The sequence below is a fragment of the Oryctolagus cuniculus genome, chromosome 1 (genome assembly GCF_051225735.1).
Source record: "Oryctolagus cuniculus isolate XC-2025 breed Fujian yellow rabbit chromosome 1, ASM5122573v1, whole genome shotgun sequence".
NCBI classification, from domain to species: domain Eukaryota; kingdom Metazoa; phylum Chordata; class Mammalia; order Lagomorpha; family Leporidae; genus Oryctolagus; species Oryctolagus cuniculus.
The window spans coordinates 39,470,395-40,562,005 of record NC_142867.1 but is presented as its reverse complement, the minus strand read 5'-3'; the positions used below and the strand labels follow the sequence as shown (position 1 = coordinate 40,562,005).

The 1,091,611-nt window shown below is 37.4% G+C and overlaps 3 protein-coding genes, 1 long non-coding RNA gene and 4 pseudogenes across 10 annotated transcripts; 2 read left to right on the top strand and 6 right to left on the bottom strand.

Moving 5' to 3' along the window:
* Positions 1–132,893: 132,893 nt before the first annotated feature.
* Positions 132,894–133,719, bottom strand: LOC149128364 (integral membrane protein 2A pseudogene; annotated as a pseudogene). The gene has a single exon (XR_016218177.1). The product of XR_016218177.1 is annotated as an integral membrane protein 2A pseudogene (transcript).
* Positions 133,720–345,104: 211,385 nt separating this feature from the next.
* Positions 345,105–378,207, bottom strand: LOC100343953 (ran-specific GTPase-activating protein pseudogene; annotated as a pseudogene).
* Positions 378,208–383,809: 5,602 nt separating this feature from the next.
* Positions 383,810–803,630, top strand: ANO3 (anoctamin 3). Of its 4 annotated transcripts, none has more exons than XM_051825159.3 (27): positions 383,810–384,079; positions 605,778–605,972; positions 606,835–606,906; positions 613,131–613,249; positions 642,923–643,081; positions 655,765–655,865; positions 664,240–664,284; positions 675,656–675,787; positions 678,761–678,867; positions 681,024–681,079; positions 690,698–690,819; positions 696,513–696,647; positions 706,112–706,208; positions 712,778–712,838; positions 748,095–748,177; positions 748,581–748,721; positions 750,107–750,271; positions 762,523–762,559; positions 766,876–766,987; positions 767,711–767,768; positions 773,952–774,049; positions 777,270–777,403; positions 778,797–778,949; positions 781,031–781,178; positions 790,086–790,166; positions 790,347–790,452; positions 800,823–803,630. In XM_051825159.3, the coding sequence occupies exons 1-27, from the start codon at positions 383,926–383,928 to the stop codon at positions 801,003–801,005; spliced, it is 3,054 nt and encodes a 1,017-aa protein (XP_051681119.3). In that variant the 5' UTR covers positions 383,810–383,925; the 3' UTR covers positions 801,006–803,630. The 4 variants fall into 4 exon arrangements, with proteins under 4 accessions (XP_051681119.3, XP_069928428.1, XP_089166552.1 ...); XM_070072327.2 differs by lacking the exon at positions 383,810–384,079 and adding an exon at positions 515,370–515,552; XM_089310426.1 differs by lacking the exon at positions 383,810–384,079 and adding an exon at positions 546,174–546,228.
* MUC15 (mucin 15, cell surface associated) lies at positions 711,048–724,827 on the bottom strand. 2 transcript variants are annotated; one of them, XM_008268996.5, is made up of 4 exons: positions 724,607–724,827; positions 717,571–718,301; positions 716,182–716,331; positions 711,048–714,235 (listed from the first exon to the last, which is right to left on the bottom strand). In XM_008268996.5, exons 2-4 carry the CDS (start codon positions 718,262–718,264, stop codon positions 714,069–714,071), a joined length of 1,011 nt encoding a protein of 336 aa, XP_008267218.3. In that variant the 5' UTR covers positions 718,265–718,301; positions 724,607–724,827; the 3' UTR covers positions 711,048–714,068. The 2 variants fall into 2 exon arrangements, with proteins under 2 accessions (XP_008267218.3, XP_017201099.3); XM_017345610.4 differs by having other exon boundaries at positions 713,908–714,235; positions 716,099–716,331.
* A 9,086-nt stretch (positions 803,631–812,716) lies between the features above and the next one.
* SLC5A12 (solute carrier family 5 member 12) lies at positions 812,717–876,187 on the bottom strand. The gene is made up of 15 exons (XM_002709020.6): positions 875,494–876,187; positions 864,999–865,064; positions 853,589–853,640; positions 852,637–852,704; positions 847,169–847,323; positions 846,909–847,049; positions 841,475–841,604; positions 840,624–840,712; positions 835,384–835,496; positions 829,702–829,769; positions 824,854–824,940; positions 821,954–822,120; positions 820,272–820,375; positions 815,629–815,756; positions 812,717–813,404 (listed from the first exon to the last, which is right to left on the bottom strand). Exons 1-15 carry the CDS (start codon positions 875,830–875,832, stop codon positions 813,252–813,254), a joined length of 1,860 nt encoding a protein of 619 aa, XP_002709066.1. The 5' UTR covers positions 875,833–876,187; the 3' UTR covers positions 812,717–813,251.
* A 149,076-nt stretch (positions 876,188–1,025,263) lies between these two features.
* LOC149128363 (uncharacterized) lies at positions 1,025,264–1,034,743 on the top strand. 2 transcript variants are annotated; one of them, XR_016218166.1, is made up of 4 exons: positions 1,025,264–1,025,543; positions 1,026,200–1,026,232; positions 1,028,266–1,028,357; positions 1,032,310–1,034,743. It is a non-coding gene; the product is annotated as an uncharacterized LOC149128363 (long non-coding RNA). The 2 variants fall into 2 exon arrangements; XR_016218167.1 differs by having other exon boundaries at positions 1,032,211–1,032,567.
* LOC138847014 (proteasome subunit beta type-5 pseudogene) lies at positions 1,029,207–1,030,562 on the bottom strand (annotated as a pseudogene).
* A 24,280-nt stretch (positions 1,034,744–1,059,023) lies between the features above and the next one.
* LOC100355680 (26S proteasome regulatory subunit 4 pseudogene) lies at positions 1,059,024–1,060,575 on the bottom strand (annotated as a pseudogene).
* Between the last annotated feature and the right edge of the window lie 31,036 nt (positions 1,060,576–1,091,611).

Below are 1,091,611 nucleotides of genomic sequence, written 5' to 3'. Positions count from 1 at the left end.
CTGCATGGCTAGGTGCATAGTAAAGGATGCCAAATTTTTTTTTCAAGTCCCAAGAGCAAGATCTATCCACCCCTTTATTCCATGATTAGAGCAGCCAAGCTACAACAGATTCAAAGGTCCTATGCCTAAATTTTGAACCCAGATCTTCTAGTTCTTCTTGAGTATATGGGTGGAACTGTGAATGATCTACCACTCTCTGGGGGAGTAGGGGCTGCAGCCATCCCTAAAAAATCTTCTGTTGCTGAGTCTTTATCTCTTTGGTGACTCTTGGATGGTCTTTGACCAGTACTGGAGGTTCAGCATTGGATTCAATCACTACAACTATCATCAGAAGAATCAATTACCACAACCATCAGTGTATTTCTGGTGTAGCTTTGAGGATGGTGATCTTAGTTTCTAGGGTACAAATAGTATTTTCACCCATCTTTTGATTTTCTTATTCTTCCTCCTCTGTATACCGGCAGTCTCATTCTTGGGCTACTTCCCATAGCCTTCTTATACAGCTCATAATGCAGCAAGAAAGACACCCCACATCCTATGCAACTCGGTACCCTTACTCTCAAAAGTCTTTCTGATACATACAAATACCTTTTCTATACTAACGAATCATCCACTTTGGTCCACTGCTGGGGCCATAGCCACTGACTACCACATACTTATGACCAGCCATCCCTGAATATCACCTTCCAGTGGCTCCATACTGGCCTGAATTGAGTCTTACTGACATTAGTTAGGGAGATAGGATTAGGCTCATGAGCTGGAGGCCACACCCTTTTGCCCCTTCATGATCTCACCTGTATCCATCTACCTGTCAATCAGATGCTGTAACCACTCCTGTTAGGAAGTGAATAACAGGCTGGAGAGCACAGAGATGAACTGGTGTTTTGACTTCTTGTGCCTGCTCTCCTGTGTTTCACTTGCCTGCAGTCTTTCCACTCTACTGTTCATGCACCCTCTTGCTTGCAGCCTCTGGCCTTCTCCCTGGAAAAGCCTGGTATGGAACTCCCTGTTTACTTTCTGACCCACTCTCCCTTAATAATGCCTTCATGTTCCTGCACATTTCTCTCTCTAAATAAATAAATCTTAAACCTTACTATGTTGCATGTCTCATTTGAGTGGGTGCTTGGAATTCCTATCTAAGTAAATGGAAAGAACCTGAAATATTAAATTTTGGCTTATGTAAACCCATTACATGAATGGCGACTACAAAGAGACTAGATAATCTGTTTAAAAATGGCAATATGGTAAGTAGCTTTCAAAGTGTTTCACAAGGCTTCCACGTCCTGAGAATTTTTCTGTTTCCCAGCCTCTCTTGTCTCAGCTTTTTTGATTAAATGTGCTTTAGTAAGCAGGTGGTTTAATCTCTCCCTCAGGAAAGGTACCTGAGCAAATGTGTAAGGTCTTTGTCTCAGGCAGTTTCAGTTCCTGAAGCAGCAGAGCTCAGATGTGCAGGGTCTTAGTCCACCCGAACAAGGATGGACTGGGTCCGAGGAAAGGTAAGTGCGCCGCTCGCCCGTTCCCCAGCCTCCTTTGATCCCAGAAACAATCAGACACAGCGGGGAGTCAAGTCAGGCAAGAACTCATCTACTGCATGCATAGCAAAGCCTTTTAAAGCACGAAATGACAGGACTGTTGGGGCAGGGCATAAGGACCAACCAATTACTTAAAAGGTCATTTTAAGGGGCGATTTTTTACATTACCAACCATTTGTCTATACACTTGTCATTAGTTGTTGTCACTTCCCCTGATGTTGCATGGCCAATTAGCTTTGGTGGTAAACAACTTTGGGTTCCACCCACCTTACTTCCTTTGGGCACCGTCTTTGAATTGCCTTGTGTGCCTATTTCCCCGCACAGGTGGTTTTCGGTTTTCTCTCAGTGCTTGCAGTTTGGGAAGAGACTGTAAAGATGCAAGGGATAATTATTTTGTGTTTCCAGTGTTGGTGGTTGTTACAATACAAAATGTTAGTGGTAATGGAATTAGGGAGAAAAGTGGGAGAAAGAGAGGCCAGTTCATGAGAGTTTGATATATAGAAGTTTCCAAGTTGATTGTGATTTTTTTTAAGATTTATTTGACAGTCAAAGCTATCTGCACACATGTTTATATACACCCAGAGAGAGAAAGAGGAGAGAGAGAGAGAGAAGGAGAGGTAGAGGGAGAGGATTAATAGCCAAGCCTTTGTATGGAGCTTTAAAAGGCCCTGACATGGATCCACTTTGCTGAACAGGGGAGCTACAGAAGGCATTTCAAAGAATTCAAGAACTTTTAATGGAAGCTCCAGCATTAGGAATCCCTAACCTGAGTAAGCTATTCACTCTGTTTATAGCAGAGAAACAGGGGGTTGCTCTAGGTGTACTGACTCAGAAATTGTGTCCACATCCATGACCAGTGACCCACTTTTCTAAACAGCTAGATTCAATGGCTACAGGTGAGCTGCATGCTTAAGGGCTGTTGCTGCCACAGCCCTCTTGATTGGGGAAGCTACCAAACTGACTTTAGGTCAGCCACTTGAAGTTCAAACTCCACACCAGGTGCAAGGGGACTTGGAAATTGAAGGATATTAATGTCTAACAGGAAGGCATCTCACAAAATACCAGGCTCTATTGTTAGACCACCCTGAAATAACTCTTAAATTGTGCCAGGTCCTCTACCCAGCAACTCTGTTGCCACCTGAGGATACTGAAGAGTTAACTCATTCTTGTGTAGAAAGTTTGGAACAGGTGCATTCTATTAGACCTGACCTATGAGATGAGCCACTGAAGAATCCAGATGTTGAGTGGTTTACTGATAGCAGTAGCTACATGAAGGACAGGATTAGAAAGGCAGGTTATGCTATAGTAGATCTTACCCAGGTAATAGAAGCTCAAGCATTGCCAAGCAATACTTCAGGTCAAAAGGCTGAACTTATTGCCTTAACAAGAACCTTACAATTAGGAAAATGTCAATGAGTTAATATATATTTAGACTCCAAATATGCTTTCCTTGTGTTACATGCACATACAGCAATTTGGAAAGAGAGAGACTTATCGACTAAGAAGAATTCCCCTGTTAAATGTGGAAAGGTGATATTAGCTCAACCCCAGACAGTATTGGACACTTCAGAATTAGCTGTCATTTACTGTAAGGGACATCAGAAAGAAGACAATTATGTCTCAAGGGAAGACAATTATGTTTCAAGCAGATAAGGCAACAAAAAAGCCGCTGTACAAGAATTTCTGAAAATGGCTGATACTTCAACCTCTAGCAATGACTAAAGAGCCTCACTATACCAAGTCTGAGATTGAATGGGCCCAACAACAAAGTTATATTAAAGATGATGATGAATGTTGAACTTTAGATATAAAATTATGTTCCCAATAATCTCTTACGGAAAATTATTAAGGAAATGCATGACTCTACCCATCTGGCAAGAGAAGTTTTAATGCAAATAGTCTCTCAAGTGTTTGGAGGGAAAGACTGCTGTCATAAGGAAAGTAACTCATTTCTGCCCACTTTGTAAAGCTGCCTCCCTTGCTGACTCCTATGCAGAGGTGTGGATCGAACCCATATGAAGGTTGGTAGATTGACTTCACTAATATGCCTCCAACAAATAATTACAAATATCTTCTAGTTTTTATTGGTACTTTCACAAGATGGATAGAAGTCTTCCCAACTCAGAGAAGGCACAGTAGGCATCTAAAGCCTTGCTGAAGAGTGCTGCATCACACTTTGGACTCCCATGGTCACTTCAGGGTGATATTGGGCCTTCATTTTTATCTAAAATAACTCAACATGAAGCTGCAGCTCTAAGAGTTTCTAACCATCCCCAGGCCTAATGGAAGCCTCAGTCACTGGGTTAAGTTGAAAAGGATAAATATAGTCTTAAGAAAATTCTAGCTAAGCTTAGCAGGAGACCTTCGAAACGTGGCTTAAACTATTGCCTTTTGTTCTTCTCAGGATGAGAATAGCAACCAACACTGCCTTAAAGTTTAGTCCATATAAGAAGCTATATGGAAGGCCCTTCCTCACCTCTGTTATCCTCTTTGATTCAGAGATTCAAGATTAGATAAAGTATATTATCAATTTAAACTAGGTACAGAAGGCCCTGAATAGGTGTGGCAATAAAGTTCCCACAGTGCCAGATCCTAAGATTCATGAGCAGTATGTTTCCTCAGATTTAGTTTTGTTAAAAATTTGAAAGGAAGGAGCCCCTTCATACCCATTACAGCCTAAATGGAAGGGACCTTACCAGGTACTACTGAGAATAATACCTCAGCAAAATTACAGGACATCCTACGCTGACTACATTTATCAAGAATTAAACTTCCAACTCTTGAGTCTTTGCAAGTGAACTTGAAAGATATGTCTGCATATTCTTGTGAACTGATAGAAGGTCTTAAATACCTCTTTAAAAAGCTGAAAGATAAGTAAAGGTTTTTCTTTCATCACATCAAGAATTCTGCATCTTAAGGCAGACATGTTGTACCTACCTTTTCTTTAGATTCTTTCCGGGAGCTGTTATTGGCAGAAAAACTCTTAGTGGGTTCTTCTATTATAGTACTAGAGTATCCTGGTGAGCCACATGAAGCTGATTTTAAAAATCTAATCAATCTGCATAAGGATAGCCTATCACCACTCATTATCTGGGAGTCTCTAAATATGTTCTTTCCACCTTAAAGAGCACTCCACCTACAATTTGTTTTGTTCCAGGTATGTTCATGTTGATTGATAAACTTATGTGTTTCAGAATTCAACAACTTCTGAGAGTAATGAATACCATGCAGGGAATGCAGCCATTGCCAATGACTGTATTTCTCCAGCTCATCAAGTAAATTCATTAGATGAGTTAGGAAGAGGTTTTCAATCCTAGGATAAGCAGGGCATGCATCCCTGATCAACAGGAAGTAGATATAGAAGATATAATGAGTCTATGTATTTCAAAAAGTATTGTAGGATCAGGGTCCTGCCATGTAATTAGTTGATTAAGCCACTGCCTGTGGTGCTGGCATCCGACATGGATAAATTCCCAGCTGTTACACTTGGGATCCAGCTCCCTGCTAATGTGCCTGGAGAAGCAGCAGAAGATGGCCCAAGTGCTTGAGTTACTGCACCAAAATGGGAATATTAGAAGAAGATTCTGGCTCCTGGCTTCACTCTGGCACAGCTCTGGCCTTTGCAGCCATTTGGGGAGTGAATCAGCCTAAGCAAAATCTTCCTGTCTCTCTTTCTCTCTCTCTCTGACTCTGCCTTTCAAATAAAATAAATAAATCTTTAATAAACGTTTAGTAGAACTATGACATGTTTTCAGAACAATATGTAAAATGTTAAGAATCAGACAACACGGGTTCTAATTTTGTGTGCAATTCTTTCTCTGTATGTGACTTTGGACAAATTAGATTTTCAGAGTCTCATTTTCAATACCCATCATATTCCAAGCTGTTAGTCATTATAAACATAATGAAGTGGCTAACTTCTAAAGGTCCTAAAAGCATAAAAGGTAAATTTGATCTTTGTCATTTTCTACTTGCAGCATTCCCAATTTCATTTAGGAGCTATGACCATGAAGGAGACCCAGATGAAATAACTATGTTAGTCATGTGCAGAAAACTGATTGAGTGATAGTTATTTATTAATATTGATTGCATTTAATCCCCCATAAATCTAATAGTGTAGGTTTTATTAGTCTTCTCTTTTAGATGGAAAAATTGATTTTTAAATGAAATAATTTAAAAATGATTAACTACATCAGCTTATTTAACTTCCAAAATTCCCTGGGACATTTACAAACTCTGTACATATTTCTATTTGAGTCAGTCAATATGTCATTAGGTTCACCAGTTGTATAGCACTGAGTCATAAAAGGGAATGATCAGGAGTTCTATCCTGTAGTGAGTTAAAATATTAGAGTTTCCTTTACATAAGGAGTTGAAAATATAGATTATAAATTGTTGAAATTATTGTCGCTAAAGTCAATATTATCTATATGAAATTTAATTAAAAAACAATTACCACCAGTAAAAGAAAGACCTTTTCATAGGCTAGATATTGAGGATCAGTAATAAATGTGATCCTCGGTTACAATTTTCTGTATACTAGTGAAACACGTTACTTACAGTGTTATAAAATATTGCCTGAAAGGAAAGGCCACAACAAAACACACCAAACACCAGAGTAAAGGAAAAGGTTTATTGCGGGTGGGTGAAACCTGACAGGCTGCCTCTCCATGGCCAGAGAGAATGACAACCTGTACTGGGTAAACATGTCTAACATAGCTTTGCAGAGGTAAAGAAGTGGGTATTGCAAATCCCATTTGGGTGGGGGTGGAGCTGATGCTTTTGATTGGGCCATTTGGTCATGTGACTTCAGGTAAGCCAGGCTGGGCTTAGAATGAAGCTTATTATACAAAATAGCTACGGGGCCAGAGCCTGAGATGGCACCATAGGTAAGACCATACTATTTTACTAACATTGCCTAAGTAGTTTGGGAAAGCATAAATGTTCACTATCAAAAAGATTAGCTTTAGGGGGAGAGACTTTTATTACTTCACGTTGATGGGACTTTTCATAATGAGTCATTTTAAGCTCTCAGTTCTCTATTCTCACTCATTCAAACATAGCCTGAACACAGAATGTTAAAATGATACAGATAGGGTAGAGTGAAAGGAAATGAAATTCTGTATGAAATATATATCCTATTCCACCTTTTATTACCCATGCTCAAACCCACCTCCCTCCAAAATAGCCAAAGTTCACATCATTTTATTGCTGACTATTGCAACTTCTTTTGCTGTTTCATTACATGACAATGGCCCCAAGAAAAAAAGCAGTGGTTAATTAAGTTATAAAGGACTTTTAAAATGCGTCTGAGCTCTTCAATTTGAAAAGTAAAAGCAATGAGTTTGTAAAGAAATGTGGGGAAATCAGAGTCTTCTCTCACAATGAGCAGGATAAATGCTGGCTGAGATATTAAATCACAAGGAATACCCAGAATCTTTAATAGCAGGAATATGAGCACCCGATTTCAAAATTTAAAAAAAAAATGAAGGGCCTGTGTTGTGAAGCAGGGGATTAAACTGCCCCCTGTGATTGTTGCACCACCTATGGGTGCAGGTTTCTATCCTGACTGCTCCTCTTCTTATCCAGCTTCTGCTAAAGCACCTGGGAAAACAGTGGAATATAGTGAAAGTGCTTGGATCTCCTCCACTCATGTGGGAGAGCCAGGTGGAGTTCCTCCTGGCTCTAGTCTGCCCCAGCTCTGGCTGTGGTGGCCATTTGGGATTGAACTAGTAAATGGAAGATCTCTCTCACTCTATTTCAAACAAGTAAATCTTAAAAACGAAGAAGAGAGAAGGAGGGGTGGGTTCAGAAAGCAAATATTCCTGCAATACAGATCTATTTCATTTTTTTAAGAAATTATTTATTGATTGATTCTTCCTTCTTTTTAAATAAAGAGCAACAGAGAGAGAGAGAGAGAGAGAGAGAGAGAGAGAGAGAGAGATGGGGGGGTAGGGAGGAAAGACAAAGAGATACCTTTGATTCACTAATTTACTACCTAAATGGTATGAGCAGGTATGGGCCAGGTTGAAACCAGGAGCCAAGAACTCCATCCTCGGTGGCAGGGACCCATCTTCTTTATTTGCAGGAACTTCAGCAGGGATCAGGACGTAAAGCAGAGCAGTTGGGATTCCAACTAGTGTTCTGACATGGAATGTTGACATGTCAAGCGGTAACTTAACTCACTGTACCATGACAGTGACCCAAAAACTATTCTGATTTAGGTACTCAACAGAAGCAATGACTCAGACCAGAAAAATTAGGATCATTTTCAACAAACCCAAGCTTTGTGCCTCCAGTTTGCACCAGCACTTTACTTCGATTCAAGTAAGTCCAACACTGAGCAGTCCTCCTCTGCTTGATAGTACTGCATGAGCAGTGACAACTATTATGAGAGCACAACCATTTCCAGGTGAAGGCTGAAATATAATATTGCTGAGGGAGGGGGTGGGAAACCTGCAATGCAAAAGTATCAATGAAGGCTATAATAATAATGACAGTTCAAGATATGTTGTGAAAGATATAATAAAATACTCTGGATTTTGTTCTCATAGCAATCAATCTTATTTGTAATCAACTGAGTGAAATGATATTATTTATACTTATTTTAATGTGTTTTAAAAGTTTGTATTTATTTAAGTGGTGGACAGAGACAGAGAGACAGATTGAGACAAAGATAGAGACAGAGAGTGAACTCGCATAAGCTGGTTCACTCTTCAAATGTTTGCAATGAACACAGCCAGGCCAAGCCTAAAACCAAGAGCCATGAACTCAAACCAATTCTTCCACATGAGAGAGAGGAACCCAATTACTTGAATCATCATTACTGCTTTCCAGGGCAACTAAGGTCAAGAGCCAGAGCCAGGAATCTTACCCAGAAACTCCAATATGGAATGGGCACCTTAACTGGCATCTGAACTGCTAGATTAAATGTATATCACTATATATATATTTGATTTTGATTTTTAAGGTGTATTATACATTGAAAGAGACAACAGCAAAATGGACAACAGTTAGGAGTAAATTATTCGAAATTCCTAAGAAAGTTATAAGTGATTTGAAAGAGGAAAGGTATTTTTTTTAATTAAGAATGCAGAAGGCCGGTGCCGCAGCTCACTAGGCTAATCCTCCACCTGCAGTGCCAGCACACCGGGTTCTAGTCCTGATCAGGGCACCGGATTCTGTCCCAGTTGCTCCTCTTCCAGTCCAGCTCTCTGCTGTGGCCCAGGAAGGCAGTGGAGGAGGGCCCAAGTCCTTGGGCCCTGCACCCGCATGGGAGACCAGGAGCAAGGACCTGGCTCTTGGCTTCAGATCCGTGCAGCGTGCTGGCCGTAGTAGCCATTTGGGGGGTGAACCAACGGAAGGAAGACCTTTCTCTCTCTCTCTCTCACTGTCTAACTCTGCCTGTCAAAAAAAAGAATGCAGAATAAAAATCAATAAGATTATTATTTTAGGAGAGTAATAGGAAAATGTAAATCATATTAAGAATCGGTTATAGGTACTGCTATTGTGGCATAGCAGGTAAAGCTACTGGTTGCAATGCTAGCATCTCATGGGTGCAGGTTCATATCCAACTATCCAATTTTCAGTCCAGCTCCCTGCAAATGGCCTGAGAAAAGCAGTAGAGGATGGCCCAAGTAGCTGGGCCCCTGCTACACATGTGGGAGACCTGAAGAAACTCCTGGTTCCTGGCTTAAGCCTGGTCCAGCCCTGGCCATTGTGGCCATCTGGGCAGTGAAGTAGTAGATGGAAGATATCACTCCCTCTGTCTTTCCCTCTCTAACTCTGAGTTTCAAATAAATATATAATTAAATACATCTGAAAAATAATCAGTTATAAAACCATTTACATGAATTCACAAAGGTAGGAATATACTGAGACAAGACAGCAGGTAAAAGTGTGGAATGAATCATATGAGAATAGTGGCTTTTCTAATGGGCAAGTTTGAATAAACAAGTTTTGGTAAGCAGAAAAATAACTTTCTCAAACTCAAAGAAGAACAGAAGAAGAACAGAAGACAGATGAAGGAAGGTAAGTATAGACAGGTATATCTAGTTGGCTATTTTTGTCATATTCAGAGCCATAGCTTAGGGAGAATAATCACTGGCCATTTTTAAGACAATTGGGGACAGAAGAAAATGACAGTAGGTACACCATTTAGGAGGCCATGCATATGGTTCAGTAAGAATATCAGCGGGGGCATTGCTGCAATGTAGCAGTAAAGCCACTGCCTGCAGTGCCAGCATCCCATATGGACACTGATTCAAGTCCCAACTGCTCCAGTTCTGGTCTAACCCTCTGCTAATGTGCCTGGGAAAGTAGCAGCAGGATGGGCTAAGTCCTTGGCTCCTACACCCAGATGGGAGACCCTGAAAAAGCTCTAGGACCTGGGATTCTGATTGGCCCAGCTTTGGCCTTTGCAGCCATTTGGGGAGTTAACCAGTGGACGAAAGACTATCTCTCCGCCTCTGCCTCTCTGTTAACTCTTTCTTTCAAATAAATAAATATTTTTAAATGATATAGGCCTGAAACAGTCAGTATAGTAAAGGAAACAGGTGAATTTAAAATTTCAGAAGTTGATCCTAAATAATTTGATAATTAATTTGAGTAAGGGTAAAGGATAGAACAATTACAAAGAGACTATTAAGGAGTACTATTTTCAGAAGAACCTCGTTTGGTTACTTAACTCTACAAATGCTAGTTGTATGAAGTTGAATACATGTGCCTTTCAAACTTGCTTTCCTTGTTAATAAAGAAGCAGTTAAATACTCAATTGCTAGGTTTGGTATGATATTTAAATGTATTTCGGGGCCAGCGCCATGGCACAGTGGGTTAAAGCCCTGGCCTGAAGTGCCGGCTTCTCATATGGGCACCGGTTCTAGCCCCGCTGCTCCTCTTCTGATCCAGCTCTCTGCTGTGGCCTGGGATAGCAGTGGAAGATGGCCCAAGTCCTTGGGCCCCTGCACCCACGTGGGAGACCCAGAGTGGCTCCTACCTTCAGATCAGCACAGCTCTGGTTGTTGCAGCCGTCTGGAGAGGGAACCAGCGGATGGAAGACCTCTGTCTCTGACTCTACCTCTCTCTCTAACTCTGTCTTTCAAATAAATAAATCTTTAAAAAAATGTATTTCACAGTTTATTGCATTTTGCAGCTACCTTATTATGCCTGAGAATTAGATTTTTGATAAACAGCCAAAGCAAAAGTAATGCTTTGGGGACTTTCCCCTGCTTTTCAATGTATATTTCGTGCCTGTAGAAGAGATATGGTCCTCAATTATTGAGCCACCAGCTAATTTAATAAGTAAATAGTGAATTATGGGCCGGCGCCGTGGCTCACTAGGCTAATCCTCCGCCTAGCGGCGCCGGCACACCGGGTTCTAGTCCCGGTCGGGGCGCCGGATTCTGTCCCGGTTGCCCCTCTTCCAGGCCAGCCCTCTGCTGTGGCCAGGGAGTGCAGTGGAGGATGGCCCAGGTGCTTGGGCCCTGCACCCCATGGGAGACCAGGAAAAGCACCTGGCTCCTGGCTCCTGCCATCGGATCAGCGCGGTACGCCGGCCGCAGCGCGCCGACCGCGGCGGCCATTGGAGGGTGAACCAACGGCAAAGGAAGACCTTTCTCTCTGTCTCTCTCTCTCACTGTCCACTCTGCCTGTCAAAAAAAAAAAAAAAATAGTGAATTATGGATACAAGCTATGAAAATTCAGACCTATTCATAAATGAACAAGGACAACTACAGGCTGGTGTGGGGCCCCATGGGCTGGCAAGCCATGGGGTCCCCATGTCAGGGTTTGGTCTGATAGCTGTCGTTGTGTCTTTATTGCAAGGCGGATGTTGTTAGTTTCAGTTAGGGCAATGCTTTCCAGCAGTCGGGACTTTCCAGAGAAGTTGAGCCTGTCTCGTAAACAAGATGGCGCCGAGGACTATGCAGTCAGCCTGTCTGCTGCGTGACACTTCATCTGATTTGCCCGAGGACGCGTGCACACTGCGTGAACAAGCAGCGGATTGGAGTGTTCCGTGCATGGACTAGAGCCCGCTTGTGATTGGTTGAATTTCATATATAAGCTGTGTGCCCAGGACCGAGGGGGCTTTTTTCTCTCTCCTCTCTTCCTCCTTTCATTCTTTCTCTGTCGCTGTTATTTTCTCAATAAAAGTCTACAGAAGACCGATCAGCTGCGAGTATCGTCGTTCCTTTGCGGGCAAGGGAACAGCAGGCTGGCCTCTGCCTAGCAGAATGTGCTTGAATAAGATAGTCATTTCTGTTCAATGTGAATGTGACATGTATGTAGTTTGAGAATAAAAGTCTTTGTTGTATATACAAACTTGGCATACATTCTCATAATGAATACTATTAAACATGTCATCTTTTCTGAATAAATTATATGAAACAAGTAATTTTTCATAGAGCTTTACTTTGCAGAAGATGCTATACCATATGGGAGACAAAGCATAATTTCATGTCATTTACTGAGTCCTCTTTCCATTTCCCTTGTAACCAAATGTCTTCAACAACTATATAGGTTATAATACAAATCCAATATTTAACTTTCATTAACACAAAATATTGAAGACTGATAATTACCAAGTATTTAATGTTCAGTATAGGACCTTTTTAAAAAATATTCATCTATATGTTATGGAATGACTTGGGATATAAATGGAACAATAATGTAAGAAAGCTAATAATTTGAAGTAGATACATGTATATGGAGGATCACCATAACTCTTTGTTTAATTTTTGTTCTAATAATTTTCAGTCAGTAAAGCTATAGATCAATGGCAAGAATTTTTTTTTTTTTTTTTTTTTTTTGGTAGAGTTACACAGTGAGAGAGAGAGACAGACAGACAGAGAGAAAGGTCTTCCTTTCGTTGGTTCACCCCCGAAATGGCTGCTACAGCCGGCGCGCTGCGCCAATCCGAAGCCAGGAGCCAGGTGCTTCCTCCTGGTCTCCCATGCGGGTGCAGGGCCCAAGGACTTGGGCCATCCTCCACTGCCTTCTTGGGCCACAGCAGAGAGCTGGACTGGAAGAGGAGCAACTGGGACAGAATCCGGCGCCCCGACCGGGACTAGAACCTGGAGTGCTGGCGCCGCAGGCGGAGGATTAGCCTAGTGAGCCGCGGTGCCGGCCCAAATACGTAACTTTTAAAACAGAAAAATGTTATCTGTTAACTTTAATTATTTTTTCTTAGCAAGCATATTATTAATTCATTTCACTATATGGGGATAAATATAATTTATTTTAATAAACATTGAGTTTTATGCATTAATCTTATCTTACTGAGATTAATAAAGATTAATTAGTGTGATTAATGCATTGTTTTGCATTAAGCTTTAAAAGTTATCAACTTTAAATGTAATTATAAAATTCCTTCATATTTTGTAATCACTATAAATACATGTTATTAATCAGTTTATTTTAATGCCATAACTAAAAGCAAAATTGAGGCTAATTTTATGCTAGAAAATAAATTCCATGCACATTTTAATAGCAGAATTCAGTATGGAAAAAATAAAATATTTTATTACACATGTAAGATGTTTCAAATTTGCCCTAATAAAATAATAGTAAAATCATGATTTATAAAAGAGTTACTATATAGCAACTAGCGATATATGTCATCTAAATTTATCCATAATAGTTCTATGAAGGAGATATTCTATTATCTTGATTTATATGTGAAAGAAGAGACACACAGAGAACAAATAATTTTTACCTATGTCACATAGTTAGTAAATGAAGCAGCCTGGCATCTTTAAAAACAAAGTTTATGCTTACAGGCATCCTGTTGTCTCTTAGCTAAGGTTTCAAACAAAAAAAATGAGATCATTTACAAATTCATATAGTTTAAAGACATTTTTCTAGTGAAAATTTCTACCTTTGCTTTGTGGCAGGAATGATTTAACTTTCATTATATTATTGGTTGGCCTTACTATTAAGAAAGCAGTTTAAATAAACTGCATCCGCATATACCTTGGGTAAAAGGACAAAACCTGCATAATGAAACATTTTTACACAGATACTGTGACTCTAATAATATTCTCACTTCTGTACCCACCCTACAAAGGATAAAGAGGGTACCTAAACTTCTGAGAGTAGAGAGAAGAAAGACAGGCATGTGAAGTTCTATTGAGTCCCATAGGTGTTAGGGACAAAACTCCCTTTGTAGGTTTTTGAATGTCTCTCTTATAGTTCTATTTTTCATGATCTGTATTAATGGAGAGTCCAAAGAGGAACAAGGCTGATGAAGAAACACTCTGCAGAAATAACTGTTCTGTCAGTGGAGGCACCATAATATTGATAGCATTGGCAGGTAACAATTGAAATATAAATATTGAACTATCAGAGATTTTAATTAAATATTGTGCAAAATTCACTAGAAAGAAAAAAAAATTCACCAGAATGAACTAGTTCAACAACTTAATCTCAGTGTATTTGAGTTAATCTAGTCATATATTTTACATAAAGGAAGACATTTAAGCACACGCATACACAGGCCAAGGGAGAAGAAACAAAAGAAACTCTACCTTTTAAATGTGGTGAGGTTTTGAAATCACTGCCTTGTCCCTTCTCCTTAGGAAATTGGTGAGTTACTGAGGTGGATGAGGCTAAGGAAAACAGCAGGGCCTATCACACCCTTACTATGTCCTTCTAAGTTTCCAAACTACAAGTCATTCTTAGTCTCTTTATTCTGACACAATTTTGCATTGAAATGTTTACATATTTTACTGTGTCTTTTATGTTAATTAGAAATAAATTTCCATATATTGCCTGAGTAGGTCAAATATGTTCTTAATCTACTGTTAATATTGATCTACTGATTGTCCTTTAGGTGCAACATTGATTTGTAGGAAGTTTAAACTTAGCTTGATATAGTCATGTTAGATACCATTACTTCCAAGTGTAGCTTACATCTAGCACACTGTAAGGCTCTAACAAGGTGTGCTGGCAAGAACTGGGAAAACAGTCATATGGAAGTGGTATCAGAGAACGCTGTAATACAGTGAAGTATAACTTTGAACAGAGTTTATTAATATGTAAGCAAAATTATAGACTATAAGAATCAATACCTTAACAAATACTAGGGGACCATATCGGTGTGATGCTATGGTGGCCCATAAAAAAATGTAGGAAAAACAATGATCTGTACAATTGAGAAAAAATTCCAGATTGCCATGATTAGTGGTAAAAGAAAAGATTAACAGGTTCAGAGAAATGCATATATTATGCAAAAATGTCAGATGAACATATTGCATGTGATGACTGAAGGAATATTCCACAGATCAATAATTGAGATATGGTTAGAGAAACATCAGTCAACTAGGATTTCAGTGCTGGCTCTTCTTTGGAGACTAAGGGTAGTTGTAGGAAAAGTTATTGTAGTACTGTTTAAACAGCACTGGGGATAATAAGTATTTGAAAACCTGGGGCCAGCGCCGCGGCTCAATAGGCTAATCCTCCGCCTGCAGTGCCAGCACACCGGGTTCTAGTCCCTATCGGGGCACCGGATTCTGTCCCAGTTGCTCCTCTTCCAGTCCAGCTCTCTGCTGTGGCCCAGGAAGGCAGTGGAGGATGGCCCAAGTCCTTGGGCCCTGCACCCTCATGGGAGACCAGGAGAATCACCTGGCTCCTGGCTTTGGATCAGCGCAGCGCACCGGCCACAGTGGCATTGGAGGGTGAACCAACAGTAAAGGAAGACCTTTCTCTCTGTCTCTCTCTCTCACTGTCAACTCTGCCTCTCAAAAAATAAAAAGAAAAAAAAAAAAGAAAAAGAAAAAGAAAGCCTGGGAACTACAGTCAACTTTAGATCATCAGAGACCAGTGGAGTGCAATGAACACAATCTATGATAAAGTGAGAATGGGAGTCCAGGGTACATGGCACAGAAATATAGTGTTGATAAATAGAAAATACCATCTGTAGGAGCAGAATATTTAAGGTGATAACAAAAAAAGACAATTCAGTTTATACATTTAAAATAAATGTAGGAAAGAGAATTAGTCACCCCCAAAAGAAGCCATGATTTTTTTTGTCTGCTTTCCATATGTGCACCAGTTTTCAAACGTGGAAGGACTTTGCAACATCATGGAGAGTGTACACAACAGTTAACCCTCCAGTTTTATCTGTTAAAAGAACCAACTTCCATTTAGTTGGTTGTCTGTACAATGACAAGAAGACCATCCACACATACTGCAGACTGTTGGATATGGTGACCAAATTGGCACTGATATCCAGGGCCTAAGGTGGCACAATGACTATTCTGTTAGAGTGGGAGCATTTTGTGGTCAGCCGATACAGGGTATCCACAGTGAGGACTGGCTTACTTACAATGGAACTTCAGGGATCTCTGGACTCCCTGGCAATAACTTCCCTAGTCTTTAAATGTTTCATTGATATTGACCATCTGCCCATTGGGCTCTTGGCTGGATGACAAAGTGCTATTTGTAAGACCAAATAAAATTTTCTTTCTTTCCTTTCTTTCCTTTCTTTTCTTTCTTTCTTTCTTTCTTTCTTTCTTTCTTTCTTTGACAGGCAGAGTGGACAGTGAGAAAGAGAGACAGAGAGAAAGGTCTTCCTTTGCCATTGGTTCACCATCCAACGGCCGCCGCGGCTGGCGAACCGCGCCTATCCAAAGGCAGGAGCCAGGTGCTTCTCCTGGTCTCCCATGGGGTGCAGGGCCCAAGCACCTGGGCCATCCTCCACTGCACTCCCAGGCCATAGCAGAGAGCTGGCCTGGAAGGGGGGCAACCGGGACAGAATCCGGTGCCCCAACCGGGACTAGAACCCGGTGTGCTGGAACCGCAAGGCGGAGGATTAGCCTATTGAGCCACGGCACCGGCCCCAAATAAAATTTTCTGAACGTGTGCTCCTCTTCTCAAAAGCACCCTGTACCAAATACAGTAAGTGCCAAAGAATAAAGGGTATGATGTATATATTTAAGCATCCCCATGTCATTCACATATATATTATTTTCCTCCAAAGAAAACTTTTATTTAAGGAATACAAACTTCATGCATCTCATAAGTACAATTTTAGGAATACAGTGATTCTTTCCCCCTTACCCACCCTCTAACCCACACTCCCACCCCTCCGTCTCCTCCCTCTCCCATTCCCAGTCTCATTCTCCACTAAGATCCTCCATTTTTGATTAACTTTATACATAGAAGACCAACTACATACTAAGTAAAGAACTCAACAATTTGCATGAAAAAAAACCTGTTCCTCAACAGTAGAGACAAGGTTCAAAGTCATCGCATCTTCAAGTTAATTTCACCTCTTTTTTTTTTTTTTTAGAAACTTAATTAACTTTAAAGAAGCACTCAAGAGTGATACATCTTTTGCAAGCACTTAGACATAATTATAATACAACTCTTTGAGGACAGAAGTCCTGCATGGGAAGTTAGTGCACAGTGACTCCTATTGTTCATTTAACAATTCACATTCTTATGCATGACATCAGTGATCACCAGAGGCTCTTGACATGAGCTGCCTAGCATATGGAAGCCTTTTGAATCCACACATTCCATCGATATTTACATAAGGCCATAAGCAGAGTGGAAGTTCTCTCTTCCCTTCAAAGAAAAGTACTTATTTATTTTCCTCTAGGGTCTCACCCACAGAAGTCCTTCATGTAGGACATTTTTGGCACAGTGTCTTGGTTTTACATGCCTGAAATGCTCTCGGGAGCATTTCAACCAGACCAGAATGCCTTGAGGCCTGATTCTGAGGTCAGAGTGCTACTTAATGTGATTGTCATTCCATGAGTCTACTGTGTGGACTGTTTCCCATGTTAAATCATTCACTTCTTTTTAATTCTATCTGTTATTATTACCAGACAATCTTATCCATATGATCACTTTAACACTTAATACGGTATTTTTATCACTGAGCTTAAGAGGACTTGGGCTTCCATGGCAAGTTTTTAAACTGTACCCTTAAAAGTCAGTTCATAGGAATGTATGCAGAACTATACAGCTTTACAATTACAAATTCATGCACTTCATAATTACAATTTGAGGAACATGGTGGTTCTTCCAACCATGCTCACCTTCCCACCTATACTCTCACCCCTCTTCCTCCTCTCTCTCTTGTTTAAACATCCTCATGTCATTCATATATATATTAATTATTAACATTTATATATCTACAATATGTTACATATTAATAAATTATCAATGATGTTTATAATTTTAATATTAATATATTAATTCACACATATATAATAATTTAGTTCACTACTGTGACATCTGAAAACTCAAATGAAGCCTGAAGCATGACAGTAGACTCCTGCAAACCCATTCAAGTAGTATCACTATTTGCAGCTGCTCTGCCAGAGTAGTATATCTGCTAGGGGAGATTAGCATGCTCATAGGTATGTGATATAAGGCTACAGTTTTGTAAAATTATTTTCTAGTTTAGTCAGAAAGGGATATCAGATAGGACTTGTGTACAAGAAAGTATATATTTTTCCCAAAGACTACATCAACTCACCTTCTTTCTGTCATAATGTAGTCCCAAGATAACTGAACTATCTAGATATCCTGCAAAATAGAACACTGATTCATTATTTTTATTCTATTGTACTAAATATATCAGATAAACAAAGCTGTCTAGAATACTATAGAATGTGGTCAGAGCCTTATAATGTAGTAGCTAGAAAATAAACATTATAAATATTCAGTGTCCTGTCATATACATAAAAGAAATTAGGGATCTAGTATTCAGGAACACATTAGAACAATTCCTCCATTCTGAGACTATTATTAAATCTTACATTTTTCAGGAGGACAAAGGAGTGATATTAATTATGAAATCATGTTATACAGCACCAGCTCATGATCTAAGTCACCCTAAAAGCTGTCATCCTGTGTCAGACCCCAAGCAGAAAAAGCCTCTATGACACACCTACATTGTGCTATAAGCAGTCCTTTCAATTGAGCCATAGAATCTAGAAGATTTTATGTAGTCAAAGGCTCTGGTGCTGGGGAAAATGTCGGAGCTACCACTAGCCAGCACTGCATGTGGTGACTTTATCTGCTATGCCAGTGCCAGTTCCCTTTTTCTTTTTACTTTTATGAAAGGTGGGGTGAGGGAGCGAGAGATGGCACCTTCTGGTTCATTCCCCAAGTGTCCACAACATCTGGGGACTAAGCCTCACTGAAGTCAAGAGTTCAGAACTCAATTTGAGATGCTCATTGGTACTTGAAGGATCCCTGCTGCCTCCCAGCATGACCATTATCAGGAAGCTGGAATTGGAACTCGAGCCAGTAGTGAAAACTAGACTTTCTAATATGGGATGTGGGCATTTCCAAGCAGGCTGTTAACAGCTTCTCCAAATGCTTGACCTTGTGTTCTGTTTAATGAGACTATCTTGGCATTATACTTCATTGCTTCTGTCAATTAAATTATCTGAGGTCACGTTACTTGGACAGATTATTTAAAAGTCTCTATAGGTAGTGTTTTACATCACTACTTTGCTTTTGAAAGTTCTTATCTCAATTTACATTGTCACAATTACCTTCAATGTAACTTTGCTTGCAGAAGATATTACAAGTATAATTCTTGATTATTGAGTTAAATAAAAATATTGCATTGGGTGTGTTTTCAAATATAGCTTTTGATTCTTCAAACTGGTGAACATGTGCATGGAGATATTTACTATTTTTTTTTCTGTTTTATCAGTTGCCTCTCATATATATAACTGTTCAAAATTCAACATCAAATGAAGAATTATGGAATAATCTCTGGTGTTGTTCAATTACTTTCAATAATAGAAGGAAAATAATTTGTTTTTAAATTTACACTGGAAAGGTATTACATCCATTAAGATAAATGATACTTCATGATGTAACAATATGATCAATGATAGACTATTGAGAATGTTGAAGAAATTCTCTGGAGCATGTTTAGGATTTATTTATGCCAGATGCTCTTTGGCTAAGGCCATTTGTTTGACTGTGTTTAAATGACTAAAGGGTGAAATCAAATTTGAAGGAACATTATGATAAAGTAGTATTTGAAAGTCAAAGCAATGGAATGGAACAATTTATAAGTTGAACTAGACTTTAAAAAATTTACTATAACTTTCCCAAAGTTCATAATGCAAATAAAAACAGTTTTAAAGTATAATTGATTGTATTCAGGAAAACACAAGTAAAGAGAACAAAGTAAGGGAGAAAAACAGGAAAACGGTTTGAGAAAGATAGTTTATCAGGAAAATGTTGAGGAAAAATATTGAGTCATTACAAAAATTATTAAAATTATTCATTGTTTTCTAAAGTCAATGATGTCTACAGTCATGGATCACTAGCCTGAGACTGACAAAGCATACCTATTACTCTTCCTTCCACCTGTGCTCACTTTTCCTGAAGCAAATTATCCTTTACGAGTTTATCCAGCACCTAAGGCACACTCCTGACTTAGGTTCAAGGCTTTAGAAGCTCTTCCTGGGAAGTTCTTCACAGGGCTATCTCCTTGGCTAATTACCTCTCTTTTTGAAAGTCTTGGCTCAAATCTTATTATCTCAATGATGCTTACTTGGATTATTTGGTAAATACAATAACTTTAGTTTCCTTCTTCTTTTTGTGTTTGTTGATTTAGTTTGTTGTGTGTTATCTTTTCCCCATAATCATGTTCAACTGGTAAAAAAAATTCATTTGAAAGATAGACATATACAAAGAGAGAAAGAGAGAGAGAGAGAGAGAGAGAGAGAGAGAAAGAGGGAGAGAGAGAGATCTTTCATCTGCTATTTTACTCATTACTTACCTTGTAAGAGCCAAGGCTAGGCCAGGCCCAAACCAGGAACCTGGAATTCCAACCAGATCTCTTGTGTGGATGGCAGAGACCCAGGTACTTGAGTCATCATCAGCTTCCTCCCAAGGTACACATAGCAGGAAGCTGGATGGGAAATAGAATAGCCTGGAGTCAAACATGGCATTCCAATACAGGATGTGGTATTAGGCACCCTGGCAAGTGCCATCCCCCATATTCAGCTTTTATGGCAAAAAAAGGTCTAATATATTTATTTAATAGAACATAAGCTCCAAGATGTGAGAGATTTTCATACTTTTTTCTTTATTTAATTATTCCACAAAAGAGCTGTGTGTCCTGACATTTCATGAATGAAAATATAGTTAAATTTTTGTCCCTCCCTCATGACTCAAGAATTTTTCCTTCATATTCTGAACCTTTTTCTCTGCTTTTATTACCTATGTTCAGATCTTATCTTAATTGTCCATAAAATTATATCTCCCCATTCTCCGACTCTCTTAGGACCATGATGGTCCCCAGATAAGTCATTAGGACCTAGAATTCTGTTTCAGTGCTCTTCTCTCTATAAACTTACTTAGTCCTTAGGGGAAGCCTTTTTCTCCTGGTATTTATTTTTTAAGCAGAATTTATACTTCAATATTTCTGGATTTTCTATTGTTTCTTCTCAAGAAATAATATGCTGGAATGAATATGTGGCCTTGCATTTAATATGACCCTAGGGACACCAACATCTAATATCTGGGGACGATTTTAATTCTCAGCTTTGCCTCCAATTCCAACTTCATTCTAATGTGCACTTATGCACCTTGGGAGGCAGCAGGTGATGGTTCAAGTCTTGGGTCTCTGACATCCATCTGGGAGACATGATTAAGTTCCTGGATCTGGTTTCAGCCTGGCCCAGCCCTGGCTGTTGCAGCAATTTGAGAAGTGAACTAGAAGATGAGAAATCTCTGTATGTTTCCGTTACTCTTTTTCTCTGCCTGTCTCTATCTGTCTTTAAAATCGATGAAAATAAATAAATAGTAAAATAAATAATTTATTTATTAAAACAGGGGTAGGCTAAAACAAGATCATGGAGTATAAGCCTTTGGTTTCGTGATCAGGAAAGTGATCAGATATGTGCATTACAGTTGGGAGAACACTAGATGCCACAACATTTACCTATATTATGAGCATTAAAATGAATCAATAAGGAAAAAGCATTCTTGGTTATAGCATGGGAGGAGGGAAATCAACAAGGAAAAGGGAGAGGTAGAAATAATGAGGATATCTAGTCACAGCATAATTTCCTTTCAGAAACCCCATTAATTATTCAGAGTTCACCTCATAGAATGTTTCTCTTAAGAAGATGAGCCATCATTGGTTTATATTTAGTCTCCTACTCTGGACTTCCCATGATTATTTTAATACTCCTATTTTCTGTCTGCCTCTTGACGTAAGCTCAACAAAGGTTAAAACACAGAGGGCTAACCTTGAAAGCACATTTTGATCCTGTCCTCTCAACATATTTGGTGATATGTCATTGAGCACATTAAAATAGATTGCCAAGTACAGACTGGGTGGAAAGACACTTTAAGACACCGAGTCACAGAATATTCAGCATTGGTCTGTTTAAGCCTCAAATTTTTATTTTGCTATCTCAGTTAATCATCAGTAATTATTTTTTTCATAAAATTCCTATCCATCTCTCCTCAGATATCTGAGATCTAGGATGTAAATAGTTGTGCATTGGACAACATGCTTAGTAAAGAATGTGAAGACTAGACAGTGCTGAAAACTACTTTGAACTTTAACCCCAAAGTTACTTTCACCCCACCTCTAAAAAAGTTAAGGACAGATCATATTTTTGTCATACTTCTTATCAGAAACTACTCAACTTTGACTTGCCCCAAATTGAAGCAAGCAATTGACATTCTAAACCTCTTAGGTCCAGGGCTCTGGGGTATTAGTTTCCACATCCACCTGTGGCATTGGTATCCCAAATGGGTGTCAATTCAAGTCCTAGCTGCTCCATTTCTGATCCAGCTCCCTGCTGATCTCCTGGGAAAGCAGTGGAAAATCGCCCAAGTGCTTGGACCCCTGCACCCACATGGGGGACCTGGAAGAAGCTCCTGGTTCTTGGCTTCAGATTGACCCAGCTCTGGTCGTTGAGGCCATTTGGAGAGTGAACTAGAGGATGGAAAACCTTTCTCTCTGTCTCTCCCTATCTGCATCTGTAGCTCTGCCTTTTGAGTAAACAAAGAGTGTTAAAAAAAAAAAAAACACTCTTAAAGGTGCTTTTTAGGAACTGGATGACCAACATGATAAACATTTCCTATCATATTACCTTGATCATGCTGTCTTCTCACCCCAACCTGTCTACTATTCCCTCAAAATTTCCTGTTAGTCCTGCTTATGCCACCTTATAAAAGTCTTATTTTTTATTTAATTTTAAGAATGTTTCAGATCCTGAAATCATTGTGTTCCTCTTAGTGCAACAGTCTTTTCAAATAGTTTCCACATCTAAACTTGAATTTATTTTTATTTGACCAAGCTAAGTGGAGACATTGTTGAAAATATCCTTGGCAGGTTCTGTCCCAATAACAGTGGAATTCAGAAATCTGAACTCAAAGCTGTGCTGTTATAGGTAAGCCCAGATAATCCAACTTAAAATGCAGTTTGATGAACACACAAATATTTTACAGTTTCTGCAAGGTTTAGGATCATTCAAGTTTCAAATATAAATGAGAAGGCAGACTTGCAGTTATGAGCTGTTTTCTTTTTAACTCACTATGTTTTGCTTCTGAAGAAATATTGTTGGATCTAGAAAAGTCATTAAACTCTGATACTTGAGGGTACTGTTCCCAAATTGGATAAATATATTCTCAGGTTCAGAAACTATTCACATTATTTCCTTTTTGCTTTTGTATTTGAAATTTGCAATGCAGTTTCAGGATATGTCTCAATATTATTTCTGGCTATGAAAATGTGCTTTCCATTTAGATTATATCAGAGGACTGTTGGTTTTGGAATATTGGGAAAAGGACAACTTTCAATGCTTAATTAAATTTGCCCTTAGCCAAAAATGCCTCTAGCTTCCAATATCAGAACTTGTAAATCAAATATAAGTTATATTATTAATTGGCTGGAGAAATTCAGTTGAAATATAAATTAAAATATCATCTATTGTTCAAATGATTTAAAGTGCCAGTTTGGGTTGTATTTGAGGAGACATTTGCATTTCAGAAAAAATAGGTTTTCCTTTTAAAAGTATGTGCATCAATGCATAATCTATATATTTTCATCTATGTTTCTATCATCTATCTATATTTGTATCTCCATCTAATTAAATTTGTTGTAGTCCCTTCTAAAGAGTAATCCTTGGCACTAAGGAACAGTACCATGTAGCATACTTGTTCTGAACTTTGCAATAAATATCTACTTTCTTCCTTCTCCCTGAAGTCAGTTACTGGCTCTCTACACATTTTGTGAGCAGACCCAATTTGGGGGTACTACAGCAATGCCTCCAACCAGTTTTGGATGTTGTTTGGCAATGACAGAGAGGGAGGGAGAGAGGGATGGAGGGAGAGAGGGACAGGGAAAAAGAGAGACAGAGAGAGACAGAGAGAGAAAGGTATATAGAATTAAGATATTTATTAAGAATGGGAGTCAGATAGAAAAAGCCACCATACAGTTCTTTCCTTTCCATTCTCTAACAATGTTTGGTCAAAGGGACATCTTTTGTATATACTCTTCCTGGGTACAAAAAGTTAAACCAGGTGACAATCATCATTTTTTTTAACTTTTATTTAATAAATATAAATATCCAAAGTACAGCTTTTGGATTACAGTAGCTTTTTCCCCTCCATAACTTCCCTCCCACCCACAACCCCCCCCATCTCCTACTCCCTTTCCCATTCCATTCTTCATCAAGATTCATTTTCAATTATCTTTATATTCAGAAGATCAATTTAGTATATACTAAGAAAATATTTCAACAGTTTGCACCCACACAGAAACACAAAGTGTAAAGTACTGTTTGAATACTAGTTATAGCATTAATTCACATTGTACAGCACATTAAGGACAGAGATCCTTCATGGGGAGTAAGTGCACAGTGACTCCTGTTGTTGACTTAACAATTGACATTCTTGTTTATGGCGTCAGTAATCTCCCTAGGCTCTTGTCATGAGTTGCCAAGGCTATGGAAGCCTTTTGAGTTTGCCAACTCCGATCTTATTTAGACAAGGTCATAGTCAAAGTGGAAGTTCTCTCCTCCCTTCAGAGAAAGGTACCTCCTTCTTTGATGGCCCATTCCTTCCACTGGGATCTCACTCGTGGAGATCTTTCATTTAGGTCTTTTTTTTAAAGGTGACAATCATCTTAGTAGCAGTCAAGACATGCTAAGGACACAGATGAGAGCTAGCTGAGCATAGGTAGATGTGTCTACTCTCACTTGTCAACCTCTTCCTCACAGTGGGTTCCTGATGTGATGCTCCCATAGCCCAGGGCAGAAAACACTTTTCAAACAAGTAAAAGGTGCCCAAAGTGGGCTGCTGGAACACTGTAAATTCTTTGGACTCTCAGACCTTCATCTAAAGATCAACCCTGGGAGAGATCTGGAAATTTCTCTCCAGAATGTTAAAATGACTATCTTAACTCTAAACTGAGTCTCTGACCTTTGTAGTTCCAGACAGCAGGATTATAATTCTCTACCTCTTTGTTCCATGAGGCTTTCTAACTGTTACAAATAATGGTTTCATATACTGATATCATGTGCTAACCCTTTTAATCAAGGTGTTTCTGTGTTTTATAATTGGATTTTATGCATCTTTGGGGAGGATCTTGTATGTTTTTCTGTTGTCATTACTGGGTCTTGATTGTTTGAGAAAACTGATTCTTACGAGACGTTGCATTTCCTGCCTGTTTAAAAAAAAATTAATTACTGCAACTTTGATTTGATCTGCTCCATAGCTTTGGTTAAAATACTCAGGTTGAATGGATAACTCTTGAAAGGGTCTAAGATCTTATTTTGATGTTTTTTTGGGAAACTGATTCTTCTAAAGGATCCTCTATTATGATATACAGTTTGATTCTGAGACCTTATAAAAAGAATAACTAGCCTTTTCCTGTAATAATCCTGGCCACATATAAAAGACCAAATGACATGCCAAAAATGCGAGTTTAAAGTATGATATTACTTTACAGCTAGATTTATTCTGCTGTGGGCACAGTAAGTGAGCCAAGCTTCCATTTTCAAACCAGACTAAGGGAGAGATGAAAGTTTTATTCATGACCTCAACATTTATAGACAGGTTATATAAGGTGGCCACCAAGTTTTGTAAGGATAAGTGACAGGCAAACCAATACCTATTTTCCATGGTGTACTGACATCAAAGAGACCCAACAAGTTCATTCCTCCCCCCAAAATAGCATCTGTTTTTGATGTAGAAAGTCAGGAAATTGGCCAAACAGCTGTCTTGGCAGAAGTCAGCTCCTGAAGAGTCGTGCCAGCTTTGCCAAGAGCTGGGCCATTGGAAATGCAACTGTCTTGGGATCAAAGGATTCCTAGGTCACAGCTGAATACCCTGCTGGCGCTCTCTAAGCTGAAAAAACCCTTCACTCTGCCCAGCTTCCAAAGTAACCATCAGTATTGAGGGGACAGCTTAGAGGCAGTGATGTTACAGGCAGGACCATAAATTTCCTTTTAGAGGTGCCACCTATTCTATACTAACCTTCTATTCTGGCCAGCTCTCCTCCCAGCCCAGCCAGGCAGTGGGAATCAACAGGGTGTCTTCCCTAAGTAGGTTCACACTTCCCTTGTAATAGCTCTTCCAGTACCCCATGCAAAATTATAGGTCCAGTCTCACATATATCACTCAGCTTATTATTATCAAGCCCCTTCTGTTAATTTCTATTTGCCTCTAAAAGCATTTAACACACAGGGCATAAAGCAATAGGTAATCTGGACAGTGTGGACAGAAGGATTTACAGACAGTGCTGCTCTGATTTGGGCATGCTCTCATAGAACTTAATTAACCTGTTTATTGACTAGGTAGAAAAAAATACAATATGTAGATGATATGCTCATCTGTCCCTGAGCTTGAGACTCCGGGGTTAACACCCTTATCTTCCTAGCAGAACAAAATTAAAACTGGTCTGACAGGAAGTAAATTATTTATTGCTCATCTCATCCCCTGGGTGGGGGGAGAAAAAACTGGTCTTGGGGGAATATTAGGGCCCCTGTTGCTAAACTCAGTCCTCCAAAGCAGACAGACAGACATGCTAACTGCTGCCCAAGTAGGTGTCTATGCCATGCATCAGAAATGTTTTAGGGTCAAAATAGACAAGTACCAAACCACTTTCTTGGACAAGACCAGATAACTTCAGGACCAGATTGAACAAGACTAGGATTTTGGCCTAATATCTGGTCATAGAAATTTTGACTATTGCACATTATTGGCCCTATAGCTCCCATATTCTTACTGCCTATAGTTACACCATGTGTCTTTTATGCCCTCATTCATTTTGTCTAACAGAATAAAAATCACCTAATTTCCGGTGGTTGTGGTACAGCTCTTCCAGCCTATCTTGCTAGATGAAGTGACCATTCCTGTATATTACAAGACAATCTTTTCTAAGGCCACCCTCAAACACCGTAGGACAAATGGCAAGATAATAATATCCATAAAACACCTCTACATCTATATGTCATCTTGAAAAAGGTACAGAAAATGAGTTCATTCCCATGCCCCCATAAGATTATGGGTTACTTATCTTGATGGTGGAACATTAAGGTAGCTAGGTATACATTAGCCTATGTGTGTAAGAGAAGCCAAATAAAATGAGAAGTTTTAAAGAAAAAAGAATTTATATGCAAAGAAGTGAGGAACCAAGTCTTTAAAGCAGGACACAGCCTCTTCTCTGTCTTCCCTAGCCCAAGTTGCCCTTCCTTGTCCTTTATAAAAATGAATTCACTGAATTGAGGGAATGATACAAGTGGCAATACTGGACTGAAAAAGTCATCTGCAGGGGCCGGCGCTCTGGCGCAGCAGGTTAAAGCCCCAGCCTGTGGTGCTGGCAACCCATACGGGCTCCAGTTTGAGTCTTGGCTGCTTCACTTCCAATCCTGCTATGGCCTGGGAAAGCAGTAGAAGATGGAACAAGTCCCAGACCCCTGCATCCATGTGGGAGACCTGGAAGAAGTTCCTTTCTCCAGTTTCAGATCAGCTCAGTCCATTGCAGTTATCTGGGGAATGAACCAGCAAATGGAAACCTCTCTCTTTCTCTTTCTTTCTCTCTCTCTCTCTCTCTCTCTCTCTCTGGCTCTGCATCTCTCTCTGGCTCTGTCTTTCAAATAAAATAAGTCATTTGCTTCTCCAATAGAGAAGAATCCTGATTGCCAAATTTTCAAGAGAGTTTTATTTAGGGGAAATACCCCAACCAGACTTTCTCATAAGAGGGAAGTGGGGAGTAAAAATGGGGAAACGCATACTCATATCTATAAAAACCTCAGTCTGAATGCAGACTGGGCTCTCAGACTGAGATGCATTCCTGGTATATCATGTGTAGCCATTTCTGTCTTACTCTTTACAATAAACTATGAAAAAATCATTTTCTGTCTTTGGCCCTAAGCTAGTTATCCCATATCATAAGGAGGAGGAATGTATTTTTTCCTATGTAAATTGAACTTTTAAGATAAAAATGCTACTTAATTAACTAAGATGAAAGTATACTTCTTGTTAAAGTAAAGAAGACTATACCTACATTCTCACTTGAAGTATCAAAAAAGAAAAAAAATAAGTGAAACAAAATTCCAAGTCATTAGATTTTGTATGAAAATAGTGATACTTCACTGATGGGGAGTGAATGATTGAATCTTATAAATTGCTCCCTTTTTGTGTATTTGTGTTATTGGACAAGTATCAGGCTCTAGGTTCTTATCATTGGATAGCCAATTAATCAGAAGTAAGAGCCAATAAGAAGAAAAGGTTTGTTTCAAGTAGCCAGCAGTCTTGAGAAAAAAATGATCCATTGATCCCAAATGTTCTCTTCCTGCCCAACAAGTCAGTGAAAAGAATTTTTAAAGGAAAAAAGGTTTCCAAAGAGGGTAGTTTGAAAAAAAAAAAAGAGTCCAGAGATTCCAAGATGGCAGAATAGGGAAAGGGTATGTATACTGCTTTGGCTAAGGGAATATAGAAAAAAAAAAAAAAAAAGCAGGGAAAGTACTTTCTCACAGGAGAGTCAGAGAGAAAACTGTAGTGGAAATAACATAGGAGGAAGAGGGATGCTGTGGATTTGTGTGGAAAGTGCAACCACACAGCAACAAGCCCATATACGACACATGACTGCAGCAGCTGAGAACTGGAGATAGTGCCAGCTTTGCACAGAGAGGTGAGATCAGACTGCAGCACCCTGTGCCTATGGTGATAGGCATTCAATCATTCACTTCCCATCAGATATAGCCAGAGGAAGAATTTGGCAGACTACACTGTATTTAAATCAGGGCTAAAACCATAGGGTGTCAGGGTACACATTTAACCAAGCCAAAAAGGGGGAGGGCATATTTCTTTCTCCCCAAACTCTCCACAATGGCCCCTGCAAGTAGCTGATAGACGGCAGGTGCCATTAACAAACTGATTAATAAAAATCATATGATCATCTCAATAGATGCAGAGGAAGCATTTGATTAAAATATAACATCCTTTCATGATGAAAACCTTAAGAAAATTGGTTATAGAAGGAACACTCCTCAACACAATCGATGCAATTTATGACAAACCCAAAGCCAGCATCATAATGAACAGGGAAAAGTTGGAAGCATTCCCATTAAAATACAAAACCAGACAAGGGTACCCACTTTCACCATTACTCTTCAATATATACCTGTAAGTTTTAGCCAGAGCCATTAGAAAGTAGAAAGGTCAATTGGATACAAATTGGAAAGGAAGAATTCAAAACATCCCTACTATACATAGCAGACTCATAGAATGGCAGTTGTCCCAAACAGCACTCTGGCCTCAGAATCAGCCCTAAAGGGTATTCAGGCATGAAAAACCAAGACACTCTGGCAAAAAAAAAAAATGACCTAAATGAAAGATCTCTGTGAATGAGATCCCAGCAGAAAGAACAGGCCATCAAAGAAGGAGGTACCTTTCTCTGAAGGGAGGAGAGAACTTCCACTTTGACTATGACCTTGTCTAAATAAGATCAGAGTTGGCAAACTCAAGAGGCTTCCATAGCCTTGGCAGCTCATGACAAGAGCCTAGGGAGATTACTGATGTCATAAATAAGAGTGCCAATTATTAAATCAACAACAGGAGTCACTGTGCACTTACTCCCCATGTAGGATCTCTATCCTTAATGTGTTGTACTATGTGAAGTAATGGTATAACTACTACTCAAACAGTACTTAAACTTTGTGCTTCTGTGTGGGTGCAAACTGTTGAAATATTTACTTAGTATATACTAAATTGATCTTCTGAATATAAAGATAATTGAAAATGAATCTTGATTAAGAATGGGATGGGAGAGGGAGTGGGAGATGGGATGGTTGGGGGTGGGTGGGAGATTATGGGGGGAAAGCTGATATAATCCAAAAGTTGTACTTTGGAAATTTATATTTATTAAATAAAAGTTAAAAAAATAAATAAAATAAAAACTTGAGTTACAATCCAAGAAAAAAAAATCCCTATTTGCAGATGACATGATTCTATATGTAGGGGGACCAAAACACTCCACCAAGAGAACTTAAAGAAGAGTTTGGTAAAGTGGCAGGAAATAAAATTAACATGCAAAAATCAATAGCTTTTTTATACACAGACAATGCCCTAGTTGAGAAAGAACTTTTAAGATCAATGCCATTCACAATATCTACAAAAAATATTTTGGAATAAAGTTAACCAAGAATGTTAAATATTTCTACAATGAAAATTACAAAACATTTAAGAAAGAAATAGAAGAAGACAAAAAAATGGAAAAATATTTCATGCTGGTATATTGGAAGAATTAATATCATCAAGAAGTTCATACTACCAAAAACAGTTTACAGATTCAATGCAGTCCAAACAAAATACCAATGACATTCTTCTCAGATCTAGAAAAATAGTTCTAAAATTCATATGGAAACACAAGAGACTCCGAATAGATAAAGCTATCTTATACCACAAAAACAAAGTCAGAGGCATTACAATGCCAGATTTCAAGACATACTACAGGGAAGGTATAATAAAAAAAAAAAAAGCCTGATACTGGTAAAAAAAAAATAAAGCTGTAGACAGATGGAACATAATAGAAACTCCAGCAATCAATCCATGCATCTACAACCAACTTATCTTTGACAAAGGAGCTAAGATCAATCCTCAGAATGACATTCTCTTCAACAAATGGTACTGTAAAACTAGATCTCTGCATGCAGAAGTATGAAGCAAGAGCCTTCCCTTATACCTTGTACAAAAAAATCCTCTCAAAATGGATCAAGGACCTAAGGCTATGGCCCGATACAATCAAATTGCAAGAAAACATTGGTGAAACTCTGCAAGACATTGGCACTGGCAAATATTTCTTGGAAAAGATCCCAGAAGCACAAGCAATCAAAGCCAAAAGTGACAAATGTGATTATATCAAGCTGAGGAGCTTCTGCACTGCAAAAGAAATACTCAGGAAAGTATTACAAGGAAGAAATACTCAGCAAATTACAAGGAAGAAATATACTTACAGGGAGAGTCTTTTGGTTCTATGTCAAGGCTAAAGGAACTTCTGTTCTCAGGCATCTCTGTTTGCTTTCTAAATATCTACCAGCATTTTCATTCTAAGGAAACAGTTCAAAATGGTGAAACAGAAAATTTTTTTTGTTAATTTTTATCTTTAGAGAGAGGGAGAGAGAGAGAGAGAAAGATCTTCCTTCCATTGGTTCACCCCCCATTGGCCGCTATGGCTGGCAGGCTGCGCTGATCCAAAGCCAGGAACCAGGTGCTTCCTCCCGGTCTCCCATGCAGGTGCAGGGCCCAAGCACTTGAGCCATCCTCCACTGCCTTCCTGGGCTACAGCAGAGAGCTAGAATGGAAGAGGAGCAACTGGGACAGAATCCAGTGCCCCAACAGGGACTAGAACCTGGAGTGCCGGTGCCGCAGGTGGAGGATTAGCCATGAGTGCCGCGGTGCCAGCCGAAACAGAAACTCTTAAGAGAATTGTAAGCATTGTTTGTAAAAATCTGAAATTTAATGCCACTTAGCTTCTTCAGTGTCCTGGGACTGTTCTCAGCTGTTTGTCCATATACTTGCCTGTCTCAATCAATACTCTGTTAAGTACAGCACGTTTGTAGCACTCAGCCATGAAATGTTATGTCTAGTTTTTCAATCCTGTTTCTTTATAGGACAAGAGGCCCCTATAAATTGTTACTGTTAGGTAGGAAGTCAGAAATTGAGCCTATGTGTGTATGAGAAAGGCCTGAAGACCAGCACCTACTGCAGAAGCTCCAGAAACCCAGCATCTTGCACTTCAAAGTCCCACCCGGATCCTGATGACCTTTCAGTGAGCCCTACCCCTTCTATCCAATAACCTTCCAGGTGCAGCCTAGTATCTGCACTTCAAAGCCCCGCCTGGATCCTGATGACTTTCCAGGGGGTCCTTCCCCTTCTACCTGGCTTAATAAACATCCTTCCTCTAAAGTGAGGCAATGCCAGTAAAGCTTCCCTTGTCTAATAACTTTGAGGGAAGAACTTAGGAATTTTTCGTATTTACATCCAACAAGTCCTTTGTTCAAGAGGAGAAGAAGGAGAAGGGGAAGGAAGGCAAGATCCAACCCCTTAAAAACCCCAGCCTAAACGTGAATTGCACACTCTCTCTCAGGTCCTCTCTGGAGAGGTGCCCATCCGTACTTACAGATGTCCCTACCCTAATAAACCTTGCTCCTTTGCTCTCCACTGCTCTCTGTCTCATGCCTGAATTCTTTCTTTTGTGAAGACAAGGACCCTTTGCTTCTCCGGTAACATTACTAGAATGCTATAGCCAATAAATCTATTTAATCAATTTAATAATAGTGAGTAAAATCTGATATGTCTGCTAATAAACTTAAAGAAAATTGGTTTCCACCATAACTAGTATATCAGTTGGATTCTCCTACTGGTTTTTAGTAGAGTTTGGTTGAGGAATTTTTGGAACCATTGAATGCATTGCTGACTTTTTGCATTGCTCCATGTCACTCACAATTTAAAGCAGTCATTTGTCCAAGCTGTTTAGATCAGTTCTCAGAAGGTAGGGAATTTATTGCTGAGTCAGCTTAGTGAGTTTTGCAAAAATCCATCCTTGCCTCTGTGAGAAATGCATCATTGGTTTTACATAATTGAGAAAGTTATGAAGGCTTCTAATATCTTGACTGCAAGGTACATTCTAAACACAATAAATGTCAAAAATTACCATAATAATAGTGGTGTTACATTCAGTGAGTTAACTTATTGTCAATTGAAAACTTAAAGTTATTGATTTATTACTGATTTTATTTTCAAAGATTTTGGAGAGAATTTGTCATAAAAGACATGTGAAGTAGTAATGCAATGATGGACATGAAATGATCTAGAGAATGTATGAATGTCATAATAACAAAATTTGCTGGACTGATATGATACTAATAACTATAATTTGGCATTGCATTTACCTTTTCTAAATTTCTTAGTGGTCAAGTATACACAGACAAATACCTACATAGACAGATCAGATTTATAATATGGATAGATAGATAGATAGATAGATAGAGTTTTATTTTCTGATTTTACTCATAGGAGCTGATGTTTAATGTTTTCTGGACATTGTGAGAAATGATCCTCTCATTTAATTCTTACAAAAGCATGTGAGATATGTACTATTACTTTTTCTGGACAGATAATACAATAGATATTTGGAATGTATTCAAGGTCATCATCTATAAATGTCAAAAGCAGGATACAAATTCAGAACATGTTATTTTCCTAATATTTGAGATTAATATTTTTGGGAGTGATTTACAAGATGTGTATTCTCTATAAGAACATTGAAATTTATACCATGGACAAGGTTTAGCAGTCTATTTCTATTGTTCTCTTTTTCAGGTGAAGATTCATAAAAAGCTATTAGGAAATAATTGAATTTCCTCATCTTTGTTTTATCTATTTCATCTTACCACAAACTCAAACAAATCAGTGTTCCTTAAAGCAACCTTGTCTTCAATTCAATCAAAACCAATTTTCACTGTCTCTAGTACATCATCTGTGTTTTCTTATTGGCTTAACTGAATGTATTTAAGGGACTCTTGCCATCATTGAATGTATTGCTGGCTTTATAAAAATCAATCTATATACAAAATTATATCTATTTATGGGGTATCATTTTATATCTCAATACATACATTTTTGTGTGGTGTTCTGCTAATGGTAAACATGTCTGTCTTCTCAATCATTTATTATCTTTCTATGATGAAAACATTCAGGATCCTTTCTTCTTGTTTTGAAAAAGATATGCAGTATCATTTTTTTATTCACTCTACTGTGCAATATAACACTAGTATTTCCTTCTCCTATCTATTATAACATAATACTCATTAATTAAACTTTTTCCATCCTTCCTTGGATGATCTCGGCCATCTTTGTCTAAGCCATCAAGTCATATATAGCTTTGAGATAATGCCAGGATTCTAGAGTGCTTCACCTGGGGAAACTTCTTAGAGAAAACATGACATTATGAACTATGCAAATATTAAAAAGATGTTTGTTGTAACAATATTCAAAGTGGTTTACCTGAATTATAAAGCTTATATTTTTATAAAGATTTCAACATAAACCAGTTAGAAAGATAGATTATAAAGATATTTTATGATTTGTTCAGGATAGCAGGATGAATATTTAATTCCCAGTGATCCAAATCTTTATATAACATCTTCCTTTAAGAACAGAAGACATCTCAGAACATGAGCAAGTATCAGTCTCATGATTATATTATTTTGAGTGGTAAATGAAATTCTTCATATGGAACTAAGTTTCCTAATTAGTTGACTTAATCAAATAGGAAGTTAGCCAGTGACTCCTCCCCACCCCAAATCTAGTTAGCTGAGATCCCAAATGCGGTACAAAGGTCACCAAGACTTCCCCCTACTTTACTTGAAGACGAAATTCTCCATGGATTCTATAACTGCAAGGAAATGGATTATTCTAACACTACATCACCTTGGAACAGGACCTTGAGTCTGAGATATGAACTTTTCCTTGACTGATACCTTAATTTCAGCTTTGTGAGAACTGAGCAGAGACCTATGCCATGCTTTAACTTCTGACATTGAAAATCTGAGATAATAAATGAGTACTAATTTAAACTTTTATTTTTATGGTGATTGTTGTACAACATAAAATATACCCAGATTACAAAAATGATCGTGTAGTCTGGGAATTATATATAGTTTACCCTAACTTCAAAGTCTGACTAAATAAACTAAATGAAACAGAGATGGTGATTTTCAATTTGATGCTCATGGAAGAGAGACAGAGTAAAAGGATGGGAAACAAAAGAGGGAGGGAGATGGCAGGCAGGAAGGAGGGGCTGGTGCTGTGTTGTAGGAGGCAGAGCCTCTACCTTCCACACTGGCATCCCATATGGGAGTAGGTTCATGTCCTGACTTCCTGACTGTTCCAATTCAGATCCAGCTCTCTGTTAAGGCCTAGGTAAGCTGTGGAAGATGCCCCAAGTGCTTGGACCCCTGCACCCATGTGGGAGATCTGGAAGAAACTCCTGGCTCCAGGTTTTGGTTGGCACAGCTCCAACCATTGTGGCCTGCTGGGGAGTGAATCAGCAATCAGCGGATGGAGGACCTCTCTCTTTTTATCTCATTCTCTCTGCTTGTAACTCTGCCTCTCAAGCAAGTAAACAAAATCTTTAAAAAAGAAGGTAGGAAGGAGAGGAGAAAGGAAAAAAGTCTCAATCATGCAAAATTTTTCTAGAAGGTGATTCATTCCTCAAATAGTTCCAGTAATCTTAAAAGAGCCTACATTTATACATCATATATTGTGCTCACAAATTATTTCTATCATTTGTAGATATACAAAATAAACAAATTTTAAAAAGTACATTCTTTCAGAGGGGAACTACTAAATTTCTATTTCAAGGAAAGGGAGAGAAAATAATACTGTATTCAACCTGAAAATCTCTCTTCCTTTTTCATACACTCCACCTCAAATTTAATAAGATTGTGTGTGGGTACATACCACAAAATATAATGATTGCCTTGGTCTGAAGGGCTAGAGTTACCGATGATTACATGTTTTAATGTGTCCTATATGCTCCCCAGCAAAATTTATATAGCATTATTGTTAAGATGCAGTGGAGATACCTTAGAACATCATACTGACACTTCAAAATCTGAAACTTCGTTTTTATGGAGGGTACTGTAGTTGTGTCTGTGATTGTTCATGAATAACATTCATTCTTGCTTTTTTTCTTTCAACACATGTCCTCCTATTCTGACCTATGTAAATATAGGCAATAATTGACACAATGCTGCAAATCTGACAGAGTGGAGGGAAAGAAGGAAGAAAGGAAGAAAGGAAGAAAGGAAGAAAGGAAGAAAGGAAGGAAGGAAGGAAGGAAGGAAGGAAGGAAGGAAGGAAGGAAGGAAGGAAGGAAGGAACTTCAATTAGAAGTATGGGTTTTGGAATTACTATCTTTGTTTTAAATCCAAACATTAACTAACCAACTATTTTATCTTGGACAAAGTTCTATTTTCTCGGTTTAGATTTCTTCATTATAAGATTATTTTAAAGATAAAATTATTATGTACCTAATGTTTAATCACAGCTTACGAAACTGCTAGTCTATATTGTATCTATATGTGAATGAGACATTGTCTCTTCTTCCTCAATACACTTTACTGACATATGCTTCACAAATGGTCCCTCTTGGAATTGTATTGTATATAGTCTATCACCTTGAAACATCTGGTACTAAATAATTGCTCAACACATGGTTATGATAATAATATCCCTTTTAAAGTTCTTTGAAAATGGGGGAAATTGTGATTTAGAATTTCAGACCAATCTGTAAAGACAAACTGGATTGTACTCCACATCCTTTATGTTAAGCTTAACTCTGTCCTAATAAGTTTTCTGCTTTTCTGTATCCAGAATTACTCAGCTACACATTATACATTAAGAAGTACATGCAATTGGCTACAATTCTACCTGCTTTATTTCTGTTTGTAGGATATTGTCAAGTAGGTTTCCTGTGTCAGATTGTGTTCAGACACTTCCCCTGGGAAAACGAATTAGCCACATATCTGACCCTCATGACTCTTCAACCCCATTCCAACAAAATCTGGAGAATCATTAATGGCCTTATTTTTCATTTTTTACCCTATCAGATTCTTTTAATTATTTTCATTTACAGAAAATAGAGTACAAGTCCTAAATACATATAATTATAATTACACATTATATTTGAAATGGAAAATTGATTTAGTTTTCCATTTTCCAGGATTGCTATGTAAAGGAACATTTTATGAATTGTGAGGTTATATGAATAACAATTTGATACTAAGATCAAAATGTTTTCTTATTTTTTCCTGTAATATAGTTGCTCTTATTTTCTTAAATTGGGAGTCACAGTGGCAGAAATGGTTTCCATTAAATTTCATAATGCATTTAACTTTGTATCGGCTTAATATTTTCACATCTGTGTTTTGAAATCACATTTTTTCCCATAGTGGTTTTGCCTCCAGCACACAGGTGTTGTGAAAACCACCACTAGGGGCCGGTGCTGTGGTGCAGTGGGTTAATGCCCTGGACTGAAGCACCAGCATCTCATATGGGCACTGGTTCGAGACCCGGTTGCTCCATTTCCGATCCAGTTCTCTGCAATGGCCTGAGAAAGCAGTAGAAGATGGCCCAAGTCCTTGGACCCCTGCAGCCATGTGGGGGACCTGGAAGAAGCCCCTGGATCCTGGCTTCAGATTAGCACAGCTCTGGTTGTTGCACAGCCAATTGGGGAGTGAACCATCAGACAGAAGACCTCTCTCTCTCTCTCTCTCTCTCTCTCTCTTTCTGCCTCTCCTCTCTCTGTGTAACTGTGACTTTCAAATAAATAAATAAATCTTAAAAAAAAAACACCACTAAATCAAAGGCAAAATGGAAATGCAATTGGAGACCATTATGTTTAGTGAAATAAGTCAGTCCCCAAAAGACAAATATCATGTTTTCCCTGATTTGTGGTGACTAATATACAATGTACCAAAAGTAGTGTCTCTGTCCTTAATGTGCTGTACATTGAGACTTAATGCTATAATGAGTACTCAAACAGTATATTTCGCTTTGTGTTTCTATGGGGGTGCAAACTGTTGAAATCTTTACTTAATGTATACTAAATGGATCTTCTGTTAAAAAAAAAAAAAAAAAAAAAAAAAAAGAAGAAGAAATTATCAATTCCCAACTTGACTCTCACTGGGATTAAACATGACAATAGGTCTGATCTGATTTCATCATCATTTAAAAAATCATCTATTATTTTTCACTTTATGTTTGTGTGGGAGCAAACTGTTGAAATCTTTACTTAATGTATGCTAAACTGATCTTCTGTATATAAAGAGAATCGAAAATGAATCTTGATGTGAATGGAAGGGGAGAGGGAGTGGGAAAGGGGAGGGATGCGGGTGGGAGAGACAATATGGGGGAGAAGCCATTGTAATCCATAAGCTGTACTTTGGAAATTTATATTCATTAAATAAAAGTTAAAAAAAAGTAGTGTATATGAATAAAATTGAAATGTTAAGAGTTGATTATTTTTAATAACCATTGTCTATATTCTTGAAGAACAGTGGTTTTGTACTTACTACTTGTAGAATTTTGTGTTAGTGGAGGGTTGACTTTTGATTATAAAGAAAATTGAAAGTATGTCACTGTAAAAATTAAAAGAAAAGAAAGAAAAAATTTATGGTGGGTTTGAACAAGTGAGGGAGGGAGGTAAGTGTGGGAAGGGTCATAATGCTCTTAAATTGTCTATATGAAATGCATGAATTTTGTTTCCTTTTTATAAATAAGACATTTAAAATACTACATTTTTCAAAGATTTATTTTTTATTTATTTGAAAGGCAGAGTACAGAGAGACAGTGGCAGATACAGAGAGGTCTTCCATCTGCTGGTTCACTCCCCAGATGGCCGCAACTGCAGAGCTGCACCGATCTGAAGTCAGGAGCCAGGAGCATCTTCCAGGTCTCCCAAGCAGGTGCAAGGGCCCAAGGACTTTGGCCATCTTCTACTGCTTTCCCAGACCATATCAGGGAACTGGATTGGTAGTGGAGCAGGCAGGACCCAAACCAGCACCTATATGGGATGTTGGCACTGCAAGAAGTGGCTTTAATCGCTGTGTCACAGCACCAGCCTCAAAAACACCAATGAAAACATACCATGAAATAAAGAATGTAAACATCTATATTGAAGTATTAATATTTACAATATATTTGGTTAAAGAAAAAAAGAATATTAAAGTCTGGTATATTTTAGTAGTCAGTCTTCCTAAGTGTTAATCTCAGTCTACGACATATAATTGGTCTTGTCTGGACTACCTACTTGAATTCTACAGTCAGTTCAATTTGATAGAAACTAGCCACATGTAGCTATTTCAATGCAAATTATCTACAACTAACTTAAATTAAAAATTTAATGTCTGTTAGGCAAACTATATTCCAAATGTTGAAAAGTCACAGGTACATACTAGTTTCAATACTGGATAACAAAGATATAGTACATTTCCATCATCTTAGAATGTTGTACTGGGCAGCAATGTCTAAGGAAATTTGTTTCACCTAATATGACCATAAAATTAACTGAAGTAGTCATAATATTGTTGCATCAGCCTCAAGAATATTTTTATGCAAGGTCTGCCTGGAGTCCTCATGATATTGAGAACTAAGCCTTTATGGATGTTTAAAAAACAAGATGCATTGTATGTGTATGTGTGTGTGTGTGTGTTCCATTCGTACTAATTAAAGTTTATTTTGGAACAGGATCCAAGTTGAAACGAATTCATTTAAGCATACCACCTTCAAGAAGGTAGTATGAATGATTACTGATAAGAATACTGAAAGAGAGAGAGAGGGAGGGAGGGAGTCACACACACACACACAAGGGCACAAGGGGAGAGAGAGAGAGAGAGAGAGAGAGATAAATCCTCTGGTGTACTCCCCAGATGACCACAATGGCCAGGGTCTGATGGAAGCCAGGGACCCTGAGCTTCTTCCATACCTCCCACTTGGGCGGCAGGTGTTCAAGGACTTGTGCCATATTCCGTGGCTTATCTCAGGCCTTTTATCAGGAAGCTGGATCAGAAGAGGAGAAGTTATTACTGGAACCAGTGCCCATATAGAGTGTCAACATCATGAGTGGCTGCTTTATCTGGTACTCCACAATGCTGGCTCCATTATCTGAATCTTTTGAATCAAGTTATCTCCCGAGTTTATAAGAAGGGTGTTGATTAAAATCATTTGGAAGCATGACTAATAGAGGATCTGCTCCAAAGCTCAAGAGGTTTTAGTGAGGTCTTTGGTCTATCCTGGTTCTTGGGTGAAGACATCAATTTCTTGTCACACGAGCCTCTCGATAAGGCAACTGACTACATATGTAGCATTCAAATATGCAAATAAATAGAATAATAAAATGAGGATGGTTAACAGGTATCCAATAAAGTAAGTCAGAAATAACCAATTCTAGTGTTTCATAGCACAGCAGGGCAAATATAGTTCCTAATAATGTATTATAAACTATAAAAAGATGGAAGAGAGAAGCTGGTAGGCTCCAAATACATAGAAAAGATAAGGAAATGGAAAGATTAGTTGCTTGGATTGATTGGTTTATGCTATGTATATGTGCTTCATAACAATGTAAAAATATAGCATTTTAATCAAAACTTTAAAAATAAAATAATCAAGAGAAAGAGAACAAACAAGATGGAAATAATGGTAACTTCCAAAAAGGACTTGATTTCCAGATCCAAATTTCAAAAGTGACATTTCAGAACTATTGCTGTATTTTAATAGAAATGAATCATTGTGTACAAACCACTCCAAAGAACAGGGTTGCATAAAGGCATGGATGTCCAGAAGTAGGGATCACTGAAACTGTTTTTCAGATTGTCCACTACATCTACCAAATATAGCACACAGTGATGAAGTTCAAGCTGGCACTTGTCAGTTTGAAAGAAAAATTATAGATAGCATCTATAGAATACTTACTCTGAAATAGTAACTTCCATGATCCCATCTCATCTTTTCAACAAAATTATGACAAATAACATTTTATTATTCTGAAAGGGAAAATAGTTCGCAAATATGCATATACAATTGCAATAACTTTCTAATTGTAATTTTACTTTACGATTTCATATCCTTACATCATGAATAATTTTCTGTCATGGTTATCTTTAATCTTTACCATTACTGTAATTTAATAGATGTAGGATGCCATTTGTTAATGCATTTTACTGTTGTATTTTTCAATTTTTATAGTAGAGTTTTCTTTTTAATAATTAATGATGTTAGTAAATATTTCTGTGCATGCAACATTACACTTTTTTGAGTTATAGTTGTTGAACAAATTCCTTAGGTATCAATTATGAAGTAATTTTTTTATTTTATCTTATTTTTCAAAATGTCTACTTTCAAGTATAAAGTGATATAGTCGTGTTCCAAATGTGTTATATCTCACTAGTAATATATACTACATTTGTAATCTTTTGTTTTATGTTATTATAAAGAACAGTGTCTCAATAAACCTTTATACATATTAATTTGGTCTCAAATGTGTATTTACATACATAGTTATTGCTCTGGAAATGAGCATTTTACTTTTTTTATATTTTGTGTTTTTGTGTATGTGTGTGTAAAATGTAACTCAAATTTTATTTTGATGAAAACATTTTTGAAATCCATGAGAAAGTTTTTTTGTTAGTGGGCACTTTTTAAAGTTAAAAAATTGATAGACATAAAAGTATTGTACATCTTTGTGCATGGTGTTGTAATATTTTTATAACATTATATATTTGTTATGAAAGTATATATAGTGCAATAAGGGTAAATATATCTTTCTCAAATAATTAATATTTCTTAATGATAAAATATTCAAAATCCTATCATGTTTCCCCCTTTTTTAAGGATATATGCAGTATATTAACATTATCTATAGTCACCTTAATGTGCAATAGAACCCCAGATCTTACAACTCCTGGATTTCTAAAACTTAGTACCATTAATCCATCTTTGCTTGTCTTCTCTCTCTACCTCTCTCACCTCTGTTGATCATCATTATGGTTTTAACTTCTATGAGGTCACCTTGTTTTCTTTTTCTTTTTTTCTTTCTTTCTTTTTTTTTTTTTTTGACAGGCAGAGTGGACAGTGAGAGAGAGAGAGAGAGAGAGAAAGGTCTTCCTTTGCCGTTGGTTCACCCTCCAGTGGCTGCTGCAGCCAGTGCGCTGTGGCTGGTGCACCACGCTGATCTGATGGCAGGAGCCAGGTACTTATCCTGGTCTCCCGTGGGGTGCAGGGCCCAAGCACTTGGGCCATCCTCCACTGCACTCCCGGGCCACAGCAGAGAGCTGGCCTGGAAGAGGGGCAACCGGGACAGAGTCCAGTGCCCCGACCGGGACTAGAACCCGGTGTGCAGGCGCCGCAAGGTGGAGGAATAGCCTAGTGAGCCGCGGCGCCGGCAAGGTCACCTTGTTTTCATATGTTGCATACACATAAGATCAGGTTTTATTTAATAAAATGACTGCCATTTCCACCTATGTTGTCAATGGCAAGACTTCATTCTTTCTTAAAGCTGAGTGATGTTACATTGTATACATTTACTACATTTTCCTTATCCATTCATTAGTGGATGGGTTCTGTTTATTTACTTCTCGAATATAGTAGACAATTCTGCAATAAATACGTGAATACAGATATCTCTTTGACATACTGATATCTTTCCTCTTGTATACACACCAAGTAGTGGAACTGATGGAACATATGGCAGTTCTATTTTTAACTTTTTTAAGAACTTCTATACATATTTCACAACTCTTCTAATTTACATTCCCATCAACTTTGTGCAAGTGTTCCTTTTTTCTCCAGATGCTTGCCCACATCTGATATATTTTTTTTCTGTTGATAATAACCTCTCTAGCAGGACTGAGATGATATCTTGTTGTAGTTTTGATTGGCACTCCCCTGCTGATTAGTCACCTGTGACCTGTGCCTTTTTTATGTGCACTTTCACCATGTGTTTGTCTTCTTTGAGAAGTGTCTATTTAAATCTACTGCCCAGTTTTTATTGGATTATTTTGTTTTGTTTGTTGTTGAGACTGCATCCCCATAATGTAAAAGAAGGTTCTGGCTTCTCATCTGTCTCTTTCACTCCAAAGTGTCTTTGTCTGTCTTTTATCAAAAGGAATTTACTGAACTGAGGGAGTTATACAGCTGTACCAACAAGGTTGTAATCATCAGACTCAAGTCATTTGTTGTTTAGGTGAATTCAAGGTCAAGGCAGGGAGATTACAGGTCTGGGGTAGAAGGTAACTACCACTTAAATGTAAACACTCTCCCCTCGGACCAAATGAAACCTACCTAAACATTATACATGCTCCAAAGAACATAGCATTGCTGATCAATCAGACGAAGGTAATGAACACCACTGGCTAAGCAGGAACTTGGACAGGAGGTGATCACACATCTCTGACCCTCAATTCCGGTCTATAAGAACCTTCACTGCTAACTCCCCAGAGAGCCTTGAGATAAGCAATAACTGCCCAGCTGCTTGCTCTGTGCTTTTGATAAATTGCTACCTACTTCCACCACCCAAAGGTCAGTGGCTGAAATTTTTTCAGAAAAACATAAATTAAGAACAAAATAAGACAATTTAAAAACATAGAGAATGGAAGGAATTTGGGCAGGAAAGAAATGGAGATATAGAGACTTACTTCCTTTAAATTATTCCATTTTCTGATTAGTTGCAGTATCTACAGATATAAACAACATAAATGAGTGAAAAAATTTCCACATATTAACTAACTCAATGTAATTTTATATTGTAATAACTAAGCATTTTCTCATTTGCAATCTAAAGCAGAAGGTGAGAGCTGGAGAAAAACTCTGAATGAGCACATATCCTTCTTAAGGGTTTTGTTTCATACTCTAGCTGAAGATCCAAATCCTTCACATTGTTATTCCTCCACTGGGTCAGACACACACTCCTAGAAATGTGGAATGGATAAAGACAGGTTTTGTTTGAATAAATGTATGTCCTGAAAATTTGAGATTTTCTTTTGAGGCAGAATATAAACTGGTAGAATGGGATTTTGAATTATTCTATAGATTTTCGGTGGACCAGAGAGGTCCATGTTACCATCCTAACTTTACCATGTTTGATAACACAGTTCTTAATGGTTTTCCCTCTAAATATGAATACATGTGGATTTCAAAATTACCTTTCATCAATACAAACATATTTTAATTCTATTTTTACCATTTTTTAAGCTTTATCAAGAGCAAAACAAATAATATACTAGAAGAGATATTGACAGGGTTAAAGTCGGTTTTGTCATTGGGTCTCCTTTTGAAAAAGCGGCTCTAAGAAGACAAAAAGATGCTGTCAAATACAATGTTTTCTTTCACTTCATTTATGTTTAAAGGATGTTACTGGGGAATGAAGTGGCAATAAAGCTCAAGTAAAGCATTCTCAGACCTGTTCCCTCTGACTGAATCATCTAACGTTATCTAGAATCCTTCCCTCAGTGTGAGACCCACGAGAGGAAGAGCAGCAAGTCATGCAGATCAACCCTCTCTCAACATAGAAAAAAAAAGTGAGTACCTAGAAAGAGGAGGAACTTAACAGGGATATGCGCACAGAACACATTAGAAAGAAGACCAAGTTTAATTGTGATTCCCAAGGTGTGCATTCATGTATTTTTAATTTTTTTTTATTTGACAGAGTTATAGACAGAGAAAGAAAGACAGAAAGAAACGTCTTCCTTCCATTGGTTCACTCCCCAAATGGCTGCTACAGCCGGCGCTGCGCTGATCTGAAGCCAGGAGCCAGGTGCTTCTTCCTGGTCTCCCACGCAGGTGCGGGGGCCCAATAGAACCCGGAGCCCATATGGGATGCTGGCAACGCAGGCAGAGTTTTAACGGAGTGAGCCGTTGCACCGGCCCCTCATTTTTTTAAAAAGATTTATTTAATTTATTGGGAAAGGAGAGAGAGATAAAATGAATCATCCAACCACTGATTCTCTCTTTGAATGATCAAATAGCTACATTAGCCAGGGTGGGGCCATACTGAAGCCAAGAGCCTAGAACTCTTTCCATATCTTCTGCATGGATGGCAGGGGCCAAAGCGCTTCGGTCATCTTTCCTGTCGCTCCCCCTCTTCGTGGAGGAACGACACAGGACCCTGCGCTGTTCTTTTGTCTGCTCGGCCCTCCCCGGGTTTGCTGCTGGTTCTTCCCGGGTTGGCTACCGACCCTTCCACCTCCGTGGAAGGGCGGTTCCCCCTGCCACATTCCCCACTTCCGCAGGGGAGCGGCACACCGCCGGCCGGCTCTCTCGGGGACTGCACAGGTGTTCCTTCAGATAGATGTTCCTGGTGCATATTGTCTCTCTCCTCCTTTATAGTTCTCTTCCACCAATCCCAACTCTGCTACCCACACGCCGAGTATGCTGCTCTCCTCCAATCAGGAGCAAGATCAGCTCCTGCAGCTCAGTCAATCAAATTGGCGAGAGGCAGCTGCGTAGAAGTTGTTACTCCCTTCTCAGCGCCATATTGTGGGAGAGCAGATGCATAGAATAAGTCTTAATTCCAGTAACTTAGTCTAGTCCGAGTTGCTCCCCACACTTTCCCTTTTCTCTAGGCCCATTAGCAGGGAGCTGGATCTGAAATGGAGAAGGTAGAACTCAACCTAGCATTCTGATAAGGGATACTGGTGTTTCAAGTGGTGTTTTTGACCCTGAACCATAATCCTGACCACTGCACGCATACTTTTTACTGTAACTATTCCTCTGTGTGCCTTGGATAACTGTATAACTGCTTATTCCATTTAGATTATGGTAATATACCTATTTTGGAACAGTTGTATAATCCATGTAAAGTATTTTTAGAACAATGCATCAGTCACCTGCAAGTTAAAGATAACAAAATGCAGAAATAAAGATGAAAACAAAAGGCAAATTTCCTCACTGCTGATTAATCCAAGAATCTTAGGTGGAACTTAAATAAAATATGTAAATGTCTCTTTTCCTCATGTTCAACTTAATAAAATTATTTTACTTGACATTTTATCTTTCTTCCTTCTGTTTTTTTTAAAAAATGGAAATACTAATATGTCCATGTTCAATATGTGCTGTTGTAACCATCATAAGATTTCAATTAAACAATAAAGCTAGGTACGGACTCTACAAAACTCTTTTCACATTACTCAGAGAAGAAAGTGCCTTGTGAAGTTTTTAGTTGTACTGTAAATTGAAACAATGTATGTGGAAGAAAAAATTCACTTTATAGGACTAAAATTCATTGAAATAAATGTACCCTTCAAATACATTTCCAGATAGACACCAAAACAGGAGGAAGAATTTTACTATGATATTCTTTTCTTCAATAACTAATTGAAGAGAAGCAACATGTCCATCATCAGGGAAAAGATTAAATCAGGTATGCTATGTTCTTGCAGTGGAATAGGGGTAATAAGATTGTGAAAGGGACAATCAATTTTGTGCAAAAAAGCATAGGATGTGTATGGGTGCACATGTATATTTTATAGAAATCTGAATGCTTTAAATGTAATAAAAGGTAACTGATTGGGGGTGTTTACTTACTTTTCTAAGTGTATTTTTTAAAGTTTCTTCATATATTCACATTACCCACAACCTAAATTTTTCTGGGAGACGGGATTGTAATCCTATTTTGTCATTTGTTTATATTGCATTTCTAAATTAAAATATACACAGAGATAAAGAATTAGAATTATTGATAGTTGTTCTTGCTAAAATCAACTATTGTGACTAAAATTGTAACATGCATAAATTCATTCTCAAAACCTTTATTTGAAGCACCAACACCTAAAATACCTAAATTAGCGATTTTCAGTGAGGATGTGAAAAGAAACTGGAAGCTTCTCATACTTTGATTTTAGAAATGTAAGATAGTGCAGGTGTTTAGTAAAAATTCTGACACATCTTCAGATGATTCAACACCAATACACTATATGGCCCAGTAATGCATAGGTATGTGTCCACCTTAAATGAAACCATATATCCACACAAATACACAACCACCTGGCCAGGCTTTGTGGTACAGTGGATTAAGCCACTCTGTGATGCTGGCGTCACATGTGGAGCATCCCAGCTGCTCTTCTCCCAATCCAGCCCAGTGCTACTGCACCTGGTAAGGCAGCAGATAATGGCCCAAGCACTTGGGCTCTTAACACACATGTGAGAAACCCAGATGGAGTTCCAGGCTGCTGGCTTCAGCCTGGCCCAGGCCCAGCCATTGCAGCCATTTGGAGAATGAATCAGGAGTTAGAAAATTTCTCTGTGTGTGTGTGTGTCTGTCTGTCTGTCTCCCCTTCCCATAACTCTGCCTTTCAAAAATATAAACACATTTTTAAAAATCCAATATCCAGGCCGGCGCTGCTGCTCAATAGGCTAATCCTCCACCTGCGGCGCCAGCACACCAGGTTCTAGTCCCAGTCAGGGCGCCGGATTCTGTCTTGGTTGCTCCTCTTCCAGTCCAGCTCTCTGCTGTGGCCCGGGAGTGCAGTGGAGGATGGCCCAAGTCCTTGGGCCCTGCACCCTCATGGAAGACCAGGAGAAGCACCTGGCTCCTGGCTTCGGATCCGTGCGGTACGCTGGCTGCAGCACGCTGGCTGCAGCAGCCATTGCGGGGTGAACCAACGGAAAAAAGGAAGACCTTTCTCTCTGTCTCTCTCTCTCAATGTCCACTCTGCCTGTCAAAAAAAAAAAAAAATCCAATATCCAAATGTTCAGAACAGCATTATTCATAGCAATCAAAGGGTAGGAAAAAGTCAAATGCCCGTCAGTTGGTAAACTGATCAATAAAATGTGGTATTATCGTGTAATGCCAGAAGTATTTTATATTAGGAAGGAAAGAAGCACAGATACATACTCAAAAAAGACAAACCCAGAATTTGCTGAATTACATGTTGAACTTGCCATTTAATTCCTAGAGAACAATATTCTTTCCATCTCTTAAAATAGGGGAGAATTACATTGTTATAGTTCAAAGAACTGGGCCTAAAATATTCTGTTTATTGTTGTTTTTGTTAAATTGTATTATTAAGAAATTTTTCAAAAATTCAGTTGTTGTGGTAATTATATCACACTGACAAGGTAGGGATAACTACACTTCAGACTCTTTTAGCAGTATCTCAGGGAAGTCATTGGTCTAATGCTTCACTTCTAGCCCAAGTTTTGATTGAGAATTGATCATAAAACTTTCACCAATACTCAGTCAACTCTGTTGAATTTATGTACTGTAGAAGATTTCACCCAAACATAAAATGTGTTGACCTTTAAAAGCCTTTCCTGCATCTTGAAATTTATGCTCTGTCACTTCGCTTTTTATGAATTGGAAAGTCCAATAATGCTAAAAGTGAGGATAGAGTGAGAAGGTGAACACCTTCAAAATTAATGGAAGTTGAATGCTATATATGTTCATAAGATAAAAATTGTCAGGAGCTTGAAAACACAGTCTGTAGTCTTCTACTTTCAAACCAGATATAAAAGGCCTTTCAGTCTTTTCCCATAGCTTTCCTGTTGCTGGCTCTATAGTAACTGTTTCTCAGGCTAAAATAAATTACTGGTAAATAGATTAAACCAATTCACATTTTGTGTTAACAGCTTAGTATTTTATTTGAGTGTCATGTGAAAATAAAATTGATGCTTTTATAGTTAAGTGCCGTATGGAATGGGTGAAGCAAATATGATATGGGCCAATTCTTTGGACTCAAATCAGGGGAGAAGTAAAGTCCATACTACCAGCTCATGCCAAAATTGGTACAGTCTAAAGTATGGGTCACTTAGGAAAGAAGCAGATGCGGAATCAGACTTCATATTTCTAGGAGGGCAGTGCTGGTGTCTAGCACATTTCTGTAGTCTGAGTAACTGAGCCTAGTTTTTGCACCGGGCTGGTAGAACTTTAAATTGAAGAACTATAAAAGAGAGTTTAGAAGTCCTCGATCTCACTGGGAACAGTTATAACACGAAGCGTAAAAACCAAAGAAACTGTAGTCAATACAGTACATATGGAGAAAGAGGCAAACATAAACAGAATCAGAATTTAATATGAAAATGCAAAACACAAAAAATATTCAGAGAATACCTTTTGAAATGTTAATTGTTGTTTTGAAGTAAAGCATTTTTTTTCTTTAACTTCTTTTATTTTTCTTTCTTTTCCATTCTGTTTGTTAAGTTTTAACTATTTTATAGAGTAGTTTCAGATTTAAAACGAACTGATAATAATATTACAAGTATACTCTCTAACGTTGGTTATGCACTGTAAATCTCTTAACAGTGTCATGAGAAATATGTTGAAAGAAATATCATTGTTCATGTGAGGACACAAAGATTAGAGGTATTATTCAACTTGCCAAATTTACATAGTTGGTGACAGATGAAGTCAAGGTTTTCATCCGGATCTGTCTGCCTCCAGAGCCAACTCTTTAAATCACATACAATAGTTAGGTACTAAAATGACCAGAGATATCATCCCAGGAAAGCAGAAAATGATTAGGTCTATAAATATGCTAAGATTTCAATTTGTTGAAAGGAAAAGAAGCAAAAATAGCAATTTTGTAAATAATATTAAATTTATGACCTCTATATTACAACTTTCCATGTGTAAATAATTTTAGGAGACAGTACAGTAAGTCATTTGAAAATTTAGATATCAATAAATATCTCTATTTCAATCTTTATTGCTGCTCATCATGGATTAATGAGAACATAAGGAATTTGACAGAGATTAGGCATTTCAGGGTTATGCAAATGCAACAAGAGTCACTGAGATATCAGAAAAATTGAGGGAAAAATCACCAGCTTTGGTGAGACAAGATTGTGATATCAGAAATGACCCCCTAAATGTATATGAAAATGTGGCCCTTAAAATTCCCCAGAACCACCATCTGGGATGTCACCTATGTTACCGGAATTTGGGATGCCATACGATATCACCATATGCTTATTAATAAATCCCAAATATTAATAAGTCTGAGCAGGTTCTTGCCTAGTATTTAGAGAATTCTAAATACCAGCATAAATAAATAAGGCAGCATGGTACATTTTAGGCTTTTATTTAGTGAGAAAGATACGTAGGAGAGTGAGAGCTTTATCTAAGAAAGAGAGGCAAATCTGGGTTCATACCAAGCACCAGGAACCAGCCACGTGGAGGAGCATCCAGTCCAGGAAGCCTAGGGTGGGTGACCCGAAGGCCACGCACCTTGGGGGCACAAAGCTACAGCAAGCCACCTTCTGGCAAGAGGCCAGGGCAAAGAAGAGAGAGTGGATACACCATGTCCTAGGCTTTTAACCCACTTCCAAAGGGGAGTGGTTAATTAACCTGATTGGCTGGTGGGCACCCAGGTGTGGCCAGGTAGGGGCATGAGTCGCCCAGGGGCATGGCAAAGGCGTGGTCTTCCCGCTCACAAACCTAATCAATTTTAACCTGTAAGCCTGCCTACTTCAATTGGACTGCAGTGGTCTGTGCCACTGGAGATATAGACAACCTGGAGCTCTGAGGAGGATAGGATACCAACTAACCCAGTGGGGAAAAAAGGAAGCATATTTCATTTTCCACATCCTTCCCACAAGGGTGCCCAGCAACTGGCTGAGAGAGGGTAGGCACCATTTTGGGAATAAGCAGCAATTGTGGAAGTGTTTATGCATGTGCCTAGCAACTAGCCATCTCGTCAGCAGTAACAGTGGCAGAAGCTCAGGCACATGCACCTTGCAACCAGTGGGAAGAAGGCAACATTTGGCTGGCAGCTCTTGTGCACACCTGTAACTCAGAGATTTTCCCAGAGGAAAGAATCCACATTTCCCACTGACTTTGAGTCTAGCTGGAAGGATTGACAGGAGACTGAGCACACACATACATAGATGAGGTGCCCCCAGCCTCTCAAGACATCACAGGCTCCAGGGCTCAAATGGCCTAGGTGAAGCTCCCAGAAGCAGCTGGCTCTAGGAACATCTCTGCCTCTCTGTGAGTTCACAGGTAGTTGGGTGGAGGGATGCTCTTCATCATATGACTATAAGAGCCTTGTGTGCTGAGACTGTGGGAACATTGTGAATGTACAAGCAAGAACAGTTTGTAGCTGAAGCTCTTTGCAATCAGTGTGAGCTGTTCTGCATGTTCACAGCTCCCTATTTGCCTGGGGTGGATAATTGCAATGGGATTGTGCATGAACAGAAGACTTCACAGATCCATTGTTCTGTTCAGAAAGCAGTGTAGATGAGTATCGCACCCACTGTGGGCAAATACCCAGAAATGATCACCTGGGTTAGAATGACATTATGCCAACAAAGGTGATCAGACTCTCCCTTCTACTAAAAAGGGATCTACCATGTCCAACTTGGGTGTTACCTTTGATACTTGTCCCACACTGGAGCACTGACCAGAGCTCCCTGGCCATACTCAGCACACATCTCTGAGTATTCACTGAAAGAGCAGATACCCCACTAAGTCACAGAGGCATAGTTCAAAGATAAAAGGCATTAGAGGAGCAAAATTAACAAGTATTTTATTTTAACAAAGCCCCTAAAAATAAATGCAAAAATTCAAGAAACAAGAATAAAGTAGACAACATGACGCCTCAAAGGAACACAATATCACTTCAACATTAGAATGTGAAGATGAAGAGATTGATGAAATTCTTGCGATGAAATGTAAAAGATTAATCATAAGATTATTTAGAGGCAATGGGAAGCAAATTCATGAATTAAAGAAACCCACACACAACATGATTGAAAATTTTTTCCTTGAAATTGAGACTTTGAAAAAGAAACTAAATTGAAATATTTGAAATAAAGAATTCAATATTGCAAATAAAAAATACAGTGGAATGCCTTAACAATTGACTTGGTGAGACAGAAGAAAGCATATCTGAAGTAGCTAAAGGACAAATCATTGGAAATTTTTCAATCAGACCAAAAGAAAGAAGGAATTAGAAAAAGTAAAAGAGTGTTGGAAAACCAACATACTAGTCTTAGGAGTTCCTGAAGGTATGGAAACAGACAGTGGATTAGAAGGCCTATTCAATGAACTAATCACAGAAAACTCCCCTAATTTGGAGAAACAAAGGGACATCCAAGAAGATGAGACACATAGTGCTCCTTATAGACAGGACCAGAAAAGACCTTCACCACAGCACATTGTAGTCAAATTTTCAACAGTAAAACTTAAAGACAAGATTCTAAAATGTGCACAAGAGAAACATCAGCTTACTCTCAGAGGATCTCCATTTAGACTGACAGTTGACTTCTCATCAGAAACCCTACACTCCAGAGAGAAAGGGGAAACATAGTGCAAGATTTCAGAAAAAAACAACTGTCAACCTTGAATACTGTATCCCACAAAGTTCTCTTTTATGAATGAAGATGAAATAAGGACCTCCCATAACAAACAGAAATTGAAAGAATTTGTTACCACTTGTCCAGCCTTACAAAAGATGCTTAAGGATGCATTATATGCAGAATAGGGCAGATATTCATCATTATGAAAGAATGTGAAGGCAAATAATCTCCCAGTAAATGTACAAAGGAAATACAAAAAGAACAGGTATATTTACAGCAAAATGGCAGAGCCAAGTTGTTACTTATCAATAGTAACCTTGCATGTAAAAGGTCTAAACTCTCCAATTAAAAGAAACACCCTGGTTGAATGGATTAAAAAACAAGAACATCTATTTGCTGCCTGTAAAAAACACATCTCAGAAACAAAGATAACTAAAGACTGAAAGTAAAAGCCTGGAAAAAAGATATTCTATGCTACTGTAAAGTAGAAATGAGTTGCTGTACCCATCCTAATATCAGAAAGAATAGATCTTAACATAAAAACTGTTAAAAGAGACAAAGAAAGGCACTATGCAGTGATTAAGAGATTAATTCAAAAGAATATGTGGCTGTAATAAATGTATATGCACCCAATCCAAGGGAAATTGGCTATTTAATACAAACAGTAGTGGACTTAAAGGAGACACAGATTTCAATACAGTATTAATGGGGAATTTTAATACCCCATTTTCATCAATGGACCGATTAACTAGATAGAAAATAAATACACAACAGAGCTAATCTAAACTATGTGCCAAACGGACCTAACTGATATCTACAGAACTTTTCATCCCACAGTTGCAGAATATACATTATTTTAATCATTGCATGGAATATTCTCTAGGATAGACTATATGTTAGGCCATAAATCATATCTCACCAAATTCATAAAACTGAAATCATACCATGCCATCTTCTCTGACCACAATGGAATGAAGCTGGAGATTAAAAATCTCAGGAATCTTGAGAACATATGAAAATACATGGAGACTGGACAAAATACTCCTAATGAATAGGTCATAAAAGAAATCAAAAGGGAAATCAAAAAGTTTCTAGAGAAAATGAAGTCAACAATACAACATAACAAAACATGTGATACAATAAAAGCAGTGTTACGCGGAATTGGAGCCTACACAAAGAAATTGGAAAGGCACCAAATAAAATTGCTATCAATGCATCTCAAGGACCTAGAAACACAGCAACAAATCAAACCTAAATTAATAGAAGGAAAGAAATAATTAGAATTAGAGAAGAAATAAAGAAAATTTGAAACCAAAAAAGCATTACAAAAGATAAGTAAAATGAAGAACTGGCTTTTTGAAAAAGTAAAAAAAAAAAATGGTACACCATTGGCTTAACTAATCAAAAAAATTAAAAAATGAGGGAGAAGATTCAAACCAATAAAATCAGAGATGCAAAAGGAAATGTAGCAAAGGATACCAGAAAAATAAAAAGAATCATCAGGAATTTCTACAAAAAAGTATATCTAACAAATTGGAAAATCTAGAAGAAATGGATAGATTCCAGAACACATACAACCTACCAAAATTGAGTCATGAAGACATAGAAAACCTAAACAAACCAATAACCAAGACAGAAATTGGATCAGTAATAAAGACTCTCCCAACAAAGAAAAGCCCAGAACTAGACAGCTTCACTACTAAATTCTACCAGACATGTAAAGAAGAAATAATTCCAATTCATTTCAATCTATTCAAAATAATTGAAATGGAGAGAATCCTCCCAAACTCCTTCCATGAGGCCTGCATCACAGTAATTCCAAAACCAGAAAAAATACAACAAATAAAGTGAACTATAATCCAATAGCCCTGATGAATGTACATGCAAATATCCTCAACAAAATGTTAGCTAATTGAAGCCAACAACACATCAGAAAGCTCATTCTCCTGGATCAATTGGGATTTATATCTGGTGTGCTATTATGGGTCAATATTTGCAAATCCATCAATGTGATATATCACATTAACAAACTGAAGAATAAAATCGATTTGATTATTTCAATAGATGCAGAGAAAACATTTGATAAAATATGACTTCCTTTTGTGATGAAAACCTTAAGCAACTGGGTATAAAAAGAAAACTTATTCGCCCAATGAGGCAATCTATGACAATGCCACAGCTAACGTCTTATTGAAAGGGGAAAAGTTGGAAGCATTCCTAGTAAGAACCAAAACCAGACAATGATACCCGCTCTCAGCACTGGTATTCAATATAGTTCTGGAAGTTTTAGCCTGAGCCATTTTAGACAAGGAAAACAAATTAATGGGATACAAACTGGAAAGGAGGAATTCAAATTATCCCTATCTGCAGATGACATGGTTCTATATATAAAAGAAAAAAATAGAATCACTGAGATTATTAGAACTCGTAAAAGAGTTTGGTAAAAAAAAATAGTTTGTTGTATACACAATGACATGGCTTAGAAAGAACTTCTAAGAACAATCCCATTCATAATAGCCACAAAACAATGAACTATTTTTGAATAAATTTAATGAAGAAAGTCAAAATCTCCACAATAAAAATTACTAAACATTAAACAAAGAGATAAAAGAACACACACACAAAAATGGAAACATTTTCCATGTTCATGAAAGAACTATTATCTAAATGTCAATACTACCAAAAGCAATTTACAGATTCAATGTGATCCCAATCAAAATGCCAATGATATTCTGTGATCTAGAGACAACAATGTTAAAATGCATATGGAAACAAAGAGACTGCATAGCTAAAGCATTCTTATACAACCAAACAAAGCAGGAGGCATCACAATACCAGATTTCAAGACATGCTACAGGGCATTTATAAGCAAAACAGCTGGTACTGGCAAAGAAAAAAAAAAAAAGGACATGCAGACAAATAGAGAAGAATAGGAACTCCAGGTATCAATGCAGACATCTACAATAAAGCTATCTTTGACAAAGGAGCTACAGTCAATCCGTGGAGTAAGAACACAATTCATCATGCACACATACACACACAGCCCTCTTAAAATTCCTCCAAAACATCAAATGTCTCTGGTAATTATAACGGTAGCCCCACTACTCAAGCACACTGGTGTTCAATACCAGGAAATAAATTGGAATGTTTCCTTCTGAGAAATGTAAACTTCATACCAAAATTTTGAGTGGTAATCTAGATTAAAAATCTGAGTTTCCAACACACAGAAAAAAAATGAGAGAAGCTATAATTTTACCCTCTTAAGTCAAGTTGATTAGTTTAGCACGAATAGCTTTACTGTTATTATATTTTCATTAAATACTATCTTTGAACATAAGGAATGTCTTCTTGGTGGCTATAATACAGATATCATTCTACTTATGCAGTTAAACATTTTTACCAGTGTTGTCTTCAACAATCAAGGATTTATTTGAGTTCATCAAAATGTAATGCAATTCAGTTGGTTTTCTGTAAAATTGGGAAACAGAAACATCTAGTTTCCATAGCATCCTTGAAATGACCCTGACTTTGGTCCAACAGTGTAATTAGAAGGTAAATAAAGTAAAGCACCATTACAAAAGCACAGAGCTTTTCCAAATACTGCCTTTGATAAAACTAAGGAAGTCTTTCTAAATTACTTTGTTTTTTTTTTTTTATATACCTTTTATGGTAGATTGTTCTCTTTATATAATACAGTTTCAAAAACATTGAGGATCAATGGAAATAATAGAAATACAATAGAAGAAAATACACAGGTAACAAGGGATTGGAATACATGTAGATAACAGTGATATACACCAATGAAATGGTTAATTTTAGGTGTCAGTTTGACTAGATTAAGGGATCACCTATGTAGCTTATAAAGCATTATTTCTCTCTAATAAGCTGGGGCCCATGTATAACAAAATGGCAGAAGACAGGTGAATTAGTGCTTTCTCCTGGAGCTGTGTTGCTTCTCTCCTACTCTTAGAAATCGGGCTCCATGGCCTTGGGATCCAGATCTTTCTCACGTGGCCTGTTAAAATCTCTGGTCTACATCCTCAGACTGAAGATTTCTTTGAATCTGAGGTTTTTGGACTTTGATGGATCCACTCTTCTACTGTCCTTTATTCTCCTGCTTCTAGATGGTTTATCTTGTGACTTCTCAGCCTGCATAATCACATGAGCTATTTCCTCTAATAAATTTATTTTATTGTTGTGTATATGTCTATCTAGTGTAATCTAGCCTAATGTGATTATCTAATCTAATCTCCTAGTGGTTTTGTCTCTCTGAAGAAGCCTAATGCAGTTAGGAAACAATGAAGTAAAACGAATTTAACTGAATCACATGGAAACACATTGGTATTGAATTTCTAACTTGAATGCATGAATTATCTAGAATCTTCCAAACTGAAAAATGGAACTAGTGGGATACTGAGAAAGATTATAAGAAACAAGAAATTCAAGGCAGATGGTGCAGTTCTCTTACAGTCCCACTGTTCCTAGTACTGAACATTTTGTAGTGCACTGCAAATTCTAGAATGGAGAAAAGTATCCATTTCCCTTCATTGTCTGACTAAATAAAATAATCATATTAATTTAACATTTATTATGCAGTTAAATGTGCTTGGGGGCTCCAATATCAATTTATCCCATATGGCTACTCAAGGGTTGAAAAACACTCTACAGATAAACTACGATAGGGATAAAAAACAAATAAATCTTCTGCAATTAAAAAAATTGAAATGCATTTGAGTTAGTGAAAAAATGACCAAAAGAAAAAGATATCAAGTGACTCTTACAGAAAATATTAATTATGAATATTTTCTAAAGTCCCTCCTACTAAAAATGCTTCAGATATTTTTCATGGTATACTAAAAATGTGTTCTGACAAATATTTCATGGGCAAAAACTGATTGAGAAAACACTGAAGAAGTGATCATCAAAGAAGGAGGTATTTTTCTCTGAAGAGAAGAGAGAACTTCCACTCTGCTTATGGTCTTGTCTAAATATTGGCGGAGTTTGTGAATTCCAAAGGCTTCCATAGCCTGGAGAAGCTCATGTCAAGAGCCTTGGATGATCACTGAGGTCATACATTAGAGTGTTAATTGTTAAATTAATAACAGGGGTCACTGTGCACTAACTTCCCATTCAGGACCTCTGTCCTCAAGGAGTTGTATTATAATTATGTCTAAGTGCTCAAAAAAGATGTATCATTCTTGGGTGCTTCTTTAAAGTTATAATTATGTTTCAAAAAAAAATAAGTGAAATTAACTTCAAGATGCAATGACTTTGAACAGCCCTTGTCTGGAATGTTGAGGAGCAGTTTTATTTATTTATTTATTTAGTGCAAATTGTTGAACTCTACTTGGTATAGAGTTGGTCTTCTGTGTATAAAGTTAATCAAAAATGGATCTTAGTGGAGAATGGGACTGTGAATGGGAGAAGGAGGAGGAGAAAAGGTGAGAGGGAGGGTACAGTGGAAAGAATCACAATATTACTAAAGTTGTACTTAGGAAATTCATGAACTTTGTATTCCTTAAATAAAAGGTTTCTTTGGGAAAAAATAAGCTGAGAGATGGAAAATCTAAAAAATAAAAAAGTGACCTTGAAAATGCAGAATTGAAAAAAAGAAAACATTAGGAAGATTTTTGTTTGTGGTTTTGGCTTTTTATACCACCTATAACTTTTAATTTGCTAACAAACTGTGACACTCTAAGAGGAAAAAAATGGCATATGGTATTTTCCAATTAACCTGCCTACTCCTATAAAAAACAGATATTGTATGGACTGTGTTTAGAGGAACACAATTTGGGAAACACTAGATAAATTACTATGTTGAGAAATAATACACCCTAGAAGTCATAGCTTATCTTCGAAAAAAAAAAGTCCATTTCCAGGTACAGGTCTAGGCAAAAAGGACAATTTCTAGAAAAGAAAGAGAACTTAGACCCAATCATGTGAATAAGGAATATGAAAAGGAAGTGATTAGTACTGGAGCAAAACACCTCGTCCTGTGGAGAAAATGCTGCCCCTACAAGTTAAGGAGAATTGTTTTCTAGAAGAGGGAGAACCTGCTGAAGCAAGATGCTATTACTTGTAATGCTGAGATATAAATACTGAGAAACCTCTGCAGTGAGAGCCTTAAAGTGAAGATAATATAATAGTCAAGATTATTCCAGACACATCGACTCAGATGTGAATTGAACTAGAATTAATTATATCTCCATAGCTGTTAAAGAAGTACCAATTCCTCTGTATTATGGTGTGTTTCTTTTTATGGTATTGGTGATGGCTTCAGTTGAATGTGTTTGGAAATCATAGTCTATATTTGTCTTAAAACAAAAGGTGAATTCAAATGTTACTAATTATTTGAGCAATTTTAGGCAAGTTAAAGTTAAACACCCTCTAGATATTCTCATAATATATAGATGCTGAGCTGTGCTATTCTTCCATGGTAAATTTTCAATTGTATGCTTAATAATAAGAAAACTCATAAAAAACGTTGACATACAGATAAATCACAAAAATTTCTGCTTTGCAGTTAATAAGCCTACCTTGAGAGGCCACCTTTGAAGCAGCAGGTTAAATGGCCATCTGTGATGCCAGCATCCTTGCTAAGGAAACTGGGAAAGCAACAGAAGATGACCTAAGTACTTTGGTCCCTGCCACCCATGTGAGAGAGTGAGATGGAGGTCTGGGATCCTGGCTTTGGCCTGCCAGGAGCTTGGGAAGTGAACCAGCAGATAAAAAATCTATCTTTCTCTCCGACTCTCTCTCTGGCATTCTGCTTTTCAAATAAGTAAAATATTTTTTTTTCAAACAAGCCTATTTTAAATATTGTCATGTGCACATGTTTATTAATCTTGGAAAAATTCCAGAGTTTAATGGGGAAAAAGTATTTGCTTAAAAAGAAACTACTCTTCACTAAGCTATTTAAGCTTAGTTAATTTCAGGTAAACAATATAAATTTAGTGTGTTTCCTCTCGTAAAAATAGTGAGTCTGTAAAGAATGACTAGTAAATTGTCCACAATCATTATATAAAGGAAGGTTTCTCAAATGCAAAATTCAACACTCCTTGAGTCTTAACAAATTGGTGAGCTCCAGAGCTATCCATTCAAAATGCATAATGGTAGAAGAGAAAGATCATGATATTTCAGGCAGTTACTGAATTAGCAAGTCTCACACTTGAAACTACCTTAGAGATCATTAATCTCAATAAGTCACTTGAATTCTGTCTGTCAGAGCCTTGAAAAATAAGTCACTGGAACTCTGTCAAATATTAGACTTGAGTGTTAAATACTATTTAAATACCTGTAACTCTTTCATTGAGCTTTACTTGACTCAGATTTAACTCCAAATAAAAATTCTATGAGGAAGTCACATTTGTGCTTATGCCACAAATTATGTAACTGGAGGAGAGCAAAGTAAATTTCGTCACCTACCACAATTTTCATGGATGAAAATGGCATAATAAAAGACAGATTATGGGCCAGCATTTTGGTATACTGAGTTAAGCTTCAGTTTGCAAAAACACTTGTATTCCATCTTGGAATAGAATTCAGGCTGTTTTTGCTTCTGATCCAGCTTCCTGGTGATGTGCCTGGGAAGACATTGGAAGATAGTCCAAGTGCTTCGGCCCCTGCCACCCATGTGGAAGACCAGGATGGAGATCCTGGCTCCTGGATGCTGATCTGCTGGTTCACTATTCATATGACCCCAGCTAGGGCTGGGCTAAGCCGAAGTCAGAACTTGGGTTGAAATCCATTCAAGTCTCCCACATGGGTGACAAGGGCCCAAGTACTTGGGCCATCTTCTACTATTCCCAAGGTTGTTTATGAGGGAGATAGATCAAAGGAAGCAGCAGAGACTTGAACCAGTGCTCTGATATAGGATACTGGTATCACAAGTGGTGCTTAACCTGCTGCATTATGATGAAACCCCATTTACTAAGTTATACATGACTTCATATGAAATCATGAACCACAGAAACAAGGAAATGTGTGTCTATGCAGAGTTGTGCAGAAGGATGAGTGGAGGACAAAAAGCTATGACTAAATGGTAAAGAAAAGGGACGGGGGAACTGGTAAGTCATATTTGTTCATATTTATAATGTCTCTATGTGACATTCTTCCTTGGGATATTAGCAGGATCTTGTCACATGTGGGTCTTCAAGTGGTAATGAAAGGAGAAAGTCAGAGAGTGACTTTCCTAGGTAGTATGCTCAGCATCAGGGAAAACAGGAAAAGAGTCACTGGGAGTGTGTTCCAGCTTCTCCTGCCATCTCAGAAGACAGGTTGTCCTATATTGGAGTAGTATGTCCTGAACGCCAACATAATCACATGGGAAATTACCCTCTTGGCTCCTAGCTTCAGAATGGCCCAGCTCTGGCAGTGCAGCCATCTGGGGAGTGAACTGGAGGATAGACCTCTCTCTTTCTTTGACTCTTTGTCCATCTGTAAACTCTGCCTTTCAAATAAACAAACAAACCTTTAAAAAAAATTTCACACTTTAATTCATTTATGTCCTCTCTTAAACAAAGGAATATATTTTCTAGGTTACTAAACAGTACTTTAATAGTTTGCATTGTAATTTTACTATATATAAGGGATTTTGTGCAAAAAATTTTACAAAGTTCAAGGAAATTCAGTTACATGTACTTTTAATTTAAAAATCAACATGAGCAATAGAGCTAAAGAATAATTAGCAAATTATTGGAGAAGAGATATTCACACTTGTTATACATATAGACACATGGTCACAATGCAATGATGAAAAAATTCAGAAATAATATGCCTTAATGACATTTGGCAGGGAACTTAGAAAGAAGCTAAAGAACAAATCATTGCATGGCAATTAATTTTGTAAAAAGTGTTAAGGATTCAAGTAGTGAAATAGACAACTAATTTGGAAATTCACTCCTGATTTAAAAATTAAGGAATTAGTCACAAACTCTTGCTGCATTATAGGCTGTTTCCAATAATATACAGCTAACTATATAAAGCTTTTTATCATAAATAATCAATCATCAGTAAAATACAAACATACAAAAATTTTCATGGCCAGAAAAATAGCACAAAAGGATATGGCAGCTCAAATTCTTTCACCTTTCAGAGATAGGTGGTATATAGAGAAACGAATACTTGAAAGACTATTTCATTTTTATGTATTGGGTATATGACAACATTACTGCAAGAAAAATTGACATCAAACAGCCTTCTTCAAGAAATGAGATATAATTAAACCCATAATTATTTAATTCAGTGGAGGTTATTTGAAACTTTACAATCTCAGTTGTGAAATGTTCTACTTTTATCCTGCAATATTGGTTGTCTGCTTTGGGTATCAGGTAAAATATTAATTACCTCCAGAACTTGTATTTCTAGCAGCTGATTAAAAAGATAAAAAGAGGAAGAGGCATTTAATATCAAATGTTCCAAAGGTATGCTCTGGGATAACAATTCAAGGAGTAATTCACAGCAATTTAAAATTAGATGAACTGGATAGATTAATCTGACTTTTTCCGGTTTGTCTGTTTCACAGAGTCCTATTAGTTAAGAACTCAGTAAGAAAAGAATGACTTTATCTTTAAACTCCTTTTCCAAACTACAGTTAACATATTTCTCATATGCATGACTCTGTTTTCCTTTTATGTTGAGACATAAATTGCCATATCTGGCAAGAAAACAGGTCCAATAGAAAAACATGGTCTCTAAAATGCAAATAATTGTTATACTCATCTACTAATTAAACTCAAAAAATGGCATTTCTCTTTTTTAACAATATACCAATGAAATTTTAAAATGTTAATTTTATCTAATTAAGAAGCAGGAAATAAATGTGCTACAATACCAGTAGTATTGCATTATTTTTCCTTTTTCAGATTTTGAATTAGACAGTATTTGTTTTATGTCAAATGATCTACTTTTATCATTTACAGTATTATTTATTTAATGGGGCATATGACTCACTTTATTCAATGTATTAGGATAACTAGTTAGTAAGTTAACAGGAAAATTTAGTTGCAAGAACCATTACACATAATACAAATGTGCTATGCAGTTTTTAACTTAAAATATTTTTTGTGGTGCTTATTTAATTCAGATGGGGATTTTCTTTGTATGGATTAACAAAAAGGAGGTGTCTATCAGCTTTTCTTACAAAACTATATATGCACATATATACACATATATATGTATATATATATGTGTGTATAAATACATATATATTATATATATGATGCAACAAAATTTCCTTTTTATGAGGCAAAAAATTAAAAAACAAGGAACAATCTGGGGTGAGTAATTTACACACTGGTGAACATGTTACTTAGGATGCCGGCATCCTATGTTGGAGAGCCTGAGTTCAGTTTCTAGCTTCTCTTATGATTCCAGCTTCCTATAATATGCACCCTGGGAAGCAGCAGGTGAAGGATCTAGTGTCTGGGTTCCTGTCACACACACGGGAGACCAAAACCGAGTTCCTGGAACCTAGCTCCAGTTTCACACATCTGTGGATGTTGTAGGCATTTGTGGAGTGAACCAGTGAGTGGAAGAAAGAAAAGAAGGGATAGAGGGAGGGAAGAAGGAAAGGAAAAGAGAAGCAAGATGAGTGGTGTGCTTCCCCTCTCAACGTTTTAAATTTCCCTCCACAACAAATCAGACACAAATAGATGAGTGATTTTCTTTCTCCATGTAGTCTTCACAAAAAAAAACTTTTATTATAATCATGCACACAATTAAATATTTTTACTTATGTATTGATTTAGTGGAGTTACATAATCATATGGACAAGTGACATAAATATCTTCAGAAAGAGTTTCACCAACATGCATGGAAACTCATAGATGTGCAAGACTATAGAATACTAGCCTAGAATGTTCAATATATGCTGGTTTAGGTATTTGGCTTAGAGATAGAAGCAAACTCATTGGCAAATATCATATATCATTAAAGTTCAAGTCAGCTGAAAGAGTTTGAATTTTGTCTTTCCTACTCTTTGTGTTTAAAAAAAATAAGTAGTATCTTAAAACTTGAAGGAAAGATGTGTGTTTATAATACATCCTCAATACCAGATCATTTAGCAACTTACTGAAACAAATAAGTAGAATACAGCTTTACCGTATGTTGCCTTACTGTGTACCCCTAAATCTAATATATTTAGTGAAGAAACACGCTCATTTCATCAAATTTGTGTGCAACGTAGCAAAATTTGCATCAGAATTACGTCAGCAAAAAACAGAAATTATTAACAGCCTACTGTTTGGCACCATCCTAGATTTACTAACGAATAATATATAACATTAACTAATAGATAATATTAAATTCCATTAATTTGACATGTACTTTTCCAATAATTAAATTCAGCTAATTCTGTTTTGTGTTCAAATTTGAGTTCTACATTGTTAAAGAAGTAGTTTTAGAAATCATATGATTCCTAAAACTAGTATCTAATCACAGGTGTGTTCCAGATTCAGACTTCATCTGTATAATCAGGTGCTTTATACTTCTACACTTTTAGTCCAAATGCCCCATTGAAATACAAGTAGTTAATTTAGGACACAAAGGTATGGGAGAGTAAGAATTTACAGATATGTTTTATCACTGTCTTGTCCCCAACAAAAGCAAATAAAATTCTACAGGATGGTTCAGTTCATTTAGGCCTCGCCATGAACTGCTTTCAGGCTTGTAAAATAATTTATTGTCCTTCCTCCATCCTTTAAATTTATTATCTTTCCTGCTTCCTTTAAAGCTTGGTTGAAACTATGATCCTCACTTACATAATTCTATGTTTGTTTAGTTTTCTTGATATGATCCCAAGTGACATTATGTGAACTTCTACTGCAATAAATACTATTTTATGTCAAATTTTATGTCAAAATCATTTCTGCAATCAATTTTATTACCCTGGAATAGAAATCAACTTTGATACTAGCAAAGATACTGGCATATATTGAGTGACCAAGAAACATTTTTTTTAACCATACAAGGATGTTTGGTCACAAACAAGTATCAGCTTTTGAAATCATTTCTGAGCTTAATTAAAAGTTGCATTTCCTAATAAGGAGATTATTTTAACTCATCTTTAGTTACTTCTCTGCCTTTTCTGAACTACCACATGTGCCTTTAAGTTGTCCAAGACTAGTAGAACCCTTTGGGGAAAATATAGATGGTGATAAGAAGCAGTGAAGCATTGGTCATATATGCCCATATTCAAAAATCACAAACATAAGAAATTTCCAAAATTTTAAAGGACTAATTTAACAATGGCCCATCAAAGGCAAAAATCTATATAAAAAAGTATTAAATGACAAGAAACAAAAATTATTAAACAGTTTTTTTATTTGTCCCATGAAAACAGAAACCTCTCAAATCTCAGCCATATTTAATCCAAGTTAAGCAATGTGTGAAAACTTAGGAATAAAATTAATTTCATCACAACACTTGGTAGCTTCCTTTCTCAGCTCTTAACAAATGATTCAGGGACTCTCTTTTGAGAAATAGCCTGTGTTTTGTTCTTAATTCCCATTGCTGTTTTAACCAAACCTATGATCCCATGGGATCCCATGCCTCAGATTTTTAGAATTTTGCATTTTCTTTATAAATTAAATCAACGGGCTATCTACTTAGTAAGAGACAGGGTCTCTTACTTGAAGTAATCATGGTTGGGAACATCAGGTTTTGTCAGTCAGGTATTCTGCATCCACCAAAACATCAGATACAAGCTCTTTGGAGCCTGTGTTTTATTAGCTCATTAGAGTCAGAGCTGGCAGTAATAGATTATTGGTTAAAGCAGTGATTGCAGAGAATAAATGAGGTCGTAGTCACTGAGGACTAGGGTTGGGTGGCCTAATCAAGCTCAAGGATGACAGAGAGCAGTATGGAAAGTAATAACAAAAAATGAGCCTCAAGTTCCAGGGACACAAAAAGAATGTCTAAGAATATAAGCAACATTTCTGTACCTTACTACTTTCTTCTTATAATGTCAACACATTTTATACATTCAAAACCCTTTGAGTTATGTTGCAATTATATAACTTAAATTTCTTTTAACAGATGAGGAATATTTGACAAAAAGCAAGTAACATCTCCCAAAATAATGGTTAATGAATGCTGCAGGTGCAACAGGGGCAGAATCTGTGCAGTTCTTCATTATACTGTATCATAAATGATCTAAATAGCACATATCTATTCTTATCTGTTCCACCTATATTAGACACTATATGATTGGTTTTAAGTCCCTATTGGAATATAAATATTGCCTATTGCAAAAAAAAAAAAAAAAAAAAAAAAAAGAGGAGGGGCCAACATTGAGGCATAGCAGGGAAAACTGATAGCTGCTATCTGCAGATCATATGGGCTCCAGTTCAGGTCCACCTGCTGGTGGCATGAGAAGAGCAAGGATAGATCAAGTGTCTGGGTCCCTGACACTCACATAAAAGACCTGAATGAGGTTCTTGGCTCCTGGCTCCTGGCTTCAGCCAAGCCCATCACTGGCCACTGAGGCCACCTGGTGAGTGAACCAGCATCTCCCTGTAATTCCGATTTTCAAATAGAAAAATACATCTTCAAAAAAAAGAGTTTGGGAGATAATGAAATTCGACAGAATGGTTCTCGAAACCCAGTGGATGGATTAAACCAAAAATAATGCATGATTGAATCTCTTGTTTAATAGGTTTATTTCAGAAAACCGGACACAATTTATCAGCTTACAGACCTGGTATAAAGTCAAAGACTTTTCAGTTTCTGTGCAAAGTAATAATTTTGAAATTCACTTTTTTTGAAGATATTATTTGTTTATTTGAAAGACAGAGTTATAGAAAGAGAGGAAGAGACAAAGAACAAGCTTCAGTCTCCTTGTTCACTCCCCAAATGACCACAACAGCTGGGTTAGTACAGGCTGAAGCCAAGATCCCAGAACTCCATCTAGGTCTTCTACTGGGTGGCAGGGGCTCAGATATTTGGGCCATCTTCTGCTGTTTTCTCAAGAGCACTGTCAGGGGGCTGGATCAGACATGAAATGGCTGGGACCAGAACTGGTGCTCATATGGGATGCCAGGTCTGTAGGCTGTGACTTAACTCAGTGTGCCACAATACCAGTTTCCATTATTCACTTTCTTAATTTTCAAAGGATAATATTCCCACCATTTAGAATAAGGTAAATACCTTTAGAATTCATTCAAAACACCTGAAAAATTCATTTTTCTACAAAATAATTTTGCTTCTCTCTTCAGTTTGTTTGTCATTGCAATAGTTCCTTGAGATGAACTAATAAACTATCTTAATAAGAACTCAAATTTTCATTAATATTCAAATATGCTAATCTAGAAGTCAGGTGTGGTTTGTAAATGTTGATCAAATCTCCTAAGTATCACATTTCCAAATTTAGGGGACAGGTGAATGCATTTTATGTGATTGCTAATTTACCCTAAAAAACAGACAAAAGTGATTATTATGCAAGTTATTCAGTTACAAAATACAACTTGGACCTAAAACAAATCTTTAAGTCATACTTAATACAGATTTAGAATATTGAAACCCAGAGAACAGTTGATTTATTGAATATCTTACAGCTGGCTATCATTAGAGGCAGAATTTGACTCTGGCTTATGGCAAAGTGTACAGGCGAAGAAAAGATCTTTCAAGTAAAACTAATAACATCAGAAAGATAAGAGTAATTATACACAAAGAGACAAAGAAGTATAAACAAAGCTAACTTTGCCCATTTGCTTCAAGGTGAAAAGTCTTAATATTTGTTTTTATCACAAATATTATATGATTCTGAGTCAGTTTACATAGAGCAATTATAATAGATCACAGTATGTATATTAACTTCAAATGCATCAAAGGTTAAGGAAAATGAAGACTTTTTTTTAAAATGCTCATTACATTTTCAAAGGATTTATTTATTTATTTATTTGAAAGGCAAAGTTACAGAGAGACAAAGAGAGAGAGGCAGAGACAGGGAGAGAGGTCTTCCATCCATTGGTTAACTCCCTAAAAAGCCGCAATGGCTAGAAGTAGTCCAATCTGAAGCCAGAAGCAAGGAGATACTTCTGGGTCTCCTACATGGATGCAGGTGCCCAAGGACTTGGACCATCTTTCCCCGCCTTCCCAAGAGTATTAGCAGTCAACTGGGTTGGAAATGGAGCAGCTTGGTGAACCAGCACACATTTGGGAAGCTGATGCTGCAGGCAGTGGCTTTATGTCCTAAGCCACAGTGTTGGCCCCAGCAAAATGAAGTTTTATACTTAGATATGTACTCACATTACTTTTAAGCACAGGTAGAGAAAAAAGAGGATGATGGAAGGAGAAAAAGAATAAATTTTTTCATGATGTGTTTGTGAAGTGGGAGTAGATAATTTATTTCTCTGAATACTTCACGTTTTCAGAAATTCAGTAGGTCTTCCATATGACTCAGTAATCTCACTCCTGGGAATTTACCCCATGGAAATGAAATCAGCATATGAAAGAGTTTTCTGTATCCCCATGTTCATTGCATCTCAGTTCACAATAGCTAAGATATGGAGTCAACCCAGATGTCCATCAACTGATGACTGAATAAAGGAATTATGGCATATATACATTATGGGATACTACTCAGTGGTTAAAAAATATGAAATATTGTCATTCGCAACAAACTGGATGCAATGGGAAACCATTATGTTTAGTGAAATAAGCCAGTCCCCAAAAGACAAATATGATATGTTTTCCCTGATCTGTAGTAATTTTAGAGTAATGTAATGTAATGGCATAATAAAATGGCATAATGTAATGTAATGGCATAATAAAATGTAATGTATAGGCATGAAGTTCTCATGTTGAGATGTGATGATTGTTTATAGCCCTTGTCTATACTGTTGAGGAACAGTTTCTTTTTTTTCTCATACTATTTGTTGAACTGTTTACTTAGTGTAGGGTTAATATTATGAGTATGAAATAAACTGAAAATAGATCTTTGTAAAAATTAAGAGTGAGAATAGGAGAGAGAGGAGGTAGAAGGGTGGACAGGAGGGGAGGGTGGAAAGAAATCACTATATTCCTAAATCTGTGAAATTTCATGAAATACATGAAATTTGCATACTTTAAATAAATAAAAAAATTAAAAAGTTTGCATTTGTCCATGAGTGCCATGGTGCAAAAAGTTCCATAGCTAAGAGACCAAAACCCTTTCCAGGAGAGTTGCCTCTGTTGTACTTCTGTATCCAGTTTAAAATCACCTGTTTCACGTGTACATTCAAACACTACATAAGCTTACCTAATGAAACACAATTGGTATACCTACAGTCCAGTTTGCCTAAACATGGGAGCCATCAAAGAATTTGTAGATAATATACAATATGGAACATATTTCTTTTGATTGTGAAATTTGGAATATTAACCATTTACATCATAGATAACCTATTTAATTTCCAAAACAATCAAGTTAGGCTCAGACTCTGAAACTGTCCAGAAAATCGCCAGAGTACAAAGAAATAGAGCACTGATTTGAAGACAGAAGGCAAAAGAAGTATTTTTCTGAGCACTTATTGTACCCCATGGGAGACCAGGAGAAGCACCTGGCTCCTGCCTTCGGATAAGCATGGTGTGCCGGCTGCAGTGCGTCGGCCGCGGCGGCCATTGGAGGGTGAACCAACGGCAACGGAAGACCTTTCTCTCTGTCTCTCTCTCTCACTGTCCACTCTGCCTGTCAAAAATAAAAAAAATAAAATTTTTTAAAAATGACAGTTTCAGTCCATAAAAATTTAAAGTCTTGGTTTCTATTTTATACTAATAAACTTAGATTTTTAATTAAGAAATTCACCCTCTGTTTTCTTTAAACACTTGATATTCCATTTCTATAAAGAAGGGAATATTTTGCTTGCTTCAATCTCAGCAATATCCCCACCAAAGAACCAGAGAATTTTTCCATCTTTAAAACACAAAGCTCTTTATAATATGTACTTTATCATTAAAGGGGACTTGTGGAGTATGCAGATCAAATCTACCTTAAAATCTAGAAATATAGCACAATTATGATTTATTCCTTTATCATTTAGAAATAAGTTATCCTAGGGCTAGTAATTGACGTAGGTGTTAAGAGGCCAGTTAATTAGTTGTTGCTCAGTTAGTTGTGACAACTAACTGAGCACCAAAAAGGAAACCTGTTAAAGTGAAATGAACACTAAGAAACGGTGACTTGATCAGCCCTCACCCTGAATATTGATGAGCAACTTAATATGTTATCCCTCTTAGTATTTTTTGTTTGTTTGTTCTACTTAATACTTTTGGTTGAATACTGTAATGAATACACAATTCTTCTTAAGTGCTGAAACCTAACTGAAAAGTGATCACTGTTAAATATAAGAGTGGGAATAAGAGAGGGAAGAGATGTGCAATTCGGGACATGCTCAAGCTGACTTACCTCAAACAGTAGAGTTAGAAACATACCAGGGGATTCCAATTCAATCCCATCAAGGTGGCATGTACCAATGCCATCTCACTAGTCCCAGGGATCAATTTCTGTTCACAATTGATCATAATGATAGGACTAAGAACCAAAGGGATCACATAAACAAGACTAGTGTCTGAAAAATACTAGCTGATAGAAGAAAAAAGGGAGAGAATGATCCAACATGGGAAGTGAGATACACAGCAGACCCATAGAATGGCAGATGTCCTGGACAGCACTCTGGCCTCAGAATTAGCCCTTAAGGCATGCGGATCCAGCTGAAAAGCCCATGAGAGTATTTCAGGCATGGAAAGCCAAGAAAGACACTCTGGGGGAAAAAAAAAAAAAAAAAAAAAAAAAAAAAAAAAAAAAAAAACTAAATGAAAGATCTCTGTGAGTGAGATCCCAGTGGAAAGAACGGGTCATCAAACAAGGAGGTACCTTTCTCTGAAGGGAGGAGAGAACTTCCACTTTGACCATGGCCTTGTCTAAATATGATCAGAGTCGGTGAATTCAGGGGGCTTCCATAGCCTTGGCAGCTCATGACAAGAGCCTAGGGTGATTACTGATGCCATAAACAAGAGTGTCAATTTGTTAAGTCAACAACAGGAGTCACTGTGCACTTACTCCTCATGTAGGATCTTTGTCCTTAGTGTGCTGTACATTGAGATTTAATGCTATAACTAGTACTCAAACAGTATTTGTCACTTTATGTTTCTGTGTGGGAGCAAACTGTTGAAATCTTTACTTAATGTATGCTAAACTGATCTTCAGTATATAAAGAGAATCGAAAATGAATCATGATGTGAATGGAAGGGGAGAGGGAGTGTGAAAGGGGAGGGTTGCGAGTGGGAGGGACCATATTGGGGGAAGCCATTGTAATTTATAAGCTGTACTTTGGAAATTTATATTCATTAAATAAAAGTTTAAAAAAAAGGCCACTTAAGATGCCTGAATTTCATATCTGAGTGCTTGGGTTGCAGTGAAAAGGTTATTATCCTGACTCTAGTGTCAATTCTGGCTTCCTGATGGTGCACACCCAAGGTGGCAAAACATAATGGCTAGAGAGGTTAGGTCCCTGCCATGCATGTGAGAGACCCAGGTTTTAGTTCCCAGTCCATGGTTTTGACCTGGTCCAACTCTGGCTTCTCTTGGCATTAGGGGAGGGAACCAATGTATGCAAGAGTTCTTTGTCCTCTCTCCTTATTTTTTTTGTTTCTCTCTAGGTCTTTCAAATAAATACAATAAAGAAATAAAAAAAATTTCAAAACAAGAGGCAAGTGCTCTCAATTTTTCATCACTGATATAGTATGAGTAAATCCTCTGAAATCCTAATATTTTAATAAAACATACAAATTTGCTTGTTGAAAAAGCAGAGGCCAGGAACGTAATTAATGATATGGAAAGCATCCAATTAGGACATTTTTTTTCTGTTAAAGGAGGACCAGATACACTCTTGATAAGGAAAATTAGTTAAGGAGAATTATTCTATCAACACCTTCATATTTTTAATAATTAACAAGGGTTTTGGTGGAGAAACAACTACTTGCCATTAAGATCTCTATGAATTACAAAATACTAAAGAAAGAAATAGAAGAAGAAATTTAAAAAATGGAAAAATCTTCCATGTACATAGATTGAAAGAATCATCATCAAATTGTCCATACTACCAAAAGCAATTTACAGATCCAATGTGATCCCAATCAAAATGTCAGTGACATTCCTCACAGATCTAAGAGAAAATGATGTTAAAATTCTTATGGAAACATGAGACCCCAAATAGCTAGAGCAACCTTATACAATAAAGACAGTGTTTTTTTTTCTTCATAACTTTTATTGACCTCTCTTAGTGTAGAATTAAGTATACAATCATTAAGTAAACTGAAAATAGATCTCTGTAAACATTAAGAGTAGAAATGTGGGGGGGGGTGAAGAATAGTTAGAGCACGGTTGGGAGAGAGTGGGGGGAAGTATCACTATGATCCTAAAACTGTATATACGAAATACATGAATCTTGTATAATTTAAATGAAATTAAAAAGAATGTTTGAACAATGTCTTCCCATTTCATTCAATATTGGCTGATTATATTTCAATAAACTGATTTAAAAATTACTGAGACAAAAGAAAAGAATAAGTTGAGTTGATTGAATAGGAATACTATTTCAGAGCATAGAAAGGATCTTATATGCTGTTAATGTTACAGACACAGATATTGAGAAGCAGGGAGACAAGATATTTGTCAATATTGGTTATAGTAATGTTAATCTGTCATATCCCATGCAGTGACAATTTTTCTAGGAATGCTAATGTTTTTCTACCAGCTTTGGTGTGCCCACTGCCACATTTCTTCAGTGCATATTTAATTTGTGGACCTTGGATAAGAAGTTTGAATAAAAAGGTACAAAATCTTACCTACATTTTTATTGAATTATGCAAGTAGTTAATCCTTCAATTATCTATCAAATACAGGCTGAAAATATTCTGGAGAGGAATTTTTCTCTCAATGTCTTTTTCTCCCCAGTAACATTAATTTTTATAGCTTCCAGTTAAAAAAGAATACTGTCAAATATATATGATGTTCTCAGCTGCTATTTCCAAAAAAAGAGATTCCATAAGAATCATTCCAAAAATGAAGAACATGTTTCTTACAAATCAGCCTATGTGTAGTTTTAAAAATATTATATTGAATGAGTACCTGTTGGTTTATTGGCTCATATTTAGAGTGACATTTATAGCACCCTCTACTTATTAAAATTTCAAGCTCTTGCAATTTCAGGCTCTTCTGTGTGAAATTGCAGTGATTAATGGCTTCATTTTGCCTTGACCCTCAATCACAATGGAATACAGGTCATTAGCCAAAGGATTGCAATTTATATTTTCACATTAGTGTGGAAATAGACCTAAACTATCTTCCAAGCAAACTTTACCCAAATGTGTGAAGTTTTTTTCTCTGCAAATAATAGTGTAATATCAATCAATACTATGGCTAAGCCACTTTCCTCTGTATTAAGAAACTCAGTATTTGGCATAAGAAATTCTTCTGATCACATTTCGCAAATTTATAATGCTTTCACCTTGTACAATTCCTCTGTTGATTATACAGTTTTCTTTACAAAAAATAAGGATATCAACATTATATGCTATATAAATAAGTGAGATTTAATGAAAAATAAATATCCTAAAACTATACGATCTGCCTCACAAATAAAAGCTGCACAGTAAAGCCCCATTAAGAAGTAAAATTCATAATATATATAAAACTACTCATTGATGAACATCTAAAACACTATTTATTCCTAGAGAACTATCCTATAAAAATGCTTAATAAATAATATTTTATGAACTACAAATAAAATACCTCAAATAATACCATACCAGTATTTCAAATAGCCACTTAGAAATAGTTATAGGGAGAAACAGATGTCGTTGAGAAAAAGTGAGAATAAAATAACACAGGAGGAGGGGTAACTAAAAAGTAGATATTTCCATTTTAACAATAACAAGCAAATAGAAGCATAAATTAATGTCTCCTATCATTTAAAGTATATCTTAGATTATTAGGCAGAAGAAATTTACTTTTATGTGACCAAAAGCTAATGCCAATTTAAAGCAATGAGGTAAATACTGATTGGCTCTCACATGATAGTACCATCAAGAGTGAGAAGGCTATTCTGTATGATGTGGATTAAAATGAGTTTTTGTTAAAAAAGATTATTTATGTATTTGAAAGGTAGAATTAGAGGGAGGGAAAGGAGGGACCCCGCTTCTCTCCACCGGTTCATTTTCCAGATAAACACAGCTATCAAGTCAGATCTAGGCTGAATGCAGGGTCCAGAAACTTCATGCAAGTCTTCCACATTGGGTGGCAGGAGCCAAAGTATTTGGATCATCATGCACTGCCTCCTAGACACATAAGCAGGAAGCTGGATCAGCAGTGCCACAGAGGCCAGCGCTGTGGCAAAGTGGGTAAAGCCATTACCTGCGATGCCTGCATTCCATATGGGCACCAGTTTGAGACCCGGCTGCTTCATTTCCAATCCAGCTCTCTGCTATGGCCTGGGAAAGCAGTGGAAGATGGCCATGACCTAAGTCCTTGGGCCCCTGCACCCATGTGGAAAAACCCAGAAGAAGTTCCTGGCTCCTGGCTTCAGATTGGTGCAGCTCCGACTGTTGTGGCCAACTAGGGAGTGAACCAGTGAATGGAGGACCTCTCTTTCTCTCTCTTTGACTCTCCTTCTCTCTCTGTGTTACTCTTTCAAACAAATAAATAAATCTTTAAAAAAAAAAAAGAAGTGCCACATAGCTGGTATTCAAATAAAGCAGTGCAATATGGAATGCTGGCATCGAAAGTAGGAGTTTGACCCACTGAACCACAATGACTCCCTGAAATCAGATATTTTTTTGGTTGCTAAAGCGACCATTAATCTAGATTTGAACAAATGAGATACTAGATTTATTGTGCAAAATCATTCACTTTGTCCTTTTAACTTTATATGCTCACCAATGTGAGTATTTGTGGTTAAATTGTTATCTTAATTTTTTTTCACTCAGAAACTTATTTAAGGTATACAAACTTCATGACTTTCATAAATACCACTTTAGGAACACAGTGATTCTTCCCACCCTACCCACCCTCCTCTTCCTTCTCCACCTCTTCCTCCTTTTCCTCCTCCCCATACTCCCACCCTTCTTCCTCTTCCCTCTCCTATTCCCATTTTTATTTTTTACTAGGATCTATTTTCAATTAATGTTATAAGATTAAATATTTATTTACTAAATATGTACTAAATACTAAATAAATAGCTCAACAAATAGTATGAAAGAAAATGTTCCTCAACAGTTGAGACAAGGACTGTTCAAAGTCATTGCATTTCAAAGTGTCAATTTCACTTCTATAAATTACCTTTTAGGTTCTCTATTAGTTATTACAGATCAGGGAGAACATATAGTACTTGTCCTTATTTCCCTAAGTATAATGTTTTCCAGTTACATCCATTTTGTTGCAAATGGCAGGATATTGTTTTTGTTACTACTGTGTATTATCCCATGGTATACAATTTTATGTAGCAATAATGTTCATGTTGGTTCAAATTTCCAGGAGTATTTAATGAATCATTCATGGTATCCCTTATTTCCATGTCTAGATAGTCCTTATATTCTAGTAAAGTTAGTCAAAATTGAATAGTGTCTCTCCAAAATTCATAGCCTTCCAAAAACTGTGACTATGACCATATGTAGGAATAGGGCCTTTATAGATGTTATCAAGTTAAGACAATATCATACTGATTAGGGTAGACTCTAGTCCAGTGACAGATATCCTTACAAGAAGGAAAATTTTGGAAACATACAAATATTAGAAAAAGCTATGTGAAGGTAGAAGCAAAGATTTTGTCTATAAGCCAAAGAATATCAAGGCTTGGTGCTATTAAAAGACAAACTTAGATTTAAATGCAGTAAGCAATCAGTGATTCATGAAAGGGGCACCTTAATTACCCATGAGTCAAAAAAAGCATAACACAAAATTAAACCTCTAAATGCAGACTGCTGGGGCAGGTGTTTTGCACATTGGTTAAAACGCAACTTGGGGTGAATCTGCAGGCCCAAACATCCTACATAGGACTAAAATAACTTCAGTATTTAAAAAAGACAGAAGATAGAAATGTAGGAAAGACGATTTTAAGATGATTTCATTCTTGAACACTGATGCAAATATCCTAAGAGAAATGTTTGCATAAGAGATTATATAATGAAGACATACTTTTGATCAGGTTAAAATTATCTCAGGAATGTAATCGTTGCTTTATTTTGTAGAAATCCACAATTGTAATTTGCAGTGTAAGACGCATGAAAGGAATATTAATAATAATAATATGTCTTGTGTAATAATAATAAATGTGATAGGATTAATAATCCCATTCACACAGTAGATCTCACTGGATTTTTTTCACATATTCACCAAGTTTTTTTTTTCTGGTGATAAAATGCCCAGCTTTTATTTTCTGAGGTGGGTGAGAGAATATTTATTAGACATGCCCAGGGTGAGGAAAAGAATGCTGAACTAGGCTGTGTTCAAGCATTGTGTGAAAACCCATTTACTTACAATAGCAAGAGAGAATAAACAAAAATCAAAATGTTAGTTTCGTGAAGCTAACTCCAATATTAAAGTGTGAAGAAAAGTTCATAGTAAGAAGAGACTGAAGGATAAGAGATGTAATCGTTTTTATTGAAGACAGAATATCTTCAATAAATGAAGTCATACAATTTGGTGTGCTGCCTAGAGAGTTTGCCCTGGAAATTTGGGGGTGTTGTGGAATAGTAGTGAGCCAATAAAGAATATCACCACTCCTCTGTATACATAAATAAAGACTTCAAGTCATATGGCCAGAGTAGAAACCTATAAAATATTTATGCAGAAACATCTATAACTCTGTAGGTTGGGAAACTATATACTTATTTAGATTATTATACAGAGGTATGCACCATTCTGGGAATGGAATTTGACCTAGTGAGTACCACTACATAATAATGAGAAGCTAGGGAAAGCATATAATTCCTAATCCCTAATAAAGCTTTTTCTTTAGCCAGTTCTCACCAAGTTTTTTATCATAAGAAGTAATATTGTTTGAAAAATAATTGAAATTTATAAACTACACCAAATATATTCACATAAAACACCATATTCAAGTAGAAGGAAGAAAGTTGCTGTTGGTGTTGTGGCATAATGTGTGAGGCTGCCACCTGTAATGCCAACAACCCATATGAGCAATGGTTCAAGTTCGAGGTACTTCACTTCTAATGCAGCTGAGAAAACAGCAGAAAATGGCACAAGTGCTTGGTCCCCTGCACCTACGTGGGAACCCAGAGGAAGCTCCTGGCTCCTGGCTTTATATCTGTCCAGTTCTGGTTGCTGTGACCATTTAGGGAGTGAACCAGTAAATGGAAGATCTCTCTCTCTCTCTCTCCCTCTCTTTGTATTCTCCCCTCTGTCTCTCCATCTTTGAAATAAATAAAAATAAATGTTAAAAACAATTTAAAAACTTACAAGAATCCATCAACAATTCCCATGGAGAAACAATAATCTCCAGACAAGAGATATTTCTTTTTTTTAACTTTTATTTAATGAATATAAATTTCCAAAGTACAGCTTCCCCCCCATAACGTCCCTCCAACCTGCAACCCTCCCCTTATCCACACCCTCTCCCCTTCCATTCACATCAAGATTCATTTTCGATTCTCTTTATATACTGAAGATCAGTTTAGCATACATTAAGTAAAGATTTCAATAGTTTGCTCCCACACAGAAACATAAAGTGAAAAATACTGTTTGAGTACTAGTTATAGCATTAAATCACAGTGTACAGCACACTAAGGACAGAGATCCTACATGAGGAGTAAGTGCACAGTGACTCCTGTTGTTGACTTAACAAATTGACACTCTTGTTTATGGCATCAGTAATCACCCTAGGCTCTTGTCATGAGCTGCCAAGGCTATGGAAGCCCCCTGAGTTCACCGACTCTGATCATATTTAGACAAGGCCATGGTCAAAGTGGAAGTTCTCTCCTCCCTTCAGAGAAAGGTACCTCCTTCTTTGATGACCCGTTCTTTCCACTGGGATCTCACTCGCGGAGATCTTTCATTTAGGTTTTTTTTTTTTTTTTTTTTTTTTTTTTTTTTTCTTTCCCCAGAGTGTCTTGGCTTTCCATGGCTGAAATACTCTCATGGGCATTTCAGCCAGATCCGCATGCCTTAAGGGCTGATTCTGAGGTCAGAGTGCTGTTTAGGACATTTGCCATTCTATGGGTCTGCTGTGAATCTCACTTCCCATGTTGGATCATTCTCTCCCTTTTTGATTCTATCAGCTAGTATTTGCAGACACTATTCTTGTTTATGTGATCCCTTTGGTTCTTAGTCCTATCATTATGATCAATTGTGAACAGAAATTGATCACTGGGACTAGTGAGATGGCATTGGTACATGCCACCTCGATGGGATTGAATTGGAATCCCCTGGTATGTTTCTAAGTCTACCGTTTGAGGTAAGTCAGCTTGAGCATGTCCCGAATTGTACATCTCTTCCCTCTCTTATTCCCACTCTTATATTTAACAGCGATCATTTTTCAGTTATGTTTCAGCACTTAAGAAGAATTGTGTATTCATTACAGTATTCAACCAAAAGTATTAAGTAGAACAAACAAACAAAAAACACTAAGAGGGATAACATATTAAGTTGCTCATCAACAGTTTGGGTGAGGGCTGATCAAGTCACCGTTTCTCATAGTGTTCATTTCACTTTAGCAGGTTTCTTAAAAACATAGCAATACAAACATAACTATATAACATGAATCAAAAAGAAGAAGTCAATTTTGTCTTGAAGCCTGGTTAGAAGATAAAAAAAAATTTGTCCCAGGTGGAGTATTTTTGTGGAGAGAATAATAGATCATCTGAGATTTCCGAAGCTGTATATGGACCAGAAGCATGAGTTAGGATGCATCTTCCATAGATGCAAACAGTCTGTTGCTGCTTGCCAATTTTTCCCATTGTGCCTTTGCAGAGACACGATATGAGCATGTCAAAGACTGTTGCAGTCCAGGACGATGCAATAAACACTTAAAGGATTCAGAGGGATACTGTACAACGCTGAGACAAATAAGAGTCTGGAGGGGTTCTCTGTGAAGCAGAAGACCAGGTGTGGGGCAGGAAAGCATAAAACTGTGGAGCACTCCAAAATTGCTATCTGCATTGTTAAGATTTCAAATTCTAAAATGAGGCTGGTTCTCAAGATTCGCTGTAGTTGAACTGGAATTAAAGTAAACTCACAGCAAAGTCCAGACACAGCTCACATTCAAGTAATTCAAACAAATACCTAATATGTAATTGTACACAAATATTATAATTAAGTTTAGGGATTAGTGTTCAAATAGTGGCATATTATCTATCAATAAAAATGGACAAACTGTGAATATATACTCATCATAGATGTATTTCACAGGTATTATAGAATATGAAAGAAATCAAAGCAAAATAATTCACTTAGTATTATCCCATTTATAAAGATCCATAGTGGCTTTACCAGTTTGCATTCCCAACAACAGTGGGTTAGTGTCCCTTTTTCCCCACATCCTCGCCAGCACCTGTTGTTGGTAGATTTCTGCATGTGAGCCATATTAACCAGGGTGAGGTGAAATCTCGTTGTGGTTTTGATTTGCATTTCCCTGATTGCTAGTTATCCTGAATATTTTTTCATGTGTCTGATGGCCATTTGGATTTCCTCTTTTGAAAAATGTCTATTGAGGTCCTTGGCCCATCTCTTAAGTGGGTTGTTTGTTTTGTTGTTGTGGAGTTTCCTGATCTCTTTGTAGATTCTGGTTACCAATCCTTTATCAGTTGCATAATTTGCAAATATTTTTTTCCCATTCTGTCGGTTGTCTCTTCACTTTCCTGACTGTTTCTTTTGCAATACAGAAACTTCTCAATATGATGTAATCCCAATTGTTAATTTTGGCTTTGACTGCCTGTGCCTCTGGGGTCATTACCAAGAAGTCTTTGCCTGTGCCTATATCTTGCAGGGTTTCTCCAATATTCTCTAATAACTTGATGCTGTCGAGTCATTGATTTAGATCTTTAATCCGTGTTGAGTGGATTTTTGTGTAAGGTGTAAGGTAGGGGTCTTGCTTCATGCTTCTGCACGTGGAAATCCAGTTTTCCCAGCACCATTTGTTGAACAGACTGTCCTTGCTCCAGGAATTGGTTTTAGATCCTTGATCAAATATAAGTTGGCCATACATGTTTGGATTGATTTCTGGTGTTTCTATTTTGTTCCTTTGGTCTATCCATCTGCTTCTGTATCAGAACCATGCCGATTTGATTATAACCACCTCGTAATATGTCTTGAAATCTGGTATTGTGATGCCTCCAGCTTTGTTTTTGTTGTGCAAGATTGCTTTAGCTATTTGAGGTCTCCTGTGCCTCCATATGAATTTCCTCATCATTTTTTCCAGATATGAGAAGACTGTCTGGTATTTTGATTGGTATTGCATTGAATCTGTAAATTGCTTTTGGGAGAATGGACATTTTGATGATATCAATTCTTCCAATCCATGAGCATGGAAGATTTTTCCATTTTTTGGTATCCTCTTCTATTTCTTTCTTTAAGATTTTTAATTCTCATTGTAGAGATCTTTGACATCCTTGGTTAAGTTTATTCCAAGGTAATTGATTGTTTTGTAGCTATTGTGAATGGGATTGATCTTAGAAGTTCTTCCTCAGCCGTGGCATTGCCTTTGTATACAAAGGCTGTTGACTTTTGTGCATTGATTTTATACCCTGCTACTTTGCCAAAATCTTCTATGAGTTCCAATAGTCTCTTAATAGAGCTCTATGGATCCCCTAAATAAAGAATCATATCATCTGCAAAGAAGGATAGTTTGAGTTCTTCCTTCCCAATTTGTATCCCTTTAATTTCTTTTTCTTGCATAATGGCTCTGGCTAAAACTTCCAGAACTATATTGAATAGCAATGGTGAGAGTTGGCATCCCTGTCTGGTACCAGATCTCAGTGGAAATGTTTCCAACATTTTCTCATTCATTAGGATGTTGGCCATGGGTTTTTCATAAATTGCTTTGATTGTATTGAGGAATGTTCCTTCTATACCCAATTTGCTTAGAGTTTTCAACATGAAAGGGTGTTGTATTTTATCAAATGCTTTCTCTGCGTCTATTGAGATAATCACATGGTTTTTCTTCTGCAGTTTGTTAATGTGGTGTATTGCATTGATTGATTCGTGAATTTTGAACTATCCTGGCATACCAGGGATAAATCCCAATTGGTCTAGGTGGATGATCTTTGTTCTACTTACTACCATTGATTGAACTCTTTAATTAACACACAATTATTCTTAGGTGTTTAAATTTAACTGAAAAGTGATTCCTGTTAAATATAAGGGTGGGAATAAGAGAGGGAGGAGATGTACAGTTCAGCACATGCCACTCTGACTTACTCCTAATGGTAGAGCTAGAAACATTCCAGGGGATTCCAATTCAATCCCATCAAGGTGGCATATACCAATACCATCTTACTAATCAAAGTGATCAGTTTCAGTTCATAATTGATCATAATGATTGGATTAAGTGTCAAAGGGATTACATAAACTAAACTAGTGTCTGCTAATACTAACTGACAGAAATAAAAAGGAAAGAATGATCCTACAGGGGACGCAGGATACAAAGCAGACTCATAAATTGGAAAATGCCCTAAACAGCACTCTGGCCTCAAAATCAGTCCTTAAGGCATTCGGATCTGGCTAAAAGGCCCACGAGAGTTCCACCGGCATGGAAAGCCAAGACGCTTGGCAAAAAAAAAAAAAAAAAAAAAAAAAAAAAAAAAAAAAAAAACCTAAATGAAAGATCTCTGTGAGTGAGATCCCAGTGGAAAAGGACGGACCATCAAAGAAGGAGGAACCTTTCTCTGAAGGGAGGAGAGAACTTCCAATTTGACTATGACCTTGTCAAAATAAGATTGGAGTTGTTGAACTCAAGAGGCTTCCATAGTCTTGGAAGCGCACGACAAGAGCCTCCGGTGATTACGGACGTCATAGATAAGAGTTTCAATTGTTAAATCAACAGCGGGAGTCACTGTGCACCTGCTCCCCTTGTAGGACCTCTGTCCTTAATGTGTTGTACCATGAGAATTAATGGTAAAACTAAATCTCAAACAGTACTTTATACTTTGTGTGTCTGTGTAGGTGCAGTCTGTTGAAATCTTTACTTAGTATATACTAAGTTGATCTTCTGTATATAAAGATAATTGAAAATGAATCTTGATGAAGAATGGGATGGGAGAGGGAGTCAGATGGGATGTTTGCTGGTGGAAGGGAGGTCATGGGGGGAAAGCCGCTATAATTCAAAAGTTGTATTTTGAAAATTTATATTTATGAAATAAAAGGTAAAAAAAAGTCTAATTACTTTTTCAAAGTGCTAGCCCTCATAATTATATAATGGTATTTTCTAAGAGGAGAACATGTATCCATATAGCTGTATAAACAGGATGTTTTTGATTACATTTATATGTTAGGAAAAAATGAGATACTCAGATTTATGGAGTAAAGTATTCTTGAAAACATTGTACAAAGTAGGTGACCACCTGAGAAATAAAATGGAGATGAATCATAAACCAAATGTTGCCAATGTATTTCATTAATAAAAATCTGTGCCATAGAAGATGCAGCAGTACCTGAATAATGTCCCTGGCTATGCCAGATCCGTCCATGGAGAATCTGTGTCTCTTGATTGCTTACATCCATGGAATCACTAGGAAATCACTAACACAACATAATTTATCTGATTTGACAATCTCACCTTGAATGTTAGTTCATCCCATAACTCTTTTCCATTCTGTATATTCCTGCTCTTTTTGGCAGAGCAGTGAGCTCTACGGAGTGCAGCTATATCTTTCAGATGCTCCATAGATGACTCCCAGGATTTTAGATCGTGGGGTTGAAGAAAAACAGATATTGACACTTGTCAATACAACTGCTGTATCTTTTCTATCTTATAATAAGACTACTTATAATAAGACTATCTTATAATAGGACTAGAACCTGGGGTGCCGGTGCCATAGTCAGAAGATTAGCAAAGTGAGCCGCGGCACCGGCCTTGTTGTTTGTTTTCAAATAACTAACTACAGCTACCCATAAGAAATTTTAATGAAATTATAAAGAACTCAAAAGTAATAGTGAACCTAGTGTTCAAGAATCTGTAAACAACAAAGTTATTAGAGCCTAATCATTCCTTTTCCTCCTTAAGCAGTTTATTTGTGTTTTTTACTTTAAGCTCTTATACCATTTCTTAAAAGCTTCCTTGAGTTGCTTCAATTTTTCTAGCTCACAAACTCACAGATTGCTGTAACTGGAAGGGGCCTTAGAGATAATCCTGTCAGTTCTTTCAGTTGGCATACAAGGAAATTGAGATCAAAGGTTAAGAAGTAACTTGCTTCAAATCCAACAGCTCATGAGCAAGAAAGCAAGGTCTGGATCCCTTTCACTCAAGATGTCATTGATATTAATGGCATGAAAGTCATGTGAATTCCTGCCCATAAATTGCTCCATGCATAAAATCATTGTGACTGGCTTATGGGCACTTGTCTTCATTATGGAATAGCAAATATAAAGTGCAGAGAAGTATACTTGACGTGGTAAAAGATTAAATGATTCTGGTTGACGTTATAACACTCAAATCCCTTGACAAAGAGAGCATGACGCTTGCACAAATTATAAATTGCTTGACTTTGAAATATAGTCATTAAAAATGGTTCTGGGCATGTGTAAAAGATAAAAGAGATAATCTTGGATCTCAAAAACATTGCTGTATTGTAGTAGTATATTTATGTTTGAACTCTATAGCAGAATCCTAAATAATCTGTATAGTCTACCTAAGTAATTGGTATAACAGAAAAGAAGAACAGTAAATTTTGTGATGAGACCAGGGAATATCTGATATAAAAGATGGGGCCCATGTTTTATAGTGGATTAAGCTGCTGCTTACGTGACAGCATCGCATGTGGAGTGAAGTTAGAGTTTCAGCTGCTCTGCTTTTGATCCTGCTCCCTACTAATGCGGCTGGGTTAGCAGCAGACAAGGGACCAAGTGTTTGGTCTCTGTCACTCACATTCCAGGCTCTTTGCTTCAGCTTGTGGTTTGGTCCAGACCTCCTGTATGTCATTCTACATTTGAATAAAAAATAAATCTTTAAAAAATAAAAAGAAATTGGGAAGCTGTAGAGGAGGAAAACAGACATGTGAGGGAAACAGAAGATCATCAGCAAGGCAACAATTCACCCATTACTTTACCCATCCATCCATATATACATGCATTCTGTTCTAGGTTAAGAAAATATATCAGTGAAGAAAATTAAAACTCTGCCTTCCTGGACATATTTTATATTTGGAGGACATAGTCAACAAATAAGTATGTTCTTAACAATTGAATTAAAATAGAATAAAGTATCAGAAAATATCTGGGAAATATCAGATATTTAAAAACTAAAAAAATCTTTCTGAATACATATATGTCAAGTAAGATATCATAATAGGAATTAGACAAGTTTCCAATAAATGAAAGTATAAAGAAAACCTTTCTAAATTTGCTGAATGCATCTTAAAGTGTGCTCAAAGGGAAGTTTATAGTATTAAGTAGGAATTAAAGCTTTTCAGGCTAAAAAAATTAATTTCACAAATAGAAAAATTAAATGTGTAATGAATAATGTATGCTTGAAAAGACATGTCTTTCAAGCTCATGGTTCTGAAATACCAACAGTATATACAAATGGATTAAGTGCTAGTTCAGCACCATTTTAGAACTTTTTACATATCAGAAACTTAGCAATAGTAGAATAGAAAAATGAAATCCTACAATGGAATAAGAGTGCCTGATTAAGGCAATGGCTGTATTCTGGTTGACAAAGCTAATGGGTACAATTATTATACGATAGTTAGTTTTTCAAAATTGATATTCTCTAAGTAACCACATGTCTGGACATGTCACATTCACTCCTTGAAGCTTAATATCTTCATCTATAAAGCAAAGTTGTTAAATTGATTCAAATACAGAGTCCCACATCTGTCCAAAATCATATAAGTTTATTTGATATGTATTGTTGAGTTCCTACTAACATGGATTTTAAGAGGTACTTATCTCTTGCAAACGCAAAAGTGATTTATGATACAGGCAAAAATGTAAGGATAAACCAAGTATTATGTGGATCACAAAGGAATGAGCTCATATTGTGGTTGGAGGTCAGGTCACATAATCGCAGAAAGATGATTTGTTGATTTGTTACCTCTGTAGCTAGTATAGCTTTCCTTTGTGTTCTCCAATGTACAACCTGACCCTGATCTTTCTTTAGATGTCTGAAAGATCTATGGTAATATTATCATATTCTTTAAGGCCAGATATTATAGAGGATAACAATTTAACAGGGAAAGGAGCCAATTGGTCTGAAGAACGCGGAAACTATTTACCATGCCTGAAATATCTACAGTCACAACTGCTTCTTTTTGAAAAATACCATAATAAAAAGAAAGTTTTGTATGAACCCTAAGGCATCAGAGTGTTTGATGTTGTGCAGCCAGAGTGATGTTTTTGGATGTGAGTTCTTTGCTTCAAATTGCAGGATACTACAACTGACCTAGAAAAAATATCAATCAAGCTTATGTCAAAAACATATCAAAGCCTGCAAATGTCACACATGTGCTAAGTACTGGGAATAAGGACAAGTGAGGGCTTCACAAATCCCTGAAAAAAATCACTTTTAACTTGAAAATGCTGGCACAATTTCCTGTCCTTCGCTCCAATGCTTAGTTTCTACATATTTCCTTCTCTTATTGTCCCTGGACTACAACTTGCTGTTGAATAACTCTCCCTGGTAAGCTATGAGAACATAGCAGCAAAAATTGAACCAGGCACTTTGGGGCTTGCCATTTCTGCTTCCTATTCCCTAAACTCATTAAGAAAAATTGAATATTGCTATATTAAGGAGTATAAAACATTGGAAAGCATACTTATATTGAACATTAAATCTTAATCCCTACGTGAAAATTAAAGTGTCTAATTTCTCTAATTCTTGATTTGATATTAAATAAAATGAGATCTGGCCTCAAGCTGAATCTCTCAAGAAAAATGGGACAAAGTAGGTACGTTCTTTGTTTTCTCCATGTGACTCCAATATTATTATTATTCATTAATAAAAGCTGCTGACAATAACTACTCACTTTAAAGTAATTTAAAATACCTTCAACTGACAATTCAATATGCTTTTGATGTATCATGTAAATCGTTTCCTAATCTATTAAAAATAAAACTACCAACATACATAATAAAAATATTCAGAGAGGATGCGAACTACCACAGACACATAATTATAATGTGAATGTTGGTTGTAAAAGGAAGGGTCCCAGAATTTAATATGACTCACCTCAGACCTCATGTTAGTATCTAGTATTTAAAAGCAACTTCAATGAAAACACTTCTGAGACTAGGAGACATTTTATGACTTTCTGAAAAGCCTTTCCAAAAACTCAAAAAATTTTGTCAATATCTCAATTTATGCCAAAGTTTGATGTTTTTAAAGATTTATTTTAGATATTTGAAAGGCAAAGTTAGAGAGTGAGAGACTGAGAGAGAGAAAGAGGGAGAGAGAGAGAGGTATGGATCTTCCATCCCCTGCTTCACTCCCAAAATGGACACAATGGCCCAGGGTTGGGCTAAGGCCAAACCAGGACTTTCATCTGGGTTTCCTACATGGGTGGTAGAGGCCAAAGCACCTGGGACATCCTTTGCTGCTCACCCAAGTGCATTACTAAAGAGCTGGATGAATGTCAAGCGGCCAAGTCTTGAACCAACACCCACTGGGGATGCTGGCATTGAAGGTGGTGGCTTATCCTGTTATTCCACAATGACAGCTCCACCATTTGATATTTCAGTATCATGTATAGAATTTTTTTCTTTGGAAGAAAACTCACACATATTTTTTAAAAAGATTTATATTATTTATTTGAAAGGTAGAGTTACATACAGTGAGAAGGAGAGACAGACAGAAAGGTCTTCTTTCCATTGTTCCACTCCCCAAATGGCCACAATGGCCGGAGCTGTGCCAATTCAAATCCAGGAGCCAGGTCTTCCTGCTGGTGCCACAGGTGGAGGATTAATCTACTGTGCCACAGTGCCAGCCCCAAATAATATGTTTTAAAAAGGTAAAAGGTTTTTTTATTATTATTATTATTGTTCTTATCACTGCCTCTCTGCATTCTACCACTGGACACACACAAATTTCATAGTAAATTACAAAGTCAAGGAAATAAAATTTTATCTAGTAATCATAAACACTGCTATAAAAATGATAATAGAAATTAACTATAAATTTATCAAGTACATTCCACTTGACAAATAAATATTTCACATAACTTTTTGAATTTTTAGCTGGAAAGGCAGTATCCTCTTAAATACAATGAAAGAGATGCTGTTTTCCTAGAGTGAGATGAGAGGACCTAGGAAAATGAGGATAAAGAAAATCAAAAGTTAGTAAAAGGAAAAAAAATAATAACAATTAGAGAAGAAATAAACAAGATTGAAATTTAAAAAATACAAAAGATTAGTAAATTGAAGAGATGATCTTTGGAAAAAATAAACAAATAAAATCTTATCTTTTGGGGAAACAATGGATGCAACTGGAGACCACTATGCTTACTGAAATAAGCCAGACCCCAAAAGACAATTATCATATGTTTTCTTTGTTCTGTGGCAGCTAATATAAATACAAAAAAGTTTATGAGTAAAATCATTATCTTGTGATTCAATAATTATTCATAGCCCTTGTCTATATTCCTGCAGATCAATGATTTTTCTGCTTTTTACCTGTTAAATTCTTTATTTAGTGGAGGGTTAAATCTGTGATTATAAAGTAAATTAAAAATTTTATTGTAGGGCTTAAAAGATAAGAAGAAAGAAAGAGGAAAGTGAGGAAGAAAGGGAGGGAAGTATCATTATGTTCTTAGAGTTTTATCTATGGAATACATGAAGTCTTTCTCTTTATTTTTTCTTTAAGATTTATTTATTTATTTGAAAGTCTGAGTTACACAGAGAGAGAGGAGAGGCAGGGAGAGAGAGAAGTCTTCCATCCACTGGTTCACTCCCCAATTGGCCACAACAGCCAGAGATGAGCCAATCCAAAGCCAGGAGCCAGGAGCTTCTTCTGGGTCTCCTGTATGGGTGCAGGGGCCCAAGGACTTAGGCCATCTTCTACTGCTTTCCCAGACCTTAGCAGAGAGCTGGATCGGAAGTGGAGCAGCCGGACTTGAACCGGTGCTCATATGGAATGCCGGAGCTTCAGGCCAGGGCATTAACCCACTGCACCACAGCACTGGCCCCTCTCTTTATATTAATAAAGAAAATCTATTTAAAATATATAAAATAATTATTATGGTAATGAGGCTTGGACATCTAACTAAGATGCAGTATTTGAATCTAGGTTTATCTGACTGTGAGCCCATTAACTTTTACTACACCGTTTTGTGATGTGTTGGGTGAGAATTAAAAGAGAGAATAAATTTCCAATAGAAAACCAAGCTTAAGTTAATTTACAATTTCCATACAATTAATCATCCTATGGTACAGCCCCAAACTTTCTATGGTGCTAGAGCCTTTAAAAATGTATCATTGGTTCTAATTTATTTATTTATCTGGAAAGATTTTATTTGAGAGTAGTTATTTATTTATTTTGAGAGTTCTAATTTATTTATTTATTTGGAAAGATTTTATTTGAGAGTAGTTATTTATTTATTTGAGAGTAGTTACAGACAGTGAGAGGGAGAGACAGAGAAAGGTCTTCCATCTACTGGTTCACTCCCCAAATGGCTGCAATGCCTGGAACTGAGCCAATCTGAAGCCAGGAGCCAAGAATTTCTTCTGGGTCTCTCACATGGGCACAGGGCCCAGGTGATTGGTTCATCTTCTACTGCTTTACCTGGTCATAGCAGAGAGCTGGATGGGAAGAGGAACGGCAGGGACTACTACCAGCACCCACAGAGGCTGCTGGCACTGCAGGCGGAGGATTAACCCATTGTGCCACAGTGGGAGCCCCCTAATTTATTTAATGAATAGAGGTAGGCTTGTGTGTGTGTGTGTATAGACATATGTGTATACATGTTTGTTTATACCCACAAATGCATTGGTATATGCATATGCATATACATTCATATATTCACATACAGAAACATGAATGAGCAATAATCTGAGAGCAAGTATATATTTTAATGCTGAACATTCATCCTTATGTGGATGTCTCATAATTTTTGTCAACTGAAGTTCTTTCATTATTTATTTTGTTAAATTTTATTTGAAAGGCAGAGTTACAGAGAGACAGAAAGAGTAAGAGACACAGAGAGTGAGCGAGCAAGAGAGAGATCTTTCTGCTGGTTCACTCCCCAAATGGTCACAGCTGCCATAGCTGGTCCAATCTGAAGCCAGGAGACAAGAGCTTCTTCCAGGTCTCCCACCTGAGTGCAGAAGCCCAAGCACTTGGACCAACTTCTGCTGTTTTCCCAGGCCATAGCAGAGAGCTGGATCAGAAATGGAGCAGCCAGGACTCAAACTAGTACCCATATGGGATGCCAGTGCTATAGGCGGTAGCTTTATCTGTTCATCCACAGAGCTGGCCCCTCATTGCTATAGTTCTCTTACAAGGCTGATGGAAACATTATTCTCTAATGTTTACTTGTTAATAACTATGTGTGTGACTTCACATTTTATTGTCCTATGTATTTTAGCTGTTCTTTTTAAAGAAAATTTTGCAATGCCTTTTAAATGGAATCACTTTCTAGTTGTGAAGATATTAAGAGAGCTCCAAGCACTCTTCACAAACTTGCTCCATTGTTTATGTCCTCCATCATCATGGTATATTTGACAAAACTAAGAAATCAACACTTATACATTTCTATAAATGAAAATTTGTATTTCAGTAACTGTGTTATTAGTTACTCTTTCTGTTCTAGAATTCAATACGAGACTACATATTACATTTAATTATGATGTTTCCTTATACTCCTCTAATCTATGGTTCTCAAACTCTCCTTGTTTCTGATGAGGAGGAATACTGGTCAACTATTTTGTAGAGTGTACCTCAGCTGCAATTTGTCTGATGTATTGTTTCATGATTAGATCTGGTTACATGGTTTTGAAAGGAAGCCCACCAAGGTTAAATCCTAACTAGAACAAATAAAAGAAAAATCTGCTCTAAGCTTATTCAAATAGTTAGCAGAATTCATTTCTTCGTGGTTGGAGGACCAAAATCCTGCAGCTGCATATGGTGTCTTCCCACAGAACCCTGTTCTTATGAAGATTACATCATGACTTTGCAAAGCCAGCCGGAGAATGTTTCTCTCCAGTAGGGTAAAACATAGTCTTATGCAATATAATGTCATCATGAAAATAATATCTGGGGTCAGCGCTGTGGCATAGAGGGTAAAGCTGCAGTCTGCAGTGCCGGCATCCATATGGGCATCAGTTCGAGTACTGTCTGCTCAACTTTCTATCCAGCTCTCTTCTATGGCCTGAGAAAGCATTAGACAATGGCCCAAGTCCATGAGTCCCTGCACGCTTGTGGGAGACCCAAAGGTGGCTCCTGGCTCCTGACTTCTGATCGGCACAGCTCTGGCTGTTGAGGCCAATTGAGGACTGAACCAGCAGATGGAAGACTTCTCTCTCTCTCTACCTCTCCTTCTCTCTCTGTGTAACTCAGACTTTCAAATAAGTAAAATAAATCTTTTTTAAAAAAAGAAAATGATATCCAACCACCTTTGGCATATATACTTTTGTCATATCAACTTGTTAAAAGCAAGACATAGGTTTCATCTATACCCAAGGGGAAAGAATTACACAGGTATAGTAGTAGGGGATGGAAATAATGGTAACTATTTTAAAATTCTGCCTACCATGTTGTCCATCACCATCTAAAAGGATGAATCCTAATATTTTTATAAGAAAAATATGTCAGGGGGATATAAGCTTGTGGTGATAACTAATAACTCCCCAAAAAAACTGAGAATCCATATCCTTTATCTTTTAGTTCAGGCTTTGGAAAAAATATTCTTTTTCTGTAAAAGACCACTTAATAAATCCCCCAGCCTTATCAGACTGTGTGGTCTGTTACAGCTTCTCAACTCTGCCATTAAGGGGATGAATCAGCCCAAGATATTAATGAGATTGAATGGGAGTGGCTATGTTCATGAAACCACCCCCTCAAAACAGAGAACAGACAGATTTACCTTACAAACTGTGCTGTATCAGCTCTTGTCCTGATTCAATGATATTTACTTTCAACAACATGTATTGTTGTGTTAGTGTCTTTGCAGATCTTAGCAACTTTCACTCATTTATGGTCAATCTCATTCAACAAACAGAAATAATTCAACTAGCCTTTCTCTTACCTTGGCTTTCCTAGACAACGTCTCAATAACTACAATATCTGCCTTGAGCATCCTTGGTCCACCTACAACCTGACTTGAGAGCAACTAATTTAGACATGCTTCCTAACAAGTACTGGCCATTTCTCAGGGCTGCTGTATCTGTCTAGGGTTACATACCTAGTAAACAGTAGACCCAAGACAATATGCAATCCTATTTGACTCTGAAACTTACTACTTTAACAACATTTTTCTCATAGTACAATAGAAATGGAGATGCTATTAGTACACAGTCAAAAGTATGCTCTGAAGATTGAAATATTACTGATAAAGGTCTGCCTCACTCATCCTTTCCACTGGAATCTGTTCTGTACTCCCTAAATGAGAAATATCACAGGACTGTCAGGTGCTATCTTCCCCTTTTGAGAGTGTTGGGAAAATGAAGTCAGTCAGGCTCCCTTGCCTTCAAGCTGATAGAATTCTGCAAGTCAATGGGCCAAAAAATTGATACAATTCTGCTATGAAACTATTTTGCTGCCTCACACTATTGTACACAAGATGCAGGAAACATAGTTGAGTGGGGATCTCCAGAAGCACAAACTCTGTGTGATCTTGCACCACTCACTGCAAATGTAGAGGTGGGTAGCTTCCCTGCATGCTCACCTGTCACTACAAGGGTGAAGAGGTGTGAATCTGCAGCGAGCTCCACAGTTGTTCTTTGGCCTGTTCAAATCTGAACTTGATTTCCTGGGAGCTGAGCTCCTTTGTTACATTTGGTATAATCTTCAGAATTCAGGCCAAAATAGAATCTTCTGCTTCTCCAAGGGTTGGGATTCAGGAGTGGCCAGCATTACTATGTGGGACTCAGTGGCTAAGTCTTTTTCTGTGTGGGCACTCCTCCAGGAGGTGGCCAAAGTAGAAGGCTCACCGAATAATATAAAGACACAAGGCAGCAGGGACCATGGGGTGGGTCTTTCTAACTGCCTTACTAGCAGAAAAAACTGCTAGGTTACAGGGAGACACCCAAGAATAAGACTTACAGTAGACCCTAGAGGAGTAGAGAGAGAATCAAAAAGTAAGGGAAGATAATATTTCAGCCCTTGAAACAGGTTGCTACCCTCTGAGCTATACCCAATCCTAGAGATAACTTGGCAGTGGCAGTGGTTAAATCTTTTGATGATGGGGATGATGTTGAGCCTCTGGTACTGTCCAGGATCCATCCAGTAGTCATCCAAAAAGATTCTGAAATAGAAAGTTTCTCAGGGGCAGTCACAGCCTCCCCCTGGGTGGTAGAACATTCAGTGTTCAGTCATATACTCAGGGAGAATGAGATGGTCTCAGATGGGATGTAGAGGTGGAAGAGATCTTGCTTTTTGAGTACTTGCAGGATCCAGAGATCTGGGCTCATGAAGAGTGGCATGGTGGCCGCTGTGTCTCAGCCAGGCGTCCCTCTCAGCAGGGCATGTGGCACTGCTGGGTGCACTATCTCCCTCAGCACCACACTCCCTGTCTCACTGCTGGTGACCAGGAAACCCCAGCTCAGGTTTTGTAGAATTTCAGCGAAGTTCTGAGCATGCTGGTCATTTTGTTCCACTATATTGACTGTGTTATCCTAACCTGAGACTCTCTTGCATATTTGGAATCAGCTATACTCACTTTACTGACACTTAAAGTCATGTGACATGGCAGTCAATGCTTTTAGGGACTAGGACTTTATGTTGGGTCCTTGGCAGTTTTCTGTTCCCATAAGCTAGGAGTCATTCCTGAGGCAATTACAGATGGAATTGTTCCTTTCCCACCCCAGGTATTATGAAACAGATACAAGAGTTTGTAGGAATTGTGGGATTCTGGAGAACACTTATCTTTCATCTAATACAAATCTTGATCCATTGTACTGCTTTGTAAAGAAGACCATCAGGTGGAAATGGGATGAGAAAGAAAAAGCAGTCTCCAGCTTGACATATATGTCACTGTAGAAGGATTTGTTTGGTGCCATTGGCAGTGGCATCAAGAGCTAAAAAAGATCATCAGGTTTTTTTCCCAGTGGTTGAAATGAGAGGACCAGGAGGGCCCGGACACATACCAAAGCTGTACTCACTGTTCCCAGAAGCATCCCCATTGAGTGCCAGTGGCTATTGGAAGAGAGATGTGGGAGCAGGTACCCCTTGAAAGATGGCAAATAGACTTTGTCAGACATTTGCCCCAACCTAATAGGTTCAAGTATAATGTTACCTGTGTAGACAATGCTATGGAAGTGCTTTTTTCCATTCCTGTTAGGTGGCAAGACCAGTCAGCAATCCTGCCTGCCTTGGAAAGATTATGTGCCATGTATGGTATACCACAGGTTATTCATTTTATGGCCTTAGGAATGCAAAATTGGGCTATCCATCTTGGCACTGACTAGAAATCACATGTATCATACTGCTCCCAAGTAGCCAAAATGACTGAGGAACATAGATATCTACTGAACCAAGATTTCAGAATGAAATCTGGTGGGATGAACCATGAGATGGTGAATCACACTACATTTATTGAATAAATCACTCTGGGATGGAGCACTAGCCCCATGGAGACTTGCTGTGTTATTAGGAGTACTCATTCAGCTTCTTCGTGCAAACCACTAACATCCTATTGAAGCCAGGTTTTGGAAGATGAAACAATTTGTTGTTAGCTGCTCCCACAGTCCTTGGGCCAGGGGAATGTACCACATGGCAGCAGTCATAGGAAATATGGAAAGCCAGCATGCCTGGTTTGCCTTGCTGTTGCTATGGGAAACAGACATAAACATGACCTGGAGGTGACAACCGTGGATAATGGCCACTTGGTCACCAGTGATCAAAGAACAAATCACTACCTTTGTCAAGGGCACATTTAACTTTTTGGCCAATGCTAGCCTCTCTAGTATCCCTACATTGTAAAAGAGTACCTAATAAAATCCATGCCCCAGCAAGTCTGATATAAGAGGTAACAATACCTGAACCCATGTGAAGACCCTAATCCAGGAACAGTAGAATAGAAGGTGGCTGAGGTTGAGATATGCTGTGTAAGATGGTGTGGGATGGTGTAAGATACCCAGGGTTGGGGCCGGTGCCGTGGCACAGTAGGCTAATTATCTGCCTGCGGCACTGACGCCCCATATGGGCACCGGTTCTAATCCCTGTTGCTTCTCTTTCAATCCAGCTCTCTGCTATGGCCTGGGAGAGCAGCAGATGTCCCAAGTCCTTGGGCCCCTACACCCACGTGGGAGACCGGGAAGAAGTACCTGGCTCCTGGCTTCGGATCAGCACAGTTCCGGCCGTTGTGGCCATTTGGAGAGTGAACCAATGGAAGGAAGACCTTTCTCTCTGTCTCTCCCTCTCACTGTCTGTAACTCTACCTCTCAAAAACATCTTAAAAAAAAAAGAAGAAGAAAGATACCCAGGGTTGGCTTTCAGTGCATGCTCACTCATAGTTGGTTGTTGTAGCTTATATTGTTGTATAATTTTGATACAATTTTCCATACTTCTCACATTTCTTATACAGGAATTCTCCTGGAAGATAGCAGATGCATAAATTATGAAGTAACTATAAAGGGATGCAGTGCTGGAAAACTGAAGTCACTTTGACTATCTCACCTTCGAACTGACTGAATTCTGCAAGTCAGAAGGCTCAGAAGCTGAAACCACTTTTTTTGGTTTTGTTTTTTTTGTTTGTTTGTTTGTTTGTTTGTTTGTTTTGGACAGGCAGAGTTAGAGAGAGAGAGAGAGAGAAAGAGATCTTCCTTTTTCCATTGGTTCACCCCCAAAATGGCCACTACAGCCAGCACGCTGCACTGATAAGAAGCCAGGAGCCAGGTGCTTCCTCCTGGTCTCCCATGTGGGTGATTTTTTTCATAGCTTAGTTTTTAAAGTTTGCTTATATATTTTTTAAATTTTTTGACAGGCAGAGTGGACAGTGAGAGAGAGAGAGACAGAGAGAAAGGTCTTCCTTTACCATTGGTTCACCCTCCAATGGCTGCTGCGGCCAATGCGCTGCAGCCGGTGCACTGCCCTGATCCGAAGCCAGGAGCCAGGTGCTTCCTCTGGTCTCCCATGCGGGTGCAGGACCCAGGCACTTGAGGCATCCTCCACTGCACTCCCTGGCCACAACAGAGAGCTTGACCGCAAGAGGGGCAACCGGGACAGAATCTAGAGCCCCGACCAGGACTAGAACCCGGGGTGCCGGTGCCACAAGCGGAGGATTAGCTTATTGAGCTGCAGCACCAGCCTATATTTTTTTTAAAAAATCAATTGATAATTTGGAAAAGGAAATATCCCATGTTAAGAAAGCAGGGTTTGAGGCATTGTTGTATAGCAGATAAAGCCACTATTTGAGATGCTGACCATCCCATATGGGCATCAGCTCAAGACCCAGCTGCTCCAGTTCTGATCCAACTCCTTGCTAATGAGCCTGGGAAAGCAGCAGAAAATGGCCCAAGTGTTTGAACCCCTGCAGCCATTAGGGAGACTTGGATGAAGCTCCTGTCTCCTGGCTTCAGATTAGCCTAGGTCCGGCCGCTACTGTCATTTAGGGAGTGAACCAGGAGATGGAATACCTCTCTCTGTGTGTAACTCCGCCTTTCAAATACATAAATCTAAAAAAAAAACATAGAATGATTGCAGGGTTTGTGGACAGTGCTGCAAGTACATTTGAAGTTAAATATTATGGATTTACTGAGATAATTTATCAGGATGAAGAACTTTTATGTAGTGATATTTGGCCATGCCAGTGAGGTGAGAATGGGCAGAAGGTTGATTTTGGTACTTTCTAACACTGGACCATGGGAATTAAGTTAGAACAAGTCATGAGATATGAGCTCACAGATTATGATTGGATTCTACTTTATGCTAGATGCATAGCCTTGGAAAACTTAGTCTCTTCAATATTCTATTTTCTTAGTTCCAAAAAAATCACAAGAAGAATCTTTCTTCACTAGAGTTGTACTTTCTGTGCAAGTACTTTAAAATGACAAAACTTAGGAAATGATGAATTCCACTTAAGTAAATGGGATATATATTTGAATTGGTGCATGCAAAAGAATGTTGATGGTAACCTTCCTCAGAAATGACCAAATAGGGAACTCAGAGACCAGAGACAACATAGCACCTACAATTCCACTACCTGCCCCTTCCTCTATGTCTGTGGGTTGCCTCACATGTACTCAGAAAGGGTACAATTCACTTCTTCAGGCATTTCGCTGCTCTTATAATCAAAAGTTCAGTTTGTGGATGTGGCTAGTTTCAGGTTCCCTCAGGATAAGTTCTTACAAGGGTCTGTCTAATCTCCCAGAAACAGCCAAAATTGGCCCATCACTATAGTTTAGAAAGGCACATTTTAATTTTTCTTTTTTTTTTCAGGCAGAGTTAGACAGTGAGAGAGAGAGACAGAGAGAAAGGTCTTCCTTCCATTGGTTCACCCCCTAAATGGCCGCTGCGGCCAGCGTGCTGCGCTGATCCGAAGCCAGGGAGCCAGGTGCTTCTCCTGGTCTCCCATGCGGGTGCAGGGCCCAAGCACTTGGACCATCCTCCACTCCTTCCCGGGCCACAGCAGAGAGCTGGCCTGGAAGAGGAGCAACCGGGACAGAATCCAGCACCCCAACCAGGACTAGAACCCAGGGTGCCGGAGCCGCAGGTGGAGGATTAGCCTAGTGAGCCGTGGTGTCGTCCTAATTTATTTTTTAAATGTCTGTTGTATTTTATTTGAGAAGCAGAGTAGCAGGGTGTGTTTGTGTGTGTGTTGTTAGGGGGAGAGATCTTCCATCTGCTTGTTCTCTGCCTAAATAATCAGGCGTAACCCACGAAGAAGGCAGGAGCCAGAAACTATATTCAGATTCTCAGGTGGGTGGCAGGAACCTGAGTACTTGATCCATGATCTCTGCCTCCCAAACACAGTAACGGGAAGCTGAATTGACACAGGGTAGCTGGGATTTGAAGTAGGCACTATAATATGGGAGATATGGGTTGCAGATTTCCCAAGTCGTGGCTTAACTTACTGTGCTACAATGCACATCCCAAAAGATGCATTTTGAAAGTGATAAGCAACAGGGGCCAGTGCTGTGCTTAGTGGGTAAAGCTACCACCTGCAGTGCTGGCATCCCATATGGGCTCCAGTTCAATTCCTGGATGCTCCACTTCCCATCCAGCTTTCTGCTATGGTCTGGGAAAGCAGTAGAGGATGGCCCAAGTGCTTGGGGCCCTGCAGCCTCTTGGGAGACCAGGAAGAAGCTCCTGGCTCCCAGCTTCAAATTGGCAAAGCTCCGGCCGTCGCAGCCAATTGGGGAGTGAACCAGCAGATGGGAGACCTCTCTCTCTCTCTCTCTGTCTCTTCTTCTCTCTGTGCAACTCTGACTTTCAAATAAATAAATAGATCTTAAAGAAAAGTGATAACAAAAATGGAAAGTCACTCGGTTAAAAAATAAATGTTCACTACACATCATAGCTAAATTACAAACTATGCATTTCAGTACCTCAATAACTGCCACCCCAAATATGCACATATCCTAATCTCCAATATTATTGAATAGATCTTGAAGTGTAAAAAAAAAAATCTGGTATATGCATTTAAATTGAGCATCCTGAGGTGAAAGATTATCCCATTTTATCTGAGTGGACCCAATGTAAATACAGTGTCCTTAAACAGGTTTGCTATATTGCCTTCAGAAGGGACCCATTGTGACAAAACTTTAAATTAGCCCAGTGATAATTGTTTTGGACTTGCGACTACCAAAGCCATAAGAGTGCAATTTTAAGGTACTAAGTTTGGAACAATTTTACACAATCAATAGGACATCAACGCATGTACACAGTGTGCCTGGTTTCAAGTTTCCCTTGCAGCTACACCGTTCTGGGCACAGCAGTTTGTCAGTAGGTCACTCCAGTTTTGACAACTGTTTGTCTTCTCTGGAATTCAGAGTAGATTACAGAACAAATATTTTACCATTCTATGCCCCCCGTTTCATGGTCTTGCTTTGAAAGTACACTGCAATGTCCCAGTTTTACCCCATTGACTAACTGTCTAACATCTGTTTCCAGTAGACAGAAATAGGGTCTTTTATTTTTCTATTTTATGCAGTAAGAACTTCAAACATAACACAGCCTCAGAGCTGTCCTGATCTCAGTTCTCCACCAATTTATGGTATCCCACTCAAATTTCTCTGGCCAATTTCCCCTCCTTTCATTTTTGCAGATGCTACTTTAAAATTTTTCTTTGCTCCAATTTCCATTTCCAATACCATTTCCCCCATTGTTTTATCTTACTTGTTTAAAAACATTCCTATCCCTGTCCTTTAAGTAAGCCTTACTTGACATTTCCATGCCCCTCAGCTATTGCTGAATTTTGCCTTTCATTATTAATCAAGGTTTCCAGATGTATTGTCTGCATAGATCATTTCTATTTCCTCTCTGTTTACTCCTAATTAAATTGTAGGCAACCTGCTTTGTAGTCCTGCACTTCACCTATGTTCCTTGCTCCTGTCACTCAAACTGAACAATCTGAAAAAAACTCTGCATCTTTCATTCTCCTTGAGCTACTGTAAACCTCATTCTCTCTTCAGAAAGAATGGGTGCAGACTAACAACAGCATGGACACTAGAGGTGTAAAGACCTGTACTGGAATTCTAACTTCAGTCAACCACAATATGTACGATGTTCAGCCTTGTTATTTACTTATGGGCACTTTTAATTATTTCACAGAGTTGCTATGAGACTTAACCAAGATGTGCATACCCAGCACTCAATATTCATACAATGCAAGTAAAGGGTTCAATTTGCTTTTTCTTATCCTGACATTTCCTTTGAAACCTTCTCCTACTTGGGTTTCATTGGCATTGTTGTACATTTGTATTTCTACTAGACCCTCTGACATGTTTGATTCCTACAATTCTTTCTAGCATTTTCTAACATTATCACTTGCCCACTTTCTATAAATAAGTATTTCCATGTGAAGTTTTCATTTGTGGATTTGTGTGGTCCCACAGTTACCCTATGATTCAGATATTTTTATAGTTCTCATTTCATGAATGGAGATATCAAGGAAGGGTTATTGATTAGATTGTGCAAGAACATCCATCTAGATTTTGCTATAGCCAGTATCCAATCCTAGATCACCACTTCCTCTTTATTTATTTATTTCTATAACTAAAATGAGTCTTTTAAAAACTTTTTTTAATTATGTAAAGGAGCAACTTTCATATATTTCTTGTATACAGTTTTAAGAGCTTAATGATACTTCTCACTGCACTCTCCACTCCTTTCCTTTAAAACTCTGAATATTACTGGAGCTCCTTCTTTCAGTCTTCTTTTAGAAACTATCTGCTTCCCTTTCCTTAACGCATCTACTCACAGATTCTTCTCTAAGTAGGCAGAGAAAAGTCTCTGTACCAGTGATATACTCACTGTCCCCATGACTTTAGTCTCCATCTCACAATCAACTCTTAGTTGACTGAGAATCACAAAGACAATTATGTCAATTTCCTAGCTTTAGAAGGTTGGTTGTTAATATTAACCATTGTGGGGTTCAGAAACAGTGTATCTGTTTCTATACACAGCTTTCAGGCCATGAGTTTGATAACTTTAGATTAGGGATGTGTAGCTAGAGTGGGAGGGGAAAGATCTTGAGAAAAAAGAAAGTCATGATGATAACAGCAAATAGGATCTATTTATTTAATTACTTAGTAAATATATATTATGTGCCTACTATTAGTCAGACATCATGAGTTGGCATGAAGAAGTGGAAAAATATTACACAAATTTCTTATTGTCTAGAAGGTTTGTTCTAGTGGGCAACAAAATAGAATAAAAATAAGAACATCAATATCAACAAAATTGTAGTTCTGTCATATAGTGATCAATGACATGAAGTTGAAGTTATGTAAGAAGAATATAGAATTATAAGTAGATAATATCCACATGTATGTAGTAGTAACTGTACTGGGCAATACATTTTCATTATTTCATAAAGTTTCATTGATGGTTTAAAGGACAAATAATGGTTCTAATGACATTGAAGCATAACGAGTTAGGTGGAATATGGTAGATCATGAGGTCAGAGAAAAAAATAAGTGATGGTCATTTTGTGGGTCATTGTTAACACTTTATATTTTGTGGAGATTCACAGTTTATGATCTGGTAGCCCCATTGGTTTAGGTGTGTAATGAGGCTGGAGGATGGTGGATAAATGAACACACAGTGAATCAGAAAGCAAAGAGGAAAAGAGAGCAGGCTCTTCATCTACTCTCTGTGTGATCTGTCCTTAGAATGCCATCATGGATTCAATCATGGGGCTCCCTCATAACAATCTGAACCAATCTAGTAATTTACAAAATGTTCCACCTTCATACACCATAGTTGGATCAAGCCTTGACCCTAATCCATCAACCATTAATCATTAATCCAGTAACCATTGACCTAAGACTTTGTCATTTAAAGGAATGCATAAGTTTGGGAAGCCAAATCCTATTCAAATCCTAATACTGCACAACTGGTTCTCCAAAATCTATGTTCTTCTCAAATACAACATATAATCATTCCATACTTAAAATTCCAACAAACATTAGCTCAGAAGAACAAAGAAATAAATTTGATTAAATTTATTCTTAGATATTTTAATGGTAGCTATTGGAAATGGACTTTCATTTTATTTCATTTTTAGATAAGATACATATTACATTATTTTATTCATATATGTGGTTTTCTTAAAAGATGATTTCATAGAAGTGATTGAGAGAGGCTGAGGAAGGAAGTAGAGGAGGTAGGGGAAAGGTTGACTATTGGGTACTAAATTACACTTAGAAGTCAAGCTGTGTAGTTCTATTACACAATAGAGAGACTATAAATAATGAAAACATACTGTATGTTTCCCTATAAAACTTTTTTTAGAACTAGAAGATAAGATTTTGGCTATTTTCACTATAAACAAATTAAATGTGTCAGTTGGTGGCTATAGTTACCATGATTGAACATTATGAAATGTACAGAATTATTGAAACATCACACAGTATTCCATAAATACAAACTATTTTAAGTGTCTGCTAAAATTTCTTTGAACTAAAAAGTACCAACATGCACACACACACTTGGTTTTAACCAAGTTATATAGTTCCAAGATGCATTATAAAAGGGGAAGAAAGGGATATTGAATTAATCAATTAATCAGGCCCAGGCAAGACTGGAAACCAGCAGGACAAACTTTACATTCAGAAGCTTCACATATGATTTCCTAGGCTCCTCTGCTGGGTCCCGAGCTCCCGACAGCTGAGGCAGCCATGTCGTTGCAGCTTTATGTGTCATAGCCCATGCTGAAGTTCTCACAGGTTTAAGTTTCCGCTCTGTAGCTCCTCTAGGCATTGTACTAGTAGAGAATCTGCACTGATTAACCTTTGTGAATGATCTCTGTCTGAGCACCCAATTTTTCCAAAATAGCCTGTGAAGTCTATCTAGAGATCTCTATGTCTCCATAGATCAGTTGACCTGTGCCGGCATAACTACACTGTGGCGGCACAATGATATCTGCAGCTTTCCTAAGCTCGCCTGGCTTGCTGCTTGAAGCTTTGTTTGGCTTTGTGGAATCTCACATTGTAGATACATCTATTTTTCTGGGATCTTCTCTGTGGCTCCACTTTCACAGCTTCGTTATGCATTTCTCCACATGAGGCATAGCTCTCCACCAGTCCCCAGGCATTTGTTTGAAATCTTTGTGGAAGCTGCTATAACCTTGTAAGTCCTTCACTTTGCACACTGGTAAAATAGGCATTGCGTGTACACTGATGCCAATGTTTGCCACCAGCAGGAGCTATGCCTACATCTACTTAAATTAGGACTACAGTGATCTCAGAGACCTTCACAGACAAGCTAGAATTTGGAGTTGTCCCTGAGTGAGTAAAAAACCCTTGGTATCTTTCTGGAAAGGATTTTGATCTGTAAGATGTTTGCAACAAATTTTCACTTTTAGCCCTCTGATGGATCTTTGACAGGAAATTCTGAAATGCCTGTTGGATCTTTCTTTGATTACCTTGTCCTTGTACCTGAAATAATCTTTTTAGCAAGCATTTTCCTACACGTTCCCTTGCCCTATATACACACTCTCTCTTCATTCTTCCTCTTTTCAGGCTGCAGATTTCCCAAATCTTTCTGCTCTGTTCCTTTTGGCTACATTATTCTAACTGTAAAACACTACAAGCAGCCAATAACACCCATATTGCAGCCCAATGTTTTGTTCTTTTGAAATCTCTGCCAAACTTGCCCACCATCTTTAAGGTCAGTCTCGGACAAAACCTCAGAACAAGGACACAATAAGACAGATGCTTTGCCTCAATGTAAGATGAATAGAATTTATTCCAATTCCCAATAGAATTCTCATTTCCATTGGAGACGTCATCAGCATTGCCTGTTCAATTTTCTACCATCAGGATCATCCATAATGCTTTGCTAATATCCTAAAATTTCTGTAGCCTTGTTTACCAAACTATCCCCACCTCTTCCAGTAAACAAATTCCAAAGATTCCTCCACATATTCAACTATAGTTAATAGTAATAACCCCACTTCTCTGGTACCAATTTTCTGTTATTATTCAATTATTCATTACTTTAACAAAAATAATGAAGTGGAACTACTTAAGAAGGAAGATTTCTTTTTTTAAAAGATTTATTTATTTTACTTGAAAATCACATTTACATAGAAAGAGGAGAAGAAGAGAGGGAGAGAGAGGTCCTCCATCCACTGGCTCACTCCCCAGATAGCCGCAAGGGCCGGAGCTGGCCAATCCAAAGCCGGGAACCAGGAATTTCTTCCAAGTCTCCCACGTGGGTGCAGGGGCCCAAAGATTTAGGCCATCTTCTACAGCATTTCCAGGCCACAGCATAGAGCTAGATCAAGAAGTAGAGCAGCCGGGTCTTGAACTGACATCCATATGGGATGCCAGCACCACAGGTGGCGGCTCTACCTGCTGCGACACAGTGCTGGCCCCAGGAAGATTTATTTTCACTTATGCTTTTGGAAATTCACAGTCCATGATTCACTAGTCTCAAGAGTCTTGCATCTGATGAGGGCATCTGATGAGGGTAATAAGTGTAGGGAAACATGTACATGGAGGATCACTTGTTGAGCCAGGATACAGAGAGACTTTCCACCCTAGCAAACTAATCCAATCCAATCCAATCAGCTTATAAAGACTACATATTCAGACACTATAATTTGATCAAGCCTTCACCTTAATTCATTAATCATTGATTTTAATTAATTAGCCATTAGCACAAAGACTGAATTTTTAAGCATCTCTATGAGTCTGGGGAACAAAATGCTGTTAACACTATAACAGTATTTAAAATTAAAAATGATCGCATTAACTCATTCTTTAGATTTGGTATATGAAGGAAATATATAAGCCAAGAGAAACCCTAAGATTTTCGGTTTCAGCAATGGGAAAAGCTCAAATTCCATATCTGAAGGACACAGTGGATAAAAAATGACAATAGTGTCCAGTGTTTCAGTGTAGCAACTAAAGCCACCATCCGCAAGGCCGACATCCATGTGGGTGCTGGTTCATGTCTCAGCTGCTCCACTTCCAATCCAGCTCTATGCTAATAGCCTGGAAAAGACAGCAGAAGATGGATCTAGTGAATGGGTCTCTGTACCCTTGTGGGAAGATCTTGATTAATCTCCTGACTCTTGGCTTTAGCCTGGCTCAGCCCTGATTGTAATGGCCATTTGGGGAGTAAACCAGCAGCTGGAAGATCTGTCTCTTCCTCTCTCTATAATGCTGACTTTCAAATAAAAAAATAATAAATCTTAAAAAATTACAGAGGATATGTGTTTCTGATACTGTTTAGTTATTGTATTGGGAGTTTAGGCACCTGTGAATTTGGTTTTGGATATGTGAAGTTTAAAGTACATGTAAGGCATTCCAGTGAACAGGTCAAGTAGTAGAGGGAATGTCACTAAGATTATAGGAGTTTTCAATTCTCTTCCTCTCCCATTCCCAAGGAAACACCAATTTTGGCAGCCACTCATGAATAAGGGGAGCTGAGTAATTTTAGGGAGCTGAGTTATCCAATGGAGAGATACCAGCATAAAGTTGGATCAAAAAGTCTTAGAATATATACAGAGAAGAAGGTAAGAATAACTTCACTTTATTGACATCTCTCTTTCCCTAAGGCAGAGAGTCCCGCTGGCCCTTGATTTCCTCCATGATAGAACATGGGAATGTAGTCAGTATTGGCCTCTTGACAGTAGAGGACACTGTCCTTTTATTTTTCATTCCATCCAGAAAAATTATGGGATGTACATTGCTGAATAGTCTGTACCCAGATAAGAATAGGAAGAAGGCTCAAGAGCACACAGCAAAGAAAAGGTCTGAGAGACCCACCAATTCCCTAGAAAGACTTAATTGTCTTAAACTCAGTCACTTTGGCATTAAGAATACATTAGATAGATAGATAGATAGATAGATAGATAGATAGACAAACAGATAGATAGATGATAGATGTAAAATCAATAAGGGAACAGTGGACTTGAAAATCACCGTTGGAGAGTAGAGTACTAACACTTACATCTTTTCACACATTATTTAAATTGAAAGTTAAAATGTATCATCTAAGTCATTCAAGTTAAAAAATCAGTGTTGTGAATAAACTGGGAAGGTCTTATTTTCAGTGTGGTTCAAGTAATGACAACTGCACATGCCTTCCTGTTTTATTAACACTATAAAAGATGTGTATTTTTAATGATCCATTGGTGGGACTTGTGAAGCCTGGGCAGATAGGCTGTTAAAGAAATGAAAGTTTATGGAGCATAGGAATGATATTATATTTATAAAGAATGGCTCAGCTGGGGAGTTTAATGTCCCTAACTGGGTATTCAGTTGTCTAATGGTTGCAGTAAATTTAGGCATGATTGTAAATTACAGGGGAGAGATGGAAAGAAGAGTGTTGTCTTAGGAGGTTTGTTCTGCTGTAACAAAGTGCCAGAGACCAGATAGCTTACAAGCAGTAGAAGTTTATCTCCATAGTTCTGGAAGTTAAAAGTCTGTGAGCAAGGTTCTGACATGGTCATTTTTTGGTGAAGGCCCTCTTGTCCTGCAGCCTATTAATGTATTGCATAGTCACATGACAGAGAGAGAACAACAGATTCTCCAGCTCCTTCCATATGGGCACTAATCCTACTATCAGGGCTCCCCAATTACTATCTAGTTATTTCCTGAAAGACCCACTTCCTAATATCATAACATGGAATATTAGCATGTAACTGGATGAGTTTTGGAGGACACATTCAGTTCATTTCAAATGTTTAATCACATAGATAAAACATGATATTAGACGTACTACATAATAGTGGACAACAGTGAGCATTGCTTTCATTCAAGCTTCGGACAATGCCCTGGATTTATGGAGATAGAGGAAAGAAGATATTCCATTTTCCTAAGGGCAGGGGTCTAGAAATGATTTAGGCAAGATGTTTTAAGTGCTTAGGCAACAGAGTGCCATGAAAACAAAGGTTCTAATACTAAAAATGGTAAGGAAAATGCTTGGTCCTAGAGATTGTCCCCATAATGGTAGAGATGGCAAGTGGGAAAACTGTAGGATAATTCTGCTTTTTTTTTTTTTTTGACAGGCAGAGTGGATAGTGAGAGAGAGAGACAGAGAGAAAGGTCTTCCTTTGCCGTTGGTTCACCCTCCAATGGCCGCCACAGCCAGCGCGCTGCGGCCGGCACACCGCGCTGATCCGATGGCAGGAGCCAGGTGCTTCTCCTGGTCTCCCATGGGTTGCAGGGCCCAAGTACTTGGGCCATCCTCCACTGCACTCCCTGACCACAGCAGAGGGCTGGCCTGGAAGAGGGGCAACCGGGACAGAATCCGGTGCCCCGACCGGGACTAGAACCCCGTGTGCCGGCGCCACGAGGCGGAGGATTAGCCTAGTGAGCCGCGGCGCCGGCCCAATTCTGCTTTTTATGACTAACTTAAACTCACAGAGCATTTCCCAGGAATGTAGGTCTTTTGACAAAACCACACAGGAAGTGGGGAAAGGACCCTTGATATGTAAGGAAATACAAATGCACAAAATTAAATGATGCATTTTTAGTGAAGGATAAAAGCTACTTACAAATTATGGAGTTCTATCTTAATTGTTTGGTAATCGTGCAGATTTTAATTTGCTACACAATAGTTAGATGCCCCAAATTTAAGGTTGTCAGAGCAAGAGCTGTTAATTATTAGGCAAGGGGTAAGTCACAGTGAATGATTTAGATTTACTCTGAATTTTATTGCTAGTACTACAAGGGGAATTTCAAAAATCGCCAGCTCTAATTTTCTATGCTAAGGGTAACAAAAATGCCATTTAATGCAGCTGGCCAAAGGCCCCACTGGTTCATAAACAAGAGAAGAGGAATAAAAAATGGTAACAGTACCCCCCAAAAAACAACCATGCGTACACACACAGAGAGATGCACACACATGTTCACAGATTTTATAATGTGCACATGCTTGAAAAAGAATTTTTTTTCAATTCTTCTTAATATGTTTTACTATAAAATTTTGTAGTATTATATACTTTTGTTTGTCTTTAAACTTCAAGGAAACCTCTGTTGAAGGTTCACTTAATACAAGGCACTAAATTAGATAATGAGTATTTGACAGAAACTGTGACTGCACACAATTGTGTGAAAAGAGGAAATGATTTACTTGTTTAGACAAGGTCATAGTCAAAGTGGAGGTTCTCTCCTCCCTTCAGAGAAAGGTACCTCCTTCTTTGAAGACCTGTTCTTTCCACTGGGATCTCACTCGCAGAGATCTTTTGCCAGAGTGTCTTGGCTTTCCATGCCTGAAATACTCTCATGAGCTTTTCAGCCAGCTCTGAATGCCTTTAGGGCTGATTCTGAGGCCAGAGTGCTATTTAGGACATCTGCCATTCTATGAGTCTGCTGAGTATCTCACTTCCCATGTTGGATCACTCTCCCCTTTATTTACTCCATCGGTTAGCGTTAGCAGGTACTAGACTTGTCTATGTGCTCCCTTTGACTCCCAGTCCCTCCACCATGACCAACTGTGAACTGAAATTGATCACCTGGAACAGTGAGATGGCATTGGTACATGCCACCTCGATGGGATTGAATTGGAATCCCCTAGTATGCTTCCAACTCCACCACTTGGGGCAAGTCAGCCTGAGCATGTCCCAAATTATACATCTCTTCCCTCTCCCATTCCCACTCCCATGTTCAACAGGGATCACATTTCAGTTGATTTTCAACACTTAAGAATAACTGTGCATCAATTACAGAACTAAACCAGTCATATTAAGTAGAACAGATAAAAAAACTACTAAGAGGGATAATGTATTAAGTTGTTCATTAACAGTCAGGGCTATGCTGATCAAGCCACCATTTCCCATAGTGTCCACCTCACTCCAACAGGTTTCCCTCTTGGTGTTCAGTCAGTCGTCACCGATCAGGGAGAACATATGGTATTTGTCCCTTTGGGACTGGCTTATTTCACTCAGCATGATGTGTTCCAGATTCCTCCATTTTGTTGCAAATGACTGGATTTCGTTGTTTCTTACTGCAGTATAGTATTCTAAAGAGTACATATCCCATAATTTCTTTATCCAGTCTATCGTTGATGGGCATTTAGGTTGGTTCCAGGTCTTAGCTATTGTGAATTGTGCTGCAATAAACATTAGGGTGCAGACCTCTTTTTTGTTTGCCAATTTAAATTCCTTTGGGTAAATTCCAAGGAGTGGGATGGCTGGGCCGAACGGTAGGGTTATCTTCAGGTTTCTGAGGAATCTCCAGACTGACTTCCATAGTGGTTTGACCAGTTTGCATTCCCACCAACAGTGGGTTAGTGTCCCTTTTTCCCCACATCCTCGCCAGCATCTGTTGTTGGTAGATTTCTGCATGTGAGCCATTCTAACCGGGGTGAGGTGAAACCTCATTGTGGTTTTGATTTGCATTTCCCTGATTGCTAATGACCTTGAACATTTTTTCATGTGCCTGTTGGCCATTTGGATTTCCTCTTTTGAAAAATGTCTATTGAGGTCCTTGGCCCATCTCTTAAGTGGGTTGTTGGTTTTGTTTTTGTGGAGTTTCTTGATCTCTTTGTAGATTCTGGTTATTAACCCTTTATCTGTTGCATAGTTTGCAAATATTTTTTCCCATTCTGAGGGCTTCCATAGCCTTGGAAACTCATGACTGGAGCATAGGGAGATTACTGATGCCATAGACAGGAGTGTCAATTGGTAAAGTCAACAACAGGAGTCACTGTGCACTTACTCCTCATGTAGGATCTCTATCCTTAATGTGCTGTACATTGAGATTTAATGCTATAACGAGTACTCAAACAATATATTTCATTTTGTGTTTCTGTGTGGGAGCAAACTGTTGAAATCCTTACTTAATGCATACTAAACTGATCCTCTGTAAAAAAAAAAAAAAAAAAAAGAAATTATCAATTCCCAACTTGACTCTCACTGGGATTAAACATGACAATAGGTCTGCTCTGATTTCATCATCATTTAAAAAAAAATCATCTATTATTTTTCACTTTATGTTTCTGTGTGGAAGCAAACTGTTGAAATCCATACTTAATGTATACTAAGCTGATCTTCTGTATATTAAGATAATCGAAAATGAATCTTGATGTGAATGGAAGGGGAGAGGGAGTGGGAAAGGGGAGGGTTGTGGGTGGGAAGGACGGTATGGGGGGGAAGCCATTGTAATCCATAAGTCATACTTTGGAAATTTATATTCATTAAATAAAAGTTAAAAAAAAAAGAGGAAATGATTTAGATAACGAGCTGAAGTCAATGCTAGTTTACCAAATTTTTCAGCTCAGAAGTTTATCAGTGAATGGGATAGGGTCAGTTGATGTCTGGTTGCAGTGGTAAAGAGGCTTATGTTGGTGGTCACAGTGATGCTACCCCAGGAGTCCTGTTTCCTGGCTCCTTGTGGTCATGACTGGGCTCTAGTACACGCAGAGGCTCCTCTTTTGCTTCTTGTGCTTGAGCTGGATGGATGACATTTGCTAAGATCTCAGTAGAGTATGAGCTAAAGTCTTGATGGTTGTGATACATTACATTGACAAACTTTCAGCTCAGGTCTGCCAATTCCCCTTTGGTGAAAGTGAGGGCTCCAGGGAACCTGCTCTTGTTTACCAGGGTCTATCCCGATGTTTTAGGATTGGGACCCTACACTCTGCCTCACCGGGGTCATTCTGGAGCAGTTTCTTCTTCAGTTTTTCGCATCTTAATGTTATTAATTTCTTATCCTGTTGCAGCTAGCTCTGGATTATCTAGCTGATTCCAGTGCCTCCTTGCAGGCTGGGAAAGTACATTGGGATGGTACACACATTAGCCTCAGTTGAAGTATGGGGTGATTCATTGCCCACTTGTAATGTGTTCCTGGATCCAGCACAAGCTGTCGTATGCATGTCATAATTTTAACATGCACAATGATTTATATGTAAAATATGTATTTCATTTTCAACAAAAGAAACTGGTACTAGTATGGGAAACTTCAGTGTCCAGTAGTCTCCCTGAGTTGAAACGCAGTAGATCAGTGTTCAAATGCGATGTACTATTAAGAATTGTCCAGAGATATCTGGGGAGAAACTGTGTCACTGATAAAGTATGGGGACCAGCAAGAATAAAGTTATTCTCTACATGCACAGGCTAAGCGATTGTTGTAGTTCACACGTGGTGGGGAAATATTCTAGCTTGGACAGTCAGAACAGAGAGTGGTTGGAGAGCTTCATTGATGTCTTCTGGGACTCCCAGACCATGCTTCTCTTATGTGAACAATCTGTCCCTGGGTAAGTTCTCCCTGAACACAATTTGGGAATCATTAAAAAAAAAAAAAAAAAAAAAAAAAAAAAAAAAAAAAAAAAAAACAACTCTGGGGCGGGTGTGTGGGGTGTGTGGCCTGAAAGCACAACTCCTGTTAGGATGTCCGTATCCTCTATCATATTGCTTAGGTACAATCCCTGGTTCTGAGCCCTGGTTCTAACTTCCAGATTTGGCCTGATCCTACCATGGCTAACTGGCTGTTTCAGGCATTTGGAGCATGCCTGCCCTTCCAAGAAGTAAATAAAGAACATTTTTTTTAAGAATCAAATGGATGCAACTGGAGGCCATTGCGCTTAGTGAAATAAGCCTGTCCCCAAAAGAGAAATATTATGTTTTCTCTGAATTGTGGCAGTTAATACAGAACATACAACAACAAAAGTTTAAGAATGTAACTGACATTTGTTTTTAAATTTATTAAGGTATACAGATTTCATTTATTTCCTATATACAGATTCATCACATACTGATATTTTCTACCCTACTCTCCCTCCCACCCATTCTCCCAGCCTTCTTACTCCTCCCTTTTCTATTATTAATATTATTTTTACAAAGATGTATTTTCAGCCAACTTTATACTCATAAGATTAATATTACAGTAAGTAAAGAGTTCAACATATAGTATGAAGAAAATCTTATGATTTGATTATTGTTTGAAGTCCTTGTCTATATTACTGGAACAGAGGTTTTTCTATTTTTCACTTGTTAAACACTATGGCTGGTGGTACATTCAGCCTGTGAGTATACAGTGAATTGAAAGTATGTTTTTGCAAAAATGAAAGAAAAAAAAGAAGGAGGAGGGATAAAGGGAAGTAAGGGGGAAGTATCCTTATCATTTAGAATTATATTTATGAAATACATGAAATCTGTTCTCTTTATGATAATAAAAATTTTAAAATTTTCCAGTTAAGAAACAATATAATGAAATAATATCTCTGACTTTAAATTGTGTGAATGATATTGAACATTTCAACCTCAAACAATCTTGTGACTCCAGGCTCTGTACTGATTCCAGGATGAAAAAAAAAAATGACTAGTTTAGCAACCAATAAAATTGTGAGAAACAATAAATGCTTGTGGTTTAAATGACTGTTATGGGTAATTTTTTTCTACAAATCAGTACAGAAGAGATCAGAAAGCCAAACAAGAAATGAAGTGCTACCATGACTAAAACATGAGATAATCACTTTTGGATGGAGTGGTAAGGCGAGGCTAGAAGGGAGGCGAAACTTAATGGATCCTTGAAGAACCATGACAAATTTGATATTAGAAGCTATTGTAACTTGTAAGAAATAAGATATTACCAATTGTGTTTGCTGGTGCACTAAGACAATTTCGAGGCAGAGTTACAAGTTTCAATTGGCAAGGTCCAGCTGCATGTAATGCATTATAGCAAGAGAAAGACAAATTAAAGAGGAAGCAATTCAGTTTCACCCAGTATTTAGAGTAAATAAAGAAGATCCAGGAAATTTTCTACAGCCAGTAAAGATTGTTAAAGTAAGAACTAGTCTGAGGGTAACCAAGTGAGTTTCAAGAACCCTCCTAAAATAAATGACAAAATTAATACAGTTCTTTGTGGATTTTTCAATTTAGAAAATGCATGTGTTAAGAACATGAAAAGCAATGTCCCACAGCTGTCTTACACATGGCCCAACATAGAGAGAACAAATTCAGAATACATAAACCCAGCTTTTCATAACTTCTCTGACCAGAACATACTTATGACTTCAAATGTGAAAACTTAAAAAAAAGCTTCTGAAATTCTTCAAATTATTTCAAAACCATTTAAGACAAGGTTGCTTATCTTGAAAGAAGCATCCTATCAAATCCAGAAATTCCCTTTCTGGACAAACTTTAAATTGAAATGGAATTTGCTGTTTGTTGCAGACACAGTGCTCAATAATTTTTGTATAAAACTCTGACAGAGCACACACACATTAAAAGAAAATTGCCAATAGTGAGAAATTTTCTACCAAAATTGAAGTTGTGAAACTCCCTGAAGTGCAGGTCAATTGCATTCAGATAAATAGAGATGTCATAATAAATTGCAATATTGCTGACTTTAGCTATATGTGTTTAGCAACTTGAAGTTATCCACTTCTGTAAAGAAATCAGAAAATAAATATTTACATTCCCACCAACAGTGTGTAAATGTTCCTTCTCCACTACCTCAGCAACACCTATTACATGCTTTTTGATAATAGCCAATTTTACTGAAGTGCTGTGATATCTCATTATGTTTTTGATTTGCATTTCTCTGATGATTGGCAATATTGAGCATTGTTTCATGTGCCTGCTGGCCATTTGTATGTCTTTCTTTGGGAAATGTCTGTTTCCATTTGCTGCCCATTTTTAAGCTGTATTATTTGCTTGCTATTGAATTAAGTTATTTATATATCCTGGCTATTAACTTATGTTCAGATACATAGTTAACAAATACTTTTACTCATTCTGTAGGTTGTCTCCTCACCTCATTGTTTCTTTCACTATGAAAAACTCCTTTGTTTGATGAAATCCAATCATCTATTTTTGCTTTTGTTTCCTCTAATTTGTGGTCAGATCCAGAAAAAATTTGCCAATTCCAATGTCCTTAAACATTTCCCGCGTATTTCTTCTAATAGTTTTAAAGTTTCAGATATAAGTTTTTAAGTCTTTAATCCATTTTGAGTTGATTTTTGAACATAGTGAGAGATAGAGATCTAAATTCATTCATGTGGATATTCAATTTTCCTATTATCATATATTAAAATGACTATCATTTTTCAATGCATGTTCTTTGCATCTTTTGTCACAAATCAGCTGGCAGTAAATGTGCAAGTTTGCTTCTAGAGTATCTATTCTGTTTCATTGGCCTATGGATTTTTTTTTTAATGCTAATACCATGCTGTCATAATGACAGTACCTTTGTAATATATTTTGAAGTCAGGTAGTATAATGGATTCTGGTTTGCTCTTTTTGCTCAAAGATTGCTTTGATTCTTTGGAGTCCTTTATGTTTCCAAATAAATTTTAATAGTGTTTTTTCTATGCCCGTGAAAAATGTCATTTGGATTTTGGTAGGGATTTTATTGAATTTGTAAATTGCTCTGTGAAGTATGAACATTTTGCTGATATTTATTGTTACAACTCATGAACTCATGCTTTATATTTTGTGTGTGCTCTTTAATTTCTTTCATCAATGATTTATAGTTCTTATTGTAGATATTTCACCTCTTTCATTAAATCTGTTCCTAAGTATTTTGTATTTTTCTAACTATTGGAAATGGAATTGCTGTCTTGGTTTCTTTTTTCGATGAATCTTTATTGGTATTATACCAATTATACCAATTTTAACACTTGTTGATGGGATCATTGTAGTTTCTCCCATATATAATATTATGTCATCCGTAAACAGTAACAGTTTGAATTCCTCCTTTCCAATTTAGATGACCTTTATTTCTTTTTTCTTGCCTAATGGTCCTACTTAGGATTTCATAGATAGAATTATATTGAGTACAGAAAAAAAAAAGCTGAATGTGTGGGAGTGAAATAGACATCCTTTGATTTGTTTGTTTATACTCTTGTTAATAGTCCTGTGGAAAAATGGTCTTTCTATATTTTACTTGTTGAACACTATATTTGGTTGAGCATTAATCTTATGACTATAAAATGAATTAAAAGCATGCTATCTAAAATATTTTTTAAAAAAGTGACGTGAGTCTTGTTCCAGATGTTAGAAAGACTTCAGCTTGTCTGTATTCAAAATGATGTTAACTATTGGCAATACACACACACACACACACACACACATAGCCTTCATTATGTTTAGATATGTTCCTCCTACACATGATTTGATCAGAGTTTTGATCATGAAGAGAAAAAAAAAGGACTCACCTTTTCTGAGTCCACTGAAATGAACAAATTATTTTGTCTTTTATTCCCTTGCTGTGCTGTTTTACATCTCTTGATTTGCATATGTTAAAACATTCTTGTATCTTTGAGATGAGCTCTACTTGATCATGGCAGATAATCTTTTTGATGGGCTATTTTGTTTTACAGGATTTTCACATTTATGTTCTTTAAAGAATATTGATCCATAGCTTTTTTTGTAATTATGCCTTGTCTAGTTTTGGCATTAAGATAATGCTGAAATTAATTCATTATCATTAATATAATGAATTGTGAACAATTTCCCTCCTCTTTGTTCTGAAAAATTTAAGAAGAATTGATGTTAATTCTTTAAATGTTTGGTAGAATTCAGCAGTGAAGCCATCTGGTCTGGGGTTTAATTTATATTATTACTGATTCAACTGAACTTTTAGATATTCTCTTTCCTTATTATTCAATCTTGGTTAAGTATACATGTTCAAGAATTTTTCCATTTCCTCCAGGTTATCAAATTTTTTGCCATATAGTTATTCACAGTATCTAACCATCCTTTTTATTTCCTTGGTGTCAGAGGTAATGTCTCCATTTTCATCTGTTATTTATGAATTTGAATTTTCCCTCTGTTGTTTTTATCAGTCTAGCTAAGAGTTTACCAGTTTTGTTTATCCAGTCATAATGTGAATGTTTCATGCTCAATTTGATTTGTATCTGAGTGTTAACTTTGAATATCTTGATGTCCAAATTACAATCAGACAAAATTTCAGTTCTTTAATAAAGGTTGCCTTTTCTTAATCACTTTATTGAAGTGTGTTACTGACATACAAATTCTGAATGTATTAAATTTAGACATGTTGGTGATTTGGGAGAAGTTTATACCCATAGAACCATCACTAAATCAATATCCAAAAAAATATCATGTCCAGTAGTTACTTTCACACCTCATGAATATTTTTTGTGATGATAACACACAACATATGTTATATCCACTTAATAAATTTTTCATTGTCTGATAGAGTGCTTTTTACCATAGACATGATGCTTACCATACATCTGTAAGACTTATTCATCCTACATAACTGAAAATTTGTGCCTTTTAAAAATATTTCCTTGTTTCAACATTCCCAAAACTTCTTGGGAACCATTAATCTATTTCTGTGGGTTTGACTATGTTAGATTCATTATAAAAGTGAGATTTTGTAGATTTATTCTTCTGTGTCTTATTTCACTTTACATAAGTTTTCCGTGTTCATCCATGTAACAAATGTCAGCATCTCCTGCTTTCTTGAGAACAAATAATTTTCCCTACATCACATGCTTCCCTTATTCAGTCATCTGTCTGTTGCAATTTAAATCTTTTCCATTTCTTAGCTGTTCTAAGTAAGGAACCTTTGAACATGGCAAGCATATATCTTCTGAAAGTCCTGATTTCAGTTTATTGGCTGTGTAAACCAGAAACGGATTTGGGGGATTGCATGTTAATGTTATTTCTTTTTTGTTGAGGAACTTACATAGTGCATTTGTAATTAACATTCCCACCAACAATGCACAAGGATTCTCTTCTCTCAACATCTTCATAACTGCTCACCTTGTTTCCTGGTGTTACTGTTTTTATAATAGACAACCTAACAGATGGGAGGTGATATTTACTTGTGCTTTGGACTAGCATTTTCATAATGATTAGTGATGTTGATAAGGGCCAGTGCTGTGGCCTAGCTGGTAAAATGGCCGCCTGCAGAACTGGCTTCCCATATGGGTGCCAATTCAAGTCCCGACTGCTCCCTCCACTTCTGATCCAGCTCTCTGCTATGGCCTGGGAAAGCAGTGGAAGATGGCCCAAGTCCTTGGGCCCCTGCACCTGGAAGAAGGTCCTTTCTCCTGGCTTCAGGTCAGCGCAGCTCTGGGCATTGTAGCCAACAGGGGAGTGAACCAGTGGATGGAAGATTCTTTCTCTCTGTTTCTCTCTCTTTCTCTCTCTCTCTCTCTCTCTCTCTCTCTCTCTCTGTCCCTCTCCCTCTGTCCCACTCCTTCTCTCTCTGGGTAACTCTGACATTCAAATAAATAAATAGATCTTAAGAAAAGAAGGAAAAACAAATACCATTGCACTGAAGATACATGCCAAGCACTCACTTAGCCAGGTGGTGAATGTTAGCATCATCAGTGATAAGCATGTTATGAGAACAGGATTTCACCTTGGTGGGCTTCCTATCAAAACCAGATAACATGATCTAATTGAAATTGGAGATGACCCCCTAAAATTTGTACAAAATGTGGCCCCTTAAGGTTCCCCAGAAGTGCTATCTGGGGTGCCACATGTGCCACCGGAATTTGGGGTGCCATACGATTTCACCATATGCTTATTAATAAATCCCTAATATTAATAAGCCCCAGAGGGTTCATGCCTAATATTTAGAGAAGAATTGTAAATACCAGCACAAATAAATGCGGCAGTATAGTACATTTTAAGCCTTTATTTAGTGAGAAAGTTACACACGAGAGTGAGAGTTTTATTAAGGGAAAGAGGCAAATCTGGGTTCATACCGAGCACCAGGAAGCAGCCATGTGGAGGAGCATCTAGGCCTGGGAGCCTAGAGTGGGTGGCTTGAAGCCACGCACCCTGGAAGTGCAGGGCTGCAGCAAGCCCCCTCCTGGCAAGAGGCCAGGGAAGAAGAGAAGGGCGGGACACACCATGTCCCAGGCTTTTAACCCACTTCCAAAGGGGAGTGGTTAATTAACCTGATTGGCTAGTGGGCACCCAGGTGTGGCCAGGTAGGGGCATGAGGTCACACAGGGACGTGGCAAAGGCGTGGTCTTCCAGCTCACAAACCTAATCGATTTTAACCTGTATGCCTGCCTACTTCATAATCATGAATAAATACATCAGACAATTTGCCATGGAGGTACTCTCTACAAAATTGAAGCCAACTGGGGAGTGAACCAGCAGATGGAAGTTGTCTCTCCCTCTCTCCTTCCCCCTTTCTCCCTCTCTCTCTACTTCTGCCTCTCTGTAGCTCTGCCTTTCAAATAAAAAAATAAATCTTTTTAAAAAAATGTGTTGATCATTTGTATGTCTTATTTACAAAAAAAATGGTCTCTTTGTCACTCTTTTTTTAAAAAGATTTATTTGAAAGGCAGAGTTTTACAGAAAGAGAGAGGGAGAGGGAGAGAGCACCAGCTTCCAAACTTGGATGAAGAAGAATGCAGAGGGTAGGTGCTTTGCTTTATTTTGTTTTAAGATTTATCTCTTCGTTTGAAAGGCAGAGTTATAGAGAGGCAGAGGGAGAGAGAGAGAGGTCTCTGGCTGCAGGTTCACTCCAAAAATGGTGCAATGGTCAGGACAGGGATGATCTAAAACAAAGAGCTGGGGGCCTGGAGCCTCCTCCAGGTCTCCAATGCATGTACAGGGGCCCAAGAACTTAGGCCATCTTCTTCTGTTTTCCTAGGTGCATTAACAGGAAGCTGGATCAGAAGTGCAGCAGTGGGGACTCAAACTGGTGTGAATATGGTATGCTGGCACTGCAGGCGGTGGCTCTACCCTCTATGCCACAGTGCTGGCCTCTATTTTTAGTGTTTTGAGGGAATCTCCTTACCATTTTCTATAATGATTGTAGTAATTTGCATTCCCATCAACAGTACACAAGAGCTCCCTATTTTTCTCCACGTCCTTAGTAACACTTGGAATCTTTTGCCTTTTTGATAATGGTCAATCTAATTAAAGGGAGATGGTATTTCATTGCCATTTTTATTTAATTTCCCTGATTGTTAATGATATTGAACATTTTTTCATGTACCTATTGTACATATGTTGTACATGTATGTGTCTTTTGAGGAATGTCTGTTTAGATCTAATGGTCTTTTTAAAGTTGGACTTGGTGATTGTTTTGTTTTTGCTATAGAATTACCTCAGCTACATATATACTATGGTTATCCACCCCTAATCATGTAAAGCTTACAAATATTTTCAGCCATTCTGTCAGTTGTATTTTCACTCTATTGATTGATTTCTTTGCTGTGTAGAAGCTCTTTAGTTCTGTGATAACCCGTTTGCCTGCTTATGCTTTTGTTCCTGTGCTTTTGAGGTCTGATCCAAACAATCTTTACCCATACCAATGTCCTAAAACTTTTCCATTACATTAAATTCTATTAGTTTCAAATAATCATGGTTTACATTTTGGTTTTTAGTTCGGTTGAAACTTGTACATGGTGAAAGATATACATTTAGCTTAATTCTTGAATTGCAAGCATTGATTTCTTTCTTTTCTTTTTTTTTTTCTTTTTTTTTTGTTTTTAAGACTGATTTATTTGCTTGAAAGGCAGAATTACAGAGAGGGAGAGGGAGAGATACTTTCTATCTGCTGGCTCACTCCCCACATGGCTGCAATGGCCAAGGTTGGTCTAAGTCAAACCCAGTAATTTCTTACAGGTCTCCTACATGAGTGGCTGGGGCTCAAGCACTTGGGCCATCCTCTTCTGCTTTCCCAGGCATATTTTGCTGGGAGCTGGATCAGAAGTGGAAAAATGGGACACAAACTGGTGCTTATATTGGATGCTAGCGGCACAGGCAGTGGCTTGACCTGCTGCACCACAACACCATCCAAGGCATTGATTTCTTTTCTTTTCATTTTATTTTAAAGATTGTTTATTTATTTATTTATTTGAGGGGTAGAGTTACAGACAGTGAGAGGGAGAGACAGAAAGTAAGGTGTTCCATCTGCTAGTTCTCTCTTCAACTGGCTACAACTGCCTGAGCTGCAGGGATTTGGAGCAAGGAGCCAGGAGCTTCTTACAGGTCTCCCACATAGGTGCAGGGGCACAAGCACATGGGTCATCCTCTACTGACCTCCCAGGCCACAGCAGAGAGCTGGACTGTAAGAGGAGCAGCCGAGACGAGAATAGGCACCCAAATGGGATGCTGGCACTGCAGGTGGAGGACTAACCTGCGCCACAGCATTGGCCCCCCCAGTCATTGATTTTTATAAACTTTCCTCTTACTACTGCTTTTGCCATATCCAAAGCTCTTATATATTGTATTTCCATTTTTACATATTTCCAAAATTTAAAAAAAAGTATCATCTTAGTTTGTTCATTGATTCTGTCATTTATTCCTTAATTAGTTGTTCTGGAGTAAGTTATTTTAATTTCTTTGTATTCATACAGTTTCTGAAGTTTTTCTGTTCATTGAATTTTAATTTTATTGTACTGTGGTCAGGGAAGATACTCAATATATTTCATATTTAAAAAAAAATTGTTGTGGGGTCTGTGCTGTGGTGTAGTTGGCTAAACCTCTGCCTGCAGTGCTAACATCCCATATGGGTGCCAGTTCATGTTCCTGCTGCTCCTCTTCCCATTCAGCTCTCTACTTTGGCTGGAAAAGGAGTGAAAGATGGCCCAAGTGCTTGGGCCCCTGCACCTGCTTAGGAGACCTGAAAGAAGCTCCTGGCCCCTGGCTTCAGATCAATTCATTGTGGCCACTTTGGGGCTAAACCAGCAAATGGAAGACCTTTCTGTCTCTCTATGTCTGTAAATCTACCTCTCAAATAAATAAAATATTTTTTAATAAATTGTTGTGATATTTTGTGACCTACCATATAATCCAACTTGGAGAATTTTTCATGTTCTCATGTGCTGTTAAGAAGTGTGTATATATGTGTGTATATGCATATATATACACACACACATATATGTATATATATATATTCATTCTGTAACTGCTTGTTGGAAACTTCTATAGATGCCTGTAAATTCTAATTGAGTTAGGATGCAATTTAACTCAACTATTTCTTCATTGATATTCTGTCTGGATGATTTACCCACTTCTGAAGGGGGGTGTTAATGTTTCCTATTACTTTTAAAATCTGCAGCTCCCTTTAGTTCTATTGTTATTTGCGGTATATATTTGGATGCTCCAATATTAGTTCCACATATGAAGAAAACCATTATTTCTTCTTAAACCTTATGTCATGACCTTCCTTTCAATTTTTACTTCTTTTATTTTGAAATGCACTTTATTTTGTGTGAGTGTATCTATCCTTGCTCTCCTTTGGGGTCCATTCGTGTGGAATATTTTGCTTCATTCTTTCATTTTCAGTCTGTATGTGTCCTCACGGGTGAAGTGAGTTTCTTATAAACAGTATATAGTTGAGTCTTCTAAAAATCTATTCTCTCTCTATTCCCTTTAATTGGAGCTGTATCCTCCAAATCTGTGTGCTCAAAAAAAAAAAAATAAATAAATAAATAAATAAATAAAAGAGAGAACTATTTTAATAGCTAGCAGTCGACTTTTAATACATTGTTTTGTATCCTCCTGACTCATATTCTTGTTTACTAACATATAAGTATTCAAAAACAGTCTATCTCTAAAGCTGAAAACTTGAACATTTATTTTTAAAATATAAATTGAAAATTTTTTTTCACATCATAACTTTTATTACCACATTGATTCTTCTAGTTAAATAGAATGTTCTATAATGTTTGGTTCCTAATTTAACTTTCTTATTGCTCACCTTTCAGTGTATTTATTTATCTGTAGATATATCTACTTCTCTATATATTTGCTACTGAGCCAAGGTGTAAAAATATGTCTGTGAAAAATATCTCTGTGTATATATAAAGAATTACTTAAGAGATATGCCTAGAGGTTCACCTAATGATTCTGACAGCATATGCAACTATAGTTTCAATTTTAATTTAATTTTAGTTTTCCCCTATGAAAGTATTATAAACTCAAAAGTTTATAATATTATAGTATTATAAAATTATAATATAATATATAATATAATATTATAAAATTATAATATTACACACTCAAAAGTTTGAAAGTCTTTTTGTTCTTGCAAAAGAACAAAATGAAGAGGGAACTGATAGTACTCAAGTTTCTCATACAGGTATAAATACATTACAAATATTAACTCCTTCAATTATCCTCATATATTTACTTGGTCCTGTATTATTATTTATATTTTTTGAAAAAGAAAACTGAGTGTAAGAAATAAATAGCATGCCAAAGTCAAAAAAATTAAGAACTGAAACAGGCATTCAAATTTGTAAGTATGTAAGTAGTCATAATACATTTCATCTTTTAATTAAATAATGACAATAATTGTTTATTAATAACATCAGGTCCTTTTTATTTTACAGTAACCGCATATTTTATTTGTAAATTTTTTTCTAAAGATTTATTTATGTGGTCAGCATTGTTGTGTAGTAGGCTAAGCCTTCACCTGCATCCCATATGGGCACTAGTTCGTGTCCTGGTGGTCCCTCTTCTGATCCAGCTCTCTGCCTATGTCATTGGAAAGCAGTGGAAGATAACCCAAGTGCTTGGGCTCCTGCACCCATGTGGGAAACCTGAAAGAAGCTCCTGGATCCTGATTTTGGAATAATCCTGCTCCAGTTGTAGCCATCTGGGGAGTGAACCAGCAGATGGAAGATTTCTCTCTGTCTCTATGTCTCTGTCTCTCCCCCCACCCTCTCTGTAGCTCTGTTTCTTTTCTTTTTTCTTTTATTTTTGGACAGGCAGAATTAGACAGTGAGAGACAGAGAGACAGAGAGAAAGGTCTTCCTTTTTCTGTTGGTTCATCCACTAAGCGCCCGCTACAGCCGGCATGTTGAGGCCAGCATGCTGCGCTGATCTGAAGCCAGGAGCCAGGTGTTTCCTCCTGATCTCCCATGCAGGTGCAGGGCCCAAGTACTTGGGCCATCCTCCACTGCCTTCCCGGGCCACAACTGAGAGCTGGACTGGAAGAGGAGCAACCGGGACAGAATCCAGCGCCCCAACCGCGAGTAGAACCCGGGGTGCTGGCGCCGCAGGCGGAGGATTAGCCTAGTGAGCCATGGCGCCAGCTCTGTTTCTTTAAAAAAAAAAAAGATTTTATTTGCTTACTTATCTTAAAGACAGAGTTACAGAGAGAAAAACAGAGAGAGATATTTGCTTTCCAAACTCTGCCTTTCAAATAAATAAATTAAATCTTCTTTTTGAAAGATTGTATTTATTTATTTGAAAGTTCAAGCTACAGACACAGAGAGAGGTAGAGAGAGAGAAAAAGACCTTCCATCTGCTGGTTCACTGTGTAAATGGCAACAATGGCCAGAGCTGAGCTGATCCAAAGCCAGGAACCAGGAGCTTCTTCTGAATCTTTCACATGGGTGCAGAGGCCCAAGCACTTGAGCCATCTTCTGCTGCTTTCCCAGTTACCTAATTTACATTAGCACAGAGCTGGATTAGAAGTGGAGCAGCCTGGACTCAAACAGGAGCTCAAATAGGCACTGGGATCACAGGTGGAAGTTTTACACACTATGCCACTGTGCTGGCTCCTGTTTGTTAAATTTGTTTTCCCACACTGCGGAACTATAAAATCAATATTTTTCTCTAATATGTTTTCATAATGTAAAACTATCACATGTGCTAAACAATACTCAGGACAGGCTTTCAAAAAGAATGTGTTGTGACTTAACACACACTTAACATGTCTGCCTAGATACTTCTGTTTGGAGCAATTTATGTTGACAGTCTCTTCATCACTGGTCAGCAACTAGAGACACATCACTACTACAAAAAAATCATATCAATGGGAAAGGCAAGATACTTTTAAATACATAATGTTTTCCCAAGAAAATTGTTTGCATGAGATAAAATTGAGAGTTTGCATGTCAAACTGATGTGGGAAAAGTCAGGGAGATTGGGTGTTCATGAGCTCGAGGCCACACCTTCCCCACCCCCATGGATCCTATCCACGCTCCTGTCAATCAGATGTACCTCTTACCTGGAACCTGGGGGCAGTACTTTGTAACCACTCCCCTATTCGAAGCTGATGAGAAGCTTGATGAAGTGGAGGGAGCTCTCTTTTTTTCTCCACCTCGTGGACCCAGGATGAGCATAGCAGGAATACACTCACCCTAAATGAAGCCCTCATGTACCTGTGTATTCTTTCACTTTGTAAATAAACCTTATCACGCTGCATGCCATGTTTGTGCCTGTACTTAGAATTCGTGTCTAAGCAAAAGGTAAGAGCCTGGGATATTAGTTTAGGCCTATGCTAGCCCACAACAAAATGATAGGGAAACCACGTGCAATCACCACATTCTTTGCCTGAGAGACTACTAACCTCTTACAATACTTCTCCTAGGTTACACATGTCCTGGAATTCCTTTCAAAACCACTCCAAAGAGTGTGTTAATCAGAGAATCAGGGTGGATAATTATCTATCATGCATGGAGCAGCTCTTCTTGCAGGTATCTTTCAATCCATACAAGGATTTTGTGAATACATGTTGGAATTCTAACTTGTATAGAAATGTTCAGAAGATAATTATGATGTTCTCCTTATTAATATGAATCTGTGGAGAAATTCTTCAAAGTTAAAATTTTCAGAATACCTAAATATCTAGAAAGTGGTCAGAACTGTACTCAGAAACAATGAAAATATAAAATATATTTTAAATTTATCTTCTGCTTTTTTAATATCCTAAAAATGTTATAGGATGAAAGTTTGTTTTCCTGTCCTATAGTTTAGGAGATGCAACATAATAAAGATTTCCAAAGTAGGAGTAAATAGTCATTGTATTCCTGTATTCAGAATCACACCAGAAAGATGTGGACACAGAATAGCTATGCCTATCTGCAGGGGGCTCCAATCGAAAAAGAAACAAGGCCGCTAAGCCTTTGCTCCAGTTTGCCGCACTGCCGCATCCTAGTGACTCAGCGTTTCCAACAATCCAAGATGGCCCCCGGGGGAGGTACCTAGCCTGACAAGAGACTTCCCTATTCGTGAATAATGTGTGTCCTCTGCTATGATAGGCCTTTGAGGGTGTGCCCGGCTGGTGTCCTGCCTTACCTTTCAGCTGGTTGGCTCAGTTCCCTTGTGCCCTGGACAGCCCCCTTTCTGTGTCTATAAAAGCTCTTCCCCTCCCAATAAAGAGAACCTGGCTGCGTCCCGGCTCTGGTGTGGTTCCTTTGCCGCAGACACTCATCATCCCTCTCGGGCCTTGAGCTCCCCAGGCTGGTCCTGAGGAGCTCTATCAGACCTGCTGCCCCGTGGCGAGCAGCAGCTATCCTTGTCTACAACATATGCTGTTTCAGATAAATCCACACCATCTTCATCTCAGAGTAGATTCAATTGCTTTAGTCTGAAACTTCCAACATTCTCATCACTATTTGGGAGACTGTTTACTACTTGACTTTCCCTTCCAATCACCTATGTTAAATGGCTTGGAAGCAAAATAGTTTAAATCAAAAGCACAATCTAATTTTCTTTACAGAAATAATATTTATGTATTTATTTGAAAGTCTGAATTATACACACACACGCACACACACAGAAAGAGAGAGAGATCTTCTATTCACCACTTCACTCCCCAGATGGGTGCAATGGCCAGGGCTGGGTCAGGACAAAGGCAGGAGCCAGGAGCTTCACCCAGGTTTCCAGTGTGAGTGCCAGAGGCCAAAACACTTGGGCCATCTGCTGCTGCTTTTCCCTGCCATTAGCAGGGAGCTAAATCAGAAGAGGAACAGCCAGGACATGAACTGGCTCCCATCTGGGATGCTGACCTCACCGGAGGCAGCTTTACTCGCTATTACACAAGCCTGGTCCCTAAAATCTAATCTTCAAGTTAGAAAAATGTGTAGATTATTAACTGGGGGAGAAGTTTAGTGTTTAAAATTTGACATTGTTTCCAAGGGAAGCAAGTGAGTTTGTAAATTTTATAGAATGTTCTCCCATAACCATTTGTTAAAGAATCTTTAAACAAAGATCAGAGTTACCCAAAGCTGCTATTAGAGAACTCTGTCTCCCCTTATTGAATGAAAAAAATCAAATAAAGTACATAGAACTGTGGTGAGAAACAAACGAATTCCTCATTGTTTAGTGAAAACAAAGGGCACAGTTTTTACAAGCACAAAATAAGATTAGATTATACAGCCTGAAAGTAAGAATTCTGGGTCAGATGAGTCAGAGTCACTGTTACTGTCCCATTTTCTCTTGTTTGTAATAGATTTGAGAGATTTGGGCCTGTCAAGAAAGCCATCAGTCCTTTCATGTAGAATCTATATTCTTCATGTGAAAATAATTTATTTTATGTTTAGTAATATTTTTTTACAGGCAGAGCTAGAGAGAGAGAGAGAGAGAGAGAGAGAGAGAGAAAAACTCTTCCTTTCCATTGGTTCACCCCCCAAATGGCCGCTACAGCAGGCACGCGCTATGCTGATCTGAAGCCAGGAGCCAGGTGCTTCCTCCTGGTCTCCCATGCAGGTGCAGGGCCCAAGCACTTGGGCCATCCTCCACTGCCCTCCCGGGCCACAGCAGAGAGCTGGCCTGGAAGAGGAGCAACCGGGACAGAATTCGGCACCCCAACTGGGACTAGAACCCAGGGTACTGGCGCTACAGGCGGAGGATTAGCCTAGTGAGCCGTGGCGCCGGCATTGTTTAGCAAGTATTTAAATATATGCTTAGGGGCCAACATTGTGGTACAGCTGGTTAAACCAACTTCTGTGACACTGGTTTCCCATACAGGAATGGAAGTTCAACTCCCTGCTCTTCTGCTACTTAAACAACTTCCCATGAATGCACCTAGAGAGGAGCAGATAATTGTCTAAATACTTGAGCCCCTGCAGCCCATGTGGGAGACCAGAGTGGATTTCCTGGCTCCTGGCTTCAGTCTGATGGAGACATGGCTGTTTGAAGTCATTTGTGGACTGAAGCAGCAGGTGGAAGATTTTTTTTCTCTCTCTTCCTTCTAAATATTCATAAACTACTGTTATATTACTAAAAGTACTAATACAGGCATTATCGTACAGGAACTCAAAAAAGTGAAGGTGCACATGGACTTCCTATGGGATTGCATATCATGATGTTTTTCACAGAACAACTTAAATTTTCCTTTTCAATATCAAACAAAAGCAATAGAAAAGAAAAATGGCATTTAATTTTGTCAGTTTCCCTTCTGTGTTTCTTTTATGTTTTAAAATAAGATCTCCCCCCTTGTTAATGTCAAGCAGCCAGCTTGAAAATAGGTTTATTTTCTGAGCACAGGCAGAAGTCATTTATCCTTTGCTACTAAACAGACCTGAAGCTGATGTTGCTGGTTTTCCTCCTGGGAGACCCATCTGGACAACCTTCTCCTTTTTATTTCTAATGAAACAAATCTTGCCTTACTAAATGCCAAGGTTTGGATTCCAAAGCTTTATCACTTCTAGTCGTTCACAAGCTGTTTTATTACATATGTCTTGACACTTATTGCAGTAGTATTTTGTGAACAGTCACTATACTGATCAGTAATCTCAGTTGTTTGTAGGCTTTGCCATGAACATTTCTGTCTACATTGGGTAGGTTTAGAACCAAGTGTGAAAACGCACCTGTTCTGACAGAATGATGAATCTGTTACTGCCTGAAGTGAGGCCCCCTGTATTTCACTGGACTGGAAAAGAGTATTTTTTCCTTTTACTTTCATTCAATCAGAAGTAGAGACAGGACTGTTCCGCAGATTCTTTCAATTCCCCTAAGGTGTTTCAGATCTGTTCAGGATTGTTGTGAAGAGCCCAATATCCTTCAAATCCATTCTGCCTCTGTTTCAAATCTAGATTAGAAACAGTGAATAAATATTAAGCAATTATTTATAGTCCAGTCTTTCTCTTATATCCTTCACCAGTGTCTGAATATTGGCCAAAGGAACACTGCTAAGATGCAGAAGCAATATATTTATCTTTAAAACTGGGTTAGACTTGGTATTTCTTCATGTCCCTTTTTCTTTCCATCAGTCTAAATCTTAAATGACTCTGAAGATCATCTCACATTCTACTTCTGCCAAGGTAGCTTCCAGCAGAAGCAATGTTATTTAAGAACTATTTCTAATTTTCCTCTGATGTTATTAAAGAAATCACCATCAAGAATCACACAGAATTGGATGAAAACTTTGACTTTATCCATTCTTAACAGTATGGCTTGAGGCAATTTAACCTCTCATTTAAATTCCTCATCTGAATAATTAATTAACTGATCATTTATGACAAGGCCAACATGAAATTTTCATGTAAAGCATATAATATAGAATATATCATAATTTTAATGTTCAATCATCATGGCTATTAACTGTATTCCTCAATACTGCTTCTTTTATTATTTCTGTTACACTTTTGTCTTTTCTTGTAATTTTTAAAAGGATTTATTTATTTGAAAGGCAGAGATATAGAGAGATGGGGAGACTGACAGACAGTGAGTGAGACAGAGAGAGAGACCATCCGCCTGCTTGTTTACTCCCCAAATGACTAAGGTTGGGCCAAGCCGAAGCCAGGACCACAGAGTTCTTAAACGTCAAAAACTCCTCTTTGTGTATCAAAGATGATTAAGTAATGAAATGTATGCAATAATGCAGAGGAAAAATTTGATTGATACAAAATAAGTTCTGATAAAACAGGTAAAGAAAGTAATGAAAATAGAAACTATCCTGAGAAGGTGGTGAGAAATTTGAATGTAAGCATGCTGACAGATAGAATATAAATTTATATGTATCTTCATCACTTCAAACTTTAGTAATAGAATTAAAATTATTGAGAACCCAAGAAATAGTTAGATGTGTTGAAATAACCAGAGAAGATCCAGAAACTGTTCTTCCATGTTGTATTTAGCATTCGTAGAGTTGCAAATTTAAAAGACTTTGCATAAATAGATATATGATCCATTCAGGACATGCAAATAAACTCTGTTGTGTTGACTTGAGCAAAAAATGAAGAAAGAGAGAGGGAGTTTATGAATAGACTTGTCTTATTATAACTGCAGGATATAAGAAGCAGGAGTTAAGAATATCCACCCCTCTGGGGTCAGCAGAAAGCTCAAACTGATAGACAATATAAAGTAAAACCTGACAGAGGCTGGCACAGAGCTGTAAAATCAGCCCATAGCAACTTCTTCAACCTAAGAGTGTCAGGCCTTGTCTTAGCACTACTGCAGAATATGAAGAAGCAGGAGTTAAGGATATCCACCCTCCGGGGGGGGGGGGGGGCAGCACAAAGCTCAAATTGATATATGAAATAAAATAAAACCCAACAAAATCTAACATAGAGCTGTAGAATCAGCCCACATCAACTTCACCCTGAAAATATTAAGTGCTGGAAGACAGCAACCAGACTAGCATCTATACTTCTTTATCCATGAAGCTACATAAGCTACAGTGCTTCTAAAACCATTTTGACTAGGAATGAGGATAAAGAGAATACAGAGCACTGAATTTGGGAAGAGAACCAGACATTCAGAGTGAAGATTTCCCTCCTCCTATTGTCAAATATTGGAGTTTTTCAAAGGGTTAGATTGTCAGTTTTATGTGCTACTGAGGTGTGGGGCCCCATGGGCTGGCCAGCCATGGGGTCCCCATGTCAGGGTTTGGTCTGATAGCTGTCGTTGTGTCTTTATTGCAAGGCGGATGTTGCTAGTTTCAGTTAGGGCAATGCTTTCCAGCGGTCGGGACTTTCCAGAGAAGTTGAGCCTGTCTCGTAAACAACAAGATGGCGCCAAGGACTGTGCAGTCAGCCTGCCTGCTGCGTGACACTTCATCTGATTGGCCCGAGGACGCGTGCACACCGCGTGAACAAGCAGCGGATTGGAGTGTTCGGTGCATGGACTAGAGCCCGCTTGTGATTGGTTATATTTCGTATATAAGCTGTGTGCCCAGGAAGGAGGGGCTTTTTCTCTCTCCTCTCTTCCTCCTTTCATGCTTTCTCTGTCACTGTTATTTTCTCAATAAAAGTCTACTGAAGACTGATAAGCTGCGAGCAACGTCGTTCCTTTGCGGGCAAGGGAACGGCACTGAAGTACAGAGTAATATATTGCTTATAAGTTAAAATATAATAATGTAGAGTTTTGATGTATGCAATCATTTGAAAGGAAAAGATATTTTCCAGAACAATGTTTGCCAAAGAACTATGACCTTACTTATCCACATAGAACTAGACACCAGAGTCAAAGGGTGAATCATACATGTTGATAGTTATCTTCATTTCATCCTGGTTGTCAAACTGTATCTCCTTTGTCTGTTACTTTTTTGATATTCTGTAAACAAAATATCTCAGTTCATTCATTATCCAAGTCATATCAAGTACTTCATCAGGATTCTAGGGTGAGCCACTGAATGAAGATACGATCTATGGATAGTATCACTTCATGTCTCCATGAACAAGACACCATTTTAATAAAAAGTGCAGATCAAATCCAACAACATGAGTTCCCCCCAGCAAAGATAACACTTTACAATTTAATGATTACATATTTTGCATCATGTGACAATTTCATTATTTTTTGTCATGTGACAATTTCATTATTATAAAATAGAGGTGCTATTTATGCTGTTCTTTTCTGTTGTTATTTTGCTGTTCTTGAAATGAAATGAAAATTATGTAGTGGAAAAATTGTTGTAACTTTCAATAGGCTAGCTCAGAAGCAGAAAGGACTTCATTGACCAGTGACACAATATGGCTTCCTTTTTGGAAGGACATTACCACCTCCTTCAATGTATATAAGTCATTGCTCTTCTCCATTTTAAAAATTTCATTTATATGTTCCCATAGCATGAACTATACTAGCAGAATTTTTCTTTTACATTTATCCTAGAAAAAGGTTGGGAAAGACCAGTGGAATATTGTGCAGCAAGCAGCATAAAACACTAGAAATTCCCAATTAGTTCATTTTTCTGTCACATTAGTTAGGAAGTAATTAGTTGAGGGCTGATGTATATCTATTAGTATTGGTTCTGCAGTCTACTCTCTTAAAGATTAAGGTCATTGTTTCTTTAAGGTTGCAAAGTTACTTACTTATCAGCCTAGCACTTATTAAAAATCCATTAACAAGCCAATTAGAGTTGAATGCTAACTATTTACAAAACTTCCTCTATACTCTGAAATTGTAGAGAGAAGAGTGTAATTGACTGGAGGTGAGGAATTGATCACTTTTTGAGTGTGAACAAATCAGCTCTGTTTGAAACCACAAGGAGACTGTCCATTTTGTTAACCACTTTATGATTCTAAAGGTTGTGGAAGTTAATGTACAAAATTTCTGGATGATTTGAGGAAAGTTTTCTACATGAAACTAATCCCAAGTCACAGTTTGATTAGCACTGTAACTCATTATGTCTACAAAATTCTACAATTGTTGGACCTGCACATCCAGTGAGAATAATCACCATTTATATGACAAAAACTACTAGGAAGCCATCACATATAATAACTGGAATGACAATTATTTAAAACTTACTATTACAACAACAAAGTATAAAAATCAGAAAAATGAAACAAAACAAACCTTTGTGTTTTTTTAAATATAAAATTCTGGCAATGCTAAAATATCCTGTACAGCATTGCACAATTATTAAATTTCAGTTTAGTTCACATGACCCCAGACCTCCAGGGATTTTATGTTTATTTTCAAATTTAATAGAAAAAGGATGCCTTTGACCACATGTTTTTTCCCATATCCCTCAAACCAATTATTTAAAATTTAATTTTGTGATAATCATCTTTCCCTAGAGAAATGGTTCAGTATTATTAAAATAGAAATGTACTATTAATATGGAAAACTTTTCAGTTGAATGTATATTTTGGTGATTAAACAAGAAAATTCATTTCTACTTTGGTGGTATTTTTAACTACTGTTACCTTGGATTATTGTAAAATTAGTGTAGGTCATATCTTTTTTTTTTTTTCTTTTTATTTATTTATTTATTTATTTGACAGTCAGAGTGGATGGTGAGAGAGAGAGACAGAGAGAAAGGTTTTCCTTTGGCGCTGGTTCACCCTCCAATGGCCGCTGCGGCCAGCGCGCTGCAGCTGGCGTACCACGCTGATCTGATGGCAGGAGCCAGGTACTTCTCCTGGTCTCCCATGGGGTACAGGGCCCAAGCACTTGGGCCATCCTCCACTGCACTCCCTGGCCACAGCAGAGAGCTGGCCTGGAAGAGGGGCAACCAGGACAGAATCCGGCACCCTGACTGGGACTAGAACCTGGTGTGCCTGCGCTGCAAGGCAGAGGATTAGCCTAGTGAGCCGCGGCGCCGGCATGGTCATATCTTTTCAATCAGGGATAATATACAACTTCAAAATCTAGAAGAGTAAAAGTATTGTAAGCAAATGAGGATGGTTAAATCATTGAGGACTGTCCTGCTGGCCAATTGTTCCATAGTGCCTTTCAATAGGACACACTATATGAAGAAGGATTTCAATATGGACAAGGGGTTAAGATTTCTCCTCCTCCCTACCTTAACTGTGGTAATTATTTAGTTATCCTCTTTTATGCTACAAGGCTTTGACATCATTCTTGTTGGGAGAAATATTTCACTCTCCTGTCACTGTAGGGTGCTTCCCACTACAAAGGCCAAGGAACCAATTTCTCCATTTCATTACCTCAATAAAAAATGAAGCCTGCACTATGGTTTAGCAGACAGATAAAGCCAGCGCCTGCATCTCATATGGTGTTCCCTGCTAAAAGCACCTGGGAAAACAGCAGAACATGGCCCAAGTATTTGGGTCCCTGCACCCACATAGGAGACCAGGAAGAAGCCTCTGGCTCCTGGTTTCAGATCAACCTAGCTGTTGCCATTGCAGCTATTTGAGGAGAGAAGCAAAGAACAGCATATCTCTTTCTGTCTGTCTGTCTGTCTCTCTCTCCCTGTAACTCTGCCATTCATATAAATAAATCTTAAAACAAAAATAAGCTCATGCCTAAACCTCCTTAATCATATATTCCCTTAATCTTTTATTTCCTTCCTGGACTTTAAATATTAAAGCAGAGGCCTTCAAGAGCTGGGAGAGATAGGAGGGTTAAAGGGAGTTTGGATTAAATAACAGAGGAAGCTGAATATGATTCATTAATTGTGAAAAATATACTCATATGACATCTTAATAGCAGTGGAAGCAGGGTGAGTGGTATAGGAGAACTCAGTGTTACCATTTCATAATTTTTTGTATATTTAAGGCTATCCTGAAATAAAAATTTCAAAAAATAGAAGAAATAGGTTGAATCCATATTTTCAGCTAAACCCAAAAAGTCAATTTCCTTGATGAAACCATTTCTGCAATTTCTGTATCCTAGGCTTCTGGAACTGATTTTACTTTTGCTAAGTTCAACCTTATATTCATACTTTGAGTTCTCAGTATCCTCCCAATGAAGCCCTGTTTGGTTAAGAATAGTCAAGAGCTTGCTTCTGTGGCACTGTGATAAGATGGTGAGGGAAACTTTTGTTTCTCTAATATTGGTAGTCACAACCAAAAATTTGACAATGAATAGTCCATGATAATCTCTATTTATAAAGCGGACTATCAAAAACTGGCATTTCACATCTTCCTCTGGATTCACTAACATTTTCTGATCAACAAAATTTCAGTAGTTACGCACTACAAAATGCAGAAAGACAAGAAAATAACAAAAAATTATATCTGGTCTTTGGTCTTTACATTATCAAAGTAGCACTTAGAGAGAGATTTTTTTCTGCTATCTCATCAATTTTACAAAGCTAACTCTGAATATTCTCAAACAGAATCATGAATTACAAGTTAGTCATATAAATTATTTGACTGTGTTACAGGCTGTTTTAGAAAAATTTGGTATAAAAAAAAATTACCTAAATGAAAGATCTCGGCGAGTGAGATCCCAGTGAAAAGAACAGGTCATCAAAGAAGGAGGTATCTTTCTCTGAAGGGAGGAGAGAACTTCCATTCTGACTATGACCTTGTCTAAATATCATCAGAGTCGGTGAACTCAAAAGGCTTCCATAGCCTTGGCAACTCCTGACAAGAGCCTAGGGTGATTACTGAGGCCATAAACAAGAGTGTCAATTTGTTAAGTCAACAACAGGAGTCACTGTGCACTTACTCCTCATGTAGGATCTCTGTCCTTAATGTGCTGTTCATTGTGATTTAATGCAATAAGTAGTACTCAAACAGTATTTTTCCCTTTGTGTTTCTATGTGGGTGCAAACTGTTGAAATCTTTACTTAATATATGCTAAACTGATCTTCTTTATATAAAGAGAATTGAAAATGAATCTTGATGTGAATGGAAGGGGAGAGGGAGCGGGAAAGGGGAGGGTTGCGGGTGGGAGGGAAGTTATGGAGGGGAAGCCATTGTAATCCATAAGCTGTATTTTGGAAATTTATATTCATTAAATAAAAGGTAAAAAAAAAAAAGAAAGAAAAATTTGGTATAAGAGAACCAGCCACCAAAGGCAGAAGGAGCCAAGAGACCAAAGAAACAGGCAGATAAACCCAAAATTACACAAAGTATAATTTATTGGAAGGAGCTTAGAGCAGAAGTGTGCTCTTGGGCATCTCCAACACTGGATCCTTGTGTCCCCAGTCCTTATAGCCAGGGGTTTATAAGTTATAAACAAAGATGACACACTAACCTAAGCACATCTGTGTTTTTTTTTTTTTAAAGAAAAAAAATGAACATTCCAGACACTTTATAAGGGACATAGCAGAGTCTGGCACCAGGAAGACTTTCTGGCAGGTTACCTTAATGATTTTGTTTCTCCCAAAATGTTTGGGATGACTGTCAATGCTACATCAATGGCAATATGTGGTTACAACCAAATTGCTGAATCCATACTTAGGGTAAATTGTGTCTTAACTCCCAGTACCTCAGAATGTCACTGTATTTGAAAATTAAACCTTGAAGGGGGTAGTGAAGATTAAAGATCATTAGAATAGGTCCTAATCCAATATGACTAGTATCCTTATAAGTTGTAATTTGGATACAGACACCTCCACAGGAAGAAAACATGATGATACAGTAAGAACAAATCAGGGAGAGAGTTCTCAGAATGAAAAACAACACTGCTAATACCTGAGTCTTAGACATCTGGCATCTAGAACTGTGAGAAGTAAGGTTATGATGTTTAAACCACTCAGTGTGCATCTTTTGACAGAAAAACTCTTAGGTTAGTAGGTTTTTTTTTCCTTTTTCTTTTTTTTTTTTTTTTTTTTTTTTAGTATAAGCAATAGAGTAAATGCATGAGTAAATATTTTGAGTATCCCATAAACTTTAATGTTGAAGTCATATTATAAATCCCTGACTTCTTATTACCAAGGTTATGCTGTATCTATTGCCTCTCACTCTTGACAGATCTTGGTCTCAACAATGAATTCGTTGGGAAAGTGTCTAATCTTCCAGCACTTATCAATGGCACGCTTGTTGAAACCCAGCAAGAGGTCTCTACGACGAAGGCGGAAGGATTTTCTGTTGTTGCAAAGTTGGTAAATAAAGATGCCAAGGTTGCTAACATCACGAATTTCCTCCACAGCAACTAAGTCTTCACGAACCACATAAGTGTGAGGCAGGTATTTGCCACTTGCCAATTTGCCAAAAAGCTCCACCAGATTCTTTGGAGGCATAACAATGGAGGTATTGAGGGGCATCAGGTAGCAGTTCCCCAGCAGCAAGTCCAGGTAAGCAGTCATTCCCTTTTCAAAGTCATGAATAATTGCTGCAGGGTCACTATCAGAGAAACTGGGAACAGGCACATCAATGATTGCAATATTGTCATCCTCACGAATGTCAGCCTCCTCGGTCACAGGTAGGAAGTAAGGTTCTCCTCCACGAAGGGAATTTGCGGGGTCCTCAGAATCAAAGAAGCACATCTCTCCACGGTAGATGGTACTCTTGGGCATGAAGTACTTGTAAATGCAGGCTCCACCAACAATAAGTCCTGCTAGGATGAATGAAAGCCCTAACAGAGTCAGCATACATCTCCCAAAAGAGCCCTCTTTTTCCTGGGTGGCAACTCGAAGTTCCTTGCCGGTCAGGATCTGCGCTCGGACGGTGCGACTCACGAGGGCCTCCACGTCCATCCTTTGTTTTTTTAAAACATGCTCTTCACATGATCGTATGGTAGAACATGTTTTAAATTTAAAATATTTTAAGTTGTTTTTGACCTTCTTGTGTCAAATCTCTCAACAATGTTTTGTTTTGTTTTTCATTTTGTGCAACTTCTGTGAATTTAGAAATTACATTTTTGCATTTCTGTTAGGTGCTCTGTGATGAATCTGACTTACATGTGAAAAGTTTTCATGAGAAAGTCATTATTCACTAATGCAGTGATTCTTTCTCACTGATACCTGTATTGTGAAATCCACAAAACTGTATAGGTGCTGAATGCTGTAAGAAGTTTAGGTTGTATGAATTCTACAACCCTATAATAAATTTTACCTTTTATTCAAAAAAAAAAAAAAAACTCTTAGGAAATATAATCTGGAAGAAGAAAGGACTATCTCCCAGGGCTGGCATTGTGTAGCAGGGTAAGCTGCTGCCTGTGATCCTGGCATCCCATATGGGCATTGGCTCGAGTCTCAACCACTAAACTTCCAGTCAGTGTCCTGCTAGTGTGCCTGGGAAAGATGGTCCAAGTGCTTGAGCCCCTGCATCCACATGGGAGACCCAGAAGAAGCTCCTGCCTCCTGGCTTGAATCTGACGCAGTCCTGGTCATCAAGATCGTTTGGGGAGTGAACCAGCAGACAGAAAACCTATCTCTCTTTCTCTTCCTCTTTCTCTCTGTAACTCTGCCTTTCAAATAAACAAATAAATCTTTAAAAAACTAAATCTCATCAAAAAATCATAAAACAATGTAATTACACTATAATGTAAACTTACCATGGGCTAGTATTATTCTGAGAATTTTACATGGGTTATCACAATACCCTATGAATGCAGTAGTATTCTCTCTCTATTTATCAGATGTTTATAACTGTTACTGTTGTGAACTAAACCAAGTCAATTAACTATCACAGAGAATTCTTTTGGTACAAATCAGTGGTTTCTAGTGACTATGTTTCTCCCTTTCCACTGTCTTTGTACCAGGTGGTACATTTTGATGAGGTTAAATATCATCTTGCATTTTTCTGCATAGCATAATATTTATCACATATATAAGCATATATATATATATTATACACATATATAAGCATATATATGCAAAACCTCCACATTTTCTTTTCATAAAATAGGTTGCCTCAGTTCTCTATCCCACATAACATTGAAAAGTCCATGGAATACTTTTCTAGGCTGGTGCAACAGTATTGACATGACCATATCAGCTTAGATTTACTGCAATGAAATACCAACGCAGGTACTTCTGAAGAAAAATAAATTTATGTAGCTCTCAGTTTCGAAGGCTAAAAGTCCAAACAGCATGGCATAGGCTCTTGTGACGGGACCTTGGCAGACAACAGGAGTGTGTGTATGAAGAGGAAATCATAAACAGGCAAGCCAGGGAGAGACTTCATGAGGTTAGGCTCAGGCTTTTATAACAATCTCTCATGGGAACTAACCTGGGTTCCACGAGGAATAACTTAGTCCTTTTGGAGGGCATGTCTCCATCCGAACAATGTACCTCCTACTAGACTCTACTCCGCAAAGGGCCACACCATCTCCCAGCACCACCACTCTGGGAAAGAAGCCTTCAATGCATGAATCTTTGGCAGATACTGAAGCCACAGCCAAGCTGTTATAAATGGCACAGAAGAATCCCTGTGGTGCTAGGACTCAAGACCAAATTTGGCCGGCACTGCGGCTCAATAGGCTAATCCTCCACCTAGCAGCACCGGCACACCAGGTTCTAGTCCCGGTCGGGGCGCCCGATTCTGTCCCAGTTGCCCCTCTTCCAGGCCAGCTCTCTGCTGTGGCCAGGGAGTGCAGTGGAGGATGGCCCAAGTCCTTGGGCCCTGCACCCGCATGGGAGACCAGGAGAAGCACCTGGCTCCAGGCTTAGGATCAGCGCGATGCACCGGCCGCAGCGCGCTGGCCGCAGCAGCCATTGGAGGGTGAACCAACAGCAAAAGGAAGACCTTTCTCTCTGTCTCTCTCTCTCTCACTGTCCACTCTGCTTATCAAAAAAAAAAAAAAAAAAAAAAAAAAAATCTAAGACCAAATCTGAATTCCATTTGGAAGGTGCAATCAGCTAAGGCCTCCAGATTTTATAAAGGCAAAGGATCCATAAATCTTTCTAATCAATCCACATACCTGAACTGCTAGAAATTTCCCTGAAGGGAAATTTTATTTCACACCACTTAGCAATTAAAAAGTAGTAAAGTATGATCACATAGTTCTAATTAAAACCCTCTTAGTATGTTATTCTAGAGAATGTATCACTGTTGAGATAGCTTCAAGTGTTAACTAACTTCTCTGAAGAGCACATTGAAGCTAACATATACTATGTATTTCATTGCTTTAACTTTTATGTATTAAAACAGATTACAGAATCAATCAATACATTATATATATAAAATCATATATACATGATCTATTTTTTCTCATTAGTAAAGATCTTGATATATTTCAGCTTTAAGTTTTTCGTTTTTCTGATACTAACCTGGGAAACATCAGATAAAGCACTTTCATGGACTTGTACACACATTTATAGAGAAAATTCTAAATTTCAGCTTTACAAAATGCTATACACTGTCACATATGAAACAGAATAAATGAAACAATATACATATCTGATCAGCTCTTATAAAAAAGATTAAGATGTGATCATTAAAAATTACATTTCTAGGATAAAAAAGAACCCAGCTACTTCAAAGCATAGTATTACAAATGTCAGAAAATTAATGAGTAGTAAGGAATTAGGACAAGTTCTAGAAAAAAGCAGTTGGAATTATCTCCTAGATATTTTTCATTTCTACATTCTCATTGCATTTTCACCTTGTGAATGGGTATTCTTGTGGAAGTTGCCTTGTCAGTGAGGCACCTGGTGCAATTATTTTTGTAAAGAGCATGTATAAAATAACAGGTACCTCATAAATATATTCCTAGTCACAAATAGTAAAAATAGAAATCCTTGTAAATTACTTATCACTCAGTAGTTATTTTTATAAATATTTCTGATACTTTTATTTGATTAAATTGAAAACATGCTACATGTATGTAAAAATATATTTTTCTACAGCTGAATTCTTTGTACTAAGCATACAGTTGTAGCATGTTTACTAACATTAAGTGTTGCATTTAATTACAGTCTTATCAGTGATATTAATAAAAAAGTGAATAACGATTTCAACTCTTCATATTGATTACGGACAGTGCAGAAATTCCATTTTAACATTAAAAATTTTGTTTTGAAATGTGCTACAATGAATCATTTTAACTCATCAAAATTAATTTCAATAGGGGATATAAAAAAGAAATAAAAGCCATATGAATAAAATTAATAATGATTTATGCATTGAGATAAATTACTATATCTAAAATTATCTCATGCTAAAATTGCTAATTTAACAGCTTTCTGAATTTATCTGAAATCAATTAAATGAAAAGGGCACAGAAAGTGACTTATACTGTAATATTCTTTTTGTACTTTGTATTGTTTAAAGTTGTCCCTTTAGTTGTTGCAGTTGCAAGGCATATATATAGTTATATCATGGATAACTACATAAGATTTGGTAGAAAACACTTCTTGATACTACATAGGTTTAGTAGAAAACTACCAAAGATTTGGAAAAGTTGGTAGAAGATTTGGTAGAAACTACATAAGATTTGGTGGAAAACCCTAGCTCCTACTCTAGAAAGTACAAGATTGACATGCAGCAAAGTTTATTGAATCATTAATCCTCATTAGTATTATTCTCAACACAGCCCCACATTTCACTGTGTACTGTCCAGCAATTATAGAAAGTATGAAGGTTCACCCATTTCCCACTCTAAATAGAATTAGTGTTTGTGAACGTATTTACATTGGATTTGTAGTCTATTTTCTCCAAATAAAAACTATTTAAAGTGGTTTACAAAGCAGACATAATGCAAAATATGACTGGACCATTAGGAACAAAAGCCTACTGGGAAATGAGCCAAGGCATAAAAGATGCTGCCAACTCCTTTCCTGAATGTACATGATTGTGCAGAACTGAAAACTACCTATCTCTCGACAGCTGAAAAGTCCCGCAAAGCTTCAGCATATTGTTCCAATCTTCAGAAAAAAAAAGCATTGTTTAAATAAGCATCTTAAATCAGGACCTCTAAATAAGGTGAAAAATTGATGAGGACCAGTATAGGTGTGAGAGAGTGTATTGAATCTTAAGAAGATTCAATCTTCTCTTCCCCACTGAACCATCTTAAATTCCCAGTTCATAATATTCTATAATTACTTTATTTATTTGGTGATTGGGAATGATACAAATAGAACACTGATTCAGTATCAGTTATTTATACAAATGGTATGAATGAAAATTAAAGGTTATATTTAAATTCATTTAAGTATATGACTATTATGTCATTCATGCTTCATCAGTATCCTCATCTGCTCCACATATGAAAAACATTTTGTAATCACTGTTTCATAATAAAAATAGAAACACTGATTCAGTATTAGTGATTTATACTGTAAAATAGTATGAACAAAGATTCAACATTATGTTTAAATTATACCTGGGGCACTAAATGTCCCAGGATAGTGTGGGACTGAATAGTTCAGGGACTACCATACATGTTGATAATTACTGTTACACATGCAGTGAACAATTTTCAATAATAATAAAAGGCTTCTCCCTGTAGAAATGATTTTTGAAGAAATTATTCTCAGTAGAGGTCAATGTGGAGATGAATGTCACATTTCTATGACATATTTATTTCTAACACAGATTTCGTCATTTCTTCAGGGCTGCAGATCAATGCAATATCCTTGCGTTCTGTAAACATCACTCCTCTTAATAAAATTCCAAATGATATTTTTGTTAGTGTGCAATTTCCAAAGCTAATTTAAATGAATATATATATTTATAGCTCCAACTTTAATTGGTAGAAAATTCTTAAAGCAGCTAAATATTGAGCAATTGATTACTCATTCTGCAAGGATGCTTTTGTAAGCACAAGATTTATTTTAATAAATAAGAATTATGTCCTAATAAATATCATCTGGCTTGTCCACAGCTTGAAAATGTGTCCTATCATTTGTAATTTGGCTGTGCATTACACAGTGCAAGGAGTTTAAAGAGTAGCAGCTTTCTTCTCATGATTCAATGTCGTATGGCTGCTTTTAGCATTATGCAGAAATTCAGAATTCTATATCCAAGGAAATATGATTAGTGTGAAGAATATTCACAGTGATTGGTCCTGGCTTGTCTAAGTTTGGTGAGATAGGACACTTCTTTGCAACAACTTACATAAATTAAGTTTAATACTGACAAATAAGTAGTAAAAACAAAAAAACCTCACATCCATTGTGCTTGGTCCCTCAAGGCTCAAGAAAGCTTTGCAGAGTGGAGGGCCTCTCAATTGTATGTTCCCCACTTACCCTACAGCTTAGGGGCCATGAGAGGCAACCCACACCAATGTTATAATGCCTCAGAAGCAGTGTGAATCATTGTGTGAATCATTGTAGGACATCCACAGAGGAGGTAAAGAAAGTCTGTACTGTTCAAATCAGTTCTCATTTAATACCAGATGGTACATTCTCTATTAGGGACAGGAAATATGTCAGTTTTGTTTCAGGCAGTTTTTTTCTATCTCAGGACATTGCAATTCCACCATTTTCTAACGATATTTATGAGAACCACAAACAAGAAAAGAGTAAGAATTGTCCTGCAATTAGCAATCCCATTGAAACAGACATTGCCATGAATATTTCACACATACTCACATACTAGCACTTATCAAGTCTTCCTTAAGTATACTCAAATTTCACAACAAACCTGGCAGCTGTTTGTTATAATTATACCATTTTTATTGATGATGAAATGAAGTCTATGGAAAGCATATGATTTATCCATTATCACTCACCTAGCAAACATTAGAATCATATCAAAAAACTCCAGTCTTTCTAAAATCAATTTGTTGTGCTGTCTTCTCTTATTGTACCTTTCATTTATATAGCAATTTATATACAATCCATTTCCACTATAAATGCTCTACCTCAGATCAACATTAATGCTAATGTTAATTATACATGTGATAACCTATACGGTTCCCCTGTTTTCTATTTCTCCTCCTACATTATGTTCTAAACATGGCCAATGTGGTCCTAAAGTATAGATCTGATAATGCCATTCTCTTTGAAGACTACCTGCATTTTGAATTTGTGGTATCACGTGAATGTTAGAATTGAAGAGTCCCCAACAATTGTTATTTGAGAAATAGAGTTTTTAACTAATACACCTGTAAAAACACTGACATAGCATGGCATAAAAATACTTTTGAAAGTTGTACTACAATGTATTTCCATATTCCAGCCATAATTTGCATTGATTGCCTACATTTGTGCTCTCAGATTCCAGTTTTCCAACACTCAAAAATGGTGGACATATTTGGTGCCACTCACTCAATTTTTACTTTATACAGAAAACTCATCTAATTCATAAACTACAAAATCTCATAGCTACTAACAACGTAATGTAATGGTTAGGAGATTATGGTTGGAAATATGATGATATTGAATGTTAATCTGTTTCTGACAAATCCTAGCTGTATGACCTTGGGTAAGCTATCCAATTCCTATAAACACTATTTTTAACCAATAAAATAAAGATCATAGTAGTTCCTACCTTACAACTTTGCTGTGATTATTAAATGCAAGGATGTCCCTCAGTGCCCTGCAAACACTACATATCAAATTAATGCTGTCTGCTGATGTTATAATCTTGACTGCCAAGAGGTTCATAGTTTGATATAATGCCCAATGTTAGCATTATATTAGCAAGAATACGGGAGACTGAAGTGCCCACATAACTTATAAGTTGTTTTATTTTACTGTTATAATTACTGTTCAAATGTTTTATTCAAGTTTTATCATGTTATTCTAACCATACTGAGGAGAAATTTGATTGTATGTAAGCTATATTGTCCATTAACGTATAATCTTAAAATATTTTAAAATGCGGAACTTTAATTTTTTGAGATAACTATAATAGAATATTTCCAACCTTGACAATTCCTCAAAACATGTAAAACACCATTACTTTCTCTTAAATTCATAGCTGACTTGTTAATATCTCAGCATCTTTGTAAATATGCCACCTGGACCCTAGGTCTAATTTAGGCAGTTGGTGCAAACCAAACTTTTGAAACAAATTTTATTTGTGTTTAAAAAAGATTAAAAAGTTAAGATCATATGTAGTGTTGCCAAGAATCTCTCCTTGAATAAATTATATATTTCTAAGATTTACTTATTCACTTGAAAAGCAGTGTGAGAGAGAGAGGGGTGTGGGGGCCTGGAGCCTGGCCAAAGCCAGGAGCCAGGAACCCCATCTGGTTCTCCCACATGAGTGCAAGAGCCTATGTACCTTAATCAACTTCCACCTCTTTCCCAGACACATCAGCAGGGAGCTGGATCAGAAACGGAGCAGTCAGGACACCAAACAGAGCTCACATAGAATGCTGGCATTGCAGGCATTGGCTTAACCCACTGTGTCACAATGCCAGCCCCCTCTTAAATAAATTCTTATAAACAAAAAAGAGAGACCTACTTGTGATAGTGGGGCTTGCTGTTTATTATTTTTAATAGAAGATAATATAAATGTTATTCTATACGATTAAAATAACTTATTTTTTAGTTCTTGTATTTATATAAATGAAACAAATTTCATGTATTTCATATATACAATTTTAAGAACATAATGATTCTTCCCACGCTACCCTCTCTCCCTCCCTTACTCCCACCCTCCCTCCTCCTTCCTTTCTTATTTTTATTTTGTCAGTGACATACTTCGAAATTACTTATCAACTTAATCACAAGCTTTACTCTCCATTATGTAAAGAATTCAACAAGTAGTAAGTAGAAAAAAAATAATTCCTCAGGAATATAGACAAGGGCTTTAATAGTGCAAAGGGACACTTCATTTTTCCTTAATAAAAAAGAGCAAAGAGCATGGAAACTCTGTTCATATCATCCATAACTGTGCTCCAAGCCTGCCTAAGTTAAAATTGCATTTACTGAGATTAGCAGAAACAGGGACAAAACTTGGAAATGTTTCCAGGATGCCTGGAAAGTTAAGTGGTATTATATATTAGTTTCAGTAAAATGTGCACACAATTTAGTAATACGGTTAACTGTTGCTATCACTTTATTTCAAGCTGTTCCCTAGAAATGACAATGATGGCATACAATAACAAGCATCCTGGGAACACAGGGCCTTCTGCCTTGACAGTGCTATCATAGCACCAAATGATTCTTCGCAATCCATGGCTTAAAATTGTTCTTTTGCCTTTATATTCATTTTGTAATTTATTTCCTTAAATAAGTTATATAATCTTAATAAATTTTCTTAAATATTCATGTATATAGCTCAATTATTACAATTGTGAATGACAATAACAATACTTGCTATATAGAAGGTTGAATTGGATGATTTTTTTAAAGGTTTTATTTATTTTATAGAAAGACAGTAACCTTCTATCTTCTGGTTTAGTCCTCAATGAACACCATGTGTGGGGCTGTCAGGGAACAGCTGGGAACTCAATTCAGGTCTCCCACCTAGTGGTAGGGAACAAACTATCTGAGCTACCACCTGTTGCCTCCCAGGATGCACTTGGGCAGAAATCTAGAACAGGAAGTGGAACGGTGATTTGTAGTTGAATGCTCTGCTATGAGATGCAGGTGTCCAAATTGAGGTCTTTACTGCTGTACCAAATGCCCACCTCTGAATTGGACATATTTAAAATGACTAATCTTAAGAGTTGTTCAATACATTTTCACTATTATTATTTTATCTGATTCACTTTTAGATAACAGAGTCACTACTTTTCTAAGTTTCTATCCTCGAAACTAACTTTGTATGAAAAAAGCAAGCAGGCCGGCGCCGCGGCTCACTAGGCTAATCCTCCGCCTTGCGGCGCTGGCACACCGGGTTCTAGTCCTGGTCGGGGCGCCGGATTCTGTCCCGGTTGCCCCTCTTCCAGGCCAGCTCTCTGCTGTGGCCAGGGAGTGCAGTGGAGGATGGCCCAAGTGCTTGGGCCCTGCACCCCATGGGAGACCAGTATAAGTACCTGGCTCCTGGATCGGATTAGCGCGGTGTGCCGGCCGCAGCGTGCCGGCTGCGGCAGCCATTGGAGGGTGAACCAATGGCAAAGGAAGACCTTTCTCTCTGTCTCTCTCTTTCACTGTACACTCTGCCTGTCAAGAAAAAAAAAAAAAAAAAAAAAAAAAACAAGCAAAATTAAGCCTCAATTTTCTGGATTTTCATGACAGTTTGTTGGCAGCATTTTGAAATTACAAGTAAATTGACAGTGAAATTTAGTAAGACTAAAAGCCTGAGTAATATCCTGAAGCTCACACAATAAGCTAGCACAGAAAGCAAAACTGGATGCCTGTCTTCATTTTTTTTTTTTTTTTTTTTGACAGGCAGAGTTAGACAGTGAAAGAGAGAGAGACAGAGAGAAAGGTCTTCCTTTTTCTGTTGGTTCACCCACCCAAGTGGCTGCTATGGCCAGCCCGCTGCGTTGATCTGAAGCCAGGAGCCAGGTGCTTCCTCCTGGTCTCCCATGCAGGTGCAGGGCCCAAACACTTGGGCAATCCTCCACTGCCTTCCAGGGCCACAGCAGAGAGCTGGACTGGAATAGGAGAAACTGGGACAGAATCCAGCGCCCCAACCAGGACTAGAACCCGGTGTGCTGGCGCTGCAGGCAGAGGATTAGTCAAGTGAGCCGCGGTGCTGGCCAATGCCTGTCTTCTAACTTCCAGTAGTTATACTTTTAGATGTTCGTGAGTAAAGCTATGTCTATACATTTCATATATTTTTCTCTTTTTTTTAAAGTTTTATTTTATTTATTTGAAAGAGATACAGATAGAAGCATAGAGAGAGAGAGAGAGGTCTTCCAACCACTAGTTCACTCTCCAAATGGCTGCAATGGCTGGAGCTGCACCAATCCGACACCAGGAGCCAGGAGCTTCTTCTGGGTCTTCCATGTGGGTGCAGGGGCCCAAGCACTTGGACCATCTTCTACTGTTTCCCAGGCCATAGCAGAGAGCTGGTTTGGAAATGGAGCATCCAGGACTCGAACTGGCGCCCATATGGGATGCCAGCACTGCAGGCTAGGCCTTTAACCCACTGAGCCACAGGGTTGGCTCCCATTTTTTCTCTTAAACAATACTTAAAATAATAATTTAAATGCTTTAATTTTTTAAATTTTTGATTTCTTGGATTTTCTACAGTCACCATTTTCTGTAGAATGTAGTTAAAAAGTAGGAGGATGTTTCAAAAATTCATGGGAAATGGAATCAAAAATAAGCTTACATTGGGAGAGGTAGGCAAATGTTTAATAACTTTTTATTGAATATTTACTAAAGTGTTGACTGGTCCTTCATGTATCCAAAGTATCAAGGGTGTGGTAGTAGTCACATTATGTGTACTTATTACATTTTTAGTAAATAAAAAAATCTTATGTTTATTTTAAATCTGAGAAAGTGACATTAAGGATTTTAAAATATTGTTTGTTGGTCATTTGCATTTTTTTAAACTTTTATTTAATGAATATAAATTTCCAAAATACAGCTTATGGATTACAATGGCTTCCCCCCCATAACATCCCTCCCACCTGCAACCCTCCCCTTACCCATTCCCTCTCCCCTTCCACTCACATCAAGATTCATTTTCGATTCTCTTTATATACAGAAGATCAGTTTAGCATACATTAAGTAAAGATTTCAACAGTTTGCTCCCACACAGAAACATAAAGTGAAAAATACTGTTTGTGTACTAGTTATAGCATTAAATCTCAATGTACAGCACACTAAGGACAGAGATTCTACATGAGGAGTAAGTGCACAGTGACTCCTGTTGTTGACTTAAGAAATTGACACTCTTGTTTATGGCCTCAGTAATCACCCTAGGCTCTTGTCATGAGTTGCCAAGGCTATGGAAGCCCCCTGAGTTCACTGACTCTGATCATATTTAGACAAGGCCATGGTCAAAGTGGAAGTTCTTTCCTCCCTTCAGAGAAAGGTACCTCCTTCTTTGATGACCCGTTCTTTCCACTGGGATCTCACTCGCGGAGATCTTTCATTTAGGGTTTTTTTTTTTTTTCCCCCAGAGTGTCTTGGCTTTCCATGCCTGAAATACTCTCATGGGCTTTTCAGTCAGATCTGCATGTCTTAAGGGCTGATTCTGAGACCAGAGTGCTGTTTAGGACATCTGCCATTCTATGGGTCTGCTGTGTATCTCACTTCCCATGTTGGATCATTCTCTCCCTTTTTGATTCTATCAGCTAGTATTTGCAGACACTATTCTTGTTTCTGTGATCCCTTTGGTTCTTAGCCCTATCATTATGATCAATTGTGAACAGAAATTGATCACTGGGACTAGTGAGATGGCATTGGTACATGCCACCTTGATGGGATTTAATTGGAATCCCCTGGTATGTTTCTAACTCTACCGTTTGAGGTAAGTCAGCTTGATTATGTCCTGAATTGCACATCTCTTCCCTCTCTTATTCCCATTCTTATATTTAACAGCGATCACTTTTCAGTTATGTTTCAGCACTTAAGAAGAATTGTGTATTGATTACAGTATTCAACCAAAAGTATTAAGTAGAACAAACAAAAAAAAAAATACTAAGGGGGATAACATATCAAGTTGCTCATCAACAGTCCCGGTGAGGGCTGATCAAGTCACTGTTTCTCATAGTGTTCATTTCACTTTAACAGGTTTCCTTTTTGGTGCTCAGTTAGTTGTCACCTATCAAGGAGAACAAGTGGTATTTGTCCCTTTGGGATTGGCTTATTTCACTCAGCATAATGTTTTCCAAATTCCTAACAGGAATCACTTTTCAGTTAAAATTTAAACACCTAAGAATAATTGTGTGTTAATTACAGATATCAACCAATGGTACTAGAACAAAAAAAAATGCTAAAATGGATAAAGTATTACATTGTAGATTAACCATCAGAACAAGAGCTGATCAAGTCACTGTTTCTCATAGTGTCCATTTCATTTCAACAAGTTTCCCCTTTGGTGCTCAGTTAGTTGTTGTCGATCAGGGAGAACATATGATATTTGTCCCTTTGGCACTGGCTTAATTCACTCAGCATGATGCTTTCCAAATTCCTCCATCTTGTTGCAAATGACCGGGTTTCATTGTTTTTGAGTGCTGTATAGTATTCTATAGAGTACATGTCCCATAATTTCTTTATCCAGTCTACTGTTGATGGGCATTTGGGTTGGTTCCAGGTCTTAGCTATTGTGAATTGAGCTGCAATAAACATTATTGTGCAGACAGCTTGTTTGTTTGAAAGGCAAGTTGAAACAGAAAGGGAAAGACAGAAAGATAGAGAGATCATCCATCTGCTTGTTCATTTCCCAAATGGTCACAAAGGCCAAGGCTGGGCCAGGCCAAAATCAGAAGCCCCAAGCTTCCCCTGGGTTTCCCATGTGGTGCAGGGGCCCAAGCACTTGGACCATATTCTGTTGCTTTTCTTGGGCCATTGGAAGGGAGCTGGATCAGAAGTGAAGAGCTGAGTCTCAAACCAGCAGCCACAGGAGCATATGGGATGCTGGTGTCATAGGTGGCAGCCTAACCTGCTATGCCACAATGCTGGCACCAGGCCATTAATATTTCTTCATTTTAGAAATGTCTATTGTCTCCATTATTTACTGGAGTGTTTATTTTTGTTTTTCAGTTTTCTGAATTCCTTATGTATTCTGGGTACTGATTTTTGTCAGAAGGATGCTTTGAAATCATTTTCATATACTCTGTCAGTTGTCAGTATGTTGAAAAAATGATCAAAATCAGTGACCATCAGGAAAATGCAAATAAAAAACAGTACGATTAGTTCTAGATGAGCCTGAGCCTTAGGCTTCCTCATGAAGGTGAAAAGACATGAGTGGATTCATTTGGAAGAACAGCCTCCATCCATAGCATCCCAGCCTTCTCACCCCTGGCGATCCATTCACACCCCACACCAACAGCCCCTCAGGTTTATCTGGCTGCTCTTCTGTTTCACTTCCCCACTTCTGACTTTGAAACAAAGTAGATGGTCTTTATTGTCTAAAACTTCTGTACTTTGAAATCCATTTGAAGTGCTAAAATTACTGGGACAGGTTTGTTATATGGAAATTGAAACTTGCAGAAGAAAAAACCTAAAATACAGAGATCTGATTTGGGAAACAGTTGGTAAGCAGAAGCCTGGCGAGTGTTGTGAAGATTGCAGGCCTTCAACAGAAGATGAGAAAAATACTGCTGGGAACTGCAGCAAAGGGAAAGGAATGTTTCTAATGAATTTGATCTTCACATTTAGTAGATATCTGGGCAGAGGTAAAGATACTGTCTGGCTTTTCTATGTGCCTGTGAGGGAAGGGACAGATGAAATCAACTAAAGTAAAAATTACACATTTTACCTGGAGTAGAAATGAGTAGAGATATAAAGAACTCAAGCTACTAGCAAAGACTTCATTCTCAGAGTGTGAAAAGGCTTGAGTGTAAACAACATCTACAACATTAATAGCAAAGTATGGGAGCCGGAGCTGTGGCATAGCGGGTAAAGCCTCTGCCTGCAGTGCCGGCATCCCACACGGGCACCAGTTTGAGTCCCATCTGCGCCGCTTCTGATCCAGCTCTCTGCTATGGTCTGGGGAAGCAGTAGAATATGGCCAGGTCCTCGGGCCCCTGCACCTGCATGGGAGACCCAGAAGAAGTTCCTGGCTCCTGGCTTCCGAAAAGCACAGCTCCAGCCAGACCATTGTGGCCAACTGGGGAGTGAACCAGCAGATGGAAGACTTCTCTCTCTCTGCCTCCCCTTTTCTCTGTGTGTAACTTCTGAATTTCAAATAAATAAATAGATCTTTAAAAAAATAGAAAAGTATGGTTTGAGGTAAAATTCCAAGGATATGACTGTAAATACTTCAGTAAGAGCTCTGACAGAGGTAATGTAGTACCCACTAGATAGCGCTGGGCAAATTAAGTCCTTCTAAAATTCTTTGGTCTTGCTTGGCAAATCCCCTCTGTTAACCAATAAGCTTCTAGACATGGTATAGGAGAGAAATACCAATCTTTCTCTGCCTACACTAATTTCTAAACCCATCAAAATTTTTAAACATAATAAGTCAATGTCAACCTTGTGCTACTAAAATGTGGCATATTTTATACACAGCAACATTAATTACCAGGGATTGCTGTCATATTTTGCTACATTCCACATCATGTTTCCTAGACAGAGACACTCATTTCATTCTTCTTTAATTCAACTCACTCCTCCATTATCTAATGGTTATGAAGTGTGATATTTATTTATTTGTGAATACTGAACCATATCTTCTTTAAAATCATAGATATACCACTTTTCCTTGATTTGTGTGTATATTTATGAAAAAATTCCTAGATGGATTTCTTTATTTTGTAGCTAAACTACAATAGCTCAAGAATGCTTTCCAAAATTTGTAAAAGAATTAAACAGGAGATAAATGTACATGGTTGGCATGTGTAAATCATTATAAATGTAAGTACATGGAGAAGACACAAACTCATAATTTCCTGCATGCGTGTTTGCTTTTAGTAACATTTGCAGAGTACAATTTTTTGTTTGTTATATATAAGCTACCATGTCTATGCTATTATGTTTTACCTGCTCAAATGGGCTAAGACTCTCTTCAAATCATTCCTCAAGATGAAGAATCTATGACAAAAATAAGTCAAAGTTTCTATCCTATAAACATTCTATTGAATTTAAAACTTCTCAATATGTCAACTATATTGAATAATATACCAGTCTATTGAAGATAACATCCTGTGCTCAGTGATATGTATAATTGATAAGGCTATATCAGACCACTGGACTGAGAGATCCTTCTAAGATTTAGTGTTTACTAAGGCAATCTACCAATCCACTGAGCCATTTCTATTAGTGACATAGATGGTATGTTAAAATTAAAACCCACTCAGCCTATTTGCCAATGACAGAAAAGCTAGAATCAGACGAATGATCTCATCTGTATTTCTTGCAGCTGTTTATTTTTGGTTTTGTTGCTTGTTAAAAGAGAGCATCTTTGAGCACAGATTTTCCATCTCTTCCATATGAAAGTTAATGGCCATTGTGTGTATCCCTACAGGTTTCTCCACCACCGGAATGTTGATAATGATAGCCTGAAACTCTGTATGTATAGAGAAAAACAGAATGATAGAGAAAAGCAAAACGAGTCTCCCTGCTGAAGGAAAATTGAAGAGTATCATGGACATACTTCTGTATGCACATAATCTACCTGACAAATTCTGTCCCCATGAAATTCTGATGTCTTGAATGCCTGTCGTGTATTTATTCATAAGCATGTAACTCTATGGAAAACATACAATTATTGTCTATGAACACTTGGGATTATTTTCATTGAGAATAGACATTTTGTTTTCTCGATTCTCAAGTAAGGTCTTCACTAAACATTAAGCACTTGAAACAACCTTCTGCCTGTATTTCTTTAATACAATATCCCCAAATATAGTCATATTTTGAAGTACTGGGGCTAAGATATACAGCATATGGGGCTGATGTTCTGCTGCTGCAGGTTAACTTGCTGCTTGCAATGCTGGCATGCCATACTGTGGCCCTGGTTAGAGTGCTGCCTGCTCTGCTTTCCACCCAGCTCCCTGTTAAAGTGCCTGGGAAAAGAGTAGAAGATATCCAAAACCTTGCCACCCACATGGGAGACCCACATAGAGTTCCAGGATCTTGTCTTCAGTCTAGAGCAGCCCAGACAGTTGCGGCCAATTGGAGAAATGCACCACCAGATGCAAGATATTTTTTTCTCTATCCCTTCCTCTCTCTCTGTCACTCTGCCTTTCAAAAAAAAATAAATGGATCTTTTATATATATATATATATATACACACACATATATATATATTTGACAGATAGAGTTAGACAGTGAGAAAGAGAGAGAAAGGTCTTCCTTCCATTGGTTTACCCTCCAAATGGCCGCCATAGCCGGTGCTGCATTGATCCAAAGCCAGGAGCCAGGTGCTTCTTCCTGATCGCCCACGCAGGTGCAGGCGCCCAAGTACTTGGGCCATCCTCTACTGCACTCCCGGGCCACAACAGAGAGCTGGACTGGAAGAGGAGCAACCGGAACCAGAACCCATCACCCATATGAGATGCAGGTGCCGCAGGCAGAGGATTAACCTAGTGAGCCACAGCGCCAGCCAATAAAATAATCTTTTAAATAAAGGAATTAAACATGTAAATTTTCTGGAAACATAGCCTTCATACACTCAACCCCTAACACCATTAGTTATTATTATTATTATTATTATTATTATTTTTGACAGGCAGAGTTAGACAGTGAGAGAGAGAGAGACAGAGAGAAAGTTCTTCCTTCCATTGGTTCAGCCCTCAAATGGCTACTACGGCTGTTGCGTGGCACCTATCTGAAGCCAGGAGCCAAGTGCCTCCTCCTGGTCTCCCATGCAGGTGCAGGGCGCAACGACTTGGCCATCCTCTACTGCCTTCCTGGGCCACAGCAGAAAGCTGGACTGGAAGAGGAGCAACCGGGACAGAATCTGGTGCCCCAACCAGAACTAGAAACCAGGATGCCAGCGCTGCAGGCAGAGGATTAGCCTAGTGAGTTGCAGTGCTGGCCTATACCACCATTAGTTATTTTTGTCAAGTTAGTAGACTCCTAATCTTCTTGTTCATCTCAGTAATTCTACTCTGTACCACCCCTTCTCCTCACTGAGTAGAGGAAAAACCTAGAATATCTAAATTTAAGACCTGGGACTATGAAGTTGCTAGGAGAAAAGATAGGGGAAAAACTCTAAGACATTGATGTAGGGGATGACTTCTTGGACAAAAAAACCACTGTGCCCAAAGCACAGGCAACAAAAGCAAAACTAAACAAATGGGACTATATCAAATCGAGAAGCTTTTGTACAGCAACCAAAATGATCAATAAGGGTAAATAGACATCTAACAAAATGGGAAAATATTCGCAAGCTAACTATCTGACAAAGATTAACATCCAGAATATACCAGCAACTTAAAAACCTCAACAACAGGGGCCAGCACTGTGGCATAGTGAGTAAAGCTGCTGCCTGCAGTGCCAGAATCCCATATGTGCACCAGTTCAAGTAATGGCTGCTCCATTTCCGATCCAGCTCTCTGTAATGGCCTGGGGAAGCAGTAGAAAATGTCCCAAGTCCTTGGGCACCTGCACCCACATGGGAGACCCAGAAGAAGCTCCTGGTTTCAGATCATCCCGGCTCTGGCCACTGTGGACATTTGAGGAGTTAACCAGCAGATGGAAGATCAGATCTCTCTCTCTCTTTCTCTGACTCGTAACTCTGCCTTTCAAATAAATAAATCATATGCCCTTCAGCACAGCGTTATTCTGCATAGCTTCCTGTTTTTGCTATAGGAATTCTTCCCTAGATGACTAAATGTATACATAAAACTATGCCAGAAGAAGATGGGGCTTCAAGTAGAGAAGTTGTATTTTTTTGATGTATTTGGCTTTGTCCATCATATATCAGTTATTTTATTAATTTTGAAAAGGCAGTTGTTTAAGTACTTTGAGATTAGCAGGGATGTGAAGCTTAGCCAGACATAATTTGTCTCTAGAGTAATTTGTAATCTAATGTGAGTCAAGCATATATACACTTTTAATTTGAAGCAAAGAATAAAATGAGGGACAAGGTAAACTGTGAACCAAGAAGCCCCACAGCTTTTAAGTTCTACATTGGAACTTTTTAATGATGAGGTAGAGATACAATTTAAAATTTGCCTATCTGAACTAATTTTCTCTTTTTGTTGACAAATTTCTAAAAACTTAGGGACTTAAAGTAATACAAACTTATTATAATTTTTGTGGGTTAAGAATCTGGCATGTGTTATGTGGGTCCTCTGCTCATAGTCTCATAAAACTGAAATCAAGACATCAGCTGGCTTTGTCAACATAGATTTTCAACTTAAAAAATGTCTTCCCTTCTCCCTTAGAATATTGGCAAAATTTGCTTGCTTGCTGCTTGAATTGAGATCTCCATTGTCTTACTAGTTTTTTGTGCTGTACCATTCATAACTCTGAGAAGACTTTTGGGGCCTTCCCATATGCTCTCCTCCATCTCAGAAACAGAAACCTTCCTACCTGTCAAATCTTTCCCAAGCTTCAAACTCCTAATTGCTTGGAGTGTCTGGGTTCTGTTTTCAGCTCTAGTTCCTGATTGCAGCTTTCTGCCAGTGCACACTGTAGGAGGCAGTGATGATGGCTTGAGTAATTGGGCTCCGGCCACCCACATCAGAGACCTGGATTGAGTTCCCAGGTTCTGGCTTCAGCCAGGCTCAGTCCTGGGCAATGCAGGCATTCTGAGAGTAAACAAAGGGGAAGGAAAGGTAATTTGAAAAACAGGATTGAAATTGATGCATCTCTGGAAATAAAGATAAAGTAGACACAAATTACTGATATCCGGAATGAAACAAATGGTATTACTGCAAATCTTTTGGCCATTAAAAAGATAATAAATAATAAATTACTTTATACTCATAAATTCAATAATTTAGATGAAAAACTGTATTTAAAAACAAGGCCTAGATTATCTCACTAGAAACTGTTACTAAACATTTAAAGAGGGAGACAATGATAAAATCTTTCCCAGGAAACAGTAAATCCTTCCAAACTCATCTTGATACTTGTATTACTTGATACCAAATCCTGGTGAATATAACACAAAAAAGCAAAGTACTTATTTTTTTAACCTTTATTTAATGAATATAAATTTCCAAAATACAGCTAATGGATTACAATGGCTTCCCCCTCCATAACGTCCCTCCTACCCACAATCCTCCCCTTTCCCACACCCTCTCCCATTCCATTCATATCGATTCATTTTCAATTCTCTTTATATACAGAAGGTCAGTTTAGTATATATTAAGTAAAGATTTCAACAGTTTGCACCCACACAGAACATAAAGTGTAAAATACTGTTTGAGTACTAGTTATAGCATTAAATCACAATGTACAGCACATTAAGGACAGAGATCCTACATGAGGAGTAAGTACACAGTGACTCCTGTTGTTGACTTAAGAAATTGACAATCTTGTTTATGGCATCAGTAATCACCCTAGGCTCATGACATGAGTTGCCAAGGCTATGGAAGCCTTTTGAGTTCGCTGACTGATCATATTTAGACAAGGTCATAGTCAAAGTGGAAGTTCTTTCCTCCCTTCAGAGAAAGGTACCTCCTTCTTTGATGACCTGTTCTTTCCACTGGTATCTCACTCACAGAGATATTTTATTTAGGTCATTTTTTTTTTCCAGATTGTCTTGGCTTTCCATGCCTGAAATACTCTCATGGGCCTTTCAGCCATATCTGAACACCTTAAGGGCTGATTCTGAGGCCAGAGTGCTGTTTAGGACATCCACCATTGTATGAGTCTGCTGTGTATCCCACTTCCCATGTTGGATAGTTCTCTCCCTGTTTTTATTCTATTCAGATGCAAGATTCTCCAACAAAATTTTGGTACATTGAACTTAAATACAACCAAGTTTAATTTAATCTTGACATAAAAGGTTTTTTTTTTTTTTTTTACAAAATTAGAAAATTATTGTTAGCTACCATATTATAAGGCTAAATAAAAAATCATATTATTGTATTGCGTTGATGTAGAAAATCTTGTTTGGGGCTGGTGTTGTTGTATATCATGTAAAGCCAGCCCTACAAAGCTGGCATCCCATATGGGCACCGGTTTGCATCCCAGTTGCTCCACTTACAATCTCGCTCCCTGCTAATGGCCTGGAAAGGGCAGCAGAAGATCACCCAAGTGTTTGGGCCCCTGCTACCTACATGGGAGACCTGGATGAACATCCTTGTTCCTGGCTTCAGCCTGGCCCAGCCCTGGCCCTTGCAGACATCTATGGAGTGAACCAATAGATGGAAGACACTCTTTTTCCTTCTCCCTCTCCCTCTCTCCACCTTCTCCCTCCCTCTCTAAATTTCAAATAAATAAATAAATTTTCAAAAAAGGAAACAAGAATATCTAACTGGATCAATGTGTTTAAGAATATTTAAACTGATTCTACCATATCAGTACCTACTAAAAACTTGAGTGACATTTTGTGACTCCAAAGAATGTGTTATTCCTGCCCTGAAATGTGCCTGTGTTTACAGCATTCATATTCCTTGGAAAAAATGTCAGCATGAGATACAGTTGTTGAGTGGGATACGGACTTGGTCACCATCAAACTTGTGTTAAAATTCCACACCTGTCCCTTGCTTGATGTATGACCTTAGCCAAATTACTTAGGTGCTTTGTATTTCTGTTCTCTCTTCAGTAAAATAATCAAAATAACAGCACATGACTTTCATAATTTTTTTCTCAAAGAATGGTTTAAGTAAAGTATTTGAACTGTTGGACATTTGATAGTATAGTAATTCTCTCTTTTTCCTTCCCTCCCTCTCTATCTCTCTATATATCTATCATCTCCATCACTACCTTTGTCTCCTTTCCATCTCTTCTTTCTTTCTTCCTTTATGTTTTGACATTTCAGTTAGGTTTGAAATTGCAAAACCTATATATATATATATATATATATATATATATGTTTATTAACATATCTATACCAGATCCATTTTTCACTATTGTTAATGAGGATTTGTTTGATGTATTGCTTTCCCAAAGTATATAGTCAGCTTTGTAGTAAATATTTATCTACATCAAGTTGGCCTATATGGTGATGCACAAATTCATAATGCTCTTCAAGATGATACTTCAACTGGAACAATACCTGGAAATGGAAATACAGTACCTGGAAATACCATTTTCAAATTGAACTTGAAGTCATTTTCTTAAAGAAAAGAATTCCATTTTTTTCATGAATATAAGATGAACAATATAATTTTACTTTGCCAAGCATGGATATTAATGTAATGTGGTATACTGGGGATTAATTATACAAAGACAGTACATTTTTTTCAAAAAAGAATCAAAAGGTTAAAACATATGAGCATGAGAATTGTGCAAAAGAGTGCAACCAGTGAGGGTGCATAGTTTTTCAAACCCCATCTTGTTGATTATTGAAAAATTGAACTTCATTATGAGACTACCTGTATCTAGAAATTCAAAAAATGAAATATACAGTTTGAGCAGGAAAATCATGCACACATTAATGTGCTTCAATATGCAGATCACCTTTTCAATTATACAGTAGACCTAGGGAGCAGTACAGCTGGATCGGCAATTATGAAGTAGAATGACTCACAAATGCATCTTTATTAAAATGATTACATATCCTTTCCTTTACATACAAATTTCCATCAATATCACCAAAATAACCAGCTGGTTCTTTTTGGTAATAAATTACCATCTGCCAAATGTTATAACACAACACATTCAATGAAACAATAAAATTGTAGATTAGTCATATCCTGTTAACTGCTTACCTCTATTCAGAAAAACAACATTGAACAACTGGTGATGGGGGAACAGGGTACCTCCTACTCTCTTGTCCCCAATAATCAGCAGGATTCATTTTCAGAGGCCAGAAAATAGGCTTTGGAGTCAAGAAAAGTATTTTAAATCACAAATCCACCATATTCTGTAATAATGTGGTAAATTAATGTCCATTGTAATTCCTGTACTGTGATATTTATATGAGTATAATTAAGAAATATCAGCAAAAATATCTTGATTTCCAGTACAAGATGCTGACATTAAGTCAAATAAACCAAGCAACACATCAATGTATTATATTTTCTAATTACTTCAGAAAACAATGGGCATTTCAATATCCAAAATACTGGAAGATCCCAATTTCAGAATAAGTGATCATTCTTAAGTTGAAGAGAGGAAGAGATTGGGAAAGACAAAAAAAAATGGATTCGTGGACACCTCAATCACTATTTGTTCCACTTTCTGTACCATTTTTCTATGTCTCTCTATTACTGAATAGTTGATCCCAGGTTACATTTGTGGATCAGCTGACTGTAAGTCAATGTTTAGAAATAATAGAAAATAAGAGTTTTTTTCTCATTTGTAAAATAGGAATATGGCTAATAGCTCTCTAAATATTGACACTGGTGTGAAATAAGTTAATGGGTATAACATATTTGGAGAGAATATAGTAGGGTTTGAAATTAATTAATCTTTTGGCCCTTTTTTTGAATTAACAAAGATCAGGAAAAGAGCAAAGAGTAAATTTCATGTTAGAATTTTTTCCACTTACTAGCTATATGAATTTTGGAAGATAAATGCAATTCTGTAATAGACTGCATGATTCTCTCCAAAGACATCAGGGCCTATTCCTTGAAACATCTAAATGCCATTTCATATGGAAAAGCGATCTTTGCAGATTAGTATAATAATCTTGAATTGCAGAGATTCTACTGGCATATCCAGGTGGACCCTGTATTAGTCAGTTCTTCATCACTACAACTAAAACACATTACAGGAGCTACCCCATAAAGAAAAAGAATTATTTTTGCTTGTAGTTTTGAAGTTCACAGTCCAAAATTGGGCAGCCTCGTTAGTCTAATGAGGGCAGTGGATGTCGCAATAACTGTGAAGGGAGGATTACATGGAGAGCTAGGAAGCAGAAAAAGACAGGAAGGTCAAACGTGGCTTATATTAAAAATATTCTAATGAGGACTACCTGCCAAGAGCAAGCCCCCAATAACCTAAAGACCTCCCACTAGGACCACCTTCCAAACACTGTAATTGGATCATCTTCTACCCCATTCCATCACTACTAACATTAATCCATTAGCCTTTAACAGACTTCAGAGATCAAACATCTGCATGAAGGGCTGACACTGTAGTGTAGTAGGCTCAGCCTCTGCCTGTGGGGCCCCATTCCCTATCAGTGCCAGTTCAGGTCCTGGCTGCTTCTCTTCAAACCTAACTCTCTGCTTGTGGCCTGAGAAAGCAGTGGAAGATGGCCCAAGTGCTTGGTCCCCTGCACCCATGTGGAAGACCTGGAAGAAGCTCCTGGCTCCTGGCTTTGGATAGACCCACCTCCAGCCATTGCAGCCATTTGGGGAGAGAATCAGCAGATGGAAGAGCTCTCTCTCTCTCTCTCTGTCTCTGTCTCTCCTTCTACCTGTAACTCTACCTTTCAAATAAATAAATAAAATCTCTTAAATAATCTGTGTGAATTGGGACGCCAAGTCATATTCAGACTATAGCAGGCCCTGAACACAATCACAAATACTTTCAACTGTCAAAGGATTATTAGAGATACACACAGAGCAGCAAAATGAAGATGAAACAGGGAGAGATTTGGAAGTACTGGCCTTGAAGACTGCATTGATGTGGTCACAAGATAAATAATGCCGGCAAAGAGCAAAATGTGAAAAATGCCAAGAGACCGATTCTCACCTATAGCATCCCAGAGAAAGGTGGTCCCATTGACACACTGATTTGGGCCTAGTAATAGTTATCTCAGACTTTGGCATCTAAAATTTCACAGAATATATTTCTGCTGCTTTAAGCCATCCAGTGTGTAGTAATTAGTTACAGTTGACTAGGAAACTGATATTATTTAGATGATTGAATTGGTGTTCTCATGTTTATGTCCATGATATAAATTGTACTCAAAAGAGCTGGAAGATTTTCATGACTCATATGTGTCTTAGGTTTTAAGACAAACATCCCATTAAGAAATGACGAAGTGTGACATGGACCTTTCCTCTTTTGCCTCAACTGCTGACAAGGTCAGGCACAGACCTTCCCCTTTCACTGCTAGATGACTCCCACTCTTTGTCTCATGAAAAATTATCTAAAATGTGAACTTTGTTCTTTTGAAACCAGCTCAATACAGACATAAACATTTCTTATTTACTTAGCTTAAATGCATTTTGGTTACAAACAATTGCAACCATAAATCATTGCAACAATACCTTAATAACATTTCTGTGAAAGTGTAGAGCAAACCACAGACCTCAAACTCTGCCATCTTCAGATCTGGGTGATTCTCCCCGCTGCAAAAGCCTGAATAAAACTGACTCAAAGGTTCGATTCATTATGTTGTTAACAAAAAGCATTTATAAACAAAGCCTGTGAGTAGAATGACTTGTATCAAAGATCCCCATGAATGAATTAGAAGCAATTTTCTCCTGGAATATTTTTATTTGTATGTTATACAAAACAAATTTTAAAAAGCATTGGTAAGTAGCCAAAGTCTTTAGATCTTATGTTTTTTTCATTTCTTGGCCCATGATGAAAAATCTTAACCATGCCAAATCAAAGATAAAGCAGATTGATATACAAAATTTTAATTGGAAAAACTCATTTGTTTTTCCTTAAAGTTGTTTAACTTCATTCAGTAATATAATTTATAAACATGGCTATAAATTAGCAGCTTTTAATAGTAGAGTAGACACAGGGTTTAACAGTTACTCAATGGTATCCCTTGTTAGAGGTTGATTCTGTGCCACCAGTCTGTTGTCATAACCCCATTATTGGTGTTAATCATTGTCTACAATGGCAGGTGAATTTGCTGATAACAGCTATGATCCTTTTCCAGTACTTTCCTCCCCTTTTGAAGATTCTTTGCAAAATCAAACAATGCAAATTCTATTTGGGCTGTAAAGAGATAGAGAAAAAATAGGAACAAAAAACATATCTTTTGTCTTTGTATTAATTGATCATTTAACATGATTGGACAGGGAGCCAGGGACTCACTCCTATTCCACAGAAATAGCTCTTAAATAGTATCAACCTGTGTTTTGACTTTACTTTTTTTAAAATTTGATATAATGACCTTATTTTTAGAGATATTTAGTATGTAGTCTTGGTCGAATTACTACACAACGTACACTATATGGGTATCTTATAGATAATATCACAAAGCATTTCCAGTTTATTATGATTGCTGAAGATCTCTTAGCAATGAGGCAACACAAATAAATTGAGAATGAGGTATATTTTCAGGGAAGAAAAAATGGCATGAAAAAATGTGTGTCATACTTGTCAAAGATGCATTTTCATATATTTTTATTTATTAACAAATAGGAGCAGATTTAATGAATTTCAAAGATACAATTCTAAGAATGAATTATACACTTCTCCCCCTCTCCCTCCCTCCTTATTCCTTTCTTTATTTTTTCTTTTAATCTTCTGAGACAACATACTTTCAATTTATTTGTTATCACAGTCTTAGTGCTCCTCTAACTAGAGTTCTTCAAGTAAAAAAATAGAAAGGTCACTATTCCTCAGAAATATAGATAAGGGTTATAAACAATAATAAAATCACAAGAAGTCAATTTCACTCATGTACATTAATATTATGTGTGTTTTTTTCTATAAGTTAGCGACCACTTATCAGAGAAAATATATGATATTTGTCTTTTTGAGTCCAGCTTATTTAACTAAGATTAATGATCTTCTGTTGCATCCATTTTGTTGAAAAATACAGGATTCATTTATTTTTTATGGATGAGTAATATTCCATTATACATGTATACCATATTTTTTTTTTTATCCACTCATCAGTTGATGGACATCTAGATAGATTCCATATCTTAGCTATTGTAAATTGAGCTGCAATGAACGTGGGGGTATAGATGACTTTTCAAATGCTGATTTGATTTCCCTTTGGTGGATTCCCAGGAATGGGATGACTGGTCACATGGTAGATCTATTTTCAGATTTCTCGAGAATCTCCATACTGTCTTCTGCAATGGTTGTACTAGTTTACATTCTAACCAACGGTGGGTTAAGGTAGCTTATTCTCCATATACTTCCCAGTATTTGTTATTTACGTTTTATTTTGGGTAGAAAGTCCGTTCTAATTAGGGTGAGGCGATACCTATTCTATAGATAAAGAGATAGCTATGACAGAGATATAAGAGAGAAATAGAGGGGACACAGAGAGATCTTGTATCCACTGGTTCATTCCTCAAATGCCAACAAGGGGTAGGGTTATGCCAAAGCCAGAACCCAGGTTCCAATGCCAATCTTCCGTATGAGTGTCAAGGACCCAAGTACTTGAGCCATCATGTGATGTCTCCCAGGAAGCTAGATCAGAAGTGGATTAGCTAAGATTCAAATCCGGTACTCAGATTTGGGATGTAAGCATCTGAAGTAGAAACTTACTCTCTGAATCAAACATCTGACACCAAATTCTATTTTAACTAGAAAAGGCTGTAAGAAGTTTATCTCTTCTGTTTTTGGACTTATTTCCTACTCATTCTCTCCTCTAATTGTCCCTAGACAATGCCATGCTGTTAAATCAACTCTCCCTAGTTAGAAACCTATAAGCAAATCTAGCACAGGAAACTGAGCATGAGGTCCAAGGCTAATTAAAAGCTGTTGTTGCTTTTCATTTCCTTACCAGATTATAAAAAGAAGTGTTTTTACCTCTAAGGCTTGGGAACATTGCAAAACTCAATTAAATTGAACATTAACTCTCAATTCCTTAACTTTAATTCTCCTATACTATTAAACAGTGTGAGACATGTCACTCCAATATATTACACTTTAAGTACCTTAGGAAAATATATAACTGTCTTTCGGGGACTGGTTACTTTACTAAGTACAATGGTTTCCAGTTGCATCTATTTTGTTGCAAAAGATAGGATTTCATTTTTATTTACCACTGAGTTGTATTCCATAGTGTATATATGCCATAATTTCTTTATCCAGTCATCAGCTGATGGACATGTGTGTTGATTCCATTTCTTAGCTACTGTGAATTGAACTGCAATAAACATGGGTACAAATATCTTTTTCATCTGCTGATTTTAATTTTGGGGGGGGCAAATTCCCAGGAGTGGGATGGCTGGGTCATATGGTAGAATTATTTTCAGAATTCTGAGGTATCTCTGTACTGTCTTCCATGTTGGTGGGAATGTTAACTGGTGCAAACATTGTTGAAGACAGTATGGAGATACCTCAGAAATATGAAAATTTCTGACCACTCTAAAGCAATGTGAACATATCACAAATTGAAATTTTAACAGTCCTTTAAGTTCTTGATCCATTTTTTGCTCTTCTACAATTACTGAAGAGAAGTATAGGAAAGGTCGTTTGTTAAATGGTCAAGCCAGGCTTCAGAAGATACATGCAGTAGATGCAATTACTGAATATATATTAAATTGTATTTATATCAGATATCATCCTAGGAATCCTCACAATGGCACAGGCAAATTGAATCTAAGAATGTTCACTGAGGTGCAGTGGAGGATGGCCCAGGTCCTTGGGCCCTGCACCCATATGAGAGACCAGGAAGAAGCACCTGACTCCTGGCTTTGGATCGGCACAGCATGCCAGCCGCAAGGCACAGGCTGTGGTGGCCACTTGTGGGGTGAACCAATGGAAAGGAAGACCTTTCTCTCTGTCTCTCTCTCTCTCTCTCATTGTCTAATTCTGCCTGTCAAAAAAATTAAAAAATGTTTTTAAAAAGGAATGTTCACTGGGATTATTTTGGGGATGAGTTTAATAACAAATAGCAATCATAACGTTTTGAAAGAAACTCACAATTTTGCCAGGACTTACATAAACAAGAGCAATCTAGGTAAACTTGGGCAGACCAAGAAGCAACAGTTCCCCAAACTACAATTTTTCCACTTTCTTCTTTTGGGTCTGGAGAAGTCAGAATATGCTGGGAATTCATAGAAGGAAAAAAGAGTTTCTTTTACTCAAGATTGCTCACATCTTTTGCTGCATAGCTTGGGCTATGATGACCTTATGTACCAGGAAGAGATTTGCTTCAGCAGAACTTGGCATAAAGAACACACTGGTCATGGGCCACACAGTTGAAGGCACACGCATCTTCAAAGTCACCGCCTGTATTTGTCCCTCCTATGAACCCTCCACATCTGGAGGTCATTTTTAGGAAATATAAATCTTGTAGGGCTATTTACTTGCTGAAGACCCTTTAATGTTCATCCTCCATTCCTACCTAATAGTAAAAAAAAGTTTTATTTTTAATGTGCAGTATTTATGTAGGCAGGGCAATAGAGAGCGAAGAGGATTCCAGATCACCAGTCACTGTGTGCATCCTCAGCTGTGCAGCAGCTCTGTCTGCATCATACAAAACCTCACCCTACTGTGCAGTAAAAAAGTGTAGCTTTTGTGAAATTACCATAACAGAACCAGCAGTAGCCAAAACTAAGACGACTGCCAGCTTCATCTTACAATGATCTTTAGCTCATTGTAAAGTAATTATAATAAATTGCCATGGATGACACATTAACTGTTTGGCAAGACATTTCTGAATTTCCAAAAAGGGGAAAGGAAATAGACAGCACTCTGTCCCTACACAATCCCCCCCTCCTTTAAGTGTCAATTAAACCTCATGTCAGATGCCATCCCCTATGCATCTTGGTCATACAGAGTCTAAACCTGAACCTTGCAGAGTACAACTCTCCCTTGAGGATGCCAACAATCCTTGAGCGTGTGATTTTTCTCTGCATTCAAATAAATCTTGCTTTCTGCTGATATCTATGTATCTTTTGGATTCAGATTTCTTTTTGCACTGGAGACAGGAACTTGGAACCAGCCGTCTCATGAGAGTGTAAAAAATCCAATTCAAAATATGTTTCACATTTAAATAACTGGACTAAGGTAATAAGTGACACTAATATAAAAATATTGTCAAAATGATAGTACAGATATTTAGAGACTTGTCAAAATTTGAAATGAGATATTCATTACTAAGATTGAAAAACATTGGCCTAGAGTAAAATTCCAACTACTCATTGAAGAGCTAGACTTTCTATCCATTTCCTTATCCTTCTGCCACTATATTTTAGGATCCCATTCCTTGTTACCTATAATCTACATGCTTTTTTTTTTTTCACTTGACAGGTAGAGTTATAGACAATGAGCTATGGAAATACTTACTGGACAGGATAGAAAATCTCCATTGAGAAAATGAAATCTTAAGGAGGAATCAAAATGAAATGCAGAAACTAGTAGAACAGGAAAGTGTGATAGTGAAGAGAAATCAAAATGAAATGAAGAACTCAACAGATCAAATGACAAACACATTAGAGAGCCTTAAAAACAGAGTCAGTGAAACAGAAGAGAGAATATCGGACTTAGAAGACAGAGCACAGGAAAGTATACAGTCAAACCAAAGACAAGAAGAGGAAATTAGAAATCTAAAAAATATTGTTGGGAATCTACAGGATACTATTAAAAAACCCAACATTCGGGTTCTAGGAGTTCCTGAAGGCATGGAAAGAGAGAAAAGATTAGAAGGCCTTTTTAGTGAGATACTTGCAAAGAACTTCCCAGGTTTGGAGAAGGACAGAGACATCCTAGTACAGGAAGCTCATAGAACCCCATGTAAACATGACCAAAAGAGATCCTCACCACAACACGTTGTAATCAAACTCACCACAGTGAAACACGAAGAAAAGATTCTAAAATGTGCAAGAGAGAAACGTCAGATTACTCTCAGAGGATCTCCAATTAGACTCACATCCCACAGGAGTGGGATGGCTGGGTTGTATGGTAGGACTATATTCAGATTTCTGAAGAATCTCCAAACTGCCTTCCATAGTGGCTTAACCAGTTTGCATTCCCACCAACAGTGGGTTAGTGTCCCCTTTCCCCCACATCCTCCCCAGCACCCATTGTTGGTAGATTTCTGTATGTGAGCCATTCTAACTGGGGTGAGGTGAAACCTCATTGTGGTTTTGATTTGCATTTCCTTGATGGCTAGTGATCTTGACATTTTTTCATATGTCTGTTGGCCATTTGGATTTCCTCTTTTGAAAAACGTCTATTGAGGTCCTTGGCCCATCTCTTAAGTGGGTTGTTTGTTTTGATGTAGTGGATTTTCTTGATTTCTTTGTAGATTTTTGTTATTAACCCTTTAACTGTTGTATAGTTTGCACATAGTTTTCCCATTCTGTCAGTTACCTCTTCACTTTCCTGACTGTTTCTTTTGCAGTACCAGTACCATGCTCTTTTGATTTTAACTGCCCTGTAGTATGCCCTGAAATCTGGTATTGTGATGCCTCTGGCTTTTTTTGTTGTTGTTGTACAAAATTGTTTAGCTTCGAGGTCTCCTCTGCCTCCATATGAATTTCAGCATAATTTTTTCCAGATCTGAGAAGAATGTCTTTGGTATTCTGATTGGTATCACACTGAATCTATAAATTGCTTTTGGGATAATGGACATTTTGATGATATTGATTATTCCAATCCATGAGCATGGGAGATTTTTCCATTTTTTGGTATCCTCTTCTGTTTGTAAGCCTCCTACTTTTTTTTCTTTTTTTCTTTTTTTTTTTTTTTTTGACAGGCAGAGATAGACAGTGAGAGAGAGACAGAGCAAAAGGTCTTCCTTTTTCCATTGGTTCACTCCACAAGTGGTCGCTATGGTCAGCGCTTTGTGTGCAACATGTTGCACCTATCCAAAGCCAGTGGCCAGATGTTTCCTCCTCGTCTCCTATGCAGGTGCAGGGCCTAAGGACCTGGGCCATCCTCCAGTGCACTCCCGGGCCACAGCAGAAAGCTGTACTGGAAGAGGAGCAATCGGGACAGAATCCAGCACCCTGACCAGGACCAGAACCCTGTGTGCCGGCACCACAGGCAGAGGATTAGCCTAGTGAGCCGCGGTGCCGGCCTTCATTGTTTCTGAGTGCAGTTCTGACCTCCTACTTCTTAATCACCAGGTAAGTTTGTGGAATGGAGAAGGCATAATTTTTGTTATAAATAAAAAAAATTCTGAGAATCACGTAATTATTCTTCATATTTACAATTCCTTGCCAGTGATTGAGAATATTCACTAATCAAAATAAAAAGACATATGGTGGTGAGTGTACAGCATAGCAATTGAAGGTACAGGTTAAGACATTCATGTTCCCTTTCAGAGTACTTGGTTTCTATACTCAGCTGATTCCTCACACCAGCCTGCTACTGACACAGATGCTATGAGGCGGTAACGGCTCAAAGAACTGAGTTCCTAAACCCTACATGGGAGATTAGGGTAGAGTTTCTGGTTCCTGGCTCTGGCCTAGCCTTGCCTCAGGTATTTTGGGCTTTTGGGAAATGAACCAGCATGTGAGAGTGTCTCTCTATCTCGCTCTCTCTCTGTTTCTCTCTCTCTCTCACTGTCTCCCAACAAATACATTAGTGGACTAATGAATAAATAAATCAAAACAAAACAATCACTGGTTAATTCTTCAGCTCATATACATTTGAGAATATTGATTTATAGCAGCTCTTTATTTTATCTATGTATTAATACCACCTCAAGGTAATGTATTTTGAAGTTTAAATCTGTGAAAATTTTTATGTAGGAAGTGTCAAGAATACTTCCTCAAGAGCTTTTTAAAATCTCCTTCAGTGACACTATTCTGATCCAGAGGCCATAAAACTGAACTTTGCCACTTGGCTCACTTAGCTCCCTTGGATTACTTACTGGCTCTTGAAGGTATTTTTTTGAAACCTCTGAATTCAGAATGTGACCAGTATTAAAAGCAGATAGACATAGGAGCTGCAAGCTTTTATTTGGAGAGAGCGAGAGAGCAAGCTTACATTTTGTATGGGTTAGTGAACTGACTCCCACTGAGTTTGTGGAAATTAGTAATGTGTGAAAAGAGGAACAATTGGCAGTGAAAAGAGGAAAGTGGTTGACTTGAAAATAAAAGAAGTGGGCCGGCGCCACGGCTCACTAGGCTAATCCTCCGCCTTGCGGCGCTGGCACACCGGTTCTAGTCCTGGTCGGGGCGCCAAATTCTGTCCCGGTTGCCCCTCTTCCAGGCCAGCTCTCTGCTGTGGCCAGGGAGTGCAGTGGAGGATGGCCCAAGTCCTTGGGCCCTGCACCCCATGGGAGACCAGGATAAGTGCCTGGCTCCTGCCATCGGATCAGCGCGGTGCGCCGGCCGCAGCGCACTGGCCGCGGCGGCCATTGGAGGGTGAACCAATGGCAAAAGGAAGACCTTTCTCTCTGTCTCTCTCTCTCTCACTGTCCACTCTGCCTGTCAAAAAAAAAAAAAAAAAAAAAAAAAAAAAAAAAAAAAAAGAAGTGAAAATTATTAGCAAAACCTACAAGAAAAGGAGACACTGCCAATAATTTTGTGAGTTACAGAATTCATAGAACTTTTCCATTTCCTCTTATTGGAAACATACAGTCATATTTCATTTAAATGCAGAAAATAGGTCATAAAGCAAACATATTCTCCCTAAAATCAAATGTTAACAACACTACATTTTCTTCCTATGTGCCAACTCCTTAGTTAGTCATGAAATACATTCCACAAGCCAGTCCCAGCAGCAACTTTACCCGCTACACCACAGCGCTGGCCCCATAGGCAATTTTCAATTTAGATTTATTTAGCTGATGTTGTGAGAAGTAACAATCCTGTTTCTAGCCTCTACGATAACATAGTTGGCTTACACATCTCACTATCCTACTTGACTGGGGGCTCCTACATGGGAGACATTTTATCTTTTTCACTATGGCATCTGCTTGGAGTTGTGCATATTCTAAACCTAATATTCTGATTAACTGATTGTAGTTACATTTTAGGATACACTTTTTAGGATTAAGAGGAGGATGAAAAATAATTAGAGTAAATGGATGTTTTCATGTTCATAATTTTGTTTCAAAATGTGTCAATTACCCCAGTACTATGAATCAGCAAACATATATTAAGCCTCCACTATGCTACTGCATTGTGCTAGGAACCTGGGATTAATGGCAAAAATAAAATAAAATAAAATATTATTGAACTTAATAACCTCACAAAAACAATTAGTAGAAATCCCTTCTAATAATTTATTTTCCATTCCTATCAGTTATTTATTTCCTCCTGGAGATCATGTGTTACCCAAGTAATTTAGAATGTTGCATCCATGTATATTTTGGTGCATCACATGCCTACTCAAGATATAGACAGGTGACTCAAATTAAATCAACTAGAATCTCCCTCCCTAGAATTTGAATCTTGAACTGAGTACAAATGTCTAAAAATGGCTGGGTACATTAATTTGAGATAGATTCTATGTTACAAAACCAGGGTTATCCATAGCCTTCCTAGCTTTGTGAGGTTGATCTATTCTAGTCCATTGTCTCTGATGATGTGAATGTATGGTGTTTTGTTAATTACTCTTCCTGCTTTTGTTAGGGTGTCCAAAGTTAGGGTTTAGTGCTTGCTACTAGAGATGCATGATGAAAGCAGTAATACAAAGCTGAGGAAATAGCAGAAGTGGTCAAATAAACATTTACACTGGAAAAGACCTAGAGGATAAATGACCTAACTGGGAAGCTCAAAGCGTATTAGCAGTCTCACCCAGGTGTATGAAGAGATGATTCACTTAGCGATAATTGCTATTCATATATATCCTACCTATGTAGCTACACATATACATTAGAATCTTTGTGGGATCAGATGATTGGCATGCTAGCTGGAAAACCTTTTGGGACACTCACATGCCATGTTAGAACTCTTGGTTTCTAATTCTGGCTTCATTACTAATTGTAGCAATCTGCTAGTGTCACATCCTGGGAGGCAGTAAGTAGGTCATGTCTTATGTGGTCTGGTACCTGTCACTTACATGAGAGACCAGTCTGTGTTTATGGCTCCTAGATTCATCTTGACCCAGCTGCAGCCATTGTGGGTATTTGGGTAGTGAACCAGTGACTGAAATCTCTCTCTCTCTCTCTCTCTCTCTCTCTCTCTCTCTCTCTCTCCCCCCTTTCTTTTGCTCACTCACTCTCTTTTCCCCTTTTAAATAGGGTAAATACAAATTAAAAAGCAAAACTCCAAGCATGTCATATACATATAGATGGACATAGATGTACGAATTCAAGCATTTACAAAAGTTGTGTGTGTATATACATATATGTTTTTCCACTTAATATTAATTTTACTTTCTTATAGAAAAATATGCAATTAAAATGATCTGTGTTTCTGCTAGAAAATCAGAGGCACGTAATAGAAGGTCCTTGTGAGTGTGGGATGGTACAATGAATCCTTGCTACTTGTTCTCTTACATTAATAAATTTACGCTTGATCTTACTCTAAGGCCAAGAAGTGATATATTAATAAATTTAAAAAGCAAAATAAGAGGCCCTGAATCAATTACAAAGCACAAGAGGAGAGAAATGACCATGCAAATTTCTTTTCTCTCAAAGTTAGTTGAGAATTATAGTGCTTATCTGTTGAACAACTAGAGTTTCTAACTTGTCAGTTTGTATGTTAGCTCTAAAGGTAACTCATGCCATTTCACTTTAGAAGAATGTCTATGCACAGATTGATTCTAACAAGAAGAAAAAAAATACTCATCACAACATCAATGTGAGCCACAAATATGAATGAATGCATTTTAAAACATATCTTTTAATTTAAGAATTGATCATATATAATATTAAGAATTCAAAACTTAAATAAAGCTGCTCTGAAATGGATGACATTATTTCATAAGAGACTGTTGAGTTTGCTGAATTAATTACAGAGTGAGTGCTGACCGGAGCAAGGACACCGGAGTTTAAAATCAGTGAAATCTTAATACGGACCTCAGTATAACAGATACAATAAGATATCATATGCAGTAATTCATGTCACTTCTCAGAGTCCTTACTTCCTATTCTGCTAAATGGTAGAAAGAACCCTTACATCTCAGGAGTATGCCCATTCCATGAACGTAAAGTGCTATACCACTGTTGGCAATTTCTTAAAAATTGACGACTTATCTGAATAAATAATGACTTTTACCATGTTCTGGAGAAGCTTGGGTCCAAAGAAGGCTCACTTCCCTTTACAGTAATTTAAAAACATTGTAGCAATTCACCTTATATAAATTTTAAACATGTTAAAAATACATTTTAAATATAAAAAATCCAGTATGAACAAAATTTCTTGTGCCCAAATAAGAAATTAAATGCATTTTTCACTTTTAAAAAGTTAGTGAAAATGCTGTTTAATCTTCTGACTACATCTGTGGTAATTTTCAAAGTAAGATCCATGTCCTCAGTGATCACATTTTATAAAGAAAATGACTAAAGTGAAAATAACATGCTAAGCAAAATGTGTTAAGAAGTGAACAAAGAAAATAGGAAAGTCAAAAACTGCTGTTTACAAAACTAAAATAAGAAATATTTGAAGCAGAAAAGTAAGTTAAAGTAAAATTTAAAGCAATGCAATGAATTCTTTGAAAATTTTGATAGAAGAAATAATTCTTAAGAAGACTGATATAGGAAAAAAATGAATAAGCATAAAAAAGTCAAAAGGCAAACAAAGGAGTAGGATAATTATATTTCAGGCAAAATTTTACTTTTTAAAAATTCATTTATTTGAAAGACAATAGGCAGGGCTAGAGTAAGCCAAATCCAGAAGCCAGGAACTCTATCCAGGTCTCCCAAGAGGGTGGCAGTGGTCCAGGTACTTGGCCATCCTCTGCTATCTTCCACAGGTACATTACCAGGAAGATGATTCAAAATGATGCTCTAATAAAAAAATATTCTGAAACATATAAGCCAATACATTACATATCTCAGTTGAAAAATATTATTTAGCAATAATCATGAATATGAAAAATAATTTTTTTGGCCAGCGCCGTGGCTCAATAGGCTAATCCTCCGCCTTGCAGCGCCAGCACACCGGTTCTAGTCCTGGTCGGGGCGCCGGATTCTGTCCCGGTTGCCCCTCTTCCAGGCCAGCTCTCTGCTGTGGCCTGGGAGTGCAGTGGAGGATGGCCCAAGTACTTGGGCCCTGCACCCCATGGGAGACCAGAAGAAGCACCTGGCTCCTGGCTTTGGATCAGCGCGATGCGCCGCCATGGCGGCCATTGGAGGGTGAACCAACGGCAAAGGAAGACCTTTCTCTCTGTCTCTCTCTCTCACTGTCCACTCTGCCTGTCAAAAAATAAATAAAAAATAAAAATAAAAAAGAATTTTTTTAAAAAACTTGCAACTTGCAGCTACAATTACAATTCCTTAAGAGAATATGTGCCATTCAAAAATTGTAAGAGTAGGTGATCCATCTAAAAATTAATATCTCTAAATGACAATATGTCATAAGAAAACCCAAATCAATACTAACTGTGAAACATCAGTTTACAAAATTTAGAATTCATCACATCAAGATTAAAGAAATGTTTATCATTTTTAAGGTATTCATTTATTATTTATTTATTTAAAAGAGTGAGAGAAAGGAGAGAGAGGGAGGGAGAGAGAGAGAGATCTTCAGTCTCACTCCCCAAATGGCCGCAGTGGCCAGGCTTGGACAAGTGAGCAGCCAGGAACTCTTTCCAGGTCTCCCACACAGGTGGCAGGGACCCAAGTACTTTGGCCATCCTCTCTGCCTTCCATACACAGTGGCAGGAAGCTGGATGAAAAACAGGGCAGGCAGATCTCAAACAGGGAATCTGATAGAGGACGCTGGTGTCACAAGCTGCAGCTTAATCCACTGTACCTCACTGATGGTCCCAAGGAAATGTTTCTTAAACTTAAATGCAAGTATTAATCAATGCAAAGTACTAAACAAATGCAAAGATTAATTTTAGTACAAAAAATTCAAAACTACTATTCATGAAGTATCATAAATAAGCTGAATTGAAACACAAAGTGGGAAAAATATTCTCAAGTCAAGGAATAAGTATCTGCATTTAAAGAACAACTGTCAATCAGTAACAAAATGTGAAAACACTATAAGAAACTGAGGATATTACATAAATGAAGGTTTCAAAAGAAGAAACACAACAGTGGTAAACAAACTGGGAAATCTCACTGGCAAATTTAATTTGTTATTCAAGAGCAGTTGTAAATGATGACATTGAATCATAGTTATATTTCTCCACTTTTGAAAAGACAGTACAACCACTGGAGAAAAAAAAAAAATAAAGTTCAATGTGCACATAGCCTTCGTCCCAGTCATTTTTCTTTTACAATAACGGTGAGCTCTCTGTATCAGTTCCTCAGCTGTGCATCTCATCATTTATGTATCAAAAACACTTTGAAAAAAGATGCATTTGTACTACACATGTACAGATTTCTTTTTGTCATCATTCTCTAAGTAATAAAGTACAACTGTTTGCATAAGCTTTCTACTATATTGGATACCATTATTATTCTAGAGATGATTTAGAGTATATAAAATAATGTAAATAGGTTCCATGCAAACACTACACCATTTTACATAAAGGACATAAGCATTTGCAAATTTTTGGTATCTCTAGAGGTTGTGAAACCAGTCTCCCAAAGATACTGAGGAATATCTGCATAATTGAGAGCTAAAATAATTGAGGGCAAAAATTTTAAACATCAGCCTTAAGTGCTTACTGCGGCTAGCTTGACCAAGATATTCTTCCTCTAAAGGTAAAATGTATACAAAATTTCAAAAACTTAGTGTGAACAATCTAATAATCAACCTAACATTAATCATTTTGTGGGTTTTTTAAAAATTTATTTATTTATTTATTAGAAAGAGGTTTACACAGAGAGAGAAGGAGAGGCACAGAGAGAAAGAGGGGGGATCTGCCATATGCTGGTTCACTCCCCAATTGGCCACAATGGCCGGAGCTGCACCAGTCCGAAGCCAGGAGCCAGGAGCTTCTTCTGGATCTCCCATGCGGGTGCAAGGGCCCAATGACTTGGGCCATCTTCTACTGCTTTGTCAGCCACAGCAGAAAGCTTGATCAGAAATGGAGCAGCAGAGACTTGAACCGGCACCCATATGGGGTGCCAGCATTGCAGTCGGTGGCTTTACCCACTACGCCACAGTGATGGCCCAATTGTGTTTTAATATTTTCAAAGAAAAACTACATTGGATGCATTAAAGTGGAAATGAGGACTATTCAGGATTGTATTATGTAGTCAATTAAATATTTGTTAAACATATGCATAAAAAATTGAGAGTAATAAGGATGAGCACCTGTACGAACCAATAAGCTGCCACCTGGGATATCTGCATCTCATGTTAAAATGCTTGAGTTTGAGACATGGTTCTGCTCTCATTTCCTGGTTCTTGCTAATGTGCATCCTGGAAGGCAGCAGGTGATGGCGCAAGTCACTGGATCCCTTCCACCCATGCAGATAACTCAAAGAGACTTCTTGGCTCCTGATTTTATCCTGTCACATACCTGGCTATCGCAGGTATTTTGAAATTAAACCAAGGGGCAGGGGATCTCTTTCATTCTCTCTTCTTCCCTCACTGTGTGTATCTCTCATCTGCCTCTATGCCTTTCAAATAAAGTATATAAACACCAAATTTAGAAATTTGAGAATGACAAATGTATAATTTAGGACAATGTTTACTTTGTTATACAAGTGAGAATAAATTCAAAACCATCTTCAGTAAGTTTGACACTGTTCTGATATTTAGTTCTTGAGAGCTTGTTTGGAGGTTCTAGCAGGGGAGCGCAGCTACTCGTATACCCTTGACCAAAGACCGGTCCTCCTCTAGCGGGGAAGGTCGTCCTCTTTGACCGAGCGCGCAGCTTCTGGAGGGACGCACATGGAGTGGTGAGGGAGGAAGGGGACACCCGCCTAGCCAGCCAGATCAGCCAAATCAACCCTGGCGATCAATGGGGTGACAGATGTCAAAGCCAGATCGCCCTCACATCCAATATTTAGTTCTTGGAAGAAGCTTTTGATTTGTTTTATTATTGCATTTCATATTTGCACATGTAATTATATTAGAAAATACTACACAAAATATTAAATAATTAAATTTTAATACAAATGCAAAGACATACCTACTGGCATGAATATTCTCCATGCATTGAAATGTAATGAACACTCACTCTGTATGCATGGCAAATTCTTTTAAAAAATAGAACAATATGATTATAAACACATATGGATGAATCTATATCAAAAATTCTAAATACGAAAGTTTTGTATTTTTTATTTTTTTATTTTTTTTAACTTTTATTTAATGAATATAAATTTCCAAAGTACAGAATATGGATTACAATGGCTTCCCCCCCATAACATCCCTCCCACCCGCAACCCTCCCCTTATCCACTCCCTCTCCCCTTCCATTCACATCAAGATTCATTTTCAATTCTCTTTATATGCAGAAGATCAGTTTAGCATACATTAAGTAAAGATTTCAACAGTTTGCTTCCACACAGAAACATAAAGTGTAAAATACTGTTTGAGTACTAGTTATAGCATTAAATCTCAATGTACAGCACACTAAGGACAAAGATCCTACATGAGGAGTAAGTGCACAGTGACTCCTGTTATTGACTTAACAAATTGACACTCTTGTTTATGGCCTTGTCATGAGTTGCCAAGGCTATGGAAGCCCCCTGAGTTCACTGACTCTGATCATATTTAGACAAGGCCATGGTCAAAGTGGAAGTTCTCTCCTCCCTTCAGAGAAAGGTACCTCCTTCTTTGATGACCTATTCTTTCCACTGGGATCTCACTTGTGGAGATCTTTCATTTAGTTGTTTTTTTTTTTTTTTTTTTTTTTTTTTTTCCAGAGTGTCTTGGCTTTCCATGCCTGAAATACTCTCATGGGCTTTTCAGCCGGATCTACATGCCTTAAGGGCTGATTCTGAGGCCAGAGTACTGTTTAGGACATCTGCCTTTTGCTTCTTTTATGCCTGTAATAAAATTAATTTTTTGTGATTTTAATAAATAGACATTAATATTGAAAGTTTGTGTTTTAATAAGATATTTTGGAATAATATTGGATAGAAGGGGTGAATTTAGAAAGCAAGTATGTTGGGGCCAGCATTGTGGTGCAGCAGGTAAAGCTGCTGCCTGCTATGTCAGTATTTCATATGGATGCTTGTTTGTGTTCTAGCTGCTCCAATTTCAATTTGGCTCCCTGCCAATAGTCTGGGAAAAACTGCAGAAGATGGCTCAAGTGCTTGGGCCCCTGCAATTCATGTGGGAGACTTGGATGAAGCTCCCAGCTCCTGGTTTCAGACTGACCCAGCCTTGGCTGTTGTGGACATCTGGAGAGTGAATCAGCTGATGGAAGACATCTCTGTCTTTCCATCTTTCTCTGTAATTCTAACAATCAAATCATTAAATAAATCTTAAAAAAACAAAAACCAAAAACAAAGCATGTTTGTCATAAAAGATCCATGGATTTTGACCTGAAAGGAGAAAATATTTCTGTAACAGGAATCAGTTTCAGATAATGTCAAGTGGGAAAAGAGAAGAAATTAGAGGTTGAGGGAGTGAAAACTAATGTTCACATTACAGTAGGGAGAATATTCAAACAGAGGAAAGCTATACTACATTGACTTGGTGGTTTGCCTTATAAGGCAGAGAAATTTACACTAGAAAAGAAAAATTGGTACCTAATTGCACTCATTCAGTGCCCATCACAATCTCATAATTAAGTATTCACAGATCTGTTGTTTGAAACTCCAGTCCTTGTCAAACAAGTCTGTTAAAATTTTATTTAAAACAAAATCAACTGCTGAAAAACAGCTTGAAAATTAGCCTTCATAGATCTTTCTAAACACTATTGTTTTGGGGTCTAAAGTGATAATAAATTATAAAATAATATAAATAATATATTATGAATTCAAGTGGAGAATGACCACATTTTAACTATGAGAAATATGATATTAATACTTCAAAAGCATTTTTAAGATGAATGCTATGGTACTAAACCAAATTATTAATTCCTACATAATTAATAGAAAACAATATTTTAATGAATAATACATTTTTGTTTGCATTAGGATGAGTCTGTCAAAGGACTTCTCAATGTGTAGTTCATAACTAAATTATTGTTTTCAATTTTAAGATTCTTTTAATAATTTACTGATATCTTTAAATCTTACATATGAATATATACAGAAAGAAGCTCAATGGCAGTCAGCTTGGAACAAATATACAAGTGTGTTTAAAAGCTGGACAGTTCTGTGGCGCAGTGGGTTAAAGTCCTGGCCTGAAGCGCTGGCATCCCATATGGGTGCTAGTTCGAGTTCCAGCTGCTCCACTTCCAATTCAGCTCTTTGTTATAGCCTGGGAAAGCAGTAGAACATGGCCCAAGTACTTGGACCCCTATACCCACGTGGGAGACCCAGAAGAAGCTCCTGGCTCCTGGCTTCAGGTCAGCCTAACTTAAGCTGTTGGCAGCAATCTGGGGAGTGAGCCAGCGGATGAAAGACCTCTTTCTCTCTCTCTGCCTCTGCCTCTCTGTAATTCTTAATTTCAAATAAATAAATGAATCTTAACAAAAAAGATGGATGATTTTTTTGAAAAAAAATCCATATACTATCCAGCCTTTAAAAAAGAAGAAAATTCTGTCATTTGCAACCACATGGATAAAACTAGAGGACGTTATACTGAGTCAAACAAGCTGGGGCAAAAAAAGGTAAATATCAAAATTCTCACTTACACATGGAATGTCAAAAATTACTTATAGTACTGGTGAGTATAATGTTGGTTTTCAGAAACTAGGGCATGGAGGGAGGGAAAGGAGAGTTGGTTGAAGGCTATAAAATACCAAACAGACAAGAAGATTAAGTTTTGAGATCCATTGCAGAGACTATAATCAATAATAATGCAATTTAAATAACATAGGACAGTAAAATATTTAAAAGTCTACACAAATATGCCATGTCAAATTCCTGTTAAAATTTTGGCATTATTCACTTTAATGCTATTTGAGAGAAACAGAAAAGCTGCAGCTCACTGTGGTATCCCATCAGGAACACAGTTTCTGGGTAACTTTCAGTTTCTCCATCTGAACTAAGTGCAATTATATGAATGCTTTACTTTTTATACCTGAAATTTACATCAAATCTATTCTATATAGAATATGAGGCATACTATATATGTATGTACATGGTTTTTATATGGGATTTTTTTAAAGATTTGCTTTGATTTATTATTTGAAAGAATTACAAAGAGGGGTAGAGAGAGAGAGACAGAGAAATCTTTAATTCACTGGTTCACTCCCCAAATGGCTATAATAGCCATGGCAGGCCAGGCTGAAGCCATGAGCCAGGAACTACATCCTGATCTCCCACATGGGTGCAGGGACCCAAGCACCTGTGTCATATTTCACTGTTTCTCCCACATTTAGAAGGGAGTTGCATCAGAATTGGAACAGCCAGGATTTGAACTGCTGTTCATATGGGATTCCAGTGTTGTAGAATCTCTGAACCACAACAATGGCCTCTATATGTGATTATAACAAGAATTTATTAGGTACATATAATGTTATACTCAACAAGGATAAAAACATTATTCACCACATGGCTTTTTCAACATATTTCTCTTTAATATGTTTTCACTATTAGCAAATGTCAGCAATAGTAACTTTTACACTTAACAGTAAAGACAGAAAAATTGAGTGGATTTTAAAATATCTTTCAGCTTGCGCTGAGTTTCAAACCAATATGATTTTACACTTAAATATGTTGCTGCTAATTGGAAAATTTTCCTTACATATAGCAGAAATCTAAAAATAAATTTCAGAAAGGAATAATTTAGACAACCTCACATAATTGAAATAAAATTTCATTTGAAATACTCATGTAGACAGTATATTGAAAAATACAGTTTATATTTAAAAAGATAATAAATAGACATGAATATTTACTTCAAGAGTATAGATTCTTTCATATTTTATATAAACAGTGAATCAGGCAAAATGACATATGTAAAATCTCTTTAAAAGATTTATTATTATTTGAGGAGCCCCTATTTTCTCTCATAGTCTTACAAAACACTTCAAAAATAAATCTATGATATCAAATTCTTACCAATTAATGTACCTGTGAGAAAAAACTAAGCTCATAATGCTTATGAGCAATTAAATGTTAAACAAAGCTTATATGTTTGATAGTAGCATAATCTGCTTTTTTCACGCATGCATTGAATATAATTCTTAAAGCATTAATACATACATAGATATTACCAAGGATGACTTAACAAAACATCATGGTTCAATGACAATGAATGTTTATTTAACTGGAGGGTAATTGAGTTCTGTTCTAAGTTCTCCTATTTATCATCCACAAATTTTGTGTCGGATAATAAAGACAGCTGAAAATACTGGAAGAAAATGTTTCAATTAAGATGGGGAGGTGAGTAATCATCCTGTTTTACATAATTGTAATGTATTATAAAATGGCAAGGGAAGAAGACTTGTCTAACAAACTCTTTTTAAAAATAGATAGTTTAGGAATTCAGGGATATACAAGATGGCTGAAAAGGGAGAAGTCACACTGACTCCAGCCACAGATACTAGAGAAACAAGAGGAGACCATGTTTCCAGGAGACGAGTGAGAGAAAATCTCAGTGCAAAATCAAAACAGAACAGAGACTCCATGATCAGTGAAGAGAGAGGACAAACATGTGACTGCTAGCAAAGTGACACCAGTGATTCCTGCATATTCATAGCTTTCACCTGAAAAAGAATTGCCATCTTCCCGGGCAAGGTGAGAGGAGTCTATGGCACTGGTGGCTTTGACTGAGGGAAAACCCCCACAGTTCTCACTGGCTCTCTGATTCCAGTTGGGGAACTGGCATGGAGCTGCCAGGCACTTTACACTGTGAAAGGAAACCACATTGCTTCTCTCTTGTCTCCCCACCAACACACAAGTTCAGTTTGCCGAGGTAGCCCTGCAGCTGGACTCTGTCATGCACCAAGGGTAGGGCAGCTCAATGGCAGGAGAATAGACCCCCTCAAGCCTGTGGTGGTGAATATTCTGGCTGTAGATTAAGGAGATGGGAACAGTTTGCACCTGGGTATGTGCACCCATGCAGTCAGACTGTGGTAACATAGAGGTCCCTGAACATGGGATAGATCTCACAGAGTTCACCTGAGATATACCACAGTGTTGGTCAGTGTTCTATATGGTACATAAGCCTGGGTGGTTGGGGTACACAGTTAACATGAGCTCACTCTGGAGTGTGAATCATCTGGTTCATCTTGGCACAGAGAAAAGCTTGGATTGCAAACACACTAGTCAGCTCCACCATCCCCTCCCCTACTGACTAACCAGAGGTGCTACACCATGCCCAACTTGGTGTCAGTCTGGACTCTTTTTCCATCCAGATGGTGTCTAGAGCACCATGGCTTCACCAAGCACACATCCCTGGAACTCCCACACAAGTCTAAGACACACCACTGACCCAGAGAGGTCTTTTCCAAGAATAATACCATCAATCAAAATAGAAAATTCCATCCTATAGAAGAGATAAGAGCTAGTGATGCCCAAAATGCATAAAAATCAATGAGGAATCAAAAAGAAAAAAAAATAAATAAGGAAACCAATATTACTCTTCAAAAAAAAAACAGAATAACCCATTAATGTTGGTCTGTCAAGGACAGATCAATGAAAAGCCTGAAAAGGAATTCAAAAGAATGGTAATAAAGTTACTCAAGAACACAACATGGACAAGAAATTGTACAGAGATAGATATTTCATAAAAATCAGAGACAAATGTTAGAATTAAGTATTCAATAAAGTCAAATAAATATATAGTGGTAGGATTTAATAGCATACTTGGTGAAGCAGAAGAAATAATATTGTCTAGAAGGTAAGTGTTTTGTAATATCTCAGTAAGATAAAAAAAAGAAGAAAAAATTAGAAAGATCAAAAATAGTGTTTTTTATCCTTGGGATATCATCAAACAACCAAATATTCAAATATTGGGAATTCCTGAATATATAGAAAAAAGAATTGGTTAGAAAATTTACTCACTGAAATAATATCAAAAAATTTCCCCACCTTGGAGAAATATATGGAAATCCAAATACAGAAAGCACATAGAACTCCAAATATGAATGAACAGAAAATATCCTCATTACAACACATTATAGTTAAACTTTCAAAAGTAAACTGTAAGGAGTATATACTCAACTATGCAAGAAAGAAACAACAAATCAGGTGTAAAATATCTTCCCTCAGATTAACAGCAGATTACTCAACAGAAATCCCACAGACCAGGCCAGAAAATAAAAGACAGATACAGTGCAAGTCCTACCAAAAAAAAAAAAAAAAAAAAAAAAAAAAAAAAAAAGAAGGAGAAGGGGAAGAAGAAGAGAGAGAGAAAAGAAAGAAAGTAAAAAAGAAAGAAGAAAGCAAAGAGAGGGAGAGAAAGAGAGACACAGAGAGCGACAGAGAGAAAGAAAGAAGGAAAGACAAAAACAAAACAAACAATAAACAAAAACAAAAAACCCAAGCCATCCTGGAATACTTTAATCAGTGAAGCTTTCATACATAAATGAACAGGAAATAAAAACCTTCCAAGAGAAATAAAAATTAAATATTTTGCCACCATTTGTCTACCATTACAAATGATATTTAGGGGCATACTCCACAAAGAAATAGGGAAAGGCATTCAGCATCATGAAATAATATAAGTACAGGAAACCTCCTAGTAACAGAACAAATGAGATTCAAAACAGTGGTAATATTCATGGAGAAAAGGCAGAACTAAGAAATAACTCATGAATATTCACCTTGATCATAAATGGACTAAATTTTCCTATTAAAAGATACAAACTGTAGGGATAGATAAAAGACCCACCTATACTACCAATACTGCCTACAAAAAACATATCTTACCAACATTCAAAAGACTGAAAATAAAAGGATTGAAAAAGATATTCCATACAAGTATAAATAAAAAATAAACAAGAGTAGCTATTCTCATATTAGAAAAAATAGACTTTAAGACAAAAGCTGTCAAAAGAGACAAGGTTTTTACATAGTCATTAAGGGATCAATTCATTAAGAATTGATTATAGTAAGAATTAAGAAGTGATTATAGTAAATGTATAAACACCTTCATCAGGGCATGCAGTTTTATAAAACAAATTCAATGGATCTTAAGAAAATACAAACTCAAAAATAACAATAATGCAGGATTTTAACACCACATATTTATCAAGGGACAGAACATCAGACAAAAGATCAGTAACAGATATAAGCTACTATATAGATCAAATGGACCTATAGCTACTATATATATCAAATGGAACATTTCATCATAGCAGCAGAATACACATTATTATTTTCATCAGTGTATGCAACAGTCTCAATGATAGACCATATTGTAGGCTGTAAAACAAGTCTCAACAAATTCAAATGAAAATTATATCATGTATGTTGATTATCACAATAGAATGTAGCTAGAAATTAAATATAAAGTAACTGTAGAAATTATACTAACACATAGACATGGAACAGCATATTACGGAATAAACAGTGGGTCATAGATGAAATCAAGACAAAAATAAAAAAAATATTGAAACAAATGAAAGTGAAATGAAGCATATCAAAGCTTATGGGACACAACAAAACCAGTATTAAGAGGAAAGTTCATGGTAATAAGTGCCAACAGCATAACATTGGAAAGGAATCAAACAATGATCTGAGACTGTATCTCAAGAAAACAAGAAAAACATAAGCCAAAGTTAGTAGGAGTAAAGGAATAATGAAGATTAGAGAAGAAATAAAAATACAATAGATCAGAGAAATATAAAACTAGGTTTTTTTTTTTTAAATCATTGAAATAGATTAACTATTAGCACATCTCTCTTCTCTCCCCCTCTTCCTGCTACAACAGAGACCTGCAGTCAGCAGGAAGGATGGCACCATTTTTGGATACAGGCAGCTAGTGGCTGACCCAGATCGTATCTGTGCATCCAGCAATTATGGGGGTCACCCTCCATCCAGTTGGTGAGGGCAACCACAGCAGTGCAAGAGCAACCAAGGGAAACAGTCTCCATTGTGCCAGCTGTACCCACGTAGCAATGGGAGGGGAAAAGGAGCCATCCAAATGGAAAGGAAGTGCCAACCTGTGGGACTCCCCTTGGCACCCAGCACAATTGTTAAGGGATTGCTGGTGGGTATTTTGCATGCCTGTAAACTAGAAATCTTACCAGAAAGACCCTCATTCCCCACTGACATCAAAACTAGTTGGAAAGATTACATTCAATCCAGCAGGCTGAAACACACACAGACAGTGGCTCTGGGAATACGTTACTTTCCTTGTGGATAGGATGGGCTAGTGGGGCCCAGTGATCTCACTGGCACTCCTTGACCTTGAAAGCACTGGAAGCTGAGACTGAGAAAACACTGTGACTACATGAGAGGAAACAGGGTGTAGCTGGGTTCTGGGCAATAACACAGTATTTCTACAAACAGAGCTCCTTGGTTACCTAGAGTGGCTCATAGCAGAGAGAACTGTGCTCACAGGAAGGACTCCACAGATCATATGTGTGGTTCATACAGCAGTGCAGATGAATGTTGAACACATTGGGGACTAACAACTGGGCATTCCTCAGCTTGGAGGAGAAGGAGTGGTTGCACCAATAGAGGTCTCCCTTCCTCTCCATCCAGTTAGCCAGAGGAGAGCTACCACACCCAACTTGGGTGTTACCCTGGATACTCACTCCATGCTGGAGCACTGAACAGCTCCCTGGTCACTTCCACTACAGACCTCTAGATATTCACTGAAAGTGTAGATGTTCCATTAAGCCACAGAGATATAGTTCAAAGATAAAAACTACTAGATTGGAAAAAAAAAAAAAACTACAAATGCCTAAATAAAAAAGCAGAAATTCAAGGAACAAGAATAAGGAATACACTACAAGCCCCCCAAAAGAACACTGCAACATTTCAATATTAGAATGTGAAGTTGAGGAAATTCCAGAATGTAATTCAAAAAAATAATCATAGAATTACTCAAAAGCAATCATAAACAAATCCACAAACTAAAGAAAGCCATATATGATATGATTGAAAAATTTTCACATGAAATTGAGATCTTAAAGAGAAATCAAAATGAAATATTATAAATGAAGAATTCAGTAGATCAAATATAAAATCCAGTAGAAAGCCTTAATTACACAGTAAGTGAGGCAGAAGAAAGAATATCTAAGCTAGACGACGGATCTCTGGAAATTTCAGTTAGTCGAAAAACAAGAAGAAGATATTAGAAAACTTAAAAACAGTATTGGAGATATATGGGGTAATAACAAATTACCCAACATATGGGTCTTAGGAGTGTCTGAAGCTGTGGAGAGAAGGGACTAGAAGGCCAACTTAATGAGATAATTACAGAAAGCTTCCCTAATTTGGAGAAAGAAAGGGACATCCAAATACAGGAAGTGTTTAAAACTCCTAATAGACATGACCAGAAAAGATCTTCACCACAACACATTGTAGTCAAACTTTACACAGTAAAGCATAAAGAAAAGATTCTAAAATGTGCACAAGAGAAACACACATCTATTTGCTGCCTACAAGAAGCACACCTAACCAACAAAGATACATGTAGACAGAAAGTGAAAGGATGGAGAAAGATATTCCATGGTAACGGGAAAAAAGGGGGGCAGATGTAGCCATCCTAATATCATACAAAATACACTTTATCACAAAAACTGTTAAAAGAGACCAAGCATGACACTATGTAATGATTAAGGAATCAATAAAACAGAAAGATGTGACTATAATAATTATATATGCACCCAATGATAGGGTGTCTGGCTATCTAAAAGAACTATCAACAGATCTAAAAGGAGACATGGACTCCAATACAACAGTAAAGGATGACTTCAAAATCCCACTTTCATCAGTGGAAAAATCAACCAGGCAGAAAATCAACAAAGAAATAATAGAGCTAATTGACATTATGGACCAAATGGACCTAATTGATATCTACAGAACTTTTCACTATTCAACACAGACAGCCAGTCTGAGAAGAAAGTGAAGATCACTGCAGCTGCTAATCCAATGTTTACAGTTCCCCAGGAGGGTAAAATTAAGCACCTTTGGACAACTGTTTGAGGAAGTTGAGTAAAGTAGATTAAATCAGGTGAAGTTCAGCCTTATAGGCATCAGAGAAGAAGATTCAGTGAGCTTTGATGTCATTTTTAGCTGATCACTGAAGTCAGGGAAAAATGGAACATGAGGGAGAAAGTTTTTTTTTTTTTTTTTTTAATTTAGGGAAGAAGACTAAAAAAACAGTTTTTCCAACTTGCTCATGGAAGAGAGTTAATTATCAAGCTCAAGTATGACAGATAAACATGACTATTGGGGGCCAATGCCATGTCGCAGTAGGTTAATCCTCTGCCTGCAGCGCCAGCATCCCACATGGGCACCAGTTCTAGTCTCGGCTGCTCCCCTTCCAATCCAGTTCTCTGCTATGGCCTGGGAAAGCAGTAGAAGATGACCCAAGTCCTTGGGCCCCTACACCCGCGTGGGAGTCCAGGAAGACCTGACTCCTGGCTTCAGATCAGCACAGCTCTGGCCGTTGCTGCCAGCTGGGGAGTGAACCAATGGAAAGAAGACCCTTCTCTCTGTATCTCCCTCTCACTGTCTGTAACTCTACCTCTCAAATAAATAAATAAAATCTTTAAAAAATAAATAAACATGACTATCAATACAAAAAATAAGGAACTATCTGGTACTACAGAAGGTGAAAATTGTAGGAGAGAAGATAAGGAATCCTTCCCTTTGTGGCTAAAATGGGCATTCATTGAAACCCCAGTTATCTAGGTCTTCTTGGCAGCAAGACCCCCCAAGGTAGGGAGGAGAATCATCATGACCATTCCAAATACTCTGCTTGACTCAGGTAGAGAGTAAGTCTGTTTCTTCCGTGGTTTGGCAATGGTTTGAGGGCTTTCCATGATATAATGTGTTGAAATTTGATCCCTGTTTGAGGTATTAAAAGAGTAGAAGTTAATCTGACTATGACATTTATAGGTAGAAACTTTTTGGACATGATAAGGGTTAGATAAATTCATCAGAGTGAAGCCACTACAATTGTATCCCCGTGGTTTCATAAGCAGAAGCATAGACACAGACATCATACCCCTTGTCTTTTGTCATGTGGTGTCCTCTTTGCACTACCTCAAGACTTTGTCAGCTCTAAGGCCATTATCAGATGAGCCCCATGGATCTTGTAATTTCCAAATCATAAACCATAGTAAATGCTTTTTGTTTATCAAGTTAGTTATCTCAGGTATTTTATTACAGTGGGGAAAAATAGACTAATACATTACCTCTAGGTGATATCCAGTGGTGAATTTAGTTTGGGGAAGCTGTAGGAGGAAATAGCAAACATTCAAATTTTCAAACACTTTAAAAATAGAATGATCTTTTTAATTCCATTTCTCCATGATTTTTTTAAAAAAAAGTCTGAATCATAACTATAGGATAAAAATGGCTGGATAATTAAATATGACTTTAATATTATAGTGTATTGCTGCCTATAAGAGGGAATTACACTTTTATATTTTGCTTCTTTTATTGTTTTTGTTCTTATATATTGTTTTTCTTTAAATTTATTTATTTCTTTAAAGTCAGAACTTAGAGAGAGAGAGAGAGAGAGAATGTATGTCAGAGAGATCTTCCATCTGTTGGTTCATTCTAATAATGGCTACAATGGCCAGAACCGGGCAGGTCTAGAGCCAGGATCCAGGAGCTTCTTCCATGTCTCCCACATGTGTGGCAGGGGCCCAAGCACTTGGGCCACCTTCTGCTGATTTCCCAGGCACATTAGCAGAGAGTTGGATCAGAAGTATAGTAGCTGAGACTCAGTCTGGAACCTATATGGGATGACGGAGCTGCAGGCAGTGGCTTTAGCCACTATAGCACAACGTTGGCTTCAGAACTATTTTGTATCTTATTAATTCAGTTTTTTGTCAATCATCAAATATGTCTATTCATTGATTGTCATTTCATGCTATCTTCTAACAAATATTGAAGGCACTGAAGTAGTGAACACATAGTATTTCTCCTTGAAATTATTGTTCTGAGTGAACTCACCAATGACTACAACAGCATTAATATTAGATCAAGTGTCAATCACTGTAATACTGGTATGTGGTAAGAAGATAAGAAGATGAGTTCAACTGATCTGTTACTACCAAAAAATGAGACGCTAACAGTAATTGTTAGTTGTGGCAATGCTCCCAATGTACCACCTCACTTCATCCTCCTTATAACTATAGAACACGCCTTCTATTATTTCACGCACATTGGAGAAAAGAAACATAAAGACTCTTCTCAAAGGTCAATCCACCAGTACACTGCACTGAAGAGATTTAAAGTTAAAAAAAAAAAAAATTTGTGTATCTGACAGCTTTCCATTACTTGGACAAATTCTTGAGAAGTACCACTTAGGAAGAAAGAATGCTTTTTTCTACTCAAAATTTGAGAGGTGTGCAGTCCAAGATCAGGTAAGCCCTATTAGTTTGACCACCTTGGTGTGGCATATGCAGATCACATCTCTGGAAGCACAGAGAGACAGAAAGTCATCCAAACTGTATGCAGTCTCTCCTTGTAAAGTCCAACCCTAACAACTTAATCCAAGGCCTCACAGTCAAATTGAATTAAATTCCATCCTGATCTCATTAACATAAGACTTTGATGATAAAGCTCTTAACACAAGGGTCTTTGGAGGACACCCAAACAATGACACAAATCATAATAGCTTGGTCTCATCTACTTATGCGCCAGAATTGAAAATAAGGTAGAAATTATATTAATAGAGTTCAAGAAAGTTCATATGCAGGTATGTTTAAAGTTGGGTATTGCTAAAACATAATCTTGAAAAATATTTCTCATAGGCTTAATATGTCAATACATTTAAGAAATTATTTTTTATTTGGATAAATTTAGTAACACATTAGATACAATAGGTCACAATAATTAATAAAGCAAAAAGGAAGGAAGCAAGCAAGCAAGATTTTTTAATTACATTTTTATTGTCATTACATTTAAAAGCAGGAAGAGAGTCAGAAAGAGAGAGATTCCTTCTACAAGCTTATGTCTCAAATATCCAAAACAGCCAGGGCTAGGCTGGGCTGAGGCTAGGAAACCAGATGTCAATTTGGTGCTCACATGTGAGTGGCAAAGAGCAAAATAATTGAGCCATCATCTGCTGCTTCCCAGGATGCCTGTTAGCAGGAAAGTAGATCAGAAATGGAGGAGCTAGGACTTGAACCAGACACTCAGATGTGGAATGTGGACATCCTAAGCAAGTGTCTTAACTTTTGGGCCAATGCTTGATCTACAGTAATATTTGACTGAGAAATAACAATAAAAATGTATAACCCAAGATAGATTGATATAGCCTAAAAAGGCTCATAATGAGGGTGACTAAGGAAATGGAAATGATGGTTGTTCTTGGGATTTGAAGCCTAGCATGGTTATTCCCACCCTATGAGGTATAATCCATATTTGCATCTGATGAATTTTCAAATATTTAACTTATTCACATGGAAAATTTGCTAAAAATGTAATCTATCTGTTTAGTCATAGATCTCATAATTATTTTCTAAATTAAGCAAAAGAGCAAATTATAATTTTAAAGAATCATTTGTGCATAACTAATATATAATCAGATATAATATGAAATTCTCTCCACACATTTAAAAAGAAATTAAACCCCAAATAAGTTTAATTAGTAACTCTAAGTTTCCTGAAATCTTTGTATAAAAGACTCTGTCAAATTACAAAGTGCCAATATTAATATTCTGAAAATGCATGTTTTAAATTTAGTACCCAGTAGTTAGGGGCCTAAGATTTAAGATTGGTTGATACCCTGTAACCTATGCTTTGCTGATGATTAGGTAAAAGAGATACCTCATGGACAGTATGTCATGTTTTTGCTGAATTTAATTGCTAGTGGCACTAAAGAAAAAAAAAATCAGGAATGCCTTTGTCTTCAGAGAGTCAAAGCAAAGCATTTCATTCATGTGACTCACAACTTTCTTTGACTTAAAACTGAGCATGGGCTGGGGCCACGGCTCAATAGGCTAATCCTCCGCCTGCAGCTCTGGCACCCCGGGTTCTAGTCCGGGCACCGGTTCTGTCCCAGTTGGTCTTCCTGTCCAGCTCTCTGCTGTGGCCCGGGAGTGCAGTGGAGGATGGCCCAAGTGCTTGGGCCCTGTACCCACATGGGAGACCAGGAGAAGCACCTGGCTCCTGGCTTCAGATCAGCGTGGTGCGCTGGGCTGGCCGCAGCAGCCATTGTGGGGTGAACCAACGGAAAAAAGAAGACCTTTCTCTCTGTCTGTCTCTCTCACTGTCCACTCTGCCTTTAAAAAAACAAAGAAACAAACAAACAAAAAACAAACAAACAAACAAACAAACAAAAAAAACAAGCATGACCAAGTGAATAAGCTGAGTCTTCTTGGTCATTTAGAATCACTGCACTTCTGCACAGCCCACACTCTCAAAGGAATTTAATTCAAGTATAATGGTTGTTTAAATGGAAACAAAGCCCTATAGAAAATAACTTTTTCTTAATTTAGATTTCTTTTTTTTGACAGGCAGAGTTAGACAGTGAGAGAGAGAGAGAGAGACAGAGACAAAGGTCTTCCTTCCATTGGTTCACCCCCACAAATGGCTGCTATGGCCAGCGTGCTGCGCTGATCCGAAGCCAGGAGCCAGGTGCTTCCTTCTGGTCTCCCATGCGGGTGCAGGGCCCAAGTACTTGGCCATCCTCCACTGCACTGCTGGGCCACAGCAGAGAGCTGGACTGGAAGAGGAGCAACCGGGACAGAATCTGGCACCCCAACCAGGACTAGAACCCAGGGTGCCGGAGCCGCAGGCGGAGGATTAGCCAGATTTCAAAAAAAAAGTTTTTTGAAAGTCTATGATGTTCCATCTCAAGTGTTGTATAATGAAACTCACATGGATATGTCTTTGAAAGAAATGACTTTTTGAGTAACTGAGTAAGGACAGGAGGATTAACTGCATAATAAACTATAAGTGGTCCATGTTTTATATGTATCCCACATTTCTATCGTACAAAATCTTTTGTATATACAACGTTAATTTCATTTTCGAACAAATCTAAATATCAGTACTTGATTTATCTTTTTACCTGGAAAACTTGATATGTGCAAGAAGTAGTCCCTCATAGTGTTTTAAAGACTCTGAGTTTGAATGACCAGTTTAATATTGTAGGTGAGGATACAAAAGCTCTCATCACTTTTTTTTAAATTTATACAATGAAGGCAAACAAATAATTCAAATTATAAAAATTAATATGTGTATTAAATTAGTCAATATATAAATAGTGCTTAAAGGTGCATATGTACATTAAAAATGCTCAGTGAAGGTTATCTATTGTTAGCAATGAGATGAGATTGGGTTATTTTTCACCTTTGCAAAGGTAGGGTTTTGGGGGAAGTTGTGAATCTGTTAGCTATACTTCATTTGTAAGGAATGTATAAAAATACAGATAAATGAACACACAGTAAATAACTCAATAAACATGAGAATTCTTATGTTAAAAGGCATTGACTGTCAGGCAATAGTTTGCAAACATTAAAAAGAGATAAAATTGTATCATCTAAACCTTAAACAGGCTGTATCCTAGCAAATCAGGATGGCACAATAACAGTTCTGGGACAATGAGCTTGATGATCGACGAAAAATATTTCCTACCTAAACAGAATTTTAGCTACCTGGCTTCAGAAATGGATGCATTCTTAAACTTATTTTACTGTTTACTAGACATTCAAAGCCGATTAACAAAATTAATTTAGGACACTGGTCCTGAAAGTTATAAATTAATGCACCAAAAGGGTATTCTAAACATAGAAAATTAAAGGCTAGGATGGTGGTGTGGAGTAATGTTAGGAAAGGTCTTTTCTTTTTTTATATGATAGACAGAAAGGGGCTGTGTGTCATGAGGTGGAGAGAAACCCCATCTGCTGGTTTATTCCCCAAACAGCCATGGCTGCTGGGGTTGGACTGGATCAGGAGCCAGGAGTTGGGAGGGCAACCTGGGTTTCTCATATGGGTAGCAGGCACCCAATTACTAGAATCATCACCACTCTCTTCCAGGGTCTTCATTTGCAGGAAGCTGGAGTCAGGAGCTAGACTAAGAGTGGAACTTAATAACTTCAATTTGGCAAGTGGGGATTTTAATCACCAGGCTAAAAGCCTACTCCAAGGATGTTATTTTTTAGTTATTGAAGAGTTAGCCAATTTCTAAATTAAAGAGTTACAAATTATTACAGCAAAACTAATGGCCTGCCATCTGAATCTGGTGGGTGGTCTGTTTTTCTAAGTACAGATTTCTTGGGACACAATCATTCCTACTTATTTGGATATTATATAAGGCTGCTTTCAGCAGCAGAATTGAGTAGTTTAAAGAGACTATCACCAACAAAACAAAACATTTCCTTTCTGACTCTTTTCACAGTTTCCTGACAACTGATTTATATAATATGACAGTTAATTTTATGTACACCTTGATTGGGCCAGGAAGTGTCCAGTGATACACACAAACACTAGCCTGGGAGTCTATCTGAGGGTGCTTTGGGAGGAGATTACCATTTAAGTACGTAGCTAGATTCAGGCAGATTGCCCTACATAATGTGGATGGATTCCATTAAGCCAACTGAACATCTGAGAACTGGTTTTCCCTCAGCAATGCATCATTATTCTAATATCCTTTATGCAGAGACATCTGCTCTGCCTAGTTTGGAAGCAGCTTCCTGCCTTTGGACACAGCTCTGTAGATTATGAACTTATCAACTACTGTAATCATGTGAGCTAATTTCTTAAATAGATCTCATGATACATATGAATATTAGTGTTTGCAGAACTGTGACTTACACACATTTTTTTAGGAAAACAGAATTGTGCACAAGAAGTATGTTTTGGAAAGAAATTTGCAACAAAGGGAACAGTTGATGGCCAGGACATCAAACCATAACGCTCGTGATGGGAATAGGAACTACACCTAACATTATTGTGATGGAAAGGTAAGAATAAATATGGGAATATTTAATAAGTCCATGGAAAATATTTATAAAAATGTGCGTGGATTTCAATTTTTGGTACCAAAATAAAGTTGTCTTTCATTCTATTGCTTTTAATCTATTTTTTTATTTCTACTTTTTGAGGGACTCTTAGTTCGTATTCCTAATTATGAATTATCAGAGAATTTCATTCATTGGTAATAATATGGTAATTAAGGGTAATTATTAAGGGTAATTATTCTCCCCAATGTTTGTGGAATTTTACTCTTCCAAGAGTTCTGCATTCAGTCAACAGAAGAGTGAAATGTCTAGAATCCCTGAATTATTAATTCCACAGCTTCAAGGGACAAGCATTGTGGCATAGTGTGTAAAGCTACCACCTGCAATGCTGGCATTCTGTATGGGGGCTGATTGGAGTCCTGGCTGTTCCATTTCTGATCGAGAACACCACTAATGCACTTGCGAAAGCAGGATAAGATGGTCCAAATACTTCAGTTCCTGCTACCTACATGTGAGATCCAGATAAAATTCCCTGTCCTTGGCTGTGGCCTATCCATTGTGGCCATTTGGGGAGCGAAATGGTGGAAGAAGGTATCTGTTTCTCCCTCTAGCTGTGATTCTACCTTCCATATAAATAAATAAGTCTTTCTTAAAAATTTGCATTTAGTCCAAGGTGCTAAGTCATTTTCTGGAGTATAGCTGATCAGCACTGTTAGATTTAAATGTATTTACTGTTTATTACTCTCTCTCACACTGTTCTGCAAGCAATCCTGGTAGCCTAGTAGTCACAGAAGTGGCTTCAGTTTAGCCTCAAACACTGAGTTAAGGAGCTGGTGACCTTGAGGTTTTTAGTATCATTTTTCTTAGAACAGCAAGAAATATTTATATTTGGAGTTGTTATTTCTATATGTCAGGGTTTTCCCCTTTTATGCAGCATGAGTTGACTTCTCATCAAGCTTTACACAATTGATGCTTAGGTTGAATTAGAGACTGCATTAGTGATTGTCTGCTAGGATGCCATTTCTGTTTTCATGAACAGGAGAGAATAGTTTTCTTGTCACCTGCTCTCATTGCATTGTTATGTTTTCTCCTGAAGTCCGCCAGGGAGTGAGAGTACAGCATACTCCTATCTTCTCAAAACTCTAATTGAAAGTCAGCAGAGAAATTGTGGGATGGGGAGGATGGGGATGAATACAGTTTCAAGGGAAGAAACATTTTCTATTTTCCAATGACTGAGTGTTGTTAGTTATACCAAATAAGGTACACTTCTACTTTTTAAAAATCTATTTGGTTAGATAAATGATATTTTAAAATTGGACCAGAAATTGCAATAGTTATCTTGGTCTAGCAATAACCTGGCGAAAATGATGGCAATAACTATAAATAGAATGCAATTTCATTTCCTTAGCAAGAGAATGAACATTAAAATTCGTATGGCTGGGTATTTTATATTGACTCTTTCCCAGAAAAGTGGGTACAAAGAACTATTTTATATTGACTCTTTCCCAGAAAAGTGGGTACAAAGAACTGAAAAGATGCTAAGGAGACATTTAGTTCACACCTTTCTATTTTCAGTGGAAACTGCATTGCAACTATTGAAACTAAAATGCTGATACATACTTATAAAACTGGGAGGGAGGGTAAAGAAAATTGAAGAATAAACGTTATCACCCGAAAGGCTCACTGATGTTTTATAAGAGGCTTTTCCTGGCTGAGTTGATTTTGTCTGTAAACGCCTCTAAGCCAGGTCAGGAATAACAACACTGTGGGGCTCAGGAGAATTGGTGAAGAATGAAAAGGAGAAAATTGAAAGGATTTATACAGAGAACTCTCCCTGGTAGGACTTTCCCTTAGTCCTCATCTCTCCAAAGAGCCAGCCTGTCTTTGTATGAATACAAATTCTCTACCTGCAAATATTTCTGTTTTTTTAATAAAAAAGAAAATCACAGTATCAGGAAGTCTATTTTTTCACGTTTCCATTGTGAGCTACTGAAAGGCAAAGTATCACATCTTCTTATTGCAGTGAACTTACAATGAGAGCAAAATAGAAGTTAGTCAAAGAAATAAGATTTGTTTCACTCAGAGAAAGAAGGAATTAGACACAAAGGAAAGTAGCGTACAGTGTGTTATTTGTTTTTGTTCAGTTCACTGCTAAGGGTGCTTATTTATGTGGACATTCTAATAGGGCTCTAAGCTACCTTAAAGAAGTAGGATTCTACAATCTCTCAATATGATAGTCTTACTTATTTTTCCCCATTACAATATTTTGCCTCCTGTTAATCTATACCATTTTTTATTGCAAACAAAACCTACTCTCTCCATGTTTTACTTGTTAGAATAAAATATTTTTCCAATAGCAAGTGTGAATGGAAAGAAGAAGAGAGAAGGAGTGAGTACAAAGAGGAGAGGGTACAAAGGAGAGAAGAGGAAGAAAAGAGAGGGAGGGGGGAATGGAAGAAGGAAATGGAGGAGAAAAGGAAGAGTCATAGTACTTGATTTATAGGTAAGAAGATTTCCCTGATATACTTTCCAGACACTGGCATTGGAGTTTGGGTGCAACAAGAATTACTAACACAATGACAGAGTTTGTATATTGCTGTTCCAAGTTCTCATCTCACACTTTCTATTTGCCAGTTTTCTGTTGTTCTGCAATTGGAAGCTTATGTCTAGCAGATGGATTTGTTACCATTGATTTTCTCAGTCCATGCCGCTTCAGTGTTGGCACAAGTCACACAAAAAATTAGGAAGCCACTGGGAAGTAATGAAATTATCTCACATTTTGTTAACAGATACACAGGAATTCAATTTCAATTGTAATGTTCACTATTTGTATAATATATGTCAAGTAATTTAATTTCCCTTAGTCATATTTTTATTGGTTCAATGGAGAATTAAGCCCTAAAGCATTTTAAAAATTAAGTTAAATATTAGTGCTTGAAACCTAGTAGGTATGTGTAAATAAATTTCAAACTTGAGTAACATGATATCTGAGGAAAGTGAAGATGGACCCAAAATGTACATTAGAAAAATATGTTGCAATGCAATTTATAGAATTACATTTTTGAAGAAAATAAAATGAAGATGCATATATGCAGAAATTTCAATTGAGAAGTCACTGATTAACATAGCTCCTTAAAAATCTCAATACTATGAAACAAATATATAATTTAAATGAAATAAATGATTATAGCAAGAAAAAGAAATAAAGTTTTTCTTTAAAAATTTGTAGTAGAAAAATTCCAGATACTATAATAAAAAACATGGAGAAGTACTTTCCATATTCCCTCATAATGTATGCTGTTAATACTTACTGAATGCCTTTTGTATGCACAGATGGATTTTGTAATAGATATTTGGAAAGCATCAGTTGAATGAGTGACACAGTTTCTGACCTCACGGAATTTATTTCAGTTCAACTAATTTAATTAATATAGTTTGAAATCAATATGCCTTTTGGTATTATGTTTAGTTCTCAGGAGAGTATGTTAATATAGGCAATCATCACTTATTTTATAAACTTATTAATGTATACATTTAAGGATAAATAACAGCAAAAGTTGCTGTTGTTTTCTTGGCAGCATGAGCACTTTTTGGCAGAAAGCTCCAATTAAAGTTGTGAAAAGCTATCTTTAGATGAGAAGTGTGCCAGCTACAACCAGGAACATGTGAAACAGGTAAACATAGCAGAGTTCTTGATTTGAGCTACCCTTTTTCTTGCCAAAGTGTTAAGCACACGAGGAAAAATTATGCTATATTCTGGTAAGCCCCAGAATGAAATTGCTCATAAGATGCAATGGCAACACAGAAAACATTCTAAGTGCACTAGAAACTTGAATACACAGTCAGAAATAAAAGTGAAATTTGAAGTGTGTTTTAAACAATAACTAAAAATTCATTAGCTACATGGAAAATGAGGTAAAGCCGTAAGAAGTTAGGAAAGACTAGAATCTTAAAAGATTTAGGAAGACTCTTTCTGGTTCCCATTTAAGTTATCTCTCTTCGCTATTTGACCTCTCAATCTTGAACTCTAAAATTCGTTAATAAAAGAGCAATAAGTTGCTCTAAAATTCCCTAAGCTCCATAAATCCATCTCCAAATATAACAGAAATCTCTCCCTTGCTCTTCATTCTACCCAACTGCAATCTTATTTTGAACTTTCATAATCTCTGTATCATTTCAACATGCTCTTAACTGATCCCTACTTCCAGTCTTAGCCTCACCTTCCAATCCAACATTCACCAGGTTATCAGTGTGATCTCTCTCCAAAACATACTTCCTACCTACTTCATTCATCAAATTGTCTCTACACACAAAAAGCGATAATTCTTAATCTCTCTCAGTACATAATGCTTTCTATGATCACTGTAACAGATTGACACAAATTTACCTTCAAACACCACAAATTTATCACCTTCAATTTCTAGAAGTCAAAGGTGCAAAATCAATCACAATTAAGCTGATAGTCGGCAGGACTAGTTCCTACCAGTGGTTCTGAGAAGAGGATCTGTTTCAGTATCTTTTGTGGCTTCTAGAAACCACCTTAATTATTTGGCTAACAGCGCCTTCCTCATGTCACTCCAACCTCACACCTTTGCTGTTACATGCTATCAGATCCTTCTTTGCTCTGACAAGGACCTCTGTGAGGCCACTGGACCCAGTGGGGTCAACCAGGAAAATACTCATATTTCAAGGTGTTCTAATTACATTTGCATTCTTTTACTATATAAAATGAGATTTTCGTAAGTTCTATGCTTAATATGTGGGCTGATTTGGAAACGATTATTCAGTCTACCATGATGGTATGAAATGAAAATTTTACTTAGAATAAAATGTATTTCACTCATAATTTTAAAAATCTGTCAGCTTGTTGAGCTGTAATACGTAAGGGAAACAAAAGTGATTTATAGTAAAATCATACCTATTTTTGTATGAAGATGTTTTGGAACAATTGTATTAGAAGATCAATGAAGCCATCAGATACTTTCACTGAAATGCATATGTATTACAGATGTAACAGTATTAATGCCGTTGATACAGAACACTGCACTGGTAACTAAAAGCAAAATTAATTTCCATCGATAATGAATTCAACTATCAACAGTTTTATTTAACAAACAAATGCAATTACTTCTTCTGATTTATATGGTATTTCTGAATATAGGAAACACAGTTTATACTAAAATATTCAGAAGTATTTTGTGTTTATATATGAAGCAGTCTCAAGTTCTAGTATCATATATTTAAAAATTGTTTTTTCACTTAAATATACATCCAGAAGAACACTAGAATAAATCAGAATACCACTGTTATAAAATTAAAATATTGAGACCACTTTGGAAAATGTTGTGACAATTTCTTTTTTTTTAATTTTTAAAAAAAATTTTTTGACAGGAAGAGTGGACAGTGAGAGAGACAGAGAGATGTGACAATTTTGTAAGAAATTTAAATGTTCACCTAGAAAATGATTCTATAATTCTCAAAATAAAACACAGGCCACATGGAGCTTGTACATGAATGTTCATACTCGTTTTGTTAGTAATAGTTAAAAATTAGTAGCAATACAATTGTCTATCAACATATATACATGCACATCTGTGTATACTGAAAACATAAACAAACTTTGTATCCTCACATAGATCACAATTCAGCAAGATAAAGGCAGTACACCCACCTATGAATATCTCTCAAATGAGTAAAGTTGATTAAGGGAAGTCATGTGAAAATGAATACATTTCTCTATGATGCCATTTATATATCCCTACAACAAGTTATGAACTATTATCTGACAGAAAAGAGATCAGCCTTGTGGGGGAGACAAGAAGGTGGGATGGTTACAAAGAGGATGAGAAATATTACAGGGATTTTTAAAGAAAAGGTGTCGCTCCCCCTTTTCGTGGAGGAATGACACTAAACCCTGCCTAGGCTTCATATCCGAGTCACGGCACCATTATGTCGCTCCCCCTCTTCGTGGAGGAGCGACACAGGACCCTGCACTGTTCTTTCGTCTGCTCGGCCCTCCCCGGGTTTGCTGCTGGTTCTTCCCGGGTTGGCTACTATCCCTTCCACCTCCGTGGAAGGGCAGTTCCCCCTGGCCGCATTCCCCACTTCCGCAGGGGAGCGGCACACCGCCGGCCGGGTCTCTCGGGGGCTGCACGGGTTCCCTTAGATGTTCCCCATAGATGTTCCTGGTGCATGCCGTCTCTCTCCTCCTTTATAGTCCTCCTCCGCCAATCCCAACTCGGCTGCCCACACGCCGAGTACGCTGCTCTCCAATCAGGAGCAAGTCCTACAGTTTATTGGCTGAACTGGAGGCAGCTGCGTAGAAGCTGTTTTCTCCTCTCCCAGCGCCATATTGTGGGAGAGCAGATGCATAGAATAAGTCTTAATTCCAGTAACTTAGTCTAGTCCGAATTGCTCCCCACAAAAAGGTGCTCATTATTTTCTTACAAAGAGGGTTTCATGGATACCTTCACATGTCAAAGTCTGAAGTTGTATACTTTAAAATATCTACCTCATTGTTTTCTGATAGTATTATAAAGCTAATGATAAACCTGAAGTAGTTTATGGCTGGAATACTTTTTTTTTAAGATTTATTTTATTTTATTGGAAAGGCAGAGTTACACACAGACAGAAAGGCAGAGAGAGAGAGAGAGAGAGAGAGAGAGTGAGAAAGAGGAAAGGGGGGCGTCTTCCATCCGCTGGTTTACTCCTGACTGACACAAAACCGAAATAAAACGAAATGTTTGACATGATATCCTGGATAATGTTATGTTTTTAATGTTCACAGAAACACCATGAACAGTGTAGTAAGAAAACTGAGGCACAGCAAGGGAGAGACATAGTGGGGAGAAGGAGAGAGAGGGAAATATTAAGGAAGTGATTTTGTCAGCCTTCAATCAATAAGCATATTTTTATAATTATCTAACTGACGATTTACCACCTGTAAGTTCTTTAAAGCAGTAAGTTATGGGGGTGGAATTTTGGCATCCTTGTTACAGCATATCTGCGGACACCTGAATCCCACGTCACACTGCCTGGGTTCGAGCCTCAGCTCAGCTCCCCATTCCAAACTTCTGCAAATGCACACTCTGGAGCAGTCATAGTGCAGGGAAGTGTGTTCCTGATACCCATGTGGGAGACCTCCATTTGGTTCTTCAGCCTGGCTCATCCCAAGCTATTGTGCTCATTTGGGAAGTAAAAAAGGAAATGGAAGAATGAACTCTCACCTCTTTATCTATCCCTCTCCCATTCTCTCCACCTTTCATATATAAAACATATTTTAAAAATTTAAGAAAAAATCAATTACTTTTGTATGTAGAGAGACATTATATTGTTTGGCTACGTTATACTCCTTATTTTCTACTATTCAAGATATTTCTTATATTAGTAGTGTGATTCCTGCATAGATATTAAGACCTAAATTTGGCCAGCACTGTGGCTCACTAGGCAAATCCTCCGCCTTGCGGTGCCGGCACACCAGGTTCTAGTCCCGGTCGGGGCGCCGGATTCTGTCCCGGTTGCCCCTCTTCCAGGCCAGCTCTCTGCTATGGCCTGGGAGTGCAGTGGAGGATGGCCCAAGTACTTGGGCCCTGCACCCCATGGGAGAGCAGGATAAGCACCTGGCTCCTGCCATCAGATCAGCATGGTGCGCGAGCTGCAGCGCACCGGCCAGGGCGGCCATTGGAGGGTGAACCAACGGCAAAGGAAGACCTTTCTCTCTGTCTCTCTCTCTCACTGTCCACTCTGCCTGTCAAAAAATAAAAATAAATAAATAAATAAAAAAGACCTAAATTTATATATGTCTTTGCCAATATTGAGGGACTTACAATGGAGGCAAAGTGTAAACCCAAACAAGCTTCAAATGCTTATACAAAAAATATCTAGAACACAGTAACCTATGTTTATTGAATTTTATCTTCAATAATTGGACTTTTTTAGGACACTTTTTGAAATGAGACTGTCTATAAACAACACTATTCTCAATGCTTCCTACATTTTTCTGATGTGCCAAGAAAAATAATACATATTAATTTTTATTGTAACAAATGGCATAAATTTACAACATAGTAAACTACTCAAGTCTATAAATCAGAAAATTCTCACACTTTCAAACTCATTTAGAAACAGTTCCTATAATGATGCATCTAATCACGTACAGTTTGAGCTGGAGGCAATCAGTCATGTCCACAGAATTAAGAAGCTGCTTCTCTCAAGTTTATCAGATGGAATTAAACTCAAGCTTTCCTTTTAATTTTAAATCAAGGAGCTTCCTGAAATTGGGTCTGTGGCTGTGCATATTAATAATGATCAATCCCATAATGCTAACTCATTATTTTTCATAATCTGAAAAGAAGATTGTTATGCAATACTTTTGTTTATGTTTTGTTAAGATAAAATAAAACAAATTTAGTACATCCAGAGAACAGATAGTAGAAAATACTGAAAATTCAGAGGTAGTAAAAAAATTAGTTCTGAAACTTGAAAACACTATGGCAAAACTTACCCTAGGTCTATTTCTTACAGCATCTCACAATAAGATTCATCATTTAGGCCGGCGCCACAGCTCACTAGGTTAATCCTCCGCCTTGCGGCATCGGCACACCAGGTTCTAGTCCCGGTCGGGGCGCCGGATTCTGTCCCGGTTGCCCCTCTTCCAGGCCAGCTCTCTGCTGTGGCCAGGGAGTGCAGTGGAGGATGGCCGAAGTGCTTGGGCCCTGCACCCCATGGGAGACCAGGATAAGTACCTGGCTCCTGCCATCAGATCAGCGCGGTGTGCCGGCCGCAGCGTGCTGGCCACAGCGGCCATTGGAGGGTGAACCAATGGCAAAGGAAAACCTTTCTCTCTGTCTCTCTCTCTCACTGTCCACTCTGCCTGTCACAAAAAAAATTCATCATTTAAAGTCAAGCTTAAAAATATATTATAAACCACGTTTGGCAACTCATTTTGCATTTTGGTGATACTCCACAACTGGTACTATATCATTGACCAAATTCAGAAATTTAAAAGCAAATATGGGGATGGTATTGTGGCATAGCAGGTTAGCTTGCTGTCTGCAACACCAGCATCCCATATGAATATTGACATGAGTTCTGGTTGAATTTCTTACTGATACAATCATTTAAATATATTTGCAAATGCGTAATTTGATACAACATCAAATCTGATCTTTGCTGTAATAAATGGATTCTGGAAATCAGAATGGATTGAGAGAACAGAAGTTATTCAGCAAAAATCGTGTCATCATGTTTCCCTTAGAATGCAAGTACCAAGGACTTTAGATGATTTATTGAAACCCAGCTTTATGTTAAGTAGTCAGTTACTCCTGTGCTTCCAAACTCAATGGTCTGCGAATGACATTAGCTAATCTTCCTCTTCCCTGATACCATGAGTTCATGTAATACCTGACACTGCCTCATCTCCTTGCCAGCAACTGGAGGGACTATTTAATGATACTATCAATTTTTTCCCAAGTTCCTTTGAGTGAGAGCTGCTAATATTTCAGAAATGACAAAACTCACACCATGACACTAGTATAGGTCACCAAGATTATAGTTTGGGGACACATATCATATTGCAGTGCAGTTTCTCTCACTGTAAAGTCAAATGTCAGGCACAAAATGGCCATAAGGACAGTGTAATAACCAGAGTGTTTGGTGAAAGAAATGGCTCAGCAGTTAAGAATACATTTTTTACAAAATTGCATAGTATTTCTTGTTTAAAAAATAATTTAAAAATTATAACTTTTCATTTCAGCAAACTATAAAAAGAAATAGGACTGTGCAGTCTGCAGGAAATAAATAGATCTCAAATCTTAGTTATAGTACACAAGCAGTGTGACCCTCAATCTCTGGGATTAAAGAATAATCCTGGATATGTATTGTAACTGAAAGTCTTTGGACCTAACTCTGCAAGATTCTGATTTAGAGATTTAGGTGCCCATGAAATCACATTTTTTTTTTCATGAAAACCTAAGTTTTTATTTTCACACACAGTTTGAGAAATTCTGCCTGATTGAAGGATAAAGAACCAATGAAGTTAACTAGTACTTTGACCAGAGACCAAATGCTCAGCCTGCGTTGGCTGAGTCCAGGGAAAAGTTATTTCCCAGGAGACTCTTTACAGATTTTTCTAAGTTACAGATTACATGATTATTTGTGTAGATCAATTTACTTTTCTGATGCAATTTTTTCTATAAATTATTTTCTGAATGGGTAAATTCACCAAAGTTTGTTGCAAACTGTTGACTACTTACAATTCACATGACTTACACATACAGACACAAGTCCATAGTTTCAAAGATCTTCCGAATTTAAAATGTGGGTGAATAGTATTCTCTAGAGATTTCCAGCAAACAAAGAATTACTGAAGTACATTTCCTTCCTTGTAACGCAGTGGGACTTTAGCAAAAGCAGAGAGTAACGTCATATGGATTAAGATAACTGGACAAATATTTTGCAAAAAAGGGATTTTTTTACATGTGGTAGCAAATACTTCCTTTAATTCTACTTTGCTTCCTGCGATTCAGTTTTTGGCATCTTCAAATGTATTAGCACAATTAAACTCTTGGTTATAATGTTTTAGATAAAACACAGCTATTATAACAACAAGATATTTCATATGCTTTTTAAATTGCTTTTTAGAAGCAGCTTCATTCATTAAACTTAAATAATTCTTAGAATGCTTACCACATTTTTATTATTTATAGGAAGAAATCATTGAATGAGACATTCAGCAATTATTAATCTCTTGCAGTTTACATTTTTATTTTATTTTATGTTGACATGCAGAGTTATAGACAGTGAGAGAGACAGAGAGAAAGGTCTTCCTGCCGTTGGTTCACTCCCCAAATGGCCACTGTGGCCTGTGCTGCACCAGCCTGAATCCAGGAGCCAGGTGCCTCCTCCCAGTCTCCCATGCGGGTTCAGGGGCCCAAGCACCTGGGCCATCTTCCACTGCCCTCCCGGACCACAGCAGATAGCTGGACTGGAAGAGGAACAACCAGGACCAGAACCTGGTGCCCATATGGGATGCCGCCGGTGTAGGTGGAGGATTAGCCAAGTGAGCCATGGTGTTGGCCCCTGCAGTTTATATTTTAAAGACTAAAACCCCATGTGAGAAAAATAAATAAATAAATAAATAAATATAAATAAATAAAAAATAGGAAGTCTAATATAATTCCACTGTATTTAGCCTTAATAACTAGAAGAATGTTGTTGTGTTAATTGAAAAAGAGAGGATTATCAGATGAGATGTTTTGGGGGAAGAACCAGTGCTTGATTCACTAGACAACATTTACTTGATTCAAAGCCAACTATTGTCAAATTTTTAAATACATACTCCTTCAGAAGGTTTTATAGTTGAACATCAAATATATTGCAATACCTTCTGTTTGGATAACAAATGGAAATTAATATAAACAAACGGGTATTGTTCGTTGAAAAAGATTTAAATTTTCAAAAGTGTGTTCACAGAGCTTATGTTTTCCTATGAGAGTTCTCCCATAAGTCACCAAATACCTTGTTTTAAAATCAATCATCAGATATAACATCTGCTCTTCCTTGTACTCTCCCAAACCTATGTTCTCACTGAATGTTTTCTACTCTTTGCCATCAACTGTAACAAGCTCTTTACAAATAGCTTTCATTATGTAAATCCGTCTACTTTTTCTTTTCTCAAATTTTGCACTCACTGCCTTACATCTATAATTTGGCTTTCAATACCAATCATTTTATATATATATTATTATACCTTATATAATATTATATATAAATATATAATATATAAATAATACAAGTCATACCTTAGTCCATGTTCACTGAATCGCAAGAATGGGGGATAATTTGTGTGAAATATTTAGAAGATCCAATGGTCAGAGAAACAGTTTACTTGTTTCTCAGACATTGGTATAAAAGTTCAAACTGTGGGAGAGAGGCAAGATGGCAGAATAGGAAGGGAGCACACTGATAGTCTGGGAAGAGACAGTTTAATAAAAGTGGAGATACTGCAGGTTCAAGGAAGAGTAGGGGAAGAAACAGCAGAGGAAACTCTTCCAGAACTAGTGATTCACAGTGGACCTGCGTGGAGAGCGTGGGAGCCCACGGTTCGGGACACCAGCAGCAGAATCAACACACCAGCGCTGGAACGCGAGGTGAGCCGAACCTCAATAGCCCGAGACACAGGCGGGCAAGCGGAAAGAGACTAGAGGGAACGAGGCTTGAAACCCCATGAGGGAAAGTTCACCAGGCTAACTAGAAGAGAGAGGAAAAAAAAAAAGTGACCGATACAAACACGAGTTTCTCTTTCTCTGCTCACCTCTCAAAGGTGAGTAAGACAAAGAGCAGGCGCCATTTTGGACATACATCATAAGCAGGGCGACCTCAGGTCTGCATCTGCCCTCAGCCAAGCAGAAAAACCTGACTCTGGGTGGGGTGAAATAACAGGAGATTAGGACCTAGTGAATGTGTGGTGCTAATGAACTGAGACTGTGAAATAAGAGACAGTGGGGGAGAGAACTCACAGAATTCACGTGAGTACTCTCCAGAGATGCTACAAATCAGTAACCATGGCAACCCAGTGAGCGACTGCAAGAGAATTTGAGCCCACACTGAGGGCAGGACAGATTCCCTGTGTGGTCCTTGGGAACGGGCTTCCGAACTCTGGCTCCTGTGGGTATATCATTTGCCTGCTAACTACCTCCAATTCCACTCAGCTGTGTGGAATTACTTCCCTTTTGAATCAAAAAAAGAAAGAAAGAGAGAGAGAGAGAGAGAGAGAGAGAGAGAGAGATTTACCACGCCAAACCTGGGAGTGTCACCTTTGGCACACCCATGACCCTGAAGAACCAAACAGAGCTCTCAGGCCACACCCATCTCAAGCCTCTAAGGCTCCATCAAAAGCAGACAGTCCACTTAAAACAGTCATAGTATAACAAGAAAAAACACCACAGTGAGGGAGGAAGAATCCAAAGAATATCTCCACAATGCCAAGCAACAAATGCAGAAAGCGAGGAAACAAGAACAAGGAAGACATTATGACACCCCCAAATGAACAAGACACCCCAAACCAAGATTATGAAGATGATGAGATGGAAGAAATGCAAGAAGCAGATTTCAAAAAATTTATGATAAGAACAATTAGAAGTTTTCATAAACAAATTCTTGAGCTATGGAATTCCTTACTGGACAGGATAGAAAATCTCCTTTGAGAAAATGAAATCTTAAGGAGGAATCAAAATGAAACGCAGAAACTAGAACATGAAAGTGTGATAGTGAGAGATATCAAAATGAAATGAAAAACTCAATAGATCAAATGAAAAACACATTAGAGAGCCTTAAAAACAGTCAGTGAAACAGAAGAGAGAATATCGGACTCAGAAGACAGAGCACAGGAAATTATACAGTCAAACCAAAGAAAAGAAGAGGAAATTAGAATCTAAAAATATTGTTGGGAATCTAGAGGATACTATTAAAAACCCCAACATTCGGGTCCTAGGAGCTCCTGAAGGCATGGAGAGAGAGAAAGGATTAGAAGGCCTTATTAGTGAGATACTTGCAGAGAATTTCCCAGGTTTAGGGAAGGACAGAGACATCCTAGTACAGGAAGCTCATAGAACCCCCAAGTAAACATGACCAAAAGAGATCCTCACCACGAAACATTGTAATCAAACTCACCACAGTGAAACATAAAGAAAAGATTCTAAAATGTGCAAGAGAGAAACATCAGATTACTCTCAGAGGATCTCCAATTAGACTCACAGCTGACTTCTCATCAGAAACCCTACAAGCTAGAAGGGAATGGCAAGACATAGCCCAGGTACTAAGAGAGAACGACTGCCAGCCCAGAATATTATATCCTGCAAAGCTCTCATTTGTGAATGAAGGTGAAATAAAGACCTTTCACAGCAAACAGAAATTGAAAGAATTTGTTGCCACTCGTCCAGCCCTGCAAAAGATGCTTAAAGATGTGTTACACACAGAAACACAGAAACACAGTCATCAATATGAAAGAAGGTAAAGGAAGGAAACCTCACAGTAAAAGATCACAGGAAGTTCAAAACATATACGAGAAATATCTTTGGCAAATGGCAGGGCAAAGTTACTACTTATCAATAGTCACATTGAACGTTAATGGACTGAACTGTCCAGTTGAGACACAGATTGGCTGATTGGGTTAAGGAACAAAACCCATCTATTTGCTGCTTACAAGAAACACATCTTTCCAACAAAGATGCATACAGACTGAAAGTGAAAAGCTGGAAAAAGATATACCATGCCAATAGAAATGAAAAAAGAGTGGGCATAGCCATCTTAATATCGGACAACATAAAATTCAACACAAAAACTGTTAAGAGAGACAAAGAGGGACACTACATAATGATTAAGGGATCAATTCAACAGTACGATATAATGATTATCAATGTATATGCACCTAACTACAGGGCACCAGTTTATTTAAAAGATTTGTTAAGGGACTTAAAGGGAGACTTAGACCCCAATACAATAGTACTGGGGGACTTCAATACTCCACTCTCAGAAATAGACAGATCAATAGGACAGAAGATCAACAAGGATACAGTAGATTTAAATGACACTATAGCCCAAATGGATCTAACAGAGCTTTTCATCCTACACATGAAGAATTTACATTCTTCTCAGCAGTACATGGAACCTTCTATAGGATTGACCACGTACTAGGCCATAAAGCAAGTCTCAGCAAATTCAAAAGAATTAGAATCATACCATGCAGCTTCTCAGACTATAAAGGAATGAAGTTGGAAATTAGCAACTCAGGAATCCCTAGAACATATGCAAACACATGGAGATTGAACAACATGCTCCTGAATGAACAATGGGTCATAGAAGAAATCAAAAGAGAAATTAAAAACTTTCTGGAAGTAAATAAGGATAACAGCACAACATACCAAAACTTATGGGATACAACAAAAGCAGTGTTAAGAAGAAAGTTTATATCAATAGGTGCCTACATCAAGAAATTGGAAAGGCACCAAATAAATGAGCTTTCAATTCATCTTAAGGATCTAGAAAATCTGCAGCAAACCAGACCCAAATCTAGTAGGAGAAGAGAAATAATTAAAATCAGAGAAGAAATCAACAGGATTGAATCCAAAAAAAACATTACAAAAAGTCAGCCAAACGAGGAGCTGGTTTTTTGAAAAAATAAACAAAATTGACACCCCATTGGCCCAACTAACTAAAAAAAGAAAAGACCCAAATCAATAAAATCAGAGATGAAAAAGGAAACGTAACAACAGACACCACAGAAATACAAAGAATCATCAGAAATTACTACAAGGACTTGTATGCCAGCAAACAGGGAAACCTATCAGAAATGGATAGATTCCTGGACACATGCAACCTACCTAAATTGAACCAGGAAGACATAGAAAACCTAAACAGACCCATAACTGAGGCAGAAATTGAAACAGTAATAAAGGCCCTCCCAACAAAGAAAAGCCCAGGACCAGATGGATTCATTGCTGAATTCTACCAGACATTTAAAGAAGAACTAACTCCAATTCTTCTCAAACTATTCAGAACAATCGAAAAAGAAAAAGAGGGAATCCTCCCAAATTCATTTTATGAAGCCAGCATCACCTTAACTCCTAAGATGGAAAAAGTTGCAGCATTGAAAGAGAATTATAGACCAATATCCCTAATGAACATAGATGCAAAAATTCTCCATAAAATTCTGGCCAATAGAATGCAACAACACATCAGAAAGATCATCCACCCAGACCAAGTGGGATTTATCCCTGGTATGCAGGGATGGTTCAACATTCGCAAATCAATCAATGTGATTCACCACATTAACAGACTGCAGAAGAAAAACCATATGATTATCTCAATAGATGCAGAGAAAACATTCGATAAAATTCAACACCCTTTCATGATGAAAACTCTAAGCAAATTGGGTATAGAAGGAACATTCCTCAATATAATCAAAGCAATTTATGAAAAACACACGGCAAGCCGGTGCCGCTGCTCACTAGGCAAATCCTCTGCCTTGCAGCGCCGGCACACCAGGTTCTAGTCCCAGTTGGGGCGCCGGATTCTGTCCTGGTTACCCCTCTTTCAGGCCAGCTCTCAGCTGTGGCCAAGGAGTGCAGTGGAGGATGGCCCAATACTTGGGTCCTGCACCTCATTGGAGACCAGGATAAGTACCTGGCTCCTGCCATCGGATCAGTGCGGTGCGCCAGTTGCAGCGTGCCAAACGCCGTGGCCATTGGAGGGTGAACCAATGGCAAAGGAAGACCTTTCTCTCTGTCTCTCTCTCTCACTGTCCACTCTTCCTGTCAAAAAAATTTAAAAAAAAGAAGAAGAAAGAAAAACCCACGGCTAACATCCTATTGAATGGGGAAAAGTTGGAAGCATTTCCACTGAGATCTGGTACCAGACAGGGATGTACACTCTCACCACTGCTATTCAATATAGTTCTGGAAGTTTTAGCCAGAGCTATTAGGCAAGAAAAAGAAATTAAAGGGATACAAATTGGGAAGAGAGAACTCAAACTATCTCTCTTTGCAGATGACATGATTCTTTATTTAGGGGTCCCAAAGAACTCTACTAAGAGACTATTGGAACTCATAGAAGAGTTTGGCAAAGTAGCAGGATATAAAATCAATGCACAAAAATCAACAGCCTTTGTATACACAGGCAATGCCATGGCTGAGGAAGAACTTCTAAGATCAATCCCATTCACAATAGCTACAAAACCAATCAAATACCTTGGAATAAACGTAACCAAGGACGTTAAAGATCTCTAAAATGAGAATTACAAAACCTTAAAGAAAGAAATAGAAGAGGATACCAAAAAATGGAAAAATCTTCAATGCTCAGAGATTGGAAGAATCAATATCACCAAAATATCCATTCTCCCATATGCAATTTATAGATTCAATGCAATACTAATCAAAATACTGAAGACATTCTTCTCAGATCTGGAAAAAATGATGCTGAAATTCATATGGAGACACAGGAGACCTCGAATAGCTAAAGCAATCTTGGACAACAAAAACAAAGCCAGTGTCATCACAATACCAGATTTCAGGACTTACTACAGGGCAGATGTTATCAAAACAGCATGGTACTGGTACAGAAACAGATGGATAGACCAATGGAACAGAGTAGAAACACCAGAAATGAATCCAAACATCTATAACCAACTTACATTTGATCAAGTATCCAAAATCAATCCCTGGAGTAAGGACACTCTATTCAATAAATGGTGCTGGGAAATTTGAATTTCCATGTGCAGAATCATGAAGCAAGACCCCTATGTTTCACCTCACACAAAAATTCATTCAACATGGATTAAATACTTAAATCTATGACCCGACACCATCAAATTATTAGAGAACATTGGAGATATCCTGCAAGATATTGGCACTGGCAAAGACTTCTTGGAAAAGACCTCAGAAGCACAGTCAAAGCCAAAATTAGCGTTTGTGATTGCATCAAAATGAGAAGTTTCTGTATTGCAAAAGAAACAGTCAGGAAAGTGAAGAGGCAACCAACAGAATGGGAAAAAATATTTGTAAACTATGCAACAGATAAAGGGTTAATAACCAGAATCTACAAATAAATCAAGAAACTCCACAAGATCAAAACAAACAACCCACTTAAGAGATGGGCCAAGGACCTCAATAGACATTTTTCAAAAGAGGAAATCCAAATGGCCAACAGACACATGAAAAAAATGTTCAAGATCACTAGCAATCAGGGAAATGCAAATCAAAACCACAATGAGGTTTCACCTTACCCCAATGAGAGTGACTCACATTCAGAAATCTACCAACAATAGATGCTGAAGAGGATGTGGGGAAAAAGGGACACTAACCCATTGTTGGTGGGAATGCAAACTGGTTAAGCCACTATGAAGTCAGTCAGGAGATTCCTCAGAAACCTGAATATAACCCTACCATACAACCCAGCCATCCCACTCCTTGGAATTTACCCAAAGGAAATTAAATTGGCAAACAAACAAGCTGTCTACACATTAATGTTTATTGCAGATCAATTCACAATAACTGAGACATGGAACCAACCCAAATGCCCATCAACAGCAGAGTGGATAAAGAAATTATGGAGGGACGGCGCTGTGGCTCAATAGGATAATCCTCCACCTTGCGGTGCCGGCACACTGGGTTCTAGTCCCAGTCAGGGCACCGGATTCTGTCCCAGTTGCCCCTCTTCCAGGCAAGCTCTCTGCTATGGCCCATGAGTGCAGTGGAGGATGGCCCAAGTGCTTGAGCCCTGCACCCCCATGGGAGACCAGGAGAAGCACCTGGCTCCTGGCTTCAGATCAGTGTGGTGCGCTGGTCGCAGCGCCCTGGCTGCGGCCACCATTGGAGGGTGAATCAATGGCAAAAGAAGACCTTTCTCTCTGTCTCTCTCTCTCTCTCTCACTGTCCACTCTGCCTGTCAAAAATAAAAAAAAGAAATTTTGGGACATGTACTCTATAGAATACTATATAGCAGTCAAAAACAATGAAACCCAGTCATTTGCAACAAGATGGAGGAATTTGGAAAACATCATGCTGAGTGAATTAAGCCAGTCCCAAAGGGACAAATATCATATGTTCTCCCTGATCAGCGACAACTAACTGAGCACCAAAGGGGAAACCTGAAGTGAAATGGACACTATGAGAAACAGTGACTTGATCAGCTCTTGTGCTGACTGTTGATGTACAATGTAATACTTTATCAATTTTAGTATTTTTTGTTCTAGTACTATTGCTTGAACTTTGTAATTAATACACAATTATTCTTAGGTGTTTAAATTTTAACTGAAAACTGATCCCTGTTAAATATAAGAGTGGGAATAAGAGAGGGAGGAGATGTACAATTTGGGACATGCTCAATCAGACTTGCCCCAAATGGTGGAGTTAGAAACGTGCCAGGGTATTCTAATACAATCCCATCAAGGTGGCATATACCAATGCCATCTCACTAGTCCCAGTGATCAATTTCTTCCCTCCTAAGTTTCCTATCCGAGTCACGGCACCATTATGTCTCCTAGGCTTCCTATCCGAGTCACGGCACCATTATGTCGCTCCCCCTCTTCGTGGAGGAACGACACTAAACCCTGCCTAGGTTTTCTATCCGAGTCACGGCACAATTATGTCGCTCCCCCTCTTCGCGGAGGAACCACACAGGACCCTGCGCTGTTCTTTTGTCTGCTCGGCCCTTCCCGGGTTTGCTGATGGTTCTTCCCGGGTTGGCTACCAACCCTTCCACCTCCGTGGAAGGGCGGTTCCCCCTGCCACTTTCCCCACTTCCGCGGGGGAGCGGCACAGCGCCGGCCGGCTCTCTCGGGGGCTGCACAGGTGTTCCTTCAGATAGATGTTCCTGGTGCATGTTGTCTCTCTCCTCCTTTATAGTCCTCTTCCACCAATCCCAACTCTGCTACCCACACGCCGAGTACACTGCTCTCCTCCAATCAGGAGCAGGTCCTGCTGTTTATTGGTTGAACTGGAGGCAGCTGAGTAGAAGCTGTTTCCTCCTCTCCCAGCACCATATTGTGGGAGAGCAGATGCATAGAATAAGTCTTAATTCGAGTAACAGTCTAGTCTGAGTTGCTCCCCACAGTACTATGTACTGTGGTCACCATACTGTGCACAGATACCCATAACTAAACATTTTAATAACTGATAGTTTGTACAACAACTCCCCATTTCCTTCACCCCTGAGCCCCTGGCAAATATATACCTTGTCTCTGCCTCTGTGACTTTGAGTTTCTTAAACTAGTGATGCCCTTAACAACTGCTCATCTTCACGTCTAGCATCAAAGAGAAGCGAATTTGGGAGAAGAACAAGGAAAAACAACTCTCCCTTAACCCTGCATTCTGTGGCATAGAGTTTTTCTTTGTCTTTTTTCTTTTATGTCTTTTATGAAAGAAATATCCTTGCCGGAATAAATATAACTAATTCTTTAAGAATCATACAAAATCCTGTCTTTGATGAAATCTTCTGTGACTTCTTTATTGTACATGTACTTTTTGTTATTCTCTGGCAGTTGGTTGAATTACAATGCATAAAGTTCTCCATATCTACATCTACCGCCCTCCATATTTAAAAATACATAAAATAATACCATCAAATTCAGTGGCAGGGGTTCTAATTATGACTACTGTTTATAGAATAATTCATTTATTCATTCACTCTTCAAATATTTACTGTTTCTGTGAACCATATAGTAAGAAAACAGAAAAAAAATGGGTCAGATATCTGACTTTGTATATCTAACCTTAAGCATGAAAAAAAGAAATAACAGGACCTCACATATCAAATCCATGTAATTCTGTGATTAGTTTAAAACAAAACAGAAAATCCTGAATTATATTGGTTAAAATTGAACCACTTTACTTTGTATGATTTCTTAAATGGCAAGAGGTAGAACACTAAAAATTCTTAAGGAAGTGCATAATAGTTTAGAAAACAAAGAGCTTACTGAGTAATTGGATTGTGAAGTAAGCATCAAAAATGGAATTATAAATACCATGAAAACTTTGCTTACTAGAATAAGAAGATATAATAATTATAGATTACAGAATGATAAATAATGAGATTGTTAGTGATTTTTACACAGACTACTGGGACTATTACAAATGATTACAATTGTCTCTGAAACCTTGACATAAACTCCTGCAATTCAATATTATTCTTGTAGTACAATTGGTTTTGTTGGGGAAATGAATGAGAGTGTGTGCTTTTTCACATTAGCTGTACTCCATGGAATTTTTAAATAAGATTTTTATTGATATATTTTGTATGCTTACAATTTACACATTTAATTGTAAAATTCACTCACAGTCAATTTCAGAATATGTCCATTTCCCATGAAAGGATTCCATAGCCATTGCCAGTATTCTCCTCGCCCAGGTCCCCTCAACCCTAGGCAACCTCTTCTGTATTTCTGCCTTTATGATTTGTCTATTTTGAACCTTTCACACAAATGGAGTGAGAAAATGTGGCATTATTGTGACCTGTTTATCTCAATTACCATAGAGTTTTCAATGTTTATGCGTGCTATATCATGTGTCAGTAATAAAATAGTGTTTATTGTCAAGTAACACTCTACTGTATAGATGGGCTAATATTTTTTATTCGTCAATTGATCTCTGTTTATGCAGTTTTCAGTTTTGGACTGTTTCTGTCTAGACATTTACTTCGAGTAGTATACCTAGAAATTGAAATTCCATGTCATATATTAACTATATTTTAACTTTTGGAGAAATTTAAAGTGATTTTAAAGATCTTCTCAGATGTGCTCAACCTGCTCTAGAGTGACTGGTCTGCTGAGGAGATGGAAACTGATTTCCAAGGGAAATTGTCATTTGAACACACAGAGAGAACTAAACTTCCAAAAGCCAAGGAGTGTGAAACACTGCAGGGGGCCACTAGAAGGTAAAAGAAGCAAGGAATGTTCCTTACCAGAAGCTTGTTATGTAGCATGGCCTGGCAAGAACCTTGATTTCAGGATTCAACCTTCAGAACTAGGAGAGAACACATTTTGTTGCTTTAAGTTTGTGGCACTTCATTATGGTATTATATATATATATATATATATACACATACATATATATATGTGTGTGTATATATTTATTATATATATTATAGTTTTATATTTTGTATATGCAAAATACAAGTAATTGGTGGTGTTGACTCCACAAATTTTCTCTGGCTTTTTTTGGAAAGTACCAGTTATTTTCTAAAACTAATATAAATAAAATTATGTAAATGGTAAAAATAAAATAAGTAAAAAGTATATTAGTCATTTTCTAAAAAAAAAATTTCCAGAATATTTATTTACACTTAGTAAAAGTAATGGAAATATGTAGGTTTTTCATCTCTTGTGAAACTCAAGTCCAAAGACATGTTTTAAGATCCTAAGATTATGCTCTCTCTAGGACAGGGCATGTACCTCTGTGATTCTGTAGGTATGTGTGTTTGATGTGCACATATGCACACTTGTGTTCACCAGTGTTTTCATCAGGTCAGATTTTTTTTTCTGTCATTTTTTATCAGTTTTAACTGAAATTTATGGAATCTTTTCCCACAAGAGTATCAATGAAACTCTATACCTCATACATTATGCTATAATGAATGTACCTAAAAGTAAAAATTATCATTAACCAGAGCAGAGAATATCTTAAACCTACATGTCCTATTTCCCACACCCAACTATTTTTTTAAAAGAATTATTTTATTTATTTGAAAGCCAGAGTTACAGAGGGAGGTAGAGACAGAGAGGTCTTCCATTCCGCTATTTCACTCCCCAGTTGACTGCAATGGCCAGACCTGAGCTGATCCGAAGCCAGGAGCCAGGAACTTCTTGGTCTCCCACGAAAGTGCAGGGACCCAAGGACCTGGGCCATCTTCTACTGCTTACCCAGGCCATAGCAGAGAGCTGGATTGGAAGAGGAGCAGCTGGGACTGGAACCAGCGCCCATATGGGATGACAGCACTACAGGCTGGGACTTCTGCAGGCTGAGACTTTAATCTACTGCGCCACAGAACCGCTGCCCCCCACTCCGACCCTGCAACTATTTTTAAATGAGAACACAAATGGTTGTTCTTTATTTATAAACAAAACCATTTCTTCATCCTTTAGCAGAAATGCTCTCCTTTGGTTCCAGTGCTGTGGCGTAGAAGGTTAAGCCTCTGCCTGCCATGTCAGCATCCCATATGGACACCAGTTTGAGTCCCAGCTGCTCTACCTCCAACCTAACTGCCTGCTAATGCACCAACTCCCTGTGCTAATGCACAGCTGATGTTGCCCCAAGAACTTGAGATCCTGCACCCATGTGGGAGACAAAGAAGAAACCTTCTTTTAGCTTCAGCTTGGCACAGCCCCAGCTGTTGTGGCCATTTAGGAAGTAAACCAGTGGACGCAAGATCTCACTCTCTCCTCTATATATATATATATATATATATATATATATATGTAACTGCCTTTCAAATAAATAAGTAAATCTTTGAAAAAGCAATCCTCTATTTTCATTATTTATTTAGATGTTGATAAAATAATAGACTATTCATAATTTATTCTCTGCTTCTTAACTGAAATGCTGTATAAGTCTTCAAGGAATTTTGAAGCCAAGTTACATCTCTCAACTTCCATCAAAGTGATGTTTTTCTGGGAAAACGCTTGAAGATCTTTATTAATAACTTTAGTAGCACCTACATGGCTGAGATGGCTGCCGTGCTGCCAGACTAGCTGAAGGCTATATACAGAACCATTCCTTTGAGAAATGTAATTCATCACAACACTCTCATATTCTAATTTATTCAAATCACTTCTCTAACTTTGGTAGTACTCATGCTATTTCTTCATACCATGTGTTTTATCACTGAGTATAATTCTACTAAGTCTCCCATGCCTAGCTAAAATGCAAATTCTTTCATAACTTCTATCTGAATTTCCAATTTCATAACAATATTTTTTCTTATAAGATCACAAACAACTTTTCAGCTTTAACATGGTACCTATTATGTCCATGACATTTTTATGTAATCTAGTACACTGTTATATATTTCTAGGTAGGATAGTATCTCTGTTTGGTTCTTTTCCTTATGATCACTCTCATAGTTGTTTGCATACAACTGTAATGAAATAAGCATTCCTATCAGAAAAAAGTGATTTTGTTACTAATGGTTCATTTACTCTAAAAGATGTTAAGATGGTATTTTCCTTCTGAAAGAACATTTTGACATATTTTTCCTTATAAATTTTTATTTCACTCTCATTTTCATGTTCAAGGTAATTTAAAAATAGTCACTGTGTCGCAGTTATGGCATTGTGGTTTAATGAGTTAAGTTGTTGTCTGCAACACTGGTATCTCATATGGGCACCAGTTCAACCCCAGCTGCTCTAATTCTGAACCAACTCCCTGCACCTGGGAGATCAGTGGAGGACAGCGAAGTCCTTGGGCCCCTAAACCCACATGGGAGACTCTGAGGAACCTCCTGGTTCCCGACTTTGGCTTGGCCCAGCCCCGGCTATTGCAGCCATTTAGGCAGTAGGGCAGCTGGAAGATCTCTTTCCCTCCCTCTCGCTCTCTCTCAGTCTGTCTCTCTGTCTCCCTCTTTCTCTCTAACTCTGCCTTTAATATAAATAAAATACATCTTTAAAAAAATGGTCACTGTGTCTACAGTAAGAAATATATTTATTTTTCTTCTCTGATTGGATAAACAGATAATTATCTCCAAGATATTATTAGGTTCTATCTGTAAGCAAGGTGCTCCAATGAGCCCTTTAGTTCCTGTCTTATGAGCACAGAACAGGGAAAGAAGTGGACTAAGGAATGTTCATGAAAATTTGTACTAAAGGGCTCAAGGGATACTTATTGAGTCTAAATAGTACACTACTCCACAGAGCTGAGAGAATAAAAAACATAGAATGGAGAGATATTTGAGTCAGAGAATATATGTCAGAAAATAAATCAAAAAACAATAAGACTTAGAGAGATGATCTTAAATAATCCATTTTAAGGTTCAATTAATATTATTTATAACATTATATTTATAATTTATTAATATTATCACCTATAGTCCTCATGATTTTTATTAGATCTCTAGATCTGTGACTTGTCCATCCTGCATATCTGCTACTTTGCATCCTTTGACCTACATCTTCACATTCCTCCCCTATCCCTTCTCTGCTAATCACTGCTGTTTTCTTTCTCTATATATTTTCATACATATACATATAGATGGATGCATGCATCTATATATTTAGATGTAACATAGGTATGAGAACTCTAATATTTTTCTTTGTGAGCCTGATTTATTGTATAATCTCCTCCAGACTCATGTGTTTTGTGACAAATAGCAATATCTCACTTTTTTTTTTTTTTGAACAGGCAGAGTGGACAGTGAGAGAGAGAGAGAGAGAGACAGAGAGAAAGGTCTTCCTTTGCTGTTGGTTCACACTCCAATGGCCAGCACGGCCGGTGCACTGTGGCCGGTGCACCGGGCTGAACCGAAGGCAGGAGCCAGGTGCTTCTCCTGGTCTCCCATGGGGTGCAGGGCCCAAGCACTTGGGCCATCCTCCACTGCACCCCCTAGCCACAGCTGAGAGCTGGCCTGGAAGAGGGACAACCGGGACAGAATCCGGCGCCCCGACTGGGACTAGAACCCGGTGTGCTGGCACCGCAAGGCGGAGGATTAGCCTATTGAGCCGCGGTGCCGGCCAATCTCATTCTTTTTTAAGGCTAAATAAACTTCTTCTATAATATAAACATTTTTTAATCCATATGTCCCTTGACAGACAGATAAGTTGTCCCTATCTTGACTATTATGAATAATGCTTCAAAAACAGAGTGCTAGTGGGAGCAAATTTGAACTTGAATAATTCTTAATAAGGCATCCTAAAGCTTTTACCTGCTGTTCCAACACTATCTCTTGTTTTTACTAATGAGTCAACTATTGGTATTGGTATTAAAAGGATTAGACTGGAACAGGAAAAGTTAAATAATCTATATTGTCATATAAAATGGTAAGTTTTTAAAAGCTGGATGCTTTTACAAAATGATTTATTTATTTGAAAGGAGAATTTTATTTGAAAGGAGAATTATAGAGAAAGAAAGAGAGACAGAGACATCTTCCGTCCACTGGTTCATTCCACAGATGGCCACAATGGTCAGCGCTGGGCCAGGCTGAAGCCAGGAGCTACATATGGATCTTCCATGTGGATTCAGGGGCCCAAACACTTGGGCTATCTTCCACTGTTTTCCTAGGCACATTACCAGGAAGCTATATAATCAGTATGTGTAGTATGTTTATTAATTATACATCAATAAAAATATGATTTTATATACCATACATTTCATAAATAATCATAAGTAAAGATTAAAAACACTTACAGATACTTAAGGTAGATAAAAGTATACTTATTTTGTATTTACAGAAACAAAAGCAATAACAATATCAGAGAAAAATGCTCATAAATACTGATAAACAATTTCCAACAACTTAAGTTGATTTATATGAAAGATTGCTTTAGAATATAGAAAAATTGCTTTAGAAACTATCTAGTTTATGGTACACCAGGATTCAAACACAGGTTTTGAACTGATAAACAAACTCTTACTTGTAACCACTGTGCTATAATCTAAGCTCAGTCTGAAGTTTTACTGAACACCTCCTGTATTATGTCTGCTAGATTGTAAGCTGGTTTCTTTTCTTCTATTAGAGGACAAAAGATTAGGGACATATAAATGGAAACAGTCCAAAAATAATGTTTACATCTGTTTCCTAAAGGTTCTATATAGCACATTGTCCCAAACCAGAGAGGAAGAGCCAATGCCCATTTCCAGAGTTCAACTGCTTGTCTACAGAAATCTTCTCCAAAACATGGTTGGTCAACAGTGTGAAAGATCAATTAGCTTGAAAAGAATGTAAATGGCTCTCCAAACTTCCATATGGTGGGGTTACATGGTGAAGAGAATTAGAGATACTATGTCATTGCTTCAAACAAATATCCCTACTAGAGATATGGAGGACGACAACCGAGCCAACTGCTTAGCCAAGAAAAACTGGGTAGTGCATTTCAGCAAGGGTAACTCTGAATTTAATTGATAATGTTGGATAGCATAATAAGCTAGAGGGAATGCTTGCATGAGCCCACTATGGAAAAGCCTCCAGGTAAAATGCCATTTTCTTCTATCAGTGTGCTTATAATCTATCCAGTTGTTGATAGAGAAAATAGAAGATAGTAAATTGTTCCTTTCATTTACATAGTCAATGTATACCCATTTTTAATTTAAAAATAAATATTTTGAAAACTTACTTAAGCAATGCACTATGAAAGACAAATAGTGATACTAAAATAAAATGAAATAGATTTTGACATCACAAAGCTACTAACCTGGGGGTCTGAACAACAGGGGAGAGAATACAAAGAGTACAGGAAAAGTAACTTATGTCATGAAATATAGTAGGTTTTTTTTAATGGAAGTCCATATAATCATTCACACAATGAAAACTAAATGTCATATTATGAAAATGAACTCTTCCCTTCCCCATGAAATGGTAACAGTCACCTAATCCTCTGCGAATCAGTGTCCTTTGAATTTGTGTTTCACTATTGCTGAATAAGTCTAGAGTATTAAATGGTTGCTCAATCCTTTAATAGATCAATGTAAAATTTTCACATGAGGATCATACATTTGAAAGAAGGCCAAACAGTTCACATGGTACCAAGAGGCAGGTATTTGGCTCAGTGGTTAAGATACTGCTTGAGACATTTGCAACTCATGTCAGAGGACTTGGGCCAAGTTTCTGCATTGCTTTTGATTCCAGCTACCTAGTAATGTGCATTCTGGGAAGCAGCTGGTGATGGTTGAAGCACTTGGCTACCAATCACTTACATAGGAGACCTAAATTGAGTTCCCTTCTTACGGATTTGCCCTGGCCCAGTCCAGGCTATTCTGGGTATTTGGTGAGTGAATCTCTCTCTCTCTCTCGCTCTCTCTCTCTCTCTCTCTCTGTCTCTCTCTCTTCCAAGTAAATAAAAATATCTAAACACAAACACAAAAGTTGATGATGATTTCTATGCAGGGACTGATTGAAACTCGAGAGGAATGCCTTGGACTCAGTTGGGCTCATTGCATTCTTGGCAGCATCTTGGGCACAGGGAAGTCTAGCTTTGCTTAAACACTGAGGATAGAGTTAAATACTGAATAGCAAAGTGCTTAGAATTCCATAACAAGACAAAAGAAAATGGTTGCATTCTGCTATCCTGACTGATATTTGGTATGCAGATACTTGCCTCATGTACTTGAAATGTATTTAGAAAACTTTTTCAAGACATGTGCATCTCAAAATGGACTGGGTCAAGTCAAGGAATAAAGTACAATGGTGGAATTTCATACACTGGTTAGGGCCATTTTAGAACTTCATATTTTTCTCATTATTTGTTTATTTGTTTGCGTCTCCCCTCTTCTTGTGGTAAATACTGTCAGTTCATTCGTCAGTCAAACTACATCTTATCCTGCTGTGCATAGGGTTCATTCAAGCACAGCTCTGTGTGGTTTTTACACACAGTGATTCAGTAGACTAGGATATAGCCATTATTTTAAATTCAGTACAAGTGTTGAAAGTACCTTTCATTTGACAATAGATCTTTTCTTTGTTTTTCAAACCACTTGTGTAGAGGTAGACAACAGAAGTAGCTGTAAGAAGCAAGGTAACATTATTTTATATTTCATTTTCCTTAGGCCTGAAGATAGCACCTCCTCAAAAATTTTCTCTCCCAAAAAGAAAGGAAAAATGAGCAACCATGTCCCTGCACCTTACTAGAGTTCCCATGGAAACAGTTGTGGTGCTTGACAGTAAGAGTTTTATCTTTAGAGAGTGATAGAATCGCTCAATATAGTGGTTATAATTTATCAAAAGAAAGAAGGTGAACAGAAAAATGAATTATACTTTACATTCTGGGAGAGGGATAAAGTTCAGATTGTGATACTCAGAGAATTCAGTTTCAGAAAGAGAAAAGGACAATTCTCTATGGATGTGATCATGAAAATATGCTTACCAGTTATCCATGAAAAGTGGTCCCCGGAGAATTTGCTGAAGACAAACTTTATTTGTTTAATTATTGTTATTGTTTCTTACTTATTGACTTTTTATTTAAAAGACATAGAAAGAGATGGAGGCAGAGATCTTCCATCTGCTGATTCATTCCTCAAAAGCCTGCAAAAGCAGAGGCTAGACCAGGCCAAATTAAAGAGCCAAGATCTCAACCAGTGTTTCCCACATCGGTAGCAGGATCATAATTACTTAAGACATCACCTGCTTCCAAGTTGTGAATTAGCAGGAAAGTAGAATCAGGAGCAGAGCTGCAACTCAAACCCAGACACTCCAACATAGGATGCAGATATTCCAAGTAGCGTCTTCACTGCTGTGCAAAATGATTGCTCCTCTAAATACAAACCTAACACAAAGTCCATGGAAGGCTTTCCTTCATTATAGGTACCACATTACTGATAAGAAAACTTTTACTTTTCAAGAATTTGAAACACTTTGTTGTATGTGATAAAAGTTAGGAGTCCTCTCTGCTTCTCCCCTAAATGTACACCAGTCGCTACAAACTCCTATGTATATATCAGTACAATACTATCATAAGTACTAAAACCACTTATGTGTAGCTATAAGTAGAAATATGTAAATATTAGCATTGTTTTAACATTCACAATAGTTCTGAGATGTTGGCCAATGAACGAGTCAGAGTAACATGTTCAGGGACAAACAGCTGGAACAAAATGATGCCACAATTCCAACTAAATCAATTTGCTCAGGCTCTCATTACACTAAAATCAATGCTTTTGATAAGTCACACAGCATGTATCACAAACACTCAGCTATGCAAGTATAGCATCAAAGCATCTGTAAGCAGTATATAAAGCGGTGAATGTGAACTTATTCCAGTGAAATTTTATTTATGGAAAATGTAATTTGAATTTCATGTAATTTTCATATGTCAAAAAATGTCATTCTCTAAGTTTCTTTCAACCTTTTAAAAACATAAAGGAAATTCTTAGCTGGAAGAACATACAAAAATAGACACAGAACCAAATTTCTAGTTTATGAGCTGATAATTTCATGCTATGGCAGAACCTGTTTTAGAAGGCTTAATGCTTAATTCTTAATTGTTCTGAAAAAAGGAGTTTGAAAAGCAAATTATAATCTTGAGCTTGTAAGTAAGGCATTTCAAAACTATGACACCATGAGTTTATAAAGAATTTTATTATTTGACAATTAAATATGTTACATAGCCCTTCAAATTGCCTTTTCTGAACAGATTCTATGACTTAGAGAATATAATAGAATTGTGATATGTTGATGAATTTAAAATAATTTTTTCTTTCTTTTTTTACAGTCTGATGAGAACTGGAATAACTTTGTATAAATACTAAATATAACACACACATAGACACACATTCATACTTCATATTCACTCTAATATGGGTATAATACAAATTTCAATCATGCTAGATGAATGAGCTCCAGAGACTTGATATACAAAATTGTATCTATAGTTAAAATATTATATTGAATAATTAAAATTGTGTTAACATTAGTATATCTTGTTAAGTGTTTTTACCACACTGAAAAAAGAAAAGGGTGAAGAAAAGGAGGAGAAGAAATAGTGTATTAGAAAATATCGCCGGCGCCGCGGCTCACCAAGCTAATCCTCCGCCTTGTGGCGCCAGCACACCAGGTTCTAGTCCCAGTCAGGGCGCCGGATTCTGTCCTGGTTGCCCCTCTTCCAGGCCAGCTCTCTGCTGTGGCCAGGGAGTGCAGTGGAGGATGGCCCAAGTCCTTGGGCCCTGCACCCGGATGGGAGACCAGGATAAGTACCTGGCTCCTGCCATCGGATCAGCGTGGTGCGCCGGCTGCAGCGCGCTGGCTGCGGCGGCCATTGGAGGGTGAACCAGCGGCAAAGGAAGACCTTTCTCTCTGTCTCTCTCTCTCACTGTCCACTCTGCCTGTCAAAAAAAAAAAATATATCATTTTCCCTATCCTATATTGGTTTCAATTGACTTCTTCAAATGACTGTGTCAGTGTTGTACTGATAAGCCAGTTCTCAAAAGACAGACATAACAAATTTTATTGTGTTCACTGTATCCATGATGTAAATATTCCCACCACGGCTGATTTCAAGTTCCCAACATGATGTTACTAATTGCAGAATTGGAAGGAAATGTGCATAACAAGCTCTCACCAGCGGTGTGAAAGTACATTCATTCCACTTACACAAGTTTTGTCCCAGAAAATCGCTGATCTTGAAAAATGGCCCACTTGTTTAAGCCAGAGTTTTCTTTGTTGTTAAAAAACAAAACATTATAACAATCTAAGCCATAATATAATATAATATAATATAATATAATATAATATAATATATTTATAATATAAATCATAATATAATATCTCAAAATGCTGTAGGAATAAAATGCAAAGTATTAAAGCACTTTGTAACAGTCTACAAAGTAATAGAGTTGTTAGTGTCATGTGGAATATATTAACATAATATATAATATAATCAATCTAAAATTACATTTTCTTCTAAGTCTCCATTATATATTAAATGAGAAATATAAGAGTATGTAATAGATATGATTGAGGTATATCAAGAACTATCTGACATACAGACACACACATGCATAAAAATGAATATGTATATATTTAATAAACATTAGATGTTATTTTTGGTGATTTCTCTTATATAAAATCATTGCAATATTTCTGGAATCTAGCTTCTTCATTAGAACAACATCAGGTAATCACAAGGGAATTGTGAGGATAGACTCTAAAAGCTTTCATAACTTAAAGGCACAATACTAAGATGGAGAAAGATAGAATTATAATACAGTGAACATATATTACTTCAATTCTAAGAAGATAACTGAATATTAAAAGCCATGTAGCCTATGATAAACCACAGAATAAGCCCATTTTACAGACTCTTGAGGATACTGAGACAATGAACATTCAAACAACTGCCAAAAGTCACAAGGGTTTGTATGTAGGCTACATTGGATTCTGGAATTCAAAATTCTCTCTCTGTGTGTGTGTGCATCTGCACACATGTGTCTTCAAAGCTAGAATTCATTATATTTCACTATATTTCATCAGTGTATATTTTAAGTGGAAGGACTCCCTTTTGTGAGTCATTGTTTCCCAGGCATCATTTAATCATACAAAATAATTATCATCCTGATATATTTTATTTATAGTCCTGGTCATTATCTCTTAATATCTGATTTTGTCCTTATTCCATATGCTGGTCATTGTTTTTGGTCGTCCTTGCACAATTGTATCAGGTTAAGATAATCCATGATTGAGCATTTTCAGTTGTATTTTATGTTCTACATATGTTATATATATTCAGAGTCTAAACTACACTGTCATGTTTTTAAATAGTGATGTTCTATCAAAGTAATCCTGGAGTCATCCCATTAAAACATTAATTAATAAATGTTAATTTTAATAATATCAGCCAATGTGTATATTTTATGCTCTCCTAGTATACACACACACACCCAGAATAATTATTTGGTTGAGTACTACCTGAACTTCCTACTATATATCAGAAAAGGTAGGGCTGGAGGTAAAGGATAGGGAGCAGGGGACAATTGTCTAAAGATGCTAAGTGAATATAACACAGTACATCCCTTCAGATTTGTATTCATGCCTCATCTGAAGCCTGACAGTTGTTACAAACTGATCATCAATAACAGATGATATATGAAATGAGGAAAAAAATCAGATGTGAAGAGATAATGGACAGGACCAGGGATAAAAATATCAGGCTGACAGCAGCTCCACACTGTTGAAATGATGTGTGGGGAAACAATGACTCCCATGTCATAAAGATATAAAATAGATAGAAGTAAGGGTAGTTTAAAGCACTAATTTGCATTCTGCCCACCATTCTTGAAAACATAAAAGGCTTTACAGACTCCTTTTTATCTTCATCTTTAAACAATCTGAAAAACACAGAGGTAGTGGAAAACATAACACAAAGAAAGAGCTTTTTATCTCCTGCACCATTTAACAGTGAAGTGAGCAGTCTCATTACCCCAAAGGCATTAGTGTGGGCTTCCTATTCACAAGGACATTCATTCCAAAAGTATGTTTGATTTGTCTTAGCTCTAACTATTTATACATACAGAAGCTAATGCTACTCAGGGGCAAAATATACAAATCTACTGACTCACTCACTCATTTATTTTCAACAAATATTTATTTAAAATGTTGTGTGGGAATTATACAACTGAGGTACCATGTAATTTTTAATGTGGGTCCTGAATACATTTGTGCAATTGAAGAACAATTATCAAGTTTTATGTCTAGGTTATGCTCTCTTTTCTCTCTGTTTTGAAGCAGTTTTAAAGCTCTCAACTGTGGTACAATTACAAAATAAATCTTCTGTGGTAGTTGTCCAACAGCATACAAGTATTTAATGTCACTGAACAATACACCTAAAAATTATTATAAAGGCAAAACTATGTATGGTCTAACTTTTATCACAATAATTTTTCCACTTGATTGTTGTTTATACTCATTATCTATATTCCCACTAACCTAAGGTATTTTTGATTTTTTTACTTTTTAAACTTCTTATTCTCTGAAGTAGTCAGCCTATTTACTGTGATGTAATTTTAAAATACGTAATCTCAAAAGTTAAGAAAAATGAAAAGGAGAAAGAAAAAGGGAGGGAGGGGTCAGGAGAGTGAGTGAGGAAGAGAATATCACTATTTTATTGGAATTACTGAATCTGCTAAAAAACTAATCAGAAATTTAAAAAAAATTGAGATTCAAAAACATCATATTAATACAGAGAAAGAGAGGAAATATACAGAATGATTTCATTACTAATGTGAGTCATTTAAAGTTATGTATAATAAAGGAGACTATTTTTTAATTGGTTTTCAATTCCATAAAGCTAAATGCACTCTTTCTTTAGAGGCTTGTGTATAATTCCCAAACTCTATTTTATGCTTTTATCTCAGGAGAGAGCCATTCTGTTACTTTTCAAAAATCTGGTACAATTAATGACTTGTATGAAGTATCATTGATATTTGGTAATGAGATTGCCGTGCTTCTCACACCTTTATTCAGAATCTTTATTCATATCTTTATTCAAAATGCCTCTGAATGGAGAGTGTCTTATGTTAGTAATTTTTTCAAGCAGGTATCTTAGGATATTCCAAAAGTCCCACTGCAGTTAGGAGCCCAAATACTCTCCTAAGTAATGCCTACAGATTCTTTTTCCTAAAGCGGTTAAAATAATACTTGGGGCTATATAGCATCTCATATTTGAGTCCCTAGGTTCAAATTTCACCTCTGCTCTGCTTTGCAGCTTCATGGTAATGCACACTTGAGGCATTAGCAGGGGATGGCACGAGTACTACCTACATGGAAGACTCATGTTTAGTTCCTGGCTCCTGGCCTGTTTTGAACTGTTGCAGGCATTTAAAGAGTGAGCCATGCATTGAAGATCTCTCTCCCCGCCTCTTCCCTCCCCCTCCTTCTCCCTGTTCCTCTACCTCTTTTCATCTCTCTGCCTTCCCCTGTTCACAACAATTTCCCACACCTTTTGATTTTAATCTCTGTGGGCATTTCTGTGTGACAAACTGTGAGATATGCACATCTTAGGAACAAAAATACTACCGAAGTTATAGGTATGTTGTCACTTCATGCTGGTTCTTGCTTCTGGTATGTAATATGTATTCTACAAACATATGTTATACATCACATTTTCCTGTGTGTTTTCCATATGTCACTCACTGAACAAAAAATAATGAAGGTTGTTGCCCTCAGCTAAACAGGGAAATTTTAAGCAGCTGTGTTTTCAATAGAAGTCTATAACACTTGCAAAAAGAATAAAAAATATAGTTGTATAAAAGGAAATTCAAAACAGAAGTGAGGACAGGTAATATCAATTAAATTTCTGTGGACACAGTAATATTGAAAAAAGATGATAAAGGTCGAATTAACTGAAAAATGCACTTTTTCAATGAGAAATCTGCTTTTTTTGGTTCAAGATTTTTTTGAAATCTCTGCACAAAGGAATTTTCAAATAGTCCATGGAAAATGCATACTATAAAATTAATAAATAGATTTCAAAGAAGTTTTAACCTCATAAATAAACATATTTTAATTACGTTTCCATGAACTCGTTGAACTGCCCTCATTTATATTATCCTTTGATGATTTACCTTCAATTTATTGGCCATTTGGGAAGAATTTCCAATAATGCTTCCACAATTCTATTTTCTGTAAACTTTTTTTCCTGTTTTTTTGTTTTGTTTTGTTTTAAACTATTTTACTGTATCTTTAAAATCACCCCTTAAGGATTATTACTCCTATTTCCCAAGAAAATCATTATCTACAACAGAAAATCAGGAAATATCACAGTGTAAAACTATCCAATATTTTATGCAAGTTTCATCTATCCAAAAGTAAATTGTTCTGAAACTAGCATCCATAATTAATCTCAGTTTATTTAAATCAACTACATAGTAAATGAGGTAGTTTACCCAAATAAAGTCAGGATCAGTTAAAACACAATAGTCAAATGTTTCCTAAGCCAGCTACATAAATCTTTCAGAAAATTTTCAACAAAGTTCTAATATTCCATATCCCTTATCCAAAAAAGTATTTATGAATTTATTCATGGATTTATTTTGGGAATATTTATCTTTGCAGAGGTTCATCTCGATTCAGTTGCAGTATCCCAGCTGTCACACAAGTAAGTTTGTTTTAGCAATGATCTCAAGGGGTTAATGCTTTTTTTTTTCCCTAGCATCATTCCTCTCTGTAGAGAAGGCAGACATTTAGATATGGCCTGTTTTCCACTTCCTGTGAGTGTGTATTGTGCATATATGAATGGATCAAGCATCATGCCTTACTTTTAATTTAAGTCCTTCTCTTTGTAAAGATAGCTAAGTTTCTGGTGCTATTTCTAAGATTTATGTTTCTCAGTCTGGAGTTTTCCACTCACTCCTTCTGTGGCTTGCTTGACAACCAGCCATCTTTCATATTCTGACTATCACACTTCCTCCCCCTTATCTCTGTCAAAGACTGGCTAAGCATCCTCTCTTCCTAGCATGTTTCTCATTTCAATCTCTTCAGGTTCCTATGCTTTCCCTACTTCTTGTTTGTTTGCTTTCTGACAGACCTGTCAAGTGCATCTGCCACTCTCTGTTCTATACACAGAGAATAGAGGAATTAGTTATAGAGCTCTGCTCTCTCAGCAGTCAGTTACTTCTTGCTGAAGGAAATTAATGGTAATTCATGAAGCCAGGAGGATGCTTTAAAAGGCACAGGAGGGCACATAAACTTTGTTCTCCTTTTCTGTTTTGAAATTGAAAGCCAGGATCACTTACTGTCTGATCTCTTCTATACATTAACCTTAACAGTTCCATTTTCCTATTTGTTGAATTTATATAAATTTGATTTTTAATACACCTTAAAAACTGAAAATAAAGAACAAATTGATTTTTCATTTGGCTTCCTTGACCATAATGCCCACCAATGGTTGCTCCAGACCAATTGAAGAGCTGTAAATAACCACCTCCACTGCGTCTCAAGCTTATGGAAAATAAAGTTTATTCCAGACTGATACTGAGATATTACGTTTTTTGAATTTTACTTTCTTGCTCACTCAGAGTATGACACACTACTTAAAAATTGATGCAAGTTCACCAAGCCTCCAGACAGACTGATTTATCAGGGAAAATGTTTCTCCCAGCCAGGATGTTAACTATGGAAAGAACCTGCTCAGGGGATCAATAATTAGAATAGTCATTTCTGCTCAGATATTAAATACGTGTTTTATTATAAGAGCTATGTTTACCTTTAGAATATAACACATAGGATTTTTTTATCAATTCCTTTGGATGATATAGTGCCTGTATAAAATAGTATTTATTGATATGCTTTCCAGCTTCACTGAGGTACAATTGACAAAAAAAAAATCTATTTAAGGCATAAAGCATGAGACTATAGTGTGTGTATACACAACAGAATGATTACTACAATCAAGTTAGTTGACATATCCATAACCTCACATGCTTACTTCACTTTGTATATGTGATGAGAATACTTAAGATCCACTGAATTAGCAAATTTAAGTACACAATTAATACATTGCTAATATTTACCATCACTATGATCAACACTGGATCTTCCGAATGTATTCATTTGATAATTTTTGACCAATGTCTACTCATTTTACACTGTCCCAGGCTCCTGATTAACATCCTTCTCTACTTCTGTGAATTTTATCTCATTCATAATTATATCTGTCTTTATATAATTTGCTAATGTTGAATTCCACTTCTAGAATGTAAACTCAATGAAAGGAAGGAATTTAGAACATCCACAATATCACCAGGGCCTATGAAAAGTTTTGAACATGTTAATAATCCATTATATTTTTATATAATGACTTAATTTGCATCAATTTTGGTGATTCTTACAAAATAATCTATGAATCAATGATTGAGAAATTTTGATTTAGGAAAATATTGACCTATCTTATTTCTCTATGAGGTACAGTGAGAAGAATTCCAGTCTACTTTATCAAGCAATTGTATTTTTTTAGAAAATTTAAACTCACAGATATTTAAGTAATACAAGTACAGTATGCCTGAAATCCAGAAATTTGTTATTTTATGTCAATCAAAACAATGACCTTTTTCTAGTTTGTTTATTGTTGGGTATTTTTCTTAATCATTTTGTTTGAAGTGAAAATCAAAGCTATTATTTTTAATAGGAAAATTCAGATACTTTGGCATCCCTGTGCCAACGTGACTTTAATGACACAAAAATGGGCATTTTCTGTGCTCCTCACATAAGTGTCAGACTGCCAAGATGAGACAATGACAGATTGATGTGCCATGCCATTTCAGGAAAATGTGGTCTCTCTTTTCAATGGGTCCAAGGGCTTGTAGTAATTTGGTTATTGAAATATGTGTGCCAGTATAGAAGCATTACCTGAATCAGAGGTGGAGAAAAATACCACCACTAAGATCAGCCAGTAGCTAGCAACTGTCGTCATGTCATGGTACTGCCAGGACAGGAGAGAGATTATCCCTCTTATGTTCTGCCCCGAGATGCAGTGGGCACAAAGGCATCAAAGTTGATCTTTATCAAGCTCACATCCAGAATCTTACCAGGAGGAGAGGGTGGCAATGTTCAACCTGATACAGAATCTTCCAAAGATGTACAAACAAATAGGCTGACATGGAAGTACAAGTTCCAAGCCTCTTCTGCATTCTCTATTGACACATCAAACTTAAAATTACGAACTCAAAGGCAAATGTAGTAAGAATCACAAAATAGCAACTACAGAGTGAGTACAAGTTTCTTGGTGTGAGTTCCTGTGTGACTGCCCCAATAAACAATTATGAACCTATCCCTGTAGCCTTTCAGTCCATTACTCAATAAGTGCTGAAGATCATATGATGCAAAATGATAAGAACCTGCTAGGAGAGCAAATTTCGTCATGCTAAGATAATTTATCAATAATGTGTTTGCCACGGCTCAATAGGCTAATCCTCTGCCTTGCTGCGCCAGCACCCTGGGTTCTAGTCCCGGTTGGGGCGCCGGATTCTGTCCCAGTTGCCCCTCTTCCAGTCCAGCTCTCTGCTGTGGCCCGGGAGTGCAGTGGAGGATGGCCCAAGTCCTTGGGCCCTGCACCCGCATGGGAGACCAGGAGAAGCACCTGGCTCCCAGCTTCGGATCAGCACGGTGCGCCTGCTGCAGCGGCCTTTGGAGGGTGAACCAACGGTAAAGGAAGACCTTTCTCTCTGTCTCTCTCTCACTGTCCACTCTGCCTGTCAAAAATAAAAAAAAATTAAAAAAATAATGTATTTGATATGGCATCACTCATCCAGATAGCATTCACATTGTATGCAAGAATAAAATTTGGCAAGAGTGAAATAAAAAGTATAGTGTTCTTATTAAAAATAGTACATCTGTTGGCCTATAAAGGTCCTGGTGAATAATTTATTAGACAGATGCTGTAATCACTGAGATTACTTTTGTATGGCTTTTTGACTGTAAAAGGTAGCCAAATCTTCAAAACTGCTCGCATTCAATTTGACATGTCTTCCTTAAGTCATTCATAGGTCCCCAAGGGACAGAACTATCATAACACAATGACGATCTGCAAGATTATGATTCTACAGTAGAGGATTTGGAAGTTCAGATACACATGCCTAAGGGGATTTAAGGCTGGTCACAAAGTCCTTAAATTACTCCCTACAATCAAATACTCTTTTAAAAATGGCCTTGGCTTATATTAGAGATCTAGACTCAATTTTTAGTGTGTAATCCAAGTGACATCGCTTCAGCAATGATTATCTGTAAGAATAAAGCATTTGAATAAGACTGAGCGGAAAAAAAAAGTCCAAGAAATTCTTTAATGTTACTTAAATATTCTATTCTAGTTATTCAATAGGAATGTAAATGACCTCAACCATATATCATTTTGATTTTCTTTTGTTTTTAAAAGATGTTGATATGATTTTATTGTCTGTCTTTTCAGTACCAAAGCCAATGTAACAGATATCGCCACTGCAAAAGAGGTTTTGAAGAAGAAAATAAAAGTAAATTGGAGGGTAGGAAAACAGGCAAAAAGGCTTGGGTTTTCATTTTCTTGGAGTTTAAGTGCTTATCAAAATGTTTTGAGAAACATTTATTTATAAGTCAGAAAGTGATTCCATTAAAAGTATAGATCTAATAGAAATATAAACTTTCCATATTATTTTCTTACCTAATAAATCTTCATGGAAATATAGTTATACTGAGTCTTTATTAAGTATTTTTATAATAAAATACATATTAGAAATTTAACTCTGTAGATATGAAATTTGTTTACCTTATATACATTTAAAAATTTTAAAAATAGGCAACATGTTAACTAAATATTTATGTCTAAATGGATAAAAGAAAAATATTCTGCATTGAAATGTGTGTGTGCCCTCATATGCATACACTTACATTTTTATGCAGAATTTTCCAACTATCAAATGTATCTTATGTATCTTTTTTTAAGATTTATTTATTTATTTGAAAGGTAGTGTTACAGAGAGGCAGAAGCTGAGAAAGAGAGAGAGAGGTCTTCCACCTGCTGGTTCACTCCCCAAATGGCCCCAATGACCGGAGCTGGACCAATCTGAAGCAAGGAGCCAGAAGCTTTTTCTGTATCTCCCATGCAGGTGCAGGGACCCAAGGACAACTCATCTTCTCCTGCTTTCCCAGGCCATAGCAGAGAGCTGGATCAGAAGTAGAGCAGCCAGGACTTGAACCGATGCCCATATCGGATGCCTGCACTACAGACCGGGGCTTTAACCCGCTGCACTGCAGCACCAGACCCTCAAATATATCTTAATTTTTCACTGGATACAATGTACATGAATAACTGAAAGCTCAAATAATGAATAATATAATAAGCACAGATTTTTGGCATTAAGTACAAGGTAATGGAAAATGTAATATTTTTGTTAATATTAAAATTAACAATAAATAAAGATTAAATGCTCAACATTGCATTTTGGCATATGAAAACATGATGTTCTGTGAAGATACATTACTCACATATTGATTATAAGAGTAAATTATTTTAGACTGAGAGAGAGATTTATGGAAATAATTATATTGAGTTATTTTGGAAAAAGCCTGCTAGAATTTATTCGGTTATTATAGTAGTATCAATGGGAAGCAAACATTCTGATTATTAAAAAAAAACAACCATACATGTTTGATTTGAGGAAAGTGAAGTCAAAACACTTAACTGACTCATTATTGGATCACTGCTCATTAGTGAAGAACAATGGATATAATCTTTCTCTTATGAAGTCTACCTAGAGGATCTTTCTCTAAAATAATTTAGTTTCTAAGCTAAAGTATCCTCAATTATTTTCCATCACAATAAGTGATAGCATGGAATTGTTTAATCCCACCTTTAGAGAGAGAGAGAGACAGAGAAAAAGGTCTTCCTTCCATTGGTTCACTCCCCAAATGGCCGCTATATCCAGAGCTACACCGATCCGAAGCCAGGAGCCAGGTGCTTCCTCCTGGTCTCCAACATGGGTGCAGGGGCCCAAGTCTTGGGCCATCCTCCACTGCCTTCCTGGGCCACAGCAGAGAGCTGGACTGTAAGAGGAGCAATTGGGTCTAGAACCCGGCACCCATATAGGATGCCAGTGCCACAGGAGGAGGATTAACCTAGTGTGCCACTGTGCCAGCCCCTACATTATCTCTTATGTTGTTGCTTCCCTCTTATGAGGACCTAGTGACAATATAGTATCTACCTATATAATCTGGGCAATTTCTTCCATCTCAAGATCCTTACCTAAATTTTATCTTTAAGGTTCTCTTTGTTGTTAAGTTGCATTTGCAGAGTCACTTGGAATACAATTCATATATTTTTGTGGGTATGTTGCTCTCCTTATCCTATAAAGTGTATTCTGTGACTTATATTACATATTATACACACAGAAATAGTTAAATATCTGTTACATACATATTCTTACAAGACACTGCCCATCTTTATTTTGTTTCCAAGCCCCAGAATCATACTCACTCACACTGAGTTTACAACAATCAAATATTTGATGCAGGAAATTTAATAAAAAGCTTACTTTACTTAAAGATAGCAAGAACTTTTTAAAAATATTTACTTACTCATTTTCAAAGTCCAATTACAAAGAGAGAGAGGAATAGACAAAGCGAAAGAAAAAGATCTTCCAACTGCTTGTTCGCTTACAGATGACCATAATGGACAGCACTGGGCCAGGCCAAAACCAGAAGCCAGGATCTTCATTCAGGTCTCCTAGATGAGTTCAGGGGCCTAAGCTCATGAGCCATCTTGCACTGCTTTCTCAGGCCATTAGCAGGGAGCAGGATCAAAAGTGAAGCAGCCAGGACATGAACCAACACCCATGTGAAGATGCCAACATTGCAGGTGGTGACATTACCCATTATGCCACAATGCCAGCACCAACAAGGAATACGCATGCATAAAGGCTAACTATGAGTATTATTGGGACATCAAACATCATAAAATGTTTCAAATACCATTCAGTTCAGCACAGAGATGTGGAAATGTTGTGACTGTGCTTAGTGCTTTAGCTTTCAAAACGAGTAGGAAGAGAATGAGGAAACACACCCTCATAAGGAACTGAAATCATCATGGAATAAAGGTTGGGAAGACTGACAGGCCGAAACCCCTGACAGTACCACTGGCCCCACCAAATGAAGACTGTTGTTGAAGACAATGATTCCAGATCATACATGTGTCTTAGGCCCTAAATCCCTAGAAGAAATATGGATCACAAACAAACGGAAAGGAAGAAAGGGGTGTTACACATTACTGTTTAAGGATAGCACGTTTGAATCAACTGTGCTTCTCCTAAAGGAAGGAGACAAGGATTGCATAACCGGTCAATGGTAAAACCAGGATGTTAATCCAAGTGCATAATAACCAAAAGACTCAACTATTCTGTTCTCCCCACATAAATTCACTCATAAACTTTTTATCTTGTAATTATAGTATTTCACACACAACAACTTACATATAATTGCATCCTTTCCTTTAATCCCTAAGTACTGAAAATTTGAAGTTTACTCTAGTAAAACCTCCCTATACGACATGTACAGTTCTCCTCCTTTTCTTACTTATTCAATTCTCGATGTATCTTTAAATCACTTCAAAACATGCGCACTCTCTTCTTACTGGACAGCTACTTGCAAACTGAAAAGTGTGACACAAACTCTAAAAGGAAGAAATTATCGGTAAATTGAAAGAGCTTGTTACTTTAAAATCTATTTCCAAAACAAATCAGTCACAGGTACATGGGAGAAAACATCATATGGCCAAAGAAGGACAAATATGTATCATAAATTCTTTTTAACAGGACTAACAAAATCTCAGGTCACACAGTAACATCATGAAACCATTGATTGTTTAGGTTTAGAGGGTTACAGAGTAATCTCAAGAAAACATAGTCATAGTTCCAAATAAGCTCTTTCTCTGACCTTGTTTGCCTGTTTATAAATACCTTACTATTCATTTAACTGATGCTAATTTTAAAAAAAAGGTTTCAATATAAATTTACAGAGTAGATATCATGGTTCCAACAATACGAAGGGAAAAGCGGAAATGGACATGACTGACTGGATTTTATCAGTCAGGTTTTTAACTCAGCAAATCTCTGCTTAATAAATGTCTTCCCTAGTGGTCTTACCAATCAGTAACAATGTTTTCATCAATCTGTAGCATGCAGTTCTGTTTTCTTTTTTTCTTTCTTTTTTTTTTTTTTTTGTGAGGGTGGGGTGGGGGTATGATGCTTTAGATTCTTTTTTAAGATTTATTTTATTCACTTGAAAGAGTTGGAGAGAGAGGTAGAGACAGAGAGAGAGAGAGAGTCTTCCATCCGCTGGTTCACTCCCTAGATGGTCGCAATGGCCAGCCGGAGCTGCGCTGATCCAAAGCCAGGAGCCAGAAGCTTCTGGGTCTCCCACATTTGTGTAGGGGCCTAAGGACTTGGCCCATCTTCCACTGCTATCCCAGGCCACAGCAGAGAGCTGGAAGGGAAGAGGAGCAGACAGGCCTAGAATCGGCGCCCATATGGGATGCCTGCTCTTCAGGCCAGGGCTTTAACCCGCTGCGCCACAGCGCCAGCTGTGATGCTTTCGATTTCAGAGAATTTGTCTTGTTTCCCTCTTTGTCACTGGAAGCAAGAATGATACTTGGCACATAATTGGCAACAAGCAATGATTCTGGAACAATCAAACAAATTTGGAGAGCACTAGGTTGCCCAAAGATGAAAGAGCCACGATGCAAATAAACCCAGTTCTTCAGGAGTCAAAATCAACTATCTTAATTCTGAGTAACATGACCTCTCAATTAACAAGGTTATTGATTTCCTCTCATCCTAAAATACAGTCTGTAAATACTAAACAATTTTGTTCGGAACAAACCTATCCTTCCAATCTGAGACATTACTGGAAATTCTCATGTGTAGGATAGGCACATCATCTGAGTAGACTGTGTTTGGGTGGGGAAGGTAAATTGTCTTTAAGCTATGCTTCTTTGTAACCCTAATTAGACAGACTCACAGTGGGGCATCTGTCTCTTCCCTAGCATATCCAGCTGCTGCCATACTTGAGTGCTCCCAGGCAAGGACAAATTTAATAAATGTGAGATACAAACTAAAACAAAAAGTCATTAAGCACTTTGAGATATTTTATTTAATTATAAACTTAATTTCAACTTAAATTTATGATGTTCTTAAAGCAATTAAAACAAGGATAACTTGCGTTGAAAATGGTCAGAATGTAGAAATTAAAATGCAAAGGCAGGTTGCATTAGCCATAGCAATTAAGACATTGCTTAAGATTCTCTCATCCTACAGTGGAGTGTCTAGTTCAAGTTCTGCCTCTACTTCCAATTCCAGCTTGCTGCTAATGTGCCCTCTAATAGACAGAAGATGATTCCTCAAGTATTTTGGTTTCTGACACCCACGTGGGAGACTTAGATTGAGTTCCCAGGTCCTGGCTTCGACCTAACCCATCCGTGGCTAGTGCAGATGTTTGGGAAGTAAATCTATGGATGCAAAGTCTCTCTGTGTCTGAATTTATCTATCTCTCAAAGAAAATGAAAATAAAATAAATAAATTTAAGAATAAAGATGCAATCGATGTACTACAGTTGGTGGATAAGAACTAAAGAACTGGCTGGCGCCACGGCTCAATAGGCTAATCCTCCGCCTGTGGCGCCAGCACACAGGGTTCTAGTCCTGGTCGGGGCACCGGATTCTGTCCTGGTTGCCTGAGAGTGCAGTGGAGGATGGTCCAAGTGCTTGGGCCCTGCACCCCATGGAAGACCAGGAGAAGCACCTGGCTCCTGCCTTCAGATCAGCACAGTGTGCCCGGAGGGTGAACCAACGGCAAAGGAAGACCTTTCTCTCTGTCTCTCTCTCTCATTGTCCACTCTGCCTGTCAGAAAAAAAAAAAAAAAAAAAAAAAAAACTGAGTTTTTTTTGTGTGCCATATATGCATACAGATGTTTATTAAGGATGCATTGTTTTCACCACCATTGGAAAAGTAAGTACTATATTACATTGATCTAACAATAATTTCCTACTCTTGATGGGAAAAAATAGCCCAACACATGATGTTTTTGCTGATTTTAATTGCCAACCAGAATATGTATTTCCAATATATGACAGTCTGATTTTGCTGAGTAATTAGCTTCACAACTATATTAGAAAGAAGACAAGTCTATTTCCATTCCAATTTGTTGATTTGCAAATGTATTGATTAAGTCCAAGGAAGGACATTAATAAGATTGCCCATATCTGTTTTCTGCTTTTAAGTCATTCATTGAAATTACTGTTACTCATCATTTTAATAAAATCCTTTAGTTCATAAAATGTATAGTTGCATCTGAATGACAGTTTGATGACCCTCAAGCTCTTTTTCCACATAATTTTGTTCAGTCTCTCAACTCATAGCTGACCTTCCACAGATACTAATATATGTCCAGTTTGAATTTCAAATCTCAAGGTCATCTTTGTTTCTTCTACTGTTCATAGCCATACTCTAGCCAACTAGTTGCAAGATATTTTTTGGAAACTGAAATGTTCTCAAAAAATCTCAATTCTTTATTCTTTTCTGTTTCTATTTCTAATGCCCTAATTCATTCCTTCTTTCCTTCCTTCCTTCCTTCCTTCCTTCCTTCCTTCCATTCCACATTCCTCTTTTTTTCTTTCTTTTCTTCTTTTGTCATGTCTGAGATGCCTTGAGACTCAGGCCTATCAGGGTTTATCTGGTACAGCATTGTGTAAACTCCATGGCATGGGGACCCTCCTGCTACTGTGTGCATTCATTTGTTTTAACAGTCTCCAAACTTTATTTACAGTATAAGGGTGTCTTTGTCCTGTTTCTCCCAGCAGACTAAAAGCTGTTCACAGATATCCAATAAGTGTTATTATTTTTCTTATGATTAAACAAAAACATAAGAAAATTTGAAGATATAAAAAAACACTAAATATTAAATGAAAAAAAATCAATTTGTTCTCATTCTCTCATTCTCACTTTCTATAAACTATTCACCTTGTCCAGTGAATTAAATGTACCATTAATTTTAATGTATTATATATCCAGAAATGGAAGGAAAACAGTCTAATTTTCTACATCTAACTTCACCTTGTCAGTTTTTCAAAGAGAAAGTCTTCACTGTGGGAGCAATTCATTATAGAAAGACCTAAGTATAAAGCACTCATAAAATTTAAATTTATAATATGAATTGCTGTTTCATAAAAAATTACTCTTCTGAAATAAAATTTCTCTGTGATGAAAGCAAGAAAAGAAAGGAGGGTAGTATGAATCAGATTAATGATAGAATCATGCTATATGCCATAAAAGTTTTTTTTAAAATATTTGCTTATTTATTTTTTGGAAGTCAGAATTACACAGAGATAAGAGAGGCAGTGAGAGAGAGGTCTCCATCTGATAGTTCACTCCCCAATTGGCCGCAATGGCCGGAGCTGTGCTGATCCAAAGCCAGGAGTGAGGAGCTTCTTCTGGGTCTTCCACGCAGGTGCAGGGGCCCAAGGACTTAAGCCATCCTCCAGTGCTTCCCAGGCCATCAGGCCATAGCAGGGAGCCAGATCAGAAGTGAAGCAACCGGGTCTTGAACCAACGCCCATATGAAATGCCGATGCTTCAGGCCAGGGCACCACAGCGCTGGCCCCCATACAAGTTTTATGTGTTCAGGCCGGCGCTGTAGTGCACCAGGTTAATCTTCCGCTTGTGGCTCTGGCATCCCATATGTGCACCGGGTGCTAGTCCCAGTTGTTCTTCTTCCAGTCCAGCTCTCTGCTGTGGCCCGGGGAAAGCTGTGCAGGATGGCCCAAGTGCTTAGGCACCTGCACCCGCATGGGAGACCAGGAGGAAGCACCTAGCTCCTGGTTTCAGATTAGCACAGCTCCAGCTATTGAGGCCATTTGGGAGGTGAACCATCAGATGGAAGGCCTTTCTCTCTGTCCCTCTCTCTCTCACTGTCTGTAACTCTACCTGTCAAATAAATAATAAAAAAATCTTAAAAAAGTTTTATTTGCTATAGAACATGAAGAGTAATTCAATGTTGTGAATTGATAAAAATAAAGAAACAAAGTGAAGTTCTAAACTCTAATCCTAAGTACAAATTTTCATTCCTCTCTGGGTTTCCATGCATATATGTCCAAAGAGAATTCTAGTATCTAAATTGTTTAAAAATCTTAGGCTTATAGTATTTGTATATTTGAAGTTCAGAAAGCTGCACACCCACTGTCTTTCATGGGAGATTTTTTTCCTCCCTCTTAGAAAATATGACTTTTTTACTCAGCTACATATAGAACCTCACTTTCTCCTCATCCACAAAAATATAAATAGAGATACCTTGAATGTAAAGGAGGTTTTTATTGATGCTGTTATTGGTTTTTTGGTTTGTTTGTTTTAATTTGAAAACTAAAGTGACAAATAGGGAAAGAACAACATAGAGAGAAAGATAGTACATTCATTGGTTCACTCTCCAAGTAGCCCAAAGCCAGGGCTAGGCCAGGCCAAAGGCCTGGAACTTCATTCAAGTCTCCCATGCAGATGGCAGGGGCCTAGATATTTGGGCCATTGTCTGCTGCTTTTCCAGGTACCTTAGCAAAGAACTTTATCAGAAATAGAGCAACTAAGACTCACACTTATGCTCCAATATGGGATGTTGCATGTAGGTAGAAGCTTAACTCACTAGGCCACAATACCAACTATATACGTTTTTTAAATAAAACGTTGCCAGCACTGTTGGGACGTAATTCTCTGAGACATTTCTAGAATCGTTGTGATAGAATTTGTTCTTCAAAACATTTACATAGAAGTCTTGGAAAGTAAAGATAGTGTCCTCCTCAAGATCAGAAGGCAGAAACAAGGGATCTTCAAAATGTTCATGAAAATTGTACATTATCTTTTAGCTCTATTTTTTTTTCCACAAACTTTTTGAAGTATTCTGTTATGTTTCTTTACCAGGACAATAAAGATAATGTCTCCCTGTTGGGGAAGCTTTGGAAAAATTTCCCTCTGAAAGATCAGTGCTTTCCTCAGCTGTGCCATAGATCCACTCTGTGTCTATTACTCACCCATCCCTTCTTCACTCTATCCCTGGGAGACCTGGAAGGAAAGGAAGCTAAGAGGAACATAAGACCACACTGACCACAGAGTCAAGAATATGAAACTGCTGAGAGCCATTGGCTCATTGCTTCCTTCCTGGCCGAACATATGAGGTGTGGTTACTGATCTAGCAGTGGCAATCAGCACTGCTGCCTAAGAACTGACTAGGGGTGATGCTTGGTCCAGCAATTAAAACGCCACTTCAGATGCCCACATTCCATATTACAGTACCTGGGTTCAAGTCTCAGCTTCTTCTTGCTTCCAATTTCCTGTTATTATACAGGAAAGGCATTTGTAATGACTTAAGTATTTGCCACCTGGGAGATTTCGGTTGAGTCCCCAACTCCTGGGCATCTGGGGAGTGAACCAATGAATGGGATTTCTCTCTTCCTCTTAAATAAAATATATAAATAAAACTTTTTTTTTTTTTTTTTAAAAAGAACAGTACAGGGGATGGTGCTGTGGTGCAGTGGGTTAATGCCCTGGCCTGAAGCGCCAGCATCCCATATGGGCACCAGTTCGAGTCCTGACTGCTCCGCTTCCCATCCAGCTCTCTGCTATGGCCTGGGAAAGCAGTAGAGAATGGTGCAAGTCCTTAGCCCCCTGCACCCACAAAGAAGACCCTGAAGAAGCTCCTGGCTCCTGGCTTCAGATTGGCGCAGCTCTGGCGTTGCGGCCAATTGGAGAATGAACTATCAGATGGATGACTTTTCTCTCTCTTTCTGCCTCTCCTCTCTTTGTGTAACTCTGACTTTCAAATTAATAAATAAATCTTAAAAAATTAAGAGTACAGACATGTTAATTGCTCTCTCAAATCTTACAGAACATTAGGAAAGATAGACATTATAAATGAACAATGATAATGCCATTTGTGACTGATTCACCGAGGTTGTTAGAGACATATATGAGACAGGGAGAAAATTAAATACAAGGCCTGCTCTTGGAAGGATTCTCTGTGGAAATGATATTTCAGGTTAGACATAAACAGAAAACTGCAATAAATTCTAGAATGACTGTGGTGGAATGAGAAGGACATGCCAAGATGGCCACTGGCAAGTGAGCGTCAGTTACTCAGGAATGGCTTCAGAAACCTCCTGGGAAACCACCTGGCAATGAAGCCTGCCTGGCAACAGGCTGTGATTGTTTAGGGCATAAACCTCCCCTTGACTGGATTGGCTGCCTTGGCTATATAAGCTGCTGTACCAACTGAAATAAACGAGTCTGTGAGCTGCTCACCTCTGGCCCACTTTCACCTGACTCCTGGGGTATGTGTGGTGACTCTGCGCCTCTTGCCCCCAACACGCTCCTCCACTCAGAATGAATCCACAGCAACATCTGGAATCAAAAGTGACTGAGACAGCGTATCAAAATTGGTGAGGTCCCCCCTTGATTTCGGCAAGTAGGCCCCTTGGTGTTTTGTGTTTTGTTTGGTTCTGTGAGCAAGCACAGAACCTCCTCCTATGCCCCTTTCCTTGTCCTTGTCCTTGGTTGAAGTGACCCCAGGTTAGGCACACACCACCCAGAAGTGTAAGGCCACTTCTCAGCTCCTCCTTTTACTTTTGGTTCATCCATCAAATTCACATAAGGGACTGACTGATCATCCCAGAATTTGGAACCAAGTCATCTTTCCTCACTCGAGAAATGAGATGCTCTGGAGATACCATGTGGGCATGCAGCCTTGACCTAACGAATCAAGGAAGTCCCCCACTAAGCACAGGACAGATGTATGATCTGATACATCACTGTCTGTTGTCTAATGTAGGGAACCCCTGCATAATGCCATCAGCTGCTGAGGTGCTAGGAATTTGCTTTGTTATAGCAGCAGTGCTATGGGTGTATTTCCTTTGGCTAGAGTTGGTGTAGTGCACCACTCTTAAGCACTCAAACATGGGAAAGATACCCCCCTCTCAGAAGCCCACACAGATTACCAAACATAATGAATCAATGAGTGATAAGAGCCTGTCACTCCAGGCCTCTGCCTCACAGGCAACAGTTGATGACTTGGGGAGAGAGAGCTCTGACAGTAAAATGACATGACAGCAGAACAGCAATGCCTAGTCAGCCACCCCCCAAATATCCGTGGGATGAACTTAGAAGACTTCGATGCAATAACCCATGCAAGGTCATCCCATCCACACCTAGCGAGGGTCCCCAAATTTGTGGCAGTCCCCGGGCACCCCAGGCTCTCAGGGCAGCCACTAGACCCCATCCCACACACGTATTTGCCTTTAATTTCCAAGTGGACACAGAATTCAAGCCCTGGGTTCCAATGCCTGTAAAAAGGCTTCTGCTAACCAAGGGCCAAGGATATGCTTTTGTCTTTCCAGAGAATGCCAGACAGGTCATTTGCGTTCCAGCCAGAAATATCAAGCCTGCAACTGACAGTCAACCAGAACCAGCTGAGCAAGACTGAGAGTCCGCCTTGTTAGCGGATGCACCTGCTACTGATTGTCAAGTTGCTGCCCTGTCATCCTGTCCTGAGGAACTGCCCATAGCCACATCCACTACTGCTTTGTACCCCACTAGCTCTGGGCAGTCACTCAAATGGCCCACAGCTTGCGTGCGGTCACGCCATTCCTGATTATCATTGTTCCTCATTCCTACCCCTATCTGAGCAAGCACTCCTGTGGTCTCCCATTTTGAGGGCTGGTTAGTCAACAACAGGTAAGATACCCTGGGGGACAACCTAAGTCAGGCACAGCTGCATACGAAGACCACATGGAAATGGGGTCAACAATGGTATGGCTAAGAATCATGCCTCCAGTTGCTCAAAAATAAATGAGAAGGGAAAATGTGGTGGAATGAGAAGGCCATACCAAGATGGCCACTGGCAAGTGAGCTTCAGTTACTCAGGAATGGCTTTGGAACCCACCTGGCAATGGAGCCTGCTGGCAACAGGCTGTGATTGGTTAGGGCATAAACTGCCCCTTGACTGGATTGGCTGTCTCAGCTATATAAGCTGCTGTACCAGCTGAAATAAACAAGTCTGCTGGCTGTTCACCTATGGCCCGCTTTCACCTGACTCCCAGGGTTTGTGTGGTGACTCTGCGCCTCTTGCCCACACCGCGCTCCTCCTCTCAGAATGAATCCACACCAACAAATCACAAAATATACAGTCACTCGTTGAGGGCCATTGTTATACACAAAGCACCACTGCTAGCCATTAACTTAGTAAATATTTAGGAATGGCATTCATGGATAGAAAGTTCAATTTTGGTGGCTGGCGCTGTGGCAGAGTGGGTGCCAGTTCTAGTCCTGGCTGCTCCATTTCTAATCTAGCTCTCTGCTATGGCCTGGGAAAGCAGTGGAAAATTGCCCCAATCCTTGAGCACCTGCACACATATAGGATATCCAGAAGAAGCTCCTGGCTCCTGGATTCAGATCAGCACAACTCCAGCCATTGTTGCTGACTGGGGAGTGAACCTCTCTCTCTGCCTCTCCTTCTTTCTCTTTGTAACTCTAGCTTTCAAAAAGTGTGATGTTTCCCCAATTTTAATATGGTCTCTGCAAATTTTTAATATTTGTGGAGGAAATTTATTTTAAAGGTTTAGATGTTACGAAGAAGTGACCAAAGTTATCTTCTTCATATAAATATCTTCAAGTTGCATAATAGTTGTGGTTTTACCTTTGTGTCACTCTTCTCCCTCTAGGACACTGGTTACAGGATCCAGGGAGTTATGTAATATATCAATTTCCTTGAAAATGCTAGTTACTAAAATCTGTTTAGCTATGATGTAGAATTGACATTAGTCCAATGTTATCTTTGTTATGTAATTAATTGAATTACTGACTCTAGTAAAGGCAAAAGAAATGCTTCCATCTCTCTGACAGGAAATCATTTGTGGTGTCTGCATACCAGACATTAAGAACTTGAACATCACCCACCTGCAAGGCTGATCATCTGTCTAGGCAAGTGTCAGGTAAAGGTTGAAAATTTTCAGACAACTGGCTTTATTCTGCCAATCTGTTGAGGGGAATTGATCCATGTTTTTTAAGAGAACAAAGTTGTTGTCACTCAAAATGTTTGGTGTGTAGATAATTTTGTTTGACTATAACCAGTCACATGTCTGAATTTTAAAAACATTAATCTAATAAGAATATATAATATACTAGTAGGAAAAAGCAAAATAATTGATTTTGTTACATTTTCAAACATGATCTGGAAGATGCATATATGTTCAATGAAGATATTGTAAAGTGTATCATGAGCAGATTTTCTAGTAAATAACCAGATTGAGGTACTTGAAAAACCCATTTTTCAAAACAATGATTTTCACTCTGCAATTAAACAAAACTGCTTGGTCTCACCTTTCTTAAGGAAAACAACCTGCTCAATGCTACAGACTTGAAGAATTACCTATCTCTCACTTTATAGCTTTCTTAAGCAAGTCTAATTCATTCAATCAAAGGTGAATATAAGTACAGAAACATATTTCCATTCACCTAATTCAATTATCTTTGTATTTGACGTATTTTTGTAATAATAATAATAATAAAATAAAAAATAATAAAATTCCTAACTTTAAACTTCCATATGTTTCTGAATTTCCATTAAAGATACATCTTGTGATCCAAAAGATATAACCAAAGTTTCCTTGGAATAACACAGGAAAGGAAAGATAATTGAAAGAAAAGCCAGTTCAATTTGCATTGCAAATATTTATTGCTAATACTAGGACCAGGCCATTGAGTGAATATAAAAGAGCATGGTAGATCATATACTGTCAGGGTTGAGGGATATGTTCCAGCTCAGATAATACCTTTCTGGAGACCAAAGATAAAATATGTTAAATGGGGTCAAAACTGTAAACAACATAAGTTTAATTTTTATTGTCTGTTGTTTGTCTTCAGTTGTCCACATATATGCAAATATTTCCTTCTCATTCTCTGAACACAGCCCTGTATTTTGACGTGTCTTACTGTGATAGCCTAAAAGGAATCACTCATATGTCTTTGCAGAAATCAGAGACTTAGTTTTGATGCAAGGATCTTTCTATTTACTTTTATTATGGTTAAAGAAACAATGTGATATACCCAAAATAGAGAAGCTTTTGAGATAAAGCATGTGTGAGTGAAACCACAGAGAAATTATATCTTTCTAAACCTCAGTTTTTCATGTTAAAATAAGGACAATATTAGTAAAGTCTCTAGAATTATGGAGTAAGTTACATGTAATGAAGCATGTAAAATGCATGACACATATGGCTATTTAATTTACAACAATTTGCTATGGTTTGTAATAAAAAAACAAAAATAATGAGTGATTGGAAATATTAAATATTTGTAACAGTATTTTTGTATTAAATGGGACACCATTTGCATTGTCTCATTGACAATGATTTTTAAGTACCAAATATGTAAACAAATAAATTTGAATGTTCAGTTTCTGGTCTTGTGCCACTTTTTTTTAAAGATTTATTTATTTATTTATTTATTTATTTATTTATTTGAAAGTCAGAGTTACACAGAGGGAAGGAGAGGCAGAGAGAGGGGGAGAGAGAGAGGTCTTCCATCCACTGGTTCACTCCCCAATTGGCCGCAATGGCCAGAGCTGCGTCAATCCGAAGCTAGGAGCCAGGAGCTTCTTCCAGGTCTCCCATATGGGTGCAGGGGCCCAAGGACTTGGGCCATTCTCTACTGCTTTCCCAGGCCATAGCAGTGAGCTGGGTCAGAAGTGGAACAGCTGGGACCTGAACCGGCACCCATATGGGATGCTGGCACTGCCGGCAGCAGCTTTACCCGTTAGGTTACAGCACCAGCCCCTTGTGCCACTTTTTAATAGTTATGTGTTTTCTTGCTGTTGAGTTATGTAAGTCCCTTATACATTTTGGTCTTAGCCTTTTTTATTTTATTTTTAAAGCATTTATTTATTTATTTGAAAAGCAGAGTTACAGAGAGGGAGAGACAGAGAGGGCAATCCATTCACTGGTGCAATCCTCAAGTGACTTCAACAGCCTCAGGAAGGACCAGGCTGAGGAAGGAGCCAGGAGCTTCTTCTGGTTTCCCAATGTGGGTGGCAGGGACCAGGCATTTAAGCCATCTTCCCCTGCTTTCCCAGGAACATTAGCAGAGAGCTGGATCAGTAGTGAAACAGCAGAGACTCAATTGGTACCCAATTAAACAACAGCATCACAGGCTGTTGTTTAATCTGCTAAGCCACAATACCAGCCCTCCCCCTTTCAGATAGATAGATAGATAATAGACAGATCAATGATTGAAAATATTTTCTCCTATTCTTCAGATTTCTTTTCCATTTTGTTGATTACTTATTTTCCTGTGCAAATCATTTGAAGTTTGATAGAATCCCATTTATATTGTTATTTATTTACTTACTTGTAATTTTTTAAAATTTATACAAAATGAGCACTCACATTTCAAGCATTTCCCATCTATCTATTTTTGCTTTTCTTTCCTGTGCTTTTAATGGTATATACAAAAAATACATTGTCAAAGAATTTTTCTGTCTTATTTATTCTTAGAACTTAGATCTTAAATTTAGTTTTGAACTCATTTTAACTTTCATTTTGTATATAATACAAATAAAAACCACTATATTACCTTGAATTTCTAGTTTTTTATTAAATATGACCAGGCATTTTTAATCTTAAATTTTTTTAATTGGCTTTAAAACATGTTGATCTAAATAATCTAGCATTTTTTAGAACAACCATAATTTTTTATTTTTAAGGAGTTACTAAAATTGGGAAAGATGTAAAAATGGTTAGATTTTAAAAGGTTCCATCACCATAAGTAAGCAGAGCACAGAGTAAAATGGCTGTTCCAGTCATTGAGTGTAGTAGTTGAATTTACTGTGGACTGTGTATTATGCTAGATATTTCCCCAAATTTATCTCTGAACACAGAAAATCTTTTTGGTTCAAGGATTAAAGATGGGGATTTTTAAATCTGTCAATCAAGGCTCAGAAAGTTTAAGTAATTTATGAATTCTAATGCAGTTGCTAATTGGAAATTGGGTCCATAATTATTATTCACTGTTATTTTGGCAGTGATACACATCACTATTGCATATCATTAATGATGGATAAACTCCCTGCTAGGTAAGCAGGACAAGGAGGTCTTTCCTCACCATCTGGAGATGAGTCTAAGAGGACCTGAGAAAAGCCAAGTAGTTGGCTTCTGTGAAGGAATTATGTGATTGAAGACTTAACTCAGCTTCCTGCTGGCGCAGGCCTGAGAGGCAACAGTGATGCTCAAGTTACGGGATTCCTGAAGTTCATATGGAAGACCCAGATTGAGTTCTCAATTTCTGGCTTCAACCATAGCAGAGGGCACTTGTGGGCATTTGAGAAATAAACCAGCAGATGGAACCAATCAAAGCTGTCTCCTCTCAATGCCTCACCTAATCATTAGAACTTTTACTTCTTTTTTTTTTTTAACTTTTATTTAATGAATATAAATTTCCAAAGTACGATTTATGGATTACAATGGCTTCCCCCACATACCATCCCTCCCACCCACTACCCTCCCCTTTCCCACTCCCTCTCCCCTTCCATTCACATCAAGATTCATTTTCAATTATCTTAATATACAGAACTTTTACTTCTAAAGCCTGGACAATCAACCCTCAATACTTAACTCCCTCATAGACTCTTCCTGGTCACTGGAAGCTTTCTGTGCTTCTTTCAATCAACTTCTGCTTTAAATTCCTTCTGCTTGGCACTCTTCCTTGTCCGTACTTCTAATCCTTCATGTTCATGAGACACAAACCAAAGGATGTAACTGCAGACTCCTGCAACATTACTCATCAAATGATATTAAGACAAATGCACCAGTGCAATTCTAATAGTGTTTTGAAACCCAGGAATCAATATGTCCAACACCCTGTTTGGAAAAACACAAGCATCTCTTCATTGATCGCCACTTAACTATTAAAAATATTATATACATCTGATCTGTTCATTGGTTAAAAGGGAGAGAATGATCCTGCGGGGGAAGCAGGACACACAGCAGACTCACAGAATGGCAAATGCCCAAAACAGCACTCCTGCCTCAGAATCAACCCTTGGGACATTCGGATCTGGCTAAAAGGTCCGTGAGAGTCTCACAGGCATGGGAAGCCATGACACGGTGGCAAAAAAAGATCTAAATGAAAGACCCTGGTGAACAAGACCTCAGCAGAGGAACAGGCCATCAAGGAGGGAGGCGCCTTTCTTCGAAGGGAGGAAGGAACCTCCACTGTGATATGGCCTTGACTAAACAAGTTCAGAGTTGGTGAACTCAAGGGGCTTCCATAGCCTAGACAGCTCATAGCAAGAGTCTCGGGTGATTGCTGATGTCATAAATAAGAGTGCCAATTGTTAAATCAACAATGGGAGTCACTGAGTACAGGTTCCCCATGTAGGATCTCTGTCCTTAATGTGTTTTACTATGAAACTTAAAAACAACACTACTAGTCAAACAATACCCTATACCTTCTGCGGTTGTGTGAGTGCAGCCTGTTGAAATCCTTGCTTAGTGTATACTTAGTTGATCTTCTGTATATGAAGGTAATTGAAAATGATACTCGATGAAGGGCGGGATGGGAGAGAGAGTGAGAGAGGGGAGGGCCGCAGGAGGGAGGGAGTTTAGGGGGGTGACACAACAATACAAAAGTTGCACTTTGTAAATTCACATTTATTAAATAAAAAAATAATAAAAAAGAACTAAAAATATTATATACATCTGATCTGTTCATTGGTTCTATTTGATACTCAGTTTTGGGCAGTAACTGAGATATTGCTTCCCTTTGCTTATATGCCAGCATATTTGGAGATAGTGTACATTGAGGTCACTTTTTAAAGCCTTTTTTTTGTTTATTCATTAAAAAAGAGTTACAGAGAGAGGGAGAATCAGAGAGAGAAAGAGAGATTGGGATCTTCCATCTGCTGGTTCACTCCCCAGATGCTGCAATGGACAAGGCTGATCCAGGCTGAAGTTCAGAGCCAGGAGCTTCTTCCAGGTCTCCAACATGGGTGGCAGGGTCTCAGACATGTAGACCATCTTCCATTGCTTTCCTCAGGCCATTAGCAGGGCGGTAGCTGGATGGGAAGTAGAACAGCTGGGAAACAGAACAAAGCCCATGACAGCCCAACACTAGCCCTGAAATCAATTTAATGAGAGAGATTTTAAGGTTGTAAGACAAGTAGAGTTTGATTTGTTTTATTTTGAGGCAAAAAAATCTTGTATGCTCATTATTAAACCTTTTATTTATTTATTTATTAGGTATTTGAGCAGCCATTACCTGCTGCCTTCCTGGGAGAGCACTGGCGGGAATCTGTAATCTGGGGTGGAGCTGACATTCAAATCTAGGTATTCCAAGACAGGACACAGGATTCCTAATCCTTGATTTATCTGGTAATCCAAATGCATGTGTCTAGATATAAGAGTTGTTTTAAACTGCTCTATGCTGATCTGAAAAAGGCAAGGATCTCCTAGAACTCATCAAGAGAAGATATTCTCTATTTTCATTGCTTATGGACTTTGTATTTTTTTATTGGAGAGTGTATATGGTTAGTCAAATAATATTTAAGATAATTTGTCAAATTTAGGCCCAAAGTGCAAGCGTCAAGATGTAAAGGAAGCCAATCTATTTTCTCTCAAACTCCTTTACTTGAACTCATAATTTAATCATTTGTCTATCTCATGAGATGATTGTTACATTTCTTTTAACATGAACAAAAGACAGTAGAGAAATGCTCTCAGAAAAATATGAACAACATTGACTCTATAAACTAAAAATGATAACTTTTCAGAATTCTTTTACTGAAATTTATAGAATTTGTCTTGTAATAAGATGTTTAAGATAAATAATAAGGATGCACTAATGTCATTTTAAAGAGAAATATATATTAAATTATTTAATTATGATAGAGGAGCATGTTTCTAACCTGAATTAAATAAGCATTAGCAATAAACAATGTTTACACTTGTGTTCTCACAATATGGAATCATTTTGATTCAGAAAGTATTTCTGAGGATATACTTAATGTGTTCCCAATATTTTAGCAGTAATAATAATTTGAAAAATCGGATCTATTCCTTTAGAAATCTCTCCTATGCAGAGTGCGGACTTAAAAGTGCCCAAGACGTCTGGGACCTCTTGCTGAAGAAATCATTTTAGCTTTTTTGGTCAGTGATAAAGTTGACATGAGAGAGGAATTTCTCTGAAGATAAAACTGAAAGCTAAAGGCTTACTTCTATTCAGTATTCACTTTAGAAACTTAGGAAAAAGAGCATCATGTGCTTGAAGAAAATAATTGGCCTAAGAAACCTTTAGAGGCCACAGAGTCTGTAGACTTAGTGCTAATTTCTACCCGACCTTCCAGGGATATTTTCTGACAAAAACTACTTGATGTCACTTTTCATTCTTTTGTCTTAAGATTTATTTTATTTATTTGAAAGACAGAGTTACAGAGAGAGGTAGAGACAGAGAGAGAGGTCTTCCATTTACTGGTTCACTCCCCAGATGGCCACAATGGCCGGAGCTGCACCGATCCGAAGCCAGGAACCAGGAGTTCCTTCATGTCTCCCACACGGGTGCAGGGGCCCAAGGACTTGGGCCATCTTCTACTGCTTTCTCAGGCCATAGCAGAGAGCTGGATTGGAAGAGGAGCAGCCAGGACTAGAAAGAGCACCAGTATGGGATGCCGGCGCTGCAGCTAGTTGCTTTACCCACTGCACCATGGCACTGGCCCCTACTTTTCATTCTTATATTAGCATATTTAATACTCATCTATAAAATGACAATTTTTTTTAACACAGAGAACCAATTGAAAATAAATAAAACCTTGTCTCTAACCTCAAGAAAGGTTCGCAGTCAAGAGGGCAAAATAGATATATAATACCAAAAACCTGTAGTGCTGTATTATGAGATCGTGTGCAAAGGATAAAGTCTGGCACAGATAATGAGAGTGATTAGTCTCCTGACAGTAGAGAAAAAAAAAATTGGAGGAGAAGATTTGGCACACAAGAATGAAAGAAGCCAATTGGAACTGGTACAAAGTGCAAATTTGAATTAGTCAAAATATAATAATAATGGGTAATAATATCAGTAAGTTACTTGGGTTGTAGCATGGATTTAAGTATTTTAAATTCACTAGTTACCTTACTTGCTTCTCACAAAAATCATTAAAGAAGACATTGTTAATATTACCTCCATTTTTCTGATGGGGAACTGAAGGGCATAATTTAAAAAGATTGCTTCAAATGATATATGTAGGAAGCAAAACGAAAAACTTCAAACACAAGAATCCAAGCACCAAAACCCTTGCTCCAACAGCCACATGATAGGGCTGCTTTCATAGAAGGAAACATTTGGAAGAAGTCACATGTTCATAAGCTGGCATGTGAAACACTTTGTATCTTCAGAAAATGATGCTTTTCATCATGACTACAGCAAAGCTCTTAGGGAAGTATTAGATTGTAAGTTTTAAAGAATTAATAGTGGTTAGATAAAAAATAAGCATATATGCAGAAAATATGGCAAATTTTATAGAGAAATATAATAACCAAAGCAAGGGTGGGTGAGCATCACATTACTCAATATGAGAAAATATGGCAGTCTGTGATAAAATGATTACTGAGCACACATAGGCAGGGTATGATTATCAAAATGTGCGGGAGAAAGGGTATAGAAAAGATTTTGAGGTTGATATGCACATGGTAGGTGAAGTAGAATAAAACATCTTCTAACCTAATCACCTGGCAAACAAGGCAGATGGTAATGCCACAGAACAGTTTATTCTGATGAGAGGTGCTTTCCCAAGGGTCAGAGTCCTAGTCTTCTTCCTTTGAGACCTCATTTTCATCTTTAGTATTGCATTAGGTTGTCCTGTGCTAGGATGGCATCACTTAGGTATCAGAGATTTTTCTGAGTCAGGCCACCTTTAACATTCAAAACATCACTGGACTCCTTTTTGTGGGCGAGGCAAGGGCGAGGTTCTTTTACCAGGAACTCATTAAAGCTACAGGAATAACGAAATTTTGTGAACTTTTTTCTTCAGACAGAAAAGTCCTGTGGGTTCCTTTAAAATCACTTGACAACCATTTTTATGAGACAATCAAATTATTTTCCAGAAAGTGTCTCATCAACAATCATATATCCTAGGGATGGTGTTGGATGCAGCAGATAAAGCTGCTACTTGATACTCCCACATTCTGTATTGGAATGCTAATTTGATTCCCTATATTCAGTTTCCAATCAAGCTTCCTGCTGATTTGAATTTAGTGATAGAGATGTAGGGTGACTTACTGATAGCATGTAGGTTAAGATTCTTTGCAGCATACACAGGTTACGTAATTTAGTTCGACAATTTCACAGATGGTTTACAATGACTTGAAACTTTGTTTCAAGATATCTAATTTATTTATATTCCTTTACACCTTCCTCTCTCCTATTGAGGTTCAAGAAACAAACAAAAAGATCAATAGTCAATATCAATGAAATAACACAGCATATGACCAGAAAGTTTCATGGTGAAATATGATTATTATTTTTTAAATTTTATTGTATGTACTACTGAAATACAATGATTATACTGTGTAAAGATATCTGCTCTGTAATGTTTACTTCAATGCTATTCACAATAGGCAAGATGTGAAATTGACCCAAGCATACATCAGTGGATGGAGACATAGATGAAGAAAATCTGGTAAATACAGATATTGATGTATTATTCAACAATAAATAAGAATTAAACCCTGTCATCTGTTGCAACACGGATGAAACTGGAGCATGTGAAGCAAAATAAGTAAAGCTTAGGAAAACAAATACTCCATGCTCTTGCTTATATGTGGAAACTGAAACATAATTTTCTAGAAGTAGTGAATAAAATACTGGTTTCTAAAGGTTAGAAATGCTAGGAGGGGATGAAGGAAAGAGGAAGATGGAAAATGGGTATCCAAATACTGTTTCATAGAAGGAACAAGCTCTAATTTCTACAGCAAATAGGATGACTATAGTTCACATAAATTCATTATGTATGTTATGAACAACTAAAACTCTAAAAATGTTTAAGGGTGTTGCAGTGCTAATTACCATGACTTGATAGTATACATTGTGTGTGTGTGTGTGTATATATATATATATATATATATATATATCAGCTTTTTTCACTCTATACCCATAAATATTTGCCACAGTTATATATCTATAAAATTTTTAAAAGATATTTCAGCAGGTGATGGTGGTGTTTGGTAGGGGCCCAGCTCTTCTGGAAAAGTTACCCAATGAGCACAAGGTGAGGGGGTGAGGGTGATCAAGAGATTGCTCATGTTTGCCTACCGAGTGCAACAGCCACAGCAACTGCAATTCTTTTACCTTGGTATTACCAGACATTGTCAAAACTGTTGATGGAAATTGGGCCAGAAGAGACAATGCTGGAAACATCGCTTTTCAGTCAAATGAGCTGTATCAACAAGAACTGAGCTTTAGTTCCCATTGAGTTCTTAAAAGAACTAAATTATTATGTTTCTGAAAGTTTTGTGGGAGAGAGTCCAGGAAGTTTCCCACCATCATCTTCAGTTTCTATATAGGATTACCACTGTAATTGCAATCTGACTCCCCAAAAGAACATTACTGTGTTTAGTTGATGTCCTGTGGGATTCTAAAATCCTTTTTCTAATCTTCAGGACATATGAGCTAGCTGGCTCTAGGAAGATCATTCTAAAAGAACATCCAGTAATAGAATTTCACCCAGGTAATGCATTAGAAGATCTATTACTAGATAAACCTATGCCTGGGCTGAGTGAATATTTTGGTCCTAAAGCTTAGGAATATGGGGTGAGGAAATAATACCAGAGCCACATTTAAATGATTATAATAACAGTTGAATATTTAGTTCAATATAATAGTTGAATGATTAGATAAATATTTAAGATATAAATTGGACTTCAGGGATTTATTAGACAAAAGATTCTAAATAATTAAAATAAGACTACCAAAGACACATATAATTCTGAAGCAATAACAAAAATATGAAGACAAAAATAAAAAACACTCATATGCCAAACAATATTGAAATTATATTTAATTATGATTGCTGAACAAATATCATAAAGCAAATTTCATTCTTTAAAGTTCTAGAACATGCCTCAAAGAGTCTTTTTTAACCAAGGAATGTTAAGGAAATTGAGTTTTGAAGGAACAATTCCCAACTCAATTGTAGCTTTGAATGCACATATAAAATTGAAAAAACAATGTAACTGTGTAAACCAAAGAATAATGTTTCTGCTGGGAGTAATCGTCTTGCCAAATGCCACAGTCCATAGGTCAGGAAACTGGTGTCATTTTAAGGAAATGATTAAAAATTCCCTGCAGCACTTCTTCATTTCTTGGCTTAGTATGAATTGACTATTAGCCGAATAACACAATTTAGGCACAACTAACAGGGATGCAATATTTTCCAGGATGGGCATTGCAGATAATAAGAGTATTAGAGTTACAAGTTATTGATAGATTCCATAAATAATATGATAAAGAATATCTAACCATAGAGAAGAATTAGACATCTGGGAATATAACAATAGTTGAAGAAAATATATAAAACTCAAAAGTCTTATTTCACTGGCTTTGAGAAATGCAATTATCTGTGTTTACGAAAGATGACTATATTCACATATTTTGACAATACAGAACTACCGAGTCAGCATAATTGCTTCTTAGAAGCAGCTGTGGCTTGAGAGGTTATTGAAATTATCACTAAACAATTTTTAATTTTTAGTAACACATTTGTAGTGACAAGTCACACAGTCACAAATTCCAGGAAGTTTCCAGTTGTAAAATAAATCCCCAAGAAAGTATAATCATTATTATGACTGCATAAGCAGATTGGATAGAAACCTGAATCTCACATTCTTAACAAGGGAATCCAAAATAAAAACAAGGAAAAGGGAAAAATAAATAATTATTTTATTATAATTATTTGATTTATATTATATATTATATTATTGTAATTATATTACATATGATTTGATTTAACTCTGGATCCCATCTTCATTAGATTTTTGTCTTTCTCCTTAATTAGTCCCTAATCACATCCTCAACAACTAAAATTAGAGCAGCTCAGGTTTAATACTTCTCTCCCTTGAAAGTACATATATATTTAGTGACATAATCCAGCTGTTTTGCATACCATCTCAAAAAAAAACCCATATAGCCGGCGCCACGGCTCACTAAGCTAATCATCCTCCTTGCGGTGCCGGCACACCGGGTTCTAGTCCTGGTCGGGGCACCGGATTTTGTCCCGGTTGTCCCTCTTCCAGGCCAGCTCTCTGCTGTGGCCAGGGAGTGCAGTGGAGGATGGCCCAAGTACTTAGGCCCTGCACCCCATGGGAGACCAGGATAAGCATCTGGCTCCTGCCATCGGATCAGCGCAGTGTGCCGGCCGCAGCGCGCTGGCCACGGTGGCCATTGGAGGGTGAACCAACGGCAAAGGAAGACCTTTCTCTCTGTCTCTCTCTCTCTCACTGTCCACTCTGCCTGTCAATATATATATATATATATATATATATATATATATATATATATAAGTGCTATAAGCTTATTTCTCCTCCCTGGATTCTATGCACACTACATAGGTACCTACTTATATTGGTTTGTACTATGTCTACTTGGCTAAACTGAGATAACATTTCCCACAATTCATTTCCTGTGTATTTCCAAGTTAAGGTTGACCACAGGAAAAAAAATTGAGATTTTGATGCAAAGTAGGGTATATTAAGCCCTGAAAGTTAATCCAGGTGCTTGCTACTGCTGCAGCTTTCACACAATATCATTGTTAATTAGGAAGATTATGGTACCCAATCCTCTCTGGCTGGCATAGCATTTTGAATTCCAGTTTCTCTGGTATGGTGTCAAGCACATTGTTCATTGGTGACAAAGTCATCTGACATTTTCACAGGGCAATCCTCAGCACTGTGGTTATAAAGAATGTGTGAGATCGATGCACGCTCCAGTTCTCAAAGTTTCCATTTTGTGACTATAGATTCTTCTGTACTCTGTGTGGGTTCATTTCATAATACTACCTTTGTTTTTACTTTCTGCTTCTATCCCAACTTCCAGCCCTTTTTGTTGAATAATGATTTTAAAAATCACCACCAGATGCAAAGGTAACAACCTTCCTAAGGATTCAGCATCAATGCCAACAATTCTGAAAAGTCTAATATTGTAAATAAACTTTGTATACCATACCATTCTTGGATATTCTTCTTCCTTGATTGAGTACTAATTGATGTGCTGCTTGACATAAAGGATACTTGATATGCTACTGGATATCAAATGTAGCATATCCACAAAAGAATTCATGATATTATTTCTACCACAAACTTGCATTTCTCACAATTTCCAGCCCATTATCCTTAACTTTTCCCTTTCTCTTATCCAAGCCAAATACCTTGAATTCATTCCTGATGAAATCTTTTTCACCCGTACTAATTTATATATTTTAGGAAATGCTCTTAGCTATGCCTTTAAAATATATCCTTTCATCCTCTTCCTGTTACTCTTCTCTGCTATATAAAATCTGTCTTAGAAACAACTACATGTGAAGACCTCTTAAGATGTCTTCTGGCTTCTATTGTCCCTCTTAAATCCGCTGCAATCCACATGACAGAGTGAGTCTGTTAGAAATCAATCAGGTGATGTTACTCTTTGGTTCAGTGCTCCTGTCGGCTTCCTGTCTCACTTGGAATGAAAGCTAATGACCTTACACAGATTCAAACAGCTTTTATGTCATTGCTTCTCCTACTCTCCTGCTAGATCAACTGTTCTGTCTCTATTGACCATCTTTTCACACTAGGAATTCTCCTGACTCTGGTTATCCAGGCTTGCCTTCAGTCTGCCAGATGTATTTCTGCAGACAATCATGTGACCTGTTCTTCCCTTCCTTCCACATTTCATTTTTGGAAACCTCCCAGAATACCTGCTTTAAAATTATATTCCATATTCCCTTAGAAAATATCTTCCTTTCCTGGAATACATTTTTTCCTGAGTACCCTAGAATAATTTATATTTAACTTATTTTTCTTACACATATTTATTACTTTTTATATTTGATGAGAATGATGATGTTTCACTCTTCTATAAAATTGTCTAGTTCTTCCCCACAGTAGAATTTTGCAAATAGTAAGGCCTTAATAAAAGCATATTGGATAAATGACTAATATGAGAATTAATGCAGTGGCTTCATTCCTGAAAGAGTGACAGCTATCATGGCATAGCTCTGTGTCAAGGCTTATGCCATTTCATCTGACGCATTGAACCAAGAAAAATTTATCAGATTTGATTCTTTTGATTTATGTAGCTAGAATCTCATTTGGTGTGATCTTTAGGCAAACTAAAATTCTTATAAGTGCATAGCTAGTACTCAAACAGTATTTTTCATTTTATGTTTCTGTGTGGGAGCAAACTGCTGAAATCTTTACTTAATGTATGCCAAACTGATCTTCTGTATATAAAGACAATCGAAAATGAATCTTGATGTGAATGGAAGGGGAGAGGGAGCGGGAGAGGGGAGGGTTGCGGGTGGGAGGGACATTATGGGGGGGGCATTGTAATCCATAAGCTGTACTTTGGAAATTTATATTCATTAAATAAGTTTTAAAAAAAGAAAAAAAAGGGCATAGCAATGTGGGTAAATCATTCTCCTATGAATAATATTGGTCATGTGTTTTCTCAATGTTGATTGTTTTCCCTTTTAACAGTTCAAAAATATAGGTCCTGAGTTCTGAAAGCTACATACTAAGTGAATAAGCAATAACATTTGTGATAACTAGATTGCCAATGACTTGGAGCCAAACCACTTGTGATTTTGTGCTCCTACAATTATGTGCAGCTTAGATGTAAGTATTGATATGTTAATGAGGCAAAGCTTACCTCTGGAAGGAAACTATATTCTGGCATCATGAAAAGTAATCATTAAATGCCTACAATTTTTTGGTGTAGAATTGTATAAAGGAAAAATCAGTGCCAACTGCTGAAGATTTTGAATTATCAAGTCCAGTTCTCATTTTTTTCTTTTGTAATTTACTGTTAAGAAATTATCTGTTGAACAGGTCGGACTCTTTAGTATCAGACAAAATTCTACAGCTTTTCTTTTTCCTATGAAAAATAAAACAATATGTTATCTCCTTTGCCCTTCAGTGGACAGTAATTACTAGGGAATTCGACATCCAATTAAAATATTGTAAGAATTCTAGCTTGATAGCCACTCCACATATTCTCTATTATTTATTTTCAACCTTCATTAACAATAAAATATGTCCATTATACCCAGTCTATTTCAATCAGGGGAAGAAAACAACAACAAAACATTTGAATAAGTTAAAAATAAGAAAACATGGAATGTTTTCAACTGATATGTTTATGAAGTATGAAACAAGTGGAAAAGTGTCATTGAGATTTAGCAGGGTGGGAATAGTCCTTAATTGGATGCTGAATTGATAACGGAAAAGAAATGCTGAATGACTAAGCAGCTTAAAAAAAGAGAGCAGAAACATGATCTTCTCTGATAAGGTCAGTCCAGTATTAGCTCTTTTTTCCCTTAGCAAATGTGAACTATGATTTTTCCATTCCCATTATTGACTTGAACAAGTTAGAAGTAATAAGCTGACCTATAATGATATGCTTAAACTTTTATTTATTCCTTGTTACAAAAATGATTTAAGAACATGTTATGATTTTACAACTAATGAGAAATAAAGGTGAATTTAGAAAACATATTTGGTATCAAACTGTTTTCTCTCTCATATAAATTATATCATAATTTCTTAGGCAAGTGAAAACATGTTAATAACTAGGTGAACAATTATTCTGGATTCTTCCTTTCTCTGTCTCAAAGAGCTTAAGTTTCTAAGGTTGAAATCAGTGCCAATGAACTGAGGCCGATTTTATCTGTACTCTAAGTGTACAGTAATTTAAGCCAGCCATTAAAAAGTGAAGTCACTGCAATCTTCAGATGACGCAGGTATCTCTGCTAACAAGAGGTTAGTGGGTGCCAAGCATTTCACTCCAGAGAGAAATGTGCCTCCTCATCCTTACAGTGCCCTCTGTAATTAGGAATTCTTTTGGTTTCCTCAATTTCTTGATGGAAATTTCTACCCTTCCTGAGTCCACTACCCCAAGGAACACTGCAAAGTCAAATCTAAAAGATAATCTCCTCCTCTAACTTGTAGCTTTCTTAGTCTAAGCCTACTGGTATTTCAGAAAAATGTCTTTTCTTCAAACATTTAAATTCAGACGCTGGTTTTGTGCATTTACTGAAAAATGAAACAAGATCTTATATTCCTTCCTTTGGTTTCGAGAATACAGGAATGTTAAAATATTTTTATTGATCAGGGTATCCTTGAGACTATTTGTGAAGTAGAAATTTATCTGTGCAATTATAGACACTCATTACATGGTTATATTAGTCTGAACACCAATCAAGTGAGCATATGCTTCTATGTGTCAAAATCATCTTACATATTGGCTACATTGCAGCTGTGAAAATAGCATGGACTATTCAAACAAATCTGCCTGTTTCCTGAGATGCAAACACTTTTCTTAAATTTAGCATCGACATCTTATTTGCATTACATGGTGTGACTATACCACAAAATAGATGTTTAGGAATACATATCTTCAAAATCCTGTTTCATGGCAGTTAACAGCAATCTGTAAAGACCTTGAGGAAGTCCTGCTCTTGGCTTCAGATAGACCCAGCATTAGCCATTGCAGCTGCTTGAGGCGTGAAACAGTGGATGAAAGACCTTTTTCTCTGTCTCTCCCTGTGTCTGTAACTCTGCCTCTCAAATAAATAAATAAAATTAAAAAGAAAAAAAGAGATTTATTTATTTATTTGAAATGTAGAGTTAAGAGTGAGAGACAGAAATAAGGAAGGGGAGGGAGGGAGGGAGGGAGGGAGAGAGAGAGATATCGTCCCTCTTCTAGTTCACTCCACAGATGGTTGCAAGGGCCAGCACTGGTCCAGGCCAAAGCCAGGAGCCAGGAACATCATTTGGATCTCCCACTTGAATGGCAGGGCCCCAAGTACCTAGGCCATCTTCCACCGCTTTTTCCAGGCCATTAGCAGGAATCTGAATCAAAAGTGGAGCAGCTGGGACACCAAAAATGCCCGCATGGGATTCCAGCATCTTAGGCAGTGGTTTTATCTGTTATGCCAACGTGCTGGCCCCCAGACTTGCTGTTCTTGAAAAAGAAACCAAAAACTCCTTAGCCTCCTTTGATCGCATAAGGGGTAATGTATATGCCAGTAATACTTACTGTTGTTATTGGTAGTTGCCAACCTAGAGCAAAAAGAGCACTGCTGTAGAAAAGTGTTTTGATAATGCATGAGGGACACAGGCATAAACTTCTCATGGATGTAAATTAAAATTTTCCTCGGCACACGCAAAAGCATGTGTGAATTAATGAATTAAAAATGAATTAATTGGGCTTAAGGTCATTCAGTAACATTATCCAAATTGACCTCCTGTCTCTTGCAAGGGAAATTTGAAGTTTTTCGAAAATGAATTAAATTACATGTGTGAAAATGTTTTTCAGGTGACAAAAAACTAAAAACATACATGTTATATAATTATACTATTACCATTATGACAATCTCAGATTTAGGGTTTTTTCTTTTCAAATTAAGGTCAATAAAATTATTTAAGATAATCTTTAATTATTCATGTATTTATTAATCTATTTTTCACAACTAGTGATTTCAGATTATTTTAAGATCTTACAACTAACAAGAAAAAGAAGTGAATTCAGAACACATATTTGGTATCAAATTATTTACTGTCATCTAAGTTATGTCAAAATTTCTTAGCAAGTGATATGTATGATAAAAATTATAAATGTATAATATACAGCACAACATTTTGAAGTATGGATAAATTGGGGCCAGCACTGTGGCATAGTAGGTTAAGCCTCAGCCTGTGGTGCCAGAATCCTGTATGGGCTCCAGTTCTTATCCTGGTTGCTTCTCTTCTAATCCGGCTCCCTGGGATTGGCCTGGGAAAGCAGTGGAAGATGGTATAATTCCTTGGATGCGTACACTGACATGGGAGAATCAGAAGACGCTCCTGGCTCCTGGCACCTGGATCCTGGCTTTGGATTGGGCCAGCTCCTGCTGTTGTGGCCTTTGGGAAGTGAACCAGTGGATAGGAGATTTATCTTTTATCTTTCACTCTATCTGTAACTCTGCCTCTCAAATGAATAAATAAATCTTAAGAAAAAAAGAAATATGGATAAATTGCAGTACAGCTAAATAGAGCTAATTGGCATTTGTATTACCTCACACACGTATTTATTTTGTGTGTGAGATGAAAATACTTAAAAGCTACCCTACAGTTTTCAAGAATACCTATAATACATTGCTCTTCAATATTCAACCATATTGTACAATAGAATCTCTTAAACATATTGCTGATATCTCTGTAATTTTCTATATAGGAGATTTATCTTTTATCTTTCACTCTATCTGTAACTCTGCCTCTCAAATGAATAAATAAATCTTAAGAAAAAAAGAAATATGGATAAATTGCAGTACAGCTAAATAGAGCTAATTGGCATTTGTATTACCTCACACACGTATTTATTTTGTGTGTGAGATGAAAATACTTAAAAGCTACCCTACAGTTTTCAAGAATACCTATAATGCATTGCTCTTCAATATTCAACCATATTGTACAATAGAATCTCTTAAACATATTGCTGATATCTCTGTAATTTTCTATCATTGGTTCAGCACTTCTCTCATCCACCAGTACCTTGTAATCTCTCTCTTCTCTCTGCATCCATGAGTATAACTTTATTTGGTTTTCATATATCGTTAGATCATATAGTGTTTTTTCTCTGTACCTAATTGATTTAACAATGTAAAATCCTCTAGGTTAATTCATGTTGTGGCAAATAACAGATTTTCCTTTTTCAGGTTGAATAGTATCACATTGTATTGATATATACCCTATTTTCTTTATCCACTCATGTACTGATGTATTCTTAAGTTGACTTATTAACTTGGCAATTGTGAATAATGCTGGAAGGAACACAGGAATGCAGCTATCTCTTTGACAGACTGATTTAACTTGTTGTGGATATCCAGTAGTAGGATTCATAATGAATATGCAAGCTCTATTTGTAATTTTTATGGAAATTCTATGCTGTTTTCTGTAATGACTATACTAATTCATGTTCCCACCAAAAATGAGTAGATGTCCACTTTTTTCCAACTCCTTGCCAACACTGTTATCTTTGTCTTTTTGATAATAACCATTCTAACATGCACAATATGATATCACCTTTTTTTAAGGTTTATTTATTTGAAAGGCAGAGTTAGAGAGGCAGAGGCAGAAGCGGCGGGTGGGGGGGAGTCTTCCATTTGTTTCATAGCTTACACTTTTGGGGTCATATCCAAAATGTCATTGCCCAGACCTATGTCATGGAGTTTCTTTCTTCCTGTGGATTCTTCTAGTAATTTTATATTTTCTAATAGTATGTTTAAGTATTTATTTCATTTTATGTTTATTTATGTTTAAGGTATGAGCTAAGTTTTCTGTGCAGCCAATTTCCTCAAAACCAGTCATGAAACAGACTGTTCTGGATTGTGGTTTGGGAGCATAAGCCAATACTTGGGATCCTTGTGTCTTATATCAGAGAGTCACTTCAAGTCCTGGTTATTTACTTCTTAATCAGGTACTTGCTAATGCATCCTGGTAGGCAGTAGGAGATGGTTCAAATTCTTGAGCCTCTGCCAGTCACATGGGAAACCTATCTGAGTTCTGGGAACCTGGTTTTGGCCTAACTCTTTCATGGCTGTTAAGGACATTTGTTGAGTGAACCATCAGATGAGATCTCGCTCTCCATTTTCTTCTCTCTCTCTCTCTCTCTCTTGTCCCCATCTTTTGATCTCCCCTTCTTTTTCTGTCACTCTTTCAAGTGCATGAAAATAAATATTTTAAAGATATGGCCTTTTCTTCATTGTGGCATAAAGCAATCATTAATATTTGAAGAAATAAATCCATCTATCTTAAGTGAACATTACAAAATATATAAATGAACTTAAACATCACAAGCATACTATAAATATTTATAAGATTAGAATGTTTGTAAAAAAATTTAAAAAACAAAATATTTTTATAAATCAATTTACTCTAAATGGATAGATTTATTTCTGCAATCTCTGTTCTATTCCATTGTTCTAAATGTCTGGTTTTATGCCAGTATCATGCTGTTTTGTTTAATATATCTTTCTAGTATGTTGACTATTGCTCAACGTTGTTTTGGCTAATCAGGGTCTTTTTTGAGTTCATTCTAATTTTAGAATTGTTTTGTTTACTTCTATGAAAAATGTCACTAGAATTTTTATAAGGACTCTATTGAATCTTCAGAATTTTTGGGGTAATACGAACATTTTTAACATCAATTCTTCCAAATCATGAACATGGGTTAATACTTCCATTTGTTTGAGTCTTTTTTCAACTTAATCCACTTTAAAATTTTTATTCATATGTTTTCATCTTGTTTGAAAAGCCAGAAAAACAAAAAGAAACAGAGACAGATAAAGATAGTGACTGAAAGGGATCTTCCATCAGCTGGTTCACTCCAAAATGCCCATAACAGAATTAAATCCAGGTCTCCAACTAGGTGGAAGAGACAACAAACATTTCTAGCTTCTAAGGCATAGAGTTTTTTTTCACCACCTTAATTAAATTCATTCCTAAATATTTTCTATCTATTGTAAATATAATTTTATTGATTTCATTTTAGGTATTTCACCATCAGTGTAAAGGAACACTATTGATTTTTTTAAAAGATTTTATTTATTTATTTGACAGGTAGAGTTACAGACAGTGAAAGAGAGAGACAGAGAGAGAGAGTTCTTTCTTCCGTTGGTTCACCCCCCAAATGGCTGCTACGGCTGGAGCTACACCGATCCGAAGCCAGGAGCCATGTGCTTCTTCCAGGTCTCCCACATGGGTGCAGAGGCCCAAGCATTTGGGACATACTCTACTGCTTTCCCAGGCTACAGCAAAGAGCTGGATTGGAAGAGGAGCAACCCGGCGTCCATATGGGATTCTGGCACCACAGGCAGAGAATTAACCTAGTGCACCATGGTGCCAGCCCCAAAACACTATTGATTTTTATATGTTGACTGCATTTCCTGATATTTTGTTGAATTAATTTGGTAGTTTTAACAGTCTTTTGGTCAAGTCTTTAACTATATATATATATATAATAGGTATATAGTAATATATACATATATATCTGTGTGTATGTGTGTATGATAACATATCATAAAACATGTTAACTTCTTCCTTCCCTATTTGGATGACTATTTCTTTCTTTTGCCTAACTTTTTTGATTAAACCTACAAAACACTTCTAAAATTTATTTCAATAAGTTAAAAATGTAGTATCTTAATTTCTGGCAAAAATTTTCCCAAAGTATTTCTGGTTATCCTATATCCAATGTAATGCTTGCATGTTTATTTTATTTCTGATTCTGGCTCAGTCTTGCAGGGATACCATTGTGATCATTTCATTCTATATACAGTTCCATGCCAGAGCTGACTGTGAAAGGGGCCAAAAATAGGATGAATCTAAGTGCACTTGTCCCAGAACAATTCTTTAACCATTGTCCAAGAGAAACCGGTATATAAGTAACTACCCCAAGTCACTCACCAACTGGTGGAATTCATTGTTTCCCCCGGTAGAATTACACTTTATTTTTCTATGTTGCTCACTTGAGAATCTACCCCTTATTCGCTAACATGCTTTCCATGTCATACTTTTTCACTCCTTTATTGGAACATCCTCCACTTCTCTCTTATACTGCTTGTACTCACAATTTTCTTAGGATCTGTTTCTGGAAGAACCCAAACTCAGATTTATCTGATGATCTCAACCACCACATCCAGCTCTACTTGTACAAATGGCTTCAAAAAGTTTATAGAAAAATAGTATTATTTTTAAATTCTATTTTCATGATTTTTTGGAATTCTCTTACATATGGCCTAGATAGCTCTAAAGAATACACCTGACAGGGGCCGGCAGCATGGCTCACTTGGTTAATCATCCGCCTACGGTGCCAGCATCCCATATGGTTGCCAAGTTCTAGTCTCGGTTGCTTCTCTTCCAGTCTAGCTCTCTGCTGTGGCCCGAGAAGGCAGTGGAGGATGGCCCAAGTGCTTGGGCCCCTGCACCCACCTGGGAGACCAGGAGGAAACACCTGGCTCCTGGCTTCAGATAGGCGTAGCTCTGGCCATAGCAGCCATTTAGGGGTGAAGCAACATAAGGAAGACCTTTCTCTCTGTCTCTCTCTCACTAACTCTATCTGTCAAATAATAATAATAATAAAAGAATACATCTGACAACCAGAAGCAAAAGGTTTCCAGCACTTCCTCATAAGTCTGCCTGATTAAAAGAATCACCTAGAATATATACTCTGAATAAATTAATTTCGCTAGAAAGGCATATAAAATACATTTTGAAAAGAAAAATAGCAAAGCAAGAGGGTGTCTGTTCTGATCTTCCTAGATCAGAGGAAACTTAATAGAAATTAGACTTTCATTAAGCATCTTGATTGTTTCTTTACTGGTTTCTCTATTGGACTACACCTACACTGACTCTTTTGTCTCTGCCATGAGAGTTGGCTAAACTAATTCTGTCTCTCAATTCAGTTCTACATTCTGTTACTTCCATTAATATAGACAACACATACAAAATGTAGATCCTTGAATCTTCAACATTAAGAATAGAAGACTCTCTCAACATTTAATATTATTGATACTTTCAAGAATCTGCTCTACATTGCAGTAAACATTTTCCTTTCATATTTATAAAATTGTCATTTTCCAGTTATTTAGTGACAGAGTCAAGTTTCAAACTAGAGCATGAAAAATTCTAAAATTCATAATATTTTCTTTGCTTTACAGCTCTTCTCCTTAAAAATACATTTGAAGTGGGCATTGTAGTGCGGAAGGTTAAGCAAAGGCTTTGGACTCCCACATCTTACATCAGGGTCCCTAGTTCAAGTCCTAACTTTTCCCTTACTGATCCAGTTTTCTGCTAATGCATCCTGGAGGCAGAAGATGATGGTTCAAGTTCTTGGGTTCCAGCCACCCACATGGGAAATTTCAATGGAGTTCTGAGCTCCTGGCTTCAGCTTTACTGCAGGTATTTTTGGGAGTAAATCAGCAGATGGAAGAGCTTTCTCTCCCTATCTCTGTTGCTCTACTTTTCAAGTAGATAAAAATAAACATTTAAAAAATATACACACATGAGGCTAGCTTTGTGGCATAACAGGCAAAGGTGCCACCTTCGATGCTGGCTTCTAATTTGGTCTCTGTTTTGAGTCCTGGCTGCTCCACTTCTGATACAGCTCCCTGCTAATGCACCTAGGAAAGCAGCCAAAGATAGTACAAGTAAGATAGGCCCTTATACCAGTTGAGAGACCTAGATGGAGCTCATTACTCCTGGCTTGCACCTGCACAACCTGGACAGTTTGGGGGAGTGAACCAGCAAGTGGAAGACCTCTCTCTGTCTCTCCCTCTCTCTCTGTAAATCTGCCTTTCAAATAAATAAAACAAAACCTCAAAAAAATAAACAAACTCATGCACAAATAATGCGCAAATTCAAGAGCAACTCATCATTACTAAAAAGTGTGTAGTACAGTTGTCCTTCTAATTTTTAATGAATAGACATCTGGTTCAGGAATCTTCCAGTTTTCCTATCATATATTCATTTTTCATGAGCTCTGTTACATTGGGCATGTTATTTGTGACTTACAAGGATCTTACAACAAAAACAATGGATTCTAAAAATAATACCCATTTTTTAAGTATGAAAAAAAAAAAAAAACTGTACACCTGAAGTACCTTACAGGACTCCTAGAGAAAAATATACCAGCAAGGGCCGGCGCCCTGGAGCAGTAGGTTAATCCTCCTCCTGCAGTGCCGGCATCCCACATGGGCATTGGTTCTAGTCCCAGCTTCTCCTCTTCCAATCCAGCTCTCTGGATGGCCTTGGAAAGCAGCAGAAGATGGTCCAGTTCCTTGGGCCCTTGCATCCACGTGGGAGACCCAGAGGAAGCTTTTGGCTCCTGACTTCGGATCAGCACAGTTCCGACCCTTGCGGCCAACTGGGGAGTGAACCAGTGCAAGAAAGACCTTTCTCTCTGTTTCTCCCTCTCACTGTCTGTAACTCTACCTCTCAAATAAATAAAATCTTTAAAAATGTATTTTTAAAAAGATAAAAATATATCCTCAAAACAGGAAAGGATGGTTAGTATCATCTGAATAATAGAGTTTAAGGGTAAATCAAAAGACTCTGAACAGAAAGAGATTGTTAGCTATAAAAATAGGCATTCTTTTTCTAGGATAGGGAAATAATATACTCCTCCTACCCTTTCTTAAGAAAATTGAACTTTATTGGAGATAATTTTGGAAATTCTTTCATCAGTGCTTTTGATGTGATGGATCACATGCTGATTCTGCACAAGCAATATTCCCTGGGGATGCATAAACCCTCCAAGAATATTGTCTTATAAATAAAAGTTTCTTTAGCAAATTTAAATATTGTAGTCAAGCGAATTAAAAATAGAAACAAAAAATTCATGATGTAGCAAGCAACAAGAAACTGTTATTAAGATTAGATCTACATTGCACTTTTGTCACAAATAATTTTGGTTCTGGTGGCAAGTGCACAAAGAATTCTTAATATAACTTTTCAATGATGCGTTTAACACTGGAACTATAGCCAAAATATAAGTGCAAATAAAGCAAAAAAATAAATTTACAGAACTGTCCTTCCAGGGTTGAGACTAGGGAGGTATTTTAAGAAAGCAAACCTGACTCCAAGTAGAAAATGACTTACAGAAGACATAACAATTTTTATTTCTGTTATGCATTGGCAGCATCCCACTTGGGTTCTCAGCAAAATTTACATACGTTTCTGATCTGCCTAAAAACCTGTCAGATGCTACTCACTTTCCCAGCATGAAGAATAAATTGGGGGTAACTGAGAATATGAACTGGAAAGTAAATGATACATTAGTGTTTTCCTGAGTCTCGCTGGGTTGAATGTGAATGTACCACAAGTTGAACATTCACACATTTCTTCTCTGACTATTCAGTGCCCCCTACCTGGATTGTTGTCCCTTCTCATCCCTACAGGAGTTGTTTTGTTGTTCTTTTTTTTTTTTTCATGGTAACAGATTTTGTGAATTCCAAAAAATTGTTAGTTTGTGGCAAACACCATGGTATACTACAAAATAACACAACATCTTTAATGCTCCCTTTGTTTGTGATACAGGATTTCCCAACCAACAGTTTCTGCAAAGTCTACAACATACAGAAACATGTCAGTCTATTATACTCAGTCTAAGGATGTGTGCATACTTGTGTGTGTGCAGAATGTTGGAGTAGGATTTGAACTATTACATTCTCAGATATACACACTAACAAACACTTTTCTTCTAATAAAAAAATGGAATTGGAATGAAAAAAGGAGCTAGTGAAATAAGGCAAAACAAAAGGAACAAATGGAGTGCTCTTAAGTGCTGTCAAGGACATCCACAATCTGCACATCTTCCTTCCTCGTTTCCACATTTTCTAGCATTTTTGTTTATTCACTGAAGAAATTAGACACTAAGAGTGATTATACAAATTCACAGTGGCTGGACCACAGAGGACTCTGATTTAAAACAATCAGCAAGAAGCCCAAGAAGCCAACTCCTAACTTTTAAAGCAATCTTCCCAAAATGGAGAGAGGTTGGTCAGGGACTGCCAGCTTCCCTAATTCATTCTTCTGCTTCTAAAGTAGAACAGTTCCCCTAAGCAATCACAAATATGACTGCAGCTAACCTAGCTCCAGTTACACCATGTAGAGAACTTCAACCAGTGTGTACCTGAAGTTTTTGTTTTGTTTTGTTTTGTTTTTGCTATGTCATGTTTTCAATTCACTATTTTTGAGTCTCTGCCAAGAGATGGTGGCTGACTTCCTTACAAATCAAACTCCGGAAAAATATGCTTTGTTTGTTCTCATTTGAGTAATATTAATTTATTTCTACCACACTATTATTGAAGCCTCATTGATTGCAATTATCAATAAATACAGTTTTAACAGTGCATAAGCCAAAGTGCAGGAGAACACTAAATCAAGGTGGCAATAAAATGCAGAATAAGTGATCAACTCGGGAATTAGGTGGCCTGGATTGAATCTGTCGGGTGCAGATAGTTGCACTAGTTGCTTCCCCTCGTTGTATCTCAGATTTCTTAACTTTAAAAATGGAACAAAATAACTCCTACTATATGGAATGTTATCATAAGTAAGTTATAAAGCACTTAGAATCATGCTTGAATATAGACAATACTCAGTATTAGTCTTTATGAATAAGAGGGGGAGCAAATCTGAGAAGAGAGTGGAGAAAGAAAAAAATACTCCGTTGTCTTCCTCTTCTCATGAGTTAAGCCTTACATGTCATTGTGTCTGAAATCAAGAACAAGTCTTAGAAACAGCCTTGTATTCTTGGTGAGAAGGCTAGCCTAAGCCAAAATAAGCCCAATCCCTGACATCTACTCCATCCACTGATCCTAATGCTTCCACCACATCTGACCACCATCATCAGTGCTGGTTCTATGGGAAACGCATCATGAAGTCCATTACAACAGAAAAGCAACTTCTGTACTCACTTTCCACCCTCCCCAGACACCAAGACAAGCACCAGTTCTAAGGGGGTTTCTTCACCGAAAGAAGTAAAGATAAGTTTGGGGGTGTAGACCATGAGAGGTTACAATGGTTCTTTGTAGACTCCAAGTTCTTATTAAAAAGACAGAGAAAAAGCTGTGCATTCTAACCCAATATCAAAAATTGATCCCTCCCCTAGCCATTCGCTTAGATGGCCCATTGGAGGAATGAGAATTTCCAGGAATCTACCATAACAAACTGCAGGGCTTCAGATTCTTAACAAGTTTTTCAATTTAAAGAAAGAAAATCAAACTTCAGAAAACAATCTGGCAATATACTTTTTTATAAAAAGAATATGCTTTATTTGGAAATCCTTTATTTCAGAGATCAACAATGTAACGAAAGAATCACTTCAAAAGAACTCTGCATTTTTATGGCTTACTATTTATTTAAATTTATCATTTTCATTCCTTTATTTTGTGCCTGTCTTAATACCATGTCTGAAATAACCCTCAGAGATTTGCTTTTGCAAATAATGAGGGCTTCAAAATGTCTTTAAAAAGGACAGGAAAGGTGAATGTCTGATTCAGAAGCATCTCTCAAATTTTAAACCACAATTTGCTTTATTGTTTTTTCATCAGACGTTTTAAGATAGTTTGGTCAATAAACAGGATTCAAAAGTATTATCAATTATTTTACAGATTTCTGTGACTAGTTCTGAGGATGGCTGTTACCTTTCAACTTGGATGTTAGAACACTGGTTAACAGTTGTTTTTCATTCCAGTTGATCAAAATTGGAGTTAATTATTAAAAGGGAGCATTCTCATTGTACATATAGACTTACTGGAGGAGAACATTCACGATGTTTATGTACTCTATGACCTTGCCAAAAATGCATAAATATATGTTTAAAATGTAGATAAACAATGGTTAGGTTGAAATATTTATGTTGGAATTACATTATATATGAGGGTATTTCAAAAAAATTCATGGAACCATGGAATTAAAAAAATGTAGGAGCCAGCATTGTGTCACAGCAAGTTGAGCAACCTCTTGTTACCCTAGTATTAGATATGGACGCCAGTTGAGTCCTAGAGGCTCCAGTTCCATTCCAGTTTCCTGCTCATGCACATGAGAAGGCACTGGAAGATAGATCAGGTGCTTCAGCCACTGCCACCAGAATAGGAGATTTGGAGGGAATTACTGGCTCCTGGCTTCAGCTGGTCCAGCCATTGCTGTTGTAGCAATTTAGGGAGTGGACCAAGGGATGGATATCTCTCTCTCTCTTTCTCTCCCTTTCTCTCTGTAAATCTGAATTTCAAATAAATCTTTTTTTAAAAAAGTTTATTTTTATGAAAAAAAATTTGAGATCCACACATATGAAAGATCTTCAAAAATTCACAAAAATGTACTATGGAAAAATTATGTGTGATTTCAAAAATGCTTATTACCAAAAATAAACTCATCTTTTATTCCATTTCCCACAAACTTTTTGATGTATCCTCATATGCATCAAGTCAATCAATGCACACAACATGAGTTATCTAAAATTAGATTTTCACATTCTTGCCTTTATCATCTACTCTAGTTCTTACAATGTGCAACTTATTTGGATTGACAAATATAGTTATAAATACTGAGCTAAATAAGACTCTATCTAAACTGAAAAATTGGACATTGCTTATGAACAGAACACTTTCATTGAATTACATTAAAGAATCTATTAAGAGATAAAGAATTAACATTTATCAACCTCTGTCAGTAAGCTCCATGATAGAATTTGGGAGACTTCAGCTCTCCCAATAGCTCAGTGTTAGTCCACAAGCTCCAAATTAATATGCAAACAAATATGTGCCAATTTTAAGGAAACAAGAAGAAAATAACAGGAATACTTCATCTTCCACACACATTTCTGTCTATATATCTTTAAAACTTCGAGTCCATCCAGCAGGTACCAATTTTTTTTTCATATTGCTTAGTTAAATCCTCACACTACTTTTAAAAGCCTGTAATAATCAACTTTTCTGAAGAGAGAATGACATTCAAAGATTGTAACTAGAGGCTAACATTGTGGTAAAGTGGCCACTTGTGATGCATCACTCATAGTGGAGTGCTGGTTCAATTCACAGTTATTCCACTTTTGAATCAATTTCCAGCTAATGCACATTGGAAGTCAGGAGAGGGTTGCCCAAGTACTTGTACCACCCTTGTGGGAAACCAGAACGGAGTTTCAGGATCCTTACTTTGGCTTAGCCCACACATGGCTGTTGTGGCAATGGGGAGTGATCCAGCATATGGAAGATCTTCCTCTCTCTCTGCAAGTGTGTGTGTGTGTGTGTGTGTGTATCCCTCTGTCTCTATCATTCTGTCTGCCTTTCAAATAAATAAATCTTTTTAAAAAGTAACCAACTATCTAAAAGCCTTTAAGCAAAAGGGAAATTGAGAATGATAGCTTATTAATCTGTGCAAGAAAACCTACATTTTATTTAGTTGGGAAGTTACATGCATTCTATAACTATTACATAGCAATATTAGTTTTTAAGTGAGGCAATAAGAAAGTCTAAATAGCAATGTTTTTTAAATAATGGCTACTATAAATGCCCTCAGCACTCAAGAAGATAACTTAAAATATTTCATTAATTTTATTTAGTTCTTAATAAGTGCTAAGTGTTTTAAATACATGAACTTGACTCTCAGAACTACTTCATGATTTTTGTACTATTGTTATCATCCACTTCATTCATACAAAATAATTTATCTATGGGAACACAGCAAGGGAGAAATGGAGTTTATTTGAACATAGAAACCCTATCTACCATGCAATGTTGCCAACAAATGTGTATCTGCTTCACAGAAAAATAATTTTCTTTAAAGGATAAAACCTCAATATATTGATATTTTCAGGTGTTTTTTGAGTAGGACATATCTATATATCAGCATAATTCATTAATTTGAACTTTCCTCAGTAGGTGCTTAGAACAAAGAAAAACTATTACCATTTAATTCTGACAAACAAGGGACAAAATGTCCTTGTCAAAGATGTTACAGAGATATGAACATCTGACAGACTATCACTGGCTGAAGTTCATCCAAACAAGAACGTAATAAACACATTGAACCATTCGCATCTTACTAGTGCTCTGCTCAGACATTCCAGTTAGGCCTCACTGATGGTGCATGCCCATTACTGCCCCCTACCATTTGCACATTTAAGAAAGATCAGGTAGGGGCATGATTATAAGATAAAAACTTTCAAGTTGGAGCCACTCAACACTCACCCCTGAGATACTAAATGCAATTCTTCTACCAATCACATAATCAGATCTTAATAAATCTCTGGACATCCAAGTATAAAAGTGTTTCCTTGTTGGTGAAAATAGTAGTATGCCTGGAGGGTGACCACACATCCTTACTCCATAGGGTGTAATAATTTAAATCTTTATCTGGAAACCTCCCAGACCTCACCCTATATGTCTTCTCCTTTCATTTGTTCCTGAGTTTTATCTGTTATAGTAAAACTCGAAATGTCAGTTTAGTGCTTTCTGGAGTTCTGTGAATTATCCCACATGTTGAAATGGGGTCATGGAGACTTCTGAATTGATAGCTAATAGGTGAAAAGCATAGGTGGCCCCAAGACCTGAGGTTAGAATTGGAAGTGAGAGCTTGCTTGTGAAGGACTGAGCCCTTAACCTTTCACAGTCTGCTGCTAGCTCCTGGTGGTGTCATAACTGAACTGAGTTAGTGTCAGAATATCATTGTCAAAACTGGCTAATAATAAAATGATTCTTAATGATCCCTTCAAGTTAGTTTGAGTGTTAGAGAACATGACAAAAGGAAAACACTCCAATCAAGTTTCTCAAAAATATAAATCAAGGTGACTTTGGAGGAATGAAATCTGCTTACAACTTGAAACCTTTTACTCCTAAAAATTGTGACTCTACATAGTCATTGATATTATTCAGTAGGCTTGAATCCAAATGAATTGTGATTGTTTCTGACCTCAAACTTATACCCTAAGTGTAAAATTTTAGTATATTTGATAAAGTTCTAAATATGTGAAAATATTTTTAAATGATTTGCTTGAGGAAAACCTGGAGTTTGTGAAAGGATTTGAATATCCTGCATAGCTCAATCCTCCAAAAATGGAGCATGGATCATTACCCACTCATAGAGAGTAGAAACAATACTTCAGTCACTGCATTAAGTACTATCTACAACTACTGGGATACAGCTGGCTAAGGTATACCACAGAAAAAGGTTATATCTCTTAGTTTAGGCAGTGAAGGAGAGGGATTGACAATCAGTTCATTTAATCTCAATTTAATCTACTTTACTGTATTTTTCGTATCTCTCTGAGCTCAAACTCCTAAATCAAAATTGCACTGGCAATTGTACAGGGGAGGAAGGAAATGGCCTCCTACTCAAATAGTCGGGCTGCTGTGACAGGCAAAACTCTATATAAAATTTCAGTATCAGTTGTTTGTGCTGTCCTCTTATCCAACAAACGTACTTTTTACGATATATACATATATATAACCTTATACAGAGAATAAGCAATAGCATTTCCAAACATAAAAATAAATATTATATCATAGTTAGTACTGATTTTCCAGATAAAGTCGAAATAAAAGAAAAAGTACAAAGAAAGAGAGGGGAAATATTCCATCATTTCTGAAAATATCTTTTCACTTTTGTGTAACAATACTTATGCAAAATATTTCAACAAATAAAATGTAAAATATTAATAATAAAGATGATACCACTTTGGCCGGCGCCGCGGCTCACTAGGCTAATCCTCTGCCTAGCGACGCCGGCACACCGGGTTCTAGTCCCGGTCGGGGCGCCGGATTCTGTCCCGGTTGCCCCTCTTCCAGGCCAGCCCTCTGCTGTGGCCAGGGAGTGCAGTGGAGGATGGCCCAGGTGCTTGGGCCCTGCACCCCATGGGAGACCAGGAAAAGCACCTGGCTCCTGGCTTCTGCCATGGGATCAGCGCGGTGCGCCAGCCGCAGCGCGCCGGCCGCGGCAGCCATTGGAGGGTGAACCAACGGCAAAGGAAGACCTTTCTCTCTGTCTCTCTCTCTCACTGTCCACTCTGCCTGTCAAAAAAAAAAAAAAAAAAAAAAAAAAAAGATGATACCACTTCCACAATTATCAATTCATAATTAAATCCTTTTTATAATTAATGTATGCATATCATTTATATGTCACTATGTTTAGACCATTTGAAGAGTCCAGATTCAAAATTTATGAAATATAATTTATAAAGAGAAAACACTTTGGAGAGTAAATTGTTTTAGAAATTCAGAGGCTTGAATTTCATCACTGCTATTTGTGGCTTGTTTTCAAAATATTTAATTTACCATTGCTCAAATATCTCATTAAAATATAAGATGTTTATCCATGTTGAAATGATCCCAAACCCATTCAGACTTTGAAATTTTGTTATGTTTACAGTTTTCTTCTAGAATCCAGATAATCACAAGATTAGCATAATTGGCATACTTATTTTCACATTTGATTCATAATATCTTGTATTACTTGAGCTCAATCTGCACTATCATATCCACACATTACATAATACTTGAATTAAAGTTGATGAGACAAATGGGACACAGAATATTATTCTTATGTTTTAGTTGAGAAAATCAAGCAAATGTGACACAAACACAGGTGAAACGCTCCATGTGCACTCATCACAAAGCTCTAAATTGATTTGACTCTGTAAACAGCATATCAAATACAGATCCTCCCTCATTCTAAGGTGGCGTACAATTGCAGTCCTTTTTAATAAACTACCGGGCACTATCAGGATTCTGAAAGTTTATGAAAAATGAATAAGTATACTCCCCATCACTTCTTTTGTAAACTAAACTCAAAAAGCAAACCAAGGCAGATTAGAAGGTCCCTACGCTCACAGAAGTAACACAAGCATCTATGCCTGTCACGTTGACTCCTGCTGCACGGTTTTCTGCATTTTCTCAAACCCTCAATGTGGCAGTTAAGGGGAATCTTACAAGGCCCGTAGGGCTAGGCTCTTAGGTAGACTATTAACTTATGCCTGGGATCCAATGGGTAACTTGACATTTTAAGGCATTCTTTTCAGTTTAGATTACTTGCAGTGAGAAATCCAAGGCGAGGGTTAATGAAAATGGATTCCCCTTTCCTTTCAAACTTAACTTTTAGAAAGACTGTGTATTTGTTTCTCTTCTACCAATAAATGATTAATGATCATCTGAGCACAAAAGAGAAAGGAAGAATGTTAGCAAATGTAACTCACTATAGCAATGTTTCAGATGTCTACAGCATCTCAAGGGACTTGCTAACAATGTGCTAGAAAATCCGCTGCTAATTTTTTTTTAATGGATAGAAATTACATTCAGAACTATTTGTAAAACTCTTCTCACTACAACCAATTTACAGGCATTTCCTTGGGACCCACAAAAGCATCTCATGTTTCCTTGCCCCCACACAGAGACCAAAGGCATACTCATAGCTTCACAGTTTATCATTACTGTTAGCTGTGATACTGCAATTATTTAGCAAAAAAAAATTATAAAGAAAATAAATAAAAATAAAATGAGATTTATATAGCAGAAAGCCTACATTATTTAAAAGCTGACCTATGAACAGAGAGAACAGATTAAGAGTTATACACTGGCCGGCGCCGTGACTCAATAGGCTAATCCTCTGCCTGCTGCGCTGGCACCCCAGGTTCTAGTCCCGGTTGGGGCGCCAGATTCTGTCCTGGTTGCTCCTCTTCCACTCCAGCTCTCTCCTGTGGCCCGGGAAGGCAGTGGAGAATGGCCCAAGTGCTAGGCCCTGCACCTGCATGGGAGACCAGGAAGAAGCACCTGGCTCCTGGCTTCAGATCTACGCGGTGCGCTGGCCACAGCACGCCAGCTGCGGCGGCCATTGTGGGGTGAACCAATGGAAAAAGGAAGACTTTTCTCTCTGCCTCTCTCTCTCACTGTTCACTCTGCCTGTAAAAAAAAAAAAAATGAAGAGTTATACACTTACTGAAAATAGATCATTGTAAAAATTAAGAGTAGGAATCTGAGACGAAGGAGGAGGAAGAGTTGAAGTATGGGCAGGAGGGAGGGTGGGGGGAAATGCCTAAATGTTCCTAAATCTCTCTATATGAAATATATGAAACTTGTAAAACAAAATTTAAAAACTAAAAATAAAAAATAAAAGAATTAATACACTAATGCTATAAACAAAGCAATTTGCCTTTGTCCTGTGTTTACTTGGGGCCTCAAATTATCATGAGGACACATAATCTCTTCAGGATAAAGTGAAATTCAATAATTTTTATCAAAAATATGCTGTAGGGGTAAGATCCCAACTTAGGTTCTTCTGACTGCAAGCCCAAACTTTTATTGCCACAGATATTTGCTTTACCTACAGGTGTATTGAAAAAGGAATGGGGAGAATAAATTCATAAAATTTATTTATTTCATTTATATGTATTTTAAAGGCAGAGAGAAAGAGAAAAAGACAGAAAGCTAGAAGGATCTACTGGTCACTCCCCTAGATGCTGACAATAAGCAGGGCCAGGACCAGCCAAAGCCAGGAGTTAGGAATTCAATTTGGGTATGGAAGAGTTATGAGTTAAATACTTCTCAGAATATTGCTTTCCATACATAGCAACATGTGGATATGTCTAAACCTATGGGTATAAAAATTATATAGCAGAAATTATATATTTGAATTCTATACAGAATTTACACAGAATTTTATACTTGAACAGTCTCAAAAGACTGGTGTAACAGAGCACAGCAAGACAAAGTTCAGCCATTTTTAATCAATGATTTGTCTTAGCTAAATCAAAAATATCATTTACAAATTCAGATTATCAGTTTTATGTTTCTCTGATCTAAATGGTAAGATAAAATGTTTATCTTAATTTTTGTTATGTGAATCCAGCACTCAGATTTTAGAAACCATGGTACTTTGCATTATTATATGTTAATCTGTAATAAAATCACAAACATAACTTTCCTTTTTATAGCATCCAATTCAATAACTCCTCACCAAGTGGATTATGTTATGTCATTCCAATCATTGCATCCCTTCATTCTACAATGTTGTGGGTAAGAGTTTATGCCAAGGAGTCAGGGTAAGTGTTTGAATTATGGTTCAATTACATAGTTCATTGTAACTTTGGAAAGTTATTTAAACTACTGAGCTTCAAATTATCCATCATAAAACAAGAAATAATAAAAATCCTTGTATAGGTTTATGATAAAGGTTAAATTCATTAGAATGGAAGTGTTTAGCTTAATATGTGGCCCAGGCAAGCAGTTCTTAAGTGGCTTCATTAACAAGTGTTTCTTTTTTTTTTTTTTTTTTTTTTGACAGGCAGAGTGGACAGTGACAGAGAGAGAGACAGAGAGAAAGGACTTCCTTTTGCTGCTGGTTCACCCTCCAATGGCCGCCACGGCCAGCGCGCTGCAGCCGGCGCACCGTGCTGATCCGATGGCAGGAGCCAGGTACTTTTCCTGGTCTCCCATGGTGTGCAGGGCCCAAGGATTTGGGCCATCCTCCACTGCACTCCCGGGCCATAGCAGAGAGCTGGCCTGGAAGAGGGACAACCGGGACAGAATCCGGCGCCCCGACGGGACTAGAACCCGGTGTGCCGGCGCCACAAGGTGGAGGATTAGCCTATTGAGCTGCGGCACCGGCTAACAAGTGTTTCTATTACAACCATTAACGATGACTTACAACAATTGTCACCATTAATATTTCTAATGTTAAATTCTGTTATAACTGCTGTTGCTATCATAATTATTGAGATTTGCCTCATGAAACTTGAGTATTTTGGTTTGGCTTACCAAAAGGCAGAAACCTGGAAGTCCATCCAGGTAGCCTATGTGGGTGACAGAGCCCAAGCACTCGGGTCATTTTCTGATGTTTCTCAGGCACGTTAGCAGAGAGCTGGATCAGAAGTGAGCACCCAACATTTGAATCCACTGAGCCGCAATGCCAGCCCCCAAATTTAAAGTTTTACAACATTTACTCAAGTAGGTACATTTGGAAGATACTTAAAGGAAGCCGTAAGTGCAATTATAGCTGATGGAAATTATAGTCAAATGGAAATAAAGATGTTAAAGCGAGTTCTCACGAACAGCAAGCTTAACCTGCATGATCCTTCATCTGCCCATCTGTAGAAGAAGATTGAATTCTATGTTGCCTGACTCTGGCAATTAAATATTATTCATTTAATTAAAATTCTAGTCACAATTTCATTGCCAAAATAACTATATATTTGTTTTATATGAGTTCTTCAGCCTTTTCCACAGTCTTTACAGATCGTGAAGGGAGAAAGATACCAAAGTCATACTGTCAAAATCAGTAAGATTCAAAATGAAATTCCAGACTCTTCTACAGTATGTCATTGATACTCTTAAGTAAATAAGTTCTCCTAATCAAAGACTTTCAAAAACTCAATTACACATATCTCATTAAAGGCCATATTTTAATAGCTCACATATTGACAGCTAAATAATTATTCATTATGATATATCTTTATTTATACTTATTTTCCTCCATTCTGTGCAGATCAGGGGCATTCTACGAGTCTGCTGTGTGGACTGCTTCCCATGTTGGAACATTTGCTCCTTTTTAATTTAATCATATATATGATCACTTTAACACTTAAAATGACACTTTTACCATCCAGCTTAATGGGACTTGGGGTCCCATGGCCAGTATTTAAACTGTACCCTTGGAAGTAAGTCCACAGGAATTTATGCAGAACTTTACAGCTTTACAGTTACAAACTTCCTCCTCCCTTCATTCACTTTTATTTGCCAAATCACAGTTTCAAGGTCCAATTGCAATTGTAGATGTATAATAAATTAGCCTTTAGTTAAGCTGTATATGCTCTATTAAAGTTTCAATCACTCAAGGAAAGACTAAGAGTGAACACTGATATATATTTAACCCTTATAGATTTCAAATTCAAGTGCCTGGGATGCAATAGTAGAAAGCAGTGGCAGGAAACCTCTAAATTCCCTTAAAAAGTTCTAAGTAGCATAACACTTAGAATTCTGCTTTTATAATTTTAAGTGGGTCAATATAATATATCACATCTCTCTTTTTTATTGTACTTTGAGCCTTAGAGATCTCTGAAATTTTACCTGTAGAGTTTAGTTTGAGGAGTATAATTTAAAGTAAATATTATTTTAGGAGCACATATTATATATTTGCTAATTAACTGCATATTTTGCAACTAATAAGATATTATTGTGTGTGTTTGGGACAAGGTGATGATTTTTGTAATAAATACATTTTTGAGATTTGAAAATTGAGTTTTATTTGGAAACAGAGCATTAAGTGACAGTTGTGATCACAAAAGCTTTGATTTCTATAAAAATCATTTGAATCATCACCAACATTCCTCAAATAGAATTGAAGTAGTTGGTGTTGGCTCTATGGCTTAGCAGGTAAAGCCACTGCCTGTTGTGCCAGCATCCTATATGGGGTGTTGATTTGAGGTCCAGTTGCTCCACTTCCAATCCAGTTCCCTGTAATGCATCAGGGAAGGCAGCGGAGGATGGCCTAAGTACTTGGGCACCTGCACCACTTGGGAAAACTGGAGGAAGCTCCTGGCTCCTGGCTTTGGTCCGACCTAGCTCACGACAGTTGCAACCATTAGGGGTGAACCAGTGGATGGAAGATATCTCTCTCTCTCTCTCTCTCTCTTTCTGCTTTTCAAATAAATTTTTAAAAAGAATTGAAGTAGGAGAAAAATACAACTTGGCTGATGATGTTTGAACAAAATAATAAGTGCAATTTAATTTTAATAATTCAGAGTGGCAGCTCTCCACCTTGAAGCAGAAGTACAGTCTTATCTTAGAAAGAAGGATGCATGGGAAGATGTGGAGAGTAAACTTCAACATGTCATATAATTCTTTGTGTAGAATACAAGTGGTTTCTTTTTTCTCAGGTGTGGCAGAAGTGTGAGTTCAAACAATGCAATGCTTGCATATGTGTACAGGTAACAAGGCTGCTCATTTCTTTCAAAACAATAATTTTGAAATCTGGATTTTGCAGATTAAAAATGTAAATGTTCTATTTACCATGACTACAAATAATCAAGTCCAACTTACAATATGTGTATTATGCTCATTGGTGGTTCTGGCTATTAGCATTCTATTCTAACAATACAAATGGTACTAGGGAAATGCCTGTTTCACATGGATATAGCATATAAGTCCTTCACCTTAACCAGAAAATATGTAAAATCCAGACAAAGACCTGTGCATTCTGAAATGAAGAGTTGGAGACACTGTGCCTGTATTTAGACGGGAATGTGTGTTACTAGATAATGCCAGAAACTTCTTCTTTCCTGTGATTTAGTTAATTAATTGCCAGACTTATCAATTTATCAAATCCTTCTTGATACAATTAAATCCCTCTAATCCCATTTTAAAGAGTAAAGAATTCCAATTCTCATGTCAAGCCTACTGAGTCAGACATATAAAGAGACTTCGGTACTCTACACAAATACACATGATCAATAGTACTCAGACTGCACCCATCCAACCACCAGCATTTGCATTCCCTCCTTACAAGTGTGAAAATAATACCATCACTTGGAAATTTGCAAAGATTTAGAATTTAATCCATGCCCTGGATCTGTTTAACCAGGTCTTAATTTTCACAAGATTCCTTGTGATTTGAGAATCACTGTTGGGGACAAAAGATTCAAAGGAGGAGAGGGAGAGTCAGAGGGAGAGAGAGAATGCAAGAGTTGGCATTTAATGTAGTGAGAATAAAATGACAATAAGATATCAAGTATTTATTCATATAGGTTTAGAAGCAGAAAGGTAGTTAAATGTACCCAGAAGGTTTTTTTTTTAGTGTGTGAAATTAAATGTGAGCTTCTTTGCAGAACACCCTAATATATATATATATATATATATATATATATATATATATTTTTTTTTTTTTGACAGGCAGAGTAGACAGTGAGAGAGAGAGACAGAGACAAAGGTCTTCCTTTGCCATTAGTTCACCCTCCAACGGCCGCCGCGGCCGGCGCACTGCGCTGATCCGATGGCAGGAGCCAGGTACTTATCCTGGTCTGCAGGGCCATCCTCCACTGCACTCCCTGGCCACAGCAGAGAGCTGGCCTGGAAGAGGGGCAACCAGGACAGAATCCGGTGCCCCGACCGGGACTAGAAACTGGTGTGCTGGCGCCGTAAGGCGGAGGATTAGCCTAGTGAGCCACGGCTCCAACCCCTAATATATTCTGTTTCACTGTGAAATTTGCTTTTGGTGAAGATGAAGGGGACTGAGAAAGGGGAGGAATGCAAGAGGAGGAGAAAAATAGTGATGTTTTTTCTCATTCTGGACTTCTAAAGAATCTAGGAGTACTAATTTCAATTACTTCTTTAGCATTTCAGACATAAGGTCAGAAGTGTCCTGAGAATTGTGAGGGACCAAGTATGTTGGTTTTCAGTATCTTTCAGCAATAACAAAAATTAGTGCACAGTTTAAAATGTCACTAAATTTCTTCAATGTTGATTTTTTTAACCTGACAAAGCATGGGGAGTTTAACGTACAAGAGGGGAATAAGCAAAAGGAACAGACCGAAATAGGGCCAAGTGCTTGCTGATGGTAAAAATTACATTTGAAGAGAGAGAGAAAACGTGTTCAACCTTCAGTCAGACTTAATAGAAGAGTCTGGAAGATAAATGCACAGTAAGAGTTTTATTTAGCAGCAAAAGAGATAGGCATTGGGTTCAACCTCATCTCCATTATAAACCAGATTTTTGATGTTGGGCCATTATTTTATCTCAATAATCTTCAGTTTCCTTATTTAGAAATTATGAATTATAATAATAATTCATATTAATAATATGATAATATTAATGATAATGAGAATAGTGAGGTTTCCACCTTATTCTAGTGCTTAATACATTATGAAAAATAGCTAAATAAAAGAGCACATTTCAGAGTTGATGTTGAAAATGTGTGATTAATTAAGGATTATGATTAACCAATGAAATTATGGGAATAATTGATATGTCCTTGTAAGTAGAGATTTCCTGCTATAGTAACAGTTGATAGAGAAAATTCTCACCTTTACTTTCTTGATATTGTAGTCTGGCTGTACCTATAACGAGAGACTCCACAAAGGATGCTTCAAAGCAGAACAAAATCGCATCTTTTTGGAGACTGCAAGGACAGTCTTTGCGAGCAAACTGCTCTGAAGCTTCATTCAGCTCCAACATGCACCAAATGTAACTGTATCCAAACCATAAACAAATCACATATTTAAAAAAATAGAGGAACTTTAGAGCTACTCATTTTGTTTTATTTTTCCTTTTTGGTTGTATATGGATGGATATAAGCTTCTGTGCCCTATTCCTTTTAGAGGCCATTGTTTCATAAAGCCTATCATGATCACACATCAAGATAGTATTTTTTTTTAACTTATACAGAATTTTATCACATTTTCTTTTACTAAGGTACTTACCTCAATCGAATGTGTTTTAATTTAATTGTGCTGTTGGAAATATTATAAGATAATATATTTTATAGTATGATACAGTACCTAACATGCAAATACTGATAAATGTACTTTGAAAAATAAGAATTATTTTATGTAACTTAAATTTAATTCATTTTATATTCTGTATTATGCAAGATATATATAACAAGCAAATACTGATATTTGTACTAAGAAGAATAAAATTATTTTATAAAATTTAAATTTAATATATTTTATATACTGTAGAATACATTATAGTGCTAGGAAAATATTCAAAATTACATACATATAATTATACATATAAAGACTGAATAAATGAACTTTTAGAAATATACATCCAGGTATACCACATGAGTGGCAGAGACCAAGTTAATTGACCTATTAGCTGCTGCCTTCTAGGAGTTGCATTGGGAAAGAAACTGGAGTCAGGAGCCAGAGAAAAGAATTTCAAACTTATGCGATTTAATGTGAGACAGACGTAATTTTTTTAAAATTTTATTTAACAAATATAAATTTCTGAAGTACAGCTTATGGATTACAGTGGCTTTCCCCCCCCATAACTTCACTTACACCCACAACCCTCGCATCTCCCGCTTCCTCTCCCATTCCATTCAAACCAAGATTCATTTTCAATTATCTTTATATACAGAAGATCAATTTAGTATATATTAAGTAATGATTTCAACAGTTTTGCATCCACACAGAAACACAAAGTGTAAAGTACTGTTTGAGTACTAGTTATAGCATTAATTCACATTGTACAACACATTAAGGACAGAGATCCTACATGAGCAGTAAGTGCACAGTGACTCCTGTTGTTGACTTAACAATTTGACACTCTTGTTTATGGTGTCAGTAATCGCCCTAGGCTTTTGTCATGAGTGGCCAAGGCTGTGGAAGCCTTTTGAGTTCACCGACTCTGATCTTATTTAGACAAGGTCATAGTCAAAGTGAAAGTTCTCTCCTTCCTTCAGAGAAAGGTATCTCCTTCTTTGATGGCTCGTTCTTTCCACTGGGATTTCACTCACAGAGATCTTTCATTTAGGTTTGTTGTTGTTGTTGTTGTTTTGCCAGAGTGTCTTGGCTTTCCATGCTTGAAATACTCTCATGGGCTCTTTAGCCAGATCTGAATGCCTTAAGGGCTGATTCTGAGGCCAGAGTGCTACTTAAAACATCTGCCATTCTATGAGTATGCTGTGTATCCCACTTCCCATGTTGGATCGTTCTCTCCTTTTTAATTTCATCAGTTAGTATTAGCAGAAACTAGTCTTATTTATGTGATCCCTTTGACTTTTAATCCTATCATTATGATTAATTGTGAACTGAAATTGATCACTTGGACTAGTGAGATGACATTGGTACATGCCACCTTGATGGGATTGAATTGGAATCCCCTGATACGTTTCTAACTCCACCATTTGGGGCAAGTCCTATTGAGCATGTCCCAAATTGTACATCTCCTCCCTCTCTTATTCCCACTCTTATATTAACAGGGATCACTTTTCAGTTAAAATTAAACACCTAAGAATAATTGTGTGTTAATTAAAGATTTCAACCAATAGTATTAAGTAGAATAAAAAAATACTAAAAGGGATAAAGTATTAAGTTGTTCATCAACTTTCAGGACAAGGGCTTATCAAGTCACTGTTTCTCATAGTGTGCATTTCACTTCAACAGGTTTCCTTTTTGGTGAGGATGTGGGGAAAAAGGGACACTAACCCACTGTTGGTGGGAATGCAAACTGGTAAAGCCACTGTGAAAGTCAGTCTGGAGATTCCTCAGAAACCTGAATATAACCCTACCATACAACCCAGCCATCCCACTCCTCAGAACTTACCCAAAGGAAATTAAATTGGGAAACACAAAAGCTGTCTGCACCTTAATGTTTATTGCAGCTGAATTCACAATAGCTAAGACCTGGAATCAACCCAAATGCCCATCAACAGTAGACTGGATAAAGAAATTATGGGACATGTACTCTATAGAATACTATACAGCAGTCAAAAACAATGAAATACGGTCATTTGCAGCGGAATGGAGGAATCTGGAAAACATCATGCTGAGTGAAATAAGCCAGTCCCAAAGGGATAAACATTATATTTTTTTTAGTATTTTTTTAACTTTTATTTAATAAATATAAATTTCAAAAGTACAACTTTTGGATTATAGCAGTTTTCTCCTCCATAACCTCCCTTCCACCTGCAAACCATCCATCTCCTACTCCTTCTCCATCCCATTTGGATCTGACTAAAAAGCCCATGAGAGACATACATATCTTAACTGGTGTCTTAACAGCTAGGTTAACTTTTTATAGCCATTGATTTAATATCCATATACATCATTTTGTCATTTTTAAATTTTTACATGTATAGCCGGTGCCGCAGCTCACTAGGCTAATCCTCCACCTTGCGGCGCCGGCACACAGGGTTCTAGTCCCGGTCAGGGCGCCAGATTCTCTCCCGGTTGTCCCTCTTCCAGGCCAGCTCTCTTCTGTGGCCAGGAAGTGCAGTGGAGAATGGCCCAAGTACTTGGGCCCTGCACCCTATGGGAGACCAGGATGAGTACCTGGCTCCTGCCATCGGATCAGTGCGGTGAGCCGGCCACAGCACGCTGGCCGCAGCGGCCATTGGAGGGTGAACCAACGGCAAAGGAAGACCTTTCTCTCTGTCTCTCTCTCTCACTGTCCACTCTACCTGTCAAAAAAAATTTTTTTACATGTAACATACTGATATTGTATCTTTTCATTCAGCATGATTGCCTTGATATCAACCCGCATAATAGCATTTCTCAGTAGTTTGTTCTGTTTACATTCTGAAGAATCACTTACGGTATTGATATTTCAGTTATTTAGCCAAGATATTTAGCTTGTTCTAGTTTTTGGCCATACAAACAAGTATTCTTTTAAAAATTACGCAATTTTGTATGAGCACAAGTATTCCTTTTTCTACAATAAATGCCCCGAAGTTGAATTGCTGGTTTGTATGGGAAATGCTTGATGATTTATAAGTGAAATTGCCGAATTATTTTCCAGAGTGGCTATACCATCGTATATTCCCACCAGCTGTATGACAGATCTAGATTCTCTGAATTCTTGCTAGTATTTGTCACCATTTTTTCCTGTATTAAAAGTATGCAGTGATACCTCAATCTGCTATTAATTTGCATCTCTCAAATGCTGTTGATATTGGACATCATTTGTATATCTTTACATGCATATCCTCTTTGATTAAATGTCATATTATACTTTATTCTAAATGAATTGTTTTGACTATTCATTATATATTCTAGAGTGTTCTTTATATAGTCTTTTATAAGGTAGGTAACTTGCAGTCTGTGGCTTTTCCTTTCCTTCTGTTAACAATTTCTTTTTAAGAATATGTGTGCCTTTAATTTGGATGAAATTTTATTCATTACATTTTCACTTTAGTAATCATGCTGTCAATGCCATGTCTTCAGATCCTGAAGATTTTCTTTCATGCTTCCTCTAATAGTATAGTTTTACATTTTACATTTCAATCTGAGGTTTGTTTTTATTTAGCTTTTATATAATGCTTGGATTAAACTTGAACATTTTGTTTTGTTTTGTTTTGCTTGCTTTTGGATGGCAAGCTGCTCCACCATAATTTGTTATACAGAGCAACTGAAAACCAACCCGTCCTCCACTGAATTATAAGAAACAAAAATATTTGCAGCATTTGAAAAGCAGTGTAGCAGTTTTATATATATATATATATATAATTATTCATTTATTTATTTTCACTTGAGAGCTTTAGATCATGGCAGATAGAACCCTAGAGAAGGTGCATTTTGTTCAGATTTTATCGTACAGTATCTTTACTTGAGGAAGGTGGGGCACAGAACCGAGTAGAGATGGATAAAGCATCAAACTAACAGAACAGAAACAATCATGACACTTCAGTGCTACAGAGCTGAATATTAAAGAATAGTTGCTAGATTATTGTTAAACATACTTTTAACTCAAGACTTTCATAGGGGAGATACATTTTCCACTTTTTAAAACTACTATGGCATAATTTATATATAAGAACTGTGTGTTAATAACTATAGTCATTTGATAGTTGCCTAAAATGTAAACTATAATCAAAGCATCTGCTTTATTTTCAACTTGATACATTATGTACTTTTGAATAGAAGAAAAACGAATCCTTAATAATAATAATAATAAATCACTTGACTATCTTCTATATAACTATTGGATCAAAGTCTTAGTTGTCAGAGTAAGAATTTTATTAAAATGGGAATAAAGATTTGATTCCAAAATTACTTTTTCATTCTCAAATGTCTTTCAAAACAGTTGTTGCAACATAAGTAACAAATTAATAGATACACATATTAGCCTAAATGTATGTATTTACTTGTGATTACCCAATATATAGTGAAGGCAGGAAAATTGTAACTTGGGAGACTGTTATGGAAAACAGATTAGGACTTTGCAGAACACATAAGGTCAACATTACTTTAGTTTTATTTTTCAGTTACCATCTATTTCCCCACTACATTCCCATTTTATCAATTCACGTCGACCTAGCCTCCCAGATTTCAAGGACATCTATTACTCATTGCCTCTATGCCATTGAAGACTGTGAAAAAAGTTCCAATTTTCCTTTGTTTGAATATACTTAATTTTCTAAAATATTGCTTACTATCTGGCATAAATAGGTCAAAATTTATAACTGGCACATCCAAGTGTGGTAGGAAGGAAATGGAAAGTGAAGGACACTTTAAGTGTTGTTTTAAATGTGCTAAATTTCCTGTTAGTCTTAGTTTACTCAAGTGCAAAATAATACTATAACATCCCTTTTTTCAACTTATGTTTCTCTTTAATCCTGTGAAAGGAGACGGGTTGCAACAATGTGTCATTGTTGAATTCGTTCCTTAGAAAAGCACACTTAAGGAAATTATAATGATATGAGGCAAAAATAAAAATCTGACTCAATATTTCAAAACCAATAGTTGATTTTTGTCTTTTTGCATTTAACTTGGAAACACACTGAAAGATACTTTTGGATAATATAGTTTGTGGCTAGCCTAGGTGATATAACATAAGAACACCAATGGGCAATGCCTATGTATTTCTGGAAATCTGGGAAGAGAAGTAGGCTTTAAATGCATATTAAGCTGATCAGACATGAAAGGTATTTAAGTTCAAGAGACCAATTTGATCACCTAATACGTGAGGCTAGCTAGAAGAGAGAGAGAATATTCAAGAATATAAGCCTTGGGACATTGTTAAATTTCAGAAGTTACAGAATTGAGAAGAAATAAGACAAAGACACTAAGTGAGAATAGCTAGAGCTCAGAAAGGAGATAAAGTGATTGAGGAACCCAAAATATTAAATAGGGGGATAAAAATGCTATGAGGGAGGAGAGAGTGAAAATTAATCTTTTCTTCCCACAATGATAAATGTCCTCATAGAATGTACAATGCAGATTTTAACCCAAGTTCTTCCTGTAGGCATTATGAAGGCTATAAGGTCAAATTCTATGACATTTTCAGATGTAAGAAATTTCTGAAATATATAATTTTAGTATTATTGTTTTAAGATAGGTTGTAGAATGATGTTTAATTCATACCATTTCATGAAGAGTTTAATTAGTTGCTGATACTAAGGAAAAACTCCAGACACTGAATTTCTATTTCCAGCACTCCAGAAAAATCACTTAACATTTCAAGGCCTTTTAAAAACAGGGATAAATTGTTCTTCTGCTAATCCTAAGAGGTGATATGGCTATTTATGAGATAATGTCTGTACAGAAATTTGATTCATTCCCTCTCTCTCTCCCCCCTCTCTCTCCATCACACACACACACACACACACACACACACGACACTTTTCACAGAACTTGAAGAGAAAAAAAAAAACAGAATTTTATTTTTCTCATTTTCGTATGCTGAGAATATGATAAAGAATCTTTTTGCCTGCATTTAGGAATGCAGTGATTGATGGTAGTATAAAGGATTAAGAGAGTAGCTTGGATGCCTCAGAGAAACCTCATCTGATGACTAAGGAATTGACTAGGTATTTACCAATCTTAAAGATACACAAGAAACCCTTAAAGACAATTCCTTCTTAGAAATGTATATTTTCCACCATACAGTTTTGGGGCCATATTAAATTTATCAGATTACAGACCTGAGAATAACTCTATATTTTCTTTTTCACAAAGCATAAGCAATATATCTCAAAATCCTGTTCAGTCATCTCCCTCAGTACATTGCTAACTCTACCTTCTACCCTGTCCTTATTGTAAACTACCTTACCTGAGACTGCAATTATCCTCCAATCCTGATGGTAGTGATGGTCTCATCAGGTCCCCTTGCCCTCAGATCAATATTTCTGTGTCCTCCAGCTGCATGACTCATGTGCTCTACTTTGGTCTCATTTTTAATTCTTCTAACCAATTCTATCCATGCCAAAATATTTTCTCCAGTAGTATTCATGTATGTTGGACTCTAAAAGCAAAATGTTTGCAATTTTAGATTTTGCACATTTGATTTCTGCCAGAAATTCCTTTTGAAGATTCCCATATTAGACAGCAAAATTTGGTAATCAGTGGTAATGGTTTTGATTCCTGGATACTTGTATTCAAATCTCAATCCCATCACCTTATCACCTCCTTAAATATATTTTTTACAAATTTCTGTTATCTTGATAAGAAAATCTTTATATTTTTTATTAATTTTATCTGAAAGAGGCAGAGATACAAAGGGGGAGGAGGGAGAGAGAGAGAGAGAGAGAGAAAAGAGAGAGAGAGAAAGAAACTTCCATCTGCTGGTTCACTCCACAAATGCCAAAAACTATGGGGCTGAGCAAGATGAAACACATTCTTGGTCTTTCATATGGGTGACAGTGACCCAGCTAATTCAGTGGTCATCTCCTCTTCCCAGGGTACACATAAGCAGGAATCTGGAGTTAGAAGCAGGGCCTGGTTTCCAATCCAGGCTCCCTCAAATGGGATGCAGACACCCAGAGTGGGGGTCTCAATTACTACTCCAAACACATATACTTCTACTTATTTATCTTTAAAGTGAGAATAACAACATCATGTCCAGCACATAGATTGGGATGTTGTTAACTATTTTCTTATTTTGGTCAATTTCAATTTATGCTCCCTATAATCCTCAATTTTTCTCTCTCCTCTTTGAAACATTTCCTAGAACTTTTATACTACTACAATAACAAATGCCTCCTACATCATCCTCATTTTCAACTTTGTACACATAGCATTAAATCAATTTTATTATTAGTATTGTTCTGTTCTTTTTCTTATTTTGGGTTGAAGAGCATGTTTTTTAAAGCTTTTATTTAAACAATGCATATTTCATAGGTACAACTTTAGGAATATAGTGGTTCTTCCTCCCATACCCGCCCCCATATCCCCACTACCGTCCCACCTCCTGCTTTCTCTCCAATCCCATGCTTCATTATGGTTCATTTTTAGTTTAACTTTATATACATAGGACCAACTGTATGCCAAGTAAGATTTCAACAGATTGTACCCACACACACAGACAACATATAAAGTACAGTTTGAGAACAAGTTTTGCAGTTAATTCTCATATTACAACTCATTAATGACAGAGGTCCTACAAGGGGAGTTAGTGCACAATTACTTCTGTTGTTTGAAGAGCATGTTGAAGGTAGGATGCAGGGCTTATTTCTTTCCCTGACTCCATTTGTTATTATACATACAGGCATAGAGGCTTGAGTAATAAACATATTAATTAAATTAATGAAAAATAAAATTCAGTGGGTTCTGTCAGGAAATAGCCTAGAGGTATGAAAGAGAAATTCTTTTTTTTTTTTTTACTCTTGACAAATATGTGTTGAAAAAGTGCTTCTTCTGAAAGTAGTATTCTTTCTTGTATGTGTGAAAGCGCTAGTACTTTGTGTTCTGAAATGTATTTTCAAGGGTGAATACCTATGTTTTTCATGTTGTTCTACATTCTGAGACATTTCTTCCCAACTTGTAACTAACAGTTCAATGACACAACAAAGTAAAACTGTCTGTGAGGGGTGGACTTTGTTCCTTAGTAGTTTTTTTTTTAAGATTTATTTGTTTGAAAGGCACAGAGATGAGAGAGAGAGAGAGAGAGAGAGAGAGAGAGAATCTTCCATCTGCTGTTTCACTCTCCAGATGGCCTCAATACCCAAGCTGGGCCAGGTTGAAGCCAAGAGTCAGGAGCTTCTTCCGGGTTTCCTTCATAGGTGTCAGGGGGCCAAACACCTGGTTATCTTCCACTGCTATTCCCAGGACATTAGTGAGGGGCTGGCTTGGAAGTGGAGCAGCTGGGACACAAACCAGTGCCTACATGGGATACCAGATCACAGTAGGAGGCTTTGCACACTAAGGCACAATGCCAGCCCCTAAAATGGATATTGTTAATGTCCATACTTAGATACAAACCTAATTTCTCTGTAAAATGCCAATATGGACAAATATACACAGTTTTCTGTAATTTCATTACAAAACAACTTATTAAAATTTTAAGGAAAAGAACTGTGAAAAGTACTTCAATGTTTAGGTCTCAAAAATCAATGAATCTGTTTCGTGTGTGTGTGTGTGTGTGTGTGTGTGACTCTGTATGTGCTTCTGAAAGCATTTTCTCAAACTACTTGGTGCACACTGTATTATAAAAATATATCTCTGGTGAAAATCAAAATATTTATTCATGCATTTAGCTTCAGTCACTTTGGAGAATATTGTATTTCCTAGTACCTCAACATCTGCCCTTAGTAAAACAATATTTAAAATTATCATTGATAAATTATGTTTGTTGCACTAACACACCCCAGCCTAAAAGAGCTGAATAAACAAGAGCAGTCAGAGTGTACAGAGAATATTGGTTCTTCTCTGACAGCTTCCAGAATATTCTTACTTTTCTGAGTAGCCTTAAGCCTCTAGGACATCTTATTTAAACAAAGGAGAGATGAATTTCTTTTTAGTCTTCCAGATCTCAGCTTCTGCTTGGCTTAGTGAATTATCCTCCTGGAAAGCCAATACATCTCTGACTTTATGGGCTTACAGGTGCTTGACACTCTGTGTATTATTAGAACACCTTGGCAAAAATATGTTCACAATGTGCTGGAAGTAATAATTGTCCCAACTTTGTGTACCAGACAAATACACAATTTACCAACCTACTGTGTTTAAACACTTTACTAGCTGGGCACAATATTTTATAAGTGTAAAGAATATTTTTAAAGAGCTGTTTATGGCCTGCAACCAAGAAGAAGGACATGTTGAATCCTCTGTTGACATGAGTGGAGTTGGAAATATATTGATTCAGGTCCTTCATAACATTAGCTGTACAAAATGATGGCAGAATATGATTATGTGTCTCATTCTGCCATTTCTTAGTTGTGCAAGTACAATAGTAGATGAGCTAAACTTTCTGAGCTCTTTCTCTCCATATAGTTGAGTGAAATCATACTACACGGACAGTTTTTCAATGAGCATTGGAGATAATGTTGTGAAGCTCCCTAGCACCAACAGAGCCAATGGTGAGTACACTAACTGTGATAGTTAAAGTGATTGGCACCACGCCTTTTCTCTGAGACTTTATTCCCATCAAGTTATGGTGATTAGGTCATTTTATATTGTGTCTCTTTTCTCACTAATAGAACTGTATTATAAAAGATATTTGTCATAGAAATACTCTGAAGATGCAATTCAATATCCCAGGTAAGGATATTTGAATTAAATGGAAAAGAATATTTAAGCCTTTAAATTAAAAATGTAAAAATCTTGCTATGCTTACCTTACGAAGAAGTTGGAGAAAATTTGTGCTTCTTAGAGTTTTCTTACAATTAAAGAACTATTGACTTTGCTTAATCATGACTACATATTATTTCAAAATTTGCCTACTTAAGTTTGGAATACAGAAAAAGCAAGTAACTCTTACCAAACCTTGAGTTATTGTTATGGTTTAAAATGACAAGTTTAACTGGGACACCTGTGGCTATATTAAGGTAACAATTTCTTCATGAAGCTCTGATTTAATTTGTCTTTGATATCAGATATCAATACTGCTCAAAATCCTACCACAACTAAGGTACAATCACAATTTAATGTGATATTTAAATAATGGTCCATTACTTCAGAGAAATTATGAAAGTTTTCAAGCTGGGAAAATGTGCTGTGAAGACAGTCCTGGACTCAGGATTTCTTCAACATTGGTTATATTGGTGAGTCATACCCCTCCTTGGTAAAAGAAGTGGTTAGTAATAGTAAGAATTTCATATACAATCCAGTAATCTATTATTGTGTGATAAATCATCACAAAAATTAGTGGTTTTAAATACTGTGTTCAGGAACCTGCATCTCAGGAAATACAGTGAGGACAGCTTAGCATTAAATCCACTGGGACCCAACAATAGTGCCTTTAAAAACTGAAACTATATGAATATGTCTAGTCAGTGATTCCAGCTTTACCTTATGCAATTAGCTGGGGCACAGACAGATGGTCTTTCAATGCCATCTGGCATTCCTGATAACTTGGTAGTTAAGTTCAGGGTGAATGTCCCAAGAGGGAAAGTATGTCACAAGGGAGATGCATTGCCTTTTATGAACTACTCATGAAAGTGATGTAGCGTCATTCTCACTGTATTTCATCTGTAGAGGTAGTCAAACGTTCCTCCAAGTTTCAATACTGATTATGAAGACAGCATATCTTGTTGACAAATCTCTATGCTGCAGAAGAATATGTGAAACAAGAAATGTTGGTGTTCCACAACTGGAAAAGGCAGTCTATCAGGCTACATGCTTTGTGATTGCTGAAGAGTCTCATTTCTTTTTTTAAGATTTTATTTATTTATTTGGGAGGTAGAGTTACAGACAATGAGAAGGAGAGACAGAGAGAAGGTCTTCTTTCCATTGGTTCACTCCTCAGATGGCCGCAATGGCCGAAGCTGCGCCAGTCTGAAGCCAGGAGCCAGGTGCTTTTTCCCAGTCTCCCATGTGGGTGCAGGGGCCCAAGAACTTGGGCCATCTTCCACTGCTTTCCCATGCTGTAGCAGAGAGCTGGATTGGAATAGGGGGATCAAGGACTAGAACCAATGCCCACCTGGGTTGGTGGCACCGCAGGTGGATGATTAACCTGTTGCACCACGGAGCCAGCCCCTGAAGAGTCTCATTTCTATTTCTACTAAGCTACCCTAATCATGCCATTCCCATGTTTAAAGCTTTGGCTCCAGCTGTAATGAAATACTACGACCTCATGAATGTACAATTTCATACTTCTAGTGATAGACTTGTGATTTCTGCCAGAAATAGCATATAGGCATTTATATTCAATATAGTATAAGCCATTAAGTTTACTTGATTTGATTTTTTAACTTTTATTTAGTAAATATAAATTTCCAAAGTAGAGTTTATGATTACAATGGTTCCCCCCGCATAACTTCCCTCCAACTCGCACCCCTCCCATCTCCTGCTCCCTCTCCCATTCCATTCACATCAAGATTCATTTTCAATTATCTTTATATACAGAAGGTCAATTTAGTATATATTAAGTAAAGATTTCATCAGCTTGCACCCACACAGAAACACAAAGTGTAAAATACTGTTTCAGTACTAGTTAAAGCATTACTTCACATTGGACAACACATTAAGGACAGATCCCACATGAGAAGTAAGTACACAGTGACTCCTGTTGTCGACTTAACAATTTGACACTCTTGTTTATGGTGTTAGTAATCTCCCTAGGCTCTAGTGATGAGTTGCCAAGGCTATGGAAGCCTTTGGAGTTCACCGACTCTGATCATATTTAGACAAGGTCATAGTCAGAGTGGAAGTTCTCTCCTCCCTTCAGAGAAAGGTACCTCCTTCTTTGATGGTCCCCGTTCTTTCCACTGGGATCTCACTCGCAGAGATCTTTCATTTAGGTTTTTGTTTTTGTTTTTGTTTTTTTTTTTTTTTTTTTTTTTTTTTTTTTGCCAGAATGTCTTGGCTTTCCATGCATAAAATACTCTCATGGGCTCTTTAGCCAGATCCGAATGTCTTAAGGGCTGATTCTGAGGCCAGAGTGCTGTTTAGGACATCTGCCATTCTATGAGTCTGCTATGTATCCCACTTCCCATGTTGGATCGTTCTCTCCCTTTTTGATTCTATCAGTTAGTATTAGCAGACACTAGTCTTGTTTTTGTGATCCCTTTGACTTTTAATCCTATCATTATGATCAATTGTGAACTGAAATTGATCACTTGGACTAGTGAGATGACTTTGGTACATGCCACCTTGATGGGATTGTATTGGAATCCCCTGACACATTTCTAACTCCACCATTTGGGGCAAGTCCGATTGAGCATGTCCCAAATTGTACATCTCCTCTCTCTCTTATTCCCTCTCTTATATTTAACAGGGATAACTTTTCAGTTAAATTTAGCACCTAAGAATGATTTGATGTTTACATTGATTGACAAACCAACATTAATATAGAATCAAACTCCTCAATTTATGTATAAGAAAACATCCTCAGATATATTCAATAACCAAAGTTAACTATACAGCTACTAAGTATACTATTCAGAATTTGAAATTGAGTTTTTCTCAGTATAAATATTCCATCTTTTCCAACTCATATCATGAGCACTTGTTAATAGAGGCTTTTTTGAATAAAAAAAAAAAAACTTTTTTTTTGCAAAAAGCCTCACCTCTCTAAACTAATGAAATCATGGGTCACTAAGAAACTAACTAGTTTGCGACTGGTAGTTGCTGTTACTTATTTTTTATTTGCTCCCATTGTATTAATTTATTGCAATTTATATGTATATATTTCAATATTTATATATTGAATATAAATACACAAATATTTATTTATATGTATTATTTATTTGTAATATTTATATATTGCAAAATGATTTATTCCAAAAACCAATTCTGTTCATTGAATAAGTGAGTCTCACTCCCAGAGACAGAGAATTTCTGTGTGTAATGATAACTGAATACAGAATCAGAAAGTATAGACTTCAATCCTGGATAAGTTACTGAGGATGAAGTGGAAGAGATGATCCTGAAACTCTAGCATCATCACCAAGCAACTGAAGAGATGTGAACAATTTCACTCCTACTTCTTGACATGTGAAAAAAATAATCATTTTCTGCTTAATTTGTTGAGGTAATACTTTTGTTTGCTTGCAGTATACACAATTTCTAAATGATGTGGGTTCTATTTCTTCATTCGCAAAACTGTCTTCCAGGAAATCTAATTTTCCACCACACTTCACAAAGATGTTTCTGTTCTTAACTCCTGTGGTTAAAGAAAACACATTTTCATATTTCACGGGAAAGTGCCAAAATTGCTTATTTTTCATCTTAGAAATAAAGGTGAATTATTTAAAATGAAATTAATGGGGATAAAGTTTACGATATTGAAACACATTTTAGATAGTACATCTAGAAATCAAAAGATAGATATTCATGATAGAAATCGCCATGTTTGGTTTGTATACTTTGTATGCATATCTATATTTAAATGTTTGAGTGATGTCACAGACAATCCCCCCGTTAAAATATTTATAAATCATATAAATATATTCAGTCTTTGAGAACCGCTGTAGTTTAACGAGGGTTTCAAAATTATTGAATCATATCTTTGTACTGCTGCTGTTTCTGCTGCTGTGTATAGTATTTATTAACTTTGAGAAATGCTGAGCTTACTGAAATTGTACTGGATATTTTCTCTGAATCTTACAAATTTAGGCTGCATGAAAGAAACAGATAAAAATAAATAATATACCTACTTAACACATCAATCTCTTTTACCTACTTTTTCTCTAATATGAATTGTTACCCTTCATATATTTTTTAACTTAAGCTGGCTTGTAATTGGTGATGCTCAGTTTGAATAACCTTTTTTAGAAACTCTAAATGGAAATCCCATTTTCTTCCTGCTCAGAACAAAAATCTTGGAATTATTCATTTTTAAGATTTATTTATGTAGAAAGAGAAAGAGAGACATCTGGCTTATTCTCCTTACTTTATAAGTATACCACTTCTGATAGATTAGGGACTCACACTTACGACTTCATTTCACCTTCATTACCTCCTTGAAAGTGTCATCACTTCTCACAGTTAAACTGAGTGTTAAGGCTTCAATGTATGAATTTGGAAGGGACACAATTCAGTTCATAATCAACATCTGTTTTGGAAGTCATTGTTGCTACCAAAGAATGTAATATAATTTCATTCCCCATTTCTGCAGATCACAAACACATGCAGGTATGGTTATAGGCTATTTAAAATCAGTGAGACAGAGAGCAGAAAGCTATAGTGTATTGCGAAAAACTTTTCAATTAAAGCATGTAGAAAGAATTTTTTAGTGTACTGAACATGAAAATAAAGAATCTTATAGAAATATAACCGATAAAGACCATGTTCAAACTAGAGCATTGAATAACTATAGATTGAGAGTTTTAGTGTTTGCAAATTTCATTAATGATGGCAATACAGAGAAACAGTTTCTTCATAAAACTACATTGGATAACAATAGTCATCCTCTGTAGTAAAGGGACCAATGTGCCATGTATTTCTGAATGACAGAAAAAAATGCGTGAAAAGGCAAGATCATGAATTATGTTTTCTATTCTGGTTGTTTGCATTTTGTCATTTTGATATTTGCTTTTGAGTGTACATTTAAGAGGTATTAAGAAGTAATATTAATTTTTGTAAGATATTAATTATTTATTTGGAAGTCCGAGCTACAGAGAGGCAGAGACAGAGAGAGAGAGAGAGAGAGAGAGAGGTCCATCCGATGGTTCACTCCCCAACTGCCAGAGCTGAGCCGATCTGAAGCCAGGACCAGGAGCTTCTTCCATGTCTCCCACATAGGTGCAGGGGCCCAAGGACGTGGGCCATCTTCCACTGCTTTCCCAGGCCATAGCAGAGAGCTGCATCAGAAGTGGAGCAGGCGAGACTGGAACCAGTGCCCATATAGGATGCAGATACCACAGGCAGTGGCTTTACCCTCTACACCACAGCAACAGCCCCAGTAATATTTATTTCTAAGGGATTATGAAAGGTTTCTTATTCATTTTATATGTCTGCTATAACAAGTTTCCTCAAACATAGTGTCCTAAAACAATATATTATATTACATATTTCCTCACCAGTATGGAGGTGAGAAGTAAGGTGGTCTCATCTGGTTTCTTTGTTCTGCTCACACAAGGCTGAACTGAAGGTAATGGGCAAGTCTGTGCTTCTTGCTAGAGGCTCTGGAGACAAATCTACTCCTGAGCTCACTAGGGTTGTTGACGAAGTTCAATTTCTTATGGTTCCATAACTGAGATTCCCCTTTTCTTGTGTCTGTCAGCTGGGAGCCACTGGAGCCAGAGTCGGTTCCTAAATGCTGCTCTCATTCTTTGTAATGCTGTTCACTAGCAGTGATGCTGAGTCTCCTTCACACTTTAAACCTCCCTGACTTCTACTGCATCTCTATGATTCCAGATGGAGAAAGCTCTTTGCTTTTAAGGCCATTGTATTTAGATAGCGCCCACTTGTACAATCCACAATAATACTTTAAAAGATCAGTAGACTGCAAGGATTAGGACAAAGGCATTTTTTAGAGAACATTCAGTTTTCATCGAATAATAACAACAAAAGTGATCTGTGTGTGGACACATTACTAGGAAACTTAATGCTAAATATTTTGTGTATATGGTCGAATATATGCTGTTGTGAATTTAGGCTAAATAGCTTAAACTAAATTTATTCTTTAAATAAACATTTGAAAGCAGTTTTGGATTTACAGAGAGTTGTCAAAGGACACAGAGAGTCCCCATATAGTCCACATACAAATTGTCTGATTATTAATATTTACATTACTATGGTATACTCTTCACAGTCAATGAGCCACTACTGATATATTATTAATAACTAAAGGCTGCACTTTATTCAGCTTCCATCTCTTGCCTCTAGGAACACTCTCTGAAAGCCCTGACATGACATTGAAAACTTTTGTTTCTGCTGATATGGCCTTGCTAGAGAAGCATGCAAGGACACACCGGTGACTATATCTGTCTTTGTGTAATCTTCCAAGTACTCCTCCTAAGGAATCAGATATATGAGTAGAACTATTTGAATCTTTCTGGCCAGTGCACTCACAAGCATTGAACGTAGTCAATACTACTTGGAGCAGATGTTAGCCTAAGTGAATTCTGTCCAAATTCCTAAATCATAAAATTATGGAATTTAGCAAATTACCATCAATTTGAGGATAAGCTGAGGATTCAGAGACACCTGGAAATCAGTACAGTCCTGGATCACATAGTCCCATAGATGACAGCAGGCACTGGAAGGAGGGCAAGGATGGGAAACATAAGTATCTCTGAAGATGGAAGTCTACCAAAATAGGAAAAACAGTCAAGGATAACATGTGTGGTATGAGCATATGATCATGAAACAGCCAAAATCTGCATTTGCCTCACTTTTCTGTCTGGAACTGCAAAATATTCAAACTGAGTTTAGAACTTCAGGGTGCATAATCTAGTTTTATCTTCATCAAGGTCAAAATACAGGATAAAAGAAGCAAAGTTGTTCTTTATATTCCTTGGCAATGCAAGTGTATTTTTATAACAAAATCTAAAGTTATACCAGAATTTTACTTTCCAGGGCAACTAAGAAATCAGTGGTACAAGACTATCACAGTGTGTTCCAAAGAAAATAATAGTAGTAGTCTGACATATTTTTTCAAACATACTTTAGATTTCCAATAGGGCTAAATGTGAATATTGCTTATTTCCTTTGCGGCAAGTTCTCTAGGCAATTTTCACTACCTTGTCTGGCACACACAGAGAATATTGAAGGAGTGGATGTTAAACCACATGATATACAGGATAACCTGCTGTGCCTTCAATGACTTTTTTTTTTAATTTATTTATTCATTTGAAAATCAGAGTTACCTTACGAGAGACAGAGACAGAAAGAGAGAAGAGAAAGATTTTCCATCTGCTGCTTTACTCCCCCAAATGGCTGCAACAACCATGGCTGAGCCAGGCTGAAGCCAGGAGCCAGGACCTTCATCTGGGCCTCCCACCTGGGTGCAGAGGCTCAAGCACTTGGATCATTATATACAGTTTTCCCAGGTACAGTAGCAGGCAACTGGATAAGAAATGGAGCAACCAAGACTCAAACCAGCATCCATAAGGGATTGCCAGCAGAAGGCAGCTTAACCTGTGTTTTTTTTTTTTTTTTAATTCAAAAACTCAATTTCTGAAAACAGCATGGAATTCTCTTTGATCTCTATGCCTTTGTGATTTCCTCCTGTGCAACTGCAAAGAACCCCTCCAGCATCACAGACTCTTCTTGGCATACACATAAAATATAAAGAACATCACCAAGAAAACTGTGTATATCTAAGTGATGTAAGTCTTGGAAGAAAAGAAGCCCGTGAGTGGTTTTACAGCTTTAATAATTGTTTGGCTATTTAGCAAGGAGTGGGTTACAGGAGCCAACGCTCCTTCAAAACATTTTCTGGGCCTCAGCACCATTGACATCGTGAACAGTGGTTCTCTGCTGTGGCTGCCATCCTAAGCACTCTCTGGTGTTTAGCAACATCCCTAGTTGCTACCTTCTAGAAATCAAATAACTCTTAACTTATGAATCACAAAAATGTTTCCAGACATTGTGAAACATACTCTGAGGCACAAAATTATGCTTAGAAACGAGATACTACTTTTTTTTTTTTTTTTTTGACAGGCAGAGTAGACAGTGAGAGAGAGAGACAGAGAGACAGAGAGAAAGGTCTTCCTTTTTGCCGTTGGTTCACCCTCCAATGGCCGCCACGGCCAGCACGCTGCGGCCAGCGCACCGCGCTGATCCCATGGCAGGAGCCAGGTGCTTCTCCTGGTCTCCCATGGGGTGCAGGGCTCAAGCACTTGGGCCATCCTCCACTGCACTCCCTGGCCACAGCAGAGAGCTGGCCTGGAAGAGGGGCAACCGGGACAGAATCCGGAGCCCCGACTGGGACTAGAACCCAGTGTGCTGGCGCCGCAAGGCGGAAGATTTAGCCTAGCAAGCTGCGGCGCCGGCCTGAGATACTTCTACGCAATAAAAAAGATTAAGAAAAACGTCCTTAGAAGCAGATGGATTTTGGTCCCCTTTTGAGAACCATCACCTTGGGAACCAGATGAAGCTATTATCCCCCTATTCTTAATTTTTAGTTTGATACATGTGAATTGCAGGGAAATTATGAAAAGATTGTGAGTAAACCAGTATACAACCGATAGTGGGTTAAGAAATCTATATAGAAACACAACTGAGTGTCTTGATATTTTACTATGTGCCAGGGAATTGGTTAGCTATTTTACACACGTGTATTCTTTAATATAATCCTCAGTACGAATATATGCAATGTATAATATTTTCATCATCCTCTCTTAAGGCAAAAGAAGGAACTGGGACGTCAAATTTACACCCTGTTTAAAGTTCTCAAAGTCAGTGAGTGGCAGAGGAGCACATGCTCCAAGTCTTCAGGTTCCAGATCAAGTGCTCTTATCCAACATTCACACTGCCTCCTTCATCACCTATTTAATTTTCAAAAGGTCTTTCATGTGTGTATTACTGCACACATTGTATAGATGGAACAACAAGTTCAGAGAAACTAGTCATATGCCTGGTAACACTCTGCATATTTTAATTGCTTCTCTTCTGCAATGCTTTTTCTTTTTTTTTTTTTTTTTTTTTTTTTTTGGACAGGCAGATTTAGACAGTGAGAGAGAGACAGACAGGGAAAAGGTCTTCCTTCCGTTGGTTCACCCCCCAAATGGCCGCTACGGCCAGTGCACTGCGCCAATCCGAAGCCAGGAGCCAGGTGCTTCCTCCTGGTCTCCCAAGTGGGTGCAGGGCCCAAGCACTTGGACCATCCTCCACTGCCTTCCCAGGCCACAGCAGAGAGCTGTCCTGGAAGAGGAGCAACCTGGACAGAATCTGGCACCCCAACTGTGACCAGAACCCAAGGTGCCGACGCCACAGGCGGAGGGTTAGCCAAGTGAGCCTCTTCTGCAATGCTCTTAAAAATATTTTCTCTTCCCTTATGTTTGATGTGCCTCAAATAATCTAGAAGTCTACCTGAATTTGACAGCCTAATTTAACAAAAGAGAATATTGACCTATTTCTATTGTTATTGTGAAGACAAGGTAAATAAAACAATTGAAATATCCTTGCAATGAACTCTTGATACAAAATAAAATTTCTTAAGCAAATGTCACAATGTCTTGATTGAGAATTTTTAAACACTGCTATCTTACTGTCATGCAATTTTTAATGTAAAATTCTAAATGTGACATTGACAATGTGATATTTAGACAGTTTCTATTAAATATTGGTTTTGTTTGATTGATGTGGGTCCTTTGTGACAAACCTTTCTATATGAAAAATTATCTTTTGTCCAGTTGTTATTTGGGAAGTGCAGAGAGTCAATGAAAGGATCACAACATTAAACTGCATTATGGAAAATAAGATTCTAGCTGCTGTAAAGCTTCAATACAATTAACAGCCATGTTTGAATGATTATAATTTCTTTGTGGTGAGAATATTCAGTGTCTTCTCTTATAGTTACTTTGAAATATCGAACATAATATTGTGACAACTATTTAAAAAGATCCCATATGCCAAATACTAACTCCAAAGCTAAAAATAATAATGAATTTGAAATTTTTAGTCAGAGATGGCAACGTTATTTGTCTAAATTTAGTTGTCCCTATAATAAGACTATCTGGTCCAAGTATGTAGTTTCCTTCTTTAGATCTACTTTCTACGTTCATTTATCTTATATCTATCTGAGATTTCCCTATTGGAGAAAGTATACTTCAATATACACGATTGTTAATATATTTATTCTGTCTGCCCCAAAGAAATTGACTGAAGTGGAGCAATAGTGATTGTCTCTTTAGTGCACAATTTAACCTGGTGAGACCCTTCAAGTAGACAGTATAGGCACTCATGGATCACGGTCTGACAGGAAACATTCCAATGTGACTAAGGTCGAAGGCCGGGCTGTTAAAGTTTGTTTACCAGATGGTCGAATCCCATAGAATAAATCACAATTCAGCTGTTGGAAATTCCTTCATGAACTAACAGCCTTCAGAGAGCCTTGTTAATATTGCATGTTAACTTTAACTATGCACACGGGGGACTCTCATTTTCATCTTTACCACAAGTCATTTTGACCTACACGACTGTGGTCTCTAATGTTACACTGATCAACATGTAACAAACAAGCAAATGAGCTATTTTTGCCAGAAGCTGTGTCTATGTATTTCAAACAAACCAAGAAATTTGCTATTAAAGGTTCTAAGTGGGGTAAATTTCATCTTTTTCAAACTCTGCCTTGTGATCTTTAATTTTATCCACTCCTATTTATACAAAACTGTACACAAAGTACTGTGCTGAGTAGTGTTTCTTTATGATAAATACAACATGGGTCACAAATATGCATTGTGCTGTCCATGTAGTTTCTGCATTCATTCCCTTTTCATGCTGAACAAGGAATACAAAGAATCCAGAAATTGATACTACTAACCAGGTGGCTCATCAGAGAACTGAGGCCCTCTGGATGAAACTGCCCGCATGTGTGTGGCTACCTTGTACTTTCTAGCTGAGACTGTTATGCAATAGAGTATGACTTCATCAGTAGGCTCACATGAAACCAGAAAACAAAACCACAAAATGGGAAAATTAAATTATTTTAAGTCACTAAATCACAGAGTTCCGTGGCATAAATGACAAAATATATCCTTTTCTATTATTTACGATTGCTATATGTGGAGTCTTCTGAGTCAAGGTGAAGGCCTTGATGGTAAATGCTTCAGGCTTTGAGGACTGTTCTCCCTTATCCCATTCAACTCCATCATGGCAGTGCAGAGCAGCCACAGCTACTAGGTAAACAAACGGCCAGGAGTTTCATCTTGTTCTAAAAAACATGATTTTCAAAAATAGGCAAAGAGATGGAATTGGCTTACAGGAAATAGTTTGGTGACCTCCTTTTTAAGTTAACAGTCTAGGAGAATTTATTTAATTTTGTTTTCATAATATGAATCAATTTTTAATAATTTTAATAATTAGTCTCTGTGTAATTAGGAATTTAATAATTAGCCTCCTCAGAATATTTTATATTGAAAACAAAAACCTGAAACACTGATAGCACTAGTATTTTATAAACAGTAAAATGGAAATGTGAAGACAGTATGCTCAAGCATTGACACAGCCCTTAAGTCACCCCACAGAATGTCCGCATCCCATATCCTAGAGCCTGGTTCCAGTTCTGGTGAATCCTCTTCCAATGAAGCTTCCTACTAATGTGTATCCAGGGAGCAGCAAGTTACAGCTCAAATTCTTGGGTTCCTACCATCTAGGTGGGAGACCTAGACTGAGCTTTGGACTCTTGGATTCAGCCTACCCCAGCACTGACTATTGCTAACATTTGAGAAGTGAACCAGAAGGTAGAAAAATTTCTTTCTCTGTCTCTCTCTCTCTCCTCTTCTCCTCTCTCTCTCTTTCTCTCTTTCTCTCTCTTTCTCTTTCAAATACATTGACAATAAATATCTATAATATTTTAAAGTACTATCCAGACAATAAAATGGAATAATGAAATCTACCATATTTTCTATGCCCTTAAAATTAGCAAGAGTAGGGGCTGGCATTGTGGAGTAGCATGTGAAGCCACCGTCTGCAGTGCCAGCATCCCACACAGGTGCATTCCATCCCTTTACACGCCAAACAAGGAATACAAAGAAGCCAGGAATTGATACTGCTAACCAGGTGGCTCATCAGAGAACTGAGGCCCTCTGGATGAAACAAATTCCCAGCTACTCCCCTCCCAATCCAGCAACCTGCTAATATATCTTGGAAAGCAGCTAGAGATGACCAAACGCTTGGGTCCCTGTACCCATGTGGAGACCTGTAATTAGTTCCTGGCTCCTGCCTTCAGCTCTGCCCAGCCACAGCCATTGCAGCATTTGGGAAGTGAACCAATGGACTCTCTCTGTCTTTCCTCGCAGTCACTCTCTGTAACTCTGCTATTAAAATTCATAAAATAAATCTTTTTAAAAATTAGCAAGCACAGACTCATGTGCACTTATGAAAAATGCCAAACCATTTCAAGAGTATTTTTGTCTAAAGAAATGGTAAGTGTATAAATAATATACTTTAACACCATATACTGCTCAGTAAACATGTAAGTAGAAAGAGTTAAAATAGGCTATGCTGCAGCCGGCGCTGCAGCTCACTAGGCTAATCCTCCACCTGCAGCGCCGGCACACCGGGTTCTAGTCCCGGTCGGGGCGCCGAATTCTGTCCCACTTGCCCCTCTTCCAGGCCAGCTCTCTGCTATTGCCCGGGAGTGCAGTGGAGGATGGCCCAAGTCCTTGGGCCCTGCATCCCATGGGAGACCAGGAGAAGCACCTGGCTCCTGCTATCGGATCAGCGTGGTGCGCTGGCTGCAGCACACTGGCCGTGGCAGCCATTGGAGGGTGAACCAATGGCAAAGAAAGACCTTTCTCTCTGTCTCTCTCTCTCTCACTGTCCACTCTGCCTGTCAAAAAAAAAAAAAAATAGGCTATGCTGCAATATTAAAAACACCAGGTACCTAAAGATCATTTTGATCTCCCTGCTGCTTCTTAAAAAACAGAAAATGGAATCTGTGTGTGAAAGGTGTTCTCCCTCTACCAGAAACATCCTCAAGGATGAGACATGAAACCAGAAGTATGTACTGACCTTGTCACAAATTATTCTTTAAAGATTTATTTATTTATTTGAAAGTCAGAGATATGGGAAGAGAGAAAGAGACAGAGAAAGAGAGAGAGAAAGAGATCTATCTGCTGATTCACTCCCCAGATGGCCTTAATGGCCAGGGCTGAGCCAGGCCAATGGTAGAAGCTATGGGTGGCAGGGGATCAAGCACTTGGGCCATTTTCTACTGCTTTTCCCAGGTCATTAGCAGAGAGCTGGATAGGAAGAGGAGCATCTGGACAGGAACCTGTGTGGCAGCTTTACCCACTATGCAACAATTTCAGCCCCTATAAAATAATTTTTTATCTTTAAGCCTTCCTACATAATTTAGCTCCATTTTCACAATTCCAATTTGACATGATAAGTAACGACTCTAACTGATTCTTCCAGGCTTCTTTTCCTCTTGAGAGTTTTTTAGGGCATTGTATTTTTCTCCTATTATTCTTTGTTGTATCAGTTTAATTTCCCAATCCATCTGGGACCTAAGGAATGGATAGGTGGAATTTTTTTCACCCCTACAACATTCACCTTTGAGAAAAATCCTGTTTCTTTCATCCTTGAAATAGCATTTGGCATGAATTTTATGCAGGTTGGCTAAATTTTTCATTTTCTATTCAAGTTACACATATCAAAGCACAAAAAAAAACATGTTATCAAAAATACAAATAGCCTTCTCACTGTGGAAAAAATAAAAATAAATTCGAAGAGATGAGCCTGGAAAATACTGAACTTTTAAATACTGCCTACATGCTACTCAGATTCTAAAGGAATTAAATAATTGGCTCATTCAATAGTCTCCCTTGCCTGCAAAACAGACAAATAGGACACAAAGAGATGACAATTGAAAAAGGCTAAAACCAATTAAGTGGAATTGAAAACAATTTCTACAAGTGTCATTTTCTACTCTTTCCAGCAGTCTCTTTCTGGATGTTTGAATGATTGACATAAATAAAAATACTTGAATTCTGATAGTGGCTGGATGTTTGATGAAGACTTTTTTTTTTAAACTTTTATTTAATGAATATAAATTTCCAAAGTACGATTTATGGATTACAATGGCTTCCCCCCCATACCGTCCCTCCCACCCACAACCCTCCCCTTTCCCACTCCCTCTCCCCTTCCATTCACATCAAGATTCATTTTCGATTATCTTAATATACAGAAGATCAGCTTAGTATACATTAAGTAAGGATTTCAACAGTTTGCTCCCACACAGAAACATAAAGTGAAAAATAATTAGACCTATTGTCATGTTTAATCCCAGTGAGAGTCAAGTTGGGAGTTGATAATTTTTTTTTTTTTTACAGAGGATCAGTTTAGTATACATTAAGTAAAGATTTCAACAGTTTGCACCCCCATAAAAACACAAAGTGAAATATATTGTTTGAGTACTCGTTATAGCATTAAATCTCAATGCACAGCACATTAAGGACAGAGATCCTACATGAGGAGTAAGTGCACAGTGACTCCTGTTGTTGACTTTACCAATTGACACTCCTGTCTATGGCATCAGTAATCTCCCTATGCTCCAGTCATGAGTTTCCAAGGCTATGGAAGCCCTCTGAGTTCTCCGATTCTTAACTTGTTTAGACAAGGTCATAGTCAAAGTGGAGGTTCTCTCCTCCCTTCAGAGAAAGGTACCTCCTTCTTTGAAGACCTGTTCTTTCCACTGGGATCTCACTCACAGAGATCTTTTGCCAGAGTGTCTTGGCTTTCCATGCCTGAAATACTCTCATGGGCTTTTCAGCCAGATCCGAATGCCTTTAGGGCTGATTCTGAGGCCAGAGTGCTATTTAGGACATCTGCCATTCTATGAGTCTGCTGAGTATCTCACTTCCCATGTTGGATCACTCTCCCCTTTATTTATTCTGTCGGTTAGTGTTAGCAGGTACTAGACTTGTCTATGTGCTCCCTTTGACTCTTAGTCCTTTCATTATGATCAATTGTGAACTGAAATTGATCACTTGGACTAGTGAGATGGCATTGGTACATGCCACCTTGATGGGATTGGATTGGAATCCCCTGGTATGTTTCTAACTCTACCATTTGGGGCAAGTCAGCTTGAGCATGTCCCAAATTATACATCTCTTCCCTCTCTTATTCCCACTCTTATGTTTAACAGGGATCACATTTCAGTTAATTTTCAACACTTAAGAATAACTGTGTATTAATTACAGAATTAAACCAGTCATATTAAGTAGAACAGACAAAAAAACTACTAAGAGGGATAATGTATTAAGTTGTTCATTAACAGTCAGGGCTATGCTGACCAAGTCACCGTTTCCCATAGTGTCCATTTCACTTCAACAGGTTTCCTTTTTGGTGTTCAGTCAGTTGATGAAGACTTTTTCTCATGTTTAGTGGCACATGATTAGATATATGAAACATCAGAACAAAAGAGAAAGTTCAGCAACACAGTCAAGACCATATAAAAATATAGCATTTAAAAGCATCTCAAATCACTGTGGAAAAAAAATGGACTTTTCAGAAACATGTGGTCAATCTGGGAGAAATTTGAAGAGACAAAAATAGAACCAATATCTTGTAAAATCACAAAAATAAATCCAAATGAATTTAAAGTATAATTATTAAAACAAATTAAGCCATATCAGTACTAATAAAGAGGGAAAAAAGATTAGGAGTCAGGGTGTTGTACCGCAGGCTAAGCTGCCACTTGGGACACCCTCAACACATACTGAAATGCTGCTTTAGTTTCCATTTCTGGTTCCCACATACACCTGGGAGGTATCAGAGAATGGCTCAAGACCTGGGTTCCTGTTACCAATTTGGGACACCCAGATGGAATTCCTGGGTGAACTTTTAGATGGAAGCTCTCTGTCTTTCTCTCTGTGTCACTCTGCCTTTCGAATAAACAAATATATCTTCTTTCAGAAAAATGTGTAATTATTTTATAATCGAAAAATGGGAAAAAACATATTCCCAAGTATGCCTCAAACATCAAATTCAATAAAAGAAATGTGTAATAAATGTAGTGTTAAAATTTTTAAAAACTGAACAGCCTGGATTATGTCAAAATATAAGTGAAAATTGAGGGAAATGCTTTAAAATCCAATAAAAATAATAAAACAATATGCCTAGTATGGAAAGAACTAATGTGATTCAAGAAAAATATTTTAAATGTACAAAACCATAACAGTTCACAAAATATGTATGACCATGAAACTTACAAAACTGCTCAAGTTAAATGCAAATTAGAATTATGCCAAGGCTGTCACTTTTCATTGAAAATGTTGGCAGAAATGCAGAAGCTTGACAGCACCAGCCCACAGATGGGGCTGCAGTAAAGTAGGTGCGTTCATGCCCTGCTGCTGGGACTCCAGTCCCTTCCTGAGAGGACTTTTGCAGTATCTAATAATCTACAGATTAACTTATACTTTACCCAGCAACTCCATTTTCAGGATCATCCCTAAAGGCTGATTTTTAAAAGCACAAAGAGAATATTGGTGTAGTTTTTTCCTTATGACATATATAACATCAATATGACATATATAACAAATATAACATATATATATATAACATATATAACATCAATAAACAGATCAATTCTAAGCATAGTGGTCTGAAAAAATAAGTTATATCCACTCAGCCATAAAGCAAAACACATTGTTACGCAGTTGATGCACACACAAAGCAAACAGAAATAAAGGTCAGGGATATTGATAAAGAAAATTCTAGTCTTTACAAAGAGTGCCAAATTCTAAATACAGAAAATGGCACTGAATTAACAAATGTACACTTTAAAATGTAAATCATTGTGTTCAATTCTCATATTACTTATGAATGACAAGGAAACTTTTATGATGAAGAAATCCAGAAGACATCATGTTAATAGTAAAAGTTGTTGTCAGTGGGGCCTGCGCTGTGGTACAGTGTGTAAAGCCGCTGCTTGCAGTGCTGGCATCCCATATGGGTGCTGGTTCATGTCCTGGCTGCTCCACTTCAGATTCAGCTCTCTGCTGTGACCTGGAAAAGCAGGAGAAGATGGCCCAAATCCTTGGGCCCCTACACCCACAGGGGAGACCTGGAAGAAGCTCCTGGCCCCTGGCTTCAGATCACCCCAGCTCCTGCCATTTGGGGTCCATTTGGGGAGTAAACCAGCATATGAAAGACTTCTCTTTTTGTTTTCTCTTTATTTCTGTAACTGCCTTTCAAATAAATAAATCTTTAAAGAACTGTTAGTATAACGGATAATAGAACGAACTTACATCTCAATGAATCACCATGGTACACTAAAGCAGTACAACATCATTTTATAAAATTCTCATCAAAACGTTTAATCTCAGTCTAAATATAAAAGAACAACCAGATGGATTTTTTTTTAAAATGAAAACATTAAATTACCTTGCCAGATATCTTTAAAACAACAAGATCAGGAAGTTATGGACTGAAATGAACATCCAACTAAACTTTGTAGCTTTATTTTTTTGAACAGTACAAGTTCAAATGACATTGTGTTTTATAACTTTTCTTCTTCTTTTTTTTTTTTTTTTTTTTTTTTTTTTTTTTGGACAGGCAGAGTGGACAGTGAGAGAGAGAGACAGAGAGAAAGGTCTTGAGAAAGGTCTTCCTTTGCCATTGATTCACCCTCCAACGGCCGCCACGGCCAGCCACGCTGATCCGATGGCAGGAGCCAGGTACTTATCCTGGTCTCCCATGGGGTGCAGGGCTCAAGCACTTGGGCCATCCTCTACTGCACTCCCAGGCCACAGCAGAGAGCTAGCCTGGAAGGGGGGCAACCGGGACAGAATCTGGCGCCCTGACCGGGACTAGAACCCGGTGTGCTGGTACCGCAAGGCGGAGGATTAGCCTAGTGAGCCGCGGCACCGGCCGAGGTATCATTCTTTATTTGATAGGAAACTACCAGGAATTTTAACAAGAAAAACATGTTGAAACATGTCATTTATTATTGATTTCAAAATCAAAATCTCCTGGGGAATTGGGGATTATTTGCCCCAATATATATATTGATTATATATATAAATATATTTATATATATTATATATAAATATATATATATAAATTTTATTTGCAAAGCAAGGCAGGTCAACAGACAAGCAGGGATATCCCATCTGTGGATTCCCTCCTTAAACGCCTGACACAGCTGGGACAGGATCATGCCAAAGCCAGTAGCCAGGACATCAACATGATTTCCTGCAGTTTTGTTCATTTTACTGCAAATGGTAAAATTTCATTCTTTTTTATAGCTGAGTAGTACTTCGTTATTTATGTATACCACATTTTCTTTATCCATGCATTCCCATCAGCAGTGTATAAGCATTCCTCTTTGTTCACACGCACACCCTCATCACCATTTATTGCTCTCTGTATTTTAGATTTTAGCCATTCTGTCAGTGGTGAGATGACATCTCATTGTGGTTTTGATTTGCATTTCCCTGATGTCTAGCAATGTTCAACATTTTTTCCATATAGTTGTTGGCCATTTGTATTTCTTCTTTGAGAACTATCTGTTGAAGTCTTTTGTCCATTTCTCAGCTGGATTGTTTGATTATTTTGTTGTTGATTTTTTTAAGAATATCAATTCTTCGTCAGATAATGACTAAGAATTGAATTCTATATGGTTAATAGACTATTCTGGGAAGATTCCTGTTGCTTTTGTTTTTGTTTGCTTTGCTTTTGCTTATTCCTTTTTAAGTGCATGGGTCACCCAGCTGAATCTAGCAGTACTAAGACTCTCCAGAATGATACCCAAGATTTGTGTTTTTAAAACTCCTAAGTACAGGCATTTGGCACAATGGTTAAGGCATTGCTTAAGAGCCCACATCCCATATCAGTTTGCTTAGGTCCAAGTCCCAGCTCTAATTTCAATTCCAGCTTCCTCCTAATGTTCATTCTGGGAGATGGCAGGTGGTAGCTCACCTAACTTGGGCCATGCCATCCACTTGAGAGGCTCAGATGGAATTCCTGGCTACTAGCTTTGGCATGACCCAGCCTCACCTATGTCAGGCATTAGAGAAGGGATCCAACAGATGGGATATCCTTGCCTGTCTGTTGGCTTGTCTTGCTTTGCAAATAAAAGTAAAAATAAATATACCAACACAGGAAAATTCAGTGCAAATAATCCCCTATTCCCCAGGAGATTCAGATTTTGAATCAATGAGAAATTAGAATTTTTGGTAGTTTTCTATCAAGTAAAGCATAATATTTTAAAATAAAGTTACAAAACACAATCCTGGGGGTGGTGCTGGAGCGTAGAGGGTAAAGCCACCGCCTGCAGTGCCAGCATCCCATATGGGCACCAGTTCAAGTCTCGGCTGCTGCTCCATTTCCTATCCAATTCTCTGCTAAGACCTGGGAAAGCAGTAGAAGATGGCCCAAGGCCTTGGCCCATGTCCCCTGTGGGAGACTCAGAAGAAGCTCCTGGTTCCTGGCTTCAGATTGGCCTAACCCTGGCTGGTGCGGCCAGTTAGAAGCCAACTGAAGATCTCTCTCTCTCTCTCTCTCTCTCTCTCTCTCTCTCTCTCTCTCTCCCTCTGCCTCTGCATCTCTGTAACTCTGCCTTTCAAATAAATAAATAAATATATCTTTAAAAACTTTCAGAATGCCACTTTAAATTGCACTGTTGCAATTAAAGCTACAAAATTCAAGTGCATGTTTATTTCAGTCAGTATCTTCAACTTCACTTTTATTGCTACCCTATATATATTTTTACTAATTATGTTGTAGCAGCATTTTTGTTATACTTTCTGAATCAAATAGGCATGAATGAATGAATCTGTACTTACAGCACATGCAAAAATTTGTGAACATACTGAGTGAAGACAAAAAGGAGGTTTTTTAAAGAAACAAAAAAGAACGATGTGAAAGAAGGGAAATCAGAAAGAATGAAAGGCAAATTGACAGCATCTGACTAGATCACTGTCACTTCCTCAAATGAGAGTTTTCCTAGCTACTGAATGCAAGACAATAGCTAGGTGACAGTTTGTCTCTGGCACTGTCACCTGACGGCTTAGTGCAACTGGAGCTGCTGCAGCACAGCAACATCTGTCAGGACTGTTGGAAGAGCAGCATTCTAGTAAGTAAGGGTGGTGATAGTAGAAGCTAGGGCTGGAACTTTAGGCTGAGAACACATTGTGTGGAACATTAAATTCCAAGTCAATGGGCTTGAATCTCATTCAGGCAGCAATGATGCAATTTGAAGACTTCAAACTCTGGAATCTTAGTGAAGACGCATGGCTTGACTTCTCTAATAATTAATGATTTTGAACATTTTTGTGTATGCTTATTGGTTATTTATACATCTTGGAGAAATATATTTCCATATACTTGACTCATTTTTAATTGAGCTATTTATCTTTTGCTATTAATTTTAAGCATTTTTGTATATTCTGTATTCAAACCCCTAATCTAATGTCTGGTTTTAAAATATAGAGGTTGTATATGTCGCTCCCCCTCTTCGTGGAGGAACGACACAGGACCCTGCGCTGTTCTTTCATCTGCTCGGCCCTCCCCGGGTTTGCTGCTGGTTCTTCCCGGGTTGGCTACTATCCCTTCCACCTCCGTGGAAGGGCAGTTCCCCCTGGCCACATTCCCCACTTCCGCAGGGGAGTGGCACACTGCCGGCCGGCTCTTCTCGGGGGCTGCACAGGTGTTCCTTCAGCTAGATGTTCCCCTTAGATGTTCCCCCGGTGCATGCCGTCTCTCTCCTCCTTTATAGTCCTCCTCCGCCAATCCCAACTCGGCTGCCCACACACCGAGTACGCTGCTCTCCAATCAGGAGCAAGTCCTACAGTTTATTGGTTGAACTGGAGGCAGCTGTGCGGAAGCTGTTTACTTCTCTCCCAGCGCCATATTGTGGGAGAGCAGATGCATAGAATAAGTCTTAATTCCAGTAACAATATAGTCCGAGTTGCTCCCCACAGTGGGAGAGCAGATGCATAGAATAAGTCTTAATTCCAGTAACAGTATAGTCCAAGTTGCTCCCCACAGATCCCCCTTTCTTTTTATTTTTTTGGCGTTGATACGCGCCTGTCTTCGGTGTCCCGCGGCACACACTCTGCTCTGCTTGCTAGAGTTGCCACAGGTTCTTACAAGTCCTATCAATCAGGCAAACCGAATCCGGGTCCTCTCTTCGCCATGTTGTGAGGAGGTTTTTAGGCGCTGATGCGTGCCTGTGTTTGGTGCCCTGCAGCGCATGCTCTGCTCTGCCTGCAGGGGCTTACAAGCCCTATCAGGCAAACCGAATCCAAGCCTTCTCATTGCCGTATTGTGGGGGAGACTTATTAGTGTTGGTTCGTGCCTATCTTCGGTGACCTGCAGCTCATACTCTGGTCGAGCTGCCTGCTGGTGCTTATCGCCTAATCAGGCAGACCGAATCCAAGCCTCCTAATTGTATTGTGGGGAGGCCTTACTGATGTTATTTCGTGCCTGTCTTCGGTGACCTGCGGCGCATAAGCTGCTAGCTGCCCGCAGGTGCTCATCGCCTCACTTAATCAGGCAGACCGAATCCAAGCTTTCTCATTGCCATGTTGAGGGGAGGCCTTTCTATTTCTCTATTTCTCTATTTCTCTATCTCCGGGCATTCCTATTTCTCCCATTTTACTTCTATCTTCCAGCATTCCTATTTCTCTCATTTTACTTCTAAACTTCTGTTTCTCTTATCCCCGCGGTTTCCCGGCGCCCGCCCGAGGCTGCTTCTCGGCACCTCGCCCCGCGGCAGCTTCACGGTTCTGCGCGGCTTCCCCGGCGCCTCGCCCCGCCGGCGCCCGCCCCGCGGCGGCTTCCCGGCTTTGCGCCGCTTCAGCCCGCGCTTCTCTCATCTATTCACGCCCCGTGCTCTTTCTGCACGCAGCGGCTTCCGCGAATGTTTCCGCCACCACCGGCATTCAGTCCAAGTTCCCCGGACTAACCTGGCGAATCCTGGCGGCCCACGTCTCTGCCTCTGGTTCCAGATCTTCGCCTCTTGCTCCCCGGGGTGACTTGAAGAATTCCAAGATGGCTTGGCCTGCACTCGCGGCTTCATCCTCCCTAACATTTTTCTCTACCCGGTATGTTTCCTTAAGTTTTCTTCCAACAATATTCCTCTCATTTCTCCTGGCCTCTCCCCACAGTCCGTATCCGAGTCCAAGCCTCCTCCAGGTTTCACTTTCGCTTTCAGTCTCCTAGCTTCCCCGCCATAGTCCGCATCCGAGTCTATGCCTAGGCTTTCAATAGCTCCTTCCGGCACCTTTATCGTCCGGCTTTTCCCTAGGCTCTTTGCTAGTCTCTCTCTCCGGTATTTTCCGCTTCTTCCCGTTTCTTCCCTCCTAAGTTTACTATCCGTTCTAGGTTTCCTATCCGAGTCATGGCACCATTATGTCGCTCCCCCTCTTCGTGGAGGAACGACACAGAACCCTGCCTAGGCTTCATATCCGAGTCACGGCACCATTATGTCGCTCCCCCTCTTCATGGAGGAGCAACACTAAGCCCTGCCTAGGCTTCATATCCGAGTCACGGCACCATTATGTCGCTCCCCCTCTTCGTGGAGGAACGACACAGGACCCTGCACTGTTCTTTCGTCTGCTCGGCCCTCCCCGGGTTTGCTGCTGGTTCTTCCCGGGTTGGCTACTATCCCTTCCACCTCCGTGGAAGGGCAGTTCCCCCTGGACACATTCCCCACTTCCGCAGGGGAGCGGCACACCGCCGGCCAGCTCTTCTCGGGGGCTGCACAGGTGTTCCTTCAGCTAGATGTTCCCCTTAGATGTTCCCCCGGTGCATGCCGTCTCTCTCCTCCTTTATAGTCCTCCTCCGCCAATCCCAACTCGGCTGCCCACACGCCGAGTACGCTGCTCTCCAATCAGGAGCAAGTCCTACAGTTTATTGGTTGAACTGGAGGCAGCTGTGCGGAAGCTGTTTACTTCTCTCCCAGCGCCATATTGTGGGAGAGCAGATGCATAGAATAAGTCTTAATTCCAGTAACAATATAGTCCGAGTTGCTCCCCACAGTGGGAGAGCAGATGCATAGAATAAGTCTTAATTCCAGTAACAGTATAGTCCAAGTTGCTCCCCACAGTATAAAATATAAAATATGTCAAATAAGAATGGGACAATTACTAAGATAAGAGATACATAGTTAATTAGAATTTGGTTAATACTGATTAGTATTTTTGAAAGAATTTTTAGAGTAAAAATTTTCTAGCAATGCTTGACTCCAGAGTAAATGTACATCATGAGCACTTAGGAACAAGTAGGAAAGGCATTTACTTTCTTTTTTCTTTTTCCTTAAAATTTATTTATTTATTTTTTAATTTTTTTGACAGGCAAAGTGGACAGTGAGAGAGACAGAGAGAAAGGTCTTTCTTTGCCATTGGTTCACCCTCCAATGGCCACCAAGGCCAGCGCACTGTAGCCCGCGCACCACGCTGATCCGATGGCAGGAGCCAGGTGCTTCTCCTGGTCTCCCATGGGGTGCAGGGCCCAAGTACTTGTGCCATCCTCCACTGCACTCCCGGGCTACAGCAGAGAGCTGGCCTGGAAGGGGGGCAACCGGGACAGAATCCGACGCCCGGACCGGGACTAGAACCCCGTGTGCCAGCGCCACAGGCGGAGGATTAGCCTATTGAGCCACTAGAGATTATTAGTTTTCTAATAACCAGCTAATAACCAGCTTCATTCTATTGTGGTCAGAAAAGATGTATGGTATGATTTCAATTTTTTTTAATTTGATCAGATTTGCTTTATGACCTAGCATATGGTCTATCCTAGAGGGCATTCTATGCACTGTCGGAAAAATGTATTTAGCAACTGTGAGATGAATGGTTTTATAGATATCAGTTAGGTCCATTTGGTCCATAGTATCAATTAACTCTGTTGTTTCTTGGTTGATTTTTGTTCTTGTTGATTGGTCCATTAATAAATTTTAGGCGTTGAAGCCCCCATTTCTACTACTGGAATCTATGTTTCAGTTTAGATCCATTAACATTTTTTCTTCTGGAGGTGGGGGAAGTTGGGAGTCTGATGGAGATATTTCCAAAGATTTATCTTCTAGCTCAGATATCCTTTTATCTGCTTCACCAAGTCATTGTTGAGGCTTTCCACTGCATTTTTATTTGACATATTGAATTTTTAATTTCTAATATTTCCACTTGTTTTATCTTCAAAATCTCTCTCATGGGAAATTCTTTATTCATGGCATATATGGATTTCATTGCCTTTTTCCGCATTTATTTTTAGGCATTGTGGAAACAGCTGTTGGTTTTCTTCACTGATGTGTTGTTTTTTTTGTTTTTTTTTAACTGTGGCTCTATGGCTTAGTGGAGTGTCCACTCCTTCAATGAATGTGCTAAGTGAAGCCAGGTAGTTCTGGTCATTGCTCAAATGTGGGACAAGAATCTAGGGTGACAGCCAAGTTTTGCATGGTAGATATCCTCTATTGTCAGCTTAGGAGAAGGTATGATGACCCCTGTTGGCATAATCACAACTTCATCTCCTCTCTTCCAAGGTGATCAATGCCCAGGATTTGCCCTAAGGTGTACAATCTTCACCCATTCTGGCACATGAACTGCACAAAATATCTGTGCAGTCCTCAGTGTGAGCACAGAACGCTCTTTAATGACCCACCCCAGGCAGGCCGGGAGCTCTGATCCTGTGACACCAGACACAGTGATTTCCAAGAGACCCAGCTACACCCCAAGTCCTGTTGTGCAGTCATAGAATTCTCACAGCCATAGCAAGCAAGTCTTCTACAGTTACTGGGTGCAGAAGAGCCCCTCTCTGTCCCATGAGCCTACCCTGCCCACAAAGAGAAAAAAGACATTCTCAGAGCTAGCTGCCTGTGGGTGCTCTGCCTTGTCAGGTTGCGTTCCAGAACTTGTGATGGGTTGAGAAGATGGGGACACCTCACTGTCCTAAGTGGGTGCCTATCACTCTGTCAACCCTCCCAGCCAGTCTCAAAGTCTCAAAGTCAGTGGGAAATGTGGATTTTTCCCTTTGGTAAAATCCCCTGGCACCATGCTTAAGAGTTCACTGCAGCCTCTACTGGTGTCCTGACAATGCCTTCCCTCTACTAGTTTCCAGGTGCCATTTTAGGGGACTTAGGAAAAAGAAATGTGATTTTCCCTCACTAGTTTAGGTGGGTTCCCTGCCCTCCTGCTAGGGTTCCAGGCTAGATTCAAGTTAGTGTGGTCTACAAGGTTCTCCCTCAAATAATATCACCAGTTGCATGGGCTACCAAGGTCTGCCCTCACCTAGCTCTCAGAAGCTGGTGTCTCCTCTAACTCCCCAGATTTGGGAGTCATGTGCGGTGCCCCACTCATTGCTGCATGTTCACTCGTTTCATGCTACTCCAAGCTGTGTCTCTGCCTACTGTAGAATTTCCACTGCAAACTTTTCTCCAACTGTGACCTGGGAATGTTTCCTCCACCACACCTCTGCTATCTTCCCCTAGTCAAAATCAGCATATCTTTTCCCTATTCAACCATTTTGGAATCCTCCCTAAAATTAGACTTTCTAAGTAGAAAGACTGAAATAAAAGATACCAAATCCATAAATTAAAGAATGCATGTTAAAAGTAAAGACTGACACAATAAATTTTTCTCATATTTTTCTTAGGTTTCCTTTCACTGAAAATTAAATGCTTTCTTAGAGAATGTTAGCAAAAGATATAAAGAATAAAAAAATCTGAGCTCAAGATATGATCTAAAGAATCTCATTTCCACAAATATCTTCACTGGATTATGAATTTAGAAGAAAATGCAGTCTTCAAACTTACTAAACTTTTTACTGAAGGATTATTTTTATTAATTATTATTACCTTAAATCCAATTAATTTTTTGTTGGCAGTCATATCTAAAGTTCAGCATATTGAAACAAAATAATTTAACTCTTACCTAGTAACAGGTCTTTTATTCTAGTATGTAAAAGAAAACAAACCAAATCAATAGTCAATTAATTAATGAATCTCATTGAACAAGATGTCATAAGGAAATTTGCATGTCAGTTGTGGCCAAATCCATCAAAAATTATTTGACAGGAACCAGATTTGTGATGTTGCAAGTAGAGGAGCCACTGCCAGCAGTACCAGCATCTCACATAGGTGCCCATTCACATCCTGGCTACTCGGCGGATGGCCTGGGAAAAGCTACTTAAGATGACTGAAATATTTAGGCCCTTGGATGAATGCATGGGAACAGGTATAAGCTCCAGGGCTTATACCAATAATTCTGAAGTTACAGGGTATAGGAGGTCTGCTTTCCATTCTGTAAATTGCCCTGTCTCTGGCTCCAGTGGCCTGTGGCAGGAGCGTGACTGCCAACTGACCTCTGAGCCAGAATACAGTTCTGCAGTAACTCTACCAAAGCAAAGTGAGTCTGGCAATTTGGTGGGAGGAGGGAAGGAAGGCAATGTGGCCTCCCCTTTCAGAGCAATATAGTTGCTCAGACCCTCCCAGATTCCATCTGAACTTGAAGTCACTAACGACTGTGGAATTCTCCCTCAGTTAAAGCTGCTGGTGTATATGTGTGTGAGGGCTTAGGAGGCACCACAACACCTTCTTCCTACCTTTTCTTCACAAGATGGCATTTCCTGGCCTGGAGCCAGTCATATAAATGTAGAGGTGGCTGTCAGAATGACTGACAATTTTGTGTCTGCCCTCTCTCCTCGCTGGCCCCTGAAGCTCCTATTATATTATGTCACTTCTCTGCTGAAAGTTTCTCTCAGTCCCCTGGAAATGTGGTCTATCTTGATTTTCTGATATCTTTCTGCAGATGAGGTCAGTGCAGTTATTCATTGCTCAGTTATCTTGAACATCCAATGAATCCATTGTACTTATCTTTACAGGACCATAGAGTTTTCTCAGCTCTAGAGAGGGACTCAGAATCTGAATATGATATCCTATGTTTTAGAAACATACTGCTTGTTGAAAAGAGGGCTTGAATGAGATTACTGCCATAGAGCCCACCAACGTCATTATGACAGCCTCGTCCCCTGCACACACAGACATACACAACAGAAGAAAAGCAATCAAAAGCACTCTCTGCTTGACCAAATTCTACCAGGCTCATTCAAGCCCTCTTTTCAACAAGCAATTTTGGGGTATATAACTGCAGACTCTCAGTACAGACTCTTCTGCACTAAGAGACTTGAACAAACACTAGCACAATTTCTAACAGGTCAAGAATTCATCCTAGGATAGGGACTCGGTCCCCAACAAACCGCCCTGGGAAATCTCAAGACTGACAAAAGAACTTCCTGCTTGTGTCAGTCAGCACCTGAGATAGGGTCTCTGTCTCTCAGTTACTGTGAGGGAGTACAGGCTTATCTTTGATAAATGCCAGTCAACATACCCAGATGACTTAGTCACACCAAAACATTTTCTTTTGGGGGGTGGGAATTTCCACTTTCCTTACTCTGCTCTTGCCCCCTCCCTATTCTTTCAGTCTTCCTGTAAAATGCTATACCACTTCTTTACAAATTGAACTTAGGTTCAGTTCACAGTGGTCTTTCTTTCCTGTTGCAATGACTGTTACCAATTAACACCTGTCTTTATCTAGTGAATGGCTTTGCATATTGTTATAGCAAACAGAATATTGTTAATGTCTTCATTTATTCATTTCCTGAAGTATATCTGTATATTAAAGTAAAGGAGAGGTATTACCTCAAAGGAAAGAGTTCCTAAAGAGTAATTGGGGGCATCAAAACAGGCTAGTAGGGAAAATGCTTGCATTTGTTCCTTAGTTGAATCTCACAGACATCCACTTATGGATCGCTTTGTCAGTGGTGTTTGGCAATATGTTTAGTAGTTTGTGAGGATGGAAGAGTTCCTCTACTAAAATTACCTACAATCTAACATCATTCTTTGGAGTTTAAAAAGCTATAGATTCCCACACAAATCTTGTACATGCGAAACATAGAGGTTGGCTTTCTTTATCCAAATGCTATTCAGTGACATTATTTGTCATGCAGAAACATTAAAGTTTATGCGCTCTGTGAATAACCTCAGTTATGAAGCTTCACCCTAAGCAAAGATTTTATTGTTAACCATGTAAGCACCTGATAGCAAACGGGACTATATGTTCATGTGATTGCATTATCATAAATGACAGCCATTATGGAAGTTTGACACTTTAGTCAAGAAATCTTTTCTTGCCAGTCTCTGAAATCAGACCACCTGAATTCAACCCATAGCAACACAACTCATTTTCTGTGATAGTTGGTGAACCACCTATCTCTGCTGAGTTCAGTCTCCTTACCAGTAAACGTAGACAATAATTTATCACAGAAATTAATATGCATTTCAGATGCAAAAACCTGTATAACACTTAAAAATATGCCTGGAACATAGAAAGTATGTTAAGTAAAATTTAACCTGATAATGATATAATAGTGATGATGATGATATGATAGTGATGATGATGATGAAATCACTCCATCCCAGCTCCCTGAGGAAACTCTTTTCTAAGTTCTATGAGTAATAATTGCAATTTGTATGTCAGAGAACATTGTGATGAAAATTTAGTATGTGCATCAAAAATGTTATTTTATAATGAGCAAAATTTTCCAAGATTTTGTCTAACTTTGCATAATAATTAGCCAATTAAGTTGATAAAAAACTGCAATATTAATTTCAATTATATATCTCTAATTATGTATTTATTTACAGCTATGTAGAACATAGTGACTCAAAAACAGAAAGGAAACTGAAAACTTGTAGACCACAAAGTCTCACATCTAATCATCTGTGATTTCACACTCCTGGGATGCATTGACAATTTATGCATTCAGCTATAAAGAGTTAACTATATTGAACAAATACAGGTAACTAATTAGATTTTAAAAGTTTACATGTTTTTAAACTTTTATTGCTCTTTCTTCTTCCTAGTGATGAATTTTCATCAGATCTGGCTTAAAATCTATCTTTTTAGGGAGTAGGATTAGAGAATTAGAATAACATGAAAAGCACTTAGCATTTTATAGATAGATGGCAAAGGATCATCTACTTATTATTCAAACACAATTGAGACTTTCACTCTGAGTTGTGCTGAAAAGACCACAAAGGAAAGAAGTACTTTAGTGATGTCTGACCATAATTAGGTCATATAAACCAACTAGTTATCACTGATGATTTTATGTTCAAATGCCAATCAATAGATAATAAAATTCTGATAAATTAGTAGGATAAAGTACTTTTCAACTTGAACCACAAAAATAAACCATGGATTACTTATCTCTAAAATAGTGCTAATTTCAGGTTTATGAATAGTAAAATATTTCCTAGGGAAAAGCAGCAGGACATAGGAACACACTTTCAAGATTTTTTCAAAAGATAGCAATATTAGAGAAATCTTTATCTGAACAGTTCTCATTATAAATGTTACCCCAAATATAATGTTTTTATATTCAAGCAGATTATTGATGAAAATTAGGAGAGGAAAGAGAGATTCAGTCCTTTCTCCTACTTCTATCTCCTCTATACTGGCCTAAAATTTTGAATGACTCTCTGAGAACCCACTGCCACCTGAGGAAGGGCAGATCCTCATCAACCTAAACAGATAATTGCAGGAACAATTATATGATAAGAGATACACAGATATCTCCCTGAGATTCATAACATGTTAAGTATTCACCAAAATGCCTACCATGTCTTCATACACTGCATGCCCTCAAAGATAGTATAACCATTATTAAGGATAAATCTACAGATATGTCTAGTGTGTTTGTGTGTGTGTGTATGTGTCTTGTTGATTTATATTTGGAAACTGAATTTATTGCAAAACATATTGCCTGCATAATAACCTTACATAATAAGTAAGATTAAGATACCTTTTTTTTTTGAAGAAGAAAATGTGGCCTAGAGGAGTTAAAAAAATTGAAGTCGATTTGGTGTTCAAATACCTACCAATCTCAAGGTTTAATTAAGGTATCTAGTGCACTCTCAGAATTGCACTAAGTACTTCTGTGATATAAAGGAAAAGATGTGACACCTGACATTAATAACCTTCTATCTTATGGAAAGCACCCTTCATCTCTAAAATCATGGCCCTACATAACTTAATTTCATGTGACAGAAACAATGAACATTTCATACTCTGTGATTTACTATAACAAATATTTAGCAAAAACTGAAATATACTTGTCTCATTATCTTCCACATCTTTTAAGATGAAATGAAAAAAAAAAAAAAAGAAACCTTATTTTAGAGATGGCTAGGGAGTATTTTCTGAGGCATAAAATAACCAGGACTGGAAGGAGAGTGGTGATTGACAGACAGTGGAGGAAAGAATGGCCACGAGGGATTGCCGCACAGCACCAATAATGTATTATAGCCTGGACTTTAGGCATATAAATAAATGTAATTTCTAATTTCTTCTCTGCTATTTAACAGTTTAATATCTTCAGACAAGATAGTCAAGCACAAAGGAAGAGAGAGAAAGAGAAAATCTTCCAGTTTTATTTGCATATACTGCACGTACAAATCTTTGCCTGTTTTAGAAGTAGGTTATACGTTTAATAGACTGCTTTATTCTGTGAATCTTCAGAGTACTACAGTGTACTGCATACAAACTTTGTCTATTACACAGTCCAAAGATTTATTTTGAAATGTTTGTTGGTTGCAATATGAAATACTAAATGTGTGCAAATCGCACTTCAAAACTGTTTTTCCAATACAATTTCAAATTCAAAATCATTATAAAGTTTAATAAAAGGGAAAGTAAATATTGTTGAACATCATAGCTACATAGAAATATCAAACTGCATTTTGAAATGATAGAGAGAGTTGAAGTTGCATTGAATCAAAAACAAATAAAATCAAGAAGTTTAATGTGGGAAGAAAAATTCAAATTTCAATAAATTATGTTGAACTCTTCATCATGTAGTATCTTTTTCATATACTGAAAATTTTCTAAAAATTTTATCTGCTCTTCATTAATTTTAGGAATAAACATTTTGTAAGAAGAAAGATTCACATATTATTAATAAACTATCAATTATCAATTTATCATCACATTAATGAAAATGCTTTGTTTGGATAAGTTATTTAAAATCTCCAAAAATTGTGACAGCACTGTAGCACAGTGAGCTCAGTGTCAGTTTTCGTTGTTAGCTCCCAATTTTGGAGTGCTAGTTTCAGTCCTGGCTGCTCTGCTTTCTATCCAGTTCTCTGCTGATGTGCTTTGAAAAAGATAAGAAGACAGCCCAAGTGCTTGGGCCCCTGACATCCACATGAGAGTCTGGGATGGAATTCCTTTCTCCTGGCTTCAATCTGACCCAGCCTTGCTATTGCAGCCATTCAGAGAATGATTGGTAGACAGAAGTGATCTCTTCCTTGCTCTCTCTCTCTCTCTCTTTCTCTCTTGCTCTATCTCCTCCCACCCCACAAAAACACACTGCCTTTCTAATGCATAATCTTAAAAAATTATGTATATCAAATCCTTGCTTTTGGAAACTTTTGTAATTCTATCATATCTGTGACAAATGTTCTTCATTCACATTGCTCCTTCACTGGTTCCTTTACTGACAGCTGTCACCACTTCCAACCCTTCAACTGTATTTGAAGGTTAAGATGTCATTCTGAGAACAGTTGTCTGCTTGAAATAATTGCTCTGTGCTTTTCTGCCTCTAGTGCCATTGCCAACATGGTAGTATTCTTTACCAACTTTTAAGTGAAGTTTTGGCTATACTTCACTGCTAATGCATCTTCTTTCCATAGTATCTTTGTTTCCTTGAACATATAACTTTGTCTTTCTGACATGCTATTTCTTGACATAAACAATATATGGAGCTTTTGTTTATTCTTCACGAATCTCAGGAACTCAGTACTGATCTCCCATGTGAGTGACAGTGATCCAACTACTTGAATCATCACCTCCTATCCCCCACAGTGAACCAACGGAAGGAAGACCTTTCTCTCTGTCTCTCTCTCACTGTCCACTCCGCCTGTAAAAAAAATAAAAAAATAAAAATTAAATCAGAAAAATGAAGCAAAAAGAAATACATGCACACACACACACACATATAAATTCCATTTTAGAAAATAGAAAGTTAAGGTAAAATCAATATAGGTTTGTCAAATTCAAGGCTTATTTATCATGTGAGTAATGGGCCATAAACTGTGTGTTGAAATAAGAAGATCAATTGAGCAGTTTCAACAGCCATTGAGGCAATGTAAAAACTTCTCAAATATTGAGATATAAATTTTAAGTAAAAGTTAAAAAATAGAGATAGCTATTACTGTGAGCATATTTCATCAGATATGTGACCTTTGGTGGAATTGTACTCCTGAGAAAATTCACAAGACTTATAGCTATTTCTTCATTTATGATCATGAGAATTTGTTAATATTTCAGAGTGAGTTTTTTCAGAATATTGAACATTAACTTTTCAAAATAAAAAGAAATACAGGAAGGTAAATATAAGGATATTTAGGGAAATTAGAAATTTTGTTCATGAAATTATTTTGTAAATAATTCCATACTTCACAAACGAATTAAAGAAGCTGCTCATTGAATACTTTCTTGAGTATTCAATATGTCTACAAGAGGAGCATGTTTTCATTTTTACATTAACTTAATGTTTCTTATCAAATGTTTATGTTTTTTTTTAATAAGTAGACTAGGGTCTAGTGTACTAACTTGAGCCAAACAGCCACAAACCCATATGACATTTCTGGAAAGCACTTCACATTGTTATAATTTGTTAGCATCTATATTCCTTGATTATTATCATTAAGTTGGATTATTAAAGTCAAGAATTATTTCCTAATACATTCAGTGTAAAATGCTTTGCACACATAATTACTCATAAAATCTCCTTTATTTACTTCTTTATAGAAGATAACTTTAGATTAATTTAGGATATTCCACAAGTCTCACATTTAGAAGATACTTAAAAACTTTTGTGGATCTATAAATAATGTACTGTAAAAAACTTCTAAACCTTACTTTTTCTTCACTCTTGCATGTTTTCATTTTTCTCTTCATTTGGTTGTGATGCAGTTTTTGCTTTCAAGTCAATTTTTAAACACATTGTGTAAGTAATTCCAAGAGTAATATAGGCAACTACCCTGCAGTGTGGTGTAGCTGGGCACACAAAAGACCAGTCAGGTAGTTGAGAGGATTCTAAAATGTGCAGGACACCTGGAGCTGGCCGCTAGGAAAAAACAAGGTGAGTGATTAAGGAACTTCTGGGAAAATGTAGGAAAATCCCAGCTGTCCTTTAAAGGGCACTGCAAGAACTCTCATTAACCTGTTGGAAGCCATACCAAAAACAGTCCACTAGAACCTGGAAAAGAAGATCTTTTCTTTTCATATGGCCTTGAAGTTTTTCTACTGCTTACAGGGGACAAAGCTAAACATCAAGACACCATGTAAAGGAGAAATGTTTGCAAATCCTAAATGTAATAATGAAAGACAAGGTAAAGAGGTGTAGATTTGTACCTGAATGTCAATATATTCATAATTTGCATGAAAAGTAACAACACACTTAGAAGTTTCACTGAGTATAGATGAGAAAACCAATGAGTAAAACAAATTATTGCTGCTGATGCTTTCATAGTATATGCATGTGTGTATATTTTCATAATTTGCTGGTATCAATGATATCTGTGCTCTGGAATATCATGCCCACACACATAGACCAAAATTATTTTTACAAAAGTGCCCAGACTATTCATGGGAGATAGGATAATCTCTTCAATAAGGGTGCTGGCAAAACTGGATGCATATATATATATATAGTAGAATTAAATTAGAATTTACTTCTCACCATATACAAAAATCAACCCAAGATTGATGAAGGACATACATTTAAGACCTGAGAACGTGAAATTAATGGGAGAAAATGTAAGAGAAACATTTCAAGACATTGGTGTTGGTGATGACTTTTGGGTTAAGATCCCCCAAACACAGGAAACAAAAGCAAAATCAGATGAATGGAATTATTTCAAACTAATAAATTCTTGTCCATCAAAGGAAACAAAAAAACAAAATAGATTTGTGTGAAACTGACATTTTGAGATTTGATTGTTGTTTATAGTCCTTACTATCCTCTTGAAGAACACTTTTTTTTTTCTATTTGTTGAATTCTTTACTTAATGGGGGCTTAAGCTCATAATTATAAAATAAACTAAAAGTATGCCAATGTAAAAATTAAAAGAAAAAATAAGAAGGGAAGGAGGAGGGAGGGAGGGAACATGGGAGGCACGGAGGGTAGGGTGGGAACTATCACTATACCACTAAACATGTATATATCAAATACATGAAATTGGTACTCCTTATGTTGAAAAGATAAAATAAAACAAATTGTAAAAAAATAGACAACCAATACAATGGAAAACACATTTGCAAGCTACTTGTCTGACAAAAGATTAATATTCAGAATATATCAGCAACTGAAGAAATTCAACAACAATAAAAAATCTGACCAATTCAGTTAAGTACTAGGTAAAGGACTTCAATAGACATTTTTTAAAAGAAGAAACACAAATGGCAAAAAAGTATATAAAAAGTGTTCAACATATATAGCCATCAAGGAAATGCAAGTCAAAACCACAATGATACATCCCATCACCCCTGTCAGAATGGCTTTTATTCAAAAGATAGAAAGTAACAAATGTCATTAAGAATTTGGAGAAAAAAGAATTTTTTATACTGTTATTAGGATGTAATTTTGGGCAGTAAAGTGGAACACAATGTGGAAATTTCTTTAAAAACTAGAAACAATCTTGCCATATGATCCAGCTATCCCACACTGGACATATGTACAAAAGACATGAGCACATTGTATCAAAGAGATACCCCCATCAGCATGTTTACAGGGGCACTATTCACAATAACCAAAATATAGAATCTACCAAGGAGTCCATCTGATGAACTGATAGAGAAAATATGATACATATGTATGCATGTATGTATGTATATATGTATATATATATACATATATATATATAAATCATGATTGAATATTACTCAGCTATAAAAAAAAAATGCTACCAAATGCTCTAAACAGCACTCTGGCCTCAGAATCAGCCCTTAATGCATTCGGATCTGGCTAAAAAGCCCATGAGATTTTCGCAGGCATAGAAAGCCAAGACACTGTGGCAAAAAAAAAAAAAAAAAAAAAAAAAAAAAGCCTAAATGAAAGATTCTGTGAGTGAGATCCCAGTGGAAAGAATGGGCCATCAAAGAAGGCAGTACCTTACTCTGAAGGGAGGAGAGAACTTCCACTTTGACTATGGCCTTGTGTACATAAGATTGGGGTTGGTGAACTCAAGAGGCTTCCATAGCCTTGGCAGCTCATGACAAGAGCCTAGGGTGATTACTGAGGTCATAAATAAGAGTGTTAATTGTTAAATACATAACAGGAGTCACTGGGGACCTGCTCCCCATATAGGACCTCCCCATATAGGACCTCTGTCCATAATGTGTTGTACTATGCGAATTAACTTTAAAACTACTACCCAAACAGTACTCTGTACTTTGTGTGTCTTTGTGGGTGCAGTCTGTTGTAATCTTTACTTAGTATATACTAAGTCGATCTTCTGTATATAAAGATAATTGAATATGAATCGTGATGAAGAATGGGATGGGAGAGGAGTGGGAGATGGGATGGTTGCGGGTGGGCGGGAGGTTGTGGGGGGGAAAAGCCGCTATAATTCTAAAGTTGTACTTTGGAAATTTATATTTATCAAATAAAAGTTGAAAAAATGCTACCATCTACATTAAAATGGGTCCAACTGGTGGACATCAGGTCGAGTGAAATAAGCAAGAAACATAAAGACAAGTACTACATTCTCTCCTTTATATGTATTAACTGAAATTTAAAAAAAAAATACCTATGTGTATCAATATTGTTTGTCAATTTTGCTTTATATGTTTGTCAAACAACTGGTTAAGAATGATATGCTACTACAGTTTTCATGAGTGTATTTTTAAAATTTACTGTATGTGAGTGAAATTGACATTGTGGGGAGCAACTCGGACTAGACTAAGTTACTGGAATTAAGACTTATTCTATGCATCTGCTCTCCTACAATATGGCGCTGGGAGAGGAGAAAACAGCTTTTACCCAGCTGCCTCCATTTCAACCAATAAACAGCAGGACCTGCTCCTGATTGGAGGAGAGCAGCGTGCTCGGCGTGTGGGCAGCCGAGTTGGGATTGGCGGAGGAGGACTATAAAGGAGGAGAGAGACGGCATGCACCAGGAACATCTAAGAGGAACATCTCTCTGAAGGAACACCTGTGCAGCCCCCGAGAGAGCCGGCCAGCAGTGTGCCGCTCCCCCGCGGAAGTGGGGAATGTGGCAGGGGGAACCGCCCTTCCACGGAGGTGGAAGGGTCGGTAGCCAACCCGGGAAGAACCAGCAGCAAACCCGGGGAGGGCCGAGCAGACAAAAGAACAGCGCAGGGTCCTGTGTCGTTCCTCCACGAAAAGGGGGAGCAACAGACATCACTCCACTTGATTACTCTCTATAGTCCTTGCCTATATTCCTGCTAAACTATGGTGTTTTTATTTGTTGAACTCTTTATTTAGTGGGCTAGTAAGCCTTTGACAATAATGCAAATTAAAAATGTTATCAAAAATCAAAAAGAACGAAAGGGAAAAAAGAAAAGAAACAGTGAAAGAGGGAGAGACCTACTCTTAGGATTGAATCTATGAACTGCTTTGAATCTGTTCTCATTATATTATAAATAAATAAATAAATAAACGAAAAAAAATAGGGAGGTAGAAACTCTGCTCGTTCATCAGTCTTGAGTGACTCTAACCATAATTCCAGAATCCTTTAGGAGATGGGTAAGAGATGTATTTAACTTGCAATGATCAATTATGGCTATATCAAAAAGTTTCCAGTGCTATCACCCCTGTGTGTTCTCCTAATGCTCTTCTAAATGCTCCTGGATACCAAGTTACCCTGGATTTCTGGAACTACAAAATGGGGAATATTAGAGCAATTTGTGCATATAAGTTAGTCAAGAATGAACCTTTTTAAAACCTATTCTTAGACCTCATTGTGCCAAGCTTAATCTGGGTAATTATGAAAATAATATAATAATTTCAATAATGAGGAATCCTTCAATTGGTTTATGTCAAATTAGTATCACAATAATTCTTCATTATTATTTTCTGAGTAATTATACCCTGGAACTTCAATACACATTAAAAAAGTAACAGTTTCCTCCCCCACCAATACATCTGCAGGATTGTTAGTGCATAGAAGAAAAAATACTATAAACCTTGATTTTCTGATTAGTTTGTATTGTTCCCTAGGACAGTGTCTTAAAAGAGATTCTGAAATCATACTAATCCTTAAAGCAAAGAGAACTTGGAGAGGTGAATGACGTCATTCATGAACATAAGAAAATATTTGAGACTTGTGGATTAGTTATCCTAGATAAAATCATTTCAGGTTTTTATTGATTTTAAATACAGAGGGATGGATTGAAGGAGTGATTTTAGGAAGGGAGAGGGTGCGAGAGCAAGAGTGAGAGAGAGAGTGCTCTCATTTATTGGTTAACTCTCCAAATGCCCACAAGGGTCATAGGAAGCCAAAGCCAGGGACTGGGAACTGAATTCATGCTTTCAACATGGTAGTCAGGGACAAACTGCATGATTTTCCCAGGAAACACATTGTCAGGAAGATGGTGTCAGGAGCTGAGGCTGCAATCAGACTCAGGAACGCCAATGTTGGATGCAGACATCCTAACCTGTGTTTTAACTGTTAACCCAAATGTCATCTCCTTGTTTTATTATTTTAAAAGTTATTTTTAAAATCAACACTGAAGAGTCATATATAATGGGATGTATAAAGCATGTAAAATATGACAATTAAATTATATTAATTAGCATATCCATCACCTCAAACATTTAACATGTATTTGAGTTGGGAAAAATGTCTTCTATCTATTTTGAAATATAAATAAATTATTGTTAACTACAGTCATTCCGCTGTGTTGCATGTAGATTACCAGGACTTATTCCTCTTATATAACTATATTTTTCTTTATCCAATAACCTATCTTTCTCTACCCTTCTCTCCTCATACCCTTCCAAGCTTCTGACAATCCTTAGTCTACTCTCTGAAATTTTATAGTTTTAACAGATAAATATTATTTTATTGAATATACATATAGAATATACATATGTATTCCATTTTACTTATCTTTCATCTATCAGTAGATACCCTGGTGGACTCATATTTTGGTTGATGTGAATAATGCTAAAATTGACATACAAATAAAGGTATTGTCGCTCCCCCTCTTCGTGGAGGAACGACACTAAGCCCTGCCTAGGCTTCATATCCGAGTCACGGCACCATTATGTCGCTCCCCGTCTTCGTGGAGGAACGACACAGGACCCTGCGCTGTTCTTTCGTCTGCTCGGCCCTCCCCGGGTTTGCTGCTGGTTTTTCCCGGGTTGGCTACCATCCCTTCCACCTCCGTGGAAGGGCGGTTCCCCCTGCCACTTTTCCCCACTTCCGCAGGGGAGCAGCACACCGCCGGCTGGCTCTCTGGGGGCTGCACAGGTGTTCCTTCAGAGAGATGTTCCTCTTAGATGTTCCTGGTGCATGTTGTCTCTTTCCTCCTTTATAGTCCTCTTCCGCCAATCCCAACTCTGCTACCCACACGCCAAGTACGCTGCTCTCCTCCAATCAGGAGCAGGTCCTGCTGTTTATTGGTTGAACTGGAGGCAGCTGTGTAGAAGCTGTTTCTCCCTTCTCAGCGCCATATTGTGGGAGAGCAGATGCATAGAATAAGTCTTAATTCCAGTAACTTAGTCTAGTCCGAGTTGCTCCCCACAGGTATTTCTTTGATGTCTTGATTTCATTCCTTCGGGACAAAGATGTGGTAGTGCAATAACTGATTCAAATGATAGTTCTAATTTTCATTTTTTGATGAACCTCTATGCTATTTCCATAATGGTTATAACTAATTTACAATACACCGACAATGTCTAAGAATTCTCCTTTCTCCCCATTTTCTCTAGCATTTGTTATTTTTTTTGTCTTTTTGATTGTAGCCATTCTATTTGGGAAAGATGATATTGGAAATGTTTTGCATTTCCCTGATGATTATTGAGATTGATCAGTTTTTCATATATTTATCTACTTGGTTATTTTATTTAAGAAAAATATATTCAGATCATTTGCACATTTTAAGAATATCTCTGAATAAAATAACATAATTAATGGCTAATTTTTTATTACATATAAGTGCCTTGGTTTGAATATGTCCTGCAATATTCTTCTTTTGAAATTTTAACTCCCAGTGTAACAATGTGATAGGTGATTCAGAGGTGATTAGATCGTGAGGGTTTTGCCCTCATTAATAGATTAATGCCATTATTGAAAAGGTAGTTTCAGGCCGGCATCGTGGCTCACTTGGTTAATCCTCTACCTTGTGGCGCCAGCATCCCATATGGACTCTGGGTTCTAGTCCCAGTTGCTCCTCTTCCAGTCCAGCTCTCTGCTGTGGCCCGGGAAGGCAGTGGAGGATGGCCCACGTGCCTGGGCCCCTGCACCTCCATGGGAGACCAGGAAGAGGCACCTGGCTCTTGGCTTTGGATCAGCACAGCGTCGGCCATAGCGGCCACTTGGGGAGTGAACCAACAGAAGGAAGACCTTTCTCTCAGTCTCTCTCTCTCTCAGTGTCTATAACTCTACCTATCAAATAAATAAATAAATAAATAGAAAGGTAGTTTCATTATTGAGATAATGGGTTTGTTATAAATGTGAGTTCACCCTTTTTGTGCTTGCATACTCTCTTATACTTCCGCTCTCCACCATAAAATGAATCACCATGAAGTTCCCCCACAGATAGGACTCTTCGATCTTCTTCTCAGCCTCCACAACTAGAAGCAATAAATCTCTGTTCTTTATAAATCATCCAATCTATGTGGTCTATTTGCATCAACACAAAATGTACTAATATATTAGGTTTCTAAAAATGTACTGTAGGAGTAAATGATCAGTCCCTGTTTTTTAATATGACAATAAAAAGAGCATTGATCTGAATCAACCTTAAGCAAAATAAGGGAAATGAACAGGCAAACTAGTTACTCCCAGAAAGTCTTTACTCTGCCCCAGTTGCCCTATGTTCATCACATATATTTTAAAATCCTAACAACATGGTGGAAAAATAAATAAAATCTAAGGTTATATCTCCCCATAGTGGGCACATATAGTTGACAAATGAAAGGCTTTATATGACAGAGATTAACTTTAGGACAGTTCTTGGTCAAATAAATTGATCTTATCAATGTTTAACTATTCCAGCACCAATATCCAATGAACAATATAAATTGTAGAGTGAGGAAGGCAATTCAAATGTTAGTATTACTATTTCTTAATAATGTCACATTTGGCACATTTATTAATTTTCATTGGTTTCAACTCCCTTTTCTGTAATAGAAGATAATGAATTGTAAGAACATAGTAAACGGAAATGGGGAAGATTAAAGGTATTAGTATATGTATAAACCTATTTCCTTTCTATTGAAAATGTTCCCTGTTTCTTGGAAACAATGTTGCTGCTTTGCAATTAATAATCCCAGTGCTATTTAATGAATAACAACTATTCCAATCCTATCTTTCAGGCATGAAGTTCTTTCTGTCTGGCAGCCTTTCCACCCTTTGGGTATCCTGGGTCATTCTTTTGTTCCTTGGTGATCCGGTTCATATATCTCTTCTTCCAGAAGAATTCCTAATAATTACCCCAGGACTCATTAACATAAACCCTCTCTCCTCTCTTATAACATGCTTGACCTCCTTCTTTTTGCACATTAATTGTGGATATATACTTTTTCTCACACAAAAAAACTATAACCTACTTTATTTGGTTAACCACATTCTACTATAATTTATATTACATGTCTTCATTGCAACTAAAAGAACTTTTTGTGCTTATACAATATACACTACCTCTAAAATTCTTTGCAATTATACTTAAAATGCATGCATTAAATTCTTGGAAGCCAGAAATTCCATATTTTGAATTCTGTTCCACTGACAGTTAAGAGGACCTTAAACTAAGCTTCTGATTTCTTTGCTCCTATTCTGTTACTGCCATCTTCTGACATAACTCATGTTTGCTGCTTGGAGTTATCACTTCTGAGTCCTTTTGTGGAGGAACAATGTGGAAATTGAGCAAAGGATACTGATGTTGAAGATGATATATATATATATATTTTTACTTTTACTTGATCCAGTTTTTCCTTTGATTAATTTTCTTGATTTGAGAGATTAGGTGACTATGAAAATTTATTCTGGCCGGCACCGCGGCTCACTAGGCTAATCCTCTGCCTAGCAGCGCCGGCACACAGGGTTCTAGTCCTGGTCGGGGCACCGGATTCTGTCCCGGTTGCCCCTCTTCCAGGCCAGCCCTCTGCTGTGGCCAGGGAGTGCAGTGGAGGATGGCCCAGGTGCTTGGGTCCTGCACCCCATGGGAGACCAGGAAAAGCACCTGGCTCCTGGCTCCTGCCATCGGATCAGCGTGGTGCGCCGGCTGCAGCGCGCCGGCCGCGGCGGCCATTGGAGGGTGAACCAACGGCAAAGGAAGACCTTTCTGTCTCTCTCTCTCACTGTCCACTCTGCCTGTCAAAAAAAAAAAAAAAAAAAAAAAAAAGAAAAGAAAATTTATTCTGTGGGTATTGTTTGTGTCCAAAGCTATTAAAATACAAACACATATTATTGAATGGAGGAGATATTTTCTTGGGGATGATTTTGCAGATGTTGTCTTCTGAGTCACAGGGCATAGATTAAAGTATAAGTTGAAATTGAAAGTGTAACTAGATTTAATTTATATATAAATATTAAATATATATAAATAAATATATTATAAATATAAATATATTTATTTACTTAACAGCGCATGATAATTTTTACCTTATGAGTACAAGTCAATTTTAAAGCTGCCCACATGATTAATCTTATAGACACCTTCAACACTCATATGCTGAACATTCAACTGGAAAATTACTGCTTTTCTTGTTTATTGTTGAGAAAACTGGCATATAGATTCCTGGAAGAAAGCAACTTCTTGGTAGAAGCCTATGTTTTTCCTTCCTTTAGAAGAAATTACTTTAGTCCACTGCACTCTGGGAAAAAATGTGATATGAACCAAATAATTATTTACTATCTCTTCTGTAGAAATTAAGATATATTAATGACCTATACCCTACATAACTAACACTGAGTTAATAAATGGAAACTAGGATGGTGTATAAAATATTCATTATATTTCCACATCATAAATATTTCACTGATTTGTATTATTAGTATTTAGCAACTTTAATCGGAAATACTTAAAACATCTCTATTGGAATGCTTGATAAAAAGAGGATGCAAACACAATGCATGGTTAAGTTATATTGAAATTTGGCTAAATTATGGTTAAGTTAAATTGAAACTTTTTCTCTTTTTTTAGTTTGTTTTGGTTCAACTCTAGAGTTATCTTATTGTGTCATTAGGATCTAATGAAAATAATTATAAAATCTAGGATGAAGGTTATTTATGACAGAGTATATACATAAATTTATATTAAAATAAATCTGTTCTCAATATTGCTAAAGTACAGTTATTTTAAAAGAGATTTTATTTTTAGAGATAAAAACTATTATAGTTCCCTTTTGCTATGTAAAAAAATCAGAACAAAATTTAATGACTAAAACAATAAGAATAGTGCCATTATTATGCTTTATCATTTTGGAGATGACTGAGTCCAACTAAGAAGTTCTTTTTTCTAGCTCTTTGTAATTTTCTATTTTAAAAAATATTCCAAATATCATATTAAAGTACAAAAAAAGAGTTCAGTGAACATATAGATTTAAAAATTTTTAATATTTTTTATTTTTGTTTTGTAGGTAAACATTATTTTTTCCATATCTGTTTTGTTTTTATACAAGCATACACAGAAATATAATTTTAAAGGTTATGAATGTTAATATATCACAGAATGTGTAATTTATGAATAAGATAATAAAAATGAGAAAAAAGATGTATTGTCATTAACATATAATTCCGTGTAGACAATATTTTTGTCTGTCTATATGCCTACTAATATTACATCTGAATATATTATATATATATGTATAATTTCAACATATGAGAGAGAAATATGGTATTTGTCTTTCTCTGTCTGACTTGTTTTACCATAATGATCACCAATACCATCCATTTTGTTTCAAATATCAGGATTTCATTCTTTTTATGGCTGAGTAATATCCCATTTTGTGTGTGTGTGTGTGTGTGTGTACCACAGTTTCTTCTTCCATTAACTCCCTGGTAGGCATCTAAGTTGACTCCATATCTTTGCTATCATGAATAATGTTGCAATAAAAATGAAAGTGCAGGTCTGGTCCATACACAGTTAAGAAGTTCCAATTCCAGGTCTGTCACATAGATTACCTCAGTGTGAAGTCTTTTGTATTCATTTGTCTGCTGATTGTTGCTGACAAGCAGCTGAGACCAAAGCTATGGTTATCAGTGCGTACATGTGGACAGAGCGTGTCCATGTAGCCTTGGCTTCCTCACAGCACACTAACAGAGTTCAAGAATCATATCCATAGAGAAAGAGAATGTAAATTACCTTGGTACTGTCTTAGTGCCATATATGAATTTCATCTTCTTATATTCTTCGAACAATGTAAGAATTGAGGTTCAAGGGGCAGAAACATAAACACTATATCTCTATGGATCAAATGTCACCAAATTTGGCGACTGTGTGTTTTGTTGTTGTTGTTGTTTGTTTGTTTGTTTTAATTTTATTTAGGGCATACAAACCATTCATTTCATGTATAGAAATTCTGGAACATAGTGATTTTTCCCACCCAACCCTCCTTCCCTCCTGCATTTCACCCTTCTTCCTCCTCCCTCTCCTATTCCCATTCTCATTGTTTACAAAGATCTGCTTTCAATTACATGTTTTTTTTTTCATCAAATATAAGTCTTTTTCTACTATAGATTCCCTATGAAATTTTCTAAGACCATATCCCCTTGATTGTTAGATGCTCCATTGTTTAGCAGAGTGGATTTATAAGATATGCCCTTAAGACCTTAGAGAACCCCTGTCAATCTAAATGCTTCTGTGACTTATTGCACAATATATTTATGATGTCCTTAAAAGAAACCATAATACACTCTCATCATCTAGATTTAATCTACGGTATCAAGCCAATCTATTCTCAGGAGATACTAGCAATGGAAAACTAATTTTGTACCCAGCATGTCCTGGCTTCATTTTATTTAATCACTGAATCACTCATCCTTAACTCATCTTTTCCTTCTCAAATTTCAGCATATATAGCAGAAGGAAATCAGGTAGCATTTTAAATTGTTTTGCTTTGAAATCTCTGTAGGTAACACACAAATCCAGTAGGAACACATCCTATTTTCCACACTTGTTCATAAGATAGTGTTGTTAAATATCTTCTGTTATATTACAAAGATCCATTGTAATTTAGATTGAAAGACTAGCAAATATTTTATGGTCAACAAATATAAATTTCAAAATAATCAATCCTAAAATAACCCCTGTTTAAGCACAAACCTGCTCCATAAAATCTATCAGCGGAGTGGAGATAAATACTTATGAAAATGGTATTTGCCTAAGTGTATATTTGCATGCAGAAAAAATAACATGGCCCCATACCTGTTGTCACAAAAATTACGAATATATGGTAATTTTAAAATAAAATGTTGTAATTACCTTCCTAAAAAGACATTGCAATGCATAAGAAAAATAATGTAACCAGTTAGGTAAAATAACTTTATTAATTATATTTATTTATTATAAAATAGCTTACAAATTTATGCCTTAATATTTCTCTTGATCAGAATAAATATGTCATGTGACAATAAGAAAACTCAAAATGTGTCACTTTACATTTTAAAAGCATAGGAAACTGGGGCCGGCGCCATGGCTCACTTGGTTAATCCTTCGCCTGCGGCGCTGGCATCCCATATGGGCGCTGGGTTCTAGTCCCAGTTGCTCCTCTTCCAGTCCAGCTCTCTGCTGTGGCCCAGGAAGGAGGTGGAGGATGGCCCAAGTGCTTGGGCCCCTGCACCTGCATGGGACACCTGGAGAAGCTCCTGCCTCCTGGTTTCTGATCAGCGCAGCACCAGCTATGGTGGCCATTTGGGGGTTGAACCAATGGAAGGAAGAACTTTCTGTCTCTCTCTCTCACTAACTCTATCTATCAAATAAATTGAAAAAAAAAATCATAGGAAATTGAATTGAAAAATAGAACAGAAGGGAAAGCAAAATTCTCTCAAAATAGAAATATTGTGAAAGTAATGCCATTTCATAAATAAATACAACAAAGGGAAAGTTCTTAATTGACAAAGTAGAGCATAGGACTGACTCAGCATAGACAGCCTCATAGGTTAAAACAATAGTTTGTCATTCTGATTTGCTAAAGGGTGAGAATAGCCGGCGCTGCGGCTCACTAGGCTAATCCTCCGCCTAGCGGCGCCGGCACACCGGGTTCTAGTCCCGGTCGGGGCGCCGGATTCTGTCCCGGTTGCCCCTCTTCCAGGCCAGCCCTCTGCTGTGGCTAGGGAGTGCAGTGGAGGATGGCCCAGGTGCTTGGGCCCTGCACCCCATGGGAGACCAGGAAAAGCACCTGGCTCCTGGCTCCTGCCATCGGATCAGCGCGGTGCGCCGGCCGCAGCGCGCCGGCCGCGGCGGCCATTGGAGGGTGAACCAACGGCAAAGGAAGACCTTTCTCTCTGTCTCTCTCTCTCACTGTCCACTCTGCCTGTCAAAAAAAAAATAAATAAAAAAATAAAAAATAAAAAATAAAAAAGATAATAAAGGGTGAGAATATCCTAGAGAATCACAAATCAACTCTGTTTTGTTCTATTTTAAGACCAAGAAAGGTAAAATTAACCCTCAATTTAGATGTTCTTGGCATATGGAACACGACACAAAGTATCAGTGAAATAGGAAGTATTTTAGTGGATGCAGGTTTTCATGTCAATGGATACTGCACATTTATGGTGGCACTATAACCAGGATCCATTCTATGCATTGAAGAAACAAAGAAGAAATTAGGAGTGCATAGAGAGTTGGATACTTGATCAAGCGTAATCAGGATAAAAATGTTAACTTTTTTTTTTTTTTTTTGGACTGGCAGAGTTAGACAGTGAGAGAGAGAGACAGAGAGAAAGGTCTTCCTTTACCATTGGTTCATCACCCAAAAGGCCGCTACGGCCAGCGCACCGCGCTGATCCGAAGCCAGGAGCCAGGCAGCTTCTCCTGGTCTCCCATGAGGGTGCAGGGCCCAAGCACTTGGCCATCCTCCACTGCCTTCCCAGGCCACAGCAGAGTTGGACTGGAAGAGGAGCAACTGGGGCTAGAATCCGGCACCCATATGGGATGCCGGCGCCGCATGCAGAGGATTAACCAAGTGAGCCAGGGCTCCTGCCCAGGATAAAAATGTCAAGTCTGGCCAGCGCTGCGGCTCACTAGGCTAATCCTCTGGCTGCGGCGCCGGCACCCTGGTTCTAGTCCCGGTCTGGGTGCTGGATTCTGTCACAGTTGCTGCTCTTCCAGTCCAGCTCTCAGCTGTGTCCCGGGAACCAGTGGAGGATGGCCCACGTGCTTGGGCACTGCACCCTCATGGGAGACCAGGAGGAAGCACCTGACTCCTGGCTTTGGATCGATGCAGCGGCACCTTAGTGTGTCCTTAGTGCCCCTATTTGCCACAGTTTTCCCTTGAATGGTGCTATTGAGTAAGTAATATGAGGATGTGTTTTCTTTGATCTCATTGTCTTTCAGAAACCCAATGTCTGCCCTTTAATCAAAATATCAATGATTCTGGATAGAAAATGAACATATCTTCTGCTTCTTAATTTACAGAGCTGAGGATCCCACAAGACTGTGACTCTATCCAATGCTGGACATAGTACTCCCGTGGAGAGAGTACTAGAGTACTCAAAAATTTCTTAAGTGACCATTAGGAGAAACAGAGATAATTCTTCCCAATTCTAGTTCTTCATGTGTTAACATGTGCAGTATAAGGAAGACTCCATGGTATGTTGGACATACCAAATGCATCACGTATTTGGATATCAGTCAAATTCACTGCATATTTTTCTTGGTTGGTACTGCATCTGAGCCTAAGTAGCCCATCACACAACTCTATTAAGCCATGTTAATAGATAATGGGATAATGGAGATGAAGTGATGTAGTTACTGTGATTTCAATTTTTCAAGTAACACAATATATTCTCAGATAATAAAGTTAGTTTATAAAGAATGTAGCCTGATCTTGTTAATCCTTTCTACTTATAACCTTAAAGCTCTTTTACATGCATTTTTCTCCAGAATCATCCGTCTAAAATGACCAAATCCCACCTCTTTTGCTTTATATGGAATCTACTATTGATCCAAACCATACATTTCTAGTCTTAGCTATATGTAGCTACCACTATGGGCTTTTAGGCCTTTGTAGGAGTATTTTGTTGCTAGCAAGGAAGCTTTATGCAGAATTGAGGATTCAAAATTCCCATCCTTGCATACTAACCAAATGTTCTAAATCCCTACGTCAGGACTTTACTCCAACCTTACCAGTGTCTTCATGCAGAAGTTGACAAAGGTTTTCTATAAAGGACCAGCTAGTAAGATTCTAAGTTTTTTATTCATATGTTCTCCATTACAAGTGCACTGTCCTTCATTAAAAAATAGCCATTGATATCATGCAAACATATGTGAATAAAAGTTTTTTCAAAAACTTTCTTTATAAGAGCTTGTGGTGGGCTAGTCTATTTTTGCTTTAGTGTAAAAAATAGGGCTCTTAATTGTTGCTCCAATCTAAAAGTAAATTTTCTGGCTGAGGGATTAATTTTCAGCTATATCTAATATTGGAGACAAACTATTTCTCAAAAATTGCTAGAGATACCTTCCAATTTTCCTCATTTCCTTTATTAGAAACTGCAAGTTTTTTATGTCATCTCTGTAGGTTTCTCAGAAACTGCAGTACCTACTTTAATTATTTTCAATCACTGATATTACCCATAGTAACTACTAACAGAGACTTCATTTGTCAAAAGACTGCAATGCATTCTACATTAGCCAAATAATTCCTGAGGCTCCATCCGAAGTCAAAATGTAGACCCATATCCAAAATTTCTTTCCATCTTAGAACTTACCTCTTGAAAATAAGGAGAAGCTATTGTGGCATGATTAAACTTCTTACAGTGAAGAACAGCTGGTAAAGTCAGTCTGTAATGCTAGTCAGTGATTCATTGGTAATAATTGATAGGATTGACAAAAGAATGGAAATTGGCATAGTCCTGATTTAGGAAAACATTTTATATTTTTGGAATGTTGATGACACAGCTGCACACTGTTGTAAATATGTACCTTAGGAACCATATACTGGGGTCTGGTGTTGTGGTGTAATGGGTAAAGCTGCTGCCTACAGTGCTGGCATCTCATATGGATGCAGGTTTGAGTCCCAATTGCTCCATTTCCAATCCAGCTCCCTGGGAATGAGCCTGGGAAAACATCAGAGGATGACCCAAATCCTTTGGCCCCTGCACCCACAGAGGAGGTCCAGAGGAAGCTCCTGACTCCTGGCTTCAAACTGGCCTTGCTCTGGCAGTTGCAGCCATTTGGGGAGTAAACCAGCACATGGAAGATCTCTCTCTGTCTCTCCCTCTCTCTCTCTGTAACTCTGACTTTCAAATAAATAAATAAATCTTAAAAAAAAAAAACACACACACACAAAGAACTATGGATTGCTTTATGTTCAATTACATCTCATTTTTTTGAAGGAAGCTAAAATACTGATGAACTTAGACATGCCACTCAGTTTTTCCCTTCTGAGGTATGAGGCCTGCCTCATTCCAAGACATGATGATTCCACTTGGAGTCAAAATCCTGTTGTCCTGAGGTATTCCCAGGCTTTTTTTTTTTTTTTTTTTTTTGCAAATCATTATTATTTTTTTTTAAACTTTTATTTAATGCATATAATTTTCCAAAGTACGACTTATGGATTACAATGGCTTCCCCCCCATACCGTCCCTCCCACCCACAACCCTCCCCTTTCCCACTCCCTCTCCCCTTCCATTCACATCATGATTCATTTTCGATTATCTTAATATACAGAAGATCAGCTTAGTATACATTAAGTATGGATTTCAACAGTTTGCTCCCACACAGAAACATAAAGTGAAAAATAATAGATGATTTTTTTAAATGATGATGAAATCAGAGCAGACCTATTGTCATGTTTAATCCCAGTGAGAGTCAAGTTGGGAATTGATAATTTCTTTTTTTTTTCTTTTTTTTTTTTTTTACAGAGGATCAGTTTAGTATGCATTAAGTAAGGATTTCAACAGTTTGCACCCCCATAGAAACACAAAGTGAAATATATTGTTTGAGTACTCGTTATAGCATTAAATCTCAATGTACAGCACATTAAGGATAGAGATCCTACATGAGGAGTAAGTGCACAGTGACTCCTGTTGTTGACTTTACCAATTGACACTCCTGTCTATGGCATCAGTAATCTCCCTATGCTCCAGTCATGAGTTTCCAAGGCTATGGAAGCCCTCTGAGTTCTCCGACTCTTATCTTGTTTAGACAAGGTCATAGTCAAAGTGGAGGTTCTCTCCTCCCTTCAGAGAAAGGTACCTCCTTCTTTGATGACCTGTTCTTTCCACTGGGATCTCACTCGCAGAGATCTTTTGCCAGAGTGTCTTGGCTTTCCATGCCTGAAATACTCTCATGAGCTTTTCAGCCAGCTCCGAATGCCTTTAGGGCTGATTCTGAGGCCAGAGTGCTATTTAGGACTTCTGCCATTCTATGAGTCTGCTGAGTATCTCACTTCCCATGTTGGATCACTCTCCCCTTTATTTACTCCATCGGTTAGCGTTAGCAGGTACTAGACTTGTCTATGTGTTCCCTTTGACTCCCAGTCCCTTCACCATGACCAACTGTGAACTGAAACTGATCACCTGGAACAGTGAGATGGCATTGGTACATGCCACCTCGATGGGATTGAATTGGAACCCCCTGGTATGCTTCCAACTCCACCACTTGGGGCAAGTCAGCCTGAGCATGTCCCAAATTATACATCTCTTCCCTCTCCCATTCCCACCACCATGTTCAACAGGGATCACATTTCAGTTAATTTTCAACACTTAAGAATAACTGTGCATCAATTACAGCCGGTGGTTCTGCCCGACCCAGATGACCAGACCGACCACCGGCAGTGGACCCAGCAGCACCTGGACGCCGCCGACCTGCGCATGTCCGCCATGGCCCCGACACCGCCCCAGGGCGAGGTAGACGCCGACAGCATGGACGTCAACGTGCGTGGCCCGGGTGAGTGCGGCCGGCACCTGTGCCTGCCCTGCGGCCACGCTGGCCCCGGGCGCTCTGGGTCAGGAGCCTCAGCCCCGGGCGGGCGGCGCCGTCCAGGGCGGTCTGGGGGTTGCTGTGTCTGTCACCTGGGAGTTCAGTTGCCCCCAAAACGCGGCCTTGCGGGTACTACATTGTGGGTTTTCTGCCCACACCTCTCAGCATAGCCCTGACTGTTAATGAACAACTTAATACATTATCCCTCTTAGTAGTTTTTTTTTATCTGTTCTACTTAATATGACTGGTTTAGATCTGTAATTGATGCACAGTTATTCCCAGGCTTTTTATGAAGTGTTTAGAGCATTGGAATCAGAATCCTTGGCATCAGTGGCCTTAGCACAAGTATCAGGGAGAATTATTAGAGCTGATCTAGTAGCAAACAAAACAAAAGCTGGAGTAGGCCTTTGGTCTAATAGCTCAAATACCCCCATCCCATATTTAAGTGTCTGGGTTTGATTCCCAGCACACGTTCATGTCTCCTGTTTTTCCCTTATGCAGACTCTGGGTGGCAGCAACAATGGTTCAAGTATTTTGGCCCTCCCACCCACCAGGGAGACCTGAATTGAATTCTTACCTCCCTGTTTCATATCCTGCAAGCCCAAGCTATCACAGATATTTGGAGAGTGAACAGTGGATAGGTGGGCATTCTCTCTCCTTCTCTCTCACTCTCTGAAGTAAATAAGCTAAAATGAAACTTCTCTTTTTTAACAACACTATAAAACTTCCTGTGTTAAATCATTTGTTTTGTCTCTGATATTTACTACGATAAGATGGATTAGAAAAATGAGAAAATGAGATGTTAGAAACACCAGTAACTAACCAGAAGATTAGAACTGGCTAGCTAGGTGGATAGAAGCAATAGACATGTGGATTTAAGTTCCGTATAAGAACTTTCTTTTTCTCAGAACATACCAAACATGGAATGGACTATCTCAAAAAGTTAATGACAAAAACATGGACTGGGTGATCATACCATGAAAAAATCGCTGTTGCAGAGAGGATTCAGCACAGATTATAGGTTACTCATGTTTCTCATGTTAAAAAGAACTAAATTTTATAAATCGACTTTTCATAGCAAAGAGAAGTTTGTGGGTATTACCAAATGATTAACCTATGGAACAAAATAGAAAATTAAGGATACAGAGGATTTTTCAGTCTCAAAGCAATATTTTTAACTTTAAATAACTATATTTTTTAACTATAAAATATTCTTCGGCATATACTCGTTTACATGTGACTATGTTATTATTTTAAAGGATTCACTTAGAACATTTGGTTGAGAATAAGCCCTGCTTTTCTCACACCAACCATGCACATAGAACTTTGTTTTTTATATCATAGTCTGCAGAATAAATACATGAACTATCATAAAATTATTTTAGTGAAACAGAAATTTTGATTTTTTTCAGAATGATTTTAGAATCGCTTAAGTAAAATTATATGTTTTAGTAGTTTGGGAGAATTTAATATCAATTAATGTTTCTGAAATTACATATGATATTTAATGAAAAATTGGAGCAGCAGTTTTGGTCAATTCTAGGAAGCATGCCATTAAACAAAGGATGAGAAAACATGAAATTCTGGAAAGAAGTGAGTCTTGTTTCTAAAGTAAGCAAAGTAAACCCAACTGTGCTTGGCTATGGCTTTCACCTTGTCTACCTGCATAATCACAGAATGGTGACTTCATCTTCCCAAGCTACCATTTCCTCATGTACATAAGTAGGATAATGACAACTAGACCTATTGTGAACTGTATAGCAAATATTTGAGGAAAAACTCACATACACTGTTGAATCATAAACAAATATTTGTTAATTTAAAAACAATAGTGGTATTAAATTTATGAGAGGCACAGAAAACACAGAGCCATGGTGACTGTAGTGTGAATGATGCTCACATACTTGTTCCTTCTTGAAGGATTCAGAGGAAATTGTAAATTCTGTGTGCCTTACTTACTCTAGACATTTTTTTTTTCATAGAAGTCTCTACTTTTTCCCAGAGTATTTGATCAGATGCTTAACCACTAGCAGAACAAACAAAGAAATAAAATATCTGAACCATGTAAATATCAGAGATAGCCATGATATCGATTGGCAGTGTGAGTCTAAAGAAAATAGTTCAAGACCTTATTTCACTACCACTCCTATATCCTTGATCCCAATAAGTTTTCGAATCTGATACCTCATGTGTTTCTTCTTCCAACCCAAGCTCTAATTATTTGTTTCTACAGAAGCCCTCATTTCAGCTCCCCTTTCTTTCACACTGAATTTTGCTTCTCACACATTCATGGCTTCAAATCCTCTCTGAGAAATCATCTCTTATGTCTCATTTATTTGATCTAATGTTTTGTTATTCCTTGCTGTTTCTACTTTTATTTTTTCATGTATTTGAGCTTCTCTTTGCAAATCTACTGGGACTTTCTGTTTTATTCTATTCCTTTTACCTCTTTGTCCGCTTGTGTTATTGTTCTGAACATGAATATAAAGTGAAATACAATTAGAAATGTTTCAAATGATAGCATGCTAAAAACATTGACATCAGTAATGAAAATAATGTCTGTTTTCCCCAGTGACAGATTTCTATTCAGAATCAACAAATCTTTCAAGTTAGAGTCAACCTTTCCTTAAGCTATTGTTTCCTTTTAAGTGAATAAACCCATAACACCGAAAGGCAGTACTGTTTCTGAGATGTTTTAGGAAACCTCTTGAAAATTTAGCAGTGTGATGATGGTAATTTAGGAAGATCTACTTTTAAGTATGTTGGTTACCCTCATCTAGAAGACTTAACAATTTCCCTTCATTGGATGCTGCTGTTAGGCTAATATCAACTATTAATTAGTGTATTTTATCAGCTCTCTGGAGAATTTCCAAGTCATTGACAAAATTGCCTGAATAAACTACAGTCTGAAAATATCAGACTTCAAGCAGATATGCACAGTAAAAATCTTATTAAATAAATTAAAATGGAGAAATTACGTTTCTGAAAAGGAGATTCATTTCCAAGTCTATCTAGTTGTTTAATCAGGTTGCTGAATCAAAGTGGAGCAGCCAGGACACAGACCAGCCACCACATGGGTTGCCAACATCTCAGGCAGCAGCTTTACACACTCAGTTCCACAAGGTTGGCACAATTACTTACCATTCTCACAATTCATTTTTCATACCTGTGGAAAATGTCAGATTTCATAATAGTAAAACATTGCTAAATGTAATGTATACATTAGTTTACAAATACATTTTATACTTTTTGTATGCTACATACAGGAATTATGCAACATAAACAATTGTTCCTTCATTTTCAAAATTGTTTCAATTAATGTAAGACATTAAAATTTCCAAATAAATTTAAAATTAATTTATTAGTTTCTACAAAAATCTCATCAGAATTCTGAGGTTGAGTCCATGGTAAACTTGGAGAAAAAATACACATCAAAATATTTCATTTTTCCATTTATATGCACACTGTGTGTGATTAATATTAGTGTTTTGGCATAATAAACATGTTAAACTTGTTAGTTCTAAAAGTTTTTAATGTCCTATGATTGCCTATATGAAAGATCATGTTGCCTTAAAACAGAAATTCTTTAATTATTCCCATGTGACTTTTATTTTTCTGACTTTAGTTCATTGGCAAGGAGAGCCAGCACACTGCTAAACAAAATTAGTGAGATGCTATTGCTTCATTCTAAATCACAGTTTTAGTTGCAATATTAGTTACAATATTATCTGGAATTTTTCTATGGTTGCCCTTTTTTAGGTGAGAAAGTTTTTTTTTTCTTTCTATCCTTGACTTGTAAAGATTTTTAATATCAACCCCTGAACTGGATCCAAAAGATTTTTTTAAAATTAGCTTAAAAAGTGTCATAGATTGTGAAATTGAAGTCTAGTTTTTGTAGTTGTGGTTGTCATAACTATGGTTTCTGAACAATTTTCTCAAAAAATCTTGCTGTGTTACTTGTTTCAAGTTATCATTTCACTTATCATCTTAGAATTATACATGTTACAATAATGGGATCTGTTCTCTTTATATTAATGAAAGTTTTAAAAATACTTGTCACATCCCCTTACTGCAGGATAAAATACAGTTCACTTAGAAGGGCATCATCGCTTTCTGTATTGTGTCCCCTACCTTCAGCTTGGGCATCTCATTCCTTCTGATCCTTTTGCAATGTGTTCTAATGCATGTTCCCTAAAATACATGGTAGCTGCCACCTCTTTTTTGGCCCTGCTTTTCCTTTTGTCTGGGAATGTCTTTTCTGTTTGATCTTTGGGGAAATATCCATTTACTTGATTTGAGCCATCCCTAGGAATCAACCCCAAATCTCCCATAGCTTATTATAAATAATTATCTTAGTGTACAAATTGTAATTACTTTTTGTTTTGCTATTTAGCTTCCCCATTGGGCTATAAGCTTCTTAAAGACATGCATGTGTCTTCCATATGTGTTTAAAAAGGTTTAATTCACAAAGTGTAAAAAAGTAGTAAACATGGAAGGAGGCAATAGGTCTGGATTGGTCAAGACTGAGAATCAGCATTTAGACAGAAGAATTCACATAGGGTTGACTTACCCTGGCATCCAAATTTATATATAACAATATTTGAAGGACTTCTTAACTTTGAAATTCTTAGAAGTGACGAACAAACTTGTTATAAATGCCTAAGTATTAATTTTGGAAGAAGAATGAAAAACTGTGCCATATGTTATAGAGGATAAAGGTAATGCAATTATTTTCACAGGGAATCTGAAACAGCGTCCAACTCTTCCTCTCCAATCATCTAAAGAGGTAAAAGAAATAATTTGGAAATAGAATAGAATTTTGAATATATCTATATACCTTTATAGCTATATAAATTCCAAGAATAAATTTAAGCCTTGGTCACTGTCAGAGCGTTTATTTTTCATATTCCTAAAATTAAATAAGAAGTTGATTTCATATACTTTTTTATTTCCCCTGTCCTGAGGACTCTGAAGAAAGTTCATTTTCTGTGTGATTTTTAGTCAAGAACAATTGGGGTGTCTTCCTGTGCTGTAGGCATAGTTCAATCTGTAGGTATGTTTACAGCAGTGAAATATGCTTATTCTCAATTCAGGGTAACAACCTAGGGAGGACCTGCAATAACTGCCTCAACAAGATTGGAGAGAAAGGGGGGAGGAGCTGAACTATATCTTTGATATATGTGTTAAGTTGGAGGAGTGTTTCCAGCCATACAAAAAATAGTCACACGCATCCCTCAAGGATGTGCCCCAAAAGAATCTGTTTAAATATCAACCATGAAGGCCACCCCAGCTTGTAATTCATTCTATTTGGGACAAATCTGTCCACCCAACTGGCAAGTGAAGGTAATTTTCTAAAGCTCTTGCCACATCTATAGCACATTTCTTGTAGCAGTGATTTGTCCAATTCAGAGACTTGTGAGGTCTCTAGTTCAATCCCACCATAGCAAACAGAGGTTTTTGTCACACAACATTTTCCCTTTCAGAAAAATCCACCATGGAGCAAGGCAGATTTCATCTTCAGTGTACCACTTTATTCTGATGAGAGGCAAGAGTCTGTTGTTAAGGAAGTCCGTGACAGAATGTCACAGTGAAGAGATGCCTACTGATACTACTGGATGTTTCTCTGACACTAAGGTTGCCAGCTATGGATAGACAGCTGCAGAAAAACCTCCCTGGGAATGTCAAATGTATTTCTCTGACATACATGACAGCACATCTTTTACTTCATTTTTCTTCATATATTTACTTTCCTTTTAAATTAAAATCAAGCAAACTTGGCACAAACGCTTTTTTAGATGAAGAAGTCTGCAAGAAAATCTGAACAAAGCTTGTTTTTCTTTTCCTTTAGTGTGTCTTGTTATTTTCTTAATTTTAATGAGGCCAAAGTTTAAATGGTGACTCAGAAAGAAACAGCATATGTTGAAAAATAGAAAACTATATATTAAATTACACGATAAAACTTTGTGCCTACAAGACAAGTTTACAAGGTTTTACAAAACAAAACAGTGTAAAAGCAGAACACACATGATAACAATAATTTTGTCTCAGTGAATGAATTACTTCTAAATTATATTAAGAACTCTGCTTATCTTGTTGGCAGGCTACAAATGTATCCTTGAATAGAAGCATAGCCACTATTTGAATACTGATAGTCTGATGGAGGCAGTAGATTTCATGGTTCATATTCAGTCGCTTAAGCAATTTATTATTTGTTGTGTCTTTAATGATTTGAGAATCTCAATATTTATCCATACATGTTGACAAGATTCTACAGTCTGCATGGTGATTACGGGTTTTTCTCACTAAGGAAGCAAGGCAGTGATCTGGCTTAACATTACTTACTCAACTCAGGAAAGATTTTGATACTAAAAAGTTATAATAGAGTTAAGCTCTAGAGGGCAGTCTTTCTCAAAGTTTAGTCAAAAAGATGTGAGGCAGAATCAACTAAAATGCAGTTTTCTAAGACCCACTGTAAACTACAGTTTCTCAAGGAACAGTGGTAAGTCTAGGGAATATGTGTGTTCAGGTAGCCCCTCCAGAAAATCTCTTTTTAAAAAATATTTGTTAATGTATTTATTTGACTAGATGGAGAAGAAGAGGGAGAAGGAGGAGGAGGAAGGAGAAGAGGAAGGAGAGGAGGAGAAAGAGATGAGGAAAGAAAGAGAAGAGAGACAAATCTCCTATTCTCCTCTGGTTCACTCCCTAAAGGCCTGCACCAGCTAGGACTCAGCCAAGCCAATGCAGGGAGCTGGGAACTCAGTCCACATCCCTCACATGTTGATGGGAGTCCCAGTTGTATAAGTCTTCACTTGCCCCCTCTCAGGGTCTGCTAGAACTGGGAGCTGGAGCCAGCAATTGTATCCAAACACTGATACAGAACATTGGCATCTTATCAGCCAAGCTAAACACTGACTTCACTCCTAGAAAAGTTCTGAAGCTGGAGAGACATTGTTTAGAATTATATTAGGTGAGTAATGCAAATTATTATGAATTTCCTCTCACACTATGATAATTCCTGACTAATCTGCCACAAGATCAGATTGACTTTATCACTTTGAAGTTAGTGAGACCTTCCCTTGTCTATCAAAATCAACAGTATGCTGTAAGTTAGAGACTTCTACTTTCTAAGTGACTATGCTTGCACTGTTTAATACACTAGCCACTAGCCACATGCAGTATTGAGCAATTGAAATGTGAATGGCATGACTGAGCAACTCAAAATTTATTACAATTTAATTATAATTTTATATATGAAACTTAATTCAAATATTGAGAAACTTTTAAGTATGTTTGAAACAATTCGTGATTATAAATGTGATTTTCCAACTGGTAATTTTATGGAATATCAATATAAATTGAGTATCTCTAATGAAAATTTAGAATCCAAATTTGGATTTTCTATAAGTTAAAACCATAAAGTGATCAAGAAAGTTTTAGTATAAAAGAAGGAGTCCAAAGCATCTAACTTAATTTTCAATGTTTACGTGTTAAAATAATAATTGTATATATTAACATATATTTTAAACTCAAGTTTACATGTTTCTTTTTATATTTTTAAAGTAACTAATAAAAAAATTTAATTGCATTCATTGCTGTCATTACATTTCTGCTGGAGAACACACAAATTATCCTAGAGTGAATAGGTAGACATTATTAAGTGTGTACAGAATTGCAACTATATATTAATGGATGAGATATGATTTCAGAAAGGCCTACAAGATATGGAGTAATAAAAAGAAGAGACAGAGAAAGCATGAAGCTGGTAAGCAGGTAAATTAAAATTACAGATTTTCATCTACTTCACACTTTGACTTATAAATAAGCAGAAATATCAATATTAGATGTGTTTTGATACCTATCTCTTAAGAATTATTTCCTCAGTATGCAATTTTTTTTTTCAAATAGAGAAAACAATCAAGGAATCAAAGAGTGGAAAATGGGAATAACTCTTTACATAATAAAATACTTACAATTTTCCAATTACTCAATTTCATGACTGAGAATTTTATTAAAAAATTCTGCTCAAGAAGTGACCACATAGTTGTCCTTCAATTTTATACAACAATCATTTAAGGAGGACAGACTTAAGGAAGATAAAATTTAAGAAGAGTCCCATAAAACAATAGAGTTATTACAGCAATATCAGCATCTGTTGAAATCATAAGAATTGTCCTCTCCCTTCTTCCTGTTGCACTTCTTCCCTTCTCTTTGCTGCCATTTTCAACTCTTCCTTTCTCTTCCTGAGCCCTTTAGTCCTAAAATTATGAAGTTGGTTTTCACTATGTGAAAGAAGCCACACTGGCCAAATCCAGGTATCAAAGCAGGGTGGGAAGAGGAAGATTGTCACAGTCAAAGTGGGGAGCAACGTAAGAAGGGCAGTTCAATATGAAATACTGAGTGTAGTGAGGTAGGTCTGATGACCCATACGAGATGGAGAAAGCCACTGGTTGGGTGACCAGGGCTTCTATGCTGTGAAGGTTCTTTGAAAAGAGTTAAGGAGTAACAGAAGAGGCATTGCACCAAGTGGGTAGTTGAAGCTCGGCACAGACTGTCAGCTAAAGCAGAGTGAAGAGAACACGTACACAGACGAGTGAGTGGTGTGATAATAAGGAAATTAGTTAAGTAAATAAGTAAATGCGTTAAGAGTAATGGAGTGGATATTAAATAATGGAGTTGCAAGCAAAAGAGTGATTAAAGGTGAAGAGAATGATATTTGAATGAGTTTAGAAGTATCAACTGATACTAACAATTACATATATGTTTACCTCCCATGTTTTAGTTTCTGTGTTTCATTCTCTTTTTTTCCTAGAAACCAGGGAGGGACTCCTAACAGGGATGAACGAGTTCAAGGACAGGGCAAATAAATTTGAAGATAAAACTGGAATTGCTTATGATAAAATGAGAAAGGGCTCAAAGATTTATGTCTGAAAAAGATAAAGGAAAGACAATTTGAGCACAAAGATCAACAAGAGACTAGTTAATAAGAACCATTTTAAACATGAGATATCAATAGTTCCAGACAAATAATATAATATATGGATGAATAAATTTAAATTTTGATGAAAAACAGAATACTTAGTTTCAAAACATCTCCCCAGCAAATATTTTTAATTACAGAGAACAAAAGAATTTTATTAAGAAGCAATGTCTGGCAATTATTACCCATTTAGGATATCAACCATCATTAGAATGGGACAATTTAATATCTTGTGTTCCTGACATATTAGCATGAGTAAAAACACAGTATCAGGGCTGGGGCTGTAGCACAGCTGTTTAAGTCCTAGTTTAAGTCCCAGTTCTACTCCTGGCTGCTCTACTTCTGATCCAGCCCCCTCTTGGTGCACCTAGGAAATGAGTGGAAAATAGGGCAAGTACTTGGGCCCCTCCACACACTTGGGAAACCTGGAAGAAGTTCCTGACTCCTGTCAATTTGGCCCAACTCCAGCTGTTGTGGCTATTTGGGAAGTAAACCAGTGGACAGAAGATCTCTGTGTCTCCCTTTCTATCTGCAACTCTGCCTTTCAAAATAAATAAGCAAATACACACTATCCTCTCTGGAATACACACCAAAGACACATAATCTGGATCTACTTATGAAAAAAGATCAGATAAACTCAATTGAAGAAAGTTATTGGTCTATAATCTTCAGACGTATCAAGATCATAAAAAGTTAAGGAAAGACTATGGAAACTTCTCATCCTGAAAATAACTAAGAGACGTAACAAGTATGCGAAAGCCTGATTCTTAGATATATTTTTGAGATCTAAGGAAAAATAGAAAAAAATTTTAGGCAGTGTAAACATTTTCTAGAGTTTGAAGTTTTATTGGTCATGACTTCATGTTAACTTCCTGATTGTAGCACTATTTCACTCTGTATGAGAAAAAATGAAAATGCCACAATATCTGGGGACAAGGGAGCATTGTACTTTGAACTTAATGACAAGTAGTTCAATAGAAAAGTAAGGGCTGTTTTTACTATTTTTGCAACTAAGAAAAACCCTGTGAAGTGAGGGAAATTTCAGGGTAAGCAGAGCTCACACAGTTGTAGAACAAGTATGCTCCAGAAAGAAGAGATGAGATGTCACATAAAGCAATCTCCAGAAGGATTTCTTGCATAAAATCTTTAAGAGTATCAAGGAAATGCAAATCTGATTCTGGTAATTTGGTGATGAACTCCAATAATCTGGATGGTTTGAATTATTGCTTCTTGCTATTATATTATCTTTCAGCAACATGTTGCCTTGAGTTTGGTGTTGGTATTTGACTCCTTTGACTAAAATATTTGCTGACTTTTATTATTTGGCCTAACATTTCTCACAGTAAGGAGGATATCTTGATGGACTGGGTGGTAAAATCCAAAAAGTGCTAATGAGCTCCATGAAATAATACCAGATATTCCAATTTAACATCCAAATAGTGTAGTCCATGTATGTCTAAATATCAGAGTAGATAGATGCCTTCTATGTTGAATTTTAGAATATGCACAGATTTCCAAATCCTTTTCTGGAGATTAGTAGTGGCTTGGTGCCATTGTTTGAATGCTTGGTATCATCAATGAAGAAAACTCTAAATTTCAACTGTAATTTGTTTGTCAAAACAGAATCTTCATGATGAGTAAACTGCTTTTGCTGTATGGGGAAGAGTCATTATCGAAAAGAAAGGTTTAGCTATAAAAGGTTATGGGTGAAATTAGTATATGTGCTGCCAAAGCAAGCACTGGGTGGAATTTTCCAAATATGAGAACACAGAAAATCAAAACAGGAAAACAATCTAGTACATTTTATTGCCAGCTATAAAGACATAGAATATTTGGGAAGAGAGACTGCTTTTTGGCACTCCATTAAAAAGTAATATCTCCTAAAAATCATGCCATACAAGGAATGATGCCTGTATTAGTAAGTTTTAGTTTCTGGTATAATAATATTTCCTAAAAATCTGTTCACAGAGTTGAAAGGTTGCTTTCCAGCCTCTCAACACATATGCCCAGGACAAACCATAGCTAACAAATTATTTACAGGAAGCTCATTTGTTATTTCAATTTACCTTATATGAATATGAATTGCAGGAGGAAATATTTAAACTGGAAGCCCATAGTTATATTCAATGCTGAGTATAAACTAGGATTACAAAAACAGGGTCACGTATAGAGGCCACTGTATAACCAAGAGATGTTTTTGAAGTTCATAATCAAACTGATGGCTGCAGAATGTGAAATAGAGGAAACATATTATTTTCAATATCAACAAAATCAGAGTGTTAATTAAAGCTAGCAGCAATTATCATACCAAAAGCTTAATAAGAGATGAAAATTGTGTCTGTAAAATCCTCAGTATCACCCAGGTATATGTCAGGTGAGTATAACTTGCCCAACCTAGCATCAAAGACCATATATATTGCCAGAGCAGATGACACTGGTTTCATAATATGCCTTTACCTTAACTTGTGCTACTTAAAGTTACCTGTCAGTTATAACAAACCTTTATTTAGTCAATTATGGAAACTATTAACTTATAAAGTCATCTCTATTTCATTCACCCTAAATCACAGACAGTTTCTTAGTACAATTTTCTTACTAACTCCCACTTTCATTTGACCACAGTATCCTTGGCAACAAATATCTCTTGCAGCCTCACTGTAATATCTTCTCCTGCCCTGATGGATGATTACTTACATCTCCCAATAGCTGCATCACCTAAGAGGAAGCTGAATATAATCCTCTATCAGTGATCAAAATATTACTGCGTACTATCTGGTCCCCATAGGACTAGTAATAACTCTATATGGAACTTTTTACTGATTGCAAAAAAAAAAAAAAATATTTTCATTAGTTCCAAACAAAAAGGACCTCCTCAAATCAATTTACTCAATTCTCCAAAATGCTCATTTTGCCTCCAGACACTGATAGAGGGAAAAACACAATGAAGAGGATGTAAAAATCAAACGAGAAAATTGTTTTAACTGATTATGGTTATTTTCTCTTTCTGAAAATTGTATAGAAACACAATTACATCTGTTGAAGCTCCTTACAAGAAGTCTCATGTAAGGGAGGGTGGGAGTCCTGGAAACCGTAATTCTATTAGCTCCTCCATTAAATCTGTCTCTGACCATAACTGCAACACCTAGAAGTGTGCTTGGCACAAAGTAGTCAAAAATTAGCTGTTAAATGCACAGGTTAAAATACTAAGTGCAGAAAAGGGACAAAAGATAGGTATCAGAATCACTGCTAGTAGAATCAGCTTCTGATAAAATTTATAAGAATTTTTTTTTTCATTTTCCCACATAAATGTGCCTGAGTACATCTCCAGACTCAGGGTGCAAGACTGATGTCGTAGAGGTAACTGAACCTTATTGCCATCATCATGACTACTCCTTGCATAGTCAGCATCTCCAGCAGTACATATCAGCCAATTAGAGATCAAATAATGTCAGTATTATGCTGATAAATCTAGCTTTCAATGATAAGCTCCCATGGGAAAATAGAATGGAGGTGTACTTTTGCTTGGCAGTTAAGACCCAATGAAAATATCTTATTCAGTTCTTCTAGCCACAAACAAATAGTCCCTTGCTGGCACTCTCCTCTGCTAGCAAACTGTGGAAGTCACCTGTTGGAGTAGGATAACAATTTAAGGACCTTAAAAATTTCAAAAATAGTAGTTGCTAGTTTAAAGTTCCCCAGTGATCTTTTTTATTTATTTATTTATTTTTAAGAAAAACAACTTCATGCATTTAATATATACAGATTTGGGACCACGATGCTTCTTCTCCCTCTACCCACCTCCCGTCCGTACTCTCCTTTCTTCCTTCTCCCTCTTCTATTTCATTCTTATTTTTACAGAGATCAATTTTCAGTTAATTTTTATGTTCATAAGATTAACCCTATACCAAGCAGAAAGTATGAATAACCCTTACCTTGACTGTCAGGAAACAATGTTTTTCTTATTTGCGTGTTTATTTGTTTTTGTTCTTTACTTCTTTTTTTTTTTCCTTCATACTAATTGGTAAACTCCCCAGTGATCTTTAATGGTAGATGAAATAAAATGGGTGCCTCTTGAGAATTGGTTTTGAAATTGAGCTTAGAGAAGAAGAGGGTCATTGGTTACTTGAACTTAAACTATAGGTAAGTGACGAACTCTAGAAATGAGTGGAAGACAACAATGGAAAGAAAGGCTAAAGCCATATCTTCAAAGTTTTGAACATCATTGTAGGAAAGCTTGACTGTTGGTAGCCATAAGCAGCCACCAAATGTATCTGTGAATCAGGAACCTCAGTCCAGAGTGAGAGAAAACAAAAGGATGGAGAACAATCAGGAATAGCTAAGAAATAGTTTCCAACTGAGTTTAAGTCCAAGTGAGATCAAATCAAGAAGGAATATCAATTGGGAATAAGGAAGTTTGTATGCAAGTAGCTTTAGGCTGAGTTTCACCAGGTAAGGATTAATGAAGTGGGTATCTAATAGAACAGGAAGTACCAAAGTTATCAAAGTAAAAAATACACATCATTCATATATTAGCATGAACTTCTGTTGTTAGATTGGTATTCTCATTATCTTATACCTACTTAGTAATTTGGGGGTAGGGCTATGCCTTGTCTTTACACATTGAAAATGATGCAATTTACAGATACAAAAATAATAACAAATACACTTCAAGGCATTTGTCAGGGGCTAAACTTGATTCAAACTGTCATCTCATACAAATGAGCAATAATTCCTTTTCAAAGACATATATCATCATACAAAAATTTGCCTAAAACTTACAGCTTTAAAAGAAGGTAATGGAAAAAAGTTATTTTGTTCAGTGATAGCTGACAGTCACAGAATGCCGGGTTAAATTATAATGAAGTTTGTCTACTCAAAGATCTTCTTGATGGATAGCTCTGGGAACTTAGAATTTTCCTGGGAACATTATTCTCTTTTTCAGAGAATAGAAAGAAAAGCCAGTAAACATTCAGGCCCTCTGCCAAAGGAAAATTATCTATGCCTAGAATGGACACATTCCCAGCACAAGAAGACTTTTTTAAAAATTCATCTCCATGGCATGATCACGTCTTATTTCAAGAGCCTCCTGCAGTTGCTAGAAAATTATTGGACCCCTGGGTATGCCATCAAGGCAACCTTCTCCCTAAAAAACAACTGTACATAAAACCTATGTAATGACTCACACTGTGCACAGTGAGATTTCTCATGACATCTAAAGTCTAAAAATAATTACTCAGAATATAGTAGAACATAAATTAGTACCTACAGAGTTGCCAATGAATGCTGTGAAGTGTACTCCAGGCTTCATATTCATAATCTCACATTCTGCTTGAGAAAATCCATTGAGTTACATGATACTATCTCGACTCTATTCATGAGGGAATTGAATAATCACAGTAATAAAATTAACCCAAAGTTTTTCAGCTGCTAAGTGAGGCAGCAGTTTGAATCTATGTTAGGTGGATACTGTAGTGTGAATGCTTCAATAAGAATACAGTTTGGAAATAATATTTATTGGATACTTCCTAAAATGAAATTTTAGAATTAGGCAGTGTAATACAAAAAGAGATTTTGCATTTGTCTCATATCTGCTAAAAGTAGGTGACATGTTATAGGACTATTCAGGGTAATCGTTCCTGTGAAATATATTCACTATACAACCTCCTCAAGATGTACTGGATGTATTATCGCTTGAAGTATATTCTAATTTCTACTGGTTCTCATTGCCTTCACATGTTACACATTACTGTAACCATGCAAAAGCCTCCCAAAAGACCTTTTAATTTTCACTCATTATCCTCTACACTGAATTTTCCCAACATTGTAAGAAACAGTTTTTCAAAATTTTAATAAAAGCAAATTATATTCTGCTTTATATTCTTCATTACACCTTGCCAAGAAAACTGGCTCCTTCCCTCGTCTCAGTCCTTACCATCTTTTACTGTGTAGCAGTCACTCTCATCCTGCTGAAATTCAAACCAGGCAAAGTTCATACTTGCCTCAGTCCTTTACTGTCTGCTCAGGATTCTTTCTTTATAATTTATATCCCTTTTTATGTAGCGCATCTTAGAAAGGTCCTACCAGGTCATTTTGTTGAAAATAATACACAGTTGCATCTATCGTTTGTCACTGTTTTATCTTCATAGTCTTGTCAGGTAAAAAAGCAAACACTTGATAAATATAACCTGTATGAATAAATGAACTGGTGAATAAAAAAAACCAGGATCTTATCACCACTTTCTTTCTTCAACATCAGAGGCGTACTGAGATCCCATACCTTAAAGACCTGTTTTACCTGCTTGCTATCGTGTAGCAGCCCTGTCCTTTAACTCCAGAGATCAGTCCTTTCCAACCCAGGACTTCACTCTTTTTAAAGTTATTTAATTGTTATTTTAATAGTTTTATATTTTACCTCTAATTTTATCTATTTTTCCGAAGTTATTTTCCAGATTTATTGAAGCATAATAAGCAAATGTAATTTATAGATACATATATGCACATTTAAGGTGTAAAGCATGATGTTTGGATACACGCACACCTTGGAAGTGGTTACCACAGTTAACATATTCACTCCATGTAGTTTGTGTGTAGGCGGATGCATGTGTATGATGATAATACCTAAGAATTTAATTGTTTTGATCTGTGAGTTAAAGGAAACCCCTCTCCTCCTATTTCATGTGAGGTGGCAGACATTGCCTGGGAAGCGAATGGTAGTGCCAAAGAAAAAAGCAGACTGATAGAACCACAGAGAAACATCACCAAAACCTGATGACTATGAACGTCATCACAAGAAGCAAACCCCCCTTACTTCTACCTTCTTAGTTACATTTTTGATCTCCAAGCACTAGAGTCATTTTTTCCTTGCAATTAAAAGCAGCGTAGCTAACAGACATTCATGCCCATATATCTTTTTTCCTTGCAATTAAAAGCAGCTTAGCTAACAGACATTCACATCATATATCTGGAGAGCAAAAATAACTTTCCATCACCACAATGTTCACTAATACATGAATATATCAGATATTCACAAGAAGAGTAAGAATGAGCAACTAGTTTTCTCATTAAGATTGTAACTTTTTAAAGCATTTAGGAACTTGCTGGAAGATAAGATCATTAGTTGGATTTTACCAGAGCTTTTTTCCCCCTTTTTCTCCTATTTGGGTGACTGTATTTTTAGTTTGTTTCAAGGAACAACAGTTCAGAAGGATTTTGCTGTCTTTGAAGCGTGATCCTCATCACATGCTAGCTAAATTGACCTCTTGGTTTGTGAGAAATGAGATTGGTATTACAAAATAAACAAAAAAATCCATCAGACTTTTTAAAAATAAATTGCATAAGCTCCAAAAGAAATAAAAGTAAGGTGAGGGAAATGCAAGAATGGGTACAATGCAGTGCTTTTCTGAAGGAAGCATATGCATAAAATATACCAAAACAAGAGACATGGGAAATGAAAGTCAAATCTGCTTCCTCTTAGACTTGGACTCTTAGAAGTTAAAAAAAAAGTTAATATGCTGTAATTTTAAGGAAAAAAAGAGAAAAGGAAGATTCTCATTGAAAAAATGACAAGTTAAAGCAAAGTAAAGCATAACAAAGGAAACAATATATGAGGCTGAGGAAAACAAAGAGAAAACATTACCTTTAGGACTAAATACTGCAAGAGGACTAAATACTACAAGAGATGGTGGTGGATATATATTTGTACTCATAGACTCTAAGTGCATGGTGAAGATGAAGTCAATTTTATGCTGTTGACCTTTCCATGAATAAAGATCATGGACTGACCCAGGAAATTATGTTTTGATCCTAGTATCTACAATCCATAAAATCTGGATGCTGAGTGTATAATTTATACTAATGTTAACCAGTTTGAACTTTAGAAAATAATTATAGTTAAGGGTCAGTTTTAATGTAATTTCCTCCTACTGGCTATTGGTTGTATTGTTGTTGACAGCGTGGTTTACAGAATTCATCATTTACCACTCAGTATTCTATGGAACACTGATTATCTCAAAATGCTAGTAATTCTCCAGTCTAAATACATAAATGAATAGAAATATATGGATCTGAATTTGTTCTTACATACATAAGCAGAAGAAATGATTGAAAAAAATGGGGTATTCTATTTTCCAATAGAAAAATATAGATTTCAGTTTAATTGGACCCCTGTAAAATACATCAGAAATTCTAATATTCTAATAGACATTTTAAATATCTCGAAGGGACATAATTACCCAATTCATGAAACACATTTGATTTTTTAAATATTAATTAATTAATTAATTGGAAAGTCACAATTACACAGAGAAAGGAAAGGCAGAGAGAGAAAGAGAGGTCTTCTATTTGCTGGTTCAGTCCCCAGTTGGCCATTACAACCAGAGCTACAACGGACCAAAGCCAGGAGCTGTGGGTCTTCCCATGTGAGTGCAGGGGCCAAAGGACTTGGGCCATCTTCTACTGCTTTCCTAGGCCACAGCAGATAGCTGGAACAGAAGTGGAGCAGCCAGGACTAGAACTGGGATCCATATGGGATGCTGGCACTGCAGGCAGCAGCTTTAGCCCCTATGCCACAGAGTCAGCCCCTTGATATTTAAAGAATTGACATTGTAAGGAACATAGTTAAGAATTTGCTTATATGTGCATCTAAATAAGAATCAAGGGGATATATGAGCCATTCATGGCATTTTCATCATTTCTTTTTAACCCATTGGTCCTGTGATCTTAAAAACAGCTTTCCTCACCTTCCTCTGTCTCCCTCTGTCTCTCCCTCTCTTTTCTTTCTCCTTCCCTCTCTTGAAATCCATTTTCACACCAACATTTTGTGATTTTAAATTTAATACATTTATGACAACTTAGTGAATGTCATTTGTTACATTTACCCCCGGAAATGCGTAAGATCCTTTTAGAAAATGTGCTTTAAACAACAGGAGTCACTGTGCACTTACTCCTCATGTAGGATCTCTGTCCTTAGTGTGCTGTACATTGTGATTTAATGCTATAACTAGTACTCAAACAGCATTTTTCACTTTATGTTTCTGTGTGGGAGCAAACTGTTGAAATCTTTACTTAATGTATGCTAAACTGATCTTCTGTATATAAAGAGAATCGAAAATGAATCTTGATGTGAATGGAAGGGGAGATGGAGTGGGACAGGGGAGGGTTGCGGGTGGGAGGGACGTTATGGGGGGGAAGCCATTGTAATCCATAAGCTGTACTTTGGAAATTTATATTCATTAAATAAAAGTTAAAAAAAAAAAAAAGAATAGAGCAGGGACTTGCACCAAGGCATTCCGATATGGGATGTGGGTGTTTTAAACACTAGGGTAAAAGCATTTCTCCCTCCACAGTTGTTCATCTCAAGGGTACTTCTGAGACAAACTGTCATTATAAACTCTGTCTCAGGAACTACTTCCCGAGAACCCATTTGGACACTCAGATGTGCAAAATTCTTGAAACACAAGCCCTGATCAACTTTGCATCATTTCTTTCTTCATCCATTAACTGCCATCTCTCATCGCTCATGTGTAATATAATCTCACACGTCACATTTCACATGACCGGGAGGAGGGGCCTGATGGGGGGAGAGACGGAATACACGACCTTGACTTAGAGAAGTGTGAGGAGTTAAATCTCTATTTATTTGTTTTCATTAACTTTTCATCTTCTTCCTCTTCTATTAAAGGCATCAGGTAATTTGTTCCTTTTGAACAAATGATTAAATTTACTGAAGCAGTTTTAAGCCTACCCTAACCCCAAGTTTGGTATGCATGTTTAGATTCATCCATAATCATACAATCAACACTTAGTAAGCCCCTCATTGGTACAAATTTCATGCATGAGAAGTAGAAGCTGCTCAGCCATTGAGATACTCTCAGTGCCTGTGTGTGCCCTTCAAGGTTTACCACTTCAGTGCCCTCTGGCTTCTAATGGACATGATCTTCTGTCCAGAGCCTTTAACAAATGAATGAGTCAGAATAGTTGGTAGATGAAAAACTCTAGCACTTTCCACCCTTGACAAGATGATTCTGATGTATATTTTCTACACTGTACCTCAGAATTCCGTGGTGGTATTTAACCCCAAGGACTTGCGTGGTAGTAGATGCTACCTCTCCGGGAATAACTCAGTTTTGCTGCTTTCACCGTACAGTTATCTCACTTCCCAAATAAACTGCTTACACTTGCAGAAAGAAAGAAAGAAAGAAAGAAAGAAAGAAAGAAAGAAAGAAAGAAAGAAAGAAAGAAAGAAAGAAAATGTGCTTTAAAATTATCTTTCCACTAGTACTGAATCTCGGGGTCTTCGTGCAATTCAGAGCATCATCAACTAATATTGAGCATCTTGAAGGTTAGGGAGAGAAAATATTATGAGACCACAGATGATTTCTAAATCTTTAAAAATAAGGATAGATTTTGAAACTAGTCTTAGACCTAGCTGCCTTGCCCGTGTCAAACTTCTTTTTTCCTTTAACCAAAATCCTAGATGACTTCAAGAATCCAAAATCTTCAATCATAAGAAAATTCGACAGATCATGACTGAAATTTTATACTTCCAAAGTGCTAAACAAGTCTAGTTTTACAAATTCTGTAGTTAATAGATTCTGGGTAGATTCTGTGGCTAATAGATTATGTAGTATTTTTATGGTTTTTACAGTGTTAGGGAGTCTGAGCTAGAGGTTTCTGAAAGGCCCTTCGACCACTTTGAGAAGAAAGGATAGCTATTTAGTATATGAAATAGCACTCACTGGCAAAAGGGCAATACTCACTCAGTAAAACGATCTGTCCAAATGAACCCCAAAGAGTTTATATTATTTTAATTTCTCTGAAGTAAAGGAAACAACTGGCTTATTTGCCACTGTGGGGCTATATGCAAATATTCAATAACCTGTCAAGCATCATGTATTATTTCATGCATTTAGCTCTATATTACCTTCCCATGACTGAGAAAGTGAACAGATTCTGTATTCACTGAAGGGATTTGTTCTTACGTGTGGCAACGTGGAGTCTGAAGAACAAAGAAAATTTTTGATCCTCTAATTACCTAATGTTATCTTTCCCCTGGAGGTGGTTGGTTTCTCTTACCCTTACGTAGTTATCACAAACTCTCTCAGTCTTCTTTATGCCATTTGCATTTACTTTCTTAACTTCTGCACCCCAGGATTATTTGCATTTTCTCATAACTATTCATTCAGTTGTTACTAACATTTCTCAGATTGGACTAGTTATAGGAAAACATAAATACATCTCTTTCATTAGTAATAATTACCTATCACACATAGCATGATTGTCATGTGTGACTACGCTAAAAGATTTTATTTTCTGAGGCCAAACAGAATAGGCCAAGAGCCTTTTGATACACAGTTTCCATCTTCTTCTAGCTGAACTCAACTGAAGCCTATATCGTAATCATCTCCTTTAAGAGTCTGTGTCCATACAATTGTGGTGCGATAAATAAAATAGGAACGCCATTACTAAGATTGACTTGGAATCCACTCCCTGAGGAAAAGAGAATGCTGCATTCATTACTTTTCTCATTGCTGCTAAGTAAATTACTGGTATAGTGTTTGGAGCTAGTTTCATAGTCAGCCTACATTTTTACACCTAAGTAAATATGGAATGCAACTTAGCCTTTGTCTCCATTTAAGTAGCCATTAAAAGTACTCACTCCTGTTGAGATTATTGTGAAATTACAGAAGATAATACATTTAAAGTGCTTATCTGAAGCATGTTACATTTCAGCACTCAAATGTCAGCACTGATCACTACCTCTCAATGGATTAATGGTGATTGCAATTGCATGTATGAAATGAATGCTCCCAACTCTTAGCAGATAAACTCTTAGGATTACACCATTTAAAACTAACCAACTAGTGCAATAAATTCTCCATTTTTGGGAATTATCAAACTTTTCCCACTAATACAAATGTCCACTTCCATATCTTAGAGTGCTGAAGCACTTGCTTGATATCAAATGGACAAAAACATTCTAAAGTGACTGAGGTACTTGCAAGCTTTTGAAGCATATTTCTCTGCCCTAACATTTGAATAATTAATATGAAATGTACTCAAAGTCAAACTGAAGACAGATGATTTTTCCACTACTTGACTCAATATGGCTTAAGTCATAAACTTGTTCTTTATTAAATTGGAAGGAAATATGAAAACTTCCATCTGAGACATAAAATATTCTTTGTGTGGAGACTTTTTCATTTGAAGTCTTTAATGTATTATAAACTACTTTAATGAGATCTTCGCAAAGATTAGATCATTTTTAACTGCCACTACTTCAAAAGAATCCAGTTGTATTTCTGTATGACACACAAAGACACATGACTAATAAATAAATGTTACAATTTCAGAATTGTTACATAAATAGTAAGCTCAGTTACCATATTTTGCTGCTTTCCTTTCCTAGAATTTAATACATACCCTTTCTGGTTTTGCCATCTAAAAGCCACTGAATATGCCCTTTCTGAGGCATATTTTAATTAAATTTCTGATCTGGATTAGTCCTTTCTGCTGATGTTACATTTATTCAATTTATAACCAATGATGCCATAACTAACAAGAATGGATACCATTCTAAAGGTAGGAAAGCTTGGTCAAAAAGCACTCACATGGTTCTTTTACCAAGTGTCCTCTTAACACTGATGTAGCCCTAGGAAATGACGCAGTCTTGGCAATTCAGTAAATCAACTTCCAGACTGATTGAGATTTAATACACATATCATTGTTCAACTTATATCTTACAGGACATATTTAGTGGTGGTGAGGTGATTTCCATAAATGCAAAAATAATGCCTGTATCACAAAATCACATATACCTATACTTTAAATTAAATTTCTTGTTTTAATTAGTTGCTTAAAATCCCTCATTCCTTTCTTTCACTATTTATCCTAATTCAAAGTACTACCAAATAAATAACTCAAAGTTATCTTTTTGAAATAGGTAATGGCACTATGATTGAAATACATTGATACACAGTCATATTTATCCAACTAGATTTCATACAACATTGAAATTCATGCTAATAATTGCAAAACTTTCCTTTTTTATTATCAGGTCAAAGCAATACCACAAATATTACTGCTTAAAATATGCCAGATTAGTGGCTAATCAAATTAATAATTAATCATTTTTCTTTTTGATTTTGATTTTATATTTTATTACTTTTTAATTTATCAATATATAAAGAATAATTGATTTCATAGATACAATTCCAAGAATATTACAAGTTTTTCTTCCCTCCTTCCCTTCCTCTCTCTCTCTTTCCTACCTTTTAATTTACTGTAGAATCACAGGCTCAATGTATCTTTAAACGAAGAATTAATCACTTTTCTAACAAGTCCTCTGATTACTTTTTCTAGATTGAGAGATAGTTAATTTTTTTTACCAAGAACTCTTTTATTTGGTATGCAAACTTCATGCATTTCATATATACAGATTTAGAAACATAGTAATTCTTTCTACACTACCAATCCTCCCACCTGCACCTATACCCTTCTTCCTCTTCCTTCTCCCATTGTCATTCTTATTTTACACAAAGATCTATTTTCAATTATCTTTATACTCATAAGATTAACCCTACACTAAGTAAAGAGTTCAATAAATAATATGGAAAAATAAAGAAATCTGTTCCTCAACAGTCAAGATGAGGGCTGTTCAAAATCATCACATCTCAAAGTGTCAATATCACTTCTATACATTACATTTTAGGTACTCTATTAGCTAAATTTTAAGACTTGTCCATATGTCTTCTTTTGATATTTTTATATTCTAGATATTTTTTGTGAAAACAATTATTGTTTCATAAAATAGAACATTTACCTAGGATTGAAAATTTAGCTAATTTTTGAACAAATGAGTTATACCAAGAAAGATACTAAATTATTTATAAAGAGAGCACTTGTGAGCATATTCTGACCTTACAAATTGTGGAATACATGCTGCTTCAATTTTTCATCTAAAATGTTTTTTTCAAATTTAAGTAAATTACATTCTAGGTTAGAGCTTCTTTCTGTTTCATTATCATTATTATCCCTTCCATTTAAAAAAATCATTTGATTTGAAAGGCAGAATTACAGAGAGGCAGAGGCAGAGAGAGAGAGAGAGAGAGAGAGAGAGAGACAGAGAGAGAGCACTCTTCCATTCGCTGGATCACTCCCCAGTTGGCTGCACCAGCTAATCCGAAGCCAAGAGCCAGAAGCGTCTTCTGGGTCTCCCATGCGGGTTCAGGGAGTTGTGCCATCTTTCTCAGGCCATAGCAGGGAGCTGGATCAGAAGTGGAGCAGATGAGGGCTGGCGCTGCGGCTCAATAGGCTAATTCTCCGCCTGCGGCACCAGCACACCAGGTTCTAGTCCTGGTCGGGGTGCTGGATTCTGTCCTGGTTGCCCCTCTTCCAGGCCAGCTCTCTGCTGTGGCCAGGGAGTGCAGTGGAGGATGGCCCAAGTGCTTGGGCCCTGCACCCCACAGGAGACCAGGAGAAGCACCTGGCTCCTGCCTTGGATCAGCGCGCCGGCCACGGCAGCCATTGATTGGAGGGTGAACCAACAGCAAAGGAAGACCTGTCTCTCTCTCTCTCACTGTCCACTCTGCCTGTCAAAAAAAAATATATATATATAATACAAAAAAAAAAAAAAGAGAGAAGAAGTGGAGCAGATGGGAGTTGAACCAGTGAATATTGTGGATGTTGGCACTGCAGGCAGCTGCTTTGCTTGCTACACCACAGGGCAGTGTCCTATCAGCCCTTATTATATATTTCTCCATTTCTCCTCTTTTGCTTTAACTGCTCCCCACACACCCCCAAAAACTCAAGGCAAAGCTAAAGGCTACCATGGGGCTGCATTCAGAAGCTACAAACTTGAAACAGATTTGGTCTTAAGTCCTTTAGGGATCTGAAATACAGGCTGTACAAAAATAGGCAACTCCAAAAAAAGTTCGGCAGGTTCTCTGAACCAGGTATAATCATAGGGCACATTTGACACAGAGATGATGAGCGGAGGAAGCCATTTTAGATGTTATGTTATTTTTAAAGGAATCTCAAATCAAATTGAGCTATTTGTATGAGTAAAAAAGGAATATAGTATTATTCAGATAAAACCAAGCCCTGAAGTGGGAAAATGTAGTAAGTTTTTGGACTATAGGAGAGATTTAAGGCTATTGGAGTCTAGTGAACTGCTTGCTACGTAAGTCTGTTTTTCCTGGATGGCTATGAGAATAACCTATTTTACCTGAACAGTATGCACCATCTCCTTTTACTACTCTTTCTCCAGAAAGTCCAGGGTGAAGGGATGAAAATTGGCCAGGGGAAATCTTAGGTTTTACCTATAACATACTATTATTCCTGAGAAAATAACTCACTAAACATTGCTTTGAGTTTTTAAAATTATAAATCTGGAAAAATATCTCTGCAATCACTTATTTCAAAATGTTAAAGGTACGTAAGATTGTTTAACTAGAAATTCTAATGAAAAAATAATGAAATTCAGAATAAGGGAGAAATATTGAGTAGGAGATAAATACCATAATCCTAATGAGAGGATGAGTTTCTGAATGAAGGCAGTGACAAGGAGATTAAGTTCACCAACTCACCATTGGTTTGTTACACAACAGACACAGACTGCACAATACAATACAATAATTTGTAAGTATTCCTTCATGTAACTAGAGATATTTTGATATTAACAATTGTAGTTAAAAGTTCTATGGTGTCTAAATGAAATCAATAATATATAAAAAACATTAATTATATATGATAACTCTAAATTAAATTCTGGATTTTTATAAGAATGAATCTAAATGTTTAAAGAAAAGTTAATGTGTAAAAAGCTTAAAGCCAAGAACTGATTAAGAGGAGTCAATCTACTTCGCAAGTATATAATGTGAGTGATGTTGACAAGGCCCATGAGCAAAAACAAAGCAGAAAATTTTTAAGATCTGCAGTTGTGTTTGCAAGTTTGACATGAATGAGTTTTCCAAAGCTTTCCTGAAGGTAAACCCTATTATCTCACTTCCTTTCAAGTGTTGGAACCCAGTTAAGACTCCCCTCTGGACTTTTAGTCTTCTTTTCATTCTTCCACAGTAGGAGGGCTGAAGAAAACCTGGGAGAAAGATGATTCACTAGATCCAAGACTAAGTACCAGAGGGAAAAGACCAATTTTACCTTTTTCCTCTTGAGATCCCTAAGAGGCATATAGAAAATATAGGGAATAAGTTCAAAGCATAGCTTAAAGGATAAGGGGAGGTAGGACAGGCTTTGATCTAGTGGTCGAGACACCAGTTAGGATGTTGGCATCCCATGCTGGAGTGCCAGAGTTGATACCTGTCTCTGGCTCCTGATTCAGCTTTCTGGGGTTTGATACCTGCCTCTGGCTCTTGATTTCAATTTCCTGTTAATGCAGACCCTGGGTGTCACTCCCCCTCTTCATGGAGGAACGACACTAAACCCTGCCTAGGCTTCATATCCGAGTCACGGCACCATTATGTCGCTCCCCGTCTTCGTGGAGGAACGACACAGGACCCTGCACTGTTCTTTTTTCTGCTCGGCCCTCCCCGGGTTTGCTGCTGGTTCTTCCCGGGTTGGCTACCAACCCTTCCACCTCCGTGGAAGGGCGGTTCCCCCTGGCCACTTTCCCCACTTCCGCGGGGGAGCGGCACACCGCCGGCCGGCTCTCTCGGGGGCTGCACAGGTGTTCCTTCAGATAGATGTTCCTGGTGCATGTTGTCTCTCTCCTCCTTTATAGTCCTCTTCCACCAATCCCAACTCTGCTACCCACAAGCTGAGTACGCTGCTCTCCTCCAATCAGGAGCAGCTCCTGCAGCTTGTCAAGTTGGTGAAAGGCAGCTGGGTAGAAGCTGTTTCCTCCTCTCCCAGCGCCATGTTGTGGGAGAGCAGATGCATAGAATAAGTCTTAATTCCAGTAACTTAGTCTAGTCCGAGTTGCTCCCCACACTGGGAGGTAACAATGATTATTAATTGTTTGTGTTCCTGCCAGGCAGATGGGAGACCCGGATTGAGTTCTTAGCTGTCAGCTTCAGCCCAGCTCAGTTCTGGCTGATGCAGGCATTTGAGGAGTGAACTAGCAGGTGGGAGCTTCCCACCCCCAATTTCTGTGTGTATGTGTTTGTGGGTATGTGTTTTACATACATAAAAATTTAAGAAAAAAACAAAAACCCTATCTGAACCATTCGAAAAATAATAAAAGGAGCAGTACTGAGCATCAGTCCAAGCCTACAAATATAATGACAGAAGATAATATACCAGGAATTAAAGAAATCATCGACTGAGAGTTAAAAGCAACTAAGCATGATAAAGTTACAGAATTCATGATATGGGTTATAAAGAAAACAAATGTATTGTCGCCAAGTCATAGCTGTATGCATAGTTATCATCCTTATATTATAAAAAGAAGAATGAGACTCAGAGGATTTTTGTTTTGTTTTGTTTTGTTTTAGATTTATTTATTTGAAAGGCAGAGTTACAAAGAGGTAGAGGTAGAGAGAAAGAGAAAGAGGTCTGACATCTGTTGGTTCGCTTTCCAGATGGCCACAATGGCCAGAGCTGCACGTATCTAAAGCCAGGCACCAGGAGCCTGAGCCATCTTCACTGCCTTCCCAGGCCATAGCAGAGAACTGGATCAGAAGTGGAGAAGCCAGGACTCGAACTGGCACCCATATGAAATGCCAGGATTGCAGACGGTGGCTTTATCTACTACGCCATACTGCTGGCCCCAGAGACTGGGAGATTTTAAGTATCTTACCTACTTGACATGAATACCACGAAATTTTTGTTTGTCTTTTAAGTATTTAAGTATATTCAGGATTTCTTTTTGAAAGGATCCCTTTGGCATGGTTTGCTGTAATAGGGTATGTGATTGATCTTTTCTCCAGCTAGATATTCTCAATTATTTCATGTATTACACCTTGCAGCTCATTGAACACCTAGTTGTTCTTTCTATTTATAGTTCAGTATGACAATGAAATGATATGTTAGTCCACTTCCTCTGAGAAACAGTCAACCAAATCATGCAAGCGCAAAAGAATTTTTAAAGATTTATTATTTATTTATTTGAAATGCAGAGTTGCAGAGAGGCAGAGGCAGAGAGAGAGGTATTCCATCCAGTGATTCACTCCCTAATGGCTACAACAGCCAGAGTTGTGCTGACGCGAGCCAGGAGCCCAGAGTTTCTTCCAGGTCTCCCATGCCCGAGACAATTTATCAGAGAATTTAGCATGTTGAAAGTTAATCTTTCTGGCCGGCGCCGTGGCTCACTAGGCTAATCCTCCGCCTTGCGGCGCCGGCACACCGGGTTCTAATCCCGGTCGGGGCACCGGATTCTGTCCCGGTTGCCCCTCTTCCAGGCCAGCTCTCTGCTGTGGCTAGGGAATGCAAGTCCTTGGGCCCTGTACCCGCATGGGAGACCAGGAGAAGCACCTGGCTCCTGCCATTGGATCAGCGTGGTGCGCTGGCCACAGTGTGCCGGCCGCGGCAGCCATTGGAGGGTGAACCAACAGAAGGAAGACCTCTCTCTCACTGTCCACTCTGCCTGTCAAAAAAAAAAAAAAAAAGAAAGAAAGAAAGTTAATCTTTCTTCCTAATAATTCTCCTTCATTTTTTTTTCACTTTAAAGCAATTTAAACCTGGGTATTGAAAACTTTAGCAGTAATATGAGAACTTGAATCATTAGAATAAAGAATTATACAAAACTCATTTGCTTCATTGTTTAGGTAACACTAGATATTATGTTCTAGAGTTCTGTAGATTATTTTTTTTAGGATTTACACAAAAAATTTGAAGCCACATCCTCATAAAGAACATTGTTTTGTGGTTGGTGAATCATAAAATTCAGAGAATTTCTCAGTTGGAGAAGAAATAGTTTTGATATTTTCTTTTCAAAAACTTTGACAATTGCGTTAGTGATCTTATCTACTTTAAGCATGACTGGAATTTGGCATGCTAATAAAAATGCAGATTTCATTGCCTGTAATAATGCCTTTTGCATTTAGACTGTGAAGCTGCTGCTCCCTCTCCAAGTATCTTTCTATCCATTCCTAAAAAGATTCCAATGGTATTTGTCCCTTTGGGACTGGCTTATTTCACTCAGCATGATGTGTTCCAGATTCCTCCATTTTGTTGCAAATGACTGGATTTCCTTGTTTCTTACTGCGGTATAGTATTCTAAAGAGTACATATCCCATAATTTCTTTATCCAGTCTATCGTTGATGGGCATTTAGGTTGGTTCCAGGTCTTGGCTATTGTGAATTGAGCTGCAATAAACATTAGGGTGCAGACCTCTTTTTTGTTTGCCAATTTAAATTCCTTTGGGTAAATTCCAAGGAGTGGGATGGCTGGGTCGAACGGTAGGGTTATCTTCAGGTTTCTGAGGAATCTCCAGACTGACTTCCATAGTGGCTTGACCAGTTTGCATTCCCACCAACAGTGGGTTAGTGTCCCTTTTTCCCCACATCCTCGCCAGCATCTGTTGTTGGTAGATTTCTGCATGTGAGCCATTCTAACCGGGGTGAGGTGAAACCTCATTGTGGTTTTGATTTGCATTTCCCTGATTGCTAATGACCTTGAACATTTTTTCATGTGCCTGTTGGCCATTTGGTGACGACTGACTGAACACCAAGAGGGAAACCTGTTGGAGTGAGGTGGACACTATGGGAAACGGTGGCTTGATCAGCATAGCCCTGACTGTTAATGAACAACTTAATACATTATCCCTCTTAGTAGTTTTTTTATCTGTTCTACTTAATATGACTGGTTTAGATCTGTAATTGATGCACAGTTATTCTTAAGTGTTGAAAATTAACTGAAATGTGATCCCTGTTGAACATGGTGGTGGGAATGGGAGAGGGAAGAGATGTATAATTTGGGACATGCTCAGGCTGACTTGCCCCAAGTGGTGGAGTTGGAAGCATACCAGGGGATTCCAATTCAATCCCATCGAGGTGGCATGTACCAATGCCATCTCACTGTTCCAGGTGATCAGTTTCAGTTCACAGTTGGTCATGGTGGAGGGACTGGGAGTCAAAGGGAGCACATAGACAAGTCTAGTACCTGCTAACGCTAACCGATGGAGTAAATAAAGGGGAGAGTGATCCAACATGGGAAGTGAGATACTCAGCAGACTCATAGAATGGCAGAAGTCCTAAATAGCACTCTGGCCTCAGAATCAGCCCTAAAGGCATTCGGAGCTGGCTGAAAAGCTCATGAGAGTATTTCAGGCATGGAAAGCCAAGACACTCTGGCAAAAGATCTCTGCGAGTGAGATCCCAGTGGAAAGAACAGGTCATCAAAGAAGGAGGTACCTTTCTCTGAAGGGAGGAGAGAACCTCCACTTTGACTATGACCTTGTCTAAACAAGATAAGAGTCAGAGAACTCAGAGGGCTTCCATAGCCTTGGAAACTCATGACTGGAGCATAGGGAGATTACTGATGCCATAGACAGGAGTGTCAATTGGTAAAGTCAACAACAGGAGTCACTGTGCACTTACTCCTCATGTAGGATCTCTATCCTTAATGTGCTGTACATTGAGATTTAATGCTATAACGAGTACTCAAACAATATATTCACTTTGTGTTTCTATGGGGGTGCAAACTGTTGAAATCCTTACTTAATGCATACTAAACTGATCCTCTGTAAAAAAAAAAATCATCTATTATTTTTCACTTTATGTTTCTGTGTGGGAGCAAACTGTTGAAATCCATACTTGATGTATACTAAGCTGATCTTCTGTATATTAAGATAATCAAAAATGAATCTTGATGTGAATGGAAGGGGAGAGGGGGTGGGAAAGGGGAGGGTTGTGGGTGGGAGGGACAGTATGGGGGGGAAGCCATTGTAATCCATAAGTCGTACTTTGGAAATTTATATGCATTAAATAAAAGTTAAAAAAAAAGATTCCAATGAAGTAAATATTATTTCTCACATTTTTAGAGATGTGGGTGTGAGATATCCACACAGTAACAAGTGAAGTATAAGCAACAGTGTTAGATATTGATCTCAAACTCAGGTGTCCAAAGTTCAGACTGTATTCTGCATCCAAAAATATCTGCCACTTTCTGTTAGCTTTGAATGCACTAAGTATATCAAAAATGTAGATTGGATTATAGTTATCTTTCCTCCCTCCATCTCACACTCCCACCCCCTCACTCTTCATTTTTCATTTTTACAATGACATAATTTCAATTTACTTTATAATCACAAGCTTAATCCTCCACTAAATAAAGAATTCAAAAAGCAGTAAGTAGAATAACCACTATTCCTCTAAATTATATTCAAAGGCTATAAACAATAATCAAATCTCAAAATTTCAATTTACTCATATGTATCACATTTTATGTATTCTGTATATTGGTTACCAAAAATCAGAAAAGAAATCATGATATTTATCATTTTTGGAATGGCTTATTTCACTGAAAATAATATTCTTCAAGTGCATCCATTTTGTTGTGAAAGATGGAATTTCATTCTTTTTATGGTTAAGTAGCATTCTGTTGTGTATATGTATCACATTTGCTTTATCCCATCATCAGTTGATAGACATCTGGGTTGATTCCATATCTCAGCTCTTGTGAATTGAGCTGTTACAGACATGGAGTACAGATAACTCTTTCATGTACTGATTTCATTTCTTTTGGGTAAATTCTCAGGAGTGGAATGGCAGAGTCATATGGTAGATCTGTTTTCATATTTCTGAGGAATCTCCATACCGTCATCCATAATGATTGTACTAGTTTACATTCCCACATGCTAGTGTATCTTTTCCCCTACAATCCTTGCCAACATTTTTTATTTTTCGATTTTTGGATGATGCCATTCTAACTGTGGTAAGGTGAAACCTCCTTGTGCTTTCATTTGCATTTCCCTGATGGCTAGTGATACTGAGAATCTTTGCTTGTGTCTGGCCATTGATTTGTATTTCATCATTTGAAAAATGACTATTCATATGTTTAGCCCATTTCTTAACTGGAATATTTGTTTTGCTATTGTTGGGTTTCTTCAGCTCTTTATATATCCTGGAAATTAATCTTTTATCAAATGCATACTTTGAAAATATTTTCTCCCATTCTGTCAGTTGCATCTTTACTTTGTTGAGTGTTTCCTTTGTTGTGCAGAAACTTCTAGTTTTTTTATAACATGGGAAATATATAACAGCATGAACTGCTGACAATGGTGAAAAGCATATTTTCCTTCTCAAAAATTAAATAAGTTGAATTGAAAGACAAATCGCCGGCGCCGTGGCTCAATAGGCTAATCCTCCACCTTGCGGCGCCGGCACACCGGGTTCTAGTCCCGGTCGGGGCGCCGGATTCTGTCCCGGTTGCCCCTCTTCCAGGCCAGCTCTCTGCTATGGCCAGGGAGTGCAGTGGAGGATGGCCCAGGTGCTTGGGCCCTGCACCCCATGGGAGACCAGGAAAAGCACCTGGATCCTGGCTCCTGCCATCGGATCAGCGCGGTGCGCCGGCTGCAGCGGCGGCCATTGGAGGGTGAACCAACAGCAAAGGAAGACCTTTCTCTCTCTGTCTCTCTCTCACTGTCCACTCTGCCTGTCAAAAAAAAAAAAAAAAAGACAAATCAAGGGTATTAAGGGGTTTTAGGAACACTGATTTTAAAATAATTTTATTTTTCATCGTGAAATAACATGTTTGTTAGATTTATTCTAATGGAAGTGGGGAATGATGGAATTTATGTACTAGAGACCATGGTAGATTAATTACAATAAATTCCTACAAAACATAGTAGAAAGAGAGTATTAGGTCCATTTAATTAATGGACCTAAAGAACTAAAGTTCACTAGCACTACATGGTATCTTAGAGTTAGAAAATGGCCAAAAGTAAGCATCAATCTAATCATGTGCATCTCTAAATCATGTAATCTTTTCAAAAGTAGATATTTTTATTTATCAAACATTTTTTAAGTAAGTTCTATATATTCAGTCTATTCTATAGTCTATGAGGGATTTTTTGAAAAAACAAATACATATCCTTTATCTTGTGTCATGGCAACAATAAATCAAGTTGAAATTAAGTCCTTGTTTTTATGCATTGAAGAGTTAATAAAATAAAAATAAAACTTGTTTGTATATCACACAGATAGTAAATATAACAAATACTATGAACTGAAACCATTAACGTGGAATTTCTGGTATACTTAGTGCATTCAAAGCTAACAGAAAGTGGCAGATATTTTTGGATGCAGAATACAGTCTGAACTTTGGACACCTGAGTTTGAGATCAATATCTAACACTGTTGCTTATACTTCACTTGTTACTGTGTGGATATCTCACACCCACATCTCTAAAAATGTGAGAAATAATATTTACTTCATTGGAATCTTTTTAGGAATGGATAGAAAGATACTTGGAGAGGGAGCAGCAGCTTCACAGTCTAAATGCAAAAGGCATTATTACAGGCAATGAAATCTGCATTTTTATTAGCATGCCAAATTCCAGTCATGCTTAAAGTAGATAAGATCCTTAACCCAATTGTCAAAGTTTTTGAAAAGAAAATATCAAAACTATTTCTTCTCCAACTGAGAAATTCTCCTAATCTTATTATTCACCAATCTTCAAAATGTTTTATATCTCATTAATGTTCTAGAGATAGCCAAGATTTTAAGTAAAATATCTGACATTTTGGAAAAAAACAAAATCTGAATTCTAAAACCAAAACAAGAGAAGAATGAGAAGGTGTGTTTCCAGAATAAAGAATCCCTACAAATTTCCCACAAAATGGTGAATCTGATAAATCTGATTAAATTATGTTCTTGGTAGTGAATGTTAATTTCTTTCAGTTAAGAGGAGCATGGGACTCTGTTCTTTAATTTAAAAAACACTTTTTAGAGTTTACTATATGCTAATGTGCTAATATTTAACAATTTAGTTCTCACCACAACTCTAAGAAAGAGCACTTCTTACAATACAGTTGAGGAATTCTAAGTGCAGATGGTCAAGTGATGTGGACATAGACGACTTCAGTATCCTTGTGCTCAACTATGGAGCTGACTATTCGCTACTTGTGATGTTATCTCCTGGTTTACATTTTAGGGACACATTAGAATGTCTCTGAACTCTCTCACTGAATATGTGGAACAAACTCTATTCAGGGACTTCTCACTTTACCTGGAAGATATTTCTTCCAGATAGCCACAAAGCATATCCCCTCCTGTCTTCTAGTTTTTCCTTTCATATTCTGTCCTCATACCCACTGTGGTTTTCTTAAGTTATGCTTATGACTCTTCACATCATATTATAGGTTATGACATTTTCTATCTTTTCTGCTGTTTTGGTAAACAATGACTAAAGCAATGACTGGTATATTGCAGATGCTCAATAAATATATACTTAATGAATAAGTAGTCATGAGCCGACTATTCCAGTGGCTTTGAAGATATTAGTACATCTACTATTAAACAATTCTATAAGCCATAGGTATCAATATTCCACTTCCCATACATGATGAAACAGTCTCATTTAAGTAAAATAAATTTAACACATGCAAGTAAGTATTAATATAAAAAACATGATTTGAATATAGGTTCGTATGATTTTGGATTTCTCATTCTTTTCTATTAAAGTGAGCTGCCTTTCTAATAATTTGGGATGAAAATCAGGAAAATAATGATTTTATCTTTTATGCAAACCACTATTTTTTAACAAGATGATGTGGGTCAGTGGAAGATATCCATTTGTGGCATAAAAAAATTACCTAAATGAAAGATCTCTCTGAGTGAGATCCCAGCGGAAAGAACGGGTCATCAAAGAAGGAGGTACCTTTCTCTGAAGGGAGGAGAGAACTTCCACTTTGACTATGGCCTTGTCTAAACAGGATCAGAGTTGGAAAACTCAAGAGGCTTCCATAGCCTTGGCAGCTCATGACAAGAGCCTCGGGTGATTACTGACGTCATAAATAAGAGTGTCAATTGTTAAATCAACAACAGGAGTCACTGTGCCCCTCTGTCCTTAATGTGTTGTACTATGTGAATTAAGGGCATAACTAGTACTCAAATAGTACTTTATACTTTGTGTTTCTGTGTGGGTGCAAATTGTTGAAATCTTTACTTAGTATATACTAAATTGATCTTCTGTGTATAAAGATAATTGAAAATGAATCTTGATGTGAATGGAATGGGAGAGGGAGTGGGAGATGGGATGGTTGCGGATGGGTGGGAGGTTATGGGGGGGAAAAGCCACTACAATTCAAAAGTTCTACTTTGGAAATTTAAATTTATTAAATAAAAGTTAAAAAAAAAACAAAGTGAATCAGGAAAAAATAAAAAGTATGGAATTTCACCAAAAAAAGACAAGATTGTATCTTGATAAGCATCTTTCTTCAACCATTACAGTGAAATCTGTGCTTATTTTGTATATGCTTCATCTATCTTAATCACTTGATTGAGACAGGCAATTTAAGTTCTTCATTAAAATATAATGTTCAATTTGTTGAATCTGGGAATGTTGAGATGCACATTTATCCTTAACTATTTGAGTTCCAGGACTAAGTCAGAATTAAGAGGCTTTTCATAGCAGAGAATTCGACGTCTGCTGTGGAAGTCACCACACTTCCCTCAGTCATGTTCTAAAAAAAATAATAAAAATAAATATTCTCATAGGCCGGCATTGGGCATAGAGTATAAGCCGCTGCTGCCTGAGACGCCAGCAACACACGTGTGTGCCAGTTAGTGTCCTACCTGCTCCATTTCTGATCCAGCTCCCTGTTAATGGCCTGGGAAAAGCAGCAGAATATGGCCCACATGTTGGTCTTTTTGTTTTAATTGTACTTTACACAAAGTTACATTAAATATAATTACTGAAATATTTCATTTTAAATCTAATAATGCTTCCAAATCCATATAGTTTCCCATTAATTTTATCAAACATTTAAAATAAATAACATGAATATCTAAAAAATCATGTTAGAGGCTATGGAAAATTATTATTTTTAATTATTTTATAGAACAGTAAAATGCTCAATATCATATCTTACATAAAGGAAGATAGAAAATGATATGCTTATTTTTCATAAGTATAACTGCAATATTAGTATTTGAATTCAAACATTTATTAAAAGAATCTGTATATCAAAACCAAGTTGGATTTACTAAAAAATAAAAATTAGCATAATTTTTTAAAGATTTATTTATTTACATGCAGGTCAGAGTTACACAGAGAAAGAAGATGCAGAGAGAGAGAGAGGTCTTCCATCCGCTGGTTCACCCCCCAGATGGCTGCAACAGCCGAACTGCGCCCATCCGAAGGCAGGAGCCAGGAGCTTCTTCTGGATCTCCCACATGAGTTCAGGGGCCCAAGGACTTGGACCATCTTCTATTGCGTTCTCAGGTGATAGCAGAGAGCTGGATAGCAAGTGGAGCAGCAAGGTTTCCAACCGGCACTCACATGGGATGCCAACACTGCAGGCAGAGGCTTTACCTGCTATGCCACTGTGCTGGCCCTAGTGTAAAATTTTAGGATTTGTGACTGCATAGGAAAAAAGAAAAAAAAAAGTTAATTATCTCATTATCTCAGTAGGAATAGAAAAAACATTTTGTGAAACCAAAATCACATATTTAAATTATAAAAGCAATAAATTATTACTGAGCTGTCACCGAAGAGGAATCTGATTTATATCTTTTATATTAAAATCTCTTTTTATAAGTAATATTTCTGTCTGGAACTCAGCAGGTGATGCAAAATGTAATTGGGAGGATTAGAAGGAGAAAAATTCTGAATCCTTATTCATTATGCACATTAAACCCAAATACACTAATATTTTGTAAATTTATTGAAATTTTTTAAAGATTTATTTATTATTTGAATGCAGGCTTACAGAGACAGTGGGAGAGGGACCTCATCCATCCACTGGTTCACTCCCCAGTGACTGCAATGGCCAAGGGGGCTGGGCCAGGCCAAAGCTAGGTGCCAGGAGCTTCAACTGGGTATTGCACATGGGTGCAGGGCCCTAAGCACGTGGGCCATCTTGGGCTGCTTCCCAGGCACATTAGCAGGAAGCTGGATCTGAAGTGAATCAGCTAGGATTTGAACCCCTGACCATATTGGATGCTACCACAGTGCAGACCCCTTGTTGGAATTTTTTGTTAATGATTCTTTTTTATTGTATCATTTCTTATCAGCTGCTCTTAGTTTTTGATTAAGCTTGCTTTCTCTCATCTGAATTTTGTACAAATAATCTGGGTTTTTAATTCAAAATCTTCCAGTTATTAACATGGTTTTATAATTGAATTCTAAGCAATTGTTTATACATAGTGTATGATGTGATTATTTTTGCTTATCATCGGCTACAATTCTTTTTACATTTAAGCCCTTGCTCTGATGAGCTTGTTGGATTATTTTTGCTTTTGGTTACTACATTGTAAATTAAAGTTTGCAGAAATGATACTCGGTTTATATATTTTTGAGCAGGACTATATTGTGATGTTTCAATGCTGGTATGGTTTTTTTATTATGGATTTGGTTTTTGCTCTCTGAGTTAGATAAATATAACTTTTGCTTTCTGTTTTTATATCATTCTTTCTTAAAATTTTTTTAACTTCAAATTCACAAAAAAATGCTGTGAGTTAGTAATATGAATTACCATTATACCCATGACATTAACATCTCAGATTAGTATATTTGCCACAGTTAATGGGACACAAGCCGCTTTCCCCCCACCTTTTTTTTTTTTATTATTATCCAAACTCCTTTCATCCCTTCCACACATCCCAAATAGAATCAACATTTTGTGTTCAGACTAAGGTTTCATTTTTTTAAAATCAGCTTCCATACATAGGAGGGAAGATGTGATATTTGCCTTTCTGCGTTTCACTTATCAATCAACATAATATTCCACATTTCCATCCATTTTGATGCAAGTGGCAGAATTTCATTCTTTTTTATAACTGAATGATGTTCCATTAGAGAAAGACAATTCATTTTCTCTTTTTGTCTTTTTTTCCAGTTTTCAAATGTTTTTTTTTTTTTTTATTCACTACTGTTTGATATCTATAAATAGATATTCCCACCATGGAAAAAAGGAATAGTCCATTTTCATAGCAGGGGAATAGATTTGTGTAGTTTGCCTCAATAGGACAAAGACTTCAAAAACAAAACAACCTGAATGTTGAATTCAGTTCTCTACATACAGTCCATTGCAAAAACAAGATAGAATTAAAACGACCCAAAAAGGTGGGGCAGGGTAAGGAGAGAGAGGAGAAAGAGAAGGCAGGGAGAGCTGAGGGGCCCCATTGCTGCTCCTCTGGGGCCTCCTGGGCCCCCTCCCCACGCTCTGGGCTCGCCTCCTTCGCTGAAAGGGCCAGAAGCGTCTCAGCCACTTTCTCGGCATTGTCGTTTTCCCAGACCTTTTCCTTTCTTGCTCTTCAAGCTCTTTCCGGCATTCTTCAAACTTGGTTTTGAATTTCCATGCATTCTCAGTGTTGAGAAAACGGATGGCTGTGGCTCAGGGCTCTCGTTGGAGAAGTCGGCGTGGCTGCTCCAGACCCGGGCACCGTCGCAGCCCGAGTTTGGCGTCAACTCTGTCCGGGGTGTGATGTACTGGTTGGTGCAGATCTTCAGGGTCTTGACCCTCCTCTTGGGCAGGAGAATGGTCCTTGCTCCTTGTGTTTCAGGAGCTTGATGTTGCGTGTGCCACACGCTTCTGCCACTCCTGGAGGTCGTTCTCTGAAACAAATTGGAATAGTTTGGCCTGCATTTTAGAAAAGGTCCTCTTCCTCTTCCTCCAGCATTTTAATCTCTTCTTCAGGAAGTAGAATTAGCAACTCGAACTGGGGGGTCGTGGTTGGACTCGTTTTCATTCTCAGTGTAGGTACCATGGTCTCCGTGAGTATCCTTGGTGGCCGCCATGGAGGTGTGGTGGTGATGACTTGGCTGTTAGCAGCATGGCTGACTCAGGCCTCTTGGCGACTGGCCCTCGCTCTTTTCCTCCAAGGCTGGTCCACATTTTCTTTATACATTCGTCTGATGATGGACACTTTAGCTGACTCCATTTTTTGGCTATTGTGAATACATGGTGGTGCAGGTATCTCTCCAACACAACCAGTTCATGTCTTTGAGTAGGTGTCCAGGGGTAAGATTGTTTTTAAAGCAATACTTAGACTGTTTGCAACAGTGGGCACACTAATTCACATCCCCAAAAGCAGTGTATCAGAGTTCTCCTTTCTCCACATCCAGAATTTGTCATCCTCTATGGTTCTGATAATAGCCATTCTGAGAGAGGTGAGGCGAGGTGAGATTTTTGTCTCGTACACTTTCGGATTTGTATAATGCCCTTCCCACTACTGCTAAGTTCATCTTGAAATTAGTTAGATGTTGTCTTTAAACTTGAAATTCCACAGCATCAAATTCCACAATATCAAATGTTCTTCACGATTGTCTGTCTTTGTAGTGCTTGGAATTCGATGAATCAGTACTTCTTTCTTCCACACAATGAAGTTGTTTTCACAATCTTATATTTTCATCATAGATTCCTTCTTTGAATTTTTGTTTTATACATATTTTTCTACCCTCGCTGCCATAATTTTCAATCTTAAACAATTTTAGTTTTATATTGAAAATAAACATTCAGGTAGGTTTTTTCATCAATTAGTATTATCGATTTTGTAGTCAATATTATTAATTGATTAATAGCTTTAGCAGCAATTCATCTGTTAACCAATGTATTTATTCAATTGTCTTTTAAGTGTGCTTTTTACTTATTTTGCAGAATCTTCCTTTGCTGTGATTACTCCCTTTTCCTAACAGCTTGTTTTTACAGTATGAATATAATACTCTCCCAAATCCCAAAGAAAGTAGAAATAAATTGCTTTGTTTGACAAAGTGACTGTGATACAGAGTTAATTGGATAGGATTGCTCAACTTGCTTTTTAAAATCTTGCTTCTTTAGGTTAGTAGTTAAATCACCTAATGGAATGTGTGTGACCATATTGGAGCACCAAGGTTTGAGTTTTAGCTCCACTGCAAATTCCAGCTTCCTGCTAAGGTACACCCTAGGAGGCAGCTGGTAACAAATGGCAGATGTAGACTGAGTTCCCAGCTCCTGACTTCAGCCTGATCCAGACCCAGCTGTTGTGGGCTTTTGTGGAGTTAATCAATGTCTCCATATTTCTCTCTCTCTCTCTCTCTCTCTCTCTCTCTCTCTCTCTCTCCCTCTCCCCCTCTCCCTCTCCCTCCCCCTCTCCTTCTCTTTCCTCTCTACCTTCCAAAGAAATAAAAAGAATAAATAAAAATAGGGACCAGTTTTGTGACAAACTGGTTAAGCCACTGCTTACAAAGCAGCCATCCCATATGGCTACTGGTTCAAGTCTGGGCTGTACCACTTCTGCTTCAGGCTCCTGCTTATATGCCTGGGAAAGCAGTGGGTGATGGCCCAAGTCATTGGGCCCCTGCAGCCAACCTGGGAGACCCAGATGGAGGTCCAGGCTCCTGGCTTCAGCCTGACCCAGTCCTGGCCATTGTAACAATGTGGGGAATGAACCAGTGAATGGAATCTCTCTCTCTCTCTCTCTCTCTCTCTCTCTCTCTCTCTCTCTCACACACACACACACACACACACACACACACACCAGTATTGGTCTGGTTCCATCAGTATTCATATAAGGGAGAGGAGTCAATTCTGTTACCCCTTGTTTGTGCTACTCCTGTTGAGATCACTGAGCTGGCTTCAATGAATAGGAACTCAGAATTCTCTTCAGACTAGTCAAGCCACAAGCCAAGCTGTCAGAAATCCACAGTTCAAATGAAGCTGAAACGATTTGTGATGACAGACAATGATCTGTTTTCTACTCACTATGTGATCTGTGCCAATCACTGCTCCTGGAGGGTCTGTGTATGGATTTTGTTAGTCCTGTGACTCACTCAGTGGCTGGGTTTCAGCTTCCACCTTGTTGGATGGATTTGAGAGTAAATGTTAGTGGAAATGAAGAAAAGAAACTTTGGGAAGATTGAGTGCACACCAGTATGTCACTAGAGAAAAGACTGATTTTCTTCCACAGGGGATCCTCTGCAGGTAGCTGAAGAATGTCCCTTCTCTGGTTCTGAAATACAATTATGGTAGCTGGATCAGAAGTGCAGCCACTGGGGTTCAAACTGGCACCATCTACAACACAGAGCCAGCCCTGTGAAATCCAATTATGGAAATGATCATATTTTCAGGGTGTAAAGTCAGAATCAAATGATGGTTTGAGTTAAAGTAATATATCCTGCCTTTACTTCTAGTCTTTCCTGCTTTGAGCACAAGTGAGTGATGTCTTGGGGGTTATATAATGCCCTAAGCAAAATTCTTCACTTATTTATAGGCAACAACCTCTTTGCCTTCAGGAAATTGCACATTATTCAGTTGGCTCAGTACTAATATCTACCATAACTTTCTTAATTTTTGACATTTGATGATTTTTCTATTTTCAGATTTATGAAAATATTTTAAGTTATTTTACTGGCATTCTGAGAGAAAGTCTATTGGATAAACAAGCAAGTTAAAGAGTCATTCTGAAATCAGAGAAATAATAAATACATGTCTAGCTAATTGTTTCATACAATGTTTGGGCAGCAAAGCATTTAAGATAATGAAAATATAATGTCTGATTTACATTCCTAAGAACTTTTCATTAAGGAACCTATAAATACACAGAGAGCTATGAGGAAACAATATTACTTTTCCTACTTAACAATGCATTTTATAGTCCAGTTAAAATTAAAATTATTCATGAGTTTAACTATTTTCAAAATAAAATAAAGTCAATTGATTTATTATTAAGAAATCCAAGACATGTTATACCAACACTAAGCATGCCTGAGAGAGAAATCAGTTGTGAATGTAGCATATTTCTATAAAAGAATGAAGCACCAAAGATCTGGATTTACAGTAACTACTAGTAAGTGAATGGTTACTATAGCAACAAGATAAACTGATGCAGATACAGAGAAAAATATTTGCATTCAGGCCAATCAAAAAGGAGCTTTGTGACATTTCCTACTATCTTTTGTTTGTACTTAAAGAAGGAAACATTGGAGAAATTTTGCTTATGAGAAAAATGACAGGGGTAAAAAGTTCACCCTGGTATTTCCTCAGACTTGCAGACAAGCTCTTCTGTGAAAAGTTCTGGCCAAGAGTTCATGAAAAACACCTCACTGACGACTTGAAGTCTACAGGAGCTGGATAGAAATGTAAAGGTTCTGAGCAGTGACCTAGTAGTAGAGAAATGCTGAGGGTTCCAACCCTTGCATGTCAACATTAACTACAATGTCTCTGTTAACATTCCAGATTCTTCAAGAAACACCTACCTCCCTACTAGAAAAGGATGATCAGGTAACTGTTAAATTTGCTTATGTATATTATGTGTATTTATAAAATAATAATCCTTATAAACTATGAAATAGTAGCCATTTGCATGAGGTTTGTAAATCCACCTGTATATTAACAATTGCCTGAAAATACAGCTGTGGCACTTCACATACACATGAACAAATTGTCAAAGGTGTATAACTGTGATTAATAAATTTCAATATTTAACTGATAGTGAATTTAAAGTAGTATATCATTACTAATTCATTTTCACGTATGGATACTCCAAGTGGAATAACATCATGTATATAGAAGAGATACCTGGATACATATCTATTTTTATTTTTATTTTTATTTGATATAAATGCCAAGATGTCCTCATGTAAGACTCACTGGTAGACAATGAGACTATCATGATCTTAGCTCTCATTGGTGTAGGGTCCTACTAGAAATAATTTATGGAATGATCTTAACAGCAGTTCTCACGTCAAATAATGTTTCAATGTAAGCAAATTATTTAAAGCATAAACTGAAATGGGGAATACTTCAGGGATTGGGAAGCTGTAGCAGAGCAAGAGAGGTCAGAACTATTCTGCAAAGTGCTGTCCACTACGTATCATAGTAAATATTTCAATAAGAATTGTACTGCCATGTTAAATTACTCTAGAATCTACTCTCTCTCCTTAAACTTATTTTATGATTTTTTTTTCATTTTTTAATTTCCCATATTAGTTTTTTTTCTTTTTCTACCAGTCATTATTTCCTCAGGCTGAATTGCCATTTATGATGCATATCATTTTAGACCTACTTTCAATTTCTTACCTAAGCAATGTGTTGTATAATTACTAGTGGAATTTAACCAGGCTAGCCTTTAGTCAAAGATTTTTCATGCCTTTCCAGAACATTGGTTAAATGGGCTTACATAGCACATTTTGTTTGTTCTTTATACTATTGGAATGACAATCATTCTGCTGTCTAGGCAACATTCAATAAGTATGTGGAGCAGAGAATCACTGTTCTTTGCTTGCTTTTTCAATTATAATAACTATGAGAGAGACATGTCAGTAGTTGTTCAGAATATAACAATTAATTTGCAAACATTTTTATTTTCTATAAGAGTAACGAATAAGTCAAATATTGCATTTCTCATTGCTCATTTGTAGCACTTCTATTGCCAAATCTAATAACATGGTCCTAATAAAAATCCCCAATTGAACAAGGCTCTCTTTCTTCTGAGAGGAGACCAGATCCACAATTTTTCTAGTGACCTAGACATTACAATACCTAAGTTAATGCCTAGGACACAGTCAATAATTATTCACTTGAAAGAAAAATTAAATTAGTAGGATATATAATGATTAGAACAGACCATTAGAGACTAATCTGAAGCTTACATACTTTAACTCCCTAAATTGAAGATGGTATTTGCTAAATTACTCTTCAAAAGTCAATGGGCATCTTCTGGTTGATTCACAGATGAAAAGACAAAAGATGAATAATGATGGCATCATAAATTCAGTGTTCTCGGGTGACAAATACAGCATTCTGATGAGCTACACGAGGAACAGGAGTTTTACCTATCATATAATACAACAGTACCAGTCCTACCATCCACTACCCTCTATAGATCTCCTGCACATATTGTAAAGTGCAGTCTTTGTTTATCAAGTTATATATTTTACTCAACTATTGTTAAAAAAAAAAACTCACTAATCTCCAAAGTCATCTTTTCAATAAGCAGCAGGACTAAAGTTGCACAATCCTGACTCCAGGAAATATCATTTAGGATCAACTTCCTTCCAATTAAAACATTCCTCTGATGAGCTGCCCAGTGGAATAAAGTTACATTTCTTGACAGCCCTTTAGCTCCACCCACCTAATCTCAAGGATTCAGAAATGTGAATGAGAACTTGTAGCACCAACTTACTAAAAGCATCTCTCTGCAGCCTTGCCTATATCTTCACTTAGCCCATTTCACATTTCACTGCAGCCTGAGATGGGCTAAATGTTGCTATCATTTAAAAGTACAAGACATCTTTAAGGGAAACGGTGACAAAACCCATCCATTCATCTTGCTGAAGTTATTTGTGTAGAAAAGGCATGAATGCAGAAAACTTTGAGTCTTCTCTGCTGTTCTATTTCCTTTGGATTTCCAAGTGAAAATATTGACAAGAAAGCCTGAAGTTACTACTGATTACTCTACAGTGATTTCCTGTCTATTCCTATGGTTTCTAAAGCTTCAATTCTGTGAATTTTGCTTTACATAACCTGAGAGTTTTATAATGTCAGCTATGAAATTTGAATTGGATAATCTTTCTCCTGAAGGCTTCAAACATGAACTTACTTCTGATACAGGTATTACGTTAACCTGCTTGACTGAATTCTGTGGTGATTCTTGTCAATTGGAACTTCAGAACTGCAAGTCTGCCCCTGCTGGTAAGCTAATCTTTACATAAATATGTTTGAGTATCTTAACTTACACCTGTATTTCTTCAGTGTCAGATGTATGAAAATAAGAATTGATGTAGTCTACTTGGAAGTAGTATAACTGATACTGATTTTAGTTTCTTCAATTACTTATTTCCCAAAATATGTAAATAGATTTCTGCCAAAAAAGAACAGAGAGCTTCAGGTTTGCTTACACAGTGAAATGTTAGAGAAGATTTCACTAAACTGAGAAAAATTTTAGCAGAGAAATACACTTTGTTGGCCTATCGAGACTTCATTTTGTTTGTGATGACTTGCAATCAAGGATCTTTTCCTGAAACCACAGAGAAAAAGTCCGGCTATCCTTCATTCTTGTCTATTGTATTTTATTCCTTTTTCATAATTATATAAAATGATATATGTGATTTGCTTTCATTGAGAACATAAGAATATCACTTCCGGTTATGTTATTGTAGGACCTTACATAAATTTTAGGTAAGCTGACAGCCTTGAGGGACTTTGATGTGAAGAATATGTGTTGATACCTATGGTTGGTACTTACACAGAATCTCACGGTTTATGGTACTGTTCTGTTGCTTGAGAGAATCAGGCTATACACTCATAGTTTATATGAATCACAGTTTTAGGGTTTGATTTAAATGAGCAACTTGGAGATTTCAATGAATTGTGCTTTCTGAAAAAATCTATACAATATTAGATAATACTTGAAGTGTTGTCCTCAAGTAAACTCCCATTGTGGTATGCAGGTTATTGTTCCTCAAAAAAAAAAAAAAAGGTAATGCAGTATGAATGAAAAGTTAAAAAAAAAAAAAACCTCCATTGCTCTGGATGTCATTAGTTATTGATCCTTGTTAGGCAAAAAGTACCTGTCTAAATATCATACGTTTTTGTTATGAAATGTTTGGAAAGAAGTTTAATGTGACACAGTCCACAATCAATTGATGATTTCTTATCCAGATATTATTTTATATTTTTGTGAGTTATTGGCAGCTCTGTAATCAGGAGATTATTTTGTAAATTTTGTTTCAGTTGTGGTAAGACAAGAGAATACCATGCTGTTCTATTTTTTTTTCTTAAATTGACAGTCATCCTGGGTATTAAACCTACAATTTCAAAGAAATCCAGAAATCAGTTCTTTAAATGTATATACAACTGTATAAGGTAGACTTGGATGGGGGAAAAAGGTTTATAAACAAAGTATTTGACAGTTTAATAATAATTTAAATATCCATAATCTTTTCAGCATTTCTTTTTGTTTGTTTTTTTTTGTTTGTTTGTTTTTATTTTTTTCACCATTTCTATCCTAGGCATCTATGTCAGAGATAGCACATCCATTCCCTGAGTTTCAATTGTTGTCTTTATGCAGTTGACCTACATCTATCGCTAACTCTATTCTCCAGAGCTCCCTTCACTAAAGAGCCTGGAACAGCTTTGCTCTACTCCCAGTCCTGTGATCCCAGAAGTGCCTCAAACTCAGCACATCTCAGCTGAACTCTTAAAACACCTCCCTCTTTTTGCATTATTATTTTTGTGAATGATCCCTGGATTCACGTGACTCAGACTTAGCATTACTATAGTAGAACAAAAGTGTTTATTTGTGTGTGTGTGTTAAATTAATATTTATCTGTTCTACTTTGTTGTCCACTTTGATAACCCCAGTGCTCAAATGATGTTTGGCGATACAAGGCTGTAGAAATCCAGTTTGGTTCACAGTGTGCCTAGCTAAGGGACTGAAGACTGACTCTTCCCTATCATTAGTATAGGTACCTATGTAGATTGCTAAAAGATCTCACCTCCTCCAGGTTTTCCATAATATGCCGCCTGTCTTTTCTTGAAGCACAAGTTTAACTGATTTGAATCTCTATTCACAATTTAAAAAACTGTGTGTAACTTGTGTAATAAACCTGAGGTTCTAGAATTTAAACTCTAATTTTCCCAAAAACTTTTCAAGCTTCATGAAGCATATACATGTTTTATAAGAATAATTTGTACTTTCCAACCACTGTGAGTATTCAGGATAATTTCCAATAATTCTTTCCCACACTTTCATTGTCTGAAAATGCTCAATACTACTTGCTTCTGTTTATTAAAGTACCATGGAAATTAAATGTTGTCTTCTTCCCAAATGTCTGTCATTACCTCTCTGTCTAAAACTATTTTTACCTTTGCTAAATACCAAATATTTGTCCTAGAAAGGAAAACTTTACCTTCCAATTTTTGTTTTAACTACATATGCCCATGACTTCTGTCTTACTAGATTATGTTTCTTGAGCACAAGTGTAATTCCTCAATTGCCTGTGGTTTATGAATGATAGAAATATCATAAATATAATTTAATATATGATCAAATAATTCATATAGCTTACAGTTTAATGAGTTTTCTGCCATAGAAATATTTATTTAAATAAAGTTATACGTGTATTTGTTTTGCAAATCTACTGTGTGGAAACCGTACCTGACTTGCCATCATTTGAAGCGTGCATAGAATACTGAACATTCTATATTCTACCTTGTGTGTTGAATCTTTTTCTCTATTTCTAATACAAAATTCATTTCTGTCAAAATACACTCATTGAAAACTTAGTGTTAATTAATGGCTGTGAAATGTATATGAAAAGGAAAATAACGTGATTGTAGAAGCAGGAAAAAATGCGTTTTGAATGGTAAGGTAGGTAAATTTAACCATGCATATGCACATACTCCCAAGAAGGAAAACTAGACATAAAAGATGAAATTTAGTCAATATAGAGTTCAGCAAGTATATCTAATAAGAAACATTTCATTGTCAGCGAAATTTTTTTGTACACTTTTCACTTACAGGTAACCCATGCCTGTAGAAGCTCAGTGGTTCTCACAGAATGCCTGTGAAGTATCTGTGTGCATTTATCTTAAACTCTATTCAACAGAGAGTGAACCTGAAGACTGGAGAAGTAGTGTAATTTGAATAAAGTCACACATATCAAGTAAATGTGTGACAGTTTGTGTGAGTGCTAAGGTGTGTTCAGACGTTAAAGAACTTAATCAGTTTTTCTGTCCCTAAATTCACTGTTTTTTCTTATCCCTAATACTGCTTGAAAATAAAGTTTAAAAATAGTCTCAAGGGGGAAAATGCTCATTTGTATTTGAGAAATGGATTAATGCAGTAATCAGTAATAAGAATGTAATAACATTTGTATACTAATGATAAATATATTTATTATATTTTTCATGTATCAAGGGATGTACATACTGCATATATACATATGTATACTATATAATTATATATTATATTATACATAGCATGTTCTAATTGATGAAAAACTGATACTTTTATTTCCATATAACAGATTAATATCCTAGACATGCGAGTAGTAAATAATAGAATATATTTCATGACCATGCAAACTTGTCTAGAGTTTAATTCTTAGTTGTAGTACTGTACATGTACTTCTGCATTGAGGATATTAAGAAATTGTCAGGGGCTGTAGTGGCATAGAAGGTGAAACTGCTGCCTGCAACACTGCACCGCATATGGGCACTGTTCTAAGCCTGGCCACTCATCCTCCACTCCAGTTCCCTGCTAATGCACTTGGGAAAGCAACAGATGATTATCCAAGTGCTTAGACCCTTGTGCCCACGTGGGAGGCCTGGTTGGAGCTCCTGGTTCCTCGTTCCTGGCTCCTTTCTTCAGCCTAACCTATCCTCAGCCATTGAGGCCGACTGGGGAGTGAATAAGCTGATGGAAGATCTCCTTCTTCCTTTCTCTCTGTCTCCCTCTCTCTTTCTTTTTAATTCTACCTTTCAAATAAGTGGAATTAATCTTTTTAAAATTTTATTTGTTATACAAGTTTCATGTGTTTCATATATACAGATTTAAGAAAATAGTAATACTTTCGACCCAAACCTCCCTCCCGACCACCCTCCAACACTCTCCCATTCCCAATCTTAATTTTTACAAAGATCTACAATCAGTTTACTTAATGATCATAAAGTTAACCCTATACTAAATAAAAGAATTCAACAAATAGTATGAAGGAAAAAAAAAAACATAACTGTTCCTCAACAGAAGAGACAATGCTATAAACAATCATTGAATTTCAAAATGTCGATTTCACCCCAATATATTACATATTAGGTACCCAGTTAATTACCTCAGATCAGGGAAAACATATGGTATATATATTTGTGAAGGTTTATTTCACTAAGTATAATGGTTTCCACTTGCATTCATTTTGTTGCAAAAGATAGGGTTTCTTATTCTTTTTTCTTTACAGCTGAGTAGTACTCAAAGGAATATAAATACTATAATCTCTTTAAAAAATTTTTCTAGGGAGAAATGAGTCACTCTTCTGTGTGAGATCAGTGGCACACATGTTTCATATATGTAATTTTTTCTTATGTCCAACATAAACAGTAAAATATGTGTGCATAAAGACAGATAGTTGCCACTCATTAAGAAACTTTTATAAAACTCTAAACATCTTTAATTTCCTAAATAATGTACTATAGATTATTTAGGAATAATCTGTCATTCATGAAAATATATTTGAACCTAATTATGTTTTGACTTCCCTGGTTTTCAAATGATTTTTTTCTACTTAAATCTAAAGGCCCTTAAATTAAGAAATATCATTTGTCCACATTATGATCACTATAATATGAGAACAATGATGTGACAATTCCTCTAGTAAGTAGTTGATATGCAAATTTTTATTCATTTTTATTTGTCTGAAAGGCAGAATAAGAGAGAGAGAGAGATAGTTTTCATCCAATATTTCATTCCCCAAATGCTTGCAATAGAAGGATCTGGGCCAGACTGAAGCCAGGACCCAGAAACTTTTTCCAAATCTCCCATGTGTTGGCAGCACCCAAGCACTTGAGTCATTATCCACTGTCTCTGTCCCCTAGAAACGTTTGGTCTTCTCTTGTCTGCAGGGTGTAACTCAATGGATGTACTGTTAGGTCTTCACACATATATTCTTTGATGCTTCTGAATGCTACCTTTGTTACCAGACTCTTAGAGACTCCTACCTAACATGGCTCTCTTTTGTTAATTATTTTTCTTCAAGTCATAAATCAATCTATTGCTTTAAGACACAGACATGACATCTCTTTATAATTTAAGAACCTCAGCATAATTGTGTAATAAACTTCTAAGAAAAAAATTTATTTTTATTAATTGCTTAGCCAAATTTATCGCAAAATCAAATTGGGCGAGGGGACTGCATATTTAGGCAATATAGAAACAACTTACATAAATACTTAAATAACAAGTTCATACACAGTGGTAAGAATTCCAGAAAATTTGCATCACCATTTATTTTTCCTTCTAAAGCAGGTATTTCCCATGTCTTTTCATACTGCTTTCAGTATTACAAAATAGATTTTTAGCCAATTGTGGGGAGCAGGGCCTGTCTCCCGCAACAGCGAAATAAGTACTGAGACTATCGAGACTAGACTAGACCGCTGAGACTATTAAGACTAACTCTATGCATCTGATCTCCCATCAAATGGCGCTGAGAGAGAGTAAACAAATCTTACACAGCTGCTTCGTTAATTAGCTGATTCCTGACCCAACCCCTGTTTGGAAGAAAGCGGTGTGTTCAGCACGTGGGCAGCAGAGCACGGATTGGTGGGAGAGGACTATAAAAAAGAGAGAGAGCCTCCGCGGAGGCGGGGGAGCGGCAGCAAATCCGGGAAGGACCGGTGTCGTTCCTCCGCGAGTGGGGGAGTGACAGCCAATAGGTGAACCAAAGATTGCTTAATTGAAAATATATTCTTAAAAAAGTAATGATCTAAAATGTTTCACTCAATGTACACCACATTTTTTATCTTTTCACAGTACAGTTAGCATATTTAAGAATGTAAGTGGTTCAACTCTAGAGATGTGTTAATTTCATTTTACCTAGAATTTCACGTAACATACAGATCCTAGAACATCTCACATGTAATATTTCTTAATATCCTGGTAGATATGCTTTGCATATTTGGCTTTAAGGAAACAAATTAAGTAACTCTTACAGGGTAACCATAGAACTCCAATAAAAGCCAGAATAATGGTCTGCTTAATAACCAATAGGTCATATCACATTTGACAAAGCGCTGACAACCTACTGAGTCATTTTCCTCATCTGTAGTGTGTCTGTATCAGGTTGGTTGATTTTGAAACACACAACTGTAAAAAAAAAACTTTAAGGAAAACAACTAATTATAGCACATTTCTTTATTTCTTTTTTGCCTTTTTTTTTTTTTTTTTTTTTTACAGGGAGAGTGGACAGTGAGAGAGAGAGAGAGAGACAGAGAGAAAGGTCTTCCTTTGCCGTTGGTTCACCCTCCAATGGCCGCTGTGGCTGGCGCGCTGTGGCCAGCACACCGTGCTGATCCGATGGCAGGAGCCAGGTGCTTCTCCTGGTCTCCCATGGGGTGCAGGGCCCAAGCACTTGGGCCATCCTCCACTGCCTTCTCGGGCCACATTTCTAATGTACAAAATTATGCTGGATGAATTCAAAAACAGCAACGATGGGTAATGGCAAGTCTATTTATATGCAATTTATAACAACAATAAAAACATTCACAAAGACATGTAGCTTATAAAACTCACACACTTGATTTTCATAACCATCCTAGCAAATCATTGTACTATGCCCGTTTTTATGAATGATAACCCTAAACATTTAGCAGTAAAGGGACATTTTAGTGAGTGTTAAACTAAGGACTTAGATTTAGACTTTTTCCAATTTCTAATGTACTTGTCACTACACTATTACAAGTACAACTGCTCCTAGTACTATTTTTTATGTAACTGGAAAAATGAAAAAAAATGAGAATAATGATATCTGTGGTACTATTGTAATTAATATGCCAAGTGATTGACATTCTAATTATTTAGCTTCCCTGAAATTGGTTTGAGGCATCAAGAGTTCAAGTATCATTATAATTATCCATATTTCAATATAGACTTATAGAACGCTAATTCACTCATTGTTTTGGGTGATTTGGGGCTTTAGGGAGAGACCTTTGCAATTATTCCTCTGTCTCAGGAAATGAAAAACATGACTTTTGAGAGATACTGTCCCCTTTTCCCCAAATCAAATAAGTGGTATCCTTTCCAACATCAGTTCTTCAGCTCTCCCATACCAAGACGTGCCCCACAGTGTAATTCAATTCTGACACTGACTACTCAGTCACTGTCAAATTCCATAGGTGTAAAGGCTCAGTCCCACGAACAGTTCCCACTTCAGATGCCAATCACATAAACAATATCCTCAAGTTACCCACCCTCATATCCAAGTTGGCTTCAAAGGTGGTGTTTCTCACAATCTCCTTCTGAAGGTATAACACCAGATCTCTTAATGGCTCTGCCTAGGGCTCTTCATCATTTTCCTTCAATAGATCATTCTAGGTTCATATAATATGCAAATTCGGGGGGCCCTGGTAAAATGGAAAGTTAATGTTAATGTGATGACATAAAATGAAATGACCCCCAATAATCATTATTTCGTTAAATGCCTGCAAAAATATTCTACTAGGAACTGAGCACATCAATTATAATTCAAATTGATGAATTAGGGGCTGGCGCTGTGGCACAGCGGGTTAATGCCCCGGCATCCTATATGGGCGCGGGTTCTAGTCCCAGCTGCTCCTCTTCCAATCCAGCTCTCTGCTATGGCCTAGGATAGCAGAAGATGGCCCAAGTCCTTGGGCCCCTGCACCCGCGTGGGAGACCAGGAAGATGCTCCTGGCTCCTGGCTTTGGATTGGCACAGCCATTTGGGGAATGAACCTTCGGATGGAAGACCTCTCTCTCTGTCTACCTCTCTCTGTAACTCTGTCTTTCAAATAAATAAAATAAATCTTTTTTAAAAAAGTGATAAATTAAAAATTCACCTTTCTGCTTATATACAAGGAATGTTAATGGAAGTCCTGATACATGACCATTACAGAATATTAATGTAGTGATCATGAAATGAGATACAGATACAGATATATAAATATATGGATACCTTCATTCAAAGATTTTCTGATAATAACATTCCTAATACCAAGAGATTGTTTTTGCTTTTTAAAAATCAGCATTGATAGAGCTGGCGCCGTGGCTCACTAGGTTAATCCTCTGCCTGTGGCGCCTGCACCCCGGGTTCTAGTCCCAGTTGGGGCACCGGATTCTGTCCTGGTTGCTCCTCTTTCAGTCCAGCTCTCTGCTCTGTCCCAGGAGTGCAGTGGAGGATGGCCCAAGTCCTTGGGCCTTGCACCCTCGTGGGAGACCAGGAGAGGCACTTGGCTCCTGGCTTCGGATCAGCACTGTGCGGCGGCCGCAGCAGCCATTGTGGGGTGAACCAACAGAAAAGGAAGACCTTTCTCTCTGTCTCTCTCTCTCACTGTCCACTCTGCCTGTCCAAAAAAAAAAAAAAGAAAAAAAAAATTCAGCATTGATTCCTTGGCTTATCCATAACTTTGTATGACAAACCAAGGATTATGACAAATGCTGTGATGAGATTCTCAGATCAGTGTGCTGAAATGTGGTCATACACTTTGTTCATAATATTCTTTCTGGGAAACAATGAAAGAGAGCTGTCTCTGAAGCAGTGTGTGGGTTCTCATCTAAAGTGTGGGACTGAGTGTGGAACTAATGGTAGTTTAATAACCAATTCAGAAAATGCATCCTATTTCAGCTTACAAGCATTCTCCTTAAAGGTATAATGTGTTCAAGACTCTCTATATTGATCACACTTCGATTTCAGTGTTTTTTTTTTTTTAAGTGGAAGATCGAGTAGTAGGTATGCCTACATCCTGTGAATTATTCAGATCCTGCCTATGTTAGAACATCTCTATGTGTAAAGATAGGAACAAAATTAAAAACTACTATTTTTAGTTATATATGTGGAAGAATAGAAATTAATGAGTAAGAATAGTCATGAAGGAAATTTGACATTGTATTTAAAATGGTTTTCTAGTCATGCACAGCCTTTGATTCAGATATTCTACTTTGATGAATTCATCTTTAAAATATCAAGTATGTGGACAGACATAATAGAACAATAATATTCATTGCAGTGATGTTTTTTAATATGAAAAACAAGAAATGAAAGAACTATACAACATCATGGTAGTCATTTAAAAATTATGTTATAGCATATACTCCTTGAACGAATATTTACATTGGAAAATGTTTGTGTCATAAACTTAAATAATTTAGGCAGAATTAAATGTACAGAAACATAATTTTTGTGGAGTTGTTTATAATTACATGAAATCAGTACACAAAACAGCATAAGAAATACATATACCAAAACAGTTAATTCTGTTGCTCTTGAACGATAGTATTACAAAAATGTATCTTTTGTTTTGCTTTGTTTTCCAAATCTCCTTGAGAGGTTCTGTATTATCTTTAAAATATACATGTTAGGCAAACTGGAGTATCATACATGAAAATTGGCTAAGGAGGTAAATTGTGCCTCAATGCATAAATTAATACAGGTTTTTTGACATCTGAGAAATTTTCAAATCTCCACTTGTCTCATGCATTTCTTTTTTCCAGTCTCCTCACTGGCTTTGGCCTACAGTTTAAAGCTCCACATGAGAACAGTGAGTATTCAGAAAAGGACTGTTTTGAATCTTAAAGATAGTCATCATCAGCACTATTGTTGTGACTGTTGTTCACTCAAGTCTTTCAACCTTTCAACCTCCCAAACACATTCTCAAAAAATTCTTCCATATCTAGAAATAAATGATACACATTAAGTGAATATTTTTCCAAGCAAAATTATGGTTATCACTTTTATGAGTTTCATTATTTTCACCAGTTTCATTATTTTTGATTCCTCAGATATGAAAATTATTATATTTAATTATTGAGAAAGATTTAGCAAATGTAAAGGCACTGGGACAAACTGAGAAGTCCTGTCTACCTTTTAAGGACTGGAGTTAGTAAAAAGGAAAGAAAAGATAAATAATGAAAGCTATAGGGGCATCAAAAAGCGAACTGTAAGAGAAGAGAAAAAGGTATATTATAAAAGCTATAACAACAGCAATAAAACTGTGGACCGGGGAGAAAATTATATATTGGAGAAATAATTTTTACAAATCAGGGTTAGTAATTGCTGCCAGTGAAACTCTCTCTGCCTATTTAAACACAAAGAAATTTGTTAAGACCAATTTTAAAGCTCACAGAAAGAGTTTATCATCCTGAGAAACAGGCTATAGGGTGTTTTCAGGGGAAAAAGCTATTAAATATACTGAAGATGAGGCATGAAAAAAGAAAGGGTTGCAGCTGATGAATTATTCTGCTTTTGCTGTATTGAAAATGCTGCCGTTTTGACTCCAGAACCACACTGAAAATCACTCCAATTCTACAGGAAAAGGCACCAATGATACATCTTCCCACGTAAATCCTATGTTCTGATTGATTTCCACAAGAAGTATTGTTGAAGCCATAGGGCTGAAGTTAGACGAAGACATAGTGGCTAAGAATAGGCAATGGGGGGGTGGGGTCTCTGCAGAAAAAGCCACTCTAGATCAGTCTTCCCACATGGAAAGCATGAGCCTTGAATGAAGCACTGCAAACAGCTTTTTCAAAGCCTCCCTGTGTTATTTTTTTCGTTGGCATTTAATACAAATGTAATAAAGCTGTTTACTAGGAAGGCCTATGACATCCTGCAACTCATCATACATTCTGAATTCTGGTTGTTTAGTCTGAATTTATACTCAGGACAATCTGTGGTCATTGACTTCTGATTCCCCAACTTGCTCTTATTGTTATGCCTCTCCAAAGCTCATTGTGCTGGGTGATATAGAATTATTTTTCATCTTAAAAATCATGAATTCTTGCTCATCCCTTGAGTCTTTTGTGATGTCTGCTATTATTGATAGATGTATTTTGCTTATTTTTCAATGACCAAAAAATGATCTACATTTCCCACCCTTTATCTATATCTACAAAATTCTTCCATATCTAGAAATAAATGATACACATTAAGTGAATATTTTCCAAGCAAAATTATGGTTATCACTTTTATGAGTTTCATTATTTTACCAGTTTCATTATTTTTGATTTCTCAGAAATGAAATTATATTTAATTATTGAGAGAGATTTAGCAAATGTAAAGGCACTGGGACAAACCGAGAAGTCCTGTCTACCTTTTAAGGACTCCTGTTAGTAAAAAAGAGAAAAGATAAATAATGAATAAATACATGCTTCCACATTCTAATATTTTAGCTTTGATTTTGCTTATCTTTATATCTTTGATTTTGCTTATTATTATAAATAATGATAAATACATGCTTCCACATTCTAATATTTGAGCTTTGATTTTGCTTATCTTTTGCCTTTTCCAGCAGTTCTCAAAAACTAAGTACCTTGTTTTCATTCTCTGAAAATCCTAGCCACAGTGTTCTTGCTCCAGTTTATGGGTAGAAAATATAAGCAATAATTACAATACTGGATTTAATATTCTTATTTTCTACTTTTCATAAGTAAATTCAAAACAGCATTGCTCTTATTTTTTACTTTTATTAGATAAAAATTATAATTAAATACTCTTTCATATAAAAATGAGGAGGTAACTATTAGAGCCTATTAGATAATGCAGAGCCTATTAGATAATAAGGCTCCCTGCTATAAATTTAGCTGTTAATCTGTGTAAAAAACAGAAAGGTAGTTGATTAGACCCGAGTCAGATTAGCATTCAGAGTTTGCTCTGCTACTTACTAGTTACAGACCTTCAGAAAATAAATGAATCTCTGTGTTCATATATCCATATATATGACACACATAAAATTCACACACACACACACACACACACACACACAGAGTGTGGTGTAAAATTCCCTACCTCATAGGGCAACAAAAACAAAAGGTATTGGATGCACAATGAACTCAGTTTCTCTAGGCTGTTTGGATATTGATGCCCCATGATGTGTATAATGAAAGCAGGATCTCAATGTTTTTAATGAAGACACTAATCTGTTGAATCTAAGGAGATTACATTAGGTTTAAGCTCTAGCACCTTAATACAATGTTCTCCTATCATATGATTATGAGTTTTGTATAGCAGTTAGAAATTTTACTCTATTTTAGTAGGAGTTGGAAAATAAAATAGGAGTTGGACAAGGAAAAGAAGGTTTTGTACATGTTAGAAATTTCTCACTCTCTACGGAACCAACCAGAGGAAAGTCTACTCTGTTTTTTTTTTCATTTGTGTTATTCTTTAAGAAGTATCGACTTTAGCAGTATGTTAAAGAAGAAAATAGATATCAGTGACAGTATTGCATTAAAGCATCTGGGTTACTTTGATTAAGTTGAGCTGGCAAGTAGGAAGAGCTTGATTTATAAGCTTATTTTGTAAAGATTTTGAGAATTTGGCCAATAGAATTTGAGTGGCTGTTCTAAAACCAAAAATTATTCTTTATAATCTAGAGAGTTGGACCCTCATGTGTCTTACAACTCCCAAGGGTCACCATGATGTAATATAAAAGACATAACATGGGTTTTGCCATTTACAGCTGTGGCTGTTGTTCAGTCACAGTAGATTTTATAACTTATACAATTTTTTTTGCATGAGCACTACAAAAAGTTCTTGGAAATATAATTAAAAGATGGTACATATTTCTTCTGAAAATCCCTGTGACTCTTATTTGCAGAGTTGATTATGAGATTGAGAATATGTGTGGAAAATGCCTTGTTCAGGAAAAGGACAGACTACACATTTAGTGGGTATGAGAAGTCTCCCCACTTCCTCTTTTCAATTTTTTTTCCAAATTATCTTACCATTTTGTTACTTGTCAACCCCCAGACTGCTAATCTGTTCATGTGTGTTGCTGTTAGGACAGGAGATGGTGAATCTAAAAACCAAAAAGTGTCCAAAACAAAAACAAATGTTCTTTCATTTAAAATGGGATCATATGCAGTTAAACCCATTGTAAATTGAAAATATAAAGTCAAAAAGGCATATAATACACTAAACCTACCCAACATCATAAGTTAGCCTAATCTAACATATTTCAGAATACATATATTAGTCTACAGGTCTGCAAAATATTCTAACATAAAGCCTCTGAATAATTCATATAACTTATTGTTATATGAATTATAACAATAAGTTAATATGAATTATAACAAATAATTATAACATATATATATTTATATATAATTATAACATATATATATATACAGTGTAAATGCAAAAACAGAATTGTTGCTTATAATGCTTTCATATCATTATAAAACTGAAAATTTCTAATTCTAACCATTATAAATCAGGGACCAACTGTACTCTTATTGCCCTCAGTTTCCTAATGAATTGCTGCAATCACACTGACCTTTAGATCAAACTCCTGAGAATGATTGAGAGCCAATTCTAAAGGTACAACCAGAGTATTGGTCTAATCATCTTTGTTAAAGTAAGAATTTTGAGCTGGCGCCGCGGCTCACTAGGCTAATCCTCCGCCTGCGGCGCTGGCACCCTGGGTTTTAGTCGCTGTTGGAGCGTGGAGGTCTGTCCCAGTTGCTCCTCTTCCAGTCCAGCTCTCTCCTGTGGCCCGGGAAAGCAGTGGAGGACGGCCCAAGTGCTTGGGCCCTGCACCCACATGGGAGACCAGAAGGAAGCACCTGGCTCCTGGCTTCAGATGGCACAGCATGCTGGCCGTAGCGGCCATTGAGGGGGGTGAACCAATGGAAGGAAGACCTTTCTCTCTGTCTCTCTCTCTCTAACTCTGCCTGTCAAAAAAAAGAAAGAAAGAAAGAAAGAAAGAAAGAAAGAAAGAAAGAAAGAAAGAAAGAAAGAAAGAAAGAAAGAAAGAATTTTGATATTATTTGTTGATTTAGTTTCCACTAACATTGAAAAAAAGTATTTTTTTTCTCCTTTTGCCCGGCAGATATTTTCTTCAGAATTCTTATCTGATCCCTTAGTAGATAAGTGCAATCCAGCATTTCATAGTTCTTCCATTCCATTAAATAACTGGCTCCTTCCCGTGAAACTTCAGAATTCATATTCCATTTCCAAAGCCAACAAGAAAACAGTGTCTCAAAGCAAAAGCATTTACAAAAGTGTTCATTTTGTCACAAGAGCTGAGAGTGGGTTGGAAGTCACCTGTCTTCCACAAGATGTGATACATATTTGATAATTTCTGATGAACACAAAATAATCGAAAAGAGTTTGGTTATTTTTAAAAATCTCTTCAAACAAAACTATTAAAACTTTTCCTGAGATGGGTATTGGCCTAATGGCTAAGATACCAGTTAGGATGCTCACATTCCCCATCATAGTATTTGAGTTCAATGCCTGGCTCTGTAGATGTGGTAATATAGTTAAAGTATTAGGTAGCATAGTCACAAAGTATGCGTGGCTTAAGTAGAAAAATCCGTTTTGAAGAGCCAAAAAGCAAGTATGAAAGGAAAGGTGGAAATCAATTATCAAATTAATAGCATTGCCAGCTGCATTGATGATTAGCTTATTGTATGTGGGAGACTCATTTCAGCTTTACTTAGTTTTATTTACTTATTTATTTATTTTTTGGTCAAGGTCTGGTAATATTAAGCTGGGATGGCAGCCAAGTGATCATTCTTAAATCATAGAGTCTAACAGACTGTGGCCTTAACCTCTGCTCCCAAGGTTCTTGACAACATACCGTTTGCAGCTAAAGCAGATGGAAACTGAGCCTGGTATAGAAATTTTATAGGTCCCCAAGGAAATGTTTAGCTTCCTCTTGCTCCCAAAAAGAGAAAATTATATTTAATTTGTAGAGGGGCTGGGGAGGAAGTGGCTAATCCTGGTGTGTTTACAGAAACTCCTCCAGGGGTCTCAAATTGGTCATGCCTATCTAATTCAGTTCTATTTCAGGATGGGTCTTTCATGTTCTTGTTTTTCATTTCTTGCTAGCCTGGAACCTAGGCATATATTAGTACTTGTATAGCCACTGACAGATGTCATATTTAATCAGTTGGTTAGTAACTGGGCAAAAGATCCTTCTACATTCTGAGAATCTGGGTCTATAGAAATAATTGATGTTAATGGCTTCTTATAATCCCACATTTTCAGGTTACCTTGGAGGCCAATGCAAATGGATTTTATCTTCCTTAATATGAGAAAACTGATTATTTTCCAGAGGATGATTTTTCTACTAAATATGAGTATGGAAGGCCTACCTTGGCAACTGTGATGTATAATAATCAAACAGTTCTCATTAACCTTTCTCTATGGAAACTGTCGTCCAATTTTTTTAAGAAATTCTTCATGCTCATATTTTTAGTCTTGATATTAGTAGATAAAACCATATTTTCAGGGGGCTTCCCAGGTTGATTTATTGTGATACTCTATCATTTTGATTTAGAAGGGAGATTGAGCTTGTCAATCAGAGGGAACAGTGGAACTTTATTGGGGAATGCTGGGCTTATCTGCTGAGTTCAGGGAAAGAATATGAGCTTTGGAGCAGAGATTTTGAAGCTGTTTTAAGAGAGAGGCTAGTGTTATCAACAGCAGTCTGTGTAGCCTGTGTAGAGAAAACTCAGAAGAAACAGAACCACGAGATGTTTCTTACTCTACTGTTTGAGTATGAATCAGGTTATGCCTGAAACTAGCCTGGACCCAGAGTACGACAAAACCAAGTCCATTTTGTTTGATTAGACAAGTTTATGTCATGACTGATATAGTTATTTATACTTTGATACTACAAGAAATATTTTCCTCTTTGGCCTTTTCTGTTAGAAAACTATTCTTCAAAAATTATCTCAAGTACACCTTCGTCATTAAATATTTCTTTAATGCAGTTTTGTAGTAAGCCCTCATCATAATCCTTACCTATAACACAATGCCATATGTACTTATCTGTATCATACTGTAAGTTAATATAATTTATTTTGGCTTTATTTACTTTTATTTATTTAAGAGCAGAGACAAGAAGAATATTCTATCAGCTTGTTCACCACCCAAATGCCTGCCAAAAGTTAAGGCTAGACCTGGCTTAAACGTGAAGCTAGAATATGAATCCAGGTCTCACAAATGGGTGGCGGAGAACAACCTCATTGAGACATAACCTGCTGCCTCTGAGGATGCAATAGCAGGAAGCTGCATTTAAAGCAGAGGTATAACTTGAAACACCATACTCTGATATGGAATGAGGGCATACAAGCATAGCCTTAGCCGCTGCACCACATGATTGCTTGTAATTTACTTGAATGTTTACTTTCCAAATATTCTGTTCTATACTGTAAACTTTAGGGTTTTGGTGCTGACCAGCACAATCATGGTTTATGTGCAGGTGTAAAAAAGAGATTGTTTATAACCCTTGTCTCTTCTATTGAGGAATAGTGTTCTTTTTTTTTTCTTCATACTTATTTGTTGAACTCTTTTATTTAATGTAGGGTTAACCTTATGATCATTATGTAAATTGAAAGTAGAAATTTGTAAAAATTAAGAGTAGGGATGGGAGAGGGGGAGGAAGAACGGTTGAAGCATGAGTGGAAGGAGGAGAGTATCACTATGTTCCTAAAACTGTATATATGAAATACATGAAACTTGTATAACTTAGGTATAATTTAAAAAAAAGAATCACTCTAGTTCTACAAGCTTGATAAAGTATTAAGGACACTTCTTCTAAGCACTCCAATGGTGCCTCTCAAAAAATATTTATTTTTTAAAAGATTTTTTATTTATTTATTTGAGAGGCAAAGCCACGGACAGAGACAGGGAGAAACAGAGAGAAAGGTCTTCCATCCTTTGGTTCACTCCTCAAATGGTGACAATGATGAGAAATGGGTTGATCCAAAGCCAGGAGCCAGGAACTTCTTATAGGTCTCCCACATGGGTGCAAGGGCTCAAGCACTTGGGTCATCTACTGTTTCCGAGGACTTTCAGAAAACTGGATCTGAAGAGGAGTAGCTGGGAATAGAACCAGTGACCACAGGGGATGCCACAGCAGCTGGCAGAAGCTTAGCCCACTAGGCCACAGTACCAGCCACTCAGAAAAGATTTATCTAAAGCAAGACAATGATATCTTAAATGCAGGATTTACTAATTTGTAAACAGGTATACAACAGCTGTGAAACAAAAGTCTTTGGAATTTAAATCTAAAAAGGAAAAAATGTTCTTAAAAATCTCATATGCTAGGTCCGGCAAGATGGCGGAATAGGAAGGGAGCACACTAATAGTCTGGGGAGAGATAGTTTAATAAAAGTGGAGATACTGCAGGTTCAAGGAAGAGTAGGGGAGGAAACAGCAGAAGAAACTCTTCCGGAACGCGTGACTCACAGCGGACCTGCGTGGAGAGCGTGGGAGCCCACAGTTCGGGACATCAGCGGCAGACTCAACACACCAGCGCTGGAACGCGAGGTGAGCTGAACCTCAATAGCCCGAGACACCGGCAGGCAAGCGGAGAGAGGAGACTAGAGGGAACGACCCCCGGGGGGGGGGGGGAGTTCACAAGGCTAACTGGAAGAGAGAGAGAGAGAGAAAAAAGGGTGACTAGTACGGACACGAGTTTCTCTCTCTCCGCTCACCTCTCAAAGGCGAGCAAGACAAAGAGCAGGCGCCATCTTGGACATACGTCATAAGCAGAGCGACCTCAGGTCTGCACCGGCCCTGAGCCTAGCAGAAAAACCTGACTCTGGGCGGGGCGAATTAACAGGAGATTAGGAGCTAGTAAATTTGTGGTGCTACTGAACTGAGACTGTGAAAAAAGAGACGGTGGGGGAGAGAACTCACGGAATTCATGTGAGCACTCTCCAGAGACGCTACAATTCCGTAACTTTGGCAACCCAGTGGGAGGCTGAAGGAGAATTTGAGCCCACTCTGAGGGCCGAAGAGATTCCCTGTGGGGATCTTGGGAAAGAGCTTCCGATCTCTGGCTCCTGTGGGTATATCATTTGCCTGTTAACTACCTCCAACTTCTTTAAGCTGTGCGGAATTACTTCCCTTTTGAATCAAAAAAAAAAAAAAAAAAGAGAGAGAGAGAGAGAGAGAGAGAGGTTTACCACGCCTAACCTGGGAGTGTCACCTTGGGCACACCAAACAGAGCTCTCAGGCCACACCCATCTCAAGCCCTAAGGCTCCATCAAAAACAGATAGTCCACTTAATCTAGAGTCATAGTATAACAAGAAAAAGCACCACAGTGAAGAAACCAAATATCTCCAATATGCCAAATAACAAACGCAAAAACCGAGGTAATAAAAACAAGGAAGTCACCATGACGGCCTCAAATGAAAAAGACACCCCAATTCAAGATTATGAAGATGATGACATAGAAGAAATGCAAGAAGCAGATCTCAAAAAATTGATAAGAACATTAAGAAGTTCTCAAAAACAAATTCTGGAACTACACAAATCCTTACTGGACAAGATAGAAAATCTCTCTCGTGAAAATGAAATATTAAGGAGGAATCAAAATGAAACGAAACAACTAGTACAACAGGAAACTGTGATAGTGACTGAAGTGAAGAATTCAATAGATCAAATGAAAAACACAATAGAGAGCCTTACAAACAGAATGGGTGAAGCAGAAGAGAGAATATCGGACTTAGAAGACAGAGAACAGGAAAGGATACAGTCAGACCAAAGAAAAGAAGAGGAAATTAGAAATCTGAAACATATTGTCGGGAATCTTCAGGATACTATTAAAAAACCCAACATTCGGGTTCTAGGAGTTCCTGAAGGCATGGAGAGGGAGAAAGGATTAGAAGGCCTTTTTAGTGAGATATTAGCAGAAAATTTCCCAGGTTTGGAGAAGGACAGAGACATCCTAGTACAGGAAGCCCACAGAACCCCTAATAAACACGACCAAAAGAGATCCTCACCACGACACGTTGTAATTAAACTCTCCACAGTGAAACATAAAGAAAAGATCCTAAAATGTGCAAGAGAGAAACGTCAGATTACTCTCAGAGGATCTCCAATCAGACTCACAGCTGACTTCTCATCAGAAACTCTAAAAGCTAGGAGGGAATGGCGAGATATAGCCCAGGTACTAAGAGAGAACAACTGCCAGCCCAGAATATTATATCCTGCAAAGCTATCATTTGTGAATGAAGGTGAAATAAAGACTTTTCATTGCAAACAGAAATTGAAAGAATTTGTTGCCACTCGTCCAGCCCTGCAAAAGATGCTTAAAGATGTGTTACACACAGAAACACAGAAACACGGTCATCAATATGAAAGAAGGTAAAGGAAGGAAACCAAGGAAGGAAACCTCACAGCAAAAGATCACAGGGAATTCAAAGCATATATTAGAACTTATCTTTGGCAAATGGCAGGGCAAAGTTACCACTTATCATTAGTCACTTTGAACGTTAATGGCCTGAACTGTCCAGTTAAAAGACACCAATTGGCTGATTGGGTTAAGGAACAAAACCCATCTATTTGCTGCTTACAAGAAACACATCTTTCCAACAAAGATCCATACAGACTGAAAGTGAAAGGCTGGAAAAAGATATACCATGCCAACAGAAATGAAAAAAGAGCGGGTGTAGCCATCTTAATATCGGACAACATAAACTTTACCACAAAAACCGTGAAGAGAGACAAAGAGGGACACTATATCATGATTAAGGGATCAATTCAACAGGAAGATATAACAATTATCAACGTATATGCACCTAACTACAGGGCACCAGTTTATCTAAAAGATTTATTAACGGACTTAAAGGGAGACTTAGACCCCAATACAGTAGTACTGGGGGACTTCAATACTCCACTCTCAGAAATAGACAGATCATCCGGTCAGAAGATCAACAAGGATACAGTAGATTTAAACGACACTATAGCCCAAATGGATCTAACAGATATATACAGAACTTTCAATCCTACAGCTAAAGATTTTACATTCTTCTCAGCAGTACATGGAAGCTTCTCTAGGATTGACCACATACTAGGCCATAAAGCAAGCCTCAGCAAATTCAAAAGAATTAGAATCATACCATGCAGCTTCTCAGACCATAAAGGAATGAAGTTGGAAATTACCAACTCAGGAATCCCTAGAGCATACGCAAACACATGGAGATTGAACAACATGCTCCTGAATGAACAATGGGTCATAGAAGAAATCAAAAGAGAAATCAAAAACTTTCTGGAAGTAAATGAGGATAACAGCACAACATACCAAAACTTATGGGACACAGCAAAAGCAGTGTTAAGAGGAAAGTTTATATCAATAGGTGCCTACATCAAGAAATTGGAAAGACACCAAATAGATGAGCTTTCAATTCACCTCAAGGATCTAGAAAACCTACAGCAAATCAGACCCAAATCTAGTAGGAGAAGAGAAATAATTAAAATCAGAGAAGAAATTAACAGGATTGAATCCAAAAAAACATTACAAAAAATCAGCCAAACGAAGAGCTGGTTTTTTGAAAAAATAAACAAAATTGACACCCCATTGGCCCAACTAACTAAAAAAAGAAGAGAAAAGACCCAAATCAATAAAATCAGAGATGAAAAAGGAAATGTAACAACAGACACCACAGAAATAAAAAGAATCATCAGAAATTACTACAAGGACTTGTATGCCAGCAAACAGGGAAACCTATCAGAAATGGATAGATTCCTGGACACATGCAACCTACCTAAATTGAACCAGGAAGACATCGAAAACCTAAACAGACCCATAACTGAGACAGAAATTGAAACAGTAATAAAGGCCCTCCCAACAAAGAAAAGCCCAGGACCAGATGGATTCACTGCTGAATTCTACCAGACGTTTAAAGAAGAACTAACTCCAATTCTTCTCAAACTATTCAGAACAATCGAAGAAGAGGGAGTCCTCCCAAATTCTTTCTATGAAGCCAGCATCACCTTAATTCCTAAGCCGGAAAAAGATGCAGCACTGAAAGAGAATTACAGACCAATATCCCTGATGAACATAGATGCAAAAATCCTCAATAAAATTCTCGCCAATAGAATGCAACAACACATCAGAAAGATCATCCACCCAGACCAAGTGGGATTTATCCCTGGTATGCAGGGATGGTTTAATGTGCGCAAGACAATCAATGTGATACACCACATTAACAGACTGCAGAAGAAAAACCATATGATTATCTCAATAGATGCCGAGAAAGCATTTGATAAAATACAACACCCGTTCATGATGAAAACTCTAAGCAAACTGGGTTTGGAAGGAACATTCCTCAATACAATCAAAGCAATCTATGAAAAACCCACAGCCAACATCCTATTGAATGGGGAAAAGTTGGAAGCATTTCCACTGAGATCTGGAACCAGACAGGGATGCCCACTCTCACCACTGCTATTCAATATAGTTCTGGAGGTTCTAGCCAGAGCTATTAGGCAAGAAAAAGAAATTAAAGGGATACAAATTGGGAAGGAAGAACTCAAACTATCCCTCTTTGCAGATGACATGATTCTGTATTTAGGGGACCCAAAGAACTCTACTAAGAGACTATTGGAACTCATAGAAGAGTTTGGCAAAGTAGCAGGGTATAAAATCAATGCACAAAAATCAACAGCCTTTGTATACACAGACAATGCCATGGCTGAGGAAGAACTTCTAAGATCAATCCCATTCACAATAGCTACAAAAACAATCAAATACCTTGGAATAAACTTAACCAAAGACGTTAAAGATCTCTACGATGAAAATTACAAAACCTTAAAGAAAGAAATAGAAGAGGATACCAAGAAATGGAAAAATCTTCCATGCTCATGGATTGGAAGAATCAATATCATCAAAATGTCCATTCTCCCAAAAGCAATTTACAGATTCAATGCAATACCAATCAAGATACCGAAGACCTTCTTCTCAGATCTGGAAAAAATGGTGCTGAAATTTATATGGAGGCACAAGAGACCTCGAATAGCTAAAGCAATCTTGTACAACAAAAACAAAGCCGGAGGCATCACAATACCAGATTTCAGGACATACTACAGGGCAGTTGTAATTAAAACAACATGGTACTGGTACAGAAACAGATGGATAGACCAATGGAACAGAATTGAAACACCAGAAATCAACCCAAACATCTACAGCCAACTTATATTTGATCAAGGATCTAAAACTAATTCCTGGAGCAAGGACAGTCTATTCAATAAATGGTGCTGGGAAAACTGGATTTCCACGTGCAGAATCATGAAGCAAGACCCCTACCTTACACCTTACACAAAAATCCACTCCACATGGATTAAAGACCTAAATCTACGACCTGACACCATCAAGTTACTAGAGAACATTGGAGAAACCCTTCAAGATATTGGCACAGGCAAAGAATTTCTGGAAAAGACCCGGGAGGCACAGGCAGTCAAAGCCAAAATCAACTATTGGGATTGCATCAAATTGAGAAGTTTCTGTACTGCAAAAGAAACAGTCAGGAGAGTGAAAAGACAACCGACAGAATGGGAAAAAATATTTGCAAACTATGCAACAGACAAAGGGTTAATAACCAGAATCTACAAAGAGATCAAGAAACTCCACAAAAACAAAACCAACAACCCAATTAAGAGATGGGCCAAGGACCTCAATAGACATTTTTCAAAAGAGGAAATCCAAATGGCCAACAGGCACATGAAAAAATGTTCAAGGTCATTGGCAATCAGGGAAATGCAAATCAAAACCACAATGAGGTTTCACTTCACCCCGGTTAGAATGGCTCACATGCAGAAATCTACCAACAACAGATGCTGGCGAGGATGTGGGGAAAAAGGGACACTAACCCACTGTTGGTGGGAATGCAAACTGGTCAAGCCACTATGGAAGTCAGTCTGGAGATTCCTCAGAAACCTGAAGATAACCCTACCGTTCGACCCAGCCATCCACTCCTTGGAATTTACCCAAAGGAATTTAAATTGGCAAACAAAAAAGAGGTCTGCACCCTAATGTTTATTGCAGCTCAATTCACAATAGCTAAGACCTGGAACCAACCTAAATGCCCATCAACGATAGACTGGATAAAGAAATTATGGGATATGTACTCTTTAGAATACTATACCGCAGTAAGAAACAACGAAATCCAGTCATTTGCAACAAAATGGAGGAATCTGGAACACATCATGCTGAGTGAAATAAGCCAGTCCCAAAGGGACAAATACCATATGTTCTCCCTGATTGGTGACGACTGACTGAACACCAAGAGGGAAACCTGTTGGAGTGAGGTGGACACTATGGGAAATGGTGGCTTGATCAGCATAGCCCTGACTGTTAATGAACAACTAAATACATTATCCCTCTTAGTAGTTTTTTTATCTGTTCTACTTAATATGACTGGTTTAGATCTGTAATTGATGCACAGTTATTCTTAAGTGTTGAAAATTAACTGAAATGTGATCCCTGTTGAACATGGTGGTGGGAATGGGAGAGGGAAGAGATGTATAATTTGGGACATGCTCAGGCTGACTTGCCCCAAGTGGTGGAGTTGGAAGCATACCAGGGGATTCCAATTCAATCCCATCGAGGTGGCATGTACCAATGCCATCTCACTGTTCCAGGTGATCAGTTTCAGTTCACAGTTGGTCATGGTGAAGGGACTGGGAGTCAAAGGGAGCACATAGACAAGTCTAGTGCCTGCTAATGCTAACTGATGGAGTAAATAAAGGGGAGAGTGATCCAACATGGGAAGTGAGATACTCAGCAGACTCATAGAATGGCAGATGTCCTAAATAGCACTCTGGCCTCAGAATCAGCCCTAAAGGCATTCGGATCTGGCTGTAAAGCTCATGAGAGTATTTCAGGCATGGAAAGCCAAGACACTCTGGCAAAAGATCTCTGCGAGTGAGATCCCAGTGGAAAGAACAGGCCATCAAAGAAGGAGGTACCTTTCTCTGAAGGGAGGAAAGAACCTCCACTTTGACTATGATCTTGTCTAAACAAGATAAGAGTCGGAGAACTCAGAGGGCTTCCATAGCCTTGGAAACTCATGACTGGAGCATAGGGAGATTACTGATGCCATAGACAGGAGTGTCAATTGGTAAAGTCAACAACAGGAGTCACTGTGCACTTACTCCTCATGTAGGATCTCTGTCCTTAATGTGCTGTACATTGAGATTTAATGCTATAATGAGTACTCAAACAATATATTTCACTTTGTGTTTCTATGGGGGTGCAAACTGTTGAAATCCTTACTTAATGCATACTAAACTGATCCTCTGTAAAAAAAAAAAAAAAAAAAAAAAGAAATTATCAATTCCCAACTTGACTCTCACTGGGATTAAACATGACAATAGGTCTAATCTGATTTCATCATCATTTAAAAAAATCATCTATTATTTTTCACTTTATGTTTCTGTGTGGGAGCAAACTGTTGAAATCCATACTTAATGTATACTAAGCTGATCTTCTGTATATTAAGATAATCGAAAATGAATCTTGATGTGAATGGAAGGGGAGAGGGAGTGGGAAAGGGGAGGGTTGTGGGTGGGAGGGACGGTATGGGGGGAAAGCCATTGTAATCCATAAGTCGTACTTTGGAAATTTATATGCATTAAATAAAAGTTAAAAAAAAAAAAAAAGAAAAAAAAAAAGAAAAAAAAAGAAAGAAAATTTCATTTCTGCATTTTCATTGTCAACTCATCAACATTGTAATATTCATATTTTAATAAAATGAGTTACATGTTAAAAAAAAAAAAATCTCATATGCTGGGGCCAGCGCAATGGCTCGCATGGCTAATCCTCCACCTGCGGCACTGGCATCCCATATGGGCACCGGGTTCTAGTCCCGGTTGCTCCTCTTCCAGTCCAGATCTCTGCTGTGGCCCAGGAGGGCAGTGGAGGATGGCCCACGTGGTTGGGTCCCTGCACCGCATGGGAGGCCAGGAGGAAGCACCTGGCTCCTGGCTTTGGATCGGTGCAGCGCCGGCTAATTCCACTCCTTTTGCTAATCACATTCAAATTTATTATAGTTATGTCAGATTAAAAAGTCCAGAAAGTAGTATGATATGAAATTTTTTATGTAATTCAAAATTAATGAAGGCAAATTTTACCTCCACCTTTACAGATTTTTTTTTCCAAAATAGACTTGAAGAACCAAAGATGTATAGTTGAATATTTATATACTGAATAGAAAAAAATGAGACGTGGATTGTAAAAATGTGGCAAGGCAATGCGGCTTGAATTAGGATAGAATACTGGACGAAGAAGTGGCTGAGAAGATAAAATTTAGCCTTACAATGTTTATTTGCACAGATTTCCCTCAGCCTCAACATCCTGTCCTTGTTACAAACAACACTTTCATTCTAGTAAGGGGACATTATCTTTCACGTGAGAATTTAGTCTCCTGCTTTTAAGAAACTGGAGGCTAGAGAGATCCTCTTGCATTTGCAATTTTTCCTGGTATTTTTGACTCAAAATAGCCACTATGGTAGTGTGGCACATTTTACAGTGATGTATTCATAAACCCTTCAAAAGCTTCTCCCATCTGTCTCTCAGGACTGAACACAGTGTAAGAGCAATAGATAAGAGAGGGAAATGGTTGTACCTGGTGAAACGTGTCAGCTCACCACTCCTTCACCTTGTTTTCCCTCTATTCCAGTTTTGATGGCATATATGTTCTTCTGCAGCATGAAGATGTTGAGACAAAACAGAAATGCCAAATGACTAATACTGCGGTACTATGACTTCTGAGTGTCCAAATGCTAGCTTTTCTTTGATGGAACAGTTTTTTTATTTTTTTGTTTTTGTTTTTAATGTTTTCTAGACTCACTCTGATCCAAATATCCTCATATTTTCTGGGAAGCTCCAAAATCAGGTTCCCTAGGAGCAGATGCCTGTTCACTCCTGTACTCAGAATATGCACCTCATATCATATAGCCTTTTTCAAATTCTGGGTTAGCATAGGGCATTCTTCTTTTTAAATTAATGATTTATTTGAAGAGAAAGAGAAAGAGAGAGATCTCATCTGCTGATTCACTACTCAAATTCCTTGAGCCAGAAACACAATCCAGGTCTCCAGGTGAGTGGCAATAATGCAACTATTTCTAAATCACTAATTTGAAGTTCTGGTTCACATTACTGAATCTTGTATACACATGAATCACTCAACTTATGGCAAAAATTTGTCTTTTTGCTGACCTCCTGACATGATCCAACCCATCCTTGTCAAAGTGCAAATATGACAGAACAAATAGAATTAAGTTCACATGAAGGGGTTGACACTGTGGCATAGAGGGTAAAGCCGCTGCCTGAAGTGCTGACATCCTATGTGGGTACTGGTTCGAGATCCAGCTGCTGTATTTCTGATCCAGCTCTTTGCTATGGCCTGGGAAAGTACAAGAAGATGGTCCAAGTCCTTGCACCCCTGAACCTGCGTGGGAGACCCAGAAGAAACTCCCAGCTCCTGGCTTCTAATTGGCATGGCTCCGGCCATTGTGGCCATCTGGAGAGTGAACCAGTAGATGGAAGACTTCTCTCTGTCTCTGTCTGCCTCTCTCTCTCTCTGCCTCTACCTCTCTGTTATTCTGCCTTTCAAATAAATAAATAGGTCACTTGAAATGTCCATATATTTTTGAAGCCTCTTGTATTATTTTGTGTTTCTGAGTAAACTCTTACTTCTATCTCTGTTTTCACTACCTCTATAAAATAACACCAACGTCTCCTTCTTTATAGTATCAGAAAAAAATTAGCCTAGGTTTTCAAGTAGATTAATATCCCCAAGGAAAAGATAAGGTGGTGTACAGAGGATATCAGTACAATTAACTTTTGACAAATGAAAACTATTTTGCATCTCATACAAAGCTATTTTAGAGACTACACAGAGAAATGTTTGTAAAGACAAAGCAATCAGTATTCTCATTAAAATGACCCAGCTCATGGTCATTATTTTTTTCTCAGGAATAATAGTAAGGTTTTGATATGCATTGTGTGGGCTGAAACTGTAAATCAGTCCTCTCTCAGGGAAGAGGCATTTTACTGTGACATTCCTTTTGCATCAGTTATTTTAAAGTAGTACTACTTCAATTAATTATAGTTAATTTCTAGAATAAAGTCATGTTAATGGGAAATGCAGTAGCCAGAGAAATCATCTTAAAAGGATTAAAGATTTTTCAAATTAAAGGTTATTTTAAAAGTCTAAAGACCTAGGCCAGCGCCGCAGCTTAATAGGCTAATCCTTGGCCTGTGGCGCCGGCACCCCGGGCTCTAGTCCCTGTTGGGGTGCCGGATTCTGTCCCGGTTGCCCCTCTTCCAGCACCCGCATGGGAGACCAGGAGAAGCACCTGGCTCCTCCTGCCTTCGGATCAGCGCGGTGCGCCGGCCGCAGCAGCCATTGGAGGGTGAACCAACAGTAAAGGAAGACCTTTCTCTCTGTCTCTCTCTCTCTCACTGTCCACTCTGCCTGTAAAAACAAAAAACAAACAAACAAAAAAAAGTCTAAAGACCTATTACTATCTAGTATTCCTTACATAAGGAATCTAACAAGCCAAATTCATAGTAACAAAGCAGAATAGTGATTGCCAAGGTGCAGGGGAGAAAGAAATGTACACTAATCAAAGCATACAAAGTTTTAGTTAGGCAAGATGAATTAAGTGCTAGAGATCTACTGTATGGTATAATGCCTGTAGTTAATAAGACTATATTATATACATAAGATTTTTTTCTAACAGCCCATAATTTATGCTATTGTCTTTTTTATTTCTTTGTTTTTATTAATACATGTAATTCATAGGTAGTTTTAAGAAGATAATCATACTTCCTCTCTCCTTTGTTCTCTCCCAAACTCCCTCTTTCCCTCCCTTCTTTTCTTTTCGTTAATTTTTTCAAGGACAAAATTTTATCCACTCTATAATCCAAGGCTTAATTCACCAGTAACTATAAAATTCAACAAGAAGTAGGAAGACCACAGTATAAGCAAGGGCTAAAAATAACAATCATATCACGAGGTGTCCATTTCATTCCTGTAGTTTTTTTTTTTTTTTGTATTCTGTATTAACTTCTGCACATCAAAAAAAAAAATAAATAAAATAAAATTGCTGTGAGGCAAGATAAACAAATACAAGTGAAATGCATATTTATTATTACAAGAATTTCCCTCATAGACTTTACAAGTCTGAAAGAAAAAGGTCAGCAATTACTCTTTTCTGAAGCTATGGCCTAATTGCTTCATTAGATGTTACAGTGTGCTTTACATGCACGCATTCCTGCCAAGCATCTTGCATTGAACAAACACCTGCAATTTCTCTGCCCCTTTAAAGAGCAACCATTTTTAACAGCAGCGATAATAAACATTCATTAAATACTTAGTGCCAGATCATTTTGTACATGCTTTCAGAATTTCATTTACTTTATCCTCAAACTAAACTAGTCAATAAGTTATCCTTTAATTACAGAGAAGGAACTGAAGCAATGAGATATTAAATGGTTACCAAGATCACACAATTTGTCACTGGAAGAACAGAGTAGAACAAAGACTGCTATTTACTCTTAAATCCTATACTAGATTACAATAAGGTCAGCGAAATATAGAGCAAGTGAAAGGGTAACCCACCCCATAGAAGACCAATATCAAAATCTTTATGAAGATATTAAAATTCTTTAAAATGCTATGTAAGTCTCAAGGCATATTTGTTATAATACTACCTAATAAAACAGAGGAAAAAGAATACTTTTTTTTTTTTTTTGACAGGCAGAGTGGACAGTGAGACAGAGAGAAAGAAAGGTCTTCCTTTGCCGTTGGTTCACCCTCCAATGGCTGCTGCGGCTGGTGCGCTGCGGCCGGTGCACTGTGCTGATCTGAAGACAGGAGCCAGGTGCTTCTCCTGGTCTCCCATGGGGTGCAGGGCCCAAGCACTTGGGCCATCCTCCACTGCACTCCCAGGCCACAGCAGGGAGCTGGCCTGGAAGGGGGGCAACCGGGACAGAATCCGGCGCCCTGACCGGGACTAGAACCTGGTGTACCGGCACCGCAGGCAAGAATTAGCCTATTGAGCCGCGGCACCGGCCAAGAATACTTCTTACACTGCTCAGGCTAGTACAAAAAATATCATCAATTAGGTGGCTTTTAAAGATAGAAATGTGTTTCCTACTGTTCCTGACGCTGAGAAGTTCAAGATCAAACTGAGAGGAGATTCAGTGTCCTATGAAGGTCTAATTTCTTACTCAAAGATGTCCCTTCCCACAGTGTCTTCAAATGGTGGAATAGGTGGAGGATGTTTCTTGGACCTCTTTATGAAGGTATTAATCCCATCAATGAAGATTCTTCCCATGTGATCTAACTTTCTAAGCACCCCACCTTCTGATACCATCACCTGGTGAGTGAGGAGATCAAGCTTTGAGTCATCACTGGGAAGGAGAGAATACAATGATGCAGTCCATGATAAATCCAAAGACGTTTATACTTTATTTGCTGAATATTAAGACTGGAGGCTCACCCACAAAAAGCCACAACTAATCTGTTGTGAAATGGTAAAATATTATCAAAACTCAAGATACTTTCATGTATTATGAAAACAAGATACTTTCATGTATTATGAAAACATTATGGCTGTCTTTGCAGTGTAGCAAGTAAAGCTACCACCTGTGATGCCCCAACATCGCATATAGACACTATTTGGAGTCCCAGCTGCTCCACTTCTGTTCCAGCTCCTTGCTAACAGCCTGGGAAAAGCAGGGGAAGATTGCCCCACATTTGCACCGCTGCCACCCACGTGCTATACCAGTATGAAGCAAGTGGCTCCTGGCTTTGGCTTGACCCAGCCCTGGCTGTTGCGGCCTTTTAGGGAATGAACCAGATGATGGAATATCTCTCTTTCTGTCTCTCCCTCTTTTTGTAACCCTGATTTTCAAATAAATAAATAAAGCTTTTTTTTTAAAGAAAATGTTGCTAGTCTTCACTGAAAGAAAAAGAAAAGAAAAATTTTAACTTGTAAAAAACATCTTTCTAGACTATTTCCATGAATATTTTTTAAGAAGTTAGACCTTTTAGGACAGCACTGTGGCCACTGCCTGTATTGCCAGCATCCCATATGGGTGCCCGTTTGAATCCTGGCTGCTTTACTTCCAATCCAGCTCCCTTCTAATGTGCCTGGGAAAGCAGCAGAAAATGGCCCAATTGCTTGGGCCTCTGCACCTGCATGGGAACTCCTGTCTCCTGGCTTCAGATCTGCCTAGCCCAGACATTGGTCATTTGGGGAGTGAAGCAGAAGATGGAAGATTCTCTCTTTCTCTCTCTCTCCCCCGCTTCTTTCTGTGTATTTCAAATAAATAAGTAAATCTTTTAAAAATTAAAAATAATAAAAAATTTAGACCTTTTATATATTTATATTATATATTACAGTATTTTATATTATATATATAATATATATGGTTTTAAGCACATCACATTTTTTTAAGGTCTGGAAGTCTTTAAAATTTGTAATGCCAAGAGCCAGGAATTCCATTAAAGTGTCTCATGGTGGTTACAGTGTCTAAGTGCTTGGACCATCATCTGCTGCCTCCCAAGCAAATTAGTAGGAAATTTTGACCGGAAGCAGAGTAACTGCAACTCAAACAAGGCACTCAAATATGTCGTGCAGGTGTTTTAAGCAGCAGCTTAACCTGCTGTCCCACAACACACGCCTCGGTATATCTTTAAATCCCAAACAGCTGGCTTGCCTTTGTCTGGGATCTGCATGAATCTGTAGTAGCAGCTGGGTACGGACATCCTGAAGCATAGTGAACAGAATGAGAAGGCTCCAAGATGGACTAACTTTTGTCAAATGTGTTAAGTTTTCTGATTCAGTAATTTTTTTCAATCTATTAGTGTCTAAAGAACATGTGCCACTTTTAAATTGAACTCTAACCCTACTCTACCTTTGGGTTCTAACCCTCCTCTGCATTTTCAGTTTCCTGGTTTCTTCTAACTATTGAGGAGTGACTTGCACTATTGCTTCCATTTGGGAGGAGAGAAAATGATTGAGCTGGCGGGAGTTGGTGAACTTGAAGTGACTCCAGCATGTTCCGCTTCCTTGGTTGGAATTTTTCTGAGACCAGAGTTTTACAAGGGATTAGAATAAGAAGAAATCCATATTATAGAACAAAAGATGCTGAGATTGAATTGAAAGATGTAGATTATTATAAATTTTGTTTCACTTGTTAGATCTGTAATAGACAAGATTTTCAACCACTGGAGCTGGTATAGCTTTAGGTGTCAAGTGAGAATAACTTTGATCTCACAACCTAGTATAACTATTAGAGGAGCTAACTGATACAAAAACACTGGGTAATTCATACCAAAAACTAAAAGTGTTTATATAAAGGAACTTTACACAGTCAATGGAAAATGGCATTGAAATGTAAGTTTATTTGATGGCCAAAAAAAGTGAAAATCATGTGTATTTCTTTCATAATATACATTTTCCAAGAACCTTTAGAAGACATCTCATATATAAAAGCACAATAGATATAAATAATAAACTAATAAGGTTTAAGAGTATTAATCATTATATTAAGTGTTATTAAAATTAATTATTGGGCAATCAACACCAAATGCTCTTATATCATATCTTTGGTATTGCTTGATCACTTGAGGGAAAATTTAACTTTAGTGGAACAAATGGATGAGTTATATATTTCATAGAGTTGTTATTATATTCTTAACAAGAAAGTTCATAAGCTGACTTTGAAATTCAAGTTTGAAATTTCCATTACATAAATAAATAGATGATAGAAAGATAGATAGCTGATAAACAAGTAGGTAGTTTTAAGTGGGCCTTAATGTATAAATTAAGCTGACAATGTTCTTTAGAAGTCTAAAATAAAATACTCTTTTTCAGTTGGACTGAGCAGTTTTTCTCATTTCACAGGTATCTAAAATTAACCTGATCTTTCTTTCTGGTGACTTTTTTCTTTTCTTTTTCTTTTTTTTTTTAGGATTTATTTATTTGTTTGAAATATAGAGTTACAGAGAGGCAAAGGCAGAGAGAGAGAGAGAGATCTTCCATCTGCTGGTTCACTCCCCAAATGGTAGCAACAGCAGGAGCTAGGCCTATATGAAACCAAGAGCCCAGGTTTCCAATGTGGGTGCAGGGACCCAAGGACTTTGGCCATCTTCTGCTGCTTTCCAAAGTCATTAGCAAGGAGCTAAGATCAGAAGTGCAGCAACCAAGAATCGAACTGGCCCCCATATGGGATGCTGGAACTACAGGCAGCAGCTTTACGCATTATTCCACAGGGCCATCCACTCTTTTTAGTGATTTACCAAGACTTTCACATTTGTCAAGAAAAAGCATTGATCCTCAGGGATTTAAACACTTTTTAAATGAAACTGCTGTACTCATATTTCAAAATCAAGGTCCTCTCAATTATAATTACAAGTAGGGTCTTAACACAGAGGCCTATTTTTCCATGGATGATTTTCTTGGGACAAGAAATGCAGAAAATTGTTCCTGTTCAACAAACCACTACATAAGCAAGCAGGTATTATCTGGAATCAAGCACTAAAGAGAACAGCTATGCCAGTAACAAAATATAGTGGCATAAGCAGAGCTTAGTATGTATTTTTCTACTGAAATAAAAAAAAAAAAGATTCTTTCTCCCAAAGCTGTCTCCATCAGCTTCTGAAAAGTATTTGATTTTTAGATCTTATTTAAAACTTGAGCCTTCATTTCTGAGGCCTAATATAGGAGCAATCCCATAAAGTGCTTAGAATTTAATTCTATAAAGATGTGCATTCCAGTCAATTTTTTTTAATTATAGAGGAATTGGGTTCATCTATCCACATTTGCAATTCAAAATCATGGGTCCTTTTTGTATAGTAATTCCCAACTTATGCCCTAATTTTAATACAGATTGATCAAGTACTACAAATATTTCAGTGTGAATAGTGTTAACTTATCCTATTCAAGTGTGATGACAGCTAGTAAATAAGTATAATAAACTAATTAATGTGTTGACAAATAAGCCATAAAATTTACTTGATTGGGAATAGTATATCTATTTCTGTTAGTCTTGTATAGTCCTCATCCATGTTAAATATAAATATTTTTCTCCCAGTTCCTAAACATGCAGGTTTGATGTTAGACACTTATTCTTCTTTCATCCCTTCTTAAGAAAAAAAAAATTCCACTACATATTATCAGATTAAAATTCAAGTAAATTTTTAACCACACATTACTTTTCAAGTAAATCAGACTGCTCCTTTGGACATAAAAATCAGAGAAAAAGTTAGACCTAATTCTTATGTATTCTAGGAGTAGCAGCACCTATGAAAATGAGTTCTATTTAGTCTCCAAATTATTGGTGGGAATTGTAAACAGCAAAGGCACGTAAAGTCGCTTCATTTATTTCCTTTGTCTTACACAATCTTCTGCATATGTTCATGCTTACACATATGCAGAAATACGGGTACAAACAATGCTCTTATAGTATCATGTATATAAGACAATTCTATCACAATTCAAGATAAAGTCTTCAAATATGTATGTAACTATACAAACATCACTAACACAATAGTTTGACATTATTCTTCCTAGATTCCTATCCATCTTTTTTCAACAATTCTTAATAATTTTGAAAATATCAGAAATATACAGTAAGCATCTTTATATTAATGAGTATCAATTTGGTAGTTTGTATATAATATATACAATACCATCTTATTATCTCATGTAACCAAATTTATAGGCCTGTTAGTACATACATTTTCCAATAACTGAAATTAGGTGTTTCTCAGGAACTGTGTTTACACAACTAAGGTCACATGAGCAAGTTTTGCAAGTTCAACTAAAGCAACAGTTTCTTCTTTCTGAGCATTTATATGTGCAGTACCATGAAAAATATACATTTATAATCCAGAGCAAAAGATCACATGTTTTTATCGAAATTTAGAGGAGAAAATTAAAATAATTGTATTTTCAAGAAAAAAGGCATTTAAATGTGAAAAAAATGGAATAGTGCTGTTTGTCTCCACCAAACTCCTGTGTCTTAATTCCTCAATATGGCAGTGTTGGGAAGTGGGGCTTCATATGTGGTATTTGGATCATGGAGACAGAGATCTTGCTAATAGATTAATGCAAACTAGTAGGAGTTAGGAATTGTTACTCTCATGAGAACAAAAGGAAGATAAGCATATGAAAGAGTTATCTGTATCCCTCATGTTTATAGTAGCTCAATTCACAATAGCTAGGAAATGAAATCAACCCAGATGTCCATCAACTGATGACTGGATAAAGAAATTATGGTATTTTTCAATATGAAATAATACTCAACTGTCAAAAAAATTTTAATAAAAGAAAAGAAATCCTGTCTTTTGCAACAAAATGGATGCCACTGGCAACTATTATACTTGACAGAATAAGCCAGTCCCCAAAAGATAAATATTTGCCCTGATCTGGAGTAATTAATAGAATACGTAAGATGTAATGTATTGGGGTGAAATAGACATTTTGAGATTGGATAATTGCTTAAAGCCTTTGTCTTTACTTTTGAGGAACAATGTTTTTTACTTAATACTATTTGTTGAACTCTTTATTTACTGTAGAGTTAATATTATGTATATACAATAAACTGAAAATAGGTCTTTGTTAAAATTAATAGTAGGAATAGGAGTGGGAGGAGGAACAAGTGTTGGAGTGTAGGCAGGATGGAGGTAGAATTGGAAGCATCACTATGTTCCTATATCTGTATATATGAAATACATGAAACTTGTATATCTTAAACAAAAATGTTTAAAAAGAGAGAAAAGAAGACTGGGTTGGTCTCTACAATAATGTGCTGTTACATTGCAAAGTTATCATAGATGTTTTATCTCTCCTGCATGTGCCCCTTTGTCCACAAGCTTTCCACAATGATATCCTCATCAGAAGCTGAACAGATTACCAACTCCTTGTTCTTGGACTTCCAGAAACATGAGCCAAAATATAACTCTTTTCTGTGTAATTTAGCCAGGTTCAGATATTCTGTTAGAGAAACAAAAAACAGACTGAGATACAGGAGAAGAACAAGTAAGGTAAACTTGAATAACTTTTTTTTTTTATCTAGACATAATCACAACTGTTTCCAAGCAGTCAGAAATTTTCCTCCTAAATATGCAAAAATACATTCAGTATTTCAAATCATAGATTGCTGATTTGATGAATATTTTTGTTATTATAAGTTTTGTTAGTTTTAAAAGTTAACATTTTTGCCACATTCACTTAAATTGAAGATATTATGTACACACACACATACTATTTTCTTGAGAATAGATATTAATATGACAAACGGATTCGTGACAATGATCATAATGTAGGGGAAGAAGTGTATATTGTCATTCATGTGGCATTATTCAGTGAAGCAATATTAAGAACGGCATGACATACAAATGGCATGACATCCAAACAACAGAGAGAGAGAAAGGAATGACACAGCGAAAGATCTTTCATCTGCTTTTCACCTCCCAAATGCTCACAATGGCCAGGGGTTGTCAAGGTCAAAGCCAGTAGCCAGGAACTCAATTCTGGTCTCCCACAAAGGTAGCAGGGGACGAAGTACTTGGGCCATCTTCTGGTGCCTTCCCAGCCATATTAGCACTAATATAGAAGTAAAGCAGCTGAGACTCAAAAATCAGTACTCCAACATGGTGTGCCTATGTTTCAAGCAGAAGTTTAATTACAATGTGCCACAATGCTGGCCCCTTGAAGAACATCTTAAATGCTTCTAACTTCTCTTTGCAAGTTTTTGTGTGGACATAAATTTTTCAACCCATTTAGTAAGTTCCTGAGAGTGCATTCTCTCCATTGTATAGGAAGATTATGTTTGGCTTTGAAAACACCACCCAGACTGTCTTCCAAAATGTCCACACCAGTCTGCATCTTCCAGTCATGAATGAGAGTATGCTGATTGACAGAATAATGCTGTTTTTAAAAAAAAAAAAACATTTTAATAAGTAAATAGTGACATTTCATTGTTGTTTAATTTGCACTTACCCAATAACAATATGTTGCAGTCCTTAATGTTTATTTATAATTAGATTATCTTCTTTTCTGAGGTGTCTGTTCCATGTTTCACCAAGTTTTTAATTGTGTTGTGAGTTTTCTTATTGCAGACATTTGAGATTTCTCTCCATAATTTGTATAAAAGGCCTGTACCAAATGTTTGCTTTGTGAATTTTCCCCCAATCTGTAGCTTACCCTTTCATTCTCTGAACAGTGTTTCAGAAAAATAATTTTTAATTTTAACAAAGTCCAACTATTCTATTTTTTTAGTATAGAAGGCACTTTTGATATTGTTTCTGAAAAAATCCATTACTAAACACAAGACCATATGGCTTTTCTCCTTTATTATCTTCTAGAAGGCTTATAATTTTGCATTTTACATTTGGGTCTATGATTCATTTTAAGTCCATTTTTATGAAAGATATAAAATATGTGTCTAGGTTAAGGACAGACATTGTAAACTTTGGAGACAAGCTTGGATGCCAGAGAAAGAATTTTTAAACCTCTCTTCCTCTATTATTTTATCTGTCTCAGCCTGAACTTCAAAGTGTCTGCATCTTTTTTTTTTTCTTTTTCTTTTTCTTTTTTTTTTTCTTTTGACAGGCAGAGTGGACAGTGACAGAGAGAGACAGAGAGAAAGGTCTTCCTTTTTCCGTTGGTTCACCCCCCAGTGGCTGCTGCGGCCCGTGCACCGCACTGATCCAAAGCCAGGAGCCAGGTGCTTCTCCTGGTCTCCCATGCAGGTGCAGGGCCCATAGCACTTGGGCCATCCTCCACTGCACTCCAGAGCCACAGCAGAGAGCTGGACTAGAAAAGGGGCAACCAGGACAGAATCTGGAGCCCGGACAGGGACTAGAACCCAGGGTGCCAGTGCCGCAGGCGGAGGATTAGCCTATTGAGCCGCGGCACCGGCCCTGAATATTTTTCAAGTTCAGTTAACAACAGAACCTCTTGTGTCTCCATTTCTCCATCTGTACAGAGATACTCATAGTTCATATTCATAGGAATGTTACAAAATAAAATCAATATTTAAGTGCTTAGAACAAAACGACACATTGTATATATTATAAAAGTATTTGAGAAATAAATAAAATTTAAGCTCAAATTATCTCTAACGTGAAAATATGCTCATGATCACTAGCCATTAGGGAAATGCAAAGAAACACTAAACTAAGACTTCACCTAACCCAAGTTAGAATGGCTGTCATCTAAAAATCAAAAAATAAAAAATGTTGGTGAGGATTGTAGGGGAAAAGGTACCCTAACACATATTTGGTAGGAAAGTAAACTAGTACAACCATTATAGAAGACACTATGGAGAGTCCTCAGAAATATGAATATAGACCTACCATACGACCCAGTCATTCCAGTATGGGAATTTATCCAAAGGAAATGAAATTAGCATATCAAAAAGTTATCCATATTTCTGTGTATGTAGCAGCTCAATTCACAATAGCTAAGGTAAGGAATCAACCCACACATCTATCAACTATTGACTGAATAAAGAAATTATAGTATACATACACAATGGAATACTACTCAGTTGTAAAAAGGAATGGAATCTTGTCTTTCACAACAACTCAGATGCATCTGGAGACCATCATGCTTAGTGAAATAAGTGAATCCCAAACTGAGAAATATTATGTTTTCCCTGATTAGTGGTAACCAATATACAGAGTACAAAAAAAGTAATGTAAATGAGCAAAATTGACAAGTTGACATTTGATTATTGTTTTTTTTTTTTTTTTTTTTTTTTTTTTGACAGGCAGAGTGGACAGTGAGAGAGAGAGACAGAGAGAAAGGTCTTCCTTTTGCCGTTGGTTCACCCTCCAATGGCCGCCGCTGCAGCCGGCGCACCGCGCTGATCCTGGCAGGAGCCAGGAGCCAGGTGCTTTTCCTGGTCTCCCATGGGGTGCAGGGCCCAAGCACCTGGGCCATCCTCCACTGCACTCCCTGGCCATAGCAGAGAGCTGGCCTGGAAGAGGGGCGACCGGGACAGAATCCGGCGCCCCAACCGGGACTAGAACCCGGTGTGCCGGCGCCGCAAGGTGGAGGATTAGCCTATTGAGCCACGGCGCCGGCCCTTGATTATTGTTTATAGCCCTTGTCTATACTCTTGAGGAACAGTGGTTTTTCTACTTACTGCTTGTTGAATTCTTTATATAGTGGAAAGTTAAGCTTGCATTATAAATAAAATTGAAAATATGTCATGGTGAAAATTAAGAGACAAATAAGTAAATAAGGAGGAGGGGGGATATAAGTGAGGGAGGGAAAGAGGGTATGATGGGAAGTATTGTTCTGTTCTTAAAACTGTATATATGAAGTACACAAAATTTGTCCCCTTTATATAAATGTTTAAAAAGTTAAAAGGTTGGCACTGTGTTTTAAACCTTTTCAAGCCCTAGCAAATAACAGTTTGCTGATTTTGTCTTTTTATTTCATGTGTTCCTTTCTGAATGACTGAAGTTGATGGGGAGGTGCCTGTGTTCACGCATGAACCAGGATATAAAGTGGGGAATGCGATCTGCCTCATGGTCAGTGTAATAATGGTGGATCCAGAACTTTGGATCAGAGAATCTGGGCATAGCCATGGTTGTCGCTTTAACTATTATTCTATGAGGAATTCCTCCTTGGACAGCCATAACAACTCTGACATTTATTTATTCATTATTTTCAGTGCATGAGGTAAGCACTCTTTTGGTAAACAGGGATAGAAATAGTTTCTCGAGAAAGAGTAGTCCTGGTTTCGCATTGTGCTTTGCACCTCAGACCATGGCTGCCCGATGCAGCCAGTTCTGAGTTCTCAGTCTGGAAAGAATGATCAGGAAAATAACAGTGTAGCATCAATAATATAATAAGGTTTTCCAAAAACCTTCTGAAACCCTTGACTGATTGCCTTTTTTGTACTTTTATGTCTTGTAATGCTTGCTTTTTTCTCTTTTAGTTCCTACTCTCGCTTAACTCTCAGTGTCTCAATTTAATTTAATTTGTAACACTCCTTTTCCAAGAGCTTTTATCTGTTTTCTCACTTCTTCACTACATGTTATCTGTGTTCATTTACATTCTCTGACCCCTTTATGTCCCAAGAGGCTGCTTTGTATCAGTGCTCAGCTTACTGCAAATTAGCGTTTGCCTAATAGTTGTACTGACATGAATAGTGTAAATATACCCTGACATGAAAGAAGGATATGTCACAATCAGAGCTTGTATATAAAGTAAATGACACTCAAAGCTCTTAAAAGAAATAAAGACAAGTGGAACTCCAGGCTATAAAAAAAGTTTTTTATTGAAAAAAAAATGTATACCCTCAGTCTCAGCATGGCGCATATGCATTTTGTGTGTGAACATGAACATGAAAGGAAAGAGGAGAAGTTGCTTCTGCAAAGTGATCTGTTCAGTCACCATTTCAAAACTTGACTCAAAGTCATCTCATTAAAGTGACCCTTATTCTCACAGTCCGTCCCTAAACTCTGAGGAATTTTACTTTATGTGTTTACCACTAGCTAGTTCAAGGTCTCTCAGTCTTGGCATTATTGAGATTTTAGCCAGATAATTATTTGTGGCAGGGGGCTGCTCTGAGCTTTGTGACATATTTAGCAGCATATTTGGCCTCAATACTCTAGATGCTAATAGCACTCTGCCCGTTCCCACCCCCTTCACTTGTGAACAACAACAAAAATCTCTAGGCATTGCCAGATGTCCTGTAGTGGACAAAATTTCCCCTAATTGAGAGCTGTTGTGGTAGATACTTTAAAAACTATTTTCTGGGGATGTTTAAAGTCATGGGAACAGGATATTGTGAGATGAAGCACTTTGAAGTAAACATGAGTTAGAAACTTGGGCAGAACTTCAAAGAATGATGTTAAAGTTTTTGTGTTATCTCAGCCTCTGAATCATTCCATTTTATACTTGGTGTTTGTTTTCGTCGAGTAGAAATCTTCAACAACTAGCACTGCAAAAGTAAGTCATATATTGTTTTTATGGTAAAGTAAACAAAGCTCCTTCTTTGAGGATCACTCAGCTTTTTTCATGGACCCTTTATTTGAGATATAGTTGTGCCAGTTTCTATAGCTGAGGAAAACAGACTCCAAAAAGTAAAACCTCTTCTAAGGTATCTAACCAGTTTTTCAGAGACCAAGAAGAAATCTAGAGTGCTAACTGCAGAGATTCCTAAATTTGACAGAAGCTCAAAAATATCACCTTCACAAATCTGGTTAGATTGTACACTTGTCCATACCTCAGGAAAGCAGATTTATCACTCACAGACAGCAAAGATAAAAGGAACCATAGAATCCAAACAAGCTAGTCTCAAGGCTCAAGAAAGCCACCAGAGTAGATAGACAAGTCTGTATGTGCCGGTACCACAGATGAGAGACCCCAAAGCACTGCATTCTGGGCTTTATACCCTTGATGCTACTTGACAGGATGAACTCAAGCACCGTGGGATAGCTTGTCTTTAAAGGAATGAGGATATGCCCTAGGTTGTTCCAGATATTTCTTTCTTATCTCAGGATATTTGTTTCCTTGTACATTCTGCCCAAAAATGCCCATAAGGAGAACTATCAGCCAAGATATTCTGAAGACTTAACTAACTGCAATTCACCCCTGACCCGAGTGCCTCCTGCTAGCAAAGCTATTCCTCTGAATGTGTCTAGTGACCTTCCTGGATCTGGAAGCAGAAGTTTGTCTCATCAAGTTGATGCTGCATTAGGGTAATATTTCCGAGTTATGCTAGAAGACTAGACTCGGAAGTACCACTAGTGATTATAGAATGAACAAACCTGATTGGAGCAGGAACCTAGGTCAGAACCCAAATAATCCAAGTGAAAAGTTATTAAAGGCATTGAAGAGGTGCCAGAGCTGTGCCGTAGCAGGTAAAGCAACCGCCTGCAGTGCTGGCATCCCACTGGGCATCAGTTTGAATCCAGGCTGCTCCACTTCCAATCCAGCCCTCTGCTATGGCCTGGGAAAACATTAAAGGGTGGCCCAAGTCCCTGGCCCCTGTACCCATGTGGGAGACCCAGAAGAAGCTCCCGGCTCCTGGCTTCAGATCGGCTCAGTCCCAGGCATTGTGGCCATTTGGGGGAGTGAACCAGTGGATGGAAGACTTCTCTCTCTCTCTTTCTCTGCCTCTCTGTAACTCTGCCTTTCAAAAATATAAATTTATAAAAAACAAAAAATGCATTGAAAAAAGATACTATCTGTGAATCAGTAATATCTAAGTTGATTATCTAAGTATAGCAGGAGCTGTTGTCAATGGCAAATATTTCTCGTATTTGGCTAAAAGTAATTCTAGTGCAATTTTATTTCCTAAAGCAATATTTCCAAGGAAGTTGAAGTGCAGTGTCTAGAGTTGCAGGGCAATGGAAGAGGCAACATCTGTCATGGTCAGGAACAGATGTCCTGTCATTTTTGTGGATAGTACACATATTTATGGTACTACATACTTCATAAGGGATACGAATGCAGGGTCAGTTACACTTTCTTGCAGGTGCCTATTAAGCCTGGTGTAAAACTTGAGGCTGCTGGTATAAAGGAACATCTCATTATCAGGGGAGATATCCATGGACACCATGAATACTTCCAAAGTACAAGACTCTGCTATCCACCAGCTTTCCAGGCATAACATTGCCCAACTTGTATTTGGCTCACAAAAAATGGTGTCCAACCCAGGGGGCATACAACATCCTCTTGTATTGTTTATTGACTCATTCACAGGCTTAGAGGCATTGGAGCTCACCAAGTCTCATTAATGACAAAGGTATATGAGCTTAGTTTCCCCTATACAATATTGTTCATAAAGCCCATAGGCAGAGAGCAACAACAGTCCCATATGTGATGTTTTGTTGTCACTGGGATTTCTGACCCACCATGTACTCAAAGAATCACACTATTGCAAAGTGCCAGCCCACCATGATTTTATTATTCATGGCTGTGATGTTTTGCCAGTATGGGTCTATCCAATTAAAACAAGATGCCACTGGCTCTCTCCCATGCAATGGAAATTCAATCCTCAGTAAGGCAGATGGTATGCTTTGGAAGTGGTTTGTCTCCCAAAATTTCTTGCATTAGAACTTTATTTTCCAGTGTGAGGATGGTGTGGGGTGGTGTAGAACCTTTGAGAGACAGAGGAAGCAATTAGCTCTTTGGTGGCATCGCCCCTAAATGGAGTTAATGTAGTTCTCCTGGAACCGGGCTTATTATTGTAAAAGTAAGACTGATACCTCTTTGCAATTCAGCTTCCTGTGAATGATGCTTTTCTGCAATTTTTCTTCCTGTCTCACAGTATGATCCCCCCTCTTCCTCATATGCTGCTTCCATTGTGATGCCACCTGATATGAGGCTCTCATCAATGACCAGTCAGTGCTGGCACCATGTCTTTGACCTTTGAAAATCTGTGAGCCAGAGCTTGATTTTTTACATATATTACCTAGCCTTTGCTATTTTGTTATAACATTGAAAAAAAACTAATACAAAAGAGTATGCATTCTATTTGTGTACAGTATAGCATTAGAAACGCTTGTGTAGTTTACAACTGGAGGAGCAAAAGAGTCACCATAGCCTGTGACAAATCCTTGTCTCAGGTGTCAGACCCAGTGCTCAATCAGATTACCTGTGGTGGCCACATCTCAGGAGATCCTAACAAAGATACTATGCTTTCAGACTTCTGCTGCCATGTCCCTGAGGAAAGAGCACATTGGCTGAATATGGTCCCGCCCCTAGTTTCCTACTTAATAGACAGAGTTTAGGTGTAGTTTGTTTTGCAAGTCCATCTGTCTGTCCATATTCTTCAATTTTACATTATCTGACTTCCATTGAGTTTCTCCTAACTGACACTCTCCTCTCAACATGGTCCAGAGATCCTATAGTCAAAAACTAGGATGTGACTTGGAGACATGTGGGTACCCATCATGGACACCTGCCACCACTGGGTCAGTGACTGGACCTATAGGGCTAATAGCCCTTGTCCAAGGGACAGATGCATTAATCCTTTGTGGTCAGTGTCTCCTAATATGTCTGTCTACCAATGTTTTTTCCACCATCCTGGGAAGAGTGTAAATTACTATGGTGAGTGAAAAAATGGTAGATTTTGTTAAGGAAATAAGGATGGCTTGTGCCCTGTGTAGGTTCTCTGTCTGCCTCTGGTTTAGCATTCAACAACCCCATTTCATATCCACCTGTCCATCACATATACAGACAGCCTCAGGGCCTGCTGCACCACTACTTCAACCCCCTTACCCCCTGTCTGCAAGCTGCTCTATCAAGGGACTTAGGGCTTGGTGTCCATTAGGTTGGAAATGTTGAGAATCCAAAAAGTCCTTCACAATCAGAGTTCATCATTGGAACGTCCCTTTCAACAAGCCCTTGAAGTGCTCCACTAGTTTCTCTGTCTGTGGGTGGTAAGTTATGTGGAGCGCCCAACAGATAATACATATGTAACACACATTGTGTGGGCTTCAGTGATGAAAGGCAGACCTTGATCTGATTTGGAATAGCAGCCGGATATCTAAACTACAAGCCAAAAGGGGTAGATCAGGGGCAGCCATCCATGGACATATCTTGCTACACTGACATCTCTGTATATAGTGGAGGATCTTTAATTTATTGGTTTTGTTGTGTTTTTATCATAAGAATAAAAATCATGTTCTCTTATACCCAAAATTTTTAAATATCTGTTTATTAAATACTTAGAAGTCTTTTCAAGAAAGGATTCTTTTCTTAGATTCTCCATAATATTTTGAATATTATAGACACTTATCTAGAATGGTTTGATTTTAGTCAGAAAGAAGTCACAGAAAAAGATTGAGATCACAATGAGAGATTATTCTGGCTGGTAAACAAAGAATTGTCAAGGACTTGTGGGGCTGAAGCATGAATAATTTGTCAGGCTCCTTTCAAGAAATAATAATTCAAAATTATTAGAATATCAGCTATGAAAGGGGACATTTATTTATCATGAGACAAATAAATTACTACAATTAATTTTTTGGAAGCTGACACATTATACAAAAACACTGTAGAAAAATAACATTTTATTTTTGTTAATTAGCTGCCTGTCAATAGTTTTTCTTCCCTATAATTTTTGACTTCATGCTCTTTAATAGCCTGTTCACATGAAATTGTCTTTGTGGAAACTTCTTATACAGCAAGAAGAAAGATAATTTAATATTTCTTCTCTCATGCATGGGTTTTTTTCATAAAAATGTTATTTTCATCAACCCAAAAATCATTTGGTAATATATAAATTTGCTATTAATGTCAGATTTGTAAAACCTCTTTTAATGTTTAGTTTATAAGATTTGAACTAATTTCTCAATTTGCTTCTGGATAGAAGTGGTACACACATTGTTTCTCCTGTAAAGACAAACTTCTGGAGTGAAGCAGCACAGGACACATTTATCTCATAATCTCCATCTCTGTCCTTGTAGCACTGTGTTACAGTTCTGAGTTTGCATAGCAGATGGTGGAAATGACAGCATAGCTTAATTTTTCAGAGATATAGCTGCTAAAGCCATGATCATTCTTACCAAACATAAAAGAGATGCAATCCCACTGAAACTTCTGTCATGCCTCAAAAATATTCACGATCCCTTCAAGGTTTCTCCTTGTTAAAAGGTGAAGTGTGGCCAGTGCCGCGGCTCACTAGGCTAATCCTCCGCCTTGCCGTGCCGGCACACAGGGTTCTAGTCCCGGTCGGGGCGCCGGATTCTGTCCCGGTTGCCCCCCTTCCAGGCCAGCTCTCTGCTGTGGCCCAGGAGTGCAGTGGAGGATGGCCCAAGTGCTTGGGCCCTGCACCCCATGGGAGACCAGGAGAAGTACCTGGCTCCTGCCTTCGCATCAGTGTGGTGCGCCAGCCGCAGCACGCTGGCCGCAGCGACCATTGGAGGGTGAACCAATGACAAAAGGAAGACCTTTCTCTCTGTCTCTCTCTCTCACTGTCCACTATGCCTGTCAAAAAAAAAAAAAAAAAAAAAAAAAAAAAAAGGTGAAGTGTGACAGTGACAGTGGGGACTTAGTGTAGGTAATAATGATAACAGTCCTATTACTTTTGGATATTTTTCAAAAACATGATCATATGAACACACAGAAGATTCTAAACCCTGAATTGTGGGCTTAATTTACTAAAGTAACTCTTCCTCCAAGTAAGAGAATGACTATTTTATTCTATCAGCACATTTGAATCTTGAGTTTCTTGAAATGGTTGTGCTTGTAAAAAGAAGGGCAGACACACAGGGGAAGGCTGTGTGTTTAAGGCACAACATTCAGTGCCTTATATCCAGGGTGTGAGATATCTGTGAGACAACAACAGGCCGTGATGCAGGAGCACTGGGCAAAAATCAGTCTTCAAATCTGAGGATCCTCAACAGTCAGATTATCAAACCACTTATAAATTAGTAAGATTTTAAGTAAGAGAGTGACATATCCATCACATTAGGTGTTGGAACTACACATATTTACTACTTCTTGACTCAAGCACCTTAAGGAGCGATTTCTGTCTTCAATGTGTACAACAAGACTTGGGGCACACATTTCTCACAAGCCTCTTTATAATCCCTTTTTCTATGTTCTATTTGTTTGAAAATAGTGCAAAATTGTTGGCTTGTGACACTTTCCTTTTAGATATTAAACACTTCTTGACCAGAATACGGTTCCCTTTAAGTAACATAAGCAAAGCTGGTAGATTATATTTCAATATAAAGCAAAATAAAGATCACGTATGTTTTGTTATATTTCAAAAAAATGTGATAACTAATTTAAGTAAATTATCTTTGAATTTCAACTTGTAAAATTCACACCGAACTGAAAAAATCATAAAAATATACTGCTGAGAATGTATACCATTGTCTCAAGCATTTGTCACATTTCATTTTTTGATGAGGATGATGTTTATTAGACACCAGCCTCCTTTTCAAAGCATCTTTCTTTGAACACTTGCTTTACACTGTGAAAGTCATGGCTGGATTGTCTATGTAATACCACCATCTCTTGGTCATAGTTGAGTATGCATGTCTACATCTTTTGTGTTCTTCATGAAATCATTAAGGTATTGCTAAAAATTTTGAAATCAACTCAATTTTCAGAAAAACAAACATGAAGTAGGCAGTGATTCTCTCTAGACAGTCCTTTCTCCTTGTACCTTACAAGATGCTCCCAACTTTCATCCACTAACCTTGACTGGGTGAGCAAGGATGACAGATTATTTGCATGACTTCACTTTTGCTTCTAGGAGACATCTCTCTTCAGTCTTATCAGATACTTTCCCTGATACCTCACACGTCTGTAGCACAGCAAATTAGGCATCCATTTCCAGTTTTTTTGTGTGTGTGACCAATACGTTTAACATGTTTTATTAATTGGTATATACAATAATGAAGCATTTTAACAGATTTTTAGCTTCTTAAAATTGCTGACTCACAAGTTAAGTTGTAGCCACCTTTTCTGATCAGTCTTCAGTTAAAGGAAAAAAAAAAATAGGAATAACCGTAGGTTTAAAAAACTTAAGAGTGCCCATAAAATCAAATTATTTACTTGGCTTCAACATAGGTAAGATCTTCCCTGTTGGATATAGAAGCTGTCATTTCAGTAAGTGAGGGAGAGTCTATTCAAATGAGTGAATGTTCAGGTGTTTAGATCTAACTATAAATTTGAAACATTGTGGTTTGCATTTATATCTCATTGGAGGGCTTGATTTAAAAAAAAAAAAATGCTTATGGGCCAGCGACGCAGCTCAGTAGGCTAATCCTCCGCCTTGTGGCGCCAGCACCCCGGGTTCTAGTGCTGGTTGGGGCGCCGGATTCTGTCCTGTCCCGGTTGCCCCTCTTCCAGGCCAGCTCTCTGCTGTGGCCAGGGAATGTAGTGGAGGATGGCCCAAGTGCTTGGGCCCTGCACCCTATGGGAGACCAGGATGAGTACCTGGCTCCTGCCATTGGATCAGTGCTGTGCGCCGCGCTGGCAGCAGCTCGACTGCTGCGGCGGCCATTGGAGGGTGAACCAACGGCAATGGAAGACCTTTCTCTCTGTCTCTCTCTCTCTCACTGTCCACTCTGCCTGTCAAAAAAAAAAAAAATCAAAAAAAAAAAAAGCTTATGATTTTGTACAGCTTTAAACAAATCTATATGATTGTGGTGGGAGATGTCAAATGTAATACTCTGTCCTTATAGTTGGTGTGCCCCACATAATTTTGAAGTGCCTGATCCAAACAGATGAAGTAATGCAATGCTGTATGCCAGAATACATCCCAGATTACCACTGACTGGTAAATGAAAATTGGACTGCCGCATGGTACCAGGGTGCTGCCTGAGTTCCTTTTACAATAAGGATAAGGTTCTCAAATCACTGGTCAACAAGTTGTCTTACACTAAAACTTAATAGTATTTTCTGCCTTCTCTTTCCATTCCTGGTATCAGTCATCACAAGTTAGACAGGTTTTAAGATAGACAATCCATAAGGAAGAGATGAGCTCAGAATATTTGAGTATTCATTAAGAAATGTCATTAGTATGGACGTAGAAATGAAAGGAAGGCAAAAGGAGTGAATAGTGGGAGATGTTTACCTTCTGTAATGAATTTTTCATACCCAAGTTAGCACCACAAAGAGCTCTGAAATCTGACAATCTGCCATGATCGGAGTTTTCCATGTTGTGGCAAACTGGTTGGCCTTTTTTTTTTTTTTTTTTTTTTTTTTGACAGGCAGAGTGGACAGTGAGAGAGAGAGAGACAGAGAGAAAGGTCTTCCTTTGCCGTTGGTTCACCCTCCAATGGCCGCCGCGGCCTGCGCGCTGCGGCCGGCGCACCGCGCTGATCCGATGGCAGGAGCCAGGAGCCAGGTGCTTTTCCTTGTCTCCCATGGGGTGCAGGGCCCAAGCACCTGGGCCATCCTCCACTGCACTCCCTGGCCACAGCAGAGGGCTGGCCTGGAAGAGGGGCAACCGGGACAGAATCCGGCGCCCCGACCGGGACTAGAACCCGGTGTGCCGGCGCCGCTAGGCGGAGGATTAGCCTAGTGAGCCGCGGCGCCGGCCCTGGTTGGCCTTTATACCTATGCCCTCATCAAGTACTTAGACATGGACCACCCAGAGGATGACATGCAGTTGAGTGAAGTGTCACTTCATTGTGTCAGACTACAAACTGAAGAGTCTCTGGCAATACATAGCACTTGGAGGTAGGGCAGTGAAATATATATATATGTATATATATGTATATATATGTATATATATGTATATATATATATATATCAGTGAGTCATTCGTCAGAATAATATAGAGATGTTTACATTTAGTTATCTACATCCATTCATAAAGTTCTTAATAACTATAAAATTTTGATCAAGTAGAAAAAAACAGAATGCCATATTGCGAGAAAAACTACCATTTTCTGGTGTAAGTAATATGAGGTTTCTGATGTGTCAGTCAAATGATATTAACTCCCCTCTGCCTGGCTTTATCTGCACTAGTTAAATTCAAAAAATGATATCTTTAAGTGTTTGTAAAACATAATGTACAACACAATCATCCAATATAATCATAATTATTGTCAAAGGTTCATAAAACTTAGAGTCATAAACCTGGTATGATGCCTAAACCTGCCATTTAGTTATTATTTGATCTTGAACAAACCACTTAGTTCAGTAAATTATATTTTATCAGCTCAGTGTATTAATATTTCCTCAACTCTTTGTGAATATAAAATAAGAAAATGGATGTGAAGGAACTTTGCCAATGGTAATGTGTAACATAAACACGTTGTAGTTCTGGGCAGGCTGTTCTCTCCCACATCTCATTATGCATATTTTAGGTGGATTTACTTTTTTTAGATACACTATGCTTTCAAAATGTTATCCCCCACTTTTTTCTTAACTCTGCCTATCGAAAATAATCCCTACACTGTACTTCTAACTCAGGGATGACCTTCACTCTTCTCAAAACTGACACAGAGGCTTCCCTCTTCACCAGTCTGTGCCAGGAAATCATCTAGACACCATTGCTTCTTCAAGGGTAACATCTCTTGGGTCTTTGTACACAGTTTTACAGTTATTTAAGTCAAGATTCTCTACAGCAACAAAATGTTAGAAAACAGGTGAATTTTCAAAATCATATGGATGCCACATGCAGCACTACTCCTGTTGACATATATATATATATATATATATGCATACATGTCATACATTGGGATCTTTATGTATGTTTAAATTAAGCTTGAATGAGAACTGAGTAAAAGGATAACAATTACTAGGGACTTCCTTCCCATTCTTCTTGCATCCATTTACTTCTCTATAGTAAAATCACCAGTACGTTCTGAGCCTTTCTTCCTAGATTCATTCTCTTTCAGAATCAGAACCTCCTGGCTTTCTCCTAGGATGACAAAGTATGGTAAGTCACTCTGTTTGTGGGTCTGATATTTTTCAGTCTCCTGATAGTTACTCTCTCTAAACACATATAATTAAAGTATATGAAATCACAGATGTGAGTAGTTCAATAAAGTAGATAACAGTAGTACAGAACAGAGACAAAGAAATGGACGCAGAAAGTTACAATAGTGAGACGTAACTCACCATTAAATATAAGCAGGACAGTGTGAGGAATGAGGAAAGAAGGACCTCAAGAGACAAAATTTGTCAACAAAAACAACTTAGAACTGCTGCAAGAGTCTGTCTATAAAATACTATACAAGGAAGAAGGAACAAGAAACAAAGGGGATTCTAAGGCAATTTCTATCTCTCAGGGCTACACTGAGAGTTTATTTCAATTTTTTATTGATTAGCTTATTTTTTAAGATTTATTTTATTTATTTGAAAGGCAGAGTTACAGAGAGAGGCAGAGACACAAAGAGAGGTCTTCCATCCACTGATTTACTCCTCAAATGGCCACAATGTCCAGAGTTGAGCTGATCCAAAGCCAGGAGCCGGAGCTTCTTCCAGGTCTCCCATGTGGGTACAGGGACCCTAGGACCTGGGTCATCTTCTGCTGCTTTCCCAGGCCATTACATAGAGCTGGATCAGAAGTGGAGCAGCCAGGACTTGAACTGGCTGCCATATAGGATGCCAGCTCTGCAGGCCAGGGCTTTATCCCGCTGTGCCACAGCACAAGCCCTGAGTTTAATTTTTTTTTAAGATTTATTTATTTATTTTGAAGTAAGAGTTGCAGAGAGAGACACAGAGACAGAGACGGAGACAAAGACAAAGAGACAGAGCAATATCTTTCACCTGGTTCACTCCCCAGATATCCGCAAAAGCCAAGATTGGTCCAGGCCGAAGCCAGGAGCCAGGAGCTTCATCCAGGTCTCCCACGTAGGTGGCAAGGACCTAAGCACTTGATCCATCTTCCACTGATTTTCCAAGACCATTAGCAGGGAGCTGAATCGGAAGTGGAGCAGCCAGAACATGAATCAGTACCCATACATGGAATGCCAGTGTCAGAGGTGGTGGCTTTTCCCAGCTATGCCACAGTGCCAGCCCCAGTTAGTTTAATTTTTGAAGATGACCCTTTGCATAGTTTTCATTCTCCATCTTCCTGCAAGAAGTTTCCTGATCCTTCTTCAGATATTTCCCTTTTGTGTTCCTCAGAACAGATGATTTTCATTTACAGGACCACCTGGGGTTAAGTCTGAGGCATATTTTAGGTGCCTTCCCCCTGAGTCGAGAAAATGCTCCCATGTTAAGGAAACTTAAACTATGTGATAAATAATGAAGTGGGTACAGATGAGTCACCCTTTATGCCCACATTATTCATATGGGTTTGGATGAAATTTAACAGGAAAATCCACAGCCTGGCATATCAGAGGGGATGAGATGTCCGACTTATCTGACATACAGAATCAATCATCTTCATTTAGTGGCTGGAAAATACATATGTATAAGTGAGATGATGTTTATTTGTCAAAGAAATAGAAGCAAAGTGTTATGAATCAGAATTATACCTCTAGGGCTATGGATCTGAATTCCTATTGTAAGCCACAGGTTTTTTTTTTTTTTTTTTTCAGATACTTAATCACCCTATGTCTGTTTTTCCACCTGAATGAAGTGCGGATAGAGAATCCTGTCTCATTTTGAGCACATAGTAAGGCTGTGAATATAAAATTTTAGCACAGTTTTATCACATGAGTTAGTAATAGCATATCCAATCTGCTTTGCAATTGTGGATTCTGACCCTTGGATTCAACAAACTGCAAATTAACAATGTTTTTAAAAATTATGCCCGTATGAAACATGCACAGAATTTTTAATCATTATTCCCTAAGCAACTCAGTGTAGCAACTACTTACATAGCATTTACATGATATTATATACCACAGGTAATCTATACATGATTTAAAATATACAACAGGATATATATATATATATATATATATATATAGGTTATGTGAAAACACTGCACTATTTTCTATCAGGGATTTAAGCATCTGTGCATTTTAGTATACAGGTGGATTCCTACAATTGAATTCCTGCAGATGTCCAGAAATAGCTGTCTATCATTACTATTCTGTAATTGGAGTCAAACTATCCATAGTTCATGAATTCAGGAAACTTATAAATCATTTTTTATTTATTTATTCGAAAGTCAGAGAGTTACACAGAGAGAAGAGAGGCAGAGAGAGAGAGAGAGAGGTCTTCCATCCGATGTTTCACTCCCCAATTGGCTGCAATGGCCTGAGCTGCGCCGATCCGAAGCCAGGGGCCAGGAGCTTCTTCCAGGTCTTCCACGTGGCTGCAGGGGCCCAAGGACTTGGGCCATCTGCTACTGCTTTCCCAGGCCATAGCAGAGAGCTGGATCAGAAGAGAAGCAGCCAGGACTAGAACAGGTGCCCATATGGGATGCTAGCGCTCTGGCCAGGGCATTAACCAGCTGCGCCACAGCACCGGCCCCAGGAAACTTAAAAATCATTGAGATGCTCTTTTGTAAAGTATCTGGCATAGAAACTTTGACATAATGAAATAGTTTATAAGTATTTGCTTCTTTCTGCGGTAAGGCAGTTTATACTAAAAATCATGGCCATTCCTTTTTTTTTTTTTAACGTTTTATTTATTTATTTGAGAGGTAGAGTTACAGAGTGAGAAGGAGAGACAGAGAGAAAGGTCTTCCTTCCGTTGGTTCACTCCCCAGATGGCTGCAATGGACGGAGCTGCGCCGATCTGAAGCCAGGAGGTAATTCTTCCTGGTCTCCCACGCAGGTGCAGGGGCCCAAGAACTTGGGCCATCTTCTACTGCTCTCCCAGGCCACAGCAGAGAGGTGGAATGGAAGAGAGGCTGCCAGGAGTAGAACCGGTGCCCATATGGGATGCCAGCTCCACAGGCAGAGGATTAATCTACTACACCATGGAGCTGGCCCCATGGCCATTCCCTAGAGTGACCTTGCCAAATAATGAAGCTCAAAGTGAATAGAGCAGAGGTGAGAGAAGGCAGAAATAGCTGATTGTCTAATGGGAGGGCTTCAACTCAGGTGTTCATTATAAATGCATAGTCCTAATTGCCTGCCTTGTGCCACAGCAGGTTAAGCCATGGCCTGCAATGACCACGTATCATATCAGAGGGCTAGTTCAAACCTCAGCTCCTCTACTTCAGATCTGACTCCCTGCTAAGGAACATGGGAAAGTAGCAGAAGATGGCCCAAATACCTGGGCACCTGCACCTATGTGGGAGACCTGGATGAAGCTCCTGGCTCCTGGTTTCAGACTGACCCAAGCCTGGCAGTGTAGCCACTTAGGAAGTGAACCAGTGGATGGAAGGTCTCTGTCTCACTCTCTATATATGTTTGTCTTTCAAATAAATATTAAAAAATAACAAATGCATTGGCATAGAATTCCTCATCAGTACAGGAGTCAACACTTTCCTTTCTTGTTTGAGAAAATATAAATTATGCCTCTATTTAAGAAAGTTTAAATTTGCTTCTTTGGTTAAGGATCATGAGCATTAAAAAATTTGTAGATAATTAGGTAATTATCATGGTTTCTTTCAGGGATGAAAACCCTACTCCAACATCATGATATATTATGGCTAATAATGTGTGTTCTTCTTGCACATTCTTAAAATAGTAGACATTAAGTTACTGTTACAATGGTATCTTTCTTGTTTTCATTAAACATCTTTCTACACCACAATCAGTTATTACCTATTTTTCACTCAATTTAAGATTTAGGTACAGATTATTATGTAGGAAATGACACTGATACAATGGTACCTTCCAAATATTCTACCAAGAGAGCACTCCTTGAGTTCAAAGAAAAGTAAAACAATTCCCAAACCAAATTAAGATGCTTGATTTACAACATTTATAAACAAATTTAAACACATTGCCAGAAGTAATGTGCAAGAGGTACAGGCTAATGTATTGAGCACATATGTGCTCTACTTGCCTTACCAATAGCCAACATGACTCACAGGTTATCAATTCTTATTATCTACACTTACCAGATCCTTTCAGTTCCTGCCATGTCTTAGAAGACATTTAAGTAAACTGATGCCCCCTTTATTCCTTAAATTAATCAGAGTTCCCCAGAGAAACAGAACCAGTGATATCTATCTATCTATCTATCTATCTATCTATATCTATATATAGTTATATATATTATATTATGTAATACACAGAGAGAGAATGAAATTTAAAATAAGGAATTGCCACACACACACACACAATTATAGACGCCAAACTCTATAGTTTACCTTGTGTGAGTTGGAGAATCAACAAAGCAAGTTGTGTAAATTCCAGTTCTAGTCCTAAAGCCTGTGATCAGATACAATAAAGGTGTTTGAGTTCAAGGGCAAGAGAAACGTGTCTCAGCTCAAGCAGTTAGGCAGAGAGAGAACTGAACCTTCCTTTGTTGTTTTGCTCTAATGAAGTCCTCAAATGGGTTGGATGATACCCACTCCTGTAGGTACTGGTCCACCAGTTCAAATGCTGAAGTTTTCTGGGAATACCCTCACAGACAACAAGAAATAATTCTTGGTGTCATAACTGGTATTCCAAGGCTCAATCACGCTGACAACTGAAATCAGCCATCATACTCTTATACAAAATTGTACATGCTTTTATTTTTATTTATTTTTTTGACAGGCAGAGTGGACAGTGAGAGAGAGAGAGACAGAGAGAAAGGTCTTCCTTTTGCCGTTGGTTCACCCTCCAATGACCACCGCAGCTGGCGTGCTGCAGCCGGCACACCGCGCTGATCCGAAGGCAGGAGCCAGGTACTTCTCCTGGTCTCCCATGGGGTGCAGGGCCCAAGCACTTGGGCCATCCTCCACTGCACTCCCTGGCCACAGCAGAGAGCTTGCCTGGAAGAGGGGCAACCGGGACAGAATCCGGCGCCCCGACCGGGACTAGAACCCGGTGTGCCGGCGCCACAAGGCGGAGGATTAGCCTAGTGAGCCGCGGCGCCGGCCTGTACATGCTTTTAAATGACATTCTTTTGTATAACCATAGCATGATGACATCAATCAGTAAACTAACACTATTACAATTCCATTATTAAATGTGCTTTTTTTTTTTTTTTTTTGACAGGCAGAGTTAGACAGAGAGAGAGAGACAGAGACAGAGAGAGACAGAGAGAAAGGTCTTCCTTTTCTGTTGGTTCACCCCCGAAATGGCTGCTCCGGCTGGCGTGCTGCGCAGATCTGAAGCCAGGAGCCAGGTGCTTCCTCTTGGTCTCCCATGCGGGTGCAGGGCCCAAGCACTTGGGCCATCCTCCACTGCACTCCCTGGCCACAGCAGAGAGCTGGACTGGAAGAGGAGCAACTGGGACAGAATCCGGTGTCCCAACTGGGACTAGAACCCGGGGTGCCGGTGCCACAGGCGTAGGATTAGCCTAGTGAGCCATAGCACCGGCCACCTAATGCTTTTTCTAACAGTAAGAAATTCTTAATATTTTTATTATATTACCTCATGAATTCTTATTATATTACCTCAATAAATTATTTGCTCAGTCAACTACACATCAAATAGTTTCATAACTTGTCACACATAACTGTTGTGAAAAAGAAAATGAAAAAGTCTATTAGCCAAAGTTTAATTTCTATATATTTTGGAGGGAAGAGAATTTATCCAGAGGCTAATAGTGAATCTAAAGTCTTCAAGTGTTCTTACATTAATTATGTGTATTTATTTTTATTTTCTCTCACCACGGGAGCTTACTTATTCATATGAAACATTGTTAGATTCTTTTATTTCTGTTTAAATTCCATCTCATGCCCCTCCACAACTGCTCCTGTTGGTTCTATGGTGTGTATTTGTGTGTTTGTGTTCATTAGTTTATAAGGGGAAATTTTTCTAAGGGCTTAAGAAGCCACCATTATAGACAAATGTGTATCAGAGACATATTACTCCTCTCTACCACTTCTATGCTTTTTGCCCTTATCCCAGTACCTCCTAAAGTTACTAAACCCAATATTATGTGGTTCATACTTCTTCTTGTTTTTTTTTTTTTCTCACAAGTTATTAAACACAAGAATATATTCTCATTACATCTGCATGGTCTTCCACATGTAGAGTATTCATTTGTAGAACTCTCAGTCTATTTTTACAAAAAAATAATATATTCCATCCCGAAAATGCATTATACTATACTCAAGCAGCTCTGTGTATGCAAGCATTAAGATTTCTTTCAATATTTTGTATTCAATAAACTTGAACATATGCATGTGTCTATCGTTGGAGACAGAATCATAGAAATGGAATTGCTAGGTCACAATTCAAACACATGTAATTTTGTAAGTTATTGTCAAATTCCTCTCAAAAAAAGTATTATACCAATTGAAATTATCATCTATATCTGATACTTCAAGAAGTCTTTGTCTTTTAAACATTTGGAAACAAACAAAAACATTTTTAAAAGAAATATGTCTGTCATTACTCAGACCTGATAGATTTGATGGTATATGGTTTCAGTCAAGGTTCTGAAATTCCCCAATCCTCAAACACTAAATTAATTTATTCTCTGTATTTATTGATTCCTAAATGGGTATATATATGCAGATGTTTAAAATTAGGAAAAACATTTATATGAGTTCAACATGCAGTCTCTTTAATTTTTTTTAATTTTTATTTAGCTTTTAACAGATTCTATGTGATCTGTAGATACAACTCTAAGAACATAGTGTAATTCACTTCCTCCCTCCCCTCTACCTCTCTTTCTCCCACTCTGATTCCATCTCCCTTTTTTAGTTTTTTGAGATAATATATTTTAAAGTTATATTACAGTAAAAAGACTAATACTTCACCAATTAAGAAGTTTAACAAGTAAAAAGAAAAAAGTTCTAGTTTAGTGGGAATATAGACAATGGTTAGAAGTGATAACTGAGAACATATGGTATTTGTCCCTTTGGGACTGGCTTATTTCACTCAGCATGATGTTTTACACTATATTTTCAGTAAACTGGTATACACAGGCATTTCTTTCTTCTTTTTTAATTTTGTTTTTTTTTTTAATTTAGGTCCCACATATAAGAGAGAATATTTGTCTTTGTGGGTCAAGCTTATTTCATTCAACATGATATCCTCTAGTTGGGTTCATTTGCAAATGGCATTTTAAAAAAATGCAGTCTTTTGTATATCTTAGTGGATGAAGACTATCTCTCCTCTGGAAACTTCTCTCCCCTAAAGTAGTATTAAGATTGAGATAACTTGAGGCCACAGTGTTGTGGCTTAGCAGGCTTGGCCTCCACCTGTGGTACTGGCATCAAATATGGGTACTGGTTCATGTCCCAGTTGCTCCTCTTCCGATTCAGTTCTCTAGCCCAAGTGCTTGGGCCCCTGCAGCTGCATGGGAAACCCAGTTAAGGCTTCCTGCTCCTGGATTCAGATCAACCCAGCTGCGACTGTTGCAGCCATTTGGGAAGCAAACAAGCAGAGGGAAAACTTCTCTGTCTCTCCTGCTCTCTGTCTGTAATTCTACCTCTCAAATAAATAAATGAAAATATTTAAAAAAAAGATTGAGATAACTGGCAAAACTGAATGTGAAATGTACCATTTTGAGTCATAATTTAAAGCTAAATTACCAGATTTCTTTGTTAGATCACTTGTTGTTAGTTGTACAGAAGAAATATTGATTCTTATATTTTGATTGTGAAGCCTGCAACTTTCCTGAATTTATATATTAGTTCTAATGGCTTTATTGTTGATTCCTAAGTGTTTTATGTAAATGATCATGTTGTCTGAAAACAAGCATAAGTTCATTTATATCTTTTCAAAATGTAAAAAAAAAAAATTAAAAAAAAAACTAAATTGCTTATCATCTCTAAATTCCAAGTTTTTCAAATTGTAAGATTAATCCCATCGATAGTTCCTCCACTAAACACTGCAAGCATTAAATAGTTACCTATAAAATTTTCAAAAGAGCATCTGAAATAGGGTAAGCTCCAAATAAGGTTTTTACTTTCCCTAAAGCATTTTAAGTAACAAGGCTAATTAAATTGTGATGCTTTAAAATTTTTCCTTGTTTTCTTGTCCTTTTACCAATAATCATATAAAACTGTAGTCATGTGATTTTACTTGTACTTACATATTTTGTTTCTCAAAAATACGGTTCTTTTTTCAGCATATGTGATTTGACTTCAGTATTTAGAATAAAGATGTCAGCGATCATAACTATCATAACACATAAATATTTTTTTAAAAGTTGCTGTTTTAAAATCTGATTCTAAGCCAGCACCACGGCTCACTAGGCTAATCCTCCGCCTTGCGGCGCCGGCACACCGGGTTCTAGTCCCGGTTGGGGCGCCGGATTCTGTCCCGGTTGCCCCTCTTCCAGGCCAGCTCTCTGCTGTGGCCAGGGAGTGCAGTGGAGGATGGCCCAAGTGCTTGGGCCCTGCACCCCATGGGAGACCAGGAGAAGTACCTGGCTCCTGCCTTCAGATCAGCGCGGTGCGCTGGCCACAGCACACAGGCCACGGTGGCCACTGGAGGGTGAACCAACGGCAAAGGAAGACCTTTCTCTCTGTCTCTCTCTCTCTCACTGTCCACTCTGCCTGTCAATAAATAAATAAATAAATAAATAGATAAATAAATAAATACAATCTGATTCCAGAAGAAGGTTATAATGTAATTATTTAAGCCATCACTTGGGATGCCCACATCCTATATCAGAGTACTTGGGTCCATCTCCCCAATAGCATGTCCATGAGAAGCAGTGGTGACTCAAGCACTTGTGACCCTGTTGCCTAAGTGGGAGATCCTGATGAAATTCCAGGAACCTAGAGTTAACCTGGCCCAGCTCTGGCTGTTGTTAGCTGGGGAATGAATCTTAGATGGAAGATCCATCTATGTCTCTCTCTAACACTCTCTTTCTCTCACTCTCTCTCCATCCTTCCCTCTCTATTGTTCTGAATTTCAAGTAAATTAAAATTTAAAAAAGTTAAAATAAAAGACTTTAAGTTATATCAATTTCTGCCTTTCTAAAGAAGCTTTAGTCAAAGAAAAAATAACAATGTTCTTTGTCTCCAGTTCTATAGAAGTGAAACTATTCTTTACATCTTTTGGTATAAATTATAGTTTATATAATAAACATTTATTCTCTTTTTAAGCTTAGAATATTTAATAATAGAAAAGTTATATTTGTCCAAATATGTATATCAAAATTTAGGTGCCAGTCACTATTGCTAACCAGTATTCTATAGTTTACAACTTAACACATTGCATACCAGCCTGAATTCTTAGCTAAGCCATTCTGCTGTGCTTAAATGAAAGTGTTCATGAATGTCACAAGATAGTGTGAAATTCAAGAGCTATGCTGATTGTAAAATAAAGAGTACTGTCTTTTGTATGGGAGTGGAAGACAAGACTGGGCTGCTTACATACAGTGTGAAATAAACTGTATACTATTTTATAAACCAGAGTTTCCAACCTTAAACAAGTTTGAGTAATCTCATTATGAAAATATCTGTCTCCATCCTTCATGTGTTGTACTAAACGGTACTGTATGTGCATGTGCTTGAGTATAACAAAGAATGAACTTACTGAATTCAAACTGTATTAAACTAAATTATTTTGATTAGAGATGTTTATTATTGATTGAAACAAAAAAATACATATTTATGTGCTACCAAATGCTATCTCCATACACAAATATACATTATGTATTGTTCAAATAAGGCTAAACACAAAGGCAGCTGTCAATATATCATGTCAAAATCACAAAAAGGAAACTAGTTTATTTATTTTGTCAGCACAATTTTCATAAGAATAATTTCTTTAGGAATTTCTTAATTATAAAGCTAAAAGTGGTTAACTAGTACTTGGTGTGGTACTTATTTTTCAGAAGTATTCAGAATTTAGTATTGTTCATTAGTTTTAATTTAAAATCATAGAGTAATACTTAAAAGAGGTTAGGAGATAATCTGATTCAACAATAATGCACTCCAAAATTTGGACCTTTGGGGCAAGCACTGTGACACAGCAGGTTAAACAGCTGCCTATGATGCTGGCATTCTGTATGAGTGCCAGTTCAAGTCTGGGCTGCTCCACTTCTGATCCAGTTCCCTGCTAGTGAACCTGGAAAAGCAGCAGAAGATAACTCAAGTACTTGAGTCCCTGCCACCCAGTTGGGAAATCCTGATGGAATTCCAGATTCCTGGCTTGGGTTTGGCTCAGCCTCTGCTGTTACAGCCATCTGGGGTGTATTATGTATAATGAGTATTTGTATTAATTGCAATGCATATTAATTGTGTATGGTATTTGCAGTTTTGTGTTCAGGATTTTTTAAAATGCATAGCCATTGTTTAACTATTTATTGCAACATGTTTCTTATTAAAGTAGAAAAATACTGGAAACACATTATTTTTAAAAAAGAATTATTTATTATTAAAATAATGAACAAAATAAAAATAATATTTTCATGCTGGACAACAAACTGTACCACTAACTTAAGCAAATTAGAGTTCTGCTTCATAGACTTCAACTGGAAGGGAGAGTAATTTGCATGGCCATTTATATTCAATCTGCTACAAATAGGTCACAATGTTTGGTTCCAAGTTCTCTACTGTTTATTTTTATGCCAAGCAGTCCCCTGACTTCTCAGCTTTCTTCCCTGTCTAAATGTTCTTTCCTCAGATAAACTCAAAATGGCTTCTCCTGTCAACCCAAGTCTCAACACAAATGTTATCTCATCAAAGAGGTTTTTCTTTTTCATGCTTTTGGAATAGCCTTCTCCAATGGCCATTTGCTCTCAAATCTTCTATTTTATGTCCTAATAAATTAAATTGTTGACTATATTTCCTTATTTATTATCTTTTCCCACTGCCTTTCTCCAGCCCAGCTCTGGCTGTTGCAGACATTTGGGGAGTGAGCCAGCAGATGGAAGATCTTTCTCCCCTCTATCTTGGTCTCTGCTATAACCACAGTCTCAGTCAAGTGTCCAGCACAGAGTAAGTGCTCAAGAAAGTTTCATGGGGCCAGCACTGTGGCATAATGGGTTAAGCTACTCCCTGTACTGCCAACATCCTATATGGACACCAGTTCCTATTGCAACTACTCCATTTCCAATCCAGCTCCCTGATAATGCACCTGGGAAAGCAGCAGAAGACGGTACAAGTGCTTGGGCTCCTGCCACCCATATAAGAAAACCAATAGAAGGTCCTGGCTCCTTAGTTTTTGGCCTGGTCCAGCTCAAGCCATTATGGCCATCTGGGGAGTAAGCCAGTTGATGAAAGATTTTCCTCTCTCTGCCTGTAACTCTGCCTCTCAAATAAATAAATAAATCTTTTAAAAAAGAATACTACAGAGTAGTATGGTATCATACGTTTAGTATACTGATAAAGATTTTGGGCTGTGGAGCCAGATTGCCAAGGTTCAAATTCTGATTCAGCCACTTATTTAGATAAATGATTTAATCCCTCTATGCTTCACTTTTTAGCTATAAAATCAAAATATTAATAGCATCTATATTATAGATTTGTTGTGAGAACTAAATAGGTTTCTTCCTCCTCAATGCTTATAACAGCATAGTATGTGGTAAACATTTGACAATTTATCATGCATAGTTTCCATGCATGATTAAAGGAACACAGATGTCATCCCAACATGTCAAGTAAAATTGGTGTGTAAAAATGCAGGTTGAGGGGCCGGCGCCGTGGCTCACTTGGTTAATCCTCCACCTGCGGTGTCAGCATCCCATATGAGCACCAAATTCTGGTTCCAGTTGCTCCTCTTCCAGTCCAGCTCCCTATTGTGACCTGGGAGGGCAATGGAGAATGGCCCAAGTGCTTGAACACCTGCACCCGCATGGGAGACCAGGAAGAATCACCCGGCTCCTGGCTTTGGATCAGCATAGCTCCGGCTGTAGCGGCCATTTAGGGGGTGAACCAACAGAAGGAAGACCTCTCTCTCTGTCTCTCTCTCTCTCATTGTCTAACTCTATCTGTCAAATAGATTTGAAAAAAAAATGCAGATTGAAGTATTATTTGCATCTTTCATCATGCCAGTGTTTTTCCCCTGTTGGCACAATTGTTTTCAGAGATTTGTTTTGGTTGATTTTGTTACAGAAAAAAAAAAAAAAGCACCTACTAACTATGGGCTATTTCAAAGATGTTGAGTATGTAAGGGCTGAAGCCATATTCACAGGAAAATACACCAGTGGCATTGCACTTTGTCCTCATGTCCCTCAGTTATGTGATAAATCTGTGGGAATTTTTCACTGAAATTGATCCCATAGACCTGAACTATCAAAATCAAGGTTGGCAAAAATATTTTCTTTAAATATACTTTCTCTATTCTTCAAATTTCATGAGAAAAATATTTTGACAGCCTGGATACATAGTGTTAGTCAAGTTGCATCTAACTTTAGTACATGATAACTACCTAATACTTCTCTTAACCAGACAGCATTCACTCAAACTTAAACTGCTGTGATATAATGGGAAGACACACATCATATCACCTGACTATCCTCTGAGAGATTCCTCAGCCCTACTCCAATGTTTGAAAGTTATATATGCATAAATAATCTTACTTGCATAACATGTTTTATGTTAAAGTGTCTACTCACTCCAGTAATGGATATTTCTGACATAGGAGAATTGACAGCTTTGGATTTCAACAGAAAAGTAGTCTAGTTGACATAGATCCTTTGCAAAGCCCTTTTCCCAGAAAATTCTGCCTCTACTTATCTAAGTCCTTAATCTTCACCATAAAATTTTCACTATCTCACCTTAGATGTTAGGTGTTAACATGCAGCAACATATAGTTTGAATATACTTTGAACAATTAATGCTCAATGCACTTTCACTATTCAGTAAGAAAGATGAAGGCTAACAATTCTAGAACAAGATAAGGGCAACCATACCAGCAATTAATAGCTAGTATTTGCACAGCATTTATTGCATGACAAAACTGATATGACACTTTTTAAAGTTTACTTTAGTTCATGATTCCTATGACTATATAAAATAAACCTAAAAAATCCCATTTTCCAGATAAATGAGGCAAAGATAATTTGAATCACTTAACAGTTATGTAGAAATTAAGTATAGATCTGGTATTCTAACTGGGGCCCAAACTCAGCTACTCTTAAAAGCAGTTGGGAATATAATTCTAATAGAACCGAAACAAGGAAGACTTAATTTGGCTTTTGAATGAAATGTAGAATAGAGAGATTTCAAGAGAAATAAAAAAAGAAGATATGATTTTTGAAGAAGTTTGATACATACACAGTTTTCCAGACATATAATAATAGAAGATATTTCAAGCAAAAAAGTTCTTTGCTTGGACAAAAGCAGAGAAGGATCAGTGACAGTTTAAACAATTGTAAATATTTCTCTGCATCATTAATAAGTTCATTAAATTCATATTTCAAGTCCGGTATGACCTTTTTTAAACCTGTGGCTAATTCTGCCTTTGATTATTGTTTTCTACTTTCTATTGTTACATATTGTAATACAGATTTTTCTTCTATGTTCTTCACGCTTCCCTGCCTTTATGGCTTCATGCATCTAATTCATTCCACGTGAAATCCCCTCTGTAGAGCTCCAGCTTTCTGTGTTTTATTTAACCTTCAAAGACTACTTTAGAAATGGTTTCCCTTTCATAAAACATTCCCTTCTAGGGAAGAATTGTCAATCTCCCCTCCCATCCAGTTCCATCAGTTTCTCCATGGTACTCTTTAGACCTGGCATCCAGTTTATCTATGCATATATTTACATACAATTCCATTCATTCATAACTAATTTTATCTCTACCCAGATTTGTATGGAAACATTTTAATGAATGGAAAAAATGCATAATGACAGTTAAGGTCTTGGATTTTGCAGTCCAATTCAACTGGATGGGAATACTAGCTCTGCCCTTCTGGCTTGTTAAGCTATGTAATGAGTTAGTTAAACAGTCTGAAGCTAAATTTCCTTATCCCAGAAGAGGGCATAAAACACTTCCCTAAGGGCACTGTTATGAATATTAAGTAGAACAGTAAACATAAAACACTTAAGTGAATGCTAAGGAAACATTGCCATTGTTGAGATAAACGGAAAGCTCCCAGTAGCAGACATTTAGAATCACAGATGAAGTATAGAACGCCACTTCCCAGTTTTCAGTGTTCATCTTACTGATGTAATCATCAACCGGGGAGTTTTCCCAAATGCAGACCCATGACTACTCACAAATAACCTGATTTCCTAGAATTTGGTATAGGCAAGAACCACCATTTTTAAGAAGCAGCACAAATGAATATTACATATGGTTCAAAAACTGCATTTTGAATTTTTAAGAAATGCCAATTAAAACTCTTGGCTGGAACAAATAATAAACTTAGCCAGAAAAACAGTAAGTCTTTCTTAACAGACCAGTGCTGCCAGTCTGAATATTCTCTCTCTCTCTCCTTCTCTCCCTCTCTCTTGCTCCTCCCTCTCCCCTTTTTCTTTTCTTTTCTCTTTCTTTTCCTCCATGCCTCTTTCTCTCCCTCAATTTAGAAGGAAGAAAAGAAAAAGACTATTTAAAGCTTGTGATCTTCCCAGATTATGAATCCTCTGCAAGAATAGAGACTTTGATGCCTTTATGTAAAAGTTTTCATGTGTTTCTTTGAGTTACAAAGAACAAAGGTAAGCTACAATAAAGCAAAAAAAAAATGAAAAAAAGGAGAATCTATGAATAAGCAGAGATTTAAAGACTAAATTATTCTTATATAAAAGATTCATTTTTATTTGGCTGCTAAGGTTATCTTTGTTCCTGGAAATGCCGTTGAAAACTTCTCAATGTGATTTTAGCTATTCTTGGAAATAGAGCACCATTGTTTGATGAATGGCTGCCAGAAATTTTTATAAATACAGAATAACACCATCTATCAATGAATCACAAATCGTGATATTATGGGAAATAGAAATGCTTTGATTGTTTCTGTTTCTTGTATGTTGTTTTTTGTTTTTTGGTTTTTGTTTTTATTTATTTATTTATTTATTTATTTTTATAATTCTGGTATCTGGCCTCACTCTTGAAATTCTCAGAAAAAGTCTAAATGAGGCCCAGGTATGTGTAGCTTTTAAAATCTCTCATGTCAGTGTGATCATTTAGGTATGAGAAATGTTATCCTCCAAAAGTGCAGGTTACAGCTTTACTTCCACCCAACACGCTTGTTAAAAATACAGGTAGTTGATTGCTTTCCTGGACCTTTTGTATCAGAAGTCTCTGAGGGTGCCTCCAGCGGTCTATTACAGTAGAATAGCAATTAGGATCTTGGATTTTGGACCTAACACAACTAGAAGGGAACACTTGTGCACTGTTTGCTGGTTTACCAAGTATTTACAAGTCATAATATTGTAGAAAGTCTTGGGTTTCTATGATTCATGTTAGACGTAAGAACCACACAAACTAGTGTCTCGGTTGTCTCCACCAGTTCTATACATAAAAAAAAAGAAAACTCGTTCAGGAGCCCAGGAGCCAAAATGCCTGAAAATCATTCTAGAAGCTATGTTGTATTATTTTTTTTTTATTTTAAGAAGTTGCAAACCGTTAGCCGGCGCCGCGGCTCACTAGGCTAATCCTCCACCTAGCGGCGCCGGCACACCGGGTTCTAGTCCCGGTTGGGGCGCCGGATTCTGTCCCGGTTGCCCCTCTTCCAGGCCAGCTCTCTGCTATGGCCAGGGAGTGCAGTGGAGGATGGCCCAGGTGCTTGGGCCCTGCACCCCATGGGAGACCAGGAAAAGCACCTGGCTCCTGGCTCCTGCCATCGGATCAGCGCGGTGCGCCTGCCGCAGCGCGCCTGCCGCAGCGGCCATTGGAGGGTGAACCAACGGCAAAGGAAGACCTTTCTCTCTGTCTCTCTCTCTCACTGTCCACTCTGCCTGTCAAAAAAAAAAAAAAAAAAAAAAAGAGAAGTTGCAAACCGCAAAAAAAAAGTAAGCAAATAGTACACTGTATATCTACATATAGTACAGCATCAACATGTATTATTGATATGCAACATTTTTCCCATTTTAAAACTTCTCTTATTTTGCTGAAAATGTAACAGCAAGGTGCAATAATCACATCAGTTCTAGATCTCTCTAACTTTCTTACAGAAAAAAATCATCCTTTTATGTAACCAAAATACAAATGTCACACTCATGAACTTTAATATTATTATTACCTAATATTACTCCATGTGAAACTTTCTCTAATTGTCTGGATAATTTCTTTTGTATATCTATTTTTAAAAAAATATTTTCTTATTTTATTTGAGAGGCAGAGCTACAGAGAGAGAGGGAGGGAAACAGTGAGATCTTCCATCTACTGGTTCACTCTCCAAATTGCCACAACAACCAGTGCTAGGCTGATCCAAAGCCAGGAGCCAAGAGCTTCTTCCAGGTCTCCCACATGGGTGCAGGGACCCAAGTACTTGGGCCATCTTCAGCTGCTTTCCCATGTACATTACCAGGAAGCTGAATCAGAAGTAGAGCAGCGAGGACTCCAACTGGCACCCATTTGGGATGCCAGCACCACCGGCTGTGGCTTTACCTGTTAAGCCCCAGCACTGGCCCCAGCGGTGTATTGTTAATCTTTTTATTTCCCTTTGGGAGATGAACAGATACAGACAGAGCTCCCTCTTCCTAGGTCACTCCCCAGTACCCTATAATAGCAGTGACTGGGTCCAGGAAGCCAAGCTGGAACCATAGAGCTCTATTTACATCTCCCACATGGGTGGCAGGAACCAACTACTTGAACCACTGCCACTGTCTCCCAGGAGCTACATCACCAGGAAGCTGGACTCAGGAGCTGAAGCCAGGCCTCCGGGTACTGCAGTAAGGGATCTACAAATGCCTAATGTGCACTCTTTACTTAGTGATAGAGAGAATGTTCTAGGATAACCTTGCGTTTCCCCCAGATCTAGAACTAAAATAAGCTTTGTTTTCCCAAGATACCTCCTCCGTAGCGGAAACAATGTTTAGAACAGGAGATGAAAATTTAGTCATTACATGTGTTGCTTGCTTGATAGAAAGTTGATAGAAAGTCATTATTTCTATGTCTTCTCACAGGACAATGCCATGAAAATCTATTTTAAAATAATTAACTAGACTGCTAGGAAAATACAAATAATGATGTTTATCTATAGTTCCAATCCATTACCCCATTCTCCCCCTTAGCCCTTCTGTACTTATATCACCTCTCTTTCAAGGAGAACTTTTGTTTGCCAAATTATTTTCAATTTACTCAGTGCTACAATATGCTTAGAATGTTTTCAGAACTTCTGTACAAATAAAAAACTAACCATTATATTTTTCTTTTAAGATTTAATTATTTCTTTGAAAGGCAAAGTGCCAGAGTAGGGGTGAGAGAGTTTCCATTTGCTGATTCATTCCCCAAATCGTCCCAAGGGCCAGGGCTGGTCCTGGCCAAAGTCAGGAGCCGGAACTCATCCAGGTCTCCAATGTGGGTGGCCGGGACTCAAATTCTTAGGCTGTCTTCTGCTGCTTTCCCAGGTGCTTTAGCAAGAAGCTGTATCTGAAGCAGAGCAGCCTGCACTTAAACTGGGATGCTGGTGTCACACGTGGCAGTTTAACCAACTGTGCTGCAACTCAAGCTCTACAAAGTCATCATTAATATTCCAAACTTCACTTTATGCTGGTGGTGTTATTACTTGCTGAGAGTGTAACTTATTGTTACGACTGAATGTAAAACCTGAGCTTTGTGTTCAAAAGGCGTTGGTCAATTATTTTTGCTCTTCCTTTCACCAAATTCAGTTGCCTTTATCAATTTGACATAAACTTAAAAGTAATCATATCTGTTTATGTTCAATTTTAATATTTTATTTTTACTCTGGTTATTATAATAATTTTGCACAAATAAAATACTAACATGATTACAAAGTTTTAATCTTCAGCAAAGCCTCATTTCCTTTATCATTTCTATTCTATTTCTACCTATAGGTACTCATTGATGAGATTCTGCTTATTATTACTAAGCTTCTTTCAAAAAATTATGTATGTTTTTGCTATTTCCCCATTACATATTCTTTTAAAAAAAGATTTTGATTCATGCATTTGCAAGGCAGAGTTACAGAGACGCAGAAGCAGAGAGAGAGGTCTTCCATCCACTGGTTCACTCCCCAGATGGCTACAACGACCAGAGCTGGGCTGATACAAAGCCAGGAGCCAGGAGCTTCTTCCAGGTCTCCCACGTGGGTGCAGGGGCCCAAGGACTTCAGCCATCTTCTACTGCTTTCCTGGGTGCATTAGCAGGGAGCTAGATTGGAAAAGGAACAACAAAGACTGGACCGTGCCCATATGAGATGCAGGCTCTGCAGGTGGAGGCTTTACACAATATGACACAGTGCTGGCCACCTACATATATATTTTAAAAACTAACACATCTCTTAGGGAAGAGATGTATAATTTGGGGCATGCTCGGGCTGACTTGCCCCAATTGGTAGAGTTGGAAACATACTAGGGGATTCCAATTCAATCCCATCAAGGTGGCATGTACCAATACCATCTCACTATTCCAAGTGATCAATTTCAGTTCACAATTGATCATAATGAAAGGACTAAGAGTCAAAGGGAGCACATAAACAAGTCTAGTATCTGCTAACACTAACCGATAGAATAAATAAAGGGGAGAGTGATCCAACATGGGAAGTGAGATACTCAGCAGACTCATAGAATGGCAGATGTCCTAAATAGCACTCTGGCCTCAGAATCAGCCCTAAAGGCACTCGGATCTGGCTGAAAAGCCCATGAGAGTATTTCAGGCATGGAAAGCCAAGACACTCTGGCAAAAAGATCTCTGTGAGTGAGATCCCAGTGGAAAGAACAGGTCTTCAAAGAGGGAGGTGCCTTTCTCTGAAGGGAGGAGAGAACCTCCACTTTGACTATGACCTTGTCTAAACAAGATAAGAGTCGGAGAACTCAAGGGGCTTCCATAGCCTTGGAAACTCATGACTGGTGCATAGGGAGATTACTGATGCCATAAACAGGAGTGTCAATTTGTAAAGTCAACAACAGGAGTCACTGTGCACTTACTCCTCATGTAGGATCTCTGTCCTTAATGTGCTGTACACTGAGGCTTAATGCTATAACGAGTACTCAAACAGTATATTTCACTTTGTGTTTCTATGGGGGTGCAAACTGTTGAAATCTTTACTTAATGTACACTAAACTGATCTTCTGTTAAAAAAAAAAAAAAAGAAAAGAAACTATCAATTCCCAACTTGACTCTCACTGGGATTAAACATGACAATAGGTCTGATCTGATTTCATCATCATTTAAAAAAAAAATCATCTATTATTTTTCACTTTATGTTTCTGTGTGGGAACAAACTGTTGAAATCCTTACTTAAGGTATACTAAGCTGATCTTCTGTATACTAAGATAATCGAAAATGAATCTTGATGTGAATGGAAGGGGAGAGGGAGTGGGAAAGGGGAGGGTGGTGGGTGGGAGGGACGGTATGGGGGGGAAAGCCATTGTAACCCATGAGACGTACTTTGGAAATTTATATTCATTAAATAAAAGATAAAAAAAAAAAAAAAAAAAAAAAAACTAACACATAATATGTATTCTTGGGCAAATTTCTCTTCTTAATTAATTACCTCAGAAATCATCCTATATTATTTTACAAAAATTCCACTCTGTTTTTATAGCTACTGAGTAATGCCATATCATATAATTTTGTGCATCATCAATTGGCCAAAGATTTTCAAATATATAAACAAAAGTAAATTTCAAACATTTCCATATTATAAATTATGTCAAATTAATTACAGTATTTACATATGGTTGAGTATCTGGTATTTTTGTAAGTGAATTTTTAGGGTTAACTCCTTAAGGTGGTGGTATTGGATGCACCAGTATATGATATTGAAAGTTTTTCAATCTTTACTTCTAATTTGTAAGCTGATGTGTGGTAACATTTTGTACTCTAATCAGCCATCTAAGAAAGGGTCTTTTATAGTACAGTCTCAAAAGTGTGTTGTAATTCTAAATTATCCGTCTGATAAATAAGAATGGTATCTAATTGTAATCCACATATTATTTTTTGTGAATGAAAACTAAACCTCTTGGCACACATTTTCTAAATTTTATGCACTGTCCGTAGTTTTTGCTGATTTTGAAAAATTACTTCCTTGATTTTTGGTTGAATTTAATATTTTTTACTTTTGTTATTTTTTGTTTATAAAGAGGGAATAAATTTCATATGTTCAGTTTTAAGAGCATAATGATACTTCCCAGCCTACCCGCCTTCACTCTCACCCTCCCTCCTCCTTTGTATATCTTTATTTTAATTTTTACAGTGACATGATTTATGTATTAAGGGTATCATCCCATTTTTTGTATATGTTAGAAATGTTTCTCTCTGTTTTGTTATCTATCTATTTTGACATATGATATTTTTATGTAGTCAAATTTAAGAAAAGTTTCCTGTTTTATCCATATTTTTTTTATTGTTAGACTACCTTTCCTCAAATAAGGTTAAAAAGTCAGTTACATATTCCACTAGTGTTGTGCAACTTCACTTTTAACATTTGGACCTCTCATTCACTTGGAGTTTATATACATTATGAGGCCTGAGTGCAGTGCTCTTTGTTCCAGTAATGACCCAATTGCCTCATGATGTATGTTAGTATTTCACTCTCCTACCATGATTTCAATACCATTTCCATCAGGTGCTAAATTTCAATAGATACATGAATCTACCAGTAGGTTTTCTCTTTTATTTCACTGAACTGGCTACGTATCCACGTACCAGTACCAAAAAGAGGATTATGTTTCACCGATTACTCAGTGACTAGTAATTGTAAGAAATGCATTATTGTTAGTCATTGAAACCAGGAGACAGTCATTGAGAGTGGAAAAAAATGATTTAGAACAGTTGCTTTAGCTCAATTTTACTACTGCTGGAAATTTTTTAAATTATCATCTCTGTTATCTGGCTACTTATTTTTAAGAGATGAGAGTATTATTGAAAAAGCCAGATGTCTCATTTACTTTTAACAGTAGTCACTAAGGAGAAAGACTTAAATTGTACATTTTCCAAAAGGATTTCTTTCAAACTAGCCTTATTTCCCAAATGAGGTTATCATATATGGCTCTGACTTTCACTTAATTGAATGAATCACAGGAAATATAGAGGAACTGAATAAAAGCTGTGTCAAATGATATTTATTACAAGAAAAGACAAAGACTTTGTTTCAAGGAATCTTTTCAATTTCATCTCCTTGAAATCAATTATTGCAGCAGAGTGGTATTATATATGCAGACATAATCGTTCTGTTGAAATAGCTTGTTGAATTTCTAAAGGTTACACTTCTTTGTTGTATTCTTTGTTCTATATAAGGAGCCCTTCTTTTTATTACTTTTAGGTTTCTTTATTTTTTTAATTTTGGAATTATAATTTAAGCAAAGATAAATTACTGGCCATGACTTATATTTGGATAGCTCTTCAAAATATTCCATAATGGAAGCTGATTACTTGGGTCTGCCACTGGGGTACCTGCATATTGATTGTTGTATTGAACAGGATCCTTTTAATGCAGACATTCTTCAGTACCTATGTACATCTGTAAGAGTTTTGTACATGGGATTTTGTGAATACAACAATGAGTTACTTATAAAAACAAATTTATTTTATGGAATGAAAATTGCAGTCTGTAACAGAAACAATAGAATTAATCTATTTGGTGCTAAGAAATTTGAAATCCATGCAAAGCTTTTTTTAAATTTATTTTATTTATTTGAAAGGCAGGAGACAAAGCAACAGTGGAACAGTGGCGCAAGAGTGGGAGAGAAAGAGAGAGCTATCTTCCATAGGCTGGTTTTCTCCTCAAATGTCCACAACAAACAGGTCTATGTTATGCAAAAAGCCCAAAAGCCAGAATCAGAACTCTTTCCAGGCCTCCTAGCAGGAAGTTGGATCAGGAACTCAGAAGTCAAGAATTGAACTGGCACTCCTATATGGGATGCTGGCTTTCTCAGCTTAAAATGCTGCACCAATGTTGGCCCTTTTATTACTTCTTAAATTAGATAGTTTTGTTCATCTTATGGCAGCCCAAGTTTGTTATTGTAAATTTATCCCAAATAAGGACAAAAAGGAAAACTAATATAGATATTCTAAGCATTGCAATATTCTTAAATATTATTTTTATATAATCATTTAACATGCTCACTGTAAGGTCTTTCTATGTATGAATTTGCACAAATTTTGTATTAACTAGTATTTATTAATTGATTGTTTTTGAAAAAGTTCCCACCAGCATACACTAAAGCGTGACACAGGACATATCGCAAAATCTTCTTAGCCTAAAACAGATCACATACTTTTTCCCAGCCAAAGTTCTCTGTGGTTCCCTCCACATAGTGGTGTTGCAGAAGTCTGAGGTTCTAATCACTCAGGTTTGTGTCTCATGCCCACAAAAAAATGCGAGCAGGAACAAGGAAGGCGAGTAGAGGAGCAAAGGTAATTAAGGCCAGAGAAAGCTCCCAGATAAGAGAGGGCACCCAGAGGAGGATTCCTGTAGGAAAATTCATCTGGGGTTTGGCCTGACCAACATATGGTTGTGGCAGCCATTTGGAGAATGAACCAGTGAATGGCACATTGATCTCTCTCTTGCTCTCTGTAACTCTGCCTTTCAACTAAATAAATTAAAACAACAAGAACAAAACAAAACAAAGCAAAAAAGATCAAGGTGGTGAATTTCAGGCAGTTATCTAGGGATTTCAGATCCTATAGCTAACTTTTCAAGTTTTCTTCTAATATCTGGAGTGGATTATGTGATGAACTTGTCCTTTAAATTAACAAGTCCTTCCACTGAGTTAGGGACAAGATAGTATATTCTATCAAAGCCCCCCTCACCCTCCCTAGGAAGGCCAAGGGATTTTCTATTCCAGTTTTCTAAGGGGTCCTATGGATCCCATTTAGAATACTCTTAAGGCACTGCTTGACTGTCCATAGTGTATACAGCCCCTTGACTTGCTAAGGTACAATTAGCCATGAATGGTTCATCCCTGAAAGTCTCCTTACCTTGTAAGGTTGCTTGTTTCTTCATCCTGGTGAGGGTCTGATTTAATATATGTCCAGGTCAGTTCAAAAACCTGAGTACAATTTTTAAGACCTCATCATATCAGTCAGGATCTTTTCAAAATCTCAAGTTCTCTTTTATCTGGCTAAGCTCTTGCAGAGAAAATGGAACCTGGACATTATCAGGACCACTGAGCCCTCTGGGAACCTCCTGGAGAGATAAAATGCAAGTGGGCAGTTGGGTCCCTAATTTATTCAAAGAATGGCCTCAATGGGGAGGATGAGAGGGAGGGTAAAGAAGCAGAGCTGTGGAAACCTCAGATGACATTTTAGCCTCTGAAGCACGAGGGGAAGAAGGAGTGGTGCAAGCTCTGGTGATGACAGCAGCCAGGAACCTGGATCTACCTTGCAAAGTTGACAGAGTTCAGGGTTAACCCAGAGAACAAAAAAGAAAAAAAATACCTTAGACTATTTCCCTGCTCGGTGGCAGAACAAGGCTACCTGATAGATAATGCTGTACTTGATACTTCCCTCTAAGGGACAGGTTTCCCCCATCCTGCAGTTTGTATTCTGGCCATGCTGTATTGCAGACAAAGATTTCAAGGTTCGGGGTTCAAAGAATTACTGGTGTCTGAGAATGTACTCCAAGGGAGTGCATGATGAATATGACAGATTATCCACCTGCAATGAGAAAGTAAGGAACAAAGGCATCCCTTGAGCCGTTATTGTGGAGTACTGCATAAATCTGCTGCCTGCAATGTCACCATTACCTATGAGTGCTGGTTTGTGTTGTGGCCACTCCACTTCAAATAAGCACCCTGCTAATGGCCTGGGAAATGCTGCAAAAGATGGCCCCACTGCTTAGCCTCTGCTACCCATGTGAGAGACCTGGAAGAAGCTCCTGCATCCTGGCTTTGGCCTGGCCCAGCCCCAGCCATTGCATCCATCTGGGTGGTGAATCAGTGGATGGGAAATCTCTCTGTCTCTCTGTCTCTCTCTGCCTCTCTGTCTTTCTCTCTCTCTCTCTCTGTAAATCTGCCTTTCAAATAAATAAGTCTTAAAAAAAGAAACAAGGGCATCCCTAAGTTTTTGCCTGTGCTCATTTGAGACATCCCTCAAAGTCTCTGGCCATGGGAACAGAGCACCATGGAGTTCACAGCAGGGACAGAGTGGAGAACAGGAGAACAAAACTCTTACTTCCATTTCTACCTCTACCCATGTAGCCCTGAAAACCAGAAGATCTTTTTTTGTGTGTTTGGCTGACTACCATGACTGATACACCTGACTCAGAAGGAAACATCCAAAAAAATCCTCTCTACAAGGGACCTACAGATAATACCATATAAGAATGGGGCAACACTCTGGTGCTAGGTGGATCTGCAAAGTATTTCTCATTCCAGAGTGGCCCAAAGGGATGAGAAGAAGTGGCCCCAGTGTGAGAATTTGAGAACATATGCAAGGAAAAAACATTGGCTAGAGTAGAAGTGGAAAAGGGGTCCCTTGGGATGGGGAGTCATTTGAATGGCAATATAAAGTATGGGTGGAGATAATGGACTAGATGTCAATAAGGTTGAGGTAGAACTTGTAGAGGCAGACACAGAGAAGAAAAGGGCAAATGATTTAACAAGGTGGATAGTAGGTGGGAGCTTTAGGGAGAATTGAAGTAGAGAATGAAAGAGGTCCTCTTGGGGAGAGGAAATCTGATTATCAAGGATAGGTGCAGGAAAGAAGGATGGTGTTTAGGCAGAGGGGGCGAACCAAAGACATAATAGATTTAAGGCAGAGCAACAACAAAGAGAAAAGAGAATGAAGATTTCTATACCATACCATAATGGGCGGTTGGGGTCTGCATTTGATCAGGGAGCCTTCAAGTATCACCAGGGAGCTGCCCCAGCCACAAACCTTCAAATACTCCAAAACCCTTTTCCACTCTCATGTACTGAATGATTTTCTAGAAAAGGAAACTAAGACAAGCCATGACCAATATTCCAGGCACCAAAAGGTGCAGGGAGATTGATCAGCTCCACCACAGCAAAGCTGTCTTGGGAGTCTTAAGACCAGCATCTGTGCTACTCACTTTTCACTTGTTGACACAGCCCTGGTGTTTTCTACTGATGAATGTCTGTGGTGAAGTATAAAGACAGAAAAAAAGCAAAGGTAGACCATTTTACTCACCCTTTGATGATCCTTGAGGAGCCTCCGTGAAATGTTGCTGGAGTCTGTGGTTCTGATCATTAAGGTTTCTGTCTCATGACCATGAAGAATGAAGAGTGTGGTCAAGGAAGGGCAAGCAGAGAAGCAAGGTATATTGAAGGAAGAGAAGGCTCCCAGTAAGGAGACACAAAGAAGAGTTACCATTAGGGGAAGCTGTCTGGGGGCAGGAGGAGGGTTATATCATTTGGATTATGAGGAAGTCTGTAAATGTGTAATTTAGTAACTAATGACTACCTTGCTGGGTGGTTGGTCTCTGGAACTGTACAGGTGCAGCTGCATCCTGTTTTCAGTTCCTCTACTAGTTTTTTATCAGTGGAGTCATTTTGTTCCAGTCATATCCCTCTGCACATGAGGCTTCCTCTGTGTCAGTCTTGAATCTAAAGGGCCCTTTGTCCCTGGTTATCTCCCTCAAAACTCTGCTATCTCCCATTCCTATCAGGGACTCAGGGACCTACATTTATGAATCTTAGGACCTTACCCTCTCAACACATGATCTCTTTTAATGCAACATAGAAAGAATATGGAAAACCAACACTGTCGTCAACCAGCCTGTCAGTGACCCATATCACTAACACTTTTGTCACAGCTCTCTTCCTAAAATTATTCATACAGCCCTAAGATAACTACAGTCTTACTGTGAGAAAGGCTGGGAACATAGCCTACAACATGGAATATTTGATGAGCCATAACTTTCTCTTCTACCCACTTTGAAAAAGCCTGCTCATTAACCTAGAGAAAGCTTCTTGTTCTTGTCAGTTCTATGAAGCTTGCTTTCTCCTGTGGCAGCTTGGAACAGTTTGTTTTCTGGTTGGCTGCCTATTTGTTTTATCCATCTACTTTAAGGAATATGCATTGATAATAGACAAAGAGGAGAACTTGCTTATCATTTTGATTGCCTGGGAAGTGCCAAACAATGGACATAGGTCTGGGTGCTACAACACTCCCTGTGTAATTAGATTAGATCACACCATGGACAAAATACTTAAGTACATTCCTGTTTGCTCTGTTTATTTTGAATGCACAGGCCACAATTAAATAGCTAAACTTCCAAAGGACACCTATTTTATAGTATTATATTGCCAAAAGGTTATATATGCACTTAGACAACTGCTTTTGTAGAGAAATTTCTACTGGACACATCAGTGCCATCCTTCATTGTTGAAGCTATGTAAACCTGCAAGACAGGAGTGAGGCATTGAATTGGTAATAATGAAAACTCATTATCTTTCTGGTCTCTAGTTTCTATCTTTCTAGTTTCTAATTATTTTCCTGTTTAGACACATCACTTACCTTCTCCAGGTGTTAGCTTCTTAATCTGGTAAACGAAGGTGCGGTCACATGAGTGTTTTTTCTAATTTGTACGTATTTGTATATACACACATGCAGGTATATACACTCTTACATATATATTTACATGCATGCATGTGTCACAAAGATCTACTTTTTAAATGTAATCTGTCTTCAGACCTCTAAATATTAAAAAATTTGAAACTTTATGACTGAAAAGGGAATATATGGGGAAAGGGGAAGGAGGCTTTCTTATTCTCTGGATCAGATTTGAAGCATAGCTATTTAATTCTAGGTGTTCAAGGAATAGTTTTTTAAATTCATTAAATCAAGTGTTTTCAGGAATTTTCAAATTCCTGATGTCTACTATTTTACAATTCTAAAAGAAAAATTAGGTTTATATTTATTAGTTAAGGTAGTATAAACAAACTAAGGTAGTATATAGTATTACTGTAGAATATTAGTATGCTCATGCCCTGATAAATCATTTAAATAATTCATTGACCCTAAGAGAAACACTATTTGGGTATGTAAAAGTGAGAAATTTTTGTGATAGATATTAATCAATTCAAAGCCAAATTTCAGTTAGGACAATGAAACGGAAATCACAGCCATTCTATCTGACATGGAGATGTAGGAAATAGAGGAATTCCTTAACACTCTGTATTAGTGTTGTCCATATTCATAGAAACTCTGTCCTTTCTCAGTGCACTGTATTTGGTAGAAGCCATTGCTGTGGTTCACAGAACTTCGCTGAACACACAAAATACAATAGTCGGGTTATTGTACCAGTGTTTCATCTAAAAGGGTATACTGAAATATGTATATATATGTTATTTGTTATGCAAGTCTCATGTATTTCACACATATAGATTTAGTAACATAGTGATTCTTTCCACCCTATCCTCCCTCCTGCCCATGCTCCTCCTTTTCTTCCTGTTCTTTCTCCTATTCCTACTCTTAATTTTTATGAAGATCTGTTTCCAGTTTACTTAATGATCGTAAAGTTAACCTTACACTAAGTGAGGAATTCAACAAGCAGTATGAAGAAAAAAACACTGTTCCTCAATCAAAGAGACAAGGGCTATAAACAATCATCGAATCTCAAAATATCAATTTCACTCCAACACATTACATTTTAGGCACTCTATTAATTACTCTAGATCAGAGAAAACATGAAGCCAGATATTTTGGGTCTGGCTTATTTCACTAATTTTAATGATTTCCAGCTGCATCCATTTTGTTGCAAAAGACAGGATTTCATATTTTTTACAGCTGAGTAGTACTCTACTCATTTTATCCAGTCAACAGTTGATAGGTTGATTCTATATCTTTGCTATTGTGAATTGTGCTGCACTGTACATGGGGGCACAGATAACTCTTGCATATGCTGATTCCTTTTGATTTGGGTAAATTCCCAGGAGTGGGATGGTTGGATAATATAGTAGGCCTATATTCAGATTTATGAAATATATATATATATATATTTAAGATTTAGTTATTTATTTAAAAGAATTAGAGAGAGAAGGAGAGGCAGAGAGAGAGAGAGGCTTTCCATTTGCTAGGTCACTCCCCAGTTGGCTGCAGTGGCTGGAGCTGCATCTATCCAAAGCAAGGAGCCAGAAGCTTCCTCTGAGTTTCCCACATGGGTGCAGGGGCTCAAGGACCTGGGCCATCTTCCACTGCTTTCCCAGGCCATAGCAGAGAGCTGAAAGGGAAGTAGAGCAGCTGGGACTCAAACCAGCACCCACAAGGGCACTGCAGGCAGTCGCTTCACTCGCTAAGCCATAGCACCAGCCCAAAAATATATTTTTAGAAAGCTTACTGGACATGGTTTTGACAGTTTGCAAAGAAATAATTTGTTACTTTAAAAATCGCCTTAAGAAAGCAATGAATCAAGTGCCTTTCCTTTGCAGGTGGAAAAAAAATGGAATTAAGAGATAATGGCAGTCTTATCCAAGGTCAATAGTCAGTCACTAGTAAAGGTAGAATCTGAGGTCAGAGAAACTGATTAACAACTTGAAAGACAAATCTCTGGATTAGAGATTACTCTGTACTACTTCCTAATACCTCAGGGCTACATGGACAAGGCCTGTGATGCAAGCTGCTCTATCTATTCTGTGGTAGATTTGGTAGGTCAAATAGAGCTCAGGACTGTATTTTAGGAAAATACAGGAGAGTATGCAATGCTAGCCAAGCCTTCTGCAAGCTGCAATTTTACCCTGCAAAGAACTGCCAGCACCTGGATTCTGTTTTATGTTACGGATTCAGCCATCTGGATGTGAACCTAATAAACCAGACTTGTGACATTCACAAAGCTAGAGTGTTTCCTTTCTGCTGACTTGTGAGTGCCTGTGGCATTTCCTGGAAAGGTTAAATTGTGCACCAAGGTAAAGATTGCAGCTGCCCCAATTCAATAATTTTCTTTGGGTCGAAGAGCCTAAATGGTGTAAGAGCTGGTTTATCGCTGTACCTTTTGTCTAACAAGAATGACCTTGAATGGATGAAAGACAAATGAACATACAAAAGGATAATAGTAGCACTGGAAAAAGAAACTATCTGGTCCAGATAAAATCTATTTGTAAAGGATCATATTATAGCAAGCAAAATTACAATCACTTTCAAAATTATCCCAAAATATTACCAACATTGCTATTATTTTAGGAGATTTTGACAGCACATGAAGAAAAATCAATTTTGTAAACATTTAGTTCTTTTGGGAGCTTGGGTTCAATTTTATTTGTAGTTGGCAATACTTAGATTCCATTGTCTATGATGCATTTGGTTAAGTTATTTTAAATGCCTCTCGCTCTTCAAATAGCCACTTGATACATGATGTATTTTACCCTAGGATGACTCTTTATAAGGAATACAAACAAAGGAAATATTAGTAAGATGTACTATAAATTTATCAGTCTAAACAGCAGGGTTTCAATATCCAAGTAAATAAGGTGAAGTTAAAAATTATATGAAACTCAGAGGGTATTATTAAATATTTAGAAGAAGAGTGTTATTGTATTGCAGGCATTCCTACATAGTACTCCCTAAGTGTTTTATCTCATTTGGTCCTCAAAACGACAATTTGTGGTTGGTCTCAACACTCCAATTTTAAAGATGAAGAAACAAATTTATCAAAGTTAAAGAAGCCGAGAGTGACAGATCCAGAATTCAATTTCAAGTGCACCTTGTATTGATTCATTTCAGCTGTTTATCTGTAATTCAGTTGTTTATCTCTAATCATGTATTGCTTATTGAGGAAATGGTCTCACAACTAGGTTAGAACATTACATCTGTTTCTGTATACCTCAGAGACATTAATGATGAAAGCCCCTGGGGTAGAAGCAGCAAAAAGCTTCTGTCCCTCTAATTTCATTTTGTATCACTCTGTCTTCCATTATGTCCCTGATTAACCCTACTGTGGTACTATCAGGGAAAACAGGCTATAGGTTTATACAGATTTGAAACTCAGTATTATCATTTCTGGCATACTAGGTAGACTACTCCAATGCAGATATTTTTGAATCATGTTGATGATTAGAAGTACATGGCATTACATGTTAATTATGTTATATCTATTGACTTACATTAGACAGCTTAGTTATCTACTTTATAGTAGGATTTCCATATATATATATATATATATAGGGTCTTTGCTTCTTTTTTATTTTTTTTAACTTTTATTTACTAAATATAAATTTCCAAAGTACAGTTTATGGATTACAATGGCTTCCCCCCCATAACTTCCCTCCCACTCGCACCCCTCCCATATCCCGCTCCCTCTCCCATTCCATGAACATCAAGATTCATTTTCAATTATTTTTATATACAGAAGATCGATTCAGTATATATTAAGTAAAGATTTCATCAGTTTTCACCCACACAGAAACACGAAGTGTAAAATACTGTTTCAGTACTAGTTATAGCATTACTTCACATTGGACAACATATTAAGGACAGATCCCACATGAGGAGTAAGTACACAGTGACTCCTGTTGTTGACTTAACAATTTGACACTCTTGTTTATGGCGTCAGTAATCTCCCTAGGCTCTTGCCATGAGTTGCCAAGGCTACGGAAGCCTTTTGAGTTCACTGACTGCAATCTTATTCAGACAGGGTCTTAATCAAAGTGGAAGTTCTCTCCTCCCTTCAGAGAAAGGTGCCTCCTTCTTTGATGGCCCCATTCTTTCCACTGGGATCTCACTTGTTAGAGATCTTTCATTTAGATCTTCTATTTTTTCCCCAGAGTATCTTGGCTTTCCATGCCTAAAATACTCTCATGGGCTCTTCAGCCAGATCTGAATGCCTTAAGGGCTAATTCTGAGGCCAGAGTGCTGTTTAGGACATCTGCCATTCTATGAGTCTGCTGTGTATCCCGCTTCTCATGTTGGATCGTTCTCTACCTTTTTGATTCTATCAGTTAGTATTAGCAGACACTAGTCTTGTTTGTGTGATCCCTTTGACTCTTAGACCTATCAGTGTGATCAATTGTGAACAGAAATTGATCACTTGGACTAATGAGATGGTATTGGTACATGCCACCTTGATCCCCTGGCACATTTCTAACTCCACCATTTGGGGCAAGTCCGATTGAGCATGTCCCAAATTGTACATTTCCTCCCTCTCTTATTCCCACTCTTATATTTAACAGGGATCACTTTTCAGTTAAAATTTAAACACCTTAGAATAGTTGTGTGTTAATTTCAGAGTTCAACCAATAGTACTATAACAAAAAAAAATACTAAAATGGAAAAAGTATTACATTGTACATCAATAGTCAGGACAAGAGCTGATCAAGTCACTGTTTCTCAACAAGATGGAGGAATCTGGAAGACATTATGCTGAGTGAATTAAGCCAGTCCCAAAGGGACAAATATCATATGTTCTCCCTGATCGGTGACAACTAACTGAGCACCAAAGAGGAAACCTGTTGAAGTGAAATGGATTTCCATATGTTTTTAGGCACTATCATCTTTAATTTACCTGGAATGCTATTAACAGGGATCAAATCTGGAGAAGTATAAGTGAGAGGAAATTCAAATGTCATTGGGACATAAAAGATAAGAGGGGATTTTGGTATCCTATGTACATCAGTCATTAGCAAATTATACAGAATTCTCTCCTGTGAAAATCATTCTTGAGTTTTGATATATAACATTTTTATCCTTGAATGCATTCAATATGCTTATATATTATCTTTTTGGAGTTCATTTCTAAAATTCAGTTTCATTTAATTCATGTCTGAATGCAAAACTATGTTTATAAATATGTTATAAATGGTTTTATTCTAATTTCATGGACTGGAGCAGATGTGTATAGCTGATGGAAAAGCACTTCCTACAGGATCTCCCAGGAGATGGGCAGGAAGGGGGCTCCCCTAAATGTTACAAGCTTAGATGCCTTTTTTACATGACTTGACAGATGAACAATTTCAATTTCAGTCCCTGAAAGCCTCAAATCACTCAAGGTGCTTAAGCTCACTATAGCACCACTTACATCCATTACTTGCTTATCCTAGTAGCAAAGAATGCTACCTTAACGGAAGGATGAGTCTGAAAGAGGATGTTTCTAAGATTCGGGGATTCAACCTCAAATAGTTTAAGGTTCGTTTTGTTTGGTTTTTTTTTTTTTTTTTTGGAGTATTGTCGGGGGTGGGGGTTGAACAAAGCTATAGTATATATAATTATTGAGAGTGGTGGGCACAGCAAACCAATGGTCATGAAATGTTACAATTAATGAACTGTTATCATAAACAACCTGTTTGCCCAGCTGAATGATCTAATGAGTCTGCTAAATTGATAAGTAGAAACTTCATAGACTCAGTAGTAAAGATATTTGCTAGTTTACAGATCCACCCTAATCAAGAAAAAATTTTTCTGGAACAAACAACTAAGTTATGATGACACAGGTGTGCTGCAGTTGTGTCTGAGTTTTAATAACAGGAATGTTCTCAATCCCCAGGAAAAGCACATCGAATGCTGCAGGGTAGCCCAGAGACTTGATCCAAGAAGGCCAGTCAGAGATTATAGATCTCAGTGGTCTGTCACTAGACTTATGAAATGATCTTCATCTGAGTTGATGGCAAATTATGAGAGTAAATTTGGAAAGTGTTCTTTATAGGTGAATGAGAAGCTGAAGATTTATCAAGAAGCAGGGTAAAGGCAGGAAGATCCATTAAGCCTGGAGACAAATGGGCACGTGCATTCCTTATACTCTGTAAATTATAGACAGGGGGTAAATTGATCTCTTACAGTACAAGACACTACATGCCTATTTGAAAATGTCTTAGCATTTCAAGCTTTTAACACATAAAACTGCATCATGTAATGAAACTTAGTCTCAAAGAGATTATTATAAAGCTTATATTAAGCCTGATGATTCCTATTGTTAGTTGTTGAATGGATCAATAAAACCCCACAGAACATGAGAGAATCATACAAATATTTTAGATATTGCCTTCCTCTGGATGCTAGAATTGATTTTAATAGTGTCTTTGCTTACATTTGAGACCCTATTTGTCTCCAGGCATGATAGAATGGTGGGTAAAACATGAACACTTTTGGTTATTGATAAATGCTATCTTTATTACTGTTAGATAAAACAAATTAGCCTTAACTCTTATTCTATAGGCAATATACCTATAACTTCCTGCCAATACACACCCTCGGAGGTAGAAGTAATGGTTCTAATGATTGGATTCCTTCCAGCTGTGTAAGAGATCTGCCTTGAATGCCTGGCTCTGAACTTCAGCCCTGGCCCAGCCCCAGTCATTGTGGGCATGTGGGGAGTGAACTAGGGACCAATCAGTTCCTCTGTCTCTTTTCTCCCCTCCCTCTCAAAGAAATAAGACTTCGAGAAGGATGTATTTATTAATTATCCCTAACTTATTGAACATAACAGTTTTTCCTACTTTACCTTAATGGTTCTCAGAACACTTACATCAGCCTACAACTAGCCAGAATCATCTGACAGAAAGCCTATTTTATAATAAAATATTGAACGCCTCATGTACATACATCCACAATGGAATGTGAACTTACTAGACACAATATTTCAACAATACTGACAACACAGTGTGCTCTAGAATCTCACTTATTTCCCTTGTTATCAAGTAAATGGCTGACTGGGAGCTATGGTTCACTGACACTGCCCAGCCTTACAAGGCAATATCATCTCATATATTATTAGTTCAGGAAAATGTCAGAAAACATTGAAATTTTGAATACCTTTCACGCTATCATAAAGTCTGGTGCTGCTACTTAATGAATTTGGTACTTAACTAACAGTTTAATGCCTTGAGTTACAGTATCTGTTCAGGTTTTACAACAGGATTTTTTTTTTACTTTTCCATCTGTTACTGAGTCAGTGTGAGCATCAAAGTTATGAAATCAATGAAAGCACTTTAAAATTTTAAAATGCCATAAAATGCAAGCTTCTGTGTCTATTGATTGATAGATCCATCTCATTTTGAGTGTTCTTAGGGAATTTTAACTCCAGGTTGCTGAAATAATATTCTGACAGTAACTCTATGTAGAGAGAAAAAGGAAAATAAAAAATGTTGTCCCACTGAAACCTAACTCCTATTTGTATAGTGTCATTTCTGATATATCATACAGAATAGAGAGACAAAAAGTAGCTCTGTGAAATACAGTACTGCCTTTAAAAGTTCAATACGTTATATTTACTGATAGTATTAGAGATGACTGAACTGATATAGTTGATACTAAATCAAATTTAGATAAATTATTCACTTAGCCCTTATCACATAGCTTTCTTTAATTTTTCCTATGAGAAAAAAGTTGAGAACTACTAACAAAATCTGAAATCCAAGCAAACAGATAAATATTACAATGGATCTTGAATAGAGGCTACTCATTTCTGTGAAGATTTAAGACTGTGCTAATACCATAATATATTCAAAGAAAATTCCCATACTACTGCTACATTTTACAGAACAAAATTGATGCATGCTGGTTCTTATAAGAATAAGTGCATAATACAATAACTGACCCTTAATGATGTCTTTTTCTTGCTTTTATTACTATGCTGTAATAGTTTTTGATTCTATTGTGCAATGTATAGGTACAATTAATTTCCAAAAGATACTTTGTTTAACATTCTTCCTGATCAAACATGTATTAAAACGAGATTCCTTACAGATTCCCTAAAAGTTGTGTCAGTTCACCATTGAAAGTATACTAGTGAAATTGCTACTCAGTGATCATCACTGTCTTAAGTGTTCATCACTAAGCAGTTAAGTGAAAAAACACTTAGAAATGAAAAATTCATTTTTAAAAATGCAACTAAAGTAAGAGATGTTGATATCATTTCAGAATATTTCCAGAAATATTAGTATTTAACTTGAACCTGTATTACAGCCAGTTGTTGATTTTTTAACTCATGTTTGAGTAATTTACTGAGCCATAATTTTCTCTTCCTAATTATAATTAACCTATCTTTTCATAGTTTTTATTCTGTGTTAAGCTTTTGTTTTTCATTCTATCAATATTTCAAGTTTCTGTTGAAGTATGTCTGACTTTCTTGAGTCCATTCTTTCAATCCAGAGTCTTATAATAGTAAGATGTGAAATTAAACACTGGAGTCATATTAAATCTATGTTGTTCGGTCTATAACTCATGCCTGTCCATGAAATCAATATCCAAGGAAAGATCATTAAGTAATTTCAAAACACCCCTTTTTAAATATTTCAAATTCATTTTAGAATGGTAAGTGATGTCCATAAATTAAATATAAATAGACAGATTCTTTCACTGAGTCCTCACTCTGGATACTGCAAGTGTCAACAGTATCAAATTCCTGCTATTCTTCAGTGACACATTTATGGGGATTGGGTTGTGTTTGACTTCAAAGCTGAGCCTGGATAAACCAAAATTGGAATATGATTGTCCATTTATGCCACATGAAAGTCTTAGAAAACTATAGCCTAAGATGAATGCATACATTCTTCTTTGAAAATGAAATCAGGTCAAGCATAGGAATTGTATATAATTCTTAAGGAATTAACATACTCTCTTAATGGACTGACTTAGTTTATTGTATTTGTCTCTTCTTTTACCTGTGCATATGTTTCAATATATTTATGTATACACTTTTCATATATAGACTGTTAGAAAGGGAGGCTGATATAAAGAGTGATACATAGGTCATTAATAGTAGGAAAATGTCTTCCATTACATTGTGCACTGGTTTTCAAATGCAAGAGAGCAGAACACCACTCACTGATTATCATCCCCAGAGGAAGATACCAACCACTTCTGCCTAGTACATCTTGCTATCAGAGTCACCCAGAAAAACAGCAGTCAAACAGTGGATGGAAAAACACTTTAATTATATGGACAGAAGACCGAGCAACACCACCTCCAATAGCCTGTGTTAGTCACAGGACCATTGGCTTGCAAGTGCTCCTGTCTTGCAGCAGTGGAAAGACCCCAAAACTTTCAGGTCCACAGAATCCACCATATGGAAAGGACCTGAAGCATCTTTTAAAGAACTTGTCAATCAAAAATGATCAATTCAGTTTTAATGTCAATCTGTGATCATTTTTCACCATTTTTCTTAAATGTTCTTGAAAGAAAATATTTCATATGAACTTATTATGGATGCACATATGTATTCATTGCACAGATATCAACAGAAAAACTTCTTTCTTCCCTCTTAATCTACCCCTTCATGAAAAAGTACCTAATTTTGTTCCTTACAATTCCAAAATCAATCACAATCAGATTTTCTCTGACCAGGACAACAAGCATATGTGGACACAAAAAATTATTTTGATTCCATTTCAAAATCATTACCTTATAGCTTTAACCAAGACATCGTTTTTGTTAGCTGTCGATGATCCTCTCACGTATGTACTTCCTCCTTTCCAGAGGCTAGCATGCCCCACCTTGCACTACCCACCAGTGTCACAAGCTTCACTGACTACTTGACTCCTGGTTGACCATGCTAACACCAATAACTCACTTCATTACACCATCAGCACCTTCCCAGGTACAATGAAGACAAAATATTGCATTTTACATCAGCCTTACTTTATAGCATTTTGAAGGCATAAAAGTGACTATATTCTGGTAAACTGATGCTACTGACTTAACTTCACAAAGGAGTTGAGAGAATTTTATCAAATAAGTTTTGCATGTAGGTGTAATCTGACACTTTTACATTAGTATTAAATAAATATTTATGGATCTCAGAATAATGTGCATGGTATGTTCTTTCCAATAAAGCTGACCACAAGCATGGGCTATAAAAGGCTGCTCCGTGTCATGAGATTTTGGAGGTTGTATAACTTTGAATAAAATATTGCAGTCTAAGGGCCAGCATTGTTCATGATGGCAGGTGCTATAAATCTATGATGTGCTCTGGATGAACAGGACAACTGGTCAGGGTTTGAGCCTTCCTGAAGCAGAAGAGAGGAAATATAGCCCACAAATTCTTCATGACATTGCCCATGATGTCCTTTATAACATTACCCAAAACTAAAAGAATGTTTCTCTTTACTGATTCTAAACTTCTTATAATTCAATCAAAATGCTGTATTTCCTCATACTTCTATGTTTATTGTTTTCTTTTCTATGATTGAAATAAGTTCCTACCTTCTCAACACCATTCTTCAGCTTGCTAAATTTAACTAAGACAGAAATCAAGCTTTGACTTTCATTATGTTTGTTATTCTTCTGAGACCCCAAATCCACTCTGCTGATCCCCATAAGCCATTAGGAACATACATTAAAGTTATTATTTATATGGTCAGCTTCTCCTATTAGGATACTCTGTGGGACCCCTGGGTCAATATTTCATATTTGCTGTTCTTAAGTGGCACAGTACTTGAATCACAAAAAGTATTCTGATATATACTGAAAATGTGTATCCCCCTGAAAAGAAATAACATTGCAATACTAGCTCCCAATGTGATGGTATTAGGAACTTGGAGTTTCAGGAGATAATTGGCTCGTGAATGCAGAGCCTTTTTTTACTGGGATTAAGAAGAAAGCCTAGAGAGAGAATCTCTCTCCCAGCCAAGTGAGGACAAAATAAGAAATTGATTGTCTGCAGAGAAGGAAGTGGTCTCTTAACATACACCCAACAAAAGCTGCGCCTAAACTTCCCAGCCTCTGGGACCATGTTGAAGAACTGTTTGTTTTTTAATCTACCCCACCATGGGATTCTGTTAGAATGGACTAACACATTTATTGAATGTTTACTGAATTAATGAATGGCTGAATGAATGTGGTGACTCACTCCATGCCGTTACTTCTGTTCGTGATGTGATTTTCTTACTTCTTGTTGCCTACATTTTTCATTCTAGCACCAAAATTTCTTTTAGCTACTCTTTCCAAGTTCCCCAGTCATCCAGTTCCCCTGTTGTTATTTCCATGTCTTATACTCCCACTTGTACTTTCCAACATTCAAAATTTAAATTTTAATCACATAAAAATGATATGATATCTAACTTTTTGAGTGCTGGTCAAATATGTTATGTGCGAATCTATACCCCGCTCTGCTCTGAGTCACACTAGCAAGGCATTCTTGCTATCAGCCTTCTAAAAGCACTGGTTGGAGCCTAGAGAGTGGAAGAAGGGAAGACAGAGGGAATTTACCTCATTCTTTCACTGCAAGGGCTCTGTCGTTCTCTTGGTTTCAACCTGACAAGCTGGTCATATTTACTGATTTTACCCCATACCTGGATTTCCAGTAACAATGACTCCCCCTGCTGTTACCCCATTCCAAGATTTCTGGATATTCTCTAATGACTTTCACACCTGGGTAGCTTACCCATTCTATGTGTAACTTCTTTGCTTTTCCGTAACCTAAGTATTCCATTCACTGAGTTAAATTTCCTATGCTTTATTTAAAAATACATTTATTTATTTGAAAGTGGGAGTTACAGAGAGAGAGGGAGATAGAGAAAGAGAGATCTCCCATACATTGGTTCATCTCCCAGATGGCTGCAATGGCTGGGGCTGGGCCAGGCCAAGGCCAGGAGCCAGGAACTTCATCAGGGTCTCCCATGTAGGTGGCAGGGGCCCAAGTACTTGGGCCATCTTCTGCTGCTTTCCTCAGGACATTAACAGGGAGCTGGATAGGAAAATGGAGTAGCCAAGACTCGAATCAGCACCCATATGGGATGCCTGCACCACAGGGAGAGGCTTTACCAGCTATGCCACAACACCAGCCCCTTCCTTTGCTTTGAATACATAGAGCAATTTTTGCTTGCTTGATTGTATCTTTTTGTAAAGATTTATTTATTTATTTATTTGAAAGGCAGAGCCACAGAGAGAGAGGAAGAGAGAGAGAGGGAGGGTGAGGGAGAGAGAGATATGGACAGGGGGAGGGAGAGGGAGATATGGACAGGGGGAGGGAGAGGGAGATATGGACAGGGGGAGGGAGAGGAAGAAAGGGGGGAGGGGGAGGAGGCAGGGAAGGAGAGATGAAGATCTTCAATCTTCTGGTTCACCAGGCTGAAGCAGGAACCTGAAACTCCATCTGTCTCTCACGTGGTTCAGGGGCCTAAGGATTTTGGTAACCTTCTGCTGCTTTCCCAAGCTTATTAGTGGGGAGCAGCCAGGACACAAACAGGAACCCACATGGGATGCCAGTGTTACAGGTGGTGACACACTATGCCACAGCACCAGCCCCTGCCTGGTTGTATATTGATTAAAAACTATGGAAAGGGACAGTTTAGAGATATGGGAAGAAAGTGTACGAACTCTTTCTTGGCTTATTTTTGAATTTCAATGAAACTGCTATTTCCTGAGTTTTTACAATGATGGCATAATTCATTCACAACATATTTATTTTAATAGTTACTGGAGGTCTGTGGAAACTGAAATAATAGCTAATGCAAATGGAAGTAAGGAATGAACCAGATTGTAATTCGATTCCTGTAATGAATAATACAACTTAATACTCTGAAAAAGACCTAAATTTAGCCAAAACCATCAATTCCTGATTTCAGAAAATCAGGTTCATATTTCTAAAAGGAATCCAATCACATTTAGTTCCATGTAATCAGAGGTGATCACTTTTAGTTCCCTATTCACCATCATTAAAAAGTCTGAAATTAAATGTTCTTGGCTGTCCTATGATATGCTGCACTGTATACTCTCTTCAACACAAGTGGAGGGAAGTGAAGTGTTGAGAATAGATTTCCTAGTAGATTCTTCAATTTTTTCAAGGGAAAAAAAAAAAAAACACAGCTCAATAGATTTTGTAATATTTCTAAGAAATGAAATTAGAACATTTAGTGCAGATTTAACCCAGAACCCAATTTATTCAGTAAGTTTAATTAAATGAACCTAATCATTGAGAAACATTATCAAGTACTTTGCAAGCTTTGTGCTTACATAAAAATTTGGCACCATATCATTTCTGAAAGGAGTCTAAGGAGACACGCAAATATCAAGGCAAAGACAACACCAAGACTCAGGGGAAGTTCATGTACCAAATGCTCTAGTTCCATTTTTATAATATAAAATAGTGATGGAAGGATCTTTATTTTGATGTTTTTAGGTGAGAAATTTTACTTTTATATCATTAAAAGAGAGAGAGAGAGACATGCCAGTATTGCAAGTGGAGGCTTAGCATCTCATATTGGTGCCAGTTCATGTCCCAGCTCTTCCTCTTCCCATCCAGCTCTCATCTATGGCCTGGGTAAGCAGTCGAAGATGACCCAAGTGTTGGGGCCCCTGAATCTACATGGGAGACCCAGAAGAAGCTCCTGGCTCCTGGCCATTTGGGGAGTGAACCAGCAGATGAAGACCTTCCTCTCTGTCTTTCCCTCTTTCTGTAACTTTACAGCTCACATAAATAAATAAAATAACCTTAAAAAAAGAGAGAGACACGATAATGTTGTTCATTCCATTTGTCTGCTGGATCTGCCATAACAAATACCACAGTGTGAGTGGTTTAAACAAGAGAAATTTTTTTTCCCACTGTTCTGGAGACTAGAAATGCACAATCAAGGTGCCAGCAGAGTTACTTTCTTCTGAGGTCTCTCTCTCAGCTGGCAACTGCCTATGGCCTCTGTCTTCACAAGGTCGTGTGTGTGTGCGTGTGTATGTGTGTTCTAATTTCTTCTGTCAATAAGGACAGGAGTTACATTGGATTGGAGTTGATGCTAATGGATTTATGTAATGTGATTACTCTTTCAAGAGGTTTTCTTCAAATACAGTCACATTTTCAGGTATTGTGGTTAGAACTGCAGCATGTGAATTTTGAGGAGACCCAACTGAGCCCAAACAAAGCACTTAGAAAGGAACACAGTGTTGGGGTTGGTGCTGTGGCACAGCAGGTTCAGGCACCACTTGCAAGGATGGCATCTCATATCAAGTTTTGGTTGCTCTGCTTCCAATCCAGCTTCCTGCTAATGTGCTTGGACATGCAACAGATAATCACCCCATCACCCATGTGGAAGATGGGAATGGAGTCCCTGGCTTTGGCTTCAGCCTGGTGCAGCTCTGATGTTGAGGCCGTTTGAAGAGTGAACCAGCAGAGGGAAGATCTCTTTTCCTCTGTCTCTCCCTCGCTTTCTCTGTAATTCTGCCTTTCAAATAAATAAATAAATATTTAAAAATAAGGAAAAAAATAACTGAATGCCTCTGTTGTAAATAGTATTTGTTAGTGTTAGTGGTTTTGATACTAAGGATGGAATACGGAGGAAAAAAATAGAAAAAAAAATCAAGAAAGAAAACAAAAAATAAAAGATAAATCATTTCTCACTATGCAATACTAAATACTCAGGCATATATCAATTTGACACATTCTCCCCAATTTTATATTTTTTTCTAACCAAAATAATTTCTCCATTTTCATATGGCTAACTTTTAGGAATTCACTAACACTTAATTTTAAAACCATTCTTCTTAAGAAATATTTAATCTCTCTCAATCTGAATTCAATGTTCTTCCTTGATGTTGCTTTAATACCTGGGCATTTGTCAAACACTGGTAGGATTATTATCTGGTACAATAGTCATAGATATGTATTCCTCTCACTAATCTGAGAGCTCCTTGAGGACAAGAACCAGCTGATTTAGCTCCATATCATCAGTGCTCAACTGGACACCTAGAAGGACTTAAACAAACATAATCCCTTGATGAAAGAAATATATTCAGTATCCACTCTCTTCCAGGTGTGAAGGATACGATGAGAAAAATGAGACAGTTATACTCTACTGCAGCAGTTTAATGAAAGAATCCCAGAAGAAATAAGTCTCTGTACACTGCTGTCATTAGCCATGCAACAACACGTAATAAGTGTTCTTCATACATGCTCTTCTAGATGACCAGATGTTTACAAGAAATTTAATATATTCCCTTCTTAGTAATCCTTTCTAGCACAAGCCCAACACTGGATTTTGTGTTAGTCAAAAACCCTGAAACATGGAACCATTTCTCAAAGCAAGATGGGAAGCAAAAATTTACATAGGGCATCTTTCATCCTTAGCAGGATTCATGAGCAATGATACATCTGTGGATCTGGAAGTAAAATGATTGTAATCAAAAGAATGTCGACAGTGAGTGAAATAAATATTAAATAAACCTTTAAATCCAAGTAAGTAGCCAACTTCCACAGCTGTACAAAAGTATCAGAAATCATGTCAGTGTCAAAACATCTTTACTAGAATCCTTCTGGGGAATGAAAAAGTATTTCAAAGATACTCTCTGCCTCTCATATCTGGGATGAAATTCATGATCCTGTATAGTTTTATACCTAGATGTTTACAGTGGGCTTACCAAATCTTTCTATGTATTATCTATGGGAGTTCTTTTTTTTTTTTTTTTTTTTTTTTTTTGTCCACCTCTTCAAAGTTGTTCAGCTTTAGAAATGAAGTAATTTTAATGTTGCTCATTCAATTTCCTAGCATTCAATTTCCCTGGAATCTCTCTGCTCTACTTCAACATGTCTGTTCTCTGCATGACTCAAATTAGAGGTTGTTAATTAGAATATACACATTCATTAATTAACTTTAATACTGTTTACTGGGCAGCAGTAACATGCAAAACAGTACATATAATTCCAGCTCTTCTGGGGCTGAAATCCAAGCAATTTAAAGTTAATTCAAGGGGCCGGTGCTGTGAGGTAGCAGGTAAAGCCGCCGGCTGTGGTGCTGGCATCCCATATGGGCGCTGGTTTGTGTTCCAGCTGCTCCACTTCCAATCTATCTTTCTGCTATGGCCTGGAAGGGCAGCAGAGGATGGCCCAAGTCCTTGGGTCCCTGCACCCACGAGGGAAACCTAGGGGGAACTCCTGGCTCCTGGCAATAGGTGCAGTTTCGGCTGTTGTGGCCAATTGGGGAGTGAACCAGCAGATGGAAGACAATTCCCTCTCTCTCTTTCTCTCTGCATCTCCTTCTCTCTCTGTGTAGCTCTGACTTTCTAATAAATCAATAAATCTTTAAAAAAATAAAGTTAAATCAAGCAAAAATGTAAAGTTCAGAGTAGTCTGTTTAAAAAGACTTCCATATTCAAGTCCAATTTGGGCATGTAAGAGGACCACTTTGCAAAACAGGCAACAAAGATGCTAAAATTCTCAGTAAACTTACCTGGGATATTCCAGAGCCATTTACAACTTTCTCTTTGAGAACATGTGTGATGAATGCATGGGGCGACATCCTAAAACCCCAATCCTTGACAGTACCTGAAACCTCATGATAGAAATTCATCACTCATAATTTATACTGCTTAGTAAGTATTTCATTCTGCAGAAGATTCATGCTAAGAGACCATTATATTTCAAATGATTATTAAAGAAACTACACCTCTCAAATAATATCTGGTTTTGCAATTTACTTCATTTCAACATTGGCTCAAAATATAATTTTGCACACATTCCTTTGCTCTGTACTTGACAATAATTTTTTAAAATCACTCAGTTTAGATATTTGAAATGTTTATTGAATGTTTCCTTCTTATTTTGGAAGTAGATACCAAAAATCTCTTTTCATTGTCAGCAGTAGATAAATTGGATAAGTAGGTAGACACCAGTTTAACTTGCTAATTTTCTTGCCATTTACATAGTACTCCAAATAATATTGTGTATTTCTTTAATAGTTCTTTTTTATGATTAGTCCACTGGGGAAAGATTTTGAGTTAAGAAGCTTCCACTTTCCCTAATTCTTTTTTTTAAAGAATTATTTTATTTATTTTAAAGTCAGAGTTACACAGAGAGAGAAGGATAGGCAGAGAGAGAGAGAGAGAGAGAGAGGTCTTCCGTTCCACTGATTTACTCCCCAAATGACTGCAACAGCCAGAGCTGAACTGATCCAAAGCCAGGAGCCAGGAGCTTCCTTCAAGTCTCCCATGCCGGTGCAGGGGCCCAAGGAGTTGGACCATCCTCCATTGCCTTTCTGGGCCACAGCAGATAGCTGGACTGGAAGAGGAGCAACTAGGACTGAAACCTGGTGCCCCTATGGGATGCTGGCGCCGCAGGCAGAGGATTAACCAAGTAAGCCATGGTGCCGGCCCGGGCCATCTTCTACTGCTTTCCCAGGCCATAGCAGAGAGCTGGATCGGAAAAGGAGCAGCCAGGACTCGAACTGGCTCCCATGTGGGATGCTGGCGCTGCAGGCTGCGGCTTTAACCCACTGCGCCACAGCACCGGCCCCCAATTTCCTTGATTCTATAGGATTTTTTAAGTTTCCATTTATATGACTTTGTTCTTTGACACCTTGGCATATAAGTCTTGGATAAAATGCTAAAATGAAAATTTAACTGGGAAATTGTTTGGGAATTCTCATTAATCTATATAGAGGAAGTAAATTAAGCAACATGACATTAATAAGATAAAGAGGAACCATTGTAGAGCAGAGAAAATACCTCTATTCTTTGATGTGTTAGTCTGGACACATACATTTATTTTCAACAAATATGTATTCATTCATTCTTTATAACATAGTAGTTCATAAGTTAAAAATTAAAACATGCTACCTGATAATGCTGTAAATTACCTTTACTTTTGTTAACATCATTATGGCTTTCAGAAGAATTTTCTATAAATTCTTTGAATTGAAGGGTTAATATTTTGTGTGTCTGTTGCTTCATTCTCACGTATGTGAAGCAGACCAGCATTATATATAAAAGAAGTAGAAATCTGGATTTGATCTCTAAGCTGACATATTTAGATGCATACTGCTTGAATGAAATACAGTTTACCAAAATACTGCTTTCTTTATTTAATAGGAACATCCAAAATTACTGAAGAGAAAATAAAACCATGCTTCATTTTTATGCTAGAATATTTCATGACTACTCTCTCACTAGTATGAAATGTAATTCTTTAGAGAAACCTAAATACCTATTATAATGTTTCTTGGATTTTTGTCTCACATTATTTTTGGTAGAAACGATGTGCCTGACCTCCTTTTGACTTTAAATGTTGAGCTCCATAGTTTATAAAGTCTGTAAGCCAAAACAATGTATTAAAAACATGAGTTTTTACAAGGGCAAACCAAGGATTTTTTTCCAAGGGGAAGAATCCCCTCTGTCAGGATGATGCAGGAGTTAATGTTTTACAAGAGAGTTCATGTTGTAAGTCAGAGATTAGTTGTTTCTTTGTGTAACTCTGGAGGTCAGATCTCAAGATATAGGGTGAACGTATTAATATTGTAGATTTCAAGTTGCTGTGGGCAATTTCTGACAGCTAGTCCAATAGATGAGGATTAACACACAAGGAGGAAATTCATGCACGGGATCCATTATTGTGTAATTGCTTCCCCATCTCATCTCCTTCTCAGCCAAATAGAATTTGCCTCTCACCATGGTTTGATTGCTTTCTAAATGCATGACTGTAGATGAGTCTCTTAGCCTCTCTGAAGCATTTTTCACTGTCATATGTAAAATGGAAAAGCAATATCTTCTTCATTAATGTTGTGGACATCAAAACACAATAATGCATATACAATGCTTACCACAGTTAGTGATGAAATGGGACGCTTCCCACAGGGTAGACTTGCTTGCTTGATAAACAACGTGTGTTTGTATTCGAGGAAATAGGTGACTCAGTTGCACTCTGGAGCCTGACTCAACTAAAGCACCTGACATACACACTGCCCAGTTGTCCCAAATGACGTCACACTTTGTCCTCTAGTATCACTGCATATGGAAAGAATCTGAATTTGCACACAGAAAATACATGAAATTTGTATACCTTACATAATTTTTTTTTTAAAAAAAAAGAAAAGAATCAACTAAGGTTTTGTGAAAAATGCAGATGTCAAAACATTTCCTCAGAAATCTCTTATAGAACCTCAGATTTAAAAATTTAGTCACTTTCCCCAAGGTGAATCTGAAGCAAGTTTTCCATAAGTCTCATTCCATACCTTTGTTTCTAAAGGTAAATTTGATACAGATGATCTCCAACTTACAATGGTTCGATTTATGATTTTCAACTTGACAGTGGGCCAAAAGCTATTCACACTCAGTTGAAACCATGCTCAAATTTTGCATTTTGATCTTTTTTCTGGACCAGTTTTCTGGAGTATCTTTCCAAAGCTTGTCAAAGGTGTAATAGAAAATGAGCATATCTGCATAAGATTACCTGAGGGTGGTCATGCTAGCATTTGAATCAAAGTCAGTCTTCAAATGAATAAATTCCCATAAGGTGAACATGGTCTCAGGAGTCACATTTCAGCAATAGATTAGCCACTATTTTAGTTAAAAACTCCACCACCCACCCTGTTCTGTGCCAGTTAGGAAACCCCAGGTTAGATCACATTTTCAACAGCCAATTTAATGTGTTGGAAAATTGCCCATACCACTCCCATGTGAAAGTAAAATTGGTTAAACTGACACCCGCCCTCTGACTCCCTCTAGAGGTCACCTCAATCCAAATGAGAGTCTTCACCTTCCAGGTTTTCATTACCTTTGGGCTTTGAATGGTATAATTAGGTGGCTCGGCATCCAGGTGACTCAAATGATATTTCATCTCTGTCACTTGATAGACTGACCTCTCCTTTTCTAGTAATGGGTTCTCTCTAACCTCTGCTGAGGTCACTTTGGTTGCTCAATCACTCTCCAAATTCAGGCAGCTGTGTGCTATCTGGGAGCAGCATGAAGTACTTGTGCCCTCTTGTGGATATTGTTCATATTGCACTTAGGGGATTTGATTCTCCATTTCACTTGCCTATGTCGCAAATAACCTGATCCACTTGAGAGACACGTATTTCTCAGGTTCATCAAATAACAATTTCCCTAATGTGAAATTCTTTATTATATATTTTTGGGTGAGGTTAAATCAGTAGGGGCCCGTGCCATGGTGTAGTGGATAAAGCCACCATCTACAATACCGGCATTCCATATGGGCACATATTCGATTCCTGGCTACACCAATTCTAATCCAGCTCTCTGTTATGACCTGGTAAGGCAGTGGAAGATGGCCTAAGTCCTTGAGCCCCTACACCCTTGTGGAAGACCCAGAAGAAGCACCTGGCTCCTGGCTTCAGATTGGCTCAGCTCCAGCTGTTGTAGTCATTTGACTAGTGAACCAGTGGATGGAAGACTTCTCTCCTTCTCTCTGCCTCTGCCTCTCTGTAACTATGCCTTTCAATTAAATAAATAAATCTTTTTTTAAAAAAATCAGTAGTATTTCAATAATAGGTTGCTGTAAGTAATCCAGAGAGAAAGAGAGAGAGAGAGAGAGAGAGAGAGAGAGAGAGAGAGAGAGGAGGCTAATGAAAGGCTATTTTAGTAAAAGCCTATTTCTCATAATATAATAGAGGACATAGAAACTGAAAAAAAAAGAAGATAAAATTTCCCATTCTATATCTAGACTTTAGCATATACTTAGTATGATTAATATTAAGAAATTTATTTTTAAAGATTATTTATTTATTTGAAGGCAGGGAGAGACAGAGAGAAAGAGCTTCTACCAACTGTTTCACTTCCCAAATGGTCACAGCATCCAGGCCTGGGTAGGCTGAAGCCAGGGCCAGGAATGCCATGTCAGTCTCCCATAAGAGTATCAGGGAACCACATACTGAGGGGGCCACCTTCTGCCTTTCCAGGACCATTAGTAAGACACCAAATTGGAAGGAGAGTAGCCAGGACTTGGCCCAGCACCCTGATATTAGATGCCTGCATTGTAAAGAGTGGCTTTACCTGCTGTGCCAAATGCCGGCCCCAGTAAATCTATTTTCATTACCAAAATGTCATTTATCCTACTGTTCAAAACACTTCATTGAGTTTTAATCCCCATATGTTAAAAAGTATAAACTCCTAAGCACAACATTAATAAAGCTTTCAAAATTTTGCTCCAAATCCAAGCAATTTTGTTCATCTTTTGAGAACTTCATTTTGAATCCTGAGATTCTATAATGTATTCAAGCTACATTATCGGCCAGTACCTTGTTTTCTGCATGCTCTTCCTTCTACTTGGAATTCTTTTCTGCCCTTCTTCCTTCCTTCCCCCACTTAGGAGATTTCTCCAGAATTCCTCCTTCATCAGTGTCTCTGCAAAACTTCCCCAACTTTTCCTTTTCTGTAGTATGCCTTGAACATTCTACTACATCTGCACACAGAAGAGCAGACTATGAGTTTCGGAAGATCTTTGCAAGGCCAGTAGTGTGCCTGTGATCTAAAATATACCCAGGAAAAGCATTGTTATGAATAAAAGCTCGATTTAAAATTCTAGTAAACCCAATTATTTTTCCAAGTGTAAGCTAGTTGACACACACTTACCTTAGTTCTATGAATGGCTTCTCTTCTGAGACATTTTTAGTAGTACTGTCATTTTTCTCAGCCCTCTCCCCCATTGTTTTAGTAATGAGTTCCAGGCCTGTCATTCCAGGAACAACTCCAAGATTCTCCTTCTGTGCTCCCCTGTATTTCCATTTATGTCAACTCCGGGCAATTCTGCTTTCACTAGTGAGCATGTGGTTTAGTTATGACTGACCAGAGCATCCCATTCTTCTAAGCTTGGTGATCTACCCCAGGTGAACAACACTGAGAAGTTTGTTAGTTTTCCTGAGAAAGAGATTCATGTTTTCCTACTAAGCTATGAAGCTTAAAAGATAGGAGGAATGAAAGCACTCTCATCATCTTTCTATTACACGAAGACACTATTATAATAATGGAGCAGCGGCCGGCGCTGTGGTGTTGCAGGTTAAAGCCCTGGCCTGAAGCACTGGCATCCCATATGGGTGCCAGTTCTAATCCTAGCTGCTCCTCTTCAGATCCAGCTCTCTGCTATGGCCTGGGAAAGCAGTGGAAGATGGCCCAAGACCTTGGGCCCCTGCACCCATGTGGGAGACCCAGAAGAAGCTCCTCGCTTCGGATCAGCGCAGCTCCGGACGTTGCTGCTGTCTGGGGAGTGACCAAGTGGATGGAAGACTTCTCTCTCTGTCTCTACCTTTCTCTGTAACTCTGTCTTTCAAATAAATAAAAATAAATCTTGAAAAAAAATGGAGCAGAGAGGCAGAGAAATCGGGATCCTGGTAATGCTGTTGAACTCATAAAGTAAGTCTCAAGCCAATATAACATTTTTTGGAAAGTGATACATTTACAATTGGCTTCCTATCTTTATGGCACCCAAAGAATCTCAGACCTTACTGTACATGCTCGTTTGTTAGGCTCAAGCAGTCATCAAGCAAGCAGACAGCTATCGATTTCTTGATACGTGCCATAAAAACCACAGCTGTTTTGGAACTCAGCTGTACTAATTTTCAGACATTGAGTTTTGCACCTGTGTCTCAGAGTTTCTCAGTGAATTCAACAGCAATGACTGCAGTGGTAACTCTTTCATTAATATGCTATCGGTTATGTATCTTCCTATATCACTTTCCCACATCGCCACTGATGTTCTTTGTACATTCTATACAAAAATCTTGCATTTGAAATTTTGTCTCAGAGTCTTCTTCTGCAGGAACTGAAATTAAGATTGACTTGGTGTGTGTGTGTGTGTGTGTGTGTGCTGCATCCTGGTATTTGAACAATAATACACTTTCTAACACAGGTTGCTATGTGGACACTTCTATCTCTATGGCTCTGTAACCCAGTTCTTAGCGATCACTCCATGGACTTCAAGGGCTAATTTAGGGAAGTAACAGTGTGCCATAAACAGTCATCTTTGTGTGTAAGATGGACCAAAAGTGGGAGAGATTAGAAGTGAAAAAGAATATCCATGACCATCACAGTAACGCAGGAGAGGGGCAAGTGTTTGGCACAACAGATAGGTCCTTGACTGTGACTCCCACATCCTATATCAGAGTGTTTGGATTCAAGTCTCAGCTCTACTGAAGATCCAGGTTCTTGGTATGTGCAACCTGGGAGGCTTCAGGTGATGGCCGAAATACTTGGGTTCCTGCCACACATGCGGGATACCTGAAGGGAATTCTGCTTTCCTGGTTTTAACATGAGTTGACCCTGGCTGTTTCAGGCATTTAGGAAATTTACTGGTCATTGGATGATCTCTGTCTCTGTGGGAGTATGGGTGTGATAATTCCTTGCTTAATTACTTGAGCCCAGTTAAATGAGAATAAAAGTTAATATCTAAGTACTCTTCAGGTTCCATAAAGATAGAAACCGTTATTTTAAATGTGTCACATTCCAAAAATGCTGAATGGAGTTATTTAGTGTTAAGTAAGACAGGTCTGGTGCCTTTAATTCTAAGCAGGAAGACAGATAATAAACTCTTTAGCAATTGTTAGGAATAATTCAAAGGAAACAAAGAGGATGCTGTGAGAAGAAAAAATGAATGGTGGAAGACCACATTTCGGTAGAACATTCTCTAGAGCTTATTTAAGTTGAGACCTCCATGAGAAGATCAAACCAACACATGAAAAATGACAACAGTGGTATCATGGAACAGGAACAGTTTGTGTAAAGACCCTGAGATTCAAAACTCTATGATGTGTGGGAGGGAACCCAGCACAAAGCACTGTGCTCCTGTAGCAAGTGTGTGGGTGGGGAGCATGGTGTGAGGTGGCGCACAGGCAGCTCCCACATCATCATCGCAAGGCCAGGCAGGAAGTGTTCCATGAGCAATGGAAGGAGATGTTAAGTGTTGGATCCCAAGATGAGCATGATGCATTACCTGTGATGCCATCTACTTCAGGCAGTGAGGAGCTGAAAGAAGTGGGGATATGGAGAGATCATTCTGGAGGCAGCTGGGGCGATGGTTCCTTGGTAATGGAGGGGAAATGGAGCAGAGTGGTAAAATAGATTAATTGCTGATGAGTTGACTATGAGACAAAATCAGGGGGGAAAAAAAGCCAAGTGTGATCCCTGGATGCTACATACTTTTACTGATATAGAGAAAAGCAGTGTGTGAAGGGGTGGATTTCATTTAATTGTTGCAGCAACTTTGTGAGATATTTTTGTACTCGTTGTATGCATATGGAAGTAGATAATAAGAGAGCTAACTTCCCTCAGTTCCTTCCATTCATGAGCCGAGAAATCTGATTTTTTTTCTCAATATTTACTGAAATGTGCTTACATTAGCTTTCTTTTTTGCTTACTGATATCTTAACAAATATATGGCCAGCATTATTCATTAAGGCACACAGTTGGGTTATTTTAAGATGCAGAGATGCATTATCAGTATGCTTAGACAACTAAATTAATCTCACTTTAATCAACATGAGATTTTGAGAAGTGTATTTTTCTGAAGTTATGTAAGCTGTAAGTGAAATCTTTAAAAATACACATTTTTAAATATCTCTCTTCCTTCTTCTCGCTAAGTTTTTGCAAATCTGGTCCAATTGTTGTCTAAAAACCCTATTCAAGATAATCCACATATAGTAATTGTTCAAACTGCCTGGTTTTTAGAATTTTCACTAGAGGGAGCCACTGCAATGCATTTTATTTATTCTTTACTAGGTTCATAGTTTTTGTTAACGATGGGAAAGGCAGTATTTACAGTTAACCTCCAGAATTAATCTTAATAAATTCATTTTTGCTGCCTTTTAGAAAATTGAATGCACATTGTATGCAACAGCCTGAAATACTGATCAAAAATCTTCAGGAATGAGAAAATGTTGGGGAAACTGAAGACATTCTCAAGTTACATTACTGGCAGCAAAGTATTCAATTTAAGTTCTTTTTTTGCCGCCTTTTTTTTTTTTTTTTTTTGACAGGCAGAGTGGACAGTGAGAGAGAGTGAGAGAGAGAGACAGAGAGAAAGGTCTTCCTTTGCCGTTGGTTCACCCTCCAATGGCTGCCGTGGCCGGCGCACCGCACTGATCCGATGGCAGGAGCCAGGTACTTATCCTGGTCTCCCATGCGGGTGCAGGGCCCAAGGACTTGGGCCATCCTCCACTGCACTCCCTGGCCACAGCAGAGAGCTGGCCTGGAAGAGGGGCAACCAGGACAGAATCCGGTGCCCTGACTGGGACTAGAACCCGGTGTGCCAGCACCGCAAGGTGGAGGATTAGCCTAGTGAGCTGCGGCGGCAGCTCAATTTAACTTCTGTTGGAAGAAAATTCAAAAATTTTTAGGAAGTAAGGCATATGAAATCTAATAGAAATAAATATTATTACTTTAAGATGTGTAAAATTATATTACTTTTATCACATTCACTGTGTTGTACTTTTTTTATTTTAAAAGAAAATTCCACATATTTAAGAATAATCAAAGATTGCCTTCTAAAAGTAGTCCCCAAATCTATTTGCTCTAATAGGTCATACATTACTAAAGATAATTTTTTCTGCCATGTTGAAATTTTAGTAATATTTGTAGTCACAAAAGAAAGTATCACAGATTTAATAAACAACAAAAAATAAGAACGAACATAATAATAACAATAATGATAGAAACCTTTTGGGCGCCAGCTGCTGTGCCACTCACTTGACATCTGGAATTTTATCAAATCATATCTAAAGTGTTGTGTCAGATACGGTGCCCAGTGGGGTGAGCATGGCATGTTCCTTCCCTTTGTCATGTGCTGATTCATGAAATGCATCAGCATGGTGGGAGAAGTGCAGCAGCAGTCCAGGTCCATGGAAAGCTGTGAACGATAAAGCATCACTCAAAGTGGCATCTATGAGGCGTCTGCAGATAGCTGCCCTTCTGTTGAAGGATAGTTTCTAATTTGAGATCACCCTCCTCTGGAGATCTGACACAGGTGTTGTGAGCTCTGACGGGACCTTGGCTTTTGTTTTTTGCTTCCTGACATCAGATGGAGTGGCAAACAGCCTTCTGAATAGGCACTCTGCCATCCCAACAGATGGCCATTAGCTCTACCCACTGGGAAATCCATTTTTGTTTTCTACCTGAAAATAAGCAGGCCAATGTTCCAAATACTGAAATTAAAATGGGGAAAGGTGGAATACAAGAGTATCTGAGAATACTATGCAGCAATACAATGTAATAAAATGTATTCTTGATATATCTTAACTTTATTTTCAGAACTTAAGAAAGAAGTTGTTATATTTCAATGTAAAGACCTTTTAATTATTGGTATTCAACTAAGTAGTTCTGAATTCTGGCTCCATAGTGAAATTATTTGGAAAAAAAAATTTAAACCTCAGATACTCAGGCCTACTGTTAAATTGGAATTCCTGGATTTGAAACATAGGTTTTTTTTAAGCTTCCCAGACAATTTCAATGGGCAGCTAATGCTGATAATCATTGGTGTCACAAACCCATTGTTTGCCAAACCTTTATGTCAGAAATCACCTGGACATCTTTTTTAAACTACAGATTAGATGTGGTGTCAGCGAAGCCTAAAATTCTGCTTCTATTAAATTTCCAGAAGATGGCGATATTGCTCTTAACACACTAGTCAACTAGCAAGCTACCAGGCAAGGTGGCCTTTCCTCTCACACAATCAGCTGCTCACATGCCACAGCCTGTCATTCGGTGACATTGTAGCTGGATGTGGTTGGATTATTGGAACAAGCAGGAATTCACCCAGCCTAATTCTTGAATCATTAGCCTTGCACTATAACCTACGAAAGATTCTATATTTAGATCATTTCATGAAATGTGAACAACAGACATTCAGATTTTCAACAGGAAAATCATTCGTAGTTGGAAACGTACATTTCACCATGACACTAGCCACCTGAATGTTGTGCACTATCTGTGAGATGCTTTTGTACCAAATCAGAAACTGTAGCAAGAATTTATGGTGACTAACATGTGTGTGTTAGATTAGGTCATATGTGCCACAAAGGAAAAGCCCCATATGTCCTGAACATGATTGCATGTACCTAGCACAATATCTAACTCACAATTAATAAAGCTCAGGGTACTATAAGTATTTTCTCAAGTTCAGTCCTTCAAACAATGATAACAAACATCTACTGAACATTTACTATGTGCCAAGAGGTATACCAACTACTTTATTTAGAACTCTTAGTTTCTTACTAATTTTATGGCCTAATTCACTATTTATAACAGCCCAATAAGGAAGATAAAGTCAAGTGATTTACCCAGGGCCACACCACAAGCAATAGTTTCATGCACTGCACCCAGCAACAAAGTTCCAGAGTCTGTGATCACTACAGCATTAACTCTCATGACAAAACTTGATCAGTGCTATTATTATTCCCATCACTTACAGGTGAGAAAAGAAACACGGTGAGGCTAAGTAACTTACCCTAAGTCACCTAGGCAAATTCAAATTCAGGTTCGAAATCCAGAGCCTTTGCTTTTAACCACTACTTTATAGTTTTTGAATAAACTCTTATTGGTTAACATCCTCTTAATAGATGAGAAAGTTCAAGCCCTGGAATATGTTAGTACGTTAGTTAAATATCAAATAAATGGTCCATGGCAGATGGTAGACTGAGATTTCAATTTGTTTAAATTGTAAATTACTAGTCCCTTTAATCTAGGCTCCTGAAACCAAGGGAGAATTTCGCCTAAATATGAAAAATGTTAACATCCAAAGTGCTTCATGATGACCCTCTGTGGATTCAATTCTTGTTTCATTTTTGCCTTCACATGCTTGATTCTTTGGGCTGACTACACTGCAGACAGCAGACTGGTGTTGTCATTAAATTAATCAAAATATTCTGGGACGCAGATACACTCTGTCCTGCAGAGACTCTGAATGTTTGCAAAGGCAGGAGGCCAAGTGCCCGCGAGGAAGGACAGTGAGATGGAGGAGGCAAAGGGCAGGCTGGCAACACCGAGGAGACACCATCACCTTGCTTTCTTCTTTGTTTGGAATGGAAGTTTACTTCACAGGTATATATTATTGGTGATATTTGAGAGACTAGTTTTTCAGCAAGGCACAAATGGAGCTGTGTTGGCAATCAGTAAAAGTGGGATTTTTCTTTTTTTTTTTTTTTTTCTCTACATTCTGAAAACGTGCCTATTGGAAAAATCATAAATATTGACTCTGAAATTATCACCTTCCTATGGGTGGGTAGGGAATATATTCCTAGCTTTATTGTTTCTAATCTGCCTAGAAGAACATTTCATTCCAGCCTCAGTAATAATTAACAAACTAGCATGGATGAGTGGGGACACTTCCCCTGGCTTCTGTATTCCTCTGGTTTCAGGCTAACTTCCCTGGGTATTGTGTGCCTGGAGCAATGGGTAAGCAAACATCTAAAGCAAACCTTCTTCTTTCCCAGTCCCATATCAAGCCCCAAAAAGTTGCAGAATAAGAGAAGGGGGCATTGCTTTGCCAACTGGACACACTAAATTAGTCATCAGTGATATTCTGAAACTGAAGAAATTATGTTGACATGAGCATTAGGCAATAATTGTCTGAAAATGCCCTATCAGAAAGCTATAGTTGGTGAGTAAAATCCAATCAATATCCAGACATCAGGTTCATCACTATGTCACATAATCACATAGTCAGAGATTAATACTAAAGAGTAGAAAGAGAGGGCTTCTATCCACTGGTTCAATCCCCAATGGGCTGCAAGGGCCACAGCTGTGCTGATCTGAAGCCAGGAGCCAGGAGCTTCCTCTGGGTCTTCCCAAGTGGGTGCAGGGTTCCCAAGAATTGGACCATCTTCCACTGCTTTCTCAGGCCATAACAGAGAGCTGGGTTGGAAATGGAGCAACCAGGTCTTGAACCGGTGCCTACATGGGATGCTAGCGCTGCAGGTGGCTCTCCCCACTAGGCCATAGCACCAGCCCCATATATTATTTTTTTTAACTCCACAACAATGCAGAGGGAGTGATTATTCATGTCACTGTGGCCACTGAGGGAAAGGAGCCTGGAAAAGTTAAGGAATGTGGCTCAGTGTGAAATGTCAATGAGTAACAACTCACTAACATTAAGAGCCAAGGCTTTTTAACATCAGCAAACCAAACACTACCTGATCCTGCCTTTAAACTTTACCTGCAAAAATGGGGGCTTAGAAGCTAGTATCTAAATCCTTAGACACATTTAGATTTTAACCAAAACTCAATAAATATAATATTTTTTCTTTGCTTCCTGGATTCTGAAGAATTAATAGAATACCAAAAACTGACAGATATAGATCAAAAAGTCAATTATGTGATGAAAGCTAAGAGGATGGTACTTAGACATGTAGGCAGATATGTTTATCCAATTTTCCTCTGCTCATTACAAATCTGGAATCTGCCCAATCAGTAACAAACACATGCAGGAAATTTTAGGCCACCTACACAGAGATAGACCTCATACCTCATGGCAGTGGACGGGAGGAATAGATCAAAATGGAGAGGAAAGAAGAAATTGCCACATTGAGCACTCCTAGCTCCCCTTTTTTCCAAACTAAAAAATCACATTAATCACATAAACTACATATTTCCTCAAGGTAAGGGGCATGGCAAGGAACCTATTCCATTTAAACCTTTACATAGAAATACAAGGAACATTGGAAAACATTTCCCTAAAAGTTTTGTGTTCATAATGCCTGCATTGCCATGTAAAATTATGTCAGGCCTTGAGGCAACTACAAGAATAATCCAAAAATTTCGTGGAAAATAATAATAAAATAATTTATTTTGGTGCAAAATTTTAAAATCTATGCATAATTTTTCAAAATAAACATCTTCCACAAACACTTTGAAAACCCCTCATCTCTTCCAATAATAATCGTAAAGGCAGGTGCTTTTATTCTGAATGAAATGCCCATTCATTCAATGAAAGGGTTTAAGAAAAGTATACTATTATTTCAATTTCAGTTCATAATAATCTATCTCATGTCTACTTAATTCCTAAACCCAAATCTACCATCATGTTGGGAAATGGTGAAACAAATGGGACCAGTTAGGACACTTGGAATAGTAGAGAAGCTAAGTTATGGCTAGATTCTGGAAATATATTGAAAGTGGATTTTAAGAGAGAGGAGTCAAAATTTTTGATTCTAAGTTTTTCTCCATTATTTGAGACGAGAAATCTATAGGTAATTTAGTGTGGGGCACAATATCAGAAGGTTTATTGGGGAATGCTGATTTAGATTGATTCTTTCAGACCAAGTAGAAAGGTGAAGAAGACAGTTATGTGGTACAGATACCAGGAGTCAGGGAGGCATGTATAGTAGAGATGAACTTTTGGGGTGTTCAGACTGTAAATAATAGTTAAAGTCATGAAATAAAATGAGATTATCAAATTTAGGGATTACAAATAAAGAAGTGTCCCAGGATTAAGTCCTGGTTTTTCCAAAGTTTATAGGTTAAAAGATGAGCAGTTTCCCGTGGGGGAGAAGGAGCAGGTGTTAAGGGTGGAGAACAGCCAACATTGTGCAATGCCCTAAAAATCAAGTGAAGATAATAAATCAAGGAGGAAGGTGTGAATGATTATGTCAAATCAGATGAAGACTAAGAATTCACTTTTGACTTTGGAAATGAAGAGATCACTGCTGACTTTGACAATATTAGTGGAGTGATGAGAACAAAAAATGTGGAGGATTAAAATAAAGAACCTGGAAGTATTGAATACTTTTCTAAAACTTTGAGGGTAGAAAAAGGAAGAAATACATTGAGAGGACACTGCTGAGAGAACTGAACTCAAGATGAGTAGTTTTTAATTTCCACTCCATTGTTAAGGGATTAAGACCGTATGGTTGTACAGTGATGAGCATTATCAACTACTAAAGAGAGGTGGAGACAGAATTGGATTCCATAAGGAGATGATGTGGGGAATTATTGAACTGATGTCCTGAAGTGGGTGAGAATGATGGAAACTTCTGTTCAAGTGGAAGAGATGGTCTCGTTGGGAGAGCTGTCACTTGATGCAAAGTGTCAGTCAGGAAGGCAGATGATGGGTGTGGACGCCAGCATGTGGGTGGAAGCTGAGGAAGTTTTCTTCACGCTGCTTCCATCTTCTCAGTGAAGCAGGAATCAAAGTCATCAATGGAGTGAGATCTGGGGAGGCGGTGCTGGAAGACGAAGTTTGAAGTTGAATGAATAAAACATGAAAATTTCCTCTAGGGAACGGGTGAACAAATGGACTCTATAAATAATTTTTTACTGCTAGGCAGCAAGAAGGCTCTGCTTGAGGTTATTGCTATGAGTCTGAGGGCAACAGACTGCATATCAGTATGATTTTCCCCCAGTTGTGACTTAAGTGCCCAGGAGTGAGTATCGGTTTAGTGTGGTTTGCGTGCATACACGAAAACACACACACATACACAGCCTTCCCCTAGGCTATTAAAAAACATATTTTAGTAATATTTATTTTCATGTTACAGAGATATCTAGGGTGATATTTTTCAATAACAATTTAAGACTAGATACCATATCCCTAAGGCAATTGCTACTTTTTTTTCCCTTTCTTTTGCCTTTCTCCTTCTTGACACCCTATCCCTATTTTAGAGCAAAGAAAATTAAGAACAAAACCAAAATGCTTCAAGTAAAATAACTAAGTATGCAAAATAGAAAAATATTTTAGAAACCAATCCCCTTCTCTCATTACAGATACCGAAATGAAGGACCCAAGGAAAAGGAGTGTCACATGGTATACATGGCGCTGTACAGTTCATTCTGCTTATAGAATGTCCCAAGCAAACCTCACCTCATTTCCTTTCCTTTGAGTCAGACAACAGATCAGATTTGCATATTTTGTGATATAGCCAACTTGTATTGCTTGTTCAGATTCTGGCAATCATGTAGGAACAAACCGCTAGCAGTTTCTATTATAGATAATGTTTCTGTTGCACAGGTGTGTGGAAAAATCTATGCTAATTCTCAGCAAATGCTTAGTATAACTTCCTTGTATATTGCACAACTGTGTTGAAGCCAAAGTATCCTTTCCCTGCATAATAGCCCTCACATTATTTTGAGGATAATGGCTCTGCTGTTGCCTAGCTACCTCTTTACTTTCTTAATTGCTTATTCACAATGTGTCTCTTGAGCTATAGCAACCCCATGGAAATTCTAGAATTACAGATTGCTACCACTGTCTTTAACTTTCTAAATTCATTTTGGAATTTAAAATCCAAAAACCCGGATTCTTTCACTATCACTGACATCACATTGCAACTAAGTAACTGCATCACATTGTTGGCTAAGTAACTGAACTGGGACTATAGTCTCTCAGCATAGAAAAACATACTATTAAGTGTTTTTTTTTTTAATGTACCAACATTTTTGCTGTATGAAAAATTAAAATATTTTATTTAAAATTTATTTATTTATTTGAAAGGTAGAGTTACACACATACACACACAGAGAGAGATGGAGAGACAGAGATCTTCCATCCACTGATTCACTCCCCAAAGGGCTGCAGTGACCAGAGCTGGACCAGGTCAAAGCCAGGATCCAGGAACTTTTTCTAGGTCTCCCTGATGAATAGCAGGAGCTCAAGTACTTTGGCCATCTTCTGCTGCATATTAACAGGGAGATGGATCAGAAATGGAGCAGTTGGGACTGAAACCAGTACCCAAATGGGATGCTAGCATCATAGGTGGCAGCTTTACCCATTACACCACAACGCCAGCCCCAATACTTTGATTTGAATAGCATCTGAAGTGGCCCTGATGGCCATTCTCTGAACACTCTTCTACCTTCTACCATCCTAGGTTTCCTCTGGACAGCTGCACAGAACATAAGTGCTCTAAAGACTGATTCTAAAACTACACTAAATCCTGTCTTCTAACCCTGCCATTGTAGGAATATGTTAGTGGGAAAAGAAAAGAAGGGACAGGGACAGAGACAGAGACAGACAGAACCATAAAAATTGCAAGCAAAAAATGTTTATGCAATTATGATTACAGCGATCCTTAGATATCTTACAAGAAAGACTCTTTTACTTTTCCCCTTATTGTCATCTTAAAGGACAAATACGCTTAAGTTGAGAAGAAAGTGGATGCTTGCTTCTCTTCACAGACCCTTAAAATAGATAAACCTGAATCTTTTAGAAAAATATTAATGGTAGAAAATGATTAAAGTCGCAGATTGTAAACTGAGGAAAAAATAGTTATTTAGCCCTGCCAAGTTTAGGTACTGGGCAGAAGTTCTGAAAACACTTGCCAATATCCAATCAGTCTGGCAGTCATTATCATGTCTCACATAATTGCTTAGATGTAAACTGTGACCTACAATTTGGAGAAATGAAAGTAAAGTTTTCCTCCTCAACAGTAAATGTTCACTTTAAAAAAAGAAAAAAGAAGAATTGTTCTGATTATTTCAACATTTAAAAAGAACATTTGTTCTTTTTAAATTTGTAATTATAAAATTACTATAGCTGACAAAGTACAAATGTAAGAATGCATTGAAAGTTCAAGGAACGAAATAAGGCTAACTTTTGCTAGTTTAAGATTAGCACTTTTAATATTCAATAATATTTATTTCAGCTTTTGTGTGGGTATATATATATATATGTATTCATGAAATTATAATGAAGCTGTACAAAGATGCTACTTCCAGCAATCATAAAAGTTTCTTGCAATAAAACCTTCACTAAAAAGTATTTTTTATTTTATTTTTTAAAAGATTTATTTATTTATTTGCAAGAGTTACACAGAAAGAGAGGCAGAGAGAGAGAAGTCTTCCATCCGATGGTTCACTCCCCAAATGGCTGCAACGGCCAGAGCTGCGCCTATCTGCAGCCAGGAGCCAGGAGATTCTTCCGGGTCTCCCATGCAGGTGCAGGGGCCCAAGGACTTGGGCCATCCTCCACTGCTTTCCCAGGCCATAGCAGAGAGTTGGATGGGAAGTGGAGCAGACGGATCTTGAACCGGCGCCCATATGGGATGCCTGCGCTTCAGGCCAGGGTGTTAACAATTGGGTAAGTTTAAGCAACTTTCATTTAAATGAAAGATAAATAATCCTTGTCAAGTACAAGGCACTGTGTCGAACACTTGTCTAATTAGGGATGAGTATAAATATAGTAATCATTGTAATTATGAGCATAAGAAATTGTGCTACCGCATATTAAATGCTTGCTTTGACAATATGCCAAGGACTTAATAAATGTGTATAGGAAGGCTAACCAGCATGCACAGGGCATCATTTCTGCAACAACACTCTAAGATAGTTATTATCATTCCCATTTAACAGAACAAAAAACCTATGGTTAGAGATCTTCATCTCCCTAAGCAGATATGACTGGAGTGGTAGGGATTGTAGTCTCCACTACATCTTATTATGTCTCTTTCAACGCTTCAATACATTTCTGTAGTAATGTTTTTTTTTTTTAATAGGCATGGATATTTGCAAATGGAAACATCCCTTGTAATGCTGCTTGTGTTGACTGAGCTCTGAATGAAAGCGTGGGCTTTCCATTGACCTGGTGGGTAAAGATGGCATTCCAGACACAGAACACAGACTGAGCAGAAGCTCAAAGGCAAAATGTATGGAACATGGTCAGGGAATTCTCTTGGGTTAGTACACTTACAAAGAGCAGTGAGCAAGTAAGAAAAAGGTACAGCTTTTGAGGTTGGTTGGGCAGGATTATTGTATGGGCGTTACTCACCCTTTGAAAATATAATTGGAAAATCTGACCATCTGAAGTTTTCTCGAAGATGACAGCTATATAAGCTTATGTAACAGCAAAAAGAATCTTCCCACCTGGTTAGCTTCTAATGCCATTTACTGAAAATTCTGTCTTCCTACACACTTCAGAACTAATTTGACCTATACCAGAGAGTAGTTCTGCTGCAGTGATAGTTACCATGAAAAGCTTCTCTTTCCCACTATAATTTTCTACTCTGGTTCTAGTCTAGTGAGTTTCTGAGCAATCTTTATTTTGTTCTTTTGTTCCCTCTTACAGGCTTGTAGAAGTTGTGTTCAGCTCATTGTGGGGTTGAGAAGCATGTGTGCGTGTGTGTGGGATTTCAAAGATAAATATAGCGAAGGTGAGTTCTGAGGACAGAGTTTCAGGAGCTTCTACTAACTGTGCTATTCAGTGTAATGTGGTAGACTGATAGGGTGTGAAAATTTAACACAAACGTAAGCTATTATATTTATATTATTAATTACCATATGTGGTACTTTAGTTCAGGATACAGTTTACAAAGCACATTCACTTCTGTAATTTATTTAGTTTCATCCCAAACTTCTAGTGAAATTGCCCCTACTTATAAATGTCTAATACAGACATTAAATGAAAAAAATCTTTCTGCAACATTTTTATTAAAGCATTTTCATTTAAAATATTACTCAGTGGAGCCAATGAGCTGTGACATAGCAGGTAAAGCCGCCACCTGGAAGTGCCAGCATCCCTATGGGGGCTGATTTGGGTCCCAGCTGATCTACTTCTGATACAGTTCTCTGCTATGTCCTGGGAAAGCAGCAGAAGATGGCCCAAGTGCTTGGGCCCCTGCACCCGCATGGGAGACCTAGAAGAAGCTTCTATCTCCTGGCTTCAGATCAGCGCAGCTCCAGCCATTGCAGCCATCTGGGGAGTGAACCAGTGGATGGAGGACCTCTCTCTCTCTCTGCCTCTGCCTTTGCCTCTCTGTAACTCTGCTTTTCAAATGAATAAATAAATCTTTAAAAAAAAAACCAGCTGTGTATATGTTTGTAAAAAAATAAAATAAAATATTAGTGAAGACTATTGTACAAATCACTTGATATACACTTATAATATTTAATAAAAGATACTTAATTTGAATTTTTGATCATTGTTTAATCATAAACAACCAATTTTCCTAAAATACTTTACATTTAGTACTGTTAGCTCATTTTATATGAACTTAGATAAATGTAAAATATGTTTAATAATACTTTTATTTTTAAATCTATGTATATTTATTTTAGAGGCAGAGAGAAAGGAGTGAGAGAGAGAGAGGTCATACATCCACTGAGTCTACCCCCAAATGCCTACAATGGCAGGGGCTGAACCAGGCTGAAACCAAGAGCTGAGAACTCATTCCAGGTTTCCCATGTGAGTAGCAGATACCCAAATATTTGTGCCATTCGCTTCTGCTTCCCAAAGTACATAGTAACAGGAAGCTGGTGATGGAAGCAGATCTGGGACTCAAACCCAGTTTCTCCCTTTATGTGCCCTGAGCATCCCGTTTCTTAATCACCAGGCCAAATCCTTGTTTCTCAATTCCTTTTTGAGTTCCACTTATCAAGAGAAGGTACAGATCTACTGGTTAGCCAACTTACTCGCTAATATTAAGCCAAGTTATTCAATGAATTTATCATAGTTAAACAGAGTACAAGTCATCTAGAAGGTAGATAATCCAAACAAGAAAACATAAAGACAGAGAATCTAATGCTAGCAATACCTATTAGAGAACTTTTCATGGAGGACTGTACTCTGATATAGAAGTACTCACAACCCACAACCACATTGAGAAGGGTACATTGGGCTATTACTGAATGTTATTAGCTTCTCAAAATCATGATTATATTGCCTTGCCTTGATTTTGAGTTTGACAGAAATCTTTGGTGAGATTACATTTTTCAGTGTGTATGTGTGAGTGTGTATGTTTTGGAAATGGTATATTCTACATATATACTGTGACATCCAGTCCTCAAATGAGTACAATTTTTATTTTAAAATGTCATTGTATTGCACTGATATCATAATATAGACCATGAACTTGGTTACTCCAACTCGACCTTTCTAGAAATTTTTTCCTTCTCCCAAAATCAGATTCCTAAGACTACAATATCAGGTAACAGCCACTTTACAGTGCCTCTCGGTAACTAGTCAGCTATCAATTTTCTGGTGTACACTTCACTCTTAGTTTTTCATTAATCTTATTTTCTTCCTATGTGGATTTCTTATCCTAAATAATATGTGCAGGTAATTATCACAAGTTTCTACATACTCAAAGAATAGTAGATTCTGGAAAGGAAATAAAGAAGGAGAAATGGTGAATCAATCAAGACTGGTGTGAGTAAAAAGACTCTAGAATAATATTAAGCATGATAACAATATCAGCAAGAACTAATCTTTATTAAATTATGTTATGTGGCATCCACCGTGTTTGGTCTATAGTTCAAACTCCTCCTCACAACTCCATGAGGTCAGTAGTGCTAATCTAGTACAGGTAAAATGAATGAAGTTTAGGCATCAAAAGTGTCTTTCCTGTGTTCTAGCTGCATCTGCCTATCTATAGTCCTGAACCGCGCTTTAAAGACATCCGTCTCCTGGGAAGACGGAGCTCTAGCACATTCACAGACATTGGCATAATCTTTGAAAGTTACCATACATAAAATCCCTGCTGACTAGAAATTGGAATTATAGTTGTTATTAGAAAGGAGTGCTTTCATTTTGCCTTCAGACATGTTCAAGAGAAACTGTATTCACATTATAGCTCACCAAAGCTCACTGTGTATGTGAATAAATTACTAAAGAGGATAAAGATAACTTATAAGCAGCTCTAAATTGATGAAAGTCGGTAATTCCACAGAAGACTTTATCAACAGCCTTATGACTGCTCTGTATAAAACTATAATATGGAACAGAACTTTTTGCCTCTCACACTAGGAACTGATATGTCTTTGTGTTACAAATAGGGTCAGACTTGGGGCCAGCGCCATGGCTCCGCCTGCGGTATTGGCATCCCATATGGGCGCCGGATTCTAGTCCTGGTTGCTTCTCTTCCAGTCCAGCTCTCTGCTGTGGCCCCGGAGGGCAGTGGAGAATGGCCAGAGTGCTTGGGCTCCTGCACCCACGTGGGAGACCAAGAAGAGGTACCTGGCTCCTGGTTTCAGATGGGTGCAGCTCTGGCCGAAGCACCTATTTGAGGAGTGAACCAATGGAAGGAAGACCTTTCTCTCTGTCTCTCACTGTCTATAACTCTACCTGTCAAATAAATTAAAAAAAAAAATAGGGTCAGACTTGTAACTGTTGGGAGTATCACATGATTTTAATTAGAGATTACTCCAGATTTTCCCCCTTCATTTATTAAATTTGTTTCTTATTGATAGACAATGTGGAATTCATTCATTTTGTGTAACAGGATGTTCCAAAGTATAGAAATATTGTGGAATGACTAAATGTAGTTAACTCTTTAGGGAGAGAGTGATTTAGTCCTTATCAACCCAAATCAGAAGTTATAGACTTGGGCTGGTACTGTGTTATAGTGGGTTAACCTGTCATCTGAAATGCCAGCATCCCATAGGGGTACATTAGAGTCTTGGCTGCTCCACTTCTGATCCAGCTCCCTACTAACATGCTGGGAAGACAAGAGATGATGCACCAAATGTTTGGCTCCCTGCACTCATGTGGGAGACCCAGATGAAGGTCCTGACTCCTAGCTTTGGCCTGGTCCAGCCCTGGTCCTTGCAGCCATTTGGGGTGTCAATGAGCAGATGGAAGAACTCTTCTCTCTCTCTCTCTCTGTATGTCCCTCTCGCATTGTAACTCTGACTTTCAAATAAGTAAATATTTTTTGTAAAAAAGAAAAAGAACCTATAAACTTTACTTACCATTCTGTTCCCAGAAAGTCTAAAAAAGTCTCATCTTAGCACCAGTCATTGCATTCCTTTGATAAAAATGGATACTTGCATATCAGCATGAAATTTGCTTAACAGAATGATTTTCCTTGATGATGACAAGTACTCAGTCCATCCTACATTTGTGACACCATTATTGTCATTGTTGTGAATTTCCTTTGCAACAGACACTGACCTAGGTGAAAGACCATATGCAGAGAGCCTGAAAGGAACATTAAATTTAAAATTTAAATAACCAATATTGAGGCAGTCTGAAGCATTTAGTAGCAGTGTGACTTTGGCAACTAACTAAAGTTCTTTGTGTCTCATAGCTTTAATAAAGGAAATGAAGATGGTAATATGAGAGTGCATTAAAAAGATCTTGGAAAATGAAATTGAAGCCTAGGTCTAAGTCAGTGCAAGAAATTTGAAATCTATGCATATTAGAGATTGCTTTTAATTTCTGTGGTAAAAACTATGAGTGGATTTAGAAAATTTTCTTCACCAAAATGAGCTTAACTTTTCATTCCATTTTCCATGAACTTTTTGAAGTCAATTTATATATGCTTTATAAACCCACAATATGCGTAAGTCCTCGAAGAACTGTAATAAAAATGTAAACCTTTTCATAATCACATTACTACCAAAACTTTTTGTAATAACATTGAATATTATAATATATCTTATAACAAAAAGGGAGTCATAAAAATAGGCAAACAAAAAGAAAGAACATGACAGCCAGAGATCTTTTTCTCAACTTAAAAAATTCAGTAAGGTGGCCAGAGCTGTGTGGTGTGGTGGGCTAGGCCATCACCTGTGACACTATCATCCCACATGGGCACTGGTTCTAGTCCCGGGTGCTCTTCTGATGCAGTTCTCTGCCGTGGCCTGGGAAGGCAGTCACAGATAGCCCATGTCCTTGGGCCCTTATACCTATGTAGGAGACCCAGAGGATGCTCCTGGCTTCTGGCTTCAGTTGGCCCAGCTCTGGCCATGGCAGCCATTTGGGGAGTGAACCAGTGGTTGGAAGACTTTTCTCTTTATTTCTCCCTCTCTCTTTAACTCTACCTTTCAAATAAAGAAATAGAATCTTTTTAAAAATTCAGTAGGAGAAAAACATATAAATGCTTACAAAAAAGGGGAATATATGCTTGCCCACATAGTATTGTGGGCCCACAGTGGACAGAAAGTTTAGTTTCAGTGTAGCAAATTCAACAAGGTCTCATCACCAGAGTAGCCTTAAAAACGAGGCCTTGGAGTCGGGGACGTAGTTCAGCAGCAGGTTCTCTCTTTGAAGACGGCTCAGGAGCCACCTTATTGAACTTTCTTGTGCAAAGCAGTCGTCCACATGATTTTTTAAGTCAGATTACCTGTGTTCAAATCTTGTTTATACATTTTGCAGCTGCATGATTTTGCATAAGTTATTTAATCCCTGTGCTATTCAATTTCCTAATTTGTAAATTAGAGATCACAGTATTAATCTCATAAAGCTATTACTAGGATGGAGATAAATCCTTAGCATAGTAAGCTCTCACTAAACATTGGCTGTTTTTGTTCTGTTTATCATATTGTAAATGTATTAAAAATTCCTGTGGCCAAAAATTGATAACCAGTGATGCTGTTCAGAGATGTGAGGTAGTCTCTTGATATACCAAAACTGAGACAAACAAGTGAGTCATCCTCTGCTCTTTCTTTTTCTCTGTCTTCTGTGCTTGACTCTCTTCACTTTCCAAACCTCATGCTATCTAAGGCCCCTTGTTGCAACACTGGTTTGGTGCTTGAAGATTTTCCCTTCCCCTTCTTTGGGATTATGAGCTTAGGGGTTCAAGATTACAGGATATATATTAAAAATGATAACAAAGTTGCATTAGTAATGGCTTAGTGACTTTTTCTTCTCTCCTTTTCAATAAAATGTGTTTGGTGAATATAATGAGCTTAAGAAGCATGGAAAAAAAGACTTTATCTGGGTAATTTAATAAAAAATTACACCTCATCATTATCAAGCCGTTCAACTTATGTATTTAGAGCATACAAGTCACATTCACTTATTACTGGATGCACTCACAGTAGTTTTATAAATAGATATTATTTCTTATATGTAATTTTGTATTTTTTATGAAGTCTATTCAGTTAAAGATCTCTACGATGAAAATTACAAAACCTTAAAGAAAGAAATAGAAGAGGATACCAAGAAATGGAAAAATCTTCCATGCTCATGGATTGGAAAAATCAATATCATCAAAATGTCCATTCTCCCAAAAGCAATTTATAGATTCAATGCAATACCAATCAAGATACAGAAGACCTTCTTCTCAGATCTGGAAAAAGTGGTGCTGAAATTCATGTGGAGGCACAAGAGACTTCGAATAGCTAAAGCAGTCTTGTACAACAAAAACAAAGCCGGAGGCATCACAATACCAGATTTCAGGACATACTACAGGGCAGTTGTAATCAAAACAGCATGGTACTGGTACAGAAACAGATGGATAGACCAATGGAACAGAATTGAAACACCAGAAATCAACCCAAACATCTACAGCCAACTTATATTTGATCAAGGATCTAAAACTAATTCCTGGAGCAAAGACAGTCTATTCAATAAATGGTGCTGGGAAAATTGGATTTCCACGTGCAGAAGCATGAAGCAAGACCCCTACCTTACACCTTACACAAAAATCCACTCAACATGGATTTCAGTTTTATATTTTGTCAGAAAAAAAAAAGCCAGCTGTAGATGATCTCACCTGCCTGTGGAATTCAGATAGAGTGATCCACCTAGTTACTATCAGTCCATAAATGTCTGTGGATATTTTAATTTTATCTGTCTCATCTCTCAGTACCCAAAGATCCTCTTAACATGGGCAGCCCTGAGAAATTCTAGTTTTCTAATCTTCTGCCTCTAACTTGCTCCTGGATCCACCCTCAAACTCCTTCCTACAGGTTGCTCAGATTATCCAATGCTTTCAGGGTCTAGGCAGGATATGTGGGTGCTTTATATTGGTAGTTAGATACAGTCACAAGGGGGATGATAAAAGTAATTAGCCCCCAACCTTGAGAGAAATGTGATGAATTAGAGACAGGATTAAAAAGAAAGCCTAGAGTGTTCAGTTCCAGTTGGCCCTTGACAAGTGAGGGTGACGTTTCTTTTTTTAAGAGTTATCCCCCCCCTTTTTCCAAAAGAACATGGTAAATGGACACATATATATATTTCTGAATTTAAAACATGAGTAATACTTTAAAATTGTTTTAAAAATATATTGTACAGACATTCCTTAGGCTAGATTTAATGTTTGTCAGCTGGAATCTCTTTTGTTTAGCTAGAAATGTTTAATAGCAAATAACATAAGCAAGCCATAGCCCTTTTATGATTGACTACACCTCATAGAGAAACTAATGAGTTATGCAGACAAACATTGTGTCTCTACTGTGTTTTACCACAGATCTCTCCTCTCCCCTGGGGTAAGGTTGAGAAGAGAGGGGAGAATAGAAAATACAATTGTATCCTGCTACTCACAAATGAAATGCCTGTGACTCAGTGTTTTTTCTAGATGTGGTCGCCAAAGTTCTTAGTTTTCCAGGAACACTCCTTTTTCACAATTGTATTACCAATGAACTTTTTCATACGCTAAAGAAAACAAATTATGTGGCCACACTAGTTCTGGGTAACACAATCATCATAGCTATTGACAGACTAAAATGACATGGATGCAGATGGTCAAGTCAATAATTGCTAAGTATTATATGAGGTACTGTAGAGTCCAGACTGAAGGCCAGTTTAGCTGGCTCTATAATAAAAACTCTTTTCATAGTCCTAGTTGTTTGGGTTTTATATTAAACCTCAGAGTTCTGTTTTTCAGACCCTGGGACAAATGTTAAGAGGAGTAAAATGTACTATGGCACATTCCCTAAGAAGTCACAGAATATGAATTTTAGCTGAGATTTTCTGAGGTCAAGGATAAATGCTGGCCCAGTTGTCTCCTTGTTTGGAAACCAAAGACTAAGCATTGTGCTATACATAACAATCACCATACAGAAGGTGTAATTTGATGATGCATCTGTTAAGAGAATTAGAAAAACCTAGAATAGGACTAATAGTTAGGTAGACAAAACTAACTGGCATAAAAGAATCAGTGAACAACACATGGTCCTATATAATTAAGTGCTAAATTATTTAGGAAGGATGAAGGAGTTCGGAAGAGACTTTGTGTGGGATGTTATATTCAGAGAAGAGGTGCTGCATCACCTGAGCATTGGAGCACTTGGATGATGAGCAGTAGGTTGAGAACACTCAAGAAAGAGGAAAAGAGGTAATTTGTGGAATGTTTTTGGTGAGGCATTGCAAGGACTGTATTTTAACCCAACAGAAGGTTTGTGCTGAGGAATAGAGAGAAATCTGTTGAATACATTATATTGGACCAGATTATGAGAATTTCTAATGTTTAATTTTATTTTACCCATATATATACATGACTGTACATAAATTCATAAATGTGGCAATGTGTATGCTTTTGAATGCACAGTGCTTATTTTTATTTTCTCCAGTTTTTGGCTTCATTCTCTCCCTCTATTTATCCATCCAGACTTATTAACCTACCTGCCCACAGTAACAACAAAGTATGCAACTTTCTATAGGTTATTTTGTTTCTGTACTAAAATAATTGAGTAGTCTTTGTGGTAAGATAAATGAAAAGCAACTATCTTTCTGGGTATTAATTTTTTCAGTGTTTTGCTACCAAGACCAATGATGCAATAAACACCTTGACATGTGGATCATTATTTATAGCTGTTTGTGTAGGATAGACTTTTAGAAGATGGATTATTGGTTAAAATAGGCTGTAATTCTTCACTGTCCCAAACCAATCTATGAGAGAATGTTCTTCTTAACATCTACAAATATGGGTATTATGGCTTCTTTCCATTTTGACTAATCAGAGGAGTTTTAAAAGATAACTTGTTACTTTTATTTGTATTTCTATGACTACAAAAAATTTTCTCCAATTTAAAATTTTTTTGGATTAGCATATAAGTATGTGGTTTATAAACTCTCTATAGAGTTTTCTTTTAGTTATTTCTTTTTCCATCTCTTTTTCTTTTCCCTCTTTACAAAAATTTTATTTATCTATTTTATCCACTAGTAAAATCAGGGAAGCAGACTGAGAAATTCTTAAAGTATTATGGAAGAAGTGATTTATTATATCAATAAGAACATATCTAGCTTTAATGGTTTAAAAAGAAAAGCTTGAGGATCAGGAAAAAGTCTTTAACAGATCGTGGGACGCATTGGTAGGGCAGGTAGCTTAGAGGCAGCAAGAAATCTGAAGAGGGATCATGATGTAGCACTGATGGAATGGCTTATGGAAAGGCTTTGGTATTTGTGCCTACTTGAGGGTTGCGATTTCTATAGCGAGAAACAGCAGACAGAAGAATAGTGGTTGTGGGTGGGAGGGACGGTATGGGGGGAAAGCCATTGTAATCCATAAGTCGTACTTTGGAAATTTATATGCATTAAATAAAAGTTAAAAAAAAATGAATATAAATTTCCAAAGTACAGCTTATGGATTACAATGGCTTCCCCCCCATACCATCCCTCCCACACACAACCCTCCCCTTTCCCACTCCCTCTCCCCTTCCAATCACATCAAGATTCATTTTCGATTATCTTATTATACAGAAGATCAGCTTAGTGTACATTAAGTAAGGATTTCAACAGTTTGCTCCCACACAGAAACATAAAGTGAAAAATAATAGATGATTTTTTTTAAATGATGATGAAATCAGATCAGACCTATTGTCATGTTTAATCCCAGTGAGAGTCAAGTTGGGAATTGATAATTTTTTTTTTTTTTTTACAGAGGATCAGTTTAGTATACATTAAGTAAAGATTTCAACAGTTTGCACCCCCATAGAAACACAAAGTGAAATATATTGTTTGAGTACTCGTTATAGCATTAAATCTCAATGCACAGCACATTAAGGACAGAGATCCTACATGAGGAGTAAGTGCACAGTGACTCCTGTTGTTGACTTTACCAATTGACACTCCTGTCTATGGCATCAGTAATCTCCCTATGCTCCAGTCATGAGTTTCCAAGGCTATGGAAGCCCTCTGAGTTCTCCAATTCTTATCTTGTTTAGACAAGGTCATAGTCAAAGTGGAGGTTCTCTCCTCCCTTCAGAGAAAGGTACCTCCTTCTTTGAAGACCTGTTCTTTCCACTGAGATCTCACTCACAGAGATCTTTTGCCAGAGTGTCTTGGCTTTCCATGCCTGAAATACTCTCATGGGCTTTTCAGCCAGATCCGAATGCATTTAGGGCTGATTCTGAGGCCAGAGTGCTATTTAGGACATCTGCCATTCTATGAGTCTGCTGAGTATCTCACTTCCCATGTTGGATCACTCTCCCCTTTATTTATTCTATCGGTTAGTGTTAGCAGGTACTAGACTTGTTTATGTGCTCCCTTTGACTCTTAGTCCTTTCATTATGATCAATTGTGAACTGAAATTGATCACTTGGAATAGTGAGATGGCATTGGTACATGCCACCTTGATGGGATTGAATTGGAATCCCCTGGTATGTTTCTAACTCTACCATTTGGGGCAAGTCAGCTTGAGCATGTCCCAAATTATACATCTCTTCCCTCTCTTATTCCCACTCTTATGTTTAACAGGGATCACATTTAATGAACAACTTAATACATTATCCCTCTCAGTAGTTTTTTTTGTCTGTTCTACTTAATATGACTGGTTTAATTCTGTAATTAATACACAGTTATTCTTAAGTGTTGAAAATTAACTCGAGCTTTTTCAAGGTATATGCAGACCCTGGGAGGCAGTAGTGATGACCAAGGTGATTAGGTTCCTGCCACTCACATGGAAAAGCTGGCTTGGGTCCCTAAACCCTGGCCTTGGCTGGCCCAGTACTAGCTCTTGTAGACATTTGGGGAGTTAACTAGCAGAAGGAATCTCTCTCTTTCTCTCTCTTTCTCGCTTTCCCTCCCCCCTGTGTGTGTCTCTCTGCCTCCCCAATAAATATATTTTATTAAAAATATGTATACATCCATCTGTTTCCTGTTTTTGTTTTTGTTGTTATCATTTTACTAGTTCTATTTGCAAGCTTGTAATATCCCTTAAAGGTCAACAACTTTAATAAGATATACAGGATATGTCTCTTCACCTTTCATTCTATATTTGTTTCCATTCCTAAGAAATTTCTTTCTATAATTAATATAGTTATTGCTATTCTTTCAAGGATCCATTCCCCTTTCTCCTTATAGTACTCATATAATTTCTACAATAGCTTTTCTTGTTCTATCTTTTAAGTTTTAAAATATTTTCCTATCATTCCTCCTTATAATTCAGCTCTTAGTTACATGATGATTCTTTCCTTCTCTCATCTGGGTCACTAATTAGTTAGAATTAAAATTCTAGCAATTAGAATCAAATTATGTTTTGTATTTTTAATTGAAAGACATACTCATTTGCTCCAGAAAAAAATCTCTTTGTTACTTGCTCTTGAATATAAAGAAAGACCTATTTTTCATTTAATACATTTATTTTAAGAGAAGTTTGATATTTACAAAAATATTAAGCAAAAAATGCAGAATACTCATATATCACACACTTTGCTCAGTTTATTATTAACATCTTAACATTAGCATACTTACTATAATTCATTATACATTTATACATTATTATTAACTTAAGTTCATGCTCCATGCAGATTACCTTAGCTTTTTCTAAATATTTATTTATTTATTTTTATTTGAAAGGTAGAGAAACATAGATATTCCAGCTGCTGGTTTACTTTCCACACACCCGTGAGAGCCAAGACTGAGCCAGGATGAAAGCAGGAGACCGCAAGTCAATCGTGGTCTTCCATGTCAGTAGAGGGACTCAAAGTCTTGAGCCATCATCTGCTGCCACTCAGAATGTGCCTTAGGAGGAAAAGATGGGAAGCAGAAGAGCCAGGACTAGAACCAGGCACTCTGATATAGGATGTGGAAGTCCCTGTGGCAATTAACCTGTCCACTAAATGGTCAACTCAGATTTCCTTAGTTTTAATTTCATATCTTTATTTCAGAATCTCATCCTATTTACCATACTACATTTGGATGTCTCCTTAAGCTCCTTTAGGTTAAAATTATTTTTCAGATTTTTCTTGTTTTCAATGACCTTGACAGTTTTGAGGCATATTGGTCTGATACCTCTTTTTGATTTTGCTTTTTATTTATCTAATTTCTTATCATATGAATGGCTTACAAATTTGGGTGAGGAAGATCACAGATGTTAGGAGCCATTTTCATCATGTCAAAGGTACATCTCATCAGTAAGACTTGTGACTATAGATGTTGCTTTTAATCATCTGAGTGAAGCAATACTTATCAGATTTTTCCACTGTAAAATACTTTTTTCCCCTTTTCCATACCAAATTCATTGAAGGAGTTTGCTGTGTTCAGCCCACACCAAGGAGTGGGAATAATCACTCCCCCATTCTTTAGGGTAGAGTAGCTCCTAATTTTTGTGTAAATCTTCTGCGTGGGACATTAATCTGTTTTACCTTATTAATTGATTTTGCCATTCATGTATTTATATCAGTGTGGATATATGACTTGGGTTATAACACTTTTATTTTATTTCAACTTTTTCATTTTTGGTCATTGTGACCTCTTCCCATTGGCTTCTGTTCCATTTTGACTTCTTCACTGATGTGTAAGTACCATCTTCCCAGTCCTAGAATTAGATATTTATTTAAGGGCCCCAGCTCATTTTATTGGAGAATGGCTTCAGAAACCAAGATCTAGGGTTCTAGGTGCTTAAAAAGTTTGTTTGTTTGTTTGTTTATTTATTTATTTATTTATTTATTTATTTATTTTCATTTGTCTCACAGAGAGAGAGAGAGAGTGCTTTTAGCTGCTTTATGTCCCAAATGCCTGCAACATTTAGGGCTGGGCCAGACCAAAACCAGCAGTCTGGAACTCCATCCAGGTCTCTAAGGTAGGTGGCAGGGGTCCTAGCATTTGCACCATCATCCATTGCCTCCTGTAAGGTTATGTTGAATAGCTGAGACCCATCCAGCAATCCAGTATGGGAAGAGGATGTCCCAAGCTTAACCCACTGTGCCACAACATTCACTCCAAGGTGCCAGGTATTCTTTTTGCAAATGGGATTTATGCATTTCAAATCTTCTTGAGTGCATTTTTCCTTTCTTTTGCTTTTAAAATATAGTCTAGTCTAGAAGTTGATACATACTTTAGCAGTTGTATTTTATTGTGCTTGTGTTATGATAGTTCGGTCTGCTTTGTCTATGTCTTCCCATTTAGAATCCTTTAGATAGTTTTGCTTCCCCTGGTTTTATTAGGGTGATTGTCTCTTTGTTGACAAATACTAAATGACTGGATAGCCTACGGATGAGTACATATAAAACAGTGTCTGTAATTTGTAAGGCGTTGGTCCTGTTTAAGAACTCCTTTAGTCAGTTCAAAATATTTTCCTGTTGTCTTGCATCCTCAGGGAAAGTTAAGATTTAATATTTGTTGAATCAACTCTTGAACATGAGAAAATCAATAATAGTAGAGAACAACTTCCAGAATTCTGAAGTAAGGGACATAACTTTTCCCCTTCATTATAGCAAGGGAAATACTGACAAAAATGATAAAATTATTTTTAACATTTTGAAAGCTTCTAACAATCCAGTTAAGTTCATTGAAGAGAAACAGATGAATCTTTACAAGTACTGTAAGGTTCATGGTGTTTCACTTTAGTTATTCCATCTTCCTCTTACTAGCTCTATTGTACTCTTGAAATTCATCTTTGCAATAATGATAGCTAGGACAATCAGTCTCCTAGCAGTCACTGGTGGGAATAGAATGAGTTTGGAGCTCACTATGTACCCTACCGATATATGTATATACCCCTTATACCATAATGACATTACAATCAAAATCTGTACGTGAGCATCATTTTGTCCTTATATGATCTGAATCAGAGATTGCAGATAGGAGAGGCCTCCCTGTAGAGTGTCAGAAACATCCTGAGCCAATGTTTAATATCAGTGTTGCCTGAGATACAAAAGAAGTTGAGGTAAGTAAAATGGAAGATGCAAAACATACAGAAAATAATCCAGGAAGTATGATGTCCACTGGGGACTTTGGAAAGTTTCAACATATTCTTGAGGAATCTAGACAGTCCCATACATTTGCATGGGAACATGCTCAGAAAAAAAAAAAAAAAAAAAACTGAGGCAGGCTTTTCTCCTCTTCAGCTGACCTTGACACTGTATAAGCAGCAAATGAGGGTATTGGTGGAGTTGCAAATTCCCCACCACGTGTTCCCCAACATACAGTTTGAGATCCTCAGCAAACAATGACAGGCAGCATTTCAGAGCTTTAGAGGAAATGCCTGTCAAATAAGCTGGCCACTAAATAATTCAAACAGAGAACTTAATGACAGCACAAATTATACAGGCTTTATAAACTAGCTCAGAACAAAATTAGTTAAGTAAACATGCAAACATCAACAAAAACAACAATAAACAAAATCTGTGTTAGCGAGATATATCCAGAGAAGCAGAACCATTTGGGAGGATTGATAGATAGAAAAAGGCAAGAGCAGACTTTAAGAAATTAATTGCCTGGAAAAAAAACAAAATCATGAAGTAATGCAATACACAAATTTGCATGAAAATCTCAAGAGGTAGTTAATATACTGGACTTATGTTAAAGTGTCTTATTAGAATCTTCTATTAAGTAATAAACATTTGAGGATTATGGAAAAATAATTTATTCAAGCAAATATTTGATCAGCTTTATATGTCAAGAATCTTTTAGGCATTGTGAGAAATAGAAAAGTGAGTCAACATAAATTCTACCATAAAAGATTTCTTTGGAACTGGGAGAAAAGTCTATTTTAACTTTCTAAAGCTTTATAAATCTATTTCATATAGAAATATAAAAATGTTATGAATTGTTATTCATACTCTGTGGGAGTCAGAGGAGGTTAAGGTTCACTTTTAACTGAAAGAAGTTTTCATCCAAAAATAACATTGCTCTGTGACTTGAAGGATATGTATGGGTTGAGAAAACTGGTGAGTAGCAACAAGAGTTTTAAGACACTTGTCCCAAGTGGAGGAAACAGCAGCAGCAAAAGCAAAGAAACCCGTGAGGAAGAAAATCATTATGAGTCAAGAATTCGTATAAGACAGTTTTAGAAACAATATTGGAAAGCACTGAGAACAAACATTGAATTGCTTGAGTGATAGTAAAAAAGCACATGGGCTTGCTTTTTGCAGTTTCTTTAAGCTGAAATGCATTGATTTTCAGTAGCTTTATTGATATACAAGTAGTGTACAATTGACTGCACATATTTAATGTTTGGGTGAGCTTGAGCATATGCGAACACCCAAGATATCACCAAAATCTAAATAATAGATATTTCCAATGAATGTGTGTAGAAAAGTAGGTGATGGCAGATAAAAAACAAACCAAAAATAATCCCAAAATCCTTGACATGATTCTGCACACAGCTTGAAGGAGCAGTTCTTAGAGTTTTAAGCAGAGGCATAAGATATGAAGTGTCCGTTATTCCATCACCACCTCCTTTGTCCCGTACCTCTACCTTTTCTTTTTTATGTACAAAAGATGTTTAGATATGTATTTATTTATTTATTTGAAAGTCAGAGTTACAGAAAGAAAGGGAGAGACAGAGAGATAGAGAAGTCTTCCATCTGCTGGTTCACTCCCCAAGTAGCCTCAAAGATCAGTGCTGAGCCAGCCCAAAGCTAGGGGTCAGGAGCTTCATCCAGGTCTCCTATATGGGCTGTAGGTGCCCAAGCAGTTAGGCCTCTTCCACTGCTTTTTTCCAGGACATTAGCAGGGAGTTGGAACTAAAGTGGAGCAGCTGGAACTCAAACCAGTGCCCACATGGGATACTGACATAGCAAGTGGCAGCTTTACCCACTAGGCCACATGCTAGTCACCTACTTCTCAATGATTCTGTGTTCTTAAGAAGTAATTTTGTGTTTCTGCATCTTAAAAGTGCTATGTGATAAGATCTCATTGGGCTTGACTCAGAGAAGGTGGAAGTTGGTAGTTCTTCCATTACTTTCCCATAATCACATTGATCAGAAGTGTTGCTTCTGAGTGTTGCTCTGGGTGTAAAAAAGTTACCCCAAAAGTTTTATATAATGGAATTATAAGGTTAATTTGGGGTGGCACATTGTGGCACAGTGTATTAATCAATTGCCTGCAGCACAGTCAGCTCATATGAATGTCAGTTCAAGTCCTAGCTGCTCCACTTCCAATCCAGCTCCTTTCTAATTCCTAGGAAAGCATCAGAGAATGGGCCAGGTGCTTGCGCCCCACCCACCCATGTTGTAGACCCAGATAAAGCTTCTGGCTCCTGGCCCAGTCTGGCCACTGTAGTCATTTGGGGAGTAAACTATCAGATAGAAGTTTTCTCCCCTTCTTTCTCTCCCTGTCTCTCTGTGTAGCTCTGTCATTTAAGTAATTTAAAAAAAAATAAGTAAAAAGTCAACTTATTTTGTTGCAAAAATGGTTTGAAATTCACACACTGTTATTTCATGACAAGGGCAATTACTCAGTATAAAATAAGCATTTTTCTGAAGTTATTTTACATTTTCTAAATTAATTTCTTTATTCATTATATACACTCAAGGAGACCATACTATTTCTTTGATAATGTCTTCCAAAGAAAACTAGCTCCTTTTCTTTGTTTTCTACTCTTTGAAGATAACTCTTTGCCAATTTGATTTTGCTAATTAATGCCTTAAATAACTGAGTTCAAGAAGGGGAATAATTGATAAGAGAATTGGTATCTTTGTTTCTGTTACAATTTAGAAGCAGAATTGGCAATTCCAATTTTAATTAAAGCGGTGACTCAAGATGCAGAGAGTCAGTTTCAGAATGCTCTCTAGGTTCCTTTATAGAGCACACAATGAGGAAACACAATTGGATATGCTGAGGGCTTTAGTTCAACATTCAAAGGAATAAAAAGCCTTCCAGTGAGGTAAAGAACAGAGTTTCTTACCTCGCTGGGAGGCAAAAGTTAGCAGGAGATCTGGCAAATTAACTACTCAAGGAGGATGGGAGACAGGTGGTGGGTTGTGGGAGGGTGAGAGTCCAGAAGTTTCCATAAGAACAACAGAAAAAAACCTGGATATGTGACTGAAAAAGAAAAGTTGGAGGTGTGGTAATGTAGATATGTTAGCTTTGCAATGAAGGGAGGGTACTTGAAGAAGTTCAAATAGAAAATGAAATTAAAATATAAGTTTATTTGAGTGCTAAACATTTTGAAATCCATGCATATGCAAGGGCTTAAAAAATTCATGGAAACATGTACTATGAAAAGTCTCTACATGAATTTCAAATAAATCTGAATCAAGATAAATTTATCTTTTATTTCCATGCCCTATAAATTTTTGCAATACTCTATGATGTACATATTTTATATAAAACCAATACTCATATATTTGTAGAAAGATATGAAAATGATGGAAAAATATCAAGGTAAAAAAATCAGCCCTAATCCTAACTTGTAAAAATGTTTACTCTAGGCACTCAGACATGTTTCCTTGAATTCTCTTTTCTTTCTATTTTGCTAAATGCATTCAGCATCATATTGTATATTACATTAATCATATTCCTTCACTGACTGAACATTATAAAAAGAAAATTTTTCTTATGCTGTTAAAATTTGTAGTGGGATATTTGAAACCAAAAATAGAAAACAAAATAAAACAAAACAACCACCATTCCCCCCTCTCCCTAACACACAGTTAGGCCATCTTTCCTAATAAAGCTACTTAGTATTCACTGGTAAATTTTCTACAAGTCTCAAAACACTTCCTTTTATTGGATCACAGGAAGATTTTTCTCAGGAAGGCCTTCAGTAAACCCTCTTTCTGTATTTCCTACTTCCAACACACACGCACACATACACCCCCGAGGACTCTTTTCCTCCTCTTCGCAGTCTTTCCTATAAAGCAGATGGTGCTTAAAATTTCCAAGGCCCCTCACAAAGCTGTTCCTCTAGCAACCTTCTCTAAAAGACTGATTTTAAAACAAGCAAGCATGCTCTTTGAATCCCCTGTTAGTCAATCTGGCAGTCCAATCCTGAATTGCTCCTGATTTTAAAACAGGAATTAATTTTATGATAAGATAGGTTAATCATAGACGCACTGCAGGGGTGAAGGGGCATTGGTTTTAGAAATAACACCAAACTTCTTGCTTTTTACAAAAACGAATAATTTCTAATGAAGTACAAAAATCTAGACTTTCTTCCAATTCTAACAGATAGACCCTTGTTTTCTGCTGAGTTGCAGTTTGGGGAGTGGGTTGGCAAAATCAGAAATCTGCAGAAGCAAGGGTTCTGGGAAGTTTCACCTATGCCTGGAAAAATGGAACAGAAACTAATTTTCAACGGATCCTTCTGATAACAAATTATATTCATGCTTATATTTCAAAAATATTTATGATTTTACTACCAGTGATTTTAAAAGGCTTGTATTCCAGGGGTCATATTTATAACTGCAACTAAAATGTATTGGATATTAGTTTCCTGCCATGAACTAGTCCTTAATTAAATTATTTTCTTTAACCCTCATCTGTGAGGATTGGGTCATATTATACAATTCGATGAGTTGAGACAAAGCAGAATATGAGTTGAGTTCTATCAAAAATTTACTGGCAAATGAACAAAGCAAAATAACAAGCATTTTCAGGCAGTTCCCTTTTTGCTGTTAGTTTCATTGGACTCATCTATAAAACCTATGTGGAGAGTGTCTAAGGTGTGTTCCACATCTTCATTCGGGAGTAAACTCCCACAAAGCTCATGCGTTGTAACCAACTGTTCCCTCAGTGCCTGCACACTGAGCTTTCAACTGAAAGCTCAGCATTGTTTTACTGAAAGAGCAGGTGGTACATTAAAGAAGACAACACAATCTTTGCTATTCCTCCCACTGAGACTAAAACCCAATTCCTCTCTTCTTGCTTCAGCTGACTGCAGGCCAAATTACTCAACAATCAAGGGAAACTGAGTGGTAACTGCAGGGCTAAACCTAGCCAGCGTATAAACCATTATGAGAGAGAATTATAAATAGTGTTCTTAAGTGTCTAGAGTCAGGTAAGCTGTAGTGCATTCTTACAGAATTGAAACATTCTCCTTTTTCAAAGTTATGTTCCCCTTATGGCCCTTGTACTGTGCAACCACAGGTGAGATCAAAGAGCATCCAAAGTAGCTCCATCTATGTGGAATTTTGATCATTTTTTTTTTAACAGGCAGAGTGGACAATGAGAGAGAGAGACAGAGAGAAAGGTCTTCCTTTACCGTTGGTTCACACTCCAGTGGCTACTGCGGCCGGCGCGCTGGGGCAGGCGCACTGTGCTGCTCCGAAGCCAGGAGCCAGGTGCTTCTTCTCCTGGTCTCCCATGCGGGTGTAGGGCCCAAGCACTTGGGCCATCCTCCACTGCACTCCTGGGCCACAGCAGAGGGCTGGACAGGAAGAGGAGCAACCCGGACAGAATCCGGCGCCCCAACAGGGACTGGAATCCGGGGGTGCCAGCGCCACAGGCAGAGGATTAGCCTAGTGAGCCACGGCACTGGCTGGAATTTTTATCATTTTGAAATTTCTGCATTTTTCTCATTTTCATCTATTTTATTTGGATCCTGTATCTGATTTTGAGTTATCACACAGCCTTGAAAACCCAGAGAGCTAGAGGCTTTACTGTGGTTCTATACTCTATCTTTCAGAAGGAACAGAGGCCTGAATAAGGGCGCTATGGTTAGAGGAGGAAAGAGGATAAGGAGATTATAAGGATAGTGAAGGTTACTGCACTCCTTTGGGCATTAGGTACCATCTCTCTCTAGTTAGTTGTTGGTTTAAATAGTTTTGAGAATTCTTTGATACTACAAAAATAATAACATTTGAACTACTTTATTGGGATATGGGGATGATGAAATTGAACATCATAAACAGTGTTGAGCACATGTTCCTTGGTAGTTAATGAATGGCTCACTGTCAAATATGATTCAAGCTCTAAATGACTGAAACAGAAGAGAATTCAAATAGCTGGATGCTAAAGATTAACACAGTTTATCTAATAAAACTCGATAAACTGGGGTGGCATCCCTGCCTCATACTTAAGTTTGAGATGGAAAGATGACAATGTCTCTGCATGTGCCATTGCATTCCTCTCAAAACAGTACCTTTGCCTTTTCTTACAAGTGAAAGTATTTGGGGCCAGCATTGTGGCATTGGGGGTCACCTTCAATGCCAGCATCCCATATGGGCCGCAGTTCAAGTCTTGATTTCTTCCAGCTCCCTGCTAATGCGCCTGGGAAAGCAGCAGAGGATGGCCCAAATACTTAGACCCCTGCACCCACGTGGGCGACCCAGGTTAGACTCTTGGGTCCTGGCTTTGGACCAGCCCAGCTCAGGCCATTTTGGCCATTTGGGGGGGGGGGTGAACCAGAGGATGGAAGATTTCGATTTCTATCTCTCCCTCTGTCTGCCTTTTAAATAAATAATACATCATTTTTTTAAAAAGTACCAATATTTCGAGACCAACTTTTAGGAAGTCAGTGCTGTAATAGCTACCCTCAAAGACTGAAAAAGAGAGTGCATTAGTATCTAGAGTTACGCTCGGATTTATTTACGGTGCTTAAGAAAAACCTGACTCTTCACCCATCAAATCCCTGCGCACCACGCACCCTCACTGCGGCACTGGACGCGCAGAGGATGCGGGGTTATTCCCAGAGTAGCCGCTAAGGGGAGCAGGACGCTGGACCGCCCTCCCATGTTGTCATGACAACGCCACTGGCGGGCGCTCAGCCTTTGGAGCGAAGTGCGGGCTAAAGCAGGTGTCGGATTGCAGGGCGCTAGAAGACTCCGAGATCCCCTGGCGCCTCTGAGAGTCTGTGCTCTGTTCCACTGCCTGCCTCTCGGACAGCTCCTACCCGGCGGGGACGCGCTGAGTGAAAATGGTCCACCACTCAGGCTCGATTCAGTCTTTTAAACAGCAAAAAGGTCAGTTGGGATCCTGCTCCCCCCTTTCTGTGGGTGTCACATCCCCTCTGCATGCCCTTGCAGTTCTGTAGGAGCATCCTTTGCAGGCTTCTGCGACACCGAGGTGGGGAACTCCGAAGTTAAACACATTTTCTTAATGCCTCTTTACTCTGCATCCTGAAGGAATCTGATTTTCTGAGCCACTGTAAGGTGCCCGAGAGAAGTGGAATTAGTCATTCCAGTACTTGATTTAATGTCTCTCTCTGCTAAGTCTGTGTCAATGCGTTGCAGCAAACCCGTTTAGCAGAGGTAGACGGAATATCCCGGAGTAATCCTGTGAGGTCTGGTGACAGAAATGGATGATGGTTGTTCCCATGTGTGAGTCATCTGTCTAGTAAGCTTCACAAAGGCAAGTCTCCTACTGGAGGCGCGTATTAACAATCATAAGACAAATGAATTCTTGGAGAGTTCCAGAAGTTGGCCTGTCCCAACTCCATAACTTCCTTGGGAAACTTAATTTGTCCATGTCCCCCCATGCTTACTCCTTGGTTTGGGGTTTATGTTATTGTTAAATTCCTCTTTTGGGGGCTTTCTGTTATCTCTTGCAGCTTCTTGTTCAAATTTTTTGCTGGATTTAGTGACAAAAGTGTGTGCGTGTGTGTGTGTGTGTATCCTTATATTTATATAAATACATCAAGAATTCCTTCAAGTTATCCTCTTTTGATCCTTGCTCCTTATTTCATTTAAAAGGGGTTTTTAGAGAGTAATTTTAGTCACATTCACAATTTTTTGGAGTTTTATTACCCAGTAGCATTCATTTAACAACATAATTGCCAGTTCACTGAATAGATAGTTATGTCTTAGGTCACCACATGGTTCTTTTAAAATGTGAATTATGGAATGATTTGTTGCTCTTTCAATGTAAACATCTGCTAAAACTGCCTTACTTTTTACCCTTGATATTTTCCATATTTCTTTTGTCAACAGTTGTTTCCATGAGCTATTTACTTTATTACAAAACAAAAGCAAAAACCCTAGGTGGAAACTGCAGAGTTAATTTAGGAGACACTCCTGCATAAGGAAGAATGTTGGGCTGAATGAGCTTCCAATTCCATAATTCTATATCCTATTCAAGTTCAAGTTCTTTAGGATCATTCAAATGTATGTTGAAACTGGGAGTGATGTGAGAGACTGTGGGAGTAGACACAAATTTTAGCATGTAACTCTCCAACTCTAAGCGTTCCAAAGAAAATTAAACTACTTTAAGAAGTTTACTTTATTTTCTCATTATTTTAAACACATATAAACTTCCAGTGAAGGCGAAGCTTATACAAACCGCAACAGCCTCATAAAATCGATATCTTCTCTTACACATGGCTGGGTGATTCATTTCTAGAACCTAGAACCTTGGAAAGTTCCTTCAACAAGTTAGTGTGTATGAGTACATATTGCATTTTTTAAGAAGCAAATAATTCCCGACTTTAGGACCAAATATCTTTATTAAAAGTGAGTGATACAAAATTATATAAATCCTGGAACTTAAAATTCTTTCCTTTATGATGCATGATAAGTCATTCATTTTCAAGTCTTTTCCTTTTTGACACAAAAGGCAACATTTGCAAAAAGATTAATAGGGAGAGGAGGAAGGGTAAGAAGGAGGAAAAAGTCATCTCTTAGCTCAGTGGTTCTGGTTAATTGCTTCTTGATCCTGAGTGAACATTAGCAAAAACCTTACTGAGGACTGGCAACTTTCAGTAGTACTTCTGTAACATTATTGTGAAACTGTACATTAAAGTGGGGGAAATTATGTACTGGCATTCTGGCTTGCACTTGTTATTAGCTGAAAAATCAGCAAATGGTTTAGCTTCTTTAGACTTTGATTTATGAAGACATTAAATTCCTCACCCCTACGGGCTTTTATCTCCCTCTTTCTATTCTGTATGAGGGGTAGTTGGCAATGTGGAGGCAGAGATGGTTTCTTCCTGGGCTAGATAAAGAGGAAACCTCTGCTGTTCATTCATTATCAGGAAATAACCTAGTTATATAATCCCATTTCTGAAGTTTAAATTTGTTTTAATCTGGTGTGCTCAATACATTTTTAAAATTTAAATTTCAACTTTATAATACCTAGAAATAATTGAAAGCATTAAGAAAACACTGTATTTGTAAGATTTTTAAAATTTCTGCTTTGGCTTGAGAAACAGACATGTTGTATATTTAAACTCTGCACGAGACATGGAGATTCTCTAATAGATGTGAAAACTATGCAGTAGTCAATCGCTAATTTAATTTCTCTCACTGATATTATGCAGTCTTATTCAGCAAATCAATACTGATGCCAGAATAACTATCTGTAAAATGAATTTCTGTCTGCAAATCCAAATTTCTTACTTAATTTGTTTATTTGTTATGAGCCCTGCATTTAGATCCTACATTTTCTACTTACCACTTATGTCTTTTGGTATCTATCTTTCATAGTCATAATGTATTTAGGAGTTTGTCTAGCATACAACTGGTGCTCAAAAACTTAATGAATAATGATGGCAATTATTATTATCCCCAGAATCATCTACTTTTTGTTGATTCATTACAAATAAAAGAAACTCTTACCAGTTCCTCTATAACTTTCATTTTCTTTTCCTTTTGCCTCAGTTTTACTGCTTTTGAGTTTATCTGTAGGAAAAGAGGGCTCCTCACCTTCTTAGAAAGATTGCCTACCAGTCTTGAGTTAGAGTGCATAGTCTATCTCACTCATATGCCCATCCTTAAGAAAACTTCCCAAAAATTGGCATAGAGAAAATTTAGATATCTAACTAAATTCACAATTTTAAAATTGCATTGCCAGGAAATGAGACTTATTCACACTCTACTCAACACATATTTACCAAGCTCTTTCTGTATGTAGGCCAGGGACTGTACTTCGTGATAGGATTCTCTGGAAGACTTTTATTCTTGAAACTGTTAGTGCTAACTCCTCCATTTCCACAGTATTTGGTACAGCAGGAATTCTGAGAGGTTTGCTAAACAAGTTTATGAGAATCGTGTTTTGTGAGTTTTTCTTTGGGGGGAGGCAAGAAATGTTGACATTTTGTTTCTTGGCAATACCAGCTGATTCGTGCTTCTGAAAAAGACATCCATGTATTCTGTTTTTTTTTTTTTTTTTTTTTTTTGGGGGGGGGTGGGGGGGACAGGCAGAGTTAGACAGTGAGAGAGAGAGACAGAGAGAAAGGTTTTCCGTTGGTTCACTCCCCAAATGGCGTGCTGATCCGAGCCAGGAAGCAGGTGCTGCCTCCTGGTCTCCCATGCTAGTGCACGGCCCAAGCACTTGGGCCATCCTCCACTGAACTCCCGGGCCACAGCAGAGAGCTGGACTGGAAGAGAAGCAACCGGGACAGAACCCGGTGCCCCAACCGAGACTAGAACCCGGGGTGCTGGCGCTGCAGGCGGAGGATTAGCCAAGTGAGCCGCAGCACCGGCCTCTGTTGGTTTTTATTCCACTTTAAACCCCAAGATTATTTTAGCTGGGTGTGGTGTGGGGCGTGGAAGCAGTTTGCTTAGTTTTGATTTCCCAATGGGAAGTTGAAGTGTATTATGCTTACATATGACTGGGAGTGCATATTTGCTTTTGCCTGAATGCATCTTGGAAGAACACATTAGCAGTGATTTCTGGGGAAAGTCCAACTCTGCTTGTTAGCCTAGCTCGCTCTATTTCCCCTGACTTATGATGGACTTATGTGTCATACAAGAGTGGGCGAGAAAAGGACAATGATAGTTCTGGCTTCTGGTAGCTGTTATTTACCAATATAGCTACCAAGCCTTACAGAGAAACCATAGGTCACATCAAACACAGCCTGTCCCAAAAGCCTTGAGTTTATTTGGATTGGCAGGAGCTGTTAAATGATGTATCATTATCTTAAAAGACATCTGGTTAAGCATAAAAAATGTTTTTCATAATTCTGCAGAGCCAACATTTCCTACTCCAATAAACAGTTTAATAATAATAATAATCTTTCATGATTATATGGGGGCTTTTAGGCTGCAAAGAACTTTCATTCTCTCTTTTTCTGAATAAATTATTTTTTTCTTGCAAGTGACCACCTGTCAAATCTTTTAGCTTCTGTTCTACTTTGTGCCAGGTTTCTGTTTCATGTTATGTGGATGGGCAGTCCTGAGAAAATACAATTCAGAATCTCTGATTCAGCTTAAGCTTCCTTTCTTCTTCACTGATATTTTTAGACTTTAGAATCTTCCTATACCCTTTGGAAAAAAAAAAAAGAGAAAAATCAGAAGCCTTTTATACAGCCAAACATATTCATTCACCCATGTGTTCTAAATCCCTCTGGCATTTTCACAGCCTATTTTTTTTTTTTTTTAAATTATGACTGAAGGACAGATGCGCTGTTTTTTGAATCACTATGCTCCTATTTGTATTTATGAAATGTATGAAGTCTGTATAACTTAAATAAAAGGCTTCTGGGTAAAAAAATAATAGAATAAAATAAAATAATTCCAAGTTAGATAGGGAAAAAATGTTGGGGAGATGCTCTAGGGTCAAAAGTTATATTTGTCTCAGACTGGTACTGAGCATCAGCCTGGATTATCAAAAAGAACTGTATCTCTCATTTAGAACCCCTTGGGACTTCTGCTCTATCCTTTAATTCTTACCCTTCTCTTTCCTTCCTTCACAGATTTCCTTAGCTATTTAGCACTCTATTTACCTGTTGACAGTGTTCCAGCAAGCGTGAGCCAAACTACAAATAAGATAAATGATAATTTCAATTTCCAAAGAAAACACATGTGTGTGGGATTATTTCTTTTTTTTTTAATTTTTTTTTTATTTTTTGACAGGCAGAGTGGACAGTGAGAGAGAGAGACAGAGAGAAAGGTCTTCCTTTGCCATTGGTTCACCCTCCAATGGCCGCCGCGGCCGGCACGCTGCGGCCACGCACCGCGCTGATCAGATGGCAGGAGCCAGGAGCCAGGTGCTTTTCCTGGTCTCCCATGGGGTGCAGGGCCCAAGCACTTGGGCCATCCTCCACTGCACTCCCTGGCCATAGCAGAGATCTGGCCTGGAAGAGGGGCAACCGGGACAGAATCCGGCACCCCAACCAGGACTAGAACCCGGTGTGCAGGTGCCACAGGCAGAGGGTTAGCCTATTGAGCCATGGCACCGGTCTCTATTTTTTTTTTTTAAGCATTTTATTTATTTGAAAGACAAAGTAACCGGTGGGGCAGAGAGGGAGAGAGAAAGAGAGAGAGAGAGAAAAGGTCTTCCACCCACTGGTTCACTTCCTAAATGGCCATAAGAGCCAGGGCTGGGGTAAACCACAGCCAGGGGCTGGGAGATTCTTCTGAGTCTCCCACATGGGTCCAGGATCCCAGGCACTTGGAGTATATTCTGCTGGTTTCTCAGGCACATTAGCGGGGAGCTGAATTGGAAGTGGAGCAGCCAGGATTCAAACTGGCACCCACATGTATACTAGCACTGCAGGTGGTGGCTTCACCTCTATGCCACAACATAGGGTCTTATTTATATTCTTTTTATTTGAAAGTGAGAGAGAAAGAGAGAGATTAATTCATCTGTGGAGTCACTTCCTAAACACTTGCAACAGCTGCTGGGTTGGGCCAGGTTAAGCTAGGACCTGAGTCTCCCACGTGGATGGCAGGAACCCAACTACTGAGCCATCACGTGCTAGCTCTTTCTTTGTCTACACTTAGCAAGAAGCTAAAGTTGAAGTGGAGCCTGGGCTTAAAACAGGCACTCCAATATGGAATGCAAACCTCCCAAGCAGCAGCTTAACCACAATACCAAACTCTTGTTGCCAAGATATGTTTTTAGATACACACTCCATTACTGCATACTATCTTGAGCAATTTATTTGATTTGCTTTTGGTCATTTTCTTAGACCTATTTCCAGTTTGCAAGAACTAAAGAATTACCTAAAATGTTATTATTCAGTCCCTCTAGAACTAATGAATTCAAAAGCCTTGGGAGGATTCTAGGAATCTACATTTTAAAAAAATTTTAAATGATTTAATTATTTATTGGAAAGTTAAAGAGTGGCAGAGGCAGAGAGAGAGAGAGGGAGAGAGAGAGAGAGACAGAGAGAGAATCTTCCATCTGGTTCACTCCCCAAATGGCTACAACAGCCAGAGCTAGGCTGATCCCAAGCCGGAATCCTGGAACTTTGTCCAGGTCTCCTATGTGGGTGCAGGGGCCCAAGCACTTGGGCCATCTTCTACTGCTTTCCCAGACATTAGCAATGAGCTGGATTAGAAATGGAGCAGCCAGGATTTGAATCAGTGCCTGTATGGGATGCCAACACTGCCGACAGTGGCTTTACCTAGTCTGCCATAGTGCTGGCCCCAGGAATCTAGATTTTTAAGAAACAGACACCTTATGGAAATTTTATAATTGATTTCCTTTAAGAAATAATTTGGTAAAAACAATAAAACTATTTAAGCATTGAGTTACATGTGAACTTTGCTAAATTATCAGTAGATACTATTTGTGATTTACACAGACACAATATTTACATTCTATTTATAGTTGCCAGTAGAAATGCACTTAGTACCAGGCAAAATGTAACTTTATTATGTTTCTAATATTAGCTAAAATCACCCAGTCCTTCGATTTTTAGGGAAGGTTTTGATGAGGTTCCTAAATGAGGATTGCTGTCCTATCTCATTTATTCCATGTTCTTTAACATTCCAGCTGATTCATGTCAGAGGGGGACTTTAATAAGTGAGTTGTTGGACATGTAGGGAAAAGTTCTCAGACTGTGGCTATAGTTGTTTACAGCCCGTGCAATACCCCCAATGCTATCAATTCTTTACCCTTTGTTCTAGATATTTTTAGTTAATTTATATTTAAAAACTATAAAATTTTGCAAAAGGAAGGGTTTTGCCTTAGGTCTCTTATGATATATCTCAGAATTACTTATTTTTAAAAGTAAAATAGGGGCTGGTGCTGTGGCGTAGTGGGCTAAGCCTCTGCCTGCAGTGCCAGAATCCTATATACGCACCTGTTTGTGTCCCAGCTGCTCCTCTTTCTATCCAGCTCTCTGCTGCAGCCTGAGAACACGGTGGAGGGTTGCCCAAGTGTTTGGGCCTCTGCATCCACGTGGAAGACCCAGAAGAAGCTCTTGGCTTTCATTTCATAGATTTGCAAACAGGGAAAGAGAAGAGCTCAAGATCAGACAACTGTAAGTGGAGTAGATAAAATTCCCATCTAGTAGGTAGAAATGTGAGGTTTAGCAATTTTGTATGGATAGTACCTTTTAAAGGGATTGCTATGTAGTGGGCTATGTAGTGGACTAATATTTGAATGTTTCTTTCTTTCTCCAAAATTCTTTTTGAAATGTAATCCCCAATACAACAGTATGAAGAGGTGAGGCTTTTTTTTTTTTTTTTTTTTTTTTTTTTTGACAGGCAGAGTGGACAGTGAGAGAGAGAGATAGAGAGAAAGGTCTTCCTTTTCTGTTGGTTCACCCCCCAATGGCCGCTGCGGCCTGCACGCTGTGACCTGAGCACCGCACTGATCTGAAGCCAGGAGCCAAGTGCGTCTCCTGGTCTCCCAGGCGGGTGCAGGGCTCAAGGTCTTGGGCCATCCTGCACTGCACACCCGGGCCACAGCAGAGACTGGGACAGAATCTGGTACCCCAACCGGGACTAGAACCCAGTTTTCTGGCACCGCAGGCGGATAATTAGCCTATTGAGCCTCGGCGCCGGCCTGAGGTGAGGCCTTGAGTGGATGATTCATCCCTAAGGGCTCCTCATTCATGGATAAGATTAATGTCTTATAAATCCACTGAATAGAGACCAGGATGTGGTGCATCAGGTTAAGCTGCTGCCTGTGACACCATCATCTCATATGAGCAGTGGTTCCAGTCAGGCTGCTCCACTTCCCATCCAGCTCCCTGCTAATGAGCCTGAGACAGCAGTACACAACGAGTTAAGTAGCTGGGCCCGTGCACCCATGGAGGAGACTGGATGGAGTTCCGGGATCCAACCATTTTGGGAATGAACTGGTAGATGGAAGAACTTTTTCTGACTCTCCCTCTACCTCTGTAACTCAAACTCTCAAATAAGTAAAATATGTTTTAAATGCTGAGGGGAACTGACTAGCACCTTTTCTGCCCTTTCCATTCCTTCTACCATGTGAAGACAGAGTGCTCCTCCTCTCCAGAGGAGGCATCATCTTGGAAGCAGAGACTGGTCCTCGTTAGTTACTAAACCTTCTTTGGTCTTGGACTTTTCAACTCCATAACTATAAATAACACATTTCTGCTACTTATAATTTACCTAGTCTATGACATTTTGTTAAAACAGCACAAATACATTAAGAAAATTTTGTAACTAATGTTTTTATAATATTCAAATAATTGTCCCCTATACTCCAAATAAATAAAATTAAAGATAATCCATTATTGGAGCATTTTTGCTGTTTTCCTGTACAATTTGCACTGTTTCTCAATCCATTTTTCTTTCCCACCCCCAATTTTATTGAGGTATAATGGCCAAATAAGAATTGAATTTTTAAAAGATGTTCAATATATGTGTTTCTGCTAACCATACATTGTAAAATGCTTATCACAATTAAGAAATTAAAGCACATTATTTTGTATAATTACTGTTTTGTGATAACAGTATTAGGATCTACTTCATCATATCTCAAATATGCAGTACAGTATGATTAACTATAGTCATCATGCCATACACTGGATCTCCATAACTTTTTCATCTTGCATAACTAAAACTTTACCCTTTGATCAGCATCCCTATATGGCCTTACCATCCAGTCTCTACAACCACCATTGTAGTTTCAGCTTCTAAGTTTGAATTTTTGTATTCCATATAAATGTGATATTGTACAGTATTCATCTTCCTGTTCTTTATATCACTTGGCACAAAGTACTAAGGTTCATCTATGTTGTTGCAAATGATAGAATTTCCTTGCAGACTGGATAATATCTCATATTTATATTTTTACATATAAATATATTTATAATTTTATTCATCCATGCATCTTTCAGTGGACACTTATGATGACTTTATATCTTAGTTATTATAAATAATGCTTCAATGAATATGGGAGTACAACTATCACTTAGAGATTAGTATTCACTTTAGTAATTTAAAAGTATAATTTTTGGGTCATAAGTCACTTCTAATTTTAATTTTTTGAAAAACTTCTACAATACTTTACACAATGGCAATATTTTACATTTTCTCCAAGAATGTATAAGAGTTCTTTTTTCTCTTCATCTTCATCTAAATTAGCTGTCATCTGTCTTGTTGAAAGTAGTCATTTTAACAGGTTTGAAATAATACTTTATTTTTATTTTCATTTGACTGGTGATTAATAATGTTGATTTTTAATGTATGTGTTAGCAATTATATGTCTTCTTTTGAGAAATGTCTGTTTATGTCCTTTGCCTATTTTTAAATACAGATTACTCTTATTGTTATTGAGTTGTTTGAGTTTTTTATATATTATACAAGTGTCTAAATATTTCTGAATATATATCTAGTACTACTAGTAGGCCAGACCCACAACACTTCCAACTTAACATAATGAGATAATATTTATTATACATGCTACTATAAACAATTCCATCTGAAGTTCTCTTGCTAAGCAAGATGGATGCATGCCATTTCTGATTTTTCTTCTTGAGATTTTTATTTTTGGGAAACCTGTATATCTATTGCTTCCTAATACTTCTTGCCATGCTTTTGTCTTGGAAACCTGAGTCTTATTTCAGGTTTATGTTGAAATGACAGTTACTTAACAAAAAAAGAAAAATTGTGCTGCATTTTCCTCCAGTTACCTGAAAATATAACAAGTATATACATATTCAATATTTTACAGGTCTTGTATACCAGTTGCAATTATTTTACTTAATGTTTGAGTGTTTAGTGTTTTGAAATTTAATTGAAATATTATTGTGTAGAAGGTTATAGGTTTAAATAAGTTTGAGATGCACTGAAATTGTTTTATATTTGCCATGGTCTGTGGAAGCTTCATATATTCTTTGGAGATCTTCAGATGTCTTAGCACTTAGCAATTTCAACCCTATGAGAATTTGGCCATTTTGTTAATCCTGGTATGCTCTGTGCCTTCCTTATCCCATTGGAATTATTTATTCTATTTATATTAATTCTTGTTGCAAATTGGATCCACATTCTACTTTCAGGCTACATGTTCTGTTCTCATAATGTGTCCTGATAGCCCAAAGGTCATGCCTGTCTGTTGCTGTGGTTTCGTTCTGGGAGGAGAAGCATGGTGGGGGCAAGAGGCATGGAGTTACAACAGAGACACTGGGAGTCGGGTGAAAACGGGCTAGAGGCAAGCAGTTCACATACTCGTTTATTTCAGTGGGTACAGCAGCTTATATAGCTGAGGCAGCCAATCTGGTCAAGGGGCAATTTTTGTCCTAACCAATCACTGTCTGTTGCCAGGCAGGCTTCTTTGCCAGATGGGTTCTGAGCCACTTCCTGTGTAACTGATGCTTGCTTGCCAGCACCATCTTGGCACAGCCTTCTCATTCCACCACACCTGTCCACCTTGTAACTATCGTATTTTTAAAAATTTTTTTTTTGAAAGACAGTTACAGAGTTGGAGGAGGGAGAGGGGGAGGGAGAGAGAGAGACAGAGAGAGAGAGAGAGTGAGCTTCCATCCCCTGGTTCACTCTCCAAATGGCTTCAACAGCTGGGGTTGGGACAGGCTGAAGCCAGGCACCAGATATATCATCTGGATCTCCCACATGGGTGCAGTCTAAGGACTTGGACCATTCTCTGTTGCTTTCCCAGGCGCATTAGCAGGGATCTGGATGGGAAGTGGAGCAGCCAGGACTGGAACCCATTTAGGATGCTGACGTTGTAGGGAGGCTTAACCTGATCCATGGCAACAACACTCCAAATATTGTATTTTCATCATCTTCAAGCCCTTGCTGCCTACTTCTTTTTTTATCTTTCTTCAACAAGTTCTTCTAAACTTATGAGGAACTGTAACTCCTGCACTCTGACATAGCCCCTGTCTGATGTTTACTTACATGCAAACGCTGAGTAATGTTCACTCAGGGTAAGTATTTCTAACTCTTCAAGCATGTATCATTTTCTTGTGGTGAAAACATTCAAAATATTTTCATATGGTTTTAAAATATATATATACAGTCTATTATCATATATAGTGATTCCACTCTGCAATAAAATGCCAGACCTTAATTCTCCTAAATATAACTTGCTTCTCATTAATTAAGCTTTCCCCACCACTCATTCCTCTAGTTTCTGGTAACTACTATTCAAGTCTCAATTTCCATGAGATCAACATTTTCAGGTTAATTAATGAAATCATATGCTATCTATATTTTACTTATTTATGTTTTTTAAAGAAGATTTATTTATTTATTTGAAAGGCAGAGAAGGAGAGAAACAGAGAGAGATCTTCCATCTATTGACTCAAGCCCCAAATGGCCACAATGGCCTGCCGGGACTGGGCCAATCCAAAGCTAGGAGCCAGGAGCTTCTTCTGGGTCTCCCACATGGGTATAGGGGCCAAGGACTTGGGCCATCCTCTTCTGCTTTCTCAAGCCATTATCAGAGAGCTGGATTGGAAGAGGAGTAGTTGGGACAGGAACTGGCACCCATATGGGATGCCAGCACTGCAGGCAGAGGTTTAACCTTGTATGCCACAGGGCCAACCCCTATTTATCCTTCTTTCTGCTAACTGTGAACTTAATTATTTCCCCCATTTTTTGAATTGTCACTTTAAGTTGTTTATCTGACTTGTTTCTAGTCTCTTAATGTAGGTGTTTGTTGCTATAAAATTCCCTTATAACTTTATTTGCTTGTTTTATAAAATTTATTATGTTGTTTCCATTTTCATTTTAATAACTTTATTATTTCATTTACCCATTGATTACTCAAAAGCATTTTTAGGCTATTTTTTAAATTTTTTCTTAACATAAAGAGAACAGATTTTATGCATTCTGCAGGTACAGTTCCAAGACGATAAACACACTTCTCTTACTACCCTGCTGCTTCCCCCACCATCTCCTCAATCCCTTTCCCTCCCTTCCCTCCTTTCCCTCTTTTTCTTAATTTTTTTCAAGGACATAATATTGTTCCATTTATATTCACAGGTTTAATTCACAGCCACTAATAATAATGTTCAAAAAGTAAGATGTAGGATGACCACAGTTTCACAAGAGTGTTAACATGATTGGGGCCGGCACCGTGGCTCACTTGGTTAACTCTCCACCTGCAGCGCTGGCATCCCATGTGGGCGCTGGGTTCTAGTCCCGGTTGCTCCTCTTCCAGTCCAGCTCTCTGCTGTGGCCCAGGAAGGCAGTGGAGGATGGCCCAAGTGCTTCGGCCCCTGCACCCGCATGGCAGACCAGGAAGAAGCACCTGGCTCCTGGCTTCGAATCAGCGTAGCTCTGGCTGTAACAGCCATTTGGGGGGTGAACCAACGGAAGGAAGACCTTTCTCTCTGTCTCTGTCTCTGTCTCTCTGTCTCTCTCTCTCTCTCACTGTCTAAAAAAACTACCTGTCAAATAAAAAAAAATGCCGAGATGTCAGTTTCAATAAAAAGAAGAGTATTAACACGAGCTAAAATTGTTCTTATCCTTTTCCCTGTCTTATTTCTTTGCTTCGCTCAGGTGCTGTTGTCTTTCACCTGGATTTCCTAGCTCTTGTGGAGATATCTTTGTGCGTGGATGCTTGCCTAATTTAATGCTTCTGGGAGAGAGTGAGCACTGGAAACTGCTATTCTGCCATCTTGCTTAGGTCACTTCTCAGACCCAAGAAGCACGTTGGTGAATAAATTGTTGTTTTCTTTTCTGGTTTAGTGTTAGAATCACCTGGGAAACAGTCTATTCTTAAGACAATAACCCCAGAGACCTTGATTTGACTGCATCCCTAATCTATTTTTTAAAATAATTTTCCCATGCGGCCAATAATGTGGCACAGCAGTTAAGCCTCTGTCTGCAATGCCAGCATTCTGTATGAGTGCCGATAAGCAAATTGGCTGCTCCACTTATGATCCAGCCCCAGCTAATGCACCTTGAAAAGCAGTGGAAGATGGACCCCTGCACTCATGTGGGAGACCCAGTTACAGTTCTAAACTCCTGGCTTTGGCCTGGCCCAACCTTGGTTATTGCAGCCATTTGTTTAGTGAATAAGTGGATGGAAAATCTCTTTCTCTCTCATCTCCATCTCCATTTCTGTCTTCATCTCTATCGCTCTCTGTGTCTGTTACTGTACCTTTCAAGTAAATAAATCTTAAAAATAATTTCCCCAAGGATTGAAAAGAAAAAGCTTGCTCCAAGACTGCAAATTTTTAACAACATGGTTTTAGGCAAAGTCAGCTCAGTTTGCTAACATCAGCTCAACTTAGACCCATTAAAAATGTTTTTTAAGAGCCAGCGCCGCAGCTCAATAGGCTAGTCCTCTGCCTGCGGTGCCAGCACCCCGGATTCTAGTCCCGGTCAGGGCGCCGGATTCTGTCCCGGTTGCTCCTCTTCCAGTCCAGCTCTCTGCTATGGCCCGGGAGTGCAGTGGAGGATGGCCCAAGTGCTTGGGCCCTGCACCCCATGGGAGACCAGGAGAAGCACCTGGCTCCTGGCTTCGGATCAGCGTGATGCGCCGGCCATGGCGGCCATTGGAGGGTAAACCAACGGCAAAGGAAGACCTTTCTCTCTGTCTCTCTCTCTCACTGTCCACTCTGTCTGTCCAAAAAAAAAAAAATTTTTTTTTTAAGTGTGAAATTGTTCGTCTCACAGACTCAGTGGCACATTTGCCACCTATGGTATACTTACAGCCTACTTGCCTAAAATTAATATTAGTATGAACTGAAAGTAGCACTACAAGGTAGCCTCAAACTTATAATAGTAAATAGATTGTGGTAAAAAATGAGTATTAGTCTCAATTATTTAGATTAAAATGTTTTTTTTCTGTATAATTTAGTCCATTAGAATGTGTAATGATTGGGGCCGGAGCCATGGCTCACGAGGTTAATCCTCTGCCTGCGGCACCGGCTTCACATTTGGGTGCCAGGTTCTAGTCCTTGTTGCTCCTCTTTCAGTCCAGCTCTCTGCTGTGGCCCGGGAAGCAGTGGAGGATGGCCCAAGTGCTTGGGCCCTGCACCCACACCAGAGACCAAGAAGAAGCACCTGGCGCCTGGCTTTGGATCGGCGAAGCGCCGGCCGTAGGGGCCATTTGGGGGGTGAACCAACTGAAGGAGGACCTTTCTCTCTGTCTCTCTCTCTCCCACTGTCTAACTCTATCTGTGAAATAAATAAATAAAAAAAGAATGTGTAATGATTACTGAAATTTTTACATTTCTAAGTTGGTGCTTTCTATATAAAAGTTGTGCGTGTTTGAAGATGGCTTGTTATAGTGCCTAATAAAAATAAGACATTTAACAATCTATCTTCCCCCTTTTCTGGTACCTTTAAAAATAATTATTTGATTCATTTTCTTTATTTGAAAGACTGAGGGAGACAGAGATCTCCCAACCACTTGTTTACCCCCCAAATGCTTGTAACAGCTGGGGCTGGGCTACTGAAACCAGCAACCAGGAATTCCATCTAGGTTTCCCAAATGGGTAGCTGGGATCCAACTACTTGAGCCATCAACTGCTATCTCCCAGGAAGGTGCAGTGGAGGATGGCCCACTGCAGGTAGCTAAAATCAGGAGCAGAGCTTTAACTCAAATCCAAGCACTGAAATATGGTATGCAGGTATCCTAAGCAATGTCAGCCATTACACCAAATGCCCCTTCTTGATATTTTTTTTATCAAGCCTAAAACATTGCAACAAAAAAGGTCAAGTAATTTCATGCTTTATAAACTTTTGTTACAGTTCAGTTCATAGTCTTTCTGCTTTTGAAGCATGGCATTTCTAGTTGAAGTTTAAATGTAAGAAAGCCAACAGATCTTTAAATTTGCATCTATTACAGTAGCCATTTATGCTCATTTGTGACCATTTATTATTCTATAAATGTTGGGGTCAACAATATTATTCATAAAATGAAGGTACACAGCAACTAAGAAAACAGTAGCTAACTAAAAAAGTTTTATTCAAATAAGGTTCAAATTACATCTTTCTCTTCAGAATATTTTATGCCTCTTGTAATATGAAACAAAAGGAGGATTCATAATGTCTTCACTGATGGTAGGCAAAAAAATGGAGGTAGAAGAGTAAATTCAAATTTCCTTACTGAGTAAAACATTGTCTTTTTAAGCACTGTTTTGGGTGTAATACCTCCCTTGGGTCACTAATATTTTGAATAATGCTTCTCTATTTCTCATACATTGCACCAAGATAAATGAGTTGGTGGTAAGCACCATATTGAACAGCTTGCAATTAGTCATAACTTTTATCAGATGTGAAGAGATCACCCACTTAGATGCATTTATGCACATTTAGATAATGTTACTTTAAAGTTGAAATCATGGATTATTGTTATTTTAATATCTGTGTACATACGTAGCCAAATTTAAAAAACCTATGTAATGATTGAACTGAATAATGACTATATGTATATTCATTATATACTCATTATATATGCCCACACAAGGATATTCTGGTAAACATTACACATTTAAGAGAAAGTTTTTCAAATTTTTGTCAACTAGTGTGAAACCTGAATTGGAATTTTTGTTTCAGCTTGTATCTTACTTTTCTTGAAAGCTTGTCTTCCCATCTTAAAAAGACTGTCTTCTCATCACATGATACTCCAACCCACCTTCCTAAGAACTACCTAATTCCCCTTAATTATCTGTAATCTGTTTTTCAAATGTGGATGTTTGTTATGGAAATGCACAGTGATTGTTAACCTCCTGTGTACTTAGATGAGAAACTGCAAGGAACCAAAAATCATGAAATAGATTCCTTAAGCCCTGTGCTTTTGTGTTTCTTCAAATACTTACCAAATGTCTACCAAGTGCCAGGTTCAACACTGCACACTGAAAACAGAACCATTAACAAAATTGGACATGTGCTGAGGAAGTTCTACTCAAATTTATGCTCCTTTCCACTGATACTCATGATACTTCAACGTCAAGCCATTTTCCTGCCAATCATTTTTATAGAAGGTTTAACTAGGTGTCATCTTTTTAGACACCAGCTTTAGTCATAAAAGTGCATTTATGGTCAAGGAATCACTTAAAATTTTGAAAGCAAGCAAACAGCTTGCTATGAAAAACTATTGTCTGCTTTGTTCTAAAAATGACAGCTGACCTAGCAATGAAATAGAAAATGTGATACCCATATTAATGTTTTGAAACTATTTTAATACATTTCCACAATATCTCTGTCTTGTATTGAGGAAATATAAGATATTAGTTGGATAAAGAAGCTTTAAATTCTTGCTTCATCATTTGCTAGCTGTGTCACCCTGGCTTCAGATTTCATCCAAAAACTGGGCTCTTATTTGTAAAATAATACATATTTCATATGACTGACATGAGTGTTAAAAATAGTGATAGATATGGAGCAAGTAGGACAATTCCTGTGACTAGCCTAGTGCCTGCCACAGAGTTGACAGTCAATAAATATTTAATATTATTGAAGCTAATATTTCTTGAGCATGAAAAATATTAACCAGTAATGATAAATAAATAACATATTTATTGGAAATTCAGAAAGTATAAGTTTGGCATAGATGCTATGCAGCAGAGAAAGCAAATATCTGTGTTTCTACTGGGCATGCCCCTCTTTTCTCTGTGACTTCAAACTCTTTCTTCACAAGATAATCTCAGGACAGAGTTCATGTGGAAATGAACTCTTTTTGCAAAAATCAGGAATTTAGCTCTACTTGTTTTCAGGGCAATAGGCAGCATCACTTTAATAAACAAAAGCTTTCATATGTCCTTCAGGACAAAGTAACAAATTTTCCTACTTTTTAATAGTACTTGTAAGAGGAACAAGGTAAAAGATCAAAGAAAAACAGAGGAATCAAATCAAGATAAAAATAAGTTGTAGATGCATGTTATGGTATGGTTATAAAAATAATCAAGTAACTCAGGTATCTGTTGCTTTATATATTTTACCTCCTGGTATTGTTTGATTTACTTGAAACCCTATAAATGTGGGCAGGTGTTTGGCTTAGCCATTAATAATTGATACACTGTTTGGGATTCCCACATTCTATATCAGGGTGCCTGAGTTCAAGTTCTAGCTGTTTCTGATTCCAGATCCCTTGGAATGCACAGCTTGGGAGTCAAATGGTGAGAACTCAAGTTGTTAGATCCCTGCCAACCTCATATGAGACCTAAGTTGAGTTTCAGCCTGGCCCTAACCTAGCCTGGCCCAGTCACAGCAGTTGTGGGTACTGGGGAGTGAACCAGTGAATGAAGTGAAAGAGATGGCTCTACGTTGAAGTATCGTGAGTATCAGTGGAAAGGAGCATAAATTTGAGTAGAACTTCCTCAGCGTATGTCAAATTTTGTTAAATGTTTTTTTTTTGTTTGTTTGTTTGTTTGTTTTGAGAAAGGTCTTCCTTTTTGCCGTTGGTTCACCCTCCAATGGCCGCCGTGGCCAGTGCGCTGCGGCCAGTGCATCGCGCTGATCCGAAGCCAGGAGCCAGGTGCCTCTCCTGGTCTCCCATGCTGGTGTAGGGCCCAAGGACTTGAGCCATCCTCCACTGCAATCCCGGGCCATAGCAGAGAGCTGGCCTGGAAGAGGGGCAACTGGGACAGAATCCGGCGCCCCGACCGGGACTAGAACCCGGTGTGCCGGCGCCGCTAGGTGGAGGATTAGCCTATTGAGCCACGGCGCCGGCCCTGTTAATAGTTCTATTTTCAGTGTGCAATGTTGAACCTTGGTAGACATTTGGTAAATATTTGAAGAAACACAAAAGCACAGGGCTTAGGGAATCTATTTCTCTCCCCCCGCCCAAGTTAAAAAAATAATAATAAACCCTGAATTATGCTATGTCTTGGTTGAAGTATGTTCAGAAAGTTCACGGTAAGCACATATTATGAAGAAACCACACAGAGATTTTAAAAATGTTCACCAACGTGAAAAGTTTTTTCATGAACTTTTTGAAGTAGTCTCACATGAAATCATGTACTACCCAAAGCAACTATGTGTCCTGGATCAAAAGACCCAGTTTATATTTGGTCAGTAATCCTCCCTGGCCCTGCCCATTGTGTATTGTTAACAATAGTGAAGGAAAAAACAGCATAACTCTTTTCCTAGTTCATTAACATCCACCTAAAAAGTATCAAACTTTTCATTTTTAATCACATCTGGTTTCTCTGGTTTTTAAAAAATATAGCTTATTTTCAATACTGTTTCCTCTTTCCTTCTCATTCCATTCCTGATCCTGAAATAAACATAAGCCTGAAGTCATCACCATTTAAATCCTTTATGAAATTACATATGTTGTAAATAAATAATTAAGCAGTATGCATAATAACCATAATACTACTAATTTTTTTGTCATGTAGAAAGTCATTTATGGGATGTATTTAAGGTTAGTGCTCGATACATTAAACCTCTAATACCAAGTACATGACTTTCCTTCTAGAATCTCTGAAACAATTTTAATGCCACACTCTTGGAAGCCCAGCTTAGGAATGTACAATTAATTATTTTATAAAATATTGCTTAAAGTCTTCCTATATTCTAGATTCCAAAACTTAGCTGAGTTATTTAGTGTTCCAAACATGTCAAATACAAACTTGTCCTTAAGAGGGTCATAACAGTTGTAATACACATTCAACACATTTTTTTGTCTACCTTCTATTTATCACGTATCTATGATTAAATTGACCAAGTTCCTGAAGACAAGGTTTTGGATGTATGTTGAAATACAATAAAATCACTGATTTATTTATAGTTTTATTTATTTATTCATTCAACATATTTCATAAGGTACTATGGAAGATTCAAGGTATGTATAGAAGAAGATATCAGAAAAGATCCTTTTTCTTAAAGATCTGGCATTCTTCAGGTGAGACAGATGGGCAAGTGTAGATAAAGTGTGATGTGATACGAATGCTGTTGGTACCTATGCTGGGGGTCATAGAAACAGAGGAGAGAGAACCCTAGTGTAAGATGGAGAGATGTTCTTTCCAAGAAAATTTATGCTTGCTACTATGAACCAGGGAAGTCGTGAGCTTCTTACCATATTTTTTGATTCTGTGTAGATGAGCAGTGTTATTTAGTAGACTGATTGAGATGTATGTTAAATAGCTCCCAAAACAGGTTCAAGAATTTATCTGGATTCACGGCATTTAATTTAATGCTTAATATATGTGTCATCACTTTAGTACAACATTTGCCTTAACACAGGTTAGAATTTGACCTTTGAAGCTGAGCTTTAAAATAACATTCAAATGTAAAATTCAAGTTTTGATATTCCTCTTATTACCTGTTTATTTTAATTAAAAAATTAAAATGGTTACTAGTTCTAGTAGTGATTTACAGTTATAAAACTTTTATTTACAGTACATAATTCTCAAAAATATGTTATGAGTCACTCACACCTTAAGGGCATGGAATTAATATTATTATTTTAACTAGCATTTCTCAAAGTTCCCTGGTAAATGGTACTGTTCATCAGTAACTGCTCCTCACTGTCATAAATCACTTGGGTAATGAAAACCGCTTCAAAGAAGCTAGTTCAGCCAGTGTACAAAGAATCTCACAGTATTAGGAAGAGTCTTGATGGTAGCCAAGACTGAAGTGATGGCCTCCTTTCAGGGAGGAGCTGAGCGACTCCCTTGGCAATGTTCACTTCCCCTTACAAAACTTCATTAATCTGAAAGAAAAGGGAGCAGAGAGAAAGACAAAGAGGAGAGGAAAAGAGAGACCTGTGTAAACAAAATTGCAAAAGCAACCAGATCTTAGAAGCCAGCACAAATACTGATACAGTAATCCCATTTTCAAACTTCTTCAGGAAGACTGTGGTAAGGGGCAAAGCTGTGTCCGTTCTCCTTTGAGCACAGGAGTAGGATTAGTCAGCAAGGGGTGACCCCTTCACTCAGTGATGTGAGGGATGCTGGCTATGCTGGTCTAGGACCTTCTAGCAACTCCAGCTGCTCACCATTTTAAATAGGTTGCATCGTAGGAGCTATATTTGTGCAATTACATTTGCACTTATTATAAATTATTTAAATAGCTTTTCATTACTTTCCATATCTTCAACTAACATAATCATTGTAGCAAGCATGAAAAAAACTTCAAAATTATTGATTTTAAAAATTCTGCCTCTCAAAAAATTCACAACTCTTGTATTTATATGCTAACTTTAATCTAGTTTATTATTATTTAGGTCTTATTTAGTGTTTAAGTGCATCAGTGTTAAATCATTTTTATGTTTCTCGTTATTACCATATATAATTTGATTAATCTCTTAGTTGAAAAGAATGCAGATTTGTGATTTTTTTCAGAAAATATACAAATACATATAATTGAATACATTTTGTTTTTTATCTTCCTATGTGAGTGAAAGATTTATATCAATAAAATATTCAGAAATAATTTTCTATTAGCACTGTATCTTCATAATCTCAAGAAATTGCACACAATGAAATATAAATCTAAATTAAGCTTTTATTCATTTGGGCATAAACTCTTCTTTTTGCCCAAGTTATTACAAATTTTCTCATTACCAATGAATTAAAAATTTCTAGCAATTATGTTTGAATATTGAACCTTTTTATCTTATATATAAAAAAAGACACATTTTCATTAGTCTTGTAACTTGATTTTGAATTGCCATGCTTGTGGAAGAAACCCTCAAAGTCAGTTTAAATACAGGTTAGATAACCAAATTAAGTAATTTACTGTATACGGATGAAATGGTTACTTTTCCATTCAGTTACTGTTTATAGTCATTGTCTATAATCCCATTAAACTTGGTTTTTTTGTTTTCTACTTGTTAAACTTATTTGGTGACATATTAAGCCTTTGTACTGTGATATAAATTTAAAATATATTATCCTCAAAATTTAAAGACAGAAAGGAGAACAGAATAAGGTGGGAGGTGGTGGGGGGAGGGAGGGAGGCAGAGGATATCATTATGTTCTTAGAATTGTTTCTACAATGGGGCCTGCACTGTTGTGTAGTTGGTTAAGATACTCTGCTGGGCTGGCATTCCATTTGGGCACTGGTTCGAGTCCTGGCTGCACCACTTCCAATATAATTCTCTGACCTGGGAAAGCAGCAGAAGATGGTCCAAGTGCTTGGGCTCCTGCATGCACATGGGAGACCCAGAAGTTCCTTGCTCCTGGGTTGGCATGGCCCAGCCCTGGCCTTTGCCCTCTCTCTGCAACTCTGTCTTTCAAATGAATAAATAAATCTTAAAAAGAAATCTACAAGTCACTTTGAATCTGTCAAAAGCTAATTAAAATTAAAATATTAAAAAATAAAAAGGTGTCTAGTCTTTAGCACCATACTGCTGGAAAAATCTTGGTGAAATCTTGGGTTGACTTCACACTAGTATCTCTTTATTTGGAAAAGTAAGGGCAAACGGAAAGAGCAGACTAAGAGACTATTGACCTCTTTGCATTCCTAAGTGTTAACAGCTGAGAGGCAATAGCCAACAGCAAGTGTGTCCACGCTAAATAGAAAAAAATTAAAATTGGAATTTTTCATTGATCTACCTGGACTTACCTTTACATAGTAGAAAAGAGAAGTAAGAATGGAAGAATGGGTTAGATCAAAAGAAACAATTTCCCAAGTAGAAGCCAGACCAAAAAAAAAAATGCATCCAGAGGCCAACTGACTAAACAAATACTTTTCCTTTTTTTTTTTTTTTTTTTTTAGTATTTCCCAACTTATTTTACTGTTTTAAAAAATTTTTTATTTACTTGATAACCAGAGTGATAGAGAGAAAAGGAGAGAGGTTCTTCATCCTCTGGCTCCCTCTCCAAATGTCCAGGGGTGGGCCAGGCGGAAGCCAGGAGCCAGGAGCTTTATTTGGGTCTTCCACGTGTGTGGAAGCAGGGCCCCAAATATCTGAACTGTCTTCCTCTGCCTTCCCAGGCACATTAGCAGGAGCTGTATTGGGAGCTGAGCAGATGGAACTGAAAATCGTACTCCAACATGCGATGCCAGCATCTCAAGCACTTTGTCACAATGCTAGCCCCTTAATAAATACTTTGAAAGGGGCATCTGTAGCGTCTATCCCAAACCTACTCTTTCCTCATGTCAATTCCAGACTTTCAATAACAGAGCAGAGGGTTGTCCACCTTAAGATCTGGGAAGTTAAAAAAGTGCCTAGGAGAAGCCTCTCAGATGACTTTCGGTCAGGTATCTAGTCTTGTGTATTCTGTAACTCTTCTGTTCCCTAACATAGATGTTTGAATAACAATTCATTGATTTGTATATCATTGTGCTATCATATTTTTGTTCTGACACTTTGAGTTTCAATACATGGAATTAGCTGTTTACTCTTAAGACAACATTTCTCTCCAAATTTTCTTTCTGTAAACTTAACTGAAAAACTTTACACATATATTAATTGTATTTGTCAAAATGGATGTACTTTGCCCTTTTTAAATTTAGTTTTAAATACAATGTCAATTTTATGCTTTTTACCACTTTTTTTTGCTTTATAATTTTAGTTATTCAACGGCTTCAATGATTTGGAAAGTATTCATTATGATTTTGGTTCATTGATTGCCTCTACCTGCTGTTTAATAATTAAATCACTTGCACTTTTCCCCTTAATTTTCTTTGTTATATTTATAATTTTTTCACTTTAAACTTGGAACTTATCCCAGATTTGAAATGCTATCAAGTCAAATTCTCAGAAACTTTCTTCACTTCTTTGAGCAAATTCTAAAATACTCTGTTGACTAATTTGTCACTACCATTCACCAACAAACTGTAATCTACTGATAACAGGTTGAAGTGAAATAATTGTATGACACACAAAAGATATTCAATTTTTATTTTACTTTTGAAAAATTGGAATGCAATGGTGATAAAATCTAAACCTGTATTAAAATTTCAGTTATTTTTTCATATTGATCATAAAGCACCTCTTACTGAAAATAATTTCTCTATAGTGTAAATAGATACTTATGCAGAGCCACAAAATTGGAAAGTATTGTACAACAACATTTGTTGATGTCCCATAAATATTTTTTAAACTAAAGTTAAAAATTTCCTATGAATTAGTTGAAATTTGACTTTTCATACTATTACTACACCACCACCACACTTCTCTTCCCTTATTTTCTCAGTATCATTCTCAGTATCAACTTTGATTATAAACCACTGTTAATATTGTTTCAGTAGTTATTTGCTTTGTAGTTAATCAAATAGAAGTCAAGTAGTGTATCAAGACTAATTTCATTTCAGATAAGATTTCCATTTTCACCCGAAAATAACCTTTTTCATTTCTTATATTTATAAAACTTTAATGTTTTAATGTTCAAAACAAATTTATCAATTCCCAACAATAACTATCTAAATTCAAACAAATGAGATTATCTATTTATTATTCTACTCCCTTATAGATGATCTTGAATGTTACTTTCCCACTTTGCGCTAAGGACGACTCTTTAGCTTTCCACACTAATGCAGGGCTGTTACACTGGGACTTCTTTGTCTTACATTAGATCTCTTTTCTTGACCCTGTGCTTTCACTTTCTTGGTTTGTGTCTTTATTTTTTGAGACACTTCTTCCAGCAGCTTCTTGAAACAGAGTTGAAAAGCTCTTTCTTAAAAACTTGCATATCATAAGCTGTCTTTTTCTCTGTCTACAAAGCTGATTGATTATTAGGATAAAAATCAATTCTTTATCAGTGGATAAAGAATTCTAACATGGAAATTATTTTCTCTCAAAACTTTTACATTAGTGGTGAGCCTTGTGGCAAAGCAGGTTAAGCTGCCACATTGGATGTCTGCATCCTGTATCAGAGTAGTAGTTCAACTCCTGGCTTCTCCTGTTCAAATCCAGCTTCCTGCTAATGCTCTTGGGAGGCAGCACATGATGGTGGATCAAGCATTTGGGTCTCTATCACCCACGCAAGAGACGTGGAATGAATTCCTGATTCCTGGATTTGGCCTGGCCCAGCTCTGCCTGTTGGGGACATTTGGGTAGTGACACAGTGGATGGTAGGTCTCTCCCTCTGAATGTGTGTCTCCTTCCAGCTCTATCCTTCTTTCAAATAAATTAGTAAATAAAAATGTTTTAAAAAGCTTTTTCAGCATTATTGCTGCTGAATTCCAACAGACAGATTTGCTTTAAGTAGTCTAATAATGGATCCTGATTCTTTCAGTCTAATTTTAGTCACATTCTGGATCAGGTGGACAAGTGATAAACATAGTATGTTCATTATAAACCTGCTATAATTTACTGGATAATCCGACATCTTTGTAGCAGTGACAGTTTTGAATTAGTAGCAGTTGCATAGTCAGAGAAGGACCAGTATTAAGTATATAAATATAACTTCACCTCTAAATTATGTTCTGTTGATGTTCTTACTCAGCATATGACAATGTTGTATATGTGGCTCCTATAAGTCAGGAAAAGCTGGGGTTGGCATTGTGGTGTAGTGGATAAAGCCCCTGTGTGCAACAAAGGCATCCCTTTTGGGTGCCAGTTTGTGTCCCAGCTGCCCCACTTTCAATCCAGCTCCCTGATAATGGCCTGAGAAAAGCAGCAGACGATGGCCCAAGTATCTGGGCCGCTGCATCCATGTGGGAGGCTCAGATAAAGCTGTTGGCTTCATCTTGCCCCAGTACTGACCTTTGTGGCCATCTGCAGAGTGTACCAGTGGATGGACAATCTCTCCTCTCTCTGTTTCTGTGCCTCTCTCTCTCCCTCTCCCTCTCCCTCCTCACTCCTTCTCTAGCTCTGATTTTTAAATAAATGAACATTTTTTAAAAAGTCAAGGAGGGCCAGATTCATTTATTTTCAGGGATGATTTAACCATATAAGAAATCAAGACTTACAAGTTGTGTAATGAGTAGTTGTTGGAAATGAGAGATATATAAGTTCTTTAAAAATGTTTGTTAAGAGCCCTAATGTTTTCAGAAAAAAGTTTCATGGATGATTTTGCAAGAGTTCTGTATTTGCAGAAGTTTGGGGAATGTTAGATTTATTTTTCCTGTCAAATATCTGATGACATTTTATTGTTCCAGGTTTTGTATTAAACTGTACCAGAACAAATGGAAACTGCATTTTGAGGAGACCTATTCTTTATTGTAATATTTGCAATAAAACATAATTGCTTTCAACACAGAAATTTGATTTAACTGCCTTTTGTAGTGCAATTGATGGTATAATTGTAATGATTTAGTTGAAGTGTTGTTCATGCTTCTCCCTTATGGGTGCCAGGCAAAAAGAGTAGAGGACATTTGCAATAAATCTGCTTATGGCAAAGGAGAAGCAAAGGAATGGTAATTAGGCTCCTTATGTCAGCTGCCAGCTTTAGTGCTTGCTGCCTAGATGATTTAGAAGTTAACATTTTTGAAACATTGTTCCAACTACTGTGAACACATCTCAGGTAGGCGAGTGAGGTCTTCTTATAAAACTACAAGTGAATTTATCCTTACTCCTTAAACGTTTTGCTTTGTTTTGGGGACAACTGCATATTTCTTTAAGATTAGTTTCTCCACTCACTACAGCTGTTCTGGCTGTATATATGAATTGTGAGCCCTGTTTCAGGTTTTTCATATACACTTTTATCCCTCTATTTCACATGTATATTTCAGAATGTATCTGCACAGTTTTCAATTTTTTTTTGGACTTATTCAGTATGAGATTCATGTATTCAGGGTGAATTAAATTAATTGTGCATTACTGTCTCCATTTACCATTTCCTCCCTAATAATGAATTTTTAATATGAGAATGGCAATTAAATGGGACTCAGGTTATAGCTTCTCTCCCTGATACCATGGCAGAAATTCTCATTGACCCTAGCAATGATTTTTGATGAGTCAAATTGCAGACTCACAATTGTTCTTATGATAATTTGCGAGGAAATCTGAATTAATCATTAAAACCATTTTTGCCATGTTTGTTTTTAAGCAAAATAATAATCAAAACCACTGTGTGTGCCTATTGTATGTTGTACAGTCTGCTTGGAGTTTTGTGTGTATTATCCATAATTCTCACTGAAACAGTACAAGACAGCTTTTATGTTTTTCCGTCTTTCAGTCAGGAAAACAAATTATCGAATTTCAAGTAACTTAACTAAGTTCAGATTGTTCTTTGTGGACTCTAAAACAGCTATACCTGACCCTGAATTCCCACTTGTTCTGTTGAGTAATTTGTCTTAAAAGAATGACTGATGACTGCAAAGGCTATAGATTTTTAAGCTGATGGCCTAGTGGTGAGGATGAAACCATGCTGTCTGGGGCTGACCCCACTAGAGGAATTTCATTATTTTAAATTCATGAACAAATTGTGCTCCTTGTATATACTTCAAATGGCTAGGCCAGCTCTGAAATTAGTTTGATCTTTGGAGGAAGGAGACATTCCTGTGTATTGCAGTGTAGCGCTGTAGTGTTTTCAATATGCACCAACAAATATTAATAAATTATGATTTAATAGTTTGTTCTATATTCTTGCTTTTTTGTACTCATTACCTTTTTTATTAATAAGTTGGATAGGGATCATGTCAACATTCTGGATTATGTTCTTAGAATTGTATTTACAAATCACATTGATTCTGTTAAAAACTAATTAAAATTAAAATTAAAAATTTTTAAAAATACTTATTTATATTATAACAACACTAAATTCCCCATTTAAAGAATATTCTTCAACACAATGAATGAATACTGTTTTCTTTTGTTTTTTGTTTTTATCTAGAAACTTTTTATTTAAAGTATACAAACTTCATGCATTTCATGTACACTTATTTTGGAACATAGAGATTCATCCCACCCTACTCTCCCTCCCTCCCACACTCCCATTCTTCTTTTTCCTCCATCTCTTATTCTCATTTTACTTTTTACAAAGACATATTTTCTGTTAACTTTATACTCAGAAGATTAACCCATGGGGCTGGTGCTGTGGCATAGAAGGTAAAGCCACTGCCTGCAGTGCCAGCATCACATATGGGTGCTGGTTCAAGTCTCAGTTGCTCTGCTTCAGATCCAGCTCTCTGCTGTGGCCTGGGAAAACAGCAGGAGATGGTCCAAGTGCTTAGGCCCCTGCACCCACATGGGAGACCTGGAAGAAGCTCCTGGCTCCTGGCTTTGGACCTGCACAGCTTCGGCCATTGCAGCCATCTGGGGAGTGAACCAGCCAATGGATGACTTTCTCTTTCTCTCTCTCTCTCTCTCTCTCTGTCTCTCTGTCTCTCTGCCTCTCCTTCTCTCTCTGTGTAACTCTGACTTTCAAATAAATAAATAATCTTAAAAAAAAAAAGAGTAACCCTTCACTAAGAGTTCAACAAGTAGTATGAAAAAAAAAAAAAAAAACTGCTCCTCAATGGAAGAGACAAGGGCTATAAACAATCATCAAATCTCAGAATGTCCATTTCACTCTAATAAATTACATTTTAGGTACACTATTAATTACTTCAGATCAAGGAAAACATATGGTATCTGTCTTTTTGGAACTGGCTTATTTGACTAAGTATAATGGTTTCCAGTTGCATCCATTTTGTTGCAAAAGACAGAATTTCATTTCTGAGAAGTGCTCCATAGTGTATATATACAATAATTTTTATTTCCAGTCAACAGTTGATGATCATCTGGGTTGATTCCATATCTTAGCTATTGTGAATCATGCTGCAATAAAATTGATGTACAGATAACTCTTTCATATGCTGATTTCATTTCCTTTGGATAAATTCCCAGGAGTGAGATGGCTGGGTCATATGGTAGGTGTATATTCTGATTTCTGAGGTATCTTCATACTGTCTTCCACAGTGGCTCCACCAGTTTACATTCCCACCAACAGTGGATTAGGGAACATTTTCCTCCACATGCTCGCCAGCAGCTGTTATTTGTTGAATTCTGTATAAAAGCCATTCTAACCAGGGTGAGGTGAAACTCATTGTGGTTTTTATTTGCATTTCCTAGATGGCTAATGATCCGTAAGCATTTTTTAAAGTGTCTGTTGGCCATTTGAATTTCCCCTTGAAAAATGTCTGTCCCAGTCCTTTGCCCATTTCTCAAATGGATTGTTTCTTTTGGTGTTGCTGAGTTTCTTGAGCTCTTTATGGATTCTAAATATTAATTCTTTATCAGTTGCATGATTTGCAAAATATTTCTCCCATTCTGTTGATTGCATATTCACCTTGCTTATTGTTTCTTTTATAGTACCAAAGCTGCTCAGCTTGATGTAATCCCATTTGTCAATTTTGGCTTTGATTACCTGTGCTTCTGGGGTCTTGACCAAGAACTCTTTTCCTATGCCAATGTCTTGCAGGGTTTCTCCAATGTTCTCTAGTAATTTGATGGTGTTGGTTGCGAGATTTAGGTCTTTGATCCATTTTAGTGGATTTTTATGTAAGGTGTAAGTTATGGGTCTTGCTTCACACTTCTGCATGCAGAGATCCAGTTTTCCCAGCACCATTTGTTTTGTATTATATTAATTGTTAGTTTCCTCATGAGGAAAAGTGTTACATGTATCCTCTTTAAATTATATTCTTAGCATTAACAGTACCTCAATGACTGGCTGAATGCCTGATATGGAAGTCTATTCCCAAGATTTTAACAGCTCAGTTGGTGGGACAAAAATGTACATGTGTCAATCAAGAGCAAACTATATAACTGGATAGTTGTTCCATCATGAGAGACATAATGTCAACCTTATCATAAAGGCAGTACTGTAAGAACTGTCAAAGTTTTGGCTTAGTGGACCAAAAATAGGCACTTAAGTGGAAAAACTTCTCAAGACAAGCTGCTGTTTACCCAAATAGCTGTATCTTCTTTCTCTTTTGAGAATTAGGTTATCCTATTGACTTAATCTTGTTATTGAATGAATTGTGCTCCCCTTCTTCTGATTTCACATGTTGAAACCTAACTGCAAGTATGGATAGAACCTTTAGAGTTGATTTAAGATTAAATGAGGTCACACATGCATGACCATAATCCAATATTATTGTTGTTCTTTTAAGAAGAACAAGAGGCACCAAAGGATGCATGTACACAGGCATATAGAGAAGCAGATGAAAGCTGGTGTTCATAAGACAAGGAGAGAAACCTTAGGAGAGATTAAATTTGCTAACATCTGTATATAAATATTTTAACCACATTATATTGGAACCCTGACTAACACAGACCCTGAAAACTGACATCAGTTAATCAAGACTTGCACATGGATTACCTGATAGGTTTGCATTATGTCATTAACCATCAAAGTCACTGATGGGAAGTTATTTAATTGTTATGGGTTGAAGCTTCCTCACCTGGATTATGGAAGAACTCATAAATATCTCTAAGATATTCCAAAATACAAATTTCTTGGGAATAAAAATATCCCTAGTTTTCCCAGCCCACCAAATTGTCTTATTCTCTCAATAAATACATTTAGTAGATCATATCTCTCATTGTACCCCTTGCCAATATTTTATAGAATTTTTATATTAATTTTAAGATATTACTATAGCTCCAAAAAAGACTGTCTCTCTGTCTCTTCCTGCTTATACCTGCTTTCAAGGCCATGCATGTCTCTAAATGGCAGGATGTTTTCTGTGTTGATTCTCTCTCCCATTAAAATCCTGAATTCCATAAATATTGAATTCCATGTGAATGGACCAAAATCCCCAGTGACAGAGAACTCTTGTCTAAAACTGTAGAGAGAATTTGCTTTGTTTCATCAAGATGAATACAATTACTTTGTAAGTAATAATAAATAGTTCTGTGTGTCTTACAGAGTGGCCTTGAAGAATCTATTAGCCAGGACTTTCCTATAATAATAAAATGGCTTCCAACATTAATTTCTGAATTATCTCTGTACCATAGTTTATGCCAATAACTTCAGTGCAAAATGCCTCACACGGTCTGCGCTGGCAGGAAACTGGAGTCAGCAGTTGGAGCTGGGAATCAGTCCCATGTACTCCCATAAGGGACATGGCCATGTTACCTGGCATCCAACTGCTAGACAAAACACCTACCTCTGCTATTTTCTAATTTACAATTTTTTTTCCCACTGTTGTCCTCCAATTCTTCTTATTCTATCTCCTTTTTCTCCTTCTTCCCCTACCTTTCCTCTGTTTTGCTCCTCCTGAATCCCTACTACTATTTTTAAAGTTTCTTTATTTCAGTTTGAAATCTCTGAAGTTAATAGCCATAATATAAAGATGATTTGTTTTTCATATTTTCATCCTTAAAAATAAGATAATTCATGTGGTCAGTTATCAAGTTTTTGCCATTTTCTTCCTTGCCTTTACTCTAATACCCTTGATCACCTTTAGGGTACTCCTCTAATTTGATCTTTTATTTTCAGCCAACTCTGATTCTTTTGTTTTTAAGCAGTTTCAACAAATTAAGCGCTCATCCCAATTAATCTCTTTTTTGTAAACTTACCCTTATTTTCTCTAATCTAACTCTGTATAAAGAAAGCATCTTCCATTTTCACAGAAAAACAATTAACTACTCCTTTATTTACTGCTATTTTCTAAGTTGGAGTAGTTCCCTAGTTTGGTGTATCAATGAGTCATCATGTGGGAGGTATCCTTCTATACTCAAAAATTTTAGATTTGTGAACATCAGTGGTTTCATCCTTTGTAGCCTGCTGCCTTACCAAAGAGAAAATAAAATTAGGTGAGTGAATATTCCTTTCTCTCTCTTTTAATAGTCAGATTCTTTTGATGTGAAGATTAGACCCATTCTTGGATGAAAATTAAATTGTCCTATTTAGAACAGCATATGTACCAGCAATAACTGAAAATTTTAAATAATGGATTTCTAGCCTTTCTGTACTCTTCATGATGAAAATCCAGACTTGCATAAATGAAATTGAACCAATATATTTTCTTTTTATAGATATCACTGAACATTTGTACAGCATCTTTAGTGAATGCATTTTCCCTTTCAACCTTGAATTTTTAAGTAACTATTTTTTACACTGTTTCAATTACATTTTCCAATCAGATGCTTACTGATTTTGTATAATATACCAGACTGTTTTAAGTAGAGCCATGAATAAGATGAGCAAGAATTTCTGTTCTTGGAGATTAATATTCTGTTTGCAGAGATAGACTAGATAAGAAAGGTGAATGCATAAAATATGAAACAAATGCTGTTTGGTGCCAAAAAAGTAACAAGGAAAATGATTGTGAAATAAGAATGAACATCTGAAGTTTTTCTTAGATTAGCTAGCTCATTGTTAAAAATTTATATTCATATTATAGCCATCTTATTTTAAAATATGTTGTTTCATGGAAATAAGAGCAATACATGCTTTATAGAATATTTGGATAATATAAATAATAAAAGATGAAATAAAATTAATCATAAATTGATTTTCACTACCTAGGAATTGCAACTTGTTTCACATTGTCTTATTTCCAGCATCTAATTCTTTTTCTAGATTTATACACATATATGTATACTTGTACCTATATACACACCCATATTTATAAGCACATGTACATACAGAAACAGGTGTAAGGGCTCGTTAAAAAGTCACTGCAATTTTGGTGATTATCCAATATATCAGACAATTTAGATTCTAGGACTAAATTGTTAAGATTTTAAATCAAAGTTCTGGTACTACTTAATTTTATGATTTGGGGGCAAGTTTCACATATATGTTTCAGTTTAAATATGTAACATAGAATATAATGTCACCTGACTCACAGTGCAATAAGAATTTAAAATGTTTTATATGCACACAGAGACACAAACAAGTACACACAGTATTCAGGACTATACATAATGCTATGTTAGTATTTGTTATTGATATAAATTAATGTAAAAGAACAAAAGACTTGTTAAAAGTTTCATGCAGATAAAAAATGGAAGAATAAGCATTATATTTGAACAAATATTAGCAATTAAGGAGTAAGAAGCAAGTAAGATTTTATGAGATGATTGAAGACAACTAGCAAGATGTTTACAAATTTCTGAGTTTTTGGTTGAGGCAGTACTTCTATACTTTCCAAACACACTAAATGTTCCAATGTTGTTAATTTAACTTGATCTTAAGCAATCTTATTTATTTCCATGTTTCACAGCTGTGTCATCAGTTTTGGGGATTTTTCATGTCTTATGAACCTGGGTGAATTAAAGCAACATAAAACTGGCATATATGGTAGTTGTATGGTATATATTGGTATATGTCTAAATACCATTTTAGGCTCATCTGTGCTCCTGGAATTAATCTATTCCTTTGAAAGAGGGAGTTCCTTCACACAACAGAAATTAACAAGAGTAACTTTTAAGAAAAAAACAAACAAATTTTGATAGAAGCAGATAAAAGCTAAATAATAATTGAGCTTTAATTATATAGTTTCTTTAGGGTTGCTTTGAAATTTATTCAGCATTATGATTTTGGTCATGATAAAAATGATGGACTACTATGCTTTAAGAGTATAAGGGACTACTACTATGTTCTAAGAGTATAAGGGACTCTTTTTTTAAATTTTTATTTATTTATTTACTTGATAGAGTTAGACAGTGAGAGAGAGAGAGAGAGAGAGAGAGAGAAAGGTCTTCCTTCAGTTGGTTCACCCCCCAAATGGCTGCTATGGCCAGAGCTATGCTGATCCAAAGCCAGGAGCCATGTGCTTCCTCCTGGTCTCCCATGCGGGTATAGGAGCCCAAGCACTTAGGCCATCCTCCACTGCCTTCCCAGGCCACAGCAGAGAGCTGGACTGGAAGAGGAGCAACCAGGACTAGAACCTGACACCCATATGGGATGCTGGCGCCTCAGGCAGACGATTAAGCAAGTGAGCCATGGCAGCAGCCCCAAGGGACTTTTCCCACTCATGCATAATATAGTCATACAAGTGTTTTGACTTTTACCTGACTAGAAATAAGTTGTCAATAAATAGTGTTTTTGCAGAAATTGAATGCTTACAAGCACAAATAAGTGAGTGAATTTTAGCCGGCCACATTTAAAATATTCAAACCGTGGAAGATTCAGCATTAAATCTTCTTGCTACTCTGTGAGCTCAAACAAAGATACATCGTGAACACAAATATAAAATATAACAGATGATTAGAAGATGAAGGATTGGGCACATATTATGCTTAACTACTTTATTGTTTAGTTTTTACATATAGAAAGGAAGAAAAAAGATGGATGTGCATGAAATGATAAGAAAAATATGACAGCAAAGTTACAGCAGAGCTCTCAAAACTAGCAGAAGCCAGGAGTCATTCAGCTAGGCAGAATGATGTCATTCCTTAAGTCTCCTGAAAATGTACAAAGCACAGTTTTAAAAAACTGAAAAAAAAAGGGGGGGTGGATATGGCAATAGGAGTAGTGAGTCCAAATGTATCAAAATGCATTCTTGTTATTCTAAGGGTCTTGAGTTGTGAAATAAAAGCAATAAATGTATCAAAAGTATGGAACATTGAGACAAAACAATCACCTACATTACTAATAAAGCTAGTAGCACATAGTAATACATGAAACAGTCAAATGGGTTTGTTAAAAGTACCAAGAACAACACACACATACCGATTCATAGGCAACTCTGGATCAATCCAAACCTTCTCTATCAGGTAGTATTAGGATGCTAGATGCTTGGTGACTTCTATATTATTCTAAGCTTTTTCTATATCCTGCTAAAACTCTGGGACAAAAAGAGTCTCATCTGATACACTTGGTACAAAATAAAAACTACCTAACCCAAAATAGAAATAATGATAAGTAATACACAGAATGAAAGCTGTGTTAGAAAAGAGAATGAATATGAGGCTGCCAGGTATTAAAGAGAAACATCTCAGAAGAATTAATGTGTCAGAAAATAACCTAATACAGATAATTGGGAGCTATCCCTGGAAAGAAAAGATGAAAAATCCAGTGCAGGATATTGATGAGTTTGGAAAGAGGAAAACAGATGCTAGTGGAACACAAAGAACCTTCCAACCTGGTTGTAAAATTTGGATATTTTTGAGTTTGAGAGAAAACATTGGATTGTTTTAAAAACCACGGGGATATAACTTAATTTCCATTTGTAAATTGCTCTGTATAGGATGCGAGTGCAAGAAGCAAGAGTAGTGAGAATGTGTTTTTGTGATCTGCATGAGAGGTGATTGGATCATTGGCTGTTAAAATGTTGAAGTAGGAAGAATGGTGAAAACTGGCAAAATTTGGCTTTTGTTCGAAGTTGGATTGAAGGGACCAGGTGGTAAATTGGTAAAATAAGTGAGGGAAAAGAAGGAACAAAGGTAAATTAAGATGTGTGCCTTGTGCAATTAGATATGTTGAGGGGATTCCCATTACTCAAAATATGGTTCAGTTAATCCTGATTTGAAGTCCCACCTTGTGTAGCCCATTCAGTGCTCTTGGTGTTTATAATTTTGTTCTGGGTTCTGTGGGCTGATAGATACAATTCTTCTTGGCTTCCTCTTTCATTCTCAAATTTTCACATGTATCTCATTGCTAAAGTCAGATACCAATTGCCTATTGGTAATTCTAAAGTTGTGAGAATTTCTATTGTCAATTTTAATAGATAAATCACTTAGTATAATGCTTAGAGGAAGGTTGATAATATGGAAGTATTCCTTGTTATTGTTATTTTGTTACATTTTATTATTTATTCTTATCATTTTAAGTCCTTTACTGTCATTTCTTTACCAATTTTGATGCAATTAGAAATAAGAAAACATTAATTGGTGCTCACGTATTAGTCCATTCTGGCTGCTATAACAGAATATCTAGCTGAGTAATGTAGAACCAACAGAAATGTATTCTTTGCACTTCTGAAGGCTAGGAAGTCCAAAATCAAGCCATCAGCAGATTTTGGCATCTAGTGAAGGTACATTTCTCATGACTGTGCATTTTATGAGTCCTTGTGGCAGAAGGGGCCACAAGGCTCCCTCAAATCTTCTTTACGTGGATTTTCATCCCATTGATGAGGGTGGAGTAGTTATGACCCAATCTCCTCCAAAAGCCCCCATATATTTATGTGATGCCCTGAGGGTTGGGTTTCTTTTTTTCCTTTTTTTTTTTTTTTTTTTTTTTGACAGGCAGAGTGGATAGTGAGAGAGAAAGAGAGAGAGAGAGAGAGAGACAGAGACAGAGAAAAAGGTCTTCCTTTTCCATTGGTTCACCCCTCAGTGGCTGCTGCGGTCAGCGTACCGCGCTGATCTGAAGCCAGGAGCCAGGTGCTTCCTCCTGGTCTCCCATGAGGGTGCAGGGCCCAAGGACTTGGGCCATCCTCCACTGCCTTCCTGGGCCACAGCAGAGAGCTGGACTGGAAGAGGAGCAACCGGGACAGAATCCAGCACCCCGAGCAGGCCTAGAACCCAGGGTGCTGGCACCGCAGGTGGAGGATTAGCCTATTGAGCCACAGCACCAGCCGAGGTTGGGTTTCACTATGTGATTTTTAGATTGGATACAGTATCATACCATAGCAGCATATATTTCATGAGACTGCATTTTGTGCTTTTTGTTCCTTTCGGTTGAGGCTGAATCCAGGCACACAATTCAGTCATTTTCTTTTTTCAGTATTGTTCTTCTCTCTTCGAAATCTGAGATTGTTGTGGACACTAATGGCTAAAATGTTAGAGGTCAGAGGAAGATAGTGTTTAGTAATTTAGGCTGAGGCAAATCAGTATGTAAATTACTGTCATCTCCTAAGACAGTTGCCCTAGGAACCTAATGATAACCAGGAGCTTTTAAGTCTGTGATTGTGGAGTGTCCCTAAGACACCACAGCAGAGTAACGGTGTTTTGTTTTTTTTTCACTTTAGTACTTGCTGTGGCCTTTCCCTAAAATGTTCTACCGCTGCTAGCATAGTGGATGTTCCTTCATTTATCACGCCACACTTCACTACCACAATACCCCATCCTTCCTAAACAGCTCTCACATTACTGCATTCTAAATTCCATTCTTTTATCACATTTTGGTTTTGTGCCACCTGGAATTATCCACAGAGTTACTTACTTTGTATTCACTATCTCATTCCACTGGCGTGTAAATGCCTAGGAAACATATTTGTGTTGTTCATTAGTACATAGTACATGACTTGACAAGTAGTAGGGACATGACACATGTTTGCGGACTGAGAGAATGATTTCATGGCTGTCATATATGGCCACTAAAGCCTCACTTCTACTACGTCTCTACCCCATCCTTTCATTCTTGTGAGTTTTATGAATAATATTGCCAGTTACATAGGAGATCAGCTTGTCCAGAGCTTCCCTCATCAGGGGACTCCGGGCCATATTATTTCACACAAACAGTAATAATAAGCTGCGACTTAGAACTTAAAAGATGATTCTCCAGTAGAGTTAAGATTAGACATTTTACTTGTAGAAAAAATATGAAATGGATTTTGTATATTTTTTTAATTTCCTGGAATAACATTCTTGATGGCAAGAAAAATCATGATTCTATTCTTTGTGTTTCAATTTGTTTTGAAGATACAATTTATTGATACCTATAGTCACTCTAATTTTTATATTCTCCCTAAGTTCTAGCAAATTTGGGGTAATAAGTTATTGCTTCACAAAATGCTTAGAAAATATACATTGTTTTTTATTTCCATTTTCATGAATTTTTTGAAGCTGTCTTGTATACAGGTGCATTGATACACACACATGCACACACACATGCAAACACACCCTCAATTTGTGCAAAGAATTTTCTGGGCTTAATAGTCTCATCAAACGTGAAGTAGATTGCATAAGAAATGGTAAATCATAAATGTGTCAATTTTTATTTCCCAAATTAAAGTTCCAAGGCAGTGGTGAAGTGAAGTATTGTGGACTCTGCTGATATTATAATATTAAAAATAGCACCCATACAATCAATATAGTTTTCAAATAAGTTGTAAATTCATAATTGGTAGCCAGCTTACACTCTCACACTTCAGTTTGCTCGTATTTCCGGAGACGAGAATGCAATTGGTGAAAATACCTTCTGATGTAATAGATTTGGTTCATTGGCTCTTAGTCCTTCTCCCTCTCCCACCCACTCTGTAGTATCTCAGATGAGAAATTATAGATCTTATACTTTAAGAAAATTTAGTAAAAATGAGTCTTATTTTTAAAAGCTGGGTACCTAAGAAGCAACAGTTATAGAAGCAGAATGTTGTCCCCAAATGCTCTTCTGCTGTGAAATTCATCACCATTTCTGAGAAATTACATAAATTCTTTCTCAAAACCCTCTAACTGGTAGCAAGCTAACACCAGTTATAAGCCTAGCCTTGTAAATGCTACTTTCTGACTCAATGGGAATGTGCCAAGGTTATGTAAAAATTACCCTGCTTACATAATTAGAACTGTGTGTTACCAAAGCTGAATGAATGCATTCTTTAGTTGGGAAAACACTGGCATTAATTGGAGAGAAGTCAAAGAATTGCAGTCTCTGAGCATAACTGTTTTGGAGCCATAATAATTTGCTACAGAGAGGAATGCTTACAGAGAAATAGCATTAATTTTAATTGGTTATGTCTCTGACTCTGAGTGAAGATATGAGATATTTGTAAATTTTGCTTTCTGCTCCTTAGTCCTGAATAGAAAAGAGATAAAATATATTGAATATGTAGTAAATAGAATGGGGACATTATGAGTCTCCAAGGTTCTGACTGCTGGTAAAAGAGGTTACAAACATAGAACAGAGGAAAGATAAAAACAATATTATTGTCCTTTGGTAAATACTAGTTTTCTATTGCTGTTACAACAAATTACCACAAAATTGATCACTTAGAATAGTACAAGTATATTCTCTTACATTTCTGGAAGTGAGAAATCCAAAATTAGACTCTACTGGGCTAAAGTCAAGGTGTCAGAAGAACTAATTTCTTCTGCAGGCTGTAGGGAAGAATCTGTTTTCTTAACTTTTCCAGAGGTTAACTACAGTTCTTCCCTTTGCCCTAATGCTGTTTAAAAGCCAGCAGTGTAGCAGCATCAACTCTATTTAACTGGCTTCTGCTTACATTTCTCTATGTGACTGTGACTGTTTTCTCTCCCTCTTATTGGAACCCTGTGGTTATGTTAGAATCAGAATCTTCATCCCAACTCTAGATCTCTAACTTCGTCACAGATTCCATGGACTTGGAAAGAGATGTCTTTGAGAGGGGAGTATTAGCTTGTCTACTACAGAGGGGAATTGGAAGTATTAATATGAGTATGATGTGAAGGTTATATATACGTATCCATGCACATAAATATGTTTTTAGATGTGTGTGAAGGGACGTGTGTGAATTCATAAAAGTATGTGTAAATGTTTATACATTTGTGTGCGGTGTGTATTGTGTGTATCTGCTCAATTAATTTATTCATTTATATGAGTCCTAGCCTTAATTTTTTATGTATAATTTATAAGTAGCAAATGTTGCACAATTTTAAGTTAATAATTCCATGTTGGTTCCTGACATAACTAAGAAGCAGGGTCACCCAGTGCCCAGATACTAGTTTGAAATATCATCTTCCAGTGAAAAAGAAATAGAGCGCCTTTAGAAATGATTTAGACTGAGATGGGGATAAAAGGATGATGAGCCAGGACAACTTATTATGCAATAAAGTACAAATGTATTCAGAGCATGTGGTGACATACAACTATAGAGTAAAATAATGATAATAATGAAATATAGCCAGTCATTGATTAAAATAGGAATTTGTGACTCCACATTTAAGTAGGTAGGTATAAATCAGTATTTATTTCCATCATAAATCAATATACCATATATCAATATATGATGGAAGGGTGAGTCCTGATTTCTATTATGGCACTAATTTACGAAGTTGTAAAGAATGGTGGATTTGGAAGATCAATATCTGGCAATTGGCATTATGTAGTTCATTCAGGTAGAAGTTTCAATGTATCCTAACGTTGGTGAGAGGAAGTTAATGAGTAATAGAATTTTTCATAACTTGCATCATCTCTCCACAAATGATTGGTCAATTGCACATGACAAGATGGTGATTTGATTGTGAAAGAAATGTGCCCTATGGTAACATGACCAGGTGATGGAAATTAGCAACACTTTGTTGCAGTGGTTGACAATCCTTCTAACATCCCAGAGTAGCTAAACATATGGCTTTTCCCAGGCCTACTTCTCAGTAGTGGAGGCTTCTTTCTTCGAATGTTTAAGAGGTAAATTTGTTGTATATAAATTTTCAGTAGAACTTTAATTGTGAGAATGCTGAAGGTTTAAACCTGGGATGTTTTCTCCAGAGACCATAGGCATTTTCTTTGTTAGGAGTCATGGATCAATGTGCCTCAGACAATTTTTTCCCACAGTTTAACTATCCAAGTTAAATGTGAAAGTTGACATTTTAGTGCATTATTTTGCAGTATGCCAAAGCTCTAATCTCCCAGGTAATACAAGCTTCCATGTACTCACCACTCACTATCAGTGTTCTTGTTCTAGATCATGATGGCTGCAATCTTTCTTTCAAATTCAGATAGTATTAATTTTTTTTTTATCATGTACAACATGGTGTTTTGAAGTGAATATACTTTGTGGACTGATTGTGTCCAGCTAAGCAACATTTATTATCTCAACTATTTTGTTTAATTCTTCATTATGATGTTTATGATACTTATATAAATGTTATATATATATATTTGTCCTTTAGATATCTTCATTGCTTCCTACAAACCTAGAAATATATTAAATATGTTTTAACTAGATTCAAGTGGTATTTTGACAAGAAAGCCCTTTAAAATGTCTAGTCTTTCATTATGAAAAGAAAGGAATTTTGTATATGAAGTTTTGTTTTTCTTCTAATGTACTGCATGTGCCTTATGGATAACAAAAATGTATAATCTTATTGCCTTGGCTTTACCATAAACTTTCATATAAAATAGTTGGCTATTAATGACAATTAAGGAATCCATGAAAGCCTTGTTGAAACTTTTCCCCTTCACAATAGCCCTTAATAAATCTAATAAAAGGGTTATGCATGGATCAACTAACTTAAGACTCTAAAGTGTATATATGAGAAGCAATTAATTGTTTTCTTATTTTACAATAAGGGAACAAAGATCAAGAGAAATCTAAATGAATTATTTAAGATGAAACCTTATGAGATTGCATTATGACTAATTTGATGTCCTTCAGATTTGATTGATGGTTTGATGTCTTTCAGGCATATATTCAAGTGGGGATTTAAGCATGTATAATTAAATATATAATTATTAAACTCTTTACAACCACCCACCCACACACAACCTATACCACTGTATACACACAGATTTCTCTATAGTCTTCTTCCTTGGATTTTCCTAATAGAATTCTGCAATACAAATTTTACCCATAGAATTCCAAGCTATTGTATCCTGTTAGCACTTGGAAGACATGTTGGAGAATATTTTGTAATTGAAAACAGACTAACTTTCAAGGCAACTCTAGGTATATTTTTTGTTTAGAATGCAAAGGTCGGTACTTAGAGGTGAGGTCCACAGAATTTCTTTCTAGGAAGTAAATCTTTAGATTAATTTTGTTTGATATGTTAAATACATTTATAAATGCATTCTATTTTGAGTTCCATTCTGTATCCATAGCAACATCATAAAACCAATGCCAGAGAGATGTATTTTCTTTTTTTATTAGAGAAAAAAATGTACAAAACACTGTAGCAAGGAAATTAAAAATACATTGAGATTGGTTTCAAATCCAAGTTCCACCACCGCTCTGTGGTATTAACCCAGCTCTGGTGCTGATTCTCAACTTCTTCTTCAGTATAATGGAGATATTAATGGTACTTGTCTTATAAAGGTTTTATAAGCTTTAAGGTGGAATGAATATCTCTATGTAACTAACTAAAATGAATAAAAACAAAATGAGTGAATAAATAATTCTGAGAACCAGCATATTTTAGTGTGCTACTTACATTTCTCCAACATTAGCCAATATGAGCTGCTCATGTTAAAGTAAGCAATTTCTTGCAAATGAGTAGCTGTAGTGATCATTATTTAGAGACCTTATGAACTTTGATTAGCATTTGAAAAGCATATTCTTTTTCCCATGAAGTCTTACATTTTAACCATGAGCATATATTGAGTACCACGTGTTTGCAATTTTGTCTAAAAGTTGAATGTATCGGGTTACATTTTATACTGTTTTATCTTTTTATTGTTTAGTTTTGGAGAAGTATTATTTTGTTCTTGAATAAGTGTCTCATAGAAGATTGAAATTCTACTTTCATATAAACCATCTAAAATTCTAAAATTTAGAAGAGGTTTAAAACAAACTCAATGTATTTCTGAAATACATGTTTGCTGTCTAACTCCAAAATCATATACTGAGCTGCCTTTGAATGTCCAGGTTGATGTAATTATTTGAATTGGTTGGTAACAATTTGAGAGCAGTTAAGTAAGAAAACAGAAGGTGGGCTGGCGCCTTGGCTAATCCTCTGCCTGTGGTGCTGGCATCTCGGGTTCTAGTCCCGGTCGGGGCACCGGATTCTGTCCCGGTTGCCCCTCTTCCAGGCCAGCTCTCTGCTGTGGCCCGGGAGTGCAGTGGAGGATGGCCCAAGTCCTTAGGCCCTGCACCTGCATGGGAGACCAGGAGGAAGCACCTGGCTCCTGGCTTCGCATTGATGCAGCATGCCGGCCACGGCGGCCATTGGAGGGTGAACCAACGGAAAGAAGACCTTTCTCTCTGTCTCTCTGTCTCTGTCTCTCTCTCTCACTGTCTAACTCTGCCTGTCAAAAAAAAAAAAAAAAAAAAAAAGAAGCATTGACTGAGTAAAATTATACTATATCAAATACATAATGATCTATTACATAATTATGAAAGTTGATGATACTGAATGAGCAGGACATACAGGATGCATTACCAAGATGAAATTATTTTTGCCTCTGCATAAATAAATTTACCTCATATTCTTCACTTGCCCTTAGAAAAATTTGGGACATGTTCTGTGAACTCTATTTCTTCTTCCCAGAGAGAGGAATGCCCTGTCTCAAGCATTCCCTTTTTCTCCTCTTGCACAACTTTGCAAAGCTGGATTTCTAGTCCTTTAATGGTAGAGTCAAGGGATGGGGCAGGTAATTTTTGTTTCTTGGTACACTTGTGGGACAGCATTGTACTTGCAAGGCTTTGCAGCAAACCTTCATTTAAACCAAGTGTTTCCATTGTTTTATTTCAGAAACCTCCTCCTGCTGCAGTCTCTGGAGATCTCTCATTTATAGAAGGTGATGCGAACTTGCTGACAGTTTAAGGCATTGTCTTTGACTCCTGGTTCTCTGCATTTCCTCCCAACAGGGAACCTGACTCTGTTTAACCCTCTGTCTAACTTTCAGCAGCTAACTCCTTGGCAAAATCTAAACCACACATGGTACCTCTTTTGTAGGTGGCCACCATTCAATCCAGTGGAGGTCTGGATTTTACCCTGTGAAATACAGAGTCGAACATTAGTCCTGATAAAGAAATGCCTGTTTTACACCAGTGCTAGAAGTGCTCACCAGTGAGTCACTTACCATTTTGTAGCCTCAGTTATAAGTCTGACATCTCACTGTTATTCCAAATTATCAGAAAGCCCTGCTCTACACAAGATTTCCTTATAACCTCTCTTTTGACATCCTCCCTTTAGGGGAGAGAGATACACAACATGCCAAAAGTTCCTCAAAATTTGCTTGCTAACATCTTTCTCTCTAAATCTTTTATAGCCTTATTGGGATCATGAGGATTTAGAGTTGTAAAATCTATTTACTACACCACCACCTCCTTTACTTGTGTCCTGAAATATGGTATTCAAATGTTGGGCTTTAATCAAAATTGGGGATAATTATTTTACACTGAAATATTCTGTTATATTCACAATGTATTTGGTGATTTAAAAATATAGCTTCTATCTGTTAGGTGGCAGTACATACTAGAGAAAAATGTGTGTCTTGATTATACCTTTTAGTATAATCTGTGATATAAACTATGCGAGGCTTTGAATGAACATGATTTGCAGCATTTCTTAGACCTTAGTGAACCACTAAATGTTTTTAATTAAAACAAGGTAAGATTACAAAAGTATCTTATTTATCTCATGTTTGTACACAGGTTGAGTTTTAGTGGGAAAGAATAGGCATACATAAAGAAGAGAAATATATTTAGTTTATTAGAGTAACTTAAAGTAGTGACAGTGAAAAAATAAAGACATCCTATGCACTACTGAAAAATCACCTTTTAAAAACAATTTTGCAGGAATTGGTATTATGTTACTGAGAAAGAAAAGAGAGAACAAGGAAAATAACTGAATTAATTGAAAATATTATGACTGTAACCATTCTTTAAGATGATTTCATTATTTGTGCTTAGGCTCCAGTCCTAGCTCTGTTACAAATCAGTCAAATAACCTTGAATAGTGGCTCTTCCTCATCCTTAAAATACTAATGGTGATGCTACCTGGTTAAATGAATTACTGTATAGTATAATAGCATGAAAATGCTTTGGAAATTCTAAAGTTATATACTTAAGTACAGTACTCATGGCTACATAACTATATCCAACATCCACCACTGTATAACTAAATCTAGGATCCATATGTATTTCTCAGGAATCATGATAGAGAGCTGACATTTGCTGCAGCCATTAAGTTGCTGCCTGAGATGCCCACATCCCATGTCTGAGTCTCTGAGTTTGAATCCCAATTCTGCTTCAGTGTGGCCCCAAGAAATAGTCACAGATGTTTGAGAATTTCTCTCTATTGCTCTGCCTATCAAATAAACTAAAAACAAACAAACAAATAAAAAAAACTCATGATAGGCTTCTAGTATGATAGCTTCTAGTACTGCTGTTTATATGCAGTAAAGGATCTTGGCAAGCATTAAACTAAATGATTTTGAAAGTGTGTTCTAATTTTCTAATTCTAGGATTTATAGTGGTAACTGTGCACAACGCTTCTTTATGATTCTTGCTGGTATTTTTATTCCTGCCTCTCTCTAGCACTGGTTTAGTTTTCCTCATTTTCTGGCTTTGCGAAGCAGCTCTACCACTTGCTGCTTAGATCCTATATGATTCTCGGCTTGATCCACCCCTTTGCCTCCAGCACAGTGTCAAGCACGATCCTATGTGTCTTGCAGCACTCAGTGAATGTAGCACGCATCCTTCCTAGCATTTCCTTCTCAAAGAAGCACAGCCTTCTCTGCACACGTCTTCTCTCAGGAAGGAAGAAGACAGGGACAGGAAGAAAGAAGGCAACAAATACTTATAAGCAGAAGATAAAGTAGATGGTTTCCCTAGTAAAATATAATGACGAGCTTCAGGTTCCACGCTCCAGTGTTAGGAATTTCTGAAACGGCCGGCACCACGGCTCAATAGGCTAATCCTCCGCCTGCGGCGCCGGCACCCCGGGTTCTAGTCCCGGTTGGGGCGCCAGATTCTGTCCCGGTTGCCCCTCTTTCAGGTCAGCTCTTTGCTGTGGCCTGGGAGTGCAGTGGAGGATGGCCCAAGTGCTTGGGCCCTGCACCCGCATGGGAGACCAGGAGAAGCACCTGGCTCCTGGCTTTGGATCAGCGCGATGCGCCGGCCGCGGCAGCCATTGGAGGGTGAATCAATGGCAAAGGAAGACCTTTCTCTCTGTCTCTCTCTCTCACTGTCTACTCTGCCTGTCAAAAAAAAAAAAAAAAAAAAAGAAAGAAAGAAAGAAAAAAGAAATTTCTGAACCTGTCTAAATTCCATCCTGATCAATTCTAATGGAAAACTATTGCATGGAAATAAATTTCTGTAATCATACTAATGTTTGAAATTATCAAACAGAAGGCATTCAATATTAAAAATCAAATGTTTTAAGGTATACTGAAATTTAGTGGTACATTTGTTTTTGTTTTGATGTCACAAAACAATATAATTTGAAAGTTCTCATTGTTATAAAAAGGTATTTTTAAAAGTTGCATGAATAAATAGTTAATGTACACACTACTAAATGTTATTTTAATGCTCTGGCAGAAATATAAAGGATTATTTTGACATTTGGACAAAGCCTCTGGCCTGGAGATATTAAAGTGAACTTACTTTCACATTAATCTACTAATAATATCCCATTGATTTGTAAATGCTTTCTATCATTTATTCAAATGCCCTTTCTAGATAATGAAATGTTTTTAATCATTTGACAAAGAAAGCTGGTTTAACTTTTAAGTACCAAAAATTAATTTTCACGGCCAGAATTCAATTTCATTTTGAAGGAATTTTCGTGAGTCACTTACTTTTGTTTATTTTCCCAGATTGCCTGCACAGTCTATAACTTTGGTTACCTAAGTAAACTTACCGTATTTTCTAATTTATGATAAGATATTTGCTACCATGATTTCTAGGTCTACTCTCAGGAGATATCTTGAAAAGCTTTATGAATGAAGAAAGTTTTGAAATTATCTCATTCTGAATTATTATACTTAAGGAAAGACTGAGGGTCAGGAATTATGTGAAACACAGTAGGCCACAAATCAGATGCCTGACTCAGTTAATTTTTGTCTACATGTGATATTCATTGAGCTCACTCTTTACACATATACTTATATATTCCATGTGATATAACTTCCTTGTTATTCTTTCTGTGAAATTAAGTATATTTCTAATAAACTCTAAGCTGACTTTAGAGTTTTCAATGCTTGCTATGTTTACAAATAGGTGTGTGTCAGAAAATTCACTCTCTTATGAGATTAAAATTCCTTCAGTGGTATCTTGGACCAAATAATAAAGCTGGCTAAATGTTTAAACATCTCCTGAAAAACACTATTACTGTGTATCTTCAAGAATCAAAGATACATGAAAATCTTTTAAATACGCTTATGTGGATTTTTTTTAAACTTTTATTTAATGAATATAAATTTCCAAAGTACAGCTTATGGATTACAATGGCTTCCCCCCCATAACGTCCCTCCCACCCGCAACCCTCCCCTTTCCCACTCCCTCTCCCCTTCCATTCACATCAAAATTCATTTTCGATTCTCTTTATATACAGAAGATCAGTTTAACATACATTAAGTAAAGATTTCAACAGTTTGCTCCCACACAGAAACATAAAGTGAAAAATACTGTTTGAGTACTAGTTATAGCATTAAATCTCTATGTACAGCTCACTAAGGACAAAGATCCTACATGAGGAGTAAGTGCACAGTGACTCCTGTTGTTGACTTTACGAATTGACACTCTTGTTTATGGCATCAGTAATCACCCTAGGCTCTTGTCATGAGCTGCCAAGGCTATGGAAGCCCCCTGGGTTCACTGACTCTGATCATATTTAGACAAGGCCATGGTCAAAGTGGAAGTTCTCTCCTCCCTTCAGAGAAAGGTACCTCCTTCTTTGATGACCCATTCTTATGTGGATTTTAACAGTTGTCTACACAATTGGCGATCTTAAAATTGGTAGAGAATAAACACACAGCAAATATTTATTCCTTCAGAGACCTGGAGAAACAATATCATATTAAAGGAGATAACCCTTGTGGAATTTGGGGCCAAAATGCTTGTGGAAGTTTTACATCAAATCTCCAGGCTTAGATAATTTAAAGCTTGGGTTAAAACTAATGGAGCCATTTGTGGAAGGCAGTGTGGAGATTCCTCAGAAATCTAAATATCATTGTACCTTAAGACCTAAGACATACCACTCATTGGAATTTATCCCAAATAAATGAAAGTGTTATCTGTACCCACATGTTTATAGCTGCTCAGTTCACAATTGTTAAGAATGGATCAATCCAGCTATCCATCCACTGGATAAAGAAAATGTGCTATACATACATGATGCAACACTACTCAACCATAAAAAAGAATGAGGTCCTGTCTTTCACAACAAAATGCATTCAGAGACCGTTATGCTTAATGAAATAAGCCAGTCTCCAAAATACAAATATCACATGTTTTCTCTGATCTGTGGTAACTAATGTATACAGCACAAAAAATGTTGCGTATATCAGTGAAATTGACATCCTGAGAGTTGATTACTATTTATACTCTTTGTTAATACTTTGAGGTATAGTGGTCTTTCTAGTTACTGTTTGTTAAATCTTTAGTAGAACAATAAATTTTTGATTATAAAGTAAATTGAAAGCGTGTCATCACAAAAAATCAAAAGAAAAATAAGAATGGAAGGAATTAGAGAGTGGGAGTGAGTGAGAGAGGGAAGGAAGGTGGGTGGAAAGTGTCATTATGTTTTTAAAACTGTGTATATGAAATACATGACTTCTGCTCCTTGTATAGAAATAAATTTCAAAAGTAAAATAAGTTTAGTTGACACATAATTATATATACTTAAAGGATACTGTATGAAAATTTTATACATGTATACGATGTGAAATCTTCAAATCAGGGTAATTAGCAATCCCATCTCCTTAAGCATTTATCATTTCTCTGTTTTGGGAACTTTCACATTTCTCTCTTCTGGTTTTTTAGGAAACATATAATAAATTTCTTTAAATTTTAGTCACCCTACTGTGCAGTGAAAACCAGAGTTACTACCCCATTATGTCTTATTTTTTCCAAATGACAATTAGTGATGTTAGGAATTTTCTTATATATGCACAAGCCATTGATATATCCTCTTTTTATTATTTTTTAATTTTTTGACAGGCAGAGTTAGACAGTGAGAGAAAGAGAGAGACAGAGAGAAAGGTCTTCCTTTTTCTGTTGGTTCATCCCCCAAGTGTCTGCGTTGCAGCCGACACACCGCGCTGATCCAAGCCAGGAGCCAGGTGCTTCCTCCTGGTCTCCCATGCGGGTGCAGGGCCCAAGCACATGGGCCATCCTCCACTGCACTCCCGGGCCACAGCACAGAGCTGGACTGGAAAAGGGGCAACCGGGACAGAATCTGGTGCACCAACCGGGACTAGAACCCAGTGTGCCGCAGGCGGAAGATTAACCTAGTGAGCCATGGCGCCGGCGATATATCCTCTTTCTAGCAATATAAATTAAGGCACACTTTGTCTGTTGTAAAATCAAATTATTTGTTTTCTTGCTATTGAATTGCTCATTCATTTTGGATAATAAAACCATATCATACTTCTCAGTCTTATGGTTTATAATTATATAGATTACCTCTTCACTCAGTTTATTGCTTCTTTTGATGTGCAAAAGCTGTTAATTTGATGTAATTTTGTTTGTCTATTTTTCCTTTTGTTACCTGTGTTTTCTGAGTCACATTAAAAAATTATTGCCAATAAAAGGGAGTTTGAATTTGGTGCCCAGTTAGGGACTTTTAGACAGATAAATTCATATGAAAGACAGAAAACTCAGACTAGCCATCAGAGATCCAGTACCACTGAACCAAACTGGTTCACAAAAGCCAGTAGGAACATTCATTCTAAGACGTGTTAGCTACACACTGGTCATCAATTCCTTGAAAAATCAAATGAATGAAATACTACTCTTATGTTCCCCACCAAGTAGTGAAAATAAATGATATAGTTGTATGAACAAATACTGGTATACAAATGAAGTAATAATACTAACAAATTAAAACTCTTAGTGAAATATGAAAATTGCAGTATTCTGAACAGATTGCATTTATACAGAATATATATATATATATACACACACACTCACACAGTGTATATACTGTATATATATTCTTAAACATATAAAGGAGGCCAGTGTTGTGGCATAGAGAGTAATGGTGTCATCTGTAACACTGGCATCCCATATGACCTCCAGTTCATGTCCTGGCTGCTCTACTTCCAATCTAACTCCCTGCTAATGTACTTGGGAAAGCAGCAGAAGGACCAAGTGTTTGGTCTCTGGCCACCAACATTGGAGACCTAGAAGGAGTTCCTTGCTCTTGACTTGAACCTGGCACAGCCCCAGCTATCTGGGGAGTGAAACAGCTGATAGAATATTCTCTCTCTCCCTGTCTGCTTGGTGTCATAATGCCCTTTTGTATCATGTTTCTTTCTTGCACAAACAAGAATTATCTGGAATTCAAAAAAGAATCAACAGTTTGTTCCCACACTGTTGAAATCCTTACTTAAGGTATACTAAGCTGATCTTCTGTATATTAAGATAATCGAAAATGAATCTTGATGTGAATGGAAGGGGAGAGGGAGTGGGAAAGGGGAGGGTTGTGGGTGGGAGGGACGGTATCGGGGGGAAAGCCATTGTAACCCATGAGTCGTACTTTGGAAATTTATATTCATTAAATAAAAGATAAAAAAAATTTACATTACAATAAAAAAAAAAGAATCAAACCTCTGAAATTACAAATGATCTCCAAATTTTCTAAGAACAGTATTTTTCATAAAAATGGAGCTGAATATCTCTGATACAAACAGGAAATATTTCTGAAGGAATCGCCAAAATTTGTGTTTTCTATAATTTTCATAAGAAGATATGCAGTTGGGTACATGAATTTTTTGTCCAGTTCCTGATGTGTTGTGATACTTTCAATCTCTTGATTACTTGATTTCATCTCCAAAGTGGTAAACAAAATCTTCTGTCTTCAAATTTTGAAGGTACAAAAGTGGGTGAAAAAAGCCTTGGAGATGAAAGTGCTGTACAAAGTATTGTATTACATAAGAAAAGTGTGACTAAAATCTGCAAAGCTCCATAAATATTTAAGAATACTCTACGTGAGTGCATGCCAAGTGGCAGCTGCAATTTGGAATCCCCTGAAGGAGAGAGTACCTCTATTCAATGTTCTGGTCACATTCTAAAGTTTGGGAATGACAAATAGCAACCGATGCTTAAAGCAATGTAGAAAGAGCTTTGTTGTTGTTGTTGTTGTTATTTTTAGGAAATAATGAGTGGACTTCATAAAATCAAGGGATATATGCTCTGTTTTCAAAATATCCCTATGGATATTTGGAAAGGAATGAGGCTGTAAAAGAGTAAAAAGTAGACTTCATGTGTAGGAGCAATATCTTATGACTTCAGAAGTATGACGCAAAGCAATTTATAAAAATGCTAATTTTTGTCAAAAAATATTATTTGTCACAAAGATGCTCACTGAATTACACTCTACTGTGGTATTTTGTAATTCTAGTTCTATTTTCAAATCGGATCTTATAATGCAGCATGGATGATTTTTATTAGGACTAAATCAAAGTGACTGTGTAAGGCATTTTGAAAGGTATCAAAATGAATGCAGCAGAAGCAGTGCTTTCAGTGTCTTGTGGAGACCAGGTTTCCTCAGGGAGTCAAATAGATTTGCCTGGATGCTGTTCATGTCCATTATCATGGGCCTTGTGGTCCCAGGTGTTGTTCCATGTAGTAGCAGAGGGAAGGAAAATTGAGTGACAGAAATGTAAGTAGCCAATGTGCCATTTTTAAGTTCAAGTGAACTAAATGGGTAGGCAAGACCAGTTTTTTGGATGTGGTAACTTTTGATAGCACTGTATAAAAATGAGCAGAATTTAGTCAATGATGGGGTAGTGAAAAGAGGCACATCATTTCAAACAGGTGGAACCATAAGAGTAAAGTAAAAAAAAAAAAAAAAAAAAAAAGAGTAGAATCTAAAGTATTTGTACATCCCTTAAGCTCAGTTTCATGTTCCTTGGCAAAACTCAGATTGGCACAAATCTAGGCTCTGTGTTTTGTAGCCTAATTTTACTTCATTCAACTCATCAGCATGTTTCTGTTTATTCTCCAGTGCACACCATTTGAATCACCTCTCTGAGCTGCATTTGATTCTAAAACAAGCCATGGAGGATGTGGCTTTGGGTGGTAGAAAACTCTTGCCTGAGTAACCATTCTAACAAAGTTCCCATTCCTTTAAAAGGTATCAAACGCCTCCCATCAAAAGCACATATTCTATGAGATATCAACCCCTCAGTAGGATTTAATGATTCTAACAATCTAATTTTATGCAGTATTTCAACTCCCCTCATCATTCTCAACAGCCAATCAATACCTGGTCAATTTTCCATCTCTCTAAGAGATTCATCCCACTAGGTGGGGCAGGGATGCCTGCTCAGGTGCATATGGGATACAGTTATACCATTTTGACAGGGTTTTAATTTTGGCAGCTTCCTTTACTCCAAGAACATTGAATGTTCTTTTGTAACAAGATATAAATATTTTGTTTCAGGGAGATTGTGATATTTAAATAAGGTGGATATGATGCTATTGGAAGATTGCCTGGCAATATTAATCTCTGAACATTGTTAATTCCTTTTTTTTCTGAGTCACTCACTCTCCATTGCATTTTTAATGGCTTAACTTAATACATTTCATCCTACTGCTACTACAATAGAAATAAGGCTTATCCTCCCCCATTACAACTGTTGTTTTTCTTCACAATGTCAGTTGCCTACCTCAAATATGAGAAATATTGATTTCTAGAACTAAATTACTTACACTCTGAAGTCTGTGAAGTCAAAATATAGTGAGGGGCTGATGCTGTGGTGCAGTGGGTCAATCCTCCACCTGCAGCACTGACATCCCATGTGGGCACCAGTTCTAGTCCCAGCTGCTCCTTTTCCAGTACAGCTCTTTGCTATGGCCTGGGAAAGCAGTAGAAGATGGACCAAGTGCTTGGGCGCCTGCACCTGTGTGAGAGATCTGCAAGAAGCTCCTGCCTCCTGGCTTTGGATCAGCCCAACTTGAGCCTTTATGGCCATCTGGGGAGTGATCCAGCAGATGGAAGACCTTTCTCTGTCTCTCTCTCTCACTGTCTGTAACTCTACCTGTCAAATAAATAAACAAAATATAAATTGTAATTATGAACACAAAAAGGAAGCTTTAAGAAATGCATCCATTTCTGGTAACCACATGTAGATTTAGTAACTTCCTTAGACAAAGACCTGACTAGCATCCTAAGACCTGTGTCCCATATGTAGTCCAAATGTTGTGAATTTGCAATGCAGAGAATGTTTTGCCTTTGTGATCCTGATCTGGGCCAATTCAAAACCACTCAAGAAAATTTCAATATGAGAGGTCATGAGGAGAAATGCTTTCTGATTATAACTGGTTATGAGCTGACAGAGGATTGCTGGGTCATTTCAATAATGAAATCTTAATGCTAGCAAGCATTCAACTGGTCATGGGAGCTAACACATATAGGAAATTTCTAACTATAGAAGACATTTGAAAATCATAGCATAAATAAGATTGTCCTGAACAACTCCAAATTGTATTATATTTTTATCAATTGACAACACACATTATTAAAATATATTTTGAAATCCACATCACTTGCAAAAACTTTGAGTACATTTGTTTTACATGTTGCCTTCTTGTCTGTCACAGTAGATATCCAGAGTTGACACAGTTTCATACATCTTAGCATAGTGAATTTATCATAAATCATGATATTCTATTTCACAAGTTATCCTTAATAGTTTCCTTTTTATTTCATTGATATGTTTATTTTCTATTGGGCAGTGTGCTAGGTGCTAAATATAAAATGGAGAGCAAAGCATGCATGGAAAATACAAATTTCAGAACATACACACATATATGCATACACACGTAGATGTATGCATATGGATATATTAAACAATGAAATAAAATGGGTTTCTTGTTGAAGAGGAAGTAGAGAATAAATGTTTCAAAAATAAGCTAGTAGACTCTGTCACAGCCTCTCCATTTGCTATATACACGAGTACTTTTTCTATACCTACATTCAATAATACTCACATTTTATAACACAAAGAGAGAAAATGGCAAATGGCTTCCATGAATTGCTTTTCTCTAAAAGTCAGGTATGCCTGAATAACATTAATGGTTTTTTTTTTAAAATAACATTCTGTTATTTTCTGTGGCTAAAAGACAGATTATCCCTTTTCAGAGATATACGATGGCACAGAAGGAATGGGATACCTACAAAAAAAAAAATAGACTCACCCAAAAAAAGCATGGATGATCAAAACCACAATAGTCACTGGAACAGGGTATATGGTGTATCTCCATGAGCAGAATAGTGCAGCATTTGAGTCATGGAAGTAGTTAGTTACAAGGTCAGCAAGGTATGGGGAAGCCTCTGGTTCAGTTCTCTGAGAGAAGTCCTTTTGTGTATTATGTAATTTATTATTATCCCCATCATCTCCTTTCTGTGTTCTGAGGGAATCTACCTTGTCTTTCTCCTTCATGACCTCATCTGAGATGGGCTGTAGTGGGAATTCTCTTTCTAGAGAAATCTTTAGTATCTCAGATTTAGACTTCCTAGCAGTCTAAATCCAAGGGTATGAAGATAAGCTAAATAGCTGAACAATGAAGAGCTTTTTGTGAAATGGATTTTGGACTTACTCTGCTTTAGAATTTCATTCTAATTTAGTATGTCATTTACTTCTTGCCAATCCTACACAATAATAGTAATCACCAACTACTACATTATTTTATATGACATTTGCCTCTTAACTGCTACATTTCCTGCTTCTTTTAAAAAATATTTATTTATTAATTTTAGAAAATCGAAGTTACAAAGAGTCAGAGAGAGAGAGAGAGAGAGAGAGAGTGATATCCAATCCCCTGGTTCACACCACAGATAGATACAAAGGCCAGCACTGGGCCAGGCCAAAGTCTGGAGTTTAATCCAGGTCTCCCACATGAGTGGCAAGGCCCAAACACTTGGACCATCTTCTGCTGCTTTACCTAGGCCATTAAAAGGAAGCTGGGTCATAAGTGGAACAACTGGGGAAAATATGGGATGCTGACATTTAAGGCTGAAGTTTTACCCACTGTGTCACAACACTGGCCCCGATTTTCCTGCTGCTTTGACTATCTTGCACAACTTTAGTGTGAGATGGAAATTTAAGATTTAAATGCTACAACATTCCAAATTATCAGTCAAAATTTATTATGTGATACAAAAAGTTTTCTTAGAACCTGTATGTAAATCCCTCCCTACTTTCTTTGAGGAGCCAATTTTATCTAAAATCTGTCTTTTAAAACTTTACTGTAAGAAAAGCTGGAATCAGTCATCATATAGAAGTCTTCAGATTTGTTTCTTTTTTCTTTTTCTTTATTTATTTGCATGCATCTCATAAATACATTAGGAACATAGTAACTCTTCCTATCATAACCACTCTCCCACCTATACTCCCACCCTTCTTCTTCTTCCCTCTCCTATTTCCTGTTCACTTTTTTTTTTGGGGGGGGGGACTTAATTATCTTTAAAGAACTCAAGAATGATATATCTTTTGTGAGAACTTAGACTTCATTATCATTTATGAGACATAAGACTATCCTCAACTTAATACACTAGAACGAAGTAATTCTTTGAGATCAAGTTTCACTATTAAGTCTCATATCACAACTCTTTGAGGACAGGGGTCCTGAATAGGAAATTAGTGCATGGTGACTCCTGTCGTTAATTTAACAGTTAACACTCTTATGTAAGATTTCAGTGATCACCTAAGGCTCTTGACATGAGCTGCTGAGGCTATGGAAGCCTTTTGAATCACAAACTCTTTCAGTATTTAGACAAGACCATAAGCAAAGTAGAAATGCTCTCCTCCCTTCAGAGAACATTACCTCCTTCTTTGATGACCTTTTCTTTCCACTGGGGTCTCACCCACAGAGGTCCTTCATATAGGACATTTTGTGCCAGAGTATCTTGGATTTTCAAGCCTGAAATGCTCTTGTGGGTTGTTCAGCTAGACCAGAATGCCTTAAGGGCTGATTCTGATGTCAGAGTGCTATTTTGAGTGATTGTCATTCTATGAGTCTGCTATATGGACTGCTTTCCATGTTGGAGCATTCACTCCTTTTTAATTCTATTATTATTATTAACCAGACACTAAATCATATCTATATAATCACTTTAATACTTAATCCTATGCATTTGATCACTTTAATACTTTAAATGCTATTTTTAACACTCAGCTTAAGGGTATTTGGGGTCCCATGGTAAGTTTTTAAACTGTACCCTTAGAAGTAAGTCCATAGAAATGTATGTAGAAATATAAAGCTTTAAAGTTACAAACTTTATAGCCTTCATAACTGTAAGTTTAGGAACATGGTGAATCTTCCCACTGTACCTGCCCTGCCACCCACACTCCCACCCTTCTTCCCCTTCCCTCTCTTATTCCCACTCTTATTTTTTACTAAGATCTCTTTTTCAATTAACTTTATACACACATAATTAACCCTATGTCATACAAAGGGGCCAAAAAATAGTATTAAAGAAAAAAAAAACTGTTCCTCAATAGTCAAGACAAGGGCTGTTCAAAGTCATTGCTTCTCAAAGTGTCAATTTCACTTCTACAGATTGACTTTTAAATGCTGTATTAGTTATCACAGATCAGGGAAAGCATATGGTATTTGTCCCAATGGGACTGGCTTATTTAACTAAGTATGATTTTTCTAGATCCATCCATTTTGTTGCATTCCCTGATGGCTAGTGATCCTGAGAATTTTTTCATGCGTCTGTTGGCCATTTGGATTTTGTCTTTTGAAAAATATTTGTTTAAGTCCTTTGCCCATTTCTTAACAGTGTTTTTTGTTTCATTGTTATTGAGTTTCTTGATCTCTCTATATATCCGGTTATTAATCTCTTATCAGATGTATAATTTACAAATACTTTCTCCCATTCTGTCAGCTGCCTCTTTACTTTGCTTTTTTTTTTTTTTTTGTACAGAAGTTTTAAAGTTTAATGTAATCTCATTTGTTAAATTTGGCTTTGATTACTTTGGCTCTTGGGTCTTTTCTAACAACATTTGCCTGTGACAATGTCTTGCAAGGTTTCCTCAATGTTCTCTAATAATTTGATGGTTATCAGGCCATAGATTTAGGTCTTTAATCCATTTTGAGTGGATTTTTGTGTAAGGTGTAAGGTAGGGGTTTTGCTTTATACTTCTGCATGTGGAGATCCAATTTCCCCATGACCATTTGTTAAACAGACTGTCCTCACTCCAGGGATTGATTATAGCTCATTTGTCAAAGATAAATTGGTTGTAGATGCTTGGATTGATTTCTGGCATTTCTATTCTGTTCCATTGGCCTATGTTTCAGTTTTTGTACCATTATCAAACTGTTTTGATTATATCTGCCCTGTAGTATGTCTTGAAATCTGGTTATTGTGATGCCTCTAGCTTTGTTTTTATTGTAAAGGATGGCTTTAGCTATTCAAGGTCTCCTGTGTTTCCATGCTTTCAAGTTTTCCTCATTCAATAGGATGCTGATAATGGGTTTGTCATAAATTGCCTTGTGTTGAGGAATCTTCCTTCTATACCCAATTTGCTTAGAGTTTTCATCTTGAAAGTGTGTTGTATTTCATCACATGCTTTCTCTGCATCTATTGAGATAATATATGGTTTTTGTTTTTCACTTTGTTAATGTGATGTATCACATTGATTGATTTGTGATTGTTGAACCATCTGTGCATACCAGGGATAAATCCCACTTGGTCTGGATGAATGATGTTTCTGATGTGTTTTTGGATTATATTGGCTAGAATTTTGTTGATTATTTATGCATCTAGGTTCATCAGGGAATTTGGTCTGTAGTTCTCTTTCTCTGTTACTTCTTTTTCAGGTTTAGGAACTAAAGTGATGCTGAATTCATAGAAAGAATTTGGGAGGATTCCCTCCCTTTCAATTGTTTTGAATAGCTTGAGAAGAGTTAGTTCTTCTTTAAATGGCTAGTAGAACTTAGCAGTGAAGCCATTCATTCCTGGGCTTTTCTTTGTTGGGAGGGTCTTTATTACTGACTCAATTTCCATCTTGGTTATGGGTCTGTTTAGGTTTTATATGTCTTCATGGCTCAATTTAGTAACATTGTCTGTGTCTTGGAATCTATGCATTTCTTCTAGGTTTCCTGGTTTGTTGGCATACAGCTCTTTGTAGTAATTCCTGATGATTCTTTTCATTTCTGTGGTGTTTGTTGTTACATTTCCTTTTTCAACTCTAATTTTATTAATTTGGATCTTCTCTCTTTTTGGGGGGTTAGTTGAGATAATGATATATCAATTTTGTTTATTTTTTCCAAAAAAGCAACTCTTTGTTTTGCTGATTTTTTAATTTTTTGTTTAGATTTTATTTCTTTTCTGATTTTAATTATTTCTTTTCTCCTACTGGTTTTGCCTTTGGTTTGCTATGTTTTTCTAGGTGCTTGAGATGCATTGATAATGCATTTATTTGGTGCCTTTCCAATTTCTTGATATATGCACCAACTGCTATCGAATTTCTTCTTAACACTGTTTTTCTGTATCCCATAAATTTTGATAAGTTGTCATCTTCATTTTTTTCAAAATTTTTTTTACTTCTCCTTTGATTTCATCTATGACCCACTGTTCTTTCAGGACATGCTGTTCAGTCTCCATGTGTTTTCATATTTTCTGGAGATTCCTGAGTTGCTGACTTCCAGCTTCTATCAGTTGTGGTGTGAGAAGAGGCATTGTGTGATTTCAATTTTTTTGAGTTTGATGAGACTTGCTTTATGGCATAGCATGTGGTCAATCATATAGAAACTTCTATGCACCAGTGAGAAGAATGTGTATTCTGCAACAGTGGAGTGAAAAATTCTGTACATATCTGTTAGGTCCATTTGGTCTATAGTGTCAATTATCTCTGTTGTTTACTTGCTGATTTTCTGTCTGGTTGATCTGCCCATTGCTGAAAGTGGGGTACTGAAGTCCCTCAATTACTATTGTATTGGAGTCTATGTCTCCCTTTAAATCACTTAACATTCCTTTTAAAGTTTTCAAGGTAAGACCCCCATTAGGCTTGGTAGCTCTCCTCTGGGTAACTAGATTAAGGAGAATGGTCAGCTCTCTTGGTATAACTTGTTCTTGTCCTCACAGCTGCAAGATGCCCTCGTGTTAGTTCCTGGTTCGCTCAGCACTCATTCACATTGCTTAATGAACTGCACATTTGATCTGTGGAGTCTTTCCTATGAGCACGGTTCCCTGTCGTATGAGCTGCTTTCAGGTCACAGAAACAATACCAAGAGAATTCAATCAGTAAAATACAGAAACTGAGTAAACATACCTGTATGGTAATTGAGGATCTTGGGGGATGCAGGGAACTGCTTTGCAGTTGTAGAGCACCTAGCCACACTTTGGCTCCTCTTATGCAGTCACTGTTTTTCAGACTCAGCTCTCAGGGTGGGTTTTTTTGTCTGGTTAGGTCTGTGGATTGCTGGCATGCAGAGCCCCCCGCTGTCCCACCCCACCCCAGGTAACCATGCTCACTGCTAGTCAGTGGTAGGAGGGTAGGAGATTTCCATTGCCAAGCAACTGGTGTGGTACAACTTGTGTGGACAACCTCCTTATTTATTTATTTATTTATTTATTTATTTATCTCTTCCTGTCTCTGCTGTCCAAGGGGGCTCACTTGGAAGTTCAAAAGCAGTCACCAAGCTTTCCCTCCCACTGTTATCTGCAGCAGCATGGGCCCATGGATTTCTCTCTCACTTGGTTTGCTGGGGCCATTGTTCTCTTCCCCAGGTCCAAGTTTCTGCTGTTTTTTGATGCGTAGTTGCTCTTTCAGTGCGGACCAGGATTGTCTCTATCGTTTTTACTGGGTTTCCTGCTGCAGATTTAATGAAGCTTTATTTTAGGTATATAGTTTCTCTCCTTTTTAAATATTAATTTTGTAGCATGTGAGTCAGACTGTCCTGTTGCTATTAAGCCATCTTGGAACCAATTGAAGTATTCTGATTTTTTAAAAATTATTACTTCCCCTAATATTAATCATCAGAGGAACAGATGAAAATTAAGTGTCTCTTGTAGATTAGTTGATGAACAATTTAAATATTTGTCTTGTATGTTTACTCAGTTTCTATATTTTGCCGATTTAATTCTCTTGGTATTGTTTCTGTTATCTGAAAGCTAGTTTCGGTGATATGCAGATTGTATTTTTATCAAAGACTATCTCATAGTCAGCATTGCATACTTTCATCTGGCTTCTCTCTCTTTTTTTACTAATAGCAGTTGTTGAAAGTCATTATCTAGATTCATCATTTCAGTAGAATAAAATCTCTAAAATGTAAAAAGTGAGAATCAATAGGTTAATTTATATAAACAAAATCAAAGAGGAAATGTGGGAAAAATCATCAGCAAGTGGTTTTGACCATAACTTCAAAATGCAACTGGACTAGATCCTGTTTTCAGATTGTCCTTCATTGTGACATTAATTAACCTCTGTTTTCCGAGCCTTAATCATTCTCTCAGTTTCAGTTTTTATGAATTCCAACCTGTTTTTGTTGTAATTGTTGTTTTTAAATTATTTATTCATTTATTTGAGAGGTCTGTGTTAGAGACAATGAGAGGGAGAGACCAGAAACAGAGGTCTTCCATCTGCTGGTTTGTTTCCCAAATGGCCGCAATGGCTGGAACTGGGCTGATCTGAAGCCAGGAGCTTCTTCCAGGTCTCCCAGGTGAGTGCAGCGGCCTAAGTGCTTGAGCCATCTTCTACTGCTTTCCCAGGCTGTGCTGTGCCAAAGTGCTGGTCCCGCCAATCAGTTTTTAACATAGTAGATGGGTGAACCTTCAAAATCAGCCGTTAGACAAAGTCACACTTTTTTTTTTTCTTTTGGACAGAGTAGATAGTGAGAGAGAGAGAGAGAGAGAGAGAGAAGTCTTCCTTTTTGCCGTTGGTTCACCCTCCAATGGCCACCACGGCTGGTGCGCTGCAGCCGGCGCACCGTACTGATCCGATGGCAGGAGCCAGGTGCTTCTCCTGGTCTCTCATGGGGTGCAGGGCCCAAGCACTTGGACCATCCTCCACTGCCTTCCCAGGCCACAGCAGAGAGCTTGCCTGGAAGAGGGGCAACTGGGACAGGATCCGGCACCCCAACTGGTACTAGAACCCGGTGGGCCGGCGCCGCTAGTTGGAGGATTAGCCTATTGAGCTGCGGCGCCGGCCCCAAGTCACAATTTTTAACCCTCTTATGGCCCCCCATTAAAATAAAAAACAATCTTGAGTGGTGGGCAGTGGGCTTGGATTATGTTGCTACTTAGGACTCCAGCACCCATACTGGAGTACCTGGTTTGAGTCTGTTAACACTGCTTCCATTCCAGCTTACTGCTAATGCACACTTTGGGAAGCAGCTGATGATGGCTCAAGTGGTTGCATCCCTGGCACACATGTGGGAGACTCTGAGATTTCTGGGCTCTGGATTCAGTCATGGTTGTTCCAGGCACTTGGAGGTGAACATGAATATGAAAAATACCTCTCCATCTGTCTCTCTCCATTTCCAATAAAAATGAAAATAAATAAATATTTTTAACAAAAGACAAACTTCTTTTCATGGTCCAAAGGCTTTTTCATTGTATGACTGCTGGCTTTGTCTTTACTTTATATTTAACTACTCTCCTCCTGCCCATTGTTTTGTAGCCATAGAGGCCTCTTTACTCTTCCTTGATCATCTCAGTCACTTTTTAATTCAAGGAAATACATTTGTTTTGCTTTCAGCCAAGGACATGCTTTATTCTCCATTTTGTTCAGATTTTTAGCTTATCTTTCACCTCCTCAGAATGAACTTTTCTGTTTTCCTCACTTAAAATTGTACCATTCGTGACTGACTGTTTCTATGCTTTGCATTTTTGTCGGTTTTTAAAAATAACTGAAATCACATCTTTGTTGAGTTTCTCACTTATATATGAATTAAAAAAGGGAGGATTATGTCCATGTTGTTCATCCTCCTGGTATAAGTCTAGAGCAGTGTGTATTACATAGTTAGTACTCAATAATGCAAATGAATGAATGAATGAGAATAAGAAACTACAATGAATAACTTCCAGGCTTTACAAGACCTTATCTATGTGGCATAAAATGATGAATTTGAGCTTCTGTTTTGCTGGACTTCTCATTTCTGCAAGAATTCTGGGCTTGCTCATTTTACAGGGCCTGTTTAATGTTCTGTTGCCTAATTATTTTGGAGAATTACTATTTCCCAAAACAAATGTATTCCCTTTCTGTTCTGCAGAATATCTGTCCCTCTTTACTGACTAGAATTTCTATATTTGATTCTGTTTCAAGTAAAAAAAGAATTTAATAAGCATTTTGTTTTGTGAAGATAGGAATTATTGCATGGAAAGTAAGGAAAATAAGGCCACTCCTCTTAAGCTGTTGTATTGGGATTTGTTTTTATGTGAATTTTGGTGTGATAAGTAACTAATGAAACACTTATCATTTTTCTTGATAATTATATTTTCATAGAATTTTTCTCTCTGCATCACTAGGTCTTTGGAAACAGTTTGGTATTGTAGGGTTTGGGGTCCATATAGACCTACCATCTACACAGGTGAAATAAGAAGTATGCACATATGCCATATACTTGCCTATCAGGTCATAATCTTTGTAAGAAACATTAATAAATAAAACATTCAGCCAGCCCAGCATAAAAGGGTGGCTAGTCTATTGCTGCTGGTGTGTAGATGGGGTAGTGTTACTGGCATAGTGATCTATAATGTCAGTTTCTTGTATTATCCCTTTACCCTCAAGGTTGTAAATTGCTATAGTGATAGCTATTTGTTTACATAAATTAAGATTTGAATTCATTTCCTTAAGTGCTAAGAAAATTTTGTAACAGACTTAGAAAACCATTATGTCATAGAGTACAAAATCCAACAGTGTGAATGGATCAGAGAAAAAAAAAACTGCTATAGTTAAAACTTAATTAGTTCCCTGAATATGTAATCAGTTTATCCAAGGTCATGCTTTTGTTGTTCTGCTAATTTGAATTCCCAGACCTACCTTTTGAAAATCATTCACTCTTCCATAACTTATTTGTGTCTTCTACTGTTCCTCCTTTCCCATCTGGGACTAACATGTGCTTTCTCTATTCTCCATGCTATCAGAACCTTCTCAAGTATTGATGAAATGTTCTCCTATATTTATTATTACATGAATAGTTCCAATGAAACTTCATGGCCATGAATTCTCACTTTCTTGATTCTGTTGCCTTGTCCTTGTTTTGCAACTACAGTCACATTTTAGAGCCATCACAGGTTCTCCTGTGGATAACTGAAGCAATGTAGTTACTTCTTGGCATGGCTTTAGTTATGTCCTATATGCATTCACTGTCCACATAAGAGTGGAATGATATTGTTAAATACAAATTAACCCCTGTCATTCTGTAGCTTAACAATTTGCAAAGGCTGTCTGTTCCCCTTAAGATAAAGCCAAAAATTCTCAATACACTATGCCAGGTCTTTCAGAGTTCATCCCTACTTTCCTGTACAGCCCATCAGTGCCCTGTCTCCCTACCACTAATTTTATCCCCTATTTCCCACTAATACCTAAACTTTCCCTCACCTATAGAAGTTGTAGAGATAATTATATGAATTATGCTAGTACCTGAACTTTACTGTATAGTATATGAACTTAAGTACCAAGATATATGTGATGAAATCAGATTGGCCTCTCTCATTTTTATCAGTATAGAAAGAAATGAATACCATCTATTTTCCCCATACCAGGTTGTTTTTAATTGCCTCCTTTCTCTCTCTCTCCCTCTCTCTCCCTCCTTCTCTTTCTCTCTCTCCTGGTGTGTATGTGTGTGTGTGTGTGTTTGTGTGTGTGTGTGTGTGTGTGTGAGCACAGACCTTAGAGAAGAGAGTAAGTTGTGTATAAGTAAGATGGCAATGAATGGGTGTCATGGTGCCCTTGGAGAAAAGGCAAAGATAAGTAGCTAAATGACTATCTCAGAGATGATGACCCATGCCTTAGTAAGTTTCTATATTTCTGTAAGCCTATAAACTGGTGATCCAGAATTTATTTATCAACCTTGACACATTAAAGACTTTCATGAATGGGATGGATTACAGAAGAAAATGCTTATGATGGTATAAATGTAAATAAAGCTGAAATGCATTATATTTAATACAAAACTAATCTTTAACATTCCCTTAATGTTTATGCGCTGCTTATTGAATACCTATTTTGTACCAGGCATTATGGTGGCTTCTGTGGTAGTTTCAAAACTGAGTTGTGCATAGTCCATATTTCCTGCCTTCTGAAGCCTTATCATATAGCAATTAAAGTAATTTACTAGAAAATTACTTAATAATCATTGGGATAAATGTCTCTATTTGATGAATGTATATAAAGGAAAACCTAATTTAATTGAATTTATATTGTCTGTACTATTGAAGAACAGTAATTTTTCTATATACTACTTGTCGAATTTTTATTTAGTAGAGGGTTAAGCTTGTTATTATAAACTAATTTGAAAGTAATTCCATTGCAAAACTTAAAAGAACAATAAGAAAAGAAGGAAGAGGGAGGATAAGTGTGAGGGAGGGAGAGGGGTAGGGTGGAAGATATCGTTATGTTCTTAAAACTGCATATATAAAATACTTGAAGTTTGTTCCCTTTGTATAAATTTTAGAGTTAAAAAACTTGTCCTAAATAGCTGTAAATAGTTTACTTCTTTTGTAATGTGAGTGGCTTGTGTAATGAACGGATCATAGCACAATGAAACTGAATGTAGGCTGTTCTGAATTCCAAATCACTACCTTTAGAGGAATTAAAAGAGAAGAGGTGGTTTGTAAACATCCACAGAACAGTTAGCAAAAATGAAATCTTTAGTGGAAAGAAGGAAGATCTTGAAAGTGAAATGAGAGCTGTCTGCAAATATTTGAGGAGCTGTCACAGGGAAGAAAGACTGCATTTATTTTGCAATTTTCTGCAGAGCAGAACAAGGCTCAGGGATGGGAACCATATGAAGGGAAATTTTTGTTATACAAAAAATTCTTTACAGTTGGAAACATGTGAGTATGAACAGGCTGCCCTGGAGGAGCCATTGACAGTTTTATAGCAATGGAATGACAGAATCTAAGCAGAATTACAGAGGTTAATGATAGAGCAGTATTAGTTGAAATTTACATTTTTGAGAGGATGGATTGTCTGTCCACTCAGAAATTCACTGGCTGTCAAAAGCAGTGTTTTTTTTTTTTTTGTCCTGAGCTAAGAGATTACTGGATATCTGGCAGGGGGCTTATGTGATTGTAAGATAGATTTATTGTCTTAAATTTTAAGAATTCACTGAAATAGAAGAGAGAATTCTCATAAATTTGATAAATAGAAAAAAAGTAACAATGATTTATTGCTATTTATTTATTTTTTGACAGGCAGAATTAGTGAGAGAGAGGGAGAGAGATAGAGAGAAAGGTCTTCCTTCCGTTGGTTCACCCCCCAAATGGCTGCTATGGCTGGTGCACTGCGGCTGGCGCACTGCGCCGATCCAAAGCCAGGAGCCAGGTGCTTCCCCCTGGTTTCCCATGCAGGTGCAGGGCCTAAGTACTTGGGCCATCCTCCACTGCCCTCCTGGGCCACAGCAGAGAGCTGGACTGGAAGAGGAGCAGCTGGGACAGAATTTGGCACCCCAACCAGGACTAGAACCCAGTGCAAAGCCACAGGTGAAGGATTAGCCAAGTGAGCAGCGGAGCCGGCCAGCAACATTGATTTATAAAATGTCAAAGGAAAACCAACTCAGATGTAGCTGAAGATTGAAATATTTCCTCTTTCTTCTGTTGTTTTGTTTTGTTTTTGTTTGTTTCTCTCTGCAGAGTATGTAGAGTATGAAATCCCATGTTTCAGAAAAAAATGAACACATTGTGGCTCTGGTCTGCAAGGATCTTATTTTCTAAGGGAGAAAAGTGTTATTAAATAGTCGTAGTATAGCAAACAACAGTGTTATTATAGATTAGAGTAGCTAAAGAGAATTTTACCAGTGTGAAAAACATTTTATTTCCATTGTTACCTATAGTAACCAACAGTTAAACTAATACTTCTTTTGGAGACAGGCCAGTCTGTCTTAGTGATATTAACTAGTATAAAAGAAAGAAAAAGCAGTTATTTCTGATTATTAAATAGATTGATCATGTTAATTAAATGTTGCATTGTCATTAGTCACTCCATTTAAAACACTCAGGAATAGGCTCACAAACTCTAACCAGTGTCATCTCTGGGAGACAAGTTTTCATGTTTGTCCGCAGGCACTTAGATAATAGTTTTATAATCATCTCACATTTTTCTTTCATCTCTGCTCATTTACATAACCCAAAAAACCAGTTCTTAAATTTTCTCGTCCCATGTTCTTCATAATTTTTATCTTTATATATTCTTGCTAAGGATTAAATTTAGTTATACGACTGCTTTGACACTTCGTGCTGATAATTAGAATTTTATTTCTCCTCCCTTCCTCTCAGATTCTAAGACTAAATGTTATAATCCAATATCTTCTACTCTCCTTGTGACATTCCAAAATAGAGCACAAGGAATGAGCACTTCTCAATGTATGTGATTGATTTGGGACACTGAAGTAGCAGGAATGTTTAGTAGACATTAAATCTGCTATTTCATATGTTAATTTTAATATGATCTCTGATAACAACTTTTTTTAAAAAAGATTTATTTATTTATTTGAAAGGCAGAGTTACAGAGAGGCCGTGAGGTAGAAAGAACAAGAGAGGTCTTCTATCCACTGGTTCACTCCTCAAATGGTAGCAATTGCTTGAATTGGGCCAATCCAAATCCAGGAGCCAGGAAGTTTTTCCAGGTCTCCTACGCAGCAGGTGCAGAGGCCCAAGCACTTGGGCCATCTTCCACTGCTTTCCCAGGCCATAAACAGAGAGGTGGATTGAAAGTGGAGCAGCTGGGACTTTAACTGGCCCTCACATGGAATGCCAGCACTGCAGGTAGCGGCTTTACCTGCTATACCACATGCCAGCCCCTGTCAACAAGTATTTTCAAGATACATGAATATTGTATTCATTAAAGACAGTAAATGATAATTTAAAATTAGAAAATGTTTATAGAGAAATGAGAGTTTGTATGAAATTTTGATAGCATTTAGAGAAACACAAATCTGGCTTTGATTATCAGCTCAAGTCTTTATATGAATTTAAATAATTTAATTAATCCATCAGAACTCATGTATTCAGCCACCTGTTGGGTGAGAATAATGACTCATTTTATTTGATCGGAAGTATATTACATAAATAATCCAGCTTGGTGTGTGACATGAAAATATTCCCACAATGGATATAATCAGTTATAGTGATATTTAGCTTAAAAATAGGAGGGCTAAATAAAGAATTTGTTTGAGAAATAAATAATAACCAAAATCATTAAAATTAGTCCAAAAGAATATCTCCATGTATACATATTTTAAAAGATATTACACTCAAAGAATCTCTTAGCCCCTAACCTTTTATAACTTTAGTTTGGTGAAATACTAGGTTATTGATGAAATACCATAAGGTTTGCTTTAGAAATTTGAATGTGAGATGCGTATTTTGAGTAACAGGAATGCCCCTGGTGTACTCAAATCTGCATGACTCTTGAAGTTGTCCACATTAATGTAAAACACTACACAAGCCACTATGGGAGAAATGAGCGAGCCTCTATGGTTCCTGACATCAAGGGACTGAGTCAGATATTAGAAATGACATTAGTAATAATACTCATATGAAAATAAAAATAATCATTATTAGGTAAGCAGATTAAATGCTATAAAATCTTTTGAAAATGACTTGTGAGTGCAGAAAAGAGAAGGATTGTGTGAGTGTATTTATGTTGTGGATCTATTGTTGGATATGTTAAATTATGGAAAACATTGATGCAGAACCAGATTTTTTGTATTTTCCTCTACTCTGACTTAAATGACTGCTCCAGGTTGCTCTCATTAGTCACTAAAATTATTAATTGAGCAAGAACAATCTATGAGTGTTTCTGGACATGAATGTTCTAGGTGTTTGCCATTGTTCAGAAGCCAGAGATTCTTTTCTAAAGAGACTCAGTAGAGTCAAACATTTAAGAGTGTGCTATAGAATGGTAATTCCATGGCAGCTATGAGCTATATATACACGCAGTGCTGAGTCCTGGCTTGGCACCATGTATCCCATGGTGACCATGAAAACAGGAAGAGGAAATGAAGACAGCTACATCTGCTTCAGTCACATATATTTGCAAATTGTCATCCTATCATCCTAAATCTTTATTTTACAAAGTATGTTGTAACTTAGCTCCAAAGCACTGAGGTCATAACAATAACTATGTATGCCCCTTCACACTTTTTTTTAAACTTTTATTTAATGAATATAAATTTCCAAAGTACAGCTTATGGATTACAATGGCTTCCCCCCGATACCGTCCCTCCCACCCGCAACCCTCCCCTTTCCCACTCCCTCTCCCCTTCCATTCACATCAAGATTCATTTTCGATTCTCTTAATATACAGCAGATCAGTTTAGTATACATTAAGTAAAGATTTCAATATTTTGCTCCCACACAGAAACATAAAGTGAAAAATAATAGATGATTTTTTTTTTAAATGCTGATGAAATCAGATCAGACCTATTGTCATGTTTAATCCCAGTGAGAGTCAAGTTGGGAATTGATAATTAATTTCTTTCTTTCTTTCTTTCTTTCTTTCTTTCTTTCTTTCTTTCTTTCTTTCTTTCTTTCTTTCTTTTACAGAAGATCAGTTTAGTATACATTAAGTAAAGATTTCAACAGTTTGCACCCCCATAGAAACACAAAGTGAAATATACTGTTTGAGTACTCGTTATAGCATTAAATCTCAATGTACAGCACACTAAGGACAAAGATCCTACATGAGGAGTAAGTGCACAGTGACTCCTGTTGTTGACTTAACAAATTGACACTCTTGTTTATGGCCTCAGTAATCACCCTAGGCTCTTGTCATGAGCTGCCAAGGCTATGGAAGCCCCCTGAGTTCACCGACTCTGATCATATTTAGACAAGGCCATGGTCAAAGTGGAAGTTCTCTCCTCCCTTCAGAGAAAGGTACTTCCTTCTTTGATGACCCATTCTTTCCACTGGGATCTCACTCATGGAGATATTTCATTTAGGTTTTTTTTTTTTTTTTTTTTCCCCAGAGTGTCTTGGCTTTCCATGCCTGAAATACTCTCATGGGCATTTCAGCCGGATCCACGTGCCTTAAGGGCTGATTGTGAGGCCAGAGTGCTGTTTAGGACATCTGCCATTCAATGGGTCTGCTGTGTATCTCACTTCCCATGTTGGATCATTCTCTCCCTTTTTGATTCTATAACTTTTTGATTCTATAACTATGTATGCCCCTTCACACTTTTCATCTTTGGATTTTATTAATATTTTTATTAAAAACAAAACACACACATTTGTTAGTAGAAAAAAATTACACATAAGGCTTCCTGTCCTAGTTTATAAAAATGTGTCCATTGAGGTTATATCTTTGTATTTATTGGAAGTGTCATGAAAATTGAATTAAAGAAATTGAACAAATATTAAATAAAAGTAGAGATGACAAGAATAACTGGAATATATTTTGCAAAAAAGACTTTGAGATTTCTCTTAAACACACAGTAATAGATTTAACCACTGGAAATCACAGAAAATTACAGCCTTGTAAATGGAATTGTCTATGATCATTATGATCTAGTCAATATATTTGGTTTGATTTTGGGAAATTTGTATATGATGTAGAAGAGTGAATTATTTTATCCTGAAAATACCTACTCCACTCTTATGCATACTTGTCTGGAAGTAGTAGCCATGGATAGCGACGCAGAAAACTATTTAGTTACTTATTGTTATGTGTATCTGTGCGTGTGCCTGTATATGTGTCTCTGTGTGTTTATGTTTGGGAATGACTGTGAGCTACTTTATGTCCTCTTTACTATTGAGTGTACCTAGAAACTTTTTTAGGAACTAGACTTTCCCTATGGCCATTATATCAACTGGCATATGGAAAATTGCCAAGATGCTAGACATGTTAGGAATTTTAGAAGATGAAATGAGAGTTCTATATAGCTAGTGCCCTCTATTAACTCTCAGACTTTGCATTCAAAAAATTGTTGATTATGACTGCAGATGCTACTTTTAGAGTTTCAATGTTATACTCTGACCCATATTATCTCCAGTGTCTTCTGTTTAATCCATTGCTACTTCTTTGAGTATACAGAGACTATGATCCATTAAGTAACTTATAAGGTCAATGAAAGTCTATCTGAAGGGCAACTATGGCATCAGTTTCTGATGAAAAGAACCAAACAGCTAGTAGGAGATTGTTTTTTTTTTTAATTTTTATTTGACTTTGCATTTCTTTGCACTTCATCTTTCCAACAGTAAAGAAAAAAAAAAAAGACACTTATTCATTGGTCTATTGTTCTTTTCAAAGATTAAGGAGGACATTCCAAAGGATCTTTTGTTTTTTTGTGTGTGATACATTGCAAGAAAACTTATTAAAGATTGGTGATACTTTGAAAACCAAGAAAGGGGCCAGCACTGTGGCATAGTGGGTAAAGCTTCTGCCTGAAGTGCTGGCACCCCAAGTGGGTTCCAGCTAGAGTCTAGGCTGCTCCACTTCTGATCCAGCTCTCTGCTGTGAGCTGGGAAAGCAGTAGAAGATGGCCCAAGTAATTGGGCCCCTGCACCTGCTTGGGAGACCCAGAAGAGTTTCCTGGCTCCTGGCTTCTGGCTCCTGGCTTTGGATTGGCATGGGTCTGGCTGTTGCGGCTATCAGGGGAGCAAACCAGTGGATGGAAGACTCTCTTTCTCTGCCTCTGCCTCTCTCTCTCTGTAACTGTGCCTTTCAAATAAATAAATAAATAAATCTTTAAAAATAAATAAATAAATAAAAAGAAATTGCACGGTAAAAAAAAAAGAAAACCAACAGAAATAAAACCAGTCATTTGTTCTCTTTTCCCATATATTTAAAATGGGCATTAAATATCTGCGTGATGTAAATGATTTTGAAAGCATTTTTCCTATAATGTCAGTCTGTCAATCTTAAATGCATTATAATTTTATACTGACAATATTAAAATATTTCTATTCTGTAAGTTTTTAAAAGAAAATTGTGGGATGATGGTCTCCCTCCTAATTTCATACTAGGTTTTTTATATTGGACTATGAATGATGAATTATTTTTAAATTTTTATTGCTGTAAGTTTTTTTAGTATTTATTTATTTGAAAGACAGAGTTACAGAGAGAGGTAGAGACAGAGAGAGAGGTCTTCCATCCGAAGGTTCACTCCCCAGATGGCTGCAGCGGCTCCAGTCCAAAGCCAGGAGCCAGGAGCTTCTTCCAGGTCTCGCACATTGGTGCAGGGGCCCAAGGACTTGGGCTGTCTTCTACTGTTTTCCCAGGGCATAGCAGAGAACTGGATCAGAACTGGAGCAGCTGGGACTAGAACTGGAGCCCATATGGGATGCCGGTGCTTCAGGCCAGGGCTTTAACTTGCTACACCACAGCGCGGCCACATCCTTAAGTTTTAATATAACAGTTAGCATTCTCAGCATGGATTCTTTTAAGAGGCTGGCGGTTGTTTTCTTATTAACTTCTATTTTAGATAAGAAGTTTTATTCTATATATCCTAAACATGTTTTTCCCAAGAACATTGAAATTCTATCCCCCTCAAAACTAATAAAATAGTGTTTATCTTAAAGCAGTTTTTTGTTGTCCAACAGATATTTTAGGGTTGATGTTGCTGTCCAGTTGATAAATCCAAACTATTGATGAAGAATGTGAGATAGAGTTACTTAAGATTTATAGTGTTTGTTGCATTGAAATGAAGATTTAGTTGAAGGTTAGAATAATTGCTTTCAGTCTTAACACAGAGTCATGAACAAGATATGCAAAGGAGACGAGATACATTTAGGAAAAACTGTAGTGTTTTTTTTTTTTTGTTTGCTTGTTTGTTTCCTAACTAGAGCCTTTAAATTAAAGGCTTTATTGAACTGTACTCTGCTTTAAGATATAAAACAGCTACAAATCTTTTTATATCCTAGGTTCATTTTTTCTAGCCTTGTATTTAATGCTTAGTTTTAATATCACATACCTTCAAAACCTTGGTAAACACAAAGAATTCTTAAATAAAAATGAAAACATAACCATCTCTAAGGTGTAGTCTAAATTGTTATCATACAAAGGGTTATCTACAGAAACCCTGTACACGATTCAACTTCAAAGTCACAACTACCAATACACAAGAGACAAATACCACAAAGAAGCAAGACCAAGACAATAAATACTGGAGTTTATTTTCTCTTTGGTCAACACACCGTTGGATTCATTGTATGGAGCCCTGGAACAAGTGTGTCCTTTTCCTGAAATCTTCTAAGGGCCTCTCTGTGTTTTAAGTAGGGTATAGGAAAGAGAGAAGTTTTTGCTTGCCCTAGAGGCCAAAAATAATCCCTCTTCTTGCAAGATGAGAGACAGAGAGATGTAGTAAGAACATAGCATGGAAATCCCATGAACTTGAATTCAGGTGGAAAGTTTGACAGTTATTATGTTGAATGTACTTAAGTAAGTTACTTAACCTTGGTTTTCATCACTATGAATACACATAATTAAAGCTTCCATTGATGATGATTGTGAGAATTAAATAGATAAAATATCAGCTAGAGATTTAAGGCTAATCCATTCCAAAAATCAATGTGGCCGGAAAACTACATAATATAACAATTGATACCAAAACCCAAATGTATTCAATGCTGTCATGATAAACACATCTGCACAACAGGAATAGTAGGGAGTTTCCTTTAAAGTGATAATAAGGCATTTATAGAAGTGCTATATACAATGATTGTAAAACACTGTTTTCTTTCACGCTAAGATCAGACACTAGCAAGGATATCCAATTCTACCTCTCCTGCTCAGCATCATAGTAGAAGAGCTAAAAATACCATGAGTATATAAAAGGAAATAGAAGTCATTGAATGGCAAAGGAAGATAAATAGATAGAAATAAAACTATCATTCTTTGCAGGAAGTCTGATTGTCTACGTAGAGAAACCTCAAAAAATTTACAAAACTGTTCCTGGAACTAATAAACAAACTTGCAAGTTCATAGAATACCGTGTAAATAAAAACTAATTATATTTCTATACACTAACAATAAATAATTCAAAATGGTAAAGTGAAGTTAATGCCTTTGGTAATTGCTCCAACAAAATGAAATAATTAACTATGAATCTCACAAAACATGTGCAGGATTTGTATGGAGCCAAGTATGAAAATGATCACATCAGTCATACCATCTCCATCAGTAAGACTTTATATAATTAAGATGTTAATTCTTCTTACATTGATATATAGCTTGATATACAGATTTAATGAAGTCTCAATCATATCAACAGGATTTCATGATGATAATGATGAACTGAGTCTATGTTTATAGCACCTTTGTTCACAACAGTCACAATATAAAATCAACCAAGGTCTCCATTATCAGACAAATAGATAAAGAAAATGTAGTATATATGCTCCATAGATTATTATTTATTTTTTTGACAGGCAGAGTGGACAGTGAGAGAGAGAGACAGAGAGAGAAAGGTCTTCCTTTGCCGTTGGTTCACCCTCCAATGGCCGCCGCTGCAGCACCGCGCTGATCCGATGGCAGGAGCCAGGATCCAGGTGCTTTTCCTGGTCTCCCATGGGGTGCAGGGCCCAAGCACTTGGGCCATCCTCCACTGCACTCCCTGGCCATAGCAGAGAGCTGGCCTGGAAGAGGGGCAACCGGGACAGAATCCGGCGCCCCAACCGGGACTAGAACCCGGTGTGCCGGCGCCGCAAGGTGGAGGATTAGCCTATTGAGCCACGGCGCCGGCTCCCCATAGATTATTATTCAGCTATAAAAGGGAATTAAATCATATCAGTTGCAGCAAAAGGGTTGGAACTGAAGGACATCATATTGAGTGAAATAAGCCAAACACAGAAAGACAAATACCATATATTCTTTCTTATACATGGAAGCTAAAATTAAAAAACAATATCATCCTCAACACAGAATACTGATTATTAGAGGTTAGGTGTGCTGTGAGAGATAAAAAGAGCTCAGATTTAAAGATTAGGGAAAACTGGGTGTCGTTCATTTGTTGTGACAAACATACAAATTTGAAATGTTAATAGGGAAAATGGGGTGGGGGTTTATGGGTACTCATTGTGTACTACCTTACAATTTTTGCATTCTTGATTTTAAATTAATAATAAAAAAGTAAAAACATAGAAAAATTTTAAACTTGTAAGGGTAGATAAAAGAATTCAAATAGTGGCAGTAGTAGAAAAGAACAAAATTGGAAATCACCTTGCCTGACTCTAAGATTTACTATAAAGCTGGAAGAATCAAAATATCATGGCACTGGTAAAATGATAGGCATTGCCAGTATAAAAAAAAAAAAAAAAAAAAAAAAAAAAAAAAAAAAAAAAAAAAAACAGAAAGATACCCACACAAATATAGACAACTGATTTTTTATAAAAGTTATATAGCAACTGAATGGAGAAAGGACAATGTTTTCAACAAGACATGCTAAAATAAGACTATCACATTGTTAAATATTATTTTGACACATATTGTATATAAAAACTTCCTAGCAGATCATAGACATAAATGTAAATGGTAAAGCTACAGAAACATAAGATAAAGGGTTTACAACTTTGTGGTAAGCAATGATTTCTACACACTGCACTGAAAACCAAATCTGTAAAACTCCTAGAAGAAAATGTAGGGCAAAAGTCCTTTGGGGGCATTTGGTGCAGAAGTTAAGACCCCATTCCAGATGCCAGCATCCCATATCAGAGTGCCTGGTTTGAGTACTGTCTCACTTCCAATTCCAGCTTTCTAATAACACTCACTCTTGGAGAAAACAGATGATTTCTGAAGTACTTAGGTCCCAGATATGGGAGATCCAGATTGAGTTTCAGGCTCCTGGCTTTGGCCTGACCCAACATTAGCTGTAGGCATTTGGTGAGTGAACCAATGGAAAGAAGATTTCCTCTCTCTCTCTCTTTCTCTCTCTCTCTCTCTCTTGCCTCCCAATAAAATTTAAAATAAGTAAATTTTTTACAAAAGACTCCTTAACATTGTCCTTGGCGTCAATTTTTAGATATTACACAAGAAGCTCAAATAACAAGACCAAAAATATATGAATAGGACATCATCTACAACTTCTATGTGCATGTCTAAAGTAACATTATTCATAATCACACACACACACACACATACACAAAATCCACCTGAGCACAACCCAGATATCCTTCAGTGAATGAATTAACAGCCACACAATGGAATGACTACTTAGTGATAAAGAGGAACAATTTTTTTTAAGATTTATTTATTTATTTGGAAGGCAGAGTTACAGAGAAAGATGGAGACAGAAATAGAGAGAGAGAATCTTCTATCCTCTGGTTCACTCCCCAAATGGCCACAATGGTCCAGACTGCCAGAAGCAAGGATTTTCTTCCAGGTCCTCTTCGGTGGTGCAGGGATCCAAGTACTTGGATCATTCTCTATTGCTTTCCCAAGCACAAAAGCAGGGAGCTGGGTTGGAAGTGGAACAACTGGCAATTGTATGGGTGCCCCTATGGTGTGCTAGAGTCAGAGGCAGTGGCATTATCCACTGTGCCACAATGCCAGCCCTGAAGAACAAATTCTTGATAGTCTTGAAAACACAATCTCAAATGCATCTTGGTAAGTGAAGAAATTAAATCCAAAAGTTAGACAGTGTATAGTCCTCTGGAAAAGGTAACGATATAGATGTGAAGAACATTTGTCATGATTTTAGGTTGAAGAGAAAGCCTGGACACAAATGAACAGGGCAAGTAAATTCTTTGGGGTAGTGGAATTTTTCCCGTGTGTGCTGTGATTATTAGAATCTATGTATGTGTTGAACTCATTTAACTCTATACCAAAAAGTATATTTTATTCTATGTAAATTAAAAATAAAGGTGGAAGAAAATAAAACATGGATCATTTATTGAAATATATATGCTTTTCATAAAGAGAATAGATGTTATTCAACAAAACACAGCTTTATTTTATTGAACTCAGAAATTTTTAAAAAATAGTATAATCTGCTTGAAGACAGTAAAGCTGTGATGTTTAAAATATGATTTTAAAGCATGAAGGTTCAAATGATATTAACTAAAACTCAAGCTGTGACTTCCTGTAAAACAAATATACCCAAAAGAGTAGGTGGCCAATAATAGGCAAAAAATAAACTATCAGTAATAAACAGAAAATAATTAAACAGTTAATAATAACATAATATTATATCTTTACTACATTTCACTATTTTTAAAAACAGACAGACTTTTTTTTACAATAACATCAGTAGTAACAATTAAAATTTTCTTTGGTTGAGAAAAATGCTCACAATCAATACTATATTCTATGGTTTTCTAGAATTAGTAAAATAATTTTCCCATTCTTAAGGTTTGAAATTAGCTTTCAGTTATGAAATATCAACATGTGTTTAAAAGCAGATGTACAAATTTTTACACTTGGCACAGCATAGAGAAACCCATAAGTAAGCACCACAGCAGCAGGTGGCAAGAAGTGGGAAGTTCCATGGTTACAAATGTTCATGAGAGGCTAAAAATACAGAACAGGTTGTTCTCCAATGCGGTACTGCTTAGACCAGTTACAGTGTGTTGGGATTCTACACATCACCAAATTTGCTTCTAGTTAACCTACTAGTATTTACAAATAACATCAAGCCATTGGAAGGGATTGGACCAGAATTGTAGTTTTTCAAAACGCCACGTAAACCTGTTAAATGTTATGGGAGTCTTCAGAAATGTCCTGCTCTGGGACAGGGTGTGATGCAAGTTTCTCCTGCCTTACAGATGTCTGCACAGCCAAATTGCAAATGCCATTTTCAGGCTCCTCAGAGTAGAACAGTCACATCGCTCTTGGCAGTGTTGTAACTTCTCAGCTTGCCAGAGACACTGTAAGATATTAAATGTTCTATCCTAACGTAAGCCCAAGATTTGCTCTTATTAGGATCCTGCTTCCATGAGGCAGGTAAAGATGATCAGGAGTTTGATTTTGCCCCTGTACACACACACACTCAAAGCCGTTTGAGTGTGATGAGAGAGGCACCAACATGGTTTTCAAAACAATAACTTCAAGGTAATCAAAAGTTTCATTTTCAGGATTTGTTTTAAACTATTGAGAAAAAAGAGATACCAGTTTAGAAGTCCATCAACAGCTGTGTTAGTGCTAGGAAAAACAAATATTTTTGTTAAACTTGACAAGCATGAGACACATCAATGGTGACTGAACTTTCCAGGAATCTCTTTGTTTTTAGCTGACTTCATACAAAAGATTGAGAACCAAGGTCCTGAAAATAACCAATCTATTCCATCAGGAAAGTTATTTTACATCTCAAAATAAAAGCAGGTAAAGGGGAATACATTTCTGGTATACATAATGAGATGAAGGACTGTTAGATGTCCGATTCCCTCAGGGATCACTACTTGGTGATTCCAGCTAGATGGTTACCTGTCTTTCTCCAAATGCTGATACAACAGGCATAAGTTATTAAATACTAATTAAGTTTTAAGCATGATAATAAATGATTATATCAAAACATCTCTACTTAAATTATTTTAACAAATTTGTGATATAATTTAATTCCAATTTAGGTGTAGATCCTTTTTAGATTTTATGTTATGATAAATAAAACTCACATATTCTCTGTTTCTTTGATATAAAAGCTCAAGAAGCTTTCCTTTTGATATTCTACCAACTTCATATTTTAATCTTGCTTGAATCTTATTATATCTCATGTATACATGTCATAATTGGTTCAGTTATAATAATAGCACAGGCAGGGCATACTGATTGTCAGGCATTATTCTACCAATTTCTTTTTATCCTTTTATCTATTTATGTAGTCCTCATACATATAATTATATGAGATATGTATTGTCATTCATATTTTAAATATGAGAAACCTGTCAGATACTGTACACTGGTGAAACTTTCAACCTTACACATCTGTTCATCCACCTCCATGAACCAAATACATTCAAGAAACAAGTATCTTGAAAATGAAGGAGAAAGATACATGTCAGTATTTGAATGGATGTACTCTGGATGTGTTTTAATAAAAAGTCCAGGAGAGATGGTAGGTAATGTTGCCTAAGGGAATTAAGAAAGCTTTACATGTGGTCAGAGCCCTACCTCAAATTTCAATGTTTTCAGGAGAAAGTGACAGAAAAACATGATAAAAATGCATATGAGGAAATTGCTAGATATTTGAAAGGAATAAAGAGATTAATTGTACACAGATTACATCTGATGAATTTATAAGTTTGAATAAGTGGATATTTAATGGAAAACAATTCTGCTGCTAATTTATTTGTTACATCTGTGTTTTTTTTTTTTTTTCTGTGCAAGTCTAAAGAAAGCCTTTTGCATCATAGTACCTTTCAAAGGCAGTGGAAATTGGCACTCAAGTTCAATTCTGCCTCATACATCCAATAGATGCTAGGAGAGAAGCAAGGAGATTAATGATGATAATAGGGTAAGGAAAAGAGATCATTTGAAATAGCTCAAATCAGTGTGTGGATCATCATTTTTGTAAATATTACATCACATCTTGTTTACCACATTGTCAAATGAATAATTTAACAACAACAAAAAAGCACACTCATTTGTTCTTTAACCAGCAGTACCGGGGATACTTTGTAGGACCATACAAGTTTCAGGACGGTGTACTATAAGGAAAACATTTGTCTTGACTTCCATTCGAAATTTTAATCTGAGGACCAGCATTGTGGTGTAGCACCTGTAATGTTGCTACCCCATAGGGGAGCCAGTTCCTGTCTTGGCTGCTCCACCTCCCATCCTACTTCCTGCTTATCACCTAGGAAAAGCAGCAGAAGATGGCCCAAGAGCCTGGGTCCCTGCTACCTAGGTGAGAGACCTGGAAGAAGCTCCTTATTCCTGGCTTTGGCCTGGCCCAGACCCAGCCATTGCAGCCATCTGGGGAGTTAACTAGTGGATGAAAGATCTCTCTCTCTCTCTCTCTCTCTCTCTCTCTCTCTCTCCTTATCTCTCTGTAATGATGACTTTTAAATGAATAAATAAATATTTAGAAAAGAGATTTTAATCTCTATAGGGTTAGTGAGTTTTATCAGTTTTGTTCCCCACCATATTCTTATTGTCTAGAAAGAATACTTATCATGTATTGCAATAGCGTGTCAAATTCCAGAATCAGTAAGTTAATTATTAATGGGGTCTTAACTAAATTTTTATTAAGTAAATTTTAACTTTGATACTGTATGTGAAGACACAGTTCCAGGAGCTAAAGCTGTGTGTGTTAATAAGACAAACATAATCTTCGCCTCTTGTAACCTACCTTACACCTGGTGAGACCATATGCTAAATAATACCCTAATAAGTAACTATAGGCATATGAAGGACTATTGAAGAAAAGTACACACTGTAACTTGGGTGAGGTGTTTAACTTCAAATAGATGTTTATTGTGATAAGGGAGGTGTTACCAACAAACATTCTTATGTGCAATCTGGTAGAGAGGAAATACAGCATTTAAAAGCGAAATTACTAGGATGTGGAAAATACTAATGGTTGTAAATCAGAGAACAGTGCAAAGATAAAGGTAAAATGAGGGCACTCATTTCACCTTTAGAACTGTTAAAACATTTGTATCAATTTTCAAAGTCCTTCATAATTTCATACCATTCTGTCAATATTGTCTCTTGCATCAAACTCGATAGAGAACTCTTTTTTTTTTTTTTTTTTTTTTTTTTTTTTTTTTTTGACAGAGTGGACAGTGAGAGAGAGGCAGAGAGAAAGGTCGTCTTTTCCATTGGTTCAGCCCCAGTGGCTGCTGCGGCTGGTGCGCTGGCGCGCTGCAGCATCCGAAACCAGGAGCCAGGTGCTTCTCCTGGTCTCCCATGCAGGTGCAGGGCCCAAGCACTTGGGCCATCCTCCACTGCACTCCCTGGCCACAGCAGAGAGCCGGACAGGAAGAGGAGCGACCGGGACAGTATCCGGCACCCCAACCGGGACTAGAACCCGGTTTTCTGGTGCCGCAGGCAGAGGATTAGCCTATTGAGCCACAGCGCTGGCCACTAGAGAACTTTTTAAGCACCCCCATACAACTTACTTGAATGGACTAAATTTTAATTTTGCTACTTATTCTTGCTTTAATTAATCCTTTGTTAGCTCTTCTTGTTTCTTTCTTGCTAAGTATGTATTGTTCACATTTGTGTACAGCATGGAGTCTGATACCAAGCAACCAAAAGTTCACTAAAATTAATAGTTACTTTCTCATGTTTGCTTCTATGCTTCTTAGGGTATTTGCAATATGTGGAACCAAAAAATGTAGATTTTGTACTCTAATAGCAAAAGCATGTGCTGTGATTTCTGTCCCCAAAGGTTGTGCTGAAAATTGCTCTGAACTTGCACTCTGTACCTGTGTAGTGGGTAATCATTTATCTCTCCATGTTGAACCTTTTTATACTTCACCACATTTTCCAGGAAGCAGACCAATAAGGACAATGAAAGCTTGGGGTTCCCATGACAATTAGCTACCTTGTAGATCTGAGCAGTGGGAGGCATCAGAAGCAGATCAGAAACTGCCAAGTGGGAAATTGATGCATTGGCCCTCCTGGATTTGTCTGTGCCCGCTGGTTTCCACCTCTATCTAAGCACACAGTTTCTACAGATTTTTTTTCTCTCCCCCAATAATTGTCTTTGGGTTCCTCCATTTGTTTCTTCATGTTTAAGAATGGTAAGATTTCAGGCCCTTATTAACTGCAGCAAGCTTTACAGACCTTCACTGGATCCCATTGATCCTTATCCCACTGTCGCAAATGTTCCCTTTAGTGAGTTTTACTCAAGCACCCTAGTCAGAGACAGCTATCTCTTTCCTACCAGGACCCTGACACAATAGACATCATTTTTTGTTCTTTTTTAAAATGACAACAAAGCTGAAAACTGAGTGAAGAGCCAACTACGGTAAAGAAGTTTTGAATAGACTAAGAAACATGTTATATTGCAAAGAATGGTCTTCAAAATCAGATGGGCCTGATTTGTTCCAAGCTCCAATATTCCAAGATATGGACTTGAGACAATGCACTTATGTCCTTTGTGCCTTGTCACACATAAAGTGGCAGTGACAAGTCCTAATAGAATGATTACAAGAAGTATCACCAGCATACAAGATGCACTTGACAAGTTTTAAGTACTCAATAAATGCTGATTTTTTTTTCACTAGCAATAATTTCCACCAAAAAAGTACATGCAAGGGGGCTGGCACTGTGGTGTAGTGGGTAAAGCCACCACTTGCAGTGCCGGCATTCCATATGGGCACCAGTTCGAGTCTGGGCTGCTCCACTTCCGATCCAGCTCTCTGCTATGGCCTGGGAAAGCAATAGAAAATGGCCTTGGGCTCCTGCACAATAAGGGAAAGACCCAGGGGAAGCTCCTGGTTCCTGGCTTCAGAACGGCTCAGCCCCAGCCCTTGCAGCCAATTGGGGGGTGAACCAGCGGATGGAAGCCCTCTCTCTTTGCCTCTCCTTCTCTCTCTGTGTAACTCTGACTTTCAAATAAATATTTTTTAATAAAACTACATGGAAGTAATAAAATAACTGTTCCTTTGAAGAAGACAGAACTACTAGAATTTTGACAAGTAAGACAAGTTAGAAAATTGTGCACATTTATGCTTTTCCCAATTCTTATAATACAGATGAATATGCTTTGTTATATTCACTAATGTAGAAAAGTACATTTGGATTTTATAAAACTAAATAACATCCCAAGATACCACTCAATCTCAGGCCATCCATTTTCAAATGTTTCTGAATGTGTGAATTCCTACTAAACCACATGAGATAGATAAATGTATTTGGTATTTTTAGATATTTCCATTTATGAACATGACTTAAAATCGATTACCTAATAGTATCAAAATTTCTCTGCTAAAATATGCCAAATTCTTCTAACACTTTATTAGTTAGACTTCAAAGTTTCTTGTATAAATTACTAGATGTTCTTTCATTTCACATGAATACTTAGGATGAGTTAATTTTCTTGAAGAAAAATGTGTACTTTGCACTGAGAGCAGTCAATCTTTTTTTTTTTTCTTTACAATTTAGTTTTCTTATTGGATTTTTAAAAGGTCTGTTTTTCCAATTAAGAACTCCATATCAGGGGCCAGCACTGTGGAGCAGTGAGTTAATCTACTGCCATCAATGCCAATGTTGGCATCCCATATGAGCATTGGTTCAAGTGCTGGCTCCTTAATTTCTGATCCAGCTCCCTTGTAATGACTTTAGGAAAGTAGCAGAAGGTGGTCCAAGTTCCTGGGTTCCTGCCACACATGTGGGAGGCCTTGGCTGAGTTACAGGCTCTTGGCTTAGGCCTGGCCCAGGCCTGGCTGTTGTGATCATTTGGGAAGTGAACCAGCAGATGGAAGATCTAACTCCCAGTCTCTCATCTCTCCTTGTAACTCTGTCTTTCAAATACATAGTGTTAAAACACACACACACACACACACACACACAAACCTCCTTTAAGCTCAAAACCCATTGAGATAAATGGAGTTTGAAGAACAACTTTTCCTCTTTAGGACATCTTCAGTTGTGAATTCTATTAATGCCTTTTTAGAAGATATTTTATTTACAATAACATGTTTTGTGAGTTTATGTATACACAAGTGAAGCTAACTTCATTAGATAATTTTAAATGTGATAGTATTTATAAAGTTCTCTTAGTACAATTGGAATTGGTACTAATGGTTGTACTAGAAAAAATGTATTCTCTGTTTTGGACATGACACATTCCTACAGTTCCATAGGTTTATCCTTGGATCACAGAGTTACATTTGCTTACAAAATCTGATATTTGATTACTTTCTAGTTATTACCTTTAGATGAGCAATTTTCTTTTCTTTTTTTTAACTTTTATTTAAAAAATGAATATAAATTTCCAGAGTACAGCTTATGGATTACAATGGCTTCCCCCCCCCATAACTTCCCTCCCACCCGCAACCCTCCCCTTTCCCTCTCCCTCCCCCCTTCCATTCACATCAAAATTCATTAGATGAGCAATTTTCTAATGTTATTCATAGGTGGCAGGTAAAGTCATAGAAGGAAAGAAATGGAATGGAAGGAAATAAGCTTGACTATGCTGTGCGAGAAATTTTAAACACACTAAGCAAAGAAAAGCTGCTGCAAATAATGGGATCACAAGCAGAAAACTGATGGCATTTGATGTAAAACTTTGAAAAAAATTGCACTCTTAAGAACGTTAGTATATCAGTCATTCAGCTTAAATTATATGTGTTTCTAGAAAATACGATTCATATAATAGCTTTGGAAATGCTTGGTTCAGAAATGAGAAAACACTGTATTAAAGATATATGGGTAGTGAGCCGGCTAATCCTTCGCCTTGCGGCGCCGGCACACTGGGTTCTAGTCCCAGTCGGGGCGCCGGATTCTGTCCCAGTTGCCCCTCTTCCAGGCCAGCTCTCTGCTGTGGCCCAGGAGTGCAGTGGAGGATGGCCCAAGTGCTTGGGCCCTGCACCCCATGGGAGACCAGGAGAAGCACCTGGCTCCTGTCATCAGATCAGTCATCAGATCAGCACGGTGCGCTAGCCGCGGCGGCCATTGGAGGGTGAACCAGTGGCAAAGGAAGACCTTTCTCTCTGTCTCTCTCTCTCACTGTCCGCTCTGCCTGTCAAAAAAAAAAAAAAAAAAAAGATATATGGGTAGCAAAATGCAGACAGGATGTAGGATACTTTTTTTTATCACCAATGCTATTTTCTCTATTTTCTTTAAGCATCGCATTTTTAAAATATTGTATTTATTTATTTATTTGACAGGTAAAGTTACAAACAGAGGGGGAGAGACAGAAAGAAAAGTCTTCCATCCACTGGTTCACTTCCTAAATGGCCATAATGGCTGGAGCTGGACCACTGAAGCTAGGAGCCAGGGGCTTCTTCCGGGTATTCCACACGAATGTAGTAGGCCAAGCACTTAAGCCATCTTCCACTGCTCTCCCAGGCCATAAGCAAAGATCTGGGTTGGAAGAGTAGCAGCCAGGATTCAAACCAGTGCCCATACAGGATGCTGGTGCTTAAGGTGGAAACTTAGTCTACTAAGTCACATTTGGCATATATTTTCTACAGCATTATTTTTTAAGTATTTATTTGTATATTTGCTAAGCAGAGTGCAAGAAAGAGATCTTCCATTTGTTGCTTCACTCCTCAGATGGCTTCAACAGCCAGAGCTGAGCTAGGCCAAAATCAGAAACCTGGAAGGCATCTGGGTCTCCCACATGGGTGACAGGCTCTCTTCTGCTGCCTAGTGGCATGTTACTGGAAGTGGTGTCGGAAGAAGAGCAGCCAGAGCTCTAACCTGGTCTCCAATATGGGTTGATATACTGTACTACAATGCTGGCCTCAACAATATTTTTGTGGAAAAATTTATGCATACTTTTTTACCTTCTGGAATAAGCCTTAGCAGAAAAAAAATTTAATCCATGATGCATAAATAAATGAAAGCCAAGAAGAGAGAATATGTTATAAAAAGGCAGCAACAGCTTATTTAAATGCTTCACAGGTACCAAGATTTGGGTTAGAAGTTGCTTTGGGGTAATTGTATAATACCCTGTCCATACCTTTATGATGGTCTTTAACACTCTGTTTTATGTATCTGCTTCCCCTGAGAGCACCATTTTACACAGTTGCTAAGTGTAGATTTCAAAGAACTCAAGAACTGTATGTGATTACAAAATAAATGTTTGAATAACTGAATGAAAAAATCAATTGTAGAAATAATAATTGAGAATTATTATATGTGACTCAGTAGTACACATTGATACCCATAGCAAATTTTGTATTATCTGTAGCTGTTATTTTAAATATCAGCATAAGAAATGCAATTTTGTGGTGGTGGGTAAACATTTACGGTTCAAATGTATCAATAAGAACATATTCTTTTTTCATGAAAATATATTTCTCAGTTGGCTAAGATTGTGGATGTGGAATTGTTATAGTTCCTGAGCTTTTCTTAAACTCTGGGCTTCTATCATCACAGCTTTCTGCTCAAAATTTGTGTGATATTTATAGCAAGCACAACCATAGGAATGAACCATGCAGGGTTGGGGCATGTGAGGAAATACTGAAAAGATTAAGGACTTTGCAGTAGAATAGCTATGATTTAAAGGTCAGTTCTGCCAGTTACTAGCTTTGTGACCTTAAGTAAATTTCTTAACGTCTCCTAATTTCCCTTCTTTGAAATGGGAAAATATTAAATACTTTGAAGTGTTTAAAAATGCTTCATGCTTTTAAAAATACATAGTTGTTCAAGAAAAGTACATGAGATATATAAATTCATGGAAAAAGATAAACAAATTAATTTATAAAATAATTGACCAAAAGTAAAACAGCAGCTAATATTTATCCCCCACCTGGAATACCGCAATAGTACATTCCTACCACTCTCTTGCTTATTTTACCATAAACAGACTTTGTGTCAATTATAAAAGTACATTGCAGACTGTCCCCCATCACGGACTTTCGTCATGGACTTGTATGTTATCTTTGCCTAAAAACACCTCTAGAAAGACATATGCATAAACAAGTTTCTGTACGTTAGGTTTCTTTTGTCTCTGCCCTAATATGACATGCCTCATGAGAAAATGTTCCTGACTGCTTCAGAAGATAAAATTCTCTTATTGTTCTCCACTGTAGCATTGCCACTATAAACACTGTCAGCAAAATATTTGCAGAGGACAATATATAAGTTAAATAAATAAGTGGATATAGGGATGTAACAAATGACAAAAAATATTGATGGATTGGCAAACATATTTGAGTTCATCTCACTTCATATAAGTTTATTTAAAAAAAAATCAACCAGTGTGATAGCTTTCACCTAAATACAATAAAACAAACTCTTATGTTTAAATATTATAAGAAAGGGAATGTATAAATCACTCTTCTTTGAAGCTGCATCTTGCAATCAAAGCTATGTGGGAGAAGTGAGGTCTAAATTCTTATTCCTATTTCCTCCTTGCTTTCTACCTAGAGAAGCATTCTAAAGACAGGCACAGATATGATGCACAAAGTGACTGTTTATTTACAAGGTGAGAAAACAAATACACATACACAAACATAGGAGTGTAGTGAGCCCAGAGACAGGGAGGTGGGCAAAGGACAGTAGAGAGACAACACCCTCTGCATTTTCTCATCCTTGTCTCCTGTCTCCCATGGAAGAGCAAGGAGAACATCTCTTAGTATCTCTTTTTATGAGGTAGTGTGGTCACCTAGGAAGTTTTTGACACCTCCATAAAATTCTAATATATATAAATTCTAATACAAATATTCTTTTATCTATATATTCATATATATATATATGTGTGTGTGTGTGTGTGTGTGTGTGTGTATTACAAGGCAACCCTTTGCCCAGGTACCTGATGAACTAAGGCATCCTAGGAAAAAGGGTGTTCTGACAAATAGGCTCGAATTTCAGAGGCGAGGCCTTGTGGTTTATGACTAGCAGCTCAGTTGGCCATCTTATCCCACATCAAATGCATTAAGGTGAATAGTATTATTATAGAATGTGTGTCAAGCCCACTTTTCAGTGATCCGGGATCCAGGTACTGCTAAGAGTATTTTGTTCTCAGTTCAACATTTTACTATCAATTATTGCTGTCTTCCATCTATGTACCTCCCCCAAATTCTTCTCAAAAATATATATATATATTCTTTTTACCCATATTTTCTACTAGAAAAAAAAAACTATTCCAACTAGAATTGAAAAATTAAAAAAAAAAACGATCCATTTACTGTTTGAGGTGTCTCAGTCTTTCAGTGGACATTGGGGAATTCCTCTTCAAAATACTGATTTCCTTGCTTGCTATCAGAGTCCCAGAAAACCGAGAATGAATCTCCAATTGTTTACAATTCACAGTTCTTTCTTGCCAACCCTTCTAGTTCATGTTTACTTTGTTTCCTGAAAATTAATGTGAAAAATAAATATATCTTTTTATAAAGCAGAAAGATAAAATTTGCATCTCTAGGTTTATCTGAGTTTCATCTGTTCGACAATGCCTTATTTTGGTAAAACATATTTCAAGTATCCTTGCTTTCAAGAATTCTTTTATGACTTCTTTTTCAAAATTCTTATCCACCACACAGGGCCATGACAACATAGTATCTCTGTGAGTCTTTATGCAAATTCATACATTTGACTACATCCTTAGAGACTTGAAACTTATTCATGAAATGCCTACCAAACTATATATTAAAAGTTTTTAGCCTAAAAATATGAATGATATAAAGCTGTTTGTTTTATGATATTATCATAACAGAAAATGTACCTTTCTTCAGTTTTTCCTTGGCCACACCTGTGGTAACCCTGACTCTATGGAAAAGGTGAGGTTAAGACAAGAATTTGCAAGCAAATGTTATTAATTGGATCCTCCATATATTAATGCACATACCTTACCCTTTTCAACTTTCAACTTTGATATTTGACATTTGTTTTACTATAATCAGCATGGAAAGGTGGTGGATATGAAATTTCAGAGAATCAGATGATCTGCTGTTTTATTCTCTCTCTCTTTTTTTTTTTTTTTTTTTTTTTGACAGGCAGAGTTAGACAGTGAGAGAGAGATACAGAGAGAAAGCTCTTCCTTCTGTTGGTTCACCCCCCAAATGGCCGCTACGGCCGGCGCCTCGTGGTCTCCCATGCGGGTGCAGGGCATTTGAGCCATCCTCCATTGCCTTCCTGGGCCACAGGAGAGAGCTGGACTGGAAGAGGAGCAACTGGGACAGAGTCAGGTGCCCCAACCAGGACTAGAACCCAGGGTGTGGGCGCCACAGGTGGAGGATTAGCCTAGTGAGCCTTGATGCCTGGCCCCTTTGTATTTCAACCTCTGTTGGTATGGACTTAATTCTTTGCATTTCAATGTCTGTAAAGGGATCTTGTTTTAGTTTTCATACTAATTTGTAGAAGAATGATCATGTGGTGGCTTTAGTGCTTACAACAACTTAGAGTGTGAATCCCTGTTCTACTTATTTATCCTTGTAATTTAAGGCATATTACTTCCCTCTCTATGCCCCTCAGTTAGAAGAATTCACAATACCTGCCTTTTAAGATTATTTTAAAATTAAATGAAACAATTATACACAATTGTATTTGACTTATGTAAATTTTATTTGCTGTGTAGTACATATGGTAAATGGGGTATTTAATGTATCTATGTAAATCATTAAGCAAATGTCTAATAATACAACTATTAAACAGCATAGTCACTTAGGTGTTATAATTGGCTTCAAAGTACATGAAAACATGTTCAATTTGTAACATGTAAATTAAATCAACGAGGGTTTGTTGTTGTTGTTGTTGTTATTTGGCTTCTTATTTTGTCCACAAAGAAAATAGCTGATAGTGTCTAGAGTTGGTCAAGTCATAGGAGACAGATCTCATCTTGTTCTGTTAATGGAAGCATGAAAAGATAAAGCTTTTAGGGAGGCACTTTTGCATATCTATACAAATGATAAATATTCACGTCCTTCAACTTAGCAAGAGTGTATCTGTTTTCTGCTAGAGAAATAAATGCTTGCAAAAAAAAAGGGCTTATATAAGTAAAGTATACTCATAGCTGTATTCTTTCAAAAGTTAACTATTGAAAAATATTTGGCTGTCCTTTTGGCAGAGGAATTAGCAAATAGATTATGACCCTATACTGTGGAATACTTGGTAGTAATTTTAAAAAGTCTGGTGTAGATATATATGGACCAAAATGTAAAAGTATCCAAGACATATCAGGTGGGATAATGAAATGTGACTGTATAATCCCACTTTTAAAGAAAAATTTTGGTTATATGTTTATGTTCGAGAAATACACAGACAATGATCAGCAATCTGATTAAATTTATTCAATTTGGGAAGAGGCTGGAATTGGGAATCTGTAAAAAAAAGGTATTTTTGCTTCTTATTCTATTTTCTTCTGTAATTTAAAACCTCTTAAAATGAGAATGTTCTATGTTATTTAGTTGTGTAAAATAAATAAATGTCTCCCAAAAAGGATTAAAAAATGTGTCGGCCGGCGCCGCGGCTCAGTAGGCTAATCCTCTGCCTGCGGTGCTGGCATCCCAGACTCTAGTTCCAGTTGGGGTGCCGGATTCTGTCCCGGTTGCTCCTCTTCCAGTCCAGATCTCTCCTGTGGCCTGGGAAGGCAGTAGAAGATGGCCCAAGTGCTTGGGCCCTGCACCTGCATGGGAGACCAGGAGCAAGCGCCTAGCTCCTGGCTTCGGATAGGCGCAGTGCCCTGGCCGTGGCGGCCACTGGCGGGTGAACCAACGGAAGGAAGACCTTTCTCTCTGTCTCTCTCTCTCTCTCTCTCACTGTCTAACTCTGCCTGTCAAAAAAAAAAAAAAAATGTGTCAATCACAGAGCCTTACAAGTGATATCTACTCAGTAATAACAGGACCCATTGCTCTGTCTTGAATGGAATCCAAACTCAGAACTGAAGTGAATACCTTTCATGAATTTGTTTACATTCCACTGACAGCATACATAGCCCACTGCTCAACTCACATGTTAGTAAGAAGCATTTTAGGGAGTAATTCAAGATCAAACAGTTTTTTAAAAGCTACCATTTATGAAGGTAAAGTGAAATAAGGAATTGTAACAATAAGGCTCTAAACTTTGTAGAGATCCCATAGTTGACAAACTTGTTTTGTTGATGAGGCTACAACACTGTTTTATAGGCAGATTCAAGACAGTACGTTTATTGAAAGAGCTTAGTCACAACCAAACATTCATTCCACAAATGTTTCCTGAATATCACATATGTGCAGGTATTAGCAGTAGGTAATGTAGATAAAAGAACCTAATACATGGGGCTGGCTTTGTAGCACAGCATGTTAAGCTGCTGCCTGCCAACTCTGGAGTCCCATGTGAGTTCCGGCTGAAGTCCAGGTTGTTCCACTTACAATCCAGCTCCCTGCTAATGTGCATAGGAAAAAGGCAGACGATGGCCCACGTGCTTCAGCCCTGCTCCTGTGTGGGAGACCCAGCAGGAGTTCCAGGCTCCTATCTTCAGCCTGTCCCAGCTCTGGTCATTGCTGTCATTTGTCATTTGAGGAGTGAAACAGTGGATCGAAAATTTCTCCTCTCTCTTTTATCTCTCCCCGCCTTTCAAATAAATGAATTTAAAAATAATAATAATAATAAAAAAAAACCTGAGACATGATCCTGCCCCTGGACAAATGACAACTGCAAGGATGCATTAATCCAACAAACATTTGTTGAGAGCCCTCCAGGAACTATTCAGTGTTTTAGACACTGGAGATAATGTAACAGAGAAAATTGAGCAAAAACCCGTACCATCATGGATCTTGAGTTCTAGCAATGTATGCAAACATAAACTAAGTCATTAAAAGAACATGTTGTGTAGATGAAAACAACTGGTAAGCAGTGGGAGGTGACTTAGAAGCAATATTTTTAATGGGAACTAACCAGGAACTGGTAAGTGAAACTGACAACAAGAGGAAGAGTAGAGGAACTCTCTAATGACAGGAATGTAAAAGGTTTATTTTATTTTATTTTTATTATTTTTAGAGGGGAGGGGTGAAGAATTACCTGGGAGAGGCAATTAGGAGCACGGACTATGTCTGCTCCCCCTTACGGCTGGTTGACCTGAAGTGAGGTCACTGTGAAAAAGAAGAGAGCAATAAATGCAGTGTCAGTAGTGGGTGATGTGAGGAGGTGCCTGGTTTTGGGTGAGATTAAGGAGGGGACTAAGTTATCCGGAGAAAAAGCTGAGGAGGATACTAAATAGATTTTTGTAATGCTTGATTGATGGTCCCAGGGACCTAGTGAAACAGTCTGAGTGGGAGATGCTGTCATAAATGGCAATGTCCAGAGACACCTGGTGATGAGTGTTCTGCAGTTTAGGATTGCTATAACAGAGATGCAGATAGATGGGGATATGGGAATGGGACCATTCTTTCCTGGAACACACAGTGTGTCTGGGCTTCTGCATATGGAAGCAGAGTCCTATTAAGGGTCACTCCTATTTCTGCAGATTAGCCTCTGTACATGAATGGGGGAGTTATGACCCTGAGCTCGGGAAGGCTCTCTTGATCCCTGCTTGCTGGCTGTTTTTTTTTTATTCTACTCTGTCATCTCTTTCCTGCCTCTAGAACACAGATAATACATTATGTTTGTGTCCAAGAGAGGGGAGGGTACAGAAAGAAGAGCTCCATTTAGTAATAGCAATTTGAATGTTAAAGCAGTTGCTTTTATTTATCATGCTGCTTAAAAACCTAAATGGCTAGGTTTATACAAAGATAGTCAAAATAATTTGCTTTCATCAATTCCTACATGAACTTGAACATCAGTTTATTTTTTTTCCTCAGAATTGTTAAAAAAAAGTTTAACTTCAAACTGAAAGTGGAGCTGTTTATATCTAAAGACTACTTCACAGCAATCTCAAATTGCTTTCCCTAACAAAATATACAAGAATTAGTTCTCATTACTAAATGGAATTTTTTAAGAGTACTTGAATCAGTTATCAAAGAATTGAAATTAGTTGTTGATATCTGTTTATTACCTCTTATTGCAAGAACTTGTTGTTTTGGATTTGCAGGTATGAATATAAGCAAGAGTGAAATAACAAAAGAAACATCATTAAAACCATCTCGGCGATCCCTGCCTTGCCTTGCACAGAGCTATGCTTACTCAAAGAGCTTGAGCCAGTCCACTTCTCTCTTCCAAGCCACTGAAAGCGAATCTCAGGCTCCCACTTCTGTCACCTTAATTTCTGCTGATAAAGCTGAGCAAGGTGAGAAGCAATATGTTTTCTTGTACCGATTTAAATGAGTTAGTGTTCTCAAAAGATTTTTTCTTCTCTATTCCCATTTGACTAGTATTTATGCAGCCTTTGGGAATTAAGTTGCAGAGGAGAGCCCATTAAATCCTGCCAGTCAGAACAACACCCATTTTTTGGCCAGCCGTGATTTCATACCTTCCTTTCCTAGAAAAGTAGCCAATCCCATATGAGTCTGGCTCTCCCACTGACTGCAGTGGAAGGCAGGCTCAGCTAAATTAATTAGGGTTCATTTTGCCACTATTTGCATCCCTTTTACTGGGGAATAAACACCATTCCTGGTGAGAATTTATAGTCATTATTTGAGTAGAATATGTCACCAATAAAAGTCTCCCAAAAAGAGCAATTGAAGGTTTTAATACTGACTATAAAGCAGTGAAGATTTTGTTGCAGGAGCAGCATGTGGTTGGATGAATGCTGGCAACTAAATGTTGACATGCAAGGGCTGAAATTTAGGGACAAGCCTGCCAGATTCCACATAAAAGAAAGGCGGTGGCTGCCCTTAGACATTCTTTCTCACACGTCAGTCCATATGTATCACACCATTATTCCTTTACTCTGGCCCTTTTCACAAATGTCAAGAATCAAAATACAACAATGCTGCCTTTCGGTGAATCCGATATGGTTTTGTGGCCAATTGCTTAAGAGGATGAAGATGTTAAAATATTAGATGTTACTTTCCTGTGTTGAGAGTCAAGGTTTAAGTAACTAATTTCAACTTGTTAACATGTTTCTTTATGTATGGCCATCATTCACCCTGGTAGTTTCCTGCTATGTTTTTTGCTTTTCTAAACTATGCAATGTCTAATTTTTTCAGTTGACACCGAAGAGAATAAGAAAGATTCTGTGCTCAAGTGTTCTTTTGCTGACCTCAGCGATTTTTGCTTGGGTGAGTTGATTTCTAATGTTATCATTCTCCTTTCCCTTTCTCCAAAGGAAGCTGTATTTTTCAAATCTCCTTTTTGTAAGGATAAAAAAATGGATTTGTTCTTTAGTATTTCATGGGTGAATTCAATATTCTAAGGTCAAAATTTGTTATTTATTTTATAGTTTGGAATTCAAATATTATAATAGGATTTGTGATGAACAAATCCCATAACCCAAAAGAAATTTAATTATTTTTGCTGTTAGTCTTCTGCAAATTTCTTTTAATTTTTATAAATAAGTAATGTATACTATTATTTCTAGAGTTGTCAAATTTTTATCACTGAGAATTTGGTATGGTAATGATACTGAAAGATTTTATCCTGTTTTTCCATTAGTAGATAATACACATTTTTTTTCATTTTTTCTAACTACAACAGTGGCAGGATTTCTCAGTCTCCCTTTTTACTTTTGATGTCATCTGCAGGCAAGATCTGCTTCAGTTTAGCAAGATCACACATGAACATTACCTTTGAACTGGGATTTTTAATTCTTATAATTAAATAGAAATAAAATTAAACAAAATTGATAAAAACAAGTGAAACTAACTTACTCAACTGTTATTATGCTACTTCAAAGTGAATTTATTTATAACCAGCACAAATTAAGCCCTGAGTTTTTATTAGTGAACACATTGGTGGCCTGTCTGCATTGCCTTGTCAGGAGTTCTCAACTCCAGTTACATACTTGAATCACCTGGAACTCTTAAAATTCCCCATGGCCTACATCCAGAGAATTAGTTTTAATTGGTCTGAGAAGTGAAATTGTTCTCCACCCTGTAAACAGTCCCCAGGTAAATATTATGTGTGGCCTATAATGAGAATTTCTAGCCAAAAATTCTCGCTTAGTTTCTCTCTGAAAACATTCCTAAAGTGCCTTTTTATAATTCTTAAAACAATGAACTGTATTATTCACAAAAGCATTCTGAATGACTGCAAATTACTCATGTTTTATAATACTTTCAAAAATGTGTGTTGAATAGAAACAGTGCTGGATTATTGAGTTTCCTAATTAAAGCAAGAGATCCTGCAGCAGTTTCATTCCACTTAAAACATCAAAAAAGAGCATTTCATCAGAACAAATACTAACAGACTCTATCAGAGATCTTTCCTAATTAATTCTGAACAAGCTTGGTAATACTACTTTTCTGATAAGAAAACAGAAATAAACATCAAACCAAAACTTCTCCTCCTCTTGAGTATCTTTGTATAAGTATATATAATATATTTATATAAATAATTATAAGCATATATAATTTATATAAGCATATATATATAATATATATCTTACAAATTTTCACAGCACTTTTCACTACTTATTCACCCAAGTTGCTTAATAGTTTAACAATCAATCTAGCCCTTAAAAGCTTTCTGATAAATTCTATGCACTTCATTTTTGACACCTTGTCACTCTTTGCATTGAAAGCAAGCAAATTTTTGAAATGTTTAGATGCTCCAAATCCACATTTCTTTGCTTATCACATTGGTGTGCCTCAGCCATTTGACCTACCTGACTTCTATGTGTATCTCTGCATGTGCTATTCCTCAAACTCAGTATTTTAGCATCCTTTAGCATCAGCCTATCACTCATTCAGGTTAGAAAAGCATCACAACTCCTGCATGTCTTAACAAAATGCATTCCAATGATGTGATATTTGCCTTCATAAAAGATGAAAATGACTCTGGAACTGACTTTAATATCACTAGCTTCTCAGTAATCCATCTGGATGTAACACCTGCCTAGGAAATACTCCTGTAGAGTAAGCTGTGAAGCTAGAATGCAAATGCCTTTATCATCTTTGAGAAGAGATCAAGCAAAATGATGTTAAATATATCAAGAGTATAATTAAAGATTGAATAAGTATTTTAGCAATATATGCTCTATGTTAAAGGGAAAGCAATCTCGTTTCTAGTTTTACTTTTAGAAAGTGGCAAAATGAGCTTCTAGCTTTGGGTTGATTATTGCATGGAAATGTCCAATTGCCAAATGGACTAATGATACCTGACTAATGAGTCTGATCAAATACGATGAATGATTTTATCCTTTTTTCCACAGTAACCTACATTGATCTGCCCCATGACAAGTTTTAATGCTAAGGCATAGTTCACTGATCGTGGTTGGTGTTTCAGTAAGGATCAATATTTCTCATTGTTTAAATGAGAACTACGAGTGAAAAAAATGTTAATTTTATTGATTCAGAGCAGGAGGTTTCCACTAAGTTTTCCTAAGATGTGTATATTTCATGGATGAAGTATGGTCTTCACAGCCAGACATTGGTCAAACTCCTATTCCTTTATTTACTAGCTGTGTGACTGTGGTACATCACTTAACCTGTCTAAACCTCAGAGATCTCAGATGTACATTAAGATAGATGTTCCATGCCTTGACAAGTTTTTTTAATTAAATGGAGAAGCATAGCTCCATCACAGCTCCTAGCACATCATAGCCTTAACATATACTTGTTCATTCCTTTTTTTCCATTCACCCACTAAGCTTATCTTTCATACCAAGTTCTTCTGGGCCTAGAGATATCTGCACTAACCAGGCAGTTCTTTTACCATCAAAGCATGTTTCTTACAGCATAGTGGAAAATGAATTTATGGAACACTCCCTTATGGCAAAACACTTTTCTTGCCTTATCTCACTTAATTTTCATTTCAGTCTTTTGGGTAAGACACTATTATCAGTCCCTTTTTAAAGAGGATGGAACAAATTCACCAAGAGATAAACTAACTTGCCAATTTGACAGCTAATCAATGAGGACCTGAGACGCCAACTCTGGAATATCAGTCCCGGGCCTTCTTTCTTAATAACCACAACTGGTACAGACCTTTTTCCATTTAAAGTGGCTAGTGATGCCCATTGAACACTAGGTATTCCTGATGCTAATAAGTAACATCTTGAGAGCAAAGGATGGAGTAAAATCACATGATAAAATGTATATTGAACATGATAATTTAAATAAACCTAATCAAGTTGGGAGGTTTCAGATTTTTTGTTGTTGTTTGGTTTCCTTCATTTTTAAAATGAACATCTCATAGCCTTCAATTCTATTTTCCATGAGCATATCACAAAGCTAGGGTACCATTTCACTGCTTCCATATGTTCATGTGCACATAAAAGCATTCTAGAAGTTTTGATCCATGTAACCATGAATTTGAAATCCTGGAGTTCAATAGTCTGATCCGTTCATCCTAGAAGCCTTGCTAATATTACCCAAATGTTTTTCTTCACAAAATGCTAGAGAATGAAAAGGACACATACATCTTCATTGACAAGCAATAGGTAACTGATTCTGCCCATGCTCATAGTGAGGTAAAAATCAGGTAGCTTTAGAAATGAAATAGACAAATCTCATTAATATCAGCACAAGTTAAGCCCAATGAACAAGCACATACTCCTATCTAATCTAGTGAATGAACTCACCCAGAAAGTGGTTCGTGTTAGGTATTTGCTTTCTACAAGTTTACCTGTTTAACTTTTTGGATTATTTGTTGATCTTTTTTCTCAAAACAGTAATAGTTAAATGAGTGCATGATGATTTTAGTTTCTTTTAATTGCATTAGGAAATATCCACTCATTTCCATTATTTATTCTTTATAGCATTTCATATTTAGATGGTATAAGAAAGAACATTCTAAAATTTCTTACCTATTGAAGGATTATGTACAAAAGGGAATTACAATGATACAGCATAATATTTTCCAGTTATGACAGCCACAAATCACTATAAATCTGTTCAATTGTTTATTGAATACATTCAATAAGTACTCTTATTGTCAAATATATTCAGAATCTGACCATGGCTCACCACATCCACTGCCGCATGTTCATTGTGGCTGCTACCTTCTGTTGGTTGCTGTTATAATAAATTCCTCACTGGTCTCTCTGCTCCAATTTTGGCCTCCTTATGGTCTATTTTGTACACAGCAGTTACAGGAAACTCCAATAAAAGAGAAATTAAATCTCATCACTTCCATTCTCCAATCCCTCCAGGGCTTCCAGTCTAATTTAAAATGTATACTCATTGTGGCCTTCCCATGCCTTGAAGAATTTGAGTCTGGGCTCACTAGGTCGTTTCCTTATGCTTCCTTTTACTCCCAATGCTGCAGCCAATTCAACTTTCTTATGCTCCTCATTCATAATATGTTCTTTTCCCAAGTTCCTATGTTGAAATAAACCAGATTCATGTGTTTCATTTTATACCCCTAATATCAACTTACTTTTCTCTCAAATAATTATTGTTGCCTGAAATTACATGATTTATTTAGGCTCCTCCCCACTTTGTGTTTCACAAGGGAAGAAATTTTACCAATCTTGTAACCTCAAAGTCAAGAATATATACAGAGATGCTCAAGAATATTTTAGGATTAGTGACAGAACAGAAGAATGGAGAAAAGAGCCTTTTAACACATACATATATCTTTGGAGAAGGCAGGATTTGGTTTCTATCATATCTTCAATTCTTAATAGAGTGTCTCACGTGTCATAGGTGTTTAGTAAATCATTTTTTAATGAAGAAATGTAATTTACTTAAATCCATGAGAAATATTACACTATATTCACAAACACCAACTTAGGAATCAGATCCAGTTTTGTTTCACTTTTAGAAGCACCTTTTTCTGGTTTAGTGACTTTGGCATGCTATCTAATTTCCATGTTCTTTAGTTTACTTAATATTAAATGTAGGTAAAACTCATACCCACTTTATATAGTTGTGATCAAAATAAAAGGAAATAATACATGTAAAGGTATGACTTATTCTCAGGAAATGTTAACTGTCAATCAAAGTTTCCTATTATTAAAAGATCCAGGTAGAATCACTAAATACTTAGAGCATTTTAATACAGCTTATTGTTAATTGTATCTAAAGGCACAATATAATCTGTGCACTTAGCATACGCCACCACCACTAATAACCTTATACTTTACAGCAACACATCTCATGCTATCACAGATTTTAAACATTACTAACAAAGGAAAATAATGCACATAAGAAAAAATACTTTTCTTCTGTTAAATTCCTTGCACATTTAAAAGCACTATATATATTGTTGTCAACGTCAAAATTTTTGTTTAATAGGTAGCAACAGATTCAATAAAATAACTCTATTCAAGACATTTTGATTCTTTTGAAAAGCTATATATATATAACAATCTTCCTGCTTTTGGATTTGCAGAGATATTTGTATCACTTGGAATAGAATTTTGTGAAACACATAAATGGTTTTGATTATAGATAAAGCCACCACATAAAGGTCCTCTATTTTATACTCTTTTACATTGGCTATAGCTTATTCACTATTTAGATGTGTCTCTGTATTTAATTGATATTATACTCTCTCATCCTTTTTTTATTACTCCCATGTTAACTATTATTTTTCAATGTCCTTCCTCCTTTTTTATAAGTTGTTGTTTTTAACTATAATCATAAATATTTCTTATAGTGATTGTTACAGTTTCTCTAATGATTTCTCAGATTTGTTATGCTTGTCAACCTAATCCACATTAATAAAACTTTCCAATATTTAAGAAAACACATTTCAAAATCAGTGAAGCTTTTTAATAATTTTATTTTTTTACTTATTTGAGAGAGTTTGAATGACAGGGCTGCCATTTGCTGGTTCACGTCCCCAATGCCCATAATGACTTTAAGCTTCACTGGACATGAAGCTGGGAGCTAGAAACCTAGTTATTTGAGCCATCATTTCTGCCTCCCAGTGTCTGCATCATCAAGAAGCTTGAGTTGGGAGTTAGACTTGGGTATCAAACCCAATTACTCTAATGGGAGACACTGGTGTCTTAACTGCTAGGCTAAATACTCAGTCCCTAAATACACACTTTTTATATAAAACACATAAGTGCATAAAATATAATCAATTCCTACAAATACATCCTCAAGTTCAAATCAGATGATATGGCCTAATTCCCATGTCTCTAATTTTATTTTCACAATGCTTAATGACAACAAATTGCAGGATGTACTGAATTCTCATGAAACTCACTCTACATGTCAGCATTAATATAAAAGCAAGACAAATTATAGTGATTACTTTTTTGTGCTTATTTATGAAACACATGGAAGATGGGCAAATTATACTTGACCTAAAACTTGAGAAACTATAAGAAAATGCAATTAGCACTTTTGCAGAGAATAAAAATAGATGTAATTCACTTTCTCTTTTCTAGCTCTAGGAAAAGATAAGGATTACTTGGATGAATCAGAGCATGCTAATTATGATCGATCTCGTCTCATTAATGACTTTCCTACCAAAGATAAACCTGAATCCAAGACAAAATTATCTAAGGTAATGCAAATTAAACTATCAACACATTATTTTTAGACCGTACCTTTAAAAAGTTTTCAATATAAGCCTACATAGTTGGTTTGGAGATGGAGAATATAAAAGAATCCAAAAATTACAATGTATCTTTAAGGACTCAAATACTAATTGCTATGTGTAGATACCTTATTAATTTATAGTATCAAACGCTTTTTATTTTATTTTGTTAACAGTCAAAGTTTGTCCCTATTTATTTTTTGATTGACATATGTATACATTTTTATGGGATACAACATGATGTTTCAATTCTCCTATAATTGAATCAAGATGTTTAACATATCTATCACCATAAACATTTGCCGTCTCACAGTGAGAATATTTAAAATACTCTCTTCTAGTTATTTTGAAATGTATGGTTCTTTATTGTTAGTCACTGAAGAACACCAGAACTTATTCCTTCTAACTATAACACTGTAGCTATCAAAGAGAATTTTTAAAATATTTAATCTGACGTAAAATTGCTCACTAATATTTTTCTTGATTGTTCATTTATTTTTCATGTGTTTTGAAAGTCAGCATGGTTTAATGAGAATACATATTTTAGTATCTAATCAACTGTTATTTGAATTCCAGTTGCACAATTTACTATTGTAATAATATGACAAGATTAACCTTACTTACTGAACTTTGATTTCTTCATCAGTAAAGTATGCATCATGTGATCTGCTTTACAAAGTTTTTCAAAGACAAAGTAAGATACCCATATGAAAGTATCTGGTGTATGGCAAATACACCAGAAAATAGGGCAGTTTTATATAGCAACTTGGAGATTGAGAATATCTCATGAAAATTAATCAAGTGAAAAATTAAATTCACCAAGAAATGAAAAACTGTACCAGACTCAGTTTTTAAAACTCTTGGCTACAACAATCTTGCTAGACCTCGAAAAATGATTTTGTGTATTCTCCAAAATCATCTGAGTGGATCAGCCAACTACAGATACCAGTTGATGCCATTTCTTTTCATCATAACAGATAAATACATGATCTCCTTTGATGATTTCTATGATACTCTTGGCTCAAGTAAAGTTCATTTTTAAATTTTTTTGCCTATGGATTAATGTAGGGATGCCTATGCAAAAAGAAATTTGCATAATGATAGTAAATGCAGTTTATTGCCAAAAATGATAGAGTTCAATGATCATTATACAATAAACACATCCTTGAATATAAGAATTTGTTGTTTCTCTGTGCTGTTTCATTTCATTTGTCTTGGATTAATTTTGTGAATCTCTTTATTACTCACCATTAATACATTAAGAAATATGACAGTTTATTACTACAATATCATAAATAAAATGAAGCTTTAATAAAGAAAGGAAAAATAAATTTATGCTAAATTTCTTTATTGCTATTTGTTTTGATTTTATTAAGCAAGGTCACTATACTGTGCCAGCAATTCTTAGGTTATCTTTCCAAATGAGAGTTTTTATCTGCACTTGTTTACTTAATCTGCGTTCCTGTGTCTGTGTGCTCATAATGCAGTAACTACTCACAGAGTTTACTATGTGTAAAATATTGATCCAAGTGAATTGCAAGACTGAGGAGCTGAATGAGAAATTGAGGTTTCTATGGCACCAAGTGGAAGACAAACACAATGTGCTTCAAATAATTAGAAAATTACCTAAGATTAAATTACCTAGAAATTACCACATTGTCACCAAAGAAAGCCACCATGTAACTTCTGCTCCACAACAGCCATTTCTAAGATCACTCTAACTAGACTTGAACTTTATCATATTGAAGTTAAAAATAGTTGAACTTCGATGCATAGTGTCACTCTGATATTAAAATAAGAAAATGATGTGTGATTATGGTAACAGACCATAATAGTTCAATCAAAGAAACCTTACCCTAATGTCCTACTGAATCTGCCTAATCATGTCCCCTTCTATTATTATACTTCTACTCAAACTGTTGAATGCCATGCCCAAGTGACTCACCCTTCAAGTCTGCTTTTATCTATATCATAGATTAATTGTAGTACAAAATCCATTTGAACAGTTTCTATTGCAAAAATCCAAAAACGTGTAAAATCTCAAGCCTTTCAGCTAGATTTTTTGAAAAGCTTAACTATAAGTGAACTGCAAAATAATCTGCTTAGAAAATGTTCTCTGTGTAAATTTGTCACAGAAAATCACAAAAGAGCAATGACCTTTTATTTTTTTCAGACTCATATCTTGACAACCTGTACTTTATAAATTTGTTGGCTTTCTTCTTTTATTACATCCTGTCATTAAATGATACATATATGTGTGTGTATATGTACTAGGTAACATGTATTCTAAGTTATAACTTATGAAATTGATAATCTTCATTCATTTCTATTTTACAAAATAACTATCATAAAACTGTGTGGCTTTGCAATGTCATTCATTTGTAGTAAATGTACTAATTGCAACCTGTCCTTCACAAATTATGCAGTGAAACTGAGGTTTTATTTCCTCATAAAAATTAATAACAAAGGGACCATTTTAGAGGTGACAAAGTTAGTTTGTAAAGAATCAACAGGAAGGGAGCACAAGTCTGAAGGGGAAATAACTCCTAAAGTAAACTACATGGTGAGCAATGACAAGTATTGTATTATAGAAAACAGTTTTCTTGCAGAGTTTGCCATCAGATATACACGGAAATCATAGAAACCAATTATAAATCATTGGAGATAGTGTCTCATACTGAATTTATGAAGAAGCTGTGTTGAGCTTGTCAAATATAAAACAAAAAAGGAAATCCAGAAATATCCAGTTTTCTAGGCATTGTATAGATGGGCTTTGCATCTCTTTGAAAATTTGGTTTATCAATTCTTGTGCAAATATTTCCTGAGTGGTCTCAAGTCAGGGCGGTATTTTGATTCTGATAATGTACCCACTGCTTATGATAATTTAGAAAGCTAAGTATTTTTGTAGGGAAGAGTACCATATATATGAATTAATCTCCATTATAATAATCGGCTGCAACCGATTATTGTTATCATAACGCAAATTCTTCCTCAACCAGTTTTTGGGAAGATTTTCAAAATTGTCTCTGAGTTTGCCACCATATTCTCTTACCATTAATTTAGCTGCTTCTCTTTTTAAAATTATATTTACACTAGTGATTTCTTCGGTAAAACATACATCGGGGTAGAATTCCAAGACTCTTTTAAAAATTGAAATATAGCTTTGTATCACAAACACTAGTCAAAATTGATGAACAACTTTTAGGGCAATTCATTTTCTTTATTACATTTAAAAAAGTCTCTGTCACATCTAACATGCCAAGAAATTTCAGACTCAATTTTGTTATATAAGAAAAGAAATATTCATATAAATTCATAGAAATATTCAAAGACATATTCATATGAATTCATAGTTGTAGAGCAGATGAGGATTGTTTCTGAAATAGTTTGGATAAACTTGCCTTTTATATTATAAGTATAGAGAATGCTGTGAATAACATTTAAAGATACTATCCAGCCCTCAACTATATGATCCTCAGAATAAGAACCCATCTCTCCTTCAAGGACACATGTTCTCTGTCACCACTGAGGCTTCTGGATATGGAGAAGTACAGGGAGCAAATAGAGTTAATCTAGATTGGAAAGGACAAGTCTATCATGCAGAATCCACTGCTTCTGTTAATGGACATTAATGTACCATTTGTTCCTGCCCGATCATTGGCATGACAAAATCAACTACGGATGTTGACCATAATGAGTTTGAGCTTATGTATCTGCTTGACAAATTAGTGACTTCTTTTTTGAAAAGAGATTCAGTAACAACTCAAACAGGAAAGATGTTATGGAATAGAAAAATCTTGACATGAATATTTCAGCACTTCATTAAAATTAGATCAGAAGGCCATTCAGTTTGGCTGTGTCAACTGGCATTGGCAGATGGTGTTAATCTTCAACAGGTAATAGGGATAATTTCCTCTAAGACTGAAGATTCTGGTCCTATGATGGAAGAGGTGAGAAAGAGATGGCCCCTGTCGTCTTTCAATGTACCTTTATTGTGGACATTGATAACTATTTCATTTACCTGCATGGCTGTTGGCCTATAAATAAAATATAGGACTTAGTATTCTGCACTTGCCACTACATTTATTTCCAGAAATAATGAGGTAGTTATGACTTAAACTACAAGGTAAATGACTAAACTTGGTCCTATGTGATGACTTTAACTGAAAGGATGATACATGAAATGCATTACAGGTAGTCCCCTGTGTCTGTGGGTTCCACATGCATGTATTCAACCAATCGTGGTTCAAAAATATTTTAAAATATTTTAAATTGGATATATTTATACACACACTCACATATATATACAAATTTAGACTTCTTATTGTCATTTCTATTTCATTAAATATTTTAAGTAATTTAGAGATGGTTATGTGGTAGGATTGCACTAAGTTGTATGGCAATAGTATACTATTTATTATAAGGAATTTGAGCACTTGTGGATTTTGGTTTTGTGGGTGGCCCTTGGAACCAATCTCTCGAATAACAAGGTATGACTATACTAACAGGATAAATTCTTTGTGCATTCATTGACGTAGTCGATCTGTAAAAAAATAAATACTTCCCTAACTTCAGAATATGAATTAAACTTTTTTATATTTAATAATACAAGTGTGGAAAATTATATTCTAAATATTTACTTTTCATATAAAATTTGGAACAAACAAAAATCATCTATATTTATTAATCTTTTTGGCTAGTATTTTACATTTATTTTCTTGCACAATTAAGAAGATTTCTTTTCCAGCAGCTCAAAGGATGCCTGGTCCTATCTTCAGAGTGTTTGAGGAAGGCAAAACCTTTCCTGTAACCAGGCACTGCATTTCCCTTCCTAGGCCAGTGGAACATCCACGTTGACCCCCAGAACCTTTTCTAGTAAATGATGGGGACTTGTCCCACACCAACTGACCTCTAGTGTAGATTTTCCAAAAATCAGCACCAGATTTTTCTGGACTTCCTCCACTTGTTTTGTGGAGTACTTAAGCCCTAGGTGTGTGCATGTGTATGTAAATTTAATCAAAGTAACATTTTTCAAAAAGGAAGAAAATACAGATCTTTCAAAAAAGGTACTTAAACAACTGATCAATTATTTCAAAGAGGTTAACATGATTTTAGATACCTACCTCATATCTTTCACCAAAATGAATTAATGAAGAACTGAATAGTTAATAAATTCAAATGAATATATTAAAAACAAAATGGAAATTAAAAATAAGCATTTTCTTTATTTTTTTTAACAGGCAAAGTGGACAGTGAGAGAGAGAGAGACAGAGAGAAAGGTCTTCATTTTTCTGTTGGTTCACCCCTCCAATGGCCGCTGAGGCCAGCACGCACCACGCTGATCTGAAGCCAGGAGCCAGGTGCTTCTCCTGGTCTCCCATGCAGGTGCAGGGCCCAAGCACTTGGGCCATCCTCCACTTCACTCCCGGGCCACAGCAGAGAGCTGGCCTGGAAGAGGAGCAACTGGGACAGAATCCCAGAATCCGGCGCCCCGACTGGGACTAGAAAGCGGGGTGCCGGCACCGCAGGCGGAGGATTAGCCTAGTGAGCCACGGTGCTGGCCAGCATTTTATTTATTTCTTTTTTTTTAACTTTTATTTAATGAATATAAATTTCCAAAGTACAGAATATGGATTAAAATGGCTCCCCCCCCATAACGTCCCTCCAACCCGCACCCCTCTCCTTATCCACTCCCTCTCCCCTTCCATTCACATCAAGATTCATTTTCGATTCTCTTTATATACAGAAGAGCAGTTTAGCATACATTAAGTAAAGATTTCAACAGTTTGCCGCCACACAGAAACATAAAGTGAAAAATACTGTTTGAGTACTAGTTATAGCATTAAATCTCAATAAGTAATGACCTACATTTAAACATCATAGAAAAATTTTGAAAGGATGAATTTCTACATAATATTTATACATATAATTGCTTAAAGTTTCTAGAGTAATTATGATTTTGTACATTACTTATATAAAAAGTTAAAAATAAGCAGTTTCTAATTGCAGAATAGCAAAAAATTGCTTTTATATTGGCCTTTCTAAACCAATGATAAAATTCATTATGAAAACTTTGATAGACTTGACTGTTTAGCTATTATCTGTATCAATATCAAGATTATGATAAAAAAGTAGCAGAAAACTTGAAATATGGTGATGAACTGATACTCTGGAACATACATATTCAAAATGTTCATGGAAAATGGATTAAAATATGAGACTATTTTGGTGTAAAACATTTTGAAATCCATGCATTTTTTCATAGTATGCATTTTCCATGAAACTTTAGAAAATCACTCATTTGCATATATTTTAAAATATTTTGTACAAAAATCAACTTATTACTTAATTCCATATTCCATGGGATTTATGAGAGCCCTTTTATATCTTGGAGGATACAAAGATACCGTAACAATATAGTTTATAAGTACAAGATTGAAAACCTTAAAATCAACTTAATTTTAACAAATAAAATAATTGTCAATAATCGTAATTACATACTCCTGTTAAATTGATCCCTTAATCAGTACATAATGCCCTTTGTCTATTAATGATACTGTAATCATTACATAATGCCCTTTCAAAAGTCTTTGCCATAAAGTCTATTTTTTCTGATACTGGGATGGCTTCTTTTCTCACTTTTTATTTCTGTTATCATGGAATATCTGTTTCCATTTTTAACTTTTATTCTGTGTGTATCCTTGTTGGTAAGGTGTGTTTCTTGTAGGAAGAAAAGAGATGGTTCTTGTTTTTTAATCTATTCAATCATTTACAAATGTGATTGACCTATTTGAAACAAATTAGAAAGTATTTTAAAATATACTTAGAATAAAGCACTGTAGTCTAAATTACAATACAAGATACAATTATAAAACATATTTTACAATACTAACACCTTTCTGGTGGAAGTGCATACTGAGAAATGTTTCTGGAAAACAACTTGAGAATAAGGATTAAGTATATGAAGCAATAATGTTCCTTGACCCAATTATAGAGATTTAGCCAGAGAATATAATTAGATGTTAGCTCAAATAATTATGTTTAAGGATGTTTCTCATACTGTAATTTGGGAGAGAAGGTTATTTAAATGTTAAAAATAAAAAAAGAAGATGCCTTTAAAATAGTTATGTGCTCAAACAAATCAATAAGTAAATATAAATAAATAAATAAATATATACCCAAACTAAAGATAATAGGAAATGATCACAGTGTATCATTATATAATAAATTAGCTATAAAAGCAGTATGCACAGTATGGCATCACTTCTGTAGAAATAGTCATCTCTTTTTCATAGAGAAAAATATTCACAGTTTCATACAAGAGGTGTTTATAGAGTTTGTTACTGGATGGTAAAATTTATATTACATAAATCTTCCTGCATAAATCCTTAGATTTAAGCTTTATGTCTTATCATATTATCATAGCCTCACATAGCTAATAAAGGACTAATCCAACATTTGAAATAAAATAGTTCTATAACTGCTTTTCCACTTTGCTACACTGGGGAAAAAAAAGAGCAATTTGGGACTTCAGCTTTTTAGTCTGGTAACCATCACAGGTATCATTTCAGTTTCTTCCCTCTAATATTCATATGCCATTTATGAACCAGGAGGTGTGCTAAGCACTTTATATGCATTTTCTATTTTAATTCTCATAGTAATTTAACAACAGAAATAATATTTTCATATAACCATGTTATATGTACATATATTCATGTACATTAGAGACCACCATGTAGTAGCATGTCTCTTTGTCTCCATACCCTAGACTTGCCTGCCACCAGTGCAATAGAAATTGTGTCAGAAATGAACTCACTGATGTTACCCATCCCTTTCTAAAACCCTAAACCACTGCTTGAAGTAAGCAGCTCTACAACCACTCAGTATGCTAGCACACAATGTCCTGGGTGTAGATAGATCTGTTCGCCATTTGATCTGGTAGCAACAAACAACTAAGTAAAAACAGAAAAAGTATTTGTTTGAAATATAATGTTATTAATCCACAGCAAAGATAGTCAAAAGGGAGAAGGTGCCTATTATTTGAGATGGCATAATAATTGGTAGTCTCAATATTTTTAAATATGAGTAGTACAGTATGAAAACTCTTCAATCAGGAAGGAAGAAAGGAAAGAGGGAGGGAGAGAAGGAAGGAAGGAAGGAAGGAAGGAAGGAAGGAAGGAAGGAAGGAAGGAAGGAAAGAAATAAGGAGGGAGGGAAGATGGGAGGGGGAGGGAGGAAGGAAGGAATACAAAAAAGAAACAATGAGAAAGAAGGAGAGAAGAAGAAAGAGAAAGAGAGGAAGAGAGAAAGAGAGAGAGAGAGAGAGAAAGAAAGAAAGAAAGAAAGAAAGAAAGAAAGAAAGAAAGAAAGAAAGAAAGAAAGAAAGAGAGAGAAAGAAAGAAAGAAAGAAAGAAAGAAAGAAAGAAAGAAAGAAAGAAAGAAAGAAAGAAAGAAAGAAAGAGGAAGAGGAAGAGGAAGGAAGAAAGCGGAAGGAAGGAAGGAAGGAAGGAAGGAAGGAAGGAAGGAAGGAAAGAAGGAAGGAAGGAAGGAGGAAAGGAAGGAAACCCCCACACCCCCAGGTAAGCTCCTACAGCTGTTAGGATCTCTGTGAAGAACTAACATATATCTCCAACAGAAAGCTGTGGAATCCTGACATGGAGATGTTTCGATTGTGACAGGACAATTAAATAAAGGATAATTTTTTTTGCAGGACATATCTTTAGTTCCCTTAAGACTACGTAGGGGAAAAATGAGCCTGTCTTTTTAGGAAGCCTTATTTCATAAGCAATACAAGGAAGCAAAACAAGATGCCAAGGATGTCTTCTCATGCCTGACATTAATGCCTTGATAATTAGACACACAGGAAATTTCTCAAATTATAAATTTATTGGTTTTGCCTGAGTGCTAAAGAATTCTTCCTGAAAGATGTATTTTCTAAGCCTCCCTGGAGGATTTTAGCTCTAAAATGAGAGCTGCAATAACCTGTCTCTGGGAATTTTACATACATATATGAGACGTGAAGTAAATTCAATGAATTAATGTGTGGGCATACTGGTTAAACGGTGCAGATAATTATTCTACTTGACATTTATACATTCAATCAATTATAGGCTCACATCAAACCAGTTCTCAACTTGCTTAGACATGAAGGCAGCCAAAGAAGTCAGATCAGAAACTATGTTATTTGAGCATATTAAAAGTCAAATCTACCTCATTAAGGAGATCTTCCAAATACAAGCCCTTCAGGTTGTGGGTGTAGCAGAAGGAACATTGGATTGGGAATTTCCCCACAGTAATGGTAATGAATACTAAATAATTATAACAGCTAACATTCGTTAAGGACCTTTAGGGGTTCTCTTGATGACTTGCATTCTTTTTTTCTGACAGCTATAAAAAAGAGGGTCTATTTTTACCCTCCTTTCAAAAGTGAAGAATGAGAGGCTCCTATGGTTAGAGACTTGCCTGTTATCATATAGCTTGTCAGTATAAGGTGGGAGTTATACACAGACCTCCACCTTGTCAGGCAGTGTGCTACATTGCACACAATGGAGCTCTGCACAAGGGACAACAGGAGCCGGGAAATTAGTGCATTGTGTAGTTAGGGAGCATATTAACATTACTGGGGAATACTCATGTACGTTAGAGACCACCAGTAATATGCTTTCCGTAGTCTTTCATGTTTAAGAAACATGATAAAATCAAGTGTGCTTATCCATGATCGATTGGAAAAAACCTGTCCCTTCCATCTTATAACCATTAATCCTCTCATGTTCTCTCCCTCCATTCTCCTTGGCGTGTTGATGTTTCAATCTTACCAAGTAAGTCAATCAAGATATGAATATTTGGAGCTGTCATCATTGTTATTAATGGGGATGAAAATGTCAATAAAGCATTGTTGTGTTTATTAAATAACGTATGATGATTATAGAATGTAAAATTATTAATTTTTAGTTGTAGCAGTTGACTTCTTCTGAGATGCAAACCAGGATTTCAGATGAGAGTTTCAATCACAAAAACTTATTTTATTCATCCTTCAGACTGTAGGTGATTTAAACAGGGATTACAATAATCTACCATTTGGTGCTTAATGGTCTCAAACCATTTGTACAAAGTTAAATTTCCCATTCATAAGCTTTGTGGAAAATTAATTTTTAAGCATGCTGTTAATTCAAAATCATACCCTTTAAAATTGGTTGTTTCTTAGGTTAGTTGGTTGAGTCCCAATTATATACTGCCCTGTGGAAACTTTCTTTGCAGAAATGAGCATAATTCTATGGTATATTTCAGTATGTGAAGGTTAACCACAGGGGGGCAAACGTGTTCAATTTTATTTGTTTATGTATTTTTAGGTAACAGTTAATTCTATTGCTCTCAGATTACAATCACCTCATTGTACACTGCCCAGTGCTAGTATAATGCAATGTCAAGTTGACAGAGGCAGAACTCTTCAAAAGCCTTTAAAACTTAAAAGAAAGAGAAAATCTTATTGAACCTTACTTAGCTATCAAAAAAAGCATGACTTGGTTCACCCATAAAAAATTTGTGTTTGTCAGGCCACTGTTACCCAAACTGAACCATACCTCCAACCTTTTGTGCAGATCATCCCAGTTCATTGAAATAATACATGCAATAGAATATTAAAAATTGACAGTAAAATCATCAGAATGTCACTGACATTACATGACTAAATGTCACATTGGTGAATCACACATAGACACTATTAATCAATGACACATGAAGGCAGCTCCCTAATCCATCTATAACCACCCCCTAAAATAAATTAATAAAAAGCAACACAGAAGTTCTTATAAAGTGATGAATTGTCTTTTTTTTTTTTCTAACCATTATTCAAAGTCAAGCATTTAAAGAATTGTCTAAAAACCCTCCAGTCAAATGCTTTGTGCAGCATTCAATATGTAACACGGGAGCTAATGGAAAAAGCAGGCGGTGGAAGGGAGAACTTTCAGTTGTCATGCTGAAAATTGCTTTAAAGAAGATTGTCGTTTGAGACTCTACTGTCAGCAATGAAGGACTCCGAAAGCAGCTGAACCCAGAATTCTGACTGTGGTATGTTTAAAGTACATCAGTCTAGGAATTCTATAACAGTTTTCTCTTTTATTAACTAAATATAAATTATAAACTAAATATAAATCAGTTAAAAAAATTAACAACTGAAAATATTGATTTCACAGTTGGGAATGAAGGTTATCTGTTGTTTTAAAATACTAGAAATATGCTTTTTAAAAAAAGAGGAATAATATAATCTGAATGTGCTATTTGTTAAGTATCATTGTTTATCTTGTGTGCAAAACTAATGTTTGCTTCTGAACTTCTGACCGTTTCTAAACTTATTTGTTTATTGATCTTATTGAAATAGTGATTTCACAAATTCTACTATAAAATAGTTACTGATTCAAAAACATCAAATATAATTGCTTGTAAAAATAATTATTTTAAGTGTTCTTAAGAAATTAGTTCATATAAGATTTTTATTAAATAATTTTTGTCAAAGTAGAAAGTCTGAGAAAGAATCTGAATTTGAAGTAGCAAATGCCATAGGATTAAATGTTAAAATAAATAAGTGAGACAGGTATGAAACTCACTAACAAGTAAGCTGGGAACAAAATATTTCTATCTGCTATTTTTATTTTCTCTTGGTTTTAAAAGTGATAGGATGCTTAATTTTGCCTTGGTTTTAATTTATTTTTTCTTCAAAAATAAACATTGTTTATATAACTGTCTAAAAATCTCAACTGCTTCTATATGAAGATCAGGGTTTCTATTTCTTTATCTATTTTCAAGCTTAGAACACTTAAACTGCACAATTGTTGACACTAAAACAAGTCTAAGAAAAATAAGTACTTAATAGATCTCCTACAATATTTAAATTGTTTTTAAAAATCAATCATCTGTAAAGGCATAGCAAAATGTATTCCCTGTAAGTTACTTCCAGATGATATTTAAAGTATTTAAAATTCATAGAAAACCACCAATTTTTGCCTCACCATACATCATCTACTGATAAATTTAGCTTTGAAGTTTTACTAGATAAACCAGAGAATTTATGATTTTGATGAAATAAAAATGAATGAAAAAATACCGTAAGATAGACTAAGAAACAGCACTTAGTACAATGCTTGTTTTAGTATGGAATATCAGTCAGTATTCAGTTTCTTTTAGTTCCTTTTTTACTTTTTTATAGAGTATTTACAATTTTATCCTTTCCATGGACACATGTTGTATTTTGTGGTATTTGGAGTCACATTCTATCCAATTTTGCAAGTCAGGTAATTCATGTGTTTTGTATTCAGTTTGTATTCTCATCATTGGTGATTAACTTTCTGTCTTCTTTGTAGCCCTATGATACTGTGGTGCTCAGTAAACCTATTTCATAGGCCACTCGAAATGTGAAAAAACTGTTGCTTATCCATTAATTAAATGAACTAAAATTGATATAGGGAAAATTTGCCTCAACAGCAAAGTGTCTGAAAATTTTCAGAGAGTTTTCTTGAGAGAAGTAAGAAATTATCTTACTTGTTTGAATTATCTTGATAAAAGTACCAAATGCAATTATTTTCATACTTATGCTTGATTTTAACTAAATTTATTGTTAGTTATCAGTATAAAATATTTGCATATTGGGGACTCTTTAGAAAGGAAAAAATATGTGCTGTGAAATCATACTTGATATCTGAAAAAAAATAAGGCCGGCGCCGCGGCTCACTAGGCTAATCCTCCGCCTAGCGGCGCCGGCACACCGGGTTCTAGTCCCGGTCGGGGCGCCGGATTCTGTCCCGGTTGCCCCTCTTCCAGGCCAGCCCTCTGCTGTGGCCAGGGAGTGCAGTGGAGGATGGCCCGGGTGCTTGGGCCCTGCACCCCATGGGAGACCAGGAAAAGCACCTGGCTCCTGGCTCCTGCCATCGGATCAGCGCGGTGCGCCGGCCGCAGCGCGCCGGCCGCGGCGGCCATTGGAGGGTGAACCAACGGCAAAGGAAGACCTTTCTCTCTGTCTCTCTCTCTCACTGTCCACTCTGCCTGTCAAAAAAAAAAAAAAATATATATATATATATATATATATTTCACTAACCTAAAAGTAAGTTCGTAAGTAGAACTATCATTAAAATGGAATAGAAAATGTTCTTTGCGTATGTCTTCCTAATACAATAAGAGATTGTATTCAGTGATATTTTAATATTAAAATATCACATTCTAGGAAATTTTTATTGCACCAACTTTTAAACAAAATATGTATGTTTCCTTTTTCTAAACCAAAAGCTTGTAATAATGATTGTCAATATAGTGAATACCAAAATTATCTCCAGGGCTTGTTAAAAACTGTATGGCTGAACTCGCGCCTGCCTCAAGAGATTCTGATTGCAATAGTTCTCATTCAGACATAAAAATTTTTCATTTTTATGTTTCCAGGTGATATTGATGCTTTTGGTGCAGTTGGAACATGTAAGAACCACTGTCTTAACTATATTGTTAATATCTCAGTGTACCTAGTATTTTGAGAATCTACCATGTGCCATAAGTCTGAGAATGCACTGATGAATAAAAGGCAAAATCCCTATGCTTGCAAAGCTTATAGAGGAGAAGTCAGACAATAAATAAGTCAACAGCTAAATACCTGTTTACAAGTTCTTTGTAAACGGATACAGGGTAGTGGCAGAGGTACTGGTGCTTGTCTGATCGGGGAAGCAGCCCCTCAGAAGGTACTGAGAGATGAGAGGTCAACTGAGAGAAGAAGGAGAGGATACATTCAAGGCAGACTAGTGACTTCATGAGGATCTTGGGTGGCAAAGAGCTTCGTGTGTTTGAAAAACTGAAAGGTGGCCTGTATGGCAGGAACACAGAGACTGAGAAAAAGACTGCCCGAGAGGAGAGAGAGGTAAGCTGGCACAGTGTGGCAGGGACCTACAATGGGGAGATGGGGAGATGGGGTTTTATCTTAAATTGAATTTCAAATAGATTTCTGTTATAAGACCAGTTTGCCCTGAGGCAGGGAGCAATGGTGGAGGTGGGAATGACATTATAGAACTCCAGCTGAAAGTGAGAGTGGTTTTGGACAAGAGTGATTGGAGTTGGGATGAATACATCAGAAAGTTCCCCACATTAGAATGTGGAAAACACTAAAATATCTAAGCACAGAGGTGGCAGTGACTCAGAATCCCTAGTAATATGGAATACAGGTCAAGAAAGTAAAGTGGTTATAAAGCAAAGTTATATTAGTGTGTGTGTGTATGTGTGTGCAGTGTGTGTAACACCAGTAACAGAAGTGGGGATGAGCATGATTTTTTTAATTCTCTTTATTGTGCAAGAAAGCAATGCATGTTACTACAAACATTTCTAAATTAACATATGTCATTGAAAAATCTGATTTTGGGTAGACAGTCATATGTTGAATTAATGATTCAGTTGTGTTAGTGTGTATGCATGCGCATACCCATGAGTGAACACAAGGTATAGTGGGTACAAAATGAGAAAAATGTTTCATATTGGGAATGAGTCTTAAATGCTAAAGTGCATAAGAATTATTCTATCATTTCACAGTCCTTTCAGATACCAATAGCACAGACATGACACTTGTAGATCTTGAAGACAATCAGCCTTTTCCATGCACAGCTGCCTTTGTGCTGTTTTTTCTTCCTAGGTCTCCCCACACTCAATTCTACCTCTATTCATAGGGCTCATGTAACATCACTTCTGAATAAGTGTATTTAAGATAGTTACTGCAGCATTGATCTCATAGAACTCACCCCCAAAATAACACACATCACACGAAAGTGTAATCTCTATGTCCTCCTATATGTCTGTGATTCAATTACTCTCTTAAAGCAGGAGCACCATGAATTTCTTTTTTCATAATTACCTTAGTGCCTTACTTAAAGGATGATTCATAGAAAGAACTCAAGATAAACTTGTTAAATGCGCGTGGGTTGAGCATTGTGGTGTAGTGGGTAAAGACGTCTCCTGTGAGGCCGACCTTCCATATGGGTGCCAGATAATGTCCTGGTTGCTCCACTTCCAATTCAGATCCATGTTTATTGTCTGGAAACAGCAGTGGAGGATGTGCCTGGGTCCCTGCACCCACACAGGAGACCTGGATGAAGCTCCTGGCTCCTGGCTTCAGCCTGGCCCAGTGCTGGCTGTTGAGGCTATCTGGTGAGTGAACCGGTATATAGAAATCCTTTCTGTGTTTCTCCCTCTCTTTCTGTAACCCTTATTTTCAAAAAAATTAATAGATCTTTGTAAAAACTTGTTAAATGAATGAACTACTGAAAGAGAACATCATGAAAAAATTTCAACTTCAAATGGAGTAGAGTTATTAATGTGGTGTGCAAGGGTAAAGCTATACTTTGTGAGAAGGTGATCAAGCTTGTCTCAAAATATGGGTCAAAAATTTTGTGTAATTTTACTTCTAGGAGTTTGTGTTAATAAAATAGAGAGTTTAGGCTGGCGCTGCGGCTCAATAGGCTAATCTTCCGCCTGTGGCACCGGCACACCAGGTTCTAGTCCCGGTTCTAGTCCCGGTCGGGGCGCCAGAATCTGTCCTGGTCGCTCCTCTTCCTGTCCAGCTCTCTGCTGTGGCCTGGGAGTGCAGTGGAGGATGGCCCAAGTTCTTGGGCCCAGCAACCCATGGGAGACCAGGAGGAAGCACCTGGTCCTGGCTTCGGATCAGCGCTGTGTGCCAGCCACAGCGCGCCGGCCACAGGGGCCAATGAGGGGTGAACCAACGGAAAAAAGGAAGACCTTTCTCTCTGTCTATCTCTCTCACTGTCCACTCTGCCTGTCAAAAAAATAAAATAGAGTTTAACTGAGATACATGAACAAGAATATCAGCTTAATAATTATATATGTTGATAAATAATAATTTTATAAAATAATCCTAAATATCCTTCAGTTTGGATTAATAATGATATAACCATAAACTAAATAGTGTTAGGTATTTAAAAGTATAATGGGGCATGACTAACCTGCACCACTATTCCTCAATGGTACAACAATAAACAAAATGTGGCTATATAAAATTGTTGAATTCCCCTCACTGGAAGCCTTTGTGGGATACCTTGGCCCATCAGATTATTCCACACAAGCTACTGAGGTCATCAAACCCCAGAAACTTGTTCTGAAGTGAAATCTGGGGAGCTGTAGTGTTGTGTTTCTTGTTCTGAAGTGTATTCTATGAAAATACGCTGAAAGTAGCCCATCCCTGGAACCTAGAATAGCTTTTCTTTCCTAGCTGATATGACATTAGATGAAACTCTATGTGCTGATGTACAGATGCATGGTGGACTTTTCCCTTTGCTTCACCCAAGCACCATTTCCTCACTGCCCTTCTTTCTCTACACTAAGTCAGGCAGACAGAATTCTCTATTCTGTTGGCTATCGTGTTAGCAACTGTGATGGACAAAGTTCCAAACCTGAATTTGACTGTGGGACATTTTCCCAGAACTTATGTAAGGAAAGATGTTCTCTACTCTACTACGGGAGGAAAGTTATTTTCAGCAGTGTTAAGTCATTGGCCTGGGATTGTTTCTGTACCTGAAACTCTTATGCAAACCGAATGAAACAATGTGAAGGTATTCCTTACAATAAACTAAAAACAAAACACCCTGGCCTCAATCACAAAATTGGTTATGTAATTACAGATTTTTGCATCACATCGTGTAGAAATAGTGCAAATGTCTATCTGTAGACAATCAGGCAATTTGTTTACTTTGCTCCCATGTTCAGGCTATAAAACCCGGCTAGTCATTGCTATAGGAGTACAGCTCTCTGAAGTGTTCTGCTTTTGAGTGTTGCTCAATCCATGAGTTATTCTTTCATCAAATAAACTCTGCTGCATTGGTTTTACCAAAATTTTTTTCAACAGTAGGAAGAAAATTAGGCAAACATTAAAAAGAAGAAAAAATAGAATGGAACAAAAAATAGAATTGAGGCCGGCGCCGCGGCTCACTAGGCTAATCCTCCGCCTAGCGGCGCCGGCACACCGGGTTCTAGTCCCTGTTGGGGCGCCGGATTCTGTCCCGGTTGCCCCTCTTCCAGGCCAGCTCTCTGCTGTGGCCAGGGAGTGCAGTGGAGGATGGCCCAGGTGCTTGGGCCCTGCACCCCATGGGAGACCTGGAAAAGCACCTGGCTCCTGGCTCCTGCCATCGGATCAGCGCGGTGCGCCGGCCGCAGCGCGCCGGCCGCGGCGGCCGTTGGAGGGTGAACCAATGTCAAAGGAAGACCTTTCTCTTTGTCTCTCTCTCTCACTGTCCACTCTGCCTATCAAAAAAAAAAAAAAAATAGAATTGAGAGATGGAAATAGAGATCTAATAGTAGTAGTAGTATGACTACTAGTCGTAATAGTATTTTGTCTCCCAAACTAACAGTTTTAAAAGCTTATTCATTCTACACATTTAAAGGTTGAGAGCTAAATAATGTTTACTTTATGACCATAAACATCCTTTTGTTTTTACGGATAAGCTATAATTATCTAGTTTGAATTGGAGTTCTGTCATTTGGAACAGAAAGTGCCCTGTTTAATATAGATATTTTTGGTATGTAGTAGAATAAGAACAGTATATTAAATTCTGTGAGTGTAGGTGTTTGAAATATTACATGTCAAGTGTATAATATTTATTCATACACACATACAGTTAAATTTGAATTTGGGGGAGGGTGAGGAATGGGAGGAGAACTCTAAACTTATGTAATAGCAACTCTCTACCTGTTAGCTCTTAACAGTACTTTCTCTTTATTTTGTATCACTCATGGTTTATTGGAAAACCAAAAACAGAGCTGAGAAAAATAAAAAGGGAACTGAAAAATATCATTGCTCAGAGGAGAGGAAACTGTTTGTATAATTTTAAAAAGAGTCTGAGTAAGGATACAGTTTGGACTGGGTCAGGTAAATGTCGGGGCTGCAATGGGAGACACACAATGTGGGGAGAAAGACGACACAGAGCACAGATATGAGGGCTGTGGGAATTTTTGTAATACATCTTAGCAGCCTCTATTTCTTCAGATTCATAAATACAACATTTTTAAATTTTTTAAACTCAGCAAACACTTTTAACACTGATGTAGATTAAAGAATTAGCTGAGGAGGTGTTGGAGAACTAAAATGTCTTTAAAACAAATGAAACTCTGCTGCCAGTTAAATCAGCTTCCATATATAATTCCTCACAGAAATGAAAAAATGGACCTTTCAGTTCTCATATCCAATACTTCAGTTTGAATTGTAAGGGCAAATATGACAGTGGAAGACCATTAATGAAGCATGAAGTGCCAAAATGTGGTCTTTTATATATTTGATAGCAATACTCACACAAAATAAAAATTAAAAAAAAGAAATTAATTCTAAAACTAATTGAGCAAATACTACTGCCAAAGAGGTCATAGTATTTTACCAAATATACATGTGAAATAGATACTATTCTTATCATTCTTCTATGAATAGGACTCTTTCCTTGTAGTTTGGTATCTTTAAGAACTTGATCCCTGGAATTATGGCACATGGATTGAATCCTGACACTGACACTTATTCTCCATGTCGTGGCACTGGAAAGTTACTTAAGTCCTTGCTACCTCAGATTCACTGTCCATAAAATGTGGCATGGGGTTGGGGGTGGCAAGTAATGATATTTACCTCACTGAGTATTTGTGAGGAAACAATGAATGTGTCTACTTTAAAAAACTTAAAACAGTGAATGCATATAGTATTTGCTCCATTAAAAAAGTATGTCCATACTTTTACAGATGAAAAAAAAATCAAGGATTTTAGAGATTGGCTAGTCCAAGAACACACAGTCAAGGTGCGTAGTAAGCTGCCCTTGCTCACAGGTTGTCTGGTTCTGTGTGAAATAAGGAGTGACATTATGGCAAGGGGGAGGAGAGAGAGAGAGAGAGAGAGAGAGAGAGAGAGAGAGAGAGAGAGAGAGAAAAGGAGAGGAGAGCAGAAGAGGGGAGAGGAGGGGAGAGGGGAGGCGGAGAGGAGGAGAGAGGGGAGGAGGGGAGAAAAGAGGAGGGGAGAGAAGAGGAGGGGAGGAGAGGAGAGGAGGGGAGAGGAGAGGAGGGGAGGAGGGGAGAGAGGAGGAGGGGAGAGAGGAGGAGGGGAGAGGAGAGGAGGGGAGGGGGAGGAGGGGAGGAGAGGAGAGGTGGTGGAGAAAGAGAAGCAGAGAATAAGAGTCTGGATGATGACAATTGGCCATTGCAGTGTACCATGTACAACCTCCTTCCATTTCCCTCTGTGATACAGATGATACAGATGATAAATTCCACTTTGTCCACTAATCTTTAAAGGTGGAATTTTGGGAAGGGAAATAAGGATGATAAGGAAACTTCATAAATGCTGTATATGTTTATAACCAAAAATGAAAATATTTACAATGTGGAATACTAGAAATTTAGTTTCTTTTTGTAAGACCAAATCATTGGTTAAGTGGTAAGTGTGTGTAAAGGAGCCGATAGTGGCTAGGATGGATCCTGCTGATAAATGTATCCTGAACTATTAGAGATGAAGCTGAAGAATGAAATCTGGTACCTGATGAAAGTAAGAGTGTATGAAACTGGGAAAGAGGAGGAACAATGTTTATAAAAAAATTAGGATCCATGGTTGCTCTGATAAACTCCTAAAAAGGCAAAGAAGCCTAAACAACATATATAACATATCCATATTCCCCATGATATATATGCTCAATTCCCTCTGCTAATTTTGTTTCTTGAGCTGTGTATAATGACAGATTGCACTTAAAATGATTTGGCATTGGTTTTATGGAATACTGACAAATCGCACTTAGAAGTTGGATACAGGTATTTTCTGAAAAATATATCAAAGAAAATGCCCTGCTTATAAATTATGTAATTTCAAATATTTTATACCTGTATATAAAATATATGTTCATAAAGTGAAATTCCATTTGTATTTAGCTATTATGTTGTCTTAAGATATATTTAATATTGTCTTTTAAAAAGAAACATGTAGTTGTGAGGCTTTGTCTTAACTAGAAGTTGTTGGTTAGTTGTTGGCTCCATACCCTGCCTATGCTCCTGATTCCAGCTTCCAGCTCATGCAGATTCCAGGAGGTAGAAGGTGTTGTCTCAAGCAGTTGGATCCTTGCCACACATGTGGGAGACCTTGACTGAATTCCAGCTCCTGGCCTTCTCAATCCCTTATTAAGGGCATTTAGAGAGTGAACCAACAGATGGGAACACTCAGTCCATCTGAATTTATTTTTTCTCTCAAATAAGTAAATAAAAATTTAAAATAGAAAAATATGTATATGAATAAGTAAAATCTTCTTTAGGATATTTTCTTTTAAAAACTCACAAAGGACATTAAATAGCTAGAAGAGTACATCTTTAGGATTCTTTTACAGAGGCCTCTCTTTGTGGATATTATCTAAAGCTGTGTTTGTTTTTCTTTGTGATGTCACTGCACTGGAAAACATTATGATGAAATATTGTAATTGCTTACTGGAATGTTCAAAAACTTGAGTGTTTGTGATGTAAACTTTCATCTTAGTCATTCTTAGATAGGCAATTCTCCTTATGGCATGAAGGACAGTTATTTCAAGGAATTTCTCATCTTGACATGAGATCTTCAAGTTTGGCAGAAAAGACTTACATTTTTGACACCTAAGTACAGCATTGTCATAAATAAATGGAAACAGCCATTTGTAAAAAGATAGAGACCCTGGGGCAGAGGCAACGGTTAGAGAACCTACCACTCAGGTGGAGCCTGGATATTTGAATCCATCATCTTTGTTTAATAAGGCCTTAAAGTGGTACCAGGTTAAAGCAGGGTGGCAGGAGGGGAACTTTTAGTGGAAAAACAGCAGAAACAAACTATTTATTGAATACTGTTTTTAAGTAACATCTCTGGTGTTGTGTGCTCCATTCATCATTACCTAATATGGTTGCCACTGACAGGAAGAATTTGCAAGGACTCTTTGGTGACTTAAAATTGCTTGGATTCTAAAGTCTCCAAGAACCATGCTCTTTTTAATGCAAATACCATTACATTCTTTATTTCTACACCATGATGTCTTTTTTAAAAAAAATAAAGATTAATTATTGTATTTATTTGAAAGACATAGTTAGGGAATGTGACGAGGGAGAGAAAGAGAATCTTCCATCCACTGGAAGATGCACTTCCATACAAAATAGCCCGACTGAGTCTGGGCCAGGCAGAAGCTAGGAGCCTGGAATGCCATCTGAGTCTTGCATGTGGGTGAGAGTTCTGTACCTTCCTAGACACATTAGCAGGGAACTGAATTGAAAGTGATTAGCTGAGACTGCAACTGGAGCTCATATGGGCTGTTGACAAACTGTTGCACCACATCATGGCCCCAGCTGTGAAAGTTCTTAAAAGCATCAACCTCAAAATCATGTTCCCCCAAAGTGTCCAGAAAGCAGATTACTGTATTTAATCCTAACTGGGAGTATGGACTAAGTGCCAAAAACCTACATGAAGTTCATCTTTTATTGCTGCTTTATTCCATATGTATAATATTTTCCTGTGTTCTTTTTTTTTTACTTTTTTAATATTTTTTATTTTAATTTTAACTAGTCTTTAATATTTTCCTGTGTTCTATCAGAGGATAATGGGAAAGGTGCAGCCATGAAACTTTACCCAATTAGACCCGTTTGTGAAGCTGTGAAATTATGTTTTTAGAGATCACATACAGATATTGAATGGATTACTGAATTTATTTACTAACTACAGTACTCATTTGGCTAGTGATTAAGATATCAATGAAGATGCCATGTCAGAACACTTGGATTCAATACCGAGTTCTCTGCTAATGCACACCCTGGGAGGCAATGGTAACAGTAATGACTCAGTTGATTGGATTTTTGCCAACCACATGTGCAACCTCGATGTAATGTGAGGATCCTGGCTTGGCTCCCTCTAGAGTGCATTGCAGGTTTTTGGAAAATGAACCAGTGGATGGGAGCTCCCTGTTTCTCTATCTACATCTTTCCGTCTGTCCCTCTGCCTCTCAAATAAATGGATTTTTTTTTTCAATCAGCTCTTGGGAGTGAGTTGATATAAGCTACCTCTGAAGCAAAGGAAGACCTGTGTAAATAAAGGTATCCCAAGGGTTGAAGCAAGGTATCCATTACCACAAAGTCCACAAGAGATCTAGGAATAGGAAATAATCATCTTTTTCTCTTTTGCCATCTTACTATTTCCTTCGGTTACAGAAAGTTAGTCACAAGAATTTCTGCTTTTTTATGTATTTTTTTCATATCCTTCCAACACCAAGACAAGAAATAATTTAATTTTATCCTACTCTTTCCACATTGTCTCCACCTCAATTCCCACTTCCACCATCTACAAAGGAGCACAGGATTTGGCGCAGTCCTATAATTTATAATTTTCTAAAGTTTCTTTAAAATAAGCAAAAATACTAAAACTTATAAACATACATATAATTATATATCTTCATTAGGTTGTTTCTTACACTATGTATACTTAATCTATTCATAAGTACAGTTTAATACCTGAATACTGAAAACTATAAAGATTATTTTTAAATCAATCAAAATAAGGACAAGGGCTTGTCTGTTTTCTAGAGTTTCTCATTCCAAGGTGGATGAGCAAAAGCGTATTGCTTATAGGTCATTGACCATGGAGTAAGAATAGTTTCTAGAATTAAAATGGTGTTTGATAAAATTGGGTTCTCCTTGAGGCATTAGGATAAATAGGACTAAGCATTAAGAACTCATTAGAGAGGACGGCGGTAAGGTTAGTTTCTGCTGTAACTCAACTCTTTTGTTCACTTCTGGAGGGATTGTTCATAGATGCTCTTGTTTAAATAGCTAGGAATCATCTGATCCAGTTTTTAATCACAGTTTTTAAAAATGCACCTGACCTCATGGGTCATTCTGCTTGGACTTGTCTGATTGGTTAGTAGAAACTATTTTGTTCAGTTAAGCTGTCTTTGCTCAGCCCCCAACTACCATGATAGTTCCCTATATTTCAGTTTGGGTCATTAGTTGTTTCTTTAAACACGTAGTTTAAAATGCACATAAAGACCTAAAATAACCAAAGTAATATTAAGCAAAAAGAATAAACCATGCTATGTGACTTCAAATTTATCTATAAAGTGATAATAACCAAGTAGCATGACATTGGCATAAAAACAGATACATAGCAAAATAAAGTAGGAAATAGAGCCTAGAAATAAATCCTTACATTTGCAGCAAACTGATGTTTTACAAAGTTGCTAAGAATGTACATGGAGAAAAGATTAGTCTTTTCAGTGTTGAGAAAACTGGATATACACATATGAAAGAATGAAATTAAGACCTTATTATTGTATATAAGAATTAATTTGAAACAGATTAAAGACTGATATATAGGACCTGGAAGTTTGAAACTGCCAGAAGAAAACACAGGGGAAATACTTCATGACATTGATCTGGGCAATGTTTTTTTAGATATTTTTTAGATACAACCTCAAAAACAAAGGCTACCAAAACAAAAATAAGTAAGTTTGTATCAAACTGCAAAGCTCTGTACAGTAAAGGAAACAATCAATAGATTAAAAGGACAAACCTACAGAATGGGAGAAAATATTTTCAAGCTATACATCTGATAAAAATTAATATCAAAAATATATAAAACTCAATTGTAAAAAATATAATAATAGTCATACTTTAAAAATGGACAAAATTCCTCAATAAATACTTTAGAAAAGAAAGCATACAAATGGCCATCAAGTGTGTGAAAAATATTCAACATCACTAACCAAGAGGAAATTCAAATTAGAACCTCAGTGAGATGTAATGTCAAGACCTGTTACAATGACTATTACAAAAAGACAAAGTAGAAGTGTTGGTGAGAATGAGGAGAAAGGAGAATGGTTAGAAACTTTCAGTTGAAAATAAATCAGTACAGCTATTATGAAAAATAGTATGGAGGTTCTTCAACAAACTAAAAATAGAACCGAATGATCTCACACCTTGATATTTATCCAATGAAAATTAAATTATGCTATTAAAGAGATATATGAGTGCTTATGTTTATTGCAGCACTATTCACGAAAGCCAAAATATGGAGTCAACCTAAGTGTCTATCAAGAGGTGGATGGATAAATATTATGTCTCATGTATATACAAAGCATAGTATGAAGGAAGCCACTACAAAAAATTTAATACTGTCATTTGCTACAACATGATAAACCATGATAAATGAGAATATCCTGTTAAGTAAAATAAGCCAGACACATTAACACAAATACTGCATAATTTTCCTCATATGTGGGATTTAAAAAAGTTTAAAGAGCAGAATGGTGATTACCAGAGTCCAGGAAGACTAGCCAGTAGGTGTGGGGAGATGTTGATCAAAGGATGTATAATTGCAGTTAGAATGAATGCAAATGATGTGTCCAGAATAACAAGTATAAGCTAAGCTGTCAATATTGAAAAAACTTACACAAGTAGAAATAGCCAGTGCTCTGACCTTGGGTTACACCCATAGGTTCAAGGAGATTAACTTTTTTTGTTTTAATAAACAGCTATATTTTAACACAAAGAGTAGTTCTGGTACTACAAAGAACTAAGCTCATGGGGAAAATTAATATGCCACATTTATCTTCAATGCCAACATTCCAAAGTTTCTAACATGAATTGAATCATTTTTACCCTGAGTAGATTATTTGTAACAAGTATAATAATTTTATGAGATAAATGGCATTAGCAAATTTAGCTGTTTGACAATCCTTCTTACCCATTCTGTGTCTCATGAGATTCTCGCCTTATTGACAGAACATTAAGGGGAAAGATAGGAGAATGTTGGTCTGCTGGGTCATGAAAGGTAATTTTCTGCAAATTTACAGAACATAGGCCAGAGCTCATCTTTTTTTACAGAATCCAATAACATTTCTCATCAAGTTAAGTTCACCTTGCTGTGAAAGATATGGGAGATTTTATTCTCTGCCTTCTCAGACTATATGATTAATAATTAATGACTAATAGTTTAGAATAGTTTGATTTGGAATATGTATGACTTTTCCTAATTACTCTGTGTATAGCCAAGGACACTGATGGTTATTCTAAGCAGTGTTTCAGTGCCAGAAACATTGATACTTTGATCTGGAGGTTTGCCAGTTCAAGTTAAATATTCAACTGAAACAGTAACCTTTGGCCAAGGTAATGATCTGGGCCATGTCTCAGAGATGCTTTTCTGTGTTCTACTATTTTGATGACATTTTCATTTTGACCTGAAAAAAAATGCAAATAAATTCAACCTGCCCTTGCATAATTTGGCCTTTCTGTGTTGAGCTTCCCCTTCTTTTTAGGCAGCTGTGCACCTTTCATCAGTTTTGAATCCATAGCCAAAAGAAGGGAGTATCTTAATATTTTTCTTTTCTTTTTTTTTTTTTTTTTTTTTTTTTTTTTTGACAGGCAGAGTGGACAGTGAGAGAGAGAGACAGAGAGAAAGGTCTTCCTTTGCCGTTGGTTCACCCTCCAATGGCCGCCGCGGCTGGCGCACTGTGCTGATCCGATGGCAGGAGCCAGGTGCTTCTCCTGGGCTCCCATGGGGTGCAGGACCCAAGCACTTGGGCCATGCTCCACTGCACTCCCTGGCCACAGCAGAGAGTTGGCCTGGAAGAGGGGCAACTGGGACAGAATCCGGTGCCCTAACCGGGACTAGAACCCGGTGTGCCGGTGCCATAAGATGGAGGATTAGCCTAGTGAGCCGTGGCGCCAGCCAGAATTCCACTGCTTTTCCAGGCCATAGCAGAGAGCTGGATTGGAAGAGTAGCAGCCAGGACTAGATCTGGCGCCTATGTGGGATGCCAGCACTTGCAGGCCAGGGCTTTAACCCGCTGCGCCACAGCGCCAGCCCCAAGAAGCTATATTTTCTAAAGAACTTTTTGTAAACTTCCCTGGCTATACCAAAGGCACCTCTTTTAGAATTTCTTCCTTTTCCTGTATATTCTTAATTAATAATATATCATCATCATCATTGTCATCTTCCTAGTAAAGAGCATGACTATAATACATAATTTTTCCTCTGACATGTATGTATCCTTTCATTCAACATACATATATTGAATGTTGTATATACAAGTTCAATGACAAAATATTAGAGAGAGGATACACCCCATCGATGCACGTTGCTTGTTTCTCACCTTGTAATAATATTGAATCATTTAACTTAATATCATAAATATATGAGTAACTGGCTCACTTTCAGCATCTGTGAAATGGGAAAGTAATATTGATCTGTCAGTTTTTATGAGCATAAAATGGATTAGCATATACAAAATACTTGAAATATCACTTTGTTTCTGCTTAGCCTATATTAACTATTATTTCTTTATATAAGTTTATTAGTTATTATTTTGTCAATTAGAACTTTGTTTTGCCAGGTTATAACAAGATCACTTAGAGAACCCGACTATGTGAAATAAGTACTCCAGCGTTATTGATTTACGGGGAATTAGCATTTCTGAATATCACATGAACATTGTAAGGGGTTGACATTGTGCTAAGGAGGCAGTAAGGTCTGGGCATTGTGGCCTAGCAGGTTAAGACACCATCTGCAGTGCTGGCATCTCATATGGGCACTAGTTTGAGTCCTGCCTGATCCACTTCCAATCCAGCTCCCAGCAAATGTGCCTGGGAAAGCAGTAGAGGATGGCCCAAGTCCTTGGGCCTCTGCACCCATGAGAGTGACTCGGAGGAAGCTCTTGGCTCCTGGCTTTGGACTCCACCTCCAACTATTGCAGCCATTTAGGGAGTGAGCAAGCAGATGGATGATCTCTATTTCTCTCTCTCTCTGTCTCTGACAAGGTTCTCAATGACACTGAAGGCCATTCCATAGCATTAATGTCATGTTTTTGACATTCCTAACACTCAAATTAAAGATAATTTATATGGGAGAATATAATTATTTATATTTCTGGCATATTTAAGTTGGATACATTAGAAATAAATATGTGCACTTAATATACTTTTTAATTAAAACATTCTAATAGGTACCATTTTAAAATGAAAAATTTGTCTGAGAGAGAAACCAGAATTTTAATCATTCTAGCAGCACTTAATGGATTTCCACCCTGTGTGGAATTTCTTCTGAACCACAGTGTTTAATTTACTTTGTTTGCTTTTAACAGGAATTGGTTTTGTTGTAAATATGTGACTTTCTTGACAATATTGTTTCTCCTTTATTTTAATGAAAAAGAAAACCTTGAAAATTATTTTATCTCTCTAATTAGTAGGGTTTGTAATAAGAGCTATTAGACAATGGCTGTAATTCTAAAATAAGTTTTAATTATATACAAAGGCTTTGGACTTTTTTTTCTAATAAGGAGCATAAAGCTAGAACATTTGGATAAATCATGGCATTGGACTAACAACATCTAGACTACCATCTCCTAACTTGATGCTAAATGTCACCTAAAAGGATGAAGAAAGTGAAAAATAAACACATACTAGAAACTAATATGGATGAGTTTTCACTCTTTGCCTAACCAATAGAATAGGTTTAAGAAACGTAAGCCAAGAACAATGACACTTCGCCTCATGAGCTTAAACCACCTGTTGGCCACCCAAATGATAGAGGAAAGTCAGACTAACCTAGTTCATTGCTTGACTTTTACAGTGAGCTGCAGGGGCCACACAGACAAGAAAACTAAGCACCCACTGCCCTTCTTAACAAGAGTAGCCTTTGGTGTAGGCCAGAGTAATGCCCTGACCCTGTGTCCCAGCCTTAGGAATGTCTATTTGTATATCCCTTTTCGTCTTTTTTGAAGTAGTGGCCAAGATCAGCAGTTAAAGTGTCAAATAGGTGACATTTCTAACCTCACTATTTTTTTTCATGACATCTGTGTATTCATGTTGATTTCTACTTCAAAGGACTATGAGGATGAAATTAAACTACATTATGAAACATTTGGCACAATGTCTGACACATAATAGATGTTCAATAATTGGCAGGCATTGTTGTCATTATCATTATTATGCAGTTACAATTCCCTGCTATCTCTGTCCTTAGTTTTATTGTGATGCTCCATGAAATAATACTGGAAATTTCAAAACATTTCCACTGGTTAAAGAAACTAGCAGTTTAATGCCTTCTTGTTTTTGAGCCAAGGAATTGCTAGTACTGTGACTTCATATGCTTGAACCTATTTTCTCTGAAAAGCTGTAGCCCACTATGGGCTCCTAAAACACTGATGTGTGCCTGTGGGATGTCATTCTTGGAGACACCCCCTGTTGTTTCACCTGAACGAATCTTCAGTCTCTCCTTGTGTACCAGTCTCCTTGAGTACCAGATTACTTTGGTCCGTAGCTCTTTTACCTGAAGTTGCATATGTGTCCTAGCCAGGCTCATTTGAGATATCATTGACTAATATTAACTAAAAACTCACCAGATGATAAGAAAATATTTTTTACATATTCTCGAGATTCAGGAAGATCTGTTGATACATTAAACTAGCTTTATTTAGGTTATAGCATATAAGAGTATGAACTGGAGAGCCTTAGCAGCTGTATTTCAAGAGAATGCAGCTAGGGAAGGGTTTGTGAAGGATAATAAGGACCTAGACTGGGAAATTTTAATGTGGGTCTTTTAAAAGGCAGGAATTCAGTTGAAAACTGAGCAGACCCTACAAAATGTAGGTTGGGTTGATGGGGATAGCAAAGTGAATATTCTAAAGTAGTTTTGATAAGATAATATTCTAAAGCAGTTTTGATAAGCAAGCTAATAGTTTTGAGAAGCAAGCTGCTTCAGTTGGTTCTCCGTCTTATATCTTGAGAGCAAATATTTCCTGAAGCAATTAGCTCAAGAGGTATCACACAGGCCGGCATTGCGGTTTAGTGGGTAATGCCTCCATCTCAGACACCAGTATCACATAAGGGCGCCAGTTTGTGTCCTGGCTTCTTAATGGCTTGTGAAAAGCAGTGAATTATGGCCAGAGTGTATGGACTCCTGCCACCCATGTGGGAGACCTGGATGAAGCTCTTAGCTCTGGCTATCTCCTGGCTCAGCTTTGGCTGTTACAGCCATCTGGGGAGTGAACCAGAGGATGAAAAAAATCCCTGTCTCTGTCTCTCCCCCTCTTCTTTGTCTGTAACTCTGATTTAAAAAAAAAATAATCTTTTTTTAAAAAAGAGGTATTACATGACTTAATATTGTTGAACACATGTTTAGGAAAGCATACCTGGTTTGATTCTATTTAGCAAACAAAATTGTGTTGGTTTCAGTTCTGAATATTTAATGTTCTTTCAGCTTTAAGGTCTTTGTCTATGAAATGCAAGTTGTGAGTAGTAAAGAAGTTAGTAAAAAAGTCTGGGTGTAATATTTAATAAATACCCAACACATGTTAGCTGATATTATTTTTATAGATCCTAATTAAATAAAACACACTTGAATGTGTCTTGATGCCAGCATCAACAAATTTGATTTCAAGAATTAGACTCCCAAATTTCAGATGCTGGTAACATCTCTTGCTCATTTGTCTCCTATAGCAGACTGCAAAATTTCATTAATTATTGTTCCATATCTCTTAATTGTAATATAAAAATACATCTTTCAACATTGGGTTGTAAAGATCCAAATGAAGGTAACCATAGCCAAAGTATGTGTATGTTTCTAATCCACACTGTTAAAAATCATTGCTTTATTTGCAGAATGACATGAATTACATAGCATCCAGTGGACTTCTATTCAAAGATGGCAAAAAACGAATTGACTACATCCTGGTTTACAGAAAGACAAATATACAATATGACAAAAGAAACACATTTGAAAAGAACCTCAGAGCAGAGGGCTTGATGTTGGAGAAGGAGGTAAGTGCTTTAATGCTCATATTACTAGTTATGGTGTGATTTCTGGAGCAGGTAAAAGCACTTGCATTTTATTATGGAAATTATTCCCCACACGGCATTATAAAATGTATGTGGTTTTCTCCAAATGTAGCATAAATTCATATGCAGAGTCCCATTTAAATATAAATTCTACACATTTCTGAATATTTTAAATAGTTTTAAAGGATATGGCAATTTTTCAATATTAAAAACTGAAAGAATAATTATGTACCTTTGTAAAATAGAAAAATTTATGAAAATAAAAACAACTTTGGAAATTTATATTCATTAAATAAAAGTTAAAAAAAGAAAATAAAAACAAAATATTAAAGAAAAGAGTTTGCTAAACAACATTTGTATTTTAATGCTGGAGTTGGAAAAAGATTTTCTTTCCAATCTTTATTCTTTTTTAAAAATGCATTAAAGATTTTTCTAGTGAAATAATAAAAGTATCAAAGTCACTAGAAAGAATATAAAATCAGAAAAGAGGAAAAAGCATAACCTTCAGAGTTCTATTATACAAAAATATCACTCTTGTTATTTTAGTTAAATGTTTTAAGGACTTATAAAGCCTGTATTTGGCACATTACAGAAAGAAAATGGTCTGATGTAAAATATTAACAGCATAGAAATGCATAAAATAAAGAGAGCACATATACCATCTTCCTAGTCATGCCCTTCTCTTTGGTGACTGCAAACAGCTTGACTTTATCCTGCTCCTTGCCCCTCAGTGTATTTTCTACGTATGCCAAAACTCATGCACATTTGTTACACAGAATCAGTCATGATATTTATGAAATACCTGTACTATTCTGGAATTTGGCAATATGCTATCAATAGCTTAGACTGTCATCATATTTAGAAGCTGCTCCACATTTTAACAGGTGCAGAGTATTAATCTTTGGAATTTATTTAACCATTCCCCTATTGAAAGAAAAAAATATTTAACAATTTGAGAGATGCCTAAATTACTGCTGCTTGGGGTTAGTTAGACTTTTAAAAATTGGAAGCACTGGCCGGCGCTGCGGCTCACTAGGCTAATCCTCCGCCTTGCGGCGCCGGCACACCGGGTTCTAGTCCCGGTCGGGGCACCAGATTCTGTCCCGGTTGCCCCTCTTCCAGGCCAGCTCTCTGCTGTGGCCCTGGAGTGCAGTGGAGGATGGCCCAAGTCCTTGGGCCCTGCACCCCATGGAAGACCAGGGTAGTACCTGGCTCCTGCCATCGGATCAGTGCGGTGCGCCGGCCACGGTGGCCATTGGAGGGTGAACCAATGGCAAAGGAAGACCTTTCTCTCTGTCTCTCTCTCTCACTGTCCACTCTGCCTGTCAAAAAAAAAAAAAAAAATTGGAAGCACTAAATTAAGAAAAAAATCCTGATGAGTTATATGATATATATCTAGGAAATTTGCTGATGGCACTGGTCAGAGTGTTCATAGGCACTTTGATATGTCTTTACAACTCCCTTTCTCTCTCATATGCCAGCGTCATTTTCTGAGGAACATGCATTGAGTTCTGAAGTGTATCTTGAGGTGCTTCTAGAAAAATAAATCATTTATATTTATTGAAAATTTTTTAATAAGTATAAAATACAAACATGTAATGGTTTGTATCATTGAAAGGAGAAAAATATTCATACACTGCCTAATGTTCCAAAATTACACAAATAAAATTCTGACTTCAGTTTCCTGTTGACTTCTTTATTGTTTCTTTTGTATGCTTCTCTGGAAAGCTTAATCCAAAAAGCCCCTCCTGCTGATAATTAATTAAATCAAGAGATGTTTACTGAAAACAAATGCATGAACTCAGTCTTGTGACAGGCTTTTATTCATTGGATTTTCCTATGATTTCTTCTCCATACAAATAGAATTAATCATTTCCTAATCTGCTCTCAGAGAAGTTTATACAGGTATTCTAACTTAATACTAGTAATTATTTTGCTGACTTATTTCCAATTATTCATTCATTCAACAGATAACTTTGGCAAGTACTGAGCAAGCTGCTGTGGGATTCCAATAAGTAAAGCAGACTCTGAGACTGCCTCATTGAATTCACAGCTTAGGTGTTAGACGTGAAAATTATTTATTTGTCGTGGATATGTCTCAGAGCTTCTACCTAGTTTCCTGGGGAGAGAGTCCAGATTCTCTCTCTCTCTCTCTCTCTTTTTTTTTTTTTTTTTTTTTTTGGTGTGTAGGGGGAGTTTTCCCCCCGTTCTCTCTACTTTTTGTAAGAATAATCCTGGATCTTTCCTTGCTTTCCAAGGGGACTGAGCTCTCAAGCTTCAGTCACTTCCAAAAGTTATTTTTGTTTGGATTGCCTGACAACAGAGAAGTGTCCATTTGTCTGTGGTTATTCCCAGAGAAATGTTTCATCCTTTTAGTTAACATTCACATTCTTAGGATGTGTTCCCCCACAGTTGTGTAGAAAACCAGGACAGCTGGGTCAGGAAGTGTATTCAAACTCAGATGAATATTTTATTGCAACCACCTATCCCCAAGAACTGTAATCTCTATGCAGAACATAAGTTACCAGTCACAGAGCTTCTTTGCTCTCAGGTGTCTCCCTTTCTGTTGAGATAAATGATTTCCCTGACAGTAGAAAGTGTTAAGAATATTCCCAGTTCTCCAGAGTATATCATACTAATTTTGAAGCTGAGATGAAGAATTTTTATATATTCCCTACTAAAAGGGCCCTAGAAGCCATATGAAATTTGATCCAAACTTCTCTAAGTAACCCTGCCTGCCCAAACAAGGCAGAGTGCTGTGAATTTGTTAAAAAGGTAAACTCATTCCACTCTTTTCACTTGACTATACTTGCTCAACAGAGAATATTTCCGTGACTACACAATAAGGATCAACTGATCTAAGGCAATCCTAAATATCTATTTTTGATATAATATTTAAAATTTTTATCCTCTAATATACTGTTTGTAATACTTTATAATGTCCTGTGATAATTGACCTAAGAACAGTCAATAGGTCTAGAATGGTTTCTCTTATTTAAAAATAATTAGTTACTGGAAAGGTAAAGCAACATTGAGAGAGAGAGAGAAGCAAAGAAAGAATGTGTATTTTCATCCACTGGTTTACTCCCCAAATGGCCACAAAAGCTGGGGATGGACCAAGATGAACCCAGGAGCCTGAAACTCAATCTAGGTCTCCACATGGTTTTCAGAAACCCAAATATTTTAGCTAATATCTGTTCCTTCCCAGTGAAGCTGCATTAAAAGCAGAGTGGGAACTCCAACTCATGCACTCTGATATGGGCATCCCATTTGGTGTGTTAACTGCTCCACCAATGCCTGCCCCTAGAATAATTTCTAACAAGGACACTGAAGACTAGAAGGAGACTACAAGAAAGGAAAGAAGTAAAATTTAAAAAGTATAAACTTTGAATTGAGATTTAAAAGATGAATTGTAGCTAAAGCAGGTGAAAGAAGGATATGATTTCAGTGCTGGCCGTACATTAGTATTACATACTGATCCTTTAAACTACTGATACTAGACTCCATCACAGCATGGATAAAGTAAATATCAGAATTGTGGAGTATCTGTGTTGGGGCAGAGAGGGAGATGACATTGATAATTTTTAAGACCAGAAAAAAAAGAGTACCATATGAACTTTGGAAGAATCTCTAGAGTTACATAATTTTGTATTGCAATATAACTTATGATTTTTGGTCACTATATTAGGGAAAGGGGAAGCTATTGAATAATTATAAGCAAGATGGTATCATAACTGTACTTGTTTTCAAAAGAATATAAGTGATTGCTCAGGAATATGAATTTGAAGAGCTTTGCTGAATGCAGAGATCATGAAAGGATGGAGAAGAATGAACAGATTTGCTAGCTATTTAAATTAAAATAAATATAATTTCTAGTGTCTTGGATATGGTAAGAAAAGGAAAATATCAAGGATAGCTTAACCAATTAATTTCTTTATTAATTCAAGGAACATTAATGAAGCACCTATTGTATACCACGTTCTAGAGATAAATTGAAACCAAGGTTAAAATCATCTTATAGGAGGAAATAAATCATAAGCAAATAAAAAAAGGAAAATGACATAGGAAGAATGCTACCTGATAATCAATCAAAGCAGAATAAAGTTATAAAGGGAATGTCACTGGGTTGCTATGTCATCATGTGTGATATGAAAAAAAAAATTTCTGAATGAAAAAGAGCTGGTCATGGGGAGACAAAGGGGTAGCCCATTGACTGAAGAAGGAACAGTCAGTATATACTACTATTAACTAGAGAAGGTTCTTTTAAAACTTAAAAAAAAAACTTTATTTATTTGAAAGAAAGAGAGAGGGAGAGAAAGAGAGAGAGAGAGAGAGAGAGAGAGATCTTACATTTGCTGGTTCACTCACCAAATGGCTATAACAGCCAGTGCTGAGCAGACTGAAGTCAAGAGCCAGGAGCTTCATCTGGGTCTCTTTCATGGGTGGAAAGGGCCCAAGTATTTGAGCCATCTTCCACTGCTTTCTCAGGAGAATGAGCAGGCAGATGGATCAGAAGTGGAGCAGCTGGAACTGGAGCCCATATGGGATGCCAGTGTGACAGACAGTAGTTTAACCATCTATGCCGCAACACTGGCCTCTAGAAGAGATCTTGTTTAAAGAAGAAGTAGGGGGCTGGTGCTGTGGCATAGCAGGTTAAAGCCTCAGCCTGAAGTGCCAGCATCCCATATGGGCGCTGGTTTGGGTCCCGGCTGCTCCTCTTCCGATCCAGCTCTCTGCTGTGGCAGTAGATGATGGCCCAAGTCCTTGGGCCCCTGCAGCCACTTGGGAGACCTGGAGATCCTGGCTTTGGATCAGCTCAGCTCTGGCCTTTGCAGTCATTTGAGAAGTGAACCAGTGGAATGGAAGACCTCTCTCTCTCTCTCTCTCTCTCTCTCTAATTCCTCTTTCAAAAAATAAATTAAATAATTCTTTAAATAATAAAATAAAGATGAAGTGGAATAGGAGTTATGGAAACTAAATCATGAGCTGATAAATTGACATTATATTTGAGAAATAAAGAGATGTTTGAAATTAAGGTATACAACTCAAATGAGGAGTCTGAGCTAAAGATAAATGCTTTAACTTTTAGAATATATGTAGTAATGTGAGCCCTGCACTAGGATGAAATCAGTAGACAGAATGAGAAAAATGTCAATCTAGTAGTGAGATTATAAGAGTAGGAGAGAAGAACTGACAGTGGGAAGTTGCAAGTGGAAGAAAGAGCAAAAGGCGAGGAGTCGCAGGAAACAGTGGTCATCAGGGCAAAATACTGCTGAATATTCCACCAAGATGTGAAAGTAGCTCATTCAGTTGGAGGCTATAGATATCTTTGGTAAAAGTCCCTGAGGAGGTGGACTTGCATGCTAGACTAGTGTGAAGTGAAGAGAAATTGAATAATGGAAAAATAGATGCAGCAGCAAATGTCATCAACTTGATGATCTGCAGAAGAGAAGAGGGAAATGAACAACCACAAAGGAAAAATAGTTTGGTGAGGTATCAATTATTTTTTTTTTCATTTTTCCTTACATAGGATATTTTTTCCATACACACACACTTTTATTTTATATAAATATGTAAAATATATATATATATTCACTCATGTTCCAAAATTGTCTTCACATTGTGTGTTCCAAGGAACATACTCATTTAAACTTCTGGCTGTGGGAGCTCAAAATAACAAATGCACACTGGCAAAGGTGTCTGTGTTCTCTGGAGCAGTCACACACTGCTGCTGTGCTCGCTGGTGCTTTGCCAGGGGTCAGGTTTACAGGACGAAGCGACTCCATATTCAACTGTTGAGTGGAGATGCTCCCGGATGCAGGAGTGAATCTCTTACTCTGAAGCCGTCCTCTATTAGAAAAATCCAATCACCCAAGCACAGTGGTTTCTTTTACTTGACTCCTTTTATTTATCGGGAAGGCAGAGACAGAGACCTCCCACCGACTGGTTCACTCCTCAAACGCCCACAATAACTGGAACTGGGCCAGGACAAAGCTGGGAGCCAGGAACTCAATCTGGGTCGGCCACATGGGTGGCAGGGACTCGATCGCTTGAGCCATCACCTGTTGCTTCCCAGGGTGTACATTAGCAGGAGGCTGAAAGGGGGAAGAAGTGGGCCTTGAACCCAGGGACTCCAACATGGCTGTGGTGGCCCACACAGCATCCCCCGCTGCATGGTTTCTTCGATGGCACTTCTCCCAAGGGCCAGAGTCAGGCTTGGGAGCAGCCTGCTGGGTGCCCTCCAGAGGGGATCTGCGGCTTCTCCCTAGACTTCCAGGCACGTGAAACCGGGCATGCCTCAGTTGGATGGGGCAGCTGCCCCACAGACCCCTCTGTCGCGCGGTGTCACTCGCAGCCTCGGTTCTCCCCTCGTCAGCTTTCATACCTGACAGCCTAACGGCCGCCAGGGTACAATGGCAAAAACTTGCACTGGTTTCCCTCAGAGACACACTGTGGACTGGAAAGGGTGATTTGAATTAAACTCTGCCAGTTTTGTAAACCCCAGGATGTCTCGGTAGCACCCCAGAGGAAACTGAACACAGTGAACGAGCCCGACCTGCTGACCAGCACCACGCACACTGTGCCACAGCATGGCTGCATCTGCAATTTCCGGTGTCACTCACTCTCGTTAGTAAGATTCTGAAGGGGCTGGTGCTGTGGCAATGGCTGGAGCTGCACCGATCCAAAGCCAGGAGCCAGGGAGCTTCTTCCAGGTCTCCCACGCGGGTCACCTTCCACTGCTTCCCCAGGCCATAGCAGAGAGCTGGATCGAAAGTGGAGCAGCTGGGACCTGAACCGGTTCCCATAAAGGATGCTGGCACTGCAGGGGTGGGGCTTCACCTGCTATGCCACAGCGCCGGCCCCCTGGCTTTCCCTTCTAAGCAAGCATGGCTCTTGGTAAGATGATGCTGATTTTTTTAGAGAGAGTGAGACTTGGACGTTTGTGTAACCCTGGCTCCTTTCCTTTTTTAGGAATCTTGAAATGATAATAGGGAAGATTCCTGAGGAGGGAGAGAGAGAAAGAGGAGAAAGAAAGGGAAAGGGAATGGTTGAGGGAAACAGAAATAACAAGATTTTTGGAAAGAATGATGGGGAGAACTCAGAATGTTAAGAAAGCTCAATATTTCCAAATTGTGTTTCTATTTTATTGCTTATTAAACTTATTTATTTTACTTGCCATAGATATTTTTAAAAGTGTGATCATTACTTATTAGTATTATTAATATTTCCTTTCTAAGAGTAATGCTGCTATTGTTTCTTAAACGGTTTAGTTTAAGAAACAGAATGAGACTAAATGTGATATCCCAAGGTTAGTATATGAAAAAATCAACCTATTAGGAAATGTTTAAATAAACAAAAATGTTTTTCTAAAATAAGTCTTCATCATTAAAAATTATTTTGAGGCTTCAAATGAAGATTTTTTGAAATTATTTATATTAGTTTTCTATTGCTGCTTAATAAATTATCTCACATTTAACAACTTTATAAAGAAACGATTATTTGTTCAAAATTCTGTAGGCCAGATGTTGGGGCACTGCATAGCTGGGCCCTTTGCTCAGTGCTTCAAAGAGCTAATCAAGGTGTCAGCCCAGTCGTATTTGTACCTGGAGCACGTGGTACTCTTTGACGCTTGTGTGATTGTAGAGGATCCAGTTCCTTGCCGCTGTGGTACTGAGGTGTCTGTGCCTTTGCTGGATTTCAACTCAGAGAAGCTGTCCTTAATCCTGACCGCAGAGTCAGCTCCATGTTCAGTGCCAGCAATGGAGAATTTTTCTTTTGTCTCTCTGCTGTTTTTAATAACCTTTGCCAGGAAGAGCCCAGTCCCTTGTAGGAATTCATGAGAGACCATAATCTCTTCTCATAACATCAAACATACCTTAAATATAACCTTATCAAAGGTGAGTATCTTATCATATTCACCGTGCTATTAGAAAAAGATTTATATATAGTTAAAAAGATCTATATATAGTTAAAAGGATCATGTATAGTTAAGACATACAAAATGAAATTCTACTGGAACAGTACAACTAAAGATAGAGATATTGAGAGCCTTTAGAATTCTGCATACCACACTGTCAAATAAATATCAGAAAAAAGACAATTGTGCATTCCCCTTCTAAGCAGATTTAAGAAGGAACTTTCAATGACAAAATGGGACCTTAGAATACTTAATATTGTATCTTATACCAATTAGTTATTATTTGATATGTAAATACTTAAGTTATCTGAAATATCAAATTCGGTATTTTGTGCTATTCTGAGGATCTATTGTCTTCTATACTCTGTAGTTTTGAAGGCTGTGGCCTTTGGTTGCAACATTATTTTTATCAATACTAAGTTGAAGACAGTTAGGGATTGTGATCAGAAGTAACTTGAAATGGATTTGTGAAAATATCAATAGGAATTGGATTTGTTAGCAGAAAAATGGTGAGGGAATGTATCCTCAATTTTTGAAATATACATTCACTGGAGCCAAGCACTGAGCCTGGCAAGAATAAATCTCAATTTTTTTTAAATTTCGCATTGCTATTGACATTTTTTAGATAATAACATTATTTAGAAGAAAAAGATGCATATTGGAAGCTGTGTGAATGAATAGGTAGATGATTTGAAACTGTCAGGGTAGGTGCAATGTAACCCAACTCAGTTCCCAGTTCATATCTGCATTTTGTCTTTCTCTTAGACTTCAAACTGTGAACTGAACTACCACATACTATTTTATTTCTGCGCTGTGCCATAAACTTGCAGAGTAACTTCATAAGAACCCACTTTTAATTTCCTCTTCTCTCATGAGTGATTTATCTACCACTTTGGAGTGTGAGGTGGAATAATTAAATAGTAATGTGAAGTGTGAAGTTTGTGGGTGGTTTGTTCCCTCTGAAAAGTCTGCGTTAATCAGAGTTGAACAGAATAGTGCCGGATTGGCAGCTTTGGATTTCGAAGGAGAAAGTTCTCTTTCTCCATGTCAGCACCTTCCCTTTGCCAGTCCCCTGTCCAGTAATGCTAAAAATTGAGATCATTTTTCAAGATTTATTTTATTTATTTGAAAGGCAGAGTTACAGGGAGGCAGAAGCAGAGAGAGAAAGGTCTTCCATCCACTGGTTCACTCCCCAGATGGCTGCAACGGTCAGAGCTGACCTGATCCAAAGTCAGGAGCCAGGAGATTCCTCCAGGTCTTCCACATGGGTGCAGGGGCCCCAGGACTTGGGCCATCTTCTACTGCTTTCCCAGGCCACAGCAGAGAGCTGGATCAGAAGAAGAGCAGCCGGGACTAGAACCTATGCTCATATGGGATGCCGGTGCTTCTGGCCAGGGCTTAAACCTGCTGTGCCACAGCGCTGGCCAGTTAGTGTCCTTTTTTATGACACATAAATAAATAAAAGATAAAACTACTATAAGAAAACAAAAGAGAGCAATTAAAGTTTATGACAGGGGAAGGCAAATAGTAGCAAAAAAAAAAAAAAACAAATGGTGGAAGTGTAGTGAGTGAAAGGGAAAGTAGTTGTGGAGAGGTTATTGAGATATTGAGTTTGCAGTTGTAAATGGCTGTGTTAGTCACTGACAAAACTGGATTTCAGTCACAAGGAAATGGGATTCCAAGAATCAACACGACATGAACGAAAAAACTCCTATCTCCCCAGGAACAAACAATGGTATCTAAGGAAAGAGTTTAAACGCAGAACAAAGAGACAAAGTTAATAATAATAAAGTTTACAGTAATATCATTTTAAAAGTTTATGTCCAGTTTCTATTATCAGATGAAAAATACTTAGCTCCTCAAATTAAATCTTGATTCAAGTCACCATAGTTTAGAGTTTCTCTCAAATCATAGATTGTAACAGGCTTTATACTTATGTAACTTAAAGACCTGTGGCAGAAGCTTTTAAACCAAGAACAGGCTCCACAAAGATCAATCAGGTAGCTACTTACTGAGAGGAACAAAAGAAAAGAAAGGCTGTTGTGATTCTCTTGTTATTTTAGATAGAATGTAGTTTGAGAGGTGTGCTTGCAACTGAGAACAAATATTTTTGGAAAATCTGTTAGGTGGAGGAACTTTAAATGCCCAGTCTTTCATAACATTCATGGCTCCTTGAGGTAAAGGTCATTGAATTCATTTCTCAGGTGGTAAAATTAGGTATCTGAGAAATAATGCAACTTTTCCAAGGCCCTAGAGCTAATAAATGTTAGAAATGAAATTTGCACGTAAGTCTTTGTGATTCCAAGCAGCATGCATATGTTAACATACCCTGTCATTTATTGTAAGTGGGCAGTCAGGATTGAAGAAATTTTAATCATGCTTTGTTAAGGAAAGGCAAGTTGATGTAACACCAGCAGTTGGCATGATAATTTCAAAAGGATCTCTGATTTTACTCTGAATATTAGAATTTTATATGAATAAAACAGGAAAACTTACAATGAAACATGAAGTATGTATTTTACTTGTCTTGGATGAAGAAATAATTTGAATAGATGAATGCTTATATGTTGTGATATCATAAAGTTTTTAATGTCTCTTCTATTCCCAAATAGAAACCTTTACATCACATGCACCAAAAAGAGTCTGAGTAGACCAACATTCTGATGTTCCATTTTCCTTGTCTAGTGGCAGATTTCCAGCTGGATGATAAATATAGTTTTAAACAAATAATTGTTTGAATAAGTCAATGGTCATTTAGACATCTTATAAGGATTTTTCTGAAACATATATAATATGTGCAATCTTAGTTTGACTAAAAAGTTTATAGATATTTGAGATATAGTTTGTCTACTAGAATAATCTTTTACCTCTAATTTAAAATTAACATATTCCAAGTAAGAAGTTTTTCAGAAATTGTACTAACAAAGCACATTTTGTTATTCTTCCCAAGGTGAGTTGGCAAACTGCTAGTATAACAGAATGTTCAGAAGGAAAAACAATGCAGGGTCCAAAAGTTTGAATATCACATATATTTATTATTTGCTTGAACACTTTAAGCAAGCACATGCATGTGAAAGTTTCTCGGATTTCTCTAGTGAGAAGCCCATAGACTGCCCTCCTCTGCTTTTTTCATAATGATCTTTGAAACAAATTTGGGCCAGTGCAGGTCTGTGAAAATGTCTTCCCAGTGGGAACACTGGTCAAACAGTCTACTGGGTATGAGTAGCTTCCAATTGCAACGTTCTTTAATAACGTTATTCATGAATGCTGATAATACAAATTTGAAATATTATTCTAGAAAACCCATTAAATTAACCATATTTAGAATATGAGAATGTATGAATATAAGAATTTTAGAGCTTAAATTTAAGATATATATGTTTTTTAATTAATTTGAAAAATTTCTTTGATATATCACTTGAAAAGTTCCATCTAGTTCAAATGTAAACAATATTAACCAAATGGAGTTCAGCTCTATCTAACCTAGTAGGTGTGTATGAATGGAAACAAACACCAATTCTTTCTTTACAGATGTTTAAACTATACCTATAAACTCCTAATAAAGATAATATGTGAAAAACAGTGGTGTATAATGCCAAAGTAGACAGTTATTTACTTATTTTAGCCTTCTATACTGAATCCCAAATCTTAGTGATGCTGGGCCAGAAAAGCATTTAGTTCTCCAACAATTGACATGGTCAAGATATCCAAACAATAAAATCCAATTGTCAAATTTCTAATAATTACATCAGAGTAACACATTTGATAATTCTGATGTACGTTTGACTCAGCTTAAAAACTTTTTTGTGAGATAAAACCCATTAAAATTCTCATGCCTTGATGTGGGTATATGTTTACTCAATGGTTAAAAGGAATGAAAATTTGACAGTTCTGAGAAGTAATGGACTTCTATGATTTTTTTTTTTTTTTTTTTTTTTTTTTTTGGACAGGCAGAGTGGACAGTGAGAGAGAGAGAGAGAGAAAGGTCTTCTTTTGCCGTTGGTTCACCCTCCAATGGCCGCCGCGGCCGGCGCACCGCACTGATCCCATGGCAGGAGCCAGGTACTTCTCCTGGTCTCCCATGGGGTGCAGGGCCCAAGCACCTGGGCCATCCTCCACTGCACTCCCTGGCCACAGCAGAGAGTTGGCCTGGAAGAGGGGCAACCGGGACAGAATCCGGCGCCCTGACCAGGACTAGAACAGGACTAGAACCAGGTGTGCCAGCACCGCAAGGCGGAGGATTAGCCTACTGAGAGCTAAAGCGGCGCCAGTGACTTCTATGATTTATCCTCCATTTTTTGCGAATTATCATAGGACCTAGCAAGTAGATGGAAGAATTAGTTGTTACTCAATAAAGTGTAGTAGAAAAATAAACAAATGACAGTGCAACTGCCAGTGTTTTTCTGTCACATCTAAACAAGAATCAAGGGATCATGATTATCTATCAAAAATAACTTCAGATTCTTAATTGGCTTGTGATGGCTTGTCATAGGATTCTGAAGTTTGATGATGGTTAATGAGAAAATGCAGTAACTCTTATCGGTGATTATTTCCTTTATACAATGAATTTTACATATTTATTAAATAGTTTTATTCATAAAATTTTTATTCCTGTCTGGCAGCTTTAAACCAGTGGCAATCGTTCAAGAGTAGACAGAATCAATGTTTCTTCCTCCGAAATCAAAGCTGTTGTGACATCATCGGCTTTGATTCTAAATAATTGTTGCTGTCTTGCTATCCTTTGCAGCCAGCTATTGCAAGCCCTGATATCATGTTCATTAAAATTCACATACCATGGGACACGCTGTGCAAGTATGCAGAGAGGCTGAATATCAGGATGCCCTTCAGGTACTTTCAAATTATACTTCATTCTCTCTCAATGTATGTGAAGATGAGTCTGTGTTTTGAGCAATAAATGTAGACTCTCCACAGAGGAAATGCTTTCTCTTTGAAAATTAGGTTACCCTGGACAAGTTTTTTCCCTTCTAATTCATTTGTCTAATGTGGTAAGTATCCTGATTCCCTAGACATGTTATATCTTTTCAAGGTGTACTTGCCTAGAAGGGAAAATAGTTATTATCAAATTTTCACTTTTCAACAATTCCCAAGATTCATTACATTTCCTATTAAATGGGGTGGATATAACTTGAAATTTTTCTGGAAGGCAGGAAGTATAAGTATATATGATGCGAACACATAAATATGGCATTCTTCTCTGTATATTGGTTAGCAATTATCATTTCTCAGGTCACCTAGAATGTTTTCTTAGGTCTGTCCTCAGTACCAAGGAATAAATGGCAATGAGACTTCACCTTTCAAATAATTTTAGCTTTTCCTTTAGATAAGCAAAGACTGAATAGACATGTTTCCCTAAATTTAGTATTTTTGTTATATGCAAAAGGTATCACTTCCCTCCACCATTTCTCAAAATAAAATTCAACATTGCTACTTCTGTATGCAACATGTAAACTCCACATTGAATATAAGAATAATTACAGGCTGGTGCCACGGCTCAGTAGGCTAATCCTCCACCTTGCGGTGCCCGCACACCGGGTTCTAGTCCTGGTCAGGGCGCCAGATTCTGTCCCGGTTGCCCCTCTTCCAGGCCAGCTCTCTGCTGTGGCCCGGGAGTGCAGTGGAGGACGGCCCAAGTGCTTGGGCCCTGCACCCCATGGGAGACCAGGATAAGTACCTGGCTCCTGCCATCGGATCAGCGCGGTGTGCCGGCCGCAGCTCACTTGCTGCGGCGGCCATTGGAGGGTGAACCAATGGCAAAGGAAGACCTTTCTCTCTGTCTCTCTCTCTCTCTCATTGTCCACTCTGCCTGTCAAAAAAAAAAAAAAAAAAAAAAAAAAAAAAAAAGAATAATTACACTAATGTGGAGCTCAATATGCTTCATCAGTTTCTAAGGATGTTTAATAGGCTCAGAGTAGACAGGATACTAAATAAAAGGGCCTCTCAGTAATTAATTTAAATGAACACTAAGAGTACAATTCAAAACCAGAGGGAAAACTTTCACTCTCATTAGCATGGAAAAGGTCAACTCTGGGAGGAGTTCTGACATTCTCAGGTTTTATGACAAGCGCCCATGATACTGAAGTTAAAATATGAGATATTGATCCTCATCTTATTCCTCAGACTTTGAATGAAGCAACCACAGTCATTTCCCATAAACAGTAATTTGATAAATTTGAGATTCGAGCATTTTAATGAAGTTTAGTCCCTTAGTGAAGCAAGTAAAGGACTGTGAGATATTCTTTTGTGTTATGATTAGGTAGTTTGAAGTTCATAGAGGATCATTTTCAGTTGAGTAATTATACTGAATTCATATTCAGAGTACCACTAGCTATGTAGGCATTCATGCCAAACCACTTTTCTTGATATCTGAAAAATTTACTTTTTGGCATTAAATAACTTTCTAAATTATTTGAAATTTGTCACTGGGAATCAATACTGATAACAATATATAGTAATCTGCTGATGTCAGAATACTTCCCCTTTGCTCTGAATTGCACATATTTATGCCACTCAAAATTATGCAGAATATAAACAATGAGATGAATTTTGACCACTCAAAGAACTTTACATGTGATAATAATCAAACGTCACATAGACATTTTAAATAATTGCCTTTATTCAGAGTAGGAAACAAATTTCATAAAAACATTCTGAAACTTAATTTAAAAATATTTTCTGTAAGCTTTAACACATTTTATAACACCCATTTTCTATCTTGTGAATGTAGTTTTAAAATGTATAAAATATTCCTGGTTTAAATTATAATTGTGAAAATAGAAATAGTTTGTGTTCAACATTAGATGATCTAAATAAATAAGAACACATCCTTGCAATGGAATATAATTCATTTATATAAAGGAATGGTACAAATATTTATTGATGAATGTGGAGTAAAAAATAATTCAATACAATAAAAATATGTGGGATATATAATTATTCTTACAATGTCAAATGCATAGCAATGCAATTGGAAGGAAATATAATGACATTTAAAATGATTACTTCCACTGGTTGGAAATATAGACTCTTGTATTTTGTTTATATCATTATAAAATTATCTATTTTGTGCAACTGGCATTGTGGTACAGTGCATTAAGTGGTGCTGGCATCCCATATAAGCATTGATTGAGTCCCAGCTCCTCTACTTCCATCCGGCTCCTTGCTAATATGTCTAGGAAAGCAGTGGAAGATGTCCCTAATATTTAGGGCCCTGCCACCCACATGGGAGACCTGGATGGAATTCCAGATTCCAGGCGTCAGCTTGGCCCAGTACTGGCCATTAAGGCCATTTGGGGAGTGAATCAGTGAATGGAGTTTAGGTCTTTTCCTGTGTCTCTCCTCTCTCTGTAATTCTGCCTTTTCAAAGAAATAAGTTAATATTTATTTAAAAATTGTCTTTTTTCCACAAGCCCTAATTTGATTTCATGATGTAAACACAAGAGGCAAAGGAAATGTCAGACCCAAGACAATAGCTGGCTGCTTTTTCACATCAGGACAAAATTACTAAAATTTTTTCAACCTAATACTAACTGATTTAAGTTGCCTTCATCCTGCTGCAATGGTTGTAATTCACATGGTTTTTAAGTTCATCATTGAATTTACATGGTACATTGAAGGGGAAGAAACCCATAATGGCAAGCATAAGTTTGTTCTGTCTATTGATTTCAATAATGATTCAGTTCAGCTATAATGGACATCATGGTAAAATATCTTATCAAAAAGGGAGCGTGTCTATGGACTTCATATATATCAGATATTTGTCAAAGCCCAGAAGATTGCTTTCTTTGGCTGTGTGATGGGGATTTGGCATTATTTGACTTAAATCTTGGCATGTGCCTTTATTATTAACATGCAACTACAGTTTCATTCAGTAGCAGAGAAAATTGTGAACACAATGTTGGTGCATTTGGGCAGTTATAGCAAATTAGCATAGAGCATGTGGTTTAAGCAATAAAACTTTATTTTTTAGTTTTGCAGATTATAGTACTAGCATGGTCAGATTCCAGTGAAATATCCTTTGCAGTTTTATCTTCACATGGTAGAAATGCAACTAACATTCTCTTCTAATAAGGACACTAACCTCCTTGACAAGACTCCACCCTCATGAAATAATTACTTCTAGGAGAACTCACATCTAAATACCACTAGATATTCAGGTTTCAACATACAAATTTTGTTGGATCACCTTTGGTCCTTTGCAATCAGTAACAAATATTTTCTTTACATGAAATAGGTCAGTGTTGTAATTTCAAAGGTAGTTTCTCCTTCTTTATCAAAAAAGCATGTTTATCCTCCTGTACTCTGTTTATATTTCATAATTTAAAATAAGTTTCTTCTGGGTCAAATGTTATGCCATACTGGTTACATTGCCTGTTGGGATGCCCACAGAATCTTATGTCATACTTTTCATTTTGCTCTTTTCTCCATCTGAACTACACTTTCTAAATTTTTAAAAACTGAAAGTTTAATAGAGCACCTCATCTCCCTTTCTCTCAATTCCCTTATTCCTCCCATTTTCAAACAAATTTCAGGAAATTCTTAGTGACAAAATAATTGGTATTCTTATATTTTTATTTTTAAAACAATCTTTTATCAAATTAATTCCTTTGTTTCTCTTTTTTAAATGCACATGGAAACAAACCCCTTGCCATATTGTTTTTCAGATTAGTTTGAGTTAAGACTGTGTGCTTGGCATCCATCTGTCTCAGCAGAGATTTTGAAAATGATATTCCCTTAAGTCAGATTTTTTAAAAACAAGTAGCATTCATTGCTGATTTCCTGGTAACAGTGCCTTTAAAGGGAGCGTTCTGATACATTCAAGAGCAGGGCGTGGTGCAGAAAGCTGTAGAACTTATGCAGTTACTATCTGTTCTTTCTCATTTTTTTCTCTTTATTATACACTTTTCAAACAAAGTTTGTAATTGCTGTACTATTGAAGCTTTTAGAGCGTACAATTCTCAAGATGTAATAATATAACTATTATAAATTAGGTAGCATTTTCCAAAGTGTACCAAGGTAATATTGGTTATATAAGATCTTAAGGAGAAAATCTTGTAACCGAATACCTTCAATAACTGCTGAATTAATAAGTACATTGACATCAAGAACTTTTGTAGGAGAGGTAATCAGTCTTTAGAATGTAATAGAATTACTTGGGAATCAGTAAATAATGAAATTTTTTGGAACTTATGTCTGGAAATTCTAACATCACAAATCTGGGATAGGATTGGAAACATAGATTTTTAAAAAGCATTCCAAATGGCCCTGATGCAAATGATAAAGAAATATTGTCCTGGGGATTTCAATCATTTTGAAATTTCTTGTAGTTTTTATAAATTTCAAGGGGGCAGTTATGAAATATAGCCTCTCATTTCCAGCTGATGCTGATATTCTGAGATAATAGTTTGAGAAATGCTAGAACACAGAGTTGTCTTGAAACAATGGATATAGCGTTAATTAACTCCTTAGTATCAGGCATCTCTTTTATTTATAAGGTACACCTGAAATTTGGGATTGCAGTCAGCATCTACTACCAGAATACTATCCAAGCAGCAAAGTGTGTTTTTTTAAATTTTTAAATGTCTGAATTTTTGAGAGGTAGAGTTACAGACAGAGGGAGAGACAGAGAGAATGGTCTTCCTTCCATCTTCTGGTTTACTCCTAAATGGACATGATGGCAGGACCTGTGTGGATCTGAAGCCAGGAGCCAGGAACTTGTATCCCCCACAGGTGCAGGGGCCTAAGCATTCGGGCCATCCTCTAGTGCTTTGCCAGGCCATAGCAGAGAGCTGCCGGTGCCCTTATGGGATACCAGCACCTCAGGCAGATGCAAAGCCCACTACGCCACAGTGCCGGCCCTGCAGCAAAGTGTTTTATAATGGCCAATCCAGTCTCCAGGCATTATCTATTATCACGTTCAATGACGTATATAACGTAATGACGTATATAACGTATAGAAATTTAAATACAGTTGGCCCTATGTATCAGTGTGTTCTGCATCACTGCATTCAATCAACTGCTTATCAAAAGTATTTGAAACAAATTGGCAACTACATCTCAAACATATATATATAGAGAGAGACTTTTTTCTTGTCATTATTTCCTAAGCAATGCAGCATTACAACTTTTTATGTAATATTTACATTATATTAATATTATACATAATCCAGAGGTGATGCAAAGTATACATGAGAATGCATTTGTTAGATGTAAATACTATGCCTGTCCTTCTTAGAAACAAGTGGATCCTGTAGACATTTTCTGCAAAATAGAAGAAATAACTATGTACAAGACTAATAAAGAAATCAAACAGGAAATATATATGTGTGTGCGTGTGTCTGTGTGTCTTCTTAGAACAGATGCTTAAATTATGCATACAAATTTTACCTTGAGCTTTTCCATGTATTTAGTTATTAAAACATATTAAAATTTATTAAGCAAAGCTATAGATTTATTAGTTATAACCTTTATTGCATAAGTTTTCTGATTCCTTATTATTTGACCACAACTGGAGCATTTTGTTTAAATTTGGGGAATAATGACAATAAATTACAGGATGAAAGACCACTGGTCAAAAAAGGTTAATCCTACAGGGCCATTTATGCAAAACAAATAAGGAGAATTAAAGATTGTTCATGACTTCATAGATTATAGGTACAGTGTATATTGTTGGGGAAATATAATTAACAAAATCTCTCCCACTCTTCCATAAAGTTAGAAGAAAAATATTAGTTAGAGGAAAAATATTACTAAATAAACATTAAATTAGAACAGATGTATGAAGTTCAGTCGGCCAAGAGGTTGCAAAGACAGGAAGAAATTCCATGCTCTTAAATAATCAATCAGATAGAACCCTATCCTTACATGCTCTCATTTGTAAGTAAGGGGATTGAAAACATTTATCATGCAAAGTTTATCTCCGATTTAGCTGCTATTTGGGGAATTCTTTGGATTTGTACAGGAAAATAAAACTTCTGATACCTTTATGACAGGAGTAGTTTTGCACCTTCGAGCTAGGAATTCACCAAAGTTAGGTGCCTATGATCCTTTAGAATCTGAGAGACCTCCCTTAATAGTTACACATCAAACGGGTGCTACCAGTGCTTTAGGAAACTGACAAAAGCCATATATAGTTTGCTAAAAAGCTTATATACATTTCAAAGAGGAGAGAAAGTTCTTACAGTGCCAAGGTTTACTCAAGTAAATGCTGCGGGGCGGAGAAGTTTCTTTCTTTTTCAACTGGGAGAATTGATTCTCTCATGTTTAATTTTTGTTTTCCCACCCACAGAGTGGAACTGTTCTACAAAATATCTGTATTCATCTTGCATAACTCTTTTTCCCTTTGATCTTTATTTCTCCCAAGGCATTTTTGAAATAAAAACTTAAGAAAAGTGCTTAACAGAAATATTTCATACTAGCAGCAAGAGATAAAGAATTGCATTTACCCAAATGCTGCTTTATACATTTTCCTAATATCTACTATTGATAATAACAACTGCAAGTTTCATCTCCTCTTTTTTTTTAAACTTTTATTTAATGAATATAAATTTCCAAATTAAATATACTTCTGGATATCTCTTTGTACAGGAAGTTATTTTAAGGAATGTTTTACACTTGAAGATCTTTATTTTACTATTGATACCTTATTTGGTAAATGTTTATTACATGCAAAGTGTTCTCAGTCACAGAAGGAGTTAAGTGCAGCTCTGAATTCAACAAAACTCCTTCATCTATCAATCGTGAGAATGTCTACTACTTATCAAAGAATGTGCAAGTATGCACCAGGCATGCAAAGTCAAATGAATTAAACTATTCTCATTAAGAAATCAACCTATTTAAAAGATGGTGAAGAGTTATGTAATATTGGTGGAGAGGATGTTCAGAAAAAAGAATGGATTTACAGAACTATAAGGTTAAGATCATATATGCACACAGACTTCCCTGTATGTTTGAAAAATGAAAGGGGATGGCATAGGATCCATATAACAAACCTCAAATCTGATATTTTAATTTAATGATAAATTATGTCAGGGACAATTTTAAAATTATTTTCTAGCAATATTACCAGTGATTGCAATGAAATATAGCATATCAGAGGGTTTTCAAGTTTTCTAAGTTAGCAGTAAATATTTGACTCTCAGCCTTGCTTTCTAGATATATCACCAGGAAGGAGCTTACTGATCCTTTGAAATGGGTTTGGAGATGGAGACAAAGAATCATTGTAGGAGACCCACCTGGGTCAGCTTCCTGAGTTCCAATACGAGGATGTAGAGAAAATCTTTAGGATATGAATGAACCTTTGTCACTACTTGCTCTACACTATTTAGTCTTTCATTTCTCTAAAATCTCACATGCTATCTAAAACACTCAATTATCTCCCCATTGCTTTCCATCTAAAAACCTAAGCTTTAGTTATAAGACCACCCACCATAATTTGTGTTGTTCATCATCTCCCCCATCTTTTTGTCACTGTCCTAAATTTTCAATACTGCATGTATTCTAGCTATTGCCAAATTGGTTGAAAAGCCCTGAATCTCAGAGTGCCTATTCTTACCCCACAACCATCTTATACTACAATCTCTGTCTAGAATGCCACATCTAACCACTTCATCCAAAGAATTACCACTACTTCAAGAGATAATCCAGATAATAAATCCTCATCAAAGACTTCCCTGTGCCATTTTCCCTCTATGTATAAAAACTGAGCTTCCTTTTGTAGGTATTTCTGTTTTTCTATGTTACCACATTTTGTTAAAACTAAAATTACCTGTCATTTCAACTGCAAAGGAAACTCCTTGTAGGCACAGACCCTTCTATTTTACTCTATTTTTCACATGGCTATACTTTATTATATCTTGGTAAGCCAGAAGTATTTATTACAGATCTGTTTAGATGAATACGTGGATGGATGGATGGATGGTGGGTGGATTTCATAACATAAGCAAATATATTGGATTTTTAGGCACTGAGTGGGAGAAGAGAGACTTTGCAAACCATTTTAAAGGTGATACTTAAAAGGATCTATTGCTTTATTAAATTATCTTTTTTATTAGTGACATATATTCTGAATTAAAACCATGTAAATTCTATATTCTTCTTAAGCATATGGAACATGGAAATGTTCCAAATGACTGAATGTTGTCACTCACTCATTTCATGTTATTTCCCTGTGACTTTCCTCAGCTTGATTTCTATTCTTTTTCAGGAAAAAATGCTATTACACTGACCAAAGGAGCAACTCAATGGGCAGGTAGGTGGTGGATGTATAATTTGTTTATACTAATTAGTCATTTGGAAAAAGTAAAGACAAAATTCATTTACCCATATCAGCATTTGTAGATTTTAGGAAGAAAAATTTTATTGATTTGTTCAAGAAATTTCCAGAACCACTTACACCAAACTGAACAATGTTTAATCAGGATATTTGTTTGGTTCTATTTACCATTAATATTTCTGGAATCCTCTCATAATATATAATATATAGAAAGAAGATTTTTATTGAAAATTAACATTTTAAATAATCTAATTTTAAAATATTTTGAAACAGAGATTATATGTAAAAGATGACCCATTAGAGTAATAGAACAATAGATCCAGCAAAGACTTGCTGAGTCAACTCATCTCTGACTTGACAGAAGTGATGTAGACTAACTCTGAGAGGATGAAGTGATTTACCTAGGTCATGTAGCATCTTCTGAATTGGAGACCCACTCTTATTCTGCCATCAAATACTAGAATGACCCATCTCTGTCATCCTGATATTGAAAATGAGTTTATTTTCAAGAACATTTCAAAACATCCGTGTTTTTTTTTTTTTAATCTATGATAGTAAAAGTAACCATGGAAAAGGGATTAAGCCAACCACAATCCCGAGACATAAGGAACTCTCCCACCTGAAAAGCTTGGCACTGTTTAATGGAAGGAAATGATCTTCCATTTACTGAATGCCCAATCTAAAAGCTTAGTACAGTTGGCTGTTTTCTTCCTCATTGCTATATAATCAATGAACAAAGGCAAAAACCATGTGAATGTGGTAAAATATGCTCCACTGAATAATTTTACAGCTTACTGTGAGTCAGAATGGCAGAAATTCTAGAACAAAAAAAAAATATTGTGAATAAAAGACCACTTTAAGAAAGGATTAAATAAATCTAGTTCCTTCATAAAATAAAATTGCTGAATATAATTTGGAACCTTCAAAATCATAATTTTTTAACTTAAAATTTAGGTATTGTATGTTTGAAAGATAAGAAAAATAAATTATAAAAAACAATTTGATATTAGAATAGGTATTAAAGACATTAATACTAAAATGACCTTTAAAAAATTAGTAATGTTCCTCAGCCAAGTTAGATTTTCCTAGCAAGTTCACATGAATGAGCTCTCATTGTTTCCCATGTTGATATTTGACCATGTAGCAAATTTCCAGTTATATTTGCATAAAATGTCATTGGACTATTATAAATTTATCTTAAAAATTTATCATATAAATTTACAACAGCAGGTTTCTCTTATTTGCTCTGCATATGCCTGTTTAATGTTAGATGATTAGTAAAGTCTCTTGTATTTGCTTCACACACTACTATAGAATTAGTGAGATTTTGCTGATGCACAATTTGCAGGGTTTCTATTAAATAGTTTATTTCAGGAACTTGCAAAAGAATAAAATCCAGTGTATTAAAATTATAACAGAGTCTATATATGGAAATAAACTACCACAATTTAGTTTTAGAATGAACTTGTACATAGAATCGATATATATGTATGAACCAAATCCTAAAACAAAAATTTTAATAGAGAAAAATGTGCTTTTTAATGTATTGATTAATAAGAATAGGAAACTAGAAAAATGAGCATTTATCGTGTGTCCTAACATGTCTTATCTTTTATGTTTATTATTGTTTTCTGTTCACCAAATGAAAATACACTTACCAGTTATTCAAAATGATTATTAAAATATCTTGAGCCTTACTATAGCCTACAATTTACTTATCATTCTTTTGTTTCTTAACTTTGTTGATGCATGTGGAAAGGCTAGGGAAAAAGTAAAAAAAAAGAGTTTATGAGTCTATGTAACATGTTACTGAAAAAAACTGCTTTTACTTGCCTAAGTTCAAGCTATTCAACTAAGGAAATTGATCCTGATTTTAAAAACTTCACCATCAAGCAAGGCATTATTAAATGTCTTGTATGATGTGTGTATGCTGTATGATCCTTACAATGTTGTGAAACTAAATCTATAAACGTTTTGAAAAGTAGGAAATTAAAATTAAATGTGCCCATTGAACTTTAGTTGTGCTTTTCCTTTTTGATCGGGAAAGATGCTTTGTGTGTGGTTGATTTTGAACCGTAAGCAATAATAGGATAAATTATGTAAAGGAAATTATGCAGCTCTTGAAGATCATCATCTCTGCAGGCAGATTGAGAGGAAATGGCTGTAGTTTTTATTGCTGCAATTTACCTTCTTTTTACAAAGTATTTTCACGTTCAGTTATCAAAGAATATTCAAAAGGATCCTGCAAGGGAGGCAGAAAAGAAGGTAGCAACTTTTGCGAATCAGGTAAAATAAATTACTCCTTTCCCATCTCTACAACCCCCAACCCATTTTTCACAGATAGTTTCACAGAGTTTGTATTTTAGCCAAGTTATTTTGACCCTTTAATGCTGATTTATTTTCAGTTTCCATAGATTTCTCTTAGCTTTTCCTGAATTGCAGCAAAGGAACTTAAAAGTAACTTAGATCACATTGTACCACAAAAATTTTTTTATTTTATTTTTTGCAAGATTCCTTTGCAAGTTTGTAGGACTCCTAATACAATTAAGGTTTGATGAAGTATAGAGTATTATATTACATTGGTGGTAGGATAGTGGTAGTTGTATTAGAATTAGTAGGGGTAATATTCCTCATTTTTTATCACACACATTTATTGAGTGCTTACCATGTACTGTACTTTGTATTGTAACAATGAGCAATGTACTTAATTATGAAAATGTCATTTCAGTAAGATATGAGAAAATCAAGTGAAGCTAAAAGAAATAAATAAATTGCATCGTTACCTCCGGGTATTCAAATCCAGGCCTGATCATGTCTTGCCATCAGACTGCATGTATCCTTAAACAGGAAGTATATGTGTAAGCCTACCTTGATAATATCACTTAATTTCTGTCATCATTAATGGAGAAGAGAGGAACAAGTTCTTGTCTTCAGGCAAAAAATAATTTACACGTGAGACAGAGAAGAGTTGTAAGCCAGGTAGCAAGGTTTAATGCGGTCATCTATCAGAACAGATGGGCACTTCTCTAGGCAGAATATGAACATCCCCAGCCATTCAGATGGGGAAAAGAAAGGATAAATAGCTTAATGGAGAGAATACACATGGAAGGCCAGGCAGGCTGCTGAGGGAAGAGCTAAGAGCTGAGAGTACCATTTTTATTCAGACTGAGGCTTATAAGGACACAAGGCTCAGTTATGCTATTTCTTCTCCCCTCCACCCTTCTCCTTGACAAAGGGTTTGCTGGATGTGAAACAAGTAAAATTCTCTCCAAGGTCTTATATCCAGTGACATCAGACTGGGTTACCCACTTGACTCTGGGCAAAGAGGATTCCTCTACACTGCTTTCCTTGGGAGAAGGCTACTTAACATCCCCCCCTCAAGAGAAATTACCCATACTATTGTGTGCAGCTCTCCATTTCTGTATATTTTTCCAGCTGACTTATGGATGTAGAGCTTTTTATGTGTATTCTTGTTATACGTCCTATGGCGTTTGAGGGAGGCCTGGAAAAGACTGTTCCGCACAATACAGAAGGCTGGTCACATCATCCAACAGGATAGGTTGGGAACCCTGCCTCTCAACCATCTGGACCAGTATATCTTTTATTCTGTTAGAGATAAAGCAGACAAGAGCATTAAAACACATGGTCTAAGGGTCAGCACTGTGGTATAGTAGATAAAGTCACCATCTGTGATGACGGCATCGCATATGAGTGCCAGTTTGAGTCTTGGCTGCTCCACTTCTTTTTTCTTATTATTTTTTTTTTTATTTTGACAGGCAGAGTGGACAGTGAGAGAGGGAGAGACAGAGAGAAAGGTCTTCCTTTACCGTTGGTTCACCCTCCAATGGCCGCTGCAGCCAGCACGCTGCAGCCAGTGCACCGCGCTGATCTGAAGCCAGGAGCCAGGTGCTTCTCCTGGTCTCCCATGGGGTGCAGGGCTCAAGGACTTGGGCCATCCTCCAGTGCACTCCCGGGCGAGAGCAGAGAGCTGGACTGGAAGAGGGGCAAACGGGACAGAATCCGGTGCCCCGACCAGGACTAGAACCCAGGGTGCCTGCGCCACAAGGTGGAGGATTAGCCTATTGAGCCGTGGCGCTGGCCGGCTGCTCCACTTCTGATCTAGCTCCCTGCTAATGATCTGGGAAAATAGCAGAAGATGGCCCAAGTACTTGGGCTCCTTTGGCCACATGGGAGACCCATAAGAACCTATTGGCTCCTGGTTTCAGATCAGTCCAGCTCTGGCCATTTGGGGGAGTAAACCAGCAGATGGAAGATTCTCTCTCTCTCTCTCTCTCTCTCTCTCTCTCTCTCTCTCTCTCTCCCTTTCAAATCAATAATTCTTAACAACAAAAAACCCACATGGTTCAAAGAGAAGCAGTAAGCATAAGGTAGTTATAGGGCCAAGGACAGACAATAGCCAAGATTCTATGACCAAATGCTTGGCCAAAAGTTCCAAAGCTGGTTAGCCTGGTCCTGGAATTGTGTGGCCTTACCCAAGAAATGATGAGCAAGGTTTTGTACCTGTCCAGTTTGGCCCATAAAAATATTTGGAGCATGGCATAGAAACTCCATTGGGCAGTAGTTGCATGCCTGTTTTGAAGGACTGCGTGTAGCAAAGCTGGAACAGGGCCGCTAATCATGACAGCTTTTACCTGATGAAGGCTGTGTTCTATTCTTTTTCCCAAAAGAGAGGTCCTCATTTTGGCCTGCTCTCGAGTGCCTGATTTAGGAACTTCGCTATTTCCCTCTGCCTAGGAATCCATTCCTGTTAGAGAAATGCTCTAGCTGCCTTAAGGTTTCAGGGCAGGAATTTGCAGTATGGCCTGTATCTTCCATGGGAATGGTCTTCTCTCCACAGCAGTGAGGACAAACCCTGAATAAATAACTTTGTGGTGGGCTGGCTGTGATTTACCCTGACACCTGTATGATGCATTCTGTTATGAAGTTAAAGGTGTTAGTTAACACCCAAGACCAGCCTCCAGCTGGAAAACAGACTAATAAATCATCTATACACTGGATTATTTTTACACCCCCATCAATATAGACTTCCTTTAAATCCTCCTCAAGCACCTGCACAGATAGGTACAGATGGACTCTGAAACCGTGTGCAATACTATCCACGTTAGTTGTTACTTTATACACCCTTTGCTACCCTATTTAAAGGCAAATAACTGACCGATGTGGAGGTGTGGGGGAGGGGTAGATTTAAGCTTAAAAATAATTGTGTAGGCTTTAAAGTCTGGCCAGAAAAATGTGAGGCACATATCTATCTACCTCTTTACATGGGGTACTGGGAGAAACATTATAAGGGAGCTGTGAATCTTCTTAAGGAAAGTTAATATTAGTGGTGCTGAGTGGAATAGTTTCTTGTCTTCAGGGAAGAAAGAATTCAGAGGTGAGACAGAAGTGTTAAGCAAGGTAGCAAAGTTTAATGGGGTAGGGCAACTATCAGAAAGAGGGGCACCTCTACAGATAGAATGTGAGTAAAAGTGTCCCACTGACTCCCATTAACGGTTGTGCTGGGAGGACAGCTGGCCTGAATAGGAGGTTAATGCAGGAGAATACATGGTGTCTCTAAAATGAAATTTATGATCCTACCTACAAGGTCATTGACCTATGCTGTCCCCTCAATAGTGATGGTTACTTTGATAGCTGGATGGATTGAAGAGCTTTTTCAGGTGAGGGCCAACAGGGTCTGTGGTTCTGACCCCAGGGCAGTTCCATTTCCAAAGACCAAACTCATGGCAGAGCTGACTGGGCTCTCAGGAAGCCGGCTTCTCTCTCACAGCTGTTTGCTGAGTGCCCTGGCTTTCACTTTGAAAACAAGTGCCATATGAAGGTGGAGTGGACTTGTTGGATCTCTTCGATGGCAGATCACCACACAAAGCAATTATTGAATTTCCATTACCTATCCTTATAGTGCTCCTGCTGCCTAGCTTTCTCCTCTTCCTCTTGGTCTCTGATAAAGTGGACTTTAGAAGCAGATTTTAGCATATCAGCCAAGAGGGTGCTTAGATAAATCCCTGATTTTTGAAGTTTTCTTTTAATATCAAGTTGGCCTGAGCTAGACATCTATGGTTATGGGCATGTTCTGACAGTTTTCCCCTGTGAGATAGGACAGTGCCTGCAAGTGCCCTTCTAAGTAAGAGCAAATGTGATGATCACCTTAAGCAACTCTCTATAACTTTTTAGATCATCAGGAAAACTTCCTGTTATTTTGGTTTTTAAGGGGCAGTTTTGCCCACTTACTGTGCACATGACAAAACAAATCTAGTTGTAAAATCATATAGTTTAAGTTCTCATTTTCTGGCTATTTTATTTGGTCCTCTATATTATGGCTAGGTATTATTACAGACATAGGTTAGTCATCCCTTTTATAAGTCTCGTGGAGAATCCTGTGACATAGCCAATCTCCCATCCAGAAGAGAATAGAGGAGAAATGAGGTAACAAGTCAATCCTCCTTGTTTGCTTAACTTGCCTTCAGGCTTTCAGCTGTAAGTGGTACTTACCATGTAGCCACATTTCCTGTGGTTTTGGACTTCACCAGTGCTTAGCCTGACTTAGAGGAGAAGTTGTGGCACATGTGGCTCTCCTCCATTGTAACACATGTCTTTGCCATCCTTAGGCTTCTGGATTTTCACTGTGTGGCTGGTGGGTTAGGCGTCTTGGTTGCTGGGTTTAACTGATATTACAGATAACAAACAAATTTATACTAGAGTTTACTATATAACTCAAAATTGAATTTTTGAACTTATCTGGGCTTCTTGATTTTCATCATGTAGCCTGTGAATATTAAAAATTCTTGTGTTCCTGGAATGAGCTATCTAGTATCAGCTACATAACTGTCTTCAATCATCTCTAAGTATCTTTTGGAACCCCCTCTCCCTTTTGGCTGGATCTCTTTTTGATCCACATTTTGACCTGGCAATACCTGGCTATTTATTGTTATTTTTGAGCCTTTATCAGTCCCCCTATAAAGAATCTGACCTACAAGCCAGAGACTGCTACAGCATGAAAAAAATATGCTCACAACTTAAGTTTAGCATCATTTCACATCTTGGCAGCACTTTTAATACAATCCAAGCAGCCTAATTTGTCATTATCTTTGCAGGATGAGAGATGTATCCTTTGACATTTCCAGGGGCCAAAATGCAGATATTGAAGTTCAAAGAATTTGGAACCTTGATTTTCAGAAAAATTGTTAAAGATTCCTGGAGAACTTAAAGAATCTGGTCAAAATGGGATTTCTTAACAACATAAGATAATATCCACCCACTTAGGGTGATTTTACTAGTTGAAAACCAGATTTAATCATAATTATAAAGTGACCAGATATTTAAAAATAAGTACATATTTAAAATCAACTTTCATTTTTTAATTTTTTGAGACTCAATGTTTTCCAACAATCAGAACTTAAGAGAAAGTAAAGAATACAACAGATCAACAGAACACAAAAACTGTGTCTCTTTGTTCACAAAAATGGGAAATAAAAACCTTAAATATTAAAGTTAACACATGAAATCATTTCTTATCCTGGAAGAATTTAAGAGTCAGAACCAGAAAAGAGATTACAGCTCCTAACCAGAAAATCAAAGGTCCAGATAAGCCATGTGAACCAACAGACATTTGGACTAACATTTTTTCTGAACTTATCTGTATTGGCTCACTTTGTATTGGCTTGCATATACAGAATTTATTCCAATTTTTTAATAAAGCAACTCTAGCAAGAAAATGGTGATATAAGCACAACATAAATTTGGCATCAGTTCATAACCTTACAATGCACTTTACATAATTTAAATGAACTCAAGCAACAATCAAAATAAAATCTTAGACCATTGGGAGAGAACTAACCTGAGAACTTTAACCAAACCTGTGGACCAGATCTAATCAAAGTTATGAGAATCATTCAATCACCAAAAGTAGGCAGAAAATACTAACTCCTTTCAGACTCAGTTTCCCCAATCAACCAAGACTCAAAAGTGGCAACAGAAAAGTGCAAAATACCTCCCCAAAGACTCGTGAAATCTTTTTACCTAAGTCACTTACAACAGCACAGAAAACTTTGATTCAACATATAGACCCATTACTTAGAACAGTGAAATACATCATGAAACATAGAGGCAGAGAATCATATACTATTATAGTCAAGAGCTGAAGGAAAAAGTTACTATAAAATGCAGAGAAAGTAGAGAAAGTCTATCACATTGGAAAGGGTTAATGGATTTAGGCCTCTCTCTGGTTTAGGTGGGGAAATATGTCTGGACAGTGGCACCTCCCTCCCTCCCTTCCTGGAGATGGGTAGTGAACAAGCAGGAGACAGAGACAGAAGGAGAAAAAAGAGAGGGAGGGAGGAAGGGAGAAAGACCAAGAGAGAGCATTCAAAGTGCTCTTGCTGTATATTATTGACAGCGCATGGAAGGGTACAGCAAAAGTAACTTTAGTGGAAAGAGAGACAGAACAGGGAAAGACCAAGGTGGCTAGTTTAAAGGAAAACGTGGGCAAGCTTCAGTATCCATGAAATATTCCTAACAGGATTTGCTGCAGGAATTGGACAGCTGTGTTGTTTCAAGTGTGCCTGAAATCTGCATTTATCCTGTGACTGGCTTGCCAAATATGTTAGCAGAGAAGAGTGGAATAGGTTCTTGTCTTCTTATCAAGAAAGAATTCAAACATGAGACAGAGAGGAGTGATAAGCAAGGAAGCAAGGTAGCAAGGTTTAATAGGAATAGGAAATCTCTCAGATTGGATAGGTACCTGTCCAGACAGAATCTGAGAGACAGGGCCCAACCATTCAGAAAGTAACGTTCTATAGCTTCATGTAATACAACTGACAGGCCAGGGGAGCAGCTCAGGAAAGAGCTGAGAGGTGACAACAGAGTCTGTATTCAGGCTGGGGCTTCTAAGGTAACAGGGTCTAGTTCTTCCCAGCATTTCTCCTGCTTTCTCCCTCTTCTCCAAGAAGAAATGATTGCTGGGTGTGAAATAGATAAAATTGCTTCTAAGATTTCATTTCCCAGTGTTAACAGACTGGGTAGTGCACTTGGTGTTGGGCAGAGAGGTTCCCCCTAGGGTGCTTTCCTGAGAGAAGACTGGAACCACTTGAAAAATTATCAGGTTTGGGCAGGACTTTGTAGTGTAAAATACTGGGTGGCTTCCAAGTTGTACTTCTGAGGTGCCTAAGGGCTGCTGCATTCCTCTCCTTTCTTCAGGATTTTTCCTTAGGCTTCTCACAAAAAAACACACACACACACACACACGCACACACACGCACACACACGCTCACCCACACGCACACACGCACATGGGCTAATTTCTAACTTCCACATAACATTAACATAAGTGAGGGTTTGGAAGAACTTTTATTTCATTTCTTTAAAATTTTTCCAAAATTCACATTAGGTTCTGGCTTGCTATTTTGTCACAGATAATGGGGCCGTGGATGCAGTAATCTGTTAGCGTTTGTGAAGTGCAGTCACAGTACCTCCTTCAGTTTGATCCTCCTAGCCACTTAGTGAAGCAGACGGATAAAATTACTTCCTCTTTCAGGAAATGAGGACTCCAAAGCACAAAAATCTGAAATGGTCTGCTCAGTTTCAGTGTCTGACAAATTCAGCACAACACACTTACCTTTCACCCTTACCATATTGGTTTTTTCAAATGTTAATTGTTAAAAGGCAAAAATAATAATATGTGATCTGTCCAGTGTTTTCTATATATCTCTAAACTGACCTTTGGAATATTGTGATATTTTGTGATTTTAAGGACATTTCTATACTAAAAGAAAGCAAAATGGACACTTCTGATGTTGCTTGTTTATTATTTTCAGCTAGACAGATATGTTTTGTCCTTCCAAAAACAAAAACAAAAAATGACTTGGAATCTAAATGATAATCTTCCTTCTCAAAGGAAAGATCCAGGTTTTCCCATGCCAAAGTTTCAATCAGAATTTAATGTTAACTTCAAATCACACATAGTAATTTTGCCATAATAGAAACAAAATAATTTCTCAGAAATAAGATTTAGTACCTGCCCATTGTTGTCCTAAACTATTTTCTGAACCTCAGAGATGGCCAGGCAACAATTGAGATGTGTTGCACCTGTCTAGGAAAATATTTTCTTCTTCTCTTCCTTCTTTGGCAAGAGCAGCCAAAAGTTACCCAAGATACTCAAAAACTGTCAGTATATAGTGGACAGTTTGTTGAAAATAAAGGCAGCTCTCACTAGAGTAACTTAGAATTTAGGTTTTCAGAATTAATAACTGAAGTCAATCTCTCTTTTGTTTTATTTTTCTTAGCAAAATGAAAATAATTCTAATGCAATAAAACTAGGTTACGAATGTAATCCGAAACCAGGGCCAAAGAATCTTGAAGTCTGATTTCATAAAACAGTGTCCTGCTCATTTAAGCCTTGGGTTTATGTTAAACCCATTACTCAAAATATACTCTGTAGATGGTAGCATGAGCATCCTCTAGCAGCTACTTAGAAATGCAGACTCTCAGGCCCAGCCCAGGCCAAGTGAACAGCATCCGCATTTTAACAAGATAGTCAAATGATTCAGATGCCCATCAAAGTCTTAAAAGTATTGCAAAGATTTTTTTACACCTCTTTCTTTATTGTTTATTACTATATTTAAAGTAAAGCACCAATTTTCAGCTCTCTAGAAAGGCCCATATGATTTTTATTTTGTTAGGAGAAAATGCAGAAAAGAAAAAAAAATAACCTGTACAAGTTCACAAAGTTAATATGACGGAGATCTCTGTTAACCCAGCTTTGCTTAGTTCCCACAACCTTGCTGTTCCCACTAGACGTGACTGTCATCTCAGCAGAACAAGTGTGGCTAAGCCCTTTATTTCTTTTCAGTCTCCACTGTTGTGGAGCCATGTTGCTCCTTTTTTCAGAATCATGGAGTTCTATCTCTATCTATCTATCTATCTATCTATCATCTACCATCTATCTATCTCTTACACATACATATATATATGCACACAGAACTTTAATAAATGTCATGCTGTTTTTTCTTCTTTTTCCTACTACCATAATCATACATGATGAACTGCAAAATTTTCCACAAGATTTTATTCCATGAGAGTAACATAATTGCCTTGAAGTGGTTTGAACAAATACATGATTTGACTTCTTTGTAGTTTATTTATTTGTGTGGCAACAGAAGGAATCTATATGTATGTGTGTGTGTGTGTGTGTGTGTGTGTGTGTGTGTGTATGTATGGGGACAGAGAGGGTTGGCGCCTCTGTTCCCTGTAGTACTTAAGGAAACTGTAGTGAAAGGTAGACATAGCTCTGGAATACAATCTAATCCAGTTCTAAAATTTGACTTTGTTCCAGAATGCAAAATTATTTTAAAAGAGTCAAAAACTGGATGTCTCGTAACCCCATGGTTCTCGACAAGTCAGCTTTCCCAGAATTAGAGGGATCGGACTGCTATACTGGTCCCTTCAGCCGGGCACGAATTCACCAGTGAGTTCAAGTCTCTTTTTTCTTATCACTTGACTTTGTACTTTATATTACCCTGGGCTTGTTTATAGAATAAAAACATATCTATTAATAAAAATAACTGTTAAGCCAAATGATGTATCTTTGTATTAAAATACACACCTCACTGATGAACAACACTAAGGATCCTTATTAATTCTTTTAAAACTTTATGATTTAGAGGCATTCAAGTAACAAGCAATTAATTGTAAAGCCATAGGCTAGTAGTATAGCTCTTAATTATTTTGAAATAATTAGTATGGTAGTAAGTCAGTTAAAATAATAATAACAGTGATAATAGAATCACTATTAAGTAGCATTTTTTAATAATATTCTCTAATTAATAAATTATTATAATTAACTTTAAGTAGCTTATTAGTTAAGCTATCCATTTTAATTTAACTTTTTAAATTAAAGTAGAGGAGAATTTTTTAGTGATTTGTTGAGTGGCTCTTTATCTGTACCTACCTACATACATTTATTTAATCATATATTTATTCAAAGAATATTCATGGACTTTCTATAGGAGAAAGATTGAAGAAAAAAAAGGGGATTCTGACACAGTTTCTGCCTTCAAGGTACTCCCAGTCTGATGGGTCAAATAAAATGTAAATTAAACAACACAAGGGTAAAGATAGAAAGGGACAGTAGTTACTTTAGGCTATAGCTATATGACCCACCACACCACTCTGGAATAACCTGTGTTCTGGGAAACTGAACAAAACTATAAAACAAAATTCTGGCTATTAAATGTAACACATCCAGAAATTAATGGGAAACTCTCTTCTTCCAAGTCTTTTGTTTAATCTTTTACTTATTCTCAGATGTGAATCTAGCCAACGCCAGCTGTGGAGAAGCGGGAAATGTGGAAACGCAAATGATTGCTTGGTTTAGAGAGAGGTCCGTTTCCTGGCAGTTTCTTTGGGTTTCTGCTGCACCTTTTCAGGACCTTCATTCAAGGATCTGTGGTGCATCAAATAAAAAACATTCTGCTCTTCATTTTTTAACACAATAAATAGATGGATCTTTGAAAAATATCTGATCATTCATTTGCCTTGCCCAGCTACTCTTCTCACCTAAATATCCCCCAGTTGTACTTACAATAGATTTCAAATTTGCTATCATCCTCTGTGTAACATAAATGCTGTGGTCCCTTCCTAACTCTCAGCTCATTATCCACATTCTCCCACCCAGCCCTTTATGTAAATACAAGCCTTGATTAGGTCCATTAACATCCAAGAGAAGTCTGAACTAAGGCTTTGTTCCTGATGTCTTTTTGCCAGAGCTACTTTGCCCCCATTTCTTTGCATGACATCTTATTCAGTTCCCACTCAAATACCAGCATCTTGAAGAGATTCTTTCTGAAAATGCTACCTATTGTCACCTTGCCCAGTGATTCTCTATACCATTATGATATTTCATTTTTCTTAATTAATTTTGTTATTTGCTCATGTATCATCTGCTTCATCCCTCCATAATGTAGCTCAAGAAACTTATCTGTTTAGGGAATGCTGAATTAATCTAATGGTAAAAGAGGCAAGTGCATATTCCTTCGGACACCAATGATTAAAAGAACCCTGCATCCAAATACAGAGACAAAAGCACACAGGAATACCAGAGGCATGTAGAATCAAATAAAATGGGCAGATGCACAAATTAGCATAAAACAGAGCAGAATAAAATCAACGTGTTAGGAAAGACACAAACAAAAGGTACATTATGTAAGACAGGTGATGACACATCCAGAAGAGGGGAGCCGAAGCAGCTTGTTGAAAGAGCTAGGGGTCTGCAGCAGGTGAAATATGGAAAGAGATGGGGAGAGGAGGAACAGGTATTAGATATGTTACACACAGAGCAAAATTCAGAAAGAAAGAAACAAGGGGTTTCTAAAGTGATGGTAAATTACCAACTGACAGATGATCAGAATGCAAGAAGGCTGTGCCATGAGAAATGAGACTGAGGGGCAGGTAGGTTGAAATGCAGGGATAGAGAGCCTCAGAGGAAAATAAGGAATTCACTGCTCATAACAGAGAGCTGCTGACACACCTAAAGCAGAGGAGTGCTCCAAGCATCAAAGTTGCGCTTTAAAAGTGATATGGAATATTTGCTAGCAAGCTAGGATGACACTCTTACTCTCTAGGCAAGAGAAAGTAAGACCTAGAATAAGAAGGCCAGCGCCACAACTGGAGAGAAGCAGGCCAGTTAGCAAAGTTACTTAGCGTGACAACTGCTTGAATGCTAGGATTATATAATCCTAACACTTCAGGACCAGCCACCTGACACAGTGGTGATTTTTTTATAGCAGAGATAAGAAAACTGGAAAAAAGAAAATGTCAGAAATGGAATGAGGACAGAATATCCCATTTTATAGTGGTTCCCACTATATTATAAAGTGAATGCTAAAGTAGCACTTGCTTTCCTTTCTTCTTGGAATAACCCTTTGGCTCTTGATATCATCAGCTCTCACACAGCCCTTTCTGTGCTGCCCACGTGGAAACTCTACAGAGAGTCGAGGGGAAGGGAGGACTGTTGCTCATTTCTAAAGTTATGAAAGCAAGATAAACTAAATTGGAATGGGTGGCATGGGGAAAGACATCAAATTTTAATGCACTCTATTTGGAACTGCATTGCTTAAAGTCGTACAAAATTTATAGGAGCCAATGGATGGTACATGCTCTCTTGTTCCATGCTAAAGAAATACGAAGACACTTAGACTCTCTTATAAGCTGAAAGAAGATATTAAGATGAATATTTGATAATTCTTTGTATTATTTATGAGTGCATTTCTTTTTCTCTGTCAATTGATTTTTGAAAAATGATTTCCCTTTGGACTTACTATATTTCTAATGCATCAGCTTTAATGGAGCAAACAGATGGATGATTACCTAAGAACTTGTAACTGTTACTAGAGTGTGTGCTGTGCTTTGAATATTAAAACTAGTCCCCTTATTTTAACAGCTTCATAATAAACAATAAGGACACCTTCTTCAGCAATGCTACTCGAAGCAGGATAGTCTATCACATGCTGGAGCGCACCAAATATGAAAATGGGATATCAAAAGTGGGTAAGAACATTAGTTAAAAACCGAAAGAAAGTAGAATGTGCATTAGTTATACTCTGAATTAATATTTTTCTTTTTTATAACAACTGAAGCTTTGCCTCCATTCCTTACATGAGAGTGGATAACCCATTGCACACAATCTCTATAAACTTTTTGCTTTGAGGACTTCAATGAAACAGAGTTTTTTGAGGACATTTGGCCATATTTATCTATTGTGAAATATGAAAACACGTAAGGACAGAAATTGTATATTTTGACATTTATCAAAAAGGAGTAGTTTTTCGTGACAATGCATATAGAATTTAGTTGTTCACAGCTTTGTAATAGAATAAAACTGGAAATATCAAAAATATCCATCACTGAGGGCTGAAAGATGAGCCAAGTTGCATCCATATAAGGGGTCAATTTCGATTTGTATGACATTCATTCTTATATTGATTATACAAAATGCATGATATGTGCTCGCTTCAGCAGCACATACACAAAATGCATGATATACATCCTTTACTCATGATTAAGAATTAGTTACTAATTATTTATTTAGTGCAAATGATATTCACAATGCATTACTATGTAGAACAAAAGCAGATTACAAAACTTTAAGTCCAATATAATTCTATTTCATAAATATACAAACATAAAAATAAAAACATACTTAGAAACATATGTAGGAAACTCTTCAGAGGTTATTTCTGGAAGGTAAAATAACAACTAATTTTAATTGTAGAAATTTTTGTGTCTTAAAAATGCCTAGCAATGTGCTGCAACATGTATAATGCAAAAGAAAATTGAGAATGGTTCACCTAGAAATAAATAAAATTTGAAAGTTCACATAGAATTGAGCAAAAAACAACAAGTAAAAAATAAGCTAGCCTTTAAATTGTAAGGGTTAAAAATACAGCATTAAAGAGATCAAATGTAACTCATGTCCTAAATCACTGAAAATAATAAATTTCAGCCCATGGAAATTTGTACCAATCTCTTTAGGTTTGTATCAAAATGGAATACAACATAAGTAAATTGAACTATGTTTTAAGCTTAAAGAAGAACCTTTGAACTCTAGTCCTCTTTTTTCTTAATAAATCATATAGATATTTGCCATTAAAACAATTGGCTTAAAACCAAAACCTTATCCAAAAAATTTAATAGACTCAGAAATTTTCTACACAATAGAAAAATCCAAAATATGAACTGAAAAGTGTCTAAGTAATAGCATCATATGCTTATATAGCCTTTAAAAATAAATGATATTTTAAATTATAAAGATATCTTGTAGTTTGTAGAAAGTAAATTAGGCATGGAATGGCCAAAATAAAAATTATTTCTAACTGCAATTTTAACCATTTCAAATTTGTACTAAATGTATTAGGGTTTGAGAATACACTGGTAATGGGAATTTTTCTTAAACGACAGAAAACTACAAACACTGCAGGATTGCAATTTCGATGAATTAAGTACTTTTGTAAATAACTGCATGAATTCAATAATAAGCATTCATCAAATCACAATCATTTACCAATCAAGCACCTAGTATAATTGGATGTACCAGATTAATTAAATGATTTCCCAATTTTGGATGTGCTTTATGTGTTTATGATTTTAATATTGTGGATACTGTTGCAACAAAAATTATTAATCAGAAAAGTTCCCCATGACTATGTGAGAGTGCCTATTACTCTGCCCCCTCACTGACAGGATTGTTAGCAAGTGTCTCACTCTAGTATTCAAGCCTTGGTTTAGTAGTGAACAATTAGTGACTTCTAAATACCAGTATTCTTTTGAGCTATAGTTTTAGGGTGTATAATACACCTTCTCCTTACCCAAACTTTGTTGTTTTGAGGGAAAATGTGGTCCCTTAGTATGTGATCTCAAATAAATGGATGTTAACATGCCCCATATTTCACGACATGGCTATGTGAAAGCACATGTTGGTGAGTTGCAAATCTCTCTTTAGTTATGTAAGACAGAATTACAACTAGATTTCGTGGCAGTTTATTTGACAGTCACACTGTCCTCATTGGTGATGTGGCTGTGGAAGTCAATAGAATTTGTTATTTTAAAATTATCAGTTAATTCTTTTCCTAGGTGTATGTATGTTGCTTCAGGGGGAAATATTCATTTAAATTGGTTAAATAATTGTTCTTTTATTCTCCTTCTAGGTATTCAAAAACTTATAACCAATGGTTCATATATAGCAGCGTTTCCTCCACATGAGGTACTTTTTTTAAATTTAGTGTAATTTTAACTGAAACATAAAAATTGTGTATATTTATTGAGTACTTCGTAATGTTCCCATATTATTTCCTCAAATAAATGGTTAAAACATCCACATTTTTTTTTCATTTAGTGTTTTAAAGGAAGATATATAGTACATCGACATTAGCTGTAGTATAACTTAGTACCCATTAACCAATCTTTCCCCATTACTCTTCCCTACACTGCCAAGCTTCTGGTAGCTACCATTATACTCTACTAATATGAGATCAACTTTTTTGGACTGAACATATGAATGAGATCATGCAATAGTTGTCTGTCACTTCATGGACTATTTCATTTTACATATGAATCAGTTCTAACCATGTCACAAAAGATAAGATTTTACCCATTTTTATGTCTGAATGCATTTCTAATGTACATACATATATACCACATTTTATTTATCCATTTGGAATTTGAAATAGTTTTTTTAACTTTTATTTAATGAATATAAATTTCCAAAGTACAGCTTATGGATTACAATGGCTTCCCCCCCATAACTTCCCCCGCACCAGCAACCCTCCCCCTGCCCACTCCCTCTCCCCTTCCATTCACATTAAGATTCATTTTCGATTCTCTTTATATACAGAAGATCAGTTTAGCATATATTAAGTAAAGGTTTCAACAGTTTGCACCCACATAGAAACACAAAGTGAAAAATACTGTTTGAGTACTAGTTATAGTATTAAATCACAATGTACAGCACATTAAGGACAGAGATCCTACATGAGGAGTAAATGCACAGTGAGTCCTGTTGTTGACTTAACAAAATGACACTCTTGTTTATGGACTCAGTAATCACCCTAGGCTCTTGTCTCTTTCTGGAAATCATCATACTTGGTGAAATAAGCCATTCCCAAATGAACAAGTACAGTTAGTTTTCCCTGACCTGTGGTAACTAAGAGAGTATCAGATAGTGTAATGTTTATCAGTGAAAATAACATTTTGAGAATCGATGATTTCCAATTACATCCATTTTATTGCAAAAGACAGGATTTCATTTTTTTTACAAAGATTCATTTATTTGGAAAGCAGAGTTACAGAGAAAGAGAGAGGGGGAGAGATACATGCACACACACACATATGCATGCACGTGCACACATACACACACACAGAATCTTCCATCCACTGGTTCACTACACAAAAGTCCACAAAGATCAGAACTGCGCCAATCTGAAGCCAGGAGCTAGGAACTTCTTCTGAGTCTCCCACATGAGTGCAGGGTCCCAAGAACATGGGCTATCTTCCAATGCTTTCCCGGGTGTAATAGCAGGTAGCTAGATCAGACAGAGAGCAGCCAGGACTTGAACCAGTGCCTATATGGATGCCTGCACTGCAGATAGCAGCTTAACCTGCTTTTCCACAGTGCTTGCCATAATTTTAATTTTTTTTACAGCTGAGTAGTATTCCATACAATATATATAACACAATTTCTTTTCCTAGACATCATTTGGTAGACATCTGGGTTTATTCCATATCTTAGCTATTTTGAGTTGCAAAGGGGGTATAGATAACTTTTTCATATGCATATTTCATTTCATTTGGATAAATTCTCAGGAGTGGGATTGCTGAGTCATAAGAATGTGTTTTAGGTTTCTGAAGTATCTCCATACCATTACCGTCTTCCATAATGGCAGTACGAGTTGACCTTTTGACCAACAGTGGATTAAAGTGCCCCTTTTCCCACATCTCACCAGCATTTCTTGTTTGTTGATTTCTGTAATAAAACTTTTCTAACTGGGGGAGGAAAAAGCTCACTTTGGTTTTGATTTGCATTTCCCTAATAGCTAGTAATCCTGAGCATTTTTTAATGTTTCTGTTGGTCAATTGAATTTCCTCTTTGGAAAGCTGCCTGTTGAAGTCTTTGCCCATTTCTTAACTGGATTGTTTGTTTTGTTGTTGTTGAGATTCTTGAGCTCTTTATAGATTCTGGGTACCAATCCTTTGTCAGATATATAGTTTGTAAATATTTTCACCCAAAATGCCAGTTACCTCTTAACTTTGCTGAGTGTTTGCTTTGCAATGCAGAAGCTTCTTAGCTAATGTAATCCCATTTGTCTGTTTCGGCATTGATTTCCTGTGCTTCTGAGTTCTTTTCCAAGAAGTCTTCCTCATCCTACTGTCTTTCAGAGGTTCCCCAGTGTCTCCTCTAGTAATCTAATGGTATCAGGTCATAGATTCACATCCTGGATCCACTTTGAGTGGGTTTTTGTATAAGATGTAAGGTAGGGTTCTTCTTTCATACTTTTGCATGTGGAGATTCAATTTTCCCAGCACCACTAGTGAAGAGATTTTTTTCTCCTTTGTCAAATATTAGTTGATTTTAGATGTGTGGACTGAATACTAGAGTTTCTATTCTGTTCCATTGGCCTACACACATATTTTTGTGCCAGTACCAAGCTGTTTTGATTATAACTGCCCTGTAGGGGTTTGCATTGTGGCATAGCAGGTAAAGCCACCACCTGCAGTGCTGGCATCCCATATGGGCGCTGGTTCAATTCTCGGCTGCTCAACTTATGATACAGCTCTCTGCTATAGCCTGGGAAAACAGTAAAAGACGTTTCAAGTCCTTGGGCCTCTGCACCTGCATGGGAGACTCAGAAGTAGCTCCTGGCTCATGGCTTTGGATCAGCTCAGCTCTTGCTATTGCAGTCAATTGGGAGGGAACTAGTAGATGGAAGACCTCTCTCCCTCTCTCTCTGTTTCTCTTTCTCTGTGTAACTCTTTCAAATAAATAAATAAATCTTAAAAAAAAAACTGCCCTGTAATATATCTTGAAATCTGCTATTGTGATAAAATTGGTTTTTTTTAAGATTCCTTTAGGTATTCAGGGTCCCTTGGGTCCATATGAACAATAACTTTGTTTTTTTCTAGATCATGAGTATTTTATTTTAGATCACTTTGTATCTGTAAATTTCTTCTTTGTAGTATGGACATTTTGATGATATTAATTCTTCCAATCCACAAACATAGAAGATTTTTCCATTTTCTTTAATGTTTTGTAATTGTTATAATACAAATCTTTCACCTTCTTGGTTAAATTTATTCCAAGATATTTAAATTTTTGTAACCTTTGTGAATGGTACTAACCTTAGAAATTCTTTTTCAGCCTTGGCATTATCTGTGTATACAAAGGCTATTGATTTATGTGTGTTAATTTTACATGCTGTAACTTTATCATACTCTTTTATGAATTCTAAAGGTCTCTTACTGGAATCTTTTGCTTCCCCTATATATAGAATCATGTCATCTGCAAATAGAAATAACTTGGCTTCCTCTTTTAACCATTCAGTTTATTTTTCTTGCCTAACGGTTCTGGCTAAAACTTTCAAGACTGTATTGAGTAACAGTGGTGAAATTGGGCATCCTTGTTTGGTTCTGGGTCTTAGTGAAAACGTTTCCAACCATTCTCATTCAATAAGATCCTGGCCGTGGATTTGTCATAAATTGTATTGAGAAATGTGCCTTCTATACCCAACTTGCTAATTTTTTAGCACGAAATGCTTGTTTATTCTATCAAATTCTCTGCATCTATTGAGAAAACTATATGGTTTTTATTCTTCATTTTGTTAATGTGATGTATCACAGTTATTGATTTGCAAATGTTGAAACATTCTTGCATACCAGAGACAAATCCCACTTGATCCAGAGGAATGGTCTTTCTGCTGATGTGTGTTGCATTCAATTAGCTGGTATTTTGCTGAGGATTTTTGCTTTTATGTTCACCAGTGGTATTGGTCTATTTTTTTTCTTTGGTGTATCTTTTTCTGGTTTTGGAATTAAGGTGATTCTGGCCTCACATAAGGAGTTTGGGGGATTCCCTCCCTGTCAATGGTTTTAAATAGCTAGAAAATAATTGGAATTAGTTATTCTTTAAAAGCTGGGTAGATGAGGGTTGGCATTGTAGCATAACAGGCTAAATCTCTTCCTTTAGCACTGTCACCCAATATGGGTGCTTGTTCATGTCTTATCAGCCCCTCTTTGATGTAGCTCTCTGCTAATGGCCTGAGAAAGCAGTGGAAGATGGCCCAAGTTCTTGGGCCCCTGCAGCTACGTGGGAGTTCTGAAGATAGTTCCTAGATTCTGGATTTGTATTGGCCTGGCTCTTGTTCTCGTGGCCATCTTGGGGAATGAACCAGCTATCAAAGGACAAAACCAACAAGTATTTCCACAAATGCTTTAAAAATAAATGCAGAAATTCAAGAAATAAGAATAAGGGAGATGACACGACTCCTTCAAAGGAACACAACAAAATTTCAGAATTAGAATGTGAAGATAAAGTGATGAGTGAAATGTCTGAAAAGAAATTCGAAAGAATGGTCGTAGGATTACTCAGAAGCAGTGAAAATCAAATTCACATGTTAAAGAAATCCATACATGAAATGGAGGAATAATTTTCCCTTGATTGAGAATTTGAAGAGAAATCAAACTGAAATATTAGAAATGAATAATTCAATTTGGAAAATAAAAAATATAGTGAAAAGCATTGACGACATTCTTGTTAAGGCGGAAGAAAGACTATCTGAGCAACAAGACAAATCTTTTGAAATTTTTCAGTCAGACCAATGAAGAAGGAGAAAGAAGAAGAAGAAGAAGTAGAAGAAGGAAGAGCTAGAAAAATAAAAAAAATAAAACATTGTTTGAGATTTATGGGACATTATCTACTGACTCAAAATATGGGTGTCATGAGTTCCTGAAATTGTGGAAGGAGAGAATGGATTAGGAGACTGGTCAGTGAAATAATTACAGAAAACCTCCCTAATTTGGAGAAAGGGACATCCAAGTACATGAGGCACATACAGCTCCTGATAGACATGACCAGAAAAGATCTTCTTCATGAAACATTGTAGTCAAACTTTCCACAGTAAAAATTAAAGACAAGATTCTAAAATTTACATGACAGAAACATCAGATTATTTTCAGAGGACCTCCAATTAGAATCACAACTGATTTCTAATCAGAAACCCTACAGGAAAGGAGAGAATAAAGAGATATAAGCCAAGTCTTAAAAGAAAAAAAAATTGTCAACCCAGAATACTGCACCCTTCATAGCTCTCATTTATGAATGAAGGTAAGATAAAGACCTTCCATTACAAAGAAAAATTTAAAGAATGTGTCACCACTTGTCCAGCCTTGAAAAAGATGCTTAAGGATGCACTACACACAGAAACACAGAACACTAGTCGTCATTATGAAAAAATGTTCCAGTAAATGTACAAAGGAAATCCAAAGCAAACAATAGGAATATTTACAGAAAAATGGCAGGGCCCAGTCATTACTTATCATTTGTTACCATAAATATAAATAGCTACAACTTTCCAATTAAAAGATATAGACTGGGCTGAATGGATTGAAAAAGCAAGACTCATCTACTTTCTGCCTATAAGAAGCACACTTTGCCAACAAAAATATATGCAGACTGAAAGTGAAAGAATGGAAAAACATATTCCATGTTAATGGAAAGCAAAACCGAGCAGGTGTAGCCATTATAGTATTAGAAAAAAATGGACTTTCACACAAGAACAGTTAAAATAGACAAAGAAAAGTATTATGTAACAATCAAGAGGTCAATTGAATAGGAAGAGATGACTATAATAAGTATATATGCACCTAATGCCAGGGTGCCTGACTATTTAAACCAAATGTTAATGGATCTAAAGGGAGACGCAGAGTCCAATACAATAGTAATGGGGGACTTCAACACCGCAGTTTCATCAATGGACAGATCAACAAGAGATTACTTCTTGGCCTTTTGGCTAAGATAAAGTGTAAATCAACTAGACTGAAAATCAACAAGGAAACCACAGATTTAATCTACACTATGGAAAAAATGGATCTAACAAATATGTACAGAACATTTCATCCCACAGTTGAAGATTATACATTCTTTTTTTTCAGTACATGGAATTTTCTCAAAGATAGACCATTTAATAGGCCTTAAAGCAAGTCTCAGCAAATTAAAAAAAAATGAAGTCAAGTTATTCTTATTTCTTGAATTTCTGCATTTATTTTTTTAAGCATTTGTGGAAATACTTGTTGGTTTTCTCCTTTGATAGCTTTTATCTATGAACTATGCCTCTATGTCTTAGTGAAGTGTCTGTTCTTTAAGTGAAAACTCAGCATCACACACTGAGTGTGGTCAGGGAGTTCTGGTCAGTGTTCCAGGGTGGGGCTAGTATCCAGAGTGAAACCCAAGTTGGGCATGGTAGATCTTTTCTATTATCAGCAGGGAGTAGGGTATGATCACTTCTGTTTGTGTAATCACACCGTCACCTCCTCTATTACAAGGTGATCAATGCCCAGAGTGGGTGTAACCTCACCTGCACTGCCACATGAAATGCACAAATGATCTGTGCAATTTCAGTGTGAGCATGGAACTCTCTACAGTGACCCACACCAGCCAGTAGGGAGCTCTGAACCTTGATGCCAAACAGTCATTGCCCAGAGACCCAGCTACACCCCATACCCTATCATGCTCAGTCACAGAATTCTCATAGTCCCACAGTCACAATGCATAAGGCTCCCACCGTCATGGGGTGCAGAGTATCTGCTTTACCCCACTAACCTTTCCCATTCATAGAGAGAGAACAGCCATTCCCAGAGCCCCAGCTCTCTATCTTGGCAGTTTGAGACTTGGATCCTGTAACATGTTGAGAGGATGGGGCCGCCTCACAGTCTTATGTGGGTGTCCAAACCCCTGTCAAAATTAACAGCCAGACTCAAGGTCAGTGGGCAACCCAGATTTTTCCCTCTGGCAAGTCCCCTGGTCACATGTGCATAGAGGAGCTGCTGCAGCCTCTATTGGAATCAAAATGGTGCCTTCTCCCGCCAGTTACTGGGCACTCTTATTGGGGGATGTAGAGAAACAACCATACTTTTCTATTGCTGGATCGATGGGTACCCTCTCCCACCCCGCCCCTCATGCTGCTGGGCTCCAACCTGGGCTTAAAGACGGTGTGGTCCACAAGACTGTCCCTCAGCAATATCACCAGAGGCATAAGCTTCTGCTTTCTGCTCTCACCTTGTTCTCCAAAGCTAGTGTCTCCTCTAGTTCCTGACTTCTGTGTGGTTGTTCTGCTGACTGTTGCCCATCTGCACCTTCCACACTGCTCTAAGGAATCCAGCTTTCTTTTGTGGAATTCTCACTGCAAACTGCTTTCCAAACTCTCCCCTGGAATGCACTTTCTCCTTTTTTTTTTCTGCTATTTCCCCCTCATCTAAAGCTGCACATCTTTTCCCTATTCAGCCACCTGGGAATCCTCAGCATTGCAATTAAAAAAAAAAGTGGTTTTTCATGCTCGGTGCTTAGTCTCATATTTTATTAGATTATGACTGCCCACCCCTTCTGAAACTCACTTATAATCTTGTGAGGACACACAGGTTTCTCTGCTCCAAAGTCCTTCTGTAGTTTTCAAGAGTAATCAGTTTAGGCAATTTTCTCTGAGAGCTGACCTTGTGTCACTGTCCAACAAGAACAGTGAGGTCAATTGAAATTGCTGAGTATACTTAAAACATGAATGCCTGGTGTTCTAAAGCCTAGCATTTAACACTCAGGAAGTAAGGCAGGTGTTTATCCTAGTGATTAAGATGCTGGTTAAGATGTACACATCACACATCAGAGTACCTGTGTTCAATTCCTGTTATGGATTCTAATTCTAGTTTCCTGATAAGGCAGACTCTGGGAGGAAGCCTGATGGCTTGAGTAATTGGGCTTCTGCCACCAACATGGGAGACTTGGATGGCCCACCCTGCCTGTTGTGGGACTTTTTGTAGAGAACCAGTGGATGAGAGGTCTATCTTTCAAATAAATACAAATCAGTCAGTCAATCATGTAAATAGGAAATGCCTGTATTCTGACCACTGAGGATTAGAAGGAAACACATGTTTTAGAATTATTAGAAATTGGGCCTGGCCTTGTGGCATAGCAGGTAAAGCCACTGCCTGCAGTGCCAACATCCTATATAGGCCCTGGTTTGAGTCCCGGATGCTCCACTTCCGATCCAACTCTCTACTATGGCCTGGGAAAGCAGTGGGAGATGGTCCGATGCTTGGTCACCTGCATCCATGTGGGAGACCTGGAAGATGCTCCTGACTCCTGGCTTCGGATCGGCTCAGTTCCGGCCACTGTGGGGAGTGAGCCAGTGGATGGAAAACCTCTCTTTTTCTGTCTCTCTCTCTCTCTCTGCCTCTGCCCCTTTGTGACTCTGCCTTTCAAATAAAAAAATTCTCAGAAATGATTAGAGAAGAAAGCTGAGATTTTGGTTCACTTTCCCTTACTTACCTAATCTCAAACAAATCTATCTTAACAACTCTGTACATTTTCATAAGCAAAGAAACTGTTCCCAAGTGGATGTCCTTATGCTTCAAATCTGGATCATTGCTTCTATCTCCAAAAAGCCTTTTAAGTACTTTAACACACTTTAGGGAAGACAGTTTAGCGACTGCACTTGAATGCTCCTTCCATCCTTCCCTGATTACTTTATCTCTTTTGTTAGAGAGCCTGCGATGACACCCACATGTGTCTCTCAACGCAAATTTGAAACACCTGAAAGCCATGATTTAAATTCTCCTCTTCACAGAAAGTCACAGCCCTTGTTGTCTGGGACATTCTGGTGACAAATTTGATGATTTTTAGTGACCATAGTATATCAAATACCTAAAAGCAGCAAGCAATACTTATATTCCTTTCTGCTGGGCATGGAGATTATTCAAAAGGGACACTAAAAAACCCCTTTATATGAGGCACCATTAATATTATCACATTCCAACACCACTGGTTTTAAATTTTCATCACTTTTCATAAAAACAGAATCACATATTAGAGTGAGGAAGAAATCTTTGTCAAACTTTATGTCTAAAGTTTTGGTTCAGAAAATACAGTCACAATATCTTTTTTTTAATACACTAATAGTACATACAGCTTTCACAAAATACTTTTGTGAGATATAGTTTATAATCTGTGTTTCTAAAGTTGCAATCCATGTGACATATTTTTGAAAGAGGATATGAAGAATTTTAAAAATACTTTACAATATCTTATATGAAATAAACTTTAAGGAGTCTATGATTTAAAACATGAGTGGCAGGGGTGGTTAAGCCTTCTTCCATTTTTTTTAATGATTGCTAATCTTGTCCTTAGCATCTACAAATGGAAGAAATATTTTTCTTGGATTAGAGCACTTAGATCAAAATAATGTTTTCAATTTCTAAACTAAATACTGCACCAGTTTCGGTGATAGTGAAGATATTGAGGGTGAAGATATTTGAAGATTTTGCATTGTATAATATATTAATGAAACACCTTCTGTTTCAAAAAGGGAAATGTAAATTTTAGTTCATTTTAAGTGAAGTATATCCTATTGATTTTAAAAGGTACATGAGAAAGTATTTTAAAGGAACTACTAGAATATTTCTAGTGAAAGAGGGATAAAGACATCTACCACTTCATTCTATTGATGAGTTTCATTACAGTTCTTAAAGCTATCCATAACAGTTAACTTATTCTGTAATAAAAATTATTAATTTAAAGTTTCTCTAACAGAATGAGTACTAATTAATCTTATTTTGTCTGTTTCAGGGAGCCTACAAGAGTAACCTGCCCATCAAAACCCATGGACCTCAGAACAACAGACATCTATTATATGAGCTCTGGGCACGCTGGGGAATGTGGTACAAGTACCAGCCTCTGGATTTAATCAGGTACTGCAGATGAATACATTAGGGAATGAAAATTGTCCTTTTTTGTTGTCATTTTCTTTGACTTTTACCCCACCTAATCATCTGTATCAATGAGGATGCATTTTGAAAAGGAAATTATAGGAGTTTTCAGTAAAAGTACTTCATGTAGGGCATTGGTTACATGGGGGATGAAAATGCTGAGAAATCAAGCAGGAACTATAAGACAACCAATTATTAGCAACAATAGAAAATTACCAACACCCTTAACTGTGGAGAGAAAATTGAGTGGAAAGTATTACCAGAGCCAAAACCTGGGCTATTTATGTAAGAGCTGTATGTTGCCTAGGACTGCCTACACGGATGTGAAAGAAGGAAGGCAGAGCCATGGAGAAAGAATAGCCACTCTGGACAGTCCTGAGGAAGTCCAAGACAGAGAGAAACATCCTGGTTTATCCCTTGCTTCAACCTCCTAGTCTTTCAGTACCTTCTAGTCCAACTTACAAGGGAACCTGATTAACCACTACTCTGTGCAAAATAAAAACAAAGCAAAGCAAAAAATGGATCTGAAAGTAAAGAGGAATATAACTAGCAAAGTGCTTTTATATATTTGTCTTTTAACAACAAAGATATGTGATATATTATATTCTAAGGAGTATATTCTAGTTAGTTACTGCCTTCAGCTTGAATTACTTCTGAAGTACCACTACATGCATATTTTATACCATTTACTTTGGTGGAGAATAATTTTTATTTCACTTTTTGAAATCATGAAAAATATATTAACATGAACTTAAGTCCCTAGCTAATTATGAATATTTATAGAATGATACAAAAAGAAGCATTCATATTATTAGGTTTTATGTGATGATATCTTGAACTGTTTTGAAATATAAATACAAAGAACAAGGCATAACTCTATAATGTTTCAGCAAAAAACTCAATACTGAAAGAGGCACTTGAAGAAACTTTTAAAAAAGATAATGTATAGAAGTTTGAATAGGGCTCATGGAAGCCAGCAAAAAGTGGTGAAGCTTCTAAGGACTAGCAAAAGCAGGAAGCTGATATCAAACATAGGCATGAAGGAGTGAGTGAAGGAAACAATTGGCAAAAAGTGTCCAAAGCTATAATCCAGAAATTAGGCTGTGACTGTAAGAAGAAATTAGATGCATTCAAACAATAGCCCAACAATGAGAAAGCCATGGCAATAAATATCTCAACAACTCTTTTACCTTGCCTCTGAGCTGTGGTACCTTCAGTTGGCCAACAAGCCTACAAGGAAGGCAGAAAAAGAAAAGATTGCAAGTGATAATGTCTATAGATGCAAACTCCCGGGGACATAGCAGAAAGGAAGGTGGATCAGGAAGCAAAAAGCATAGACATCCAGCGTCAAACTCTCATAATTTCCAACCTCAAATACCTGAGTATATCTAGAATCAAGATGTTTTGATTCTGATTGTATCAGTTGTATCCTAGATTTTAAACAGGTGAAATAATTATTATTTTAAAGATACATCAACACAAGAAGTAGTTTTTCACAAAGTCAAATTCATTAAGAATTAAAATGAAGTTAATACTTTCAAGCAAGCATTTCAGTGTCAATAAATGCTCTTATCAAAACAATATCTCTCAAGTTCATCTATATTATTCCAGCATCAAGGTTTCCTTCTTTATTTAAGAATAAATTATATTCCACTGCACATACAAGGATAATTCAAAGTTCATAGAAATTGAATTAAAAGAAAAGATTATTTTAGCACAAATAGTTTGAAATCCATACATTTTCATGATGTGTATTTCCCATGGCATTTTTGAAGACTGTTTATATGCACCATATTTTCTTTACTCCTCTGGCACAGAGAAATATTGTGTGATTGCATTATGCATAGCATCTAAAGATGTTGATCTCACAGAAGCAGAGAATAGAATGATGATAACCAATAACCGGGGTGGTGGAAGGCAGGCTGGAGAAGTGTTTAAGAGTGAAAGGACACATAATATCAGTTAGAGAGGAGAAATACGTTCAAAAGATCTATTCTAAAACATGGTGATTATAATTAATACTAATGTGTTTTTAAAAACTGCTCAGAATAGACTTTAGGAGTTCTTACAATAAAAAAAAGTGTGGGATGTAATGCATGTTAATGAGCTTGATTTAGTCATTTTGCAATGACTACATATAATTCAAAACATAAAGTTGTTCAAGATAAACAGATAAAATTTTGTTTGTCAATTTTTTTAAATAAAAATACTCTTATCTATAAAAGACATTGCTATTGCTGCTTCAGGTAATTCACAAAATCAGTTTTTATTTTCAATAAATGGGTTTTTGGCTTTTATTATTGATTCTGTGCTGATGTAAAAAGGAGATTTCTTGTATGAGAATCATATGTTTTGCCTTTAAGTGGCTAAGGCAGGAAGCATGTAGTAAAGGACACACTCACAGTGCAGCTTATAAAAGAGCATAGATGGCATAGGAATTTACTTACTAGCAAAATGGAGCCAGTGATGAGGAAATCTATGCAATTTGATGCATAGAATTTTACAATGCCCATTTATATTCAAGCAGTAAGAAGGTTGTCTCAACATATGTGACTCTTTAGTTACACGGAGTCTGAAGACCAATCAAATTTGAGGATGTGACTCTCATATTGTGTCGTTTTATACCTGTAGTGAGCAAATAGCTGTTCAGGAGTTATATATATATATTTTTATTACATATGATATATAATAAATATATAAATAATAAATATATACACATGCAATGTATTTGTATATAGACATATATTTAAATATTTATTTATAGAAATAAAATATATATAATATAATATATAAAATAAGCTTTATATATAAAAATTTATATATAATATACATTATATATAAATTATATATTATTATATATTATATCGTATATGATATATATTTATATATGTTTACATATAATTTTTATATGATATATTATGGATTTATATTTACATATAAATATATAAAATATATAAATTTATAAATTTATTTATAAAATATATAAATATATATATATATATATATACACTTTGGTCATGGATGACGGAGACCTAGAGAAAAGACTTTTATACTCACCCTGCATAAAGCAGTTCTGTAGTAGTGTCAAAAAGGTACTGTCCATTTTTTTGTTTATAAACAATCATTTCTGGACATGTGTTTATGCTTTTTTACCTTTTTTAAAGACAATTATTTATGTGAAAGGCAGAGTTTCAGAGATCAGAGGCAGAGAGAGAGAGGTCTTCCATTTGCTGGTTCACTCCCCAGTTGGCTGCAACTGCCGGAGCTGAGCTGATCCAAAGCCAGGAGCCAGGAGCCAGGAGCCTCTTCCGGGTCTCCCACGCAGGTGCAGGGGCCCAAGCCTCTGGGCCGTCTTCTACTGCTTCCCTAGGCCATAGCAGAGAGCTGGATCAGAAGTGGAGCAGCCGGGACTCAAAGCAGCACCCATATGGGAGGCCTGCACTGCAGGCATTGGCTTTACCCTCTACACCACAGTGCCGGCTCTGTGTTTTTTTTTTTGTTTTTTGTTTTTTGTTTTCCATAAATTCAAATATTTAGTGGTCAAAGCTTATTTTAAGTCCAATCTATTGTTTTCCATGGAAAATACTTGAAACTAGAAAGAACACATTTTTGAAATTATTGGCTGCAAAACCTGCTCAAAATATAGTCAAGTGGCATAAAAAACATTTAATAAGAGACATCAGAGGGATTAAAATTTTCAAATGATATCACTAAATGAAATACTTCTAAGACAATAAATGTCAACAACTACTTATTTTGTTATAGAAGTTACTGCACAGCAGAATCATATCATTAAATGGAATGTCATATGGGACACCATTATATAATTTGGTTGAAGTGCTATGGGGAATTGCAGTAACAGCCACTCTCTATTCTTCCTTGTGCTATTATGGTTTTGATATAACTCCAAGGGCCACTTAGAAACCATAGAATATTGTGAACACCAGTACTCTAGAGGATCAAGTCATTTTCATGGTCTATCTCTGCTTGGAACTAGCTTCCATTTCTACTGAAATATATATGAAATAATATGAATATACCCTAGTCCAATAATATTGCTTCCCTAAATCTCCTACAATGTGTAGTTTAAAATTCACTTGCAATACTGTGTGTCTAATCAGGTCTGTCTGTGAGATATCCATGATGTTAGCATCATGTGCTAACAACTCTGCTACACATACAGGGACAGTTGTTTAATGGTTAAGAGATAGCTTTATTGGAATTCCTATTGATATAATATGCTTCAGTCTCAAAGTAGAACATTATTATTATGTAAAAATGAATAGATGATTATTGATCTATGTTTCTTAGTAGAAACAACTGACATTTTAAAAAGTAGATGAATGATACTTATGCAAGATGACTGTACATGTGGGGCTAGTAGACTACCCACAGACTGGCACAGTGCAAAAGACAAAGTAGACAGCCGGCGCCGCGGCTCACTAGGCTAATCCTCCGCCTATCGGCGCCAGCACACCGGGTTCTAGTCCCGGTTGGGGCGCCCGATTCTGTCCCGGTTGCCCCTCTTCCAGGCCAGCTCTCTGCTGTGGCCAGGGAGTGCAGTGGAGGATGGCCCAGGTGCTTGGGCCCTGAACCCCATGGGAGACCAGGAAAAGCACCTGGCTCCTGGCTCCTGCCATCGGATCAGCGCGATGCGCCGGCCGCAGCGCGCTGGCCGCGGCGGCCATTGGAGGGTGAACCAACGGCAAAGGAAGACCTTTCTCTCTGTCTCTCTCTCTCACTGTCCACTCTGCATGTCAAAAAAAAAAAAAAAAAAAAAAAAAGAGAGAAAAGACAAAGTAGAAAGGCAGTGTTTTCAGGAAGAGAAGTCTTGTTGAGGAAAACCAACAAGAGAATCTTCTTCCCTACAAAAATTACTGCTTAGTGTGATATTCCCAAATAAACCATGTTGCATTCACCTTTAAAGCTATTGCTAGAATATAGCTGAGGCAGTGTAGAAGCAGCAGCAGGAGTGTTTAGCCATGGTTGGAGTGGAAGCCAGCAAAGGCAATATAAAAGAGAGGACAAGGACGATTCACATGAGGAAAAGGGTGAAAGTGTATTTTTTAAAGTATTCCTAAGTGAAGGAAGAACATTAAGCAAGAACATTATTGTGTATTCAGAAAACTGCAGAGTTGTGTTTGATGAGGAAGATATGACGTATTGGTACAGACTATGTCTAGCAGAGGGTGTCTGGCCCAGGTTCAGATAGACACTGAAATGTAACCCGCTCTCAGCAGCTGTCCAAATCTAGCCTGCCCTTAGCATCTGCCCAGAGAGGAGATTTTTTCTAACAGGCACAAAAACGATATTGTTTAGTACATCTCTTTGACATGGGGAATGAAAAAGAATGCTAGTAGGGGGAAAGAGCAGACAAGAATTGAATTACAGAAGGCTTTATAAGTCACATTGAGATGTTTAGTACAAAAATAAATACATTTGTCAGAACTTCTCCTATAATGATAATGTCTAAGAATATACACTGTCACTTTTATTAGATTCATTTTTAAGTAGGCATATTAGATATTCCAGATAGACCTGAAGAGCAATGATGCAGGTAGCTATGTGCAATGGTACAAGTTTTCATGTGACATTCTTCATAGTGTGTACTGTCCGTATTTATAACATCTCTTATGCTGCCTTATCTCACATTAGGGATTTGCTTTCGCATGCAGGCTATACTTTGGTGAAAAGATTGGTCTATACTTTGCTTGGCTTGGATGGTACACTGGAATGCTGTTTCCTGCAGCAGTTGTAGGGTTGTGTGTTTTCTTCTATGGATTGATTACAATGAACGAAAGTCAAGTAAGGTAAGTCATTGAGAGACTTATTAAAGATGATTGGCCTTTTTCTTCTATTCTGTTTTTTAAAGATGATTTATTTGTTTGAAATTCAGAGTGGCAGAGAGAGAGAGAGAGAGAGAGAAATCTTCCATCTGCTGATTCACTTCCCAGGTGGCCACAATGGTCAGGGCTGGGCCAGGCCAAAGCCAGGAACCAGGAGCTGTTTCCAGCATCAGAGGCAGCAGATTTGCCTGATATGCCACAATGTCAGCCCTTTGACCTGTGATCTTAGCATGCAAAAACTTAATGATAATTTTGACTGTAAAAAATTATAAAAATAATTCATTTATTGCTTTTCTTTAATAGAAAGAAAGAACTTATAAAAAGTAGGATTTGGTTGCTATTATACACTAGTTATCTAAGATAAATTTCAATACTGTTTATCTTTTTGTCAAATTTCTCCTTCTGGTATATTCCTTATAATAACTCAAAAGTGATATAGAAATGGGAATTGTCAAAAGTCAGATATCAGAATGGTGACTCTTCTGTTGAAATGAATCAAGATTTGGAGCTAGGAAGAATATATTTTTATTCAATATGGATAAGAGTCACCCCAGCATGAAACAATCCTATTAACAGAATGTTCTGTTTAGTATGTTACCAAGTTCAACTTTGAATAATCAAATTGAAAATATCTCCCTTCTCTTTCAAACATCAGCACTTCATTTGGGCTATTTTTTTAACCATGTTTTTCCTACTGGATACTGATGATGATGGATTCTAAAATTATATCCTTTACAGCACCATGAAATCTATTTATCTAATATACAATATGCAAATGTATATTTACACATATGTATAATATCTTCTTGAACAAACTTCTTCCCATTGGAGCCCTCATTCTTTTATCAGGCACTTTGTTGTATGCTATCGAGTCAGTACCCTCTAGAGCACAATGAAGAGATTGTGACTTAGTGATAATACCCAGAATAGAGAAACAGTCCTTTAAAGTGAATTTAAAAACATGGAAAATGATTCTTTAATAGCTGCCGTTCAAGTTCGTTCCAGGAAAAATATTTTACAAAGTTTAACCTTGTAATACAGATCCTCCTGTTTGCTCCTACAAGGCTGAAAATGAACATAAAAGGATAGACTTACTGTTCCTATTGATTTATGTACCAAAGGGGTGAATTAGGCTTCTTTTGTATTAAATAAGTACTCTTTAACCTTCAGTACAAGGACTGTTTCAAAATGTGTTAGCGAACTCTTTTCTTCAATGCTTTTATATTATATTGCTGCTACTCTGGCATACTATAATTAGTATCCTGTCAGACTTTTTATTCTCAACCAAGATAAGCAGCATCAAGTATCTCGACTTTCAAAATCTGGGAACTAAAATTTTCCATTCAAGTTGTCACACGTTGTAGAGTTTCAAGTGTTATCATGAGAGTTGATAGAAAGAGAATGGGATTTTACTTTATATTGACTGATGTTGATATTATTTTATTCAGCTCTTTTTTGTTTATGTAGGGAATTAAAATGTTTTTTTAAAAACTGTGATGTAGATATGTTATTTATATTTTTACCGACTATGTCCAACTAAATTAAGATTATATTTCTTAGTTGCTCTCTAGTTGTAGAAGTATATCACAATCACATGTTAAATCACTGTTTGTATACATTTATGTATATGCCCACATGTATGCATTGCTATGGCATACCCAAGTGCAGTCAGATCTGTGCCAGCAATGGGGAAATTATGGGATAAATTCCCATATGAAAAAGCAGGCCCATGTGGGTTTGCTTCTTAGGCCCTGGGTTTCAAGACCAGGGCAAAAAGCAGAAACGTTAACTTTATGATCCATTCTCACCACTTTGCATTGGAACTCACCAAGAAACTTACATGGTCCTCAGTACAGATCAGGTTTTCAAAAGCCTTTGCTGCGTAGAACACTTGTCAAGAAAGAAGAGTTTCTTCAGGAACTTGTGTTATAGAGGTTGGATTATTAGTAGTCTTGATATAATCCCAGTCAGAGATGATCCTCATCTAATTTTACCATCTGTTATAGGTGAAGAAAATTATCCTCAAAAAGATAAATGACTTGGTCAGGTGCATATTCCTCATAAAAGCTTAAATTTCAAACCTGCATCTGATTATTTTAAAGCTTTTGTTGTGATATCGCTCACCATGAGATCTACCCTCTTACCAAATTTAAGTGCACAGTACAGCTTATTGATACAGGTATGACGTTGTACAGCAGATCTCTGGAACATATGCATCCTATCCAAGTGAAACTATAATCCACCAGTCCCTAGGAGCCAGAACTGTACTCCCTGTTGTGTACAAATTTGACTATCTTTAGATACCTCATACAAGTAGAATAATGCAGTATTTGCTCTTGCATGCCTAGCTTGTGTATGTAATGTCCTCCAGGTTCATCCATGTTGCTACATTTCCTTATTTTACCCATTCATCAGTCAATAGACATTTGGTTGCTTCCTGACGTCAGTTCTTTAGGGGAGATATATAGATATAGATATAGATATAGATATAGATATAGATATAGATATATAGATATATGGAAATAAGATTACTGAATCATGTGATATTTCTCTTTTTATTATTTAAAAATATAATTACTTATTTGAAAAGCAGAAAGACAGGAAGACAGCTTCTACCTATTGACTCACTCCTCAGATGCTTGCAACAGTCAGGACTGGGCAGGAGCTAAAAACAGGAATCGGAGCATAGTTCTGGGGGGTCAGTGTCATGGCATAATGGTTAAAGCTGCCACCTGAAATGCTGGTATCCCATATGGGTGCCACTTAGAGTCCCAGCTGTTCCACTTCCAATCCAGTTCCCTGTTAATGCACCTGGAAAAGCAGCAGAAGATGGTTCAAGTCCTTGTGTCCCTGCATCCACATTGGAGACCTGAATGAAATTTTTGGCTCCTGGCTTTGGCCTGGCCCAGCCTTGGCAGTTGTGGCCATTTGGGGAGTGATCCAGTGGGTGGAGGATATCTTCTCTCTCTTTGTAACTTGTCTTTCAAATAAATAAAATAAATCTTCAAACCAACAACAACAACAATTCTGATCTTTCACATGGATGGCAGGAACCTATTTACTTGAGTTCTCATTGCTGTCCCCAGAGTCTGCGTTGGCAGGAAGTTGGATTCAGGATCCTGAGCTGGAAATAAAACCCTGATGTAGGACGTGGGTTTTTTAACCACTAGGCTAAATGTTTACTCCATATTTTTTATTTTTTGAAGAACTTCCATACTGTTTTCCATAGTTGTTCATGATTTTAGCTTCCTACCAATAGTATATAAGGGTCCCCATTTCTCCACACACATTCCTAATGCTTATTTGCTGAGTTATTTTTGTAATATGATAGTAATCTTAACAGATATGAAGTTGTGTCTCATTGTGGCTTTGAGTTTCATTTCCCTACTTATTATATCTTATTCCAAAAGTCTGATATTTTCTGGCTGTGTTTTCTGTGTTAGCTATATCAAAAAAAGACGTCAGGACCCTGTAGTGACTGAGTCCACACATCCACCATCAATTGGACAAATTTCTTCCTACTTCCATAATATTTAATTGGTAGCAGATATTTTTTCCTTTGTAATCAGTCTCGGATGCCTGTGTATTACAATAAAGTTAAAACAGAAGAAAACCACAATACGAGAAGCTATTTAGATTGTCAAACTCTGCAGAAGAAACTAGAAGCACTCCTGATGGTCACTTTCTCTCTCTGGTGGTTGAACGAAGTCAGAAGAATTTTGTGACACTCTCAAATCTCTTACTATGTTTTCTAAAAGTTACTATGGGACACTCAAATGTTTTACTATGTTTTCTAAAACGTAGTTTTCTAAAACTATGTTTTCAAAAAGTGTTTAATATTGTTGAATGTTATATATCATGAGAAACTCACAGAAAATTAATTTAATGACTCTGGCAATATAAGAAAGACCCAATCTAGTGGCCAGGATTTTAGACATGGTTCTTTGGTCAGTGTGGACTTTTGACTGACCATTCAGATCCTGGGGCAGATGATGTAGTGTAAACCAACTGCAATACCTTTTTTTTCATAGGATATTCCAAAGTGGGACGAATTGTGTCATTTGTGATATGCAATTAGTTATGATAGCAAGCCAATCTTAATAAAAATTCTCTTAAGGGACTGTGCTAATTCCTTTTGAAAAATAAATATTTATTTAAAAGTAAGAGTTACACTTAAGAATAATTGTGTATTGATTACAGTATTCAACCAAAAGTATTAAGTAGAACAAACTGAAAAGTGATCGCTATTAAATATAAGAGTGGGAATAAGAGGGAAGAGATGTGCAATTCGGGACATGCTCAAGCGGACTTACCTCAAATGGTAGAGTTAAAAACACACCAGGGGATTCCAATTCAATCCCATCAAGGTGGCATGTACCAATGCCATCTCACTAGTCCCAGTGATCAATTTCTCTTCACAATTGATCATAATGATAGGACTAAGAACCAAAGGGATCACCTAAACAAGAGTGTCTGCAAATACTAGCTGATAGAATCAAAAAGGGAGAGAATGATCCAACATGGGAAGTGAGATACACAGCAGACCCATAGAATGGCAGATGTCCTAAACAGCACTCTGGCCTCAGAATCAGCCCTTAAGGCATGCGGATCTGGCTGAAATGCCCATGAGAGTATTTCAGGCATGGAAAGCCAAGACACTCTGGGGAAAAAAAAAAAAAAAACACCTAAATGAAAGATCTCCACGAGTGAGATCCCAGTGGAAAGAATGGGTCATCAAAGAAGGAGGTACCTTTTTCTGAAGGGAGGAGAGAACTTCCACTTTGACCATGGCCTTGTCTAAATATGATCAGAGTCGGTGAACTCAGGGGGCTTCCATAGCCTTGGAAGCTCATAACAAGAGCCTAGGGTGATTACTGATGCCATAAACAAGAGTGTCAATTTGTTAAGTCAACAACAGGAGTCACTGTGCACTTACTCCTCATGTAGCATCTTTGTCCTTAGTGTGCTATATACATTGAGATTAAATGCTATAACTAGTACTCAAACAGTATTTTTCACTTTATGTTTCTGTGTGGGAGCAAACTGTTGAAATCGTTACTTAATGTATGCTAAACTGATCTTCTGTATATAAAGAGAATAGAAAATGAATCTTGATGTGAATGGAAGGGGAGAGGGAGTGGGAAAGGGGAGGGTTGCGGGTGGGAGGGACGTTATGGGGGGGGGAGCCATTGTAACCCATAAGCTGTACTTTGGAAATTTATATTCATTAAATAAAAGTTAAAAAAATTCAAAACAAACAAACAAAAAAGTAAGAGTTACAGAGAGAGAAAGGAAGAGACAGAGACATCTTCCATCCAATGGTTCACTCCCCAGATAGCCACATCAGCCAGGGCTAGATCAGGCTTAAGGCAGGAGCCAGGAGCTTCCTCCTGGGCCATCTTCACTGCAATCCCAGGCCATTAGCCAGGAAGATAGATCAGAATTGAAGCACCCAGAGGTGAATCCAAAGTGGAGTGCCCATATGGTATTCCAGTGTTGTAGGTGGTGGCTTTATTTGTCATGCCACAATGCTGGCCACAGACTATGTTAATTCTTTTTGCTAAATAATAATAGCATTTCTACCAGCAAATATAATTGTTTTCTTTTGGATTTTTAAAATGTGTATTGTTCATGCTTCCTCCTACTGATTACTGCATCTGATCTCCAGCAGAATGATATTGTGATTAATACACAGTTATTCTTAAGTGTTGAAAATTAGCTGAAATGTGATCCCTGTTAAACATAAGAGTAGGAATAAGAGAGGGAAGAGATGTACAATTTGGGACATACTCAAGCTGACTTGCCCCAAATGGTAGAGTTAGAAACATACCAGGGGACTCCAATTTAATCCCATCAAGGTGGCATGTACCAATGCCATCTCACCAGTCCAAGTGATCAATTTCTGTTCACAATTGATCACACTGATAGGTCTAAGAGTCAAAGGGATCACACAAACAAGACTAGTGTCTAATACTAACTGATAGAATAAATAAAGGGGAGAGTGATCCAACATGGGAAGCGAGATACTCAGCAGACTCATAGAATGGTGGATGTCCTAAACAGCACTCTGGCCTCAGAATCAGCCCTAAAGGCATTCGGATCTGGCTGAAAAGCCCAGGAGAGTATTTCAGGCATGGAAAGCCAAGACACTCTGGCAAAAAAAAAAAAAAAAAAAAACAACAACAAAAAACAAAACCCTAAATGAAAGATCTCTGTGAGTGAGATCCCAGTGGAAAGAACAGGTCTCCAAAGAAGGAGGTACCTTTCTCTGAAGGGAGGAGAGAACCTCCACTTTGAATATGACCTTGTCTAAACAAGATAAGAGTCGGTGAACTCAAAAGGCTTCCATAGCCTTGGAAACTCATGACTGGTGCATAGGGAGATTACTGATGCCATAAACAGGAGTGTCAATTTGTAAAGTCAACAACAGGAGTCACTGTGCACTTACTCCTCATGTAGGATTTCTGTCCTTAATGTGCTGTACATTGAGACTTAATGCTATAACGAGTACTCAAACAGTATATTTCGCTTTGTGTTTCTATGGGGGTGCAAACTGTTGAAATCTTTACTTAATGTATACTAAACTGATCTTCTGTAAAAAAAAAATAAAAAATAAATTATCAATTCCCAACTTGACTCTCACTGGGATTAAACATGACAATAGGTCTGATCTGATTTCATCATCATTTAAAAAATCATCTATTATTTTTCACTTTATGTTTGTGTGGGAGCAAACTGTTGAAATCGTTACTTAATGTATGCTAAACTGATCTTCTGTATATAAAGAGAATCGAAAATGAATCCTCATGTGAATGGAAGGGGAGAGGGAGTGGGAAAGGGGAGGGATGTGGGTGGGAGAGACGATATGTGTGGGAAGCCATTGTAATCCATAAGCCGTACTTTGGAAATTTATATACATTAAATAAAAGTTAAAAAAAAGAAAAAAATAAAAAAAATAAAAAAAGAAGATGGGAGGAAGTATAATATATATATATATATATATATGACCTGTTCTTTCATCATCACCATTAATAAATTAACTTTAATAGAAAAATTCTTTTTTAATATGAAATGTACCCCTGCTTTATATATGTTACATTTGATGGAGAACTGAATCTACAGTCATTAGGTGACTATAGTTCTCTGCAACTTAAATATACTTCACGAACAAAAAGAAGAAAAATTCTCTAACCCTTAATCAAAGATATGTCAGAGAAGCTAAAATGTTGATTACCATGATTCAGTACATATTGCGTACATGTATTGGAATGGCATACCTGCCAAACACAGGTGGGAGATAAGGATGAGTTTCTGGTTACTGATTTCAGCCTAATCCAGACTTGGCTGTTCTCTCTCTCCTCTCTGTAGCCTTGCCTTTCAAATAAGCTTAAAAATTTTAAAAATTAAAAATAGAGAAAAGAGAAGAAAAAACATAAGTGTAGGTCCCTTAAGTATCTTTTACTGGGCCTATGGCCTTGAACAAAACAGTAAAATTAACATTGGTTTTTCTATCTTGAGTGGAGATAACTACCATTATTACCATGACCTGAGCTTGAAGTCAACACTAACCAGCAGACATGGACCCACTGTTGCCTCACTGCAAAGCGTTCTACTAGTGTGGCATCATTATTTACTATTGATTCTTTCTTTCTTTCTTTTTTCTTTTTTTTTTTTTTTTTTGACAGGCAGAGTGGATAGTGAGAAAGAGAGACAGAGAGAAAGATCTTCCTTTTACTGTTGGTTCACCCTCCAATGGCTGCCATGGCTGGCGCGCTGCGGCCTGCTTACTGCACTGATCTGAAGGCAGGATCCAGGTGCTTCTCCTGGTCTCTCATGGGGTGCAGGGCCCAAGCACTTGGGCCATCCTCCACTGCACTCCCGGGCCACAGCAGAGAGCTGGCCTGGAAGAGGGGCAACCGGGACAGAATCTGGCCCCCCCCACCGGGACTAGAACCCGGTGTGCTGGCGCCGCAAGGCGGAGGATTAGCCTAGTGAGCCACGGCACCGGCCTACTATTGATTCGCATTTTGATTTAATAGTATATACATTCCACACTTGAAATACATGTGCATTCATGCGTTCTTTTCTTCTTCATCTGGGTGTATACATTTTCTAAAGCAGCAAAGCTTGCTGTAAATCTTGCCTGTTACACTTGTATCACAGTTGCATTTCTAGGCATATTTTCAACATCCTTTAAATTCCTTTCAACATTTCCAGAGCAGATTTATTTAAAGACAATTTACTCAGGAGTTACAACATTTGAACAGGCCATATATGATAGATAAAGGTACAAAATATCCTAAAAATAGATTGCTGTGAATCCTGGGTCTGTACGGCTTTTTAGAAATGTATCAATGCCCTTCTCCTGTCACAAAGCCATGTATAATGTATACTAAGATTTCCAAAAGGCATGGGGACATACAACTGAAGGGACAAATGCCATAAAGCTGCATCCGAATGAAGATGTTTATGGAAATAGAAACTATGTTATGTCATTGAGACTGTGTTAAACCACTGCAAAAACAAACAAACAAAAAAAAAAAACACAAAAAAACAAAACACAAACCAAAAAAAAAAAAAAAAAACCCTCCTTCAATATCCAATGAACATTCTGCATCAACATTAGGCACTGCAACAGAGGTTTTAGATATTGTGGCCCCTATACTTGAAGTCAGAATACTTGGTTTAATTTCAGCTCAGCCTCTTCCAAACCTGTGGGATTAATTAAAACTCCTTTGGTATACCTCACAAGATTATCCTAATTGCCCTGAAGTCATGTGTAAAAGTAACAAAAGCTTCACAAGTCTCACCCAAGTGTAAAATATGACCTCTTATCATTTAAATAACATAACAGAGATTTCAGAATCAAGAAGCAAACAAAAACCTTCTTACTGTCTCCCAAGTATGCTAGAATATTTAGGATAGAGTTGCAGTTTAAATTCTTCCTGAGGTGGACATCTGATGCAATTGTTAGGCCTCTTCTTGGGCCACCTGCCTCCTCTATTTGAGTTCCCGGATATGAGTTCCAGATCCACGCTCCATTCTAGTTCCTTGATAATGCACACCTCTGAAGGCAGCAGGTGACTGTTCAAGTCGTTGAGTACTTGTCATCCATGTGGGCTATTTGAATTGTTTTCCTGGCTCCTGGCTTCAGCCTGGTTAACCCTTGCTATTGCGAGCATGTGAGGAGTGAAACAGCAGTTAGGAGACCTCTCTACCCACCTCTCTCCAGGTATTTTTCTGTCAAATACATAATTTAAATAAATAAACATTGTTAAAATTATCTTTACTTACACGACATGCCCTGCTTTTTCCGTTTCTTTCCCTCTGAACGTTGCTGCTTCCAACAGGATTTTGTGCAGAGGCTGAGTAACTTCCTCAACACAGCGGTTCATGCTTTCTTTTTTCTTTCTTTTTGATTCTTAAAGCCAAGAAATTTGTAAAGCCTCTGAGGTCTTCATGTGCCCACTCTGTGACAAGAATTGCTCCCTTCAGAGACTCAATGACAGCTGCATCTACGCCAAGGTGAGTACAAGCTTCTGAGCCCCACTTTTTCTACGAGTCAGGCAGCAGGAAGTCCTCCAGCAAACAGCTTTTTACCAAAACTGAACTGCTCCCCAGAGTTTCAGCAAACATTAGTGTCATGGACAACTGAATAAAATATCAGTCACTTGCAATTGCACAGTATACTTTTATTTTACACCTGAGCTTCCTTTATTTTATAACTACCAGAGACATAAAGTATTGCAACCATAGCTACAACTGTTTACCTGAAATTATATGGAAATCCTTTTAAGGAAAACAGTTATTTCCACAGCTGATGATTAAATTTACATTTTTTTCATGAAGACTTATGATGTTAAAATACTACTAGTTGTACAGAGAAAATTGAATAGCATACCCCAAATTTCCCAAGTTGCTGCTTCCTAAGAACTCATGAAGACCGGGCCACCCTGCAGAGCAATTAGAGCAGAATTTTTGGGCTTGGAACCTAGATTTGGTATATTTTAAATTTTCCCAATTGATTCCAGGCTCATACATGTTTAAGAGATGCTAATTTTATTATTTTTATTTGTAAAGCAGTTTTTGTCAATATAATTAACATATAATAAGGTGCACACAATTGAGGTTTATAATTACCACATTTTCATATTTGTGTGCACCTGTAATGTTATCCTCACAATCAACATGATGAACACATCTATCACTCTCAAAAGTTTCCTCACATCTACTTGTAATCCTCGCTTCCTGCCACTCCCAGTTTATCCTTGTTCTTAGCAGAAAAATGCTCTGTGACTGTAGATAAGTTTATATTTCCTATGCTATTATGTAATTGGAACCATAACTTTTAAAAAACTGTCAAACAGAACTTTTTTCAAAGTGTTTATTGCATTTTACATGCCCACCATTGGTGTATGAGAGTTTTGGTTTTCCATATATTCACTAAATCGCAGTATAGCCTATCTCAAAATTGTGACTGTTCTAGTAGATACCTAAAGATGTCTCACTGTGGTTTAGTTACATGAAAATAATGTGATCCTTTGGTCTTGCTTTAGAGATATTTGAGGCGAGATTGGTACAGTGCTCCATCTAGAGCTAATTATTCTTTACAAAATAAGCAAGATCATTCTGAGTACTCTACCTAATGCAGTGTGAATAATGAAGGAGAAGTGGGGGTCTCTGCATAATTAATTTTGACAGGTCTGGGTATAAAATCAAAAGCTACACAGTATTTTTCTGTAAGACCAGACTTAATAAAGTTAGCTTCAATATTATTTATCATGAATAAATAGCATGCAACAACAGTTTTGTTTATGCTTTAGTTTCAAAAAATCTGTGTAGTTTTGAATTCTTTCAAATGTTCCACAAAATGAGACTCAGAAATGTGTGTATTTTTTGTTTAGGGATGGTATTTTCTCATTATTCTTTGCAAAATCAATTTTATTGGAATTATTGGACATATGAAACATGTCCCTGTTCTACTCCATTCATTTCAAAGACAGCTAATGGTCAACGACACCAAAAATTTCAAATATATTTTAGTTCTAGCTTTTATTGGTCAAATCTAATAAAATACATTGGCATTATTTGAACATTAAAGAGAAGGAACACCTAAATATGGTAGGGTAATGAACTGAGGACACTGTCCAAAGACACACTAAAGGTAGGGTGTATTTTCTTTTCTGTCATCCGTAGATAAGCTCCACTTTTCTCAATGGAGGAGTATAACAGGACAGATATGACTTAGAAGTAGTCATACATGCACTTAATAACTTACAAGGAAAGACAAAAATAAGCTTACAGAGAATAATTTTGCCTTACAGGAATACAAGAAATAAAACTTACCAGGATTAATACTTCTTATGCTGTTCCTCTGGCTAAGATAAAATGTAACCACTTGTTTTATTCTTTAAAGATCAGAGTTACTCTTCTTTCCTTGGCTGGAAATAAATGTTCCCCTTTTTATATCAGTTTATAAACTTAAATGTATATGTTACTTGATAATAGTAATAAGATGATAGATTTTAACCAAACAAGTCAATCAGTTAAGAATCATCTATCCACACTACTTAGTAACTTGTTGTTTCAATTTCTTAAGGAAATCATCACTACTTGTGATAAATAGTAAGACATATTTTATCAAAAAGTATGTGTATATATGTTCCTTTTTTAATGTCAGGAAAATTGGTCCCACAGTATGGTAAAAATTTTTAAGTATAGAACATTTTCTATGGTAACTTTCCATTTTTATTATTTAAAAATTTTTAAATGAAAAAAATTGCAATTTTTAAAGTAATTTAGTGATCTTTGAACATTTACTTAAAAGCATTAACACTGTTATATTAAAACCCAGGATGCTTGGATGCTTGGATTCTTCATTTAAGATGAAATAATTAGATAGATGGTCCTAATTTTTTTCCAAATAATTCTAAAGATGACTTATTCCTTAAAGTTGGTCTTATTCATAATAATTATTCTAGGATTGTATTCACATGTTAACAAAATTTACCGAAATCTAATATGAGACTTACAAGACACTAATATTGAGGCCATAAGAGAATCAGGAGAGAGGATATATCTTTAAGGACATTCATGGGCGGATCTGTACACGACTAGCCATCATCATCACAGAGAGCATCCGTTAAAAAACAGATTCCTGGCTCCCATATCCTGGAAATCAGAATCAGCTGGTTAGGGGTGAAGCCTAGAAATCCCCATGCCAAGGAGCTCTTCGGCTGATTCTGATTCCTAGGACCACGATATTTAAAGACATGTTGGGGAATGAACCAGAGAACAAAAAGAATTACAAAAATTTTGTCCTGCCCAAGAGTTAAGGCCTGAGGAAAAACAGGGAGAGAGGTGAACTCTAGCCTACATTCCGACCCTGAGTAGTGTTAGGCTGGCCTCCGGGAATGAATCTGCCCCAAAGATGTCCTGTTGTTTTTAGTGTTAACAAACTTTACTGGAATATGGTGGTGGTTTCTAGAGCCTAACGTATTCTAAACCTGTCAAATAATTTCAGAGAAAAATCCAGCAGCTACAGTAGAGGTGAAAGACATTAAACTCTGACCTAATAACAAATGTGTCTCCTTAAAAGATACCCACATGTATTGATTAATAACCACAGTTCACTAAGAGAACTCAGATATCAAAACAATGAGAATTTTTGTTTAAACAACTTTGTTTGAGGCTCGTTTTTCTTACCACTCCATATATTACTTGTATTTACATCAACATTGCTAAATAAAATACTTGTTTATAGGTTCCCCATTCATACAAGTTGTTTTGTAATAAAATAAGTCATGGTTAATATATTAATTTTTAGGTAGAAAAAATTTGTTTCCCTTTAGAAAAATATGATGTGCTATTTGGGATACTTTATTCATCTGCAGTTTTCTCCAATATAGCAAGTGTTCTTAATGGACAGAAGGCCAGTTCCCACTTTGTTCTGTCAGTCACCCAAGAGCTAACCTTGAGTCATCTCTAGTATTCTTAACTCTTCTTTTTCTCTCATTACCTTTCAGCAGTTCTTACATAAGCACCATAAATGAAGCCCTTAGCACCTCAAGTTATAATCCATGGTTTCTAATTGTTCATCTTGTTTCCATGATCTCTCATACCATAAACATTTCAAATGTTAATAGCTTGATAGATCTAACACAGTGATTTTAAATGGTTACACCCCTTCTTAGGATAAATTCTAAAATATTCCACCTACAGCTGTATTTCCTATAATACATATGTGACCTCACATTATATAAATGTGATATGTATGAGAAGACTTCAAAAATTTCATGGGAAAACAATTAAAATATGACTTATTTTGGTGAAAACTATTTTGAAATACATGTATTCTTTTTTCATAAGACCCTTCCATAACCTTTTGGAAGACCCCTGATATGCATGGATTTCAGAAAAAAATTTTCATCAAAATGAATGGATCTTTTAATTTCCTTTTCCATGAACTTTTTGAAGTTCCCTGACATACTTACTGTATCAGATTGATGAACCTCTAAAAAGTTAATATTTAAATATATTCATTTTTTAAAATGCCTGAAAGAGTTGATGGTGAACCAAACAAGAGAAAAAAAATACTGGAAATCCTTTTAATGGAGAATCATGGATAAAACGATGAATCATTTCTAAGCAACATAACTTTGGCCATGTATGCCATTCTGTGTGCCACTTTTCCCAAGGCATGGCTGCATCTAGAACAAGGCAGACATTATTTCCACATGCCCAGTAAGTCTCCATGCAGAAAGTCTGTCCTAGCATTCTTTTTTTTAAAGATTTTATTTATTTGAAAGACGGAGTTATAGAGAGAGGAAGAGAACCATCCACTGGTTCACTCCCCAAATGGCCGCAATGGCCAGAGTTGCGCTGATCCAAAGCTGGGAGCCAGGAGCCAGGAGCCTCTTCCAGGTCTCCCACCTTGGTACAGGGACCCAAGGATGTGGGCCATCTTCTACTGCTTTCCCAGGCCATAGCAGAGAGCTGGATCAGAAGAGGAGCAGCCAGGACTAGAACCAGCACCCATATGGGATGCAGGTGCTTCAGGCCAGATCATTAATATGCTGTGCCACAGCACCAGCCCCTTTCCCATCATTCTTTGGGGCCGTTTCCTCAACCAGATCTGTTAATCAAGAAAAAGACACAGCTGTTCTGCTGCTCAGCATCCTCAGGTATCTCTGTGGGATGCCTTTGGAAACCAAAAAGATTCCCTGTTGAATATAATTATGTAAGCTCTGTAGAAGATCTTTATGGTTCTTCACTCTCTGAAATATAATGCATGCTGATGATTGTTCTGAAAATCAGTTTTTGTAATATCTTTAGAAATCCCAAGAAAATAGTCACAGAATTTTAGAGCCATCCATATAGAATATTTTTAACCTGTCGACAAACATTCAAGGGTAATCATCTTTTCGTGATTTTTCAGTAATACTACAGAAAATACAAGCTAAGTTTACTTGTCTTTCATACTATTTATGCAGTGTTTTATTGCAGTGTTACATTTAAAGTATACATCTGTGTTGTTTTAAGTTCCCATTGAGCACCATCTAAACTTTAGACACAGCAAGGATGCTACTCTAACATCCCCTATTATAAAGTTCTTTAGCCCGTAACTGACCTCACCCTCCTGTAAGGATATTATCTCTATTTCCCTACAGAATAGTCCCTCCCAACTTACATTTTCATTTTTATGATTTATGTCACCTGCAATCAACTGCAGTCTAAAAATGTTAAGAAATTTCAGAAAGAATTCAATAGGATTAAACTGCACACCATTCTGAATAGTGTGGTAAAATCTCCCACAGTCCACCTCAATCTCACCTGGGGTGTCCCTTTGTCCAGGATAACTGTGCTATATATGCTACCTGCCAATTGGCCATGTAGTAACCCTTATAGTTATCAAACCTATGGTTGCATTATCTCAGGACTTTGTTCAGGTAACCCTGAGATAGGACCCTAGCGCTATGTCATTCACCTCACTTAGTCTCATCACATATTCATTGTCTACTGGCATATCATCACAAGAAGAATGGTGACTACGGTACAAGAGTTTGAGATTGAGACCACATTTTTTTGTTACAGTAAATTGTTACAATTACTTTATTATTAGCTGTTGTTCACTTCTTATCATGCTAATCTGTAAATTAACATTATCATAGATATGAATGTGTATGGGAAAGAAATATTGCATTTACATGACTGAGTACTATTTGTAGTTTCAGAACTCCACTAGGTGTCTTAGAATATATCCCATATAGATGACAGGGAACTACTGTAGTTTCCGTGGTATTTGGAGCCAAGCAATCATGTATTACCTTGGTTATAATAGTTTAATCTCTCACTAACTTATAAATACAGTAAGGGCATTGTGTAAATGAAAAGAAGCAAAAAAGCAATTTTATTAAATTTGAATTCATTAAAATCAATTCTTTGAAAATTATATTCAATAATATTAAATAAATGTACTTATTCTTTATCAAACATCAGATAATATCTGATCAAAAATACTTGGACTGTATCATATACATCTGGTGATTTATGAAGCTTCTTAAAACAATTTAAGATGAGATTCATCACATCTCGAAGTCACTACTGGACTCATGGCACATTGTGAAGAACACGAGAATATAGGATTAGCACTGAGATAGCTTTCCATTGGAAGTACTGGCTCACTGGCAGAATTCTGATCTTTGCAACTTCTCTGTCCCTGGAAGTTCCAACTAACCAGAAATGCAACTCATTGGCTTTTCCTGAAATGCTAATTACTTACAGATAGTATTGCAGTTTGACTGTCTGTGGCCCACAAATACTTTCTTAAGGTATAAAAATACTTCTAGCAGAAATGAAGGTGAGGGAAAAAGGGAATCTGGAAGGTTAGAGAAAAGAGGGAAACTGACCATTTCAACTCTCATGAGAAAATCATATAAAAAAGCTGCAGGACCCATAAAAGGATCTCATATTTGCAGAGTTTAAAGCAATGTGATTCAATTTGGGAAAAAATAATAGTTCCTAAGTGAAAAGAATATTAACTAGATTATTATAACCAATACTAGGACTAACATTTTTATTTGTTTTCCATTAAGGTGACTTATTTGTTTGATAATGGAGGGACAGTCTTCTTTGCTATTTTTATGGCAATATGGGGTAAGTATATTCTTTCATTATTTTCTAGCCCTCATTTTCTGAGGCTGCTGCTATGTTTCTCTCTCTCTCTCTCTTTCTTTCTCCCCCTCAGCCCCATGTATCAGTTCAAAAATAACCTATATAGGCTGGCACCTGAACTCTTTTCAAACATTCACTGCTTCTTTGGAAATGTAACTACGGAATTAGCTTTTAATCCCTAAAAACTACACTTAGGAATATATATCTCCTCAAATGAAGGTTTTAAATTTTAACTGAAACATATTAGAATCTAAATTAGACTTCTTATCTCTTATATAAATATTATACACTTATGAAAGTGATGATTAGGAAAATTTTGCTTAATATTTTCATTCACTTATGTTATGCTTCATACATGGAGAGATGCAGAATTTTTCCATATATGATTGAGCAATAATGTCTAATATAGGATAAATCCTATTCCTATTTCCACAAGTTACAACTGTATACATTACGAATGTGTGTATTATTTGGCTATTTTCCTCATGCTCCTCAATGATTTCTTGTTACCCAATTAAGTCTAAAGTATATTCAGCAAGTTGGAATTCTCCAACTTTTGAAAACTCTGAGAAAAGCTATTACTTTTCTGGTTGAGTTGAGCTTCTGTACCAAATCTTGTTGAACGTGTTCATTGTCAACTTGGCAACTCAAGGCCTGTCCATGTACGTGCTGATGCATGAGAACACACGTAATAGAACATAAGCCTCTCATTCATATTGCCTTCATTTCTCAGGCTAGAAACACAGTAGCACATTTTCTTTCTAACAAGTGAAAATTTAAAAACAAATTCACCCTTCCAGTTTTCCTTCAAGAAAACTGAATTATAGCACTAGGACTGAGGGTGAAATAGGGAAATGTCAACTCCATTGGTGTTTATCCAAATTTTTGTTCCTTATTTCTGATGAAGGGTTTTTATAGCTAAATTATCAGGAACTACTAACTTAGTGAAATCTTTTCCTTTTACCTGATTCTATACCATTTCTTGTTAAGGAAAATAAATGGACCAAAATACAAATTAAGGTTATGTGAAAGATGATTTACAGCCAAAAACTGTAAGAAAGGAAAACTGCCTGTGTTTCTGCTACAAGTTTCATGCTTCTTAATTCTTCATGCATAATCCACAAGGCATTGATCTTGCAGATTTTCTTAGAATATGAGTTTGCTAAAATGCCTGGGTGTAGTTGGTGATTGCTGTCTGTAGTCAATTTCCTCTTAGTTTGATACTGAGGTACGAAGTGGAGGTATGTCGTCCATAGGAATGCCATCCCGTGCATTTTCTCTGCCTTCTGGCACAGAGGAATCATTCACAGTTGAATTGTAGTAACTAGAATTCCCAAAACTCACATCATAAGGTTCAGGTGCATTGTCTAATCTCAAAACTGAAAAAGTAAGAAAGTAAAATTATTTTCCAGTGACAGCCTGAAAGATGCACACTCAGGTATCTCATTATATTACCAATTTATGGGAAATGTTCTTTTTTAAATTTTCATTAATATAAAGAGAAAAAATCTCATCTACTACATAGGTACAATTCTAAGAAGATAACAATACTTCCTTCATTCCCTACTCCATTAATCCTCCTACTCCTTTCCTTTCTTTTTTAATCCACTCTATAATCACAGGCTTGTTCTAGATGAGTAAATTGGTACAACATTTATGATGATTTTTTACATATTTTTTCAAAATATCTCTGTTTCTAAAACTCGGAGAATAGTTTGACTCCCAAAATTTCACTCTTGGTAGATGCAAAACAAAGGAACTAAAGAAAAGATCCTTGCAAAGCATCAGTAATGTATAAAGAAGCATTGACATATGTCGTATTGACTGCTGCATCTTGTGATTTCAGAGCTCTTCAACATGTTTAGAACTTTTAACTTATGGGATAAAATAAGTTTGAAAAAATAAGTCCTTAAAAAATCAATGCCATTATCATCTAGGTCATATCATTTAAGGTAGAGAAGGAAGACAACTATTTTTTATTTCCTTTTGATATTCAATTTACCACAGACCTGAAGTTTCCTGATTAATGTTATAGTTTTTCTTTCTTTCCTTTTCAACAAATAATTTATAATCCTTTTAATCGTTTTGAATTTATTTTCAAAGAAAAACTGCGCATACACTAGGTATCTTAAAGCATTATGAGCATAACTAATTACTAATTATATTAATAATCTACATATACATTTATCATTATATGTGTACCTTCTTGTTCCTGTAGCCGTGTTTGCAAACTGGGCCACCCAGGAATAAGGTGTTTTAAAACTGTCTTAAAAGGATAAAACAGGTGATGTGATTGAGTTATTCTATTATGCCTCAATCACAACAGCTATGGTGTATCAATTTGGTAAGAGTTTTACATGAAATGATATATTAAGCTAGGATATTGGAGTAAAGAAAATGCTTGGATACTACTGTTGTTAGAAATGTCATGTTTTAATTTTGAAGAATGTCACTTTATGTAATAAATGTATTGCTAGGAACCTATAAATAGAATTTAATTTAATTGTTAATGGATTTGTTTCTGAATATGAGTAATACATAAGCTATAATATAAATTTCTCACAACTAATTAAGACATCATCAGTGAAACCCATCGGGACATTTAATTACTTGTTATGGTAGTAGAATTCTTTGTTCAAATCAAAAAGCGGAATATTTTTAACTCCTAAAGATAGTAAAATCAGTTAAGCAGGTTAAGCGATTTCAGTTCTATTTTAATCTACATTTTATTACTAAAGATCAAACGTGCTGCTTTTTTTTTTTAGCATAAGTGTTTCCCATTCATATATATTATTTTTGGCCTTTTCCAACATGTAAATGATAAACTTCCAAATTAAAGTGTTACAATTTGATGATTGCAAATATGCAACTTTCCAAACGTATCTAAACTCTGTTTTAGAGAGTAAGCTGGCCAATAGAAGACTATTATTTGTGTATGGAAAGCTCCAAATTAGAAAAAAATTCTGTTCAAATTACAGCCACTAAGAGATCTAACAAAGAACAGATTTGCAGTCATTTGATGATCAAACTTGCCTTTTTTCTTTTATTAATTTCATTTGGTGTCTTTCAACTTTGTACACACATTGTAGGTTCTTGAACCACTTTTTTTAAACCTATTTTGATGCAATGAGCAATAGATCATTTAAATGACATTTAAACATCATTCACAGGTTCTTAACTATTTTGGTTTTGTTATTTTAGAAACAGAAGGTAGATTGGAATAAATGCTTTAGTCTGTTTACCTGAATCCCTTCTAGGCAATGAAGTACATCCTCATTTCATTAAAACCATGTGACCAGGTAAAAGTTCTGAAAGTGCTTTTTACCTGGTTCATTTCTGTCATCATAGAGTCGTCGATGGGAAAATGAATCCGTTTTCCTTTTTCCACATAATAAGTAGCCAACAAGACTAAGCAATGAGGCACCCAGAATAGCACCTAAAATTGCCCCAAACACTACTCCTGTATTTCTATTTTCTAGAAGACAAAAAATAAGTAAAAAGTACAGATGAGAAATGGAAAGTATTTAAAAAATAGAAATATGTTAATTGTTATATACCAAAGAATATTTAGCAGTTTTTATCAATTTTAAAATGGTAAGTGTGTTTTTGTGTATTATAAAGTATTGAGTATTTGGGTATATTGGCAAAATACACTGCTTGATAAAATCATATGTCTGAATTAATAGCATTGAAACCCTTCTAAGTCTTAATTTTATTACTGTCTGATTACTTTGTAACATCAGTAGTACTGAAATGCTATGTATATACTCCATTAAGATCTAATTTCAGTGTTAAGTGTTGTATTCATTCAGTTTTTCATAAACTGAATCTCTGAGGAACAATTGAACTTCAAGTGTATTTACATAAATAATTCAAGAGTAGAGTTAGTACAAAAGGTTAATAGAAAATAATCACACAAAATTCCAAGCAAAAATCAATATATTCTGATACAGGAAAAATAGATTAAGTTGTTTACAATAGCTTGCATAGCAAGGACAGTTGTGTAGATCTGACTTTAAAGGAATCAAAAATTTCACTACATCATCAACAAGCTACTGAACACTCCTTAAACTTAAAAATTTTTTGGGATGTTTGAATATGAAGGTTCTTCAAAAAGCTTATTAACTTGTATAATAGCATTGGGCTAAGCAGCTTATACACTGGCATCCCATATCAGAATGCTGGTTCTAGTCCTGGCTGCTCAATTTCTGATCTAGTTTCCTGCTGATGTGCCTGGGAAGGCAGCAGCAGATGGCCTAAGTTCTTGTGTAACAGCCACCCATGTGGGAGACCAGGATGAAGTTCCTGGCTCCTGGTTTCATCCAGTCTAGCCTAGTCCTGGCTGCTTTTTGGGGAGTGAACCACAGGATTCCTAATAAGCATGTGAAACTCTGGGAATTAAGATTGAATTATTCTTGTTATTCAGTATCTAAAACCATATATTTGTTTCAATTAGTCTTCATCTTTTCTTCACCTAAGTTGTCCCATTATCTACCTTTACTCACATATAGTAATGATTAATATGTACTCAATTCAGCCCTAAAACCATTTCATTATTTTCTCTGAATACAATGGTTATCCTCTAAAAGTAAGAACATCTGTACTACTGCATTCTCATTTTTCCAGCATTGTACCTTCTTTAGACTTATTCTAGATAACGTACTTTGAGAATCATTTTTCACACAAAAGGAAAAGTAAATTCATTTATATTTACCTTTTTGGGGGTCTGAAGTATTTGGAACAATTTTCGAATTATTGGTGAATTTTACCGTGGGCTGTAAGGTTGTTTCTTCATGGTAGGGGGTAAACCCTGCAAAGCTGTCACTACTTGTGGTAAGCCATTCAGTTGATTCCGTGGTCAAGGGAGTCACAGACTTTGTAGTTGGTGCTGGAGGCAGGATGCTCACTGTAGTGGAATTGTTGCCAGGAGTTTTCAGGGTATCATTGTCCAAAGACCAAGGGAGTTTTTCTGATGATACAACACTTGTAGTGTTTGGATGTGCTGAGACTGGCAAAAAATGTTCGTCTGCTATAGTCGAGTTCCAAGGCAATCTGGAGACAATGCCATGAATCAAGGGAGAGCTTGTGGAAGGCGTCGGTGTGGGTCTTGGACTCTCAGTAATGTTGTTTATTGCCAAGTTACTGGAGGAATCTGTTATTTCATGGATTTTGTCTGATGTATTTAAAAAAGGTGAAATACTTGCCTTCAGATTGGAGTTGTTTCTATTTTCTGTATTTGAATTTAAGTTAGTGTCACTTGCCAAAGAAATGGATTGATTTTCCATCGTTTTCAAAGCTTCTGCAATGCTTCGTGCTACAGGTATTTCTAAATTTGGTTTCGCATGACTCCAAAATGGTAGTGAAATATACAAGCTTGAAATCAAAATAATTTTGCCTAAGGTCAACATTGTAGCCTTATTTGGTATTGGTTTTATTAAGAAGAATCTGAAAGAAAATAACAATTTGAATTTTGAATGAGATAGTCTGATTTTTTTAAAGTGTATCCACATTTTTAAAGTGATAACAATCTAGAGACATAATGTTGAAGTGATAATATTATATTCTTATTTCAAAAAGTATGGAGGGGGTTTATGTATTTCTACTATTTCTGTTAAGTTCTACTTTGTATATAAAACTATTTTTCCCTTCTTTCCAGAGAAATTCCATGCAAAAACTTTGTCAAGTCAGACACACACATATACATGTGATTACAGGACTTCAAAAATTCATGGAAAACATACCATTTGTCTAATTTTTTCATGAACTTTTGAAGTCTCTGTGTGTGAGGGCATGTGTGTGTGTGTGTGTGTGTGTGTAAAAGTAAATAAGGACTACTAAGTAAAATGTTTTAAATATTTTCAATGGAGAACTTGTTGGTATTTTCAAATTATTTAAGGAAACTAATTCCTTATTATGAATATGTAGTTAGGAATGTTTAATATGAAAATGAAATTACTGTTTATATACTAAATATGTAATTAATTTATTGGTTCTTAAGTTTAAGTTATTTTTTGACAGTACTTTTCACTTCAAAATGGTATTCCAATTTATTCTCAAAGTAGGGACAATAGGAATTGTTTTATACTTGGGGATATTTAATTTTACTTCCTTATTTGGTAACTAAAGAATATGGTTGGGTTTACATATGGAAAAATTCACAAGGTTACATAAGGAGAGTTGGGGAATGAAACCATGGTTCTAACCTGAGTTTAGATACACCATCCTACCTCAAAAGTGTAGAAGTGTCACCATTAATAAAGAAGACAATGTGGGGAAAAATTTTAGATTGAAATTTATTCAAAAATTCTGGCTTGTGTCACAAATAAGCTGTAAAATATGATGATCATGATCAGTTGCTTCATCATCATTACAATAATCAAACTGACTTCACAGTGTTGTTCTGAAGACCAAATGAAATGATTTAGGTAGTTCCCTTCCCAAAGCAAGAACTTAATTGATATTAACCTGTATTTCTTAGTATTCATATATAACAAAATCTCTTGTGTCTTGCAGGAGACACAGTTGAGAATGTCATCTCACTTGACCCTCACAATGATCTCTTGAGAAAAAATGAATTGCCTGAACTGTATCCATTTTGCAGATGAAGAAACTGAGGCTCAGAGTAGCTAATAAGGGAAGCTAGTGATTGGAAAGGCAGCATTCAAGTCCAAGTCTACTCACTCCAACATAATTCAGTGTTAAAATTTAAAGCACTCTCACTGAAAATTCACTATAAAAAAAGTTAGGTTCTTCCTGCTTAAGCAATGCATATTGAAAATTTACCGTTCTGAACTGTATCTGATTGTTCACGAATAGCCACCAAGAAGACTGAGCAAGAAGTTGCAGTTGCCATTGTTTAGGTCAGTGTATTGCCTGCTATTTCTCAAGAGCTACTGCTCAAATTTTCACAAATCATTTTAACCTTCTTATTTATTATGGTATAAAGAGCCTCTAAGCACGTCTACTAGTTATCTGGGTTGTAAGTATCATCCATCCTACTTTTGTTTAATGATTTCTTACATAGATGTACAGAGTAAATCTATATTTAATACATCCTGATAGTGGTTTCCTTCACAAGCTTTCAGTAAGGGTTCCACATCTGTGGATTCCCAAGGTGTTAGTGATAGAGTATCTTCTATGCCCCGAGTTTAGCACCCACATGCTGTGGCATTATTTGTAAGTCTCCGTCCTTAATGCCCATTACGACAGGCTGCACAGTAAGTTGTGAAGCATTCGGGGTGAATATTAACCACCTAGAGACACCTGCAGCAACATGGGCGACCATTATGAACATAACACAGAGCTTAAAATCCAAACATATTATGTGATTCTGCACTCAGAGTTCAGAAACACTAAAAAAAAAAAAAAAAAAAAAACAGACCTAAAGTGTTAGAAGTTGAGGTTGGGAGAATTGCTTATGTGTGGAAAGGAAGAATGCAGTATTGACTGATGGGGTTGAGGGGGCTTCTTGGGCATTGGTGATACATGACCTGGTAGTGGCTGCACAGATATTTTTGATCACTTAGCTTATTTACATTTCATTCACTTTTCTGTGATAGCCAAGAAAATTATTTTAAGTCCTAAAAGTTATGAACATCATTGTAAGTATATTGTTCATCATTAATCAGATGTTTTCCGCATTTTCCATGTAATTCTCACTAAAAGTTATCAAACAATGAGAAGAGATTTGTAATCTTTTTCGATAGAGCATTTTATACATATATATATGTCACATATAAATAATGAGTTCAAGGACATGCAATTTGGGATGGAGAGATAAGGTTATAATTCAAACACTGGCATGACTGAGTTAAAGCTAGTGAGTTCAGTTATCCTTTGATTTCCTTGGGGGATTAGTTCCAGGACCCCTGCAGATGCCAAAATGTACAGATTCTCAAGTCTTGTATAAAATGGCAGATTATTTACATTTAACCTATTGAAAGCTTTCATATATTTTAAATCATCTCCAGATATTTTACAAAATCTCATAAAAAGAAACACTGGGTAAATATTGGTATATGTCAGGTAGATATTGTCATACTACGTTGTTTAGTGAGTCATAACAAGAAAAAAATCTGTACATGTTCAGCACAGACCCAGTTTTTCAATCTGTTGGCTGGATCTGTGGATGCTGAGGGCCAAGTGCATTCATCTTGTAACAGAAGTTGCAAAGGAGTTAGAATTTGGCACTCAGCTACTTTTTAGAACTTCTTCCCACCGTTATTTTTTTTAGCACAGCCTCTCCAAATTTAATTGTTTTAACCAGAGAGGCTTATAGTCTCATTTTTTAAAAAATGGAAATATAGGCTCTCTCAAATGCCCTAAATACACTTTTACCCTAACTTTTAAAAATTTCTACACCTGTCTCTGTGATTTCTAGATGCACATTTTCCCCATGTCATTTACACATTAACATTGCATAGTTATGCCCAGGGCTTACATAATTCACTGACATTTCATTATATGGATGCCTCACCTAGCACATTTAAAGTAAAAATCAGGTTAATTAAAAAATAATATGTACCTTTTCAGAAATGTCTTTCTCTTGTGATTTCCACAAAATTCATAACAAATATTACAGATATTTTTCTTATCTAAATGGCTAGGATCTGATTCATGAATTGCACTTATTCCTCTTTTTTCACGATATTATGCAATTTAGCTTTCTTTCCCTTTACGTAGGCATTTACTTATTTTCTCTTTCTAATAAACAAGTCACAAGAGGGGAAAAAAGTCCTTAGCTGTTCTTCTACTTTTCTTATAGTGTTACATGAGGAACGTGGCATTGAGTTTTCCATCACTTCCCGTAATGAGAATCCACATATCATGAGTCAACAAAGTGAGTTCTGTTGTTCCTGTTTCACCCTGCCTGTAACATTGAACCACAAAGGGGATCTCTCATTCCTCCATCTAGCTTTTGATTGTAACTTGAAAGCCTTGCGTATCAACAGCTAAAATGAGCCAAGCATTCTGTTACTGCTTATAAGTTATTTTCTGGGAAAAGGAGAGAAAGCAAAGAGAGTGATCAGACATTATGTTGTGAATACGATTTACATTTTATTTCAAAATTAAGGTGGCTGCAGATACAGCTTTTGATTAAATTCATTTATTCGTGTTCTGACATTACAGCGGGGGATAGCTGTGCTTCTGCTCCCCCGCGTCTAAGATAGCCAGGTGATACCATTTACCTACTTACCTTTCATTTTAAAGGGGTAGAAGCAGCCAGGAATGGAAGCCCTCAGTTATTCAAGTCCTAACCCCTGCTGGAGCATGAACCAAGTGATTTGAGTTAAATCTGACCCCATATTGATTGGAACAAAGCATGTTATAAACTTAAAAAAAATAGAAAGCTAACGGCAGTGGTGCAGAGGGCAATGCATGCAATCTGTATTTTTTCTCTTTACGTTTTTCGTTCAGCCTCTTCCCTGTCTCTAAAGCTCAAATACCTAAATTATTGTAAACTTGTTTTATAAAACTGAAGTTATGCTGGCTTACTAATGCCATGTGTGAGTGAACCAAGTTCATCTGTCAGCCAGGTGCACTGGAGGCAGAGTGGGATGAAAAACAAATGAAAAGTGTAGAGGGAGAAAAAGTCATGAGATCCCAGCAACATCACTTTTCCTCCTTGCCTTTGCCTCTCTTGCACCTGGGTGGTAGAAATTTTTTAGGTGTAATCTCTAAAAAGTTTCAGAAGGTGCAGCAGAGGAATAGAGATAAGAATATCACAAACGTGAAGAATTTCTAGGGATATAATTACCATAAAGGGGGAAGGAAGAAAAGAGGCTTTCCAAGTACTCAGTGCTACCATAAATGTAGATTGTAAACTTTGCTGTATATTGAAACATTTTTGTTATTGCTAGTATTTTACAACTTTTCAAATAGATTTTCAAACCAAGTAAGCAAGTTTCACTGTTTTTAGATAATTTCTCTGTAGGAGAATGAACACTACTCTCTCCTCCTTTCTCTAGTGTTAGCACTGAAAGCTGGTTTCATGTTTCTACTTTTGTGTGAAGGACTTCAGAAGATGATGAGGGGGGATGCTCTGGCCATTAAGGGATTCCAATATACTTTTTGTGCATAATTTTGCTCCCTCTTAAAGGCATAAAGTCATTATTCTTCCCAGCTTCCCTGTTGTAACTGAGTCCTATGCATTATATACTAAGCTTTGAGAAAAAAGAGGTGCCTGGTTTGTGTCAAGTAATCATTCACACAAGGGAAAAGAACTGAAAGTCATACTAAAGTCAATCAAAATCAGAAATTTTAAATAAGAGCCTTGGTTCAGGTACACTGAGGACAAGACACAACAACATGTTTCTATAGTGAAACAGTTAAGGAGTAAAAATTATGCCCCCTTTTCTCTCAATTACTTTGAGCATTTGTTATTCCAGATACTGGGCTACAAATTAAGACAGATGGATTTGTCTGTTTCATAGAAGCGCGTCCTGCCATGAGCCAGTATCCCAGGCAGAATTTGAGCATTACCAAGTGGCCTTTCCAGTTTTGGGCAATATTTTGCTCTCCCTTAAGGAAAGAGCCACAGCAAATGAGGACATAAGCAGTTACGCTTCCACAAATTCCTCTTTCTAAGAGAGTTTAGGAAACTGAGGAACAAGAAAGTTGAATTGTACCTGGAGGCCTTAGGCCTATTTCACTTTTTTTGAATTTTTAAAAACAAGGAGAAGAAAAGAGTATGGCTTCCTTCAGGGAAAAACAAAGTTAAAAGCTTGTGAATATTGTTCTAATTGAAAGACTTGGATATGCATAAGTCTAGGAAAAATATATAGTGTCACACTACATGCTATTTTGGGAATTTGGGATAATACACTGCAGTATTTATGTAATTAAGTAGATAAGGGTCAAGCTTAGGAAAAAGTATGGATCTCTGATAGAAATATTCTGAATCCGAATTCCCAGTCATGGGGTTTTCAGCCTTCTATCCTATTTCATGGTCTGTGAGGATAGCACCCCCAGATGAAATAGAAAATGTTTACATGGAAAAATCAGCATCGCTTTAATAAAAGGAGCCTTACATAGCCACAAACAAATTAATTTTTAAGAAACCTTATCCACATCTCATTGCATTAGATGCCTGCTATATTAACAGACTTAGCTTTTTAAATTTCCAATGAGTGCTAGGCTTGTGCACTTATTGCTAAATAAAAGAATCATGTACATTTTGCCAACTAAAGTTTTTGTAAAAGATACACAGAAACTTTTAATTGTATGAAAGTATACTTTTTCCAAAAATAAGCACATCTTAATACTTAAAGCAAAAATCTTTAAGCTCAAGTGCATAATTTAAATATAATTACTCAATTTACATGATTCAGCTGTTTCAATTTTACCTATTTCAAAACATTTTCTAAGTTCTGGAATAAGAAATTGTATTCAATAGTGATGTAAATTCTAAGAGAGCTTTTATTTAAGTCTTGTGCAGGTTTCATCATCTAGAAAATTTGGCAGTAAGTCTTCACATTTCCAAGCCTGCAAATGCTCATTTGAAAGGTAATTGCTTAATAAAACAACTGCCCATCTTTACAGAAGTCTCTGTGGTGACCTGCTAGACTGTTCTGTCAAAACTTGAGGCCACTTTGATCAGTTAGAGGAATAGACAGAAAGAGAGAGGAGGAGAGGTGAGAGAGGAGAGAGAGGAGAGAGAGGAAGAGAGGGAGAGAGAGGGAGAGAGGAAGAGACGGAGAGAAAGCAGAAGAAAAAGAGCGCTAAGTAACCCCGCACAAACACAAACTTACCTTCAAGTCTAGGAGGTGTTTATAAACCGTGAACTGAAATACCACAGTTGTCCTGGCTGGAATGAGTCTTCCATGCATCAAAGAAAACAGATAGGTTAAGTATGGCAGTGTTTCACTGAGCAGGAGGGTGCCAAAGAAACAAAATTAGGTGGGGCTGGCTATATCTTGCTTGTGTAACACAGCACCCAAGAACCTGACCGACCTGCTCCTCAGCTGTAAGCAGTAGGATATCACCTCATTCAGGCCTTTAACAAGAAAAAAAAAAAAGTCCAGCCCTCCTGCTTTCATAGGTTGGTTGCTTTGACTCTTAGGGAAGCTTTTTCTCATTAATGCTGACAAAACAAGGGACACCCATTTCTTGTCCTAAGTGGAGAAAAAAAGGACAAAGTCTTTGGTAACTAATTCTCTGGGGTATCAGGAATTTCTGGCGCATGCTGGGTTCCCCTTTGTAAGTGAGGAAATCAAAATGAGTCATGCCCTGCACCTGTTGCTCTATGCCAGATCCATGTTGTTCTCTTAACTCCTTGACAACTATTTCTTCCCCACAGTAGGTTTCTCTCTTTTCCTACTCAGAACCTGGGGAAAATGTAGTAGGGTCAGTAGTGAGGGCCTTGTCTTCTGTGCAGTTAGTTGGATTTACTGAAAGTCATTTTGAGCAAAAGTGAACGATTCTGGAGACAGTTATGAAACATTATGTTAGGAATAAGTTCAGGGACTGAAATAGGGTTTCTTGCTGACTAGGGAGAAATTTTGGCCTGTCTGAGAATGGCCATGTGATACTGAGTGATCCTGGGAGCCTTTTGATTAACTAGTTTCCATCCTGTGTTCTCTGTGCTTTTATTCTCAATTTAGAATCTGGAGGGTTTCAAAAGTGCACAGGTAATGCGTGATTAAATACCAGAGTTGAATAACAACCTGGCATACTTCCTTCACTTCCTTTCACGACTTAAGAAAGGGGTAAAAGTGAAACTGGGATATTCTGCACACCAAAATTTGGGGACTGGCGCCAAGGTCTGTTCAGCTCAGTAGACCTGGCGTTCATACTTGGTTTCTATTGTGCAAGGGGATAGGTTTCCAAATGCTGGGAGAGAAAACGAAACTTTAGCTAAAATGCAAGCACTGGTAAGCTTCAAATGAATGCAAAGAATCTGCCCAGTTAATTTGCCCCAGGGAAAAACAAGGTAATTCTATAGTTTTAACTTTTTCTGAAGGCCAAAGGCCCTTTCAGAGTTTGATTTGAAATTAAACCAACTCCTAAAAAAATCTATCCTAAAGACTATTTAAACTGTACCTGCAGTGGTTTGAATAAAAACCAGTTAAATTTACAGACAATTGGTTACTGAACAGTGCCTTAATAGAAACGAATTGATTATCAGTTACCAGGAAAATGAACAAACTGAAAAAAAATATCTTATGTCTCCACTTAGAGAACTGAACATAATTGACAGAATTGGCTGTACTGAATTCCTAGGCATTTCCCCACATACATGTGGCATTTCATTACCTCTTTCTGACATGGCTATAGTAATTATGGCTTGTACTAGGCAGGAACATTGAAGGCACTGTTGCTACAATGCTCTGCTTTCACTGCTCTGAGATCAAAGATATTCTCCTGTGGTCCTCTTACCTAAAGACCTAGCTTTGGGTTTAGAATCCTTTTCATCATTACCCTCTTTAACAGCCATAACCACCTGAGTGGAACTGATCTTACAGAGAAACTATTCACCCTCACTGTCATGAGCACATCTAGAAATAAAGTCATCAAATGAAAATTATGCATAAATGTAATGCCTCAGTTGTTACTTCGCTCATTTAGTTCTAATTAAAGATCATTGTTAAGTCATATGAATTGGAGTTAATTTCTTGCCAAACATCTCATTGAGATACAGTTCTCAGTTATCTAGCAGATTCTAAGACTGCTCTCATTGTAGACATTGTTTCTCTAGCAGATCTGGAGAATAAGGGACAGTTGCCTTACAATTTCATCAGTCAAGCCAGTTGAGAGGACCCATTGTGCAATACATGTATGTTCATTTGTTTTTAACTTATCTACTATGGTGCCTGTCATCTGGTATTAGCCATTGCTTTACCTCATTAAGTCTAACAGTACATACTGAGAAGAAGCAACACCTCTTCTTTGTCTGAAATGGTGGAACCACTAAAAGAGGTGTTAATATGAAGACACATTATTGTCACTGATGTTTCTTAAACAACACTGAATGCAGCTCGGGACCACACTTCAAATAAGATCAAACCATCATTCTGGATTCAGTATAAATCTTTTTGTACAAACACAGTAGCATCAGATGTCTGTTGTTAATGGCACACAGAGAAAATTTGTCTACATTCATCAAAATCATTGATAGCAGGTTATGAGTTTGGAAAGACTATACACTAAATGCACACTTTGTCTCCTTATAGGGATTTAGGCACTTTAAGCCATGGAGGAATATATTATTAGCAGTAAAATAAATCACACAAAGGTTATATGTGTGAGAGCTTCAACAACAAGGAAATACGATAGATGGAAATTTTGTTTGGGGATAGTAGTCTTTAATTTCTTTCAGAAAATACAGATATCCTTCTCAAAAATGCTTCTCATTGTTTAAAATAAAAATTTATGTTTTTCCTGTTGTAATATATACTATCATATGATCTTTGCTTAACAAATCCTCATGGAAAGGCTAAATGCTCTATTTTGGGGCCAAGGCCATTCTAGGATAATACACTTTGCTAAATAGAGGTTGTGACATAGCAGGTGGGGCCTGTGCTGTGCAGTAGAGGGTTAAGCCTAGTCCTGCAGTGCTGGCACCCTATATGGGCACAGATTTGAGTCCTGGCTACTCCAATTCCAATCCAGCTCCCTGCTAAGGCACCTGGGAATGCTGTAGAAGATAGCCCAAGTATGTTAGCTCCTGCACTGACACGGGAGACCCTGAAGAAGCTCCTGGCTTTGGCCTGGCCAAACCTAGGCCATTGTGGCCATTTAGAGAGTGAACCAGTGGATAGAAGATTTTTTTCTCTCCCTTTCCATCTCCTTCTCTCTCTCCCTCTCCCTCTCTCTCTCCTTCTCCCTCTGTTTCTGCCTTTCAAATAAGTAAATTAAAATATAATAAAAAACATAGCATACATATATACATAAATGGTCAGCTAAAGAAAGTTATAAAGTATATCAATCACTAAAAGAAACTTTAAAAAATAGATATCTATGTGCTTTGTGGCATTTAATTCAGCCAGAGTTCAAAGAAATGAATGATGTCATTGTAACAAAAGCCTGTTGCATTCTTATCTATACACTTATGTGAACATGTTTCCATAATAAATATCCTTATAAAAAAAAACTTAAAACACAGCTGAAATTTATCTCACTGTGCTCAGAAGTAGTAAATATCCTTATGTACCAGAATTAAAAGACAAACAAAAACCTCATTAGGTATCCCTAAGAGATATATTTATAATAAAATCTTAGAGTTTATGTGAAATAGTCAATAAAGTCGAAATGGATTTTTTGCTGGTAGTGATGAAAACCCTATTCAGATTGACATTTAAAATAAGAGCACAATGATTATACTTAGTTTTGTTGTTGTTGCTTTAGAGAAGTATGGTGAGATCATCAATAAACACTTTCAAACATAAATATTGGTAAGAATCATATTCTAAGTCATAAAATGAATGAAAATAGTTAATGATAGTTGTATTTTTAAAAAGATTATTTATTTATTTATTTATTTGAGAGAGAGAGAGAGTTATAGACAGAGAGGGACAGACAGAATGAAAGGTCTTCCATCTGCTGGTTCACTCCCTAAATGGCTGCTACGCCATTGCTGGGCAGATCTGAAGCCAGAAGCCAGGAGCTTCTCTGGGTCTCCCATGCAGATACAGGGCCTTAAGCACTTAGGCCATCTTCCCCTGCTTTCTCAGGCCATAGCGGAGAGTTGGATCAGAAGAGGAGCAGCTAGGACACATACAGCACCTATATGGGTTGCTGGCACTGCAGACAGAGGCTTAGCATAATATGCCACAGTGTTGGCCACAATGGTTGTAATTTTTTGCAACATATTAAGAAGAGCTTATTGAAAGTATATTTTATTTTATTTTTTTAACTTTTATTTAATGAATATAAATTTCCAAAGTACGATTTATGGATTACAATGGCTTCCCCCCCCATACCGTCCCTCCCACCCACAACCCTCCCCTTTCCCACTCCCTCTCCCCTTCCATTCACATCAAGATTCATTTTCGATTATCTTAATATACAGAAGATCAGCTTAGTATACATTAAGTAAGGATTTCAACAGTTTGCTCCCACACAGAAACATAAAGTGAAAAATAATAGATGATTTTTTTTTAAATGATGATGAAATCAGATCAGACCTATTGTCATGTTTAATCCCAGTGAGAGTCAAGTTGGGAGTTGATAATTTCTTTTTTTTTTTTTTTACAGAAGATCAGTTTAGTATGCATTAAGTAAAGATTTCAACAGTTTGCACCCCCATAGAAACACAAAGTGAAATATATTGTTTGAGTACTCGTTATAGCATTAAATCTCAATGCACAGCACATTAAGGACAGAGATCCTACATGAGGAGTAAGTGCACAGTGACTCCTGTTGTTGACTTTACCAATTGACACTCCTGTCTATGGCATCAGTAATCTCCCTATGCTCCAGTCATGAGTTTCCAAGGCTATGGAAGCCCTCTGAGTTCTCCGATTCTTATCTTGTTTAGACAAGGTCATAGTCAAAGTGGAGGTTCTCTCCTCCCTTCAGAGAAAGGTACCTCCTTCTTTGAAGACCTGTTCTTTCCACTGGGATCTCACTCACAGAGATCTTTTATTTTATTTTTAAAAGATATTTATTTATCTGAAAGTCAAAATGACAGAGAGGAGAGACAGAAAAAGAGAAAGAGATCTTCCAACCAATTGTTCTCTCCCCAAACAGAAGCAACAGCTAGGTGTGGGTACGGCTGAGGTCAGAAGCCAGGAACTTTATCCTAGTCACCCACATGGATGACAAGGATCCAAGCATTTGGGCCATCTTTTGCTGCTTTCCAAGGAGCACTAGCAACTTCCCAGATCAGAATCAGAGGAGCCAGAACTCCAAATGGTGCTTCAGTATCGGATTGCCAGTGTCACAAGTGGCAACTTAAGCCTCTATGCTATAATATTGGCCCCAAACGTATATTTAAGAGGGATATAACTATATCAAAATAGTGGTATAGAATTATATTTTAAAATTTCCAGTTTTCTTAATGCACTTGGAAATAAACTACTATTTAACAAATAATGAGGCTGGCGCTGCGGCTCACTAGGCTAATCCTCTGCCTTGTGGCGCCAGCACACAGGGTTCTAGTCCCGCTCAGGGTGCCGGATTCTGTCCCGGTTGCCCCTCTTCCAGGCCAGCTCTCTGCTGTGGCCAGGGAGTGCAGTGGAGGATGGCCCAAGTGCTTGGGCCCTGCACCCCATGGGAGACCAGGAGAAGCACCTGGCTCCTGCCTTCAGATCAACGTGATGTGCCAGCCACAGCACGCTGGCCGCGGCAGCCATTGGAGGGTGAACCAACGGCAAAGGAAGACCTTTCTCTCTGTCTCTCTCTCTCTCACTGTCTACTCTGCCTGTCAAAAAATAAAAAAAATAAAAAAAAATAAAATAAAAGAATACTGATTTAGTGTACATCTTTAATTCAGAATGGTAAATTATACATTTTCAATAATTTCTAAGTGAGGCCTATTAACTTTTTTTTTTTAAGTGTTTATGTGTTTGAAAGGCAGAGTTACAGATAGAGAGGGAGAGACAGTGAGAGAAATCTTGTGTCTGCTTGTTCACTCCCCAAATGGTCACAATGGCCAGAGCTGGGCCTATCCTAAACAAGGAGCCAGGAGGTTCTTCTGGGTCTCCTACATGTGTGCAGAGGTCCAAGGACTTGAGCCATCCTCTGTTGCTTTCAAACCAGGCACATTAGTAGGAAGCTAGGTAGTGGAGCAATGAGACTGTAATCATGGCCCATATTGGAATGATGGCATTTCAGGGGGTGGCTTTACCCTCTATGCCACAATGCTGGCCCTGCCTATTAACTCTTTAACCTGTTAATTTAAAATATTTTACTGGGCATTTTTATGCACTATTTAGAGTTTGACACAAGTGTTCACTGTTGCCTTTTATTCACATTTCTAGTTAAATCCACAGTAGCAACAGAAAGGGAAGGGGAGTCTTGCTGAAAGGTGATAGGTACCTCTAAAAGACAAACACTACTTTCTTCAAAGCATTACTTTTGTTGGCATGGTCATACTGTCTGTCTGTTAGCATAATAACTTTGTAGCATAGACTTGCCCAGTGTCAGAACTCTGGGCTCCTTCTCTGCCTGGGTTCCCCAGGTTTATCATCACCAAGACAAGGTGATGTGCTTTGTAGGACAAGTTTAGACTACCAAATTAACAGTCCCTTGTCGAATCTGAGTTTTTCTACTTACTGGTTTCATAACATTCTCTGATCACCATCACATTTCCAATAATGTTGCTCCTTTGTAAAATAGAAAAAAGAGATAACTACATCCCAGTTACCTATAAGGAGTCAGTGAGATATGGTAGATAAATTAATTCTGTGACTTGGAAGTACTGGAAATGGTAAAAAGTAAAGCTTCAAATCAACATGAGTGAAAATTTGAAAGAATTAAACTAAATGTACAGAGACTTATTTAATTGTTTTAATTTGTGTCCATCACTTCACATATAGCACTGTATATTCATTGAATGGAAAATGATGAGGGAATTCTTCACTTTAACTTTGTTTTTTCCTGGCAGGAAGACTTTCCTAGATTGCACTTTGTAATCCACAACTCTCGTTTCTTAAACTATTAAATATCCTTCCTACTTTATTTTCTCCATAGCTGTTATTGCCAACTAACATATCCTGTATCTTGTTTGTGTCATTTGTTGTATGTTCTCATATAAGAAAACCAGATCATGATAGCAAGCCTTTTGCCTACTTTCTTCATTGCTTTATTTGCACAGCTAGACTAATGACTAGTAAAGAGTAAATTCTCAATAAATAGATCAATGAATGAGTAAATGGATGAGTATATATTTCACAGTAGCAGTAATAAAAAGCAAGTGGGTACATTATTTTTCCTTCTACCTAGCATATTCTTCCCATTCTTTGCTATTCCGATCTGAAATGTGATTTTTTTTTCCCTCAAAGACATTCCTTTGATGTATTTGTGTGTTTGTACATCGAGCTGTCATTTAGTAGATGATTAAAGATGGGAACTATTTCAGAAAAATAGCTGGTCTTAACTAGGGATACATCAATCTTCTGTTATAACATATGAGAATGTAGAGAACACAGGCACAATCACAGAAAAGGAAGTAAATGGAGGCTATTTCCTTCTGTTTGCTTCATTTGTAATGATAAAATATACAATAAAATTATCATACTGAGTGCGATGTGTCTAGGTACCAGATATTAAAGAAAGGAAAATGTGACAGCATGACAACATCGTGTCCACTCAAAGAGGTAATCATTAACACAAACTAAAAAAACTCACTCAGTATAGCTGTGTTTTTCTCCAATTGTGTTATGTACATGGATACAGATTGAGGGTAGATGGAATGTTGAACATAACTAGAGTTTGCTCAATCCATGGGTTTGTGACAAACAGAGACAGGACTTAGAGTTGAGGGTACATACACGAGAGTGCATGTAATGACTTACAAGTCTGCTACTTCAGGATTAAAGTTAGGGAATGAACAGCGGAAAATACATAAACATATGATAAGACCAATGGGTTGAAAATCTGGGTCAAGAGAGTGTTGGAATTGGAGTTTCTAGAGAATGAACCAGAAGTATGGATGTGATAGTTGGAGATTCTGGAGGATCGGCTATTTTGATCAAAAGTATGCTGTGGGAGTACATGAGTAAAGCAGAGTAGGAGAAAACTTTGAAGATAGAGATCAAAGACCTGAGAAGCCAGAGTACTGGAAAGATTGCACATATTGTAATTGATAAGAGTTTTGGGGGACTCATGTTGATAAAAACTGTACTAAGCCAGGAGTTAAAATTCTTCAGGGAAGGTAAGTGTCCTCAGGGAGAAAAGGTGACTGCCACATGGAGAGGGAGCAGGAAGCATGAATTTAAATGGGAGATTCAAATATGTGAGGCTTTGAAAAGGGAGCGAAAATTGCCTTGAAGCAGCAATGAGGAGAAATGCTTTGGCCTCCTCATCTCCAGCACCAGTTGGTGTGGGAGACAACAGCTATCATTGGAGAGTTTTGCATGGAAGATGGGAGTTGAGGGACATCCCAGGTTTCTGTTAGAGCACGAAGGGGAAGGTGTATAAAAGATAGTTGATTGACTTGAATAGAAAGAGGGCACAGTGAAAGTATTTCATGAGTTGAGAAGAGATAAATATCACAAAGGCATTCCCTGTCCCTCCAGTGTTGTGGAGATCATATTCTGAGAGTTGAGGGGGTGGTCTGGAAATCATGGGATTCTGGAGTTATGTGACATGACAGGGTAAGGAATACAATGCTCTTAGTGATGAACCCCTATAAGAGGGATGACAAGAGGGAAATGTGTGTGTGTAGGACATGGGGTTGGGGCTGTCATGCTAATTTGGAGAGTTCTAGGCTCCCTGTAGACTCCTATTGATGGAATTCTCACTTCCAGAGAACTTCTATTCTCAAGGGGAACTTTTTAATCCTAGTGCTCAACTGTGTCTTCCGCCTATAAGTGACAATCTGCTAGAATTGATATTGCTCTCTTTAACAAGTACACAATATTTCCTACACAATGAAGTATGCTATTATGCAAATTTTCTTCCCTTTAAACCCTAATTTTGGTATGAAATCTAATCTCTAAGCAACTCTTGTCCAATTGGTCAATTTTCAATTCTTTTTATATGGACTCAATTTACTAAGCTATAATTAGGCATAGGTATAATAGAGGAACAAACCAGGCAGATTGATAATACTATAACTGATTTTACCACCTTTAGGAAGAGATCCCAGTGATTCATTAATAGTTTCTGAAAACAACTTAAGGCAGAAAAGTAGACAATTTAAGTAGATACAACTTATTCTTTGGTAGTAGGAAAGTTAAAACAGCTGAATAATAAACACTAGCTGCAGCAGCACCCAGAGTTAATTTGCTGAGTGTTCTCACCAGTGAACCTTGTCCTGGACAGGACACAGTGAGATTCCTATGACAGGTATGTACCCTCTGAAGAAGGATCTAGATTTGTTTCTTGACTCCAAAGCAAGAAGAGAAGGAAAAGGAAACTTATTCGTGACATGAAGTGAATTTTGAAATCAAGTTCAAAGGCAGCAAATATCAAAGACAAGAGACTTTCTCATCCACTGAAAGAACTATAAGCACCTTAACACTTTGTAGAAACAGTGTACACACACTGCGTTTAATTAAGTTGACAGTTCCTGAAAGTTCCTAGCCACAGAAAAAGCAGCAGATTTTTGTGCTGACTCAGAAGCAGACCCTTACAGAACTTGGAGTTGTTTTTCATCCCTTCCATTTAATCCATATTTCAAATAGCAATGTTGTCTTAGGAATCAGAGTAACTTGAAGTATAGAGTTGAGTTCATTTTGGGGTGAATGCGTTATGCTTTCTGAGCTTACTATCACTGCCAGTAAAGTAGCAATGCATATATTTCTTGTACATGGAACTACTGGGAGGATTGAATGAGTCAACATGTGTGGAACATATAGCAGAGTAGCTGACACATACCTTTTAAAAATTTTTATTTTATTTCCTTGAAAGGCAGAGTTGGGGAGGCAGGGGTTGAGAGAGAGAGAGAAAGAGAGAGAGAAAGATAGAGAGAGAGAGATCATCCATCCACTGGTTTACTCTCCAAATGGCTGGGGCAGACTGAATTCAGAAGCCAGGAGCTTCATCTGAGTTTCCCGTGTGCTCAGGGGCTGAAGAATTTAGCCCATTTTCTGCTGCTTTCCCAGGTACATTAGCAGGGATGTGAATCAGAAGTGGAGCAGCTGGGACTGAAACTCGACACTTATATTCTTAATGCACTATCACTATTTGTGGGAAGGAGATGCACAACTTCAGAAGTCCTCTTTAAGAAAAAAAGTACAAAAATACAAAGACAAAATGAAGAATAGAGGGCTGGCGTTGTGGCTCACTTGGTTAGTCCTCTGCCTGCGGCACCGGCATCCCATATGAGCACCGGGTTTTAGTCCTTGTTGCTCCTCTTCCAGTCCAGCTCTCTGCTGTGGCCCGCGAGGGCAGTGGAGGATGGCCCAAGTACTTGGGCAACTGCACCTGCATGAAGGACCAGGAAGGAGCACCTGGCTCCTGGCTTCGGATTGGCGCAGCGCCGGCCGTAGCAGCCATTTGGGGAGTGAACCAATGGAAGGAAGACCTTTCTCTCTGACTCTCTCTCTCTCACTGTTTATAACTCTACCTGTCAAATAAATAAATAAATAAATGAGGAAGACAAGTAATAAAGATGAGAAGAATTACAAATTTACAAATTTTAACAAGCTTCAAAATAGCATATACAAGCTGTCAAATTCCACTGAAGTAACTATTTTAATTAATTAACTGCTTGACACAGCTCTGTAATGCTTCTTGTCCTGTATTTGTCTGCTTTATAAAATTATCTCTTTACATAACATTTAAAAATAATCTATTGAAAGTATACAAACATAATTAAATTTCTCCTCTTCCTTAAGCATGATTACTTCAAAGTTATTTTTGTTATTTATAGTTTTATAAAGTTTATTTTAATGTACTTCACGATGCATTATTGAAAATATATGGATTTTTAAGTTTGTTGTGAATTTGGGAAAATCTCCCTTGCCTTTCATAGATGTTAAAATTTTTGAAATTTTCTGTAGTTTTTGTCTTCAGATATTTTAGATATCATTTCTCTATTATTCATCAATGTTGAACACCAGCGAATATGTTCATCATATAAGCCCTGCCCTAGTACCTGAGCAAATCATCAAATGAACTGAAGGAGATTCTCAGAATCCATTCCTACACTAAGATGGCTGTAATTGAACAACACATGGAGCTGCCTATAAACCACATCAATTTATCTTACCAAAGCCAAATTAAATGTGTTCATGATTTTACATTCAAAAACCCTGGAGCCCACTCATTATTAGGGAATGTTGAGAGATTTTTGCTATGTCTACACAGATATTTCAGCCACATCAAAATTAAAAAACTTAAACAAGTCAATTGTTATTTGAACTAACTGGGCATTTCCTTGAATTGTGAATAAAGAAGCATTATCTTTCTCTTTGCACTAGGTTTTAGAAAAGAAACAAATGATCTTTTCAGACAATTAAGTTATGAGCATGTATCAAAAGTTTATTGAAATTTTACTTTAAAAAGTCCTCTACAATAACAATGAAAATATTTGTCTTTATAGAGATATTTGTAAGAAAGAATAATGGCTGGTGAACACCTTAGACCCAGAATGAAAGGATTCTCAAATCAAAGTCTTTAAACTGTTGATTGATGATCCACTGGATAGATGAGGAGCTAAGCTGTCAATCTCATTTAGGTCTATCTGATATGTGTTTATATATTATGTCAATGATGCTAATCTCTTCCCAGAAGGATTTTACAAATTATATAAGTCTCAACCTTCTGTCCCAAGCCATGTTTGGAATAAATCATGGAAACTGTGCATCATTTGAATCTGGATATAACTTAACCCTTAGAAGCCCCAATTTGCTTATCTAATGAATGAGATTAATAATCTTACTTACCTTCCGCTGTTGTAAGGATGGCATGAGTTGATGTGAAACGATCCAGCAAAAGGTCTGGACTGCTATAAGTGCTCAATTAATGTTAGTTCTGTCACTCCTATTTGGGGATATGATGCAATTTCATTCTTTTTTATGCTTATTATGATGATACAGATTTTACTCTCAAAGCATAAGTTTAGGAGTGAATTATTGACACTACAGACAAGTTTTCGATCTTAAATACTAAAAGAGAAAAAAGAAAAGGTATGATATTGGATGGATCATGGGCAAAAGGCGGAAAGTATTATGTGGAAAGTAATTATGACTGAATTTTATCAGAGTGATACAACTGAAATTAAATAATTGAAAATAGCTCTATTTTTCTGGCATAAAAATGTAAAGTATCTTTATGCTATGAAGTTTCCTATGTATAACAACTAGCAAAGCATCACAAAATTTTTATTATAATTTGTCCTAGTCTTCAAATAGATTTAACATCCATAGACCACTTACAAATTGTCCCTCACTTTGTAAAGCTTCTTTGTGAAGAAAACCTTGTTGTTCTCATTTTAATTAATTCTCATGCAATTTGTTTAAGGTGATACAATTAGAAAAGAATAGGGGCAATTTTCAAACCCAGCACATTCCTACACAAATTTATGCTCTGACTAGCTCTACGCTGCTATTGCTAGACAATTTGAGGGTCATTGTAACTTAATCAAGAATGTGAATGTAATTGTGCTTTTTTAAAAGTGAATTTAGTAATTTCTTTTATAGTGGCCAGCATTCACCTATAGTGCCAAGTACTCTAATTGAGGTATTGTTTCCAGTTCTAGAGCAATGTCTTTGGGTTGAAAATGTAGATATTTAATAGTATTCAGAGCCCTGACACCAGAGAGTTAAACAGATAAAGACCTTAGTTCTGGAGCAGTTTCCTAGTTTTGTTCTAGGAATTAACCATACAGCTAGCTGGTCCTGAGGGAATAGGGCAGGATGAGCTCTTTAAGGGGACTCAATTGCAGATTCTTTTTCTTTTTTTCCTTCATAAATTGGTAATTGGTATGGCCATACCTCTGAGTATCAGCAGGAGATAAGTTTAAAATATACTGCTCGGGCCGGCGACGCGGCTCACTAGGCTAATCCTCCGCCTTGCGGCGCCAGCACACCGGGTTCTAATCTCTGTCGGGGCGCCGGATTCTGTCCCGGTTGCCCCTCTTCCAGGCCAACTCTCTGCTGTGGCCAGGGAGTGCAGTGGAGGAAGGCCCAAGTACTTGGGCACTGCACCCCATGGGAGACCAGCAAAAGCACCTGGCTCCTGGCTTTGGATCAGTGCGGTGTGCCGGCCGCAGCGCACCGGCCGCGGCGGCAAATGAAGGGTGAACCAACAGCAAAGGAAGACCTTTCTCACTGTCTCTCTCTCTCTCACTGTCCACTCTGCCTGTCAATATATATATATATATATATATATATATATATACTGCTCAAGAAAAACATCTTGGATGGGAATATCAAAATTTTATATCTGTTCATCGATTTTGGGATTGTTGGTGACTATTATTTTCTTCTAAACACATTTATCTAACTAATCCAGTTTATATTAATGGAATGGCTAGTATATGCCAAGTACTCTCCTATCCCTTCATTTCAGAAGAGGGCGAATAAAGAGTTTGTCCATTTATTTTTGGTGCTGTTACATTTGTAATTGCAAAATAGTCAATACATTTGAAACAGAAAATGCATCAATTATTTTATTGCTAAGATGAGGAAAGTGGCTTGATAAAAATTAACCACATGCTTTAAAATGACACAAGTCACAAATTTTTATTTTTGACACTTTGAATATTTTAGCAATTCAATTGAAAGCATCCATTTTAATTTGAACTAACGCTATTGCAATGTCTGTTTACTATAAAAATGTCACTACTAAACTGAGTTACAAGAAGTGTTAGCTTTAAAGGAACTGTGCATCAAGGTTGAAGATCTACTTTTGTGAATATTGTGGTAAGCTTACATATTGATATAATATGATGATGTTTATGTATAGCTTCTTATTTCTATGTTTTCCTGGGGGGAGGAATGTCAGTGATTTCAGAAACTGATGAAATTTTTAATTCTTAGGGTTCAAATACTGAATTTGTCATGTTCTTTCTTACTTAATGGTTGTAGGGCTGGGAATCTTTTTCCCACCCAGGGCTATTTACTATTTATAACGTCATTCACAGGCCCTACAAAATTGTCAACCCCAAAATTAGCCTGCTATAGATTTATTGTATACAAGTCCAGAGTGCAGTTGCCTTGTCAGGGGGCAGGCCAAATGATCCTTATATAGCTAATATATAGCTTTATATAGCTAATAATATGCCAGACCTTCCCCACTATTGTGAGGGAAAATTTATAAGGGGCAGGATATTGGAAGTAAAATTAAAGTTCCCATATCTTTATCCAGAAAGGAAATTTAACAAGACAAGTATGTCTTGACTAACCAGTTCCAAGTATGGCTTCTGTTGCAAGGATAGTTCAACACATTTGTTAAAAATCTGCTCTTCACAAGTATTTATAAGCACTTCATATTGATTTGCCTACCCTGTACTTATGTAGCAAATTCCGTAAATGGCATTTCCATATCTTGTTAACATTGTCAACAACATAAAACAGCAGTCATTTTTCTCAGCCATGGACATCTAAAACATTCCTCATTCAGAGCCCTTCTGTTAGATGTTCAACCTGTTTACAGAGTTTCTCTTTCTACCTCATGTATAGCAGTGTTGCAATAATGCATGGGGAAAACACATTGTGCTTGAGGATATTACGAAAAATAAATCTGAGGAATGAATGAAAGTCTTCAGTAGTCTTTGAGTGCTATCCAAACTGAAGATCTCAGAGCTGATATTCTGATAAACTATTGTTTCAACTGGACCTTCTACTGAGAAGTGTTTAAATCTTTATCTCTTCTGATGAAAACAATACTTGGAATTCCTTTTTGTTCTCCATAGTCAAGCATATTCAACTTCAGCTGTGTTTGGGAATTGACCTCTTTTCCCTGACCTGCTTCCAATCAACCCTCTTAGAAGTATAGTGAAATGAGTTCCAAAAATTTTAAGCAGTGATTGCTTTTCCAGATAAAATGTAACCTGACTGTTCATATATATGACAAACAGGAAGGAGTTTCTCTGGTGAGAGACACCCTTTATTTTCATGTCTCCAGTGAAAATATATTGAGCATAATTTGAAAGTCTGAAATAATTGAAAGGTTACAAGACCAGGAGTTAGTGTTAATCAATAGATTATATTTAATAATTCAATTAAATTTAATAACATTTTAAGGTGATAAGTGCTAAAAATATTAAGGGAAAAAATGGAAGTCAAAAAATTTACCTGTGTAGCAAACTTCCCAATGTAGGGAAAATCATGTATGCTTTGTCAGGTTTCTAGACAATGCCAGTAATTGGTTTAAACCACTGTTGACCTTGCTTTTTCTGTATATTTAAACTAAATAACGTACAACAAAATGCACACAGTATTTAATCCACTTTGCACGCATGATCCTCTGATTCTGTTCTGTGCTATCAACTTTAACATGAAATGACAATACAAGAACTTGATGCAGCACAGACATCCCTGGACATTTTTAAAATTGGCAGAAAGACATTGTAGTCAGGAAGGCATAGGGATAAATAAATAAACAAACAAACAACTAAATAAATGTAATGTAATGCAATGCAATGCAATGTAATGTATAGTTACTAAGGAATAGAGCCCTGTAATATAACCTTTAGCATATCTGGACTACTTCCTCTACTTCTGTGACTCTTGTGATTCTTGGCTTTCCCCTAATAACAAAGTTTCCTTCTCCATTGGAGGCCTCTTATCTTCTAACTGCATTCTGAACCCAGTTTCACAGAACCAATGGGAAGAGTTAATAAACTTTCCACATAGAGTGGTAAGAACATACTAGTCCAACCACTCTCTATACTTTTATTTTTAAACTTTCCCTACATGCATGAGTATATCTGTGTTGACATCTCATTCTTTATAAATGTAGTGACTTTTAGTTTATACACTTTCACTTTTAAAGCATTTTCATTTTAATATTGTTTATTTTATTTTTATAAAGTTAATTATTCAAAATGCAGAGAGAAGGACATACAGAGAATTCTCATCTTCCCCCAAACACCTGCAATGTCTAGGAGTGGGCAAGGTAGAAGCCAGGTTCAAGAAACTCAATCCAGTTCTCCCATGTGGATGGCAGGAACCCAACTACTGAGCCATCACATGCTGACTCCCAAGGTTACACAAGAAGAAAGCTGGATAAGAGCCAAGCAAAATCCTTGAGTTGAACTCAACCACTCTGATGTGGGAGTGCTGGCATTTTAATTGGCATTCTTATCACTAAGGTAAACATCACCCCATTATTAATGTTGCCTGATGTATTCCTTTTCCCCACGTGTCCACCATCTCTGTTGCCATGTCCCTTTGGCCTTAAACTTCACGTTCTTCTGTATTGAACCTGTTCCGTTTGATTGCTACTATTCTCTCTATTTCTGTGCCTACCTATCTCCAAGTTATTTCATTCCTGGTGACTTTCATGGCTTTTCAGATTTCCATGCCTATCAGCATCTTTATTCTCAGGTCTTCTCATTACCACCCAAGGAAGAAATAGATGGTAAAAAGAGTAAGAATTTTGGAACTAGGGTGATATGTGTCAATGTTCTGTATTGCTTCAGCACATTATTTAGCCTCTCAAAATTATGAATTTCTAATGTGTAATTTGAAGCATTTATTGTACTTTTCACATATACCTGGGACAGTAATTGACATTCGGACTTTGTTAACTATTGAATGAATGATATAGATAATAGAAGTAATATATCTAAAAACATTAAATAATTTATGAACAATTAGAACCAAAACAAAATTATAGTTATCATTTCTGACAGCTTGCCCTTACAGTTCTTTTGTTGGCATTCTGCTACATCAATAATCATGATTTTGATGTCCATTCCCCCTCTTTCATCAACATAATGCTTTTCCTCTAAGAGACTGGATGTAATATTGGCTGCACACTGGAATTCCTGGGGAACTTTTAAAAGTACTAGTACTTGGGGCCAGTGCTGTGGCTCACTAGGCTAATCCTCCGCCTTGCGGCACTGGCACACCGGGTTCTAGTCCCGGTCGGGGTGCCAGATTCTGTCCCGGTTGCCCCTCTTTCAGGTCAGTTCTTTGCTGTGGCCCGGGAGTGCAGTGGAGGATGGCCCAAGTGCTTGGGCCCTGTACCCCATGGGAGACCAGGAGAAGCACCTGGCTCCTGCCATCAGATCAGCGCCATGCGCCGGCCACAGCACACTGGCGGTGTCCATTGGAGGGTGAACCAACGGCAAAGGAAGACCTTTCTCTCTCTGTCTCTCTCTCTCACTGTCCACTCTGCCTGTCAAAAAAAAAAAAAAACAGTACTAGTACTGGGGTTTTTTGTCTCCAGAGATCTTGATTCAATTGATTTGGAGTGTAGCCTGATTATTGGTTTTATACAGTAAAACTTTCAGATGTTGAACTGTGCAATATTCCTGATTTTATTCTCCAGTTCTTCCACACATCCTATACTCTAATCCCTTCTGAAACCAGTGTTGGCCTCTGTTAGTAATGCTCCTACATTCTGTCAATATGCTGCTTATTTTAGAGATTGCCTGATCCTTACAGGGTCCCAGAGTTAATTATGTGTGCCCATAATCTACAGTTAATTATAAGAAAATGACTAATGTGTGTTTGCCCCTTTATGATTTATAAGGTATGTTTCTCAAAATCATTGATTCATGGAGCTTTTCATAGATTCCTGTCTCCTCTTGAAATACCCATACCCAGCTTTCAGTCCTAAACTTGATACCAGCTCAGCTCCCTTCCTCATGCTCTTTCCCTTTACTATCAAGATGATATTAAATTAAATTAATATAACTCTTCTGGGAAAAAAAAAACAAAGGTCAGTGAATGGAGACCTTAATTTTTTTTTTTTTTTTTTTTTTTTTTTTTTTTACAGGCAGAGTGGACAGTGAGAGAGAGAGACAGAGAGAGAAAGGTCTTCCTTTGCCGTTGGTTCACCCTCCAATGGCCGCCACTGCAGCCGGCGCACCGCGCTGATCCGATGGCAGGAGCCAGGATCCAGGTGCTTTTCCTGGTCTCCCATGCTGGTGCAGGGCCCAAGGACTTGGGCCATCCTCCACTGCACTCCCTGGCCATAGCAGAGAGCTGGCCTGGAAGAGGGGCAACCGGGACAGAATCCGGCGCCCCGACCGGGACTAGAACCCGGTGTGCCGGCGCCGCAAGGTGGAGGATTAGCCTATTGAGCCACGGCGCCGGCCTGAGACCTTAATATTTTTAGAACTCCATCTCACATGCCTTTCATCTAGAATAACTCTTCACTCCAGAGGGGCGATATATGAGCCACTGGGTGAAATCTTGCTGATGACCTACAGCAGTGGGCAGCTTTGTGTACTATGTCTCATTGGAATTTGGCTGTATTTTGATGGACTCAGTCTTTCCTCCTGTATTTGTATTGGGCCCCACATATTTACCTGAAAGAACTTTCAGGTCATGTAGGTTGGGTACTCTGACTCATCCTTTTGCCCACATCTTGTCCCTCTCTCTTTTCTAAGGGTAGTTAATACAGATGGGCCAGAGAACTGAACAGGCTTGTTTATTGCTCAGCCAGTCCCTCAGCTCCAGCCCAACTGTGTTCGTAATTTGAGTTTGTAGTTATCCTGAAACTAGCTATGGAATGAGATATTCTCATCCCAGATCATCATCTCCTTTTCAGCTTCTCATTGCAACCTCAGGGCCCTCTATTGCTAAGCAAGGGTTAAAAATACTTGGAAAACACAAAGTACAAACCTGGAGAAAACTACTGTATCATCATAAGGATCAAGTCAAGTAATATTTTTAATAATTTGATTTTTAAAAATTATGTATTTTATAAAACCTGGTTTCAGAGTTAAAATCTATATACAGTGAAATCCACAGATCCTAAATATATTTGACTGCTTTTGAAAAATACATGAAATTATATAAATATTTTGCATATTAAATTAAGAATATTTTTATCACCTGAGATAATTCTCTGTGCTATCTGCCATTCATCCCCATTATCAGAAGCAGCCACTGTTTCAATTTTCTGTTAGCTATTTGGATATTAATTTAATTTAATTTTTATTTATAAATTTAGCAGAGATAAAGAAATGATCATGTATTTCCTTCCTCAGTGTTTGACATATTGATAAATCAATCTATATACCTTCTTCCTAATGAATAACTTTAGAAAGACCAAGGATTCAGTTGAGAGTTTAAATTAAATAAGCCTTGAATAAAATGTATGCATCTCAAGCTGAGAATGGGTGTCTAACACAAATGCTAGTTCAATATTGAAATCTAAAGTAAAGACTCCTTTCCAATTTTGATGCTATTTATTTCTTTCTCCTCCCTAATTGCTCTTATTGATACTTCTAATACTAGATTGAATGAGAGTGATTGAAGTGGACATACGTGTCTTGTTCCAGATCTGAGGGGAAATGCTTTCAGCTTTTCCCTATTCAGTATCATATTGGCTGTTGGTTCGTCTTATATAGCTTTTACAATTTTGAGATATGTTCCTTCAATACCTAATTTGTAGAGGGTTTTTTTTTATCATGAAAAAAAAATTGAATTTTATAACATGCAACTCTGCATCTATTAAGATGACCACATCATTTTTTCTTCATTCTGTTTAGGCGCTTTACAATGTTTATTGATTTGCAAATGTTGAACCACCCATGCATCTCTGGTGTGGTGTTGGATTTTGTTTGCCAGTATTTGGTTGAGGATTTTTATATTTTTGTTCATCAAGGATATAGGTCTGTAGTTTTCTTTGTGTGTTGTGTCTTTTTTCGGTTTATCTGAGTGATTCTGGCCTCAGAAAAGGAGTTTAGCTGAATTTCATCCTGTTCAGTATTTTGGAATAGTCTGAAAAGTATTATGGATAGTTCCTATTTGAACGTTTTATAGAATTCAGTAGTAAAAGAAGTCAAAATATCTATGTTTACAGTTGACATGATATTGTACATGGAAAAACCTTAACACTCTACCAAAAAGCTGTTAAAACTGATAAACCAATTCAGTAAAGTTGCAGGTTATGAAATGAACACATAATACACAGTACCTTTTTTATATGCTAGTGATAAACTTTCCTAAAGGGAAATCAAGAAAGAAAGCCCATTCACAATATCCACAAAAAATCAAATATTTAAGAATAAATTTAACTAAAGAAATAAAAGAGCCATACAATGAAAATTATCAAACATTGGTGAAAGAATCCAGGACACCCCCAAAATAGAAAAATATTCCTTGCTCATGAATTGGAAGAATGAATATCATTAAAATATCTATGGTATCTAATGCCATTTATAAATCCAATATAATCTCTATCAAAATTATCAACAATGTTCTTTATAGAAATAGAAAAAACAGTTCTAAAATTCATATAGAATCATCAAAGTCCCAAAATAGCCAAAGTGATCCTGAGTAAAAGAAATCAAGCTCTGGAGGCTTCACTATATCTGACTTCAAAGCATATCACAAAGCTATAATAATAGTAAAAAAGCATGATACTGGCATAAAAACTGAAACATAGATACATGAAACAGAATGAAGAGCCCAGAAATTTGTCCATATGCATACAGTCAATTGATTTTTGATAAAAGTGCTGTCTATTGGAGAAAGGAATCTCTATTCAATAAATGGTACTGGCAAATTTGGATGGATATATATACAGAAGAATTAAATTAGGTCTCTTTCTCTCACCATATACAAAAATCAACTCAAGATGGAACGAAGACCTAAATTTAAGACATAAGACCATAAGACTCAAAGTTGCTGAAAGAAAATGAAGGGAAAACAATCCAAGACATTGGTTTAGGTAATGATAAGGCCACCAAGGCATAGACAACAAAAGCAAAACTAAACAAATAATATTACATAAAATTCAGAATTCACATCAAGAAACACAGTCAGTAGTGTGAAAAGATATCCAACAGAATGGGAAAAACTATTAGCAATCTACCTATCTGACAAAGAATTGATATCCAGAAGATATCAGCAACTCAAAGAATTCAACAACAAAAAAACAACCAATCCAGTTAAGAAATGGGCAAAGGACCTCAATAGACACTTTTCAAAAGAAGAAAGACAAATGGCCAGCAAATATATGAAAACGTGCTTAGCATTACTAGCCATCAGAGAAATGCAAATCAAAACCATTGTGAGATATCACCTCACCCCTGTCAAAATGACTGTTATCCAAAAGACAGAGAATAACAAATGCTGGTGAAGCTGTGGAGAAGGGGGAACTCTTATACAGTGTTGGTGGGAAGGTAAATTAGTCCAACCTCTGTGGAAAACAGCATGAAGATTTCTTAAAAATCTAGAAATAGACTTGTTTTGTGATTAAGATATCCCAAAGACATGAACACATTCTATCGAAGAGATACCTTAGACTATACTATGTATTAAAAACATGTTTTCTAAAGTAAATATTTTATTTTCTGAGAAAGATCCAATATATGTTCTATAATGTTGTTATTTCAAATTTAAAAATCACACCAACTCCAACATTAGCATTATTTTTTTTTTGATTTTGTGACAAATGCGTCTAGCTGAAGTATGTGTTAGAAAGGCACACACATTAAGAAGAGAGCATGTACTACGTACTTTAATCACTGGCTGAAATGAGTGAGAATCTCAGCATTCTGTAGTGTTATGCACAATATTAAAAACTTTTAGGGGCTGGAGCTGTGATGTAGTGGCTAAGGCCACCACCTGCGGTGCCAACATCCCATATGGACGCCGATTCCAGTCCCCGCTGCTCTGCTTCCAATCCAGCTCTCCGCTATAGCCTGGGAAAGCAGTGGAAGATGGCCCAAGCTTCAGGCCCCCGCATCCACATGGGAGACCCAGAGGAAGTTCCAGGCCCCTGGCTTCATATTGGCACAGCTCTGGAAATCGCAGCCAACTAGGGAGTGAACCAGCAAATGAAAGAACTCTCTGCCTCTCTTACTGTCTCTGTGTAACTCTGACTTTCAAATAAATAAATAAATCTTGGATAAAAAAAAAAAAAAATTTAGTCCCAGGTTCACAAACACTATACACTGTATAAGGTACTTCAAAAAATTTTGTGGCAAGAGCTAAGTTCAAAAATAAGCCTACTTTTATGCAAAAAAAATGGAAATCCATGGATAGCTTTATTTTCATAATATGCATGTTTTCATGAACCAGTTGAAGACCACTTATACTTGTTTTCTTAGCACCTTGTTTTCATTTCCTTTGATCTATACATACTTTGATACGTATATTTTCTCTGGTTCTGTTCCTTTGTTGACTCCTCTCTTCACTCTTAGGTCTGAGATTCCGTGATCCAGTGGTTAGACCTCATTTGTCTCGCTGCCAATGGAGTTTGGCTGTGTTGTTTCCTTCAACCATACCTGCTATTTTAGAACTTCGCAAAAATCAGTAGCTAATATTGTTTGTGGTGGGCCTGGAAAAAAAATGTTGGAGAACTGCATGGATCAGGCATTGTGGGTGGAGAACTACTTGCCAAAATTTCAACCCTCACTCTGCTATTTGTTGGCACAATCAATTAGCACCTTTGTTTTCAGAATCTAAGTGATAATAATACCTGCCATATCCCTTTGTCTATAACAGTGACAAAATTAAATGTGAGAGTTTTGTAAATTTTAATATGTGAAAAATGTCAGATAATATAGCTATGAACATTGTATTTTTTGTAGCCAATACTGATGCAGATTTTTAGTTAAAAAGAAATAAGAAAACAAAACCTCAGAATAGTTTTCCTCTGACCCTATTTTGCGTTAAAGGTAAAGGACAACTGAAGCTGGCCAGGAAGATCTCATTACTTTGCTCTATCGACTGCTTCTTTTTTGTATTCTTCTAAAAAGCACTGTTTCTCTGCTTCCCCTATAATTTATACTTTATTTTAAGTCTCATTACAATGTAACTTAGCTTTAGCTTGAGTACCCCCCTTCATTGGTTAAAAAGATCATTGAGGTTACAGTACTTTGACCAAATTAAGAGAACAGTAAATATACAGCTAGGGGCATGGAAGAATGGAACCACAGGTTTTTAAGAACGTATTTATGAGATCTTAGTTTTGTCAATAAAGTCTTCACTGGTATGAAGTGGAGCCCACTTGTCAGAAGGAAAACAATTCTCTTTTTGCCGTTTTTGCAGAACATTCAGATAATGGTTCGGACTTGCTGTTTCCATGGACCCCTTCAGTCCCTGTAGATCCACCTTCAGTGTGTTCTCTGATTTCTTCATTCTCCTTCCATCATGATGGCATTGCTCTTTTCCCCTCTCTCTTCCACACCATTGTTCTCTGGGTCTTGGATGAGTAGCATCTGATCTTAGCTGTCATTCCTAGAGAAGGATTTATTTGAACCTTCTAGATAATTCCAAATAACCATGTAAAGGTCAAAAGGGACAATAATACCTAGATAACTCATACTGACTTTCTCTAATAGTGCTAACAAACATCCCTGCTTGTTAAGTTCAGCAATGCATGCTGACAGTAGTGCATAGAGAAGTGGAAAGGAGGGAAATAAAACAATTTAATATTATTTCAGTAATAATTAATTTTAAGAATTTCATAATGGTGAAAATGTATCAATCAGAAGAATAAATACAATGTGATGTGATTTGAGTAATGAGCTAGTATTGTTGTATCTTATAGCCACAGTCTTCCTGGAGTTTTGGAAAAGGAGAAGAAGTATACTGACATATACTTGGGACCTTATGGAATGGGAAGAAGAGGAGGTAAGAGGTTAGAAACCTTAGATAAGGAAACTGGGATATTGAATGCAGAACATTATTGACTATTCTGACATCCAAGCTAGAAGCAGGTACACACCATTAGATTTTCATTTGATCTTTTCATTAACAATTATTTTACTTCATTAAGGTAATAGAGATGAATTACAAAGATTTATTTTTGAAACCATTTCTATGATGTTTCTTTAATTACACTAGTGGGCAATTGTACTAATTAAAATACAGTTTAGGATTATTTGGAAAATAATTTCATCCTTTTTTAAAAAATTCTTTTTTGTGAATACTTAATTTAAATGTAGGCCAAATTTAGGAGTTTTATATAAGCCCTTGGAGGCATCTTCCTAAATTTGTGGCTTTGATGATTAGACAACTTTCATTTCTCTCACAGGAAACACTTCGTCCCCAGTTTGAAGCCAAGTATTACAAGATGGAGGTTGTTAATCCCATCACAGGAAAACCTGAGCCACATCAGCCCTCTTCAGACAAAATCAGTCGTCTTCTTGTATCTGTCTCAGGAATATTCTTCATGGTAATGTATAACCATCAATATCAGAGTTGTGGAATTCTTGGTTTGCAAGGAAGGTCTCTGATACCAACTCATTTTGTGACCCTGAGAATATAAGAAGCCTATTTCAACCTTGGTAATACATGCAGTTAAATAAGATGGAAACCATAGCAAGGTGTGAAGATTTCATAAAAGGAAATTGTGCACCTCTCTACATGAAACATTCAGAGGGAGAAACAGAGATCAATCACCCAAGATAAAATGGAGATTGCATGGGTTTCCTTGATGAATTAGATATCCTGTGTTAAAACCAAACATACCACCAGTTGATTTATCAGAGTGAGTCAGGGGCTCGGTGATACAGGAATCAACTGAGTCAAGCCAGTTTGGAGTTCTAACAACAGAAGAAATGAAGGAGACTTATGGAAGCTCTCAGATCAAGTTTACACCTCCTAAGCTTAAAGCATTCATGATTGACAAGAGTTTTTCCAGGCCTATTACTACCCAAAACTGTAATATACATGCATAACAGAAATACCACCGGCTCAAGCATTTCTTTTAGATGGAAATGTCTACTTTTTCTTTCTTATTATTTTTTTTATTTTTGACAGGCAGAGTGGACAGTGAGAGAGAAAGAGACAGAAAGAAAGGTCTTTTTGTCGTTGGTTCACCCTCCAATGGACGCCGCGGCCAGTGCACCGCGCTGATCCGAAGCCAGGAGCCAGGTGCTTTTCCTGGTCTCCCATGCTGGTGCAGGGCCCAAGGACTTGGGCCATCCTCCACTGCACTCCCGGGCCATAGCAGAGAGCTGGGCTGTAAGAGGGGCAACTGGGACAGAATCCGGCGCCCCGACCAGGACTAGAACCCGGTGTGCCGGTGCCGCAAGGCGGAGGATTAGCCTAGTGAGCCACGGCGCCGGCCGGAAATGTCTGCTTTTTCAGCAGTTTTGTGAGTTAAATTAAAGAGTAGAGTAATTATAAAAAAATTTTAAAAAACATAAGGATTCCATTTAAAAGAGGAAATTTGAACTTAATTTGGATTTTAAGTGTGATAATTTTGTTATACTAAAACAACTTAAGTATTTCTGGGGTTTTTGTTTTCAAAGTTATTTATTTTAAATTATGGATTAAACTAAGTGTATTTATGGAGTACCATATGATGTTTTGAATTATATATACATTGTGGATGTTTAGATACAGCTAATTCAAACATATACTACCTCACATAGTTATCATTGTAAAATTTTAATTTCACATTATTTATTTTTTACTGTAATGTTGCTACTTCCTTAGTGGGGAAAATTAAATCTGTGAATCCTCTCTTGAGGTAGTGTACGTGATCTCTGGTCTTGCTTTTGAGTTGTTAATGGTATAAGATATGGTTAACTTCTCTGTTCTCCTATATTGTAGATTTCCTTGGTGATTACTGCAGTGTTTGCAGTAGTGGTGTATCGCCTTGTCGTCATGGAACAATTTGCATCATTTAAGTGGAATTTCATCAAACAACACTGGCAGTTTGCAACATCTGCTGCTGCTGTCTGTATCAATTTTATAATTATTATGCTGCTGAATCTTGTAAGTGTTTATAATGTTATTTTTCGATAGATAAAACCAAATTGGAAAGGGGAATGATATAAGTTTATTTTATATTTGGAATATATTTAAATGGAAACCAAAATAAGACCAAGCCGTGTTTATGGCAAAGACAGCTCAGTTTAACTAAGAACATTTTATCTACATATTTTAGATGATCGATTTCTGAAATGAAAATCTAATACTAATTGTATTGCCCTTCCTGTCTTTTTTTGTCTATAATCTAGATGAATGATAATTTCTACTCATTTTCTAGTGTACGTTAGAGGTAGTATTATACTTTTCTTAGGCAAATAATGGATTGTTTGAATTAGAAAACTGCTCAAACATACTCAATCTCAATGGAGAATATGTCGGAAATATATGGGAAAATCTGTTTGAAAGTGAAGACTTCTCATCTCCAAGGTCTGATTTGAAATATCAAATAATCAGACAGCTACTCCAGCTTCATTCCAGTTTTCCATTTCTGGAATTTCTCTCTCTCTCTCTCTCTCTCTCTCTCACTCTGTCTCTCTCTCCCTCCCCCCTTTTCTCTCCCCCTCAATAAACTTTAATGTAGTACAATAGTTAAGATATTGTATTATAGTCTTACTGTCTTCAGTTTTAAGTTTAATTTCAAGAAGGAGCTATTTCTTACAGTGTCTCCAAACATGTCATACGATACTTTAATTTAATTTATTCCTTTGGCTCATAGATTAAAGTGTACAATAAACATCAAAAGTATATAATGCTAAAACTAGAAAATTATCACAGTAGTATGTGCAAGGTAGGATAAGTTGTACACCTCACAGATACCATATGGAAGAGTCATTTACAGCATAGACACTCTAAATACATATATTTATCATGCACATTTTCTGAAAGATAATAAAATACCTTGTTTCTAAGAATATCAGTATATTATGATGATTTTCCGAAGTAGACCAGAGGTTGCTGCAGTTGACCTCATTATTTCAGTGACAAAAACTAAGTAGTTTGTTTATTTCTAGATAACCCTAAGAGTCAGTCTGATTGTAAGTGGACTTATCTTCAGTAGGTTAGTTAATATAAAAATAACTGGCCATTGACATACTATCCAAGATCTATATTCTATTATTTAGAATCTAGGATTCAAGACACAATAAAAAATAAATGATAGTTGAAATACAAGGAACCCTGGAAAGGGTGAGAAAGAAGGCCTTAGATGAAATGGAGTGTTGGGGTCCAGAGACTAGATGGGAAGACTTGAAGAGAAGAGAGAGTATCTCTTCTGTGATAGGACAACAAGGAGGAGAAAAGGAACTGTCTTTGGAGAAACTAAAAGTGCAAATACATAGATGCATAGAACCATGTGGGAGTTTTTTGGGGAAATGATAAAAAATATGTTTAGAAGAATAAAGAAAATGAGATGAGGGACGTACATCAGTGTGCAGCTGTGGAGAACTTGAGAGCACATAGTGAATATGGACAGAATATTTCTGCTCTCCTACTCCTGTGGGCAGTTAGGATCTGTAAGGGACACAGTACTTGGGCAATAAATAGCCACCAATCACCTTATCAGATACATTGATAGATGTAGAGGAGATTAAAATATCATATATTATTACTACATAATTAAAGTGCTGATAAACTTGTAACTCAAAAAAATACAAAACTTACTAGGAAGAAAAATAAATCACAAAATGCTTAGAGTAAAAATAGTTATCTGGAGTAGAATACCAATCATGGCAGAAACTGCAAAAAAAATTACAAATTACTAATTCTGTCTCACCAAAGGCACTACATTTTTATTTACAAAGTTTAAAAAAAGTTTCTGTTTCACAAAATAATCCAAAATTTACACAAAAATATAAAACTTCCTAGGCAAACATAGAGGTGATTTTTAAACTATATCTGCTAACGATAGTATAAAAACTCAAACTCAGGAGCATGTACATCCACATAGATAATAATTCCAAGTACACATCAATACAATATCCGGAGTTATTGGTAAAAGGTAAGATAATATGTTATGTTTATTTTCTTTAAATGTTGTCTGATTTTTATCTAATATATATAATTTTCTAGATTTTCTATAATAAACTTCTATTAAGACTAGCCAACCCCAAATTTTGATATTAATTCCTGATATTTTACATTCAAGAAATCGACAATGATATAGTCTTAAATTTATGTAGAAAGATTATTATATTATTATGTAGATTTGCAAAAGTTAGAAAAGAGATCTCCATAAATGACCAACAGTAAGAAAATGCTAATTCAAATTGTATTTAATGGAGTATTATATGAACTATTAGAATTGTATTTTATATATCTTAAGGACTTAAAATACAGAAAAAGAATATTGAATTTTAACTGATTCTGGTTTTCTATAATACACACACTAGCACACACACACCAGGATTTTGAAACTAAAGGGAATGCCGATCAAATGTTAACGGTTTTCATCTATCATAAGGGAAATGATATGTGAAATACAGTTGTCACTTAATATAGCTTTTTCTGATCTTACAAATAGTTATTCCTGCACATATGTGTTGATTCACAGCCAGGAAAAAATGTACATAAATTTTTCTTTTAAAAAAATCTAGCATGTTATAAATGGAATAAATGAGAAATAGATTGCATATATACATGATATATTACATATATGTACATGATATATATGTATATATATGATATATATGTATGTATATCACCTCTAAAACTGTAGCCATATTGGTAGCAACTTTGGTCCACTTTGTAAATTTTTTCTTTTACCCATAAAAAAATGATTTCTCAGTGACTCAGCAACATGCCAGCAATCGGGCTTCCCTCTGTACATTGTCTTTCTTGATACTATAGTTCCGCTCATTGTCCTGACAAAAATAAGTGGACTCTGGACACATGCAAAGCAGATTAATTCATATGTGTGATTTGGGCCATACACTTTAATTTTTTGATATTTCAAATGAAAATGAAACTACCATTGGATTATGAAAAGATTAAATGAGATTCTCTTCTAGTGCGTAGAAAAGAGTAATAGTACAAACCTTTCCATCTATATTTGCTTCTTTTTGATATTTTATAATTTTATTTCCATTTATGAGTTATTTATTTCCCTTCTTACAAGATTTTGAAAGGTTGACAATTTTTTCTTTGGTCTTTCGAAATTCTTCAGAGCATTGGTACGTTAATTAATATTTACCTTTTGCTCATTTTTGTTTAAATGTTTTGGTTACTCAGTCATAAGCATTAAAATACCCAGTCATGTTTGCAGAAAGAGAATCACATGCATTTATTGTGTTACATTGTACAAAATATATAATAATATAGGAAAATATTTAAAGATTCTGTTCATGCAGACATCATACCACTATGATAATTTTTAGTAGTGTGATTCTCTTTAATGTATTAATTTTATTTTCTACTATTTAAGTCTGTTGTTTTGTCTTTGCTTTGAATGATGAACTTGATATGAATGATGAACTTTATTAATTTAAAAATTAATAAAGCAGGCTGGCGCTGCGGCTCACTAGGTTAATCCTCCGCCTTGCGGCGCCGGCACACCGGGTTCTAGTCCTGGTCAGGGTGCCAGATTCTGTCCCGGTTGCCCCTCTTCCAGGCCAGCTCTCTGCTGTGGCCAGGGAGTGCAGTGAAGGATGGCCCAAGTGCTTGGGCCCTGCACCCCATGGGAGACCAGGATAAGTACCTGGCTCTTGGCTTTGGATCAGCGCGGTGCGCCGGCCACAGTGCACCGACCGCGGCGTCCATTGGAGGGTGAACCAACAGCAAAAGGAAGACCTTTCTCTCTGTCTCTATCTCTCACTGTCCACTCTGCCTGTCAAAAAAAATTAATAAAGCAGAAAGCATTAAAATATTAAATAAAAAATCAACTATATCATAATGTCACTTGCCTCCCTTCCTACCATAAATCTAATTGTGTGTTGGAAGTAATTCATATTAATAGTTTTATGTTCCTTTATTCTCTTGCTCTCCAATTAATATTGCCTTCAAAAGAGCACCCTGTGTTCCTGTGTTTATTAGGTGATTTGTTTCAAAGACCTTCTGAACTTCAAAAACATTTTAAGTGAATTCATGGATGGACCTAGTATTTTTGAAGATGGGGAGTATTTCTTTTTAATTTAATTCAATTTTAAAAAATTTATTTATTTAAAGAGAGCAGATTTCATGTATCTCATGTATACAATTTTAAGCACATAATGGTACTTCCCATCTTCTGTCTCTTCTCCATCCCCCGTCTTTCCTTCCTTTTTTTTTTTTTTTCATTTAATTTTTTCAATAGCATCCTTTCAACTTACTTTATAGCCACAGGCTTAATCCTCCACTAGATAAAGAACTCAACAAGTAGAAAGCAGAAAGACTTCTGTGTGTGTTCCACAAAGAGTATTGCACAAAAAAGGAAAATGAGGAAGTCAGGTGTTGATAAATAATTTTTGCTTAAGAACACAAGCATGGCATTTCTGGGAACAAACTCAAAGTCCAGGCTTCCATCCCTACTTCTCAATCAAGCAGAAGAACTTATCAGACCAAGCTCATGATCAACGCCTGCATTTGAAAAAATGGGAGCTTAGCCACCAAATATTTTCTTATGGAAGAGTTCTGTTTTCATTGATATTGTGAATATCAGAATCTGGCTGATCTTTTTCCAAGATGTACCAGATTCTGGTTTAATATTCCAGTTGCTTCTTCTTTATTTTTTTTAAGATTAATTTATTTATTTGAAAGACAGAGTTACACAGAAAGAGGAGAGATAGAGAGAGAGATAGAGGAGAGAGAGAGAGAGAGAGAGAGATGTCTTCCGTCCGATGGTTCACTCCCCTGATGGCCGCAATGACTGGAGCTGCACCGATCTGAAGCCAGGAGCCAGAAGCTTCCTCCAGATCTCCCACGCAGGTGCAAGGGCCCAAGGACTTGGGCAATCTTCTACTGCTATCCCAGGCCACAGCAGAGAGCTGGAAGGGGAAAGGAGCAGCCGGGACTAGAACCAGCACCCATATGGGATGCTGGCACTTCAGGTCAGGGCGATAATCCACTGCACCACAGCACCGGCCCCCTCCAGTTGCTTCTTATCAATCCTTTAAACTCTGACTGCTCTGCCTCCTACTCCTATCTTCAGTCACCACCCCATACCTAGGACCATAGCTCTCATAGTGAAATTCTCTCTCTCTCTCTTTCCACCCCCCAATCTCCTCCTGCTAAATGCTACTTGGTCTCACTAAGTTCATTCTTTGGTGAATCTAATGTATTCTCACCTCCAGAGAATTTTTATTTTATAGAAAACAAAGCTGAACTTGGTAAAGTGGATCTCTGTGAGGATCATATTCTCGTAAATTCAATCTTTTGAGATCAGCAAAAACCACACTGTCTCCTTTTCATTGACTATCAGAGCCCATGTAACTTTGTAGTGCCATAAAGTAATCATCCCTAATTCCTGTGAAAAGTCAGGAACTTATTTTTTTAAATGTTTATTTCTACCTGATGAGCATTTTAACATAAAGATTCAGGGATTACTTGAAGTAAAAGAGACCGAAAATAACCTCTATGTAGCTAACTAACTATGGAGAAGATTTTAAAATAGATTTGATATAAATCAATTAAATTAGGCAACCAACACATCTAATGGGAAAAATGTTATATTCCTCGTATTTAATCAGCGTAAAATAATAATGCTGTTCTGTATGTGTGTACTGGTTTCCTACTCAGGACATTAAAGCACTACATAGATTATATAGCCCTCCTGCTTTACCTGAATACATAGGAATAATTTAAGGGCATAATCAAATAAAGGTAGATTAACACCATAGTGTCAAATATTATGCCACCAATTGTGTTCATCTACAAAAAAGAATGCTACCTCCTATTGTGGTATTTTGAGATCAGAACTAAATATACATCTAATAAAATTGTGCTTCGGTTTCTTAATTTTTTTGTCATTTGGATCACTATGTCACCATTTCCCCTGAAGGAAAGACATGGCCTTATTCAAAATATTCTATTGCAATAATGTGCTTTTCAGCTTTAATCCATATACATGAGATTATAAAATGAAGACATGATGGGCCAGCACTGTGGCATAGTGAGTAAAGCCTCTACCTGTGGTACCAGCATCCCATATGGGTACTGGTTCATGTCCCAGCTGCTCCACTTCTGATCCAGGTCTCTGCTATGGCCTGGGAAGAGTGGAAGATGGCTCAAGTCCTTGGGTCCCTGCAGCCCTGTGGGAGACTCTGAGGAAGTTCCAGGCTCCTGGCTTTGGATCATCCCAATTCTGGCCTTTGCAGCCATTTGATGAGTGAACCAGCAGATCAAAGGTCTTTCTTTCTCCCTCTCCCTCTCTTCCTCTCCCTTTCTCCCTCTCTCTTTCCCCCTCTTTCTCTCCCTCTCTCTCTCCTTTTTCCTCTCTCTCTCCCTCTCTCACTTCCTCTGCATTTCTGTAACTCTGCCTTTCAAATAAATAAATAAATCTTAAAAAAGATGAAGACATGGCAAAATATTTCAAAACAATCAAGTTTTTTTTTTAAATCAGAAACTTTTAAAGAATAAACAGTCAGAAACTCTAAGTCATTCTTTTAAGCCATTCTTCATAATTTTTTATCTCCTTTATCCTATCAGTTACTAACTGTTGTGAATTTGTGTCTGTGACTTCTCTTTGATCCATTTCCTGCTCACCATCCTCACTTCTACATCCTTAGTTTAGTTCAACTACTTGTCCTTTTGGGCTTGTGACATTAAAGAAACTTTTTAACTGGTTTATCTTCACCTCTTCCTATCTCCCTTTTTCACAACTGTTGGAAGGATCTTTCTAAACTGTAAATTTGATCATTTTATTTTTAACTTGAAACTGTTTGATGAATGCCCATTGCTTCTGATACAAATTATAAATCCATTAACCTGGCCCAGGAGGCCTTAGAGCTGACTTCTGCTCTGTTCTTGTGTAGGGTTTCATCTCATTTTCCCCTTTCCCTGTCTTCACTGCAGCCTACAGAACCACTTTCATTTGTCCCTCTGGCACTTTGACTTCACACCCAGAGTTCACAGGTTTCCTGTCTGCAATGCCCTTTTCTCTTTTGTTTCCCTGGAGAATATCTCTTTATCTTTAAAAATTCCAGTTAGAGATCTTTTCCTCCATCAAGCTTTTTCTCAGTCTTCTATGTAGACTTGCATAATCTCTTCTTTGTTTTTATCCTGCTCACAAGGTACTTGGACATTTCTATTCTCCCTCTTATCAGATTCTGCTGGTAGAACAAAGCAATACCTTTTGTGAATAGTCTTCTGTTGGAGTGCTTAGGAGGTATGTCTTTTCTCCAGCTAACCGAGTGCAAGCTCCTTCCAAGCAGGGACTGAGTTTCTTGCTTTTCTATTTAAATATAGGTCTCTACTTAATGCTTCGAAGCGGCTTACAATATAACCTTTGCATAAACTTGAAATATGTTATTCTCCAAATAGCCTGGCTAGCATCTATCATATTATATATCCTCATAATTCTTTTTACTTATTAAATTTTAATGTCTTTTAAGTTTGCCGCTTTTCTTTGAATTCAAACTAATAACCGAATTTAAATATTCTTTAAATAACACAAAATTTATAGATCATGGCATCCTAAATAATTATTCAACTAGAGAAAAAAATATGGGCCAATATAATAAACGTTTGATATCAAGTCCATGTTACAGATCATGAAAGCAATTTTAACTTTATTCTTACTTTGAATTAAATCACCTGGAAAACTACAGATTCTTGAGTCCCATTCAGAATCTGCTTTGTGAGGTTAAGCAAAATTTATTTATAACAAAATATTTAAAATTACTTGGTGGTGTTTTTGATCCTGTTAGGCCCTAAAATAGAATTACAAAATAGTTCAGTTAAAAGACCTAATGGAATTTATATGGACAACCATGATTTAAAAAAAAAAAAAACTTCTGAAATCAAAATATCTGTAACAGTAATTAAAACTTCAGTTTATTATTTTTGACATTCCATTCCTGAGCATAACTAAAAGCCAGGAAGATGGAATTTGAAATCATGTGTTGCTCTTTCCAAATTCTGTCCTGTTTATTTTGCTGCTACCCAAATATAGCATGATATTAAGGATTAGATAAATAGCATATCAGGAAATACTTCCAAAAAGTTTTCATGAAGTAAAAAATGTAAAATTATTTTAAAAATGTATATTTGTTGTTGCTTTCACTGAAACCTGAACTAATTTTGTCATATTACATCATCATAACAACTGTCTGGCCTCATGACTAATTTATAAATTTTAAGAAAAAACTAGAAACATCATTTTTCATTTCAATATCTAGGATTAGGTCAATTGAAGCATGGAATCATAGTGAGTGAAAGAGTGAGCTCCTTTTAGTATTCCTTCCCTCATTCAACAATTCATGCATTGTGCATGGAGAACATCATAACGAAAACATACACACACACACATACAATCCCTAACCAAATGTAGCCAATGTAAGTCCCCAGTTCTGGTTCTAGCCTCTTCCCCATTGTTCAGCCATTCCAGAACATTCATTATTATGCATTTTTTCACAGGCCTTATTACTTTCCTTAATACTTGGTTACCACTGGATACCAATTACAATGCAAATAGGTTATTATAGACCAGGATAGATCAAAGGGTTGATCCACACATCTTAAAGAGGAAAGGCTGTAATGCCAAGTGACTCATTTAATAAGAGGGCTTACTCTTAAAAATATTTATTTGTTTAGTTCGTTCATGTCCATGCCCGTGGTTTCTAGAAATTCAGAAAAGTAAATTACTGGGAAAGAACAGTAACCATCTGATTCTGCAAAAGCCAGTTTGGAGTTTGTTTTCGGGAGTGAAGGTTAGATTGTGGGGCTCTGACTCAGAAGACCACTAAATGAGTGTAAAACTTCCTGGTGTGCCCTTCACAACACCTATGCCCTTTCCCTACCCTTGCTGTTTTTTTCCCCACCAACTGATTTCTGCCCTATACCCTACACAAGGCTTTTAGAGGGAAGATAACTTCTCAGCCCAGAGTGAATTCTAAAATCCTCACTGTGGCCAATGAGGCTTCCCAAAAGCATTTCCCTCTGAGAAGTCTCTGACTCCCTTCCCACTACTTTGCTCTATAGTGGCTGCCACTCCTAACCCTCTAATCTCCTTGCCCTTGGTGGAATTCATCAAATCCATGCCAGTCTCAGGGCCTCTACATTGCTGTGTCTTTGTCTGGAGGGTGTTTACTTAGCCCAGCTTTCTGCAGTACTCCCTGCTGCACTTCATGCAGGTTTCTGCTCAAAGGTCAGCCCAAGAAAGGCTTGCCTGATCACTCTCCAGAACAGGACAATAACAACTGGTGCTCTATCCGCCAGCCTGCTTTCTTTGTCTTCCTGGTGCCTTGCATACCTGTTTGTTTGCCATTTGTTTCCATCCCCCAGGATTTCAGTTCCAGCAAAGTGGAGACTATGCTTGGTTGGTTGACTGTCATTTCGTTCCTCAAATGCTACATTATCTAGAAATTCTTAACAAATGTTTTAACCTAATTAATATATATGAATGAGAGAATGTCAACTTACTCAATGTAGTAATGCATAATATTTTATTTTTTTATAAGATGTATTTATTTGAAACAGTTACAGAGAGGAAGAGGCAGAAGCAGAAAAAAAGAGGGAGAGAGAGAGATCTTCCAACAGCTAATTCACTCCCCAAATGTCCCCAGTGCTGGGGCTGAGCCAGGCAGAAGACAGGAGCCAGGAACTTCATCCGGGTCTCCCATGTGGGTGCAGGGTCACAAGGACTTGAGCGATTTCCGTTGCTTTCCCAGATGCATTAGCAGGGAGCTGGATTGAAGTGGAGCAGCCAGGACTCAAACTGGTGCCCATATGGTATGCCAGTGCTGCTTATGGCAGCTTTCCCACCATGCCACAGTGTCACCTTAATAGGTGGCTTTTAGAAATGTAAGTTCTCCAACACAGTGTCATGAGTGTGTGTATGTATGTGTCTGTGTAAGTATAGACCATAAGAAGTACTTATCCCTGAGCCTCTCTATCTGCTCCTCTCCCAAGTACATGTCCAGCACACACATCATGGATACACATACAACTTACCTTGCCAAAGAGATTGCTGTTACACACAATACATTTGGATATATTTAAATCATAGTTTCTTCCTGAATTTTGTAGTTTTGAAGTTAACAAGTCACTCTGGGTGAACTGATTTTGTAATGCGTTATCATGATGGTACCCGTTGACCATAATATTTGGATCCATGGATGATAAAGGTTCTCAATACTCCAGAAAGCCCCCAAACATCTATTGAGCATCCTTTGTGATGTATAACATTCCTCCAAGGTTACTGTAATCCTTTGGAGCATCAGCTGCAAGTATTTCCATCCCAGGCTTGCAGGCAGACTTTGTGTGCTGAGTTTTGTCAAAAGTCTGAAACTGTGTGAAAAGGCATGGCACATAGATGCTGCAAAAGAGCCGCAGGGCAAACCTCGGCCCTTCTGCCTGCATGGTAGTGTCATCTCTGGAAAGACGCCTGATATTCTAATCTTGGTTTCCTGTTCTGTGAATGGAGATTATACCCACTTGACAAAATTGTTGTTTATGCAAAACAACATATATGACGCACCATTTGCCAATAACTAAACAACCTAAATGGCACTAATTAGCAGAACGAAGCTTCGGTCCCTGTGAAGGCACTTAACTCAGTGCTAGAGGCACAGTAGCTGCCCAAGTGCAATTTGTTGGTTGCTCAAATCCATCCTGTCATACTCCTTGAAGATTTTACTACAATCATCATATTTGATAAATTGGGCATAGAAAAGAGCAAGTTATAATAAAGGTAACTTTGTGCTCAGGAATTCTAGATAATCATTTTAAAAATTGAAAATGACAGCTTATAAGTATCTAAAATAAAAGTAAATAAAACAAAAACCTGCACTAGAGGTAGAATGAGGCTTTGTACTCATTGTGAGCTTCGTGTTTCCAGATAACACTGCTAATCTTAGGAAGAGGTATGTTATAATCACAGCTAAAAGAATTATCATAGTACTTCTATTGAAAGAACTGTCAGGGAAGGTAAACAGCCCTCAAAGTGGGAAGGTACATACCTTTGAATTTTGCATACCAACAGACAGTATTATTACAGCTATTATTCTAAGCTATATTTTTGAACTATGTTTCTATATAGTAATATCCACATGCACATGCATATACCCACAAACTCATACCACTCTTCTCTCTACGGCAAAAACATGTCTACTCGGGAAATTGTGAAATCTGTGTCTCTTATTTGAATCTATATAAATGGTGGTCTGAGGAATCTGTAGAAGTAGAAAGTGAAAATATTGTCAGAAAAATATGTTGTGCCTCTGATTTACAGCTTCAACAGGTTTGACTTATGATTCTCTTTTAAATAATCACCAAAACTATTTTGTTCTTAAGGAATGCAAGCTTGAGCATTGTTTTGTCTGGAAAATTCAATCATGTAGAATTCAGACTTTCACACAGCATTCTGTTTTAGTAAAAAAGACTGTATAATTTGAAGATAAAATCCCAGGCCAGCCATTAACCAACTGAATGACATCTGGGTTTTTTATTTTTGCTCTTGTTTGTAAAGTGGTTTATAAAATGGATATAAAGAGAGCTACCAGGTGCCGGCGCCGCGGCTCACTAGGCTAATCCTCCGCCTAGTGGCGCCGGCACACTGGGTTCTAGTCCCGGTCGGGGCGCCGGATTCTGTCCCGGTTGCCCCTCTTCCAGGCCAGCTCTCTGCTGTGGCCAGGGAGTGCAGTGGAGGATGGCCCAGGTGCTTGGGCCCTGCACACCATGGGAGACCAGGAAAAGCACCTGGCTCCTGGCTCCTGCCATCGGATCAGCGCGGTGCGCCGGCCGCAGCGCGGCGGCCGCGGCGGCCATTGGAGGGTGAACCAACGGCAAAGGAAGACCTTTCTCTCTGTCTCTCTCTCTCACTGTCCACTCTGCCTGTTAAAAAAAAAAAAAAAAAAAAAAAAAAAAAGAGAGAGAGCTACCAGGCAAGACTTATTATTACAGAGAACAACTGTGTCTATCCATTTATCTATTTTCAAATGCATTTTATCATATCCATTTTGTGCATTAATGTATATAAGAAGCACTGTATACCTAGTTTTAACAAATGTTTCTATATGACTGAAAATGTGATATTTTACACAACACACTTTGACTATTTCCTTGAATAGTGTAAGTACTATCATTTTCTAAATAAAAATATAATTGACTATTCTCTTCTATTATAGGCTTACGAAAAAATTGCTTACCTTCTCACAAATTTAGGTAAGTGTATTTTTCTTACTTTTCTCTCTAGTAAGAAGCCAATATACAGGTATATCAGTCTAGATTTCCTGTATATATTTTAGCATTTTAATGCCTTTGATTATATAATTATATATTATAAAATCAGAGAGGTCATGTAGAGGTTGATCTATACTGAACAACAATTGAGATGTAATTCATGTGGTTTCAAAACATCCAGTATTAGAAATAAGTAAAATGTGATTCTCATTACTTGGAATTCCTATTTTTCCAACTTTTCAGCTCTTTTGGCTATTTCCTCAATGTATTTTATGAAAATAGTATTAAATGTACACGTAATTTGAAAAGACGAAACACTGTTAAGAGATTTCTAATAAAAATCTGTCTTTTGTCACCTTACCCAGTTCTGTTTTCTATACCCTAGAGGCAGCTACTTTTTAATATTTTGTAAATTTATTGTTATTTCCCAACCTATTTCTAATCATGTGCTTCTATTCCCATTATTGAATTTTACCTGTGGTAATCTATTTCCTTCTGATTATAAAAGCATTAGTTTAAGGACTTATCACCTAATATCCCCTGCAGTACCTTATCCTGCATATGGCCCCATTCCTCACTGGATACACACAAACTTCATTTCTCCTCTTTCTGAAGTGTCAGCATTTTTAGCCAAATTAATATTTAATGTTCACATCATTGTGTCCATGTAAGATTTTCCTATCTAAAGTGTGATATGTACTCTGATATGTTTTAGTATCATGCCATTCAAGGCATTACTGATTTTTTTCTTGCTATGTGATTTATATCCTTTCCTTAATTTATCCCACACCTTTTTCCAAAATGCTCTGTTTTCTTTGAATCTATTAAAACATGTCAGATGTTCTAGACTTGTGGTGACTTCCTGGAGTTAACTTCTTGAGCCCTATATCTACTTCAGTCTACATGGGGTGCCTTCTATGCTTGTGGCCACCTGCATCCTGGCTGGCTTTTACCAAAATGTAGTAATGCCTCTCACCATTTTTCTCAGTTGGATGCTACTTCACCAGTGTTTTGTCTTCTATCTTGGCTTAATTCCTTATTTTTCTACCTGCATGTAAATTTCTTGGAACTTTGCATCTCTGAAAATATCTTTATTCTATTCTTAAGCTTGTTTTTAGTTTTCCTTGATATAAAATTCTAAGCTGGGGCTAGTTTTCCCTTTGATTTAAAAACTATTTTATCATCTAATTATTTAAAAATTTTAGTTAACATGTAACATTTGTACATTTTTATCAGATTGAGTGCAATTTTTCAACACATGTATGCAGCAAAAATTGATCAAACCAGGCAACTCCTGTTTCATTTCTTTATCTTTTCTTTGTATTTGGAACATAAACACCTCATTTCTTACAGTTCTTTAAGCAGGATATACTATATCATTGTGAAGTACAGCTACTCCACTGTGTCTTGGAACATTATAACTTTGTAGGATTAACAAGTTCCTTTGAATTTTAGAAGGAACTTCTTACTTTTCTAGATACCAGCATCATGATTGAGAACCTGCTAAAACTGATCCCCAGCTCCTTGCCTGTGACCTGCTTTGATTTTTCATTTATTTCCTCAGTATTTCACACTGATGTACTTTGATCAGAGCTTTAATCATTCTTTATGCTAGATACTGAGTGCATCCTATCAGTTTGTGTATCTGTTGTGTCCCCCAGGAAGCAGACACTCAAATGGAGGTAGGCACGCAAGAGTTTTATTAGGAAATAACTTGAAAAAACATAAGTAGTAAGAGCAGGATAGGGTAGGGAGAGCTTTACACAGCAACACAGAGCTGGTGGTTTTAACTAACCCAGTGGGGAACTCGAGGGAGAACATTTCAAAGATTTAGAGGAACATAACCTTGGTTCTAATTGCCAAAGTCCCAGTATCCCTGTCCTTGCTGAATTACTGGTTCATTGCTGCCTGGCAAGCGTGAGGTCTTGGTCTGAAAGCTGGTCTAGCCCAACAGTGAAAACAGCTGGGGGCTGTTAAGTAACTGCACACTGTGCTTTGGAACAGCAGCTTCGGCAGGAGGAGAAATCCTAGTGGCACACCTCCTTAACTGCCACAACCTGGAAAGTCGGAAACTTCACTTCTGGGAAATTTGATATATTGTTTGTTTGATAGTTTCCTTCCCTCCTCCCTTTTCTTTCTTTCTGGAGCTCTTTATAGTCAGATGTTTCTTGACACATCCTTTAATATTGTTTCTTTTCCTTTCTCATTTACTACTATTTTTCTCAGAGTTTTTGTTTGTTTTGTTTTGTTTTTTTGACAGACAGAGTTAGACGGTGAGAGAGAGAGGCAGAGAGAAAGGTCTTCCTTCCATTGGTTTACCCCCTAAGTGGCCACTACGGCTGGAACTACGACGATCTGAAGCCAGGAGCCAGGAGCCTCCTCCTGGTCTCCCATGCAGGTGCAGAGGCCCAAGCACTTGGGCCATCCTCCACTGCCTTCCCGGTCCACAGCAGAGAGCTAGACTGGAAAAGGAGCAACCAGGACTAGAACCCGACGCCCATATGGGACGCTGGCGCCACAGGAGGAGGATTAACCAAGTGAGCCACGGTGCAGGCCCTATCTCAGAGTTTTTTTCAAGACGATGTCACCTTTATCTTCCCAGTCTTCTCTTGAATGTTTTGTATCTGCTCATATTTTACACTTCCTAGAATATGAAATACTTTCCGTCCTCTTAGTAGCCCTCTCCTATGTCATCTTGTTCTTTTTAACAGATCCATGTTTCATGGAGGAAATATCATGTAACTGTTAATAATATAGAATATGGAGTGAGAATGCATGGGCTTAAAACTTCTCTGTGATTTATGATAAGTGATTATATAATCATGATCAATTTATTTAGTCTCTTCTTGCCTCATGTTCCTTATCAAAAGATAAAGATAGCATTTTCTATAAATATTGCATACCTAGTGTTATTTTGGAGTGACTGACACCCAGTTACTATCAAAAACATTCTTGCTACTAACCTCTGCTTTCTCTTTGAGGATAAATACTATGGGGGTTGGAGGACTTTTTTTCCTAATTTTTTTTTTTATTTTTCTTTTGGTTTTTAAGTAGTTTCTCTATGTTTCCAAGCTTCTCTTAAGTAAAAACTTTATGCTCAACAGATTAACAAATATTATTTTCAAACACTTGGTACATTGTCAAAACTTATCCATACAGTTTGGCCACCAACAAAATTGCACCTTTTTGCCCTAAAGCTGAAATCTTACAGGATACATTTGTAAATCATGCTGCATTAAATATAGAAATGGGAAACAACTAGAAGAAGTTTTAAAATACCATTTCTTTTTTAAATAAAAATTTGTGTTAAAGGATCAAATCACAAGCTAGAAGGAAATGACAGTGAGAGCACACATAACAAAATATGTGGGGTTATGTTCTTACCAAATGTTCTTGCTGACTCACAACAATAGTCATTCTTTTGGATGCCCTACAGACCCCTCCCAGTTATAAATGCCATTCCCAATGACCTAGTCCCTCTTCCTTCCATGTGACTGTGCTCATGTATTCTTTTGGTCTATATTTTGGTGAAATCAGATCGCATCTTTTTTTTAATATGTCTTGAATTTTTCAACTACATCAAAATATCAGAGGGACTTCTTTTTAAAATCATTTATTTGGATACTGAGCTGAAACTGCAGTACATGCTGCCAATTTGATCCAATCTCTCTCATCTTTTTTTTCCTTTGCATCATGGAAACATCAGACATGAGTTGACAGCATTCTTGGATATTATCTTATCTAAATCCCTCATTGCACAAATGGCAAAAATGTATTACAAAAATGTGAAGAGGTCTGCCTTTGATTTTTTGCAATAGGGTATAAGAATGAGACAAGAACTCAGCTCTTCTGATGGAAGCACCCCTCTTTTCTTTGACCATTCTGCTTCATACTACACACAAAATATTCATTCTTCAAAGAACTCTGTGGACAATTTAGGTCTGTGTATTGTATATAAGTGTGTTTGAGTTGGTAACAGATTTATCCAATACTTATGGTTACTTCTACAGAAAATAGTAAATGTACTCTTGACAATGTTTTTATATTAATAACAGGGATTACAATTTTATAGCTAGTGGGAAAGCGTGATGGTAATCTTATTGGGTCATTTCATCAAATTTTTACAGCAGATATTATCATTCACACTTTGCAGACACAGGCATTAAAACTCAGAAACACCAAGTACATCATTGAATTAGGGTAGTACTAAACCAAAACTTGACCATGAGGCTTCTTCTGATTCCATGTCCACAGTTTTGGTCACTCATCTACAGAAATGCAATTTATATTCTTTTTAGAATATCCTCGAACAGAATCTGAATGGGAAAACAGCTTTGCCCTGAAGATGTTCCTCTTCCAGTTTGTCAATTTAAACAGTTCTATCTTCTATATTGCTTTCTTTTTGGGGAGGTAAGTCACCTTTATACGTTATCTTTGTGCACACACAGGGTCATCAGTTTCATTGTCCATTAATTAACAGAACTGGTAAATTCTTGTCTTCTACTTTGTAAATCTGTTAATCAGTCTTCACATGTATTCTCATTCAAATTACTTCTGATAGTCAAAACCAATTAATGTTGGCAAAAAGGAACCCTATTTGCCATATTTAAGTTGAATTAGAACCATCTGTTAATCAGTAATGACTTCGTTAAAGAAGAAAATAATTTTTTGTGTAACCTGGGGTACAATTTTTTGTTTTCAAAGTTTGCTGTAAAATAGAAAAAGAGGCATATTAATTTAATATTTATAGTTTACATTCACTTAACACTCTACCCAGTGCCATGGAAACATTCAGAAGCTAGAAAGATTTCAGTCCAAACAACTCAGCAAATTCTTGTAATATTCATTGATTGGATGGGCAAGACATTAAAACTCTGCATGTGAAAATGGAAAAAGTCATTTGGTTATTTTGAACTTTCTCAACCCATTGGTATTGAGTTCTTTGAATCATTTTATTTTTTTTAAGTCAAGCACTTTGATGTTGTCTAAACATAGCAAAAGTGAATTGTTTGGGGACAAATTGCACCAATGACCGTTTATATCTACCCACACATGCACTCTCTGTGATGTGTTAGTACATGTTCTTCAGTAATCTCCAGTTAACTGCTAATTATCTAAAATGCCTTTTCACAGATTTGTAGGCCACCCAGGAAAATACAACAAACTTTTTAACCGGTGGAGACTGGAGGAAGTAAGTAACCCTGTGAGGGTGGGTGAGAGGATGGACTTGGGCCACTCACCGTGGGAGTAAAGGGCCTTGGGAGAGAAGCTGAAGTTCAGGGAAGTCCAGGCAAGTTAAAGACATATTATTTTAGAGAAAAGTTGCCCTGAATTCAGAAAGGAAACAGTCACATATTTTCAAAATAGAGGGTGAGCTGAAAGTTAAACTCCAAAATTCTGACCTCATGTCTTTTTATTCTATCACATCCATTTCTTCTATTCACAAACCCCAGGAATTTAACTACAGTAATTCTGCTCATTTGGGATATTGGTATTATCTATTGCATGGGCTTTCATACTTTTAAGCATGTTAGGCTTCTTATTAGGCAACGGAATTTTAGTTCAAAAGGAATCTTGCCTGAAACATAAATATATAGGTACATCTGACTAAGACTCTAAGTTTTTGATTGGTTTTGAATAAGTTTGTCACGTAAAAGAAATTCTAGGAGAAATATTGTCAGGTTACCGGGTAAACACATTGTATATTCTTACTGAGACTGAGTAGTTGTCCTTCAGAATTCCACTCCCTGCTTGTTGTGTATGATCATGCTTCTACTCAGTCTTTTGCCAACAGAAAAATTTTAATTTTAACCAATAAAATCGTCAAAAAGATTTTTCTTTTTATTTTGGTATCTTTAATTATGAATGAGATGAGGAATATTTTATATGATGTTTGGATATTTTGTATTTATATGTATGGATAGTACTTCAACCCATTTTCTTTAGATTGGTTTCTTACTAATTTATAAACTAATAAAATTAGGCTCTAGTATTTCAAATTTGCTGAAGATATTTTCCAGTTTTTCTGTATCCTTTAAAATTATGTATTCATTTTTAATGTATTTGAGAGATATAGAGACACAGAGTGTGAGAGATGCTGGGCAAGGGGGAGAGACAAAGAACACTCCCATCCACTGATTCACTTCCCAAATGCCGCTTGCGGGTGGAACAGGTAAAGTCAAGAGCCAGGAGCTAAATCCAGGTCCCTGATGTGAGTGACAGGAACCCAGGTATTTGAGCCATCACTTGCTGCCTTCCAGAGTGAGCATTAGAAGGAAAAGGAAATCAGAACCAGAGATGGAACTAGAACCCCAGCACTCTGGTATGTTTTGCAAGAGTCCCAATGGACAGTTTAATCACTATGCCAAACACTTTCCCCATTGTTCTTTATGTTTTAATTTTATTTTGATATTTTTTACAAAACTGTATAGAACTTTCTTTAATGGATTTTGCAATTTGCATCATGCTAAAATATTTTTCCAATACTTAGATATGTTTGACCATTAAGCATCTATTTTCTTGTAAAGAGTAGTTAAGCATTTTCTCCTCATCTGGAAGCCACATTTTAATAAAAATACATTATTTGCTTTCAGCAAAATGAGATTCTAGATTTTTAATATCACAACTTACAATTGTGTCTATTTATAAGCTCTGCTCTATATCATTGGTCAGAATGTCTGTTACTTCTATAGTTCAAAATTATTTTAGCTATTCTAATATATAAGCCAGTTGAACATAAGTTGGTGTTAGTAGAAGTCATAATATGAAGAGTCTAAGAAAATACTCCTCAAAAACTGAGGAAACTGAGGGTGGAGGTATTTCTAGTCTTTATTTAAAAGGTTCCTCCAGTCTCAAGATAGAGGGAGCCTTCATTTATGTTATCCCAGAGCATTCTAGAAATTGATTGGAATATATGAATAAAACCTAGAGCTTCCTAAGAACTTATGTTTTATCATTGCAAACCTGACAATTCTTTGCCATGATTCAGCCTCTCTGAATAGCCATTTCCTCATCCTAAATTGTCAGTAGTACTATTTAAATTGCAAAGTTGCTTACAGATAAGAGGTAATTTACATAACAAAAAATACTATAAATTATTTCAGTAAAAATTCTATAAACTATTACTGATCTTTATCCATGCTCTTTCTCCACTGCTATCTGGGTACTAATATTCTTTTGGCCAAAGACACACTCAGGCCTTTCTTATTCCCAGGACGGCCTGGATTCCCCAGATTCAACTTTCTTTCATGACCCAGAATGATGACTAAAGTACTGATCACCTCCCTTTTGGGGGATCCAACTTACTTTTTGCTCTGAGTGTTCGGCTGGAGTTAGCAAGAGTAAAGTGGAGAATAGAGCACTTACAGCCACATAGATCTGCATTTTGATGGTGCTTTTGTGGCTTTTGTCACCAGTGATTTTGTTTAATTTAATATTTTGATTCTTAATTATGAAAGTATTAGAAATCTTGATTTCTCTTGGAAAATTCAGGGAAAATAAGAATAGTAATTGTGTCAGGTAAATGTTACAGGGCAATCCTAAACATTTGTCACAAAATATATGATATGTGGTAGCCATTTCCAACAAATGATTACTTATTTTGAAAAAGGAATCAATTAAATTAACTATTCGGTAGTGATATACCTTAGAAATATTAGAAGTGTGCATATAAAAGGTATACATATTAGAATATTAGAATTGACCCTCTGCTGAACATTATAAAGTGTACAAATAAAGAAGTCCCTTTCTCTTCTTTGAGTATGTTAATGCTTTGAAGACAGGACATAACCATGAAAATTACACATTTTTTTCTTGGATTCTTATAGTCTACATTCTAATCGTGTCCCATCCAGATGCATGATCGTAATATCTATAAGCTTCAACTCCTGCTTTTGTAAACTTATAATAAGATTAAATTGGATTGCACATGTAAAATACCAGGCAAAATTAATGATAACCATTATAAAGCAAGAAAAGCGTGCCAAAATTTGATTTAGAACATTTAGGAGCTGTCTATACTGTACTTGTGAATCCCATACAATAGCTATGCTATATTTTACATTAATATCTTATGTAAATTCAATATTAAAGTTTTTAATAATAACTTGCATTTATTGAATGCTTTTAATGCATGCTACCATGTTCCAACAATTGTTACTAAGTGATCTACATATAGTCATTAAAATTAATCCTCACAGCAATTCTATTATTTTATCTGTTTTATGCATGTGGAAACAAAAGCACAGAAAAGTTGTATAAAAAGCATAGAAAAGTTGTATAAAAAGCATTGAAAAGTTGCATAACTTGCTTAATATTACACAAAGGTACTTACAAATTAAAGGAGTTATTTAATCTAAGCAGTGTAGTTTTAGCATCTGTGAACACTGTAGGTTCTACTATCCAATGGGATAGTTTGTAGGCACAAGAGAGAACATAGAAGACATTTATTTTGCTAGGTAATGATGATGGTGGTAGTGATTATTATTATTTTGCTAAGATTACTTGTGAGAAAAAAGTGGACAAGTATATGAAATCCCCTAACCTTGGCTTGGCCGTTATCATTTTGATAACGATATGATTTTGTGTGGTATAGTTGGAATGGATACCTTGGTCTAATGCATAGTCATTCATGCTCTTTTACACAGTCTAAATATGAGCACCTTTTACCAGATGAATTGTAAAGTATTGAGTTAGGGGCTTTAGCTCAAAGCTATCATTACATGAATGTAGTAGACTTTCATAAATAATTGGTTGCTTTTTTCATTCTTATAAATCACAAATTCATCAAGGCTGAGTTTCCACGAAATTATAAAAGGACTGTCTTCCAGCCTCCACTTTTAGCCTATTCTTTATGTGCTCAATCACTTGGGCATCTGATTTTCCTTTTTTTCTCCCAGTCTATATAAAAATATGCTTGTGCTAAACCCATATTTCAAGGCAACAAACACATTTGGTGAACAGAATTCACCTTTAGCATGGTGAAAAGAGCAGTGGATCAGGAAGCAGGAAACCAGGGATTTCTTCCCCATAGCACCAGCCAACCTTAAATGACCTTGGAGAAGATAATTTGCTTCTAAGTCTCCCTACAAAAATGAAGAGCTTCAGTTTGCTGCTGTGATCTATGACCTGCCCCTGTGGCTTAATAATTATTCTACTTCAGACAGTCTATGAAACCCATTTATCACATATATCTGGAAGAGTTCAGGGGACCCTAAATTCAAAGTTCTGGGCACTGTAGAAGAAAGAGACATGCTTCGATGGAAGAAGTTAACTTCTCCACACAAGAAGTATGACCACTGGCAAGCTTACCTTCTGGCTCAGATTGGAGAATGTTAAATTACTGGCTTGGAACAAAAAAAGCAGGTTCTTTGTGTCCCAGTTATTTTTCCCTTTTTGAAGTCCCACTAGTACTGATTTGATAAAAATAGAAACTGTGAAATCAAAGCCACAGAGACTAGCATCCCTATGAGCAGGACATGATCCCCCCCCCCCCATTTATAAAGAATCAGACTTGTTTATCTACCCAAAGATCTTCTGAAATGTTTGGGCGCAATTTTCATTGAAATTCTATTTTGTTGGTATTGATTTCTAATACCAACTAAATGAAAATCCACAAAAGCACAAGAGCACAGAGCAGGGAACACTGGGATCATACTGACAAACATCTTGATGTACATATTTATCACTTAAAAATACATTATAGGGAGAGGTATTTGGCACAGTGGTTAGAACTCTGCTTGGAATTCACATGTTCCATGTCACAGCACCTTGTTTTGAGTGCCAGTTCTGCTCCCAATTCCAGTTCCCCGCTGATGTGCACCCTGGAAGGCTCAAGCTCTTGAGTCACTGACACAAGTGTGGGAGACCAGATTGAGTTCTAGGTTCTCAGCTTTGTCCTGGCCTACTCTCAGCTGTTACAGGCATTTTTACAGTGAATCAGTGGATGGAAAATCTGTTTTCTTCCCTCTCCCTTCCTCCATGACTTTCTGTGTCTCTTCTTTTCAAATAAAAATAGATAAAAGTTGACAATATTTTAAAAGGCATTTAAAAAAGTGTATTATAAGTATACATGGAAAACTTTATGGGTAATAGATTTAAAAAATAAGTTTACTTTGTTGCAAAAATAGTCTTGAAATCCATTCATAGTTTTTTTCATAATACATATTTTTACATGAACTTTGTGAAGGTCCTTATTTATATAGATTGTCTCTCTCCAGGTAAAGTTTAATACTTGACCTCCATCTTGAAAGTAGGTTAACCTTATTAGTTAACTTCTAAGAGCAGAAGATAGAACAAACTGAATAAGTTCTCAGGGAAAATATCTGAAACATACTACTTCACCCACTTGATGAAGGTGAACATTACCAATGATATCATGTGGCTATCGTGCAGCTCTGAGACTTGTGATGAAATTGACACTTCCACTTCTGTGGGATCCACCTCAGAATACATAATACCAGTCTCAACACAAGAAAACCATAAGACAAATCCTGTTAGGGAAGTTCATAGAAAACCCATCTAGTAATCCTTTAAACTGCACAACTTATAAAAAATTGCCCAGACCAAAAGAGGCTTGGGAGGCATAAAAAACCAATGCAATGAAGTAGGTATATTGGTTTGTAAAGGAGCATAGAACAAAACAAAACAAAACAAAAAAAAACAAAAAATTAGAATAAAATAAAACAACAAATAAACAATGGATAAAATCTGAATAGAATCTAGTGTAGTTCAGTGCAACCTGATAATGTCAGTTTCGTAGCTTTGACAAATACATCAGGGTATACAAGAAGCAGCAGAGATAATTGATTGAGGAGTATATGTAAACTGTACTATTTTTGCTTGGCTTTTGTGAATCTAAAATTGAAATTAAAAAATCTTATTTAAAATAATATAATAATGTAAACATTATGCCACAGACATGATTTACATTTCTTCTACCTGAATGTTAATAGCTAAATAAGGGTACTTTAAAAATTCAAAAAGCAATTAAAAATAAGCCTATTTTGGTACAAAAAAATTTGAAATCCATCCATATGTTTTTCATAATGCTCATTTTCCATAAACCTTTCTGAAGCTGCCTCGTGTTGCTTTGATAGCATTATTTAAATGTGATCTCACCCAACTCAAAGCTTGGTAGAGTTGTTCAATAAAGTCTAGCTTTGTCATTAATTTTGATCAGTAATACCTAGTAATTACTGAAAAAATTTCTGTTAACTATCTTCAATCATGCTGTTCCTTCCTTGTTTGTATTTTATTTACTATGCATCTGATAGTGTGACTTGAATTTAGAATTCCATGTATAATTTACAGGTGGGATATTTGAGCCATCTGGAAAGAGGAAGATCATTGTCATATTCTTATGATTCTTTTCCAGTGTCATCCTAGTGGCTGTTTGATAGACCTCTGCCTCCAGATGGGTGTTATTATGTTTTTGAAACAAATATGGAACAACTTCATGGAACTGGGATACCCGTGAGCATATTAATTGTTTTTTAAAGATTTATTTATTTATGTGAAAGTCAGTTACACAGAGGGAGAGACAGAATGAGGTGGATAGAGGTAGAAAGAGATCTTCCATTAGCTGATTTACTATCCAGATGGCTTTAATAGCTGGAGATGGGTCAGGCCTTAGCCAGAAGCCAGGAGTTTCATCTGGGTCTGGATAACAGGGGCCCAAACACTTGGGCCATCTTCTGCTGTTTTTCCCAGAACAGTAGCAGAGAGCTGGATTGGAAGTGGAGCCATTTCTACTCAAACTAGCACCCGCATGGGATGCTGGTGTCACAGGTGGCAGCCACAACACCAGCCCAGAGCATGTCACTTTTTCACTTTCATTACATATATATTGCTATAAAGAAGAAAGAAGTAGCATGAGTAGTGTCTAAGAAATTGGGTGTGGTCATCAGACGGATAAGGGTTCATTTCCCACTCTTCCCCTTAGTGAGTTTGTGACCATGTGGAAGTTAATGAACCCTTTGAGCCTCAGGTTCACATCTTTAAGAAGGGAGCAACATTCATGTCCATCTCAAGAACAGTTGGAAAGGTTAAAGAGAATAATGGATGTACAGTTACTTGCTAAATTATTTAAGACACTTCTTGCTCTTTTAAAATTGTAAACTATTTTTTAAAATTTGAGATACATAAAAATAAGAGAGAGTGAGCACATACACTCTTGTCCACTGATTTACTCCCTAAATACCCACAATAGATGGAGTTGGGCCAGGCTGAAGCCAGGACCAGGAACTCCATCCAAAATTTGCTCATGGATGGCAGGAACCCAATTGCTTAAGCCATCACTGCTACCTCCCAAGGAGTACATTAGTAGGAACCTAAATCAGACTTCAAACCGAGACAGTCCAATATGAGATATGGATATCCCAAGAGGTGGCCTATAGACCTAACACCCACCCCTGTTTTTAAAATATTATTGACAATATAAGTTCTTAAGAACAAAAATAATTTTCTGGTTTATTTTGGCTTTCATCAGAATAGAATTGTTATTAAATAAGGAGAGCCTTTACCCCTCCCAAAATAATAAAACAAAGATAAAATCCTGGATGGGAGGTTTTGTACTCTGTTACAGATACCAGAAAAGAAAGAAATCATTAGAACAGTATTCACAATGATAATATCAAATAATAATTCTATTTTTGCCCTTTTGGATGAAATTAACCTGACAGAAGAAATTTAACCTGCTAACAGAGATGCTTATTGTCCATGTTTACATCTATTTAAATATACTTTCTTTCAAATTCCAGGGTATTTGAAACAATTTAGTACTAAAATTTCGGAACCTAATAATAAAAGTTTACAAATATAACTATTTTGAGTAATTTCCTGACTATGGGAGCAGACTGGTTAGTTGATTGATGACATATATAGATCAGGCTTAGTAACCAAGTGGTAGTGATTTTGTATTTCTTTGTTGGCCTCCAAATTTTGTTAGAACATTCCTGGCCAGAGACATGTGGGTTTCAGAAATGATATTGTCTCTGGGATTTTCCACAAAGTATTTTGTTAAATTCTGGCAGTCTTAGGGCATGGATTATGGAATCATCCAGATCTAGCTGGTTCAAATTCTTCTCAGTTCCTTGCTAATTTAGCTTAAAATTTATCTGAGACTGTTTTTTTTTATTTTAAAGATAGATTTTTTTATTTATGAAAATGAAGTGAGCTAACCCAATGGATTTTATACGTTCACCACAAATAACAGCAGCTTTTAGAAAAGAGGTTACTATACAAGTCCTCGGTTTTCAAAAGAGATTTAGGTAAATCTTCTAAATGAAGAGAACTGACAGTAGAGGATTTGGAAGCTCATTCCATTTTATCCGTGACTCATCTCTTTTGAAACAGGATTTGTGAAACATTGTTTGAAGGTGCTTGAGGAAATTAGGGGTCTGACATGCTGTGAGTACTTCACAAGGTGGTATAGTACTCACTTTAGTATGAAGAATGATTCCTTTTTTGATATCATTGTCAAGAGTTTGCTTTCAGACAGCACATTTTCCCCATAGCCTTGCCCAGATGGTCAGCCTGGATCTCATACAGCAAATTCTAAGAGCACTATGACAAGAGACATTCTGCCTGTGTTTTTCCAAAACCTGGGCAAAAGTTTTGTGGAAGAAAATTTAGATGGAGTGGATAGTTAGTAAAGCAGTGGTTTTCAAACTTTTCATAGTCTCACTCTTCAAATGAAACTTTAAACAGAACCAAAATAAATAAAAAAGAAACAACTTCAACCCTTTTTCATCATTGCCAGGCTCTTGTAGGAAACTTCTGTGGGACACACTGCAGACAAGTTTTCTTAAATAATTCATTACCCAGAAGTCTTTGATATTTGTATGCCAGAATATTTCTGAATCACATAATCTCAAAGTAGTTTCTGGATGGAGAAAGTGCTAGTATTCCCTTTCCAGGTCTGAAAATAGATTCATAGAGACAAATCCATTGTCTAACATTAATTCTTAATTGCAGGAGCAGAATAGAATCATTAATGGTCAAATGCCTCATGTATATAAACTCAGAGAGATGAAGTGGCTTGTAAAAGTCACACAGCCAGTGCTTTGCAGCGGGGGGAGAGACTAGACACGAGATCTGTTAAAACCCTACCTGTAGCTTGCCGTGATCATCTAGTGGTTATTACTCTGATGTGGTTGCAGCAACCTCGGTTTTAAAATCCTACCTAGGATTCAGTTGTTTTATGTGGAATATGATTTTATTCATGGTCAGAGGGCACAACCCAGAAGATTTTGGGTTACAAGCAATAAAGATCTCAGATCCAATCACAACACACCGGAGTCTAAGTATTTATATAGGCAGGCGTTGAAGAAGGAATCTTAGAAAACAATATTTGATCAATATCAAGGAGCATCTTAGTGTATGGGGGATGAATTCCTATATAAATATTCAAGTGTTTATAAACTCTAGAAGAGGTCAGGAAGGCTGGGGATTATTCTCCCATGCTAAACTTTTTAAAAGGCTTTTAAAAAGTATTTTAAACTTTTCCAGAACATTTCTTACTTTCAGATTTTTAAAAACTTTTTTTAAAGTTGGGACCTACAAATCTCCAATTTTCAGGAATGGCTAGTGTAGTCCAAGATTAGTTGTGTTTCTCATGTCTTAATACACAATTTATTGTGTACCACATGCTTAAATAGGAGCTCAAAAACTGGTGGTCTGCCTTGTGATGTAGGTTGATTCAGAACTGGTGGTCACGCCTTAAAATCAAGCGGGGAATGCAAGACACTTCCATACCTCAGTGGGAAAATGACTGGAATCTGCAGCCTATGAACATTCATGGCCTGATGGATGAGTACTTAGAAATGGGTAAGGAAAGAACTTCTGTAGAACTGTTCAGCTTCCTTGATATTGTATTTCTACTTCTCATGGGCTTTAGTTCAAGACAGAAAGCCATCTATTTGCTTTTCAACCCCACATATTCTAAAACATATCTAAAAGACAATTATATGTTTTCCCTGATCTGGGATAACTAACAGAGTACCTAAAATGTAGTATATTGGAGTGAAATGGACATTTTGAGAATTGATGATTGCTTACAGTCCTTGTCTCTACTATTGAAGAACAGTGTTTTTCCTTCATACTATTTGTTGAACTCTATATTTAAACTTATGGGTATAAAGTAAACTGAAAATAGATCTTTGTAAAAATGAAGAGTGGGGATAAGAGAGAGAAGAGGAAGAAGAATTGTAGCATGGGCAGGAGGGAGGGTAGAGTGGGACATATCACTATGTTCCTATGTTCCTAAATCTGTGTATGTGAAATACATGAACCTTATACACCTTAAATAAAATTAAAAAAAAAAAAAAGCATCTGCAGCTTTATCTCAGTGTGCTAGAGGTATGAAGCAGTACCCTTGGAAGACACACATTTTTTATCCCCTGAAAGCCATACATTTGACTTGAATGTTTTTCTCACAGAGGAGCACCTAGCTTTTGAGCAAATATTTTGAAGAGAAAAATGGAGCCATACCAATTTCTTGTTTAGGAGACATACCATCCCACCCAATAAAGCCATAATTGTTTTTCACAATAAACCTTTGCTCAGACCAAGTCTGTCTTAGTATCTTTGAGAATCTTATTTATATTAAGAACATAAAAAAATTCCATTCTGTTAGAATCACGGGGTATGGCCTTGACATTTACTTTTCTCTGACCCTCAGTTTTCTTGTCTATAGAGAGAGGGCAAGATTACTACAGGTCCTTAGGGCCCCTTCCAGAACCAACCATTTTCCTTTCAAGATCATCTCCTCTTTGCTGTCTTCCTCCTCTTCCAGCCCTCCTCCTCCTCCTCTTCTTCTTCCCCTTTTCCTTTTTCTCTTCTTTCTTCTCCACTTTTCTCTTTTTCCTCCACCCCCTACCCCTTTGCCACTCTTTCTCTTTGATCTTTTTCTTACTTCCTCTTCCATCATGCTTCACTACAGAGAGATGAAAACCACACAGACTTTAAATTCATTCAAATCTGAATCTGAATGCAAGCTTGAATAGTTTTCTAGTTGGCTATCATTTACAAAACTTGTATAACAGTCACATAGTTGTATGAGCTAAAGTTTTTTCAACAGTTAAGTGAGATAAGCCTGTTGATTTTATAGAGATGTTGAAATCATTAAACGCAATTTATATAAAGTGCTGATTTGTCCAAAGGAGACGGTCAGTAATGATATGGTGTATATCATTAAATTTCTAATGCTGTCCTTTTACAGTTTTGCAATTTGGCTTTACCACCATCTTTGTTGCTGCGTTTCCTTTGGCACCTCTTTTGGCTTTGTTAAACAACATCATTGAAATCAGGCTGGATGCATACAAATTTGTCACCCAGTGGCGGAGGCCTCTACCAGCTCGAGCAACTGACATAGGTAAGAACTAGAAAATAAATGTTTTTCATGAATTATTTGAAGACTCCTTGTGTGCATTGATTTCTAATTTTTTTCTTATCTTTTCACTTCATTTTCCATGAACTTGCAAATGTACCCTCCTATTTTGTTATAGTAGGACAAAAGTCAAAGTCAACATGGCCTGATCTTAGGAGAGCATGAGTTCCTATTTTGAGTACTCCCTTTCAACCATCACAAAATCTAAATTTTAGTTAGCAAAGGAATTAAATGAATACTAACTTAGTTGAGAGGAGATTCATTTCAGGTATGCTGTTTCAAATACTTATTCATAACTTAAAAGGATTTTATATATGCCTTCACATATAAATAAACACAGTTCTATAGCAGTGCTAAGATTGCTTTAGTGGTTTTTACTATTTATTTTTTACTTTTTAGGTATTTAGTTTTTACTATTTCAAGCAACATTGAGGTGAACAGCTTTATGTGTTCTTTGTCTAATAATTTCTTCATGATAAATTCCTAGAATGGAACTTCTGTTCTAAGAATATGTACATTTAAATTTTTGATACATAATTTGGCGACATGTCCTCCAGAAATGAGCCAATTTACTCTCTCATCTTAAGCACATTAGTATAATTTTCCCATTCCCTCAGCAATACTAGATGTAGTACAAATTTCCTTCTGCTACTGTTCCATCCTTGATGATCTAAAGAGGCTAAATACATATCTTACCTTATTACATTACTGGCATTTTTGTAACTATGATATTCAATATATTTTTATTTCTTTATGACTATTAGCAAATATATGTTTTAGGAATTATATATGATTTGGTAAACTCTGTGTCCAGACTGAAAATATTAACCTTTGACACATGAATATATTGCAAACATTTTTCAAATGCTAGTATTTAATTTATTCACTTGATCATGAATAAAGTTTTAAATTTTAAATATAACCGAGTTGATACAACTTCCTTTTGGTTATCATTTTTGACATTCTTAGAAAGGCCCTTGAAACTCATGATTTTATAAACCATTGTTTGCATTATTATTTTTAGATGTCTGTTACTCAGTTTCAGTTTGTTAGTTATTTTTTGTCATTTATGATTCTATTTGAATTTTGATTATTCTGGAATTTGGTATTGGTGAAATTGAAATTTGACCCCTTTCCCTCTAATATTCTGTTTTCCCAAAATTATTAATAACAAAAATTTCTTATTTTTGATTATCATTACTTCAGTAAAATTAAAAGTTTATTTTTGTTGTAATCAACTTTTTTTACAAAAGTCAGTGTCTTGTCTTATAACTTCCTCATCAAGTAAACTCAAATCTCCTTTCTTACTTGTTTATTTTTAATTGCAACTCATTGTAGCCACATTATCAAGATTTTCAAAAAAAACAAGGGCAGGAGGCAATAACCATGCTATTTAATCTCCAATAGCATTTTTGAATATTTTTCCACAGGATTATTTTCATATCTATAGTTTTAAAGCTAAATTTAATCTTATGTGAAACATCAGTTCTGACCATAATCAAAGTATGTTAATTCTCTTTTCAACTTCAAAAGCTTTTGCATGTGTCCATAAGATGCCAGATTGACCTTCTAAAAGTAGAAAATATCAACCGACAGTAATTTGCAGATCTCAACACAAACTTCAGTTTCCTGTTGGTAATTTTCCCTCAAAAAGATACTTAACAGAGAAAAAGAAAAAGATTGTAATGAATATAGATCTTTCAGACTGCACACAATCAAGAAGAACTGGACAATTTTGTTCATTGTTTTTATTGCTTCAGCAAGTTCTGTTCGTCAAGATTTGAAATATCTTTAACATCCGTGCCATGTCTCATCAGAACAGACACGAATGATATTTCAATTTAAAAATCTTTCTAAATGTGGTCTATTTTCCCTTGGTAGAAAAAGTATACATAATTGCTGTAATACTTGGAGTGGGATGCTATATTATACTATATTAAAGTGAATAGTGGTCATAGATACAATTCCAACCTATGTAAAATCTTTCCAAAATCTGATTGATTAGAGGGTTTTCTTTTCTTTCTTTTTTTTTTTTTTTTAAACTTCTTTAATCTTTCTCCCGACAGGTATCTGGCTTGGAATTCTTGAAGGAATTGGTATATTGGCTGTGATCACCAATGCATTTGTAATTGCCATTACGTCTGATTACATCCCACGTTTTGTCTATGAATACAAATATGGCCCCTGTGCACATCATGGAGTACAGAATGAAAAGTAAGGTTGAAATTTATGCATTTTCCTGGAATATTTTGCTTCGTAATTAAAATGGAAACGTATTGGGAAGTTTTGTTCTGTGATTATTAGAGGTAATGTTTCTGACCATTGCATTTATACTGTGTTTCTCAGATGGAATCAGTGAGGTAAAAAGAGAACAATGATTTTTAGAGTAAACCATTTTAGAACTTACCTTTTTTTATTTTCAAATGCATCACTGGTATCAAAAAATCTTAAAAATATTATAAAATATTTAGAAGTTGGATTCTAGAACTGGAAAAGACTTTAGAAAACACAGAGTTCAATATTCTTTTTTTTTTTTAACTTTTATTTAGTGACTATAAATTTCAAAAGTACAACTTATGGATTGCAATGGCTTCCCCCCATAACGTCCCTCCCAGCCGCAACCCTCCCCTTTCCCACTCCCTCTACCCTTCCATTCACATCAAGATTCATTTTCGATTCTCTTTATATAAGGAAGATCAGTTTAGCATACATTAAGTAAAGATTTCAACAGTTTGCTCCCACACAGAAACATAAAGTGAAAAATACTGTTTGAGTACTAGTTATAGCATTAAATCTCAATGTACAACACACTAAGGACAGAGATCCTACATGAGGAGTAAGTGCACAGTGACTCCTGCTGTTGATCTAACAAATTGACACTCTTATTTATGACGTTAGTGATCACCCTATGCTCTTGTCATGAGTTGCCAAGGCTATGGAAGCCCCCTGAGTTCACCGACTCTGATCATATTTAGACAAGGCCATGGTCAAAGTGGAAGTTCTCTCCTCCCTTCAGAGAAAGGTACCTCCTTCTTTGATGACCTGTACTTTCCACTGCACTGGGATCTCACTCGCAGAGATCTTTCATTTAGGTGTTTTTTGTTTTTTTTTTTTTGTTTTTTTTTTTTTTTTTTTTTTTTTGCCAGAGTGTCTTGGCTTTCCATGCCTGAAATACTCTCATGGGCTTTTCAGCCAGATCCGCATGCCTTAAGGGCTGATTCTGAGGCCAGAGTGCTGTTCAGGACATCTGCCATTCTATGGGTCTGCTGTGTATCTCACTTCCCACGTTCAATATTCTTATGCAGAACTGGGGGAGTTGAAAGCCATGCTGCTTAATCAAGTTGATGAAGAGAACAAAGATAGTTTGAGGAGAAATGCAGAATATGAAGGAACTGTCAGCTATCTGAACAGAGATTTTCCAGGGATTTTATAGCTAGGTAATTTAAAGTATAGAAACTGTTGCCCTAGACTTGTCATCAATGTATGAGCTGTTAAAATTTAAATCCATACATTTAAACAGAGTTTCTAAACCTCTACACTATTTTAAATCAGGCAATTCTATTGTTTTAGAGGAGAGGGGAGTTTCGTGTGCATTGTAGTATATTTAGCAGTATCCTTGTCTCCTCCTCAAGATGTGACACCCAAACTAATGTCTCCAGACATTGCCCTGGGGACAATAACTGATTTAGATGAAAGAAGATATTGCAGAATTCAAGAAGGACGTGGACTTGAGGAACTGAGTAGAATTAGAGTAACATGAAAGAGTTACACTTGAAGATCAGCCTTATGTGTAGGTGTAGGGGCAGGAGACAGAAGACTAATAGGAGAAGCTGCCTCTCCTCATTCCTTCAAGGGCAGCCTTGTACATGCAGCTGTTCTGGATGCAAGACCGATGCCAAAACCCAATGAGCACTGATAAAGGATAAACTTGTCCCTTAACTCTAACTAATGTTTTCTCAGAACGCTGAAATAGCTATCTGAACATGAATGTCTCAATTTAATAAACACATGGGTGTTATTTTATTTTACCTTTTAGTGTCTAGTCAGAAAACTTTAAGTTGAAGTGAGCCACATTAGGTTATAGTTCTCACTCTGCGTTTGATTAAAAGGCACATTAATTCTGAACTAATTGGTTCACAAGAAAGAGTGGTCACAGGCCTTGTGATTAAAAAATTGTGTCTGAGATAACATTTTATGAACTGTAAAGTACTATTCAACTATAAGGTTTTATCTTTTTCCCCCCTAAATTCAAAATGGGCTAGAGCAGATTTTGAGTTTAAAATGTATAGAATTGTTTGCTCTCTTTGTTATGAGCTTTATTTGCTAGTATCTCTACTGCCACCTACTGGATGGTAAAAATGAGATTGGCTAGGCCAGCTCTAGTACAATTTCAGGATCTGCTTTTCTTGAGATAGAATCTGAATCCTCCATATTCAAAGACTAAGAAGGTAGACTAATGTGCAAAAATGTAGAGCATTTAAACAGTCTTGACACCCTGTTTTTATAGGAGCACCCTGCTTTCTAGGGTTTTTCTCTTTTTTTCAGGTGTCCGTAGCAGCTAACTTGGAATTTGTTCATTTAGATTGGGGATTTTCAGAGCAAGGTGACAGGATACCATGGCACTGAGAAGGAAGATATGGTGGCTGAAATTATGTGGTCTAGGAGGGTCACGGAAGTAATAATTATAACCTCTATAAGCTACTCATGCCTCAATAAATGTCATTAAATATTCCATGTGACAGAATGGGACTTGTGCACAAAGCACTTCTACATAACAAAGTGAGATGCTGCATGTCCCTAGTGTGCTTTCTGGGGTTGTTACATGAACAAACTTATTTCCAGCATGAAATAATGACTGTCAGACAAACTGCAATAGTTCACACTATTCAGTTGATATTTGTTGATATTAATAAAGTTCAAGCTTTGAGTTGAAAATCAGAATTTTAGATAACTTTTATCTACCACTTTGAGCTTGAATGCTTTCCAGCACTCAGATTTTCTCCTGATAAAAATGTGATATTAAAAATTGTTCATTTTTATATTCTATAATAAAGATACATCAATATTTGGAATATCTGTATAATTCAGAGAACTACTACATGTAGAGCTTTGGTATGAAATCAGTGAAAATTATTCAGACTTTTCTGAAGTGCTATTAAAATAGTCCTTTTTTTTCGAACTACTTATCTATGTAAAGCCAGATTTCTACTTACTCTTCAACCTAAACAACATATTGCAACAGATTTAATATAGAAATAGCTATGAGATTCTAATTTGCCATTAAAACAGACATTATAGGGATTTGCAAACATGTAAAGTAATGTCATTCTCACAATTTTTGTCTTTCAGAAAGTGTAGCTATCTTCAAAATATACCATTTTAATATAAAATTTATGGTATATTTGATGGTCATTTAAAATGAATTAATAAGTAAATATTTTGATATATTACTCAGTTCAGTGGATATTTCTATTTTGAGGGGGAGCTCTTTTGAATTCGCATTTTTTTTTAATGTTCAAGGGTCAGTCCTGAGACCCAAAATTTTGAGGAGTCCTAAAGAAAATCACCTTGTCTTTCTACAGTTTTTAACCTATAGCATAGTTTTTAATAATATATATATGTTTTAATGTTATAAAAAAGTAACCTTAACTATAACAATTCTTTGAATGTAGCTAGAAATCTAACCTGCTGATCATGGCAATAATCATTTTCCCCTTTTCCTTTCATTCCCTCTTTTTTCATCCTACTCATTTAAGAATGATGATAATCACTTCCCCTCACTTGGTTATACTGCCTTGGTAGAATCACACCTTTGGTTCTCCAAATTCTGTCCACTCTGCACTGCATGCATTTATTACCTGTAGAAAAAAACACCATTACTCACTTTCTCACACCTTGCAGGGACCTAGCAAACATTTTATTTGCCTAGTCTACTTGCTCTTCTTTTTCAGTGAGCTTTTTTGTTAGTTTCTTTTCATTCCTCAAGACTTCAGTAACTTCTTTCTTATTCTCACCTTCACCCCATCTTGCTTTCTACTTCGCTAGGATAATTGTATTGATTACAAAGGAACCTTCACAGATTATATGTTCATCGTAACATCTACCTCCCTATAGAATGCATCACATACAGTTTGCCTTCTAGTTATTACAACTTGATCTGTGCTCCTCTTAAAAGAATAATCCCTCCTCTTGACCCTGTATCCCTTCCTCTTTCCCTGAGAAATGCATCTTAATAACCTACCCTTTCTCTCACACATGGCCAATTTTGAAACATGCTCTAACTCTTCCTGTCAGTTTTCAATAAAGTCCTCCCTTATACCTACTGCCTGCCAGTCTGTCTTAGCTTTTATTTCTAACAAAACACACCCAAAGAGTTTTCTATTCCTCTTCCTATAATTCCTTTACTCCTCTCCTTCAAACTCTCCAATAAGGCATATGCCCCGCCATTTCACTGAAAGGTCTTGAATGACTTTCACGTTATCAAATCCATTTGTCAATTCCCAGTTCTCATATTCCTGACTTATGACCAGCAGTTGACAACTCATCATTCTTTTCCTGATACATTTTATTGACTTGACTTCCAGAAGGCCAAGGACTTTGATTTTCCTGCTGTGCTACTAACCACACCTGCTCAGTAACTTTTGTTAATTCTCATTTCTCAGCTTAAAAAAAAAACACATTTATTTATTTATTTGAAACTTAGAGTTACACAGAGGGAGAGAGAGAGAGAGAAAGGGAGAGAGAGAGAGAGAGGTCTTCTATCCGCTGGTCCACTCCCGAACTGGCTGCAATGGCCGGAGCTGCGCCAAGCCAAAGCCAGGAGCCAGGAGCTTCTTCCACTCTCCCACATGGGTCCAGGGGTCCAAGGAGTTTGGCCATTTTCTACTGCTTTTCCAGGCAACAACAGAGAGCTGGATCAGAAGTGGAGCAACTGGGACTCGAACCAGCCACAACATGGAATGCCAGAACTGCAGGCGGTAGCCCCACCTGCTATGCCATAGCACTGACCCCTCTCAGCTTCTTAATTTGGAGTTTACCACAGAATAAGTTTATGTATATTTTTCCTCTTTTTCTATTTTCATTTTCCTGATGGTCTCATTCAGTTTCATGTATCTAACTTCATTCGTGAATTCCAAACTTGATTATTCTACTTTGTATTTGACATCTGCTCTTATGTCCTTAATGGGCATCCCAGGCAAACTATCTGCAAATTTAAACTCAAAATTTTCCTCAAAACCTGGCCAACCTTCAGTCTTCTTCATTGCAGTCAGCAATCCCGTCCTGTGGCCCAGGCCCAAATCTTTGGGATTAGTTTGAATACCTATTTTTCCTCATACCCTATATGGTCCTCTGAAAAGCACATTGAACCTACCTTGAAAACATTATGCCACCTCAACGACTACCACATAGTTTTAGGCACTATTCTTTCTCACTTGGATTCTTTAATAGACTAACTTAAAACTTAAGTTCAATTATGTAATTCAACTGTTCAGAACTCAATAGTCTTATATCACTCTAAGAGCTGAACTCTAGTTCATACAAAGTGATCTTATCTGGACTGATTTCCTACCACTCTTTCTTCCTTCCCTTTCTTTCAACTTAATGTCCTCTCACAATTCTTGGTGCATGCTAAGTTCTTTGCTCCTTCTGCTTAAAGCTCTCTACCCACAAACATCTGCATGGATGCTTCCTTTAAGTCCTAATCTTTACTCACGTACTACTTTCTTAAGAAGGTCTATGCTAAAGAACCTATTTGAAATTTTATTCCACTAATCCCCGTTTCCCTTGCTTCACTCCATTATACTGTATAGCAGTCAGGGTTTGTTATTTTCTTCAAGGATTTCCAATATCTCCAATACCATTTTTGAAAAGATATTCCTTTACCACTGAATTGCAGTGGTGTTTTTGTCATGACTGAAGTAAGTGTGATCTGTGGACTTGATTTTGGACTCTTGCATCTATTACATTGGTCTATTTGCCTTTCCTTGCAACTACACCATAGTTCCTTATTTATTGTAGCTTAACATTAAGTCAATATGAGGTACAAAATATATCTTTTTTAAAGGATTTATTTAAAAATAGAGAGAGAGAAGGAGAGAGAGAAGGAGATATCTATCTGCTAGTTCACTCTCAAATGGCTGCCATGGCCAGGGCTGGGCCAGGCCAAAGCCAGCAGCCAGGAGCTTCTTCTGGGTCTCCTATGTGGGTGCAGGTGTCCAAGCACTTGAGCCATCTTCCACTGCTTTCCCAGGCACATCAGCAGGACACTAAAGCAAAAGTGGAGCAGCTGGGACTTGAACTTTCTGTGCCACAGCGATGGCCCAAAATGTTTCAAACATTTTCTTTTACAACATTGACCTTGGTAGAATACATTCTTTTAATTTCCATGTGAACTTCAAATTCACTTTTTGTCAGTTACCATTTAAAAAACTGAGGGAATTGACATTTCTCAACAATCCTTGAATATACTATCTGATTTCTTTTGTTTTTGTCTGTGTTGTATTATCTGAGAACTGTTTTTATTTAAAGTTCAAATGTAGCCCGCACCACAGCTCAATGGCTAATCCTCCACCTGAGGCGCCGGCACACTGGGTTCTAGTCCCAGTCAGGATGCCGGATTCTGTCCCGGTTGCCCCTCTTCCAGGCCAGCTCTCTGCTCTGGCCAGGGAGTGCAGTGGAGGATGGCCCAAGTGCTTGGGCCCTGCGCCTGCATGGGAGACCAAGAGAAAAGACCTGGCTCCTGGCTTCGGATCAGCACGGTGCGCCGGCTGCAGCGGCCACTGGGGGGTGAACCAAAGGAAAAGGAAGACCTTTCTCTGTCTCTCTCTCTCACTGTCCACTCTGCCTGTCAAAAAAAAAAAAAAAAAAAAGTCAAATGTAGATGTTCTATAAATCAGATTTACGACTTGTATTTTGTTTTGATCAAATAATTTGTAGATTATTTTGTGTTCCTTAAGAACCCAATTATGCCATATGTAAATAACGAGAGATTCATATATTCATTGTATTAATTTGTTATATATTTTTCTTCTACTTGTGTAATCTGTGTTGAATAAAAGCGCTAACCGTGAAAATATTTCTCTTGTCCTTGGCCTTAGGAGGAAGTGTTCAACATATTGGACATTTCACTATTGACTATATTAGTAGTTTTTTGCAGGTATTCTTTATCAGATTAAGATCTTATCAGATTTTAGTTTGCTGAGTGGTCTTTTCATGAATGCCAAATTATTTTAACTAATTTTATTTATCTATTATAATTATTGTATCATTTTCTCCTTTTGTTTCATTAATGTGGTGAATTTTATTGATCAATTTTTATATGATAGAGAATAGTCTTAGATTGTGAGAATCAGCTCCACGTGCTTGTGAGGTTCACTTTAAACTTGTTGTTTTGCTCCACACAGCTTCAAATCTTTGAGAGGGTAACTAGATGTGTGTTAGAGGTAGGCTTCTCTATCATGACTTGTAACAGGCCTTTGTCTCTTACATGTTATAAGACTCTGCAAGACTTCATTCTGCCTTTTGGAAGCTTCACATTCAGCTGGCCTTCCCCTGACCCTGCCTCCTGGAATACCCAAGAACATAGCAAATATCTCATGACTAAAATGTCCAGACTTTTCTGATTTTGTACTTTCCCGCAAAATACTACTAATATTTGTCTTATTCCAACTACTGGAACTGTAATAATAATTGTCATTTATCATTATGTTTTTAGAATTTTATCTACGAAATATATGAAATCTGTTCTCTTTATATGAATAAAAAACAGTAAAAATCTTTAAGATGCCCAGACATTTGGGAATTCTTTTGCTAATCCATCATCCCAGTGCCATGCAAAGTGCCACATGGCAAAGCTATAGGTTTCTCTTGGTAGAAACCCTCTGCCTTGCTGAGACCAACACTCAGTATTCATCCATTCATCCAAATTTGACAAGTATATGCCTGCAGGAGAGAAAAGAATCAGTGCTTGTCAGTTTCCCTAAGTATTTTTCTCTCTCTGGAACTTTCATTCATCTAGATCTTGTTTCCACACATTTTAAATATCTGTAAAATCATGAATTTTTGTTTTGTTTTATTTTTTTCTTTTGTTTTTGACAGGCAGAGTGGACACACACACACACACACACACAGAGAGAGAGAGAGAGAGAGAGAGAAAGAGAGAAAGGTCTTCCTTTACTGTTGGTTCACTCTCCAATGGCCGCTACGGCCAGCGCGCTGTGGCTGGCGCACCACACTGATCCGAAGCCAGGAGCCAGGTACTTATCCTGGTCTCCCATGTGGGTACAGGACCCAAGCACTTGGGCCATCTTCCACTACACTCCTGGGCCACAGCAGAGAGCTGGACTGGAAGAGGGGCAACCGGGGCAGAATCCGGCGCCCGGACAAGGAATAGAACCCCGGGGTGCTGGCGATGCAGGCGGAGAATTAGCCTATTGAGCCGTGGCACTGGCATGAATTATTTTTTAACTGCTGGAGGATTGACCTAGTGTAGCTCATGTGGAAGAGCCATTTCATTTTTTATTTTCATAGCACATATTACCTTTTAACACTATGCAATTTAATTATTAATTGTGAGTCTTGTCTTCACTTCTCTCCCATTAAAATGTGAGCTCCTCAGAGATAGGGATTGTTTGCCTGCTTTGTTTACTTTTAAATACTGAGCATCAAGGATTTTTCTAACAAATTGTAAGTCCTCAATAAATAAATATTTAATAACTTAATAAATAGGTAACAAATAAATAATGTTTTTTTGACTGGTTACTTAATTATAAATAACCATGTAGTGTTAGAAGCATGCTTATTTTAAAACACATGCAGTTTTAACACCTAGGAAATAACTGATATAATGTCTGGTACACAGTAACTGCTTAATAAATGTAAATCAATGAAGGGTAAAATGGGAACTATTGCGAGAAAATAGCAAGAGAAGAGTATACATCATTAAGGTACAATTCAGGTGTGTTGGAAGTTATGGGATGGAATAAGACAACTCAGTTGGTAGGAGTTTATAGTAGGAATGAAAAGAATAATGCATTTATACAATCTGTCATTTCTAATAAAGAACTGGAATAGAAACTTATTAATATCTGAATCACGTGACACTTTTCTTTTTCTTCCCAGCTGCTTAAAGGGTTATGTCAATAACAGCCTAGCCTTCTTTGACCTGAGTGAGCTCGGCATGGGGAATTCTGGCTATTGCAGGTACTTACTTATAATTAATAGTTGTCTGTCCTGTTTGCTTTCACGATTCCATCCCCTCCCTGCTATTTGCTAATGAATGCATTTAAACTGTTATGTTGAAGTTTTGGCAAATCTAGAAAATTCTGGGTTCCCATGCTTTGGAATTCCATTTTTTTGTTTGTTTGTTTCTGTGCATTTCAGGTATCGTGACTACAGAGGGCCCCCTTGGAGTTCCAAACCCTATGAGTTCACCTTACAATACTGGCACATCCTTGCTGCTCGATTGGCCTTCATTATTGTGTTTGAGGTTAGTCACAAACTAAAAGAAAATTATTGTAGGAAAATGATTTGCAAACTAATATATATAAGTTCGTTTTTAAAATCAATTCCCTGTTGATTCCAAAAATGTTCTTAGGTAGGCCCAAGCATAATTTTCTGATGCAATTGAGCCATTACAACAAGAGAAAACACAGCAAGACCTGAATAATATAAGATGTAGGCTAGTGGGTATTTATACTGGGAAATTAAGGTAAAGGAAATGGCTCCACAAATCAACTAAAAACATTTGAGCATCCTAGTTTTGAGACTCCTGGTAGCCACGTATCAAAGGGAAAGGATAGTTTGTATCATGATACAAAAAAAAAAAATCCATCATGATAGAAGAACTGATTTTCTGAACAAGCAACTTTAATTTCAGTTGATCACATGTGCTTTTGTATATAAAAAGATAATTTTTAAATTATTAAAAATGCATAGATTTGAGCCGGCGCCGTGGCTCAATAGGCTAATCCTCCACCTTGCGGCGCCAGCACACCGGGTTCTAGTCCCGGTCGGGGCGCCGGATTCTGTCCCGGTTGCCCCTCTTCCAGGCCAGCTCTCTGCTATGGCCAGGGAGTGCAGTGGAGGATGGCCCAGGTGCTTGGGCCCTGCACCCCATGGGAGACCAGGAAAAGCACCTGGCTCCTGGCTCCTGCCAGGATCAGCGCGGTGCGCCGGCTGCAGCGGCGGCCATTGGAGGGTTAACCAACGGCAAAGGAAGACCTTTCTCTCTGTCTCTCTCTCTCTCACTGTCCACTCTGCCTGTCAAAAAAAAAAAAAAGCATAGATTTAATTATCATATTCATGCAATAATATTAGATTGTAAACTTGTAAAAAATTTTGGGTGAAGCTGCAATTGTCATTGTCTTCTTTATCATAAAATCAGCTTCATACCATAAAGAACACAGCACTGGAAAGAACTGAATATCTACTCTAAGATAACAGTAAGGCTAATGAAAACATTTTAAATGAACCTGTTTCCTATGGTCAAAATTATGAAGAGAAAGAAATAATCATACCTAATACTTCTGGAACAAGTCTTCAAAGGCAACTTCAACCTTCAGTGGATCTCCAAAAGTACTTCAGATTCTACGGGGAAGTGTCCCTCATGCATAAACTAAGGTGTTGACTTCTAAAAATCTTATCCAGGACTTCAATTCTTTTAGTCATTGATTCCTCATGTCAATAAAAATGCCTCCTGATAAAGTGGGACTTTGTACTTTATTGCAGGTAGTCCCAAGGTTTCAAGCATATTTCAAATCAGTGATTCAGTTAAGTGTGTGTGTGTGTGTGTGTTTAAATATACACTTTTCTTCTACTTTTGGAACAGAGTTAATCACATGCCCCAGTACATAGCAGCCTGTGATTATGAATCCATGTGATTTTCTTTATTTTTTCTTTATTCTCCATTACTAATTCCCTTAAATACTCTAAAAACACGTGCTTTTCTTCAGTGTAGGTTCTTGCACATATATATTTGCATATATTCGTTTATTTAAAAACATATGCATATGTTATTTATAGTATTCTATTTTAAAAATAAGTAGTAGTGGAGCCAGCAGCGCCTTGGCTCACTTAGTTAATCCTCTGCCTGCAGAGCCGACATCCCATATAGGCACCGGGTTCTAGTCCCGGTTGCTCCTCTTCCAGTCCAACTCTCTGCTGTGGCCCAGAAAGACAGTGGAGGATGGCCCAAGTGCTTGGGCCCCTGCACCTGCATGGGAGACCAGGAGGAAGCACCTAGCTCCTTGCTTCGGATCAGCAAATGGCTGTGGCGGCCATTTGGAGTGTGAACCAAAGGAAGGAAGACTTTTGTCTCTGTATCTCTCTCTCACTGTCAAATTAAAAAAAAAAAAGTAGTAGTATGTAATAAAACTAATTTTCTCTCTTACCCATTTTACTTGTCTTTGCTGAAGAGAAAGATCTAGATGTGAGTTCTATCTATGTTTAGATAATTTCTTCTGTCTCCTCTATGATATTTCATTGTATTTAAATACCATTTTCTCCTATGGATGGAATTTAAGGTCTGCAACAATATTCATAACTTCAAATGAATCTCATATTAACACTACAGGATATGTTATATTTTTGACATACAAAGGATTTCTAAGAAGTGTGGGATTGCTAATTTCTGTGCATACTTGGTTTCACATAGCACTGTAAGATTGCTGTCCAAATGGACTGCAACTATCTCAACTGTGTGGATAAGATTTCATTCCCTTAAATTTTTCAACATACTTTCATTTTATCTGACTTGCTAATATTTTACAGTTGGATAAAAGTAAGAATATTTTGCTTTATTTTTTACAAATTAATAGTTTTATTGATATATAATTCAATTACTCTAAAACTACAGTATTGTAAGTGCACTATTCAACGAATCATAGTAAATGATCTACCAAGATTGTTCTTTTTTTTAAATTTTATTTAAGTTATACAAGCTTCATGTATTTCATATACACAGATTTAGGAACATAGTGATACTTTTCCCTGACCCACACCCCATTCACATTCCAACCCTTCTTCCTACTTCCTCTCTCACATCCCCACTCTTAATTTTTACAGAGTTCTATTTTAGGTTCACTTAATATTTGTATAGTTAACCCTACTCTAAGTAAAGGAGTTCAGCAAATATTATGAAGTTAAAAAAAAAACTATTTCTCAATGGAAGAGACAAAGGCTATAACCAATCATCAAATCTCAAAACGTCTATTTCACTCCAATACATTACATTTCAGATACTCTGTTACCTCAGATCAGGGAAAACATGATGTATGTCTTTTTGGGACTGGCTTATTTCACTAAGCATAATGGTTTCTGATTGTGTCCATCTTGTTGCAAAAGACAGGATTTCTTTTTTATATAGCTGCGTAGTATTCCATAGTGTATATATACTATAATTTCTTTATCCAGTTTAACTGATGGATGTCTGGATTGATTCCATATCTTAGCTATTGTGAATTATGCTGCAGTGAACATGGGGGTGCAGATAACTCTTTCAGACAGTGATTCTTTGGTTTGGGTAAATTCCCAGGATTGGGATGACTGGAATATATGGTAGGTCTAAATTCAGATTTTTTAGGAATCTCCATACTGACTTCAATAGTTACTGCACAAATTTACATTCCCACCAACATTAGATTAGGTTCCTTTTTTACCCACATCCTTGCCAGCATTTGTTGTTTGCTTATTTCTTTAGGAGAGCCATTCTAACTGGACTGAGGTGAAACCTCATTGTGGTTTTGAATTGTGTTTCCCTGATGGGTAGTGTTCCTGAGCATTTTCTCAAGTGTCTGTTAGACATTTGAATTTCTTTACTTGAAAAATTCCTGTTCAAGTCCTTTGCCCATTTCTTATCAAATGGTTTGTTTTGTTGTTGTTGAATTTCTTGAGCTCTTTATAAATTCTGGATGTTAACCCTTTATCAGTTCCATGGTTTGTAAATATTCACTACCATTCTGTCGGTAGCCTCTTCACTTTGCTTAATGTTTCTTCTGCAGTGCAGAAGCTTCTCATCTTGATGTAATCCAATTTGTCAATTTTGGTTTTGTTTGCCTGTGCCTCTGGGGATTTTTCCAAGAAGTCTTTGCCTATGCCAATGTCTTGCAGAGTTTCCCCAATGTTCTCTAGTAATTTAATGGTATCAGGTCATAGATTTAGGTCTTTGATCCATTTTGAGTGGATTTTTGTGTAAGGTCAGGGTCTTGCCTCATACTTCTGCATGTGGAGATCCAGTATCCCCACCACCATTTGTTAGAGACTATCCTTGCTCTGGGGATTGATTTTAGCTTCTTTGTCAAATATAAGTTGGTTGTAGAAACTTGCATTGATTTCTCATGTTTCTATTCTATTCCATTGGTCTATCCATCTGTTTTTGTACCATTATCAGACTCTTTTGATTATAAATGCCCTGTAGTATGTCTTGAAGTCTGTATTGTGATGCTGGGTTTCTTTTTGTTGTATAAGATTGCTTTAGCTATTCAGGATCTCCTGTGTTTCCATATGAATTTCAGCATAATTTTTCTAGACTTGTGAAGAATGTAATATTTTTTATTGGGCTTTCACTGAATCTGTAAATTACTTTTGGTAGTATGGACATTTTGATAATGTTGATTCTTCCAATACATGAACATAGATTTTTCCATTTTTCTAATGTATCTTCGATTTCTTTCTTTAGTCTTTTGTGATTTTCAGCATAGAAATCATTGACATCTTTCATTAAATTTATTCCAAAATATTTGATTCTTTTTGGAACTATTGTGAATGGGACTGATATTAAATGTTCTTTCTCTGCCATGGCATTGTCTTGTATATACAAAGGCTATTGATTTGTTTTTTTGTTTGTTTGTTTATTTGTTTGTTTTGATTTTATATCCCGCCAATTTACCAAACTCCAAACTCTTATGAATCCCAACAGTTTCTATTGGAGTCTTTGGATTCCCTTTATATAGAATCATGTCATCTGCAAATAAGGACATTTTGATGTCTTTCTTTCCAATTTGTAGCCTTTCAATTTCTTTTTCTTGCCTAATGGATCTGGCTAAAACTATCAGGACTATATTGAGTAGCAGTGGTGAATGGATATTTGTGTCTGGTTCCAAACCTTAGAGGGGATACTTTCAGCTTTTCCCTTTTCAATTTGATGCTGGACATGGATTTGTGATAATTTGCTTTGATTGTGTTGAGGAATGTTCCTTCTATACCCAATTTTCTTAAGGTTTCATCATGAAAGGATGTTGGACTTCATCAAATGCTTCCTCTGCATTTATTGAGATAACCATATGATTTTTGTTCTTCAGTTTATTGTGATGTATCTCATTGATTTGCAAATGTTGAACCATCCCTGCATAACAGGGATAAATCCCATTTGATCCAAGTGAATGATAGTTCTGATTTGCTGTTGGATTCTATTAGCTAATATTTTATTAAGGATTTTTTATTTGAAAGTCAGAGATACATAGAAAGCGGAGAGGCAGAGAGAGAGAGAGAGAGAGAGAAATCTTCCATCTGATGGTTCACTCCCCAATTGGCGGCAATGGCCAGAGCTCCACTGATCCAAAGCTAGAAGTCAGGAGCTTCTCCCAGGGGCCCGAGGACTTGGGCCATCTTCTATTGCTTTCCCAGGCCATAACAGAGAGATGGATAGGAATAAGAGCAGCCGTGACTAGAACCAGCATCCATATGGGATGCCAGCGCTTCAGACCAGGGCATTAACCCACTGCACCAAAGCACCAGCCCCAGGATTTTTGCATTTATCTTCATCAGGGATATTGGTCTATAGTTCTCTTTCTCTGTAGTATCTTTTTCTGACTTAGGAATTAAGGTGAAGCAGGCTTCATAGGAGTTTGGGAGGATTCCTTCCCTTTCAGTTGTTTTGAATGGCTTAAGAAGAGTTGGAATTAGTTCTTCTTTAAATGTCTGGTAGAATTCAACATTGAAGCCGTCCATATCTGGGCTTTTCTTGAATACTGACTCAATTTCCAACTTGGCTATCGGTCTGTTTTGGATTTCTATATCTTCATGACTCAATTTTAGTAGATTGTATGTGTCTAGGAATATATTCATTTGTTCTATGTTTCCCGAATTGTAGGCATACAGCTCTTTATAGTAATTCCTGATGATATTTTTAATAATATGGTATCTATTGTTACATTTATTTTTCATTTCTGATTTTATTTATTTTTAGATTGATTTATTTATTTGAAAAGCAGACTTATGGAGAGTCAGAGGCGAGAGAGAGGGAGAGAGGAGTCTTTCATCCATTGATTCACTCCCCACATGCCCACATTGGCTGGAGCTGCACCAATCTAAAGCCAGGAGCTAGGTTCCAGGAGATTCTTCCAGGTGTCCCACATGGATGCAGGGACCCAAGAACTTCAGCCATCTTCTACTGCTTTTCCAGGTCTTAACAGAGAATAGGATTGGAAGTAGAGCAACCAGGACTGGAACTGGTGCCCTTATGGGATTCCAGCACTGGGTGTGGAGGCTTTATCCATTACGCCATGGCTCTGACCCCTCTGATTTTGTTGACTTGAGTCTTTTCCCTCTTTTTTTGGTTAGTTGGGCCAATGGTGTATCAATTTTGCTTATTTTTTCAGAAAGAAAAACCAGCTCTTCGTTTCACTGATCTTTTGTGTTTTTTTCCTTTCAATTTTGTTTATTTCTTCTCTATTTTTAATTACTTATTTCATCTCACTAATTTTGATTTTGTTTGTTGTTTTTCTAGGTCTTTGAGATGCATTGATTGCTCATTTATTTGGTATCTTTTTAATTCTTCATATAGGCACTGATTGCTATAAACTTTCCTCTTAACATGGCTTTTGCTGTATCCCATGTTTTGAGAGAATGTATTATCATCTTCATTCGTATCAGACAATTTTTGATTTCTCTTTTGATTTCTTCTGTGACTCACTGTTACATATGATCTAGAGATTCTTGAGCTGTTGATTTGCAGCTTCATTCTACTGTGGTCAGAGAAGATGCATGGTATATATTGATTTTTTTAATTTGCTCATACTTGTATTGATGGCCTAGCATATGATCTATCCTAGAGAAAGTTCCATGCACCTGTGAGTAAAATGTGTATTCTGCAAGTGTGGGGTGAAAAGTTCTGTAGCTATCAGTTAGGTCCATTTGGTCCATTACTGTGATTAGCTGCATTGTTTTTTTTTTGTTTTTCTGTCCTGTTGATCTGTTCATTGATGAAAGTGGGGTGTTGAAATCCCCTGTTACTGTTGTACTGTAGTCTATCTTTCCCTTTAGATCCATTGACATTTCTTTTAAATAGCCACTGCCCTGTAATTGGGTGCATATACACTTATTATAGTCACATATTCCTGTTGAGTTGATCTCTTAATCATTACATAGTGGCCCTCTTTGTCTCTTTTAACAGTGTTTACGTTAAAGTCTATTTTGTCTGATATTAGGATGGTAGCACCTGAACTTTTTTGCTTTCTGTTAACATGAGATATCTTTTTCCATCCTTTCACTTTCAATGTGTTGTGTATTTTTGTTGATGAGATGAGTTTCTTGTAGGTAACAAATAGATGGGTCATCTTTTTTAATCCATTCAGCCAGTCTCTATCTCTTAACTGGAGAGTTGAGGACATTTGCATTCAAGGTGATCATTGATAAGAACATAGCCCTTCCACTGTTCTGTAAATATTCCTGTCATTTACTTTGTATTTATTTTGTACTTTTACTAGAGTTTTTCAGCCTTCACATTTTTTCATAATAATGACTATCTTTCTGTGCTTCTGTGTATAGTACATCCTTAAGCATCTTTTGTAAGCCTGGACAAATGGTGATAAATTCAATATCCACTTGTTGTGGAAGATCTTTATTTCACTTTTATTCATAAATAAGAGCTTTTCTGCATACAGTGTCCTGGTTTGACAGTTTTTTTTTTTCTTTTAAAACTTGGACCATATCCTGCCATTCTCTTCTAGCCTATAGGGTTCTGATAAGTCAAATGTGCATCTAATTGGATATCCTCTGAAAGTAATCTGGGCTTTAACTTTTTGTTTTAATTTCTTCTGCAATGAAATTGATCATCACTTTCAGTACTAGAAAGCCTCTTTTTGGTAAATATATAACCAAGGCTCATTTTTTATTACATTTCCAGCATGTTGGCAAATGTTGGTATGTACTTATATACTCTACATATTAGTCCTTCACCAGTTATGAACATAAGAAATATATTTTCCTTCTCTTTTCTACTAATTTTTATTAGGAGATAAAAATAAAACATAACAAATAAATAAATTTATAAATAAAAATTAAATTTTAATGTATTTTACCTGATAAAGCACAGCACATCCAACCCCCAACACATATATTCTACTTTTTTCTAAATTACTATAGTAACTTGGATTTATTAATAGTTTATCTCCATTTCAGAATTTATCTTTCAGTTTCCTTTAAATACAATGAAAGAGTTTCAGTGGACATTTCCTTTGTAGAAGTCATAAGAATATTTTTACTTATTTATAAAAACTGTGCTATTTCATTAGTACACCTGAGATTTACTAAAATCATTATTACATAATAGTGTTTAAAGTATTCTTTTGCTTACTAATTCATTTTAATTTATATAGACTTTTAAATATTTTTGTGGCTATAATGAGTGATATTTTATCCTCCATTATGTGATTTGATTTTTGCTGATATGCCAGAAGGCTAATTTTTATAAGATTTATTTATTTATTAGAAAGTCAGAGTTACACAGAGAGAGGAGAGGCAGAAAGAGAGAGAGAGGCTTTCCATCTGATGGTTCATTCCCCAATTGGCTGCAACAGCCAGAGCTGTGCAGATCCGGTGCCAGGATCCAGGAGTCAGGAGCTTCTTAAGGGTCTCCCACGTGGGTGCAGGGGCCCAAGGACTTGGGCCATCTTATACTGCTTTCCCAGGCCACAGCAGAGAGCTGAATTGGAAGTGGAGCAGCTGAGTCTCAAACGGGCGCCAATATGGGATGCCGGTGCTTCAGGCCAGGGCATTAACCTGCTGTGCCACAGCGCCGGCCCTGCTAATATTTTTAATTAACATAGTTTCAGCATGATGGTGGGCAGCAGTGGTGTGAGCATACATTTTTTCACCAAGTTTAATGGGAATGTTCCTTTTTTTCCTCAAGTATATTTTCTTTAGTTTTAAAAAATGTTTATGATTTCTATAAGCTTAAGAAAAGTTTCCTATTACAGGTTATCTTCATTAATGGGAATTAAGTATTAGTAAATGATTTTTAAAAGTTATTTAATGTTCAACCATCTTTTAATATCAACTTTTAAAAAATCAGTTTATAGGTTTTTTTTTGTTATTATATAAGACATGGAACACATTCCTCATTACTATTTAAAACAAGTGCTTTAAATTTTTATTTCCATATTCCTCAGGCACATTGATAGATATTTCTGTGAATGTCAAATATTTAGTCAGAAAAGGAACTGCTAATTATGTTTTCTAAATGGGAAAATATTACCTACTCTTCTGTGATTTACTGTGATATGTAGCTTCTTGGAAAAAATATAGCAAATCCAGAAAAAGGGCCCTATATTCTTAACTCTCCCATAGAATATCATCTAAATGTCCTGGACATTAAATGTGTTCTTTTCCTCAAATCATTCTACCTGTATTAGTATCAGATTTTTTTTTCCTTTGTGATAAATTGAAAGAACTACTTAGGAAAAGAAAAGGATTCATTTATAAAAAGATAAAGTGATATTTAAGCAGTACTTACACTGTGCCACCACTCCTTCAAGCCCTTGGTATATATTTATACATGTGTTCCTCATACTAACCTTCAGGAAATACTGTTATTACCAGCATTTTAGGAATGAAACACAGAATGCAAGTGATTCACCTAAGATAACACAGTGAGTGGATGTCAGAATACCATTGGACTCAGAGGGTGTCAACCATCATCTCATCAATATTTTAATCTAATACTTTGGCAGCTTATTTTCTAAAATATAAGCAATATATTTTGTCATGGAAGAATTATGTGATAAACCATTTTAAATCACTTAAAATGATATAAGACCTTAATAAAGTAGAAATTCTGAAAACTGCATGTGTTACACATTGAGGCTAATCCAGAATCATAGGCAGGCTGTATATTGTGTGGTTTGTATAGTATGTATTATGATCTATTGGATATGAATTTTCCCTGGATGTGATCTTTCTCATCTGTGTATGAAAACACATGTCATAAAAATGTCGCATAATTTGTAAGAATTTTATATGTGTGCATTTATGATTTATTCATATGGCATTTATAAAGTATAACATTGTTCAGCAGAAAGAGGAAACAATTATTTTCTCCTAATATTTATGTGATATAAGGTGACAGTAGTATTTCCAATATAATTTTTTTAAAGATTTATTTATTTATTTGAAAGTCAGAGTTACATAGAGAGAGGAGAGGCAGAGAGAGAGAGAGGTCTTCCATCTGATGCTTCACTCCCCAACTCCCCAACTAGCTGCAAAGGCTGGAGCTGCACCGATCTGAAGTCAGGAGCTAGGAGCTTCTTCCTGGTCTCACATGCAGGTGCAGGTGCCCAAAGACTTGGGCCGTCTTCTACTGTTTTCCCAGGCCATAGCAGAGAGCCTGATCAGAAGTGGAGCAGCTGGGTCTTGAACAGTGTCCATATGGGATGCCAGTGCTTCAGGCCAGGACATTAACCCGCTGTGCCACAGCGTTGGCCCCTCCAATATAATTTTTTAGTGCTAGTATTCTATATGGCACATATTAAGTTCTGATGGTTGGTTTTTAAGGCACATGTAACATTGCCCATGATTGTTTTGTCTTAATTAATTAGCATTTTGGACACTTTGAAAATTGTACTTTCCACCTTAAATTTGCAGCACCTTGTTTTTGGAATTAAGTCATTCATCGCATACCTGATTCCAGATGTACCAAAGGGCCTCCGTGAACGAATACGACGAGAGAAGTACTTAGTCCAAGAGATGATGTATGAGGCTGAACTGGAGCATTTGCAACAAGAACGGAGAAAAAGTGGTCAGCCTGTTCACCATGAATGGCCTTAGTTGATACCTGTTACTGAGGGGAGGTGATACCATTAATGTGAAGGAATGTTTATGACTTCAAATTCTAGGTGGGATCTAGGAGGATGGCATACCTGGCAAACCATATTATAATGTGCTACTTGGAAATGTGTCACAGCCAGTTCTGGGGTTGGGAATATTCAAGCTTCTAGAAAAGAAAAAAGAGATGAACCCAGAAGAGGGTTAGATTTACATTTCATGAAGCTTGGATCTAACTCTCAGAACAAGAGTCATGTGTTTGTAGATCCCTGCTTTCCATTAGCGGCATTAGACTTGGAAGGGTGATGGTGAGGTTTCTAGAGACAGATTTCCATGTAAATGTCCACAAACCAAGCATGAAATAAAGTATCATGTGGTCTTCATTCACATGCTGATCTGACTGTAGAACCTCCTGTTGAGTTGAGATGCTTACAGGTAATGACCTAAATCAATTTTTGCCTTTGCTGCCAAAACTCCCTTTCCTTTCAGCTTACAGGTTGGTAAGAATTGCCCCTGTCTGTTGCTGAGATTTGTATCTGTGCCATAGCACAATTATGCTGCTCTATGTTCACTATGCAGTTGAAAATTTGCATATCACCTTTAGTAGTCAAACCAAAAACTAAGATTCCAAAAAGAATATCATTCACTGACATAATTTTAATTGCATTGGCTTCATTCAAGTCTGTTTAATCACTGGCAGAACCAGTTGCACTGCACAATTTTTTGTACTAAATGCCAATACAGTCACAGATTTTTACAACATGAATGGTTAGTCTTGTATTATTTAGAACACAACTATTTATACTCTACTAAAGAAGTCTATCTTGAATATCTTTAATTTTTCATGCTGTAATTTGTTACAGCTGTCACAGAATGTTACCTTGAAATGCTGTAAATATATTGGTTTTCCTTGACAGTATATAATGCAAGTTACAGTTCCTACAGCTCTGAGACCAATTAGTCTGTATACTACTGTTATATCTCTATTCAGGAAAGCTGAAGCAAAATGCTCAGCAGCACTTATGCTTTCACAATAATGTGCACTCTGATTCATGAGCTAATGAAAATAATGCACGAATGTGAATTTATATTGTTTGTAAGATAATACATTTTTGAATTTTACTTTTTCATCACTGAAGGAAGTTTTCTGTTGTGATTTCTTTGACAGATTGATTTGGTTTATTTAAGAATTCTATAAAAAGGAAGTCAAATTAATTGTGGAAGATATAATCGTGCTTTGCTATAGAATTCCCTTTTCCTTATCAACATCCTGATGAAGCAGGAACAATGTGGGTATTCAACTAAAGAAAGTTGAGAGGAGACATAAGCTGAGCTGAAGGGAGAGAAAATGTTGTAGAATTAAATACAAGTTTTCTTGTAAAACAAGGAAATCTAAGTTTTTCTGCCCTTAGAATTGAAGGAATCAGATACACTCACACATGTTTTATGTATGTATATATATGTATACATATGCATATGCATACATATGTATATGTGTACATATACATAATTATTGTTTTATGCCCAGTGAGGCAAAGTAGAGTTATTTACAAATTTTAAAATATCAGATTAAACATAGTAGAACTAACGTGACTTTGTATACATGTGAATATTTCCTAGTAAGAAAGCTATAGAATTTATTTTGCTAGGAAACTTTTATAATTCAAAAGCTGAATAGATTATAGTTGCTTCATTGTTTCTTTGGTCAAGAATACACACTTCTCTGTTTGCCCAGTGTTTCAGAGGAAAGGGAAGAGTCTGAGACCCTAAACAGGCCTCCCAAACCCCTGCTAAATGCAACTTCTCCCTCAGACTCTAGCAATTAATACCACTAGCCACACAAGAGAGATTTAATTGGGTACACAAAGCAGAGATATTTGTCTTATAGTAGAGCTAATAATAATAATAATGGTAACTGTGTCCTGAAAACTCCTCTCTTTCCAAGTTCTTACATTGTTCCATCATGGTTTAAAATAATTTTGATTCTTAGGAAAAAGAGAAAGATATTTTATGAAAGGTTATATATTGATTTAGAAAATGCTTTCTCTGCTATTCTTGAAACAGATGTGAAAAATAGAGAAATAAAACATTACCTGACATGTTTCTTTTGTAAAGAATTGCAGTAGAAGTTAGCTATGCCTTCATCATTGACAGTTAAATATTGATAGACCTTCATAATATCTTAGTTTCAGATCACTCTGCTTTAGGTTAGAGAAATATTTTATAACATGAATTTCATATGAATGCAAATTATTTCTCAAGGATTTATAGCACACACTATTTTCTCAGGAACTCTGGATTACATGAATGCTGCTTATATATTTTCTATTCTAGCTTGTCTTTTCAAGCAAATGACTAATATATATGTGCATGCAGACTGCCTTGACAAGTTATTCAAAGCTGAAGAGCTTGCACAGTACAGTGTGTGGGAAACTGCTCTAGAATGTAGCTGAAACAGTTTGAAATTGTTTTAGTCTTTGCACGCACTTTCAGAGAAAATGCTGCTGAATGACTGCATGATACCACTTCTAAATGCTGCACATTCTTCCAAAACTGCTCTTAGCACAATCTATTGTACAATGAAATAAATAGAAAACTTTTTAACTCAATAAATTATCCTTCAATATGGTATTTTTCCTATAATTTGCATGTTAACTTTAATTATTCTTCTTTTATAAATGTTAAATTGAGATTTCTGAAGTATGTATGGGGAGGGGCATTGCTCATTCTTTAGGTCTATGGGGAAATAATTTCTTATTCTTAAAAGCTTTTATCCCACTCTTGAAAAGTTTTGACTATTCTTCAGATAATAGCATTATTATCATCAAGCCATTTGCATGTTACCATGCAAATGGAATACCACACTCATCCTAATCGTGATTTCTGCTACAAGATATGAGAGGGTAATAATATTTCTATCAGACAGCTCTTTTTTGCATGTATACCGGTTCCATAATTACCATGAAAACCTGCTTGGAAAAGGAATTTTTCTGTACATTAAAGTATATGCCAAGGGGGAGGACATGCGGGGCACTGTAGCCAGCTGTCAATAATATGCTACCGATTTCTCCATTTTTTAATTTGATGGTCAAAATTGAAAATTCATGTTGTCTGCAGAGTTACTTAGTTGATATGACTATATTACTAGCCAGTCAGTCAACTGACTGGTAAACATAGGTCCAGGATATGTTTGTGTGTGTGTATATCTGTGTGTGTGCACTTGAACTCACATTATTGTCATACTCTTTGTGAAAGAGTCAGTGAGTACGAGGTCTGTTTAAGACATGTGTAATTCAGTCCTTTTGTGGTCATCAGATATTTCTTCTGCACACTCCCACCCCTATCATAGTATTGTAATGGGCTCCAGGGATAGTTTTAGTTTTATTCAGTGAATCAATTAGCATCTTGTCTCATTCCTGGTATCCTTAAGAGCTCAGAAGAGAGCCTTTTAGGAATAGCACGGAAAACTTAGTTTCTGATGGAAAAGTAAGCATTTTGCTGCAGGCATTTCTACCTGAAATGAAGTTTGCTTGAATCATTGATCAATCCAGATGCCTGCTAACTAGAACTTATGTCTTTGTAGTGGAGACAAGTTGTCTTCAAATGAACTTTCCATCTGGGTCCATATGAAAAACCATACTCAAGACCACATTTGATGGCTTGCTTTCTAGAAAAATGTAAGATACAGCCCCTGCCTCCTAGCAGCATTCTACATGGTGGAGTCTTTATCAGGAACGCAAAATGAAAGCCGACAGCTGACAGACAAGAGTCTCATAATTGGCATCAAATTCAATCTCTGGTACTGTCAATGGAAATTTATAGATACAGTCATACTGCTTTATGACTGTGCCAGTATAATACTCCCTAGGGAAGGCCTCCTGTTCCAGACTCAACTGGTCCCAAGTAGGATTCTACATTGCACCAGACAGTCAACTGTCTGGATGTTGTTTTACACATTTCCCTAAGAAGGAAGAAGTTGAGAGTTTTCAAGACTAAGCATGCACTGACTTCCTCAACACCTTTTTTTTTTTCTCATTTTAATTCCCTGTGGGGGAAAAAAAGACAATGTCTGCTCTCCTTGTTTTCCAGAAAGCAAAATATCCTAAATTATTTGTTGAAAACAGAAGTTAAGCAGACCTGTTTAAATCATACACACACACACACACACACACACATACACACAAATATTGTTATGTGGGCAGCTAGTCCCACATAATACTCAAGCTGCCTCAGTATCATTTTAATTATGTTGCCAGTGTCCACACAACTCAATGCCACCAGATGAATTCTTTCAGGGAAACATAATATCTTTTCTGACAAGCACTATGAATCAATTTTTCCCAATGATTGTTTTCCAGTATACTTTTCTTGATTCATTTGTTTAAGTGAAAAGAAAGTATTTTAATGGCTTGAAAATTCTGACAACAAAGTTAAATAAATATAGAAGCAATGTTTTGGAAATGGCACTCAACAGAAAGGAGGACTTTTTTCCCTCTTTTTCTTATTTTTATGTCTTCTTTTTTTTACCCTTATCTATATTAATTTTAGATTCTGATGGCATCTTATTTTCAGTGTTGTAGGTGAGAATGCCCTTAAAAATTTATGCAATTTTTCTTTCAAGGTTGTGTGTCCACTGGCCTGATTATTGTATTTTTAAAATAGCAAAGTGATATTAGGGTTCTGGAATTGTCAAGGGAATTTGCACATGGACAGGGGAGACAAAGCACAAGCATTTTGGCTTTCAGCAAACACATTAAGTTGCAAACATATATTTAGTCAGATAATTATAAACATTTTTTTTTACTCTCTATGATTTACATGAAAATATTTAAAATATACAGTATATATTGTTAATCATTAAGCAGTCCTTCCAAGTTGTCACCAAAAAGTAAAGCCAATTTAAGGAAGCTGTGCTCACTTGAGATAGTCTGATCAGTTTTTGAGATCATGCCTACAGGTTAACATTCTTGAAAGTAGTATCTAGAAAAGATACAGAAACATTTATAGTCCATCTTTCAAATCATTCAGTAACATTACCTAATTGCTTAATTGTCTGTAAGTTCAGTCTAACTATATTATAATCCTACAGTTAAGTCATTTGGGGATTGCTGACTTATTTTCTTACATGGCAGTCATATTAGGACATTACATAAATATACTACATGAAACTCTTTTTAGTTTTTTTATGTGTCTAATGGAGATTCTGTAATGAGGACTAGGTATTCTGAATGACTGTGTATATACTTACTTTAACATCTTAAAACACAAATGAATTGTGATTTCTGGAAACTCCTCGGAACAAAGGTCAAATTCCATAAAAGATAACAGCATTAGATACTTTTTTTCTTGATTAATAGTTCTTATTTTATTAATTTACAGATTTTTCTTGATGCTTCTTTCTGTGTGTGTTTATGTGTGTGTGTGTGTGTGAGAGAGAGAGAGAGAGAGAGAATTATGTGGTCTATGCACTGGGTATACAAAGTATAACAAACATTACTCAAAACACTGAAAAGGAAGTCATGATCTATAGTGTGGCAAACCTTATTTAAGCACATATTTCTGTGTTTAGCTGGTAGAACTGCCTTAACCTTTATGGTTTACAAAAATATTTTAGTGTAGGTGATTACAATGCATCTCACGGCTAATCCTGTGGAAACTATTCATATTGATCATTTCAGTGCACTTTAATCATAATTTAACTTTGAAACAACTGATTGAAATAATCATATATCTATTTTTATTCCACATTTTTTCTTAAAATTAACTAGTTGAATAAACAAAATTTTAAAATTAGAAATACAAAGGGACTTCAGAAATTTGTTGAAAACGGAATTAAAAGATAAGTTTATTTTGGTGCAAAAATGTTTGAAATCCATGCAAGGTTTTTTTCAAAACCATATTTTCATAAACTTTTTATAGGACCCTTAGAATCCACTATTCTAAAATTTAAAAATAAAATTTTGGAAAGAGACAAACATCTTACAAAATTTCCTACTGATATACAGAGATGTTGTAAATGAATATTTTCCTCCATATGGAAGATTGTTTTTCTAGTTTTTGATGACAGCCTGGAAGTCCAAGTAAAGGTCATGTTGTGAAATATTTATAAGATTAAGTCTTTGTCTTCTGAAGATGGTATTTCCTACACGAAAAGTACAGTATTTGAAAGTTGGCTTAGGAGTGTTTGTTATTCACAAAAGTGTTTAAAAATCAACACTGATTTCCTTGGGGGATTGAAATGGGAGAAGAAATAACAGTGGTGGCTCTTTCCAAGATTTACAAATAAAAAGAACCCATTATGTGATTTACTATTGCTTATCAGTTACAATTGATAAATTTGAATTTTTGTATCATGTTAATATGTACAATTGGCAATATCAGGTAAATTTTAGTTGCTTGAAAATGGGTTATGCTTCAAGGTTAACCTTGATAAAAGTGGGTACCTTTACAATAAAACTAGCTACTTTGCAATATTGAGATTAAGCACATGAGATTTCTGAATATATATACATATGTATTCATATCTACAGTGAAAGCTTCTGTCAAATGTTAAAATAATTTATTTCTAAGGGGATAATTAAAAGGAGATTCCTCTATTTTTTTCTATTTCTGATCTTTGTAATAACGTTTGATTAGCATTGTAATACCATAAAATATTTCAAAAATATACTTTGAAATGATGCTTGAAAATCTCCTGGCATGTGGCTTATGTTTTTTCTCTTTAGAATGAAATAGTGTAGTTATATAAAGTCAACAGATAATAAAACTCATACTGAGCAAGTATTATTTGAATTAAGCAAAGGGAAAGCCCCTCCACTTCTGTTGTTATTCAATCACAGTTGCTTTGAACTGTGCATTGAGTAATAAACTTGGGATGCTGTTTACTTATCAAGGTTTACATGTACAAATGTAATAATAAATCACAAATATGAATATTGCATTTTTCAGTAATAAACTTATTTATCTTTACAATGGTAGTTTTCTTTTTATTTCAACAAATGAGGATCATGAAAAAAAGTCATTCTCTGGAAAATAATGTTGAATTAACACAGGCATTAAACATACTACTGCTTGGAAATAGTATGACCTTTGACTCAGATATTATATTTATCTTATTTTTCTAATCCTCAACATACACCAATAATCCATGTTCTAAGCCAATGTGTTGAAAATCCTTTAGAGAAACAATAAAACAATTTCAAGTAAGATGAACATCATTTCCTTCCTATACTCCACATATTCATTCAGTATTGAGCTTGAAATAGTCTATGTGGGCTGGGCACTGCTCTGAGTACTTTATATGACTTCAGCTCCTCACAATAACCCTGTGACATAGGAGCATCTTTTGACTGGTGAATAAACTAACGCTTCAAAGTCTTGCCCCAAATTTCTGAGATAATTTCTGTCAGAACTTGTATTTGAAGCTAAGCCATTTGACCCCCATACCCACTGCAATCAATAAGCTGTACTTGTGCTCTAAATGGTTGATAAATATAAGACAATCATCAAAATAGTTTCATTCAAAATGAGTAAGTGAAGCATTGAGGTAACACTGTTCAATTCTTAGCAGTATCTGTGATTGAGTTTGAAGGGTATGGAGACTGGCCCTGAGTTTCACACACCTGGGACTATTCTAGGAGTTCATAGCACCATTTGTTGAGAAATTCCCTAGGCACTGTATGGCAAAACTATCCACACATTTAATCCATTACCATGGCATGAATTGATCTTGGCACTGGATGGGGCTTAACACTGATGGTCTTGATACAGCTCTGAGGTGAAATTCCTAGGGAAAAGCGAAGGTAGGTGAGGAATGCTGTTAATAAAATCTATTGACTGTGCACTTCTTAGTTTCCTTCTACATCACTACACAATAAATATTGCTGTGAAAGATGGCTTTCTGTGGATTTTTCTCTACCCATAGCCTTCATTGTTTGCATGTGTGTTCTATTGGGAAGACTGAGAAGGGAATCTTTCTAACAACCTCTAAAAACTCTTGAAATGTTCTCTTTTACTCTAATTGATTCCAATATGCAAGAGAAGGCTAAGCTTTTTTTGTGTTAAGAATATTATAATAGAAATAACAATATCTTCCATTTGTATGACATTTTATGCCTTTAGTAACACTCCTAGTAGAATTAAGATCCTAAATAATCCTTTTCAGAAAAAGTTATGATTCTATGAGATGTCCTCAGGACTATATGTGAGTAAAATGGGAAACCATATGGTATTTTGTTTTTGTGCAATTCCAACTGAAAGTTCACAATGTTGGAATGTATTTCAAATCATATATGTGTGTGACGTACACTACATTTACACATAAGCTTAAAGTGATTTCTTTTCATTCCAACTTCTTGTTTTATCTTATGTTTCACATTCAAACTGATAAGGTGGGCCGGCGCCGCGGCTCACTGGGCTAATCTTCTGCCTGTGGTGCCAGCACCCCGGATTCTGTCCCGGTTGCTCCTTTTCCAGTCCAGCTCTCTGCTGTGGCCTGGGAAGGCAGTGGAGGATGGCCCAAGTGCTTGGGCCCTGCACCTGCATGGGAGACCAGGAGGAAGCACCTAGCTCCTTGCTTCGGATCGGCATAGTTCTGGCCGTAGCAGACATTTGGGGAGTGAACCAATAGAAGGAAGACCTTTCTCTCTGTCTCTCTAACTCTGCCTGTCAAAAAAAAAAAAAATAAATGGATAAGGTGACACAGTTAGAGAAAGGCAAAAAGTCACATAATTATGATTGCTACTAATTTCCTATTTTAATCCCATGCACACACACACACACACATATAATGCTTTCTGCTAATTCTCATTGTGTTTTGTTTTTCATTCCCCATCATTAGTTACTAACTATGCCAGTTAGGTTTGTACCAGATATCAATATATTTTCTCATTAATTCTTCTATATATCTGTAAGTATAATACATACACATGTAAATATAGTGCCCTAACTACTAAATTACTGAGAAAACAATTTCACCTCCCAAATTGTGAATCCTTAGACCAACAGCTTTATTAACCTTGATGGATATCAGAAAATGTTTGCAGAAATTCTACTTCTCATTTTCAGCTATTTCCCTCAAAATATTATTTTTTAAAAAAAATTTTTTATTTATTTGAAAGTCAGAGAAAAAGTTACACAGAGAGAGGAGACGCGGGCGGTGGGGGGGTGGTCTTTCCATCCGCTGGTTCACTCCCCAATTGGCTGCAATGGCCGGAGCTGCGCCAATCCAAAAACAGGAGCCAGGAGCTTCTTCCAGGTATCCCATGTGGGTGCAGGGGCCCAAGTGCTTGGCCCATCTTCCACTGCTTTCCCAAACCATAGCAGAGAGCTGGATCAGAAGTGGAGCAGCAGGGACATGAACCAGCACCTGTACAGGAGGCCAGCACTGCAGGAGATGGCTTTACCCCCTACGCCACAGCACCTGCCCCTCAAAATATTCTTTTTATTTTATTCCAATTATCCAAATATTATTTTTTTCTCATCTATTCTATAAACAATAGCCCAATTCTTTCTTTATCTTCTCCATTTGAAAGGGGAGAAAGGGAAGGCAAGTCCCAGGCTTGGGTTTATAAACTCTAGCATGTTGTTTTAATCTGTACATTCCATTCCTTCTCTCTTCTATTTCTAATAATAAATATTAGTATCTCTATCCTGTGTTTCTTAAGACTCTTTACTCCTAGGTAACATTTAACATGATAGCCTTGGAGGTTGTTTATCTTTGCCCAATTGGACCATTTCTTCTTACTTGACATGCTGAAATCGGACAAGACCCCCTAAAATTCACACTGAAATGTGGTCCCTTAAACTTCCCTAGAAATGCTATCTGGGGTGCCACATGCGCTACCGGAACTTGGGGTGCCTTATGATTTCTCCACGTGCTTATTACTATATCCCCTATATTAATAAACCCAAGAGGGTTCTTGCCTAATATTTAGAGAAGAATTCTAAATACCGGCACAGATAAACGAGGCAGCATGGCACATTTTAAGCTTTTATTTAGTGAGAATGATGCATAGGAGAGTGAGAGCTTTATTTAGGGGATAGAGGTGAATAGGGGTTCATACCAAGCACCAGGAACCAGCCATGTGGATGAGCATCTAGGCCAGGAAGCATAGAGCACATGGCCGGAAGGCCATCCGCCCTGGAGGCGCAGGGCTACAGCAAGCCCCTTCCTAGCAAGAGGCCAGGGAAAAAGAGGAGACCCGGACACACTGTGCCCCAGCCTTTTAACCCATTTCCAAAGGGAAGTGGTCAATTAACCTGATTGGCTGGCCAGGTAGGGGGATGAGGACACACAGGTGTGTGGCGAAGGCGTGGTCGTCCAGCTCACAAACCTAATTGATTTTAACCTGTATGCCTGCCCACTTCATTGCCATTTTTAGGCCCTTGCAGTTACTGGGCCATCAAAATAAATATCTGACATCTGTGCTACTGACTGTAAGACATTGATTTGTATCCTATTATTTTTCTTCATTTGGTCATAGAGGCACTAATCTTTTTTTTTCTTTAAATAATATATTTGTATGCTTTTTGCAAAAATCTTCTCCTTCATTCATCAACCCACCTTTTGTTTGTAACACCCTGTTGCTCCAGAACTTTAAAATTTATCTTGAGTTCAGCTATTGAGATTTTTTGTATTTATTATCTTAGCTTAATTGTGTTGAGTTTACATGTGTGACCTGAATGAGTGGAGTATATAAGCCCCATGGACAACATGTTTTAAACCAAAGAAGACTATGGCTAATAAAATGTCTTTGGGTCTCATAAACCATTTGCAAGCTTTTTCACATAAGGCTATCCTAACATCTTTCGTTTTTAAAACAAAAAAAAATTATTTATTTGGAAGTCAGAGTTACAGAGAGAGAAAGATAGAGAGACAGCTAATTTACTCCCCACATGGCAGAAATGGCTAGTGTTAGGCCAGGCCAAAGTCAGGAGCCGGGGGCTTCTTTCAGGTCCCCCATGTGAGTTACAGGAGCCCAAGAATTTGGGTGGTCTTCTAATGCTTTTCCCAGGCCATTAGCAGGGTACTTGATCAAAAGTAGAGCAGCCAGGACACAAACAAGCAGCCACATGGGATAATGGGATTGCAGGTGGTGACTTTAGCTGCTATGCCCACAACACCAGCCCGTAGCCTAACATCTTTTTATAAGACATTGCTTTCCACTTTATCCAGCCCTGGAGAAAGACTCAAGCCTTCTTGTGGAGCATTTTAGGTGATAGAAAAGAAGAAGAAATACTAGATTGGGACCAGTGCTGTGGCATAGCAGGTTAAAGCCCTGGCCTGAAGTGCTGGCATCCCATATGGGTGCTGGTTCTAGTCCTGGCCGCTCCTCTTCTGAGCCAGCTCTCTGCTATGGCCTGGGATAGCAGTAGAAGATGGCCTAAGTCTTTGGGCCCCTGCACCCTCATGGGAGACCCAGAAGAAGTTACTGGCTTCTGTCTTCGAATTGGCGCAGCTCCGGCTGTTGCAGCCAACTGGGGAGTGAACCAACAGATGGAAGACCTTTCTCTCTGTATCCACATCTACCTGTAACTCTATCAAATAAATAAAATAATAAAAATACTACATTGACATGCAATGGGAGCAGAGCTTTTAGTTACAGCTGCTTCCGCTAACCAGCCCTACTCTTTCATCCTGTACTTAGCAGTATTATTTTTAAAGTTTGATCCAACGTTTCAAGAAGCAGAAATGACTGAAAGAGGACATAAGGTGGAAGTAGGAGAGTTTAATAACAATTAATTGTTCCAACTGCAGCTGTAGGTTGGGATAGGGGAGTGAAATATTCCCAAATACAAAGGAGGTATGAAGTTGAGAGTGGAGGCCATTCCCCGGTTTCATCAACAGTGACAGGGAAGCATTTAACACACAGATTTCCTTTCCCTATTCTACTTTTAAACTCTAAGATGTTTGGGTAGTTTAAATATTATCAAAAAAAAAAAACCATGAAGACATGAAATAAACAGACTCATTTCTTGCACTGTGATACTTGAGTCTGAATTTATTAAAGAAGGAAATTGCCAGCTTCCTTAGTACCTTGTTGTTTAATCTGGATGTTGGGGTCTTCCAAACAATATCCTAAAGAACAGTCATTTTACTTGCAGTTATAAATAAGTATAAATAAACATCAGACACCTCTTTCTTTTTATCAATGATTACTTCACAAGTTTACTAACAGGTAGGCAAGAAATAAGTAAAAATCGTTTGTGTGTGTGTGTGTGTGCATCTCTGTGCTCACATGCATTTCCCTAAAAATGGGTAACTTTCTCAAATGCCATATTGTTGTAGCTTTTGTTCTTCGGATCATAGCCTGGGACATGAGCCAAGCTTTCTCCACGAAGTCCATTCTGTAAAGCAGATTCAGTCCCTTGTTTCCAGTCACTGCCACTGTCAAGGTTTTCCTGAGGAAAATGGGAAGACACGTATTTATAATACAGTTTTGCTGGATTCCTCTGCATCCTGAAACTTCCTTAGGCTCCCCTTTCAAACAATGATATAAATAGACATTACAAACAACTCTGACCAAAGATGCTTCCTAATTGAAAACTTTGCTAATCCATGTACATCCTAAATCTAAATAAGACAACAATAAAAAATAATAACTTAATGAGCATTTGCAGTATTTCTTGTGTTGGATGAAGAGGTTTCTATGGTGATCCTTTGAGGTGGCATTATTATTGCATTGTGAGAGATAATCCTTCATCTCAGATGTGGTGGTCCCCTTCTTAACTCTGAACCACAACAGCTCTTGCTAATAGAAGAGCAAACTCCCCTAGAGGCTGCTCAACATTATTTTTTGTTAAATGTGTCCAATACTGACACACTGTTCACTCCTACTCTCATCTCAGCTTTGAGAACAGAATTTGCCTCCATCAACAGAGCCTATTATTTATTCCAGGAAATTCTGCCCAGGGAGATAAGTCTGTAAACCAGTAAATAACTTAATTTGTTGTGTCTAGAACTTCCTCAAAATGCATTTGTACAAACAATAGACTGCTCAGCCAGCTGTCTCCCCAGTAAAGCAAATCGCTCATCTGGGTAAACTTCTCCCTTCTCAGAATGGTAGGTTGCTCCATGAGGAAACTTCCTTCAATCATTGCTTCTAGCCAAGACTGACTTCAGGACCCTCACCCAGATGCTTTCTTCAATTTTATTTATTTATTTATGTATTTATTTATTTATTTTGCTTCACTAATTCTAAACTCATGTCATAATTCTCCTCAGTTTCTCCCTTGAATCACTTGAGTCCAGAACTGAATAAATATCTGTACCTAACCCCTGTATTCTGAACTCCTTCCAAAATGGCAATCTCCTGGAATGTGGTAGGTATTAAGGACAGCTGTACATCACATACAAGTTGACTTCAAAAAATTCATGGAAAATAGAAATAAGGATATGTCTCTTTAGGTACAGAAAGTTGAAGTTCTTGCATAGTTTTTCATCGTATCCATTTCCTGTGAGCTTTCAGAAGACCTCTTATGCATGTTATTGTGATGTTTTTCTGAGATGGAGAGCAACTGACAACTCAGAAATATCTAATGTGATAGGATAGGAGTACTTCTGTTAGAGCCCTAAAAAGGTAAGCTGTCTATGGTTGCAAAAGTCATATTAATCTTGAAATAAAAGTAAAAAAACAATCACCCTGCTGTTAATCAAGCTGGGAAATCAGACATTAGTAAGACCAGCTGCAGACTTAACAGGAAGACTTGCTTCTTCCAAGAGTCCTGCATTCACCAAATGCCATAATAATTCTTACAGTGCTTACTACACTCTTACCAATGTTGCACCATGTAGCTTAATTTTCATTTACAACTTTCCTTTGAGTCATTTCATGAGAACTCAACCCTTACCATAGGTATCCCATCCCCATCTACTCTCTCTGTGAGAGTGATATCCCTTAGTTCCTCTGGAGCATCTAGATTTTCTAAATTAAAACAGTAAGTTACATCATGTCTGACCAGAGGATGTCCTTGGTAGTCTTTTGCTGATGAGACTTTAATAGTATTTGGATAGTGTCCCTCACCCTACCTGATCTGAACACACTTTTTAATGGAATAAAGAGGCTAAGAAATTTATGTCCACCTTTCGCCTCTCCAACTATTACCCCTCTTCCCAATAAATCTTACTTTGTATTTAAACCCCAGGGAGCTAGAGATGTGCTTGCCTGTGTCTTTCTGCTTAATCTCCACCCCTTCCCCCAATCCAAGTTTAGTGCACAGACACTAAATAACTTTGTAAAACCTGGAACTGGGATTTAACAGAGGGCTGTGTCTAACGCCCATGCTTTTAACCATCGCATGATACTGTGCCTCTATTTGATTCCTTTTCTATTGTTTACTTTTTATAATTTTCCTAGAATTCACCCTCATGGGAGTTAAAAGGAATTTTGGAAATTGAACACTTGTAATGGCAACAATTCAGGTCAAAGACATACTTATAAATCAATGCATTTATGTGCTTCAGAGATAATCAGCTAAAGTAACTCTGAAGTTAAAATCCAGTTTTTTCAGGTTCTAACATTCATCACTTCCCCTCCCAAGATCCACCCTTACAACTGGATTAAATGGGCAAAACTGGAATCCCTTGAACCAATACATATTTTTAGAAACTCAAATATCAACTCACATGCTCTTTCTCACTGTCATGCTGAACTCCACACCAGCACAATCTTTTGTATTTCTTAGACCAGAAGCAAAATAAATTGCAAACTGGTCTAATTAACTGTGGTTGGACATCTTTGCCTTTTTGGGGACCTGTTAACAAAAGTAGATATGGATTAGTTGGTTGCATATTTCCTTTATGGATTTATGTATTGTCAACTGAAGGAGTAACTTTTTCTAAATAGTAGGTTAAAAGCAGTCTTTAATAAGCAGAAAATGGCTAACTCATGAAAGGGATGGGGATTAGTTTTTAAACATCCATTAATTTCCATCATAGGCATACTTACTGCTATAGAGTTAAACAAAGACAAGACAAGCAATTTAAAATGGTATGAACACCAAAACCCTTTTCAGACTAAAGAGAGGTTAGCAGGAATTCTGTATAACAACTTCATTTAAGAAAGCTCTCTTGTTTTAGCCAAGTCTAGAAATATGTTAGAAATCATCTAAGTTGATATTTGTAAAATTCAAAAAATTGTTTTCCCCATTTCTTCTCCCATCTCCCTTAAAATGCTGGATAGGCAACACTCTCACGTTCTCCCATTTGCTCTATGCTTTTCTCACACCTCCCTTTCCTATCCTTGTAGCATACTTGCTCATTGTCCCATTTCTACAAATCGTGCAATGGAGCAATAGTCACATTGATATCCAAACCACAATTTCAAAGCTGCTAGTCTTCTTCTTCCAAGAACCTTTGACGATGACAACTCTTCATTAATATCCAGTTTATCAAGTGATAGTCACTAGTATGATAGTCAGTTTAGTCTTAGTTTGAAGGTCCCTAAAGAGAGATGTAGATTAGTACTTAGATTCATGGATCCAGTTCCTTGTATGTGCCAGACACTCTGCTTGTACACTAGCTTTTACTCAACTCTCTTTCTAAAGTGCTCTCTCTCTCTCTCTCTCTCTCTGTGGGGGGGGTGGGGTGTATAGATTCCTAACATTTCAAATTGAAGTTTAAATATTTTACCCACCTTCATTTTGTCAGGCTGTCAAAAGGCATTCAACCAAATGTAATTCTACTACTATTAACCATAGTTTTTATCAATTACTACTTACTAGGTGTCTTTTACATAGATTATCTCTACACTGTATGATCATATAGTTATTTTTCAATCCATAGATGAAAGAAATCTTTGATATGATCTAGTACATGATAGAGCAAGAAAGCAAACATATTTGATCTCATAGCCTTTAACACACCATTTTCCTCAATGTGTGTATAACTGTGGGTGGTGGAGGAAAAATTGTAAAACTTCAAATTTCTATCTGAGGGTGACTCTGATTCAGAAGATGTTGGTAAGGGCAGAGCATGAGATTTGCTAACAAATAAAGGACTCTAAGTGTCACATAGATTTATATTACATTTCCTTCTAGAAAAAGAAATACCTTTGAAAGATAGTAGAAAATAAATCAAAACAAGGTTTCAGTTCTCAGGGGTAGGAAGATTAAAACTGAAAATTAAACTCAAATTGGAAGGTCTGTATTTCCCCAAAATCATAGATTTGTGGTTTCTTATATGACCATGGTCTTGGAGATTGGACATCCATAAACTGTTGACAAGCCTGATTAAAGCCAGATTTCCTAAGAGACTACAGAACAATGGGTATAGTATGGGAGAGAGGAGAAATTCAAAAATGAGACTGTTTCCTGTAAGTGAGTGGGCTTTTCCCAAAGAAAAAGGTAGCTATAGCTTAACTGGAAATGTCATTAGTTTCACTGCAACTTTGAGTGAGAGCTTTCTTTCCTCTGAGCAGAAGCAAATTTTTTGCCATGGTAATGAGTCCATGAGTGGTGACATAGCATCCGTTTTTCTGCTTGTACCTTCTGCTTGGCAACTTTGAGCGAAGCACAGCCCCCACACTCTATGCAGGAGTGTTGTACATAAGACAGAAACTTAATTTGAAAGTCAAGAAAGCGTTAAATGGGGAACAATAAAATTGGGGGAATAAAAGAGATTGTCCATAATGTTTTGACAAAGAGAAAAGTGTGTGTGTGTGTGTGAGAGAGAGAGAGAGAGAGAGAGAAAACTAGAGGACTTAGGGGTTGGGGGATGAAGACAGAAATTGAAATGAGAGTGGTCAGACAACAACCAAAAATCAGAAAGGCATCATATTTCTCAAAAGCAAATTGGATACTGGAAGACAAATTAATTACATCAGATCATAATATAGAACAGCACAAATCCTGAACATTTAGAAAATAAGATAATAAAGTTCTCTGGCAAGATTAGTGATCTATTGAAAGTCTTAACAGTTTTTATTTTTCTGGTAAGGTCTACATAATAAATATTTTAGAAGATTTAGAAGATTTTGTTGCATCTATTCAACTCTAGCTTTGTGTAGTAACATCAGCCATAGACAATAGCAAATTAATGGGTATTTCTTTCTAGAAAACTTTATTTAAAAAACAAATGCAGGGCCTAGAGTTTGCCCTGGTTTATTGAACCCTGATCCAAGAGATGAAAGTAATAGAATGAAAACTAAAGGCTTCATATCTGAGACCTACAGCTCAATGGCAAGTGAAAGAAAAATTTGGTAAGATTCAATGAATACAGACTGCTGCAGTCTGGAAAACAGAGTATCATAAATCTATACATAATATTGTGAAAACAAGATGTCCTGGCCACTTGGCAAACCAGCAGTGGTATTTGTTGTTAATTTAGGAAATGATATTTTATTTCACATCACTAAAAAAGATAATGGGAAAAATAACTTTCTGTTGCTCAGTACAATTTGAATTTCACCAGCAAAAATGAAAATTTGAAAGGATAACTTAGGCCAAGGTCATCTTTCAGCAACAGATGCAGAGAATGATTAATACTGACAACTGCTTGAAACTGCTAATCAGTATAACACATTTCTGTTTGTCAATATGTATTGTACACAAAGAGCTTATCTTTGGAGTGCTGAATTATCTGGAAGAAGCAGAATTGAATTCTGAATTCATCATCTGTTAAGACCAAACAAGAATAAAATATGATATGACACAATATGACACAAGGAGAACAGGTTCACTAAAGGCCTCTGCCCTTCCCTACTTGCTTTTCCCTAGGAAAAGCCCAATATTTTAACAATTTAAAAAATAGTCACTGGGAATTATGAAAAGTTGTTGAAACCTCATTGTGATCAGATCTGAGAACATCAGGTTAGCACCAGGGCCTCAATTCAAAGATAGTCACCAGGAAGCAAGAACAGCTGGTGACCAGGTTCAGTACTTTCCCCAAAGGTTTGTGGTATAATTACACCATGATAGGCTGCTGCATTTAGAGCTTAAGGAAAATTCACAAAGACTGTGACATTTGAAGGAAAAGAAAACTCAGGGATAGGTACCAACACAAGTGTTTATGCACACGATGGCAAAGAATTTTCAACCCAAATAAACCATCAATACCAAACCATGTGAATTCTGATGCACATCTGGAAAATATATGTACTGGAAAGTCCTAGGATTTCGTGTACACATACTCTTTGCTTTGGATTCAGTCAGTTTAAACATTGGCTGTCTTCTTAGTGATGATTGACAGCTTGACTGATATCCCTGACTGTTTCTCACTAACTTCAAGGAAACATCCAAAGATGTCAGAGTCGTGAGGAAAAATCTAAGCAAAATGAACAAGATTTCATTTGAAACTGTTTACATAAAAATTTAACGAATTGTTGCTCCATGAAATGCTTGAATTAGAAAATTTTTCTTCTATTGTTTACCAAAACCAAGATGTTCTTAAATGTAAATGAATGACTAATGATATCAGGCACAGAATAATAAAGCATCAGAGGTTGCACATAATGTTTTTAATTACATGGTCACCAGAACCGTCATTCATTCAGATTCTTTGGGGAGTGTGCATATTGACTGTCAATGCTTAGAGTTATGTGGCTGTAGTGGAAAAGTAGAATAGCTTAGTAACCTATTCAGCTTGCATGCATGCTCCAAGGAGGCAAAGGGATAAGACCACAGTAGGCCTGTTTCTCTGCATTCTCTCCCTTTCTCCATAGCAACACAACCAATCCCATGTGAGGTTTAACACAGAAAAAGCACATTGAGCCACGGTTGAAATTATACTTGGTAAATACAGTTACCAAAATTGGCTTTACAAAATACAGTTACCAAGATTCCAGCAAAGCTGCTCCCTGTAGAGAGCTTTTCAATGGCAGAGGAGTGGCCTGCAAAGGACAACACAGGCAAAAACAAGACTCTTTGGCTTATCTAGTACATTAGCAAAGATTAGTCCTGTGGTGGTGGTGAAACTCCAGTCCATTACTGAGATGAAAGGGGAAAAGACCACTTCTAATATTTAGCATTTCTTATGTATTAGGTTACAAAGTGCTTTTGAGGGCCACATGTCAAAGTATTTTTATTTGATTTTATATGAGAGATATTTTAATTACATGCTCTATATATATGTACATATATATATTAATAATCAGATATACAATGATCAGGTGAGTGCTTTTGTATGCCAGCTTGAACAGAATTGATATTGCTGGAAAGAAAGCTTTATGTGCTGCACTTAAAATCAAATCAACAAAATAGCCACCAGTCCACCAAGGCATGAAGAGCTCGTAATTTCTCAGACTACCAAGAGAGGAATCCACAAAAACCAACCTGTAATGAAGCTGATTATTATTCCAGCAATAATGCATCCCAGGCAGCCCACTGTACTGAAGTGAAGGTACGAGAGCGAGTACCAGGAGTCAGCTAACGCAGGTCTGTGGAGGACAACAGCACATTTCACCGTTTCTGTGCAGTCTGAGGGTATGATCCAGAGTGACTTAGGGGATTGCTCAAGCCCACTTTAGGGCCTCTCAGAACCCCAAATCTTAATTTCTTGACATTTAGTTCTTTTAAAAATAGGATCAATAATACACTAATTGTGCTTTATATTCCACTCCATACAATTCATCCTAGAACCACAAATATCACTATTTGAAGGAGCGGTTAGAAATAATTCAGCAAACAGATAAGTTAGGGCCAGATTTTCCATTCCAAAAAAGAAGATAATAAGCACAGGCAGGAGAAAGAAACAGCACAGTGGGCTGGGTTCTATACATAGGTGGATACCAGCAATTTTTAGAAGTGCGAATCCAGAGGAAAAGTACCAATATGAGAATCAGAATGGGTCCATCACAAATACCAAGGTACTTCTCTGGATACAAGGACAATAGATCTAGACCTTCCCTTACATACAGTTAGAATGTGAGAGTGTACATTTGTTGAATATGGTACACTTACTTATACATACAAATATAAATATACATATGTAATTATACATATATACAGCCTCACTCAATCCTATCCTAAAAACCTGGGAAAATAGATACCAATATTTTAATTATTTCAGCCAAGAGCTCTAAGTATACAAGAAGTAACAGGTTACTAACTTGCCCAATGATGAAGTATAAGTAGTAAAAGAAAATCCAAAGCCAGATGTTTCCAATTTGAAATCTTGATTTTCAGGGGCCAGCGCTGTGGTGCAGTGGGTTAATGCCCTGGCCTGAAGCACCGCCATCCATATGGTTGCTGGTTTGAGACCTAGCTGCTCCACTTTTGGTCCAGCTCTCTACTGTGGCCTGGGAAAGCAGTAGAAGATGGCCCAATCCTTGGGTACCTGCACCCATGTGGGAGACCTGGAGAAACCTCCTGGCTCCAGGCTTTGGATCAGTACAGCTCTGGACGTTGTGGCCAATTGGGGAGTGAACTATAGGATGGAAGACCTCTCTCTCTCGCTCTCTGCCTCTCCTCTCTCTGTGTAACTCTGACTTTCAAATAAATAAATAAATCTTAAAAAAAAGAAATCTTGATTTTCTCCCCACTCTTGTTTCTTCCACTTTATACTACCCAGAAACAGAAAATAAAGGGAAATATTTTGATAAGCCCTACAGCTGTGGACTTGATTTAGAAACCATAAGTTCACAGCAGTGCTTTTGATTCTGTATGTCTATAACCATTCTCTTCATTACGGTTCTGCTCATCTAATATTCCTTTAAAGATATTATGTCCCTATGCCTCGTACATAGTCTCCAGTTATTCACAATGTTTTTTTTTTGCTTTGCACACATACTTCTAATGAATATTTTTACTAAGTTCACTTTGAACATCTGAACGTGGAGTCACAGAGGCTTGCAGAAAGCTGGAGCCCTGTGTGGCACTGTTCAGTTATGGGTGCTACCCAGTGTGATTGTCATAGGAGAACAAGATGTGATTTTTCAGACTCATCCCTGAGGAAATCACCTTCCTCTGCCAGTTTCATTCCCTGGAACATAGTAGCATCTTTAAAATCAGCATACCTGCTTGATGTTACTGGAGGTACTGATGTCGTCATATTGGAATGATCACACTTGTCTATTGATAAATGCAAGGGCCATGTCTTAGCGGGTGGTGCAGGGTAAACAAAGGCCCCGATGGTCACCCAAAATGACAAGGTGATTCCTGTCAGAAGGCCTCCTAGTGCACCCTTGATGAAAAGAGGTAAAAGTTGGTTAGAGGTTTCATAAGGGTATCTTTTCAACGAATAGTGAGATGCAGCCCTATGCCTTTGCGATTCTGAATTTCCACCCCAATCTTGGCCACATGCATTGTAATCAGCCATACCGCCATCATTTCATCTCCCATAGTGTACTTTTATTTAGGAGTAATTTATTTTTTAAATGAAGACATTTAAAGAGAATTGCATAGTAATCATTTATTTAGCTTTTTAGCAAGACTGTTTTTTCTCCCCTTGATTTATTCCATGTACTACTATAAAGCTGTTGAAACCTTAATGTCCAACAACAGAGTTTCAGAAGTTAAAGAAACTGGATAATGGAGACAATGTGATCATTTTTTCATAGACAGTTATTGTACTGGGACTCTTACTCCTATGTCTCTTCCAAAGTGATTCTGGCAGAGTCCCTGACTCTTAAATTCTGTAGTTTTCTATTTGAGTTTAAATACTGGCAAATGTATTTACTATCCTTGTCATTTAATGGTTATGTTTCTTTATTAACAGTGAAAAATTAAGAAGCCATTCCTCCTGAAAAGGAGACAGAGTAGCCAGACAGAGATCAGGATTCCTGCATAATAGCATTTGATACTTTTGGTCTCTGCTAGGCAGCTGAGCCTTCTAGGTAAGAAAAAACAAATTATTGTCTTCTCTGTTTATGTTGAAAAAGAGTTCTTGATAAGAGTGCAAGAGTGCTTTCTCCATTATTGTTTGAAGAAACTATAGCAATGTGTGACTTGAATAACTGTGCCTTGGTCTAGAACAGGAGTCTGCAATTTCTGCTGTAATCAGTCAAGACAAAAATATTTTTAGCTTTATGAATCATGGTTCCATCACTCTGGCACTGTAGCATAAATGTAACCCAAGACAATATCTAAACAGAAGGGTCTGGTAGTGTTTCAGTAAAACTGTGTTAAAGAGCACTGAAATTTGAATTTTATATGATATTCATGTGTCATGAAAGATGCTTCTTTTGATTTTTTCAACTATTTAAAAATGCCAAAACCATTTGCTAGTTTGCAGACCATACTAAAAACAGGAGGCCTGCTAGATTTGATGCCAGAGCTACAGTTTGCTGACCCCTGGCCTACCAGTAAAAAGGGCAAAGGGGTTTCAGCGGAGAGTCAGCCCTGGCTGATTGATGGCAGTTGCTTAGAGAGTCATGTTGAGAGAGGTTCTGAGACTGTGTCCACAGTCTGTGTAGAATCAGCATGGTCAAAGTCAAGGGGAAAGATGACGCAGATTTATATTATTTATTCTCCTTAAAGAACAAGCTGGTTTTCCTTACTAAATATAAGGATAATAATGCTTTAACATAGGCAATACATTAAAGTTCATAGTGCACTAAGACCTCAAATATAGTACATAGCTTTTGGAGTTAGGCAAATGTCTTTCTTTAGATTGTCTCTCTAAGTACATAGATATCCCTGTCAACCTAAGTATCAAGAAAAATGATTAAGATGAATTTTTCCAAATAAGACTTCAGGGGAAATGACAAATGCCCAAATTTCTACAACCCATCCGATTTCTCTACCTATTCCTGTAAGATTTATCTAGAAGAGAATTCAGTGAGGGTTGGGAAACCACAGAGACCCAATTAAGTATACCATCTGACTCAAGCTTAATGGAGAACCCTATGGTATAAACATAAATAAGCATCAAGTCAGATTTTCCAGAGTCTGAGTAATTTCTAAAAAAAAGTGCATACAAGTATGTGGATGCCAATAAATGAAAAATGATGATATTACTAAATTGAAAACTTCATGACTTTTAAATATTTTAAAAATATTATTTTCCAAATAGTTGTTTTATATGTAATAACTAAATAGTCATCAAACCAACATTTACTTGAAAACATACTATTAGTGCTTGCCAGCCCAGCAAAACAAGATGACCAGGTACCAGACTATTCCATATTTGTTCCTCCTCCTATACATAAATCAGTTAAGTTAGTTATAATGTTAAGTATCAATATACTATATAATAAGCTAAATTTACATTTTTTACAGGCAAAGTGGACAGTGAGAGAGAGAGACAGAGAGAAAGGTCTTCCTTTTGCCGTTGGTTCACCCTCCAATGGCCGCCGCGGCCGGCGCACTGCTGCCCGCGCATGGCGCCTATCCGAAGGCAGAAGCCAGGAGCCAGGTGCTTCTCCTGGTCTCCCATGGGGTGCAGGGCCCAAGCACTTGGGCCACCCTCCACTGCACTCCTGGGCCACAGCAGAGAGCTGGCCTGGAAGAGGGGCAACCAGAACAGAATCCGGTGCCCCGACTGGGACTAGAACCTGGTGTGCCAGCGCCGCTAGGTAAATTTAAATATTTTTAATTTGGATTTTCAAAATTATGCTTTAACTGAACTATTTCTGAATTTGATATATTTTGCAGAGTTCATTGTGTGGGCTCTTAATGTAGACAATACCAAATTTAAATGCCACAGAACCAAATTTAATTCTATGATATATGGTCGTTCATGACTACTGCTTCCCTCCTTTGCAGTGAGTCTGTTTCTAAAAAGGCTTCATTGAAATTGTAGTTTGGAGGGCCATGGTCCTGTTTAATTCTACTTCGGATTCTTTTCCTTCAAAACAAAATAACCATTCTTTTCTTAGCAAAGACAAATAGCCTTTTCAAGCAAAAATGAGAGGAGAAAGAGAATGGCTGGGGCCCAGTGTTAGCTGAGAATGTAGAGAGAGATGAAGATACTTACCTTCCAGTTCGCAAAAGGGAATATGAGTCCCAGAGAGAACAAACCCAGCATTGGTCCCCCGCACATGCCATGGATGCTGAGGGCAGCCTATGGAACAGAACAGACTAGATAAAATCCTGACTCCATTGCATCCATGGCTTACTTGGCAACATCCCTTTCTTGGACCTGGAATGAAATTTGATCCTAAACCTGATCATGCCATTCATTAATTGTGTGCTTTCTGATACACACATACATAAACTCTCTCCCTCTCTCTCTCTCACATACAGACACCTCCCCACACACACCCCTGTATATGAGCATTCTTCAAAAAGTTCATGGAAGATGCATACTTGGATTTCAAAAATTCTTCACCACAATAAACATTTTTTAATTCTATTTTCTATGAACTTAACTTTTTGAAGTGTGTGTGTGTGTGTGTGTGTGAATATGTATACTGGAAGTAAAGGTAATTTGATTTGGATTTGGTTGGAGTATCTTTTCCTCCAGCTGGAACTCATCAATTTGTTTTTAATCTTTTTATATAAAAGTTTTATTTATAATGTACCACATGTATAATTTATGATTTGTATTTAGACAGCTAATTAGCTGCTCTACTGTAGTTTGAACATTTCTGTCATTTTTATAATAATAAATGTCTGTTATCAACTGCCCCCCATCCCATCCAGAACACCTCCAGGATATTGAAGCACTAAGTTAGAGTGTTACGGAGGAGCCATAGACATTTCATAACTCATTTTTTCTCTCTCATACATATGACTCTGTCTTGAGAAATTGAAGGAGTTTGGCCAATGCATTTTATATCTCCTAGTCTGAAACTTATTCAGTCTAGTAAATCGATAATGGACTGTCAGTAATTTGCATTTGAGTGATCATGTGCAAATGCATATACAGGCATACACAAAAGTACATATGTGTACACAAAACTACTCTCATGCAGCCTTATCCATTTTCATCAATGAAACTCTAGGGCTTTTACATCAAAGGACTGAGGTTTGGATGCTCTAAAGATCTTACACAAATTTAGATTTGTCAGACACCACTCATGCGCCAGAACTTCCCAGGCACTGTAGACAAATGACCTCATTTAATTCTCACAATCATGAAGTACGTTAGATAATTAAACTGAAGTTCACAGATGATAAACTGAGGCTGACAGCATACTAAAGCTCTATTTCTATTTAGAAAGTTGTAAAGGTGAAATATAAATCCAAGTTTTTCTTTCTCGAAAACCCATATTTTATTTCCTAAAAGCAATCTTTAAAAAACAAAGTCAAGATCATGGACTACTCTAATAGCTTCCTTCTTTTCCTTAGGAGAGAAAGCGTCAATTACTAATAGAATCTTTGAATTTCTAATTTTGGCTCTGCCACATATAAGTAGTATTCAGAGAACTTTCTGCTATTAGCTCACATTCATTCAAATTGAGAGCATTTCATTCTTCCTGTATATAAAGTAAAGGCATAGGGCCAAAGGAACTTCAGGTCCTCTCTGGTTGTAATGTAATTTCTTTGTTCAGAAGGATGAGCTGCAATATATTGGTATAGTTGTTGTCCTAGGTTAATTTTCGCAGAATAAATACCTCCAATATACCTTTGTCATGAAAGCAGAAGATTAAAGACTTCCCCCATAGACACATCAATATTTAATACTCTTGGTATTTCTTTTGTTGATTCACAGTTGATATGATTGTCAAATTTGGAAATTAATTTACCAGTTATGATATAAGAAAGGCAATAAGATGGTAAAAGCATTTGCCTCTCCATTTGAGACCAAAATTGATAATCTCTTAGAAGGTCATTACCAATAGGTTTCAGATAATAAGACCCTCACAAGATGTAATGGAAAAAAATTTCCAGGGTTTTATATTTAAAGATAGTATTATTTTCTTTTTTTAAATGTTTGTTTATTTTAAAAGCAGAGTCAGAGAGAAAGTTTTCCATCCATTGATTTGCTCCCCAAATGGCTGCAACTGTAGGGGGTGGATCAGGCTGAACCAGGAGCCTGGAACTCCTTCTGGGTCTCCCATGTTAATGGCAAGGACTCAAGTACTTGGACTATCATGTACTGGTTTCCCAAGTGCATTATCAGGGAGTTAGATATGAAATAGAGCAGTCAGAATTAGAAGCAGCACTCATATAGGATACCAGCATTGCAGGTGGCATATAACCTACTGTGCCACAATGCCATCCCCTAAAAAGTGCTTTCTTAAAATAAAAATGTCCTAGGGGACAGATGATAAAGTTATGAAGCTTCTTGGGATGCCGATGTCCCTATTTGAGTATCTGAGTTCAAGTCCTGGATCCATTCCCCCATTCAGCTTCCTGCAAATGCACATCTTGTGAGGCAGCAGGTGACAAATCAGATAGTTTCCTACCTGTTGCCCACTTGGGATACCTGGATTGAGCTCTCAGCTCCTGGCTTCCATCTAACCCAGCCTTGGCTCTTGAGGGTATTTGAAGAGTGAATCCTCCTCCTGCCTCCCTTTGGAAAAAAAGGAAAGGAAAGAGACAGAGAGAGAGACACAGAGAGAGAGACAGAGAGAGAGAGAGGAGAGAGAGAGAGAAAGCAACTGAGAATAAGTCTGGAGATTATGGCCCTTTGCAGAAATAGATGATAGTCTTTGGGACAGCACTATATTAATAGAATGGCCTTTCTCAAAGTGAGTTCTGGAAGTCACTAGCTAACAGGAGATTTTCGCTGTTATCAGATATGCCCTCCCTCCCCTCTGTCCTCTAATCCATTATGTTATGGAGCCCCATATTCCAAGTGAATTGACTTGGTTTACTGTAGGATTTCTCAGTGCCTTCGATATGCTAACATGTACTGTGCATATGGATCCCTGAAAGAGGCATGCAGAGTATCACATTTTCTCAGCGTCTTTGACTAGAAATAATCTTTCTTGGAGCTTTTCACAGGATGAGATTCTCCAGATTTCACTTTGTCAAGTCCTAAACTGAAACAATAAGACCTTTAGGAGTTTAAAACTGCCTGTCACCCCCAGTACCACCCAGGAACACATTCCACGTATGTAGAATGGTTTTGTAAACATGGAATTATTCCTGGCTCTGTCCCTCACACCTTCTGGGGCTCGGCTTTTTTATCTCCTCTACGTATGTCAAATCTGGATGTGAATGTAATTTCATTAAATTCAATATTGCTAAGCCATTTAGGAAATCAAAGAGGGAATTAAGTTGTTTTTCTGTGCCTTTCAGAAGCAGCTGTGTTCAGCGAAGTGAGTGGGCCACTTTAGAGACAAATACCTCTCCTAGGAAACAGAGCAATGGGGTTTGCAGCTATTGCTATCTGTATCTCCTAAGCTGTGTGAACTATGTGTTCCACATTTTAAACAATCAAGAAAGTAGGCCCAGGTTACTCCTCTGCACTAGAACAAACAGATGAGCACATCCCTCAGAATGCCCTCTTCATTCCAGTATTGCAGGAGCCCTTAGGTATTCTCAGGCCCCTCATACCTCAATTGCAAAGGAGCTTAACATGCAAATATCTGTGAAAGGAGATAATTTAGTAATTTTAATTATCACCAAAATGGGCACGATACTTAAGAGTAAATAGTGAAGACTAAATACTGATTGTAAAACAGAGGCAAAAGCAGTGAAATTCAAGGTAACCAGAGGCAATTTGGAAATATAATTCCCTTAAATGGGAAAGAGAAACCCTAGAAATACACTGGAGGTCACTACAGATAAACTACACCAACCTGCCAGTTCTTCTGTAATTAGGCTGGATAGAAATCTGAGAGTTTCAAGTCTTATGAAGAGATTGTCATGTATCTGTGATAAAACAGTTGATCCAGCTTATTATATTAGAGAGATTTCTGGATTTGTAGTCCCACAAACTGTTTTAAGTAGAAAAGTGAATTATCACTTGATTCCAGAACATTAAAATGGAAATTATGGAATTAATGTAAGTAGTCACTGAGAGGATCAAGCAAGATGCACTTCTTAGTAAACTAGAAAGCATTCTATAAGTGTCAGTTATTGCTAGTCACTCACACTTTGTCATTTCTATATTTCAACAACATTTATTGAGAACCAATGCCATGCCAAACAAACCTAAAGAATGTTTAAATTGCACTCAGGACTACTTGGGTTTGTTGAAGCAGAATCCTATGACTTGTATATGTGATACTGTTTTTTGAGTTGGATAATTTGAAGAGTGGGTTTGGGAGTGAGTCAGAGGATTTGTGTAAGAAACCTGGTGCAGTAACTAACCTGACATGTGAACTTGAATATGATATTTCTACTCTTTTTTGTGATCATCTATGCAATGAAAATGTTGACCCATATTGTTCTTAAGGCTTCTTTCAGAAGTATGAATTAGACATATGGGAAGCTTGGATAACAGTGTGAGGTAGTTTTGTATGCTAGTTGTAACACTCTTTAGACTATGGGATAATTATTTCTTAGTTTCTGCATATGTAAAATTAGTACACTATCTCTTGGAGAAGTGCTGAAGGTTAAATATGGTAATACATTTAAGTCTGAAGCTAGAACCATAAGTGCTATATAGTTATGCAATAAATGTTATTGATTTTATTATGATGATGATGGTTATTACTTCTACTTCAGGATCATAAAGGCTATGATCTGGATTTTAGATTGTTTCCAATTTATTACAATGTACATTGTTACTGTGTCACTATTCATTTTAATAGTTATCCCTTATGAAAGTAAATTGGTAGATATTTTATATGTATATTTTATTTGGACCTGGTACTTGTGAAGGTCAGCATTTGGGGCTCAGATAAACAGAAAAAAAAAACATCAGAAAAAAGAGTGGGAAGAAAGCTGCTATGAAATCCATTATGTATTTATCCTCTTTCATTACCTGCACAACACCCCCCATGAGGGATGCAGCCACGGCCATGGAGGTACACATCACACCAAACAAGAGACCTGATTGAAAGAAAGAAGAATGATGATCATACATTTTTTTCAGAGCTCCTTGGCTTCATGGTATTCTTGATCCCCACCTGGAAATGTTCCTGATGCAATCTCTACTTGAAGGCATCTCTTTGAAGACTGTCCTCCTCTCCAGCCACACAGACCCCACATCGGGGAAGGAGACTTCTAGGAAATTCTCTCCTGAGTGCACGCTTTCTCAGGACAGACAAAGTGAGCTGGAGTTTAAAGTGAACTGGAAAGGATGGACTTTCTTTCCTGGATTCCAGAAAAACACCTTCCATTGGAAAGAGCATGGGGATGTGAAATAGTCCATACTAACTTAGAATCCATGGGAATGACTTCCAGATCATTCACTCATCAGCAATGAGCTGAAAGAGAAGCTACTAACCTTTCTGGGGTTGACCTACTTTTTCATCTTAAAGATGGCTGAATAATATCTATACATTCTACCTCAAAGCTTTTGAAACTCTGAAAAGTTTTCCTGCTTTTTCCCTTTAGAGGTTTATTCATACCATCCTTCTGACCCTTATTTATATTACATTAATGTCTATTTTAATTTGCATACCCTTCAAGAGGCTTCAGAATACTGCTCTTCTAGCATCACAGAGATCTGCTGAATGAATCGGAGTGTACGTGCTAGTCATTTGTTTAAGAAAATGTCCTCTTTTAAATGATTTTGCTTAAAAATGTATTTATTTTATTTTTCTGACAGTCAGACAGAAAGACATCTCCCACACACTTGTTCACCTCCTAAATTTCTACAATATTCAAAGCTAAGCCAGGCCTAAGTGAGGAACCAGATTCTCATTCCAGGTCTCCCATGTATGTAGCAAAGGCCAAGTACATAAACTATCATTTGCTGCCTTCCAGTGTGCACAATATTAGGGAGCTGAAATTGAGAACAAAGCCAGGAAATGAACCAGGCACTCCATGAGGAATCTAATCTGCCATGCCAAACGTCTTTCCTTAAATAATCTTTTAAAAAGTTAATGCTTTTAGTATATCTTTGTTTAATTGAATATATTCAATTCTGATGGTTACTCTTTAAACAAAATAAAACAGGAAAAAGTAGTCAGAGTCGTAGACACATACAGAGACACAGTGATAGAACTGGATATAAAAGGATTCATTTTATCCCATTTGAATATTCTCTGTAAAGTAAATAGCCAGCCCAGTTCCCAATATGACTATGAATTCAACTGTACTGAATATGCATCATTTATTGAGCACTTTCCTACATAGCAGTGTTACAAAGTCAGAACTTGATTCTTGCCTCTAAAAATCTCACATTATCTCACATTTTAGGAAGGAACTGCACATAAATAAATTTATCTAATAATAACAAATAAATAGATGACAGATAGAAACATAGATGATAGATCAGTAGATGGGTAGATAGGTGTGTGCATGTGCACATGTGTGTGCACACAGGGTACTCCAAAAGTAGAGGGGGGAATATGAATTAAAAATAAGATTATTTTGATGCAAGAATATTTTGAAATCCATACATAGTTTTTCCATAACATATTTTTCATGAATTTTTCAAAATTTATTTATTATTTATTTGAAAGAGTGGAAGGAGAGATCTCTTCTATAAGTTGGTTCACTCCGCAGATGATCACAATAGCCGGGTCTGGACCAGGCAGAAGCCAGGATTCAGGAACTTCATTCTGGTCTCCCATGAGGGTATCAGGTGCCTAAGCACTGGAGTCACCCTGTGCTATCTTCCCAGGTGCATCAAAAATGGAGTAGCCAAGACTTGAACTGACACTCTAATACATGATGCTAGCATCACAAACAATGGTTTAACTGCTGCATCACAATGCCAGCCCTTCCATGAACTTTCGAGGGTCCCTCATAAATCCAAAAATAATACCTGATACACAGCAAATACTGTGTGTTTACCATCATTATTTTACTTCAGATTTAGTATTAGTGTTCATTAATTTATTGTATATTTATTATATGAAACTTGGTCATTTCCCAAATGGTCACCATAGCTAGGGCTTGACTGACTGAAGCCAGGATTCAGGAATTCAGTCCAGGTCTCCCGCATGATGGCGAGAAATAATTCATTTGAGCCATCACCACTGCCTTTCAGAGTCCACATTAGCAGTGAACTGCAATAGGGAGCCTCCACTTGAACTCAGGGATTCTGATAGGGGACACAGGCATCTTAATCACTAGACCAACTACCTACCCCCTAACAACTTTTGATGTGGTTTTCGATTCTCAAAAATAAGGAAATTGCAATAACACTAAAAGCCAAGTTTGATCAATAAGCACTTATTGAAATTCTAAAATGGTCCATTCTCTTTAAACTTGGTAGATTGCTGAAAACAATTTTTGTCCACATTCTGCATTGCTTCCTGAAAACTGGACAGCTCCACTTGCCTGAAGCAAAGAACAAAAGATATGTTTTCTCTTCTGCTGATTTCCCTCTAGATGGGCCAACAGTCATCTGTTTAAATGAGATTCTAGGTACCCACTTCTCAACTCAAAGGTTCTACCTTTTGTTTTTCTAAGTCCAGAATTGATTCAGTTGCATCCCTGCTAAATCTTCGCAGCAATCTGCATCTGGAATGCAGGAAGTTAAGGGGGAAATTGGTGGGCCCTCCATAAAGGTTTGAGGTGTAACAATGCCCTTCAAACAAAGCAATAAAGGTGAGAGAGAGAGAAAAAAACAGCACAGTTATAGAAAATGCTGAGGTTTTTTTTTTTTTTTTTTCTTTAACCCCAGGGCTACCATCAACTCAAATGATCAGAAACAAAACACAGGGCATGCAATAAACTTCTACCTCAATCCAACATAGTCAAGAACATCTGGTAGGAATTACAAACTACTGGGAGCAACATCATCTACATGCTAGTAGCTCTAACTCAGACCTTGAGTAAAAGCTAGGTGAATCTCAGCAATGTATAAAGATAATGTCAGCATAAGTAAAATAGAAAATGTAATGTTGCCAGAGAAGGTAAGGAATATATTAACCTAAAAGCTCAAGGAGCACACTTGCTGGAAGTAGTTCATCTTAAGAATCAGGAAAGAGGCTGGCGCCGTGGCTCACTAGGCTAATCCTCTGCCTTGGGGTGCCGGCACACCGGGTTCTAGTCCCGGTCTGGGTGCCGAATTCTGTCCTGGTTGCCCCTCTTCCAGGCCAGCTCTCTGCTGTGGCCAGGGAGGGCAGTGGAGGATGGCCCAAGTGCTTGGGCCCTGCACCCCATGGGAGACCAGGAGAGGCACCTGGCTCCTGGCTTCAGATCAGCGTGGTGCGCCGGCCGCGGTGGCCATTGGAGGGTGAACCAACGGCAAAGGAAGACCTTTCTCTCTGTCTCTCTCTCTCTCTCACTGTCCACTCTGCCAGTCAAAAAAAAAAAAAAAAAAAGAATCAGGAAAGAAAAGTTCTTAAAAACTAGTAGTCTCCATATGATGTAGGAATACACACAGTCAATGAAGCAAACAAATGCAGGTCAACAGCAAATAAGTGACATTAAACAACAAGGTAAATTGAAATACAATATTTAAATAACAATGGATCCAGATGTTGCAAGGAAGGGCTACTAGGAAAGAATGGCTGACCAAGCAATCTCAAGTTGCCAATCAAAGAGAAATGAAAACATGTTCAGAAAAAGACTTGTACAAGAGTATTCATGGGAACTGTGTTCATAATAACCTTAAACTGAAACAGTCCAGGACCATCAATAGATACATACAGTTAGTCAGCCCTTCAAATCCCCAGATTCTGCAATTAAGGATTCAACTATCCAAGGATCAAAAATATTTTAGAAAAAAGGTATGTCTGTGCTGAACAAGTACAGACTTTTTCTTGTCATTATTCCCTAACCAATATATTGTAACAGCTATTTTCCTGACATTTACATTGCATTATATAAGTAATCTAGCAGAAAGCATATGGAAGATTGTTTGTAGTTTATATACAAATACTGTGTAAATACTGGGGCTTGAGCTTCCAAAGATTTTGTTATCCAAGGAGGCCATGGATCTGACCTCTGTGGATGCCAAGGGACAACTGTATACTTCAAGAGTGTATCCATATATGGTGTGAAACTCAACAATAAGCGAGTATGAATTATTTACACAAAATAGCATAAATAAATATCACAAGCATGATGCTTTGAAAAGAGTCATGAAAAATAAATGTGCATACTGTGTGATCTCTTTTATATGACATTTTAGAAGAGATACAACTAATCTATAGTGGAAAATATCAGAATAGTGCTTGCTTCTTGTGAGGAATGGGGGCATGGAATGACTGGAAAGGGCATGGGAATACTTTCTAGGACAAGGGTAATGATTTTACTTTGGTCAGGGAATCTGCTGCTTTTCTCAGGCCATTAGCAGGAAGCTGGCTCAGAAGTGGAACAGCCAGGACATGAACAGGCACCCATATGTGATGCCAGAATTGCAGGCAATGGCTTAACTCCTTATGCCACAATGCCAGCCCTGAATTTGTATTTTTAGATGGTACTTTTTTTTTGGAAGTTTGTACTAAGGGAAAATAAGAATGTAGTCAACATTTTCTGTACATGGGCTTTATCAAAGAGTTGCAAAAATGAAAAATAATTTTTAGAAGTAGCAGTAACATAAAATGAAGTAAATAAGCCATTTGATAAAATATTATGTAACCCTTTAAATACTGTGTCCTCAAAAAATATATAATGGTCCAGGAAAAAATTCACTATATTACATTAGAAAAATAGAAATTTTTTAACAAATATACATATTTGCCAAAATATTTACATTTTCTATAATAAGAAAATAAGTATAAATTTGCTTATGTTTTTAAAAAAGTAGACATTATAAAACTACTATTCAATATAAGTGTAGTGGTGATAATAACCATAGCATGCAATTGTGTGATTAAGCATGGAGCAATTTTTCTTTGAGTTGAGGTTTCTGAGAGCTTCAGATAAGTGATGATTTTTCAGAAAAAGAATTTCTTCCTAACAGGACTAATATGATCAACACTTAACATAATGAAGAGATGATGTTGGGAGTGTGGAGTACAGAGTGAGCACAGATGAGCACCTGAAAAATGACAGTGTAAGGTAAATCCTTCCTGTATCCCCCTCGTATATTTGGAAGGATAAGAATCCGCATATGGGGCCTACGCTCTGGTGTAGCGGGTAAAGCTGCCACCTGCAGTGCCAGCATCCCATGTGGGCATCGGTTCGAGTCCTGGCTACTCCACTTACCAGCCAGCTCTCTGCTATGGCTTTGGAAAGCAGTAGAAGATGGCCCAAGTACTAGGGTCCCTGCACCCATTTGGGAGACCTGAAAGAAGCTCCTGGCTCCTGGCTTTGGATCAGCACAGCTCCGGCCACTGGGGCCAATTGGGGAGTGAACCAGCAGATGGAAGACCTCTCTCTCTCTCTCTCTCTCTCATTGCCACTCCTCTCTCTGTATAACTGACTTTCAAATAAATAAAAACTAATCTTAAAAAAAAAAAAAGAATCCACATGTAAGATTCTTCAAGTAACTCGGTTTGCATGAGTTCCTGCGTAAGTGTATCTTGAATGGAACATGCAGAGCTTTGGCATATACTGCATGTGCATTTCATGACTCAGATCCACCAGCTGTACCTACATAATCCTTTACTGATCCAGGTGCTCTTCTTTTCAGAAATATGGGGAAAACAGCTCTTGACAAAGTCTTCGAAGGTCACTGTTGCTAAGGCATTGATGCTTGCAGCTACCGTGCTACAGGAGAAGAAAAGAGAACATAATCAAAGGTAAATAAGGCTGAGCCACCACCAATCTTTTCATTGTTCAGGGTGGACAACCAAGGCACAGCTCTAGAAAAAAAAAGAGATATAGGTATACGTCATGTCTTGGTAATCATATACTACATGACCTGCTCACTCACTCTGCAAATCTTCTTCTGTACTAATGCTTGCCAGTTCTTCCACAAACTCCATTGAAGAAGGAAGAATGTTATGCTGTAACTCCCACTAACTTCCTTTAACAAGATGTTAGATGAGTAACCACAGAGTAGCAGAGGAATTGTGTGCATGTGTGAGTGTGTGTGTGTGTGAATGAGTGAGTGTTGATGTTGCAGTGGAGGTAGGAAGTAGTGATTATCTTAATCAAGGGATCAGTGTAGTTTGACATTCTTATAATTTATTTGTCTATACAGTAGCGTTTTATTCATTCTGAGTACAAGGCATGCAATTTGGAAAGACATAGAGCTTATATTCTAGAGACACAAACATTTAATACCAGTTATACAGCTGATTTAAATTGTGAAGTTGTGAGAGTGTGTCCTACATGCCCACTTTAAAATAGCAGATAGCTATGCCTCCCTAAATGACATAGCTAGCAAACAGAAACTTCCCAACACCCATTTCTGGGAATATAAATTTAGTACTTTGGGGTTCCATTTCATTTTCCTAAAAATAAAGGCATGGTGTCTATTCCCTGCCAGATTTCCTCTTCTATCCACAGCCCCATAAAAGTCAGAAGCTCCCATGCTCCCAAAAACGTTGATAATGTATCATGTGAAAGATTCAAACATTAAGATTCCCTTGATGGGAAGAAGCAGATAGCAGAATTCAGCTCAGACAGTTTTTGTTTGTGGGACCTCTGCTGCATTGCTTTGCCTTAACCTTAACCACCACCACCTCGTTGGTCTACCTCCATTCTTTCCTTTTTTCTATCCCCACACACTCCTTGTCATTTTAGCAGTAGTAAACTTCCCATAACCCATAGCATATCCTGCCCAATATGTCTCTTCCTTGGAATTTTTTAACTTAGGATCAAGAAGATGAGAATTCTCAAAAAGTTAAGTTAACCTTTTTACAGCTATATTTTTCACATATGGAGAGAGTTAGTTTTAAAGTAAGAGAGAATACAGCTATGGAGGAAGACACAAGAAAAAAAAAGTGTGAATGCCATCCCTACTCATGTTTGATCCTCTGGTACTCATGTTTTTCTGTCCCTATTTTCCTTGGGATCCTAATATCAATACCACAGAGCACCACCACTTTAATTTTTTAATGCAAACCATAAATATAATGTTAGTAACAATAATTCACCAGTAACCTAAATTTAATTTACACTCTCAGCAAGGTAACATCAATATATGAATTCAAGGATATTGCTATTTTAGGAATCTATCAGTATATTAATATGCTAAAATTAAAAAATTAAAATTATGTATGTACATATCATATACAAATGCTAAAATTTTAGCATAACTTTGTGTATTTTGTGAGTTTATGTTCTTTCTCTAGAATTTTGCCAATCTTACAAGTATTATTAAATATAAATAACTGTCCACCAAAAATCAGTATCATATTTACTCATAAAATACAAGAACTATCCCTTTAGAGTACCTAATAAAGCAAAAATTTCTGCCATTATTTCTTTTTTTTAAAGATTTATTTATTTATTTACTTGACAGGTAGAGTTACAGACAGTAAGGGAGAAAGACAGAGAAAAAGGTCTTCCTTCCGTTGCTTCACCCCACAAATGGCCACCACGGCTGGCACTGCGCCGATCCGAAGCCAGGAGCCAGGTGCCTCCTCCTGGTCTCCCATGCGGGTGCAGGGCCCAAGCACTTGGGCCATCCTTCACTGCCTTCCCAGGCCACAGCAGAGAGCTGGACTGGAAGAGGAGTAGCCGGGACCAGAACCTGGTGCCCATATGGGATGCCGGCACCGCAGGTGGAGGATTAACCAAATGAGCCCCTGCGCCAGCCCCTCTGCCATTATTTCTATTAATGATCATTGTTCTGAAAGCACAATTATACAGGAGAATTAAAAGGGAGTGTAACTATTAGAAGAGAAAAATTCAGGGGCCAGTGCCATGGCTCACTTGGTTAATCCTCTGCCTGCAGCGCCAGCATCCCATATGGGCCCCATGTTCTAGTCCCGGTTGCTCCTCTTCCAGTCCAGCTCTCTGTTGTGGCCCAGGAGGGCAGTGGAGGATGGCCCAAGTGCTTGGGCCCCTGCACCCACATGGGAGACCAGGAAGAAGCATCTGGCTTCTGGCTTCGGATCTGCACAGCGCCAGCTGTAGCAGCCATTTGGTGGGGAGGAGGGTGTGAACCAACAGAAGGAAGACCTTTCTCTCAGTCTCTCTCTCTCACTGTCTGTAACTCTACCTGTCAAATAAAATAAATTGAAAAACAAAAAGAGAAAATTCAAAAGTATTTGTAGGTATATGATCTGAAAATAACTAAAGAATCCACTAAAAACAATTAGGCAGAGAAAAACCTTATATATCAAGAAATTCTGTTAAAGAAAAGTAATACAAAGGTACCAGCCTAATGGATGCTAAATTATTTTAAAGTGCAGTTGTTAAAATTACTAGTAGTGCCGTAGCAACAGAATAAAAGATCAAAAGAATATAAAAAAGAATACAGAAATACATGGAAGAAATACATGAAAGAATGTAGAATGTAATTAAAGTAGTATTTCAAATGAGTGATGAAAAGATTGCTTATCGACTCAAAAATAAAGATATAATTCACTACTAATTTAGAAGGAAAACAAATCAAGTGCTCCACTCAATTTCTCATAACCCATGTGTAGTTTAGGTGTATCAGTAATTTCAGTATTTATTATGGTTATTATAATCATAAAATAGAGAAGCATTTCTGTGTATGTTGTTAACACATGTCATAATTTTGAAAATTAATTAATATGAATTAAAGTTTCTATGAGCTCAAAAATATCATGAACAAAGCAGATAGACAAAAAATGAGAAAAATATGTTTTTGACATATGACAATATGCTTCTTTTCTTATATATAAAGTGTAAATCTCAGAGGAAAAAAATTACCAGGAATATGAACTAGAATTTTACAGAAAAAGAAATATAAATGATCAATAAAAATAGAAACAGTAATCTCACTTATAATTGAAGTATTTCATATTAAAATTAGTTATCACTGATTTATATATCAAACCGGTAATTTTATAAGTTTGATATTACCCAATACTGGTAGTTATGTGGATAAGGAGGTGATTTAATGATTTCATTATTAAAAAGGTGCACATTTTTGGAGGGCAATTTAGCAATATCTAACAAAGTTTAGATTGAATATACACTTTGACTCCATAATTCCACTTCTTGCAAAGTAGCCTACATATATCTTTCTAAAATGTTGCTGAGATACACATTATAACACTGTTAGCAATACCCTTCATGAAATAACTGGTCAAATAAATGATGGTAGATCAGTAAAATGATTAAAGTATATATAGTCATATGAAATTATTTCTAAATTTTATTATTGAATTAAATAAAAAAAGAAACTGTATATACAGCATTATCTCTTTTGTGTACACTTGAAGTGTATGTGTGTTGTATATATATATATATATATATATAAATACAGAAATCTTCTGGTTTAACAAAAAATGATTAATAATGGTCAATTCTATATTCTTGACAGGAGATATGAAAGATATTAACTTATTACTTGCATCTTCCAGTACTATTTGCTTTCTGATGCTTGATCTTTTCACAATCTTAAAAATTGATCTTTGCCCAGGCCTATCATTGATTTTTTTCCACCCAAGCTCCACAAAGCAGAATGGGGACTTTCTCCCAAGGTGAGTCTCTGATTCACAAGGTAGAACGTCTAGCCTAAATAAAAGTAATGAGCCCATCTTTATATTTTAGTCTATTACTTTGAAAACTGATATCCATATGTCATTATCATCTCCCACCTGGATTAAGGAAAAACCTCTACACATAGTGTCCCCTTTTATCATTCTACCTTTTATTATATCCCTTCCTCACACAGAAGACCAAGTCTTTAATTGCATGGCTTCATTCACTCCCTTTCCTTAAATTTTCTAATGCTTTCCTTTTGAACTTGCAATCTGAACTCTGTCATTTCATGAAGCTCTTCATAACCTCTTCCCCACTTACCTCTAACTCATCCCCATCAACTCCTCTCTCTATGCCTTCTGGACCCAGTTCTCTCTCTGCTCCTCAGATACGCCATATAGTTGAACTCTTCAGGGCTGTGGTATTTGTCATTTCCTTATAAAGATCCATGCCTATGCTGTTCATAGAGCTCTTTTTTTCATATCCTTTAGATCTCAACACAACTGTCATTTAGTCAGAGAATATTTCCTAAAAATCCTATTAAAATTAAAACCATCAGTCCTCATCACTCTGTAGGCTATCACCTTGTGATGTCTTTTATATTACTCAAACATCTTGTTTAATTTCTACTTATATATCACTTGTATTTCCTCCCTATTGGATGTAAACCTTAAGTCAGTCTAGCTTGCTAGAATATCCTTCAATGTCACCAACTGTACCCAGCATAGTAGAAGCCTTCTATAACATTAAAAGAATAAAGATATGATGGATTTTGTGTTTAGAATAATGTTTTTATCAAGAAAATTCAAGTTATTAACTACCTGAATTAGCTATTGAAATTGGGGTACATGAAATACAAAAGACTGATTTGCAGACATACATGGCAGTGGAACAAGATAAGCGAGTAAACTGAGCCAACATCCATAAAGGTGACGAGAAATGTGGGGGCAGCCATCACTGGACAAGTTGAAGTAAGAAGCAGAGACAGTTAAGGTAGGGACAGATCTAGGCTTACTAACCCATTACTTACTAATGGATAGGGCATCTAGCTTGCTAACTCTGTATCCTTAACTGTAAGCTGTCAATAATAAGAGTAAAGTTTAAATCTCAAACATTGTTCAACAATTAACGAGCAAATACAAGCCAAGCATTCAGCACCGCAGTTGACACACAGCAACTGTTTAGTAAATCCTGTTGATTTATCCCACTGTCACCCTTGTCATTTCATCATGGTCATCATTTCATGGAGGGTTGCCATCCACTAACCTCAGAGTTCCACTGAAGGCACAAGCTACAAAAAGTCCTGGAAGCCCTGGCATTGTCGCAAATATCTCCATGACAAAGTATGGCATCAACTGAAGAGGAGACAAAAGAGAGAGAGAGAGGATTACTGGTATTCGTATCATTGTCTAAATGTCAGAATGTATCTTTTTAGAAAAAGGAATAGGAAGTTTATTTTTCTAGTTTTCTACTTATGTAATTTTCATCTTTATTTTTCTTAATGTTATCGATTAAACCCTAAAAACAAACCAATAACATGGATCTACAGGAAACTGCATTATTATGGTTGCACTCCATAACCTGGTGTGTGGGAGAGAAACCCCTACATGACAGAGAAGGGGATTTGAAGATATAAGTGGAGCAAAGGGAGATGGCTGTTTCTGTCAAGTATATTCTGTATAAACAGAGATTTATTTAAAAATGTTTAATATGGTTTATTGGTGTGATGTATAAGCTATGCTGAGAAGAGCTGAGTAGACATGTTGTGGAAATAAGTGCAATTTTTTTCAACTTGAGAACAGAGGCATGTAGAATAACAGCCTAAATACAGCTTTGACATATAAGCATTCGAGACAATCTTCTAACTCTTCCCAGCCTGCCCTGGCTCCAGGCATTGGCTTCAGGAACAAAGTGAAGTGCTTTCTTTTTGCCAGCTCACTTGCCCATATTAGAACCTTTTGTGTCGCGGTATCACCCCAAAAGGTGAAGAAAGAAGCCCAGTCCTTAGGAAGTAGTTAGAAGCCCAGGACGAATTAAAAAAGGACCAGAATTACCCAGCCATGTCCAGAAATATGTTCATTCCAGATACTCCCCTTTGGAACCAAGGGAACCCATACCTGATCTGGTGCTGAGACAATGCCAAAAGTCCATGGGTCACAGTCTTTGAAGTAGGAATACATGGTTAAGCCACAGAAGACAGCACACACCAGAATGATCCAGAGACCCAACAAGTTAAAGTATAAGGCACTAAAAAAGAAAACAGATGAACCTATTGATAGCCTCTATGTCTTCTTAGGGTGTGGTGAGGTCATTACCAAAGGCTCAATGTATTGTGGTTTTGGTTTTGGTTTTGGTTTTACCTTTTGCTAGTAAAATAAAATTCCACAGCCTTTAAGAATCATATTTGCCTTAAACTTTTTGTTTGGGAGCATTATATTTTTAGGTTGACCACCAAATCTAAATAAGGTAAGATTTAAATGGATTTTCCTTTGAAATAGGAAGGTTATTTTTTTTTTTTGAAACCTCAATATGTGTGGTATGACATCTATTTTCTTGGCTGAAATTTCATATGCTAATCACTCATATTATATAACTTTAAGTGATTTTTCCCCCTATTCAATTCATGAAACTGTCAAAAAGCCAGCTTAAATTTTAACATCTTTTCTTCCAGAAGGATAATGAGATAATGTAGAAATAGACACACTTTGGAAACATTCACTTGGGTTATTCTTTCCATGAAAGTCAAAGTTGAGTTTTTAATTTTAAAATTTCAAGTAAATTTATGTTTATACTTATTTATCTGAAATGCAGACTGATACACAAAGAGAGGTATCTTTCTTCCATTGGTTCATTCCCCAAATACCCACAACAGCCAAGGTTGGTCCAGGCTGAAGCCAGGAACCTGGAACTCCATCCAGGTCTCCCAAAGAGGATGCAGAAATTAAAGCAAGTGAGCCATCATCATCTGCCACCCAGGGTATGCATTAGCAGGAAGCTACTTTAGAATGGGAGGCAACACTCAATCCCAATCACTCGGATTTGCATGCAGGCATCCCATGCTGTGACTTACCCTGCTGAATCTTAACAGCCTCTCTCAAAGCTGATTTCTTCTACTTCCTTTTTTTTTTTTTTTTTTTTTTTTTTTTTTTTTTTTTTGGACAGGCAGATTTAGACAGTGAGAGAGAGAAACAGAGAGAAAGTTCTTCCTTTTCTGTTGGTTCACCCCCAAAGTGGCCTCTACAGATGGCGCGTTGCAGCCGGCGCATTGCGCCGATCCAAAGCCAGGAGCCAGGTGCAGGGCCCAAGGACCTGGGCCATCCTCCACTGCACTCCCGGGCCACAGCAGAGAGCTGGACTGGAAGAGAAGCAACCGGGACAGAATCCAGCATCCCAACTGGGACTAGAACCTCAGTGCCGGCCCGCAGGCGGATGATTAGCCTAGTGAGCTGCGGTGCCAGCCAAAGCTGATTTCTCTTTAAAGACACTAGAATGTATGAAAATTTAGAATCATCTAACCTATTCGGAACAATTCATTTTATTCTATAACATACAGACACGCATAATTCCAATTTGAATGTTTTTGTAATGTCCTACTTTATTTCATTTACATTATTATCCTTTGAAAATCAAAATCTTATTCCTTTTTTTAATTAATATTTATTTATTTATTTTAAAAGGCAGAGTTAGAGAGAGAGAGGGAGAAACAGATCTACCATCTTCTGTTTCAATCCCCAAATGGCAACAAGGGCTGATGAATTCTGGAGCCAAGAGCTTCATCAAGGTCACCACCCATAAGGGTACAGGGGTCCAAACACTTGGGCCATCCTCTACTGCCTTTCTCAGGCCATCAGCAGGCAGCTGGATTTGAAGTGGAGGATCCGGGACTCCAATTGGTACCCATATGGGATGCTGACCTCGCAGGCAGAGGTTTTACCCACCACACCACACTGCTAGCCTCACTTTGGGGGTATTTTAACAGTGTTTTTCTTTGAGTTTCATTTGTTTATTTTGGTTTTGTTAGGTGAGGGTTTGGCAAACAACATCATCCTAAACAATTTTATAATTTCTTTTTTATCATTTTTAAAAGATTTATTAATTTGAAAGGTAGAGTTACAGAGAGGCAGAGGAAGAGAAAGAAAGAGAGGTATTCCATCTGCTGGTTCACTCCCCAGTTGGCTGCAATGGCCAGAGCTGTGCCTATCCGAAACCAGGAGCCCAGAGCTTCCTCCAGGTCTCCCATGGGGGTGCAGGGACCCAAGGACTTGAGCAATCTTGTACTGCTTTTCCACGCCATAGCAGAGAGCCAGATTGGAAGTGGAGCAGTCAGGACTTGAACTGGTGCCCACATGGGATATCGGCAGCTTCACCTGCTATGCCACAGTGCTGGCCCCCTTTAACTTCTTGATCATTACATAAAATTATCCATACCTATGATAAATATTCAAAAAGTTCATGGATAATGTGTGCTATGAAAAAAAATATGCATGGTTTTCTAAAATTCTTAGCACTAAAATAAGCTTATTTTTAATTCACCTTTTCCATGGCGTTTTGAAGAACCTTGCATAATTGCATTAGTTGTTAGCTCCATTCAGGCAAACTTTATTCAAGCCATTGTTCAAACTACCTCAAGAGGCTTCCCTGAGCAACCTTATCTATGTAGTCACTCCCTGTTCTCTTATCTATCCTTATTGCCCATAATTTGTTATCATAGCCTTTATGATCATCTGCAATGGTATATCTTCATTTGTTTATTATCTGCTTTCCCCACTAAAATAAATACAATGTTCTGTTCTCAGATCATAGAATAGCACAGGCAGATAGTGGGCTTAAATTATTTTATTTTTGGTAAGAAATGATGGAATAAATGACTAAATGAAAAAAATACTTTGCAACATGATTATTCTATTCACCTTGTGTCTTTTGAAAAGAGAATCCAACTCAAATCCAAAGACTTTTTTCTTAATGACTATATGGCTTTAGAGAAGTCACATAACACTCAAAACCAGTAATATCATCCATAACAAGAGTGTAGTACATCTGCCTTACTTACAGGGCTCATAAGAGACTAGAACAACTTACACTCTGTAGAAATATGTGGAGGTCATATAGACATTTAGAGGATTTTTATACATAATCCTAAACAATTTTATAACTTCTTGAGTCCACTATGAGAAATGAGAATTTAACGATTAACACTAGAGTGATAGTCATTGTATTTTGAATTTGTTTCTCGTAAGTAATAGACTTTGATTCTATACCAGGCTCATTCTCCTGTTTGTAAGATAGGCCACTTCACTGATTCAATTAGAAAATATTATAGGGCATATCTATGTAAAAGGTCCAATTATTGATAATAAGGATGTAGCAGGGAGCAGTACAGAACCCACTCTCATGGAGATTACATTCTGGGATAAGAGGAAAGTAATAAACGCTGAAATTAAATAAATAAATTAGGTGATTTTAAATATGTAAAAGACAATGAGAAAATAAACTACACAATGAGAATGGAACAAAAATGATTCTATGTAAATGTGTTCTTAGCTGGGAGATGGAACATAATAGGAAGGGACCCAATAGCCAGTGTTAACCCCTGCTACTCTTACAGCAGTATAATTTACTACCAACAGTCCTGAAAGTTGAACTGAGATCTAGAAACAAAAGGAGTGGACTTCCTGGGATGGTATCTAAGTGACTTGGTAGTTGACATGTCCAGGTTCCAGGCAGACCTCATTTAAACATACTGTCATAGTTGGTGAGAAACCAGCATTTTTGGCTATATAATGAAATACATATATAATGAGCTGCTGCTGGTTTAACCTGCAACCACATTCATTAAGAACTTTACAGATCTGTTTTCACTTGCCTATGTTTCAGGATGTATTTTCCCCATGTAGCAGAGATTTTCATGTGCCCCAATGTATTGTTTAAATTATAACTGATTCTCAGATAGTTGAGCAAAAGCAGTGAATCAACATTTTGAAGAGCCTCCTAGATAAGAGTCCACAGCTGGCTGTGAGTGGACTTACCGTGCCCAAGAAATGCTGTTGAGGTTCTAGTTGTGTGAAAAATGAGACCTCTCAACACTTCACCACTACAACAATCCACTCTCCTGCTGTGTGCACTTCAATTGTACTAAGGATTTTGACTGAATTCCTTCTCCTGTATTGTATTAACTAAATCACTATAGATTCTCTCATGGAAGTCTTTTATAGAGAATATTTTCAATATGTCTACAGTCTTAAAAAAAACTCCTGTCACAGCTCTAGTGGCTGACTCTAGCTTCCCAAATCAGACACTGAGAAGCAGCAGTGATACCTCAGAAAATTGGGTATTTGTGACCCATGCAGGAGACTTGGGTGAGTTACTGGCTGGCTCTAATCTTGACCAGGTCTGACCATGGAAGAGTCAACCAACAGATGGAAATTCCTCTCTCTCTCTCTCTCTCTCTCTCTGTCTCTCAAATAAAAATAAATGGGATTGGAACATTGAACAGCAGCACTAATAATCACACATCATCATTTTAGATGCAGTTCTGGCTTATTTCTGCCCATTTTGTGAAAGAGTGTATAAATTCTTTTGATTCCCATTCTAGAGCATGTAATGCATGCAAAGCTTGGAAAAGGCTTGAGAAATTGTGCCTCTGCTCATTGTCAACTGGCAAAAGCTGCAGTGGCTACATTGCCATTATGGCTGCCACATTACTTGGGGCTAAATCATTTTTAAGCTATCCTTGGAAACTTTAAGGTAAATTAAAATGGAGACCAGTCCTGAAGAATCCCTGACAAGACAAAGCCACATTGGTTTCATAAGTGAGCTTAACCTTGCTTGATTTATAACATAAGTGAACCTTAACTTAGGCTGTTTCTTTTAAATTATTATATTAAAGAAATAAACAGCCTTACAATAACTTATCACAAGCCACCAACTAACTTCCATAATGAGGAACTTTTCAGGAAGAGAGATCAAATGAGAAATTGTATTACTATAACCAATCAAATATTTCCTTTGCTTTACTTCTGTTTTCATTCCATAGAAGTCTAACCCTTGTATTTCTTCTGTATCACCCTGGAACCATTTCTGGATTGGAATTGACTGACTTAGGAATCACTGTTTGCTCAAAGAAATCCTTTAAGATTTTATTGTGCCTCAGTTTACTTGTAACACATCCAAAGAAAAGTAACAATTGAAGAGGCTACATACTAAACCAAATATGTAATTAGAGCCATCTTTAGAAAACTTTGAACAAGAAGTCTTATTTACTTCTGCATCACTGCCCACAGCACATAATTTGACCTAGTAATTTGTCAATAATCAGAGACATCAAATAACTAACAGCAAAGGCAAATAGACTTCAGTTCAACCCTCAGCTCCACCACTTTCTTGCTGAAATAAGACTTGTAATACCTTCCTCCAAAAGTGATTGCAAAGGCTAAGTGAATGTTTCATCTCTCTCTCACACACATACACACACACACACACACACACACACCAGTGTGAGTACTATGAAGGTAAGATACAAATCAGAAAAAAAAAATTTGATTATTAACTTACAGCCTAGCATGCTTTTCTGTTTTGCAAGAAATGCATCGCTGGATGGTTGATTGATTAACTCCATATATTCCAAGCCATGTAAAAGTTCCTCCTATTACGATTGTCCAAAAAGTGTGCCGCCTGAGAGGATCTACATCAAAGCTATAAGGAATAGAGAAGTGGATGAAAAAAGACATTACCTTGATACCCAAACATTATTTTAAGTGATAAGACCATGCAGAAAATCTTTATAAGGAATGAAAATGTAGCATTGCACATACTCAAGTATATTTAATCGGGATCCATTTCTTGATTGCTCTATTACATTGTGGAATCCACCAACACGAGATGACCCTTGGATAAGAACAGTCAGGAAGCCCACAATCATAACAACCATCTGAAATGCATCTGTCCACACCACTGCTTTTAATCCTCCCTGAAACAGAGAGAATGGATAGGAGTTCATGAAAATGAAGCCCGTCACTCTTCCAACTCTACAGAGCATCTCTGCTGACATAATCATTCATTTATTCATTCAACCTCATTCGCTGAGAATTTTTTTTCTTTTTATATAATTATATTATTATAGAAGCAGAGAGAGGCAAGAGGCAGAGACAGAAATTTTCCATCAACTGTTCAGTCACTCCTCAAATGCCCTCGACAGTAGGCTAGAGATGGCCAAAGACAAATGCCCAGAACTAAATCTGAGTAACCAATGTGGTGGCAGGGGCAGAATTACTTAAACCATCATCTTTTGCCTTTCAGTGTAAAAGGAAGTTGGAACTGGGAGCAGAGGCATGACTCAAACCCAGGCACAACATGTAGGATATGGGCATCCTAAGCAGTGTCTTAACTGCTGTGCCAAATGCGTACCTCCCATCATCTTTATTTGCCAAGTTGTAAGATAAGCATGAGTGTAAAACGGTAAATGAAAGGCACAAGTTCTTTCCTTAACTTCACAGAGTTTATTATCTAGTGACAGGAGCAGATATTAAATAATAATATAGCCATTAATTTTTAAAGTGAAATTAAGAAGGACAAATTGCTATGGGAAAATTTAGCAGAGTCCTGATGTGATCTTGAGGAAGTGACAGTCAAGTTAAGCTCTGAAGAATGAATAGAAATTAGCAGACACAGATAACAAAGAGCAGAGGCAGCCAAAGTGTATAAAGGGAGGGGAAGCTTAGCTCCATGAGGAAATACAAGAAAGATGGAATATATAGATCAAAGGATGCAGAACATCCATAGGGAAGTTTGCTGAATTGCTAAACACAGAGCAGGCAGACCCTGACAAGGACAGTTAAATTATTTCTGAAGAGCAATGAGAGAGCATTAAAGAGTGACATCATGAAAAATGTTGTTTCCTTCCCAGTTGCTTCACAGTTGATTATGTTAACAATGAACTGCAGAAAAGAGGGGTCAAGACCAGCTCAGAATTTACTCCAGTATCCCATGCCAAAAATGATAAGCAGTTTGAAGTAGAATACAGATGGAAATAAATTGATGGATTCAAATGATATTTGAGAGGTAAAATCAATATAGTTTATGGTTCATTGAACACATAAGGAAGTTAAGCAATTAAGGATATCACTTGCATCCTGCTTGTACAACCCAAGACATTTTTTGTACAACTAGTTACAACAAATACTTTTAGGCAACTGAGATAGTAGGAGACTGGCAAAGAAGAAAAATACTGGGAAGAAATGTCCTAGATGTTCAAGAAGAAAGGAGTTTTTATAGCTACAAGATGGTCAAATACTGGGGTAATTAAACCAGAACTTCAGAGCATAACTTGACTATCACTTCCACATCCAGTACTAGAACTCAGAGAGATTATGAAACCAGCGAGTGTAGTAGTTACCAAATTGGGCTTCCCTTTAAAGTCTCTTGAGGATGTTAAAGGAAAAAAAGAAAGAAAGAAGGAAAGAAAACAATGTTCAAATCCCACCACCAGGATTATGAATTAAGTAAGGTCTTAGCTAGGACCATCTTAAGTGCCTTTAAAAATTTCCCAGGTAATTTGAAACAGGATTTCAACTGAGAATATCTGGGCAAGAAGAAAGGAAGCAAAAGAGAGGTGTTGTAGCATCCTAGCTATAGAATCCCTTAGAAGCTTGGTGAAGGTGGGATGAGCATATAGCAAAAATTAAATAAAATGATACATTAAAAAGTGTTTGAAGATGAGTAATCACTAGGAAAATAAAAGGACATGGTATTTTTAACATTGAAAAATAGAATTATCATCATCAGTTACTCCTCCAGAGTGTCAAGAACTTCTGTGAAAAGATGACAGGCTTCATGTTTAGCTTGAAAAGAAAGCAATGGGGTTGTCCTATCATTCTTTTGTAATTAAAATTAAAATCCAGTTTCAAAAATAGACATTAATTGTCAAAGGTATTGTTTTTGTGTATTTTGTACAATCAAGATTTAAGGAATAATACATTTGTTATCTTCCCCTCATAGATAGCACTATCTTGAACTTAGAGTTTTTAAAATTATGTTTTTTTCATTCTGAGTGCTTTACTTAAATGGATCTCTGAAATTGTGCCATGTTTTTAACTGAGTCAGAATTTGAAATAATCCCTAATCCCTCAAATTTCAAGGATTATAAATACTTTCAGTCTGATTGATGGTTTCCTAATTTACAAATTAATGTACTATTTAGGAGTAATTTTTCTCAATTTTTATACCCCTACCCATGCATACACACATTTATAATTGCTATTTGTACATTTGGTGCTATAAATTTAATAAATATTTAATAAAATTATATAAATTATAATATGAAATCATCATTAATCATTAAAAATCATTTCTCTAGATCAGTAAAATTTGCTATTTTATTTTCTTATCCTATCTTCTTCCATTTAAAACTGTCATTTTATAATACATTTCCTTTTTCCCACAATATTTCCTCTACAATTTTATTAAAGACCTGTTAATGCTAAATTCCTGTTTCTTGACATTCAATTCCTGAAAGAAAGCTTTGTTGAAAATTCAATGATAAGCTGACGGATCATTTACCTCAGTGCTTTTATTATCCCACTGTTTCTGGCATCCATTGTGGTTACTGAGAAGTCAGCCTGAAGGGTGAAGTGTTCCTCCTTTTCTCTCTCTTTTTCTGATCTTTTATTTATATCTGCTGTTCTGTAGTTTCATCAATGTATCTGCACGTGGATTTCGTTTTTATACTTTAAGTTTACACCTTCTAAACATGTAGAGTCCTGTCTTTTATCACTTCTGAATAAATTCAAGCTATACTTTTTAAACGTGTCCTGTCTTCCTTTCTTGCTGTGCTGTCCTCTGATACCACAGTTGAAAATAAATTAGACCCCATTTTGTCTCCCATATATCTAGGTTTCTTTTTCATATTCTCATGTCCTTCTTTCTCTCTATTATTCTCTAGGTTATTTCTTCAGATGTTTCTCCCAGTGTAATCATTTGTCTCTTCAAAGGTATCTATTTTTTATCATAGTAGTTACACTGGGTGGTCATTCCTGACTCTTCCTCATCTGTGAAATGTCACCCTTTTTCTAAGTAATTTGTGTATTTCTATTCTATATTCAGTATCTTCTGATCCCAATATTTACTGTCCTTGAAAGGCTAATTATCATTTGTCACTTTTCTGATCTTCATTAAAAGTACTTTATTTAATGATTCTAATGATATTTAATTGTTGGTTCTTCATCTATAGGCATCTTGGAATCCAACCTTGGATTCTTGTTCTCAGGAGGATTCAAACTTATTCCCTGAAAGAGCCTAAGTACATCCGCAACTTAGAAGCACTTAACTGCCCTCAGAAGTCCCAGCTTATTGTGATTATACCAGACCTTACTTCTGTTCATCAACACGGCTCTGGGCTCAAGGCCTCAGTCATAGTAGTGTTGTTATCAGTACCTCTGTTCCAGTTACCTCATCTACCTACCACTCCTTCCTCAAAAATAGCCCTGTTAAATCATAACTTACAAATTGTTTTATTATGTCATGTTATTTACTGTATTTGGGTGGGTGGCAGGTTTCCTTGAGGAGCTATATCTCTTTTTTTTTTTTTTTTTTTAATTTAACAGAGTTAGACAGTGAGAGAGAGAGAGAGAGAGAGAGAGAGAAAGGTCTTCCTTCTGTTGGTTCACCCCCAAATGGCCGCCACGGCCAGAGCTATGCCAATCCAAAGCCAGGAGCCAGGTGCTTCCTCCTGGTCTCCCATGCAGGTGCAGGGCCCAAGCACTTGGGCCATCCTCCACTGCCTTCCCAGGCCACAACAGAGAGCTGGACTGGAAGAGGAGCAACCGGAACTAGAACCTGTATCCCATATGGGATGCTGGCGCCGCAGGCAGAGGATTAGCCAAGTGAGCCACAGCGCCGGCCCCTAGGAGCTGTATCTCTTACAAACCCAGGAATGTATTAAAAAGTTGTCATAGTCAGCATGAGCAAGTAATCTGAGCAACTAATCTGTCATTAATGGTCAGAGGAGAAAGGTAATATAGATGAGAGAAGGTTTCTGGTACAGAACAGTGGTGATAAGAGTGGAAGGGGGAAACAAATGAAGATAAAATTTAAGGGTAAAGAAATTATAGAATTTTCACATATAAAAAAGAGAGCTAAGGGCATTATGAAATTGTACATTATCATGATATGTGCTACAAATAAGTGATAAGCATATAATTGTAAAATGCATGGATGACATGATATATTATATCAATTATTTTCTTTGTAGCGGAGTTGGCATATTCCTTTTTTTTTTTTTTTTTTTTTTTTTTTTTTTTGACAGGCAGAGTGGACAGTAAGAGAGAGAGAGAAAGGTCTTCCTTTCCCGTTGGTTCAACCCCAATGGCCGCTGCGGCTGGCGCACTGCGGCCTGCGCACCGCGGCCGGCGCACCGCGCTGATCCCAAGGCAGGAGCCAGGTGTTTCTCCTGGTCTCCCAGGCGGGTGCAGGGCCCAAGGACTTGGGCCATCCTCCACTGCACTCCCGGGCCACAGCAGAGAGCTGGACTGGAAGAGGAGCAACCAGGACAGAATCCAGTGCCCCAACCGGGACTAGAACCCGGGGTGCCAGCACCGCAGGCAGAGGATTAGCCTAGTGAGCCAGGGCGCCAGCCGGGATATTTCTTACTGGTTAATTACAGCCAGCACATGGCCCAATGACTCATAATACATTAATAAAGATTCCAGTTATAGGCATAGGCAAACAATAGGAACTTAATGAATTTCAGACCAAGCTAATTGTAGCAAAGCATGTTGCCAACACACCCAGATTTTTTGATTAAAACCAAACATCAACAAAGCCAAATGTTAAATATAATCTGGGTTTTCCATAAGAGACAAAAAATAAATTGTAGAATCATCAAGTTTATAAAATACCAGCCATCCTTCTTCACTTATGCTTTTTTTGTTATTTCTGTATTAGTTGACAGTAAAGTACAAATGATGCCATGGTTTAGAGCCACTGTTAACGAACTATTTTTTCTCAGAATTTACATAGGTTCACATATTACCTAATCAAGGAGCATTTCTTTTTAGGCATGGCTTTCTTGAATGAGCTCAGAGACCAAATTCTCCTAATTTTTTATACTGAAAAGAGCTTAAATAAACAACACATTTTTCACAAGAAACTGTGACAGTTAAGCCAACATTCCCATTTAATTTTAGATTAACAATGTATTCCATAATTAGATACACTGTTTTTGGAGGTTTGCCCTACCCCATATTAGGTAGTAGTTGTAAATATTTTTTCATAGCTATATACATACCAGAGTACAGTAGAATGTACAGACAATTCCTGTTGCAAACACAGAACCCCAGAGATCAAACCCAGTCACTATGAAAGGAAAAAAATAATGAGACATTTCTCAGAAGAAAGTAAAATAACATGTTTTATGAGAGAAAAAAGTCACCATATATTTGTCAGTGTTCTATGTAGACAAAAGAATATTAGAGTTCCCTCATTAAATTTTCTCATCTATAAGAAAGAGTATTTTATTAATTTTTCATGCCCCAAGGCACTATATAAATATCTAATGCAATCTTCAATAAAAGTCTTCCACCTCAGGTTCTGTAGCTTCCAATCTTTGGTCCATATTTTTTTTCATTAACAAAGTTAGTCTTAGTACTCTGAGACAACCAAAATGCTGACCGTTAATCAATATTTCTCAATATAAACACAGAGATAAATTAAATTGAATACTGAAAACTTTCAATAAGATGGGTAACATGAAATTTAATCTGACTTTTGCTCTTTTTTTTTCTTAGGGTTCTATTCTCTTGAGACGATCAACCAGAAACCTTAACATAATTATTACAATCACCTTTTCCTCTTATACTCAGAAGATCCACTTCATGAAACGACTGAGAAAGAACTATATATTACAGCAGAACTTAGTGATTGTACATATCCACTAACAAATCTGCCATCATTATCATGCCATTATCATGACTTTAAAAACAAAAATTAAATTCTCCAAACAAAAATCAATATAACTAAATATGACTATGTTTAGTTTAGAACTCCATGAGATAAAACAACACCATTAATTGTTTACGTTATTTTCAATATGCAATTTAGAACTTTTCTTTAGTAACTTCTACAGAGCTTCAGAGCAGCCTGATCACAAGGACATCTTTCCAGTAAGTTATTTTATGTATGTTTCTCCCAAGTGAGAATTCGTGTATAAAAATATGCTCACGGGAATGTTGATCACTCACCTTGATTGAGTGCCAGGGCAGGAGCATACACAACCACTCCAGTGTAGAGAATCTGGTGGAGAAACAAGAATCAGGTGAACCAGGAGAAAAGTGACTGGGAAAAAAACCTGCCCAGCAAGTCTGTTATGAACCTTAAAGATGTCCTGAAACTAGTTCACCAAACATTTCACTCCCACCCACTCTAATTTTGATCATTTACTGTAATTAACCAGAAAGAAATATGCCAACTCCTCTACAAAGAAAATAACTGATATAATATAGCATGCCATCCATGCATTTTATAATTATATTCTTATCACTTATTCTTTGTACCACATGGAGGGAATTTGTAGAGATGATGGAAGCATTAAATTGAGGAGAATGGTAAGATTTCCAAAGCTGATGTACATTTTTGTGGTTATATTTCGTATATTCCTAAGTAACACAAAAGTAGCTTTGGTTGTTTTTAAGTGTTCCTTCCTCTATCCACTCTTCGTGTGCACATCACAATGAGCTGTCTGCTGACTTCATGAGATGTTTTACTAAGGAAAAGTACATTTTAGCAGTTTGTTAAACATAGAATTTAGAGAGGAGACAGACAAAATATTTTTAAAGATTTATTTATTTATTTGAATGGCAGAGTTACAGAGTCTCATAGGCAGAGAGAGAGAGAGAGAGAGAGAGAGAGAGGTCTTCCACCTGCTTATTCACTACCCAGATGGCCACAATGGCCAGACCTGTGCTGATCCGAAGCCAGGAGCCAGGAGCTTCTTCTGGGTGTCCTACATGGGTGCAGGGGCACAGGACTTGGGTCATCTTCCATTGCTTTCCCAGGCCATAGCAGACAGCTGGATGGGAAGTGGAGCAGCTGGGACTTGCACTGGCACCTATATGGGACAACTGCACTGATTTACCTGCTAAGCCAAAGCGTTGGCCCTGTCAGATTCTTTATAAAGGGGTACTGTGTAAGACATAAGATGTCTGAATGGGGAAAATGTGCTGATTTTGGCCACAGGAAGATAACACAAGAAAAGGAGAGGAACTGAAATCCTAGGGGAGAGTTGCAAAGAAGTTTGCCACAGAAATTCTACAGAAAGAAGAGAGATGCCTTGGAGCACCAGGGAAGGTCCAATCACCCAGCAGTGAGTGAGATACCACCTGCAACTAATACAGCCAGTGGGTATAGTGGACTCCTTCATGCAAAGAAGTGATAGGAACCTGTGGCAGCCTGTGACACTGTGATATTGCCTGATGGAGAGCCTCACATTCCCCAATGCCTTTCAGTCTGACCTGAAACACTAAATGATGGCAGAGTGCCCTTCTAATCTTATGAAGAGAGAGCACATTGCTTCTTTCTCTCCCCAAAAAAGGCACCCCACGACTAGCAGAAAGGCAACATTGGCTTAATAAGACTAGTAGGGGCTGCTACTGCCCATGCTTGACATGGGGTTTTTACAGAAGGGATAAATCCATAATCCTCCCTGACTTTGAATCTGGCCTGAAGGGTTAGGAGGGATGGGGTTAAAACCTAGGCCTGTGAAGTGCTGCCTTCGCCATACTCTATCAAGGTACCTGATTCAATTTTTCAAGGCACAGCATCAACTAACTTCAACTGGGCAGGCAGTTGGCTTTGGGAATGCCGAAGTTCTCTTCATGGATGGATGAGGCTTGTGGAGCAGAGATTCCATGCTCCCTGTGACTGCTGTGACTGTGTGACAGGATGTGGGGTGTGGCTGTGTCTTTGGAAAGTCACTGTGTTTGGATTCAGAGATCAGAGTTCCCTGAGTGCCTGCGGTAGATAATCACAGATGGTTCTACACTCACCCTGAGGAGTGTGCAGATCCTTATGTGGTTCATGCTCCTGTGTGGGTGGTGTGTGGCCACTAAGAGCTTACCCAGGACAGTTGATTCACCTTGGCAGAGAGGGGTGAGGTTGTGATAACATCAACCAATGCAATCATACCTTATCCCTGCTGATGATATAGAGATCTACCACATCCAACGTGGTGAACACTTATCCCACCCTTAAGCACTGGCCAGAATTCCATGACCCCACTGAGCACATGTCTCTGGATATCCATGAAAAGAGAAGATAATTAAGCCACAGAGGCATATTTCTTTTTTTAAATTTTTTTTTTTTTTGACAGGCAGAGTGGACAGTGAGACAGAGACAAAGGAATTCCTTTGCCATTGGTTCACCCTCCAATGGCCGCCACGGCTGGTGCGCTGCAGCCAGCGCACCACGCTGATCTGATGGCAGGAGCCAGGTACTTATCCTGGTCTCCCATGGGGTGCAGGGCCCAAGCACTTGGGCCATCCTCCACTGCACTCCTTGGCCACAGCAGAGAGCTGGCCTGGAAGAGGGGCAACCGGGACAGAATCCGGTGCCCCGACCGGGACTAGAAGCTGGTGTGCCGGCGCCGCAAGGCAGAGGATTAGCCTAGTGAACCACGGCACTGGCCAGAAGCATATTTCAAAGATAAAAGCACTCAGAGGTGAAAAAACCAACAAGTGTTTCCACAAATGCCTAAAGCTAATTGTAGAAATATAAGAAACTTGAACAAGAAAGACAATGTAACTCCCCAAAATGAACACAAAACATTTCAATATTAGAATGTGAAGATGAAGAGATTTATGAAATATCGGAAAAGAAATTTTAAAAATGCTCATAAGATTACTCAAGAATACAGAGAAGCAAATACATGAGTTAAAGAAATTAATACATGACACAGATGAGAAATTCTGCTGGAAGATAGAGTTATTGAAGAGAAATCAAACTGAAATATTAGAAATGAAAAATTAAATACATAAAATAAAAGTAAGTAAAAAGACTAAGACTTAACAACATATTCATTGAGGCAAAAGAAAGAATATCTGTTCTAGAAGACAAATCTTAGAAAATATCTCAGACCAAAACAGGAAGAAAAAATTAGAAAAACTGAAAATAGTGTTTGAAATTTTGGGATACAAGCAAACAATCAAACACATGTATCTCAAGAGTTCCAGAAAGTGTGGAAAGAGAGAATGGATTAGAAGAGCTATTCAGTGAAATAGCAGGAACGTTAGCTAATTTGGAGAAATATAGAAACATCCAAGTTCAAGAAGCGCACAGAACTCCGAATAGACATGATCGGAAAAGAGCTTCACCATGACATATTAGAGTCAAATTTTCAGAAGTAAAAAATAAGAAAAGATCCTAAAATGTGCATGAGTGAAATACCAAGTTACTGTAAAAGTATTTCTAAATAGATCAACAGTTGATTTCTCATCAGAAACTCTATAGGCTACAAAAGAATGGGGAGACATAGTCCAAGTACAGAAAGAAATAAAACTATCAACTCATAATATTGTATCTAGCAAAGCTCCCATATAGAAAAAAAGTGAAATTAAAAAAAACAAGTAGAAATTTAAAGAGTTTATCACCACTCATCTAACCTTACAAATGATACTAAAGGATTTTCTACACACAGAAACAAAGATAATCAGGATCATGAAAGAATATGGAGGCAGAAAATTCTTCAAGCAAAAATGCAAAAAAAATCCAAAACAAACAATAGGAATATATATGGAAAAAATGGTAGCACCAAGTTTTTACTTATCAATTTACTTGAATGTAAATGGCTTAAATTTTCCAATTAAAAGATACAGATGGGCTGTAAGAAACTACAAGAAACACACCTTACCAACAAAGAATGGATTAAAAAACAAAACCCATCTATTTGCTGCCTACAAGAAACATATCTCACCAGCAAAGATACACAAAGATTCACTGGAAGCGAAAGCAAAAACAAGCATAAGTCATCCTAATATCGGACAAAATATTCTTAAACACAGAAACTGTTAAAAGACTCAAATAAGGTCATTATGTAATGATTAAATGATCTATTAAAAAGGAAGATGTGATCATGGTCAATGTTTGAGCATCCAATAATGGGATATCTGGCTATTCAAAACAAATGTTAATGGATGGATCTAAAGAGAGACATTAGGACCCAATACAATAATAAAAGGAACTTCAACACACCCTTTCTTCGATCAACAGATCCACTAGATAAGAAATCAGCAAAGAAACAACAGAGCTAATCTATACTATTGACCAAAGGAGCCTAATTGATATCGCCAGAATATTTCAACCCACAGCTACAGAATACATACTCTTTTCCTCAGTTCTAGCACAGAACATATGCTTAGCTATAAAGCAAATCTCAACAAATTCAAAAAAATTGAAATCATACTACTCATGGTTTTCTGACCACAATTCAATGAAGCCCAAAATTAACAGCTTAAGAAACTCTAGAAAATATGCAAACACATGGAGACTGAACAGTAGGCTCCTGAGCAAACACTGGGTCATAGAGGAAATCAGATGGGCAACCAAAAATTCCTAGAAATGAATGAAGATAACAACACAACATATCAAAATTTATGGGATACAGCAAAAGTAGTATTATGAGGGAAGACTACAGAAATTGATGCCTATATAAAGGAATTGAAAAGGCATCAATAATTGATGACAATGCACCTTAAGGACCTAGAAAAATAAGAAAAAACTGAACACAAAAGTAGTAGGAGGAAAGCAATAATAAAAAAAACAAACAAAATTAAAACCAAAAAAAGATACAAAAGATCAATGAAATAAAAATTTGATTTTTTAACAGGGATCACTTTTCAGTTAAATAACCTAAATGAAAGATCTCTGTGAGTGAGATCCCAGTGGAAAGAATGGGACATCAAAGAAGGAGGTACCTTTCTCTGAAGGGAGGAGAGAACTTCCACTTTGACTGTGACCTTGTTTAAATAAGATCGGAGTTGGTGAACTCCAGAGGCTTCCACAGCCTTGGCAACTCATGACAAGGGCTTCAGGTGATTACTGACGCCATAAGCAAGAGTGGCAATTGTTGAGTTAACAACAGGAGTTACTGTGCACTTACTCCCCAAGTAGGATCTCTGTCCTTAATGTGTTGTACTATGTGAATTAGTGGTATAACTAGTACTCAACAGTACTTTAAACTTTGTGTTTCTGTGTGGGTGCAAACTGTTGAAATCTTTACTTAATATATACTAAATTGATCTTCTGTATATAAAAATAATTGAAAATGAATCTTTATGTGAATGGGATGGGAGAGGGAGTGGGAGATTGGAGGGTTGTGGGTGGGATGGAGGTTATGGGGGAGAAAATGCCACTGTAATCCAAAAGTTGTACTTGGGAAATTTATATTAATTCAATAAAAGTTAAAAAAAAAGAAAATTTGATTTAAAAAAAAAATTAAAACATCGTTGCCTAAACTAACCAAAAAAAAAGGCAGAATGTTAAAATGAATAAAATCAGAGATAAAAAGTGATGTTACACTGGATGCCACAGTGATAAAAATAATTGTCAGGAATAACTACAATTAGTGATATGCCAACTGGAAAATCTAGAAAACATAGATTTCTGAATATTTACAATTTTCCATAACTGTCATAGAGACATAGAAAACTTTAATAGACCAATCAACACAAGATGGAGATTGAATCAGTAATAAAGACTCTCCGAACAAAGAAAAGTCTAGGATCGTGTGGCTTTTATGCTAATTTTTTCCAAACTTTTATGGAAGAACTAATTACAATTTTTTTTTGCAAAGAATTCAAAACAACTGAAAAGGATGGAATCCTTCCAAATCTTTCTATGAGTCCAGCATCACCTTAAATCCAAAATCAGAAGACATAAGGAAGAGAACTATAGACCAACATACCTAATGGATATAGATCTAAAAATCTCAATAAGAAACTAGCTAATTGAATCCAACAACATATCAGAAAGATCATTCACCTGGACCCAGCAAAATTTATCTTAATATACAGGGATTGTTCAACATACACAAATCAATAAATGTTATACATAACATTAACAAATTGAAGAATAAAAACCAAATGATAATCTCAACAGATGCAGAGAAAGCATTTGACAAAAAACAGCAACTTTTTATGATAAAAACCTTAAGCAATTTGGGTATAAATGGAATGTACTGCAACACAATTAAGGCAATATATGAAAAGCCACAGTCAGCATTATATTTTAATGAGGAAAAACTGGAAACATTTCCACTAAGATCCAAAACCACATAAGAATGCCCACTATAACCATAACTACTCAATATAATTATGGGAGTTATAGCTAGAGCCATTCGATAAGAACAAGAAATCAAATTGATGCAAATGGAAAAAAAAGGAAGTCAAATTATCCTTGTTTGCAGAAGACAAGATCCTATATATAGGAGAACCAAAAAGATTCCACTAAGAGACTATTGGAACTCACAGAGAGTTTGGCAAAGTTCCAGGATATAAAATCAACAAACAAAAATTAATACCCTTTGCATACACAAGCATTGCCATGGATGAGAAAGAACTTGTAAATATTATTCCCATTTGCAAAGGTAATTACAAAATTTAAATACATTAGAATAAAATTAACTAAGGACGTGAAAGACTTTTAAAATGAAAATCACAGATGAAGACAGCACAGAGGTGTAGTGGGTAAAGCTGCTGCCTGCGGTGCCGGCATCCCATATGGGTGCTGGTTCAAGTCCCAGCTGCTCCACTTCCGATCCAGCTCTTTGCTATGGACTGGGAAAGCAGAAGATGGACCAATTCCTTGGGCCCCTGCACCCATGTAGGACATCCAGAAGAAACTCTTGGCTTCAGATTGGTGCAGCTCCAGCCATTGTGGCCAACTGGGGAGTGAACCAGTAGATGGAAGACCTCTCTCTCTCTCTCTCTCTGCCTCTCCTCTCTCTCTGCCTCTCCTTCTCTCTGTTTGTAATTCTAACTTTCAAATAAGTAAATAAATAAATAAAGCTTTTAAAAAAAGAAAATTACAGAACTTTAAAAGAATAAATAGAAAAAAACACACAAAAATGAATGATCTTCCATGTCATGGATTGAAAGGATATCATCAAAATGTCCATACTATCCAAATAAATGAGATTCCAGTTAAAATGCGAATATGTTCTTTTAAGACCTAGAAAAACTGACTCTAAAATTCATACAAAATCATGAGACCCCAATTAGCTAAGACAATGCTAAGCAATAAAATAAAGGTGGGGGCATCACAATACCAGATTTCAAGACATATTACATGAAAGTTGTAATCCAAACAGTTTGGTACTGACATAAAAACAAACATGTCAAACAATAGATCACACTAGAGAACCCAGAAGTTAATTCACACATTGACAACCAACTAATCTTTGAAAAATGAACTAAAATCACTCCTGGAGAAAGAAAAATCTCTTGGAATAATGGTACTGGGAAAATTGGTTCTCTACATTCAGAAGTATGAAACAAGATCCCTCCCATACACCCTATACAAAAATCAGCTCACAATGGATCAGGGATACAATTCTAAGATTCGAAACCATAAAATTACTAAAATAAAACATAGGTGAAACACTGTAAGACATTGGAATAGGTAAAAACTTCTTGGATAAGACCCCAGAATCACAGGCAATAAAAGCAAAAATGGACAAATGGGATTACATCAAACTAAGAATCTTCTGCACAGTAAAGGAAACACTGAACAAAATAAACAGGCAACAAACAAGATGGGAGAAAATATTTGCAAACTCTACATTTGATAAAGGAATAATATTCAAGATCTATCAAGTGCTCAAGAAACTCAACAACAAAACAAGCAATACAGTTAAGAAAAGGGCAAAAAGGGATCACATAAATAAGACTAGTGTCTGAAAATACTAACTGACAGAATAAAAAAAGGGAGAGAATGATCCAACATGGGAAGCGAGATACACAGCAGACTCATAGAATGGCAGATGGCCTAAACAACACTCTGGCCTCAGAATCAGCCCTTAAGGCATGCAGATCCAGCTGAAGGCCCATGAGAGTATTTCAGCAATGGAAAGCCAAGACACTCTGGAAAAAAAAAAAAAAAAAAAAAAAAAAAAAAAAAAAAAAAAAAAAAAAAAAAACACACCTAAATGAAAGATCTCTGCAAGTGAGATCCCAGTGGAAAGAACAGGTCATCAAAGAAGGAGGTACCTTTCTCTGAAGGGAGGCGAGAACTTCCACTTTGAATACGACCTTGTCTAAATATGATCAGAGTCGGTGAACTCAAAAGGCTTCCATAGCCTTGGCAACTCATGACAGGAGCCTAGGGTGATTACTGATGCTATAAACAAGAGTGTCAATTTGTTAAGTCAACAACAGGAGTCACTGTGCACTTACTCCTCATGTAGGATCTCTGTCCTTAATGTGCTGTACATTGTGACTTAATGCTCTAACTAGTACTCAAACAGTATTTTTCACTTTGTGTTTCTATGTGGGTGCAAACTGTTGAAATCTTTACTTAATATACACTAAACTGATCTTCTATATATAAAGAGAATTGAAAATGAATCTTGATGTGAATGGAAGGGGAGAGGGAGCGGGAAAGGGGAGGGTTGCAGGTGGGAGGGACGTTATGGGAGGGGGAGCCATTGTAATCCATAAGCTGTACTTTGGAAATTTATATTCATTAAATAAAAGTTAAAAAAAAGAAAAGGGCAAAAGATATGAACATGTGTTTTTCAAAGGATGAACTACAAATGGCCAACAGGAACATGAAAAGATGCTCAGAATCACTAGCTATCAGGGGAATGCAAATAAAAACCAGTGAGGTTTCACCTCACATAAGTTAGAATGGCTATCATCCAAAACTCAAAATAGAGCAAATGCTAGCATGTGGTTGTTTAAGCTTGTGATTATTAAAGTAAATATAAAAAAGTCATTTTAAAATTTGAAAGAAAATTAAAGTACCCTAATATACTGTTAGTAGGAATGTAAAGTAGCTCAGCGTTTATTGAAAATAATATGGAGATTCTTCAGAAATCTGAAAACAGATCTATCATATGAACCAGGTATTCCACTCCTGGTAAATTATCGAAACAAAATGAAATCAGCATATGAAAGTTGTCTGTACCTCCATGTTTACAGATGCTCAACTCACAAGGCTAAGACATGGAATCAACCCAGAAGTCGATCAATTGATGCCTGCATAAAAAATATGTGATATATGTATATATATTTATTTATTTATATATGGAGGGTTGGGTGTGATGAAATACTAGTCAACTATAAAAAAGATTGATATCCTGTCATTTTCAATTAAATGGATGCAGCTGGAGATCATTATGCTTAGTGAACAAAGCTAGTTCAAATAGACAAATATCAGATGTTTTCCTTGATTTGTGGTAGCTAACACATAATGTAAAAAATTGTAAAGTTTATGAATGAAAATGACATCTTGAAATTTGATTATTGTTTATAGCCCTTTTTTATACTCCTGAGGAACCATGGTTTTTCTAGCTACTATTTGTTGAATTCTTTATTTAGTGGATGTTTAAGTTTGTGATTATTATATTCAAAGAATGTCATTTTAAAAATTGGAAGAAATTAGGAAATAAAGAGTAGGAAGGGTAGGAATGAGGGAGGGAAGAAATGCATGGTAGGAATTATCATTATGTTCTCAAAACTGTGTATATATTAAATACACAAAATTTGTTTCCTTTATATATATATTATATATATATATATATATATAAGAGTTGATTAACAACTCTTTATTTTTTTGACAGATAGAGTTAGAAAGCAAGAGAGAGAGAGACAGAGAATGGTCTTCATTCCATTGGTTCATCCCACAAATGGCCACTATGGCAGGAGATACACTGGTCTGAAGCCAGGAGTCAGGTGTCTCCTCCTGGTCTCCCATGTGGGTGCAGGGGCCCAAGTACTTGGGCCATCCTCCACTACCTTCCCGGGCCACAGCAGAGAGCTGGACTGGAAGAGGAGCAATTGGGACTAGAACTCAATGCCCATATGGGATGCTGGTGCCGCAGGCGGAAGATTACCCACGTGAGGCACCCCCTCCTTTATATATATTTTAAAGTAAAAAGTTAGAAAAAGTACTGTGGAAGAAAGACTAACAATGTGAGTGAGCTACATAATCAATACATCTTCCAACTCATAGAGTTGTAACCATTGCACTGATGGAAATGCATTCCATCCCCACTTTATTTATTTCATTCTTAAAAGAAATTTATTTATTTATTCATTTATTTACATAAACAGAACAGATTTCATGTATTTCATATATACAATTTTAAGAACATAATGACATTTCCCATTTTACTTCCTTCCTTCCCACCCTCCATCCTCCTTCCATTCTTATTTTTCTTTTAATTTAGGCGGTAACATTTTTTTTTTTCAACTTACTTTAGAATCACAAGCTAAATGCTCCACTAAATAAAGAATGCAAGAAGCAGAAAGTACAATGTACAAAGCATGGTACGTATGAGGTCCCCTGCAAAGCCAATCAAGTGGAAAAGCTGCCTGTAAGAGGACAATATGGGGATTGATGTTGTGGCGCGGCAGGTTAAAGCCCTGGCCTGATGTGTCGGCATCCCATATGGGCGCCGGTTCTAGTCCCAGCTGCTCCTCTTCCAATCCAGCTCTCTGCTATGGCCTGGGAAAGCAGTAGAAAATGGCCCACGTCCTTGGGCCACTGTATCCACATGGGAGACCCAGAGGAGTTTCCTGGCTTCTGGCTCCTGGCTCCTGGCTTCAGATCAGTGCAGCTCCAGCTGTTGTGGCCATCTGGGGAGTAAAACAGCAGATGGAAAACCTCTCTCTCTGTTTCTACCTCTCTCTGTAACTCTGTCTTCAAATAAATAAAAATAAATCTTTTTTTAAAAAAGGGAAAATATGAGTATTTTTTAGGATTTAGTTTTTAAAAAATTTTCATCAGGGGCCAGCACTGTGGTATAGTGGTTAAAGCTGCCACTTAAGATGCTGACATCTCGTATTGGTGCCAGTCTGAGTATTGGCTTCTCTGCTTCTGATCCAGCTCCCTGTTAATAGACTGGGGAACATGGTCCAAGTGCCGGGGCCCCTGCCAGCCACATGGGAGACCCAAATGAAGCTCTTAACTCCTGGCTTTGATCTGGCCCAGTTATAGCCATTATGGCCATCTCGGGAGTGAAACAGCAGGTGGAAGATCTCTCTTGATCTCCTGTCTCTATTTAGCTCTGACTATCAAAATAAATAACTAAATCTTTTTTAGAAAAGACTTTAAGCAAAGCAGACATGTAAAGGAAAAAATCAATTATTAGACCATCCCATATATAAATAACTTACCTAGATTAAATAGAGGAAATCATTTTAATAATTTTTTTTCTGGTAGTCTACAATGTACATTATTTTTATCATTGGTCCAGATTTACAGATTCTACACAATATGTACAACTCTCACCAGTCACATGTCTTGAAAGTGCTATCCTCTGAAGGAAGTAATTTCTTGTTAGTATTATGTCTGCCTTTCAAATAATCGTACCCCCAATAAGCAAAATTGTATTTTGCAAACCCAGTTTCCACAATGGAATCAGCCATTATTTCTTACCGTCTGGATTATGTAAATGACTGTTGCTGCATAGCGAACTGGCTTGTTGAATCGTAGTTGTAAATACTAGAGGGAAAAGAAACACATGAAAGTCAGCATGTTTTAGAAAAGAGCTGGCAGCCTTCATTTTCTTGGTATTCCTTTGAGTCTAGTGCTTTGAGTTTAAGGTGTGATTTTGTGTTTAATATCCTGGAAAGCAGAAAAATATATGGATTGTTAAAAGTCAAACATATATTAAAACTCAATTCATGTTCACACTTCTTGTGATGATGATCAGAAAAGATAAATTGGTTGCTTGAATAAAATCTGTATCTTCTAACTTTCTGCCGAGGGTTCTTTCTAATGGATCTAGTGAAACTGTTTGTTTTACTAGTTATTTCCACTGCCCCTAATTTGGCTCAAACTTCCATTTCTTCACTAGATTACTGCTGTAACCTCCTATTTGATTTTTATAACACCAATCTTTGCCCACTCATTCCATCAACACTTACTTGACACGCTGATTCACTTAATGCACATAGATCATGCCATTTCTCTTCTCAAAATCTTCAATGATTCTCTACTGTTGACAAAATCAAATGCACATTCGAAGCTTGATAATTCAAACATTCTATTGTCTGACTCACAATCAATCTATCTTAAATCATACCACAAACATAATATATTCTCCACATAAAATGACTGTTCACTGTTCAACAAACGTTTTGTATTTGACTGAGCTTTCCTTTATTTAGATAGGACTCAATGTGGGAGCCTTTTTCACTAAATGTCACCAATTTCTAGTCACTGAAGTATGGCTCAATTGTCATACCTATCCCAACTGACATCTCCTCTGAGTTCCTATAGCTTTTTTTTTTTTTTTTTTTTTTTTTGACAGGCAGAGTGGACACTGAGAAAGAGAGACAGAGAGAAAGGTCTTCCTTTTGCTGTTGGTTCACCCTCCAATGGCCACCATGGCCAGCGCGCTGTGGCCGGCACATCACGCTGATCCGAAGCCAGGAGCCAGGTGCTTATCCTGGTCTCCTATGCGGGTGCAGGGCCCAAGCACTTGGGCCATCCTCCACTGCTTTCCCGGGCCATAGCAGAGAGCTGGCCTGGAAGAGGGGCAACCGTGACAGAATCCGGCGCCCCGACCGGGACTAGAACCCGGTGTGCTGGCGCCGCAAGGCGGAGGATTAGCCTATTGAGCCATGGCGCTGGCTCTCCTATAGCTCTTGTGCTAAGCTATCTCATGATTATTAGCTGCTGGCTTATAGTCTAGTATTGGATTTATCTCACTATACTAGGTACCCATGAATACTGTAACAAATCATGCTTTTTAAAAAAAAAAAAGATTTATTTATTTATTTGAAAGTCAGAGTTACACAGAGAGAGGAGAGTTAGAAAGAGAGGTCTTCCATCCCCTGTTTCACTCCCCAATTTACTGCAATGGCTGGAACTGCGCTGGTCCGAGTCTCCTACATAGGTGCAGGGGCCCAAGGACGTGGGACATCTACTATTTTCCCTGGCCACAGCAGAGAGCTGGATTGGAAAAGGAGCAGGCAGTACTAGAACCGGCACCCATATGGGATGCCGGTGCTGCAGGTGGAGGATTAACCTACTGCACTATGGCGCCTGGTTATGGTGATGTCAAGCATAGGGATATAGTAGGATTTTTGTAACGGTCGTAGTTACTGTTGAGTGCAATGCCCATAGTTTATTTGCATTCACTGTTCCAGTATAGGTTGATGGCACCTAAATGTACCTAAATGTGATGGCTTGAGTACTTTTTCTTGACCTTTTCACAAGGCAAGTCAGAAGTGCTTGGGGCACATCGCTGCTATTCAGCCATCACTTTACTGAGGGTTAAGCCAAAAAAATGCTATCATCTATACCTTTTGGAGAGAATAATCCCGAGACATAATCTATACTGTCTTTAGAGACCCTCATGGGATTGAACCAAAATTGCTCATAGTGATAATATGTGCAAAAATCCCATATTTTTGTTTTTGTTGTCTTCATTTCCTTCCATGTTTCACTTTCAATGGCCTACCAGTGCTCAATGGACTCATTTCCCTCTGGAATGACTTCCATTCACATCCTTCTATCAGGATCTGCCTCTCTGCAGGAATGCAATTTAGGGCAGAGATATTTCTAGCAAATGTGATGCAGCAGAAGACTTTCAAAATGTTTATCCCATATACGGAAGCTAACAAATCAAAGTCAATATGAATATAGAATAATGATTACTAGAAACTGAGAAGAGAAAAGCAGGGGGTGGGAGGGGAGAGATTGAGGTTAGATAACAAGTATCACATATAGTTTCATGAAAGGAATAATTTCTGGTGTTTTATGGAAAATGGGTAGATTATAGCTCACAATAATCTATAATATATTTATGAATACCCAAAAAGGAGGCACTCAGAAGCCTCAAATGAAGAACTGGAGATATAAGTTGTCTTGATTTGACTAGTGCACATTGTATATTCATAAATGTATTGGAATCTTGCATTGTACCCAGTATCCAAGAGGCATATATCTTTAACAACTGTTAGAAATAAATTTAAGGAAATGGAAATCTCAGCTATCTTATTTGAGGATTATACAATGTATCCATCTAATGTACAGAAAAAAATGAAAGGATTCTGAAAGTGGGCTTTATAGCAGCAGCAATCAAAATGCTGCTTGTGAGGCCAGCATCCCATATTGAAGAGCTCGGGTTAGAGTCTTAGCTACACATCCCATATTGGAGAGCTCTGGTTAGAGTCTTAGCTACACATCCCATATTGGAGAGCTCTGGTTAGAGTCTTAGCTACACATCCCATATTGGAGAGCTCTGGTTAGAGTCTTAGCTACATTTCTGATTCAGAGGCAGCAGCAGTGCTCAAGTTCTGAGTCTCTGACACCCATGTGGGAGACCCAAATTGAATACTAAGCTCCTAGCTTTGTCCTGGCTGAGTTCTGGCTGCCATGGGTGTTTGGAGAATCAACAAGTGAAGGAAAGATTTCTCTCTCTCTCTCTCTGTCTCCTTCTCTCTCTCTCTCTCTGAAATAAAATAAATCATAATTTTAGAAATGTTGCTGCAGTGATATGTGTCAGCTTGCTGACACAACCTCTTTCCTATCCTGTAAAGAACCTAGGGTAGCCTAAGTGGAGACAAACACTAACTGTCTTGTGTGAGTTCCCCCAGACCAGCAAGCTCCTAGCCCACACACCACCTGATGGCAGTCACAAAAATGGCCCCTGGTGAGACCAGTAGAATAACTTTAATGACTTTACTGACTTATGAGTTCTTTACAGGATTCTTTACAGGATAGGAAAGAGGTCGTGTCAGCAAGCTGACACATCTCACTGCAGCAATATTTCTAAAATTATTATTATTATTATTATTTTATTTCAGAGAGAGAGAGAGAAGGAGAGAGAGAGAGGGAAAGAGAGAGAAATCTTTCCTTCACTTGTTGATTCTCCAAATGCCCATGGCAGCCAGAACTTGGCCAGGACAAAGCTAGGGGCCTAGTATTCAATTTGGGTTTCCCACATGGGTGCCAGGGACACAGAACTTGAGCACTGCTGCTGCCTCCGAATCAGTTCAGCCAAGCTAAATTGATGATCTGAAGAACTGTGAAAACATAAAATTGCTGTCTTGAGAAATATATTTTGGGGGTGATGTGGTACACAGCAATAGATAACAGATACAAATATTGGCAACAGGAATAGAGAGATGTAACAGAGTGACAAGTACATGGTCTTTCCTTTGGAAACTGGGTATGTGCACATGAAGTCTGGGAAAACAAAGTTGAAGTTTGTCCTGAAAACTGAAAAGCTAGGGGGTGACTGCTGTTGGGATGTAGGAAAATTCAATGGTTTTATATCTGTTTAGTTTCACCCAACTAATTCAAGTAAACTGAGAAGACAGTATTGGGGAAAGACATGTAAGAAAAGCCGTGGATTAGAAGTCAGACTCCTTGAGCTCTAGTTACAGATGTGCTGATATCTCAGCCTGTGATCTAAGCCTCTGGTTTCTCATGCATGAAACTTACTTCTTTTAATAAAGTCACTCATTCATTCAGCAGTGATATTTGAGGTATACATCAGCTATTATTACAGTGAAAAATAAAGAGAGAACTCAATAGGAAAGTTGTAGACTTCATGTCTGCTTTAAAAAAATGCCAGGAGAGGCTGGTGCTGTGGTGTAGCAGGTACAGCTGCTGCTTGAAATGCCGGCATCCCATATGAGCACCAGTTCAAGTCCCGGCTGCTCCACTTCCAGTTTAGCTCCCTAGTAATGCACCTGAGGAAGAAGTAGAAGATACACCAGTGTGGGAGACCAGGAAGAAGCTCCTGGCTTCTGATCAGCCCAGCTCAGGCCGTTGCAGCCATTTAGGGAGTGAACCAGCAGATGGAAGGCTTTCTCTCTCTCTCTCTCTCTCTCTCTCTCTCTCTCTCTGTAACTCAAACTTTCAAATACATAGATAAATATTTTAAATGACAGGAGTGCAATTATGACCACTATAGTTGATTATTTTCAGAATTTCGAACTTACCACACTTTCTTCCATCTCAGAAAATGTCAACTTTACTTTTTACATTGCTCCAAACCCAAAGAGCATGAAGCCAGTCTTTACTCCTCTCTCTTTCTCCCTATGTCCAATTCAGAATTCTGCTAACCCCCACTTTTAAAGATTTATTTACTTATTTGGAAGGCAGAGTTACAGAGAGGCAGAGACAGAGAGAGAAATTTCCCATTGTCTGGTTCATTCCCCAAATGTCCACAACTGCTGAAGCTGAGCCGATCAGAAACCTGGAGGCAGCAGCTTCTTCCAGGTCTCCCATGCGGGTGCAGGGACCCAGGCGTTGGGCCATCTTCTACCGCTTTCCCAGGCCATTGCATTCTGTCCTCTGTTGCCATTCCTACCATCTATCTTGCCCAAATTAAGGCAGCAGGTTCTCAGTTATACTCTCTGCATCAGCATTCAGTAATTGACAATTATTCTACACATTCAGTAAGTACAATACACTCAAAATACAAATTATATCATGTACGTCCTATACCCAAACACTTTAATAACTCAAATCACCTACGTAAATGCCAGTCCTTACAATGTCCTCAATGGACTCTTAACATTGGTTCAGACCCTAGTAGACTTAATTCCTAGTTTACAAGAAAAAATTTTTCTAACATCATTTACTAGACTGAAGTAATATTTAATAATATTTTATATTTAAAACATCTAATTTTCAAAATTTAAATATAATTCCTACAAAACCACAACTCTAATTTAAGTAAGAACTAAAAGAAAACTGTTTTACAAAAGAACTTACTGAAGTAGTGGTTTGTGCATTCTCATCATGAAAAACTTTGAAGAAAGGGAAATAGTTCAAAAGTCTTAGACGTTCAATAAAATGAGACAGCTGTCTATAAACTAGTGCTAAGGGTAAACACAAACAGACTGGATTTATTAGTCTTTGATAAGAAGAAAATAACTTTCAGTAAAGATAATATGATGAGGTTAATTATAAACTGTTCAAGTAGATAACGAAAATGTATGATACTATAAATGAGCTAAACCTAATTTATAACGTCAGGGTGAGAACAGTTCCTTATACTTTGACATAGGACAGGGTAGTAATAAAGTAGCACAGATGGTGTAACTTGATCTTTAAATCCCACTACATTTCAACACATTTAAATTCATTGACTATTGCTGTATAACATCCACCCCAAAAATCAAGGATTTATTATTTTGGTGGGGATGGTTTCCTGCACTTATTTCACCAGAACTCTCATGTGTATGCAATCAACTGGAAGATCAACCAAGCAAGAAAGTAGAAGATGGTCTCACTTGCCTGTCTGGAGGCTGGTGTTGGCTATCAGCTAGTGTTCCTCCTGTCTCTTACATATGTGTCCACTCATGCTCCAGAAGCTAGACCAACTATTTTAGTTTCCTGACATAGCACTATCAGGGCAGCATTCCAAGAAAAGAAAGGCAAAACTCAGGCCTCATGATGCCTGGGCTTCAACCTCACATAATTTAGTTTTGCCACATTCTAGTGGTCAAGGGAAATCACAAATCAGCCTACAACGGAAAACAAATTCCATTTGCACCCATGTGGAAGACCCAGTGTTTTTGTTTGTTTGTTTGTTTTTAAACTTGAAAAGATCCTATAAGAAGAAAGAGAGAAGAGAGGATGAACAAAGAAACAGAAATTCAGTAAACTATGGAGAGATTGAGTTGTACAAGTTATAGAACAGTAATAGCACCATTAATTATGTACAACTCTTCCCTAGCATTTATTATTTGCAGAATTTGTGAAAAGCATTTGTATGTAATACCTCATTTACTCTTCCTTTGAAATAGATTTCTTTAGTATCACTATTTTATATATGTGTAAACCAGGTACAGAGAATTTAAACAATTTCCCCAGGTCATGCAGTAACTACGTGGCAGAGTTGGTATTGAAACCCAAGTAGAGCTGAGTCTAGAGTGCATGCTTTTAACTCTAACACTATACTTTTAATCTGTATAAAACAAGAGGCAGTCTCAAAATAATCTCATATGTACTTTACAGAATCTTTGATCTTAGCTTTTTTATTTTTTTTAAAGATTTATTTATTTATTTGAGAGACAGGGCCACATACAGAGGAAGAGACAGGGAGCGAGGTCTTCCATCCACTGGCTCAACCCCCAAATGGCCACAAAGGCTAGAATTGAGCCAGTCTGAAGCCAGGAGCCAAGAGCTTCCCCAGGTCTCCCATGTGGGTACAGGGGCCCAAGCAATTGGGCCATCTTGCATTGCTCTCCCAGGCCATTAGCAGGGAACTGGATCTGAGGAGGAGCAGCCTGGATATGAACCAGCACCCATATAGGATGCCAGTACTGCAGGCAGAGGCTGAACACACTACACCACAGCACTGGCCACAGATCTTAGTTTTTATCACAATTTTTTCATGTCTTTTTTTTGGAGGTGTTATTATTAGGTTAGTTAATTTTAATAATATGTAAATGACAACAATAATAAATATTTTTAAAATAACTAAAGTCAGTAAAGTCTCTATATTTCTTACATCTGTGCCAATTTAATAATTCAAAAGGAGACTCGTGTTCTCAGTTATATATTTGTTATTAGCTTAATTGTTTTGCAGTAACTGAACCACTTTACTAAAACCAGTTACAGCTAAGTATATTTTAAGTAACTTGTATGGAATTGACAGATTATCCAGAGTTAATAAATTGGTGAATTATTTCAAGACTTTTTTTTCATTTAACTTAAATATAACTGTTTGTTCAAATGCAGCTCATTTATTTTTGCAATAGTTTTTGAGCATTACAACATTAAAATATCCTGCAGTGCATGATATATGTACTCAATGTGTATGTGCATCTTATATGAGTACATTACACAGTACTTGGTATCTCTGCCACCACTCCCTAAAGCCCAAGGATGGCCTTCCCTCCCATCAGTGTGCCAACCAAGTGACCCCACAGATATCCAAAGTGCTTCCTCTGTGGGGCATCACACCGGTGAGGAGTGTTCCTCTGTGTATCTGAGCCCTCCCACCTCTTTGATGCCATCTTTCACTACTGTCCCTTTTTCTCACTCTTCTCCAAGTTGGCCGATTTCTTTATCGCTTCAAATATACAATCATACTCCCCTTTTAGGACCCTTGCCTTTGTCACTCCTTCAGTTCTCTTGTGCAGTCACTTGCTTTCTCCTTGTCTCCTATTAAATGCCCTATTACCATTGCAGCTTCACATGAACATGCTCTATGCAGAACGGATCAAATGTGAAGAACATCCAGCCCATGGGCCCTATGAGGCCCATGGTATCATTTGGTTTGGTCCTGCCAAGGTGACTGAAGTTGGGACTCAAAATTCAATAAATCTATGGTGGGCTACTTTTAAGTTGATAATTTTGTATGGCCTGCAAATGAATGATGTTATACACATCCAAACAGGCTCTGGAAGAAAAAATGTTCCCCACTCCTGCACCGGCATTCTTTATCTTTTCCATGTATTTTTTGCTTTTCTTTTTCTATTGTCTTATAGGAAAAGATAGCATAATGATTCAGCCTGTGTTCTCTAAAGTTAGGCTGCCTGGGTTTAAAAAGAATTCCCTTTTCTATCTGTGTAACACTAAGTTAATTCAATTTATGTGCTTCACTTTTCTAGTCTGTTAAATGGGGATGATAATAATAGAAATAATAACCATATAAAATATTGTTAAAGCCAAATGAGTTATTTATACTACATTATTAGAGCAGTACTAAGCACATGGTTAAACATATATACATTTGTGATATAATTATCTTGCACAACATACAATTAATGATTCTCTTTTCTGCTATAAAGTGAACTCCACAAGGATGTAGGCTTCATTCATTGTTTTACTGCCAGGGTCTAAAAGGGAGACATAGACCATATTATGTACTTAATGAGTATTTATTGAATAAATGGATAGTCACAACAATTATATTCTGTATCTGGGTAGTTTTACAGTTTAACAGGTTCTTTCACACTATACTAAATCTAAAGAAGGGAGTTACTATTTTCCATGTGGGTACTGGGACAACTTTCACACAAGTGATACTGTTGGTAAGCAACAGAGTTAGAAATGAAATGTATTCTCTGATTACAAATGTTATCTCATTTTATCTCTCTACCAATTGCTTAAGCCTTATTTTTTCATAAATTCGCTCATTTTCATTTTATTTGGAAGATGTAGAGACAAAAGAGTGAGACAAAGAGAGAAAGAGGGAGAGAAAGAGAATCTTCCATCAGCTGATTCACTCTTTCTCTTTAAATATCTGCAACAGTCAGGGCTAGCTCAGGCTGAAATCAGGTGCTAAGAACTCAGTCTGGGTCTCCCACATGGGTGGCAGAGCCAGAATTATTTGAGGCATCTCCTGATGCCTTCCCTAGGTGCCCACTGGCAAGAAACTGGATCATAAGTGAAGCCTAGATTTGAACCAGGCATTCCTATAAGGGATGTGGTAATAACAAGCAGAATCTTAACCATTGTGCTAAATATCTACCTTGGCAATTATTTTATTGAATGAATTATTTCATTTAAAAAAGAAACTCAGCAATACTTTTCAAACTTCTTTGTAGTTGAATGAAAGAGCCTATAACAAATTCATATTTTCAGAGGTAATTAATGGGCAATGTGATTTGTGTTCATTTTTACAGTCAAGTATAAATTTGGTCATTTTCTCTTGAATCTATATCCCAGGTAGTAGAAACTATATGGTGCAATCCAGATTACTTTCTTTTATTGTTAGGGGAGGGGTATGGAAGTAGCTGATTTTGAATATTTGTATTATGGTTACCTAAGGATTCACAAGTTTTGAGACTTTCTAGAATATGTTCAATTTCCTTAATGGCTTTTGAAAACTAGAAAAATAAACTTTAAAGATTTATTATTAATTTTTATTTATTTATTTATTTGAAAGGCAGAATGAGAGAGAGAGAGAGAGAGAGAGAATTTTCCATTTGCTAGTTCATGCCCCATTTGGACACAAAATCTGGGAGCCAAGAACTCCCTCCAGGTCTCCCTTGTGAGTGACAGTGGCCCAAGTACCAACATTATCCTCTGCTGCCTTCTCTGGTGCATTAGCATAGAGCTGGGATGAGAATGGCCAGTCCTGTATGGGTGCCAGTGTAGAAAGCAGTGACTTAACTTGCTGTGCCACAGTGGTGGCCCCAAGATTAATATTTTATATTCACTTTGCTTACAGAAGTAAAAGAAAATAGGTATGTTATGAGTCTTCTGTTCTGACTTAGTGGGGATGATACTGGATAATGAAAATAAATATATTTTTCATAGAAATTTATTAGTGACCACACTTAAACATTCAACTTATAAATTCAATTTTGAATGTGATAATTTTATTGAGGATTCTTGCAAAGCCAAACACCACTCTTATTAAAATAATTCCCATGTTTGTATTATTTAGCAATTACTTCCTACTAAAATATTTCTTATTTTTCAAAAATATTACCATTTCTCCAGAGTTTAATAATAATTATATTAAAATGCTAAGCTCTATTGTCTGATGGAAAGGCCACTATAAATGGGTATAGACAAAATATGTTTTCAATAATCTTTATCCACTGTTTAATCAGAAGTAAGTCATTTATCTGTATCTCAGTTTTCTCAGCTAAAAAAACTAGGGCATTTCTTCTGCTTGCTTTTCAGAATAGTGACACTAATAATAATAAAAATAAAATTAATTCTTTTATTGAGAACATCTCATGCACTATGCAGTGCATTGGGGGTTTGTATGCAGGTTCTCATCCAGTCCTGGAAAGATCCCTGTGGGGCTGACATCCTTATTTCCATTCCACTGATGGAAAGCAGGTGTATCTTCAATGAAACATCAAGCATTTTTTTTTCCATTCACATTTTATTGCCTTTTCCACATTCTGTAATTACCCTGGAAAATCAGCGAAAAAATGGGCAAGTGGGCAGAAAACAGCCAGTCCTGCTGGAATAGAGAAAAGAGCAATTCTCTTACCTCATAAGTGCTGGTGATGCCAGATCTGTAGAACACGGGCAGAAAGAGCTCTGATGTGAAGATGATGACAAGCGTATACGCAATGAAGAAGAGTATGAAGGAGGCCCCAAAGCGGTACACATCAGAAGGGGTCCCCAGGACAGTGACAGCAGACATGAAGCTTGCTGTCAGAGACAAGGCTACTGGGCCAAAGCTCATTTGTCTTCCCCCTACCAGGAACTCCCGAGAAGTTGCCTTTTTTCTCTCCTTAATGGCAAAGAAAACCCCAATTCCAGAGGAAACAATAAAAAGGGCTGCAAATACAACATAATCCCAAACTGCAAAGTTCTTCACCTCCATGCTGGTAAGTATGACACGAGAGAGTTGCGTTCAACCAGAAGATGTTTCCAACAGCAAAGCTCAGAGCAGGTGATGCTTTGCTAAGAGGGGGGTTGTGAAAACCTGCAGAGACTGAAGATCAGAGGCACTTGTACGTATCTTCAGACACCAAGCTGCATTTAGGGGAAATCTCAAAATTGATTGCAAAGAAGAATCTGGTATTGGTACCAACAGATGAGAAGTCGAAACCTGACCCAGCAAAGAGCTGTCTGCTCCTCTCTCAAGCATACACCACAAGGAAGGAATTCAGATGAGCTCTGAAATTAATAACTGCTGGGGGTGGAATGGACTTGCCAGATAACACTCTCTTTTATCGCCTAGATTTTTGTAACTTAAGGTTAAACATTTCTGGGAAATGTGGAAGTGATAAAAGTTGACCACCTCAGCATTTTCAGATGGTGAATTGGAATCTGTAAAATGCAAACACAATCTTCCTCGGAAGTCTCTCCTGAGTAAGGGAGAGTGGATGATGTGTACCTGCAATTGCTTGAGGCTGTGGGTGTGGAGGGAGAGGAGCAAAGAACAGGGGATCCGGGGACCTTTGCTCAAGTCCTGGTTCCACCTGGAGCGAGCAAGTGAGTGCAGATGGATTTTACAAATCATTTAACAGTTCTGACCTTCTCCTGGAACACCGGAATTATAAAACCTGACAGGTTATTATGAGTCTTTCAGGCTCAAAATTCCTGACCCTCTTTGTCCTGATCCGAAAAATGAAAGACAATGTTATCTATCCTGCAGGCTATTGTTTCTGCTCACTGTGGAACGCCCTGAACATAATATTCTTTGACTCTAGGACTCAGAAAATGGATGTACTAATAATGCACTAATCATGTGTAACCTTAATGTTCTCTCCTTTGTTTTCACCAAGTTACTGTGCTTGTATCTGGAGGCTGTTAGAACCAGGACAAATGAAAGAAGGAAGGTGGAAAAAAAAAAAAAAAACAAAGAAAAGAAAGGGGAAAATTAAATAAACAACAACCATAATAATCTGGGTTTCCTCATAGTCAGGTTTCCTTTGTTTAAATTATTGATGACTAATAGTTCAATATGTTCTTGATAAGTATGGCAAATCGCAGTATTTTAAAGATGACAATTAACCTTAAGTGTATTTGTGAATGCACAATTTATTCCCAGATTAATAATAAACTGAAATATATGCAGATTATTAAAAAAATGAAAATCCAGTTTTACGAATGCCGGTTTCTAGCCTCACGAACGACTTTGTTGATTTTTCTTAAGTACATCAAGTAAGCCTTTGGGAGACATTTCTCAATCATTCATGTTTCTCCTTCCTCCCAAGTGATCTTTTTTGCCCCCAGCTCTCTGAAGTTTATTTACTCCACAAGATCTACTTTGAGTCTCCTCTACTCCCTCTGGCTTTTCCTATCTCTCCAACCCAACTTCTGTAGACAACAGTCTCCCCAGTCTCCCCCAATACTCCCTCACACTTACTTCCTACTCTGTAATTATTTTCTCCTATTTTAAAGAATCTCCACATATCTGTGTCTGTAGGAGTCTGCAAGGTGTTGCAGATGACCAATTCCTTAAAAACAGAGACAAACGACCTAGTTCATACATCCAGTAAGTACTCAAGAAAGCTGTTATGTGAGTTAAGGAAATAATCGTCAAAAGAAAAAAAAATTGAACTTACCTATCATTTCCAAATATCAGAAACATTTCTAGTCAAACAGAGAAAATTCTAATTTTGTTTTTGACATCCAGATAACTGAATAAATCTTTAGTTACTTGTTTAGTCCAGATATCATCGTCATGCCCTACTTTTCCCCATGCCTTTGAACTAGGCCCTAGAGAGCGCTAACAACCAAAATATGCTTTCAGCTACAAATAATGATGTGAATACTCCGCCAGGAGCTGTCTGTGCCCTAATTGTTTCAATTATTCCTCAAGATTTATACAGCTGATACCTTCCGTTTTAATGAAAAACTAAGACTTTAACATCGTTACCTTAATCAAGGCTTTTCATTGTTTTTATTATGAGATGCAGCCATTTCTTATCTTATTGTTTCATCTTATTCCACATCACAGATATTCTATTCTTTACAAGTTGAATGTGGCAACTCTACATCAAGCAAGTCTATTTACACAGTTTTCCAACACTGTGTGCACACTTTGTGTCTCTTTGTCACATTTTGGTAATTCTCCCAGTACTTCAAATGTTTTTCCTTATTGTTACATCTGCTATGGTGACCTGTGATCTGTGACTTCAGATGTTGCTAATTGTTTTGAAGCACCATTAACCGTGACTTTGTAAGATAATAAATTCAATAGATATTGTGTTTGTTCTTACTGCTCTATTGAGCAGCCATCCCCCAACTCTCCCCCTCTCCTAGGGCCTCTCTGTGGCCCCAGACATCAAACATTGAATGCAGGCTAATTAATAAGTGAAAAGAAGAGTTGCATGCCTCTCATTTTAAATAAAAAATTAGAAATAATTAAGTTTACTGAGGATGGCATGTCAGAAGCTGGGACAGACCAAAACCTAGGCCTGTTGAGCCAAACAATTAGCCAGATTGTGAATTGAAAAGAAAAGTTCTTTAAAGAGACTGAAGTACTACTCCAATAAAGACATGAATGATAAGAAAGTGAAAGTCTTTCTTGATAATGGAGAATGTTTCAGTGATCTGGATAGAAGAGAAAGCCAACTACTGTATTCCATAAGGTCAAAGCCTAGTCCAACAAAAAGTCCTAATCTCTCCTCAGCTTTATAGTATTCGATACAGAGGTGAAAGAAGTTGCAGAAGGGAAGTTTAAGGCTACCAGAGAATGGTTCGTGAGATTTAAGGAAATAATCCTTCTATATACTGTGAGAGTGCAAAGTGAAGCAGCAAATGCTTATGTAAAACTGTAGCAAATGAACCAGAAGATGTAGCTGAGATAATTGATAAAGGTGGCAATAGTTAACAACAGATTTCCAGTGTAGATTAAACAGCCTTATATTGGAAGAAATTGCCACCAAAGATTAGCACAGCTAGAAAGAGCAGTCAATGACTGCAGGACTTCAAAGATTCAAAGGACAGGCTAACTCTTTGTGGGAAAGTAGTGGCTATCTTTTTAAAGATTTACTTATTTTATTTGAAATGCAGAGTTATGGAGACAGAGAGAGAGAGAGAGAGGTATCTTCCATCCATTGGTTCACTCCCTAAATGGTCAAAACGGCTGAAGTTGGATTAGACCAAAGCCAGGGGCCAGGAGGTTCCTCTGTGTTTCCTACATGGGTGGAGGGGCCCAATCGCTTGGACCATCCTCTACTCTCCCCTTGGCACAATAGGCTGGAGCTGGATTGGAAGTGGAGCAGCCAGGAATTGAACCATGCTGGTGCTGCAGACAGCAGCTTAATTTGGTATGCCATACAGCGAGCCCCAGAGTAGTTACTTTAAGTTGATGTGACTGTTCATTTTCCAGCTTGAAAATTATAAGTCCCTTACAAATTATACTAAATTTACTTTGTCTGTGCTCCATAAAGGAACAAAGACTGGATGATAGTGCATGTGTTCACAACATGGTTTAGTGAGTGTATGAAGCCCACTACCAATAATTTTTGCCCAGAAATAAAAGATTCCTTTCTAAGTGTTACTGCTCACTGACAATGCATCTGATCACCCAAGAGCTCTGATGGAGACACACAATTAGGTTAATGTTGTTTCTATGTCTGCTAACATAGCATTTGTTCTGTAGCCCATGTATGAGAGTAATTATGACTTTCAAATCGTATTTTTTCCTTTGGCACATTTATTTTATTGTACAATGATTAACTGATTAAAGAAAAAAGCAAAAGACCATACATTGTTCAACAAGAATATGTGCAGGGGCTATAAAATACTAATCACATAAAAAGATGTCCATTTCATTAAATTTTAAAATTATCACAAATCATCAAACTTAAAGTAATATAGCATTCCTAACCATTATCTTGACAAAGATATAAAAACAAGTTTGACAAAACTATATTTGCAGCAATACTGATACACACAGGGCATTCCTTCCTTCCTTCCTTCCTTCCTTCCTTCCTTCCTTCCTTTCGTTTTTTGATTTTCTTTTTTTCTTTTAGCTCCAATTATTTTTATGTGGTGAACTTCATCATTGTTTTATTTTAAGAAATTGACAGAGCCACTCTAACCTGTAGTAACCACCATCCTGATCAGCCAGCAGCCAGCAACAAAGAGGTAACATCTTTCATTATCAAAAAAAAAATGACAAGCCAGGGCTGGCACTGTGGTGTAGTATGTAAAGCCACCGCCTGAAATGCCAGCATCCCATATGAGCACCAGTTCGAGTCCTGGCTGCTCCACTTCTGATCCAGCTCTCTGCTATGGCCTGGGAAAGCAGTAGAAGATGGTACAAGTCCTTGGGCCCTTGCACCAATGTGAGAGATCCGGAAGAAGCTCCTGGCCCCTGGCTTTGGATCTGCACAGCTCCAGCTGTTGACGCCATCTGGGTTGTGAACCAGTGGGTGGAACATCTCTCTCTATGTGTCTCTGCCTCTCTGTACCTCTATCTTTCAAATAAATAAATCTTTTAAAAAATGACATCACTGAGGACTCATAAGATAGCAGTTTTTTTAACAATAAAATCTTGTTAAAATTGAAGTATCTATGTTTTTAGACAATGTACACGCAATAGATTTCAGAAGATTGTAAGCTTAACTTTTATATACACTGAGGAAACTTAGAAATTCATGTGAGCTGCTTTATTGTGAAATTTGCTTTATTGCAGGGTCTGGAATGCAATCTGCAGTATCTCTGAGGTATGCCTGTATTCTAATTATATAACAGGTTTCTGTTGTCATGGTCTCAGCAGAAAATCAGAACACTAGCTTTCAGATGCTCGACTACTTGACACTTTATTATTAACACCAACTAAGTGTTAATATTCAATCCACCAGACATGTAAACAACTTGTAACAGTCATGTGAATATGGGTTTAAAACATTTATCATTACATCAATGAGGTTTCAAGGTTAAATAACAGAAGGTTTTAGCAGAAAAGTCAATGAGTACTACTAGTTTTAATTAAATTTTGTACAGGAACAGTACTATCTACATGATTCTCATTAGTCTCAGATTTAAAAACAATGGGGAACAGATAAGTTAAAGTTAGGGATGTAAAGGAAGCTTCATGCCTACAGCCTGCAGGAAAATATTCCTTGCTTTCCATGTTTCACTGATTTTAAGTCACAACATCAATTTCTTAATTTAGTTTTCAGTTATGTTCTATATCTCTATCTATTCCTCCCATGGGTCTACGGTCCAACAAATTTTACATTAAAAGCCTAAAACATGAATGGTGACATTTGTGGGAATTGTAGACAAGGTGGAGAAGATATTGGGAATTCTTAGTAGTCTTCGTAGTGTAAAATAGTTCTGGAAATTGCATGGAGCAAGTTGTAATAGAAAATCAGAGAGAGTTTGAGAATAGTGGATGCTATCAAAGAGAACAAGGGGTAAAGAACTGCAAAGATGGTGCTTACCAAAGAAATGCACCACTGTTACAATGCTGGTAAGAGCAGACTGTGCATACCATGTTTATTTTGATGTGGTGCTAAAGAAGAGAAAATACACATGAACTGGCTGTGCCATTTTAGACTGCACATTCATTCAATTACCCTCTTTCTTCATTTGTGCTAAAAACCAATGAAGGCACATGTAGTACACTAGGATAAAATTGTTGCTGCTCTGTTTTTTTGTTTGTTTGTTTGTTTGTTTGTTTTTTGACAGGCAGAGTGGACAGTGAGAGAGAGAGACAGAGAGAAAGGTCTTCCTTTGCCGTTGGTTCACCCTCCAATGGCCGCCGCGGAAGGCGCGCTGCGGCCCGCGCACCGCGCTGATCCGGTGGCAGGAGCCAGGAGCCAGGAGCCAGGTGCTTTTCCTGGTCTCCCATGGGGTGCAGGGCCCAAGCACTTGGGCCATCCTCCACTGCACTCCCTGGCCACAGCAGAGAGCTGGCCTGGAAGAGGGGCAACCGGGACAGAATCCGGCGCCCCAACCGGGGCTAGAACCCGGTATGCCGGCGCCGCTAGGCGGAGGATTAGCCTAGTGAGCCGCGGTGCCGGCCGCTGCTCTGTTTTGTTTTGATATTTAAAAGGAAATGGCAACGTGAGAACTGAGCCTTGGAAATAGTAATCTACTTGGTAATTTTTTCATGATGAGTTCTAAACATTCAAAGGATAGGGCCATGCTAGATTTGAACAGAAATTATTGCCTTTTTTCTATTTTTAAAAATATTTATTTATTTATTTATTTGAAAGTTGGAGCTACAGAGAGAGGGAGAGAAGTCTTTCATCTGCTGATCTACTTTTCCAAGTGGCTGCGGTGGCCAGATTGGAGACAGGTCGGAACCAGCGGTGGTGTCCCCTGTGCGTGGCAGGGACACAAGCTCTTGGGCCATTTTCCACTGCCTTTTCCGGGCTATTACCACAGAGCAAGATTAGAAGTGGAGCAACTAGGACATGAACCAGAACCTATATGGGATGCCAGGGTTGCAGGCAGAGGCTTTTCCAGTTATGCCACAATGCTGGCCCCATGGGCTTTTATTATATTAATCTGCAAAGAAAGAATTAAGTAATTCTTATTCTGATGAAGATAATTATACATAATGCTTACCTCTGCTTACAGAGGCTGATGAAGAAGGGGACATGGTCAAGAATTTTATAAAAGAGTTAAGACTACAAATCTACAACTTTTGCTCACCCTTTGAGCTGTAGAAGATATGGCCATAATAGAAGCCTCTTTATTCACTGTAATTCTTATGACTATAGAAAAGATTGATACCAATCTCTGCTTGCTTGAACTCTGCTTGCAAAGATACAGGCCTCTAATTAACATATTTCATTTTTTAACTTTTATTTAATGAATATGAATTTCCAAAGTACAGCTTATGGATTACAATGGCTTCCCCCCCATAACGTCCCTCCCACCCGCAACCCTCCCCTTTCCCACTCCCTCTCCCCTTCCATTCACATCAAGATTCATTTTCGATTCTCTTTATATACAGAAGATCAGTTTAGCATACATTAAGTAAAGATTTCAACAGTTTGATTTAATGCTATAACTAGTACTCAAACAGTATTTTTCACTTTATGTTTCTGTGTGGGAGCAAACTGTTGAAATCTTTAATTAACATATTTCTTTTGTGTGTGGGGATGGCATGAGAGATTTGGCTTAGGAATGAAGACAAGGAAATTGATCTGGCTGGTAATGGGACATTTTTCAAAGAATGTTCCAACATAAGGGAGAACTATACGGATTTAAAACACAGGAATGACTAGCATTAAAATTTTAATTTCTGTCTTTACCACCAACCTTTATGAACACTGTACTGATATTTTATCTCACAGTGTATTGGCATTTTATCATCAAACCAGCAGGGGTGGGGAGTGTCCAACACATGATCCAGATAAGGCTGACAAATTGATTTGGTCTGACCCTGACAATTTAACCACAGATGGGACTCAAATTTCAATAAATCTATAGTAGGCTGATTTTTAAGTTGATAATTCTGTATGGTACACAAACGATGTTATAAGCATTCAAATGGCTATTGGCAAAAAAAAAAAAAAAAAGTCCCTCAATGCCCCCAAAGGAAGAAAATTTGAGTTCTACTTTGGGCTCAAATTGGAAATAAAGTGAGATAACTGGTGGGAGAGGTGAGACATGCATGGGAGACAGAACAGAACAGGATGACAAATTAGAGAAAGTCTTGTTGAGATTTTTTCATTGAAAAGAAGAAAATACTTTGGTTAACTATTCTATCAGAGTCAGAAGCTCCTCCTGAACACACCCTTCCCCAATCCCCAGCCCCTTTCTTTCTTTTTTTTTATTTCAAGGAAAAGGTGATCTAAGAAGGCAGGAGTGAACACATGAGTATCCCTTATATGGCTTCACAAGAAAAAAAAAAAAAAAGAAGTTCCCATAATTTCTTTATCCAGTCTACTGTTGATGGGCGTTTAGGTTGATTCCATGTCTCAGCTATTGTGAATTGAGTGGCAATAAACACTGAGGTGCAGACAGCTCTTTTATTTGCCAATATAATTTCCTTTGGGTAAATTCCAAGGAATGGGATGGCTAGGTTGCATGGTAGGGCTATATACAGGTTTCTGAGCAATCTCCAAACTGACTTCCATAGTGGCATTAACAGTTTGCATTCTCACCAACAGTGATTTAGAGTCCCTTTTTCCCCACATCCTCGCCAGCATCTGTTGTTAGTAGATTTCTGTATGTGAGCCATTCTAACCGAGGTGAGGTGAAACCTCATTGTGGTTTTGATTTGCATTTCCCTGATTGCTAGTGATCTTGAACATTTTTTCATGTGTCTGTTGGCCATTTGGATTTCCTCTTTTGTTTTTTTTTTAACTTTTATTTAATGAATATAAATTTCCAAAGTACAGCTTATGGATTACAATGGCTTCCCCCCCATAACGTCCCTCCCACCCGCAACCCTCCCCTTTCCCACTCCCTTTCCCCTTCTATTCACATCAAGATTCATTTTCGATTCTCTTTATATACAGAAGATCAGTTTAGCATACATTAAGTAAAGATTTCAACAGTTTGCTTCCATAGCCTTGGCAGCTCATGACAAGAGCCTAGGGTGATTACTGATGCTATAACCAAGAGTGTCAATTGGTAAAGTCAACAACAGGAGTCACTGTGCACTTATTCCTCATGTAGGATCTTTGTCCTTAGTGTGCTGTACATTGAGATTTAATGCTATAACTAATACTCAAACAGTATTTTTCACTTTATGTTTCTGTGTGGGAGCAAACTGAATTTCTTCTTTTGAAAAATGTCTATTGAGGTGCTTGGCCTATCTCTTAAGTGGGTTGTTTGCTTTGTTATTGTGAAGTTTCTTGATCTTTTTGTAGATTCTGTTTATTAATCCTTTATCAGTTGCATAATTTGCAAATCTTATTTTCCCATTCTGTCAGTTGCCTCTTCACTTTCTTGACTGTTTCTTTTGCAGTACAGAAGCTTCTCAATTTGATGTAATCCCAATAGTTAATTTTGGCTTTGACTGCCTGTGCCTCTGGGGTCTTTTCCAAGTCTTTGCCTGTGCCTATATCTTGCAGGGTTTCTCCAATGTTCTCTAAGAATTTAATGGTGTCAAGTCATAGTCTTAGATCTTTAATCCATGTTGAGTGGATTTTTGTGTAAGGTGTAAGGTAGGTGTCTTGCTTCATGCTTCTGCATGTGGAAATCCAGTTTTCCCAGCACCATTTGTTGAATAGACTGCCCTTGCTCCAGGAATTGGTTTTGGATCCTTGATCAAATATAAGTTGGCTGTAGATGTTTGGGTTGATTTCTGGTGTTTCTATCCTGTTCCATTGGTCTATCCATCTGTTTCTGCACCAGTACCATGCTATCTTGATTAAAACTGCCCTGTAGTATGTCCTGAAATCTGGTATTGTGATGCCTCCAGCTTTGTTTTTGTTGTACAAGATTGCTTTAGCTATTCAAGGTCTCCTGTGCCTCCATACGAATTTCAGCATCATTTTTTCCAGATCTGAGAAGAATGTCTTCGGTATTTTGATTGTTATTGCATTGAATCTATAAATTGCTTTTGGGAGAGTGGCCTTTTTGATGATATTGATTCTTCCAATCCATGAGCATGGAAGATTTTTTCATTTTTTGTTATCCTCTTCTATTTCTTTCTTTAAGATTTTGTAATTCTCATTGTAGAGATCTTTGACATCCTTGGTTAAGTTTATTCCAAGGTATTTGATTGTTTTTGTATCTATTGTGAATGGGATTGATCTTAGCAGTTCTTCCTCAGCTGTGGCATTGCCTGTGTATACAAAGGCTGTTGATTTTGTGCATTAAAAAAAAAGTTCCCAAGTCCTGTTGTGTAACACAGAAAACATGCCTTATCAGAAAAAAAAAAGTCTCTGTTCCCAGCTTCTCACTAAGCCATCTTGCAATTCTGGATAATTTACTTAATTTCTTTGTTGACTTCTTTTAGATCCAGTGGACACTGTTCAGGTAACACGCATGTGAGTAAACTGCTTATTAATATAATGATATAATATAATGACTTCCATAAAGCTCTTCTCTTGGTGAGAGAGAGGTGGTGTTTACCTGTAGAAGGCAAATAGGTGATCATAAGCTGTGATTGGACAGCTTTCTTTCTATTGCTTTCTTCAAACTGCAATATATTATAAAAATATTAAAGACAAATTATTGGATTTTTTTACATACCAGCTACCACCTCTGTGAATGTGATGGAAGTCTCCTCACATATGTAGTTTCATTTTCTGTAGTTTCCATTACCCACAGTCAATTGTGGTCTGAAAATATTGAATAGAAATTACCAATTAATAAGTTTTAGGCATACATACAATTTTGTGCAGTGTGAAAAAATCTCCCACCATTCAAGTCCCTCTTGCTCAGGATCAACTCATCCCTTCATCTATCAAATCCACACCACAAATGCTACATTTCAGTTATTCATTTGGTAGCTGTCTTGGTTATGAAATCAATAGTTAGAGTATCATAGTGCTTATGTTCACTTAGCTCTGTTTTGTAAATAATAACCTCAAAATGATAATGCTAGAAATTTTATAACAGTATATTGTTATAATTTCTCCTTTTATCATATTATGGTTAACTTCTTACTTTGTCTCTTTTATGAATTAACCTTTATGAAATATGCATAAATGGGAAAAAACATAGTATAAATAAAATTCAATCTTTTTAAAAGATTTATTTATTTATTTGGAAAGCAGAGTTATAGTGAGGCAGAGGCAGAGATAGAGAGAGAAAGGCCTTCCATCCACTGGTTCACTCCCCAAATGGCCACAACAGCAGGAATTGGGCCAATCTCAAGCCAGGAGTCTGAAGCTTCTTCCAGGTCTCCCATGTGGGTTCAGGGACCCAAGGATTTGGGCCATCTTCTACTGCTTTCCCAGGCCATAGCAGAGAGCTGGATTAGAAGCAGAGCAGCGGGGACTTGAATGGCACCAATAGGAGGTGCTGGCACTGCAGGTAGTTGCTTTACCCATTACGCCACAGCACTGGCCCCAAAATTCAGTCTTGTCTATAGTTACAAGAATACCTTGGAGTCTTGAACCATAAGCCCTATGTATCAGGGGGAACTGTTAATCAAATTAGTAAGCAAAGGGGCTGGTGCTATGGCATAGCAGGTAAAGCAGCAGTCTGCAGTGCGAGCATTCCATATGGGCACTGGTTCCATGTTCCAGCTGGTCCACTTCTGATCCAGCTCTTTGCTATGGCCTGGAAAAGCAGTAGAAAATGGCTCAATTCCTTGGGCCCCTGCACCTGCGTGGGAGTCTGGGAAGAAATTCTTGGCTCCTGGCTTTGGATTGGCACAGCTCCTGCCATTGCAGCTATCTGGGACGTGAACCAGCAGATGGAAGGCTTCTCTCTCTCTTTTCCTCTGCTTCTCTGTAACTTTGCCTTTCAAATAAATAAATAAATCTTTTTTAAAAAAAGATTAATAAGTAAATCATTAAACTAGAGGAAGTAGCTTCTCACGTTTTCAAGTATTTGGTCAGACATCACCTTTCTTGACCAAACTATTTAAATTGCAACCCACCATACATCAAAGTTCCCTTCTTTACTCTTTTTTTTTTTCCTCCATGAAGTTATCCCCTACTAATATATCATACACTATTTAAAATGTTAGCACTTTTTCAATAAAATATGAATGTCAAAATGGCTTGGTCTATTTCATTCTCTGATTTACCTTTATTTTCCAGCAGTTCCTGTCCCACTCTAGATAATAAATTAGATTATGTGAACTCTATGGGTCCCTTCCAACTTTAGAATCTACTTTTAATTCATGTTTTCTGGGAAAATAGAAAAACTGAGACATGTCTTTCCAAGTTTATTTAAGGCTAAAATATTTATCTATCTGCAAACCCCTATTACCATGTAAATAAAAACTGAAATGTTTTCCATCATGTCAGATTCTTGGAATATACTGTGTCTACACTTAAAACTTTGTTCACTCATTCTAGACACACTTGAGAAATGTGGAGAAATGTTGACTCAAACTTTTAAGAGGTAGATTTCAGAGTCCACTTATTAAGTCTACTAGAGAACAGCACTTAATATTAAAACAAGCTAATGGCAGCATAATTCTACAGTAAACAAGTAGAACATTTTAACAGGGTATCCAGTTGAGAGGGCAGTTGAGCATGAGGATCAAAGTCCTCCCACTAATTGTCCCTTAGATCCCAATCAACCCCTCCATTGTAGAATAGCAAAGGGAAAAACCAGCAGCATGACCTGCTAAGGACTTGATTTTGCTAAACAAGCAGGCATGGAAACAATGTCCTTTTCTGGGGCAGGCTTGCCAGCATTAACTTAAGATTTTTGAATAGGCCTCAAAAAGAAAAGTAATCTACTGTGTTTCTGATACTTCAGTAATCATTTTGGTTCTTACACATAGCTATATAAGCAGTAAATATGGGGGGTCAATCGTATTTTACAGATGAAAAAATATGATTATAAAAGTTAAATGCTTTGTCCAAGGTCAAGGCCTTCAAGTCCTTATAGGCACCAGGTGATGATTTTAAAGCCAAGTGTAATTTTAGGTGACTCCAGAATCCATGCTTTTTGCGTTATTTACTATAAAACAATCTCAACTTACTCACTTTTCCAACTGTAATGGGAGACTTTTCAAAAGTATTAGAGAAACATCTAATTTCTTACACTGTCAACATGAACATTGCTAATTAACATATCTTCAGTGAAATTAAGTAGTGATGATTAAAGCATCAATCTTGATCTTATGATATTGTTACATTCTCAAATACTTACCAAATAAGTGGAATTTCAATTAAATGCATGAGATTTTAATTCTTCAGTGGTTTTTATCAGGCAAATCCTTTAAAAGTCTAATTCACATATGGTATAGTTGACAAACTTAGAGGCAACTTTATCAATTAACATGGAAACCCTTTAGTTCTTTGCTTCCTGTCAATTCCAGTGTTCTTCATACCACTTCTGCCCATCTCTAGACATCACTATGAATAAATGACTTTTGCATATTTTCTAAATTGAAAATCAATGGGGGCTGGCGCTGTGGTGCAGAGGATAAAGCCGTTGCCTGCAGTGCCAGCATCGCATATGGGCACCAGTTTGAGTCCCGGCTGCTCCACTTCTTTTTTTTTTTTTTTTTTAATTTTTTTGACAGGCAGAGTGGACAGTGAGAGAGAGAGACAGAGAGAAAGGTCTTCCTTTGCCGTTGGTTCACCCTCCAATGGCTGCCGCGGCCGGCGCGCTGCGGCCGGCGCACCGCGCTGACCCGATGGCAGGAGCCAGGAGCCAGGTGCTTTTCCTGGTCTCCCATGGGGTGCAGGGCCCAAGCACTTGGGCCATCCTCCACTGCACTCCCTGGCCACAGCAGAGAGCTGGTCTGGAAGAGGGGCAACCGGGACAGAATCCGGCGCCCCAACCGGGACTAGAACCTGGTGTGCCGGCGCCGCTAGGCGGAGGATTAGCCTAGTGAGCCGCGGCGCCGGCCCCGGCTGCTCCACTTCTGATCCAGCTCTCTGCTGTGGCCCGGGAAGGTAGTGGAGGATGGCCCAAGTCCTTGGGCCCCTGCACCCACATAGGAGACCCAGAAGAAGCTCCTGGATCCTGGCTTCGGATAGGCGCAGGTCCAGCTATTGCAGCAAATCGGGGAATGAACCTGTGGATGGAAAACCTCTCTCCCTCTCTCTCTCTACCTTTCCTTCTCTCTGTGTGTAACTCTGACTTTCAAATAAATAAATAAATCTTAAAGAAAAAGAAAATCAGCAAATATGTGCTGTTATGTGGAGTATGCAAATAAATACATCTCATTTATTAAATGAATATTATCACCCAAATCATGCATAAATGAGACATTGCTTAAAATCCGTATGCTGTAATTATTACCCAGCACATTTTTGCAGGGTTTTCTTTTTATACTAACAAGATTTGGATGGTTATATTAGAGTTAACTGACAAATCAGTGGAATTACTATCATATTTGGTAAGTAATCAGTGTTAATATTGGAGGTTCACCAACATGTCACTCATTTTCAACTGCTGAATCTTTTAGTTTTATTTCTGGGTGTTTGTGTGTATGTGTGTGTGTGTGTGTGTGCACATGTGTTCTTGCTTGCATTTCGAAATTCTGTCTAAAAGTCTTGAGTTTCTTGATTACCAGGCCTTTGATGATTTTTTTTTATTTTGGTTCATGATATGTGGGAATTTTCAAAATAAGAGTTCCTATCAGAATTTAGCTCTTCAGGTATGTTTAGAAACTATTTAAATTAGTGGAAAGTACCTATTCTGAGATTAAAATCATACAAATATGAATTCAAAATCACCTCAGCCATCAGTCATCCACCAACTTTGAGGAAATTTATTTTAACTCTAATTTTCTTCTTCATGGAAATTAGAATTACCTAAATGAACAAAGGAATGGAGTGTCTGTGCTATGGGACCATTTTTGCACATTTTTTAAACCTACCTTTCTTGAACAGGTCCTCAGATATAACCATACTCATGTACAATTTTTTCATCTGATCTTTACTTACTGAGGAGCTTGAATTTATTTTATTTATAGACCTTTATGGTTTTGAGTTGAATTTATTTAACTTAATAAATTAATAAACGTAAAATAATAGATATATACTTAAGTGTTTAATAAGTGGAAGCTCTTATTATGAAGATTGGGGGAATCTATAGGAGTCAGATAAAGCAAGTTTTGCTCAGTTATTTCTCAATTTTTTAGCCTTGAACAATTACTTAATTTCTCTGATACATAACTTGTTCATCTTTATAATGGAAGTGGGATACTTTTTCACTGGGTTGCTGTGAGGATTATAGATTGTGTCAACTATTTACACAGAATACGAACATCGCAGTATCTTCAAAAATGTCAACTAAAATTGCCTTTAGTGCTGAGTTTTGTAACTTTTCAACATTTGCATCTGGAGTTTCCAACATTATCCTGGAACTAACAAAGTCCTGTGAAATAGAATAGGAGCTACCATAGCACCTGTAAATATTTACTTCCCAATAAGGGAAGAAAGTCAGATTTCTGATTTGGAGTTTCCTTGGTCTTTATTCTACATCTAGACATTCTGTAGAGTATCAAATTATGGAAATAATCCCTCGGTCTACTGATATAATTAATATCTTGTTTTTCTGAAAATTATTTTTTTTTCTGTCTATGATTTTAGACAGGGTCTTTGTATCTTGGGGTGGAAATGCTCCAATAAATGTGCTAAAAATTCTGGTTCAACTGAAATCTGTCAGGCATGATAACAGCTGACTTTTTTGTGCTGTGCTCTAGCTATTTGTAACCAATATCTCTTTCAGGTAAATTCATGGCATTTTTACACTAAGAATATTAGCCAATTTTGAAATATTTTAAACATTCCCATGTCAGTATTATTTCAGTCTGCCAATGGAGCAAGTGTTATGGAAAATCATAAACTAGAACTTGGGGAAGAATGTGTAAGGAATCACATCTACAAATGATCTTGTGTGGTATGTTTTAAAATTCTAAGGGATTAAAAAGAAAGATTGTTGGAAAAAATATTTACCGTATCAGTGCCTCCATGGGACAAATATAGGTTGGAGAAACCAATTTCCACTCAGTTTTAAAAATATCTTTGTGTAGGAATGCTTAAATGGCTGATATTGTAATACATGCTTATCTCTTGCGTTTCAAGTTCAAAATCACATTCCTTATCCCTGCTGAATATCTTTTCAGATTATTAGACTTTGCTTGAAGACTGTTAGATGTCTGGAATAGCTGAGGTTTTTTTTTAATGGGAAAACATGGTTAGTAGCAATAATTATCAGTTGGGAAAGATGTACTGTCAGATTTTTAGCCACAATCACTTTTGAAAACAACATTAAAAAAACATTTGAGGGATCTCCAAAATTTTCATGGAAATGTGTATTATGAAAAAGAAATGCACAAATTTCAAATGTTTTTACACCAAAAAAAGTATCTTTTAATTCCATTTTCTATAATGTTTTCAAGTATCATCATATTTTGGTCAGTTAAATGTACTTTTTAAATAAAGAATTCATCATTGATATAAATTTGACAACTGCAAATAGTTTAACAGAAGAAGGAGTTTTCGAATGATGTGGGGAGAGCATAACTAATCTTAGGAGGCTGAGGATATCATACTGCAAGATATTTCCTCATCTTTAGTATTTTTTAAAACATTAGAGAAAAATAATTTAGAATCTGATGTGTTAAGAACTGAGTTGGACCTTGAGTAAAACAAAAACATGTACAAAGCTTGAGTCCTTACCTTAAAAGAAGATGACACTACTTACTTTAACGGGCTCTTCTGCCTGCATTAATAATAATGTTATTATGTATTATATACTGTAAAGATATTATACAAGGATGCTTGGCATGTGTAGTGGGGACGAGCAGTGAGAATAATAGGATCATGGGCTTATATGTCAGAACTGCTTTTTACTCTGTTTTTTTTTTTTTACTAACTCTGTAATTTAAGATGATTACTTAATCTCTCTGATATTACTGTTCCATAAAATAGGAATTCCTTATAGTATACTTATGAGTACCAAAAGCAATAATATAAATCAGCATCTAGTACGGTGTCTCTATGCAATTAGTTGCTTTCTCTTTTTTTTTTTTTGATGAAAGTATTAATTCTGAAATCAATTTAATAAAGCAAGCTCTTTTTTTTTTTTTTTGAGTGCAAGCTATGTGAAGGTTCAAGGCCACATATAGGGAGTAGGTAAAAGTAAATGAAAACTGGTTCATCCTTCCCAAACATCTTTAATCTAGTAGTAGTATAGAGCTGGAAAGGTAGTTGGGTCATTCTTAGAGGCATAATGCAGTTTATGATTAATGAACCTAAATGCAGATACTTCGACAGTAAAAAATGGTGGTGCTGATACTACATGGATATAATCTGATACTATCCTGAACAAACCAAGACAGCTCTGTAAACAGTATGTCACACACTAGAAATGGAGAATAATTGTAGCTGGCTTTCTGTAATTGCCTCAGGAAAACTTTTAGGACAGTGATGGGTACTGTGTTTTCCATCATAGAAATTCAAGAATGTTCTGATACTCCAGCCCCCACTCATTGACTTTGCCTGGATGCTTGAGATCAAGAAGAGGCCCATTTTCTAACATCCTGTACACAGCACCTTCCCACATGCACACAGCATTCTCACCCAGGTGGAGGAAAGCCCACACACTGTTGCTGACAGGGTTCCATTCCCTGATGTCTGCCAGTAAGCCTGACTTCTTAGCATATTTATTTTTAGTTACCAAAGAATGAAAATGTCTTAGATGCCTGTGGGATTAAACTCAACTCCACTGTGGAAAGCAGAAAAAAAAACAAAAGAACAAGTAGATCTCATAATTCCTTTTAGTTCAAACAGTTGTGTTCCTGTCTTTGTTCTAAATTTAGCAGTTTCCATATAACTTACATGTAAGGATGGACAGACTTCTCAAGGGGAACAATTCCATTTTGAAAAAGTGTAACACCGTTGATCTGCTCTTAAGCCCTATTTCCATTCCCAAGAGAGGTCTTCTATTTTGATTAAAAAGTTCTGGTCTTAAATAATCATTCTATCTTGCAAATCTCTAATGAAATAAGAAATATGCAGGAGGGGATTAAAGCTCCACTGGATCTACTGCAAGGCAGAATTAATGTTTAGATTTAAGAACACAGGATATCTTGGTAGACAGGTCATGGTTTTGGACAAATCTAGTTTCTTTTCCAAGCTTTATTCTACACGATGGGTTTGGAGAAAGTTATGACAACTCTGAGAACTAGTTTCTCAGCTGTAAAATGGGAATAACATGTAGAAGGGTAGTTGTCATTGTTAAACGAAATGCTTATAAAGCAGTTGAGGTAGTTAATACAGTAGTAAGCATAGGTGGGATTCTACAAATGATTATTCCATAAATGGTCTCCCTAACTGAGGTTATCCCATTTATAAAGTCACCACTTATAGGAAAATGTTACTTCTTTAAGCTTGTAAAATATTAGTTTAGCAATTTGTATACAAGCAAGTCTGTATTTCTTCTAGTTAAAGATTTCTTTTGGACTTTGGCTTTTGTTAATGATTATTTTATGTATGTGTTGTTACCTATCCATATCCAAAGTCTCAGGTCAAAAGTGTGAAATACAAATTTAGCCACATTTCCATGAGTGTATGAGTGATAAAAGCTTCTTTTCAGGGAACATGCATTGAGGATAAAGGGAAAAACACTATTACTTGTTACCAAAAAAGAAAAGACTTTTTCAATGACTTTTATGGTCTGAATCGTCTTAGATGAAATCTTTCCACAATTTTACTTCGTACCATATCGTCCCAAGGAATTAAAGGCTCTCTGAAGGAGCACACCATGAAAACTTAGTCCTAAGTCCAACCCATGAGAAAAAAAAAAATCCTACAGGAGAGAATAGAGAAGAAAGAAAATCCACTCTTGTGGACCTCCCACTCACTATATGCCAGTCAAAAGACCAAACACATCATAACAAACCCAATACCATCTGGAGCTTCCTTGCATCATGAAAAATGAAGTCTTCATTTGCTTAGAGCCCCACTTATTGGACAACATATGGATATCCAGAAATAACTATGCAATTGTGTTCACTCTAAAGGACCTATCATTTCAGTAGTCATTAGTATTTTCATATGAATCATAAGGCCAAATATAAAATGCAAATAAGGGAGAGTTCAATGACCTGGGACTGCTTTCTTAGGATATGATATTTAATATTTTGGTGAAGATCTCAGGGAATGGTGCAAACTCACTACTACAATTGTTGCTAGACATCTCTGAAAAGCAAAGGTCCTTGCTTTTCCATTAAATGGAACTCCCACTTAATGGTGATAAAAAACTAGGCAAATGAAATTTAAATGACATTCTACAAAATATGTGACCAGTCCTACCCGTAAGTGTCAAGATGATAAGATAAAGAAAATCTGAGAAACTGTTCCTATCTAGAGTCACTTCAGGAGATGTGATGGCTCCATATAATGCAGTGACCTGAATGTGTTCCTGGTAAAGACACAGGACACAAGGTGAAAACTAAAGAAATCCAAGTAAAGCATGGGCTTTAGTTTAAAATAGTGTACGAATATGGGTTCTTTAGTTGTGAAAAATACATTTTAATACCATTAGATAGTAATGGGTCATGTGGGAACACTGTACGATCCTTACCTTTTGTGTAAAACTAAAATTTCTAAAATGGAAAAGGCTTATTTTTTTAACAAAATAGGTGCAGGTAAGTGAGAGAGGAGGAGAGATTTTTACTATATGAATTCAGAAAACTCCACAGAGGATTAGATTTTACCAGCAGGCCTAATGTGCATTCTATTGACCAAACTACTAGGAATTTTTGGAGACATCAGTACTCTGAGATCAGATCACTGGAGAAGTTTAATTGATAGCAAATCAAATGATGGGACCATAAAACAATTGAACCTAGGCACCAGTGTTTCAGTGCCAGAAATCAAAATGTCACCAGTTCTTGTAATGAATAAAAGGGTCAGCGTGGCAAATACGATGGCCTGAACCCTGTAATTGTGAACATGGTAAATAGAATACAATATCGCTAAAGGCATTGATACTTAAAGACCAGAGGCATTAGTATGGTCCCCCAAATCTGAAGGGCAATGAATTCACTGGGCGCATGAACTCACTGGCAATCATTCGTCAGTCCATGAATGTGTACTTGTGGTTAATATCCTTGGCAGTTGCAATAACTCCCACACTGATCTTTGCCCCTTGTTGTAGTTACAGGAACATCTGAAACTGTCTCCCACGCATCTCCAATTTTTATGGTAAATCAAAAACAATAAAAGTATCACATCTCACATAATTGAAAGTAGAGACTGAAACTTTAAAAGATTTAAGGGAATAAAAATAAAAAGAAAAAGTGTCCCTACCACAGTTTTATTTCATTTACTAATATGAGCTCCTGAAAAAAACAGGAAGATCCTCAGTTGAGGAAAAGCTGCAATTTCAAGTCCAACAAGATAATTTTACTACAGCAGATATGGCTTCAGGTGCATGGTATGTGACCACCAATTTGATAAACACAGTCCTTGATAGGATAGAGTTCCCATTAGGAGAGAGGATCAGAAATAGCTGACATTCATTAAAAGGGTGAGCACTGTGGTCCAGCAGGTAAAGCACTTGCCTGCATTGCCAGCATCCCATTCAGGCACCAGCTGCTCCACTTCTTTTTTTTTTTTTTTTTTTTTTTTTTTTTTTTTTTTTTGACAGGCAGAGTGGACATTGAGAGAGAGAAACAGAGAGAAAGGTCTTCCTTTGCTGTTGGTTCACCCTCCAATGGCCGCCGCGGCCAGCGCACCGCGCTGATCCAAAGGCAGGAGACAGGTGCTTATCCTGGTCTCCCATGCGGGTGCAGGACCCAAGGACTTGGGCCATCCTCCACCGCACTCCCTGGCCACAGCAGAGAGCTGGCCTGGAAGAGGGGCAACCGGGACAGAATCCGGCGCCCCGACCGGGACAAGAGCCAGGTGTGCTGCAAGGCAGAGGATTAGCCTATGGAGCCGCAGCGCGGGCCCAGCTGCTCCACATCTAATCCAGCTCCCTGTCAATGTGGCTGCATAAAATGGCCCAAGTGCATGGACGCTTGCACCCACGAGGGAGATCAGGAAAAATTCCTGACTCCTGGCTTCTGCCTGGCCCAGCTCTGGCCATGGCGGCCATTTGCGGAGTGAACCAGCAAATGAAAGATTCTTTCTCTCTCTCTCTCTCTCTCTCTCTCTCTCTCTCCAACTCTCCATCTCTTCCTGTCTCTCTCTCTGTAACTCTGAATTTCAAATAAACACATATACTTTTTTAAAAAAAGTAGATATTATATTCAGTTCTACTCCAGGGTTACATTAACTCTTCTTCATAGTATAATGAAGAGATCTAAGCAGTGCCAACATCCTGCAGAATATCACACTGATCTGTCATTGACATCATATTGATTGATAACAGCAAATCAGTGATAGCTAGCATGCAAAAGCAAAAGCTCTTGGCAAAATACAACTGCTATAGAGGCAAATCTACTTGCCTCTATACACATAGGTGTTATTTACTTCCCATTATGGAAACCCCCATAAATATAGAGTCATGGAAACTTCAGTGAAAATATTTTAGGAGGCCAGAAGTCAAGAATGTGTCACAATACCTACATAAAGGAAAAAACAAATTGTGCAGCCTGCATCCTCTTCCACAAAGAAGTTTCGTTTCTGGAAATCTCATTTTTCCTGGAGATCATTCATTCCGCACACAAAAGCTCTGTTGGCCCATAGGTTGGATATCATAAAACTAATTTAGACTTGATTGGGGCCCAGAGAAGAAAGGGTTCTATAAAAGATTTAAACTGCAGTGTAAGCAAGTCTGCCACTTGGATCACATGATCAGGAAGAATCTATGGTGTTACATAGGATGTTGGTGGAAAAAGATACTTTAAGGATACTATATCAGATCCTAGTGGAAGATGTAATGGAAAGTCTTCTTAGCTCTAGAATCTTCTATAGAGAGAAATAATGGCCACAGAAATCAAGTGACCACATGTATGAACCCACCATCACAAACTTGGTTGTGTTTGATCCACCATGTTATACAGCCAGATAATAGTTGTAGCAGAAATCCATTATAAGGCGGTAAATTCTTCATTATCATTAAGCATTAATGGGACTCAGATCCACTTAAGGGCTGGTAAGTTCAGTATGAAAATGGAAGAATAAAATGGACAGTGGCAGCAATACAGCCTCACTCAGCGGAGCTGCAGTAGATCAACATTGCCCAAGTAGATTAACAAGTCATTTGGTATCAAATTGATTGTTTTGGGGCCTCTTCCAACGTAGGAACCCAGTGGTTTATTCTCAAAACAATGGGCATTTAAAATAAATGTGAGTTTTTCTTTCTTGTCCACAGAACCTCAGATAACACCACACAAAAGAATACAGCTATCCTTTCTTGATTCATAATTATATAAACTTTACTATGGTCTTTTTCCTAAATATTTAAAGAAGTATTTATTTATATAAATAGAACAGACTTCATTTATTTCACACTCACAATTTTAAGAACATAATTCTAATTCCTATCCTCTCTCCTTCCTTTCTTAGTTTTCTTTTAATTTTTGTGATAGCATGCTTTCAATTTACTTTATATTCACAAGCTTAATGCTCCACTAAACAAAGAATTCAACAAGTAAAAAGTACACAGATCAATGTTCATCAGGAGTATAGACAATGGCTATAAACAGTAATTGAATCTCAAGATGTCAATTTCAATCATAAATATTACGATTTTTGTACTTTCTGTATTAGCTATCACAAATCAGAAAAATCTTATATTCGTCTTTTGGAGATTGGCTTATCATCATTAATCATTAATGGTCTCCAGTTGCATCCATTTTGTTGCAACAGACAGGATTTCATTCTTTTTTATGGCTGAATAATATTCCATACTGCATATATCTCACATTTTCTTTATTCAGTCATCATTTGATGGATATTTGAGTTGAGTCCATATCTCATTTATTGATTTACATATGTTGAACCATCCATCCATCCCTGGGATATATCCCACTTGGTCTGTCCATTCTCTCCTAGCCTATAAGTTTTCTGATGAGGAATCAGCTGTTTAATTGGAGATCCTTTGGAGGTAACTTGATGTTTCTTTCATGTTTTGCTGTTGAGAATTTGACTCTAATTTGTTGAAGGGAAGATCTTTTCTATTCATCTCTGTTAGGAGTTCTATGTGCTTCCTGTACTTGGATGTTCTATCTTCTCTAAATTAAAGTAGATTTCTGCTATTATTTAATTGAATAGGCCTTCTAATCCATTCCCTCTTTCCACATTTTCAGGAATTGCTAATACATGTATGTTGTTGTCATTTGATGGTATCCCATAAATCTCAAACACTAGCTTCATTTTTTCCAATGTTTTCTTCTTATTCTTTTGTGTAGTATTTCCAAGGATTGTCTTCTAGCTTGAGTTTTCTTTCATCTGCCTCACCAAGTCTGTTGTTAAGGCTTTCCACTGTATTTTCTATTTGTCATTGAATTCTTCATTTCTATTTTTTCTGCTTTATTTCTCATCAATATTTCTATCTCTCAGAAGAATTTTTCATCCATATCATGTGTGGATTTCTTTAACTCATATATTTACTTCTTTTTGTTTTTGGGTAGTCTTATGATAGTTCTTTGGAATTTCTTTTCAGCCATTTCGTTAATCTCTTACTTTTCACATTCAAATATTGAATTTCATTTTGTGGAGTTGTTTCATCTTCCTTGCTCATGTTTCTTGTATTTCTACATTTATTTTTAGACATTTGTGCAAATCCTTATTGGTATTCTCCTCTGATGGCTTTTATCTTTGATATGTTCCTCTGTGGCTTAGTGGATTGTCTGTTCCTTTAGTGGATATCCAGAAGTGTATGCTTGGAGGAGCCAGGGAGCTCTGTGCAGTGCTCAAGTGTGAGGAAAAAGCCCAGGTTGACACCGAAGTTGGGTGTGACAGATTTTCTCTATTGTCAGCAAGGGGGAGGGTATGATTATGTCTGCTTGTATGATCACAGCTTCACCTCTTATCTGCCAAGTTGAGCAATGCCGATGATGAACCCAAAGTGGCTATAGACTCCACCTATGCAGGCCCAGGATACCTGTGATCCTCCAGGTGAGCACAGAACTCCCTGTAATGAACCACCCCAGGCACTCAGGGAACTTTGAGTCTCTGAACACCGATACAGTAATTTCACAGAGACCCAGCCATACCTCTGTCATGCAATAAGAGAATTCCTAGAGTCATACTGTGAGGCTCCCACAGTCGCAGACAATAGGGGATCCACTCTCAGCCCCACAAGCCTGCCCCATTCACTGGCAGAACTGAGGCGCTTCCAGATCCAGCCACCTGTTGGTGTTTCACCTTGGCAGTTTGAGTCTAGGCCTAAGTTGGTACGTCACCCACTTCCAATCCTCCAGCCCAGAATCAAAGTCAGTGAGGACTGCAGTTTACCCCTCCAATAAAATTCCCTATTTATGTGCACACATGAGCCTCATCAGCCTCTGCCTGCCTTATTAAGATGGTGCTTCCTCCCAGCTAGTCACCAGGTGCCATTGTGGGAGGAGGAAAGAAAGCAATGTGCTCTCTCTTCATGGGGTTGAGTGGGCGCCCTGCACCCTGCTTGAGCCCCAGGATGGACTCAGTGTCAGTGTGGTCCACAATGTTCTCCCTCAGTCAATGCCAGTTGGGCCCTACACCCGCATGGGAGACCAAGGTGAAGCATCTGGCTTCTGCCTTCTGGCTTCTGGCTTCGGATCGGCGCAGCACACCAGCCGTGGTGGCCATTTTTGGGAGGTGAACCAACAGAAAAGGAAGACTTTTCTCTCTGTCTCTCTCTCTCACTGTCTTAATTCTGCCTGTCCAAAAAAAAAAAAAAAGATGCCCATTGGGAAAGCTGCATCTACATCAGAGTTCCTGCATTCAAGTGTCAGCTCTGCTTCTGAGTCCAGGTTCCTGCTAATGGACACCCTGTGAGACGTCTATGATGCGCATACTGGTGTACCCTCCACCCATGGCCGAGTTTTGGATTGAGTTATCGCAGCCCAGCTTCAGCCTGAACTACTGCTGGCTGTCATGGACATTTGGGATGTGAAGCAGCAGATGGCAGATCTCTTTTTCTGTCTGTCTCTGTCTTTCTCTGTTGGTCTTTCTGACTTTCAAGTAAATAAAAGACAAGAAAAGCAAATTGAATATCAGTAATTTCTATTCTTATCTATTTATTTTTCATTTCATATTTTGGCACATCACATCCTCCTCTTTCCTTTCATCTTTCACTTTTTCTCCCCAAGAGAAAAACCATTAACTAACTTACCAAATAAAATCTCTCCTATTGTCTTATGTGGAGCTAATTCTATTCTAATATTTCTGAATTTCAGAATCAGTTCTGTCTGAGACTCATTTGACCACTAAGAAATGTAAAGAAATCTTTGCATTAATAGTGGAAGAGCCTCTGACTTTTTTTGTATGGGAGGATGACTGTTTGATATTCAAAATTCAGATATAATAAAGTCCATATTTTTGGTGATACAAACAACATTTTTCTTAGGATATATAAACAAATATATTCCATGATTGCAATTTTATGTGTAACTAATTTTGTATTGTTTAAAATATTAAACTGTAAAATCTGGGTTTGAGATTACGTGTGTGAGAATTAAAATGTGCTATCACGGATACAATTCAAAATCACTCCCCTCCCCATAAAAAAGATATGGTTGAATTTTAAGAGACCTGGTTCAAGTTCTATTGATCAGTTAACATCTTGATTTTATCTATGAAATGAAAGCAAGTAAATAATAATGTTTGCCTTTTCTGCAATAAGTTGATGTGACACCAAAATGAGAGAATTGATTTGAAAATGGAAATATAATTAGAAGGATTTCAGTTTACTAAATAAGATTTAAATGGGACTTCCAGCCTCAGAGAGATTATTATTCACAGACATTAGCAATTAAGTGAATATGGCTTGTATATGTAGCTTCTGTACTCAGAATTACTCATGGTTAAACTCTTCAGGAGGCAGTAGATCTAGAATAGGGGCAGGAAAACTATAGCCTTCTTAAGATTTGCCTGTCCATGTAAGTAATGTTTCATGGGAACAGAGTCATATCCACCTTTTCACTGTTGTTTCTAGCTGCTTCCTTCTACAGTGGCAATGAAGATTCCAGGGACCACAAACCCTGAAATATTCATGGTTGCACCTTTACAGAGAAATTTTTCCGATACCCCTTGTAGACAGTAGAACAGAAGGGCATATGCTCTAGAGAATATTCATATACTGATATCCTCTCCGCAGTGTGAAACAGAATACTTGTGTGATTTTTCTGGTTATGTAAGTCCAAAATAAATATATTTTATCATGTCATTATTTTTAATGAAAGAGGTTTTTTACATGTCTATATTTTTAATGAAGGAGGTTTTTTACATGTCTATATTTTTATTCATTTTATTTTTTGATTGACACATAATATTTGTGTATATTTATGAGATACAAGGTGATGCTTTGATCATGAAACACTGGGTAATGATTAACTCAGAGTAATTAATTATCCATCACCTTAAACTTTTGTCTCTTTATGGAAAATACATAAATGACACTCAAAATCTAGTCTTCCAGCACATTTGAGAAATATTATGCATTGTTGTTAACTGTATTCAATCCACTAGGCCGTGGAACACCAAATCTTATTCCACCTATCCAAATGTAACATCATGTTCTTCAACTGACCTTTCTCTGTCTACTGCCTGGTTGGCAATTCTCCCTAGCCTCTGATAACCCACAGTCTACCTTTAACTTCTGTTAGATCAGCATATTTAGATTCCCTGTATGAGTGAGATCACTAAATGCTTTTCTTATTGTACCTGGATCATTTCACTTAATGTAATGTTCTGGGAAAAATCTCTAGAAAACCAGACAATTACTGTTATCTATATTTCTGTTGCTCATGAAATAATGGACTAGGGAATGTTCAAAATTTTCTACATATCAGGTAGTGTCTCTCTTTCTCCCTCCTTCCTTCTCTCCCTCTCTTAGAAACCACAGAAATCACAAGTAACAATTATTCCATTTTTTGCTCCTACTTAACAGCAAATATTTACTGTGAAATCTTGGCAAAATTAATATGTATATTTCTACCAAGCACACATAAACATGCATGTGTATATCCACCACACATTTATTTATAAAATGATCACTTCTTTTTGCAGTGAATGTGCTTATTAATGAAGAACAGGCTTGTGTTTTTGCTGGAGCTTAAAAGTGAATGATGGAATGTGTGAGCAAATAAGTACATTCCCTTTTCATGCATTTTAAAAAAGCATTATGAGTTGTTTCTTTATCCAACAAGTTGTAACTTCATGAAAGAAGTTTAGTGTCATTAAGAAATTTATATTTCATGACTAATTTGAAGTTGTGCAACACTCAAACTTTACAGCTAATTGAAAACATAATTTTTGATCAAAACAAAATAGATTACAGACATACATTGATATTTGGTAATTAAAGTTTAGACATCATGCAAACATTAATTCTCTGATGTTATAACCCTGCAGGATCCAAGCTTTAACCAACAGCAAGAGTCCTAAACAGGGCAGAAAGAGTGTTATACAAAGAATCTGCAGATTGGTGCCCTAGTGGGCTTCTACTTTGGGATCATCAAGTTCTGCCAGATAGACTACCCATGAAAAGGTCTAAGTATAATGCAAAAAACACTGGGAGGCTCAAATAAGATTGGGCCCATCAGTCGGTTTTAAAAATTGGAATCAACCAAGTGTGAGAGAAACCTACTAGAACCAGAATATGTTATGTGCTGCAAGGTATGGGACAATCAGATAACAGAAATACAAACTTGACTTTACTACTTACTTTTGTGTCTTTGGGACTTAGTTTCCTCATCTGTTAAGCACGAACTTGGATTCTAACCATAGCAGATGTATATAAGGTTTAAATGAGATAGTATATGCATATTGTTCAGCTCAATGTGTGATTCACGATAAGCATTTAATAAATGTTAGTGATGGCCGGCGCCGCGGCTCACTAGGCTAATCCTCCACCTGCGGCGCCGGCACACTGGGTTCTAGTCCCGGTCGGGGTGCCGGATTCTGTCCCGGTTGCCCCTCTTCCAGGCCAGCTCTCTGCTGTGGCCAGGGAGTGCAGTGGAGGATGGCCCAAGTCTTTGGGCCCTGCACCCCATGGGAGACCAGGATAAGCACCTGGATCCTGCCATTGGATCAGCGCGGTGTGCTGGCCGCAGCGCGCTGGCCGCGGCGGCCATTGGAGGGTGAACCAACTGCAAAGGAAGACCTTTCTCTCTGTCTCTCTCTCACTGTCCACTCTGCCTGTCAAAAAAAATAAATAAATAAATAAAATAAAATAAAAATAAATGTTAGTGATTATAATAAGTATTATTAACAAGCCCCTCATCTTAGATTAAATACCTTTTGTGCTAAGTAGTGGCTCATGCTGTGACTTTCCTGATTAAATGTCAACCACTATGATTTTTAAGTATTTGATTGGAGGCTGGCAAATTGATATCTTACAGCAAATAAAATTCTTGTTGTCAGGAAAGTTACAGGGGCTGGTGCTGTGGAATAGCGGGTAAAGCTGCCAGCTATAGTGCCAGCATCCCATGTGGTTGTCATTTCAAATCCCAGCTGCTCCACTTCTGTTCCAGCTCTCTGCTATGGCCTGGGGAAGCAGTGGAAATTGGTCTAAATCCTTGCGCCACTCTACCTGCGTGGGAGACCCAGAAGAAGCTCCAGGCTTCTGAATTTGGATCAGTCCACCTCCAGCCATTGTGGCCACTTGAGGAGTGAACTAGCGGATGGAAGACCTCTTTTGCTCTCTCTCTGCCTCTGCCTCTATAACTCTGCCTTAAATAATAAATAAGCAAATAAATGATTTTTAAAGAAGAAAATTATAGTTCTTCTACATTTACCGTTTTTAGTTTCATAACAGCAATAAAATTTTTCATACTTTTTTCATTTTATTTTATTTTTCTTGAAAACTGGGAGATTACTATCACAAAATGAGGGATTTATGACAATGATAATAACTTGGGAAAAGATAGGGATATTGTCATTTACATGATATGATTCATTGAAGCAATATTTACCACTATAAAACAGATGATATGATGTCCACACAAAATTATTGTAAAGTATCAAGTGAATTTTAATGGCCATATTGCAGTAATGTTTTTGTTTTCCTCTTGCTTCTTCAAACTCTTTCTCTTACACTGACATTGCTTCTTTAATCTATACTTTAAGGCACCAAATCTCTTACTGTATACAAAAATCAACTCAAGATGGATCAAAGATCTAAATTTAAGACCTAAGACTTGAAGTTGCTAGAAGAAAATGTACAGGAAGCACTCTAAGATGTTCATGTAGGGGACAACTTCTTGGAAAAGACCCCCAAAACACAGGCAACAAAATCAAAACTAACAAATGGAATCTTATCAAGCTCAGAAGCTTCTGCATAGAAAAGGAAATGATCAACAGAGTGAAGAGACTTTCAACAGAAAAGGAAAATACATTTGCAAGTTACCTATACAATAAAGGATTAATATCCAGAATATATCAGCAATATAAAACACTGAACAACAAAAAAAGAACAACCTATCTGGTTAAGAAATTGTCAACATATGTATGAAAAAAATGCTCAACATCACTAGCCATCAGGGAAATGCAATTCAAAACCACAATGAAATATCACCTCACTCCTGTCAGAATGACTAAAATCCAAAAGATAGAGTAACAGATGATACCAAGGATTTGAAGAAAGGGGAATGTGTTTATGCTGTGCGTGAGAATGCAAATTAATGAAGCCACTGTGGAAAACAGTATGAAGATTTCTTAAAAATCTAGAAATAGACTTGCCACACAATCCAGCAACCCCACAATACCCAAAAGACATGAACACATTCTATCAAAGAGATACCTGCAACCCCATGTTTATAGTAACACTATTCACAATTGCTAAAATATGGAATCAACAAAGGTATCCATCATCAGATAAATAGACAAAGAAAATGTGGTAATTATGCACAATGGAATATTATTCAGCTTTCAAAAAGAATGAAATCCCACCATTTGCAGCAAAGCAGACACAATTAGAGGACATCATGTTGAATGAATAAGCTGGACCCAAAAAGACAAATATTGAATGTTCTCCCTTATATGTGGGAGCTAAAATTTATAAAAGAAAAAAGAATTAAAAAACAAAAGCAAAAGCAAAAAGAAATAAATGCCTTTGTGTATAATAATTACTGCAAATATAGTTTTGTAAAACTTGATTTTATATCTTTACCAACACAATGATTAAGAATGTTAGACTACTATAGTATAATGATTTCTGATTACTTTAAAATTTAATGTATAAAAGCCAAGACACTCTGGGGAAAAAAAAAACCTAAATGAAAGATCTCCGTGAGTGAGATCCCAATGGAAAGAATGGGTCATCAAAGAAGGAGGTACCTTTCTCTGAAGGGAGGAGAGAACTTCCACTTTGACCATGGCCTTGTCTAAATATGATCAGAGTCAGTGAACTCAGGGGGCTTCCATAGCCTTGTCAGCTCAAGACAAGAGCCTAGGGTGATTACTGATGCCATAAACAAGAGTGTCAATTTGTTAAGTCAACAACAGGAATCACTGTGCACTTACTCCTCATGTAGGATCTTTGTCCTTAGTGTGCTGTACATTGAGATTTAATGCTATAACTAGTACTCAGTATTTTTCATTTTATGTTTCTGTGTGGGAGCAAACTGTTGAAATCTTTACTTAGTGTATGCTAAACTGATCTTCTGTATATAAAGAGAATCGAAAATGAATCTTGATGTGAATGGAAGGGGAGAGGGAGAGGGAAAGGGGAGGGTTGCGGGTGGGAGGGACGTTATGGGGGGAAGCCATTGTAATCCATAAGCTGTACTTTGGAAATTTATATTCATTAAATAAAAGTTAAAAAAAAAAGTCAAGTATGACTACTGAGGGAGCCAATGATTAGAGTGCTACCTATATAACATAATTGAGCAGTGTTTTATTTGATCAAAAACCTCACCAATTAAGAAAAAAAAAGAATGTATCCTTCATATTTGACTTTTCCACTGATATTCATATCCATTCTAAAGCATGATTAATAATAAAAATTATAAAATATAAAGGTAAAATGAATAATATTTAAGCTATCTGAATTTTTTATTAATAATTCAAATCCATTTTTATCTCTCAAAAACTATTAACTTCATCATAACATATGAACCATTTATATGTTAATGAAAACAATATCACTGAAAATTATATAAAAATTAAATATTTTCATTACTGAATATTTCAATACCTTTGAAAATGATTAATCATTGTATGATACAGTGATTCTTTTTTTCTTTTTAAAGATTTTTTTTAATTTAAAAAAATAAATAATGTATATGGATAATTACTCAATTTTCCATTCATTATTTATAGCCATTTTATACATTCCCATTAGATTACAGCCTTTTTGGTTTTTATCTTTTCTTTTTTTTTCTTTTATTTATTTAGGGGAACACATTTTATGTATTTCAATATATGGTTTTAAGAGCATAAAAATACTTCCCACACTATACTCCCTCCCTCCCTTAGTTCCACTGTCCCTCCTGTTTTTCTTATTTTTCTTTTAATTTTTAGAATTGCATGCCATTAAATAAAAAATCAACAAATAATAATTAGAAAAATTACTGTACCTCAAGACAAGGGCAACAGATATAATCAAACTTCAAAATGTCAATTTCTCCCATATGCATTGTTTTTTGTACTCTGTATATTTATTGCTACAAATCAGAGAAAATGCACAATATTTGTTTTTGGGAACTGGATTATTTCATTAAGCATAATGATTTGTAGTTGCGTTTGCTTTATTGTGAAAGATGAGCTTTCATTCTTTTTTACTGCTGCAAAGTACTCCATCGTGTGTATATATAACAATTTCTGTATTCAGTCTCAAACATATAAAAATAGCAAATACTCGCAAGGTTGGGAGTGGGGGGAATATATCCTAATACACTGTTGGTGGGAATATAAACTAGTACAATCATTATGGAAGATAGTATGGAGATTCCTCAGAAAATAGATCTATCATATGACCCAGCCATTCCACTGTTGGGAATTTACCCAAAGGAAATGAAGTAAGCATATGAAAGAGTATTTTTTATTTTTGTTAAACTTCTTATTTGGTGAAGTATTAATCCCTTTTATTATAATATAAATTTAAATATGCTTTCTCACAAAACTGATAAAAGAAAAAAAAGAGAGGGAAGAGGGAAGATGGGAAGGAGAGAGGGGAAGGGAGAAAGGGAATATTATATTCTTAGAATTGTATCTACAAGGTATATTGAATCTGCTAAAAACTAATTTAAATATAAAAATTGAAGAGAATAAAAAGAAAATAATTTAAAACAAATAAATAAATCTATAGATAAATAAATAAGGGTGGCACTTTCCCAGCATTCCTCTTCAATCCTTTTTAATGGTTACTCTTGTTTAGTGAATATTGTTCTCTCTCTCCCCATTATATATTATCTCTTGCCAAAAGAACTCAATTTTTTTCAATCCTGGAATTTGAATAGGATTGACAACCAAATCTACAGAAAAAGGATACCCCATTATTGGCTCTTACCAATAATACCATGAAGTCAGATTTAAGGAAGTCAGAACTTTGTATTCTTCTACCCAAATTAATGGATTATAAGGTAAGAACAAGGTTTAAACAGCCAATGAACAAATCTGTGGAAGACAGAGCAGAAATTGAATGGAAGGTGGCTCTGAAGATTTTACACTTAGAGCCAAGTTTTTGACCATTTCAGTTACGTAAGTCAATAAATTGCAGAATTTGAGTCTGATCTTCTGTTACTTGAAAATAAAAACTTCTCAACCGACCTTACATACTTCACCTCTATGGAATTAAAACCACTTTCTATATTTGTAATCATTTAGATTTTCTGAGGTTCCACATTTTAAACAAGATGTTGACAAATTGAATAAAATAATGTGATTAAAACCTTTGGCATTGTAACTGAAGCATAATAAATACTCAGTGAGTAATAGCTACTGCTGTTGCTATAATTATCTATGGGTACATTGTCTCACACTTCATCTCAGACCGTGGAGCTCCTGATCAAAATTCATAGCTGACAACTGAATGTTTACATTTACTTGACTCCTCAGTGCTTCAAAGGCAACCTGCTCAAAATTAAATTCAACATGTCAGCAAACTGTTCTTCCTCTGGTATCAGATTGATCATGATGCCTACATTACCTATTATAGATGTCAACAAAAGTCTAGGCTCTCTAATACTCAATAATCTCCATTAGCAAGTTCTATTGATCTTCCTCTAAAAACTCTAGAATTTCAGCTGTACCCCTTCCATCTTCATGACCGCTGCTTTGGTCTTGGCTCTTAGTATTTATCACATAAACTTTGGTGATACCCAATTTATCTTCTGTATCCAATCTCTAAATTCTCCAGTTTTTCCATAGAGTTGTCAGAGTTCCTTCTAAAACACAGAGTAAGCCAGTTGTATATTTGCTTGACTATCAAAAAACCATCCATAGCACTCACTGCCTAAGGACAAATTACAAATGTTTAGCAAAATATATCTTACTTTTAAAAATCATTCTCAAAACTCCAATTACTCTCAGATCTATTCTGTGTACTATGCTTCTGTTCTGTTTTTTTATACATCTCTATCTATGCTCAGATTGGCCATAAGCATACAAAATCAGTGCTGATTTTTAGGATTGGTCCAAATGCCATTTCCTCCAGGAAACCTTCCACTAGCCAGAACACAATTAATTATTAATTAGCCTGTACCTTCTTAGAATAGTATACATAATATTGTTGTAGTGAATATTATCCCGTTGTTTCTTAACTCTTTTTTGCTCCTCTGTTAGGCTGTGCATTTCTGAGGATATAGACCATATTTTTAAATAGGATGTCAAAAAAATAACCTTAAATGTGTTAAGCTGTCATCCTGAATTGACTACCTCACAGATGCTGACTTTATTCAAGTTGTATCAGTATCATTATTCCCATTTTATAGGAGAGGAAATTGAGACTAAGAAGATTGTTTGACTTTCCCAATGTCACATATGAAGTAAGTGTTAGAAGCAGAACACAAACACAGTACTGTGCAATTCTAAAATTTCACCGTGACTCACTGCTTTCTGAGATGTGAGCTTGTGAGCTTTTTGTCAATTCTCATAACATTAGGGTCTTTGGATGGTATACAATATGAGGGTTTCTTCAATCAATTTCCAATTATAATTAACATCATTTTTCTGTCTTGCTTTTTGCTCATGGTATTATTGAATAAACTCCATATAACTCCCCTTTACTAAAATGCCTTTTTTGATCTGTTCTATGAACTGTAATTTTATTTTGTTTGACTATACACACACAGAGTCCTTTGGGATTGGAGACTGTGATGTAACAAACATGAAATATCCCAGTTTTGTGCTGGGTTTGCTTATAAAGGTGGTCATCTGCCAACACCTTGTTTTGAAGTACCTGATTATCATGACTGAAGTATGGAACAGGAAAATATATATTTTAATGAGCTGTTTCTCAGTTGTAGAACTCACTTTGTCTTCAGTTTACACATACTTTATTTGTCCAAGATCACAGTATCTAATTAAACAGATCATTATACTTTGCTACAAATGACATTGCATTCTTAGTTTTAAATATTTTTAGAAGTGATGCTTAACCTCCTACACATTTGACTTGTATGAGTTTTCTGATTTTATCTTCAATTTTTAATATAATCTTTCTGCCAAACTTGGATAATTTCTCTGAACAGACTCAGTGAAGCTTCATGGAGTAGCCCTATTATAATCAAGGTCAAACACTGGCTTAGAATTTTTCCAGATCATAGGAAAGATCTAAAAGAAAATCCCATTTTCATTCTCTCTCAATTCTCTCCTACTCATCCTGTCCATCTGTAATTTCTTAATTTTATCAAATCTACAAAGAAAAATAAGATCACAGTAATGAACTATTTATTTGAATCTCAAATGGATATTTATAAAATTTTAATTTTTCTTTTTTGTTGGGAAGAAGCATTAAATTATCCATCATAACTAGTTGATATTGCCAAAATTGTATTTTAGCTATTCTTCAATGAATGCTGATTTAGGTATTTCTCTTGATGTGTTTATCTGTGTGAAGAGCTTATTGGGGGAAGGAGACATACTTACAGAGGGAGACAGAGACAGAGGCAGCAGAGAGAGACAGAAGGTCAAGAGAATAAAAGAGAGGTAGGAGAGAGAGAGAGAGAGAGTTTCTTGTTGCAGAGAAAAAACAACTTTAACCTGAAATGCATACGTTTAAGAGGTTATTCTGCTAAATTTAGGACTGAATTACTTAAAATTCCATATAGTAATCACTCTGGTATTATATGCTGACACTGTGGTTTGTTTAATTGCCAAGATTTTCCCTTTTGACACTAGCTGCCAGGAAGTTTAGACTCAAATTTTTGGCTCACTCCCATGTTGTATGTGTGGCTCATTATATGCTATAGTTAGTCTTCATTATTGTTTTTTTGGCTTGGATTCAGTCCTTTGGGATTTTTTTTAACCTACTTTTATCTGATATTTGTCTGTGAGCTAAGTTTATCATATTTCATTTTTGCCCTAAAACCTTTTGCTATTGGTCTGAGAGGTCCCACTAACCTACTTTGATTCTTCATCTGAAAATTTTTAAATTCATTCTGACTTCTGCATTCCAGAGGTTTTCATTCTGCTTCTGGCTGTCCTTCACATTTATTAGCCTCTGTATTCTGCATTCTAGTTTACAAAGCATTTTACAGTGCCTGTTAAGCAGTGCTCTACCTCATGTCTCCACCAATTCTAATCCATTCTGCAAATCTAAACAGTATAGTTTTCCTATAACACAATTCTTATTTTTAAGTTTAAGAACCTCTATCTATCACTAAGGTGAACCTTCTATGTCTGGATGTCAATGGCCTTCAATATTTAGCCCCATCTGACTTCTACTAATTCCCAGCTTTGCTTTCCTACATGAACCTTCTATTTCCAGTATATATTCCTTCAGTGTTTGTTTAGTAGTACCCTCTTATCCTGCTCCCTACTTGTAATTCACATGGTTTTTCATACCTTGAACTCCCATCCTTCTCCACTCCTCAATCAAAACCAGCACCAATACAATATGGTGGTGCTACAGACTAGGGCTTTAACTCATTGTGCCACAGCACCAGCCCCCTATTTCTTCTTGTAGTTTTTGCTATTGGTACTCAGTGACTCTGCATTCTTGTGATCTGTCATTGTGTTGCAGCACTCCATGAATCATGTTCTGTCTTTATTTTTAGTTCCTTTCTTTACCATCCCCTACCCTCCCTTTCCCACTTTACCTTTCCCTGCCCTTCTTATCTTTTTCCTACATCTTCTCTTTTGTATACAGGAAGATGCTGACAGCATGCATGTATTTATGAATTCTATCCCCAGGGTTCCTCAGACTCTCTCTGTCCACATCTTATATTAAGGTATTTCTATATCTTCAAACCTCAAATTTCTGTTGTCAAGCTATATTCATTTCCCTGTTGACCTTTTCTCTCTGGGACAAAATACTGCCTCATTATTGATGACATCCTAACCCATGTATGCAATGGAGCTCTTGTGTTAGAGTTACATCATCAAAGTCATCTTTTAAATTTTATAAGGAAGAGAGGAAAGACTAGGGAGAATGGTGTTTTAAGACAAATATAGGAGAGAGCAAGACTAGTTTTATTATTTTGGGTTTTTTTGCTGAATTTTCAGGACAGAGGGAATGTTCCCAAATTGATAAAAGTACAGTAGTGGGATATTACTGAAGGAAATAATTAAAAGAAGAGAAAACAGAAACTAATTGAAGAGGTGAAATAACAGACATTTGGAGGGAAATTATAGTATGATGTATGGACAGGACAGGCAAAGAGAAGACAAATCCCCAGGACTGAATTAGAAGAAGGAAGGATGGATACACCATGGAGATGCGTTGAAAGGTAAAGAAACTCACTTCTATGAAGTTTGATTATTTGATTTCAGATGCTGCAACTCTAAGGCATTGATTGGTCTTGATATGTCCAATTCTTTGTATAGCTGAAGACATACATTGGAATAGACTTGACATCTTTTCAATAATTTCAACATTTTAGTAATCTCAGTATCAATTATTTGACCACGGAAACCACTGTGCATCTGACAAAATTATACTACACAATTAAAAGCCCCCATGACATTTGTTCCAGCATTAGAAGAGCAAATAAATGGATGAATGTTGCTTGTGCTTGCATGTGTGAACAATCTCCAGATGAAATTTGTTGCACATTTTTACATTCTAAGCCATCTTTTTAATATCTTCTCTGTTCAATGAACAGAGAGCCTTCTGTATGGCTGCCCTTTCCCTGGTCTGGGAAATGTCCCCAGAATGCAGCAAACACACACAGTAAGGTGCACTGTGAGTTTGTAAGAGTCTCCAGAGTCTGAAACAGTAGGTCATTCAGAAGAACATTAATGGCAACGTTTCCAGAAATGAGCCATACACCCCAACTCAAATGACCCTTTCATTTAAAAGCAGTATTAAAAAATGACCATGCAAGACCCCAGTCCTGCTCTAATAGATGAGTAAGATCTGTATTTTATAATGATCTTTAGTCTATAGTCTGAAACAAGTCTAATATGAGCCAGCTGGAAGTAGAGTAAGGAAGCTGACAGTAGAAACACTGTCTGATGAGCCACGAGATGGCAGCCTTCTCATGTTTAACTCTTATGGGAACTCCCTAGAGCCCGTGCTTTTTGTTTTGTTTTGTTTTGCTTTGTTTTGTTTTGCTGTCTTTAGGTCCAGGGTCTCAGAGTGTGTGAGAGAATTGGGAGTAGTTATTTGACAAAGGGTTACAAATACGTGAAAAACAATTTATTTTCCTTTGGAGATATATATTTTTTTAATTTTCATTCATTTATTTGTTTATTCTTTCATTTTATTCTGTTTGTCTTTATGCTGAATGTACCAGCGTATTTACAGAGCTCTGCCCCAAGTTCTGTCTTTCCAGCCTAGGAGATTTCAGGCCACCTGGGGCAAATCTGAGCCTGGAAGTCCAGCAAAATGCTCTGTTTTTGGTCCTGGAGGCTAATTCAGCTACAGTCCTGCTGCTGCTGCACTGAATTCCATTTCATACTTTTTTCGTCATTAGGCTTTTAAGTGCCTGAGGTGACTTGATCTTTTACTTACTTTAAAATCTAATTTTAGTTTTATCCACTTGATATACACTTTTTTAAAGCTTTTATTTAATGAATGCATATTTCATAGGTACAACTATAGGAATACAGTGGGTTTTTTTTCCCTCATACCAGCCCTCCAACCCCCACTCCCATCCCACTGCCCACTCCCTCTCTCATCCCATTCTTCACTATGGTTCATTTTTAGTTTTACTTTATATACAGAGAATCAACTCTATGCTAAGTAAATATCTCAACAGTTTGCACACACACACACACATGCACACAACATATATAGTTTAAGAACAAGTATCACAGTCAACTCCCTTCGTACAACTCATTAAGGACAGAGTTCCTACATGGGGAAATAAGTGCACAGTGACTTCTTTTGTTCATTTAACAATTAACACCTTGTTTATGACATCAGTGATCACCCAAGGCTCTTACCATGAGCTGCCAAGGCTATGGAAGCCTTTTGTGACCACAGACTCCATCATCATTTGGACAAGGCCACAGGCAAAGTGGAAATTCTCTCCTCCCTTCTGAGAAAAGTACATCCTTCTTTGGTGGCCCCCTCTTTCCACTGGGGTCTCACTCACAGAGATCTTTTATGTAGGATATATTTTGCCACAGTGTCTTCTTGACTTTCCATGCCTGAAATGCTCTCACGGGCCTTTCAGCCAGACCAGGAATCCTTGAGGGTTGATTCTGAGGTCAGAGTGTTACTTACAGTAATTGTCATTAAAGGAGTCTGGTGCATGGACTGCTTTCCATGTTGGACATTCCCTCCTTTTTAATTCTGTCTATTATTATTACCAGGCACTCAATGTTATTTATATGATCTCTTTAATACGTAATCCTATGTATATGTTCATTCTAACACTTTATATAATCACTTTAAAGGCCGGCGCCGTGGCTCACTAGGCTAATCCTCCACCTTGCGGCGCCGGCACACCGGGTTCTAGTCCCAGTCAGGGCGCCGGATTCTGTCCCGGTTGCCCCTCTTCCAGGCCAGCTCTCTGCTATGGCCAGGGAGTGCAGTGGAGGATGGCCCAGGTGCTTGGGCCCTGCACCCCATGGGAGACCAGGAAAAGCACCTGGATCCTGGCTCCTGCCATCGGATCAGCGCGGTGCACCGGCTGCAGCGGCGGCCATTGGAGGGTGAACCAACGGCAAAGGAAGACCTTTCTCTCTCTGTCTCTCTCTCTCACTGTCCACTCTGCCTGTCAAAAAATAAAAAAAAAATTAAAAAAAAATTAAAAAAAATAAAAAAATAAAAAAAAACAATTAAGATGGCATTTTTAGCACCAGTTTTAATGGGATTGAAGTCCCATGACAAGTTTTTAAACTGTACCCTTAGAAGTAAGTCCATAGGACTGTATGCAGAACAGTAACAAGCTTCCTCCTCCCTCCCTTATTCCCTGTCTTATTTTTACTGGGATCTATTTTCAATTGACTTTATACACATATGATTAACTCTGTTAAGTAAAGAGTTCCATATATAATATGAGGAAGAGAAAAGAAAAAAAAGAAAGAAAAAAGAAATAAAAAAAAGAAATAATAAAAAAAACTGTTCCTTGACAGTCAAGATGAGGGCTATTCAAATCATTGTTTCTCTAGGTATCAATTTCCCTTCTACAGCTTTCATTTTAGGTATACTATTAATTGTCACAGATCAAGAAAAACATATAGTATTTGTCTTTTTGGGACTGGCTTATTTCACTAAGTATGAAGTTTTCTGATTGATCCATTTTGTTGCAAAAATTCAGATTTCATTTTTTTTTACTGCTGTGTAGTATTCAATAGTGTACATATTCCATAATTTCTTTATCCATTCTTGGGTTGATGGGCATTTACACTGACTCCACGTCTTAGCTATTGTGAATTGAGCTGCTATAAACATGGAGATGCAGACAGCTCTTTTATTTACTGATTTAATTTCCTTTGGTAAATTCCCAGGAGTGGATTGGCTGGGTCATATGGTAGGTCTATATTCAGATTTCTGAGGTATATCCATACTGTCTTCCATAGTGGTTTTACCAGTTTACATTCCCACCAACAGTGTATTAGGATGCCCTTTTCCCCACATCCTTTCCAGCATTTGTTGTTTGTTGATTTCTGTGTGAGGGCCATCCTTAATGGGGTGAGGTGAAATCTCATTGTGGTTTTGATTTGCATTTCCCTGATGGCTAGTGATCCTGAATTTTTTCATGCGTCTGTTGGCCATTTGGATTTCCTCTTTTGAAAAATGTCTAAGTCCTTTGTCTACCTCTTAAGTGGGTTGTTTGTTTTGCTGTTGTGAGAATTCTTGACCTCTTTGTAGATTCCGGTTATTAATTCTTTATCAGTTGTGTAGTTTGCAAATATTTTCTTCCATCTGTCAGTTGCTTCTTCACTTTCCTGACAGTTTCTTTTGCCGTACAGAAGCTTCTCAATTTGAAACAATCCCGTTTGTTAATTTTGGCTTTGATTGCCTGTGCCTCTGGGGTCTTTTCCCTGTGCCAAATATCTTTCATGGTTTCTCCAATGTTCTGGATTAATTTTATGGTGTTGGGTTTAGATTTAGATCTTTAATCCATGTTGAGTAGATTTTTGTATAAGGTGTAAGGTAAGGGTCTTGCTTGACATTTCTGCATGTGGACATCCTGTTTTCCCCGCACTATTTGTTGAAGAAATTGTCCTTGCTACAGGGATTGGATTTAGCTCCTAAGTCAAATATAAATTGGTTATAGATGCTTAGATTGAATTCTGGCATTTCTATTCTGTTCCATTGGACTATCCATCTATTTACCAGTACAAGGCTGTCTTGATTATAATTGCACTGTAGTATATTTTGAAATCTGGTATTGTGGTGCTTCCAGCTTTGTTTTTGTTGTATAAGATTGCTTCATCTATTCAAGATCTCCTGTGCCTCCAATAAATTTCAGCTTCATTTTTTCTGCATCTGAGAAGAATATCTTTGGTATTGTGATTGGCATAGCATTGAATCTGTAAATTGCTTTCAGAAGAATGATGATGTTGATTCTTCCAACCCATGAACATGGAAGACTTTTCCATTTTATTGTATCTTCTTATATTTCTTTCTTTAATTTTTTTAATTCTCATCGTAGAGATCTTTGACATACTTGGTTAAATTTATTCCAAGGTATTTGATTGTTTTTGTAGCTATTGTGAATGGGATTGATCTTAGAAGTACTTTCTTAGCCGTGGCATTGTCTGTGTATACAAAGGCTGTTGATTTCTGTGTACTGACTTTATATCCTCTTTCTTTATCAAACTCTCCTATGAGTTCCAATAGTCTCTTAGTGGAGCCTTATGGATCCCTATATATAGAATCATGTCATCTGTATATAGGAATAGTTTGACTTCCTCTTTCCCAAGATCCCTTGGCAAGTATCTACTGCAGAGGTAATTTTTAAGCAGCTTCTACCAGAGATCAGGCTATTGTTTTATAATATAAATTAAAATAAAATAATCGATATCAATCAAACCATTTGGGAACTTGGTTAATACTGACATGGTTAAAGGAAGCTGTCCATGAAGATTATGGGATCTTATCCTAAAGATCAATAATTATTAGTTAAATTGTGCCTTTTAATCAAAAGTAACAGGAAGGCATCCTTTTTTTCTTAGAGTCACTTTAATTCTCTAGGAAAATGTTTAGAGGATAATGTAACAATTGGTGGCTTTGGTGGCATCTAAGTTATTTTGGAGATTATATTAAGCCCTTGGAGAAACTCGGGATGAAAAATTTATTTTTTTAATTTATTTATTTGAGAGGTAGAGTTAGTTACATAGAGAGGGAGAGACAAAGAGAAAAGTCTTTCATCTGCTAGTTCACTCCCCAGATGGCTGCAATGGCTGGAGCTGGGAACTTTTTCTGGGTTTCCCACCTTGGTGCAGGGAGCCCAAGCACTTGGGCTATCTTCTACTGCTTTCCCAGGCCATAAGCAGAGAGACAGATCAGAAGAGGAACAGCCAGGATAGGAACTGACACCATATGGGATACTGGAACCACAGGCAGAGGCTTAGCCTATTTCACAGCACCAGTCCTGAAAAATTTAATTTTTACAAGTGAGAGAGATTAGTGTTTATAATATAATCTAAGGCCAACTAAAATATTTGCAAATATTATGGAAGTACACAGAGAGAAAAGCTGAGTCTTATGGTTCTTAGTAAATAATTTAAGCTGGTATCCAGAAGTGTTTTGAAAAAGTTTTCTAATAGTGGAAAAAAAAAGATAAATCCATTTGGAAGGAACAACATGAGCAAAGACTTGAAGGCATGAAAGGTACATGGTAAATTGAAGATGGGGAGTACATTATTATTACTATTATTATTTTGACAGGCAGAGTGGACAGTGAGAGAGAGAGACAGAGAGAAAGGTCTTCCTTTGCCGTTGGTTCACCCTCCAATGGCCGCCACGGCTGGCGCGCTGCGGCCGGTGCATCACACTGATCCGAAGGCAGGAGCCAGGTGCTTCTCCTGGTCTCCCATGCGGGCGCAGGGCCCAAGCACCTGGGCCATCCTCCACTGCACTCCCTGGCCACAACAGAGAGCTGGCCTGGAAGAGGGGCAACTGGGACAGAATCTGGCGCCCCGACTGGGACTAGAACCCGGTGTTCCAGTGCCACAAGGCAGAGGATTAGCCTAATTAACCACGGTGCCGGCCAGATCATTATTGCTAGAGCTAAAGATGGGGTCTAGTGTATTGGGAGGCAGCATGAGAAGAGTTTTGAGATCACAATATATAGTTCCCTGAGTGAACAGCTAAGGAGATTTCACTTCTTCCTATATTCCATTAGGTGCTATTGAAGGATGTTGAGTTGGAAGTATTTTTAGGATGCACTTTAGAAAGACTATTTAAGATAGTAAGATTAGAAGCCGGAAAGTCAATAATTAACATAATAAAATGGCAGACATTGAAGACCTGAAATAGTACATTATGGAAAGAAGCAGACACTTTGGCTACAAAAACATCCACAGTTGTGAGAAGGTGGGTGCTGAGATTTTCCTTGTAGTTGTCAACTACATTCTTGTCACTATCTGTAAGAAAGGTATAAAATAAATGTTTCTGTTTTAAAAAGAATTTTATGGAAATATATGTAAGGAAATATTGTCTTTGCATGACTAAAGATGCTGCTCACATTCTTCCCAATAGGGACAACCCTGGAAAGGCAAAGGCCTGTTATTTTTGTTTCCAGGTACTATTTTACCCTTTAAATTATACCTACAGTGCAGTCAGAGAAGGGAAATTGCACACTTTGTTCCTTCTGCAATGCTAAAAAGCCATCCATTTATCCCTTTACAGGAGAATTAAGTGTCCCACAATTATCCTGGGAACTTATTTTGGATGAAAAATGCAAATTACCATCATCACAAAGACTAAAGAGATTAAAAACTAAAGAATGTTAGGTTCTGAGTGACATTTAGAAGTGATCTACCCTATGGAATTACCCAGCTTCTCATCAGCAAAGGCCCTTCTCATTAATTTTTTTGCATAATAATGAGCTTAACTCTTCAATCACAACAGGGATTTCCATGTTTTGTTACCAATCTCCTGTCTTTCAATTACACCCCTAGAAAGTCCTGTGAAGCTATTTATAGCCCAGTGGCAACTTTCCTCTTTAAATAACCGATATGATCTCAGGGTATTGACAAATCCAAAACTAAAGCAGACACTCTGTAATTTGATTACCTTCATGGCCTATGATTTGTGTTAAACTTTGATAGTTGTTAAAATATTTAGAACAAATTAATTATTAAAATTAAAGCAATTTCTTTCTCTCTGTCTCTCTCTCTCTCACTATCCACTCTGCCTGTCAAAAAAAATAAAATAAAATAAAATAAAATAAAATAAAATAAAATAAAGGCCAGTGCCGCGACTCAATAGGCTAATCCTCCACCTAGCGGTGCTGGCACACAGGGTTCTAGTCCCGGTTGGGGTGCCGGATTCTGTCCCGGTTGCCCCTCTTCCAGGCCAGCTCTCTGCTGTGGCCAGGGAGTGCAGTGGAAGATGGCCCAAGTCCTTGGACCCTGCACCCCATGGGAGACCAGGAGAAGTACCTGGCTCCTGCCATCAGATCAGCGCAGTGCGCCGGCCGCAGCGCGCTGGCCGCAGCGCGCTGGCTGCAGTGGCCATTGGAGGGTGAACCAATGGCATAAAGAAGACCTTTCTCTCTGTCTCTCTCACTATCCACTCTGCCTGTCAAAAAAATAAAAAAATAAATAAAAATAAAAATAAAGCAATTCAATGATTCACATAATTATTCTGCATTCTAAAATCCTTAAGAATCCCAATGACGTAAATGAGAAAAAAAAAAAAAAACAACTCTATCCTTATTTTAGATGACAATGAAACATGGAGAAGGGAAGCAAATTCCAGGGACATACAAGTGTCATCAACATCATCCTAGTATCTACTTTTTAAATTAATATCTTATTTATTTTTTGAGAGGTAAAGTTACAGACAATGAGAGGGAGAGACAGAGAGAAAAGTCTTCCATCTGCTGGTTCACTCTCCAAATAGCCTCAATGGCCAGAGCTGGGCCGGTCTGAAGTCAGGAGCCAGGAGCTTCTTCTGGGTCTCCCACATGAGTGCAGGGGCCCAAGTGCTCTGGCCATCTTTCATTGCTTTCCCAGGCCGTAGCAGAGAGCTGCATTGGAAGAGGGCAGCAGGATTAGAACTGGCACCCAATTGGGATGCGGACGCTGCAGGCAGGATTAACCTACTGCACCACAGTGCCAGCCCCCTAGTATGTAATTTTAAGTAACTTTTGGGGTGAAGGAAAAGAGACCAATATTACAATCTGCTTTAGTGGTTCCTGGTGTCCCAATGCTATGAGAGGGATTATTGTCATTCTGGCTTTTGACCTATGGGTAAAAAGTCAATGACTGCCCCTTGAACTTTGCTGTTGTCTCCTGTAAGACTTTGTTAAAAGTGTCCATACCAAGAAAAGCATCTATCTTTGATCCTACAACTTGCTTAACTAATTTTCCCAGGTTGGTTTTATACTGCCATCTGGACACATTACTTCTCTCCTCAGATCACTTTTAAACAACTATGTCAAGGAAAAAAATTTAATCATAAAAAGATCAGAAAGACCAAAGAAAAAATAGCAAAAAAATAAAACCACACAAAATCCAGAAACAATGAAAAGATGTAAGACACAGTTGATTTTCCTGGATGGAAAAGACAGTTGTCTGGTAATTTCATTTTAGTTCTGGGAAAAGACTTCTAGCTATATCACATGTCACTTCTTTGTCCTGCCTCTGATGACTTTTCTTCTCCTTTATGGCTGCTGTGTTTTTCTTCCTGCTATCTAAATAGAATTTGAGGTATTTTATATATATATATATATATATATATATATATATATATCAAGGTTCCATTGATGATTTCCTGTCTATGTAAATGAAGACTATAATCAACTCTTAACCTATGAATTTGATTCCAGAAATGTCACACACTTAGGTTCAGAAAAACATTTGCAGTCATTAGGCATTGTGTCAATCTGAAGACTCTATTTGAACGAGTAGAAGTTGGATGCATGCACTGTTAAGATAAACGATGGTTTCAGACTCAAAATATTCTGTGCTTGTATAAGGAATTACAAATAGATTCAAAGAATCGTGTCCACTTCTATAATATTTTATCAGATATTTTTATAACTTTTCTGGCAAATATTTCTCCAATGTATTTCTCAAATCCTTCCAAAACAACAGCAAATGTTGGCTTGCTCTGACTTTTGAAAAACATTTTCTTAGAATAAAGGGAAACTGGTCTCCCTGTGGGCTACTCCATTTGTCCTGATCCTACAACATTTTATCATATGGAACAAATTAAATGCCTTTTGCCCCTAGTGGATCATTCTGATATTTCAAAGATGCCATCGTGGCTCCTTTGAATTTTATCTTTTCCAGGAAAAATATTCCTAGTTCCTGAAATTGTTTTTCATAAGACTTACTTCTAGATGTACACCATGTGTTGATGTTACTGTTTCCTCATGCTCAACCAGAACTGAACACAATTCTTCTTAAAGTTATTTTTTAAAATAATGCAAGTAATTAGGTTTTTTGAAGAAAATTTAAAAGATTTTTATTTATTTAAGTTTATACATGAAAAATACTACTTTGATGGTCTAGCATATAGCCTTCCAAAATTATTCACATGCATACAGACACTACTATATTTTATCAGAATATTTAAATGGGGCTGATCTTAAAGAACAATTCCATGTATATTTACTTTGACAATGTACAACAAAAATCACATCGTAGTAAATCTTTTTCTGTAGATGTCATTTAACTCTTTTCCTTGGAATTATGTGCATTTGACATAATCCAATGTTCTATAAATTAGATGGGTAAACTTTTGCTATGAAGTGCCACAGAGGAATTGTTTACAATTTTTGGGGGGTATGTGAGTTCTTTTTTGCTATTGTTCTTTCTCATCTTCTTATTTATTTACAAATTTTCAGAAAATTTTAAAATCTTTCTCAGTTTATAGACTGTATCAAAAGAGTATACTTATTATAGATTGCCATGGTTTGGCCACTCTTGTTCTCAAGGAAGTATTGAGTACACCTTCTCAGTTACTGACAAAGGCTGTCCCCACTCTATTCCTTGATATGAAGAGCTCATCACTAGGGATGAGTTGGGCAAATTTGCATTGTGATCAAGGGGTCCCCTTAGAAGAAAGAAATAGGAATCTGAAACTGAGACTCAATTTTTATAGCACCTCTTTGATGTGTTGAAGTGTTCTCAGCTGAAAAATAAAAGCTAGACATTCTACCAAAGCTGTGGAATAGAATTAGTTATGAGAGCAAAAAATATTCATGTATGAGCTTGGACCCTTAAATAGTTGGGGAAGAGAATTGAATCTTACAAAGTTTATGACTATCCAAGCTAGTCTATTGAAAAGATTAAGCTTTGGAATGAATGACTAAAAGTGTGAATATATTCTTGGAAAGCTTGAATCCCCAGAGGAGCTTTGTGTTAGTCATAGATTATGCAGAAGTGACAATTACCTCAAATCACTGTGCTTAACAGGATGAAGGCTTATGTATCATTTCCAACTTGATAAAGAGCTTTCTAAGAGAACTGCCCAGTACAGCTCTATTCCACATGTTCACTCAGATATTCAGTTTCTTTTTGTCTTGCAATGTCACATCTTTATTGTCTATAGCTGCCCCAGTAAGAAAAGAAATCCCATAGACAGTCATTCAGAGTGTCATAGTTAGGCATGAAATTAATATATATTGCTTCCTCTCACATGTGTTGTTTAGATTTTTTCACAGAGTTCCAAACTAGCTTAAAAAAAAACCTAGGCTATATATAATTATAATTATATAATATAATTATATATATATATAATTGAGCTATATTTATATTCCCAGGAAGGAGAAAAACTATTGCTTAATATCTGTCCAACCTTGGCCATATTACCTTTGCCCATGTGTGGATTCAGGGTAGGGTTGGGAGAGTACATGGTATTTCTGAAAAGACTTGGAACAGCAAGAGTGTAGCCACACCAGTGGTAAGTATGTGTCAAAACTTTAAAATGAAAACAATTTATATATTTATTTAATTTTATTTGAAAGGCAGAGTGATAAAGAGAGATATGGATATAGAGATAGAGATAATTATAGAGATGGGGGTGGGGAGAAAGAGAGAGAGAGAACTTCCAACTGTTGGTTCACTACACAAAGGCCTACGAGAGCTCAGATGGGGCCAGGGCAAAACCAGAAGCCAGGAACTCAATCTGTGTCTCCCATGTTGGTGGCATGGCATGGACCCAAATATTTGAACCATTATCTGCTGCCTCCAAGGGTGTGCATCAGGAAGATGATGGATTAGAGGCAGAACTGAAAGACAAAGCGGGGACTCCAACATGGCATCCCAAATGGAGTCTTTTTTTTTTTTTTTGACAGGCAGAGTGGACAGTGAGAGAGAGAGACAGAACCGCGCTGATCCGAAGGCAGGAGCCAGGTGCTGCTTCTGGTCTCCCATGCGGGTGCAGGGCCCAAGTATTTGGGCCATCCTCCACTGCACTCCCTGGCCACAGCAGAGAGCTGGCCTGGAAGAAGGGCAACCAGGACAGAATCCAGTGCCCTGACCGGGACTAGATCCTGGTGTGCTGGCGCCCCAAGGCGGAGGACTAGCCTATTGAGCAGCAGCGCTGGCACCAAATGGAGTCTTAACCACTGAGCCAAATGCCCATTGCTGTGCCAAAACTTTAAATACCAATTTCTTTGTTGGCTTTATTAGTAATGATGGAAATAATGCCATGCCAAAATGCTAAAAGTGCCCTATAAATTATTATTCTTTACTTATCTCTTTGTCTTGAGTGTGGAACTCAAACGTGACTTATCGCTATGAATTGATTAAATTTTGAAGGTTTACAGAATCTAGAATATGGAAAACAAGGGAAACAAATTTGACAGATGGAGACTCTGTGTATGTGTTTGAGGGTGTGGCTATATGCATACTGGAATTATCTACTCTTATCTCAGTATGTTAACAAAAATACTGGGGTCAGAGCTATGGTGTAATGGAACCAGCATCCCATAAGGGCACCGGTTAGAGTCCTAGCTGCTTCACTTCCATTCCAGCTCCTTGCTGATGGCCCAGGAAGGCAGTGAAAGATGGCCCGAGTCCTCAGGAACCTGTACTCACGTGGAAGACCTGGAGGAAGTTCCAGGCTCCTGGTTTTGGATCAGCCATTGCAAACATTTGGAGAGTGGACCAGTGGATGGAACATCTCTCCCTCTCTCTGCATCTGCCTCTGCCTCTCTGGAACTTTGCCTTTCAAATAAATAAATTAATCTTTTTTTTAAAAAAAAAGAACAATTTTACCAGAATGGTCTGACCAATACAGTTATATATATATATATATATAGATCATCCTTCTCATTTTTGGTACCTTGATTGTAAGTATAACCTAAGACTGAATGATCATTTTAGTGGCTACGTTATACTATTTGAACCTAATAGTGTCTAAATTTCAAATATTCTCTAAATTCTAAATAAACATATGTGCTATATTTATGTTATTTTGTACATGCACAAAATTTGCTTTTGGTAGTTAACATTTGTTGTCTTACAGCACCAAGAGCATATTCTATTATATTGGTAAAAACAATAACTTAGATTTTACTTGGAAAAGTATATCTGGGAGTGAATCAATGTACAAGAAGAGATTATAATTGATTCTAAATGTTATTTTTACTTTTGTTGTCTATAATTTGTTTTTACTTGTTTAAGTAAACATATATAAAGATGAATGAAGTCACAAAATCATGGACTCTCCATGTCATTAAGATAAGGAAATGATATTGACAGGTGTCACAGAAAAAAGAGTCACATTGGCATCTAAAATAACCCTAGGCTCATTACAATATCATTGGCATTGCAGTTGCAGTTACTATCCACCTCCAAATTATCAGATCCCAAAGGTTGACATTATGAAAGAAAATATGTGGCATCTTTGTTCCTGGGAAAACCTGTCTTGGATTTTACAATCCTGTCTTGAGGCAAGCCCTGTGGTATAACTGATAAAACTGCCACCTGTGATGTCCACATCCCATTTGGATGCTGGTTTGATTCCCAACTGCTCCACTTTTGATTCAGATCCCTGCTAATAGTCTGGGAAAGCTGCGGAGGATAGACCAAGTGCTTGGGCCCCTGCACCCTGATGGGAAACCCAGAAGCAGCTCCTGGCTCCTGGCTTCAGCCCAACCCCACCCTGGCTGTCTGGCCATCTGGGGAATGAACCAGAAGATCTCTCTTTCTTTCACTTTCTCTCTCTCTCTCTCTCTCTCTCTCTCTCTCTCTTTCCCCTTTTCAACTCTGTCTTTCAAATAAATAAATAAATCTTTATATATATGTGTGTGTATATATAAACACTAACTTCTCTCCCTACTAAATGTTCTGCCCTGTTATTACAGAGTGGAAATAGAAAACTCTTCAGATCCTCAAGGCAGTTGCTCTCTCTCAAGCCAGCCTTAGTGTACTTTAGCCTGCAATAAACTGATCTTACTTGCTCAATTCAATTTTGATACTTTCTAGAATTCTCTCTCTTGCAGCAAGGAGAATCTGGACACACTTTCTAGTAACATGTCCAAAAATCGTTGCCCAGACTCCTGTCATGAAACTTTCTCCTTATGTTTCCTCTAGTATTTCATGGTTTCAAGGAATGTCTGTAACCCATTCTGAGTTGATTTCGTATAGGATGTGAGACAGGGTATAATTTACTCTTCTGCATGTGGTTATTCAGTCTTCCCAGCACTATTTATTGAAGAGACTGTCCCTAATCCATTACATGTTCTTGGTAATTGTAAAAAATAAGTAGACTTTAAATGCATTGATTAATTTCTAGGATCTATTCTGCTTCCTTGAAATACATGTCTGTTTTAATGCTAGTATAATGCTGTACAACTTTGTGGTATATTTGGAAGTCAGGTAGTAAGATACTTCTAGCTTTGGTCTTTTTACTCAGTATTTCTCTGGTTCTTTGGAGCCCTTTTAGGATTTTTTCCCCCTATTTTGTGTATAACGTTATAATTTTGATGAAGAGTGCATCGAATGTGTAGATTGTTTTGTGTGGTACACATATTTTAACAGTGTTAATTCTTCTAACCTATGATCATGGATAAGCTTTCCATTTCTTTCCATCCTCTTCCATTTCTTTCATCAATGTTTTGGAATGTTCAGCACATAGGTTTTCCACATCCTTGGTTAATTTTATTACTGAATATTTTATTTTATTTTTGTAGTTATTGCAAATGATGATATTTTCTTGATTTATTTTTTGAAATAGTATTTTCTGAGTGTATGCAAACACTACCAGTTTTTGTCTGCTGACTCTAGGGATTACATCGAACTAACATGCCTGTGCACACCTAGGAGACAATCAAGAAATATACGAAAATCTGTGGAGTGAGAGAAAATATTTGCCAATCATACCCTTTAAGGGAGTTCAATATCAAAATACATAAGGAATTCAAGCCTGTGCCATGGCTCACTAGGCTAGTCCTCTGCCTGCGGTGCTGGCACCCCAGGTTCTAGTCCCAGTTGGGGTGCCAGATTCTGTCCCGGTTGCCCTTCTTCCAGGCCAGCTCTCTGCTGTGGCCCGGAAAAGCAGTGGAGGATGGCCCAGGTGCTTGGGCCCTGCACCCTCATGGGAGACCAGGAGAAACACCTGGCTCCTGGCTTCGGATTGGCATAGCTCAGGCCATGGTGGCCGTCTGGAGAATGAACCAATGGAAGGGAGATCTTTCTCTCTCTCTCACTGTCTAACTCTGCCTGTCAAAAAAAAAATATATATATATATGGAATTCAAAGAACTCAATGGTAAATTGAATAATCCAATTTTAAAAATAGGTAGGGGACCTGAGTGGATATTTCTCAAGTATATAAAAAATGCTTGGCATCACTAATTATCAGACAAATGCAAATTAAAACCATAATGAGATATCACTTTACTCACGTTATGATGACTACTGCCAATAATACAAAAGATAGCAAGTGTTGTAAGGGATTTAGAGAAAAAGAAGCCATGGCATACTGCTGCTAAGAATGTAAATAAGGACTGTATGGAGAATCCTAAAAGAAAATAACAAAAAAACAGGCAATTCCACAACTGAACATACATCCAAAGGAAATGCAATCAGTATGTTACTAAGATATCTGCCCCCTTATGTTCATTGCAGCATCATTCAATGTTTCCAAGATATGAAATCAGTATGTGTCAATCAACTAACAAATGGATTAAGAAACTATAGTATAAACACACAATGGAACATAATTCAGTGTTAAAGACAAAATGAAAAAAAACTTGTCATTTGTGACAACATGGATAAATCTGTAAGACATTATGCTGAGTGAAATCAGCCAGCCACAGAAAATAAATATCACATGATCTCACTTATATGTGGGATTCTAAAAATTTTTAAATCATGGAAGTAGAGAGTAGGTTGTAGTCACCAGAGAGTAAGTGTATAGGATGTCACTCAAAGAATACAAAATTTCAGTTACAAGACAAATAAGTCCAAGGGCTCTATTGAACATCATGATGACTATAGTGAGCAATATATTATATCCTTGAAAGTTGCTAACAGAGTCATGTTGTTACCAAAAGAAAATAAGTACATAAAGTAGATTAGTGACTTGATGTATGGCAATTCCAGGAGTTCATACAGATAAGAGTGATTTTATGATGGAGGTCATGGGTAGACAATATAATGAGATTCTTTTTGGGACTTTCATAGACAGGGGCATTGATTAGATTTAATAGAAGAGAGGAGGACATGGAAGAAATTATTTGCTAAATATAAATGATATATTTGCCCATAAACAGAATTGAGAAATCTCCTGAGAGCTCCCTGAAACAATTGGCAGATAATTTGAGTGAATTTGGAGGTCTCGTGTTAAAAAGTCAAGGATAGGATCACTATATTTTACTGTTACTAGGGTACCGTTTGTCCGCATAAGCCAACAAGTTCAGAAAGATTCTACATTTATTTGTGAGTAAGTCAATTTGACGAGAGGATCATCTTTTAGTAGGTATTTAGATCCAGCTCCTAAGTGGAGGTCTGACAAAAGAAGCAGTAATAGCATCATATACTACTCATTTATAATTTTTTAGATTGCAAACACTTTCACATTCATTATTTCAACTGATTAGTACAGAGATCTATAAACAAAAGCTTTAAGTCAACCTATTTTGGTGAAGATAAAAATGAAAATTATAGATGTTAAAAGATTTGTGAAAGGACATGCAGTTGGTAAACAGTAGGCTTGGAACTAAAACAGTTTGTGACACTAAATGCTAGATTATTTGTGCTAAAGCCACATGTTTCTATCTGTGTTCTTCTGAACCCTGAAATTCCACAAATCTGTCTAAAAAAAAGTTTTAGAGTACAAGAGAGAGGCAGGGCAGGTGAGATCCCTCCCATCACTTAAATGAATCAGACTTTTATCTCATATATTTTAAATATTTCTAACATATTTGTGTTCAGTAAAAATACATGGCTAACATGAAACTCACAAGCTCATAAGCCCCTGCAATAAAACAGACTATGATAGTAGTGGATAAGGCCTATTCTGCAAAAAGCAGAAGCTTGGTTTTCAAAATGAAATTTTATTAGATATAAAACTAATTTGTATAAAATAATTTGATAAATACAAGAGCTGTATCCAGAAGGTGCTTTTCATTTGAAAATATATTTGCTGGTTCCTTTAAAGATTAGTAGCAAAAAGTAGGGCTGCATACAAAGCCAGGAGCCAAGAGTTTCTTCCAAGTCTCCCATGCGGGTGCAGGGGCCCAAGGACTTGGGCCATCTTACACTGCCTTCCCAGACCACAGCAGAGAGCTGGATTGGAAGCGGCGCAGCTGGGAGTAGAACTGGCGCTAATATGGGATGCCAGCACTTCAGGCCAGGGCTTTAACCTGAGGCACCACAGCACCAGCCACAATAGTTTGCTTTTAAACTAAGCATGATATTTATTTTAGCACATATCACTATTTTACAATGAATTAATAATATATGTTTTTAAAATTCCTCAGTTTTCATTTTTAATACAATAACTAAATTACATAAGCCAAAGCTATTTGGACTTCTCAAAGCTTTTTAGATGTGAAGGAGTAACCAGTGATGTGGTGCAGCAGGTGAAACCACCCCCTGCAACTCTGGCATTCCACATGAGTGCACATTTGCATCCTAACTACTCTATTTCCAATGCAACAGCCTGCTAACTGCTTAGGTCCCTGCTACCCACATGGGCGACCTGGATGGAATTCCAGACTCCTGGCTTTAGATTGGCAGAGCCCAAACTTTCTCTGTCCCTCTCACTCTGTCTGTCTGTCTCTCTCTGTAACTGCACTTCAAGTAAATAAATTAATCCTTTTAAAAAGCAGTGTAAAGGAACCAAACAGGATGAGAATCATGAGACTATTCTGAATCTCCAAAATAAAACAAATGCAGTTATAGGTATGCCCTCATGTAACTTGCCTTTTGCAAAAAAGGAGAGTGTTTATACATGTGTGTGTGTGTGTATATATATATATGATAAATTCATAAAATAGACTATATATATTTAAATGCTTGAAGTAAATAGGCATAGGACTGTAATGATAACAATTAGAAGGAGAATAGGAAGATGGGAAGGATGTTACTGATGTTACTTGAACTAAGTTCATCAAGAAACAATTCCTTGGGGAAGTGAGCGCTATGGTGAGACAAGAATAAGATGTCAGCAACATAGCAAACTAAGGAAAGAGTGATTTTTGTGTAAGGAATAGTAATGCTAAGACCCCGAGACAGTGTAAAAAGCTTGGAGTCAATTCCAAAATTGTATTATTCCAGAAGCCATGCCTCACTCTCTTCTCACAAACCACAATGATTTCTCTTAGGCAGCCACTCTGGGATCTTGGAACAATGCATCTGGAAAAAGAGCGGAGACTGTTTTGATTCTTCTTGTGCAAGGGCTTCACTTTCAGTTAGTTGGCAGGTAGATCCGGGGCTTGCCGACAGTCTTCCGTTGCTCTCAGAGGTAGAACTCTCAAGAGCAAAGTTTGTCAGCAATGCCAGGAAACTGCTGCTGCAAGAAGTCGTAGGAAAAATGGTGGAATTTAATTTTACGGAGAGAAGACTTAAATGAGACCTATAAATTATGTAGCTATTTTTCTATACCTTGGCCCCAGTTTGGAATTTTTCAAAATAAATTACTTGGGCCAATTCCACTGTGGTTGTGAATATTACATTGTGTACTGTGGTCTCTGAGGCATGTGCCTTTTGCTGAGCTGGCGTTTGGAAAAACTGCTGTAATCTGTTAAAGACAGTGGTCGTTCCCACTAGGAGTGTTCTGTCATTCCCCACTCCCCAACATGCTCGTGGAGGGCTCAAAGGCTAAACACTCAGTGACATCTGAGCAGTAAGTGAGGGACACTCTTAGTACTACTTCACCAAATGTTGGGATTTCCTTGTATTTTCAAAAGTCAGAAGGTGGGTAATAGACCCTCCGTTCTGGAGTGAGCCTTTACAAAGTAATGCAGCAAACTTTAAAGGAGGGCATGAGTCAGTGGCACAGTGCAAACTTGCCTGTGGAAGTGTGAGATCACAGAGGCAATGCTGCAAGCTGGCTCAGCATGACACACGTCTGGATGACAGGGATAGTGCGGCAGTCTGCAGTGGGACTGGTAAATCACAACTCTGAGGTGCAGCCTCACAGCCAAAACAGCCTGGGTTCAAGCCTGGACATTATGTTTGGGGAATCCTAGGTAATTTCCATTGAGACAACTTCCTTATGGTTTCCCTTTTATTCTTATCTATATTAACCTTCACTTCATCAAATTCTCAGAGTTTCAGTTATTATCCCTGTGCCAGTGACTCAAATCATTATGTCCAATCCTTCCATGAAGTTAATATCCCTTATGTTTGCCTGTTAGATATAGTATCATATGGACACAATATTTAATCAAACCACATATCCAAAATCAACTCCATCATCATGCCCTCAATATTGATGTCATCTCATGTTTTTCCATTTTGGGAAATTAACCTAAGTTCTCTTTTTTTTCTGTCTGAAACCATAAGATCTTAACTGGCATTACACAAATCAACTTAAAAATCAGAAAGTCCAGGGGCCAGCGCCATGGCTCACTGGTTAATCCTCCGCCTGCGGTGCCAGCATCCCATATGGGCCCCGGGTTCTAGTCCCGGTTGCTCTTCTTCCAGTCCAGCTCTCTGCTGTGGCCCAGGAAGGCAGTGAAGGATGGCCCAAGTGCTTGGGCCCCTGCACCCGCATGGGAGACCAGGAAGAAGCACCTGGCTCTTGGCTTCTGATGGGTACAGTGCTGGCCATGGCAGCCATTTGGGGAGTGAACCAATGGAAGGAAGACCTTTCTCTCTGTCTCTCTCTCTCACTGTCTGTAACTCTACCTGTCAAATAAATAAACAAAAGTCTTTAAAAAAATCATAAAGTCCAATGAATCCAATATCTAAAATAGATAAGTGGTGCTACTCTAATTAAAGTGGGTATAAAGAACTTCCATAAGGTGTATACTTGCTCCCTCTTGTATGCTGTCTCTCTCCTTCTCTCATTCTCTCTCCCTCTCTCCCCAATGCTCTACCAAGATTTAAAGTAAAATCTTGGAATACTGTAGTAAACCCTTGAATACTTTTCTATAGCTATTCATCCACAAGTGATGTCAGTCATTTCTATAAATTGTCTTCAATTCTCCTTCCCAGTCCATGACCACTAGAATCCAAATTTGTATCATTTCATACATGTTTTATCAATGATTCTAGATTTTTTTCTGTTAATCATTTTATCATTTCAAATCATCCTGTAAATATGACTGTTCCTGGAAATTCATTTCTTAGTTATCTACAATGACTCCCTTCTGCTGCTTCAACTCCAACACCCCAGATGCACAGAGCAACTGCTAGCTGAGATAACTGGTTTGAACTTCTCAAAGTGCATCCCTCAGTGAGGTGTAGCCTAGGAATGTGACAGTATGGACACAATCATTCATGCTGTGTTTTTAATCAAGATTTTTCGTCCTTAGAGAATATTCTCCTCCTTCTCTAGACAAATCCATTCTTTAATATGCAGCCCATGGCCTAGCCACTTCCTTGAATGATGTGAAATGACATTTATGGTCTACTCTTCAAAATTTAACCTATGATTAATAACTTTGTGAGGCTGTTTCTAATATGTGAGGGGTACTATATTAAGTTCCTAAATTTCATTCATCTTAAATCTTATTTTTTTTTGACAGGTAGAGTTAGTCAGTGATAGGGAGAGACAGAGAGGTCTTCCTTCCGTTGGTTCACTCCCCAAACAGCTGCCATGGCCTGAGCTACGCCAATCTGAAGCTAGGAGCCAGGTGCGTCCTCCTGGTCTTCCATGCAGGTGCAGGGGCCCAAGCACCTGGGCCATCCTCCGCTGCTCTCCCAGGCCACAGCAGAGAGCTGGACTAGAAGAGGAGCAACCAGGACTAGAACCCGGGGCCCATATGGGATGCTGGCGCCACAGACAGAGGATTAACCAAGTGAGCCATGACGCCAGCCCTTAAATTTATTTTTAAATACATAAAGTATATTTGGGTACATCTGAAGCTGATGGGGCATGCCAACCAGATTTTTATTCTTTTCAAACTGTTTATATATATATATATATATATACACACTTATTTATTTATTTATTTACCTGAGAGAGAGGGAGAAAGAGAAAGAGAAAGAGTGAGTTCTCCCCATTCATTGATTCATTCTTCAAATACCCACAATGTCGGGGCCAGGTAGAAGCCAGTAACATGATTGAGGTCATTGTGTTGTGGCTACTGTCTCCTAGATCTGTGTTATCATAAGCTGGAATAAGGGACTGGAGAACAGCAACTGGAATCCAAGCTCTCCAAAATTGGCCATGCGTATTTAAATTGGTATCTTTACCATTAGTCTAAGCACTTGCTCCTAGGTTTTACTTTTATGGAAAGACAATAATCATTCTTTTTTAAAAGTCTAAGAAGGAGACAGACAAAAATGAATGTTGAACTACAGAGAGATTACTATTGGTGCAATTTGGTTGAGTATCTCATATTATCAACTTATTTTATTGTACCAGAGTCTTGAACAGAAGCAGTGGTTAAAAGTGAAAGTACTTTTTCTAAAATTTAAATTCAGGCATTGAAAGCAATATTTTGTAGCCTACAGAGGAAAAGGTGGGGTGTAGAATAAACATAAGAAAGGGTGACTGTATTCCACTTCTGAGCACTTAATTCTCTGGGCACAACAGGCCTTGTAAGACCACAAAATAACTTTCCTATTCTCTATGCCCTATTCTACATATGCCACTAGTATGCTGAGTGTGTATCTTGCCTAGTATCTGCCAGTTTAGCCTTAGATAGTAGTATGTAGTTTGGGTTTGCCAGATTTTGTTTTGTTTTGTTTTCAATCAACAAACAAACACAGTATATATTTATCATGTACAATGTTGCTTTGAAACATGTTTGCTTTGTTGCATGGCTAACTAGAGCTAGTTAACATATGCATTTCCTCATGTATTTATCATTGTTTTGTGGTAATAACTCTTAAAATCTACCCTCTTATCTATTGTTCAGAGTTTCTTTGAACCACATGACTAAATAAGCATTTTCTAAAGTGCTGAAATTAGGAAGAAATGTAGTTTGTGAAGATGGACTTTGTCAGTATTTCAACAGATACCTATTGGTTTCCTGGAAAAATATGCCTAACTTCTGTTAATATTAAGGGCTACTCTACATGTTTTGGGAGGAAAAAAAGTGTATTTTTGGCATAAAAGAAACAATAAGTGTAAGAGATTGAACTCCTGAGAAATTCTGATGGCAGAGTAAAAGTATAGCATAGTTTCAAAATTAAATAATTCTGGACATGTTTCTCAGGCAATTTTATTTTTTGGATCGCAGGTAAAGAGAAGTGAGTAACTCATGGTTCTCACTTCAGTGCACTCATCCTTAATAATTCCAACAAGATCCTTTTCTTACTGTCTTCATTTTGTTGATATAATTCCCTTTATCTCCTACCCATTGTCACAGCCCCAAGACCCCTCCTGTAGGATGAACCTACCCTAAAGTTTTCAATGTGTTCCTAGATAGGTGTTAATCCTTTTAAAAAATTTTGTTTATGTGTATTTATGTTTTACCCCAGGTAAAAATAAGTCTTGTTTCAATTCTGACTTTTTCTAGACTCATCACTTGTTTTCTGAAATCTCTCCGTGTTGTTGTTATCGGTCTAATTTTTTACTTTGAGACTTGTGCATTGTATTCTAGCACTGCAAATCTGTCCATTGCATTTTGCTCAAAGACATGTGTTGTGACTAATATACACATTGCCCAGATTCTCTGTGAGGTAAAAGTCAGTCATTCTGGTTTTATTTTTGTTGCTTTGTCCTAAGCTGTTTTTTCCTATAGTAAATATTCATGTTTTTACATGGAAAACTTCAGCTTAATTGAGTACTAACCAAGAGCCAGGCATTTTAGTGGATATTTCAATACTGTGTAGTAATACAGTTTGGATGCATTAGTTCTCCAACGTCCATTTGCCAACACAGTGGAGATTTGAGAAGGCAGTGAGAACTAGCATTCTGTATCTCCAGGGAGTACTGAAAGTTGAGAAAGGAATTTGGGAGGGGTCAGGACACAGATGCTCTTTAAAATACTGAGGCTAGACAAGATCACCCAAGGGATAAATATAGTCAGAATAATGGGCTGCCAGAGTCTGGACACTAGACTTTAGGGGTCAGAATTTGTAAAGGGGTCAGCAAAGGAGAAGGAGAGGCTGTTGAGAGTGGAGGGAAGACAATGATAGTAGTGTCTGCACAATCAAATGAGAAAACTGTTTCCAGAGATAAAGAGTTACCAGTTGCTTTACAAAGAGTATCAGTCGAATGAACAGTAAATATTGGCAACTGCATGCATCACCATGGAGGTCTTTGGTGACAACAAGAAGTGGAATTTAAGTAGAGCACTGGGGATAAAATATCTCTTGGAAAAAGCTCAGGAGAAAATGAGAGGTAAAGAATTAGAAACAAAGAGCATGGACAACTCTCATGTTCTGTTGCAAAGCAGAGAAGGTAAATGGAATTGAAGGAAATTAAAGTGTCACAATGTGAGGTCTGTGAAGGTGTCTCCTTTCTCGTTTGTTTGATAGTTTATTTGATTTTATATTTAGATATGGAGTGACCCAATAGGCTGGAAAAAATAATGCTGTAGGAGCTAGAAGAAATAATTGTAAGAGAAAAGTCTTTAAACAAGTAAGAAGAAATGGTATCCCAGGCACCTGTGGCATGGGTAGCTTTCTGTTGGATAAAGCATAAGTTCCTGATTATGACACAAAGAGCAGTTGAAAAACAGACCAGTGCAAAATAAGCTCATGATCCCAGTATCAACTCCAAAATCCAGAATGATAAAAACTAAATAGGATGCAACAGAACTGCAAGTGGAAAAGTGGAGAACATGGATTGAGAGGGAGAAAAATGAAATATAGAAGCTGAGAACTGCTTATTATATTTTCCCAGCATAACCACTGATTACTAAGGAGGCATAGAATTGCCAGGTCTGTCATCAGTAGCTTCTAAACTGAAGGTTCTTTAATCCTCAGTTATTTGTGAATTGTGCACTTCTCCTCCCTAGACCTGTGCAATGCCCAATTTGCACAACCACAAGTAGTATCACAAGGTGACTTCTAGAATCAGAGATCCAAGGATACCCCCAAGGCAGGTGCAGAGATCCCTGTCATAAGCTGCAGTGGTATCTTGGGACAATCTTCCTTCTTTTCATAAAAGAGATCTGAAATTTGTTTTTCTTATTAAGGGGCTGACATGGTGACACAGCAGTTACTGCTGTAGCCTTTGACGCCATCACCCATTGTGGGCACAGGTAGAAATGGCTGCTCTACTTCCTGTCCAGCACCCTGCTAATGATGCCAGGGATAGCAGCAGAAGGTGGCCCAAGTCCTTGGGCCCCTGCACCCACCTGGGAGACCCAGAGGAAGCTCCTGGCTCCTGGCTTCGGCCTAGCCCAGCCCTAGCTGTTGTAGTGAACCAGCAGATGGAAGATCTCTCTCTCCCAGTCTCTCTCTCTCTGTGTCTCTCTCTGTCTCTGTCTCTGTCTCTCTCTCTCTCTCTGTAACTCTGCCTTTCAAATAATTTTAAAAAATCTTTTGAAAAATTAACATATAAATAACTAATAAATGACATCATTTTCTAAATGCTTTACATGGATGCTTATTTAAAACTTACAACAAACTTATGATGCTGATTCCACAACTACCCACACAGGAGACTTAGTTAATGACTAAGTAAACATAAAATGAGATATATGAAAATGTTATTCCAGTCATATTTTTATGCAGGATTTTCAAGAGAAATATAAATTCAGCTTAAATCTTTTTTTTTTTTTTTTTTTTTTGACAGGCAGAGTGGACAGTGAGAGAGAGAGACAGAGAGAAAGGTCTTCCTTTTGCCGTTGGTTCACCCTCCAATGGCCGCCGCGGCCGGCGCGCTGCAGCCCGTGCACCGCGCCGATCCGATGGCAGGAGCCAGGAGCCAGGTGCTTTTCCTGGTCTCCCATGGGGTGCAGGGCCCAAGCACCTGGGCCATCCTCCACTGCACTCCCTGGCCACAGCAGAGAGCTGGCCTGGAAGAGGGGTAACCGGGACTAGAACCCGGTGTGCCGGCGTCGCAAGGTGGAGGATTAGCCTAGTGAGCCGCGGCGCCAGCCAATTCCGCTTAAATCTAAGTGAGAGATGTGTAAATATATATGAACTTGTGAATTATTATATGCTTTAGGAAACAGACAAAATAAATAAAACTAAAGCATAACACAGTCTTGTTTATAAAAATCCTATACAGTTCTCTAGTGTCTTCAACTATGTTTTCCAAGGGGCTCACAGATCATTTCACGTAATTCCTAAAGGCATAACTTGTCACAAGTCATTTTCATTTTTCAGAAGCTATGGGGTCAATGAGAATTCAGGAAGTTGGGTAAAGAACAATTGAACTTAAATTCTTGTTGAACATAAGGGGAAATAACAATCAAACATGAAGCTGAGTTTGTCCCGTGCATTTGCCTTCCTGACACATGTGCTTGTATACCTACTATAGATCTCAGTTCATCTCCCTGGTTTCCTTCTTTCCTAAAGCGAAGATAGCAAGAAAATAGAGAATAGTTTTCCATCAATAATGTCAGGGTATTTGCTTAAGCCAATATACTCTGGAAATAGATTTGCCAATCTTGATATTAGTGGAGTTTTGAGTTTAAAAAATCACACATTAGCAATATCACATTGAATTAAAAATTAATAATTTTTAAAAAGACGTTATTTGAAAGGCAGAGTTACTGAGAAATGTATATATAATATATATATAAATTATATATATATATAGAGAGAGAGAGAGAGAGACAGAGAGACAGAGAGAGAGAAAGGTCTTCCATCCACTGGTTTACTGCCCAAATGACCCCAATGACCAGAGCTGGGCATATCTGAAATCAGGAGCCAGGAACTTCCACTGGGTCTCCCATATGGGTTCAGGGGTCCAAGCACTTGGGCCATCTTCTGCTGCTTTCCCAGGTGCATTAGCAGGGAGCTGGATATGAAGTGGACCAGCCAGTTCTCACACCGGCACCCATATGTGATGATCGTGTCGCAGGTGGCTTTACCCAGTACATCACAATGCTGGCCCCCAAAATTAACACTTTTATCTGGTTTAAGCAAGTTTAGTTAGTTAGCCTGAGAAACTGGATTGAATGGACACCGCATTTTGTGTTAGAATATAATCCTGTGTCAAACCATAGAAATAATCGTATAGTTGTGAGGAGCTTTTGAAAGTTCTTAGTAATTGCACATGTTTGATAGGATTCAAAGTGCAACAGGTACTCCTTTATCAGAGTTACCTCAAATGAAATAATAATAGTGTCAAATGCGGCCGGCACCGTGGCTTACTTGGTTAATCCTCTGCCTGTGGGGCCAGCATCCCATGTGGGCGCCGGGTTCTAGTCCAGTCCAGCTCTCTGCTGTGGCCTGGGAGTGCAGTGGAGGATGGCCCAAGTGCTTGGGCCACTGCACCCGCACGGGAGACCAGGAAGAAACACCTGGCTCCTGGCTTCGGATATGCACAGCGCTGGCCATAGTGTCCATTTGGGGAGTAAACCAACTGAAGAAAGACCTTTCTCTCTGTCTCTCTCTCTCACGGTCTATAACTCTATCTTTAAAAACATAAAAAAAAGAGTGTCAGATGTTCCCAGGTAAGATTCATGCTCTTTTTGGTGTTGATTAGAGAAGCATCTGTGACATGATGATACAGTCATATATGAGAAGTGGAAATTCTGAGTTCAAGTTCTGGCTCTGTCACAAGCAGCCATAGTTTTGTCAACCGTAGACCGAAGCTGTGTGATTGTATTAGTCCTCAAACTGAAGCAGTGTGGCATAAAATTAAGAACTTGAGCATTGGAACCAGACTATTTGTATTTCAAGTCATCCTCATGCACAAATAAATTGAATGTCACTCACCTTAAAATTCACAGTTAATTAAAAACACAAATGTAGTAAGGTTGGAAGCCAAACTAGTAGTAGTAATGTAAGTACATGTGTCCAGAGCTTTTAGGGGCTCCTTTATGTGTGTGCCAGAGTGAAAATATTGAAATACTTTCTTTGGGAGGGAAAATTCTTTGCCTCAAGTCAGACCACAGGCCTTATCATCATCTACACATGGGCATACATAAACCTTGCACATTAAGTACACGTGGGAACTTGATCTGCAGCTAGGCACAGTAACTATTCTAATTACTTGCTGTCCATACCAAACCACTTACTAAATATTTTTGTCAGTACCTCCGCATGTACCCCATAAAGTGGGATATCCCTTGGCTCTTTCAGTGGGAGTTCAACCACAAGAAACCAAGGGAACATTGATGTTTTCCTTCTTTTTCTTACTCCATGCAAACGTAAACATGGATTTACACAGCCAGGAACTAGTGGTTTCAGCTTCTCATTGGATCATTGGGTGTTTCCATGATGAAGTAGATTGTGCAAAAGCTTTGGTGCTGAGGGGATCTGAATCTAATCTCCATTTCTAACTTTTCTGACAGAAGTTTATATTAAGTAAATTATTTTAACTTCTCATCCTTCTGTTCCTTCATCTTTAAATTTTAGCAATAATCTAAATAGGTAAGACTTTCCTATAATTACTGAGTGCAAAGTAGTTAGTGTGGATTATCTTATGTAGTACTCACAGAATAACTTTATGATGTAGGCACTCATTTCATTTTCATTTTACAATAAGGAAGGCAAAATTCAGTGAGATTAAGTAACTGTCATTGTTCCATATTGCACAGCTATTAATGGGAGAGCAGAATTTGGGCCTGGTTAGTCTCATTCTTGAACTTAAATTCCTAAACACTTCCTCAAAGGAATGTAAAATGCTCTCATTATAAAGCACAGTTACAAAGGCTAAAATAATGACAAATGATTCTTGGTGCATCAAGAACAATATATATATATATATATTTCCATATATATATATATATATATAGTCACAGATAGGCTGTATCTTTACCATATAACTGGATCATTGCACAACATCCCAATGTCAAGCATCCTAGATTCCAGAAATTCTGTAAACGCAGCTAGTCTGGTATTCAGCACCAATTACAGTACTTGTGGTCTAAGTACAGCCCCTCTAGACTAAGAAATTCTTATGTTTAAGGCCAACAGATTTTGATCCTGAGGGGATGAAAAAGGAGAAATAAACTTCAGAGACTGTGGTATATAATGAAAAGCAGTTGCCACATGAAAGTCTGTGTTAGCTGAATGTGGAGTCCACATATGCACTGAGTTTCTTGGGTCTTGGTGTTTAGCTTTTCATGCATGCTTGGTCTACCTTCTGGGTTACTTAACCAAGACACAAAAGAGCCTGCTTCTTTGAATGGAAATATGATTTATTCAGATCTTCTCTAATTAGAAGTTACTTAGACCCTACAGAAAATGCTAAAATATGAAAAAGGAACATGCCTTTTATGCATGCATTGGTTCAAAAGGACAAGAAAGGGAAAGTTCCATAAGGAGGGAGAATAGGCCTAAGAATAGATAGCTTTTGTGTGTAGGATATGTGTAGAAACATGACCCCAAAACAGACATTTGTCATATTGGTTTTATGAAGCAAGTAAGTATATTGCGTTCCTACATTCTTGGAGTGGTAGAGTGGTGTGTTTTGTTTTGTTTTGTTTTGTTTTTACAAATAAATTTCACATCTGTTGTTCATAGTCTTACTTGATTCACTGGCTACAACACTCATTTCTACCTTTTGTTGGCAGGTCAACGTCACATTGAGAATTCAAAGTGTTCATTCCTTTTCTGTATTTATTATTCTTTCCAAAATTACTATATTAATTGTCTGTATTTCTGAAGTACACTGTAATATTTCTACAAATGGTGTACACAATGTGCATTGATTAAATCATGGTCATTAGCATTTCCCTTTGCTTGCCATTACTTTGTGTTTGAAGTATTCATTCTTTTAATAAGCATTGATTAGCAGGCTCAGGTCCTGTTCTTTAGGAATATAAAACCTGCCACCCAATATGAAATATGTACACAGAGTCCCAGAACAGAAACCACAAGAATGTGTTAAGTGGTTGCAGATACGCAGGTGCTAGAGCACAAATGACTGTACAGGGTATGGACAGGGATTGTTTTTAGTTCAAAGGTGAAGGGAGGGAAGGGAGGATTTTTGAACTCCTTCAGTAGGAATACAACACGATAAGATTAGTGTGATACAGAGATCATTCTTTTAGCAGGGTAGAATATTAATTGGGAAGTGGAGAGCTAAAGAAGAGATTTTAAGGAGCATTTGAACTGGAAGTATAGGGAAAATGGATAAGAACCAGAAACATGTGGATAATACAATAACTGGAGAAGGACACAGGATAAGAGCTGAAAAGGACTTTTGGAAGATAAAAGGGTGAGAGTGTATGCTAAAGGAGAAGAGCTAAGAGAAAACGATGTTCAAGATCCAGGGAAGAGAGAGCAGGGAGATCAAAGCTCATTAGATAAGAGGGTGTAGGATTCAGATTGTAGGGAAAAGGACACTCTGGAAAAAATAGCAAGCTAATGCCACTGAAGTACACACAGGCCAGTAAACAAACTTACTCAGTGGCTGTAATGTGATTCAAGGGGCAATGTAAAGCAATTAGCTTTGTTTTCTCACTGTATGCTATATAAAAACCTTTTCAAGGTATATGTTTATTTGGTCAGATGATTTTTCAGATTCAATTGATTCCTGATAAATTTTATCTAACTAAAATTAATTATGTTATCTGAAGATTACTTTATCTCCTGATTAATCATGCAATATTTATACTATTCTTTCTGTTTTATGTCCTTTAGAAATATAACTGTATCCTTTGAATGTTTTTTCATGTCTATCTTACATGAAGATTAGTTCAAGGAGGATAAGTCTCTAAAATTTTATTTGGCTGACATAAAAGCAATAGCGAGCATTCTGAATACTGTTCCTTAAACAGTCGATAATCCTTCTGATAGTATCTATTTATATCTCTTCACCCTGGGGCTGGTGTTGTGGGACAGTAGGTTAAAGCTACCACCTGCAATACTGGAACCCCATATCAGATTGCTGGTTTAAGTCCCAGCTGCCCCACTTCCCATTCAGTTTCTTGCTAATGTACCTGGGAAGGCAGCAGCAGTAAACTGCTTGGGCTCCTGCCACCCGTGTGAGGGTCCTGTATGGAGTTCTTGGCTCCTGCCTTCGGCTTGTTGGGGGTGAATCAATGGACAGAAGATCTGTCTCTCTCCCTCTGTTTCTCCCTCTTTGTGGCTCTTTCAAAGAAATAAATCAGTAAAATCTTTTTTAAAAAAAAGTCTTCCCTATTTGTGATAACCAGACGTACATTTATTTACATATATGTGTGTGCATATATGTGGTGTTAACACATACAAAGTGATAATAAGAAGAATGACATTTCAACATCTTTTGCTGTATTTCATTTGTTAGAATTAAATTGCAGGTCCCTCTTACAAAGAACGTGAACTGGAGACACCCTGAGATCTGCCCCTCAAAATCTCCAAGACACAAGCAATGCTTTGGCAAGGGGAAAAAAAGAAGATTTACTTTAATGAATCTTAAAGTCAGACACACCCTACGACATTATATTCCAACAGTTGTAACTGTTCTACAATAAAGGCATGAGTATCTGTCTCATTTCTTATGGTTAGCTTTTACTTACTGTTATCTGTGAGTGGTAAGAAGGAATAAAGAAAAAGAAGAGGGAAGGGGAAATGAAGACAGTACAACATAATCTCTATGTTAGGGAAAAGTAGCAAATACAATCAAGTAGTATTGCTTATCATTGAAATAAATGTGTCATCACTTGAGGTATTGCAACATAAGCAACAACAATAAAACTAACAGTAAAAACATTGCAACTTCACATAACCATTTATAATATAAAAATCTGCAGACATATTTGGGGCTTCTCAGGAACTCTGAAGATCCTCCAAAGAGCCCTAATAAAGGATTGTTTCTGATGCTTAAAAAATATATTACATATATCAAGAAGAAAAGCTTCATGTTAATGTACATAATTTACGTTAAATTAAAATATTTATGAGACATTGAACAGTGTTTCTAAAAGCATTGAACAAATAGGCTGGTATGATCTTCTATGTTGTTTTTAAAAACTATTTTTTTTTTACTTTGAAGGCAGAGTAACAGAGTTGGGAGAGAGAGAGAGAGAGAGAGGGAGAGAGAGATCTCCATCTGCTGATTCACTTCCCAAATGCCCCAAATTGCCAGGGCGTGGCCCAACTGTAACCAGGAGCTTGAAATTCATTCTTAGATCTCTCACGTGGGTGGCAAGGACTCAAGTATTTGTGCCATTATCTTATGCCTCCTAGAAGCACTATCAGGAAGCTGAATCATAAGCTGAGTTGCTAGGACTCAAACCAGGCACTCCAGTATGATGGGGAGATCCCAATTGGTGATTTCACCATTATACCAAATGCCCAAGCCCTGTGAGCTGATTTTAGTTGCCAAATAAACAAAAAAATTAACTAGCAATATATGCTTTGTATATCTGTAAGTATATTTTTAGAAGTTCATTAGATAAAGGTTTCCATTGATTTATTCATTCAACAATCATTTAAAATTTATTTGTTGTTGTCTTCCTCTATCATAATATGAGGCAAAAATAAAGCTTGACATACTAAATAGGCATCAGAAAGGCCATGAGAGGGGTGTAAGAAATACAGTATTCAGTTTATAGGCTGAAGCATTGTAGAAGCTGGTTATCATTTTCATTTACTTCTAGTCTAGCATTTTATTATCTTAAGTGAAGCTTGTTTTATTTTTCTCTGTGCAATGCTATAATAATTTAAAGTACACTTTGAAGAAAAAGGGACTGAAGAATCTAGAAAAATACATTGAATGGTACAAAAGTTTGCTTTATATGTGCATTCTATTTAAAAGAAATATTTCTTCTACACTACAGAATGTCTTGTCAAACACAGAAGTATCAATATGTAAACTGAGGTTCCATTTCTACCAAAGTACCACCTAGGCATTTTTCACAAAAAAGTTTTCTTACCTATAAAAGAGAAAAAATAGTGGAATTGTTGTATTTCTCATAAGGTAAGTATTTAATGAACACAGGGATTTTTCTTGTGGTGATTATTTTCATTATTCTTAGCAGCAGTAGCAAAACCAATACCATTATCCAAAGGAAAATTTCTAGTAGAGACAACAGTCTTTCAACAAAGAAATAGAAGAACCTGTTGGAAATAGTAGGACAACTGACCTGTGATTAATATATTAAAAATTGTAAAAGCAGTATCTTAGTATCAGATGTCTACCACCATTTGTTTATTTGGTTTTCATATTCTACTCAAATTATAAAATAAAAGCTAAAAATTATATTATTCCCCAGAATGGTGTTTCATACATAATTTGGTAATATGTTTCTAATTATCCCTACAAAAATCCACCCCAAATGCTATATGTCAATATTACATATCAACTATGGGCAATGTCTAGCTCATTTATGATGAGACTAAGCTGTTTATGTTGCTTCTGTGTCTTGTTTCTAAAATGAGTTAAACAGGTGTATTCTTTCCTCTTCACCTAATTAGGGAGGAGCGAACTTGAAATCTGTGATAAATAATCCAGTCTCTCAAACAACACATCTGGAAAATGTATCTGGCATTCCAGAGAAAATAAATCTGGAAATCAAAACTGTAAATCATGAGTATTTTGAATGCTAAGGTTGTAGAACAAAACAAATTAATTATAAAAAAGTGAAGGTTTTAAAAATGTTTTTCCCCTGTTAATTTTTCCATGGGCAAATAATTCATAGTGGTTTTTTTTTTCTCTCTAGACTATGGAAAATTAAGAAAAGAAGGAAAAATAGGAAAACATAATTCGAGTTTAGAATTATTCATAGGCAAGCCTCAGCAGCTGTGCTTCTAATTACCCAGAGGGAGTCCTGACAATGACTCTTTCCAAGTATTTAGCTAATGTCATTGGAAAGAAACTACAGGAGTGTAATTTTTTTAAGTTCTTTTGGTTGTTGGGCAATTTCCTTATTTTTTCATAATAACAATAACATGTTGCAATTATCAGTGCAGCAAGATTTATTCTAGGTAATATGGTATTTTGTGTATATATAAGGACTTTTTTTAAAAACTTTTATTTAGTAAATATAAATTTCCAAAGTACAGCTTATGGATTACAATGGCTTCCCCCCCCCATAACTTCCCTCCCACCCTCACCTCTCCCATCTCCCGCTCCCTCTCCCATTCCATTCACATCAAGATTCATTTTCAATTATCTTTATATACAGAAAACCGATTTAGTATAAATTAAGTAAAGATTTCATCAGTTTGCACCCACACAGAACATAAAGTGAAAAATACTGTTTCAGTACTAGTTATAGCATTAAATCACAATGTACAGCACATTAAGGACAGAGATCCTACATGAGGAGTAAGAACACAGTGACTCCTGTTGTTGACTTAACAAATTGACACTCCTGTTTGTGGCATCAGTAATCTCCCTAGGATCTAGCCATGAGTTGCCAAGGCTATGGAAGCCTTTTGAGTTCGCAGACTTCGATCTTATTCTGACAGGGTCATAGTCAAAGTGGAAGTTCTCTCCTCCCTTCAGAGAAAGGTACCTCCTTCTTTGATGGCCCATTCTTTCTACTGGGATCTCACTTGCAGAGATCTTTCATTTAGGTTTTTTGTTGTTGTTGTTGTTTTGCCAGAGTGTCTTGGCTTTCCACACCTAAAATACTCTCATAGGCTCTTCAGCCAGATCCAAATGCTTTAAGGGCTGATTCTGAGGCCAGAGTGCTGTTTAGGACATCTGCCATTCTATGACTCTGCGTGTATCCCGCTTCCCATGTTGGATCATTCTCTCCCTTTTTTATTATAAGGACTTTTTAGAAAGTTCATGAAAAATGTTTATTTTTTTCACATCAGCTTTAGAAAAATGTTTATTATGGAAAAACTGCATACATTTCAAAAAAACTTTGCAGCAATATATAATTGTTTTTCATTCTGTTTTTCCACGAATGTTTGAAGTACTCTTTTGTGTGTGAGTGTGTATCTACAATACAATGTTAGATATAATCTTTCCTATATTTTACATCTTTATGTGAAATCTCACCTCTCCTCAACATGTACAGTGTTTCAGTTTTCTAAATATGAGATCATAATAAAGAGTTTTATATGTTAGAATATATTGTACTAACCCCATGTCAATAAATACAGATTTTAAACTTAATGACTGATAAGTAACCAATAAATGAGTACTCTAGAATTCTAACCTTGCCCTTATGAAAACAATATAATGAAGATTGCTCGGCTATGGTTTTTAAATATTCCTAGTTTTGGACAAGTCTGATTATTTTCTTAGTATGAAATTCTAGAAAGAGTTGCTGCATCAAGATGAGCAGATGTTTTGGCAAATTTCTGCTGCACAACCTGCTGTCAAATTACTCTCCAAACCAAGATATCAGGCTATCTCACTTACAATTTATGTAAAATCCATGTCTCCATACTTATTCCAGAAATAGACTTTATATTTTTTTAATTTGTCAAAAAGAAAAACAATCTGGAAGTTTTAAATCAATATCTCAAATATAGGTTAATTTTATATATTTAATTACTTCCATGGCAAAAAACCTTTATTGGTGATTAACATTTTTTTCCTTTTTGAATTTAAGATTGTCTGCTTACATCATTTATTGATTTTGTTTGTATGAGTTTGCATTTTATATTTTCAAAAGTTATTGTGAGTTATGACTATTGATCCATATTTTATTGTAGTTGCTGCAAATATTTTTCCCATCTTTTTGTCTTTAATATGGCTTTTATATTTTTATGGTATTTCTGCTACAGAAATCATTTTTCCTATCAATTTCAATTTTACAATGTAGTTTCTATCTTGTTTTAAACACAGAATAAGAAATTTACCAAATTCCAAATAATGATAAACTCACATATATTTTATAATAAAAATATTACAGTTTTCATTGGAAGTTTTTTTATCATAAGATATGATATGAGACTCTAACTTTTTTATCAAAATATTTATCCAGTTGTCTGACCTCCATTTATTGGGAAAAAAAATAACAACCTTATTGTCTACTTGTCTACTTCATCATCATTCTGTTTGAATTTGATGTAAATATATATATATATATATATATATAATTAATAGTGAAAAGAACAAGGATACAAGGTTGGTGGGACATTGACCTTGAACTCAGGTGAGTCTATCTCAATCTCATACAGAAAATGAGCACACAAAAAAATAAGAATAATTTAACAGATGGTGGTCTGGAGACAGCAGAGAAAGAAAAGCGGTTTATTCCTTTAATGAAGGGAACTAGACAAAGGAGTTTACCTAAAAGGATGACAAACTGGTGGACACTGATGGACAGATGTGAAGCTCAGGCAGATAAAATGGTCAAGAAATAGGAGTCTCTTGAACTTCCAAGGAAGAAATAAATTTTCTCTCTTTTATGTATTTGTACGATTTTGCTCATATTTCCTTTACAAACATGGTTAAAAATTGTTGAGATCTTACAACGCTCCAAACTTTTAAAATATTTTTAATTTTAATTAGTTTTTAAGATTAAATGTGTCTTGTATGGGGCTGGCGCTGTGGCATGGCAGGTGAAGCCACCGTCTGCAGTACCAGCATCCCATATGGGTGCCGGATCATGTCCCGGCTGTTCCACTTCCGATCCAGCTCTCTGCTATGGCCTGGGAAAGCAGTAGAAGATGGTCCAAGTCCTTGGGCCTCTGTACCCACATGGGAGAACCGGAGGAGGCTCCTGAATCCTGGCTTCAGATCGGCGTAGCTCTGGCCATTTCAGCCAATTGGGAAGTGACCACTGGATGCAAGCCCCCCCCCTCTCTCTCTATCTCTCTCTCTCTCTGCCTCTCCTTCTCTCTCTGTGTAACTCTGACTTTCTAATAAAGAAGCCTTTTTAAAAAGTGGATTTTGTAGATAAAGTGCTAAGAATATAAGGAAAGACCCTTCCACCCTCCTCCTTCTTTCCCTTCTTCCCTCTTGCTCCCATCCTCCTTCCATCTCTCTTTTGTTCTTTTATTTGGTTTTTGAGAAAACATATCTCAAATTTACATTACAGTAAAAAGGGATAATACTTCCCTGAATAGGAAGTGTACAAGGAAAAAGCAAAGACTCTAGTTTAGTGGGAATGTAGACAATAGCTGTAAACAATATCTATACTTCATCATATACAGTAAACTTTAACATAATCACAGATCATTAAAACTATAATAGTATAATTTTTTTTGTATTTTTTTTGACAGGCAGAGTGGACAGTGAGAGAGAGAGACAGTGATAAAGGTCTTCCTTTTCCGTTGGTTCACCCCACAAAGGCCGCTGCAGCCGGCGCACTAGAGCCGGCACACCATGCTAATCCAAAGCCAGGAGCCAGGTGCTTCTCCTGGTCTCCCATGCAGGTGCAGAGCCCAAGCACTTGGGCCATCTTCCACTGCACTCCAGGGCCACAGCAGAGAGCTGGACTGGAAGAGGAGCAACCGGGACAGAATCCGGCCCCTCAACCAGGACTGGAAACCAGTGTGCCGGCGCCGCAGGCGGAGGATTAGCCTAGTGAGCCACGGCACCGGCCGTATAACATTCTTAACCAATGGTTTTACAAAGATATAAAACAAAGTTTTACAAAACAATATTTGCAGAGATACTGATATACACCGACTATTTTCTTGTTTTCCTTTATCATCTTTTTTGTTTGTTTTGTAAATTTAATCTCCCACATATAAGAGAACAGGCTGCATTTGTATTTCTGGGTCCAACTTATTCTCTCAACATGATGTCTTCCAGTTACATCCATTTTGCTGTAAATGGTAGAATTTCATTTTTTTTAACTTTTATTTAATGAATATAAATTTCCCCAAAGTACAGGTTATGGATTACAATGGCTTTCCCCCCTCATAACTTCCCTCCCACCTGCAACCCTCCCCTTTCCTGCTCCCTCTCCCCTTCCATTCACATCAAGATTCATTTTCAATTATCTTTATATACAGAAGATCAGTTTAGTATATATTAAGTAAAGATTTCAACAGTTTGCACCCACATAGAAACACAAAGTGAAAAATACTATTTGAGTACTAGTTATAGCATTAAATCACAATGTACAGCACATTAAGGACAGAGATCCTACATAAGGAGTAAGAACACAGTGACTCCTGTTGTTGACTTAACAATTTAACACTCTTGTTTATGGCATCAGTAATCACCCTAGGCTCTTGTCATGAGTTGCCAAGGCTATGGAAGCCTTTTGAGTTCACTGACTCTGATCATATTTAGACAAGGTCGTAGTCAAAGTGGAAGTTCTCTCCTCCCTTCAGAGAAAGGTACCTCCTTCTTTGATGGCCCGTTCTTTCCACTGGGATCTCACTCACAAAGATCTTTCATTTAGGTCATTTTTTTTTTTTTTTGACAGTGTCTTGGCTTTCCATTGCTGAAATACTCTCATGGGCTTTTCAGCTGGATCCGAATGCCTTAAGGGCTGAATTTCATTATTTTTTATAGCTGAATAAAATTCCGCTTGCGTGTGTGTGTGTATCACATTTTCTTTATCTATTCATCTGATGATCGGCACCTTGGTTGAATACAGATTATGAACATAGTGGTGCAAGTATCTCTTTGGTACATTGGGGTCAAGTCTTTTGGTTATATACCGAGTGGTCAGATTGCTGTATCATATGTGCTAAATAAACATTTTAAAGCAATTGATAAGGGCATAATATTTAATAATCCTCAAAACTACCTGTCTGGTCAATACTATTATTAGCCTCATTTTATGGGTGAGGAAATTGAAGAACAAGACAGCCTAAGAAATTTGTCCTAGTGGTGAATACCAGTTGGAACACTTACCCAGCTGTCTAAAGTCATTGTCTTCACTGAGATTCATGACCCCAAATGGCCTCTAAGCACATGTCAACTTAATATTACTTTAAAAAACTCTTTTACTACTTTAAGCAAATGTTATATATCACATATGTCCCTCTGCAATTTCTGCTTATCTATAGTAATATATATGTGTGCTTCCTCATTCACTAATTTTGAATCTACAAGCATACTCAAGAAGTTCATGAAAAGTTTAACTAAAAGATAGCTGATTTTGGTGCAGAAAATTTGCTAAAATCCATACATGCGATTGTACTGCAGATACCCCTTACCATTATCTTAACAACAAATGTGATCTTACTGAAAGTTTAATTTGGATCCAGAGCCCCGTTCCCTGACCTGACTTTGAATGTTACATTAAGAAGGAACTATAGACATTTCCATGAATATGATTTTGATAACCTCATATTGAAGTCCAACATTTAGTCTATTTTCAATCTCCCTAAACTTAGCCATCATAATGTTGTTTTTTTTTTCCATTTCTCTGTTATGCCTCTATCATCTACCTTTAGTGCATAAGCTCTAACTCAAAGTCACATGCAACTTATCTCTGGTTTTTATATTGCCTATTCAGTTGGCAATAGCTAGGTCCTCAAGTACAAGATGAAAATCTCATAATGTTATTATGTATGGAGCTAAGAATCTGTGGTTTTGGAGTAAATACCCTGGTCTTAATTTTTTCCCTATAGATGGGTCATGTTTCACAGTGGTCCCTTTCCACTTTCGACCATTCTTTTACCAGATATGTTTGGAAAAGACACTTTTCGATTTTTTTGACTAGTCTCTCAGCTGTGATGATCATGGTATGAAAAATTTTAATTTATCAAATGAATACTTTTTCAATGCATACTATGAAGCACTTCTTCTGAAGCTGTGGGAAGTTATCATTATTCTCTTAAATTGAGAGAGAAGACTTATGTCTGAATTGGAAGTGCACAGAGCCTTAACAATAAGTTTTAGTTAACTCCTGTCTCTACTACTCAACTAGTTATAGACTATATATACATCACATATTCAAACTATGCTCAGTAAGCAGATGAAAAAATATATGGCATAAAGTCTAAAAATGTACTTGATTTATCACTACCATAGAATAAGAAATCAATGACCCTACAGTTGGTGAAACACTTCTCATTTCTCATTGCCGTCTATACGTTTTAGTCCATTATTTTCTTCAGAAAGTTGCATCTTGGAGTCCATGTATAATAATTATTACAATAATAACAATACATTAGTGAATATTTATTATATCGCAAGGCAACTGTAAGTAGTACATGATCCTATTCAGTCTTACATTCTGGTGAAATGTTTAACACAGTACTCAAATGAGGGTATTAAACCTCAGAGCAGGGCTGGCGCCGCGGGTCAATAGGTTAATCCTCCGCCTGCGGCGCCAGCACACCGGGTTCTAGTCCCGTTTGGGGCGCCAAATTCTGTCTTGGTTGCTCCTCTTCCAGTCCAGCTCTCTGCTGTGGCCCGGGAGTGTAGTGGAGGATGGCCCAGGTCCTTGGGCCCTGCACCGGCATGGGAGACCAGGAGAAGCACCTGGCTTCAGATCAGCACAGTGCACCGGCTGCAGCACGCCAGCTGCAGCGGCCTTTGTGGGGTGAACCAACGGCAAAGGAAGACCTTTCTCACTCTCTCTATCTCTCTCACTGTCCACTCTGCCCATCAAAAAAAAAAAAAAAAAAAAAACACACACACACACACAAAAACACCTCAGAGCAGAAATTAGGAAGGTCAAGAAATGAAACTATTTTACTTGGTTTCAGAAATGTGTGTTCTTTCTCCTGCACTTTGCTGGTTAAAACATCTTTCAAGGAAATGAAGCAAAACAATAAAATAGATAGAAGTCACATACAATCAATTAAAATTCACCATCACTGTTTTATTCCAGGGAGTTCCATTCCAGACTAAAACACATACACCACCTCTCCCGCCCGTGTTTTAGTTGCAAGGAAGAGAGGAAAACCACCTTTCTCTTAACTTGAACTCTTGCCACTTAGTCTCAGTTGTTTATGCAGAGCCAGAGGTCTGCCATTCATTGCTAATGTCCCTTGCTTTGTGTGTGAGGGCTTGCTTCCCAGTCTCTGGTTTTCTCAACTACCAGATAATTTTAGGATAAATGATCCCAAGTTTCTTGGGTATAAGAGCCAATATGTTTCCAGAACCTAATGAAAAAAATCCCTACTAGTGCTTTAAGGGGAAGGCACTGTTTAGTTTTGAGGTTAGGAAAAATTATAAATATTTGAGTTCATAGGAGTTTCCAAAATTGTCCCGTAAATATGGAACCGATTTTAAAGCAAGAAGTAAAGACTAGTTTATAAAACTATTAGCCCAGCATCTGTGATCCATAATAGATGGAGAGCAAGACTTGGGCAAGACAGAAGATACCACATGTAGGAATGAAAAATTTAGTGGAAAATAAACACTGGTAATTTTGAAGTAGTGTTATATCTTCTGAGTTGGTGTTGACCTGTTTCAATATTTACTTATAAAAAGTAGAGTGTCTATTTTATTATATTTTCTTCCAGACAGACCCTAATAAAGAATAAACATGACAATTCCCCCTTGCTGGGACCACTAATGGCCTATAAAATAACTATTTGGATTGTTTTATATTTTTTACAATCCCAATAAACTCAATAGTCTCGAACTATATAGAAGAAATGGGGAAATGTATACTGGAGAGATGGGCATTTAAATTTCAGAGTGAAATTTTCTTAATTCCACAATGTGCCGTTCAAGATGGAGGCCTAGCACTCGGATCTGGCTGAAAAGCCCATGAGAGTATTTTAGGTGTGGAAAGCCAAGACAGTCTGGCAAAAAGATCTCTGTGAGTGAGATCCCAGTGGAAAGAACAGGTCTTCAAAGAGGGAGGTGCCTTTCTCTGAAGGGAGGAGAGAACCTCCACTTTGACTATGACCTTGTCTAAACAAGATAAGAGTCGGAGAACTCAAGGGGCTTCCATAGCCTTGGAAACTCATAACTGGTGCATAGGGAGATTACTGATGCCATAAACAGGAGTGTCAATTGGTAAAGTCAACAACAGGAGTCACTGTGCACTTACTCCTCATGTAGGATCTCTGTCCTTAATGTGCTGTACATTGAGGCTTAATGCTATAACGAGTACTCAAACAGTATATTTCACTTTGTGTTTCTATGGGGGTGCAAACGATTGAAATCTTTACTTAATGTACACTAAACTGATCTTCTGTAAAAAAAAAAAAAAAAGAAAGAAAAAAGAAATTATCAATTCCCAACTTGACTCTCACTGGGATTAAACATGACAATAGGTCTGATCTGATTTCATCATCATTTAAAAAAAAATCATCTATTATTTTTCACTTTATGTTTCTGTGTGGGAGCAAACTGTTGAAATCCTTACTTAATGTATGCTAAGCTGATCTTCTGTATACTAAGATAATCGAAAATGAATCTTGATGTGAATGGAAGGGGAGAGGGAGTGGGAAAGGGGAGGGTTGTGGGTGGGAGGGACGGTATGGGGGGGAAGCCATTGTAACCCATGAGTCGTACTTTGGAAATTTATATTCATTAAATATAAGATAAAAAAAAAAAAAGATGGAGGCCTAGATGGAATCACATATGCACATACAAATCCAATTTTTCATTAGTGAGTATGCAATTTATCTCACTAAATATTTTTGTAGGAATGAGAAGCAGAGATCAGAGATATCATCTTAAATTTGTTTTTAAATATATCAAAATAATAACAGGTTTTGCCTAATTGTCACAATGATCCAAATAATCACATCTCCCTTTTATTTATAGATTTACTCAGCATATTCTGGGGTTGCAACTGTGGTTGCTGAGTGTAATTTTATTGATATGCTTTACCCTGGGACTTTGAACATAAAGGGAAACAGAAAGCATGGACTCTCACTTCTTTGTGCAGATAAGAAATCATAACCCACAAAGAAAGAGAATTACTCTAGGTAATAAGACCCGTTGGTTTCAGAATGTGGACTAGAGATGAGCATTCATGATTTTCTGCTCAACAGAAAATCTGCCCTGCAGATATATTCACTTGTTTATTCAAATACAAATAATATAAAAACACATATTGCCAGAAACTATGCCATTTTTTTCAGCAAATAACAAAAGAAATTTATTCCCTGATCTCATGAAAGCAATAGTCTATTAAAAATTATATTAAAAAGGCATTTAAGAGTTATTAAAAAGGGGGCTGGTATTGTGGTGCAGCAGGTTAAAACACCGCCTGCCAGAATACCATAGGAGTGGCAGTTTGAGTCTTGGCTGCTGCACTTTCGATCCAGGTCGCTGCTAATGCGAGCAGGAAATCAGCAGGACATGGCCAAAGTGCTTGGGCCCTGCCACACTGGTGGGAGACCCAGATGGAGTTCTAGGCCCCTGGCTTCAGCCTGGACCAGTCCTGGCCATTGTAGCCATTTGTGTAGTGAATCAGCAGATGGAAGATTCTCTTTCTCTCTCTCTCTTTCTCTCTCTCTCTCTCTCTTTCTCTCTCTCTCCCTGTAACTCTTACTTTCAAAATAAATAACAAAATCTTTTTAAAAATTATGGAAAAGATAAAAATATATACAAGTAATTAAAATATTTAAAAAGGATTTAAATGCTTTAAAAGCACATTACAGGAAGCTTGAAAGCATGCAAAAGAATGACTCAGATGAAGAGGAGAGACACCGAGTAACACTTGAACTGCAAAGCAGAGAAAAACAAGGTTATATAAGCTTGTTGGAACCAGTGTTCAGGAAAGGTCTGAGAAGTAAAAAGACTGACACACTGGGGTAACTAAGACAAGGCCAGTGTGTAGAAATGAAGTGAAGGAGGAAAGAAGAGAGCCACAGGATGAGGCTCAAGCAGACAAGGCCTTTAAAGCCATGTCAATAATTTGGTTCTCAAAAGTCACTTGGAAGCCTTTGAAGATTTGCAAGCAGAGGATAAATAAAATGATACAATTTCTATCTTTAAAATATCATTATCTTATGCTTGCTGTTGAAGTTAGATTCAAGGGAATAAGTTAAAATAATTGATACCATCTCTTCTGTGTGTTTGTTACTGGCAAAAACTGGTGGCAAGTAGACATATTTGAGATCTACTTGGGCAATATAATAAACGGAACTCACTTGTGGGGACCAACCCGGACTGGACTGAGTTACTGGAATTAAGACTTATTCTATGCATCTGCTCTCCCACAATATGGCGCTGAGAAGGGAGAGACGGCTTCTGCACAGCTGCCTCCAGTTCAACCAATAGGCAGCAGGACCTGCTCCTGATTGGAGGAGAGCAGCGTACTCGGCGTGTGGGCAGCCGAGTTAGGATTGGCGGAGGAGGACTATAAAGGAGGAGAGAGACAACATGCACCAGGAACATCTATCTGAAGGAACACCTGTGCAGCCCCCGAGAGAGCCAGCTGGCGGTGTGCTGCTCCCCTGCGGAAGTGGGGAAAGTGGCCAGGGGGAACCGCCCTTCCACGGAGGTGGAAGGGTCAGTAGCCAACCCAGGAAGAACCAGCAGCAAACCCGGGGAGGGCCGAGCAGACGAAAGAACAGCGCAGGGTCCTGTGTCGTTCCTCCACGAAGAGGGGGAGCGACATAATGGTGCCATGACTCGGATATGAAGCCTAGGCAGGGCTTAGTGTCGTTCCTCCACGAAGAGGGGGAGCGACACTCACTGATTGATTTGCTATGAGAAGGAAAGGAGGGGTAAAGTGTCAGAGATGTTGGCTTGGGACTTGGACTTCTGGTTGCATGACAAAACCATCACTTATTTGGGGAAGACTGCCTGAAGAATAAGTTTCTATAAAATGACTGAGGGTGGGTGAAAAAATAAACTAATTCAGAAGGGCAGTGTTTGACATATTTAACTTGCATGTGGAGATGTAAGAATGGTGGTTACAGCCGAAACTCAGAAGAATGTGTGGAAATAAAGTATTTCTGAGTTGTTGGCATATGGGTGTAATTTTAAATCCATGTGACTAGATGAAGTCATATAAGCAGAGTGTGAAGTGAGGTGAGAAGACAGGTCAGCCCCGACCTCCGAGAATTTCCAACACAAGGAGATGATGAACCGACAGACACAGAAAAGGCAATACAAAATCAGAAGGACAAGAAAAAGTATGTTTTTCTGTTATAGAAACTCAGAGAATGCATCCGTTTTACTCTCATGCTTCCAATATTTTTATACATAATATAAGCCATAAATCCAAAAAAGAACACATGCATTTTAAATATTTTCATGTTCTGATCTGGGAAAGTCACTAAAACTTTCTCATCTGTAAAATTGGATTAACATTCTCCCACATATTAGATGATAAGGAGCATCAGTTTGGATAACGTGGGTAAGCTTTTAGACTTCATAAACTGCTAATTGTTATATGTATATAAGGTTTTGCCATATATGAAGTTCTTATTTGGTACTGATTTGCTACTGGTTTTAGTTATTACTAGGATACCTAATGGTATTAGGGTATCTCATCTGATGAATAAAAATTACCAGTATTATTTTTTCAGTTTCCATTGTGTGTGTGTGTGTGCATGTGTGTATGCAAATGGAAGACTTAAGTGAACAATAATTTTAGTATTCAATTCCATTAGAGGAATGTCTCCATGTTGGGCAACCCAAAGCAAAAGCAAGAAAGAAGAAATGTTAGGTGTGTGGGGAAATTCTTCCTAAAAGGAGGGAACCCACCATGACCACAGGCACTTGATAGTGATCTCCAATTGAATTAAAACTAAATAAATTAGTACTCTCTGCTCCACACACACTCCTTTCTTCCATAGATAACTATGCCACCTTGAAAATGGTTTTACTCTGCTTTAAAATGAGGAGTTATCAAAAGGCTTGCAGATAGTAGCTAACTATGCCTAAATTTCAATTTTTTTACACCAAAATAAGCCGACTTTAATGCCATTTTCCATGAAATACAAGTGTTATAGGGATCTGTGGATAAAAGGGTGGGAAGGTACCTTGTTACAGATTTCTAATCAGGTTTCACCTGAAGTCAGCCACCAAGTCTATAACACTTAGGATTTATTTGTCATTGTGAATATCCTCTTTAAGCATTTAGGCCAATAATTGCTAATTTCATTTAGGCATAAAGCGTTAAATTTTGAGTTCCTGATGCCTTTGGTTCTTTGAAGTAATTATTTGAAATCATTATATTATTGCTTGGGGTAGGATGCGAAAATGAATAATGCCATGGAATAGTCATATCATCAGACAATGAGAGAGGCACTATAAAGCATTCATGAGAGATATCCAAGAATATCTGAAGGCAGCATATATTTCCCTGAATCCTCTAATTTTCGTTTCAGCTCTGTCAAAATTACTACAAAATGCTTCAAGTTTTTTGGGGCAAAATTTAGATGCGATTATTATTCTATATTGTTTAAACTATCCCTACATATCCCAGCTAGTGTTTTCTCTGACCTGCAGTCATTGGTTATATCTACCATGTTTCAGGAGAATTCAAGTGAGGCAGAGATGAAGTGTTTGTTTTTTTTCTTTTTTTTAACTTTTATTTAATGCATATAAATTTCCAAAGTACGACTTATGGATTACAATGGCTTCCCCCCCATACCGTCCCTCCCACCCACAACCCTCCCCTTTCCCACTCCCTCTCCCCTTCCATTCACATCAAGATTCATTTTCGATTATCTTAATATACAGAAGATCAGCTTAGTATACATTAAGTATGGATTTCAACAGTTTGCTCCCACACAGAAACATAAAGTGAAAAATAATAGATGATTTTTTTTTAATGATGATGAAATCAGATCAGACCCATTGTCATGTTTAATCCCAGTGAGAGTCAAGTTGGGAGTTGATAATTTCTTTTTTTTTTTTTTTTTTTTTTTACAGAGGATCAGTTTAGTATGCATTAAGTAAGGATTTCAATAGTTTGCACCCCCATAGAAACACAAAGTGAAATATATTGTTTGAGTACTCGTTATAGCATTAAATCTCAATGTACAGCACATTAAGGATAGAGATCCTACATGAGGAGTAAGTGCACAGTGACTCCTGTTGTTGACTTTACCAATTGACACTCCTGTCTATGGCATCAGTAATCTCCCTATGCTCCAGTCATGAGTTTCCAAGGCTATGGAAGCCCTCTGAGTTCTCCGACTCTTATCTTGTTTAGACAAGGTCATAGTCAAAGTGGAGGTTCTCTCCTCCCTTCAGAGAAAGGCACCTCCTTCTTTGAAGACCTGTTCTTTCCACTGGGATCTCACTCGCAGAGATCTTTTGCCAGAGTGTCTTGGCTTTCCATGCCTGAAATACTCTCATGGGCTTTTCAGCCAGCTCCGAATGCCTTTAGGGCTGATTCTGAGGCCAGAGTGCTATTTAGGACATCTGCCATTCTATGAGTCTGCTGAGTATCTCACTTCCCATGTTGGATCACTCTCCCCTTTATTTACTCCATCGGTTAGCGTTAGCAGGTACTAGACTTGTCTATGTGCTCCCTTTGACTCCCAGTCCCTCCACCATGACCAACTGTGAACTGAAACTGATCACCTGGAACAGTGAGATGGCATTGGTACATGCCACCTCAATGGGATTGAATTGGAATCCCCTGGTATGCTTCCAACTCCACCACTTGGGGCAAGTCAGCCTGAGCATGTCCCAAATTATACATCTCTTCCCTCTCCCATTCCCACCACCATGTTCAACAGGGATCACATTTCAGTTAATTTTCAACACTTAAGAATAACTGTGCATCAATTATAGATCTAAACCAGTCATATTAAGTAGAACAGATAAAAAAAACTACTAAGAGGGATAATGTATTAAGTTGTTCATTAACAGTCAGGGCTATGCTGATCAAGCCACCGTTTCCCATAGTGTCCACCTCACTCCAACAGGTTTCCCTCTTGGTGTTCAGTCAGTCGTCACCGATCAGGGAGAACATATGGTATTTGTCCCTTTGGGACTGGCTTATTTCACTCAGCATGATGTGTTCCAGATTCCTCCATTTTGTTGCAAATGACTGGATTTCGTTGTTTCTTACTGCGGTATAGTATTCTAAAGAGTACATATCCCATAATTTCTTTATCCAGTCTACCGTTGATGGGCATTTAGGTTGGTTCCAGGTCTTAGCTATTGTGAATTGAGCTGCAAAAAACATTAGGGTGCAGACCTCTTTTTTGTTTGCCAATTTAAATTCCTTTGGGTAAATTCCAAGGAGTGGGATGGCTGGGTCGAACGGTAGGGTTATCTTCAGGTTTCTGAGGAATCTCCAGACTGACTTCCATAGTGGCTTGACCAGTTTGCATTCCCACCAACAGTGGGTTAGTGTCCCTTTTTCCCCACATCCTCGCCAGCATCTGTTGTTGGTAGATTTCTGAATGTGAGCCATTCTAACCGGGGTGAGGTGAAACCTCATTGTGGTTTTGATTTGCATTTCCCTGATTGCTAATGACCTTGAACATTTTTTCATGTGCCTGTTGGCCATTTGGATTTCCTCTTTTGAAAAATGTCTATTGAGGTCCTTGGCCCATCTCTTAAGTGGGTTGTTGGTTTTGTTTTTGTGGAGTTTCTTGATCTCTTTGTAGATTCTGGTTATTAACCCTTTATCTGTTGCATAGTTTGCAAATATTTTTTCCCATTCTGTCGGTTGTCTTTTCACTCTCCTGACTGTTTCTTTTGCAGTACAGAAACTTCTCAATTTGATGCAATCCCAATAGTTGATTTTGGCTTTGACTGCCTGTGCCTCCCGGGTCTTTTCCAGAAATTCTTTGCCTGTGCCAATATCTTGAAGGGTTTCTCCAATGTTCTCTAGTAACTTGATGGTGTCAGGTCGTAGATTTAGGTCTTTAATCCATGTTGAGTGGATTTTTGTGTAAGGTGTAAGGTAGGGGTCTTGCTTCATTTTTTTAAAGATCTATTTAATTATTTGAAAGGCAGAGATACAGAGAGAGGCAAGACAGAGAGAGTTATCTTCCATCCACTAGTTCACTCCCCAAATGGTCACAATGGTTGGGGCTGGGCCCTGAAGCCACAAGCCAGGAAATTCATCTGAGTCCCCTATGGTGGTTCAAGGGACCAACTACTTGGACCACCCTCTACTGCTTTCCCAGGCACATTAGCAAGGAGCTAGATTAGTAATGGAGTAGCAGGGACTTGAATTGGCAACCGCAGGGGTTGTCGGTATCTCAGGTGGAGCTTAACTTACTAAGCCATAACACCAGACCCGAGATGAAGAAATTGTGATGTGAAACCCAACCTTTTCAAAAATTAATTTGCACTAGCTGTAGACTCTGTTATACAAACCCAGAATGCAGCAACACTACCAATATAGTGGCTTCAAATGGAAAATTAGGTGTTGATTACTTATGTCTAGGTTTTTGATTGATTATGCTAGTGTAATGGTGTAATCTTAAAAGTAACTCCTTTTTGTGAATCATTCTTCTATGAAGGAAGAAAAAATCTGTGAAAATAAAAAATAAATATAAGCTGGTGAATTCTCACCTTATAGAAATGGGAATTGGCAGATGATGTGAAGAGACAACCAAGTGGAGATAAATTACCCACTTGAATATTACTATATTTTGTAGTCAGTTAAATTCTCATGAAAATCATGTCAGTAGTTTTCTTGCTTTTAATGAACATGAAAACGGGTACTTAGTGGTTTTGAGTCTTATAGAACTACAGATGACAGAATCAATTACTTTATTTACTTTTATTCATTTAAGATTTGTTTACTATATTTGAAAAGCAGAGTTACAGGGAGGTGATGGAGAGAGAGAGAGAGAGAGAGAGAGAGAATTTTCCATCAGCTGGTTCACTACCCAGATGGCTGCAACAGCTAGGGCTGGGCCAGGCAGAAGCCAGAAACTTTATCTTGGTATCCCATATATTTACAGGGACCCAAGCACTTGGGCCATCTTCCACTGCTTTCCTAGGTGCATTAAGAGGGAACTGGACTGGAAGTCGAACAGCCTGGATTTGAACTGACACTCACATGGGATGCCAGCCATGCCCCAATGCCACCCTCTTCATCTACTTTAAAAAGATTAAATTAAAGATCCCAGTCAAGGTGGGAACTGGGGATACGGGGTGGCATTTTTAAATGATTAAAACATCTGTTTTTTCATGTCTTCATAATGCAGCATTTTCTGTTAGTAGTTGAGATTATCTGGACATAAGAGTTGCATTCACTAGTTTAAAAGCAACAGCCTAAAAATTGGGTAGGAGATACCATGTTATGAAGCAAAACTTCTCAAAGTGTGATCCCAGGCTAGTAACATCACCATCACCTGGAAACTCACTAGAAATACTAATTCTTGAAGGCCACCCAAGACTTCTTTGTATCAATATACCTGAGTTGGGGCTGAGCAACTGGGTTTTAACAAGTTTAGATGAGTGGGATGCCAATAAACTTTCAAAACAATCTAGAGGAATAATTTTCCATCCTTATTGGAGTGAAATCTCTAACTCAGTCTCTGTTAATCCTCATGTCTCTGCTCTTGGTCATGGTCCTTCTTTTTGCATATTTCATTTGAGGTGTAGGTATTGAACCACAAGAAAGGATAGGGTCTCTTGTATTATTCCTTATGGAACATAATTCAAAAAAGGAAATTTTAGGGAAAAAAATCTATACAAGCCTAAGATTCCCTCATATCTTAAAAAGGGAAGTCATGGGTCTAGTCCAAGATTATCCAGTTAGTAAGTGGCAGATCCAGTCTTCTGTGCCCATGCCAGTGTTGCCGCATTGCACTGCTCACTCCCCCGGGTTTATCTGCCTCCTACCACGTGCTTTGAGGAGACATGCTGAATTATCACTCATCACATGAGAAAACTAGGTGCAGAGTGATTTAGCGGCTTACCCAAAAACCACAAAGAGGCCAGTGATTCCAGGAATATCATGACAGCATGAGGAACCAAAGAAATGGACTGATTTATGAAATTCTACCACAGGAAGGGGTTTTGAAAAGCCACAGAATCTACATTTTGCATTTGCTTTTTATTCTGCCTGAAACATTTTTCCTGTTCTTCTCTGCATGGATAAGGTATATTCATCCCTTAGATCTCAATTTTAGATAACTCTTTCTTTGGAACATTTGGCCCAAGTAATAGTAGACTAAATTACTTGCTTGCGTGAAATCTACTTGTTTCCCTTCACTTTTCACTCGTATTGCTCATTTAATTTGACAAGCCTGTAGCACAATCTATCATGTTCCAAAAGTGTGCCTCCACAATGATTAACAGTGCTTAGAAGATAATTTTTTTTTTTGACAGGCAGAGTGGACAGTGAGAGAGAGAGACAGAGAGAAAGGGCTTCCTTTTCCATTGGTTCACCCCACAATGGCTGCTGCTGCCGGTGCACTGCACTGATCCAAAGCCAGGAGCCAGGTGCTTCTCCTGGTCTCCCATGTGGGTGCAGGGCCCAAGCACTTGGGCCATCCTCCACTACACTCCTGGACCACAGCAGAGAGCTGGACTGGAAGAGGAGCAATGGGACAGAATCTGGCACCCCAACCGGGACTAGAACCCAGGGTGCCGGCGCCGCAGGCGGAGGATTAGCCTATTGAGCTATGGCGCCAGCCCAGAAGATAATTTGAAAAAAAATTGTTGAAAGAAAATATATTCATTTAATAATATATGTATAAAATATCCTCTTGCTCTGAGACAAAATCATATCTAAGGTAACTTTTTAGAAGAATGAGAATTAAAAACATCTTTAAGGAAATCCTGCAGGTCTATATACTCAGAAGCCTAGGTTTTGTCTTGGACACTATCACAAAATAATATCTTATTTTAAAGCTTAAATAATTTCCTCTTCCTGATATCAGCAAATATATCTGAATATGAATGCCTGTGTATAATCAGTTACACTGCCATTTTAAGTTACTTATTAATCTTCTCTTAGTTCATTCAACTTCCATCCTTTTCTGTGTCTTTCCATCTCCTCCATCTTGAGATTTTGGGGGAATTTGTCTGCCTGTCACTATCCCAAATGTGTCAACAAGTAGTCTACATACAATATTCCAGTTGTCTATGTAAGTGATTTACATAATTTTTGTTCAAGAATAAATAATGTTATTCATTTGTTTACTCTCACTTTCCCAAGTCTCAACTGCTCCACTTCTGATCCAGTTCCCTGCTAATGTGTGTGGGAAAACAGCAGAAGATAGTCCCTGTAGTTGAGCCCCTGCCACCCATGTGGGAGACCTGGATGGAATTCTGGCTTTCGCCTGACCCATCCCCTGCCATCCATTGCTACCATTTGTGGAGTGAGCCAACAGATGGAAGATACCTCTCTCTCTCTCCCTCTGTCCCTCTCTCTTTGTGTGTGCGTGCTCGTGTGTGTGTATGTCTTTCTCTCCCTCTCTCTTTGTAACACTGCCTTTCAAATAAATCTTCCAAGAACTCAATATATCTAAGGTAAAGATTGTTTAACTAGGCCCCTCAGATGACTAAATGCCCTTTTTTCAGTAATATCTACAGTAGTTACTAATACCATCTTCTACTCATTCAAGTAAGTCACTTGAGAGTCATCCTAAACTGCACTCCTTTTTAATCTCTTCTCGTATGCAATTAGTTAAAAGTTGTACTAAAATCCTCCTTTCACCACCCCTGCTGCCTTAGACTGAGAGATCTTGTTTCTTGCCTGGACGACTGCACTGATATTTGACTTTTGTTTCTCTGCCCAAGCTACTGCTATCCTTACTGCTGGGCTTCTGTTTCCTCATGTCTTTATTATTCATTCTCCCCTATAATCAACAAGTTGATCTTTTAACAGGGAAAATACTGTCTTCCTGCTGCTTGTAACTCTCTGTTAGGTTCCCATTATCATTTATAATAATACACACAATTTACTCTGTTTATGCAGACCTGCATAATCTTACTTCTGATAAGCCTACCTTTTGCTATACTTAAGTCACACAGACACCCTGTTCCTAACATGCCAGTTTCAATCCCACCTTAAGTCTTTGTACTAACTCATCCTTTATCTGGAAAAAAAAAAAAAAAGCTTATGCCAGCTCTTCACCTAGTTGGCTCCTTCTATCTTCTGAAAGAGATACTTTTGCCCTCTGTTTAATGCTTATCCCTTGACATCCATGTTACTCTCCATTAAACTGTTTTATTTTCCTTACATCATTTTTATGATCTGAATTATCTTATGTATTAATAAATTTGTTTACTTTTAATTTTCTCTAAATAAAGACAGATTGCCTTACGTTCAATGAGGTGTCCAAATTTAGAAAACCATGTATATTAGGACTCAATGATAAATAAGAAATTGTATGTAATGTGATGTTTAGGGAGCTGAACTAAATACTTGAAACAAGAGAATTTAACTATATTATTCTACAGTGTCTAAATTTCTTTTTACTACTGATATAATGTTTTATAATAATACTTAAATGTAAAAATGAAAAAAGCTGATATGCAAGAAAAATTAACATTTGCTCTTCTTTAGACTAAGAGAAGAATTTAAGGTATTAGTACAAGTATTATAAAGAAGGAGGCATTTTTTTATAAGATAATAGTTTTAGATCTTTTCACTTTGAAATAATTACAAATTCACACAAAGCTGTGAAAAAAATGCATACAAAATTCCACACACTAACTTCTCCCAATATCAATATCTTACACAACTGCGAAAAATATCAAACCAGGATATTAATATTGCTATCATAATACAGCTTACTCAAGTTTCATAAACTTTGCACCAAATCTTTGTTTATGAGTAGAATAGCTATACAATGTAGAGCCTTTTCAAACTGCTACAACCATCAACATACTAAATTGTACATTACCACAAGACTGTCTTCCTATTACCTTTTTTTTTAGACAGTGAGAGAGAGACAGAGAGAAAGGGCTTCCTTCTGTTGGTTCACTCCTCAAGTGGCCTCCGCAGCTGGCGCATTGTGATCTATACACTGCGCCGATCTGAAGCCAGGAGCCAGTTGCTTCTCCTGGTCTCCCATGCGGGTGCAGGGCCCAAGGACCTGGGCCATCCTCCACTGCACTCCCAGGCCACAGCAGAGAGCTGGACTGGAAGAGGAGCAACCAGGACAGAATCCGGTGCCCCAACCAGGACTAGAACCCGGGTGCCGGCGCCGCAGATGGAGGATTAGCCTAGTAAGCCACGGTGCCGGCCCCTATTACCTTTTTTTAAAGATTATTTATTTGAAAGTCAGTTACACAGAGAGAGGAGAGGTAGAGAAAGAGAGAGAGGTCTTCCATCCAATGGTTCACCCCCCAGTTGGCCGCAATGGCCAGAGCTGCGCTGATCCAATGCCAGGAGCCAGGAGCTTCTTCCGGGTCTCCCACGCAAGTACAGGGACCCAAACACTTACGCCATCTTCCACCACTTTCCTAGGCCATCGTAGAGAGATGGATCAGAAGTGAAGCAGCTGAGACTTGAACTGGCGCCCATTAGGGATGATGGCACTGCACTGCAGGTGACAGCTTTACCTGCTACGCCACAGTGCCAGCCCCAAAACTTTTCTTTTATTGCTGAGTCATATTCCCTTGTGTGAATGTGCATGCCACTGTTTATACAACAGTTTCCAGTTTGAGCCTATTATAAATAGTTACTATGAGCATTTATATGTAAATTGCTGGATGAAGATAAATCTTCAATTCTGTTAGATAAATGCCAAATGCAACTCATAAGTCATATGCTGACTTCAGTTTTAGTTCTGAAAGTGACCTCCAAACTATTTTCCAGAATAGCCATACCATTTTCAATTCCCACCAGCAGTACATAAGTGAAAGTTTATCTGCATCATTATCAGCATTTGATGTCATCATTTTTAATTTTAGTTATATAATTTTAGCAGACTAAAAAGTATATTGATGTTGTCCATCCATTTTAAATTGTTTTGACAATGCCATTAAACGATTTTCTCAAAAAGAAGTCAAATGCTCCTTGGTATACTACAAACCAAAAAGGAAACATTCAAAATTATGTTTTTCAGGTGAAAAGTAAAGACAAATAAGAAAGTTAGTGTAAAACAGTTAGAAGTCAAAAAAACCCACAACCGGGGGTCAGAAATAAATTTCCGTAGCATTTCTTGGAAGCTTTTGTAATTTAGGCCCCAATGATAAAAAAAAATGAATTTAGATACTTTGTATACATCCTTAATCTCATCAAGGAGATGTGTGCATATTTGACATTATAATACAAAAAAATTAATTCAGCAAATTCTTCAAATACTATAGATAAGTATCTCACTCAGTGGGCATGTTATGAAAAGCTTTAATACATAAAACTGTAAGAAAATGAGCAACTGAACTTTCTAGTTTTATGAACCAGAAAAATAAGAATATAATGGAAGAGTAAAAGTCTTCCCATGGCTAGATCAAATAATGAAACCCACATATAAACTGGTAATATGAATTATGCCTTTATGTTCAAGGCACCAATTTAGTGTTAACTGAGGTCATTGAAGTAATAAGTAATCTACTCTGTGGCTGGTCACATGTCTAGGCTAGTTCTTTTTTTTTTTTTTAACTTTTATTCAATGAATATAAATTTTCAAAGTATGACTTATGGATTACAATGGCTTCCCCCCAATACCGTCCCTCCCACCCACAACCCTCCCCTTACCCACTCCCTCTCCCCTTCCATTCACATCAAGATTCATTTTCGATTATCTTAATAGGCTAGTTCCTAATTCATAGTCAGAATCAATGTTAAAACCACTAGGACAATGGAAAAAGTTGATAGCAGGCTCAATGAAATCAAAGTGACTTTGACAGTCAGTTTGGTTGAAATCCAGCCATTTAGTGAAGGCTTACAGTAGATTGAATGACAAATTTCAAGATTCATGACTTATTATGTCTTAAAATATTGCTGACTACAGAAGGCCAAATGCAAACTGGCTAGGACTAGAACTTAGAAAGAGACATTCCTACTGCACTGGGGCAACCAAAATTTATTGTCTTCTGGTTTATAGGCTAGAAGTCTGAGATCAAACTGTGAACAAGGTCATCAGCCCTCTGAACGAGCTAAGGAATTATCTCTTCCAGGTCTTTTTCCCATGGTTGCCTGGCTTGTGGCTGCAAAACTCCAACCTTGACTTTTCATTCTCTCTGAATATGTGTCTGTATCCAAGTTTCTCTTTTTCATAATAACACTGATTTATATTGGATTAGAGACTCACCTCACCCCGTATGGCCTCATTCTAACTAATTGCATCTGCAGTTATCCCATTTCCCCAAATAAGATCATGATCTGAAACACTGGGCATGAAAAATTCAACTATAAGTTTGGAGGTACAAAATTAACCTACAGTATGTATTTTACAGGATATATTGTGACATTTATGAAATATTATCAAGGCCATAAAGAACCAACATAGCTCACAGTAGCACAGAATTCAGAACAATTAGTGACTGATATAATTTATTTGAAAAATCAGTTTTTTGAAGGAAATCGTGTATGAATAAATACTGTTTTTTTCTAGTTAAGCTACGTTAATCTGTATTTGTTTACCAACATTTTATTAAAATTGCAATATCAAGGGTCCAGAGTTGTGTCTCAGTGTGTTAAGCCACTGCTTGCTTCCCATGTGAGTGCCAGTTTGAGTACCAGCTTCTCCACTTCCTATCCAGCTCCCTGCTAATGAATATGGGCCCCTACCACACCATGTGGGGAACTCAAATAGATTCTTAAGTTTCTTGCTTCAGCCTGAACTAGCTCCAGTTGTTGTGGCCATGTGGAAAGTGAATCAGCAGATGGAAGCTCTTTCTCTCTCTCTCTCTCTCTCTGTCTGAACTCTGCCTTTCAAATAAAAATAAAATAAAAGTTTAAAAAGTATAATATCAAAACCAACCAATAATTCTCAAATTACTAATCTGAATACTCTGCCTAATTCTTATTTAAATAATTGATACTAAGTAAATATAACAGTGTAAATTTAGATTAGAACCCCTGGTCATGCCCACTAAAGACAGTGTACATATGTATCACCTCCATGATGTATAAGAACTACAGAAGAATATTCCAACTTGGTTATGCAGACATTTGTATAGAACCAGCAAATGGGAGATTTCTCTTCCTGACTGCCTCTGTGTCTCTCTCTGTCTCTCTGCCTTCAAAGCTGATATAATAAATTTTTAAAAATTTAAAGCTAAGAATGTTTTAAAAAATCTCAATCTTAGGAAAATGAGAAAATGAAAATATATATGATTCACATTAATGTCCTAACCCCACTTACAGATGTTCATCAAAAGACTAGACTAAAAGATTTGTTAAGATCTGAGAAAAAAAATCAAGAAATACTTCAGAGAAGAAGATTAATACAGACCTGAAACTTAAAGGAAACGTTGAATTGAGTGGAGATGATGCAGGAGAAAATTCCAAGTAAAAAAGGCATGGATGTTGACATGAAAATGTTGTAATCAAGGCACAAATAAGGGTTATTCACCTGAACGGGAGGAGAGTTCCTTTTTGGCATAGGAAAAGATCAAAGTTGATGAGGCAAAGTAACTCTAAATACCAGGATGGCTACTTTGGACTTAATCCAATAGGCAGAGGTGATTTGACATTTAAGAAGTATAATTGAAAGAACAGACTGAAGGTGAAAACAACTCAGAGATTTGGAGATCAATTAAGAGATTAATAGATTAATGACTTAATTTAGAACAATCGAGGGTGATAACTGTAATAAAGAGGGTAGATACGTACTTAATCCCATTTTGAAATATGGTATTTGCCAAGTGAATAAAACAACTTCAAACATACTATATAAAAAACAAGATTTAAGGAATTTTATGCTTTAGAACTCCTATGATCTTTTAAGTCTATGGTTTTAAACATATGGCATAATAGCTGAACTCATTCCACAGCTACAAGTTTAGAAAACATCTCTAGATATCTATTGTTTTTCACTTTGATCCTTCCCTCTTTGTTTAAAAAAAAGAACTAAGTAAAGTGATTTGCTTTTCACATGAAAAAAATTTTATTCTGCTTACTAAAGGAAAAAAAATCCACCTAGAAAGTCATAGTCAGATATGTAATTTAAACTTGGCAAAAACTTCTTTCATTTTTTGGCTTGATTTGTTTATAAATGATTTTTATTCTGTGATACATAAAGCTGTACATTCCTGTCCAAGATTACATAGCAAGCTAATGGAAGGAATGGGATTAGAACACAAGTCTCCTGGAGCTTAGGATGATGTTTTTTCCACTACGTGCTAACTTTAGAAAAGATGCCAATTTGTCCTTTGGCTGAAATGGGTTGGAAAAAAAAATAATGGCGTTCAATTGAAGCCTCTCTTGGAAAATCTCTCATTTGATGGCCAAGTTTTCAAATGTAATGACACTACAGATAAATATATCAACAGTAACCAAATGGGAACTCTTTGGGGATGTAGAACAATGACTTCAGCTGCACAATCAATCTTTATCTTGATCTAGAGGGTGAAGGTATTTGAAATAATCAGAATATAAAGAGAACAAACTGGTAGAGAAATGTTAAAATTAATGTAAATAAGTATATGCTTTGGTTGTCAATAGTGGAGGCTGAGAATATGTGGATGGGTTCCACTGCAATGAAGTGTGTTAGTAATCCAGAGTCTCTGAATAGTCTTTTTGTCTTATATCATTTAGGAATTTTTATAACAATGTGAAATAGAAGGTTTTACTAAAGTCAAAAGACAATTCTCCATGGGTCTGCATATTTGTCTTTATCCAAGATAATTTTTATCAAGGATAATGGTTTAGATAAATATAAAATCTCCCTCCAGAGAAGAGGGAAGATTTGCATACTGTCAAGCATAATAAGGAAAATGTCTCAACCAAGGCAGAAGTCAAGAAGATTTGCTTGGAGCCTATTATGTGGACTTTTCTAAGTTTTGGACTCCTTAACAAATTAACTAAGTACACAAGATCCACCTCAACTGTTCCATCTCACTCCCATAGAACTTCAAGGAAAAGAAAGCCAATCCAAACATAAAGCTTATGCTGAATGCTGTGTTGTCAATAATGCAGTTTTGGATCTACTTATCGTCTCTTCTGTCAGCACCTAGGACACCATTATGGGCTCTTGCTCATTTGCAAGTAGGATGGAATCTAAGAAGCTTCACAGTTCTTGACAAGTGACTTCCAGCTAGACCACAAATGAACTAGGTGATAAACTATGCTTTGTGTTAATGGACAAATATGAGGGATCCTCCAAAAGCGGTAATGAAAAATTACTATTATGGAAAAGAAACATACATGGGTTTCAATTTTTTGCACCCAAACTTATATTTTAATTCCATTTTCCATTAACTGCTTGAAGTACACAGTTTTTATGCAAAGGGCTATCATAAAAGAACTTAGAAATTAAAAAGGAGTGAATGCTCCAACATAGGAAGCAATACGTACAGCAGATTCAAATAATGACAATTACTTTAAGTAGCACTCTGTCCTCAGAATAAGCACTTAAGACATTCTGGTTTGCTGAAAAGCATTTCAGGTATGGAAAGTCAAGACACTGTGGCAAAAAAAGTCCTACATAAAGGACTTCTGTGGGTGAGACCCCAGTGGAAAGAATGGTTGTCAAAGAAGGAGATACTTTTCTCTGAAGGGAGGAGAGAACTTTAGCTTTGCTTGTGGCCTTGTCTAACTACTGACAGTTTGTGGATTTAAAAGGCTTCCAGGGGCTGGCACCATAGCTCACTTGGTTAATCCTCCTCCTGCGGCACCAGCATCCCATATGGGCACTGGGTTCCAGTCCTGGTTGCTCCTCTGCCAGTCCAGCTCTCTGACATGGCCCGGGAAGGCAGTGGAGGATGGCCCAAGCACTTGGGCCCCTGAACCCAACTGGGAGACCAGGAAGAAGCACCTGGCTCCTGGCTTTGGATCGGCTTAAGTCCAGCTGTAGCGGCCATTTGGGGAGTGAACCAACAGAAGGAAGACCTTTCTCCCTGTCTCTCTCTCACACTGTCCAACTCTATCTGTTAAATAAAAAAAAAGACCCTGGGGGATCACTGATGTCACACATAAAAGTGTTATTTGTGAAATTAACAAAAAGAGTCACGGTGCACTAACTTCCCATGCAGGACCTCTGTCCTCAAAGAGTCGTATTATAATTATGCCTAAGTGCTCACAAAAGATGTATCATTCTTGGGTGCTTTTTATGTTAATTAAGTTTCTAAAAAAAAGTAAAATTAACTTCTAGATGCAATGACTTTGAACAGCCCTTGTCCCAACTGTTGAGGAACAGTTTTTGTTTTTCTTTCTTTTTTTGCGCAAATAATTGGATTTTTACTTAGTATAGAGTTAGTCTTCTGTGTATAAAGTTAATGGAAAATGAAGCTTAGTGGAGAATGGGACTGGGAATGGGAGAGAGAGTAGGAGGAAGGGTAGGAGAATGGTTGGGAAGGCAGGTATGGTGGGAATAATCACTGTATTACTAAACTTGCACTTATGAAATGCATAAAGTTTGTATTCCTTAAATAAAAGTTGTCTTTCAGGGCCGGACACTGTGGCATAGCGGGTAAAGCTGCAACCTGAAGTGTGGGCATCCCATATGGGTACCGGTTCAAGACCCGGCTGCTCCACTTCCAATCCAGCTCTCTGCTATGGCCTGGGAAAGCAGTGGAAGATGGCCCAAGTCCTTGGGCTCCTGCACCCGTGTTGGAGACCTGGAAGAAGCTCCTGGCTCCTGGATTTTGATCAGCGCAGCTCTGGACATTGTGGCCAACTAGGGAGTGAACCATTGGATGGAAGACATCTCTCTGTCTCTCTGTGTGTAACTCTGACTTTAAAATAAATTAATAAATCTTAAAAAAATAAGGTTTCTTTAGGGGAGCAGTGAATTGAGGGGAAAAAAGAATTTAGAAATTAAATCATGTGTCTAGGTTAATATGTTAAACTTCAACATAGACACCTGTATCATGAAACCAACCTGGAAATTGCTATTCTGTGTTCAGCAAGACCAGTTCTGACTATCCAGCTATATATGGTTCTAAATCATTGTGGTGATACCATTACTATAATTGCTTTTTCTCTCTGTGTCAAGGAACCAATGTGAGTATTCTGCTAGTTGTTCATGTATATCCATTCCAAAAAAAATTCAGAAATAAAGAGAATGAACACTGGGTACTCCTTGGATGTAGTGGACCCACTGTGATACTGGCTAGTTCCAGCACTCCATTTATTACCTAGCCATCATATACTTCTACTCTAATGGATCCAACACAGCACTTTGGTTACCTGGGTACTCACATCAGTTTGAACTCTGTGTCCAAAGGCCATAAAACTCTAAACTGTTTTCTTATCTCATTATACCAGGTAAAATCCATAGATTTTATTGTTCTAAGGACTTGAGGAATTAGCACCATGATTGCTTATTATGGCATTGCAAGATCCTTCAGAAAGTAAGCCTAAACTGTCTTTCAGTTAATTGGTTCTGGAAATAAAGACTAGACTGACATTTCAAATTAGGAAATGGTTCATTAAATCGTTAGGGCAAGTGACTATTATTAATTGCCTATCCCTTTTTCCTTTAGTAATACTGTATTTTATGACTCATATTATAGATCTGAGTGAATCTAGACCTTTTGAAGGACAGTATTACCTTGTCCATTATGTGAATTATGCCCCAATTGCCTCTGATGGTTAAGTATCGCCATCTGGCATCTAATATTCTGAAATTCTGCTATCTCCCTTGTTACTAAGAATCTCAGTTCCATAATAGCCTCTTTTGACATCAGTGATAAGGTTGGAGAACTAAAACCACCTGATTTCAAATATTACTGTGAAGCTAGACTACATCAGAACATACATAAGGCTTAATTTCATATGAACCATATAACCAAACTTAAAAATTAGAAGTATAAAACTTCTAGGAAAATGTATTATGGGAATAGGTAAGGATTTCTAATTCAGATTCAGAAAGCATGATAAAAAATGATAAATTAAGCATAATTATTTCATGTACATTGAAACTAGAACCAAGTATTTCTAGCCTCTCCCTCTTGAGATCTTACTATTGTTTTATATGAGGATTTTCATATTTTTATATCCTAAATTATGAAGAGTACAGCAATGACATTAGTGCATGAGCACTTCAATAAAATTCTGTTTGACAATATTAGTGGTTAAATTGTTTTAGCAAAGCAGAGCTTAGAGTATTAGCACAAAGGAATATAGGGAAAAATGAGCAAAGTTGCCTAAATGAACATGGAGTGCCATAAAATTCTGCAGAAACAGACATAGCAGTAGGGGATAGGAGTAAGAATTGGGGCTGACAACAGGCAGAAGAGATTGACTGTGAAATATGATAGCCATCAGTAGTTTGCACTCCTGTTTCCATGTTGTTCCCCCCCAGCACCTGGCAGGATTGTATTGTTCTGCTCCCTTGAAGTAGAAGGGATCAGGTGACTTGCTTTGTTTCATTAAATGTTAGTGGAAGTGATGCATCATGCCACTACCTTTAACAGGTGTGACATTTCACTCAACTTAAGTTTTTATGACATTTTCTCCTGGCTTTCTCTTAGCTGTAAAACTACATAAACTTACTCAGCTTGGCAGACATCTGTTTCCCCATTATTTTCCTAAATCCTGTATTTACAGTTTTGTCGTAGGTCTCTCTTTATGACTATAATGCTCTGAAGGTGATAATGTACATTTTTTTAAAGATTTATTTACAGAGAAAGGAGAGACAGAAAGAGCAGCATTCGGCAAGGCTGAAATTAAGAGCCAGGGACTCAATCTGAATCTTTCATGTAGTTGGCGGGGATCCAACATTTTGTAACATTACCTACTAACTCCCAGGTTGCACATTAGGGGAAAGGAGGAATCCAGAGAGAAGCTAGGACAAAATCTACAAACATTGATGTAGGATGTCAGCACCTGAACTGCTTGGCCAAACGCTCATCACTAGAGTTTTAATTTTTCTGTTTAAATTTGTAATTAATGTTGAAATACTCTAGTATTATGTAAGGTAGAGATAAAGGTACTTTTTATTCCTTGTTGATAACTTTATTGCTAGTTCATGTCTATAAAAATACCTACCCTGCAATGAACTACCTTATTGGCTTTGTAGAAAAACAAATGGCTATATGTGTTTGAGTCTAATGCTCCCCCCTACACTATTTCATCAATCTTTTATCCCTCTTTATGCCAATAACACTTGAAGCTTTAAAATAAGTTTTTGAATCAGGTAACTACAATCTCCAACCCACCCTCAGTTTTTTGATTGCTTGCTTTATTTTTCAAAAATGCTTTGGCTATTTCAGCTCCTCTAAATGTCCAAGTAAGTTTTAAAAATTTAATTATTAATTTACCCATGTATTTATTCAAAGACAGCATGAGTGAGAGAAGGGGATAAAAAGAGAGGGAGAAAGAGAAATAGAGAGATCTTCCATCTGCTGTTTCTCTCCTCAAATGGCCACAATAGCTAGGGCTGGGCCAGGCCAAATCCAGGAGCCAGGTACTCCATCCAGATCCCCCACTTGTGTATCAGGGACCCAAACACTTGGGTCATCCTCTGTTGCTTTCCTAGGCTCATTAGCAGGGAGCTGGATCAGAAACAGAGCATCCCTGACTTGAACTGCCACTCAGATATGGGATGCCAGTGTCACAAGTGGCCACTGTGCCGCAATTCTGGCCTCTCCATACCAATTTTACAGTCAGTTTGTCAATATCTACGAAAAAAGTAAGCCATCTGGGACTTTGGTTGTTAACATGGAAAAATCAGCACGTTGGGAAACACTGAAATTTTCAGAGCCTGATTCTTCATTTTCAAAAGCATAAAACAAAAATGGTTTAGATGGTTATTAGATGGTTACTGTACAAATTAGGTAAGACATTTCATGTCATGTTCTGGATCTAGTTTGGAATACAAATAATAATAATAATAAATGCTTATCAATACTATTATTAACCAAATGGCTTCAGATATGCCAGCTCATATGATTCTGACCCTAACCATGAGAATGGAAGAGGACTTAGTAGTATGAATCATTTATTGAGAACTCTCTAGTAGACATTTATTTCATGGTAAAAGAAATGAATATTGAGGGAATAAAGCATCTTACTCAAAATACCACAGCTGGTGGGTGGTGGAGAGGGATCTTGAATCAAATAACTCCTGATTCTAACACTCTTTTTACTGTAACAGGTGTTTGGAGGATGGCACAGAAAGAGGCAAGGAAACACAGATCTCAGAACTGTGTCAGCCCAAGCAGACCGGAAGAGGAGTTGACAAAAGAAACTGGCTCCTTGATTCTTTACCGTCTCCACCCGTGGGCTCACCACACTTTTCTCTCCTGTATTCTCACTGCCTCCTCAGTCATCCAGAGAATCATTTTTTCAGCCTTCCTAACATCAAACGAATGTTTTAGCCACTTATGGAGGTTATGCTTCCCCACCATTGGGACATACAAAAAGGTTGAGGCTCATTACTCACTCCCCACGCAGTTCTGTTCTGAACATCTTCCCTACAGCAGTGTCCTGTGGGTTGGCCCCCAGGCCATTTCCTGACAGCTGATGTGCCCAAGACAGATCAGCGATGACTGCTTTAGCACAACTAACCCAGGCTGTGTGGCCATATCTTTTCAAGGTAACTTCAAGTTGGAAGTTTCTGGATAACTAATAAACTCCTCTGTAAGCCCTTTTCTGGTTTCCTGACTATTTCAGGTGCTGTTTCTTGGTGAAGTTTAATCATTGAAACAATAGCTCAAATAAATTTAGCTGAGAAAGGCTATGAATTGAGAATATTCAGGCCTGACAGGCCTTTCATTTAGCAGAAACAACTGAACATTTACTTTAGGATTTGGTGCCAGGTTGCGGTGGAATATTAATTTTTTGGACATTCTAATAAACTTGTGCTACTCTAGGGTAAAAACAAGAAGGGATGTAATGGAAACACTGACATATCCCTGAAAGATTCTGTTTTACTCAACTCAAAACTATAAATACTTTGCTGACTAACAGACCTGGAATGAATAAACTGTGGAGTGAATATGTTTTCTAATAAGACATTTCAATACAATAACTTCTGTTTCTTCAAACTAGTTACCAGTGTAAACTGTCATGTTCAAACAATGACTTTCCTAAAATCTAATATGTAAAAACAGTTTAATATAATTCACCAGTGAGAAGCTACCAGAAACTAAGATTTATGCAAAGTTAATGAATAGGGAAAAAATACAGCCCTTGTTAAAAACTTTTCATTCAAAGAGCTCCTTTTCACATCCAGAGAAGTATATCTTGGAGAGATGAATGATCACAGCTAGACAGAGAGATGCCTGGAGTTACAGGAAGACCCCACACAGGAAATGAGTCCTTGAATTTGAGGTAAACTAGATCCTGTTCCTGAGACAGGGGATGTCTCAGAGGTGTTTAGTGAGTAGAGAATCACAGGAAACAAGGGCCACTTCAGGTGGTTCTGTGACATTTAATTGGTTTGCTTCATAGGACTTTTTGTTTATCTAAAACAAGTTTAACTTTTAGGCTAAGTCTTAGATTTGAGAATTTATAAGGAACACCCTGTTTGGAATTTTTCTTTAAGTACATTCTGGAGAAGTTTTTGAAATATTGTTCTACCTACTTAGAAAGGCTATATTTCACTATTCACTTTGCACCTTATTCATTTTTTAAAAGATTTATTTATTTAAAAATCAGAATTACAGAAAGAGAGGAAGAGGGAAAGGGATACAGCAAAAGAATCTTCCTACTGCTGGTTCACCCCCAAATGTCTGCAGTGGCCAGGGCTGGGCCAGCTGAAGCCAGGAGCCAGGAGCCTCATCTGGGTCTCTTACATAGGTGTAGGGGCCCGAACACTTGGGCCATCTTCTGCTGCTTTCCCAGGCACATTAGCAGGAAGGTGGATGGGAAGCCAAGCAGCTGGAATTCGAACTGGCACCCATATAGGATGCCAGCACTGCAGACTAAGGCTTAACCCATTATGCCACAATGTCAGTCCCCCTCCCCACTCCCACACCTTACTCATACCAGAGATTCATTTATTAATTGTTTAAATTCTTTGAGTTTTCTATGTGGTCTACCTATACATGATCTATACATGAGCCATATTCCCCAAAATCTTGGTGATATAAGATATTTTGAAGCTATTTATTGAAAAAGCTATCCTGGCAAAGCTGATACACTCTTAGCCAACATTTATGGGCCAATATTTGGGAGCACTTGTTAGATGCTAATCCTTTATTTTTGTGTGCACATTGTGCATGTCTAGTGAGAACAAATTAGGGTCTGGGCGTATGAGGGTATTTTAACAGTTTATGCAAGGGCTGATGCTGTGCTGTAGTGGGCAAAATCACCCCTTGACATGCCTGAAGCCAACGTCAGAGTGTCTGGGATCAGGTCCTGCCTTCCCTTCCGATCCAGATTCCTGAAAATGAGCAACCTGGTTTTGACCTGGCCCAGCCCTGGTTGTTGTGGACTTTTGGGGAGTGAATTAGCAGATGAAATAACTCTGTGTATCTCTCACTATCTCTATCTCCATCTCTATCTCTGTTTCTATTTCTTTTTATCAAAACAAATGGGTTGGACTGTTTTATTGTCATGAAAATGAATTATTGGGATCTCCCACATCCAGATAGTATTCTTCAGCTCATTGAGGAATGATGCAAGAACTAGGACTACTTTGTGGCTTGTTCTTCAAAGCCACACTGTCGGGAGAGCAGGGTGACAGTGTCCTTCCCACAAGAGCACCGGAGACAAGTTTCGGTGAACTTGTCCGACTTTATTCAAAGCCGCATACACTTTTGAAGGGCAGGGAGAAGGGATGTAACTAACTCAGGGGAACACTAACTATAGGACAGAACTGACACTGGCGCCAATATGCCTCTCCAATCAGCTTAAAGGTAGCTTTCCAGGTGGGCCTGGACCACACCCTAGAGCAGTTTACCTGATTGCCAGAAGACCGGGGTGGGGAGAAATGTACCTGGTTACCTGCTGCCTGCCAGCAGTCAGGCTAACTGCTGGGATCACCCACACTACTTGTGTATTGCAGACACTGAAACCTGCCTATGTCCTCTGCACAGTCCACATCTATTGTTCACATGTGGCTTCTTTCAGAAACTTCATCTTTTTGCTCTTTCTCTGATTTTGTCCCCACACCGAAAGCTTCAAACTCACATTTCCCTTTGCAGGTACACCTACTCTTCCAGAATAAAGGGACTATTTTCACTCTACTCCAACCTTCTTGCACATTGCACTTCTGTTCCTATTTTTCAAAAAACATGTGAAAATTATTATACAGTTGGCATAGCCTAAAATTCAATTGGCTAAATGGAGCTGGTCACTTTTTCCAACTCAGTCTGGCAGCTTGGTGCCTCAATGGTCCATGCAGAAAAATTTTCCAAGGTCTTCTAAAAGTTTGGTTAGGATCTGGATCCTCTAGAGTAATCTATATCAAAATACAATGTAGCAGAGCTATGGTTTGACTGTAGCTACAATAAACTTTTTAACAGTTTGAAGAGACATAAATGTTTAGAGCACAGGCAGGCTTGAATTTGAATCTCATCTCCATCATTCACTCATCACTGTGGTGCCACTAGGATGATTTGACCTCCTAGCAGGACTTTATCAGCTGGAAAGATGGATATGTATGGTCCCTGCAGAATAAGGTGATTGTAAGGATTAAAAAGAGGCATGAGTATCAAATAGTAAATATTTAGTAAATGCCATCTTATATAAATAATAAATGTGATCTTGAACAAATATTATAATATCTTTCTAAAATAGAATCTAGCTGATCTCTGCTCTAAAACTCAAAACAGTTCAGGAACTGTTCTTCATGTATTAAGTAAACTCCAGGGCTATGTTTTTGGTGACTGGAGCAGTTGTGTTTAGGATTTTTAGGAATGGTCTAGAAGACACTCTTCCAAAAGGCAGTTTTACAATGCTATGAATGAGCCCCTGAGAATTCCTCTGGCTGTTATTACATGGGCAGGAATACTGCTTTATTTCTTCGAGATGTGAGTAGCAGTGAAGACAGCTTTGGGAAGTATAGATTGAGAAGAATGGTGAGATAGAAATAAAAGATACCCTACTTGTCAAATCAGGGAGTGAATTCATCCATTTAAGTCGAAGTTCTGTTGGCTATGGAATGGAATAGCTGCCATGACTCCAGTCAAATTAAGTTCAATAGACGTGGGAAAGGAAAAGGAAGTTTGCCAAAGGCCTATGTCAATGCTACCCAGGAGCTGCAGGTGTTGAGAGTTGTAAAATCTGACAGCAATCAAAACGCAAGCTCACTTAATCACATGAGCAGATGACTCCACGAACTTCACAATGGAGGGTTATTTCATAAGCATCATAAGCTTCCAATGGCCACTTGTCAGGTTGTGCAGAAGAGAATTTGCATGGGCCACCTTTTCATTATTGCTAAGGAAGCCAGTGATGGCTGGAGTGAGACAGAAATTTGACTAGCATTTTATTACATAAGATTTGACTCAAATCCAGCTCCAGCTAAGCAATGCTATTTCTGTCCACTTCACAATAGTTTTCACATGTTGCTACGTCTAAACATCTGAGCTTTTTCATTTGAGGAGGACTTGTCTTTACCAAAAAAGTCAGTATTTCTCAAAGTTTAACCTCATGTTAACTGAGGATTAGTGGAAAGACAATTAGATATAGCATGTTTGGTATAATGTATACTTATTTGAATCTGAATTATATTTTTTTAAAAAAATTATTTATTGAGGAAGGAGGAGAAGGGAAAGGTAGAGAGAAAAGAGAGCAAATGCGTAGCTGCTGATTGATTCCCCAGACACTCACAGCAGCCACAGCTGGCAGGGACAGACGCCAGAAGCATAGAATGTCATTCAGGTCTCCTCGTTGGGTGGCAGGAACTCAGTTATCTGGGCCAGCACTGCTGCTTCCCAGGGTATGCATTAGCAGCAAGGCGGAGTCAGCAGCCAGAAGAGAGAGGCATCACACTCAGGCTCCCAATACTGGACATGAGCATCTTAACTGGAATTTAAATGCAAAGCTAAGCCCCTAGCCCTATATATTTCTTAAAGATTTAAGTACCTGAACTATTGTACTCCCAGAATTTCTCTAAAATGATGATATATATGAAAATCTGTTTGATATATTAATGGTTGATAAAAGAATAGTTTCTTTTTAAGAATTGTTTTCATATCCAATTATATTTAAAATGAAGTTGTGTTTTACAAAATGAATATTAGAAATTATCTTAATAATAACTACAAAATACTATGCTCATTTTAAGGCTGTTGTATAATGAATGCCTTAAGTAAAAGCATAGGCTGTGAAGCTAGAACGATTTCAGGGAATTTGTCCTTTTAGTGACAAGGGCATCAGATGGAGTGCTAATTCACAATAGAGGCTCCACTAGACAAACTGACAACAAACAGAAGTTGCTTTAAGAGTGTTGCATTAGGTTCTCGCTCTCACGCTCTCTCTCTCTCTCTCTCTCTCACTTTATCTGGGCTTGATTTCTCACATCCATGACATCATAACCTTTGGACACCTTCTTACTAATTGTATGTGTATTTTCTCTTCATGAAATGGTAACTATATTAAGTGTAGAAGTAATATTTGACTCCACTTCTTCCAATGTTACAGAACTTGGGGCTTAGTTTTTTGGTGCTAAAGTGTGGTAAGTTATCAAATTTCCTATCACTTCATGGTTCCTAAGCTTTAACACTGGGCATTCCTGAATCTTCGCCTGAGGCCTAGACCTTGAAGTTTTGGCAGTTGCTCCACGTCCTTCCCTCTACCTTTGTGTTATTCAAATATTTTTAGAGTTCTAATTGACTTCATGGAATTTACATTGTAGCAGTTGGTTCCAATTTTTCTTACCCTCCAGCTAGGCAATTTGTCTTCTAAAGGAAAAACAAGGTTCTTTCTATTTGTTGTCTTGGAATAGTCTACAATTTACTTTCTCTTCAGGCAACTTGACAGTGGAGATAGGTGTTTATTTTTCTGGATTCCAAGCCTGTTGTATTTAAAATGTCATGTAAGTTCTCTTTATTTTTACATCCAGATTTTCCCATTTCATAGTTAGTATGCTTTAAAGTGCAAGTAACAAAAAATCAAAATTATCAACAATTTAAAACATACAGACATTAATAACCTCAGTTAGAATGCAATGTAGGCTTCTTTCCAGAGCTCAACCAAATCTTCAGGCTTGTTACCTCAAGGACCCCAAATGGCTACTGCTGCTTCTGATACCTTGTCATCTTAAAACTATGTAGAATGGGGGAAAGCAAAGTTAATTTCTTCACATGCCCTTTTTTCATAAATAGACATGAAACCTTTTCCAAGAAGTCAATAAGTAGACTTTTCCTGAGGCCTCTTGGCAAGGATTAAGTGACCAATATAGATGTCTGAATAATAGCCCTCAAAAAAGTAAATCCATGTCTTAATCTCCTAAACCTATTAATGTTTCCTTACATAGAAAATGAATGCTTGCAGAGGTGATCATGTTAAACATCTGAAGATGAAGAGATCATCCTGGTTTACCCAGATAGGAACTAAACCCAGCAACAGTTGTCTTCATAAGAAACACACAGAAGAAAAGTGGAAGAGAAGGCAAGGTGACCACGGGAGTATTGGAGGCTGGAGTGATGAAGACACAGAGGTTGGAAAAGGCAAAAAACACTTCCCTGGAGCCATCGGATACAGTACAGCCTTGCAGACTACCTTCATTACCTTCAAATTTCTAGCCTCCAGAACTTTGAGAGAATAAAATTTTGTGTTTTGCAATAGATTATTTTTAGAGCAATTTAAGGTTTAGAGCAAAATTTAAACAGAGTGCTCATGTAATCCCTAATTCCATCCTTGCCACATCCCCCACTACCAACATCACTATCAACACCAGAGTAGTACATTATTTATTACAATCAGTTAACTTGTATTGAGTTATAATCCAAAGTCCATGATTTACTTTATGGTTTACTTTAGGTGCTGTACCTTCTGTGGTGATTTTTAAAAACTGATTTTTTTAAAGATTCATTTGTATTTGAAACACAGAGTGACAGAGAGGTGGGGGAGAGACAGAAAAAGAGATCTTCTCTCCATTGGTTCACTCTCCAAATGGCTGTAAAGGCAAGAGCTGGCCCAGGCCAAATCCAGAAGCCAGGAACTCTATCCAGATCTCTTACACAGGTGTCAGTGGCACAAGCACTTGGGCCATCTTTTGCTGTTTTCCAAGTGCATTAGTAAGGAGCTTGATTGAAAACAAAATAGCTGGGACTCAAACCAGTACTCCAAATGAGATGCCTGCATCACAAGCAGCAGCTTAGACCAATACACTTCAATGCTGGCTCCATTCCATGTCTTTTGACAAATATATAATGACATGTATCATTTGATAATCAGATTTAATAGTTTTACCACACTAAAAAAATCATCTGTGCTCTGCCTATTCATCCCTCTCTATTCCCCCCCTGAAATCCATTGATCATTATCAACCATTAATATATCAAACAGATTTTCATATATATCATCATTTTAGAGAAATTCTGGGAGTACAATAGTTCAGGTACTTAAATCTTTAAAAACTGTTTCTATAGTTTTGTCTTTCCCAGAATTTCATATATACTATTGTATTACTTAGAATTCTACAGAGAAATAGAACAGATGTGGTTTACATATATATAGTAAGAGAAGGATTCATGCTAAAGAACTGGCTTATCCAATAATAAAGGCCAGTGAAACCCAAGATCTCCAGGGAGAGTAACTAATCTGGGTGCTAGGAAGATCCAGTGTTTCAGTTCAAGTCTAAAGGCAGGAAAAAAAGCCTGTGCCTCACTCTGAAGACTGTCACCCAGAAAGAGCTCTCTCCAACCTGGGAAAGGGTCAATCTTTGTGGCTTTCTTTTTGGCATATATAAAGTAGTGTATTCATAAAGTGAGAATGCAATGTGAACACACTCTCCATGAACATGAGTGGGGAGCAAGGCAGAAGGAGAAACATGGAGGAGAAATGGAGAGAGGGCACCTCAACACCTCCTGCTGTCCTGGTCTCCAGCTGAAAAGAGTATACGCCTGTTGTCAGTCTCTTTAATGATGTTGGAAGGGTAGTGGTTATTTACATGGCACCTCCCCCTGCTGCAGGTCCCAAGTGAAGGAGACACCTCCCAGGAAGGTGGCACATGGACAGATTTCTAAATTGGCTTCATGAGGCAAAGCAGGATCTCCTACTATTATATTAGGAGAACTCCAATGAAAGAAAGTTCCCACCAACAGCAGCTTTCCTGAGACTCAGAAGAGGTAGTTCAAACACATCTGCCATCAAGATTAACAGTCCTGCCATGATAAATGCCCAGACTTCACTCATCTGTTTTTGCCATTTGAAGAGGTGTTTGAGATCTTCAATGGTTCACAAGAGTAGGCAGATTTGTCCTCTCTGTGCACCTGTGAGTACTCAAGAGGTAGAAGTTTAATACTTGACAAGTACAACCTGCTAATTTGACTTCAGTAGCATTACTAAATATCACTAGGTAAGTTAATTTTCATTTAAGCTACAAATGGTCAGAGAGAGAGCCTTTTCTCCAAGTCTTTAATAAAAGTAGATCTCCTGGGGAGATAGGCTGCACATAACTTGGGATCTGGCCCTGGGAGAATTTTATTCCCATACACCGTCAGAGAATTTTGTACCTGACCTATATTATTAATATACTTTATTTGATCACGAGCCTCTGAATTAAAAGAGGATGTCAGAGGTGAGGAGGACTTTTATATAGCATTTTAAACAGACTACATTTCAAAGTAGACTTATGTTCCATTTTTAACCTGAGGCGAGAAAGAGGCAATAATTTAAGCCATGTTTCTGAGGTCTTTTGGCAAATCAGAGCCAGAATTTTTTAAATACTGTGAGTAGCTTTTTTTTTTTTACTTTACCTGATGACTGAGGTCTCCAAGAAGCATGAAGATGATAAGAAATCCCTAGAGCAGTAGCTACTTGCTGAGTTGCTTTTCTTATAGCAGTATGCAATTCTTTCACTCCAAATACCCAAGAAACTATTTGTATTAAAGCTTCTCTTTTCATGTGGGTGATGTTTTTCTTAATAATCTTCCATTGATAGGCCATTGAAAGCATGACCTTATGATCACAAAGGAGCCTGATATTCCTGGAGGCACTCTCTTATAAGCAATTGATGCTTTTAATTTGTTTTTTTAAAGATTTATTTATCTATTTACTTATTTGAAAGGCAGAGTTACACACACACACAGACACACAGACACACACACACACACACTTACAGAGAGAGATAAAGAGATCCTCTATCTGCTGGTTCACTCCTCAAATGGCTGCAGTGGCCAGAGTTGAACAAATCTGAAGCCAGGAGCCAGGAGCTTTTCCCAGATCCCCCATATGGGTGCAAGGCCCAAGGACCAAAGCCATCCTCTGCTGCCTTCCCAGGTACCTCACAGGGAGCTGGATTAAAAGTGGAGCAACCAGAACTCAAACTGGCACCCAAATAGAATGCTGGCACTGCAGGCAGTGGCCTCACCTACCACACCACAGCACCTACCCTGATGTCCTGGTGTGCAGTTTGAACTTTAAGTGACTGACCTAAAGTCTGCTTGGTGGTTTCCTCCAACTTGAGTCCTGTTTCATCAATTACCCATAAGCATGCAGGCCATCCTACAGCCTCTGCAGTATCTAGGAGTTCAGAAATACAGACCACTGGTGGTGGAAATGGACTTAATTTCTGAGTCAGTATACCTAGAGCTACACCTTGTTTCTCTGCTGTAGAGTAAATGGTTTGTCCAAGTTAGGGATTCCTGCTGCTGGAGCTTCTGTTAATAGTTCTTTAATTCTTTGGAAGGCTTCCTGTTGCTCTCCTGTCCAGTAAAGTGGGTCTGTTTCAGGACCCTTTAAAGCTTTAAAGTTTCATATAAAGATCTGGCTATCAACACAAACACTGGAATCGATATCTTACACAATCTTGCTATTCCCAGGAATGTCAGCTGTTTCTCTGAGGTGGCCCTATGTATAGTATAGTTTCCTCAATCTTTGTGTTTATTCAAGCCTTCAGCTCCACATTTTATAGTGCAATTTGTTTTACTTAGTCTATCAAATTAATCTCAACGAAACATTATAGTGTTTGACCACATATTTGGGCGTTCCATGGTCCAGTTAAATAGGAACACAAAATAAACCATCACACGTTTATAATCTTGTCAAGTGGCTTCTTTAACTTAGAAATATGTATTTTGAATTTCCTCCATGTCTTTTCATGATTTGAGAAATCATGTTTTATTCGAGAAATCTTGTTTTATTTTGTTCTAAGTAAGATTCCATTGTGTGCAGGTACCACAATTTGTTTATCCATTCAATTCTTAAAGAATATCATAGTTGCTTCCAAGTTTTGAAAGTTATAAACAATACTGACTTAAATATCTATGTGAATGTTTTCATATGGGGAAATGTTTTCAGTTCATTTGGGTAAAATCCAAGGAGTGTGATTACTATATCATATGGTACAATTATGCTCAGTTTTCTAAAAAAAATTCCCTTGTTTCAAGTCACAGAGTTTACAGTAATTTATCGCAGTAGCCATAGGAAACTAGCACAAATGTCCCTATATGCAATGAAAGAAAGACCCATGTTGCATTTTGTTCTTAATAGAGGGAATAATGGGTTCAGTCTTCAAAGAAGAAAATTTTTTGGAAATGGCCTTTGGCTAGGGAACCAACATGTCTGGAATACCCAATTATTTAAAATTCTGGATGGGTAGCTTTGCAAGACTTTTTCCTCCTTAAATTTTCTGTTATCAGGGTAGTTCTTATTCTGGCTTCAGAGACCAGAGTCATTTACTGATACAAATACTAATCATCATTTACATAGTGTTATAGTTTAGAAAGCTCTGTCTTTCTGCATTAACTTATTGGTTTTTCATAACATCACTGAGAAGCACATATAAAATATTGTGCTCATTTTGTGGAAGGCAGTAGAGGAAGTGCCATAGAAGTATAGAATTATGAACACCAGTTCTGACATATGCTATTTGTATGACCTTGACCATGCCACTTAACCTCTTTGGGCCTCAGTTTCCCATCTGCACAATAGGAATAATACTACTATTGACCTCATTATGATGAGTATTAAACTGGATTGTAAATATAAGTGGGAAGGACATAATAAACACTCCTTAAGTGTTCATAGTAATTGTCATTAGTGCTATACTTACTCCTGTATTAATAATTATGTATCATTCTCTGCCGGCGCCGCGGCTCACTAGGCTAATCCTCCGCCTAGCGGCGCCGGCACACCGATTTCTAGTCCCGGTTGGGGCGCCGGATTCTGTCCCAGTTGCCCCTCTTCCAGGCCAGCTCTCTGCTGTGGCCAGGGGGTGCAGTGGAGGATGGCCCAGGTGCTTGGGCCCTGCACCCCATGGGAGACCAGGAAAAGCACCTGGCTCCTGGCTCCTGCCATCGGATCAGCGTGGTGCGCCGGCCGCAGCGCACCGGCCGCGGCGGCCATTGGAGGGTGAACCAACGGCAAAGGAAGACCTTTCTCTCTGTCTCTCTCTCTCTCACTGTCCACTCTGCCTGTCAAAAAAAAAAATTATGTATCATTCTCATTAGTATTATAAATACAAAAAAACCAAGGCTGAGAAAGATCAAATGACTTACCCAGAATTTGAGTTGTAAAGGGCAGCTATTCTAGTTCCAAAGCCTTTCATCATACAGTCTTCTGTCTAAGGAGGGTGGAATACTCATATTTTTAAACCTCTCTGGAAATTGGAAGCTTTGTACTATTTTAATTTGTGTCAACAGACAATTAATCGCATGCTATGCATGAAAAGAATGTAGACCAGTACTCAAGACTGCAGAAAGCTCTGGTGTGAGCTTTCAGTTCCATAAGAACAATGGCATTTTGATATGATCTGTTGAAAAAACAAGGAATTGGCCTGGGACAAATAAGAGCATGTGTTGTTTTATTTCCTTTCCTCAAAAGGCATTTTAATACTTTGGACAGCAGACTGGGAAAAGATTTTGCAAATTCATTATAGTTGTGGGAAACACATGAATAAGTTTAGATACATATGCCTAGCCCATATGTACAGAATTATAGCCTTATGTTATTTTTATTTTCAGAACAGCAAGTACTATCATTTTACAAATACCGTGGAGATCCACCGTTGTGGCACTTAGGAAGAGTAAACTAACATGATGAGGCATTTTGTTCTATGCTGTTCATACATTTATTCACTGGATTCTCACAGTAACTGTGGATGCTATGCACTATTTTCATTCATTTTATGAATAGAGACATGGAGGCTCAGAGAATACCTGTGATTGTTGACTAAATCGTTCAGTTCTCAATAGTGGAGTAAAGGCAAACTCAGATCTACTTTGATTCAAATCTTAAATGTGGATATTTTGTCTAACAATGTTATACTGTTCCATACCTCAATTAAACTGTAATAAGGATGAAATAAAGTAAAGGCCAGGAAATCCTAATTACTCCACAAAGCCATACATTCATTTCTGAGCTGAAGTCAACCCTGCAGTTTCACTTACCAGTCAAGGTTTCAGGTAATGGACCAGTAGTGAATCTGGGCTTTGTTTCTGGTTGATAGCCACAGGGAGCCTTTTCAGAATTTTTTTAGGATTTTATGCCAACTTAAACCAACATCGGTGGTTTAGGAGAGTATTCCATAGATCCAATAGTAAAGTTTGAAAATCTGCAGTCTAAAAAAAATGCTGGATAGGATATAATCAGAACATAAAAATTAAAATTCTGCTATGCTGTAGGGTAGATGTTGTATTACAAAAGGGAAAGTTGGGAATCCATATGGCTAGATTACATATAATCTACCATATGGGGAGATCTACCAACAAAGATCTTACATTTTATACAAATGATCTAGTTCACAATTTTGACTACTTGTGTTATGAACATTTAAATAAAATTATCAGATAATCATTTGCATGAAAACAAAACTTATTTCCATCCCTCAAAGCAGCCAGGCATGTACTAGAAAAGTTTCATCTGTTCAGAGGTTTCCAACCACATAGTTTTCAAACCCAAAATTATCAAAATAAAAAAGGAAAATCACAAGTTAATATTTCTTAACTAGATACTTATTAGAGTGAGTGGCTTAATTTAATAAGCTTAATTATCACTCTCGAGAGTCTTCAGTATATCTGAATTAAAAGATCTTCTTAAAAATGAATTTAATTAGAAAGTATATGTACACACACAGGGAAGATTAATGGAGCATGGAGCTAAACAGCTGATACCTACTAATGGGCAATTGACATTCTGTGCTTCCATAGAACAAACTGAGTTCTGATAAGAGGTATATGAAATCTGCTTCTAAGTTGACTAATGCTAGTATTAGAGCAAAGAAAATGGGAAATAGAGAAATGTGAAAACATTTTCTAAAATATCTCAGAAATTTATAATTTAGCTATACAGATTATTGACTCATTTCAATAACAGTTCCTCCTAAACTTTCATATACCTATGAACTTTCTGTGTATCTTATTAATATATAGTTTCTAACTCAGTAGATGCAAAAAGAGGTCACAATTGTTCATTTATAATTAACTACAAGGTAATACCAATGATTCTGTTTTTTGATCATTGACTGACTAACCTACCCAATTTACCTAGATCTAGAGTTTTCCTGAGACAAGGGATTTTTAGCTAAACCTTTTTGGGATTCAATCATGATGGTTTGGCTATCATGAGTAAGGTTAATGCCCTTATAAAATAAGCTCTAGAGAGCAATCCAGCCCTACTATACATTCAAATATATGAGAATGCAGTCTCTCCCCTCCAGAAATCATAGTAATACAGCATTATCTGGAACAAGAGATCAAGTGTTATCAGACACCAAATCTGCCGGCCCCCTGATCCTGGACTTCCTAACCTCTGAGCTGTAAAGTACAAATTTCTGTTCTATTTTAAGGTATTTTATTATAGCAGGCAGAGCAGAGTGAGAAATGATATTTACAACATGGCTTCCTGCAGAGAAAGTGAGGAAGACAGTGAGACAGATTAAGAGGGAAGCCAGAGTCATTTTGTGACTGAATTTCAGAATTTACATTATACTACTTTGCAATATTCTCTGTGTTAGAACCAGCTCACTAGGTCCATCCCACACTCAACGGGAGGGGATTGTGCAAGGATGTGAATAGCAGGAGATGAAGATCAGTGGGAACCAACTTAGAAACTTTCTACCCAGAAAGGGAAGAAACTTTTTGTAAAATAGTTAGAAATAAGCTTAAAATAAGGTCCCTAAGAGAAGTGACAAGTGCACTGAATTATTCTCTAAGGTCACTTTTAACTGTTAGCTACTCTCTAAATCTGTTTTTTAATCTCCTCTGCCTGCCTCTCAATACAAAAGTTAAGTCCTTCACTCTATTTCCCACAGTGCTTAATTCCAACTCGCTCATGTTAAATATTACAATGGATCATAATTGTTTTTCAACTTGCCTATCTCTCCCCAAGTGTGGGATGGATGCTACTTACTTAACTTGCCCTTGTGTTACTGAGTATTTATTGAATGAATTGAAGATGTAATTTCCAGATCATGGCTTATCTCAGAAACCACAGATGGGATTTTTGAGCACTTGCAGGTAAATGGGAGAAGTTAGGGTTAATGGGTAGGAAAACAGGATAGTAGTGGCTGAAAGCAAAACTCAATCCTGTGCAGCAGGTCTGTGCCTTCAAAATCTACCCCCCAAACTTCAATTTCCCTCTTCTGTGTTCCAACAGCCTAAACCTAAGGGATGTAGCATAGGCTCCCTTGCTTTGAATTCCTCTCTGCCAGTGGGAGGCCCCAGTGGAAGACGTGGGAGACAGTGTGGGCTGGTATTCACTTCCCAAGTTGGTTCTCTGCATCTTTTCCATGATTGCCCATGTGCTTCTATCAAGGCTCCTTCCTGTTCTCTTTCACTGCCCAGCTACCCCTCCCCTGGCTCTTTGCAACTCCTCTCTGTGCTGGTCTCTTCAGATCAATGAGTAATCAAACTCCCCCTGCTCCTACTGGTACTAGGATAAGGCTCAGGACCAGGTTGTGCTCACTAGACCCTGCCCACACCTTTAAATGCTTTTTAAAGTTTTTATTGAATCATATGTCTGAATATGTTTCTCTATGGAGTCTTAACTGATAGAACTTCCAACACAATAGAGTGCCTTGGCACATGCTCACTCTGACTTACCTCCAATGGTGGAACTAGAAATGTGCCAGGGGATTTCAACTCAATCTTACCAAGGAGGCAGGTATCAATGCCAGAGCACTTGGTAAAGTGATAAGTATAAATACACAACCGATCAAAAAGATAGGGTAAGTGTCGATGAGATTTCACAAATAAGACCAGTGTAAGCAACTAATGAAGGATAGAATTAAAAGAGAGAGAATGATCTTGCGGGGGAAACAGGACACACAGCAGACTCATAGAATGGCAGCACTCCTGCCTCAGAATCAACCCTTGGGACATTCGGATCTGGCTAAAAGGTCCATGAGAGTCTCATAGGCATGGAAAGCCATGACATGGTGGCAAAAAAACAATCTAAATGAAAGATCCTGGTGAACAAGACCCCAGCAGAAGGAACAGGCCATCAAGGAGAGAGGCGCCTTTCTCTGAAGGGAGGAAGGAACCTCCACTGTGATACGGCCTTGACCAAACAAGTTCAGAGTCGGTGAACTCAAGGGGCTTCCATAGCCTAGACAGCTCATAGCAAGAGTCTCAGGTGATAAATAAGAGTGCCAATTGTTAGGCTAATCCTCCGCCTAGCGGCGCTAGCACACCGGGTTCTAGTCCCGGTCGGGGCGCCGGATTCTGTCCCGGTTGCCCCTCTTCCAGGCCAGCCCTCTGCTGTGGCCAGGGAGTGCAGTGGAGGATGGCCCAGGTGCTTGGGCCCTGCACCCCATGGGAGACCAGGAAAAGTACCTGGCTCCTGGCTCCTGCCATTGGATCAGCGTGGTGCGCCGGCAGCAGCGCGCCAGCCGCGGCGGCCATTGGAGGGTGAACCAACGGCAAAGGAAGACCTTTCTCTCTGTCTCTCTCTCTCTCTCACTGTCCACTCTGCCTGTCAAAAAAAAAAAAAAAAAAAAAAAAAGTGCCAATTGTTAAATCAACAACAGGAGTCACTGGGTACATGCTCCCCTTGTAGGATCTCTGTCCTTAATGTGTTCTACTATGAAACTTAAAAACAACACTACTAGTCGAACAATACCCTATACCTTGTGTGGTTGTGTGAGTGCAGCCTGTTGAAATCCTTGCTTAGTATATACTAAGTTGATCTTCAGTATATGAAGGTAATTGAAAATGAAACTCGATGAAGGGCGGGATGGTAGAGGGAGTGGGAGAGGGGAGGGCCACGGGAGGGAGGGAGGTTGGGGGGGGAACCACAACAATACAAAAGCTGCACTTTGTAAATTCACATTTATTAAATAAAAAAAAACTATATAACAAACAAACAAACAAAAAGAAACAGAAAAAAAAAGAACTTAATACTTTACCCTTTTAGTATTTTTTATGTTCTACTTAAAACTATTGGTTGAACTCTGTAATTAATACAAAATTACTCTTAGGTGTTTAATTAATGCTATAACTAGTACTCAAATAGTATTTTACACTTTGTGTTTCTGTGTGGGTGCAAACTGTTGAAATCTTTACTTAATATATGCTAAATTGATCTTCTGTATATGAAGATAATTGAAAATTAATCTTGATGTGAATGGAAGGGGAGAGGAGGTGGGAGAGGGGAGTGTTGTGGGTTGTAGGGAAGTTATGGGGGGGGAAGCTATTGTAATCCATAAGCTGTACTTTGGAAATTTATGTTCATTAAATAAAATAAAATATAAATATTAAAAAAATAGGGTGCCAACCCATTCTGCAATTGTTCGTAGCAAATAACAAGGCAAAAACTCTGATGTGAGTACTTTGGACTTTCACTCTAAAATATTGAACAAAAAAGCCCTTGCCTATGTACCTGCTGAACTACCATGTTTTTGTTTTTCATTTATTGAACTCTTTATTAAGTGTAACACTAAGCCCTACAATGTAGATTAAAGATATGTCAAAAACAAAAGAAAATTATTAGACAAAGTTCCATAGTATATAATGTATTGTGAATATATTCTGAATCTTAAACCTGCAATTTAATAGGAATATTTACTAACAAGGCAGAAATAAATATGTATAAATATTATATATATATATATATATAAACACACAGACCAATCTCATAAAACTTACAGCCAAGTAATTATCTCGTCCATAGTATCCAGAGGTTTGTTTTGGATGGTTTTCTAAAGAGTTAGTCTTTAAATGTTCTTTATAAGATCAAGTATGAAAGAAAGAACTTGTTAAACTGAAGACAAATTATCTCAGGCTTATGAGAAAAGTGGGCAAGGGTTGGCACTTTTTGACAGTAGATGTCACAACTGGTTAGTGTCAACGCAGTAGAGAGAAAAGTAAGAAAAGTCAGCCTACAAAAATGTGTGTAGGTTTAGAATGAAGTCAAACAGGTGAAGGTCAGCATAATAATTAAACAATTGAGCATGAAGTACCAAGCACTACCTTAAGTTCTTTCCAAGTCTTACACTGAAGTCTCACAAAATACTCTGGGATAGGCAGATATGAGTTATTTTTAAATTTGAGAACATTGGAGCACAGAGAAATGAAGAAGCCTGTCCCAGTCAGGTATATACTAGGCAATCTGAATTTAAACCCAAGACACTTTCTCTAACCATGACTCTAAATTAACTAAGGATAAAGAAAAACTCTGTATAATCTAACTTGAAGCATCAGATACAAACTCAAATACTTGTCTTAAATACTTATATTTAAATACTTAAATACTTATGCTTGAATACTAGTCCCAAATTACTTTAGGGAAAAAAGTATTTTAAAAGCTTTTACACATGAATCATAACCAAAGGTGTTTATTCATTGATAGCCAAGAGACAAGAAGTATGACAGTTTCTGTTTTCTCATCTTTCAATTCTGCCCTAAAATTCAAGAGTACATGCCACGTTCTGATATAAAAGTCCAAATAGTGTTTGAAAATCATGATTTCTCTTTTCCTGACTATACTCACTGGCAGAGTAAAATAGGTGGAAAAGAATTTTTCTCCATTTTCCTTTCTCAATATTTTCCTTAATTATAGCCCCAATAATAATTTCTTGGCAATGTTGTGTCCATCCTTCCAGACCAAGACTTTAGGAGATAATTTCCTTTGAAACAATTCCAGATGAGCCCAGCGAACTCTCAACACCTTTTCTACTTATGAATTATGTATGGTTTCTCACTCCCAGATCCTGTAGAATTTGCACAGTTGGTTCCATTCCCAACGCTCATAACAAGAAGCACTACTATTCTATTCACTCATTTCCACTTGTGTAGACCTCACATTTTGTTTCACTTTAGTGACAGGGATGGGGGAGCTTTATTGACATTTAGCAATTCTGAGTTGCCTATTGTCCACCATCATTATTGCACAGTTCAAGTTTATGGAGAGTTTAGAACCACTTTTTTCTCTTATGTTTCCAAGGGATTAATAACATGAAAATTGGCAAGGCAGTCACAGTCTACAAGCTATAACCAGTATGATTTGATGTGCTCCAGATGTGAAAATCTGCCTCCACCATCCTCTGCCCTCTACAGTTTAGGTGTGTGACATCGGTGAAGACAGGCGGATAATTATATTCTTTTGGACTTATATGGGCTCTGCTCCCCTGCACCTCCATTTCCTACTCTGAGGAAAAGAGTCATTTGGAAGACTTTCTCACACTTACTAAAAAGGCTGTGGAAATAAAACTTTAATTACTGGAAAAGCTATTAAGAAAGAAAGTATAGTTTATACTTCCAGAAGCATGAGTTTTTAAGGACAAAACTGAGTTAAATCTCTCCAGCAGCCACAATCCCAGGAATCACCGAAAACCTCACAAATTGGGCAGAGTCTCCGACCATCACAGTGGTCACTTAGACTGAGGGATGGAATGTTCTAAGACATGGCTCATCTATCTGAGTTTGGACCTAACTGGGATAACAAATTATTTTTTCCAATTACCCTGCTCTAGTTACCATGGCTTTGCAACAAATTGCTCTAAAATGTAGTGGCTTGAAACAATAATAATCATTTACTATCTCTCAATTCTGAAGGCCAGGAATCTAAAAGAAGCCAGCATGCTAACACAGCCTTTCTGAACTGGAGTCTCAAATGAGGCTATGATCAGACATTGGCCAAGGCTGGGATCACTATGGATCTCATCACTCATGTGTTTTGATACCTGATCCGAGAAGGCTGGCAAATGACACAGCTGGAACTCCCTAGGTCTCTTTATGTAGTGGAATCTCCTCACCTGTTCCCTCCAGGGTGGGGGCTTGAGAGTAACTGGACCTTTACATTCCACCTTACATTCTGATGGCCCATATATTCAGAGGGACAGAACTAGGCTGTGAAGACATGGTGTCACTCTGGTATACCCTATTGTTTGGAGTAGTTAAACTGATCCAAGTCTGGGGGCAGGGGTGGAAGGAAGCACAAACCCTTGGTAGATAGCTGTTAATGTTACATTCAAAGAATGGATGGGCTGTCTAGCTTTGGGAAATAAAATGTGATACATTGCTCCAGAAGTGATATATCTGGAAAAAATAACATCCTACTCATGAGGGCAGCTTTTAAATATGACAGCAGGTTCAGTTGGTTGACTAAGGACTTGCTGAATGAGTTAAAAGTAGTTGTAGATGCTCAGTTTGTGAGTTATTGAACTCATATTAAAAGAAGCCTATTCAGAGTCCACTTCTCAACTCCCAACAAGGAATCTTTGAACTTCTATTGTCATGTAAGAATCTTTGATTATGATAAAAATGGTAAATACACAGGGACCGGCATGGAGGTACAGCAGGTTAAGCAGCTGCCTGCAACTCTGGCATCTCATTTGAGTACTGATTGAAATCCTGGCTGCTCCACTTCTAATCCAGCTCCCAAGTAGTGTGCCTGGGAAGGCAATTGGAGATCACCCAAGTACTTGGGCCCATGCTCCCACATGGAACACCCTGATGGAGTTCCAGGATTATGGTTTTGTTCTAGCTCAGACCTGGCCATTGCAGCAATTTGGAAAGTGAACAAGTGAGTGGAAGATCTCTCTCTCACTCTCCATTATTCTCCCTTTTTCTCTCTGTAACTCTTGCCTTCAAAAAATAAACCCTAAACCCTGAAAACAACAACAACAAAAGGTAAATAAAGCAATGCCTTTCAGCACCTACAATATTGGCATTTATCAGTTACTTGTTAAAATGTGAGAAAGATAAATAAGACAGGTAATTCAAGTTCCTAGAAGTGGAAAAACAGGGTCCTGGGTTCTAAAATTCAGGCTATTTCCATTGATACCTTGGTGTGGATCTTAGAGTAATTTGATGCTAAGATTCAAATTATTGGAAAGGCACTATGTTTTGTCTACGTTTGAAGAAGAGAGTGCCTACAAAATAGTTGACCCTCATGGATGATCAGCATCTTTATCTGTGGGCCTATAGGGCAGAGCATGAAATAGAAACTAGAAGAAAGAGTAGATGTGCAGAAAGAAAAGAGATAAAGCAGATGAATGTACATGTCCTTAGTTCCAAGAGCATTGAGTAGCTAATTTATTTGAATTGATATCAATACTTCAGAATTTTCTTCCCCTTTTCCTGTCAGCATTTCAATTCCATATTTTCTTCTTTTAATTTGTTTGGCAGGAACAAGTAACTTAAGTCATTACAAGGAAAGGTAGATAAAAATCTTTCTATTAGAAAGTAATTTTTTTTTTGTAATTAACAAGCACCTACTTGTGCTTACATTTTATTTTCTTTATTTGCTAGCTATCAATGTGATACCTGTTCTATATTGTCATTTGAGCATACACAGATTTTACATCAATATGATGAATAAGAGGTAGATAGATAGAATTTTGTTTTTTGTTTTTGTGTATATGTGAATTTGGAATTTCATTTATATAAGGGAAAAATTGATGCAAACCATTTTGAATGAAGTATATACTCATAACAGTTACTATTTATTGAGAATTTATGTATGTCAAGATTTTACATAAAATGTACTAGATCCTATATAATAAGCCTGTTAAGTAGTTATAATTCCTATTTACAAGTAAGGGTACTAAAGAACATAGCAGGTTTGACAACCACTTGCAACACCAGCATCGCATGGATTCCTGGCTGTTCTGCTTCCAATTCAGCTTTTATGTTAATGCACCTGGGAAGAAAGTAGAAGATGGCTCAGCTACTTGACTCCTGTCAACCACATGAGAAACCAAGATAGAGTCTTTGATTTCCACCTTCAGCCTGACCCAGATATCTATTTCATTCTCTCTCTCTCTCTCTCTCTCTCTCTCTCTCTCCTCTGCTCCTCTCCCCACCCCAGGCTTTCTCTATTTCTCTGCTATTCTGCTTTTCTAATAAATAAATATTAAAAACCAAAATACAGAGAATTTTAAAATGCTGCACAAAGCTTCAGGAAATTCCAAAGAGAGTATTTGAATCAGTCGGTTGACTCACTTCAAGTTTGGAAGAGTTGATATGTTGAGTCATTGTCCCAGTGGGAAGATAGTTTTCTTTAATACAGGCAGCCACTATGATGGAAAGCATCAATACTCAACCCAATGGCCCTGGATTTTCCATTTTCTAGCTGTTCATCTGTGACAAAGTTTATTTCATTGAGATAAATGAGATAGTTGTAAAAATCTATCTCCTGTAGTGAGTGATCAATAAAGATGCTATGACTACCACTATAACTGTGACTATATTAACACTGCTTAATTATCACCATATATTTGTAAGATAACTGTCTTGTATTAGCAGTATATACTGGTCTTAGAGCAAAACAGAACCTTTCCAGGAAAACTGTGGTTGCCATCAATAAAAAGTTGATCTAATTGATGGGCTATAGCTTTTGAAGAAGCTCTATAACTAGTCTTCAATATTAGCTTATGTCGTAGGGTTAATCTTATAAAGTAAACTGAGAGTAGATCATTGTAAAAATTAATAGAGGGAATAAGAGAGAATGGAGGGGGAGGGGTGGGAGCATAGGCAGGAGGGCGGGTAGAGTGGGAAAAATCACTGTTTAAATCTGTACATATAAATTTACACGAAACTTGTTTCCCTTAAATTAAAAAAAATTAAAAACACAGAAGAAAAGGGTAGATGTCATAGATGAGAGGTCACCACAAAACACACCAAACACTGGGGAAAGGTAGAGGAAACCCAACAGGCTGCCTCCTTGTGCACAAGAGAACAACCTGTACTGGGAGAACAGATCTTATGTAGCTTTGCAGAGGTAAGGAAGTGGGAGCAGCAAATCCCATTGTTGGGGGGGGGGACACTTGTGTGTGGGCCATTTGGTCACCTGACTTCTAGTAAGCCAGGTGGGCTTAGGAAGATGGTATCAATTTACTAACATTAGAAAATCCATGTTGGAAAATTAGTAGTACCTGCCTGCAGTGCTTTCACAGAATTAGCTGATTCTTAGAACCATTTGTGATTCTCTATCTCTTTCTTTCCATCTGTGGCAACTTAAAAGAATGATTGCTGGCACCGAGTTCTAGTCCCGGCTGCTCCTCTTCCAGTACAGCTCTCTGCCATGGCCTGGGAAGGCAGTGGAGGATGGCCCAGGTGCTTGGGCCCCTGCACCTGCACAGGAGACCAGGAGGAGGCACCTGGCTCCTGGCTTCGGATCGGCGCAGTGCCGGCCATAGCGGCCATTTGGGGAGTGAACCAATGGAAGGAAGACCTTTCTCTCTGTCTCTCTCTCTCACTGTCTATAACTCTACCTGTCAAAAAAAATGATTGCTGACAGAAAATAATGTTTTTCCCAATACAGAACCAGAAAGAGAAGGTGAGATTTTTCCCTGGAAATGTGTACCTAAAGTACAGAAAATTGCACTTAGAATTAAGAGAAACATTATTGAAACACATCCCCTTGCAATTAAAATATGAAATTCCAAATAACATGTAGGATATATAATAAATTTGAAATTCATATAAACAACCAAAATTATTTGTTCTAAATATGTCCCAAATACCTGATGAGACTTAATTACCTAATTGTCTCATGTGTTTTTATATGTACTGATTTTCATTTTGGACTATAAGTCACTATTCAAAGTCAGGCAATGGAGTACAGAATTCAAGGCTGAGTATGATGCCAAGTGTCATTGTGGCACAAGTGAACAATCATAAAGAAGTACACAGACTGGGTCTGGCGCTTTGGATCAGCTCAGCTTTGATTGTTGAAGCCATTTGAGAATTGAACCAACAAATGGAAGATCTCTGTCTCTGTGTCTCTCCCTTGCTCAGTTTGCAACTCTGCTTCTCAAATAAATAAATACATTTTTTTAAGAAAAAGTGCTTAGTCTGACCTTTCTCTAAAGGGAGAAGAGAACTTATACTTTACTTATGGCCTTGTCCAAATACTGATGGAGTTTGTGGACTCAAAAGGCTTCCATAGCCTAGGCAGCTTATGTCAAGAGCCTCGGATGGTTGCTGATGTCACACATGAGTGTTAATTGTCAAATTAACAACAGGACTCACTGTACACTAACTTCTCATGCAGGACCTCTGTCCTCAATGAATTGTATCATGAGAATTAACTGTAAAACTAGTTCTCAGCTGTTTGTGTGTGTGTATGTGTGTTTGTGCAAATTGCTGAAATCTTTACTTAGTATAGAGTTGGTCTTCTGGGAATCTTCCTGCTCAGCTTTTCCTCCCTTCCTCTCTACTCTACCAAGGTCAGAAATGGCTTTCCTGGCCTCCTCCTGGTTCCCTTCCTATTTTCCCTCACAAGCTCATACTCAAATAATCTCTTAAAGACTAATCCTGCCGTGGAGATGTTTCTCAGAGGAGATATAATGAGGCGTTAATTTTTAAAAAATTTAAATGTGAGAAACAGCTGTCCACAATTTCAGCCAAAGACAACTTAAATTAGTTTTATGAACAAACCATCGAATTTAATTATGAAAACAATCTAGCCAGAGAAAATCACATATGTCTCAGGGAATTCATATGGAGGATTTCTGCAAACTCCTAACAAAGATTCGACTATATTAAAGGCTCTCCATGGGGGTTTTGTTGTGGTGCAGTGGGTTAAACTGCCAACCATAATGCCAGAATCCCATAAAAGCCCCAGTTTGAGTGCCAGTTGCTTCATTCTCAATCCCACTCCACTGCTAGTGGAAAAGCAGTGGAAGATGCCCCAAGTTCTTGGACCTCTGCACCCATGTGACTTGAAGCTGTTGGATCCTGACTTCAGCCTGGTTCAGCCCTGGTAGTTGTGACCATTTGGGGAGTGAACTGGTGTATGGAAGATCTCTCTCTGCCTCTTCCTCCCTCTGTAACTCTGCCTTTCAAATAAATGAATATTTAAAAATAAATAAAAATTAAAAACTAACAGATAACAGACAAATGTGGTGATCTGGGAAGCGATGTGTTGAAGATGAGAGAGTCATACTTTTGAAGGATCTTAGGTTTCTGTGTCACACTTTGGCAGAGAGGTACAGGACAATCAAGAAACATTTGTTTGACCAAGGAAGTGAAAGATCTCTACAATAAAAATTATAAAATGTTGATAAATGCAACTGAGAACACAAAAATAAATAGCCCTGTCATCCACAGGAGCTGGAAGAATTAACATTGTTAAGATGTCCATGCCACGTAAAGCAATATGCAGATTCTATGCAATCCTCATTAAAATGACAGTGGCATTTACACAGAAATAAGGGGAAAAATCCTAAAATTCATATGGAACCACCAAAAACTCTGAATAACTAATGTAACCTTGAACAAAAAAGAACAAAAAGTTGGAGGAATAATAATGCATTATCTCAAAACACACTTCAAAATTATAACCAAAACAGTATGGTGTTGACATAAAAACCAACACATATACCAATGGAACACAATAGAGAACCCAGAAATAAGTTGACTCATCTACAGACAATTGATTTTTTGCAGACAACAAAACACACATTGGAGAAAGGACAGTCTCTTTGTTAAATGGTAATAAGAAAACTTTACATCCATATATAGAAGAATGGAACCAGAGCCCTACTTGTCATCATATACAAAAAAGCAAATTAAAATGGATCAAAAATATAAATTTAAGACCTAAAACTATGAAAATACTAGGGAAAAAATTAAGACATCAGTAATCTAATCTTTGGATTAGACCCCATAAGCACAAGGAACAAAAGCAAAATTAACATAAGAGAAAAAGGGAAAGTGTGGCACAGTGGTTTAATCTGTCACTTGGGAAGCCTGCATTCCATATTTGAGTGCTGGTTCAAGTCCTGACTGTATGTTTCAGATCCACCTTCCTGCTCATGTGCCTGAAGGGCAGCAGATGATACCCCAAGTACTTGAATTCTTGACATCCATTTGCAGGATTTGGGTGGAATTCCTGGCTCCTGTCTTTGGCCTAGCCAAGCCCTGGCTTTTGCAGGAATTTAGGAAGTAAACTAGTGGATGGAAGACTTCTCTCTGTGTCTCTCCTGCTCTCTGGTATTCTACCTTTCAAATGCATTTGTAAAGGCAAAAATAGAATAAAAAGGGAAATGTTAATTACTCTGATTCCATTATCACACATTCTATTTGCATATTAAATAATCAAAATGTACCTGTGACTGTGCCATTGAAAAAAAATTTAACATTTTCAAACTAAGAAAAAAGCAATATGTATTTGAAACTTTATAGAAATATTAGGAGGCTGGAATTCTAGTAGAGTGGGGAAATCCACCATCTGTGATTCCATCATCCCCTAGGGACACCAGATCCTGTTCTAACTGCCCCACTTCCCATCCAGCTCGCTGCTAATGGCCTGGGAAAAGCAGCAGTAAATGAGCCAAGTGTTTGAGCCCCCATACTGTACTCAAGTTGGAAATTCAAATGTTGGAAATTCAAATGAAGCTCCCAGATCCTGGCTTTGCCTGGCCCTGTGGGGAGTGAACCAATGGATTGAAGATCTCTCTCTCTCTCTCTCTCTCTCTCTGCTTCTCTCTGTAGCTCTGACTTTCAAATAAATAATTAAATCTTTAAAAAAAAAAGTGAGAAATCAATTGTGTTTCTTTGTCTCATTTTGTTGCAGTTTAGTGCTATCCTAACAGTCAGTATTGTATTCTGACTTCATACAATATTCTACTTTATGAAGCTTTTATTGATTAAATAAAAATCATCAGACACTAAATACAAAAGTGAGCAGATTTTGCACTTGAAAGTTCTAGCAGGGAAAATAGACATACAATTTTAATAAGGAATACATAATTTTGAGATCTAATACCACATACTGTGATAGAAACTTTACTGCTTCATTTCATGCTCATTAAAAAAAAAAAAAAAAACTTTAAAAGCACACAACTACTATCATTACCATTCTGATTGTAAAGAAATTAAGACCAAAAGTGTTACAGATTTTAGGAGACATGGCGGGGTGGGGTCCAAAGGGTCCATGTTCTTGTGGTTGACAGAAAAAAAGAATTTACAGACACGGCACAGAGGCCAGCGGAAAGAAAGGATTTATGGACAGAACTAAGTACACACCCCAAAAGCAGGGTGCAGGTTGTCTTGGAAAGTGAGCTTCTGTATCACCCAGGGGTTATGGTAGATTCTTTTATTAGAATTTTTAGCTCAGTATAGTACCTTTTACTGATTTGAGAGGATAAACCATGTTTAGGGTGGGCCCTTGTTCTCACAGGCAAAGGGGAGATACCATGCTCTAACATTATGTGTTTCATTAGCATCTTAAGTCTCCTCCCAGAGGTGTTTTATTATTATTAGAATGAAGCAAAGGTTGAACAGTAGTCTGGATGACCCACTTGATTGGGTAAAAACCAGTTTTATTTTATCTGTGGAATGTAAGCAGGGAGTTAGTTGTGGGGAGCGAGTTGTAGCTCAGTTATTGACGAGATGATCCTGTTTCCTGCTACAAGAAATAGTGGTGAAAGAAAAAACAATTTTAAAAAATAGACAGTGGTGACTTCATTAATGTTTCTGCACACACATTCTCCTGACTAGGCCAGTTATTATCTATCCTGTCTCCCTAAGCCAGACATCTATCTATTCTACCTCAAAAGATGCTAAGAAACATAATGAGGGGCAGCGGTTATGGTATGGCAGGTTAAGCTACCTCTTGAGATGTCTACATCTCATATTTAAATGCCTGCGTTCAAATTCCACCTCTGCTTCTGAGCTAACCTCCTCTTAATGCGCATTCAGGCAGGCAACAGAAGTTGGCCCATGTACTTGGGTTCTTGCCACCCATGTGGGAGACCCAGAACGAGTCACCGGCTTTTGGCTTTGACCTGGCCCAGTTCATTAATTTTTTACTAAATCTACATTTTAAATATTTATTTTATTTTATTAAGGCCAGACAATTAACTGTGGCAGTCAGGTTTTAATCCCAAACAATTTGACTAAGGAAACTACATTCTGAATGTTAGTGAAATGGTGCCATCTTACCCGAGGCACCATCTTCAGCCCCGGGCACCATCTTAAACTCTGGCCCTGTCGCCATTTTATACAATAAGCTTCAATCCTAAACTCAGCCTGGCTTACTAGAAGTCAGGTGACCAAATGGCCAAGCACAAGTGTGAACTCCACCCTAACCCTGACAGGGTTTACTGCTCCCAGTTTCTCACCTCTGCGAAGCTCCATAGGACCTGTTCTAGTGTAAGCCACTGTTCTCTCGTCGGGGGAGGGCAGCCTGTCAGGTTTCCCCCGCCTGACAGTAAATCTTCTCCCTTACTCCAGTTTTTGGCGTGTTTTGTGGTGACTGCACTGGATCAACACTGAAATTCAGTATGATAAATATTGTTGAATGGGAGAGTAAGAACTCAAAGAAGTGTTAGCCAGTTTTATTGGGACAGGGTTATCCAAAAGCCTTTCTTGTAAGAGGTGAGTCTTAAGCTGATTTTGAGAGGGTGAAGTGTTATATAATTATAAATTCCTCACATGTCACACTAAAGGGGTTGTACCTACCCTCCCACACACACAAAAAAAAGCAGATGGCAAGGAACCATTGAAGAACCTTTAGAAGTCAGTCTCATATTATTCCCAGATTTTCCTTATAATGTTTTTTCTGAAAATACTCAGATTTTTCCTGTGGTGCCTTACACTTGATTTTTAGGTCACTAAAAGAAGTCAATTCCTTCCTGTAGACTTTTCCAGAAGGAACCCACTTGCTCTGAACTCTCTGTGCTTTTTTTTGTTGTTTTTGCTTCTTTTTTACTGTTGGATCTCCGAGAAAACATTCCAGCATGTCACCATGTCAATGGTCAGATCACACGGAAGATGAGAACAGCATGGTGTATTAGTAACAGAAAAACAAGGTTACGACCCCTGCTTCAAAGACATCATGTTGCTCTTGGCTGTCACTAGGGAAAAGGCCTGAAGCAGGCATATGAAATACAAAAGTACAAATGCTTCTTCAAATAGGTCAGTGATTAGGTAGCATGGTCGGACCTGGAATAAACATTAAGCCAGCCCCTGGAAGAGTGTCTAACACATAATCAGAGCTCAGTCATTATACATAGAATGAATTGAGATCGAGAAAGACAAGACTTTGCCCTAATCGTCACTGCTTCTAAGAGGTAAGGATTTCTCAGCGTGTATTCCTCGACTGTGTTTATAGTTTAAAGAGGAAAATCAGGTAGGCGAGTAACAGCAATGAAGAACTGTATTCAATAATTTGCTTATCCAGGATTAGACTTTCAATGTGCTCATCCACCAATCATGAAATCGGAAATAAAATTTAAAGTGTGTCTATTAAGCTAAAGGCTAATAATTTCACCTTGTGTAAGAGGCAGCAGCACTTCTATTTAACCAAGATGATAAAGATTACATGAATAGGTCAGTTATAGAACATAATATTGGGGCCAGCATTGTGGCGTGAGGGTTAAAGCCTCCATCTGAGACATCAGCATCCCATATGGGCACCAGTTCATGTCTGGCTGCTCAAAAACTTCTGATTCAGCTCTCTGCTAATAAGCCTGGGAAAACAGCAGAATATGGCCCAAGTGCTTGGACCTCTGTAACCTTAAGGGCAACCCAGATGAACCTCCTGGTTCCTGGCTTTGGCCTGGCCCAGTCTTGGCAATTGCAGCCATTTGGGAAGTGAACTAGCAGATGAAAGAGCTCTCTGTGTCTCTTTCTCTGTCTTTCCCTCTCTCCTTATGATTTTAATTAAAAGCTCTTTAAAAAAAAAAGTATAAAATCAACACCATCAATATTCAGAGTTTGCTATATGGCCATTTGATTATTTTTTATGCCTTGCACATTATAGACGTAAGAATCACTTATTTTTGAAAATAAAAAAATAACATGGAAGAGAGGGCTATATGCTGTTAAAGTGAGACTACTAGTATAGTATGCTCTACTGTGTGGTTTCTCCACAGCAGACAATTGGGAACAAAAGGAATGACTAAGGCCACAGGCAGCAGGCGACATTGACGTAAGGTAGCTGAAGGGTGCCCAAATGTTGACTTTGCTACTTAAACAAGTTGCTGGGCCTTTGTAAGCCCTTTATCTTCTGTGAAATAAAAATAATATTATTTCATTATGCCGTTTGAAAATTAAATTAGCTAGTCAAAGTGAAGCAGAGATTTGATAAATGCCAGTCAGCTATGGGCTGTTTAGTTTGAGGACTCTACTCTCCAAGAATGGAGAGAATCAACTCCACGGGCTTATTCTTTAAGCTACTGGTTTCTTCAACTTCCATTCTGATTTGTTAGCTTTGCTATGTATCATAGTAACGTTTTTCCTCTCACTTCTGCCTTAGGAAATCATCATATCAGATAGTACAATAAATCAGTACCTCTTAATTAGGATCTCAGTCATAAAGAAAGGTCTTGAATAACATTCAGAATGTTCTAAGAAGGAAGTAGTTGATAATATTCAGGTATTTCAGATCTTGTTCATCCTTGAATACTTTTTTTGTGTAGATCAAATAGTTCATCATAATATATGTGGGCAATTCACTCACTCGAACACTGAAATCCCTGATGAGGGTAGAGCAACAAATGTGCTGGTAGCGGTTGTGCCTCATTTACATTTGGAGAAATAGACTCCCAGGAAGGGCACAGGTCCAAATGAAAAGAAGCCTTGTAGACAGGAGTAGTTTGTCAAAAAGAACTCAGCATTTGAGCACCAAGGCAAAGGCTCCTGAAAGCAGGACTAGGGTGTGGCTTGACAGTGGCTTGCCTTCAGCATGGCCAGCAGGGTCTTATGTAACAGACAGCCTGTTTAACTCTAGCAGGAAACTGTGTCCAGACGACACCCTGCTTCCAGATGACTGCCAGGTAGCAGCCTGACTGCCTCTTTTCTTCTTTCTTCTCCATGAAAGACAGACCCAGAACAGATTTTTTTTTTTTCCCTCACAGCCTGAATTCATTAGATTTTTTTTTCTCCCAACCATGCTGTGGAAGTTGAATCACCCTCATTCATAAGCTGACTCCAGACCAAGAGAAAGAAACAGCAGGGTCCAGCTATTGCACCTAATAAAATCTGTCCACTGGAAATCACGAGAGAAAACTCAATGAAAGAGCCTAAATTGTAAGGGTCTTCAGGAACCCACAGTGGAATGCCAACAGTTTTCACAGACCTTGGAGTGTAAAGATGCTTCAGGTTAGCATGACAAAAACAAACAAAAACTCTGCTCACTGCTGATCACTAATTTATCACTAGGTTCCTGCTATCCATGCATCATCCTTGTAAAGAAAGTGGATTGAACTAAAAGACAGATGAGAGGCAGGGGTTTGAGAGGCTGATTTCTTTCAGCCAGAGCCTCAGCTCCCGGCTTCTCTGAGCCATCTCCTTCCAGTACGGCCCACTCGCACTGTTCATAATTATCTGCTGTCATGATGCTATTGCTTTTGGCAATAAACACTTAGCACATTGCTACTGGTTTCTGCCAAGACAGTATGCCCCACTCAGATTTACGGCCTGAAAAATGCAAGACTAACTTTCACACCATAGTACATTCCATTAAAGAAAGCAATTGTATAAAATGCTCCCTCTCTCACCATGTCTACTTCCTCTCTTCTCCCTACACCCAAGACAAGCTGCGGTACACACAGTGGAAAAGAAGAAGGCTTCATATGAGGAAAAGGGCAGAGACTTAATGGGATATGTGTTTGAAATTTGATTTGAAGTATATTTCTCCTTATCAGAATACATTTTATTTTGTTCTTTAAAAGATAAACATTATTTATGTTTAAAATCATAACTAAGAAAGTTTCCATTGACACATCGTAGTCCTTTCCACTACCAATTATATGTGTCATTTAGCATCCCTGTTCATCCTCTTCCAAGTATCTATCTCATCTAAGTTGAAACTGCAGAGAAAACAATAGTTTTTAAAAATCAAATGTGGGCTGTGTGTGCTGTGATGTAGTAGGCTAAGCTTCCACCTGCAGCACTAACATTCCAGATGGGCACTGGTTCAACACCTGGCTACTCATCTTCTGATCCAGCATTCTGTTATGGCCTGGGAAAGCAGTAGGAGATGGATCAAGAGCTTGGGTTCCCACATCCCCCTGGGAGACCTGGAGGAAAACTCCTGGCTCTTGGCTTCAGAGCTGCCCAACTCCAGCTGTTGTGGCCTCTAGGGGAGTGAACCAGTAGATGGAAGACCTCTATCTTTGCCTCTTCCTCTCTCTGTTTGTAACTCTACTTCTCAAATAAATAAATGAAATCTAAAAAACAAAAATATGACAAACTCACCACACACTTTTTTTTTTTGACAGGCAGAGTGGACAGTGAGAGAGAGAGAGAGACAGAGAGAAAGGTCTTCCTTTTGCCATTGGTTCACCCTCCAATGGCCGCCGCCGGCACGCTGCAGCCGGCACACCGCGCTGATCCGAAGCCAGGAGCCAGGTGCTTCTCCTGGTCTCCCCTGGGGTGCAGGGCCCAAGCACTTGGGCCATCCTCCACTGCACTCCCTGGCCACAGCAGAGAGCTGGCCTGGAAGAGGGGCAGCCGCGACAGAATCCGGCGCCACGACCGGGACTAGAACCCGGTGTGCCGGCGCCGCAAGGTGGAGGATTAGCCTAGTGAGCCATGGTGCCGACCCACTACATACTTTTTAAAAAGTTTATTTTTATTTGAGAGGCAGAATGACAGAGACAGACAGACAAAGATAGAGAAATAGTCAGACAGAGACAGACAGAGCCCCTATTCACTGATTCACTCCCAAAATGCCTACAATAGCGAGGACTGGATGAGAATGAAGGCAGGAGATAAGAACTCCATCCAATTTCCCAACTGAGCCATCAGCACTGCCTCCTAGAGTGAGCACTAGCAGGAAGCTGGATCTAGAAGCCAGACCCAGGACTCAAATCCAGGCACTGTGATATGGGAAGTAGGTATTCTAACTGGTGGGTTAACAACCTTACCACATGTCCACCTCTAAATTCATTGAACTTCTTTGAGTCTCAATGTATTGTTAAATAAATAGCTGGCATACAACATTCTCCTTTTATCAGTGATATGAAAGCTGAAAATAAACCTGTGCTAAAGTGTCTGATACAGGATTGACACATTAAAAACCACACTAGTTTACTTCTCTCCTTCTTTTCTACTCTACTTATGTTTTCATAATAACCTTGCTATTCCTTTTTAGATCTTCTCTTATCCTTAGCTATCAAAAACTACTCACACTCGGGGCCATTGTGGTACAGAGAGTTAAGACACTGTTTTTGATGATGACAACCAATATCAGAGAGCCAGTTCCAGCCCTGGAGGCTCTGCTTTTGATCCATATGCCTAGGAAGGCAGCAGAGTAAGCCCAAGTATTTGGGCCCCTGAAACCCATGTGGGAGACTGACATGGAATTCCTGGCTCCTGGCTTTGGGGAATGAAGCAATGAATGGAAGACATCTTTCTCTGAATTTGTCTCACTTTCTCTTACTCTCTCTCTCCTCTCTGGCGCTCTGTGTGCCAAATAAATAGATAAGTCCCCCAAAAATATTGGTGCCAAACCACCCCACTTCTAATTTGCCTGTTTCTTGTTCCAGTATCTTAAAACACTATTCTGCCTTTCATGTTTGCATAATCTAACCACAATTAGAGAAAATTGAATATACTTGGTCAAAGTAACAGCTTCTTTCCAGGTGACTTCCTCATTTTAAAACATGGAGACAATATTTTAACTCAAAGTCCTGATGCCCTAAAGTAAATAACTTGGAAAACCTACCAATGCAAAATACAGAAATGTATATAATAATGATAAATATTAAAAATACAATTTAAAAATGAGGATCCACTGAGTTTCTTGTACTTTTAGAATGTGTAGTCTGGTGTGAAATGTAGACATATAGAAATGATTATTAAAAGGCTAGATTCCAGTGAGCATTAAAATAGAAGTTAAACCAAGAGTCATGGGAGAAAGTGATGAATTCCAGCTGGAGAAATACAAGTATATGAACTTTTCTCACAGGAGGCATATTTGAGCTAAATCCTAGAGGATGGAGTTTGAGAATGGCATGAGAAACTTGAGTACAGACACACTAGCTAAAGAATAGAATGCTTTGGGAGAACAGGAAATAGAACATGGTAGCTGCAATATGTTACAAATTGGGTGTATTTGGGACAGTTAAAAATAAAATTATAAAATCAAAGACATGACATGAAAAGAAAATTACAGGGCCGGTGCTGTGGCGCAGTGGGTTAACACCCTGGCCTGAAGCTCCAGCATCCCATATGGGCGCCGGTTCGAGATCCGCCTGCTCCACTTCTGATCCAGCTCTCTGCTATGGCCTGGGAAAGCAGTAGAAGATGGCCCAAGTTCTTGGCCCCTGCACCCATGAGGGAGACCCGGAAGAAGCTTCTGGCTCCTGGCTCTGGATCAGTGCAGCTTTGGCTGTTGCAGCCAACTGGGGAGTGAACCATCAGATGGAAAACCTCTCTCTCTCTCTCTCTCTCTGCCTCTCCTCTCTCTGTGTAACTCTGACTTTTGAATAAATAAATAAATATTAAAAAAAAACAACAAGCCTATATCCTTAATGAAGATAGTTGCAAAGATTCTAAACAAGCTAGCGAATCAAATCTAAAACCATGTGGAAAAGATCACACATCATCATTATCAAGTGGGATTTATCCCAGAAATGCGAGGGACGCTCAACATTCTCAAATAGACATCATAAATCACATCAACTGAATGAAGAACAAAAACCACATAGTCATCTCGATAAATACAGAGAAAGTACTTAATGAGATTCAACACCCCTTCTTGATAAAATCTTCCACAAATTAGGTATAGGAGGAACATTCCTCAAAATTATAAAGACTATATATCACAAATCAACAGCCTATATCGTGCTGAATGGGAAAAAGTTGAAAGCATTTTCCCTCAGATCTGGAACAAGACAAGGGTGTCCACTCTTTTTCAATATAGTAGTAAAGTTTTAGCAAAGGAATTAGAGAGAAGAAAGAAAGGGCATCAAAACTGGAAAAGAGGAAATCAAATTATCCATCTTTCCAGATGACATGATGTTGTACATGGAAAATCCTAAAAACTCCACCAAAAATCTGATAGAATGGATAACAATTCAGCAAAGTTGCAGGTTACAAAATAAACACATACAAAAACAGTAGTTCTTTTGTATGCTAATGATAAACTCACAAAAAGAGAAATCTAGAAAGGAACGCCAACCACAGTAGCCACGCAAAAAAATCAAATATTTAGGAATAAATTTAACCAAAGAAGTGGAAAATCTCTACAATGAAAATTATCAAACACCGATGAAAGAAGCCCTCAAGGGCAAACAAAAAATGGAAAGATATTCCTTGCTCAAGCAGTGTCATTAAAATGTCTATACTACCTAAACCAAGCTACAGATTCAAAGCAATTCCTGTCAAAATACCAATGACATTATTTACAGAATTACAAAAAGCAATCCTACAAGTCATATGGAATCACAAAAGACAAGGCAATCCTGAACAAGAAAATTCAAGCTGGAGGCATGACAATACCCAATTTCAAAGCATACTACAAGTCTATATTAATCAAAGCAGCATGGTACTGGCATAAAAATTGATACAAAGGCTGGCGCCACGGCTCACTAGGCTAATCCTCCGCCTTGCGGCGCCAGCACATGGGGTTCTAGTCCCGGTCGGGGCGCCAGATTCTATCCCGGTTGCCCCTCTTCCAAGCCAGCTCTCTGCTGTGGCCAGGGAGTGCAGTGGAGGATGGCCTAAGTACTTGGGCCCTGCACCCCATGGGAGACCAGGAGAAGTACCTAGCTCCTGCCATCGGATCAGCGCGGTGTGCCGGCCGCAGCGAGCCGGCCACGGTGGCCATTGGAGGGTGAACCAACGGCAAAGGAAGACCTTTCTCTCTGTCTCTCTCTCTCTCACTGTCCACTCTGCCTGTCAAAAAAAAAAAAAAAAAAAAAACCTGATACATAGATCAACAGAACATAATAGAGACCTATAAATTAATCCACATACACACAGCCAACTGTTTGTGACAAAAATGTTCCTACCATACAGTGGAGTAAGGATAATCTCTTCAATAAACGCTGCTTGCAAAACTGGATGTATATATGTAAAACAATGAAATTAGATCCATATCTCTCACCATATATAAAAACCAACTCAAGATGAATCAAAGACTTAAATTTAAGACCTGAGATTATGAAGTTGCTGGAAGAAAATGTGTGGGAAACACTCAAGACATTGGTATAGGGTATGACTTCTTAGATAAGAACCCCTCAAAGCATAGGCAACAAGAGCAAAAATAAATAAATGGGACTACAACAAACACAGAAGTTTTGCATGGTAAAGGAAATGACCAATAAAATGAAGAGACATCCAACAGAATGGGAAACAATATTGACAACTCACCTATCTGACAAAGGGTTAATATCCTGAGTATATTAGCAACTTAAAAATCTCAACAACAAGAACAACAAAAATTCAGTTGGGAAATGGGCAAACATCAATAGACAGTTCTCAAAAGAAGAAATACAACTTGTCTGCAGATATTTGGAAAAATGCCCAACATCACCAGCAAACAGAAAACTGTAAATCAAAACCACAATGAGATATCACCTCACCCTGATCAGAATGACTAAAATACATATTTTAGAGATTAACAAGTGCTAGTAAAGATGTGGAGAAAAGGGGGCACTTACACAGTATTGGTAGGAATGTAAATTAGTGTAGCACTGTGGAAAAAAATTGGGTATCCAGCAATCCTACTACTTGGTATACACCCAAAAGACTTGAACACAGTGTACCAAGAGATAGCTACATCACCATGTTTATGACATCAGTTTTCACAATAGCCAAAATTTGGAATCAACCAAGGTGTCCATCATCAGATGAATGAATAAATAAAAAGTGGTATGTATATGTAATGGAATATTATTCAGCTATAAAAAAGAAAACTTCTGGGCCAGCGCCATGGCTCACTTGGTTAATCCTCCGCCTGTGGTGCCGGCATCCCGTATGGGAACCGGGAACCAGGTCCTAGTCCCGGTTGCGCCTCTTCCAGTCTAGCTCTCTGCTGTGGCCTGGGAGGGCAATGGAGGATGGCCCAGGTGCTTGGGCCCCTGCACCCACATGGGAGGCCAGGAGGGGGCACCTGGCTCCTGGCTTTGGATCAGCGCAGTGCTGGCCTTAGTGTCCATTTGGGGAGTGAACCAACAGAAGGGAGGCCTTTCTGTCTCTCTCTCTCACTGTCTATAACTCTACCTGTCAAATAAATAAAAAGTAAATAAATAAATAAAAAAACTTCTATCATGCAGCAAAATGGATGCAACTAGAAGACATCATGTTGAGTAAAATAAGCTGGACCCAGAAAGACAAATACTGCATGTTCTGCTTCATAGTCAGGAGATAAAATTTTAAAAATAAACAAAACAAGAAAAAAACAAAAAGAAAGAAATGTCTGTATGTATCAGCATCACTTAAAATATTATTTTGTAAAACTTTGTTGTATACCTTTGTCAAACCAATGGTTAAAAATGTTATACTACTATAGTTTTAGTGATCTGTGATTACCATAACATTTACTATGTATGAATGAAATGGTCACTTTTCCATTCAATTATTGTTTATGACTGTTGTCTGTATTTCCTCTAAACTAGGGTCTTTTGCTTTTTACTTGTTAAACTTATTAGTCAAACTTTTTATTCAAAAATCTAAGAAAATTTGAAAGGAGAAGGAAAGAGGGTGGAGGGGAGGAAGGGAATATCGTTATGTTTTTAGAATTGTTTCTACAAATAACATTGAATCTGTTGAAAACTCATAAAATTTTTACATAAAATCAAATTAAAATATGTATAAAAATAGTTGGAGACTCTGCTTGACAGTTTGAGAAATCTAACGTTTTCTCTTGTGGTAATATTGCATCAGAGAGTCTATAGCAGGAAAGGTCATGATTATTTGTATAAGTCAGAGAGACCACTCTGGTGGAAAATTTGTATTAGAATTACAGAATCTGGTAGCAGCGTGACCTGCTAGGAAATGGTTTCTGTAATTCACATCCACAGTAACAAGGCAGCAGTAGTCAGGGGATAATGAAGTGACAGAAGGACGGGACAGATGGCAGGGCATTTGGAAAGCAGAGACTACAGGTCTTGGATTCTTCAAAATGTATGAAGAGTGCCAGAGAAGGAAAAATTTAAAATAAGATTTTTTTCTGTTTTCCTGGAAAACTGAAAGCGTAATAACACCATCAGTGAAATGGGTAACTTATGAGTTTGGTTTGCAGTTAGCAATAGAATAAATGTGTATGGTATAGGCAACACGTTCCTGATCTTGGGCAGCTTTAAACTCACTGGGTCACAATTTCCTCATGTATGCAATAGGCTTCATAACTCACCTTGTAGTTGTCTCGAATAGGTTCCTGTAAAATTGGGCAAGGTCATGAGTGTGACTGCATTTTCTAAACTGCCCAATCCAGTCACAAGGATCAAAAAAACTATTCAAATATCCTTGTCTTCCTATTGAGACAACTCTATATAGATCACCACAGGGCTTCCCACACTTGAAACAACATCCTGACCTCTTAAGAGGTTGGCCACTTTACAAAAGAAGTCTCAAGGAAACATTCTCTACACATCACTCTTTTTATCTGGCCTAGCAGACTTTTCACTGCCAATGTAATCTGGATTGAATCAACAGTAGTTATGGTTTTAACCAAAAAAGTTTTTAAAATGAAAAAGGAGAACAAAAATCATTGTTATAGTAGCCTGAGATGTGTTCATTTCCTGCAGTTGGCTCACATGTGAGCATTCCAGACTTCCTGGAACAGCTTAGCATCTGAATGAGGCCAGGCAACAGACAGGGCCCAGAGCAAGAAAGTGGATTAAATTCAGCAACAGAAATCCTATAAAACCTTCTTTTCTATCAAATTTTGGAGATGTTTGGCATGTCTACACAACTCAGAATCACATATGTGCTTTCTTAAAGTTGGCAATAGTTTTCTGTGATTAGAATCTCTTACTGGGCTGCTAGGACTCCTGCAATAGGTAGAAGAATTGGAAAGATGTCCTTCGGAGAGGACGTGATTACGTTCCCTGATTCTCTGTTGGAAATGTAAGCCGGCAGTGGAGAAATAAGCACAGGAGGAGATGTTTCCCCACAGACACATGTTTAGGACACAAGAAGTTTTTGTCTATATGTTCAGGCAGATAGGTTAGACATTAGCCTATGTGTACATGAAGGGTCGGAGAAAATGGGAAATTTTGTGTGGTTGAATGAGATAAGAAATACAAAAACAAAGCTTGCAAGCAGACTAGCATTTGCACATCAAAAGTCTTGCCTTTGTTCAATCAACTTTTTGGATGGGTCCCAACCCTTTCTGGGTGCAGCTTAGGGTAATCTTCCCTTCCCTACATCAAGGTTGCTATTAGGTCCATTATGAAGTTATGGGAAGTATTTGGTGAATTCCATGTCCAGAAAGCCCTCCATCATGCAATGTTCCAGAAAGGGAGGGAGAGAGGAAAATGATGGGCCATATTCAATTTTTATATAAACTCCAGTCTGAATGCAGACTGGACTCTCACTTCTTTCCTGAAATGTCCTATCAGATGTTTTTCTCTTCATTAAATTTGGTTTCACAATTCACTCATCTTCTGTATGCATGCCTTTTATACATCATTGCCAGGAGACAACAAACCAAAGCAGCTAGGAAAAAAGACACACTGCTGTTTCATTTCTGGTGGCCCATATGGGGATTGTCAGAAAGGTGAGCAAAGGCAGACTATTCATCCCTTTTTCTGGAAATTCTCGTTCTCCACTATAGTCCTCTATCACTTAAAAATGCAAGGACCCTATCAGCCGGTTAAGAACATGGTTAGCACAGCCGCCAGTCTTAAGACTCAGGGGACAGATTTTTCTGGGAAACACCAGGTTAATTCTTCTCTACCATTCTTGGTCATGAAAAACATTGACCTTGCTCTGACCCTGTTTCCTTTTGTGGGGACTGGCCCATTTCATGAGACTGGAAGAAGGTCTTGGAGTGATTGTGAAATTCAGACCAGGGAAATGCTGTGCTATTTTTCAGACTCCTTGACTGGACCCCAGCCTATAGTGTCTGACAGACTATAGTGTCAGGCTGATGGTTTTACTCTGTCCTTTCTGTGGAGATTCATCCATTCCATGAGACTGGGAGAAAGTCTTGGCATGACTGTGAATTTCAGGCCAGGGTAACACTCATTTTCCAAAGGCTTCTTGACTGGACCCTGGACTTTGACTGCCCATTAGGGTGTCAGATGGGAAACAGCAATTTTTTTCTCTGTTAGTTCCTGTTCCATCTGCTGACAGCAACTTCTCTCTTGCTTGCATGCCATAGTCTCAGGTCTCTCCCTCTCTCTCTATCTCTCACTCTCACTTTTGCTCTCTCTTTCTCTCTCTATCCCTTAAGCTCCCCATCCTTCCTTTGTAAGATCATACTAATCCAAATTCCTCCTCCATCTGATTGAGCTCTGCTGGAATGTCTTGCTGATCCCAAGGTTTTAGGTGCTCTCTGTGCAGATTAAGGTGGCAAGTCCAATCCTATTGTCTTTAGACACCAGTCTCCCTACTTGTTAGGACTATGGGAGGCTGTGCTTATCCACATAGTTTGTAGCTGTCCCTCGGGTGACACTTGCAGACTCTTCTATTTCAGAAATCATTTCCATCAGGTTCTCTCCACAGCTCACTTCCTGAAGATGGATCATTGTAGAAAGCTTCTTTCCTCCCATCGAACTCCCTTACCCATCAGTTTTTTTCATTCCATCTCCCTTGGCTTGGAGGAAATGACCCCTCTCTACAGACCTTGACTTACAGAGGTTTAGCAGAGGAATTCTTTCGGGAAGCTCAGTTCCAGATCAGGGCTTTCCAAATCTAGAAGGTCTTAAAGCAACATAAGGAGGGTGTTCACATCCCAAGGAATCAAGTTCAAAGGATGGGGTGGAGGTCAGACTGCACACACCTCTTCACCAGCCCCTCCTCACCATGGGCTTCATGACAGTCTGTATCTCACAGTAGAAAGACTTCAGGGGTGCTCCAGGTCAGGAGGGAAAAATAGAAAAGTTAAGGACTCTTGCTTTCTATCTTTTCAATTCAGATGGATAACAAGAAATCCAAGCCATATATTCCCTTAGAGGGTATCATCAAGCGCTGAGATTCATTTGACATTCAATCCTAGAGAAAAAAATTGAAAATGGCTTGGTGTATTTTCTCTGAATCAGCATGACCAAGGTACAAGCTGGAGGTACAACTTGGCCCCCAGAGGGAAGTATAATTTACAGTAATATGCTCCAGTTAGATCTCATCCGTCACAAACCAGGGGCATGTGCTGAGTTCTCTTATGTTTGAATGTTTTTTGTCTTGTGAGAGAGGCCGGAGCTTTGTCAACTCTATAGTTTTAGCAGCCATTTTTCCTAGAACCACCTTGGCTTTTCCCTGCTCCGTGTCCGTTTCAGCCAAAGTCTCGGCCACATTCATGCAGGAGGAGTCAAGAGAATAAGGCCAACTCACTCTCTTTCACACTTTTTACCTAGGCCTCTTGGCCCTCCCCATCTTGCGTGATCTGCCCAGGGTTTGTTCACTAACCCTTCTCCCTCATCTCAAATGTCAGGTAGTAGGGAGAATGTTGTGCCTGTTCAGCAGTCAAAGTCCAATACCTGGCCGGCGCCGTGGCTCAACTGGCTAATCCTCCGCTTTGTGGCGCCGGCACACCGGGTTCTAGTCCCGGTCAGGGCACCGGATTCTGTCCCGGTTGCCCCTCTTCCAGGCCAGCTCTCTGCTGTGGCCAGGGAGTGCAGTGGAGGATGGCCCAGGTGCTTGGGCCCTGCACCTGCATGGGAGACCAGGAGAAGCACCTGGCTCCTGGCTTCGGATCAGCGCAGTGTGCCGGCCGCAGCGGCCATTAGAGGGTGAACCAATAGCAAAGGAAGACCTTTCTCTCTGTCTCTCTCTCACTGTCCACTCTGCCTGTCAAAAAAAAAAAAAAAAAAGTCCAATGCCTGGTCTGAGTCAGTCCTCCCTACTGAAGGATGCCCTGTGCCTCATTTCCCCTACTTCCTATGCTGGCATTTTGAGAAAAGCACTGGCTAGAACTGGTCATAGCATGCTTTACTTTAAATTGCTATTTTCCCACCAGAAGACCTCCTGTAAGGTTTTCCAACTCCTTCCTAATTTTTTTCCCCAAACTAGCTAGAGTGGGCCTCATGATCTTTCTGACTCAAAAGGTTCCCATTTTCTTACTCACTCAATTATGAAAGTTACTCTATCAATCTAACAACCCAGTATTCTGGGTTGGAATCAATACATGCCTTTTAAAAATCATACTGCTCTCCAATTTCCACTGCCTCTCTCATTATAGGTTCCAAAGCCTATGAGGATAAAACAGTCTGTGAAACTTTCAGAAAACACTGTAAGTTGCCAAGTTATTATTGTGACCATATATTTCAGACTTTTTTTTCATCCAGTTGTAATTCTCTGAAAATATTTGCAATTATATTGTGGAGCTATGGTTTTTAGCAAAACATTGTTGATTCCATATTGTTTTGTCTTCTAGGCTTAAAGACTTTACTGAGACTTCTGGGGTTCACAAAACTTTGGTAACATACAATTGTGTAAAAACATTTACCTATTTCCTATTTAACTCCTCCAAAGTTCAAAACTGCTTTAAAGAAGCTATAGGTTAAAGTTCTGTATGTTCTTTTATTAAAATGATTTTCTCTTAATTTAGAGGTGTTAGATGATTGCTTCAGGATATGAATTGAAGGAACCCGTAGGTAGGAAAAAATATTGTATGACAACATATTCTTTTTTTAAAGATTTATTTTATTTATATGAAAGGCAGAGTTACATGGAGAGAGTGTGGGGGGGTAGACCTGCTAGGACTCAAACTGGTGTCCAAATGGGATGCCAGCATCACAGGTGGTGGCTTAACTGGCCCTGAAAATGTATTCTTAGTGACAGAAGGTTAAGAGTACACTTTTTGACAGAAAGAAGAACTGAAGGAATAAATTTACTGTAGAAGGATTGTGGAAGTTGAATACTGTGTGAGACAGACATTGCCAAGTCGAAATATGGATCAAAAAGGGAGGTCCAGTCAGGGGAAAAGAGGGGAGATCTCAAAAGGAAACTTAGAAATGGCTGGAGGTGGGTTATGCAGTAACACAGATACTAGATGGTGAGATTATGTGGTGAGTAAAATTATGGGGTACATGATGATGCTAGTTAAGCCTGAAAAGCCGATTCCTATTTACTCTTAAATAGGTTAGCAACCAGGACATAAAGTAGCAGTAACCATGGACCGTACTGCCACAGGGACTTATAGATAACCTACACCTGTTTGGGCAGACCCTTGTGGAGGATGTAAAGGACCAGTTTCTTAGGGGTGGAAAAATGATTTAAAGTATAGATGCTTTGCTTATCTCCCCACCTGAGACTCCAATTTTGTGCATTTGGCTAGCACCCTTAACTTCCTACCATGATGTGACTACCAGATGTCCAAACAAAAATCACAACTGGTATGTCAGAAAGTAAACTATTTATGGTTAATCCTCAACTCTGGGGAGTAAAGACTGGCATGCAACAAATTCCTACTCCTGCAACCTTAATACAGCTCTGGCTATTTCTCATACTAACAAGTTACAAATCCCTACGTACAAGGAAATAGTAAATCACCTAGAGGAAGACACAACAGGGCCCCCTCCTTTGGGAAAGAAGACGCATTCTTTGCCCAGTTAAAGGCTGCCATGACTAGGGCTCCTGTACTTGGATTGCTAACCTTAGTCATTCAAAACAGGCAGGCAGTTAGACATGCTAACTGCTGCCTTAGGAGGGGCATGTGTGCATTATCCAGAAATGTTTTTAAGTCATTCAAACTATATAAATATAAAACCATATTCTCCGTTATTTGGATGAGACCAGACAACTCCAGGACCAGGTCAAATAGGATTGGAATTTCTGGCCAAATAGTGTGTTATGGAAATCCTTGTTGTGGTCTCTCCTTGGCCCTATAATTCCCATACTCTTCCTGCCTCTCTTTATATCATATGTCTTTAATGCACTCATTTGTTTGGTCTCTAACAGAAAAAAATCCATTCATTTCCAGATGGTCATAAGGCAGGGCTTTTGTCCTATACCATTGGAAGATGTGATCAGCCCTCTCAACAGCACAAGGCAGTCTCTTCCAAGGCCCATCCTCAAACATCATAGGACAGACAGCAAGAGAAGAATACCCATAACCAGCCCTCTGTCTATATGCCAGCTAGAAGAAAATACAGAATATGGACCTTCATGAAATCTACCCCCATAAGATTAGGGGTTAGTTTGCTTGAGGAGGGAATGTAAGATAGCCAGCTAGGAATTAGCCTATCATATAAGGGGGGGGGGGGCAAAGAAAATGGAAAATTGTGTGTGGTTGAATGAAGGAAGAAATGTAGAAGCAAGCCTTATGAGCAGACCAGCATTTATACATCCTGCCCTTGTTCAATAACCCTGTTGTGTTGGCCCAACCTCTCCTGGGGGCAATTTAGGGGAATCTTTACCCACCATTCATCAATGGACCTATTAGGACTATTATGAACTTTTGGGAAAAATTTGATGAGTTCAACATCCAGAAAACCCTCCATCAGTACTGTCCCCATATAGGGGGTGCATGGTAGAAAAAATTGTTGGCCATTCTGAATGTCTATTAAAAACTCTAGTGTAATGCAGACAGGGCTCTCAGTTCTTTCTTTCAATGCTCACCTGGTCTATCAGGTGTATTTCCCTTCATTAAACTTTGCTCAGTTATTCATTCATCTTCTGTGTTTGTGCTTTCATACTTTGTTAAACCCTAGTAGCTAGGAATAATACCATGCTCCTGCTTCATATATATATATACACATATATATATATTCACCTAATTACATATATGTGTATTCAGTTAATTTATTGCTTTTTTATATCCAGCTTAGAGCCAAAGGAAAATAAGGTAACTATAAAAGTATACTTAAAAGACAAAGTGGGGCCAGCACTGTGTCGTAGCAGGTTAAAGCCCTGGCCTGAAGTGACAGCATCCATAAGGCCACTGGTTTCAGTCCTGGCTGCTCTCTTCTAAACCAGCTCTCTGCTATAGTCAGAGAAAGCAGTGGAAGATGGCCCAAGTCCTTGGGACCCTACAGCTGTGTGGGAGTCTTGGAAGAAGCTCCTGATTGCTGGCTTCGGATTGGTAGAGCTCTGGCCATTGCAGCCATCTGGGGAGTGAGCCAGTGGATGGCAGACCTCTCTCTCTGTCTCTACTTCACTCTGTATCTCTGTTTTTCAAATAAATAAAATAAATCTTAAAAAAAAAAAAGACAAAGTGAACCCATGAGAAATTTAAAATAGTAGGAAAGTAAGAGAGAATATATAAATTTGTCTTTCTGTTTTCTGTGACAGCACAAAGGAAAACAAAATACCAAACATTACTGCAAGAATTGCCACTTAATTCTGGCTTTAGATATCTTGGTAGCCAAAGCAAACTTCAAAACATTCTCAACACGCAATAGCCAATTCCGGTGGGGAGTTTCAACCCATGTTTCTGCTATGGATGCTTTTAAGGCAACATCTTAGAATGCCTTAGAATGCAGTGGATATCATCAACATCTTCATTGTAGACATCATAGAAAGTTCTATCTCATGGTCTTTATCATAACATTTCTCAAGGAATGGGGGCCAGTGTATTAACTGGTATACCTAACACTAATGGGTACCTACACTCAGTTCAGTGTGTAAAAAGACAATTTTTAACTTGATAAAGTTAGAAAAAAGACTATAGATAAAATATGCTGTGTCAAAGTAAAATTTATTTTGTAAATTTGAAGTTCATAACTATTCTGTGATTAGGTAAGAATCTCTTATCCTTATGAAAAATAGGCTAATATATTTGGAAGTGAAGGGACATGATATAAATGCAACCTAGGTTTTATAAAAACAAAATTATTTTGTAATTCAGGTTTGAAATTTGCCTTTTGTAAACTTGATATAGATTGCTTTCTATAAAATTTCCTCCTTTACAGAGATGGATGTGATGATTAACTATACAGACTTTCACTGTTTATTTTCTTCTTCGATGTATATTGTTAGTTGAGCTGTTGTATATGTAGATGGAAATTTTGAAGATGACTTATCTAGCTTGTAAATTTCAGAAACTTCACACATAATGTAGTTTAAGAAGAAAAATTATTATGAAATAATTCAGATCAACTATGAGAAAAGGCAATAAACTATAACTGTATAGTATAACTATATATTTAGTATAACTGTATAACTGCAATAAACTATAACAAATTTAATCCCCATGCTTCTGTTTAACCAGAAGAAAGATAATGTAATTTAACTTATTAAGATTGTTTTTCATTTCAAATAAAAGTTAATTGTAGTGCTATAATAAAGTCAATTTGTATTTTCTTGTGAAATATTTTCCAATGAATTGGAGTTCAAATTTTCAGTCGATTTATTGGATTGGTTTTTAGTTGGATTGAAAATTAGAGATAAATGATAAATAGAAATGAAAGTATGATGTAAAGAATTAAATCTTCAGAATTTAATGTGTTTTTCATTCCATCATGCTCAGGTAATACTTTAATGTAACTATAGTGGGGACAGAAAAAATGATTTCTTATTATTAACTTTTATTAACTTGTATCATGTTTCCAAGGACCTTAATCCATGGAGGGTTGGGAAAAGAAAATAGTAAGACCTGTTTTCAGTTGCAGAATAATTTCTATCTCTCATTAATAACCAGAATATTCTTTAAAGCCAACCAGACATTAACTATTACAGTCATTTAAGGTAAAATGGGCTGTTTGCTTTACAAAGAAGCCAAGTTGGAACAAAGCAAGTTGTGGGGATGTTTCTAAAGCACGCTTTCATGCAATTTTGAAATAAAATGTATTGACGAGGATTCAATGAGATGTATTAGTTTGAGCTAAAGGAAATAAAAGACAAGACAAAGAAAACTATTCTGGTAAGGGAAAGAGTGATGTCACTTTATTTTGGAAACAATTTACCTAATTAAATATGTCTTTCTTGCTTTGAAAGTCTCCAAGATGCCTTTAAAATGTTTACAAAATCCCCGATCTACTTTTCTTTATATGATCTGCTCCAAGGCTCTCTCTCAAAATCACCAGACTTTCTTTATGATTTTTCTCTTGAACTAAAAAAGGGCTAGGATACATGTACTGTCCTGTTTGCATTTCTAATGATGCTTCTTACTAACTTCCGTTTCCCCAAACATTTCAAGGACAACAAATGATGTACCAGTGGCCTATATCTTGGGTCTCTGTTTATCATCAAAACACATTGGGGACTTCAGGGTACCAAACTCCTACAAAGGAAAGAAAAAAGGAGATAATACAATCAGAAACCACATATGTGCTAAATTTTAATTTAGTGTTCTCAGAAAGAAAAAAAAAAAGTCTTGGTTCAGTTGAGCTCCTAATGAATATTTAATCTCTAACATGATAAAGGGCAATACTTCCAGCCCTTCCAGAGTCCTGTCTCAAGAAAGTAAGTAATCACCTACTTCATACAGAAGAGGAAACACAAGTAAAGCCTTTATTTTTGGAGTCTTATAAGTGAATACTAAGATCCTAAAGGCTAAAGAAAGATTATGTTCTCTCTCTCTGATTTCATGGTTGAGGAACACAAATTCCAGAAATATGTATTCAATTTCTCAAAGTCAATGAGAGAGAGTGTGCCAGGTCAGAGTTAGAATCCTCCCATAGCAAGCATGCCCTTGGTACCATCCATGTGGTTAAATTGGGGATTTCTAATAAGCTTGCAAATTAACCATAGAGAATTAGAGATTTTAACATAAGACATGCTACAGATGTTTGGAATTTTCCTTCCAAAATATTTTTCGATAATCTTTAGACTATTAGATTGGAAATATATATTTCAATATTAAATATGATTATTCTCTTGGACTAATTTTTGTTCATTAGATTTATTGTTTTATCTAGCTTAATTTTGCATTATGTAGTCTTTGAAAGAGTAAATTTGAAAAGTTTGTCTGAATAATTGATCTTTCAAAATACAAGAATAATTTTTTCAAGCCAAAAATTTATCTGCTGTCTAATTTTTCTGTTTTTCAAAAAATAAATAAATAAATAAAAATCTTTAAAAATAAAAAATCTATAGTAGTGTAACATTCTTAACCATTGGTTTGACAAAGGTATAAAACAGTTTCACACAACTATATTTGCAGCAGTACTGATACAGGCCTGCCTGCCTGCCTGCCTTCCTTCCTTCCTTCCTTCCTTCCTTCCTCTCTCTCTCTCTCTCTCTTTCTTTCTTTCTTTTTCTTCATTTCTCTTTCTTTTTTCTTTCTCTCTATTCTTCCTTTCTTTCTTTCTTTCTTTCTTTCTTTCTTTCTTTCTTTCTTTCTTTCTTTCTTTCTTTCTTTCTTTCTTTCTTTCTTTCTTTCTTTGATTTTCTTAAAATTTTAGCTCCAGTATAAAAGGGAGAACATGTGGTATTTGTCCTTCTGTGTCTGGCTTATGTAAATCAACATGATGTTCTCCAGTTGTGCCCTTTGCTGCAAATTTTAGAATTTCATTCTTTTTAATAGCTGAGTAATATTCCATTGTGTGTATTATACCACATTTTCTTTATCCGTTCATCTGATGATGGACACCTTGTTGATTCCAAATTTTGGCTATTGTGAATAGCACTGCTATAAACATGGTGATGCAAGTATCTCTTTGCATCTTTTTATGTCTTTGGGGTATATATCAAGTAGTGGGATTACTAGATTGCATGGCAAGTCAACTTCTAGAATTTTTTTTTAGTTTAAAATTATTTAATAGAGTCAAAGGCCTCCAGCCAGAGCAGCAGGGAGGGGGGCTTCCAAGAGACAAATAAACCCAAAGGGACTAGTGGCAGTGGGCTTTTTTAGTACAATTTTGAAGGAAAAAGAAACTTAACAATCAGATCGGCATTCAGTTTGGAGATTCCAAAGGAAGGATGGTAGCCTGTTGGTTCTTGCTAAAGATAAGTTTTGGTGAAGGAAGCGAATATTTTACGCCCCAAATTCTATTGGGATTCCCTGACTATCTATTAACCCTTCTGACTCCTCATATTCCCACCTCCCAATGATGAAAATCCTAACATCTGTTATGTGGAACTAGGCGTGATTGTTCTGGCTGCTTCATGCTGAAAAGGGGCATCTTTGGGAAGAGGAGTCAAGACAGGGTTCCAGCAGGAAGTGGCTTCTCCAGGAGGATGCAGTGCCAGCTTGCATTGGAGGTTTCATGTACGTGGCCACCTAGAATTTTACTTTTTTAAGTCTATAGCAAATGAATCTAACAAGCAGTTTAAACTCACAGAATCTAAGGCCAAGGACAGAGTCATTATTAGAGGCCCTAAGAAAAGAGCCTAAACCATGAGCAAGTTTTTTTTTTGTTTGTTTGTTTGTTTTCATTGAGAGGCAAATAGAAATTGACAGAAAGGACTTGAGAACAATCAGGAGGGCTTAAGGCTTTGTCAGTTATGAGGCTCAGACCTGTCTATCTCTTCACATGTGGAACATCATAAGGGAGGTACCCTATTGACTTCCATTACTTAGCTGGCCTGGGAGGAGAGCTGGCTTGAAGAGAAGGTAGGTGGGATTCCTAAATGGAAAACACTTTTAGTTAATATACAGTTCTGTTATGCAATGTTGTTGACCCTACTTGGCCATCCCCTTGACAGCAGTGGTTACTGTGGAAGCCGGGCCAAGTGAAGGGCTTTTCAGCTTAGAGTGAACAAGGTCCGTGGCTCTGACCTGGAGCCCTTCGACTCCATGGCAGGTCCATTTCCAGTGACCCAACTCCTGGCTGGCATAGCTGCCAGGGCTCTTCATAAGCTGAGTTCTGCGGAAGCCCTGGCTTTCCACATCGAAAACCAATGTAGCCAGCACTGTGGCTCAATAGGCTAATCCTCCACCTTGAGGTGCCGGCACACTGGGTTCTAGTCCTGGTTGGGGCGCCGGATTCTGTCCCAGTTGCCCCTCTTCCAGGCCAGCTCTCTGCTATGGCCCAGGAGTGCAGTGGAGGATGGCCCAAGTGCCAGCCGCGGTGGCCATTGGAGGGTGAACCAACGGCAAAAGGAAGACCTTTCTCTTTCTCACTATCCACTCTGCCTGTCAAAAACAAACAAACAAACAAACAAAAAAAAAAAAAAACAATGTAGTGGACTGGCCTGTTGGGTCCTTTGATGGCAGATTGCTGTGTAAAGCAGCCATTAATTGGCCTGCCACCTATCTTTACATTGCTTTTGCAGGCTAACTTCCTCTTCCTCCTGGTTTTTAGTAAAGCAGACCAGAGGAAACCTTTAAGAGAATGCAAGTCAAGGGGGTGCTCTGACCCTAATCTTTGGTGGCCTAAACTAGAAATTTGTAGTCATAGGCATGTTCTGACAGTGGTTCTTCTTTGAGGTAGACAATGCCCATGAGGAAAACTATATCAAAAATGATGACGACTTTATTTATTAAATTTTAAGTTGATAATAAAACTCTCTAACTTTGCTTGGTTTAAAAAAGGGAGATTATGCCTGTTTACTGTGCCCATGGCAAAGTAATAACTTCTATATTTTTTTAACTTTTATTTAATAAATATAAATTTCCAAAGTACAGCTTTTGGATTACATTGGCTTTTTCCCCCCATATCCTCCCTCTCACTCACAACCATTCCATCTCCTGCTCCCTCTCCCATCCCATTCACATCAAGATTCATTTTCAATTCTCTTTATATACAGTAGATTGATTTAGTATATACTAAGTAACAGTTTTCACCCACACAGAAATACAAAGTGTAAAGTACTGTTTTAGTACTAGTTTTACCGTTAATTCACATAGTACAACACATTAAGGACAGAGATCCTACATGGGGAGTAAGTGCACAGTGACTCCTGTTGTTGATTTAACAATTGACAGTCTTGTTTATGGCATCAGTAATCACCCTAGGCTCTTGTCATGAGTTGCCAAGGTTATGGAAGCCTTTTGAGTTCGCCAACTCCGATCTTATTTAGACAAAGTCATAGTCAAAGTGGAAGTTCTCTCCTCCCTTCAGAGAAAGGTACCTCCTTCTTTGATGGCCTGTTCTTTCCACTGGGATCTCACTCCCAGAGATCTTTCATTTAGGTTTTTTTTTTTTTTTTTTTTTTTTTTTTTCCAGAGTGTCTTAGCTTTCCATGCCTGAAATACTCTCATGGGCCCTTCAGCCAGATCTGAATGACTTAAGGGCTGATTTTGAAGCCAGAGTGCTGTTTAGGACATCTGCCATTCTATGAGTCTGCTGTGTATCCTGCTTCCCATGTTGGATTGTTCTCTCCTTTTTAATTCTATCAGCTAGTATTAGCAGACACTAGTCTTGTTTATGTGATGCCTTTGACTCTTAATGTTATCATTATGATCAATTATGAACTGAAGTCTGCACACTATTTTCTACAGTGGCTGTACTAGTTTAATTCCCATCAACAATGTGTAAGTATTCCCCCTTTCTCCACATCCTTTCTAGCATTTGCTACTCTTTGTGTTTTGGGTTTTAGCCATTCTGACAGGGTGAGGTGACATCTCATTGTGATTTTGATTTGCATCTCCCTGATGGATAGTGATATTGAAAATATTTTCATATTTTTTTGCTATTTAATATGTGTATAATTTGATTGCTTACTTTCATCCAACGATATTGGCATGAAAATTGAAGACAATGATATGAATTGTTAAAACAAATATATTTAAATGTTTTCCCAGTATTCAATAGTTCAGGTGAAGGTTTGCTCCTGCTTGATATTATAAAATGAATCAATTATTCATTTCTCATGTAGACATAAAGTTTTATGTTTAATTGATAAATAATAATTGTACATATATATGGGTATAATGTGTTATTTTGCTACATGCATACATTGTGTAATTAAGATAATCATTACATATCAGCTCAAATGTTTATCATTTCTTTATGGAGACAACATTGAAAACCCTTTTAAAGCTATTTTTGAAATATATAATACATTATTTTTAACTTTAGTTACTGTTCTGTAGGACAGAGCATCAGCAATTATCCCTACTATTTAACTGTGTGACACTGTGACTGTTGACCAATGTTTCTACTTTCCTTTCTCCCACTTGTCCTTCAGCTTCTGGTAATTGCCATGCTGCCCTCTGCTTGTGTGAGTTCAACAGATAAGTGATATAATATCATTTTTACCTGCCTATGTCTGGCTTATTCATTTAAATATGTGCTCTCTAGGATCACCTATGGTTTTCCTTCTTTTTATGCCTAAATAATATTATATTGTGTATATGTACTATGATTTTTTTAAAGAAAAGGAAAGCTTACTTATTAACTGAGGGACACTTGCTTTTTTCCCATATCTTGGTTATTGTAAATAGTACTGTGTAATGAGATTAGGAGTGACACATCACATTAGCAGAATGAAAAATAAAAATCCCATCATCATTTCAATAGATGTAAAAAAGTAAGAGCATTTAAAATTCCATGTCTCTTCATGAAAAAAGATTGTCAACAAATTTGGCTTAGAAGGAATGTAATTCAACATATTAAAGGCTATATAAGATAACCTCACAGCCAAAAATGATGATAAGCAGAGAAAAATGGAAAGATTTTCCAATATGATCTAGAATAAGAAAAGGATTCCCACTTTTGTCACCTGTATGCAACATATTACTGAAAGCCCTAGCCAGAGCAATCAGGCAAGAGAAAGAAATAAAAACCATCCAACTTGGAAGGAAAGAAGTTAAATTTTCTCTTTTTGCAGAAGATAAAATCTTATACAGAAAACCTTAAAATTTCCATTAAAAACTGCTAGAATTAAAAAAAATCTGTAAAGCAGCAGTCTACAAATCAACACATAATAGTAATGTTTATTTGCATTCATAGCAGACTATCTGAGAAAGACATCAAGATAATCCTTTCCTTTGTTGTAGCTACAAAAAAATAAACAAAATAGGAATAAGTTAACTACAGAAGTAAAAGACTTCTACACTATAAACTATAAAATACTGGTGAAGGAAATGGAAGAAGTCTCAAATAAATAGAAAAATATTTAATCCATACTGTCCAACGTTATCCATAACTTCAATGCAATCTTAGTCAAAATAGCAATGAAATAGAATAAATAATCCTAAAATTCATATATAAGCACAAACGTACCTGAATAGCTAAAGCAAAATAAACAACAACAACAAAAAACTAGAGATAGCATACTATCTGTGAAATATATTCCAGAGCTACGGTAATCAAAATAGCCATAGTACTGGCACAAAAACAAACACATTGATCAATGGAACAAAATGCAAAGTCTTTAGAAAATAAAGATATGTTGAAAAAATTATACAAAATATTATTTGTCTCTGAATTTTATTTTGCAAATAATATCTAACAGTGATGGAGTAAATATAAAAGGAGGAAGGAAAGAAGCCAGGAGGAAAAGAGGGGGACAGAGAAGAGCAACCCATAATCCATACCTCAAATCTTACAGCTATCTCCAATGCTCATATTCCTCATTGTATGAATAGTTTCATTATTGCAAATAGGAATAAATATCATTTTTGATTATTTATTAAACATTAAACATTTTATCTCAAATATGTTGTTGCTTCAAGTATTATAATTTATATGATTGCCATTATTAATGTCTCTTTCTTATTTATTAAATTGGAAAAGCATAGATCACCTAGAATGCTTCATTGTTGGCAACTTCATTGCTTTCTAACTTTTCCTAATATAAATAATACTACAGTAAATATGTTCTACCAGATACCATTTACTTTAATACAGGGCATACATTTCCAGACTAAAAAGTTGATGGACAAAGATGCAGTTGTATGTTTCCTAATACATAGATCAATTTCCTTTTCAAAAATATACCCATTGATAAAGGTAGACTATCCCTGAAGTCTTTCAAAATAACAGTTTTCAACATGCTTTATTATGGGTATGGTGTTATACTTATGACCACATGACTATAATGGTTATTTTTCCACTTTCCATAGATACATAAAATTAGCAGAAAAGTAAGTCAGATCTTTCAGACCTTATTTTTCCCAAGTTTGTTTCATAGTGGACATAGAAAAAAGAAATAAAATTTATTAGGGGGTTTCAAAAGTTTATTTAAAAATTTTGTGGCTTAAACTTTTTTGAAATCCATGCACAGTTTCTTTTTACAAATACATTTTCCAGAAGCTTTTTGAAGACCCTTCGAGTACAATAAGTTGGAGATCCTACTTCTCACACAATAGAGATTGAAAATGAAAGCTTATGAATTTAACACGGTAAGTTGAAATGATGTACCTAAGTAGCTATGTAACAGCAATGTCAACAACATTAGATATTTATTTGATCATTGCCGTATTTACAGCTAACTGAACAATTAAATCAAATTAGGTGCACAAAAATAATTGCAGTTATTTGAGTAAACCAGATGAAATCTTATTCTTGGGATATAACATCCAAATATCTTTATCTACTCCTGAAAATATTGCAACATTGAATGTCCATGAAATCATTCTATTTTTTAACTGCCTGCTAAAAAATTGCTTTAGTCTCCATTCCACTAACCATAGTCATTATGTAATTAAAGACTCAGTAACTGAGATTATGGAACCATGTGCCCACATGTAACTTAACCATGGAAAATTTGAAAATATTATATTGATATTTATGAATTTTGGGATTCAATCAAATAGTTGTGGAGTTCAAAAAATAAATTATATATGAGAATATCTAACAAGTTTTATTGAATTTGTCATTTTCAGTTTCAGTAAAGAAGCAAAGTTATAAAAAATGACATGTCAGACAGGTATCTCTAACTATTAAGGCAAAAATTAATTTCAAAAAAAGCATATTTTGAAAAACACTTACTAAAATGAATTAAAGATTTTTTCTGATTGTTATCAAACTGACTAACCTATAAAAAGTAAAATAACCACCCATTTTAATTTCTATTCCAATAGAAGACATTCTTTTCTTAAATCATGCAAAATAGCAAATAATTCAGATTAAAATTCTTACAAACACAACAAAAAGGCATTCTGAGAAAGTAGCTGAAGTCATTTTTGCCTAAGAATAGCAGAATGTTTTTAATATATAGGAAATAGAAAAAAAATTTTGGAGGAGAATATCAGATTACTTCTCATTATACACTAATTTGCATCTTCTGCATTCCTTTTGTCTGTTTTTTCCAAAACTACAATTTATCAATTGATTAATTATTTAGTGTAATATTCTCCTTTCTCCGAGTCAGTTTATCCAAATTTTATATTTTATTATCTCCTTATGTGTAATTTTAGTATTAACAAAAGTAATTTTCATTACTATTTCGTTAACAGTAATTGAAGGCTTAGCTTTTATTTTTTCTTCCCAGTAAGGTGAGCAGTATAATGTTCACATTCCAGGAAGTAAAACAAATAGTCACACTCTGCAGCAGTTCACTAACAACTGGTACCATACAGAGGTCGATGTTCCAGAACTTTCAAAAACCATCAATAAAATTATGGACCCCTCCAATACTGGAAGGGGTGCTACATCCATATCACCAGTGATAGTCACCCTAAGAAACGCAAGCAGTCATCAGCACCCTCCTTTTCCTAAAGTGGATCCACTTTCCCTCTAGTGGATCCACTATACTTGTTGCACAGAAAAACTACATTGTCACAGGAAACCTGGATCCAGGCATCCTGCACATGGTAGAGATTGACAGAGCCTCCTGAGTAGGCATCTCTTAGGCTTGGTAGATGGCGCAGCAGGCCAGATCATAGACTTGCTCCACTTTTAGCTCGTAAGAATAGTCCCAATCCGTGATTCCATGAGCATATGCACAGCAAGAACCTACAGAGAAGGTTGCTCTGATGATTCGGTTCCCTTCACTGTCCACATGGTGGAGGCCTGGGCCTCTCTTATCCAGCCACAGATCATGCCCATGGACAGTCATATGCCTTTGTACTGATAGACCATGTTGATAGGCAGCTTGGAGGCAGCTGCTACTGAGATGCACTCCTTATTGCAAAGCTCATAGATTCAACATGCAGAGCTAACAGCTGCGTCCTGAAGCTGCAATCTGCTGTACTCACAGCCGTGGTGCCCAGTAGGAAGGGGTTGATCTCTACATCTTCTTTACTGTCTGGGAGGCAATGTAAGCACTTGCTGTAGCCCGAGAGTCAGCCATAAAGATGATGCCATGGCAAAACTTGAAGGCCAGGGTGGTGGGTGGTTCCATGAAGCGTTTTGATTCCCAGTACCTCTAGGATGCCCTGGCCAGGCGCAGTTAGGCTCAGCCCATCAGTGGGACTCCCTGGACCCAAATCCAGCAGATTCATTGGCTTCCAAGTCTGAAAAACACACTCTGGTTTACAGATAACAGCACTATGTTGCGAAGGCTTAGCTTGACCAAGCCACTTTGCTTCAAATTCTATTTTTTTATTTAAATTTCGCAACAGTCATGTTAAGATACTATTATCTTTGTGCTATAACTAAGAAAGTGATATTCAAAGAAATGAAGTGTCTTATTCAGTGTCATAGAGTAACCACCAGACCTTGAATTTGAGCTCTGAGCAGTACCACTCCAGAGTTCACAAACACAATATGATTTCGTGTGTGGCACTGCCTTCTGATTGTTACCTGTGAGGGGATATTGTCTTCTGCAAGTCAGTGGGATATTCTCACTAAATACAATCTTGTATCCAAGGGTAGAGTTTTTAATGTTGAATAACAAGGATTTGGGAGATTTTTAGGGTCATAAAAACATGTTAATCAATTTTAAGTGATCAATGAAAAATGAGCAGAAATTTCTTAGAGAAAAAATTTTAGAAAGTAATTGTTATATCTTTGAAAATGAAAAAGAAGGTTCATGAAGATACACAATCTTCAAGGAAATGTGGTTCACTCCTTGGAAACTTTCAATACAGTTTGGATATTTTAGTTAGCTTTTTGTTAATTTTAATAAAATACCTGAGATAAGTTCTTTACAAAGGAAGAATTTTTTTGGCTCATGGTATGTGAATGAACAGTCCCATTAGTCTGGGATCTGATGAGAGCAGTAGACTACAGAGCCTGCTCAGAGGGATGAGCCAGGAAACAAACATAGAGTATCCTCACCATCTCTCCTATAATGCAACCATGATTTTCTCATGGGGGTTTCACTACAACAGCCTAATACAATCCAGTCACTTTCCAAGGGCAACTTCAGACACCATAATTAGATTAAGTTCCATCCTTAATATGTTAACATAGGACTCGGGACTGAAGCCATAACATGTGGGCCTTTGGGAGACATCTAAACTATTATCCAAGCCATGACACAAGGTATGCATGCAGGGCAGAGAGTATGGCAGAGAGGTGATAGGTTCAGCTTGGCTCCCAATATAGAGAAATGAACCAATTTTCAGACTGATCTGGGTGGTCCTCAAAGGTAAAGCCAGAGGAGATTCCAGGTCCAAACTGAAGTTAGAGTTTGGAGTTCCACAGTAAACATTACATACCTTCGTTCTTTTTGTTTCCAAGGATTTGCTTTTCACTAAAGGAGTGCATGTAAAATAAATGGCAGAAGTAATGAGACTTGCTACCTTCCTCTCATACAAAGAATGGATTTCTTGTCCCAATTCATCTCCTAAAATTATTATGTGCTAAATGCCTACTATATATGAGCAATTATTAAATTATTTTTTTTCATGTGGTACGTCTTTACATCCCTAAGGTACACATTAGTATCCCCAACTTACCAGAGAGAAAATGAAGGTTCAAGCTTCACATGGCTTGCCCTCAAGATCAGATAGCTAAAAAGAATGCTAAGATTCTAATCTAACTCATCTTAACTCGTAGTGCAGCTTTTAAATTTCTCACACCGGTAAGCACCGCCTTTTGCAACATAGAAGGATAAAGCAAAGTTGCCTATACCCTTTACATGCATTTTAGTCACTGGCCATCCATAAAATTTTATTTCTATTTCCTGGGGATTAGTACATTGTTGTAGTTGCTTGCCTTGCTGGCTATGACAGCATTTTAGAAAAAAACACAGAGGCAGTTAAAAATGTAAGTCAAGACAACAGCAATGTATTTGAGAATCTTTCAACTCAAGATTTCCCTCAGACATACTGAAAGGGAAATTTCTATTTACTTGAAACTGTCTAGGGGCTGACACTGTGGCTCAAGAGGTTAACGCCCTGGCCTGAGGTGCCAGCCTCCCTATGGGTGCCAGTTCTAGTCCCGGCTGCTCCTCTTCCTATCCAGCTCTCTGCTATGGCTTGGGAAAGCAGTAGAAGATGGCCCAAGTCCTTGGGCCCCTGCACCTACGTGGGAGACGCAGAAGAAGCTCCTGGCTCCTGGCTTCGGGTTGGCACAGCTCTGGCCGTTGCAGCCAATTGGAGAGTGAACCAGCAGATGGAAGACTTCCGTGCTCTCTCTCTCTCTTCTCTCTCTCTGCCTCTCCTCTCTCTGTGTAACTCTGACTTTCAAATAAATAGATAAATCTTTTTTTAAAAAAAAAAAGGAACTGTCTAATGCACATTTCTATATGCATTTCCCAGAATTTATACATAAATACTTTGGTCTTGCATGATGATTCTGTAAAGAACTTAAAAACGATTATATATTGCTTTTTGATGAGAAAAAAGCCCTATTTTAATTGAATATGCATTAAGAGTTAAGTGAAATACATTACTGTTTCATACAGACCAGCCAAGAATGACATCATGCTGTTTATTTCTACATATGAATACAATTATATGTGAAATTATTTGAAGAATATAGGCTATCTGCTTCTGAAGGTTTTCTACCAAGTTTTCAGAGTAATAGTGCTGAAAGCAGAACCATTCTAAGTAGATATTAATAGATTTAGAAGCTTTATAGTCTTTGCCTGATAATTTATAGCTCTTCCTTTTATGTTTTTATGGAAAGCAATGTTTTAAGACATTTCATGATCATCACAGGAAATGCTTCGACAAAAATCACACACTAAACGAGTTTGTATGATTCTGTAAACCATTTTCTGTCAGTTTTTTTCCAGTACATTTATAAGGGGCATGCAATTATATACCAAGTAACTTTTCCAAATTACAGTCACATTTTTCTTCCCTTTTCCTTTTCTATACAGTACTGAAGGATGGTCGTATCTAGTCTTGCTACCCTATTTAAAAGTTGAGGAAAGAGAGGTATACAAGAGTTAAGCAACTTGTCATAGAATTGTTTGAAGGCAGAGAAATGAGGAGTGCCTGGTTGTTTTTGATTCACAGCACTTATGTCATTTTCCAAAATGAGTTCTGTGGAATACTGCAGTTCTGATAAATGGGAACAGGCATTTTGGTAAAAGAAGTGTTCCAAAGTCACCACATAATATAATTTCACCATTTCCTTTAGACTTTCACTGCAGTCATGATATCTTAAAAGGCCCCTCAAGTCCTATAATTTAAAAAAAATGTTTGATGTAGAGTTTCTTCAAGTTATTTGTTCGTTAAACATCTTGCAAATCTACTAGTACCTCTTAGTACACAACTGAGAAAATGTTTCACCTCAGGACCGAAGATAATTAAAGAACATTGACTATGCTGCGTATGTTTTATTTCTCACAAAGTATAAAAGTGCTAGAATTAAAAGGGGCTTAATAAATTTTTATTGACTGAGTGATAAAATCAATGATTTGGCCATTTGTAAGTAGAAATTAACATATATAGATATTCATATATTGAAACCACAGATCACTTTACTGAGATCAAAAGAAAGAAAGTGATGATTTATTGAAATTCAGTAAAAGATGGAGAAATCAGGGCTGGTGCCGCAGCTCACTAGGCTAATCCTCTACCTGCGGCACCAGTACCTCGGGATCTAGTCCCCATTAGGGCTCCGGATTCTGTCCCGGTTGCTCCTCTTCCAGTCCAGCTCTCTGCTGTGGCCCGGGAAGGCAGTGGAGGATGGCCCAGGTCCGTGGGCCCTGCACTCGCATGGGAGACCAGGAGGAAGCACGTGGCTCCTAGCTTTGGATCAGCGCAGCGCGCCAGTCACAGTGCACCAGCCGTAGCGGCCATTTGGGGGGTGAACCAATGGAAAAGGAAGACCTTTCTCTCTGTCTCTCTCTCTCTCTCTCTCACTGTCTAACTCTGCCTGTCAAAAAAAAAATATGGAGAAATATATTTAATGCACTGCAAATAGGAGTAAACATTAGAAGCATGCTGATGTGGGAATTCAAATAAATTAACAAATAAGCATTGAACAAGTATTAAATAGTTCCTATCTTCTGGGTGCCACCAATGCTTTATGAAATACATATTAACCATCTGAAATGTGTTTATTGATTCATCCTTCAAGGTTTATTTTCTAAGATTTTAAAATATGTTTATTTATATGAAAGGCATAAAGAGTGAGAGACAGAGAGGCAGACATAGAGAGAGAGAGAGAGCTCCATTTCTCTAGTTCACTCCCTGAATGTCGTCAGTGCTTCTCACAAGCGTGGCATGAACCGAACTACTTGAGCCTCATTGTTGCCTCCTATAATCTGTATTAGCAGGAAGCTGGAATTAGGAACTGGAACCAGGCATCAAACCTAGGGACTATGATATAAGATACCAGGTTCTTACTGGTGTCTTAAATATTTAACAAGTATATGTATAACATATATATATGTATGCATGTGTGTGTATAAAATATATAAAATATATATAAAATCACTGCTCTTACTGGTTTATATGTGTTAGATTCCATGTAGTAGATCTCACACACAAACCCTGATCATACCAAGGTTCTCTTCACTAGATCTCTCTGCCTTGGTGAGTTAAAAGACTGAATTTCTTACTCTTATTTGCTTACTATTGGCTGTGCAAACTTGGTTATGTCATGTAAGTTCTTGGGGGTGTTATTTTTATTGCTGCTAATGATTGTAATGGTTTTTGTATAAAACAATGGACTAGACTATCCAGCCTGTAAACTTACTGGTATGGCTTACTGCTTTGTGTCTAGCCTAAAAACATTTTGCCCCTTGTATTGGGCATACCCAACCACCCTACTTGTTAAATACTTCAATTACTATGCTAGGTGGAGGTGAGGAAGGAATAACACTGAAAGCAATTGAATTTTAAACCTCTGGACTCCTGTAAGTCTGTGGTTCAATAGATCTGAATATAGTCATAGATTTCTGATGGAATTTGTGAAGACACTACTAGCCAGAGAAGCATGAATGACAATTTGAAACACATTCTTGTCTTCGGAAGTCCATAATGTGGTTAAAAGAAAACCATACACTCCTAGTGCCCCTATGTTACACAAATAACTCTTCCTCCAAGCCTAAATCATCTGGAAAAGGTAACAGCACTTGGCACAATAGCAAAGTTAGCATGAACACAGATAACTTACGCTTTTACATTCACAGATCAATATCAGGCTAAATATTGTACTCAGTTCATTTAGGACTCAAAAATGAAGTGATGATTTTGGCTCTGAGAGTTAAAGAAAAGGATTCCCCAAATTCAATAATGTTTCTGAAATGCCAGATTCTTCTTGTTTCAGTTATTCAGTCAATAAATATAACTAGATGTCCTAGGACTAAGAATCAAAAATATTTCTTGCTCTTTCCAAAATAAGGAGCAGTACTCACAGGTGTGCTATGTCAGTTAGAACCCGGTTATGGTCCCATTGGCCATTCATCACTAACCATTCACAGAGGTATTCCAGGCAGATTTCACAGCTGTGGTGAAGTAACACTTGATTTCTGCCAAGATCCCAGGAGGACTGAATTACTGTGAGCCATGATTTCCCCAGAACTGGTAGAACTCTCTTCTTGTACAACTAGGCTCATATATCTCAATAACTGTTTTTCTGCCAAGGAAAGTACAGGTACACTTTGATACTGAAACATTCTTTTTAGTTTGATTTGGCACAAACTGACTCAGATTCTTCCATTGCTTGGCTGTGTAATTCTTAATAATTTCCCATTGGAGGAGAAATGGTCATTGATCCTTTAAACTTGCACACACAAAAACCTATTGCTATTACTCTTGAGAGCCTAGCCAGAAAGATTTATAACTTGAAAAAGGACATTCCATTTCTTCTGAAAAAATGAAAGCTTCAGTGGTTTGTTTGGGTCTACTTGTACTGATTTTTTTTCAAACTTGGGTGCAACTATTTGGATGAAAGGCTTTGTTTCTTTTTTATTTCTGAGACTTGATTCCACGACTGTTAACAGTGAGTGAATTGTTGCATGCTATTCCACTCACATTGTTTTGTTTTTAATGGCTCGTCTAAATGCTAGCTCATTCTGTAAGCATCAGTTTGAGTCACTTCCTTCACAAAACCTCTGCCAGTTTATGCCAGCCTTCTGTGACCTTTAGAACCCCCACAACAGTTAAGAGTTTTAAAGACAAAGCCACAGAGTGGCTTTCTGGGGGTTTGCATTACTTTTCTTCTTTAAAAGTTAATAATTAATTAATGTACTTTTTAATTAATAGAAATTTTATAAGTACAACTTTAGGAATAGAGTTATTCTTTCCACCATACCCACCCCTCTTTCTGTTCCCTCTCCCCTTCCCAGTTCTATTCTCCATTGGGATTCATTTTCAATTAACTTTGTACAATGAATTATATTATGAGAGTTAACTGTAAAACTAGTTCTCAGCTGTGTATCTGTGTGTGTGTGTGCGTGTGTGTGCAAATTGTTGAAATCTTTACTTAGTATAGAGTTGGTCTTCTGTACATTATTTTTTCTTTACATTTCTTTCCCTCCAATTCAAAAAGATGTATAAGGTATAAGCTCTGAAATCAGAATGTGCTAATGCCATGATCTTAGATAAGTTCCTGAAATTTTCCGTCCCTCAAAGTTCTAATCTACTAAATAGTTATAATAACAGAATACATTGCATAATTTTCTTTCAGTGATTAAATGAGATAACATCACAAGCCTTGAGCTAGTAAGAGTTCGTTAATGTTACTGGTATCATTGCCATCTTCAGGAAGTCAGGACCCCTATCTTTTCATCGCTTGCCAACTTCATAGTCCCAGGGAGTAGCAGAGTTGAAATTCAAAACCAGATCTACATTATATCAAATTCCAAACTAAGATAGATACTGTAAATTTCATGGAAAAATAATTGAAAACATTATAGTAATTTTATACTTTACCCAATAAATATAGCATCACCAGACAAGAAATTAATGAAAGGACAGAAAAGAAAATAGAGACAGTGGACTTAGCAGTTATGCATTAAAATATCTCACTATGTCAACTTTATCAAGTGAGAGTCCATGAAGCTTAGCTTCACAGCCAGTTTGTCTCTGATCCCACCTATCATTTCTATTCTATTCATGTAGATGCTTCATTCCATGCACAAAACTTTAATTCCTGCTTTCTACACTTGCCTTCCAATCAATCCTACCCTTGCTTCTTCACTTGAATTTTCTAAACTCTATCCCTTCATGTGATTCTTTGTTGTGTCCTTGAGTCTTCCTGTTTCAAATTTAGTGAGTGGACTAGCAATAAGAAATCCCTAAAAGGGACCGGCACCGAGGCTCACTTAGCTAATCCTCTGCCTGCAGCACCGGAATCCCATATGGGCCCCGGGTTCTAGTCCCGGTTGCTCCTCTTCCAGTCCAGCTCTCTGCTGTGGCCCAGGAGGGCAGTGGAGGATGGCCCAAGTGCTTAGGCACCTGCACCCGCATGGGAGACCAGGAAGAAGCACCTGGCTCGTGGCTTCGGATCCCCATAGCGTCGGCCGTAGCTGCCAGTTGGGGGGGTGAACCAATGGAAGGAAGACCTTTCTCTCTGTCTTTCCCTCTCACTGTCTGTAACTCTACCTATCAAATAAATAAATAAATAAATCTTTAAAAAAAGAAAGAAAACCTTAAAAAAAAGAAATCCCTAAAAATTCAGAACATCAGGCTCCTACACCAAATTTACAGAGTTAGAATTATTTCTTTTCTTTTCTTTTTTTTTCCTTTTTTAAACTTTTATTTAATGAATATAAATTTCCAATGTACAGCTTATGGATTACAATGGCTTCCCCCCCATAACTTCCCTCCCACCTGCAACCCTCCCCTTTCCCTCATCCTCCCCCCTTCCATTCACATCAAGATTCATTTTCAATTCTCTTTATATACAGCAGATCAGTTTAGCATATATTAAGTAAAGATTTCAACAGTTTGCACCCACACAGAAACATAAAGTGAAAAATACTGTTTCAGTACTAGTTATAGCATTAAGTCACAATGTACAGCACATTATGGACAGAGATCCTACATGAGGAGTAAGTGCACAGTGACTCCTGTTGTTGACTTATCAAATTGACACTCTTGTTTATGGCATCAGTAATCACCCTAGGCTCTTATCATGAGTTGCCAAGGCTATGGAAGCCTTTTGAGTTCACCAACTCTGATCATATTTAGACAAGGTCATAGTCAAAGTGGAAGTTCTCTCCTCCCTTCAGAGAAAGGTACCTCCTTCTTTGATGACCTATTCTTTTCACTGGGATCTCACTTGCGGAGATCTTTCATTTAGTTGTTGTTGTTTTTTTGTTTTTTGTTTTTTGTTTTTTGTTTTCCCCCAGAGTGTTTTGGCTTTCCATGGCTGAAATGCTCTCATGGGCTTTTCAGCCAGATCCGCATGCCTTAAGGGCTGATTCTGAGGCCAGAGTGCTGTTTAGGACACCTGCCATTCTATGGGTCTGCTGTGTATCTCGCTTCCCATGTTGGATCGTTCTCTCCCTTTTTTATTCTATCAGCTAGTATTTGCAGACACTATTCTTGTTTATGTGATCCCTTTGGCTCTTAGTCCTATCATTATGATCAATTGTGAACAGAAATTGATCACCACCAGGACTAGTGAGATGGCATTGGTATGTGCCACCTTGATGGGATTGAATTGGAATCCCCTGGTATGTTTCTAACTCTACCGTTTGAGGTAAGTCAGCTTGAGCATGTCCCGAACTGCACATCTCTTCCCTCTCTTATTCCCACTCTTATATTTAACAGTGATCACTTTTCAGTTAAGTTTCAACACTTGAGAATAACTGTGTATTGATTACAGTATTCAACCAAAAGTATTAAGTAGAACAAACAAACAAAAAAATACTAAGATTGATAACATATTAAGTTGTTCATCAACAGTCAGGGCAAGGGCTGATCAAGTCACCGTTTCTCATAGTGTTCATTTCACTTTAACAGGTTTCCTTTTTGGTGCTCAGTTAGTTGTCACCGATCAGGGAGAACATATGGTATTTGTCCCTTTGGGACTGGCAGAGTCAGAATTATTTCTAACAAGAGCCCCAGAAATATTTCATACATTTTACTTTCAGAAGCATGGGGAGCATGTCCTAGAAGACTCCCTACCTCCATTCCACAGAGTAAAGAATACTTTTCTTACTCTGAATGCAATTGTTTAAATTTTTCTAACTAAATTCCCAAGTAAAAGCAGATCCTTCACTGAACCCATGGCAACATGCAGATCATCACCATGGCCATGTCTCCACTGCATAGTCTCCAGGAAAGAAGTCCTGGCTGTCCTGCTACTCCCTATTCCCTCTTTGGGACAGCAACTCAGTTATGATCCTCAAAGACTAAGAAGATAGTTTGGACCAACCCTAGAAGATTACCACTTCTATCATTTGTTCCCATAGATATATTTGAACTTTTAAGGGTCCAATTCTGGTAATAACATTCTTTTCTTGCCTTGAATCTCATTATTGTTCTTATTTTGATAATCTGCAAAACCATCAACTGCATGTTCCTAATCAACATCAGCTACATAAATATTATTTAGCACAAGCAAATGTTCTACCCCCTCCCACTCCCCCTATTAACTTTATTTGTTTTGAAGGCAACGACAATGCCAGACCATCTTCTACTGCTTTCCCAGTCCATAGCAGAGAGCTGGATTGGAAGTGGAGCAGCCAGGACTGAAACCAGCACCCATATGGAAATAACACAAAATAATATTATCAAGTAGCTAGTGGCAGGACATTACTATCCACTGATTCACTCCCCAAATGGCTGCAATGGCTGGAGCTGAACCAATCTGAAGCCAGGAGCCAGGAGCCAGAGCTTCCTCCAGGTCTCCCATGCGGGTGTAGGGGCCAAAGGAGTTGGACCATCTTCTTCTGCTTTCCCAGCCATAGCAGAGAGCTGGATCAGAAGTGGAGCAGCCGGGCTGGCCATTGTGCAGCTCTGGCCATTGTGGCCATCTGGGAAGTGAACCAGCCGATGGAAGGCTCTCTCTTCTCTCTCTCTCTCTTTCTTTCTGCCACTGCTGCTCTGTAACTCTGCCTTTCAAATAAAATAAATAAATCTTAAAAAAAAAAAGAAAAAGAAAAGAAGTGGAGCAGCTAGGGCACAAAGCAGCACCCATGTGGGATGCCAGCCCCACAGGCAGAGGCTCAGCCCATTACACCCCAGTGCAGGCCCCAGGGCATTACTTTCTAAGTGTTCTAAATATAATACCAAATATAGAAACCAAAATGCACAAAACTTTTTCAAACTTAAGTAAGTTTGAAATTAAATTTTAAAAGTTAAAGACATAATCTTCAAAAGTGTCAAATGCCATGAAAGACAAGGAATGACTGAGGACTTCTAGAAGATTGGAAAAGACCAGAGATAAATGACGACTCTGGGCAGTGGGGGAGCCTGGACTGGATCTGGAATGAAATAATAGGCCCAAGTGGAAAGGATACCAAGTCCCAAACAGTTCTGTAATTTATTTAATATAAAACTGCAACAAAGCTGATTCCTTAGTTTTCATCATTGTTCTGTGGTTATGTGTGATTTTTCACATAACAGCAAGTGGAATATGGTGCATACAGGAATTCTCTAGATTTTTCCAACTCCTCTGTGTATATGAATTTATCTTTTTATTTATTTATTTATTTATTGACAGGCAGAGTGGACAGTGAGAGAGAGAGAGACAGAGAGAAAGGTCTTCCTTCCATTAGTTCACCCCACAATGGCCATTGCGGCCAGCGCACCACGCTGATCTGAAGCCAGGAGCCAGGTGCTTATCCTGGTCTCCCATGCGGGTGCAGGACCCAAGCACTTGGGCCATCCTCCACTGCACTCTCGGGCCACAGCAGAGAGCTGGACTGGAAGAGGAGCAACTGGGATAGAATCCGGCGCCCCAACCAGGACTACAACCCAGTGTGCCAGTGCCGCAGGCAGAGGATTAGCCTATTGAGCCGCAGCGCTGGCCATAAATTTATCTTAAAATAAAAAAATTGAAAAAAGTTAATGTCCAATGACAAAGGAAGAAAATTATTTTAAGAAATGATTCATGAGAGATTAATATATTTAATGCATAATCTCCTTCATCCGTGTAAAAAGGGAATGCCATAATAGAGAAATGATAAATACCAACAGGCAAATAGATAATAAATATACCAACATTTTCAATATCATTAATCAAAAGCAAAATATCTTTTAAAATGGCATTTCCTTCAATAAAATTTGCAAAAAGTCTTTACATTTTAATGTCTAGTCTTGGTTAGAATATGAGAAAATAAGAAATCTTGTTCCAATAGTGGAAGAAGAAATTATTCTCATCTTTCTAAATTCAGTTTGAAATTATGCATCCAAGTTTTGATCATCTCAGTGATTCATCCTAGGGCAATAATTGTACTTTTGCTCAATTTTGCTGTGAATATAACTGCTTTAAAATTAAAATTCATTTTTAAATGATATTGCAAAAAATTATTCATAATACCTTCAAATATAAAAGTCTCATTTTAAGAATGTTTTCCTTATTTTATGTTCTCCATTTTGTTTTTCTGTAAAAAGAAATATTTAACTTAATTTTTAATTTGAGAGTAACGGAAAATAAGAGGACACAGAAATCAAGGCAGACTCAGCTGAAAAATGAAGAATAATGAGTAAAATTTGTGCCAACCGAGTTGAGAAAGGTCCAAGTCAGTGTGCAATGTAGGTGGATTGGAATAACTGAACTAGTTCAGAGTATTCACCAGGATACCTCTTATGGATAATTGAGGGAGATGAGGAGGAAACATAGCTGAAAACAATATAGGGAGAAGAAACTAAATGGAGGTTCTGTGTGAATCGTAGATTTCCCCAAAAGCTCTTCATTTACTTGGTTGTAAATCTTGGTAAACCTTATGGTGACATTTATCATTTCATAATGTGAGGTTAGTCTTACAGTCTGATTATAACACCTACTTCACAGAGTTATTAGAAAATAAAATGAGATACCATAAAGTGTTTAACACAGTATTTGGCACAAAGTGAACAATAACTAATAGTCATTTTAAAATTTAACATTACTTTAGCATTTTAAATTTTATTATAAAAGTGAGACTCAAGCAAGTTAACTGGTTCACCCAACTAGAAAAGAATCCTTAGTCAGATTTGAAGTCTAATGTATTTAGCTCCAAGGGCTTTATCCTCTGCTGCCTGTTTAGAAAATTTGGGAAGGTGGAATTACCAACATCAGAATGCAAAAAATGAAGTGCTGCAACTCCACCCAGTTCGGGAATGTGAAACTGCTGTTCCAATACATTTTTACAGCAATTCCACAGATGCTGTGTAGTGTTGAACGTGGAGACCAAGGGGAAAGGTGGCCAGTGGAAATACCTTCCACAGAATAATCATAATTTTCACTTGGGATTTTCAATTTAAAATGCTATTAACCTACAATGTTACTAATCTAGCCAAGAAAGTGGATCCCACACCTATCATTTTTTTTGCTCAACCAATAAATATTTCGTAAGAGAATACAATGTACTAGCCTCTAGTTCTACCACAATAAATTAAATTCATGGTCCTTGCCTCCACGTAAATTAATCTGTTACTCTTTATTATTCACTTTTTTCCTCTTGTACCTTATTCTTATTTATACTTGTGACTATTCATATCCTCCTGAAATTCGAGATTTTTCTCTATCCTCTTTTTTTTTTTTTATTTTAGGAATACAAACTTTAGGCATTTAACATCCTTAATGTCTTATTTACAGTTAGTGTTCTATTCTGAGTACAATAATCAGCCACATTCCAAATAGTTTTTTAAATGATGGATGTCATTTCTTGAATAAGATTTTCTGCTTCCCCAAATATTTCTCTCTCCAATTAAAGATTGATCCTTCCCACACATTCTTTCAAAAATATGTACTTTCTCTCTCCACTCCACAAACTCGTTAGTTTGTTGTTCCCTTAGCACTTTTAGTTTGAGACTTTTATACGGGTTTCCTCTGAAATCTATCTCTTCTGGTTCAAAATTTCTTGTTTTGTGCTTAAATTCTATGTTCTCATCACACTCCAATGATCAACTTAGATTTTGAGTACATAGCTATTGCAAAAATTTATTACCCTTGTTTTCCCTTCAACTCTTAATCCACTATCTTGAAGTTTATTTATTCATTTATTTGAAAGGTAGGGTTACACACAGAGAGAGAGAGAGTCAGAGAGAGATTTTCCATCTGTTGGTTTGCTCCCCAAATGGCCACAATGGCTGGAGCTGTGCTGATCTGAAGCCGGGAACCAGGAGCTCCTTCCTGCTCTCCCACCTGGGTAGCAGGGCCTCAAGCACTTGGACCATCACCTTTCCAGGCCACCAACAGGAAGCTGGATCAGAAGTAGAGAGCTGGGACAAGAACTGGCACCCATTTGGGATGCAGGTGTCACAGAAAGAGGTTTAACTTGCTAGGCCACAATGAAGGCCTTGGAAAGCTCAGTATTTTAACATGCTGTGTATCTTCAAACTATTCTCCAAAACTCATTTCTAGAAATACTTTCTATCCGTTACTACTTTGTTTTGCAATTTTTAAAATGTTCTTTGTATTTATTTCTTGTAAATTTGTATTTGTTTTGCAATAATTATCCCAGACCTTAATTCAGGTGTCAACCATGACATTCATCTTTTTTTATTTTTACATGCATTTTTATTTTTCAAGTCATATTTTCAAATATAAGCAGATTGTTTTTTTAAAAAAATTCAGTCCATGTAAGGTGATCTTTGACATTGTGTTTAATGAATTGCATATCCCGTCTAACAGTTCTATTCCTCTGAGCACCATCTGTTTTATGTGGATCTTCTGTTTTTTTCTTTCTCTCTTGGTTTTCAGAGTTTATGAGGTTACTTCACAATATTTGTGGGAAAATGGAATTAAAAGATAAGTTTCTTTTGGTGCAAACAATTTTGAAATCCATCAAGTTTCCATAATAAGTACTTTGCATGAACTTCTTAAAGACCCTTCCTATGCATGGATTTCAAAATTTTTTGCACTGGGGCTGGTGCTGTGGTGCAGTAGGTTAAAGCCCCAACCTACAGTGCTGCATCCGATATGGGTGCCAGTTCGAGTCCTGGCTGCTCCTCTTCCAATCCAGCTCTCTGCTATGGCCTGGGAGAGCAGTAGAAGATGGCCCAAGTCCTTGGGCCCCTGCAGCCATGTGGGAGACCTGGAAGAAGCTCCTGGCTCCTGGCTTAGGTTCAGCTCAGCTCTGGTCATTGCAGTCATTTGGGGAGTGAACGAGCGGAATGGAAGACCTCTCTCCCTCTCTGGCTCTACCTGTCTCTGTAACTCTGTCTTTCAGATAAATAATTCTTTAAAAAAATTTTGTTTTGCATCAAAGTAACTTTAATTTCATTTTCCATGACTATTTGAATGAAGCACTCCCGTATTGTTTGATTAGCGGATTTGAGGTCTAGCTGTTGAGGTGCGTTAAATGTCAGCAGAGTTCACTATACCTGTGACCTAGAGGCACAACTGGCATCAGAACAAAGTCTCTCTGCTTTACTCCTTCTGAAGCTGCCAATGTTGGCCACAGCTTGCAAAGGCTGGGACTTGCCCAGCTTCAAGGGAAGAGGAAAATCAGTCATCTGTTTGGTTTTGGCATAGCTCTTGCTGCTGAAAATATGGTCCTTGGACCAGCAGCAGTAAATTGAAAAGTAAACACTTTAGACCATGAGCAGATCAGCCAATGACCAAGATGCTAAATTTGTTTGATAATTAGTCACACCAATTTGTAAAGATTCATGGTAAGAGTACTGTGCTGTACCTCAGAACAAAGACAGACTTGGCAAAATGAATCATTTTTGGTAGAGCCCAATTTGCTGTAAATAATGACCAGTAAAATAGCAAACAAGATTGTAGTGCCTAGTATACTTAAGGAGCCCCAAGTTTCTAGAATTGTCAAATTCCACAGATAACTTGAGATTCAAAACTGTAGTGATGTTTTCCATGTTTTGCACAATCCTGATATTTGTGAGAACTGATAACATTTGGAATGAACAGATTCCTGAGAAACCAATCTGTATAGCTTTCTCATTGTTCATGGAATACACTTTAAATTCAGATCTCAATTCAAGTTTTAGAATTGATTGCCTTCAAATGTAAAATGCACAATTTTATTTATTTATTCAAAGATTTATATATTTTAAATGCAGAAAGAGAGAGCGAAACACTTTCATTCACTAGTTCACTCCTCAAATGGCTGCAATTGGCAGGGCTGGTCCAGGCTGAAGACAGATGCTGCAGTTGATTTCTTCTGAGAGGAGGAGTGTGGAGGGGGCAAGAGGTGCGGAGTCACCACACAGACCCCAGGAGTCGGGTGAAAGTGGGCCAGAGGCGAGCAGCCCACAGACTTGTTTATTTCAGTTGCTATAGCAGCTTATATAGCCAAGGCAGCCAATCCAGTCAAGGGGCAGTCTATGCCCTAACCAATCACAGCCTGTTGCCAGGCAGTTTGCAAAGCCATCCAATCACAGCCTGTTGCCAGTCAGGCTCTTGTTGCCAGGCAGTTTCTGAAACCATCCAATCATGGCCTGCTGTCAGTCAGGCTCTGTTGTCATGTGGTTTCTGAAGCCATCCAATCACAGCCTGTTGTCAGTCAGTTTCTGTAGTCAGTGGCCATCTTGGCATGACCTTCTTACCTCAGTGGCATCTTGGCAAGACCTTTTCATCTTCTCATTCCACCACAGACAGAAACCTCAAACCCAACCTCAGTTTCCTATGTGGGTAGCAGCAAACCAAGTACTTGGGCCATCCTCTGCTGCTTTCCCAGGCACATTAGCAGGAAGCTTGACTGGCAGTGGAGCAGCTAGGACTTGAATTGACACTCCAATAGAGGATGCTGACATTGCAGGCTGTGACTTAACCCATTGAGTCACAATGCAGGCCTCCAAAAAGTACAATTTTAATATACTTGGAGTCTTTTGGAGTTTCAATTAGGCCAAGAAACAGACAAATAAGGGGTCAAATTCCTAATATCAACAGAGATACTTAAAATACATTTACCAAGTCCCTCTTTTCTTCAATCTTTTAAGGGCACAGTTGGGTGATACACTATCCCCCATGTCTCCACTCATGAAAGGTCTCCTTGCTCTTCTGTTACATGGAAATAGGTGCTTTAAGCAAAGCTGACCTGTGTTTACATACCTCTGTCAACTGCTTGTTAACTCCTAATCCTCAGGGTCTGAAGGCTCCCTGACCCAGAATCTGGGAATCCCTGCCACAAAATTTCCTCTTTCTTCTTTTCTCATGCTCTAAATTCCCTTGCACTGTATTTTTTTCAAGATGGAGTACTAGCCTTTATCATCTAAAGAAGAGGATCTAGGAACTACAGAATTTACCTGAGGGGCCAGCATTGTGTCATAACAGGTTAAGCCACCACCTGCAATGCTGGCATCCCATATGGGCATCAGTTCTAGTCCCAGCTGCTCCACTTTCAATCCTGCTCCCTGCTAATGTGTCTGGGAAAGCAGCAGCCCAAGTCCTTGGGCCCCTGGACCCACATGAGAGACCAAGATGCAGTTCCTGGTTCCTGACTTCATCCTGGCCCAGCCCTGGCCATTGAAACCATTTAGGGAGTGAACCAACGAAAGGCAAATCAATCTCTCTCTCTCTCTCTCTCACACACACACACTCTCTCTCTCTTCCTTTCCCTCTCTGTAACTCTGCTCTTCAAATAAATAAAATAAATCTTAAAAAATTTTTAAAAAACACAGAATTTATCTGAGCCCAGATTCCTCTTTTAAACTCATGAGAAATTTGTAGCCACAGCTAAATTGTTAAACCAAGTTCATGCAACCATACTTTGACTACATGACACAATATTCTGAGTCTTCTAACTTCTTCCATGTTTAATTTCTAATCCTCTCTTTCTTATTGTAAAGGAAAGCATATAAGTTAGCATATGAACTATCATATAAAAATAATTTTTAAATATTACCTTATAGTTTTTAAGTTGGGATTTGGGAATCTCATTCCAACTCTTCCAGATATACTCCCACAAAGCTACTATAGGAGTAATCAGACATTTTTTAAAATTTTCATTATCCATTGCTATTTAAAAAGATTGTCTTCAGGAGGAAGATGTCATTTGACCAGGGATATTTTTCTGTTTATTAACTTAAGCTCAAAAATATATTTTAAGCATACTTCAAAATGATATAATAAGCATTATTCATATATATATATATATATATATATATATATAAAGCCAACTTCCTGAGAAAGTTAACCACCTACGAAGGGTTGATTTTCTCTAAGGGGTGAAGATTCTTTTAGTGGAAAATACATTATTGCACAAAACAGGACCTTGTTTCCTCATTTTTGCTATTAAAAAGGAGCCAATGTTAAAACAAAACCTTGGGGATGAAAAAAGAGAAAGAATGAATGAAATAGTTCTTTGGCAGGACTGCCTGAGGGATTTGGCTTCTTGACAGTGAAAATAAGCTTCAACTATATAAATTATGTATGTTTGGATATCCTGAGGCTTAGCCATCCCTGATGGAGCCATGTGGGAAATAACGTCTAGACATCAGAAATCAAGTGATCATCTTCATAATTTCCCATTTTCAAAACAGCTAAGGGCAATACCTGTGACAGCGGATGCTTGTGTAGCACTGTGTGACCTCAAATTTACTTCAGCAGGCACAGGAAGCAGACATTTTGACCAACTGGAAAATACCGATTACTCTAAATGGTGTTACCATTTGGAAAAATGCTACTTCTCATTGTTTAGAAAACACAATTACACTCTTAAAAGAAGAGAAATACATAAGACAATACACTTGCATCTGCTATGCATGAGCTCTGTAATGATCAGCCTTCTCATTGCCTTCCAGGAAAATAGTCCACATTTTAGAATTTTCTTATGTTTTAGTTTGCAATTTAGGAACTTAGAGAACACAGTAAATGAACTATGGGGAAGTATCAATTTAAAATCACTAGTTATAATCAAGAAAGGTAGTAAATATTTTGTATAGCTAGAGAAATTCAAATAACATTCAGAATTTTGAAGCAATTGACCAAAATTTTTCAGTGTAGTGAGGATCAATGTAAAGCATGCATTTGGACTCTAAAGTATTGCTCAACCATCACTTGAGGAGGTTTTGGGTCAACAAAAGCTCTTCTGGGTCTCGGATTTTTTCAGTTTACCACAAAAGCAATATAACCTAATGATGCATTGAAACAATTAATGATGTAATGAAACACAATATAATCTTTACTTTGTGAACAAAAATTAAATTCTACATCAGAATATGCATTTCCATTTTCATTTCTGAACTTGTCTAGACCATATCTTCTTCATTAGGTTTTAATCAGGTGCAAACATTTTACATACATTCCCAATCCCCATAAAACCTTTTAGGTATTGTTTTTATTTCCATTTTACAGACAGAGAAGCAAACATTAGCACCCTGAACAGCTTTCTTGAGATTATACAGATTGTAGCTGTCAGAACTGAGAGCCAAGCCACGTAGACCAATTCTAGAGATTATAATTTAAAGCCAATAATTTTAATAGTAACATTTGAAAAATGAAATATATAAAGAATACGTTGGTCAAACTAAATTACAAGTAAAATCACATGGGAGATTAAACTGCTTTGGGATATAGAACCAGGAGCAGTGAGTAAAAATGATGCAAGGTCAGATTCTGAATGAAGGTGATTTTCATGCAATTTCATTTATCCACAAGATTTACAGACTATCATTCAAAATAGAGATATTAGGAAATAATCTCAACAAGAGCACTGTTACTCCTAGGGAGTATTACAGTGAAGGAGGCTCTTGTATTAGACATTTCATTATTGTAATTTAAGGAGGAAAATGGGGAAGGAGGTTCTTCCCTTAAAAACATAATTTGTTTTTATTTTTTATTTATTTATTTGACAGGTAGAGTTATAGACAGTGAGAGAGAGAGAGACAGAGAGAAAGGTCTTCCATCTATTGGTTCATTCCCCAAATGGCTGCTACAACTGGTGCTGCACTGATCTGAAACCAGGAGCCAGTTTTTCTTCCTCCTGATCTCCCATGTGGGTGCAGGGGCCCAAGCATTTGGGCCAACCTCCACTGCCTTCCCAGGCCACAGCAAAGAGCTGGAGTGGAAGAGGAGGAACTGGGACTAGAACCCGGTGCCCATATGGGATGCCGGCGCCACAAGGTGGAGGATTAACCAAGTGAGCCACAGTGCCGGCCCAAAAATATAATTTGTAATTTATAGTATCTAAGCTTTCTAGTTGAAAGCAAACTTTGGATTGCATATCAAAATTTGTCCTTCATAGGATGATTATTTTCAGATAAACAAGAATTTTAATGCTGAAATGAGTATCTGTAACCAAGAAAAAATTGACAGAAAATAATAAACACTGCAGTCATCTGAGAAATACCAAGTGTTGGCAAGGATGTAGAGACAAGAGAAACTTTGCACACCACTGGTCAATGTAAAATAGTACAGCTGTTATGGAGAACAGTATTGACTTTCCTCAAAAAATTGACAATTGAACTGCCATATAATTCAGCAATCCTGCCACTGGGTATATATCTGAAAGAAATGAGATAAGTATGTTGAAGAAACACCTGCAATCTCAATCTCATTCTCGTTCTCATTGCTGGATTATTCAGAATAGTCAAAATAAAGAAAGACAGAACAAGATGGTGGTAGACACTCAGAGTGTTTCTTCACAGAGACACTAGTTTGAACAGGTGTTCACACAACAAATTGCCTTCAAAGACCCGGGGAAGCCATATGATGAACACTGTGCCTGATTTTAATATAATAATAAAAGATGAATTGAAGAAAGAAGGATAGAAAGAGGTGCCTGCACAAATCTTATCCAGACATAAATAGTTCAACATGGAAAGAGATGCCTCAGCTCTCACTTGGGAAAGGGAGAATGGATGAAGTCTAGCACATACACTTGAAATCCAGAGCAGGACTGCCTGCCGTGATAAAAACAGTGCCTAAACATGCCACCATGGTCCCTGTCCCCAGCCTTGTACCTCCAGATCCAGTTTCGTTTGTTTGGTTGTTTTATAAAGATTATTTATTTACTTTTTGAAAGGCATAGTAATACTGAACAGAAGAGATGCAGAGAGACAGAGACAGAGAGAGAGAGAGAGATCTTCCATCTGCTGAATCATTTCCCAAATGGCTGCAACAGCTAGGAATGGACAAGGCCAAAGCCAGGAGCCAGGAAATCCATCTGGATCTTCCATGTGAATGGCAGTGATCCAAGTACTTTGGCTGTCTTCTGCTGCCTTTCCAGGTGCATTAGCAAGAGGTTGGATAGGAAGTGGAGACTTGAACGAGCACTCTGATATGAGATGCAGGTGTCACAGCAGTGGCTTAGCCCACAATACAAAAAGGCCTCCCCTAGACTCAATTTTTTGATATCTGTTTGCTAGGAAGCTAAGGAACTACCTCAAAAACCTATCCCCAAACCTCTGGTAATGGAGCAGGATTCTAGCCATGGGGAAGTAGGTCAAGAAACTGAACTTAGGGCCCTGCCTTGGAATTCATAGCCAAACTGTGAGACCCAGCACCTGATAAAACTCTAGGGCCTCTAACCTCAGCCTTATGTCTGAGAGAGCCTCTAGGACTGCCTCAGCACTAGAGATCTGTATGCTGTGGGACAGACGTGTTTCAGCATGTATTACTGCCAACTTCATATGCATGCACCCCCAAGTTTGTGCAGGGTCTGGTGACAATAAGACCCAGTTGAGATATAGCTTAGTGCCAGCATGGGTGGCCAAGGGGCTGCCTTTATCATTACTCCCCCAAACTTGGGTAGACAGAAAGGAACCACAAAACTGTGTCTGGAGTCAGTGAAGGTCTGGTGAGACTCCACATTGGACAGTCCTAATGATCCCTGTTCCCAGGCCAGTACCTTCACACTGAACCTCTGCATTTGGCCCAGTTCTAAGTGGAGTCTCATGCTCCCAGGTAATCAGACTTACATTTCAGCAAGCATCACCTAGATGCCAAATAAATACCTGGCTCCTGGCTTCACCATGACCCAGCTCTGGCCATTGTAGCCATTTCGGGATTGAACCAGCAGATGGAATATTTCTTTTCCAATAAATGAAGTTTTCTTTAAAAGAAAGAAGACAAAGAAACAACTTAATACTCTAACATAAAGACTGATGCAGTGATAGTAGTAATTTTAAAAACCAAACAAATTTAAGAATGTGATAGAAGTCATCAACAGCAGAATGGATCAAACAGAAGAAAAACTAGTGAGTTCAAATACACAGAAGAGAAAAAGTGATCAAAGGGGAATGAGGCAAAATTATAGGAACTTTGGGACACCATGAAAAGAGCAAATAGGCAAATATCCTAGTAACTCAAGTTTAAGAGACTTTAGAATGTAATAATGGTGGAAAGCATATCCAAATATATAGTAACAGAAAACTTATCAAGCCTAGAGAAAGATATATCTATCCAGTACAGGAAGGTCAGAGGTTAGTAGTCAGTTTCAACTCCAACAAATCTATCCCAAGCTCTCCAAGATTAAAGATAATGAGAGAATTCAATAATTAAAGATAATGAGAGAATGCAATAGAAACATATGACACATAAATAAGCCCAATTTGACTGCAGAATTCTCTGGAGAAACCTCACATGGCAGAAGAGATTGTGATGAGACTTTCACAATACCAAAGGGAAATAAAAACCTTTAAGCCAAGAATAGTGTACCGAGCAAAGTTATCCTTTAGATATGAAGAACAGATAAAGACTTTCCCACACCAACAAACTGAATTTATCACTACCAGAACTGTGTTACATGACTGCTGAAGGGAGTTCTTTGAATGGCAAGAGATGCTACTGAGTAAGAAGAAACAAAATATCAGAAGGTAGAAAACTCACTGGTAAGAGTAGCTCCACAAATGCAGAATGCTGTAATACAGCAAGCATGGGGCATAAATCATTCACATTTTGTTATGAAGATTTAAAACCCAAACAATAAAAAATGACTATATCAATATGTCAATAGGTCCTACAGAAAGTGTTAAAAAGGGATATCAAAAATTAAAGATGTAGAGGCGAGCATTGTGTGTAGCTGATGAAGCCACAGCCAGCAATGCCAGAATCCCATAAGGTCACTGGTTCATTTTCTGGCTGTTCCATTTACGATCTAGTTCTCTGCTAACAGCCTAGGATAAGCAGTGGAGGATGACCCAAGTATCTGGGCCTCTCACCCACATGGGAGACCCAGATGAAGCTCTTGGTTCCTGGCTTCTGCCTGGAACATTGCTGGTGATTGTGGCTACCTGGGGAGTGAACCAGCACATGGAAGATCTGTGATGTGTGTGTGTGTGTGTGTGTGTCTGTACCTCTCTCTCTCTGTAACTCTGACCTTTGAAATAAATAAAGAAATATTTTTTAAAAAAATTAAAGGTGTAGGGGCCAGTGTTGTGGCACAGAGTTAAGTCACTGCCTGTGACACTAGCATTCCATATAGGCATGCTGGTTCAAGTCCAGGCTGCTCCACTTCCAACCCATCTCCTTGCTAATGCATCTAGAAACACAGCAGAAGATATCCAAGTACTTGGCCCCTGTCACCCACGTGGGAGACATGAATAGAGTTCTGGATTCCTGGATTCGGCCTGGCCTACCCCCATTTGGGAAGTGAGCCAGCAGAAGGAAAATCAGAGATTTTCCATCACTGGTTGATTCCCCAAAAGACCACAATGCCCAGCACTGGACCAGACTGAAGCCAGGAACCAGGAGCTTCCTCCAGGTCTCCCACATGGGTGCAGAGGCCCAAGGACTTGCGCCATCTTCCACTGTTTTCTGAGGAACATTAGCAGGGAGCTGGATCAGAAGTAGAGCAGCTAGTTCTTGAACCAGCACCGATATGGGATGTTGGCCATTGCAGTTGGAGGCTTTACCCACTACACCAAAAAGCCAGCCCCTATCTCTTCCTCTATCACTCTGCATTTCAGATAAAATAAAATGTCTTTTAAAATGTGTAAAATGCCAGTGTCCCATATCAGAATACCTGGTTCAATTTCCTGCTCTAACTCCTGTCACCAGCCTCCTGCTATTTCACAACCTGGGAGGTGTTATTGATGGCTCAAGCAATTGTGTTCCTGCCACCCACATACATGAGAAATGTGCATTGTATTCTTGGCGCCCAGCTTCAGCATTGGCCTAGACCCAGTCATTGTGGGCATCTGAGGGATGAATCACAAGATGGGAGTGTTCTCTCTCTCTCTCTCTCTCTCTGTCCCCTGTGTGTGTGTGTGTGTGCGCGTGTGTGTGTCTGTTTTTCTCTACCTTTCAAAGAAACTGAATAAAATTTAAAAATAAATTAGATATTGGATTAAGGTGGCAGAGTAAGGAGGGAGCTTATTGCTTTAGTATAAAAGAAGATAGTTTTTAAAAAGTGGAGAGGTTGCAGTCTCAGGGAAGAGTTAGGGAGAAAACAGCAGAGGAAACACCATACAAATCAGAGGGACACAGCAGATCTATGTGGAGGGTGTGGACACGCACAGATAAGGACTCCAGCAGCAGAGAACATCCATATCAGCTTTGGAGGAAGGTGAGACTAGACTGCAGCAGCCCAAGACACTGGTGATAAAGCTGCAGGAAAAGCCTAGAGCTCCAGCTTGGAGCCCTATGGGAGACAGTGTACCTGCCAAAAAAGAGGAGAAAAGGTGAGGATGGGGCATTTCTCGCTCCCTGGTCACCCTGCAACGGCATAATGTAACAAGCTGATAGAGAGTGGATGCCATTTTGGACAAAAGTAACAGCTGTGCCAGCTCGTGTTCATGCCCAGCAACCAGCCATGCATACTCCTCAGTCTGGCAGGGAGAACTTATGGAGGCTTGTGTGCCAAGACTGTGAAAACACTGAGACCGCGGGGCTTTGAAAACACTAAGGCTACATGGGAAAGCTCAGGGTGTGTCTGGGAATTTGGGCAGTCACTGTGGGAGGCTCCACACACTCAGGGCTCCCTGGTTCCCTGGTGAGGGACATGGCTGGGGAATCTTCTTATAGGAGGACTGCACAGATCCTTTGCGTGGTCCTTGTGCAGATGCAGATGAATATTATACACAATGAGGCTAGTGCCAAGGCAGTGGTCTCCTTTGAGGAGAGAAAATGAGATGAGTCTACACCAACAAAACAGAAATCATCTGATTAAAAAAAAAAAAAAAAAAAAAGAAAGAAAGAAAGAAAAGAAAAGATTTACCACACCCAATGTGGGTGTCACCTTAACACTCCCTTCACCATGGAGCACTACAGAACTCCCTGGACACACCCACCACATGCCTCTAGGTTTTCCCTGAAAGCTGGCACTCCACTAATCCACACAGACATAGTCCAAAGATAAAAGCCACCGCAGCAAAGAAACAAAGGAGAAACCAAAGAGTGTCTCCACATATGCTGAATAATAAACAAACCAATTAAAGAAACAAAAAATAAGGAACACAACATGACGCTCCCAATAGAATACATCACTTCAATACTAGATTGTGAAGATGAAGAGTTTGAAGAAATGCCAGAAATGAATTTAAATAATTGATTATATGATTACTTAGAAGTAATCAGAAGCAAATGTACAAACTAACGAAATTCATACATGAGATAAAAGAAAATTTCTCTCACAAAATGAGATCTTTAATAGAAAGCAAAATGAAATCTTGGAAATGAAGAATTTAATAGAACAAATTAAAAAATGTAGGGGAAAGCCTTAACAAAAGAATTTATGAAGCAGAAAAAAGAATATCCAACTTAAACACAAATCACAGGAAATTATACAATCAGACAAAAAAAAAAAAAACAAGAAGAAGAACTTGGAAAACTAAAAAAAATTGAGAATCTACAGGGTACGATCAAATACCCAACATACAGCTTCTAGAAGTTCCTGAAGGCATGGAAAGAGACAAGATTAGCAAAATAATAACAGAAAACTTCCCTAATTTGGAGAAATAAAGGAATATCCAAATACAGGAAGCACATAGAGTTCCTAACAGATTTGACCAGAAAAGATCTTTACCACAACACATTGAAATCAAACTCTCCACAGTAAAACAAAAGAAAAGACTCTAAAATGCTAAAATGTGCATGACAGAAACACCAGGTTACTTTCAGAGGATCTCCAATTAGACTCACAGCAGAATTTTCATCAGAAACCCTACAGACTAGGAGAGAATGTCGTTATATTCCAAATCTTAAGAGAAAAAAAAATGTTAACCCAGAATACTATACACTGCAAAGCTCTCATTTATGAAGAAAAGTGAAATAAAGACCTTTCATAACAAACAGAAATTGGAAGAATGTCACCAATCACCCAGCTTCCAAGAGATGCTTACAGATGTGTTGCACACAGAAACATGGTCATCACTATGAAAGAAGGTAAAGGCAGAAAATCTCCCAGTAAAAAAAGAGGAAATTCAAAGTAAGTCTCCCAGGAAATCCAAAGTAAAAAATAGGGATATTTATGGGAAAATGGCAGAGCAAAATCATAACATATCAATAGTCACTTTGAATGTAAATAACTTCAACTCTCCAGTTAAAATATACAGACTGGTTGAATAGACTAAAAAATAAAACTCACCTATTTGCTGCCTACAAGAAACACATCTCACTAACAAAGATGCATGCAGACTGAAAGTGAAAGGATAGAAAAAAGATATTCCATGCTAACAGAAACCAAAAAAGAGCTGGTGTAGCCATCCACATATCAGACAAAATAGACTTTCACACAAAAACTGTTAAAAGAGACAAAGAAGAACACTATATAATGATTAAGGGGAAACAATTCAACAGGAAGATGTAACATCATAAATGTATATGCACCAAACTGGAGAGCTCCTGGCTATTTAAAAGAAATGTTAAAGGATCCAAAGGGAGGCGTAGACTCAAACACAATTGTAATGGGAGACTTCAATACTCCACTTTCAGCAATGGAAAGATCAACCAGAAAAAAAATCAGCAAGGAAACAACAGAGTTAATCAACTTTATAGACTAAATGGACCTAACAGGTATCTATAGCACTTTCCATCTTACAGTTGCAGGATACACATTCTTCTCACCAATGCATGGAACTTTCTCTAGGACTGACCACATACTAGCCATAAGGCAAGTCTCAGCAAATTCCAAAAAATCAAAATCACACCATGCATCTTCTCAGACCACAATACAGTGAAGCTGGAAATCAGCAACTCAGGAATGTCTAGAACATATGCAAACACACGGAGATTTAACAGCATGTTCCTGAATGAACAGTAGGTCATCAAGAAAATCAAAACAGAAATCAAAAAATTTCTGGAAACGAATGAAGATGACAATACAACATATCAAAACTTATGGGATACAGCAAAAGCAGTATTAAGAGGAAAGTTCATAGCAATTGGTGCCTACATAAAGAAATTGGAAAGGCACAAAATAAATGAGCTATAAATGCATCTCAGGAATCTAGTAAAACAACTGCAAACCAAACCCAAAACTAGTAGGAGAAAAGAAATAATTAAAATTAGAGACTTCAAATAGCTAAAGCAATCTTATACAACAAAAACAAAGCTGGAGGCATCACAATTCCAAATTTCAAGACATACTGCAGGGCAGTTATAATCAAAACAGCCTGGTACTGGTATAAAAGCAGATGGATAGTCCAATAAAGCAGAATAGAAATGCCAGACTTCAATCCAAGCCTCTACAACCAACTTATATTTGACAAAGGAGCTAAAATCAATCCCTGGAGAAAGGACAATCTATTAAACAAGGGTGCTGGGAAAACTGGATTTCCTCATGTGAAAGTATTAAGCAAGACCCCCCCCCCCACAGCTTACACAAAAATCCACTCAAATGGATTAAAGACCTAAAAATACGACCTGAAACCATCAAATTATTAAAGAACATTGGGTAAACCCTGCAAGACATTGGCATGGGCAAAGACTTCTTCAAAAAGATCCTAGAGGCACAAGCAATCAAAGTCAAAATTCAAAAACGGGATTATATCAAATTGAGAAATTCTGTATTTCAAAAGAGACACTCAGGAAAGTGCCAAGGCAGCCAACAGAATAGAAGAAATTATTTTCAAACTATTCAACTAATAAAAGATTGATAACCAGAATATGTAAAGTGATCAAGAAACTCAACAACAACAAAACAAACAACCCAGTGAAGAAATGGGCAAAGAACTTAAACAGATATATTTCAAAAGAGGAAATCCAAATGAACAACAGACACATGAAAAAATGCTCAGGACCACTAGCTGTCAGGGAAATGAAAATCAAAACAAAAATGACGTTTTCCCTCACCCCAGTTAGGATGGATTTCATACAGAAGTCAACAAGCTACAAATGCTGGTGAGGATGTGGGGCTAAAGGTATCCAAATCCACTGCTGGTAGGGATGTAAACTGGTAAAGCCACTATGCAAGACAGGATGGAGACACCTCTGAAATCTGAATATGACCTACCATATGACCCAGCCATCCTACTCCTGGGAATTTACCCAAGGGAAATGAAATCAGCATTTGAAAGCGTTATCTGTACCTCCATGTTTACTGCAGCTCAATTCATAATAGCTAAGACATGGAATCAACCCAAATGCCCATCAGCTGAAGACTGGATAAAGAAATAATGGGATGTGTGCATGTGGAATACTACACAGACGTAAAACAAAATTGAAATCCAGTCATTTACGACAAAATAGATGAATCTGGAAAACATCATACTTAGTGAAATAAGCCAGTCTCAAATGGACAAATACCACTTGTTCTCCTTCATCTGTGATAACTAATATAGCACCTCAAAAGCATTCGGTAGAAGTGAAATTGACTCTTTGAGAATCAATGACTTGAATAGCTCTTTTCTTAACTGTTGAGGAACAGTGTTTTATATATATATATATATATATATATATGCATATAAAAACACACACACACTATTTGTTGAACTCTATAAAGTCAATTGGAAAATAGATCTCAGTAAAAATTAACAGTGGGAACAAGAGAGGGAGGAGGAAGAGGGGTTGGAAGTATGGGTGGGAGGGTGGGTATGGAGGGAAGGATCACCATGTTCCTAAAGTTGTAATTATGAATTGTATGATGTAAAGCTGTATAGTTCTGCATACATTCCTACGGACTTACTTCTAAGGATACAATTTAAAATCTTGTCATGGGACCCAAAATCCACTTAATCTGGGTGGTAAAAATGCCATCTTCAGTGCTAAAGTGATCATATAGAGAGGATTAAGGGTTGGTAATAATAATAAATAGTATTAAAAAGGAGGGAATGATCCAACATGGTAATTAGTCTACATAGCAGACTCATAAAATGACATCACTTTAAATAGCACTCTACCTCAGAATCAGCCTTAAGGCATTCTGGTCTTGCTGAAAAGCCCACAAGAGAAATTTGGGCATGGAAAGCCAAGACACTGAGACAAAAAGTGTCTTACATGAAGGACCTCAATGGGTGAGACCCCAAAAGAAAGAAATGGTCATCAAAGAATGAGGTACTTTCTGTGAAGGGAGGAGAGAATTTCCCTTTGCTTTGGCCTTGTCTAAATACTGAAGGAGTTTGTGGATTCAAAAGGCTTCCATAGCCAAGGCAGCTCGCGTCAACAGTCTCAGGTGATCACTGACATCATATGTAAGAGTGTTTATTGTTAAATTAACAACAAGTGTCACTGTGCACTGACTTCCCTGCAAGAGTTGTATTAGAATTATGTCTAAGTGCTCACAAAAGATGTATCATTCTTGAGTGTTTCTCTTTTGTGTGTGTGGGGGGGGGGGAGGAAGAGCACACTTTATTGGGAGGCAGAGTGAGCAGAGACCAACGGCCCCCTCACACGCAGATACAAAGGCTGTTTGCTAGTAAAAATCAGCCGGACCGCGGGCTCCTCTGGGCAGCTCCCCCTCCGTACCTCCCTGGAGGGTAGAGAAACGCCAGCCAGAACGTTCTCCAGGCAGCTGTGGTCCACTAAAGGTAGAGCCCCTCGGGGGTGCCTTCTTGTTTTTTATAAAGGACATTCTCTTTCGATTTTTTGAAGTCTTCATTTGTTACTTTCATTCTGCGTTCTCTCAAGGCCATGAGACCAGCTTCTGTGCAGATTGCCTTGATGTCAGCACCCGAGAGGTCGTCCTTAGCCATGATCAAGTGGTCCAGAGTTACGTCGTCGGCCAGCGTCATCCTGCTCGTGTGAATCTGGAAGATGCGCTTCTTGGTCTTTTCATCAGGCAGCGGGAACTCGATCTTCCTGTCAATACGGCCTGGTCTGATAAGTGCTGGATCCAAAGTTTCTATTCGGTTTGTGGCCATAATAACTTTGACGTCTCCTCTGGAATCAAATCCATCCAGCTGGTTCAACAGTTCCAGCATCGTTCTCTGAATTTCTCACTCGCCGCCAGAATTTGAGTCATATCTTTTTGTCCCAATAGCATCAATTTCATCAATAAACACAATGGACGGTGCGTGTTCTTCAGCAACGCAGAACAATTCCCGGACGAGCTTGGGCCCATCTCCCAGGTACTTCTGAATAAGCTCAGAGCCAACCACTCTCAGGAAAGTGGCTGAGGTTTGGTTTGCCACTGCTTTGGCCAATAAGGTTTTACCTGTGCCAGGGGGACCATAGAGAATGACCCCCTTGGGGGGCTTTATTCCCATTTCTTCATAATACTCTGGGTGGGTTAGAGGAAGCTCCACAGATTCCTTAATCTCCTGGATCTGGTTGTCCAACCCCCCAATATCAGCATAGGTCTCCTGAGGGGCCTTTTCCACCTTCATCACTGTGACCAGTGGATCTGTGTCATCCATCAGCACCCCTATCACAGCATGCACCTTGTGGTTGAGCAGGACGGAGCAGCCTGGTTCCAGCAGATCTTTGTCCACGAAGGAAAGGATGCTGACGTAGTGTTCCGACCCCACAGATGTCGACACAATGGTGTGGTTGTCATCGATGATCTCTTCCAGGGTTCCCACCGACATCGGGGTCCCTCTCAGGTCATCCACCTTTGATCTTTCCTCCTCCTGCTTTTCTTCCAGTGGTTTCATCTGTTCCTGATTCCTAATGAATTCTTCTTCCATGAGAAGATAGTCTTTAATCCTCTCTAACTTCAGTAGTTTTAGCTGGCACTGAATGTGAGGTGTCACCAGTGGCAGTTTGCTGGCAGCATCTGGTCCCTTTGTTTTCTTCTTCTTTTTCCCCACTCTGGTTGGTACAGGAGGTTCATATTTCTTCTTCTTGTCCTTGTCATCCTTCTTGCCACCTCCAGGCCTGTGACCGCCACTCTGACTCTGACCCATCTTGACTCGGCCGCTCCTGAGTGTTTCTTTAAATTAATTAAATTTCTAAAAAAAAAAAAGTAGTGAAATTATCTTCAAGATGCAATGACTTTGAATAGCCATTGTCTCAAATGTTGAGGAACAGTTTTTGTTTTGTTTTTTTGTTTGTTTTTTTTTTTTGATTTTTGCTTTTTCTGTACAAATTGTTGAACTCTTTACTAGTATAGAGTTGGTCTTCTGTGTATAAAGCTAATTAAAAATGGATTTTAGTGGAGAATGGTACTGGGAATGGGAGAGGAAGGAGATAGAGGGATGGGAGAGTGGAGGGAGGGCAGGTATGGTGGGAAGAATCACTACATTCCTAAAGTTGTACTTATGAATTGTATGAAGTCTGTATTCCCTAAATAAAAAGTTTCTTTAGAGGGAAAATAAATTTAAAAAAAAAATAAATAACAATAAAAATAAATTAAAAATGTGAGGAGCAATTAAGCACAAGTGCCAAGTTCATTGTTTGTGTTTCTTTTTTAAAATATATGTATTTGAGCAGGAGAGAGAGAAAGAGATGAGGGGAGGGGAGGGAAGTGGGAGGAAAAAGAAACAAAGCTCTCCAAAGCTGGTTCATTCTGAAAAGCTTGTAATAGCCGGAGATTGGCTATGGCTGAAGCTGGGAGTTAAGAATAATTATCCAGGTCTATCACATGGGACATAGGAACACAATTACTTGAGCCATCACCACTGCCTCCCAGAGTCTGAACCAGCAAGAAACTGGACGCAGGAACTAGAACCAGGAATTGAACCTATATACTTTTATGTGGGATGTAGGAATCTTAACTACTACAGTAAACACTCACTCCTATTTCTATTTATCATCTCTGATTTATTTCCTTTTATTTATAAGCAATGTGAATTTGCTATCATATCAAGATAATTTCTTATAACTAAATTATTTTATCCGTGGGTCTGATAGTAACCACAAAGCAAAACTATAATAGATGTACCAAAATAATAAGCAGGAATCAAAGCACACTACTATAGGAAAAAAATCACTTATCAACAAAGAAAGATAGAGGGATAAAGAAATAATGAAAGAAATATCAAAACAAATATCAAAATGTCAACATTAAGATTTTACCTGTCAATTATTATCTTATATGTACATGGATTAAGTTATCCTGTTGTAAGACATAGAATGATTAAATGAATAAAAAATAAAAAATAAGAACAAGATCCACATGCTTACCAGAAACACTTCACTTCTAAGGACATAAATAGATGGAAATTTAAAAGATGGAATAAGCTACTCAATGGAAATGGACCCCAAGAGAAAGGAGGAGTAGTTATACCTCCATCAGGTAATATTTACTTTAAATCAAAAACAGAAAAAAGAGACATTGAAAGTCATTATATAAGTATGAAGGATTTGATCCAGCAAAAAAGGAAATGACAATTACATATGCAAAAAATTTTGGACTACCCAAATATATAAGTAAATATTAATAGATCCAAGGAGAGATGTAGACTCCAATACAATTACAGTAGCAATTTTAACACTCCACTTTCAGAAATGAACAGGTCATCCAGACAGAAAATCAACAAAGAGACAGCAAAGTTAAATTGCACTCCAGATCAATTGGACCTAACAGACATCTACAATGTGCTTCATCAAATAGCTACAGAATACACATTTGTCTCAAAAGCAGATGGAATATTCACATGGTAGGTCACAAAGGCAATCCCAACAAATTGAAAAAAATATAAATCATATTGAATAACTTGTCTGACCACATGAAATAAAACTAGAAAGCAATAACAAGGAAAAATTTCTTTTTTAAAAAAATATTTTATTTCATTTTATTTTATTTTGAGAGGTAGAGTTACAGACAGTGAGAGGGAGAGACAGAGAGAAAGGTCTTCCACCCACTGGTTCATTCCCCAGATGGCTGCAACGGCCGGAGCTGTGCCGATCTGAAGCCAGGAGCCAGGAGCTTCTTCCAGGTTTCCTATGTGGTTGCAGGAGCCCAAGGACTTGGGCCATCTTCTACTGCTTTCCCAGGCCACAGCAGAGAGCTGGATTGTAAGAGGAGCAGCCAGGACATGAACCAGGGCCCATATGCACCACAGGCTGAGGATTAACCCACTGCACCACAGCACTGGCCCCAAGGAAAACTTTCAAAATGACATAAGTACATGGAAATATATCAACTTACTCTTGAACAACACATGGATCCAGGAAAAAATTAAGAAAGAAGTTTAAGAATTTCTTGAAGTGAATGAAAATCAAAGTTCATCATTCTAGAACATATGTGGTACATTAAAAGCAGTATTAAAGGGAAGTTTATGGCATGGATGCTTACATCAAAAAAGCAGAAAGATCTGAAACAACTTATTAGCACACCTTAAAATTACATAAACAGCAACAAATAAATCTACAATTAGAAGAAAAGAAATAAGAACAAGAAGGTGGATATTTGTGACCTACCATATGACATATACTGGAGAATAGGTGCTATTGATAAAAATGTGTATTCTGTAGTGGTTGAGATACCACTTCAGATGTCCACAATCCATATCAGATTACCTGAGTACAAATTCTAACTCCATTTCTGACTCCAACATTCTGCTAATGGATAGTAGTTAGGTCCCTGCCACCCACATGTGAGACCTGGATTGAATTTCCAGCTCCTGGCTGCAGCTTGGCTCATTCCCAGCTGTTCTGGGTGCTTGGGAAGTGAATTAGCAGATGAGAAATCTCTGCCTCTCTCTCTCTTCCTTCCTTCCTTCTTTCCTTCCTTCCTTCCTTCCTTCCTTCCTTCCTTCCTTCCTTCCTTCCTTCCTTTCTCTCTCTCTCTCTCTCTCTCTCTCTCTCTCTCTCTCTCTGTGTGTCTTTCAAGTAAATAGATAACTACAAATGGTCAACAGGTACATGAATAGACCAAGTAAATACAAACCAAAACCACAATTACATATCATTTCACTTAAGTGAAAGGCAACAATAACAAATACTGAGGAGGATGCAGAGAAAAAAGAAGCCTTACACACTCTTGGTGGGAATGTAAGTTAGTACAGCTATTATAGAAAACAGAATAGAGTACTGTCAAAAAACTAAAAAAAGAACTACCATATAATCCAGCAATTTTGATACCAAATGTAAAACCAAGAGATTTAAATTAGTCTGTCAAAAAGAGATATTCCTATGTTTATCAGAACACTATTCATAATAGCTGAAAAACGGAAACATCTTAAGTGTCCATGAAGTGAGGAGTTTATAAAGAAAATATTAGACATGTGTAAAATAAAATACTCTTCAGTCAGTAAAAAGGATGAAATTTTATCCTTTGCAACTACATAAATGGAACTGGAGGTCATTATGTTAAGTGAAAGGAGCCAAGCACAGAAAGATAAACACCACATTTTTCAATCATGTGGAATTAAAATTGTTGATCATAGAAGAGTATAATGGTAGGCCAGCACCACGGCTCAATAGGCTAATCCTCCTCCTGCGGCGCCGGCACACCGGGTTCTAGTCCCGGTCAGGGCGCCAGATTCTGTCCCTGCTGCTCCTCTTCCAGTCCATCTCTCTGCTGTGGCCCGCGAGTGCAGTGGAGGATGGTCCAAGTGCTTGGGCCCTGCATGTGCATGGGAGGCCAGGAGGAAGCACCTGGCTCCTGGCTTCAGATCAGCGCGGTGCGCCGGCCGCAGCAGCCATTAGGGGGTGAACCAACAGAAAAAGAAGACCTTTCTTTCTGTCTCTCTCTCTCTCACTGTCCACTCTGCCTGTCCAAAAAAAAAAAAAGAAGAAGAAGAGTAGAAGAGTATAATGGTGGAGTACAATGGTGGTTACCAAAGACTAGGGAGCATATGAGAGAGGGATGGATGGGAATAGATTAATTACTAAGAGTTAGATAGGAGTAAGAAGTAATGGCATTCTATTGCACAGTAAGGGTACTACTAATAATGATAATGTACTGCATGTTTCTGAAAAAAGTTTAAAAGAGAATATTCTGAATGTTTTCACTACAAAAAAAAGTTTGATCTACAAAGAGATAGATATGTTTACCCTGATCAGACATTGTATAGTATATACATGCATAGAAACGTTGTATAGTAGTACTCCACAAATCTGAATATTTATTTAAAGATTTATTTATTTATTTGAAAGGTAGAGTGATAGAGAAGCAGAGGCAGAGAGAGAGAGAGAGAAAGAGAGAGAGAGAGTTTTCCATCCGCTGGTTCACTCTCCAGATGGCTACAACAGCCGGAGCTGCACTGATCCGAAGCCAACAATCAGAGGCTTCTTCTGGATCTTCTTCCAGGTGGGTGCAGGGATGCAAGGATTTGGGCCATCTTCCACTGCTTTCCCAGGCCATATCAGAGAGCTGGATCGGTAGTGAAGCCTCCAGGACTCTAACTGGCTCCCATATAGAATGCCAGCAAAGTAGGCTGTGGCTTTACCCACTAAACCACAGCACTGGCCCCAATATGTACATTTTTTGTGTATGCCAGTTAAATTTTTTTTAAATAATTAAAAAGCTATATAATCAAAGTATCTACCATCAAATGAATGGGTTAAGCAGATGTGGTATACATACACAAAAACATATTATTCCATTTGAAAAGAGAGAAATCCTGTCATTTGCAACAGAGTGATGAATCTGTAAGATCCTATATTAAGTGAAAATAATCCAAGTGACAGAATGACAAATACTCCATGATCATACATATGAGAAACCCATATGGAGTTCTGGGCACCTGGCTTCAATCTGGCCCAGCACTGGCTATTGTGGGCATTTAGAGCATGAACTAGCAAGGGGACTGCTCATGTTCTGTCTCTTTTTTTCTCTCTTTCTGCCTTTCAAGTGGATGAAATCAATCAATCAACAATAGAATGGTGGTTACCAGGGTCTGGACTAGAGGGAAGGTTTGAAAGCTCTTGGTCAAAATATCTTTCAGTTAGATAGATGAAGCTAAGTTCATGAGATCTTTGCATGACCTAGTGATTATAGTCAGCAAAAATATGGTATATTCTTGAAAACTGAACAAGCTGATGATTTTTCTTTTTCTTTTTTTTTTAACAGGCAGAGTTAGACAGTGAGAGATAGAGAGAGACAGAGACAGAGAGAAAGGTTTTCCTTCCATTGGTTCACCCCTCAAATGGCCACTACGGCCGGAGCCCTGCGGCCGGCGTGGTGAGCCGATCCAAAGTCGGGAGCCAGGAGCTTTCTCCTGGTCTCCCATGCGGGTGCAGGGCCCAAGGACCTGGGCCATCCTCCACTGCACTCCTGGGCCACAGCAGAGAGCTGGACTGGAAGAGGAGCAACCGAGACAGAATCCAGTGCCCCAACCGGTACTACAACCCAGGGTGTTGGGACTACAACCCAGGGTGCCGGTGCCGCAGGCAGAGGATTAGCCAAGTGAGCTGTGGCACTGGCCAAAGCAGATGATTTTTCAAAATGGTCCTCATTCCTAATATTTCCTTTGTGGTGTTTATGTTTCTCTCTCTGTATCTCTTGCATTTCAAATAAATAAATAATGAAAATAACTTTAAAAAGAAAGAAAAATATTTTAAACAGCCACACATTAAATTAATTAAACATATGCCCTTAGCAGAAATGTTTGGAGGCCTTTACTCAGACTTTAAGGGGGTGCAGAAAATAGGAGGATAGGGAAGGCATACAGACTGCAACATTCATTGGAAGGTTGCCTTCAGGACACTAGAGAATGCATCCTGAATTGGTCTTTTGAATCATGGGGTCTCTGAATGAGTTTGGGGTTCCTGGCTTAGGACAAGCCCAACTCTGAATGTTAGAGGCTGATAGGGCATGAAACAGCAGAGGAAAGATTTCCCCCCACCCTGCCTTTCCCTTTATCCATTTCAAATACATAAACATTTTAAAAATATTTTTAAGGAAAACTTTTAAATCATAGGGTCAGAAGTAGAAAACAACCAGACATTTAAAGAAGAACTAACTCCATTTCTTCTCAAACTATTCAGAACAATCGAAAAAGATGGAATCCTCCCAAATTCTTTCTATGAAGCCAGCATCACCTTAATCCCTAAGCCAGAGAAAGTGCAGCATTGAAAGAGAATTACAGACCAATATCCCTGATGAACATAGACGCAAAAATCCTCAATAAAATTCTCACCAATAGAATACAACGACACATCAGAAAAATCATCCACCCAGACCAAGTGGGATTTATACCTGGTATGCAGGGATGGTTCAATGTTCACAAATCAATCAATGTGATACACCACATCAACTAACTGCAGAAGAAAAATCATACGATTATCTCAACAGATGCAGAGAAAGCATTCGATAAAATTCAACACCTGGCCAGTGCCAGTGCCGCGGCTCACTAGGCTAATCCTCCACCTTGCGGCACCGGCACACCGGATTCTAGTCCCGGTCGGGGTGCCGGATTCTGTCCCGGTTGCCCCTCTTCCCGGCTAGCTCTCTGCTGTGGCCAGGGAGTGCAGTGGTGGATGGCCCAAGTCCTTGGGCCCTACACCCCATGGGAGACCAGGATAAGTACCCGGCTCCTGCCATCGGATCAGCGTGGTATGCCAGCCGCAGTGCACCGGCCGCGGCGGCCATTGGAGGGTGAACCAATGGCAAAGGAAGACCTTTCTTTCTGTCTCTCTCTCTCACTGTCCACTCTGCCTGTCAAAAAAAAAATCAACACCCTTTCATGATGAAAACTCTAAGCAAATTGGGTGTAGAATGAACATTCCTCAATATAATCAAAGCAATTTATGAAAAAACAATGGCCAGCATCCTATTGAATGGGGAAAAGTTGGAAGCATTTCCACTGAGATCTGGTACTAGACAGGGATGCCCACTCTCAACACTGCTATTCAACATAGTTCTGGAAGTCTTAGCCAGAGCCATCAGGCAAGAAAAAGAAATTAAAGGGGTACAAATTGGGAAGGAAGAATTCAAACTATCCCTCTTTGCAGATGATATGATTCTTTATTTAGGGGACCCAAATAACTCTACTAAGAAATTATTGCAACTCATAGAAGAGTTTGACAAAGTAGCAGGATATAAAATCAATGCACAAAAACCAACAGCCTTTGTATACACAGGCAATGCCACGGCTGAGAAAGAACTGCTAAGAACAGTCCCATTCACAATAGCTACAAAAACAATCAAATACCTTGGAATAAACTTAACCAAGAACGTTAAAGATCTCTACAATGAGAATTACAAAACATTAAAGAAAGAAATAGAAGAAAATACCAAAAAGTGGAAAAATCTTCCATGCTCATGGATTGGAAGAATCAACATCATCAAAATGTCCATTCTCCCAAAAGCAATTTATAGATTCAATGCAATCCCAATCAAGATACCAAAGACATTCTTCTCAGATCTAGAAAAAGTGATGCCGAAATTCATATGGAGACACAGGAGACCTCGAATAGCTAAAGCAATTTTGTACAAAAAAAAAAAAACAAAGCCAGAGGCATCACAATACCAGATTTCAGGACATACTACAGGGCAGTTGTAATCAAAACAGCATGGTACTCATACAGAAACAGATGGATAGACCAATGGAACAGAATTGAAACACCAGAAATCAACCCAAACATCTACAGCCAACTTAGATTTGATCAAGGATCTAAAACCAATTCCTGGAGCAAGGACAGTCTATTCAATAAATGGTGCTGGGAAAACTGGATCTCCACGTGCAGAATCATGAAGCAAGACCCCTACCTTACACCTTACACAAAAATCCACTCAGCGTGGATTAAAGACCTAAATCTATGACCCGACACCATCAAATTATTAGAGAACATTAGAGAAACCCTGCAAGATATTGGCACCAGCAAAGACTTCCTGGAAAAGACCCTGGAGGTGCAGGCAGTCAAAGCCAAAATTAACTATTGGGATTGCATCAAATTGAGAAGTTTCTGTGGGGAGCAACCCAGACTAGACTAAGTTACTGGAATTAAGACTTATTCTATGCATCTGTTCTCCCACAATACGGCGCTGAGAAGGGAGAAACAGCTTCTACACAGCTGCCTCCAGTTCAACCAATAAACTGTAGGACCTGCTCCTGATTGGAGGAGAGCAGTGTACTTGGCGTGTGGGTAGCAGAGTTGGGATTGGTGGAAAAGGACTATAAAGGAGGAGAGAGACAACATGCACGAGGAACACCTGAGGAACATCTGAGCAGCCCCCGAGAGAGCCGGTCGGCGGTGTGCCGCTCCCCTACGGAAGTGGGGAAAGTGGCCAGGGGGAACCGCCCTTCCACGGAGGTGGAAGGGACGGTAGCCAACCCAGGAAGAACCAGCAGCAAACCCGGGGAGGGCCGAGCAGACAAAAGAACAGCGCAGGGTCCTGTGTCGTTCCTCCACGAAGACGGGGAGCGACAAGTTTCTGTACTGCAAAAGAAACAGTCAGATGAGTTAAGAGGCAACCAACAGAATGGGAAAAAATATTTGCAAACTATGCAACAGATAAAGGGTTGATATCCAGAATCTACAAAGAAATCAAGAAACTCCACAACATCAAAACAAACAACCCACTTAAGAGATGGGCCAAGAACCTCAACAGACATTTTTCAAAAGAGGAAATCCAAATGGCCAACAGGCACATGAAAAAATGTTCAATGCAATCAGGGAAATGCAAATCAAAACCACAATGAGGTTTCACCTCACCCCGGTTAGAATGGTTCACATTCAGAAATCTACCAACAATAGATGCTGGAGAGGTTGTGGGGAAAAAGAGACACTAATCCATTGTTGGTGGAAATGTAAACTGGCAAAGCCACTATCGAAGTCAGTCTGGAGATTCCTCAGAAACCTGAATATAACCCTACCATTCAACCCAGCCATACCACTCCATGGAATTTACCCAAAGGAAGTTAAATTGGCAAACAAAAAAAACGGTCTGCACCTTAATGTTTATTGCAGTTCAATTCACAATAGCTAAGACCTGGAACCAACCCAAATGCCCATCAACAGTAGACTGGATAAAGAAATTATGGGATATGTACTCTTTAGAATACTATACAGCAGTCAAAAACAATGAAATCCGGTCATTTGCAACAAAATGGAGGAATCTGGAAAACATCATGCTGAGTGAAATAAGCCAGTCCCTAAGGGACAAATATCATATGTTCTCCCTGATCGGTGACAACTAACTGTGCACCAAAGGGGAAACCTGTTGAAGTGAAATGAACACTATGAGACACGGTGATTGATCAGCCCTTGCCCTGACTGTTGATGAACAACTTAATACTTTATCCCTCCTAGTATTTTTTTTGTTTGTTCTACTTAATACTATTGGTTGAATTCTGTAATTAATACACAGTTATTCTTAAGTGGTGATACTTAACTGAAAAATTGATCCCTGTTAAACATAAGAGTGGGATTAAGAGAGGGAAGATATTTACAATTCGGGACATACTCAAGCTGACTTGCCCCAAATGGTAGAGTTAGAAACATACCAGGGGATTCCAATTCAATCCCATCAAGGTGGCATATACCAATGCTATCTCACTAGTCCCAGTGATCAATTTCTGTTCACAATTGATCATAATGATAGGACTAAGAGTCAAAGGGATCACATAAACAAAACTAGTGTCTGAAAATACTGACCCCTAGAAAAAAAAAAGGGAGAGAACGATCCAACATGGGAAGCGTGATATACAGCAGGCTCACAGAATGGCAGATGTCCTAAACAGCACTCTGGCCTCAGAATCAGCCCTTAAGGCATTGGGATCTGGCTGAAGAGCCCATGAGAGTATTTTAGGCATGGAAAGCCAAGACACTCTGGCAAAAAAGAAAAAAATGACCTAAATGAAAGATCTCTGCAAGTGAGATCCCAGTGGAAAGAACGGGTCATCAAAGAAGGAGGTACCTTTCTCTGAAGGGAGGAGAGAACTTCCACTTTGACTATGACCTTGTCTAAATTTGATCAGAGTCGGTGAACTCAAAAGGCTTCCATAGCCTTGGCAACTCATGACAAGAGCCTAGGGTGATTACTGATGCCATAAACAAGAGTGTCAAATTGTTAAGTCAACAACAGGAGTCACTGTGCACTTACTCCTCATGTAGGATCTCTGTCCTTAATGTGCTGTACATTGTGATTTAATGCTATAACGAGTACTCAAACAGTATTTTTCTCTTTGTGTTTCTATGTGGGTGCAAACTGTTGAAATCTTTACTTAATATACACTAAGCTGATATTCTGTATAGAAAGAGAATTGAAAATGAATCTTGATGTAAATGGAAGGGGAGAGGGAGCGGGAAAGGGGAGGGTTGCATGTGGGAGGGAAGTTATGGGGGGGGGAGCCATTGTAATCCATAAGCTCTACACTGGAAATTTATATTCATTAAATAAAAGTTAAAAAAATTTACATCAAAATAAATGTACCTGTTACTTCCAAAAAAAAAAAAAAAAAAAAAAGAAGCAGACAACAAAAGCTGGAGACAGGGACAGGCATTGTGGCACAGGGTATTAAGTCCTGAATTGGGTACCTGCATCACGTATCAGAATGCTGGTTTGAGTCTTGGCCACTCTGCTCCTGATCCAGCTTCCTGCTGATGTACCTGGAAAGCAGCAGAGGATGGTCCAAGTACTTGGGTCTCTGCCACCCACGTGAGAGACCCATAGGCAGTTCTGGGCACCTGGCTTCAAACTGGCCCAGCCCGGGATACTGTGGGTATTTAGAGCATGAACTAGCAATGGGACTGCTCATGCTCTGTCTCTTTTTCTCTCTCTCGCTGCCTTTCAAGTGGATGAAATCAATCAATCAATATTTTTTAATATAACTGAAGAAATTGATGGAGAGAAGATCCAGCAAATGAGCAAGTAGCAGCAGATTCAGAGTTAAGAGAGTAAAACCAGAAGCCACTGAGAAGAGGAATGGCTGTCTAATTGGGGGGTTTCTGTGCTGCTACGATAAATCAGAGCATTTAAAGGCAATGGGTCAGATAGCGCTATTGTGTTGGGCTTTTTGTCTGAAAGGAAAGATCTGATTTAAAACAACAGCTCTGCATGGACTTCCTTATTGAGGAACCAATTAATCTATTTTTAATTTACTTTACTACCAATTGAAGGTATTACAAGACATAAATATGAATCAACCTTCCTCACTCACTTTCTTTCTTTTTGTTGTAATAGGAAAGAAGTTAATTCATCCCATGAAATTGATGTAGTAGGGCATTATAGCTTGATTCTCTCAGAAAGGTTGTGGATTCAGCTCTAGACTAGATAGTACCCCTCATTCTTCCTTCATTAACCCAATTAAACACTTGGACCAGAGTTCCTTTAATTTAATAGTGTTCTGACTTATATTCAGGTCTTTAACTAGAAGTTAAATTATGACCCTACATAGCCTCTTTTATAAGTGCCAAAAGAAGACACAAAGTTGTGGAACTCCAAATCCTGGGAATGTTCATTGGAAACTCTGCAAGTCAATCCCTGATATGCAGATGGTATAAGAGCATGTTTATTTAGCAGTGCCTAAAACAAAGAGGCAGCTATTGCTCAATTTCCAGACTCCTTGATGGATTAAATCTGGTAAATCTTGAAAACTTTTGAGATTTTTTCCTTGATAGTAAACTTAGAAAAGTCTCCCTCCTCAAATTGTTGCTTTTCAACTCTGCTCTGAAAGTGTAGACAGGGAAATTTTTTTTGTAGATATTAATTATTTATTTGAGAGGTAGAGTTATAGACAGTGAGAGGGAGAAACAGAGAGAAAGGTCTTCCTTCTGTTGGTTCACTCCCCAAATGGCCGTTAGGGCCAAAACTACACTGATTCGAAGCCAGGAGCCAGGTGCTTCTTCTGGGTCTCCCATGTGGGTGCAGGGGCCCGAGGACTTAGGCCATCCTCCACTGCTTTCTCAGGCCACAGCAGAGAGCTGGATTGGAAGAGGAGCAGCTGGGACTAGAATGAATACCTATGGGATGCCAGCGCTGCAAGCGGAGGATTAACCTACTGCTCCACGGCGCCAGCACCAGCCCCGGCATGGAAATTAAACAACAAAAGTGAAATATTAGATAAAAGGATCAGCTGTTAAGCAAAAAATTGTCATTATATATGGATGACACTATTATATACAGGATAATCCAACATAATCCAAAGACAAATATGAACTAATGAGAGAATTAAGTAAGATTACTGGGTATAAGATAAATATACACAATCAAGAATATTGCTATGTACCAAAAAGAAACAAATAAGAAACAACTTTAAAGGACAAAATACAGACTAGAAAATGAATAATACTCTTAAGAGAAATGAGATAAAGAAGGATTAACCTATACATCATCTTCATTTTCTGTGTTAATTATTCTATTTGTTATAGGTTCATTGTAGACAATCATGATAAGAGAATTTCTTTCTAAAATTATTAATTTGAAAAGCAAAGAGAGAGGGAGAGACAGTGAGAAGGCGATCTTCCATTCACTGTTTCACTCCTCAAATGGCCACAATGGCCAGGAGTGGACCAGGTTAATGCGAGGTTGGAACTCCATCTGGTCTCTCACAGGGATGGCAAGGGCCCAGGTACTTGGATCATCTTCTGCTGCTTTCCCAAGTGGATTGGCGGGGAGCTGGATCAGAAGTGGAGAGGCCAGGACTCAAAAACTGGTGCTTATAAGGGATGCTGGCATCACAGCTGGTGGCTTAACACATTGTGTCACAGTGCCAGCCCCAAGAATTCCTATTTTTTACTATTCTGGGAACAGGCTCCTTTTTATGGCCAAATGTAGAATTTTGAAAGCTTTTTGACATTTAATCTAAATGATCATGTGATATTCTTGTATCTCTCACCAAGAAGGATAATTTAATTTAATTAACCTTTTGGAATGTTAGCCATATATATATATATACACACATATATATACATATGTATATATACTGCATTTCATTGATGAATTATTTTTCATAATTGGTTAGCAATAATATTTTTCCTAAAAAGATAAAATAAAGGTAGCAAATCTTCTAAAGTTGGATTGAGTAGTACTTTATGAGCTTGTGTGTGGGTGTCTGGTTTCTCCACAGTGCTTATGGCCTTCCTTTGCTGGTCAATAATAGAAGGCTGGCAAGTTCTTCTGGAGATACTGTAATGGCAAAGTGGACTCTTGCCTGTCTGAGGTCTACAGGTAGATTCATTATTACTTTGTTTGGTCAGGGCCAGGCTTCCCACAATGCATCTTGAATGTAGTCTAGGGCTAAGAAGTTAGCTATAGTGCTGATAATTGAATTTTTAGTCTTGTAATCTGCCATCTTGTGGAACGGGTCTGATCCATGTACCACTCCCTTAATTTGGTGAACTAATCTTTAACAAGAGATTTAACTGTAACCATCAAAGTAGGCACATAGGACCTGCAAGCTAAGGGAGAGAGACTAGGGCCTAATGAAGTTAACATGAAAGGCATTGAGAAGAGAAGGTAGGTGTTTCGTCCAAAAGCAAAGAAATACTTCATGAAGGAGGTGGCATTTAATGTTTTAACCTTGACTTTTTGATATGATTTTAATTACTGAGATGGGAAAGGACAGTACTGGTGAAATGCACTGAGATGTGATTGCATTTCAATTATGCTGGAGTGGAAAGTTTATGAAGGAAGATAAATTACCCCATATGGTGTAGGAACTGAAATGCAACTGAAACATTTAGGAGGCAATAAAAATATCATCAGAAATAAGCAATGTCATAAGAAATAAGAAAATTTTGGCACTTCTAGATAAAATAGATTAAGTGACAAAGACATAAATATCTATAGTATCTTTAAGGTTAATAATGTTTGTCATATACCTGTAACATACTAGTTAAAGTTATGGCAGGCAATTGTAAACCTACTTAAATTCTAGAAAGGATTAATGTAGACTTTAGGGAAGAGATATGAGTGGGAAAGCAGAAAATAATACAAATTATGAGTAATATCTATATCAGACTTGGATTTCCACCCTACTTCATTACTTACGAAAATTGTAGATTGTGCTTTCAGCCTCAGTTTCCTCATTGTTGAAATGGGAAACCAACTCAGTTATTTTAAGGTTAACATTACACAATGCATGGAAAGCCCAGGATAGTGCAAATTCTTAGTAAATGACAGAAGTGGCAGGCACAGGGCTAAGTTGGTCATATGACTTGACAGATGATTGAATGTAGGGACTATAAAAATGCTTCAGAAGCAGTTAAAGATAACTTACAATGCTGAAGTATTTATAGCTGGGAGAATGGTGGTACCATTAATAGTATGAGGATTATCCGCCAAGGGTACAATCAGATATGAAAAGGAAAAGAAAACAACAGTGGAGACTTTAAGAGGACATGATCTCACCTCTCTAACACATAATTGAGTGCCAGTGAGTTCTTGCAAAAGAACTCAGAACTCCGGTAAAAATGCGGTACCCTAGGCTTGTGTGATCCTGTGGCCTCAGTGCTGTCTTTTGCTATTAAAATTGGGATCCATTGACTGGCAGCACCTGAGTCCCAGTAAATGCTTTTGGGGATTGTTGGAAATACAGAATCTCTGACTTCTCTGTAGAACAACTGAATCAGAATCCACATTTTCACAGGACTCCAAGGGGAATAGTATACAAAACAAGTTAAAGAGGCTCTGCTTCAGCCAACAGTTGGGGTTTAGAAGATTGAATGCCAGTTAGCTAAATAACTGAATCTCAATTACTCACTATTTATACTATAACCTGATAAATGAATTTGATTGTGTTTGTGGAATACATTAATAAGGAATCATATAGCATAGCCCATTTTTAACTTTCAGGGCCTTTTTTTAAGTCTGGCGAAGGGATAATAAATAGGAGATACTGTATTGCTTGAAGTAAAATCATCATGAAACTGACATACACATACTTAAATTCTGTAAAATAGTATATATTGTAACAAAGTGATTGCATTCCCTCATAAAGTGAAGATGGCTTGACTCTTAGCATTACATCCAAATTTTGAAATAAAAACTCTTACATTTAAGTTACTCAAAGCACATGTTATATTTTCTCTAGTAAACCTGTCAATGCAAATTCACAGTCTCCTTTTGTATGCTTCAGGTGTAATATACCCTAGAAAGCAAAATATTTTTGACAATTCTTATTTAGAAGAAGCTTTCATAAAAATGCCACACTAAAACATCTGGAAACGTTCAAAGTCAGAGTGGTAGTATTTAGTTTTATTTCACAATAGATCATCTCCATTCCTTTTTTTGAATGCATTCAATTTTGATTAGTAAAAATTATTTTTCAGAAACAGTTAAATGTTTTTCTTCCTGCAAAAGGAGAACAGAAATTTTAAAAATGTGAACACTGAAAACCAGAGTCAAATTTTTGGAGACATATTAGCCTAATCAATCAATATTTTTATCACTTTAAATTTTTGTTTTAATCTGAAATCATTACCTAGATTCATCTTACAAGTAACTAAACACTCTAATTCATTTAACAGGTGTTCACTGAACATCTGCTGTGTTTGGAGATACTGGAACCTTCATGCTGGGCACTAAAAATGCAATGGTAAGCCACAAAATGTATGGTAATTTCCCTACGGGAGCTAACAGAAATCACACAAACAATGTGAACTTAAAAACTGTGAGACCTGTACATGATGCTGTGAGATTATATGATATGGGCATTTGAAATTTTTAGAAGTTACATCCTGAAAAGATGATAATATTGATGAGAAACAGAGACAGTGCCATAGTAAATTCTGGTGTCAAGGGTGATAGACAGGGAGATCATGAAGAAGGAATCAACCAAAGAAAGTGAATTCCAGTCATAAGAAACAAGGGCTGGGGCTGGCGCTGTGGCATAGTGGGTAAAGCTGCTGCCTGCAATGCCGGCCTCCCATGTGGGCACTGGTTTGAGTCCCGGAAGCTCCATTTCATTCAGCTCTCTGCTGTGGCCTAGGAAATTAGTGGAAAGTGGTCCAAGTCCTTGGGCCCCTGCACCTGTGTGGGAGACCTGGAAGAAGCTCCAGGCTCCTGGCTTCAGATCAGTGTAGCTCCAGTCATTGCAGCCATTTGGGGAGTGAACCAATAGAAGGAAGAGTTCTCTCTCTCTCTCTGTCTCTCTCTGCCTCTCTGTAACTTTGCCTTTAAAGTAAATAAATAAATGTTTAAAGAAAAATAAAAACAAACAAATGAAAGAAAGAGAGAAAGGGCCTGTGACACTGCCTACAGAAGTAAATTAAAGGAGGCCAGTGCTGTGACAGGAGTATGTAGGGATACATACAGTGTAGGCCTCAAGAGCTTGGAGCAGTGGGCAGAGGTGAGACCACACCAGAAATAGAGAGCTGAGTTAAAGATTTCACTATTCTATCCCAAGGATTACAAGTTTGTCTTAAACAAAAAAAAATAAAATTAAATTAAAAAAAACCTTATGTTGTATAAGCATCGAAGGCTTTGAAAGAATTAGGAGTAAAAGAGAAAACTCTTTATAAGGCTCATGCAATAGGACCAATGAATACTCTAGAATCTAATTACCAGAAATACTCAATATACAATATGCTGCCCGCTAACCTTTCTGAAGGATCCTTCTTTATTTGACATCATCTACTAACCCAGTTTCAACATGTATTTCCCTTCCATAAATATACTGTGCTCTTTTTACCCCCATGAGTCTCCATATAACATTTCTTCTACTTAAAAGGCCACTCCTCTTACTCTCCCTCTTTCTTTAATAGCCACCACAAAGCTTCCTTCGTTAAGAACATCTTATTTGTCTTCCTCAAAAAGTGTTTGTTATTCCACCTCTCTGTGGGCATTAACAGTTTATGACAACCAGATATATAACATTTACCACATTGTGCAGTGACCACTTTTGTTTTGCTTTGCCAACACATCATTCAGTTTCAAGCTTTTGTTTCAAGTTATGAAAAATTATACAATGAATCCTTGTGGAAGCACAAAATATAAACCAGAAATAAAGGATATTTTGAGCTTAGGCAGTGTTCTATTACCCCTCTAGATTTTACTTCAAGAAAAACCTCAAATGACCCCACATTTGTTCCATCTGTAGAGTCCAAAATGAACAAATAGCAAAATGTACATATCACAGACTTAACATTGATAGAAATGAAGTTACATTTTAATACAGTTATTCTAAGATGCTAAGAAGCCATGGTCTACTGCCTTTAGAATTTTCTAAGCATAAGTCTGTATCCTACAAACTTCAGAATATACCTCCTTGCATGATTATTTTAAAACAATCTTACTTGACTTGAAATAAAAGATAAAGAGACCACCTAATCAGGATATATGAAACAGGGTAAAGTAGAACCTTGCTAAAGACTAACAACCTCTCCATAGAGAAGATCTCCAAAAGTGTCCTCCTTCTTGGTCTCTCCAACCTCTGAACTACCATTGAGGAATTTGTTGAACTGACTGAAATTGATTCTCAATTATTTCCATTGTAGATCTGAGTAGGTAATCAACATCTCACTAAGAAATGAGGGGGTGCCTAAAATTCTTGTTCTATTAACAAGTGTTAGAGTATCAGCTAACAGAAAGAATCTCATTGTATCATTTCACTGAATATGCATACTTTAGTCCCTGGTTTAGATTAAAGAAGAATTTCTATTCGTTTTCAGGAATGCATAGTTAAATATTTTCTATATATCAGTCACATTGCTAGTGCTTTCTAAGTAGATCATTTCAACACAAGGGAGTACTGATTATATGCCAGGCAAGGAACAACACTGGTGTTTACATTGTATTGTTTGTGATTAACAATAAGTAAATTAAATATTATATTATATGGTGATAAATGTTCCAAAGAGGAAAAACAAGTAATAAGAAATTAGAAAATGAAATGATACAGGGAGATGATAGCTCTTTAAATTGTGTGATCAGGAAAAGTCACTATGAAAATATGATATTCAAAAAACATGTTGAGTATAGTAAGTGAGAAAATGATGAAGAGAACTTAAGAAGGAACCTTTCTGGAAGAACAAAATGAATGGGGAGTGAATTGGCATATTTAAGAAACAGCTAAAACCAGTGTGTCTTGCACTGTGTAGCCTAGTAAAGAGGTAATAACAAATAAGTAACACTGATAAGGTAGAAAAGGTTAAACAGTCTTGTAAATCTTAATAAGAATATTGGATCTTATTCTGGGGAAGATGGACAGCCCTAGAACGTTTTAGGCAGAAACAGTGGCCTTCTTTGTTTTCACTTTTTGAGGCTTGCCCTGGCTGTTGAATTGGCAGTTAGCTTAAGAGGACAAGCTCTGTAGCAGGAGGACTAGTTAAAAGTCTTGCAATAATCCAGGTGAAAGGTGATGGATTTATGTAATGGCTGTGGAAACAGCAGGAAATAGTCAGATTCTGGATACATGCTGAAAACAGAGCCCCCAAGATGTGCTGATAGATATTGTAGTTGCAAAATATTGGCCACTCAAAGATGTCAGGCCCTAATCCCTGGAACCTGAAAATGTTACTTTTTTGGAAAAAGAGTCTTTAAAGATGTGGTTAAGAATTTTAGATGAATGTGAGTGAAATAAAACTCTCTTTACTTCATATATTAAAAAAAAAAAAGAATTCTGGGGCTGGGAGAGAATCTTGGATTATTCATCAAGGCCTTAGATCTTTTCACAAGTGTGATAAGAAAGAGGTAGAGGAAGTAGAGGAGCTTCAATATGCACACAGAAGAGGAAGCAACCAGAGCACTGAGGCAGGGATTAGTGTGCAAGACAAGGAATGTTACCAAAGGCTGGAAGAGACAAAGAACAGATTGTCTGCTAAAGCCTCTGACACCTGAATTTAGGCTCAGTTTAAACTAGTTTCAGATGTCTGGTCTCCACAACCATGAAAGAAAATATTTCTGTTGTTTAGAACACTATTTTTGAGGTGATTTGCTACAGCAACCTTAGGAAACTAATAAAGACTTGATGTCCTGTGTAAAAGAGAGCAGTCAAGGACAACTTGAAGTGATTTTGATCTGATTAAGAGGGAAATAGTATTTCCAACAAATACTGAGTTGGGGAAATTTGGGGAAGGAACAGGTTTGGAGCAAAAAAAAAAAAAAAAAAAAAAAAAGCAGGCTTTGGACATGCTAATTTTGAGATTATTATCCAATATGTAAATGTAGATGTTCTAAAGAAAGGTGAATATGCGAGTCTGGTGTTTAATGGACAAGTTGGGGCTGGAGGTAAATGTTGGAATTATTAGTTACAGAAGTGGTAATTAATTTCATGGCACAGAATGAGCTCATGTAAGGCGTACCTGATATGGGAAAACACGTTCAATGAATAAGCCCTGAAGCACTTCAATGTTTACATGTCAAGAAAATTAGAAAGACCTAGGCAAAGGAGAGTCAGCAATGACCCAGTCATGAGAAGAACCAGGAGAAAGTGGTATCCTCGGTTCTAAGCATAATCTCAGGAAGGGAGGAATGAAGGTTTTAAATACTGTTGGGAGAATAGAGCATGAGAAAGTTTAAACGACTAATGAAGATCTTTGAGGAGCTAAGCTGTAAATGTTAGCAAAGCAAAGGAGAGGTAAATAAAGATCAAGGGGGGAGGTGTTTTTTAAGATGAGAGTTATCACAGCAGTAAGATCACTAGTTTAATAAAGTCAATGATCACAAGGTGGTGAAAAGATTAACTGGGTCAAAGAGAACCATGGATAAAACATTTAATATGTCTTGTGGAATCAGATTAAAGCTATGAGGTTGAGCCTCAATGCTGTAGGCATGTTTTCAAAAATCCATTTGAGGAGGATGACATACATAATGTGTAACGATAAGAATAAAGACATAAAATATCTAATATCTATACAAAAATCTTTTTATAGGTGTTCTCTCCTTAACTTCTTACAATATGTCTGTAAGTTTAAGCGGTGTTAACCATATTTTATAGAAGGGTAAACTGGCTACAGTGACTTGACCAAGAAGTTAGTAAATAGTGATATGAAAAAACTAAAAACTAAAAGTAAGAAACATACTATTGAATACATGAATCACTAGAAGAAAATCACAAATACATGGAAAAAGAAAGATCATGTGGCAATCCAAATAGAAATTATTAAAGCTTAAAAATCAAGAGTAAACAACACAATGAACAGGGAGAGGAAACACGTGTGTGTACATGTGCTCCCATACAAACGTGTGGATATGTTACATAGCCTCATGTCATGAAGCCTCATTGGAACATGATTTTTCCACCATCACCCCAGGCATACAGTATCTTTCATATCTACATTTTATTTCAAACCAACTTCACACATGTGACTTCCTTTTAGTTACATTTACTGTGTAAGTGGTCATTGACATTTTATAGATGAGAAATCTAATTTTCACAGACAGTATATGACTTTACTAAAATTATGAAGCTGAAACTTGGAAGAGTTGTTACTCAAACGTCAGCCTTAGGGTTCTAAACCCAAACTTAATGTAAATAAGGAAAAAAATAAGAGAAAAGGAAAAGAAGAATATAGACTGAAAAGGTATAGGAAGCTTTCTCAGTAACTTGAAGATAGGCTCATACTTTATGATTAGGTCCAATTCTATTATGAAAAGCTTTTATTTAAGTAGCTAATAGGGTTGGAAGAAAAAATTGTGCCTGAATCTTTAGCTCCAGCCAATACATTTATGATTTCTGGACTCAGAGATCCACTGGAAGACTCCATCAAAGTAGACCATAATTTCTCAAGTTCAACATGCCCTAAATTACCATAATAGATCTGTTCATCTTTTTGGCCTTTCCATCATGATAAATGCATACCCATCAGGAACCTAAGGCAAAAGTGTAGAATTATCCCCAAATGTTCTCTTTCCTTTACTCCCCATTTCTAATTAATCATGATCACCTATCAAATCCATCCCTCCATTTTTCCTTTCCATTCTCATTGCCCTGCATTGTTTCTTGACCCTTAGTTGACATTTCCCCACCAACGTGATCTCCTTCCTTTGATCTTTTTGTTCTCCAATACAATCTCTAGACTGATGTCTCTGGTTTTAAATTGCAAACTTGACTTAAGCCTTCCAGCATCTCTGTATAAATCACTGATAACACTCAAGCACATTATACAAAACATAGCATTTCATCATTGACTGTTGTCCATCCTTTTGGTTTTATCTCTTTTAGATCCTACTGTACAATAAACTTGCTCTATCAAATACATCAAAATCTTAGCATATGCTCTCTTCCCTGCTTGAAATACTCTTCATCCTACTTGGCTTTGAATACTTATTTTAAGAACTCATCTCACCTCCCCTATCAGAATATTCAGTCTACTCTGTTCTCATAGTACTTTCAATATAGCAACTTTTATAATGTGCTATTTAATGTATAGCTGCATCAGCCGGCGCCGCGGCTCACTTGGCTAATCCTCCGCCTGCGGCACCGGCACCCCCGGTTCTAGTCCTGGTTGGGGTGCCAGATGCTGTCCCTGTTGCTCCTCTTCCAATCCTCCTCTCTGCTGTGGCCTGGGGAGGCAGTGGAGGATGGCCCAAGTGCTTGGGCCCTGCACCCGCATGGGAGACCAAGAGGAAGCACCTGGCTCTTGGCTTCGGATCAGCGCAGTGCCCCGGCTGCAGTGCGCTGGCCATAGCAGCCATTTGAGGGGTGAACCAATGGAAGGAAGACCTTTCTCTCTGTCTCTCTCTCTCACTGTCTAACTCTGCCAGTCCAAAAAAAAAAAAAAACAAACAAACAAACAAACAAACAAAAACAAAACAGATTGTATAGCTGCTTCTTCCTCACTGCAGTATCTAGCTCCTTGAATATAGAAACCCTCTTATACCTTTTGGTATCTCTGCATTCCACCACAGTGCTTGACATACAGTATGTCCTAAATAACTCACTGATAAGAATTGAAAAAAAAGGCCGGCGCCGTGGCTCACTAGGCTAATCCTCTGCCTTGCGGCGCCTGCACACAGGGTTCTAGTCCCGGTCGGGGCGCCGGATTCTGTCCCGGTTGCCCCTCTTCCAGGCCAGCTCTCTGCTGTGGCCAGGGAGTGCAGTAGAGGATGGCCCAAGTGCTTGGGCCCTGCACCCCATGGGAGACCAGGATAAATACCTGGCTCCTGCCATCGGATCAGCACGGTGCACTGGCTGGAGCTGGCTGGCCGTGGCAGCCATTGGAGGGTGAACCAACGGAAAAAGGAAGACCTTTCTCTCTGTCTCTCTCTCTCACTGTCCTCTCTGCCTGTCAAAAAAAAAAAAAAAAGAATTGGAAAAAAAAAAATGGTCTACTAATGAGATGGAATGCCTGAGGTGCTAAAACTCAGAAGAATCAGATCAAACTACTTATATCATACTTGAATATGTTTTCCACTTCCAGGCATTGGTTTTCTCATTAAAAAAAAAAAATCATGTGTCTCAACTAGATACTCTCAAAGGCACCTTCAGCTCTGAAAGCTTCCAAGCATATCTGTTTGAAATCAGTTTTGTTGATGTAGCTCTAGTGTTTCAGCAAATTCCCAAAGCATGCAAAGCCCTCCAGCCACCTGAGAAAGTCAATTGTCTTCCAAACGGTGAACTATTTATTTCCCAATCACTGGAAGGAACCTTTCCAGTCTTTTATAAATAGAAATATTCCAGTAACACAAACAATATTGATTGAATGGAGATTGAGCTTTTGGAAAATCTGAACACATCTCTAAAACCCTTTGGAAGATGAGTATGGTTTTGGGAGGTTTCACTTGAAGTCAGCTTGTACATAAAAGCCCAGCTTTGGATGTAAATGACACTCATGGTTGGAGTCTTTTTGTTTAATCTCTAAAATTATTTGCTAACTTCAAAAGTATTTAGCAAAATAAGTATTTTTGACAGAATCTGTGTTTCTCTAATAGCATTTGGAACTAAAAAGCCTTCTTGCTTATGGAATATTCATTACTGGCAATTTGAGGTACATTTGCAAGCCACAGAAATTCTCCACTGATTATAGACTCTCTCCAATTTGTTATAGTTTGTTCTGGAAGCAGCTGAACTTGGTCAAATTGGAGCCAAGGTATAGTGGCCCTATATTGCAAACACAAAGGGCAGCTGAGTATCATGTTATGCTGCAACATGGCTGAGTAAGTGAAGTCGTGTGAGACATTTGGCATACAGGAAGATACTTTTGAAACTACTGGTTGGTGATTTTATATTAAGAGACTATGAATATGATTACTCTATGGATTCCACAACTACAATTGCATGTGCTTGTGTACCAGAACCAGTTGAATCTCAGGGTAAACACATTGGTGAGGAAAGGCAGAAATTCAGTTTGCAGCAGAAGCAATTATTTTTGTTTTTAAAAGATTTATTTTTATTTAGTTGAGAGAGAGAGAGGAAGTCTTCCATCTGCTGGTTCACTCCCCAAACAGCCACAATGGCCAGAGCTGAGCCAATCCGAAGCCAGGAGCCAGGAGCTTTTTCCGGAGTGGAGGAGTCCCATGTGGGTGCAGGGATCTATAGACTTGGACCATCCTCCGCTGCTTCCCCAGGTGTATTAGCAGGGAGCTGGATCAGAAGAGGAGCAGCTGGGAATTGAACCGGCACCCAAAGGGGATGCTGGCACTGCATGCTGGGGCTTTATCACACTGCACCACAGTGCCAGCCACAACAGTGGAATTCTAATCTCTCTTCTTGAACATTAGACTTGATCTCCAGAATATCTACAAATTGTGTATAGAAGAAGGTCACATCATACCTAATACAAAGGAAAGATTGGTTCTATCCCAAGTTATTTCTAGAAGGTAGCTTTTGAAAAGTAAGCTTATGCCAAAAACATCCTAATGATCCCAATGTATTTGTCCAAAACTTATCTTCTATTTGCTTTAAATATAGGATAGATTTAAAGAAAAATCTCCTTCACACATACACATATTTTCTTTCCCCTCAAATGGCAGCTCAGGACTTAATGAGGCTGTTTTCCTGGGAGGTACAGTTTGTACTGGCACAAGGTAATAATTTGGCAGACAGTTAAAAGAAGTTGTTCAGTGAGCAGTTTAAACTAAAAACTCTGTGTCATTAAAGTAATAAATGACTATTTGGAGAATTTCTTGCAGTGGTTAAAAATAATGTATGAATTGAGATAGAGCAACTCTCCATTTCTCTCAGTTCCTGTTTCAAGCAGTCAGTTTTCCAAATATGCCTCTAGTTTAAGCAAAAAAAAAATACCCCTTAACTCATGAAATAACTCAAGTATCTCAAAACTCAAGCACTAGAACCATATACTGGAATGCAGAAAGGGATTTTTAAATTACAGTTATTTTTTAGTTTATTGTTTTACGTAAATGAAGATGTAAACCTGCAATGCAACACAAACTTCTATTGTCATCAAGTAGAATCACAGAGCCCTTTAAGACTGGCCCTAGTTTTTCACAAAAATTGTTCCAAGTTCAGCATTCCCCATTCAGGATGGTAAATCCATAGAGAATATATTTTTGGATACTAGCATGTATTAACATTTTCCTGTCTTAGACTTGAAATGAGTAGTTTAAATTATGACAAAAACCCATTTATGCAACAAAGTGGCTTTCATAAACCATGAAAGCATTGCAGTGTATTTCTAAGGAAAGTTAATGTACTGATACACTCAAGCCATAACTTGAGTAGCATATACTACATTTCTAAGAGACTATTGGGACACATCTATCCAAATAAATGCTTGTATCTGCTCCTTCTTTCTGTTGCTAATATTTTGGCAAGGCCATATGAGCCAATTCTTTGCTATGTTTATGTGTGTCAGTATAAAGATAGCCAGCAGACCAGCACAAACTTCCTAACAACTACAATTTGTTAAAATTTCCTGATAGCATGAATGATGAGCCTGAAAAGAGAAATGTAAACAAGACACATTGGTTTGAGTTTCATTGAGAAACAGAGGAAAGTGAATAATGTGTTTAGAGAAAAGGCAATTTTCCCAGGAGGCAAAAGAAAATACTTACTCTCACATTTCTAGGCACAAAAACTTGGGATATATTTGATATTTTCATTCAGCTTCAGTGATGATGCTGTCAATACAAAACCTTGCCACTGGAAAATCTCTGTGTAATATGTTTTGAGGAGTGTGTGAGTTTGCCTCTGCCCACCCTGTTGAACACAAAATAATAATGCTTAATATCAAAAACATCTACACGAGAAGTGAGAACACGCTCCCAAGACTTGTGCATATTACATGAAGAATTCTCAACTTGTCAATGAAGAGCTACTATTGAGCCTCCAATCTTTACAGAAACCTCCCTGCTTAGGGTCACTCCCCAAGAAACCAGAAGTGCCCTTGAATGTGTATCAAAGGTTCTTGGAGCTACACCCTGCTCTGTTCTGATAGAGAATTGGTTAACTGCTTTGTCAGTTCTGTTTTCTTTCTCTGTGCTAAATTCCTGTTATTTCTTTTACAGTTTTCTTTTCTTCTCTTATTACCTTCTCCTTCTACTATTTTCTCACATTTTTCCCCTACCATTTTTTCTATTCTTCCATCTAGATATTTCATGTACTTCTTTCTCTTCCTATTTTCTACTCCTTTCTTCCATTTTGTCAGTAACCTACTAATGTCACATGTTTTTCTATGGAACACAAAAATAATTAAATTTTAAAACTCTACAGACTTCTACCCAAGTAGGTCAAAATCTGATGATGAGAAAACATGAAACATTTTCAAGCTCAATACTGTCATTATTTATCTATTACTTAAGATGTTATCAGATAATGGCTTTCTATTAATATTTAAAATTATATAGAAGTGGAACCTCACCAGGATATTATTGCTAGTCTGGACTATTACCAGCAAAGCAGTTTGCCTGACATTATGGAATGTTTACAAGCATAATGACACAGAAAACAGTATTTCATATCATTGTCTCTGGATAATTTCCCCATGAAGTCTTTGATATTTATCAAACTGACTTTAGGTACTAAATTGGATGCGTTTGGTATCTTCACAGCACCCTGTGTATGACCCATACCTTATGACACATATCACTGGTAAGTAAGAAACAGTCACTTTATGTTCAATAAATGATTTTAATTCAGAAGCCAACCCCTATCCATTACCAATATCCATTGTCAATATGAGATACACTATGCACCAAGGCTGTGAATTTTTTTCTTTATAAATTTGAGGTATCCTCTCCTCTCCTCTCGATGTATCTAGGATGTTGGGTATTTACATGTTTGGTAAGCTTAATGGCATTCTCATTAAAATTCACTTGTTGAGTTCATAACCCCAATATCTCACAATTTGTCTATAATCGAGGATAGGCAATTAATTAAAAGAAGGCTGTATATGTGGACTTCAATCCAGTTTTATTTTTCATTATAAGAAATAGAGATTAGGACACAGACATAGACATGCACAGAGGAATGCCTGTGTGAAAACCCAGGGAGAACACAAATACCTGAAAGCCAAAGGGAAAGGCCTCAGAGGAAACTAACCCCACCAGCCTCTTGATTGTGGAATTCCAGTCTTCAGAAGTATGAGAAAATAAGTTTCTATTGTCTAAGCTACCCACTCTTAGGCATTTTGTATAGCAAAAGCTCTAGAAAACTAATGCAACATATTAACCCCTAAATAGAGGAAGAGATTTTTTTTTAACTTTTATTTAATGCATATAATTTTCCAAATTACGACTTATGGATTACAATGGCTTCCCCCCCATACCGTCCCTCCCACCCACAACCCTCCCCTTTCCCACTCCCTCTCCCCTTCCATTCACATCAAGGTTCATTTTCGATTATCTTAATAGACAGAAGATCAGCTTAGTATACATTAAGTATGGATTTCAACAGTTTGCTCCCACACAGAAACATAAAGTGAAAAATAATAGATGATTTTTTTTAAATGATGATGAAATCAGAGCAGACCTATTGTCATGTTTAATCCCAGTGCAAGTCAAGTTGGGAATTGATAATTTTTTTTTTTTTTTTTTTTACAGAGGATCAGTTTAGTATGCATTAAGTAAGGATTTCATTTTAACCCCCACTTTGTCATGGCTATAACATGTCACACCAGTGACATAACTTGTGATACTTTCTTTAAGTATAGCATCTGACACCATATGGTATCCCCTACCTATCCACTTTCTGGTTCTTGCACCTAACCACCAACTCTAGCCTTCTTAAATATAGAGAAGTATCTCTTCTTGGGTGTGATGTCTGTCAAAGATGATTTTCTTTTCTGTCTCCCTCTAAAGGATCTTACTTAATTTCTTCAATGGGGTTAGTCTTCTGCAAAGTGGGGAAAATGTAACTTTAACACTGTGTCTTTCTCTTTACCACTCTACCTAAGTATCTGCCTGAAAGAAAGCATTTCAAAGACCAATTATCCACCGGAAAGGAGAAATACAAGGAGAGGTGAAGAAAGTCTAAAAATGTAGGAAAAAACAAACACAGATTAATTATCTGTTAATTATTCTATTCCAAAACTACAATGGTAAAATTCTTTAGACCTAAATAATGAGTTATTCAATGCAGAATAAATAGATCTGCATGGGTAGAGCAACAGATACAGTAGAAGTAGCATAATCAAGTTAGAATGATACTGTTATGGAACCACCAAGATGCAATGGTGGCTTGAGCTGGACTGAGTGTGTGGTGGAGTGATGTGCTCATGTGCCCAGTACATTTCTGTGGTAAAGTTAGATTGGTTTCTCATCCTTCTGCATCCTTCTCTAGCAAATAAGGAAAGAAAAAGGACCAAGGTCTAGTTCTTGGCTCCTCAATGCTGCTTTCCAAGAGGGAAGATGGTGGCACAGACTCTGGGAGAGAGCCAAAATATTTGTTTAATTTTCTATACTTTATTACTACAGAACCATGCGCTGATCATTTACCTTCCACTTGGGCTTTAATCTCCAATTCCCGCTGAGTCTAGAATAGTGGTACAGAAAAAAATGTGGACCTGAAAACTGCATCTGCAGGCTCGTTAATCTAACTTCATCCTTCAAACAGCCTGATTCTTAGTCCAGGCTTTCATTTTCAGACCCAGAATTGGATCATGGTCCTCAACTGCACACATCTTATTTCTAGTCCCCCTATTATAAACTCCTACTTGTCTGTCCTGTAAATACTTCAAGATCTTTAAATTTCTTGCATTCCAAATTCATACTTAAGGCTCTAATATAGGACTTCTCTTTCAGTTCAGAGATGTCAGTATCCTTTATTGCTCTGCTAGATTTTCAGGGATTTTTGATTGGCGTATTCTGGTCTCTGATGTGGTGAATCTACAGGACAAAAGGACTGAATTTGGAGGTTAGTTTTGTTTTTCTGCTTCTATTCTGTGATTCTACACACTCAGGCCCACAATTTGGTTTCTAACTGTTGGCAAGTGAAAACCACAAAAAAAGTCTAAAAAATATGTACATAAATGACAGATACATTTATACAGAATCATTGCCATTTATATAGTGTTAAAAAGCTTATAACATACTATCAGACATTGTTTAGGGATATATGGAGATCTGTAATAAAGAAAGTGCACAGGAATAATAAAAAACCTTCATGATAGTGATTCTCTCTGGGAAGGCAAATGTGGTACACAATGGGCTTCCTTTGTATTTTTATCATTTGTTTTCTTGATTGCTGTGTCTCCAAGTGTTTATCTCATTCTTTGTGCCTCTTTTAATGTATTAGCATATAATAACAATTTTTTTTCAAAAAATAAAACAAAAAGGCCCAAAACAAAGGTTGATAAATGCACGTGGGGCATTTGACATTGTAATGTACTTACCTATCTCATTCCTTCTCCATCTCACTGAATATCAACCATGTGGCTTAGAGGAATTGACTATAACTTTCAAATAAACATAATTAGTCAGCCTCAGGCATGGCTACCTCATCTCCTTACTTGTGAGTGATTGAGGAAATGGGATCTAAGTAATTCTGCATATAGCATTGTTGATTCCAAAAGGAAAAAGAAAGAAGAATGAATGAAAGAAAGAAAGGAAGAAGGGAGGCGTAGGGAAGGGAGAAGGGAATATCATATTCTAAGAATTGTATCCATGAGTGACATTGGATCCGTTCTCTGTATTAATGTCAAAATAACATGAAACTAAAGTTAAAAAGCAAAAAATGCAAAAAAGAAAAGAACTAACACATTATATAAGTTGATTTGACAAGGATAAAGAAAGATTTGGTGACCTTTTTTTGGAGGGGGGTGTTGTTCTTTAAGACATGGAGGAAAGAAACTTTCCCTTACCCACCAAATTTCAATGGAGATACAGCCCCTTTGATACGAGGCACAATCATAGAAGCATCACACATAGAGGGAAAGCCCACATTCAAAGTAGCCAACCAGAAGAAAGTAATTATACTTGATCCTTGAAGAAATATTGGACTAATAGGTAACCAACTCTTTCTTATCTCTAAATTTTCAATTCTTTGAGCCCTAGATTTTTCTATATTTTAAGTCTCGTTTTGGTTATATTCAGCTGAAGACATACTCCAAAATAAAAATAAATTCATACCATCAAAGCCAAACTCTCTCTGATTACATAATGGAAGCAGGCCCCAAGTTCATGACTTACCAATTTTGACTTAATTGTGCAATGTTCTCTGGGGTTATTTCTTTGTTTTTATATGTCACTGTTATAGTTGTTGTTTAGCAGAATTATATAAGAACAAAGAATTCTTACTTTGAAGAATCATGAGAGCATAATATGTATCAGAGAGCTCAACCCAAGCCCACAATATATCTAATACTGAAAATTCAACTATGGGTGGCCTGTCAGGTACACAGGTGAGAGAGTTCTGTTAGAAAATTGGGGTTGAGAAGCCTTTTTTAAAAAAAAAAAAAAAAGATTTATTTATTTGAAAGGCAGAGTTACAGTCTCTCTCTCTCTCTCTCTTTCTCTCTCTAACTCTGACTTTCAAATAAATAGATAAATCTTAAAGAATAAATAACCTGAAGCACCATTCTGACTCCAGAACTATGCATAGGATCAGATGAATCTATCAATGGGTCCATTTATAGCTTAACTTCTCTCTATGCCTAAGCTGACTTCTTTACCTCTATTCTGTACCCCTTATGCCAAGATCATTTCTTAATTTACTTTCCATGTACTAACTCCATCCTGGAGTCTAATTCTCAAGTAATCCAATTGTGGGAAGTGTTATTTGACTTTTTCTCATCCCAACCCTCTAGAAGCTTATCAAATTTCAGCAGAGAGAAAATCCTATGAGTTAAAATTGAGAACCAGATCCCTGCTACCCACGTGAAAGAACAGGAAGAAGATCCTGGCTCCTGGCTTCAGATCAGCTCAGCTCCATCCGCCGAAGCTTTCTGGTGAGTGAATCAGCTGATCGAAGATTCTCTAATAATAATAATTGCAAAGAATATATGTAAGATGTTCCTATGGACTTCTGGGGGATATTGGACCAGATGTTTCAGGTAATCATAAGATATGAAATGTCTTATGATTTAGGTGTCAATAGAATGGTTGCCACATTGGCATTCGAACTTTGAGGACTCAGAAAAAGACATGGTATGTTGTAAGTTAAAACTATCTGGGTCAGGGAATTAGAAAGAACCATATTCAGTTTCAGTTCATCTACTTATTCACTGTCCCTGAGCAAAATATAACAATTCTTATTGTCTCAATTTCTGCACCTGTAAAGTGATGGTGAGTTCAGTAAAGTGAACTGCAGGGGTAAAATTGAATGTCCCTAGTTTGCCTATTACTGTGTGGGATATCCTAGTAGAAGCTCAATGAACATTTAGAAAAGGAGATGCATAAAGTAAATATTAGGAACAACAACACTGTTTCTCTTTTGTGAAGCAAAACTTATGAGAACAATATTTGGAAAGCAGTGGCTGCCATGGAAAAGTTTAAATATTTTCTTGTTTCTTGCAGAGCTTTCACTTAGGCTGAAACTGGTTTAAGGACAGAGGTAATTCTCTAGTGGTATGAGTTCTGTTATACTGAGAATAGTGCTGTATGTGGGTCATTGGCCCTGTCTCAAGAAAAATTTTTGTTAGTGACTTGGAGGAAAATACACACAGAAGGCCGATACTTTCTGCAAATGATGACAGCAGTGAGGAAGAGCTCCTGCATCATTTATCAAACAAGATTCCAAAAGGCATTATCTAGTTAACCCAGTAGGCCAAAATAGATAAAATAAAATGTAGCTACTCAACTATTTTTTTCAAATAAAGGATGGAGAGGACTTAATCATGGTTTGTCTGACAGTGCCCTATGAATTTTCATCCA

Excerpts from the sequence above, each read along its gene's own strand:
- SLC5A12 (XM_002709020.6), bottom strand. The coding sequence starts at position 875,832 with ATGGAGGTGAAGAACTTTGCAGTTTGGGATTATGTTGTATTTGCAGCC. Across the intron at positions 841,605-846,908 it reads ACAGAAAAGCATGCTAGGCT|TGCCTTATACTTTAACTTGT; the intron begins GTAAGTTAATAA and ends TTTCTTTTTTAG. Across the intron at positions 822,121-824,853 it reads TCCCTTTTGCGAACTGGAAG|GGTGCACTAGGAGGCCTTCT; the intron begins GTAAGTATCTTC and ends CTTTTCATCAAG.
- ANO3 (XM_051825159.3), top strand. The coding sequence starts at position 383,926 with ATGTCAGCTATGAAATTTGAATTGGATAATCTTTCTCCTGAAGGCTTC. Across the intron at positions 655,866-664,239 it reads AATATCAGGATGCCCTTCAG|GAAAAAATGCTATTACACTG; the intron begins GTACTTTCAAAT and ends ATTCTTTTTCAG. Across the intron at positions 748,722-750,106 it reads TCTCAGGAATATTCTTCATG|ATTTCCTTGGTGATTACTGC; the intron begins GTAATGTATAAC and ends CCTATATTGTAG.
- MUC15 (XM_008268996.5), bottom strand. The coding sequence starts at position 718,264 with ATGTTGACCTTAGGCAAAATTATTTTGATTTCAAGCTTGTATATTTCA. Across the intron at positions 716,332-717,570 it reads TACTTCAGACCCCCAAAAAG|AAAATAGAAATACAGGAGTA; the intron begins GTAAATATAAAT and ends TTTGTCTTCTAG. Across the intron at positions 714,236-716,181 it reads TGATGACAGAAATGAACCAG|TTTTGAGATTAGACAATGCA; the intron begins GTAAAAAGCACT and ends TTACTTTTTCAG.